Below are 1,153,433 nucleotides of genomic sequence, written 5' to 3'. Positions count from 1 at the left end.
TGTAAATTTAAGGAAGGTGAGGAAATAGAGGAAGCATGTATAGACTTCTCTCTCAGAAGAAATAGAAGGAAGGAGCACTAGCCAGAATGAGCATAAACTGGAAGGAAAGTTTTTAAAAATTATTAGTGTATGAAAGACTTGGGCTTATATGCTGAAAGCTAATGTGGAGGAATCCATGAAGATATGTAAGCAGCAGGAAATAATTGAGGAAGCAAAACTCCAGAAGTTGGCTGTGACTAAACAGGGAATAAAGAAATGAGCTCTCAACTCTGCCTGCACTTTAGAGTCACTTGGAAGCTTTAAGAATATACCAAAGCCTGTGTCTCCCAGACCAACCGAATCAGAATTTCTAGAAGTGTGGTATGAGCACTTCCTGGAATTTTTAAAAACTTTCAGATAATGGTAATCACAGCCAAGTTTGAAAATCAGTAGGTGGGCATTGACTCTAAAGAAAGAGAAAACTGATACCTGAATAATTGGTCAGATCAAAATCCCGGTGTTCAATGAAGTGACAAGTTTTACATCTAAACTGCCCTTTCTCTGCAAGTAGAAGAAAGCATTACTAGACATCTTCCCTAAGAAATGGGGTATGAAACATGATGGAGTTACCCACAGTCTGTATATTGGGAAAAGAGAGGAAGTTTATAATATTTCACCAGAAAGCCTCTGTTTTCTGTCTCAAGTAGGAAATTTGGTAATCCAGGAAAGGAGTACTAGTATTAAGCCTCTGATGATACAAATGGAGTTAATATAGTTTTTGTGAATAATGGAATGAAAAGATTGGCTAGAGACATGTAGACACATTTTAAGGACTTTCAGAGCTGGACTGAAGTTCATGAATGTATTATGAAACTCACCTGAGTGTCATACATGAAGGAGAGAATATGGAAACTGACTTCTTCCAGCACTGAACTTTTTTGTTTTGTTTTGTTTTTTGTTTTTGTTTGTTTGATTTTGATGGTTTTTTTTGAATTGTGTGACAGGGAGAACAGGGGTAGGAAGGAGTTGAACAAGGTATTGACAAGAAGATAGCCAAGTAAAGAAACTTGGAGTCAAAACTATAAATGTAAATATCAAAGTAGTACTATGGGTAAGCATAAATTGAAGGTTAAAGAGAAATTTGATTGTGGTTAAATATGTATTTTGGGAATAATTGAGGAAAGTAAGTAACTAAGAAGTTTTATTCATATAACTGTAGGTTAGAAAAGAGAGAGCAAGTAAAGCAGTTCTGGCTAATATAAGGTCTTCTATTGCCCAGGAATATAAAGGTTTGGTGAAATGGGGGTTAAATTCAACAGACAGAAAGTATTCAAGAACACAGGTTAGCTGCCTGGTAAGTTTGTCTATATGAATTCTGATAAACATTAGTTGGAGTGGACCAAAGGGAAAGATGGAATAAAATTGTCAAAGTTCTTCTTCTTTTTTCTTTTTTAAAGATTTATTTGTCTATTTATTTGACAGAGAGAGAGAGAGAGAGATCACAAGAAGGCAGAGTGGATGGCAGAGAGAGAGGGGGAAGCAGGCTCCTTGCTGAGCAGAGAGCTCGGGCTGAGCAGAGAGCCCCACATGGGACTTGATCCCATTTCCCTGAGATCATGACCTGAGCTGAAGGCAGAGGCTTAACCCATTGAGCCACCCAGGTGCCCCAAATTTTCAAAGTTCTTAACATAAAGAAGAGGGTGCTACAAGATTAAAGCATATGCATATATATTACCTTAGTCATGACTTATTTGAGGATAAGTCATTCAAATTCTTAGCTATTACCACAATTCCTAGAGGATATTATTCCAAATATCTCAATAATGTAGGACTATTTGTAGTGTAACTCTGAATCTAGTACACAAATTGTCCCTTGGAAAAAAGTTCCATCTTGTAAATTAGCTATTACATGAGTGGGCCACTGCTCAGTGAGTCCCAGACCAGTGTTAAGTAAGTGTGTTGATCACTGGGTGAGCCATCTCAGAAGAGATAAGCATCAGGATGGCACTGTTATGTTATTTTAGCGAGCCTATCCAGAGTCTAAATGTGATGGCAAGTACCTGTGCATATGTTTACTTTTTTTATTTTACATTTGGTTTCTTCTGATTTATTTCATTCACTTTTTGTCTAAAGGACAAACAGGTTTATATTTTCCTATTATTTTGTATTTCTATATCACTCTGATATTTTCTAAAGTTTTTTCCTCTTATACTTATTTACCATTCCCTAGATTCTCGTCCCCCAAGCAGTTATCTTTCTATCTTTCCTCCTCCTTTTTCTTTTTCCTTGGTTTATACTTCAGAATATAAAGACTAAAGCTAATCTAACAATACATTAATTTAAAGGTCCTAGAAATTGATAAAACATGTACCAGTAAACACAAGAAATAAAGTACATTATGAGAAAAATAGTATGATGGCTTTTAATGTCTCATATTAGAAGAAAAATACAGGGGCACCTGGGTGGCTCAGTGGGTTAAGCCTCTGCCTTTGGCTCAGGTCATGATCCCAGGGTTCTGGGATCAAGCCCTGCATGGGGCTCTCTGCTCAGTGGGAGCCTGCTTCTCCCTCTCTCTGGCTGCCTCTCTGCCTACTTGTGATCTCTCTCTCTGTTAAATAAATAAATAAAATCTTAAAAAAAAAAGAAAAATACAAATGAAAATTGTAATACCATGTCATCATTTATTAATTTGATAAAGTTAAAAAGAAGTTTGAGAACACATTGCATTGACGAACTTATGGAAAAATAAGCACTTAATTCATTTCTGATTGGAATGGAATGTAAATTGACAAACTTGGAGTTCTTTGTGAATGAGTCAAATATGAAAAAAAATGTTAAAAAATGTTAAACCTAAAAAATTAACATAAAAAATGTTTAAAAAACATTTCTGAGTCAAATACACTTTGATCTGGAAATTTCCCTTCTAAGAATTTTTTTCTTCAGATTTTTATGCATATTTGTGAAATACAATTGTTTTTTAATACCAAAATATAGGAAAGAAAGTCTCCATTGGTATGATGTACTTAAAAATCAATTGTTATATATCATACATAAAATAATAATGTTTTTAGAAATGAGATTCTTCATGTATGGATCTAAGAGGAGATTTTGTTAGATGAAAATGTAAAGAATTAGAATTGTATGCATATTTTCCAACATTATTTGTTTTCAAAAGACTGCATATATGTGTATAGAATATTGTTCATCAAATATACAAAACTGGTCCTTATGACTTCTATTGTAAAGAAGAATTGAGTGCCTTAGGGACATTGATGGAGGAGAGAATAGAGAAGTTAGTATATTTCCAAATACCAAGGGATATTGAAAGATTAGTATAGAATTCACTTTTTACTATGTGTTTAATGAAATCATTATTTTGTATTTTATTTATCTTTTGAACTGAGAACTTTGAAGAAAAAGGAAAAAAATATAGTCTATTACAGCTGTGAGAAATGCTAAAATTTTAAGGGGATGTAGTGATCCATTTTGGCTTGAAATAATGAATTAGATATTGAACACACATTAAATTTTTTCTAAAAAAACACAGCTGTATATTATAATATCTATATTACCTTGAGAAAATAAACTTGGAAGAGATTTTCAAAATAGAAGTTGGTTACTATTATGCTTATCATTTTTTTTCTAATAAGCAAAAAAAGAGAGAGAGAAATGGGTTCACCATTCAGATAATCCAGTAACAATAGACCAACCAAAAACTAACTACACAACATGAGTTGTGAGTAGATTTGCGCAAATTTTTAAACTAAATTCCCTGAAAACCTTCTAAAACTTTATATTTGCTTTTTTCATTTAAACACAACTAGTTTTCAGAGTTTTAATATATAGCAAACATATTTTTATCTTTAAGGGTGATTTATAGATTCAAATGCTTCCTTAGAAAGCATTGAATCTGATCATAATGAAGTCATATAGCAAACCTTAATGTAAAAACTTAATGTTGCAAACTGTCTTCATTTCCCAAAGACATTAAAAATGGTATGCTTAAAACCACCATTAAGTCTATTTTACACATCAGTAAAATGATATAGATAATGAAATAAAGTAAAATCATTACTAGTTTCCATTAATACTGCTTAGGTAGTGAGAGGAACATGGTTTGGTTTTGCTACATGATAAAGCAAATAGGAATTAAAGATCTAGCCAATTGGATAGATAAACTTTTTGAAACAATATGATTTCAAACTTAAACTCAAGGTTCACTCTTTGCACTTTCATGTGATAAAAGCTCAGTGTCTCATTCTGGCAAAGCAACTCATCACAGAGAAGAAGGGAATTATTATGCCTTCCTTCTTACAAGCTCTATAGCTAGAGGGTGAATGTTGGTAAAATTCTTTTTAGTTTTTGCCCTGGGAATCATTTACATCTGGGCTGTATTAGATGTAGTTATAATAATTTTTTTAAAAAATTCATAACATCTTGGTTGAGATATAATTCACCTAACATAACTTTTGCCTTGTAAAATGTAGAATTCAGTGTTTTTTGGTATATTTCTATAGTTGTGTAACCATCACCACTAATTTGAAAATATTCTCATCACCCAAAAGAAAAACTATATACTCTTTCAGTCTCTTCATCTTTTTCTTGTCCTCCATTCCCCTAACCCATGGCAACCATCTACTTTCTGCCTCTATGTATTTGTCTGTTCTGGATAATTAATATAAAGGGGGTCATACAATATGTCAGCTTTTGTGACTGGCACCATTCACTTAACAATGTTTTTAAGGTTCATCCATGTTGAAGCTGATGTCCGTACATCATTCTCTTTTATTGTCAAACAAGTATTTCATTATAATGAAATATTTTGTTTATCATTCACAATCAATGGATGATTGAACTGCTTCTATTTTTTGGTTACTATTAATAATGTTGATATTCATGTATTGTTTTTTGGGGGTATATGTTTTTACTTTCTGGGTATATATCTAAGAATGGACTTTCTGGATCATGTGTTAAGTGTATGTTTAACGTTTTCAAGAACAAATAGCTTGTTTTCCAAAGTTGAGGCATCATTTCAACCATCAGCAATATTCGAAAGTATCAAATTTTCCATAACCTCTTTAACTCTTGTTATTGGCTGACTTTTTATTTTAGCAATCCTAGTAAATATCAAGAGGTATTTCATTGTTATTTTGATTTGCATTTCTCCAATGACTAAGATGTTGAACATCTTCATGTGCATTTACTGGGCCTGTGGGACTTGTGTATATCTTCTTTGGAGAAGTGTCTATTCAGGTCTTCCATAAATCTTTCAATAGGGTTATTTGTTTTTTGATCACTGAGTTGTAAGTCTTCTTTAGATATTCTGATAGAGACTCTTATCATAAATATGATTTACAAATATTTTCTTCCATTCTGAATATTTTACTTTCATTTTTTTGGACACTATTCTTTGAAGTCCAAAATATTTTACTTTTGGGAAAATGCAATTCATATATATATTTTTTCTTTTTTCCCTTGTGCTTTGGTGTAATTTCTAAGAAACAGAGGTTATGTATGTTTACTGCACTCTTTTCTTTCCAGTTTTATAATTTTAGCTTCTACATTTAACTCCATATTCCACTGTGGGTTAATTAGGGTGCAAAGTAGGGGTCTGACTTTATTCTTTTGCATTTGGCTATTCAGTTGTCCTAGCACCACTTTTTGAAAAGACTATTCTTTCACTATTGAATGTCTTGGCAACCTTGTCAAAAATCAGTTTGTTTTAAGGGTATATTTCGGGACTTTCAGTTCAATTCCACATAGCTATATGACTAACCTTATGCCAGTACCACTGTCTTGATAGTTATAGTATGCTTTAAAATGGGGAACTGTGATCCTCCAACTTTTTTTCTTTTTCAGTATGTTTTTGGCTATTCCAGATCATTTGGATGTCCATATGAATTTTAGGATCAGCTTGTCAGTTTCTGCAAAGAAGTCAGCTGGAATTTTGAAAAATGCTGTATTGACTCCATAGGTTGATTGGGGCAATTTTAATATTAAATCTTTAGAATTGACTTATCATTAATTTAGATGTTTGTTTTTTTCAATAACATTTTATAGTTTTTAGTGTACAAACTTGCACTTCTTTTGTTAAATTTATTCCTGAATATTTTATTCTTTTATATCCTGTATTAAATAGAATTGTTTCCTGAATTTGGATTATTCATTGCTAGTGTACAGTAATATAATTGATTTTTGTATAATCATACTGTCTCCATAAACTTGTTGAGCTTTTTTCTTCACCCTATTAGTTTTTAGTGGATTGCTTAGATTTTTCTAAGATGTAGTCTGTGAAAGAGATAATTTTATTTCCTTCTATCCAATGTATATCTTTTATTTTCTTTACTCATTTTCTTAGAATTGTTCTACATATAGCCTGCTATATAATCATACTTAAAATACAATAGTTATATTGTTAACTATAATTATTCAACAAAAATTCCTGGAATCATCTCTTAGGTATGGCTTTGGACAAAAATATTTTGCATCCTTGATTTTTAACAGAACACAATGAAATACAATGTTGAAATTAGTGTACATATGCATAGGAAAGTTATTTTGGTTTTTTATGGAAACATTCTTTTTATCACGTCTATAAAAATATGAAAATCTTTTGAACAATCAAGTAATTCACAGGAATAACAGAAGAATTTGAAGGAAAAAACTTATAATGAACCGAAAGTGGGTGACCTGAATTTCTGCAGAAATATTTATTTTTAAAAGGGTTATGGCAAAAGGAAATATGCAAAGTATAGGAATAAATAAAGTTATAAATATCATGGCTAGTTACATGAACAAAGACTCTGATGGCTGTGTGCATTTTATTTCTGAATTATCACTTATTCATAATCATATATGTATCTAAATTAATTTATTATTGCCTTTCTCCTCCTTCCCTGATTAATGTACATATCATTATTGGTTATTAACTTCACAGTGTAATTTTTAGACAATGGAATATTACAGTAGGACCTTGATGATATTTGAGGAAAAAGTCACATCTCCTAGTAATAGATACCACACTACTGCCCAATGTCATATAATTGCCTGATGTTAAACTTTTTTGATGATAATGTAAGTGATAGACATTAAGATATTGATTGTTGAGGCATCATTCAAAGACATCCACCTGGAATAAACATATTGCTAGCTGTATGTCATAGCTGCTAGAAAAACAATTAGGGGAAAAAAAAAAGAAAAATTAAAAAAAACAAAAGAAAAACAATTAGGTAATGAACCAGGCTACCCCACCCCCATGAAGTTCCTCTTTTAGAAAGACCTGAGTAACCTGGAGAACTGACTGCTTTAGTGTCTCTGTTTCTCCTTTCCCAAAAAGTGCCACCTTACACATAAATTTGCCAAATAAAACGGTAAATCTTTGAAACCCTAAGCACATCATCTTTGGACACCAGTGAAGGCAGAGCTCCATACTCTCTCCCTTTTTGTTTAACCATGTAGGAAGCTGCTGTGTGGCCGACCATTATGCTATCCACCCTCTAGGACTTGTAATAAATCTTACTCTTCAAAGATCTCTGACCGTTTTCCTGAAGTGTGTCCTGCAATCATAATGAGAACCACAAGGGCCCATGTAACCACAACACCGGTCCTGAGGGTTGTGGTGAGGATGCCCACAGGGCTTGCTCTGAGTAAATATGGATCCAGGTGAGTGCCTTGGGCACAACTAGCTAAGAGCATCACTATCAGTAATGTTTCACATAACTAAACTAGAAGTGGGTAGTTCCTGGGTTGCTTCAGAGGGTTCTGGTTTGGAGTATTGGGTTCTGCTTGATTCTATTGACTTTTCCTCTCATGGTCACGATTTCACCACCTGAGCAATCTGCATTGTATTCTCTCACACCCATGTAAAATGAAAATGCAGGCAAGGAATTTCTCCCTTCCTCTAATTTCCTTCCTCTCCCTTTCCTTCCTTTAATTTATCAAAGAAGAAAATATTTTTCTTACTATTCCAGGTGACTTTCTGGCTTGTCTCATTGTCTAGAACTGAATTGACTAGGTGCCTTTAGCTGCAAAGGAATTTGAGAAATAAAGTAACTGACATATTTAGCCTCTTTAATTAGAAACAAACAAGAAAAAATAAGGTAGGGAAAAACTACTGAGTAAGCTACCAAAGAGTCTGTCATAGTTGGTTCTTGAAATAACGAATAATGGACTCAAGTTTATCCTATTAACATGTTCAGCTAAATAAGGTAGTAGTGCAGAAATTAATGTCATATTGAGGAAGAGTTGTTCAAAATGTTTGTTCTGGGTGTCATATATATTTTAGGTATGTCATTGAAATAAAATATGGTGTTTTTATGAAAATTCATAAAATACGTAAAATGTCTGGTACAATGTCTATCACATAATGGCTCAACAAATGTCAGCTAACTTTTAACAACATTTTTGTAATACATCTTTAAAATTTTTCCACTCAAAGTGGTTTTATCAGATCTAGTTTGATTAAAAAAATGGCAAAAACCTAAAATTCCTTTACTCATGGAAAATTGTACTTTTGTGTTTAATATGAAGAAAAATTATTTTGACCATTGTTTTAATTACATGTATAATCTTTCTCACTCTCCTCTTTCATGTCTCTATGTCACATTTTTCATTCTATACCTTTCCCAAATGTCTGAGAAATAATGCATGCCAGTACTTATATTTATTTAGATATCAATATAAATTTAAAAATCATAATTCAATTTCCAACAGTGAATGACTTATCCAACTTTTTACTCGTTTTAAATATCTTAAAACATTTACTATTTTTCAAACATTACACAAATTTGATCATAATCTGTTTTAATTTAAGTCTTATTTCTGGACATAGTTTTGATTGCCTTCTATATTCATTAATCACACACACACGCACACATGGATATACACAATACTGGCAGCTGGAAGGAATCTTTTACACCAACTACACATCAATTTATATGTTATAAAACAGACCATTGACTTAGAAAGGTGAAGTATTTTGGCCACCACCTCAGTGGAGACAGTATTGGCTTAGATCACACATTTCCATAACTTCAAGAGTAAAGCTTTTGGTTTTTGTTTTTCATCCTCTGAAATATGAGAGAGGAAACATCCAGAACTACTTACTCTATAAATAAAGGTCTTTCCATCAGTGGTCTGTATTACAAGGTACACTTTTTATATGTAAATCATTAAATGAGATATATAGTAAATAAAAAAATACTAGATTTTAGCCATTATAAGTAATAAAATAATTCAGAAAAATTCAAAGCAAAAACAATAAGGAAAACAAAAACAAAATAGGACACACCAGATTGGATACAACAATGTTTGCTTGTTCAGTGTAGTGGTAAATTCATGTGTTTTTAATAAAAGTACCAAATCCTCCAACCAGTTGCTCCAACCTCAATCCAGTTGCTGTGACAATTTATATAATGCCCTGAGCCTCAGTTTTTATCACCTATAAGGTGGAAATAAGAATAGCATCTCGGGGCGCCTTGGTGGCTCAGTAGGTTAAAGCCTCTGCCTTCGGCTCAGGTCATGATCCCGGGGTCCTAGGTTCAAGCCCCACATCGGGCTCTCTTCTCAGCAGGGAGCCTGCTTCCTCCTCTCTCTGCCTGCTTCTCTGCCTACTTGTGATCTCTCTCTCTCTCTCTGTCAAATAAATAAATAAAATCTTAAAAAAAAAAAAAAAGAATAGCATCTATGCCGGGGCGCCTGGGTGGCTCAGTGGGTTAAAGCCTCTGCCTTCGGCTCAGGTCGTGATCCCAGGGTCCTGGGATCGAGCCCCGCATCGGGCTCTCTGCTCCGTGGGGAGCCTGCTTCCTCCTCTCTCTGACTGCCTCTCTGCCTGCTTGTGATCTCTATCAAATAAATTAAAAAAAAAAATCTTAAAAAGAATAGCATCTATGCCGTTATTATTGGACTAAATGAGTTAATATATGTAAAAAACTTAGACTAGGACTCATCAGGAAATGTAAGTAGTAAGTATTACTACTTAATACTACGCATTACTACTATGCATTGACGATTATTATGCTATTGCTACTACCATTACTGTTATCATTGGTATCAATAATTATCCTTTTTGTTTGTTTATAACCTGACATCTATTTGGTGCTAGCTTTACACACTTAGCTAATATCCACAAAAAAAATTAAAAACTAAGACCCCCAATTTAGGAAGAAATAAACTCAGGTTCAAAGTCATTAAAATACATATCCAAAGTCAAATAACCTTTTACTCTTAACCAGTAGCCAAAATCTAGTTTAGTAGCCTGTATTTGAAAGGACAACTCAAGATGGATGTTTAATAGACTGAGAGCCTAGAGAGAAAAAGATTGGAAAAATAGTGAAATAGTGAAAAATAGTAATTAGAAGAGGGAAGTGTTAAGGAATAGAAGAACAAATGATACAGAGATTATAAATTAAAGAAGGACATGTTATCACATTAGACAATACCAGTTGGGGGTCATGAGAACACCAAACCAGCCCTTTGGATTCTTCTTTTGAATGTTTAAAATGGAAAGGTGGGGTACTGATAATCAATTTCCAGGTCATCTGGAAAAGTCAGCTGAGTGGAAATTATTCTCCTATAATGCTAGAAAGAGGATAGTTAGAGGGGCTTCAATTTTAGTCTTCAATTTCCACCTATGATTATAATCATGATGGTTTTTATATGATCATTTTAATCCCTTTTATATGACACTTATTTTTTGATTGCTGAAATATGACCTTCAAAAGTTGTCCTTGATTCAGAACTTGACAGAACTTAAAAATTAAGTAGACCATTTTGCTTTGAAATTATTATAATTATTTAAATTATGATGTTTAGAATTTTCACTGACTTCAAAGTACATTTTGCTTATTTCCCAGCCCAGTGGCCATTTTGATGAGAGATCTGGCCTAGACTGAAATCCATGTCCATATCATCTTCTTAACAATGTTTACACCAACTTCACAATTTATAGTGTTTCATATCCATGGCACTTATATTTTTATTTGATTTATAAATATAAGAAACACTAAGAATATTATTATTTAGGGAAGTGACCATTAAATACAGTGAGATCACTTCTGAGTATATTCAAAACTTTCAGGTTTTGCTCTTATTGATAGAAGTGACACACTGAGTATTTTATTTTATTCTTCCATCCACCAGTGATCTTATCAAAGGTCAATTTTTCTCTCTCACCTCCTTTTTGAAAATCTAATTCTTAAAATAGATCAGATTCTTTGATAATCATCATCATTCAGCATGAAAAAGCAAAACCCAGTGAATTCTGACATTTTGTAGTTAACTTTCTGAACATTAAAAATGTGGTTTCTAATAAAGGAAATAATTGATGGTCCTTTATATCGGTGTTTTTGCCAGATCATTGAGTCTTATTGTAAAACAGACAAACTATAAAATCAGTGGCTTGCATAATTATACCTCAAGATACAATGAACAAAATTGAACTTCTTTAAATGTTCTTGTTCAAATAAATAGTTCAGTATTGTGGAAGATGTAGGTAGTAATTGCATTGAATGCAATGAATTTTAAATTTGGTCATAGCAAAAGAGCATATTTAAATATGTAAGATGTGAAAATAAATTCCATAGCACCAAAGGATAATAGTTAAAAATCTTAAAAACAATTTAAAGAAAATACAATTGACTATATCTCAAGTACAAATGTTCCTTATTTTATCAATATGTCTTGGTTGCCTGAATACTTCCTTATTTTAAGTTAGGAGGTTTGTAAATTGTATGATCTTCCCCATGGGTAATTGTTTTATATTAGACACTCTAAAGAGATAACTTATCAAAAAAAAACTGATAAAGCACAAACTTCGATTTCAAGGAATTTGCTTTTGTGCTCAAATAATTTTTTTGGAATCTTCCTAGATAAATTTTAAGTAAATTTTCTTGTGTATAACCTACTTAACTCCATGAATCATCATCAAAAGATGTTATTCAGTTTAGTGGAAAGATGCAGAATGGGGATTCCATTAAATATTTGTATGCCACATGACCATGGATAAGTCAGATGAAAAAGTTGAACAGTGTGCTTTGTAATACCCCATTTGGCTCTCATATTCCATGAGCCCACAGTTTTTACTCCTTTGTGGAATAAATGTTATACATGATTTTTCAATATATATAATTGCATCATAATGTACCTATGGGAATTAACTACTGGGTAATTACAACAATGATTAAATTCTTTTGTAAAGCTAAGATAATTTCTTTAAAATGTGTCACTGATTTCTGCTTAAAGTAAAGCAAAACTACTTGGAGGGTTTTTTTTTTGGGGGGTCTTTTTGGTTTTGACTGAAAATAATGCCAAAAAATAAATCTCCATTTGGGTATCTAGATATTGCTTTTGCAGATGAAAAATAAATCTAGGTGTGAAATGATAATCAAGCAACAAGCTCATTTTTTAGTTTTTCACAACTCATTTTTCAGCACTGAAAGATGTCAGAGGCTCCTGGCTGGCTCAGTCTGTTGAGTGACCCACTCTCAATGTCAGCTGAGGTCATGAACTCATGGGTCGTATGATCAAACCCCACGTCCAGTCCCATATCAGACTCCATGCTAGGCACGGAGCCTGCCTGAAATTGTATCTCTCCCTCTTCCTCCGTCCAAGCCCCACCCCCCAAAAAATTCAATTCATGTTATATATAAACATCTAATTTTTGAAATATGAAAGAAAATAAAAGTATAAACAGTCATACATATTTTGTGCAAATCTAAAGGTACTTCATAATTTAAGCGCATATAACACATAATAACTTAAAATTGTGACATTAGTAGTTGCAATTTCTTGCATTGAATTTTACTTCTAAATTTTTATGTCATCCTGAAAATGATTTTATTTCTCCAGATCAAAAGAAACATGAAAATTCAAACACAGAAAGGGAAAGCAATAAGGTAAATAATTCAGCTCTCTTTTCTACATCTTTCTGAAAAGCAACAAAGTCAGATGTCATTCATTTTCAGATGCCAGAGAACAATGAAACATCATAAGACTCTTAATTGAAATAAAGTGTTTGCCACATGGATAATGTTAAGATTTTGAGCCATGTTAAGTTGTTTTTCTGTTTCTGGTGCATTAATTTTTATCTTTTCCACAGATTTCCAAAAATGATAATTACATTAAGACAAATTTTCCTACAGTTTTACCTTATTGGATTTCTTGATATGAGCTTTTATAAACTTATGCTAGCAGACCATTCTAAGTTTGTTTGTTTGTTTACTTATTTATTTATTGTAGTAATACACCTGACCCACATTTGTGGAAATAAATCCACTCTGTTTTCTCAGTGGGTTCTTTGGGTGGAAACACTCCTTTGGGGGAGGACAGATGACAAGGATCCTTCTCCCTTATCTCATGCCTACACACCCTGAATGACTTGCAGCTTTGGGGGAGGTTCCAAGATTTGGAGCCAGTACAGTTTTTTTGTTCTTTTCTTTTGTCTCAGGGTCTGAAGGGACAATTACTGAGAAGGAAATCTGTCTTTTAACTGTCCTATTCCAAATATCTGAGGAAAACTAAGTATCAATGTGCACGGATTATATTTTCGATTCAGTGGATTACAAAGATGAATTCATTCATAGACAAATATCTGCTTCTTACCCCCAATTAGTTGTTGCTCTTGATGATCAGAATTTTTTTTTTAATTTTTTATTTTTTTCAGCATAACAGTATTCATTATTTTTGCACCACACCCAGTGCTCCATGCAATCTGTGCCCTCTACAATACCCACCACCTGGTGCCCCCAACCTCCCACCCCCCACCCCTTCAAAATTCTCAGATCGTTTTTCAGAGTCCATAGTCTCTCATGGTTCACCTCCCCTTCCAATTTCCCTCAACTCCCTTCTCCTCTCAATCTCCCCTTGGATGATCAGAATTTTTAAGTCACTTCTTCCGGCATTCATCTCAATAAAAGACACTGCATATAGATTACTTTGAAATTGATGTTGAGATTTCAAGGTAAATAAATTGAATAAATTTTAAAAATGTATTGCTATGTAAGAACTTATTACAAGACCATACAATGTAATTTTGTTATCTTTCCATATTTTACATTATTATAATTCAGAGTGACAATTTCTATTAAATACTAATCCTTTTGATTTTAACTATATTATTAAAATTATCATTAAGTTTCAAAATAAGCTAATTACAATTCTGGTAATGGAGAGAGCTCTGAGAGAGAAAGCAAGATATGAGAAGTTTTTAAAATTAATAATCAAAAACTGAGTAATAGGTTTTTCTCTCAGAAAAATCTCCTTTGAGACTGTACTTTTTTTATTATATTAGTCATCATATAGTACATCATTAGTTTTTGATACAGTGTTCCATGATTCATTGTTTGCATATACCACCCAGTGCTCAATGCAATCCATGCCCTCCTGTGTTCTGTAGTTCCTAGAGTATAGATCCTTTACCTCTTTGGCTAGATTTATTCCAAGGTATCTCATGGTTTTTGGTGCTATTGTAAATGGAATTGATTCCCTAATTTCCCTTTCTACATTTACACTGTTAGTGTATAAGAAAGCAACTAATTTCTATTCACTGATTTTGTATCCTGACACATTACTGAATTGCTGTATGCATTCTAGTAATTTGGGAGTGGAGTCTTTGGATTTTCATAAAGTATCGTGACATCTAAGAAGAGAGTTTGGCATCTTTGCCAATCTGAATACATTTTATTTCTTCTTGCTGTCTGATTGCTGTTGCTAGGACTTCTAGTACTATGTTGAACAACAGTGGTGAGAGTGAACATCCTTGTCGTGTTCCTGATCTTAAGGAAAAGGCTCTCAGCTTTTCCCCATTGAGAATGATATTTGCTGTGGGTTTTTCATAGATGGATTTTATGAAATTGAGGAGTATTCCCTCTATCCCTATACTCTGAAGAGTTTAATCAGGAAAGGATGTTGTATTTTGTCAAATGCTTTTTCTGCATCAATTGTGGATGTGGTTCTTGTGTAGACATGGTTCCAACCATGTGGTTCTTCTCTCTCCTCTTATTAATGTGTTCTGTCACATTGATTGATTTGCAGATGCTGAACAAATCTTTTATCCCAGAGATAAATCTCACCTGATTGTGATGGGTTATCTTTTTAATGTACTGTTGGATCCTATTAGCTAGGATCTTGTTGAAAATTTCGGCATCCTATTCCTCAGGGATATTCATCTGAAATTCTCCGTTTTGATGGGGTCTTTGCTTGGTTTTGGGACCAAGATAATGTTTTCAATCTTGGTAGTTTATAGGTTTCAAGGAATGAATCCATTTCTTCTAGGTTGCTTAGCTTATTAGCATATAGCTGTTGATAATAATTTCTGATAATTGTTTCTATTTCCTTGGTGTTAGTCATGATCTCTTCCCTTTCATTCATAATTTTACTAATTTGGGTTCTTTCTCTTTTCTTTTGGATAAGTCTGGGCAATGGTTTATCCATTTTATTAATTCTTTCAAAGAACCAGCTTCTAGTTTTGTTGATGTGTTCTACTGTATTTCTGGTTTCTAATTCATTGATCTCTGCTGTAATCTTAATTATTTCCCCTCTTATGCATGGGTTAAGCTTATTTATTTGTTGTTGATTCTCCAGTTTTTTAAGGTATAAAGATAGTTTGTGTATTTGGGATTTTCCTCTTTTTCTGAGTGAGGCTTGGATGGCTATACATTTCCCCCTTGGACTGCCTTTGCCATATCCCATAGGTTTCAGACAGATGTGTTTTAGTTCTTATTGGTTTCCATGAATTGTTTAAGTTCTTTGATTTCCTGGCTGATGCAAACATTCTTGAGGGGGATGGTCTTTAACTTCCAAGTGTTTGAATTTCTTCCAAAGTTTTTCTTGTCATTGAGTTCCAGTTTCAAAGCACTGTAATCTTAGAATATGTAGGGAATAACCTCAACCTTTTGGTATTGGTTGAGACCTGATTTGTGACTCGTATGTGGTTTGTTCTGGAGAAAGTTCCATGTGCATTAAAAAAAAAAATGAGTGTTCTGTTATTTTAGGGTGGAATGTTCTGTATATATCTATAAGGTCCATCTTGTGCAGTGTGTCATTCAAAGCTCTTATTTATCTTATATCTGTTGATTTTTCTGCTTAGATGATCTGTCTATTGACGAGAGTTGAAGTCTCCTACTATTAATGTATCATTACTATTAATGTATTGTTATCAGTATGTCTCTTTATTTTGGTTAACAGTTGGCTTATATAGTTGGCTGCTCCCATGCTGGGGGCCTAACAATCTAATAATTGTTAGATCTTCTTGTTGGATAGACCCTTTAGGAATGATATAGTATCCTTCTGTATCTCTAACTACAGTCTTTAGCTTAAAATCTAATTTGTCTGATATGAGAATTGCTACCCCAGCTTTCTTTTGCAGTCTGTTGGCATGAAAGTTTGTTCTCCATCCCTTCACTTTCATTCTAGGTCTATATTTCGGTTCAAAATGAGACCTTGTAGACAGCATATGGATGGGTTCTTTTTATCCAAACTGCAAAACCCTGTGCCATTTTTGGGAGCACTTAGGCTGTTCACTTTGAGAGTGATTATTGAAAGATGATTTTATTGTCATCATGTTGTTTGTGAAGTCCCTGTTTCTATAGATTATTTCTGTAAATTTTTGTTTTATGTCACTTTTGGGGTCTTTCTCCTTTTATAGGACCCCCCTTAATATTTCTTTCAGGGCTGGTTTAGTGTTCACATATTCTTTCAGTTTTTGCTGGTCTTGGAAGATCTTTATCTCTCCATCCATTATAAATGACAGCCTTGCCCAATAAAGTATTCTTGGCTGTCTATTCTTCTCATTTAGTACCCTGAATATGTCTTGCCAGCCCTTTCTGTCTTGCCAGGTCTCTGTGGACAGGCCTGACATTATTCTGATGTTCTTTTCTCTGTACATAAGGAAACTCTTCCTCCTAACTGTCTGTAAGATAGTTCCCTTGGTTCCAAGATTTGTTAGTTTTACTATTAGATGCCAGGGCATTAATTGTTCTCCTTGATCTTGGGAGGGGTCCTCTCTGCCTCTAGGACATGAATATTGTTTCATTCTCCAAATTAAGGAAGTTCTAAGCTATAATTTGCTGAAATATATCTTCTAGTCCTTTCTGTCTCTCCACCCCCTTAGGGATCCCTATAATTCTGACATTGGAGTGTTTTGTGGCATCATTTATTTCTCTAATTCTGTTTTCATGGATTTTAAGCTGTTGGTTCCGAGCCTCCTCCTGCTCATTCTTTTCCATCAGTTTATCTTCTAGATCACTAATTTGTTCTTCTGCCCTGTTTACCCTAGCTGTTAGAGTATCTAGATTAGATTGGATCTCATTGATAGAATTTTTAAGTTCTGCCTGATCAACTCTCATTTCTGCCCTTAGAGAATCTATGTTGCCACTAATGGTCTTCTCTAACCTAGCTATTGTCTGCATAACTGTTACCCTGAAATCTATTTCTGACATCTTGTTTCTTTCCATATCCATTAGTTCTGTGGCAGAGGTCACAGTCTGCCTTTTCCTATGTTGCGGGTTTCTCCTCTTAGTCATTCTGTTGAAGGGTGGTTGAGGGAAAGTACGGAGCTCAAATTATTGACCACAACCCAAGTAAGATGTGCCTGTTTTATACGGACCTTAGGGTTGTTGGCTTCTTATTCTTCCAGCCTATTTCTGGGGGAGGGGCTTGCCTCACTGTTATGCAGGCAACCCTATTTGGACAGAATAACCCTGCCCCCTGTGGGGGGGATGGGTTCAGTGAAAAATGGTTCTGGAGGACTTTTGTTCTCTGGCAGCTTTCCCTGGCAACTTTCCACGTCTTTTCCAAGAGTCAGAGCAGAAGTCATCATATCTAAACTTCTGTCTCAGAACAGAGAGATTATAGTCTGTTCTCCATTGAGCTCTCAGGCCGCATTGTCTCTGTTTTTGCCTGTCCTGCTAAAAACTGCAGTGTCCTGGGTTATGCACCCCACAGCAGCACTCCCAACCCTCACTTCCATGTCCAGGCATGTCTCTGCTCTTTGTGCTTCTAAAACTGCCAACTTCCCCCAGTTCATGTGCATACCCCCACAGCTCCAGGTTTCAGTCTGGGAGCTGCCCTAAAGTCCTTTCCCCACTGCTACCAGTCTGCTAGTCTGTGCCTCTGGTCCACAGTATGGGAGGCTTTTGCACCCTAGTGTCACAGGATCCTGGAGGATCCTTCCCCTTCTATTTATCTTCTGATATCTGTCCTCAGAATCATGGCTTCCCACTTCATAACTAGAAACCAACTACCAGAGATTCTGTCTGTAGAGATACCAGATATATCTTCTTATATCTCAGACCGACTCCATGGGTTTTCAGAGTGGTCTGTTAGATATCCAGTTCAATTCAGGGACCAATTTGAATAGGATCTCATACTGTTCTGCAATCTTTGGCTCCTCTATGCTCTGCATTAACATGAATTCTGGAATTAGGGGAGTCTACAAACTAGGAAAGAATCAGAGGATGCATATATTCAAAGCATTGTCTCTATTTTTATTCTAGAAGGAATATACTTGGCAGAATCTTGGTCTATATTCCTCATCTGAGCACATAAGAATATGGTTTTCTCTGAGAAATGCTTGTATGTCTCAGATATTACATGACAGAATAACTAATGTTGCCATGTATTAGCCATTGTACCAGGTATCTGTTGCAGTTTTTTGCATATTAATTCATGTAATCCTAAAAAAAAAAAAACCTCCCCTGAGGAATGCAGTTACTATTTCCATTTTTCTCAGGACACTGAGGTTTGTGATCTTTAAAAATATATAGAAAATTTAGGAACTAGGAAAGCGCAATTCCAATCCAGGCAATGGGCTCCAGATCCTGTCCCTGTAGCCATAACTTGCCTCTCAATTTGTAATTTACAAATATGAATGATGTCAAAATCCTTTTTCAACAGATTATCTTGTGATACGTGTGTCCCACAAAACCCACTATGGGGAAACATGTTCTAATTGCAGATCAGAGCATATATAACTTTATTTGGACACTTAGGAAGAAGGAAAGAAGCATTTTAAAAATTATTAGTTGGAGTAAAAGCATTATGAAAAACTGATCTTGGCTTCTGTTGAAATATATTGGATTCATGATTTTTATGGTAGTTTTTTCCCGATTTTTTCACAATATTTATTTAAAGTGCACATAAGTTTTGTCAACTTATTTTGAGCTCTAATTATTTTATTAACAAATACTAAAACATGCTAATAAGAATGCCACTTCTTATGGGGGGAGGGGGGTTAGGAGAGCGGGGGTGGGATTATGGACATTGGGGAGGGTGTGTGCTATGGTGAGTGCTGTGAAGTGTATAAACCTGGCGATTCACAGACCTGTACCCCTGGGGATAAAAATATATTATATGTTTATAAAAAATAAGATTAAAAAAAAAAGAATTCCACTTCTTTTAAAAAACTTTCAAACTGCTCTTCAAATTTATTATAACTATTTTCCTGATGATGCATAAAATAGTTGACTTTAAAAAGAACCCTTTAAAATGAAATAAAGCTGCTTATGCACAATTCAGAGTCTTATCTTTTTACATACACCCTGAGGAAACTCAGGCAGCTTAGATTTATGCATGTTTTATTTGGTTAAATTTGTGAAGTATTTGATCGTATTTCTGAAGACTTACAATTGCTTTTGTAGTGCAGTGAAGTGGTCTATTTTCTTCTCTTCTAGTTTATGAGAAGGGCTATGATTTATGCAACTGATATAAAACTGCTTTCAAGTTAACATATATTGAAGACAGTATAGAAAGCTAAGAGTCAAAATCATCTGCCGAAGGCTATTGCTTTCACTGGTTATTTGGAAACTGTCAAGTTGAGGAAGCAATGAGAATATAAGTTTTGCACAATTCAATTTTAGTTGTCTTCTGGGATGAGAGCTAACATTATTGACAGTGAATTTTGGTAGATAATAAACTTTAAACTAGGAGTTATTGGAATTGGTATGCATTTAGAGATTCCACTTAAATTAGAAACTACATGCCTACCTTCAATCCTAAATGGCTAGTTGTTAATTGCATAACTAACAAAATGTGGGGAAAACAAAATTTCTTCTGGTCAAAGATGTGTTTTTAAATGTTTATAACAAAGCACCATACCATAAAATATCTTATTTTCTCCATTTCCCAATTTTCCATTTAATTGTGGATTATTGAATGTTTAATTAGAACAAAACATTTATTATTCTGTCATTAACATTTATGATTCATTCTATTTTTTGCACTATCTTATTTTTCATCCTGTTCGTATATTTTGTTATTTTTTTCATGATTTCTATGTAGTCTTAAAATTTTTCTCAACCATTTCAAACATTTTATTTTATACTATCTTTTAGATTGCAATTATCTTGAATTATTGAATGTCCTTTATTGCCCTATAGTGATGAGGAGGTCTCATTGCTTGGGAAATGCTGTCTGGAAACAAACAAAAACTCAAAAAACTTTTTAAGTTATTTTAAGTTTCTGTCAAAATCTTTTAATAATAATTTTCCAAACCTGAGTTCTTAGTTTTGCTTATATGCCATTTCTCATATAACTTTTCTTTTCCTTTTTAATTTTGGCTCTTATTTTCTGTCTTTTTTCTGGATTTGAATAAATTCCTAGCTAATTAGCTAATTGCCCCTACCTCAATTCTTTATATTGAATAAGAACAATAAAATTGTGGAACACTTCTGTTTTTTTTTTTTTTTTCCCTCAGCTTCTGAAAAATGAATAAACTTAAGTTTTATTAAAATAGCCACTCAGGAGTGCCTGAGTGTCTCAGTTAGTTAAGCATCTGCCTTCAGTTCAGGTCCTGGGATCGAGCCCTACATTGGCCTCCCTGCTCCGCAGGGAGGCTTCTTCTTCCTCTGCCTGTTACTCCCCATGCTTATGTTCTCTCTCTCTCTCACTCTCTTTCTACCTCAAAAAAAAAAATAAATAAAATCTTTAAAATAAATAAATAATAAATAAATAAATAACAGCCACTTATATATTTAGTATCTTGCCTTTATATTTAGCTTTTACATTTATAGATTATAATAAGAAGAAATATGGAAATATAAATACTTCCCAGTAGTTTTATTTCTTTTCTTTCTCTTACTGTCTTACCTTTCTGTCATTTACTTAATACAACATAATATCTTTATGTAGAATCATGATTGGTAGTTTCTTCAAGGTGATATATTTTAGCCTTATAGGATCTAGATATATTCTACTGTAATCTTCTTGGAGAATATATAGTGACACTGAAAGATGACAAGGAGAAACAAACCGTATTTTGTAACAAAACAATGAAATTTGATGAATGGGGGAAATTTAAGAAGGGAATCATTTTTTTGACTAATTTTTAACTAATTGGTTTTAAGCCAATACAATTTTTTAAATTTATTTGCTTCCTTGGTTATAATAAACATGCTGACTGAATTGTACGTTTCCACTTAACGTAATATATTAAAATGTTTCTCCAATATGGTCGCTGAGATTTAGCATAGGGTGAAACAAATTTCACCCTTTATTTTTACTTTTGGATGGTTAATATTTATTTATTATCTATCTATCTATCTATCTATCATTTATCATCTATCTATCTATAATATATATACCAATGTACTGAAATAGAACTTCAAAGTAACTTCTTCTGTGCAAGACTATAACATTTAGAGACAGATTTGCATAGTTCAGGACCACATTTAACATATCCTGAAAATTTTCTCCAAATTAATATTCTTATATGAGTAAGAAAAAAAAAATTCTTTTCCAATCACGTGCCAAAGAGGCTTTGATCTTAAACATACTTCTTATATATAAATTTATATAATTCCTCTGAGAATATTATTTCTTATTTTGGTATCTGCTGAGACACACATGACATACTAGTTTGTAAGCAAATGCAATTCACTGTCTCCTGGACAACTACTCAATATCAGTACTAACAGCTGAACTGAAAACTGTAACTACAGAGGAAATGGTTTTCTACAGCTTCATGCTTTGTTAAGTGGAAAGGATTCTTGAAGAGAAACACTCGTATGAAAGATTTTAACTGACTTTGAAAACTTATGTACCAGTTTTGAAGAACAGAACCTGATCAAAGCAAATACTCTCCATACAAGTGCTGTAGATCTCATGAATTCCATGAGCGTCCAAGATGTAGAATTCAGAATAGAAAATATTTTAGGGACCTCTTTCCCACCTACCCTCAAATCACCTTGAGGATGTGACATTGCCCCAGGTAAATCTTTCACATCAATGGGATAGAAAATTATTTAGTAGGTCATGTTGAGTTCTTTGTTTTGTACATTTGGGTAGAGCTGGTACCTGAAGTTTCCAAATAGTTCAGACTTTTAGGTTGATGTGATTACAATGATGTTAAAAATCATAAAGGTTTTTTTTTTTCTTTTAGGTTGATTAGATATAAGATATATATGTACAAATAATGTTCCTTTGTCTCTCCAATAAGCCATTAGAAAATGTAATAGGAAAAAATCCAATTGAAACAAAGAAGAGAGCTTATAAAATAATTAGGAATAAACATTATAAAATATACTCAAGAACTTTATGAGGAAAAACATAAAACTTTAATGAAAAACATGAAAAAAGACTTGAGTAAATGGGAAACATTATGAGATGGAAGCAACAATAAGTTTAGCATTGATTCAATTTCTTACATCTAATTCAAAATCAGTCAAATAAAAATATTCTTTTTTTTTATTAATTCTTTATTTTTTCAGCATAACAGTATTCATTATTCTTGCACCACACCCAGTGCTCCATGCAATCTGTGCCCTCCACAATACCCACCACCTGGTGCCCCCAACCTCCCACCCCCCACCCCTTCAAAATTCTCAGATCGTTTTTCAGAGTCCATAGTCTCTCATGGTTCACCTCCCCTTCCAATTTCCCTCACTCCCTTCTCCTCTCCATCTCCCCTTGTACTCCATGCTATTTGTTATGCTCCACAAATAAGTGAAACCATATGATAATTGACTCTCTCTGCTTGACTTATTTCACTCAGCATAATCTCTTCCAGTCCTGTCCATGTTGCTACAAAACTTGGGTATTCATCCTTTCTTTTTTCTTTTTTTTTTTTTTACAGCTTTATAAACATATATTTTTATCCCCAGGGGTACAGGTCTGCGAATCGCCAGGTTTACACACTTCACAGCACTCACCATAGCACATACCCTCCCCAATATCCATAACCCCACCCCCCTCTCCCAACCCCCTCCCCCCATCAACCCTCAGTTTGTTTTGTGAGATTAAGAGTCACTTATGGTTTGTCTCCCTCCCAATCCCATCTTGTTTCATTTACTCTTCTCCTACCCCCTCAACCCCCCATGTTGCATCTCTCCCTCATATCAGGGAGATCATATGATAGTTGTCTTTCTCCGATTGACTTATTTCGCTAAGCATGATCCCCTCTAGTTCCATCCACGTCGTCGCAAATGGCAAGATTTCATTTCTTTTGATGGCTGCATAGTATTCCATTGTGTATATATACCACATCTTCTTTATCCATTCGTCTGTAGATGGACATCTAGGTTCTTTCCATAGTTTGGCTATTGTAGACATTGCTGCTATAAACATTCGGGTGCACGTGCCCCTTCGGATCACTACGTTTGTATCTTTAGGGTAAATACCCAGCAGTGCAATTGCAGGGTCATAGGGTAGTTCTATTTTCAACATTTTGAGGAACCTCCATGCTGTTTTCCAGAGTGGTTGCACCAGCTTGCATTCCCACCAACAGTGTAGGAGGGTTCCCCTTTCTCCGCATCCTCGCCAGCATCTGTCATTTCCTGACTTGTTAATTTTAGCCATTCTGACTGGTGTGAGGTGATATCTCATGGTGGTTTTGATTTGTATTTCCCTGATGCCGAGTGATATGGAACACTTTTTCATGTGTCTGTTGGCCATCTGGATGTCTTCTTTGCAGAAATGTCTGTTCATGTCCTCTATTCAACATAGTACTAGAAGTCCTAGCCTCAGCAATCAGACAACAAAAGGAAATTAAAGGCATCCAAATCGGCAAAGAAGAAGTCAAACTATCACTCTTCGCAGATGATATGATACTCTATGTGGAAAACCCAAAAGACTCCACTCCAAAACTGCTAGAACTTGTACAGGAATTCAGTAAAGTGTCAGGATATAAAATCAATGCACAGAAATCAGTTGCATTTCTCTACACCAACAACAAAACAGAAGAAAGAGAAATTAAGGAGTCCATCCCATTTACAATTGCACCCAAAACTATAAGATACCTAGGAATAAACCTAACCAAAGAGACTAAGAATCTATACTCAGAAAACTATAAAGTACTCATGAAAGAAATTGAGGAAGACACAAAGAAATGGAAAAATGTTCCATGCTCCTGGATTGGAAGAATAAATATTGTGAAAATGTCTATGCTACCTAAAGCAATCTACACATTTAATGCAATTCCTATCAAAGTACCATCCATTTTTTTCAAAGAAATGGAACAAATAATCCTAAAATTTATATGGAACCAGAAAAGACCTCGAATAGCCAAAGAAATATTGAAAAAGAAAGCCAAAGTTGGTGGCATCACAATTCCGGACTTCAAGCTCTATTACAAAGCTGTCATCATCAAGACAGCATGGTACTGGCACATAGATCAATGGAACAGAATAGAGAGCCCAGAAATGGACCCTCAACTCTATGGTCTACTCATCTTCGACAAAGCAGGAAAGAATGTCCAATGGAAAAAAGACAGCCTCTTCAATAAATGGTGTTGGGAAAATTGGACAGCCACATGCAGAAAAATGAAATTGGATCATTTCCTTACACCACACACGAAAATAGACTCAAAATGGACGAAGGATCTCAATGTGAGAAAGGAATCCATCAAAATCCTCGAGGAGAACACAGGCAGAAACCTCTTCGACGTCAGCCACAGCAACATCTTCCTAGGAACATCACCAAAGGCAAGGGAAGCAAGGGCAAAAATGAACTTTTGGGATTTTATCAAGATCAAAAGCTTTTGCACAGCAAAGGAAACAGTTAACAAAACCAAAAGACAACTGACAGAATGGGAGAAGATATTTGCAAATGACATATCAGATAAAGGGCTAGTGTCCAAAATCTATAAAGAACTTAGCAAACTCAACACCCAAAGAACAAATAATCCAATCAAGAAATGGGCAGAGGACATGAAAAATATTCTTTTTTTAAAATAAAAAAATATTCTTAAGTAAAAAGATTTTCTTTTCTTCCTACTCAGGGAAAATCATTCATTTTATTGGACAAAGCAACCTCAAGTTGTAGCTAGTTTTCCCTTCTTCCTTCAATATTTTAATTACTAAAACTTTCTAGCATATTTTAACACCTAATAAAGTTAATATGATATGATTGATTTACTTTGTAATAATTTTTCTTGTTTGTTTTTTCCAAATGAAATTTAAAATGTATTGTTCTGAAAATAAAATGTACATTAATTTTAGGGCTTAAAATTAATTTATAAACTAGCTTATGGAAGACTGACACTTTTATTTTATTTTTCTGAAAAGCATGTAATCTCTTAGTTTTATCAAATGTAAAAGTGTTCTTTGGGAATTTAAAAATGTTTGAAGTGTAGAAAGTCTGCACAGTTTATATAATTTGCTAAATTGTATAAATGTGATATAATTGTATTTTAGCCAATCTCTGTTCAGTTCTGATATCAATATTGTATATTTATTATTAATATGGTTAATTAAAAATAACTTTTAAAATGTTTCTTTGGAATTATCTACTTTTATAAATTTATATTTAAAGATTTTATTATTTATTTATTTATTTATTCATTTGAGAGAGACAGTGTTTGTGTGTGAGTTGGGGAGATATGGAGGAAAGAGCCAAGGAGTGGGAGAGAGGGGGAAAGAATCGGAAGCAGACTCCACACAGGGCAAGAGCACACAGCCCATGTGGAGCTGTATCTCATGATCCTGAGATCATGACCTGAGCTGAAACCAAGGGTCAGGTGCTTAACCAATTGAGCCTATAAAATTTGTTAGAATGTGTTCATCATATAGGTATTCTGCTTTTGGGGAACTGATTATAGCTCTCCATTTTTCCTGTGGAAATTTTCTGTCTGTTTCTTTTTTTTTTTCTCTGATCCACTTTTTTAAAACTATATTTTCCTTGAATTTTTACATTCCTTCTATCTTTTCAAGTGCAAGTACATAGAGAAATTCAAAACAGTTCCTAAGGATCACTTTGATATTGATATTTTTGTGCTTAACTCCACTGATTTCTATTGATGATGACTTTGACTACATGACTCTTTGCATTTGTCACATTTCATCAAATTTACACTTAAAATTGTTGAATTTTATGTATTTAAATTCTATCCAAGTAGAAAAAATTTAAAAATGCTAATACTGCTATTTCATAATTTGTCAGCTTTATATAATAGTTTTGATGCCCATCTCTTATGAATGCGGTTATTTGCCTTTGGATGTTCTTTTTATTTTTTCCCCCAACTTCCTCTGCTCTTTTATAAATTAGGTTATTTCAGTATTATTATTATTACATGTGAATTTTTCATTTTATTTTGTTGCTCAAGTCCTCACATTTACTGTAGTGTAAGTGAGACTATTTAAATAATTTTGATGTTTATGGTCATGCTTTTTGTGGTATTTTATTCAGTCACTACTTGATTGCCCAAATGAAATCTCTAGTAGTTTCTTTAGGAAGTGCTTATGGGAATATAATTCATGAGATTTTCTAAGTTCAAAACTATTTGTGTCTGGTCTTTATACTTGAAAGACAGTTTGACTAGATACAACATCCTGGCCTCATTTATTGCCCCCCTCCTCATTTATATGTCTGATATAAGTTTTTCATTGTGTTATAATAAATATGGCTTTGAGAGAACTGAAGTCAATTTGACTTTTTCTCCTAAAAATGGATCAATTTTCTTGGCTACTTATAAAAATAATTTATCTTCAGGATTAGTAATTTTATTATGATGTATCTTGGTGTTTAATGTTCTAGGTCATTTTTTTCTTAGTTTTTCTTTTCCTTCAGTATGAGGTTACATGTCTTCTTTTGTTTTAGAAAGTTTTTCTTTAATTCTATCTTCAAGTAGTTGCTCCATTCTATTATTCTGTCTAGCTTCTACTGAGAAATTAACTAGATGCATGTTAGATCCATTCCATTTAACTTCAATATTCTTACTTCATCTTTAACTTATTTTAACTCTTTTCCTATAGCAATTTCAATCTTTTTATGATTTCACTTTCTATATATTCCCTGATGATTGCCACTAACTCTATTCTTCCATTAATCTTTCTAATATTGTGCTTAAGATTTATATATTTTTCTTTCCTTTACCACTCTGTCTTCTTTCAGATCTCATTTCATAACTTCAGCTACCTCACCACTTCTTTTGTATTTTATATTTTCAGTATTCAGTGTTCTTTCATGGAAGTTCAATAAGCATTATTATTTTAAAAACTTAATGGCATGATATTTATGAATTATTTTCAATGCCACAGCAAATCCTCCCTTTTCAATTGTTAAGATCCCACTTTTTATATAATATTAAGAATGAAGCTTTTATATAACAGACTTAGGCTGTAAATTCATGGACTCTGAAATGTAGCAATGCTTAGACTCAATAATAACATTTATTTTGGTGATTTCAGCCCTAAGGGTAATGTAATACATTAATATAACATTTGCATTACCTGCTTTCAGTCCAGAATATAGATATTTGAACTCCTTTTCTTTTGCTTTCATTTATATGATGCTATAAATGTAGCCAGCATAAGACATGGTTCAAGATTTCTTATCATTTTAAAATCTCCATAAATAATCATTTTAACTGAGATGTGGGTAACATGAAGCATGAGATTTTGTTCATACTTAGTGTTTATAAATTAATAGCACATTCTATCCCTGATATTCTATTGTAATATAGCTAATGAAATTCTTGGCTTCTCTGTAGATTTATGACTTGCAGTCAATTTTCTGGTATGGATATCTGTTACAATTAAATTTATTGTTTCCAAGAAAGAGAAAGTAATTCAGAATAATACACAAATAAAAATATATATACATATATACACATATGATAAATATAGACATATACATGTATGTGTGTATGTGTAAGGAAGTATAATCAACATTCCTTGAATGGGACATGAAAACAAAGTATCTCCATAAAACAAGCTTATGGACAGGCTTTTTGAGACACTATTGTTAAGTTAAATTAGCTCCAATTAATTTCTTTTCTTGTCTCATTTAGTCAAGATTAAATGTTCTGAAAGAAAAATAGTGTCTGATTGGACTCTTTCTGAAAAGATATCTACTCCTTGGCCAGGGGAAGAAATACTATACTCTATAATTGAAACTTCATAGCCTGATTAGAGGAGAAGTGGTTTTTCAAAGCATAATCACAATGGTGTTATAAGACGATAGAATAAATTCTAGGAGAAAAACAACAAACATCCACTGTCTTAATATATTCTTGACTCTCAATGAAAATATGGATGTAATACAACTTTAATTCTTTTTTGTTTCTAATATCTTACTTTTTCAGTAAATTCTACTTAATCTGAACAATATGAATGTGAGTTCAGTGGTTCTCAACATTGGCCTCGCATTAGAATCATCTTGGAAGCTTAAAAATTTCTGACTCAAAGTCCTGTCTACACAGTGTGTCTGAGTTGGAGGTTGGGGGTATTTTTACATGAAAACTTTTTTTTTTAAATATTGACTACCACCACTGGAATTATAATGTGCAGTTGGGAGGAGACCATTCAGCTTTATGGTTAAGTGTTCAGATTCTGGAGTCAGACTGTATGAATTCAAATCCCAGCTCAATGTATTGCTAGCTTGTGACATTGGGCAAGTAACTCATCTGTAAACTGGACTTCTTGGAAAGAGTAAATGAACTAATAGATACAAATGCACTTAACACAGTGGCTGACAAATTAAAACACTCAATTACTGTTAATTATTAGTATGATTCACAGGAAACAACAGCTGTTGGTGAGAATGTGGAGGAAGGGTAACCATCATGCACTGTTGGTGGCAACATAAACTGGAGCAGTGACTCTGGAAAACAATATTGAGGTTCTACAAAATGTCGAAAATAGAACTACCTTATGACCGAGTGATTACACTAGTAGGTATTGACCCAAAAGATACAAAAATACTGATTTGAAAGGACACATGCTCCCCAATGCTTATAGCAGCATGATCAACAATAGCCAAATAATGGAAAGAGACCAAACATCCATTGATTGATGAATAGATAAAGAAGTGGTATTTCTCTCTATATATAATCTCAACCATCAAAAAGAATGAAATCTTGCATTTACAAGGATATGGACAGAGTTAGAGTGTATTATGCTAAGTGAAGTAGGTCAGTCAGGTAAAGACAAATACCATATGATTTCACTCATGTGGAGTTTAAGAAACAAAACAGATGAACATAGGTGAAGGAGGAAAAAAGAGAGGAAGACAAACCATAAGAGGCTCTTAACTATAGCAAACACAGGGTGCCTGGAGGGGAGGTGGGTGAAAGATGGGTTAAATTGATGATGGGAATTAAGGAGGACACTTATCATGAGCACTGGGTGTTGTATGTAAGTGATGAATAACTAAATTCTACTCCTGAAACCAACAGTATAAGTTTCTAGAATTTAAGTAAAAAACCTAAAAACTTTAAAAAAAAGCAAGAATCCCTAAAAAAATTATTAGTATTTTTGGTCAGTTTGGCTGCACTCTTTTGAGGGATTTGCTCTCCTCATACATCTTATATTGTCAATTTTTTAAAAAACAAGCCTTATAAATGAAGATAGACATCGTAGAACATTTATATGAACATGGGATACTGCCAATTTTGTAATTCTCAATTTTTAGTGTGCCTATTAAGAGGTCTTTAGCTATGTAATGAGGGAAGTCAGAGGTTAGTCCAACTCCACAGTGACCAGGCAGAATTGGATTAGCAGGCATTATCCTCCACAAAACATGCTAGTAGGCGGCACGTGTCAGCAAGGAAGTTTCTCCTTTGTTTGGAAAGAAAGATTGTATCCCATGCATAGATATGATTGTGTGAAGCCTAAAGGCTCATTTTATAATGTATATACTGGGTGTGGAGCAATTTCCCCTTTCTGTCTTAAGTGTGAGTAGTTTAGGTCTTCCATTGTCAATTTCTTCCTCAAATGCAAGAGGTAGAAGGGCTATTTGTCAGGCGTGTTTCTAGAGCTCTTGAGGATGGAGTTTTACCATGTTCTAGAAGTTAATAGGAGGTCTTCTTGATGAGAGTGGTGATTACTACTAGGATGTCAAGAGGTATGAATCTCTTATCCAAGTTATTCTACCAGTACTATCTTAATAGTTAACTTGAAGCTTGGGATACATCTCTGTGATGGTTTTACAGATTCCATGACTTAGACAGAATTTTTTTTTTATGTTGATTTAATTTCTTCAACAAGGATTTAGAAAGGGGAGGAGGTTAAACATGTATATTCAGTTAAATATTGATTTCCTTCAAAGCACATTTTGTACTAATTTGATGAAGTTAATGAAACTTAAAACTGAACATTGTTTATTCAAGAATAGTACATTTATAAAGTTCAATGGTAGTAAAATATTTTTTAAGCCAGGGAGATTTTTAATGATATAAATCCAGTTAGTGGTTTAGAAAATAATCTAAATAATTATAACTGACACTAAATCAGAAACATATGGAAATCTCTTCCCATGACTGGAATGATAATAAGCTTAATCAAGTGGTGTCCAATCTAATTTTTGTGGTTATAGAGTATACGATTATTTGAATAAGAAGTTTTTTTTTTATTTCAGTAAAGGGAAGTAAATAATCACTGAACATTTTAAAATAATTTTATGTCATCCTGTGAAATGTCCATCAACTTCTTTATTTGAAATTTTCAATATTGAGTTTATGGTTCTTGCAGGGGAGTAAATGACCAAATAATGAGTCATAAAATCCTTTGTTGTACTTGTTTTCTGAAGAAGAAAAATATAGTAATTTAGCTTTAAATTTAACTTTTGTAATAAAAGTTGACATAGTAAAAACTATAGATTCTTTTCATCAAGAATAAAATAACAATTTGGACAATTGGGTGGCTCAGTTGGTTAAGCCTCTGTCTTTAACTCAGGTCATGATCCCAGGGTCCTGGGATCTAGCCCTGCTGTGGGCTCCCTGCTCTGTGGGAAGCCTGCTTTCTGACTCTGCCACTCTCTCTCTGTCTCTCATGAATAAATAAATAAATAAAAATTAAAAAAAGAAGAGAATAACAATTCTGTATTGGGTATTATCACATCATATTCACTATGATATTAAAATAAATATTCCATGACCAAGTAATGACTTAGCGATTAAGCAAATTTACATTAGGAAATATATTACACACTTGATTACATTAATATCATACTCAAATTATTTATAAATAAAAGGACACATTTATTAAATGAAAAAATTAATTATGTATCTGTCCTCAAGATATTATCTGATAACATTGATATTACTCTTCCTTTTCCCTGTAGACCTCAATCTTTCATTCTTTTCTACTTCTCTGGGCTTAGTGCTGATAAGCAGTACCTTTACTTCTGTTGCTGTTCTTCTCAAGTTTCCTTTTTTGTTTCATTGTATTCTTGGATTATGTTATGGTACCTTGCCCTCACGCTATCTCCCACCCCAGTCACACCAATGTAAATTATTGAATAAACATAATTTCATTCTCAAGCAATAAGTACGTTTTTGAAAATAAATATAAACTATTGGTCAAAGAAGTAGAACTATAGGATTCTCTTTCTCAGGGAGCATGCACATGCAAAATGACAAGTAGCTTTCATGAGAGGCATCTGGCACTGTGGGAGGAAATAGAAGTCCTCTTTACAAGAGAAGTAAAACAAGTAAATTTGAGAAGCCAAGTGTTTAACTGTTGTACAATTTTTAGAGTAATGGAAGCTCAAAATCACACCCAGTCTATACATACACTCTATATTAGTGCATAGTTTCTAACATTCTAGTTTCTTTGTGATGAAGTTCTAGAACCTAGGTGAGGTTTGGTGGGCTGAGGTCTGGAGCCGAAGACCAAGAAAGAGTTCTTGAGACATCTTTGGTGCAAAATGGTGGTTTATTAAAGCATGGGGACAGGACCCATGGGCAGAAAGAGCTGCTGCCCCGGGGTTGTGAGAGATGGCAGGTTATGTACCTTGCAGTTGGGGGAAGGTGAGGGGAAGGGAGGTTTCAATGGAGCTTTCATATGTTAAAGAGGGCCTACAAGGTGCCAGGATACTGGAGGCCTTGCTTGATCAATGTTGTCTTTTGGCCAGCCACTAACATCAAGATAGTGGAGAGATTCCTGATGGGATGTCACAATCCTGCTATCAAGCATCTTTGTTAGTGAGATTTAGGTTCAGAAGAGATTTAACTATATTTACATTTCCTTCTACCTCAGCCTCCTTCAGTTTTGTTTATGGAGGGGAGGGTGACATTAGGGTTTGAAGAACTGAGTTATTTGCCTCTGGAAATTGTGCTATTGATAAGGTAACTTCTTTGTTTGTAGATCTCTAGGACATTTGTAAACCAAGGGAGACTCCTGTCTTGTAGGATTGTGATTTCTGCAAGTTAACTATTTGTTTGTCGCTTATGGCAGTCAGGGGTGCCTGAGGAATGTTGCACACATTACCGAGGGGAGCGGGGGAGCCGGTGGAGAGGGGGTGCAAGGTGCTAGCTTTTGCTTTGTCCTCAGCCAGCCTCCTGCTCCCTCATCATTTGGAATGTTGTATTGCTACAGTGAGTAAATTTCATTTTGAAAATAACTACATTTGTGATACTTTGATACCTGTTTTATGTGTAAGATAAAATGAAGGAAGTATTCTACCAAATGTGAATATTTTAAGCAGAGATCTTGTTTAAATCTTGTACATTTTTAGAATCTCTTGCTTTTTCTGTATCTTCCTACTAACTGCAATGTCTGTGATTACTTACAATCTGGAAGAAAAAAAATGAGAAAATATATCCCCTTTAATTGAATTGTTTACAATTTTCTTATTTTTACTATACTGAATCTTGTGATGCAAAAGTTGAAATAGGAAAGATCAAAAAGATCAAAAAAAGAAAATGATCTTTCCTATTTCAACTTTTGCATCACAAGATTCAGTATAGTAAAAATAAGAAAATTGTAAACAATTCAATTAAAGGGGATATATTTTCTCATTTTTTTTCTTCAAGATTGTAAGTAATCACAGACATTGCAGTTAGTAGGAAGATACAGAAAAAGCAAGAGATTCTAATTTTCTTTTTTTTTTTTTAAAGACTTTATTTATTTATTTGACAGAGAGAGATCACAAGTAGACGGAGAGGCAGGCAGAGAGAGAGAGAGGGAAGCAGGCTTCTCGCTGAGCAGAGAGCCCGATGTGGGACTCGATCCCAGGACCCTGAGATCATGACCTGAGCCGAAGGCAGCGGCTTAACCCACTGAGCCACCCAGGCGCCCAGGAAAGATCATTTTCAATGAAAAAACTCCATGGGAAATTAAACTAGGAATCAGAACTTTTATTTTTTTAATTTCCAAAGATGATCTACTTATACTTTAGTTTCCCTAAGGCTTTCTTTTTCTTAGTGAGGATGTTTAAATATATTATTAACTTTACATAGAAGTTTAATATTTAAAGGCAGTGTTTTGCAGCCTTAAGGGACAACATAAAGCTAGTGTGAGGGGCTTATGAAGACCCGGACTGAAAAATTAGTTTCACAAACTCTTGAGTGGTCTATTGTTCTCTCCCATCACACTTCTATAGACCTGATCTCCTCCTCGTCATTACTCTCCTTCTTCCACATAGTAATTGTTAGAAGAGGCATGAGGATCATGCACAGCAAAACACCCAGAGACAGAGTTACCAAGGAAAAAATTCTTTTCTTAGGAACAAATGTCAAGCATCACTATTCTACCATAAGAGGATGAAACTTATTTGTCTGAATTGAATAGTAATATTCATTTTGTAGTCATTATAATGATTTTTATCTTTCAACAATTTCCCCCTTTTTATGGGGACATTTATTCTTTCCAACTTATGAGAACTATCTAAAAATATGTAGAACTTATGTATTTTTTTAAATTATGTTAAAATAAAATTAGATGAATATGAATTCCATGAGGGCAGAAGATGTTTTATTTATCATTCTCTAGAAATTTACAGACAAAAGATCCCTTAACAAAAATAAAAGCAAATTATGGGATAAAACATTCTGCAAATTTTTTCATGTAGGGATTGTGTGTGTGTGTGTGTGTGTGTGTGTGGTAGGTTGATAAAATTTAAGGAAGTCTTTTTATGTAAACACTTTTGATAACCATTTATACCTAGAATCTTTTCTAAGTTGATAGTTTATTCAAGATATTACTCCTATTCTCTTTGGTATATGTGAACATTGAGAGAGAGAGGGAAGGGCATGAGTGTTAGAATTTATCCATAAATATTTGTCTAAATCTAAATTGGAATTCACTATCGGTAACTAGGTAATCATGTTTTAACCTAATCTACTTTATTACAGTTAAACTTTCTGACAGGAAAAATTTCTTTTTAGTCCATTTTCACATAATTGAGTCATTCATGAAATTAATTTGGCTTCAGTTATGGAAGAGAAAAATGAGAACCTTGTTTTCCTTTAAAATATTTTGCTAATGTATGAACATACCCTGATAACCTTTTTTTCCTAGGGCACACATAACAAATTTAATCTATTAGAGCATATTAGAGTTTTCAGTTTTGTTTTCTGGAAAATATGACTGCATTTTGGCCAAAGGGACTTTCAGGAATATGTCATTATTTTTAAGCTACATGGGGCTATTAAATATCAACATTTATATTGACAATGAGCCCTTCCTTCTCTAGTGACTTTAAAATAATATCATATACATGGGTAAATAAATGTTGCTTCACACCAGATTAAGAAATTTTGTTGATGGATATCTGAAGTTTTAACAAACTCAAAAGATTTTAGAGGTTTTCTGATTTTTTTTTTTGTTTAAATATTTTATTTATTTATTTGACAGAGATCACAAGTAGGCAGAGAGGCCAGCAGGGGGGCGGAGCAGGCTCCCTGCCGAGCAGAGAGCCCGATGTGGGGCTCCATCCCAGGACCCTGAGACCATGACCTGAACCAAAGGCAAAGGCTTAACCCACTGAGCCACCCAGGCACCTCGAGGTTTTCTCTTTTATAAAGGAAAATACGTATATTTTATGATCTTTTCTTTCCATGTTAGAAATTATTGGTATAGAAAGAGATTTAATGGAGGAACATCCTTTTTTACATTTAGGATATTCTTTAAACTTTACGATCTTCTGGATTTCTGCATTACTTGTGTATAGTGCATGATGTAATTCCATCCAGTTGAAAATAAGCTGTCATGAAGTTTTTGTTATACTTTTATAGGTTGTATAAACTTATCATGCTAAGCATCAAATATATTGGTTTGATAAGCTAAAGTCATTTTTACATTTTTTATTGACTTTCAGAATAAGATCTATGGGGTTCTAAAAGTTCTGTGCATATGTCTCACAGGTCGCTTTCTGGAAAGATGAGTCTTTTCCTGTGAATACCAACCATCTCCTATCAGATCAATTCTGCTTTTTTACTTGGATATATGGCTTGGATATAAGTCTGAAAATTACTAATTCACTTCCATCACCACTGTGAGACATATTCATTGACTATTTGAGAAATTATGAGGTGTGATTTGGTTAGGAATTGAAATTACTTGTATAGTATAGTGAGGACACATTTAAAGGTATTTTACTGTGTCAGCATCCCCAAGACCATCCTGAGGCTTAACGAAATGCTAGGACTCACAGAACTCAGAAAAGTTGTTATATTTAAAGTTATGGTTTATTACAGTAAAATGATACAATTAAAATAAGCAAAATCAACAGATAGATAGGGTGAAATCTAGAAGAAACCAGAAACAAGCTTCCAGGTGTTCCATCCCAGTGGAGTCATATAGGGAAACATTTTATTGTCCCAGCAACCATCTGTGAAAACATGTGTGAAGTGTTGCTAATGGGGAAGCTCACTTGAGCCTTGGTTTCCAGGATTTTCATTGGGGGTCAGTCACTTAACATACAGAGCCCACATGATTGACCTCAGAGACTCATACTCCAATCTTTCCATCTTCAATCAAATAGATGTTTACTATTAACCACATTAGGTAGATCAACTTATCTGGTCAAACTGGTACAGCAGGACATAAGACTTCAGGCATACAAAAGAACACTTGTTAGGCAGAATATTCTAAACACTTAAAGATTGTGTCCCAGGAATCAGCCAAAGATTAGGCTTGAAGACAAGTCTTTTTTGGGAATGTACAAATTTTAAGTGATCGAGGTCTGCTGAGTCAACCATGCCGGCCCTCTTGTCATCTCCATTTTTCTCCAACTATCTGTGTCCATTCTAAACCTGGTCCACTTTGACTGCTGACCAATTTTTGCTCACCTTTGGAGAGACCATATTTATTTAGTCATTTCCTTTTCCATGCAGTTTATTTATTTTTTAAAGAGAATAATTTATTTAGTTGAAAGACAGACTGAGCACAGGTGGGAGGAAGTACAGGGGGAGAGGGAGAGAATCCTCAAACAGACTCCCCCACTGAATATGGAGCTTGACACAGGACTTGATCCCAGGACCCTGAGATCATGACCTACGCCAAAATCAAGAGTCAGATGCTGAACTGACTGAACCACCTAGGTGCCCCTCTTTACAGTTTATTTTTACACAGCTCTTCTTTCCTTGAGAGGAAAACACTTGTATTATAGTAGCTAAATAACTTAAAATATTTTAGCTGAAAATGATTTGCTTCAGTTTCCACTTGTTTTCCTATTAAATTAAAACAGGATGAAAGAAAACTAAACTTCTGAATAGACTCCCTAGAGGAAGGAGATAGGCACACTAAAACCAAATTGACTCTACTATACATTTAGCATATATAGTTTATGTATAAAAAGTAAGTAGCTCATTTAATGATGATAACCCACATTAATTTTTCAAAAATCAACTATTTCTTCCTGTGATGCTTTTGGGTTTATAATATCTATAGATGACTGCGATTCAAGTGCCTTAGAATTTATTGTCCTTTACTAAAGATAAGGAAAAAGTATTTTATATCCAAGTTGTAATTTCTCAGGTCCCAACCTATTTTATTGATTTTACTGCATTCCAAACTCTGAGTAACTACGAGTGCTCCTGAAATGCATTAAGTCTTCAAATCTCTCTTGGCTGTTACTTTCATCACAGTCAGCCTCCTGGCTCTGGGCTAATGCTCTGGTCTTCTAGAGGTTACCACTTTAATTCTAAATCTGCATTTCCTCAGAAACCTGCTTATCCTGTTCTTTTGCTTTGACCCAACCATGGGCACAAATCTTTCAATGAAGCAAAAGACAAGCTACAACGTTCAAGTAAACTTAACCAAAGGCTTAGCAATAACTGGAAAAAATGTAAGTGTGAAAAGCTCCACAGAAAATGTGATTGCTAGATGGTTAGAACAAAACCCTTTCACAGAGCCCAAAGATCTTCTCCGTTCTTACTACCAAGTCTCCACCACGTTGCTTTCTCCAACAGAATCTCCCTTAAACATTTTATTGGCCTCACTCCTCAAGGATCTGGAAAGAAAGAATGTATCTCCCCCAAAAATACTCAGGAGAATTGCATTTTCCCTCTATTATAAAGACAATATTGGATTTCATTACAGAAACAAATTTGACTCTTCAACTTACAGTACAATCAAATTTCTCTAAGTTTTATGCTTAGGGTGGAAAATGTTAAAAGGCATTCATTTTAATCATTCAAATTTGCTTTTGTTAAATTTTGTAGAACAGTGACAGGATACTGGGATAGCTATAATGTTTTCTATAGTTTTGGATAAAATAGACTGATAATTTTGATAGTAAATATCAGAGACTTCCCTATACAGTTGATGCATGGACAGTGTGAGGTTAGAAGCATCAATCCCTGCATAGTCAAAAATCCACATATAGCTTTTGATTCCCTAAAAACTTAACTACTAATACCCTACTGTTGACACGAAGCCTTAGCAATAACACAAGCAGTCAGTTAACACATATTTTGTATGTTATATGTGTTATATGCGGTAGTCTTATAATAAGGTAAGCTAGAGAAAAGAAAATGTTATTTAAAAATGTTAGGAAGAAAAAATGCATATATAATACTGTACTGTAAAAAGCCTGTTGTTCGTGGGTTCACACAGTTCAAACCCATGTTGTTTAAGGGTCTACTGTAATTCATGAACCATAATAGTCTGCAAATGAGTCATTTTATTTTTATTTACTTATTTTAGAGAGAGAGAGTGAGCAGGGAGGAGCAGAGGGGGAGGGGGAGGGAGAAACAATCTGAAACAGACTCTGGCTCAATGTGGAACCTGACATGGGGCTCAATTCTATAACTTGTGGGATCCTGATCTGAGCTGAAACTAAAAGCCAGATGCTAAGCCAACTGAGCCACCCAGGCAGCCCTATAAAAACAATCATTTTTAAAGATTCCTCAAACAATGTTTGGCAAGTATTTATTACTGGGACTAGACCAATTTTAGAGAAAAAAAAGAACTGTTTTGTTTACAATGAAAGGCTTATGCAACTAAGTGAATCATTTGTTTAAAATGGAGCAGAGTCAAATTTGAACTTATTTGGGGAAACCTAAGTATTTAGCAAATGTGCTCTTGTCTCCTCTCCACACTCTTTTTTTAATGAACTCTGATTAAGAATATCCCATTTCTTCTATATCCTCATTTTTTATATAAACCCGGTCAAAGAAAAAAACAGGAGTTGGACAGTAGGGAAAATAGTAAAATCAGGTTTTATTCAGGAATCTTGCAATAGGGAAAAGAGATCTCAGTATAGAACTGTGTTCACCTTCAAAAACAGCATGAGAAAGTAGGAATTTATAGACAGGGAGCAGGGCGGGGGGTCAGTGGATAGAAAATTAAGAGAAAACATGGGGTGTAAGGAGTCATTCTAGCTAAACCAATCTAATACAACTTTTGCTGAAGACAGACCAATGTGATCAGACATCCTCTGGGAGGTGGTGTGGGGTGAGAACTCTTAGATAATGAAGGTGATCAGATGTGGAGGATGGGGGATTCTTGCTAAACTGATTTGGCATGATTTTTGCCCAAACTGGAGTTTATAAGAAAGTGCACAGACTGGTCTACTACAAGATTCAGAAGTCTGCCTAAAATTGGATCAAGCTAATAATCTTTATCAACTGAAAGAAGCACTTGTATTATAGTAGCTAAATAACTTAAAATATTTTAGCTGAAAATTATTTGCTTCAGTTTTCTTTTAATTAAAACTGATTCCATAATAAAAGGAGACAGATTTTAGGCTTTATGTTTTCTATCTAAAAGAGGGTGCTTGTAATGTTTGTATGGCTCCTTCAAAGTTGGCCTCTTTTTTTTTTAATTTAAAGATTTTATTTATTTATTTGACACGCAGAGATCACAAGTAGGGAGGAGGCAGGCAGAGAGCAAGGAGGAAGCAGGCTCCCCACTGAGCAGGGAGCCAGACGAGGGGCTCCATACCAGGACCCTGGGATCATGACCCGAGCTAAAGGCAGAGGCTTTAACCCACCGAGCCACCCAGGCACCCCAAAAATTTTTTAAAGATTTTATTTATTTGAGAGAGAGAGAGATCACAAGTAGGCGGGCAGGGGTGGGGGGAAGCAGGCTTCCTGGTGAGCAGAGAGCCTGATGTGGGGCTTGATCCCAGGACCCTGAGATCATGACCTCAGCCAAAGGCAGAGGCTTAACCCACTGAGCCACCCAGGTGCCAAAGTTGGCCTCTTAAGAATAGGTTCTTTGGGGGCACCTGGGTGGCTCAGTGGTTAGTCCTTTGTCTTTGACTCAGGTCATGATCCCAGGGTCCTGGGATCAAGTCCTGCATCGGGCTCTCTGCTCAGCGGGGAGCCTGCTTCCCTCTCTCTTTCTGCCTGCTGCTCTGCCTACTTGTGATCTCTCTCTCTCTGTCGAATAAATAAATAGAATCTTTAGAAAAATAATAGGTTCTTTGATTTAACTATGAATTAACAAAGAGACCCATTGGATTGTTTGCCCCACATCAGAAAAATTGTGGCTTGCCCCACAGTTTTGTTTAGGGTTTTTCAAGAGAAAAATCACATTTGAGTCTGGGACTCTCCAGCAAATGCAGCTTTTAAACAAAATTTTCTTTCTTTTTACCAATTTGTCTTCTAAATTTGTTAAAAACTTTGGATCTCAGATACATATATATATATATGTATATGTATACATATATATATGTACATATAGATACACACCCACACACACATCTGACTGATATAGATGCTAATGCTTTATTTAAATTATAAGGTTGTAATTAACTTACAACCATTTATTTTGAAAAGACTCATGAATTTATATGCCTACTTTCATGGGCTAGGATGGCTCATTCCTCTGGTTAAGAGTTAAGATTTTACTGTTGGTCCAATAAAAGAGAGGGAGAGATGTCTGCATTCTAAGTTAGCATAAGAAAAGTGATATTTGCATCTATGTTTCCACCGACTGAAACCAATTATCACATATACTATATCTCTTTTCTGTACTAGAAAGTACCTCTTGACTCTTAAGAACTATTACCCCCACAACACCTCCCCACCCCCATAACAAACACATTTTCCTTTCATGTTCAATGTGCAATCCCACCCATCTGGAGTGATGAAGGACTGAAATCCTTTTCTTGGAGAATCTTTTCTTTCTTCTGCAGTTGGTTTATAAAGGATATAAAATATTATAAAAGTTTTCCTATATCTTACTCCTAACTTGTTAACCTTTGGTTCTGATATAAAGTACCATGCTTAAAGAGGGAAATGATTATGCTTCTACTCTACTTCTAGTAAATTAATTCTCATTTAGAATATTATTCCTTTTCACTGCACTCCAGTGGGATGAACCAAGCCTATATCCTTGAAGAAAGGGGAGAATATTATTTTAAACAACATGATTTACCCTAGGCTTCACAAACATATCTTGTCATTTAATCACAACTGGAACACTATATTATCTATCATTGTTGATAGTTTCTCCAGAAACACCTTTACTTATCTGCAGGGCAAATCATATGACAAAAGGCAGGACTATGATAAAAATGCTATATAAAAACATAATGTGTGCAAAGAAATAGAAGTATAAAACAGCATGGGTTCAATGCACATTTCCTTTTATTCTTAAGTGATACATACTGCCGATGGGTAAGCAGTATGCTGGTGAGTTTCAAGGAACAGTCTAAAATGGGATTTTCATGCAACATGATGGATTTGAGACTTTATGATCAGTTTTCCTCCACTTGCCACACTGAAGAACCCATCCTAAGAGCAAAGGGAGTGTCATATTCAGGACAGAAAAATCAAAATGTGGAGCCAATTTTTGTTAACTGTAAAAGATAAAATTAATGTTTAGATGCTCAAGTCTGGGAGAACTTGGGCAGGAAGGTAAAGGATTGGAAAGAAGAGAGAAGACAGGGCTGAGATTCTGAGTCTGGAATTTTTTTTTTTTTTTTTTTTTTTTTACTTTATAAAGGTCAGAAATTTCTCCTCTTCTTGTGGTAAATCTCAAACTTTATTCTCCAGAAAGCTTAGTTGGGTTAGGTTTCTGAACTTCTTATGTTGTTTTTAGAGAATGTAGACAATCTCAAATGGAGGATGAGAATAAGAATTATTACTTACTAGAAAAGGCATCCCAATCTTATTGAAGCTTTCTGGGCAGTTTATGAAATGATTTTGGAAACTCTTTTTCTAAACATGTGCCATCTCCACCTATTGACTAATGTCAACAAGTTACTTAAAAAGTTCAAATTACTTCATTTCACAGTGATCATCTGAATTAATTTGTAAATACTGTTAGAATAAACTGTCCAAACTTGTCAATTATACTTCAGTAAGTTGGAAAAATAAGTTAAAGAACAAAACAAAACAAATTGTCTAAATTTTATTCATGCTAGATCTATAATTAAGCCAACATATAAACCACAAGATAATATGGCTTATTAAAATGGAATATGGAGTTGCAGGCCAAATATGCATTGTGGGAGGGTAGGGAGAGGTGGTGGAGAAAGAGCTAACAATTCATCAATTTGCAATTATTTTCCTTAATGCATTAAAGAATTTAGAAATATGTAATTCCTTTTTAAAAATAGTTGCTGTAATTATGTCATTTCTAGAGTTTCATTTAGCATGATAATCAGGAGACGACTTGATTACAGTGCATCATCTCCAGGGTATATATAGAAAAGTCAAGAAATGTAATTGGCAAAATCAAATTTTTGATTGTTGATGTTTTCTTATTTAAAAAATATAATTGCCATATTGTTTGAAGAAATTATTTCTGAGGTCTACATTTTACTATAATGGTTTTATTATGTTATTACTTAATGATAGATTACAGTCCTTTAAATTCTGAAGGTCAATTTTAATTGATCGATTTCTAACTTACATGTTATTTATCACTACTGGACTAAGGCTTATTCATAAAACACCGTTAGTTCACCTTACACTCAAAGCTCACAGAGCTGCATGTGCAATGTAGTGGTCCAGAAGATGAACTGCCATCTTCTACATCATGATAGCATTTCTTAAAGCCAATTAAAATGCATATGTTAAGAATTGTCTCTAGAGAAAGGGAAAATGTCTGCTAGTGTGAAGAACAATTATAGTTGTTGCCTGTGGACATTAGTTCCCAGAATTATTGCAACGTGTGTCATTTTGATCTGTTTCGGTGTCATGCTGTGAATACACTGGTCAGCTTCCAGCAATATTCAGTGGGATTTAAATTAATAACTAGCTGATGAGTTGATACTTAAAAACAGATGGGACTCATATAACACCACAGAAAATTCATCACCAGAAGTCAAGTTTGGTAGTGAAGAGAATTCTAAGAGCATTGTCCTTTAAACTATCTTACAAGACAGACTTATGGTCCCTAAATTGAAGTGGCATGACAAAAATAACACTTGATTATTTATTAAGCTTAGCATCCAGCTTCAAAATGCAGGACAGTAAAATGTTCATCTTTCTGCAAATAGAAGTCAGTAAAATACTTTTTTCCCACTAATTAATAAAAATAATATTTCTGGCTATGCAAATACTTCTCACAATTTTTTAACAATTTGTAAAGCATGTCATATGTTATGAACTAATCAAAATTATTAATTTCATAAAAACAGTAGTTTTTTATTTTATAGCAATATGACAGAATTCTTGAGTCTAAGAAGCACAAAAACATGAAAATTGTATCTGTGAATGCTTGCATTAAATTTTTAGATTAGTTATTCTTAGATAAAATTAACACAACTATGCATGTTTAAGCAAATGTAAGCAAATAATTGCTTACCATGTAAGTCAATAATTCACTCATCCATTTTCTCAAAAAGGGCTTACTGGGTAGCACTTATTTTATGAAAGGCATTGTGTTAAAGGAAAATACAGTAAATATGCTATAAAATATTTTCATAAAAAACTAAAAACAAAACATCTAAAACTAATGCAGAGGTTTTTGTTTTCTGTGATTCTTTGAGTAATACTTTGGAAAATTCAGTACTAATGTTAGAGGAAACTGTTAACATATATGAAGGAAATATTTATCAATAGCACTAGTGGTAGGTGTGGGATGGATAAGCCTGTTTCCCTGCAGTAAATGTGTCTGTCCTAAGACATGCATTACCTTCTATAGGTCTCAGGGGTGCCATTTTGGGAGAACAGTTTCCACAGACTAGCAATATTTTAACTGCAAATTTTGCATTAGCTTAATACTTCCAGATAGGTTATGCATCAAGTAACACTCTTTCCTTAAGCCTGTAATTTTAATATTTATGAGTTAATTTGAATTCTATATCTAACTGATGCTAGAGTGTAGAAAACAAGTTAACCTTATCTTAGGCATAACTAATTATTTGGAAAAACTCAGTTGATTTTCTCTCTCCCACCTCAAACATGTTAATAGCTAAATGTTGAATAGGTATAGAATACATAAAAATACTATAAATATCCTGAAATTTATTTTCAATTTTAGGCAATATTTTGACACTCTATGCAAACTGACATTATATTCCTTGTTTATACAATTCATTGATGATAAAACTAATTATTTATTATTTCTAGAAATTTTTCAGTAATAAGACATTATTGGTATTTTGAGGATTTTTACCTAATCAGAGACCTGTTTTTGTTGTTGTTCCAAAATTAGAACCAACTTTTCTCTCTATACCCATTGTTTTTCTTTTTCGATTTCTCTCAATTAAGATTTCCATCTAATACTTTAGTTTTCCATGATATTTGTTAAGAAATTAGTGTCAGAAAGCAGCTTTGTGATTCTCCTCTATTCTCAAAAAAAAAAAAAAGATGGAAATGAGAAAAGAAGGAATAAAGGAGGAACAAAGAGAGGGGAAAAAAAAAAGAGAAGACAAATGAAAGAGTAATACAGAATCATGGCCAACACTTTGAGATGTTGGGGCAATTGATACTTTTTTTCAGCATATCATTGGGAAGGTGCTATGTTGCATCTTCCAAGTAAAACTCCCTTATGTTCCCATCAAAAATAGGTTTCCCTTTTCTTGGCCTTCCCTGTGCAGCTGCATTCTGTATTGCGCTCAGAGGTACTCAGCACGGAAGCATGTTCTATCAAGTATGGCCAAAATCCAGCTCAGGATCTGCTTCCCCAGTGCCCTGGTGTGGGGCTCCTTCACTTGAGTCAGGGATCCACTCAGAGGCGATGTTGTAGGCATTCCTCTCTTCCTGTTCCATGTGCTCTGGGTCTGTGCTCCTTATTATTATTATTTTTTAGATTTTATTTATTTATTTGACAGAGATCACAAGTAGGTAGAGAGGTTGGGGTGGGGCAAGCTCCCCAATGAGCAGAGAACCTGATGTGGGGCTTGATCCCAGGACCCTGAGATCATGACCTGAACTGAAGGCAGAGGCTTAACCCATTGAGCCACCCAGGCATCCTCTGTGCTCCTTTTTACTAGAGACTAAATCATTCACAACTAGAATGATTTATTTGAGCTAGGCAAAAGTAAACTGGGACAGCTCTTCCAGAATGTTCTGAAATTATATATTCATTTATCTTCTGTTTAAAAGAACGCATATTAAAATAAGATACAAGCATTGTTTACATCTGGAAAGTAGATCTGAGTTTTAAGGAGAGATGTTTTTGCTTCCAGTGTGTCATTTTGTATTTCATTTCAAATGCATTTGTTTTATAATTTAACAACAGCAACAACACATCATTCAAAATAAAGGACAAAGAACATAGAGTCCTGTTTTTTTTTAAAGATCTTATTTATTTATTTGACAGAGAGAGACATTGAGAGAGGGAATGCAGCAGGGGGAGTGGGAGAGGGAGAAGCAGGCTTTCCGCTGAGCAGGGAGCCTATTGCAGGTCTCCATCCCAGGACCCTGGGATCATGACCTGAGCCAAAGGCAGATACTTAACGACTGAGCCAACCAGGCACCACTAGCGTCCTGTCTTTTATACCTAAATCTGAAAGTAGGAACCTCTCTGGCCTTAGCAAGTCATGTGCCTTTCTGTATTTCCAGTTCTCTGTAAATTGAGGTTTTTGAACCTCAAGGAACTTTGCAATACTGATTGTGACCAAGGATATGAAATTCTATGGAAATGGAAGAAAAAGAAGGAATAGCCTAGGGAAGCAGTCTCAACTCCCAAATCCAATACAACCAAATAAAATCCATAGTTTATAAGGCTTGAGTGAGCATATAATAGGTCTCCAAAAAGGTGGGTTTTTTTGGAGAGAAAAAAAGGACTAAAATAATAAAATACTTTTTTATTTTATTGGAAACATTGTACATTTGGAGACATAATACATCTCCAAAAGGTGTTATTTTGAGAGAGAAAAATAATAATAAAATACTTTTCAAAATATTTAAATTATTATTATTCAAAGTTCTTATTTATTAATATTAATATTCAAAATTATTTTTAAAAATTTCTTTTGAAAATTAATAAAATTTCGTGAAGTCAAGCAAATTCAATAAAAGAATCTTACAAAGATGATTCCAAGGTTTTAAAATAACAAAAGTAAAAAATTGTTACTGGTTAATGCTCATATTCTAATCATTTTCTTAAAAAAAACAGGAGTGACTCATCTTTTTATTTTAATGTGGGATATATATATACATATTATATACGTGTTTTATATATATATATATATATATATATATATATATATATACACACACACACACACACACAAAATATATATAATTTTACCTTGCTTTTTTGTAAAAAACGTTTTACACTGGTTTTTAACAATTTTACTTTGGTTTTAGGTGTTTATCCTGCTTGGAATTCTTTGAGCTTCTTGGATAGATGGGTTTATAGTTTTTAATCAAACTCAGAAATAGTTTTTCATAATAGTTTTTATATTTTTATTGTGTTCCAGTACTCCTGCGAATCTAATTATGCATATCTTAGATCACCTATTATTGTTTTACAAGACACTGAGGCTCTATTTTCTCTGTCTTTTCTTTCTGTGTTACAGTTTGCATATTTTCTTTGTAGGTCTTTAGGTTCACTATTCTCTTTTCCACTAATATATCCTTACACCATTTAATGAATTCTTTATTTCAGATAATGTATTTTTCAACCCTAGAGACTCATTTGGTTCTCTTTTAAATCTTTCTAATTTTATCTTCACTACATTCTTAAATGCATATTTATAGAAAATTTTTAAAACTTTCATCTTAATTCTATCATCTCAAATATTTCTGGGTTCATTTTATTCACTGTATTGTCTCCTGGTTAATATGTCATATTTTTCTGCTTCTTGATATAGCTAACATATATTATTTTAAATTTTTGTTCAGATGTAAGACAGTATGTTGACTAATTTCCTTTTTTGAAAGGTATTGTTCTTTATTAAAATTTTATTTTATTTAAATTAAATTAATTAACATAAAGTATCACTAGTTTCAGAGATAGAGGTCAATGATTCACCAAAAATTATTGCTCTTTTTTACTGTCAGGTTACTTGAGGTTTTTTTTTTTTTTTTTGAGATACTTAGAAAAAGAATGATGACTGGGGAATTTGTCTTATCAAATATTAAAGATTTGTTATAAAATTGTAGTACTTAAGACAGTATGGTCATGGTGCAGGGATGCAAAACAGACCAGTGAGACACAACAGAGAGCCCAGAAACATGCAGGTAAAGAATTTAAAAATATAGCAGAGGTGGCTTAGTTTATTTTATGTAACAACTTTGTTTAAATATCTCTCCCTTTGAATTCTACTAGAGAAATAACATTAGAAGAGATTATAAAACCTTAAAAATCTATCCTCAGTCTATATGTTCAAGTTAATTTCATGCAATAATCCCATTTGCCCTATCCTTTTAAAATGTTGAAAATCCTACCATTTTCTGAATATATCGTTTTACAATTGTATACCTTTGCAAATGCATAAATGCTTTTGCACTGTACTTCACTCTTGTATTTTCCTACTCCATTATCTGTTTATTCCTTCATTCAAATGTATTCATTAAGTAATTTTTTTTAAAGAATTTGAATATATGCAAGTCACTGACAACACAGCTTAGAGCATGACTAAGCTCTTGCTGCTACGAAGTGCATAAAGGAGCCTAAGATTCAGAGAAATGAATTAAAAATTACAGAACAACAACAATAATAGTTGTGTCTCTAGTTTGAATAAATAGGGGAACTGTGGTATCCATTATTAAGAGTCATATGAGGAACCAGTTTGAGGGAAAAAAGATTGTGAGATTTATATTGAACATGTTGAGCCTGAAGCCTACTGGACATTCAGGTACAGATGCTCTGCATGAAGTTAGATTTTTCCATATCTGTTTCTGCTCACCATTATATGTTTAGCCACTGCACTGTGCCTGGCTCTTAGTAGACATTCTATAAATATTTGTTGAATAAATGGAGAAATCAATGTGTGAGATAACATATCTGGCATTCAGTCAGAGGTCAAGGCTGATGACAGAGATTTAGTGGTCCTCATCGTATGAGTCATGGATTCACCTAAACCAATATTTGTGTGTCATGTCACCCAGGGAGAAAATATAGACTAAAAAGAACATTTTATTTTTATTTTTGTGGGGGATGATGAGAGAAGAGGTCTCAGATATGAAATATCTTTTAATAGAAAAATAAAGAAAAAAACCATTTTGATGTCAAAGAAGCTGGGGGTGGGGAGATAATCAAAGAGGGATCAACAAGAATTAAAAGGCAAAAAACAGGGGCGCCTGGGTGGCTCAGTGGGTTAAGCCTCTGCCTTCGGCTCAGGTCATGATCCCGGGGTCCTGGGATCGAGCCCCGCATCGGGCTCCCTGCTCAGCCGGGAGCCTGCTTCCTCCTCTCTCTCTCTGCCTGCCTCTCTGCTTACTGTGATCTCTCTCTGCCTGTCAAATAAATAAATAAAATCTTAAGAAAAAGGCAAAAAACAACAACACATTGTATAACCTTACAGAACACTTTTCTGTGGATTCTGTGCCGCTGCATAAAGTTGTGCAAGTTGTAGCCTAATAAAGATGGTATATACTGAGGTGCCAAGATAATATATTCATCGCCACTACTTTTCAGCAGATTATCAGCAAAGCATCTTCTTTTATTATTAAACTTATTTTGAGGGGCACCTGGGTGGCTCAGTCGTTAAGCTTCTGCCTTCAGCTCAGGTCATGATCCCAGCGTCCTGGGATCGAGCCCCACATTGGGCTCCTTGCTCAGTGGGAAGCCTGCTTCTCCCTCTCCCTCTGCTGCTCCCCTGCTTGTGTTCCCTCTCTCGCTGTGTCTCTCTCTGTCAAATAAATAAATAAAAAAAATCTTAAAAAAAAAAAAACTTATTTTGAGGGAAAGATGTGATTTGTCTCTACAAAAGACAGCATATAAATATTGGTGTCTCTGATGAAATGAGTATATGCAAAATTGCAATGGAGTGAAAACTGGGTGTATGTGTAACAGCAAGGGTAAATAGTGAAGAAAATTAAAAAAAAATTTACTTGAGAGAGAGAGTGGGGGGAGGGGCAAAGAGAGAGCAAGAGAGGAGAAACCCAAGCAGACTCCTTGTTGAGTGTGGAACCTCATGAAGAACTTGATCTCATGACCTGGAGATCACAACCTGAGCCCATGACCTGAGCCAAAAACAAGAGTTGGTGTCAACCAACTGCACCACCCAGGCGCCCCAATAGTGAAGACAATTTAAACTTTATTGCAAGAGAGCAAGGGTATAAGAATGGGAGAGAAGATTTTGTTTGTTCTTTGTGTTATAGGGAGTCTCGAACATATATATTTGCTGAAAAGGAAAAAAAAAGGAATATAGAGGAAGAGATGAAAGATAGTTGAAAAGATAGTATGAATGAAAAAGTGAGTTCCTTGTTGTAGTGAGAGAGGAAGAATCTAAGACCCTAGACAGGAAGGGATGATGAGGGTATTAGTTGGGTTTTCCAGAGAAATAGAACCTAAAGAATGTATGTATAATACATACATATATTTCTATTTCTGTATCTCTATATCTATCTATCATCATCCTCTATCATCTATCTATCTATCACCTATTTACCTACCTATCAAGAGAGAGACACAGAGAGAAAATTATTTTAAAGAATTGGCTCATGTAATTGTGGAAGTTCTAGTTTATTTTTTTTAATTTTTTTTAAATTTATTTATTTCATAGACAGAGATCACAAGTAGGCAGAGAAGCAGGCAGAGACAAAGAGAGGGGGAAGCAGGCTCCCTGCTGAGCAGAGAGCCTGATGTGGGGCTCGATCCCAGGATCCTGGGATCATGACCTGAGCCAAAGGCAGAGGCTCCAACCCACTGAGCCACCCAGGTGCCCTGGAAGTTCTAGTTTAAAATGTTCAGAGAAGGCCAACAGGCTGGAGACCCAGGGAAGAGTTAGAGTCTGAGTCCAGATGCAGTCTGAAGGCAGAATTCCTTCTTTGACATCAGTTTTTGTCTACTAAGTCCCTCAGATGATTGGATGAAGCCCACTTATATTATGGAGAGAAATCTGCTTTAAAGTCCATCAATTTAGATGTTAAGGCTATTTAAAAACACCTTCACAGAAATATCTTAAATAACATTTGACCAACTATCTGGGAATGGTGGTCCAGCCAAGTCAACACATAAAGTTAACTATTACAACTAGCAGGGCTAAAAAAGATGACAATATCAAGGCATGTGATATGGAAAGATGATGACTACTGTTCTGACCCAATCTTTCTTCATGGAGTTGGAGTGAATTAGGAAGTAAGTAAGAGGTATGAGAAAATGAATGATAGATTATGTGACCATTGAGACAAAATGGGAAAGAGAGCTAAATTATCACAGAAAAGAATTTCTGTATTGAAAGTCGAGAATGTGGGTTTGAAGGCTACTGATTCACATAGTTTTAATGGTCCATTGTAGTTAACATCTGTGTGGCTGGTTAGATGTCCACTGATCAGAGTATAATATGGCAGGGGTAACTGGCCAACAAAAGACCAAGAAAATTTTGTCATGGTGAAAAAGTAATGGAAGTTACAGTTTTGACATTTAGGTTGACTTGAGAAGGAAGTGAAGTCAGAAACAAGGTGTTTGTGTTGGGTGTAGCTTTCTAGGAAAGGATGTCCTTGAGTTTGAAATGTCAGTGTCTCAGGGATGGCAGATTTATACATCTAAAAGGAAAAAAGTTTCAAAGGAATGGTTGTATGGATTTATTTTTAATAATTAAAAAATTCTAGTATTTTTCAATGGATAAATTTGCTCTATCCTCTTTGTTTTATGGATACTTCATTTATTCATTTATTAAAACTTCTGACACTGTAATGGAATTATTTATCCTATTGTCACCACCACAAGACAAGAATGTTAGATGTGGAAGGAGCACAGCACATAAAAGGGTTAGAAAAAAAATTCACTGATTGGACAGATGAAGGGAGCACATTCAGTTGGTTTGCATTGCTATAGACATTATAGTTGCCAGAATATTGAAATCAAACTAGCTGGTTGCTATCAGACCCTTCTTTCAGTCTTCTTAGTTACTTGCTGCTACTCTGATCACCTGGCCCATGAATATATGTCTTGATGTACAAAAAACAGAATTCTGAGTATAACTAAAGCCTACTTTATGATGCTCTGTATCTAATTGCAAAGATGGGTTTATAACAAGATTCACAATTATTCTGTATTATACACAAAAATAAAATTTTAAATTATGAGATTCGAAACTGTTATTTTAAGAACCAAGAAAAAAAGATGTTGAAGAAGTTATCACAAGGAAAAAACAAAAACCAAAAAACCCCCAAACAAACAAAAACCCTCTATGACTTTATTTTTCTTTTGGAGAATATTTGATTTCAGTTAATAATAGCTATGGTTGGGGGTGCCTGAGTGTCTCAGTGGGATAAAGCCTCTGCCTTCTGCTCAGGTCATGATCCCGGGGTCCTGGGATTGAGCCCCACGCCGGGCTTTCTGCTCAGCGGGGAGCCTGCTTTCTCCTCTCTCTCTGCCTGCCTCTCTGGCTGCTTGTGATCTCTGTCAAATAAATAAATAAAATATTAAAAAAAAAAGCTATGGTTTGTTCTACTTGAAACAACTTATTTGGAAAGAAATCTTTCATATCAAAGAATACATATTTTTTTTTCACTATACTTGTTATTTGAATTCAGGAGTATAATTATTCAGTATTCATGTGATCCTCTCTTTTAACAAATAACAGCAAAGTGGAAGAAAAAAATAATTTCCTTTTGCAATGATTAGGATGTATATGTGAATAGTACTCCATTTTTGCAAATCATAATGCTTTGTTCATGTTATAAGAAATTTAACAAGTGCATTTATTACAGACTCATGGTTCAGAAATTCATTCATAGTAAGATTGGATTCCTATTTGTCAAAAAAAATCTATAATTTTGACTATGAAAAGTATTTGGAAAATGTATGCTATTTAAAAATAAAGTTGATTATTTGACTTTAATACATAATATGCTTACTTAGCTATTAATTTATTGCTTTAAAAATAGTGGGTTTATTTGCTGACTACATGAGCAATGTATACTGATTTGTGAGATCAAAGAGTGTGTCAAAGCAGGAGTGTATATTCATTGTTAATGGTAAAAAGTGTGTGCATGTGTAGCGCCTCTGGGTATCTACTTGGGAGAAGGAAAGGATTATCCTTGAATTTGAACATTTTTAGTTTTTATATCCATTAAAAAATGCAATGATCTCAACTAAACAAGCAGTACATAATTGTTTTTCCCTCCAGGTGTGTTTTTGGTGGCCTTTGAATTGTGGCATCAAAAACATTTTTTTAAAATAATTATATCAAAACAAAACAAAACAAAAAGAAAACAACAAATTCAAACAGACTTAATTAAAGGGATAGATTCACAACCAAATGGCAATATGCCTGTTCACTGAATACACAGTAATGAAGTTTAATACATATAAAAACAAATATTTCAGAATATTTCTGCCACCAAAACTTAATCATGGTATGGTTATGTCTTTCCTCACACTCTTAGGTTTCCTTTAATGTAATTAAAATTACTGACCTAAAAAATTACTAAAGTCATGGGACATGAAATCGCCAATCTATACTGGTTGACAATTTGTCACTGAGGATTTTTTTAAAATTTAATTTTATTTAAATTCAATTAATTAACATAAAGTATATTATTAGTTTCAGAGGTAGAGTTCAGTGATTCATCAGTTGTATATAACACTCAGTGCTCATTACATCATGTGCCCTCCTTAATGCCCATCACCCAGTTTCCCCATTACTCCAGCAACCCTCAGTTTTTTTCCTATAGTTAAGAATCTCTTGTGGTAGGGACACCTGGGTGGCTCAGTTGGTTGGACGACTGTCTTCGGCTCAGGTCATGATCCCGGGGTTCCAGGATTGAGTCCCACATCGGGCTCCCAGCTCCATGGGGAGTCTGCTTCTCCCTCTGACCTTCTCCTCGCTCATGCTCTCTCTCAAAAAAAAAAAAAAAAAGAATCTCTTGTGGTTTGTCTCCCTCTCTGATTTCATCTTACTTTATTTTCCCCTATGATCCTCTGATTTGTTTCTTAAATTCCACATACTAGTGAAATCATATAATTGTCTTTCTCTGATTGACTTGTTTCACCTAGCATAATACCCTATAGATCCATCCATGTCATACATGTTAAGATTTCATTTTTTTGATGGCTGAATAATATTTCGTTGTATATATATACCACATCTTCTTTATCCATTCATCTGCCAATAGACATCAGGGATCTTTCTATAGTTTGGGTATTGTGGACATTGCTGCTATGAACATTGCTGTGCAATGTTCAGATCACTATATTTGTATCCTTTGGGTAAATACCTAGTAGTGTAATTCCTGGGTCATAGGGTAGCTCTATTTTTTAACTTTTTGAGGAATCTCCATACTGTTTTCCAGACTGGCTGCACTAGTTTGCATTCCCACATCAGAGTGAGAAGGTTCTCTTTTTTTGACATCCTTGCCAAGATTTGTTTTTTCCTGACTTGTTTGTTTTAGCCTTTCTAGCTGGTGTGTGGTGGTATCTCATTGTGGTTTTGGCCTGTATTTCACTGATGCTGAGTGCTGTTGAGCATTTTTTCATGTGTCTGTTGGTCATTTGTATGTCTTCTTTGGAGGAATATTTATTCATGTATTTTGCCCATTTCTTGACTGGGCTATTTGTTTTTGGGTGTTGAGTTTGGTAAGGTAAGGTCTTTATAGACCTTGGATACTAGCCCTTTAACTGATAAGGTATTTGAAAATATTTCTCCCATTCTGTAGGTTGTCTTTTGGTTTTGTCAACAGTTTCCTTTATTGTGCAAAAGTTTTTTTTTTATCTTGTTGAAGTACCAATAGTTCATTTTTGTTATTGTTTCTCTTGCTTTTGGAGATGTGTCTAGCAAGAAGTTGTTGCAGCCAAGGCCAAAGAGGTTGTTGCTTATGTTCTTCTCTAGTATTTTTATGGATTCCTGTCTCACATTACGTCTTTTATATATTTTGAGTTTGATTTATGGGAGAATAACTTTTATGTGGGAACAATTAAACAGGTTCAAAAGGACAACAGAGAAAGAATTGTCATAAACTCATGTCTCTTATGATTTGTTGCAACTTTCAAATATGTAAATCATATAGAATTATCTTTGTCTAAGAAAGTAATATTCTTCATCATCTCCTTTGGAGCACTTTGTGATTTGTTACCTGAAAGTGTCTAAATAGTATTTAGAAAAAAATGTTGTTTTGTTTGTTTAAACTAGCTTCTGTCCGTTTTAGCCAGCTGTGTTAATTTCAAAGAAATACATTGAATTAGGAATGCTGTTTTTATATATATTTTTTCTTTTCTTGTTTAAATAGAAATTGTATTCTCTTTGTATTCTCTAGTACACTGAGTGGACCATAGTATTTTGATAATTTATATGCATATGCTTTTTCAAAATTTTTGTAATAAAATCAGTTCATTCATTTGAAACATTATCTATAATGTGTTAAGAACTTTTTTTTCTTATTAAATTTATAATAAGAGGTTTTGGGCACAAACAATTGAATGAGTAATACAATAATTTTATAATATGATAAGTATTTCAAGAGTGGAAGCATGGGTGCTATAGAAATACATAGATGAGCTCCTAACTTCATTGAGGCAAAAGGCGGTAATGAGATACCTTAATGGTGATGTTCCTGGCAAAAGCTACCAGGGTTCAGTCAAAGAGACCATACAGACTGGAAGTATCAAGAGGGAGGGGAAATAGCAAAAAGATGAAGTTATACAGGATCCAAATAGTGAAAAAAAATTTTATTTAAGATTTTTATTTATTTTATTTTATTTGAGAGAGAGAGAGAGTGAGGAGGGGCAGGAGCAGAGAGAGAGAGAGGGAAAGAGAGAATTTCAAGCAGATTCCATGCTAAGCACAGCCCCACATGGGGCTCTATCCAACCTCTCTGAGATCATGACCTGAGCTGAAACTCAGAGTTAGACGCTCAACTGACTGAACCAGTCAGACACCCCAGACAGAGAAAAACTTTTAATCATCCTAAGAAATTTGAATTTTTCACTAATGATAATGGAAAACCATATATTGATTTTAAGTAGAGGATTAGAATGATATTTAGAAATATTTTAGAAATATTTTAGAAAATATTCTGAAAAAAGTTCAGGAACAGTGGGGGTAGAATTTTTGTAGATCATTTAATTTTTAAAATATATGCTAGTCCTCTCTTCTACTAGCCTTGGTAGATTTTACTTCATGTGCATGCCATTAGACTTGGTCACCTATCACAGGAAGGCATTGAGTGCTACTTCCAGTCAGAAGCTATAAGAACCATCACACAGTTCTACTATCTTCCTTTTCCCTCTGTTCCAAATAGAAGGCAATATTTAGCTTGAGTCCCAAGTGAGGAAGACCCTAAACAAAGACAAAGCTGACCTCTGAGGGAAAGAATATAAGCAAGAAATAAATGTTTGTCATTATGGTCCACTAGAATTTGTGATTCTTGTCACATCATAACTTAGTGAGACCTGACTAATAGAGAGTGAGGCAAGATTAGAAATTTAGAGACATGTTAAAAGACTGTTATATAACTAAGGCACAAACTGTTGGTCACATGGATTTAGAGAGTAGAGATGGGAGAAAAGAAACAAGTTTGAAAGATAGCACATAAACAGGCTTTATAATTAATAAAATGTGGAAGAATGAAGGAAGACTGACAGATTTCTGGATTGGGGGAAAAAGAAAAAGGTGGGTAGGAAAAGATCCATGACTATTGGACAAAGCAGGAGACCTAGGTTACTGATGAAAATGACGACTTTAAGTCATGCTTTTCCATCTGCATTCCTATGTCTGGAATTTGGACTAGCTGGACTAGCTGGGTTTCCTAGCCCTGACAATGAGTCCTCTAGAGAGTCAGAGCTTGCTTTCTCATGTCTTTCAGATCCCTGCTTAAGGTTAATCCATTAATGAGGTCTTTTCTCATTTAAAACCTAATTTAAAATAACAAATCATCTCTTATTTTCTTAATGGCGTTTGTTATATCATCATATCATATATCATATAATATATATTCTATATATTTATATTGCATACTATTTATATTACATTATATTATACTATTATTATACATTAGACTCAGAAGTATTGTCCAATAGAATATTGTGAGCCACACATGTAATTTTAAATTTTTAGTGGCCACATAAAAAAGTAAAAGAATGGGCAATACTAATTTTAATAATATATTTAATCTAATATATTAAAAGTGCTTTAATATATAATCCATATAAAATTATTAATGAGGTATTTTACCTTCTCTTTTGGCACTAAATTATAATTTAGATTGGCTACATTTCAATTCCTTAATTGCTATGTACAGCTAGTGACATCATATTGGGAAGTGCAGGATAAAGTGCTGGACTATCCTTTATTTATTTATTCTTTCCCCTATTATTGTTCAATTATATGAGGACTTGGGGTTTTATTACTGTTGGTGTCCATCATAACCTAAAAGAATCCCTGAAATCTAAAAAGCACTAACATATAATGAATTATCAAGTGAATGAATGTAAAAATTAAGAGAGTGGCCTGAGCCAGACTTATTGGAGTCATCAGCAGAGTGATAATTTAATTTATAGCTGAGACTGAGTTTATCTAGAATAAGTGTACTTATTGAGCAGAAAATGGGGACTCAAATAGGGCATTAAATAAATGTTTCTCAAAAACTTTGTATATCCCTACAGAAATTGTTGAAAACAATTGATCACACATTTTACATTGGCAGTTAATTTTTTAGCATAATTATATTTGTAATTGATGTAATTTCCAATATATTATAAATACTGACACTAATAATTTAAATAAACTCCAATAGAAATTAAATACTATAACTATCTGATATTTGCTAATATTAAAATGTAAAATACATAAGTATTTTTCCACAATCCCTATTTATAATTGTATATTAAATTCTGTTGAATATGAATTTTACATTTGCAAAATTTTATAGTTTTTAGTGTTAGAAGTGATTGCTTATTGGATTTCTAGCAAGTAAAAGGAACTTAAGAAATTTTAATTCATTAAGCTCTGTGTTGGAATATGAATAATAATAAAATAAAAGTTGTGTTTACCACATACTACTCTATGATAAGATCAAAAAGAACATATACATAGATGTTTTCCAAAACAAATTTAGCAGAGTAATTTAAATTATTAAAGGACCCATGATGATTAGGAGTATTGGTATATCAAAAACATATACAGATTTATATAATTCTGTCATACTTGCTTTTGAATATCCTTTCAATCCCTTTGAATTGCTTCTTAAGGTCTTAAAACTGTACCTCATTTTTTTTTTTAAGCAGGGGAGAGGTACAGTTTTTTAGATTTCTGTTGAAAATACAAAAGTATGTTTTCTTTTATAGACCAACTCAAAGTGTTAGCTCAATTAAATTTGAGAAAATTTAAATTTTTCCTCTGGTTATAAGAAAAGATAACTTTCAAACCCACCTGTGTAGTTTTCTTGTTAAAAACTTAAATGGATTTTTCGGTTGTTTTGAGGAAGGCTTGGATGGCTATGTATTTCCCCTTTAGGACCGCTTTTGCCATATCCCATAGGTAGACCAAAGTGTCTTTATTCTCATTGGTTTCCATGAATTGTTTAAGTTCTTCTTTGATTTCCTGGTTGATCCAAACATTCTTAAGCAGGGTGGTCTTTAGATTCCAACTGTTTGAATTCCTTCCAAACTTTTTCTTGTGGTTGAGTTCCAGTTTCAAAGCAGTGTGGTCTGAGAATATGCAGGGAATAATCTCAATCTTTTGGTATCGGTTGAGCCCTGATTTGTGACCCAGTATGTGGTCTTTTCTGTAAAAAGTTCATGGCACTTGAGAAGAATGAGTATTCTGTTGTTTTAGGGTGGAATGTTCTGTATATAACTATGAGGTCCATTGGGTCCAGTGTGTCATTCAGTGCTCTTATTTCTTTATTGATTTTCTGCTTGGATGATCTATTACTGAGAGTGGTATGTTAAGATCCCCTACTTTAATGTATTCATATCAATATGACTCTTTCTATCTTGATAGAGTTACTATCAGAAAGGATGAATACCCAACTTTGGTATCAACATGGATGAGACTGGAAGAGATTATGCTGAGTGACATAAGTTAAGCCTAGAGAAACAATTATCATATGGTCTCACTTACTTGTGGAGCATAAGGAATAGCATGGAGGACGTTGGGAAATAGAGTGGGGAAGTGAGTTGGGGGAAATCAGAGGGGGAGACAAACCATGAGAGACTGTGGACTCTGAGAAACAAACTGAAGGTTTTGGAGGGGAAGAGGGTGGGGATTGGGTGAGCCTGATGGTGGGTGTTAAGGAGGGTACATATTGCATGGAGCACTGGGTGTGTGGTGCATAAACAATGAATTTTGTATCACTGAAAAAAATAAATTAAAAAAACAAAACAAAACAAAAAAACCTTAAATGGAACCAAGTCATGAGGAATCAATCAAACTGAATCCTGAAAGGGAGACATTCTACAAGATAACTGGCTCAGACTCAAAGAGCGCCAATGTCACAAAATACAATAACAGGAACAATTAAAGGAAGGAGGAGTGTTCTAGTCAAAAGAGACTATGGAGGGGTGCCTGGGTGGCTCAGTGGGTTAAAGCTTCTGCCTTCAGCTCTGGTCATGATCCTAGGGTCCTTGGGATAGCGCCCTGCATCAGGCTCTCTGCTTGGCAGGGAACCTGCTTCCTCCTCTCTCTCTGCCTGCCTCTTTGCCTACTTGTGATCTCTATCTGTCAAATAAAAAAACAAAATAAAACAAAACAAAAAAAAACACTATGGAAACACTACAACTAGATGTAATATATCAATCTTTATTAGCTCCTCTGTGGGAAAAAATAAAAATGGCATTAACTCTATAATCCAGCTAATGGCTGCACATATGCAAAATTTCCCGAATGTTTTTCAAAAATACAAACTGACCACTTATAAATAAGAGCAATTACAAAACAACGATAATGTTGATAATAATTATAAAAAGTTTTAGAGCCCCAAATTTTTGTGAAATGAGTATTTTCTTGACCCAGATTCCCCCCACCCCCCAAGAGCTTTGGCCACTAGTCAGAAAAATAGCAAGTATTTAGTCATTAAATTCTTCAAAAACATTTACCGTAAATTGTTCCTACCTCCAGCACTCATTAGAAGTCAGTTGTATTGGCATCCAGTTTCTTTTCCTGGAAGCCTACCACAGTGCTCAGAATAACAAATAAATAAATAGTAACTCCAGTGTCTCACCATGGAGGAAGGTAAGCTTCACTGGAAATAAAATCATGAAGACCAGTAATCTTTCAGGCTCAAAACACCACTCTAGACACTCATTGGAAAGTAAGATGTCTCAGAATTAGTAAGACAATATATTATTATCATTAGACTAAGAACACCAAAGATAACTCAGTGGATCTCTTTAGTTTCAAGGATCTTCTCTTTCCTAATAAAGAAGCAACCCTAGCTTCCCATGTTTATCAGGGTTGATTATCTCAGCCTCTAAAGTGCCTCTTTTGCACCATTGTCTACTGACTTGAGCAGTTCAAGTGACTGGTGGTTGAAACTTCAAGTCCAGTGGAAATTTTACCATGATTCCTGGAAGAAGGCTTTCCCCCTGAGAATCAAGTACTGTAATTTAGCAGAGTTTAAGTGCACAGAATCAGGAAATTTAGATTTTACAAAAAGGTCAAAGGAAGTGTTGGTGGGACCAGTCAGTCATTACAGCATTATAGATGACTCATATGCATATGCATACCATATGCATGCAAATATCCTATTGTGAAGGACATAACTTGATCCCAGAGGGTATTGTCTCTAAAATTATGTCTTAGATGAGTCTATAGTAGATACAAAATTCATTCCAACATTCTGTTACTTAGCTACTTCTGGTGACTTCTGGTGAGTACCAGATAAGCCAGAGGATTCTTATGACCACACACCTACTGCCACAGTGCCTTTGCCATTAATGGGTCTCTTGATTTGAAGTGATGATATTATGTGGGATGCCATGTCAGTAGGTCAGGCATTCTCCAAGTACTTAGATAGTGGTGCTGAAACACCAACCCATTTCAAGAAAACATATTGAATCTAATAAAGACAAATTGCACCATCTAGAATAGAAGGGATCTGCTAAATTGAATTAAAATCTAGTGGCTAATCTCAATAAATACCACCACGTGAAAGCTTCAGGTTTAGTCACTGCCAGTTTAATGTTTGTTCATTGACACTGGTAGCAGGTATAACAAACGTTATTTATTTTTTAAAAGATTTAATTAATTTATTTGTCAGAAAGAGAGCACAAGCAGGCAGAGTGGCAGACAGAAGCAGAGAGAGAAGCAGGCTCCCTATTGAGCAAGGAGCCTGATGCCAGACTCGATCCCAAGACCCTGGGATCATGACCTGAACCAAAGACAGTGGCTTAACCAACTGAGCCACCCAGGTGTCCCTGTAACATACATTATAAGAAGGAGTTCATACTTTAGAAATTTCACTTCTTGATTATAGTGTTAAATAGTACAAACACTGTAAAAAATTACTTGGCAGTATCATTAAAAATATATCTGAATATGTTTATTCAGATACATAGGAGTTAAATATATCCACTCCTAGGTATATGCTAAACAGAAATATTTATGTTTGTGCAAGAAAACATGAAAAAAGGTTGAAACCCCAATCACTTGATAAGCTGTAAGATGCAAGCAACCCAAATTCATCAAGAATAACATGGATAGGGGTGCCTGGGTGGCTCAGTGGGTTAAGCCTCTACCTTCAGCTCAGCTCATGATCTCAGGGTCCTGGGATCGAGCCCCACATCAGGCTCTCTGCTCAGCAGAGAGCCTACTTCCTCCCCTCTTTCTCTCCGCCCGCCTCTCTGCCTACTTGTGATCTCTGTCTGTCAAATAAATAAATAAAATCTTTAAAAAAAAAAGAATAACATGGATAAATAAATTATAATATATCCATACAATGGATATTATAAAATAACAAAAATTGAGATACTATGACATGCCATAACATGTGTAGCAAGCCATAACATGTGTAATTTCACAAAGGATGAGTTAAACAAAAGGACCAAATACACAACAATGAGTATTATGTGATTCCATTTGCAGAAAGTAAACAAACAAACAAACAAAAAACAGGTAGATCTTACCTATGGTGTAACAAGTCAAGATAACAGTTACCTGATTTTGCTTTCGGGTAGTTGCAGTGCTTTGGGTAATGTGTTTACAGCTGATGTTTACACAAATGTGATCACCAAAAATTCATTAAGCTGGACTATTATGGTGTGTGCATTTTTCTGCATGTTTAAAAAAAAAACATTGCAGGCATGCTTCATTTTATTATGCTTTGCTTTATTGTGCTTTGCAGATATTGTGTTTTTTATAAATGAAAGTTTTGTGGCAACCCTGCATTGAAAAAGTCTATCTGCACCATTTTCCAACAGCATTTTTTCAGTTTATGTCTCTATATCACATTTTGGGACTTTTTCATTATTATTGTATTTGTTATGGTGATCAGTGATCAGTGATCTTTGATGTTGTCATAGTAATTATTTTGGGGTACCACAAACCACAACCATGTGACAGTAAGCTTAATGAGCTCAATGAATAAATGTGTGTGTTCTGACTGCTTCATCAACCAGCTGTTCCCCCCATATCTCTTTCCCCCCTAGTCCCTGAGACACAACAATATTAATATTAGGTGAATTAATAGCCCTATAATTACCTCAAGTATTCTAATGAAAGGAAGATTCATAGATTTCACACTTTATTTTACATATTTATGTATGTATTTATGTATGTATGTATTTATTTATTTTTGAAAGAACACATGGGGAGGGGGCATGTGGTAGGAAAGGCAGAGGGAGAGGGAGAGAAAGAATTCCAATCAGTCTCTGCACCCACCACAGAGCTGCCAAGCACAGAGCCAGACATGGGACTCAATCTCATAACCCTGAGATCATGACCTAAGCTGAAATCAAAAGTCGGATGTTTAACCAACTGAGCCATCCAGGTGCCCCACATATCTCTCACTTTAAATCAAAAGCTAGAAATTACTAAGTTTAGTGAGGAAGGCATGGAAAACCCAAGACAGGCTGAGTGCTAGGCCTTTTGTGCCAAAACAGTCAGCCAACTTGTGATTGCAAAGGAAAAATTCTTGAAGGAAATCAAAAGTGTTACTCCAGTGCATACATGAATAAGGAAACAAAACAGCCCTATTGCTGACTTGGAGAAAGTTTGAGAGGTCTGGATAGAAGTTTAAACAACCACAACATTCCCTTAAGCCAAAGCCTAATCCAGAGTAAGGCCATAACTCTCTTCAATTTCATGAAGGCTGAGAGATTGTGAAGAAGCCACAGAAGGAAAGCTAGAAGCTAGCAGAGGTTGCTTCATGACATTTAAGGAAAGAAGTTGTTTCCATAACAGAAAATACAAAGTGAAACAGGAAGTGCTGATGTAGAATCTGCAGCAAGTTATTCAGAAGATGTAGATCTGATAAATAATGAACATGGCTAAACTAAACGGTGCATTTTCAATGTACACGAAAGAGCCTTCTATTGGAAAAAGATGCCATCTAGGACTTTTCTAGCTAGGTAAGAGAAGTCAATGCCTGGCTTCAAAACTTCAAAGAACAGGCTGACTTTCTTGTTAGGAACTAATACTACAGCTGGTGACTTTAAGTTGAAACCAATGCTCACTTACCATTTCAAAAATCCTAGTGCCCTTAAGAATTATGCTAAATCTACTTTGCTTAAGTTCTCTAAATGGAACAAAAAAGCCTGGATGAGAACACATCTGTTTACAACATTGGTTTACTGAATATTTTAAACCCACTGTTGAGACCTGCTGCTCAGGAAAAACAATTCTTTGAAAACATTACTGCTCATTGACTTGCATTTGGCCACCCAAGAGCTCTGATATGGATGCACAATGAGATTTATGTTATCTTCATGCTTGCTAACACAACATCCATTCTGTAGCCCATGGATCAAGGGATAATTTCAACTTTCAACCACAGATGTGACGGAAAAAAACAAGAGAACTATACTTAGAAGTAGAGCTTGAAGGTGTGACTGGATTGTTGCAATCTCATGAGTGAACTTGATTGGATGAGAGTTGCTTTTTATGGATAAGTGAAGAAAGTGGTTTCTTGATGTTCATGGTGAAGATGCTGTGGAGGGGGTTGAAATGAAAAGTACTTAGAATATTTCATAAAGTCAGTTTGTATATCAGCAGCAGGGTTTGAAAGGGTTGACTCCAATTTTGAAAGACGTTCTACTGTGGGTAAAATGCAATCAAACTACATCTCATGCTAAAGATAAATCATTTGTGAAAGGAAGAGTCAATTGATGTAGCAAACTTTGTCTTATTTTGTGAAAAGGCCACAGTCACCTGAGCCTTCAGGAACCACCACCTTCATTAGTCAACAGCCATCAACAATGAGGCAAGACCCTCCATCAGCAAGACCTATGACTCACTGAAAGCTGAGATGATGGTTAAATTTTTCAGCAACAAAATATTTTTAAATTATGATATATAAATTTTTAGATACAATGTTATTGTATACTTAATAGACTATAGTATAGTGTAAACACAGCTTTTATATACAGTGGGAAGCCAAATGCTCATTTGACTCACTTTATTTTGATATTCACCTTATTGCAGTTGTCTAGAACCAAGCCTAGGATATCTCTGAGGTATACCTATAATTACAAAGCATCGTTCTGAGATAAACAGTAGGAACCTCATATTATTTTCAGAACAAATTCCATCCAACCAATATATGTATTAAAATTAATAATTGAGGATGGAAAAGTTGTGGTATAAGAAATCTTTACTTTGTGGTGAAATATATTAAACCTTGAATTATTTACAAATAATTGTAGATATTTTCATGAAAGAAGGAGAAACTCAGTATTGCCCAAATCCTAGGAGCTCTTGTCCTCATAAGGTCAGTATCTGTGAGAGCCTTCCAAAGAGTTCTAATTCATGAAAATCTTATTTCCCACGGCTCCTATGGATAGAACAAGAACAGTGAGGGAAGAGGATCATTCTCTCTGAAAGAAGTTCTGTGAGAGGACCACACTCTATATCAGTGACATGTGCAAAGAACATGGTTCCAAGGTACCAAATTTCAGATACCATTCTCTGAGGCAGTACTATTCCACTGCAGATAGCTCTTCCAAAAACATCTGCCCTGTGCCACTAGACCCTTAGCCTGGATGCCAGAGGTCAGGTCACCCATTCCAGAGGGATGCATATCAATGTGTTTTTGTTTTTTGTTCTACAATTCCAAAAGACCAGCTTCTGTGTATCCTTAAGCACAATTATAAGAACAATGAGTACTGGACCCAATTTCTCTAAACATGAATAAGTAATATATATATTATAGTATGTATTTGTATACATATATACAAATATAGTATATTTTTACTAAAGTATGTATTTGTGTATATATATATACATATATACAAATACATACTATAATATATATATACACAAATACATACTTTAGTAAATATATATATATATATATATAGAGAGAGAGAGAGAGAGAGAGGAATGGACATTTGTAGGTTAAACTGGATTCTGATAATAGAAACTTTTATAGGCATTGCACTATAAACATCTTAGCTATACATATAATTTCTAGGTTGATCCCAGTAAAAATATATGATCCCTAAACTTCTCTAATAATTTTTCTTCAATTCAAAATACATTTCTAAAAAATCTAGTCTACAAGCAAGAAGTGATTCTCATCCTTAGAAAGGATTCATAATTTAAAAAACAACCAAAAAAGACTATTAGAGAAAAAAATCCCCAAACATTCAGCCACCAGAACTACAGATCTTCCATACACCTAAATCAATCTTCTGTCCTGCTAACCTGGAAGAAATCAGTTTCTTGTGTTTGGGTCCAATTCTGTTTCATATGGTTTCTTTATGTTCTCTTTTTCTTTTTCTTTCCTTTTATATTTCTTTCCTTTCCTCTCATTGATTGTTGTCCCTCAGGATTTGAATTGTGCTCAACTATCATCCATTTTACCAACACCTTTTTAATATCCTAATTATTTAAAGAATTTATTAGTGTTCTATTACTTAAGCCTGACGGTCGGATGGTGAGCATACTTATTTTAAAAATTTAAAATTATTTAAATTTAAAATTTATTTAAAATTTTTTAAATTTATTATTATTATTAAATTTAAAATTTATTTAAATTTAAATTTAAAAATTATTCTTATTTAAAATTCCTCTTATATGTATCTCATATATATTATACATATATTATTATTTTTATAATAAATTATAATATTAATTAATTATAATTATTATTATAATATAATAATATAATATTATTATTATTATTATTATTATATTATTATTATAATAATAATATTATTATTATAATAATAATATTATTATATATATTTGCTGATAAAAATGAATTAATAGAGCATTTATCAGCAACTGTTAGCAATATTTTTCTGTATGAGCTTCACATACTTCTATTATTATGAGTTCACAAAGTTTAGCAATGAATAGAGACAGACCAATAAATACATAATTTATGATTTGTGATACATACCAAAATGTAGGAATAACACAGGTACTTGAGTATAGATAAAAGGGGACACATGTAAGGAGAACTGTCTTAAGAACATGATATTAAGCCTAAAACATGGTTATAAATTCTCCAAGAAAGGGATGAATGAGGTGAACAGGACAAGGGAATATTATTCCTGGCAGTGAGATGAATGTATGCAAAAATGCTGAGACAAAAATAAACAAAATGTTTTCTTGAACCCAGGGCTAGAACAGAGTGAGCAAAGGTGAGAGTAGAATAGAGGCCTCAAATGGGGCACCAAGTGACCAGAGAATTGTATCAGGTAGGGACTTTGGAAGGGACTTCTGCTTCTTATTTTACTTTACTTCTAGATCACTTTTGTACCATGACTGTGCTTTGCTAATTATCCTTCTATCTTTCTCTTCTTTCTCAGTTTCTTTTATCTGCCCATCTTGCAAATGTTTGTATCCTTTATCAGAGACTTCAAAAATAATACAGATACCACTTAGGAACACAGAAAGGTTTTACAAGAGCAGTAGGACATGTAGCATTTTAAGAATCCAATTTGCAGATTTTAAATTTCCAAAGCACTATTACTTAAAATTTTTATTCTTGAGAACTCCCTTTTGATATGGTGTCAACCTTCAAAAGCTTTTTATTCCCATTCTTTAGAAGGAATAACATAACTATCTTACAGTCTGAATCTTTTTATAGTGCATTGCCTGGGTGGAGAAACCTCTGGTATGCTCATGGAGCAGCAATTCAAAATATTGTGATAGCTGTTCAGAAATGAATGACTCCAATGACCCGGTACTGAACACTTAGCAGCTTAGTGGCTTCCAATACTTTTCTCTTGTTTTTTAATAGGTAGAAGAAGAATGTAAAAAAAAGTTGATAGCTGATGATAAAAAATAGTACTTAGTATCAGATCCCTATTCAAATTTTTCAAGTCAAGGGGATCTAAGAATTATATGACATCATTACCATAAAATAATTTTATGTTCTGACCCACTTATCTATATGGACAATGTATCTCAGCAATGACCTCTTATAAAATCTCACACACACACACAGATAAAATTTATGCAGAATAAAAACTGTTCTAGCTATAGGTAATAATCAGTCAAAGGTACATGGGGAGAAAAAAAAGAAAAGAAAAAAAAAAAAAAAGCTCTGTATTTCCTGTACTTGGTTTGAAGCCTGTTGAGCTTCTGTTGTTTCTGCCCAGTATGGAAGATTCAGTTGTATCCTTCAGAGGATTTGAGTTTGGTTCTTTAACCTTTAGCCTTGCTTTGCTTCATAATCCTGCAAGTGCTTTGAGAGAAAATCGGCTTGTATCTGTGTTTCCACTAATGGGATATTTTCACACTTCCCTTCAGTTTCTGCTCAGTACCCAGCTTCATATGCCACCTAGAATTCAGTAAATAGTTCATGGGGGAAAAAATCAGTACCATATTTGTGACTCCTCAACTTTTCAAATCATCATGCCAATCCTGCTAAATATAACTGCTAAAATATAGGTCAGCTTTCTTTTTTCCCAGAAGAATCTCTTTTCTGGGCCAAGCTTGATCCTAGGAAATTCTTTTTGGGAATAAAACAGTGGGCAATTATCTATCAACTTTGAAAGGACTATGTATTTCTAGAATCAAATAAATTAACTAGAAAATGCTAAATTATATGTTTAACAATATTCTGTGAGATTTATTAGTAAAATTATTTTTATGGCAAGAGTCTATAGCTATCTTTTGAGTGTTCATCACTGGATGTTTAAATTAAGTGAAGTCACATTTTAGTTGCTGGGATGAGCAAAGTCTGGTGTTGGGAAAGTGTGGTAGGTGAGTAGGAAAGTGTAATGGTGTTCAGGTGACAATTTGGAAATCCAAACTATCTGAGGGAAAAAAAAGATTGTCACCAAAGACAAAGAAATTTAGCTTTATACTTTGTGCAGAATACCCTTTCCCTGAAAAGTACTTAAAATTTCATTTATTGTGTTCATTGGCATATAAATTTCCAAAGTGGAGATATTTTTCTTCCTTTTTAAAAAACTCATCTATGAAAGAACATTGAACATTCTCAGTTGCATAGGACTTACAACGAAAATAAGACTGAGAATCAAATCATAAATATACTACGAAACACTTTAGAGATGATCCAAAACAGCATGCAAAAATATGTACTTGGCTCATACACAGTAAGAAAAGGAAAGAACAAAATATTCAATATTTGGAATGAAAGTTTATAAATAAATATTCAATATGCAAACTCAGGAAAGACAGTGATACCTCTAGAGATACCTAAAGTCAAGCGTGTGTTTGTTTGCTTTCTGAGTCAAAGAATAACAAAAGTCAGTATCTTTACTCCTTTGGGTTTATATTGCATTTTTCTTTTTCTTTTCCTTTTCTTCTTTCTTTTTTTCTTTTTTTTGGGGGGAGTGATGTTGAATGGAGCATGAAACTGACAGGTTTCTTGAAGGTAGAGTAAAAATTAATATAAAATTTGTGTTTAGTAATAAGCTATTATATGAAGCCCTTGACTTTTATCAAAAGAATCTAATTATTAAATTTACTAATAGTAATCTTGTAGTTTTGAGAATATTAATTTTGTATGACTTGTTAAATAAATGTTCTATACTTTGTTAGTGAACTGTTTTGATGATGCTAATAACATCTGAACCCAAAAAGATTTAATGCCATTTTGAATAGTAATGGGCATGGAGAAATGAAAGTGTTAAGAAAAAAAGAAAAAAGAAGTGATCTCATGGAAACAAAAAGCACGCATACCCATCCAAAATAGTAAACTCATCAATTTTACCAAATGTTATTTTCAATTATATGCTTTATATATACATATAAAATGGTGTATGATTATTTTATTTTCCTTTATTTACATTAAAAGTCTGTTGATAGGAATCAATGTAGTGCAATCAGTTTGGATTGCCTTTTTTGTGGGATATCCCAACTTTCAATGTTTCTGGGCTCTTCCTGGGTTTCCCAATTTTACTGGAAAGAAATTCTCCAGTTTTCTGGATAAAGGTTGTAAAACTAGCTCTCAAAATTTTTTAGAGCCAAGAGAAAGTTTGAGGATGGGAATCTCATTGCTTAATATATACAGACTATTTAATCCTCTATTATCAACCTAGTTGCCGCTACTGGCATGAGCTTGCTGTTACAGAGTTTAGAAGGACCGGGGTTCAACTTCTCCCAGAGGTGACTTTTAATCTTCTGCTGGGATTTTAGAAAGGGGAGTTAGGTGTATTGGAAGTGAAAGAGGACCTTTTTCTCAAGGTCCACCTACCTTTTCCTTTGGGAAATACTTCTGTTTTGTGGATTCTGACACAATGGGTGATTTCTGCACCAAACAGCTTGCTTCTGGGCTTCCCACACTATCAGTGTACGTATCAGTGCCCTCTGCTGGTTTCTTTCATTACACTTGCTTTTGGCTTCCAAAATATTGGTGATTCATTCTTTAGTCCGCTAAAGCCAAAGACCTTTCACAACTATTTGCATAAAACTATCTTGCAGATTTCTGGAAGAAATGTAGAATATGAGGTTTTTATCCAAATATACATAAACTGGATGTTTCTCATGTTTTAGTCTTCTGATAGGAGAACATTGCCTAATTTCCAATCTCTGCTAAACGAAATGGCAAAATGCTTTTGAAATCATTTGCATTGGCTTTTTTCCCTTGGTAGTTCATTTAATATTATCTTATCCTAGTTTCTTCTTCACTAGAACTGTGCTAAATGATGGACTTTATACTGTTGAACTGCATGACACCATCCTAGGAAAAACATCACAATCAAAATATAAACAAAAAATAGGTAAGAAATATAGAGATAGAGGTGTAACTGAACAAGCATTAGTTTGCTCCTTGGTGAGTCAGAACCTACACCAGTTGAGTCATTGCACAAAGAAAACTTATTTGTAGCAAATAAAGAAATCACTTGGAATGGCTTCCAAAGCTATGACTCTGTACTAGAGGGCACTTTTTTTTTTTTTTTTTAAGATTTTATTTATTTGACACGGAGAGAGAGACAACCAGAGAGGGAACACAAGCAGAGGAAGTGGGAGGAGAAGCCCAACGCTGGGTTCCATCCCAGAAACCAGGGATCATGACCGCAACCCAAGGCATATGTTTAAGGACAGAGCCACCCAGGTGCCCCTGGAGGGTACCTTTTATTTAGGGTTAGAATGAATATTTAGATAAGAAAGCCTTGTCTTTTATTTAGAGGCAGGCATAAGGTCACACCTGCACCTTAAGGAAACATGCCTATACCTACATCGTGTGTATTGTGTGTACATGAAGCTGAGGCTCCTCCTTTGGCAGAGATTTTAGTACTACAATGAGGTAAATGTAATTACTGGTCATTCCAGGGGTCCATCAACACAAGCTTGTCAAGGGTTTAGCTCAAATGGTCTGGAGGGTCTTGGCCAGTGAGAATTCTAATCAGCACAATCATCATTACCTGGGGGTAGTTTTGGATTTTATTTGTCTGAGTTAAGAGAGAAGCTGGAAAGAAGAACTTAAGGAAAAATGGAAAACAAAGGTTAGTGATTATAAGCAGTTGGGCAATAAAGGTCAGGTCTTGGGGTCTAGTTGTTGACAGAAACTGGCAAAAAATACACAGACATTAGAGTTATGTGAATCAATTTCAAATCTTTGATTTGCCACTTACTGGTTTTGTGGTAAGTATTAGTATTAGTAAGTATTAGTCAACACACTAATACTTTTAATCTTAACTTTCCATGATGTAAAATGGCAATATTTATGGCCATCGGTATGGGTTATTACAAAGTTTAATTTAGAAAATGCCACTTAAAAACACCTACTCTTTAAGGAACTTAGAATAGTTAATAAAAAAATGTTAATAACTCCTTACATTATTTTAGATCTGGGATGATTTTTATAATCTTTAATTTTTATATTTACATTAATTATTTTTTATTTACATTAGTAATCTCCACTCCATGATGTAACTTTTTCTGAAATTGACCATATGGATAAAAAATAAATTAAAAATGTGTGTGTTCATCTACTTCCAGTTAAGAAATAAACACTATTTAATAGGATGTAATTTATTTAAACTGTTCACATCATAGTCTTTGGATGCTTTAGTCTATGTAAAATTATTTCCTGAAATATACTGACAATATAATGAGAAAAAATTACTTGATTTAGTATCAAGTGAAAGTATTTTGTAGGAAAGATCCAGCATTCAAGGTTATACTCCTTTCTGGATATTTGCATGCTGATTTATTTAAGAACTATAGTTAGATCTTCTAATACTGAAAGAAAAAAAATAACAAAGATACTTGTTCCTGAGGATATCTGAATTGTAAATGAGTAAATCTTTAAACAAAAGAAGCCAGCACCATGAAAACAGGCCATAACACATCTTCCATAGTACATATTAGCTTCCAAAAATAACATTTTAACTCATTTCCTTCAGTTTCAATTATTTGTGGATAAGCATAAATATATTTTTAAAAAATTCTCACTAGTAATTACTAGATCCTTTCTAAATGACTAATTTCTTAGCCACAAATTATACATTGCTTGATGGACTGGATTATTTCTATAAATTACTGTCAGAGAAAACAGTTTTAAGGTTTAATTATGGTTCCAGATTATTATTTTTCATAGTTACGTATGTTGATATAGAAAATGGATTTTTATATCAGCTTAATGCATTAAAAGTACGGTTTTTGTCTTCTCAATTCCATTCACTATTTTGAAGAATTAAGGTCTCCATGTTTTCCAATCAAATGAGGAATCATGCCTGAAATCATGATAAAAAAGGAACATATTTTTTCTAGACAATAATCTATTTTTATGGATTCAAAAAAAAATGAAAGGTCATCAGAAATCCCAATTTAGAAGCATTTATGGCAGAAATAATTTAATAAAGTGAATACATTTTTCTAATAGAATATGTATTTAGACCAGGTTATTCTTTTACCATTTAATATGATTGAAAGATTTTCTTGCTAAATGGAACATACCATCAACTCATGATACTAGAAAATTTACAAATAAAAATATATACAACAAGTTTGTTTTACTCACCAAAAATTTGGTCATCTGTTCCTACGTAAAAAGTATATTTTTTTAAGTTCATAATATTGACTATAATGCCCACCAGACTTTTCTAATAAAAGTACCAAGCACCATTAATAAATATTGCCATAACTTTCACCATCCCTGCATGTCATTTCTATATTAATTACTTACTTTTCTTTCTATTAAATATTCTTTTTTAAAACTTGTCAATTTACTTATATGGTAAACTATAAAGCTTGCCCATACAAGAAAACCAGAATGATTAGAAACAGAAATAACTATTAAATAATGGAATAAGGGAGACAAAACAGGATTATTTTATGTTAGGCATTTTGATAATAAAGCCTAATTTTTCTTCCTTAAAAAAAGAAAATTATCAGGAGATGGATATTTCAGGCAAGCAAGAAATTGAGACTCTCTCTGTTATTAGAAAGAATAAAAGACATTTTTAAAAGGACTAACTTGCTTTATGTTTTTAATGTCACGTTTATGTTAATTTATTCTTTGTCTATTAATCCAAAATAAATGTAATTAAAAGTCAAATATTTTGAAAAATAAGAATATCAAAAAAATCAAAAGATTAATGTTCTTTGTGAATGTTAGAAGCTCAAATTCATAATCAAGACATAAATGGAATATTTTTATAGTTTTGTGTTTTGTGTGGGTTATACATGAGTCAAAATTCATGCCTGAATCTTTACCAGTTTAATAAGAATAATCTTCTCACTTTTCTGGGGTATAGAATGCTAGGTTTCCAGAGTCTCTCTCCTTAACTGAACATTACATTTTAATGAAAAAGTTTAATTAAGTTTATTTGCCAATGAATCATGACTCTTGTCATGAATCTTGGAATTTTGCTATGGAAAATGCTATACTGAATTTATAATATTTCACCAATATGGTGATTATATTTTAAATCTGAATCCAGTGAAAAATAATATGAACTCTCCATAAAAATATGGCTAACATATTTTTACCAAAGTTTGGAAAAATATTCATTCATGCTCTTGTATCATTAGATAATTCCTACTGTTACAGCACTGGTGAAAAAAAATAACAATGATAATAGATGATTTAGGTATTACTGAAATTCACTTCCAAGCCCTATATTAGAGGCATTCCGTTAATTATGTCCTTTAGTCTTCCCACGAGCCCCTTCACGGTTTTCATACTTATGTTACCTTATACAAATGGGACGTTGTTCTAAGTCAACAAAAGAACAATCATTAATTGACCAATTAGACTATTTGTAATCTTGTTGGTTGACACTAAACGATTGCACTGATACTATTGAATGGTCAATCATTGTTATCAAATTAAGAATAAAAAGATTTTAGTTTGTTGTTTAAATAAGTGTGTTCTCTGATTGTGATCTCCTAGAAAATTCTGATGGTTGGTATCTCAAATAAAGATGACTATTTGACTGTTAAGTGTAACACTGCAGAAATGAAGGAAGATTAAACTGCTGATCTATATAGGAGACTGCAACAAGCAGCCAAGTGTTACACTAAGAACCTCTTCTGATTCTAATGTGGTCTTGGGCTTAGTTTGACAAAGAATCGGGTTGGCCCAGAAACATGGTAATGAAGGCATATTTTACCTCTTTAGTGTGAAACAATTAAAACACTAAAATAATGAAAGCTTGGAATATATTATTAAAACAGAAATATATGCTCTTTTAAGGTGTTTTTCACTGTGGGTTCTTAAATATAGTTTTCTAAGTCTACCTCCTGAGAAAAATGTAGACTTTAATTAAACACAAATAAAATAATTAAGGCACCAATACTAAAAATAAAAATGAAAGTTTGTTACAGCCAGTGCTAAGATTTGGTTTCCTTGATTTTGTTGGCCAGTTTAGTTGGGTTTATTTAGCATATGGGAGAACCAAATTATTTAAATGAATGCAGATATATTTATATGAATACAAAAGCAGACAAAATCAGTATAGGAAGAAGCTAAGGTATTTGAAGAAGCCAATTACTTTATGAGCACTGTTGAAATGAGTTGAGCTGTAGTCTGGAGAAATACAGGCACTGGTCAAAAACCTCAGAGTTCTATTGGTTAGGCACTTACAGCTTACTTTGAATAGTAGCTCATATATTATCATTTTTTTGAACACTTGCTGAATATCAAGTAAATGTCATGTACCATGCCATCTAGCCTCTGAAAAAATGGTCATGAGAAAAAGACAGCCCTCATGTCTCATGGGGGAGGCAGATTGTTAGTGACCACTACCTGCAGAATAAGAAAAAGTATTTAGCATGGTATCTGGAAGTTAGGAAAGGTTTCCACCATGAAGTGACTTGAATTTTTTTTTAAGATTTTTGTTTGTTTATTTATTTATTTATCTACATATTTGAGAGAGACAGAGTGCATAAGCTGGGGGTAGGGAAAGAGGGAGAGGGAGAAGCAGGCTCTTAGCTGAGCAGGGAGCCTGATGTGGGGCTCACTTCCAGCACCCTGGGATCATGACCTAAGCCGAAGGCAGATGTCCAACAGACAGAGCCACCGAGGTGCCCCTTGAATTGGTTTTTGATTAATTACTTTTTTTTTTAAGATTTTATTTATTTATTTGAGAGAGAGACACTGAGAGAGAGCATGAGCGAGGAGAAGGTCAGAGAGAGAAGCAGGCTCCCCGTGGAGCTGGGAGCCCGATGCGGGACTCCATCCCGGGACTCCAGGATCATGACCCGAGCAGAAGGCAGTCGTCCAACCAACTGAGCCACCCAGGCGTCCCTTGAATTGGTTTTTGAAGGATGCACAGGAATCAGTCAAAACAAGGAGGAAAAGATCTTTAGAAAAAAATAATATTCTGCATAAAGAAGCAGGTACATTGGAAGTTGTACAAAAAGGTTCATGTGTGAACCACAAACCTCTTTTGATGAAATGGCGTGTCACAAATCTGAAAATAGTGGGAGAACCTATAAGATATAGGAACACTATTTTTTAAATAAAGACTTAAACTTTATCATCAAAGTTACCATTAAAGTTTGTAATTCCTTCATAAACTGCTCAAATTTTGGTATTTCAATTTTATTTCAGAAGTTGAAAATAATTAATTGGAATGTTTTGCAAATAAAATCTGAGATCTTGCTTTTTTAATTTAAAAATTTTTAGAAGATTTTATTTATTTATTTTGACAGAGAGAGAGCGAGCACACAAGCAGAGTGAGGGGCAGAAGGAGAAGCAGGCTCCCTGTTGAGCAAGGAGCCTTATGTGGAACTTGAACCCAGGACCCTGAGATCATGACCTGAGCCAAAGGCAGATGCTTAACTGACCAAAGCAACCAGGCAGGCATCCCTGATCTTGCTTTTTAAATGGGTAAATGAAGGAGAATTTGTTATGGGGAACTGGCTGATGATGCAATAAGTGCATCATCAATGTAACTAGGGCTGAGGCCATAGTTATGAAAATAAAAAAGGAAAACAATATCTGTAAGATTGTATGTAATGAAAACCAGATAACTTTGTTCTAGAGTAAAAGGAAGAGACATAATCCTATAATGGATGTTGGTAGCTGATACTTTAAAGCCAAGAAGGAGACATTATACTATTGGACTTGAGGAAATATAGGGGGAAATAGCAATTTTGGAGTAAGATAGAATGACTTTTTTTTTTTTTTTAACATTTCACTGCAACACGTCTAAGCAAATGAATCCAAAAGTCAGAAATAAAAGAAGTGAAAAATGGTCGTATATTATGGATCTTAAAGGAAAAAATCACATGATTGATCTTCCAATCTCTATATTGATGAAAAAGTGAACTGAATAAAGTTGCTCTTCAAAGTACATTTCTTGCTACTCAAAATCCAGGGTTATAATCATTCTACTCTCTGAATATGCCAGTGCATATCTGAGGATGTCTGGGTAACCAAACGTGTGCACGTTCCTATGCTTATGGGACATCTGTTGCTTTGATCAATGAGAAAACAGCTGATTCTTATTAACAGAATTATGTGCCATTAAATATATCAGATATACAAATAACTTGCCCTGAAATATTATTCCTTGCAAACTGAATTGATGGAGGTCTAATAATAAAATAAGACAAAAATGAGAAATAGGTGGAGTCAAAATGTTGAAATGTAACCAAAATGTTAACATGAGTTTTTGTTACTTTGGAAAAACTTCTCAGCAAATTACTCTAAAATGCTCAACAGCTACATTCACTAGATTCTCTTAGAAGACTGGAAGCATGTCTTTTTTTTTTTAATCTTTGTATTGATAACAATCAAAATAGTTTTGATTAAAAACAATAGCTGTCTGTTAATTAGGTGAAAACAATGAATGGCTCAGTTTCTTTGCAATGATTGCTGTTTTCAATCAATAAGTTTTTTTTCCATTCAATAAAATTCTTAGTATATTAATTCTATTTACATAATACACTTGGAAAGACTTTCAAGATTTTTTTTTTAAAGATTTTATTTATTTATTTGACAGACAGAGATCACAAGTAGGCAGAGAGGCAGGCAGAGAGAGGAGGAAGCAGGCTCCAGAGAGCCCGATGCGGGGCTCGATCCCAGGACCCTGAGACCATGACCTGAGCTGAAGGCAGAGGCTTTAACCCACTGAGCCACCCAGGTGCCCCGACTTTCAAGATTTTAATGTAATCTATCAATTTTTGTATGTATTTCCCTACTTTAAACATATAATCTTCTACTTCTAATCCCTTATTAAATACACTATGACCACAAAAGTGTTGTGAGAATGACCTATTTTTTTTAAATTATAAAAATAGAAAAAAATTTGTTTGTATATTTAGAAAGTGATTGGGTAAGTATGGTGGAGAGAAAGAAAAAGTATAAGTTAATATTAATCGGCAAAATGACTTTCAAATAACTATGCTTTTTTTATAAACAGAGAGAGGATGTCTTGAAAGGTTTTTTATTTTTTTATTTTTAAGCATTGCTGATAAAAAGAGTTAAATGTTCATGTATGAAAATGATCACACTGGGTTCTAAATTGGTTATCATAAGGAGATTCTGAAAAACCCAAATGATGAGTAGAGTTAATTGAAATAAGGGAATAGAAGACGATATGACTAAAGGTTCATAGACCTTTATCTCCCAGGATACAATTAAAAGTTATACAACAGAACTGAGAATCTTGTAAAACACAGCTGGTGATACAATATGTGAATAATTGCTGCCTCAGAGGAAGATGAATAAAGCAGAATGATTTCAGTTCATGGTAGGGTTTATAAAAGTCTTATTTGGAGCAGTCATTTCTCATAGCAAGTGGAGATGGAAAGCATATCAATTTCGGTAGTCTTCAATTCAACTGCACTGTAAACAATATTAAGATTACATGAAATATTAACTTAAAAGTTCAAAGAATGAACCGTAAAACTCTCTCATAGCCCAAAGGAATATCAGAGAAATGTAAGTTCAATGAAATTTTGTTAGTATCAGAAGTAATTTATTTAGATATACAAAGCAGGTTGGCTACAGAACTAGAATTTCAATGCTAAGCAAACTGATTTTTTTAAAGATTTTATTTATTTGAGAGAGAGAGAGAGAGAAAGTGAGAGCACGCAGAAGTGGGGAAGAGGCAGAGGAAGAAGAAGGGAGACAAGCAGACTCCCCTGCTGAGCAGGGACCCCCAAATGCTGGTTTAGATCCCGGGACCCTGAGATCATGACCTGAGCCTAAGGCAGATGCTTCATTGACTGAGCCATCCCAAAGCAATCTGATTTTTTATACTTTACTTAGCCACTTTTATTATTAGTTGGACTGATAATAATTCTATAAGACATGAATGTATGTGTATCATGCATATGTGTCAATGTATATTACATGCTGCATTTGTATATACTATATATGACAGGGAAAATATGACACATATAATGTTATTTGTTATATAGTGGTTATATATATGTATGCATATGTCTATACACATACATATGCATATGTCTATACACATACATATGCATATGTCTATACACATATGTATATATCCAGGTTATACGTGTGTGTGTGTGTGTGTGAAACAAAATGAACAAAAACTATAACAGGTTAGAACTTGGAATTTTGTGATAAAATTTGAATACTAAGAAAATATAAAAACAAAACTCATTCTATATTTTATGATATTTCCTAAAGAATTGCCAAACAAGTCACATTTCAATTTATATGCCCATGACTTATAGAGGTTCAAAATGAGATAATGGTATCAGTTATTTTGTCATTCTCTAGAACATTTATTAATAGAGAAGACCCTATTTTTTTGTTAAGCGTTTGATAGGTGTTGGTGGTGGTGTTAGGAAAAATACAAAGAAGTCTTGATGTTTGCAAATTCAGTTAGGTAAACATTTTCTCTTAAAAATGAATACATTCAATGACAATTGTAGACATCTTTCAATTTCTAGATTCTATGAATATTTCCTTCGATAGCTATTGTTCAAACTGCACAATTAAATTTAAATATTCTCTACATTGTACTAACTATTCTTAAAGAATATTACCTGCATATGTAGGACCAAGTGTTATCTATTTGAACAATGTTTAAATATATAACACTGTTTCCTTCTCCCTCCTCCTTTTTCACTAGATATTTTGTGTTTTAAAAGCTTAGCCTTTGAAGAAGGGCTGTGGAAGTATATTGTTATGAATTTTTGCAAAAACAAAAGTTGTGTCTTTATCAAATTTGTGTGTATACACACACATTCATATATGATTAGTAGGATCTAAACAAAATGATAATACTGGATATTTTTATGTGAAGGATCATAGATAATGATCATTTTCTTCTTCAAGTCTGTATTCTGTAATGAAAAAGGATTATGTTTCATTATAGAGGAAAATAATTATTTTTTAAAGAAAAAAAGCTATTTGGTGAGTCAAATAACAACAAACAACAAAAAAATTTACTGTTTTTAAAAAAGGGAGTTTCGTGGAAAGTAGGACTATTATAGTTGTTATAAATAATATGAAAAGTCTGATAGTCAAACTTTCTGTATATCTATATAGGATAATCAAATGTAAAAATGCTTAGGAAGATTAATTTAATGAGGACAATTCAGTTGCTGAAACCTATAAAAATGCAATTTGCTGAGGCTGGCTTTAATATCTGATGTATACAAATTGCTGATGGGTAGGAAGAATAATTGCAGAGACTTTTAGGAACTCTAAAATTTATAGTTAGTACAAAAATCCTTGATGAGTACTTTAAATGCCATGAAATGTTCAGTTATGAAGTAACGTTCTGTTTATACACTCTGTCACACTCACTAGTCAAAATTAATAGTACCTTCCAGGTAATAGTGTTGAAATCACCTTAAATTTAGTTTCTTGGCTGGAGAGGAATTTTTGCTTAGATCTTATATCTTAACACTTCAAAAATTCTTATTAAGTGTCACAGATCAAACACTTGAAATACCATAATATTTCACAGGAAGTTGGAACATTCATTTGTTAGGAATGGCAATTGTAGAAGAATCAATCCCACTTACTGGCCTATGTCTGCTTCTTTTTTTTTTTTTTTTTTTTTTAAGATTTTATTTATTTGACAGACAGAGATCACAAGTAGGCAGAGAGGCAGGCAGAGAGTGGGGGGAAGCAGGCTCCCTGATGAGCAGAGAGCCGATGCGGGGCTCGATCCCAGGACCCTTGGATCATGACCTGAGCTGAAGGCAGAGGGTTTAACCCACTGAGCCACTCAGGCACCCCGCTATGTCCGCTTCTTAAAGGGTGTACACAAAAGATCTTTCCCAGACTCCCTTGGGTTACACTGGGACCATGTGACCTATAGTAGTCAGTTAAGAGTTGGTGGGAGTTTTCAGGATTTTCTTTCCCTCCATTTTGGCTTCAGGCAAAGTGTTCTAATGCTTCTGTTTCTACATACATACTGCCTGCGTTTCAGTGTAGCAGGAGAGCCAGAGAAAAGCTTTCTGACCCAAAGAACTGTTAGATGACCCAGCAGTGTACTTGTTTTTGGAGGCTTCAGGGTTGATTCTGTGGCATAGTCAACTCTACCTTGACAAATACAGGAATGCTAACCTGTAGCTGAAGAATGATGTGCTTCTGTGTTAGTTTCCTAATGTTAAGCTATTTCAGTTTGGGCAATACCATATATAACTTGTTTTTTTTTGTTGTTATTTTTTTTTTTTTTTGTAATGAATTCATTTTTTCCAACACTCCAAAATTTTACCTGATCCTTCTTTTGTCCAAAGCACATATAAGTGGGCCCCATCATTATTCTCTGCTTATTCCCAGGAGTTGTAATGGGAAGGAAAAAGTAGCCCATATAACAATAGAAATTGCTTTTTCTGTAATCCAAAGCAGGAAGTCTCATTTGTTTAAGTGATGAATCTATTGTTGAGAAACAGATGGATTGAGGTAGAGAGAAGATGTTTAGACAACATAACTTTTTGTGTATACTAAGTGACAGGAATTTAGGGTAGAGGGATGGCAGCTGAAGTGTTACATAGAAGAAGCTTTTTCTACTTCAATAGATATTTGACATATATATCTCTCTGTATAGACAGCAATCTGAGTAGTTATATATTTAATAATATATTAAATCTATTATTAAAATAATTTATATTTAAATATAAATACATTTAATAACCAGTTTCTGGAGTTAGGATTCTATATTCAAAACTTCTGTATCACTTACTCGTCGTATGTTCTGTAACAAGTTACTTAACTCTCCCCTGTCTCAGTTTCTTCATCTGCAAAATGAAGATAATCATAGCACATTCCTCTTAGGAGTTTTGCAAGAAGAAAATTAAATAATGATGATAAGTAAAACCTCTTGGAAGTCTCAGTTACGCCAGTTTTGCAGATGTAAACTTTCACAGAAACACCTTTCATTCTCTGAACTAAATTATATGGTTACCCCACACATAATACCCCTAGAAAAGTTACTGTTCAAAAATAAGTGTTCAAACATATTAAGTAATTTATTAGTAGTACTACTGTTGATATTAGTATTGATTGATTTAAATGATAAATATATTTAGTATGTCTTTTATGGGAATTGGATTGTGTTGAAAATTTCAGTGAAGTCTTATCCTACCCCTTTTTTACACCACAAATTGTCCCATGACAGGAAGTGTTTATTTTCAGGTTATTTCTATTTTGATTAATACTTATCCAGTAGCTTTATAAATATTTAGGGATGCATTTCTTTCTTTTTTTTTTTTTTTTAATTTATTTATTTGACAGAGAGAGATCACAAGCAGGCAGAGAGGCAGGTAGAGAGAGAGGAGGAAGCAGGCTCCCTGCCGAGCAGAGGGCCCAATGCGGGGCTCGATCCCAGGACCCTGCGATCATGACCTGAGCCGAAGGCAGCGGCTTAACCCACTGAGCCATCCAGGTGCCCCATGGGATGCATTTCTTGATTAACTAATAAAATTATATAAAGATGATTGCATCATTTAAGAATCCATGATGCAACTGTGGGAAAACATAAGCCAACCTGGCTAACAGTAAGGAAAACAAAAACAAAAACAAACAAACAAACAAAAAAACAAGTATATCAAAAAGCTGGAAAGCCAAGAAAAAGACCCAAGTTCACATAAAGTTTGAGCTATTAAATCAACATACTTTGCCAAGAATCTTTAATCAATATTAAAGTTTAACCTCTGACTTAACTCAGTGGTCCACAGTAGCCCTTACCTCCCATCTTTCGTCAACAAAATACCTGTGGCTGTTTTAGACTTTAAAAGTACATCATACCACGTATATTTATTGGTATAATAAATTGATTCATTGTCCAGTTCCTGAAATCCACAGGTGGCAAAAATCTACAGGATCCAGTGCTTGAGTTAGGATCAAAGTCATGGCCAACCCTATTATAAGTACATCCTTGGAAAAGGGCAGAATTCCTAAAGAAAATAGGGTATGGGGAATAAGAAGAGAGAAATATATTCTGAAAAAGACACCAACAAATGTTCACTGAAGTCTGCTCAAGTACATGATAAATGTAGATGGAATAAACAGTTATTTTGCTTGGATTAAACTATGTCAGTGTTAACAGGAAATGCTAGATCTTTTTTTTTTTTTTAAAGATTTTATTTATTTATTTGACAGAGAGAAATCACAAGTAGGCAGAGAGGCTGGCAGAGAGAGAGGAGGAAGCAGGCTCCCTGCTGAGCAGAAAGCCCGATGCGGGGCTCGAACCCAGGACCTGGGATCATGACCTGAGCCGAAGGCAGCGGCTTAACCCACTGAGCCACCCAGGCACCCCAGGAAATGCTAGATCTTAAAGCATGAATTTGACATTAATTAACTGTAGTTAATTTTATCTTAACAAACAATTTCATAGTTACATATATCAAATTGATGAAGTTCCCCTCTATTCCTAGTCTGATGGGAATTTTTGCCATTACTAGTTGTTGAATTTTGTCAGATGTGTATGTCAATTAATATGAAATGATTTTTATTTTTGAATCTGTTAATGTGGCAGATTGAATTTTGAATGATCAATTAGCCTTGCATAATTGTAATGAGTCCCAGTTGATTTTGGTGTATATTTTTCTTATACATTGTTGGATTTAATTTCCTAATATTTTGCTTAAGATTTTGTATCTACGTTCATGGAAATATTGGTCTATAGTCGTCCTTTAAAAAAGTCTTTAACTAGTATTAGAGTAATCCTGATTTCATAGGATGATTAAGAAAGTGTCTTAGGAAGACGTTTTGGAGAAATGGTACTGTACTTCCTTAAATGTTTGGTAGAATTCACTGGCAAAATTATCAAAACCTGGTGCTTTTCACAGGAAACTCTATTCAATGTTTATTCAATTTCTTTAGGAGATCTATAGACCTATTCAAAGTATCTAGTTCTCATGAGTTTTGTAGTTTCTGTCTTCCAAGAAATTTGTCTATTTCATGTATGCTATCAGATGATAAGCATACATTAGTTTATAGTATTCCTGGGGTGCCTGGGTGGCTCAGTGGGTTGAAACCTCCGCCTTCAGCTCAGGTCATGATACCAGGGTCCTGGGATCAAGCCCTGCATTGGGCTCTCTGCTCAGCAAAGAGCCTGCTTCCTCCTCTCTCTCTGCCTGTCTCTCTGCCTACTTGTGATCTCTATCAAGTAAATAAATACATTCTTTATAGTATTCCTCTATTATTCATGAAATGTCAGTGGGATTAGTACTGATGAATCCTCTACTGATATTTGTAATTTGTCTTCTGGGTTCTTTTTTTTTTTTTTTTTTTTTTAATTCCTTATTGTCTCGGCCAGAGGTTTATCAATTTAATTAATCTCTTCATATAAAAAACTTTTGGTTTTGCTGATTTTCTTGTTTTTAATTTCATTGATTTATGCGCTAATTTGTATAGACTTAAATTGTTCTTTTTTGTCTGTTTTCCTAAGGTAGAAGCTTAAATTATTAATTTTAAATCTACTTTCTTTAATATACTCACTTAGTACTATACATTTTCTTCTAACCATTTTTTAAATTTTGATTACTTGTATTTTAACTTTTAAAGTAGTTCAATACATGTCCTAATTTCTCTTGAGATAATTGTTTTTATCCAAGTCTTATTTAGAAATATATTTTTCAATCTCTAAATCTTTTGAGGTTTTCCAGCTATCTCTGTATTAATTGTTTTTAGTTTAATTCCATTCTATTTTGAGGACATATTTTATTTATTTATTTATTTTAATTTGTTAAGGTGTATTTTAGAGCCCAAAACAAGATTTATATTGGTAAATGCTCTATGTAAGCTTCAGAAGAATCTGTAATCTGCTGCTGTTGTCTGGAGTTTCTATAAATGTCAATTAGACCAAGTAGATTGATGGTGCTGTTCAGGTCAACCATATCCTTATTGATTTTCTGCCCACTTGATCTATCAATTACTGAGAATGGAGTAGTAAGTCTCCAACTATGGTAGTAGATTTGTCTTTATCTTCTTTCAGTTCTGTTTTTGATGCTTATATTTTGATGGTCTGTTGTTAGGTATATACACATTTAGTATTGTTATATCTTTTTTGAAAATTCATCCACTTATCATCATGTAATGTCCCCTCTTTCCCTGACCCTTTTCCTTATTTTGAAGTCTGTTTTGTATGCAATTAATATAACTACTCCATCTTTCTTTTGATTCATTCTAACAGTATATCATTTTCTATTACTTTGCTTTTAATCTATCTGTGTTTTCATATTTAGAATAGGTTTCTTATAGGTAACATAGACTTGGGTCATGCTTGTTTTATGCATTCCGATAATATCTGTGTTTTAACAATTGTAATTATATTATTCACATTTAAAGTAATGGTTGACAGAGTTGGATTAATACCTACTATGTTTTTAATTTTTTTTATCAGATTTGCTCTTTGTTTCTTTCTTTTTAGCCCTTTTTCGTCTTAATTAAGCTTCTTATATGATTCCATTTCTGTCTTCTCTTAGCATATTATACTTACTTTTCAAAATATTGTTTAGCAATTTCCCTAGAATTTTCAATATATATTTTTAACTAATTTAAATATTTGATGTAACATTACACCATTTCTCATGTAGCTCAGGTACCCTATATCTGAATACAATAAACTTCCTTTTCCTATCCCTGTATATTACTGCCATTTGTTCTATTTTTTATATGCCTTAATCTCTCAATAAATTTATGTTATTTTAAATAGTCATCTTTTAGATAAATAATTAGAAAAATAAAATATTTTATTTGACTTTAATTTATTCTTTCTCCATTGTTCTTCTTTCCCTGTAGATCTGAGTTTCTGATGTATATAATTTTCCTTTACCCTGAAAAACTTCTTTTTTTAAAAGATTTTATTTATTTATTTGACACAGAGAGAGAGAGATCACAAGTAGGCAGAGCAGCAGGCAGAGAGAGGGGGGAAGCAGGCTCCCTGATGAGCAGAGACCCTGGTGTGGGGCTCAATCCCAGGACCCTGAGACCATGACCCAAGCCAAAGGCAAAGGCTTAACCTACTGAGCCACCCAGGTACCCCATACCCTGAAAAACTTCTTTTAAAATCTCTTGCAAGTCAGGTCTGCTAGCAAGGGATTCTCAATTTTTGTTTGAGAAAATTACTATTTTTCCTTCACTTGAAGGATGATTTTCTACATATGGAAATCTCAGTTGGTGGTATTTTTCTATTAATACTTTAAACACTTCACTCTGGGGACCTCAGCTAGTTAAACATCCAACTCTTGATTTTTGGCTCAGGTCATGATCTCAGCATCATGAGATTGAGGCCTGCATTGAACTCCACACTCATTGAGGAGTCTGCCTGAAGATTCTCTCCCTCTTTCCCTCCCCCCACTCTCTTCTCTCTCTCCCTCAAATAGATAAACAAACCTTTCAAAAATAGGTACTTTACTTTCTTTTTGCTATGTGATTTCTGACAAAATGTCCACTGTAATTCTAATTTTTTTTTCTCCATAGATTGAGTAAATTCAAAGATTTCCTGGCTTTTTTCAAGATGTACTCTTTTTATAGTTTGAATACAATATGCTTATCTTTAATTTTTTGTTTGTTTGTTTTGTATTTATCCCTTTTGGTGTTCTCTGAACTTCCTGGATTTGTGGTTTGTTGTCTGTCATTAGTTTGGGGAAATTCTAGGTCATTATTATTTCAAATATTTCTTCTACTTTGTTGTTTCTTCTTCCAGTGTTCAAATTACATTTATGTTACATCTCTTGAAATTTTCCTGGAGTTCTTGGATAAACTGTCCTAGTTTTTTGTTTCCCTTTCCTTTTCTTTTTGCATTTTATATTGGGAAGTTTAAATTGATCTTTTTTTAAACTTACTTATTTCCTTAGCCATATCGTCTTATGATGACATATCAGACATTCTTAATTTTAATTATTTAATTAATTAACTTGACAAGTTTATCCTTGTGGAGGGCTCCACTGTGATCCGCTTTTGTTATACAGGATTTCTATCCACACAGTGATAAGTTGTGGAGTAAGGAAAGCATTTGATCACCTCCCTAAAATGTCAGCATTATAATTGGTTGTGTCTGGGTTAATACTAATCTTATGAGCCCACTGGAGGTTTCCTTCATTTCTGTTGTTTTTATTTCTAACATTTCCTTTTGATTCTCTCTTAGAGTTTCCATCTCTCTGCTTACATTATTCATCTTTTCTTGCATTTTAAAAATTTTTTCCATAAATCCCTTAACATATTAATCATAGCTATTTTATTTTATTTAAAAAAATATTTTATTTATTTATTTATTTGACAGAGAGAGAGAGAGAGACCACAAGCAGGGGCAGAGTGAGAAGGAGAAGCAAGGAACCTGATGTGAGATTCAATCCCAAGACCTTGGGATCATGACCTGAGCTGAAGGCAGTTGCTTAACTGACTGAGCCACCCAGGTGCTCAATCATGGTTACTTTAAATTCCTTCTCTGATAACTCCAATATCTGATGCTTGTATTACCTCTTCAGACTTTTTTTTTCTCCTTGCCTTTTAGTATTCCTTGTGATTTTTTGTTCAAAGTTAAGCGTAAGGTATTAGGTAATAAGAGTTGATTTAAATAGGCACTTTGTAAGTCATTTTATGGTAACCTTCATAAGAATTGTCTTGTGTTTAATGTTTGTTGTAACTGCAGGTACAGAAACCTGTTTGCTCTAGTTTACTTGCTTTTGTTCCCTCTGATGGCTTTGGGCTTTCCTAAGTACCTCTTCTCTGAAAGAGGCTTAATCTTTCAGGTCTTTCAGCTTTATTACATTGCTATTTTACTAGAGCTGTGTTGTTATAATGATAAGGTATAGCAGAGGGACACTACTGTATAATCCTATGATTAAGTTTTAGTCTTCAGTGGGCTTATATTCTTGGCTGTCATCTTCACTAGTGTTTTCTAGTCTTTTTCTCCATTCGTTGAGACAGGCAAACTCAAGGGTGCTAGAGTGGAAGAAAGATCCCTTTCTGGGTATAAGTCTTTGTTCCTGAAATATAGTCAGTGTATGAAAAATGTTCTTGATGTATTTCACAAGTGTGACTCTTGCTTTCCCATTTGCAAGAACCATAAGAGGATCATTGGACCTTTACTATGAAAACCTCATGGGGTTTTTGGAGTAAAAGTCATCAAAGTACAGGGACTTATCTGAAACTGCAGTCCCACGAGTTTCACACTCTTAAGCTAGTCTGCATTCAGTCTCTATACCTTGTCACTTACTTAACTGTTTCTCCTAGATCATGGTTCTGGGAGCTTCTGCAGATTTCAGTTGCAACTATCTGAATCATTCTATCTGGATTGTAAGTTGATGGTTTGCCCTGAAACCTCAGTTATCAGATGGATCGAAGAAAAGTTATTAATTTTCATTTGTTAAGTTTTTCCTTATCATAAGAATAGGTTTGACAACCTCCAAATTTCTCTTTAAAAAAAATTATTTATTTATGCATGAGAGACAGAGAAGGAGAGAGAGAGGGAGGCAGAGGGAGAAGCAGGCTCCCTGTGGAGCAGGGAGCCCGATGCAGGACTTGATCTCAGGACTCCAGGATCATGACTTGAGCTGAAGGCACACTTAACTAACTGAGCCACCCAGGTACGCTCCAAATCTCTTTATATTTAAGCTGAGTGTATAGTTATCTAGAGATATAAATACAATAATTTCAAATGTGATTATTATATTGTAATGACCTCAGAAACTCAACATGACTACTTCAAGCAAATTTTAAGTAAAAGAAGTTATGTTGCATAAATTATAATCATTAATCTTGATATTAAAATTCTTTAAATTAATCAGGTTTTTGACATGCAGTGTATTTTGTGACCTATTGGAGCAATGTGGAGACTATTACAAAATATTACAAAATGGGATGATTTTTGAAAAATGTTTAATCAATGATGACAGGAATGATTATATTTATTCTCTCTATGTTTGAATATGTTTTAAGTGGTGGCTTACAAAACATTTCTTTGATGTTTGGCAGGAATGGGAGTCATTTTGGATTTTTTTTTTTCAATTTAGAATGTTAGGCCACAAAAAAAAGATATTACATATGTATACTTATGTTTTGTCCTTCCTTTAAAAAAGTACATCAAAGCCAATGCAGCCATACAATAAATCTCTGTGTTTGGAGGGGTTACTGTCTCTTTGCTCGTTTGTTTTTACAGACACTTTTAGAATTTTTATTTGGATTACAGAATAGATACACAGAAAATTCTATTGTGTAATTATTTATACTTCATTTCTAAGGCTATATTTAATGTGAGCATGAATGCTGAAATTTTTAACCTTCTACTTACACAGTGGCTATACTCCTAGGCTCTAGAAATCACCAATGTAAAAGTTAACCAGACCATTTCTTTTCTTATATCAACTGTTTGAGTTCCTTACAGATTTTGGATATTAATTTCTTGTCAGATGTATTTTTACAAAAATTTTCCAATGGGTACATTGTCTCTTGTTTCCTTTTATGAAATAATAGGCAATTTATATAGACTATATATTTATATTACATTTATATAATATTTATTTAATATTTTGTTTTTGACCCTGGTTACTGACAGAACTCCCTTGGAATTTTTTAGGTGATAGGGAGTGTCTTTTGTTCCAGTAAGGCAACTTTTGGTGAGCCCCATCATAGCATCAGAATGGGAGTTGGCCACCAAAAAGACCAAACAAACCATGATTAGAAGCCTGGACTTTCTGACTCACCCTTCATTTTTCAGAGATGGGAAAGGGGCTGAAAATGTAGTTAATAATTGATGATACCTGCATCATGAAGCCTCCAGAAAAATGACAATAGTATAGGATTTAGAGAGCTTCTAGTTTGCTGAACATGTAGAGGTGCTGTGAAAGGGTGCACCTAGAGAGGGCACAGAGACTCTGTACTCTTTACACAAACCTTGTCCTAGGTATTTCTTTCATCAGCATATTTATTAGTACCCTTTATGATATCCTTTTATAATAAACATAAATGTGTTTCTCTGACTTCCGTGAGCCATTGTAGCAAACATTTAAACACAAGGAATGAGTCATGGTAACTCTGATTTATATACAGGCAGTAAGAAATGCAGGTGACAACCTGAGACTTGCAGCTGGTATCTGAAAGGGGATGGCAGTCTTGTAATACTGAACCCTTCCTGTGGGATCTGATGTTTTCTCAAGGTAGAATAGTGTCAGAATTAAGTGAAGTTGTAGGACACTCAGCTGGTATCAGAGAATTGCTTGGTGTGGGAAAAGAAACCTCACACATTTGGTGACCAGAATTGTCATAAGTGTTCTGTGCAAGCATAAAAACAAAAACAAAAGCTAAAAACAAAAACAAATAAAAAAGGAGGAATGTAGATTTTCTTATAGACCTTTCTTTTGGAGAGACTTTTTAATCTGATGCAATTCCATTGGCCTATTTTTGCTTTTGGTGCCTATGTTCTTTTTGCCATATCTAAAAGTTCATTGTCAAACCAATGTCAAGAGACTTCCCCCTATCTTTTATTTTAGTGGTTTTATGTTTTCAGATACAATGTTTAAGTCTTAATTCATTTTGAGTTGATTTTTTGTGTATGGTATGAGATAAGGGCCCAATTCCATTCTTCTGCATATGGCTATCCAGTTTTCCTAATAACATTTATTGAAGAGCCTGACCTTTATTTATGGCGTGTCCTTGGCACCACTGTTACACATCAATTGACCATAAGTATGTGGATTTATTTCTGGGTTCAATTCTGTTCCCTTGGTCTATATATATGTGGTTATGTTAGTGTCCTGCTTTTTTGATTATTGTAGCTTTTGAAATAAAGTAATGTGCTTCTTTCAGCTTTCTCTTCTTATTCAAGATTGCTTTGGCTGCTTGGGATTCTTGTAGTTTGATATGAATTTTAGGATTTTTTTCTCTGAAAATGCCATTGAAATTTTCATAGAGATTGCATTGAATTTATAGATTGCTTTAAGTAATATGGACATTTTAACAATATTAACTTCCAATCTATAAATACAGGGTATCTTCCCATTTGTTTATGTCTTCTTTAATAATAATCAATGATTTCTAGTTTTCAGGGTGCAGTTATTTTGCCTCCATGGTTAATTTATTTTTAAGTATTTTATTTTTTATTGATGCTATTTGCAAATAGGTTTGTTTTCTCAATTTTGTTTTTAGATAGTTCATTGTTAGTGTATAAAAATGCTACTGACTTATGTATATTGATTTTGCATCCTGCAACTTTCTGAAAGTGTTAATTAGATCTAACAGTTTTTTGGTATCATGTTTAGGATTTTCTGTTGATAGGATTATATAATCTGTAAAAGGGACAATTTTACATTTTTCTGATTTGAGTATCTTTTATTTCTTTATCTTGCTTAATTGCTCTGGCTAGGACTTGAAGTGCCATATAAAGTAGTGGTCAGTGGGCATCCATTTTTTGTTGTTATTGTTGTTTTTCCTAATTTTAGAGAAAAGATTTAAACTTTCCACCATAGAGTATGATGGTAGCTGTGGATTTTCATTATATGAAATTTATTATGTTAAGATGCATTCTTTCCATACCTTATTTGTTGAGAGCTTTTATCACAAAAGGATGTTAAATTTTGTGAAGTGTTTTTTTCCATCTATTATGATCATATGATTTTTCCATCATTATGCTAATGTGGTGTTTTACATTTATTGGTTAGTATATGTTGAGCTATACTTGGATTTAAGAGATAAATTTCACTTGACCATGGCATATGATCATTTTAATGTACTGTTTTGTTCAGTATTTTCTTGGGGGATTCTGCATGAGGAATACATTTGCCTGAGATATCAGCCTGTAATTTTCTTTTCTTATAGTATCCTTTTCTGGTTTTGGTACAGGGTAATTCTGGCTTCATAAAATAAATATTTTATTTTATATAATAAAATTTTATTTTATTTTATAGAGGGAGTAGTCTTTCCTCTTTAATTTTTGGAAGAGTATAATAAAGTTTAATGCTAATTCTTCCTTAAAATTTTGTTAAAATTTATCAGTGAGGTCATCTGTTCCTGAGATTTTCTTTGTTGGGAGTTTTTTTTTTTTTTTTTTTTAATTACTGTTCAGTCTTCTTACACATTTGTCTGTTCTGTTTTTCTATTCATGGTTCAGTCTTGATAGATTTGATATTTCTATAGATTTGTACATTTCTTCTGGTTATTAAATTTGTTGAAATATAATTGTTCATAGTAGTGTTTTATGATCTCTGTATTTGTGGTTTCAGTTGTAATATCTGTTTCATTTATAATTTTAGTTATGAATCCTGACTTTTTTAATTAGTTGGTTGAGCTAAAAGTTTGTCAACTTTGTCCTTTTCAAAAAGACAACTCATTCATGTTTTCTATTATTCTTCTGGTCTCTGTTCCATTTATTTCCACGTTGATCTTTGTCATTTCCTTCCTTCTGCCTTCTGCTACTGATTTAGGTTTTTTTTTTTTTTTTCCCCTAGTTCCTTGAGGTATAAAGTTAGACTGCTTATTTGAGTTTTTTTTTCTTAGTATAGACATTTGCCATTATAAACTTCCCTGTTAAAATTGTCTTTGCTGCATCCTATAGGTTTTGATATATAGTGTTTCCATTTTTGTCTCAGGATATTTTTTTTAATTTCCTTTTTGATTTTCTCTTTGATCTACTGGTTGTGGATCAGAAGGGTATTGTTTCATTTTCATGTATTTGCAAATTTTCTAGTTTTCTTTGTGTTTTAGTTTTATACCATTGTTACTGTTGGGGGTTCTTGACATGTTTTCAACCTTCTTAAACTGGTTAAGTTTTGCTTTGTGAATACCCAACTTTTGTATCAATGTGGACAGGGCTGGAGGAGAATATGCTGAGTGAAATAAATCAAGCAGAGAGAGTCAATTATCATATGGTTTCACTTACTTGTGGAGAATAAGGAATAATGGAGGATATTAGGAGAAGGAAAGGAAAAGTGTGTTGGGGGAAATCAGAGGGGGAGATGAACCATAAGACACTGTAGACTCTGAGAAACAAACAGGGTTTTAGAGGGAGGAGGGTTGGGGGGTTAGGTGAACCTGGTGGTGGGTATTAAGGAAGGCACGTGTTGCATGGAACACTGAGTGTATTGCATAAACAATGACTCTTGGAACGCTGAAAACATAAAATAAAATTAAAAAAAAAATAAAATAAGTTTAAATAAAATCTTCAGTTACTGCCATAAAAAAAAAAATGTTGTTTTGTGTCTTAACATATGATCTAGCCTGGAGAATATTCTGTACATGCTTGAAAAGAATGAATTTTCTGCAGCTGCTAGATGGGGTGTGAGTAAGTCTGTTAGGTACATTTGGTATACTATGTTTCAACTTTGCATTTTCCTTATTGATTTTCTGTCTGGATGATCTATCCATTGTTGAAAGTGGAGTATTGAAGTCCCCTTCTATTATTGTATTGCTACCCATTTCTTCCTTCAGTTCTATTACCATTTGCTTTGTATTTAAGTACTCCAATGTTGAGTGCATGTATATTTACAACTGTTATATCCTTTTGATGAACTGACCCCTTTGTTATCATAAAATGTCTTTCTTTGTCTCTTTTGGAAGTTTTTGACTTAAAGTCTATTTTGTCAGATATAAGTATCACTTCTATTCCTTTATGGCTATCATTTGTATGGAATATGTTTTTCCCCACCTTTGCTTTCAGCCTATGTGTGTCTGTAAACTAAAGAGAACCTCTTTTAGGCAGCATAGAGTTGTATCTTCTTGTTGCTATTGTCACTTAATCCATTCAGTTACTGTACATATTTTGATTGGAGAACTTGATTCATTTATATTTAAATTAATTATTGATTAGTAAGAACATACTATTGCCATTTTGTTGCATTCTATCTTTTAGTTCCATTGATCCTCCTCCTTTTCTTACTATCTTCCTTTATGATTTAATGATGTTTTGTAATGCCATGTTTTGATTCCTTTCCGAAATTCTGGACCCTGGATCTCCGGACACTAGCTTGGTAATAGGGTGATCCCAAAATCTGGGACTGCAGGGGACAGTTTGGTGTTAGGGAGGGCCTAGAGTCTCGGTCTGTGGGGTCTATTCTGGTGCTGAGGCAGACTTGGAGCCTGAGGCTATGGGAGTCAGCCTGGCACTAGGTTTGCTGAGACAGGACTGATGCTTGGGTCAGAAGTAAATTTAGGTGTTCACATCACTCTTTTTTCCCTATAAGTAGGACATCTCTCTGTCGAGTGTGCTGCTTGGGCTCCAGGCAGGGTGATTGGGTAATGTGAAATTACCTTTCTACTTTCTTCAAAACATCTTTTCTTATTTTTGTACTCCATCTAGGTGCTGTAATCTTCTACTGGATTCCTTAGCTCTTGTGAAGGTATTTTTATGAATGAATAACCACTCTTCTCGACTCAATTTATTTTTTTCCCCTTTTGTTCCACTTCAACTACCCTCCCTTTTCCACTGCAACAGGTTGGCCTTTTTAATCTGTGGCTATGCTTTATAACTCAATTGCAGAATCTTGTGATGCCTGCTCCAAGATGTGGTACATTGTGTCCTTGATGTTTGTTTTTACACCTGAAATTTCTTCAGTTATTTTGTAGGCTCTTATTTTGTATATTGGGGCATTCTTTTTTCTCTAGGCCAAATCCCATCAACAGAATTTCCCTTAAGAATATGTTTCAGTGGGGCGCCTGGGTGGCTCAGTGGGTTAAGCCGCTGCCTTCGGCTCAGGTCATGATCCCAGGTCCTGGGTTCGAGCCCCACATCGGGCTTTCTGCTCAGCAGGGAGCCTGCTTCCTCCTCTCTCTCTGCCTGCCTCTCTGCTTACTTGTGATTTCTCTCTGTCAAATAAATAAATAAAATCTTTAAAAAAAAAAAAAAAGAATATGTTTCAGGGCAGAGTGTTGAGCAGTGGTTCAAATGTTGGTGCAAATGTTTCATTCACATCTACACTCCACTGCTCAAACACTCACCAAATATTTAATGTATGACCCAGTACTTAAAGGTGTTGATTTTGCCTTTATAAAATTATATCTGGTCATTACTCATAATTTTATAGCATTTCATCCTATTCTGAAGAAACAGATTTTAAATATTTAAATGTATCAGATCAACAATTTATGAGACTCAGTTATTAGATTATCAGATTAAATATTATCTTACTATAAGCAAGATACTTTAAGTACTTGACAATATAATATTATACATAATATAAAATATAATTATTGTAAATAGTGCCTTTTTTTTTTACGAGTCTGACATTAGAGAGAAGGATTAACTTCCATCTCGCAAGTTACCTGTTAACATTTTCTTTTTTGGCTTCTAATATTATAAATCCATCTATATCATATTTTAGTGTAGTGTAGTATTACAGAAAGATTCTCATATACAGAACATGTGTGTCCTGCCCATATGTGTTTACTGATCAAAATGACACTTTGATTAAAGGCCAACTTTTCAACTGTCAGCTACTTGATTTCTTGATTTTCAGCATTCAAAAGAAGCATTTCACATAATTTCTTCCAGATCCAATTACTACATAAAAATCTCAAGTACACTTTGTGCACTCTGGTAAACATTGCATTTTTTTTTTTCTCAATGCCCATCATTTAAATAAGAAATTTCGATATGGTTTATTTAATATAAAATCAAGAAAATTCAACTGAAAAATTGTATAAGAACATTAGTAGATAAATATGTGAATGTGTATGTTCTTCAATAAATAGAAACATAAATTGTGAAGTCAAACAACTTCCTTGAAATGAGGAGCAGCTACTCTGCTTGAGCCTTGATCATTTCCTTTTTATGACTCTCATTATAACCAGATTAAGTTACACAAACTAGTTTATATTCTAGTTTTTGTTTCAAGATATGTCAGTCTCATTTTGATTATTGTTCACATTTCAACTATTACTTTAGTTATGAAAGCATTTTAGGTTTATTTATAGTTAAATAAAGAAATTGTGTATTTTTGCATAAATTCTTATTGTTGAATTAAAGCACAAAAGAAGGTTATAAGGAAAATAACCAAGAAGTTATAACAAGCAAGAACAATGCCAAAGTATAGATTTGCAACAACAAAAAATAAGCATACTGGATATTTATTGATTTCTTTTATTATCATTATTGAAATTAATACCTTGCTTTAAATTAGTTGAGAACAGTGGCCATCCTTAAATATATTAGTAAGAAATTCTCTTACAAAATTCAAAAAAAGGCAATTCATGATCAGCTTTGATCACTTTGTTTATCATTATAGGCAACTGACCTCTCTAAGGCCATAATCACTGACACAGGGATTCATTCCACAGAAGCCATTAGCCCAATCTTTTCATGTCTCTTCCCAATCACACCTCGATCACACCCTCAATCACACTCCAATCAACCCAATTATATGCTTAATTATTCTTAACCCCATAACCAGATAGTAAAGGGAAAAGGAATTGAAACATGAAATAACTAACTGTCGATCTCATTTAAATAGAATGTAGTCCTAGTTTTGGTTCTTCCCCACTCACCTTTTGCAACAGCAACAAATAAAGGCTGTAATTTGGAGCTTGAAGATCCATCTGAGGAGGTTGAGTTCTTAAAGGATCTTAAAAAACAAAAATGTTTATAAAAGCCCATTAATCCCAGCACCAAAGTGTAGCTGAGGAACCACTGTAAGTGAGAAACCATAGACAAAGACTATTTGCAACAGGTGAGTTGTGTGAGTGGTTTTAAATTTTACCAGTTCAGGAAGATCACAGGAAACTTCATGGGATGACCCAATTTCTCCCCTGTCTTACAACAGTAGAACACACTAGCTTTGCACTGAGGACTCTAGAAGTAGAGGTTTTCTACCCAAGCCATATTAGATAGGTTGTAATTTGTTAAACTTTCAATTTTGTCAATAAGATCAGAAACTAATACATTCTTATGTATTAGAATCCTGACTTCTATGGATATTTGAAGATATTTAAAGAAACACATTTATGAACAAGTAAAGAGTAAAGGAATTCAATAAAAGACTGAGGAAAAAAACCACGTTGAAAATACGCTAAGAAGGATTCTTTTACAGCAGTAATAATGGGACTCAAAGGAAAGAACTTTAACAAATCAACAACGTTTCAGAAACTAAATTTTGGCCCCTCATACTATCTAAGGGGAATAATGATACAAAAGCAAAAAATATAAGTGAAAAAAATATGTCATAGGTTGTGGAATAGAGAGTGTGATATAAATAAAGAGTAAAAATTAGTAAATTTAAGAAAAGATTACAGAGAACTATTATCTAAATATAAGAAGTCCTAGAAGTAGATAAAGAGACTGATGGAAAAGTAATAATATAAGAAATAATTCTGAAGTTTCTCTAAACTGAAGCATATTGATCTTAATTTAAAAGTTTCACTGAATCCCAAGGAATAAAAATTTTAAAAAGGACACACCTGTGTCTTTGGGGTAAATACCCAGTAGTTATACTGCACTTTATTCTTTTCATTTACTAGATTCTTATCACTTGTCACAGCAGTAGACTTACTTTAGATGCTTGATGAATACTTGTGAATTAACATATTAAAACTTGCTTAATTGAGTGCTCTTTGGAGAAAAAAGTTTTAATTCAAATATCCTTGTTATAGATACAGATGGATTTTACTCTCATTTGTTTTTCCATGATTTTTAAAGTTCTGTGTTGCTCTATGATTTGAATTCATTAGACACAAAGAACATATAATGAAATCAATTCTTTAGGTCATAACATTTGAAAATATACTTCATAAAATATTAATTTATTTCCATTTGCTAAAATTTTATCTCTTTCATTCATCTTTTAGGACTGTCTGATGTTTATGCAAATACCCTCAACTTTAGAGATTAAGTCAAATTGATATCATTTTAACCATCTATTATTTTCAAACACAATGAAATTTCTATTTTAATCTAAATATATATTTTATTTTATTAATTTATTTTTGAGGTCCCTGATTTAATTTATCTCTTTTCAAACTGTACTAAGATGGCATTTTTAGATTACTGTATTTTCCCTTCCTCTCTTTTTCCTTTTTCCCTTATTTCTTGTGTCTTTCTCCACAGCCTTCTGCTAATTCCTTAGAGTGAGAAATGAAAAGAGTGAAAGCTATCAATGCATCAATGCAGCCATTTTTTAGAGCAATAAATCCTTTGATCAAGATCTGAAAGCAATTTAACTATTATATATAAATATTTATAAAAAAGAAGTTCAAAGGTTGAATTGTCATCTTCTGCTTTGGGAATATGGGATGCAGGGAACCTAAATGGTATCAATTACACAGTTGGTTATTTAAGAGACAGTCAAGGATACCTTTTATTCTGATCAGAAACAGAGGTCAGGGATAATATTGTCTATAATTCCGTCTCCCAATCTATGTCATTTCATATATACGTTTTTATATATGACCATTGGACACTCGAATGCTTTGAAAAGTACCCTAACTTTCTGGTTCAAAGTGCTTATGTTGAAACTGAGTCTCAATTACCTTATTTTTCCAAAGTTACGAACATGACTGAACTACTTCAATAAAACCAGAATTGTTGATGATTGAGAAAAGGGCAATAAAAATAAAACCAAAAGGTCATGCTAAGGCCAGAAATAGTGAATTGAAATGAAAGTATATGATCCTGGCATTCATATAAAGTAAAATCAACCATGAAAACGCACAATAAGCCGAAGGCTATGTGCAAAGTATCATAAGGAAAAGCTAGTCCTAAATGAATCCCCAAGGAGACTATGCAGAATATCTCTCTGAATGAAAGATGAATTATGAAATACTTGCATGAGTTGAAATTATTTAAATTGATTGAAACAGTAAGCACACTTTGTCATATATTTAGTCACTTCAGGGCACTGATATGTTATTAGTATTCAATGCTAATACTAGTGGGCATATTTGTACAAAAAAAATCTTCTTTTTTTTTTTAAGTGATATGAATGCAGTATTGTTTCCACATGCATACATCCCTCTATAGGCTTAATGAATGTATTTGTCTGTTGCATACATGTATTGTTAGATTGAATATGTGATTGATAGTTCCTTTTTCAGAAATGTAAATTGAATGTTTTTAAAGAATTTTAATCTTACCTTCAACTATGCTAGAAAATAAATGCTATGTGGTTCACCCCCTTTGTAAGGATAATGCAAAATAAACCCCTTTCCATCACTCAAGTGCTAGATTCATCATTTGGGAGTATGCTACATTTTATGTGCAGCTATGAGGGACAGTGTATGTTTAGTAAAGACAAGTCACATAATATCATATTTTTGAGCTCTAGGGAATAAATTGTCTTATTCATCAAATGTGTGTTAGCACCAAATGTATTAGTATTATCATAACAATCACTCTAGATATAGTAGTGAACAAAAAGTATAAAACTCCTCATGTAACATACATTCTAATGGAGATTAGAAAAAATAAGCAGGATGATGACTTAATATGCAATATTAGATAATGATAAGTGATCTGGAGAAAAATAAAACAAGTAAAGGAAATGGATGTTGCTTAAGGTGGGATATATGTATTTATTTATTTATTTATTTATTTTTTTTAAAGATTTTATTTATTTATTTGACAGAGAGAGATCACAAGTAGATGGAGAGGCAGGCAGAGAGAGAGAGAGAGGGAAGCAGGCTCCCTGCTGAGCAGAGAGCCCGATGCGGGCCTCGATCCCAGGACCCTGAGATCATGACCTGAGCCGAAGGCAGCGGCTTAACCCACTGAGCCACCCAGGTGCCCGGATATATGTATTTAAATAGTGTGGAACAAATATAACCATATATATTCATACTTATGAATGAAATGATATGATGTCTGGCATAGTCTTAAAAATAATCTTCAGTCTGATTCAAGGAAATAGGAAATACAAATGAAATAAGATTGATTATGAGTTCATAATTTTTTATATCTGTGTAAAATGTACACGATTATTTATGCTATCTGCTTTTATAAATGTTTGAAAATTTTCATAAGTTCAATAAAAGTACTCATAAAGTATTTCACTGAGAAAATAACATTGGAATGAAGAATGAAGAAAGTTGAAATATCCAGATAGAGGAATAACAATTACAAACTCTTGAAATGCTTGCATGCCTGGAAGACTAAAGATAAAGTATTAGGGTGCCTACCTCAGTTGGTTAAGCATCTGCCTTCAACTCTGGTCATGATCTCAGGGTCCTGGGATTGAGCCCCACATCAGGGCTCACTGTTTAGCAGGGAGTCTGCTTCTCTGTCTCTCTCTTTGCCCCCCCCATTCCACTCCTCCTCCTCTCTCTCTCTCAAATAAATGAATAATATTTAAAAAGATGCGGGGTTGCTACAATGGAATGACAGAAGTTGATAATATTGTAAGATCACATCAATTAAGAGAACAGGAACAAGGTTGTGTAGGTAATTATAGAATTTCTCCATGAGTAAGATGGGAAGCTGTTGGAGAGTTTCAGCAGAGAAGAATGTAATCTGATTGATATTTGAAAAGGACCACTAGGGCTGCCTTATTTAGACTCTACTGAAGGCAATTATGAAATTTTGGAGATCAGTGATTTTGTTATTTTATTTTTTTGTTTGTTATTTCAAAATGCAGAAGATGGTGGCTTAGACAAAATGGTACTAATGGATTTAGTTACAGAAGTTCAGATCCTGGATATGTTTGCAGGTAGCACCAATAAGATTTGTTGAAGAAATAGAACTGAGTTGTGTTTTATGGGAGAAATAAAAGATTCATGGGAGATTGTGAGTTTGGTCCTGGGCAAATGGAAGGTGGTGGGGAAGGCTTTTCTATTAACTAAGACAAGGCTATAGGAAGACTAAATTGGGACCGATGGGATTGTCTTGGTGGTCAAGGGAGACATCAGTGGAAAAGATATTAATGTTTTGATCTTTCAGACTCTTTTTAGAGCTATGCAGATGAGGATCAGATACTAGAAGAGGGACAGACTTGTAGCAAGCATGCAAGATTTTCTTTCAAAAAAAAATTGGAAAAAGCAGAGAGTTTATATTTCTGAATAGTACTTCCATAAAACATTCAAATAGCTCTAGTTCTTAAACTTAGTTTCAGCTTAAGCACAAGGAGCTTATAGATTTGGTTAGTGCCTTCTCTTCCCTGCAGTGTATCTGAGTGGCAGACTATAATCATAGCCCATGACATCATATGCATTTCTCAATCTGCAAATCTATAGAAATAACTGTTACATGGTCACTAATTTGGCACCTGCCACATACCATGACTTTTTCTCTAATTACATGTTTGCTTTGAAAGAAGATAGTTTCTTCCAATCAGTCTTTCCATTTAAAAAGGGCTTTCACATTTATTATATGATTTGATGCTGGCATTGTAGGAACTTTGCAGAAATATCATTTTTCTCATTTTAAAAAATACAAAACTTGATGTTAAGGGGTTAACTGACTTCCTCACTGCTAAGACTAGCTTGCACACAAATAGGACAGCCATCTAAATCACCTAAACCCTTTGCATATATTACTATTATTCTATTACTTGACTATATATATAAAGACACATAAATAAATTTTATGCAAGTGAAATCAATATACAAAATTTTATAATATATAAATGTACACAAAAATAGTTATCTATATGCACACACACACAAACACACACACTTCAATTTTCTACTACTGCACATAAAGCTACCCCCAAATTAGTGGTATTAAACAAAAAATTATTACATTATGCTTACAGACTCTGACTTCAAACATTTAGTCTTTATTCCATGACGAATGGGAGCTAAGATTGAAAGTTTTAGACAATTAAGATCACTGGAACACCTGGAGCCTGGACTCACCTGGATACTTTAAGTTACATATCTTGTACATGGGATGGTATGACTTGAACACTGAATTCTCTTGGGCCAGACAATCGGAATGCCTCATATCTATGTAGGTTGGGTTTTCTCCCAGCATGACAACTTCTGGGTAGTTGGAATTCTTACACTAAGACTCAGGACTTCAGTGATTGAATGTATCTTTATTTAATGAATACTTAATGAAGAATGAATATTTAAGTGAAAAAGGCCCTTTATTACCTAATCTTAAAAGTCACAAATAGCCACTTCTGTCAACTCTATCAAAATATTCACAAGATTCAAGGGAAGTTACCATAGAACTTTTTGTCAAAGGGAGGGGCATAAAATCGCTATCTATAATAGGCAACCAATATTTTATAATGATTAGATTATATATATTACAACAAGATGGCAGCTATCTTCATCATCAACCTCTTTTAAGTGAGGCCCTAATGGGAAACCATTTACCAGTCAATTCTGGAAGTTTCAGAAATATTTCTGGTTCCTTTTAAAAATTGTTATAAGAAGTTGCAGAAAATGTAGATTTATACACATGTGTATTATAACATTTATATTGTTATTTTGTTGATTGCTTGCTAAAAAAGATACTGATTAACTTACCTTCAAATGAAAGAATCAATTAAGCAGTGTAGTAATGTGTACCATGGGCCTAATTCTAAAAATCTGTGAAAGTGCTTAGGAAAAGAATATGACTTCATCTTGGTGTGAGGAAAATCAGTCCTGTCTTTCTGGGAAATGAGGAAGAACCTTTCAGATAGAGGGAACAGTATGTATCAGGTGTGGGGTGCCTGGGTGGCTTAGTTGGTTAAGCATCTACCTTCAGCTCAGGTCATGATCCCAGAACCCTGGGATCAAGCCCTGGATCAGGCTTCCTGCTCAGTGGGGAGTCTGCTTCTTCCTCTGCCTCTCTGTCCACTTGTGTCCTTGTTCCCTCCCTCTCTCTCTCTCAAACAAATAAAAAGTCTTAAAAACTGTCAGGTAAGTGTTTAGATAGAACATGATCATTCTGATAATCTGAAAACTGGTCAGCATTGTTGGAGCTTAATACATGGGATAAATGGTTAAATGAGATCCAGAGCAAGAAGGACCTTGTAGGACCTGACAGTGAAGAGTGTTAAGCAGGGGAATACCCTTTTAAGTCCATGCTTCCTGAAGTATAGGGAAAAGAAATCAAACTAGAGAAAAAAAGACCCAGTTAAACAAGGTGAGAGATAATGATGGCATGAGCTAAGGCAGTGACATTAGAGATGAGAGTGAGTTAAAGGAATCAAAACATATTATAAGATGCATGGGGGATAAGAACTGGCAATCAGAAGCCTGTAAAGTGTGGTAGAGGATGAACAATATAGATGTTCAATATAGGAGAAGAATCAGATATTTTGTATTTGGGGGAAAGGGGAAGGGTAATAAACAATGAACTCATTGAACATGTTATTTAGCTATTCAGCATGTTGTTAAGAGATTTTCAATAGAAATTTAGATCTACATTAAGGGGGTAGGAGAAGAATAAATGAAACAAAATGGGATTGGGAGGGAGACAAACCATAAGTGACTCTTAATCTCACAAAACAAACTGAGGGTTGCTGGGAGGAGGGGGGTTGGGAGAAGGGGGGTGGGGTTATGGACATTGGGGAAGGTATGTGCTATGGTGAGTGCTGTGAAGTGTGTAAACCTGGTGATTCACAGACCTGTACCCCTGGGGATAAAAATATATGTTTATAAAAAATTTAAAAAAAAAGAAAAGAAATTTAGATCTACAGGTGAAAGGCAGGAGAGAGAGCTTGTCTGCACATCAAGACTTGGCAGTGTGTTGCAAAATTGGGAGGCAGCCACTTTGATCTGAAGATTCAAAATATCTTATAAATTGAGAGTAGTGCCATTTGGAGAACTTTCTGCCTTATTTAATTATTTATTTATTTTGGTTAGGGGAATATGACTACTGGGGGACTTAATTAATTTAGCATTAAATTGTGACCTAAATCATGTAGAAACAAAGATTTTATATGATTAAAATCTTAAGATTAGATAATAACAAGAACTATGACTTCAGATAGAATACCTATACCCATAATCTTTCCTATTTTCTGATTAGTAAAGTTCTGATATCTTATATACAGCATCCAACATTGCAGCCTGAGTTAAAATTCAGTTCAAAAGCTGTGCATAACCATTTGCATTTTTCCTTTTCTACTTATGAACTTGGCTCAGAGAATGAGATTTTCCTATTTTTTGGCAGAGTACAGTGAAATTAAATTACGGTGTATAAATCATTTTTTTTTAAATTCTGTATTTTATGATGTTTTGATATCCTAAAATGCTTCCTGGCTGGAAAGAGACTGCCCCTTCTAAGGCGAACCATTACTTAGAGACAGGAAATGGCTCAGGGCATGGTCTTTCATATGCAAACCAACCAATCCAGAATCTATAGCCCCAATTATTTCCTTACCTAACTCCCACAGGCCAAGCCAGTATTTCCCCTGCCCCTATGTCATCTTTGGGGCAGAGGTTCCAAGCAACCAGAGATCATCCATGTATTCCAAAATCACAGCAATTACTCAAACTAGCAGTTCTAAACTGTTTACTCTGCCCTACCTTGCTTTTCCATTGGAAATCCCAATGAACTTGGGCTTAGCCTCTCCCCATCTTTTCCCTTCTACCAACTGATCAAAATCTGGTGCTTCCTCCAGGCACTGTTTGGCATGTGGTGATCCCCTCTCTGACACCTGTGAGAACAGTAAACTCTGTCCTTTTAAGTATTGTTCTCTTTTCTTATAGTCATACTGACTTTACCCCACCATATTCAACATTTATATTCTTAGGACACCAGGAGAGTTCTGAAGAACATGAAGAAAATGGATTTTGGCAGATGTAAATAATTAGTAATTGAGAAGGGAAATGAAAGTGTATCAGAAGAATAGGCCCAGTCTGTCCTGGGGAAATGAGTAATTAAATTAATAAGATAACTTATCTTCTCCATCATCTCTCTAAATAGATTGTTATAATGCTATTTTACTAAGGTTAAGGGATAAGTTTCTGTGAATAAAACAACTTAATATAAGAAACTATTTTCATGATTTTGGCTTCCAGAAATATTAATATCAAAGGAAAGATTATCTGAAGGCAAAATTGCACAGCTACCCATTTACCTACAGAAAAGTTGATACATAGCAAATAAGATAAAAATGGGAAGATTCTTCATATGATTTCATTCATATGTAGATTTCAGAGTATGGGAATTATTAGGTTAACAGGAAGTTTCTGAACTCACTTATTCATTATACATTTATTTTAAAAATCAGTATTAAGTCTCTATTATGTGTCAGCCACTCTTCTCTGGGCTGAGGGTACAGCAATGAACAAGAGACAAACTGCAATACCCCTAAAAAGTTTACATAATAGTGGGATGGAGAGACCAAAAACTTGTAACAGGTAAGTCCTAAGTACTGTAAGAAGTATATGATAAAATTTTCAATCAATAATAGGTAATTAGTATTCTGGATTCAAAGTTAACTTGTAGACTTCCATTTTTGGCAATATGCTGGATTTGAATTATCTCCAAAGCTTTTACTGACCATACCTAGAACACCAGAATAAAATATTAAAACACCATCCATCATCTAAAAACATAGTTCAGTTTATTTACAAGAAAGTAGTGATGTTCTTGTGCTAAAAGTGGACAGGAATTGAAACCCAAGAGCAGTGTGTGAGAGAACCAGACTGAAGCTCTCAGAGGTGGAAAATGAGGTGTTTAAAAATGTTTAAATATTGTCTTTACCATTGAGTTGCGTAATTTCAGTATGACATGTCAGGTATGCATTTATTTTCATCTTGCTCAGGATTCATTATGACTCTTCATATTGAGGGTATGTTTCTTTCATTGATTCCTAAAATTACAGTCTGTTTGAATTATATTTCTTTCCTATTCTCTATTCCCTCTTTCTGAAATACCTTCTTATAGTGTAATCTTAATTCTGCACTCAGTGACTCAAACTTTGCTCCTTATTTTTCTTTTTAAAAATTTCTCTATGCTGTATTACAAATATTTTTCAGGTCTATATTATGTTAATTATTTTTTTCTTCAGTGCGTGTAGTTTGCTTCTTATGCTATACATTCAGCATCTTGTTGATTTTGAATGAATAACAATTTTTTTTTAAAGATTTTATTTATTTATTTGACAGAGAGAAATCACAAGTAGGCAGAGAGGCAGGCCGAGAGAGAGGAGGAAGCAGGCTCCCCGCTGACCAGAAAGCCCGATGCGGGGCTCGAACCCAGGACCTGGGATCATGACCTGAGCCGAAGGCAGCGGCTTAACCCACTGAGCCACCCAGGAGCCCCTGAATAACAATTTTTATTTATAGAAGTTGTGAGTTGGTTCTCTTTTCAAAACTATTTTTTCACTTTTTAGAACCTCTCAATTTTATGCACTTGTCTTTTATGTCTTTGGTAATATGAGACATTTAAGTTAGGGTCTAACTCTTCCTTATCTAAAGTTAAGAAGAATGAGAGGATTCTAATACTGTGACTTTTTTTGCCTTTTGAAACTCATTCATGATGAATTTTTCACCAGTGTTATGTTTTGTCATTTTGACAGGTGAACTCATAGTCAGCTGAGCTTAATCTGTGGGAATAGTATTTGATCTGGATAGAGGTCTTATCCATCCAACAAAGATTTGGATTTGGTAGTGATGAGAAATCCGGTGGTATTGCCATAACTGATATATTTTCTCATTAATATCTTTCATTCTGGCTTCCTAATCTCATGAATTGTAAAAATACAATTCAAAACTGTAATGCATAAACCCATAAATATTGATGACGATTATTCCAACTCAGAGTCCAAGCCAAGACAGACAAGTTTGCTTCATGTTCTTTGTATTAGTAGGCAGATTTGTTTTGCACTATAGCTTTTACCTGAGAAAACAGTCTTATACATAACATACTCTTTGTGAGCAAAACTTTAAGCAGTATGTTGGGGGTTTACTTTGCCTGAATGGTGAGATGTGCAGAAGCATATAAAGGCTCATTGGCTATTGCCAACACTTTGGGTGGATGTTCAGGACTTGGGAGGAATAGGGTTAGAAGATTGATGACAAGGAATTCTAAGGAAGAGCTATGTGGATGAATACCTCAAGGAAGAGCTACGTGGATGAACCTCTCAAACTAGAATATACTGCGAAGATATTATATCCCATGTAAATGTGCACCAAAGGACATCCACTACAAAGGAAGCTCTTAATCAGGTGGGAAAAAATGATGTGCTTTATGGATATCAGCCTCTGACTGATATCCAGCTTCACTTCCTAGCCATCCCTCAATAGGCCCATAAACAAATATCCCACAGTGGCAGAAACGGAGATTATGCATGGGCTCAGAAACCTGGACTTCTCCTTTCCAAGATGACTAATGCTGCTGCTCAGCCTCTTATTTGTCGACACCAAAGACCAATACAGATTGCCTGAACTGGAGCCACATGTGTAGAAAAATGCATAAGAAAAGTGCACGCCAAAAGAATGGAATGCAGCAGGTATCAATGCATACTTTTCAGATCCAAACTCACCTTTCTTCGCTCTGCTTTGAATTTTGAGAGCTAGGTTTTATATGCATTTCTTTGTTGCCACTTTATTAGTAGTGGTTAAACTTTATCAGTAATGGGAGCTGGAGGAACACTGGTATCTGTACACAACTTTATTTTATCCTTCTTGAATGATGGTACAGTTGAATATACATTTCTATATGACAGCTATTTTAACTCACCACTTAGGAAATTTTATTTTCCCTAACCACTGTCTTCACAGGCATCCCTGACCTCATACCATAATGCTTTAGCTCTTCACTTTTGGCTAGCACTGACATACTCTGCACGCCCATGTAAATCAGGTGGGAGTTTTCATGTCTCAGTCCGTTGGTTGTAAGGAAGTCTCCATGCTGTCATATGCATAGATTAACAGAGGAGTCAATGAAACAAGATTGTTGTAGAAAGGGTTTGGTAGTCCCAACCTGTGTGGATGGAAGTATGTTCTAAGATTTGAGGTATACTGTTGATTTTTAAAATTTTTTTCTTGCCTTTATTATTTTACTTTTATTTTGTGCTCAATTTAGATCTCTGAATATTCTAAGAATGGTACATTCTATTTCTTAAGATATATTAAATTTGCTTGTATAAAATACTCCATAATCCTTGTGATTTTACAGATTTTGCTTATATTTCTTGGCATTTTGTTGTCCATAACAAAAACTGTTCATTTTATCTTCTTCCTCATTCTTGGTATTTATGACTTTTTCCATCTCAAGGTCTTCTTTAAGGCCTTGCTACTCCATAGAGCCATCAGTTTGAACGGAATGTATAATTTCAGATACCACAACTAGTATTTTATGAAGAGGACTAGCTACACAATTTGAAAAACCCAGTGCAACATAAAAATATGGAGTCCTTGCTCAAAAAGTAGAAATAAGGTGCTTTCCAAGGTGTCAAGATATAAAGCTATTTTCCCCCCTGTGGATTCTCTCTTTCTCAACTTGTCATAGTGTTTTGAAAATGTGCTATCTACTGTCACCATAAGTAAACTCAACTGATTTTATTTCACTTCTTGATTTATGCACTTTCTACCAAAGCTTTCTACCTTTAGTTTACTGATGAGTAAGTAAGGACTGAAAGGAAAGGAACTGGCAATTGTTTTCTTTCCATGTCATAATTTTCAGTTTAAGTACTTAGCTAACTCAGGGAAGTAACATAAGAAAGGATATGATAGAGTTCCTTGTTCACTGATGTGTCTTAGAAGGACATTTTCTTCTACATTTGAAGCAAGTTATGGCCTGGATGGCCAAGTGCAGCCTTTTAAGGTTGTTAGCACCCAGCAGTTACTGAGTCATAGGTCTCACAAATGTACCCTGTGCTGGCTTTCAGTCCAACGGCACTCCCACACATCATGGCTCCACTAGAGACCAGTACGGATTCTGTGCTTATGGGACATCACAAGCTCTTGGTGACAGGAGCAGCAAAGAATTGTGAGCATTCCTATTGCCCTAGCTCCTCTGCCCATGCGTGTATATGCTCAGTTGTCCCATTAAACTTCACATAAAAAAAATCTAAGTTCAGAGACAAAACAATTAAAGGTTAGTCTCCAAAATAAACAACAAAAAAATATTTTTCAAGAAAAAAATCTCTGTTGTTTTAGTTCTTGAACTTTAATAAGAGTCTGACCATGTTTCTTTGAATATTACTTGATCATTCTTGAAGTCATAAAATAGCTACCATCCTATGTCCTGCCATGTCAGAGCCACATTCTCTTAGCTTTAACATGATTTGGAATCATTCGTTCTTGCTTTGCATATCTTTTTTTTCCCCTTATAACTCTTCCCCATATCATTATGCTCTTGCATCTTCTCTGCATCACTTTTGCAGAACACTAACACTATGTGTAATATGTAAACTTGATTCTTACTCACGTTCTGTTATCTATTGTTCTATAAAAATCTATCACAAAACTTAGTGACTTATATTATGCTTATAAGCTTGTCATTTGGGCAGGGCTCAGAAGGTCAACTTCACTCCACTGGCCTCAAGTGAGGGCTAAAGTTTAATGAAGGCTCTTTCACTCAATGTTTGGCAGTTAATATCAGCTCTCAATTGAGACCACAGCTGGGACTATGGCCAAAATACCTATAAGTACCCTTTGCATGTGGCTGTTTGGCTCCCTCACAACATGGAATGTGGTGACTGGGTTCTTAGGCGTCACCATGTCCATAAGGACATTTAGCTTCTTATGACCCAGACTTTGATGTCATATAGTGAGATTTCTATCACATTCTAATACTACTATATTGTTTGAATTTGGCTACACTAGTAAAGTTGCTTCTGCCACTAGAATTTTTCATCCATGATTTTTTCACGTAGTAATAAAAGATTGTTCATTCTATCATAAAATACAAAGATGTCATTAAATACTAAGAGTATACTGAAGCTAGTAATTGTATACTCAAACTATTTTACATTCTCTCTTGCATCTTTATAAGATCTGTGATTCTGTAAACCTGAAGCTACTAGCTCTAATTAATAGTGACTTTTTAAATGACAAACATTTAATTTTAAAATTTACCAGAAATTTAATCTAGATGCCCCGTGACATTTTACTAAAATTCCTGTCCTTTTTGTCAACATGAGAAATAAAGTTGTTTTAAATTTTTTAGATTACTTTTTGCTTAATCTTATAAAAGTAGTTCCTAAATTCTACTGCATTCCAGTCACGTTCGGTTCTTTTTTTTTTTTTTAAATCTATGATAATTGCTTAGTTGGCACTTCCTCTTACTTTGATCAATTTCATGGAAAGTTCTGTTATAGTGTTTAGATACAAATTCCCAGTGATTCTATGGAATGAGAGACTCTGTTTATAATGCAGGAATTTGAGAGTCACTTCTCTATCACTTGAGGTTTCATTTCTCTACTGTTTTATATTAAACTGATATTCGATGTACTCTCACTTGATGTACACCCTGTCTGTGAATGGAGTATCACAAATGGCATAAAATTAAATAAAATAAAGGAAATAACTGTTTCATTTTTCATGAACTCACTAAGCAAATATTTATTAAGAACTTACAGTGTGATGGAGAGGAGCTACTCTTATCCAAAGGAACATTTAACTAAATCATCATCCTATAGCAAAAGTCAGATGTTAAAAAGAAAATAAAAGTAGAAAAAAAAAGGATCAAATAAAGACAATAAGCTTACAATAGAGAGTATTAATCATACTGATTCATGTATTTTAACATACCATTTCAGAAGCAGGTTTGTTTTGAAAAGATTGTTTTTACTAGTCATTACTTTTTCCTATATTATTCTTTCTTGTAGCATGCAATAAATATGAGTTCTTGAAATATTGATGTAATTTTCTGAAAATATTAAAGTATATTAATAAAAATAGAGGGCTGAGTTTTAGCTTTTTTCCTATGACTTTTAAATTTAATAATTCCAATTGACTTGATGAAACACAAGTAAATCAGCTTAACTGAGTCTTGACTGTAATATGTATGTAAATGTTTTTTGCATTCATACTGTGAAAGGATCAGAATCTGAAGTGGCCAACGTTGAATATTCTAATTCTCTAAAGGATTTCTTGGAATAAATAAAGCATGCAAAGACTTCTGTAAACCGTGTTGGAAGTCCAGTGACCTGAGTGTTGTGCATCTCAAATGGGTAGATGAAAACAAAAACAAAACCAAAACAAAACAAACAAAACTTGATTTTTGCAGTAAGCTATATGATGATATCAATTATCTCCTTATCATCAAAAGTGTATATATTGTTGTTATATTGAGAATATTGAATATTATGATGTTGTTGACCATTTCCAGTGTGCGTATGTCCTGAGCATATGATAACACTGGGACAGTTTAAATACTGTTAATTTTTTGTTTTGTTTTGTTTTGTTTGGTCTGTCACTGTAATTCACAAAGAGAATTAGCTGTTCTTTATGTCCACAAGATGAACTGAACAGAAAACAAAATATGTTTGGTTATTGCCATTTGAATACTATTCAAAGTGTTAGAAAAAATGTGCCCCTCTTTTCTTTTTCAAGTGGTTGATGTTGTTTTATTTATTTTTTAATTGAAGTATAATTGATATACAGTGTTATATTAATTTGAGGTATAAAATAAAATCATTCAACACTTCTATACACTAGTTAGTGCTCATTATGATAAATGTACTCAATCTCCTTTATCTATTTCACCCATCTGTCCACCTACTTCCCCTCTGATAACCACCAGTTTGTCCTCTGTGTTTAAGACTCTGTGTTTTTTTGTTTGTCTCTTTTTAAATTTATTTTGTTTCTCAAGTATGTGTAAAATCATATCGTGTTTGTCTTTCTCTGTTGGATTTAAAAATGGACTCTTCTTATATTATGGTGGCAGAATAAATTGGTAAATGATTTCAATGGAGAAATCCATATTAACATCATTTAAATATATATGTATTTCGATCTAAAAATTTATTTCCCAATAAAAATAAAATATTGAAAAAATCACAGTGTTGTACACTTTCTTGTGTAAAATACTCATTATAGTATTATTTATATTTGAAATTATTAAATAGAAGACTGAATAAATAAATCCACTCAATGGAAAACTTGAAAGCCAAATATTGGTTGTAGATTGATATATGATATACAAATTGAAATTACTTGAAATATATTAACATATTAAGACATATAACAATAAGTTAATATAATTATAATATAATTATTATTTAATAACAAAGGAAAATATGCATGTGATGTTGATAAACTGTTAAATAGGGAGATGATGACAAAATATTATTTTGCTGTTTCAGAATGAGTAGAGAGGTGTATGTTCATGAACTTCATAGTAATAAAGTGAGACAGAAAAAAGACTTATGCAATATTCATCACAAAGTTAACAGCATTATCTAGGTTTTAGTGGAGACACAGATGCTTTTGAATTCTTCTTTTACTTTTTAAATTTTCTATAACAAACTTATTAAGAATCAAACCAGTGTATGCTCTTTGTATCAAAGAGGATAAATGCTATGCCATAAACAAATTCTGGAATGGAAATTACCAGAAAGAAATCTATCTTCACTATGAACTTCAAATGGGTCATAAATTTCTGTTAAATTCCCCAAACAGCTGTTAAACCTTGATTATTTAATAATAACATGTTCTTGTTAATGCACACAGTATTCTCTATATAGGTGAGGTTCTGATAAAAGTTGAATGTGTGGCTTATAAAGATAGATAGATAGATAAATAAATAAATAAATAATAAATAAATGCATTGCCTGTGACATAAATCTTAGTATTTGAAACATAAAGTTTAACTTAACTTTAGTCTGTTTCCTGCTCACTTTGATAACCTCCACTACTTTGTGCTCTAAAACTAGAATGCCAGTAGTTAAAATTCTATCTCTGCTTTCAATACTTAGATTACTATGTTAAATTCCTTTAACATTTTTTACCCTTTAGTTACTCATAAATAATATAGTGCTAATAGCACTATTTAAAATGTTTAAAAAGAGGTTAGATAATTTTCCCAAGGTCACGTAGTAGATGTTGGAGCCATTAATACAATTCAGGCGAAGGGAAAATGAAGCTAATTGTTGATTTAGTGGTTTTAGACATCTACATTGATAACATTGTAACATCTGTGACAGTTCAACATGTGTTTCTTATTTAATTTTTGGAAATGCATAGTAAAAAAAACTTTCTTGTAGAATTAATAGTAAACAGTTGCACACCTGCTTAAAATGTGAGTAAAATATACCTGAATTAAAAAAAAAATCTGAAGAGAATAAAGGAAAAATCATCATGTGCATATGGTGTCATCAAAAGTCTACATTTTAGAAAATGTAGATATTTCTGAACCTCAGGTGCTAAAAAAAAATTTAAAACTATTTGTGCAGTGCAATATGATGTCCGGTATAGAATCCTGAAAAAAAAAAAAAACAAAAAACGCATTCATGGAAAAACTGATGAAATCTGAGTAAAATTTTGAGTTTAGTGAACAGTAATATACTAACGTTAATTTCTCAGTTTTGACGAATGTACCACAGTTATATACATGTTAGCATGAGAAGAAACTGAGTGAAAGGTAATTGGGAACTCTCTGTATTAACTTTGTAAATTTCTGTAACTTTGTAAATTTCTGAAAATCTATAATTATCTTTTAAAAGTCTAATTAAAAAAAGTTTAATTAACACTTCATAAATCAGTAAACTCTGCCTTCATCTAAGACCATATTGTCACATATGATTTTATCTGCCTATATATTTTAAAATCTGTCTTTATTTAGTATTTAATTTTCATATTTTATGTGGTAAATTATATATAATATAAAAGTTATTATTTTAACTATTTTTAAGTGTACAATTCAATGGAATCAAGTATATTCACACTGTTGTTCAATCATCACCATTATCCATCTCATGAATTTTTCATCACCCCAAACTGAAACTCTGTACCCATTAATATATCTGTTTTAATTTAATTTTAAAGAAGATGGGAACTACACCTAACTCACTCTGCCACCTCACATTTGCCAAGGTAAATTCTTCGAATGCTTTTACAGTGATGTTTCTTTGTGGCAGTGAGAGAAACTCCATTTAAATAAAGATAAAGAAACACCTAGGGTTCTGATTCAAAGAAAACAAGAGACTTCAGTTCATCCTTGATTTAAAAAATAATAATAAAAGAGAAATGGTCATTGCTATTTTCCCAAAAATAGTGATTATTCTATATCAAGGAGTTACAGGAAATTTATACGGTTTGACTACCTTATACATATTATACCTGCCTAACATTTCTTTGGGTCGATTTTTTTTTCATTACTCATGTATGTGGAAGCAATTTGTATTCAATTTGGAAAATATTGATTCTATTTGTTGGATCTACAGCATTTAGCCATGTGACCCTTTGAAACTACTGAATTTCAGTTCCTTTAAATCTAAAATGAGGGAATAAAACTCAATTTCTAGGTGTATCTCCAAATATAAGACTATATAATGACTCTTTATGACTTGTTCTTTATTTGAGAGAGCAAGAGAGTGGTAGAGGGAGTGGCAGAGGAGAGGGAGAAGCAGACTCCCGGCTGAGCAAGGAGCCCCATGCAGGGCTCAGGGCTCAATCCCAGGACCCCAAGATCATAAGCTGAGCTGAAGGCAGATGGTTAACCAACTGAGCCACTCAGGTGCCCCTCTTTATGACTTGTTATTAATTTTCTTGCTTTTCCCTATATTATCATAGGTGAAAACTTTAAGTGTGTTGGGAATTTCAAAACATATTTGCAATTTTTTGACAATCCTCCACCAAAATGTATAATCTAATCCTCTTTTTCTTAAAAATGAATCGACTTTAATGATTCATTTCTAGCAAATAGATGTGGTAAAAATCTCACCGCATGACATCTGAGTCTTGGTCATGAGAGACAAAACAGAATCTGCCTTGTCCTTACGGGACATGGTGATGCCTTAGAACCCAGTCACCATGTTCTATGTTGTGAGGGAAACAAACAGCTACATGAAAAAAAGTACTCCATAGGTATTTTGGTCATAGTCCCAGTATGGTCTCAAATGAGAGCTGATATTAACTGTCAAACATTGAGTGAAAGACCCTTCATAAAACTGTAGCCCTAGGGGCACCTGGGGTGGCTCAGTGGGTTAAAGCCTCTGCTTTCGGCTCAGGTCATAATCCCAGGGTCCTGGGATCGAGCCCCACATTGGGCTCTCTGCTCAGCGGGGAGCCTGCTTCCTCCTCTCTCTCTGCCTGCCTCTCTGCCTACTTGTGATCTCTCTCTCTCTCTCTGTCAAATGAATAAATTTAATCTTAAAAGAAAATTCAAGAACTAAAACAACAGATTTTTTTTTGATAAATGTTCCTTTTTACATATTTTGGATACTAACTCTTTACCAGAAATGTCATTTGCAAATACCTTCTCTCATTCATTAGGTCATCTTTTAGTTCCCTTGGTTGTTTCCTTCACTGTGTAGAAGCTTTTTATTTTTATGTAGTCCAAACAGTTTGTTTTTGCACTTGTTTCCTTTGCCTCAGGAGGTGTATTTAGAAATATGTTGCTACAGCTGATGTCAGAGACATTACTTCCTGTGTTCTCTTCTAGAATTTTTAGTTTCAGTTCTCACATTTAAGTCCTTAATCCATTTTGAACATATCTTTCGGTCTTTTTGTCTCCATTTGTGGAATAGTTTATCAAAACAGAAGTTTTTGGCTTAAAAAAAATCAAAATTGAATTCCTTGTTTGACCTAGTACGTGACAGATCCTCAGACACTGAAGTAAACTATAAACTATGAAAGAACTTACATGCAAAAAGAAAGCATTCAAAGAATGATAAGATAGGTAAGATAGGTACTGCAATGGGTAAAAGTACCTCTGGTTTATAATATTTTAATATTATAAATGGGAAAAAATCATCTAATTTTAGCCCCAAATCCATGGTCATGAGTTCACACCATTCCTAGTTTGGAAGTTTGTACTAAGCATCACCAGACCTATTAATAAGAAAAAGTAGCCTTACCTAGTCTGTTACTCAGACATCTTTAAAAGATACTATGAAGGATCTCACCTTAAATATTTTCTCCTATTTCTTACCATCCATATTATAGTTTCTCATGGATTCTTTGGCACTATATCAGCCATATATTGTAATACTTAATAATGAGGATATGCCTTGAATAAACCAATTATTTCTGTAACAAATTTATAAGAATTGCAACATAAGCAATGGCAATTGGATTATAGTTAAAGTCCAGGTATGTCAGTTATCTCATTTCTCACTGAATGGTTGCTCACTGATTGATTCTTTTTTTCATGCAGAAAAAACAGTAAAGAACTATAGTTTTACTGAAAGTACTTAACTACCTGTACCTCCTCTTTATAAGAAAGGTACATAAGAGCCCTAGGTAAATGTTATCCAGTGATGCAGGGAATATTGGCCAACAAATTTAAAGTACATTATCTTATAATGAATCATCAACCCTCAGGAAAGTTAAATCAACAACATTCTGACCAAATGCCTTTAACTTTTTGTGAGATATGTGTATTGGATTAATAATGGAATTTATCTGTAACATATTTTAGTTGTCATAAGTACTGGCAATTTGCCTTAATTTTTGGCATTAGAATTATTTTTCAGTAACATATGTGTAACAGTCATATGGATTTCTGTAATAGAGTAACCCAAACCCTGGTTGAAAGTCTGAAGGTTCTGGAGAGAGTAGGGTAGAAAACAGATAATACTGCTATTCTTATGGGATTATATTCTTGCATGGGAGAAACAGTGAATAAAAAGTAAATAAGTGAGTTAGTTATGCATAACAATATATACAATGAAGAATATAAAATAGGGTATTGCACAAAGATTCATGGAGTGAGGACCTCAGATACATTGCAGAAACTGACTGATGTGAAGGAGGCAGCTAGGCAAAGGTTGGGAACATTTATTTCAAGCAAAGAGGAAACAAAATCCTGTCATTTAAGAATCAAAAAGAAGGTCAGTGTCCTAAATATAGTCAGTAAATTTTGTGTGGTCGGGGAGCATCTCTACTTCTCTCTTCAAATTTACTTTAAGTGTGGGTTTTGCTAATGGCTGTTAAAAATAGGAGTTTTAGATTTCATTACTATGTAGACTACTAGTTGAAAGGAAACATTAGTGAAATTGAGACAAGACTGAAGCCTAGAAAACAGTGTTGAGTTAAATAATGGGAAAGAAGAATCCTACTTGAAATATTAATGAACACATTTTATTGCCTACTTATACTTCAGTTTTATAAGCTTCCAATATAATGAATGTATAAATTGACCACAGTTTCAATTGCATTCCCCCTGGAAGTTTGTCCAGCCAAATACTTACTCATTCATATGTGTTTCCCTTTTCTACATCTGCATTCTGTTTCCCTATTGCACACCTTTTATTCCTTCCCAAACGTCAATACCCTGAGGAGAAAGGGAGGTCCTAAAGAGCTCTGATTTTCTTATTGAACAATTATTCCTTATTATTCTTTGCAGAGTATGCCCAATAAACCAACCTACTTTTTAATCTTAATATTATCAACTCTGTAAAATATTTAACGCCTTTCCCAATTGAATAATGAAACTTGATGCCAATATTAAAAAAAAATGGAGAATGGCTACCTCTTTCTACTTAAGAAACACAAAACCTAACAGAAAAACAATGGAAAGCAAATGATAAGAATAGCAATCATTAGCCACTCTAAGACTATAACTGTTTTTCATAGTCCAGTTCTGTGTTTTAAATCGTTTGTACTTTTGTTTCATTATTTTCTATATAGCCGGCACTTCTTAAATACTAAAGGAAATAAAATCAAATACTAAAAAAAAAAAAAAAATATATTGAAATTATGGTGGGGATGCCTGGATGGCTCATTCAGTTAAGTGTCAATCTCCAGCTCAGGTAATGATCTCAGTGTCCTGGAATCAAACCCCAAGCTGTCCGGCTCCTTATCAGCTGGGTTTCTCTTCTCCCTCTCCCTCTGGCCCTCACCCCTTCTTGGGCTCTCATATGCTCTCTCTCTCTCTCTCAAATAAATAAATAAAGTCTTTAAAAAATTGTTGTGGAACAACAGATATTAATAGATATTGACTCATTGCTAACATTAGTGTTATTATATGTGTTCAAAGACAGTTGTTTAAATTAATGAATATAAGCAAATTCTAAGAAATGTTTTCCAGAGAAATGTAGTTAGCTTAAATTCTTACAGCCACAAAGTATTATGAGGATTGGATCACGACTTACAATCATCAGAGATAGTTAATATGTGTTATAATAATCATAATTGCATTGAGATTCTCTCAGTCAGTCAAGGGAAAAACTGTAGGTAGTTGAAATTCATCCAGAAGACAGCTGCTTGGACATGTCAGAAAACTAATTAAAAAGTTCCAGGATGAGTGTAAAGCTGAGAGGCCGAGCTGAATATGTGAGAACCATGCTGAGTTTGAGATGGCACGAATGGCTACTAGCTTACTCTCTCATAAGAAACGGTTCACTTTTTTACAAGGGCAATGACAGCCCATAAAGGAGCACTGGCCACAGGACAACTAAAGACTTCCTTCAATGAAAGTTCCCTGGAGAAATATGCAGCGGTAAGATTTTGAGATAAACATACCTCAGATCATCATCATGACAGATGAACTCTCTGGAACTGTCTAGTGACAGATTGTTTGTTAATAAATAGCTTGTTAATAAGTAGGGCAACTGAGATTTAAATGTTGATGTGGAGTCAAAGGTCAAATCTGTCAATCTGTTTATCCTGAATGTTTGTCCTTCATAGTTACTATGGGTTTTTCTTAAATAAAATGTTAAAGAAATGTACATTTTACATTTGAAGTAGGTATTAATAGAGAATTTGTCTTTTCAATAAATCCCAAGACCAGGAAGTATCATACAAGCTCCAAAATGTCCGAAAGTATGCATTATCAGCCAATGTATATGGTGGATACATTAAGAAAAAAAAATCCTTTAATTTATCTTCTTTAGCCTTTTGACGTTATAATTACCATGGACAATTTTACTAAGTGGTCTGAGACTTGACAGTATTCCCAGCCAGCAGGTGAATAATGGAAGTAGGATTTTTGATGAGCTTTAATTGGTTGTTGAGCTTGAGGAGTTATATGAACTGAAGTTAAATAAGCAATTTCACATATTTTAACTCCAAAAAGACCATCAGCTTCCACAAGGTCATCAACTGAATTCAAACTCGAACTCTTGGGGAAACGTGTTTGGATATAAATACACGATGCTGTTATGGAGACTTTTATGGCCCTCACAAAGTTGAATGTGTTCTGCTACATAAACACATTAACACTAACTGGTCCCTGTCAGAAAATCAGGCTTTGTTCAACCAGGGATTTGGCTAGACTGAAGATATTTACAGAAGCAAGTTGCATAAAGAAGTGCAGGAAAAAAAAAAAAGTCACATGTAGAGGAGTCTAGAAAGGAACAACCAACTTGATAACATCAGTATAAAAGGAACATTAGAGATAACAAACTGTGTGGAGTTCCCTTGAACCAAACTTTCTCCTTCTAGTATATTTACATACACTGATTCTTACCAACACCATCTCCCCCCCATATATATATGCTCTAAAAACCTGTACAGCTGTCACTGTACAAATATGACCTTTTTTGTATATTATAATCAAAAGATCAGTATAATCTATTTTAAATTAATAAGAAACATTGAGGTGATGTATATTTTATTTTTAGGTATAAAATAAGACTAAATCTTAAACCCCCAAATTTGATTATATATACTCATAAAAGTGGGGAATTTGTACCCATCTTGGCTATTGATTAAAGTGTTTTCAGAGGTAAAGATCTCTTCTTCCTTTTGTATCATATTTCAAAAAAATTTGTTGGTAACCATCTTTTGCTCATCTTCATTGCTGAATGCAGTAGACACAATGCTTGGTAAAAATTGCTAGATATAGGATTATTCTATGACATAAAGCTAATGTCAATTAAGATGGTTTTGTGTTCATATATGGAAAATTGCATGTAGCCTTGAAGGTATCTTGAAATTACACATCTCAAATTACTGCTGCTGACTTCCTACCTGCAAGCAATGAGGATAGGGATGCTGAAAACTGCCACCATGACCAGAGGTGAGATTTTGTTTACCTGGAAAGAAGATGCATAATGCATATATGTGTTGTTGGATATAACTAAAATATCGGTTGATTCTCTGTAATTGGTGTCTATTGGACCAAAACCTATTGGAACATCCAGACCAGAAATTTGAAGGGGCATAAAAAACACTTAAATTTTTGGAAGGAATGATGAAAATTGTGAACAACTTGTAGTCCTCAGTCAAATGATAAGATATTCAGTTAAAAAAAACAATGCATAAAGATTTTTAACTTGGAGTTTCCCAGGTTTTCTCCAACAAAATATTAATAAAGATCTATAAATGGATCTCTTTTAACAAAACATACGCACATACTCATACACACACACACACGCACACACTACTGAGAAGGAAATAAATCTCAGAAGAGTTATATTACTGATAGGTCAGAACTAATATTTCATTCCATCTGTGATAGGTTCTAAAATTCCTGTCCCTAGGACACTTGGGTAGCTCAGTCACATAAGCATCCAACTCTTGATTTTGACTCAGGTCATGGTCCTGAGATCCAGCCCCAGACTGGGCTCTACACTGAGAGTGGAGCCTGCTTAATATTCTCTCTCCCTCTCTCCCTATGCACTCCCAACTGCTTGCATGCATACTCTTTCTCAATCTAAAGTAAATAAACCCTGTCCCTTATTTCTACTTCATTATTATATTTCTAAGTCATTGTAATCATATCTGCCAGTTATTTAGTGCCTACACTGGCCAACAACCTATTTATGACTTGTAATCTACACAATAATTCTTTAAGATTGTGACATTTAATCTTATGTGTTAACTTGATTGGGCTAAGGGAAGTCTACAGAACTATAAAACATTTCTAGGTGTATCTGGGAAAGTGTTTCTGGAAGAGATTAGCATTTGAATTGGGAGACTAAATAAAGATTATTACTCTCAACAATATAAGTGTGCATCATTCAATCCATCAGGGCCTGAATAATAATACAAAAAGGTGGAGAAAAGGCAAATTTTATCACTACCTGAACTGGGACCTTCATCATTTCCTGTCCTCAGACATTGGCACCCCTGGTTCTTAAACATTTGGACTGGGACTGGGATTTCCACCATGAGCTTCCCTAGTACTTAGGCCAGGAACTGGAACTACACCACTGGATTTTCTGGGGCTCCAGCTTTCATATGGCAGATTTTGGAACTTCTCAACCTCCATAATTCTGTGAGCCAACCCCTCATAATAAATCTCTTTCAGTGTATCTTTCTTTGTATTCCATTCGTTCCGTTTTCTAGAGAAATCTGACTAATCAAGAGGTGGACAATATTCTCATTTTATATAGAAGAGAGCTGATATTTAGAGCTTAAGTAACTTGAATGATGTTTTATAACTAGAAAGAGCAGCATTAAACCCCAGCTCAGTTGTCCCATTGACTATGTGTTGCTTCTCAAGGATCTTAAAACTTAGAGAATTTAGTGATGAATTCTAATTTTTCTAAGAAATTAAAAAATTATAGCATCTTTAAAAAAGCAGAGTATAATTTATATTTTTCTTTAATCTGCAATAAAAATATAAATGAAAGCTGTGTCAGTGAAATTATAAATTCTGTCATTCTTTGAAAGGAAATTTTTGTTAACATTTTCAAAATTAGTTTAAAATGAAGAATAGCTAGAATAACTGAGGAAGTGGAAGATCATTAATACTTGGCTTAGGAAGTGTTGAGTAGTTGCATAAAGACCAGAGTCTGGGGGCACCTGGGTGGCTCAGTGGGTTAAAGCCTCTGCCTTCGGCTCAGGTCATGATCGCAGGGTCCTGGGATCGAGTCCCGCATTGGGCTCTCTGCTCAGCAGGGATCCTGCTTCTCCATCTCTCTTTGCCTGCCTCTCTGCCTACTTGTGATCTCTCTCTGTCAAATAAATAAATTAAAAAAAAAAATCTTAAAAAAAAAAAAAAAGACCAGAGTCTGTAACACTGCAATGATTATTCATGCTCTGCAACATCCTGCCAAGGATGAACTAGTTCAAGGGTCATCAGGAGGATATAAACATCATTATAGGATCATTTAAATGAAAAAGTTTCACCTTCAAAGTGGTGACACAATCGATAGTCAATAGAGACAGGGAGTTAGAGCACAATCACAATGAGAGCCACTTAACCTGAATGATTACCTCCTAATTTCTGAGATAATGATAGAATGGAAGAAAGGAAGCTAGACCTGAATCAGCAATTTCACTTGGAGAAGTGTTAACAATTGGAAAAAAGGTTTCTAGGCATAAATTACAGTTAATTTTTTTTCAAAATAAGACCTGATTTTTCCTTAATGTATTTTTCTTTACATAGTTATTTAAATTTAATTAGTGTGTAATACTGTGAATGTCATAGGCTCAACATTTATCAGGTTGGTCAGGAATATCTGAAATAGTCTTTGTTCAGTGGTGTCTTTGGAATAAGACCTACAAGAGCACCAAAGGCCAGATATAAAGGAGGTACAGGTAAGGTTTTCCAGTGCTTCTCCTTCCCCTTTTCTGAAGAGGACAGGATGGGGAAAAACTTTATTCCTTAGTCATTCTATTTAAACTTTTGGCAAAATTGTAAAAGGAAATGAGTAATAATCCACAATACAGGTAATCCAATCAATCTTATCATAAGGGCAACAAGATACTTACTCAAATAAACATTATTTGTTGCCTTTAAATTTTAACCTTTAAGACAAGAGTAGAATGAACAAATGAAAATCTGTATTATTGTTTTTGGATAAGAACACTACATCATAGTGTTAATTCTACCAGTGAAAATTCATAAATCTGCTACATTACCAATAAAAACAACAGATTTTTTTTCCTGAAATAAGCCAGGATTATTTTCTTGTACTTAACTATATATTTTGTTTGTTTTGTTTATCGAAGAATGGGCTGTTTTGTATGCATGCATATTTTTACACAAATATAATTTTCTTGGATATTACATTCTTCACCTTACTTATTAAACTGAACACTATATTTTTATGATCCATCAGTGTTGTGCTTTATATACATTTAACTTGTTGTTTAATAACTGTTGCTAATATTCCATGGTGTGCATACATATTTTACTTATCTACTCTGCCAATCATAGATAACAACATTGCCTAGGATGCCTGCCTGCCAGATAGAATACTGTGACAATATTCTGGTACATCTATACTTATGTAACTGAGCATTTCTATGTGATAGATACCCAGGAGTGTAAATTACTATTCATAAGTATGCCAGAATGTTTTCCAGAATTACTCCATCAGTCTACATTCCCATTACTTTAATATTTCTGGAATCTCATTATTTTTAATTTTGCTTAGGTCCTAAATTACAGATGCGATGACTTCCAAGTAGGTTTTCCAGTATTCTAACCTATCTCTTCTAAGTAATAGCATATCACCTATACCAGTGCCAGAGTGGTCATTCCAAAGAGATATCTGATTATGGTACTTTCTCTTGCCTTCTCTCTTTCTGTGGGTCATCTTTGTTTTCAGAATAGAGTCACAATCTTTATATGTGTAACATTTCAAACTTTCTCTCTTCCCCACTGCCTATATCTCATGCCCTCAGCCTCTGCCAAACACAGACACATAAAAGACTATTAACCAAGTCATTGGAAATTTCTTGTGTTCATAGTTCAGTAAATATTTATTTATATTATATTTACTGATGGTGCTACCATATGCAAGGTAATATGTTAATCAGAAAGTCTATAATAGAGAGCTAGCTGGAGATGATCTGTTTTCTCACAGAATTTACATTTTAGTTTGGGATATTAATAATAAACAAGTAAACTACAAAATAAAAGGAAATAAATAAAAGAGTAGCAGAATGCAAGGCTATATGTATTTTCCGTATTCCTTTCTTAATCTTTTGTACATGCAAGACCATCTTCCTGGAAATTCCATTTCTCTTTCTTTCTTTATATTCTCATGGCAGATTGTGTGTGTTTTCTTCCTACTCTATTGAAATTACATTTGTTTTCCCCACTGCAAAGTGCTTAAGAGACTACAAAAGGGTCTATTATTTTCATTGTGTTATCAACATCTAGCGGATACATCAATGAAAAGTTAATCAATATTTGCTGAGGTAATTAGTATATAAAATTATCTATCAATGAATAACTGTATAATTTATTAATTATGTATTATATGCTTAGCACTCTGGTAGATTTTATAATAAATTCATAAAAAATGAGAATATATCCTCTTTAGGGGGGTTGTAATACACTTGTATAAACAGCTAAAGCTCATGGTACAATATTCTAAATGGAAAAATATTATGAAGAAAGAGCAGATAATAGTGTACAACCTTATGGGACTATGTCATAGATCAGCTGGAAATTAGTGTACTTTAAAGGCTGAGTCAAATGTACACATTTAGGAGATATAAGGAGTGTGTTCCAAGGGTGAGAATGTTCAGAATATTCATGCCTAAGCATGGCATTTTAGAAACACATTAAGTGCAATTAAATAAACTGGTACTGAGTACACAGTATGTTCTAAACTAATAATGGACAGTCTCTTTGTTTTTTTTTGTTGTTGTTGTTTGTTTTTTTAAGATTTCATTTATTCATTTGACAGAGAGATCACAAGTAGGCAGAGAGGCAGGCAGAGAGAGAGGAGGAAGCAGGCTCCCTGCCGAGCAGAGAGCCCGATGCGGGGCTCCATCCCAGGACTCTGAGATCATGACCTGAGCCGAAGGCAGCGGCTTAACCCACTGAGCCACCCAGGCGCCCCAAGGACAGTCTCTTTGAATATAGTGATAAACCCAAAGTCTAGTGGTGTGACCACTTTGATTTAAGTGAATAATTCAAGTTGGAGAATGGGAAGATATCAACTGAGTCCGAATAAGGATAATGATGATGGTGTATATTCTTGAAAGCCAAGCAAATAAGCACACCATTGAATTTGAAGGCATTAGACTTGAATTTAAGACATTTTATCTGATAAAACCAGACCAAAAAAAAAAGTTAACTTGATCACAGTGTGTACAATTATTATTAGCTATGGACAATTAAAATGAGAGCACTTCCCATCTGTTAGAATGGCTATTATCAAGAAGACAATATATAACAAATATTGGTAAGGATATGGAGAAAAGGGTTGTGCCTTATTAGTGGGAATCTAAATTGATACAGCCTCTATAGAAAACAGTATGGAGATTCCTCAAAAAAATAAAAGTAGAACTACCATATGATATAACAATTTCACTTCTGGATTTATATTTGAAAGAAAGAAATCACTATCTTTTTTTTTAAAGATTTTATTTATTTATTTTACAGAGAGAGATCACAAGTAGGCAGAGAGGCGGGCAGAGAGAGAAGAGGAAGCAGGCTCCCTGCCAAGCAGAGAGCCGGATGTGAGACTCTGTCCCAGGATCCTGAGTTCATGACCTGAGCTGAAGGCAGAGGCTTAACCCACTGAGCCACCCAGGCGCCCAGAAATCATTATCTTAAATAGATATATGCACCCCAATATTCATTGTATCATTTGCACAATAGCCAAGATATGGAAACAACCTGAATGTTCATCAACAGATGAATGGATATCTATAAAAATACAAAGAAAATAAAGTTCAGACTTTAAAAATAAGTATATCTTGCCATTTGCAAAAACATAAATGAAATCTGAATTCATTATACTAAGTGAAACAAGTGAGACAGAGAATGACAAATACTGTATCATCGTGCTTGTATGTGGAATCTATAAAAACAGACCTCATAGAAGAAGAAAAGATGTGTGGTTGCCAGGGGGAGCTGGGAGAGATAGGGAAATGTTAATCAAAGGGTACAAACTTCCAGGTAGAAGATAAGTACATCCTGGGCTTGTAATGTACAGCATGGTGACTATAGTCAATAATACTGTATTATATATTTGAAGTTGCTAAGAGAGTAGATTTTGAAAATTCTTATCTCATGCACCAAAAAATTGTAACTATGTGAGGTGATGGGTGTGTTAATGAACAATGTGGTAATCATTTTGTAATATATACATATAACAAGTCATGATGTTGTATGCCTTATACTTGCAAAATGTTTTCAATTATAATACCACAAAACTGAAAGAGAGGGAGGTGCCAGTTAGAAAACTCCGTTCAGTGATAGGAACTTTTAACATAATGGTGGCAGTAGAAATATAAAGGAAGACCCAGATGTTAGAGATATTTTTAAAAAATAATTCAGGGGCACCTGGGTGGCTCAGTCAGTTAAGCGTCTGACTCCTGATTTTGGCTCAGGTCATGATCTTGGGGTAGTGAGATTGAGCCCAGCTTTGGGTTCTGTGCTCGGGGCAGAGTCTGCTTGAGGGTGTCTCTCCCATTCCCTCTGTCCCTCCTCCCCACTCGTGCTGTCTCTCTTTCATAATAAATAAATAAAATCCTTAAAAAAATAAAATACAATTCATGCTTGATTGGGTACTAAGGCTCAAGTAAAGAGATGAGCTAAAATGACCTCAAGATTTATAGTTTGAGTCTAGAAAAAGGTGTCAAAAATATGTACACAGAGATAACATTTTCTCCCTCGGAGAATATGATGTGCTTATTTTTATACATACTAAGTTGACATAGAGGGGAAAAAAATCTATAGATAGCAAAAAGCATACAATAAAGAAATGCCAATAAAATAGAAAAGAAGGATATCAGTTTTTTTTTTTGCATTATTGGACTAATTATATTTTCTATTGCACCAGGGCTTTTCATTTCATTTTCTACTATCTATAATATGCTTCATGCTCAGTTTATTAAATTTATGTATATTACATACAAAACGATGTAATAAAACTACTTAAACAACACTGGTCACAAATTAAACCCATTAAATGTTCTTAAAATTTAAATATAAAATAATGCATTTTTTTGGTCTGATTTTTTAAAAAGTTTCCCAATGTTTTAAATAATAATAAAATCTATAAAAATACTTAAATTTAAGTCTATTGTAAACTACAACACTGATGGTTTAATCCATGTCATTATTTTTCTGTTTTGAATTTTATATCTTCTAGGAACTATAAAAATATTTACACGACATTTCCAGGGGTATAGTAATCTTAAAGCACCCCACCTCTCCATTCCATCCCAGCCACAAAAAAAAAAAAAAAAAAAAAAAAAAAAAGTCTCAGGTCAGATCAGGTTATGAATCAGTTTATTCTCATTGACCCTAAATATTTCACATTTAATTCATATTATCAAGCTTAGCTTCCTTTTTATGGTAAACTTCACTTGTTAGATAAATAAGGCTCTTACGTCCTATCCATTTATTTAAGCATTAAGTTATCACATCATATTGTTCACTCCCCCACTCACTAAATGTTGTATGTTTTGGCAACCTTGACCATCCTTGCATAATCAATTTATATATCATAATGATATAGCTACTTGATTTATTATTGTTATTTCAAAAATTACAACTGCCTTATTAATCTTATGCACAGACATCATGTCCTAGGAGATGAGGATACACCTGTGCCTTAAGTTTCACGTGTTAGGGCATTTAGCTAATGCATCATCTTGAAACACGCTACTATTGACTACTATTTCATTACAGGCATGTGTGCTGGTTTCTGACTCAAGACATGGAAAGAGCTGCCTTGCAGTTGGCACAGGTGGAATAAAAGTGTAAGCCTAATCTTGGTATTGGTTGAGCACTGGTGATGCATAAAAGTGCTGCTTCTTCTGGGCCATTTCTAGAGTCATAGATGGGAGAACATATGCCATTTAAGATTATGAATTCATGGGGCGCCTGGGTGGCTCAGTGGGTTAGGGCCTCTGCCTTCGGCTCGGGTCACGATCCCAGGTTGTGGGATCGAGCCCCGAATCGGGCTCTCTGCTCAGCAGGGAGCCTGCTTCCTCCTCTCTCTCTCTGCCTGCCTCTCTGCCTACTTGTGATCTCTGTCTGTCAAATAAATAAATAAATAAAATCTTTAAAAAAAAAAAGATTATGAATTCATGTTCATTTTTCCAGTTCTGTATATAATGTTGATCTATCTTTATTATAAGGGTTTTATTTACCAATAAGTCTTCCTTCCTATAATGGCAATCTCAAAATAAAGGTGGCAACTGAATAAAAGCTGAGAATAGTGTCAAAGAATTAAAAAAAAAAATAAGAGCTGGTTACTGCATTTGTTAATTAGTGAATGTGAAAGAAAAGGATACCAGCGAAACTGCGGGATTATTGTTATGGACAAAATAAAGCGAGGAAGGAAGGATTAGATAGTAAACAAATGGAAAAGGCTGAACCACAATTTACATTATCACAGACAAGGAAGAGAAGTACTTAGGATATTCATAATACGATGCATATGTAAAAGAAGTAGCCAGTAGAGAGACCATGATCTAAGATTCAGAAAAGGGAGTGGTCAAACCTAAGAAATGTGGATATAATGAATTTGAAGAAAAATAAGAAGTAATTGGCTTTATAGAACAAGGTAGACAAATATTGTATAAAGTCACATGTATAAAGATAGAGAAATATGAAATAAAGATGGAAGGAAGAGGAAAGGAAGTTGGGGAAAACTCTGAAAAAATATTTGCGTGCTGATTTGTTTAATAACAAATAAACAAAAGTGTTGTTAAGGAACAGGGTCTGGTTTATGACAGAATAATCAACAGTAATTTTTGTGGTCCAAAATAATCACAGAAAAAAGTTCAAGATGGGGCAGATCTACAACTAAGGTTAGGCACACAATGTATCACTGAAGCCCAAAGGATTACAGATCCTAGATACTCCAGCTGCCTGGCTATGTGGAGTTGAAATCTAACAGATGTTGCTTTGATAACTTTAATGTATTAAGTATATTAATTATTAGGTGTCTTAATGTATAAATAATTTCAGTGTGTCAACTTATTTTTATCAGATTCTCCCTCAGCTTAATATTAAGAGATAAGCAGGTACATCATTCCAGAACCCATTCAGTTCCGGAAGAACCTCTTTAGGAAATGTTTGTGACTGTGCTAATTACATTGGAATTGCGTTGGATTTAGATGTAAATTTTAGCAGACAAATCCCAAAGAACATTTGAACTCTCTTTCAACACTCTGATTCTAAGAGAAGTTGAATAAATGAAAACTGTGAACTTGCTTTCCAAGTTTGTTCTGTAGGGTTAGTTAATTATTGGAAGAATTTGAATCATCAAATGATTCATAGCTGCCAGTGATACAACTGAAACAAAAAAAAAATAAATAAAATAATTCTGTCTACATAGTTTAGTCAGGAGAACTGCTTGTATCCCATAATTGCATTTTTTTTTGGCAATGTTGTTTGGCACATTGTCGATACTTATCAATGTTTGTTAAAGAAATAAATGCCTCCATCCCAAATTCTTTCTGCTAGTCTTCTGTAATACACAATAGCCTTATAGTTTCCAGTTTCTCACTTCCCTTTCTTTCACAATGTAGTCATTGTGCAATTAATAAATGCACTACAATGTAGTGCAATGTAGTGCAATTAATTAATGCACTACAATGTAGTGCATTGAGCAATTAAGGTGCACAGGAGTTTCTGGTAATGACACTTTAAATTAATTTGTACATTCTGTGATAGCTAAATTAATAATAACATTTTCCTGGACAACTAAAGAGTGACCTCTTACCAGAACTTTTATCTGCTGTTGTCATATATTACTGGAAGCTAAGACAATGAAAATAATTAATTTTCCTATCTTTGTCTTTCACAAAAGCAGTTCTGCTTCTGCCAAATTAGCAACTTTTGAGTAACTTTCAAGTCCTAAAATTTAAGCTGCAGTAATCTTTTCTATACTTGCTTTTCAAGATGACTTGTACTAAAAAAAAGTGTAGAAATGCATGTCACCTTCAGGGGCACAATGGTAATCTTGTTTATCCCTATTTTACAGAATTTCTTATATGTAAGACTGAATTTAAATATTTGTAGAAGAAAAATAATAAAGTACTTTCAGCAGCTTTCTACAAATGTAACTTTTTTATCTTCAGATATAATGACTACTCTCTTCTCATAGCATTGCCAAGTCAGATGCTTATTTAGAGGGAAGAAATATCATGATTAAATATTTACTTATTTACCCAATGTATATGAGGTACCTAATAGATAATTTTAATCACTGCTATATCCTTTTTTTTTTCCTATTGGCCCTTTGGATAACTAAAAATATTAACTTTGGTTAACATTTTAAAAAGTTGAACTTCCTATCTAACTGACCCTTTCTTCAGTGCTTCCATCTCACTTAGAGGCAACCCTTTCCTTCCCAGTGTCAGACTAAAACACTGGAGTCATCTTTGACTCCTTCTCTACTCATGTCGGTCATCTAAAATATCAGCCAATCCTGTTGGCTCTAATGAGAATATAATCCAATATTATACCACCTCTTACTACCTGGAGAAAACACTTGTGACAGTCACACATAAGATAGGAGCTGACTGAAATACTGACATTTTATCAGAAGCTTAAAGAACAGTTCATCATATGCCAACAGGGCTCCAGTATAATAACAGTGGATTTTTGCTCAAAGTGCTACAGGGGCAGACCACAAATAAAAAACAGAATGCTTCTGATAGGCTCATCAGTAGACTGGTTACAGCTGAGGAAAGAATTAGCAAATTTGAGAATATGTCAATAGAAAATTCTTTAACTGAAATGCAGAGAGATTTAAAAAAAAAAAGAACAAAATATCCAGGAATTGCAGTTCAGTTTTGATAAATATAACATATATGGATGTGAAATACCAGAAGATAAAGAAAGAAAATGAAGCATAAGAAATATCTGGAGTAAAATGGCTATAAATTTTGTAAAAGTAATGGCAGAAACCATTTACAGATGCAGGAAACTCAACAATTACCAAGTAGGATAAACATTAAAGAATCTACATGTAGGAATGTCATATTCAAACTGCAGAAAACTAAAAGCAGAGGGATAATATTGAAAGAATTCAGAGGGAAAAAAAAACAAAAAGGAAACAATAAAAACAAAACATCTTTCCTGTAGAGAAGCAAGGATAAGAATTGCATCAGACTGTTTATCAGAAACCTTGCAAGAGGGTGGAGTGAAATATTTAAAGTACTGAAAGAGAGAAGTCTAGAATTCTATATGCATCAGAATTTCCCTTCAGGGGTGGTAGAGAAATAAAGATGTTGTAGGACAAATAATCTGAAAGAATTTGTATCACCAGTAGACCTTACCTGAAATGAACATTAAAAGAAATACATCTGGGAGAAAAGGATGACAAAAGTAAATATTATGGGATGAATAATTGTGTTCCATCCAAATTCATATGTGAAGCCCTAATCCTCAATCTTATAGCATATGGAATTGGGCACTTTGGTAGGTAATTAGGTTTAGATATCCTCATAAATGTATTTCCTTCAAGATGGCATGAGTGCCCTTATAAGAAGAAGATAACATGTGAAATCTTTCTCTCCATTAGCATGCATCAAAAAAAGGCCATGTGAGCACACAGGAAGAAGATGGTTATACTGGCACCTTAATCTTTGACTTCTTGGCTTCTGGAGTTGTGAAAAATACATTTCTTTTTAAATCATGCAGTCTATGGTATTTTGTTATAGCAGCCCAGGCAGACTAGGATGATCAGAAACTCAGAACTGAAAGAAAATAAAAGAGTGTTGGAGAAGAAATAAATGAAAGTAAGTAAAGTCTTTTCTTAATGTTAATTGATCTAATTGATAACTTATTCAAGTAATATTAGTAACAATGCATTGGGTGATAATAGCTCTGCATAGGTGAAATGAGTAACAGTGATGTTATAAAGGATGTGAAGGAAGAAGAGGGAGCACTCTTTTTTTTTTTTTTTTTGTTTAAAGATTTTATTTATTTGGCCGAGAGAGACAGCAAGAGAGGGAACACAAGCAGGGGGAGTGGGAGAAGAAGAAGCAAGAAGCAGCCTTCTCACACGAGCAGGGAGCCTGATGCAGGGCTCAATCCCAGGATCCTGAGTTCAAGACCTGAGATGAGGGCAGACACTTAATGACTGAGCCACCTGGGAGCATTCTGAAGACAACTGTGCTACCAGTGAAGCTGAATGGAGCTATTTGAGAGTGGGTTCGTTAAAAATACATATTGCAAACTTTTTAAAAGAGGCATATTTGACATTTTAAGAGAAGAGGGAAATAGAATCATGTAAAACGATGTAAAAACTTAACTTTAAACCAAAGAAGGCAGCAAAAAAAGAGAGATGAAAGTAACAGTGCAATGAATTGAAAATAGTTACAAGCAAAATAGATATTATGATAATAGATGGCATAACCATATCAGTAACTGCATTAAATGTGAATGGTCTAGACATATCAACAAAAACCACAGAGTATCAGTGGTGGCCAGCAAAGCAGACTGAAACTTTTGCAGATAAATCTTTTGGGGAAATTCTTAGGCCCAGCTTTTCAATGACCTCTTAGTTTCTGAGCGTTCTTTGATTCTTGTCTTCTGGTCTTTTGTTGATTTTGTCATTCCTTCAGTGATGTGATTCCGATTCACTCTCTTTTGTTTATTTAACCTGAGGTCTATTTCTGTATCTTCCATGACAATTCCTATCTGAAATAATATTTGTAACTACCCTGGTCTGTGATAAATATAAGTTGACACATTAGAAAAAGAAAAAAAAAAACAAATGTATGTGATAAAATTTTTCCCATAAATAAAATTCTGAATTTAACAATGCATGTAAAGACATGCTTTATTTTGATTGTGTCTCTGAAATATGGTGTCATATTTGGAGAACAAATTTACTTTAGCACAAACAATTGTTTGTTAATCCAACTTGATCCTTCAGCTATATTGGTAATTTTTTTTTCTTTAAGATTACAGTAAAACTCACTTTCATGGTGGTGGAAGATGTTGCTAATGAGAATGAAGTTAGATGGGAAAAAGAAAATAAACTGCTTTAAGAAATGAGGTAAGCAATTAACCTGTAAAAATGGTAGCAACAAATTCACAAAAACATTTACTGTTGAGATCTAATCATTAACTATTCATTAAATGAGGTCAGCAAAACAACTTGAAAACTCTCTCACAGAAAGCAACAAAATCATGCAATAAATTAAAATACAAGGAGACAAACCATAAGAGACTCTTAATCCCAGGAAACAAATTGAGGATTGCTGGAGGTAGGTGAGTAGGGATAGGGTGGCTGGGTGACGGACATTGGGGAGGGTATGTACTATGGTGAGTGCTGTGAATTCTGAAGACTGATGATTCACAGACCTGTACTCCTGAAGCAAATAATACATTATATAGTAATAAAAAATAAAAAATTAATAAAAATTTAAAAATAAAATATTAAAATACAAATCAAGGCAATATAAATAATATAAAACATTGGACAACAGGACTTCTGGAAAGACATACTTAATAAAATGATGTTAATAAAACTTGTTCATTTTAATCACAGATATGTTGCTGTCCATGGTTTATACTAAGACAAGCGTAAATATTGGTAAATTGAATGTGTTACGGTTAAACATACTGAAACTTTAAAATAATTATAATTTGATAGGTTTACAGTTTGTTGAAACTATTGGCCATTTGAAGCAAGTTAACACATCCTTTTTCTCATTAAGATCTTGTTGACCCATGTTCACAGTTTAGTACAAAGCAGGCAGTTTGAATCAATTTAACTGATTGTTGTTGTTACACAAGTAAGAACATAATTTTATAGCAGCTTTTATTCTTGACTTATAATCAAAGCAAAAGTTCACTTTAAAGACTATGGGGCAACAGTTTTGTTCACTAATTAAAATTCTAGCCTTACAAGTTTATAGACTTTAAATAAAGCTATTTACATTCATAAAGAAGGATATTTTTTTCTGAACCAAATTAACATTAGTGCGACCAAGGGAGGGTTAACTCAACACAGACATTTGAGGGTGTTCAGAAAATTGTTAATATTGCTTTTCTTTAAAATTATCTTAAAGGGATCAGATTGCAGGAAGCAATATATATATATATATATATATATATATATATAATTATATATATTTATATATATATGTGTGTGTGTGTGTGTGTATATACATATATATATGTATATATATATATACACATACATACATATAGTTAGATATAAAGTAAACAGGAGCAGTGGAAGGAGTAAATGGAGGCAGAGTCCCAAGTCCTTGAGGGGGATTGACAGAGATGTGAGCTGGAGGCAAAGATGGTGATAAGGAAGTCACAAATTAAAAGTCCCAGGGGCACAACATCCTGACCTTATGGCTTCAAGATCTAGGGGCTGACAGATCAAGAACCACAGGTAGCAATAAGCACTCTACTCTCCCACCTCTGCTCCAGGGTAAACCCTAGATTCATTATAATGCATTTCCATTGCAGGTATACTCCCCCCTCCTTGGAGAAAACCTGCCAGGGTCAAAAACTCCCACTTATAACCTGTGGGAGGAAGTTTCCAAAGGAGTAGGAGCAGCCTCTCTTAGAGAGGACCTCATGGTACCTCCCAGCTCCTCCCAGCCCAGAGAGAGGCAACAAATACCAATCTCAGAACAACCTTTGGACAGGGTCTATCTCCCAGAACCTTCCTGCTTCCCCACCATTAAGATTGTACTTTGCTTTAATAAACTGCTTGTGTTTGCTACTTTCCTTCTGGCTGTCTTTATTCAAGGGTGGATCATCACATAAATCTTTTTGTGGGGAATCCAAGGATGGAGATCTCCATTCACACAATGCAGACTCTTCTACCAGTAGCAGTAATACATTGTCCTGGAGAACCTGAGTTCTTGAGAACTGCTCTTTCTTTGATAATTTAATTTAATATTGGTGCACTATAGAGTAAGAGTTAAATGACCTTGACATATTAATACAATTTATACATGATTTAATTAAAATAGTAAATATGAGCTATTTAGCAAAACTTATGTGAAGAGACAATATTAAAAGATATATTTCTACTTTAATACAGACATTGAATTGGGTGTTTCTTTATTTCCAGGGAATAATCTAAGCGCTTATCATTCAATGACTGTAACTTTCATTTATAGCTATAATACAGAAAGCACATCACATAAAGCTCAAGGCTCCTAGGCTTTTGTGCACAAAAAGAATAGAGTATTTAGAGCATTATTCAATTATTGCCAGCCCTTTTTTCATTTCCTAAGAGTTCTGAACAAATTAGAGTGTTGGACAAATTTATAGTCTTTGACTTTCTTTCCACGTTAAAAATGGCTTGGACATTTAATAAGTTATTGTGTTCTACAATTCTAATTATTTTCTATAGTGATTTTTTGTAATAATATGATGCTATAGATTTACATAGATTATAATATTACATAATATATAGTAATATAAATTATAATATATAATACATATATAACAAATATTTAATATATATTATGTATAATAATATAAAACATAATAATATTATATATAGATAATCACACACAAATCAGAGACTACAAAGTTCATTTTCCTTTTACTTCCTTGCCTTCTTTTTTTTTTAAGATTTTATTTATTTATTTGACAGAGAGAGATCACAAGTAGACAGAGAGGCAGGCAGAGAGAGAGAGAGAGAGAGAGGGAAGCAGGCTCTCTGCTGAGCAGAGAGCCCGATGCGGGACTCAATCCCAGGACCCTGAGATCATGACCTGAGCCGAAGGCAGCGGCTTAACCCACTGAGCCACCCAGGCGCCCCCTTGCCTTAATTTTATTTTGACATTTAAATATATTTTTATATTGTCCACTATTCATTTTGTATTTTGCTTTAACATTTACTCATAACTTTCATTTCTTTCACTATTTGGTTAACATTTGGCTAACATTCGGGCATTAAGCCACCTTAGTACAATCACTCAATTTATACTATATATAAACCAAGTTTTGTTTTACCTGAATAAATTTGACAACAACTGATAAATATCATAAAGTTACCTCCCCAGTTAGCTTTTTGGTGGGAGTTACCTCAGAATTTTTTCTGTTTTTTCTTTCATCTTTGATCTTTCCAGAGGCTATGAAAATTCATACTTCATTAATCTGGTATAAATTAGGGAAGAAAGCGTTCCATCTGTATGGATTTTCTAGTTCTTCAATTTTAATAGTGTTTGTATTTTCTGAATTACGAAATATCTCCAATCTTCAACTATAACTTAAAAGTTTATTGCCTACCTAGCTCAATTACAAACTTTGTATTTTAGTTTTGAAAGCAGTTTCAGTGAACTTCTGTGAGGAATGCAGAGAGAGAAAGTTACTTCGAAAATAACTGTTAGAAACTTTTTTTGGTGTGTTATTTATTCAATACAAAATTGCATTTTACTAAAAATTTATTTAATAATAATATTCTAGCCCTGCTATGAAGAGAACTTACAAAGAAGCAACTCTTTTAGGAAAGCATTCATTAATGGTGTTAAAAAAAAAAAAAGACTATTTCTTCTGTTATTCATTAGTTCCTCCTGCAATTCACTACTAGGAAGGTATAAAAATGGCTACTTTTTCAGGAGGATCCCATTTTCTGCAAATTTTAGAGTGAATAGAAAAGAAGAAAAGAAAGAAGGGAAGTGAGGGAAAGAAGGAGGGAGGGCAGGCAGAAGGGAGGAAAGAAGAAAGTACAAAGGAAGGAAGGAAGGATAGAAGGAAGGAAGGAGAGAAGTCAAGAAGTGAAGGACAATAAGAGAAGAAGCTTATGCTGGAAAATTTTTGGAAAATTCTGGGTCATTTATCTACATTGAAATTTAACAATGTCTGACTTTATCAGAAAGATCTGAGATGAAAGGAAACTGTCATTTTTTATTTAATTCCATATATTTTTTGAACAAAAGGCAACTGTTTCTTTTTGTTTAATTCCACAGAGTTTTTGTGTGATCCACCAGTAAAAAGGAGTGACAAAAACAAAGGCTTACAAACCAGTGGAAGCAGGAGAAACAAAATGTAAGTAAGCAATAGAAAGAGGATCAATTAGGAGAAGGAGTTGGCAGTGTTAGCTGGGGTTTAGAAGATGATGAACCATTACAAGATGGACAGGGATGATAACTGGGCCTCTAAAAACAATTTATGAAAACCAAATATACAGTCTTAAGATAGAATGTGGATTTAAATACCCAGAAGCATCCCCCTTTGTAAGATTTGTAACAAAAATTAATATGAATGGAGTTAACGTTCTAATGGAGTGGTGGACCCAAGAGTCATATCAGTGCTAGCAAAATGGCAGAATTCATATAGCATCAAAGTTGTCCCGTAAAAGCTCCAGTGTCTAATGATGTCTAAAGAAAACATGAAACTCTCTCAGCCACCTGAAGGACAGTGTTACAATAATTAATCAAAAAGAGAAACCACACACCACCCCCCGTTTGATTTAAGCATTTTCCACAGTAGTACGTTTACTAAATATATCTTGTCGAACTCAATGTCATGGAAAGGAAGATCTCATTCAAAGGCAATTTATCTTAACATACCGCAAATGATACTAATTTTTTGTCCATTTGATATGCCTAGGCTGTGCAATAACAATAAAAAAAGTAAGCAATAAGAGTAAGATCAATATAATTATATTACATGTTAGAAGCTGAGAAATGTCATGCAAGAAAAAAAAAAGAAGTAAAGTAAAATAAATAAGGAGAGAAGGCAGGAAGGGAAAACTACTTAGTGGGACACTTACTAATTGTGAAGCTGAAATATAAACAAAGATCTCAAATTGGTGAAGGCATTGGTCACAGACACTGGGGAAGAGTAGCCCAGGCAGAGGGAAGACACTGTAATGACCCTACAAAGGAATTGTATATGATAAGTTTGACAAAGAACAAGGTGGCAAATGTGACCTTGCAGGACAGAGTGAGTGACTTCTGGGAGGGAAAATGGAGGGGTTTTGGCCAAAATGTGAAAATAACTCAGATTTCTCTAACTGTTAGTTTAAGAAGTGTGTTTTGTGTTTGTGTATGGATATGTGTGTATATAGTTATTTATTTAGTTATTTCAGGTAAAATCTAGATACAGATTAAGGCACAGATCTTCAGTGTCGAATTTGATAAGGTTTTGTTGTTGTTGTTTTGCATTTATTTTATGCAGAATTTATTCCTGGGCCATACATTTTTGTTTTTTCAGTTTCTTCTGGAACATCTTTTTCTCCTGTGCAACCTCTTCTGGCTTAGGAATAGTCTGCTCTTTTTCAGTAAGGGTCATCTCTCTGTGGCAGAGAGAGCTCCTGTCTGGGTAAATCCGACTAGGAGCCTGGTAACTTTTACATTGCATCTTTGGGGGCTTTGTTCACCTGGATGTGCTCATGACTAGAGAATTGACATCTAAACCCTTAAGTCCAGCACAACTCTCTGCATTTCCAAGCATGTGCAGTAAAACTTCAGCACTCTTCCTGGGCCACCGTCTTGTGTCCAGACGCTCTGTTTGTCCCAGGAACACCTTCCAACTCTACTGTTGTAGTGACAGAACAGCATAGTGCCTCTGCAAAGTGACGTCTTTCAGGTACTTGGAGACTACTTGGATATGCATACCCCTGAAGGCCTGGGCAGTTTTCTTTCCTTTTCTTTTTCTCTTAATTAATTAATTAACTAATGAATTAATTTACTTGACACAGAGAGAGAGAGAGAGAGCACAAGTAAGGGAAGCGGCAGAAGAGAGGGAGAAGCAGGTTCCCTGTTGAGCAGGGAGCCCATGTGGGACTTAATCCCAGGATCCTGGGATTATGACCTGAGCTGAAGGCAGATGCTCAACAGACTGAGCTGTCCAGGTGCCCCGTTGGCAGTTTCAAATGTCTTTCTAGAGTGAACATGAAGATTTTAACCACTTGATTTGCGTGATTTTGTAGGGTTTCTGGGATGAACTGAAGAGAAAACCATTTTCAGAGATCATGTCAGTCCACTTATGGCAAGAGCCAATATGATAAAGTTTGACAAATATATAAACTGATATAACCGATACCAAAGTCAAAACCCAGAAGAACATTTCTACCATATCAGGTAGTTCCTTAGTGGTTCTAACAACTCCTGCTCCTTACAGGAAGCCAGTGTTCTGATTTTCATCCCCATAATATAATTTTATTTGTTTTTACACCTCATATAAAAGAAATCACACAGAATGTACTTATATACTCTTGTGTTTCTTAGATAAATATTAATAAGTGGTAAATATTCAACCATTAGACAATTTTATTGCTTATAATTTTCAGCTATTATGAATATAGTTGCTAAAAATATTCTTGTGCAAGTCTTTTTATAGACATGCAGACATATTGTGTTTTTAATTAAGTTTTTAAATTTAATTCTAGTATAGTTAACATATATTGTTAGTTTGTTAGTTTTAGATATAGAGGTAGTGAGGACATATCTTGTTTTTATCACAGCTCACTTTATTCACTTCCCAGAATTTTTTTTTTAACAAATTATAGGATTGTGGTAACTCTACATTGAACAAGTTCATCAGTGTCATTTTTCCAACAGCATTGACTCACTTTATGTCTCTGTGTCACCTTTTAGTAATTCTTCTAATATTTTAAACTTTTACATTCTTATTATATGTGTTATGGTGATTTGTGATCAATTTTCTTGGGTGTTATTTACAATATATTGAACAGTGCCTGGATATGACAACAAAATTCATCAATCAATGTTACGTGTGTTCTCTACTCCACTAACTGAACAGTCTCCTGTCTCTTTCCCACTCCTTGGGTTTTCCTATTCCCTAAGACATAATAATATTGAAATTAGGCCACTTAACAACCTTACAATAGCCTCTACACATTCAAGTGAAGGAAAGAGCCACACATCTTTCTCACTTTAAATGAAAGGCTAAAAATGATTCAGCTTAGGGAGGAAGGCATGTCAAATTTAGGCCTCTTGTACCAGTTATCCAAAAGGTAACTTCAAAGCAAAAGTTCTCGAAGGAAGTTAAAAGTGCTATGCCACCGAACACAGGAATGATGAGAAAGTGAAAGTCTTATTGCTGATATGCAGAAATTTTAAGTGGTCTGGATAAAACATCAAAGCAGCCACAACATTCCCTTAAGTCCAAGCCTGACCCAGGGAAATGCCCTAAATTTCTTTAAGTCTCTGAAGGCTGAGAAAGGTGAGAAAGCTGCAGAAAAAAAGCTAGAAGCTGGGAGAGGTTGGGTTACGAGGTTTAAGGAAAGGAGCCGTCTGCATAACTGGGGCAAGGGGAAGCAGCAGGTGCTGATGTAGAAGCTGCAGCAAGTTATCCAGAAGATCTAGTTAAGATAATGTAGGGCGCTTCGCTAGACAAAAGATTTTCAATGTACACAACACAGTCTTCTATTGGAAGATGTCATCTAGGACTTACCTCGCCAGAGAGAAGGCAATGGTTGGGTTTAAAGTTTTGAAGGATAGGCTGACTCTCATGAGAAGCTAATGCAGTTGGTGACTGTAAGTCGAAGCTAATGCTCATTTGCCATTCAGAAAATCCTAGGGCCCTTAGGTGTTATGCTAAATCTATCCTGCCTCTGCTCTACAAATGAAACAATAAAGCCTGTATGCCAGCATACCTGTTTACAAAATGGTTTACTGAATATTTTAAGTCCACTGTCGAGAACTGCTGCTTAGGCAATCAGAGAAATCATTTGTAAAAGGAAGAGTCAACGGATGTGGCAAACCTTATCGTCTTTTTCTCAGAAATTGCTACAACCACCCCTGCCTTCAGCAACCACCGTGATCAGTTAGCAGCCATCAACATTGAGGCAAAACCCTCCATCACCAAAAATTTACAACCCACTGAAATCTCAAAAGATGGTTAATATTTTTTAGCAATAAAGTATTTCCAATTAAGTTATGTATTTTTTTGGAGATAGTACTATCACATACTTAATAGACTACAGTATCATATAAACATAATTTTTTTTTAAGATTTTATTTATTTATTTGTCATAGAGAGAGAAGCGAGAGTGAGCACAGGCAGACAGAGTGGCAGGCAGAGGCAGAGGGAGAAGCAGGCTCGCTGCCAAGCAAGGAGCCCGATGTGGGACTCGATCCCAGGACGCTGGGATCATGACCTGAGCCGAAGGCAGCTGCTTAACCAACTGAGCCACCCAGGCGTCCCCATAATTTTATATGCACTAGGAAGCCAAAAAATTCATTTGACTCACTTTATTGTGATCTTTGCTTTGCTTTATTGTGGTGGTCTGGACCTGGCCCCTCAATATCGCTGAGGTATGCGCGTATATTTTTATTCCTAGGGGTGGAATTCCAAGATCAGAGCATAAGTTGAGAAAGTTACAAGAAACTGTCAAGTCATCTTTCAAAGCTGTAGTACTATTCTATACTATCATCAAGATGTATGAGATTGCAGTTGCTTTAGTTTCTTGAAAATATTTCCTGTTTTAAGTTTTTTTGATTTTAGCTATCATAGTGGGTATGGAATTGTTTGAATTACATGTTATTGTGGTTTTAACTTGCATTTCTCTGAAAGTATTTCATGACTCATGTTGTGCAACTTCTCATATGAATATTGGTTATATGAACTATCAGTTCAGGTCCTCTGTCCCATTTACTCTTCTTATTATTATGATTTTTGGGCGTGTAGACATATATAAAATAGTGAATATTTACATATATATAATGTGTATAAATGTGTATATATAATATATACAAAATATATATATATATTTTTTCAGATATATTACAGCCAATAGTTTCCTATAGCATGAGGCTATCTTTTTATTCTCTTCACAGTTTCTTTTGAAGAGCAAACATTTTTAATTTTGTTGAAGTCCAATCAATGTCTCTTTTGTGTTTAGTGCTTTGTTGTAACCTGAGAAATCTGCTCAATTCAAAACTGTGAGAATTTTGTTCTATGCTTTTCTAAAAGGTTTATAGATTTATCATTTACATTTAGGTCAATAATCCATTTTAGTAAATTTTTTTAAAATAAAAAAGTTATTTTAATTTTTCAGTGTTCCAAGATTCATTATTTATGCACCACACCCAGTGCCCTCCTTAATACCCGCCATCAGGCTCACCCAACCCCCCACCCTCCTCCCTTCCAAAACCCTCAACTTGTTTCTCAGAGTCCACAGTCTCTCATGGTTTGTCTCCCCTCTGATAAATTTTTATACAGTGTGAATCAAGGATTGGGTTTTTGTTTTTGTTTCTGTTTTGTTTGTTTTTGTTATTTCCTATAGAGATATCCAGTTGTTCTTTTTTTTTTCCCCAAAAGTTTTTATTCCAATCTGATGATGCCATCAGCTTCATAAAACAGTTGGCCAAACTTTGGCTAGTCTATTTCTGGATTTTTAATTGTGTTCTATTGATATTTATGCTTTTACTAGAACAAAGCATATTGTTCTGGATTAGGAATTTAGAGTAAGTCCACCAACTTCATTGATCTTTTTCAAGATCATTTTGGCTATTCTAGGCCTTTCGTATTTCCATCTGCATTTTAGAATTACTGTCACTGCTTATTGAGCATTTTGTGCTGAGACTTTTTAGTGATTTTAATGAATCTACAGATCAATTTTGGGAAATTTTACACCTTAACAGTATTCAGCCTGTCAATCCATTATCAAACTCAGAATTATAGAAAACATCCTCTGATTATAAAGAACATGCACAAAAGAACTCAGAGATAAGAGCTTACTGTTAAAGCTACATATGCCTTGGAATAGACTTTGGGTTCTTGCCAATATAGAGTACTAGACTTTCTTTTCTGACAAAAGCAATTATAAGAATGGAAAAATCATATGAGATAACCATTTAGGTCTCAAAAAATAGGCAGTGCAGTATTGTAATCTTTGTGAAAAGTAAAAACTACGAAGTGGATCCCATGATTGCCCTGGTTTCCTACTTGGGGTGACTTTCTTGTCATAACACAGGGAGACATAGCCCAAGTGGAGTAGATGTCTCACTAAGGAAGTGCAGATAATCCGTTCTGAGTTGTGAAGACAACTAAAATTTATAGAGCAATTTATCAGAGAAAATGAGTCTGGGAAGAAGTTGGGAAAAGGGGACAGAAATCTTCATGAGAGTCACCTAGGGACTTTGGAAAATGTGAAAGGCTGAGATGACAGAGTACCTTTAATGCTGGAAATGTTGAACTTCTGGTCCAGCCAGAAGGGAGCCATCTTACTCTGTATCTCAAGTATTGAGTGGAAATCCATGTAAATAAAATCTATGTCTAAAAATAAGGCTAAAGCCTTGGAATAAGAGTCATGCTCTTAAAAATAAATAAATAAATAAATAAATAAATAAATAAATAAATAAAAATAAAAGAGTCATGCTCTTAATGGTAAAAAAAAACAAAAAACTGATAAAAACCAAAGTTAAAGAGGAAGTTCTTTAAAAATCCAGATAGGGGTACCTGGGTGGCTGAGTGGGTGAAGCCTCTGCCTTCAGCTCAGGTCATGGTCCCAGGGTCCTGGGATCAAGTCCCACATTGGGCTCTCTACTCAGTGGGGAGCCTGCTTCCCTTTCTCTCTGCCTGCCTCTCTGCCTACTTGTGGTTTCTCTCTATGAAATAAATAAATAAAATCATTAAAAAAATAAAAATCCAGATAAAAAGATAATTTTTATCTAGAAAACAATATAAATGATGATTCTTATCAGAAATACTGGGTGTTCAAAAAATATGGATTTTTTTGAATGCCAGAAGAAAAAAATCTGTTGAGACAGAATTCTATATTCAGTGAACAAAGTCTATAAATAATGAAAGTAAAACAAAGAAAATTTCAGATAAATGTAAGTTGAGTGAATCATCAACAAGATATGTACAATAAAGAGCATAATATAGAAGGTTCTTCAGGCTGATGGGAAATGGCATCACATGTTAGTCTGAAGACTATTAGAAATGATAAATATATAAATCTACTAGAATAAGTATTTCAACATTAAAACACATAGTCAATATTAAAAAAAATAATTTCTATGCACTAATACATACATGTATTGTTTTTTTATACTGGAAACTTCAAAACACTGCTGAGAGAAACCAAATGAGACCTATAGAATTATATACATATCCCATGTTCATAATTTGGAAAACTCAGTTTTGTTAAGGAATCATTTCTCCCTTTATTGATCTATAGATTTAGTACAATCCCAGTTAAATTATAACAGAAAGTTTTGGGGAGCAGTAATAGACAAAATTATTCTAAAATATATGTTGAATAACAAATTAGCCAGAATACCCGGAATGATTTTGAGTGTAGAAAAAGCTGGAAGAGACACCATCTGATTTCAAAACTTACTATCAAGTTTCAGTAATCAAGACAGTGTAATATTGGCAAAATAACTATGTAAATATTACTAAAATGAATAGAGCCCAGAAACAAGTTACAAGGGGTCATAAGGAAATATAAGTTAAAGGGAATGTTCTATACCTCAATTGTGGAAGTGGTTCCAGTACTGAATGTATTTGTCAAATTCATAGAACTGTATATCTAAAAAGAGTGAATTTTACCCTCTATAAATTTTATCTCAATCAATATAATTTTTAAAAATATACTGTTATGTTTGAGATCTTTTTGTTCCTACTGACATTATCCTCCTAACCTATAAAACAACCTTAAGTTAACCTGAAGTTAACCTGAAATTAACTCTAAATCCTCACAAATGGTAAAAATATCAAACTACAGAACAAATTTCTTTTCAATATTGTTATTGATGTTGAGTCAGTATTAATGCTGAATTGATTGATTTAAATACAAAATTTGAAATTCAAAAAATCAACTTTTTTCTAAATAATTAAAACAAAAGACTTAATTAGAAAAAAAACAGGTAAGTGGTTATAAGAATAACATAACTTCAGTTAGCAGCATTTAGTTCTTGTAATAATAATTTTGAGACATTACATTTTCATCACACACTGAGATTGAAAAGATTGCATGTATTTATGGAGAGATTACAGGCTATATGAATAAAAAGTCTCAAGTCTATTTGGTTCATACCATTGTTATCAGCATATTACACATACTGTTTGAATAGGTACATGTTATTTTTTTCAAAACAGTTTATCCTTAAGGAAAAGAATTACAGATGAACATTGTAGATGCATGTTCTTTTCCTAAGTAAAAACATTTATTCATCTTTCCATATTTGGCATTGAAAAATACCTTAGATTTATTCTGAAGTGAAGCTCTCTTCAAAATGAAGCACTTTCAAAATTCTCATCTCTCATTTTCTTAGTTTTTTCAAGTAGCCTTGGATTATTTAATATTTAATTATATGAATACAATCTTATGACAAATTTAGGGGTGATTATTTTTCAGGTGTAAAAGTCAATTTGTCTTTCTTATTCTAAATTATTATCTTTTGGTGAATGAAGCATGTGCCATTTTCCCATATATTTTGTGTGTTCCTTCTTATCTATGTATTTTATAGTTTAAAACTCAATGGATATTATATAATTAAATGTAAACTTTGTAGCTAATATTGTATCTCTCATTAGAACTGAAAAGGGGTATTGGAAGATTTTTTTTTCATAACATAAAAACATTTCTTACTTTAGAAAGTAGTCTATTTAGTTGTAAAATTTAAAAGATTTTCCTCAAAGAAAACCATTTCATGTTCCTCAGTTATAATGAGGGAGACAGCAGAAGTTTCAAATATGTTTATCATGGCAAATAATGTTTATTACTAATTAACATATTCACCTTATATATTACTTTCTGGCAGTGGACTGATCTAAATTTTACAGGGCACAAATTAAATAACTGCATCATGAATGTTGCTATGTTCTTTATTGATGTACTGCACTTCATTATTATTTGATTAAGAGTTAGAGAAATGATAGTAGGGAGGAGACAAATGTGTGTGTGTGTGTGTGTGGATATTGTGCCACATTCTTTTCTTCTGAATAATTGTTTGAAATTAGCAGTGTTCTAAAATGTATTTTTTTGGGATGCCTGAGTGGCTTAGTCAGTTAAGTGTCTGCCTTTGGCTCAGGTCATGATCTCAGGGTCCTAGGATTGAGTCCCACATCAGACTTCTTGCTCAGCAGGATCCTACTTCTCCCTCTGCCTGCCGCTCCCCCTACTTGTGCCCTCTCTCCCCACCTCTCTCTTCTCTGACAAAAAAAAAAAAAAAAAATCCTTCAAAAATATTTATTAAAATTAAAAAATGTATTTTTTCATGCCTCTACAATGATAAACAGGATAGGCAGAACAAAATCTAACCCTTTCTTAAGAGGCAGTGCAACTTTAAGTAAAAATGGTGTGCAGGAATATTTACCTACTAAATTGTCCCAAGTGTGCAACCTTGGTCACTTAATATACCAAGTACAAAGGTGTATAAGGAGAAAAAAGGAGACATGACTTCTGCTCTTAAGGAGCTTATAGCTAGTCAGAGAGACATATTATTAAATAGATAATTTCACTTCCACTTAGCAAATACTATTTGTTTTCTAATTTATTTACTTATTTAATAGATATTTATTAGTAATACCCCAAATTTAATAGCTTTGATCACTTACCCATTTCACCTGCTGTGATTAAATGGCCAGAGGGTGTAGGAAAGATCAAGAATTTTGAACTGGTATTTTTGGGTGAGCAAATAAGCGCGCGCGTGTGTGTGTGTGTGTGTGTGTGTGTATACACACACACACTCCATATTTTCATATACATATATATGTGTGTGTGTGTGTGTAAATATATGGGTGGAAACAAAATTAATGCATATATATATATGCATAAAGATCAGTTTCTGGAAGACATTGATGTTAAAAGATAAGATTAATGCCTGATTACCTCAATTTTCTCTATCAGGCAAAATGCTATGTACTCTGCTTGGAGAGGACAGAATGGCTTGATAACTATGATAGAAGCCAGATAGAAGGTAAAGGATTCAAGGTGAAAGGGATAACTATGCAAATATAGTTAGGAGAATTGATAAGCTACAGTTTTGGTTTTGCTTGCCATCATAAGGGGATAGTGTATTGCATAAAACTAGATTATACTAACACTGGAGTCAGACTGATCTGGGCTCACATTTTAGAACTATTTATAAGCTATATTCACTAGGGCAATGTGCATCCCTACATCTGAATTTTCTTGTTTGTAAAACAGGGATACAAATGGTAGTTGCAACAAATTTTCAATTTTGTTCCTTTTTATTTCATAACACTATTTGGTTCTCTTTTTTATTGAATCAATTACTTTATCAGTATTTAGAAAAACTATCCTCTGCTTTTTAAATCTTCTTTATCCCATATTTCCCATTTTCCGCTTATTTCCATATGTATCATTATTAATCCCTCCATTAAATTTTCCCAAGTTTATTCTGGTTCTCTTTTCCTAAATCTTAAGTATTATACTCAGTTTTCCATATTTTTTAATATAAGCATGAAAGATTATATAATTTTTCTAAGTGTTTTTAGTTGATCTCTAAATTATCACATGTGGTATTTTACTTGTTTACTCTTAAGCATTTTATTTAATTTTATTTTATATTTTTTAAGCATTTTAAGTTTCTACTTCAATTTCATTTATGCCCTGCCAGTTATTTTGAGCTGATAAATTCACAAACACATAGATTATTTTAAGTTATATTTGACACTATGTTTCTAACTTAATTATAAGCTGATCATAGAACACTGTCTATTTAATGTCAAGTATTTGTTGTGATTTAATGATGGCCTAGAGAAATGGTTCTTCACAGTTAACTTTGTTAAGATAAAGATTCTGATTCATAGGTCTAGAGATGAGTCTGAGAATGTACATTTAGGCACAGATATGTTAGTACACAAAATTATTCAAAAATATATATCCAATAACAGGAAGAAGTACTTTCAATCTTAAGTAGAATAGAATTAAAGCCTGTATATCAAAGTGGCCTAAAGAATCAAGATAACTCTCCCATGCTAATGAATATACCCTCTCAAAAGAACCCAACTCCATATTTTCCAGATAGTTTTATTTGTGAATATAAGACAATGAGCAGATTATCTTGAATTGGATGACTTGACTAAGTATATTTCTTTTAACATACTTGTGTTCTGGGAGTCAAATCTGAGAGGACAAGACAGAATGGAAAAACTCCAAAAAAATGGAGCAAGTAAAATACTAAAAGGGTGGCAAAGACCCCAGGAAAATATGCTTTAACCAAATCAGAAGAGATCCCAAATCGTGGGGGGGAGGAAGGGGATAAAAGAGGTTCAGAAAAAAAAAAGAAACAATTAAAAAAAAGAAAACGAATAAAGAAAAAATATAAAAAAGAAAAATATATATATATATTAGATAAACTAGTCAAAAAACATTTAAAAAGAAAAGGTTAAAAGTTAAAAAAAATTAGCAGAAAGAAAATAAAATTGGAAAAGAAAAAAAATTAAATTAACTGCAAGACTAAAGAATCATGGGGAGAAAGCCATGAGTTCCGTGCTTTGCTTTCTCCTCCTCTGGAATTCTTTTGCTCTCCTGGGTATTGAAACTGCACTCCTTGGTAGGTGAACTTGGTCCTGGCTGGATTTCTTGTTGATCTTCTGGGGGAGGGGCTGTTGTAGTGATTCTCAAGTGTCTTTGCCCCAGGCGGAATTGCACCGCCCTTACCTGGGGCTGGGCTGAGTAATCAGCTCAGGTTTGCTTTCAGGAGCTTTTGTTCCCTGAATGCTTTCAGTAGAGTTCCAGAGGACAGGAATGAAAATGGTGGTCTCCCAGTCTCCGGCCTGGAGGAGCCTAGAGCTCGGGGCCCCACTCCTCAGTGCGCACTCAGAGAACAGCGCCCAATTACTCCTGTCTCCCTGGCCTCTGGCTGCGCTCCGAGCTCACTGAGCTTGCGACTGGTTCAAGGTAACCCTGAGCTGAGAGCTCACCTCGGTTCTGTCTCTGTAGCCGGCTTCCCCGTTCTAATACCTGCAAGCTCTGCGAGACTCAGAGACCCCTGATCCTTCTATGACCCTGTGGGACCTGAGGCTATGCTGACCCTGCGTGGGCTTCACCCCGGTTAAGCCTCTGGAGCAATGTCCCTCAGCAGAACAGACTTTTAAAAGTCCTGATTTTGTGCTCTGTTGCTCTGCTGCTTGCTGGGAGCCTGCCCCTCCCCCTGCAGTCTATCTTCCCATCACTTTGGATTCACTTCTCTGTCAGTCCTACCTGAAGAATAACCTCTTCTAGTTGGCCACACTGAAGTTGGTCTTCTAATTTCTTAACATCTGGTTCTGCTTTAACCATACTCAGCTTCTCATTTGTAATCTGTTCTGTGTACTTCCTATATGCTGCATTTTTAGGAATTTGCTCAAGAACATCAAGAATCTTTGTGTACAATATTCTTAGCCTCTCGTGTGGACTCTCACATACAGCGAATCCCACAAGGCTGGTGGTCTGTTCCTCTGTCCCTATATTCTTATTTAAAATTTCTAGTAATTTAATCTTTCTAAAATAAAATTAAAAAAAAAGATCATGTCAGTTGGATTCTTAATTTCTTTTTTTTCTTTTTAAAGATTTTATGTATTTATTTGACAGACAGATCACAAGTAGGCAGAGAGGCAGGCAGAGAGAGAGGGGGAAGCAGGCTCCCTGCTGAGCAGAGAGCCCAATTCGGGGCTCGATCCCAGGACCCTGGGATCATGACCTGAGCTAAAGGCAGGGGCTTAAACCACTGAGCCACCCAGGTGCCCTAATTTCTTTCTTCTTCCTTTCTTTCTTTCTTTCTTTCTTTCTTTCTTTCTTTCTTTCTTTCTCTTTCTTTCTTTCTTTCACCCTTTTCTTTTTTAGAGAAAGAGAGCAAGAGCACACACTGGGGCCAGGGAGAGACAGGGTGAGAGAAAATCCCAAGCAGACTCCATGCTGAGTGTGTAAAGTGACACAGGGTTTGATCTCATAACCCTGAGATTATGACATGAGACAAAATCAAGAGAAAGATGGTTAACTGATTGAGCACCTCAACATTCTTAAATTTTTTGATGGTTTAAGAAAAATCTGTTTAATCAGTTAGCACAAAGCTGTTTGTGATCAGTTCTTTGCTTCTTCTGCTGTATTCGGGAAGCAGAGTAGTGGGATACTCAGTAGTTTTCCATTTCTCAATTCAGGGACTATTCTCTAATATTTAAGTTTTATGATGGACTCTGAAGTAAATTCTAGGGTTCAGTGTACTGGATGGAGAATTCTGTCACTTTTATTATTTCATCATATTTTATTGGAAGCACATCTCCCACTTGGTTGCTCAGGCAGTAGGGAGCAATGAAACATATTTGTCATAGTCTTACTTTTCATTTCAAATCCTTAAGTAGCTCTTTAGACCAATGGTCTAAACTGTAATGACTCAATTTTAGAAAGCTTTTATACTAATTTAAAGTAATTGGAATTGAAATGCTTTACATTTTTTAAATGAAAATAAATGATTAAATCACTTCATATAAAATAGTTTCAACTATTGCTTTTGGAGTAAATCTAGCACGTTCTCTTTTATATTCATAGCTTTTCTACAATTATATATTTTTTATTTGTTTTTATTAACTTGAATAAAGGTTCTTTTGACTACAGTTATTTTAAAATATAGTAATAATACATTCAAATATCAATAATTGTAATTTAAAACAAAAGTCACGATTTCCAATTATATATATTTGACATCTTCCTGTTGTCTCTCTCAAACTATAGACCAGGTTTTAATGTGAGGGCTTTATAAACATGGCATATTGTGTAAATATTTTTCTAAAGCATCAGTTTAACTCAAAAGGTTTTGGGAAAACTTTATAGAACATTTAAACAACTTTATTCTATTAGAATAAAACATCCAAATACATTTTAAAGGCCCACAGTGATTCTTCAAAGAAACATTTTACTTGAGTTGGGAATTTCAAACCCAAACATTAAGACCTGGGGTACATACTGACTTGCCTCTGATACTGAGCTTATTTCAAGTGAAAATATTTAAGAAAGACAATTTGTTAATAAATAAGTTCTTTTAGTCTTTGCTCAGGCATGTTGTTTAGTTGAATTTTATATTCTTGATAAAAAGGTATAAAGCAATAAGAAATAAGGGATAACTTTTTAAATATTTGATTCCAAATTCAGATCTGGTTTTGAATTTAGAGAAAAGGATAACATATATTAATTTGTAACTTCCTATAAAAAGATAAGACTAGCTATCAAACTAGTATGCCAGGAGAAAGGAAATTGAAATTTTGGTTTCTGAATCTCCATTCATATTTCTTATACCAGACATGTTATAACTTTGTAATGTGTCTAATGTAATATTCTGCTTTATGCATATATCCTCTTTACAACTTCTGTAGAATTTAATCTGTTATGCTTTATAGGTGTAATTTTGGTGATGGAGACTTCTAATTTTAACCACACTTGTCTAAATTTAATTAATAGAAAATTATTTTTCAAGTTAATTACAAGTGTACACACCATATGGCCACATACATTCTTTGATTCCAATTTTATCCAGTTTTTCCTCAGAAATTGACAAGCATCCTAACTGCACATTATAGTTACTCAAGAACTTTTAAAAATAGTTGTAATTTCTTTCCTGGTCTCTTTTCTTAACTAAATAGCACCAATCATATCAGTTTATTTAACATATAAAACATTTTGAATCTTTCTTTAATGATCAAAACTATTCTCCTATTTATGAGCTATAGATTGGCATTCTCTTAAATTATAATGCCTACAAATGATCATGACTATCAGAGTATGATTTTACCAGTACAAATTAGAGTTTACATAAGATTTTTCTCCTTCTATGTCATATGTTAAAAAATATGACTACATCCTTGCTCCCAGTACAGAATAGTTACACTCTAATAGTCTTCTATATCCATTTTTATTTATTTTAATGTCCTTTTCCTCATCTATGATTCTTAAAATGTTCCATTTGTAAATTGGCTTACAATTTAATTTAGATTGCCATAGTAGAGAATTACTTGACACAGTTCCAAGTTAAAGTGCTGGAAACAAAATGGAAGCTCTAGTAATTTTAAATTGCTTTGCCCTGAAACTGGCAATTAAAAATAATTGCACATTTTCAATTTTTTAAAGTTTCTCAGTTTGGATCTGGCTGAGCTTGTGGTCTGTGAAAATAAAATGGCAAAAAAAAAAAATACATTTCTTCTAATTATTACAGTTGTCTAGTAATAAAAATTGCCTAGCTTGTATAAAACCAGGTTTCTAGTGCTGTTAGTTTAGTTTAACAGATTCTTCTAAATGCTTCAAAAGGTCTCCGTTTAACTAATTTAGTTTTGACTAGAAATCAGAGGTGATTTGTTCATTGCTCAAAATGTCTGAAAAGAAATAGAATGCTTGCCAGCCATGTTGTGGAGGGATTTCAGCACTGAGTTACAGGAAATACAGGAAGTCTCAGAGCCTTGGAAAATCAGCTTCTTAAATAATTATTATCTCTCTGTGTAGGTCCATATCCTAATACAAAGTAACCATCAAAAACCCAGTTAAGTTCCTTTAATGAACAAACTGGAGAAAGCGCTCACTTTGAAGTCTTCAAGAAAAGTAAACAGAAAACAAATTATTTGGGCATAATCTCATCCAGCTATTTTCTTCAGTCATGGAATTTCCCTTATGTATAAGATTTACTGGATACTCAGCTTATAAAACTGTATCTTCCTTTAAAACACAAACAGTTTGAGTAGAAAAGGACCATGATAGCATACACTCTTTTATATAATCTTTAACAATAAGTACAAATTGTAAATATTCACCTGGTTAGTGAATGGATATTTCCATTTCTTTTAAAATCTTCATTTCACAGGAAAAACTGGTTGTGAATGTTCTCTATACTTTAATTTCACTCATATGGCTTACAAGGCTTTTTTATGTGTTGCAGTTCTTTGTATCTGGATTTCCTTAAAAGAGTTTTGATAATACCATTCATGAAGTACCTACTGCCAATTCTTGCATTTTTGAAACTTAATATGTATGCAGAGGCTAGAAATAAGTGCCTGTAGCTGAAATGAAAGAACACAAAGTTCTAGAAATAAATGTTTGAAATGCAAAATAGTCTGGCTCTTTAATCAAACATTTATTAAGTGCCAACATGGGTCTTGTACTCCGTGGGACATTAGATCAGAGTGCTTACAATAAGCTTCCGTGCCAGGAAATGTGTGTGACTTGGTGTCATTGGTCCATTCACCTTGGTTTGAAATTAAAAAAAAAAAAAAAAAAAAGTAATTCTGACTTGGCTTTTCATTCCAGTCAAACTTATGATTATTATTCTCTCCATATATATTTTTGGAGCTGTAGAAAGTTTGAAAAAGTATTATCTTAACTCATTTTTAAAGGGATGGAGGTCTCTTAAGAAATGAATAGGAATATTTTAACAGGTTTGATTATAATAATAATCGCAAATAATTAGAACAAAGCATATATGATTTCCTCTTTCTTCTCAATAAATCTATAAAATTGCTATTCTTGTTATCCTAGTTTTGTAGATTAGGAAAGAGGGGCACAGAAAATTTAAAAACATACTCAATAACTCACAGCTAGTAAATGGTAGAAAAGGTTTTGTATCAGTCTCTCTCCCTCCAGAATCTGAACTCTTTTTTTTTTTTTTTTAAAGATTTTATTTATTTATTTGACAGACAGAAATCACAAGTGGACAGAGAGGCAGACAGAGAGAGAGAGGAGGAAGCAGGCTTCCTGCTAAGCAGAGAGCCCGACGCGGGGCTCGATCCCAGGACCCCGAGATCATGACCTGAGCTGAAGGCAGAGGCTTTAACCCACTGAGCCACCCAGGCGCCCCGAGAATCTGAACTCTTAATGACTATGCTTATACCTATATTATAATAAATATGCTAAAGTACTTATTATTGTTAATGACAATTGTCTTTATTTTTTTATATATGTTTCTTCATTTGTCATTTATTAAACAGACATTCATACCTTGAAACTGAATAACAAATTTAAAACCTGTGGAAAAATGATAATATGTAATTATTCAATTATTCAGTATTCAATATTGTATACAATTTTTATACAATTGTATTCAATATTACAATTATTATAATTGTATTCAATACAATTATACTCAATAATACAATTATATCCAAAACTGTATACAATTGCATTCAATATTGAATACAGTTATTCAGAATATACAATTATTATACATATTATTTTAGTTTCATCAAACTATTTCATGTCTTTGATAGTTTTCGAGTTATAGTTACAAAGCAAGTTCAATTTTATAGGCCCTCAGGTAGGTCTTTCAGATTTTAGGTGGAGCTTCTCATTTTCCAGTTTTATTCCACAATCATGTCTTACTCTGAATTTCTTTTATGTTAGTTTTTAAAAATTAACTTAATACACAGAGCATGGAGAATGCCTGCAGGTGCTGGAAATATCATTTAACTTTAAGATTTAAATCTGAGTTTCATTTTTTATAGTTTGAGCTAATTTAGAGGGTATGAATTCAATCCCTTCACTATAAAACAAGAAGTTAGATTAAATATAGATATTTCTAAAATAACCTCTCTGCTGCAAATGTCATTATGTTTCTTAATTACTTTTTATTAACTAAAAAGATATTGGGTCTTTTTATACTATATATTTACATATTGTTATATTAGAGAGTTATAAAGATAATGAAAAAAATTGGTAGGGAGCATGATGGAGGGAAAGTAGATAAAAATCATGATGAGAAAAAGAGAGTGTATCACTTGTGAGAAAGCAAAGTTGGAAATGACAACTGGAGGAGAGTCACATTAAATATGTCATTCCCAATTGCTGGGTGATAATGGAGAAAAATAAGGTGACACAGGATGTGAAATGTTTAGGAACTTCTTTTCTCTTACATTTATTGTCATTTACAATATTCAATTGATATCTATTATTGTACTTTCTTATTTACATATTTCATTTACATTAATTTTATTACATAAAACATAGTAGATTATATGTGTTATCATTATAATTGTGATTATGTGTTTGAATTTTTTTTGTTATAAATCAAGGTCTGCAGCACCCAAGATTTGAATTTAATTAATTAATTAATTGATTTTTAAGACTTGAATTTATTTATTTATTTTATTTTATTTTTTTTAAAGATTTTATTTTCATTTATTTGACAGAGAGATCACAAGCAGGCAGAGAGGCAGGCAGAGAGAGAGGAGGAAGCAGGCTCTCCACTGAGCAGAGAGCCCGATGCGGGGCTCGATGCCAGGACTCTGAGACCATGACCTGAGCCGAAGGCAGCGGCTTAACCCACTGAGCCACCCAGGCGCCCCTAAGACTTGAATTTAAACTATTTCTAGGGTCATTTAAGTTATACATATGAAAAATTTATGCAGCATCAGCATATTCTTATATAAAGAATTGTCGAAGAAAAGTATTATCAAAGAAAAGTAAACTTTCAATGTCCATCTGCCATTGATATTTGATTCCATCTTTCCCATATCCACAAAAGATATGAAAAGATGACAAAAATAGTTTTTTTTTAAAGATTTTATTTATTTATTTGACAGACAGAGATCACAACTAGGCAGAGAGACAGGCAGAGAGGGAGAGAGGAGGAAGCAGGCTCCCTGCTGAGCAGAGAGCCAGATGCAGGACTCGATCCTAGGACCTTGAGATCATGACCTGAGCTGGAGGCAGAGACTTTAAACCACTGAGCCACCCAGGCACCCCTAAAAATAGTTTTTTTTTAAAGCAATGGATTGCTTTACAAATAGATCTTGAGGTAAGGGAAAAGTCAGATAAATAATACAATGTGTTGTATTATTAGGTTAGGTCTCCATATATCCTTTCTCAAAATGGTTAAATGGTGGCTAAAAATTAAGCTACATAGGTATTTGTTATCTTTATATGTTCACTTATAGTAGTTTTCTCCATTCTTATTTTATATATATTTTTAAAGATTTTATTTACTTATTTGGGAAAAAAAGAAGAGAGAGCACAAGTGGGGGGAGGGGCAGAGGGACAAGCAGGCTCTATGCAGAGCCAGGAGGCTGATGTGGGGCTCAATCCCAGGACTGTGATATCATGACCTGAGCTAAAGTCAGATGCTTAACCACTGAGTCACCCAGCCACTCCTCTGTTCTTATTTTATATTTTATAATCTCTTTAACACACTAAGATTATTATGTAAGCATTTTATGGAAAAAAAAGTCTTTTCTAAACAAAATTTGAATCACCTTGGTCCTTCAAAGAAAAATCTAATAACTATGAATAGAAAATCTTTTAAAAAATTATAATTATGCATAGAGGAAAATTTTCTGAAATAGAAAAAAAAACCTACAGAAGCAGCCTTAGTTTAGAATATAAGGATGTTAGAGCCAAATTAAAATACAATATATCGAATCACTATTTTTTTCAATTACAAATCAGGTATTATAGAAATGCAATGTATTTGCCTGTTTTCATTCATAATGGTCAGAAGAGGAAAGAAGAGAGAAGAAGAAAAGAGAGAATAATAAAGAAGTTAAGATTTGAAATTACAGAATCCATGAAATTTTGGAAATACAGATCCAAGATGGCCCAATAACTATGAATCTCCCCAAAACACATAATCTTCCTGGAATTTTCTTTACTAATTTAGTAATTTACTAAAAACTAATAATACAAGTCCACAGTACGTAAAAGAATAAATAAAACCATGAGTAATATACATACAAATATTCAAACTTATTAGTAATAAATATAATGCCAAAACATGTTGGGGACATGTCAAAGGCATGTAGGAAACAGATTGAAGATGCTCCTAATGGTCAAATCGGGGGTGGGAAGATGGAGAAAAATAATAATGGTAATAGTAATGGGTCACAATAGGGGAAAATACCCACAAGTTTATACAGATATATAGAAGAATAATTGAATAAATAAATAAATGAGGATGAAAGGACAATTCCTTATGACAGTAGAATTCCAATTAATAAATGGAGAAGGAACAATGGAAATAAAAAAATCAACATTTGGTGAACACCACTTGCAGAAAGCAATCAATGGATGCTAAATTTATCAACGGATGCTAAAATTAATGAATGAAGTGTCATAAGAAGCAGGTTAGCTATATAGTCTCAAACTCTCTTTTGAGAAATATTTATTAATTACAAAGAAAAAAGTCATGTAGAGAACTCTTTCCAGATTTCACCTTAACTAAGTGATCAAAATTAATCTCACTGATAATAAGAAGTATTAGTATAATCCACAGGTTGATACTGCACCCTGAGAAGGATACAATGTCACACCTGTGTTGACTAATCCAAAGTTGATTCATAAAAGCACATCAAACAAACCATGAACAAACATTTTCAGGGACATGTACAAAATAAGTGGCCAGTACTATTCAAACATATCAAGATCCTGAAAGACAAATTTCTTCCTGATCAGAAGGAGACATGAAATTATATGTAGTGTGGAATCCTGAGCCTGAAAAAGAGCGTTAGTGGAACAATTGGTGGGTTCAACAAAGTCTGCAGATTAGTATTGCATGAATGTTAATTTCCTAATTTTGATAATTTCATTATGGTCATATAAGATATTAACATCAGAGGAACCTGTGTGAAGTGTATGGGGAGCTCTTTTTCTGAGTTTTGAGACGTCTCATTATTCTGTGATTATTTCAAAATGGAAAGCTAAAAAATAAAAAAATAACTTAAATACAATAACTTCTTGGTAACTTGGTTTTGGGATTCTCATATGTTCAATTTTACTTTTTGAAAGGTTACCTGTACTAGTGTTTTGTTTTTTTGTTTCTATGCTACCTCAAAAATTGCTAATTCATCTTGCTAACTATCCAATACTGGATCAATAATTTAAAAATATCCTACATTTTGAACACTTGTTTCTAAACCTTTAAATGGGTGCTATGAAAATAAAGTAATAGAGTCCAGTTCCCTGTCTAGAAAAGTTTACAATTATATGGAATATGTTGGATATATGTCTGGAAAGCTAACTTACTATATGATGTAAAAATGCAGTATATTGTCAAGCACTTTTGGTGAACAGACGAGGTTGGTACCGCCTGATAGTTAAGAAGGATTGAAATTAACTTGAATGTGAAGGCAGGATCATATGGTTTAGAGTATGAGAAGATTCTTTTGTTTGTAATAATTAAAATAAGCTCATATAAAATTTATTACTAAATTTTTCTGTGCTTATCAATAAATGGTTAGAAAATCATTTATTAATTACATTTACTTTATGACTCTACTTTATTTTTCAATTCAGTTTAACAAATGAGAAGCCGATATATAAACATGATATAAATTGTCCAAGATCACACTGGTAGATAAAACAGTGGAGCCAAATTTGTTTGACTCTAGAGCCACATCTTTCTAACTTGAAGATGTGCTATGCTAGAGAATAAAGTTGTTTCTTTATCTTATCTAAGGAGATGTGTACCAGAGAGGATGAATTCCCTCAGAGGCATGGAAGGACTTTATGTTGTCAACACTTTATAAGTAATCATGCTCTTTTGTCTGAAATAGGCAGTAATCACTATTCTAGTGTTTGTGGGTCATATGGAAAGAACGCCATACAAAAAATGTCCTTTGATGCTGTGACCTGGGTTGACTTGGAAGCAATCAGCTGAGTAGTCCAGACAGACAGAGTAATCAAGCTCTTCTCTGATTGAGGACTTAAATGAGGTGGTGCCGAGACCTGGAGAGTAGATGGAGGATTTACAGTGGCTGGGTCTCTGGGGGTCATTATGGAAGATAGCTGGGCCCTTCTAGATACTCCTTTTAGGGAACATTCTAGAAACTCAGTTACAGGAGTATATAATCAAGTGGAAGTTTTGGGAACTGAGTTTTAGACATATTAAATGTGAGATTCACATAGGATATCCAAATGAAGGTGCTCCGTAAACTATCTTTTCAAAAGGGAATGACTTGTATTTTGGATATAGATTTGGCAGTCACTAGTAGATTAGCAAAAATAAAGTAGCAAGCATAATGCAATTAATAGCAGATGCAATCTAAATTTCACCACCTGTTCCATAAGCTCAGTGAAGTCCCAGCAATCTACCCAATCATATCTTGCATGGAAGTTTATGTAGCAATAATACATGGTCACATAACTGAAAATACATGGTCTCTGCAAGAGAATTCACAAGACTCCATCGAGAATTCCATCTTACAGCTTTAAGAAAGGTAAAGATACAGTAAAGCAGCAGAAAGAGACACGGGCAAGAAGAGATCTCCACAAAAGTTCAGGTGCAGATTTTGGGGCTTTCACTTAGTCATATAGGACAAATTTGCCTTCAGGTTGTTATACATCAAGATGCGCAGGATATCTCGGTCTTAGGGAAACCAAAACACAAGTTGACTGAGCACTTACCTCCCAAAGATAAGCTCTCACTTTTAAAGCTGTGTTTTGCTGGTTCTTTTTCAGATCTGCTTCCCCTGGAACCATCCATTTTGACTATCTGGTTCTTCTTTCTCCATGCTATCTCCTCTCCTTCCCTGAGTAGTCCCCAAGGTGATTTGTGAAATCTGCTGGAGATTTCTGAAATCTCCCTGAGTGTACCTTGGAACACCTTGATCTCCTTGAGGTCCCTAGTTACTCCCCATGCAATTCTGTCTTGGGTGGCGCACTTGTTGGCACTCACACTCAATTCGAGCCTGTAGGGAATGCTCTCGCCTGTCCATTAACCAGTTTTACTGCTTGCTTGCAGATTCCTTTATCATTTTTTAGGGTATAACTCTAATATTTTGTTATACTATTGTATAATGTTTACTGAGTAAATATGTTTTCTATTTCTGAATTCTGTGCCTTGTAGGACCATCATTCCCTTATCACTATTTGCCCCAGTGATTTTAAAACCCTCTGTTCTTGCTGTCTTCTAGGTGATTTGCCATTCTTGACACCTGTTTTCTGGGGGATATTTCCTGTCAAAATGTTCTGTTTAAGATGTCATCCAAGTTTGCTTATTTGTTTTAACTTTAGTACCCTGACTGTTTTACCTGGTATTTGATAGAAAAAGGGGAAAGTTTGACAAATCAAACTTCTGCCATTCTCCTGCCAGAACTTGAACCATCAACTGGGCCAAATTTGGTAATATTGTCCTAGAAAGTTACATGTTTGACCAAAGTGTTCAAATTAATTTGATAAGGTTTTACATCATTAGAAGGGATTTTAAGCATACAGTTATATTTGATTTCTAGAGGACTTTATTTTTATTTATATAAATTAGATAAACATTATTTAATGAATATCCAAATTTTTAAAAGAATAACCCTTCTCTACAAATATACATGATGAAGGGCATTCATTTATATCTGTGTACTTCCATGTACATTTGTTTCTAGGTACATGAAAATATGAGTAATAACAAAACAAACTTGGATAATCACATACTAACTCAGTATTCCACAAATAAAGTTTTTTGTACCACACTTTAAAATATCTTATCAAATAAAGATGTTTAAGGTAAAAAGAGAAAAAATGGTTTTATGGAATGATGAAGATGTACAACACTACCTTTGCTACCAGGCTGACATTACCTAACGAGATATTAAAAGCATAAACATGCTTAGACAAGTGTGTATTTTTATCACAGTAACTATTCTAGTTTTTGAAAGGAATATCATAGTTAAGTTTTACAAGTTCCTTAAAAATAAATGCAACAGGACAAAAAACTGCACTTCAGCATGAAAAACACTGCAAAGAACAATGTCTTTTATCTCCTGTCAGAAAACATTTCTGAAAACAAATCACCCGTCCTTATGCAACTTCAAAGAAGTCATCATTTCAGTAAGAAAAATCTGAAAGTGTGTAGTATAACTGTTTGTCATTACAGAAATGACTCTGCATATAAAATGAGCATATCAAACCCACTTATATAATATACTTTTTTAACCAGGCAATTAAGCTTTGTCAAAAACATTCTTTTGTTCTTGAGAAATGGTTTTGAGAAATGTTACCATATGTTAAAATGTGTATTGTCAGTCCTTTACAGTCATTTGGAAACAGTTTACCTCTGTTATGAAAATAAATTTTAAGTATTAACACTTTTTGTTTGTTTCCAGATCTCCCAAGATGGGGTGCACATATAATTCTATAAAGTGAAAACACTGTACTACACTGTCAGGAGTTATATGGTGGCTTGTACTGAGTGAATTGATATTTATGTTTGCTCTTGTTTTCTTTAAATCACATATTTGCTATAGGGTCATACTGAAATGTATTACGTTGAAAGAATAAATGCAGTTTGAAACTGTACAAGAACACATTAGTCAGGGAAAACATTTTCTTCTGCCTATTTCAAGGAATAGAGATTCTGGCAAAGTCTGAGGAAATCAATCAAGAATTGGGTAATTGCTATGCTCCAAAGATTGGGGCTGTGTCATTGTTGACAGATGTCAGTGTTTATGCCTATGGATCCAACACCTTAAAATAACAAGCACCACTATGAATTTGCCCAGGGAACATATTCTTGTAGACTTCCTTCTAGTAACAAGGGAAGTTTTGGATTATGAGGAAGGTAATATAGTAAAATGATTGAGGAGTGCAGGGTCCTGGGATCAAGCCCCTCATCAGGCTCCCTTCTTAAAGGGAGAAGCTCCCTGCTTCTCCCTCTTCCACTCACCCTGCTTGTGTTCCCTCTCTCAATGTCTCTTTCTCTGTCAAATAAATGAATAAAATTTAGAAAAATGATTTAATTCAAGGAAAGCTGAAGAGATTCTATCATTTTGATGTTTTGTGCTTTTATTTCAATATGTTGCTAATAATTTTGTAAACTACAATAAATACACATTGCTATTACGTTTCCTGGTGGTCATTTCCTAGGGCTTAGGTCATGTCCCTTCATTCATACACACAGTGAGACTCAGCCAAAGACTCAACGAGATCTCTGTAGATCATGAGAACATTCTCCATTTGCTCTCTCATTTTGTTCTGTGCAAATTCTAGCCACTTTGATCTGCCCAAACCCCAAACTCTTCCTTCTCAAATCAGCACAGTAGTCAGGCTCTGTTTGGTTTTTCCCTCCTGTACCGTGTCCTAGAAAGTGACTTCTTATAGTAAGCTGATATGAGTGAGGGCTTTCCTGGTTTATTTTCGCTCTCAGAGATCACAGCTTGGCTCCGCTTGTTATGCTATGTACAGAAAATACGGTTTCATATATAATATCTAGTTTTCTAATTCTTTAATAAGAGGGTAAGTTTGGTTTCTGATAATCCATATCAGGGAATAGTAGCATATGTTATGAATAACTTTATACCAACGAATATGACAGTTGGATGAAATAAACAAATTCCTCGAAAATGCAAATTAACAAGGTTAATTTGACAGAAAAAGAAATAGAAAATTTGAATAGTTTTATATCCATTAAAAAAAAGAGAACACATTAGTAAAACTTGCTGAAAAAAGAAACCCCAGGGCAATTAGTGATTTTTCTTATTTAAGGAAGATATGCCTCCATTCTTTTTTGTTTGTTTGTTTTTAAGACTTACTTATTTACGTGAGAAAGAGAGAGCAGAGAAAGAGAGAATGAGCAGGGATGGGGTTAGGGGGTTAGGGGAGTGGGAGAGGGAGAAAGAGAGGGAGAAGCAGGCTCCTGCTGAGCAGGGGACTGGGCTTGAACTTGAGACTTGAGTACATGACCTGAGCCAAAGGCATAGCCTTAACCCACTGAGAGAGCCACCCAGGTTCGCTGAGATGCCTTCATTCTTAAATAAAAGCTTCCAAAGAATAAAAACAGAGAAGAAAATTCCCAAGCCTTTTTTTAGGAGTCCAGTATAATATTGCTGCTAAAACTGAAAAGACAATATAACATAACAAATTACAAATAAACTGCTTTTATAATAATGCATACAAAATCCTAAAAAGATTATATCACCATGATATAAAAAGAATAATATCTGACAACCAAATAAGATTTATTTCAGGAATGCATAGGTGATTTAACTTCAAAAATAAGTTAATGCACTTTTTAACAGGAAAAAAAAATAAAAAAAGAAGGTGCAGGTGAAGAGTTGGACCAAAGGAAAGCTATTAGCATAAAAAATGTGCTTAATTTTTTGGTACTACTTTGAATTTTTTAATCAGGAGTTGATTTTGAATTATAGTAAAAAGTTCCATTGTCATTTATTTCTTGACCAATCAAAAAGGATTTTATCGTCTGTGGAAGCAAAAAAACATGTACATGACACAGATGATATCCTGGATAAAACAAATAATTGAAGATTTCTTTAAATTTTGCATACAGAGAAATCACATATTTATTCATTTTACCCTTAAAAATTCATTATTTTTAGTAAATTGTTTACTTCCTTCAGGTGAGACTTCACTGAATTATTAAACAATTTCAAATTCTCATATATAACTTTATAAAATCATGTTTTTTTCCTTTCTTTATGGTAGATATAACTTACATTTATTTATGTGATAACTTGATCAATGTCTTTATTCTCTACTAAAAGTAGAGTCTTTAAAAAAATTAAAAAATAAAAGTAGAGTCTTCAAAGAAATTATTTCTTATTTTTGATCAATAATGTATCTCCAGCACTTAGCAGAATGTATGGAAAATAATAGGTGTGTGGAATGAGCAATTAAGGAGTAGAACAAAATTATTTTCACAGTGTGTAATAAAATTAAAATTATGACATTTATAAAATATTTAATATTAAGATAAAGTTCATGTATAAGGTGATGATTTACTCAGAAATGTATTTATTTGGCACCTGTAATGAAGTTGATATGTGCAATGTGCTCATGAGAGTATGAAGATCAAGCATTCAATAAGCACCTAATGTTTTTGTTTTTGGTTCTTTTTAACGTTACGTTTTGAACTAAGTTTACGCTTACAGAAAAATATAAAAATAGCATTGAGAGTTCCTGTTTAACTCTCACTCAGCGTCCCCTAATGTGAAAAAATGTCATAAAACCATAGTGCAATTACCAACACCACGGAATTAATAGTAATAAATATTAATATTACTATTAAGTAAATATTAATAATAGTAAAGCACTATTAACTAAACCACAGATCTTATATTCAGAATTCACCAGTGTTTTCACCATTGTCCTTTGTCCACTCCAGAATTCTACCTAGGATCCCATGTTGCATTTTCTTGTTATTTCCTTCATCTCCTCTGATCAGTGAATCCTCAATTTTTTCCTTTTTTTTAAGATTTATTTATTTATTTATTTATTTGTCACAGAAAGTGCAGGAGCACACAAGCAACAGGAGTGGCAGAGGGAGAGGGAGAACACCCCCCCCCCCCACCCCGCCAACCCCGAGCAGGGAGTCCACTGCAGGGCTCAATCCCAGGATCCTGGGATCATGATCTGAGCTGAAGGCAGCTGCTTAACTAACTGAGCCACCCAGGTTCCCTGTTTTTGTTTTTTCTTTTTTTAATATTGATACTTTTAGAGAGTACTGATCAGTTATTTTGCAGACTGCCTTCAATTTAGGTTTGCCCAATGTATTCTCATGGTTGTGAGATTACACATTTTTGTCAAGAATACCATAAAAATGATCTTGTGCCCTTCTTAGGACATTAGTATTGTGGGTTTCAAGATGATGATATATATATATTAACCTTCATCATTTGATTAAGATTGGTATCTGTTGGGCTTCTCTGCAATTCAAATCTAGATTTTCCTTTGTAGTTAATGCATATATTGAGGCAAAATACTTCAAACCAGGTAAATACTATTTTTCCTCAAATTTTACCAACTACTTTTTTTTAATAGGCTCCAGGCTGGGCTTGAACTCACAACCCTGAGATCCAGACCTGAGCTGAGATCAGGAGTCTGACACCTAACTAAGTCACCCAGGTACCCTGTTATCTCTTCCCCAAATCAACAAGTTTTAACATCCATCTTGACTGCAGCAATGATCATGGTGGCATTTGCCTAATGGAAATTTTATATTACTCTTTTTCCTCTATACTTATTAATTGGGATTCTATAATAAGGGAGAGCTGCTCCTATTTATTTATTTACTTATTTATTTCAACATGAACCAATGGTTATATATTTTATTGTAGGAATCATAATAAACTACTGTTATTATTTATTATTTGTTTGTTGAAAATCATTCCAGAATTGGTCATTGGAAACATCTTCAAGTTGTTTTCTGCATCATGTACATAATGAATTGGCTTTTTTCTGGCATGATAGAAATTTCATGGTCATCTTGCATTTTTCCTGCCTCAGCCTTCTGCAAAGAATCCTGGTTCTTTTTATTAGAGAATTATATTTTAAAACCAAGATCTGAGTGTTACATGTGCTCCTCGCTACTGAAGTGTGACTGCTTCTAGGCCATGTCAGTGGACAAAACCAGGAAATACATGTAAGTGTGCTAACTATGCCTTTATACATGTCTACATGTCTGCATCTCTCTGTGTGTATGTGTGTATTTGTGTGTATTTGTGTGTGGGGGTGGATCTTATGATTTATGGATCATAAATTCATACTGATATCTCTGATTCCAATTCAATACAACAGCATTCATTTTAGCTTTTCCTCTTTCCTTAATTGTATTTATTTCTCCAAGACTGAAAAATTCAACTCTTATTATCAACAATATGTTTATATGTTCAATTGTACTGTATATGTAATACAGATTTATAATGTTGACAACTCACAATTAACAATTGCTAATTCCCTTTTGAATGACACATTTTGAAAATCAGCAAAATACAAATAATGGACTCAGAGAAGGAATGTCTTTAATCACTGCCACCATGATACCATTTCATCCTTTCCTCCACCCTCTCCCCACCTCCTCCTTGTAGACAACTGGTCTCTTTAGTTTGATTAATTTCTCCTATAATTCTAATATACTAATGAGCAGAAACATGTGTTTTTCTATGTCTCATTTTTCTTAAATGGAAGAAAGTATATACTATGGACACTGTTTTATTTTTTTGCTCTTTTCACTGAACATTATGGCCTAGAAATCATGTCATATCAATTTGTAGAGATATTCTCCTTTGTTTTTATAGTTGCATAGTACTCTGGTATATAGATCCCTAGGATGTATTTAACCATTCTTCTACGTACAGGTATTTAAAATGTTTCCAATGCTTACAATTGCAAACAGTGCTGCAATGAAGCAACTTGTACCTGTGTATTTTCATATTTTGTAGGTCTATCTTTACAGTATATTCCTAGAAGTGAAATACAATTACTGGGCTGTGAACTTTTGTTTGTTATTGTCAAATTTCTCTCTAAAAGGAATGTACCAATTTGAATTCCCACCAGTGACATATGAGACTCCCTGTTTCCCATGATCTTGATGAAAGAATATATATTTTAGTTTTTAATTTTTGCCAGTCTGATAGATGAGAAATGGTATCTCAATTTTTCATTTGCATTTCTGTGATTATGAGTGAGTGTGAATATATTTTTATACATTTGGCAATCATTTTTAGACCTTCTTGTGATTTGTCCTTTAATGTATTTTGCCATTTTTCTTTTGGGGTTTTGGTGCTTTGACCCTCAGTTCTATAGATATCTTTATGTGTAGTCCCGCCTTATCCACAGGGGTCAGTTTGTAAATTCCCAACAGATTCCTGAAACTGTAGATAGTATTGAACCCTATATATAGTATGTTTTTCCTATATATGATAAAGTTCTTTGAGTTTCCTGTATGTGTTAAAGTTCAATTTATCAATTAGGGACAGTAAGAGATTAAACAATAGCTAACAATAAAATAGAAAAAATAGAATAGCATACTATAATCAAAGTTACGTGAATGCAGTCTCTCTCTCTCAAAATGCCTTACAGTACTGTACTTACACTTCTTGTTATACTGTGAGGTGATACAATGCCTACGTGATGAGATGAAGTGAGGTAAATGGTATAGGCATGTGAGGAGCTGTTAGGCTGATAGAGCCTTTCCAACATTAGGGCTCAGTTGACCGCAGGTGACTAAAACCTCAGGAAGTTAAACTGTCAATGTGGGGGGACTACTTCTATCTCTTATTATTAGCTCCTTCTGTTAGATGTTGCAAATAATTTCTCACAGTTTTGTCAGTTATCTTTTGACTTTTTGATGGTGATTTTCATCAAATTTAGAAAAGTAGGATGTAGTCAAATGTATAAACTTTTTGTTTCTTGCCTTCAGATTTGAGTCAGAGTAGAAAGGCCTTTCCCTAAATCCTGATGAAAAAGATATTTATTCTTAACCTCTTCTGGCATGAATAAGTTTTCATTTTTAACATTTAGATCCCAGATTTACTTAAAATTTATTCTTGTGTATGATACAAGAGTTTTAATTTGATATTTTCTCAATCACCCAGTTGTCCCATAATAGTTATTAAAATGTCCATCCCTACCTTCATAATGTCAGATGCCATTTTGGTCATATGCTAAATTTTGGTATGAATTTAAGTCTAATTTTGGATTTTCTCTGTTACTACATGGTGTATCTACCCATGCACCAGTACCATGCTCATTCAACAACAGTCCACATCGACTATTGTATCAAATACGTTTTCAAAATAGCTTTTGCCGATTATTAGAATTGGATTAAATATATGAATTAAGTAAGAAAGAATTCACTTCTTTATGATGTTGGGGTTTTTCTATCCAGGAGCAAAGAATATGATTTCACTTCTTTAAGTTTACTTTGCTATCTTTCAGGGATGTTTTAAAATGTTTCCTTGTACTGGAAAACAAAATGCAAAGATATATTTGCACATTTCTTGTTAACTCTCTTTTCAAGTAGTAAATCTTTTCTAGTACTATTGTAAAGATGATTTTTTTGATCACTATGTTCTCTAGGTGTTTATTTTTGGTGTATACAAATGCAATTAAATTTTGTACATCAAGCTTTTATTCTACTACTTCACTGAATTGTTTTTTGACTTTATCTTATCGATTGTCTGAAATTTTCCAGATATGTGATCATACCATCTGCAAGCAGAGATTGTTTCACCCCCTCTTTACACATTGATTTCTTTTTTTTTTTTTTTTAAGATTTTATTTATTTATTTGAGAGAGAGACAGTGAGAGAGAGCGTGAGTGAGGAGAAGGTCAGGGGGAGAAGCAGACTCCCCATGGAGCTGGGAGCCTGATGTGGGACTCGATCCCAGGACTCCGGGATCATGACCTGAGCCGAAGGCAGTCGTCCAACCAACTGAGCCACCCAGGCGTCCCTACACATTGATTTCTAATTGATTTTACTTTCTGTGTTGGTTAATACCACCAGTAAAATGTTTAATAATAATAATAATAACATTGAATAATAGTAGTGGGCATCCTTATCTTGTTTCTGATCTTGGTGGAAAGGCCTATAGTGGCTTCCTCTCTGGTTTAACCTTCATTTAACTACTTTTATTTGAATTCTAATGAATTTGGGTTTTTTTACTCATTTGATATTGCTTTATTTCTCTTCCTTGTTCTAAAAATGTGTTTAGCATAGTGATAACTCTTTCTTTTTCATAATTTGGCTGCACACAAAAGATAAAAAGTCCTTTGTGACATAATCATTGATACTAGAAAATCTCTTCAATGAAGGCTTATATATTCTCCTAAAATTATTATTCTCTGTAAATGATGTCTTTCCACAGCTTTCCCTCTATTAGCATTTCTCCCATCACAAAAGCAAATCGGTTCTTTCCAGGAATGTGAGGCTTAATGCAACTTATTTGGAACAACAATATTTTAATATTAAATTGAATATTGTGCAAAATGGCTCTTATTATATTCTTGTTCTTGTTTTATTTTACTGGATTTAATTAAGATAGAAAATGGACTTTCCTGATGACCAGGGGAGGGGGGATTTGTTATTTAAATAAAATGATTTTCAAGTAAAGACAAAGTAAATAGATGTGAAAACCAAAGTGGCTTGTTTCATTTGCATTCAATTAAATTTAATCTCTGCCAATTTCAGCCAAACTCAGTCATTAATCACTTGATTTGTTTCAATGTATATAAAAGATAGTTTTAAGCTCTTCAGATGTGTTGTTCAGCAACATTTAACTAAAATTATTACATTATATAACTAATTCTATTTAAAACGGTGATTTGTGTTACCTTGGTTTAATCTTGATGCTTGAGTGCTTTCTTGGATTCTTAAAAAAATGTATTGACCTTTTTGAGGTCCCTTGGTTATCTTTCTAGTATTTTCTATATCATTTGTCTAATGGCCTTGGTATCATGCAGTTTACTTAATTGAGAATAATATCTCAGTATAGGGGCTAAATATACAAAATGTTTATTAGAAACATAATAGAATGTTTTATGAAGGAAGTGATGCCATTTGATAAACATATCATTTCTATGAAACCAAAGTTACAAAGAAAGAAATATATAAAAATACCTTTGGAAATTAATTATTTTTATAGCAATACTCTATAAAAGAGCATGAGCAGGAAAGTACAAACAGTGGGAGTAGCAGAGAGCGAAGGAGAAGCAGGTTTCCTGCTAGGCAGGGAGCCTGATAATGGGGGTCGATCTCAGGACTCTGAGATCATGACCTGAGCTGAAGGCAGATGCTTAACTGACTGAGCCACCCTGGTGCCCCAAAGATTATAAAGTTTAGAATCTTCTTGATACTCGACTTTTCTTATATAGAAACTTTTTTTTTTAAAGATTTTGTTTATTTATTTGACAGAGATCACAAGCAGGCAGAGAAGCAGGCAGCGAGAGAGCGGGGAAGCAGGCTCCCTGCTGAGAAGAGAGCCCAATGCAGGGCTCTATCCCAGGACCCTGAGATCATGACCTGAGCAAAAGACAGAGGCTTAACCCACTGAGCCACCCAGGCACCCCTAACTTTTTTTTTGTTTTTAAGAGGAAATGTACCCCATTAAAACCAACCATTTTTAGAAAGTGGCCCAGTTAATGGCTGCAACTATTGATGGTAAACACGAACTGCAGATATGTAGAAAACATAGGCACTATTTTCCTGCCTGAGTAGAATTATTTTTTACCTCAGCAACTAAAAGTTATTTACATAAAATGAATATTTAACATTTGCAACAAGTTGTTTTGTTATTTTTTTCTAAGATGCAGAAAAATACATTTTTGAAAATATCCATTTTAGATTGTGCTTTGTTGTTCTCTTTTTAGAGATGTTGTTTAGTTTTTCCTTCTCCGGAAGGTGTCCTGGTGATTATATTTCATCTTGCAAGCATGTCGAAGAGGCTGGTATACAGTCCGTGGTCTATGTTGTTGCTAAAAATACTGTAGCTTCTCAGTGAGAGAGGTCACAATTTATATGCATGCTTAAAGACACAGACTATCACTCTGGGAACCTTTTTGCTGTGCTCCAAATATCCAGCTCCCCAAAAGACACTAACGAATGTGTCCTTGGGTTACCTCAAGCTCAGCATTCCAAAGCTGACCCTTCCCTTCTTTCATCATCACTCATCTCCAAACTCAAGTCCACCCTTCCTAGTCTTCCAATTCCAATGAGAGTTTATTATATGACCCTGAAGGCCAGAAAGCTGGGGATTAATTTTTATCTTAACGAATCTCAAATTTTGGATCATTCCGTATATTAAATCTCTCTCTGATGGATTCTCTTGCTGATTTCTTTCTTTCTGACTCTAATTTTATCATCCCCTTTATATATTTCTATCTTTCATTGCCTGTATGCTTATCTATAAAACAAAGCAAAACAAAAAATAGAAAAGCCACCCATCTTGCCACATCAGTCTTGGGCTTAAAGTGGTACATCTTCTTCCCAAAGCCTGCAGGACATGATCCTTGCTTTGTAGTATTGACAAAAGGCTGCTCGTGTTTGTTTATCATCAGGCTGGCTAATATCCTGCTGCTGCTTGTATGCACACTGGCTGAGTTAGGTTTCTTTCAAGTATCAGGAAACAGAAACACAATCGGATTACCTTACATAATAGGAGTTTATTTTCAGTGAAAGTAAAGATGACAGAAAATGGTCTGAGCTACCAAATAACCAGGCCTCACAGAGAATGCAGCATATTTCAGAATTTTGTGCATCTCTGGCCTCACCTTTCCTTGCAGCCCTGCCAAGCAGCCCACTCCCTGCTCTGCTACCTCAGTCCCTGATCATAACACTGATGCTGTTGATCTGAGTTTCTGTTTCTGCTTTTTCCATCATGGGAACTAGATTTTTTTTTTTAAATGCTTTCTCTCTAATATATCACCACTTTCTTTAAAAAAAAAAATATTTGAGGAGAGAGAGAGAGAGGAGAGAACGGAGAGGGGCAGAGGAAGAAAATCTTCAAACAGACGCCAAGCAGAGCATAGAGCCCATTGAAGGGCTGGACCCCACGACCCTGAGATTTTGACCTCAGCAGAAACAAGGAGTCAGTCGCTTAACTGACTGAGCCACTCAGGCACCACTCTTTCATCTCATAGCTTCTGCTTTCTAACTTCACTCCATGCATCTTGTCAAAGGAACATTCTAAACAAAAGATTTTAAAAGGAAAAGAAAAAAAAATACTTGCAAAAAGTTACATCAAAGACTGACTTGAAAAAAGTACAATGTACTTAGAAAATAAAAATCACAAATTACTACAAGATGTCCATTTAGCAACATATAGAATAGCTCTAAAAACTCTTCTGCCTTTGGTTCTAGTAATATCACATCTAAAAATTTATTTGGATGCTGAAAATAATACTATCAACTATAAAATAACTTTTATTGAGCATTTACTATGTGCCACACACTGTGGTAATATCATCTTATGTGTTCTCACTTGAATAGCACACAAACTGTATAGTACTATAAATTTCCACATTTTGCAAATGACAGACCAACTTGCAGAAAATATAATTAGCAAATTATCTTTTTTAGCGTGTAAATGTTGATAACAGTATTTCAAAGAAGTGAACTTAAGAATCTGCATAGTTAACATTAAGTAAGAAATAGAACAAGAATATTTATGGTACTTACAGTTTAGAAACAACCTCAGTGTCTAAAAAAGTAGCAATTGAACAAAACATAAATAATTAAATAGTTACATAAGTAGATATGTAGATGTAGATAGCCAGCTTGCTTGATAAATATACTCTATTCCATTAAATGTATTCTCTTCAAGAATATATAATGTCATCGATGTCTGTGTCATATGATTTGATTATCTAAAGTATTATACCAAGATATGTATATATCACTATACCTACATAACAGGTTGAGTTACAGACCATATTATTAACTGTGATTATTTTTAGGTGGTAACATTATTTGTACTTGTTATTTCTATGTATAACAAATTCTTTTTACATGGAAATACCTGTGCATGTATTATGTCTACAATGAGATGTTGAATTAGATTTAAATATCATGTTGTATGTGTGTTTTGGCGAGGTTCATATGCATTTTTAACAGATGGATTCTACGGAATGATATTTGGTATCCACATTGAAATAGAAGTGATAAACTGCAAACAACTGCACAGTGAAGTAACAATCTTGAACATAGATATGTGAGAATATTTATCCAAAAGACATTTGGCAATTATTTTTTCTCATTTTATTTCATTTCTTTTCAGTGTTCCGAAATTCATTGTTTATGCACCACACCCAGTGGTCTCCTTAATACCCACCACCAGGCCTTCCCAACCCCGCATCCCCCTCCCCTCTAAAACCCTCAGTTTGTTTCTCAGAGTCCACAGTCTCTCATGGTTTGTCTCCCCCTCTGATTCCCTCCAACTCACTTTTCCTCTTCATTTCCCAATATTCTCTGTGTTATTCCCTATGCTCCGCAAATAACATTTGGCAATTTTAAGGTGATTTCCTGAGGCTGGCATAATTTAATATCTTCTAGAACATTCGTTTATGGTTTGTTTGTGCTTTAAAGATTTATTTATTTGAGAGAGAGAGCATGAGCAGGGGAGAGGAGTAGAGGGAGAGGATGATTCAGACTCCCTGCTGATCACGGATCCCAATGACATGGGGCTTGAGCCCAGTATCTCAGGATTGTGACCTGAACTGAAGGCAAATGCTTATTGGACTGAGCCGCCCAGACACCCCATTTGGGTTTACGGTTTTTAAACAGTGTGTGTAGTATTTCTAGAAAGTTACATTCTTCCCAGGTTGCCATCATATGCAGAATATAAGCAATGATGGGATGGAGATCATGCTATACCAAAAAGAAAGAAGTAATATGAGTCTACTGAGAATTTAAGAATTGGAGCACACCCTTCATAAGCCAACCCTGAGACTTCCTTTAAACCTCAGAAGAGCTAAGTATAAGTAAATAATTTGTATTACAGCTATAACTGAAAAAAAAAAAAAACAAAAAGTACATCAAATCAGCTTCGCTGGCATTAAAATTCTCAGTGTCATTAGGTACAAAGCTCTAGTTCTTGAACTATTAAAGAAAAAAATTCTACTGTCGAGTATAAACCTTTCCAGGACAGACATCATTTATAACTTCAATCTTCTTCTTAGTTGTTTATTTTCATTGAACTTTTAAAAAATTTTCATATTTAAATTATGCAGACCATATTTGTGTATAAAACTTAGGTAGTCTCTTTAACCAAAACTCTGACAGTGCTAACATAATAATTGGCTTGCTGATTCTTCACCTCCTACAACAACCTGTAATTTACTAACCCTGTAGATTATTAATATTGAACTCACATAGGGGTCCTGGGTCACTCGGTTTCGTGTCTGACTCGATTTCAGCTCAGAGCATGGTCGCAGGCTTATGAGACATTTTTCTAAAATGTAACTTTTATAAAAATGTCTTTTCAACCACAGTTGAGGACTCAGGTAGGCAGGTATTATGTCTGTCTTATTTCTGTATCTGCAGTAGCCAGAACAGTGACTGACAAAAGAAGTACAGGATATTTGATCTGTTGAAACAATGTATGAAAGAGACACAAATAAATTAAATGAACTTTAAAGTATAGAGTTCTATGGAGAGATCAATAAAATATACTAAGTGCATACTATGAATTTTATTTTTATTTTGTTTGTCCTATTTCTCTATTTTGCCAAAGGGTTTGTCATCGTTTGGTCCATATTCATTAATTTATTCACAAGTTTAAGATATTAAATTTAAGTATTTAAGGTTGTGTTAATACATTTTATCCAACTTAATAGTATCAATGTAGAGCACACCTGTCAAAACTCTAAGCTTCTGAGAGTCTTAGGACAACATGTTTAAAACTTTTACAAATTCTCAGAAAGGCAATTATCTTATATGGAAATAATTGATTATGATCAAGATTTTAAGTCAATATTTTGCTTAATTATATAACAACCTATCTATAAGCAAAATAATATTGTGCTCTATCTATTGTCCAATTTCTTTTATTATGGAGTAGCCTGAGAATACCACAAAGATTTCCTTCAATACTTTCCAACTTTATTTTCCACCAGATCATTCCATACGCTGTAGTTGTACCAACTATTACACTTTACCAAATGTAGTAAACATGATCTAATTTCTCAGGTTCTCAAATCTTTGCACATCCTTTTCTAGCTACTTGGAATATCCTTTCCCTCCTTTTTGACATCATTCTTTCCCTTTTTAAGTACATGATGAACTATAAAAATAACTAAAAGAATCTGCTTTGAATGAATGAATAAATTTCACAGATCTCCTGTGCAACACTGTACCTAAAGTCAAAAACAATGTATTGTACACTTAAAAATTTGCTAAGTAGGTAGATCTCACTTTAAATGATCTTAAATTATTAACATATTAAAATAATATTAAAAATAAAGTACATGTCTGATAGGGCAGGACTACCCAAGCTATTTCCCTTTCGATTAATTTAAAATTATTGATTAGTGGCCTTAATTATATTTGCAAAATCCCTTCATTTTTCCATATAACCTAAACTATCATGGAAATGAAATTCCATCCAATTCCATCAACACTCAAAGAGAGAGAATTATATAGGATGTTTAATACCAGACACATGACTCTTGGTGCCATCTTAAGAATTCTGTGTAGTGCAAATGAGTTGTTAAAAATGTATTTATTGGGGATGCCTGGGTGGCTCAGTTGGTTAAGCAGCTGCCTTCGGCTCAGGTCCTGATCCCAGCATCCTGGGATCCAGTCCCGCATCGGGCTCCTTGCTCGTCAGGGAGCCTGCTTCTTCCTCTGCCTCTGCCTGCCATTCTGTCTGCCTGTGCTCGCTCTCTCTCCCTCTCTCTCTCTGACAAATAAATAAATAAAAATAAAAATAAATGTATTTATTGTGTATATGTACTATTTTATATTCCTGTAGGGTGTGGTATCTGCTTCTAAGAAAAAGCAATCACTGTTGTCTTGTCTTTAGGCCACTATGGCCTATCACCCAAAAAAACTGGTATGCTCCTAATATCTTGACCTGGAAAGAGAATCCAACTTCTTTGGGTGGTAAACTAACAGAATGAAAGAACTCCAAACTTACCTCTTTTGAACAGAGTGGGAGGGATAAAAGTGTACTATTTTGTTAGATGAGAGTCCAGTATTTAGGATTGGTGGATGCGAGCAATAAAAAGAAAATATCTATATAATATTTTTGTGTATAACTAATTACCTTAACATGCATTGATACACATACCAAAAAGACTGCAAGATTTTAAAAAGAAAATTGTGCCTCAATCCATGCTCATCAAAAAGAAAAAAAAAGTATAAACTAATTTTTTTCATTTTCCATTCACTCTAACCAATGTTTACTTTTCAGAAAAAGGTATTTTTTTTCCCTCTCTTATCCTCATTGAATAGTTAAATGCTTGGAATATAAAATAAGGTAAAAAGATTTGTGAGTGAACATATGAACACAAGGTGATATTGGTTAATATTGAATTTTATTGATGTTATCAGGGAGTTAAACTCTGCACTATGGGTGTTATTGACCCATTGACAGTGTAATTCTTCATTTGTCTACATCTCTGCTGTACACTGCATGCTATTGTGTATACTTACTATAGGCTCAGTGAAGGCCAAGGCGTATTCACACCTCCTGCCCAATATACACTCATCATTGTGACAACCAGAAATATACTTGCACATTTTCAAATACATCTGAGGATTCAGTATCAAGAGCTGTGAATGTAGTGATTCATATTAGGTAATGCTGTCTAGGTGATTTAGACATTTAAAAAATGTGACTATGTCTGAATGAACATGGAAAGCATAGGAAGACATAGAGATACATGGTTCTTCAAAATATACAAGTGATGTGAATTATAGCCCCAAACACATATGAATATCAGTTTGTGTTAAGAAATTCTGAGGAGATAGTTTTATCTTTTACTCTATAAAGACCCTAAAAAGAAAAAGACAACTCTCTGCAATTATTTCATCCCATAGAATAGGCTTCCCTGCCTCTCCTTAGTTTAATTATGAATAGATCCCCCTTCAGATATTAGAACTTAATGCAGAAATCTTTAGTATGATTTTTTCACTCTGCTCCTCTCACTGGCATATGGTCTATTAAAATTCAGGCTCTAGGCCAAGAGATGTCAGTAATACCACAGGGCAAATGTTATTTACAAGTGTGGTTTTCCCTATGAATGAGCATTTTCTTGACAGTTCTGGCCTCTGTAGGCCACAAAATTATATTTTTTAGTTATTCTAGGTATATCAAAAAGATTTATCCAAGAATTAATTTGATGCCTTGGCAGAAATTAAATCCATTAACATTTATATTTTGAGACTTCTGATTGCATAATGCTTTTTTTTTATAGAAGGGTATTTATTTATCTATGATGCTGTAAATGAGAATTTAATTCAAAATACTTTGCAATGGTAGGAGATAGCATTACATTAGGGAATATTTATTATGAAATAATAATACTGGTTTGCTCTGTAAACAATATATTATTAATTAGTAAATAATAAAGGGACCCCCTGGGTGGCTCAGTCGGTTGGGCTTCTGTCTTTGGCTCAGGTCATGGTCCCAAGGTCCTGGAATTAAGACCCACATCAGACTCCCAGCTGGGTGGGGACCCTGCCTCTCCCTCTCCCTCTGCCTGCCACCACCCAGCCCCTGTTTGTGCTCTCTATCCAATAATTAAATAAAATCTTTTAAAAAAAGAATAAACACTAAAACCAGGTTTTGAAACTTTATTTTTATTTAAATTATTTGCTTTCTACATTTTCCCTACTTTCAAGAATCTCTCCCTTTTTTTCTTTAAGATTATATTTATTTATTTGACAGAGAGAGAGAGTAGGAGAGTACAAGCAGGGGGAGCCCCAGAGGCAGAGGAAGAAGCAGGCTCCCTGCTGAGCAAGGAGCCTTATTCAGGACACAGTCCCAGGACACTGGGATCATGACATGATCTGAAGGCAGTTGCTTAACCAACTGAGCCCCCCTAGAGCCCATTTTGCCTGCTTTCTTCAACTACACACACACACACACACACAATTATTACTAAAACAAAATAAAAAATAACAAAACGTCCAGCACTTGAATATTTAAAACTTTTCATTAAGCAAGATGGCTGACATGTTTAAAATAAACTGAAATTACAGAATTTCTAAAATATGTTGATGATAGAATTATGTATCTGAAATCCTAAGGGATGCATTTAAAGCCCTTACCTGAGAAAAATATATAGCATTAAGCAACTTTACCAATAAGATGAAAAAAATAAAATAAGTGCATTAAATGCCCAGTTCAAAAACTAGAAAATGAAGAACAAAATAAAAATTAAAAAGTATGGTAAGGAAATAATAAACACAAAAACTAATTAAGTAGAAAACAGAAAGAGTAGAACTACATAACAGCTTAACATATATGGCTTTCTTTTTTTTTTAGATTTTATTTATTTGTCAGAGAGAGAGAGAGAGAGAGCGCAAGTGAGCACAGGCAGACAGAGTGGCAGGCAGAGGCAGAGGGAGAAGCAGGCGTCCTGTTGAGCAAGGAACCTGATGTAGGACTTGATCCCAGGGCGCTGGAATCATGACCTGAGCCAAAGGCAGCCGCTTAGCCAACTGAGCCACCCAGGTGTCTCACATATATGGCTTTCTTAAAAGAATTTACAAAAGAGATGATTACAAATTAAGATTAGGAAAAACATAGGAGAAAATAAAGAAAAACAGGAAAAAGCCCAAAAATGCAAAATAACAAGTGACAAAGGAAATGATATTCTAAATGCAAAATATTTTAAAAACGGTATTATCTAAGGTCAATTTGTATAATTCTGCACACACAAAAAAAAAACATAGAAAAATAGATAATTTGCATAAAGTACAGTTGCTAATCCCAACTCTACCAGCGGTATAAAGCTTAAATAAACTTATTTCCTTACAATAAATATAGAAAATTGTCAAGGATATACCTCCACTAAAATAAAAGGATCAGACTCAGGTTTCACAAGGATACCCTACCAAACTTCCAAAGATCAGATTTTTCAAATATTCTATAAGATACTCCAGATAATTGAAAATGAAAGCACTTGCTTAATTATTATTATGAAACAAGTGTATAATTAATATATAAACTTCAAAGAAGACAGAACCAAAAAAAAAAAATCAACTCCAACAGGAAATATACAGGATTATTACAAGTTTTAAACATAGTCTTTGAATATTTAATAAAATAAAGAGATAATAAGAAATATTATAAAGTATTGAAAACCCAAGAGAATTTATTAAAAATACATTAAAATGAGAGAATTTTGATGGTACTGAATATAAAGTAAATATACAATTTTCTATCATGACACAAAAAGCAATAGAAATGGAAAAGGAAATTGTATTCCACCTACTAAGCCAATTAAAATGATTAAGCATTTAATATTACACTTAGTAGTAAAGACTCAGGACTTACATAAAAAAGTGTAAAATTCTATTGAATACGTAAAACATGACATAAACAAGTGAAAAGATATTCCATATTTTTGTACGGTAGGATCTTATGGAAATGTCAGTTATTCTAAAATTAATATTTAAGCTTCATTCCATTTCAATTAAAACCTAATAGAGTTTATTTTCTAGTTATATAAAATTATTCAGAAGTTTATTTGGAAGAATAAATGTTCAGAAATAGACAAAAATGAAAACAAACTGCGTAGGGAAATCAAATCTTTTTTTTTTTTTAGTGAAAATGTACTAATCAATCAATGGTACAGAAAAAAAAAAAAACCTTCAGAAATTGGTCCCTATGGATATGAGAATTAATTCATGAGAAAAATGGGAATTAAAACGAGAGAAATGGATAAAGTATTTAATGAATCATGACAGCTTTTGTAATTCTCTACCTGCAGGCACTTATACCATATACCATATAAAGTCCTTATCAATTACATAACTAAGTATAAAAGTAAAACTATAAAATTTAAGTAAAATCTAGGAGACTGCTTATATAACACAGGGGACTAGAAGTCTATAGTTAAAATTTGTATCTTATTATATATAGAGAAAAATATGCATGTATTATTTATATATATTAATATATATGTTTAGATGTGACTATACATATTAAATGTATAATTTAAAGCTTCCAAAAAAAGAAAAAGTGAACAGGAAAAGATATACTGTGAAAAATAGATTTATAATGGGAAGACAAAGTACAAACTACTAAAATCTGTTATTTTTCAAAGTTTGCAACTATCCATTAAAAACAAACAAAAAAACCCCAAAACACATACATCAAATATTATGTTGTGCCAAGTATGTGAAATTGTAAAATTGTGCCAAGTATGTGAATGGAGAGATAGTAAAAGATCAAATTGGATTGTCAAATGTTATTACATGTGAAATATGATCAAACTCAGTACTAAGAAATTTAAACTAAAGTAAAAATGGAATACTGTAAGCTCTTGATATTGAAAAAGTTTAAGAAACTCCAGTTGATAGTGGGTTTTGGTGGAAAAGTACTTTTATATATCACAAGATGGTAATATGAATGTGTTTGTGCTTTTTGAAAAGTAATCTGGCAAATTCAATTAAAACGAAATAGAAAAGTCCTATGTCCTTCAACCCAGCAATTTAATTCCTGGATTCCATCTCCTAGAAATAAAAACTCTAGCACGTAGGTGCATAGGTGAAAGTAGATTTATTGTAGCATTGTTTGTAGGAGCAGCTAAAAGAGGGCAATCTGTCAGTGTGCAGCAGGAGGGACCTGGATGTCCAAACTTGGCACTTCCACCCCGTGAAATATAATGAAGTGCTAAGAAAATGAATTACAGTAAATTAGTTGAGTGGAATGAATTTCCTCAATGTATTCCTCAAAGGAAAAAAAAAAACAGGATGCCTAAAATTTTATAAAAAAAATGTTTTAAAGGAAAAACATTTAAATGGCTATGTTAAAACCTGGGGTTAGTTTGTTGGTCAACTCCAGGAAGAGTGCTCACAGGCTAAGTAGGGTTTGAGGTGGTACAACCGACTACTCTGAACTATTACTTAGGCTAATGCACCAGACCTGTCTCACACAGAGGTCACCAGAGCCTTTAACTGTCAAAGCAAAATCTGTTTACTTTAAATAATTTTTTAAAAAATATTCTGTAACCTTCAATAATATGTTTAGCAGCACAAACATTACAATAAACTTAAACATATACCATTTTCAAGTTACTACTGTTGTCTTTATTATGTCTTGTTGTATTCATTTCAATCTAGATTTTTCTCAAGGCCTTCTTCATTAATATGTATTTAGTTCTCTGTCAATGAACAAGAAGGCTACTTCCTGCCTAGTGGTTTATTTTACATATTTAACTGTGCTATTGAATTGATGGATTATTTACTATTTTCATTGCTGCATGTGAGTTGGACAGTAGCCAAGAGAGAAAACAACAAGCAAACCAGTATCACAAGTTTGTTTCAACTTATATAATGCTATTTCTTTTTAAAGATTAGAATAAAAATATAAGATAAATACAATATTTGCTCTACAGATAGAGTGACAGTATCAACTAAATATGAAGATTTGTAAGAGTATAAGAGGTTATAAAATAATTAAGAATGTACAATTAAAAAACTTTTTACATCATCCAAAATTGATTTTATTATACTGTGGGGCTATAAAATCATTCTATTCAAACCCCATTTTCAGAATTAAAATTATTTCCAAAAAATGAATAACTAACCAAATCTGTCTATATTCAACCTGAAAAAAAAATCTTCAGTTGATTATCTTTCTTAAAAGCAGTAACAAAAGAATAATTGATTTGATATTTACATACTTTAACCATTTTCTTAGACATATCTGGCATTAATATTATGTCATTGGTATTTTTTCTGAAGATAGAATTTTAAATATAGTTTTATTTCAAAATTCTAAATGAAAATATAATCAAACTTGCATTTTATATTTGATAAATTTTTTTTTAAAGATTTTATTTATTTATTTGAGAGAGAGACAGTGAGAGAGAGCATGAGTGAGGAGAAGGTCAGAGAGAGAAGCAGACTCCCCGTGGAGCTGGGAGCCCGATGCGGGACTCGATCCCGGGACTCCAGGATCATGACCTGAGCCGAAGGCAGTCGTCCAGCCAACTGAGCCACCCAGGCGTCCCTATATTTGATAAATTTTAAATTCATTAAATATTCTATTCAGAGTGTTTTTTCAACAAATATTTTAAAAGAGAAAAATAGTCACACATGGTGTCTATACTTATGACTACTATGTATATTACATCAAATTTAAAGTCTGCATTGTATATCATCCATATATAAATAATCACAATTTTTAAAAAATCGATAAGAAATCAAATATTTGGTAAATGAATAACCATTACTAAGTGGTATATTTCATAGAAATCACATTTTTCACTAAAAATGGACATTTTGTTGTTTGACACTTTTTATATTGTGAATAGAATATGCAGTGTTTGACTCATTTTTTAAAATAATATTTATTTATTTATTTATCTATTTATTTATTTATTTTAGAGAGAGAGGAAGGAGAGAGCGATAGCATGAATAGGGGGAGGGACAGAGGGAAAGAGAGAGAGTCCTCAAGCAAACACCCCAGTGAGCATGGAGGTAGATGCAAGGCTGGATCTCAGGACCCTGAGATCATGACCTGAGCCAAAATCAAGTCAAATGCTTAACCAACTGACCCACCCAGGCTCCGCATGTTTGACTCATTCTTAAGAACTGGATCCTACAAAGCATGAAAATTTTATTAGAAAAAAAATTTTTAAAGGGTGCCTGTGTGGCTTTTTTGGTTGAGCCTCTGATTCTTGGGTATGGCTCAGGTCATGATCTCATGGGTCATAAGATCCAGCCCTAAGTCTGGCTCTGCATTCAGCAGGGAGTCTTCTTGAGGATTCTTTCTCTATGCCTCTCATTCTCTCTCTCTCTCTCAAATAAATAAATAAGATCTTGAAAAAAGAATTACTTTTTATATGTCCTCACATAAAATAATCCTTTCTTTTCTAGGTTTGAAATTAATAAAAATAAAGTTATGCTTAGGAAAAAAAAATTGTGCAAAGCAGGTTTTCTCAATGTCATTCAATTCTACTGTAAAACATCATTTACAGTTTAAAATAAGGAGCCCATCAAGATATTTTTCCTAGAAATAAAAATATTGCAAAGCACAACTATGAAATATTGTAAGTAATTTTTAAATATAATTTCAAGTTTCACTCATTACTTTCATTCAGCAGTATACCAGATTCACCTCTCTCTGTAATGGTTCTTCAGTGGTCTTCAACTATACCCCACAGTCTACATTTGGGATTATTATGATTTAGTCTTTCCACAGTAAGAGTAAATGAAATTATCACAGTCAATTCTTTCTTCTTAATTGAAGTATAATTGACATATAACATCATATTTTTTCAAGTCAATAACATAGTGATTTGCTATTGTATAAATTATGAAGTAATCACCACAATAAGTCTAGTTAACATCTGTTACCATACATAATTATACATTTTTTCTTGTGATGAAAACTTTTAAGATTTCTCTTAGCAACTTTGAATTATGCAATGCTGTGTTATTAACTATAGTCATCATGCAGCACATTATAGTTCCAGAAACTTTTTACTTTATAACTGGAAGTTTGTAACATTTGACCCCTTTCACCCATTTCACCCATCCCACCAACCTCTACCTCTGACAACTACTAATCTATTCTCTGTATCTATGAGCTCATCGCTATGTAACTTTTTTTTTTATTTTAGACACCTCATATAAGTGAGATAATATGGCATTTTTCTTTTTCTTTTGGCTTATTTCATGAGACATAATGCCCCTGAGGCCCATCCATGTTGTTGCAAATGGCAAGGTGTCATTCTTTTATTTAATGGTTGCAGAGTATTCCAGTGTGTGTGTGTGTGTGTGTGTGTGTGTGTGTGACATTTTCTTCAAACATTCATCCATTGATGAACACTAGATTTGGGTAAATAATGTTGCAATGAACGAAGGAGTATATATATTTTTTCAAGCTAATGTTTTAATTTTCTTTGGATAAATACACAGAAGTGGAATTGCTGATAATATACAGTAACTCTAGTTTTAATTATTTTTTAAAGATTTTATTTATTTATTTGACAGAGAGAGAGAGAGAGAGGGAAATCACAAGCAGGAAGAGAGGCAGGCAGAGAGAGAGAGAGGGAAGCAGGGTCCTTGCAGAGCAGAGAGCCTGATGCCGGGCTCCATCCCAGGACGCTGAGATCATGACCTGAGCTGAAGGCAGAAGCTTAACCTACTGAGCCACCCAGGCACCCCTCTAGTTTTAATTTTTTTAAAGGAACTTCCATACTTGTTTTCATAGTGGTTGCATCAATTTGCATTCCAACCAACAGTATGCAAGGGTTCCCTTTTCTCCTCAACCTTGACAACGTTTGTCATTTCTTGTCATTTTAAAAATAGTTATACTAACAGTTGTGTGGTGATATCTCATTGCGGTTTTGACTTGCATTTCTCTGATGATTTGCGATGCTATCATTTGTTACGTCTTCTTTAGAAAAATATCTATTTAGAGTTTCTGATAATTTTTGATTGGATTGTTCAAAATAGTTTGATTTATTTTTGCTTGAGTGGTATGAGTTCTGTATATATTTTGGATGTTAAACCTTTAGCAGATATGTGATTTGCACATTTTTTTTCTTTCCACTCAGTAGATTGTCTTTTCATTTTGTTGATAGTCTCCTTTGCCGTGCAGAAGATTTTTAGGTTCATGTAATTTGTACTCTGTTGCCACAGAGTAAATAAAATTATCACAAACAATCCTTTACTAGAAAATAAAATATGCAGAAAAAAAGAAATCTTATGATGTTCTATTTTGTAACTATTCTTGTAATATTCAATTTGTTGCTGGAAACTTCATTCTAAGACTTCACTAATAAATTGGAGCTTATCTGGAGGTGAGTAATCATGGCATTTGAAAAGGCACTGAAAACTAACACTTTAGGAATAACAAAAACATTGAAGAAAAGATGATGTGGGGCACATAACAATAGCTGCTTTTAAATTATTGAAACACTGTCACGGGGGTTATAATTCTTCTGTGAAACCCCAGAGAGCAGCCCCAAGTAGTTAGAAATTACACAAAGATACATTTGTACTCAAAATAATGAAAGAATCCTATCAAAAATTCACCTAAAACTTAAACAACTCTGTAAGGGAATTCAATAAATAAGTTTTTTCTAAGGAAATCTCTTAGGTCCTTGTGGGTAATGAGAGGCTATGAATCTGCTACTTTGGAAGAGCAGAATGTTTTCATTTTGAAGTTCAAGTAAGCCTTTCAGCTCAAAGCTTAGCATGCACTTATCCTATATACAAGTCAAAGCTTTTTAGAATAACTATTTAAAGTTGTAATTTCTTTGAAGTATTGATCTATTTGTAAGGACAAGAAATGTCTCAGGTAACTTATTCATTATTTTACCCATCACTCACATTTGTAAAAGGGTATTTTATAGTTATTTATTTTCAGAAGAGCTTTTCTATACACTCCCTAAAAAATATAAAAGTCTTAAATAATATAGCATGACCTATAATATTGGCTTCATTAAGTTGTACTGATTATCTTTTAGGGAGAAATATCTTTAAAAAAATAAAATGCCTAATTTATATATTGTAAGGTTAAATTTTCTCCTTGAAAATGAGAATTACCAAACATCCCATATGGCATAGAATATGTTACCAAAAGTAGAAAACTAGATATTGGGATCATTTGACTTAAACAGTGTTTTATTTAAATATAGAATGATAAAAGATACACAAGATATTGTGATCAGTATTGCACATATGTTCAATAATGTTATAAATTAATATTAGATTAATATTTGTTATAGAAGTAAAATTTCTGAATATAAAAGAAAGATATATCATAAGCATCTGTGCTGGTTTTACTTTTACAACAAGTAATTTCATTTGAAATTAGAAAAAATAAGCCTGACATCTTCTTCAGTAAAAATAAAGATCTTATGACATATATTTTGACTCAAATCTATGTGGTTAATCTGTGCTTATACTTCAGCATCAAATAAAAAATATTACTATTTCCCACCTTAATAAATGGTCTTTTTGATCTATTTTTTGCCTTTTTTGCACACTAGATAACTTCATTCAAAAATTAAGATAAAATAATTTTGAAACCTTTTGTTGTATACATTAATTCTGAAACAATTCCTTTTATTTGTATGCAGTAAAGCTTGCTATACTTTTTCTTTTTTTTTAATCTAAGAAATGAGGTCAAAAATGAACACCAATAGCTCTTGGGAAAAAAAGAAAGGGTTCAGCAAAATTTTAGAACAAGAATGGTAGTAGGAGGGGTCCTCAGGGCCTCAACCTAATTTCATGTGACCAGAGGTAATTAGTCTACAAGATGATATTGCTCTGACCTCAAGATTGCAACCAGTGAAAAAGTGGTAGAGATCTTTTGTGCTTACCCCATTCAGAGTGGGAACTGACTTAGGACTAACAAACGTGAAGAGGCAGGAGGAATTCATGTGACTTTTTTTTTTTTCCTACAAATGTTTAAATTGATGACTTCATAAAGCTTTATTCTATAGTATTTTCATTTGGCACAATTAGGTGAACAGTTTCCTGATTCTAAATATAATGCACTTTTATTATAAAAATTCTGAATGGAGACTTAATATATATAATAAACAATTAGTCTAAGTTACTATCAGGCTTGTACATGAGTGTGAGGGAGATTAAGAAAAAGAGAGAGAGAGAGAGGGAAAGAAATAATTTAGGATATTGATATCAGAATTGCTCACAAGGATTAAAAATTGTCTCTGCTTAGTAACATATAATGTTTAACAAGTCATGGCAGCAAGAGGTAACAATTCCAAAAACCCACAACAAATACTAGTATATGTTCAGCTCTAAGTATGTATCATGCTTTTCTTAGCATGATAAAATAAAGTCCTAAGAGAAGTAGAGATGAAAGGAGTTTATTGAAGTAAAATGTCCCCATTAATATGGTTGAAGGCATGATCCCAAAAAAGATTCCCTAGAGGAAGTCGTGACTAATGAATTTTAAAAATTTGGATATCTTAATGCCAAATTTAGCTTTTGGCTGTGCTGCACAGAGGTGTAACACACTGGAAATGAGAAAAATCTAACCCCATCCCCCAAATCAAGCAAAACTACTTCACCTTTAAGTGCCCATTTTAAATTGAAGAATAAGGACTGTGGAGTAATGTACAAAAAGAGAAATGTTTAAGTACAAGGAAAACAAGAAAATTAAGCCTGCTTCCCGCAGATGAGCTGTGGGTATTGGGTAAAATCTTAAATTTCTCACCATACATGTAATTCTTAAATTATCTGAGTATAGATAGTGTAGGGAATTAGAAGACATAATTTGAGACAATCCAGAGACAGATACTCATCTTATAACTTATCATCTTTAATCATATCAGTTCTTTCTATGGGAATAGAACAAAAAACATCAAATACTTTCTCTAAAATTAAACATAATATTCAGAAACATACCCTATAACAATAGGAAAAACATTGATAATATGGAACTGTTAAACTCTTCGGAGCAGAAGTTTTGCTTTGCCTTTCCAAACCTTCAGTTTTCCCCCTCTCCCAATCAAACTGAAAAGTTTGTCATCACAGGTGAACAGATTATGCTAAATTAAAGAACTCAGACACGTAAACTACATACTGTATGATTCTATGTATACGAAATGTCTGGAAGAGACAGAAAATGAATCAGTGATTGCCTTGGGCTAGAAACGGGTAAGAGGATTGATTGTGAATGGGTTTGAAGGATCTTATTAGGTGATGAGAATGTTCTAAATCCGGATTGTGTGATGATGGCACACTTTGGCAAATTTACTGGTCAGTTATTATTTGTACACTTAAAATGGGTGAATTTTATCATCAGCAAGTTATACCTTAATAATGTTGTTTTTAAAAATGTTCCTAGTTTTGAAATAGATTTTTCTTATCTCCAGCTATTAAGATCTCAGCAAGGGAAAACTGTTGAGAACAGAAGTTTATAAAGAATAATGTAAAGTCATTTGAAATATTCACTATTCACAGTCAACCATAGTCAAAATGGTAATATCTATTTTCTGGATGATACAGATAATTCCTTAAAAATCATATTGGCATCTAATAAATCATAAAATTGTCCTGTTTTTATTTCGTGTCTATTATAACATGAACATTTCTACTTCTGATAATATATTCTTTCAAAATAGGACTTTAAACCATTGAATAGTGATCAAATTTGATATAATAACTACTTCTTCCCCTTAATATAAGCTGTTTAAAAAGTTTAAATGCTATAATTTTTTACTAAATATTCTTGTGTTTATTTGCTAGAGATTTGTCTCTGATTATTTCTTTAAGCTGACTTCCTGAAATGAATGCCACCTAATAGCTGTGGCAAAGGCCATGTTAAGTGTCTACCATATTATCCTTGAAGGCCTTATAGTCAGGTGGTTTAGCTACAAGAAGAAGAAGGAGCTCCCAACCCAAATGTTATAAGCTGAACTGTGTCCTCCCCAAATTCACATGTTGAATCTCTAACCTCCAATAAACTATTTAGAGATTGGGTATTTAGGGAATTAAATAAGTTAAAATTAGGTCATTACAGTAGGTCCTAGTCCAATATTATTGATGTTTTTATAAGAAGAGAAGGTTAGGGCACCTGGGTGGCTCAGTAGGTTAAGCCTCTGCCTTCAGCTCAGGTCATGGTCTTGGAGTCCTGGGGTCGAGTCCCACATCGGGCTCTCTGCTCAGCAGGGACCCTGCTTCCTCCTCTCTCTCTCTCTCTCTGCCTGCCTCTCTACCTACTTGTGATCTCTGTCAAATAAATAAAATCTTTAAAAAAAAAAAAGAAGAGAAGATTAAGGCACGGGTACACACAAAGAGTAGAACATGTGAAGACACAGGGAGAAGTTGTTAGGGAGAGAGGCCTAAGAAGAAACCAACCATGCCAACATCTTGATTGTGGACTGATAGCCTCCAGAAATGTAAGAATATACATTTTTGATATTTCATCTACCCAGTCTGATACTTTGTCATGGGAAACCGATATATAACATAGACTATCAAGTGAGATAAAATATATTCTTTTCATTCTGTTAAACTTCTGAGATGTCTATGTTTCTCTATTGTAACAACTAGATGGCTTGCTCTAATACTAATGAAGTACTTTTATGACCGATTAGGCTGAACATCCTTTCCTGTTGTACATTTGTATTCTGAACAATGCTTATCTTTAGGTCATTTTTGTTTTCTTTTAGTTTTATTAGATTTCTTTGAATATTAATGTTATAAATCTGTTGTTTATTATATACGCTACAAAAATGTACATTTTTTTCTTAACTTTACTTGTCTTGATATTATTCATGGTAGCTTATTTTATTATGTAACATTTTTAAATTGAAGAATTTAAAAATTTGACCATGGTCAATTTTGCCAATTTTTCCTTCATTGTTTCTTTTATAGTTTTTATGACAAAAATGTCCTTCCATACCCTAAAATTAAATAAGTGTATACCTGTCTTTATTTTCTGTCTCATTTTTACATTCCTTTTGGAACTTAGTTTATCATTTTATATATTAGTTTCTGTTTTTAGTTTTTATCTTATCTATATTATTTTTCTGAAAACTCTATTTAACAAGTTACCCCAGAAGAACTTGCCAAATAACTCCATTGGAAATATTATCTTTTCACTATATACTAAATATATTAGACTTTCGGTATCTCTGGATTTTCTATTCTCTTACATTATATGTTTATTCACATTAAAACAATCCTCTTTTGTTTATTATATTTTATAAAATGATTTTTAACTTTTATTTTAAGTCATCCCATTAGACAAATTTAAAATATTTTATTGACTTTTTCTATGCACTTTTTAAATACCGAATTAAGTAGAATGATTTTGTCAGGTAGAAGAATCCCTTTAGTATGTTGATTATAATTACCCTTCTAGGTAGGTCAGACACGTGGAGAATGAAAAAAAATAAAACAAACAATATGTTCTCTTTTTCCATTAGGACCATGCTCTTTAAATCTTCATTCTGTTCAGCTTTTCTCTTTCATCTGAAAATGAATTCTGTGGTTTTATTCCTATAGGTTTTGCTTAGGATTTCTCTTTTGGTTTAAAGCTGATTTTGGGTCATGTTTTAAATTATGGTTAAGTTAATATTTTTAAAATTGCTCTAAATTTAGCTATATTTTAAATTAACTAATATTTTTGATATGAAACTACCTCACTAAAGTTTCTTTAACAGTTAAATCAAAATATTTATCGAGTAACTATTTTCATAAGCAAATAACCTGATTATCTAAAATGAATGACAATTATGAGGGCATAAATTTGCTTGTAATAGTCTTGCAATTTTTAACCTTCTCTATATCCTATTTCTGTTCAGAGTTACTATGGATAGTTAGTAAATATTCTACAATCCAGGAATCAACCTTATTCAGATCTGTTTATCTGGTTCTGATCCATTTAACCTTATTTTCTGACCCTGCCAGGACTGAGGCTTGGAAGGAAAATAGATGAGGTGAGTGGAAATTTCCTCTCTTGACTAGTAAGCTTGCAGTTTTAACCTTGAGATTCCCTGAAACTGATAGGCTTACAGCCAGACTCTTTTTCTCTTGGATATCTTCAGTAGTTTTTTGGGGAAATCTCTCCCCAACTGCTGGGATCTCTCAACTGCAGCCTCCTTGACATGAGTAAGTTTATTTTTTCCTTCTAGTCACTTGTTTTCTTCTCAGGCCACAGTAATGTCTAAAAAATCTATTTCTTTTTTTAAAACTTTTTTAAAGATTTTATTTATTTATTTGACAGAGAGAGAGAACACAAGTAGGCAGAGAGGCAGGCAGAGAGAGAAGGAGAAGCAGGCTCCCTGCTGAGCAGAGAGCCCAATGCTGGGCTCGATCCCAGGACCCTGAGATCATGATGGGAGCTGAAGGCAGAGGCTTAACTCACTGAGCCACCCAGGTGCCCCTTTTAAAAAAATTTTTTTTTAAAGATTTTAAGAAATCCATTTTCTTTTTGGTCATGTATATTTGTCCCATTCAGGCAGCCTTTTTCAACAGGTTGTAAGATACTGCTCTCTTTGTTGCATGGTTCCATATCTGGTCCACAGGCAAACAACACTCATTCTTTGCCCTGGCAAACTCAGGAAATACATGTTACTCTCAATCTAGTCAATCTCACTGACTACCAGCAGAGCAGCCAGCCAGTCTCTCATTTTTGTCTTTGGATCTTCCAGACAGTGGTCAGCCAAGCCTCTGCTCAATCTGCCGGACTAAAGCAGACAGGCATCTTTGTCTCCATGAAACAGTTTTCTCTTGATGAAGAAGCAACATCCAGCAAGAAAATGCACATAAGTCTCTAAAAACCCTTTCTGGGTTATTTTGCTCAAGTTAGATATAAAGTTATGAAAGGTCCCAATAAACCCTGGATGTAAGGAGTTAAGAGTTGCTGGCTACTAACTATGAATGATTTTTACTTCTGTTCCTAATAGCTGTTTTGCATTATGCCTCAGTAGAAATGTTCCTTATAGTCAATGGTCAATGATTTCATTGCTTCATTCATAATTTTGAGTATTCATTCTCAATATTTTAATTAGATTTGTCACATCTTGCAGATGTATCTACACTTAAAAAATTCTGGTGATTGGGGTGCCGTGTGGCTCAGTGGGTTAAGCCTCTGCCTTCAGCTCAGGTCATGATCTCAAGGTCCTGGGATTGAGCCCCGCATCTGGCTCTCTGTTTAGCAGGGAGCCTGCTTCCCCATCCTCTCTCTCTACCTGCCTCTTTGCCTACTTGTAATCTCTGTCTGTGAAATAATAAAAATCTTAAAAAAATAAAAAAAAACTGTTATAAAAATGCTGGTGATTAATTTCAGATTAAGTTTTCATTAATTATTTTGCTTTTCTGTTTTCATCCTTCTGGAGTTAAGCCAGTTTAGTGTTTCTTCTTTTTTTTTTTTTTTAAGATTTTATTTATTTATTTGACAGAGAGAGATCACAAGTAGGCAGAGAGGCAGGCAGAGAGAGAGAGGGAAGCAGGCTTCCTGCTGAGCAGAGAGCCCTATGTGGGACTCGATCCCAGGACCCTGAGATCATGACCTGAGCCGAAGGCAGCGGCTTAACCCACTGAGCCACCCAGGCGCCCTAGTGTTTCTTCTTAATGTAATAATTTATTTAATATTTAATTCTATAAATTTATTTTTAACTAAAGCTTTGATTGTGTTCTAGTAAAAAGTATTTGTAGATAATATTTATAAAACATTTATTTATGCCGGACTCCATACTAAGTACGTAAAGCACTTATTATCTCAATGAAACCAGATAAAACTCTTATCACCAAGGGGTTATTATTATTATAGTTTATAATTATACAAACTAAGGCTTAGGGAGCTAAATTAACTTACCAAATTTTACAGAACAAATAAGTTTCAAAACAGGAATTTATTCCTAGAAAACCCTACTTCACTGCCCTATGACATTTAATCACTTCCCATTATTTATATTTCCTTCTTATTTCTTTGTAAAAAGCCTATATTTGCAGTTGCGCTATCTCTTTGACTAAGAATTCTTTTAGAATGGCATATTAGCATGTCTCATTTAGAATAGTTTTGTTTAACTTCTGTTGTTAATTTTGAATGGACTTCAGGATGACAATGTGAGTTCTGGTGAGCCATTCCCCAATGAAACTGTAAAAATTATTAAAACAAAGATAAAAATAAACAACAACAACAATAAAAAACCCCCAAAACATTTAAAGCCTTTGGAAATAATCTGAAGGTCAAATGCAAATAAAAAATATTTATAAAATTTCAATAAAAAAACCAAGAATCTGTGATATTTGAATGGGGTCTGCTCCTTCCCTCAATACACATGGCCCAGTGAGGTGGAGACTCCACTCTAGGTAGCTAATGAACAAAAGATTCTCTCCCCACCAACTCCCAGCCAGAGGATTTTATTCACAGGAAGACTGGGACTCCAAGATTCTGATCCTGCCGCCACGTACCTATTACTAAGGCTAATTCCCAGATATCCTGGAGATAGGTGAAGGTTCTCCTTTTCTGCCCCACTCCCACTCACACACTGGAGGCTCTACATTTGGCATGACATACTGAGAATACTGACCCAATAGCAATTCTTTAAGTTTATAAGTAGTGGATCCATACCATGAAGAACACTGGCTAGTGCCCTTCCCCCACTAAGTGCTCATTTTTTTAAGTGAAGATATCACTCAAAGAGAAGCTTGCTATTGTCCCCAGCTCTAGATTCAGAACCCTAAATCAAAAATTTGTCTGGGGGAAGATGCAGGTCATAAAACATACAGCTCCTAATATCTTCTGAGAGGAACTGATCTCATTAGCAGAAAACCAAAGATATCACAAGGAAATAAACTGCAGATCAATAGCTCTTATTAATATGGGTACAAAAGTTCTCAATAATATATTGAGAAATATACATAGATATGTAAATGGAATTATACAGTATGAACACCAGGTCATACATACATACATACACCAGGAATGTGATATTGGTTTAACATGTTGAAATCACCACCAATATAATAAATACATCCTGTCAGTACAGTAAAAAGAAAAAAAAAACACATAATCTCAATAGATGTAGAGGATTTGACAAACAACAGCTTTTGTGATAAAAATACTGAACAAAACCAAACAAACAAAAAACACAAAACGAACTAAGATTAGAAACGAAATTCCTCAACATGAAGGGCATTTATGAGAACCCACAGACAGCATCATACCTAATGGCAAATGACGCAATGCCTTTCCCTAAGATCAGCAACAAAAAGTGGATGTCCACTCTCATCACTTCTATTCAAAATTGTACTGGAGTAGACTTGTAGCCAGGGCAATCAGGTAATCAAGCACAATGGTACTGAGCACCTGCATGAGGAAATGTTCCATTTTCAACAGAGGTAGAAATCTCATTAAAAATTATTCTAAAAGGGAAGTGTCCACTCACAGGTCAGGGGGTCAGTGGGTCAGGTAAGGACCCCTGGGTGAGATGGTGGATGATCTCTTAAAGCAGACAAAAAATTTCCCAAGCCTCCAAGCATAAGAACACTATCCTAGGGAGAGGGATCAGGATGATACATTTGAAAACCACATGTAGCCCTGTACTGAGAGAACGTGCAGAAATAAAAGCAAAGGTATAGGGCGGAACCACAGAGGGGCCTTGGGCACTGGTGAGAGAAGTAAATAAGGTCATACAGAGCATATCTGAGGATGAGGTTGGATTAGACTTTGAGTGCACTGGAGTGTGGGTCACTGTTGCTGATACTGTTGTAGTAAAAAGGGAAAAAAAGTGGTTTTGTACATGTGACTCTCCTTCATGGATACCTCCAGAAATAACAGTGAGACTCTGAGGGGGCTGGAAGTCCTATGTTATGCAGGTGGGGACAAAAAAAAAAAAAAAAAAAAAGAGAGTCTACAAGGAAAAAAGAAATAACTGATGAAGTTGGATCTTTGACGCCATCCATATGAATTTCAGGGAAAGAGATCTATGCTGACACATATATATTCAAAAAAGCTAAACATAAAATAGTGAGGGTTTGCTCAGTTTATATTGCTTTCTGTTTACCACTCTTCTATTTTAGCAAATCATGATATTGTGGAGTGATGACTCATCTGCATACTGAAAAGCACTTATTGTGGAGGGTATATAAAAAGTTGAGGGAAAATAGAATGACGTTTTCTTATGCTATTATATGGGTATTGCAGATTTTAGCATCCTGTTGATTTGAAATTCTGTACAGGCTAAGAATATAGCAATAGATAAAAGAGAACCATTTATTAAAGTGCAAGGAACTTACTGGTGTGCTGCTGTTCACTGTTGTCCACTGTTGCCATGGTAACAATAGCTACAGTGCAGAAAGGAGTTGCAACTACCCACTGTTTGTATGTCTTTGGAAGGGATACAATGCTGCTAAATTGGAATCATCAGAGATGGGCTCAAATTTAAAAATCTTAGAAGAGAATCATAATACAAGTTTGAGAGCAGAGATTTTTTTTTTAAATATGAGCATAATAGGAAGAAAAAAATTTAATAATAATTGAATAATTAGTAAGACAAGATAGGGAGAGAAAAGAAGAAAACATTACAGGTTTGTGTCATGTATTTTTAAAACTTTTTGATGCAACTTCTCATTACCTGAATGAACAAAATAATGAATTATTTGACCATAGGAAGTAAACTGACAAAACAGTGCAGTGTATTTTAACTTTGTAGAACATATTCTGTAGCTGTATTTTATTGTTGACCATCTGCCTAATAAAACTATACTGCAGCAATAAACTCTTGAGGGGAAATTTCTATTTGTTTTAAACACTTTTTCAGAAAAATATATATATAACTAAGAGATGTATACTGCTTTTGGAATACTATATTATTTTCTCAATTTTCAATAGTAATCCAATTTCTGTTACTTTCATCTCAGTGGATTTTGAATAAGTGACAGAAAGTATGAGGCTTAGCTCACAATGAAATACTTTTCTTTTGCTTCCAAGATATTTCTCTTACCATACTGAAAGCACTTGCTAGTCCCAAATATATTTTCATTTACTCTAGGCTCACATAAGTGAGCTAGAAAATTGAGTCCGAAAGAGGAATGACACTGAGTAGTCCTTGTTCTATATATTATGCATGTGATCACGGAGTATCTGCAACCCTGATTAAACTCAGCTGTTCATCTGCTGCAGCTCTTCATCTGCCCAGTTGACTGTGATTTGACACAAACACAGGATGGCACTGATTACCCCCACTTTAAATTATGAGTATGAATATAATCTAAGTATGCATGTTGTCTGGCAATCATACTACATTTCCTTCTCCATACGATTACTTCACATCATCTCTTCTGTCCTTAAATTTCTGACTTTTCTCCCCATCTTCACTATCAGCTAATGAAATTGTCTTCCTCTTTACTATAATATATAAGTAGTAGGAAGAGAACCATCATGGATTCTTACCACCACATTCATCCATATGGTAACAATCTGTCCTATAAATTCAGCCATCTTTCCTTTTATTAAGATTAAATGTATGGGTTAGAGGGAATACAAACTGGTGCAGCCATTCTGGAAAACAGTATGGCGATTTCTCAGAAGGTTAAAATAGAGCTACCCTATGACCCAGTAATTGCACTACAAGGTATATACTCAAAAGATACAAAAATATTGATTCTAAGGGGCACATGCGCCCTGATGTTTATAGCAGCATCATCAACAATGACCAGATTATGGAAAGAGCCTAAGTGTCCGTCAACAAATGAACTGATAAAGAAGTGATACACACACACACAGGAATATTATTCAGCTGTCAAAAAGAATGAAATCTTGCCATTTGCAATGATGTGGTTGGAGCTAGAGTGGTTTATGTTAAGCAAAATAATTCAGTCAGAGAAAAACAAGTACCATATGATTTTACTCATGTGGAATTTAAGATACAAAACAGATGAACACAGGGGAAAGAAAAAAAAGAGATAGAGGGGCAAACCATAAAAGACTCTTAACTATAGAGAATACACTGAGGGTTGCTGGAAGGGAAGTGGCTTAGGAACTGGGATAAATAGGTGCTGGGTATTAAGGAGGGCACTTGTGATGAGTACTGGGTGTTATACGTTAATGTTAAATCACTAAATTCTACTCCTGAAACCAATATTACTCTATATGGTAACTAACTAGAATTTAAATAAAAACTTGAAACAAACAAAAAAGATGATATGTATGGATTATCTAAAGGCAATTGTTTTATTTATATCTTCTCTCTCCTACATGATTCTTCTGTCTCGGCACCTGCCCCATTTAATTCCTTCATTATTAATTTTCCTGACAACTATATTTTCCCATTACTTATAATCATACTATAAATACTACCTTTAAAAAATTATTTTCATCTTCAAACTTCTCGAAAGAGATGTTTACACTTTCTGTCCCTAACATCTCTCCTTCCATTCTTTTTTTTTTTTAAGATTTTATTTATCTATTTGACAGAGATCACAAGTAGGCAGAGAGGCAGGCCGAGAGAGGGGGAAGCAGGCTCCCTGTCGAGCAGAGAGCCTGATGCAGGGCTCGATCCAAGGATCCTGGGATTATGACCTGAGATGAAGGCAGAGGCTTTAACCCACTGAGCCACCCAGGCACCCCTCCTCTTCCATTCTTTTATACCCATTTCAATCTGACTCTTCTATCATTCCACTGTGACTGTGTCAATGTCACAAATAATTTGTTTCTTAAATTCAATGGTTAATTCTCAGAACTCGGCATTCTTGGCCTGTTATTAGCACAGAACAATTAATTATTTTCACCTCCTAGAAAAACTTCTCCATGTGGCTTTGAAGGCATCACACTCTAATTTTATTCTATTTATTCGGCCTCTCAATCCAAAACTCGTTTATTATACCCTCCTCTTTTAATTAATTTCTTTTCAAGCAAGTGCCCAAAGTCTCAGTCTTTGGTCCTTTCACTCTTTCTCTCTCTTTCCTCCCCTTTTAAATAACTATTTATTTATTATAGAGAAAGAGAGAAAGTGGTGGGAAGAGGCAGAGAGAAAGGGAAAGAGAGTCCTAAGCAGAATCCACACTGAGCACAGAGCCCAACACAGGGCTTGATCTGAAGATCCTGAAATCATGACCTGAGATGATACCAAGAGTTGGATGGTCAACCAACTGTGCCACTGGCACCTGGATACTTTCACTCTTTCGTTGATCTCATCTTGTCTCAAGGCTGTATATACCATCTATAAGACAAATTCTTATAAGTACATATCTCCAGCCTAGAATGTTTTCTTAAATTTCGGACTCATATATACAACTGCCTATGTAATACCTCTATTGAGATGTCTCAATATATCTCAAAGATAATATAGCCATAAATTTACTTGCCATCTACTCTCTAAACCTGTATATTGTGTAGCTTTTCCCAATACAAAGATCACAATGCCATCTTTCCATTTACTCAGGGCAAAAGTTAAGATTTATTATAAAAGTTTATCATTGCTTATTTTCCTGTTTTTTTTAAAAAATATTTAATCATCATGTAACCACTCTCCATAATAATAGGTTATTTGAATTGAGGTCTATTTTGGAAAATATTAATATGGTTTTCTGGCACTGAAGTTCCGTCGATAATAAAGTCAGTTTTTTAGTTCTGAAAATAGTTTTGAATTAGGCTTAATTTTTTTCTTGGCATTTAATTCTAGATTGACAATTTTTTGTGTGTCTTTGTTTGTTTATTTTTCCCTTACAATTATTCTATTCTTTTCTGGCATTCATATTTTCTGATGATAATTTTACTGTTTTTTTTTTCTTTACTATACATTGATTTTTTTCTAGCTATATTTAAGATTTCTATTGTTATCAGTGATTTTCAGCAACTTGATTATGTAGTGACTGTTTATTCTTTGCTTGGAGTTCACTCATTTTCAAATATCTGTGAATTTATAATATCAAATTTGGAAACTTTTCAGCCATTAGCTGTTCAAATACTTGTCAACACACTCTACCTCTCCCTTTCCTTCTCTTCTTTTGAGATTCCAGTTACATATCAGGTAGACTGCTTGATTTTGTCTCACATACCACTTTTTAATTTTTTTTCTTCAGATTTTGTTTTTTCTTTGTATCTAAATGTGGATGGTTTATTGTATGTCTTCAAATTTACCAGGCCTTAAAGAACCCTGATATTCTCCCTGTGAAATTCATGTCAGACTTCCAATTACAGAACATTAACACAATAACTTTATATTAGTTTAAGTCACTAAGTTTGTAGTAATTTTGTTACAGCAACAACAGGAAAGTCATACAAAGAGGAAGGAGTTAAAACATGCAAGCTGTGGCACTTTCATGTTTTGGGTGTTTTTGCTGAGTGGGTACAGCAAGGAAGTGATGTTCGAAGTAAAAGAAAAAGAAACTTGGCAATGCAGCTTAATTTATTTTTTAAAATAAATTTTAAATAAATAAATTTAATTTATAATTAAAATAAATAAATATAAAAATAAATAAATATAATTTAAATAAATAAATTTAAAATAAATTTTAAAATAAATTTTTAAAATAAAATAAAATATTTTTTAAAATAACTGAAACTCCATATAAGTAGACTAATAGTAGTTTTGTAGGAAGATTGTCCTTACCTATAGAAAGTTCTTAACAGTATGTCTCTGGATAAAGTTTGAGTATAGTAAATAAATAGTGTTTATGTATTTATGAAGCATATTCCCCAGGATAATTTTGTATAAGTTATACAACTTATACAATAAGTTAAGATATTTCATAACTTAAATACACCTCCATCTCCATTGTATGAGATAATAACATGTGCACTTCACTTATACACCTCTCTATCCTGGGACAGAAAGCATAGGGAGGAATGTTCTGGGATGCTGGCTACTTTACTTGTAGCTGAATGAAAAATATTCTATATATATTTTCTTTTTTTTTTTAAGATTTTATTTATTTATCTGACAGAGAGAGATCACAAGTAGATGGAGAGGCAGGCAGAGAGAGAGAAGGAGGGAAGCAGGCTCCCTGCTGAGCAAAGAGCCCGATGCAGGACTCGATCCCAGGACCCTGAGATCATGACCTGAACCGAAGGCAGTGGCCAACACACCGAGCCACCCAGGCGCCCACATATATATTTTCTAAGATAAAATTTACTCCATGATTTAAAAGAAAGATGTGGTTTTGCACTTGATAAGGATTGCATGAAATTAGAATATTTTACTTTTCTTCCCCTACTCCTCTCACATACTTAATATAAAGATGTAATCTTCAGTATGTGTAGTAATGACTTCAAGGTAGGTTAAAGTCTTTAGGACTTTTTGTTATATGATTCACCAAAAGAGGAGCACTGACTTCGGTGGAGTCAGTTGGCTTCAGTATATACATGTTGGCGATGTAATGTAGCTCTAGTTCCTTGATTTTCAGAAAGTTGAGATCCTCAAATCCATGCCAGAGACAGAGAAGTAAGATTTTAAAAGGAGTCAGCACTGAAAAGTGGTCGAAAAGAGCATGAAACTGAATGAAGGGTCACCTGAGGAATAATATCAATGCATTAAAAAACTTTTTTAAAAAATTGTATAGCAAAACAGATGATTATTATCTGTTGTTATTAACAGATGATGAGTTATTGAATATGGCCACATATGAGGCACAACAGTCTTTTTGAGCTCATTGGAGACTGATTGATAAAGGCATATCTGCAGAATATTGGGCAAGATAAATTTTATTGGAAAATTGCATATAGAAAAACTATTTTAAAATTTAGGTCTAAATGTTAATAAATTTGGTTTGGTTCTTTAAAATCTCGACAAGATTGTGACACCCAGCAGTCAGAACTGATTTGTAGACTTAGGAATGGTTCATATTTTTGACATATTAAGATTGATTAATTGATTGATTGATGATTGATTTTAGAGAGAGAGAGCAGGCAGCCGGAGGGGTATACAGAGAGAAAAAAATTCTCAAGCAGACTCCCTGCCAAACACAGAGTCTTATGTGGGATTTGATCATGACCTGAGCAGAAATCAAGAGTTGGCTACTTACTTAACTCACTGAGACATCCAGTTGCCCCTTGACACATTAATATACTCCATAAGGTAGTAGACATCATATTCATATATTTAGAGGTACAGGTAGTTCATTGAGAACCTAGTATACCGTGAGTCAGGATTTGTTAGGGAAAATAATCTAGCTACTAGAGGTATCTGGCAGACTTAATTAGAAATGATCCCACCACAGTATTGAATTGCAGATCTCACAAGATTTTAGTCAAAAAAGTCAGAATATGAGATTCATCCAGCAGCAGCTGTCTTTCTGGGAGCAGGGAAATAATCTAAAGTATTGAATCTGTATCAGAACTACTTATAAGTTTTATGGTGCTTCACATCTGGTTCCCTGCTCAGTAGGGAGGCTGTTTCTCCCTCTCTCTCTGTCCCTCCCCCTGACTTGTGTGCGCGCTCTCTCTCCCTATCTCGATCTCTTGCTCACTCTCTTTCAAATAAATAAATAAAATCCTTAAAAAAATTACTTTTAAGCTTTTAAAATTCTAGATTTCCAACCCCAACTTCGGAGATTCAAATCATCAGATCAGGATGAGCCTAAATATTAAAAACAAACAAACAATCAAACAAAAAAATAAAACAGAAAAAAAAAAAACTTCATGTGATTTTGATGCAACCAAGTTTGGGAACTATCAATCTAGGACAATAGTAATGGCTATTGCCAAAAGAGACAAGAGATAACAAGTCTTCACAAGAATGTGGAGAAAGGGGAACACTGTGCATTGTTGGTGGGAATGTAAATAAGTACAGCCACTGTGAAAATAGTACAGAATTTCCTCTAATAACTAAGAATACAACTATCATTAAGTCCAGTAATTCTACTTCTGAGTATATATTCAAAGGAAATTAAACCATTAACTTGAAGAGGTAGCTTGCAACATTATTTATAATAGCCAAAAACATGGGAACATCCCAAGTGTCCATTCATGGATGAATGAATAAAGAAAATGTGGTATATATAAGTAACAGAATATTATTCAGCCATAAAGAAAAAGGTTCTGCCATTTTCAATACTCTTGATGGTTAATGAAATAGGTCAGACAAAGACAAATACAGTATGATCTCATTCATATATGGAACCTGAAGCACCAAACTCATAGAAACAGAGAATAGATTTGTGGTTGCTGAGCAGAGGGAGGATGCATAGAACTGGTCAAAGGGTGTAAACTTCTAGTCATAAGATGAATTAAGTCCTGGGAATGTAATGTACAGCATGGCAAGCATAGTTAATATACTGTATTGTCTATTTGAAAGTAGGCAAGACAGTAAATAATTTTGTAATATATACATATATTAAGTTACCATGCTGTATACCTTAACTTACACAATGCTGTATGTCAATTATATTTCAACAAATCTGGAAGAAAGGAGAAGAAAATTGAAGAAAAATTTAAAAAGTCAAATCAAATAAAAATTTTCACCCCAAAGAAGAAAACTACTAAGTAGGAGTCAGCCACAATAAAATGTGAAGAAATGTGGGGAACTTGGAGACTTTTGAGAGGGGCTAAATAAAGGAAGATAGAAGAAGGGTCTAGTTCAATGTGCCTATATGTATACTGTCATACTTTTGATAGCGTTTAAGATGTCTTTGTGATTCCTTTGGAAATCTGGCAAGGTCTACAGTATCCTTCTTACCTGCAGTCATTCTGTAGTCATGATGGGCTAGGTTAATACTAGGAATGGCAGGCAAGGGAAGACTGATCCTAGGCTTTTCTAAGAGAAAGTAGTTGGGGAGTTCTGACAGCAGAGTAATTCTTTTAAAGCTTGTCTTGATGAGAGATCAGCAGTGCATTTAAATGTATGTTATGCATTAGGCTTCTTGTTGTAAAAGGGATTATGATAACTTAAGTAAAGATCTTATATCATACCTCATTCAGAGATGCTTTAGAGAGAAAATCAAGGTTATTTGACTTGTTAATAAAATTTTACTTGAACTGAGATTGTGTTGTAAAGCCCTTTATGAAGATAACTTCTTATCTACTTAAAAAGATACTGTAAGCTGTCGCTGTGATTTCTAATTCTCAGTTATTTAACAAGGAGAAAGGTGTAGTTCAAACCATGAGGAACCACACTGCAAGACACTCTATAAACCAATTTTGGAAAGATTATTTTTTTTCCAGTAAGAAATTTTAACCCTAATCTCTGTCATTTTCAGGCTGTTGTTCTTCCCCAGGGTAGTTTACCAGGTCACAATGACCATCTGGCATGGTCTGAACTGCTTCAAGTGCCCTCATTTAGGGCAAAGACTATGCTCACTCAAATCCTTCCTCAGACTTTTGCTTTTGAAAGCAGAAGATGTATATATGTATATATGTAATTTATATATGGATATATGTAATTTTCTATATTATATATTTCTCTATTTTTTTTCTATAATTACATACATAATTATCCTGAACAAGTGCTTAAACAGAAATCTGATGATAAATTTGTATTAGTTCTGGAGATTAGTTATGGTGTGGAAAAATATAACTCCCAAATAGTAGTTGCTTGCAACAACAAAGGCTTAGTTTTTGCTCATTACATAGTCCAGAGTTGCTCAGCTGTGGTCCCACTCCATGCCGTCTTCACTTCGGGACTATGAGTTTTTCAGCAGCCTCTTTATGGCATATAACCAGCCATTATGCTATTGTGGCATAGGGAAAGTATGAGGAAAAAAATATATATTTATACATACAGACATACATAAGTATACACATATACATTCTCATACAAAAGTACCCATACACAGACACATTCATGCCTGTGTTTATGTATAGAGTGTACACAATAAAGTGTCATTGTAACAATCTAACAAAACAGTAGTTTCAGGATCTATAAAGAAGCAAAGGGAGATCAAATGTATCTTAAATCGCTGATATGCTACAGCCGGCTTGCAATGCTTAGATGAGCTGATGTTTCAGATCTCTTTCCAACTCCATGTTCATTCAATGACTTCATGTTAGTAGCCATTGTGGGAGGATTTATAACACAGAATCAGCCAACACTACAAATCTGGGCCCTTTGAGACCCTCTACCTCCTCCCCAGCACACCAGGGCCTAAAATGTAGCAAAATCAGTCAACTAGTGCTCCTCAAGAAAAGTACAGAGGTTAAAACTTTTCTTAAGACTCTGAGGGAAAATAATGTGAAGACTGTCAGGAGTGATTCCCAAGCAGAAACCATGAGGCTGTCATCTAGCTTTCCCATGTCACATATGAGGTGGGAGCAGAACCTGCTGCTTTTCAGGGCAGAAGGTTTAGCTGTACCACCTGGCTTGCTGCAGACTCAAAGCAAATAACTATATTTACTTTTCTAGCTTCCTGATCACAATGTTTACATGAGAATCCTCAATGGACTCATATATTTTAGAATGTTCATCCTTGATGCATACCACCTGCTTAAAATTTGCAATGAAGTTAATGATCCTTTTAAATCCAGGGTAGAGCGGAGACCTGATATAAACTTATTCATGGTACAATTGCTTTTGTAACGTCTTACTTTAAAAAATGCCACACTAGCTGCCTCAGAATGTATTTCTCAGGTAAAGCTTATTTATAGGTTGCACCAATATTGAATAGTAAATATTTTTAACAACTTTTGAAATTTCATTTCAAGTACATTTATATTTATACCTGTATATAAAGTATTTAGGTATGGTCTTCATATATGCCATTAGCAACAACAGAAAGAACATATATTAAAAAGCTACATCTAAGTTATGAAAATTTTACATAATTTTAATTACAAAATTACTTTGAATATTTCCACACTAAAATCCTTCCTGAGCCGTAATCACATTAAAACTTATTATGTATCAGGGCACCTGGGTGGCTCAGTCGTTACGCATTTGCCTTTGGCTCAGGTCATGATCCCAGGGTCCTAGGATCAAGCCCTGATTTGGGATCCTTCCTCAGTAGGAAGCCTGCTTCTCCCATTCCTCCTGCTTGTATCCCTCTCTTGCCATATCTTTGTCAAATAAATAAATAAAATCTTAAAAAGAAGTATTATATATCTAAGATTTTTGTTTCTTACTATAATATCCTGTGTATTAACATAAATGTAGGTAACATTTAGATGAACAAAAACACATATAGTTTTTAGAAAATACATATTTTCTCAACTGTTTTAAAATTAACATTATTATATAAATTTCCTGAATCCATAAATATTTTATTTTATAGATACATGCTAATTTATTGGTTGATGACCATTTAATATTTGTTTATTAAGCAGTTTCAAAATCTCAGTGTCGTAAATAAAGCTGCAGAAAAATCTGTTATATATATAGATAAAAATATACATACACCTTTGCATGCTTGTACTATTCTAGTTGTAGGAAAAGTTCTTGAAAGTCAAATTAACAAAACATTTAAATACATCCAGACTGAATTAATTTATGTAGTTAATTAGATCTATTCTACATATCATCTTTCACACACATTAAAAAGGCTTCATGGGAAAAAGTTTTGCATTTCCAAATTTACCATCTCTTTAATATCTACTTCTCATGGCTCAAAGGCATCAATATCATATACTAAAGTATATTATTTGGTAAAAAATCCACAAAAATATATAATGAAAACTACATATAATTTTAAGATAACAGAAAACCACTATTTTATCCCCTGATAAAACATATGTAGATAATATAGGTTAGTTTCTGTGTTACTACTTGGCAAGTGCTCTACCTAATGTTTTATTTATTTTTATATTTTTAATTTTAATTTTTTTTTAAAATTTTATTGTGTTATGTTGGTCACCATGAAATACATCAACCTACTTAAGGTTTTAAATGCTTATCAATTTTAGTTAGGAAAGATCTGGCCCTGAAGTGGAATATAAAGAGAATATCTAATTCCAAACCATTGCACTCAGTTCTTTCGGTTTTTTTTAGAAATATGAAGTAATGTAGTCTAGGTCAGCTGTCCCAGATAGAATATAACCTGAATCATGATTATTGAGGGCTACTTCACTTTAAATGTTTGTGTATGCAGCAGAAGGGCAGCTATGATCATTTTCTATAAACTGATAACATGTAGAGATTTTTTGTTTAAATAAACAATTAAGAAATCATTTCAAGTGGTAGCCTGGGTGGCTCAGTGGGTTAAAGCCTCTGCCTTCAGCTCAGGTCATGATCCCAGAGTCCTGGGATCAAGCCCCGCATCAGGCTCTCTGCTCAGCAGGGAGCCTGCTTCCTCCTCTCTTTACCTGCCTCTCTGCCTACTTGTGATCTCTGTCTGTGAAATAAATAAATAAAATCTTTAAAAAAAATCATTTCAAGAAGTAGATTCATGAGATCAATCTGATTGCCAAAAATAACTTGACATTATAACTCATTTTCTCCAAGTGTATGTTAAATCTGGATAATAATATTATCTCTTTCTAGTTGTTCTGGTGATAGTTTTAGACCATGTATAACTCTTAAATATCAATTAAATGACATATTATGTTAAATAATGACTCTTTAAAATAAAATAATAACATCAAAGTCACTCAAATAGAAAAAGAAAGAAGTAAAATGATCTTTTATAGATGACATAACCTAATATATAAACTCTAAAAATATTACAAAAAACTGACAGAACTGGTAAATGAATTCTGCAAAGTTACAGGGTTCATATTCAACACATAAAAATCAGCTATATTTCTGTATACTAACAGTGAAAAACCTGAAAGGGAAATTAAGAAAAGAATTCCATTTGCAATCAATCAATCAATCAATCAATCAATAAAATACTTAGGAACAAACCTAACCAAGGAGACAAAAGACTTTTATACTGAAATTAATAAAACAAAACAAAACACTACTGAAGAAAATTACAGAAGATTCCAATAACTAAAAAAAAAAATCTTGTATTTATGGACTGGAAGATTTCATACTGTTAAACTATCTGTACTACCTAAAGTGATCTGCAGATTCAATGAAATCCTTATCCAAGTCCAAATGATGTTCTTTGCAGAAACAGAAAAAAATATCCTGCAATTCATATGAAATCTCAAGGGACTCATTAGACAAAACAGTCTTGGAAAAGAAGTAAGTTGGGGTTATCACACTTACTGATTTCAAAATTTACTACAAAGCTACACAATCAAAACAGGATGGTACTGGCATAAAGACAGTCATATAGACCAAGACAATGGGATAGAGACTCCAAAAATATACCTCATACATGTATGGTCAAATGATTTTTGACAAGAGTCATGATCATTCAATAGGGAAAGACAGTCTTTTCAATAAGTGGTACTGAGAAAAGTGGATATCCACATGCAAAATAATGAAGGTGGGCCCTTACTAATTCTATACGCACAACTTAACTCAAAATGGATCAAAGATCTAAATGCAAGTGCTAAAACTATAAAACTCTTAGAATAAAGCATAAGCTAAAAGCTGTAGGACACTCAGTTTGCCAATTATTCCTTAGATTTGACATCAAAAGTATAACCAACAAATTTAAAAAAATAGATAATTTGGACTACATCAAAATGAAACTGTTTATGAATCTCAGGACACTATCAATAGAGTGAAGGACAATCTATGTAATGTGGAGAAAATATTTGCAAATCATGCATCTGATAAGGGGTTAATATCTAAACTATATAGAGCATCCCTACAACTCAACAAAAACAAACAACCTATTTTTTTAAAAATGAGTGAAGTACTTGAATAGACATTTCTCCAAAGAAGATATAGAAAGAAGATATAGAAATATAGAAAACAGAAAGCATAGGAAAAGATGTTCAACATCATTAATCAAAAGAAAATATGAATTGAAACCACAGTGAGATACTCTCTCATACTCATCAGAATGGCTACCAAAAAAAAAAAAAAGAAGAAGAAGAAGAAGAAGAAGTACATGTTGGCAATAATGTGAGAAATTGAACCCTTATGCACTGGTTGGTAGAATATAAAATGATACAACCTCTATGGGACAAGGCATTAGAGTGTCCTCAAAAAATTAATAATAGAATGACCATAAGATCTAGCAATTCCACTTCTGCATATGTATCCAAAAGAAATGAAAGTAGAGATCCAAAGAGTGAATACATCCATTTTCACAGTATCATTATTTGTAATGGATGTAGAAGCCATCCAAGGGTTCTTCTGTAAATAAACAAGATTTGTATACACATACAATGAAATATTATTCAGTCTTAAAAATGAAGGCAATTTTGTAAAAATTAATGAAATCTTGTCATTTTCAATGATGTGGATGGTGCTAGAGAATATGATGCTAAGCAAAAAAAGTCAGTCAGAGAAAGAAATACTGTACAACTTTCACTCATATGTGGAATTTAAGAAACAAAACAAACAAACATAGAGGGTAAAAGAAAAAAGAGGGAAACCAAGAAACAGGCTCTTTTTTTAAAATTTCTTTTCAGTGTTCCGGAATTCATTGTTCATGCATTACACCCAGTGCTCCATGTAATACATGCCCTCCATAATACCCACCACCAGGCTCACCCAACCCCCCAACCCCCCACCTCCAAAACCCTCAGTTTGTTTCTCAGAGTCCACTGTCACTCATTCTCATCTCCCCCTCCAATTTCCCCCAACTCCCTTCTCCTTTACATCTCCCCATGTCCTCCTTTTTATTCCTTATGCTCCACAAGTAAGTGAAACCTTATGATAATTGGCTTTCTCTGCTTGACTTATTTCACTTAGCATAATCTCCTCTATCCTGTCCATGTTGATACAAAAGTTGGGTATTGATCCTTATTGATGGAGGCATAATACTCCATAGTATATATGGACCATATCTTCTTTATCCATTCGTCCATTGAAGGGCATCTTGGTTCTTTCCACAGCTTGGTGACTGTGGCCATTATTGCTATGTACTCTGGGGTACAGATGGCCTTTCTTTTCACTACTTCTGTATCTTTGGGGTAAATACCCAATAGTGTAATTGCAGGGTCATAGGGAAGCTCTATTTTTAATTTCTTAAGGAATCTCCACACTGTTTTCCAAGGTGGCTGCACCAATTTGCATTCCCACCAACAGTGTAAGAGGGTTCCCCTTTCACCACATCCCTTCCAACACATGTTGTTTACTGTCTTGTTAATTTTGGCCATTCTAATTGGTGTAAGGTGGTATCTCAATGTGGTTTTGATTTGAATCTCCCTGATGGCTAATGATGATGAACATTTTTTCATGTGTCTGTTAGCCATTTGTATATCTTCTTTGGAGAAGTGTTTGTTCATGTCTTCTGCCCATTTTTTGATGTGATTATCTGTTTTGTCTATACTTTCAATGACATTCCAATCAAAATTCCACCAGCATTTTTCAAAGAGCTGGAACAAACGATCCTAAAATTTGTATGGAATCAGAAGATACCCCGAATTGTTAAGGATATGTTGAGAAAGAAAAACAAAACTGGGGACATCACGTTGCCTGATTTCAAGCTTTACTACAAAGCTGTGATTACCAAGACAGCATGGTACTAGCACAAAAACAGACACATAGACCAGTGGAACAGAGTAGAGAGCCCAGATATGGACCCTTAAGTCTATGGTCAAATAATCTTCAAAAAAGCAGGAAAAAATATACAGTGGAAAAAAAAACAGTCTCTTCAATAAATGGTGCTGGGAAAATTGGGTAACTATTTGTAGAAGAATGAAACTCGACCATTCTCTTACACCATACCCAAAGATAAACTTGAAATGGAGAAAAGACCTCAACGTGAGGCAGGAATCCATCGGAATCCTAGAGAAGAACATAGGCAGTAACCTCTTTGATATCAGCCACAGAAACTTCTTTCAAGATATGTCTCCAAAGGCAAAGGAAACAAAAATGAAAATGAACTTTTGGGACTTCATCAAGATCAAAACCTTCTACAACAAAGGAAACAGTCAACAAAACAAAGAGGCAACCCACGGAATGGGAGAAGATGTTCCTAAATGACATTACAGACAAAAGGCTGATATCTATAGATATAGATCTATAAAGAACTCCTCAAACTCAACACACACAAAAGAAAAAGACTCTTAACTATCAAGAACAAATTGATTGTTACCAGATGGGAGGTGGGTGGGGGGATGGGTCAAATAGGTGGTGGGGATTAAGGAAGGCACTTTTCATGTTCAGCACTGAAACTCCTGAAACAAACAACAAAAAAATGAAGGCAATTCATTCTCCAACATTGATAAACCTTGAGGACATGATGCTATGTGAGATAAAGTAGTCATTAAAAGGCAAATATTGTATGATTCCCTTTATATATGATTCTCAGAGTGACCCAACACTGTGGGAGAAGAATTAGAATTGTTGTTTCCAGAGGCTATAGGGAAGCAAATGACAATATTTTTAAATAGGTACAGAATTTCAGTTTTTTAAGGTAAAAATGAGTTCTGTAAATGGATGTTAATGATGATAGCAAAACACTGTGAATGCACTTAAGACTTACAAATGATTAGCATGTTAAATTTTATTTTACATATGTTTTAACACAATTAAAATAAAAAATACTATGTCCATAAACTTTTTATTGATATGGGATTTTTAATATTCTGAGGAAATCACATGTTTAACATATGTTGGGGAGAGAAAAGCTACCTTTCCTCATTGGAAAAAATATAAGAAGAATGTTGTTGTTGTTGTTGTTTTAATACAAATGTTATTTAAGAAACAAGATGAAGAAATTAGATTTTAATTAAACTATTTATGGCTTTTACATAAAAAAAGTAAAGATTTTCAAAGTGACTTAATATTGGGTCTTTTATTTTTACTAACTTAGATAACATGAAAATTCTGAGAGTAATTTTTTAAGGTTATTTGTAAAAGCATCATTCCTATTTTGGATTCTGTGTGTGTGTGTGTGTGTGTGTGTGGAGTACACTGAAGAAAAGTTGATATTTTCTGCCCTTAAAAGAAACAAGATTATGGTACAGAATGAACTTAAGTTCATATTTTAAAAGGAAATGAATGTAAATTTATGACTTACTCAGTTATAAGCAAGTATAAACATTTGAAATCCCATAAAATATATATATTTTCTTTAAAACTCAAATTTTACAGTTGATTTCTGTTATTGTTATCTTAGGGTTAATAATGTGCATACATTTTTAACCACATCCATATTCTTTGGCTTTAAAAACCCAAAAAGTGAAAAAAAAATAGGGGTCTCTGTGTGGCTCAGATGGGTTAAAGCCTCTGCCTTCAGCTCAGGTCATGGTCCCAGGGTCCTGGGATCAAGCCCCACATTGGGCTCTCTGCACAGTGGGGAGCCTGCTTCCCCTCCACCCTGCCTGCCTCTCTGCCTACTTGTGATATCTGTCAAATAAATAAGTAATATCTTAAAAAAAAGTATTTGATTCTCAATCTCTTTATATATCAGTAATATCAGTATTTATTACTTAGTATATTTAGTTTAAAAATGATCATCTTTCTCAGTTGAAGTGCCCATTAGATTTTCTTACTTATTTGTAATGTAAGAACTTTAACCTATATGTCATTGCATTGCCGCAGGAAATTTCCTGTGTATACCGACTACTTATAATCAAGAAAACTGGATCTTAAAGATTTATGGGTCATGGTTGGCAGGAGAAAGCAGGATAGTCAATCTAGTTTTCTAATTAATGGCGCATAAATTACAGATACTCCCCCAAAAAGTGGCTCCCTTTGTGCAATGTTGTATGTGCACAAATCTTGAAACCATTGTATATCCTATTGTGGTGGGAAAAAGGTGCATTTATGAAGAGTATTAGTCTTCTCAGAGAAAATGGCATTTAACTTGTGGCTTTTGATTCCCTGCATCATTTTTTTTTAAGATTTATTTATTTTAGAGAGAGAAAGTGGGAGGAGGGGCAGAGGGAGATGAGGGAAAGAGAATTTCAAGCAGACTCCCTGCTGAGCCGGGAGTTCACTGTGGGGCTTGATCTCATGACCCTGAGATCATGTCCTGAGCCAAAATCAAGAGTTAGAGACTTAACTGACTGAGCCACCCAGGCTTCCTCCCTACATCTTTTGACTTATTAAAACATTCTGGCTATGGAAAAACACATTATTTCTGTGAGTGCAATTTGTCAGTTCAACCTTTGACCTCACACCGGATGAAATCTCAATATGAGACACAATAGAATTCAAGCTAAAAAAAAAAAAATTGCTGACCCAGAGAAATCATTATATAATGCTAAAGCCCACAGATTACAGTAAAGATGCAAGAATGTATATTTTTTCCACAGAGTAACATAGAAACGTTCCATGTAAACTAGAAATGATGAGAAATTAAGGGATAAATAAGTAGAAACAGAAATTATACAAATTCTAGATGACTTTAAAACACTATTCTCAGTCCAAGACAAGCCAATGGACCAAATTGTTAAATAAGAGAAGAGATATAAGAATATTACATATTGGGGCCCCTGAGTGGCTCAGTGGGTTAAAGCCTCTGCCTTCGACTTGCGTCATGATCTCAGGGTCCTGGGATTGAGCCCCACATCAGGCTCCCTGCTCAGCAGGGAGCCTGCTTCCTCCTCTTTCTCTCTCTCTGCCTGCCTCTCTGCTACTTGTGATCTCTATCTGTCAAATAAATAAATAAAATCTTAAAAAAAAAGAATATTACATATTAACATAAATATTGATATATAACTGCTCACTACATTTTGTATTTTACAACCTGATAAATTAAAATGTACTACATCCTTAACTAATCCTTGCACATTTTTGAAAATGTGTTATGTATTATGTAAAAGCTTAACAAACTTGATAAGACAGCTATAAAACAGACAATACTTTAATCAAAACCTTAAAAAATTAGAAGCCATAAAATAGATCTTCCACCATAAAATTAATATCATTACAATAAATAAACTTGGTTAAAGAGAAAATTCAAAACAAAACTGCAGAATGTTTAATGAAAATGATAATAAACACAACCAGTATCAGAATGTATGAAAGAAAATTACAGCAGTGATCATTGGAAAATCCAGTCTTAAATACTACCAGTTAAAATGAAGGAAAGACAATGAAAGGATAATTAAACTCTTTACACTAGAAAAACAGAATTACTCCTTACCCCCCCAAAAGATTAAAATTAATAGTAAGTACAGAATATAATTTAAAGTGACAAAAAATAAAAGTAGGACTAAAGGCAAATATTAAAAATCAAAAGTTCAAATCTTTTAAAAAATTAATGAAATGGATAAATCTATTAGCTATTCCAATAAAAGAATAAGTAGCACAAAAACACGCAAATTTAAAAATCACAGAAGAATAAAATAGCACAAATACGAAATTTTAAAAAAATTATAAGGTGGAAAATAATTCCTTAAAGAGAATTATTTAAAAAAAAATCTTGAGGGAATAATTTGTGCAATTAATTTCAAATAAACTTGATATTATAGATTAAATGAATAATTAAAGAATGTATCACAGAAAAACAGCTTAAACAGACCCATCTCTTTAGAACAAGAAAATAAAATCATCTAAGAACTACTAACTGCTTTTTTTTATCCTTCCAATGAAAATCTTATATACAGGAGTTTTCATAGGGGAAATCTAACAAACATTAAAACCCTGGATAATTTTAACACTACTTTATTTTTCCAGATAATAGATAATGAAATTTCCAGATAACTTTTAAGTATAAGACTGATTCCCATACAAGGGTGCCTGGGTGGTTCATTCAGTTAAGTGTCTGACTTTGGCTCAGGTAATGATCTCAGAGTGTGATCTGCTTTGGATTCTCTCTCTTTCCCTCTCCCACTCGTACACTTGCATGTGCTCTCTCTCTTTCTCTCTCTCAAGCAAATACATAAAATCTTTTAAAAAAATAGATTCCCACATAGAAAAGTCTCACTTATGACTACTGACTGAAAGTTCTAAATAAAACATCAGCAAAAAAGTCCAACAGCATTGATTTTTTAGTAAAATAATATATCATAACATGTGGTATCTTTGAATAACTGAAAATATAAATCAATATTAATGGAGTCAGTATTAATAAATCAATTAATACAATTTATCAAATTGATATTTCTAAGGCAAAAAATACAATTATTTCTTTATAAGCTGAAAAGCTATTTGACAAAATCAACATACTTAACTCATAAAAATCATTTAAATGAACTGGAAGATGAGACTCTTTCATAGTAAAACACAATGATTACTTTTCACTTTCTGGTTAACATTTTATTAGAGGGTTTATCAGAGGTTTACTAGAGAATCAGTCAAAGAAAAGAGAGGTGTAGAATTTGAAAGAAGACATAAAATTATCTCTACCACAAGATAGTATACTATATAAGCAAAACCCAAGAGAAGCAGTGCTAAAACAAACAGACAAACAAAAACAAAGTACTCACACACAAAACCAAAATGAAACTCAGGAAGTTAGCAATATGTAGAATTAGAATATTTAACAGTCTTCAAATACACAAGTAGTAAAAGTTAAGATAGAACTAAAATGAAAATGTTATCCATTTGAAACATAAGTTCAAAGGTGAAGAATAAACCAAAAAAGAAGTGTTGAAAATCTATATGACAAAAATTAAAATGTTTCTAAAAGGACCAAAATGATAATAGAATAAATGTACACCGTTCTTTGTTTTTGAAAAAGAAGTATCAACATCATATATATACACCATTTTTTTTCTCAAGTGGATATATAAACTGGAATAACAATAAAATAAATTTTTTTTCTGGAGCTAATTGTTTCTAAACTTATATGAAAGATAAATGATGAGGAATAACTAGGAAAATCCTGAAAATGCAGATTGATGAGGAGTACCTAGTTCAGTTATTATTTAAATATACACCAGTATTTATAATTAAAATATTGAAATTTTTGTGAACAAATAGACTGACAGGCCAAGAAAATAGAATATAAAGTCTAGAAATAGTGGATTAAATTTAAAGAAATCAGAAAGAAAGAAATACAAATAATTACACAAAATAAGAGAACTGCAGGGCTGTGGTCTACCTCCCATCTATATGAACTCAATCTCTGATCCACCCTGATCTGTGTCAGGTCTCCTGATCACTCTACATGACCAGCAGAAGAAAGAGGGAGCCATTTGTGGGATGAAAAATATCATCTAGGGCCTCTCAGCTCTGTGTTCATGTGTTTATACATACAATATTTGGCATTGAATAAAAATTTCTAGACATGTGAAGTGCCAAGATAATGTGTTTGAATTAAAGAAAGGAAATATAAAACAGGAATATTTTCAGCAATTCTTCTTTTTTTTTTTAAAGATTTTATTTATTTTATTTGACAGACAGAGATCACAAGTAAGCAGAGAGGCAGGCGGAGAGAGAGAGAGGAGGAAGCAGGCTCCCTGCTGAGCAGAGAGCCCAACGCGGGGCTCGATTCCAGGACCCTGGGATCACGACCTGAGCCGAAGACAGAGGCTTTAACCCACTGAGCCACCTAGGCGCCATTCAGCAATTATTCTAATATTGATTTTGGAAGACAAGAATTGTAAAATAAATGTAGCTGACATGTTTAAGAAAGGAGTGCAAAATGAAAAATGGAATCTGTTAAGGAATTTAAAAAGTCATTCAAAATTAAAATATTTAATATCTGAAACCAAAAATTCAATAGTTAGCTTCAAAGGCACATTGGAAAGGGCAGAAGTTTGGATTGGTGAACTAAACTTCTGAACAGGTGAATAGAAAAGAGGCAAACCAATTTACAGCCATTATAACATTACTTGAAATTATTTAAAAATCCTCCATGTGGCATATTCATATAAAGGTAAAGCTAATAGTGCAGCAGGAGTAAGAACTAAAAATCAATGATTGATGGTTACAAAAACTTCAAGGCTCTCAAGGGCCCTTCCCAAATTGCACAGGATACACTTCACTGAATGAAGAATTATCCAGATATGTGCAAAATATCATAGTTACAGTGAAGTTTGGGCACAAGTTTACTTAAGGGTCTTTCTACTGGTCCTGTTGCTAAAACCAAATTACCTGTTTACATCACATGCAAACCAACAACCCATTCCTCCCTGAACAATGTAGACAAGGTAGTATAAAATGCTTCCATGGAAGTTTAAAACTTTAAAAGCACATTATAAATCGCTAGCTAGCATATCTCATCCTTATCTTGACCACGAGGTTGTAAAGTTTCCCCTGGAGAAAATGACAGTTTCCCCATTCTACCTGTAAAGCTAACTCTATACCTACAAGAACATTTTAAATCAATAAGAAAAAAAGTATGGTGTGAATATCTATCTATATCTATATCTATCTATATCTTTCTATATATCTATATATCTCCAGGATATGAGAAGAGAAAAATGGGGCAGTAGAAATACTGAAAGATATATTGGCCAAAGTTTTCCAGGAATAATGAAAAGTATCACACTAAGGGTCTACAGATTCAAGAAACTTAGAAAACTTCAATAGAATAAATAAACACATACACACATATACATAAATAAAAAATAAATTACTATAATAAACAAATAAAACAAGTCAGAAAATATAGTCAAACTGTGGAAAAGGAAAAACTTCAAAGAAGGTGACATTGTAAAGAAGACAATGGAATGAAATACTGTAAGTACCCAAAAAGATTACTTGTAGTCAAGTAAAAGTATTCTTCAAAAATGAAGGTGAAAAAAAAGTTTTCAGGCAAACAAACACTGTCCATTTATTTTCAGCACAACTGAAATACTAAATGGAGTAATTTAGGAAGAAGATAAAGGTTACTGAAGGAAATATGTAAATGTCACTAGATTAAAACACACCAGATAAGGACAAAATGTGAATATTTATTAATAATTGTTGAGTGACAATGAAAAGATAGTATGTTTTATGGAGTTAAAGTATTGAGAGAATTAAAAATCACAACAAGAATAGCAAAATAGAATGGAATAAGTGGAGTTAATTAATAGTTTTAATATCAAGCAATGTCTGGAAACTAGCAAAAGCAATAGTTTTCATTAGATTCAAATCAGGGAAGAAAACATGTTTAATCCCAAAGGTAATCAGCAAAAGAACACATAACTAACAGAAAAATTAAGGTAAATTCATTTAAAAAAATTTTGTTTACTCCAAAACATTTAAAAAATGAGGGGAAAAAAGACATAAAACATTGAGTAAAATGAAAAGTAAAAGTACAATATATTATATTTATTTAGACAAGAGTGCTTTACTATTAAAAATGAATAAACCAGGCATTTGGGTTGCTCAGTTGGTTAAGCGTCTACCTTCCGCTCAGGTCATGATCCCAGGGTCCTAGGATGGAGCCCTGGTTCCCGACTTGGTGGGGAGCCTGCTTCTCTCTTTCCCTCTGACCCTCCCCCTGCTCAGAGTCTCTCTTACTCTGCTCTCTCTCTCTCTCAAAAATAAATAAAATCTTTAAACGAATGAGTAAACCAAAGTGATTTAATGTAATTTATCACATTAATATAAATGGGGCAGATCTAGAAAAAAAATTTGAACATTTATATGGAACCACAAAAGTCCCAAAATAGCTAGAGAAATAAAATTTAAAAAAAAAAGGCATCACAATTCCAGACTTCAAGTTATATTACAAAGCTGTAGTCATCAAGAAAGTATGGTACTGCACAAAACAGATGCATAGATCAATGAATGAAATAAAAAAACCCTGAAATAAACCCACAGTTATGCGGTCAATTAATCTTTGACAAAATAGAAAAGAAGAGCCAATGGAGGGCGAGACAAACCACGAGAGACGATGGACTCTGAGAAACAAACTGAGGGTTTTAGAGGGGATGGGGGTGGGGTTTGGGTGAGCCTGCTTGTGAGTATTATGGAGGGCATGTATTGCATGGAACACTAGGTGTAGTGCATAAACAATGAATTTTGGAACACTGAAAAGAAATAAAATAAAATGGGGGAAAAAAAGAGCCAATGGAAAAAACACAGTCTCTTCAACTAATGGTGTTGGGAATACTGGTTCACTACATGGGAAAGAATGAAACTGGAACACTTTCTTACACCATACACAAAAATAAAGTCAAAATGGATGGAAGACCTAAATGTGAGAAAGAAAACCACTGAAATCCTAGAAGAGAACACAGGCAGAAAACTTTTTGTCCTTGACTGCAGCAACCTCTTAGTAGACATATCACCAGAGACAAGGGAAACAAAAGCAAAAATGAACTATTGGGACTTGATCAAGATGAAAAGTCTCTGCACGGTGAAGGAAATAATTGGCAAAACTAAAAGACAACCTACAGAATGGGAGAAGATATTTGCAAAAGTCGTATCTGATAAAGTATTAATATCTAAAATCTACAAAGAACTTATCAAAATCAATACTCACAAAAAATAATTCCATTAAGAAATGGGAAGAAGACATGAATATACATTTTCCCAAAGAAGATATACAAATGGCCAACAGACACATGAGAAGATGTTCAACATTGCTCATCATCAGGTAAATACAAGTCAAGGCTACAATGAGGGGACACCTGGGTGGCTCAGTGGGTTAAACCTCTGCCTTCGGCTCAGGTCATGATCTCAGGGTCCTGGGATCGAGCCCCACATCGGGCTCTCTGCTCGGGAGGGAGCCTGCTTCCCCCCTCTCTCTCTGCCCGCCTCTCTGCCTATTTGTGATCTCTCTCTCTGTCAAATAAATAAATAAATAAATAAATAAATACTACAATGATATACCACCACACAACTGTCAGAATGGCTAAAATTAACAACACAGGAAACAATAGATGCTAGTGAGGATGTGGAGAAATGGAAAGTTTCTTGCACTGTTTGTGGGAATGCAAACTGGTGCAGCCAGCTGAAGAATAGTATGGAGTTTCCTCAATAAGTTAAGATAAAACTACTCTATGATCTAGCAATTACACTACCAGGCATTTACCCAAAGAAAACAAAAATACTGGTTCAAAGGGACACATGCACCCTGATGTTTATAGGAGTAGTATCAACATTTGGAAAGAGCCCAAATATCTATCGACTGATGAATGGATAAAGAAATTATATACATACATAATGGAATAATACTCAGCCATCATAAAGGATGAAATCTTGCCATTTGCAATGACATGGATGGAGCTAGAGTATATTATGCTAAGAAAAATAGTTCAGTCAGAGAAGGACAAATACCATACAATTTCATTCATATGTGGAAATTAAGAAATGGAACAGATGAACATGGGGTGGGTGAAGAAAGAGGCAAACCATAAAACAGGCTATTAACTACAGAGAGCAAACTGAGGTTTTCTGGAGGGGATATGGATGAGGGGATGGGTTAAATAGGTGATGGGGATTAAGGAGGACATCTGTGATGAGCACCTGATATTGTAGGTAAGTGATGAATCACTATATTCTGCACCTGAAACTATTACACAGTATGTTATCTAACTGGAATTTAAATAAAGACTTGGAAAACAAATAAAATAAAAATTAAAAAATTATATCAGTTTGTAAGTATATCAGTTCTCTTGAAACTAATTAATCTATAGATTTGTGAAATCTTAATCAAAGTTCTAGTTAGTATAAATTATTGTGGAAATTATCAGGATAACTCTAAAATCATATGACAATACTAAGAATTTAGCATATCTGAGTCAATCTTGAGAAAGAAGAACAAATTTGGAGGACTTATATTATCATACATGAAGACTCATTATAAAATAAGCAATATAGTGGGAAATTGATACAAAGATAGAAAAACCAACTAATGGAACAGAATGGAGAATTTAGAAAGAAACACACACAGTTAACCTGATTTATGACAAAGGGGACAGTGCAATGGAAAAAAAATGATTTTTCAATGAGTGGTTCTGGGTTAATTGGATCAGTATATGGAAAAAGTATGTTTTGAAACCTAACAAAAAATTACTGCCCAATGTATTCCAGATGTAAGGATGAAAGGTAAAATTATGTAATTACCTGAGAGTATTAAATTTGCCATATACACTGTTGTACCTCCGCTTCTTACTTCATGGTCTGTACCAGTTTCTGTAGATGGTATGTACTTAGTAAGTATTTGTTATATGAGTGAATGCAATAGTTTAATTCAGAGTATAAATTATCACATTCTGTCTTTGTAGAAAATACCTATGTCTTCAACTATAACATTAGTACTTTTTTTCCTGTAGATATCTCAACCATATGTTATTTGATGAGATAAACCATCCTTTTTAGCTATTTCATTAATGACATAATGCATGCAAAAGATAGGACTTTTTATTTAAATTACATACTAATTTCACCAAAATGGTTTAGGAGAAATCTATCAATGCTGTTACAAGTACCGTCATTTTTACTTATTGCTATATGTCTAAAAGGCACTCAGGAAAGCTGTATTTTCTCTATCTAGAAAAGTCTGCATACTCTCATCCATCTGTAGCAACCAAGAACTCTGGCATAATTATCCTTTCCTGAATAACATTTAAGGATATGATTTTTCCTTCCTTTCCCTAACTCCTTGGTTTCCTATATTGTTGGTCATTTATCAAACTCTGCCTTCTTTGTCAATTGAACTATAAAGCTGTGTGATTACAAATAAATTTTAAACCTCTTTGGTAGGGGTGGAAATCATGCCTAACTGCACCAAATAATCTAGCATTATATTTTTAACATAACAAGTGTACAATTAAAATAATTTGATTGGTTGCTTACAAAGATTGATATTTCTCTAGGAACTAATACATGGTAAAAATCTTAAAATATTAGGAATAATATCCCTTGACAATAGAATAAAAAGTTATATTTAATTTCCAAATAATGAAAGTTAAAAAAAATTGAAGAACAAAAATAAAATCTATGGGAAAATAAAATAAAACTACTTATGAATCTTCAGATACTATAAAATGCTAAAATATTTTTTTTTAAATGCTAAAATATTTTGAAAAATCTACTCTACTCCGTCTAGTTTCTGACATTTTTTGAACAGACAAGAGATACCAGATCTGATAGGTTTCATCAACCACATAGTTGCTAAGCAACTGATCACTAAGTTGGAAGTAAAGTGCTTTGTTCATAGGCACTATAGAGTATGACTATCCTTAAATTATTCCAGTAATACAATTGCACAGAAATCAAAAATAAAGAAAGATAAAATACAGAAAATCCTCTAATGCTAAGCTAAAATTACTGACCTTTGAAAAGCTCATTTCTTCAGCACAGACACAAGTACCTAACTACCCCATCACAGGAGACATTTTTCACTTCAGAAGTACTTCACAAGTAATAAGAGCATTAAAAAAATAATCTGAGTGATAAGTTGTTTAAAAGAAAATAAAAAATCTTCAATCGTTCTCTGTCTCTGTACTTTCAATTTATGTACTGAAGTAGTATGGTTAAAATTAAAAGTCTTCATGCTATTATCACTGTCATTTCCGATTGAAGTGATTTAAAATTTCATTTATGATAAAACAAGTTTGTAAAAGTAGTGAGAATGAAAAAGTATATTAGTCACATCAAATGGAATGTTAAAACCTACTGGGTACTTTTTACGAACCAGTTGCAATTAAATCTTTCTTATAAGCGTACAGTCTTATGGAGAAATAAGAGCACATGCATACTAAAGAGAAGAATAAAATAACAGGGAGGTAAAATAATTTCTAAATTGTCAAATAGAGACCGTAAGTAAAAACAGATTCTGTACTATAAGACATTTATATTGGTTTTTTGTAGTAATTGAAGGGCAAGTAGCGAAAAAATCACAAGCATACAAAGTCTCTGGTTTTAGGGTAAAAAAATGGATCATTCAAACCCATGTAGAGAAGTAAAATTTTAAAATATTTTTTGAAATTTATCCATTTGTTTTTATTAATCTCTACACCCAACCTGGGTTTCAATCCACGACCTTGAAATTAGGAGTGGCAAGCTCTTCCAGCTGAGCCAGGCAGGTACCCTGAGAAGTAAACTCTTGAAGTCTTGAAACATATTCTCCTTTCTCCACTGTTAAAAATTTTAAGGAGACACAGATGGTGTCTCTCCACAAATTTACAACAGCCTGAAATAATCTAGCCAAGTGTTAGTAAATGGTTATAAATGTCGTGATTTGTTTCTGCTTTCAGATTTTCCCCAGAGCATTCTACATACAAATGTTTGCTATATAACACAGAGCAAACTTCAAAGGAAAATGAACATGAATTGTATCCTTCCATTTTCTTCTCCTTTATAAAGAGTGCGATTTTTAATGTTTACTTTCATTATGATTTACTGATGGCTTTAAACGTTAAGTTAGACTATCTTACTACTTACAGAGTCACCTATTTTTTCTATCAAATATACCAATTTTTTCAGGGAAAGTTTTCTAAAAGTTAATTTTTTAAATTTATTTTCTAACGTTATATTTTAATTTAACAAAAAAGCCAAATTAAATGTGAAATGTCTTTTGTAAGCTTATTATTTGAACACTTTAATTACCTAAAAATTACAAATTAGGTCCCCTATGTGGATTTAATTCACATATTCACTACCATATAAACTCTGTGTAAGTCTCTCTGAGTATAATTTTAATGTTTAATATAGTTTTTTGGACACATTTCCTTTAGAAAAATGTCCCCTTCATGTTTCCTTATAGATTCCAGGCACAAAAGAGTAGATCGTTTTTCCAATAATATATTCATTATTTCTCATAAAGTTTATTGCATAACGGTGTCATGAAAATTTTTCTATTCATTGATTTTTTTTTCTTTAAAGATTTTATTTACTTGACAAAGACAGACACGTGAGAGAGGGAACACAAACAGGGGGAGTCTGAGAGAGACAAGCAGGCTTCCTGCTGAGCAGGGAACCCCATGTTGGCTTTGATACTAGGACTCTGGAATCATGACCTGAGCCAAAAGCAGAAGCTTAATGACTGAACCACTCAGGCACCCCATACTCATTGATTCATTGATTTTTTTTTTTAAATATTTGGAGTTTATTTAAGCAATTCCTCATTTTTCTTCCTATGAAATGTTTTTCATTTTGGATTTTGTATAAATATTGTAATTCTTTTAAAATTTTATAGGTGAAAGTAAGTCAAAATAATTAATATGCTGTTAAACAAGAAATGATTTAATAAGAATACATTTTTCCTCCCTTTTTCTCCCTAAAATTAGGGTACCGAAGTGAGCCAATTCTGCAATTGTTATACAAGTTCGAACTCTTTTTACTCATAAATCTACGAATAAACTTTTTTTTTAAAAGATTTTATTTATTTATTTGACAGACAGAGATCACAAGTAGGCAGAGAGGCAGGCAGAGAGAAAGGAGGAAGCAGGCTCCCTGCTGAGCAGCGAGCCTGATTCGGGGCTCGAGCCTGATTCGGGGCTCGATCCCAGGATTCTGGGATCATGACCTGAGCCGAAGGCAGAGGCTTTAACCCACTGAGCCACCCAGGCACCCCCAAATAAACTTTTAACGGATGTATTTATCCATATATGGATATGGATATAGCAGGTAAAGCATATTAGTTGGTAAGGCATATTTCAACCACTCTAAAGGATTACCTTCAAATATATTTAATTCCAGGTTGGGATTCAAATGCTTCGGATTATGTTTTAATAAATCTACATCTAGTTTACAAAGTGATGATTTTATAAAAGGAAGGAAAAGCATGTTATTCTTAGTTTTTTTTATATTTCTGGGGGAAATGTAGGTTTTATGGAGTGAGAAGTTAGCACATTAAACAGAAGACTTCATTTGTGGTTTTGAAGAAATTCTTGTACTTGAAAAATGTATGATGAGTCTTTCTTCTATTGTCATTGAAAATTTAAATGTAAAATTTTAGTTCCTTTTTTTTTTTTTTATCTAAAGTAAGAGAATATTATTCAGGAGAGATAGTATTACCTAAATTCAGAACAAATTGACAAATTGAAGAAAAAGAGAAAAAAAAAAAAACATTGTAAAACCTGAATTGTGCCAGACAGATTGTAATCTATATATTTTTTTTTTTTTGATTGAGACAAAGTGAATAACATCAACTATTTGTAAAGAGGTACATATTACAATACCCTTAGGTATTGTTCATCTGACTTCATTTATATCACCTTAACACAGAAGTTCTCATTTCTGTTTTTTAGATGATAATATGGCTTAAGTCAAACGATTTGTTCAAGATTCCTCAGTAAGCCATGAAAATTAATAACTATTTTTCAACCGTAGTATTACTTTTCCAAGTGAAGATGTTTGAGATCTTCCAGGAAAGCCAAATACAATTGTTATTTGAGAAAGGCAAAAACTGCTTTCACACTGTCAACCATGTAACATTTTACTTTCTGGTGACCAAGAGGAACACCTGAAAGTTATTTGTCTTTTTATCTAATTATTCTACTGGTGAGCAGTTTTAACCCCATAAAAATGTTCACAGATCTAAAACTTCCACAGATAAATTTAATTTCAGTTGTCACTCACAGTTCTTGAGCATAGTTTTTGACACAAGAATTTCCATTTATTTTACAAAGGCTTAAGACTCTTTATTTTTTTTTAATTTTTTTTAAAGATTTTATTTATTTATTTGACAGAGAGAAATCACAAGTAGGCAGAGAGCCAGGCAGAGAGAGAGGAGGAAGCAGGCTCCCTGCTGAGCAGAAAGCCCGATGTGGGGCTCGAACCCAGGACCTGGGATCATGACCTGAGCCGAAGGCAGCGGCTTAACCCACTGAGCCACCCAGGCGCCCCAAGACTCTTTAAACTAAAGAATAAGACAATACTAAATTTTATTCCAGAAATATGGAGAGTATTATCTTTGTCCTTTGACCTATAAAAGCTTGGAATGCAATAAGTTTTTCTAGTGTAATTTTGAAGTAATAAGATATTTTAGGGAAAAAATTCTTCAAGACGCTTCGTCCAGTGGGTAATTTAATATTACACCCAGGAAGTGGCATGGTGTTTTATAGTAGGATATCTGCTTTCATCTTACACTTTAGGAAACACTTATCCTTGCCTATGAATATTTCAGATGCCCTTTCTATTTCTACTAACCCATCAAAACCTTGATCCTTGACACAAAAGCATCTGTCAAGAGGCAAAAATAGCAAATCCTCAATAAAGATTATGATGAAAGAAACTCCTTTAGCAAGGAGAGCAGATGACTCCAGTTCTGGAGAACAAATTGAATGAAACAGTCTTTCATATGGGATTATTATAGAATGAATGGTTGTGTTCCCTCAAAATTCCTGCACTGAAGAGTTCATCTCCAAAGTGGTTGCATTTGGAAATGGGCCTCTCAGGAAATAATTAAGATTAAATGAAATTATAAGACTGGAGCCCTGATCTAACAGATTTAGTGTCCTTATAAGAAGAGACACCAGAGTAGTCCTTCTCTTTCTTACACTGAGGAAAGGCCATGTTAAGGACACAGAGGAAGAAGTTAGCCACTTAGACACAAGCTAGGAAGAGAGCTCTCACCAAACACTGAATGAGCAAGAATTTTCATATTGGGCTTCCAGTCTCCAAAACTGTGAGAAAGTGAATTTTTGTTGTTTAAATCACCTAGTCTGTGGTATTTTGTTATGACAGCCTGAACTGACTAATATAGGGACTGTATTAATTTAAAAAGATAGTAAATAAAAACTACTTTGAGGGTGCTTGAGTGGCTCAGATGGTTAAACATCTTCCTTCAGCTCAGGTTGTGATCCCAGAGTTCTGGGATCAAGTCCCACATCGGGCTCTTTCTTCTCGGGGATCGTGCTTCTCCCTCTGTCTCTGCCTCTTTCTCTCTCTGTATCTCATGAATAAATAAATAAAATCTTAAAAAAAAAAAAAAAGAACTACTGGGGCATCTGGGTGACTCAGTGGGTTAAAGCCTCTGACTTTGCCTCAGGTCGTGATCCCAGGGTCCTGGGATCAAGTCCCACATCGGGCTCAGCAGGGGGCCTGCTTCCCTCCCCTCTCTCTTTACCTGCCTCTCTGCCTACTTGTGATCTCTGTCTGTCAAATAAATAAATAAAATCCATAAAAAATGTTTTAAAAAAAAGAACTACTTTGAAAGAGTGCATAATACAAAAACTTTGAACTCTGTTATTAATGTTGAGGTCATGTGATTAAGAAAAAGGTCTGTGAATATATTCTGGCACACTCCAAAGTGCTTGCAAGATAGATACATTTAGAGGCAATTTTCTTAATCATAGAAGTTAAGCATTATCATTAATTTTTAAAGAAGTATCATAACACCCCATGTAATGAATACTGATCTCATATAAAAATGTCATTCTTACCTAAAATTCTCTCACTAAAAAATTAATTAAGGAGCACATGGGTGGTTCAACATTAAGTGTCTACCTTTGGCTCAGGTCAAGATGCCAGAGTCCTGGGATTGAGTCCCACCTTGGGCTCCCTGCTCAGTGGGGAGTCTGCTTCTCCCTCTGCCTCTCTCCCCACTTGTGCTCTTACTTGCTCTTTCTCAAATAAATAGTCTTTAAAAAATTTTTAAAAATGAATTAATAAATTAAAATAAAGTGAACTGAAGTGGATGGAAATCAAGTGTTACAATAAAAATTCTATACTTCAAAGTTGACAGGAACATGTGCACAGCTCCCTTTTGCATGTGCACACATGCACGTACTTACCAAATCAATCTAAATTATACTTATTTTAACTTTGGATTCTAAAAATGTCTCTGGTATGACTAATGCCCAATCACATGAGTATTTATGTACTCTGTGAACCCATGAGACTAAAAAAGAAATTTTTTGCCAAAATTGTTAGTCCATAACTAACTTTAGGAAACAAAACAGTTGGTCAGACTTATTTTAAAACATGACTTTATTTACTTTTTAAAATTTTATTTATCAACTTTTATTTTTTTAAACATGACTTTAATGAGTCATTCTATGTGACCTTCTCTGATAGCTGTCAACTGTTAATGGTCCATACGCAACCAAATTAAATTATAGACTATAAATTGCTTAAAGAAATGAAAAGACATTTCTTTGTAGAAAGTTATTAGTCATACAGTCTGTGTCCATCTTACAAGTTTGCACTACTTTTAAGATACAGTCTGGTCTCACATAATGAAAATACTACAAATGGAAAATTCTTAGTATCCCCATACTAATCATGGGCACATTAATCATGCATAGGTGCTCTAGTATCAATTGAATGTGTTTAGTCCTTATCCCAATTTTATTCTTCTTTGCAGATAAACAGATGAGAGAACATCAAGGAAAAATAAAGGGGCTACATTCAAGAGAGTTGTTTTATATTCTGAATTCAACTTGATGTAAAGGCTATAGTTTGAGACTTTTCTGTAAAGGGCTAATAGTAAGTATGTTAGGTCTTTTGCATCATATGGCCTCCATTTCAACTATTCAACTGTGTTTTTGGTAAAAGAGGCCATAGATAATGCATAAAGGAATGAGCATTATCATATTGCAATGAAACTATGTACAAAACATGTAGAAATCTATATTTGAACCATAACCTTGGTTTCATGACTCCTCTTCTGAAGGAACAGAGGAATTAGTTTTAGCAAGATCTATTTACTTCAGTGTCAAGGGACTAGAGAAGTGGGATGATATAAATTTGGTAAAAGTTGGTCATTATTGATGAGGAAGAGTAAAACTTAGTTCAGTATGGTATCAGTCATTCAAAAAGATCAAAAGACAAGAGGAGGAACGTAGGGAATCTTTACACCACTTCTATAAACTGGTTTTCTTCTTGGAAAATTTACAATATGGAATTCCTAAGAAATTCAACACTCAGTGTAAAACGCCAGATACAAAAGACATTTATAAATGAAACAAGAAACATGGGGAGCACTCACCAAAGCTACAATTTTGGACCTCTTCCTTGGCTTTGTTTCTTTTGGACTCTGGTCTTAGATGGTCTACCATACTCTAGCTTTATCCTCTCACAGTTTTGTTCTTTTCCTCATAGGCCTGCTGCCTCCTCTGTATACCTATACACAAGCTTGATTTGGCTTTGCAAAAGCACATCCTCTTCAGGACCTAAAACCTGGGTTATAATTTGTATCTATAGAAACAAGTAGTCATCCCCAAACTGACCCCAAAGAACCAGAAATATGAAAAGCAAAAGAACACAGAATCTTCTTTTCTTTTTTCCTTTTCTTCTTCTTTTTTTTTAAGATCTTATTTATTTATTTATTTATTTATCAGAGGGAGAGAGAACACAAGGAAGGGGAGCTGCAGAGAGAGAGGGAGAAGCAGGGGTGGCTCAACATGGGGCTCAATCCCAGGACCCTGGGATCATGACCTGAGCTGAAAACTGACTGAGCCATGCAGGTGCCCCAGAACTTTCTTTCTTCCTTCCTTCCTTTTTTTTTTTTTTTTTTTTTTAAGAAGGAGTGCACTTTTGTGAGTGTTGGTGCTGGGGGAGTGGCAGAGAAAGGGGGAGAGAGAGTCCCCCCTTAAAAAAAAAAGATTTTATTTATTTGAGAGAAAGAATGGGCAGTGGGGAGGGGCAGAAGGAGAGAAAGAAACAGAGAGAGAGAGACAGACTTCCTGCTGAACAGTAAGCTCTGAGTAGGAAGCCCAACACAGGGGACCTTGATTCCCAGGACCCTGAGATCAGGACCTGAGCTTGAGCCAAAGGCAGAAGCTTAATTGACTGAGCCACCCAGTGCCTCAGGGAGAGAGAATCTTAAAAAGGCTCTGCACTCAACACAGAGCTGACTTGGGGCTCAATCTCACAACCCTGAGATCATAACCTGAGCCCAAATTAAGGGTCAGTTCCTCAACCAACTGACCCACCAAGGAGTCCCAGAACACAGAAGTTTCTTGAAAGTACCATACCAATGGATTCACTGAAAGGAAATATTAAAGCTAAGCTGAGAAATAACAAATGTCTGTACATATTTGTAGGTTATTTTTTAAAAAACAATATATGATCTGTACTCATTTAATATTTTAAGTTAGGTAATTTTCAATGAATATTTTAGTTCTCTTCATAAAGTATCAAAGAAAGTGCTGAGAAAAAAAAAATCTGCAACTAACTGGATCCCATCCAAACATAAGCTTTTTTCCTCCCAAAAGAATTGTGTCTCTTTCTAAATGCTTCCTTAGCCAGAAATACTGTCTTCTGAGTTTCTATACCTTACACATGCTTGAAAATGAACAATAAGGAGTACAAAAAGAAAGTAAGTATGATTTTTTTTTAATCTGCCTAGCAAGAGTCATTCCTTTGTTTATTCCTTAATGTACACATTCACTATCTGTTAGAGAAGATACTAAGCATCAGTCATATGCTTGATCTGGGAACATCACATATTGTGGACAAGACAGACAATAAATAAGCTAGTGTAGTATAATAAAGATGGCATGAGCTTTAACAATCCAGATAATTCAATTATTCCATCCCTCAAATGGACACAAGTCATTATAAATCTCCTCAAGTGAGTATTTCTTCAGTGAGCATTGATTCCTTTGATACCAGGCAAAATGCTTGATGTTGAATATCTACAGTAAACTTGAGTTTATAGTTTGGTAGAAGAAAGCTGTAACAGAGAAACAGGACAGTGTAAGCAAGTATGATAATTACAGGGTCCTGTGGGAAACATGAGGTAGACATGTAACTCAATTTCAGGAAAGTTCCAGGAAAACTGCAAGAGAAAGAAGAAATATCTAAGATTTGAAGCACAAGTATATTTGTCCAGGTGAGCAGGGAGAAGGCGTGGGGAGAAAGAGGATGTACTAATCAAGGAACTGGATAAACTTTAATATGTATTCTAATAAGAATAAAAGTAGGTCTATTCTCCCTGGTTCCTAACTAATTCTGTACTGATGTGCTTAAGGAACCAGTATGAAATCATCAGGTCTCAAGGCTGTAATGCTTAGAACAGACTGGACTGGATTTTCTTGGGGTCTGAGAGTTCCTTGGGTTGTTGAAGGTGTATTGTTACTTGATTCCATTCTAAGACAGGTAAGACAAACCTTTCAAGAGCCTTCTTATAGACAGGGGTTAGGTTTTGGCAAGAATAATCTTAAGTGAAAGAAATTCATTCACTTGTTAGAGAGGTGTTCATAATTGCATTGTTCGTTTTTAATTTCAGGAAGAAACAGCAGAACAGTGTTATCCCATCCTCTCCATCCACCCCTGACCTGAAGGGAAACAGCATGAAAAATAATATCCTTTAAAGTTGAAATCTCTGTGCATACAGTGCATGTCCTCAAGGTAAAGTTGTCAATAGAATATATTCTTCACGGTTTACTCTGAGACATTCTTTGGCATTTATAAATCAGTGTTGTTTCACTGTGCAAAGAACCATTCCCATGACACATTCTAAAACTTTCTGGAGTTAATATATGGCAAATAACTTCACAGAAATCCAACGCTAACTGTGGTCTAAAATCTTTCCAGAGTATATTGAACATTATCTTAACTAAACTTTAATTCTCTTTACTCCAAATTTTATTCTTCATTATTATTTAACAGTGTATAGTTAATACTTATTTATTAAGAAACACCGGAGTGTTTCTGAAACTTTTCCTTGTAAGGGAGTTGACCTCTTAAAGCTTTTGAATCAAAATACTTTGTCCTTTATAATTATTTGGAAATATCTTTCTCATTTTTAAAAAAGATTTTACTTATTTATTTAAAGAGTGTGTGTGTGTGAGCAGGGGGAGGGCCAGAGGGACAGGGAGAGAGAATCTCAAGTAGACTCTACCCTGAGCTCAGAACCCTATGTCGGGTTCAGCCTCAGGACTCTAAGATCATGACCTGAGCTGGAATCAAGAGTAGGATGCTTAAGAGCCTGAGCCACCAGGTGACCAAGAAATATCTTTCTCATTTTGAATTATGGTATTAATGTTAGTTGACTTCAACTCTTTATGGTATTTATAAACACTGCTGCAATTTAAATTCTTTTTTTTTTTAAGATTTTATTTATTTATTTGACAGACAGAGATCACAAGTAGGCAGAGAGGCAGGCAGAGAGAGAGGAAGGGAAGCAGGCTCCCTGCTGAGCAGAGAGCCCAATGCGGGACTCGATCCCAGGAACCCGAGACCATGACCTGAGCCGAAGGCAGCGGCTCAACCCACTGAGCCACCCAGGCGCCCCTGCAATTTAAATTCTTAAAGTTTTTTTTTTTCTTTTCCCCAAAGGGTCATTGGATATCTTTTGGGATATAAAAACCATAAATGGATTTTTATGTTACAAATAGTATATCAAATATATCAGCTATTGCTCTAAACAACTGATTTGTTAAATAGACAAATCCATTTATATTTTAACAGTTTAGTATCTAATGTTAATTTCTTATATCTTCAACATTTGGAGAATTAATGAAAATTTTATAATCTACTTGAAAATTACCACCAGAGTTATCATACGCTATATATAATGTTATTTTTAGTGTGTGACATGAAACTGACTTGGAAAAAAATGAATTTATGTATAATATATGACTTCTTTTAGAACCAATTCAGGGAACTATTTATTCAACATAAGTTTTGTTGCTGATTTTTCAACATATATTATAAATATATATGAATTCTTAACATTTTCATAAAATATGCTTGTTTTGTGGAAATAGTGTCTAAAGTTAAGCTCTATGTAAAGAAGAATATAATGACCTAGTTGAAAAATTAGGAGTACAGCAGAGGAGTCTATAAATTAATAGTTATCTTTCAGCCTGAAGAAACCTATTTTTAAGGATGCTTTGAGAATTGTATGTCTTCTAATATAATAGTTGAATTCTTTCTTTAAGTGAAGGAAATATTTTTCTTGAATTGTTTATTACTTAACGTATATAAAGGACCATTTTCGTTACGTAGGCTGTATGTTTATGCTTAAACTGGAATGTTTAATTTGTTGCATTTCAATCTAGCTTTTCAAATAACACTTAATTTTCTTTAAAATAGTCTACAGTCATTAAGTTACCTTATAAGAATAGAACTTAAGGAAGCCCACTAAGTTTTAAGTTAAGGTGTAACTCTATCAAATTCACTTTTTCCTTTCTTTCTCTAAACACAGCAGTACAATGGGGCATTTTAATTCCAACCACACTTTATATACTTTAGATAACCTAGTGTGAAGAGCATTATTTAGCATATAAATGGAAAGGACAAAGGAGACAAAATAGTTATAATTAAGAATTTCCCCATATTTAAACAGATATTTACATAGTATTCTTTATGTATTCTGTTTGCAATTTGCAAATTCCACACCCTTAAGGTTGCATCTGGTAACACTTCAATATTCCTCCATTTGACTATAAGCAAGGAATTTATTCTTCCTTTATATTCCAAAATCACTATTAGAATGGTGTTGAAAGAATAAAAATGTTCAGTTAATCCAGGTTCTAATGTTGAGGATCTGCTAGGCTGCACTGCTGAAAATGATAATGAGAAGATAAACTGACTATTCAGCTCAATCTACTGAGAAGGACATGTTACGTCTATATTGTGAAGTTTTCTAGGTGATATAGACCACAACTGAAGCAGGGAAGCGGAGTTCTGTTATGCTAAAAAACAAAAAACAAAAAAAAAACCCTTTTGATCTAGTAGATATTTTCTGCCTCAATTAGATAAAAATAATTTTTTTGGAAGTACATATACCCTTTTTACCAGTTACTTCCCTTAGATAGTCTAAGACTTAGTTAAATCCCACCACTCACAAACAAAATCTCCAGTGAGGTCTATCATAATTTTTCCTATCTATGCCATGTACTGATTCTATCTCTCCTCTTCCATTAAACAGTTATTATGATCCCAGATTTATTTCTTTTTCAGGCAATTTATCAAAATAATGGATGAGGCTGGGGCAGGCTGGGGCCATATTCTTATCTTACTTATTCCAACCATAGTCCAGTATTGTGAATTGACAAAATCATTTCAAAAATAAATCATTCCTCCCAAAAAATAAAAATAAGAAAAAAATAAATCACTCCTATTATATCTTAGTATCACTTGATAATTTTGGATTAAGGTAGAAAGTCACTGTCAACAACAACAACAGCAAAATTTAAGACCTTTCCTCAATCCACTATTCAGAACACAATCTTTCTCTTGTGTCTTACCCAGAAAGCAAAGAGTTAGTGTCATTTCTATAAACTAGGCATACAAGGTACACAGTGCCCAAGGCAATATGATAGAACTGTCCCAATTCACATATTATGGGCTTCTCGCATCCCAGTGGAGTTATAGGCATCATGAATGTTATAGCACAGTTGAATTATAGTGACAAGTCTTTATTTATTTATTTTTAAGATTTTATTTATTTATTTGACAGACAGAGATCACAAGTAGGCAGAGAGGCAGGGGAAAGCAGGCTCCCCGCTGAGCAGAGAGCCTGATGCCAGGCTTGATCCCAGGGTTGATCCCAGGGTTGAGCCCAGGGTTGAGCCCAGGGTCCTGGGATCATGACCTGAGCTGAAGGTAGAGGCTTTAACCCACTGAGCCACCCAGGCGCCCCAGTGACACAGCTTTAAAGAGGAAGAGAGAAGACTACTAGAAAAGATGGTAAGAGAATCTATCCCTAACAATCAAAATAGGGCGGCTACAATTTTTTATGGTATGTAGTTTATACCTGGAGTAATTTATCTTTGTAACTACATCTAACATATAGTTTTTTTGATCGTAAAAATGTTAAAGAAGTAAAATGGTTCTCCACTAAATTGTGCACAGTTATCCTGAGATAAACTCTTTCAGTGCATAAATGGTCCCCTCTGAAATATTTTAGTATATCCTTCATTACTCTGAGGAACTACTCAAATTGTGAATTAATTTTAGAAAGAGCAAAACAGATACATTAACAAATCTCCAAATGAACGGGAAATTTTTATAAGTAGTGGATATTTACAGAATTACAGAATATGTTTATGCAGATTCTTTCAGCTTTTAAGGTAGGCCACAGACTTTTCTGGGATTGAAAAGGGGTAAGAAGTTGTGTATGGCTCTACTCTCATGTTCAAGTCTAGACATGATGTCAGCTAGCTCAAACCCCAGCTTTGACATTGCTAACTGCAAATCCCTGGAAATGTTTGCAAAAGGTAGGTAATAATTACAACGGTCTCCTTAGATTATTGTGAAAATTAAATTTTGAAATGTACATAAAACTCCTTGCACAGGGCACCTGGGTGGCTTAGTCCGTTAAGTACCGCCTTTGACACGGGCCTTGATCTCAGCGTCCTGGGATCAAGTTCGCATGGGACTCTCTGCTCCACAGGAAGTCTGCTTCTCCCTCAGCCCCTCACCCTGCTCATGCTTTCTTTCTTTCACTCTTGCTCTCAAATAAATAAATAAAATCTTAAAAAAAAAAGACCTCTTTGAACAGAACTAAGTACTTAGTAAATGTTTATTAATATTAATTATGGTGGCATGACACAGAAAGCCTTCATTTCCTACGCTATAACTAATGTTTTCTTCTTAATAGGTTGGCCTCTTGTGAATTTGTAAGTTTATCCTTTTAGGTGTGTTGCTGTAAATGAAAAACAACAGTAATGTAATCTTACCCAGATCATCAGGTCAACAACAGTATGAGCAGGTAAATTAGACAATATGGTAGAAACCTGGTTAAAATTTGAACTCTTCAACCACTCCTATGGTCTAAGTCCCATAATTACTAAAGGTACATTTTCCCTCTATTGTAGATTTTCCTTCTTTGCTGTACTAATACTTTTAAAGAGCAAATAACTATACTAATACTATTAAAGAGAAAATAACTAAATATAACTAGTAAAATAACTAATTTTATTTTTAAAATAAAGTTTAGGTACAAAATCTAATCCATCACATAGAAAACAAAGAGCGTCAAACTGAACACAGTAAAGCATACCACAGTAAACATTTTAGATAACCTGTATAGTTTTTCAAAATAATTTATGTAGATACCTGTAAGCTTTCACTGCTTTTACTTTTATAAAATGTAATATAACTTTAAGGGATTTTCTATCATACTTTTGTCAATACTCAAGACTATAAATGGATAAGTCCAATATACTTCCATATCAATTAATTGAGGCAAGATCATTTGTTTAGACAAAATGGAATATAGAGCATATTATCTAATAGCAGGATTATTTTGAAAGTGTTTTACAAATGCCACAGAAAAATAATAATTATAATAGTTTGTAATTCACCTCATGCTCCAACTGTTCAAGTTTCTTTAGCAAAATTATTATCTTCCTTAATCCTCATATAAACTCTGTAATTTGGTGGCTATTATGGTATTATTATGAAGCAACTGAGGCTCTAAGAGTTAGTTTTCCAAAAACATACAAGTGTAAGGCAAAATTTATATTTAAGTACCTGTTTGTGTATTTCTAAATTCCATGTTTCTTTTACTAGGTAGGAAATTAATTACTCTGTTTCAAAAGAAAGATTGAAAGTTTTGCTTTTTCTTTAATTATTTGTAAAGGATAATGCTACTGCTTTTGTCTCACCAGATTCCACAGCACTATAGATAAGAATGTAAATATTTTTGATGATTATATCATTAACTAAAATGGATCATTGATTACCTGGGTTCATCTGATCTCTTCCAACATACAATGGGAGGCTTAGTCGTGAGTGTGATTTACAGAGGGGCCACCTCACCAAAGGGACAGGAATCCTTCAGTGGCTGAAAAACAGAAATTAAATATGGAAGGAGAATTAAAGAAATTGACATGTGAGGGGTATCAAAGAACAGAAGTCAGGAATTCTTGAGGCAAAATACAGATACCAGACATGTTTTGTCTTGCTTAATACACTTTTTGTAAAGGTTACATTTAAATGGTCATAACAAAAGGGACATAGAATCTAAATTAGCAAAATTCCCAGGAATCTGTACTTCTTGCCTGAAAGCCAGAGTCACTTCCAGGCAAAATCCTAGGATGCTCACCCATGTCTTTCCCAGGTAATATGAGCGTAATAACTCTACTCCACCTCTTTGTGGCGTTAACTATGACATCTTTCTCTTCACAGTATGGTGGACTATTGACTAAACTTACCTAGTTTTGTTGTTCATCTAACATGTTTTCTTTATATTCTTTTTGCGTCACATCCCTTCACTTACACTTACTATTGCATTAACGTTGTTAAAACTGATGGGGAATGGTACTATAAAAAGTGAAGAATTCAACATTAAAAGTGGTGACCCAGGGGCACCTGGGTGGCTCAGTCTGTTAAGCATCTGCCTTCTGCTCAGGTCATGATCCCAGGGTGCTGGGATCAAACCCCCCATCAGGCTCCTTGCTCACCAGGGAACCTGCTTCTCCCTCTCCCTCTGCCTGCAGCTCCTCCTGCTTGTTCTCTCTCTCTCTGTGTCAAATGAATAAATGAAATCTTATAAAATAAAAATAAAATAAAATAAAAGTGGTGACACAATATTTTATGGTTTTCTCTTACTCATTTTAAACTTATTTTTATTTTTATTTTTTTATTGAAGTATAATTGAAATATAATTTATATTAGTTTCATGTGTACAGCATAGTGATTTGACAATTATATATACTGCAGTGCTGATCACCACGAAGTCTAGTTACCATCTGTACCCACGCAAAGTTAATGCAATGTCATTTTTTATTTTGTTTCCAATTGTCATGGCTAGGATGTAGAAATATAGTTAATTTTTGTGTGATGACCTTTTATCCTATAGCCCTGATAAACTCATTTTTTAGTTGTAGGAGGGGTGTGTGTGTGTATGTGTGTGTGTTATTTTGTTTAGTTGTAAATTTCTTGGGGTTTTCTACATGGACAATTATGTTGCCTGCAGATATCTGTCTCATGTCCACAGGATCTGAAGGGATATTCTCTTTCATTCCTAATATTGGTAATTTGTGTCTTCTCTTTTTATCTTCATAAATCTTGCTTGAGGTTTAACAATTCTATTGTTCTTTTTAAAGCACATGCTTTTAGTTTCTTTGATTTTTCTCTATTGTTTCCCAGTTCTCTGTTTCGTTGATTTCTACATTTATTATTTCCTTTCTTCTCCTTGCTTTGAGTTTATTTAGCACTTTCTAGTTTATTAAGGTGGAAATTTGTATTACTCATTGTAGCCTTTTAACTTTCCTAATATAAACATTTAATGATAAAAGCTTTCCCTTAAACACTGCTTTAACTACATCCTACAAACTTGGATGTACTGCATTTTAATTTATGCTCAATTCATAATATTTATTAATTCCCTTGAGACTTCTTTGACAATGGATGATTTAAAACTCTGTTGTTTAATTATTTTATTTTTTTATAAAGATTTTATTTATTTATTAGACAGAGATCACATTAGGCAGAAAGGCAGGCAGAGAGAGAGAGGGGAAGAGAAAGGCTGTGCAGAGAGCCTGATGCGGGCTCTATCCCAGGACCCAGGGATCATGACCTGAGCCTAAGGCAGAGGCTTTAACCCACTGAGCCACCCAGACGCCCCTGTTGTTTAATTATTTATTTTCGAGATTTTCTTATTATCTTCCTATTATTGGTTTCTAGTTTAATTTCATTATTATTAGAGAATACCTCTTTATTATTTAATTATTTTATGTTTGTTATAATTTGGTTTATGAGTAAAGGAAGAGCCTATCTTGGTGAATGTGTGTGCACTTGAAAGCATGTATATTATTCTGTGGTTGGATGGTGTGTTCTGTAAATGTCTGTTAGTAAATATCATCTGGATCCAGTTGATTGATGGTATTGTTCGGTTCTTCTATATTCTTACTGATTTTTCTCTATGTTAATTCTATCAATTTCTGAGAGGGAAGTGTTAAGGTCTCCAGCTATAATTGTGGATTCATCTAGTTTCTTCTTCCATTTTTGTGAGTTTTTGTTTCATGTATCTGAACCATTACGTTAGTTGTATGCATGCTTAAGATTGGTATGTCTTTTTAATGATTTCATTTTTATCATTTTGTAAAGAAATTTTCTTCTTTATTCCTCATGATTTCCTTTGCTTTGAAATCTGCTTTGTCTGACGTTATTATAGCACTCCAGCTTACTTTTTATTAGAATTTGCATAATGTGATGGTTAATTTTATTTATCAGCTTAATTAGGCCAAAATATCTGGACTCCGATAGTTGGTTACACATTATTCAGCTGTGTTCATGAAAGTGTTTGGATGAGACTGATCTCTGAACTTGTAGAGAGTAAAGCATTGTCATCCCTAATATGGGTAGGCCTCATCCAATTTTGCACTTGATCTTAGCCAAAAGGCCAAGAAGCAATGACCCCATCCAATTTTGAATGTCTGTCTGATTAAAAAAATGTCTGAGTTAGGAAGAATTCTCTCTCTTGTCTGTCATCGATCTGGACACTGGCCTTCTTCTACCTTTACACTCAGGTTTGAACTGGAAGGTACACACACTGGCTGGCTTTCCTTGTTCTCAGGCCTTTGAACTCAGACGGAAACTATACCATAGGCTATCCTGGGTCTCCAGCTTGCTGACAGAGATCATGGGACTTCTTAACCTCTATAACTATATGAGTCAATTCCTTATAAAATCAATTGATCTATAAATAGATATGAAATCCGTCTCTCTCTCCCTCCCTCTCTCTCTCTCTCTTTATATATATATATATATATATATATATATATATATATAATAACTATCTCTCTATATGTCTATGTATCTATGAATCTATCTATCTGTCATCTATCATCTATTTAGAAAGAGATTCCCTGTTGGTTCTATATCATTAGATATCCCAGACTAATTCACATGATATATCTTTTTTTTTTTCCTTTCCTTATTTTATGCTATATATTAGCACTGAATTTCTTGTAGACAAAATAGAGTTGGTTCATACTTAAATGCATTATAACAATCTCTGTCTTTAAATTGGTGTTCTTAAACCAGTTACATTTTATGGACTTTACTGATACATTTGGATTCAGGGTTAGCATTTTATTACTGTTTTCTTTTTGTTTCCTATTCTTTTTGACCAACAATTTCCACTTTCCTGTCTTATTTTGAGACAGATGAATGGTTTCTAGTATTCTCTTTTAATGTATCTTTTGTGTGTTTTACTTCACCATTTTGCATAGTGATTTTTTTGTCTTGTTGGTTGTTACTACAGCTCTTGTTATTTAGTAGCTACAATATGGACTCTATGGAGGACCACTTCAAATAGGATATAGAAAACTTTCCACACTACAAGTTCTTTTGTTTTCTCCCCTTTTGTTTCAGTGGTCCTATTTATTATATACTCAGACTCATATATTAAAAACACCTTCAAACAATGTTAACTTTTTTGGTTTCAACTATCAATCATAGATTAAAACATTCTCAAGGAGAGGAAGAATCTGTTATATTTAATGCATTCCTTCTCACTCTTGAAGTAAATGAAAAGCCAGAAAGTTTTGGCAAAGAAATGGAAGAGATACAACCAAATAAATTTTAAGCAGAATTTCTACAGGATTAAAAAAAAAAATCAGTGTATTTTGGTTACACTGAATATACTTACTTTAGACATACTAAAAGAGGTAAAATTTACAGAGAAATGTAGCCAGCTGGATGTACTATTTTAAGAAAAAGAACGCAGTGATCAACTAAGGGTATCTCAGGGAACTGGGAGGATAGGGTACATGAGATAAGGAACAAAATTTTATTTTGTGTAAGAGAAAGCAAATGCACTTTAGATGTTGAACTTGAGCTGTTTTGAGGAAATGGCAACTTAAATGTGCAGAGCACATCTGATTCTCAAGGGGTCTTCTCTAAGATGTGGACTTTAATTTATATATTTAATCCCACCAAGTATTTTCCATCTTATTTTTAAATATTTTAGGTACCAAACAGAGGCATATAATTACTTAATCCGTATGCATAGCCCTTTTGAATGAAAATTATTTCTAGAAAAATAAACAATTCTACTGTAGTTTTAATGCCTATCTTAACCAATTTAGTGCCTATCATAACCATTTTTAAAAATTTTTATTTTTTTATCTTAACCGTTTAAGATATCCAGTTTTGACAATGGAAGTGTTGCTTCTGTGATACAGATAAGTAAATTCATGTATGTTTTTGGACCACTGAGAGACTCACACTCCCTTGTCTAATAATGAAAGATCTGGTGTGGATTGTGGACAGTGTTTCTATATGGAGTACCTCTGTTTATGAGTTCTGAAAGTGTGAGGAACATGTCTTTTCTGGAAAAATGATGGGTGGCTTCTCCAAAGAAGAAATATTGGCTTAATTTTACTGTGGTATTTCAATTCATTAAATTGTGTACATGGGGAGAAAAGACAATTTTCTGTTAAATCAGGCATCCAGATAACTTAAGGTAATCAGTAAATAAGAGATACCCAGAAGCTATTCAGACACTTAAAGAAAGCCCATATTAAAATTCTCAGTCTCAGGATGTCACCACGGCTTATTCACCTGAGGATAATTTCTTTGGTGGATGTTTATGGATTGGTGGAAAAACAATGTAATAATCAAGCAGAGTGGTAATTATGTGTTTTTAGTGCATTTTTACCAAAGAAAAAATTGTAATTATTGATAAAATGTGGGGGAGAGATGATGCGATAAATGTAAAGAGAGAATTTGACAAAGAGTAAGTGAAACAGGTTATGCGGCAAGGCTTTTTTTGTGGCTGAAATGTAAAGCAAAGAATAAACAATCATTGCTTACTCACCTGTTTTTACAATCACCCTTTCCTATGGCTCAGATCTCTTTTCATCAGCTTGTAATTGTCAATCTGGTCTTTTCTAGGCACTACATCCCATGCTCCAAACCTACTCTCTACCATCAGAAACCCACTTTGCCTGTCCTTTACTTTAGGACTTGATACACCTTTTAAAGCAGATGTGAATGAGGGATCATTTCATATACTCTCCCTCTTAGGACTATGTACATTTCAAATGAGAACAAAATCATGCACTAATTTTTACCTATAAGATTTATAAAATTAAATAACTAAGAATAATTTATAGCTGCCCCTACACAGTGAAACTGGCATTCATATATGTATGAAAGATCTTACACAAAGCTTTCACTTTCACAGCTCCCCCCATGACAGTTTATCATTGACTGAAATAAACCTTCCTTAGAGAGGCCCTTGCCCCCATTTCTTAAAGCAGCTCCCAGTCTGTATCATAGTATCTTGGTGTACTGTTTTCAGAGCACTTTTCAGTAGTCTGAAATTATCTTATTAATCTACTTTCTTATTATTAGTTTTACCCCACTAGAATATAAATTTCTTTTTTTTTTGAGATTTTATTTATTCATTTGACAGACAGATATCACAAATAGGCAGAGAGGCAGGCAGAGAGAGAGGAAGGGAAGCAGGCTCCCCACCAAACATAGAGCCCGACGTGGGGCTCAATCCCAGGACCCTGGGATCATGACCTGAGCCGAAGGCAGAGGCTTTAACCCACTGAGCCACCTAGGCGCCCCTCGAATATAAATTTCTTAACAGCAGAGATCATTCTTTGTTTCTTTGAATGTGTATGTATGTGTGTGCCTGTGTAGTCTACCAGGAAAATGACTGGCATAGGGCGTTGTCTTCCCGAAATATTTTTGAATGAATAAATAATTCAATAGCTAAGTAATTTTTTTTTAAAGATTTAACTTATTTATTTGACAGACAGAGACCACAAGTAGGCAGAGAGAGAGGGGGAAACAGGCTCCCTGCTGAGCAGAGAGCCTGATGCAGGGCTGGATCCTAGGACCCTGAGATCATGACCTGAGCCAAAGGCAGAGGCTTAAACCACTGAGCCACGCAGGCGCCCCCAACAACTAAGTAATTGAACAAAGAACTTTGAACATACTAATACTTGTCTCAGTAATTTCTTTCTTTTTTTAATTTATCTTATGTGAAGAACTTAAAAATTCAGAAAAAAACTTTGCACTTACATATCCATTTTAATGACCTTGAAAATATGAAGCATAAAAGTTTCCAAATAGGAAAATGGTAATATATTATGATGCATCTATTAAATGAAATAGTATACAGTTATTATTTTATTAACATACACAAAGAAGATATGCAGGTTATGTTTATTTTTGTTTTATTACACTTATTTATACATTAGTCAATATTTTTTTCTTTTCTATCAAAAGCTTTGTCTTTGTAAAGTCCTAAAGTTCTTTGTCATATATTTATCTAACAGACATAATTTACCTCGGAAAAATTTAAGGAAACATCTCACAGTCCTTACTGGGCACTGGTCATGATTAACTTGATGGTATTTGATAGATCTCCTACACAATCTCCACGAAAAAAGGACTAGCACTAAACAGGGCATATCAGAAAACTCAGTCTAGTACATTCATGAGGAAAATATAAAGGCAAACAGCTTGTGCACATATGCTGGAAGATAGTGCTAATCACCAAAGAATTGTACTTCATGGCTCACATTAGGGTGGGCGGAGTCACATGGACATTCTGGTCAAAGAGTTGTAAATGGATAATATGTGGATATGAGGGGTGCGTTTAATTACTAGTGTGAGACTCTCCAGAAGTCTCTTATTTCTGACAGGGCAATGGGTAACATTCAATAAAGTGGTTACCTAACTAACCCAGGGCTGCAAAATGTCGTGATATCAGTGTTCAGCAACTTGCACACAGCAAAGGAAAAAAGAAAGAAAGAAAGAAAGAAAAGCAAAAGAAAAAAAAAGGAAAGGAAAGAAAAGAAGGAAAGAGAAGGGAAGGAAAGAAAGACTATCCCAATAGGAGGCCCTGAGATTTAAAGATTGCTGGTTACCACAGCATACCCTGGTTTATCCTGGTGAATACATTCACATTTTCTTCTCTCTCTGCCTCAAGACCTTGTAGTATTCTTTGCAATGTTCTGGAATTATAACACAGTTTTATAATGTATACTCTTTTTATATAAGCCACCAAGGAACCTGGATGAATGCAGTATGGCTAGCAAACTGCTGCTCACCATTGCACAGCTCTGCCTGTCCATGTGACCCATGTGATCCATGCTTGTGTCTATTTAATGCACCTACAGGTTCAGGCTATAAATTTTTGACTTCCTGTAGCATCTTCCTCTTGAGAAAAATCAAAGAGCTTAGAATGATTAGATAATTAATATGTATAGTGTGCTAGAAGCCATCAAAGCCTCTAAAAAATCATTAGTAACTATTTATAACTGTTTTAGTGAAATGTAAAATTAGCTCATCCATCAGGAGAACCTTTACTTCTACTGCTATTCTGACCTAAAAATATATAGGGCAGATCCTTTGAAACTTTGAAAGTGATGCAGCTCTAAATGAGGACTTTAAAAATAGGTCAGCATATGATTTTATTAATATTCTCTGTTTTGTCAACTTTACATTCAGGAGAGTAGCATGTGTTTTAACCAGTTACAGGCTCTAACACATTGTTTGACCTATAAGAATGGATTAAGGTAATGACAGCTAGAACACAGAGGTAGAACATTTATTATAAATCTAATGTGTAGGCACTTCTCTGTATTGTAAATACAGATAGTAACCATTTTTTCAGGATGATACCTCAAGAGCCAAAATTAATCTTCAACTTTCTGTATGATGGGAAAACAAAACAAAACGAAACCAAAAAACAGTATCTGGAAAGGTGTATCATGGTTGAGAAAGAATTGTTAACATTTATCATTAAATGTTATAAGTGATATCCATCTAAGAGGAAGCATGCTTAGGTTCCCTAATGCATGAATTTCCCACCTAAATTTCCAGTTATAAAGTATTCCAAGTTGATTTTATCTTATAAATAAGTGTGATATAAAAAAATAAGTTTAAAAAGGGTAGAAAAGAAGAGAAGATCTCATAAACTAACTCAGGGTAGGGGGGATATAATGCAAAAAACCTTGGTCATATGAAAATGATTTTTGAAAATGAAGGAAACACTAAGTTGTAAAATGTAAAAATAAAATATATTTGTTATATATTACATGTAAATAGACTAGAAACTCACATTAAAATGCAGAACCTGAAAATTGCTAAACAACAAAAATTCTTAAAGTGACAAAGAGAAGTAGGAAAAAAGGTAGAAAATAAAGAATTTGGCATAACTATTGCAGATACATGTAAACTAAAGTCAATAAATAGAATACAAGTAAACATTAACTTAAGAAGATGTAAATCTGAAGAAGAAATAACCATTGCAAATTATATGTATGAAACATAGCAACAAAAAGCATGAGCCAAAAACTATTAAATCACAAGAATAACTTAGTTAAAAAAATATCATAGATGGGGCACTGTTGCTCAGCTGGTTGAGCAACCAACTTTTGGTTTAGGTTCAGGTCATGATCTCATGGTTTGTGGGATTGAGCCCCTTGCTAAACTCTGTGCTCAGTATGGAGTCTGCTTGAAGATTCTCTCCTTCTGCCCCTCCCACCAATTGCTCACTCTCACCCTCTCTCGAAAATAAATAAATAAATCTTTTAAAAAAAGTATCACATATAGTGGAAGACTGCAATATATCTCTTTAGAATTAGACACTAGTAAACCAAAGATAATAAAGACAGGAGAGTTAAATGTTATATTTAATCAAGCTGAATTATTATAAATTTAAAGAACCAATCTCACATATCTAACTAGAACCTATACATTTACATATGTTCATGGATCATTAAGCAAATAAATAAACAAATAATTGGTCCAAATTATTAATTAATTAATCAAAAATAGACCCTTAGCTGGATAAATTATATGATGAAAGTATAATCAAATGAGAAACATGTAATAATTAATTCACAGAAAAAATGCTTAGAAATTAAGAAATTTATAAGTTGAAAAAAACTGAGATCAAAGAGAAATTTCAAAAGATACTAGATACCGTCTAGACGTTAGAAAACAATGACATGGTGTATACCAAGTACCACAATAACTGTCATACCACATATCACAATGACTGTCATCACAAAACTGCAGAACAAAACAAGAACAACAAAAAACACATATAAATGAAAATTTATTTAATTCCAAGAAGGATCAAAAAAATAAAGGAATAGAGTACTCAAATTAAGAAAAAAGAAAAAGAACACTGATATAAAGAAGAAACAGAGATGTTGCTAATACAAAAGTGATATTGAATAGAAAACAAATAAATAGTAAAAAGCACTAATGCATCTAGAAGGTGTTTCTTTGTAAACACAAATAAATAATTGCCTTGAAAACCTGAGTACTTTTTTTTTTAATGAAGAAAAATCAGACAATATGGAATAGAGAAAATAATTTTAACCACAGTTTTGGAAGGTTTAAAAACATTCTAAAATCATATAGCATAAAATGGGAACCATGTGGATACACAAATGAACATAGAAGAAATGCATGGTTCTTTTTTTTTTTAAATTTTTTTAAAGATTTTATTTATTTATTTGACAGAGAGATATCACAAGTAGACGGAGAGGCAGGCAGAGAGAGAGAGAGAGAGAGGGAAGCAGGCTCCCCGCTGAGCAGAGAGCCCGATGCGGGACTCGATCCCAGGACCCCGAGATCACGACCTGAGCCGAAGGCAGCGGCTTAACCCACTGAGCCACCCAGGCGCCCTGCATGGTTCTTTAACATAATAATTCTCAAATTAACTATTTGCCTGATAAGAAAGACAAGATGAGGCTTTGATCCACAGGGATGCTAATTCATTTCTGGTACCTCCATGTCTATGATCACCCCTCCTCTCATACCACAAAATAAACATAAATAAAAAATTTTTATAATAACCCCTTCATCTCTTCCCCTCATATCAATATTCCTCTTCCTTAGATGAATCCCTTAAACTGCCTTTACATTTCTTTTTTCTCATTGTGAAAACTCCTAAGTTTCTGCTAATATAGTCCACTCCTAAATTTTAGACTATTATTACAATTGCTATTACATTATTTCTTGTCTGCTTAGTAGTTTTTTTAAAATTTTGTTTAAATTCCAGTTAGTTACCATACAGTGTGATATTAGTTTCAGTGTACAACATAGTGATTTAACACTTCCATACATCACCTGATGCTCATCACAAGTGCCCTCCAAAATCCCCATTAACTATTTAACCCACCGCCACCCACCTCCCCTCTGGTAACTATTAGTCTCCTCTCTAGTTAAGAGTCTGCTTCATGGTTTTTCTCTTGCATTCCTTTTCCCATTGCTCATTTGTTTTGTTTCTTAAATTCCACATGTGAGTGAAATCCTGTGGTACTTGTCGTTCTCTGATTTGTTTCACTTAGCATAATCCTCTCTAGTGTTTTTTTATTTTGCACTTTTATTACCGAAATGTATTTTCTGTTCCTCTCCTCTTTCATCTCACGTTGTTAAAACTCTCCTGGATCATTAATTTATTCAAGGTCCATCCTCCAAGTATTTTCCTGTGTGCTAGGCTAATATACTTTCTTCATTTTTGCATGTTTATCAACATATATTTTTAGCATAAACTCTAAATACCATATGGCAAGGATATAATATTTTGAATAATCTTTTTGTCACAAAAGTTTGCATATTCTTTTGACTTTTAGTTTCCATTGGTATAAACAAAAAGTCCACTGCCAAAATGACTTAAAGGACAACTTGGTGTTTTTTTTTTTTTTTTTCCTGTTTAGAAGTTTCTGATGATTTCTTTTTATCCTTAGAGCTTAACAATCTTACCTGAAGATATAAGAAGGTGTTTTTCTTTCTTATCAATCCAGCCTGTAATTTGTTGAATTTGTTATATGTAGGACTGTTGTTTGAGTTTTAATTATAGCACTTCTTTTATTTCAGTTTCAAACTACTAGTATTCTTTTATCAGGTATTCGAAGTTAGTAACAAAATCTCTTTTTAGGATTAAAATTTCTGCCTCTGTGTATTCTTATTCTGATACTCAAGTCTATTATTTTTTCTTCCAGAATTAGTCTATGTCTCATGATTTAATGAATACATTTACTGAATTTATTAATGTATAAATCCTATTTTAGCATTTACATGATTTTCTTGAATACCTTAACTTCCAGTGTTATATTTTCTGTCCAAGTTCTTCAGTATGTACATCTGATTTTGCCATTTCTGAGAGCTTTCTATCAGTTTAATCCTCTACTAAAAACAAGTATAAAAGTTGGGCAAAACACATACAGCAATCATTTGAAAGCATTGGCAAGTAACCAATATTGGCAGTGCTTTAAGAGCTATGAGCCCTGAGAAATAAAAGCACTCCTAAAGTACTCCACATTCATGCCAACATTTTCCTTTAGGGTATTTGTAACTGATGGTTGTGGAATAGATTGAGAGCAGAAAGCTAAAGTCTCCCTAGGCTGAAAAAAACATGCTGGATTTCATAATAGAGCAGCTGAGATTTGAGAGAAATACTACAGTACATGAGGTTTAAAAAAATGCACTAGATGGGATTAAACACAAGCTAGACATTAGAGGAAAAACTTTAGTGAACTTGAAGATACAGCAATAGAAATTAACCAAAATAAAACACAGAGACAAAAACAAATAAACAAACAAAAACTGGAAAAAGAAATCAGGCCATTAGTGAGACATGGAACAACCTTAGGTGGCCTTATACACAAATAAAGGAAGTCTTTTAAAGGTGGGGAGAAGCAAACAATTTTTTGAAAAAAATATGTCTTATGAAAATTCTAAATCCACAAATTCAAGAAACTCAATAACCACAACCACAAGAAACATGAAGAAAGCGCCACCAAAAAAAAATTTAAGAAAGGCAATAAAATTGTTTACAACCAATAAAAGCAGCAAAAAAAAAAAAAAAAAAAGACACACTGCCTGCAGAGTGACAGAGAAACAAACAGATGACAACAGATTTCTTATCAGAATAAAGACAAGGTCTTTAGAGAAAAATAAAATATCCAACACAATTCTCTATCTAGGGAAAATTCCTTTCAAAGAAAAATTAAATAAAGACTTTAACCCATACAAAGACTTCATTACTAAAAGACTTGTACTACAAAAGACATTTAAGAAAGATCTTAAAGTATAAGGAAAATGGTGACTAATAGAAATCTGAGTCTGCCAATGGAATGAAGGATACCAGAAATAACAAAGACATGAGTATAAAAAAAAATCTTATTTCCTTTACAGTTAAATCTCTTAAAAAGGTAATGAACTCATTAAAACTAACACAATAATAAAGAATTCTGTGGTTTATTATATATATATACATATATATAATGAGAATAATAACATCGAGGAACACTGCAGATAATCAGAAGTATTTCAAGTCCTTATACATAAAGTGGCAAAATATCACTGAAGATAGAGCATAACAAACTAAAGGTATATACTATAAATTTTTAAATATCCCCTAAAATAACAAAACAAAAAGTTATCATTAAAAACTCCACAGATAGACAAACCATAAGTGACTCTTAATCTCACAAAACAAACTGAGGGTTGCTGGGGGGAGGGGGGTTGGGAGATGGGGGTGGAGATATGGACATTTGGACATTGGGGAGGGTATGTGCTATGGTGAGTGTTGTGAAATGTGTAAACCTGGCCATTCACAGACTTGTACCCCTGGGGATAAAAATATATTATATATTATATGTTAAAAAAAAAAGAAAAAAAAACCTCCACAGATGACAACATGAAATTATAAAATCATATTCATTTAATTTAAGAAGTCTTCAAAAGAGAAAGAGGAAGAAAAGCATAGACAAAACAAATAAAGGGGAACCTGGGTGGCTCAGTGGGTTAAGCCTCTGCCTTCAGCTCAGGACATGATCTCAGGGTCCTGGGATCAAGCACCATACCAAGCTCTCTGCTCAGCAGGGAGCCCGCTTCCCCCTCTCTCTCTCTCTCTGCCTGCCTCTCTTCCTACTTGTGATGTCTGTCAAGTAAGTGAATAAAATCTTAAAAAAAAAAAGAAAGAACATTCCTTACCTTTATAAAAACAAAACAAAACAATACAAAACAAAAACCAAAAAATAGAAAAAATAAAACAATAAATATTGGATTTAATCCTACCCACATAAAAAAACACATTGAATATAGATTGAGAAGCATCCATTTTGAATGGCAGAGATTATCAAATTAGATAAAAAAACAAAGCAAGATTCAAGTACATGTTATCTACAAGCAAGACACTTTACTTGGGAAGACATAAATATGTTAAAAATAAAGTAATAAAAATATATGATGTTGATACTAATCTAAAGAGAGCTGGGGTGGTTGTATTAATATCAGAAAAAGTAGACTACACAACAAAAAATATATATTAGCAGAGATAATGTGGACCTATTCACAGTGATAAATGAATCAATCCTAAATGTTCAACTAACCAATAACAGGCCTTGAAGATACATGAAGCGAAAATAGAACTGCAAAGAGGCATAGATAAATCAACAATACTATACAAAGATTTTAGTACCACTTCTCAATAGCTGACGAATAGACACAAAGGATACAGAAGACTTAACACTATCAATCAACTTGACCTAATTGACATTTACAGAGCACTTCAGAAAACACAGATACTTTTCAAGACATTCAGCAAGGTGGAATATATTGTGAAACATTAAAAAGCAAACAAGACAAAACAAAAAACCTTCAATGAATTCAACTGCATTCAAGTCCAACACATCATCTTTTCCTATCACAGTGGAGTTAAATTAGAAATAAAATCCAGAAAAAGTTCTTGAGAAATCTCAAAGCATTTATAAATTATATGGCACTGTTATAAATAAACCATAGATTGAGTTAAAGCAATATTAAAAATTATTTTGAATGGAATGAAAATAAAAACACAACATGACAATTTGGTGGATTACCACTAAAGCAATACTTAAGGGAAATTCATTGCACTAAATGCCTATATTAGAAAAGAAGAAAGATCTTAAATAAATGAACTCAGCTTTTTCTTTCTTTCTTTTATTTTTTCTTAAAATTTTATTTATTTATTTGAGAAAGTGAGCAGGAGCTGAGCAGGGAGGGGCAGAGGGAGAGGGGGAAGTAGGCTCCCCACAGAGCAGAAAGCCTGACACTGGGTTTGATCCCAGGACCCTGAGACCATGACCTGAGCCAAAGGCAGATGCTTAACCAATTGAACCAACCAAGTGTCCATTAGCTTTTCTGTTCAGAATCTAAAATAAGAAGAAATTTTCCCGAAGTAAGCATAAAAAGGAAATAATTGAGATCACATTGGAAATCAATGATATTAGCAAAAATAATTTAGTTTACAATGGGGTTAACCTTCCCTGACAACACTTTCTTCTCCTTATATCCAAAAGTACTTTTTTCCAGCTTTATAGGCTTGAAAATAATAAATTGGGATGAGTAAGTTAATGTGACCACTTAAAAATATTTTTATTTATATTTACATTTTATATATTGTCACTTCCAAACTGCTAAATATTTTAATAAAACAATGGAAACAACTCTATCAATGCCATAGATTGCCTCCAAAGATATCCATCAAAAATATTTTCCAACTTTAGGAAAAAAAAAAGGAAGAAGAATAAAACTCATGCTGGAGTACTAGAAAAGGGGAACCATGATTCAATGTATCAAAATTTAATGTACATGACTTTTCCAGAGCCCATCTAAGAAAGGATTAACTACCCATATTCTTGAAGAGAAGAAAAATAACAATGGATGAAGAAAGATGTTGATAGGATATCCTTGAAGTCCATTCAGTTAAGATGATCTTCACAACATGATCTCAGAAAGGATGCTTCTGTATCTGCAGTATAATCCAGCAACTCCATAAAGCTTGCACATTTGTAGCAAACCTACCTCTGGAATCAAATCAGCATCCCAGAATCTTTGGGGCTCAGGATGACCCAGGGTGGAAGGCTTGTTCAAGGCCACTGGGACTTCCTCAATCCACATGGGGCCATCGCCCGAGACAATCTCAGGGACCAGATTGGAATTTGATGCTATCTATGTAGGCATACTAGACTTTCAAGGAGCTTTGTATAATTTTGCACAGAATATGTGAAAAATTGTTTGATTTTGTATCTGTTTCTATATCTATTGAATAGTTTCAACTGTTAAAATGATACAATAGTTGGGATGCCTGAGTGGCTCAGTCAGTTAAGTGTCTGCCTTTGGTTCAGGTCATGATCCCAGAGTCCTGGAATCAAGTCCAGCATCAGAATCCTCCCTCCAGTGGGAACCTGCTTCTCCCTCTGCCTGCCGCCCTCCCTGCTTGTGCCCTCTCTCCCTCCCTTTCTCTCTCTCTCTGACAAATATACAAATAAAGTCTTAAAAGAAAAAAAAATTATGCAAGAGTTACTGTTCCTTGATTTAAAAAATAATTTTGTATTGAGAAAAAAAAAAAATGTTCTCCAGTCTTATTTGCACAGGGTGCCTGCATCTCTTATAAAGAAATGGAGACTATGTTCCCACTTCTTAAATCTGGCCTGGCTTAGTTTCCTTGTTTAACCCACAGAATGTGATAGAATTGATACGATGCCAGTTCCAGACCAAGGCTTTAAAAAGTTTCATGGTTGGGGCGCCTGGGTGGCTCAGTGGGTTAATAAGCCTCTGCCTTCGGCTCAGGTCATGGTCTCAGGGTCCTGGGATCGAGTCCCGAATCGGGCTCTCTGCTTGGCGGGGAGCCTGCTTTCTCCTCTCTCTCTCTCTGTCTGCCTCTCTGCCTACTTGTGATCTCTCTCTGGCAAATAAATAAATAAAATATTAAAAAAAAAGTTTCATGGTTAATGCTCTCATACTCTGGGAACCCTGAGCAAACAGGTTTTGAAGAAAGTCTAAGCTAATGCTGTGAAGACATGCTATGTGGAAGATAATCAAGGTATTTGGTCAATAACTCCAGTACAAACACTGGCTAAATACAGATGTAAGAGTGACCCCAGTGAGAACCAGCTGAAGGACTATCCATCAGAATCATAAGAAATAATAAATTATTATTGTTTTAAGCCTTTAAGTTTTGAGGTGTTTTGACATACAGCAATACTAAATAATAGAAGCAATACTTTTTATTACTATTCAGAGAAACATAGTAAGTAACCCACATAAAATACATTATTGATTGAGGAATCATTTTGCAATGATATTATTAAATTTCACAACAGAATTCTTGTCTGTAAATATATGCTTAATTTGTATATTTTAATAATACAAATTAAATAATACAAAAATTGTATCATAATAATTGTTTTATTGCTCTAATTGAGCCATTTATCTGTAAGGTTGATAGCTCCGTTGTTTTCATAATGTTATATTTGATAAAAACTGTGTCTTTAGAAAACATAAAATCTTGCTTGTCCTAAATTCCATTTCCCATGAGAAAACATAATTAAAGAAACTTACTTGCCTATGGAATTTGTGTTATCAGTCAACCAAGAGTTAACTTAAAAAATCTTAAGAATCATAGACACCCAGGAGAGAAACTCTGCTGGACAAATATGATACACAAATATTGTTAATCAAATCTTACTCCTGGATACTTTTTCATGATCATAATGACTTCTTCCCAATTCCCTTGCTTAAATTCACACAAAAGAGAAATTATTACCAATTTTTGAATGAATCCAGTCTGTTACGGTCTCTGTGCCTTTACACACTTGCACTGCTATTTATCCTCACAAGGACTACTCACTCTGACAGACCCAATTGAGATATCTCCTAACTCAAAGGCTTTCTCACAAATGGAATTGGTTTTTTTCTCCTATTTTTCCATAATGATAAGGCTTACGTTTTTAAATCCTCATGCATTCTATGAAAATGTTTTACATTTCTGATTCTGTTATGAGACTCAGTTTTTGAGCACAGGATCTGTTATGTTTATTCATGACTAGTACTGGGGTTAGTGTATACTGGGTAACTGATAGAAATATGATGAAGGACTGAAATGAGGGCAGAAAGCACATACAGCTAAATAATTAACTATTAAACAGAATACATCCAAGTTATGCATATAACTTTAATAGGATATGAGAAAATGTTATTCAAATGTGGCCAAACAGTTGTTTTTCATCAAATTAATTTTGCAAAACAAGGGAATGGGTTTCCAATACAGTATGAAGAAGGTATTAATGTGTAGACAGAATCAGATGACCCACAAAGGCTGCTTTTTTGGGCATACATATCTAAAACAATGGAGTGAACTACTAGGGAAACAAAGCAGGTGCAGTTTAGGACACCCTATTATGTTACTGGGAAGCTTTCATTACAGATGCTGTATAGATATAGCAATGCATGACGTACAGGATTTTTTTTTTCATTTAAGATATTTGAAAATAACCTGACAGTTCTAAATGAAATGTTACTATGCTATGAGTAAACATTCTAAAACCTGAAATAGTAACAAAAAAACCTCTGAAAAATGTCTTTTTCATTTCACGTGCAATTTAGACACTTAAACTTGATTTCCATTCTGTGAATGAACAGAGATAGCCTTTTCCTAAAATCAATGTGAATTAGAAGTTGCCTTTGTGGTGCTTTAAAGTAAAAATCAACTGAGATGAAAATAAACCCTCTGGGAATCTCTGTAATGAAAAATAACCAAGTGAAAAGAAGAGTGCAAACAAAAGAAGAATTCAGGCAACCATTCATTATATTTACACTTGTGGCATGGGCTTGAAGTACAAAGACTCCTTTTCCCTAAATAATGCATTAATCCTCTCCTCTTTGTGGTTTCCATTGAACATCCTTGATTGATTTTGTTGCTTGCTGAAATAAAACTTATCAGACAATCATTTCATCACCCGATTTCCCTGCTGTGTACTTAGGAAAGAAAGGGCATTTAGGTGCAACCCTTTATTTCTGTCAAAACTGCAGAAGAATTAGATTATATAACAGAGAGTTTTCTAATAATAAATATTCTGACCTACAAAAATTGACCTCCTGTTCAAGGTCAAAGCAGCTATTATTACCATGCTTTACAATTTCTCCCACAACTAAAACTGCATTAACTCAAATACTTTACCCTCTTTGTAGTCTTTAGATATAAGATAAGTAGATTATTAAATCTGTAGTTTTGGATAATTGACTACCAAAAGGGATGTGTAGGAAAAGATACTCATTATGTAACAACAGCCAGACTTGTGATGTTTTCATAACATGAACCACAGTTAGCATAAATATTTTTATTCCAAGTACATTTGTAGACATTTTACATTACTAAAGTTTTGCTGCATTTGACATATGGGGGGCCCTGATGCTTGGATATTTAAAGAAGCTTTCATAAGTATCAGGAAATAAAGATCCCACATATAATGAGTGAGATATATATTAGGATTAAAACTGAATTTGCAGATGCAAAAATAACATGATTTAAAACTTATGCTGGTTACTATTAATGTACAGTTTTAAAGAAATTGAATAAATGCAAATGTAAATCACATCCATACTTACATGTTCTCATTCCAGAATGGCACAAGCGGAAATCTTAAGAAACAAATGTTCAACTTGAGTTTTGGTGCTTATGAAATGATGCAAGCAAGAAATAATATTAAGCCTTCTTTTTCATGATTAATCTGTCTTTCCATCTCATCAGATACGATTTAGTCCCTCATTTCCAGTAGCTACAACTTGGATGTATACAACTTGGAGGTATACAACTTGGAGTACAGCTCTAAAGACTGGTGTACTTCCCAAATAGCTTCAGTTTATGCTGATTTAATTAAAGTATTTTGGAATTAGCATATTGGAATTCAGAGGCCATAATCAGAAATGTCAAAAATAAATCATTTTTGTACTGGCCAGGTCCACCTTTGGAAAACCAGTACATTTGGGGCCTCAGTTACAACTCCAGGGACTTGCTATTTTTCTCTCCTTTGCTCAACGTATTTTTCAAATTTACCCATCTTGGATCGTCAATTGTTTGTCTCCAACATGATAGCGTTGGTCACAGCTTTAAGATGAAGAGCAAAGATTGCTCTGTAACTGATTCACATTGCATTCTGAAAAAGAGTTTTTAAAAACAAAATAGGTATCAGTATGCTTAAAATGTGCTTTCTCCGTAACTGTATTTGCTTTAGGTTTTCCCTCAGGATATGAAACTATAGTGAAAAACAAACAAAAAGATATTGTCAGATTCATTTCCATATAATGTTAAGGTTAGCAAAGATAACCTTGGGATACTTGTGATGGAATATTTTGTTTTTTATTTTATTTTTTAAAGATTCATTTTTATTTTATTTTTATTTATTTTATTTTGTTTTTAAAATTTATTAAGATATAATGAATTATTTGTTTCAGGGGTACAGGTTTGTAATTCATCAGTCTTACACAATTCACAGAAAGAGAGAAATAGTGCAAGTGGGGGGAGGGGCAGAGGGAGAAAATATTTAAGCAGCTTCCCTGCTGAGCACAGAGCAGACATGGGACTTGATCTCACTGAAGAGACATGCCGAGAGCCAAAATCAAGAGTCGGACACCAACTAAATCATGAAGTCACCCAGGCACCCCTGGAATAGTATTTTGGAAAATACACACTGATGCTTATCTCTCCCACATTTTAAAATCAGTTTTTTTGAGATATGGTAGACAAGTAAAATTGTAGTGCATTACAAAATCATGATTTGATACACATATACATTGTAAAAGGATTCTCACTATTGAGTTAACTGGAAGGGCCTATTTAGCCAGACCGGCTGCATTTTGGTTGAACAGCCATTTTGTTGTTTATGCAGTAAAACTTAAACTGACCTTGCCCCCCTCTCCCCAGGAGACTTACTTAAAAGCAAGTCTGGGAAACTAGTAAAATATGGTCGACCAGTCCCAGGTAGCAGAGCTCAAATACAAGGGTGGGTCAGGCCAGGTGGAGACATCCAATCAGTGGGGGGGGGCACATACTGTCTCCCTAGCTACCAAGGAGTATGGGCCCCACCTTTTGGGCACCAATTCTGACCATGGTGATAGGCTAGTTCAAATATCTACTATAAGGTAAATTGTAATTCAATTGGCCACCCGTGTGTGACCCAGCATGACTATACAACTTTCTCTGTGTATTACAATCTCATTGGCCACCTGTGTGTGGCCAGGCTCAATCACATGGCCTTTGCCCTTTAAAAGTTAGTCTGTAAGGCAAGGAGAGGTCACCCTCTCTGTAAGAGGTGGCCCCGAATGGTAGGTTTGCTTCTTGATGCTTGGTGCGAAATAAAGCTTTGCTTGACCTTCGCTTTGTATCAGTCTTGCTTCTTTGATCACGGACCTATCATTAACTAACATAACCGACACCTCACCTATTTCCTTTGATTTTTTTTTGGCTAATGTGTTGTATGAGTTCTTTGTGTATTTTGCACATTAATCCTTTCTCTGATACGTAGTCTGTAAATATTTTTCCCCTTCCATAGATTCCCTTTTCATTTTGTTGATGGATTCTTTTGCTGCACAGAAGCTTTTTAGGTTAACATAGTCCTACTTGCTTATTTTTGCTTAACCTTGGTTTTGGGTCAAATCAAAAAATTCATTCTAAAGACCAATGTTAAGGAGATTATCATCCATTATGATTTTAGGTCTTATGTTAAAGAATTTAATCCATTTTGATTTGCTTTTTCTTTTTGTTTTGTCTTGTTTTGTTTTTTTAAAGATTTTATTTATTTATTTGACAGATCGCAAGTAGGCAGAGAGACAGGCAGAGAGAGAGGAAGGGAAGCAGGCTCCCCGCTGGCAGAGAGCCCAATGCGGGGCTCCATCCCAGGACCCTGGGATCATGACCTAAGCCAAGAGCAGAGGCTTTAACCCACTGAGCCACCCAGGCACCCCTTGATTTGCTTTTTGTATGTTATAGTTAAGGTCCATTTTCATTCTTTTGCATGTTGATGTTCAGTTTTCCCAATACCATTTATTAAAGACATTATCCTTTCTCCATTCTATATTCTTGGCTACTTTATTGTAATTTAAATGACCATATATAGATGGGTGTATTACTGGGCTCTCTATTCTATTCTATTGATGGATGTGTTTATTTTTATGCCCATCCACACTCTTTTGATTACTAATGCTTTGCAGTAGAGTTTGAAAACAAGAAGTGTGATACCTCTGGATTTGTTTGTTCATTTATTTTCTTTTTCAGAATTACGTTGGCTATTCAAAGTCTTTTGTGGTTCCATACAAATTTTAAGATTATAATTTTTATTCCTGTAAAAAATGTCACTAGAATTTTGATATGGATTGCATTGAATCTGTTGATTATTTTCAGTATATGGACTTTTTAATAATATTAATTCTTCCAAAGATATCCTAGGATATCTTTCCATTTTTGTCTTCAATATTTCCTAAATATTTTCTAGTTCTTAATGTATATATATTTCACATCTTTGGATAATTTATTGCTAAAGATTTTATTCTTTTGGTGATTTTTTTTAAGATTTATTTATTTATTTGAGAGAAAGAGAGAGAGAGAGACAGCACAATTGGGGGAGGGGCAGAGGGAGAAGCAGACTCCTCTCTGAGTGGTGATCCTAACCCAGGGCTTGATCCAAGGACTCTGAGATCACCACATGAGCTGAAGGTAGACACTTAACCAACTGAGTGAAACAGGTGCCCCTTGATGATATTTTAAATGGCATTGTTTTCTTAATTTCTCTGATAGTTTGTTTTTAGAGTAAGAAATGCTACTGATTTTTTAAATTGATATATAATTGATGTACACTATTTTATTAGTTTTGGGTGTACACATAGTGATTTGATATTTGTATACATTGAGAAATGGTCATCACAGTAAATCTAATTATCATCTGTCAGCTTAAAAGTTAATAGTTTATTACTAACTATATTTCCCAGGCTGTACATTACTTGCCCATAACTTACCTACTTTATAGTTGGAAGTTTGTACTTCTTAATCCTCTCCACCCAATTTCCCCTTATCCCCAACATCCCTCCCTTCTGATATCCACCATTCTGTCTCTATATATATGAATCTGATATTTGACTTTTGTATATTGATTTTGTATTCTGAAAATTTACTGAATTTATTTATTAGTTCTTTTGGTGGAGTCTTTAGGTACTTATATACACAATATCATATCACCTGCAAATAGAGATAATTTTACTTCTTTCTGATTTGTATGTCTTATTTTTATTTATTTACCTATTTATTTATTGCCAAAATATTCTGTCTATTCTGTTTCCAGTATAATATAAATATTCTGTTTCCAGTATAATGTTGAATAAAAGTGGAGAGAGCAAGCATTCTTGTCTTAGTCTTAATCTTGGAGGAAAAGCTTTCAGTTTTTCACCAAATATGACATTAGCTATGGGCCTATCTATCATATTTGGCCTTTGTTATATTGAGGTTATTTATTTGACATCTTTCTTTTTTCTTAATACAATCATTTATTGCCTTAAATGCCCCCCTTAGAACTGTTTTTGCTGCATCTCATGTATGTCATGAGATTAGCATGTCATATATTTATTTTTACTTATATCAAGACTTTTTAAAATTTCTCCTTTGATTTTTTTCTTTGGCCTACTGATTGTTCAGGAGTTGTTGTCTGTTTTGCACATATTTTTGAATTTCCCAGTTTTCCTATTGTAATTGATTTCTGGTTTTATATCATTGTGGTCAGAAAGTTACTTGATAAGATATCAGTTATCTTAAATTTGTTAAGACTTGTTTTGTGGCCTAACATGATCTATCATAGAGAATGTTTCATGTAAACTTAAGAAGAATGAGCATTCTGTTACTGTTGGGTGGATGGTTTGTATATGTCTCTTAGATTCATCTGGTCTAGTATGTGGAGCAAGTCCAGTATTTCCTTATTGAGATTTTATGTCTGGATGTTCTACTATTGCTGAAACTGAGGTATTGAAATCTCCTATTATTTTAATGTCATTCATTTCTCTTTTCAGATACATCCAGTTTGATGCACTATTTTGGGGCATATATATATATATATATATATATATATATATATATATATATTTATAAATATTATATCCTCGTTATAGCCTCTTGATGAACTGAACCCTTTATCATTATATGCTGACCCTCTGTATTCCTTGTTACAGTTTTTGGCTTATTTTCTACTGTGTCTAACATAGGTATAGCTATCCCTGATCTTGCTTGGTTCTCATTTATATGAAATATCTTTTTCTATCCCTTGACTTTCATTCTATATGTGTCCTTAAAGCTAAGTAAATCTCCTATAGGCAGTGTATAGTTGGGTCTGGGTCTTATTTTTTTGCTGTTATTGTTATTGTTATGTTTTGTTTTTATTTGTTTGTTTTTAATTCATTCAGCTATTCTGTGTCTTTTGATTGGATAATTTGGTCCATTTACATTTAAAGAAATTCATCACAAGTATGGACTTACTATCGTCATTTTGTAAATTTTTTTATGGCTGTTTTTTGATCTTTTTGTTCCTTTCTTCCTTTGTTACTCTCTTCCTTTGTGATTTTGTTATTTTTTGTAATCATATGCTTTGATTTCTTTTTCCTTCTCCTTTTTCTATCTCCTTTTGTATCTACTATAGGTTTTTGCAGACTACCATGAGGCTTACATAAAATATCTTATGGTTATAATCATCTATTTTCAGTTAATAACAAGTTAACTTTGAATACACAATCATGCACTACACTTTTACATTGCCCTACCCCATATTTTATGTTTTTGATGTCATTATTTACATCTTTTCATATTGCATATCCAGTAAGAAATTATTATTACAGTTACTTTTTAAAATAGATTTTATTTATTATTGAGAGAGCAAGAAAGAAAGAAAGCAAACACAGAGGGAGAGGGAGAAGTAGCCTCTCCACTGAACAGAGAGCCCAATGTGTGGCTAGATCCCAGGACCCCAAGATCATTACTGGAGCCCTAGGCAGACATTCAACAGACTGAACCACCTAGTGCCCCTAAGTTAGTTCTAATAATTTTGTCTTTTAATCTTCATACTAAGGTTACAAGCTATAAACCCATTATTATTACAACATTAGAATATGTAGAAGTTATACTATACATAGTTAAATTAAACTATCTGTACCAGTGAGATTCATACATTCATGTATTTTCATGTTACTAAGTAGTGTCTTTTTGTTTCAACTTAAAGAAGCTCCTTCAACATTTTTTAAGGATGGTCTAATGATGATGAACTCTTTAGCTTTTGTTTATTTGGGAAACTCTCTACCTCTCCTTAATTCTAAAGGACAACTTTGTTGATTGAGTGTTCTTGGTTAGCAGGGATTTTGTTTTTTGTTTTTTGTTTTGTTCAGCACTTTGAATGTGTCACTCTACTCCTTTCTGATATGCAAGGTTTCTGCAGAAAATCCCAGTGATAGTCTTATGGGGTTTTCTTGCTCATTACAAGTTACTTTTCTCCTGCTGCTTTTAATTGTCTTCTTCTTTAATTTCTGACAATTTAAATACACTGTGGCTTGTTGAGGGTCTCTGGTTTCACTTTTTTGGGAATATTTTTTGGCTTCCTGGTAGATGTCTGTTTCTTTCCCCAGATTAAGGAAATTTTTGACAATTGTTACTTTGAATAAGATTACTTTGAGTTACTCTACCCCTCTTTTCTTTCTGGTACCGCTATAATGTGTATACTGATCTTGTGATTGGATGAATTATACTGCCCTGTCTTTGAGTTCATTGATCCTTTCTTCCCTTGATCTAGTATGTTATTAAACAACTCTATTCAATTTTTCAGTATAAATACTGTATTCTTAAGCTCTATGATTCCTGTTTGATACTTGTTTATATTTTCTACTTATTTATATTTTCCATTTATTTGCATTTTCTCTTTCTATTTATTCTCTTTGAAATTCTCACTTATCACCATCATTTTGAACTCTCTATAAGATAAATCACTCTCTCCATTCATTAAGATTCAATTCTGAAGATTCTTGCCTCTTGGTGTTGGCTTCTGTGCATTATATAAGGCAGTCACCTCTCCCACTCTTGACTGATTAGACTCATTTCAGAGATGAAACTTGTTAATTAGCTCAACCTAAGTTCCTAGTTTTCTTTGAAAACTTTGTGAATGGCCAAACCACCTTATTTTTTCTTAATGGTTTCCAGCAGTTGTGGTATGCCAAGACCCATTGGTATGCCAAGACCCATCGGTGTCCCAAAAAAGGATTAGTGCCTAGATGCAAGCTGATTAGAAGCTGGACCCTCAGCAACATCTGGGAAACTATGCAGCCAAACCCTTTTCAGGGAGAAACTGAGCAATGGGCATTTTTGTCTCATCCTTTTATGCCAAATTGGATTTATAGTTGTAAAACTTGAATCTGTACTTGTTTAAAAATTCTTTCTTGTCTTTTTTGTTTTGCTTTTGTTTTTTTATTTAAACATTTATTTACATAATCTCTACACACAGTGTGGGGCTCAAACTCACAACCCTGAGATCAAGAGTTGCACACTCTCCTGACTGAGCCTGCAAGGTACTCCTAAAAATTGCTTCTTGTCTTATGGCACTTGTGAACCAAGCTCCATTGGTTACCAGAGCAGCAAGGTGATTTGGGGCTTGTCCCTTCAGGTGGCAAACCTAAAAATCAAAACACTGGTGTGTGATCCAAATTTACTCTGGGTGCCTGGATGGCTCAGTGGGTTAAGCTTCTGCCTTCAACTCAGGTAATGATCTCAGGGTCCTGGGATCCGGCCCTGCATCCGGGTTCTCTGCTCAACAGGGAGTCTAATTCCCCCCAATCTCTCTGCCTGCCTCTTGCCTAATTTTTATCTCTCTTTGTGTCAAATAAATAAATAAAATCTTAATTAAAAAAAAGAAAAAAAAAACAAAATTTTCACTCCTCAGATAAAAGCTAAGTGTTGGGGTTTTCCTCTTAATTATATGGCACTGTACTGGGAGTGGAGTTTATGGTTGGAGTATGCCTCTGCCTTTCCTATCCATTTTGATATGTCGTTTTCTCAATCAACTGATGTGTGGGAGTTACTTACTAGGTTCTGGATTTCTCGCAAAAAAAAAAAAAATTGCTCTGTGTGGAGTTATATAGTATATTCAGTGTGACCATAGGAAGAAGGAAATCAAGCCTTCTATGTCACCATCTTGGTTCTCATACTCTCTCTCAGTTTTTTGTTTGTTTATTGTATTACTTGTGATCCTCCTCTTCCTTACTTTTCCCTGCCATTTGGGTCCTTAGTGTATATAAAAGATTATGTCCATTATTTCTGTAAAACAGTCAAAAGCTTTTGAGATTTGGAAAGCAAAATCCTCAGTAAAATCAAGGGCATGGAAAGACTTGATGAGTCAAAGTAAAGTTCTTCTTAGCCATGACTAGGTAGATAGGACTGGAGGTATGATAGGACAAACATTACAGAGGTCTGTGTTAGAAAGATGAATTTGGCAGATTGAGACAGAGTAGAGTAGAAGTTACCCATTCCCCACTAGATTGAACACTCTTTCTTGAGAACTGTTCCAGGGCCATGTCAGTACCTAACATCTTAAGTCTTCTTTTGTTATATATCCCCTAAGCACAAAAGGCATGCTCACTGTCCTTGATGTAATCAGGTGACATTCTCCTTTCTTAAGCAGTCAGCATTACTTATTAATCATCCAACAGAAATGGCACTCATCTAAGTTCTAAGAATTTACTTGCTTTCAAAGTGCTTTATACTGCATGATTACCTTGGTTTTAAAGATCTTAGGCACTTGAAAACCTCTGAGTTTTACTAGGAGCAGGTCACGATTTCTAGTAATATGGAAGTGCTGTAGGAGGAACAGAACACTTGTGCCTAAGTTTATGTGCTTATATCAGACCAGAACCAACTCAACATCCACCTAAAATCAGTTCAAACATAGTCTTACATTTATTTTAGAATCATTTAAAATCAGTTTGAACATAATCTTACATTTATTTAATTTTGTGTTTTTAATCTCCATTTTAAAGTTGAATACATACCATTAATTCACCCTACATTACATTCTTCTACATGACAAGGGACTGAAAAAAGAAATCAGAAAAAACAATTTTTTTTCCTCAGGTAGTTCATTTTCCTTCCTGAGTTTTATGTATCAGAGTCACATTTACATAATGATCCATATATTGAAGGGATATTCTGTTCTTGTCAATAGTTAGCCATCTTTTAAAGTAGAGTTTAAATAACACCTTCTTCTGAAACTTTTCTCTATATTCAAAACCCCACTATCTCTCCTTTTACTGAAATTCCATATTATTTGTGTACCCTTGAGAATACATAGTACCTCTTCATTTAGATTAATATTAGGTGTATACATATTTGTCTCTTTGAATCCACTCTGAGTTCTTAATGGCAAGTATCATGTTCAATCATCTATCTTTATTTCCTACAGCACCTACAATGAAGTCTTGAATTAAATAAAGGAGTCAATGAAAGAGAGTAGTAGTAGGCAAGGAATTTTGACTAAACCAAATTATACATTATATCATTCAACTCACTTTTGGATTGAAAGCACTTTAACATTTTATATAATATCACCACTCTTCTTACCTATAGCTTATATTATTGAAGGCACTAAGTCCTAAGAAAAATATGCATACAATTATCAGTTATATCTTTTCTATGGCACCCATCTGAAGTTGGGATATTTAGCAAAAATTTCTTATTCAATAGTATTAAAAACAAAACAAAAATCCCAAAGCCTTTATTTGGCATTCTAAATATGCAATTGCCAGGATTTGAAGCCATGAAATTCATAATCCAAATAATTCTTCAGTGTGAGTAAAAACAAAGGCATTGACATTATAACTCTAATGCACACTGAATGCTCTGTGATCTGTATTGTTAAATCTAACAGTTTCCTAAAACAATAGAAATCCAGCTCAGAACTTAGACACACACACACACACACACACATATTTAAATACTCCAGTGGATTCTGATGTATTCTCATATCTTTTGCTCCTTTCTTCACATTTAAACTGCATGGCTGCACTTATGTCAGCAATGTGAAGTGGAGGTACAGAACATTTCATTCCTGGTAAGTGCAATCAACATAGGCAGTGAATCTGGATCATTTAGACTAAAATACAGGTTGTTTTTGTTTCTTTTGACATCAAAATATCTTGTTTACCTTCTTCAACTTTCCATTTAATAGCAATAGTGTATTTGGATAGTGTTTCAGGCTTTTTAAAAGCAAATATAAGTGGTGGTTAGAGCAACTGGTATGAAGTCTATTCAATAGAAGTTGAAGAATAAAGAGTATCTAGAGATTGGCCAGGAACAAAGAGTAAAATAGCCAAACAGTGACTACAGGGCAGACATCCTGATTTCTAGTTTGCTTCTTTTTCTTTTCTTCAAGCATGGTGCCTCTCATATGGTCCTAAAGGAAAAGAGAAATAACAGTTATGGTGTATATCTACTAAGGATTATGTTCTGGTTAGGTGATTATTTTCAAACCTTCCAATAACCCATAGGAAGTATAATATCCTGATTTTAGGGGAGACCCTTTATGTTGAGAGGGGTTAGAGGATTTGTATGACATCAAGTGTCATGAATGATAGTTCAGACTTTCACTATATACAGTTGCTTCCTTTGTTGGAGAATTGCTAACAACTTTACTGTCCTTTATATTCTTAAGCAATAATTTTCCAAAATTATATTTTTTAGCTCATCCTTAACTAAATTATGTCATTAAAGTCATGAACCTTCAATATCCTCTGTGTTGCCTAAGATTCCAAATGCCACGCTTTCCACATATTATACAGCCTTATTTGACTCTTAAATTTCTGACAGTAAGGCTATTTCTCAACAATTAACCAATCATTTTCATTTTTATTTATTTTACTTGAATTAAATCATGATGCAATCTGTAGCCTTAGCCATAAAATCAATTCAATTCTCAATTTCTTGTTAGCAGGAAGACTGATTAATCCTAGTGTTCTGCATTTGATTTGTTCTCTTTGTGAATTGTTCTTGGAAATACAATTTTATCACTTTGCTTTATAAGAGAATAGACTTGAAGTGCTTAACTACAATAATTTGGTGTTCAATTGATTCAGCATTCATTGATTTCAACATTTTAATGAGGATAAATAAACTTAAATACCACTGGCTTTCTCCTTAACTTTGAAAAGTAACAAAGGGCCACCTGACAGCTCTGGAGGAAAGGAGAAACCCTATCCACTTAAGTTTGTTGTTGAAAAGAATACAGATAAATAATGATTTGTTTATCTGTTTTTTTGTTGTTGTTGTTTTGTTTTGTTTTGTTTTGTTTTTTCTAGCAGAAACCTGCAACACCTATGTCTTCCTACATCACTTCTATGTACAGGTAACCTTATGTGCACACACACCCAGTACAATCTCTTACTTCATTCACCTTAAGGATGTGTCTTATATTTAAACAAATGATACAAAAACTGTGAGAAAGCTGAGCTAAGCTTTTTTCTTTTTATCATAAATATAGATTCTATAATAGACCCAACATAAAGTTATTTGCTTGCTCAGCTATTTAATTGTTTTTCCAGTTTTTAGATTATTATAATTTCAGAAATTTAACATCCCCTTTCTAAATTGAACTTTTCCACTTATGAAGATGCAAGCAACCCTTCAAAGGCAGGAATGTATGCTTTATGTATTATAAGAACAAAACAAAAATCTCCTTTTTATTACAGCCTCTATTTTGAGATCCTCTATTCCAATTATTTATAAATTCAATGTTCATCAAAATTAGTTGGGGAGGTTTTTACAAAGGCAGACTGGCAGAACTTATTGTAAACCTACTAAGTCAGCTCATCTGGTCTCCCTAGTCCAAAATCTATATATTTAAGTTTCTCTAAATCATGCATATTATAGATAAGCCATGTACCCACATTTGGGAGACACTGTTTTATTTCATTTGAAGCAATTTATAATATTTGGGTTTTCATCTAGCAGAAAACATTCTATGTGAGTGAGTTGGCAAGACATTTTAGCAAATAATTTGAAGCACATGGCAGACCCCTTTATTTGTTTGTAAAAAATATTCCTTCATCACTCGTAGACAATGGATAGCATTTGTCCTGGGTCAAGATGCAAGTAGTGGGCTAAATGTATCAGAGCATTCTAAGTTTCAGGTTCAGAATTGCTTCTGGAATAAAAGACATGTACCTTTCTTATGGCTGTTTATATATTTTTCCATTGAATTGCCTCCACATTCAATTGCTGCACCACAGCGTGCTGGAAAAATTACTGGCTTTAGAGCTGGACAATTGTGAAGTCAGACATGTTATTAAAACTCAGTGTACTCTAACTATAAAATCTGTATTATAAATACTTACTCCACAGATTTGCTTTTAGCTTTAAATTATATAATGTTGTTAGGATTAAAGCAGATAATGTTTTTATAACACATTGCTTTAGGGAAATGTTAATTTTTCAGGATTCCCAGATATACTGGTTTCAGTTTCATATACTTGCATATTAACCCATTAATGACAAACTGCTATTTGCAGGGTATGATAAGAGAGAATCATGGCCTTGGGATCATAAAACTTAGGAACATAAAGAGAGCTTTAATTTATTCACATTTCTGCTAATGATTCTTCAAGATTCTACTACATGGGTCTCCAACCCTGCCAGCAGAAAACAGCTATAAAACCTGAACATGGTGTATAAGTAGATACAGGAAGGCAGTGAAGAGTGACCAAAAGAAGGTGAATGTTGATAGGGATTATAAAGTATGAAGAAGGAGATACTCAGAAAGAACTGGAAAGCATAGGAATTATAAATATCTGGAGAAATACAAAATAATTTTTTTGCTATTTTGCTTTTAATTCATGAATTTGTTTAAAGCTAAATATGTAGCTTAGTTTTATATGTTTCAGTGTGTGTAAATGGATACATATGAACATTATTGTATAAAAGGCAGGAAAGGCGTGGTGGACTTATGCCTGCAAGATTTCCATATTTTGTAAGTAGTACTTCAATGTTACCAGTAACCTATGTACAATTAGGGATTTCTATTATAATTTTCTAGACAACAACAACAAAAAAAATAGTCAAATTCCAATACTAATCAAATAATCCAAAATAGAGAAAAGTGAAGAGAAACAACTGGCCAAATAGGAAATAAATAATGAAACGATAAGTTCAAAGCTAATTGTATTAATAATTACATTGAATACACATTGAAAAGAGAGTTATTCAGAATGGATAAGGTAAAAAGCAAGACCTAATTATGTGTTGTTTAGAAGATATGCATTTTAAGCATGAAGAAAAACACAAGTGGAAATAAAATTGATAGAAGAAGACATGCTATGCAAATAGTAAGCAGAAGAAAGATGGAGGAGTTAGTTTGAATATCAGATAAAATATATTTTAAGAGAAAGAATGTATCATTAAAATAAAGGAAATTGTTTAATAATGATAAAAGACACAATTCATCAGAAAGGCAAAGCAATCATAAAAGCATTTTTGCCTAAAATTGAATTTCACAATACATTAAACAAAAATTGCTGGAATTAAAAAAAAAATAAAGAGAAAATTTGAACAGACCAATAACAAGTAGTGTGAACGAGTTTGTAATTTTAAAACTTTCCAAAGAGAAATCCCCACTCTCAGATTACTTTGCTGGTGAATTCTATCAAATGTTTAATTAAGAATCAACACTAATGCTTCAAAACCTCATATCTAAAATAGAAGAGAGAACAATATTTCCCAACTATTCTGCTACCAGTAGGATCAAAGGTGCAAAAGCTTTCTACAAAATATAAGCAAACAAAATCTATCAATATATGAAGGAGATTATTCACTATGACCCAGTGAGATACATCCCATATATCATATTAATAGGATCAAGAACAAAGACTGCATCTCAAATAGATGCAAAAAAATCGTTTGACCAAATCCAACATAATTTCATGTAAAAACACTTAACACAGTAGCAATAGAATTGTATCATCTTCAATATAATATACAATATAATAAACATCATATGTGGAAAAACCTACATCTAATAATAATACTTAATGGTGAAATAAAGAATGTTTTTCCCCAAAGATCAAGAATAAGTATATTGTCATCATTCTCTCCAGCATTGTCTTGGAGGTTAGTCAGTTCAACTAGGCAAGAAAAGGAAATAAAAAGCATCCAGAATTGGGGCACCTGTCAGTTAAACATCTGACTCTTGATTCCGGATCAAGTCATGGTCTTGGGGATGTAAGATCGAGCCCAGTTTGGGCTCCACTTTGGTGGGCTCCATGATGGGCTTGCTAAGGATTTTCCCTCTCTTCCTCTCTCCCCCTCTGCCCTCCCAACTCTAAAAACCAAAACAAACAAACAAAAAAAGGCATCCGGAATTAAAACTATCTCTATTTGGGAAAGACATGGGGTTGTACAATGAATATCTTAAGGGATTCACTGAACAGATATTAGAACTAACAAACAAGTTCAACAAGTTTTTAGGATACAAACTCAATGTTCAAAACCGATTTTATAACATAAAAGTAAATTTTGGTTTTGGATAAAAAAGCTGAATATTATATAGATTTCAATTCCTCCTAAATCTATAAATTTAATATAACCCAAAGAAAAACACCAGTAAGATTCCCTCCCTGCCCCAGGAAGTGGAGGTGTTGGTGCATTTCCTTCTATAAAAAAAGGTTGTTGTTTTTTTTTAAATCTTTGGAAACTGTAGCTTTAGCTTGTGATAAAGATAGAACACACTCAAGGAATTTAAATGTTACATAAAGCCATGCATCCTATAGAGTTATTTGGTGCTGAGCAGGCACTAGAATCCAAAAACCAGTTTCTTCATATTCAATACAATATTTCCCTTTCCTTATTTCTGAGGTAGAATTATATAAATATATATATTTAATGCATGAAACATTTAAATTTTAAATATGCTTTAGATTAATTTTTAATAAGATAATTCCACCCCTGAGTGAGAAATTCAAAACTCAAATCAAAGATATTTGAACAAGCCAATCTTATAATGGACAATATAGTATTTGAAGTTCAAATTCTCACAGATAAAGAATTTGAAAAATATAATATTAACATTAAATATTTTAAAATGGAAAAGTGGCTAAATTGATCATTATTTCACTGATAGTGTTTTACACATAATCTGATTTGGATTAATTTCTTTTTAACTCTCATAAGCAAATAATTAAAAAGGATCTGTGTTTCAAGGATTTCATCTTTATTCATATTTTAATAATCTTTAATTCAAAAATAGCTTGAACTGAAATTGATTGATGGTAGTGACACATAATCATTCATATGTTATAAGAACCATGAGAGACTATGGACTCTGAGAAACATACTGAGGATTTTAGAGGGGAGGGGGTGGAGGGATGGGTGACCCAGGTGGTGGGTATTAAGAAGGGCATGTATTGCATGAAGTACTGGATGTTATATGTAAACAATGAATCCTGTTATACTACATCAAAAACAAATGATGTATTGTATGGTGACTAACATAACACAATAAAAATAAATAAGTAAGAGCATTTTATAGCTTAAAAAAAACAAAAAGAATCTCTAGGCATAGTGAAAATTTTCCACAAACCCCAAATATAAATGTAAGTGTGAAGTGGCATATGGATTAATTTGGGGTCATTTAAATATAGTAGATATAGTCTTCAACCTTATTAAAGGACTGAAAAGAAAGAAAATATGTAATGATATAATATATAATATATCATGTAAAATGTAAGACAATATAAACATTTAATACAATTTTTTCCTTACATGAATAAAATTCTTTTATTTTTTATTTATTTATTTTTTTAAGATTTTATTTATTTATTTGACAGACAGAGATCACAAGTAGGCAGAGAGGCAGGCAGAGAGAGAGGAGGAAGCAGGCTCCCCGCTGAGCAGAGAGCCCGATGCGGGGCTTGATCCCAGGACCCTGAGACCATGACCTGAGCCGAAGGCAGAGGCTTTAACCCACTGAGCCACCCATGTGCCCCACGTGAATAAAATTCTTAAAATTCTAAAACTGTTGAATTCATATAATTTAATATATTTTGATAGAATATAAGCTTACTGTTATCTTTCAGCATTTTCTCATTAAAATTAACATATCCTACTTTTTTCTACCATCACTGTTTTATTTCTATAATTTTAACATAAATTTTGTTACCAGAGTTCCTTTGTCAGTACATGCCATATTTCCCCTTTATCTTTCTAGTTTTTTTGTAGTTTTTTTGAAATACAGAGTAATTGACATATAACATTGTTTAAGTTTACAGTGTACAGTGTGATGATTTGCTGGACATATATGTTTCAAATGATTACCACAATAAGGTTAGTAAATGTCACCATCATCTCATATAATATTTCATTTTCCTGGTGAGAACATTTATGATCTTAGGAACCTAAGATCTTAGGTACATAGTAAGTACATAGTAAAGTAAATTAAAGTATCATTAACTATTGTCACCCTGCTATTTATGTATGGTATCACCAGAATTTATTTTGTAACTGGAAATTTGTACCCTTTACCAACATCTCCCCATTTCCTCTACTCTTCTGTAATCTAAAGATGCAACTTCATGGAACTCGTTTGATGCTTTTTATGTTAATACAAAGAATTTTGACACTAAACATTTATTTGCTTTGAAAGTAACTTGAATATCTTGAGAAAGTAACTTGAATATCTTGAGGATTTTTATTACCTTAAATGCGTAATGTAATTTTTTTCTCTTTTACCGGGATTCTGGTAAGAGTCTCAAATTATATTTTCTATGTACATTATTAGTCCTTTCATTATATAGATTATAATTGTGTGGGTTTTTCTGGATTTTTTTTTATATTATTGCTTAGATATTTATTCTGTTCCTATAGCTTTTAAAAAATTAGTGATTCCAAATATATATATAGATATGGAATATCTTTTATATTATTTCTTTGTTATATTTTTATTCTCTGTTCAGGCTTTTATTCAACATTTCTCATAGTCTATAATCACATCTATTACCCTTTGACTCTATCTGTTATGATTATGGCTTCTCAATAATGGTTGTATGAAGATGAGATGATTTTGGATAACTTAAGAAATGCCCAACTCAAGAGCATTTATGTAAGCACACAATTTTTAAATAGAATTGTTTTCAAGGGTTTGGGAAGTCTTAGTGTGTCTTTCAATTTTTGTTTTGTTTTGTTTTATTTTTCAGGATATTTAATTTTTCCTTTTATGTTTTTATTTCCCTTTACCACTGTGATGGTTAGTTTTATATGTCAACTATGTAGGCTCCTGTACCCAGTTATTCAAGCGAGCACTAATACAGGTGTTGCAATAAAATTACTTTGTAGATGTGGCTAATATGCATAATCAGTTGACTTTAAGAAAAGGAGATTTTCTTAACAAGATGAGTTGGTCTCATCCTATAAGTTGTAAGGACTTCAGAGCAAAATTGTCATTTCCTTGAGGAAGAAGAAATTCTGCATCAATACTATAATGTCAGTTCCAGCCTGAGTTTTCTGTCTGTTGGCCTATCTTGCAGATTCCAGACTTACAGCCTCCATAACCACATAACCCAATTTCTTGAAACAGATTTCTTCCACTGCCAAATCTCAAATATTGCTTGTTTCCTAGTTAATATCCTTTCTGCTAAAAGCAATAACTTCCCAAGACTAAATCTTATGTCTGTTAAAGTATTATTTTCAAAATATTAAAAGTGTATTTATAATATTAATACATAGAGATTCATTCCCATGTCTATGTTTATTTTGCTAGTTTCTTAATGAAGAAACTAGTAGGATAACAGCATAACAACAATGTAATGACTTTTCAAGGTAGTGTATGAGAAAACTAAGATATATGTATATAGAGAGAATATGCATATATTCTATATATATGTATTTATATTGAATATATTTATTCTATACATGGAAAAATATAGGAGAGGCAAACAAACAAAATGCTGGAATAAAGTTGAATAGGTTGATATGAAGGTGTGAACTAAATATCTTACAGGGCAATAACTTCATAATCTTTATTTTCTATCAGACAGAAATTATTTGAATCTGCACTGAATAGATTCATTTACATCTTAAATTTCTTTTAAAATTAGCATCTAACTCACACAGTTATAAATATCTGTATTCTAATTAATAGCAAATAGTAAAAATAAAAAAGTTATATTTCCTTAGTCAAATGACCCATCAATAACTTATTATTAGTTAATACCAAAATCCATTTTTTTGCCTTATTACCAAGTTTTGAGTAACTTCTTAATGTATCCCATACACTCATAATTCCCTTTCCTATAGTGGTGCTTTGATCTATCATATCTCAGTATGTTCTTAGGACTTTGCATTGGTGTAGAACTTTTAGAGTTGTTGATTTTTTCTGTGTTCCAGTGGCATTGAGCTCTCCTTTCCTTTCTATGAAATGAAGGAGATGGAGAATTGGTATTTAGATCTCTATTTACAAGAAATTTGCGGTACATAGTATTCTGTGTTTCCTGATTATGCTGAAGGTAAGTTTATGTGTGATTTTATTTGCTCTCCTTATTGATCTTTATGTTTTGGTTGTTGCTGTTTTGAAGATGTGGGAAAAGATTCTGAATCCTGCAGCTGCCATTATTCTAGGCAACTGAAGAAAGCAGACTGTGTTATATACATTTCTAAATGTATTTACCAGGGTTAAATAAATGGACTTGATATGAAATACTTGGATTTTTGTTTTCAATATCCTGAACATTATCTTTCCATTCTTCCTCCTGAATTTTATTCATATAATCTTAAATTCATTCTCTCTCTCTCTCTCTCTCTCTCTCCTTCCCCTGTACTGGAAAGGATCAGTCAGTTTTTAAGAAAGATGTGAGGTACTTAGCAGTTTTCACCATCAATGTGTTTTTTCCTCCTGTGGCTAGGCCATTATCTTTTAATCCTTTACATTTTAATTATAGAAGTAAGGCCAATGACCAGTGTTAAAATAATTTCATGGGTCAGCAAGTAAATGAAGAAAGTATAATTTGAGGCATGTGAAGTTTCCTGAATCACATTAGGCAGCAATCTACTCATAAGCCTGGACTAGAAGGTAAGATTGAAACAATCCATTTAGAATGTCTAAAGAGAAGATTATTGTCTCTTCTCCAGATCCCCCCTTTCCTTCTAAAACTCACTCATTCAGGGTTATAAAAGTACTTACAGCCATTTTGCTTATGCTAAGACTTCTGGAGGAAATCACAAGACTCTCTTGGGATGAAAGAGAACACTCCCAGATACAAAAGAAACATGGAATTCCTTTTTTTTTTTTTAAATTTTATTTATTTATATGAGAGACAGAGAGAAAGAGAAAGAGAGAGAGAGTGCTCACATGAACAGGGGTAGAGGCAGAGTGATAGAGAGAAGCAGACTACCCCCTGAGGAGGGAGCCTGACTTGGGGTGAAGGGTTTGATCCCAGCACCCTGAGATCATGACCTGAGCCAAAGGCAGATGCTCAACTGACTGAGCCACCCAGGCACACTAAGAATCATGGAATTCTATCAGAAACAGATTTAGTAGCTTTCCCTATTTGCTTTTTTTAGTTCTTTCTCTCATGCCTCTCTGAGGTTTGGTGTCCTCCTCTCTGCTTTAAGTGCAGATTTTTTACCTTTCTCCAAGAGATCAGCTCAAGTCCATCTGAGATCTGTCTTGTTTTCACTGTGTTCTGTCATCTATGGTCAGTAAGGAAAAATGAATGAAGGTCCTAAGTAAACACTGTCCCTTCCCTCAGTTTTGTGTAGATTTATGAGCCAGGATTCCACTGCCTCATGGCTTAAAGCATTCAGAACTGCTGAGATGGATCATCTATATCTGTGTAGCAGTGCAAGGTGCAGATGGGAAAGAATACCAGCACGTATTGAAGAGAAAATTCACATGACAGAAGATATAGGAGGAACACACTGGATGCCTAGGAATTTTGACTGCTGGGAATCCATTTGCAAACAAACAGGATATCAGGTATATTTTGACTGCACAAATAGTAATTTACAAAATAAACCACAACTGTATGATTCCTCTTATATGAGGTATCTAAAGTAGTCAAACCCATAGAAACAGATAGTTGAATGGTGATTTCCAGGTGTTGAAGGAAGAGGGGAATGGGGAATTGCTATTCAATGGGTATTAAAGTTTCAGTTACACAAGATAAATAAGTTCTAGAGATCTGCCATATAACTCTGTGCCTGTAGTTGACAAAATTATATTATACACAAAATGGTTTAAGAGAATAGTTCTCATGTGGTGTTCTTACCACACACGTACACGAAACTACTGAAATGCCATTTACACATGGCAAAATAAATCAGGAAGAATAAAAATAAATATTTATTTAAATAAAACATTAAACATATAATTATAATAATTATGTTCATATATGTGAAATCAACATTTAAAAAAATGTTCTCTGCCTAATTAACATTATGCACAATAGTCATTATAGTCCTGGACACATATGTCAGCTTGGCTCTTTTGTAAATTTTGTTTAATTACAGTAATAAACATAATTGCTATATGCTTAACCTTTACAATTTATAGCTTTCATTTTACTCCTATTTAAGAAATAAATGAAGTGAATCTTTTTTAACTGATTATGCTACATTTTTACATGCTTTTATAATGTTTCTAGTGATAAATATTTCAAACATATAATCATGGGATTACTACTTAATTTACTGACACACAAAACTACATTTTTTTTATTACTTAGAATTTTAGAAAATATATGTTAAGAGAAGCATTGGGATTGTGTCTTACACCAAAAAACACCATGTTGAAAAAGTCATTGTTTGTTCAATGGGTTTCAAATGCCTATCTCGTTTTATTTCCTTAATTTTCTTCCCCTTCTTCTCCTTCTTCTCCTCCTCCTCCTTCTTCTTCTTTTGTTATTTTAGTGTTTTGTTTTGTTTTGTTTTCCGAAGAGAAAGGACTTTGTTTCATATACACATAGAAACCCGTTGACTATAAAGAGAACACCATGGTTCATTAGGTTTTACAGTTGTATAGAAAAATAAAAAAAACTATCATTTTAAAAAATAACTGTCCTAAAATGGGTGGTTACAAACAGGTCAAATGACTATAGGATTCTCTGGAGACCCTGTAAGGAATACATGGTGAGCAAGCTATTTTCTTAATAATATGAAGATGATATATGTCCTTTCTAAGTGTACACACTTGGATGTATGTCTTTTCCAGAAACTATATGACAGGTAATTTCACAATAGATTGAATGTAGAAGCAGATATGAGAATCCAGATCTCTTCCATTAAGTTAGACATTAAAGATATTTGATAAATGAAACACAATGTTGATTTTATCATATTTTTGCAAAATATAATTGGATTAGTTAAATGTGTTATTTTTATAGTTAATGGATTTATTTTTATCATGAAACTGAATTAACACAACAATATTTTAAACATTTCTTGACTTTAATTTCTAATGCAGTTATTATCAATAGTCCACCTACACATAAACAAAAGTTCTTTCAATTCCTCAAAAATTTCAAGAGTTCAAATATGTCCTAAGACCAAACATTTTGAAAACTGCTATACTGATTTACACCACTATTTATCCCTCATGGTTGTCTTGAATCATAATAGAATCATATCCTCTGTAATTATTTTAATAACAGTACTACTAAGATTTATTATTTTATTACTTTCAATTTATTATGTCTTATTTTAAAGATTTTACTGTCCACTTCCACATCTGATCATTTCAATCTGTGAGAGTTCAGTGTTTTGTTTTGTTTTGGTCAAGTGGCAGGACATGTGGTAGAACCAGTTGTCACCCTAAATGTTTTTTCTTTGCCCTGATTTCATCTAATTGCTCATGTTAAGTAACATTGGCACTTAATATTCTAGATTTGACCACAATTTGTGAACTTTGCAGTATGAAACTATAGTAGAGGGTACATCAATCAAATGGATGAAGCATGAATTCCATTGAGAGGTGAATTCTTGGTAACTGTGGGGAAAGGGAAATAAAATAAAGATTTAGTTATTCTTTTTAACTTGACACTCCTTCCCCTTAACATGCTCCTAATTAATGATCCCTGTTATAAGAGAACAAGGTCAGGTGGAAAACAGTGTGCAAAAGGTGAACCAGGAGTTTTTAAGTTGGTCTTTGAGGAGACTATAAAACCAGAGAAAGAGAGATGAGACAAGATAAAACTTTTGAAGATTAGTTGTATAAAGTCAGGGTAGATCCTTGGGAAAATCCATCAGATCAAGTTCACTGATCATGTAAGAGACTTTAATAGCTATCACTTAAACTGATTTAAGTCATGCCAAATGACAGTTCAACATAGAAGTAAAGGATTTATGATGTTCATTTGTGAATAAGAATAACTGTCAATGTTTTTCTCAAAAGAGAAATTCAAAATATTAAACTGATTCTCTACAGAATTGATAAGAGAGATCTACTTACATTTGACCTCAGCTGGATATCACAATATGTTTACTGAAGCCATTAATGAGGAAAAGATTAAGCATTGAACACAGCATTAGGTGAATACAGAGCAGACTCAACACTGACATTAGCCAAACTCATTTTCTTGTTTAAGAAGATTACAAAAAGATGCAAACGCTAAAGACAGATAATGGTTCACTGAGCTGCAATGGTTTATAATAAAGATAAAAGGAAACTAAGTTTATTCTTCAATTATTTCATTGTGATAAACTGTATCTAAAAAAATAATACTGATTAATAGCAGGAATAGTGCATTATAGCTTATACTGGAGAGGAATAAAGAAACCTTAAACAAAAATAGGCAATACCTACATGCAAGATCTTACTTATGAGAAGTGGGTTTTTGCAACTTCATTTTAGTTGCTTACTGAAGAGAAAAAAAGACAAGAATTTTAACTAATGCCTAAAATTTTTCATTTATTCTCCTTGAACTTGAATTGTATTTGAATTTTATATACAGAAAAAATAAATTCTACATAGACAAAAAATGATGATCTGTTGTTGAAGGCATAAGTGTATTTAATTCAACTCTATAAGTCCATTTCAATGTAATAAGAGCTAAAGGATTGACAGCTATCCTTAGGTAGTTATCCTTAGTGAACTAGCTTGTCTGTAAGGCTCACTCCTTCTCTTTCTCTTTCTTCTCTCCTTCCTTTGTTTTTTTTCTTTTTTGTTTGTTTCTTTCTTTACCTAAAGTATGTTGAAGTTAGACTTTCAGGAGCAATGTTAGGTATAAATAAGAAGAATATTTGGAATGTGAATTTTATGTCGATACTTTATCTTCTTTCAGAAATAAATAGTTGTACCTAAAAGATGAATTGAGATGAATCCTTGAATCAAATTATCTTCCTTCTTAATCAATTCACAGATGACAATATATGTATATGTGATATCTACTGTAGAAGATAGAAATAATCAAATTCATTTGTATGTCCTCTTTGGAGAAGTGTCTGTTCATGTCTTCTGCCCATTTGTTGACCAGATTATTTGTTTTTTTGAGAGTTGATTTTGAGAAGCTCTTTATAGATCATGGATACCAGCCCTTTATCCATAATGCCATTTATAAATATTTTCTCCCATCCTGTGGGTTGCCCCTTAGTTTTGTTGACTGTTCCTTTGCTGTGTAAAAGCTTTTTATCTTGATGAAGCCCCTGAAGTTAATAATTAAATAATTTATTAATTTATTTATCTATTTATTATTTTTATTTTCTTATTATTTTTTACTTTTTAAAAAATGTTCAGTTAGCCACTTCAGAGAGGAAGATGAACCATGAGAGACTACGGGCCTGGAGAAACAATTGGGGGTTACAGAGGGAAGGAGAGTGGAGGGAGGAGGTAACAGGGTGATGGATATTGAGGAGGGCACATGCTTTGATGAGCATTGGATGTTATACTTAACTAATGAATCATTGAACACTGCACCAAAAGTTTGTATCTGCTTTTGTTTCCCTTGCCTTTATATACATGTCTTGAAAGAGGTCATTGTGGCCAAAGTCGAAGAGGTTACTGCCTGTGTTCTCCAATAGAATTTTGATGGATTCCTGCCTCACATTTAGGTCTTTCATCCATTTTGAGTTTATTGTTGTGTATGGCATCACAGAATGGCCCAGTTTCATTCTTCTCCATGTGGCTGTCCAATTTTCCCAGCATCATTTATTGAAAAGACTGTCTTTTTTTCATTGTATATTCTTTCCTGATTTGTCAAAGATTTGTTAACCATAGAGTTGAGGATCCATTTCTGGGGTCTCTGTTCCTGTTCTACTGATCTGTGTGTCTGCTTTTGTGCCAATATCATGCTGTCTTGATGATCACAGCTTTGTAAATACAGCTTGAAGTGCAGAATTGTGATGCTCCCAGCTTTGGTTTTCTTTTTCAACAATCCCCTAGAAATTTGGGGTCTTTTCTGGTTCCATATAAATTTCAGGATTGTTTGTGCTAGTACTGTGAAAAAATGTTGATGGTATTTTGATAGGGCATGGAACTTTTTTCCAAAACACATGAAAAAATGTTCAACATCACAAGCCATCAGAGAAATATAAATCAAAACTACAATGAGATACCACCTTACACCAGTTAGAATGGCAAAAATTATCAAGACGGGAAACAACAAATGTTGGCTAGGATGTGGAGAAAGGGGAACAATCTTACACTGTTGGTGGGAATGCAAGCTGATACAGCCACTCTGGAAAACAACATGGAGGTTCTTCAGAACATTAAAAATAGAGCTACCCTACCACCCAGCAATTGCACTACTAGGTATTTACCCCAAAGACACAGACATAGTGAAAAGAAGGGGCACATGCAACCCAATACTTATAGTAGCAATGTCCATGATTGTCAAACATTGGAAGGAACCAAGATTCCATTCAGATGAATGGGTAAAGAAGATGTGGTTCAAATATAAAATGGAATATTATTCAGGCATCAGAAAAGATAAATACCCATCATTTGCACTGACATGGATGGAACTGGAGGGGATTATGCTAAGTGAAATAAGGCAAGCAGAGAAAGATAATTATCATTTTGTTTCACTTATATATGAAACATAAGGAATAGCCCTGAGGACCACAGGGGAAGGCAGGGAAAACTGATGGGAAGAAATCAGAGAGGGAGACAAACCATGATAGATGCTGGACTCCAGGAACCAGAGTTACAGAAGGGAGGAGGGTGGGGAATGGGGTAACCGAGTAATGGGTATTAAGGAGGGCATGTGTCATGATGATCAACATCTTTCCTTATACATCCACATGACTGGCTTACATATAGGAATGTGAAGTCAGCTAAGAAAAGGTGCCGGCTCAAGAAGAGCTAAACTACAGTCCACTTGGGGAGTTAAAGCATTTTATTCTGTGGTTCTAGATGTAGAAGAATGCCTGAGATGTCCTAGAATACAACGCTTTCTCATAAGAAAACAATCAAGGACTGCTACTTTCAGTCACTTGACCAGTTTAAAACCTGAAGAGAATCTAAAACCCTAGAATTTAATCTGACAAAATTTTGAATTGCAGAGATAAAAGTTTTCCTGAAACATGCTTGAAAAAAATGTAAGTTTTCCCATAAAACTATAAAAGTCATGCTTTACTCAGCAACAAGAAGACTAAAAATGCAGAGCAATGACAAATGACTTCAGCAAAGATGTTGAGACTCAAGAATAATATACTCTGTTACACTATATTTTATAAGCTCTTAAAACAGAAGGAGATGCTTTGGTATATGAAAATTCAGTGTACCATCATACTGTTCTTCTGAAAACTGAATACACACGCACACATACACAGATATTTATACAGATATTACATGGGATTCAGGGAATGGAATTTGAATGAAAAATCAAGTAATTTAGGATTAAGTAATATTTCCCATAAAAGTAGTAACAGTAAACATTAAAATTGGAAAACCAAAACTTTGTTCTTAAATATATATATATATATATTAGATTTTATTTATTTATTTGACAGAGAAAGAGAGCACATGGAGGCAGAGTGACAGGCAGAGGGAGAAGAAGGATCCCCACTGAGCAGAGAGCCTGATGTGGGACTAGATCCCAGCATCCCTGGACCATGACCTGAGCCAAAGGCACACGCTTAAGGACTATCCACCCAGGTGCCCCCTTAAATAAATATTATGAATATCAATACAAAAGTGATTAAAAATATAAAATACAAGTATCTGTAAAGATATCTAAAATAAATTTTGATAATCTCTGAAATACTGAAAATTATCATCACTAATAAGTGTATTGTCCTATATGCGCTGATATTTTCCCTTCACATGGCATTTATTTTTTTTAAAGATTTTATTTATTTATTTATTTGACAGAGAGAGAAAGAGATCACAAGGAGGCAGAGAGGCAGGCAGAGAGAGAGGTGGAAACAGGCTCCCTGCCGAGCAGAGTGCCTGATATGGAGCTCAATCCCAGGACCCTGAGACCACGACCTGAGCCAAAGGCAGAAGCTTAACCCACTGAGCCACCCAGGCACCCCTCACATGGCATTTATTTTTGATGTTCACAAGCACCATGTACTCTAGTACACTAAATAAACATCTTTGCACTTGGAAATTGGGGAACCACCCAGGTGGGTCTCAAATTTATATGATGCTGAAATTTACATAAAGATTTTATCAATTCTTAGGTGAGATTTAATATACCCTGTCACTCAATGCTGAGCTGGTCCATCTGCTGAGTTTTTAAGGTGGCATTTCCAAGCAAACACTGGGTTTTTTCCCATCTTCACACACTTACAGATTTTAAAACAAAACTTAGAGTCAGTAAGGAGTAGAAAGAGTCCTCAGAGAGCCAGAGTTCCCTTACCCAAATGGATTGCTGCTTTCACTCAGTTTTTGACATATAATGATTTCTTTTGCTTTCTTCTTAGCTAAGAGATACACTTAAAATAGATTTTTAATATTATGTACACAATTAAAATTGTTTTACACCTAATTCTTTTTGGCAACTTAGAGTTGGTCTACTTGTCAATCTTTTCCATCTTACATTATTTTCTCCTTTGTATCACATGATTCCCCCATAAACAACAATGACTGAGATATTGATGACACGTCCACACTAAAGGAAATCCAGAGACCTTTGGTTTTGTGGCTTGTGATGCAGAAGATTAGACAAACTTACTCTCTCCCATGGCAACTAAAAACACAACACAACACAACACAACAAAACAAAAAACTCAGAAAAATTTAGGCAACAATTGTTAGAAGCTGCAGCTAAAAGGTCATGACTGCTGTCTGGACTGGAGAATGCCCCCTGGAAGAATGAACTAAAAACCAGCCAAAGAAGCTGATTGGTAGCAAGAAAAATTAGGGATACATAGTATAACTGAGAGTCAGCATTCATGACATTTTGAGTTGGCCAGATTTGTGTTGCATATGGAACCCCTTTCTAAACTCATCTCAGTAAAGCACTGCTCCATTAAAATCAACAACAAACGTAAGTGAATCCTGTGCCAGGTAATATTCTAAGTGGCTCATGAAGATTAGCTCATTTATCTTCCCATAAAGATTGAGAGATTGGAACTACAATTATCCCCATCTAACTATGGAAAAACCAAGGCACAGGAAAGTTAAATAAACTTTCTGAAGGCCATATGGTTACCATGAATCTACTGTGTTCAGTCTCTTTCAAGAGTCTACGCTCTTAACCACTGCTATATTGATATCTGTATTACCATTCTTGTTTTTGCATTTCAAAGAGATTCCCTTATGATTTCTTGTGTATCTTTACAGTAAACACTCCTTTCCTTGTGCTAGTTTAAGTGTGCTTTTTCTTACAAACAAGTGTGTCTCAAAACATTCTTATGTGTTTCCATAACAACCTAGCTTTCTCCCAGCAAAGTGTTTACTATATAGTATTATACTGCTACTTTTCTCCTCTGCAGCCACCAGAAGATCCCTGGGGCACCAAGGCTCTGTTTAGGTCAGGGTTTACATCATATCCTGGCAAAATGCCTGGCAAAATGTTTAGCACATAGTATGCCAGTTAAACGAAACAAAATGGACAAATGTTACTGATACGTTAAAGAACACATAGAAAAGGGGGAGGAGAAAACAAATATTCCAGTTTATTAAATACATGCCAGGCTATATCCTATATATTTTATTAATAATTTAATTCAACAATTGTTATTGAGTACCCACCACGAACCAGTCACTATATTTACTGCAGAATATATAATCCTTAGCAAGACCAGTGCCTTTCTTACCTGCACTACACTCTGATTCTACCAATGGAAGGCAGATAATTAAACCATTACAATAAATCATACTAAGTACTTGAGAGCAAAGTATAGAGTCCCGAGAAAAGCATAGAAAGCAATCATGACAGCCATGGAAAAAATTACAAGAGAAGGAGAACTTTAACCAGCAGCTTAAAATATAAGTAGGTTTCAGTTGGTAGAAGTGGGGAGAAAACAGCTCAAGGTAGGAAAGAAAATATGCAAAAACTGCAAGACTGGTATGTTCATGGAACCAAATATAAATTTAATCAATACACCTGTTTTATGGATAATTAAGGTCTATATAGGGCCTACACAATACCTGCTGACCCACTCACCACCTCTTACTCTTAACTCTGGCCTCTATGTGGACAGAATCCAGTAGAAAGCAGAATCCCAGGAGAAATGATTGCTCTCACAGTATTCTCCACACCATGGGAGTTAGCAATGTCCTGGAACAAATTCTACTCACAGAAATACTTTCACAAAGATTCTGTGAGCATTAAAATTACATTCTCAACCAAATCATCTATTTTCCATCCCTCCTCATCACTAATTGCAGTCACTTTTGACATTGAAGAGGAGGATGGAATGAACACTATTAGGGAAGTTTACAACCTTCATTTTCTGGTCCTGTATGATCTCCAACTCCCTCTTTTTCAGAATGAAAAAAGCAGCTCTGACAGCTTTCATTTGTGAGTTGGAAAGATACCAAGGGCTGGGCCATGGGATTCTTTCTTTACACATTATTTTATAGACCACGGAGGAGGCCACTCTGCGACCAAGAAGCAGGAAGACCCTTTATAACTTTCATGGAGCACAGATCAAGACAAGAAACTGTGCAAGCCACAAAAAACTATTAACTGCCTCCTCTCCCCTTGTAACTTAGTTAATGGTTTTTCTTTACCAGTCAAGGCTTTAAATTTCTGCCTTTACTCATACCCTTTCTATAAATAAATAAATAAATAAATAAATAAATAAATAATTTATTAAGATACCCAATTTACCCAATTACAGAATTACTCCTAATTTCTGTGAGCACTCAGTTCAGAGAAAACCTCTTCTTCCTTCAACCATTGCAAAAAATAAAAAAATTCAAAATAAGTCATAATCCTTTAACAAGCCCCATCTCATACTTTATTACAGAGAATCCTTTGTTGCTGCTCTATGGATATATTCCTGGTGGTCTATGGCTAAATATTTAAACTGTTTAATCTGCATTTTATGAACTTTAGTATTTGCTGGTAAACACGGAAAAATGTGAACTTTATGTTGCAAGTGGGTCCTCAAGCCAAATATCAAAAATCCTAAGTTTAATTTTTTTTTTCCCCATAACCTCATTTGCAGAATCTTATAAGTGAATCTGCAGACATGTTTCCTGAAAGGCGTTTTCATTTTTTTACTTCAATTATCAGGGAAGGAATAAACCTAACTATGGCAAAGGACAAAGGGAAAAACTTTACTTCAGATATTAGACAGCTTTATAATGAATAATATAATTAAACAGGTGGAAATGTAGTAGATGTGTGGAAGCATAGTTGGAGTTAAGCTTGAAGAACTAAGCAGAAATAAGCTCATTAGAAGCCTTGTAAACTACATTATGGTATTTGCACGTTACTCTACAGATAATGCAAAACAGCTGAGCGATATTAAGCAAGGGAAAGACATGAGGAGGTTTGCATTTTTGAAGCGTCTCTTTGGGGCTAGCATCCATAATGGGATGTTGGAGAGATGAAGGTAATTAAGAGGCAGCTGAGGTACTATAGCTGAGAAATGATCGTGCTTATGCATGGGCAGTGGAGATGGAAGGGAGAGGTTGATGGATGTTGAGATGGAGAGAAATGCTAGAACTGGAGAAGGTTGGGTGGGGGAGGGTGAGGAATAAAGAGTCATGCTCAAAGTTATATATTAAGAAACAGGAGAGATGACACTAAAATGTGTTCTGAGGAGGATGTAAAGAAGCAGATTTGGAGACAAAGAGGAATTCATTTTAGCCATGGTAGGTGAAGTATCCAAGGCACTGTGAGGAGGACGTATCTAAGAGCGACTTTAATATATGGGTCAGGAGCAGAACAGAGAAGTCTGGCATGAGGGTAAAGATTTGGGAACTAGCAGAGTACAGTGGCCCAGGGAAAGAGCTTAGATAGGCACCATGAATTCTAATGCCACATGATGCAGGAAAGAAATAAGCATGCACGAACTCAGTTTCCATAGAAATACACAGGGAGTAGAAAAGAAACAAAAGGGCATGCTCTGCCAACAGGTTACAAAAATATATATAAATTACATGCAACTTGGGAGAAGACAAAAAGAGCCAAGGGGAAAGGATAGGAGAGATTTTGGGGTACAGCTCTGAGAAAGCTGACAGTTTCATAATAAGACGAGAAAAAGAAACATGGAACTTAGGTAGGAGGTATGAGGCTGGGGAGAAAATCACGAGCATGTGATGTCACAGAAAACAATGGAAGATAAAATTTCAAGGAAGAAGTAATATCAGTGGTACCTAATGCTGGAGTTCTGGTTTTAAAAGGTTAAGTTAACATTGATGAGAGCTATGTAATTCGGGGTCACTCTCATTAAGAAGGGTTTCTGAGAAGTAGTATGGTTAGAACCTGGTATTCAGTGGATTAAAGTATGTGGATAAAAGACTTAAAGACTGCAAAGGTAGGCAAACCTCATAATGTCATTTTGGATAATAGTATATAGTATATTATATTATATAGAGATCTTGATCTCTATATAATAATGTTTATGGTATGTATGTGAATAATAATAGCATATACAGATAAAACATATATAAGATAGTATAATACACACTATATACATACATGATGTGGATGTTAAATAATAGTTCTTTTTCCCCTCTTAGAACATATTCTATTTTCTTCTGTAAGTTTATTGTTAAAAAGCCTTCTGTCAGCCAATTTCCATTAATTTTTAAAGAAATTTCATTTATTTCTGAAGATTCATTTATTCTTCATTTATTACCTGAAGATAATCTGTGGCATTGGCTATTTATAGTTTTATAATGTAACTAGGTGTGGAACTAGCTTTAAATATTGTGGATTCAGGCTACATATTGTGAATATCAGGTTTTTCATCAGGTTTGAAAAAAAAAACTTCAGTCATTATTTCTTTTCCCTTTGTTTTTATTATTTTTGTACCTTCTACTGGATATACATTGAACTTTTTATTCTATCCTCCATGTCTTTTAAGCTCTTTTCCATATATTCCAACTTTATTATGTAGTGTTGTGTTCTAATAATTGTCAGCTACACTAATTTTCTTCTTAGTTATATCCAATCTGCTATTTAAACAACTCACTTATTTTAATACTTTAATTATTATTTCTAATATCAAGTTGTCTTAATTTTCTTTTCAAATTGACCTTTTAAAAATATTGTCTTGGTCTCTTCTTAGGTCTTCCATTTTTGCAATTTTGTCTTTATTGCTACAAATATGCTTACTTTATAATCTTCATTTAATTATTCCTTTACCTGAAATCCATATTGGTCCATTATATGTAATGTATATTGTTCATGGGAGATTATTTCTGGTTATTTTCTGATTCTACATTATCTTTTTTTTTTTTTAAATCTTATGTAACCTAGATTGAGGGTGTATCTGTCCAAATGAATTTTGCATTTGCTTTTGTCAAGTGTCAAAGTCTCTTTCTGCCTTAGGACTACCTTATGCATTATTTATTCAGTGTAGAATTTCCTGAGCAAGTCAATAATATATATTCACATCACAAACTGAATGAGGGCATAACTGTGATTCTGAAATTTCAAGCATCCCAAGTTAATGAAGACTTGCTTCCATTACATCTTACTCTCTCAGGATTCTGATTTTTTTATCTAGACTACCTCTTCTTGAGGGTGTATTTAGCTTTATATAAAGAACTCAATTACAATTCCCCATTAGCATCATTTTGATTCATTGAGATTTACCTTATTTTCTTCTGAACTCATTTATGTATTTATAGATGTAATAGTTCATCCAATATTTTTGAACTATTTTTAATAAGAATATTGTGGGCTGTGAAGTCCATGAGAAAAATGGAAGTCTAATGATTAAATTGTTAAAGTTGACTTCTTTCTCTACTGCTTGTCATTTATAGCAACTATGTGAAAAAAATCAGTGGAGTGTCTACCCTTGAGCCTCCTTCAATGAAATGTGTTTCTTTACTTATTCACGGTTTTATGTTCCCTTGAACCTCTACAGATGAAGTTTCATGATCCTTTGGAAAGATGGCAGACCAGAAAAGGTGGAAGGTACAACATTTTCTGATTTGAGGCCTGCCATGAAATGGTTGACAACTGTTAGGCTAAGGAATAGAGAGGATTTCTGTTTCTGGGACTCACTGTGTGTTAGTATAAGTTCTTTTCCTTTCCAGGTACTGAAGTAAACTCAATTCACCTCTGACATTTTTCCTTTAGGCCTACAAGGGTCAGTAAGATTGGGCCAACCTCCCAGAACCATAAGCAGAATTTGGAAAAATTCAGTTTTCCTCAAGATGATTAAAAAACTGGATTATGAATTTTTTTTTTTTTTTTTGGTAGGGAAATGTAAGGTAGAGAGATTCAGCGCTGTTTAATCTGGCATTTCTACAGAACCTGGGTATTTTTTTTTATAGATTTTATTTATTTATTTGACAGAGAGAGAGATCACAAGTAGGCAGAGAGGCAGGCAGAGAGAGGGTGGGAAGGGGAAAGCAGGCTTCCTTCCGAGCAGAGAGCGTGATGCAGAGCTTGATCCCGGGACCCTGAAATCATGACCTGAGCCGGAGACAAAGGCTTAACCCACTGAGCCACCCAGGCACCCCAAGAACCTGAGTATTTTTAATAATAAAAAATATGTAGTTTATTTTGTTTTTATATATTTAGGCTCTAACATACAGAGGTCCCCAGAGTCAATACCCACTATAGAAGAAATATTTATCTTCAAAAGGAAATGAATAAATGAGAAACTAAGATAGACATTAAAAATATACTTTAACTATACCACTGTGTTAGTTATGCAGGAAATGAGAATAAAGGACAAGTTAAATAGTACTGCAGGAAACAGAATCCCAGTGGCATGTTCCCATATTATTTTGTATTATAGAAATGCTATACTCAACAACTCAAAATATTGTCTAAGAACAAGTTGGTGGAGAATGTTTTTGTAGAAATGTTCCAGAAATCTCCTCCAAGCCAAAGCTGTTTGCCAGCTCCCTCTTTATTATACAGAAGTGAAATGACAACTCAAAGCAGGCTTACTGTCAGTAATTCAGCATCCATAGGCCATGTGATACAGTTTAATTTGTCTTCATCTTAGTCATTCACCACCATCCATCTTTGCCCAGCCATTTTTCCAGTGAAAACATTGAATAGACCCTTTTATTTTATTTTATTTTATTTTAGATTTTATTTATTTAATTGACAGACAGAGGTCACAAGTAGGCAGAGATGCAGGCAGAGAGAGAGGAAGGGAAGCAGGCTCCCCACCAAGCAGAGAGCCCAATGTGGGGCTTGATCCCAGGACCCTGGGATCATGACCTGAGCCAAAGGCAGAGGCTTTAACCCACTGAGCCACCCAGGAGCCCCGAATAGACCCTTTTAATATCTTCTGTTTGGATTAAGCACAAAGAGCACTATACACTACCATTAAAATAGAAATCTAATTGTTTGAATGTTAAATACAAATCAGACTTTTAGCAGATAAAAAGACCAACACCCTTTTGAAGCTACTAAGCATTTTCATTGATTTCTATTAATGAACAGTCAGTCCCTCTTTCTCCTTTTCCACTCCATTTAATCAGTTCTAAAAGGCAAGTCTGCTTACTTTCAAAATCCTCATTTCCCAGTAGTAAATTGAAAGCCCAGAAAACAATTATGGGAGAAGTGGCAGAGCAAAAATGCAATGGTCACTCACACTATTTAAAGTTTTCCTGAACATCCATTTTCAATTGCTTCTTTCTCATTTAAATGCTTTATACATATGCACCAAAAAACTAGCATCTTGAATTTGAAAAATTGTTTTGACTAATATAGAAAATATCTCCTTAAAATATCATCACTAGAGATCAGAATTCTAGAGAGTACATAAAAATATTCTTTCTGTTTTGGTCTTCTAATATTGCAATCTAATGTTTGGATCAAAAATAAAGATAAAATATAGTTTTTATTGTCAGTATGGTAAATCAATTTTAGTCTGAGTTATTGTTTTGTGTATCCAAGGAGAGTTTTTAACAACTGGTTCATTAATAGGGTGCCTAAGTAGAATTTTATAATGTAAGCATGTGAAAAAAAATAAGTCATCCCTATTTAATCATATTGCAGCTTCATTTTGTGAAGGATTTGTTTTGCTTATTTTAAATCAGGACACAGTTGAGAAAGACTGCAACATGCCTTTCAGATAAGTACTGACACCGTCTCATGTTGCCATCTCTGTTTTATATCAGTGAAGATACAGGCTCAGCAGTAGAGAAGCAATTGTCTCTTTAAGAGCTAAATCTTGCTGGCACACAGCATTAGCAACAGCCCCAAGGCAACAATGAAGATATTTTCAAAGTATTGCTTGGGAATTTGTCAGTGATTATCATTGACATTAATGGGAGTCCTATAGGCAGTTTTACTGCCATCACTTTGAAATGTGTAAGTGAGAGTTTTGGCAAGAGTGCTCTTTGCAAGCTTTCTTCTACAGATTCATGAAGAAATACTTTATACCGTGTGTATCTAAAAAAAAAAACGTTGAAACAATTTTGTGATCTGATGAAAACACTCAGTCACAAATTTAGGTAACCCCATTAATCAAACTAGTTATTTTGATTTTTAAAAGTAGGTATTTTATTCTCCTTCATTTTCAACTATTTTGAAAGATAATACATTTGAAGTCTGTACACATTAATACATTTCTGAAAGAGCCATTCTACTTGTACCATATAACTGTACTTAACACACCAAAATGCAGTTTCAAAATGTCTATTGGTTTTTATAGTTTTGAGTCTTGATATTTATCATCCATTGACTTATTTATAGTGCCCACTATAGTAGACACTCAGAATATGTTGGTGGGTACAAAATCATGGAGTTTACTATTACTGTTAGTAATAGTAATCAAATACAACACAAACACTGATAAAATCACAATGTGAAAAGGACCACGAAGGGGCACCTGGGTGGCTCAGTGGGTTAAGGCCTCGGCCTTCGGCTCAGGTCATGATTCCAGAGTCCTGGGATTGAGCCCCGCATCCGGCTCTCTGCTCGGCGGGGAGCCTACTTCTTCTTCTCTCTATGCCTGCCTCTCTGCCTGCTTGTGATCTCTGCCTGTCAAATAAATAAATAAAAATCTTAAAAAAAAAAAAAAGAAAGGAAGAAAAGGACCACGAAGAGGTGCAGGTATAGTAAAAGGAATAATAGAAAGGTCCCAGAAGGCTCTGGAAAGGATGGTATTTTAGCTGAATTTTAAATGACAAGCAGATGTTACTATGGTAATAATGGGATAAGAAAAACATTTTATTTTATTTTTTTATTTATTTATTTTTTAAATTTTATTTATTTATTTGGCAGAGAGACACAGCGAGAGAGGGAACACAAGCAAGGGGAGTGGAAGAGGGAGAAGCAGGCTTCCTGTCAAGCAGGGAACCTGATGCGGGGCTCGATCCCAGGACCCCGGGATCATGACCTGAGCCGAAGGCAGATGCCCAACGACTGAGCCACCCAGGTGCCCCAAGAAAAACATTTTAAAAGAGGAAATATGATGTAAAAAAAAAAAAAAAAAGCCTTGTGATTGTAGAGTTACAGAAACTACTTGGCATTAAAAGAAGGCCATTGTGGCTGAAGTGTGCAAGTGCAGGAAATCATAGCACATAGAGAGGCAGGAAATGTAGCAGAGACCAGACTGCAGAGATTTTAAAATAATGCTAAAAAACTTAGTTATTAGAATACGGTAATAGTTATCATTTGCTTCATAACATAATTTAGTGGCTTAAGTAAGAAAGAGACATTTTTGTTCACACTTTTTGTTAATGAGGTACTTGGGTGCCTCTGGGTCAATGTCTCTTCTGTAGTTGTATACAGGACGTTATCAGTGGCTATAGTCAGAAAAGGCTTCATGAGGACTGGACAACTGCTTTCAGTGTGGTCCACTGTTGGCGGGAGGTCTTACTTCCTTTGTCGCATGAACCTTTTCATAAGCTGCTTGTGTATCCTTATAACACAGCTCACTTCTCTCAAGCAAATGATCTGAGGGAGAGTAAATGGAAAAGAGGTTCTTTTGTGATCTGGTCTTCAAATTTGCACACTGTCACTTGCACTTTGTGTTACTCTTAGAAGTTATTCACTAAGCCCAGCCCCCTTTTATGAGGAGAGGAAGTAGGTTCTACACCTTGAATAGGAAGCATAGCAGAGACTTTGTGGGCATATTTTAAAATATCACCACACACCTATCAACTTGCTTAAGAAGAATGATATGATCAGGTTTGCATTTAGAAAAAGGTAATCCTGCAGCACTATGGACAACACATTAGAACCGAAGGTGATGGCGTCTAACAAATGTAAACTGTTGCAATAGCCCAAGTTCTTTGAGAGTAGTTTGGATTTAAGTGGAGCCAGAGAATATGGAGACAATACGTTAGAGAGTTAGAGTAAGTTAGAGAGCTCTAAAAGGAAAGGAACTAGAACTAAGCATGAACAGTATTTGGATTAATGTTGAAAAGCCATAGCAAGACTTAGAGATTATCCATTAAGTTACCATTTTCTTTATTAAACAGATACTGAGCAATTACTATTTGCTAAGCACTATACCACAGCCATTGCTGACAGCAACGATCAACATAGAGATGTCTCATTCCCTCACCTTCAAAAGTCTTAATTTAATGGAATATATGCAGATAATAAAACTTGCAAATACAAATAAAAGGGGGGAAAAGTGTTAAGATTGTTTAGTAGAGGTTGGCCTCAGAGAAAATAGATGAGAAACTTAATTACAACTTTGGTCTCAGAAAAAAATTCTAGAATATATGAAGAGAAATTGGCATGAGCATGAGAGATCAAAGTGTGGAGACAGAAATCATCCCAGGTATTATACTGGGGATCTCTTGTTTCCTACAAGCAGTGCCCTTTATACTTCTGGATATCCGGAAATGATTTCTATCTTATGTGGGTTTTTTTTTTTTTTTTGGATTTTATTTATTTGTTTATTTATTTATTTATTTGAGGGAGAGAGAGAGAGAGCATGAGCGGGGTGAGGGGGAGAGGGAGAGGGAGAAGTAGACTCCCTGCTAAACAGGGAGCCTGATGCAGGGCTTAATGCGGGGCTCAATGCATGCTTGATCCCAGGACCCTGATATAACCTGAGGGCGGATGCTTAACCGACTGAGTCACCCATGTGCCCTATCTTATTATTTTAATGAAGGTTCAGAGTCACTGCATTCACCTGTGTAAATCACAAGAACGGGCATCTAAATTGAGGCTATCAAATTAAAATACTTCCCCAGGGCCTTCAATCTAGAACTAGGACTGGAAGAGAAGTATCTTGATGGTGGAATAGCAAGGGAATGACAAGGCCAATTTCTCTTGTTAGATGAGAAAATAAAGGCTTTATATAAGGGGGAAAAACATCATGAGAGAAAGGAAGAAAGAGGAAGCACTTGTGTGAGAGGAGAGTGGTGGTGGTGGATACAAGTTTTTCAACCCATTTCATTTAGAGAGAGGTTGAGGAATTACTCTGGTTTTGGTGAGGGATTACTCATAATAATGGAAGAGAGGTTTGACATTATTGAATATTATTAATATTAATAACTCTTCAAGTAATAAAAAGGTGGGAATTATATACACATAACCTGTATCTAAATATTTATATCTATGTAGATACATGTGTATATTGAACTTAGCAAAGAGACAATAGTAATGGCATGGGAAAACACATGTTCGGTGAGTTGTGGAGGCAGAGAGAGTACCGTCAACAACTGGCTGCAAATTCAAGAAGAGAAGCCAGCCAGGAGCTGGAAAGACCACAAAGCCTAGGGTGGGTGTTGTTTGATTCAAAACAAGAGTTGGAAATGTGTAAATATCAATTATTATGATTCAATACATGAAGCTGCAGCAGATCATGAAAGTTCAAGGATGATAGGTAAAGGAAGGATATGTCTTTAAAGGAAAGAGGTAAACTGCCTTCCATTGTTGTTAATTACAAAGAAGAAGGAATCTTTGAGTAAGTGAATTTACAGGTTTGCCAAAAGAAAGCTTTGTAGTACACATCACAAATAAACTGTGTCCTGCATCTTTTCAGCCTAAAGCAAATCTTTAAGGTCAGCTTGTTTAAAATGAGAACTTACTGCTTGGTGTTCTGCCTTTGATTTCTGTCTGCTCTCATTTCATGTTTTCCTATTAGCTGACTCTATCTTCTACTAATGCTGGACTGGGATATCAAACTGGAATTCTAACTTCATATACATATCTGTCCTTAACATTAACTCTTTCTGTGTGCTTTTTTTCTTCTGGTAGAAGATACAGATATCATTCTGTGCCATTTTGCCACAGACACTCTTTGTAAGAACTTTTATGGATATGTAATACATATACTTTGTGTACACATACATACATATGTAAAATGTGAAATATTAAGTAAACATTTCTTACTTAAAAAGAAAAAAAACTAGCTGCTTATTTATAAAAGTGAAATATTTTATACCTTCTTAGAAATGGCACCTCTTTTTTTCTTACTGTCTCTTGAAATGGCAAAATTTTGGTTGCAATTCTGTTTTCTGTGCTGCAAGTTAATAACATTCAATAAGTGCTTCAGATAAGTCTATCTATGAAATTTTGTTTTTAACCAATTTCATGATTGAAAAGTGAGAGAGATGCTATATGATATTATCTATGAAGCTAGGACAGGAGGTCATTTACTGTGGAGTGAAGACCTGGTGTTTTTAAAAAGTGGCAGATATTTGAAATAACCCCTGGAAGAGTGAACTCACCAAGGAAGTTGAGAGAGATTGTAGGGTAGCATAGACATCTGATACTGAAGATCATAAAATTATTGTAGTAATAACCTTGTTCTATTATGCTATCCAAGTTCTTAAAACATCGCAATTATGCAACTCTTAATCTATGGAAAACTTTAAAAGTCTATTTACATAGTGAGCTGTTCTTATGTCTAATTAAAATGGTCCTACTGGGATAGCACCACATTTTCATTTGTTCTTTCTTGGATAAAGGATAATATATGTTCATTTGCCTCTCTGTGATGGATTTTTATTTGTACATGAAGAGTAGAATTGTTAGACTAAGATTTCTCACCTTTAAATAAAACAGTTTGATTTTTAATTCTTATTTTTTCTTTTCTTTGCTCTTTCCTTTAATTTCAATCTCAAATTTTTGTTAGGTAATTTAAATGGCAAAATGAAATTAGGTGGTTTTCCATGAGCTTCTGCTTCTCCTCCAATTCCTCCTTTTCTTTCTCTTCCTCTTCCTCCTCCTCCATCTTCTTCCTCTTCCTCCCCTTCTCCTTCTTCTCCTTCTTCCTCCTGCTCCCCCTCTCCTCCCGTTCTCCTCCTCTTCCTCCTCCTCCTTCTTCTTCCTTATCTTCTTCTTTTTCTTCCTCATTAGTCGTGCCATTTTCTTTTCCATTCTACTGTCTGTGAACCTAAGTTTTGCAAGCTCTCACTAAAAGCCATCAGAGAAATACAGTGTCAGAGAAAATCAAAATGAACTTTTCAAGATGTGACAAGCATATTAAGGACTACTATAAAATAAATAAAATGTTCAAAGATGAAGAAAACTTTAAGAAGAGAATATGCGTGATTTATGAAGAGAAACAAATTTTAAAGTAGAATTTTTTTCTAAAGCCAGTGTATATATATATGATCTACATCAGACAACAAAGCCATGGTCTAATGTGCAACTATATTTTCCTCTTATTAAGCTAAAATATTTCAGTTGCTCTTATTATCATTAGATTCTCTCTGTGGAAATGGAAGTTCACCATGTGAGTCCCCCAGTGTGACTGCATCATGAAGAATCAAACAGACTGTTTAAATGGCCACGGGAGTCCTCCATTTACGAAATCTGTGACTCCTAGTAGCTGCTCAGCTTCCCTCAACCTCGGTATCTTCATCTACAAATAAGAATAATTCATTCTAATGCATAAATTTACATTGTTTTAATCTACTAAACTTCTGATAATTTGTCACAAGAGCAGTAGAAAATTAATACACCTGTCCCTAATTCTTCAAGCAAGTGGGATTACAGATTTCCCATCTAACCTGAGCCATGACTGAGCTGTCCAGAATCCACCCCACGCTAACAGGCTGCTTTCTTCTTTCAAGAGTCAACATTTACAGGTCCCATTCTTTACTTTTTCACTCTGCTTTTGTTCACTCTTCAGTAACTTCAAATAATTGATTTTATATTTCATCTAGAATTTATTGTTATCTGCCAGGAGATTGAACCAATAAAACCTCCTAGCCTTATCAGTAGCAAACTCTTCCATACTTTTATATCTAAAATGTCTTATTTATGTTGGACCCAAATCCTTTTAATAATTAAGCACTGGTCCTAATATTGTTCTTTGATACTTCACACAGTGTAACTACCACTTGTAACATGGCAGGCTTAAAATTTAAATAAAACCATTATTTCCTCACTAAGGTTCTATTTTTTAGGTTAATTTTTAGATTTTTCCATATTTTCTTGCTTCATTGATGTGATTTTCAGATTTTCTAACACTTAGAACACCTCCCTGTAAACATTTACATAAAAGAACATTCTAAAAAATTTCCAAAAACGTTATATCCAGACCACCATATGTTATTTCACATGAGATCAGATCACATCAGAACATTATGGGATGGCTAACCTTATGGCTTTATCACACCAAAAACTGTTATACCTGATTAGTCCTCAATCCAGATCTTATGAAGTGTACTTGTTATTTAAGTTAAGTCCAATGTTGTTTAGTTATGTTAATCCATCATTTCAGAAGGTTGAAGTTTTGTTCCAAAATTTTGCCACCCATTATTTCAGGGTCTTTTTATGTCATTTGCAAAGTTAGTACTTATGTCCTGTGTGACTTAACTGAGCTGTTGATTACAATCACAAAGTGATCTAAATTTGACAATGGAATCTGTGGTTTGCTTCTGGAAATCTCTGCCCAATTTGATAATAAACATTATTCAATTCCCTTGGAGAAAGTTGCTCACTAAGCTACAGATACATTATACAATTATATAAGAAATTTTTTTCCTCTCTATTTTGTGATAAATAAAGATATGGTTAAACTTTATCAACAACATTGCCAAAATCAGAATTCACGATGGCCATGGAAACCAGGCTAGCTCTAATGATTGGAGATTACATCTCCTGTTTCATTTACACTAACAAGCAAAGCAAAGGATATATGGAAGACTCTAGGTAGAGATAAAATAAGTGGTTGAGGCTCCTGGGTGCCGTCCTCGTATTGTCCAAAGCCTGATATTCTCATCTAGTTCCAGTTCCATAATTTTTTTTGCATGAGTGTTTCATAACAACCTTATGTCTTCATTTATTGTATTGTTGTGTTATAGGGCTCATGTGAAATCTCAGTGCCAGGGCCTACCATATCTTGAACAATGCTCTTCAAGACTATTAATAACAAAAACAGAAACAGAGTCATGAAATGCACTACTTTACCTTAGTTATCTTTGTATCTTCTTTCTAACTCCCAGTGCCTGTTGTGATCACTCAGTAACCTTTGCTGTGTGAGTAAATAAATTAGTAAATTAATGGACTTTCAGACTTTTTTTTTACTTAATCCATCATGGACATGCTTTATTCAAATAATGTCTATAATGATTCATTTTATAAATTTATCAGAGAAAAATATAATTCTCTACTATAGCTTTTTCCTGTACTAAGAATAAAGCTTTCCTCCTATTGAACACAGGTTTTAATCATATTGCCCTCAAAACTGGAGTAGCAGAACCCTTCTTACCTCCTGAATTCTTCTAGTTCTAGATCTAAGAACAATACCATCAGACATTACTAAGTAACTCAGAAATACTGATTTATTCCACCTCTGCTGATTGAATCATATCAATTAAATGTAAATTTTTATTAAAATAGCTTGCATATATATATTTATTTTTCTATTATTTATAATTGACATATAATACAACGGATTAATTGTGCATTTACTTTTGCATGTACTATATTTATAATTTTATTTACACTTTACAAAATTTATAATGTCAGGATTTTTAGTAACAGGAATAAAAATAAATTCATAATATAAATTGTTACATTTATTGAGGATACATAATGTTCTAGACCCTGAGTAAGATCACATTCATATATTACTCTACTTGTTTTGTACAATTCTGAAAAATGTGTACCATAGTTCCTATTTTTAAAATGATGTTGCCTAATTTTTCAGTAAAAATCTCTATATAAAAACATATAAAATATATAGTACTGAATGAATACCAAATTAAATATAATTACAATCAAACTTGAATTTACTTTTATGATAAAAATAGATTAATCACAGAAATGAAAGATATTTATAAAACAGTGAAAATTTATTATTGGTACAATGATTTCATTCAACTCTATTGATCAAAATCTGCAAGTTCTTAGAAATACTTATTCTACAATGAATTTACTCTATTTTCATTTTGAATCTAGTAATCATTAGACTGTATCTTTCTAAAAACCATTAGACTGTATTTTTCTAAAAGCCAAGTATTTATATGAATTTTGTCTGTGGGCCTTCTGTAGACTTGCTTTAACAAAGAGAAACCCAGGTGTCACTGGCTCTCTGTTTATTGCTTCTCAGAATTTGATCATCCTCTGTCCAACAAAAGGTCAGGACCTTGGATAGGCCATCTCATACTCAGGGTAAGTCATCAAAGAGAGTGGAAAAAAAATCTATTTGCTTTTTTAAGGAAAACTGTTATCTAAGTCCTGATCTGGCTCTCACTGAAGCTTAAAGAAGGAGTTTCAAGCAGCAGCCTGGAAGGTATTTGATAGACTTTATATTATGGGATTGACAATTTTTTTCCTCTGTCACACCTGTATTTGTAAACCCTATTGCAGGGTGACTAATGATGCCAAAGATGAACAATGAGCAGAGAGTAGAGAAAGAGATGAAAAGATACCATGTTGGAAAAGGAAAGAGAGCAGCCCTTCATCATTCTATCAGAACTTTGGCTTTGTGAGCTGTAGGTCACTGTCAATCAACAGAGAAGTAGGGCAAGGGGGACAAAGGAAATTCATTAAAAAGTGTTCAGAATGTTATGGAGATTCATAGTCATCAAGAGGTGAGGAGTTTTCCTGTTCAGAGCTACTAAACTATTTGTCTCTCTGGTTGATATAAGATTATGCCAGATAATATATATGTGCACCAGTAAACCCTTCCATGCTTATAAGGTATATTAATATTCCAGCAGTAATAAACCTAAGTCTCACAGTTTCTGATGATACAAATCATTTGCCAGATTATCTCAGAAAACCAAAGTTTTATTTTTTTAATTCCCTTTTATCATATTGCCTGAACCTAATGAACAAAAACTCTATACATCATTTAGTTTCTCGGAGAATAGATTAAAAAAAAAAAAACAAAAAAAAAAAAACAAAAAAAACTTTTCTGTTATAGGAACATAGAAATGCAAGATTGACCAAAGTTTGAGTTATGTCAAAGTCTTTCTTCTCATAAAGACCCAACTAATTCCAAATAATTTGGAGAATTTTATTTAAGATTTAGAATTTTAGTTTATTGTGATATTTGTATTCTGAGAGCACAGATGAATCATCATGAAGCTCAGAATGATCATCATTACCCCTCGTAATGGTGTAAAGTTGAGTTACAGATTGCTTTTAAAGGATCTGATATTTATTTTCTGCTCTGTAAGTCTCTGCAAACATTACTCCACATGGTGACAGCCACAGAGGGGTTTGTAGCTGGGGTGGGTCTTAGAACAGCTGGACAAAGCTATCAAACTTTTTTTTTTTAATTCAATTCAATTAGCCAACATATAGTACATCATTAGTCTTTGATGTAGTGTTCAATAATGTATCAGTTGCATATAACACCCAGTGTGAATTTATCAACCTTTTAATGAAAACTTTGCCCAATCTTGAAGCTACATCACTAAACATAGATTAAGAATTCCCACTGGATTCTCAACTCTATGAAGGCATAAACTGTTCTTACATTGTTTTGTCTATATTTTTGTACACTGAACTTACGGAAAAGGGTTGGTCTCTGAGATGACTCACTCAATGATAAAAATTAGTCATACCTCCATTAATAATAGATAAAATTGTCAATGCAACTACAAAGTTTCTAGTACATCATAAAGGTTCAATAAATGTGGACACTTCCCTATTTTCTCTTTCCACTTTGAACTGTGAATATTTTAAGAATTCAATCTCTTATGATTGCTGACATCGGCTAATCAATGTATTTCTCATGATTGGTTAGATCCTCTTCCTACTTTGGGAAATAATGTCTTTGACTTCTTCAGTAATGCTTTTTATGGTGTGTGGAAATTATGAGGGATAGATTTTTCTTACTGTTAATATGCATATCAATGTTAATATATTAAGATAGGCGTTTTAATGAAAAAAAAAATGTCTTCCACTCATAGATGTCCCAGCAATGTTTATTTAAATATTAATTAATGTTTTAATTTTAAAAGTTTTCTTTTCATTTATTTTTTCTGCTATTTTTTGTAACATCTGAAGAAGACAGACTTCTTTCCATGCCTAGCTCCAACTGTCTTGGAAATCGCATTCCACTAAATTTCACAGAACATTAAGACAATGTAATCAGAGTCCAAACTCTTCTGTGTCTCTCTATTATTTTGTAACAAGGTCTTATTTTGAGCAGAGGGAACATGGAAAAATGATAAAGTGGGTTTCTGAAAATTCTCTGAAGATCACACTCACTTAAGCCTGTTGGAAATGCCCTTCAGCTTGTTTTCCATTGCCCCTGTTACCACACATGTTCATGAAGTCAAAACTAATACCTAATATATGATCTTCTTACTAATCGAGGGCTATTAGTTAAATCTAAGAGTGAGTTTTATTGTTTTTCCTTCAGGAAATAAGCCACAGTCATATTTTAAATGCTAAAAATTATAATAAGCCTCACAACATATCATGGCATGGTATATGAAGACTATGACTGAGATTACAAGACATGTCTGGAATATTTTATTTCTGCCTTCTACTTTGGTTTAACTGCACAGCTTGATTGAGGACAAAGAATATAAATAATTTCAGTTTTAATAGTGGAAAAAGTAAAATGTAAATACTCTAGGCTATATCTAGATACCCACCATTCTTTTCACAAAAACATTCATCTCTGACCAAGAACTCTGTTTGTGAAGGCTCACCGTGTTAAAGATTAGTTCTGGGGGGAAATGGAGATTAAAAAGAAATGCAGGGAAACCTTGGGGAGGGAAAGATCACATTTATATCATTCCTTTGGATATCAGACTAAGGAGAAAGAAAAATAAGTTTGACTTTGGTGTAGCTAGGTTACAAAAATCATGGAAATTAAATCTAATAATTAACAGAAATGTCATAAGAGAACAGGCATAATGCTATCTTCAAAAGGGACACATAGTAAATAGTATGAACTAATCTTTAATGAACACTTGCCATGTGGCAACCCCTCTGTTAAACAATTTGGCTCTTGTTAGAGCTTCAGAAAAATAGCTCCTCTACTCTTTTACCCTCGGGTCTCAAATAGCCCATGATTCATCGTAGTCATCAGTTCCTTGAAAAGACAAAATTTTTTCCCTGTTTTCTTTACTGCTGCTTCCTCACCATATAGAACAGTATGTCTGGCTCAAAGTAGGTGCTTAACAAATACTGGAAATATCATCTAAACTAGTATGGAGCTCTTAAAGAAAGAAATTACAGAAGGGCAAAGATATGAATGTAATTCTGAGAATTACATGTCTTATAATAATAGCTCTACTTTGCAATTAATAATAGGTACCATTTTATAAAACACTGTGACTAATACATGAACACTATGAAATCAATCTTTTCATCTTTATTTCTTAATTTGCAGCCTAATCTTAGAAAGCTCACATTGCTCAAGGTCACACAGCTAATGAGTCTTATAATAAAAATTTGAACCTAGAAAATTTGGCTTCAAAGTCCACCTTCTGAACCAGTAAGGAATACTGCTTTCCAAACTGGATTGATCATTAAATTATGAGCTACAAGTAAATAAGCAGATTTATAAGTGTTTTATTATAAATTATGATTGAAATTTTTATTTTGTGAAATAACCTTCTAAAATCACCTTGGTCATGATTGTTTGATTCTCCAGAAAGGACTTGGGGAATCATATAAACACAAAGGGTCTAAAGCAATGAGATATTTTCTAATTTTCAAGAGTCACTGAATTTTAATAACACATTTGGATAATGTGCTCTTAATTTTTATAAAGCTATCTCAAAGTCAAGCTTCTGTGCCTAAGACAATGTCACCAAATCAAAATAAGATATGGAAGAAAAATTGATACTTCCTGGTTATACAAAAATTTTTATGTATATTGTTCATCATTTCTCAAATTGGACATTAGTACCAATGAAGAATGACACTGGCAGAGTCCTGGATATACAGTTGACACTTGAGCAGTGAAAGCGTTAGATATGCTGACCCTTGTACAGTTGAAAATCAGCATGTAACTTGATTCCCCAGGAATTTCACTACTAATAGCCTACTGTTGACTGGGAGTCTTACCAATAACATAGTCCATTAACGCATATTTTGCATATTATACATATTATATGCTATATTCTTATAATAAAGAAAGCTAGAGGAAAGAAAATGGCATGAAGAAAATCAAAAAAGAAAACACATTCATAGCACTGTACTGTTTAAAAATCCATGTATAAGTCGAGTGGCACAGTTCAAACCTGTATTGTTCAAGGGTCAACTGTGTAAGAATGAAGTACGTTAACTTCATCTTCTTCCTATGTCCTACAACCAAGCTATTCTCCTTGTAATAATATTTAAAGTGAAAAAACTTAAACAAGTATAATAAAATACAATTATTTTGGAGGGAGTGGGTTGCTCTCAATTTTCGCAGCTTCAACAGTTATATCAATGTATAACAAAGTAAATCAGTTCATAGCTGTGTCCCTAATCATATAAAAATTGCCAAAAATATTGGTTTCTTGGTAGGAGGTTTCAAGAACCCTACTGGTAACCCTGGCATGGTTTAAAACAAAGGGTACAATATTTGATGAAGGAGATTTGAGGATGGGGCCAGAGGCCAATATTAAAAGAGTTAGTAGAAGCAATAAAATGAGTAATATAAATTAGGTCTCCAGATGTAGGTTTTGCCAGGTTTTAAATTATTTTGTTTTGTTTCAAGTAATTATGATCATCTAGGCCTATTAGGTAACAATATTTCTATTTATAAATAGCTTCTGTTTAAGTGGTAAAAATTATAATTTTCTGAAAATAATTTAATGGAAGTTTGATAACACTGCATCTATAGTTTGTCCACCTCTGTTATTGATAGATTATAATGCAAAGGAAAGTTTGAAACAAGAACAATAAAAGAACAGAAGCTCATTTGCATAGAATCTCTGAATTGCTCAAGTCAATTTTATTTTGCCTTATGGCAAATGTTTTTCATCAACCTCAGACGTAGAATGCATATCTATTGGCTACAATAGCTCTCTAACAGCTGAAGATACAGCATGAGTCCAAAGACTAATAGCAACCTTAAAATAAATCACTTTTATTCTATGCAATAAGGCAAAGCCATTTCACTAATGGATCACAAATAGGGTAAGAACATGACACAAATGTTAGTCTAAATTGAATATAGTGAACACCATTAGTTCTTAAGACTTTACTGCTAATATGTATATAAGCTGTTCAACAGATTGGGATATCAGATCGTTTTTGTTTTTTTTTTTAATGTTCAAAATGGATGTTTTCAAGTGGCTTCATTCAAATTGTGGAACCCATAATGTTTGTGTCCAAAACCCATAGATCATATTAAAGATCTCTTTGTTTTTAGCATTTTCCTTGTCTTCTGTATTTTCTAAGGATATTTCTGAATAGATCATTTTACTTAGAAGTTGTTATTGATTACAAAGTAAAAACCCAGAAGACACACATATATATCCCAAAACCAATTCCAGAAGCCCAGACAATGCCTTGTGGAGTAGAATTGACATTTCCTGAAATTGCTTATGTATGCAGACATAAAAGTGCACTTAGTAGATGTAATTACAGCTTTTACAACAGTCTAATTAAATAGCCCATCCATCATATATATTGTCTGCTTTGCTGAGAATTGTATAAATCAATTTGAAGCAGAGCAGGCAGTGAGTTACTTCTGCCTCCTCACCTGCTGATACTAACTGTAAACAAGCAACAGTAAAGAGAGAGAAAAAAGTCTTTCATATCAGAAAGTGATAAATGATATGACTTCCTATTCTCAGTGCTTCTTGGCTCAGATTAAAAAGTCTGTATGTGTATTCTAATTATTGTACATTATTTCTTTGGAACTGATATTTATCCTGGGATGTGAATCAACACCATTATTTTACCATTAAGTCCAAGGACAAAGATGATCTTCCCCATGATGATAAAGTAGTATGTTGAATGGGTGAGCATGACTGACTACATAACTTACATTCAAATTATAACTTGATCAAATGCATGATTAGCTCTCTCTTTATGGCTCAATTTTCCTATATTTAAATAAAAGGGAAAGAAAACGTTTATAATTACATTTAATCAACATGGTTTGGTAATTTGAAAAGAAGTATTTCTTCTCATTATGAGGAAGAAATAGTATATAAAGTGACTTCAGATGATATGAGCAAACTATAAATTACCGTAAGACCTCACCATGTTCTGAATTACACAGGCCCGAGGTAGTTGGTTTTCCTGACTTTAAGGGAAGAAATTTAAGGGTTAACTTTAAAGATTGAGTAAAAGAAGGCATGAGAATTACTTTCTGAGAGGAATTTAATATCCAACACTACTGGATTAAAAAAAAAAGGGTGGTGAGATCAAACATTTCTCACTTGGGGAAAGTGAAACCTAATTCATTCCAATAAGCAAGTGAAAAAAAGCAAGTGGAAAAAAAGTTGGTTTTCAAATCAGTCATTAATACGGTGAGAAGCTTCAATGAGAAATGCAAACACTGAAAGGTCATTTCTTACACTGCAGAAGACCATTCCTTGGTAACCTCGAAGGGAGGAAAAGTATACTTTCCTGCTCTCTGATTTTTCACTGGATTTATCCACTTTATTACAGTCCCAGAAATATCACTTATGAAACTTGACTTTATAAATTATTTAAGATGAGCCAAAATAGATGACTTCACAATGTTGTTCAATGGGTGAACATCTGAACAGAATCAGCTCAGGGGCAAAGAGTCAATGGCAGTTGTGGCAGTTGCTCCCTCCATTTCACTGAGCTTCCTGAGTACAGTTGGTGTCCCCCACCTTTTTTCCTTTTTTTTAAAGATTTTATTTGTTTGAGAGAGAGAGACAGAGGGCAGGAGTGGGGAGAGAGGTAGAGGGAGAAGAACAACAAACTCTCCACTCAATGGGGAGCCTGGCATAGGATTCGATCCCAGGATTCTGAGATCATGACCTGAGCCAAAGTCAGGAGCCCAACGGACTGAGCCATCCTGGTGCCCCCCTGTCGGTGGCCCCTTCAATGTCTATTCAAGGCAGAGAAGACAGCACAGGACTAAAGAAAAGTGGAAGACCTGGAGGGTCAAACTGGAATTCTGCCAACAGGTTTCTCTCTGTTGGTGGGCGCTGAGAGAAAGTCAAAAGCAAGAGGGAATGGCTGAAGGAGCATGAGTTCTACAAATTCACTCACATTCTTAAAATTTACTTACATTCTTAAAATTCATTCATTTCACTCTTAAAATTCATTAAAATACATTTTAAAATCCATTGGTCCAGATCAACAGCTTGGTGATTTTTAGTCTGTTTTTTTTAAATTCCATATTTAGTAGTTTTAAGGAAGAGCCAGAGGCAGAGTCAACTAGGGAGAAAGTAATTCAGTAGAAATTTGACAATCTGTACAATTTAGTTGTACTTCCTTCATCTACTCCAATGCTTCAAATTTTGAAACACTGAAAAAAAAAATTTGAAACACTAATTTTAGTTAACACTTGTTAAACTGAAGATATGTCTTCCACAGAGGCATATGCCTAATCCAAATCATTAGGAAAGTTATTTTTTCTTTTTTAACTCATGTTTTCACTTCCTTAATTAAGTTCACAGTAGCCTAGCAGCTTTAAAAAAAATTGTGTCCTTATTTATTCTAGATATCTATATACCTAACAATCTTTGATATTATCTATATTTTCATTTATTATATAAATCTCAATACCTCTGGCACTGAATTTAGAGATTCTTCTTGAAAATGTAGCATATTTGAGTTATTTGCAATGAATATAAGAGGCACTTCAGGTAAGAGCAACCTGAAGAGGTTCCCAATTTGGGTAATTTGCAGAAAACAAGTATAAAATTGGGCAAAGTTTATCAAAAAACTACATTTCAGGATGTTGGATGTTGACCAGAATTAGAAAACAAATGGAGAAGCACTTACCTTTGAAAAACTGAGGGAAGCTAGAGTGTTGGTCTTCCTATTGGGTGCTATCCCCCATCATCCCACCCACCCTACCCCTGCAGCTTTCAGGTATAAACTACAGTTTTACCAGATTGAGACTGGCTGACAACATATCAGCTTTGGTGCCAGAGATGGAAAATTAAACCCAGAGCCAGACACATGAAAACCTGTGGTTTTGCTAAATAAAATTGACAAATTTTGTTGGGAACATTTTGTGGTCTAGTTTAAGGTAAGAAATTGACCAGCCAGAAACTTAACTGGAAATAAGGAAACCATAGAAGAGCTGAGATAAATTCTTCACACAACTCAGCCTGCCTGCCAATCTGCGGTTACTCAGGGGAATTCCAACCACTGGGGTTCCTAACTAAAAAATAAAAATAAGAATAAAAAATTGACCAGAGACACTAATGGCTATACCTGGAGAGGGAAAAAACTAACACATGATCCAGGGTTGTTAAAATGTTATCTAAATATCTAGGTTTTGTAAGTATAAAATATATATCTATCTACTATCTGTCATCTATCTATCTATCTACCTATCCTATATCAGATAGGCAAAGAAACAGAAAGTCTTACAAAGTCTTACAAGTCTTACAAGAATAAAAGAGAGTCAATTTAACCTGGCCAAAATGGACTTAGAAATTGGATATACCAGACAATGGTCAATAACAATCAGAACATAAATACAATGAAATTAAAAAAAAAAAAAAAGAAAAGAAAAGAAAATAGAAAATCTACAGAATTAAAAGTTGATTTTTTTTTTAAAGATTTTATTTATTTATTTGACAGAGAGAGATCACAAATAGACAGAGAGGCAGGCAGAGAGAGAGAGAGAGGGAAGCAGGCTTCTTGCTGAGCAGAGAGCCCGATGTGGGACTCGATCCCAGGACCCTGAGATCATGACCTGAGCCGAAGGCAGCGGCTTAACCCACTGAGCCACCCAGGCGCCCCTAAAAGTTGATTTTTTAAAAAAATCATCAAAATTGATGTTTTCAACTATACTAAGGATCAAAATACCAATTGCAGAAACCAAGAATGAAGAATGAAAGAGCACATCACTACAGAAACTGCATACATTAAACAGAGTCATAGGGGAATATTATCTCTTATTATCTTTTAAGTGTATGTATCTTTTAAGTGTATTATCTTTTAAGTGTATGCTAAAATTTTTGACACCTTAGGTGAAATGGACAAATTCCTAGAAAGAAGCAAATACCAAAAGTGTTGAAAAAGGAAATTAAAAATTGGAAAAGACCCATATCAGGTAAAGAAATTTAATTGAATTGCAACCCTCATACATTTCTGGTAAACATTATGGCCACTTTACAAAGCAGCTTAGCATTTTCTTAAATTTAAACGTATATTTCTTGCATGACCTGGCAATTCTACTTCTAAATATTTATATCAAGAGAGATAACATATGTCCACACAAGGACTTGTATGGGAATATTCATAGGAGAACTTTAATGGGTAAAGAGATTAGATGAGAGATGTTACTTACACAGGAGAATGGAGGAAACTGCCAGGATTTTCAGTCAGACATTGAGACCATTTTTACTTTTGTTCCCTCTTTTGGGCTTAGTATGTGAACACCTTCCATTCCTGATCTCAATATCCCTTTTGACCCCTTTCTGAACCTTTAATACCTCTTTTCTTTTGGAATTAATCATTGTTCAATTCCATGACCTTTCCTTCTGCATGAATTTTTAACCATTATATTCTAATAAAATATTTATAATGGTTGCAACAAAATATTTTTATTTCTCATTTTATATCATAGGTTATAAAAACATCAAAAACACAACAAAACACATTTTTGTACTATGAATATTCATGCCATCAATATTCTTTCTCTTTTAATTAAAACCTCACAGTAACTTCAAGAAAGTGCTATCATTATACCTATTTTATGTATGAGAAAACTGAGTGTTAGAGCTATTCAGTAAATTACCCAAACATCTTTCTCTTGATGCCAGGATTTTAACAATGGTTGGTCTATCTCCAAGATTTTCTTTCTTAACATCACATTGTGATTTTGTTTTTAACAGTACAAGAAAAAACAGAATCTAAAACAACAAAAATCCAAATAACTTATGTTTGTGGCTGAAGCTACTACTTGCAATAATGTCAGAAAATAGGATGCTCTTCAATCTTTTTGGAATAACCCTGCCCATAAGGCTTAGTCCAGATAGATGATGTCTTTGATATGAGATTGAAAATTTGATACACAGGCTAAGTTAATAGAGATATTAAGTAGAGCTAATAAGGTAAAATCAAAAAGTGAAAACAAAATCACCACATGAAATTAAAAATCAATTTTCAAGTATCTTAATGAGAAGTACTCAGACAATGAGTTCATCAGCATTGTAATTTAATTCAGTCATTAATGTGACCGTATAATTTTTAAAATCACCTTGAACAACTGCGATCACTCTTTACAAGTTCATTTCTATTTATAATCCAACCTACTTTCACTAGTACACTTACTCCAAACTACTGGACAACAATTATATGCCAATATCATATTATTATTAGAATATTACATTATTCTAAGCATTAGAGGTAAACCAGTGAACAAATGAGACAAAACTTTCAGTTCTCATTGAGCAAACATTTCTGTTGGAGAAACAAGAAAAATATTTGAAACAATCTTTCCCTATGGTATCTATTTATCTATCTAGTAGAGCAGAGTACAAAGTCATAAATGACATGAAAACAAATAAAGAAGAAAAGATTGAGGCTAGGGTCTTGAATAGAGGATGCAATGCAATTGTAAGTAAAGTAGTTAGAGAAACCTCACTAAGACAATAACATTAAAGCAAAGACTGGAAGATGGTGAGCATGTGAACCATGCTCATAGGAAGGGGAAAAACGTTTTCAGCAGGAGAAACAAGTTGGACTTGTTATTGGTGATTTCTGGAAGAGGGTAGAAGTACACTGAAGATGAGGAACAAACAGGAAAAATAAGAGCAGGTGAGGCTGAAGCATTAGGAGAGGGGATTAATGAAGTACCTCATAAATTAATGGAAAGTTTTAAGGGGACCAGTGACACAATCTGACTTAGATTTTACTAGAGTGACACTGAATTGTTTGTTGAACAGATTATACCAGGAAGAGGATTGCGCCACAAGGAATTAAGTTGAGAGGTCGTCTATAGGGTTATTGCAGATGAATTGAAGGTAACTTGAACCAGGGCAGTGGTTTGGAAATGACGAGAAATCACAAAACTTTAGATGATAATTTTATGATAGATCCAATAGGATTTGTTGATGGATTGGGTGTGGAGTGTGAATGAAAGAAAGCAATAAAAAAAGGCACTGTTTTGGCCTTGGAGTTCTCAATCACTTAGAGCAAAACTCATAAAAAAGCAGAGAGAGGGAGGAATTGGTATTGGACGTGTGAGATCGGGATGCTTTTTAGATATCTAAGTAGAAATAGGCAGATGTTTGGTTATATGAATCTAGAATGTTCTCCTAAGGAGAGAGAGAGAGAGAGAGAAAGTTGTCAGCATGTTGATGTATTGGTGGTATTTGGTATTTAGGGACATTTGATTAAATGAGATTATAAAGAAAATGGTAGAGAAGATAACCCATCAAAAAGAGAGAAATAAGGAATAACCAACAAAAGAGACTAAAAAGTAATGGTCACAGAATTTTAAGGAAAAAAGGATAGGTGGCTTGAAAGACAAGTGTATTAAATAGCTATTGCTCTATGACCATCTTTTCTAACACTTATTGGCTTCAAATTTTATATTTATTTACTCATTATTCTGTGGGCTGACAAGATTGCCTAGTCTCTGTAGAGATGGTCTGGTTTTGCTCCTCTTAAAATCAACAGGGCTCACTGACATGTGGGGGCCTTCTGCTGGGAAGGCTGGTACTGCTGAGACCTATACTCACAAGGTATTCTGTCTTATGAGAAGCCAGCTTTAGCTTGTCCCCATGGTAAAATTTTCCAATACAGAAACTCTGCAATGTTTCTCAAGACTTAGACTCAGGGGGGTGTCTGGGTGGCTCAGTGGGTAAAGCCTCTGCCTTTGGCTCAGGTCATGATCTCAGGGTCTTGGGATCGAGCCCCGCGTCCGGCTCTCTGCTCAGCAGGGAGCCAGCTTCCCCCTCTCTCTCTGCCTGCCTCTCTGCCTACTTGTGATCTCTCTCTCTCTCTCTCTCTGTGTCAAATAAATAAATAAATAAATTAAAAAAAAAAAGACTTAGACTCAGGGCTCACAAAACATCTACCACATGCTATTGGTCAATAGCAGATTAAAGAATTTGAAAACTGAAACTCTTTTACAAAGACCTGCAAAGCATTTGTGACAATTCTTTGCAATCTATCCCATCAGATGAACACAATGCTTCATCAGGAGAAAATGAGAATAGTCTAGTGTTATGTCACAGAAGATAAAGGCCTAAATCAGAACTTGCATGAATAAAATTAAGGGTTTAGACAAACTCTCCATGATTAGAACTGGCCCATGTGAATTATAAGACCATGTTTAATTATGTATTGTGTGGCAATTATACACATTACATGAGAATTCTTATAGTTTAAAGAAATTTTATGCTTTCAATAATATTTCTATGCTTTCAGTGATTTCAAAAAACAGCAATGAATTTATTCATATTTTAATAATACTTTAGTTTTAAGTTCTCACAGTTAGTTTCTTTTGCTAATTCAACCAGGTAGCAACTTGCTATTTTTTTTTTAAGTAAAAGAATGCTATTGAGAACTACATTTTTAAACAAGTCAAGTGCAACACCATGACGACTAATGTCTTATTCTCCAAAAAGGAAAGCTTAATGGTAATTTAAGAAAAAAAACGTGCTTGATATACTACATATGTATTAAAAAAGAGGGCTTAAAATTTTTAAATTGAGAGAAATGTAAAAGATTTGAATATATAAAACTGCATTCTATTTTTCTATTTAAAGACATAATTGCATGTGACCTAAAGAGTAGAAAGAAGTTCACTTAAAAGAAGTAATTCTTTTTTTTTTTCCATTAAGCATAAGAGGGAAAGGTACTTTAACAATATTTTTGAATTGAATGCAATTTAATGTATGATAATGAGGGACTCTTAGATGGTAGTTGTTATAAGAAGGAAGAAAAAAAGTCTTACTTTTGGAAAACTATGTCCTTCCTTACATTTGGGATAACTAGAGGCAAATAATATTATAAGACAAAATTAAGTGCCAAAAGATGGCTATTATGTATGTTATGAAAAAAATCATTGTTAAAGTATCTTATTGTTTTAAATCACATACTTCATAATATTAAGCACACAAACGACATTGGTTAAAATAAAAAAAATGCAGAAAATTTAAAAAGAATTAAAGATTTTATTTATTTATTTGTGAGAAAGAAAAAAACACAAGAAGGGAGAACAACAAGCAGAGGGAGAGGCAGACTCCCCACTTTGCAAGAAGCCCAATGTAGGACTAGATCCCAGGACTCTGCGATCATGACCCGAGCCGAAGGCAGACACAACCATAAAAAACAGCCCTACACACGGGAACTCCTGTAAGACCATAAGAGGATTTCTCAGCAGAAACCTTGCAGGCCATGAGATAGTACAGTGATATTTTAAGTGTTCAAAGAAAAAATAACTGCCAACCAATGAAATTATAACTAGAAAGGGCTGCCCTTCAGAAATGGAGAGGAAAAGACCTTCCCAGATAAATGGTGTTAATGAAGTTCATCACCATTAGAACTGCCTTATAAGAAATGCTAAATGGAATTTTTCAAGTTGAGATGAAAGAACATAACTAACATGAAAACAAACATACAGTACAAAACTCACTCTAAAGGTAAGAATATGGCCAAATTCAGCACACTATAATAAAATAATCGTGGTACACAGATCACTTCTAACTCTAATATAAAAGTTAAAACATAAAAATACTCTTGGGCACCTGGGTGGCTCAGTTGGTTGAACATCTTATTCTTGGTTTTGGCTCAAGTCCTGATTTTATGGCTTGTGGGGTCAAGCCACAAGTCAGGCTACACACTCAAGGGGAAGTCTGCTTGGAGATTCCCTCCCTCTGACCCTCATACCACTCATGTGCATTCTCTCTTTCTCTCTAAAATAAATCTTTTTAAAAATACTAAACATAACTGTAACTATAATAATTTGTTAACAGATATACATATGAAATAATGCAAATTGGAACACCAATAACATAAAATGTGAAGAAGTCAAAAGATTGAGTTCTTGTATCTGGTCCAAGTTAAGTTCTTACAAGCATAAAATTGACTGATACAACTATAAGGTGTTTTATGTTGGCTTCATGGTACCACAAAGAAAAAGCCTGTAGTAAGTACAAAAAAGAAAGAGAAAGAGAAAGGAATCAAAAGATGCTACTATAAAAATTATCAAATCACAGAGGAAGACAGCAAAAGTGGGAGAAAGGAAAAAAGAAACTATGAAACAGTCAGGAAACAGTTAATAAGGTAGCAATAGTAAGTCCTTACTGAAAATAGAATATATCTTTCAAGATTATTGTAAGATTGAATGAGATAATATATAAAAAGCTAATAGTGCAGCCTAGGAACATAGTTACCATTTACTTTCCCTTACAATTAGCATCATAAACTCTGTGGAAGAATGAATTAGTGTGAAATGAATGAATGACTTAATTAATTAATTAATTAATTTACTAACTAATGAACTAATAAAAATCAAATTAGACATGCATCTGTAAGTGGCTCAGATTCTTCTTTACATACTTTAATTCCCTGGTGGTGAAAAGGAGCTGATCCTGGGTCTGTTCCTGACCTTTGGTTCCAACCTTTACCCAGTGTCTTGTTATTCTACCTAGCCATGACTACTAAGTATATTATGTTAGGTACTATTTGTGTACCAAATGAGTTATTCTGAGAAAATAGGAGACTCAGAAATACTCAAGAATATTCATATTAAAATACAGTTATTTCCATCAGAGTCATTTTACTTTTGGCAAGATTTTTATTAGAAAGTACAGGACTAAACGTGTTCAAGTCATTCTTGCATGGAAGAGCCACTCTTACAATATTTAGTTGTGTTGAATATGCTTTCTTTTTTCTCCACTCTTCCTCCATCTACTCATTCTCCAGCACCCTTTCCCAGGGGAAGCCAATCCCTGTGAATGGCATTACACCAGGTTCTTGCCCCTTGGCCTCCAGTTAAGTTTAGCAGATCAGAGAGTACAAGGTAAGACATATCAGGCTATGGATTCTTCCACCTGCATGGATACAGTTTTGATGAGGGCTGCCTTACTCTCGCTAGGCCACAACTCCTGCAAGGCAGGCCTTCTTCCATAGTCAGAATTGTGGGTGTGCTGAGCCTTCTACTCTTTCCTTAAACCTGACCACATCTTTTTTTTTTTTTTTTAAAGATTTTATTTATTTATTTGACAGAGAGAAATCACAAGCAGGCAGAGAGGCAGGCAGAGAGAGAGGAGGAAGCAGGCTCCCTGCTGAGCAGAAAGCCCGATGCAGGGCTTGAACCCAGGACTTGGGATCATGACCTGAGCCGAAGGCAGCGGCTTAACCCACTGAGCCACCCAGGCGCCCAAACCTGACCACATCTTGATAAGCATCCTTTTTATTAAACCTTGTTGTCCCTTGGAGGATGCATTCTGCTAATTGGGGAGTGAGAGGGTAGGGATTCAGACTGCTTCTAAGTATTTATATTAAGCAGTGTTCCCACTGGGATATACTTATAGAGATAAATTTATATAGTTATTGAAGGTAAGGGAGAAAATGCTGTGGGAGAAGCAGAAAACATGGCACTAGTTTTTTATTTATTTATTTATTTATTTGGGAAAGAGAAAAGAATGAGAGAGAGCAAGAGCAGGGGAGAGTTTTTTGGTTTTTGTCTTTTTTTTTTTTTTTAATTTACTGGTTCATTGTTGCCTGTTGATAGGTATTATGGGAGTGGGGTGAGGAAAGGGCTAATTTTCTATCAATGCTAATATATTAATTTTTACTTATCAGTAAATTCTGTCTTTGAAGTCACATCTTAGAATTTGGACTATCACCAGCACTGGCACTTTTATTTTTTATTTATTTATTTTTTTAAAGATTTTATTTGTTTATTTGACAGACAGAGATCACAAGTAGGCAGAGAGGCAGGCAGAGAGAGAGAGGGAAGCAGGCTCCCTGCTGAGCAGAGAGCCCGATGTGGGGCTTGATCCCAGGACCCTGGGATCATGACCAGAGCCAAAGGCAGAGGCTTTAACCCACTGAGCCACCCAGGCGCCCCAGCACTGGCACTTTTAAAACAATGATGTGCATCCCGTAAGTAAGTAATATTTTGTGCAAGAGTACATACATCTTTGCCTATATCCTCTTGTATTTTTTGTTTGTTTGTTTTGTTGTTTTTGTTTTTCTACATTTTCACAACACTAAAACTCCATGGCAGAAACATTAGTAAAATGCAGTGACCCAATTCTGGTGACACAGTAAATGATATTGAAGTAAAAATTGGCACATTGGTAATATAGATGAAACTATTTAAAAGGCCACATGTAGGGGCACCTGGGTGGCTCAGTTGTTAAGCGTCTACCTTGGGCTCAGGTCATGATCCCAGGGTCCTGGGTATCAGCTCCCTGCTCAGTGGGAAGCCTGCTTCTCCCTCTCCTCCTCCCTCTGCTTGTGTTCCTTCTCTCCCTGTGTCTCTCTCTGCAAAATAATAAATAAAATCTTTTTAAAAATAATAAAAATTTAAATATTTAAAAATAAACCAGAGCAAATACTGAATCAATATGCCATTTAAACAAAGATCAGGATATTTCTAGTCCTCTCTTCAACATTGTGTTTTTGATGTTTCTTCTTTTCTTTTTAAAAAATATTTCTTTCTTTTTATTTATTTTTTTCATTTTAATGTTATGAAATGGACACCAAGCTGTTTATTGGGGGGGGGGGGTCACTGTGTTTATCATATAGCTTTATGAAGCAATTTAATATTTATTCATGCAAAAAGGTATAATATTCAGTGATAACAGTTTAAAATAAAAAAAAAAGTCCATATTTGCTAATTGATACCAGACCTTTGTCTTTTTTACCCTTGAATACTAATGACTTTTGGGGAAAATTTAGTTTTAGCTCTGGATTTCTACTGAACTTTTTTATTTAAATGTAGGCCATACACAAACCAAGAATTTTTCAAATTAAGGGGGCGCCTGGGTGGCTCAGTGGGTTAAAGCCTCTGCCTTCGGCTCAGGTCATGATCCCAGAGTCCTGAGATGGAGCCCCGCAGCATCGGGCTCTCAGCTCAGCAGGGAGCCTGCTTCCTTTCCTCTCTCTGCCTGCCTCTCTGCCTACTTATGATCTATCTGTCAAATAAATAAATAAAATCTTTAAAAAAAATGAATTTTTCAAATTATGGATATCGCATCATTATGGTGCATTTATAATATAATTTATGGATATCTTCCACTTGTATTTAATATCAAGAAGTCTGTCTAAATAAAAATGGCATCTTTAAATGAATTGATCTGTATTTCACTCTGAAAGTAGACTAAATAATTTGTTTGAGGACACACATTTGAATTATCCACATCTTGATTGTCTTGTTTATGGTGCTAAAGAATTTCTTTTAATTTTACTGCTTGATCCTTCTGTGACCCTCAGGTTTATTTTTATTATATTACAAAATTTTGTTCTAAAGCTTGTTTCTTTCTTTGTGGAGCAACACAGTTCAGGTATTACAGTTTCACATTTGTTTTATGTGGTTTCTGTTCTTTTGTTCACACAAGGCCAAACATTTCTGAAAGATTTCAAAGAGACTGGATTTTATTTAAGAGCAGTATTTTGTCTGATAAAACTCAGCACACATTTAAGGTGTGAAGTAAAAGCCACTAAAGGAAAACTAAACTCAAGTTGTGGAAAATATCAGAAATCACCGTCCATTCACAATCATACAGCATAGAAAACAATGTAATAATTTATTTGCTTGACTCTTCTCTTCTTTAAGTTTTTATTGCCTCAAAAATATCAGAAATTGGGGCACCTGGGTTGTTTAGTCAGTTCAACATCTGCCTTCAGCTCTGTTTATGATCCCCATGTCCTGGGATCAGCCTCCACGTCAGATTCCCTACTTGATGGGGAACCTGCTTCTCCCTCTCCCTCTGTTGCTCTCCCTGCTTGTGCTCTCTTGCTCTCATTGTCAGATAAATACATGAAATCTTAAATTATATATATATATATATATATATATATATATATATATATGTGTGTGTGTGTGTATATATATATATGGAGTCCAAAGATGAATGGATGAATGACAATGAGGTGAAAGAATGATAAGGTTTTGTTTTGATGTAATTAAAAGAAGTTGAAGATGGTTAAGATGAGTGTCTTAGAAAGAATTCATTTTCTGTGATTTTCATGGTGGTTAATGATAAATCACAATGATAATCATTGAGAAATGGTGCTGAGATATAGGTAAAGACATGAATTTTTAAGAAACATTTCAACATTGAAAAGGGCAAATAATACTGCGATGTACTGTTATTACATTTTCTCTCTTCCTCAACTGTTTTGTGTGAGTATTTTGGGGTCATATTATAACTTTAATCAATGTCTAATTAGTAATGCAGTTGCTTCTTATGTTATAAATTATTTTAATGAGATAGTTCTTCTCTGATATATAGTTTTAAAGAGGACTTTATTCTTATCTCATTATTTGGACAATTGTTTCATTAATAGAAAAATACTGAAACTTGATTGCAGACATTACAGTTATTGCTAGAAGAAAAAATGTGTTCAGTGCATGTCTCCTACCTCTTCCATCCCCGTAACTAAGTACCATAACATCCCCACTACCTACCCAGCCTAATGTGTCTTTCCCCTTCCTGATACTGATGTGCATTCTTTTTTTTTAAATAAATAGCCATGAGGTGTTTTTTTTTAAGTACACGATTATATTCTAAATCTGTGATATCTTTGTTCAGCTCAAATAAGCACAATAATTATAGTAATTAATACTGAAAATTAAAAAAAATCTTCCCTATAGCACAAGCTAATATATCCACTAAGTATTGAGTCTAAAATATTTAAATAAAAATTTGAAAGTTGCAATGTATGTATACAAACATACATAATCATTCAATTACATTTCTGAATTTTGATTTAATAATTAAAGATAACCTGTTTCTCTGTAGGTTAACAACGGCAGCATCTTGGGTCACTTAAAAAGTATCTATAACTGAGAGAAAAGTGAAAAATTCATGGAATGATTTAGTACTGGGTCTGCATAATCTAATAAATATTTGGAAATGCTCTGTGATATTCTCATCCTTCTCAAATATTTGTTTTTCTCTAATGTACTTTGGTTTAATTTAAGAGATTCTTATCCCTAACCTCTGGGAACAGAAAAGATTCAAACATAAGTGAGGAAGATAAAGCATAATTTATGACATTTATAATATATTGCTGTTTTGTGGCATTTAATGTTGCTTTGCCTACCTGGGAGAAGATTCTTTTTTTGCTCAACTAACACATTCTGACTTGTGAGGTTATCACAGGCCATGCCTGGCAAGATCTAAGCTGAAGAAGTTGAGACTCAGAGAAACTAATCACTGCTTCCAGGACAGCACAAGGGGCCTTTCAACAGGAAGATCTATAGCACACTGGAGAGCCCTCCAAAGTTATTTTCTATCCTGATGACAGCCCAGGTTCCAGAAGGTAAGATCCGTATCGGTTAGTGTGGAGTTCACAATGGCTCAGAAGCCATCCCACACAGGGACCGGCTATCCCTTATAACAATCCATAGGCTTACCTTCAGTGCTCCACAAGCTAAGCCGATATAAGAGTTAACTGTATTTGGAGAAACTCCAAACCATAACTTTGTAATTTTGTAATTCATTTATCACTTGTCTTCATACAGATGTAATATACCAATCAGGTTATTTGTTTCATAATCAAATGTTCTTTAGAAGCAGTTGGTTCTTACTAGGTTTCAGGAAGAAGAGAACTAGAGAGATTAAGTGACTGACAGATACTCAACCAGTAAGGAAAAAGGTTTATTTACCCTTTTAGACAAATATAAACAAATGTCTACATAAAATGGATGCTTTTGGTTGTTGTTACTGCTGAAAGGACACAAGGATAAGATTTCTCCAAAGTTCTTCGAATACATTCTATATATCAATATTTCACTCTTTTTTTAAAAATTTTTTAAAGATTTTATTTATTTATTTGACAGAGATCACAAGTAGGCAGAGAGGCAGGCAGAGAGAGAGAAAGGGAAGCAGGTTCCTCTGAGCAGAGAGCCCGATGAGGGGCTCAATCCCAGGACCCCCAGAATCATGACCTGAGCTGAAGGCAGAGGCATTAACCCACTGAGCCACCCAGTGCCCCAATATTTCACTCTTTATGTATGAATGATGGAATGTGTTTTAAATGTCAAACTAGATGAAATCATTTTTAGTAATCTCAGTTTATTAATTGGTAAAATAAAATCATAGATACCTTAGAAATGAGAAAGTGAAGATCAGGAGGGTAAGGCTTTGCATAAAGACAAATAAAATAAAATATGATTACAAAGTACAATATATTTATCTCAAAGTATCATCAGTAATTTAAGCTTCAGTTATTAAAATTTATAAATACTGTGCTGATATTATTAAATTATTTATATTATGTATTATAAATATTGTAAAATACAGCTATATAAAAATAGAATATCAATAATAAGCACAAAATCTCTATTAAAATATTAAATTTGAATTATAAAAGAACACACTAGAAAAAAAATCTTCGACTATAACTTACTTAAAAGTGTCTCTTGCAAGTCTTCTATAATAAGCTTAAACCAAAAATTTTTACTCATAGAAGCAGAGAGTAGAATCTTGGCTACCAGGAGCTGGAAGTGGGGGGAAATGGCGAGATATAGGTCAAGGGTACAAACTTCCAGTTATAAGGTGAATAAACTCTGAGAATCTAATGTACAGCATGGTGATTATAATTAACAGTACTATATTATATACTTAAAAGTTGCTAAGAGTGCAGATATTAAATGTTCTCACCACAAAAAACAAATGGTAATTATGCAAAGTGATGGTAATCATTTCACAATACATAAGTATATCAAATCATCCTAATGTACACCTTTAACTTACATAATGTTACATGTCAATTATATCTCAATGAAGTTGAAAAAAATGACCCTTATTTTTATCAACCCCATATAAAGCATCCCCACATCAGCAGACAGTAATCTGAGTCAGTTCTGATGAGGACTCTGATAAATCCTCCTCCTAATAGTGATTATACTGGTAGTTTCTTTTTTTTTTTAATAACATAGAATAGGGCATCTGGGTGGCTCAGTGGGTTAAGCCTCTGCCTTCGGCTCAGGTCATGATCTCAGGGTCCTGGGATCAAGTCCTGCCTTGGGCTCTCTGCTCAATAGGGAGCCTACTTTCCCCCACTCTCTCTGCCTGACTCTCTGCTTACTTGTGATCTCTGTCAAATAAATAAGTAAAATATTTAAATAACATAGAATAGAGTTGATGAATGTTCTAGATTTGCTACAAGTGACATTAAAATAAAGGAAGGTGTCATATAAAAATAAAAAAGATCTGTATTTTCCTGTGTTTGCAAAAGTATTAATTCCATATGCCTTTATTGATGCTCTCTATTATGACATATACTATGTTAACTCCTAGGAATAAGAGATTTATAAGTCAGAATACAGAAGGTATTGACAGAATTCAAGAATCAAGGTCTCCTGCTAGGACAAGGAATTTTACAATTTTAGAGTGACCTCTTGTTTGTTAAGCTATAAACTCAAACCAGAATACATTCTACAACCCTGATTTTGATGAAAGCAAGATAATAATGGAAGATAAATTTTGAAATAAGTAAAAACTTATTTCTATGAGTTTCATTTGGAGGAAATATAGTGAAAATCAGTTTGTCCAAGACAGATTTCCTTTTAAAGCATTGGCCCAGGGGCGCCTGGGTGGCTCAGTGGGTTAAGCCGCTGCCTTAGGCTCAGGTCATGATCCCAGGGTCCTGGGATCGAGCCCTGCATCGGGCTCTCCGAGCCCCGAATCGGGCTCTCTGCTCAGCGGGGAGCCTGCTTCCTCCTCTCTCTCTGCCTGCCTCTCTGCCTACTTGTGATCTCTGTCTGTCAAATAAATAAATAAAATCTTAAAAAAAAAAAAATAAATAAAGCATTTGCCCAGCCTTGTCAGTGGAATGACTTCTTGGTAACTGCTAAACAGTAAACATAATCTGACTCAGGACCCTGGTGGTGTCTTAAATAATCGGTGTTGCTGAGACTTTCTAACATGTTTTCCTGTCAAACATCATTTTGAACAGACTTAATACATACTTTCAAAGATTCATTAAACCTTATTGATAGTAAGCCTGTTTTAGAAGATGTATAATTGACAAAGTAAAGTGTATTTTTCTTCAAAATGTAAAAATTCAAATTTGTCCTCATCTTTTTAAAAATATCACTTTAACTATTTCTGTTAGAAACATGCTGACACACTCATCTTTTTTCCCAGGTTAGCAAGGTCATTAAAAAAAAAAGATTAACTTGATGTGAGAGATATTTGTACAGATTTTCTTACTGATGAATGATTACCTTTGTTGAATTCAGATGAATTATGAATTTGGTCCAATAACATATTAGCAGAATATGTCCATTAGATAATGTATTTTTGCATCAAATCCACATTTATTGCACATTTTCTCGACTTAAGTAATATAATAACTCAACTTTTCCATTCTCCATAGCTCTAGAAATTTACATGAAAATAGAAAATTAAATACTAATAACCAACCTTTTTACAATTACACAAAAAAATTAGACACTGCATATAAAGTGTATACTAATGCTAAGTACACATCAACCACTCAATAAATACAAGCTGTATTTTTAGGGATATGAATCCAAAATAAGATTACTATTTTTATCTATGAGGCTCATTTATTGAAAGACTAAATTCTACACTTAAATTTATTTGATTATCCCTGATCAAAACATGGTGTAATGGAAGCAAACCATAATTGTCCAGTTTACTGGAAATTGTTGACTCAGCACTGTGAGTGATGAAAATCTCTGTACACTAAAATCTATTTGTAAGGCCTTGCCCCATCCTTCAGAAGATCAAAACTTATACATTTTCAACACATCTTTTTCTGCTGATTCAGACAATAAAATAGACCCAACCACTGTCTCTAGTAAAAACATGTCAGGAGAAATATTGCTACATGCCATCTAGTCAATTATGGCCTGTTCTGAAATTTAAATTCCCTTCAGTCTCTCCAAAAATAAGTCTGAATTTCCTCAGGTCCAGATTATTTATTGCACTTTATTTCATTGGTATGAAATAACAGTCTGGGCCTAACAAGTGACTTACATGCTTGAAAATTTAATTTTTACTTTTAGAATATAAAATACCCCCATTTTAAAGCCTGGCATAATATGAACATCTAGTTTCTTAATATTCTCATATTTTTCATCAGTTGATAGTGAAGACCTTTAAGTTTGTATTTTTAAAATGCCATGAAATTTTTTTAGCCCATGTAATGTAAATCTCCACAGAATTTTTGAATAGCATTATTATGTAAGATTTACATGTAGCATCACAATGTGAGTAATTAAACCACAAAACATTTTAAAAAGCTTTGTTGAATGGTTTGGTTTACAATTTCAATTCTTATAAGTGCAACATTATCACAAATTCCAAGATTTAGGGACATAATAATGGATATGAACTAAGAACGCTGATAAATTCACAAAAACATAAAACTGAACTTTCTGTTTTTCTATTATTGTGAAATGTTGTTATAATTCCTACAGAATACAGGTTAGAGCAGGGTATCTGAAAAAAGACAGTATGGGTATTCCTGTTCCCCCATTCAGCTTTGTGATCTTCAGAAATTGTGTAATCTCTCTGCGCCTCAGTCTTACCTGTAAAATGAGGTATTAAACTCACAGAGTTGTTCTTAAGATAACAAGAATAGATATGTGTACGATCCTTAAAAGAGTATCTGCCCTATAATGGGCTTTCAGTGAATATTACTTATACAATAATATCTTAAAACAGTAGTAAACTTACAATTAAATTAAAATAATTTTTATATTTACAACTTCATGTTCAAAAAATGAGACAGGAGAAAAGTCATGTTGCAGAGTGCTCAAGAAATATGCATCATAGCTAGCTAAGCTTCTTTTGAATTCAAGTTCACCACTTAAGAGCTGGGTGACTTTGGTTCTGGTTATTGTGCCTCAAATCAACATTAAAATGGATAGAAATTTGCATCTAAAATACCTGAATATATTTTCCTAAAGAAGATACACAAATGGCCAATAGGTGTGTGAAAATTTGCTGAACATCACTAATCATTAGGGAAATACTAATCAAAATCACAAGGATTTACACAGCATTTACAGGGACTATCATTAAATAGACAAGAATAACAAATACTGGTGATGCTGGGAGGAAAGGGAACCCTCCTGCGCTGTTGATAGTGATGTAAATTAGTTCAACCATCATGCCAAAGAGTATAAAGCTTCCTCAAAAACTTGAAAATTGGGGTGCCTGGGTGGCTCAATGGGTTAAGCCTCTGCCTTCAGCTCTGGTCATGGTCTCAGGGTCCTGGAATCGAGTCCCGCATCGGGCTTTCTGCTTGGTGGCGAACCTACTTCCCTTTCTCTCTCTCTGGCTGCCTTTCTGCCTACTTGTGATCTCTGTCTGTCAAATAAATAAATCAAATCTTCAAAAAAAAAAAAAAAAACCTTGAAAATAGAGCTACTGTATCTAGCAAGTTCTTTTCTCGGTATATATCCAAAGGAAGTGAAATCAACATCTCAAAGAGACATCTGTATTTCCATGTTCTCTGTAGCATTATTCACAAGTCAAGACAAGGAAACAACCTGTTTCCATTGTTGGATGAATGGATAAAGACAATGTGAGACACACACTCTCTCTCTTTCTCCCTGCCCCTCACAGCCCAGAATATTATTCATCCATTAAAAAAGGAAAGAAATCCTTCCATTTGTGACAACATGGATTGATCATGAAGGCATCATGCTAACAAGTCAGGCAGAGAAATACAACTATACTGTGTGCATGTATTTAAGAAAAAAAAAAACTGAACTCATAGAAAGGAGAGTAGAAAAGTGGTTACCAGAGCTTGGGGGTTGGAGGAAATGGGGAGATATTGGTCAAAGGGTACAAACGTCCAGTTATAAGATGTATTGGTTCTTAGAATCTATGCAAAGCATGGGTGATTATTATTAACTATACTGCATACTTAAAATTTGCTAAGAGGGGTAGATTTTAAGCATTCTTATGCACCAAAAAAAGAACTCTGTGAGGTGATACATGTGTTAAGTAATTTCATTATGGTAATTATTTCAAAATGTATATGTATATCAAATCATGTTATACAGTTTAAATATATACAGTTTTGTCAATTATACCTCAATGAAAAAACTGTAATCAATCAATAAATAAGAACTTTGCCTCCTAAAACTATATGAGTGTTGTAGGACCTAACTTATGTGAGCACCTAGCACATAGCTCAAAGTAAACAATTAATGATGTTGAGTCATTGTTATACAGGTATAAAATTAAATGATAAAGAAACAATAGGTCTTTTTTTAGAAAGCATTTACTTTTTACCTTTTTGTAATAGTCAAGTTACATATTAACATTTTTTAAAGGTTTTATTTATTTATTTGACAGAGAGAGAGAGAGATCACAAGTAGGCAGAGAGGCAGGCAGAGAGAAATGGGGAAGCAGGCTCCCCGCTGAGCAGAGAGCCTGACATGGGGCTCAATCCCAGGACCCTGAGATCATAACCCAAGCAGAAGACAGAAGCTTAATGCACTGAGACACCCAGGCACCCCAAATATTAATATTTTAACATAAAGAGACTTTTCATTTCCTTTTTTCAATTTTTACAGTAAAATTACAAATGTGTGGCTGGGTGGCTCAGTGGGTTGGGCCGCTGCCTTCGGCTCGGGTCATGATCTCAGGGTCCTGGGATGGAGCTCCATGTCGGGCTCTCTGTTCAGCAGGGAGCCTGCTTCCCTTCCTCTCTCTCTCTCTGCCTGCCTCTCTGCCTGCTTGTGATCTCTGCCTGTCAAGTAAATAAATAAATAAATCTTTAAAAAAAAAAATAAAAAAATAAACAAATGTGTTTTGTGACTACTATTAATGATATGTAAGATAGATTGTCAATTTAAGATCTTCAGAGCATAAGCAACTTGTTGCCAGTAACCACCTCTTTATTTTTGTACATTGGTGGGTTCCTAGGATATTCTCAATAAATATTTAGTAGCAAAAAAGTTAAAAGGTAATGTAAGTAAATGACTTATATAGATTGATCTTATAGTCTTAGTTGTATTTGTAACAGACAACTAGGGACTGATGAAACATTTATTTAATGATGATTACCCAGGTCTATAGGTGGCTTAAAAAATCAGACATTTTGTATTTATTTTCTCCTATCTTAAACGGCTGGTCACTATTCAGTCAATAATTCAACTATAAGAATTGATCAGTGAAAAGCTTAATTTTGATCCAAAAATTTTTATAAAATTAGAGAAGTAAGATTATGGATTAAAAATTTTGAGATCTACAACATACTATTAATATCAGAAAAATAGAAGAGGATACTTATGACCAATACTGGGAATGGAGGGCAGGGAAGAAGTCTAGATCCAGTTTGAAATCTTCCTGCAAGATGAAAGGATAGAATCCTAATTCTTAGCAGAAACCTAGTTTAATAATATATTTTAGGGAAAACTATAGAATCTGTAAAGTTCAGTGTTTTAAAAAAACTTCCTCTGAAGTGGGCAATATTTTGAGATTTGTCTTCACTCCTACAGGTTATAATGACAACAGTCATGTATTTAGTCCACGGGAGAGCTTTAATTCTATTAACTTTTTTTTCCCCCCCAAAGGTATTGTGTTTAGCTTTTAGATGGAATGAAAAGGGGAGAATTGAAAACTGATTGCTTTCATGAAAACACTTTTGAAATTTGTGGCAACATGAACAATTTCTGCTTTGCTATTAGGCTATAGTATTTGGGGGGAAAAAGTCCACATGCCTCAGCATAGAAAATTTAATAGCACCTTACATTTGAGTATTGTGTGTTATTTCAATCATGGAGAAAAATTAAATATCCACTAAACTAATCTCAGCAGGATTTGCAGAATCTAAAAAGAACCATTAAAGTAAATATTTATGAAAAGAAAGTAGCGGTAGTAAATTAATGCAGTGAGTATTTTTACATAAAAAATTAGAGTGTTAGGGGGCGCCTGAGTGGCTCAGTGGGTTAAGGCCTCTGCCTTCGGCTCAGGTCATGATCTCAGGGTCGTGGAATCGAGCCCCGCATCCGGCTCTCTGCTTAGCGGGGAGCCTGCTTCCTCCTCACTCTCTGCTTGCCTCTCTGCCTACTTGTGATCTCTGTCTGTCAAATAAATAAAATCTTTTTAAAAAAATAGAGAGTTAGCCATTATCAGAAAAAATATCACTTTAAAGGAAATGGAAAATTTAATCTCTATTCCAATAATACTATGGTCTTTCTATTCCATGCTCTAAGATATCTTTCCCCCAATGGTTCCAATAAGGAAGAGGTAATTAGAATGACATGTAGGAAACTAATGACTGAAGTTCTATGATGTTTGGTTTGGTTGTTATGTTAAAGAAAAAGGTTGATATTATTCAAGGTTTGATAGTGTTTTCCCATACGACATTTAGGACCTGATGCAATTTTTGTGATTACTTTGTGGTTATTTCTTTTTTAATTTTCTTTGGAATAAGATTAGATTTATAGAAAATTGGCAAAGATATTATCAAGTTTTTCTATCCCATTTATCTAGCTTTGAAACCTAGACATGAAACCATTAAGTGAACTATTGCCTTTATTTGGATTTCACCAGTTTTCCCATTAATGTCCTTTGCTCAATACAAGATTCATTCCAGTATATCATATTGAATGTAGTCATCATGTCTTTTTAGTCAGCCTCCAAATCTGTAACACTTTCTCAGTGTTTCTGTGTGGTGTTTTGTTTGTTTGTTTAAGATTTTGACAGTTTTGGGGCGCCTGGGTGGCTCAGTGGGTTAAGCCGCTGCCTTCGGCTCAGGTCATGATCCCAGGTCCTGGGTTCAAGCCCCACATCGGGCTTTCTGCTCAGCAGGGAGCCTGCTTCCTCCTCTCTCTCTGCCTGCCTCTCTGCCTACTTGTGATTTCTCTCTGTCAAATAAATAAATAAAATCTTTAAAAAAAAAAAAAGATTTTGACAGTTTTGAGAAGTGCTGGTTAGATATTTTGTAGAATGTCCCTCAGTTCGGGGCTTGTCTGATGTTTTCTCATGAAACTGCATTATAGGGTTTGGGCAATAGTAGCACGCAGGTCAAGTGCCCTTCTCATCTCATGATAGGAAAGGTACATGATAACATTATATGTTACTGTTGATCTTAGCATCCCCTTATGAAGACCCTTACAATTACACTTAGGGCCCATACATATAATCCTGAATCTCCCCATCTCAAGATTTTTAACTTAATCACATTAAGTTAATCACTTAATCACATAACTTAATCACAATCCCTATTGCCACATGAGGTAACATTTACAGATTTTAGAGATTAGGACATAGATATCTTGGGAATAGGGGAGGAAGAACATTATTCAGCCTACCAAATATACTTCAATTCTGTAATTAAATATCCAGGAATACTTTTATTCATGAGAATCTGTGAATAAGGATATAATTAGAGCATTATTTATTAGTGAATAATTGAAAACAGCTGAAAATTTGACAAAATATTAATTTATTATTATTATATGGATATTTGAAAGCAGTGATTTTACTAAAATGAAGGTAAGAAAAGTTTACAAGATATGTCTTCCAAAAATGTTTCCATTTAACGATCCCTTCCCTTCAATACAGCACCTAGGCTTGCTCAATAATAATTAAATTTCATCAAAATTGCCATTAAAATTAAAATACAGATTATAAAGAAAAAACATTTAAAAATTGATCAGAATTACTTAAATTAAGCTGAATTTAAATATTTTTGAAAATGTAATTAAATCTTCTTAGTTATTTTTATAAAAGTCAAACATGCAAATCTATATTCAATTTCTTTTTAATTGCCAAAATAAATTACTGATGTAATACCTCACTCAGATTTCATCTACAGTCATAAATTTAAGAATGATACTAGTTGCTCGATATTGTCAAACGTTCTTCAGCCACCATCTACAATTGCTACGAATACAGTGCTAATTCATGAGTACCCCAGAAGCACATTTGGAATATGGAAAAACAACAACAACAAGAAAGTAGACTATCAGCACCACTAGTAAGGAATAGGGTTTTTTTTTCTTTTTTCTTTTTTTTTAAATGTAAGAATCTATTACATTCTTGCTGAGAAGAAGAGTTTGACAAGTTAATAAATTTGTCTTTTCACCTATCTAAGAGTCCCCACCAATCAAATCTTTACTGCACTACAAACTTAAACATCTATTCCTGACACTGGCAGCAAAAAAAATCTACAGACCTTCACGGTATTCAGACACTGTCCTCTTCTGGTTCAAGCACATAGTGAAAGAAGTGTCTGTGACCTGAGGTATGTTAGTCATGAGGATGCGTAGCTGGGCTGATAGGTTGCATCAGGTCAGTACAAATTTCCATATCCTGAGTGACAGAGGTGCCCATGTATTCTTTTTTTTTTTTTTTAAGATTTTTATTTATTTAACATATAGAGAGAGATCACAAGTAGGCAGAAAGGCAGGGGGTGAGGGGGTGGGGGAAGCAAGCTCTCTGCTGAGCAGAGAGCCCAATGTGGGGCTTGATCCCAGGACCCTGAGACCATGACCTAAGCTAAAGTCAGAGGCTTAACCCTCTGAGCCACCAAGGCATCCCGCCCATGTATTCTTATTAAATTTATTTGTTTGCATTTGTAATATGTGGAGAGTCAGTTGCCCAGTACCAAGGATCACAATGTGCTTATATGTCACCCTCTCCCCCTCCCTATAAACCTTCTGCCTCCTAAATGCCTACAGATCCTTCAGAGCTCATTCAAATATTGATTTCCTAGGAAGGTTTCCCCCAGCCTCACACTAAGTCAGTTTGTTCAGTATACCCATTGGTGACATTTAAGCTGCCCACTACAACAGAAAAACCCCCAAATCTCAGTGGCTTTACACAAAGAAAAATTATTTCTCAGCCACCCAAGCTCTGGTGCAAGATAAATGACTCTCCTCTTGAATCATCATCATCATCTGGAAGCCATGGCTTCATCATCACTGCCAAAGAGGAACAGTGATGGAGGAGCCATGCTGATTTGTATTTGCTAGAACCCAGAAGTAACTCATATTACCTCCACTCTCAATCCATTGAAGAAAACTAACCTCATTCCTAACTCCAAAGTGTGCTGCATTATGCAAAATAGTTCTTGGGTAATCACTGAGAATTAATTCCAGTAACCTGTCTCTCTGGTCACCAAATGTTCTTTTGTCCTTTTCTTCCCATCCCAACAATGGCCCTTCCTTCTCTGAGAGAAACCACTCAAAGTTCCCTCTCATCAATGCATTCATGTGAACATCTAGGATTTCTAAATGATGCTCAATATCCCCTTTATCACCTCCATAATTTTCTTCTTTCAGTTAAAAAAAGGTATAAAGAAGCAAATTATTTCCCTCTTCTCCACAAAATGTGCTCAAAATCAAATGGTCAAATATAGACTGGTAAATAGCAATAATCACTTTATTTGGAAAGGAAAAAGGTGTAAGGTACAGAAATCACTGGTCCTTAGCAACTCTAAAATGTTTACTTTTGACAGGTCTTAGTAAAGCCTGCTTCACTTGGTGTGGGAGATGTCTTTAATTGGGATCTGAATCTGTTCTCTAGACTAATCCCTTTGTCCTTGATCTGATCCATGCCCTTGATCTGCAACAAAACTAATTTACATTTGGGGATCCTGGGTGGCTCAGGCGATTAAGCATCTGACTCTTGATTTTAGCTCAGGTCATGATCTCAGGGTCCTGGATCAAGCCCAGTGTTGAACTCTGAGTTCAGCCCTCAGTGTGGAGTCTGCTTAAGACTCTCTCTCCTTCTCACTCTGCCTCTCCCACCCTGCTCTCTCATGCTCTCTCAAATAAATAAATAAATCTTTAAAAAAAAATCTGATTTACTTTCTTTGAGATTTGCAGACCATTGGCCTTGGGGAATGAAGGACCAGAACATTCTCAGGCTGCAGAGAACAGCAAGTCTGTTTGAAGCCACCTTGGCTACCTGATTAGCCCAGCAATCTATTAGCAAAATGTTTTTCTTTTTTAAGGCACACAAATGACTTTACTGACTTGCCTTTGCACATCCATAGGCCTTGGCCTCCTTGGCAGAAAGAACAGAGTACTCTTGCACAACACCCAACTACCAAGGAACCAGAACTTCTTCCACAATCTCCAGGCACCAAGACAACTCTGTAGCTGATGTGGCCAAGTCTGCACTAATCAAGAAATGTCACAGACTGCTGCACACCCTTCTGATTAAACCCCTTTAAAAATCTCTGGCCCAGGCAAAATGTTCAGAGTTGGCTTTTGAACAAGAGTTCCCCTTCTCCCCAGTGGCCGGCCTCCTGAAAAAAGCTTATATGCCTTTCTAATCAAAACTTGTCTTATGTATGATTCCTTTGCTTCTCTGCCCCCATGCTAACCACTCTTACCCTAAGCCTGGTTTGGTTGAGATTACTAGGTTTGTAAGAGAAAGCCAAACATTTAATCAAAATTTTTCTCTGAGTCACTTGAGATTTTATATTTGCCACACCTTAAATTTGAATTTTTTCTGGAGGAACTTTAATTCCAATGAACCATTTTTACTGCTTTAACCTCTTCTATTATTCTTTGGGTCTAAAAGTAAAAAACAGATGAACAAGAAAGAAACAAAAAGAACAAAGTTTATCTTTCCTGGATTCTTTCCTTTTCTTGTAGTAACATACCAAACACAGATAAGAAATGTTTCATTATTAATCCTACTTTTTCCAAGTCACTCAACATATTTGCTTCTAAAGATATTTCAATTGATAAATTCCCTAAAGTTTTTGCTACATCATCTTCTATCTTCCCAAATCAGCTCCTTTTTCACTTATTCTCCTAAAAATCTGTTTGTTTTTTTTAAGCAGTACCCCATTTCAAGATAGCAACTTATACCTTAGTCATACTATATAAAGTCAAATTTGCATACCTTTGGATTGTACCTTTATCCTGTATTTGTTTCATCTGGAACAAATGCATGTCCTCCAGGTTTACTATGGTAGAGGAGAATGAAGTAGCATGTCATTTCAGCCCAAGAGACACATATTATGTCTGCTTAGTGGTCATTGACTGGATTCATTGCCTGGTCCCAAAATAATTGCAAGGGATGCTCCGTAATATAAAGAAACTTGTTGTATACCTGTGCACATGCACATCAACTATTGATAATACTAACTAAATTACCATTTCATATCCCAGTATTCTTTGGTCGGGTTTACTTTCCTTCTGATACACACTGGCCCAAGCTCACTTTTAATACCCTCTGTTGGGCTGCCCAAGCCTCACCAAATAGTGTCCAGAAGCCAGATGTCAATTCCCAGTTCCAGCCCTCAAAATTCCTTCGGCAAAAAAGTGAGAATTTTTTTTTTCAAGAATACATGTGTAGTTTCAAATAAAAATCTCTGCCTTGATATATTTATAATCTACTAGTAAAATCTTCATTGGATAACACTCACCAGAGCTCACAAAACAAAAGAGCAAACAAACAAAGAAATTCATATGAAGACAGCTCTCAAATAGTCTCCTTTACCTGTGATTTTTGGGGGTCATGGGGATTGAGATAGTTTAAAAAGTATTTACTTTTTAAGTATGTTTTATTTCTTTTTCTCAGCGTAGGAAAGATTTTATTTGTATAGTGAACACATACACCTGTATGTTTACATAAACACATATATTTTAAATTTTGTGCTCTTTTAAAATATCTTTCATCCCTTTCCTATTCTCCACCTCCATACACAACAGATACCTTTCATATCCATATGCCCACATGAATACTCAACAACATTTTTATCCTTTCTCTGATAATTATACACAAACATACTTGTATGTGTGCATGCGTTAATACACATATAAAAGATTTTTTGGTTATTGCATTACAAGATGATATGGTATCTGTTTATCTACCTATATTATACACACACACACACACACACACACATATATATATATATATATATATATATATATATATATTCAACAGGGGTGCATGGAACACACTTCTTTCATTGAGAACTGTTGCTTTAGCCTATTTTTTTCAAGGGCTGTATGATATTCTGGTTAGATGTAGCTTCATTAGTTTAAACATTTCTTATATGCACATTGGCTAGGTTTGCTAATTTTTGCTGCTATGAAAATCCCTGAAATAAGTATGTTCTTATGACCATTATGCTTTTATTTCTGTGAGAAAGATTCTCAGTAGAATTGCTGAACCACAGAGTATATGTATTTTTAATTTTAATAGATATTTACCCAATTGCTTTCCAAACAGGAAATTATAGCAATATACATATTGCTTTTCAAATAGTATGTTATAACAATATACATATTCACTAGTAATTTGTGAGATTAGTCTTTTTCCTACATACAGCACAATAGATCTGGATTTAATTACTGTGCTTTTGTAGTATGCTAATATCTAGTAGGAAAAATGTACCTCACGGTTTTCCTTTTTTTTTTTTTTTTTACATTTTTCATACTAACTTCAAACTAGAATTTAAAAAAAAACTATAATCATCCTTTAAGATTGATGAACTTTTGATAGTGAGAAATTGATATTTTTTTAGTTTTTTTAAAAAGATTTTATTTATTTATTTGAGAGAGAGAGAGAGAATGAGAGAGATAGAGGAAAGAGGTCAGTGGGAGAAGCAGACTCCCTGCTGAGCAGGGAGCCTGATGCGGGACTTGATTCCGGGACTCCAGGATTGTGACCTGAACTGAAGGCAGTCGCTTAACCAACTGAGCCACCCAGGCACCAGAGAAATTGGTATTTTTTATTTATTGTTTTTATCTTATTTTTTAAGACTTTAATTTTCTTTCTTTCTTTCTTTCTTTCTTTCTTTCTTTCTTTCTTTCTTTCTTTCTTTTTTTAGTTTTTATTTAAATGTCAGTTACTTAATACTTCCATACATCACCCAGTGCTCATCACAAGTGCCCTCCTTCATCCCCATCACCTATTTCAACCCCACTGACCTCCTCTCTGGTAACCATCAGTTTGTTCTCTCTAGTTTAGAGTCTGTTTCTTGGTTTGCTTCTCTCTCTTTTTTTTTTCCCTTTGCACATTGTTTTGCTTCTTAAATTCCACATATGAGCGAAATCACATTGTATTTATCTTTCCTTGACTGACTTATTTTGCTTAGCATTAGACTCTTTACTTCCATCCATGTCATGGCAAATGGCAAAAATTCATTATTTTTTTATGGTTGAATAATATTTTGTTGTATATCTATTCTACATCTTAATCCATTCATTAATCAAGGGGCACTTGGGCTGCTTACATTATTGTACATTATTGTACATTATTACATTATTGTACATTATTAAATTATTGTAAATAATGCTGCAATAAACATAGGGGTGCACACACCCCTTTAAACTAGTGCTTTTGTATTTTGGGGGTAAATAGTAGTGTGATTACTGGGTCTTTGGGTAGTTCTATTTTTAGCTTTTTGAGAAACTTCCATATTGTTTTCCACAGTAGCTGTACTAGTTTGCATTCCCAGCAATAGTGCAAGAAACTGGTAGTTTTATTCTGTGAGATCTTCCCATTCAAGAATGTGGTGCACTTTTTTATCCTGTTGACATTTTGTATTATGTCTTTCAGTATGATTTGATTGTTTTATCTATATAGGTCCTGTGCCTTTGTGGTGGACATTGTTTCTAATCATTTTATTGTTATTGCATCAATTGTGGAAAAAATTGTTTCCCAATTCTATTTCTAGGCATGTTTTGCCATCCTACAGATCAACTATTGATTTCTGTGTTTTTAGCTTTTGTCAACTTTCAGCTTAGTGAAACACCATCAAAAAACACCTATAGAGTTAGCAAAGCTTGCTTTGTTGGATTTATTGGAATAAGAAAAAAAAATACTTTGACAGAATTTTAACAACACCTCCAAAAGGGAAAGCAGAGAATGATTTTTTTTTTCTTTCTTTTTTTTTTTTTTTTTTTTTTTTTTTTAGGATCTGGCTGAGTGATGGATTTTAATACAAATGTTGCAAGGTTGGGAACTACTTGACAGTGGGTAAGACATAACAGTTTGCCAGTAATGGGCATAGTGAGATAAAATCCTGAACCAAGTTTTGATCAATAGGTAGTTATGTTTGTCTTGATAATTGATAATTGTCTTGTAAATAATATGATTTACATTTTATTTTCAAGGCATAAGTATTTCATAGAGAAGATTCTAAAATATTTTTCACTTTTCTCAGTCCTCATACACTAACAGGAAAATATCCTGACAGTTGTATTTTTCACCAAAGAGGGAAATTACATTGGTTTAAGCTCTCAGCTTCTCCCCACTTTTAGTCACTTGTTAGCCCAAGATGGAGATTACAACACTGTTGCTTATAAATATAACCAATTTAAAAATTCACAACTTCTTGCTGCATTGTAGATATATGAAATGGCTCTACTAGTAGTTTTTCCTAACATCTATAAGTTTGAGGGTTTTTTTTTTTATTATTATTACTTTTGCTCAAAAATCATTTGGTGGACTCCTTGAAGGGACAATGTTCAGCAGCAATATTTCAGACTTTGAAGATGAAACATTTGAGCATAGAAACATAGAATAATAACACTGAGAGAATGACATGATTTGGGATTTGTAGTCATATTTTAAGCAGGAGCTATGAGTACCCAAACTTTATTTCTGTGAAAGGTTGACTACAAAGAACAACTCCTAGGAAACATTGCCAGGTTTTATTATTGTTGAGATAGATACCTTCACATCTAGGTTCAGTGGGAGTTTTATTTTTCTGGCCATCTGACTCATTGTTTTCTTTGTCACCTAAAAAGCACTTAGAGTTTGATTCAAATTACACAGAAAACCATCATTCTTTTTTTTTTTTAAAGATTTTATTTATTTATTTGACAGAGAGAGAGATCACAAGTAGGCAAAGAGGCAGGCAGAGAGAGGGGGGAAGCAGGCTCCTTGTTGAGCAGAGAGCCCAATGCAGGACTGCATCCCAGGACCCTGAGATCATGACCTGAGCCTAAGGCATAGGCTTAATCCACTGAGCCACCTAGGCATGAGAAAAATCATAATTTTTACTGGAACACACTAGGAATCAGAACAGGCCGGCTGTCAGCCAAAGGAATGTAAGTTATAAGCAATAATTATATGGGATGTATATTTTAATCAGAAACACATACAAAGCAAAATTAAGGATAAGAAACTTATAGACATCACAGATAAGAAGTTTGAATATATATTAATAATCCAGATCCTTAAGTAAGTGAAGAAAGAAAATAATGATAAAAGAAAAGAACAAATGAAAGCAGATTAAAACATGACAATCAGTGACTCTAATCAGTTGGTGCTTGTTTTCTGGATATTATATAGAAACTGTTTCCTTTATGCTGTCATCTTGATCAATGTCCTGGGATAAAGATTATGCCCCCTCAAAACTGACTGGAAACTTCCTAAGAGCCCTGGACTGAGGTCTCTAAGATAGCTTTTTATGATTCAAGGATGTCTTTAAATATCTTCAATTATAGATAGAGATCTAAGTTCAACAGTCTAGAGTTTTATTGTTGCTTTAGTTTTTGAGAGCTTCTGATGCTATTTTCATTGAGGCTTGGTACACATATTTACTGATGTTCACCCAAAAGATGAAAATTCCTTAGCCAAAATCAGAATTATAAGATTGGAATTATCTTTTGAGGGGTAGCACAAAATTTATAATGAAATGCTCAGTGATGTACTCTAGGAATAAATAATACTGTATGAAGTAAGGACACTGAAAATCTTCTGGGATTCTTGAATTATATCACAAAGTATGTGATAAAGACATAGCATATTTGAAAAGTGAATTGGAACCTAATAATCTAGAAATACGTCTTTTGGTAAAATTATTTCTCTAACTATAACTAGTCTTTGAATATCAAAACGGGTATGTTCTTGAGTTATGTACAATCATTGAAATGTTCATTTTTATTTCTCCTTAAGTAACTTAAGGCAACTGAAACTCACTTTTGAGGCATGACTTTTATTTCAAATATGAACAACTAAAGAGCTTTTACAGTATTATTGACTTAATTAGAACTTAAATAACCCTAAAGAATTCTACTTGCTTCTGGTATCTTCCTTTTACACAAAGAAGGACAGAACTTAGTGTTACCTAGTGAATATTCCAGAGAACCCAAAAATAGTTATTTTACAAAACTTTTTAAGTTTTATTGGTTTTGAAATTTGGGACATGGATTGGAAAAAACACAAATACTAAGAGGGGCCATCAAAAGAGACAAATATTAACAGAATTATGGTAGCTTAAAAAGAAGTAGTTATAAGAATTATTTTGAAAACATACCACAACAAGAACAAAAAAGAAACACACAACAATAAAAAACAATGAATATTAAGAACTTAATTACTTTTCAAAAAGAAGAAGATTTTATCAAAATTATACCAGGAACTTCAGAGAATTAAGTACATATTTTGGTAATACAGAGAAGTTACTTATCTGGACAGAATTAGTCTATTATTTTATGAAATAAAGTACTAATTCTGCTTTTCATATATCCTCATTGTAGTATTTGGTAAATTATTCATAAACTTTCTCCTTCATTAATAACTCCATTAACATTGACTCTATTTTATACAAATTCAATATAATGTATTTTTTCTTTACATTTATGATTCATAAGCATAGCCAACCAGGGAATCCAAGTATACCTGCCTCACATCTTTGACATTTTTACTGTGATCTCAAATTTATCTTCTATTATGTTTTTAATTTTTTATAAAAAATCTAATAAAAGACTGTTATCCAAAGTATACAAAATCACTTAAAATGCAATGATAAGAAACAAACAACCCAATTTAAAAAAAAAAAGGAGGGGGTCAAAGACCTTAACAGACAACTCACCAAATAAGATATATAGATGGCAAATAAGCCTATGAAAATATTTTCTATATTACATGTCATTAGGGAAATGAAAATTAAAACAATAAGATATCACTATAAACATATTAGAATGACCAAAATCTAGAAAACTGACAATGCCAAATTCATGTGATGATGTGGAGCAACAGGAATTCTGAGTCATTGTTGGTGGGAATGCAAAATGGTACAGCCACTTTAAACATTTATTTATTTATTTTAGGGGTGGGGAGGGGCAGATGGAGTGGGGGAAAGAGAGAGAACCTCAAGCAGACCGGCTCCACTCCCTGAGCACAGAGCTCAAGGCAGGCCTCAATCTTACTGCCATGAGATCATGATGTGAGAGGAAATCAAGAGTTGGATGCTTAACCGACTGAGCCAACCAGGAACCCCAGTACAACCACTTTAGAAAACAGATTGACAGCTTCATATAAAATTAAACATATCCTTATCATATGAGCTAGAAATCATACCACTTGGTACTCATCCAAAGAAATTGAAAACTTTTGTCCATGCAAAAATCTACCCATGGATATTTATAACAACTTTATTCATAATTGCCAAAACTTGGAAGCAGCCAAGATATTTTCACTAGGTAAATGGATAAACTACGATAGATCCAGACAATGGAAAATTATTCAGTGCTAACAAGAAATAAGCTATCAAGTCATGAAAAGATATGGAGGGACTTTAAATTCATACTACTAAGTGAAAGAAGCTAATTTGAAAAGGCTACCTATTGTATGATTTCAACTATATGACATTCTGGAAAAGGCAAAACTATGGAGACAGTTAAAAAAAATAATCAGTGGTTTCCAGGGTTTAGGGTTGAGAGAATAAATGAAGCATAGAGGATTTTAGGGAAGTTAAAGTACTCTGTATGATACTATAATGATGGATATATGCCATTATACTTTTATCCAAATCCATAAGAATGTACAATCCAAAGAGTGAAAGAGTGAATTCTAATAAATTACAGAATCTGGACGATAATGTGTCAGTGTAATTCTATCAGTTGTAACAAATGTACCACTTTGGTGGCGGGGAGGGGCGGATTTTTAATAATGGGGAAAGCTGTGTAGGAGCAGAAAGTATCTGGGAAATCTCTGTACCTTCCCACAATTTGTTGTGAACCTAAAAGTGCCATAAAGAACAAAATCACAGAAAAAAAGAAACCGAGAAATAAAGAAAGAAACTGAGAAAGAAAGAAAGAAACCGAGAAAGAAAGAAAGAAAGAAAGAAAGAAAGAAAGAAAGAAAGAAAGAAAGAAAGAAGAAAGAAAGAAAAGAGAAGAGGAAGGAAGGAAGGAAGAAAGGAAGGATAAGGAAAGGAAGGGAAGGAAAAGGAAGGGAAGGGAAGGAAAGGAAAGGAAAAGGAAGGGAAGGCAAAGGAAAGGAAAGGAAAGGAAAGGAAAGGAAAGGAAAGGAAAGGAAAAAGTAAAGAAGGAAGGAAGGAAGGAAATATAAATAAATAAATAAATTAGAGAAACCCAAATTAAAGTTATTGAGTCATAGAGAGGACCCTATGATGATCGAAGAATATTGTGGACCATGTCCTAAACCCTGGAATCTATGAATGTGTTACCTACCATGGCAAAAGGGGCTTCACAGATGCACTTAAGGTTAAACACCTTTAGATTGGAAGATTAGCCTGGATCATCCAGGTAGGCTTAATGTAATCACATGGGTCCTTCAAAGTAAAGAACTTTTCCTGGCTTGAGTTAGTTAGAGATGGGATTATGGAGAGATGCAACATAGTTAACACTGAAGATGGAAAAAGGGATCAGAAGCAAGGGATGTGAGCAATCTTTGCAAGGTGGAAAAGACAAGAAAAAAGTATTTCCTAGAGCCTCCAGAAAGGAACACAGTCCTGATAACACTTTGATTTTTGCTCCGGTGAGAACTATATTGGTTTCTAATCTGTAGAATTTAGCATAATAGATATGTGTTGTTTAAGACACTAAATTTGTGGTAATGAACATAATTTGTATGTCAGCAATAGAAAATTAATAAAAGCATGAAGTGATAGTTAAGTTATGAACCATCTTCCATTTGTAGCTTTTTTTCAAGCAAATTTCAGAATTCTGGAATAGAAGCACAGAAAATGAGTTTTGTTTCCTTTTGTTTTCTCAAACATGAAGATTTGCAAATTAACTGCAGTGGAAGAAAAAGGCTGACCCTCTAGGTGACCATGGAAACTGCATGTTTTTTCTCTGTGAAGTACCTCCAGAGTTCCATGGAAGTTGTTAAAGTGCTGTGGATACCTATATTTGGACCACCTCGGGTAAACTAGTAAACAGAAAAAATCTAGAAAAAAATATGATTTACCTTTATTCTTAATTATAATTTATAATTGAAACTTTGTTTCTTTTTTATATAACAGCTTTTAAGAGAGAGAGAGAGAACATGTGTGCACTTGTATGAGAACTTAGGTGGGGGGAGGGGAAGAGGAAAAGGGCAAGATCTGGCATTGCTTGCTATGATCCAATGACCAGGGGAAAAAACACGCAGCTGACAGTGAGCTCTGCAGGACATTTCAGAGTGTTCCATGCGAACAACAGAAAAGGAAGTCCTGTTACTACTGGTTGGTACCTTTCATATGGAAGTACATACCTGCATACATAAATAACATAAATTTTGTTTATACAATTCAGGGATTTTTCACAAAATGTAAGTATCTATGTAATGTGCACACAAACACAATATAATCAGAATCCCAGATCTCTTTTGTAATCTTTTTCCGTCAGCTACTGACCCCTTCCCTCTGTCCCTCAGAGGGACAGAAACCATATTCCAACATCATTGAACAGTTTTGAATGCTTTTGAACTTTATGTAAACAGAATCATATTGAAGGACTTTTAATAACCTAGTCTGTGTCAGTTTTATGTATGTATATAAATATACATATGCATATACTTAAATTATTAAGTATAATTTGTTTTATTATTAAAATAAATTTATATAATTTATATAACTAATAGATTTAATACATGTTACATATATGTCAATATGTATGCACGGGACATATATACACATATAAGTATTTAAATTTATTTAATTATATAAACAATTAGGCCGGACAATTATAGATTATTTTAAGGAAACTAATTTGCCTCTGTGTTATCAAAAATATTTTAAAATTACACGATATATATTCAAATTCATATTCATACCTTCAAATTAATTGCAAATTTTTAAGTTTTAAGAAGGAAGTTTTTAATTTCCCCCCAATGGGTTAAGACTGGAAATGAGATACTCTTTTTTTTTTTTTTTAAAGATTGTATTTATCTATTTGATAGACAGAGATCACAAGTAGGCAGAGAAGCAGGCAGAGAGAGAGGAGGAAGCAGGCTCCCCGCTGAGCAGAGAGCCTGATGCGGGGCTCGATCCCAGGACCCTGGGATCATGACCTGAGCTGAAAGCAGAGGCTTTAACCCACTGAGCCACCCAGGTGCCCCAGAAATGAGATACTCTTAAAAAGCTTAATGAATAGTGTGCTAATTTAAATAATGATACAAACATTATAGATTTTTTGATAGTCTTTTCATTATTATTCTTTTTTCCTGGAAATTTAGTTATCTTTAGTGATAACTTTTGGAAGAGTGAAGCCATGTGTAATAATAATATGATAATTTACCATCTTGGAATATCTAAGTAAAATCTGTTCAGACATTTTTGCAATGAGAACAATTTCTGAAGAACATTACTTAAAATTGTAGATAATTCTAGATCTATTTTTACAACTTGCTCACCAACAATGAGTTAAACTGATTGCCATCTTCAAATAAAGGAAAATAGTCTTAGTCACTACAATTAAAATATTGTTAATTTGAAAATCTTCTTAAAAATAGGATTAATGTTTCTTGTACAAAATCACATATTAACAATGCAAAATTTCCCGTCATGTAAATTAATGCACTTAGCTATATATTATATAAAATGTTTACTAATATCCACTAATAATTTCAGATATTATAGTGAAACTGTCAATGAGTTTGGGCTATTACCATATAGTTAACTATTTTTTCTAGAACACTAAGAATTGTTGGCAAATGGAGAAAATATAGTAAGCTTCAAAAAAGCTAATTCTCATTATTATTAATTATTTATTATTAATATTTTCTTTTGTTGTTGTTTTTATTTTTGTGTTAAAAGAGCACCTTGAGGATGCCTGGGTGGCTCAGAGGGTTAAAGCCTCTGTCTTTGGCTCGGGTCGTGGTTCCAGGGTTCTGTGATCAAGCCCCACATCAGGCTCTCTGCTCAGCAGGGAGTCTGCTTCCTCCTCTCTCTCTCTGCCTGCCTCTCTGTCTACTTGTGATCTCAATCTGTCAAATAAATAAATAAAATCTTTAAAAAAAAAAAAAAGCACCTTGAACAGTTTTCTAATATTCTTCATTTCCAGACAAAAGGAGTGTTAGAAAGTCAGGAAAAACTGGTACATTTTTTGATGTGTACTTATTCACCTGCTGGCTTTATCAGGGCTGAATACCCACAGCACCACCACCTCTGTGCCCCAATCCCCCATCTACCTTGACTCAGTGGGTGCTCCAGGATCCTGCCCTAGCTTTATTGTCATCATATGTCCATATGTCAGTGTCCATGCCCTATAGGTGATTAAATATTTTGAAAATAACCCCTGGGGAAGATGTTTTCTATAGTACACTGATATAATGATAGAATGCTTGCTTTCTTTGTTTAATATTTTTGATAGGATCCATCTCATTTATTTATTTATTTTTTCTAGGAATGTTAACATGGAGCTTTTTTTGAACTTCCACTTATATGCAACATGGATAATGTCAAATTCAATTGAAGTCTGGTTAACAACAAAGGGTACTTTTGCAAGATTTGCCATGAACTGTTTTTTTTTCCCTTTTATTCCTGAATTAATGTATTCATTAATTTAGTTTACTATTATTTGCAGAATGAACATTTTCCAATTTTATCAGGATCAGAATATTAAAGTGAAGACATGACCAGAGCATTCTGTGTTTATATCAATTTAGTTTATATAAATTTTGTGTTTATATAAATATAATTTTGTGTTACATAAATTTAAATTTACTTAAATTCATTTATTAAAATATTATATTTTCTTACACATGGATACTTAAAATTCATGTTTTTTTTAAGAATATAGTTGCTAAGATATATAAGCTAAGTCACATAACTTTTATTGTTGAAACTTTATACTTGATAGCAGGAAACTGTATGGTGTTTGGAAACAGTAAGCACCTAACAACTAATCCTTATTTTGTGATAAAATCCTTTGTAAATTTCAGTATAAATGTTTGCATTTTTTAGGTATCAATCAAGTCATGTGTTTATGTTTTCTTTTCTTTGATCTTTAATTAAATCTCTTGTTTTTATTCCATATCTGAGTGCACTGGTCAGAAATACATAAACAATAACAAATAATGGCAGGAACAGAATCATTTTGTTTGTAATTTTAATGAGAATGTCACACATACTTTTCTCAATAATATTTTTTAATTTGACATGTGTTCATATGCTATAAAACAACTTTTATCTCTATTATTTTGACTTCATTAGTAAAGGGTATTGAGTTTTATCAAATGTTTTGGCAGCTCAGTTAATCTATTAAAGTGTTTACATTTTAAAATTAATCATTCAGTAATATCATGCAGTATGTTTTTTGGGTGTGATTGCATTTATGAATTTCTATTGCAATTAAATTTAGGGAGCTTTCTGCTATCTTTTTAAATTTGGGGATTTTCCATTGTTTGCACAAGTGGAATATTGACTTTAATAGCATTGCAATTTCCTGAATTACCAACGAAATTATAGAAATCTTTACTGTGAATCTCTCATTACCCAAAAGCTTTAAAGTAACTTGAAATTTTAATAAAAATTGGAGACTATTTCCACAGTGGCAATATTCAAATGCTACATTTTTTACTATCATGAACCTTCTGCCAAAAGACCAGATTTGTAGAGATCACATAGCAAGCTTTTAATTTTTTCAATGTGCCCATAGAGAGATGGGCTGATGAATGTTCTTTCAGTAGTTACGAAGAGAAAGGAATATTGGACCATTTTGTTGCCATTAACATTTCTGAACATGCTGATTTTATGTTAGACAACTGTCTAGCAGATGGATAGCAGAAAGACAAATCCTTAAGATTATACATAAATATTGTTGTGAAATAGAATGGAAGAGGATAAAATAGCAGAGAGGGGTAATGAATATAAACACAAGGGATAAATCAATTTATGTACGCTGTAAAATTTCTTTAGTTGTTTACTTTTTGTTTCTAGGAAAAATCCTCCCCATTTATTATATCTGTCCCCAAAAGTCAGTTAAATTTAAAGATTTTATTTTATTTATTTGACACAGAGAGAGAGATCACAAGCAGGCAGAGAAGCAGGCAGAGAGAGAGAGGAAACAGGCTCCCCGCTGAGCAGAGAGCCTAATGCGGAGCTCGATCCCAAGACACTGAGATCATGACCTGAGCCGAAGGCAGAGGCTTAACCCACAGAGCCACCCAGGTGCCCCCAAAAGTCAGTTAAGTTTAAATAATAAAATAATATTACTCATCTTACTCTAACATGGAATAATCACAGAGAAATGGCTTCACAATTAAAGTTCTATGATTAATATCAAACAGTATTCTCCATAACTCATTCCATCAAAAAGAACTTTTATATTATTTGTCATTTTTCTACACTTCTGAATCACAATATATATATATTTTTAAATCATAAACACTATTTACATATATTCTCTTTAATTTTGTATTGTTTTTGTTTAAAGATTTATTTATTTATTTATTTTAGAGAGAGACCTCAAGGGGGAGGGACAGAGGGAGAGGGAGAGAGAATCTCAAGCAGACTCCATGCTGAATGCAGAGTCTGATACACAGTGGATCTTAGAACTAGGAGATCATGACCTGAGCTGAAAGCAAGAGTCCCACTTTTAACCAACTGCTCCACCCAGGTGCCCCACATTCCCCTTAATTTTTAACAGAAAGCAATGAAATTTCAGATGCTTAATACAGTTCAGTTACTTGTTTTCTTTTTATTCTATTTCTGAATTTGATGAGTATCAAGTGGTGCATGGGATAACTGAGATCATTTTTTTAAAATTCAACTCTATTTGAAGCAACACCATACAAGCATTATGCTTATGCCAGGAAAGTATCACCCACTCTGCACTAAAATACTGTATAGAAAAGCTACATAAGTAGTTAAGGTTTTAGTATACCAACCAAATGGATAAAAACAAACAAAAACAAAAACAAAATTTCATCCATTTCATCCATTTATAAATACATAACATTAAGCTCATTTATAATAAGAAAGGAATATAAAGCCATTTTACTTTACATGTAACTTTTTTTCTTGAAGATTTTATTCATTTATTTGACAGACAGAGATCACAAATAGGCAGAGAGGCAGACACAGAGAGAAAGGGAGAAGCAGGCTCCCTGCTGAGCAGAGAGCCTGATATGGGGCTCAATCCCAGGACCCTGAGACCATGACCTGAGCTGAAGTCAGAGTCTTAACCCACTGAGCCACCCAGGTTCCCCTACATGTAACTTTTAAATGAAAATTGTCATTTTTTTCAATGGAAAGATTAAGGAAGGAAGCAACACGAAGGTCTTTATAATTCCTTAACTAACTAATTTGAAAATGAGGAACCTAAGGGGCACCTGGGTGGCTCAGTCAATAAAGCATCTCCCTTCAGCTCAGGTCTTGATCCCAGAGTCCTGGGATCCAGCCCCATGTCAGTCTCCCTACTCAGCGGGATGTCTGCTTTTCCCTCCTCCCCTTGCTCATGCTCTCTTTTGCTATTCTTGTTGCTATCTCTCTCTCTCTTTCTCTCTCTCTCAAATAAATGAATAAAATAGAGATTTTATTTTAGAGAAATTTTTTAAAAAAGTGAAGAACTTGGGATGATGGTGCACAATAATGTGATTAAGAGTTTGCATGTTTAAGAGACTAGAAATAGAAAGTGTTGTATGTGTTTTTTTGTGGGAGGCGGGAGTCCTCTGGAGCCAGAAAGTCTGGGTTGGAATCTTGGTTTATCTATTTTCCAACTGTGTGACTCCAAGTCAGATTCCCAAATAAGTAGCAATAATATAATTCTTCTGAGAACTGTTAAACATGGTAATCTGAAGAAATTAAAGATTTCCCTTTATTACTGCCATGAAGCAAGTTGGTAGAAATTGGTAAACAGGTAGGTAGTATATGTTGAGCTTTATTAGGTAATATAAAATGAACTTTGCCTCTCTAAGTTACATTCTTCTTAGCGGGAAGGCTCTTTCTTATATCTGGAACCAGTGGGTTAACCGTTGTTTCACAAGAGAAGTTAGGACTTCTGAGTTGTTTGCAGCTGTCTAACACTGTTGCCTGTGTATGTTATCAGCCAAGGAAAGAGAAATTCTAATAAGATTCTGGTCTCAGTTCACCATTTAAATCCTACCACAAAAATGTTGACCTTTTTAAGAAGAATGAGTCAGGTGAAAATGAAGTGCTCTTCAATCTGCTAACATAATCTACTAACATATTTTAGGTGCCTTATAAAGCGATCTAATATAATGCTTCTCAATTTCTATATTGAACAAGAGTAACATGAAAATTTCAAAGTGGTTCAATATCTTGGGTAACAATAGGCTACATAAACAAAAAATAAATGAAGGAGACACTCATACGGTTCTTAGCAAAAGAGTGTTATTTACAGGTTGTGTCATTTCACAACAGTATTATTTGTAAGGCTTTGATAAACATGCGGTCTGAATTATCTTCCTATGTGGCCCTGGATATCTCATCTCCAAGACAACCAGTTAACATAGACTTGTCTACCGTGGAGTTCATAACATCCTGCCCACATACTTATGTTTTCAAGGTTTCTTGCTTTATTTGTACATATTTCTACTCAGCTTTTACTTGCTATGTACAGTTCCTGGGCATAAAGAGGATGAAGTTGAACTAACTCTAACAAAACTATATTTGTAAAGTTATTATTATAAAACTGTCATTGAAAGAGTCCTATCAATTGGTAACACCTTGGTCTATCACACTATTATATAAGAAGCAAATTAATGAATAAATCAGGTCAAAATCTAATGTCCAATTTTACTTTTGCTTCTACCCTTACATGGGCTTCTCATTAACTTGCTTATTTGCTTGAGATTTTCATATTTGAGTATCATTATTTTGCAATGCTACATATTGGGATTTTACCAGGGATAGCCTAAACTAAGTGAAGGAAAATACACAACTCCATTCCACTCTAGCATTCCATGCAGGAGAAGGGAAATATCTGGACAGAGACTCATAAGTGGAAACTATAAGAACCAATGTCAGGATAAGAAAATCTGAGTTGGAATTTATGAATTGCCTGAGGCTAAGTGTAGACAAGTCTGAGAGTTAAAAACTCTGGAAGGATCTAACCATAGGGATACCCTTATGATATCATGGGACATATCTCTTGAGGTTCAAGGATCTTCCCACATCAAAGATAGGTGAAAAATTCATTCATATTTTTACAGAAGATAGGAAAAGAAAACATCTTGAAATATAACAGAATACAGCTGATAAATATATAGCTGATAAATATGCATATGAAAAGATGGTCAACATTATATGTCATTCAGGAATTTCAATTTAAACCATGATGTGATACCATTGTAAACCTGCTAGAATGATAAAACCCCAAACATTACAATACCAATTGCTGGGGAGGATGTGAAGCAACAGAAACTCTCATTCACTGTTGGTGGGAATGCACAATCGTTCAGCCACTTTGGAAGACAGTTTAGCAGTTTTTTACCAAGCTAAAGATATTCTTACCAAACACCCCAGCAACTGCACTTTTTAGTATTTACCCAAATGAATTACAAATATATGTTCACAAAACCTGCACACAGCTATTTATAGTCGCTTTATTCATAATTCCCAAGCTTAGAAGCAACCAAAATATCCTTCAGTAGGTGAATGTATGAATAAAAGAGGAGTGACCATTATTGGATTATTATTCACTGAAATAAAGATATAAGTAATTATACCATGGAAATACCTGGAAGGATCTTAAATGTATATTCCTAAGTGAAACAAACCAATCTATAAAGGGTACATACTCTATGATTCCAATTAAATGACATTTTGAAAGAAGCAAAATTATGGATTAGGAAAGTCAATGCTTTCCAAGTTTGGGCAGAGGAAAGGAAGAAGGTTGAACACAGGAATTTTTTTTTTAGGGCAATGAAACTACTCTGTATGATAATCTGCATGATAACAGTGGCTACACGCCATTATGCATTTGCATCATTATGCATTATGCATCAAAATGCACAGAATGCACAACAAAAAGAGTGAGCATGAATGTAAACTCTGAACTTAAGTTAATAATTGTCAATGTTTGGTTCCTAGATTATAACACATGCACCACACTGGTGTAAGATGCTTATGGTAAGAGAGATTATGAGAGGAGTATATGTAAACTCTCTGTATTTTCCACTCAATTTTGCTTCAACCATGAAAATACTCTAACAATTAAAGTGTATTAATTACAAAATAATAAATAATAATAATCCTGGTTGGCCACATATCTTGCTTTTAAATTCACCCCATTAAATATGGAGAAAAAGAACAATAACTATAAAGTATGACCCAAAGAGTTTCACATTCCCTCCTGCTAAGTTTGTATCCTCCCAAAATTCATATGTTGAAATCCTGGAGCTCATGTAATGGTATTAGGAGGTCAGGCCTTTAGAAGGTGCTTCAATCATGAGACTGGAGCCCTTATGAAAGGATTAGTGCCCTAGGAGATCCCAGAGCAGCCTATCCCCTGCTGCCCCATAGAGTATATAAGAAGGTGTGCAACTGACCATGTTGGGTCCTCATTCAACCATGCTGGCACTCTGTTCTTGGATTTTAGCCACCAGAATTCTGAGAAATACATCTCTGTTCTTTATAAGTTGCCCAGTCTGTGCTTTGTTGGTATAGCAGGCTAAAATGGACTAAGATGCCTCACCTCATTGTACTCCCATGAAAAACGTTAATGTTGATGTTTCCTTTGTGTGTTTATTTTTCATGCAATATCAAAACCACTAACTCATATTTTGTAGGGATGAGCTTCATCAGATGAGCAGACAAATTTTTTTTTCTCTTTTCTTGGTTTTTTGCTGTAGACTTGGACTTGTCTTTCATGGTCCTGAGAGTGATATTCACTTATGCATTCAACAATATTAATTTAGCATTTGTTATGTTCTAGGAACCATGGTAGGCACCCAAGATCTGATACTTTTTGTTAGGTGGTCAATGTGTAAGAGGAGCAAAATTGGCATTGGGACCTGCAGAGATCCAGGGCTCTAGGTATTATCTAGTTTAGAGATTTCCATATTACCAAGTCCAGCTGGTCAGAAGACTATTTTGAAGTATTCGGTAATACAGTTTGCGTTTGCCTTTTCTTGGATACCCTAAACAAAATGTACCAGTATTGTGAATTTGCTAGGTGAGTAAAATCACACACATTCATTCTCAGCAACTTCCATGTAAAAACAGATCTAATCAATCCATAGGCCAAGAATAAGTTATCCAAGGTGTGCTGTGCTAGCTTTTTGCTTCGTCTAATGGTACCAAGAACAGAAGAGCATCCTAGATCCTGTCTCAGAGACCACTCAGAGAGTTAGTTGTCTTTTTTTTTTAATTTTATTTTTTATAAACATATAATATATTTTTATCCCCAGGGGTACAGGTATGTGAATCGCCAGGTTTACACACTTCACAGCACTCACCATAGCACATACCCTCCCCAATGTCCATAATCCCACCCCCCCAACCCCCCTCCCCCCATCAACCCTCAGTTTGTTTTGTGAGATTGAGAGTCACTTATGGTTTCTCTCCCTCCCAATCCCATCTTGTTTCATTTACTCTTCTCCTACCCCCTTAATCCCCCATGTTGCATCTCCTCTCCCTCATATCAGGGAGATCATATGATAGTTGTCTTTCTCCGATTGACTTATTTCGCTAAGCATGATACCCTCTAGTTCCATCCATATCGTCGCAAATGGCAAGATTTCATTTCTTTTGATGGCTGCATAGTATTCCATTGTGTATATATACCACATCTTCTTTATCCATTCATCTGTTGATGGACATCTAGGTTCTTTCCATAGTTTGGCTATTGTAGACATTGCTGCTATAAACATTCGGGTACACGTGCCCCTTCGGATCACTACGTTTGTATCTTTAGGGTAAATACCCAGCAGTGCAATTGCTGGGTCATAGGGTAGTTCTATTTTCAACATTTTGAGGAACCTCCATGCTGTTTTCCAGAGTGTTGCACCAGCTTGCATTCCCACCGACAGTGTAGGAGGGTTCCCCTTTCTCCGCATCCTCGCCAGCATCTCTCATTTCCTGACTTGTTAATTTTAGCCATTCTGACTGGTGTGAGGTGATATCTCATTGTGGTTTTGATTTGTATTTCCCTGATGCCGAGTGATGTGGAGCACTTTTTCATGTGTCTGTTGGCCATCTGGATGTCTTCTTTGCAGAAATGTCTGTTCATGTCCTCTGCCCATTTCTTGATTGCATTATTTGTTCTTTGGGTGTTGAGTTTGCTAAGTTCTTTATAGATTTTGGACACTAGCCCTTTATCTGATATGTCATTTGCAAATATCTACTACCATTCTGTCAGTTGTCTTTTGGTTTTGTTAACTGTTTCCTTTGCTGTGCAAAAGCTTTAGATCTTTTTTTTTTAAAGATTTTATTTATTTATTTGACAGAGAGAAATCACAAGTAGGCAGAGAGGCAGGCAGAGAGAGAGGAGGAAGCAGACTCCCTGCTGAGCAGAAAGCCCGATGTGGGGCTTGAACCCAGGACCTGGGATCATGACCTGAGCCGAAGGCAGCGGCTTAACCCACTGAGCCACCCAGGTGCCCCAAGCTTTTGATCTTGATAAAATCCCAATAGTTCATTTTTGCCCTTGCTTCCCTTGCCTTTGGCAATGTTCCTAGGAAGATGTTGCTGCGGCTGAGGTTGAAGAGGTTGCTGCCTGTGTTCTCCTCAAGGATTTTGATGGATTCCTTTCTCACATTGAGGTCCTTCATCCATTTTGAGTCTATTTTCGTGTGTGGTGTAAGGAAATGGTCCAATTTCGTTTTTCTGCATGTGGCTGTCCAATTTTCCCAACACCATTTATTGAAGAGGCTGTCTTTTTTCCATTGGACATTCTTTCCTGCTTTGTCGAAGATGAGTTGACCATAGAGTTGAGGGTCTATTTCTGGGCTCTCTATTCTGTTCCATTGATCTATGTGTCTGTTTTTGTGCCAGTACCATGCAGTCTTGATGATGACAGCTTTGTAATAGAGCTTGAAGTCCGGAATTGTGATGCCACCAACTTTGGCTTTCTTTTTCAATATTCCTTTGGCTATTCGAGGTCTTTTCTGGTTCCATATAAATTTTAGGATTATTTGTTCCATTTCTTTGAAAAAAAAAAAATGGATGGTACTTTGATAGGAATTGTATTAAATGTGTAGATTGCTTTAGGTAGCATAGACATTTTCACAATATTTATTCTTCCAATCCAGAAGCATGGAACATTTTTCCATTTCTTTGTGTCTTCCTCAATTTCTTTCATGAGTACTTTATAGTTTTCTGTGTATAGATTCTTAGTCTCTTTGGTTAGGTTTATTCCTAGGTATCTTATAGTTTTGGGTGCAATTGTAAATGAGATTGACTCCTTAATTTCTCTTTCTTCTGTCTTGTTGTTGGTGTAGAGAAATGCAACTGATTTCTGTGCATTGATTTTATATCCTGACACTTTACTGAATTCCTGTACAAGTTCTAGCAGTTTTGGAGTGGAGTCTTTTGGGTTTTCCACATATAGTATCATATCATCTGTGAAGAGTGATAGTTTGACTTCTTCTTTGCCGATTTGGATGCCTTTAATTTCCTTTTGTCGTCTGATTGCTGAGGCTAGGACTTCTAGTCTATGTTGAATAGCAGTGGTGATAACGGACATCCCTGCCGTGTTCCTGACCTTAGCGGAAAAGCTTTCAGTTTTTCTCCATTGAGAATGATATTTGCGGTGGGTTTTTCATAGATGGCTTTGATAATATTGAGGTATGTGCCGTCTATCCCTACACTTTGAAGAGTTTTGATCAGGAAGGGATGCTGTACTTTGTCAAATGCTTTTTCAGCATCTATGGAGAGTATCATATGGTTCTTGTTCTTTCTTTTATTAATGTGTTGTATCACATTGATTGATTTGCGGATGTTGAACCAACCTTGCAGCCCTGGAATAAATCCTACTTGGTCGTGGTGAATAATCCTTTTAATGTACTGTTGAATCCTATTGGCTAGTATTTTGGTGAGAATTTTCGCATCTGTGTTCATCAAGGATATTGGTCTGTAGTTCTCTTTTTTGATGGGATCCTTGTCTGGTTTTGGGATCAAGGTGATGCTGGCCTCATAGAATGAGTTTGGAAGTTTTCCTTCCATTTCTATTTTTTGGAACAGTTTCGGAAGAATAGGAATTAGTTCTTCTTTAAATGTTTGGTAGAATTCCCCTGGGAAGCCATCTGGCCCTGGGCTTTTGTTTGTTTGAAGATTTTTGATGACTGTTTCAATCTCCTTACTGGTTATGGGTCTGTTCAGGCTTTCTATTTCTTCCTGGTTCAGTTGTGGTAGTTTATATGTCTCTAGGGATGCATCCATTTCTTCCAGATTGTCAAATTTGTTGGCATAGAGTTGCTCATAGTATGTTCTTATAATTGTCTGTATTTCTTTAGTATTAGTTGTGATCTCTCCTCTTTCATTCATGATTTTATTTATTTGGGTCCATTCTCTTTTCTTTTTGATAAGTCTGGCCAGGGGTTTATCGATCTTATTAATTCTTTCAAAGAACCAGCTCCTAGTTTTGTTGATTTGTTCTATTGTTTTTTTGGTTTCTATTTCATTGATTTCTGCTCTGATCTTTATGATTTCTCTTCTCCTGCTGGGTTTAGGCTTTCTTTCTTGTTCTTTCTCCAGCTCTTTTAGGTGTAGAGTTAGGTTGTGTACCTGAGACCTTTCTTATTTCTTGAGAAAGGCTTGTACCGCTATATATTTTCCTCTCAGGACTGCCTTTGTTGTGTCCCACAGATTTTGAACCATTGTGTTTTCATTATCATTTGTTTCCATAATTTTTTCAATTCTTCTTTAATTTCCTGGTTGACCTGTTCATTCTTTAGAAGGATGCTATTTAGTCTCCAGGTTTTTGGGTTCTTTCCAAATTTCCTCTTGTGATTGAGTTCTAGCTTCAGAGCATTGTGGTCTGAAAATATGCAGGGAATGATCCCAATCTTTTGATACCGGTTGAGACCTGATTTAGGACCGAGGATGTGATCTATTCTGGAGAATGTTCCATGTGCACTAGAGAAGAATGTGTATTTTGTTGCTTTGGGATGAAATGTTCTGAATATATCTGTGATGTCCATCTGGTCCAGTGTGTCATTTAAGGCCTTGATTTCCTTGTTGATCTTTTGCTTGGATGATCTGTCCATTTCAGTGAGGGGAGTGTTAAAGTCCCCTACTATTATTGTATTATTGTCGATGTGTTTCTTTGATTTTGTTATTAGTTGGTTTATATAGTTGGCTGCTCCCATGTTAGGGGCATAGATATTTAAAATTGTTAGATCTTCTTATCGGACAGTTCCTTTGAGTATGATATAGTGTCCTTCCTCATCTCTTATTATAGTCTTTGGCTTAAAATCTAATTGATCTGATATAAGGATTGCCACTCCTGCTTTCTTCTGATGTCCATTAGCATGGTAAATCTTTTCCACCCCCTCACTTTAAATCTGGAGGTGTCTTCGGGTTTAAGATGAGTTTCTTGTAGGCAACATATAGATGGGTTTTGTTTTTTTATCCATTCTGATACCCTGTGTCTTTTGATTGGGGCATTTAGCCCATTAACATTCAGGGTAAGTATTGAGAGATATGAATTTAGTGCCATTGTATTGCCTGTAAGGTGACTGTTACTGTATATTGTTTCTGTTTCTTTCTGATCTACTACTTTTAGGGTCTCTCTTTGCTTAGAGGACCCCTTTCAATATTTCCTGTAGTGCTGGTTTGGTATTTGCAAATTCTTTCAGTTTTTTTTTGTCCTGGAAGCTTTTAATCTCTCCTTCTATTTTCAATGATAGCCTAGCTGGATATAGTATTCTTGGCTGCATGTTTTTCTCATTTAGTACTCTGAATATATCATGCCAGCTCTTTCTGGCCTGCCAGGTCTCTGTGGATAAGTCTGCTGCCAATCGAATATTTTTACCATTGTACGTTACAGACTTCTTTTCCCGGGCTGCTTTCAGGATCTTCTCTTTGTCACTAAGACTTGTCAATTTTACTATTAGGTGACGGGGTGTGGACCTATTCTTATTGATTTTGAGGGGAGTTCTCTGAACCTCCTGGATTTTGACGCTTGTTCCCTTTGCCATATTGGGGAAATTCTCTCCAATAATTCTCTCCAATATACCTTCTGCTCCCCTCTCTGTTCCCTCTTCTTCTGGAATCCCAATTATTCTAATGTTGTTTCATCTTATGGTGTCACTTATCTCTCGAATTCTCCCCTCATGGTCCAGTAGCTGTTTGTCCCTCTTTTGCTCAGCTTCTTTATTCTCTGTCATTTGGTCTTCTATATCGCTAATTCTTTCTTCTGCCTCATTTATCCTAGCAGTGAGAGCCTCCATTTTTGATTGCACCTCATTAATAGCTTTTTTTATTTCAACTTGGTTCAATTTTAGTTCTTTTCATTCTCCAGAAAGGGCTTTTATATCTCCCGAGAGGGTTTCTCTAATATCTTCCATGCCTTTTTCTAGCCCTGCTAGAACTTAGAATCATCATTCTGAACTCTAGATCTGACATATTACCAATGTCTGTATTGATTAGGTCCCTAGCCTTTGGTACTGCCTCTTGTTCTTTTTTTTGTGGTGAATTTTTCCGCCTTGTCATTTTGTCCAGATAAGAGTATATGAAGGAGCAAGTAAAGTACTAAAAGGGTGGCAACAACCCCAGGAAAATATGCTTTAGCCAAATCTGAAGAGATCCCAAATTGTGAGGTGGGAGAAAGAGGATAAAAAGAGGTTAAGAAAGAGGAAAAAAAAAAAACATTAAAAAAAAGAAAACCAATAAAGAAAAAAATATAAAAAGGAAATATATATATATATATATATATATATATATATATATATATATTAGATAAACTAGTTTAAAAACGTTAAAAAAGAAAAGGGTAAAAGTTAAAACAAATTAGCAGAAGAAGAAACAAAAAATTGAAAAAGAAAAAAAATTAAATTTACTTCAAGGCTAAGGAATCATGGGGAGAAAGCCATGAGTTCTGTGCTTTGCTTTCTCCTCCTCTGGAATTCCGCCGCTCTCCTTGGTATTGAAACTGCACTCCTTGGTAGGTGAACTTGGTCTTGGCTGGATTTCTTGTTGATCTTCTGGGGGAGGGGCCTGTTGTAGTGATCCTCAAGTGTATTTGCCCCAGGCGGAATTGCACCGCCCTTACCTGGGGCTGGTCTGCGTAATCCGCTCGGGTTTGCTTTTGGGAGCTTTTGTTCCCTGAGTGCTTTCCGTAGAGTTCTGGAGGGCGGGAATGAAGATTGCGGCCTCCCGGTCTCCAGCCCAGAGGAGCCGCGAGCCCGGGGCCCTACTCCTCAGTGCGCCCTCAGAGAACACCGCCCAATTACTCCCGTCACCCTGGCCTCTGGCCGCGCTCTGAGCTGACCAAGCCTGCGACCAGTTCAAGGTAATCCCGAGCTTAGAGCTCACTCCTGGGCTCTGTCTCTGTAGCCGGCTTCCCTGTTCTAATACCCATAAGCTCTGAGACACTCAGACACCCCTGATCCTTCTGTGACCCTGCGGGACCTGAGGCCACACTGACCCCACATGGGCTTCACCCCGGTTAAGCCTCTGGAGCGATGTCCCTCAGCGGAACAGACTTTTAAAAGTCCTGATTTTGTGCTCCGTTGCTCCGCCGCTTGCCAGGGGCCAGCCCCTCCCCCCGCGGTCTATCTTCCTCTCGCTTTGGATTCACTTCTCCGCCAGTCCTACCTTTCAGAAAGTGGTTGATTTTCTGTTTGTAGAGTTGCTGTTCTTCTTCTCTTCGATCTCCTATTGGATTTGTAGGTGTTTGCAATCTTTAGATAAGCTATCTAACTGATCTCCCACTAACTGAAGTAGTCTCAGCCTGCTACTTCTCCACCATCTTGACTCCTCGCCCGAGTTAGTTGTCTTTAATGGACAAGCACATTCATTCTGAAATAGAGTTTGGAAGCCAATGCTAAAAATAAAACTAACTAGCAGAAATTGACAGTTACGGCCCAGAAGGACTAGAGGGTTTCAGTAGTTTCACCATTCCTTGTTAAATATTTAAAATGCTGTTTTGATAATAAATTCTTCAAATCAAAGCAAGCAGTGGGTTTCCAGCTTCTGTTTTATTTTGGGTCTTGCATTATTAAAACATATATAGTCAACAAGGAGCTGGTAAGCCTGAAATACAAAGAACTTTGCTGAAGTTTTGTGATATGATCATTTTAAAAGACCACATATCCTTTTCCAGCTTCTGAGACCTCAATGTGTGCACTGGCTTCTATAATCTGTATAAAACTTCATTTAAAGAAAGAATTGTTAAATGGCTACATGTGTATAAGAAAGGAAAGTGCAATTACCTGTGGTCAGACAGTCTGGAATGAACATGTTTCTGTCAATTATTGCTATCTAGAGCTCCCTCATAGCAAAGAAAATGGATTTCTTTACTTGTCAATATTTCTCTTAATTCACCTGGTTTGTTGGAAGTTTTATTAGGGTTTTGATAAGAACAATAGCTTGCAACACTAAAGGATTCATTACCCAGAAGAGAGAACAACACAGTGTATTAAATAGGCAAGAGCTTGTGATTTCAAATGAAGGATTTTTATTTGTTTTTTTATTTTACTACATAAACTCCAGGGGCATTCACTACATTTTCTAGATGAAACATTTTAAACTAGGCTCCTGGATATTATTACTACTAGCTCATTCACAACCATGAGACTCCTAGCAAAGGAATAGAGTTAAACTTGGTTCATAGGATATCGTAAAGCTCCATATGAGCAAAGAAACAGAGTTATATGATACTGCTTGTTTTTCTGGGAATAAAGTGTCTAGTTGTAGAATATCTGGTCATCCTTTTTATGTAATTACAAAATATGGGAGATGGAAAATATCTGCTTCTTTCTCATATCTTCAATTTACTGAATTGAATTATCTCATATAGAAAGGCAATAATTTTAAAAAATTAGCATGCCTGGGTCTATTCAGCAATTTTCCAATTAAAAAACCTATTGGCAACTGGTTAACTTGACTCTCACTGGCTGTATAAAGTGTTTTAATCTATTGCTCTGTGTCCTGTCCTAGACTTGCAGTAATAAATAATTGTCAAAACAAAGCAAATATTAGTTAATATCTATATGTGTGTCTAATATCCCTATCTATGGAAATCCCACCAACATGACATTTTAAAAGTACATTAAGTATTCTCTGGAGGCATTAATCTTGTTAGAACAATCTCATTCTAAGCTTATCCTCATTTAATGCCATTAAACATTTAGTACTCTTTCACTGAGCTTGACAAAATAATTCAACAACTTTTTCATCAAAGTTTCTTCTGTTCCTTTGTTTAAAATAATTTCACTTTTAATATCATTCTTCAGTTTTATCTAAAATGAATACTTTGCTGGAAATTCTCATTTGTTGAGAATTAAGAACATTCAAAAACATCTTGCTGTTTTTTTTTTTTTTTGCCCCCCGTTAATTTTTATGAGAGATACCAATAGATGTAAAAACCAGACTCCTGACTTGTTTCTTATATCTATAGAAGGGGCTGGCTTAATTAAAGTAAGAAGGAATAAACTTTACCTGATTTAATTAGAATGTAAATTGTTAACTCCCTGCCAAAATGCAAGCATTAATGCTTATGTCAGTTTCAGGAAATCTGGAGTTAAAAAGAAGAGTTAGTTCAGTAGTTACTTAAAATCTTTTATATACCATGAAGTCTTACTTAATATTTTTGAGACAGTTCTTAATGTTATTTAATAAAGCAGGATTTATGTCTTCATGATATTAATCTAAGAAGTATTCATGGATTTTAAATTATTGTGGCAATTCAATTTTTTTCTCTTTAATAAGTCCTTAAAATGACTAAAATGCAAAGGCTCTAAGGAAAAATTAAAAATAATAGTAATATATGGTTACCTCCCATGAAAATCTTATAGTAAATTTGCAGATAATATGTTCTTAAAAACAGATAGATGATAGATAGCTAGATAGAGATATCTATATAGTTATCTGTAGATAAATAGGGTGATATGGAAATTACTCCACAATAATGTCTATCTAGGCAGATTATAATGTCATAAAATCACTTAATCACACAAGTGATCAAAAAAGGAGAAAAAAAGCAGAAATAGAATATAAACCACAATTCCTTAGACTTACACTCAGGTTCTTGAACCAAACTGATGGAAATTATTTTTTAAAATCTCATGAGAAGAACAATCAAATTCTCACCAGTTTGAAAGTAGAGATAGGAAAATACCACTATAGACAAATTCTATTAAACTGTATTTTAATGATAGGAATTGTTATATGAAGGTACTAATGGCTAATTCCTTACACCCTATGGCAGGAATTGCTGAATTTGGACCTGAGAAATGCACATGGCAATGTGTGCAACCCATTCTGAGTTTAGAGCAATAATTGAAAGCACATAAAATTGGAAGCTATAAAATAAGATTGAGAAGTAGTTTAACTTCAAGTTCAGTCAAGCTTGATATGATCTCATCAATTCCAACATACAGGAATGGAAAAAAATCAGGGAAAGGAAAACAAAAATAGATGGAATGAATCAGTGGTACAAAGTGAAGTTTTGAAACCATGTGCTAGTTATGCTTATCTATAGACTCTGTCTTACTTGGTACAGTTTACTTTTATACTTGTTTATTATTATTATTATTAATTTTATTATTATTATTATTAAGATTTTATTTACTTATTTGAGAGAGAGAGAGAGAGCATGAGGTGGGGAGGGTCAAAGGAGGAAGCAGACTCCCTGCTGAGCTGGGAGCTCAAAGTGGGACTGGATCCTGGGATCCAGGGTCATGTCCTGAGACGAAGGCTATCGCTTAACCAACTGAGTCACCCAGGCGCCCTACGTTTGTTCTTAAACATAGTTATTAGTAGTGCCATTTTTTATTCCTAAATGCAGCCTGGTTTAGGAGATACAGTATGTGGCCACTCTGAGAAACTGCAAAAGCAGGGTTGAATTCAGGTGCTGTAAAGCAGAGAGAGTTCTCCATGAGAAATAGGAAACTAGAATTATGTTCAGTACTTAAACTTGGGCACTGTGAAACCTCAATTGAGAAAAGGGCTCAGAAGAAGATGCAGATAGAATCTACAGACCAGAAACAAAATAATGCATCAGATGAGACCCATGCACAGCTCTGAAATACCCCTGTTTTGTGTTGGGATGTAGGAATAAAAGCCTACGTAGCCAACTACATAACCACAAAATCACAAAAATGAAAATAAGCCCTTTCTGACAAAATGAGCCTATAAATCAAAATTTCATAGGAAGTAAAACAATATAAAATTAATAAATATAGTATTGGAACCATGACGAAACAGAATTCATCACAAAATGCGTGTTTAAGAGTTAATCATACTTTCTGTGAGCTAAAGAGTAATGTTGTTGCTCCATGATGTTCCCAGAGATCCATCAGTAATGTCAAGCAGAAAGTCCTTGGGTGAGTGGATCTGGGAAATTATACGAACTTGATCTAGCACACCATCCTTTTACTTTCAACTTTATTACATATATTAGTCATATATTTCATGTAATGAATTTCCCCCAATTTTCATCTTAAAAAACCAAATATTTATTATTTTTAAAGTATTAGAGATCCAGACACAGCATAGTTAATTCTTCTGTCTGAAGGTCTCGTGTGACTAGTTTAGCTGTTGGTTGGGGCTTTAGTCTTATAAAAAGATTCGCTGGTGAGAGAATTCACTTCCAAACTCACTTGTCTGTTTCTTGGCAGGATTCAGTTAACCAAGTATGGGCAATTTTCAAATACTATAATTTCAACTTTTTTTTCTGTTTTCTTCTCTTTCTAGCATTCCAATTACCACTTGATATTGTCCTATAGCCACAAAACTGAATTCTGCTCATTTCTATAGCTTTTTTTTTCTAAGATTTTCTTTATTTATTTAAGAGAAAGAGAGAGCAGGAGGGAGAGGGAGAGAGAAGCAGAAGCAGACATTGCGCTCAGCACAGACCTGGTGCCGGGCTCCATCCTATAACTGCGAGACCCCTACTTGAGCCAAACCAAGAGTTGGACAAAACCGAATAGCCACTTAGGTGTCCCTGAACTCTGATAATTTTTAAAACTTTTCTTTTCTTTCTTTTTTCCCAACTGAATGATTTCTATTTATCAATTGTATTCACTTTTCTGTCATCTCTAAATTGCTCTTAACTCTGTCTGATATTATTTCTATTTCTGATACAACACTACGTCTTATATTTCTACATGGTTCTCCTTCCTTCCTTCTTTCATTTCTCTCTCTTTCTCTCTCTCTCTTTATTTCTTCTTTTATGATATTTCCTTTAAAAATATATTACAAGTTCATTACCCTATACTTCTTTGAGCAGTTATTATAGATGCTTTAAATTCAGTATCAATGTCATTCAGTTTCTGTTTCCATTGATTGGCTTTTCTTTTATTTATGACTTACATTTCCCTATTAATCTTTACGGTTAGTAATTCCAAAGCCTATTCTGGAAATTTAGTGGATGATATGCTATTGTGGAAACCTTTATCTGAAGGATCTTTGCTTCTTTTGTACTGATAAACATTTTATTTATTAGTTTATATTATATTATTATTTCATTTTATTTTATTATTTTTTGCTTTAGCAAGCAGTTAAGTTGGCTTATCTCAAACTCTAAATTCGTTTTTTCCTCTAATGTGAATGGCAAAGGAGGACCCACATTTAATTTCCTTGGTCTAATTTGGTGTGCTTTGGTCAAACACCAATTCTTTTAGAGGTTAATTTTTCATAATTTTTTTCACAAGTCATAGAAGTTTTCTGTAGGATGACTAGCCCAATAGGAGCAGAGTTCTCATTATAGGAAGGAAAATCCACTCACTGTAAATATTAACTTTGACATTTGATACATTTTAGTATCAAATCAGTTTGCTGATTTATACTTTTCTATAAGTATAGAAAAGCAATAGCAATGATTGAATATTTCCTTGGCATATTGTTAATATTGTACAAAGCTTTATAATTAACCATTCATTAGAATTCAAATTCAATGAATATGACTTTTTGTGCTTGGATTGCAAAATAAATATTTTTGATTGAATGAATTAGCCCATATTAAGAGTTGTAGTTTTTCATGTCTTAAGTATATAGGAGTGGTTATCAGTGTCACTTGCACTAATATATGGCTGAAGAGAAGTATGGAAAAGTTACCATGGCAACACAGCTAATTTACCTCTGAATATTGGAAAAAGATTAAAAATGCCCAAACAGTGTAGATTTGGGAGGCATCCACTTTTCTTTCACATGTCACAGAACAAGATCCTCAGAGATTTGACTTCTCATTAACATATAACTACACAGCTTACACAATTTCCATAAGACAAACTATCAGAATTAGTAAACCTCAAACACATTTATAGAAAATAATTATATAGAAGATTATATCTTATATGCCCATATCAAAATCAAAGAATATATAATTATTTTATCATATATGGAGGATGAGGTCAACATCTAACTTGTCCTGGTCCATACAGTATGATACTCTCAGAGGAATGTTTTGTTACTGTTAGGTTAAACATCTAGACCTTAGTAAGAAAATAGTGCCTAAATAAATATTTTGTATTGCTGGAATTTGAGCCATACCCCAAATCCACTGTAAAGTGTTCTTTTTTTGTAATTCACTGAAATTGTTTAGAAAAAAAGAAAATTGGCAATCTGAGAATCACAGTTTTTTCAATGATAATGTCATTTCAGTTAAATGAACAAAAATTATAAAAATAAAAAGAACTGATGAAAAAAGATAAGTTATTTTTTTATGAGAACAGCTCAGAGCAGCCTTAGAAACATTTTTAAATAGCCCTCTTATGGTTATCCCCACTGTAGTTTTTATTTCATTATTCCTAAATAATTAAAATTTTATATAGTTGGTGGACAGAATAATGGCATTTCAATGATATCTACATGCTAATCCCTGAAACCTGTGACATTTTACCTTGCATGTAAAGGGAAATTAATGTTGGAGATAGAATTGAGATTACTAATGAAGTTTAGCTAAGGTGATTATCTTTAATTATGCAGGTGGATCCAATGTTGTCAATAAGGATCCATAAGAAGAAGAGGAAACACAGATGTGTTGTGAGGAGAACTCAATTCATCATTTAAGATGAAGGTAAAGGGCCATGAGACATTGAATGTGATTAACCTAAAAAAATAGGGAAAAGCAAGGGAATAAATTCTCCCTAGAGCTTCCAGTTGATTTTAGCCTAGTGCGACCTAAACCAGACTTCTGACCCACAAAATGTAAGATAATAAATTTGCATTGTTTAAGCCACCTACTTTGTGGCAATATATTACAACAGCAATAATAAACTAATGCAATTATGTCATAAAAAAGGCTAAGAGTAAAAAATTATTTCAGAAATCAGACAGCCCTCAGGAAAAAGGCCAATTTTTCTGAAGGTCATTAGAAACTCACCCAAGTATTTGCCATGTTGGTTAAAAAAATATAGTTTTGATTAAATATGTATAGAAAAGAGAAGGAAAAAAAAAGTATCAGACTTCTGGTTTCAGTTGCAACACATAAAGAACTAGGAAGTTGACATTCCTTTTTCTTGTTAGAAGAAAAAGCTGAATAAAATTCAATACTTTTTCTTAGACTGAACAGTAAAATGAAGTTTCAGAAAAAAGTACCACCCTGAAATCCAGAGACAAGTTCATTCAGAGAGAGGTAGCTGAGGTCTGTTTACCTGGAACAGAAGCCACTGGAGCTTAAACCAGTGGAAACCTTAAATGGTCATTTTGCTAAGTTTCTGAATGCTGAGTGTGGATAGCTTGAGAGAAGAGGGCCCCCACACTTTCGTGAGTTTTAAATCCAGGAGTCCTACTGGAATTTCAGAATAAAATAGCTGCCAATAATTCTATTGTTTCTCTCACAATAAAAGAGTAAAAGTAGCTCTTATGAAATAAACTTAGAACATTCCCATACACTTTCTGGGGTATGGGAGAAGGACAACTTTATCAGAGCCATCCTATGTTTCTTGGATGTTTTGTTCTGTTTGTTTGTTTGTTTGTTTTCTCTCCATTTTTTTTTCATTGCCTCTGGTTTGGGCAATTTCTATTGACTTACCTTCAAGATCTCTAATTCTTGGCTCTGTTGTCTACTGTTAAGCGCATTGAAAGTATTCTTCACTCCTGTTACTGTGTTTTTGATTTCTAGAAATTTTTTGTTGTCCTTTCTTAGAGTTTCCATCTCTCATGATTGCTTCTAATTTCTCTGTGAACCCCAAACAACATCATAGTCTGAGAGTGAAGATGATGGAGAAGGTCTTACAAGTTTGAGAAGATAGTAAAATTGTCATCTGAGAGTATGAAAAAAAAATTGACTGGGGATGTATAGTATGATTGCATTCGAGCCATGGACATAAATTTAAAGTGAGAATAGTCAGCAGTCTCCAACCAGAACAGGCATAGATTATGTAGAAATTGGAAGTAACAAAGGTTCTGAATTTGAGTACAAGGAAGCAGATGAGGCAAGGGAATCAAAGATGTGCAAGGGACTAATTATAATGATTGAACATAATGTTGAAGTTTAGTAGAGAGAGGAGAGAAGATGTAAAGGGAGTGAGGGGCAGTTCATAGAATTACAAATTGAGTAATTTGTAATTACTCAATTACAAATTGAGTTCATAGAATTACAAATCTCAATAAAATTGAGATTCTTATTCTAAATAAAAGAGTATCTGAGTAAGGGTAATTGAGTAAAGGACGTGAAAATATAGAAGGTGCTGATAGAATATACCAGATATATGCATTTTAGATTATAGAGAATTTAAAGTCATTTATAATGAGATCATGAGTATGTGTTACCATAGAACATTTGGCTGAAGTAGGATATAGGACAAGCGTCTTTGGGAATGAGAATTCAAAATGAAGCAGTACTGTGTGGTAAATCTCATAAGATGATAGTTAATGCTGAAGATTTTTATCAAGGAGAGAATGAAGAATAGGGATGACATTCACCCTCTCTCTAGGAGAATCAGGTAGCTCCTACAAAGGCGATAAGGGACGCTGTGCTTCTGTAGGAAATGACATTTTGTCCATTGGAACATGAGGTTGGAAAATTCAAAAATGTGTTTAAAGATACAGGAAGACTTGCTGATGATGTACTGTGGCTTCTAAAGGGAACATGCGAAGGGATTTGGAAGTTGGGAATAGGTAAAAACTGGCCAAGAAGACTGATAACAAAGCCTGATGAGAGTAACAAGGTCAGAATCGGGTAGTGACTTCAGACTTTAGTGTTTCTTGTGTCGGTGTTAACTATTCACAGCTTTCTTATTTTTCATTTTTTCCATCCATCAGAATCTGTTCTCCTAAAAATGACCTGGTATTTGATATTATTTTCTAAGTAGTAGAAACATCTACATATTACATAATATATGAGTAATTAAAAAAAGCTTCATCTTTGAAAATCATTATTGAATAAAAGTCATATCTTATAGTGAAAAGTGAATTTCAAGTTTTAGACTAGTTGGGGAGCATTTAGGAAATAATAAATGCTTTCTTTATCCCCTCTGTCAGCCAGGACAAAATTACCATTCCTTTATTTCCAATTTTACTATTACTAATCTGCTTTTAGTCATCCATTTTAGTGCTCTAAAAACCACAAAACATTAATAATAATTTGCTGACTTTATCTGAACTGATTCAGATCTTAGACTACAATCTAACAAAATAAAATTTTCATTTATATAAGTGAAATATAATCAGATCTTGTGTTCCTTGTCAATAAAGTTATTGATGAGCTCTTTCCTCTTCAAAAGATGTTTCTAAATCTTACAGTATTTTCATCTTTGAAATGTACTATTTTATACCCTTTTCCAGGCTAAGTCACATGAATTTACATCAAGCAAAATCTGTTTGTCATTAACCTTTAAGTTAAAATAATTTAAAAGTAGTACTTTCAAGTTTATATTTATTTACCATTTAAAAACATGAAAGACATTCTTACTAAAATGTTATCCCGGCGGGGGGGGGGAATACTATCAAGAAACTAGTTACCATTAAACAAATTATAAATTAAAACATCTCTTCAAAAGCAAAAGCTTTTTAAAAGTTCATGTAAAATACATTAACGAAGACGTTAGTTGATTGTTCCCTAAAAATACTTTATCTCTATGTTGTATATTTCCAGCAATTCTACTTCTAAGAATTTATATTACAGATATTTTCATACATGTTGATGAAATGGGTAGTTTTATCCATTGTAACATTGTTTGTAATTGGGAAAAATTAAAAACATTAATGTCCATTAAAAATAAATATTTTAAAAGTCATTTGTCATATATTTCCCCCTTATAAAACTATGTGAAGGCAGGGAGTTTTCTATCTTGTTTACTACTATATGTTCAGTGCTGAGTATAAAGTAATATATAAATATTGAATGAATTAATGAAGCAACCAATAAAGAAGTTATAAATCACAATGTAAAATATTATCCAGCCATCTAAAAGAATGTGGATATGAGATGACAATATAACATAATATAATATATATTATTTATATAAAATATAAAATATAACATAATATAAAATGAAAATTTTGAGTTGAAGAAGAAAATTATGTATCCCATTCTAAATCAGAAAATACATTGACAAACATATGCACATATATGCATTATCAAGTGTACACTGATACAGACTAAATTTTTAATAGTAAATAACCCTAAAAATTGCTGAGGGGGCACCATGAGGTTTCCTTTTTAACATAAATTTTTGTATAGTTTGAAGATTTTATATTGAGTATTATTAAAAAAACTTCAATAATAAGTCTCTGAGTATAACCTGAACTTAATCCCTCCTGCTACACCCATTGCTCTATTTAGAAAATCGAAAAGTGAATCTTCCTTGACAACTTAGACACATTCAGAAATTCTGGTCACATTCAGAAATCATTCTCAACTTCCCCTCTTTTCTAGACTAATAAGATCCCATTTTTTAAAAAGTCAATTACGGGTGTAACTGGGTGGCTCAGTGGGTTAAAGCCTCTGCCTTTGGCTCTGCCGAGGGTACTGGGATCAAGTCCCGCATTGGGCTCTCTGTTCAGTAGGGAGCCTGTTTCCCCATCTCTATCTGCCTGCCTCTCTGCCTATTTGTGATCTCTGTCTGTCAAATAAATAAATAAAATCTTTAAAATAAAAATAAAAAAACTCAATTACTTCAACCAGAAAGTTTTAAAAGAAGAGTTTCACCATCCCTTAGGGGAGGAAATTTCAGAATAAAAATACCCATGAAGTTTGCATCAAATCCATATCTTTATCATTAGTTCATAATAAACTAAACACAAATTAAACAAAATTCTTTCAAATTTGGGGTAACATCAAGAAAAGTCTAAATAAATGGGTTGGGACTACCTAAAAACATTAGGTAAGTCTTTTCAAACTTCCAAAGCCATAGCTCCAAAATCTATCTTTAAGTATCCCTGACTGTGGACATACCAAGTACACAATTGAACACACTGAGATTAAATACACAATTGCTTTCTTTTAAAGTAATAATAGCTGCACCAAATCCAGCAGCCCAGTACATCACAGTACCAAATGGAGAACAAACCCAGCCTGGAATCAAGTACAATAAAAAGGAAAGGATTTGTTGCCTCAGCAAGGTCTGATTCCCAAGAGTTAAAGTATTGACTTGCCAACTGAGCTGAAAAGAGTGCCTCTTCTACCCTCCTTTTATTTATTTATTTATTTATTTATTTATTTATTTATAGTACAAGTCCATAGGTCAGCATGTCCCTCTTGATAAAGGACAACAACAACAACAAAAGATAAGGGGGAAATTTGGTTATAAAGAATATGTAGCTTTTCAAATAAAATGACTACCTATAAAGTACATGAATACAAATCTACAAAGTGATTAATGAAACCATTAGAAAAATTCTCATGGTAATTATCTTCACATCTTTTCATTAATATTAAGTAAAAAGGTGTCATCAGTATATACAGAACTTTTTTTAGCTCATCTTTGAAGCTATTTTAATCCCAATTAAGTTTTATGTAACAAAAATCATTGTTACATACACATGGTGAATATTGATTTCAACATTAATTGTGCAGCACAAGGCTTGTCCTGCTCAATAAATACTTGTGGGATAAACAATATTATGTAGGTAATTAATGTTTTTTTAATATTTCATTTATTTATTTGACAGAGAGAGAGCACAAGTAGGCAGAGTGGCAGGCTGAGGGAGAGGGAGAAGCAGCCTCCCTGCTGAGCAGAGAGCCCGATGTGGGGCTTGATCCCAGGACCCTGGGATCATGACCTGAGCCAAAGGCAGATGCTTAACTGTCTGAGCCACCCAGTCTCCACTATATATTAAATTTTATTTTTCATGTTGAATATAAGTTGAAGATCCTCTTTCTATTATTCCAAAGCACTTCCTAAAATAAATAAAACCTACTGTAATGGCGGCTATGCCGTGTCTTCAAGATATACTGAATCATTTATGCCCCAGTGAGAAATGTTATGCTCACAACTTAGCCCCACCCTTACAGCTGTCAGTGGTGAAAGGACCTGCTTTGCCCCAAATTAGACAATTTCTCAGAGACTGTCTGTGACCAATATTTGTCATTGGGGAATGTTAAAAATATACTCCCTTTTCTTTATGTCTATGAAGAGCCATCCTAGCTCCCAAGTCTTTAGTTTGTTTTTAATAGGTGTTATTAATTAGTTTTAGGTCCCCAGCAGGTTGAGTCAAAAGTATAGAGTTCCAAGAGTTCTGCTCCACACATGCATAGTCTCCCTCCTCTGCCAGAATGGTACACTTTTTACAACTGATGAAACTACTTTAACACATCATAATTATCCAAAAGTCCATAGTTTGCCTTAGGGTTCACTCTTGATGTTGTACATTCAATGGGTTTGGACAAATATGAAATGGCATGTGCCCACTGCTATAGTATTAGAATACTTTCACTGTCCTAAAAACTCCCTGTGCTCTGGCTCTTCATACCAACCTCCATTGTGGCTGCCCACTGATCTTTTACTTGCCTCCATAGTTTTCCTGATTCTGGAATGTCTTCTAGCTAAAATCATACAGTCTGCAGCCTTTTCAGATGGACATCTTTCACTTAGTAATATGTACTGCAATTCTAATATATGTTTTCATAGCTTGAGGACTCATTTCTTCTTAACATTGACTAATCTTCCATTGTCTGGATGTACCACAGTATATTTATCCATTCATTACTGAAGGACATCAAAATTGCTTCCAAAAGTTTGCAATTATGAATAAAGCTGTTATAATTATCCATGGGCAGCTTTTGTATGGAAATGTTTTTAAGTCCTTTGGGTGAATACCAAGGAGCCCAGTTGCTGGATCATATGGTAAGAATATGTTTAGCTTTGTAAGAAAGCACTGAACTGTTTTCTGGAGTGGCTGGCTCATACTGCACTCCTACCAGCAATGAATGAGGACTCCTATTGTGCTATGTCCTCTCCATTTGTTGTTTCAGATTTTGGCCATTCGAATAGGTATTTTGAGCCCTCCCAAAGACTCACTCCCCAAGACTACCCCCTCCCCAGTCCCAGATTTTAACTCTCCAGATCACTAATTAGAATTTGAAAGTTCTTTCTGGTGCTATCTCCAGCAACAAGCTTCTGCTCCTTGGTTTCTTTTCCAAATAAACTGTGATTCTCCCTATTCACCTATCTTTCCAATTTTTGTGGTAGCAGTTTTTCCTATGACCTCAATTTTCTGATAGATATAAGAAGAGTTGTTGATTTTTAATTTGTTCAGCTTTTTTCCTGTTGTGAGAGTAAGAATGATGGCTTCCCATCTCTTTATATGTCAGACTAGAAACCAGAATCCCCCCGAGCACAGATTTATTCTTTCTTAAAAACTATTACAAGTGCCTTAGAAATTCCCTGGGTACTCTTTTCTGATCCTGCTCCATCTGTATTTGGCTGTGGAAGTCTATCATATATATGAGTAATTTTATACATTCACTACATATGTATATTCTCAGAAAAAAAATCTATAGTAAATTTTGGCTACTTTAAAACTTTATATAAACAATTTTATTGCATATTAAATGCTTATTTCACAAATTTGTTCTTCTTAATATCTCTGGCTCTAATTTTCATTTTTTTCCCTTCTATATAAGTCATATTGAGATTCATGAAGGATTTGAGATTTTACACTATTTGCAAGTTATAAATCAGCTTGCCAGTTTCATAAGTGCTGAAGACACCAGCCTCCTGGGTCAGAGACAAAGGATGTTACTAATCTCAGTAGTTGCAGAGGCTCTTCCATAATTTGCTACTGTTAGTCATGATGCTATAAATATCAGGGTGCATGTATCCCTTCAAATTACTATTTATCCTTTGGGTAAATACATAGTTGTGCAATTGCTGGATTGTAGGCTAGCTCTATTTTTAACTTTTTGAGGAAACTTCATACTGTTTCCCAGAATGGCTGCACCCAACCAACAGTGTATAAACCTTCCCTTTTCTCCTTATTCTCACCAACACCTGTTGTTTCCTGTTGTTAATTTTAACCGTTCTGACTAGTGTGAGGTGATCTATCATTGCAGCTTTGATTTGTATTTTCCTGACAATGAGTGATATGGAATATCTTTTCATATGTATGTTGACCATCTGGATGTCTTCTTTGGAAAAATATCTATTCATGTCTTCTGCCCATTTTCTAACTAGATTTTTTTTCCTTTTGGGGTGTTGAGTTTGATAAATTCCTTATATATTTTGGATACTAACCCTTTATCAGATATGTCATTTGCAAATATCTTCTCCATTCCATAGGTTGCCCTTTAGTTTTGTTGATTGTTTCCTTTGCTGTGCCAAAGTGTTTTTTTGTTTTGTTTGTTTGTTTGTTTGTTTGTTTTTTATGAAGTCCCAATGGTTAATTTTTGCTTTGGTCTTCTTTGCCTCAGGAGGCATACTCATGCCTCAGGAGACTGTTGTGTTTTCATTTTCATTTGTTTCCATGCACTTTTCTAAAATTTCTTCTTTTATTTCTTGGTTGACCCATTCATTCTTTTTTTTTTTTTTTTAAGATTTTTATTTATTTGACAGAGAGACACACAATGAGAGAGGGAACACAAGCAGGGGGAGTAGTAGAAGGAGAAGCAAGCTCCCTGCCAAGCAGGGAACCTGACGCAGGGCTAATCCCAGGATCCTGGGACCATGACCCAAGCTGAAGCCAGACGACTGAGCCACCCAGACACTCCTTACCCATTTATTTTTTACTAGCATATTGTTTAACCTCCATGTATTTTTGGTCTTTCCAATTTTTGTCTTCTGGTTGACTTCAAGTTTTATAGCATTGTGATCAGAAAATATGCCTGCAAATGATTTTTTTTTTTGGGGGGGTACTTGTTAGGGCCTGATTTGTGACCCAGTATGTGATCTATTCTAGAGAATATCTCATGTGTACTTGAAAAAAGTGTATATTCTGCTGCTTAGGATGAAATATTCTGAATATATCTGGTAAGTCTATTTGTCCAGTGTATCATTTGAAACCATTGTTTCCTTGTTCATCTGCTTAGATGATCTGTCCATTGATGTAAGTGTGGTGTTAAAGTCCCCTACTATTACTGTATTATTATCAATGAGTTCCTTTAAGTTTATTAATTGTGTTGTATATTTGGGTGCTCCCAAGTTAAGGGCATAAATATCTACAATTGTTAGATCTTGTTGGATTGCCCCCTTTATTACAGTATAGTGCCTTTCATCTCTTTTTTCAGTCTTTTATTTATTTTTTAATTTTTTTTTTTAATTCTATTGATTTACTTGGGAGGGCAGAGGTAGCAGGAGAAGCAGACTCCCCACTGAGGAGAGCTAAAACAGCGCTCAATCACAGGACCCTGAAATCATAACCTGAGCTGAAGGCAGTTGTTTAACCAACTGAACCACCCAGGTGCCCCTACAGTCTTTGGTTTAAAGTCTACTTTGTCTGACAAAAGCACTGTGACTCTGGCTTTCTTTTGACATCCATTTGTATGATAAGTGTATTTTTATTCCCTCATTGCCAATCTGCAGGTGTCTTTAGATCTAACATGAGTCTCATGTAGGCAGCATATAGATAGACGGGTTTTGTATTTTCATCCATTCTGATACCCTGTGTCTTTTAATTGAAGTATTTAATTCATTTATATTCAAAGTGGTTATTCATAGATATTTATTTAGTGCCATTTTATTACTTTTGTGTCATTGTTCCTGGAGATTTTCTCTGATCTTTTCTCATTTTTGTCACTTTTGGTTTCCTCTTTATATTCAAAGAGTCCTCTTTAACACTTCTTGCAAGGTTGGTTTAGTGATCATAAACTCCTCTGGTTTTCATTTGTCTGGGAAACTCCTTATCTTTCCTTCTATTCTGATTGATAACCTTGCTGGTTAGAGTATTCTTGGCTGTAGATTTTTCCCTTTCATCATTTGAAAAAAAAAATATATATATATTCATAAATATATATATAATATTTTATATTTCATATATATGTGAGCAGCATGATTTTATATATATATTATATATATGAGTGGCACGATTTATATATTTTATATATATATGTGTGTGTATATATATATATGTGAGTGGCATTATATATGTAATCATGCCACTCACTTTTGGCTTGCCATGTTTTTGTTGAGATATCTGCAGCAGCTAGTTTTATGGGTCTTCTCTTGAAAGATAGGGACTTCTTTTGTCTTACTGCTGTTAGGCTTTTTTCTTTATTGTTGTATTTTGCAAATTTAATTACAATGTGTCTTGGTGTTGACCTGATTTTGTTGATTTTGATGGGAGTTCTCTGTATCTCTTGGATTTGGATGTCTGTTTCCTTCCCTATATTCGGGAAGTTTTCAGCTATTATTTTCTAAAATTTTCTGCCCTCTTTTCTCTTCTTTTCTTCAGGGACTCTGGTAATATGAATTTTATTAGATGTGATGGCATCACTGGGTTCTCAAAGTTATTTTCATGTTCCATAATTATTCTTTCACTCTTTTTTCTAGCTTCATTATTTTCTACTCTTTTATCTTCTATATCGCTTACTCATTCTTCTGCTTCTTCCATCCTTCATCTTATCTAGTCTGTTTCAAATCTGTTATTGTATTTTTCATTTTTGACCGATTGTTTTGACTTATTGTCTTTTATCTCTTCAGTAAGTGTCTCCCTGAAGTCTTCAATTCTTTTCTCAACCCAAATGAGTATCGTTATGATTGTTGCTTTAAATTCTCCATCAGGCATATTACTTATATCTGTTTCAATTAGATCTCTGGCCGCGATTTTATCTTGTTTCATTTGGGATGAATTCCTCTATCTTCGCATTTTTTCTAAGTCTCTTCTTCTTCTCTGTGTTAGAAAAGCCTGTTATGGGCTCCTGGGTGGCTCAGTTGGTTAAACCACTGCCTTTGGCTCAGGTCATGATCCGAGTTCCCAGGATCAAGTCCCACATTGGGCTCCCAGCTCCACAGGGAGTCTGCTTCTCTTTCTGACCTTCTCCCCTCTCATGCTCTCTCTCTCACTCTCTCTCTCAAATAAATAAATAAATAAATAAATAAAATCTTTAAAAAAAAAAAAAAGCCTGTTATGGTTCCTGCTTCTAAAAGTAATGACTTTATGAAGAATAGGTCAGATAGTGATCCTTGACCTGGCAAAATTCATCTGCAGATGCTTTCCTTGCTTGCAATGGGCAGTATTTGGACCTTGGCCAAAGCATGGGGACTTTGAACTAGGTGTTCTCTGTTCTGCATTTTAAATGAGACCTGATGGTACTTCCACCAGAACTAAAGTCTTACAAAACTCACTAGTTGGGAGGTGTGGTATGGGTGTGGATTTGTGTTGGCCTTCTGGAGAAGGGTCCCACTGTGCTGGTTCTTAGGCATACTTGCCTGAGAAAAGCAATAGCTACAGAGCACTAGGGGGCAGGGCCTGGTGTAAACAGCTTAGACAGCTCTACTGTTTACTGAAGGTGGTTATGTGTTTATGCTGAGGAACAGGGGAGGGAAATGGCACTAGTCTGCTCCTTTGTTCCAGGAGAAGGGTATCTGTGCTTGTTGCTATTGGAGAAGCACTCCCAGAAGAGTGAATCATCTCCCCACTGTTTCCACATATCTGCCTCTGGGTTGTTTGTTTGCCTGCCTGCTCTCCAGGAGCAACATGATGCCCTCTGGATTCTATCCCAGCAGAGCCTGCTGACTTTTAAAACTCCAGGCTTTAGGGACATTGTGTGCTCTGGGGCCTGAATTGGTCTTCTAGAGGAGGGTCTTACCACCCTGGGGCTATTGCAGGTTTGACCAAGAAGGGCAGTTTTGCCAGAGCACAGGGTTGTGGGACTTGGAGCAAGCAGGTTAGGCAGCCAGTGTTGGGACGTGCTGCCCTTGGCAGGTTGCTCTGCACTGATGTTGAGGGGTTGGGGAGGGAAATAACACCCAGTAACTCTTTTTTCCCCTGAGAGGTGACTCTCTGAACATCACCTCTCATAGATGTCCTCAAGAAGAGTGAATAGTTTCTCCCATACACCTTCTAGGAAACCCTCAGATTGTGCTATCTACCTGGGAGTTGTTTGCCTGCCTTTTTTCTAAGAGTAGAGTAGGGCAACACCCTCAGTTCTCTATCCCAGCCAAGCCCACTCACCTTTAAAATGCCAGTCTTCTAATCCTGCTGGTTGCAAAAACTCATGAAAATCAGCCCCTCTTGTTTCCCCTGCCAATATCTTTGGGGAAGTGTTCTCCTTGTGTGTATCTCTGTGTGCTCCACTCTCTTTCCTTTTTCCATGACCAGAGCTCCCTCCTTGCCCCCCTCAGTACCTATTATCTGTTTCTCCCCCAAACCATGTCTCTGCACTTCCTACTTTCTTTGACGTGACTTCTTCTCTCTCTCTAGTTATGGAGTTTGTTCTATCAGTCCTCAGGTTGATTTCTTTCATATTAGGAATGATGGAATATTTATCTAGTTATGTTTGAAGAATGAGATGAGACAAGGGTCCTCTTATTATGCTGTTTTCTTAGTCCCCCCCCAAAAAAAAAACCTATTACTAATTTTTTAGCAGTTTATTACTTATTTTATATAGAATGATACATCTAATAATCTTATACAAATCCTGAAGTTCCCTAAATACATGTTACTGAGTGAATAGGTCTTAACTTGGGGAAAAAAAATGGGTAAGCCTTAGCACACTGCTATGGCCACCTGCTCCAACCCAGGGAATCCCAAGGGGACTAGACAAATCAGAAGCACAGCTCCTGGCTGGATTTGACAACAGTTTTGTTGAAGAAACTAGGTAGCCTTAACAACTGACCTCTGCATCTACAAGCTGAACACCTAGAATTTCACAGGGAGAGGTTCAGGGGGTAGGCATGAGAGAGCAGACAGACAGCATGTGGTCATAGGTAGGGGGTCAGTATGTGTTCAGCCCACCTCACAATTATGGGCAGGGAAGAGGATACATGGGGCATAGTTTTCTAGGCATTCTGTTGTTATCAGGGATTTTATTGTTCCAATCATTGTAACTATTGGAGTCTATAGCTGAACAAGAGGGTTCATTGACTTTTCCACATAGCTCTGCCACTTCAGTATGGCTTTTTGTATTTTGGTTTTTGTCGATATATAAGAAGAATACTATTTTATTGTTTTATTCTGGCTTTCTCTTTATATATTGAACTTATATCCATCATCTTATTGATATCTTAAATCTGTTATTGTGTCAGTGGATCTTTTCAGCTATCATTTTTCTGTGCAATTTTTAACAGTACATACTTTGGAAAATGTTAAAATATTAAATAATTTCATGTTGAGATATCTGCTAGTAAAGTCTATCTCTAGGATGTGTGTATAAGTGTGTGTTTGTATGTGTTTGTGTGTGTGTGTGTGATATAGTTACACCTATCCCTATTCCTATATCTGTATATTTATATTTATCTATATCTATCTATCTATCTATCTATCTTTCATCTATTTATCTATCTACCTACACATTTATCTATCTACAGATCTTCCTTGACCTACAACAGGGTTACTTCTCAACAAACCTATTGTAACTTGATAATGCTGCAAGTTGAAAAGTATCAAATACACATAACCTACTGAACATCATAGCTTTTAGCCAAGCCTGCCTTAAACATGCTCAGAACAGTTACAGTAGCCTACAGTCAGGAAAAATCATTTAATACAAAGCTTATTTTATAATAAAATGTTAAATTTCTTAAGCAATTTATTGAATACTATATACTGAATGTGAAAAACAGAAAGACTGTATGGGTACAGAATGGTTGTAAATGTGTCAGTTGTTCACCCTCATGATCCTATGCCTGACTGGGAGCTGCAACTCTCTGCCACAGCTCAGCCTCATGAGGGAGAATTGTACTGCCCAGCACTAGCCCCAGAAAAGAACAAAAGTCAAAATTTGAAATATATTTTCTACTGAGCCCATATCCCTTTAACACCATATAAATTTGAACAATTGTGATTCAAACCATTGTAAGTTGGGGGCTATCTGTATGATGTTGGTGTTACATTACCGACAGAGAGAGATAACACTGTTAAAGACTGATTTGAAGATCAGCAGAAAAGTAACCACTTATAGAACTAAGTAGCCACTTACAGAATTTTAGTTTTAATCAAGGAGAAAGAAAAGAAATAAAGCAAAGCACTAGAACAAGAACATTTCCTTTACCTCAGATTCTGAAACGCTTCAGCTAAAATGAAAGCAACTTTCCTGCTGGTACTATTACCTATGATAGCAAATTCTTTTCTCCTCACAATGAGGGTCTAAGAAGGACAATCCATCTCACAGGTAGCAGAGGCAATAAAAAGTGGGAAGGTGAAGAATTTCAGCATAAGAACAAGAAAAACCATAGATGGACTAGACAATTAGAGTCAACAAAAGGACTAAAGGAATGAAATTTGTTTGTTTTTGTTCCAACTTTGCCAATTCTTTCTCTAATTTCTTAGAGTTCCCATAGAGATGAGACATTCACACAAAATGATCTTCTTCTAAGCTACACAGAAATAAAACAGATATTTTATAAAAGGAAAAAAAAAAAGAGACTCGAATTTATAGTTGTGATGACGGGAAACAAAAGAAAATTCCTTTTCTTTGGCTTGTATGATTACTTGGAATGGCAGTAATTTTGCTAAACATACTTTTCTTCTGATAGCTCTTAGGAAATGGCCTGGTACTTAATGTTCTATTCCAAGCTTTGAATAATGAAATTTTGTAGAATTAAAAAAAAAAAAAAAAAAAACCTGGGGACAGCTATCTAAGTACATTTTTACAGTCAAACACTGAATTATTTTTTTCCTGAGTAGTATCTTTTTTAGTTATAAAAGTTATATAAACAAGAAAAAATTTTATAACTTACTGCAAGGCACAAAGAAAATTTTTAACATTTCCTATGATTCCACTATCCAGAAAAAAAGCCACTTTAATTATTTCTGATCACTGTGCATGTGTGTGTGTGTGTGTAGATATAGACATAGATACTGTTTTTCCATATTATTTGATACCAAATTCCTACTTGTAGGCATTTATATTGCTATATTTTTTTAAAAATATTTTAAATTTATTATGCAAGCATAACTTTAAATATAAATCTGAAATTATATGTTCATTTTCTCCTAAAAAATACCAACAATTGAAATTGTTTGACTGCATAGATATAAATAAGCTCACGACTTTTGATGGGACAAAAAGTCTTTTTTTGGGGGGACAAAAGTCAAAAGACTTTTTTTTTTTAAAGATTTTATTTATTTATTTAATTTTTTTTTTTTTTCAGCACAAGCTTTATACAGAACAGAACACTTTTTTTTTCACATTGTACTCAGTCCAACAGAGCCCAAACTGTGGGGCTGTTGCTCTTAATCAGTGGAGGCTTCAGGCTTTGCCACTTAGCACATTCTCCACGGCTCTGGTTACCTGATCAGCACTGAAGTTGTTCAAAGAGACATTCTTCTCTTGTGCAAATGCGTAGCGGGCCCATAGTTTGGGCTGCACATCAGAACACTCGCGGATTAGGATGGGCAGACCGGGGTTCGCCTTCTTCAGCTCCACATAGTGTTTCTCGATGAATTCCCTGACGCCCTGGCTTCCGGGTGAGTGCTGGCACAAGTGGAGGTGAATCTCACAGAGGCCAAGTTTGGCCCCAATCCCGTGACTCGCTGCTTCAGCCGCCATCTCCCCTAGTGCCTAACTCTCCGCCCTTCAAGATTTTATTTATTTATTTGACAGAGATCACAAGTAGGCTGAGAGGCAGGCAGAGAGAAAGAGGTGGAAGCAGGTTCCCCGCTGAGCAGAGAGCTCGATGCAGGGCTTGATCCCAGGACCCTGGGATCATGACCTGAGCCAAAGGCAGAGGCTTTAACCCACTGAGCCACCCAGGCGCCCCAACAAAAGTCAAAAGACTGTTGAAGGACATAATTTTCCAATTTATTTTACATTGTAGTAAAGGAAATAATAAGTGGGATTATGAAGCATAATAATGGTTATAGACATCTTGGATCTTGGATAATAGTCAAATAGTAAATCCTTTAATCTTTATATATAATTTTATTTATGAATTAAAATATTTTAAAATATGTGCTATAATTTGAGGTTCTAACATAATCTTTATGAATATTAAGAAAGAGAAACAAAGTAAACATTAACATATCCTTCTGTTTAGTTCACTTACCATAAAAGGAGGGAAAGCATGCATCCTCATAATGCTTTAGACAGCTAAATTGAAGACCTTAACCTAAACTTCAAAATGGACTTTGAATTACCTAGAATATTCATTAACATAATGATCTCCTTCATCTTTTCCATGGATAGCCATTGCTTTAAATAATTTCTTGTGGTTTCATAGGAATTCCAATTCTCTGAAGCTTTAAAAATCAACCTTTTGACAAGTCTTAATGGCTTTTCCAACTAAATCCTAAATTGGTACATGCATGAAGTTATCTGATTGCATATATCTGCTTAGCAATACACAGTAACACCAAGCATGCCCTTGAAATGCTTAAATTCTGGAAACAACAGGTACTTAATCACAGACAGAATGCATCTAAGCATGGAGACCCACAGAAGTATCCCTGTCACAAGTTTATGTCATAGTTTACAAGCTGCAGTAGAAAATGCCCATCATCTTAGACAGGCATGGACCTCTTTATTTTGTAATCTTTGACCTACTAACTGTTACCAGTAATTCACATATATAGAAAGGAAGATGATTTACTTCCTGTGTATGTGACACACACTTCACGTAGAAGTCATTCATTGAATAGTTTCCTCTGAATTCTTTTATGTATAAATTACTTTATTTGATTCTTTAAACAACCTTGTGGGATAGGTATGCCTACTCTTGCTATTATTAAAATTATATTGTATAGATGAGTAAATTGAGGCTCAAAGTAAACTGACTTACCCAAGGAACCAAAGCTATTGGACAAAAAGCCACCCTGGAAATTTAGCTATAAAATCTCAGGCTCTGTATGGTTTTTACCATAGCATACTATAGAAGATAACTTCAGGAAACATAATTAAATTTTGCATTTGTAATAAAGAGATGACTAATACATCAAATTATTATTTTTAAAACATGCTGATAATGAAGTTTCCCCATGGTTAATCACAGATGCTATTCTGCCAGGCTGCAGGCTTGATGCATGGAGGGGTTCCTGGAACAGTGTTTCTTATAAAAACCGTCTTGTGGAACCATTTTAGATTATTACATTTTTTCCTCTCCTGCTATCACATTTTCCAATTAATTTCAGTGAGTATGTACTCCTTTCCACTCTAGACCAATCTTTCTCCAGCCATTGGGCAAGGACTAGATAGCACAAAAAGCTAATTCTATTTTAGCTAACAAATCCTTGTAAGTCCTTACTATCATTCAGTTTTGAGTTTGTGGGATTGGATAAATATAAGCCAAACAAATGTTCATGAATAACAATAAATTAGTGTTGCATGTTACCAATGATAAATCTGATTTTTTAAATGACCAGATGGTTAAAGAGAAACATGAGGTTAACAAAGCAAGTTTAATTGGCAATTAACTAATAATAATAACTAATTAATAAACAAATAACTAATATGCTCAGTACAAGGCAAACAAGGTCACATTTTTAAAAGTCTGGTGCTTTTATTTTTTTTGCCATATTTAGAATAAGGTAAAAAATTCATAGACATTGAGAATTAGGTGTAAAGACACTCATCTGAGAGATTGTCAAGTCAAGAGATGTCTGCTCAAAAGTAGGTGTTTACTAAAACAGTGCCTGGGTTTTCACTGGATGATTACAAAGTAGATCTTTTGAAAGTCAAATATTTTCAGAAGGCAGTTTTCATTATTATTGCAGAGAAATTAACCTTGTGGAAAAACAGTGAGTGTGGGTCAGAATTGTCTTCAGTTTTGTCCTTGACATGAGCTAGCGGCACAAACATCTCATCTAAAATTTCTGTTCCTTATTTTGTCATTTAAAAATAAAAATTATATAGGGGCACCTGGGTGGCTCAGTGGGTTAAGCCTCTGCCTTCGGCTCAGGTCATGATCTCAGGGTTGTGGGAATGAGCCCCACATCAGCGGGGAGCCTGCTTCTCTGCCCCCAGACCCCGCCTACTTGTGATCTCTCTCTCTGTCGAATAAATAAAATCTTGAAAAAAATAAAAAAATAAAAATCATATATACTCCATCACATATAAATAATTATTTGTGAGCTTTGGACCTCACTGGTATGTATAAATCATTGATGCTAACATATTTTCACTCTTACCCCGTAGTCTCACTATCCTATATAAACAATTGAATTCCAAAGCCCTCTCATACCCTGGAAACTATTTTGCTTCAGGTTCCCTATCTCTGTCTCATGCCAGCCAAAGATGAGCTTACAATGTGTTCTTCTCTCAGCCTATGTCTACAACTATGCAATCAAATAAAATTGGAAAGAAGTATAGGAATATGCAATCTTACTTTAAATGCAGGACCTCTAGCCTCGAATCAAGCATTATCACTGTCCAGTAATTTATTGCAAGCTTCTAGACCATGCACACACCACCCCTCTTTATGGATGGTGATTTCTCTCTTCTCAAACTTCTAGCCCCTCCAACACCATCCTCACCCTCAGGAACTTGGCATTTCATTCACTGGGAAAATACAAATAATCAAAGAGATTCCCACAATCTTTTATCACCATATATACCCAACCTATCAGCCTCTATGCCCCAGGACTGCCTTCTATTTCATGACTATCTATTAAAAGCCACATACCTATCCCTTTTCTCTCCCTTCCCTAAAAAGCTGTCAATTTTTACTGTTTTCAGTTATTTCCTTTCTTATTTACTCTTGAACCACTCCAGTCAGATCTTGCCATGGAAGTAACACTTGCAAAATTGCCACTGATAAATTAAATGACCCATCTTCAACTTACCTGAGTCTTCATTCACATTCATGTTTGATCTTTTCTTCTTTCAAATATTTTTCCACTTTGATTCCAGGAAATCTACTCTTCTGGTTGTTCCTATTACAACATCCCCCCTTCTCTGGGTTTACTACTTGTTCTTTCTTACTATCACTCTCTCCCCATCTGTTGAATACCAAAGTGCCCCAAATCTGTTCTTAGACTTCTACTCTTTTCTATTTGTTCTTCTAAAGATTTATTCATTTATTTGGGAGAGGTAGGGGGAAGGGGCAGAAAGAGAGAATCTTCAAGCAGACTCCCCCTTGAGCGCAGATCCTGAGGAGAGTTTGGATCTCACAATCCTTAGACCATGACCTGAGCCAACACTTAGGGTCCCACACTTAGCCAACTGAGCCACCAGGCACTATTTGTTTTTCTGTAGTAAACTTACCCTACCCCAAAGCTTTGACTGCCTATTTATATGCTAATGAATTGCCAAATTATATTTTCAGCCTGATCATCTTGACAAAATTCCACGCAAGCATTTCTACTTTTTCTCAAAGTATCTGCTTACATGTTTAATTGATATCTCAGCCTAAGGCTGAGAAATTCAACAAAGAAATTCAACAAATTTCTTATCTGCCTACCCAAAATCTGTACATCCTGCAGATTTCCTTTTCTCTGTTCTTGGCGAAACTTAATCTTCCAGTTGCTGTGGTCAAAGTTGGAGAGTCATTCTTGGTTAATCTCTTTCACTCACATCCCATCCAATCCTGCAGTCATTCATATTGAGTTTTCTTTAAAAAAATATATCTCTACCTCCACTGATACCACTTGTGTCCAAGCCATTATCCTTTCTATCTTACATTATTACATAAACTTTTTTTTTAAGATTTTATTTATTTATTTGACAGATAGAGATCACAAGTAGGTAGAGAGGCAGTCAGAGAGAGATGGGGAAGCAGGCTCTCCGCCAAACAGACAGCCTGATGTGGGGCTTGATCCTAGGGCCCTAATATCATGGCCTGAGCCAAAGGCAGAGGGTTAACCCACTGAGCCACCCAGGCACCCCTATTACATAACTTTACATAAACATAACTTTACATAAACTTTTGACTCATCTTCAGACTCACCTATAGTTTAAATCATACCTCAACACTTAACTGCTCAAATTCTCCCCCAGCTTCCTATTCAGTCACAGAGGATGATACACTTTTTATAATTGTCTACATTATTTGGCTCTGCTGAAGCCTTTACATAAACCTGTAATTAAGGATCTATATGATTTCTTTCTGATGTATCCAGGTTTCTGTTACCTCAGGTTATTTTAACTTGCTATTCCCACTGCCTGGAATGCAATTCAACTAGAGGCTGATACTTCTCCTCCTTCAATATCTTACTTATATACTGCAACCTCTTTGAGTCTTTACCTGATCACCATATTTACAATTGCAACCATCCCTACACTTCTTATCTCCCACCCCTGCTTTATTTTTCTCTCCATTATACTTGTCAATATATGATATAAAATATATTTTTATACCGCTTCTCAGTTTTTCTCCTCTTTAGAATGTAAGCATATATCCCACAAGTGTAAATAAATTTTTCTGTTTGATTAATAAATAATTTCATCAGTGTCTGGAACAGGACCAGACACATAATAGTGCTCAAAATAATTATTAAAATAATGATAATATACATGAAAACACTTTGAAAATTAGAAAGTTATACAACTTTCAACTATACTACTTTCTACTTTCTACTATACTGTACTACTCTAATGTCAGTTAGTTTAGTCAGACTTTCTTCCCTTTGAACCTGACATTGAAATCATAAATATCCATATTACCAGTAAATATACTTCCTATGTTTCAGGAAGTAAGCTAGAGATGACTTTATAACTCTAATGCAGGTAAAAGTGAAAATGGATTAAATGGTGAAAACTATATGAAGAAATACAATGTTCAAGAAAGTTCAGAAAAGCATTTTCAAAATAAACATGATGTACCTGTGGAAATTAAATAAATGCACTGATTTTAGCTAATGTGACTGTCATCTCCAATTTTAGTGGTTTTCTTTCAGAGAATATTGTAGTCTTTTGACTTAAAGTTTGCATACAGAGATTTTTAGTACTTACATATGGGAACAGAGAACTTCCTTTTATTTGGTCCGTAGAACAACAAACAAAATTATTAATGGCCAATATTCCACCATCAGCCTTTAATTATAAAAAATACATTTAATTATAAAAAATTATAACTTTAATTATAAAAAATTCTAATTACAGCCATATAATTTAATTTATATTTTATATAACTAATTGACAATTTTTTTCTGAATTTGTAGAGAACACTTAGTGAATTTATTTTGAGAATAAGCTAATCTAGAAATACCATGCATTTTGAATATAAATGTAATAGCTCTAGAAATATTATGTGAGTTCAAAATCCAGCAATTTAAGGTGCTACTTTATTTTTTCAGAGATTTATTTATTTATTTTATATATAGAGAGAGCAGGGGGACGTGGAAAGGGAAAGGGAGAAAGAATCTTAAGCAGACTCCACACTGAGGATGGAGCCTCCCATGGGGCTCCAAGTAGGCTTGATCTCACAACCCTGAAATTATGACCTGAGCTGAAATCAAGAGTTGAACACTTAACTAACTGAGCCACCCAGGCGCCCCAAATTAAGGTGCTACTTTAAAGTAATTCTTGTAATTTGGAAAAAATGTAAATTTTATGTTTTATTTCAAATAAAGTGAGATAGAAGTACAATTCAATATTTAACAACTTTATTTTGATACAATTCATATGACTATAACATTTATCCATTTGAAGTGTACCATTCTATAGTTTTTAGTATATTCACAGAATCATGCATCCATTCTCACAAAGTATTTTAGAACACTTTCATCATCCTAAAAAGGAAATTCTGTATCCATTTGCCATCATCCTTGTTCCCTATCTTTCCTAGCCTCTGACAACTACTAATTTACTTTCTTTCTTTGTAGACCTGCCTTCTCTGGACATTTCATATGAATGAAATCATACAATCTCTGGTCCTTTATGAATGGCTTATTTTATTTTTTTCATAACCACTTCATTGAGTTATGAATGACTTCTAAAAAGATGTACATATTTAATGTATATAACTCAGTGTGTTTGGAGAGAAGTATATATCCATGAAACCATCATTACTGCCAAAGCCTGAGACCATCATCAATATCAAGGCCATAAGCATATCCCTCATCTGACAAAGTTTCATTTCACTCCTTATAATATGATAATGATTATGATTATAATTATTATTTGGTGTAATAAGAACACACCATCCTATTAGCAAACTTTAAATATGTGATACACTATTGTTAAATATAGGCATTATGAACTCCAGAACATATTTTACTATCTTGAATAAATGAAATGTTGTACCCTTTGTCACCTTTCCATTTCTCCCTCCCCACAGCCTCTGAGAATCATTCTATTCTTTGTTTCTAGGAGTTTGACTATTTTAAACTCCACATATGAGTGAGACCACAAAATCTTTCTGTGTCTGGCTTATTTCATTAGCATAGCACTCTCCAGGTCTATCCATATTGTCACAAATGGCAGAATTTCCTTCTTTTCTTAGATTGAATAATATCCCATTGTGTATACATTTATCTATCTACTCAACTGTTGGTGGGCACTAGGTTGTTTTCATATCTTGGCTTGTGAGTGATGTTGCAATGAACAAGGGAGTGCTGATATCCCTTCAATTACTTTAGATATATACCCAGAAGTGGAATTGATGGATCATATTATCATCCTATTTTTAAGTTTTTGTGGAATTTTCATATTGTTTTCCATAATAGCTGTGCCACTAGACATCCACACCAACAGTATACCAGGGTTCCCTTTCCCCCACACTTTCACCAACATCTGGTATCTTCCTTTTTCTTTTTTTCTTTTTTTTTTTAAAGTAATAGTCCTCATAACAGAAGTGAGGCAATACATTATTGTGGTCTTATGTTGCATTTTATCTAATGATTAGTGATGGGGAATACCTTTTCATATACCTAATGACTACTTGTATGTTTCCTTTGGAGAAAAGTCTATTCAAATCTATTGCACATTTTTTAACTGGGTTTTGGGGGGGTTTTGATATTGAGTTAAATTAGTTGCTTATGTATTTTAGATATTAACCACTTATCGGATACATTGTTTAAAAATATTTTCCCCAATTTCATAGATTTTCCATCTTTTTGTTTGTTTTCCTTGCCACGCAGAAATCTTCCACTTATTTATTTTTGCTTTTGCTGCCTGTACTTGTGTCATATGCAGAAAATCAACACCAAGACCAATGTCAGAAGTTTTTTTTTTTCATTCTATTCCTTCTACTCCTTTCTCTGATCTTTAAAATGATATCCTTTCTTTAGAGCTTCACAAAAAAAAATTACATTTTTAAATTTCTAGACCAGAAAATTATAGTTACATTTTTAAAATTCTAGACTAGAAAGCAGACTTAGAGAATTTGAATTGAAACCTAGGTCTAGAGCCAAAATATCTCTATAACTGAAGATTTTCCTAAAGCCTCAGAGATATAGGCAAAAATTTGCCACATAATGTGCAATTCTGTTAAATACTTATCCTGGCCTACAGTTCTTTACCAGTCTGTTCCATTTATTGTTTCTCCTTCATATGGCAAACATTCTTAGAAGGCAAATTTAAATGATGTGTCCATATTAAATTTAAAAGTAATAGATTTGAGAGAGAATAATAAAAATAAAATAGACTACATAAGGTAATTTCAGAATTTTTTGAGTAGATTAAACAAAAATTCAAAGTTGTAACAAAAAAACTAAAAACTAGTCACTAAAGCTTTGAAACACTAAAAATTTTGTTGGCGATTCTCTCTCTTCCTCTGTCCCTCCCTCACGCATACATGTGTGCTCTCTTGTGCTCTCTCTCTCTCTCAAATAAATAAATAAATCTTTAAAATAAACAAACTCTGCACACTGAATAAAAAGAGCAGTAAGATGAATTTATAGCAAGGGTTTTGACCTGCAAGCTGAGAAACTCAGGCTATAAAAGCAATGAGTTCTAAGTTGCTCATAGACAGAGGCATAAGAAGGTAAATTTTAAATATTTTGACTTTTTCAGCTGATTGGTTGCCTAATGGTCATTTTCCTTATCTGGGTTAGAGTAGCTGAGTCAGAGGAACAAGGTGGTCCAGAAGTGATGTGAATGGACATAATGTTTAGGGATTGGCTGGCATCCTCTGCTGAATTCTGAGGAAATCTGAGAATTCCTACACTTATTTTAGGTAAGGTTAAGTTTCATTTTCTTTAATGTGCCTACTTTGGTCAACTCTGTTTGGTCCCTAACATAGTGACTCCATTTTAGTTTGAGTCTACACTATATACCTATATTATGCTAACTTGTTTAATTACTAAAAAATTAGCTATTGTTCCAGAATCTTATGGTCAAGAGACGACAGATATAAGCAGATTGATTGAAATAACACAAAGGAGTTCAAATTATCAAAAAATTTTGGTACAAACATGAAGAGATTATCCACATACTAGGAGTGTTATCTCAGTAAATTAATACACATTTAATGAAACTATTTCTGACCCAGTAGCTAAAGTTTATCATCTTAAATATAATGTTACTACATATAGTAAAATTTCATATTCTTAACAGAAACTACTCAATATTGTTTTTACTAATTAATAGATTATTAATCCTTGTTATTTTTACTTTCCATATTACTATATTCTTGTGCAATACTTTTTTTTCTCTAAATATTTTATTTCTTTATTCATGAGAGAAAGAGAGAGGCAGAGCCAGAGGGAGAAGCAGACTCCCCATGGAGCAAGGAGCCTGATGCAGGACTCGATCCCAGGACCCTGGGATCATGACCTGAGCCAAAGGAAGACGCTTAACTGGCTGAGTCACCCAGGTGCCAACAATACTCTTAATAGAATAACTCTTTAGCATCCATGAAGGGAAACAACATGATTATATATCTGTAATTAAAGAATTGTTCATAGTTAGAACAGAATTTTGGACATTTAAAAACCCAAATCTGACTTAATATGTTTGGTTTGGTGCCTTTTATAACAAACATATAAAGGGAAAATATCAGAGTTCACTATAATAGTCTAGTCTCTACTGTAGAATCCACTTTCTTACCAAAGGCTAAATGAACTGAACTATGACACTTTTTAAGGCATGCCAAATTGCCTGAAATAAAACAGTAAATATATACACCAGTAACAGTTTTTATTTTAAAATAATTTACTTCTTTGAAATAATATAGAAACAAAGAAGCCTCAAATTCATCAGATATCATTTAAAAATGAGCAAGTACCTGAATTACCTGATTTCTTTATGTCTTCCAAAATAAACGCTGTCAAAAAATTAGAGTTCACAATAAGATACTAGAAGAACTAGTTCCTTATACGGTAAATAGTATAGATTTACTTTAGAAATATCATATAAATACATAAAGATACTTTAGAAAATGCAAATTTTCATCTGAACCAAGCTTCTCCAACTAAAGTACATACAGAAGTTTTTCTTACCAATCAAAAACAAAATGAGTTAAAAATTTATGGAAATTTATAGATTGCAAATAGATATACAAAGGCTAGACCACCAAAGTAAGAAACTTTGCCCAGAGAATAATTGGGTTTTAAGAACCAAGAGCTTAAGATCTGGTAAAATCAGAATGACCACTTTGTAGCATTAGATAAAACCTCAAACTGCCTCTTGCCAAAATTTGCGTACAAAACAATCTTACTTTAGGGACAAACTATGTAGAGATCATCCCAATGGAGCAAAGCTTCAGGTAGTCATTATGGCCTATACACTTGGAGAGTGAGAGAAAACCTGAAGGAAGTATGTAGAGAAAGAGTAATACTTAATAGTAGCTGATCATTTAGATGATTGTTCTGAGACCTTTAAAGGGTGAGATTTTAAAATTATTTGAAGCCTGGAGATCTGGGAGAGAAGGCATTTGAATAAATCTATAGAATTGGGTACAAAGTGGAATGGTTTTTCAAGAGATTTTTTTATTCCCACCAGAAATTATTCATTCTAGAACACTAAACATCCATGTGGCAGGATGACTTAGTCAATAGATAGCAGCCAGTTTCTATCCTCCCCTCCACAGCATTTACGGCGTAAGTTCATGAATGGAATAACCATATGACAGAGATATTGTATATTCATGGGCCTGACACCATGGATTTCTCTCATAAAATCTAATCTACTGGGGTGCCTAGGTGGCTCAGTGGGCTAAAACCTCTGCCTTCAGCTCAGCTCATGATCCCAGGGTCCTGGGATCCAGCCCTACATTGGGCTTTCTGCTCAGCAGGGAGACTGCTTCCCCCTCTCTCTCTGCCTACCTCTCTGCCTACTTGTGATCTCTGTCTGTCAAATAAATAAATAAAAATCTAAAAAAAAAAAAAAACTAAACTAAAATAAAATCTAATTTATTCAGCACCCCTGCTGAATATTTATCTTGTCATCATGAGACATTAAGGTGGAATCCCAGATACAGTTCTCTCAAAGAGAAATAGGCCCTTCTGATGGCAAGTTAATTACATGTAACCCTTCCCATTCAAGAAATATCAGTGATTCATCCCAATCAAGATTGGTATCTACTCTTGGGATGTATATGCATAGCTCACTGGCAGTGCCTCTGCCAAAACTCCTTTCAAAGGCTTACCGAGTATCTTTACTACCAACACTGGAGCACACATAACATTATAACAGTGATGTGGTGGTGGCCAGGTAACTATGTGGTCCTATTATAAAATATACCACCAAGAAACAGCCCGGCTGGATTAGTAAAGTGGTGAACAGGATTGCTGACACAGCTGAATAACCAACATGGAAATGTTATCTTGGAGAACAGGATAAATCTTTCAGGATATGGAATATAAAGTAGGCCAATGACCATTGTATCATTCCAGTTTTCTTTCTTTTGTTTTTTTCTATGATCATATCATTATTTGTTCCCTATTGGAAGAAGACATGACTCTGGCAACCGAGAGCTAGATGTAGAAGTGGCTCTATCTTCTCACCCCTTGTGGAAATCTATACTTCTCATCCCACAATTTTAAATTTAATGTATTGAGAGGGCCTGGTTTCCAGAGAAAGGGAAAATCCATCAAGGGATTTGGTAAGTTTCAATAATTTTAAATCAATAGCCAGTGATTAGGCAATTTAGATTCTTCATGTCAGTGGCCCAGAAAGCAAAAAAGGAGTTACAACACTTGCAGGGGCAATGGAAACTGACTATTAAGAGGATGTAGGACTACAGGTGCTCCATAATGGGATCAGAAAGGAATGTTTGACATTCATATGATCCACTGAGCATCTCTTGCTACTCCTATGTCCATTGTTAAATGTAAATTTGCAAATACAATGACCACAACCAGATAAAAGCAGGGAAATCAGGAGCTCAGACCTCTCTAGGGTGTGGGTCTGGATCAGACAACCAGGGAAGGCACCTTGATGATAGAAGTGATAGCCAAGGGTGAGGGGAAGATCAAACAAGTGGTAGAGGAGGTGATAAATCTCAGCTACTAGTATTAAGACTAAATGTAGCATTTGTGCTATAGCTTATTCCACCAAGCCCAATATTCCCCAAAAGATATTTTGAACACTCAGAATCCTGCATAGATGGTGCCCAGATGTAGTGAATTTAATATGAATGCAAGAAGTGGAATTCCTGTAGATGCTGTTGTTGCTGTTTCCAGTTCCCATTTTCCAGTTGGTGCATCCATCCCTTAGTGACTGCCAGTGCAATGGCTAATGGTTTCTATCTGTGACCTTGGAACAACTTGCCTTGGGCAAAGGGGACCAAACAGCACCAGAGATACCTGAGAGATTGTAACTTTCAACTACAGAGTAGCTCTTGTCTGACTGATAAAGGGATATAAACTCAAACCCCTTGACTAAATTTGGGACAAGTCTGTTGTAATTTGAGCTTTAGAAACCTATCCCTATTCCCAAGAGTTAGTCCAATGCTAGAATTAAGGCCACAATCTTATTTAGCTGGTTCCTTTTCCCTATCTTGCTTTGCTCACTCGCTTAACAGGTTTTTTTCTCTTCCTTCCTTTCTTTCTTTTCTTTCCCTGAAGAAATCATGAAAACTTAACCTCTACAATAAGTCATATGCTGTGCTTATAAAGCACCTATGATAATACAGTGACATTATGGATATAAATACTTATATATTACTTCTATCTCACTATGTTGCTGAGTCAAAAAGAAAAAAAAAGTGATATCAAAGGAACCTGACTTTGGCTGAATTAAATTACTTCATGACCAATGACTAATTCACAAGGATGATTATAAACACTTTCAGTTCTGCCTGCAGACAGACAATGCTAGTCAATGATGATTAATGTTTAGAAGTCCAGTTTGTGTGATGCTGGTTTATAATATTGCTGAGAAAAACAGAATATTAAAACCAGAAAGCAATGAGGTCAGATGATTATGAGTTCTTGATAATTCTTAAAAACTAAAACTATGGGTTAGTATGCCTTTTTTTTCTAGTTTAGTAAAAATAAATGGCTGTCTCTCCTTTGACTATTATTTTTAAACTGTCTTGCAGCTGATCTTTTTGATCTTAAATAACACAAGACAAAAATCATTTATTGTTGGACCCTTCTAAAGAATTAATTCACAAAATTAAACCTTGTTAGTATTGAGATTTTAATTATCACTTTTCCCCAAGTTCTTTCTCAGAAAAGATGATTCTAATATTTTTGTTAAAACCATTTAACAAAAGCAGCCTCAAGTTGACTCATGTGAAATTCCAACAGCTGGCTTCCATGGTAGGGATTTTAGTTAGATGTCTTGTCCTGCTGTTATTAGGGCTATTGGAGTGGCTCCAGGTGTGACTACTCTTGGCTCTCTGCTCCACATGTTAATTTTAAGATGTATTTGGTGTATGTCCTAACCTAAATTTGGAGCAAATCCATTTCTTCTCTAAGCTCTCTGCTCGACATGTTAATTTTAAGATGTATTTGGTGTGTGTCCTAACCTAAATTTGGAGCAAATCCATTTCTTCTCTACTTTAGGTATGAACTTCTCATTCTTTAAAGCATGTTTCCAATTATGTGACTCTTTGGTGTCATGGAAGTACTAGAATACTTTTTTTGAAAATTTTGAGAATGGCAGCAGCAAACGACTGGTGAAATAGATTCAAATATTAATTCAGCACTATTTAGATATTAAGATTGAAGCCCAGTGCACTAACTCAAATTATTGTGGAAATAATTGCCCACCAAATAAAACTGCATATAGAAATTCAAACGTGTATTTTATATTGCAAGGCTTTAATCTAATTAAATGTTCTATTAATGGAGATAAAATATGGTAAATCCAATTAACCTACTTAAGTATATTTGAAGTTAAGATTTAGTATAATATTTTTGCTTTATCCAGAACAGAGCTCTTTGTTTAACTAAGCTTACCATTTTCTATGGTTATATTCATTCATAGTACTGAGATATCCTTCTTTCTGTAGTGCATCACTCATTCATTCTATCACCCATTTGTAACAGAACCAAACTGAGTTCCCTCCTTGGTGAGTCAGAAACTGCACCTGGTGAGTTGTCTCACTCACAAAGAAACATTTATTTGTAGCAAATAAAGAGATTACCAGGAATGGCTTCCAAAGCTGGGACTCCCAAAAAGGGTGAATCTTGATTCCTTTTGTTTAGGGTTAGGATGAATATTTAGATAGGGAAGACTTGTCAGGCTAGTTAGAAGCAGGCAGAAGGTCATGCATATGCCTAAAGGAAATATGCCTATACAAACAATGTATGTCATGTGAATGAAGCTGAAGTTCTTCCTTGGGCAAAGATTTTAGTATTATAGTGGAATAAAGGTAATGATAGGTTATTCCAGAAGTCACTCCAGAGTTCATCTGTACAGGTATGAGTCAGGCTTTTAGCTCAAAAGGTCTAGGGCAAATTGGAGGGGGAGATGAACCATGAGAGACTGTGGACTTCTAGAAACAAACTAAGGGTTTCGGAAGGGAGGGGCCTGGAAGGATGAGAGAGCTTCCAGTGGGTATTAAGGAGAGCACCTATTGCATGGAACACTGGATGTGGTGCATAAACAATGAATCTTGGAACACTGAAAAAATAAAATTCAGGAAAAAAAAAACACAAACAAACAAACAAACAAAAACATCTAGGGCATCTGAGCCAATAAGAGTTTCCCTCAGGAAAGTCAACATCACCTGAGGCGTGGTTTCGGGTTTCATTTGCCTGAGTTAAGAGTTAAGCAGAAAATAGAGCTTAAGGAAAAATGTGAAACAGAGGTTAGTGAGTACAAGCAGGTGGCCAATAAAGGTCTGTTCTTGGGGTCTAGAGGGGGATGCATTCACTTAACCAGATAGTTCTTGAGTGCCATTAAATAATGCCAATAAATATGGTCAGGAACCGTTCTACAGTTTGCAAATACATCAAAAAATGACACAGAGAGAAATCTATCCTCATGGAGTTTATTATTTACAAAAGAGAAACAAAGAAGATTTATAATAAATATACTAATCTTGTTTAAGGGTTTGTGAGGGAAATACGGCATGAAAATCCATGGATGATGAAATGGAAATGGAAATTATGGAAATTTCCATAAAAATGGAAATTTTATACTGTATGGCTGGAGAAATCCTCTTATTGATTGACATTTGAGTAAAGTCATTAAATTAAAAAAAAAAAAAAAGATAAGGACAAGGACATTTGGAAGAAAGTATTCAAATGCAAAGGTCCTGAGGAAAAAGTTGCTTGATGGGTTCAAGGAAGTGCAAAGAGGTTAACAATACTGGAACAGAGTGAGTGAAGGGAATAGTATAAAATAAAATAAAGTCAGGGAGAAGATAAGGGTGTGTTGAGAACAGAATCACATATTCTTTGTGGGCCATTTGAAGACTTGAGCTTTTACTAATCTAAATAGACAGTTATTTGCATGACTAAGGAAGAACAACATTAATTTAGCTAAGATTAATCAAATCACTCTGGGTGATTTATTGAAGATGAAAAGGGACAGAAGTAAGGAGAATAAATTGCTCCTGAAGCAATCTATGTGAGACAGAATAAGAGATTAAACAAAAGCAGTGCAGTGAAGTGGTGAAAAGTTGTTAGATTTTGGACAGATTTTGAAGGTAAAACCCACAGGATATGCTGAGAAAGAAGAGAGTAGAATACCGTAGCATGAGCTGCTAGTTAAATATTGCCATTTACTGAGTTTGGAAGACTGTAGCAGTAACAGGTTGGCAACCGAGTATGAGAAGCTCACTTTAAAGTGTTTTAGATTTAGGTAATTCAAGAGAAGATACCAAGTAGATAGTTGAGGTACTGATCTGGTGTTCAGGGCAGAAAAGATGGCTAAAAGTATACATTGGGGAGTCTAGTCCATAGATAATATTTAATATTTTGAGTCTGGATGAAATCACCAAGGGGGAGGATGTAGTTAAGAAAGAAATGAGGCCTAAGAATAGATACATGGGGAATTCTAATATGTAGGGAATATAGTGAGAGATCTAGCAAGTAGACTGAGATAAAGCAGTTATAGAGATAAAAACCAAACCAAACCAAATACCTAGGTAAGAGTGTTGTACCAAACACAAAGTGAAGAAAGTGTTTGGAAGAGAAAAAAGATAGTCACTATGTCTGTTGTAAGCTGCTTCATTATAGATAGAAACAGATATCCACTGCCTAGCAAATTTTGATACAGAATTTTAATTACCATTTTGTTATATGTAATTACTAAATCTCATATTTTTTCTTTGAATAATGAATTATTTAGAAAATGTTTGCAAGTTCCCAAATATACAAGTGTTTCTTTATTACTATTAATGTAATAAACTAACAGTCAAAGAACATGGCCTTATTAGGGTTGACATTCAGTTTGTAGTAATGACAGCCTGCACATATTTTTATTACCCAGGCATTCAATCTGAGTAGTCAAGGATCATTTTATTTTTTTTATTTTTAAGATTTTATTTATTTGTTTGACAGAGAGAGAGAGAGCTAGAGAGCACCAGTTGGGGGAAACTCAGAGGGAAAGGGAGAAACAGACTCCCTGTTGAGCAGAGAACCCAATGTAGGGCTCTGTCCCACATCCCCTGAGATCATGACCTGAAGGCAGACGCTTAACCAACTGAGCCACCGAAGTGCCCCAAGGATCTTTTTAAATTGATCAGCCAAATGTTGTCAAATACATTGAATATTAACTGTATGAAAACCATTCTTTGAAATTTGTTGACATTTACTTAGTGATTGATTCATAGTATTATTAACTTTTATAGATGTTCCAAATGTTCTTAAGAATATGTACTCTCTAATTATTTACATTAATACCTTATGTATGTTCATTAGATTAAGCTTATGAATTGTGTTCAAATCTTCTATAACTACTGATTGGTTTTGTCTCTTGACCTATCAATAATGAAAAGAGTTATAGTAAAGTAACTTACACAGAGGTACATTTATAAATTTATCTGTCTAGTTTAATCATTTTTATTCCATATGCTATTAAGAATATACATGTTTTAAATTGCTAGATCTTCTGCTTCACTTGATGCTTTTAAAATTAGAAGGTGTGCCTGGGTGGCTCAGTCTGTTAAGTGACTGCCCCTTGATTTCAGCTCAGGCCATGATCTCAGGGTCTTGGGATTGAGCCCTGGGTCGGGCTCCATGCTCAGCGAGGAGTCTGCTTGAAGATTCTCTTTCTCTCCCTCTGCCCTTTCTCCTGCTTGTTAGTGCACTATCTCTTTCTCTCTCTCTCTCACTCAAATAAATAAATAAATGTTTAAAAAATAAATAAAACAAAATTAGTAGAAATATTCTCTATCCCTAATAAAGATTCATTTTTCTTATAGTCTAATGTTTATCTTACATTTATATAATTATAGCAACTTTCTTTTTATATGTATTTGTGTATGTATGTGTGCATGTATTTATGTGTATGAATGTGTAAATATATATATATATATATATACTTTGCAGCTTTCCCTGTCATTAATACTTTAGTGTATTACTTGCAAAAAGCATGCAATGAAGTTTTTAAACAAATACTTGAATCCATTTGTTGCATGTAATCAATTAATTTCTGCTTAGATATATTTGGATTTGTTTCTATAATCTAATTTAATTATAACTCTACCACATTTTCCTTATTTTCTTATTTAATTGATTTTTTAATGTTAAGATACCTTTTTTTGTCCATTTTTTCCTTTTTTAAGATTTTATATATGTATATATTTATTTATTTGAGAGAGAGAGAGAGAGGGCCCAAGCAGGCAGAGACTCAGGCAGAAGGAGAGGGAGAAGCAGGCTCCTTGCTGAGCAGAAAGCCTGATGTGGGGCTCCATCCTGAGACCCTAGGATCATGGCTGAGCTGAAGGCAGACACTTAACCAACTTAGCCTCCCAGGAGCCCCTGTTTGTGTTTTTCTTATTCTGCCTTTTAATCTTACTCTTAAAATGCTTACTCCTGAAATTGCATATTTAAATAAAAACTTAAAGCCTGTCTTGATATTTTTTTTTCCTGAGAAGCAAAGGATTTTAAATATTTACCTCTAGTTTTCCAACTTCTAATTCTTATAATAATCCAATAATTCAAAATGCTCTTACCAAATTCAACAGTGATTCTCTGTTGCTAATTCTAATGGATACTTATCACCCTTTATCTCACTTGGTCTTTTAGCATATTCTAACTCCTACCCTTTGCAGGTATATCAACCTTTTAGGCTTGACTTTTACAGTGCTCCATTAACTAGGAAATTAAGCACAGTATTTTGACCATTTTAGGCTTGAATGCAACTGACAAAACAGAAAACACAAGATTTTTGAATATTGCCTTTGTAAATCTGGCAGGACTGGTGAGAGGGAGGTAAATCAAATCCAGAGCCCTTTCTGGGCAGTAGTCCTGATATACCACTTGTGCTTTGAATCATGCCCCTGAATAGTCAACTCACAGGGCAAGTATGAAGCAGAAAGAAATAATCCTTTACATAAATTGTACAGTAGGTTCATTTTTTTTTCCTGTTGGAAATTAGATTGAGACAATACCTGATTGCTGTGTCAGAATATATTTAATAGAAATCTTAGAATCATGTAAAAATCCTCTTAGGAAAAAGAAAGCATTTATCTTAACTCCCAAATTATTTGGACAAATGCAATGTTAACTAGGGATAAGTGAAATAGAGACAACATAAATAAGAACCATCAGAAAAATAAAGTCAGTTAAAATAGCCTAAGATGACTCTTGATATTAAAATTAGTAGGCAGACTATAAAGTAACTATGCTCATGATATTCAGGGAAATAAGTTAAAACTGGACATTTTTGGTTAAAAACTATTAAAAACTATTGAAAGTTAAATGACAGTTTTTTTTTTTTTTTTTGAAAGAACCAAATTGAAATTCTGGATTAAAAAAAAAATAAAAGTAACCAAAATTAAGAACTCAGTGGATGGGTGTTATGGGTTGAATTCTGTCCTCCAAAATAGATGCATTGAAGTCCAAATCTCTGTACTCAGTATGTGACTTGTTTGGGAAGAGATCTTTCCGGAGGAAACAGGTATGTCTAATCAAGTTAAAATATAGTCATTAAAGTGGTTCCTGATCCAATATGACTGGTGTTCTTAAAATGGGAAAATTCAGACACAGAGAGAAAAGTTGTATAGAATAAGAGATATAAGGAGAAGAAAGCCATCTCTTTGCTAAGGAATGCCTCAGGCTATCAGACGCTAGAAGAAAGGCCTAGAACCCATCCCTTCCTAGCACCTTCAGAGGAAGCATAACCTTGCCAGCATCTTGATTTTAAATTTTTGACATCCAGAACTGTGGGACAATAAGTTTGTTTTCCCAAACCACGTAGCTGTGTTATGTCAGGTCTACAAAACTAATGCAATTGTTAAACTCTGAATTAGACAAAGCTAGGAGAAAACTAGTTTACATAAAGGATAAAACATAAGAATTCAGGAGGGAGGTTCAGATGATTGAAAATAATAACTAAGCAAAGATAAAAGATATAGAAAATAAAGTCAAAAATACTAAAAAGACTGTTAGTTGTAGTCCCACTGGGATAAAATATAAAGAGCAAGCAGAAGTAATATTTGTGGAAATAATGCCTGAGGTTTTAAAAAAAAATGATGAGAGCCAATAATCGAAAGATTCGATATTTAATGAAATTCATGCAACATGAACAAAAAGAAATTCATGCCTAAAAAATCATAGTAAAACAGAAAAAAACACAAACAAAAAACTCTATCTGCAACAACAAAAGAATATGAGAAAAAATTCTTTAAAAAATTATTCTCAGGGGGCACCTGGGTGGCTCAGTGGGTTAAGCCTCTGCCTTCAGCTCGGGTCATGATCTCAGGGTCCTGGGATCGAGTCCCACATCGGGCTCTCTGCTCTGCAGGGAGCCTGCTTCCTCCTCAATCTCTCTCTCTCTCTCTCTCTCTGCTTGCCTCTCTGCCCACTTGTGATCTCTCTCTGTCAAATAAATAAAATCTTAAAAAAAATAATTATTCTCAGTATCTATATTAAGAGACAAAAGAAAGGAGGATAAGAAAGATCTTCAATGTCCTGAATGTTTAGAAATCTACTTTACCCCAAAAAATCTTCCAAGAATTATAGTAAAGAAATATCATTTTTAGAAAAAAAAAATAGAAAGGATATTCTAAAGATATCTCTAGGTAGAGGATGATGATCCTATGTCTAAAATTGGAGATTCATGAAGGAATAAAACTGTTTAAAAATGGTGATAAAAACAATGTACAGAAGTCTGTTGCATTTTTATATCCTAAAAACAAAGTAGCAGAAGGTGAAATTAAGAAAACAATCTCATTTACGGTTGCACTAAAACCAACAAAATATCTAGAAATAAACTCAACCAAGGAGATGAGATACCTGTACACTGAAAACTATAAAACATTGATGAAAGGAATTCAAGATGATGCCAAAAATGGAAAAACATTTCACGCTTATGGGTTGGAAGTACAGATATTGTTAAAATATCTATACCACCCAAAGCAAGCTAAAAATTTAATGCAATCCCTATCAAAATAGCCACAGCATTTTTTACAGAACTAGAACAAACAACCCTAAAATTTCTATGGAGCCATAAAAGACCTCGGAGAGACAAAGCCATTTTGAAGAAGAAAAGCAAGACTGGAAGTATCACAATTATAGACTTCAAGTTATATTAAAAAGTGGTAGTAATTAAAACAGTATGGTACTGCCAATAAAAATAAACATAGATCAATGGACAAGAATAGAAAGCCCAGAAGTAAACTCATAATTATATGGTCAATTAATCCTTGACAAAAGAGGAATGAATATCTAATAGGAAAAAAAAAAGTGTCTTCAGCAAATGATGCTGGGAAAACTGGACAGCCCATGTAAAATATTGACACTGAACCACTTCCTTTCACCATATGCAAAAATAAACTCAAAATGGATTAAAGACCAAAGTGTGAAATCTGAAACCATAAAAATCCTTAAACAAAGCACAGACAGTAATCTCTCTGACCATAGCATTTTTTGTTTTTTAGATATGTCTCTTGATAAAAGCAAAAATAAACTATTAGGACAACATAAAAAAAAAAAAAAAAACGTTTCTGCACAGCAGAGGAAACAATCAACAAACCTAAAAGACAGCTTACTGACTAGAAGTTATTTACAAATGATACATCCAAAAAAAGTGTTAACATCCAAAATATATAGAGAAATTATACAACTCAACACCCCAAAACCAAATAATCCAATTTAAAAATGGGTAGAAGGGGCGCCTGGGTGGCTCAGTGGGTTAAGCCTCTGCCTTCAGCTCAGGTCATGATCCCAGAGTCCTGGGATCGAGCCCCACATCGGGCTCTCTGCTCTGCAGGGAGCCTGCCTCCACCTCTCTCTCTGCCTGCCTCTCTGCCTACTTGTGATCTCTGTCTGTCAAATAAATAAATAAAATCTTAAAAAAAAAATAAAAAATAAGGGCGCCTGGGTGGCTCAGTGGGTTAAGCCGCTGCCTTCGGCTCAGGTCATGATCCCAGGTCCTGGGTTCGAGCCCCACATTGGGCTTACTGCTCAGCAGGGAGCCTGCTTCCTCCTCTCTCTCTGCCTGCCTCTCTGCTTACTTGTGATTTCTCTCTGTCAAATAAATAAATAAAATCTTTAAAAAAAAACATAAAAAAATAAAAAATAAAATAAAATAAAAATAAAAATAAAAATGGGTAGAAGACATGAACAGACATTTCTCCAAAGAAGACATCCAGATGGCTAACAGACACGTGAAAAGATGCTCAATATGGCTCATCATCTGTAAATGCAAATCAAAATTACAATGAGATATCATCTCACATCTGTCAGAATGGCTAAAATAAAAAACACAAGAAATAAGTGTTGGCAAGGATGTGGAGAAAAAAGAGCCCTCTTGCACTGTTGGTGAAAATACAAACTGTTGCAGCCACTGTGGAAAACAGTGTAGAGTTTTCTAAAAAATTAAAAGTAGGACTAAACTGAAATCTAGTAATTGCACTACTGAGAATTATTACCAAGAAACCCCCAAAAAACCAAAAACCAAAAAACAAAACCAAAACACTAATTTGAAGGCACACATTCACCCTGATGTTTATTGCAACATTATTTACAATAGCCACACTATGTAAGCAGCCCTATGTCCATTGATAGATGAATGGATGAAGAAGATATGGTACGTGTGTGTGTATGCAATGGAATGTATATAAATATATAATATATATATATAAAATATATATATATGCAGTGGAATACTATACAGCCATTAAAAAGGTGAAATCTTGGACATTTGCAACAACATGGATAGAGGTAGAGCATATAATGTTAAGAGAAGTCAGTCAGAAAAAGACAAATACCATATGATCTCACTCATATGTAAAAGTTAAGAGACAAATGAGTAAAGGAAAGAAAAATCCCTCTCTCTCTCTGGCTTTCTCTGGATGGTTATTTTGGAGTCTTGAGTCACATGTTAGAAGTATATCTATCCAGAAGCTGTTTACATTAAGAAGTCACAAATAAATGAAGGGACTGGCTGAGAAGACTATTTCTCTCTCTATGAGGCTTCCCACACATGCCAGGCCCCTGTATGAGTTTTTAGATGGTTTTAGTACTAGTCACAATCTGAATGTTACCATATAGGAGATGCTGAATGAGAAATGCTCGTTTGAATCCAATCAACCCCCAAAATGATGAGATATAATAAAATAGTAGTTACTTTTTTAAGTCATTGTGTTTTGAGGTAATTTGTTACATAGCAATAAGTAATAAGGATAGATTTTAGTTTGTTTAGAATACTTTATTGTTAAAAATAGTATGTGTATATTTGATGCTATCTCTATTTCTTTAGGATAAATTCTTAGAAGTAAAATTTCTAAGATTAAAGTGTATGCATATTTTAATATTTCTCAATTGTTCTCTGATAGTATAATGATTTATATTACCAATGCTTAAGAATGTCTATTTCCTACCATCATTGACAACTGTGAATTTTATGATTAATTTTGTCAATCTTACAGATTAAAGTAGTTTTTCAATGTTCTAATATGAATTTATTTACTTATCATTGAGACATAACTTTCTCCATGTTATTGATACAGCTTAGACACTTTATGTAACTGAAATAATTCACAAGAAATTTGATCAATAAATTATTTAAAATGGTAGTGACAACATATATTTCTTTTCCCCATTATCTTTATGGAAGGGAATATGAAAAGTGAACAGTGGAAAAGAGGAACTAATATAGGAGTGAAGACTGAGTTCCGATTAAGACCAAATTGTTTTGAAATGTATTAACTACTAAGTTCTCAGTCTCATGTGATTTAAGCAAAGATTATATCTTTAAAATTGTCTATCTGAAATGCATTGGAACAGACTTCTCTTTCCCATCAGCCCATGTCTTTCATGAGGATACGAATTGTTCAGAGGCAGTCTTGTTTTGCTTTTCAAAGACATTTTGTAGAGATTTTTCACTAATGTGAATCTGATTTTATCTACGGGATTCTGTATAGATTAAGTAAATATGTATGATAAATTTGAAAAAAAAATGACAGTTTTTAAAAATGTTCTCTCTTTAAAATGACAATTTTTACAGAAGTTTCTGTTTCTGCAAAGCAATTACCATTGCTTCCACACTTTTTCCCTGTCAAAGGTTGATTGTTATTGCAGGAACATCCACTTCCATCCACAGTCATAATGGAAGTCTGAGGGGAAAGTGCTATTCTGGTTTACTAGGAACTTAAAGAAAATCAGTTTCACTGTTATAGATCGTGGAAGAGACATGAATGGACTGCTAATACTTACACCCATCCTAGCCAGGAAGAGAAGGAGGACTTCATAAGCAAAACCAGAAACTCAGAAATTACAAAGAACAACAACAAAGAGCAGAGCAAACAGCATGAAAGTTCAACCTAAATCTCTAAAAATGGGACATAATATTTTCAAATAAAAATGAAAAATTGAAGAAAATATTTACAACATGAAAAATTAACAATTGCTAATATATCTAATATACAAATGGCTCCTACACAATAATAATAAAAAGGATATATAATATATCAATTATATAATGTTATATGTCAATTGCTTATACCATGATAATATAAAAGCAAGAAAAAAAAGGATAAATGACATAATTAATAAATGCATATGAATATTATAAGATAACTACTTCCTAGATTGGTCAAGGAAATGTAAAGTTTGAAACCTTCTTGAATTAGTCATTTTTTTTCAGTACATTTTATGAGTCTAGAGACCAAAATATTTGGGGAGGGTATTTAGATTTAGGATATTGACCAAAAATATAGCTACTTACATACACCATCAGTGGTACATTAGTTATTACTACTTAAAGTCTACATAATATTTAACTTTGTGTAAAAAGTAAATATGCCTATCATATGATTTTCATCCCACTTACTATTTTTTTTACATTAAATTTAATACTCCATATCTGCGACATCTAATATTCAACATCTTGCATGTAGGTGATTTGAAATTTGGGCTTTCTTTTCTAAACTTTAAAAGTGACTTAACTTTACACAGAACTTAATCTACCTCATTTACAAAATATTCTCTTGTACAAGAGTTGAATTCTCCAAAGACAGAAGAAAGTTGAGACATGTTGACATGAACTTAGAAATCAAAGGATTACACACATTTTAGAGAAAAATAATGAAAATTTTGAAAGGTTTGGAATACAGATCCTAATGTAAAAACATCAAGAACATCAAGTCTGGTGAAAAGAAAAGAAAAGATAAATTTATATTTTAAATAAATAAAATGATTTTATAAATGTACAAACATCAGAAGAAAAAATGTGTGCTCTGAGATGGAAAAATAAGAATAGAATAACAAAGTATTTGTCTGAGATTGTTTAAATGTAGCCAGGACTATGCCAGCTGTCATAAAATCCTTACATGGGAAGGACACCAAGTTTATGGGAAGGAAACAAAGCTTATCAAATATATTCTACCTACATTGCAAATGAAAGTATCTTAAGCCAGATCAAATGACTTTTCATGATCATATGTTAAATTGTAGAACTAAAAGTAGAGTTTTGAGTTCTTGGATTTTAGCTTGTGTTTTATTCATTATTCTATACTTTGTTTCTTCACATTTTTAATTGATAAATGCCATTTCCCCTAAAATTAATGAGAAAATACCTATACTCCATTCAGAGTTAATCCAGAAATAAACAAACAGAAAAATCAAGAGCTAAGGTTGAGAGTAAAGGTGCATAGTGATGTTATCAGATTTTAACAGTATCCAGGATCCAGCATTAGGCTTTTAACAAGTTAAAAATACTTTAGCTCTATCTTTGTGAAGAAAAAGAAAGATGAATTGAAAAATGTTCAGAAACAGATAATATGCCTCTCACATTATTTACAAAGCTATAAAAGATGAGTGACAAGATTTATTTTATTCTGCTATAAAAATTGGCTGGCTTTGGCCAGGATAATAGACAATAAATGACACTAGTGTCTTAATGCTAAATGGAAAGAACTTCCCTGTTATTTTAATTTTGTGATAATGAACTCTAAAGAATGTCTTCTTCCTATAGTATACAGATGGTAGATTGTATCTCAAAAGGTTTTTCTGTCTAAATATCCAAAATAAATACTAAATAATGTCATTATCGTTATGCAAAATCAGAGTGATACAAAGATTCCGGTACAGCAACCTAGTACTTACAGAAGCTTTTACTAAGCCAACTTTCATCCCTACAACATGAAAACAAAATCAATTCTGCTTAAGATAACATAAACAATGCTGTAATTGAGGCAATCTTTACACTATGGCTTGTGCAGTGACAGGAGGAACAGCAAGCCATTTTTATTTTGTTAGAAAATGGCTCAAAGGCAAAAAGATTCTAGCTCTTGGGGACATGCAGTAACCAATAACGAGGGCAACAGCCATCATTCAAGAAATACAACAGATGGCAGCATGGTTGCCTCACTCAGACACAGGTTACAAACAGATGACTAGAAGACTTTAGTATTTAGAATGTGTGGGGGAAGTGCTCTTAGAACAGGAGGTAAAACAATGAGTAATATGGCTGAGAAAATACCAGAATTACCAGAACTACCAGTAATATTTTCCTTGAATAGATTTTACTCTACCTGGGATTAAAGTTTATAGCAATATGGCTCAAAATCATTCCTAAAGCTTAAAGTGTTTAGAGAAAGGAAATATATTTTGTCAATGCTATAAAAATGACAGCTATATAATAAGTATTAAAAATATTTATCACTTGAATTGAATTAGAATGTATTAGAAAATATCATCATAGATTAATCTATAGAAATCAATTTTCCATTATGTCAAACTGCAAAAAAGCTTGAAGAGATTTCTATTTATAGCTCACCAAAATGTATAAAAATTGGATGAATCTTAAGAACAGCTTTTTGGTTACACTGTAGGGCAACTGAGGCAGCTAAGACCTGGCATGAATAGGGAAAAAGATTTAACAGATATTGTAAACTCATTTATATGAGATCCATTTTACTGCCACTTTTTCTTTCCCTCTGGTGCGTTTGCCATTTCTTGTTTAAGGCCCTAGATCCTTAACTGAAACTGACACTGAGTTTATAGCAACTTTGCTAGGATGGAAGCAAAAATGGAAATTTAAAACAACCTAGAAGGCAGATTTTGGACAAAACTGTGGACAAGACAGATCACTGGGAGAAGTGAACTGGATATTTTGATCAGATTCGTCCTTCAGGCATTTGGCAAATCTCAGATTGCTCTGGTTGAAAGAAACACAGTAGAAACAACCTGCTAAGCGATTAAATAAGATGCCTGAGTTTAAACCATCTCACAGACCCAAGAACATACACAAGAAAATAGAGTTTAGGACATTTCAGAAGAGAGGGTATATTAGGCAATGTTCACCAAAGAACCAGAGTTAATAGGAGTTCAAAGACAATGGAAGTCCAAAGATAATGACATGACATCATTAAAGAGCTAGTCAATATAAAATTCTAAATTCAGCCAAATTAACCTTCAGAAATGGAAGTAAAATATTTTTTTTGGATGGTTTAAAAATTAACAAATTTTTGTGATGAGCAGATAAAGACCCATAATATACTATAAGGAGTTTCTTAGGCATGTTGAAAATGTTCCCAGGTGGAAGCATGTTATAATAAAATATGAAGAGTTTGGAAACTGTAAATATGAGAAAAAAATCCACAGTCACATTGGCTGCTTTTAAAGATAGGAATAGTGTCTGTGGAGTCATACATATAAACAAAATAAAACAAGAAACATGACTCCAAATTGTATAGGCATTTAAAATATAATAATAATGTATCACGAGTAATTTTATATTAGTAATTTTAATAAATATATGAAATGGTTACTCTTTTTTTTTTTTGCAAAATACTATTTGTCCAAATGGACTTAAGGAACTTCATAACTTTTGAAGTTTTGAAAATTTTGACGTTATGAACCAAGAAAACTCCATGCTCAGATGATTGTATTTGCTGAATTATGTGAAACATTTACTTAAAAATAACATTGTTAAATGTTAATGTTAAATGTTAACTGTTAATGTTAAATAAAATAACATTAAAGGACACCTGAGTGGTTCAGTCAGTGAAGCATCTGCCTTTGGTTCAAGAAATAATCTCAGGGTCTTGAGATCAAACCCTACATCAGGCCCTTTCTCCCTCTTTCTTTGCCTCCTGCTCCCCCTGCTTGCACTCTTTCTCTCTCTGTCAAATAAATAAATCTTTTAAAAATATAGCACTAAATTTAAAGAATCTCTTATGAAATGTTAAAATGGGTAACATTTTAAATTGTGATGTTACTGTTAGTTTTATATCAAAATCTCACAAGAACATTCTAAGGAAAGAAAAGTATGAGTTAAACTTACAAACTTAAACACAAAATTCTGAGTGCAAATAATATTAAATCCAATAATATAACAGAGTTAATATACAGAATAAAGTTGAGTTTTTTATAGGAAGATTTGGTCAGTTGAACATTTGGAAATCAATTAATATAACTCACATATTTAACATAATAAAGATATTCAACAAATGGTTAACACAATAGATGTAGAAATAACACTTATATATAAAATAACACCTCTTAGGAAAATAGAAATTGAAAATTCCTTAACCCAATATATAGTGTCTACAAAGATGCAGTTAACCTCATGATTAGTAGTGAAGTTTTGAATGTGGAATTTGGAAAGAAGCTAGGTTGTCTACCTCTACTATTATTTTTGAACATTGTACTAGAGCTTCTAGCAAGCACATCAAAGTGTGTATGTGTGAATATATATATATATATATATATATATATATATATATATAAAATTTATGTTCATGTGTGTGTCTGTAAAAGGGCTACATAAAAATTACAGACAACATCTTTGTTTATACAGACTTTAAATAATTTACAAATTAAGTGAATTTATCAAGACTACTGAATTCAATGTTAACATAAAAAATTAAATGTGTAGTAGTAACAAAAATCTAGCCAATAAAATTTATAAACAGAATAATTACTCATGATTCAACTTAAGAAAAAGTTTAGTAAGAACTCTAGTCAAAAATACCAACATTGCAAAATAGAATAATTGGAAGACCAGCTTATTTATGATTGTTTGACTCAGTATTTTAAAAGTTCAATTGATCCCCAATTTCTATCGTTTCAATGCAATTTCAATAAAAACTGTGTGTGTCTTTGGTGGTTATTCACAAGTTTATCTTAAATTACATGGAAATGTTAAGGGTTCAGAAGAGCCAAGGCAATCTTAAAGAAGTGGGACAACATGCAGGTCTTATGTTTCAGATATTATGGCTTACTATAAATCTATAGTATTGTAAATAGTATAATAATATTTCAAGGATAGGCAGATAAATGAAAGATTCTTGAGAGTCTTAAACATATATTTTTATATTTTTTATCTGCTTTAGAACAAAAGGGTAGTATAGCACCAGAGTTATGATGATAACATATTATCAGCAAATGGTGTGCTGGATCAATTGTTGTCCACATGCAAATGATAATCTTACCTTTAAATCTTATAGCATGCATAATGTCAATTTCAAATGGATTTGAAATCTAAATGTAAGTGTTAAAGCAATAAAGTTTTGGGAATAATACATTGAAGACTACCTTCATGACATTGGCATTGGCCCTTATTTTCTAAATTAGATTCAAAGAGTACTAACCAGAAAAGATTGATAAATTCTGCTTCATTAAAATTATGAGCTTCTCTTAATCAAAATAAACCACTAACAGAGTTAAGATAGAAGACAAAATGAAAGGAAAATTTCCAAAGCATTCAATCAATAAAGAACTGTATCTATAATGTGAAAGAAACTATCAAATATCAATAAGAAAAAGAGAGAAAACTTAATAAATTAATGGGCAAACATCTTGAACAGTATCTCCACAAAGGAGATATATAATATTAATTGAATGAATAAAAATATAATAGAGACAATTAGACAGACCAGAATATCCAACTGAACATCAAATGCTGGCAAATATATAGAGTGAGTTGATTTCACCAACTGTTATTGGTTTTGTAGATTGGCACAATTATTTTGAAAAATTAACGGTACCTACTAAAACTGAGTAGAGCTTATTCTAAAACCCAATATTCTACTGCTAGTTGCATGCTTATTAAAATAATTAAAAGATGTACATTTGTGCACTAAAAGACATGATCCAGGGTGTATATAATACCATTATTTGTAATGGTCATAAATTGGACAAAAGAAAACCAAACAAAACAAATCTCTATCAATAGTAGAATAAAAATAGAACTATATTATGTTTACACAAAAGAATATTATAGAACAATGAAAAAATAAACTACTGCAATATGCAACATGTCTATGAATCAAAAAATGCAGAACTGAGAAAAATAAGATAAACATGAAAACATACTCAGTGTGTGCTTCTATTTATGCACACTTCAAATTGAACCAAACTATTCATAGGCAATCAAAGCCAAAATAATGATTGCCAGTGCACTGTAATGACTAGAAGAAGGCCGGAGGAGGATTTCTAAAGAGCTGTAGGCCTATGATCCGTATACTTTTTTATATACTACATTTCACTGTAAGTATTCCTTTTAAAATAGTACTTAAAGCTGGGATGCTCTTATATTGCTGGTGTGATATAAAATGGCACAATCATTTTAGAAACAGTTTGGCAGTTTCTTATAAAGTTAAACACATACTTCATGTAGCATTCCCATTCCTAGAAATTTACCCAAGAAAAATATAAATATATTTCCACAAGAGTATTTATAGCAGCTTTTTTTTTTTTTAAGATTTTTTATTTATTTATTTGACAGAGAGAGATCACAAGTAGGCAGAGAGGCAGGCAGAGAGAGAGGAAGGGAAGCAGGCTTCCTGCTGAGCAGCGAGCCCGATTCGGGACTCGATCCCAGGACTCTGGGATCATGACCTGAGCCGAAGGCAGCGGCTTAACCCACTGAGCCACCCAGGCGCCCTATAGCAGCTTTTTAACATTATAAGTAAAGAGTGGAAATAACCTCAATGTCCTTTAACAAGATGGGGTACATAGTTATGTTGGAATACCACTCACCAAGAAAAAGAAATTAACTGATAATCAAGTGACAACATGGATGAAACTCAAAACCATTAAACTGAGAGATAGCTGCCCCACACAAAGAATACAGCTATTCCACATGAAACTATAGAAAAGATACAATAATCTTTAGTGAGAGAGGCCAGTAGTAGCTGAAGCTAGGTAGGTGACTAGGTGACTAGGTGATTAGGAAGAGCCATGCAGGAAATTTGAGGGTAAGGCAAATATTCTGTGTATTGATTGTTCTTGTGGCTACACAGGCCTACAAATTTTTCAAATCCCCTTCAAATATACAATTAAGTGCAGCTCATTTTGTTAAATGTAAATTATGCCTCAATAAAGGTGATTTTAAAATGTGTATGAATACATGCATATGTAAATTATGCATATTGAAGCATACAAAAATTATAGATGTGTATACATATGTGAATAAAGAATTGCCACAAATTAAAATAATTTAAAATATAAGGCTTATAAGAGTAATAGGAAACAAAAAGCTTCAAATTCAGCTTATTCAAAATCCTTCTGCATTGTTAGAAGGAGAGTGCCCTTAATACACTTAGTTTATATCTTTTAATCCCCAGTTGTTCTGCATGCAAAGAAAGGAGCAATGCTGAGATTTCTATCAGCTTAAGCCAATAATAGCAAAATATCAACTGACAGAAAGCATGTAGTTGTAATAAATATTACTACAGATAATAACCTGAAGGGAAGGAAAGATGTGTAGTTCAGATAGCAGCCATCTGGTTGTATGTTTTTTGAGCCTTTTAACCACAAAGAAACGTTCATAGCCCAAGGAGACCTACGAATCAAGATGGATTGACAGCTTTCTTTTTTAAAGTGGCAAATGTTCAAAGATGCCCCCGCAAGGGCACAATAAACAAGGAACATATCAGACCACGATTCAATTCAACTCGGTCCTGCTGGGTAGAAGAAAATGAGCAAAGCATACAAACTTCCCACTTGCTCACTAAAATCTCTTTTAATAGAATTCACCATCCCATTGAACAATTTGAAATCAACTTATCTAATATTATCTGCCTAATGTCAATTATCATAAGGACATTTAATAAAATATTCTCCAGAGCATCAACTATCAAGTGCAAATAATACTTAATGCCAAAATTTTTCTTTTTCTTTCAAATTTTTCATGTTAAACTAAACCCATGTCTCTACCTTCCAAAGAGAGACACAATCTTTCTGCAACAAAGTCCACTCGATAAAGTAGATGGAAAATTCACTCAATATATAGCAATATGCCTCCTTGAATTTTATAGTGTGTGTATCCACTGGGTATAAAAATCTCAGAGGAAAAGAGAAAGAAGTTGAGGTTTGGAAAACAATGAGGATACAATACCAAGTATGTAAACAAGTGTATATAAGAAAGTTTTCTGGGGCTGCCTGGGCGGCTCAGTGGGTTAAGCCTCTGCCTTCCGCTCGGGTCATGATCTCAGGGTCCTGGGATCGAGTCCCGTATCGGGCTCTCTGCTGGGCGGGGAGCCTGCTTCCTCCTCCTCCTCTCTCTCTCTCCCTCTCTGCCTACTTGTGATCTCTATCTGTGAAAAAAAAATCTTTAAAAAAAAAAAAAGAAAGTTTTCTGCTCTGTATTACTTATTCCTTTACTTTTATTCTATTCAAATTCAAGTTATTTATGTCATTTCAAATATTGAAAAAAAGGAGAAATCTAAGTATATGACAACAAATAATTCTGATTGAAGCAGGAAAAAAAGTGTATCTCAATTAGTTAGTAGATTTGGAAGGAAATATATCTCCTCATATTTTGAAAACATATCATTCCAGACATTTCCTTATCAACCCCAAAGAATTTATTATTACTAGAGATATGGTAGAAGTAGAAATCTTATGCCTAAAAATGTACCAGTCCAACTTCTGGTGAGATGAAGGTCTAGGATATTATAACAATATGCCATCACAGAGTAGGTTAGGTCAGTGTTCATAGATCTCATGCTAGATCTTCACTGCAATTACCACAGAATCTGGTTCTAAGCTTGACAGCTGCATTGCATTGCATGCTACTATTAGGAGTTGCCACACCCACCTTCATGCTTGGAAAAGGACAAAACCCTCCCCTAGCATGATCAGTGGGTAAATTCCACATCTTATATTTGGCTATTATTGAATGCTTTAAGCACTCCACCCCAGCTGGTTTATGGGAACATTACAGGAAAAGAACTTCTTTTCTGGAAGACTGATCTTTAGGGGGTCAGTCTTGGACATGTTATGCCTTACCATTCAGTGTTACAGCTACTATGGCAATATCTCCTATTCTCTAAATACTTTAAATGGATTTTTAATGTCAAATCATATGTTAGTAACAGAGTACAATGCTAATTTTAAGCTATGTTTTGAACATATTATCAAAAATAAATATAAAATAAAGTTGAATTAACTTCATATAATGATTCTAGTATTCATATTTGATAGATATTAACTTTAACCCTGCAATCTCATATACATAATATATTTAGCAGCAGTTTACATTTATTTTTTTTTCCCATTCAAGCAAGCAGAAAATTATTGGCAGTAGCAGTGGGAAGATGGATATTGCCCATGTCTGGATTTTCAGGCTGGGTGGGAGATCTCGTACCTGAGTTCCAAAAAGGGAAGTTGAGAAAATTATAAGAAATCAGAAATTTAAGTTTATGGGTACATAGAAAAATTGAACCCTAAGTGAAGTTTTTGTAGCAGGCAACACCATAGGCCAAAGGATAAAAGGGAGTTGGTCAAATTAAGTCTGGAATGAATGCTAAAAGGCTATATAATAAAAGGAATGCCAGTCTTGTATGAGATGTCTTTGGCAGAACCTAGAGACAGAGAAAGAACCATAAAGAACATTCATAGATATGGGCTGGGTCATCTAGAGCAGTGGGTTTAATATCTGACATTTACAAACTCTGTTCAATAATCCAAAGAAAGCCATGGCCATCTCCTGCCACCCCCCACGCTCAACCCTCAAGATGCACATGGAATTCTAACAGTACAAATTATTGCAAAATTGATTATTATCTTGTCTTTTTACTTCACTTCATTATCAGAAGAGTATGAATTAAATTGTAAGTTTTTTTTCTTTCACTTGAGAGGAATATTTTGGTTTTCTGAATTTGAGACTGCTAATAATTTCAGTCTTCAAAAGAAGATTAATTTAATTGTCTCAGAGTAGAAGGGAGAGAAAGGAGAGGAAGCTCTTATTTTTTAATTTTTATTTTTTAAAGATTTTATTTTCATTTGATAGAGAGATCACAAGTAGGCAGAGAGGCAGGCAGAGACAAAGGGGAAGCAGGCTCCCTGCTGAGCAGAGAGCCTGATGTGGGGCTCGATCCCAGGACCCTGAGATCATGACCTGGGCTGAAGGCAGAGGCTTAACTCACTGAGCCACCCAGGCACCCCAGAAGCTTTTATTTTTGAATAAAGAGTTGGATGAAAACACATGGAAAGAGGGTCACAGAACCTTGAAAGACAGTTGAGTAGTCCCTAAGTATTGGTCACCAAATGCTGAGATGACTGGTTTACTGATGAAGGCAATTGCACATGTACTTGGGACCTGAAAGTAAAGTCCACTGAAGTACGTGACTCTCTAAAACATGGCATAATGGCACTGTCCATACAGACTTGGACATGAATATTTCATCTGGGACTATACCAAACTGATCAGAGGGAGGTCTTTGACAATTTTTTTTTAAGATTATATTTATTTATTTGAGAAAGAGACAATGAGAGAGAGCATGAGCAAGGAGAAGGTCAGAGGGAGAAGCAGACTTCCCATGGAGCTGGGAGCCCGATGCGGGACTCGATCCGGGAACTCCGGAATCATGACCTGAGCCGAAGGCAGCCGTCCAACCAACTGAGCCACCCAGGTGTCCCTTTGACAATTTTTTTCTTTTTATGATTGTCATCATCTGCAAGATTCTTGAACAGTAAGGAAGAGGAAGAAAATATGATGGATATGGTGGTTTGAAGTTCAGCATATATCCCAGTCTCCTCTGAGTGTATCTTCCTATACAGAATGCTGGGAATGCTAACAATTCCACCTGGAGTTCAGAATGAGGTTCCTTTTCTTAGCCAATCAAATGTTGTCGCATAAGATATGGAGGTATAAACTGAGGCGGAAGCAGTGCTCCCAAGGCTTCTGCTACTCATCGTGCAAGCGCAACTCTATCTACCGGCATCTGATGGTTTTCCTAGCGTGGGGACCCATTTTGTGTGTGTGTGTGTGTGTGTGTGTGTGTGTGTGTGTGTGTGTGTGTAAGAGAAGGGTTTTATAGCTGGAAGCTGGCAGAAGCTTCCTGAATGTGGAGAATACCTGAGAGGCAGGAAGGTGTGATTCTAAAACAAACAACTTGAGTGGCAGTTTCTCAGTTTGGAGCTAATAACTCTTTTGGTAGTCAACCCAGGGAGTCAAATTGAAACCCCATCCTGGAATCTGTACCTGTTGCCCTCTCAAGCATTCTTTAAAATGTTGATATCCTGAAAGAAATCCCTTTCTTAGGATTGTTTTCTCTACAGCTTAATTTTTATATATGAAGAGAAACCAATAAATATATGAAACTAGATGTTCAATCAGGCAGTTAGAACCAAATTCATATTTAATTGGATTTAAAAAAATAGTTATGCCATTACTTGAAGCTAAGTGAACTAATTCATATCCATTATATAAACACCAAGTGAAATATTGTATATTATGTCAAGGAATTTATAGATCCCCTTCAAGTCTGTTTAGGGTAGGGTAAGAATTGCATGTTAAAAGAAGGAATTTGGTGTTACAAAGTATTAAGAAATCAAAATTAAAAAAAAATTCATACATAACCACATAATAAAGGGAGCAAAACATAACCAAAGTGCCATTTACAGTAACATGGATGAAGCTAGAGTGTATAACACTAAGCAAAATAATTCAGAGAAAGATAGATACCATATGATTTCACTCATATATGGAATTGAAAAAAATAAAACAAATGAACAAAGAAAAAAGAGACAAATAAAAGAAAAGAATCTTAATTCTAAAGAACAAACAAGTTACTGAGGGGTGGTTGGTAGGGGAATGGATGATATAGGTGATGGGATTAAAAGTACATTTATTTTGAGGAGCACTGAGTAATATATAGAATTGTTGAATCAGTATATTGTGTACCTGAAACTAATATAATGCTCCATGTTAATTATACTGAAATTAAAATAAAAAATAATTTTAAAAAGCCAACATAACCAAATTGAAAGCAAAACTTTTTTTTTTTTTTTTTTTTTGGTCTACAACCTCAGGGCTAAAAAAGAAGAAAAAATAACCAAAACACATTAGGGTGGAGGTGCCTGTGTGGTGCAGTCAATTAAATGTCCAGTTTTCAGTTTCCACCCAGGTGATCTCAGGGTGGTGAAATTAAGCCCCACAAGGAGCCCAACCTGGGGCTCCATGCTCAGCCAGGAGTCTGCTTAAGTTCTTTCTCCCTCTCCCTCTACCTCCCAAATAAATAAATCAATCTTAAAAAAAAAAAAAGAAAGAAAGAAAGAAAGCTTATTAGAGTGAAGTGGAGTTATGTGTCTAGAAATTTGAGCTAGAAAATTAAAAATAAATAAACCATTCCCACTGAACAGTAAAGTTTTCTGATTACATGGGGAAGAAGTTTGCCTCACTCCAATTTGCGACTGGATATTGACATTTGAGAGCACCTCCACCTCTCCAAATTCAACAGTTGCAACCCAGCAAGGTGCCCCAGTTATCACAAATCTTGGCTCAAAATATCTCTGAGATTGTACACAGATGTGGTGGTGGGAAAGTAATGGAATAACACAAAATCATACTTCTCTGATTTCTCATGCCAGGGATATATAGTAGCTTGTAATTTCTCAGGTAATTCCTTAAGTCTTAAAAAAAAAAAAGGAAGAAAATGAAGAGAAGAGAAGAGAAGAGAAGAGAAGAGAAGAGAAGAGAAGGGGAGAAAAAGGGAGAGGAGGTGGGGGAAGGAAGGGGACAGGAGGAGAGGGAAGGAGAGGAGAAAACCAACCAACATACCCCAAAACCTAAAACCAGCAAAGGAAAAGTAGAAAATAGAAAAGAAAGAGGATATGGGGCACCTGAGTGGCTCAGTGGGTTAAAACCTCTGCCTTCGGCTCAAGACATGATCCCAGGGTCCTGGGTCGAGCCCCACATCAGGCTCTCTGCTCAACAGAGAGCCTGCTTCCCTCCTCCCCACCTCTCTCTCTGCCTGCCTCTCTGCCTACTGGTGATCTCTTTTGTCAAATAAATAAAATCTTAAAAAAAAAAAAAGAGGATAGAGGACAAACAGGTAGCAGGATACTTTCTTCAGTGCCAGGGACCTTAAATTTTCATAGAATATGGTTAAAGATTTGCAGTTCTTACCCATTTTTGATTTGAAACAAAAGTATGTTCTTATCCACAATCTCATCCCTCCCCCCAAATACGGGAGCAAGGATGGAGAACCAAACTCCCTCACTTGTCTAGGGGCACTTCCCAGGGATCTCATCCACCCTCCCATCCCCTCTTACCTCCCTCCCAGTTACTTGTCCAATTGCAATACCACTTTCTCCAGGCTCAGCTGCAAAAACAGATCTATAAAGATGACCTCAATCTTACCTCTGACTCCCTGGTCTTTGCAGACTTTTAAGTATTTCGACTATTTCAACATGTGGTTGTTCTTCTAGATTTATGCTGTCTGACTCACAAATGTTTTTTAGAATGATTCATAGACATAAAAATTTCCTTGGTTCTTCAATTCCAGAGAACTTTACAAGAGTGTTAAACTAAATAGTTATGTCTTTTATGGACATAGTCTTCAAACAACTAAATGTGTTTTTTATATGCTTCAAAGGCATATTAGTTTGGAAAGTATGGGTCACTGTTGGGTTTGTATGCTTCTTCATTTTTTACAAAATACACTAGTGACTTTCAATGCCAATTTTCCTCATATCTCAGTGAATTCATGGCACACTCGGCCATCTTCTTTGGTAGCAAGGGTTTAAGCACACAAACAAGATGGAAGGTCAATAACTAGCAAAGGACTTGGAAGAAGGATCACTCATATTGAATGCTTATAAAATAATGTCAATAAGAAATATAGCACCATTATTTTAAATTAAATTTGTAATATTCTTCAACGTTATTGCCCTCAAGGCTATAGTCTTGTTTGCTTTTTATTACCCTAGACTGAATGATTACATTCTTGTACAAACAATAGAAATACACTTTAAAATATTAAATGAACTCAACTGTTTTCACATTTATAAAAGAAACAAATATTTTAACATTTTAGTTCTGCTTAATAAAAAGAAGAAACTGTTAGAATTCTAAATTTATGGACATCTTTTGTTCTTACCTCTCCTTGGGATTCTGGAAAAATATATTATTTTCCAAAATAAAAGTATACCCTTAATTTTTGCAAAGCAGATTAGTTATTATTTACAAACCTAAAATATTCTTTTTTTTTTAAGATTTTATTTAGTTATTTGACAGACAGAGATCACAAGTAGGCAGAGAGGCAGGCAGAGAGAGAGAGGAAGGGAAGCAGGCTCTCTGCTGAGCAGAGAGCCCGATGTGGGGCTCGATCCCAGGACCCTAAGACCATGACCTGAGCTGAAGGCAGAGGCTTAACCCACTGAGCCACCCAGGCGCCCCGCAAACCTAAAATAATCTTAAAGGCATCTTAATCTTTACATTTCTCACTTGTATTCTGATTTTTTAGTAGAAACAAGCTATTTTCATAGTTGTATAAATTCATTGTTTTATTAATGAAAAGCCATATATATATAAAAAAGAGAGAGTTTTGTGGAGCATAAGGAATAACATGGAGGGCATTGGAAATTGGAGAGAAGTGAGTTGGGGGAAATTGGAGGGGGAGACAAACCATGAGAGATTGTGGACTCTGAGTAACAAACTGAGGGTTTTGGAGGGGAGAAGGGTAGGAGGGTTGGGTAAGCCTGGTGGTGGGTATTATGGAGGGCAGGTATTGCATGGAGTGTTGGGTGTGGTGCATAAACAATGAATTCTGGAACAGTGAAAAGAAATAAAATTTTAAAAAATGGAAAAAGGAGAAAGAGAGAGAGAAAATTCCTGGAAATAATTGCTGACCCGAATAGCCTACAATAGCCTACACTTTTTCTCATGACATAGTTTTACTTTTTTTCCCTGAAGAACCTTGAAAAATATAGGCACACTGATTTTTTTTTCTTTTCTGTTCAGATTGATCTGAAATGAAATGTATATTATTATCAACAAATAAGTTTTTGGATTTTGAGATATCATTCCAAGATAATAAAATGTGCTTGCCTCATTTCCTTAAAACTGGTAATATGATATAGCATACATGTAATGGGTACAGAATCAGGCAGACAGGCAAATGTGGATTTAAATCCTACCTCAGTACTCATTCCATAGCCTAGAAAGATACTCTATGACCTTCAGTTTGCTCATAAATGTGTAAAATGTGGAATCAATCATAGGTTGTAGTGAAGTCAAGTAAGACAGCATATTTGGATGTAACCATTTTCACACATAGTAAAGGTACAATAATTGGTGATTTGTATTATCTCTCCATTAGAGTTTCAGTGTGTACATTTTTATTCTCTACTCATCAATGTTTACTATCCTAATCTTTCTCTCTCTTTTTTCTGTCCTCACTCTTAAACTCACATATATGTATACACACACAAAGCACTAAAAAATAAATTTTAAAGACACAGAAGGCATGCACAGTGACTCGATGAACTTAGTCCACTCTGCTTCTATTATTACTTAAGTACACAAATTATGTACATGTATAAATATTTATACAAATAGCCAGAAAAATATAACTGTTTATGGATACTTGTGTAAATAGAAAGAATTATAGGGGTGCCTGGGTGGCTCAGTGTGTTAAGCCTCTGCCTTTGGCTCGGGTCATGGTCTCAGGGTCCTGGGATGGAGCCCTGCATCAGGCTCTCTGCTCAGCAGGGAGCTTGCTTCCCCCTCTCTCTCTGTCTGCCTCTCTGCCTACTTGTGATCTCTCTCTCTGTGTCAAATAAATCAATAAAAATCTTTTAAAAAATAGAAAGAATTATAATTTAATGTAGTCATTGTGCTGTGTCTGGCCAAAATTACATTGAATATTTTCCCAAGGTAGTCAAATGCTTAAACCAGTCCTCATTTTGCCTGAAAAGATAACTGTGTTGTCCTATCAGATTACAACCACAAAAAGCTATTATTTATTTAACCAAGGCTAATGAGAATGGAAATAAATTTTGTTAGACTATATATCAATTAATTTATAATCAACTGTATATATATATTGTAAGGGCCTATTCAGCCAGAGTAGCCCCACCCCGGTTGAACTGCCATTTTGTTGTAAAGCTTAAATTGACCTTGCCCCCCTCCCAGGGGAACTTACTTAAAAGCAAGTCTGGGAAACCAGTCCCAGGTAGCAAAGTCCAAGTACAAGTGTGGGTCAGGCCAGGTGGAGGTATTCAATCAGTGGGGGACTGATTGAATAGACACATACTGTCTCCTAGCTACCAAGGAGTATGGGCCCCCGCCCTTTGGGAGCCTTTTGGCCAATCCTAACCAAGGTGTGATAGGTTGGTTCAAATGTCTACTAGGGTAAATTGTAATTCAATTGGTTACCTAGCATCACTGTGGAGTTTCCTGTGTGTGCTACAATCTCATTGGCCACCTGGGTGTGGCCAGGCCCAACCACATGGCTTTTGCTCTATAAAAGTTGGTCTGGAAAGCAGGGAGGGGTCGTCCTCTCTGTTGGGGCGCCCCCGACCGGTCTGTTAGACGGTTGGTATGATTCCTGATGCTTGGTGCGAAATAAAGCTTTGCTTGACCTTCGCTTTGTATCAGTCTCGCTCCTTTAATCACGGACCCATTATTGGGGTACCCAATTTTGGGGGGACCCAACTATATATATATATATATGTATATATATAAAAAAACTTAAAGTTTGAAAATAAATCTTACTTTAATTAAATCTTACCTTAAGATTTATTTTCAAACTTTAAATAATCTACATTGTATCTCTTCAAGATTGCCCAAACCAAAGCAGATCTCTCCAGCAATGAATGTCAAGTCATTCGTCATTCACATTCCTCCCAGTCAGCCTTGATAAACAATATATGTAAATCTAAAGTTAACAAAAAACGAATCAAATGGCTGGTAATAAAAATCTGCTACCAATTACATGCTTCATATATTCGAAGAAAGATGACATGTCTTATGTATAAACAGCAAATGCTTGGAAAAGCAGACAGTTGATTCAGCAAGTGATAGTCCATTTTAATAAGAGTGTTCTCTTCCTGGGGATTTTTGTAAGACTGAGAAGGTTGCAGCCATGGTGGATATGGCACAAAGGATGTGATATTGGGTAAATGCCATGATACAGAAAGGGGCTTAAAAAGAAAAAAAAATCCAAGTAGTCTCAGCCTTACAGTGAAAGCATCGGTCCTTTTTGTAACATAGTTATTTTGGTATCTTGTTAGTGGGGAGCAGAGTAACGTGATGAGGAATAATTTGGGGATATAAAACTCACGGGTGTCTCTCCCTCTAACCAGCCATACCACTTAGGAGTAAGCACACTCCTTGCTTACATTGTCATGGTTAAGTGCTAACGTACATGTATGGAGTTCAAATTTTAGGTCAACTATATAAATCACTAAGAAGGGAAGAGTACTGTTAGGCAAAATAATTCCCTAGTTGAAGCACCAGATGAAGATTGAAGGAGATCCTTGGGTAGAATTATTTGCAGTAGTAAGTGATAGCCACCTGGTCTGGCAAGGGACCAAGAGTACAGAAGTGGGAAAGGTACACCCACAGGACAGTGTTCGTGTCAAGCATTGGGCTCCAATTTCAGAGGAGATTCTGGTATCTTTCATATATTTTGGGTTGTCAAAACTTCTATGTGAGGAGTACAATCACTTAAGTGGTTTAAAAAGTAATTTTAATGAAGCTCCATAGGTAACTTTTGCCTCTGAATTCAAAGAGAATTGTTCTTGTGGCATCCCCTGTTGTTGGGCCTGTTACTTTTTCTTTGTTAATGGATGACAGAAAGGCTAAGTACCAAACAATAGGTCTCACATTCTTCTTTCTTCTTCTTTCTTTTTATTTCTCAGGTGTTAGATAAGGGGAAAAAGACTCCCAATTCTGCCTTTGTTCTAGGTCTTTCATGGCTATGCTTGTGATAAACCTGTCTGATGCATAAAAAAAATGTAAGGGAATTTTGATTGCTGCACTTAAATTCTATGACTATGGCGTGATCTTGATACAGACATCTAATGCACTATTCTATGTAGTTTATTCTTCTCACTCTTAAATAAAAGCCTCCTATTTTAATAAAATTGTCTGTGGTCCATCCTGCATTGTTAAGATTAATGCAGAGGCTATCAATTCACAAATCAAAACAGTTCTTCCTCTAAAGAGGCATAAACAGTCATTTATTTGCTTGACTTTCATCAAAGCCACATTACAGATGATACTTCAGAAAACACTCATATATATGAGCTTAAATAAGTCTTTAAGTACATCTTTATGATAATCTTTCTAGGTTGAATTTTTACTTGATTGTAGCAGACCAAAAACACATTTTTTATCAGGTAAAATAAAATACTTTTTTTAAAAAAATAACAACCTTAAATACATTTTTGCTATCAATGTTTGTCAACCTCTTCTCCACAACATTTCCATTAAAAAAAAAAATAATGGAATACTTTTCTTTTTTTCCTGTAATTTTAGGGATTCTAATGCTAAATCACCTAATATAATAATCCTGCCTTAACTTCTTCTTTTAGATCTTTCTATAGCTTAGGGGAAAGATGCAATATTATTCTAAATAAATGATCACAACTTGATATCTTAGCTTCCATTTCCTATGTATATTTCTTATTGATTATATTTTTTAAATCCAATATGTCAGTTTATTTTCACCTTTAAGATTTTATTTATTTTATTATTATCTATCTAACACAGAGAGAGAGAGAGATCACAAATAGGCAGAGAGAGAGGGGGAAGCAGGCTCCCTGTTGAGCAGAGAGCTGGACATGGGGTTCGATCCCAGGACACTGAGATCATAACCTGAGCTGAAGGCAGCAGCTTTAACCCGCTGAGCCACCCAGGCACCCCTTATTTCCATCTTTAACATTGCCATATAAATCCAAGCAGCGGTCATTTCTCCTGTAAGTGGTTACCAATAGTTCCTTTCTGGTTTCCACACATGCACAATCTTTCTCCAAACCACAGTGAGTGTGGTCTTTTTAAAAATGTAAATTTTTTCGGGGCGCCTGGGTGGTTTAGTCAGTTAAGCGGCTGCCTTCGGCTCACTGTCATGATCCCGGGGTCCTGGGATTGAGCCCCACATTGGGCTCCCTGCTCAGTGGAGAGATTGCTTCTCCCTTTCCCTCTGCCTGCCACTCTGCCTACTTGTGGTCTCTCTATCTCTCTGTCTAATATGTAAACAAAATCTTAAAAAAAAATACTTTCTTGTAAAAATATTTTTTTGGAAAATCTTAAATCTTTAATATCTTCCCATTTAATAAATTAAATATGCATATCTTCAATGTAGTCTGCAATTTTATATACACACATATGTAATATGTATACATATTTACACACATATACAAATATATACATTATAAATATATATTTAAATATATATGTATAAATATTATATAAAGCCACATACATATCTTACACAGTATATGAGAAATTAAAGAGTGAGTTTTGCTTCCCTTTTCAGCCTTCACTTATACTGATGTGTCCTTCATTCTCTAAGCCAGTCTCAACTTTTCTCATGTCCTTGAACACATTATACTTTCTTGTACTTCATAATCTGCACATGCTGGGGCTTTACCAAGAAGTTTTCTTCCCCAGGTTCTTTATTTAATTAGGTCTGACTTATCTTTTTAATCTCAGATCAAATGATTGTGAGGGCAGACATTTTCTAGAATCTCTAGAGTGGAATAGTTTTCTCAGAGTTACATGATACAGTTTTTATAATATCTGTATCTCTCTTTTGTAATACCTATCTCAGTATCTGCCCCCCCATCCACAGGGATACATCCCAAGACCCCCAAAGGATGCCTAAAACTATAGATAATTTCAAACCCTATATAAACTGTTTTTCCTATGAATACATATGTATAATGCTCAATTTATAAAGTAGGCACAGTCCAAGATGAACAATAACTAGTTATAATATAGAACAGTGAAAACAATATGCTACACTAATTATGTGTCTGTGGTCCCCTCTCTCTCTCAAAATATTTTATCATGTCATACTTGCTCTTTTTATGATGATGATGTTAGATGATAAAATGCCTATGTGATGAGATTAGGTGAGGTGGATGACATAGGCAACTCAACATACTGTTAGGCTACTACTGACCTGATGATAAATAGTCAGAAGGAGGATCATCTACTTCCAACAGCAACTGACCGACCATGGGTAACTGAAATCATGGAATGTGAAACTATGGATAAGGTGGAAATACTATATGATTTATTTGAGGGATAATTTGCTTAATATCCATTTGAATCACAGAAGTCTAAGCTCTGTGATAGCAGGAATAAAACTGATTTGGATTAACTTTATGTTCTCATTACATAGTGAAAGACTTGGTCTTAATAGGTACTAAATAAATATTTTTAAAGGAAGGGCAAGGGGGCGCCTGGGTGTCTCAATGGGTTAAGCCTCTGCCTTCAGCTCAGGTCATGATCCCAGGACCCTGGGATCAAGCTCCGCGTTGGGCTCTCTGCTCCTCAGGGGGCCTGCTTCTCCCTCTCTCTCTGCCTGCTTGTGATCTCTGTCTGTCAAATAAATAAAATCTTTAAAAAAAATAAATAAAGGAAAGGCAAGAAAACGTGAAGAAAGGAAGAAGGAAGCACATTTGAAGACATTGAAATAAACACATGGGGAAGTGGATGTGGGCAGAGAGCACTGATACTGAAGCCCAGGTCCTATGGTTTGATAACGATGTGTACGTGAACATCAGTCAGCCGTGCATAATCTCTGTACCTCCGTCAGAACACTTCATTTCAAAGTGCATCCTAAATTTGGAAATCAGTGTGTACCTTGCAGTTTGCAGACAAATAGACAAGCTGTGGTGAATCTTTGATTAAAATTTGGGCCTCTTGATTCTTACCCCAAATACTGTATGTAACGTCCTATTCTAGATAACCTTTTCCCTCTTCTATCCTACATAAGCATGAGTGTGTGCGCATGCGCACACACAAACACACACCTTCCCCAAAGGCAAGTTTCTCAGAGCAAGTAAAGTCTGTTGCTTGCGGGCGTACAGTCCTTCTTTCCTTATCTGTGTCATTTGGGAATTATCTTCTCTTCTACATTAGAGTAACATAAAGAAATTAAGTTACCTAGTGTATAGAGCACTCAGTAGAAACATCTCATAAGAGGACCTTCATCAATTTGTCCCTTCTCACAGCAAAGCAGGTGAAAAGCCCTAGACATCAGCAGGATCTTTGTCTAGAAGCTCTCACATAATTAAGAAATGACTTATCCTATGGGTGCAATAAATATTTATTTATCCAATGAAATAGGATAATTAAATTTTAAAATACATCCATATGGAGTGGTAGAGCTGATCTCTCAAAAAACTAAAACTTTCCTTACTGAGACAAGTCTATATTAAGCCTGAAGGAAATATGCCTCTAATGGACAGACTCTGATTATTTTATGTTTTATACAATTAATTCTGAAATGAAATGACTAATCTTTCATGCTAATGATTGTACTATTGATTGAATGTTTATATCTTTGTCAGAAAAATAAAAACACCAATATTGTAATTGACCATATGTTTTTAGTTCTCATATGATGAGAATCACGTCTACCTTTGAGTCTCAGCCTCCTCCTCTGTAACACTGTGGGGAATGGTGTCTACCAAAATGAATTTTCAAATACTTTTGAATTAATGAATGAACCCATAGGCTCACCAGGGGGAAAATATATAAAAAACAAATAAAAATAATTAATTTGATCTTTCTTTTGCTGAAATTCCAGATTCTACATTAATTAAAGTATTAGAAGGCAAGTTATCATTTTGAAATAGAAATCATGAATCTCAGCAGACAAGCATAATTTGATGTTCTATGATAATGCAGGTATGGTTATCAATATGTTTCTTAATTTCTTCCTGATGGCTTTATCAATACAACATGCCAATTACTTTTTTTATAAGATTTTATTTCTTTGACATAGAGAGAGAGAGATCACAAGTAGGCAGAGCAGCAGGCAGAGGGAGAAGGGGAAGCAGGCTCCTGGCTGAGCAGAGAGCCTGATGCAGGGATTGATCCCAGGATCCTGAGATCATGACCTGAGCCGAAGGCAGAGGCTTAACCCACTGAGCCACCCAGACACCCCCAACATGCCAATTATTATAGACCTCTTTGATTTTTCAAATAAAATAAGTACATTTTTTTTAAGGAAACTTCATATTGTTTTCCACAGTGGCTGAACCAATTTATATTCCCACCAACAGTACACAGGGGTTACTATTTCTTCATGTCCTCATTAACACTTGTTATTTCTTGTCTTTTTTTTATTTTAGCCATTCTGAGAGGTGTAAGGGGATCTCTCATTCTGGTTTTGATTTGCAGTTCCCTGATGATGAGTGATGTTGAACAACTTCTCCTGCATCTGCTGGCCATTTTATGTCTCCTTTGGAAAAATATCCTTTGGAAAAATGGTCTTCTGCCCATTTTTTAATCAGACTATTTTTTGGCATTGAGTATATATTCTTTATGTATTTGGGTTATTAACCCTTCGATGGGTATATCATTGCAAATATCTTCTTCCATTCAGTAAGTTGCCTTTTCTTTTGTTGATGGTTTCTATCACTATACAAAAGCTTTATATTTTGTTGTGCTCCTGGTAGCTTATTTTTGCTTTTGTTTCCCTTGCCTTAGAAGACATACCCACTACAGCCAATGTCAGAAAAATTACTGTTGTTGTTAAATTAATTTTGATTCTGGACTAGTCTTGTTGATAGTTTTTTTGAATGTTGAGAAGAACATCCTTGTCAATCCATTTTCCATTTGCTGAAAATATCTCGATATTGTCCCTTTTGTCTGTTTTAACATATTTGTTTTATACAACACCAACTTTTCTATTCTTTTCTGTTATATTTGGATTATAATTGTCTTTAATCATGAAGCATACAAAGCATATTCTCTGTCTCTTTTTCTACTTTTCTGATAACAGTACTAGTTTCTGTATCTCCACTTGATTTTTGAATCAGGATTATTTCTTTGTTTAAAATTTATATGTCTTCTTACACTGAATTATGCAAGTCGGAAATGATATATATGATCCAAATATGTACTACAATGCAACATACCTTATTCAATGCACATTTAAAGTGAGATGTACCCTGTGAAAACATTAAAGTTGTGTTTAGCAGGAAAATGTTTCACACTGCTTTAGTATTAAAATTTAAAGTAATCAAAATTTAAAAATTCAGTTTTTCTTTGGGTGCACTAACCTTGGAAGCACTAACTGCTTCTTCCTCTCCCTCCACTAACCTCTTTTCAAGTTCTCACTAACCACACTGGCTAGTGATGAATCTTGCCTTTCGCAACAACATAGATGGAGCTAGAGAGTATGATGCTAAGTGAAATAAGTCAGTCAGAGAGACAAATACCATACAATTTCACTCATATGCAGAATTTAAGAAAAAAAACAAACAAGCAAAGGTGGGGGTGAAGAGAAAGGCAAACAAAGAAACAGACTCTTAGCTCTAGAGAAAAAGCTAATGCTTACCATGTGGAGGGTGATGGGGATTGAGAAGTGCACTTGTGATGAGTAGTACCTGGTGATGTATGGAAGTTCTGAATCACTAAATTGTACACCTGTTAGTATGTTAACTAACTAGAACTAAGATAAAACCTTAAAAAAATGGACAATATAGATTCTAGAATAAACCACCATATTGTACAGCACAGATTCTAAATAAACAGACTTGGCATTCTAATTTTAAGGAAAGTTTAGATAATTCCTCTTCCTGGTTATTTGAATGCTATCCCACTTAAGGCAGAGAAAAGCAACAGAGCTTGCAGTATCTGTATCATAGTTTGAGAGAGAGATATTGTACCATCTCCATGGATGTATAGAGAATGCTTACAATCCTTATGCCCATTATAACTTTTGGTAATACACAGAGTGAAAGATAGAGTGCATCCCCAAACTTGTAGAGAAAGTTAAAATTAGCAGACAGTAAAGTGATTAAAAAGTAGATAGACATATCAGAAAAAACTGACAGGCTCCCAGCAAGATCAGCAAGATTTATTTGCAAACACATTGAAAGAATTGTTACTCTGTAGAGTTATTTCAATCAGATGAAGTCCATCAAATCAAATATTAGTGGTGTTCATTACAGGTATTCTATAGGGGATGCCTAGGTTGACTCAGTCAGTTGTGCATCTGACTCTTGATTTTGGCTCAGGTCATGATCTTCCAGTTGTGGAATTGAGCCCTGCCTGGATCTAGCCCCAGGTCAGCTAGCAGCTCAGTGGAAATCTACATGAGATTCTCTTCCTCTGCCCCTTCCCCCATTCATGTGTCTGCTCTTGTGTGCTCAAGCACGCTTGCTCTCTCTCTCTCTCAAATTAATAAATCAATCTCTTTAAAAAATATTCTTTAGGACAGTCTAACTGGGTCCACAAATATTTTCCAGAATTTACCAATTTGCTACTGGAATTTTATTATTGTTTGCATCAAATTATAATGAAATGATCCATTAAAATAAATAAATTAATACAAATTAAAATATCCTATTTTTCATTTTTATGATTACCTAATATATATTAGATAATATGTTAATATATAATCACACATTAATATAGAATATATTAATATACATATAATATGCAATGCAATATATTAACATATGTTGATATATAATATAATATATTGTGATAATATATTAATTACACATTGTATAAATTAGTATGTGTAATATACTTTATATATATGTTCTCTTAAGAACATCTGAATAATCAATTTTTGCTATACAGTTTCAATGTTTATATTTATATATGTGTTTAGAATTGTGCTGTTTAGATGTGTGTTTAGAAATGTGTGGCAAGGGGCTCCTGAGTGGCTCAGTCAGTTAAAGCATCTGCCTTTGGCTCAGGTCATGGTCCCAGGGTCCTGGGATCAAGCCCTGTGGTAGTCTTCCTGCTCGGCAGAGAGCCAGCTTCTCACTCCCCCTCCACAGCTCATGCTCTCTTTCTCTCTTGTTCACTTGCTCTCTCTCAAATAAATAAATGAAATCTTTAAAAAAAATATGTGACAAGTGATTCTTTGAAGTAATAGGCAGTCGCTTGAAATTTACTATCTCATAATCTAGGTCTGGCACATCCTGTCAAATATACTTGAAGAGATGGTAACCTCTTATTTCAGAGCTTTGCATAGTTATTACAATACCCTTCCACTTAACTTTAAGCAATATTTCCATTTGTTTCAGTCATAACCACAGGAATTTCTGAAATATGAAAACAGGGCTATGGTTTTATTTTTAAAAAAAGAAAGAAATTAAAGATCAATGGTGAGATTCCTATAGCCAAATGTGTGAACAGATGTTATGATTTCTATTCTAGTGCTTAACCTTTGGACTACATTGTCCTTTGCGAGTAACAACCACTGTGACTGCCCAAAGACTGACCTAAATCATGAAACTTTGCAGAAAAGATTTCCTCCTTTTATCCTTCATGCCTTCATCAGATCCTTCATCCCATGTTATCATAGTAAGTAATATATTACATATAATATATAATTTATAAATATATAATATATATTGTAAAATATTATATTATATTTATATAATATCATATACATATATTTCTAATGTATCACTGACTTGCAACTACACTTCCCAGGTGACCTGAGCCTGTTCTGCTGCTATAGCTCACTGTGCCATGAATTGGATCATCGCAATTTTACTGACATCAGATCCCAGTGGGAACAAAAACTGCAAGAAGATTGTCAAATATTTCAATATGTCATCTGTCACCCAAGATCCCTTTTCCCCCAGGTGTAAAATAACTGTGTGCAATGGGATCTCAAATAAGATAAAATTTTGAACAGGAATCTTGATACACATCAAAACACTTTGCAACATGTAACAAAATGTTATTGCCCTAAAGCAGGTGAACTCATTAAAAGAGAAATATATAATACCAAGGAGTGAAAAATAGCCTTTTATATTAAAATAACATCTTTCATCTGAAAATATCCCAAGGTGCTTTTTACAAGCTGTGCAATTTGAATTACTCCTCTATACTGAAATACAGGGACATATTGATTAATTTCCCAATGGCTGAAGTATATATTTGTTTCAGAACATGTAACTTAAAAAAAAAAAAATTGCCTGCTCCTTTAGATCATTTCACTGTCCGTGGTAAGATTTATACCCAAAGGCCATACCTTCTCCTGTATGATTGCTTATATGAAGTTCATGTGAGCTATTATTGATAACATAAGGCTATCAATCTATTGCCTATCTATTTATAAAGAGCAAAAATTCTCAAACACTCCAAAATGGATGAATAACTTTATGGGGAGCAATGTAGGAGATGGACATGTTGCTTGAAGCCAAAAGAAAACCTATGATAGAGGCAAAGCTCATGGGAGCCGAAGCTGGAGCTGAGGCAGATTTAGACACCTAAGCACCAGGTTTGTATATTTCCCCTCTAATGGTCCATGATTGACATGAATCATTCATTGTCAGTTTCTCCCTACTCCAGCAGATGTATATTTGGCTCTAATCATCAGTGAGACTGTTTGCTCATGAGTTTGGTAGCCATCACCACCTTTCATCACCAACTTGCACAGCAGTTGATAAATTCTTTTAATTTCCCAAATTCATTAGGAAGAAAACACACTTGCCTCAGCTCATCTTTTTTACACAAGGTGACCGACCATTTAAAAATCTTTGGCCATGTTTTTAGTTTTACCATCCTTGCCACCATGATCTATTCTCCACAAGCTTAGAGACTGCAACTTCTATATCATAAATTTGCTCTTGTCATTTCTTTAATAAAAATTTTTCAATGCATACCTGGGCGGTTTTGTGATAAAGTTTAAACTGGCTAATGTAGCGTGTCAGTGCATCATGACCTAGCCTTACTATTCCTCTAGTGTTCTCATCACTCATTGCCTGACATTCTATTCAACTATAATGTTCTCCATTCTCCATGCTTTCTCTTGATTCTAGATGCTACATTTATGATGCCTCCTTCCTCTATCAAAAATGCCTGCCCTGCTCTTTGTACCTAATTAAATGTTAGCTATTTTTTAAAGGTTTTATTTATTTATTTGACAGAGAGAGATCACAAGTAGGCAGGGGCAGGCAGAGAGAGGAGGAAGCAGGCTCCCCGCCAAGCAGAAAGCTCGATGCGGAACTCCATCCCAGGACCCTGAGATCATGACCTGAGCCAAAGGCAGAGGCTTAACCCACTGAGCCACCCAGGCACCCAAATCTTAGCTATTTTTGAGTGCTTTGTTTATACACTGCCATATCTCATGTTTCTGTAGATTCTTCCACTGCTTGCCAGCAGGACTGTTTCACAGTACTGACATGCCTAGCATGTACCAAACACATGCTAGGCACACAATAGGTCATTGTTGAAGAAATGGAAACAAACGTGTGTGCTTATGTCTGTCTACATAGATTCTGTCCAATCTAAATAAACTAGTTGCTGAGGATCAAAATGTTGATATATTGTCTGTGCTTTTATCTGCATCCTAGAGATAGTATGGGATAGTTGACTTATATTTTTACAACAAATCTTCATTCTCATTTCTTCTATCAACAGGCAATTATCTCCTTCATTTTATGTACAATGCATTTTATTATTTGTTAAGGGAAAAAAAAAGTTGAAAATTGTAGTGCCTTTCTTGGAAGACTTCAAAGGCTAGTGAGAGAAATATAATCAAAAACAACAATAAAGCTAGCAATTACAATGTAGAAATAGATAATGCATCAGTCACGAAGGTTAGTTTATGCTATGATAACAAAGGGCTATAAAATCTTAGGAACTTCAACACTACCTGTCTATCACAGGACAGTTGTAGGTCAGGTGTGTTCTGCATCGTCTTCATTCATATATACAAGCTGATAGGCAGGCTTTATCTGCATTATTCTTGGTTTCATGGCACAGGAAAAGGAAAATGAAGTACACACATTGACCATATGCTTCATGCCATTTCTGCATATATCCCAGTAGGCAAAGCAAGTCACCAAGTTTCATCTGAATTAAGCAGAGTGGACATGCATAATCTTCCCATGGGAACAGGCTCTTCAAGGATGGACACTGTATCCTCGTGGACATAATTCAACCCTCACTTGTATAGAGACTAAAAGGATGAGTTAGAATTATACAGAAGGGAGGGAAGAAGATTATTTCAGGTATTATGCAAAAGCACAGAGGCAAGTAAAGTCATAGTAATTTATTCTGGCTAAACTGGAACATGGAGTCTCTGGACAGACATATGGCTGGTTGATGCCTGGGTAGAGGGGAGGAACCATACCCAGGGGTTTGGAAGTGATTGGAAATCATTAAATGATTCCAAACTGAGAGGCCAATACCATAAAAGTATGTTGCAATTGTATCAAGAAGCTTCTGGTAGGAGTTGGGACCAGAGGAGTCTGGAAGAACAATGGTTTGTTAGGAGACAATTACAACAATCTTGGTAAAAGGTGTTAAGGGACAGAGCTATGGAAGCTACTGTGTGAACAGAGGAGAAGAGGGCCACAGGAAAGGTCTGGTTTTCTATACGGCTTCAGTTTTATTCACTGCCTTATGTGCAATTCCAGGTAAATTACCTTTTGTACAATTTCAAGTTTCCCACTTCAGGATATAGAGAAAATGATTCAGCAGAGTCAAATTAAATCTTTGGAAAAAAGGTCATTGTGACTTTTGTATTCATAGCAAATTATTATCATTGCCATTTCTGTGATGTATTATCATTATTAATTGCCCTATATAATCATTATATCACTTTAATTTAGAATGAAAAATGAGAAAGTTTTGTCTTGAAAAATAATAAGAAGAGAGGTTGCCAAAGAATCTTAATTTTCCTTCCTCTGGATCTTGGATAGTAAGATTAAAGAAGTGTCATCACCATCATAGGTTTAAGAATATTTTGATGTTGTTGTTGTTTGCAAAATAAGAGTTGTGACCCCAGGAAATTATAACAAAATTTTAGGTATTTGTAAATTAAAAAAAAAAAAGAGGCTGTCATATTCTAAGGCTTCTTCCAGTTTTCTAGATCTCATACCTTCAGCACATCTGGGTGCTTTGATTTTTTAAAGGAAATTTAAAAAATGAGAATTGCCATCAATGTCATCCACAGTTTGGAAATAAGGCAGCTTTAAACTCACAAATAGCTACTCTAATTGTTACATTTTAATCCAGAGATTGTGGAAAACTGTAATGTGGCCCTTATATTAGAAGTCTTTGCAAATTTTTGGTAGGGTAGGTAGTAAATATTCAATAATGTTCTCTTCTTTCCAATCTGATACACTATAAAATGTTTGTGTATAATCTAAGAGTTTATTTGCATTCTCATATGTATCAATGCGCTATATAAAATCTATATAAATAAAAATGCTGAAATTAGCATCAGAGACCACAGTTATAAAATAAGCTGTATCAGAAGTCATAGAAATCATCAACTATTCAACAACATATGCTATTTTAACCAATTTAAAGATTTTTTGATAAATACTTTTATAGCATAACTGAATCAACTGAATGAAAATAGGAATTAAAATATTTTTGTTATTTTTGTTAGTTATTAAAGAGGGCTTTAAAATATATTTTCAATATTTTAAGTGGTCTGGTTAGTCTGTTCATGGCAAAATGTACAGCTTTTCACCAAGATGGAAAAAGAGAGAATGGTAGAAAAGGAATAAGTGAAACGAAAAGCAAAGGAAGCAGAAAGCTATATCACATGTCAGCATGGTCTAAAATGTCAAAATAGTCAAAATGGTAGTCTGAGGTATGGGATCAGAACCATATACATCAGCATGTTGAGAATTCAAGAGTCTGGGGGCGCAGGCATGAGGAATTACAAAGGAAAACTTATTTTCCATGTGACCGGCTGCCCATCATGTGAGTGAACTGGTACATTAAAATGTTCAAAAGAGACTATGGTTATTAAAACAAACAGAATGGTTATCCGCTATTCTTCAGCAGACACACTCCACTTATAAAACAACTACAGAAAGAAACAACCAACTGCACTAAAGCAGCAAATCTATAGCTCTGCATATTTAGTCTTTTACACAATCTGAAATTAGAAAGCAATATTTTCAGTAAATTTAGAAATTAATAATAGAAATTAAGAAGACATTAACTAGTACAGAATAGTGCAAAGGGGAAAAGAGAAATAATTTAAAATTTCACCACTACACATATAGATGTAATTATTTTATATAGTAAGTCAAATTAAATAGTACTGGCTATAGATAGCTCTATAACATACAAATATATATGTATCTATGTGCATGTATATGTATATTGTATGTATAGAGAATACTATTTTTCATGATGTACACTCATACATATATTTGTATACATATACTTGTATATGTGTACATATGTATGTATTATAATCTTATAAATATATGTGTATATATGCATTTGTTTATATATGGAATAATTTTTTATATGCTCTACATAGTGAAAAGTTAAATACTTTAAATATAGATAGAAAAATATGTATTTGTTCTATATATACATAAAATATTTTATATATTATATAGAAAAAGAATACTCTGTATATATACTGATATGTATTTATTTCACTTTTTTCTACTATGAACAATTATACATGTCATCAGGTATTTTTCTAAAGCCCCCTTTTATAATGGTTGCATATTTGTCTTATGTCTGTTCCTACGAACAGAACTGATTTAATGCTTTCTCTTTATTAGGACATTGAAATTATTTCTTATTATCTGCATTATAAATTGCACCATGTTGATTATATTATAGATAAATTCTTCAGAAACATTTAAATAATTTTCATGATACATATTGGGTAGGTGAAAGTTGCCAAATTGTCCTTAATTATTTTTTATCCTATCTTTGTATTGGAGGATCATCACTTTACTGGAATCTTGTTGCTATTATAGGGGTGTGTGTTTGTGTGTGTGTGTGTTTTGCTTTAAAAATAGAATCATTGAAAGGTGTCTATAATTTACATAATCAAACAATGTTTATTTAGTTAAGATATTAGCTCTCTGTCCATTTTTTGCAGCAAATATTTGTTAAAATTTGTTTGAGTTCAGTTTTAAAATTTTTTGAAAATTATTTATTTATTTATTTAGGAGAGAGAGATGGAGGGAACATGAGTGATGGGGAGGTGCAGAGAGAGTGGGAGAATCAGACTTCCTGCTGAGCAGAGAACCCAATGTGGGACTCAATCCCAGGATCCTGAGATCATGACCAGAGCCAAAGGCAGACACTTAACCAACTGAGCCACCCAGGCGCCCCTGTTGTTTGAGTTTAAAATAGGTTAACAGTATTATATTTCATATAATATTATATTTCCTTATATTTCATAACAGTAATGTATTTAATACAGTTATATTTTAATATAATGATATCTATCAATCTTTTCTTTAGAGTTTCTGATTTTGAAACATCAGAAAATATCAAGACCTTGGAAGGTCTTCTGTGCAATGATCATATAAATAAACATAGATTCTTCATCTAGTACTTTTATGATTTCATTTTTTAAATGTTTAACATTTATTAAATTATCTAGCTATATGTCTGAGTTAAGGTATGGATCCTACATTTCCTCCCAGAAGGCTCACTAATTATTTGATTTATGGATTCTTGCCCTACTAATTTTATGTCTTTTTAACATATTTAATTCTTCTATATTTTGGATCTGTTTATTTTTTCTAGCCAATTTTCCTTCTCCTTGCAAAGATCATAGTATTTTCCTAAGAGTAGTTTTATGAGAACATTTAACATATGATAGAACATGTCCAGTTACTTCTAAGCAACAGACACACATCTCTCATTAGCTTATGTTAAAGCAAAGAGACGTCTTTGTGTCATGGTTTGTATTGTGTCTTCCCCTCAAGGCACCATTACCAAGATGTATTGTTGTTCTAACAGACAGTACTTCAGAATGTGAACTTACTGGAAATTGGATTGTTACAACTGGTTAGTTAAGATGCTATCATATGATCTCCCTGATATGAGGGAGAGGAGATGCAACATGGGGGGTTGAGGGGGTAGGAGAAGAGTAAATGAAACAAGATGGGATTGGGAGGGAGACAAACCATAAGTGACTCTTAATCTCACAAAACAAACTGAGGGTTGATGGGGGGAGGGGGTTGGGAGAGGGGGTGGGGTTATGGATATTGGGGAGGGTATGTGCTATGGTGAGTGTTGTGAAGTGTGTAAACCTGGCGATTCGCAGATCTGTACCCCTGGGGATAAAAATATATGTTTATAAAGCTGTAAAAAAAAAAAAAAAAAGAAAAAGAAAAAAGAAAAAAAAAAAAAGAAAGGATGAATACCCAAGTTTTGTAGCAACATGGAGGGAACTGGAAGAGATTATGCTGAGTGAAATAAGTCAAGCAGAGAGAGTCAATTATCATATGGTTTCACTTATTTGTGGAGCATAACAAATAGCATGGAGGACAAGGGGAGATGGAGAGGAGAAGGGAGTTGAGGGAAATTGGAAGGGGAGGTGAACCATGAGAGACTATGGACTCTGAAAAAAGATCTGAGAATTTTGAAGGGGTGGGGGGTGGGAGGTTGGGGGCACCAGGTGGTGGGTATTGTAGAGGGCATGGATTGCATGGAGCACTGGGTGTGGTGCAAAAATAATGAATATTGTTATGCTGAAAAAATAAAAAAAATTATTAAAAAAAAAAAAAAGATGCAGTCAACCTAAAGTAGGGTAGGGCCATAAACCAGTAAAATTGATATTCTTATAAAAAAAGGGACATTTTTGGATGCCTGGGCGGCTCAGTTTGTTAAGTGTCTACCTTTGGCTCAGGTTGTGATTCCAGGGTCCTGGGATCAAGTCCAACATCAGGCTCCCTACTCGGTGGAGAGCCTGCTTCTCCCTCTGCCTGCCACTCCCCCTGCTTGTGCGCTCTCTCTCTAATAAATAAATAAATAAATAAATAAATAAATAAAATCTTTAAAAAAGGCAGGGGGGCATTTGAACACAGAAATGAACATGAGGATAATACTACATGAAGACTGGAGTTATGTTGTCACAAAAGAACTACCAGAAGCTGGGAGACAGGCCAGGAAAAGACCTTCCTCTAACAGCCCTCAGAAGTAACGAATGCTACAGATAACCTTGATTGCTAACTTCTAGTGTCCAGAATTATGACAATTAATTTCAGTGTTTAAACCACTTGGTTGGTGACAATTAATTCTGGTTGCCATAGAAAACTAACACATTTTGTTATCTGGGTTGTTGAAGAAAGTCTGTGGCTCCAAGAGACTATGGCCAATTCTGAAATGTTCATGATCAGCTCTTACCTATGAATCTATAGATTTTTTTTTTTTTACTCTCTTTAAATTTTTATTTTGAAATGATTTTAAACTTATAGGAAAGTTACAGAAAAGTGCAGTGAGCTCCCTTATTGCCCTTCCTTCAACTTCTCAGTTTACTTAATCATAGTAAAAGGATCTAAACCAGGAAATGAACATCAATGCAATATTATTAACTAATCTATAATTATTCAAATTTTGCAATTTTTCCTACTAATAAACTTTCTTTGGTCCAGAATCTAATTCACATCTCTTATTGGATTTAGTTGTTATGTTTTATTAGCTTCCTTCAAGCTCTTACAGTATCACATCTTTCTTTGTCTTCCGTCTCCTTAAGGATCTTGATGAGTCCAGGCTGTTATTTTATGGAATACCCCTCATTCAAATTGTTTGATATTTCCTTGTAATTAAATTGTCATAAATTTTTGCAAAAAGATCACAGAAGTAATATGGTGTCCTTCTCCATGGGGGGAGATCAGGAGATTTATAATATCCTATTACTGGGAATATCAACTATGTCTTCATAGCTAAGATGGTGTCTGCCATATTTATCCTCTATGAAGTTATACTTTTTATCCTGTTTAATTAAAATAAGTACCTGTGTGAGACACTGAGACCATAAATATTCTTTTTTTTTTCCACTTAAAAATATAGCCTGGAAATCACTTCGCATAACTTCAAAGATATCTTCTTCATTCATTTTAAACCTGCAAAGAACTCCACTGTGTGTGTGTGTGGATATACCATAGTTTATTTACCCATTCTTTCATGTATTAGCATTTAAATTGTTTCCAGTGTTTAGCAATTATAAAGACTCTGGTACATATGTACTTTTGGATTTTTGGAAGTTGTCTTCAGGGTAGATTCTTAGAAGTAAAATTGCTGGTTAGACAGTAGGTGGATATATATTTCATTAGTTATTGCAAAATTCCCACCAGAAAAGTTTTACTAGTTTGTATTCCTACTAGTGACATGTCCAAGTGCCTATTTCCTCACAGCCTCATGAGGAGATGTTGCATGTTATAGAATTTTACATTATGATAGGAAACTTGTCACAATGTTGATGAGTCCTTAATGGCAAGAGTTGAGCAGAGGATTCAAGAGTCCAGGGCACAGGAATGTGCTGCTACATGCAAAGGTTACAAATAGGCAAGAAGAGAAAGCTAATAGGAATTGGCTATAATAATGTCTTATACATTTCCTTTGTACTCTAAAGTTTCATGGAAAGAGACAACTCAAAATTCTGTTTTTGTATCTTATCTCTTTTTTTAGTATCTGCAATCTCCCCATTCCCCAGGCAAGCAAAACTTTATTACCTCTTTTTTTGGAGAATCTATTACTTTAGCCCATGTACGTGGCCTAATCACACTCTGTGGTGCCACAACTGAGCACATAATTGAGGCAGAATCAAAGAGAAAGCCACATTGCCCAGGTCTAAGTGACGGTTTCAAAAATCACATAACACACAAACGAGGCCAATCCGGGTTAATTCTTGTGTGTGTGTGTGTGTGTGTGTGTGTGTGTGTGTGTGTGTGTATGCACGCGCGCGCCTGTGTGTTTGTTTGAACCTTACTGGGGAAAGAACCTTACTGTTGTAGAACCTTACCAGGGAAAAGCCTCTCTTACTGCTTGGTTATTAAACCAACCATTAAGCGTTAGCTAGAACTGTTAATATTTGCAACAATCCGAGGCAACCTTACTTTATCACTGAGTAAATATAAAGGAAAGCGGAGTAAGTGAAGGAGGGAGAAATAGTACCCTAATAAATGATTCTAAATATGTAGATTAAGCTGTGCCTGTAGGCTGTCACACCATGGATCTCTCATTAGAATATGCAACAATTTCCCATTTTGTTCTAGTAGTTTGAGTTTGGTTGCTTTCACTGTCAATCCTAATAATCAAATTAACAGAATATTCTTTCAGAAGTTATCTTGCCTTAGGACTCTTTACTCATGAGAAAATAGTATAGCCAAAACTATAATATTTCCTTGAGATAAATGGTTTGTTTTAGTTCAATTCCTGTTCATTAGGTTTCAGAGAATAAGGGAATAGTCCTGAAGCCAATGATCAGATTTTTATCCTTGAGTCCTATAATGAATAAAAAGTATCATAGCTGTCATCAGGTGCAGAAGCATCCATGTGAAACTGACACTTGATTTTTCCAGTGAATTAGCATTAGGACATATTAGAGTTTATCAAAATATTTTGGAGTAGTCATTTTTAGGGTTTAGTGTGTTCTATGAAGAATACACTTAAAATCATATTTGCCAAAACTCTATAGAACGGCAATTAACACTTCTTATTTTACAAAGCACAGTTGCATTTTTAACAAATTCTGTTTCTCTTTAAAATTTTTCTAACTCTCAAAACTTGGACCATCTTTACAACAGCTCTCTGCAAAAGTACTTCCAAAGCCCAGCGATGATCAGACTTGCCTTTCTATAATTGATTCAATTGCCAGCCTCCTCCACCCATCCCACACTCTAACTCAATCCCACCATATCCTCTCTTCTGTTATCCCTTCTGCAGTTTGAGCTGTTTGCTTTCTGCCTAACACTCTCACTCCCTCCTTAACAAGTTTTAAGCATCAACTATAGTTGTGTTTATTGCTGGCATCTAAAAAAGAGCAACCCACTATCATATCTTACCAGGCTTGAGAGATCAATGTGCCAATAATAGTTACATTCCAATATAGTAAGTTCTGTGAGAGAGATGTTATAAATCACTTTGGAAAAACAGATAGGGAACAGATTAACTCAGTCTGAAAGAGGTGGTAAATCTTGGGATAGACTTCATAGCTAAGATGAGACTTCAGTTAGGGTTTAATTTCTTTTATTTGCTTGAAAACTTTCTCTTTTGGGGAGACCTGGGTGGCTCAGTCAGTTAAGCATCTGCCTTCAGCTCAGGTCATGATCCCAAGGTCCTGGGATTGAGTCCTGCACTGGGGTCCCTGCTTAGCAGGGAGCCTGCTTCTCCGTCTGCCTGCCACTCTCTCTGCTTGTGATCTCTGTCTCTCTCTCTGTCAAACAACTAAATTAAATCTTAAAAAAAAAGAAAAATTCCCTTTTCCTGCCATAATGGGGCTCTACCTTCCCTAAAAAAAATGATTAAATATTATTATCCATACATTTGTCAAATATCCTTCTCCAAGATAGTAAACTTCAAGTTCACTATTACTTTAGGTTAAGTACACTAAGAGTTTCAGCTAAACATTTGTCCTTATAAAGTGAGTTATTTTGGAGTCAGACAATTCACATTATTATCACAGAATGTTACCTAGGCTTAGTAGATAATTTACCAATAGTTTTACTTCATAGGCATTTATGTAGGAATGTAAAATAATCATTCAGTACTTTACTTTAATACCCAATCACTTACCTACTCATTAATTTTATAAAGGAGTTAACTTAAAACTCAATTATATCATATCATATGCTTTTATGATTAAGCAGGTGGTAATGCTTGTATTGCAAGCTCAGTTCTGTCAAAAAAGAAGCTTCCTCCTACATTAGAAATTAATGTGCTTGTAAGGCAGCAGCAATTTTTTATGGTATGTTCATGCAAGGAAGACATCATTAAAGGCTCCATCAATACCAACACAACTTTGATAGAACCTATAGGATAATTAGTTTTTAACATGTTAAAATCGATAAACATCTTTCCAAGTGTAATTATATTCCTGTATGTTGCTTATTATGCATACTGTGAAAAGCGAAATGAGAACGCAAAAATGTTTCAAAATAAGTTCCCTGATTAAAAAAATAAATGTGGGAGGGCGTCTGGGTGGCTCAGTCAGTTAAGTGTCAGATTCTTGATTGCAGCTCAGGTCATGATCTCAGAGTCCTGAGATCAAGCCCTGCATGGGAGCTAGAGCTCAGCTCAGTGAGGAGTCTACTTTGAAATTTCTCTCCCTGTCCCTTGACTCCTCTCCCCACTCACTTGTGCTCTCTCTCTCTCTCTCTAATAAAATAAAATCTTTAAAAAAAAAGAAAGTAAGCGTGTGAGTATTCTCTTTCTCTTTAGTGTATGTGAGTGTGAGAAAAATCGTGTGTGTGTGTGTGTAGGCACATTTATGCATGTGTATGCATATGTGTATGCACACACTTTGGAAATTGACACATGTTTTTTAATGCTTTGCCAAGAAAGAGGAGTAGAAAAGAGAGCCAATAAAGGTAAATGAGAGGGAAGTATGTCAACCTTCAGCCGTTTCTGAGGCACTGGAACTGGAGGAAAAGAACAAATCAGCATGGCTCATGAGGTATGAGAGAGGATGAGGCAGAACAATCAATCATCTTGCTGCCAACTGCAAATATCCATATGGAGGGCTTCCCCATGTATACATACTACCATGAAACAAAATAATCTCGAGCCATTTGCCTCTCTGCTGATGAAAAGAAAGGCTAAGGGATTGCTACTGCTGCTAAAGCTTCCGAAATCAAGGTTTCAGTCAGTCAGCTTGCCTGCACCAGCTGCCATGTCACTATGTGGTAATGGCAAGAAATGAGTGGTGAACGATTATTTTTTTTAAAGATATCCTTTAAGGAATTATTTATTTTAAAGATTCTATTTATTTATTTATTTTATTTAAAGATTTTAAAGATTTATTTTACAGATTTTATTTTATTTTATTTTTAAAGATTTTAAAGATTAAAGGTTTTATTTACTTATTTGTCAGAGAGAGAGAACACAAGCAGGAGGAGCAGCAGGCAGAGGAGGAAGCAGCTCCCCTTGAGCAGAGAACCCAATGTGGAGCTCGATCCCAGGACCCCAGGATCATGACCTGAACTGAAGGCAGATGCTCAACTGACAGCCACACTGGTGTCCCAAGGTGTTGATCAATTAAAAAACAAATTTTCACAATTTTATTTACCTCGAATTGTGTCTATTATCACAGAATAGCCACCTGGCTAGAGATATATAACTGACACAAAACGTGCTGGCAAAAAGTGAGTGTTTTGATGGTTAGGGCAATATTTTGGCTAAAGTTGAAAAAGAGAGAGGAAGGCTCCCTAACATGTTATATTAATCACATGACTTTGATTTTATTTATTTTAGAAACAGTTGAGAACTTCCCTTTGTTGATCTTATCTGGTCCCCAGGGACTCAGCTACTTTCTCTTTCTCTTAAAGGAATGTCCATATTCACCAAATCCCTCTCCAAGAAGACTTGCTCTTTAAGGGCATGTGTTCTGCACTTAGAGTTCCATTTATAGTGGCCATTCGTTTGAAGATATATGCTATTGGGGTACAGATATTATAATGAGCATGACAACCCAATATAATTATTCCAGATTTGTTTTATCTATTAATATTAACCTTTTCCTGTCTGGGAACAAACCAATGTAAAATGGACTGGCTTGTGTTTATCTTTTTTAATGTATCATTTTCATTCCCAGAAGTCAGAAAGAGGAGTCAAAGAAATGAGAGAAATGAAAGATTCACATTATAAATCTGGAAGTAGCCACATCAGTAATTATACAAGCATAAATAATGTTTTAGAAATGTCTTTTGAAAGTGATTAGTAGAAATGCTATATTTTTAACTGGGTACTACTGCGATATAATACAACAGCTATTATAAACATTTAATTTTCCCTTTGGACTTCATTTATTGTCTATTTTTTTTTTCCCTTCAGCATGAAGAATTGAAATAGAGACTGATATTTTTAAACATTGAGAGCTTTCCCTTACAGTATATCCTAGACCATGTTTTAAACAAACAGCTCTTTGAGTAGAGCCCCATCAAAGTCTAGACCTAAAAATAGCCTGCCTGAGGCACTACATGGGCAGAGTAAGGTTGTTTTTGCTGATAAGACATGACAGTGTCTTTCCTGGCATTAAAGAGGCTCAGGTTCCAGCCACCTGGGGAAGAATACAACTGAGCTGCTTTATCAATTGTGTTTTTCTTTTGCAATATTCTAGACCAGATTTTGGCACAACTGCTCCATAATCAAACTAGAGAATAAGTTATTATCCAGCTAACATCAGTAGTGAATTCACTTCTTATTAGGGATAGTTATAAACACAGCTAGCAACTATTGGCAGGTGGTTGGTACCCACTCAACATTCTTTAGGGATATTTGCCAAAGTTTCCTTGACATACTACAATTTTAATTTTTTTTTTGTAAAGTGGGATTAAAACATAAGCGAGAATTCCTCAAAATAGAAGAGATAGCTCTTGTACAACTATTTTGAAATTGGATGGTGAGTGAATGCCAGGCTTTGTTACTAGTCAAGAACTATGTATTCTCACCTGCTTAGCAGCATGAGGGATTCAAATTAAAAATTCCTGCGTGTGGAATACTTCAAATGCTGAATGCTAAATCCATAAATTCCAATGGTATATAGTAATTAATGTAGGAAATGCTTAATCTTATTAATTCTCTTCTGTTCCTCCTCAATTTAAGTTTTCAGGACACAGTTTTATTTTATATAGTGGTCCTTCCACGAAGACTCAATCAAAATAAATAAATAAGACCAGAGACATACATACACAGACATGAAAATATACATTTATTCAAATGATCACAAATTTTAGAAACTAAACTGATTGATGTACACACTCATTACTCCTGTAATTATGAGGCTGATATAAATATACATTTTTAATTAATAAATCAGTATTTTTGATAGTTCGTGATTCACATGACTGACTGGACCAACCCTGAAATAAAAATATGTGTTATTTTGGTAAGATATATATACAACTTATTTTGGCAAGATATATGTACAACTTATTTTGCTGTCATTTTATTTCATAAGAAGAATGTGAGGTCCAGATTAGAATCTTCTTTTTTTTTGATGTCCTCACAAATATATCTTCTACTGAGGGGCCTTCTCCCCCACCCCCATTTTTTATCTTTATTTTTTTCAAGTGGTCAAATTAGTTCAGAAAAAGTATCTGTTTGCAGTGAAATGATGAGCACCTCAAACACATTATCCCAAAAGAGAAAAATGTTTAACTTTTATATGTCATATCAGGAAAAACTATCTGGTTAAATTAAATTAAAAAATAGTTGACCTATTGCAGGGGGAAATGAGAACTTTCAAATTTGGGCCAAATATAAAATGATTCATGTCACAGATTTATACTCTATTTGAAGCTATGTTAAATTGCCATATTCATACCTTCATTTTTCTATCTCCACTTTTTCTTCCCCAAATGCTAGATTATTTTTAAAGTATAAGTAATGCTGTTCACAAGTTTTGGTTTTTTAGTCTAATAAATTCAAAATGGCACATTGCTACAACCATTGCTAAGCCCTAAAACAGATGTATAGTATCTAATTGTTGCTTCTCTTTCAACTCTGAAACTTTTTTCTTTTATTTTTTAAAGATTTTATTTATTTATTTGACAGACAGAGATCACAAGTAGGCAGAGAGACAAGCAGAGAGAGAAGAGGGAGCAGGCTCCCTGCTGAGAAGAGAGCCTGATGCAGGGCTCCATCCCAGGACCTTGAGATCATGACCTGAGCTAAAGGCAGAGGCTTTAACCCACTGAGCCACCCAGGCACCTCATCAACTCTGAAACTTCTAAATCTTACCCCGAAGGGACTAAAAAAATAGTGAAATTTGGTTATATTCTTAGAATCTCAATCAAATCTCAATTAAATAGACATATTTAGAGTGAAAGATAAACCTATAGAAATTGAAAAATTTCTAATAATAACCACTCTGGGCTAGAACATCTTAAACTCTGCATAATGAATGTTTCAGAAAGATTCATCTTTAAATAGAAAGTACATTTTAAGAAAGAGCATGGTGAAATAACAAAAGCAAGTTAATATTGGAATGCACTGAGGTAATGCTACCCAAATTTGTGATTTAGTTTCCACACTGATGTTCTTGGTCCTGTTCAGAGGTCACCTAATTTTTCTGGACCAGAGGCTCCTAGAAGAGAAAACAAGAACAATAATCTCTGTATTCCCATCTTAAAACAAAATCTGATGGATCTGAAAACAGCAGCTAAGGTGATGGGTATTAAGGGGGATGGCACGGAGTGCACGGAGCACTGGATGTTATATACTAACAATGAATCATGGAACACTACACCAGAAACTAATGGTGTACTGTATGGTGACTAACATAACATAAATAAATAAATAAATAAATAAATAAATAAATAAATAAAGCAGCTAATATATTGATTTTGCTTTTCTTCTTTCTCCTCTTCTTAGTGGTGACTACTATTTAGTCCTTACTAAGTACCAAACACTGTTCTAAATGCTTCTAAAAGTGTTACATCATATAACCCTCCCTCAAAACACTTTGAGGTGAGAATTAATATCGTAGCTATTTCACTGATGAGAAAACTGAGCCACAGATGTCAAATAACTTACCGAAGATCATCCAGGCAGTGAGTGGTGGAATAGGAATCAAGACCTGGCAGTTAGGCTATGGTATCCATGCTTCTTACCATTCTACATACTTTATTTTTTTTTAATGTAGCTAACTTTTTTGAGCTAGGTGTTTTATTAGGATTCTCACTGAAGCTCCATCATAGTTTTATCAAGTAAATTCCAACAGTATTATTTTACAGGTGAAGAAAGTGAGATACAATGAAGTTAATAGCTTTTCCAGTGTCAGATAGCAACACCAGAATGAACTCAGGAATTCTGACTCTAGGAACTGCATTTCTTATGGCACTATATGCCATACAAATATATGTCGTTAATAAACTGAATTAATTTACCAATGCTCTGCTTCACTTCAGAGGGATTTGAGATGATTAAAAATATGTTATATGTTGTATAAGAATAATGCATTAGTTTGTATAATTATTACAGATGGAAATGTGGGAAGTCGCATGACATGGGAAAATGACCAGTGAAAATGGGAAACATGGGCTGAAGTTAGAGCTCCATCACTGTGTAATCTCCACTGCCTGTAAAGTAGAGAACGCCTGTCCTGTTAAGCACCACACATGACTGCAGTTCACTGTCTATTGGCCAGAACTGGTCACCTGGCTCCAACTTGACTGTGAATGTACACTGGAAGGAGAGGAGAATTGAGTACAGTGAGTACTAGTGATTTCTATAATACTTCACTTCTAATATAAAACTATAATACCCTTCTCCTAGCTTATTGCATGGATTTAATGTATTTAGCATTTAATGTATGGTACATTGCAGTAAATGTACACAGATACTAATCAATATTACTTTTGTGGAAAATAGAGAAATACTTAGGAAAACCAACCAGCTAAGATATTTGAGCTTGAGATTTATTAAAAAAAAAAAAAAAGGATGTTGTTATCCCATGAGCCTATAACAATGGTAATAATTGCATTTATTTGGTATTTACTGTGTTCCAGATACTAGGTGGTAATTGATTTTAATGCTCACAATTACCTTATGATGTAAGAACTATTTATTATCCCTATTTAGTTTATGGAGGTATTGTAAACTGGATTATCTATTTAAATGGATGTGGAAAAAGCTTTAAAAAGGGAAACTAATTTTGTCAGTATATTTTTAAAAACTTCAGCACATCTATTGCTGTCCAATTTTAAAGACTTAACAGAAAAAAATAATATTTAATGGACACCTACTATATGACATACATGATGCTCCTGCTTTAAATGTGTTATTCATGTCATATTCATACCAATTTTCTTGGATTAACTACATTAAGCTACATTTGACTTAGAAGGAATGTGAGACATAGATTTCAAAGACTGGTATGTGTGTTTGTGTGTGTGTGTGTGTGTGTGTGTATTTATGTGTTTAAAGATTGAGAGGTTGATTCATCATTTAAAAATATATAAAAATAAATTTCCCAAGGATATCTTTGAAAGAATTGAATATAGGTATGATTGGATGTACAGGTTGATGAAAGGTTTTATTTTTTCTCACCTACAATTTTTCATTTTGTCATTTTAATTCATGTTTCATGATGTACTGATTTGTATTCATTATTTGTTAAACTTTTATTAAGGCATACAGCAAATAAGGTAAAGCAGGCATTAGGTAGTACAAACATGGCAAACATTCAAATACAATTGAGGAGAGAAACTAGAGATTACTAAAAAAGACTATTCCAAATTGCCTTGCTTTAGAAGGGATGAGGTGTGTACTGTTTACAGCTAACACCATGATGTTCTCTTTAAAGTGTTTATTGACTCAATCATTAATAAAGGTTTCATGAAGTCAAGTTATAATTTTTGAAATATTTTTAAAACATAGAAGTTAAAAGCTGATATTATTCATATCAAAATGTGTACCAGTATGGGGCGCCTGGGTGGCTCAGTGGGTTAAAGCCTCTGCCTTTGGCTCAGGTCATGATCCTAGGGTCCTGGGATCAAGCCCTGCATCAGGCTTTCTGCTCAGCAGGGAGCCTGCTTCCCTTCCTCTCTCTCTCTCTGCCTGCCTCTCTGCCTACTTGTGATCTCTGTCTGTCAAATAAATAAATAAAATCTTAAAAAAAAATGTGTACCAGAATGAATGAAAATGCTTTTTCATTATATTAACCTATTAACCTCAATATGAGTTATGATGTTTTTTTAAAATATCAGTTATAATGTTAAAAAATAAACTACAGGGAACTCATATTATCATTTATTTATATATTTGTAGAACTGTAGTTATGGTAGATTTTAGCATTTTCTTGCTTCATCTGAGAAATCTGGTATGATCTAATATATTTAATTCATCATGAACAAGCAAGAAAAGAAATGAATGTGAATTCATCTAGCCATTGTTTTTTAAATGAAAGACAAAAATTTTATTGTGTGTATGTATATCAGTGCATGCAAGTACCTTTATGTATCAGACAAAACAAGCACATTACTGAAGACACTTTTGTTTGGTTTGGTTTTCTTTCTCCATTTCTTCTTCAGTTTTTAGTGGTCTCACTAGTTGACTAAGCATAGAGCCCTGAATGACCCATTACGTAATAGCCACAGTATCATTGTATACAAAATATATCATCAAAATATGTATTTCATCTCTTTGGTTAGGTTTATCTTAAGATATCTTATGGTTTCTGGTGTTATTATAAATGAAATTGGTTTCCTAATTTCTCTTCCTACAGTTACATTGTTAAGGATATATACTCCAGAAACTACAGAACGCTTATGAAAGAAATTGAAGAAGACACAAAAAGATGGAAAAATATTCCATGCTCTTAGATCAGAAGAATAAATATTGTTAAAATGTCTAGACTGCCCAAAGCAATCTATACTTTCAGTGCTATCCTGACCAAAATATCAAAGGCATTTTTCAAAGTGCTGGAACAAACAATCCTAAAATTTGTATGGGACTAGAAAGGACCCTGAATCACCAAGGAACTGTTGAAAAAGCAAAGCAGAGCTGGGGGCATCATGTTGCCTGATTTCAAGCTATATTACAAAGCTGTGATCACCAAGACAGCATGGTATTGGCGCGAAAACAGACACATAGATCAATGGAACAGAATAGAGAGCCCAGATTTGGATACTTAACTCCACGGTCAACTGAAATTTGACAAAGGAGGAAAAAATATTCAATGGGGGGGGGGACAAAAACAAACAAACAACAACAACAACAACAAAACAGTCTCTTCAAAGATGGTGCTGGGGGGCGCCTGGGTGGCTCAGTGGGTTAAGCCGCTGCCTTCGGCTCAGGTCATGATCTCAGGGTCCTGGGATCGAGTCCCGCATCGGGCTCTCTGCTCAGCAGGGAGCCTGCTTCCCTCTCTCTCTCTCTCTCTCTCTCTCTGTCTGCCTCTCCATCTACTTGTGATCTCTCTCTGTCAAATAAATAAATAAAATCTTAAAAAAAAATTTGTATAAAAAAAGATGGTGCTGGGAAAATTGGACAACTATATACAGAAGAATGAAACGCAACCATTCTCTTACAACATGCTTAAGGATAAACTCTAAGTGTATGAAAGACCTCAATGTGTGGCAGGAATTCATCAAAGTCCTAGAGGAGAACATAGGCAGTAACTTCTTCAACATCAGCCACTGCAACTTCTTTCAAGACATGTCTCCAAATGCAAGGGCAACAAAAGTAGAAATGAACTTTTGGGATTTCATCAAAATAAAAAGCAGGGTGGGGGGGGGAGAGGGAGAAGCAGGCTTCCCTCTAAGCTGGGAGCCCAATGAGGGGCTACATCCCAGGATGTTGGGATCATGACCTGAGCTGAAGGCAGATGCTTAACTGACTGAACCACCCAGGATGCCCCACTGTTCTTATAATTTTTAAACTGGATGTGTACTGTCTCTAATACACAAAAGCACAAAATGTTAAGGTAATTTGATTACTTTCAGCCAAAAATCCTTCTTTAGACTTTTGATTTTATCAAAGATTTATCCTTTATCAAAGGATTTATCCTTTATCCTTTATCAAGGATTCTTTTGAAGATTTCAAAATACATTGTTTTTTAGCCAAATGAAATCTAGGAAATAGCTTTTTTCCAGGGCTGAATGCAATTATATTATGTTATAGGCTAGGGTTAAATGCATCACCTATCTTCCACATTAGAATATTAACTTCATAATGATTTTGTTCACCAATGAATATACAGTGCCTAGAATAGTACCTAGGTTAGAGTTAGTGCTCAATATTGATATTTTTGGAATACATAAATAATATAGTTGTATTGAATTAAAATATACAAAATGAATTAAGTGATGATCATGAGACCAATATATAGCACAAATAGAATTTTATACACATATATACAAATATATATTGTACACAAACATGTACTTTATAAAAAGTTTAAAGAAAAAAGTTTAATATGGTAAATATTTTCAATTTTATATTTATTGTTGAATTGGTTGCTTCTCTGGGAGCCTGAAAGAGAATGTTGCTTTAAAAAATAGTTTAATTAAAAAAAATAAAAAGCTTAATTTCGAGGCCATTATATTTGTTTCTTTAAATCCATTTACTAAACTTGTATTTAGAATTTGTAAGTTTTTTTGTCCTCTTCCAACCATCCACAAGTTTCATCGTATAATTCTTATAAATTTGTTTAGTAGATAAGGTTATTCTATCCCTCTTCAAAAATGCTGCTACTATAGAAGTCTAGCTCATTATTTTAAATATGATATCACAAAAATGGGCTTAAAAATAATACCCTCAACAACAAAAAATTATCTACTTTGCAATTCTATGACAAATGAAAAAATTAAATGAACATACAAAAATCATTTTTAACATATACAGGAAAACAATATCCAAGATGCCAAGAACTCTGATTTTGAAATTCGAAAATTCAAAAAATTTTCCTAGCTAGTTTGTGATGTATTCATTTTAAAAAACTCAAAGAAAATATTAAAAACTCTTCGTGTTTCAATGTATAGCCCAGAAAATCATAAGAAACAGTTTAATTTGGTTACAAGATTCTTTATTTTGTAAACTATACATAAACGGTAAAAAAGAAAATGCATTGTACTTTAAATATTACATAAAGTCAACATTAAAGTTTATTTTTTAGTGTGTATAAATCAAATGGAAATAATTCACCAATTTTACTTTCAATGAATTGTATATTGGGAGAAAAGTTGACCCACTGTTTAAATTATGATACCGATGTGTAACATTCAATACGGTTTTCCATTTGTATTATGGGCACAAAACCATAGGTCTGATATACTTAAAAGTGATGGTTTGTCAAAATGTCTACACAACTAATTAACATGCTAACTTAAATACAGCAATTAAAGTAATTTTTGTTACAGTTAAATCTTAAATGCTACTCTACACAATAATCATAAACATGTCCACATGGCAGTTATGTAACAATAGAAAAAAAGAAATAAACATATTCCATTTTCTTCATTCCAGCAGCAGTACCTTTACTGGTATTAATTTGTTAATTAGGTGTGCTTATATATTGCCTAATATCCTATATTGGTATGCATGCTAAAACCTTTCTATTTCTATTTTGCAAGGCACCATACAATACGGTCTCTAGGTTGCGACGCTAGTAATAAAAATGGCATAATTCTAGGATTAAATGCAAATTTTTTTCTAAAATAAGAAATAAAATAAGAATTGAGATTTTTAAATTTGACACCAAGGCAAATGACAAACCTTTTGTGAAAATGTGATTCAAATGAGTCTTTCCTTTTGTCTTCCTACTTTAAATTCTGCACCCTAAATTGCTGGTCAGAAAGATAAAGAAATCTAGAAAGATAAAGAAACTATGCTGTTTAAGAATATAAAAAAAATCTACATAAGAATGTTATCCAAATTAAAATAAAAATTAGAAAGGATAACTAAGGTTTTAACCTTCACAATCCATGGTTTTCTGTACTTGCCATTTTGTAAAATATTCTAGTATTTCCAGAATAATGTCATAATTGAAAGCATCACTATTAATGTAAACACGATGGAGGACTCTACACTTGTCACTGTTTTTCTTACCCTGTGGTATCTCCTCATTCACTGTAGATTTGGGAAGATGCTACTTTGGAATAGCAATTAATGTCATGCTTATTTTTATAAAATCCTTGGGGCCTAGGCCACAAATAAGTTCCTTGTAAATTCAACTTAGAATCTCTCTCAGAAAAATAACGTATACAACCTTAAGCACTGGTTGTTGTTTTATTTGTGGGAGATGTATATAGTTGGTTTTTATGAAAACTTCTTGTTTTTAATCAGTAAATCTTCCTCACTTTCTTTTGCCTGGCTAGACTCGATATATGTTTTCTTTTTCTCTAAGGCATATAAAAACTCAAAGTAAATGATTTTTATTTAAACATAAAGTTCTATGACATTAGCTCCAACATTTGAAATAATTATACAAAATATATGTGAGTTTTAGAATCATTTTGTTTTGGGGCAAGAAGGTCATTCTCAATAGGTTATCACTTTGTAAATAATAGAAATGTAGATTTTATTGATCTCAGCTCTCATCAATCAGATGTATCCATCATGATCATCACCATCATCATCATCATCATCCCCTTCATCCTCATCATCATCATCTTCAATTTCATCTTCATCGTTCATAATATCATCTTCGTCATCTTCATCATCAGTCCATTCATGGAAATCTCCACTTGCAAAATCTCCAGAGATCTCAAAATCAATAGCTTTGGGAAAAAAGTAAGCATTATTGTTATTAATGTTATTTGAGTAGTGGGATAATTTGTGGGGGATATGAAATTGTGATGAAAATTAAGCAAATTAGGGATGCCTGGGTGAATGAGTCTGTTAAGCGTCTTCCTTTGGCTCAGGTCACGATCCCAGAATTCTGGGATCATGTCCTGCATTGAGGTCCTTGCTCAGTGGAGAGCCTGCTTTTCCTTCTGCTTACCGCTCCCCCTGCTTATGCTTGCCCTCTTTCTCCTTCTCTCTCTGACAAATACATAAATAAAATCTTAAAAAAAGGAAAATTAAGCAAATTTATAAAATTTTACTTTGCTTTTTAGCTTATTTAGCAAAGATAAGGAAAAATCCATTCTCTAGGGGTGCCTGGGTGGCTCAGTGGGTTAAAGCCTCTGCCTTCAGCTCAGGTCATGATCCCAGGGTCCTGGAATCAAGCCTCGCATCAGGATCTCTGATCAGCAGGGAGTCTGCTTCCCTTCCTCTCTCTCTGCCTGCTTCTCTGCCTGCCTGTGATCTCTGTCTGTTAAATAAATAAATAAAATATTTTAAAAAAATCAACTCTCTATCATTTGTTGAAATTTGTGTGCTAAAACGCAGAATAATGGTATCTGATACGAAACATCTCCAGTTCAGTAATATTGATCTCAACCCAGTTTTTCTAGAGGTCCATGTGAAACACTGAAATTCACAAAAATAAATAAATAAATAAATTTCTTCTACTAGTATAGTAAGCAAAATAATTGTTCCCTAAAGAACATCACTTCCTAATTGCTGAAACTGTGAATATGACCTTAAATGGTATAAAGGGCTTTGTAGATGTGATTAAATTAAGGACCTTGAGATGAGGAGATTATCCTGGGTTATTCAGTGGGCTCAGGTGATCAAGTGTATCCTTAAAATCAAAGAACCTTTCCCAGATAGAGTCAGAGAGATGCAACTTTGCTAGCTTTGAAGTTGGAGGAAAGGGTCCAATGAGCCAAATGTGAGCTGCCTACAGAAGGTGGAAAAGGCAAGGAAACATATTCTCCTCTAGAGCCTCTAGAAAGTACGGAGATGATGTTTAGTTCAAGAAGACCCATGTTGGACTTCTGACATATAAAACTGTAAGATAATACATCTGTGTGTTTTAAGTCAATAAATGTATGGAAATTTATTATAATAGCATTAGAAAACTAATATAACTAAGTCAGTACTTTAAAAAATATTCAGAACAAATCCTATTAATGTAATCCAATGTTTATAAATTGATATCACAATACAACACTTTAAAATCCATATCTTACGTAAGGACAATGTTATTCTTATCCTCCTTCCTCATGCTTCTTCTTAATAATTTCAACCTGCTAAGAAAACTCAGAAGTTATGTTCTCAAAACAATTTCCTTGCTCACTCATTGAATTAATCTCCAATATAACTTTTATTACATCATAAAAAAGTTAAAATTCTTTATCCATCATGGGCATCAGTGATAATTGTAATTAATAATGCAACCATCTTTTTTTTTAAAAGATTTTATTTATTTATTTGACAGAGAGAGATCACAAATAGATGGAGAGGCAGGCAGAGAGAGAGAGAGAGGGAAGCAGGCTTCTTGCTGAGCAGAGAGCCCGATGTGGGACTTGATCCCAGGACCCTGAGATCATGACCTGAGCCGAAGGCAGCGGCTTAACCCACTGAGCCACCCAGGCGCCCCTAATGCAACCATCTTAAACTACATATTACAAAGATACGTTCTTTATGTGTAAAGTTACGTTAGATGTGTACTAAATATTACTTTTTCCTACTTAAATCTAATAACAGGGGCTAGAAAACCAAAACCAACCTATTAAAAATATTATGGAATAAATAAAGGCAAAATAGGCATTTAAGCACTAGATGGGATTCCTTTATATAGTTTACCATTTCTATTTTTTAAACAATCACAGTCTGTCAGTTTAAAAATTGCATAAAAGATGGGCACCTGGGTGGCTCAGTCAGTTAAGTGTCTGCCTCTGGCTTAGGTTGTGATCCCAGGGTCCTTGGATCAAACCTGGCCTTGGGCTCCTTGCTCAGCAGGAAGTCTGACTCTCACTCTCCCTCCACTCCTCCACACCCTCCTTCTACTCTCTCTCTCATAAATAAAATATATATTTTTAATTGCATTAAGGAGACAACTAAACATTATCTAAAATACAAGACTGACCAAGTACTTTATTTTCATTTTTGGTCATGTATATTAATTGAGACACAATCCATTAATTCCTAATACATACTTGTGTTCATGAGCATTTGAGTGTGCATGTTGTGTTTTGTGTATGTACAACTAAATGACTTTTTAATGAAAACCACCATTGTACAAACAAAAATACTCATTTGAAATATGCATTCTGAAAAAATATTTTGTGAAAAAAAAAAGATACCACATTTAAGACTCTAAAATACATGTATGGGATGATCAATTTAACTCTTATATTATTTTTAGGTCTATATATAATATCATGTTCATAAAAAGAATTAGCATATTAATTATAATTACCCTTCAAACATTTAAACTATATTTTTTCCACCCAAATATAAGGAAATACGCTCAGATAGCTTCAACTGATGGTCTTTTACTCTTAAAATGTTAGCTTTTCTTTTGTAAGTTTGCCTGCATACTCTCTAAGTCAATTTCTTCAAAGGTACACAGACAGAAGGGTGTCATATGGGGACAAGGCATACACTAGGGTTAGCTGACCTGGAATAGAGTGGATGACAAGAGTCCGCCTTACTTGAGAAGAAAACAGAAGGTATTTAATATCCTTTCTGTGTTTGAAGTAGTGAAAAGAACCTACCTTAAAATATCTGAGTTGTGCTATTCCATTTATTATTTATGCAAGTTTTTCCTATGCTAGAAGTGACTCTTTCTGTCATGTCTCCCCCCATATATTTGCTATTCTTTGCATAGAGTATGTCCTCATTAAGTGCTTGAACAAATGAACGAGATTCTTTATTTTTTAATTTTTTTTAAAGATTTTATTTATTTATTTGACAGAGAGAAATCACAAGTAGGCAGAGAGGCAGGCAGAGAGAGAGGAGGAAGCAGACTCCCTGCTGAGCAGAAAGCCCGATGTGGGGCTTGAACCCAGGACCGGGGATCATGACCTGAACTGAAGGCAGCGGCTTAACCCACTGAGCCACCCAGGCGCCCCAATGAATGAGATTCTTAAGAACTTATCCAGTGCTTGAGAAATTACTAAATAACCCTTCTTACCACAATCTGCAACACCATTTGTTCTGGATCCCATTACTTCATTTCCATATCTGTCAACACACCAGCACTGTCCGACACTGCCATGGCATTGTGTTGGCTTGTAGTAACCATCTTCATCACATAGGGGGATGTACTGTCCTGTGAAGCACGCGCGCGCACACACACACACACAGATTATAAATAAATTGTGTTCCTTTTTTGATGGTCACCAATTATGCATTAATTCACTCAAGACATGCACACACATGGAGTTTCCATTCCAGGTTGTGAACTAGTGATTCATGTTGAACAAAATAGGTAAGGTCACTGCTATCATGGAGCAGGCCATTGTTTCTCGTTAAGCACCTTTACTATTCCTCTTTCTCATTCTGCAAAGAGTGTTGTACTCAGAGGCATAATACAGAATTAGAACCTAGATAACGTCATTTATATTTTCCTATGCATGAACATCTGGAATCCATCCACCCTCCCTCCCCCTTAAGATTTGACTTAAATATGACCAGTAAAATGAAGCCTTCTTTTAAGCTAGAGGATTTCTGATATACTTCAGCTGTGTGTGAGTGTCTCTGTGTGTAGTTTATCATTGCTTGCTCCCACTGCGATACTGTGATATCCTCTATATTGGGAATTTTAGATTCTCTTGGTTTTGATTGTCATATTAACAACTCTTAAAGTCAATCTAGTGGGAAAGACAGACATTTATTTTCACATCTCCAATACTTAATATAGTATCTGGCACATTGCTAATGATAAACATTTAACTGATAATTTAGAAGTGAATTCACTTTCTTCAATGTTTACATCAATATAACAATGTAAGATTTAAGAGAGTAGAAAATTTTCTTGTCTTTCTTGACTTTTTTTTTTCCTCAGTGACCAGACACACTACAGTTATCTAGTGAAAGAAAAAAAAGTGCAGAATAAGTTGATAAAACATGAAATTCTTTCAATTCATTTAGTCTCATAACCACATGGGATCATAATTTTATCTCTTTAAAAGATGCCAAAATTCTGATATATAAATAATTTAATTTTAAAATTGTAAATCTTTTGAAAGATTTGGTCTTTCAATGAAGTAGACATTAATAAGCACTAAATATGTTTTAATTTGGTAGCTTCAAATAATTAAATCCTGAATTTTAATCCTTGATCACATCTAAAATATTTTTCAACTGAACTTCAATGTCTTTTCCTATTGTACATGGATAAACTTTGCTTTGTGGAAACAAAGAAAGCTATGCATGAATGTATTATTTCACTTTTGGACGGTGGTATGATATGAATTTTGTAACATAGCTAAAAGACACATGACACATTGTAATTTTATCACTGGTATTCCTCACATCTAAAAATGCTTTATAACAAAAAGAATTAGCCTTTTCATTTTGAACTATGGATTTTCAAGTAATATAAAAAACTCACCTAAACACACAATATTGTAATTACAAAGATAGCATGTCATAATAATCAGACTCAAAAACATTATAAAATTATGTGCCATTAAATACTCAAGGGCATTAACATATATGGGAAAAAAACAAAAACAAAAACATTGCATATGTGGTATTCTGCATTGGATCCTAAAATAGAAAAAGGACTTCAGTGGGAAGACTGGTGAAATCCAAATAAAATGTAAGTCTTAATAAATAGAATTATAGCGATGTTTATTTCTTAGACTTAACAAATAGACAATGGCTGCTTGATATAGTAAGATGGGAGGCTAGTAAAGGATGTATGCAAACTATGCAGGCAAACTAACCTTTGTAAAATTTATTTAAAATTGCCTGAAAAAAGAGTTTATTTAAAAATTGTATGTCTAAAAGAATAAACAAAATAATCATAAATAATTGTTTAATAATCTTGACTGTTCTAACATTTTAAGGCTCTGGGTGAAACTTGTTATCAACTATCTAGTACATATATATTTATTTGCTAAAAGTAAGTTTGTAAAAAGTCCTGAGGAAAAACTGAAAGTCTTTTGAATTTTCCTGAGGTACTCAGGGGATGCTTTTATCCATCTTTCACCCATTTCTCTCTCTCTGTCTCTGTCTGTCTGTCTGTCTCTCTTTCTCTCTCTCTCTCTATATATATAAATATATATGCATGCCATTATTTTTGAATTGTTAACAATAGAATTAGGATTAAAGTTTCTGCTGATGCTTTAACTTTAGCATTGTTTAAATCTCTTTTTCACTTAATAACTTTCAAAATGAACATTATATTAGGGTAATAAAACAGACATAATATCTTTCAATAGGTAAGATAATAAAAGTAAGTTTAATGGCTTTCAAAAACTTCATAAATTTTGTTACTGAAATTTAGTGTCGTCTATCTTTGTTGGATTAATATTGATTTTATGTTGCTGTTTCCCTGGGGTTATTTATGTAAGCAATAAAGGCTTCAGAAGAATGATCTATTACTCACCTAGGAGCTTCTTTACCCCTTGCCGCTTCTGAATATTGCTGAGCTCCGTCTGGCAAGGTGGGTCTGCAGTGACATTAAAAATGTTACTTCAAGGATTATAGTTAAACAAAGAAGTATAATTTCTATGTTATCAGACTTACATTGGCCTTTACATGGCTTAAAAAGAAACATATTATACGTCAATTTCTTTTATAGATTACATACATATAGATTCACAGATGTGTATCTATCTGTATACACTGATAAAGAATCAGAGACATAGGGACGGAGAAGGAGAGAAAGAGAGAGAGAATGGCTTTCCTAATTACTGATACCAGAATACCTTTGATTTTCTGAAGAGAGACCAAATTGGATGAAAAAAAATGATATGAAATACTCGTAGGATGGAAAATGTTTCTTATCATTTACTTTTAAAGGGTCAATCAACCCAGCAATGTAAATCCAACTGATGGACTAGTGCCCAAACAATTAACTGATTATATTTCTCCCTCATTTAAAACAGTCTCTATGATACAGAGAAGTAGATTTACATTTAAAAAAGTAATCTAAAAAAAGTCAATGCTCTTTCTAGTTATATCAGACATACTATTATAAATTTTGATCCTGAATAATGCTGACAGGCTTTAGTCTTTTTAGTTTCATCTAGATACTCCAAGTATGCATGTAATGTGGAAATAAAACATAATATACCATAATTTCTGATATGCCATCTTTTAAAAAAACTTAAATTTAAAATTAAGCATGACTTTTTTTCAAACTCAACCACTTAAAGGAGAATATTTTCAGAGAAATACAAAATTCTAAATAGAAACAATATAGCCTGGTATAAACATATAAATATAAATATATATATATAATTATATATATTCTTATATAATAAATATATTTTCTAATTTATAATATTCAAGCAGGTCAATGTATTTTAGGTCATTTTCTAAAACTTGTTGTATGACAATGCATCATAAATTATTGAAAAAGAAAACCAATAAACTAGTTCCTATTTTCCCATACTACAACTTTTAAAGAAAAAGTCAACATATAGCTAACTGAAATAATTTAAAAAGCATTACACTAATTTTATAATATCCAGTTATTAAATTTGCATGTAACAGTGTAGTGAGGAAATGAGACAAAGTGTTTAATATATATTTTATAATTAAAATTTATAAGACCAACAAGTCTTTTTCCTTGGGAAATCTAAAATGTGAAGAAAAAGTAAATTTTTTGAGAGAGAGAGAGAGACAAACTAAGAAACAGATTTTAACTACAGAGAACAAACTGAGCATTACCAAAGGGAAGGTGGGTGGAAGGATGGGGAAAATAGGGGGTGGAGATTAAAGAGTACACTTGTCATGATGAGCCCTGAGTAATGTATAAAATTGATGACTCAGCATATTGTACACCTAAAATGAATATAATACTGTATGTTAACTATACTGGAATTAAAGTAGAAAAACTTAATTTAAAAAATGGGGACACCTGGGTGGCTCAGTTCGTTAAGCAGCTGCCTTCGGCTCAGGTCATGATCCCAGCATCCTGGGATCGAGTCCCACATGGGGCTCCTTGCTCGGCAGGGAACCTGCTTCTCCCTCTGCCTCTGCCTGCCACTCTGTCTGCCTGTGCTCCTCTCTCTCTCTGACAAATAAATAAAATCTTTTAAAAAAAAATGTAGTGATATTTGGGGAGAGAAAAGCAAGTTGTAAAATGGTACAAAGAGTATGACACTGTATGCATATTTTATAATAAACACAATAGTGTGACTTCTTCATCAAAACATATGTGTTCATGTAAATGTACAAATAGTGGATTGGAAACTATATTTGATGGTCTACCAGAGCAGAGTGAGAGGAGATTGGCTTGGGATGGAATGTAAAAGAGATCTCAACTTTATAATGCTTTTAAAATTTAATTTTAAAAAATCTTGATGTTAATATGATACAATATTGACAATTTTTATTTCTGGGTGATGGGTACATGGATATTTGTTAAATTGTTCTTGTAGTATTTTGGATTTTTTTAATTTCTAGAAATTAAAAAGAATCTAATCTTTCAAAAGAAAGAAAAATTATTTTTGAAAAGTCTAAATAATTAGTTTATTGTTCTACTTCATTTTGAAATTGATCTAATCTCTTTGTTTTTCCTAATAATAATGTGGATCTCTTATACTAGATATTAAAATAATAGGAATCAAGTTACATAGTATGAGCTTCTAGACTAGACATTTAAAAATTTACTGCCCTCTAAATAAAATATTTAGAACTCAGAGGAAAAATTTGAGCTGAAGTTTCAATATTATATTGAAAACATTTTTTCTAATTGCTATGGGTTAATTATTGCAAAGTAAAATATTATTTCTATATATTTTCTGTGATATTGCCTGAATTCTCTCCCTCCCCCTCTGTCTGTCCCTTCTTCTGCCACTCACCCTGTTCATGCTTTTTCTCTTTAAAAAAAAAAAAAAAGATTTCAAGAAAAATCATGACAGATTCAGCGGTTCATCTACACATAATATTTGATTTTTAAATATTTCTCCTATTATTTATAAGACAGTTCTGTCTGGCCTTTAACTTAGGTATACTTGGAATGCTTAATTAAGATTTCGACTATCATTTAAAATAAGTTGCAAAGATATTTGTGTATATATTAACTATTACTTATATATTATATGTTTATATATCATATATATTACTCTAACATATAGTCAAATACATTATATATCACTCCAATTACAGCAAAGGAATTTGTTTTATTGAATAAATAATGAGGAAAAACACATTCTAAGGTGAAACATTTGAAAAAATGTTTTTAAATAAATGGTTATTTTTTTTCGGAAATTAACTAATGAGCTAACTCTTACTGTTATTCTTATTGATAGAGCTTTTGTAACATTTTCTAGTATATTAAAGTAGTAAGCATAATTAGCCAAATTCTCCAAACTTTGGGGAAGATGTATACATCCTTTCACTTGCTCAGTAAATTATTTCTGCCATATATTAAATGATTTCAGAGAAGATTTTCATGTGACTATAAAGTTTTTAGCCCTTTGGGTGACTACTGCTTAATAAATGTAAAGTATATAAAGCAAAATTTTTCTTTGAGGACCTTTAATCAGTTCTACAAATACAGCTGCAAAACGCAGAAATATATCAAAATGAAAGTATTCATTTCTGTGGAAGAAACTTCCAGAATTTTTCATAATATTTTTAAAAGTTCATGGATAAACACTAAACATGGCCATCATAATAGTAAAAAAATTGACTGAAATAACATCATAAAAAGACTACATATCTTTTATAGTCTTTTACCAGGATTTGTTTTTCTATTCTTTAGATGATTTAAATGCACACTGGTCGTTAAAACTATCATGTAGGTTTTTTGAAGTGGCAATTGCCTAGTAAGCAAATATGCAATAATAAAATCAACAGTGTGTGTGTGTGTGTGTGTGTGTGTGATTTAAAGTATTTTAATAAAGAAAATCTAGTTTTAAACCTTATTTAAAGTTATTTATAAGTAGTTAAACTACTCTACAGAACCTGCTATTGATTCACTGCTAATCAATTTATGGATAATCATTTCATCCCTAGTAACTAAACTATTACTAATATGTGGAGAGGTAATTAAGATAGTAAAAGTCCCTACATAAGGTGTTAGCTTTTCATATGAAAAGCTGAGAATAACTAAAACAGTTTTAAGTAACTTGTACATTCTCTTAGCCATCAAGAATTTTAAAATGAGGTGACAATAACAGGTGTATCACATTAGACTAATTCCGTTTGTTTGTTTTTTTAAGTTAGCATCAAAATTACATATACTATTTTTCCATAGTTTCTGCAAATTTTATCATAATGTGAGGTTTTTTTTTATCTTCTTCTCTTAGCTTAATTCCAATCACCCTTAGATTGATTGTGTAAGCATGGTTTCAATGTTACATTGCATTTCCCAGTAAAGAAGGATGCCTAAAGAACTAGCATCACCCCAACTCCTCCAGTTACCTTGCCTCTTCCAGAGAGAATCAAGGTACTTTCCTTGCTAGTGAATTTTTACAAAGCTAAGTTATTTTTAAAAGTTTGAAAGGCCAAGTCATTTTAAAATCAAGTGAGTAAAAATAACTTTATGGTGAATGCAATGGTTCATTCAGCTCATTTAATAAGATCACAAAATAGAACATTAAAACTCCATAGTATAGTGATAAAAAAACCATTTATTTTACACCATGGGCAAAGCAGATAGCAAATTAATTTTAATGATTACTTTTAATATCTATGTTCTCATATATCTATGTGCTTCTTGGTGGTTCATAATGGAAACTATAATGAACTGCATTAATATGAAATATTAATTACTATTTTTCATCTTGTTTAGCATGTTTTATATCCCTAGCAGTTATTTTGTTTAACATGCTGCTTATTTGCTCCTTTATTAAACACTCTAATGAGAAAAATATCTACTAAAATGAATGGGGTAAAATGTACTTTTTTTTTTTTTTAATCATGAAGAAATAGATAAAATGTGACATGCAGGTCAACTATCTGCATCAGTAGGTGTCTCATCTTTTACCTTGCTGTCTCTGGAAGCAGTAGCACCATTCATTGTTAGATATCAAACTGTCCTTGTATGTGTCACAAGAGTTGAAGAATGCTTTGGTACACGGTTCATTCTTATCAAGGTAAATGCTTCCGAGCTCTGACTGGTCCAATAGCAGGTCATAGTTTGTATCAAGTCTATTAAACATCCAGCCAAGTGAATCCTTGCAAATTGGCAAAATACTGGTATCAAATCCTAAAGGCAAAGATAGAAAATAATTAGCTAAATCCAGAAGTCACAATCAGCAGCAAGCAATATAAGGGAATGTAATAGTTGGTTTCTGTCAGAGCACCTACTTAACAGTCAGAAATAAGGCTTTAAACTCATCTTGGGTAATTCATTTCCAAGTAAAGTGGGGATGGTAATACCTACCTTTCAGGATAGTTATTAGGATTAATTAACCAGAATATAAAGTAGCTAGTACTAATTAGTCATTCACTCAATGACACTTATTACTGTAATTTTATTAGATATATTTCCATTCTTTTGAGTGTTCAAACTTTTTCTTAATAAATAGGTCATGATGAATGCCTTTTTAGATGTATATAGGTATTACTGAATAATAATGTCCTATTAATAAAGAAATACAATTCATCTTCATCCCAAGGAATTTTATGAAAAGTAAAATTTTAAGGAAAGTAAAGTGAATACATAATAAATAATAGCATCAAATGCTCTATATCTTTGTGGAACCATGGTGATTCTGGTGTTTCACAAATAATACATATCCTGACAAAAAATAACCATCATGTAAGTTACACAGATACTCACTCTGTCATCTCTTTCACTCAAGGCAATTTTTACAATTACAAATATGCTATAATGGGAGACAGCAGAGAGCACTGGATAAGCACAGACATAGGGGGATAACAGACTGGGTTGGCACCCAAGGTGCAAACTGCTGAAGTGTGGGTTTCTCTGTATAAGCCACAGGCCCCACTAAAGTTCCATTTCCTAAATAGCATTACAAGCAATATCAATGTTTCAAAGCATAATTTAAAAATTTACTTTCAACTAGTCTTTGTCAGGTTTAAATCAGCTTTAACAGGTATTTTGGTAGACCACTTGCTGTTTTATTTGCTACTTTCCCTTCATTACAAGTGAAAGTTAAATAATAACCCTAACTGGTGTGAAAAAGAAAATGTGCTTGGAATTGTGGAGACTTTTTGAAAACTGAATATTCAAAGAATTTAATCTTCAACAGCAAGGGTTGAAGAGTAGTTTAACCATTTATGAATGAAATTCTCACATGCAGTTAATTTTATATATTCTAGTATATAACCTATTTTGATAAATACTTTTTATACTCCAAGGTGTATAAATAATTGAAACATGCACATATGTTTAATAAGTTTTAAACACAATAGAACTAAGAGTTTACCTTTCAAAAAGAAATGAAATTCTTGCAGAGTGCATGTCTGGTGAATGATAAATTTCTTGAAGTGTAATAATGTTTTAGATCCAGAATATCGAGGTATCTGATTTACATTCAGGTCACTGGCCCAGGTCCTGGCACTACCTTGCTTGGTTAAGTTATTATATCTAGACTTTAATGTTCATATCTAGATAATGTGAGGATTTTTCAAACATGATCTCAATGTTACCTTGAAGATCAAAAATACAGTGAGTTTATGCTATTTGAATAATATGTTTAGACACAAAACTGTTACAAGAGTCATCAGAATCATAAGTAACAGAAAAGGAATAGACATAAAATTATTTTAATATTTTAAATTATATACTTTCAATATGATTTAATTTAGTTGATGCTACAAGTATAAAATGAAATTAATTTGGAAAAGTTGTTTCCTGTCTTATCTTGAACTTTTAGAGCAGTACATACTAATTTATAAGTTTAAGAATTCTTGGATAACACTATCATAGTCACTATATATATATATACACACACACATAGTCACTATATATATAACAAATTAATGCATATATGCATAATTATTGTATTTATTATGTATATATATAATATTCTTGACTTTTGCAGCAAGATCAATGTAAAATAAAAAAAAAATTCTAGATCTAGGTAGAGAGCTCACTTCTGTCACTAAAAACTTAGAGCTTTCAGATTTCTGAAGCCTATTTTGTCTTACATAAATACAGTTATTCTAACTTCTTTATAACTAGAATTCCTATTATTATACTTTCAAATAATTTGTATTTTTTATACTAAGAGTTTCTTTTTATAAATATTTATTTATTTTAGAGAAAGAGAAAGCACGAGTGGGGAAGGCAAAGGGAGAAGGAGAGAGAATCTCAAGCAGAATCCATGCTTACATTACAGCCCCATGGAAAGCTCAATCTCAGGACCCTGAGATTAGGATCTGAGGTGAAACCAGTAGTCTGACACTCAACTGTTTTGTACCACCCAGGAACCCCTATATCAAGAGTTTATTAGAAAGAGTACAGCATTGAGTACTGCATTTTTTTCCAAGTCTGGAAATCTCTGCCTTTTGATTAAAGTGTTTAGACTATAGGCATTAATATTATATCAATATGGTTGTGTCTAAAACTTGATGTTGGTATTGGGGGGACTGGGTGGCTTGCTCCATTAAGCAACCCACTCTTGGTTTCAGCTCTTATCTCAGGGTCTTGTGATTGAGCTCTGAATCAGGCTCTGCACTCATCAGGGAGTCTGTTTGTGGAGTCTCTCTCTGCCCCCTCCCCAACTTGTGCATGCTCTCTCTCTTTCTCTCTCTAAAATGAATAAATTAATAAATCTTTTTTTTTTAGATTTTTAAAAATATTTTATTTATTTGAGAGAGAAAGAGCGAGTAAGAGAGAGCATGAGAGGGTATAAGGTCAGAGAGAGAAGCAAACTCCCTGCAGAGCTGGGAGACCAATGTGGGACTTGATCCCAAGAGTCCGGTATCATGATCTGAGCTGAAGGCAGTCGCTTAACCAACTGAGCCACCCAGTGCCCTAAGTAAACAAATCTTAAACAAAACAAAACAAACAAACAAAAAAAACCCCTTCATATTGATGTTATTTTATTTGTCCTCTTATTATTTGTTCTTATTATTTCTCCTTTCCTGTTCTGTTTTGGATTAAATGTGTTGCTTTTGTATTTTTATTATTCCCACTTAATTTCCACTATTAGTTTATGTGGTAGGCAAAATAATAGCCCCTCAAAGATGTCCACATTCTAATCCCTGGATCTTTGTGATATTACATCACTAAAGGGACTTAAATTTGCAGATGGAATTAAGTGTATTAATCAGTTGATTTGGGAGATTATTGTGTATTATTTGGACAAACCCAATTTAATTAAATAAAACCTTAAGGGTGAGAAAGTTCTCCTGGCTAATAGGCAGAAATGAGATAAAGAGAAAATTCTCCCAGATAATAGAAAGAAATGAGACAGGAAAAACAAAAAAAAGAAAAACAAGAAAGCAAAACAAAACAAAACAAAAAACATGGCTTTGAAGGTGGAAGGAGACTTTAATCCTAGGAATGTGGGTGGTGTCTAGCATCTGAGACTAGCCAAGAAGGATTAGAATACTCAGTTCTACAACTGTAAGGACCTGATTTTTTTTTTTAAGACTTTCTTTATTTAGACAGCAAGCAGGGAGTGTGTATGTTGGGGAGTCCCAAGACAGAATCTCCAGCAGACTCTGTGTTTGGTACAAAGCTGGCCTTGCAGCAGATCCCACAGCCCTGAGATCATGACCTGTGCTGAAATCAAGATTTAGATGCTTAACTGGCTTAGGCACCTAGGAGTCACAAGGAATTGAATTTTGACAACAACCCAGCTGCTTATAGAACTGGATCCTCTTGGGGCACCTGGGTGGCTCAGTTGGTTAAGACGCTGCCTTCACTCAGAGTGGTCATGATCCCAGGGTCCTGGGGTCGAGTTCCACATCAGGCTCCTTGCTCAGTAGAGTCTGTTTCTCCCTATAATCATCCCCCTGCTTATGCTGTCTCTCTGTCTCTCTCTCCCTCTCTGTTTCTCAAAAATAAATAAAATCTTTAAATAAATAAATAAAAGGACTCTCTTCTAGAGCTTCCAGCAAGGTATGTAGCCCCTCAAACACCATGATTTTAGTGTGGGGAGACCTGTATTGGACTTCTGCCTACAGAACTATGAAATAATAAATTTGTGTTGCCTAAGCTACCAAATTTTGTGGTAATCTGTTGCATTCATAAGAGAAATCTAATGTAGTTTATGAACTATATTTTGTTTTTTGCTGGTTGCCCACGGATTACAGCATACATCATTAATTTACCACAATCTACCTTTAAATAATATTGTACCACTTCATTTATGTGGTAAGAAATTTGTCAGAGTACACTGAACTTCTTTACCTTTTCACATTATTTTTTTTAAAGATTTATTAATTTATTTGACAGACAGAAATCACAAGGAGGCAGAGAGGCAGGCAGAGAGAGAGGAGGAAGCAGGCTCCCTGCTGAGCAGAGAGCCCGATGTGGGGCTCGATCCCAGGACCCTGGGATCATGACCCGAGCAGAAGGCAGAGGCTTTAACCCACTGAGCCACCCAGGCGCCCTACCTTTTCACATTCTTAATGTGAAAACCACATCCAAGTGGGCATTTCCCTGTAACCCAGTATACCCACCTTCCTCCCACATTCTCAATGATAAAGATCCATGAGAACTGCAATCAAGAATCAATCCAATAAATCCCAAGATTTTGTAGAAAATCATGCAACATTAGTATATTTATGAATTATTATAAATGATCCCATTTTATTTATGCTCACATAAAACATATAGGTGAATATTTACAGCAATTTTACTTATAATTACAAAACTGGTGACAACCCAAATGTCTTTCAGCTGGTGAATGGATAAACAAAGGATTGTATATCTATGTAGAGAATAGTATAAACATAGGTGTTGAGGCTAAATTAATTCCAGAATAAAGGTCTGTTCTGCACTTGCCATACAAAGCTTAAAAGCTATCCTTAAAAGACTCAAGTTGATGCCAATTTATTTAATTTCATGCCAGAACAAAACAGAACACTGTAAAGAAATATCACAAAATCCAGCAACCAATAATTTAAAATTCACAATGTTCGGATCCAATTAAAATTGACCAAGCATGCCAAGAAGTATAAAAATATGACCCATAATTTGGAGAAATCATAATCTTGAAAATATACTCAGAAATTGCAATGATGATGAGATTAGTATACATGGATTGTAAAAATAACTATATTTTTTCTTCACTATTCTGAATGCGTCTATACAGTTGTGTCTGAAGTATAATGTGACCCCCTAAGTATGGCAAATAGGACTGTGTGTGTGTGTATGTTTGTGTGTGTGTGTTTGTGTGTGTAGAGGATCTATATATGGAATGCTCTCTGATAGTCATCACACATGATCAAATCTGCTAGTTTTTCTATACAAGATGAGAGAGAAAAAAAATAACTAAGGGACAATCTAAACTTACGAATTGAAATAAGATATTAGGAATTTGATACAACAGAATACTCAAAAACAACCTTGAGAGTCTGAATATTGCTTAAAATTACCTTATTACAAATTTGGAAATAATACACAGTTGTATAAAAATTAAGAGTAGATGCAGATTGTTGGTTATGATTCTACATGTGTTGAACTTAAGGACTTTGACATTCCTTGACTTTATTAAAGTTTCTTCTTAGACCATTGTTTTTAAAAAGTTCTCCTCTCTTGAATATTACTCTTTTCACAAAATGTTATGATAATTTTCTAAGTAGAGGTAACCCAGAGCTCAATCTGTAATTAACGCAATGTTTGGGATATACATATGTTCAATGATATTAAAAATAAAAAATATGTGGGGCACCTGGGTGGCTTAGTCTGTTAAGTGTCTGCTTTCATCTCAGGTCTGTCATGATCTCAGGGCCCTGGCCCACAGCAAGTTCCCTGATTGATGGGGAGTCTGCTTTTCCCTCTGACGCTCCTCACGCCCATGCTTTCTTTCTCTCGCAAACAAATAAATAAAATCTCAAAATAAATAGATAGATGATAGATATAGATAAAGGATAGATAAATATATGGATTAAATCAATGTAGAAAGAATATTATATGCAAACAGTCAAGTTAAAAAGCATAAAATCACTATGTTTGTACATTGACAAGGATGGGAACTACATTACAATGACTGAGGTTGACTCCTTTACTTTCTCTCCCCCCCCAGTTTTATTGAGATGCATGTAATTGATGTAGAACATTGTATCAGTCCAAGGTATACAACATAGTGATTTGATATATGTATATATTGCAAAATGATTATCACAATAAGTTTAGTTAACCCATCACCTCACATACAAATTTTTTGTCTCATAATGAGAACTTTTAAGATTTACTCTCTAGCAATTTACAAATATATAATACAGTATTGTTAACCAGAATCACCATGCTATACATTACATCCCCAGATTTCGTTTATCTTATAACTGAAAGTTTTTACCTTTTGACCAGTTTTATTCATTTTTCACATGCTCCACTCCCTGCCAATTTCTCACCTCTGGGAACCATCAATCTGTTCTCTGTAGCTATGAGGTTTTGTTTGTTTATTTGTTTGTTGTTGTTGTTGCTATTGTCTTTTTCTCCCCCTTAGGTTCCATATATAAATGAGACCATAAGGCATTTGTCTTCCTCTATTTTACTTATATTTGGGATATTTAAAGTAAAGTTAAGTAAAGGCTTTGTAATTTATCTTAATATTATAAATTTGTCATTATCTTAAAATACTTTCAAAATTTAAACTAAAGTTTTTATCATATTTTAAGACTATCAAAGATTACTCAAGAAGTAATATTTTGTTTCACAGTGTTATTCAATTAATCATGTTTTTATAATTTAGATTTTTTAAATCAATCAATAATAGGATTCTAGGATTTAAAACTACTTTGCATTGTGTTGAAAATAATCACAGTTGATCTTGTAGAAGATAATGCTTAATTCTTAAGACATTTTACCACATTCTCTCCTATTTATTCATTCAATTTTTTTCAGTCTTTTACATTTGTTATCCTTTTACCTATCCCTTAAATATTGGTCTTGCTAACATTCATTTTCCAGCTGATATATTTTTAATTTAGTCCACACTAGTCATCTTGGGGTGCTTATTCCCTTATATTTAACCAACATGAGTCATAACTCATGATCTATATTACTGGTCCATGTACCTTTTTGAGCATAATACAAGATAAGTGTAAGCACAGGTACACATACATTGTATTTTCTTTAATTTTTTTAAAGATTTTTATTTATTTATTTGACAGAGATCACAAGTAAGCAGAGAGGCAGGCAGAGAGAGAGAGAAGCAGGCTCCCTGCTAAGCAGAGAGCACGATGCGGGGCTCAATCCCAGAACCCTGAGATCATGACCTGAGCCAAAGGCAGAGGCTTAATCCACTGAGCCACCCAGGCACCTCACACATACATTGTATTTTAACTAAAACATTGATTGCAGAATGCACAAGTTATTTGGACAAGTTAGTGCTTATAGGATATGATCTGAATCCACTTTTGTTTTGTTTTGTTTTCTCCCTGATGCATATTTGCTCATTGGTAGGTTTTCTCTGAAGAACTCCTCTGGAAAACTTCATTTCTTCATTTCAGCTTCAGTTAACAAAAAAATTGCATTGTCCCTTTAAGGTTACTATTTAATAACTACTATACTATTAACAGACTGCAACAAATATGGGTTAATTGGCATTTCAAAATTTCAAAATGTCTAATTTCATGTAATGGTCAGAACTCCAAAATGATTCTTCCTAGCTGGGGATTTTTTTTTTTTAAAGATTTTATTTATTTATTTGACATAGAGAGAGATCACAAGTAGGCAGAGGCAGGCAGAGAGAGAGGGGGAAGCAGGCTCCCCACTGAGCAGAGAGACTGATGCGGGGCTCAATCCCTGGCCCTGAGATCATGACCTGAGCTGAAGGCAGAGGCTTAACCCACTGAGCCACCCAGTCGCCCCTGCCAGCTGGGGATTTTGCAATGCAAAATCAGACAAGAATATGATGTTTCCTTAATCTTCCATTTTTCTTCTAACTCCCCTTTCCCACCTTCTTTATGATGACCTTCAGTTTTGGAGTGAATGAATGAAGGATACATAAGTGTGGGCAGAGAAGTTCTTACCAAATCGATGACTTAAAATTAGGAAGGTATTATGCCATATTGTCCAATTAGATTTTGAAATCTATTTTTCTTCCAGATCCTTTTATTTTGGAGGTGAGGGTTTTGGGGTCCAATTGTATTTCAAGTGATATATGAGATTTTTCCTTTGGTTGGCCCCCACCCTTAGTCCCTAGAAATCTGGGAATCCATTTTTCTGTCAGGGTTTACTCTATATTCAAAACAACTTTGATGGGAAGAATTTACATTGTTTCTCACTCATATGACTCAACTATTGCCCATAATAAATATCTTTGCACTTCCTGTCCAGAAATAAAATTCCAAAACAACAGCAACTTTCCTTTGCTTTGACACCAAAAAAGTAAGCAGTTCATGGCTATCTGACTTGTAGACTTCCCTGCTAAAATTCAAGCCATTACCCACTTGTCTGGAAACACATATAGAACAGTAGCTCTGTTAAAATCTGTCTCTCAATTTGAAATAAAGGGAAGCACCCTCATCTTCTTAGAGAAGCAGTGAAATCATAGTATGGCTCTTTCCAATAAAACACTTTCATAAATGCTATTGCCACCTTTTTTTATTTATTCTTTTAGATCCTCATTTGGATCCATATTTTAGGGGCAACTAGCTTTCATCTGCACAATGTAGATTAGTGTTTGTTTGAATAATAGGGAGGTGGATCTTAAAAGTGTTATCTTTAGAATTCTTCCTAGCACGCTGCCTCTAAAAGCAGAATATTTTAACAGCAATATCAAGAAGTGTAGGTATGAGTAATCTGGGATGTGGGGGATGAAAGACGTTCTAGGTGGAAAAAATAGCAAGCAAAAAGGATCTAAGATCAGGTCATGCTTGATGCCACTGTACAAGAGAAAGAAGCAACATGATTGGAATTGAATGAATGAGGAAAAAGTTGTAAGAAATGAGGTTAGAGAATTAATGGTCTACTCATTCACACAGGTCACAATAAAGATGTTGGCTTTTACTGGGAGATCTTCCTATCTGTCTCCATTTTTTTTTCCCCCTCAAGAATGGCTCTCAGGTGATTGGCTTAGGCTACTGAAATAATGAACTTAACATTTACTGATTTGAGGAAGACACAAAAACAGATTTATATGGGGGAACATCTAAATTGGACCTTGGCCAGCTTAAGTGATGGCTTGTTAAAATTTCAGAGAAGATTTTAATGGGAAGTTTGAATATAGGATTCTGAATATCAGGGCTAGAAATATAATTTGGGTATCATTTGTGTGTTTCTCATTTTTTTTTTAATTTTTTTATTTTTTCAGCATAACAGTATTCATTATTTTTGCACCACACCCAGTGCTCCATGCAATCCGTGCCCTCTACAATACCCACCACCTGGTGCCCCCAACCTCCCACCCCCCACCCCTTCAAAATTCTCAGATCGTTTTTCAGAGTCCATAGTCTCTCATGGTTCACCTCCCCTTCCAATTTCCCTCAACTCCCTTCTCCTCTCCATCTCCCCTTGTCCTCCATGCTATTTGTTATGCTCCACAAATAAGTGAAACCATATGATAATTGACTCTCTCATTTTTAAATAGGTTACTGAACAAAATCATAAAATTAATTATCACATCTAGAAGAAAAATATTGCCTTAGGAACTACTAATATTATTTATCAAATAGATGATAAATGATTAGAAAAGGAGATTCAGGAGTGGTTCATGAAGTAAGTGGGATCTTTTTATTCACTGATTTATCCTAAATGCCTGAGACAATGTTTGGCAAAAGGTATGCATTCAAAAGTATTTCATAAATGCCAATTAAATGAATTAAGTGGTAAGTACATATCAGATAGTATAAAGGTGGGATACACATATATATAAAGAAGACAAGATATGGAAAATACAAATATACACTCAAAAAAGATATAAAATATATAGAGCAGAGTTCTAGAGTAGGTATTATATATGAGCAGAGAAAATAGTGAGAGGTGTTAGCAAGTTAAAGTAGAAGGAGGTAACGCCAGATGTGAGATTTGAAAATGAAAACAAACAAACAAACAAAACAATAACAATACCTTGTGTTGGAGAGATATTAGATGTAGGCGAAAAATGAAGGGTAAGGTAGATGAGGAATTTTCTGCTGGTTTCATGATAAAACTTCAAGTGTTTGAATGACCCAGCAATTGCACTACTGAGCATTCATCCCAAAGATACAGATGCAGTGAAAAGAAGAGCCATATATACCCTAATGTTCATAGCAACAATATCCACAATAGCCAAACTGTGGAAAGAGCTGAGATGTTCTTCAACAGACAAATGGATAAAGAGGATATGGTCCATATATACAATGGAATACCACTCACCCATCAGAAAGGATGAATACCCACCATTTGCATTGACATGAATGGAACTGGAAGGGATTATGCTAAGTGAAATAAGTCAAGCAGAGAAAGACAATTATCATACAGTTTCACTTATATGTACAACATAAGGAATAGCATGGAGGACATTAGGAGAAGGAAGGGAAAAATGAAGGGGGGAATCAGAAAGGCAGATGAACCATGAGAGACCATGGACTCTGGGAAACAAACTGAGGGTTTCAGAAGGGAAGGGGGTACAGGGATGGGTTTGCCCAGGGATGGGTAATAAGGAGGGCAGGTATTACATGGAGCACTGGATGTTATATGCAAACAATGAATCATGGAACAATACATTAAAAATTAATGATGTACTGTATGATAACTAACATAACATAATAAAATTCAAAAATTAAATTAAATTAACAAAAACTTTGGACAAGAAAAGGTTAAGTTTGTTTCAAGGTGGTAAATGAATTTAGGGAAAGGTAACCCAAAACAATACAATGGTTCATTAGCTCAAGAAAGGGTCTAGGAAGGGAAACACTGAGACAACACTCACTCAAGAACTCACTTGAGTAAAAAGACCAATATCCCATGCATAATCATGAACAGTGCTAGAAAGACAAGAGATTATCCCTCACTTGGGAAAATAAAAAAAAGTCACTATGTAGCACCACCTGAATTTTTCAACCACTTATATATCCCATAACTTATTGACTATTTAGCATAATGAAATCTTCAGTTAAAGAAATAGACAATATCATGGAAATAAGTGGTTTATTTATGAAAAGCATCTACTCAAAATATCTTTATAGGCATATATCTTTAATGAAAAATGAGGGGCACTAAAATAAATATTTTTTAATTATGGAAAGTATAGATATTATAATATGGTTTTAAAAAATAAAATCTCAAGTTACTAAAACCTGGGTAAATTTTTGAAATTTTTCAACATTTGGCACTAAGACTAATAAATATAAATAATTTGACATAGAAGGAATTGAATAAGCAAAAATCTTTCTCTGGAGAGTTGGTATAGTTTATCAATATAACTTAATTCAAGAAACCCTTAAATACATGTATTAATCCCACTCTATATGTTATTTATGTTTACAAGAAAGGAAACAAAAAATCATTTAAAAATATTATTATAAAGGCCAAAAACAGTAATTTTTTGAAAGATTTCTAAAATCTTTAGCCAAAATTAAATAGGAAAATATACTTTTTGTGCAAATGTGTTTGTGTGTACAGTGTATTAGAGGCAGTTATCACAATCCAAATGAATTATATACTTGAACTGATTTAATATTACTTGAATTCTGAGAGATTCCTTTGAAAGATTATATGATGAGTCAAAGAACATAAGTTTATAAGTTCAGAGTCCATAAAATCTATATTCAAATCCCTTTATCACTTTTTATTTATGTGACTTCAGGTTTTATCTCTTATCCTTCTTCAACTGTAGTGAGGGACAAAAAAAATCCACTTTGCAAGGTTGTTGAAGGGACTATATAAAACAATATAAAGATTGCTTTTTATGACTTAATCCCATGGGACTGATATTAAAATACAATGGCCTATGTGCAAACCACCACATTGTACTCACTAATGGGTAGAAACTATTTGCTCATTCTACCCCTTTTTCCTCCCATACTCACCAATTCCTATTATTCTTTGGAGAACACCATAATCCCCATGAAACATCTAAAATCATTTAAGAAATATCTAGTGATCTCTGTTCTCTTTAAAGATGTGGCACAAATTTCTAAAAGGCAAAATTTATCAGACATAGTCTTTATAACTGAAAAATATCTCTCAATATTCCTTGAATGTTTATGCCACTGTAGAAAATGAAGTTATCCACATGTAGAATGTAAACACATAGGAGTTCACTTCCTAATCTTATGAAATAACAAGGCTATATTAATAACTGCATTTGCTTAAATATATTAGCCTAATTGCAATTAACATAAAAACAATGTAAAATCATTCAAATGAAAGAAAAACTCAGGAAATGTAGATTTCAAAACACTCAAAATGATGGAAGGACTGCTCACTCATGAAGGTTTACAATGTTAAAAAGTACTATAACACCCAAAATAAATAAATTTAAAAACTGCTAGATTTGGGAAAAGAGTGGGGGTACTCATGAGTAAGTAATTAGAAGTAAAATAGCATTTTAGCACACACTGGCTTCAATACATGCTATGCTCCTAGGTCTTCTAGATTCAAAGAGAGATAAGGCAAAAATCTTCTGCCCAATTTGTCATTTAAATAGTTATTTTAGATTCTGTTCCCGGTAATGACTGAGTAACATTTTCTGGACTGATGCTCTTACTCCTAAATAATTAAACTCTACACATAATTAAAAAAAAAAATAAGAAGGGACTGAAGAACGATTAAGAAACTGACAGATGGGACGCCTGGGTGGCTCAGTTGGTTAAGCGGCTGCCTTCGGCTCAGGTCATGATCCCAGCGTCCTGGGATCGAGTCCCACATCGGGCTCCTTGCTTGGCGGGGAGCCTGCTTCTCCCTCTGCCTCTGCCTGCCATTCTGTCTGCCTGTGCTCACTCGCTCTCCTCTCTCTCTGACAAATAAATAAAATCTTAAAAAAAAAAAAAAAAGAAACTGATAGATACTGGTGAAAAGGCCACATTTTGAAAGGGAGGTTATACGGAGTGAATTCTCAATGTTTGTGTTTTTTAGCCTGGGAACAAAGTGTTGATATGGGAGAAGGTAGGAGGGAGGAAAACTTGTGTGGCTCAATCAGTTAAGCATCTGCCTTCTGCTCAGGTCATAGTCCTAGAACCCTGGGATCAAGCCCCATGTAGGGTTCCCCACTCCATGGGGAGCCTGCTTCTCTCTCTCTCTCTCTCTCTGCCTATTGCTCCCCCTGCTTGTGAGCTCTCTCTCCCTCTCTCTCTCTGTCAAACAAAAAAATAAAATAAAGTTAAATTTAAAAAAAAAAGGCAGGAGGAACACTGGTAGAAAAAAGATTCAGACATTCTAGCCTGGAAAATTAGAAAATTTGTGTATAACCATTGAAAATCAAGAGAGAAATCCAGGCAGAAAAAGAGCCAGAGAGCCAGGTACTTTCTGCCTTAGCTTATGATGACCCAGCAATCACACAAGCACACTATGGACTCCAATCACCTACACTAGAGACTACACATCTGAATTGAGATTAGAGCTAGAATCCAAGAAATAAGACTTTTCATTTTGAGTCCAACAAAATTAATCATGTGCTAAAATAAAAAATGCTCATTGAACTAAAGTAACATAATAAAGCATTCCACAATTTGGTATCCGTAACATCCGGAACACTATCCATAATTATGAGACATGCGAAGCACCAAGGAAAATGAACATGTTTTTAAAAGAAAAGACAATCAATTAAAAGAGCATCTGAAATGATATTTAGTTGTCGGAATTAGCAGACAAGATTCTAAAGCAACTAAAATAGCTATCTTTAAAGAAGAGAAGAAAATATGCTAGTAATAATTGCAATGATAGGAACTATTAGTAGAGAAATAGAAGTTGTAAGAAAGAACTAAATGGAAATTCAAGAACAACATAACAAAGCAACCTACAAAACATAAAAAATCACTAGATGGATTCAACAGCAGAAATGGGTTCACGGAAAAAAAAAAAAAAAAAAACTTAACTTGAATATGGATCAATTGCAATGATATAATGTGAGAAAAAGCCAGGAAAGAAATGAACAGTGTCTAAGGAAATGGCTGGATAATACATAGACTAAAGCACATGTAATTGAAGCCCCAGAAAAGAAAAGAATGATAATGGTGGAAATAACAATACTAATAATTTTTATTATTATAATTATTATTTGAGGAAATAATGGTAGAAATTTTGCTTAAGTATCTAAATTTACAGGTTAAAGATTACAATAATTCTCAAGCAAAATAAACACAAAAAAGGCATTTCTAACAAATCCTTAAGACCTAAACATAGACCTAAACTTGAAATCAGCAGGAGGAAAATGACATACCATAATTAAACAGTGATTCGATTAAAGCCTGGCATCTCATCAGGCTTTCATTGTGAAGTCCAAGTGTTGAATAATAACTTTAAATGAGGAAAGAAAAAAAATTAAGTACACTTTGAAAAATCTCCATCCAGTGAAAATAATCTGGAATGAAGGCTGAGACTCCCTGTTTTCACCTAGGGGGAAAATTGAGAAAAGTATTACTCTCATCCTAACAATAAGAGAAATATGAATAATCTACAAAACTACAATTATTTGGAACCCATTAGGGACTCTGTCTCTGGGCAATGCAATAACTCAGAATCTAAAACTAAGTATCTCTCTGCAAGAGATGTGGTATGAACAGCTCACCTGAGATAGCCATGGAGCACTATATAAGCCAACAAGGAGAATTCAGCTAAAATATTCAATAAATTGCTAACACCTGAGTAGAAGTTAGCATGACATTAAATAACTCCTAGAAGCCACAAAAGGCAGAGGAATCCAAAACCATTGACATATTTTATTCCAAAAACCTCAGCAAGTGCTTGCTTTGGCAGCACATATACCAAGAACCTCAGCAAGTGCTTTCAAGGAAGATTTAGGGTAGGTTAAGAGAGCTAATAAAGTCACCTAAGAAACAGAAACTGCTATGAGAAGAGTATGAGTGCTCAACCATATCCTTTTTCCCTGTATCCCTTATGCAACAAAGCCTTAATTTACAAGGAAAAAGAGGATTGATTACTCTATTACCCTGTGGATGTCAGTAAGGATACACTGTACCCAGAATACTGGAAAAGACAAACAAACAGCTGTCTCTGAATAAGAGGCAGGACAACGTCCTGAGTATAGATCATTAGGGAATACCTGAACTAAAGGAAGGATAGCATTTTTGGGAAATTCTACCTCTGAGACCCAGGTACACATCACCTACCTAAAGCTATCTCTTACCAAGAATACAAAGGAATGCTCCTACTATCTGGGTGCCAAGTGTTGAAAAACAAGTACCAAAAGTCTACCAATAGTGGAGGGGGAAGATTGTGGTGAAGGACCCTCTTTAAGATTTTGTTGCAAAGGAAAATATGAAGAAGCAAGTAGAGAAAGAGTACAGCAACTCAGCCTCACCATATGCGCAAGGCAACACAAAGGCTTCTGAAGCCTTTAGATGCACTGAGGGTAACAATAATAAACCAAAACCAAAACCTAGTTCTATATATGACTAGATTGACTTAATCATCATAATAAAGGCCAAGTTAAAAACACAAAAGAAAAATCTTTATTATTAGGCATAAATACTACTTATATCAGTCCTACTGTCTTATATAATATGTCCAATTTTATGCAAAAATAGAGACACACAAATGAAAAAGGAAGAAGATTTCTAAAAAATTCCAAGAGACAAAGCACTTAATAGAATCAAACTCAGATATGGCAGATGTAGTAACTATCTAAGAAATAACTCGAAATTAACATGTATAAAGGCAAAATTTGCATTAGAAATATAGATGGAAACAATAAGAAACAAACAGACATGCCAGGAGAAGGGGAAGGAGGAGGGTAAGGAGAAAGAGAAAACAAAGGAAGAGGAAGGGGAGGAGAAAAAGAGGAGAAAAACAGAACATACAAGAGCTGCAGATCATTATTTAACAGTCTAACAAAAAAGTAACTGAAATTGTAGAAGAAGGGAGAGAAAATAGTGTAGAAGAAATATTTCAAGACCTAATGGAGAATTTTCCAAAATTAATTAAATACATTAAATCACAGAGATAAGAATCTTAACTCCAAACAAGGTAAGTACCAACCAACCAAACAAAGGAAGGAACAAAACCTAAACACATCAGAGTCAAACAGCTCAAGACCAATTAATAAGGAGTGAAATCCTTAAAGCAGCTAGAGGCAAATGGATTTGCCTATAGAGAAATGAAGAAAAGAGATTGATGGCAGACTACTAAACTGAAATCTTACAAGCCAGAATATGATGGAAAGACATCTGTAATGTGCTGAAAGAAAAAAACAGAGCTCTAGACCAAAAATTCTTTACCGAGAGAAAATATCTTTGAGAAAGGAAGGAGAAATACCTTTAAGCAAACAAAAATGGGAGAAAATTTATTTAAAGCACATGTGTACTATAAGAAATGTTAAGAAAGAAATTCTGTAGACAGAATACATTTGGTACTAGGCAGAAATTTGGATTGTTAGAAACAAACAAACCAAAAAACCCTGAAGAATTCTGGAAGTATCATAGATGAAGATGCATATGAAATTTGCAATTTTTAATTCAAAAGTTTTAAAAGATAATTAAATGTTTATGTTTACTTGTTTTGTTTTTTAAATTCCACATATAAGTAAAATCATATGGTATTTGTCTTTCTCTGTCTGACTTGTATCACTTAGCATAATACCCTCTAGACCCATCCATGTTGTCACAAATGACAAGATCTCATTTCTTTTAAAATCTGAGTAATATTCTATTATATATGTATATATATATATATATATATATATATATATATATATAAAATCTCTTATGTCTTCTTTATGCATTCATCTATCAATGGACACTGGATTGTTTGCAATTCTTAGCTGGTGTAAATAATGCTGCAATAAACATATGGAATATGCATAGGGAATGCATATATCTTTTCAAATTAGTGTTTTCATTTTCTATATGTAAATACCCAGCAGTGGAATTACTAGATCATATGGTGTTTCTGTTTTTAATTCTTCAAGGAATCTCCATAGACTTGTTTGTTGTGAAACAAACAAATTAAAAAAAAATACAGACTCTTAAATTGCCAGAGGAGGTGGGTAGGCAGATGGGTGAAATAGATAGAGGGGATTGAGAAGTACAAATTCCACTTATAAAATAAATAAGTCACAGAGATGGAAAGTACAGCAGAGTGAAATGTTGTCAAGTGTATTACATTTCGTTTCAACAAAATGAATACTTTCATTTCAGAATATAATTATGTCGGGTTTTCAGAGCATATTTAACAAGTAATTTGAACTATTAGAGCCAAGTAAAAAATGAAACACCTTCTTCCCAAAAAGACTACAACGAAGAGATCTAAAAAAAAAAAAAAAAAACTGTACAGAAAAATAATATATTTACAGCAGTAAATATTATTTACTATAGTAAATAATATTGCAATGTTGTATGTTGACAGATGGTGATGGCACTTATCATGGTGAGAACTAAATAATGTATAGAATTGTTGAATCAATATGGTCTATGCTTGAAACTAATATAGCATGATACATTAATTATACTTCGGTAAAAATAAATATCATGGAATGTCTAAAGTTATTGATATATGTTTGTAGCATATATTAAAGCAAAACATATGTCAAAATAGCACAAAAGATGGGATAAATTCAGAATTGTAAGTACTTCTAATACATATATAAAATGGGAAAATATTATTTGAAGGTAGACTGTGATAAATTAAATTTGTAACTTGTAAATCCTAGTGTAGCCATTACAATAATAAACCAAGAGTTGAAATAAAATGAAACCATAAAAATACTTACTTGGTCCAAAATAAAGCATCATAAGAAAGAAAAATGGGCAAAGAAGAGATGGAAAAGAGAAAACACCTAGCAAGAAAGTACATTACAATGAAACCATAGCATTAATTATGTTAAATGTAAGTAAGCATATCAACAAAAATATAAAAAATGTATCAAAATACAAAAATACCCTAGATTCTAACTATTTCATATTGTTCTCAAGCAAACCATTTTAAGTAAAATGGCATAGTAGGTTGAAATTAACAGGCTGGAAAAGTATACCAGGAAAACATTAATGGAAAAAAAGCAAGACTGACAATATTAATATTATATTTGACTTAAGAATAAGAAATGTTACCACAATAGAAAGAGACATTACATAATGATAAATATTTCAATAAGAAGACACAACAACCCTGAATTTATCTGTATCTAAAATGAAGTTTTAAGTTCATGAGAAAAAGACTAACAACTGACTGGAGGAATAGACAAATTCCCAATTTTATCTGGAGACATCAACACTACTCTGTAAATAATTAATAGAATAGGAGGTAAATAGAAAAACAGTAAGGGTATTAGAAAGTCTGAGCAACATTATCAACAAACTTGAAATGATTTATATTGATAAAACACACTAACAAATAATGCAGAACACTAGTTCCTTTCAAGTGCATATGAAACATGTTATGAACCATAAAACAGATCATAAAAAATTGAAAGAACTGAAATCATAAAAATTATTTCAGAACCTAACAAAATCATAACAGAAATGAATAACAGAAAGAACCAACAAAAAATATACAGGGAACTTAATTAGAAAATAAATATGTAAGCATGGATTAAATAATTGCATGGATTAAATAATTACAAAGATAATTATTTTAATTCAGTAAGGAAACATGATTACCAGAATCTTGTCTCACATGAAGGAATTGTGGATAGCTTTCAATAAATAGATTTAAATGCAAAAATATATACATTAGAAGATATCCAGGGCAATTTTTTTTTTTTTATGAGAGAACTTTCTTAAGGAACACAAACTAAGAACTCTGAAATCAAAATAGAGAAGATGTAGTGAGAAAATACTTGCAATACAATAAAGGATTAAAAAGTTAATAGTGGGTGCATAGTAATAAAATCATGTTGTTGTATACTATATGTTATATGATCTCATTTTTATAAAAAATTTATGATCTCATTTAAATAAAAAATATGTGAATATATGTTGTATGAGAATAAAGTAGGGGATTGAAAAAACAAATATATCAAGCTCTAACAATTTTTTACCTTGTGATGAGAGGAATGGATTGGGTTGACAAAAGGATATTAACTTTCTCAAACATACCTTCATAAATTATTTAAAAAATCATCATGTATTGTAAGTATAATTAAAATTTATAATATATAACAGTGAAAGAAATAGAAAACAACAACGTTGTATATACGTTTCCTTCATATCTATGATATGTTAAAATAATTTAACACTCAATGTCTCAAAGGAATCATCATAAAGTTATTATTTTTATTGGCTAGCATATGGTCCAGGGACTGCTGTGGTGTATAGAACCATTCATTTCCACATTAAATAATCCTAGAGAGTTATGCTTTTGAAAATTTTATTTCCTTTTTATTTATACTTTCCCCCTTTTTTTTAGCTATCACATCCTGATGCTTCTAAGACACCTATTATGCACACATTCCAAGTATTTGGGTGTTTCTCAACTGGCACTGGAGTAAAATTCAGTAGAAGTAATGCTTATATTATAAAAAACTGAATGTATATGAAATTTTTGTATTTATATTGAGTTTTATTTTTCTGTACAGTTTTTTTTTTTTTTTTTAGATCTCTTCGTTGTAGTCTTTTTGGGAAGAAGGTGTTTCATTTTTTACTTGGCTCTAATAGTTCAAATTACTTGTTAAATATGCTCTGAAAACCCGACATAATTATATTCTGAAATGAAAGTATTCATTTTGTTGAAACGAAATGTAATACACTTGACAACATTTCACTTACCCTGTATGAAGCAACTGCCTGTTAATAATTCCAAAATTTCCAATGCTAATTGTAATTCTTTCAGGTACATAGTTTCTAAAGACTAGAGGCTCACCAAAAAGTTTTGTGCTTAACAAATCCAACTGGAATATTTCCCAGGACACAATTGTAACAAAATGATTTTATTATAATATTCATTCACTCAGCATCTTTATTTTATAGTTATAGTTTTAATTTATATAAAATTACATTGATTTGAATAAATAGGAAATAAATTTCTATAAAATTATAATATCTAAATATTGAAATAATACCACAGTAATACCAAAGTATAAAATCAAATTCTATGTATTGTTTCTAACAAATTAAAGAACAAAATACCAGATGTCTCAATAATTAGGAAAAAAAAATAAGCCATGATCTGGATCTTTCATTATTACTTGAAATAGAAGAAAATTTATCTACTAACTTTACAAATCTTTGATTACAAAAGATAAAGTTCCAGGTTGTACCTAAAAATCTCCTAATTGCATTAATGTGGGCATTGTTTTTAAGTCATCTGATTTCAAATTCAATCTTACTCTCAATGTGAAGACAGCATGACACAAAGTGAGCAATGTCTCAGTAAGAAATTAAGACGTATTCATTGACCCTGGGGGTTTAAGTAATTTTGTCATTTTTTCTGACTGAGGAGAGCATTTGGTACCTAGGAAAGGAAAAAAAAAGAGAGAGAGAGACATTATCTTACTCTCAGTTAAGCTGTTAATCTGAGGTTTTTGCGTATGATTCTGATGTCCTGATGCTTTCCAAATTGATAAAAATAAAATTAATACAATGTCTCTTTCAAAGAAGGATGCCCTCTCACACACATACTCAACTGGCATCATATTAAAAACAAACAAACAAAGTAAAAACAAAACTGTGTGCAGTAATTCTGTTCTTAAATTTTTGGAGATTTAAATAATAAAATATAGCCAGTATACAGATTACATTGTGTCCAAATATACTTATTGAAAAAAGACTCAAACAAGTGTATTAATGGTATAAAGATAACAGAATCAGAGGCCAAATAGCTTGATTTCCTTCACCTTCTCATCATAAAATACATCTTAAGTTTTTACCATCTTAGTTGCTTTTCTATAATTGCTCATTGGACAGTGATAGCTCTAAAACAGAGCCAAACAAAACATACCAAAGAAACTTTTTTTTTTTTTTTTTGGTCTCCATACCAATCATGGAACCCTGTGTGGAGGTTGAACTCCCAACTATGAGATTGAGACCTGAGGTGAGATCAAGAGTCTGGGGCTTAACAAACTGAGTCACCCAGGTGCCCCAGGAAATTTGATTTTGTATGTAAAGTAGACATAGGTTGTTAAAAAATAATGGCAAATTTATGAGCTTGCTTAATTTCCTAAAAAGCTATAACATCATTGATCTTCTTTGTCAACTGAAAACATTTCACTATGAAATATTTACACAAGATTCAGATAAACAATCAATTCTTCTTTGGGAATGGTTATACTATTTCATGTAATGGTAATAAAATTTGGTCAGTTAAAAACTCAAGTGAGTATTCTATTATGTTGGAGAATTGAGAACAACTACTAAAATAACCCCTAGGAAAAAACCTACTATTTTTCACCATACCATAAAATATTTCTGACTGTGTAACAAGATGTTTAACATAAAAAATAGACCCTATTAATTTGATGGCTAGTGTATGAAGCTAGCAAGTTTCGCCCTTTTTATGAAGCCATAGTGCACATTCAAAGCTCATTGCCTTATAAAAAGAAGTAGAAAATCTTCTCGTTTAAGTTTCATCAAATCTTGACTCTTTAAATTAAATCCTCCTCCTATCAAAGATTTGTCCTTCTGGAACCTGTGTGTCATTCAGCAATGAGAAAGCAGCTACAGTCTATTTTATTAGTCTTAGTAAATGAGTTAATATTATCTGCCAGGGCCATTTCCAGTAGCTGGAGACTCCACAGTAGAAAATTCCTGGCCTCAATGAACTTACACTTTATTTGGAATAAATGTATTTGCTATAAAGAAAGGCAAAGAAGTGTAACACTCAGGCAAATGCTCATTCTGGTGCTATGATTTCAAAAGTGGTAGAAGGGAGAACCTCTGATGCCAGATATTCAAGCAACAAGCAGAATGAAGTGAGAGAGTACAGATAACAGGGTGAAGTATTCTTGAACTCCCCAAAAAACAGCAAGTGTGAAGCAAGTATCTCTATTATGAGGAACTGCATTAATCAAAAATCCCATAATACCTCCTAGAACCCACAGAGAGGTCAGCAGGCAATTGTTAAGCTACAACAGCAATTTGTACTAATTGTATTTAGCAATCTGGCTTTAGAATAGGAAAGAAAAATAAGCTAGAAAACATATTACATATTCTGCATTCAGCTTCAGGATCATTAGTAGCTCTGTAGTTCATATATAATGAGGCTGGGTTATAAGACTACAATAAAGGGGGGCACCTGGGTGGCTCGGTGGGTTAAGCCTCTGCCTTCAGCTCAGGTCATGATCTCAGGGTCCTGGGATCGAGCCCCGCATCGGGCTCTCTGCCCAGCAGTGAGCCTGCTTTTCCCTCTCTCTGCCTGCCTCTCTGCCTACTTGTGATCTCTCTCTCTCTCTGTCAAAAAAAAAAAAAAAAAAAAAGACTACAATAAAGGAAAACACAAGATATTGTGGCTTAATTTATATTTTTGCTCATTACAACACAGTAGAAAGATTAAATAGATAAAAGTTTTGCATTACTTGGGAAAAGAAAATAATTTAGACTATTAAAGTAGGCAGAGTAACCTATATATAAAAATAGATAATTAAATATGAGTAAAAATGGGTAAAGTAGTGAATTTTCAGATGATTTTTATTGTTGACCCTTTGAGAATTTTTTTTTAAATTCCAAAATTGGTAATTTTATTTGGTTCAACCTAACATATGCATTCATGTTCACTGATGTTTGATAAAGACTGACTCTTCTTTTTTTTTTCCCCCAAAGATTGTATTTATTTATTTGACACAGAGAGAAAGAGAACAAAAGTAGGAGGAGCATCAGAGGGAGAGGGAGAAGCAGGCTCCTGGTTGACCAAGGAGCCTAATGTGGGGCTGGATCTCGGGACTCTGGGATGATGAACTGAGCTGAAGGAAGATGCTTAACCAACTGAGCCACCCACGTGCCCCAGCATTAGCTCTTCTTTTAGACAATATTAGAGGCAGATTTTTCTGTATTGTTCCTATGAGCCTTTATTGCTCTGTTTCTGGCTGGAAGTAGCACATATCTAAGGCTTTGTATGAAGTGAGTAGAATGTTGAATTTTTCAGATTATATAAAGATAGAAAATACTGGCAAAGAAGACATGCGCTATGATCTCTTCTCCACTCTCTTCCTGCCTGCCAACTAGTTCTGTGCCAACTCAGACTTACCTCTTGAACTCATTTATTAAGTTTTTACTGTATGTTGGTCTACAAGTTAAATCAAGCAGATACAGTTTTTGAGAATTATTTTATTAGAAACTACATATTCTGGTCACAAATATTCTAATAACATAGAAAGTAAGCTGATATTTAAAGATAGTAAAATACCAAGTGATCATTTCTGTGAAAATTACATCAATTTAAATGTTACTAGAGATACGGATCCATTAAAAGACAAATATCTATCTCAAAGGTAATACTTTAAACAAAATATTGGTATTTAAGCATTCTTCTTTCACAAACAGAAAAATATGCATTGTGGGTCTTTCTTATATATTTTCCTTAGCATTCCTATTTTGATATTTAAATACAAAAATTTTTCTCTAAATTGTTTCTCACAATTGATACTCTTTTTATATTACATTTGAAGTTGGTTGATTAAGCATAAGAAAGGTGTTCTGACCACCCAAGTGCAGCAAGCTTTTTCTCCATGATTAATTTCAATCCATTAACACTCTCCACAGTCAAATGAGTGTTGGAGTCTAAAGACAAATGGGTACAAATTGTTATAGAGTTCTTTCTCCCCATGGGCTAGGTGGGTGATGGAGAACAACAGAATGTGGATCAAGGGTGGAGAATAGGAAGTGAGAGACCCTAAAAAGATCCTGACTCACAGAAAACCACAGACTCCTGGGGTAAAGGCCAATATCAATTCACTATATTGGGAGCTAGTTTTCATAAAGTAGGCCAGGACAGTCTAAGAGATACACGAATAAAGTAATTTCTTCCATGGCTGAAACCAGTGGCCTTCCTGATGCTTTGAGGCAAAGTCAATATAAGACTGTTTTCTATCTCATGTAGGACTATTGTCAATAAAGGGATGTCACCAAATGGACTGGGGTTCAGTGAATAAACAAAAGGGAAGCACCACATATCTAAAGGGCTCAAGTAGCCATAAAAAGAAAACTCAATTTCATGTTGAGTTGAATAAATAAGAGAAGAAATGGTCTACTTAAATTTAACAATATTGAGAGTAGGGGCATGATGGCAGAGAAGTAGGAGACCTTGTTTCAACCGGTCCCCTAAAGTGAGCTAATTATCTACCAGAACACCCATGAAATCAGCCTGAGATGTAGGATTATACACTTCTGGAGCTCTATGGGGGCAGAAGACTCCAGTGAAGAGGTAAAGCAGAGTGGGAATGATCATATTGATATCAGAGGATAAACAGAATGAGGAGGGAGCCACCATAAGGATCCATTGGAAAGTAATACCCCAATACAAGAGTGCCCTGTGATTGGGGACCAACATTAACTTGGAGTCTGGTTAAAAACACTCAAAAAGAGCACAAGATCTTAAGGGGCAACTGGTGGAATCGGGAGGTCATGGGCACAGCCTAAGCCCATGGACCCAGGATGGCCACTGCCAGCAACCAACTGTGCCAGAGAGAGTGGGGCTGAGCCCTGAGAGGTGCTGGCTTGCATCATGGCTCAGCTGGGCATACTCCCGCCCCACATGAGGGAGTCTGGTGATGGCATCAGCCTGTGCTTATCTAGAACTTTTGAGCGCCGCGTGGCTGGGGTCTGACCCACTTCTTGCCAGCCCTGAGAAAACTCCATCCAGGAGCTATCTGGTGGTATCTAGGAAAGGCCAAGGGTCTGGACTCTCCCAGCCTCAGTGCAATCACCCACAGAGCAACCTGAAGTCTGCAGTCCCAGCAAAGGCAGCCACCAGAAGTGGGCTTCCTGGACCAATATCACTCATGGTTTTGGCTTGGGGGTGCAGAGAAAAGTGGGTGCTTCGGGTGACCCCTGAGACAGTGGCTGTGGACGTGCTCTGCCTGTGGGAGGTTGCATGGCTTGGTGGAGTTTGCAGAGGGGGATCTGTGTGCTCTGGACCACCCAGAGGGGAGCAGACTGAGGCTTCTCTCTGAGGCAGAGGTCTGGGTACAGTTTGCTTTCCTCTAAACCTCCAAAAAGCTGCAAAAAGCAACTAAAGAAAAACAAAACAAAACAAAACCTCCAGAGAACAAAAGCCTAAAAAACTGGTTTCCACAAAGCCCAGCCCCTTGATAGGGGGCAGGAGGACTCAACCCAAGCAAGACTGCTTGAAAAACAATGTGGCAGGCACCTCCCCAGAAAGCCAGCTAAAAGAATGAGAGGACAACCATCACAGTGTCCCCATAAAACTGTAAAACCCCAATGTCAGGGGAAAACAATATATTAAGCTCCCAGTATTGCCCTAAAACCTGTATATTTCATAGATACAACTTCTACTTTTAATTTGTTCTCAGTGTTCTTGTTCTGTTTAATTTTTTAACCTACTTACCATTACAACTAGAGATTTAATATAACATATTCCATAATAACCTATTAACTTAAACTCTTTTCATACATATACCTGTGTTTTGTTTTGCTTTCCTATTTTTTTAATATACATATAGATATAAACTTCAAGATAATCATCTTTCTCTAATCAATACTATCCCTATATATAAACCAGTTTTAATCTCCTTTATCTCTGGAAAGTTGAGTCCTTTAACAAAGATATCAAGATACACCCAGGAAGAATCAAAATAACCTCCCTCGCCCACATTGAGGATTTAGAACCACCCTCCCATCTTTTTCCTCTGTCAGTGTTTTTCTGTATTTGTTTCTGTTCAGGTATTATATAAATCTTATCCTTGGGATTCATTTTGGCTGGGTTCTTTTTTTTTTTCCCTTGTCATTTACTTTTATTTGTCTTTTTGTTTGTCCATTTTTGTTTGTACACCTTATTAATCTTACCTTTGGGGCCCATTCTGGTTGGGTCTTCTCTTTTTTTACGGTCTCTCTTTCTCTATCTCTTTTTTCTTTTTTCTTTCTTTTTTGGTGGTGACTTCCGATTGCTCAGAAGCATTCCAGGGTGCACCTTGCCTGGATCGTGGTTGATATATTCAGCTACACATCCCCTCAACCACGTCTCATCAAAATGACTAAGAGAAGGGACGCCCAACAGAGGAAAAATTCAGAGACTGTGCCTGCTCCATCAGAGCTATTGGATATGGACCTAAACAGTATGTCAGAAAGGGAATTCAGGGTGACAATTACCCAAGCAATGGCTAGGTTGGAGAAAACCATTAATGACAACATGGAATTGATTAGGGAAGAAGTGAAAGCTGCCCAGGAAGAAGTTTAAAATGCTATCAATGAGATCCAATCTAATCTAAATTCTCTAACAGCTAGGGTAACCAAGGCAGAAGATAGAATTAGTGATCTAGAGGACAAACTGATAGAGAAAAAGGATCAGGAGGAGGCCAGGAACAAACAGTTTAGAAGCCATGAAAACAGAATTAAGGAAATAAATGATGCCATGAAATGTTCCAGTGTCAGAATTATTGGGATCCCTGAGGAGGAGGAGAAAAAAAGAAGGTTAGAAGATATAGTTGAATGAATTCTCCATGAAAATTTTCCCAATCTGGGGAATGGAACCAGTGTTCCTGTCCTAGAGGCAAAAAGATCACCCCCAAGATCAACAAATCTAGAAAGATTTCCAGACACTAGATTGTGAAACTGATGAATCATAATTTAATTTTTTGTTTTTTTAAGATTTTTATTCACTTATTTGACAGACAGAGATCACAAGTAGGCAGAGAGGCAGGCAGAGACAGAGGAGGAAGCAGGCTCCCTGCTGAGCAGATCCCAGGACCCTAGGATCATGACCTGAGCTGAAAGCAGAGGCTTTAACCCCCTGAGCCACCCAGGCACCCCATGAATCATAATTTTAGACAAGAGCTCTTCAGAGCAGCTAGGGGGAAGAGATTCCTTATGTACAGAGGAAGGTTCATCAGAATAATGTCAGACCTGTCCACAGAAACCTGGAAGCCAGAAAGGGCTGGCAAGACATATTCAGGGCATTAAATGAGAAGAACATGCAACCAAGAATACTTTATCCAGCAAGGCTGACATTCAAAATGGATGGAGAGATAAAGAGCTTCCAAGACCAGCAAGGTTTTAAAGAGTATGTGAACACCAAGCCAGCACTACAAGAAATATTAAGGGGGGTTCTATAAAAGAAGAAAGAACCCAAGAATGTCATATAACAAATATTTACAGAGACAATCTATAGAAACGAGGGCTTCACAGGCAACATGATGTCAATAAAAAGGTATCTTTCAATAATCACTCTCAATGTGAATGGCCTAAACACTCCCATAAAATAGCACAGGGTTGCAGATGGGATAAAACTACTGGACCCATCCATAAGTTGTCTACAAGAGACCCATTTTCAACCTAAGGATACTGAAAGTGAAGGGATGGAGAAGCATCTTTCATGCCAATGGGTCTCAAAGGAAAGCTGGGCTAACAATTCTCATATCAGATAAATTGGATTTTAAACTAAAGACTGTAGTCAGAGATAAAGAAAAAGACTACATCATTCTTAAAGGGCCTATCCACCAAGAAGATCTAACAATTGTAAATATTTATGCCCCCTAATACGGGAGCAGTTAACTACATAAGACAACTGTTAATCAAGATAAAGAGTCATATTGATATGAATACATTAATAGTAGATTAATAGACCTTAACATGCCTCTCTCAGTAATAGATCATCCAAGCAGAAAATCAATAAAGAAACAAGAGCATTGAATGACACATTGGACCAGATGGACCTCATAGATATATACAGAACATTCCACCCTAAAACAACAAAATATTCATTCTTCTCAAGCATACATGGAATTTTCTCCAGAACAGACAACATACTGGGTCACAAAGCAGGGCTCAACTGATACCAAAAGATTAATATTCCCTGCATATTCTCAGACCACAATGCTTTGAAACAGGAACTTAACCACAAGAAAAAGTTTAGAAGGAATTCAAACACTTGGAAGCTAAAGACCACCCTGCTTAAGAATGTTTGGATCAACCAGGAAATCAAAGAAGAACTTAAACAATTCTTGGAAATCAATGAGAATGTAGACACTTCAGTCCAAAACCTATGGGATACAGCAAAGGCTGTCCTAAGGGGGAATTACATAGCCATCTGAGCCTCCCTCAAAAAAATTGAAAAAAATCCAGAATATACCAGCTCTCTTTACACCTTAAAGAACAGGAGAATCAACAATAAATTAAGCCAACCCCACACACAAGAAGGGAAATAATGAAGATTAGAGCAGAGATCAATGAGATAGAAACTAGAGATACAGTAGAACACATCAATGAAACTAGAAGCTGTTTTTTTGAAAGAATCAGTAAGATCAATAAATTATGGGCCAAACTAATCCAAAAGAAAAGAGAGAGAACCCAAATTAATAAAATTATGAATGAAGGGGCACCTGTGTGGCTCAGTGGGTTAAAGCTTCTGCCTTCAGCTCAGGTCATGATCCCAGGGTCCTGGGATAGAGCCCCACATTGGGCTCTCTGCTCAGCAGGGAGTCTGCTTCCCTTCTTCTCTCTCTGCCTGCCTCTCTGCCTACCTGTGATCTCTGTCTATCAAATAAATAAATAAAATCTTTTTAAAAAATTATGAATGAAAAGGGAGAGATCATAACGAACACCAAAGTAATAGAAGCAATCATCAGAAATTATTATCAACAGGTATATGCCAATAAGTTAAGCAACCTAGATGAAATGGATGCATTCCTAGAAACTTATAAACTTCCAAAACTGAATCAGGAAGAAATTGACAACTTGACTAGACCAATATCTAGTAATGAGATTGAAGCAGTGATCAAAAAACCTCCCCAAAAACAAGAGCCCAGGACCTGACAGATTCCCTGGAGAATTCTACCAAACATTCAAAGAAGAAATGATACCTATTCTCCTGAAGCTGTTTCAAAAAACAGAAACTGAAGGAAAACTTCCAGACTCACTTTATGAAGCCAGCATTACTCTGATCCCCAAACTAGGCAAAGATTCCACCAAAAAGGAGAATTTCAGACTAATATCCCTGATGAATATGTATACCAAGATTCTCAACAAGATTCTAGCAAATAGGATCCAACAGTACATTAAAAGATTACCCACCATGACCAGGTGGGATTTATCCATGGAATGGAAGGGTGGTTCAACATTCACAAATCAATCAACATGACAGAATGAATCAATAAGAGAATAGAGAAGAACCACATGCTCCTCTCAATTGATGCAGAAAAAGCATTTGGCAAGATACAGCATCCATTCCCAATTAAAACACTTCAAAATATAGGGATAGAGGGAACATTCCTCCACTTCATAAAATCTATCTATGAAAAACCCACAGCATATATCATGCTCAATGGGGAAAAGCTGACTGCTTTTCCTTTGAGATCAGGAACATGATAAAGATACCCACTCTTGCCACTCTTGTTCAAGATAGTACTAGAAGTTCTAAAAAGGGCAACCAGACAAGAAAAGAAACAAAAGGTATTCATATTGGGAATGAAGAAGTCAAACTCTCTCTATTCGTAGATGACATGATACTTTATATAGAAAACCCAAACGACTCCACCCCCAAACTACTAGAACTCATACAGCAATTCAGTAATGTGGCAGGATACAAAATCATTGCACAGAAATCAGTTGCTTTCTTGTACATTAACAATGAAAGTATAGAAAAGGAAATGAGAGAATTGATTCCATTTACTATAGAACCATAGATACATGGGAATAAACCAAGAACCATAAGATACATGGGAATAAACCTAACCAACGAGGTAAAGGATCTGTATTTGAGGAACTATAGAACACTCATGAAAGAAATTGAAAAAGACACAAAAAGATGGAAGAGACTTCCATGCTTATGGATCGGAAGAATAAACATTGTTAAAATGTCTATACTGCCTAGAACAATCTCTACGTTCAGTGCCATCCCAATCAAAATTCCACTGGCATTTTTCAAAGAGCTGGAACAAACAATCCCAAAATTTGTATGGAACCAGAAGAGACCCTGAATTGCTAAGGAAATGTTGAAAAAGAAAAACAAAACTGGGGGCATCACGTTGCCTGATTCCAAGCTTTACTACAAAGCTGTGATCACCAAGACAGCATGGTACTGGCATAAAAACAGACACATAGACCAGTGGAACAGAGTAGAGAGCTCAGATATGGACCCTCAACTCTATGGTCAAATGATCTTCGACAAAGCAGGAAAAAAATATACAGTAGAAAAAAGACAGTCTCTTCAATAAATGGTGCTGGGCAAATTGGACAGCTATGTGTAGAAGAATGAAACTTGACCATTCTCTTACACCATACAAAAAGATAAACTCAAAATGGATAAAAGACCTCAACATGAGGAAGGAATCTATCAAAATCCTAGAGGAGAACATAGGAAGTAACCTCTTTGACATTGGCCACAGCAACTTCTTTCAAGATATGTCTCCAAAGGCAAAGGAAACAAAAGTGAAAATAAACTTTTGGGACTTCATCAAGATCAAAAGCTTCTGCACAGCAAAGGAAACAGTCAAGAAAACAAAGAGGCAACCCATGGAATGGGAGAAGATATTCTCAAATGACACTACAAAGGGCTGATATCCAGATCTATAAAGAACTCCTGAAACTCAACACACACAAAACGGATAATCACATAAAAAATGGGCAGAAGACTTTAACAAACACTTCTCCAAAGAAGACATACAAATGGCTAACAGACACATGAAAAAATGTCCATCATCTTTAGCCATCAGGGAGATTCAAAGCAAAACCACATTGAGATACCACCTTACACCCATTAGAATGGCCAAAATTAACAAGACCATAAACAAATTGTGTTGGAGAGGATGTGGAGAAAGAGGAATCCTCTTACACTGTTGGTGGGAATGCAAGTTGGTGCAGCCTCTTTGGAAAACAGTGTGGAGATTCCTCAAAAAATTAAAAATAGAGCTACTCTAGGACCCTGCAATTGCACTACTGGGTATTTATCCCAAAGATACAGATGTAATGAAAGAAAGGGCCATCTGTACTCCAATGTTCATAGCAGCAATGGCCACAGTGGCCAAACTGTGGAAAGAACCAAGATGCCCTTCAACAGACGAATGGATAAAGAAGATATGGTCCATGTATACAATGGAGTATTATGCCTCCATCGGAAAGGATGAAGACCCAACTTCTGTATCAACATGGATGGGACTGGAGAGATTATGCTGAGTGAAATAAGTCAGCCGAGAGAATCAATTATCATAGGGTTTTACTTGCTTGTGGAGCATAAGGAATAACATAGAAGACATTGAGAGGTGGAGAGAAGTAAGTTGGGGGATATCAGAGGGGGAGACAAACCATGAAAGAATGTGGACTCTGAGAAACAAACTGAGGGTTTGGGACTGAGGGGCATGGGGGGTTGGGTGAGCCTGGTGGTAGGTATTATGGAGGGTGCATATTGCATGGATCCCTGTGTGTGGTGCATAAACAATGAATTTTGGAACACTGAAAAGAAATTTTAAAAAAAGAATGAAAAAAATATTTAAGAGTACACAGATAAAAAATGTACAAAAATACTTTCTAGACTTAAGAACATAATTTCCCAGACCAGTAATTCTATGGGTGAATTGTAGAGAATTGCCACTGTGAAGCATCAAATTAGTGGTCTAGACAATTAAGTGCAAGGAATGTATCAAAACACAGACCAAATATATAGAAGGTTGGAAATTATGAGGAAATAAGAGGCTTAATTGTCTCATATTCTTGCCTGGTAGACAAATGAGTCATTTATACTTAGAAATAAAGTTTGACCAAGTGCTCTCAGTTGTCCATTACTTAGCCACTGAACTTTGACTTGACCAAACTTTAGCCATGCTTTTCTCCTCCTCTAGACTCCTAAACTTTGGCTTTTTCATATGTTTGAGCAAGGACAAAAGCAATCAGATGCACAAAATCCCTCCTTAATTAATGTTCTGAGAATCTGCTGAGCACATAAATATTATTTCCCGTTAAAGTGCCCAAATTTGCTACCTGCTTACCCCACACATTTGGCCTCCTCATCCACAAAAGCATTGCTGGTCCTTCTTACTCTTTTCTATAAAAGAAAGACTTCTGCCAAGAGAGATAGTTTGACTTCTTCCCTGCCAATTTGGATGTCTTTTATTTCATTTTGTTGTCTGATTGTTGAGGCTAGGATTTCTAGTACTATGTCAAACAACAGTGATGAAAATGGATATCCCTGCCATGTTCCTAACCTTAAGGGAAAAGCTCTCAGTTTTTCCCCAGTGAGCATGATATTATCTGTGGGTTTTTATATATGGACTTCATGATGTTGAGCTATGTTCTGTCTATTCATACTTTCTTGAGGATTTTTATCAAGAAAGATACTGTATTTTGTCAAATGTTTTTTCTGCATCTATTGAGAGGTTTTTATGGTTCTTATCCTTTCATTTATTAATGTGGTGTATCACATCAATTGGTCTGCAGATATTAAACCACCCTGCAGCCCAGAAATAAATCCCACTTGGTCATGGTGAATAACCTTTTAATGTACTGTTGGATTCGATTAGATAGTATCCTGATGAGAATTTTTGTATCCATGTTCACCATGGATACAAAAAAAAGGAGAGATATTGGTCTATAATTCTTGTTAGTGGGGTCTTTGTCTGGTTTTGGAATCAAGGTAAAGCTAGCCTCATAGAATGAATTTAGAAGTGCTTCTTCCATTTCTATTTTTTTTTTTTTTGGAACAGTTTCAGTAGAATGATTATTTGTTCCTTTTTATTTATTTTATTTTATTTTTTTTAATTTAAATTCAATTTAGTTAACATATAGTGTATTATTAGTTTCAGGGGTAGAATTTAGGGATTCATTAATTACATATTAACACCCAGTGCTTATTACATCAAATGGTCTCCGTAATGCCCATCACCCAATTACCCCATCACCCTATCCACCTCCACTCTAACAACCCTCAATTTGTTTCCTATAGCTAAGAGTCTCTTATGTTTTGCCTCCTTCTCTGCTTTTATCTTATTTTACTTGTCCTTATCTTCCCCTATGGTCATGTGTATTGTTTCTTAAATTCCATGAGTGAAATCATACAGTATTTATCTTTCTCTGACTGACTTATTTCACTTAGCATAGTATCTTCTAGTTCCATCCACCTTGTTGCAAATGGCAATTTTTCATTTTTTGATGGCTGAGTAATATTCCACTGTGTGTGTGTGTGTGTGTGTGTGTGTGTGTGTGTGTGTGTGTGTGAGTTTATCAAGTCTTCTTTATCCATTCATCTGTTAATGGACATCCGGACTCTTTCCACAGTTTGGCTGTTGTGGACATTGCTGCTATAAATATTAGGGTGCATGTGCCCCTTTGAGTCACTATTTTTTTTTTCCCCTCTTTGGATAAATATCTAATAGTGCAGTTGTTGGATCATAGGGTAGCTCTATTTTTATCTTTTTGAGGAACCTCCATATTGTTTTCCACAGTGGCTCATATTAATTCTTAAATGTTTGGTAGAATCCCACAAGAAAGCCATCCAGCCATGGACTCTTGTTTGTTAGGGGATTTTTGATTACTGATTCTATTTCTTTGCTTGTCATGGGTCTGTTCAGATTTTTTATTTCTTCCTGCTTCACTTTTGGTAGTTTATGTTTCTAGGAATTTTTCTGTTTCTTCCAGATTGCCTAATTTGTTGGCATATACTTGCTCATAATATTCTATTTTAATTATTTGTATTTCTGTGGTGTTGGTTGTGATCTCTCCTGTTTCATTCATGATTTTATTTATTTGGATCCCTTCTCTTTTATTTTTGATAACTCTGGCCAGGAGTTTATCAATTTTGTTAATTCTTTCAAAAAAACCAGCTTCAAATTACATTGATGTGTTCTAAAATTTGTTCTTTTTTCTGTATCATTTATTTCCACTCTAATCTTTATTATTTCCCTTCTCTTGCTGTATTTAGGACTTATTTGATGTTCTTTCCCCAGTCCCTTTAGTGTAAGATTAGGTTGTGTATTTGAGACTTTTCTTGCTTCTTTAGGAAGACCTGTAAGACCTGCCTTTGTCGCATCCCAAAGGTTTTATACTGTTGTGTTTTCATTTTCATTTGCTTCCATGTATTTTTTAACTCTTCCTTAATTTCCTGGATAACCCACTCATTCTTAGTAGGAATTGCTGTAACCTCCATGTATTTGTGATCTTTCCAGTTTTTTTCTTGTGGTGGAATTCAAATTTCATAGCATTGTGTTCTGAAAATATACATGGTATGATCTCAGTCTTTTTGTACCAGTAGAGGCCTGATTTATGACCCAGTATGTAATCTATTCTGGAGAATGTTCCATGTGTACTCAAAAAGAACGTGTATTCTGCTGTTTAGGATGAAATGCTCTGAATATATCTGGTAAGTCCATCTGATTCAGTGTGTCATTCAAAGCTCTTGTTGCCTTGTTAGTCTTCTGCTTAGATGATCTGTCCATTGCTGTGAGTGGGATATTAAATTCCCCTATTATCATATTATTATCAATGAATTTCTTTGTTTGTTTCTTTGTTATTAATTGATTTATATATTTGGCTGCTCGCAAGTTAGGGGCATATTCATAATTGTTAGATCTTCTTGTTGGATAGACTCCTTTAGTATGATATAGTGTCTATAGTGTCCTCCTTCATCTCTTATTATAGTCTTTGGTTTAAAATCTAGTTTGTCTGGTATAAGTATGGGTACTCCAGCTTTCTTTTGATGATGTGATACTCTATGTAGAAAACCTGAAAGACTCCAGCAAAAACTTGCTAGAACTGATATAAGAATTCAGCAAAGTCTCAGTATATAAAATCAATGCACAGAAGTCTGTTGCATTTCTGTACACCAATAATGTAACAAAAGAGAGAGAAACCAAGGAATCAATGCTGTGAACAATTGCACCAAAAATATAAGATACCTAAGAGTAAACCTAACCAAACATGTATACTTGGAAAACTATAGAATCCTAATGAAAGAAATAAAGAGACAAAGAAGTGGAAAAAACGTTCCATGCTCATAGATTAGAACAAATATTGTTAAATTATATATCCTACTGAAAGCAATCTACACATTCAGTGTAGTCCTTATCAAAATAACACCAGCATTTTTTACAGAGCTGGAATAAATAATTCTAACATTTGTATGGAACTCAAAAAGACCCTGAATAGTCACAATAATGTTGAAAAAGAAAACCAAAACTGGGGACATCACAGTTCCATTCTTCAAGCTGTAATCATCATGACAATATGGTACTGGCACAAAAACAGACACATAGATCAATGGAACAGAATAGAGAACCCAGAAATAAACCCTCAACTATGTGGTCAACTATCTTAACCTTAATTCTTAGGAAAGAATATCCAATGGAAAAAAGAAAGTCTCTTCAACAAATGGTGTTGGGAAAATTGGGTGAAATTGGCATTAAGGAGGGCACTTTCTTGTAATGAGCACTGGGTGTTATATGTAAATAATGAATCATTAAATTCTACCCCTAAAACTAATAATACACTTTATGTTAACTAACTTGAATTTAAGTAAAACCTTAAAAAAAAAAAAAGCTTTTCTTGGGGCACCTGGGTGGCTCAGTAGGTTAAAGCCCCTGCCTTCAGCTCAGGTCATGATCCCAGAGTCCTGGGATCGAGCCCCATATCAGGCTTTCTGCTCAGCGGGGAGCTTGCTTCCTCCTCTCTCTGCCTACCTATGATCTCTCTCTCTGTCAAAAAAAAAAAAAAAAAAAAAAAAAGGCTTTTCTTTTTTGATTTGACATGTTTGCAGATCTTGAGGTTGAAGCATTTTCCATACTGCAATAGACTTTATTATTATTATTATTAACATATAATGTATTATTTGCCCCAGGGGTACAGGTCTGTGAATTATCAGGCTTACACATTTCACAGCACTCACCATAACATATACCCTTTCCAATGTCCATAATCCAGCCACACTATTACCACCCCCCACCCCGGGCAACCCTCAGTTTGTTTCATGAAATTAAGAGTGAATAACCTTTCTTTACTTAATCTGGACTTGCATTTATTTGACATTTTATGGTGCTGTGGCTTGAAGTGCTGAATACCCCTTGGATCCCACTGTCTTCAGGTACTCATGGAGGCTCCTCATATATTTTGTGTCCTTCCTGGCTAGGAAAACATGGTAAGTCACAATTTCCAACTCAGAGCCATGAGGTAATTGTTATGTTACTGTAGGTTATATTGATTCTGTTAAGCAGTGCTTTTCTCTGTTAGTTTCTGTTTGAGTGAGAATCTTCTTAAACTGAAGACTTCTTGGCTTTTCTTGAATGGGGATTTAAACCCTGACTCTTTCTGTTGAGTAGGACTCTTACTGCCATTCTTTCCTTCCAATATCTCTACAAATGGCAAAATTTCTTTAAAGATAATTGGACACTACAGTGAAGTTTTACAAAACTTGGGATCTCCTTACAATGGTGCATTTAAGAACTCTGCCTTCCCATCAGTTCTTGTTCTTCCTCCACCTTGTGTTGTTTTGTTTTGTTTTAATCACTTTCAAACCTTTCTTTCAGTTCCCTAAAATCTTTCATCTGTCTTCACTCACACCCTTACCCTTTTTTTCTTTCTTTTCCCTCATGCCAAAGTCTTTCTTCATTTAGTCCAGATTTGTATTTATTTGACTTTTTTTTTTAATAGTGGTGAGACTTGGAGTGCTAACATCCTTTGGATCCCATGGTCTTCACCCTGGTATTCATGAAGGCTTTTCTCTTCTTAGTCGTATCCCTCAACCTCCTGCTATCACTCAAACTTTAGGACTCTGCCTCATCAGGGGCTTTCAAGGGATCCAGAGACTCCAAGAGCAACCATCTGAAGCCAAAAGAATTCATTGGAAATAAGCTAGACATTATGTCTTCTGAGATGGGCTTTGGAAAAGCTCAAATGGACAACTGAACTCTCCTCAGTCCCTCAAGCAAAATTTCATCCACAGTTTCCATAAGAGTGCATATCAGAATGAAAACAATGTTAAAGGCCTCTTCTCTAAATATCAGTAGAGCATCAATTCTCATATTTAACTACATAACCACAACTTATTTCGTCCTCCATAAACATAATCTTTATAAAAATGTAAATGTGAGGCAAGGATGAGAGACAGTTCTTTGATATAAACCAGTGAGTTTACATTTCTATGCTTGTACATGACTGACGACTAAAATATAACAACTTTAAACTCGACTTGTGTGTGTAAGTGCATGTGTATGCATGAATGTGCAGGGATGTGTGTGTGTGTGTGTGTGTGTGTGTGTGTGTGTGTGTGTATTTTCCCCTATCTTCAGAGGGTATTACCAAATTAGATTATGAAGTCTCTTAAGAAATTTCTAATGTGATTGGCTTAGGAATAATAAGTGTTTATATAAATTACTTATTACTAAAACTTTTAGAAATAAAAAAATGACCTCCTAATAAACTTAATGTTTTAAAAAGACCATTTCTTCAATAAATGATGTTGGGAAAACTATAAAACTGCATACAAAAGAATGAAACTGGACCACATTTAACATCATGTACAAAAAATAAACTCAAATGGGTTAAAGACCTGAAACCATGAAATCTGAAAATCCTAGAGGACAACATAAGGAGTAATTTCTGTGACATTATCCATAACAACATTTTCTAGATATGTCTCCTAAGGCATGAAAAACAAAGGTGAGAAATAAACTATTGAGACTACATCAAAATAAAAAGCTTTTGCAAAGCAAAGGAAACCATCAACAAAAACGTGACCTACTGAATTGGAGAAGATATTTGCAAATGACATATCTCACAGGGGGCTAATATCCAAAATATATAAAGAACTTATATACTCTACACCAAATAAAACAAGCACCTTGATTAACAAATGGGCAAAGGACATGAATAGACTTTTTTTCCCCAAAGAAGACATACAGATGGCCATAGAGATATGAAAGATGCTCAACATCACTCGTCATCAAGGAAATGCAAATCAAACGACAATGAGATATCACCTCACACCTGTAAGTATAGCTAAAATAAAAAGACAAGAAACAACAAGTATTGATGAGAATGTAGAGAAAAGAACACTTGTACACTGTTGGTAAGAATGTAAATTGCTACATCATTGTGGAAAACAGTACGGACATTCCTCAAAAAATTAAAAACAAAAATACCACATGATCCAATAATTTAACTATAAAGTATTTACCCAAAGTAAGCAAAATACCAGTTCAAAGAGATATATGCACCCCTATGTTTGTTGCAGCGTTATTTACAATAGCCAAGATATGGGAGCAACCTGTGTTCATCAATAGATGAAAAGATAAGGAAAATGTGTGAGAGAGAGAGAGATATGTGTGTGTATATATATATATAATATTATATATTAGTGTATATAAAATACAAACACACATTTTTATTATATTTGGACATGTTTGCCCTAAATTTATATAGGTATACTGATTGAATAAATTACTATTATATCTACTAGATGTTTAAGATTATAAAAAATATCTGTTTAACGTATTAAAAATTTTTCTAACAAGTTAAATCCTTACTATGATAAATTCTATGTCAACAGTAATTGTTTATAAATGCCAACTTGAAATTTAAAAATATTTTCAAAATCATTTCATAACTTAAAATCTTTGACTCATACTAAATTAATGTATATTCATTAAATATCCAGATCACTTCTAAAAAAGATAAAGCATGTTTTTAAATTTTTGAAATTTTTGCTTCTAGTGTTTACAATTCAATGAATTTTATAGTTTCAAGTTTTACATATTTGGGTCTGTTAATAAACATGTTCATTTTTATTGATTAAAAAGCTACATAAAAAATGAGTATTATTATAAAAAGTATAAAATACATATTTACAAATTCTGTTCATCTACAGCAAAATGCTAATGCATAAGAGTTTAAAATATCTAACTCATAGTTTTCTTTTTTTTTTTTAAAGATTTTTATTTATTTATTTGACAGACAGAGATCAGAAGTAAGCAGAGAGGCAGGCAGAGAGAGAGAGGGAAGAAGGCTCCCTGCTGAGCAGAGAGCCCCATGCGGGGCTCGATCCCAGGACCCTGAGATCATGACCTGAGCCAAAGGCAGAGGCTTTAACCCACTGAGCCACCCAGGCGCCCCTAACTCATAGTTTTCTATATAAAATAAAAATTACTATAATTTAAAATTATAATATCTATATAAGTAATACTTTACTAGGAAAAATAATGATATAAGCAACTTGATATTAAAGATATGCAAGATATGACTTTGCTAAAAAGCATATTTTACCCTAAAATAAAATGACTCATTGTTCCAAAAACATATGACAAAATCTATATAATACAAAAAATTACAAAAGGATCCCTGAATTTTTTGTCATGGTCAGCACGTCATTGATATTTGAAAGGTTTATTATATAAGATTTTTAAAATTAGTACCAAATATTATACAGATACAAACTAAAATTTGTCCTCTTTAAAATGACAACACTTTCTTAGATTATTGGTATGTTCTTAATAAGAAATTGTGAAAATAAGATTTTCTTTGTCTTCTGGGTAATCTCCTAAATGGCAAACATTCTGTGTTTTATCAGAATATTTTTCTGTGCTTTATGTTGACTTTATATTATACCTTGATTATAAAAAAATCACAAGTTTTCCCACTGTCATATTGAAAACTCAAAGTTCAAATACAGTTGCTTACAAGAAAGACATTTAAACCTAAGTAATAAAGAAAAATTGGCAATGAAATGTTCGCAAGTATATCAAGCAAGTGTAATAAGATTAAATGTAGAATTGATAATATTACTATGAGATTAGGTGAAATCTGTGCAAAAAAAAGCAGCAAGTAGAATATAATGTAATAAAATAATGTGATATGAAGTATAATTTATTAATGGTTAGAATAGAAATAAATCTATACATTCTAAAAAATAGAGTAGAAACACATATCAACCCCCCCAAAATACTAGAAGGAATTATTAAATACAATTATAATGGAATCCATTAATATACCTTTCTTAGAATTAAACATGTAAGTTGACATAACTAGTGGTTTTACGTGTGTTTCATGCATGTGTGCTATTTTGTTTTTGCTATGTACTAAACTGTGTCCTCCCAAAATTCATATGATGAAGCCCTATCCCCCAATTTCATGGCATTTGGAAATGGAGCCTTTGAGCGGTAGTTAGGTCATGAAGGTACAAGCTACATGGGAGGATTGGTGCTCTAATAAGAGACCCTAGAGAGATCGCTCTCTGAGTGCCATAGGAAAAGATGTCTGCCTACAAATAGGAAAATGACCTTCACCAGGAATCCAATCTAGCAGCACCATGACATAGGACTTCCCAGCCTCCAGAATTTGAGAAATGTCTATTGTTTAATCCATCTAGTCTATAGTATTTTAGTAGAGTAGCTTGAGCTGAAAGAGTCATTTTTTTTTTTAAAGATTTTATTTATTTATTTGTCAGAGAGAGAGAGGGAGAGAGCGAGCACGGCAGACAGAGTGGCAGGCAGAGGCAGAGGGAGAAGCAGGCTCCCTGCTGAGCAAGGAGCCCGATGTGGGACTCGATCCCAGGAGCTGGGATCATGACCTAGCCGAAGGCAGCTGCTTAACCAACTGAGCCACCCAGGCGTCCCTGAAAGAGTCATTTTATTTTGCTTTGCTGTATAAAAGTTTCCCCCACTAATATTTGTGTTCAAATTCACTCCTAATTAAGGGAATTAAAATTAGATTAACAATGAATATGATAGCATGCTCACCAGAATGGAAAAGTTAAAAGGAATGGTAATATTTTGCTGTCATGGATTAAGACAAAAGTTAACTTTCATGTTTTGCTGTTAGAAACTAGTAATACCTTAAGATTTTTGCAAAGCAGCCTGTAACATCTATCATAATTTATCATTTGAAATGCATGTACATTTTGACCCATCACTTCCACTTCTTAGAAATAAAAGCATAACAGTCAACTGCATAATTGGTTATCGTGGAGAAAATAATGGAATTATAAACAAATTATAAACAAAAACAATCATTCTTAGGAAAAAACTGATTGATTAAATTGTGTTATATCCAGATAATGTAGTATTTTGATTTCTTCTTTATTTCTTCCATTCATTAATATTTCTCATTTTATTTAGGAGTATTATGTGTCAAACAATTCTGTATTTTGATAATATAGTGTAAATAAAGATCTCTGACTTCACTAAGTTCATAATCATCCAGTATGTGTGAGGTGGGGGAAGGGAGGGAGGGAGAGAGAGAAAGAGAGAGTATAAACCAAATAAACAAGTAGCATGGGTGGTTCAGTGGTAGAATTCTAGCCTGCCAAATAAACAAGTAGATTTTTACTATAGTAGGTAGTGTAAAATGTTATGAGAGAAAAATGAAAATAGAAATGAAATAGGGAATATAATATTATGGGTTGGTTTACAAATTAAATATATGGAGTCAGAAAAGAACGCACTCAGATGATGTGTAGATCTGAGAATTGAGGGAATTAGCCATTTTTTCTTCTAGTGATTTGTCTTGCCTGTTTAAATAGATTACTTCCTTTGGGAATTTACTCCTAATTAGTCTCTAACCTTACAAGTAGTATAATAATCCTTTACCCAGCTTTTCATTTACTTTCCAATGATATTCAACTACCTCAGTGTTTCTTGTAAATAACCCACTATATTGAGAATGCCTCATTTCTGGAAAAAAAAGAAGCTGGAAAGGGAAATGATATTTATGAATATGTACAATTAACTAAGCAATATGGTGAATGTACTACAAGCTCTCCTTTTATCCATCTCCAAATATGGGGGCAATCACTAGTCTAAACTTAAGATCAAAGGAGAAATTTGAGATCAAGAAATTTTAAAAAAAGAGTAAAAAAAAAAATATTCAAGTATGGGAATTGGTAGGATAGTGTAGACATGAATTTTAAAAGATCAATATGCTAAGATCTGAACAAATTTTATCCTACCTCAGATATTGTTGCTTTATGAATACAAGGCCAAATATACTCTATTGTTTCTATTAAATGAGATTAATCATTTTACTTACACTCACAGCATCCAAAAAATTAACATCTACCAAAAATGTAATCAATAATTCCAAGACAAACCTAAGAAACACTCCTAAAGAGCAGGGACAGTGCAATAATTTTTTTCTGACATTCATAAGAAGAAACCTTTTCACGTAGTCATCACACATCCAAAGATAATTATTATGTCTATCAGTGATAGCTGAATTAGTTTAATTAAAAAGAATTATTAAATTATTTAAGGACATATATAAGATTCATAAATATAAAAGTTTGGGATTATAGAAAATAAGTAGAAAGTATAGAAAAATAAGTGAGATATTTTGGGAAATACAGATATAGATAACCATGGCCCATCTATGAAATGATTTTGTGAGAAAGTGGGTATTTGAGGATTGCGAGGTAGAGTGAATGGGTCATGTCACAAATGAGCAAAGAAGGGAACACTTGGGACTTTGTCAACTATAAGAGGCTGCTTCTAATTACTATCCTGCCACCACTTCTTGTATTTTAGAGAAAATACTTCTATCTTTGAAAGCTCCTCAAATTAAGGTTATATTTCAATATCTTTGTTTTACATGTGTTAAATGTGTATTTTTTTATAAATGAAAAAACATAAAATGAAAAGTTCATAAAATTTTCATGACAAGTGTTTTACTTCAATTGCCATTTTCTACTTCTAAGGAATTAGAAAACACTCTGAGGAAATTATACAGATGATAAAGAATATATAATCTTCATAAGGCTCTTATTTTCTTCTTTTTTTATGAATTTGATTTGCACTGTGCCCTTGAAAGCATCCTTTTTGTCTACTGGCTTTGCTAGATCAAAGTAGAAATATCTGCAAATCCATCATGGAAAGGGTAACCTGTGGAGGAATGGGGGCTAATTGTGTCTGTAAAATCTCAAGTACTCTATTAATCTTACCTTTATTTCCTGTATTGTTTTATTCTTTCCCACTGCTATCAAAACACTGAAAAATATTCCTATACTTTCACTTCAACTGCAACTTAATGTCTCTGAGGGACTATTTCTTTTTTTTAACCAATCAGAGCTGTCACAAATGTTTTATTTCCTTGCAAAATACTATGAGTGTGTTTGGAAGTAGACACAATGTTCTGATTTTTGTTCAGCACCTAAACAAAGAATAAATTTTGAAATATATGCTTCGATTTAAGTGATTCACTGAAAATAAAATCCCATATCAAAGACAAGGGCACACGAAATTTAGAAATCTTACTGCTTCTCTCTGGCCTCAGTAGTGCTTTTGTCTTCTTGTTTTGGCTTCCGCTTTCATGAAGGGCCTTGAACCAGTCCCGCAATCTATTTGCCACTTCCCTGAACTCCAGGTCACTGCATGCTGAAAACAAAGAGAAATGACACAAATCTTGAATAATAATAGCATAATGCCAATGCTGGTTCTCACATTATTCCAAGAACTGAAAAGTAACAATAATAAAAAATGCAATACAATTTTAAGTATGTTTCAGCTTTTTAAAAAGGAAAAATAAATATATTTCAAATATAACTAGATGTAAGATGATGATAACGTTTTGTTCAATAAAGGAAAATTACTAGTGAAATTCTACTTCCACTCCTCATCGGAATATACCACTTGATGGAATGTTCTTATTGTTAATATCACATACATTCAGTCATACTATTTGTGCACTGAACACTTTTGTTATGGTAAGAAGGTAGATGATCTGGGGAAAAAAACGGTTGAAAATCCAAAATGAATATTTACATACTTATTATTGACCATAGCTATTATATGCTATGATTTTGTAAATCTGCATTAGTATATTAAATCCACATAAGAATTATCAATTATAAATATATGCTGTCTCTATTTGCTTTAACCCTATATATATATTTTTAAGCATAGAAAAGGAAAAGCTCTCTTTTGAACATGAGGAATGATTGTAAAATATTTAAGAAAATAATATAAATTTCTCTTTTAAGAAAGGTGTTAGTAACTTGACATTTGGAACTTAAATTAATTCCTCTTTTTAAAAACTATTGTTACCTACCAATAATTATATTCTCTAGAATAGTCTCTACCATAAAGAGTAGTCGAATATATTTTATATATTTATGTGTTCATGTGCGAGAAATCAATGTTAAAATGTGGTATGTTAAATTTAGTCATTTGTTGACAAAATATTTTAAAAATATAAGGAATACTTATTTCCAACGTTTGGAGGGCATCATTACTGTAGGGCTAATTCCTCTGCATGCAGCATATATGCAATTTCTTGAACTGGTAAGTACTCTTTAATAGTACTCTTGTTCATTTTGTTAAAAAAAATAACTTACATGCAGATTTATAAATGTTACATTACATTTAATACAAACTACATTTTATCACTATGTATTATACATAACATATATAATAAATATAGTAAATATAATGCAATATAATTTAAGATCACTTCCTAATACTAAAGGGAATCAAATTTGATTAATAGGACCTTCCAAGTACTCAGTAGGGCGGCTGGTCCATACCAGCAAAGTGTTCTGATATTTTAGAACAGTAGAGGCAATAAAAGATCCCACAAGTTGTCACGGGGAAGAGTACCAGAAGTTGTCATGTGCAAAGAATAAGGAATCAGGATGTTTTCATTTTTTCATTAGCAACACTGGCAATCAGAAAGACAACTGAGAAATTGCTTCGTATTTTAAACTGAGAATTCTATGTCCAGAAAAATCATGTGAGTGAATAAGCTAAAGGGATATTTTAATATACAAGATTAAAAAAAAAAAAAAAACCTAACCACCCCGCCCCATAAGTCTCTTTAGGAAGCTCCTGGGAGATGTGATAGCAGAAAGAGAACTAAGAAAGAGGATGGCTGAGGAAATAAAAGATTTAAGAGAGACGTGAAAGTAATTTTTAGGATGAGGTTAAAGAGTAATCCAAGAATGCATGTTGTGAGCCAAATGTGGAGGCAGACGGTAGTAGATTTGAAAATCCTTGTTCGAGGACAGAGCAATGTACAGAATTCATCACTATTCTTCCATCCAGGGAAAACAATGAGCTATAGTAAAAGTCCCAGAAAACATCATTTTTACTGATAAGATCTACAATGGCTGAGACTGAGGGATAAGGCAATACATAGTGTGCTCCTAGTATGAATATTTACAGTGTAGCCCAGTATCTGTGTTTATATAAACATCTAGGCAAGAGTCTTCTAATGCTATAAACTGTTATGCTATAGAATACAAAAGTCCACTTGAAGAAAAGGAATTCTTCTACATACACATATATACATCACATGTCTCTGGAAGGATATATATAAAGTGAATAAGACTAATCATCTCTAATTTGAGGAACTGGATGAATATAGGAAAGTGATATGAGAGAATCTTATTTTTACCATTCATTTTTCCTTTTTGAGTTGTGTGCTATCCACCTTATTAATATTCACAAATAAATTTAAAATTAAAATTTCTTTCAAAAATTTACCATGCATTTACCCCCAACCTAGTAATTCCTTTTCTTAAAAATGATCATACAGCATACTACATATACACCAACTAATTTAAGTTGTACAAATGTGATTTATTCAGCACTTTTATAACAGCAAGTATGTTCACAACAAAACTGTCCCTCAGCTGTGGCCTGGTGAGATTAGTCAGGCATATCCATCCAATGAAGGCTGTATAAGTTATTAATAAAGTTTAGAAGCTTATTATGTACTGATATAGACTTCAACTCACAATATAGCTTTTGGCGAAAAAAAAGATAAGAAGGAAAGAGTGTGTTAAGTATGCTTTCATTCGATAAAAAGCGGGGGGAATGCATTTGTTTACATATCCTTAAAATATCTCTGGAAATACACATAAGAGATTGAAACATTGTCACCTCTGCAATGAGAATTGGGTGGGAAGAGGATATTAATTGCTCAGAGATATCAATATATGTACATTTATACTCTTAAGAGTTAAAGCATTTTTTTCTTTTAAGAGTTAAGGCATAGGAGTGCCTGGGTGGCTCAGTGGATTGGGCCTCTGCTTTCGGCTCAGGTCATGGTTTCAGGGTCCTGGGATGGAGCTCCACATCGGACTCTCTGCTCGGCAGGGAGCCCGTTTCCTCCTCTCTCTCTCCTTGCCTCTCTGCCTACTTGTGATCTCTCTCTGCGTCAAATAAATAAATAAAATCTTAAAAAAAAAAAAGTTAAGGCACGTTAATGCATTACCTATTTTAAACAAATGAACACTTAAAAATGAATTTTAGTTTTTTATTTCCTTGATCCATCTGATTCTTTTCCCCAAAACCACAACCAGCAAAAAGCAAAATTTTATCCAATAAAATATCTGCTGAAGAATGATTAAATCTGTTGAACAGATTGGCACATATTTTCTTTTCTTGTGTTAGTAAATACAGCATTTATTATATCATTAATATAGTGTTAGTACATATTTTTAAAAATTTACCCAAATATGAACATTATATATATTTATTGTGTGTCACACACATCTTAGCTTAAGTTTCAATACAAGTTTGTGCATTTACTGTAATTAAATATTTTAGGAATTAAGAATCTTGCCGTAATAATTATAACAATAATGATGATAATAACAGCTAATAATGCATACTAACTGTTATAATTATATACATTAACATGTTTAATCCTTATAGAAACTCTATGAAGATTAAACTAATATTATACCCATTTAAGTGTTAGGAAATTGAGGCATTGAGAGCTGTAGAATTAATTTGCCTGAAGTCAGACAGGTAAGTGGCAAAGCCAAGTTATGAATTAAAAAACATGGAATTCAGAGTCCAGTAACAAATCCATAATAAAAACAGCAAAACAGGAAAGTAGTACACTCCGACCTAGACCAAACAAGTCAAGCATTGCTTCACTCAAAGCTTATACATTTCCATTTCAATAAGTTATGATGGCAGTGATGTGAGATGAACATCACTGCAAAGATACATGTTATTAGCAGAACTCATTTTTAGAAGACAATAACACAAAACCTATATAAATATGTCTCTCAACTTTAAAGGAACCATGTATCCTCAAGTCCAATTTTTAATGGCAAACAACATCACAGAGATCTTACTGAACAATAAGTTACAGTTTATGCTACCACATATTCTGCAGTAGTTAACAAGAGCCCTGAATGGAGGTAACTCAGTGATGCTTGCCTTTTCTTCTCCTCCTCCTCCTCCTCCCCCTCCTCCTCCTCCTCCTCCTCCTCCTCCTCCTCCTCCTCCTCCTCCTCCTCCTCCTCCTCCTCCTTCTTCTTCTTCTTCTTCTTCTTCTTCTTCTTCTTCTTCTTCTTCTTCAGGAGGCTACAATGGTGTCATTATTTTTTATAAATCATGAGTCAAACTGTTCTAGTCACACACACACAAAAGAAATGCCTAGCTTAAACAGTATAGAATTATAGCTTTATTTATGGGATGACATTTCTACTTCACTGGCTACCAAATCCTGTTGTAGACATGTTTCATTTGGAATACGACCAGTCAGATCTCACCCTTGAAGTCTCTACAAGTCATCAGTGATTTTCTACTGCTCTTTTCCAGAAGTTAATTAATGTCTTTTCTTCATATTTTCCAACAGTTCTACTACATGGATTCTTTTTCTGGAGATAATATCTTGCATTTATATTGCATGAAATGCCTTTAATGAGGCTTTACACTTGATTTTAATATCAAGTCTGGAATATTAGGTTAAGGATTATTATCGTTTTTTTTATAGCTATTGAAACTGGAACATAGAAGTTAAATGACTGCTCTAAATTTTATAGCCAATAGTGAACTAAAACAGTGCTTGAGTACCAAGTACTCATTGTATTTGTAGTCAGAAATAAGTAACAAAATAATAAATCATAATGTAATAAATACGGCTTTAAACTAAACTTGAATTTGAAAAATCTGTTTCAATTAAAGTTTCTTCAATTATGTGAAATTACTATTATTATTTTTTAATCATTTTTTAATTTATTTTCAGCATAACAGTATTCATTGTTTTTTGTACCACACCCAGTGCTCCATGCAATCCGTGCCCTCTCTAATACCCACCACCTGGTTCCCCCAACTTCCCACCCCCCCACCTCTTCAAACCCTTCAGATTGTTTTTCAGAGTCCATAGTCTCTCATTGTTCACCTCCCCTTCCAATTTCCCCCAACTCCCTTCTCCTAACTCCCCATGTCCTCCATGCTATTTGTTATGCTCCACAAATAAGTGAAACCATATGATAATTGACTCTCTCTGCTTGACTTATTTCACTCAGCATAATCTCTTCCAGTCCCGTCCATGTTGCTACAAAAGTCGGGTATTCATCCTTTCTGATGGAGGCATAATACTCCATAGTGTATATGGACCACATCTTCCATATCCATTCGTCCAATGAAGGGCATCTTGGTTCTTTCCACAGTCTGGCGACCGTGGCCATTGCTGCTATAAACATTGGGGTACAGATGGCCCTTCTTTTCACTACATCTGTATCTTTGGGGTAAATACCCAGTAGTGTAATTGCAGGGTCATAGGGAAGTTCTATTTTTAATTTCTTGAGGAATCTCCACACTGTTCTCCAAAGAGGCTGCACCAACTTGCATTCCCACCAACAGTGTAAGAGGGTTCCCCTTTCTCCACATCCCCTCCAACACATGTTATTTCCTGTCTTGCTAATTTTGGCTATTCTAACTGGTGTAAGGTGATATCTCAATGTGGTTTTAATTTGAATCTCCCTGATGGCTAGTGGTGATGAACATTTTTTCATGTGATAGAACAAATTAATAAGAAAAGAGAGAAGAACCACATGGTCCTCTCAATTGGTGCAGAACAAGCATTTGACAAAATCCAGCATCCATTCCTGATTAAAACGCTTCAAAGTATAGGGATAGAGGGAACATTCCTGAACTTCATCAAATCTATCTATAAAAAAACCAACAGCAAATATCATCCTCAATGGGAAAAAGCTTGCAGCCTTCCCATTGAGATCAGGAACACGACAAGGATGCCCACTCTCACCACTCCTGTTCAACATAGTATTAGAAGACCTAGCAACAGCAATCAGACAACAAAGAGAAGTAAAAGTTATCCAAATTGGCAATGAAGAAGTCAAACTCTCTCTCATCACAGATGACATGGTTCTTTATATGGAAAACCCTAAAGACTCCACCCCCAAACTACTAGAACTCATAGAGCAATTCAGTAACGTGGCAGGATACAAAGTCAATGTACAGAAATCAGTGGCTTTCTTATACACTAACAATGAAAATACAGAAAGGGAAATTAGAGAATCGATTCCATTTACTATAGCACCAAGAACCATAAGATACCTGGGAATAAACCTAACCAAAGAGGTAAAGGATCTGTACTCGAGAAACTACAGAACACTTATGAAAGAAATTGAAGAAGACACAAAAAGATGGAAGACCATTCCATGCTCTTGGATCGGAAGAATAAACATTGTTAAAAATGTCTATACTGCCTAGAGCAATCTATACTTTTAATGCCATTCCAATCAAAATTCCACCGGTATTCTTCAAAGAGCTGGAGCAAATAATCCAAAAATTTCTTTGGAACCAGAAGAGACCCTGAATCGCTAAGGAAATGTTGAAAAACAAAAATAAAACTGGGGGCATCATGTTACCTGATTTCAAGCTTTACTACAAAGCTGTGATCACCAAGACAGCATGGTACTGGCACAAAAACAGACACATAGACCAGTGGAACAGAGTAGAGAGCTCAGATATGGACCCTCAACTCTATGGCCAGTTAATATTCGACAAAACAGGAAAAAATATACAGTGGAAAAAAGACAGTCTCTTCAATAAATGGTGCTAGAAAAACTGGGCAGCTATATATAGAAGAATGAAAATCAACCATTCTCTTACACCGTACACAAAGATAAACTCAAAATGGATAAAAGACCTCAATGTGAGACAGGAATCCATCAGAATCCTAGAGGAGAACATAGACAGTAATCTCTTCGATATCAGCCACAGCAACTTCTTTCAAGATATGTCTCCAAAAGCAAAGGAAACAAAAGGCAAAATAAACTTTTGGGACTTCATCAAAATCAAAAGCTTCTGCACAGCAAAGGAAACAGTCAACAAAACAAAGAGGCAACCCACGGAATGGGAGAAGATATTTGCAAATGACAGTACAGACAAAAGGTTGATATCCAGGATCTATAAAGAACTCCTCAAACTCAACACACACAAAACAGATAATCATATCAAAAAATGGGCAGAAGATATGAACAGACACTTCTCCAATGAAGACATACAAATGGCTATCAGACACATGAAAAAATGTGAAATTATTATTAATAGTTATTGCCAAATTATTAATTAGAGCATGGTATTATATAAAGTAAACAAGTGAAAAAGAAAGAGGTCTTGAAAAAGGTATACATGTATTTATACTTGTGTACACACACACATAGTCACATATTTGACAAGACAAAATATGTAATAGAATGGGCAGAGATAAAACCAAAAAAAATTTCTAGAATGCCAAATTAAATCAATAGAGGGAAATGAGAGAGGAAGAACATAAAAGAGAGAATAGGAGACATGAAGGATTTGCTCAACATTCAACTTACAGAAATTATTAAGAGAGAAAGGAGAATTTGAAATTGATAAAATCATCTTAAAATATAGAAAATAATTCCTATAACAGAGATTTCAATGAAAGGAGGACCACAGAACTCTTAATTGAATGAATTAAACATACACATACACCCACACTAAGACATCTTTTAAAATTTAGACTATGAAATAGAAAAAGATTATAAAAGCTTTCAGGAAGAAAACAAAAATAAGCAATCAAACAAAAACTAAACAAAAGGTTATTATCAAAGACAAAAAAATCAGTATTCAAAAAATCATTAGCAATAATAGATTATAGAAGAACTTGAAGCAAACCTTCAAAATTCTAAGGACAATGGATTTTAATCTAGTATCTCATATACATTATTTTAAGAAAATAGGACATCATAAAGGCATTTTCAGATACATAAGAACTTGAAGATTTTTGCATTCCATGCCACCATGAGAATGGGCTGCAACAAAATGAAAGGAAATTAAGAAAATGACAGGAGATTCACAAAAGAGGCATTCCACTCAAGAAAAACTTCGAAGAACACTACTGAAACTACCTGTGTAGTGCATCTAAAGATGGAATAAAGCTGATGGACAGCAAGAGGGGAGAGTGTGATTTGACCAAATAGACTCTAATTGACAACTTGTAAAAAGTTATCAGAGTCATGATAAAGGAAGCTGGGATGTGAAATTGTAGAGTACATTTAAAAGTGATGTTAGTAATATTCTCTGTTGAGATAGAAAACATGTTTTTTTTTTTTTTACAGGTATAATTCTAGCATAAATTATCACTTTCAGTGAACAATACTTATATCATGATACTATAAAAACTTTTGATATACAAATTGATTCAACTTATAAAGAATTTACAGAAAACCTAACAATGGGTATAGAATGTAATTTAAATTGTTATCAACTTATTATTCAATATTATTATTGTTATAATTTAAGTTGTTGTCAACTTTGGCAGTGAATAGTTCCATGGTAGCCACCAGAAATTAGGAGGTAGAAGTGAAGACACGTAGAGGGAACCATAGCAAAACTAATGTGCTCATTTTACAAAATAAGGAGGCAAAAGATACCTGTGGAACTGGAAACAGATGGTTAAATGTTTTTGTTTTTCTTTTATTTTTTAACTGATGCTTTGCTTTTTAAATTGTAATCAGTGGAAAACTAAGAATAGCCATGAAATTATTTTGGAAAGTGGGAGGGAAGTGAAATATATTCTCATTTATCAAAGCAGGGAATCTAAAGGTAGTGTTTGAAGTTGATAAAGAACTATTTCACAAATGAGCTAATCATCAGATGGGGAAAACCAGCAAGGCTTAAAAATGATTAGCTCTGGGACCCAGGGATGGGATGAGAAAAAGGGGGCAGGAGGTTGCTTGTTGATTTTCATTATAATCCCTTCCATACCTTTTGCCTTTTTATTCCCATGCTTAAAGATCAGTAGTAGAGGATCCCTCCCCTCCCTGAACTGTCTTTCTCCTTCATGGAAACTTCTGGGAAATTCCAAATGTACATTGTGGGCATAAAAGCTGAGGGAGGATATTTATTGATCATAATCATTAAATCAGACATTGAGATATTAGTTTCCTTTATATCATCTATTGGCTTAGAGAACTTGTTACCTCATTTGAAATCATAGTATCTCATGGCAAAACTGGTACTCCTAATCCAGAACAATTTCTATTATGTTCAACTAGCATCTCTTCCTCACCAATAAACAATATAGGATATCTGTGACAGGTCTATACAAAGCTATTCTGTATTCAACATTCCAGGTTCTTGACATTACTCAGAGAAAATCACATAGAGTGAGAATTGATGAAAAGATACTAGGAACATTCCAGTGACTTCCAGAAGTCCTAGATATTTTATTTTAGAGGCCCTAACCAGCTATGTATATTAAAAATAAAATTTTAAGTATAAAGTCTTTGAAAAAATTTTTTATAATTACACAAATTAATTTTCTCTTGCCAACAATTAACTCATTTAAAATTGGCATTGATTTATCTGAAAGCATTGGGCAAAGGGATAATTCTTGCCACATCAAAACCCACACACTTCTTGAAATTAAATTAATTAAATTTATTTATTTTAAAGATTTTATCTATTTATTTGAGAGAGAGAGAGAGCAAGCACAATTGGGGGAGTTGCAGAGGGAGGGAGAGGGAGAAGCAGACTCCCTGACTGAGCAGGAAGCCCCATGTGATGGGGGGTGTGGGAGAGGGGCTTAATTCCAGGACCCTGAGATCATGATCTAAGCCAAAGATGCTTAACGGGCTAAGCCACCCAGGTGCCCCTTAATTAATTTTATAAATATAAAATTTAAAAATTAATGAAGTTGGCATGTTTATAACTATTAAACATTTAATTTCAACTATTCATTTTTCTTTCCATTTTGTATTTTAGGGACAATAAATACTTCCTCAAATCTCAAACACTTTCATATACTTTTACATTTTAATAGGCACCATAGTCTTCCTCTTAACAAGAAAAATGCTAAATGCTCTTGATATGTTTACACTATAACATACATATGTAATTAATAAGATCATCATTTATGGAAGAAAGAATACTGATGTTTCACTATGAGTTGTTTTTCAAAACAATGTTATGTAATAAGAAGTTCAGATCTAAATACTTGCAGGCAGAGAGGAGGCTCTGGAAGGTTCAGATTGGGGTAATGAGGTCCACACTGTAATTGTGTTCTAACTTAAGAGAATATTACCAGTTTTGTTTCAATAGTGTTCAATAGCTTTAGCAAACTGACTACTATCTGTCTCTACTAGGCTTGATACATAAGGTTTTAAACAATCTTTCTCAAATCATTCATTTTTGCTAAATGTTAAAAAAATAATTACAGAGAGTATTCAAACATATTTGGTGTCTCCCCACCATCATGTGCTTTTGGTTAAGAAGAGATTTTCCTAAGTCTCTGATTTGCTATGAAGTGAAGAAAAACATCACCACACCTCACTGATGGTAAAAATATATACTTGGTGGATATTAGAGAGGGCACGGACTGCATGGAGCACTGGGTGTGGTACAAAACCAATGAATACTGTTATGCTGAAAATAAATTTTAAAAAATTTAAAAATATATATATATTGCCATTACCCCTTTCTAACCATTTTAAAGTACAGAGATTCTTATCATATCCTCCATTCTTATCAGATTCTTATCATATGACTAGATTGATATGTGAATGTGCTACAGTGAAATCCTGTAGAAACAACCATTCTATAAGGAAAAGGGCTTAAGTTTTCCTTCCTGTGAATATTTCTTTACAAGACAGTCTATTACACAAAAAAAAGTCTAACCAACTTTCCTGTCAACATCAATTCCTGCACTCCCATTCTATAGGTCATGATGTCCCAGAGACATGAAAAAGACAACGTTAAGAGAAAAGGCTCTGAAGAGCATAGTGGTTACTTCAGCTTAAAGAGGAGTAGGGAGAGCTTACTTCTTATTGAATTCCACTTTTAACTATTTGGGTACAGATAATCTATTCTTGAATTCTTCTTCTTTTTTTTTTTAGATTTTTAAAAAATTTATTTGTTTGACAGAGAGAGAGAGAACAAGAGCACAAGCAGAGGGAGGAGAAGAGGCAGAGTTAGAAGCAGACTCCCCACTGAGAAGTGGGAAAGCCCCTGCTCAGTGGGGAGTGCTCCATCCCAAGACTCTGAGATCATGACCTGAGCCAAAGGCAGACACTTAACTGACTGAACCACCCAGAGGCCCCAGAATTTTCCTTATTTTTTATATTTCTAGTTGTGCCAGCACATAAAGACATGATTAATAAGTATTTGATGAATAAATGGCACAACTTTCCACATTTCTGAATGTCTTTACCACAAAACCTTGTGTATTTCCTTTATTTGATCTTTTCTTTTTCAATCCACATTCAGACCAAGATGCCCTCAAATATGTAAATAAAATGAAATTGCATAATCTTGAGAAAGTCTTTCAGCTTTCTTGTGTGTAAAACTTTTACCTTATACCCTTTTAAGAATCTCCATCATCACTTTCTAGACTCCATCCACCCATAATGACTGTTTAATGCTATATTTGAAAAGCCATTTATGAACTATCTAGTTTTTAGAGAATTTAAACTCCAGTTCACTTTACATGATGATGATTTTTTTTACCTTTTCATTTTTTTGTTTTTTACTTTTTTAAAAAGTTATTTTTACAGTAGTATTAAAAATCCATTTTTTTTCTGATTACCAATGTAAGAGATGCCAACTTTGTAAACATATATATTTTATAATGTATATTAATAATAATAATAATAAAATCATATATTTATACCCTCATTAATAGTCAATCAATGTTCAATACTTAGTTTGCTTATCTGCTATGTAAATTTTGGACCATGCATAGCTTGGACCATGTCAGACAAATAACTTTTAATATTATTCCTCTGTTTTACATTATAAAATGATCGTTTTCTCAGGCTATTAAAACATCTGACAGCAAAATATATGGTAGATGCAAAAAATCCATTATATGAATATACAACTTATTAAAAATTCCCACAAATAAATATTATATATAAGGAATACAATATTCCAATTTGTGTCTATATAAAAAGATCTAGGATAAAATTTTATTCAATAATTATTGCTGTCTCCGAAAAATCTTAGAAATGGAGTTACTGGGTGTTAGCACATGAACATTTAAAGACTCTGGGAACATATAGAAGCTAATCTCTGTAAAATAGAAGTTTTAACCTCACAAACCATTTTAAACATTTAAAATGTACACTCTTTCAGTTTTTATTTATTTACATTCTAGTTTTTGAGAAATTAAGTAGTATAGATAGGTAGCGATTTACACAAACTTAATGAATTTTGGAATAGTTCTTTAGCACAAAAAAATGGCTTGTGCTCTATATTTGTCTAGGACAATCTAACTAAAAATGAATTATACCCCATATAGTCTACAGAAGGACTGACCTCACATAGTGAAAAAAGTGAGAGGCCTGAATATTCCCTAGGAATATGGTCTTTAAATTTCAAAGTAAATGGCAGTTTCTTCATCGTGAATTATGTTTTCAACATGGAGTCTGATGAGAAAGTTATTCCCAAGGCAGAATGTAAAAATATATGCATCACTGCCTTGGGGAAGACAATATATACATGAAACAAAAAGAACATCTAAATTAGAGAAAATATAAATTGGAGGAAAAGAGAACTTTTCCTGATTAGTAAGTAGATGATGCTGGAAATTTTGTGGGTGTTTCAGAATGTCTCCTTTAAGAATCAACAGTTCAAGACTATACAAGAAAATTCAAAAGCAGGGACTAAAGACGTTAAGAAAGATAGGAAGGACAAGAATAGCATGCACATAGGAAAAGATCAGCAAGTCTCTGACATTTTGAGAAAAAAGGAGGATGCCTCATCAAAGAAAGTCTAGAAGCTTTGCCTGAAATAGAGGATCTGAAATTTAAAACAGAACATATATGTAAATGGAAATGTACACATACACACACACATAATTTTCTAATTATAGAATAAAATTCAGATGAGTCTCATTCCAAAGCAGGGTCCAATTTTAAACCATGCCTTTCTTTAAAAGCTTCGTTAAAGGACACCTGGGTGACTCACTGGGTTAAGCGTCTGCCTCTAGCTCAGGTTGTGATCCCAGACTCCTGGGATCCAGTCTCACATCAGACTCCTTGTTCAGCGAGGGGTTTGCTTCTCCCTCTGCCTGCTGCTCCCCCTGCTTGTTATCTCAATCTCCTTCTTTCTCTTTCTGACAAATAAATAGAGTCTTTAAAAAAAAAAAAAAGAAAAAGAAAAAGCTAATTTTAAAATTCCCCAGGCATTGCCACAAAGGGACAGAAGGATTTGAGGTCAATCCTATTATAATACAATACTCATGTCTCTGCCACACAAAAGTACAAAATCAGATAAATTGTACTCCAAATCCTCTCTGAAAAATACAAACACATAGAGGAGCACACACCCGTATACATTTTAAAGAATAATTCCTTACCGAGGATTATTTCAGTCTGTGTGTGTGTGCTACATTAAAGTTGTACTAAAATTTGTAAGTGATAAATTATGGAAGTGAAACCATGAGTCTTCAGCATTGTTATAAATCACACAGTTTTATTAAAACATGAGCTACGATTTCTATAGCCATTAAAGAATATTGATGTTCACAAGTGTATGAGAAACTTTCTGATTCATAAATAATTTTCTTTTTGAGAAGCAGCCTAAGGACTGAGGTGTTTTATTCTGAGAGGCATTCTGTTCAGACATTAGAGGGCACAGGTTGAATGAATGAGTCTCCAAGCAGGCATTTGGGCAGTAGTAATACATGATTCATTACCTGCTGACAGTCAGTGGCATTTAGGGTTTTAAAGAGGATCTCTGAATAGCAGGAGCAACAGGGATGGGATCAAGTGCCACAGTAGCATTCTAGGCAAACATCTTAAAGATGACAAACTTTGTTGGAATATTTAATGTCTTACACAACAGAGATAAATCCATTTCTGTGAGGCGAGGAGGAGAATAAATATCAAGTCGTGTCAACACTTTTTAAACTAAGGCCTTTGAATTGATGTATTTGAGACTTCAAATACCTGCTTATATTTCTGATAGCTTTTAGTGGATATTTTCTATTAATAGAATATTATACTAAAGCTTAAACTTATCTTTGACATTTAATAATCATATAATCAGAAAGGCTATTAGTATTTCATGCTCAGAGTTATTAATTTATATTTCTGGAAGGAACAATGAGATATTTATCTAACTCATATAAATATATGAAGGATTATTTCTATTCTTGTATTTAATGCAGATTAACTGAAGAGTTAATCAGAGAAAAAGACTTAACTAATTTTGGTAACAACACCATACTAATTTGGAAACCACAGACCATGAAGTACTCTATGAAACTGAAAGGAAGATGGATTTCACTAGCAGCTTCTATGGAAGAAGGGGGCTTTAAAGATTATTCTCATTGGTGAGGGGTGAGTGCAGCATCATGTTGATAACATCTCTTGGGTTTGAGGACCCCATTGGACCATATGACCTAAAGAAAATGGTTAGTAGGTATATTGGTTTTCCAGGGCTGTCATAATAAAATACTATAGACTGAGTGGCTTAAATCAAGGTGTTGACAGGTTTGATTCCTTCTAAGGCATCTCTCCTTGGCTTGCAGATGGTTGCCTTCCAACTCTGCCCTCCCAGATCATCTCCCAGTCTGGGTCAGCGGTGTCCTCATCTTTTCTTTGTTTAAGAACATTGGTCACATAGGATCAGGGCCCACCATTATGACCCATTATGCTTTAATCACCTCTTTAAAGATTCTCTTTCCAAATACAGTCAAATTCTGAGGTACTGGGAATTAGGACTTCTACACTCATGAATTTTGAGGGACACAATCAGTAACAGGAGACATGCATTGAGCTATTGTCACATTATCACAGTGTCACAGAATGTAATTCAAATCACCTAAAACCTACAAGGTGGAGGTTAAAAAGTTCTTCTCAAATGTATGTTTTCAGGTATATTTAATATCTCTCTATATCTCTGTATTTTAAACATTAAAATTCGTTAAGTATCACTCATAATTGTATATTGAAGAAAGTGATGAAAAAGAGAGCATGTGTTTCCCATTTGTTTCCAAGTTGGTTTCTAATCACTGCCAGTGTGAGAAAAATACACTGATTAACAGTCTATTCTGCCACAGCATTTTCCATATGCCTCATAGATCACGTTTTCTGTTACATTTTGTTTCATGAAAAAGGATTCCACAATGAAAAGAGCTTAACAGACACAGAGCTGCAAAAATTTTAAACATTATTTTCAGCAAGTTTATGAAGAGTTTTATTAAACGCTTCCAATAATACGCATCTCTAAGAGTGATAAAATACATTATCAAAAATTATTTATTTACTTATTTTATGAACCATATTTTCTTCTGGGCAGTAATGATCTATGCAGATATATTCTGATACCTATACCTATATCTATATCTATCTCTATCTGCATATAGGTATATAGATATAGGTATCTATATAGATAGGAAGAGATATAGACATATAGAGAGACAGATAGATACTTAACAAAAGGTAAATAGAACTGCACTTATCCTTTTCATGAATGCCTAATCTTCTGCACAGCATAATTAATAAATAGAAAAACAAATTGGACTTCAGAAATTATTGGTTGGATGGATGGGTAAATGGATAAGTCAAAGGAAACTAAGCTGTTATTTTTGTTGTTAATTTTCTTTGAGAGTCTCCTTTTGCAGGTCTGAAAAATTTTGGATATTCATAAAATATATTTGACAATCCATATATTTGACAATCCATATATTTTGCAAACAGTATTATATTATATTAGGTTTTCTTTCCTACTGGATGGCGACTTATGATGACATATGTATCTATAAATACTAAAAAATAGTAGTCTTATCTGATTTAATAGATGAGGCGAAGTAATGCAGATCCACTTGGATTATTATTTTATCTGAGAGACTGGTGGATTAATCTTTAATGGCAAAGATAGACATTAAAGGTTTTAGAAGGTTAGACTGTAATAAAAAATGCATATTTAAACAGATGAATTCCATTCAGGAACCTGCCAAGAACTGCTTTTATTCTTGCATAATATTAATAAGGCATGCCTACTATTGCAATCAATTCTAGTAGCCATTAAGAGAATTACTGTAGGGTAAAAAGGAAGTCATAACTGCAAAGGTCAGGATACTCAGCAATCATCAGAAATAATAAGACCTGACTGGTTTTTCAAGAGCAACATATATAAATCTGAAACAAATGGGAGAATTTTTAAGTTTTTAAAACACTTCATATTTCAGAAAATCTCCTACAATAAACACTATTTAAATGGTGTAACCAATTTTCTTTCATGTATACTAAAAGATATGAGCTAATACTGTATTAGAATATAATTACTGTTCATCAAAAAGCACAATAAAAGGTTAGTAAATTTGTACTGCTTATGCTGTATTCAAAGATAATTAAGAATTATAGAAAGCAGTGTTATTTAAAAATAATGTTTGTTTGTTTGTTTGTTTTTTTAAGATTTTATTTATTTATTTGACAGACGGAGATCACAAGTAGACAGAGAAGCAGGCAGAGAGAGAGGAGGAAGCAGGCTCCCTGTTGATCAGAGAGCCTGATGTGGGGTTCGATCCCAGGACCCTGGGATCATGACCTGAGCCGAAGGCAGAGGCTTTAACCCACTGAGCCACCCAGGCGCCCCATTAAAAATAATGTTGATAAAAACAGTTAAATTATGCAATATTGCTAAGATGTAGGTATATTTTTCTTAATTACTATTTACTTCTACTTAAATATTATATAAATAAGCGATATAGAACAGTTAAATGCATGTTGCATTTTAATTTGAATCCACAAATTAGAAAATATTCTTATACTTTGTCTTAAAGTATTTTGTAAGTCTCTAGTCTTTGTTGTGACCTCAATAATAAATAACTTAAGTCTTTTGATGATCAGCAGTATGTAATGCTACACATTTTATAGCTTCTTTTTGCAGTTCACCACAAGTGAATAATTTTGTTTTAACAAGGTCATCTCCTTGGAGATTGTTTATTTCTTAGGCAGTTTACCTATAATTAAGAGGAGTTTCCACCAGATGGAGGATGATGCTTCTATTTTGCATGCAAATGAGCTAAGTTATACAATGGTGAAATTGAAGAGCTATCTGCATGACTTTCATGAAAGTATTTCTTATAGGATAAAATATTATTCTAAAAACCTTAAATGTCATTACTCCTATATGAATCAAATATGTGAATATATCAGGTATGAAAAAATTTCATTAAAATTTAAAAATGTTTGGATTATTAGCATTTTTATTATGATTTATTTGTCTTAAACTGCACATTATTATGATCAAGTTTCAAATACTTGCAACAGTAACTCAAGGAAGTTTTAGTAGTACATCTATATCAATTTGAAAAAAATTAATGAGAATCCAGCCAAAGACCATGTGCCAGACTAAGCATCTGCACTTCATTGTTGGGTGTTTCAAGTAATAAGCAACTTATAGTGAGGTGACACCAATGGCTTAGAGAATGGAAAGGAGTCACAAAACTCTCAAGGGGCTTCATAACTAGCTATGGGGCTGTGTTTATGCATAAAAACTAAAAGGAAACCATTGAAAATGGATTCTTGATGTAAGATGATTCATGCTCTGTCATCTTCATCATTTGGTTTCTTGCATGTTCCAGGTAGAGTGAGTGTAGCAGAGGTCATGTCTGCAAACCTCCATCATGCTGTTGTGATGCATGTTGTGTTGTTGCCTTCCCTTTGCCCTTTATTAAAGCAAAGTGAACACATAATAAGTAAAACCTATTGGTATCATTATTTTGAACATCACTGTGAACCCAGGACTACTGATGCTAATGAGCAGAGTGAACAGTGTACTTAATGATATATCTTGATTAAACTTGCACTTCTGTTAGTTTCTTTTCCCAATACTACAGTTTGAGTAGGATGCATTACATGAAAAAAAAAATAAAAAATTAATGATCATCTATTTCAACCCTTTTGTTCATCCAATAAGTAAGGAAAAAAATCCTTCTTGCTATTTGCCTTCCTTCCCTTTCTAACCCTTGGTCCCAGATAGCATTTGAGTTTTACAATATTTCCTCTGCTCTAAAATTTTCTTGCCATGGAATTTGATAGAATTTTTTTTTTAAGATTTTATTTATTTGTTTGAGAGAGAGAGAGAACATAAGAAAGGGGAAGGGAAGAGGGAGAAGCAGCTTTCCTGCTGAGCAGGGAGCCTGATGCAGGATCCAAGATCCAAGATCATGACCTGAGCTGAAGGCAGATGCTTAAATGACTGAGCTACCTAGGCGCCCTCCGGAAGTTGACAGAATTTTCTCTTACATCTTAGTCTTGAGAAAATCACAATTCCATAGTAACTGCTGTCAACTCAGGGCCATCGTTCCCTGCTTCTGTGTTTTCTAGTGTGTTGCAGAGCGGTAAGACGTTGAACTCCATTTCCAGAATCCCTACCAGCATGTTTCCATAGTAGATTCCACTGAGCAGAGATACTACCCTGTATTTCAAATTCAGAACAGGATCAGTATCAGTATTTTTATTTCTCTAGCAGGAGCAAGCCCACTTAAGAACATTGTTACATGTGAAATTTTACAGCTGCCCCTCCGGATTTTCATTTCCTAAAATCCACTCACCTCTAGTTTATTTCGGTTTCTATCATCTCACTCCCTGCTGGCTAGCAAAAACATGAAATCTAGTATCTGCCTTCTGACTTTTGCTTCTTCAATACTTTCAGTGGTATGACAATATATTAAAATTACCTTGAAATACCTAGAGTGGCTGATGCATTTCTAACTGAGCTTTGTCTATAAAGTCCTCATGTACAGGCAAAATGGGTTCCAATGGGACTAAAAGTATTTCTGCTTGACGACATGAAAATCTCATTATTTCTCAAATAGAACAAAGTCATTTTGTTCTCACTTTAACATAAGAATCAGTACAATAGACTATTGATTTCAATGACCTTTTTAACAAATATCTGTTGTTAGTAAATAGATATAAATTTGCTTTGATACAGTTTGCTAGTTTAAAAAACTAGAGTGACAAGAAAACATGAGAATTGAAATGCATTTAAATGAAGTATAAAAAGTTCAGAAAGGACTTTTGTTACACATCCTTCATTTAGGGTTGACCTTCAATAGTGAAAGATAAATGGATGAATATTAGCAGACTGCTGGGCCTGGAAAGAATGTGCATTTTTTTCCTTCTTCCATTCTGTGCCTGCCCACCTGTCTGACCTCCCCTCTCTCTTCGCTTTCTTTCCATCTTTTGATCCTTTCATTACTCTTACTCCAGCTAATAATATAAGGTGTCATTATAGATGACTGATCAGAACACATGAAAATCTTTTGTTAAATAGATTATATACTGTAGTGCTACTTCTTTTTACTGCTTAAGCAATATTGTAAGCAAATAGTTAGTAGTCCCCCTAAAAGGGAAAGACAAGATAACAGCTTTCATGACACTGGAGAAGTCATTTTAGACCCCCAGCTATTTTCTGTGATCTCCGCCCTACTTGCTCCAGCACACTTCCTAGGAGGTGTCAGAACTACAAAGAAATGCAAAAACCTCAGTAGTTAAAAATTCTAAGGAAACAAAGGGAATGCAAAAGCTCACAGTGTCTACAGGGCTTGGAAATAGCCTAACTATATCGGAGACAAGAAATGAATGGTAAAACTCTCCAGGGTTATTTGAAAAAAAGCAAGACCCTGTATTCCTTACCTGAGGTAAGGAGCCCAAGGCCCCACCCAGTTTATACTAGCTCTGGAAGCAAGCCCACAGCCCCCTCCCCTGTCTTTGGTTACCTCTGCTTCAAAGTAATGTTAAAATCTCCATCAGAGGAGGAGCAGGGGCTTCACCAATATAAGGTAGGATGTACGTTTGGTGCATTTTCTAAGTACACCTGTCTGCTGTAACCTTATGTCCCCAAAGAAACAAAACCCCTTTCTGAATATTCATCCTAACCCTAAAGTAAAAGGAACCCACTCACTCTCACTTAGGGAGTCATGGCTTTGGAAATCATTCCCATGATCTCCTTATTTGCAGTAAATAAAATTTCCTTTGAGTGACAGTTGCACTTGGTGTAGTCTCTACCTGTAACTCGCCAAGGAGTTAACGCACATTAGTTCTGTTACAATAGTAATTAATTTTATCTTCTTTCTAGGTTGTTATTCCTAATCTTTAGTCCTCTCCTCTGTTCCATGCTCATTATACTCCGGCTAATATGAGAACAAAGATAATAAAGAATTTCACAGAGCATTTTAAGAGGTATTTATGTTTATTGCATTCACTATCAACCAATGTGGAGGGATTGAAAGAGAATATGCTTTGAGTCAGAGAGTTAAGGTTCAAATATTGCGTTCACTTTAGGCAAATTGTTCTCTGAGGTATTATTTTTATTGATTTTTATTTGGGGGCCAGAGGGGCAGAGCGAGAGAATCTCAAACAGACTCCCTGCTGAGCATGGAGCTCCACTCTGGGCTTGATCTCATGACCCTGGCATCGTGACCTAAGCCTACATTAAGAGTCTGAGGCTTAAACAACTGAACCGCCCAGGCACTGGTCTCTGAGGTTTTACAGCTTAATCTTAAAATAGAGCTAATAACAGGAGCTCACTCTGTTGATGTAGTGAACAGTTGATATAGTATGTGAGAAAAAGAAAAGCAGTCCCTGAGAGCCAGAGATGGCTGGGCACTAATGCTTACATGATGGTGTTACTTGGAGTCCATCTGACCTCATAGCTAAGCTGTGCTATTTCACAGAACAGAACACCACCAGACAAGGCCACTGTGTGACCATGATGAACAAGATAAAAATCGAAACTACTCTTTAATTATATCTGAGCACAGACAAAACAAACATGTGTCCACACTACAAAATTAGCCAAATAACTTCCTGCCCTAGCCTTTTCCTAATTGGGTAACTACTGCAATTTTATCCATTATGATTTTAGTTCTACTTTATTCCTCTCACCCTATCGATAAAAATTCTTAAGCAAAACAAACATGGTATTATGTTCTCTTCTCACAATATTTAATACAGAGCTAAGTCCCAGCTTTCAGAATACTTTTTAAAGCCATTTAACACAAGTCCAAAAGCATGTTCTCCTATATTGCAATGAGCCAACCAAACTACTTTTTTGACTATAGGTGTGGCTTTGATAGTATTTCTCTAGAGGGAATTGACATTTGGATAAAGCATATAAAATGTGATAATGTATCACTAATAGTAGTTTCATTTAATTTCTCTTCATGTATCACCTAAATCAATGAAATATATTTGCTGCATGATTTTTGTTGAGATACTAGACAAATAACTTCTGCCAGCAATATCATGGAGATTTAATAGAAACTGTGAGTATGTGCATGCTTGTATACATCTTGTCATCATGAAATAGATTTAAGACATTTTAGAGATTTAAATGGCAAATTGGGATCCTCAGATTACAATCCAAACTATGAAAATAATATATAATTAAATTCCTAGTATATCACTAGCTTGCTCACCTGGCACGTGGGATGTATTGATAAAAACAAAACAGGGGCACCTGGGTGGTTCAGTCAGTTAAGCATCCAACTCTTGATTTCAGCTCAGCTTATGATCTCATGAATGGTGGGATGGAGCCACATGTGGGGATTCATACTCAGTGGGAAGTCTGTTTGAATATTCTCTCCCTCTGCCCTCCCCCTTCCCCCACTTGTGCTCTCTCTGTCTCTCCCTCGAATAAATAAATAAAATCTTTAAAAAAGCATATGACAAAATACACATATAATATATATACACAAAACATATATGTATATTTGAGAGGAGAGTATGGAGAGGTTTCTCCTCTTACTAACTTCTAATACTGAAAATTTTCATTGTCTCTTTATTTTTTATTTTTTAAAAAGATTTTATTTATTTATTTGACAGAGAGAGACACAATGAGAGAGGGAACACAAGCAGGGGAAGCGGGAAAGGGACAAGCAAGCTTCCTGCTGAGCAGGGAGCCCAGTGTGGGGCTCGATCACACAACCCTGGGATCATGACCTGAGCCAAAGGCAGACGCTTAATGACTGACCCAACCAGGTGTTTTCATTGTCTCTTTAAACAAAATCTCTCATTTGATCAGAGTACCACTGAAATACCCTTCAATATACATTTTCCTAATTAAAAAACCCAATAGCATGGGGCACCTGGGTGGCTCGTTTGGATAAGTGTCTAACTCTGGCTCTGGTCATAATCTCATGGTCCTGGGATTGGAGCCCTGTGTTGGGCTCCCAGCTCAGCGCAGAGCCTACTTCTCCCTCTCACTCTGCCTGCCTCTCTGCATACTTGTGCTCTCTTTCTATCTCTCTGTCAAATAAATAAATAAAGTCTTAAAGAAAATCCAATAGAAAATTTATAATTAAATGCTTACCATTGCTTTTACAATTGCTTAAAGCTTCACAATATCTAAATTTTTAGAAGTATTTTCATATATTCCCATCTTGTTTGCTTCAGTTGCTTGGCTATTCTTGGTCTATTACAGTTCATATAAATTTTAAAAACAGATTGTCAATTTCCACAAAAGCTCACCTAGGATTTGACTAGGATATCATTTATTTACAAGATGAATTTTTAAAATTTTAATTCCAGTATACTTAACAAGCAGTGTTATATTGGTTTTGGGTGTACAACATAGTAACTCAGCAATTCTATACATTACTCAGTGCTCATGGTAAGTGTATTCTTAATCCCTGTCACCTATTTCACCGATGCCCTCAACCTACCTCCCCTCTGATAATCATCAGTTTGTTCTCTATAACTGAGTCTGGTTTTTTTGTGTCTTTTTTTCTTTGTTTGTTTTGTTCTCAAAGATCAATTTTGATGCTCTTTATTCATAAACATAGAATGCACCCCTAGTTAGTTAAGTTTTTCTTGCTTTCCATATTTTGTTTTCTCTGTAGTGGTGGAGGATGTGTGTGTGTGTGTGTGTGTGTGTGTGTGTGTGTGTGTACATATATATACACATATTTTTAAAGATTTATTTGTTTATTTTTAGAGACGGGGTGAGGGGCAGAGGGAGATAATCTCAAGCAGACTCCCCATTGAGTGTGGAGGGTAATGCAAGGCTGAATCTAATGACCCTAAGGTCATGATGTGAGCCAAAATCAAGGGTCAGAAGCCCAACACAATGAGCAACCTAGAACCTCTGGTCTTGTGTATTTTTAATAAAATTCATTTCTAGGTATCTGATATTTCTTGATACCATTTAAGTGATAACACTCAAATTTTTTGTTTTCCATTTATTTCTTCTAAATAAAAATAAAATTAGCTTTATAATGAAACTGCATAAGCAGTCTTTCTCATATTCACTTATTTATTCTAGAAGTTTACTTCCAGGTTCCTTTGGATTTTTAATATATATTCACATTGTGAATAAAAGTAGTTTAATTTCTTCCATTCTTATTAGTCCTTTTATTTAATTTTGTGGACTTACTGTATTTCTAGAACAGTTGGATAAAATATTGAATGTAAATCATTATAAGAGGAATCCTTATCATGTACCCATTTTCTAAAACAATGTGTTCAACATTTTACCATTAAGCATATTTGCTATACACATTTTTGTAGAGAAATTTTATCATATTAAGGAAGGCTTTTTACTTGATCACTAATTTCCAAAACTTTTTGTCAGAAATGGACATTGAAATTGATTAAATAATTTTAAACATGTGATTTTTAATTTTTTTTTTTTAGTGTTATAAACAAAACCAATTTTTTAAATGTTAAAGCTTCTTTTATTTCCTGGAATTCATTCAACTCTGTTCTGATATACCATACTCTCTAAAACATATAATTTGACTAATTTTGTTATTTATTAGGCATTTTCCAATTGCTGGTATGAATGAGAAGAGCTCATTAATTTCCTTGTCATATATATATTTATCAGACTAATGCTGGACATATAAAATAAACTGGGGAGTGCTACTTTTTGTGTGTGCGTCTTACCCAAAAGTGTGTAAACAAAATTAGTATTATTTTTTATTTTTCCCTAAATATCTGGGGCTAGATCTTCTTTTGATTGGATTGTTTAAATTTTTTTATTTCTTTTTTTTAAATTTTTTATTTCTTTTTTTATCAATTTAAGTAAGAGTTTGCTGTTGCTTCAGTATTTGTCCACTTTAGCTTATTTAATGATATTCAAATATATTAACTGAAAGATGGTCACTTGATTATATTTTTAATTTCTGTTGGCTACGTTATAATCCCTCCTCTTTTATTCATGATATTCTTTTTTTTTTCTTTTTTTTTTTAAAGATTTTATTTATTTATTTGTCAGAGAGAGAGAGAGAGCGCACGAGTGAGCACAGGCAGACAGAGTGGCAGGCAGAGGCAGAGGCAGAGGGAGAAGCAGGCTCCCCACAGAACAAGGAGCCCGATGTGGGACTCGATCCCAGGACGCTGGGATCATGACCTGAGCCGAAGGCAGCGGCTTAACCAACTGAGCCACCCAAGTGTCCCCATGATATTCTTTATTTATGCATTCACTCTGTTTCATTTTTAGGTTATCATTTGTTTTAATACTAGCAAATACCTGACACTAGTGATCTTCTCATTTTTTTTTTATTTAATTTTATTTTTTTAAATTTATTTTCAGCATAACAGAATTCATTGTTTTTGCACCACACCCAGTGCTCCATGCAATACGTGCCCTTCTTAATATCCACCACCTGGCTCCCCCAACCTCCCACCCCCAGCCCCTTCAAAACCCTCAGATTGTTTTTCAGAGTCCATAGTCTCTCATGGTTCACCTCCCCTTCCAATTTCCCTCAGCTTCCTTCTCCTCTCCATCTCCCTATGTCCTCCATGTTATTTGTTATTCTCATTTTTAAAAAATTTTTCCTTGTATTAATTTGTGTTCATGTCTTTATTATTTCTTCCTTCTTCTTTGGCTTTAATGTGCTCTTTTCTTTTAACTTCTTGATAGATGGTTTGATCATTGATAATTTTCATTTTCTTCTTTTTTGGTAATGTGTACCTCAAGCTAAAGATTTCTAGGAATTGACTTCACTTCATCCCATAAACTATGATATTTATTATTTTCATTACTTTCTAGTTTCATAATGTTTTTACTTCCAATATGATTTCTCCTCTGACCTGTACATTATATAGCAGTAAAAGCATTTTTTTTTTTTTTTTTATGTTTAAACGTGTGGGGGGGGCGCCTGAGTGGCTCAATGGGTTAAAGCCTCTGCCTTCGGCTGGGGTCATGATCCCAGGTCCTGGGATCGAGCCCTGCATCGAGATCTCTTCTTAGCAGGGAGCCTGCTTCCCTCTCTCTCTCTGCCTGCCTCTCTGCCTACTTGTGATCTTTGTCTGTCAAATAAATACATAAAAGCTTAAAAAAAAAAAAGCTCTCAAGCATTGTCTAGTTTAAAAAAAAAAACAAAAAAACAAAAACAAAAAAACGTGTAGGGGATTGTAATATAATCTTAGGTACTGATTTCTAATTTACTGGTACCAAGATCATGGGATGATTCAGGTAGGAGACTGGTGGAATTATTGTGTAAAAGGCTACCAAGGGGTCATTAAGTTAAGAGACCAGTGATTATTAAATTTAGTAATTTGGAGTGTGATGTTGAACTTAACACAGCTATCCCAAGACAATGACTGGGAAGAATTATTACTTGCAACATTCTAACCTTATTAAGAGTAATATAACTACTCATATTTTTGTCAAAATTGTATTTTATATTTCAAGTCAAACTTAAGCTTTAAAAACATACCAGTTCAAAGGATCTCTTCATTTTTCTGCTTGCAACTTGGAGAAAACAGAAATTTAGGAAAATGTTTTAATTTTATCATTTTGATTGAGAGTTCCCAGATTAGGTAATAGGAGTATCTAGCACTTATTTTATTCAAACTGCACAAAGATAATAAACTATAGTCAACTTTCTAAATTAAAGATCTGTTTTAGGGTCCCTGGATGGTTCAGTCATTTAAGCATCTGACTCTTGATTTTGGCTTAGGTCATGATATTGGGGTTGTGAGATTGAGTCCCATGTCAAGCTCTAGACTTAGCATAGATTCTCCCCCTCTCTTTGCCTCTCCCCTCTCAGCTGGTACATGCATGCACACTATCTCTCTCATTTTTTTTTTAAGATCTGTTTAGTTTATTTGTCATTTAAAAATATATTTAATTGGAACATTTGAAAATATCTAGAAATGACCATTTCATAATATTAATTAATTAAAGTTTCCAATCAATGTTTCCCCTTGGTAATCATTTTTCTATGCAACATCCATGATTTAACAAGTTCACTGAAAATTTAACTCCTATTTTTTTTTCCAAATTTTTATCTAAATTACAGTTAGTTAACATTAGTGTAATAGTTAATTACTAAAATTATTACTAAATATTACTAAACTGTAATATTACAGTTTAATATTAGTTTCAGGAGTAGAATTTAGTGATTCATCACTAACATACAACACCCAGTGCTCATCACAAGTGTTCTTCTCAATACCCCTTGCCTATTTAACCCATTCCCCCACTGACTTCCCATTCAGTAATGCTCAGTTTGTTCTTTATAGGTAGTCGGTTCTATGGTTTGCTTTTCTCTTTTTTCCCCTATGTTCATCTGAACTCCTATTGTTAAGTAGTTCAATGCCTCACCCAAATCATCATAGTGCACAAAATTAAACAAGGAGTTTTTTCCATGATAAAGATGATTTTCTATGACCTAGTGCATGACATGTAACACTTAACATTATATCAATATTATTAATATTAATGTCCCACTTTCCACTTGGTCTTTAATATTCTAATAAATCTGTTTAAATAAAATTTAAGTTAATCAGCCCTATGGGAAAAGTAAAGTTAATATTTATATTTCATTCAGAGAAAAGTAAAATAAATTGGTACATGTGGTAGTCTCTCAAGAAAAAGTGTGCCAATAATTAGAGATTTCACTTAGAAATTGTCATGCTTAGAAAATTCAATGTAGGGATGCCTGGGTGGCTCAGTTGGTTAAGCGGCTGCCTTCGGCTCAGGTCATGATCCCAGTGTCCTGGGATCGAGTCCCACATCGGGCTCCTTGCTCGGCAGGGAACCTGCTTCTCCCTCTGCCTCTGCCTGCCTCTCTGTCTGCCTGTGCTTGCTCGCTCTCTCTCCCTCTGTCCCTGACAAATAAATAAATAAAATCTTTAAAAAAAAAAAGAAAAAAAAAGAAAATTCAATGTAAACATTTTCAAATTAAATGCAGGAAGAGATTAAAACTGAATGAACTTGAAGGATTTTGGTGATAGGTTCTATTTCTAGAAATAGTGTTTTTATTTACTTTGTATTTCTCTTTCTATTAGTTTAATTAAACATTCAAAGTATTATGTCAAAATCATGATATTAAAATGATTTTTTAAAAATTTTGAGGTATACTCCCATTGGATCATAATTATTTACTGGAATCAGTTAAACTTTTTATTTAAAAATATTAAAGGGGCGCCTGTGTGGCTCAGTGGGTTGAAGCCTCTGCCTTCGGCTCAGGTTGTGGTCCCAGGGTTCTGGGATCGAGCCCCGCATCGGGCTCTCTGCTCAGCAGGGAGCCTGCTTCCCCCCCTCTCTCTTTCTGCCTGCCTCTCTGCCTACTTGTGATCTCTGTCTGTCAAATAAATAAATAAAATCTTTAAAAAAATAAATAAAAATAAAAATATTAAAGTGTTTCTATTTTAAAAGCTCCCACATGGAAATGCTATAGAGTAACACTGCTATATTTTTAATTTATTGATCATATACTCTGTTAAAGACACTACTGGTTGGGGACTATGGGGACAGGTGGTATACTTTAAAATTAATAAATATAAGTATTTCAGTGTCCTTTTTCTTTAATAAAACATACTGAATTTTCTATTTCAATGATTCCATTTCATTAGATAATTAATATGAATACTATAGTTATCAAATTAAGGAAATATAGCTGTTTATCTTATGACTTCAAATTAATGTTCCATATACACATTCTGTCCATGATTAATGTATCATAAACCTTCAAAATATTTAAATTCTATTTTTATAAAATAAATCTAATATCAGTGTCTGATAAGACACTGAGGAAGACACTGGGAAGACCACTAACAGTCCATAAGACAAAGACTACATGACTATGGACAGAATAAGCAATATATACTCAGGAAAGTTTTAGAAAGTGTCTGCAATATATTGTTACATAAAATATCAGTTACATCTGAGATTCTAATCTGAAGTAATCTGAAAACGGAAATGGAACAACCAGTAAATGAATGATCCAATGAAAAGATAGGCACTGAGGAATGTATATGAAATGACATCAATGCTCTGCTTACTTCAAATTGAACAGGAACTCTAAAAATAATATTACATAGCAATTGGAAGTTTATTCTCAAATATTCATTCTTTGAAATAATAATTTCTTCCAGTGAAGAATTATTATCAGCAAAACCATATTGAAAAATAAGATTGGGATCAATTAGAATAATATGCTATAATATACATTACATTTTAAAATGTATTATGCATATGATAATTATAACAAATCATCTTATAGAATATGAATTATTAACATTAATTATATTTTGAGGGAAATAATAAAATGTATCTTTTTAATTGCACATATACATATTGATACAAAAATGGTTGTTAGGCAGAGTATGGAAAAATTTTATTTTAAAAGCTTTGTGATTAATTTTTTTACCCTTAGAAACTCCTGCGGTAGAACTGATACAAGGGGAAACATTTCCTGTATGTGGAATTTTTCTTCACTATATTATCATAGCATCACTAAACAGATGCTCTGCCTACCAACTGCCAGGACAAAATGGCTTATGACCACAGAACTTTAAAAAATTAACATAACGGGTGGCTCAGTCCATTAAATGACCCAAGTCTTGATTCTGGTTCAGGTTGTGATCTCATGGTCCCAAATCAAACCCTGCATCAGGATCCAGGCTCAGTGGGGAGTCTGCTGGAGATCCTCTCTCCCTCTCTCAAATAAATAAATAAAGATTTAAACAAGTTAATCTATCATGATACTGAATGTAGCTTAGATACTGACTTTACTAGTAATGAAAAACTGCATTTAGAATGGCTGCAAAACTTAATTAATTAGATGTTCTTCCATAAACACTAATATGACCTAATAAAGAGATGTGCACATCTTTAAGTTTCTAACACATGCTGAACCTTGTAATAGCCTTCAGTATAATTATCTCACCTAATCAACACTGAGAGACATTATACCCATTTTAAGGATGAGGAAAATGAAGTCAGAATATTTACATAGTAAACCCAAATTCACACAGTTAGCTAAATTCCATGACTATGCTTCATAACCAGTTATTTAAGCCTTTAAACTCATGGTCTTCTTAATATTATGCTTCAGCATTCCTACAATAATAAAGGATTAAAAAATTCTTGCATAATCTGGCAGGAACTATTTAATAATTCTTTCATGAAGATAAAATAATTATCTAGAAAATAAACTTAAATAATTTCTGTTTTAATTGTGCTCATATTGTCCTTTTCTTTCCAATTCAGAAATTAAAAAACTCATCTCAAATCATTTAAAGACATTTTCACATAAATGCTTATATTTTTCTAAAAATTGTTATCCTTCAATCTCTTTTCTAGCTTTGAGATATACATTGTCTTTGTTCATAGATGTGATTTTAACTGTGTACACATATGTGATTTTTAATATGTGTTTTTCCTCGAGGCTCTCTCAAATTTCTTTATATATTCTGTGTAATTGGTGCTATAAACTTCATTATTCATTCTTTTAATTCATGTCAAAATTATTCTTATGTGTGTGTACATCTTGGCCTTGCAAATTTTTAATTAATTTCATTGCCATCAAGTAGCATTTTATAAAGCATCCTGTATACATTGTAAGCCTGCAATTTTCCAATCTGCCAAATGTGTTTTTTTTTCCCCCTCTCTTTCTCACTCTGAGAGGGCAAGCTTCCTCTAGAGCCACATTATATCACTGTGTTGATTGGAAAGAAAATTATATACAAATCTAACATGTTCTGTTGAGATGAATGCATAACTAATTTTAAATCACAGAAATTCTACACATTCTGAAAAGATGTTGAAAAAGCACATAATCCATATTCCTTTCCCCAAACCAAACCTGGAGAAACTACAGAAGTCAGAAACACATATGGACAAGAACCATGAAGAAAAACACCATCCAAGATCTTCTAGAAGTCAGAAGCCCTCTGTGTTTGGGGTAAGCAGAAACTTTAGCTCAAGGACTGGGCTCCAGGAGTCTAATGCTCCTGTATTTCAATATTTTTATGGGCTGGATAGTTTCCTACCCTTTCAATACTTTATGAGAGAAGAACAATGTCAATAACTGAGAAGGGTCTTTACCCTACTCACCCCTTTAGTTTCTCACAATTTTATGGATAGTGACAGAAGACCTATACTCTGGGCCAGAAACAGAGGCTACTTTATTACACAGCAATAGGAGTGGCTAGAGAATAATAATTTTCTTTCTATTTCCCCAATCCCTGATTCATACAGGGCAACATGGCAAGGGCTCAGTGATATAACCAGAACAGGCGATACCTTCAGACACAGTGTGCTGCATTATGGGATAGGAGCCCTGAGCTGAGAACATCTGCATCATTTATAATGGACTATAAGTAAACCTTCCTTTTCCCAGGGTGGGAATATTAACTCTTACCTTTCAAGACTATAAGCAAACCTGCTTTTGCTTTGAAGAGAGGCACACTCTCTCCCCCACTTCAAAGGCTGTTCAACATACAGATATCCTTGGAAAGACAGCCCAAACAGGGCCACTCAGTGTCTTTACTCATAAAATGTCATAAACATGAGTGACTCATGCAAAGTTGTACCCAGAATAGTAATAGCAGAAGTCCAGGGTCATGAGGATGGAAACAGAGTTTAATATGGGTAAAAAGCAGATTATAATTAATATAAAACACATTATCCACTCCTGATTGGTCCCTTGTCAACACCTCCCTATCCATACTGAGGTTAGAGCCATTATATCTGGAGAGAGAAGCTCTGAGAAAGATTAAGAAATAGAAAATTTGGGAATATAAAAAGAAAAATAAGCAATTCAAATCAAAAGTAAACCAGAGTAACAACACTAATGTCAAACAAAATGGAATACAAGAAATAAAACAGCTTAGGGGCACCGGTGTCTCCAGCCATTAAGCATCTGCCTTCAGCTCAGGTCAAGATCCCGAGGTCCTGGGATCAAGCCCCTCATCAGGATCCCTGCTTAGCGGGAAGCCTGCTTCTCCCTCTCCCTCTGCCACTCCTTTTTCTTGTGCTTTCTCTCAAATAATAAATAAAATCTTTTAAAAATGAACTATTAAAAAAAAAGAAATGAAACAGCTTAAAGGGCAGAGAGGGAATTTTAAGAGCAGTAGATTAACAAAAGAACAGTAATTGACCTACACAGTATTCTCTATAAAATAGAAAATGAGACTGTTTGGTGCATGTAATAAATCTTGTCTTGTTATAAACTCTTTAAAATTTTAATAATTTCAGCAATCCCATGAAGTAGGTTACTAAAAAAAAAAAAGACAAAGCACAAAGAGTCAAATAGTTTGTTCAAGATTACAGTTAATAAATATTATTTGCTAGATAATTGCTTTGAAAACTAGTCAAACCTTTTAAATCTCTCAGTAAAGTACTTATAATTAGAAAGGCACTCATTAAATCTTAGATCTAAGTATGGGATTGTTTAGTGTAGTGTACTAATGCCTTAACATAACAAGAACCATAGTGAAGATACTTTGATGAGAGTTATGAAATAACTAGCTGTATATTTAAAAAGAAATAATTTCATTTTTTTTCTCTTGGCAGTATTAGGTTTAACTTACTTTTTTTTTTAATATATGTAGAGCTTTATCTGGGTCATAAGTTTTTGGTTGTACTGCTTTGTACATAATATAAATTTGAATCATCATATTCATTAAATTCCTCTATCCTTCTCTTGTTACCAATTAAAACAGACACATATTTCAATTATCATACAGAATGCTAAAAGCTGCTATTAAAAATTTCACCTGAGACTTACACTTCTTTTAAAGACTTTGTGGTAAATATATAAACTTATATTCATACTAAAATTAATTTAAAAATGTGCCAGCTTATTTCAAAGCTTATTATAACTGTAGATAGGATTCTTAAAGTGGTTTTCAATCACCAGGATTTAAAATAGAACCCTGTTAATTCCCTCTTTTTAATAACTGAAAAAGACTTATAAAAAAATTATTTAACCAGGACATGAATTGCTTTTAAAAAGTTTCTTGACCTTGTTATAATTTGAGATACAAAAGTTCCTTCCCAGTATTTAATACTTAATTGTGAAATTCTCAATGCCCTTTAGCATACCATAATACTACCAGCATTTGCAAAAAAAATAAAAGAATAAAAACCAAACCCTCATTTATCTTTGTCATTAGTTTAAAATTACATCCAGTAAGGGAAAAAAAAAAAAAAAGACACACGATGATTTCAATAAATACAAAATCATCATGTGAAAACATTAAAAATTCAATATACATTCATTCATGATAAAAACTCAACAATGAGTAAGAGAGAACTTCTTCCATTTGATAAAGGGTATCTCCAAAAAACTTGCAACTAATACCAAAATTGAAGAAGAAAATCTGAATGCTTGCCTCCTACAATAAAGAACAATGTGAAGATGTCTACTTTTACCACTAACACAACATTGTATAAGAAGCTTTTAGCTGGAAAAATGAGTCAAAAAAAGGAAATAAAGGTATCAGCATTGGAAAGGAACAAAGTAAAAGTCTTTATTTGCAGACAACGAGATCCTGTTTATAAAATGTCCTAAGGAACACAGATACACACACATACACACAGCCAAACAACTACAAGGTCATAATGACACAAAATCAATATGTAAAAATCCATGATAATTCTGTACTACTAATGATGGACAATCCAAAAATGTAATCAAGAAAAAGATTCCATTCACAGAAGTATCAAAATAATGAAATATTTATGAATAAATTTAACAAAACAAGTACACACTGACACTACAGATTACTGGTAAAAAAAAAAAAAAAAAAAAACAGAAGCTTTAGATAAATTGAGAGAGATTCTATGTCACAGATTGGAACTCAACACTATAAAGATGGCAATTCTCCACAAATTTGTGTATAGATCCTATGAAATACCTATAAAAAAACCAATAGGCTCTTTTTCAGAAACAGATTCTAAAATTTATGTATAAATACAAAAGACCTAGAATAGCCAAAACAATGTTTCAAGAAAACAAAGTTAAAAGTCTTACATTTCCTGAGTTCAAAATATACTACAAAACTACAGCAATCAAAACACTATAGTGCTGATATAGATACTTTAGATCAAGAGAACAAAAGTGAGAGTCCAGATATAAGAATTTATATATGCTACTATATAGATCCATATACTTAAAATCAATTGATTTTATTTTGAGTATAATTGATACACAATGTTAATTAGTTCCATATACACATGGTGATTCAATAACTCTATAGATGATAATGTGCTCACAAATGTAGCTACCATCTGTCACCATACAATGATATTTCCATACCACTGAGTATACATACTCCTTATGCTTTGTCTTTTATTCCCATGACTTATTCATTCCATAACTGGAAGCCTGTATCTCCTACTCCCCTTCACCCATTTTTGCCAATCCTCCACCCCTCTTCCCTCTGGCAAACACGAATTTGTTTTTATTTATAGGTCTGACTCCATTTTTTAAAAAATTACTTTTATTTTATAGATTTCACATAAAAGTGAAATCATATGGTATTTGCCTTTCTCTGTCTGACTTATTTCATTTAGTGTAATACCATCTAGGTCTATCTATGTTGTCACAAAAAATAAGAACTCATCCTCTCTTATGGTTGGGTAATATTCCATTCCATATACATTACATCTACTTTATCCATCCATCTATCAATAGACACTTAAGTTGCTTCCATATCTTGGCTATTATAAAAAAATACTACAATGAACAAAGGAGTATATACGTCTTTTCAAATTAAGGTTTTTGTTTTCTTTGGGTAAATTCTCAGTAGCGAAATTATTGGGTCATGTGACATTTCTATTTTTAATTTTTTAAAAAATTTTTTGAGGAACCTTCATATTGTTTTCCACAGTGGATATACCAATTTATATGCTCCCCCAATAAAGCTCCTTTTTTCTCCACATTCTGACCAATAGTTATTAGCTCTTATCTTTTCAATTCTAGCCATTTTGGTTAATGTAAGATGATATCTCATTGTGGTTTTGATTTGCATTTCTGTCATCAATTGATTTTCAACAAAGATGCCATCTCACACCAAACACATTTACTTAAAATAGACCATGCACCCAAATTTAAGAATTAAAATTACAAAGCACTTGGGGAAAAACAAAACAAAAACAAAAACAAAAACCAGGCATAAATCTTTGTGACTTTAGGTTAGGTAATTACTTCTTAGTCATAAAAATAAAAAACATTAGCAACAAAAGAGACAATTGATAAATTAGATCTCACAAAAGTTAAAAAGTGTTAAACTTAAAAGACACCATAAAGAATATGAAAAGATAGGTCACAGACTGAGAAAAAGTGTTTGCAAACCTTATCTATGTCATAGATAACTAGAAAACATAAAGAAATCTTACAAAGCAATAATAAGATGACAAATCATCCAATTAAAATTTGGCAAAGGGTTGGAATATGTATTTTCTTAAAGAAGCTATGTGAATGGCCAATAAGCACATATAAAGATGCACATTATTAAGCATAAATGCAAATTAAAAGTACAATGATATACCACTTCACAGATGCTAAGATGTCTGTAAAAAGCAAGTGTTGTTAAAACTGGAACCTCATACTTTGCTCATGGAAATGTAAAATGGTGAAGATGCTTTGGAAAAGAGTTTGGTAATTTCTTAAAAACCTATCTAAATTTACCATATGATCAAGCAATTCCACTTCTAGAGAAATGAAAACATATGTCAATCCAAGGACTTGTATAGAAATGCTCACAGCAGCATTATTGATAATAGCCCCAAAGTGAAATGAATCCAAACATCCATTTCCTGGTAAATGGATTAAAAAAATATTTTATGTCCATACAATGGATTTTATTCAGCAATTACATCTGCTGTTGTTTATTTATAATAAATTGATAGCACTGAATGTTTGAAAAAATCCACAAGTGACCTAGCAGGTATTAAACTAGAATAGCATTAGGATGTTTTTTAAAAGTGCACATTCCAAAAATATTTCTGCCCTTTTTTCATTTAATTTGATCCTGACAGTACACATAATATTGAAGTTTGATTTTGAATTAAGTGATTAAACTAATCAATCCATATTTATCTCATCATGAAGTTACTGCATTTCTTCATGAGAATCCACATTGTACAATCATGAATGGCATTTACTCTGAAATTAATCTAACTTCTTATTCTTGCTCTTCCACTAACCAATGGAATAAACTTCAACAAACTGCTTTCTTTCTGGCTCTCAATTTTCTTATGTGAAAGTGTGTGTCAGTAGTTATCAGATAGTCATTATGGGAATTAAAGGAATTATCACAAACAAAACACTTTGATCACTATTTGACCATCATAACACTCAGTATAGTTTAGCTATTATTATGTATCTCTAATATTTTCAGGCCTTAAGTTGTATAGATTCAGAAGCAATTTCCTAATTTTTTCAAGAGTTTTTATCTTTGTTATTTTTAGGCATTCACGGAAGTTCTGCTCTGTTATGCTGAGAACTACCAGCTAGGTTGACTTTTTCTTGGATATCCTAACGATCCTCTTCAATAGCACTATCATACTTCAGTGTTTCTGTCAAACATGATTGGGTAGAAATCCTAATAACAATTGAAAACTTTTATTCTTGAAATCACCATCCTTTTTTTTTTTTCCTTAAGTACAAATATGTCTTGTTATAGTCCAACTAAAACAGTGAAATAGTTTCAGACTTTTTACCCCGATGTAAAAGTAGAGATACTTTTACTTTTAAGATTTGTTTTCTATCTATTTGAGGGAGAGAGAGAGAAAGAGAGAGAGCATTTGCACAAGTGGGAGGGGTAAAGGGAGAAGGAGATTGAATCTTAAGCAGACTCTGTGCCAAGCATGGAGCCCAATCCAATCTCATGACCCTAACTTCACAACCTGAGCCGAAACTAAGAGTCCTACACTTAACTCACTGCACCTCTCAGGCACCCCAAGATACATTTAAAAAAAATCTGATCTATTCTGGTACATCTTCCTTTGTTTGTTAATATATTTTTATGAAAGTGAGAGAGCTCACATTTTTCTCTTTTTATATTAATGATAACAAAAACAATAAAAATAAACAAACAAAAAAGTTTATATTGGCAAATAACTAACTAAAAAGGATACTTATGAAGCCCCACACGAATACTTCTGGAGTTGATATTCAGGATTTGACTCATTGCTCCTTCAAAATTTTGCACTAGGGCATTCTTTGTACTTTTTAGAGAAGGTGATTCCATTTATAACATATTTAAGAACATTGCTGGGGGGCGCCTGGGTGGCTCAGTGGGTTAAGCCACTGCCTTCGGCTCAGGTCGTGATCTCGGGTTTCCTGGGATCGAGCCCCGCATCGGGCTCTCTGCTCAGCAGGGAGCCTGCTTCCCTCTCTCTCTCTCTGCCTGCCTCTCTGCCTACTTGTGATCTCTGTCAAATAAATAAATAAAATCTTTAAAAAAAAAAAAGAACATTGCTGGGAAGATAATAGAAACATTTGAAGTTTTGTTTCTTGTTTTCTGGGTTTGTTTGTTTCTTTGTTTTAAGTCTTCCATTTTCACCAATGGAACATAAATCGAGGTGATAACCAGTTCCAAGCTGACACAAATTGAGAACAGATCTATCTTTTCTATACCATCTTCCTCATCTTCTGACCAAATCCAAAGAGTCTAATAGAGGACTCTGAAGCAGAGACACCAGACACCACTGCTACTTTTACCAGTGATTCCTGGACCTGAGGGGGATTCATACTTTGTTGTACATCATCTTGAAAAGAATACTGAAGATACAAGGGTAGAAAGATGGAAAATACCTGGGCCTTTAATGATAGTATTTACGGAATTCATGAGTCCTGAAGCACCCACCTCTATACACACTATAAGAGATCACAAATTCCATTATTTTATATGTAGTTGAACTGGACTCCTATCCTTGCAGGGGAAGTTACCCTAATTGATACACTTTACTAAAGTGGTATTACCGATGGGAAACAGAGTAAATTAAACATGTTCTAGGAAAATACCAAATTAGGAGTATCAGTCTCCCTATAAGAGTGTAATTAAATTTAATTACATAGAACTATGGAATAATTTTCTGACCTTGAAATATTTCATTTATTCAGAGATTGTGCTGAGTATTACATTTTTATGCTCATGAGAAAGCTAAAGATTTCAAATATTTACGACCCATGGAAATAAAAATGGTCACTACTATATGACAAAAAAAGAGACCTAAGCAAATCATCTCTTGATAAAAGTCTCAAGTAATATTATATTTGACTTTATCCTTTTATCATGGCTTCTGGTGTCTTTCCACTGTGTTTTTTGAAATAAAAAGTAAAGATACTAGGACTCTATTTTTGTTAAGCTGCTTCACTACAAAGTTTATCTCTACTTGTCTTTAACAGATAGGCTTGTCAAATAAAAATCTTTCACAACTTGCAAAAAGTTATGTTTCCATATAAGAATAGTCTATGAAACAGAAACTTATACAGAGTTATATTTTGTACTCTATTTGTGTTATTGTATGACCTCAATTATAAAATATAACTATTCTCTCATAAAAATAGTTTTTAAACGTTGGCTATTGAGGGTGTTTTAAAAGTAAAATGAGTAACATCTTAGTGTCATATAAAATAATGATGCATTAATTGTTCATCTTTGATTCACTGAAATGTGATAATGTAATGGATTGCCAAGTTAAAAATAAACATTCATTCTTTAATTCAAATATCAAGAAAGAGACATCGTGTCAATAAAGAGAATAATCAAACTAGTTCTGTGCTATCATTATCTTGTCTCTGACTAAAATTTTTGTGGAAGACTCTCTGAGTATACATTGAAGATAATTTTCAAGCAATAGAGCTACTGGGTCAAAAGGTATATTCAATTTTAGATTCACTAAATAAATTATGTTTTTCAATTTATATCTAAACCTGGATTACATAAGAATGTCCTTGTCACTGGAAGCACCATACCTTAATGGAATATAATTTTTGTCTTTGTAACTTTCTTTCTTTCTTTTTTTTTTCTCTTTTCCTTTTCTGTAAGTCTTAAATTAACCTCCATTTCATAGCAATCTCTCTGTTTTAGGGAAAGTAAGGTCAGGAGGAAGGCATATGGCCCGACCAGAAAATCAAAATGTCTAGTCTTGCTTGCCTACGGAGATTCAATAAGGATGAGGCTAAAATCAAAACTGAAATTTGCTGGGTTTATGAAAAAATAAAGTACCACATTATTTTGCTTTATTTGTTTATTTATCTATCTAGAGCTTAAAGGAAAATGTAGACCTGAATCTATATATTCAATCAAGCTTTACTTTTCTGATGGTGTTTTCTTTTTTTTTAAGATTTTTTAAATTTATTCATTTTGAGAAAGACAATAAAAGCACTAGCAGGGGGAGAGGGGCAAAGGGAGAGAAAAGGCAAGAAGCAGACTCCACACTGAGTAGGGACCCAGAGTCAGGCCCATCCCAGGACCCTAAGATCATGACCTGAGCTGAAGGCAGACTCTTTTTTTTTTTTTTTTAAGATTCTTATTTATTTATTTGACAGACAGAGATCACAAATAGGAAGAGAGGCAGGCAGATAGACGGGGGAAACAGGATCCCTGCTGAGCAGAGAGCCCGATGGGGGCTCGATCCCAGGACCCTGAGATCATGCCCTGAGCCAAAGGCAGAGACTTTAACCCAGTGAGCCACCCAGGCACCCCTGAAGGCAGACTCTTAAGCAACTGACCCAGACACCCCTTGATGGTGTTTTCTATTTAGTTTTATTTTTTTTTTAATTTTCTTAAAAGATTTTATTTATTTATTTGACAGACTGAGATCACAAGTAGGCAGAGAGGCAGAGAGAGAGAGAGAGAGGAGGAAGCAGGCTCCCCGCTGAGCAGAGAGCCCGATTCGGGGCTCGGAGAGCCCGATGCGGGGCTCAATCCCAGGACCCTGGGATCATGACCCGAGCTGAAGGCAGAGGCTTTAACCCACTGAGCTATCCAGGTGCCCCTCTATTTAGTTTTAATTTCACCAATATTGGAGTTTTTCTGGAGCATGTATTCTGAAAAGTGGGATTAATTTAGCTGTGGTTAAAGAAATAATACTATCAAATTAAGCTAATTCTAAACTGAGATTTCCTTAAATGTTTAATCTTTGAAAGGTAATTTAATTATGATATAGCCACTCTCTGAGATCACCTTCTGCCATTTGAAAAGGAGATAATGAGACATAATTAAGAGACTTGTGTTTACATAACATAAGGTATGCAAAGTGTTGGGGAACACTGCTGTCAGGAAATGAGCACTGAAATGATGACAAGCCATAAAAATTGTTCACTCAGTTAAAGGAAATTTAACAGCATTTAATACACACATTGTACCATGTGCTTGGATTCTCTGGTAGCAAGTTGTATTTTGTTTGTGGTGAAAAGTTCTATATTCCAGTTACTTTTTGCAAAATAGAGCTACCTTCAGTTATCACTCAGCTTTATTATAAAAAATATAGGGTTTCAGGTCAGTATTCAGAGAAAACAGCAGGAAAAACACGAGAAACACATCATTTTGAAATCATAAAAATGTGTACATGAGGGCCAGCTTGTTTCCCAGCTACGTTACTTGCTCTGAAGAGCAGTAAATCAGTAGAACTTGTTGAAACCAACTATTTCCTCATACACCACCATTTTGTGCCTGCCATGGACTTCAAATCTGAGCATAAGAATAATAGCCCTTATATACACTTCCCTTCTACTAGAAAAGAAATTCTATGACAAAATGTAAATAATAAATAATTCAAATATACAGTGATAAAGACTTTTCATCTATCACAGGGTATCTCTCTTTTTGAAAAGAGAAAAACTTTAGTAGTCTATAGATGTAAGATTTACATTTCCCAATTGAATCTGAATTAGTGTTATTTAAAATAAATTGGAGAAATACATGAACGATACAATTCTCAATAGTCTCATTATTTTCCTTATTTTTAAAATAGTTATAAGCTTAATTAATTTTATCATACATTTTGGTATAATGTTTTCAGCTTCTTAAAGATTATTGGTTGATATGTCCTACAGTCTTTTCCTTACATATATTCTAAATCTTGTAGAACTAAGTGGGTATTGCTTGGCTCTTCATAAATTACAAAGTACAGAGAGTGAGTAGTCATATTTTATGGATTTTTGTGCCAAAATCTATGATTTTAAGATACATTTATATGCAAATAATTTTGATTTACATAATTTTTCAAAATTCCCTTTGTATTTAATTAATAAATTACATCTATTTTAAAATGTAGCTTAGCTATAATTTACACTTCTTGTTTGACTATTTCCAGAGAAGAAAAATATTTATTATCAGTAATATGTAGGAATTAGATAATATTGTATAACGTTTCATATTATGTGGGCAAGAATTTTTCTCAGTTACAGCTTTACACCAGGGATTCTGTAATAGTATGATATTATCTCCCAAGGCAAACAGATTATTCTTATCACCAGATTTAATCAAATTTCTAGGACAAAACCTTCTTCCTTGACATTGTGAGAGTGGGAAAGTGATTGTTTCGCATCATGGCAGTGCAAAATAAACATTTATGTGGGCAAATTCTCTTTTCATTTTCATTTGTACACATTAAGAACAAAAATGCCTAAAGCCTATGGGATATCATGTGTATAGTGGCTCTTACTGCTGAATTTACAAGTAACAGTTTTCAAAAAGCAAGTGTTTCTTTTGACCATCGATTTTCACTTTACTCAAACTTTTCCTAAAAGGCCAGAATCTCCCAAGAGAAATGTACCTTACTTTAAATAATAGGGAGAAATGTTCAAAGATGTCATACTTGCACTGAGAAGACTGACATAACTAGTATGTTTTCCTATTAAAGAATATTTTTATCTGAAATATTGAAGATAGTGTAAAGGTGTTTACTTAAGAAAAAGTAAAGTCAATTATGAGACAATGTAAACAATTTACTTAAGTGATACTATCTGTTTTTTAATGTAGCCAGTTTCCAAATCAAGAACTTGAAAGAAATGATACAGTCTTACCACATACACATAGGCAAATATACACAAACCCCAAAACATGGATTAGATTAGATCTTGTTGATAAAGATTGTATAATTTACATCAGATTAATATGGCTCAGTATAAACAAGACTTTTATAAATTTAACTTGAGTTTATCTTATCTAGAGTTTAGCAGCAGACCACATACTCATTAACATTTCACTTCTTTTTATAAACAGGACTCAATGTGTTACATATTTAGGAAAAGGGACTCTTTTAAACTCCCTTTATTTCCTCTAACTTCAGAATTTCATTTTTTAATTTATCATTTTTTTAAAATTTTAATTCCAATATAGTTAACATAGAGTGTTATATTAGCTTCAGGTGAACAATATAGTGATTCAACAATTCTACACATTCCCAGTGCTCATCATGATAAGTGTACTATTGATCCCCTTCACCTATTCCACCCATCACCTCCACCTATATACCTCCCATCTGGTAACTATCAGTTTGTTGCTAACTCTGTGATTAAAAGACTTTTTTTTTTTTTTTTTTTTTTGGTTTTTCTCTCCCCCACCACTTTATTTGCTTTTTTTTGTTTCTTAAATTCCTCATACCAGTGAAATCATACAGTATTCATCTTTCTCTCACTTATTTTGCTTAGTATTATAATTTCTAACTCCATCGATGCTATTTCAAATGGCAAGATTTCACTTTTTTTATGGATGAATATATATACAGAATGAAATATTATTCAGTCATAGAAATACACGATGGGATATTATCCATTCATCTTCTTTATCCATTAATCTATCAATGGACACTTGGGATCCTCCCATAATTTGGCTAATGTAAATAATGCTGTAATAAACATACAGGTGCATATATCCTTTCAAAGTAGCATTTTTGTATTTTTTTGTCTTCTTTGGATTAATTCCCAGTGCAATTACTGGATCATGTGGTAGTTCTATTTTTAATTTTTTGAGGAATATCCATAATGTTTTCACAATGGTATTCACCAGTTTGCATTCCCACCAATAGTGCATGAGTGCTCCTTTCTTTTGATTTATTAATATTTAAAATTGAGAAAAGAAAAAAAAGTAAAAATAAAAAACCAAACAAATTGAGTAAAGAGGATGATGCATTCAGTTATTTATTTAGTTACTTGGTAAGAAAAGGAAAAGCAATTTTCAAAGTACTGGCACTCTGGAATGGTCCCCTAACCTATTACTCTTCTCAGAACAGAAACATTTTACGGCACAGAGGGCCAGAAAGTCTCTTGTAGAAGACGCCTGCTTGGTAGGGCAGTCTGTTATTGCTGATAATTCAAATTCTCTAAACAAATAAGAGCTGTGTTATTGGTCATGTCATCTGCGTCTTTTGGAAATTTGTATTATGACAACTTTAATCTCAACTATCTTTTTTTTTTTTTAAGATTTTTATTTATTTATTTGACAGAGAGAGATTACAAGTAGGCAGAGGAGATAGGCAGAGAGAGAGGAGGAAGTAGGCTCCCTGTCAAGCAGAGAGCCTGATGTGGAGCTCGATCCCAGGACCCTGGGACCATGACCTGAGCCAAAGGCAGAGGCTTTACCCATTGAGCCACCCAGGTGCCCCTCAACTATCTTTCATGTAGCAGCCCTCCAAATTTTAAAATGCTCACCCCTCTGAACCAGAAATGTTTTACTTTCTTCAGATTAAATATCCTAATTCTTTAAATCATTCTTTTTTTTACATAAAATAATTATCAGCACTCTATCTGTTCCAAGGTTTGCATCTCTTTTTCTGAATACAAGTTTGCATTAATACATTAATGATAATCCAGACAGGTGTCTCTTTCTAGCATGTTGGAAGCCACAATAAATTCACTTTTCACATGAATTGTTTACAGTCAGGTCATTTTTGGCCTGTCATTTATGAAATATTTTTATTTATTCATTTATTTTTTTAGGAATCTAAATACAAGTCTTTATAAATGTTTCTATTCTTTTAAAACTTTTTCCTTCAAAGTTACTCCATGACTTGGTTTAACAAGTCTGAGTCTCAGTGTACTATTATAGAAGGACCTGCTTTTCTCAGTCTTGTTTGATAGATTTGATACACGTATTTTCTAACTGTGATAAAGGGCAACTGTGATAAATAGGCTAAGACCAGAGACATACTAATCTGTGAAAAAAGCTAGGGAATTTCCTCAAGAAAAAAAGTATTTCTTTTGTAATTTCTTCATCGGTTTGCACAGATATAATTAAAAGCTAGCTCAAATCTTAAAATCAGGTTGTGCGAGTCCTTCACCTTTTTTTTTTTTTTTTTAATTTTCAAAATTGGTTTGGCTGTTCTAGCTGCTTTGTTTTTTCACATATTTTAGAACCAGTATGTAAACTTCTACTAAAACAAAACTGAAACAAAACAAAACAAAAAAAATAGTCAAAAACTGTAGACATTTTGTTATTCTGTGGAATCTACTGAATAATTTAGTAGAGAAATAGTTTAGCAATATGAAAACTTTGAACCTACTGACATGGTACGTATTTCTATTTAAATCTTTGAACTTTCTCATGATATTTTTTCATCTCCATTTAATGCACTAAATTTTATCAAGATAATGTTAACCTCATAAATTGAGGTGGAATGTATTTCTTCTTCCATGATCTGGAGGATCTGGGGTAAAATTTCTTCTTTAAATGTTTGTTAAAATTTGCTGGTGAAGTCATCTGTGCCTGGAGTTGTCTTTGAGGTTAGGCTTTAATTATTAATTAAATGTATAGGGGGGAAAAGATAGAAGGTTATTCAGGGTATACATTTCTTCCAGGTTAAGTTTTGGTAGTCTGTGTCTTTGAAATAATTATCAATTTCATTTAAGTCATCAAATTCATTGACATGAGTTCTTCACAACATGCTCATTATCCTAAATATTGTCTAAAGTAGTATATGTCTTCTCTTTCATTTTCTTTTTTTTTTTAAGATTTTATTTATTTATTTGACAGGCAGAGATCACAAATAGGCAGAGAAGCAGGCAGAGAGAGAGGAGGAAGCAGGCTCTCCACTGAGCAGAGAGCCCGATGTGGGGCTCGATCCCAGGACTCTGGGATCATGATCTGAGCCGAAGGCAGAGGATTTAACCCACTGAGTCACCCAGGCAACCCCTCTTTCATTTTCTTGATCAGTCTGGATAGAGTTTTATCTATTATTTTGAATTTTTTAAGAAGCCATCTTTTGATTTCTTTAATGTACTCTATTTTTTTTGTTTTTAATTTATTTTAGCTCTTATCTTTAATATTCTCTCCTGTCTGCTTATTTTGTATTTAATTTGCTCTTTTTTTTTTCTAGGTTCTTAAAGTAGCAGCTTAGAATATACTTTTGACTCTTGTCTTTTTTTTAGTATAAACCTTTGATTCGATAAATCTCACCACATTTTAGTGGTGTCCCAAAAGTCTTGACATATTATACTTCAATTTATGTTTAACTCAAAATATGTTTTAATTTCACTTGTGACTATCACTTTGACCCATGGCTTATTTAGACATGTGTTAATTTCCAAATATTTGTGAAAAGGACTAATGTCATCCTGCTATTGATTTTTAGTTTAAATTATTTGCTGTTAGATAATATACATTATATGATTTCAGTTCTGTTCAAATTTGTTTAATGTTCCAGAATACAAGTTACCTGGGTGAATGTCCCATGTTCACTTGAGAAGAATGTACACTGTGCTCTTATTGGGTGGTATGTTCGAAAAATATCAGTTACTTCAAGTTGGTTAGTAATGTTATTCAAGGGGCACCTGCGTGACTCAGTGGTTTAAGCCTCTGCCTTTGGCTGGGTCATGATCTCAGAGTCCTGGGATCAAGCCCCACATCAGGCTCTCTGCTCAGCAGGGAGCCTGCTTGCCCCTCTCTCTCTGCCTGCCTCTCTGTCTACTTGTGATCTCTCTTTCTGTCAAATAAATAAAACCTTTAAAAAAAATATTATCCAAGTCTTATATAACCTTACTGATTTCTGACTGCTTGTTCTGTTGATTACTGAGAGACAAATGTTGAATTCTTCAACCATAAGAGTAGATTTATTTTTTTTCTATCAGTGTTATCAGTTTTTGCTTCATGTGTATTAAAGTTTTCTTGTTAGATGTGTACACATTTTTCATGCCATTCACATTATTGTAAGTATTGATATGGTTGGATTTAAACCTAAGACATTGCTAGTTGAATTCTATTTGCCCCATCTATTTCCCATTGTTATTCTCCTTCTTTTGAATTGAATCTATCTCCACCAGTGGTTTATTAGTTATATCTCTTAGGCCTTTTGGGTGTGCCCTCTTGGGCACTGTCTCTTTTCTCAGTTATGGTCAAATTCTGTCTTTTTTCTGTGATTGTGCTTACTCATAGGTATGTGAGTGTTACCCACCCTCTTAGAGGTAATTCAGTTCTACTTGTTCCTCTGCTCAGGAGGGGTCTTGCTTTTCACCTCACCCCCCCAAAATTTATTTATTTCTTCTTTAGCTATAGATGGAATTTATTTATTTATTTCTTCTTTATTTATTTCTTCTTTAGCTATAGATGGAAACTGGCTAGGGGGCAAAATGGTTTGCAATCTGTGCTCTAGAGCAAAGGAGTTTTGCTTTTAGTCTTCCTTCTCCCCAAACCAAGGGATCTCATTAATGATGGGAGGGTTTGTTGCCTCTCTCCCAGAGGCTTAACACTTCTACACACCTGTACTACTCAGGGTCTCTCAGATCTTGGCCCTGTCCCAAATCTATCTCCTGAGCACCAATGAAACCCCTGGAAAGAACATAGCAGCGAATGTAAACCCCTGTTATGTTGAGGGTCCCAAGTGTCTCACACTGATCATATTCCCATACTTCAGCTCTAGTAACTTAGAAAATTTCCTGGTTTTTTTTTTTTATTGCTTGGAAGGTAGCTATCTTTTCCTCACATGTTCTCAAACAGTTCATGTGACCTGTCCTCAGTAGAGACATCTTGTCTTTCTTTGGAATTTAGTTTATAATCTTACTACTAGAGCTTTCTGATGAGCTAAAGAAAAAAATATTAATTTTTAGATTTTGGGTTTTTTTCTCTATGTTCAAATGGGAATACTTAAGTGGGGATAACTTTCTTTTGGGACTTTCTATATCCAAAGTAGCCCAAGTCTTATTTTCTCATGTAAGTCTAAGAGGCTCTCTTCAGCATCTTTTATCCAAGTGTATGTTAAAAATATCTGCTTTGCTAGAAGGTTTTAGAAATTAGGCAAGAAAAACAAACAAACAAACACATAATCAAACAAAAAATGGTTTGGGTAATTAATCCCTTGTTTCCAAAAGATATATATGACTACAGTTTTGATTAGGGATTTGAAATATTCTCTCATTCTTTCTCTCCCTTCCCTCTTTATCATTCTGTTAATTAGGGAAATTTGACTGTGCTTCTAACAATCAACACCTCTACTAGGTTGAATAGTTCTATAAACACACCTTTTTTTTGTTTAATATCCCAAACTTTTTCTGGGAGAATGCGAGCAGTTTTATTCTTTTTGATTTAGACCTATGAAGATTTACCATTAATATGGCAAATCTGAATTTTCAAATGACAGATTAACAATAAAAAAATTCTGTTAATTTGTTATTATATTTATGTAAGTATGGTCAACAATAATGATGTCATACATTTATCTATAAAATTGTTTTTAGCTGTAGAAGAGGAAAGGCTTTTGAACTAATTGACTATGCTAATTTACATCTTAGGGCATGAGGTACTAAAAATCTTTAAAATTGAGATTCTCTCTTCTATAGTTTGAATTTCTGTTAAGTATTATTTATAGTGTCCAAAAAAACACTCTGTTTATTCCATTATCTGAATTCATGCAGCCAGAATACTTCTAATGTCAACAATGGCATCAGAATTTTGATGGAAAGATCAAGGATACTAATTAATTAATTAATTAATTAAGATTTTTATTTATTTGAGAGAGAGAGAGAACAGGAGAAAGAGAAAGAGTGAGAGAGCTCATGCACAGGAGCAAGGGAAGGGGCAGGAAGGGGAGAGGGAGAAGCAGACTCCTCACGGAGGAGGGAACCCAATGTGGGACTTGATCCCAGGACTCCAGGATTGTGAGCTGAGCCGAAGGTAGATGCTTAATCAGCTTGAGCCACCCAGGCCCCTCAGATCAAGGATATTTAAGGAAAAGTTATCTAAGGATTTGGAACTTAAGAAACAAAACAAAGGATCTTAGGAGGAAAAGAGGAAAACCAAGAAAAAGACTCTATAGACTATAGAAAACAGATGATTACCAGAGAGGATAAGTGAATGGGTGAAATCGGTGATGGAGATCAAGGGGTTTACTTGTTGGATGTCCTAGGTAAGTGTTGAATCACTACATTGTACACCTGAAAGTAATATTATACTGTATATTAACTAATTGAAATTTGAATAAAAACTTTATAAAAAGTTATCTAAGGAAACAAAACAAATTCTTTATATATGTATATTTAAGCATGAGGTTATTTTTTGTTATGTCTTAAACTATTCAAAATGGGCCAAATAGAGAATAGTCAATGTGAAACTAGGCCTTCATTTTTCATTTCTCTATATGGAAACTTTCACTGTTCCCTTCCTGATTTCTTAAATAATTTGTTTGTTATTTTGCATGGTGTTTTAGATTTCAGTTTTAGTGAGCTATGCTTTTGTGGATTTTAAACATTGTTTATCCTTTGTAGGCCATTTTTATTCATCGCCAGAGGAATTTGTTGCTACATTATAGAGATTTCTGCAAAGAAAGCTCTGTTTCATTATTGAAACCTTTGAGATGACTTCAATAAAGTGTATTGTTATGTTACGTCTATCAACCAGAGCATGGTACCATTTTATTGTAAGTTGTATTCTTGGTTCTTCTGCTCTCAAGTTGTCTGTATCTAATAAAGAAAAGAATCTGAATCAAGGACCCACTTTGCCCTAAGCCAGGTACTCCACTAATTCCAGTACTCCTCAATTTTTTGAGTTTTGCTTTTTCTTCTAAAAGTTTAAAGCACAAACTAGTGTAAGCAAAACTTAACCATCATTCATATATTTGGATCCCAAGATCAACAGCATTTAGTCATTTTATTGAGGATTCTTTAAAAGATTAAAAAATAACATTATAAATACTCAGTTGCCCATTTTTTTCATGATCTTTCTCTAACTTCACATAAGATGCAGGACAGTGGGAGCACTGGGGTGGTTCAGTCAGTTAAGTGTCTAATTCTTGGTTTTTCGTCAGGTTGTGATCTCGGAGTTGTGAGGTCCAGCCCTGAGTCAGACTCCATGCTGAGTGTGGAATATCCTTAAGGTTGTCTTTCCTTCTCCCTCTGTCCTCCCCTCACACTGCTCCCCTTTAAACCCTTTAAACTTTAAACCCTCACACTGCTCCCCTTTAAACTTTAAACCCCTCATGCACAGTCTCTCTAAAATAAATAAGTAAATATTAAAAAAAAAAAAGATGCAACTACAATGAACTTATATTAAAATCTCCATATGGTATTCTTTCTAGATCTTGGGAAGAAATTTAATATTTTAGTTGAATCTCTTAACATATCCTTTTCCTTAAGTGTTTTTTTTTTCTCTGCGAATCTATTTCAGTGAAGTTTGTTTCCCACTGTTTTGTTTTCCATGGTTTTGTTTTCTGTGTTTCTTGGGTGATGAAAGTATGCTTGGGGGGCCCCTGGGGCTCAGTCAGTTATGTGTCCTATCTTCAGCTCAGGTCATGATCCTAGGGTCCTGGGATCGAGTCCCTCATTGGGCTCTCTGTTCAGTGGAGACCCTGCTTCTCCCTCTCCCCTTGTTCTCCCCCTCCCGTTTATGCTCTCTCTGTCAAATAAATAAATAAAATCTTAAAAAAATAAAAAGCATCCTTGGGTGTGATTATTTTTATCTTTACTTCTTCTAGGGTCCTGTGGAATTCCTTAGTTCTCAGCTTCCATGCTATTTTGCTTGAAGCCAGTACCTACCCTACAGGGTTAGAGAATATCTAATATCTTCCAGATGACTGTTCATTTACTCAATACCCAGTGAGGACTTTGTCCATTATTACTACTTCTCTAAGAGGCTGGGAAGAGTTTTACTTATTTCCCTTTAAAGACTCTGAGACCTTAGCTACCCGGTTCACTAAAGGTAGCTCAGTTTCAGCTCCCCTTTCTGAATCTTGTGAGGTCAGACCCAAAAGCCTTCATCATTATAACTTAACAGTGTCAGTGCCCTTTGTAAACAGTTCCAGATTGAGCTTGCCAGTACATTTTGACTAAATAAATATAAATATAAATATAATTATAAATACATTAAGTTATAATGCATTAATAATTATAAATTATATTGATAATATTCATACATCATAATTTATATTTATTATATACTATGTATTTCTTATATATTTATATAATTATAAATTATAATTAAGCTTACATATTTAAAATATTTATATATTTATCTGTCAGATAATTTCAAAATACTGAATAGAAATTTTATTTCTGAGTATTTTCCACGATCCTCAGAGGGTATTCTTTTTTTTTTTTTAAATTTTATTTATTTATTTGACAGAGAGAGAGAGATCACTAGCAGACAGAGTGGCAGGCATAGGGGTGGGGGAAGCAGGCTCCCTGCTAAGGAGAGAGCCCAATGTGTGGCTTTACCCCAGGACGCTGAGATCATGACCTGAGCTGAAGGCAGAGGCTTAACCCACGGAGCCACCCAGATGCTTCTCAGAGGGTGTCTTATTTAAACATCTTCATTACTTTTTTAACTCTTTGAGATAATTTTAGAGTCGTATTGAATTGTAAGAAATAATAAAGTTCTATATACATTTTGCCCCATTTCCTGAAATGGTAACATCTTACAGAACTATAATACAATATATCAATGTAATTTCCTGGTTGTATCATCAAGATACAGAACACTGCCATGACCATAAGGATCCTTCATATTTTTTCTTATGGTCATGGCCACTTCCCTCTTAGGCCCACTCCCTTCTTAACCACTGGCAATCACTAATCTCTTCATTTGTATAATTTTTTTTATCATTTTAAAAATGCCATATCAACAGAATCATATAGTGCATAATCTTTTGAAACTGGCTTTTTTCACTGGGCAGAGTATTCTAGAGATTCATCCAGATTGTTACATGTTTCAACAGTTTATTCCTTTTTTATTACGAATGTTAATTCATGGTACACATGAAATATAGTTTATTTAAACATTCATCCTAAGAAGTACATTTGGGTTGTTTCTAGTTTTTGAATTATTAGTAAAGCTGATATAAATATTCATGCACTAGTTTTTGTATGAACATAAATTTTCATATCTCTGGGTAATTACCCAGGAATTTTTGACTGTTGGGTTATATAGCAGCTATGTGTTTAGCTTTTAAGAAATGGCCAAATTGGGGCACCTGGGTGGCTCAGTGGGTTAAGCCTCTGCCTTCAGCTCAGGTCATGATCTCAGGATCCTAAGATGGAGCCCCACATGGAGCCCTGCATTGGGCTCTCTGCTCAGCAGGAAGCCTGCTTCCCTCTCTGTCTCTGCTTACCTCTCTGCCTGCTTGTGATCTCTCTCTGTGTCAAATAAATAAACAAAATCTTAAAAAAATAAAAAGAAAGAAATGGCAAAATTGTTTTCCAGTGTGGCTGTATCATTTTCATTCCCACCAGCAACACATGAGTGATCCAGTTTCTCTATATCCTCAATAGTACTTAACATTGTCACTATTTTTTTTTATCTTAGCATAGTGATATGTGATGATATCTCATTGTGTTTTGATTTGTATTTCCCTAATGGGTAGTGTTTCCATGTGCTTATTATCATCTGTATATCCTCTTTAGTAAAAATGTTCCTTCATGTGATCCGAAGGGGCACGTGAACCCAAATGTTTATAGCAGCAAGGTCCACAATAGCCAAACTATGGAAAGAACCTAGATGTCCATCAACAGATGAATGGATAAAGAAGATGTGGTATATATACACAATGGAATACTATGCAGCCATCAAAAGAAATGAAATCTTGCCATTTGTGACAACATGGATGGAACTAGAGGGTATTATGCTTAGCGAAATAAGTCAATCGGAGAAAGACAACTATCACATGATCTCCCTGATATAAGGAAGTGGAGATGCAACGTCGGGGTTTTGGGGGGTAGGAAAAGAATAAATGAAACAAGATGGGATTGGGAGGGAGACAAACCATAAGTGACTCTTAATCTTACAAAACAAACTGAGGGTTGCTGGGGGAGGGGGTCCAGGAGAGGGGGGTGGGGTTATGGACATTGTGGAGGGTATGTGCTATGGTGAGTGCTGTGAAGTGTGTAAACCTGGTGATTTACAGACCTGTACCCCTGGAGATAAAAATACATTATATGTTTATAAAAAAATTTAAAAAAATTAATAAAATAAAACAACAACAACAAAAAGAATTATTAAAATGTTAAAACTGAAGCAGAGTAATGCAGATAGAATTGGAGGCCCTGAAGGAGAGGAATGAACAGAGTAAAGACAGAAAAATATTTAAAGATTTAATAGCCAAAATCTTTATAATGGAACTATAAACCCACAGATCTAAAAAGGTCAAGACTACTTACTGAGGAAAACTACAGTAGGGGACATCATAACCAAAGTCAATGGCAAAGGGAAAACCTTAAAATCATCCAAAGGAGTGAGCGATGAAACATGCTTTAAGGTGCTAACAGGACAAATACTTGCCCACCTGGAATACTATAATAAGTAGAAATATCTTCCTTCTGACCTTGTGTAAGGGAAACTTTGAATTAGGGATAATATCAAAAGAATATCCATAAAAGAACAAAATTATAGACTGAAATTCATCAAAATTTAAAACTCCTGCTCTTTGAAAGGCAGTGTTAATAGAATGAAAAGAAAAGCCACATACTGGGAGACAATACTTGCAAATCATATGTCTGATAAAGTACTCATATCCAAAATATGTTTTTTTAAAAAATCACTCAAAGCTCAATAATAAGAAAAAAAAAAAAAGAAGAAGAAGAAGATAGGGTCAAAGGATCTGAAGTAATACTTCTTCAGGAACTTGGGTGGATAACAAATAAGCACACAGAAAGATGTTCTTTGCCATTAGTCACAAGGACAATGCATATTAAATGTATAATGACATACTGTTACCCACCTCACAGGATGGCTAAAATTTTAAAAGACATGGGGCACCTGGGTGGCTCAGTGGTTTAAGCCTCTGCCTTGGGCTCAGGTCATGATCTCAGGGTCCTGGGATTGAGCCCCACATCGGGCTCTTTGCTCAGCGGGGAGCCTGCTTCCCCCTTTCTATGCCTGCCTCTCTGCCTACTTATCTCTTTCTCTGTCAAATAAATAAATAAAATCTTTAAAAAATAAATAAATAAAAATTTAAAAAGACAGACACTTTTTAGGATGTGGAGAAACTGGAACTCCAATACATTACTAGTAGGAATGAAGACGACACAATCACATTGGAAAGCAATGTAGCAGTTCTTACAATATTAAACATATATCTGCCAACAGACTCAGTCATTTCACTCCTAAGTATTTAACCAAGACAAATGAAAGGGTCTGTTCATACAAAGACTTAAATACAAATGTACACAGATTTATTTGTAATAACTGGGAACAAGCCAAATATCCATCAACAGGTGAATGATAAACGAATAATGGTATATCCATACAATGAAGTACTTCTTGGCAATAAAAGTGAATAAATTTTTGACACATGAAAAAAAAAGTGTTCCTTCATGCCCTTTGGTCATTTTTGGACAGCATTCTTGAGTGTATCTCTGCATGGTTTCTTTTAATTGGTCCCTCTAGATATTACATTATATACATGTAACATCACAATCTACTGGTGTTGTCATTTTGCCAGCTTGAGTGAACTTTAGAAAATATATCTCCTTTTCTGTCCCTTTACCCTACACCATTTATAATATAATTATCTGGAATATAGTTTTCTATAAACATTTAGAATCACATTAGTTATAATATTTGCTCCAACCATTAAACATAATTGAGAAAACTCAATAGGAGAAGGAAAGTTTTTTGTATTTACTCAAATTTTTCTCTACCCTGTACTTTTTTTTTTTCCTTTCTAAAGTTCCAAGGTTCCTTCATATATATATATATATATATATATATATATATATACACATATATACATATATGTATATATATATTTTTTTCTATTTTGAGATTTCATAATAGCCATTCTTTTTCAGAAGATCTGATGGGTATAAATTCTCTGTTGTTTTTTGTTTTGTTTTATTTGAGAGGATTGAGAGGATTGAGGAGATTACTCCTTTGTTGCCAAAGAGTATTTTCATTTGGCAAAAGACTGGGTTGACAGTTCTTTTAGCATAAGAGATACCTTATGTCACTTTCTTCTGGCCTGATTGTTTCTGATGAGAAATCCACTGTCTTTCAAACTGTTTTTCCCCTCTAGGTAAATATAAATACTGTTTTCCTCTTGTTGCTTTAAAGATTTTCATTTTGTCTAGTTTTCAGAAGTTTGACTATGATGCATCTTGGTATGGATTTATTTAGGTTTATATTATTTGAGATTTGCTCAGCTTCTTGAATCTACTGGTTGATGTCTTTTGCCAGATTTAAGAAATTTTCCATTGTTATTTGAATACTTTTTCAGCCCTCTATCTGATTCCTGTCTTCCCTCCAAGACTCAATGACACAATGTTAGATCTTTTGCTATAATCCTGCAGGTGCTTAGGGGATCTCTTCTCCTTTTATTTATTTTTTGTGTGTATATTTTCTGTTTATATTGCACATTTTTACTGTTATATTTTCAAGTTCACAGAGCCTTCTCTCTGTTTCCTACATTATGCATTGAATCAATTCATTGACGTTCTTATTTTGGTTGTTGTCCTTTTAACTAAAGAATTTCCATTTTTTTTTTAATATCTTCTCTTTTGCTGAGACATTCCATTTCTTTGCTAAAACTTTATTATTATTTGTTTCAAGTATGTTTGTAATTGATCATTGAAGTATTTTTATTATGGCTAGATTAAAATATTTGTCATATAATTCTAACTCTAGATAATAGAATAATATCTATTCTCTCAATGTTAACATCTGTTGGTTCTTTTTCATTCAATTGGCTATCTTCTTGGTTGTTGGAATGATGAGTAGTGTTCTATGAAAACCTAGACCCTTTGGTATTAGTTTTATAAAATAATGACATCAGCAGTGGGTATGATCTCAATTTTCTATTTTAACTAACTACTTCTGACACTGGTCTGGCCGGGGAATTAAGGGAGTCACTGTCTCATACCAGATGGTATCAGAAGTTCAGCTTCATCACTCAAGCTGTTTGTCACTGAGGGTCTATGCTGCCTGGTTACTATTGAGTAGGTGTGGGCGTTCCTATTTCCTAGTCGGCCATCACTGATGAGTGGTACAAGTGCCCACTACTGTTGTTCATGTGACTTCCACTGACAATAGCGTGGAGGGGTTTCATTACCATAGGGTGATCATGAAAGTTGACTTTATCTATGCTTCCTTTTATACAACTCCAGTGAGAAATAGGGAGGGTGCTTCACTGTTTCTAGGTGGGACTAGAAGTCTACACTCACTGCATAGCCTGCACTGATAGCTCAGTTGAAGGCTGAGGGTGTGGGATCATTTCCACCCAATGGGGATAAAAGTCACAACTCCTTGCTCTGCTTCTCTGACAACCCCCTGGCAGGTGGTAAGGGTGTTTCATTAAAGACTAGACTGCCCACTTGGCCCTTTCTTTTGAGTGATGGTTGACTATAATTTTTTTCTATCTTGTTTAGGTGTAATAGAGCAATTATTGTCAAAAATTATTATTGATCCTTCCATTGTTTTTTGGCTAGAGAGAGAAAAGGCTTTTGTCAGGACTTATTTTTTTTTTTTTCTCCTGTTCCATTGGTGTACCCATGTTTTGGGTATATTAAGCTAAAAGAAAACCCAAGGAACTCACCCCTATATGTCATTCCTTGGTTCCAAGCTAGTCTACCTTCTCTCCAGGATTCAGAATCTTCCTATTTGTTTTATATATACTTTCCAGGTTTCTTGTTGTACTTAACAGGAGGACTAGGGAAAAATATGACTAGTGTATCTTCCCAGAAGCAGAAATTTTCTATTAATTTTAAAATGATTCTTTGAAGGATGTCTGGGTGACTCAGCATGTTAAGTTCCTGACTCTTGATTTCAGCTCACATCTTAATTTCAGGGTTGTGAGTACAAGCCCTGCATTGGGTTCCCTATTGGGCATGGAGCCTACATAAAAATAAGTAAATAAATAAAATTTTTAAAAATGATTCTTTAAGTCTTTTCAAAAAAAAAAAAAAACCCAACTGAATATAAAAGAACAGGTAGATGCTAACATTGAGAAGATAAACATTGAGACAAGCCTAAGTATAGTATGTAAAGTTCACCTCTTCAGTTATTAAAGACCAATGTAAATATACCAGAAAACTGGGTAACATTGATTTTTAAACATGGAGCTGTAGCTATTTAACTTAAGGTCAGTTACCAAGTCCTATTTTCTCCAATCACTTCCCGATTAGTGGAGTGTGGTGTGCTAGCTATTAGCCATAGCAGTAGGATGGCACAAAATAAGAAGGGTATTAAATGTAGATCCATTCAAAAGCAAAAGAATTCCACAGCTCCCAAGGTACCACCCCACTTCTAAACTTAAACCTAAGACTTCCTGTGCTTCCTAGCTTGTAATTATATGTCTCCCATTTTTGAATAGGTTTGTAGCATTCTCTTCCTTAATTTGTGTATTTTTTTTTATTGTGGGAGATTTTAAAATATCAGCAAAACTTTCCTCTTTTTGCATATACTATCACAATATGATATTGCACACCCTCCCATCTATGTTAGACAAAAGTCTAAGATAACCACCATCATTGGCAGTCTCTGTTCTACATCACCTATAGTATCTCCCCTTGGGTATAACCAGGAACAGGCATTATTATGGGATATGTCTCTCATGATTAGGTTGTATTATATGGCAAAGGTGAAGGGATCTTGGAGATAGATATATTTAAGGTCCCTAATCAGTTGACTTTGAGTTAAGTCGAAAGGAAGAACAATATAACTGGACCTAACATAAAATAGTGAGCCCTTTAAAAATGTGTAGAGTTCAAGTAAAATGTAAAGCAGGAAATACATTCCTACTGAACAAACCCTAAAGAAACTACCGTGAGTTTTATATCTTCAAAGAAATGAGTTCTGTCAATAGGTGAGTGTGGAAAAGATCCCTAAGCCTCATTTAAGACCCTATCCCTGAGCCATACTTGATTATAGTTTTATGAATCCCTAACAAAAGATCTACCTGAGACTTGTCTGAGCTCCTGATTCATGGGAGCTGAGAAATAATAAATGCATGTAGTTTAAAGCCACTAAATTTGTGATAATTTATTATTCAATGATAGAATCACTAATATGGTGTCCATTTCTCCCCACCTTTTGATTGAGCTGGCAATGTGACTTGCTTTGGCCAATGGGATATTGCAAAATGTAACACCAACAAGGCTTAGACAACATTTCCAGGGTGGGACTTAAAACTCTGAGAGCACCACAAGGGCAAGGATGAGTTTGTCAAACAGAAGAGGAAAGGCACATGGCCTGGTTATCCTCATCAACCCGGGAGGTATCAAGCCAATGGCCAGGTATGTGAATGTGGCCATTCTAGACCATTCAGCCTCAGCTGAGCAACCAGCTCAGCAAAGACAGAACGTGGCTGATCCAACCCAGATTGGAAAAGGCCTTATGGAACCAAATTTGGGGAGCTTAATTTAATAGCAAAAGCTTATTGATATTCTGTTTATCTGGATTAAAAAAAAAAAAAAGAAGTGATAGAATAAGAACCGGAGTTCAAAATTCAAAATTCACCATTTTCATCTACTAGTTTTTTGACTTCTAGTAACCACTTTTTTTCTCATATATAAATAGTGCATAATATACCTATGCCTATCTTATAGTATTTTTTAAAAAGATTTTATTTATTATTTATTTGACAGAGAGAAATCACAAGCAGGCAGAGAGGCAGGCAGAGAGAGAGGAGGAAGCAGTCTCCCTGCTGAGCAGAGAGCCCGATGCGGGGCTCGATCCCAGGACACTGAGATCATGACCTGAGCCGAAGGCAGTAGCTTAACCCACTGAGCCACCCAGGAGCCCCTATCTTATAGTATTTTTGTAGTGACTTTAGAAAATAACACATAGTATATGTGATGGTTAAGTTTATATATCAATTTATCTAGTTCACCATCCCCAGAATCTTGGTCAAACATTATCTTAGACATTGATGTGAAGTGTTTTTTTTGTTTGTTTGTCAGTTTTTGGGTTTTTTGTTTTGTTTTGTTTTTGTTTTTGTTTTTTTGTTTTTGTTTTTAATAGATTAGAGTAACATTTAAGTCAGTAGACTTTGGGGAGCCTGGGTGGCTCAGTTGGGTAAGCATCTTACTCTTGGTTTAGGCTCAAGTTATGATTTAATGGGTTGTGAGATAAAGCCCTGCATTGAGCTCCACACTCAATAGGGAGTCTGCTTGGGATTCTCTCCTTCTGCCCCACCCTCCACTTGTGCATGTGCTCTCTCTCACTCTCTTTAAAAATAAATCTTTAATAAAAAATAAAGAGGTAAGAAGACTTTGAGTAGAGCAGTGGGCCTTGTGGAATCAGTTGAAGAGTTTACTAGGAAAAAGCTGATCTTCCAAGAGGAAGAGAGAATTCTTCTAACAGACTACCTTTGAAATCCAGCCGCCATTCTTTCCCATGTCTCCAGCTTGCCAGACTACCTTGGAGATTTTGGGCTTTTCAAGCCTCTTCTTCACAATGGTGTAAGCTAATTAATTAAAATCTCTCTCATTCTTTGTCTCAGTTCTGTTTTTCTGCAGAACCTTGACTCTTATGGTATATACAATTATTAAAAATTTTGGGGGCTATATGTCCTCAAAATACCACTGAAATTGCTATCCACTTAGTGACATCTCTTTCTAGTCATATTTACCTTTGTTCTTTATTTTGATCCCTGTATTGTTGGGGCAAAATATAATTCATGTGCTATTATCAGGAGTAAAAGATTTCATGAAAGCTGTAGCTTTGTATGAAAACATTCATAGGCAATGTTATTGAATTTACTATAATGAAAAAGAATTGTGTTAAATATAAAATTTTATTTCCTAACCTATCTTATTCAGTAATATATTAGTATTATTAAGTAATTAATATTTCAAATACCATAGATAAAAATAAGTGAACTGGGGGTGCCTGGGTGGCTTAGTGGGCTGAGCAACCAACTCTTGATTTCAGTTCTGGTCATGATCTCAGGGTCCTAGGATCATGCTCCCCATCAGGCTCTCTGCTTCAGGATTCTCTATCCTTCTGCTTCTCCCCCTGCATGCTCTTTCTCTCTAAAATAAATCCTAAAAAAGAAAGAATTAACTGTATGAAAATTCTAATTCTAATTCTAAATTTTGAAAGTATTCACTAATTACTAATTTATGTCTGAACTGTTTTAAAGAATATGGTGTCCTAAAATAATGTATCATTTAATAAGTGGTTATTAACATAAGAAATGCATAGTGCACATATGAAATTTCAGCAGGAAACCATATGTCCCTTGATAATTTCTGCCTTATAAAATATAATCTAATCTTGGATATAATTTATATTTAATATTTTGCTTCATGCCAAAGTCTATAGTCTCATGTGTTCTCATGTAAAAAAACAAAACAAAACAAAACAAAACTTCCTGAGTACTGTATATGGAATTGAAGGAATTTTTTAATGGTTTCTATTTTTTAAATAAGTTTTTAGGAGAACAATATAAATGAATTTACTGGAGGTTAAGAAGCAGGATTGTGAGCTCTATTTTCAAGTGGCCAGCCAATTGCTTTTACAGTTACCAAGTAATGGTTCAACAACTTCAGACTCAATCCAAAATGCCCCTGCTCGGCGCCTGGGTGGCTCAGTGGGTTAAAGCCTCTGCCTTTGGCTCAGGTCATGATCCCAGGGTCCTGGGATCAAGCCCCGCATTGGGCTCTCTGCTCAGCAGGGAGCCTGCTTCCTCCTCTCTCTCTGCCTGCCTCTCTGCCTACTTGTGATCTCTGTCTGTCAAATAAATAAATAAAATCTTAAAAAAAAAAAAGACTTAAAAAAAAAAAAATGCCCCTGCTCTAAAATCTAGGTGATTTTTTAAAAAACAATAGGGTCAAAAACATAATTCTTTGATCTAATAACTTGCATTATATAATAGTATATTCTGACCTGGAATATTGCCAGGGACTACAGTTAGGAGAGAAAACAAGGAATGTTATTGTATTAAATGTGTAGAGATGCAACAAAAATGTCTAGTGTGTTTTGACTTCTCATCTTATGAATTACAGGTTCACGTTGGTTCATTCTATAAAATGAATGCATCTATAAAATGAATTCTATAAAAGATGCATGATATAATTACAAATAATGTTATCATATGTACTGGGGATTATTATGGATTATTACCATAGATCATAATTTTAATTTTGAATATCCTGATCCAAAAAAAAAGGTTGGGAAAACATACATAATTCATCCAATTTGCATGAAAAAATACTGTGATTAGTATTTTAGGCCAGAAGAGAATATCATTAATATATTTTGTCAGAAAACTGATAAAATAGTTTGAAGTCTTTTTCCCCCCTCATTAACTCATTTTCCTTCACATACCTGAAATTGGTATACTGTAATGCTGTAAGTCAGTCATAGTTGTTTAATGCTGTACAGTGTAACTTTTATTTTTTATTCATATTTTAATGACTTTGGGGTAATTTCTTATGTGTATGATAATTTGTAAAGCAATTTTTAAATTATCAATAATCTAACAATATTATTGACTTTATTTATTATGTATAATCTGTACATATTTATGAAACACATCAATGGATGATTTAAAGAGAAAATTTGTTCTAACCTTGAATTTGACAATAAATATGTACTAAAAAATATCAACCCAAGTAGGTGTTCATAAAATTTAGTTAAATCACAAAATAGATCAAATCACTCCTTTAATTGTAGGTAAATAATGCCTGATAAGTAAGAAATTTGAGAAGTTTGATCTATACATAAAAAAGATAATCTCAGTAGCCATGAATGATCACATACCAAAAAAAAAAAAAAAGAAGAAGGAAAAATATCAAGCATTCATTTACATCAAAAATAGAAACCGATATGGCATCTCATACTGCAAAATTCAGTGTGATATGATGGAAAAAGAAAGATGTGTTTCTTTTCTGAGCTAGGCACTATTCATTTACCATTTCATAGACCATAGAAGAGCTGAGGCAAGTATAGAGATTGTATTTTTCTTCAGTCAGATATCTAGGATATGGAAGCTTGTTGAAAAATTAGTTACTAAATTTCCTCCTTCAAACCAGTAATATACAGATTAAAGCTTTTGGAGGGTTTCAATATTTCAGGTCTCTAGTAACTTAAAGAAATATGGTTTAAACACACTAAATTTGAAAGTCTGAGGGAAAATAGCGTTGCTGTTCTTGTCAAGAAAATGAAGATATTTATCCTTAAACAGGGTGCTTTGAAGAAACAAACAGCAACTTGAGATCATGCTCTTTAACCACTGATAAACTACTCTCACATTGTCTTGGACTTTGGAGAAAGCAGAGCATTGAAATTAATCCACAGTGTAAGAGGGGAATCCTAGGGGCGCCTGGGTGGCTCAATGGGTTAAAGCCTCTGCCTTTGGCTCAGGCCATGATCCCAGGACTCTGGGATCGAGCCTGGGATCGAGCTTAGCATCAAGCCTGGCATCGAGCCTGGCATCGGGCTCTCTGCTCAGCAGGGATCCTGCTTCCCCCTGCCTCTCTGTCTACTTGTGATCTCTGTCTGTCAAACAAATAAATAAAATCTTAAAAAAAAAAGGAGGGGAATCCTAGATTTTAAAATTATGATTTATGTTTACTTTTTTACTTTTTGAAATTATAGTTCTGATTATTTAATAATTAAACACCAGCTATCACTGTATAGCTCAGCTTCAAAAAGGACTGATAAGCAGCAATTCCTCTACATGCAATAAAATAAGCAGAAAAACAAAAACAGTATCAATAAAGCTTTGAGGATTCATATATCAGTCACATAAATGATTCAGTGATTTCTAGTTATGCAGCCCAATTTTGGAAATATTTGTATTATCTAAATTATTTTTTTAAAAATTTTATTTATTTATTTGACAGAGAGAAAGAGATCACAAGTAGGCAGAGAGGCAGACAGAGGGAGAGAGGGAAGCAGGCTCCCTGCTGAGCAGAGAGCCTGATGCTGGGCTCAATTCCAAGACCCTGAGATCATGGCCTGAGCCAAAGGCAGAGGCTTAACCACTGAGTCACCCAGGCACCCCAGTATTATCTAAATTCTGTGAACATTTTCGTGAAACTACTAAAATCAAAGCTGGGAGCCATCTGATTCATAACCTGAATGAAATCATAATCTAATTTCCTATGACCTGCACACAATAGTTCTTACAGTTAATTCAGACTATTAGATGGTAGAGCTCTTATGGAGTTGCTCAAAAGTATTGTGCATAGAAGGACCCTTGGGTAGTTCAGTCAGTTAAGCATCCAACTCTGATTTCCACTTGGGTCATGATCTCAAGGTCATGAGATTGAGACCTACATGGGGCTTTGGTCCTGTGTGGGGAGCCCGCTTAAGATTGTCTTTCCCTCTCTCTCCCTTTGCCCCCCCCCCACTTGCATGGGCACATACTCTTTCCCTCTCAAGAAAAGAAAAAGGAAAAAAATATATATTGTGCATAGGAATCTAAACTTCAATACTCTAACAGTAGATTATAACTGCCATACTAATTTCCGTAGCCATCTCTTTCGCATTTAATTTTTAATTTTTAAATTTCAAATTTCATTTTACTGAAGTATAGTTGACATAAAATGTTACATTAATTTCTGGTGTACAACATAGTGATTGGAAAACTGTACATTACACTATGCTCACCACAAGTGTAGTCCCATCTGTCACCACACACAGCTATTATAATTCCATTCACTACTCTCCCTATACTGTGCCTTTCATCCTTGTAACTTTTTCATCCCATAACTGAAAGCCTGAGATCTCATCATTTGTGACAAATTGCAAGGACCTACAGGGTACTATGCTAAATGAAATAAGTCAGAGAAAGACATATACCATGATTTCATTTATATTTAGAGTCTAAAAAACAAAACAAATGAACAAACAAAAAGCAGAAACAGACCCATAAATACAGAAAGGAAATCAACATTTAGTTTTACATATACTTCAGTTATTTGTTTGGATTAAAATTAAAATTTTCAAGTTACAAACTGCTGGAATAGAGAGTACAGTTTTTTTTGTTTGTTTGTTTTTTAATCAATTAGCTCTTCAAATGACTGCAGCACAGATGTACTGGTATTGACTGGGGAAGGGAGCAAGAGAATGTTATTAACACTTGTGGAAAAGGGGAAAAAATGATAAAACACAGGCACGCCATTTCCTTTCTGTCAGTTTGCAGCATCCTGAATTAGTTGGCCCTAAGGCAGGCAGAATTCTTTTTGTTACAGACTGATGTTTAGAAATGCTCTGAGACGTAAAATACAATAGAGAAATGGTCAATAAAAATCCTTGGCTGGGGGGCGCCTGGGTGGCTCAGTGGGTTAAAGCCTCTGCCTTCAGCTCAGGTCATGATCCCAAGGTCCTGGGATCAAGCCCCGCATCGGGTTCTCTGCGCAGCGGGGAGCCTGCTTCCCCTTCTCTCTCTCTCTGCCTGCCTCTCTGCCTACTTGTGATCTCTATCTGTCAAATAAATAAATAAAATCTTTAAAAAAAAAAAAAAATCCTTGGCTGGATGTTCTAGGAAAGCATTATGATTTGAACTGCTTGGTGAGCTGCCCTGTGCTTTGAGTGCACCAGGCTGACGTCCTGAAATAGGAATTTCAAAAACAGCCAGATGATCAAAAGTAACCTAATATTTGAACTCTGCCTATGTTCTAATTGAATGTGGCTACACTTGCTGCTCCTTGCTCGGTGCAGAGCTTGAAGTAGGAGAGGCTTGTGCTAGTGAGCACTGATGGGCTCCCCGGAGCCAGCCTGATGGCGGTGTTTGAGGAGGACCTATGCACAGTTCATGGTACAATCCTTCCCGCAGGCTACTGCTTACCTCCTCTTTGTCCCTCCTTTGGTTCCAAGCCCAACTTTTATTCTTTCCATACTATTCTATGGATCATTCCATAGAATATGGAAAATTCTAAATATAGAATTTTTGTTTGTCTTTATCTTCTAGAAGGTAAAGCACGTCATTGTTTCATCTTCTGCATTTGCCAATAGCATGGGTGTGATTAGATTTCATTTTTCTTGCGGACACAAGAAATGGTTTAAGAGGCCAATGTATATTAACATCCTTCTTAAATTCATTAAAAAAACGCAGTTAAAGAATTAGAAATATGTAAGTATCTAGAGCACAGGCCTTGTCATTGAGGAGACTGTAATTTAACTGTGGAAGTATGACATGTACTTTCCAAAATAACCCAGAGACTCAGTATGAACAACCAGGCTTAGAGGGCTGTGATTTATCCAGCATCCTCATCAGTAAAATTTCTGTATTCATTTTGCCTGTTTCTATACATGTGCTTATAAGTTATGCATATGTGCATGCACTTCTGTATATTACATATTAAAATATATTAATTGCTTCCTTTAGCAAAAATAAACTATGACATTTCAAATTTGTTTTTTATTTACTTCAGTGGATTGTTTTATGCACCCTGGGCTATGTGCACTCCACTGGAGAGACCACTGATAATGTACACAATTAGAGGAAAATCATTCAATATTTGTTCTCTCAGGGAAAGCTTCATGAAAGAACAGGAAATTAAAAGCGGTCTTACTTTAGATATAGGAACAACATTAAAAATGTACCTATTCATTTGCTTTTGAAAAAATTGTGGCAAAATATACATAAGATAAAATTAACTATCTTAATGATTTTTAAGCATATGGTTAAGTGGTGTTGAGTACATTTACATTGTGACACAGAATTTCAAAAATTTTCACCTTGTGAAACTAAAACTCTATGCCTATTAAACAGCTCCTCCTCTCCACCTTCCTTCAGTTCCTAGCAACAAATATTCTGCTTTCTGTCTCTATGAGTTTGATACTCTAGGTATTCTCATGTAAGTGGAGTGATATAGTATTTGTCTTTTTGTGACAGACTATTTCACTTAGCATAATATCTTTAAGGTTCATCTGTGTTGGAGCATGTGTCATAAGCTCCTTTTTTAAGGATGAGTACCATTTGATTATTTGTAAAAAAAAAACCCACATTTTGTTTATTCATTCATCTGTGAATAGATGTGGGTTGTACAATGGTACAAAAGGTTCCACCTTTTGTACCATTGTAAATGATGCTATGAACAGAGGTATGCAAATATCTCCTTGAGACTCTGCTTTCAATTCTTTTGGATATATGTCTGGTAGTAAAATTGTCGGTTCATACAGTAATTCCATTTGTAATTTTTTGAGGACCTGCCATGCTGTTTTCCACAGCAGCTGCACCACTTTACACTCTCACTAACAATTTCCAATTTCTGCACACCATCATCAACACTAGTTACTTTATATTTTATTGACAGTAGTCACCCTAATGGATGTGAGGTGGTAGCTCATTATGGTTTATTTGCTGTTTTAATAACAATAAACAAATTTGAATGGAATGAAAGTCCTATGCAATAATGTTGCAAGATAGGTGGGGTCTGGATATTGAAGGACCTTGAATATGAAGCTAAACAATTTGGAATTTATTTTAGGGAAAAGGAAGTTAGCAGAGATTATAAAGAAAAGAAGTATGCAATGTATAGAAGCATTACATGAAATTGAATGAGTAAACAAAGCATTCAAAATGTAGTTAAAATTGTCATCATTAAATTTTATGGTGAATTATAACTTATAAGTATAAAAAAGTACATGGCCTACCTCTAAAATCTGAATTAATGGAACTTTCTTTGAACTACATGCGAGGAGGTTTGAGGTTTTTTTTTTTTTTTTAAGATTTTATTTATTTATTTGACAGACAGAAATCACAAGTAGGCAGAGAGGCAAGCAGAGAGAAGAAGGGAAGCTGGCTCCCCACTGAGCAGAGAGCCGGATGTGGGACTTGATCCCAGGAACCCGAGATCATGACCTGAGCCGAAGGCAGAGTCTTTAACCCACTGAGCCACCCAGGTGCCCGGAGGAGGTTTGGGTTCTAAGCTCAGTCTGGGCTAATTACTTTTTACTTAAAACTATTTTTTTTCTTTTACAAAGTAAAGAACTTAGATGACCTCTAAAGTCACACATTCTCAAAAACAAAAATCTCAAATCCTATTATGCTGTGATGATTTTATCAAATTGAATATTAAAATAGGTTGCTAGTATTTATAAAAATTAAATTGCATATTTTAATTTATTTAATTCACAAAACAGTGATTAAAGAGGCACTAAAAATAAAGCTGGCTATATGTGAAATTCAAATTCAAATGTAACAAATTCAATAATTATTTTACTGTAAAAATGACCTTAAGATCATTTCCTAAATTGTTTACATAAATTTTATAACATATAGGTAAAATTTAAATATTAAGCATATAAAATGTCTCCTATGTGTTGGACTCCTCTTATTTGATGAACTATTCTCTTAGAGGACTATATATTTTTGAAGCTCAAACAACTCTTCAAAGCCACCCAATACTATTTATTTGTGATGCAACAAGGCACTAAAAATCTCCCTCAAATGTTCACTCTTATGTTTTCAAAGTACATTATGGGGTGGGGAATGCAACTGAAGAGAAATTATGCAGACTTCTCAAAGTTATCCAGAGAGAGAATTCATAGCAACATTAGCCAAACATAAAGCACAGTATTTATTTATTTTTTTTTTTTTAATTTTTTTTTTATTTTTTTTTCAGCATAACAGTATTCATTATTTTTGCACCACACCCAGAAAGCACAGTATTTAAAAAATGTACAGCAATCTTTTGAAACAATATTCTGTTGAGCCATATGATATTGCTAAGATTCTATGATTTTTGACCTTTTATAAAAGACAATTTTATATATCCCAATTCAATATATTTGGTATGTACTGGCATGCCACTATTATGGACACATTGAACTTATACATAAATAAACCCTCCTTCCCCAAAGAAAAATAGAACTATCCTGGAGCACTTGGCTAGTTCAGCGTGTAGAGTGTGTGACTCTCCCTCAATCTTGGGGTCGTGAGTTCAAGCTACCCATGCTGGGTGTTAAATAAATCAACTTAATTGCTTAAATAAATAAATGTTAAAAAAATAGCACTGTCCTATATTATTTATAGAATCTTAGAATTCTCAATGTATTTGAGTTCATGTTTTATGCCAATTCTTGGGGTCAGAAGAGGTTTCTGATTCTCATTATATTTCCTACCAGCACTTTAAAATCGTAATCTGTACACTGTATGTTCTGAATAAATATGTGATTTGATTTGGAATACAAATATAATCTATTTTCAATAGTCTAAATCCTGATTTAACTAACAGATTATGTTTGGTACTATTTTCTCAGCTCTGTTCACTGAGCAGAATAATTAAGAAATACCTAATAGTTTCAACAAATTGGATTCTTGACTCTATTAGAAAAATTATAGAAGATGCACGGCTTTGTCATCAGCTAGGATTCATTTCAGAATTCCTATCAATAATATTTTTAGACTGTCCATTCTTTTTAGAATATTACATGCTACTTTGTTATAATTTAAGAATTAAGCTCCTAAAAAAATTATGTTATCAAATTATGTTGTTGAACCCATTATTTAAATGGGAAGGGGAGGAGTGAAGGTCGAGAGGCCAGAGTGTCAGATATAGTAAATTCTATATTCCAGTTGCAATTACAATAATAAAGAAGACAGCACAAGCTGAGTATAGTCAATAAGTTTCTTGACAGATGGACAAAAATACATGGATGATTACTGAGCCACCGCTAAAGAGTGGGCAAGCTTGGTATTGATTATTAATCAGCAAGAGCTTGGACAATTTGTTCTTCAGTCACCAGCAAGACCATCAGCTCAGTGTTTCTCACACAAGTTTTATAAAGTTTGCCTTTGTTTAAGACATGAATTTTTTTTAAGTTAAAAACTCACATAGGCAAAAATCAAAGCAAATTCTAGCTGACAACAACCACTTATATATGAAAGAATGAAACAAATGCTAAATGGCCACCTACAGGTACAAAGCAACTACATTCTTGCCCTGAACAACAGAACTTCACTGATAACACAAGCTTAGAGGTAACTCCTGATTGCTCTGAAATTTTAACCAGCATTTTTCCATGTGTGCAAACTGTTTTTTTAAAATCAGTCCAGTTATTCCTTATTTACCTTATAAAAATTCATGTTGTGAGAGAAATCCCTTTCGTCAATGTTTGGTGTATGTTTTTACAAAAGAGAAATGTTCACTCTCTCATGTCATTATTACTGCTTCGCCCTTTAACACATCCTCTTATATGTCTACTACATGCCAGGAATATCTTGCACCAGAATCACCTGGAGGGCTTATAATATAACACAAATTGTTGTATCCCTACTTCCAGAGTTTCTGATATAGTAGATAAGGGGAGGGGTATGAAAATATGCACTTCTGATCCTAACAAGTTTCTAACAATATCCAAGGTGATAGTGATGCTGCTGGTCTAGAGAAACACTCTTATAGAGGTAAGAGTTACAGGGACAAGGAGGACATAGTGTCATTCCTTATCAAATTTACCTTCTGGGGGAAGACTTGAACAGATTAGTAGAAAGAACAACTTGCTCATTATGATGTCAATGAAAATTAGCTGAATTGAATTCACATACACACTGTAACACCTTTTCTCTCGGGCAGCTTGATTTTCCAATTCTACATGTCCATGGCTAGATTCCTAAGCCTGCTATACTAACCAAATAAAAATCACTAAATCATCTGGAAGCCACATCTGGGCAGGATTCAAGGGTAAAATAAATCAATCGGAGGCACTGATTTCTTATTCTGATCCTAAAATGGATAAATTATATCACACAGAAACCTGTCTTTTAAAGTTTCAAGTATTTAATTTCTCTCTTCTGTCTTCTCAGCTTACTCATTCAGAGGGCAGGTCCTCTGTTCAGAGGTCAGCAGGAACTGCATTGAGTTCCCTCAGAAGCACGGCTCCTTATCACTGTCCCCAGGCTCAGGCCCCACCTCTGCACTGAGTTCACACTGGTGGGTACAAAAGTGTATACCAAATAGTTGGTACAGCTGGGGAGAAGAGGGAGGCTTTTGGGTACACAAGATTTTGAGCATCTACAGGAGCCAGTAGAAACTCCTGTTGCTCCAGCTTCAATATTTCCTGTGTCTAGAGTGAAACTAGGTTTTCTCTCCATTCATTTCTGAGGTCCAGAATGCCTCAGACCCAAACTTGTCCAACAAATAATCATAAACAGGGATCTCAGAGTCATCCTCTTTTCTGCAGCTGAGATAAAACTTGGGAGAGAATTAAGAAGTTGAATTTGAATTTCCTGTCATAGGTAGTTTGACAGACTAAGAAAAATTAATTTTCTGGAGAGATGTCACAGCTAAAATTACTATCTTTCCTTTTATGGTTAGTAGCTCCACACATGGAATCTTTCAAGTAATCTATTCATATGCAGAGGAAGAAGTGTACTTTGGGAGGTGTCTGCCAGATATGTCAACTGAAGTCCTTCAGGGATTTGTTTTATGGCTGGGATTTAGCCCATTTTACCAAGCAGAGTGGGCTGGATCATCCCGTTTTGTTATAACTATATTCTCCTTTTATATGTACCTTGGGAATGAAATTACAATGGAATACATCTCTTCAGCTTACAGTCCATAAATAGAACTAACGAGGAGGAACAACATTGTTAGCCAGCATATTTTGATTCTGGCATCATAACATAACAATGGATCATATGGAAATTAGATGCTTACATGTATCCCTGTAGCACTTAGCATAACACCTGTGTATGCAAAATACCTTATAGATATCTTTTAATTGAATGTCATGTCTTCCATTACACTCACTGGCCACTCAGATCCAATTTAATGCCAAATCTATAGTCGTTGACATCTGGAAGGCAAAATCTGAAAGGGTCAAGGATGAACATCTTACTCAGAATTTGGGAGGCTCCCTGTTTTGCCAAACTCCTTGTGAAATCTTATTGCTATGAATTTGGTCGGTTCCTTGCTCTGTCTGCATTCTTCAAGCTTCTATCTCAATACATCATCTTCAGTCTATGTCAATGCTAATGGTTCTATTTATCCCACCCTAATTTCTTCAGAACTGCCACAGAACTTAATCTGCATCTTTCTCATGACACTTATTTGTCTTTACTTCTTAGAGTATTTATGTACTGATTGCATAGCCTGTGAATTCTTGGAGAAGAAAAAAATATCTACATCTTTCTCAGAACTCTTATCTGGCAACACTACGTAACATTCAATAAGATTTTTTTACTGATTGTAAAATAGAGGTAGACTTAAACTCCCTGCAAATATTTTATATTAATATGAAGTATAACATATGTGAAATGCAGTGGTCATCTACTTAAATGGAAAATAGAATAATTTAGACATTTTATTAGAAGACAGAGGACAACCAACAGATATATTACATAAGCAAAAAAACTAATAATTTATTTAAAATAAGATAAATATGAAATATATAAGTATATTATCTCCTTTCTGCTCTCTGGTGCCCTTTTTAAAATTATGAACATTGATAAATTTATATATATATATATTTTATATATATATATATATATATAGAGAGAGAGAGAGAGAGAGAGAGACACTATATATATATGATGTCCCAAATACATACACATATGGATGGCCTGAGTTGGTATTCAGATATGAAAAATAGCCACCAATATTATCTCTAACAGAGATTTATATCTTAACACATCTATTATGGGAGCAATTAGTTTCGATTAAATCAACTTAGTTTAAAATTGCACAAATGTATTTACCTTTCTTTAGTCAATAATTGCAAAGAAAATAAGTTGGTCTGGGAAAGCCCACGTAATATTTGACAAGCAATAAAACAATATAGGATAAACAGTGAATACTTTTAGTTACGAACATTTTAATATCTTTAATCACACACATATGCTAGTAATGTGATCTTTTTTGTTAAAAATTCACATGTCTCAGAACCAACTGGAATATAATTGTTGCTATGAATTGGGTATTTTACCCCTCGTGCCTTGGGAATACAATAAAACTATTATTTTCCCTTTGTGAGAAAGGTAAGAAGGGGACTGTTTTAAGTATAATTAATACTCAGGAACTTCTTGGTACAAACTAGGATAGACCTTCAGAACCAGGGCACCAAATTTGGAAATGCCACTCTCCAAAGACACTTAGTCTAGTAAAAACACAGCCAACAATATCAGAAGCGTCTATTTTTTTTTTAAAGTAAGTTACCAAGAAACAGCATTATACATGCATTATTGTCAAGAACAAAGTAAGTACCAGTACCTACCAATAAGGGCAAGTGTGATCTATTTAGACTAAGCTAGGAGGTTAGGATTTACCTTATAAAAAATACCAATGAAATATAAGAGATTCTAATAAAACTGCAATCTATTCAGTTAGGTATCAACGTGTGACAGATTTTCTGTGTCCTCACAAATTAGGTATATAACCTCAAGAAGTGGTAATTCAAATAGAGCAACCTATTGGCTGTGAATCTCTAGAACCCTCCAGGAAAGATTATGCTTAAGTGACATACTAGCATGGATGCACACATAGCTATGATGGTGGTGTTCACATTAAGATATTTTCTTTGTTATCTATCCTAATGTCAATCACTTCTTCCCTATGGTGGAGGCATTTCCAAGTACAATCTGCCAGGCAAAATTTCTATGGCTGGAGAAATTTGGCAACAGTAGTTTTCAGACTTCCACTAGAGAAAAGCATGGAACGCAGCTCACAGCTTTAAAAAAGAAAGGGGAGAAAAAAAGGGAAGGAAGGAGAGGGAGAGGGAAGAGGGGGTTCCTTGGGGGGGTGGGCTGTTATTTAGGGAGCAACTGCATACAACATGTTGTAAAAATCATTCCTGGGAGAGAGAAAAGTAGACCTTAAGTATTTAATAAGACTTCTACTGAAGTCTAAATACTGCAAACAGAAAAACTGTTATGTCTCCCTAAATTGTGTAAAGTTTCTGGTAGAAGAGTGCAAGCACCTATCTAGAATCTGGTATATATAGAAGCTCACTCAATAATACAGAATCAGGAAGACAGAAGATAGGGAGCAACTCAGAGATTCTACTCTCTCCACATAAGACTAAGGGTTTCAATAAGAACATGGTGCGGAGCCGCTTAGGTGGGGGGTAGCTGAGGATTTCCAAAACCCTCTTACATTCCTCATTCTTAATGCACACATGCACAATTCATATAAATATAGAAAATATACCACCATCTTTAAATTAATTGCATTATAAATGGCAGAATTCTTCCATAATGTGAGTTTGGTGATTCTCAGTTATTTCTACAGTTAATATAAAGTCTGGAATAAAATGAGTATTTTGGATATAATTACATATAAGTATTTTAATGTTAAGGGTCTCAAAAAGCAATTATGGGTTTCGGTTCCCTGGGCAAGTAGCTGTAGTAATCAGTTCTCCTTACGCTGAGAATGAAATAACCATTGGGATCATCAAACAAAAGGCATGACTGATTCAAAACACACCAGGAAACTGTTTACATACAGATCTCTTGAGAAATGCTTTAGGCAAAAAATTTGGTTGCTTTGAATTAGTCCCACAGAAATGATCACTGATACATGAATAACAAAACTAAAAACCTGGATGAAACAATGTCCCAAAGGTAGTATTCCATGAAGGAATAAAGGAGTAGTCTTTCCCTCAGGTAGTTCATATTAAAGTTACAGCCAGCCTCTCCCTCTCAACTTTCTGTTCCCCACACCTTTCTCAACGTCCTCTACTAATAACAAGAAACACATTTTCTCCTCAATATACTTCAGGAAAAGCAAATACTACTTTATTGAATTCCACTCTAAAATGCTAGGTCAGCACTTTTAAAATGGCAAAATCCTCCTTCAATAGATGTTTAAAAATTATGCCAAGATTGCCTTAAGCAATAAGTTTGTTTAAGATTAAATAATGTTAAATAAATGTTCTGTATAGTGTGGGATCCCCACTGCCTTTTCTCTGCAATTTATGTTGTGGCTTTTCTCCAATGTGGTGCTCTAATATTTGGTATTTTCCAGCAGCACTGACCTCTGAACCACACTTTTCATCTGCACTGGACTTCCTGAAAGGCTGTTGTAATTATCTTTCTGTGGGATAAAAATACACTCTCCTTTGCGCAGACTGGCCTGTTTGAAAATTTTCCTTGCAATATGCATTACAAGAAACACTTCAGGAAAGTCTGCACAAAGGTGAGTGTTTTGGCAGTGATCCCACACTCGACTGGTATGTGATTCCCCCTGACACTCAGTCGTTTGTTTCCACAAATTGTAAGAAATTGTCTTATCTGTGGATTCATTAACTCGATGTCAATAATTCCCTGATGAAATTCTGTGCCTCTCTATCCCCCTGAGACATTTACATTGCATGCCCTAACTAGCCTGAATGATAGCATTTGTTCATCTTATTGTGCTTAATCAAATTAATTTTTCTCCTTCCTTCTGTAAGTCAGGAGTGTTAACACAGAAACTTAAACTACACGTGTGTATAACTTCAGGAGTTCATGCAGAAAGGAGGTTGGAATCGGATCAGGCTCCCTCAAAAGCCAGAAATAGAAGCTTAGAAAATGAGAACAATGATTAAGTTTAGAAAAAGCAGGTAGGATGTAGATTTCCTACTCTATGCGTAGGACATGTCTTTTGTGGCAGGGAATATTTGAAGGTTACATAGTTAAGAGTCCTAGAAAGGCAAAGAGAAAAAAGATAGTAAGACTATGAAAAATACTTGAAGACATTTATATGGAAAATAACATAAAGAAGATATACCTGTCAAGTTCATGGACAAACAATATGATATTTGGAGAATAAAGAGAAGTAAGAATTAAGAGAAAATAGCCAATTTGGTTATAAATCAGTTGAGTCATTAACTCTACATCTTATGTAACAAAATGATACCAACTTGAAACATTGAAACTCAGCCGGTTAAGCATCTGACTCTTGATTTCCGCTCAGGTCACAATCTCAGGGTCCTGAAATTGAGTTCTTCATGGGGCTCTCTGCTGGGTGTGATACCTGCTTAAGGTTCTCTCTGTCCCTCTCCCTCTGCCCCTGCCCTCACCCCCAAGAGCACACCCTTTCTCTTTCTCTCTTAAAAGCAAAAAAATAATAATAATACCTAAATAAAAACTTTCCTTCCTGATTTTTGGTGATGCTGGTTTCCCCATATCTGGCAGGAAAAGAAAGTGAAATGAGTGTTGAACCAGATCTTTATATCATTTCTTTTCTTTTAAGAACTTTCAATAGCCCTTTCTCATCTACAACAGGACTTATGTTCACCCAGTGATTCCATTTATTTTATCATTTGCAATTGGTGGCCACAAATAGTATAATTTTGCATAATTAGTACTGTTCCCTTTTAATGCATATTTCTTTGGCTAGGAATAGGACATGCAACTAAATTTATTTTACAACTACTTAGTCAAATAGCCGTAGTCAATTTACATACATTATTTGGGCTTTTGTTCATTTAATAAGAAAAAAAAAACCTTTTGGTGTAATATTTTATCTCCTGTAAGATTCCAAAATATCAAATTATAAAATGTCATAAAACTTTATTTCTAGATAACTATAAAATATTTTTAATTATTAAAATACTTGTTATAGGGGCACCTGGGTGGCTCAGTGGGTTAAAGCCTCTGCCTTCGGCTCAGGTCATGATCCCAGGGTCCTGGGATCGAGCCCAGCATCAGGCTTTCTGCTCAGCAGGGAGGCTGCTTCCATTCCTCTCTCTGCCTGTCTCTCTGCCTACTTGTGATCTCTGCCTATCAAATAAATAAATAAATAATCTTTAAAATCCTTGTTATAATTTTTCTCTATTAACTAATCAGATGAATAATTGTAGCTTAGTTAGTAAGACAAATGTAGAACATTCATAAATATAAACCAAATTCCTAGGAGAATGAGTGTATTAAGAAAACAACTTCAAAAATTATAGCTATATATACCGTGTTGTTTAAGAAGTATGTGGAATAATTTAATGAAAGATACCAGTCATATAGAATTATATGACTTATAGTGAAGTACATCTTATTTCAATCGTTTTAGTTTTAAAAATCAGGAATATTTATAATAAATTCCTCTTCATTTGATCAGAAAATGCATGTCTACTCTTAAAGCACAGTACTAGGATCTCCTGTTGACTTTATTAAGTCATTAAAAATAATTTAACTCATTAGTTTGTATCTTTTTGCTAAATAAAGATATATGATAATTCAGAAAATTTGGATGAAGTATAAATGTATAAAGAAGAAAAATACTCTTTTGTCTTAGAGAAGAAAATTTGTTGATTAATATGTATAATATTCTAGGAATTACTTTTTTCTGGAAAGATAAATATTGATATGGATGCAGTAACATAATTAGAGTCTTACATACTTTTTAGAACACATTTAATATTCCTAAAGCTTAACTTAATGGCCTCATTAAAAACTATACATGCTTTCTTTATCCATCCCCATGTTATTGGACATTTAGATTTTCTCCAATTTCCTATGTCATATTTTCTTTCATCAATGAACATTGGGCTCAATAGTAATTTTGTGATTTTGCCATCATTTTAAATAAATTCTCAGAAGCACTAATACTAAGTCAAAGGTTAAGAGTTTTTTAAGTCCTCTAATGTGACGTGGTTTTCCAAAGTTTTATACTTTTATAGTACCCTCTGTCTGTCAGTTCTCATTCCCAACACTTTTCCAAGCTTGGGTATTATAATTTTATAATTATGGTTTCATTAATTTGAAAGTCCAAAAACCATAGCATATTCTTCCTTGATTTGTTGGATTATTGATGAAGTTGAACTGATTTCTGGGTGAAATTTCTGGAAAAAAATTTTTTAAGATTTTATTTATTTATTTAAAAGAAAGAGAGAGATCATAAGCAGGCAGAGAGGCAGGCAGAGAGAGGGGGGAAAGCAGGCTCTCCTGCTGAGCAGAGAGCCCAATCCCAGGGATCCCAGGACCAAGATCGTGACCTGAGCCAAAGGCAGAGGCTTAATCCACTGAGCCACCCAGGCACCCTGGGTGCCTGGTTTCTGGATAAATCCCTTTGTTTATTTCTTTATTAGATTGGTTAGTTTTCTATTAGGGTATGATCCTTAATATACTGAAAGTATTAAGTCTTAGTCTACAATATTCGTTGTTGATATTCCTTACTGTTTATTTATTTGCCATTTAAATTGTTTAGGTGATTTGATCCAGAAAAATTATCTAGCAATGTAAACAATGTCTTCATTTCTTTAATTGTTTTTACCATTAAAAGTATCTATACCAAGCTATCAGCTTGAAATTTACCTATATTTTCTTCTCATTTAAAATGTTTGCTTAGGGGCACCTGGGTGGCTCAGTGGGTTAAGCCTCTGCCTTCGGCTCAGGTCATGATCTCAGGGTCCTGGGATCGAGTCCCATGTCGAGTTCTCTGCTCGGCAGGGAGCCTACTTCCCTCCCTCTCTCTGCATGCCACTCTGCCTACTTGTGATCTCTCTCTGTCAAATAAATAAAATCTTTTAAAATTTTTTTTTAAAAAGTTAAAAAAATGTTTGCTTATATGTTAACTTCATCCATCATTAATTTTGTTCAATAGTAGGAAATAAAAATTACGTTTTTTCCCCAAAATATAATTGGTGATCCAGATATTGTCTGGTTTGGTGAGCTTTCTTTTTCCATTACTTGTGATGCTGCTTCATATATCAGAAACTAAATCCCAAAGCAAAAGTTCTTTTACTTATGAGAATTTAGTTTCCAAAAGATGCTTCTAGGTTCATTTTTTAGAGTTACACAATTGAGCAAATGTAGGTCAGCAGTGTATCTTTATTCTACATGTGGTTCTGATTTTAGGTACAAAAAATCTGGAAGGAAGCAGTTCTTAATGAAGAGAGAGTCTCACAGAGCAACATTACCTCCCCCTCTTAAATGCCCATCTACAGAGATTTATTTCTATCTGTCAAGACTTGTAAGAATACCATACAGTGCTAGCTATTTAAACCACTTTCCAAAGGTAGGAATTACAGGTTATATAAAACTTGGGAGTCTTCTTAACCATGTTTCTGTCAGGTAGAGAAAAATGAATATATTAAATTTGTCTTGAATTCCTGGGATAAATTCTAAATACATTTGCTGCATCATAATTGTTATTACCTCAAGCAGTTTGCTAATATTTGTTTGGAAATTTTGCATCGACATTTACAACTGATTTTTTTTTTTTTTAATTCACACTATGCCTAGTTTTGAAACTAAGTCTTACATCACACAAAGAATTGAGGAGTGACTCCTCTTTCAAGGGGAATATCTCTGGAATATTGTAGGTAAGACTGGAATTAGAGGTTTCTTACATTTTGAGTGTATGGTAAAACAGTTTGTGAATGAGTTTATTTTCTTTCTGAGTGCTTTTACCACTGATTCAGTTTATTTAATATTATGGCTCTATCCCATTTTTGTTAATCCTTTTTGTGAGAAGTACTTGGAATTTATCTACTTCAGGTACATTTTCAAATGTAATATGATGAAGATAATAATACTTTATGTGATTAGTCTAAAAAACTAGCTTTCTGTTTTTCAATACTATTTTCTTTTTTCTAATTCATTAATTTTTGTTCTTGTTTTTGTTCCATTTATACTCACTGTCTTTACCATTTAAAAAATAGTTAAAATTCTGTATTTAGCCCCTTTACTTTTAGCTTTATTCTTTGTCTAAATAAGCATTTAAATTTATAAATATCCCTCTGATTTCTGCTATAAATTCATCCTGCAAATTAAAGGATATATAATACTATTTTTCTTATTTTGGGTTTTAAGGATTTTCCAATATTATTTAAACCATGATTTACCTATATTTTTATTTATGGTTTGATTAATAAGTCCATTATGTTCAGACCACACACCTACATCATAACAACATTTTTATTAGCAGACTCTGTATTTGCAAATTTGTTTACTTGCTAAATCAATACTCATGGTTCTTTCAAGGATGTATGCAGAGAGAGAAAATTTGAGTCACCTAGCATGCACATTTCTAATTGAGATCAACTATGGAGATGCTCTGGCTTCCCGTTTCAGTTTTCATACTGTTAAAAAAATGTCTTTTTCATGGTGTATTTAGTTCCATGTTTTTGTATTTCTTTGCTTTTCGTTGGTAATTTCATTGTTTAAAATGGCCCCCAAACATAGTGCCGAGTTCTGTATAGTGGTCCTGAGCACAGGAATACTGTAATGTGCCTTCTGGAGAAAATAAGTATTAGATAAGCTTTATCCATGCACAAATTACGAAGCTGTTAGATTTGAGTTTAACATCAATAAATCAATAATATATGTTAAATAAGTTTTTCTTTCTAAGGAAACACACATAAAACAAGGTTATATGTTGATCAGTTGATAAAAATCTTGTAACCAGAGGTTGGCATGAACCCACCTCTGTTCCCCTTAGGAGCAATGGTTCAGTATTCACTAATTCAGTATCTGCAAATATTTATAGAACATGACTGCCATAAATAATAAGAATAGACAATACTTTGAAATTTTTTAGACTTTTTTTTGTGGATAAACAAGAGGTCACTTTTAATAAATGTTCCAGGAATGCTAGAAAAGTACATATTTTATTGATATTGGCTTGTGGATATGGTTTTTTATATATATCATTGATATTAAAATTGTTAAGTAATAAGCAGTATATATTCTAATTTTTTGTTTCTCTGATTATTAGGAAATATAAAATCACTTTATAGTCATTTTCATGATACTTGTCAATATTCTCTCATTTTGTATTTTCTCATGCTATTTTGCTAAATGTACAGAAATTTACAAATTCCTCTTTATGGTTCTTTGAACTTTTATATTTAGTGTTTGAATTCTTTTCATTACAAGCAATTTTTTTTGTTTTCTTTAATTTTTTTTTTCATGAGGCAATTGTACAGACACACCAGATTTATTTTGGTTATTAATTCCCTGTTATATCTTTTTCTATTCTTTAAACTTGATTTTTATGGAAAATAGGTAAGTATATAAAATTCATCTCAATAAGCAGTTTTCTTAAATCATACTGGTAAGCTTTCTTTTTTAACTGGAATATTTAGTTCACTGGTGTTAATTATAATTATTGACACATTTTCTGTTTAGTTTTAATGATTTATCCCACATTTTATATTTTTCTTTTTTATTCACCTCCCTATTTTGTCAGGATATTTTGTTCACCATATAACTTTTCATGTAAGCAAATAACCTTAAATTCACATAAAATTAATTCATCTGGTTTTGTTTCATTAGCCAGTGATGGGTATTCAGTTCACTTTTCTGGTGCCTTCTGGTTCAGAGAACAGAGTTAATTATATTCTTCAGTTCAAGGAACACTATCTTCTTCAGACCATGAAAACTCTCTCTTTTTCTTTTCCTTTTTTTTTTCATTATATTGTTCCCCTTCAGCAGAGATCACTATATCCTTTCCTTTTCTCCATAGGTATGCATTTTAAGATTTTATATACTTATGAAATATAGATGATGGATTTTACTTATTTTAATTCACATAAAGGTTATTGTTTTAGAAATCAACCTGTTCTTATTTAATGATAAATTTTAAGTGTACTCATTATCTCATATATATACATATATATATATATGTATATGGCAATTATCTAGCAGCTGTGATTTTTTTCTTGTTGGTTTACAGGAATCCCACATAATTATTAATGTCCTGTTATATATGGACACTTTAAATATCTTCTGCTTGTCGCACATACATTAACTAAATGTCCTTTTTGAATGGAAATCCTTTTATATGATGTAATAAGATCCGTCAATGTTTCACCTTCAGTTTGCATTTTTAGAGCTTTGTTAAAAAATCCCTCCATATTTTATTTTATTTTTTAAGACTTTATTTATTTATTTTAGGGATGCCTGGGTGGCTCAGTGGGTTAAGCCTCTGCCTTTGGCTCAGGTCATGATCTCAGGTTCCTGGGATTGAGCCCCGCATCAGGTTCTCTGCTCAGCAGGTAGCCTGATTCCACCCTCCCCTTTGCCTGCCTCTCTGTCTGCTTCTCTTCATACTTGTGATCTCTGTCTGTCAAATAAATACATAAAATCTTAAAAAAGAAAAGACTTTATTTATTTATTTGACAGAATGAGAGACATCACAAACACACAGAGAGGCGGGCAGAGAGAGAGGGGGAAGCAGGCTCCCTGCTGAGAAGAGAGCCTGATGCGGGGCTCCATCCCAGGACCCTGAGATCATGACCTGAGCCAAAGGCAGAGGCCCAACCCACTGAGCCATCCAGGAGACCCTCCTTCCATATTTTAGAATCATAAAGATATTTTCTTATATTTGCTTCTATTAACTTTATAGTTTTTCTTTTTTTAATTTAGGTATTTAATGCAACTGGAGATTGAGATACAAACTATAAGCTAAATGTCCGACTTTGTATTTCTCTGTATCTGTCAAGATTCCATATTCACACTTGCTTGTTTCTGAATTATCATTATATTCTATTAATTTATGTATTTACTTGAGTTCTATTTATATGGCTACACTTTTTATTATTTATTAATAGCTGTTAAGTATCCTTCTGTGTTATTCTTTTTTCCCTATGTTATTCTTAATTAAAATTGACTTGAAGTACACATTTTAGAAAAATATTTTTGTTTAACTTCAAAAACACGTTTTAACTTTGATTAGAATTGCATTTCATTTATAGATTAATTTGGGAAGAATAAATATCTTTACAATGTTAAATATTCTTACTAATATATGTCGCATATCTTTTCAAGTTTTTAGATTTTTTTCCTGTCCTCTAATATATATTATTTTCTATTCAAAGTTCTTGTACATTTATTTCTATAAAGGTTTTCTTTCTATTAAAAAACTGAAACTTTGGGGCGCCTGGGTGGCTCAGTGGGTTAAAGCCTCTCCCTTCAGCTCAGGTCATGATCCCAGGGTCCTGGGATCAAGCCCCACATCGGGCTCTCTGCTCAGCGGGGAGCCTGCTTCCTCCTCTCTCTCTGCCTGCCTCTCTGCCTACTTGTGATCTCTCTCTGTCAAATAAATAAATAAAAATCTTTAAAAAAAAAAAAAAAGAAAGGCCCTTTGGGTTAAAAAAAAAACTGAAACTTTATTTATATTATCAAGTTGATTGTTTCTGGTATAAAGGAAAACTATGTATTTCATAAGTTAATCTTCTATCCAGATATTTCTGAATTTTCATTTCTTTTCTCAAATTCTCAAATTTACAATTCTCTAATAGTACAATAGACATAATTATATTATTTGCTTATAGCAATGAGTCTGTATCTTCCCCTCTGATCTTTATATTTATTGCCATTTCTTAAATAATTGGACAAAATTTCCAATAGTACTTTGAAGTAATAAAAGATATTCTTACAGTTTTCCTAAACTTAAAGAGAATGTACTCAAATGAAGCATGTTATTTGCTGTAAGATTTATTTATTATTAATATTTTTTGGCGAATTCAGGCAGTCAAAAACAACCCCAGTAATAAAATTTTCTAGGGAGGACTCCATAAAGAGGTCATCATATAAAATAATTAATGTTGTCAATAAGTTCACATAAAAAGTTCTCCTCAGATCTATTAACCAGAACATCACATCAAAAACAATCCTTTAACTGCAATAATTTTGGAATGAAAAACAGATATAGATTGAATCCTTCTAACATAATCCAGGAAAAGATTTATAAAAATCCAATTAAACAACTTCAGAAAAGTTATTTATTTTACTTTTTCTCCTATTATTATTACTGTTATTAATATTATTATTATCAGTATTTTATCTTTCAGCTGAGCTTTCTATAAGTATTGATCATCAATTTACTCAGATGTTATCCTTTGCCAGTTTTCTGAAGAAAGAAGTATTCCACCTTCACCAGTAGGATGGGAAATAGTATTAGCTTATGGTCAAACAAGGAGTACTGTTGAAAATTATTACGAAAATTGATAAATTTTAGGATATATTTCTGAAAAGTATTTTATATACCATCAACAATTAGCTAATTAAAATATAGGTATTAATATCTTTCTGAAAAACTTCTATTGTTTATTAATTGTTAAATAAACAGCTTCATATTGCAGGTGCATATTATTTCTAGATTAATCATACTTCCAGATACATATAAATAAAACATTAAAACAAGTGTATTTACCTCACACAATACTGAGTTTCTGAATAAATATGATGTACACCTCAATTCTATATAGTGTGGATCATGACTAGGTAGCTATAAAGAGTGAACAAATTTAAACACCACTTGCTGCACCGTTAACAGTTAAAAGCTCCTTCTGAAAACTAAAAAGGAGACAGTTGCTGAAGGTGTTATTTTAATTCACAATTTGGAGAATGTGGAGTGGAATTATTTAATGAGATTCTGTGATAATACAGCCTATAGTCTTGTTTCAAATCACCCTGCCCTCTGGTATTTTGAATGAAGATTATAGTAATAATAACTATAATGATAAAGGCAATAATTTCCCAGATATATTGTTATAAAGGATTTTCCTGTCTCCAATCCACATGTCTTTAAAATACATGAGAAAGAGGTAGAGAAAAGAAGAATGTTTAATATTGGAGAGGAAAATAAAATATTATTTAAATTAATAGGATGTAATAGAAAGATGTATTTCAAAATAATACAAAAGGATATCTGAGTGGCAATGTTTAAGTGACTATAATAATTTTTTAGAGGTCTATTTATTTGAGAGGGAGAGAGAATGAGCAAGTGTGAGCAGAGGGAGCAGAAGGAGAAAGAGAGAGAGAATCTCAAGCAGTCTTGTTGCTGGGCATGGAGCCCAACACAGGGCTCAATCTCACCACCCTGAGAGCATGACCTGAGCCAGAATGAAGAGTCTGACCCTCAAATGACTGAGCCACTGTAATTATTACAAGAAGGGTACTTTAATTATTTAATATACAGCCACATTTTAAGATAAATGGTGTATAGGTATGGTACATTGGAAATGAAATGTCATGATTTTCAAAAGGGCACTGGTTTATAGTTAAGTGATTACTGATCAATGGACTATAATATATAAGATGAAATCATTAATTAAAGGTGAAGAAAACTGCTTAATGGTTTTAAAGATTAAGAAAATGAACAGCATACACTGATAGTAAAGGTAAACAAAAGTAAAATAACTGTATTTAGACATTAATACTAGTCATGTAATAAAAAATATAAATTAAAGTATAAAGGTATATAATGCTTTTAATGCTAATATCAATAATCCTAAGTACCACAGACTAATTTATAAAAGAAAAAAAAACTTGAGAATAGCTTTATGTTAAGGCAAAAATATTCATAACTGCTAAATGGATACATCAGTAAAAGAGAGACTGTGGACTCTGAGAAACAAACTGAGGGTTTGGGGAGGGAGGGGGCTCGGGGTTGGGTGAACCTGGTGGTGGGTATTAAGGAGGGCACATATTGCATGGAGCACTGGGTGTGGTGCATAATGAATTCTGGAACACTGAAAAAGATTAAAATCAAATAATTTTTAAAAAAATAAGTGCTTTACATTATTACTTTTTATATGCATATGATATGTGCAAATGGCATAATTTCTTTGTTTAATTAGGAACACCTGACATTTAAAAAATACAGTATTTAAGGAATTGAACAGTTTTATTTGCATTTTACTTATAATTTTAAGAAAATTAATTACTACAAACTACTACATAATTGCTTCTTAATCCTGTAGTTAAACATTCTGGAAACAAAATTCTGGATTAAATTGTACATTGAATATCATCTGGAATAACCTGGGTTTATGAAGTTAAATTTTCTTAAAATGTATATCCAGTCATGTGGAATTTAGGAAACTAAACAAATGAATGAAGGGGTAATTTAAAAAGAGAGGCAAACTATATATTCAACTATAGAGAATAGACTAGAGATTCAACTATAGAGAATAAATTAGGTTGCTGGAGTGGTGTTGGGTGGGGAGATGGACTAAAAGGGTGATGGGGAATAAGGAGGGCACTTGTGATGAGCACAAGGTGTTGCATGTAAGTGATGAATCACTAAATTCTATACCTGAAACTAATATTACACTGTATGTTAACTGGGATTTAAATAAAAACTTGGAAAATGGAAAAAAGTATATCCAGATATGTATAAGAGCACGATCATTATATTCAAATATAGTAAGTCTTAGAAAACTCAAATCTCCCTGTCAAATAATAATCTAGGTTATAAAATTATTCATCCTTTTATCTATTTACAAATCAGGAAAAAAAATAGATATCCTTGCTCATAAAGTCAAACTCTATCAATACATTTTTATTCCTTTAATCCTACAAAGCAAAGCTAAACAATAACACTAGTTTAAATAAATGCAAATTGCTCATATTATTTGGCATCAAGACCTATCTAAACCGAACAAATGGTCTATACAAAATGTCTCCACTCTTATTTTTCCTATGCTAAGATGTCTTGGTGTGATTTTATGTTTACTCTTTACTGGCTTTAGTAAAATTTATAGTTTTGATAATTGAGCCTAAGGGTTTTTTTTTTTTAATAAAGTTTTTAAGAACTGTGTGCTAAGAAAATCAGTTAAAACAAAATTTTCAGTTAGAGGAGAGAACTGTGAGTTGATGTTTCCATTAATTATTCAGAAAATTACAAAGCTGCTCCCACGCTAATGGAGCAGAGCTCTCAATTTGACTCAACTGAGCAACTGCTGACAAATGCCTGAGAGGCCTTGCTGGTGCTTGATCTTGCAGGATCAGCAAGAATACTTAAAAGGACAGTACTGTTCATTTTACAAAATGCATGGTCTTTTAAGCTAAAGCAATCAAAGTTAGACACATGCCAGATTATATAGTAAAAAAAAAAAATCTTATAGTAGTAAATGTAAGGCTATCTAATAAACCAGCAAAATAAGGATGTCTCCTTACCTCTCTTGTGGAGCTACAAACCGAACCCTCAAGTGCAGTTATATTTTTGCACACTTGTGATATTGGTTTCCAGAAAATTTAGGTCAGAAGATAAATACATTCAAACATATATAATATTTATAGGAAGGAAATATCACAGTATCTTTTTTTTTACTATTGAGTCACAGTGTTATTATTTTATTCAAAAGACAATTGAGCATCATACTCAAATTATATGGCAATAACTCATACTGCATTAACAATTGTGTGATTTATATTTTAAAAGATTTTTTAGAGACTTCAGATTTCAGATCCAGTATGTAAAGGAGTTGGAAGTCTTTATTCCTATCTTTGTACAAAAACCAACCAAACAAACAAACAAAAACCTGAGGAAACTGAACATCACTTACTTTTCTTGGGCTCTGTAGAGAAGTTACAGGGCAAACCATCACTCAAAGCTAGGAGTCGACAAAATCCTAAAGATACATCACATGTGACTTACTTACTTTACACATAAGCTGATGGATGCCACAAATAAATAGAAGTACTTAAATAGTAATTTTGATTTACTGCTGAAGGCTGAATGTGGACTAGCTTAAGAGTGAGAAGTTACAGGAAGCTAAAGCAAAGGAGGCAGAGCTCATGCTTTTGCACACTTTTCTTCCAAGAACTCCACAATGTTCTCATGAAGAGGATGTAAGAAAATATTCCACATAGCCCTGATAGTAGGAAGGGAAAAGTAGCCATCATGAAATCTTCTTAGCCCTTTTTCCTGACAAAGTTTTAGTCTTCAGGGACCAGCAAAAGAGACCTCAGCAGAGGGTAAGGCTGATACTTTATCCCAGCTTAAGGAAGGGAACTCTGCTTTACTCCAGCTAGAGAGATACAACTGGAACATGCTTGCTTGGAGCAGAAGCTTCTGGAGGCATAAACTGACAAGGTCACATAAATGGTAAATTTTGACAAAATATTGAAGGCTGAGTGACTTCTAGCATGAAAATGAGAGAAACTCTTAGGGGCTGCAGCCATAGGAAGCACCCACACTTTCATGGGCTTTCCTTCTAGGAACCCGAAGGCATTTCACTTTGTGGCTCTGGTTTGAGAAGAAAAGAACAAGCATTTTGAATTAATCACAGAGCCTTCTCCATAATAGAAATCTACTTTCCAAGGGAAAATATTTTGTCAGAGCCTTCCTCCAGCAAGGAATAGGGAATTCCCTTAGCCCTGGCCTCCTCCAAACTTCCAATTTTATGTAAGAAAGCAAACCATCAGTCAGCAGATAAATAAATACTATAATTTTCAGGGGATAGAGTTTTAGAGAATGAGGCTGGTAATCCTGTAGTTAGAGAAAGGGTGGAGGGACAGAATTACTTCAAAAATCACTTCCCCAAGAAACAGTTCACTAAAAGACAAAGACAATCCAAAACTTTGAAAATCCTCACTCGCCCACATCCCACTATTAATCTTGCATAACTCCAATAGTAATAAATGTAAATAAAAGGTGAAAAAGATGACTGATGCTGACTTTCTCTGAGAGTAGTACAAAAAGAAGCTCTGAAACCAAGAGGAAAGTACAAAACAATGGCACAAGAGTTAAAAGCTCTTAAGCCTATAGCTACCATAAGCATGGAATGAGGTTCAAATCCCAGCCATATTAACATAATCTTCACACTAAAGTCTTATTTACTTCAGAGCTTGCTACACTATATGTCCTTTCTAGCTTTCAACAAAAAATTACAACATGTGATAAAATTAAACAAAATAAGAAGCAATCTCAAAAGACAAAGCAACCCATCATTAGAGCAACTATCATTTGATTAGATATTGAAATGATCAGATAGGGAATTTAGCATAACCATTATTAAGATGTTAACTATTATTAATATATCATTAAATACATTAAAGGCTATAATAGAAAAGAGGAAATATGAAAAAGTAGGTGGTTAATATAAGTATAGGGAAAAATATAAGAAAGAATTAGGAGGAAATAGTAGAAAAAAAATACATATATCACAGTAACAGGAATAAAGAATGCCTTCACCAGTCTCAACAGTAAATTTAAGACAGCCAAGTAAAAATTAAAAAAAAAAAAAATCAATGAGTTTAAAGATAGGTTAAAAGAAAATCCCCGAAGTAAAATACCAACAGAAAAAAAATAAATTTAAAAATAAATAAATAAATAAATGCCAAAAAAGAAAAAAAAAAAAAAAAAGAAAGAAACACCCAGAACATCGAAGAACCATGGTGTGATATCAAAATATGTAGCATTTGCTTAACCAGAAAACCAGAGGAAGGAGAGAACAGGAAAGCAAAATACTTAAAGAAATATTAGTCAAGACTTCTCAAAATTAATGACAGATACCAAACCACAAATCAAGAAGTTCAGGGAAATTAAGCAAAACAAACACACAAAACAAAACAAAAATAAAAATAAAAAACCAACATATATCATATTGAAACTAAAACATTAAAGAATGTCAAAGAAACCTGGGAGAGGAGAGCTCACCTACAGAGAAAAAAGGATAAGAATGGTAGCTGAAGTCTCACAATAAACAATGCAAACAATGGAGAGAAATCTTTAAAATATCATAGAAAAAAATTGCCAAACTTGAATTCTATAACCAGGGAATTTATCCCTCAAAAGTAAAGAAGAGGGGCACCTGGGTGGCTCAGGGAGCTAAGCCTCTGCTCAGGTCATGATCCCAGGATACTGGGATCAAGCTCTGCATCAGACTCTCTGCTCAGCAGGGAGCCTGCTTCACTTCCTCTCTCTCTCTGCCTGCCTCTCTGCCTACTCAAGATCTCTGTCAAATAGGTAAATAAAATCTTTAAAGAAAAAAAAAAAAGTAAAGAAGAACTAAAGACTCTCTTAGACAAATAGAAACTGAAGCAATTTATTTCCAGAACTTAGTTGTCTATTTGAAGTAATAAAAGTAACAATGTATTGTGTATTCATAACATATGGATAAGTGAAATGAATAAATTTAATGTAACAAGGAACAGGAGGGAAGAATTGAGAACACTTTGTTATTAAGTACTTAACAATGCACATTAATTACCACAATATTATTTAAAAGTACACTTAAATCATTTAAACATGTATTTAGGTCAATGTTTTAAATGGTCCATAAAAGAAGTAAAAGTGATAAGTCAAAGGAAGACATCAGTTTGAATCATAGTAATGCTAATTAAAAAAAAATAAAACAGAAAAATATTTTTAAAAAGAAATGAAAAATAAATGCAACCAAAAGAAAATATTTAAAGATGATAGATTTTAGTTTTTTAAAGATTTATTTATTTATTTTAGAGAGAGAGAGAAAGTGAGAGAGAGTAGTAGGGTGAGGGGCAGAGGGAGAGAAAGAATCCCCAGCAGACTCTGTGATGAGCAAGGAATTGGACTAGGGGCTGGATCCCATGACCTGAGCCAAAATCAAGATTCAGCTGCTTAACCAACTGAGCCACCCAGGCACCCCTATAGATGATAGATTTTAATCCAAGTAGATGACAAATCACTTTAAAAATAAATAGTTAAGGGCACCTGGGTGGCTCAGTCATATAAGTTGTTGACTCTTGATTTCAACTCAGGTCATGATCTCAGGGTCATGGGATTGAGCTCCTAGTCAGACTCCATGCTCGGCATGGAGTCTGCTTGAGATTCTCTCTCTCCCTCTGCCCCTTACCCCTGCTCACTCTTTCTCTCCCTAAAATAAGTAAGAAAGTAAGTAAGTAAGTAAGTAAGTAAATAAATAGTTAAAACACAGAACTTAAGAAAAGGGAGTCTCATATTGGATAAAAAAGAAAACAGGACCAACCGATATGCTCTGTATAGGAAGCCCACTTCAAAAAATATGTCAAATTAAGACCATGCTGATACTAATCAAAAACAACACAGAGCAAAATCTTAGTTTGAAGACATACCAGATTTCAGAACAACTAAAGTTATCAGAAACTAAAAAGTTAAGTGAAATCATGATAAAAGGATCAATTCTCAAAAAAGTCATATTATTCCTAATAGTGAGACACCTAACAGGAGGATATAAAAATATGTGAGGTAAAGTGATAGAACTGAAAAAAGAAATGGACAAATCCACTATTATCGTAGAAGACTTTTCTCTTTTTACCAATAATTGATAGATAGAATGGAGGGAAAATCAGTAAGGATTTCGATGACGTAAATACTAGTCTAATAATCCTCTAAAATATAATTGATATTTACAGAATACTCTATCCAGAATCACATTCTTCTAAAGTATGCATGGGACATTGACCATAATAGACCATATTCTGGGCCATAAGACACAATTTAATGAATGTAATAGAACATACATCTTACAAAATACATTTTCAGAACACAAAAGAAACTAGAAATCAGTAGCAGAAAGATAGATAGACATTTCCAAATACTCAATAACTAAGTAGTATACTTATGAATAATCAATGAGTCAAAGAAGGCTCAAGAGCAACTGAGTAATTTTGAGAAAAATGTAAATGAAAATGCAACATCAAACTTTGTGGAATGCTTCTAAAGATGTCCTTAGAGAAAAATTTATTAGAGTAAATGCATATATTAGGGAAGAAAATGACATGTTTCCACCTTAAAACAAAACAAAATTGGAGTAACAGGAGCAAATTAAACCATGATAAGCAAAACAATAAGAACAACAAAAGCAGAACTCATTGGAACTAAAAACAGTAAATAAGTACAGAAAATTAATAAAATTGATAAATATCTAGATGGGCTAATCAAGAAAAAAAGACAAAAATTAGCAATATTAATAAAGAAAGAAAGCTCTTTACTACTTTCATAGACATTAAAAAGGTAATAAGAGAATGCTATCAACAACTTTGTGCTAATAAATTTATTTTTGATAAAACAGACCAATTCCTTGAAAGAATTATGAAACTCTTCCAAAAAGAAAGCCATGACCTCAATCACCCTATTTCTGTCAAGAAAGTTGAATTATTAGTAAAGCATTGTAAAAAATAAAATATCAGGTCCAGAGATTTTCACTGGTAAATTCTATCTTTTAAGGAAAAAAAATTACTAATTTTACATAATCTCTTCAAGACATTTGAAGAGAAATAAGCGTTTTCCAATGAATTTCATAAGACAGTCATTACCTTAATACCAAAACAAGATAAAAATATTAGAAGAAAGTTACAAACTGAAACCTATCATGAATACAGTTGTAAAATATCTTAATAAAAATCGGTAAATTGAGAGAATTCAAATGCTTATTACTATTCTATTAAAACTTCCACAAAATGAAAATGTTGGGTGCCTGGGTGGCTCAGTGGTTTGGAGCCTCTGTCTTTGGCTCAGGTCATGATCCCAGGGTCCTGGGATTGAAACCCACATCTGGCTCTCTGCTCGGCAGGGAGCCTGCTTCCTCCTCTCTCTGCTTCTCTGCCTACTTGTGATCTTTGTCTGTCAAAAAATAAATTAAATCTTAAAAAAAAAACAAGAAAGAAAATGTTACTGACGAAAAAAATTGATAAGTTGAATTCAACAATATGTAAAAATGAGATACTATATCACAAATAGGATTAATTCCCAGAAGTAAGGCTGGTTAGATATTCATAAATCAATCAGGCTTATGGGGGAAAAAAAGTGATCATATCAATTGTTGCCTAAACAAAATTGAGTGAAGTTAAAAATCTATTTTTTATAAAAGCTAAAAATGAAGGGAAACTTTTTCATTCTGAAGAAAGTGCATATTAATTATATTATATATTCTGTCTCTATATACATTCATTATATTGTAAATTATAGCTAACACATATAATGATGCCAGACTGAACAATTTCTGCCTAGGATTGGAAACAAGGAAGGACAGTTTCCCTTACCATTTGTATTCCAAAGCACACTGGAAGTCCCAGCTAGTGCAGTAAGGAAAGAATAAGAAGTAAAAAGTATGTGTATGGTTAATAGAAAGATAAAATTATCTTTATTCAAAGACAACAATGACTGGGTACATAAAAGACTGAATAAAACATCTACCAAAAAACTAACAAACAAACAAAAAAACCTCTCCTGAAACTAGTAAGGTAATATAATGTGTTTGCTGGTCAATATACAGAAGTCAAGCATTTTCCTAAATACTAACAGTGAACAATTGGAAGTCAAAAGAAACAAAATATATATATATAGATATAGATATATATACACACATATATACGTGTGTGTGTATATATCTATATATCTATATATATAGATATATACACCATTTACAATGACATCTCCCCAAATTAGTAGTCAAATGTGTCAATTTTACTTAATATGTACAGTATTTGTGTATGTAGAAAACTATAAAATACTGATGACAGAATCCAAGGAAATCTAAGTAAATGGAGAGATATCACATGTTTATTGATTGGAAAACTCAGTTTGGTTAAGATGGCAATTCCTTGCATTTTGATCTATAGATTCACCACAATCCCAATCAAATCTCCAACAAGATTTTGTAGATATTGACGAACTGATTCTAAAATGCACATTAAAAGGCAAAGGTGCTAAAATACCCAATATAATTCTGAAAACGAATAAAGTGAGAGAACTCATATTACTGAATTTCAAAATTTACTATAAAGCCATGGTAACTGAGACAACACGGGATTGGTAAAAAAAAAAAAAAAGTTTTTTTTTAATCAGGGAAACATAATAGAGAACTCAGAAATTGACCCTTATAAATATAGTTAAGTGACTTTTGACAGAGATGCAAAGACAAATCAATGGAAAATTGCTGGAACAATTGGATGTCCATATTCAAAGAAAGAAAAAAAAAAATACAGACTGCACACCATACACAAAATTAATTTACAGCATATCAGAGTCCTAAATATAAACTGTAAAACTATAGAGATTCTGGGAAAAACAATTAGAGAAAACTTCATAACATTGGGTTTAATTTTTATATACAACACCAAAAACGTGACATATAAAAGAAAAAGAAACAGATAATATGATTTTATTAAATTTTAAAACTTTGACTTCCAAAAGTCATTTTTAAGGGTATGAAATGAAAAGAAAAGCCACAGACTTGGGGAAATGTATTTTCAAATTATATATCTGACAAGGAACTTGTATCTATAATATACAAAGAGCTCCTAAAATTCAACTGAATTAAAAAGCAGACCAGAGATATGAACAGATTTTTCACCACAAATGTGTAGCCATTCTGGAAAACAGTATGGAGGTTTGACCACAACACCTGAGAGTTTAAACATTAGGATTAACTGACTCCCTGGACATTTAATTTTTAAGTAGAAGACTTTATAATGATCACTGTTTCTTAGAAACGTAAATTATAGAACTTGATTCAGTACATGAGATATATGCAAAATGACAGAAATTAGGCCTGATGCAAATTTAGTATCTTCTTGAAAGAAGTAATGTCCAAAGGTGTAGAATTTTATTTTTTATTAAAAATTTTAGTTTATTAATTTTTATTAAAATCTGAATAACCTAATTAAGTAATTGTCTCAACACTTTTTATAAATAGACCAGAATCTTAGAAGTTTTTTTCTAATATGTCTAAATGGTGGAGCATTTTTTCCTAAACAATTAATTATGTACTCATTGATTGCTATATTCAAATGTGCCTAAAATCTATAAGAAAATTATCTGATAGAGGAATGACTGCTATACAAAGTTTTTTAAAGGACATGCAGGTATATTTGTCATACTTGTAGTATATAAATCATTAACAACATAAAACATTGATTTATAACATATTGGTCATAACTTTTGGTAATCAACACCACTTTTCTGTGGTCTCCTTATGTTTTTTTAAAAGAAAAAGAGGAAAGAAAAATATTTTCATTTGGATGAAGTTAGATCCCTATTTAGTTAAATATTTAGCTCTGGATTTTCTGTTCTTTAGTTCTTTAGTTCTACAGCATAGTTTTTTAGTCTATAGCATATGATTAATGTTATTGGTATAACACTTTAATAGCTATAATATTTTTCAGTTATTAATATATCATTTGAAATAATGTAAAAATATTCTTACCAACACTAGAAATTACACAACAAAAATATAAATGCCCTTAATTTCTAAGGGAATATGATATTTTAGCTGGTATTTTTTTTCTCAGTTATACTATTTACCAATCCTAAAATCAAAATAAAGATTTTTCTGATATTGAAGTTCTCAAAAAGTCTAACATCCACATATCCCTTTTAAGGAAATATTAAAGGAGGAGCACTTGGGTGTCTCAGTTGGAAGAGTGTGGGACTCTTGATCTTGGGGTTGTGTGTTAAAGCTCCATGTGGGGTGTAGAGATTACTTAAATAAACAAAAACCTTAAAAAAAATACATTAAATGATACAGTCAAGAAAACCGAAGGAGACAACATGAGAAAAAGGAAGATATTGAATTCAACAATTGTGGATATGGAGTAGGAAAACATGTTCTAAGAGTTACAGATGGGGTTCTACTGCAGGCTTAGACAACAGCAGGTCTAGATTGGAGCCGAATGACAGAAAGTTTCAGAATAGACAAGAGCCAAGTAGAAGGCAAGTAGTTGCAGGAAAATGGAATGTTGCTTACCACATTTCCATAAATTCAGTAAGTGATTGAAATTATTCTAAGAAAATTTAGACAGTTTATTACTCATGGAACAGTAGGACACATGAGTTTCTTCTTCACCTGGTTCTCATTGAATCCCACCCTCACAAGTCCCATAGAGGCTCAGTGGAACACTGCCCACAGCAGATCTGTGAATATAAGTAAATATCCTCATAGAAATAGGAGGCTTTACAATCCTGTAATTAAATAAATTTGCCCACTAACCTGGAGAGACCCTATATCTAGGGTCCAAGGATATTACCTTGAAAAGATTGTTTAAGACTTGTGAAAACACCATGTAGAATTGCTTTCCAACACCACTGAAACCTGAATGTCAGTTTCTTAAAATTTTGTTCTTGAACTTTCTTGAAAAAGAAAGTTATTCAGAAGCTTCATGAAAGGAAGTTGTGTTAAAGTTAACTAAAACTTTATAAAGTTGACTACAGGTTGGGATTATTTTAAGCAACAGTTTGTGTTGAAAAAATAATCCATTCGATCTTGACATTCTCATTTTAGTGGCACGAGGATCATATAATTAGTTAGTGATGGTGGGAATGTATCTATAACATAAGAGATCACACTTGTGAAAATTATTTACAGACATAATAATAGGAACAGTTTTTGTTGATTTTCAACATTTAGAATCAAGCTGTAGACAAATCAGAGAAGACATTCTTAAAAACAGTATTTAAATGTAATAAACAAAGTATATAAAGATGAAAGAAACTGAGGTGAATGAGTAGAAGGTGTGGAATTAAGGGAGTCCAGTGACATTTTTCTTAAGTTGATGGAACAAGAAAACAAGTTTACATGTATTAGCTAAAGTTACAAAACTACCAGTAGAATAACTGTAATAATATCTTAGTCTCATCATTGGGACGTGGAAATTGAGGTAGTGAAATAAACTAAAACTTTATCTTTTGTAATAGAGAGTAGATTTTGTCTGGAAGTGGTATAGCATCAGTGAAGGATACATATATCAGAATAACAACAGGACCAACTAAAAGAACTAAATGCCAAAGTGGTTCTAATCAGTAGAACGGGATTTTTAAGGGCTACGGTAGTGAACAGTTGTTCTCATTATAGCTTGATTTGTGCTCATTAGTATTTTATGATGTGCATGAATCATTCTGAAATGTCAAAACTATCATCTATAGAAATAGAAATTCTGAATCTTCTATAAATATTTTAAGCTTATTTGTTGTGGTTCAAAAGTAGCTTTCTTCGTAGCTATTTTCTTTGGTATTATTAAATATTCTTTGCTAATTTATTTCTGTCTAGGATGAGTTCTACTATTAGACTTAAAATACGTTCTTTTATGGTGATACAACTGTCACATTCTCAGTAAAGATTCTCATGAAAAAAATCAGAGCTCTTTCAGAAAATCTAAGTTAAGGACAAGTAAATATAAATACATTTTAAGGAAAATTTAATATAAGTTTAAAACAAATAAATGCTATCTCCTATCAGCTTTTTCATGAAGATAAACAGAGGAAAAAATAATGAAAAACTGGAAAAGACAGTGAATATCAAATAAAGTGTTGCCACACTCCAATTAATAGCACATTATAATGTAAAAGTTCTCACCCAGTCATTTTCGTTCAGAGATAAAGCATATTTTCATTATTAAAAATGATTTGGAGAGGGGCACCTGGGTGGCTCAGTGGGTTAAAGCCTCTGCCTTCAGCTCTGGTCATGATCCCAGGGTCAGGGGATAGAGCCCCACATCCGGCTCTCTGTTCAGCAGGAAGCCTGCTTCCCTCTCTCTCTCTGCCTGCCTCTCTGCCTACTTGTGATCTCTGTCTGTCAAATAAATAAAATATTAAAAAAAATGATTTGGAGAAAATAATACATTAAAATTCTTGAGCACATTTTATTCCTGGTAATATCTTTATGATCAGTGATTTTATATTTACCTGATATTAGTAATTCTGTAAAAATAATAGAAACAGTAATCATTTTGCCAATAAGTAGAAAACTGGCATGAATATACTTTAGAATAGAATGCACAGAGACTTATTAGTAATACATTTTCTAAATTATGTATTGCTAAAATATCTACCTTCCCACCTAACCTGGAAACATTAAAATGTTTCTAAAGAAAGTACAAACAAAACATCTAGGAAAAAAAAAAAAAAACTAAACTAAATGATGTATACTTCCTGGTTGGCCTCTAAGAATGTTTATTATGCAATATTTTGTGAAAACTTGGCTTCAGAAAATGTATACTATCAGTAGATGGCTATGATTGTAAGCATAGTTTGGCAATAAAATTTTAAACTTCTAACAAGCAACCTAAAATGATTTAAACATTGCTTCTCTTAAATGTATACAGAAACATTTGCTTGTACTCAATTCACTATGAAAATCTAAGGTCATTCTTTATCTCTTCTTGGTAACTACAACATAATACAAATACTATGTTACTTACACATATACTCCAAAATACATATTGTTATTAATAAAGCATATAACATATGACCTTAATAGATGAGACACCTTAATAGCTTCCACTAATGACCGTGTAGTTAAGGGGCAGCCAGCACAGCTTCAATTCCTCACTCTGACGCTTAGTAGTTATGTGATTTTAGACTGGTTACTTCTCTGTGATTCAAATTAATCATCTTTGAAGTGAGGATTCAAATATAATCCACTTCATAGGATTTTATGAAGATTAAATGAAATAATGTTTGAAGTGTCAAGCCTGTCTTAATGAGGGCTAAATGATATTGGCCCTTTCCTTCTCTTCTAAATTGACAAAAGTTAAGCTCAACAAATTTAGGGGATTTATTCAAAGTTTGCAAAGATGGCAAACCTGGGTTGAAATTATTATATTTATTCCTAGAAAGAAATATGCAGAGTGTGGGTTTAGGAAACAGAAAAAAACACCTGGTAACTACAGGTACCTCAGAGATATTGCAGGTTTGATTCCAGACCATTGCAATAAAGCAAATATAGTCATAAAGTGAGTCAAATGAATTTTTTGGTTTCCTACTGTATATGTAAGGTATGTGTATGCTATACTGTTGTCTATTAAGTGTGTGATAGTATGTCAAAAAACAATGAATTTCATTGTTAAAAATTGTTAACAATCATCTGAACTTTCAGTGAGTAATAATCTTTCTGTTGGTGGAGGGTCTTGCCTCAATGTTGATGGCTGCTGATTGACCCAGGTGATGATAGCCAAAGGTTGGGGGTGGCTTTGGCAATTCCTTAAGACAACTCTGAAGTTTATCATGTCAATTGACTCTATCATTCACAAACAATCTCTCTGTAGGATACAACACTCTTTGGCAGCATTTTACCCACAGTAGAACTCCTTTCAATCTTGAAATGAATCTCTAAAATCCTACTGCTGCTTTACTAACTAAATTTATGTAATATTCTAGACTGTCTGTTGTCATTTTGACAATGTTCACAGCATCTTCACCAGGAGTAGATTCCATCTCGAGAAATAACTGTCTTTGCTCAGTCATAAGAAGCAACTCCTCATCCATTCAAGTATGATCATGAGATTGTAATAATTCAGTGCCATCTTCAGGCTCCACTTATACTTCTAGTTCTTTTGCTCTTTCTCCGCACACACTTCCCCCATTGAAGTCTTGAACTTCTCCAAGTCTTCTATGAGGATTGGAATCAACTTCTTTCAAATTCCTATTCATGTTGATATTTTGAGAGTTCTTAATGACATCTAGAAAGATGAATCCTCTCTAGAAGGTTTTCAATTTACTCTGCCCAGAGCTGTGGCTTTATGAAATGCATTTCTTAAAAAAATAAGACTTGAAAATCAAAATTACTCCTTGATCCTTGGGCTTCAGAATTAGTGTTAGCAGGCATGAGACATTAATCTCATTGTCTTCATTAGAGCTCTTGGTGATCAGGTACCTTGTCAATGAGTGGTCATATTTGGAAGTAATATTTTTTTCTGAGCAGTAGGTTTCAATAATAGGCTTAAAATATTCAGTAAACAAGTTGCAAACAGATATGTCATCATCCAGGCTTTGCTATTCCATTTATGGAGCACAGTCAGAGTAGATTAGCATAATTGTTAAGAGCCCTGGGGTTTTTGGAATGGTCAATGAGCATAGGGTTCAACTTAGTCACCAGATCCATAACCCCTAACAAGAGAATCAGCCTGTCTTTTGAAGCTTTGAACCCAAACATTGACTTCTCCTCCCCAGATATGAAAGTCCTAGATGGCAAAGTCCTATAGAAGGCTGTTTTATCTATACTGAAAATCTGTTGCTTAGTGTAGCCACCTTCATCTGTTATCTGAGCTAGCTCTTCTGGATAACTTGCCTCAAATTCTACATCAGCAAGTTCTTTACCTTGCACTTTCCTGTTACAGAGATGGCTTCTTTCTGTAAACCTCATGAACTAACACTTACTAAGGTCCAACATTTATTCCAGAACTTCCTCACCTCTTTCAGCCTTCATAGAATTGAAGAGAGTTAGGGACTTGCTCTGGATTAGGCTTTGGTTTAAGGGATTGTTGTAACTAGTCTGATCTATCCAGACCACTCAAACTTTCTTCCTATGAGCAATATAGTTGTTTTACTTTTTTATCATTCAAGTATTCACTGGAATAGCACATTTAATTTCCTTCAAGGACTTTTCCTTTGCATCCACAACTTGGCTAATTGGTACAAAATGTCTAACTTTTGGCCTGTCTTGGCTTTCAACATGCTTTCTTTAGGATTCTTAATCATCTCTAGCTTTTGATTTAAAGTAAGAGAACTGTGATCCTTACTTTCACTTGGACACTTAGAGGCCATCATAGAGCTATTAATTAGCCTAATTTCAGCATCGCTGTGTCTAGGGAAAGAGAGGGAAGCTCAAGGAATGAGAGATAGGAGGCAGTCAGTGGATAAGTCAGAATACACACATTTATCAATTAAGTTCATCATTGTATATGGATGCAATTTGTGGTACCCCAAAATAATTACAGTGGTAATATCAAAGACTACTGAACAAAAATCATCATAACAAATATAATAATAATGAAAAGCTTTGAAATATTATAAGAATGACCAAAATGGGACATAGTTGAAGTAAACAAAGGATTTTAGAAAAATAGCACCAATAGGCTTGCCCAATGCAGGGTTGACACAAACCTTCAATCTAAAAACCATAATATCTGCAAAGCACAATAAAGCAAACTGCAATAAAATAAGGTATGGTGTATTTTAAGTTGCATATATCCATTAACTTTATAATGTTCACGTTCCTTTTGTGTCCAACTTGTATACCAGTAACACCTACTTATTGTGAGGAGTAAATGAAATGACAGAGGCAAAGTATCTGGCACATAAGAGATATCAGATATATATTATTTTTACCATTTTTCCTTCACAGTGTACATATTTATTGTGTTCTCTCAATCTCACCAGATTGGCTGGGATGGATTATATGTTGTGAATGGCAAATGAGTAGTAGTAGAAGGAAAAACATTTATTGAATACGAATTATATACACCAAGTCATTTGCATTTCTTCATTTAACTAGTGTATGCTGAGGTACAACCACTACTGGTATTCTAATTTCCAAAATCTGTGATCATTTCTTAAACTTCATATGACAGAACATTCCTCCTAAATTTGAGAGTCAAGTTTATTATCTCTTCTAAGGCAGAATCCTTCAGTTTCTGGTACACAATTCTTTCCTGATTCTCATTTCCATTATGGGCTTGTGCTTATCAGTCTTTTCCAGACCTCTCACATTTTGCACCTCAAGAGGTCTCCAGTGTTTCTTCCAACCAGATCTCTTCCCTCAAATGTATAAACACAAATGTGTCTGCATTTGCATAGACCCTAGACTCTTTAAACACACTAATATTGGACCTACTGATTTTCCCCTTTAAACTAGATATTTTTACAAATTTCCATCTTGGTTTTATGATCATAATCTTCTCAGAAGTTGTCATTGACTGCTGGCCACATCACCTTCCCTTTATTCAAACGATCAACAAGTTCCTGACCATTTTGCTTCTAAAATATTTCTTGAATCCATCACCTGCTTCTTATCCCTAATACTTTAATCACTATCCTCTCAAGCCTCAGTTATTGTAAACCTCCCAACTGCTCTTGCTTTTCCATTCTTGAACTCTCATATTTAACTTGCACACATCCTTATTTCAGGGTTTAAAAATCCAAATATAACCCTTCTCTACATGTTGAATTCACTGAAAATCTTTGTAGACTGGTTTGCCCAAACATTTATGCAAAATATTATTTCTTTGTTATTCATTATTCATTTTCTTTTAAACTATGATTTCTAAATAAACTAAACAAACTAATAGTGAAAAGATACATTGTAAAAAAAACCCACAAAAAACCCGAAGAACTTCAAAATATACTTCTAAAATTAGTTGTGGAGGTATATAGAATACAATGAAATACAATTTTAGTTTTGTAAGCATTTTGAAATAGGGCATATTTTACATTCTTTAATTTGTGAATAGAAAATCAATCACACAATTGCATTATATTTTTTCTCTTCTCATTTTAGACATTTGCAAAGTAACAGGTAATTTGATACAGAATCTATTCTATTTCTAAGATTAAGTAATTTATTTAGTAAATTCACTAATAGTAACTCATCAAAACTATTAAAAGTAGTATCAGCAAATAAAGAAATATAAAGTAATACATACAGTGTCTTTAGTTCAACTAAATTACTTATTCTAAATATATTCTACAGAAAAAGAATCTATTTTCATTTTTTTTTTTTGTTTTTGTATTCAATCTGGCTTCATGGTTTCTTCTATAAAATATATATATCTAAAGTTGATGGTCTATTTTTTCCTATCTTCCAAAATAACACATCAATTTTTTATGGAACTATATAAATACTTCATTGACTTTGCTTTTCTTTCTTATTTTGAGGCTTAAAATTATCATCAGGATCCTGGGAACTCATTGAAAGTTTTGGAAAAAGCTAGTAAGCTACATAAAGAAACTATAATTTAAACTCTGATATGTTATTCCAAAGGACTATTTAGAATATGTGATGCTAACTTTAAAATGTATTTTATGGCTTCTTTACTTACAAAAAAATTTCTCAGGAGATCTAAATACAAAACAATTGGCCTTACTTCCACATTTTGAAAAATTATAATTCTATATTAGAAGTGGAAAAGCAAACATCTCATAAATCTTACATTATCTTCAATATTGGTGGAGAACAACACTGTTTAACATGGGGGAGATTATACTTTTTTAGATGTGTATTGTGTGGATGGGAGACAGAGGGCATGTGTATTACTGGAAATAGTATTGTTTTATATTTTTATTTGTGATTATGCAATTATTATTTCTTTTCTTCCTTGCACTATGCTTAAATATAAAGTGGCTTCTGTATTAGGATTTAAATCTCTAAAGTAAAAAGAAGATGAGACTAGTATAATAAAGGTTCAAGTGCAGAACAGTTTGGATGACAGTATCCCTCTATTTGGTGCATTTTTATTTGTTCTTTCAAGAAATGTTCTTTCAAAGAAATGTACACAGTTTACCATGCAAATATCAGAAAAAAGATTGGCTGATATCAAACTCTTAATGATCTCAACATATCCATTTTGAATCCAGAAATGTTCAGTGTCTGACTTCATCTCTTGTTAGTCTCTAATGTTTAACTAAAAGTGATGACAGACCATATCACAGTGGACACGGATTCTGATTGGACTTGTGTCAATTCTGATTTGTTGGGGCCTATTCCATACTTGCTGTTAAATATTCTGACTATCACTCCTGCTTTTAAAAAGAGTTCTTACATGTTGTAAAGAATTATTTTCAAACAATGAATTAGATATACCCTTGAAAGGAGTTAACAAAGACAATGTATAAATTGTCCTTTGGTGGTGTAAGAACTAATACAGGGCTATAACTCCCTTTTATACCTGATAACATACAACTGCATAAACTTAAGATACAGAATTTTTAACTAGAATTTATAGGGAAGATAAAGATTAATCCTGCAATAACTTTATGCAGAAAATAAAATATTTATGTAAAATTTGAAATCAATCACCTAAATAGCAACACAAAAAAATACTTCTTCAAGGAAGAACTACAGCTATCTCCACATTTAAAACCATCCCTTTCCAAAAATAGTCAGTGATATTGTAATGGTGTTACATGATAACAGAAGGTAGATACTTTTTTTGTTGAGAAGTATAACTTATAGAGATGTTGAAGCACTATGTCGCATTGTCAAGTATACTACCAAAAATAAATGGCGTATGTGTGTGTATATATACATACACACATACACATACAATGGGATATTTTCCAGCCATGAAGAATGAAGAGCATCCCACCATATGTGACAACATGAACGGACCTTGAGTGCATTTTATGCTAAGTGATACCTGTCAGGTAGAGGAAGACTAATACTGTATTATATCAGACATTTGTGAAATTGAAAAAAAGCCAAATTTGTAAAACAGAGTAAGATGGTGGTTACTAGGTGATGAGGGGTGGGGTTATAGGATATATGTTGTTCAGGGGTACAATCTTGCAATGAATAATAAATAAGTCCTAGAGACCTAATTTAACTGTATAGCAAATAGAGAACAATATTGTATTATAATCATCAAATGTGCTAAGAGACTAGAACTTAATCTAACCACTAAAAAGAAATGATAATTATATAACATGATATGTACTAATTATCACTACAATGTCAATCATGTTACAATATATAAATATATCAAATCAACATGTATGTACCTTAAATTTATAGTGCTATGTATCACATATATATCAATTAAAAATAAAATTTAAAAGTCCATTTCTGGGTTCTGTTTTTTTTTTTAAGATTTTATTTATTTATTTGACAGAGAGCACATTAGAAAGAGTGGCAGGCAGAGGGAGAGGGAGAAGCAGACTCTCTGCTGAGCTGGGAGTCCAATGTGTGGCTCGGTCCCAGGATCCTGAGATCATGACCAGAGCCAAAGACAGACACTTAACTGACTGAGCCACTCAGACACCATGGTTATGTTCTGTTTTTTAAGAAATATTAATTTTAGGGGCTCCTGGGTGGCTCAGTGGGTTAAAGCCTCTGCCTTCAGCTCAGGTCATGATCCCAGGGTCCTGGGATCAAGCCCAGCATTGGCCTCTCTGCTCCATGGGGAGCCTGCTTATCTGCCCCCCTGCCTGCCTCTCTGCCTACTTGTGATCTCTGTCTGTCAAACAAATAAATAAAATAAATAAAATCTTAAAAAAAGAAATATTAATTTTAATCATCCAGAAACATCCTTCACATATTCCAAAAGATTAAGCTTTATTTTTATTATAAATTATCCTTTAACATGTCCCAATAATTTTATTTTTTATTTTTCTATGAATCTAGTAAAGTAAAATTATGGAAGAACTTATAATTTATTAATATTATTTTTCATGGAGAAATATGCATGTTCTAAGAGCATATTAGTACACTGATGTTAAACTGTTTCCTATTGAAAATTCATTCCATCATAAAGAATTTTTTAAAGTCCATATGAGAAATAAATGTTAAAAGTGTTTTTCTTTTTGCCAATTGGAAGAAGGCATAAATAAGTTCTTACTCAATGTTCTTTCTTTAACTAAATTTATTTATAATCATAGTACAATAATTAAGTAAATTATGTTTCTTAATAGGGCTCTGTAGGATCCAGAGCAATGAAGTGAACAGAGAGAAAAATGGCTGTCAGAACACAGAACTCATCCCCATAAAACTTTTGTGGATAAAACCCACCAGGCTTTCTAGTTTAGCGCGTCAAGAGACAAACCTATATGTTTTAACATGTTTAAATACATGCTTCCCACATGTATTTAAAAACATTTTAATCAGTCTTGGATGAAGTAACTTTCATTACAAGAAGAGCTCTTTTTTTTTTTCCTGTTGTTGAATGATCTGTGACTCTACACATGACTTTGGTGAGCACTATGATCTCTGATATAAGATGGACTCAGAACAATGTCTTCTTTACTTTGTGCCTGATGTGGGTCCCATGCAAGAACAAAAGTAAGCACAATGTCCTTGTACTTCGTGGTTAAACCCATTGTGCTTAAAAATGTGTGGCTCATATCAAGCCTCAATGTTTGAAAAATAGGTTTTTACGTTGCCCTCGGCAGCAACATATGAATCAAAACTGCTTTCTTCTAACTTTCTAGTCCTATAGTGCCAACTTAACACTAATAATACTAACACTAATAATACACAGAAATTCTGATAATACTAACAAATAATACTAACTATAATAACTAACTATAATAACTAACTAACACTAATAATACACACAAATTCTGATACAAACTAAATAGCAAAAGCAAGTACTGAAGAATTCAAGAATCTTTAAATAAACTCTACAAAATTATAATTGCAAAAACAATGAAGGAATTAAGGTATAGGTGTTAACAAATGTGTTTAGAGTTGTAGTTAAAAATATAACTTTCCTGAAGATCTTAAATGACTAGAGAGGGTGTTTTTAGTTAACAAAAACAATATCCTGGACAACGTGCATTAATATATTTAAAATCTAAATAAGCAGACATTTATTTGAGAAAGCATAAATTAGCACAATTATATGAAAAAGATATAGGTGCAGACAATAAACACACACATCCACTCTGCAAAGACCAGTAGTTATGAAAATAATGTGAAAGATTTATCAAAGAAAATAACCCATAATAGCTCCTTCACCACAGAATTCAAATGCTAAGTTATGTCAAACATTCAATGCACAAGTTCCCGTGTATAAATACTACGGATTAAAGAAATGAAATCTCTCCAATCTGATAAAAAAGCATAAGAATAAAATTTAAAATGACTTTTAAGGGGTTCCTGGGTGCTTCAGTGGGTTAAAGCCTCTGCCTTCGGCTCAGGTCATGATCCCAGGGGTCCAGGGATAGAGCCCCACATCAGGTTCTCTGCTCGGTGGGGAGCCTGCTTCTCTTCCTCTCTCTGTGCCTGCCTCTCTGCCTACTTGTGATCTCTGTCTGTCAGATAAATAAATAAAATCTTTAAAAAAAATAAAATGACTTTTAACGTATGAAAAATTATATATTTTATTAGAATTCAACAGCATTTAACAAGTGTCATTGATTAAAATGAAATAAAAATTCAAAGATGGTTTAATTTGAGGGGATGCATCCATAAGTTTTTACAATTTATATATATGTGTGTGTGTGTGTGTGTGTGTGTGTGTGTGTGTATACATATATATACTGTTTTACAGATGAAAAAACTGAGAGTCATAAATTTAAATATAATGCCAAAGGTTACACACCCAGTGTAGAACTATTCTAGAATCTATACTTTCAGCCAATAAATTATGCTATCCCACATAAAACGGAAGTTCTGTAAAGGAGTTACACACAAACATACCCACACGATCAAAATTAGAAGCAAACAAGTCTAGTATGCAGGCTAATAGTTATAGTGATTGAGCATCCAATAATTTTGATACTCTTAGAGAAGGAAGCAAAATGAGAAAAAGATTGAGTTACAAGAGTCCCAATTTCTGAAAAAAGGAAACTTGAGTTGTACAAAAAAATTCAGATGAGGATATAATGGAAACTGTGAACCACAGGACCAAAAAAACCAACCTGGTATTTTTCATTAGCATTCTATAAATCACCCAGTCAGGCTAATTTACATGTCATGTCCTCACATAGTTACCATTTTGTGTGCATGTTGTGTATGGTGAGAACACCTGGCTTCTATTCTCTAAGCAAGTTTCTAATATTCAAAATGGTGTTATTAACCACAGTTGACATGCAGTACCTTGGATCTCTAGACTTATTCAACCTTCGTAACTGTGATTTTACACCCTTTGACCTACCTCTCCCCCATTTCCCCGATCTCCTCACCCTTCCTTGGTAACCACTTTTCTACTCTCTGGTTTTATGTACTCAACTTTTTAAAGATTCTCCACATAAGAGAGACCATGCAGTTTTTTTCTTTCTTCTTCTGGCTTATGTCACTTAGCATAGTGTTGTCCAGGTTCATCCACGTTGCTGCATTTGGCAGAATCTTCTGCTTTAGTGTACACGTGGAATGGAATGTTACATATCACAATTTCTCTATTCACCCAACACTGAATACTTAGGTTGTTCTCATACCTTATAAATAATGCTGCAGTGAGCATGGGAATACAGACATCTCTTTGAGATACTGTTTTCATTTTCTTGGTTATATACCCAGAAGTGGTATTGCCAATCATATGGTAGTTTTTTTAGTGTTTAGAGGAAGCTCCATACTATTTTCCACAATAGCTATTCCAATTTACAGTGTACAAGTGTTACCTCTCCTCCACATCCTCATCAACACTTGTTTTCTTTTATATTTTTGATAATGTTGAAATATTTTATGGGTTCTCTTTATTTCTCTTGCTGTCTCCACTCCAACTCAATATTTCAAACTATGTAGGTGTGTGAGTGTGTTAAATGCATGTTGAGGTGAGGGTAAAATCATTAAAATGATATCATTTAAAATTAATAAAATTTTTAAGAGATTAGATACACAAAACCATAATAGCTGTATAGAATACATAATTATTTTTTATTTTTTCAACTTTTTAAAAAATTTTTTATTTATTTGACAGAGAGAGAGAGATCACAAGGAGGCAAAGCAGCAGGCAGAGAGAGAAGGGGAAGCGGGCTCCCCGCTGAGCAGAGAGCCTGATGCGGGGCTCCATCCCAGGACGCGGGGATCATGACCTGAGCCGAAGGCAGAGGCTTAACCCATTAAGCCACCCAGGCGCCCCCATAATTATTTTTTAAAAAAAGTATTTGGGGGATTAGAATACTCAAATTTGAAATAAAAGGAAATGTCATTTAAAGGGTCTTCTGAATCTAGCCAGTCAAGTGAATAACCTAATGAAACACTTAGGGCATATCATAGGTCTACAGTTTACTGTGCTTACAGACCACTGCTGTGTAGATCATCTAAAATATGTCTAGGGTATATTCCTTTGAAACTAGATTTACCAGCTACAAAATAAACACTTTCTAAGGTCCTTTCCATTGCTCTTAATCTTTGGTCCTGCAAGTCCCTCCTAAGATGTAGGATTGCATTGTATATTACATGCAAGTTCTGTGGAAAATGTTCTTTTCATAGACCATGATCACAACTTGAATCTCTTATTAACCTGAGCATAGAAAATATATTAGCTTAAAAAATCATCTGAAATGTCAATAGTCTTTGAATGAAATTGATAAACCTTCTAAATAATCATTCTCTGTGTGTGCTAAATGATAAACTTTAAAAAATGGTGACTGGGGGGCAGAAAGTAATACACTATAGGGACATAGAAGCATATGGCCTTTGTAATCTTGATTTTATGGGTTTGAAAAATAGAAAAGTGTATCATTAAGTTACCAATTGAAGAAGGGGTGTGCTTATTTACCTAAGTAAATTCAGAATCTGGAATTTCAAAAATATAAGATATTTTTTAAATTTTTGTTAGTTGACTGTATATACTTGGACCAATTTGTGCATATTCATTATTGAATACATTAGGAGAACAGAGGAAAAATTTTTTCTACTTCATAAAGGAAATGCATTTTTATTAGTTTTTATAGAATACAGGTAGTCTTGAAGAATTTATTCTGCTTTAATATAGTGAAAACATAATATGGTGTCAATTTGATCTCAAATGCAGGAAACCAGAAAGATTTTAAAACTATTTCATTATTGGTAGTTTCTTCCTCACTTTCCTAAAACAGAGATGTTATTAAACAGAATTTCCTGCACTGCCAAAGTCAGTCTACTGAAGGCATGCTTCTAATGTAAATGGCAGTTGAAAGATTAGAAATGATACTGAACTAAGTTTTACATTTCCCATGTCTCTTGGCCTTTGACACTGTGTAGAAATGGCATTCACAATTTTCTGTACTGCTTTTCCACAGCAGCTAGCAAAATCCTGTACTCTCTTTGCCCTGACAATCCATCAGAACAGGATTATTTTAAATTCTTCTTGCCTCTCTTTCCACACACAATTGAACAAAAGTGATCTTTATCCCCTGACAATATGACTTTAAGAAAAGTTTCCTTCTGGACATATTAATATAAACATCGTCCAGAGAATCTGAGCAACATGAAACAATCATTGTTTACTCACAAGGATCCTGTTCTCAAATATGTTACTTTTCATATTTAAAGCATATTAAGTTCCTTTTGCAGTTTGCTGGAGGATAGGATATATTGATCAACATCAAACATACCTTCTCATTCAAACACAAGTTCAAAAGTAGGTGCCTTCTTTTTTTTAAAATTTTGTTTATTTATTTGACAGACAGAGATCACAAGTAGGCAGAGAGGTAGACAGAGAGAGAGGGGAAAGCAGGCTCCCCGCTGAGCAGAGACCAACACGGGGCTTAGTCCCAGGACCCTGAGATCATGACCTGAGCTGAAGGCAGAGGCTTAACCCACTGAGCCACCCAGGTCCCCAAAAGTAGGAGTCTTCTTGAAGGAAACCTTGTTGAAGAGTGTGATATATCAGAGGAATATGCTAATTATGATACTCCTTTTCAAATGTTCTTAATAGTCTCCAGTGAAAAGAATGAGACATGAATACTGAATACCAAGGTAAGATTTACTTTGTACCTGAAGTGATTTTCAGAGGAAAATGTATTCAATTATATAAATAGGGAGTGGGTATAAGGAAGACAGAGATATTAATGTAGTTCAGTTGAAGGAAAACTATAGTTAGCTCTTAATTATATGGGGGCTGATTAATATATCCAAGGACATGACCCCGCCGGAGCCACCTCTGCCAGCAACATGTTCAAGGTAATTCAGAGGGCTGTGGGGCCGGACAGCCTGAGTCTGCTCACCTTCAAAGTCTATGCGTCACCTAAAAAGGACTCACCTCACAAAGCTTCTGTGAAGGTTAATGAGCTTTCACTCTACTCGGTTCCCGAGGGTCAGTCTAAATATGTGGAAGAGCCAAGGACCCCACTTGAGGAAAGCATTTCACATCTCCGACATTATTGCGAGCCGTATACAAGTTGGTGTCAGGAAATGTACTCCCAAACTAAGCCCAAGATGCAGAGCTTGGTTCAATGGGGGTTAGGCAGCTATGAATATCTCCAAAATGCACCTCCTGGATTTTTTCCAAGACTTGGTGTTATCGGTTTTGCTGGCATTGTTGGACTTCTTTTGGCTAGAGGCTCAAAAATAAAGAAGCTGGTATATCCGCCTGGATTCATGGGACTTGCTGCCTCTCTTTATTACCCACAACAAGCCATCGTATTTGTCCAGGTCAGTGGGGAGAAATTATATGACTGGGGTTTACGAGGATACATAGTCATAGAAGATTTGTGGAAGGAGAACTTTCAAAAGCCAGGAAATGTGAAGAATTCACCTGGAAATAAATAGAATGCTGCATGCTCTGCCCATTTTAATCAGTTATAGGTAAACATTGGAAACTCCATGCGGTAAACCAATATTTCTACAGAAAAATGGCAGAGAAGTCAGTACCGAATGTAGTAAATTGGCTTTCTTCTTCAGGATAAACTATGCTAGGCTTCTTTGTTATCTTGGGTGATACCATACTACAAGTGGACTAATTGGAAATCCTTTCACCTAGAGAGAATGTCTAGCCTTAGAACTCATTCTCATGTTGCTATTTATGTACATAATTAAAATTCCAAATTAAAAAATATATATATATCCAAGGACATGCTGAATATCCTAATTTGGACTATTATAGAAAGAGTGGATGGGGGGGGCACCTGGGTGGCTCAGTGGGTTAAGCCTCTGCCTTTGGCTCAGGTCATGATCTCAGGGTCCTGGGATCGAGCCCCTCATTGGGCTCTCTACTCAGCGGGGAACCTGCTTCCCCATCTCTCTCTGTCTGCCTCACTGCCTACTTGTGATCTCTGTCTGTCAAATAAATAAATAAAATCTTAAAAAAAAAAAAGAGTGGATAGGGGATATGGAGGGTGGGGAATCCAGAAGGAAGCAAGCTCTGAAGCTGGACATAAGCTGGTATAGGGAACAAAGGTGAGGCTTAAAGAACAGGGTTCTTGGAAGGCAGCTTAGACCTTTTCTTTCACCACATGTTGTCATTGTGCACATTGTCTAATGTTTCAGCACCAGCTCACCATGAATTTTCACGTCAATTTGCTTTTCAGTATTAAAGTTGACTTAGTTGCCTTATTAAAAGTGATATAACATAGGTTTCCATTTTTTAAATCTTAAATATTACCTAATAAGTAAAGACCAATATAAATGGTATGATTAAAGTTCAAAGGTTTTATAATCATTATATTGTACACCTAAAACTAGTATTACATTGTACGTTAACTAACTGGAATTTAAACAAAAACTTTGAAAAATACCCTTTAGCTGTAATAAAATATTTATCGTGGTACTGTAACATGGAATATCAAGTATACCGTGCTTGCTTAACAAAATATGTAGTTTATATCAAATGAACTTCATTATTAACTAAGATTTTTCCTATCTGCTAATCAATTATTTGTATTTGCCATAAAAAGGGCAACAAAATTCAATTCTCTGCATTAAGGACCCACAGTAATAACTATTAAATTACAAGATTCATATGATTGCAAAATATATGACAAATGATGATGATGCTCTATAAAATAGTCTTTGACTTAAAGGAACATCTATTCCCTGTATTTCCTTCCTTATCTATAGCTGTGAAGAAGTGAAACTGCCAGGGACATATTTTTAAAGGCATAAGCAGTATTCAAACATGTAAATAATACTGTATAAGTTATAATAAATGATCTACAAAAGATCAAATTGTATACAATAACACATAGGGAGTTAAATGTATTTAATTATTTTATTATTAGACATCAAACCAATAAAAAGAAAAGATCTAAGGACTCCATTCCTAGTCAAAAGAAAGTTTAATTTATGAAATCATTTCAGTATGAATTTCTACACACACCCACAATATATGAGGTAGACATTTTTATTTTAAAAGGATTGTACTAACTGACTAGTTTCACATCTGATTCAACTACTTTATCATCTACTACTTTACCCCTGACTTGCTCCAAAATTTAAAAAAAAGGAATATCAAACACATTTTAGACACAGTAATTTATAGAAGGTATAGCTTTAGATTTCCTATATATGATGAACATGTAGGAAAGAAACATCCAACTGTTACTACCAAGATAAATAGAAATTAGAAAAATATTACTTGCTATAATACTTGCGACTAAAAAGAAAGTTCATTTACAATGTACTTACTATTGGGTATTACTGTTAAGTAGTAAACTTCATTTTGTATTTAATGACAACATTTATTGCAAAACATCTTAATAAGGAAAACAAATGCAAACTATAAATAAATTTTCATCACTTACCTCTCTTAACATTTCTGCTTGTACTTGTGGACTTAAATGAAGGACATGGGCAACGTCCTTCACATCTGACTGAGATCTGTTTTCCTAAGACACATGCCTGATGCTCTAGTTTGCACTGTATACAAAGAGAAAAAAAATAATCATTTAGATACGTTTAGTTATATCAATACAAAGTCAAGAAAGGGGAAATAGCACACTGGTAATTCTATTACACATGCTATGGAAAAGACAAGTGGAAAAATAGTATGGAAGGAAGAACATTACATCTGATTTCAATTCTATGAGTACTAATTCCTAAATGTGACATTTAGAGTTGGTTTCTTAAATGTTCTCAGCCTTGATTTTCTCATATAGATCATTGGAATAATAACACTAATCTACAGAGCTTTAAGAATTAAACAGGTGGTCTTCCTAGAGTGGTAGCTACCATGAACTGGGCTCTCAGATGTTAACAAAGTCTGAATTAAATTAGTCAAAATTATTATGACACATGAAGTTTTGTTTTGTTTTCTTTAGTTTAGCTAAATTTTGTTTTGGTTTTGTTTGTAAACATTACTCTTTGAAGCATTTTAAGCCTGAGTATCCTTAACTCGTTAATATTTCAGAACTGTTCAACTTAACATGATTTAAAAATGTAAACCTACTCTATCTTTTAAGAGGCAATAATTGCCTTCCTACTCTAAAAGAAATAGATCTTGCTAATTCTGAAGTAATGTGATTTCTTTAATGGCTACATCCATAAATTTACTCAGTGCAAATTATTTTCAAATTTAATAGGGCAGACTTTCTGGCTCCAATCGACAAATGCACCAGTGACTAATTTAATTCAGCTTCAGCTGATACCAAGAAACAGTGAGTACACCCCGTGACTAATCATTACTCATATCTGTAAAACATTTTCTCTTTGTCAAATAACTCTCTAATGGACAGGCAAAATTCATAACTAGCCTTTCAACAAATGAGTTAAAATTATTATATTTGGATTAAATATGTAATGGCTTGATGCACCTTTTTGGAGGAATAAACCCTTTCAAAAAATAATTTTTTTATTATTATTCAATGTTTCAGTAATTAAGGAAACGATTTTGACTTGTAAAATCACAGTGAATTTTGAATGTAATTAAAATGTCCAATGGCTAAATCAAAAGTAAAAATAGATAAGAAATTAAAAGCACTTTAATGAAAGCCAGATAAGTTATATAAAACTTTGAGAACTTAAATGTAATATTTTTTACTCTAACTTCTTTTAACTTAGTATTTTAGAACCCTGGATCTGGTTATATGAAATTCTGACTCATGACATAATTTAAGAAAAGTTCAAGAACAATTGTAAATGGTATGTGAACAAAGTCAAAAGTCAATATTAATTATAGCTAATATTAAAGTTTAAAATTTGAAAATATGTTAGCTGTCTTCAAAAATGTGTTATGCCATACTCATTTATATTCTAAATGTGGTTTATTTTAAAAGTGATTTTTTTAATTCAAAGAAAATGAAAGCCTGAAAGTAATTGAGTGAACAACAAAAATACATGAGCTGTGAGTTTAAAAAAGTTTCAACTCTTAGATAACTTTCTTTGACATAAAAAAAAAATTTCTAAGCTGTCTAAAATTTGCATGTGATGACATTACAGCTTTGAAAAAGAATTACTTTATAGATAAAACAATTTCTTTTTCAGAATGGTTCTATCAAACACTTTTTTTCCTGTATACATTTCTTTTTTTTTTTTTAAGATTTTATTTATTTATTTATTTGTCAGAGAGAGAGCGAGAGAGCGAGAGTGAGCACAGGCAGATAGAGTGGCAGGCAGAGGCAGAGGGAGAAGAAGGCTCCCTGCTGAGCAAGGAGCCCGACATGGGACTCGATTCCAGGACTTTGGGATCATGACCTGAACCGAAGGCAGCCGCTTAACCAACTGAGCCACCCAGGCGTCCCTCCTGTATACATTTCAATAAAGACCAACAGATTCAGAAGGAAAGCAAATCTACCCCATTGTAGATAGTTATAAGAATCTATTTCCTGTAATCAGAAAACCAGTTAGTTTTATTTACTTATGGATTGATTTTCAAAAAACAGCATGAAGAATTTTATCCAAAGAATGTTAGGACATTAAAAGTACTATTTTAAAATATTTTTTTAGCTACACCCACTGATTGGATTTCTAATTAATGACATTCAATTTACTTAATTATCACAAAGCTGAAATATTTATAAAGGTATAAGTGAACTAAAATATCACATAAAGGGCATGCTCGTTAGTTTATAATTACCAAAAAATGGAAATTCTGTAGAGAAAGACATGATTAATGCATTCCTGATTATCTAAGACCCTGAGTATTGAGAATATTTAAGGTAGGAGTTACTGTGAAAAGCAAGCCTGCAAAATGATTTTTTAATGTTCAAAGTTGACACTTGTCAGGGAAAGCAAGTTAAAGTCATTTGTTTAATCACAGGATCAAAGAAGAAAATATGATCTTATATAGGAGAGATCTGGTCTGCCCATACCAAAGACCCCAACCATCAGGGTAACAGACACTGGGACAGGCTATTATTGTAGATTTTTAAGATAATTCAGTCACCATGGCCTTGTTGAATGGCTTTGATCAGAGGTTCTCAGTTGAAGTCATTTTGCCCCTAGGGGACACTTGGAAACCTTTTTGGTTGTTAGAGTTGTGAAGGAGAGATTGTAGCTAGCACTTACTGGAGGCCAGAAATGGTGCCAAACATGCTTCAAGACACAAGTAAGGCCCCCAAAATAAAGCATTATCTGACCTCAAATGTCAATAGTGTCCTGATTTAGCTCTGGACAATGAATAATTAACTAAACTCTCAGAATCCCTTCCATATTTCCTTAAGAATTTTTTCTTGGTCATTCATTAAAGTAATGCAGTAAGATTAAAAACAAACAAACAAAAAAACAAACAAACGAAAAAAACAATGACATAAACTACCAGTTACAAGTTCTTAAATTATCCAGAAAAAAAAAAGAAAAAGAAAACAGAAACAAACAAAAGACAAATCAGCTAAAACAAAACACACAGCTTATAAATGATGACTTTCACTGATGTATCCCTCTGTGTCAAACACTGTGTTATGCAGTTTGATGCATTATATTTTGATCACTGAGGTAAGACAGATATATTTTTTTTAAAAATAAGTCTTTCAGGGGCTCCTGGGTAGCTCAGATGGTTAAGCATCTGCCTTCGGCTCAGGTCATGATCTCAGGGTCCTGGGATTAAGCCCCGCATTGGTCTCCCTGCCAGAGGACAGTCTGCTTCTTCCTCTCCCTCTGCCTCTCCCCCTGCTCTCTCTTTCTCTCTCAAATGAATAAATAAAATCTTAAATAAATAAATAAAGCCTTTCAAATAAAGCTAAAAAAATTTTATTCAACTGATCAAAAATATATGGCTAACATGGAATTTGAGCACGGTTTTATAGTGCTTCTCATGAAGAACAAGTATATAATTAGCAGTAGCTAAAAATTGCAACAGTGTTCTGCTTCTTTTTGTAATGATAAAAATTTTGATTCAAATAAAAAAATAAATTGAAAATTTGGAATATCATGAATCACTTTTTTAGTGTTTGTTTTAATCTACCTTGGACTAAAATATTACATTATATATCTTTATCAATATCTGAGACATGATCTGAGCTCTCATGAATAGAATTCCTCATAGTCTGCTCTAACTAACTCCTTTGCAAGTATATGTCTTCTCTCGAGTTTTTCTGATCCCTACTTTGGTGTTTCTCATGCAAAGACAATCAGAGGAGGAAAAAAAGACTTGATTTAGACTTTAATCCATTCATTCATTGGGATTTACCAATTACATGCACATGTTATTATTGTAGCATAAATAACAAGCAGGGAGTTAAGCACAGCAAAAACTTTTGGCAACCCTATGCTCTAAAGTGGACACTACCCCATTGTTTTCTCTGTCACTCTACTTTTCATTAAGAAATAACACCTCATTTATTTTGGACAAATGTCTCCTTTTCTCACCAGAAATTTTATTTTGGGAAACTAAATTTTACATACCAATGTTATAGCATACCTCTTAATACAGGGTCAACCTGTGACATGAGGCAGGTTAAACTCATCTTCCTAATATTTTTAAATTTATTTTTTGAATTTCTTTTCAGTGTTCCAGAATTCATTTTTTATGCACCACACCCAGTGTTCCATGCAATACGTGCCCTCCACAGTACCCACCACCAGGCTCACCCAACCTCCCACACCCTCCCCCCAAAAACCCTCAGTTAGTTCCTCAGAGTCCACAGTCTCTCTGAGGAGAGAGAGGTAAATCCTTTACAGAGACAACACTAGAGATGTGAGCATAGATGCTATTAAGCAAAATCAAAATGAGAAAAGAACCAAAAGAGTCCTGAGAATGTTAAAGTCTTTAATTTAAGCAACATTAATGGCTAGATGATATGCAAGTCAATTTTCTCTTACACCTCAAAATGTTTCTATCAGACATCTAGAAATTGGGTATTAAAAAGATTAGTTGAATTTAAGCTGGGATGAGATGACATAAGGACAGTAAGGACCCTTTAACCCAGGTTAATAAATTTATAATCCTTGTCATGTAGTCATGAACCAGTTAAAATATTGTATCAGTTGGCAACTAGACTATATGACTAAGGAGAACAGCCAGGAAAAAATGAAACAACAAATGTACATTATTTTTGAATCAATATATCTCTGATTTTCCAAACAGGAGTTATTATTACACATATTTTATTTTTCTTTCCAAATTGAATGCATCTCAATATATCAAAAATAAATTTCTCATTTGGCACAGACCTTACAGTATCTTACAGTGCAACATTAGAACATACCAAGGAGAAAGCAACCTGACCCTGACACATGGATTAGGGACTCAGAACTGATGTACTACTGTTTCAAATGGTTTCTCTTTGAAGAGTATCTGATTATGTACATGGGATGGCTGTATTACATTCTGCCTTAAATGCAGTTTAATCCAATGTAGTCCTAGGATGTCAGGATTGTATATTCCCTCACCTAAACTGAGATTGTGAATATATGCATATACATATAAAGAAACCTTGCTGTTGTTTATATGACTAACTATGATTAAAAATATGATTTACTTGAATTATAAAGTCATGTGCTATCAAGTGTCTCAACTTTGTGATCTGTGTTCACAATGCAGTGTTCATATATGCATTTTCCTCCTTGTCAGGATGTTGTAAACAGATATCTTAGACTACAAAACCTGGTAATAGATTTAGAAATTTTAAAAATAAAAAATACAGGGTGTTTATTTTATAATTATTTCCTTCTCGTAAGTTGTACAAATTTTATCATCAAACCAAAATTCTTGTTTAAATTATTCCAGATAAAACATGCTTTCAATTATAAGTAATAGTTTCAATTAAAATAAAACCTACAAAACACAGTTGGATGACTTATATAATATATACATAATGTCAATGAAATCATTTTAACTTACTTTGATTTTTATTTTCATTGTTTATGTTAGTATAAAATATGGGCATTGACAGATAACTACTCAAACTTTCCAAGAAGGGTGCAGAGTGGTTAAAAATAATTAAGAAATGGGTGAAAATAGAAGGTCATGCTACCAAGTACTCCAAAAAATTAGGTTTATATATGAGAAGAAATTATTTTTACAGATATAAATGGGAGTGATTTTTTTTTTTTTTTTTTTTTTTTTTTTTTTAAGAATGGCCATAAGGGGCACCCGGGTGGCTTAGTCATTTGAGCTTCTGACTCTTGGTTTCAGCTCAGGTCATGATCTCATGGGTCATGGAATTGAACCCAGTGTGGGACTCTGTGCTCAGCAGGGAGTCTGCTCGAAAATTCTCTCCCTCTGTCCCTCCCACTGGAGCATGCGCTCTCTCTCTCTAAAATAAATCTTAAAAAATTAAATAAATAAAAAATAAAAGAATGGTAACAAGTAACAAGGGATGTATTTTAAAAGAACACACAAGGGCATGAAAGATTCAGAATAGAAAGTTAAATTTAGCTCTCAAGAGAAAAGACTCTGAAGACCTCAAAGTTTGTGTGGTAGCTTGGGCATACATTTCAATATCTATGGGGTTTACACACTTAAATTTTCATATTAACTATTTCAATGAACATAAGTTTGAGGAAATTTCTTGTTTATTATGCTTAAGAAATACTGAGAACCTATTTAAAATTATGTACTATTCTTATAGCTAAGATACACACTTAATGGTCTATCATTCCTGAACAGTTTTATGCACTGATATCAGTGATAAACTTTGGAATATCTTGGAATGGAAAGATAGGGAAACAGCGGTGCACGTAGTTTTAACAAAAAGGTATAATCACATAAGACTTCGTTTTTCCACTATGTAAACTTTTCCTCTTGAGCAAACCTGAGGGAGTAAACTTGGGAAGACATTACTTCTGGAGTGCCCTCGATTGACTCACTACAGGAATACATGTGCATCTAAGACCACAGCTCATCTGTACCTTTGGAAAGGAAGAATCCTGGCAATGTTGACTATGGAAAAAAGGAAGGACCTGCTAACTGGGGTGATCAAAACATTATGAGGGATGAGTTTCACTATGAGGGGTGAGTTTATATAAGAAAGGTGAAGATAAAAAGGAAAAACAACAAGAGTAAGGTGAGACAAAGATAGTGGAAAAAACCTAGTTAACCATTCAGAAGTTAATAATAATAATAAGTTGCTTTGTCTCTGACCCGGGAGTCTTAGGTCTTCTGCCAGTATTCATAAACTGTGGCATGTATTTGCAAGTAGGGTAAAAATCTTAGACCTTTCACAGTTCTTTTGTCAATGAGGATAGGATGTTTCTGGAGATATGGCTTTCTGGAAGTGAAAAGATATTAAGCACCATGGACCAGATCAGAAGGTATGAGAAGACTGTCCTTGATCCAGGAGTGAATATTCAGAATGCTCTCACCTGAGTCATGAGCCAAAAGTGGAAAAAGGATCACCCTAATGTTCTATCTGCTACTGAAAATTCTGAGCCTGAGCACAATAAGTAAGATTGGCCGAAACTGTTCAAATAGTGCTTTGGTTATTGTTCACTAGCCTCCGGCAGGTGGAGGTTATATTGATATTTTGAGTGATATATTGATATATTGATATAACAATATAGTGTTATTTTTTTATTAGAGCCAAGGTTTATCTATTTCCAAATGAGACAGAAGCCATGTACACTCATCCAAATTGTACTGAGGAACTTTGGGGTAGGTGAGAGATTAAAAAATCTGTGACTATGTTGGATGCAAGCACCATCCATTACACTTGGTTCTGTTGGGGAAGGTGACCCTGGATTCCACTGATGGGGCTTGGGTACGCTTGCAATATTGAAGGTAAGCCAACATGACATTTCTTGTGAGGATTTTTTAACCAATTCAGTGCATGTTGCTGTTGCTTCTGCAGCCTAATGTGTAATAGGTATTGATGTACTATAATAAACTCTAACATTCTCTACACAGATGAAGTCCTATTGTTGGAAAGTCAGAAGCTTCAGTCTCAATGATTCAGACTGTAATATTATTATACTTCTGTCAGCAAGAATGGCTGAATGAACTCCTGACAAAATCAGAAGCCCATTTGCTAAGTAAACGTCTTTTTTTTTTTTTTTTTATGACCATTTGGATGGATTCACAACACTCAGTCTCACCAATAGTGAAGGAAAACTGTTATCTCTTGAGTCATCACCACCAAAAAGCAGTCCAAGCACCTAACTGGGCTCTTTGGGTATTGAAAAGAGTATGCTCCTGCCTTGGTCATTTTATTTTTTCCTTTTATATCAGCCAAACCAACAGGCTTATTTAGAAGCTATCCCACAAGCTATGTTACACTCCTGACCTTCAGGGTCCCACTACCTTAAAGGACCCTTTCAGCTACAAGTCTCTGTTGATACTTTTTTCAGATCATGCTCTTCCTATTCCAGTTCTATCTGTTGATTCTGGCAATGACATTTTGTCCTGTGAAACCAACATGTGTCATATGCTTGACTTTTTGGACAATCTGTAGCCTGACAACAGTGCAGGTTTTATCATAAAGTTACTAAGCAGGCTGGCAAGTAAGGCATCTAACACACCTTCCATGCCCCTCTATTGTCCACGGGCATCTGATATTGTAAGCATTTGTATGGTCTCTTAAAAAAAAATCTCAAAAATTTTTCTGAATCTGCATCCCTCACTTTAGCAAAGCAGTTTTGTCCCCGAATTTTGCTGTCTCCAGAAAAGGAACTTATCCTCTCAGCTGGTTTCTAAGTAATGAATAGGATGGAAAGAGGTTATACTTACCTATCTTAAATACTCAGGCTTTTTCTTTCCTTCTTCTAATAGCTACCTCACGCTGGTCTGGTTGCTGTACCCTGAAGGTGACAGCCTGTCTAAAGGGGACCTTGGGAATTCAAGCTTACTTCTGACTCAGCCACCTGGGTTGTCTTGTTGGATTAACAGGGTCATGGATCACATTGCTCACCAAGTCTCCTGAGAGTAGTTCATGCAGCTCAAAGTTGGAAGCACCATGAGTCTCTCTAACTTTTACTTCCCTTGTCCCTGCTGGACTGGACTCCTCTAGGTATAATATTTATGTAGAGAGTTTAGACGTTGAGAGGAAGAAATGGGGAATTTTACCTTTTGTAATGGTAACTTTGTAATGTAATTTTGTGTTTATGGAGGGAAAGCAACAACCTCAAAGGGAGAGAACACCTTAAACCCCGTGAGGAATGGCCAAAGGAGAGACATTAATTCATGATCTTTTGTCTTTCAGAGTCACCCATATTTCTTTCCTCCTCAAGGAATGTGCCCTTTAATGGTTTTCCCAAAGTGTTGCAAGTGCGTTAAATGTAACTACTGGATTTTCCTTTCCCTAGACACTTCCTTCTCTATTCTGTTTAACCTAACTGAGAAGTCTATCAGAAAGAGAAAGGGGTGGCACCAGCTCCTGAACGTTCCACACAAAGCACCTGCCAGTACCTCCCAAAGTCTTTTCCACTTCCATTTTCAATCATTCAATGAGATGGCTCAATCCCACCAGTTGGTTGCTTCGAAAAAATAGGACAGGTTGAACAGACTGCTTTCAAGCAGCACTCCAAAAAACAAGAAGTAGAATTGATTATGCTAATTCAGTTGGAAAATCAAGCATCTTCCGGTGGGCTGGAAGGTCACATTTGATGTACTGTCAATCTGTGTCCCTTGAAAAATGTAATTCTTATTTGCAGGTCACAGCACTTTTAATAATATTTTGTTTCCGGGACACCATGTACACTGCTGGGACTGTTCTCTTGAATGGAATCCAGGCATGAATAGCCCTCCATACAGTAAACATGGTGATTTGCAACTCAGCAGTGTTCTAAGAGAACTTCACCTGTGTAGGAAGCACCACCAGTAAATTAGGTAGCTCAGAAAACCGAGATCTCTCCTCAATGAATCTACACTTATTCAGTTCCAAGTGGCATAATGGACTCATTTTTTAGGAACACCTTGCAAGAATTTCTCTCTGTAACACGAGATACCTGATTAGAAAAGTTGATATAGGGGCACCTGGGTGGCTCACATGGTTAAGCCTCTGCTTTCGGCTCAGGGATTGAGTCCTGCATGGGCTCCTTGCTCAGTGGGTAACCTGCTTCTCCCTCTCCCTCTGCTGCTCCCCCGGCTTGTGCTCTCTCTCTGTCAAATAAATAAATAAAAAATCTTAAAAAAAAAAAGTTGATATAAATTTGTCACTGATCTTAAGTGAAGTGATCAATGATACCACATTGTTCCTAGAAGGCATTCAGATCACCCTCAACTCACTGAACAGGGGTTTTTGGGTAGTTGTTCCTCCTTGCAGGCCAAGTGGGAGTCTGTGCCATCGCTAAAGCTGCCTGCTCTACATGGATTAAATCCTCAAGCCAAGGACAAAGACTGAGACAGAAAATTTAGGCAAGAGCCACCTAGATTTCTAAGGTAAACCTTGATGGTTTGTGGGATTTGGTCAGGTAGTTGGTCTACGACCCTGGAGTGGGAAGGGAGACACTGTTGAGGTCAATGTCGTAAGTAGGTTGGATTCATTCTTCTGCTTGGAGCTTCCTGGCTGTTAGCCTTAATTAAAGGCTGCATGACACAAACTGAATGGATTTGATCCCAGCATCTGTTGATCATTTTAGTTGGAATGGTTGATGGCATGGTATACTTATAGGTAAATTCTCTGGAAGCCAAAAATATGTGGAGATGAGAAATGGGATATTGTTTGGAGGTAAGTCTCCATGGGTCACTCATATTTCTGCATATCTTGCAATCAGAAGCCTTGGCTGCTTTGCTCCGCACAATCTTTTTCAAGGATTTTTGTGTAGGAAATTTAGACAATATTTTCTCTTGAAGGACTTGTTTTGAATTTTTAAAAATTTTCTTTCAATATTTCAAATGTATTTTCCCACTATTTTTAAAATCCCATTAATCCGTTGAGATAAGTTTTGCTAGTGTAATTACACAATATTTTAAAGTTTTTTTATCTGGTTAGATTTTATTTTGATAATCTGTCATTTTACTACAGTGTGTCTGGATTTGAATTTCTTCTTATTTATCTTAGTACATATAGTACTTCTTATATTATGGATTCACGCCTTTCAACATTTCTGAAAAGTATTCAATTTTTCTTTTATTATTTTTCTCCACCTTATTATTTCTGGCTTGTCATTTTGTATTTCAGAATAATTTTTTATATATTTTAATTCGACTTTCTGTTTTTTAATTCCCTTTTTGGATAATTTCTTCTGAAGTATTTTCTGAAATATGTGAGCTATTTTTGTGCAATACACATAATCATAATTACATATATAACAGCTTATTTTTATTAAAAATATTTTCTGTTTTATACATATATATCTATATTCACATACACCTATATCGTAGGTCATTAATTCTCTTCAACTAGTCTGATATTTAATCTAGCCATTTTACTTAATAAAAAGTTTTATTTGAATTGAATAAATTATATTTTGTTCTTTTACAAATTTAATATTTTTTGAAATTCTATTGGTCTTGTTTGTATATTTTAATACCACTTTAAGTCTTTAAACATTTCATACATTTAAAATATTTTATATAGTATTTGTATATTTCAATATATCTAATTATTTATCTAATGATTTTAGTATTTTAGATATCTGAAACTTAAATATGTTTGCTGTTACTATTGTTGGCATTGTTCATTCTTGCTCTTACTGTCTTTTCTCATCTTGTTTATTGGTTTATTTGTGTTATATTAACATGTCACTTCCATTTATAATACTTATTTACTTAGATTAAGCAAAAAGTTGGCAGAATAAAATCTGGGGGAATCCTTAGGTGCTTGGATTACCAATACTTTACTATAGAAAGAATTTATATTGGGTTTCCAAGTATCAAGAATACTGCCTACATGAAATCCCTTAACTTTTACTTCTTATACCAGAGCTTTCTTGACCTCTGTTTAGAAGTAGTGTAATCCAAAAACCCAGATCCATAAAGAGCAGTTTCAGAGGTATAAATATTATACCATAACAATAGCCTTATTACCCAAATCTACTTCAGAGAGAAATGGGCTACTTTTCATATTCTTAGTTCTCAATGACAGATACTTCCCACTTTATTTTTACTGGGGGTATAGGTGTCTAGAAGATCTTCCAATTCATCTACGTCACAATATTTTCATATAAAGCCTACTCTTACATTCTTTTGCAAGGTGTTCATCTTCAAATTTCTTGATTCTAGCTATTGACAGTCTTTTTTCCCCTCCCACTTTCTATATTATAATTCTTTGCTTCCCAGTTTCAGTTTGCTTTTGTTCAATTGGCTTGCTTCAGATGCAGTAGCATATTTAATCCACTGCCAATTCACATAACAAGACTAATTTCCTCGGTAAAGAGCATTTATGGTGGAGGGAAATTAAAGGACATTACAACATTCTGTGATCACAGAGGGTATCTATAGAGATTGTGAGAAAATACATAATTTGCCCATGTAATCGCTGAAAAGGGTATGGCAGCCATCAACCATTCGATCAAAATCTTTTAGATTTAGATTATTGATTATCAATATTTCAAAGACAAACATGTGAAACAGACATAGATTTGCCAAATTTTCATCTTCCTAAGGAGTTAAAAATGATTAGTACAATTACCAAAAAAAAAACCCTATAAATACCACTTGAGTTTTGTGAAAGTCACAGTCATTAACACAAAAATAAAAAGGTTGTAATCTCAAAAATACATCAAAATATAAATTTAGAAGTTAGTTAAAACTTTGTCCTATACTCATTGAATGGCAGTTACCAACATATATAACTCAAGAGTCTTAAGCCAAGAAAGTATGCCTATGTCTGTGTTAAAGAAAGAGAGTTATAACATAATCCATAAAGCAATCTCCTGGAGAAAAAGGGGCAGATATTTAGAGTATGGGGAGAGATTAGAGAACTAACACTCAAAAATACAGCATGGTCACTTAACTTCAGCAAGTCAATAATTACAAAGTTAATTATGGTATTAAAGTGTATTATACTAGAAAATAAAAATGAAGTTAAATTTCTTTGATATAATACTAGTTGCGGAAAAATGATTTAGTGAGTGAAACAATTTAGAAGCAAGGCAAAATTGCCCACTGCCACAGCAATAACATATTGCATTATTTATAACTGAGAGGGTGGAAGAATTATCTGAATATTTAACAATAGAAGCAGTTAGCTTGTTCTAACCATGCTTTATAGACATGGCACATGGTTTTCATGTTTGAACTTAGTTTTCTTAATTTTCCTTTTTTTTTTCCTTTGGAAAACAAAAATCATTGATCACTATAAATTATTTCCCTTACCTTTCTGTGTACATTTAAATATACTAATAATATGAATTAGTATATATAAAACACTAAATGTCCAGCACTTTATATTCCATACATATAAAATATACTGAGAAGAAAATAAGGATTGAAGAACAAAATAATTAATATTTATTTTTATGCAATATTTTACTTATGAAATTTCCTTATGAAAATTCAGTGATTATTTCTGCTTGTTCATATTCAGCTGATTTAGAAATTATATTTCACCTTTATTTGGTAATGATATTTAACCCAAGCGTCTAATATTTACAGAAGAAGAACATATCAGTTGGTTTCATCTGAATGCGGTTTTTTTTTTTTTTTTTTTTTTTGGTTAACAAGAAAATTACATTGAAAGTTTACCCTCAGTTGACCTCCAGGGAAATAATTGATTTCCAAAGTCTGCTAAATAAACACTGGACACTAATAAATGACTCCAAACATCCTCATTTCTGTCCGCAGAGTTTCATGCTTACTACCACTTCACTATTTTTGTTCCTGAAGTCTGTCCAATAAGTTAATAACATAATTATATAAATTAACTAAATATGACTTAATATGCTTAAATATCAGTGCATAATACATTGTTGGGTTTCCTTGAAAACAATGTTGGATGTATCAGATCCAATGAAGGTGAATATTCTTTACAAAGTTTGTATCTAAATAAACAGGTACAAAAAAATTCTAAAAGGCTGGGAATTGAGCTTTGTAAAAATTAAATAATATTCTACCTATGAGTCTGTCTTTTAGATTCTTGTTCCATTTTAAGTGAAAATTTAGGAATTCACTTATTCCCAACAACTAAAGACAAGAGAGGTTGCCTTTTGTGCTTCAATATATGGTAAGGGGGTACGAATGGGGAGTGTTGGAAGCCAAATCAGTGTGAGGACAGGAAAGCATTTCTGATAATTAGAACTCCCCACAAATAAAGACATTTATCTCACAGAACATAATATCTTATCAGGCACCTGCATATTGTGTAGAATTTTGTACTAGATGTCCTATTGAATTCCTTTCAAATCAGAGATTTTATGATGTAGTTCATTCATACTATTTCCTCTGATGTTCAGCGGTTTAATGAGAGCTTCTCCCAGTCAATGATTCTGTTAACATGCTATAGTTATAATCTTGATCAAGTTGGCATACCTAAGTCAAAAGCACAACCTAGCCTACACTGAAAAACAATTCATAGAAACAGTACACATCTATTTCTGAAGGCTGATCTTCCAACATAAAACTATCTCGGCTTAGACAAATATTCAGAAGAAGGTACATAGGACAATTAAATACTAATATTAATAGATACAACACATCAAAATGGTGAAATGTCAAGAAACTTTTTATCTTCTAAAATGTACACAGGGCTGCTGAAATCAGCAACCATTATTAAAAGAAAGTAATAGAATGCCTCAAATATGGGAAAAATAAAGAAAAATAAGACAACAGTAGTATGTTGAAACAAAATGGGATTTTCTCAAGATGTGACAAAAAGTAAGTGGTTCCCCATTAATGTTTTGTTGTTCTAGTTTATTAAAAAAAAAAAAAAGAATTCAAAAGTAACATGTAGGGATGCAGTAATCTGAAGGGATGCAACAGTGGTTCCCATGCCTACACATAAAAATCACCCAAGGAGTTTTAAAATTCAGATTCACAGGATCCCATCCCAAACCAATTCAAGTACCACGTCTGTAGCCAGAGTTGGGAGCTCCACTATAAAATGGTTAAGCTTTGGACTCGCCCTCCCTCAAAACACAAACACACACACACACGCACACACGCACAATTTCTTAGAAATAATGTTAATTCCTAAAGAATTCACCATTATTAAGTTTAATTGCCAAGTAGTGCACGACTATATATGGGGGGAAAAAAAGTTCAAAATCATCCAGTGAGTTGTCCCCAGGGAGTTTATATTACCGATGCCATGCTGAGTTCTAAAATATTAATATCATTTATTGACTTCTGCCCAGTAAATGTAGTATCTATTTTACACAAGTCAGTGACAAAATATATATGCAAGGTCTAATATGGATGCTATATTGGAGAACAATTCCTAGTTCTTACTGAAGCAATACAATCAAAATAGACTTTGCCTGAAGTAAAGAAACAAAGACCTACCTTTATCTTTTGTGTCAATTTCAGGAACGATTACCTCTCAAATAAACTTGAACAGACTTATATTTTGATTTTTCTGGCATTACTGAATTAAAAAGAATTCAGAAAACATTTGTTCTCTTAAAAAGATGAACTAGGCTTCTATAAAATGTGTCAATAGCTTTTCCTTCATAGAAGAAAAAAATCAGATGTTACAAAAATAGTTCTTACAAAAATCACAAAAGTCCCAGTATTTTTTCAAGTAAATCACTTTTTTTTAAATTTTCCATTCATTCTTTTGTCTTTTTACTTGTACATTTTTAAAATACTCTGCTGAGGACTTCTAGACAAGCTGACAAGTCCGGAGCTTGAACTCCAATAAAATAATGATTCTAAGTCGGTCACACTGTGTAATGAGATGAACTTTCCAAAATTATATCTTAAGGCATTTGACTAAAGTCTTCCTTTGGATACCTTGTAATAACCTCTTTCTCACCCCATCCCTCAGCTCCTGCACCTGTTATACTTGGTAATGACCTCATCTCCAATTATGTTATGCTAGTGGAAATATGATTTCTAATTTCCTTTCCATAAGTTGAACTGAAGGTAATGAGGAAACATCATGGGTCTAAAATAGAACCTGAAGGAAGATTATTTGTAGTGCAAACAATCAAACAACTGTATATGCAAGGGAGCCAAAATACAGAAAAATGATTGGAAGACCAGGTCAGTAGGACTGCACTTCCATCCTGGATGTAGGGTCCCACACTCTGGGCTACGAGTACCTGGTTTCTGGCCAGTATTTAACATATTGGGAATACTTAGCTGAAGGATTGGACACCTCAGGTAAGAAGCTTCATGGACCTTACTAAACCCAGAATTTGGAGTTCACATTACTGTGAATTCAAATGCCCATGAGTCCCCCAAAGCTGTTTAAATCTTTCCCTGTCAAAATTTGCTAAACTTATTGACCAAGTTGAGTGAGCCAAGTACCAAAATAAAAATCTATGACTCCCTAAACCAATCTTCTGTTTTTATCTCTGGTAAGCATCTGGTGGAGAAATAATAAAATTACCACTTCAAGAAGGCATTTACCTCTGTGGTCTCTGTTCTTGATCCAGTACCTAAATAGCCTAGGGCAATATTTTGTCTTACAGAAAAAAAAAAAAAAAAGATGAGTTTTATTTTGAATTTCAAATCCTATAAACTTCTGAAAAGTATTATTAAGGATTGTTTAATATAAGTTCTTACTGGGCTAAGGTCTCCAATTAGTTTGCATTGTTTTATACAGCTCAGCCTCACTGCTCTAAGATTAGTATTGGTGGTCCAAAGTTGAAAAATCACCAAGTTAAATTTAAATCAACAGAAATAACGATGGTGATTTGGGACTTACTGCAAGTTCATATTCATTTGAATCATGTTCTTTTCACATCTTTTTTGTCAACAAGGCATCTATTGAAAGTGATACATATGCAAATAAATATTAAAATAATAATGCAATGGTTTATTATTCAATGGATTACTTAGAATGGTTACAATTCAATGGGTTACTTAGACTGGCTTTATTAACAATATTCATAAAACCATATGATTTGAAAGGTGGGGGGGTTCGAGGGTGCTTAGTACAAACAAGAAGAATGGGGAAACCCCACGGAATTGGAAATATATGTGAATTAATCTACTTATGATATGTATATTTAATCTTGGGTAGAATATGATTGTATTTCTCTAAAATCATCAAGCAAGTCCTCCTGTATGGCTCCAAAAGGAAGAAATCACTCATGATGATAACTTTGTGTTCTGTGACACTAAATTTTAACAGAACTGACCATCTATTAGTAGCATCCTTAAGAGAGACCCAAACAAAAGGTGGTAGACTAATGTTAGCATGCTCCAGGGACACTCTGGACATAAACATACTACCACCTCAGTACACATACTTCTAGGGTTGAGAAAGACATGCTTATCCTAGCTAGATGCCAGTAAAAATTACAGTTTCTCCCTTCATTCAACCTGTTCAGTGATCAGTGTTCATCAAGTACAATTAAGATTAAAATTTGTTTGCCATGTACCTCTACCCACCAATTTGAATATTGCAATCTGCAACCTTCATTGTCACTGAATAAATCAGTAAATTGTTAAATTTACACATTATCATGTAGGATTTGATAATATGGGATAGATTCATTGTCCCTTGTGCCAGAAGTATGAATTTTCTTAACTTGCAAAGCTGAGATTCTGGACCATGGTAAATTCACCAAGATCAAGTTTATATTGAAATGACCAGTAACATTTTCCATTCTCTCCAAGCAATACACTCCTTTAAAATCTCAGCAAATTAGCACATGGCAGCTTCACCAAAATAACACAGCACTTAGCAACAAATAAGTACTATGCATATATTTATTTACTAAATGAATCTATCTTATCATTGCAGTGCTACTGTTTAGATTAGTGATTATAAATTCAAGTGGAACTTGTGAGGACATATTTACTAGGAGAAGGGATGGTTCATAAAGAGGTATCTACAAAACAAAATGTTCAGATAGCTAAAAATTTTTTGGAATTCCCCTTGCAGTGGGCAAACTCAGATATGAACTGAAGTAATGTTATTTTATAGATTTCATGGATTCTATTTAATGTGAATATTCATCTAGTTCCTTAATAATATATTAATATGTTTAACAAATGAGCAAGGTCCCACTGGGGACACAGTACAATATGCTACATTATCTTTTTTTAAAAAGATATATTTTTTTAAAAAATCTAATTTCATAAATTTATCTGGTCCCAAAATTTCATGTAAGAGCTTGTGAGCTTACATTCTTTCCTGTCACATTACCAAAGAAAACTTATCAATGTCTTATGAGGTAAAGTTCTTAAAAGCTCTTATATATCTGAGTTAATATGGGACACCAAATAAAGAGGCAGAATAATGTCAAGGAGAGAAGAGACACACAAAATCAGATGGCAACACATCTTGGTTTCAATGTCAGTAAATATGTGAAAATTTTCTATATCTCTCTGATCTTTAGTTTTCTCATTTGTTAAAAGGAATTTTTGGAGGCTTTTTAGTAATACTATAGGAAATAACATATGAGATAAAAGAAGTAATGATAATGACAGATGGTAGATGCTACTGCTGTTATAATAATAATAACTGTTAACATTATGGAATGACATGTTTACATTTCTGAATTCTTTCATAGTAACAACAAAGGAAATGTTGCTTTTAATACTTGAGTGTTCAGAGTGTTCACAACTTCAGTATTTCAAATTTTAAAATTCTGATATAGGAGCAACAAATACACATTAAATCAAATTCCAAACTAGTGGGATTACTTGCATTGTTTTAAAAGTTAAATAAATTATTTGGATGACTACATGGAAGAAATAATAATTTTATTCATTTAATACTAAATACACATTATGTGTTTCATATGAAATGACTATAATTGTCTTTACCTGAGAAGAGTAGGTGTGCCCATCTGAACCACACACAGGGTTGGTGTAGACCACTGGGCACTGCTTGCAGGTGGATGATACGGGACTCCTCCATTGCTTATGGCCTACTCCTGCATCTTTCATGCTGTTAAAACAACAATAACCATACTTAGTGCATTTTAAAAAATACATATATTGATATTAATGTCATGCCTTTTCTGCATGCCATTCCAACTCTTAATGGTAAATTATATAATCAGTAAACTCCATGCGTATTTTCAAAGTAATAATCAATATGGTATTCTTCATTATAATATTTTATTTTACATATCAAGATTTTCCCATTATAAAATATATTCCTTTAAACTGATCTACTGGTCACATACCTATGTTTCATGATACAGATTTTTTGTTTTAATTTGTAGCTATGATGTGTTTTTGATAATCCCAGAAAAAGAAGCAACAATTGCTTGGCAATAAAGAACTATTCCATTAAGAACAGTATTTGAAAAGAACACTTAATTCCCCAGGTGTACCCAATGTCCCTGAAAATAAGAGAAGCTTATTTTGAGAGAAAACAGCAATAAAGAACATTTCCGGCAATGGCTAAAATTTAGAAAGCCAGATTAGTAGGTTTCGTGATAGCCAATACTCTTTTTATTGTGTAGAAATACCTTAAAATAGATCCATTTTGAGGCTTTGACCTAGAAAAACTTGGGAAAACCCATTCTTTTCTCTTACCTAGAATTATTTGTTTTTCCACTTTGATTAAACTACTTATTGCTCTGCCTATTTGTGCAAACGATTTACATACATAGGGTAAAATGCTAAAAACAAAGCAACAGGGAATCTATTAAAATATTTAATATTTAGATATTCTTTAGTAAACCAGCACTCATTCTTATTCATTAAAATTGTTTTTAAAGAGAGTAATTTGATGTCTATTGTGATGAGAAAAGATGTTTTACTGGAAACATTTGCTTCTATTTCCTTTTCATTTTTTTCATGAATAAGTCAAACCTACAAAAAAGTAATCCTAAAATACTCTTATGAAATACAGTATTAATTTTTATTATAGGGAAAGAAGTTCAAACTATGTATTTCAAATATTGATAAAATTGGAATGCACACTGAAAAAAAGGTTTTTTATCTTCTCTTCCCCTCCAACCCCCAACTCTGCTTCTCACAAAAAATTTTCATGAAACTATCATAGCTCTAAACACTTCCTTTTATTTTAATTTTTTAAATTTTGCCAAAAGCATACTTTAAGATTTTTTCTGGCCGTAGAGTTCATGTCATAAGAATAAAATGGGAAAAGCAACCATGCTGCTATTACTGAGTAAATAATGGGCACAATATCCTAATGGGAATTAAAACAATAACTGGAAAACATGGAACATTACTCTGTACCACTTCAGACTTATAAATGATGGAAATGGAGCAGAGGGAAATTAAAAAAAAATTCTGTTTGCATTGTTTTTTCACATTGTATAAACAAAATAAGGCATAAAATTACACAATCAGATACCTTAGGAGAAATTATTGCCAAGTTCTGGTTCCCCATCAACAGAAAGTATTTTATTAGAAGAATCTGTATGCTTTGGGATACATATGTATATGTACTTGGGATACAGATGTATATACAGATGTATATATTGGGATATATATGTATCTCAAATTGTATATGTGTTATACGTATTTGAGATAGATATAACATACACACACACACACACACACACACACACATTCATTTATATTCACATACACCCACACAAAACAACTGCTTTAGTTATCCTTATTCCCTTCAAAGCCAAAACTGCTTTCCAATTTCTAAAGTGCATCAGTAAAAATGGTGTATTTTTTTGTTTAGACTTCATCCTGGTTAGATTTTGCTGAAGTACCATCAACATTATAAACATAATAACATTGTATGTATTTGTACCTGCATTTTGAATAAGAGTTGATGCCAAACTATACCATTCAGAAACCAGAATTTACTTATGTTTATTTTAAAATAAATGCATTAGATGAGGTTAACCTAACCAATATTCATAATTTAATATATACTATTCATACTGTAACACCTGGAGAATGAACAACTGATGTAATTCACACATAAAGAACATTATTTCATTTTCTGTAGAAAGACAAATTACATTTAAGCACATAAAGGGAAATATACTTTTTTCAGCCATGTATTCATGTTAGAATTAAGGTATAAGTACAAATGGATTTTTAGGAATCTCATTTGACTAAAAAAATACTACTACAAATTCATAAAATTAACAATGTACTGACTGGAGGACAAATAAACTATCATTAAAAAGTACTTGAGGGGGCGCCTGGGTGGCTCAGTGGGTTAAGCCGCTGCCTTCAGCTCAGGTCATGATCTCAGGGTCCTGGGATCGAGTCCCACATCGGGCTCTCTGCTCGGCAGGAAGCCTGCTTCCCCCTCTCTCTCTCTCTCTCTGCCTGCCTCTCTGCCTACTTGTGATCTCTCTCTGTCAAATAAATAAATAAAATCTTTAAAAAAAAAAAAAAAAGACTTGAGGATTCTGAGTAATGCTGATCATTTCTAAAGGCAGGAGTTGGGCAAGGCTTTGCAAGCATCTTGCAGTCCCTTCACACTTTGTAGACTTCCACCGTCAGCTACCTATACGTGGTGTTTCTACTCACTGCATTCACCATGGAAGACATTTTTATAACCCAAAGTCTATTTTATAATGTTATCATGTGATTCAGAATTTGTTTGATTTGGTATCAGGAATGTTCCTCAGAATTAACATTACTCACAATCTTGTCTAATAAAATATTTGTCTTGCTCTTAGGAAAATTAGTGAAGTAGATGAGGTCATAACTAAAAATGTCTAATGTTTAATTTAATATCTATGTATGTAATACATAAACATATATAATTGCATATGGTTGGAGATTATCTTTTTTTGTTTGATTTTTAATTACATTTTGAAGGTCCTAGTTAAGGAAGAACAATTATGTTTCTAAGAGAGAGACAGTCAAGGCAGCCCAAGATGGGCAAAGTGAAGGGCTTAGGAAAAGGCAGAACTGGCTCAGGCTATCGAAATGAGTATCTGGCATCCATGACAGGAGGAATGACAGGTAAGAAACTAACATAAGCAAAAACATCACTAGGCATATTATTCTGAGTATTCTAAATGTAAAAGATTATTAACCTTTAAAAGTATGTCTTTTTTTTTTGATATATCAAAAGCCATTAGCAGTTAATTATTTTGAATTATTATCAAACAGGGTAATAAAATTTCCCCCTTAATGAAGTACAAAATTCAAGTTGGCTGAAAAAATGCTGAAATTATTTAGAAACTATTCTTCCAAAGGCAACTCTGCTCAAATAAACTTCTTAAAGTTCTACCTTTTTCAAAAATACATACTTCAATTTTGAAGACTGAGTTAAAAATTTATTTACTTACTTTACAGTGGAAACCTATATATGGTGATAATCCTTTCCCTTAAAGAGTAAAAAAATCATATTTTTGAACCCAAATAATTAAAACAATTAAATGATAATCTATGACAAATAAAGTCAAGGATTTTTCTCAAAATCTTCTTATTTAAATATTCCACTTTTCAGACACTAAGTTAGCTTCATACCAATGTATCTGTTATTATGATTCTAGCAGGTGGAAAATTAAATTACTCAGAAGAATTGGTACCATTGCTAGTGCTCCATTACGTGACTTACTTTGTGGCAGTTGAGTTGTATCAACTTATTACCTGAGTTGTCTCCTGTGCTCCTGATTTACTCTCACTCTGGTCTTCAGTATTAAGATTTGAAGCAGCAGTCACACATGAAAGCTCAACAGTCTCTTATTTTTCTAATAACTACAATGTTAATTACTGCTACATCTGTTTATTCAATTATGGCCTATTTGGTTCTCTGTTTAGTTAATTATGTTGTGCATTTTAACAATATAATTTGAACACAATGTCCATGTTTTAGGATTTACATTGATTTTGGAAAGAGTCCAAATGATGTTACCAAAATTATTAGCAGGAAAAAAAATCTCATTCCAGTTTGATTTAATTTTTATACATGACCATGTCATTAATCAGTCTTGACAAGTCAGTAACCTCCCTGGGTCTTAATTTCTTCCCTTATACAATGCTAGGTTTCATCAGCATGGATCATTTGATCTTGAGCAATCCATGAGTCTATAAATCTTTAATAAAATTACTTACAAAAGACACTAAAAAATTAGAAGCATAGACAGTGCATATGTGCCATATGTTATGATTTTAGAACTTGACAGTGTTACCAAGTGAAACAAATAAATCATTATGGTGTGAAGGATGATACTGAGTGGGGGCAGGAGACGGGTTGGAATGCTAAAGGTGCAAACTTCACCTATCTCAAGGTACCAAACGAAAGGAGGAAGCCTAGTCTTATGATAACTAATGGAAGAAGGAAGATAAACATGGCTGTGTTTAAAGATGCATGATTTCTATGAAAGTACACCTAAGAATTAAATAATACCTATATTATAACATCAAAAAGCATCATCAATAAATCATAAAAATAAAGAATACCATATTTATACTATAAATAATTAGATATTTTTCTAAAATTCTCTAGTTCCTAAATCTGACATCACACATAATAAATTCTCATTTCTTTAGGCCATAAATATGTAAACAGAAAAGGATACCAATTTATTCATTATATATTTACCTTAGGAGGCGAATCATCAGTATTTAAGTCTTAATTCCTTAAGTGTATTTGCTTCTTTCTATATGCACTTATATTAACTTTGCTCCAACAAAAGAATTTTATTTTAATCTGATACAACAATATTCAAGTGAATACAGATATTCTGTGAATAGCTCAGCTGAGAACAGCCTGATGTAATATATTTCTTGTTTTGTTAATACCCCTAACATTTCAGTTCCTTTAGGGAGCCAGTTTTTCAAGTTCTGCCAGACTTGTAGAAGAATTATTTCTTAAGACACAACTAACAATTTCTGATTTGTTCCCTATTGGCCATGTTTCTTTAAGAAACAAGGCAAGACTGCCCTTATTACACTTTTTTTTCCCACCATGGGCCTTGGAAAAGGACAGATGATATTAGCAAAGTGGAGGAAATGATCTTTTGGGGCAACACAGTTATATGAAATTTCAAAACCCCTATCCAGAACTTATTAAAACTGTAATGGCCACTATTTGCTTCTTGTGATTATTGTACCATGTACGATAATAATTTAAGCAATGAATCAAGGCATAAGCAATCAATTTTAATTTTAAATAAGAAGACATATTCTGCAAATACAAAACAAACATTTATTTATATTAGAAAACATTATTAATTATGACTACTAAATTACAAATGTTAAAAATAAATTGGCTTAGTTTATTCTGCAATATGAACAGAAACTCGACTTATTCCTTACAGAGTACAAAGAACTAAGATTCGTAGAAAAAGCTCACTTGTAAATGTATTTCAAAAGTCAATAATATGAGTAATTAATAAAATGTATCTTTAAAAACTATTCATAGCATAAATTGAATGCATTCTAAAAATCAATTGTAGTAATAAATTCTTATTCCAACTGTATTTACTAAGATAACTTATATCATACAGAAGTGTTGCCAAGAAATCAAAGTAATCAGTGATTTAGAGAGCATATTTTTTATAGAGTAATAAAATTAAACATCAGAATTTAGACTTTAAAGAGATGTGGATAATTAATAATGTTTCACACTTTCTTTGAACAAATTTTAAAATAATATTGTACAGTTATATTGCCACTTAAGTAGAATACAGTTTAAGTGAGGTTTATTTCAACAACCAATATTTGAACATAGATCTTGCTAACACAATAAACCAATTAGTGAGGCTAATTTTTTGTCAAAGAATGCTTCCCTGACTTTATTTTATTTTTTATTTAAAGATTTTACTTATTTATTTGACAGACAGAGATCACAAGTAGGCAGAGAGGCAGGCAGAGAGAGAGGATGATGTGGGGCTTGATCCCAGGACTCTGGAATCATGACCTGAGCTAAAGGCAGAGGCTTTAACCCACTGAGCCACCCAGGTACCCCTCCTGACTTTATTTTAAAGCTATGCTATCTTTATGAGATTTGAATCATGGATCAGTTATGATACTTAAATGATATAGTCTATCAAATAAATAAATTTTTATTAAGCACTAAGCATATTCACAATTATTAAAGACTTTAATGAATAACTTCAAACTTCAAAATAGACATTACTATAAATGATACTTATAATCTCTTTCTCAATCTGATCCTCAATAGAGTAAATGAATAATAAAGGTTTAAGATGTATAAAATGTAGATGATGTCAAATTCAGATTGTAGTTCTTACTGTTTCCACATAATTAATTTCAAACATTATTTTAATTACTAAAGCCCTCTTTATTTAGCTATGGAAAAAGTATATTTAACTGCAAAGGATCTTGATTATGTAAGATTAAGTCATTGGTGGAGTTATTATGGATTAGAAATGTCCCTAAATCTACTTCCAGCAAAATACAGAATGACAGATTGGGAGTTCATGACCTTACAGATGATAAATGAATTATTTAATTAACAAGTATATATAAATGTATTCATTGGAAAAAAAGCTGGAAAGTTACTTTTTGTTTTCAAGCCAATAAAATTTCATCAAATAATATTTTAGGAACTGAGTCAAGTATTTACACAAATTAAAGCTTAAGTTCTCATGTGTGTTGATAGTCTATCATGTGTTAGACTCATATATTGCAACATTATTTATTATTTTGGAAGTCATACAATATGTGTTATTCTTTACATTCTGAAGCTAGAAACAGAGAGGTGGAGGGAGCTTAGTTATCTTGCTCAAGTTTCTAATGGTTATGATTACAGATATGGACTTCAGGGCTCGATTTGTTCCTTTGTCACTAATGGTTTCCTTGCCATAATGTGCATAGAAAGTTTTAAATGTCATGAAAACCACATTCCATATTACATAAATTTCTATATCTATTTTACTTAACAGGTGAAAAATTACAATTACTTTAAATTTTACTTAAAAAAAAGATCTACACCAGTAAGTGTTGTCTAGAGAACATATCTAGCTGATTAAAACTGAAATTGCATACAGTATAATAAATATCACCATATATGTGATTCTGATTTAGGGAATCAATATAAATATTAATTTACTAATACATGAATTGGTTCAATTTAATTTGTATTGACAGGTGTACTTTCATTCTAGACATGAGGATGTTTATGAGTTCTAGCTTCCTATATTTAAAATAATAATTGAGAAATTCAGAAAATATTTTTTTCAATTATTAATGTTCATAAAGGAAGCTTTGTTTATATTTTTATTTTTTTAAGATTTTATTCATTTATTTGACAGAGAGAGAGACTGTGAGAGAGGGAGCACAAGCAGGGGGAGTGAGAGAGGGAGAAGGAGGTTTGCTGCTGAGCAGGGAGTCCCATGCTGGACTCTATCCCAGGACCCTGGGATCATGACCTGAGCTGAAGGCAGATGCTTAGCGACTAAGCCACCCAGGCAAGTTTTAAATATTAACTATATTATTACTTTAACATGAAGTTGTTCTAGAGCGCCAACACTGAACAAAGTCTGACCTAAAATTTGAGTTCACAAGAATGGGTGGCTCTTAAAGATCAAGGAGATCCTGTATTTGGAAAAAACAGAGTCACATTTTTAAAATAATAATGACACTCTGTCTTGTTTATCAAAGGAGAAGGGAGGGAAAAATGAAACAAGATGAAACCAGAGAGGGAGACAAACCATTAGAGACTCTTAATGCCAGTAAACAAATTGAGGGTTGCTGGAGGGGAAATAGATGGGAGGCGTGGGGCGGCCGGGTGATGGACATTGGGGAGGGTATGTGCTATGGTGAGGGCTGTGAATTGTGTAAGACTGATGAATCACAGACCTGTACCCCTGAAACAAATAATACAGCATATGTTAATTAAAAAAAGAAATGTTAAAAAAATTAAAATGACCGATGTAACTTAAGAAGAGAAAAAAATCTACTAAAATAAAATAACTAATATTTATCAAAAGACATAAGAAAATATTCTGTGTGATCAAATACGTATTTTTTGTTCTTTTTAATTTGTTTTTAAGTATAGTTTAAACACAGTGTTGCATTAGTTTCAGTTGTACAACATAGTGATTCAATGTGTTTATACATTATGCTATGCTCTCTACAAGTATAACTACCATGTATCCACATACAACACTACAACAGTATCACTGACCAAATCCCCTATGCTGTGCCTTTATTCTTGCCACCTATTCATTCTAAAAGGGAAAGGTTGTGTATTCCACTTCTCTTTACCTATGTCTGCACTGGTGGTATAGTGGTGAACATAGCTACCTTCCACTTCTCTTCACCTATTCTGCCCATCTCCCCACCTTCCTTCCTTCTGGCAACCCTCAGTTTGTTCTCCATATTTATAGGTTAGACTCTGTTTTTTCTCTGTTTGCATATCCAATTGTTTTGGTTTTTAGATTCCATGTGTGAGTGAAATCATATAGTATTTGTCTTTCTCAGTCTGCCTTAATTCATTTAGTATAATACCCTCTAGATCCATCCATGTTGTTGCAAAAAGGCAAGATTTCATCCTTTTTATAGCTGTGTAATATTCCACTACATCTAACAAGATTTCATTCTTTTTTGTGGCTGACCAGTATTCCTACACATATATGCCATATTTACCTTCTCCATTTTTCTATGGATACATTGCTTGCATATCTAGGCTATTGTAAATAATAAATAAATAGGGGTGCAAATAAATAGGGGTGCAAACATCTTTTTAAATTAGTGTTTTTGTTTTCTTTGGGTAAATAATCCACAGTGGAATTACTGGATCATATGGTGTTTCTATTTAAATTTTGAGGAAACTCCATACTGTTTCCCACAATAGCCATACCAATTTATATTTCTACCAACTATGCATAGGGGTTCCTTTTTCTCCACATTCTCACCAACACTTGTTATTTCTTCTCCACCTCCTCACCAAGACTTGTTATGTCTTTTTGATTCCAAGCCCATGAAATGGAAAAATTAATGTTGTTAAAATGCCCTTACCACCCAAAGCATCTATAGATTCAATGCAATCCCTATCAAAATACCAACAGCATTTTTCAAAGAACTAGAACAAATAAACTAAAATTTGGATGGAACCACTCAAGACCTGAAATAGCCAAAGCAATCTTGAAAAAGAATAACAATGCTGGAGGTATCACAATTCCATATTTCAAGAAATACTACAAGCCTGTAGTAATCAAAACAGTATGGTACTAGCACAAAAATAGATATGTAGGTCAACAGAACAGAATAGAGGGCCCAGACATAAACCCACATTTATATGGTCAATTAATCTATGTCAAAGGAAACTAGAATATACAATAAAGAAAAGACAAATTTTTCAATAAAAAGTGATGGGAAAATGGGGCAACTACATGCAAAAGAATGAAACTGGACCACTTTCTGACACCATACACAAAAATAAACTCAAAATGGACAAGAGACATAAATATGAGATTTGACGCCATAAACATCCTAGAAGAGAACAGAAGCAGTAATTTCTCAGACATGGGTTATAACCACATTTTTCTAGATATATCTTCTGAGGCAAGGGAAACAAAAGCAAAAATAAACTATTGAGGACTACATCAAAACAGAAAGCTTCTTCACAGCAAAGGAAACCATCAGCAAAACAAAAAGACAGCTTGCTAAATGGAAGAAGGTATTTGCAAATGACATAGCCACTAAAGGGTTAATATCCGAACTACAGAAAGAACTTTTGGATCTCAACGCCAAAAATGTGTCTTGATTATGAAAAATCCTTTTGATTTTTTTTTTCTAAACAGAAGGACATATCTTTAGCTATTCTTCAACAAATAGACCTGACAGCTCTTGCAGAAGCTTTCAACAATTAAATACCACATTTTATTTAAGAAAACAGTCACTAAATTTCATTTAAAGTTCAGGGAAGGAAAATAGTTTTTCTTCATGTCTTGTCTTTATGAACGTCATTGTTATTGACCTCTGCTTTGCTTACTGCTTCATTGGAAAAGGAAAGTTATAGAAATAAGAAAGGAGAAAGAAGCTGCCATGTTGTGCTTGAGCCTGAATTGTAGCCTAAGAGAAGGGTTAAGAATACAAAACCTTTACTATGCCTTAGCTCTTACATTAGCCCTCATTTTTCAGGTAAACTAATAATATTATAAAGAAAGTTGGGAGTTTTTGACTCCAGAGTATTTTTCTCTCCAGCAGGTTTTATTCAATTCCTGTTCTGAAAGCATATACTTCTTTTTATCTATTTATTTTTTTGGAAAGCATATACTTCTAAGCAAATGTTGACTCCTTCTGATGCAATAAGGAATAGAATCAGATAGGGAATAGATGTAATAAGGAATAGAATCAGAATCAGCCAAACAAGGACGTTTGCTTCAAGAAACATCTCAATAACATGTACAATATCTAAAAGGTTATCAGAAAGTCCTTTTAGTTTATTTTTATTTATAATATGTTATTACTTGTAGTTACAGCTACTGACCATGTCCTAGGAACTGAATTAGGCATTATTACAATCCTATCACTAGCTCACCTGATAACCTGTCATCTTCTAACCTATAAATAGTAGCTATTCACCTTTCTAAATATTGTTTATTAATTTTCTCATGAATATACTGATAATGTGTCCAGAAAGTATTTTACAGTCTGAAGGTACCAGGTGGGTAGAGGCATTGAATGCATAGAGCTCACAATTTGGAGACAAAAAGATGAGCATAGTTTGCAGTGAGGTTTTCCTACGGTCCAACAAGTAATAAGGACAATTTAGAGCATATATGGCCAACTTCCTACTCACGTTTGAGGTCACAAAATATTTAACAACTCTCTAAGTACACTTTTACCACCTGTTTGGTATCCCACAGACTCTCTTTGTAACTTATACCTTTTATTGACTTATTAATTATGTTCTAACAGCCATCCATATGCTTATTTTTCTCATTTAATCAGACTTACTCATGCACCCCCACACCCCCAGTTCTGAGTTTCTATTGCCCCTATAACATCTACTAAACCATCAGGAGACATACTTGTGCCTGATACCTACTCCTAGCCTCCTTCTGCTATTTCTTCTAGCTTTGACTTTGGGAGACAAGGAGCCACATTTAGCAAAGTCCTACCTTTTGTAGCCTAAAAATACTTTTAACTTCACAAGTAAGCAGCTGAACAGCAACAGAGGTCATCTCAGTCACAGCATGGGATTGTATAAAATTGAATTTAAGCACAGCATTCTCTGGAGTCACCATATCAAGTATTTCAGCCGATGTGCTATTTGCTTACTCACATTCCTGATTTTCTTTTGGTTAGATCGTGCCTCCAGAAATAGACTTTCCAAATTTGAGAATAAATTTGCTTCCTATGTTTACTGAACTCATTACTGAAAACTTTCTGGTTTAAAACAAAAGTTTAATCTCTCATAGTTATGGAGGTCAAAAGTTCAAAATCAGTTTCCCTGGAGTAAAATCAATGCATTGGCAGAACTACATACACTTGGGAAGCTATAGGTGATGGCTGTCATTCCTTGGCTTATGACCCATCTCTCTCTGCTCCATTTTTACACAGTCTTGCCCTCCAACCTGTTTGTGTCTGTGTCAAAACTCCCTCTCTCTCTCTCTCTCTCTTTTTTTAAAGATTTTATTTATTTGTCAGAGAGAGAGGGAGAGAGAGCGAGCACAGGCAGACAGAATGGCAGGTAGAGGCAGAAGGAGAAGCAGGCTCCCCGCCGAGCAAGGAGCCCGATATTGGACTCGATCCAAGGACGCTGGGATCATGACCTGAGCCTAAGGCAGCTGCTTAACCAACTGAGCCACCCAGGCATCCCCCTCTGTCTCTCTCTTAAAAGGAGACATTGTGATTACCTTTAAGGTCCACTCCAACAACCTGGGATGACCTCCTCTTCCCAAGATCTTTAACTTAATCACAGTTTTTGCCATATGAATAGTAGTCACTCATTTGTCATATAAGATAGTACTCACAGATTCTGCAAATTAAGTTATGGACATATCTTTGGAACAACCACTCACCCTATTACTGGGAGGATACTTGGAAGAAGAGAGATCTTATCTTTTTCACAAGACGAGAACTATAGTAATGAAGTCTCTGGTTTGGAGAGATATCTTACTCAATCCTATGTAGAAATTCATGGTAAGAGTGTATTTTGTCCTATAATTACTCTAATGACTCGCTTTATATCTAAAAGAGGAATGTTGGGGCGCCTGGGTGGCTCAGTGGGTTAAGCCACTGCCTTCAGCTCAGGTCATGATCTCAGGGTCCTGGGATCGAGCCCCACATCGGGCTCTCTGCTCAGCAGGGAGCCTGCTTCCTCCTCTCTCTCTGCCTGCCTCTCTGCCTGCTTGTGATCTCTGTCTGTCAAATAAATAAATAAATAAAATCTTTAAAATAAAATAAAATAAAATAAAATAGGAATGTATGGCCCATGCAATATCTTGGGACTTATATATTGTCTTTCAACCATCACAAGACTGTACGACTCTGCAAATATGTGCTTAGTCTCAACCACAGAAACATAGCCAGATCTCACTTATTCTTCCATCAGGAAGAATGTACTTTAAACTCACCTTATGTCTCAGTGCATTATGCCACCATTTTTACTTCTTACTTGACTACCTTTAGGGAAACAGTGCTAGAGTCTTGAAGAGTGGAAATATCTAAAATTGCCATTTTTATGGAAGAACAATAAAAACAACAATCTTATCAATGTGCCTCATCTGACTCTCAGTTTGATTGGTAGAAGAACAAGTGATAAAGGCAATGGGGACTTCCTTTAGTTCTTTGGCATTTAGAAGCAGTGGTCACTGGGAGCAAGTTGAAAGATAATAGTAGGTAGATGGACTAAGTGTCATGTGATGGGGAAAAATATAGTCTCCATGGAATCCAGGGTTTATAGGAGAGAAGCCATTGCATTATACCAGGAATTTATTTAAGAAAGTGTGATCCATAGACTTTGTTCTATGTTCAGGGGTGATTTTCTGTTTTTGTGCTCTGCTACTCTTTTCTAAAACTTTATATGAGCTCTCTTCCTTCTCCATTAATCTGTTCACCTTTTAAACACAACTCCTCATCCTTCCTCCAGTATGCTTCCCTGAGACTGGCACAAGGTATGTACTCAGTAAGTATCATTGCATGGGTAAGTAAAGGAAAGCAAACAAAAAGAAAGCAAGAAAGAAAGAAGGAGGAGGGAGGGAGAAGAGGAGGGAAGAGAAGAGGGAGGATAGGGCTCCCTGGTTGACCACAAAGGATGGTTCCTATTTTCCTGTCTACTTAAGAAGCAGAAATTCTACAGTTTTACTTTCTTACTAGATAAAGTTGTTATATAAATTTGTAAAGTAAGTCCTTGTTAAAAGTCATTATGGCTGGCCATATTAAAAGCCCATGAATTTGAATAGAATAAAATAATAGAACTGTCTCTGAATTCAAACAAGAGTCTTATTTTTCCTAACAATCATTTTATGCTATAGCATTAAAAAAAATGTGAAGGGCATTTTACATTATTTCCCTCAGCAACTTCAGTCTATCAAGGACTCTTTTTTTTAACACGCTCTTTATTACTCAGGTAGCAAGTAAACATTAGGAAATGAGCAACTTGGCTCTTCACAACTGTATGGAGAAGTGATTTATGCAGGCGTCTTCTTTTCAACAATACTTTAACTCTTAAAAACATTGTGAATTTACTGCATTTTTTTGCTTCTCACTTAACTTTTTAGAATAATAGAATCTATTTAATTTATAATCTCATGCTAATTTTCTTTGAAAAATAATTTGCCACAGTCTCTTTTGTCCTTCTGACAGCTTTTTTTTTCCCTTTTTGACCATTTAAAGGCAATAAAACAAAAAGTAGACAAAGAGCACTCTACATTTCCCAAGTTCCCCATTAGCACTGACTGCAAGGAGTAGAATGCTGGCTAATGATTTATCATGTTTACTGTTAAAATACTGACCCAAGGCTGGGAAGTGGAATTCCTAGGCTGAATAAAAGGTTGGTGAATCCTTAGGTGAGGGACCACAAGGCTGAGTTAAGAAGCACACCTAAATGTTGGTCAGTGTCTTTCTATATTGAAGAGATGTTTAAATGAGTAACATAATCTACTGCAACACAGCTGTAGACTTTTTTTTTAATTTGTTACGATTTTTCTATTTATTTGAGAGAGAGTGAGAGAGAGAGAGAGAGCAAGGGAAGGGCAGAGGGTGAGGGAAGAGAATCCCACGCAGACCCCCTGCTGCCACTGGATAGAGCTAGATCCCAACACCCAGAGATTATGACCTGAGTCAAAACCATGAGTCAGATGTTCAACCATTGGAGTCATCAAAGTGCCCCATGGCTATGGACTAGATCAAATAATATTTGTGTACTCTGAGTTTCTTGTTGGAAATATATTTTCTTGGGTGTGTGTTTGCTTATTTTGTTTATTTACATTGGTTTGACAAAAATTAAACTTGAATTACTTAGGATTTGGGTGCAAATATGCAAAATAGCTTTTGGCTTATTTTAATCCTATTGGTATATTATCCAGACATCCACGTTTAGGTAAAGTGCATCATGGGTGGTAGCATAGCAGACTGGCAAGCACTGGGGTTTTATGCTGAAGCTCCAGCATGGGATAAGTATTAATTATTTATATTTTGTTCTTTACCTATATGTCCTTTGGTGAGAATTTTCAATATTCTTGAATTCCTTTACTCACTTCCTAGTGACAGACCAAATATACCCTTATAGTAATCCTGTCTCATAAATTCCAGTGGATATAAATATAGATCTATATTTATGTACCACTATGGCTTTTGTAGAAAAAGGAACTCTATAGGGGCGCCTGGGTGGCTCAGTGGGTTAAGCCTCTGCCTTCGGCTCAGGTCATGATCCCAGGGTCCTGGGATTGAGGCCTGCGTCTAGCTCTCTGCTCAGCAGGGAGCCTGCGTCCTCCTCTCTCTCTGCCTGCTTCTCTGCCTACTTGTGATCTCTGTCTGTCAAATAAATAAATAAAATCTTTAAAGAAAATAAAGAAAAAGGAACTCTATAAAAACGCTTACAGTTAAGAGTCTTGTCCCTACATCAACAGAAGGAAGACAGCCTCCCTTCACTGAGGAATATTCCTCTCAGTTTAATATGTGTATAATAAATTAATTTTTATTGTGTCATATGACTGGAATTGGAGGGTAAAGTGGCTAAACATAATGTAGCCATAAATAACAGATATTTAAAACAATATAGACATATTAATATCTAAAACACATCTTATTTTAACATAATAAAAAAGAAAGGGGTAGAAACTAATTCCTAGTCTTCTTGATTTCAAGTCAGATATCAAGCCCCCCATTCTAAGCACAATTTATTTTTACTAATCATTTATTTGTTTATTTAATTAAATATTTCATTCATTTATTTTTCAGAGAGAGAGAGAAAGAGTGCACAAGCAGGGGGAGCAGCAGGCAGAGGGAGAAGCAGTCACCTCACTGAGCAAGGAGCCCGACTTGGCACTCACACCCAGGAAGCTGGGAACATGACATGAGCTGAAGGCAGACACTTAACCAACTGAGTCACTTAGGCATCCCTATAAGAGCAATTTATTTTAAAAAAATAATTATTAACTTCTCTAAGTTCCCCAAGTATAGAACTGCAATCTTGGATTTAAAACTGTGAAGAAATAAAGAGAACAGAAATGCCATTCTCAGCAAAACACATGTTAAAGTCAATACAATCCTTATGAATTTCCTAATATGCAAGATGAGAATTTGAAAATCCATTCTATTTTAGGATAATTAATATAAATCACATTAGAGCATTAAAGTTATTTTTTACAATTCACTTTAAGCAAGTGTGCAAGTATGTCTCAATCCTACTGAGAAATCATCTAACATTTTTTTCAAAGTTCCACACATCAATTTACACAACCACTTGAGTGAACGATTAGGAGACAGATTTCCTTTCAAAGTTAAGGCATTTTTTTATGTGAAGATTATTGTTCAAATAGCATCTCTATCATTGTCATCAAGAGAAAATAAATTATGATATAATAATCCCTTTGGTGAAGCTAAATTTTACAAACCCTTAGATTGGAATGAAATGCAGATGTTGAGTAATTGGTGAAGCTTTACTAAATATAGAACATGAGAAGAAATTAAAATGTGGTTTATGAATTATTCATTGAGTTTTGTATTCAATAACCATGAGAACCCTGTGGGTTCTCAGGATCCTGTCAGCATACTTAGAGCCACACAGCATGCATGGTCACATCTGCGGAACCTCAGTTTTCTCGAGGATATGAGGAAAATTATACATCTTTTAACAGAAAATTGTCACCTTTGGCATTTGCTTCAGGCTACATTCTGCAGATATCTTTTGAAATAACTTTGTGGAAAGGTTTTTAGATCTGTTTTCTCTAATGAACTATTTGAACTTAGTTTTCAGACTTCTGTCCTTGACAGAATTTTAAAATGCTGCCTTCATTTCCATGCAGCCCAACTGCTGGCAAGAGAGATTTTAACTTCTGTCATTTCCCTGTGACCTCTGACCTCTACCCCTAAGTGGCATCAGAAGAAACTAACAACAGACATTTATGTCACAATTATTTTCAGACCAAAAAATAATCTCAACTTCTATTTTAATAATTAATAGTTAGTAGAGACACTTGGGTAGCACGGTGGGTTAATATCGGACACTTGATTTCAGCTCAGGTTGTGATCTCAGGGTTGTAAGGTCAAACCTCAAGTTGGGCTCTGTGCTCAGACTAGAGTGTGCTTAAATTTCTCTCTCCCTCTCTCTCTGATGCCCTATAACCTGCACTCTTGCTCTCTCTCAAAAAAAAATAAATAAATTTTTAAAATAATAATAATAATAATAATAATTTAGTAACTAATAAACTGTTCCCTCAAATTCTGTAAGAATACCCTCTCGGATTATATTTAGAGGGGCAATAGCCCTATTGAAAATACATGTACAATTTTTTATCTGATTTTAAATGCTGTTCAATTAAGACATTACATTTTTCACATACAATACCTTGTTTATAAAGTGCAATGTTCTTTCCTTTCCCTGTTTATATCCACGTTCAAATACCAAGAATAAGCAGTTATTGGAAGAACAAATATTGTGAAAATGTCTATGCTACCTAAAGCAATCTACACATTTAATGCAATCCCTATTAAAATCTCATCCATTTTTTTCAAAGAAATGGAACAAATAATCCTAAAATTTATATGGAACAAGAAAAGACCTCGAATAGCCAACGGAATATTGAAAAAGAAAACCAAAGTTGGTGGCATCATAATTCCAGACTTCAAGCTCTTACAAAACTGTCATCATCAAGACAGTATGGTACTGGCACAAAAACAGATACATAGATCAATGGAACAGAATAGAGAGCCCAGAAATAGACCCTCACCTCTATGGTCAACTAATCTTTGACAAAGCAGGAAAAATAATGGCCAATGGAAAAAAGACAGTCTCTTCAACAAATGGTGTTGGGAAAATTGGACAGCCACATGCAGAAAAATGAAATTGGACCATTTCCTTACACCACACACAAAAATAGACTCAAAATGGATGAAGGACCTCAATGTGAGAAAGGAATCCATCAAAATCCTTGAGGATAACACAGGCAGCAACATCTTTGACCTCAGCTGCAACAACTTCTTCCTAGGAACATCGTTAAAGGCAAGGGAAACAAGGGCAAAAATGAACTATTGGGACTTCATCAAGATCAAAAGCTTTTGCACCGTGAAGGAAACAGTTAACAAAACCAAAAGACAATGGACAGAATGGGAGAAGATATTTGCAAATGACATATCGGATAAAGGGCTAGTATCCAAAATCTATAAAGAACTTATCAAGATCAACACCCAAAGAACAAATAATCCAATCAAGAAATGGGCAGAGGACATGAACAGAAATTTCTGCAAAGAAGACATCCAGATGGCCAACAAGCACATGAAAAAGTGCTCCACATCACTCAGCATCAGGGAAATACAAATCAAAACCACAATGAGATGCCATCTCACACCAGTTAGAATCGCTAAAATTAACAAGTCAGGAAGCAACAGATGCTGGCAAGGATGTGGAGAAAGGGGAACCCTTCTACACTGTTGGTGGGAATGCAAGCTGGTGCAACCACTCTGGAAAACAGCATGGAGGTTCCTCAAAAAGTTGAAAATAGAACTATCCTATGACCCAGCAATTGCACTACTGGTTATTTACCCTAAAGTTACAAATGTAGTGATCCGAAGGGTCAGGTGCACCGGAATGTTTATAGCAGCAATGTCCACAATAGCCAAACTATGGAAAGAACCTAGATGTCCATCAACAGATGAATGGATAAAGAAGAAATGGTATATATATATATAGTGCAGCCATCAAAAGAAATGAAATCTTATCTTTTGTGATGATGTGGATGGAACTAGAGGGTATTATGCTTAGCAAAATAAGTCAATCAGAGAAAGACAACTATCATATGATCTCCCTGATATGAGGAAGTGGAGATGCAACGTGGAGGGTTAAGGGGTAGGAGAAGAATAAATGAAAATAGATGGGATTGGGAGGGAGACAAACCATAAGAGACTCTTAATCTCACAAAACAAACTGAGGGTTGCTGGGGGGAAAGGGGGTAGGAAGAAGGTGGTGGGGTTATGGACATTGGGGAAGGTATGTGCTATGGTGAGTGCTGTGAAGTGTATAAACCTGGTGATTTACAGACCTGCACCCCTGGGACGAATAATACATTATATGTTAATAAACACATTAAAAATTTTTTAAACAATCAACACTCAAACATCACAAATAAGAGTATTTAGTAAAGAGGAACAGGCAAACAAACTTACAGTGCTGAAATACATACCACATACACACAGACAAAGACAAGTTATTTAGTGCTTAATCGCTATTTCAAGTGTGGGCTTTAAAACTTCAGTGACTGGGGTGCTCAGGTTTTGAGGACTAGCCTCTGAAATACCTGGTATACAGTAGCCAAACAGTAGCTATTATAATAGACTGGCAACAGATAAACATGGATTTCGCTGCTTGGTGAGGGAAAGCTGGTCCTCATTGAAGGACCATGAAACTGGCCCCTTAGAGGGTAGTGTGGTTATTTGTTATCTATTGTTAGCCTCCAGGTCTTCCCCAGTATGCCCCCAACACTTCTTGACCTTGGGAAATAAGCAGATACACACATTCACTGCAGCATTAGATAGCAAAACCCGGAGAAACCTCTCTCCACCAACACTGGGGGGGAAAAAAAAATAAGCATTTATTTACTGTAACAACTCAATGTTAATAATGCCATGGGATTTGCTAAAAATATGGGTCCTTCAATGTTTTGTGTGGAACAATGTTAAATCTATGCTCAAGTTTAACTTAAACAACCTCTTCAATAGTGAGTGTATAGGAGGCACAACCAGCTTGGGGAGCTGGTGCTTCAGAAACCCCTGGGCATTCCATCTGGCATGAGTCCTGAACTCTGTAATAGTTTGGTAATGACAGAATTGAAGACTTCCTCCAGTTCTTTCTTCTGCTGTTCAAATTCTTCCTTCTCTACCCTCTGGTTGATGATTTCATTATGCTTGTCAAAAATCTTGTCCTCATCATTCATATTGCTTTGAAGTTTCTAGTCTGTCTCTAGATTGAACATTTTGATCAGATGTGAAAGGAGAAAAATTTAGAATGATTTCATTTAAAGCTTTATAGTGCTTAAATCCCTTAAAATAGGTGTAAGGTGGTCTGTGGTGGTAGGTGGTAAGTTTTCTAAAGAAAGATCCAATATATATTTCATAGCCGCGAGTCATGAAAAAAGAATGCTTAATAAGAGGTTCATATAGACAATGTGGGATTCATTATGTGCAGAAATAGTATAGGAAGATACCAAAGACATTCTTTTATAAGAGTATTTTGGAACCTTTATGAGTAAAAATAGCCCATAAAGTTAAAACAAAAACAAACAACAAAAGCCTCCTTGGACTACCATTTGACAGAGCTCTTACTTTGGTTCATTGAGAAATTATATAATGACATAAGGCATCTTTTTATTTTGTTAATCATAATGTTTTGAAAAAATGATGCAAATATTTTGTGTTGTATATGTAATATGTAAAAGCCTTGAAGTAACTCCACAGCCTCTAAGGCATTCATCGCCATCAAGTTAAAAAATTCTGAAAGAAGAGATTCTTATATTATGAAATAAATTAATGTTGGTCAGCTGGAATTCTTTGTGCAGACAGGGTCACATTTACATCCAATAAATATTTCACTACTACAAGTTAAGTTCCAATGAAAATTTTTGTCTTCATCATTTGAATGATAAATGACCTTATATAATTGTTTTAAAGATTCTTGATAAAAATGGTAGCGCATTGTTGTTATAGATTGCTGTGATGACCAATGAGAGTAAATATAATTTTCTTTATAATTTTGGTTTTATTTCCTTCTATTGTTAATTTTTTTAGGTTTTATTTATTTATTTGACAGAGATCACAAGTAGGCAGAGAGGCAGGCAGAGAGAGGAGGAAGCAGGCTCCCTGCTGAGCAGAGAGCCCGACACAGGGCTCGATCCCACAACTCTGGGACCATGACCTGAGCCGAAGTAGAGGCTTTAACCCACTGAGCCATCCAGGCGCCCCCCTTCTATTGTTAATTTCTATTTTTCCCTTACCATTTTTCTATTTGTGTTGAATACAACTTTTAAAAGGTTTCCAGGAGCGCCTGGGTGGTTCAGTGGGTTACGCCTCTGCCTTCAGCTCAGTCATGGTCTCAGGGTCTTGGGACTGAGCCCCGCATTGGGCTCTCTGCTCAGCAGGGAGCTTGCGTCCCCCCGCCTCCTGCCTGCCTCTCTGCCTATCTGGTATCTCTCTCTATCAAATAAATAAGTAAAATCTTTTTTAAAAATTCCAAAATAAAAATTTGGAGAAGGATAAGCAAATAATTAGATAAGAAGGAACAAATGCTAAGGAACAATTAAGTTACCTTCTATTTAAGATCTATATACTATGGAAGAGTAGGATTTACAAACTTTTGTTAAAGATTCACTTATCTCAATAATGTTTGATTTTTCTTTATCTTGACCAATCTGTTATTAAATTTTTAAAAATGTTAGTTTTATGTTTAAAATATTTCCATGGCTATTCTGGCTTGAATGGATTGGATGGAGTCCTGAGAGGACTGGTTTAGAGATGACTTTCTAATCTTTCTCAATGCAGGAAGGATAGATTTGATAGCAATTTGGTAGATTTTTGTGCATTTTCTAAATCTTCATTTTAGTCCAAGAAATATCAAAGTGTCGAGTTGAATCTTTCCTTTCCTAATTGTGTTCACAGTGTAGATGCACAGTGATTGCCAACCAATATAATTAAATCACTCTTAACTTTTTTTTTTTAATCTTCTTTCTGAGCTAGGATCTTCCCTAGAAGATTTTAATAAGATAAACAGAAAGAACAAAGATATTTCAATAGTTTGTAAATCCTTATGCTGAGGTTGTGAATCCTGGTCAATTTTTCCCTTAGAAATCTGTCATTCCTATGTAGTTTTTTCATAAAATCAAGAACTCTTTTTTTTTTTTTTTTCAAATTCCTGTTTGGATCCAGAGAGCTCTTAGGATGTGCTGCTTCATTTTAATACAACAGCAAGATTTATACCAATTCCTTTGCTCAACTGGGAAAAAGGGACTCCGTAGCAATATGTTTTTTCTTTCAAGCTGATCCCCAAACTACAGCCAGCTTGAATTATTAGTCGAAGTCTATGTAAGAACATAACTCTCAAAAGATTTCAGTATAATATTTGAAATTGTTATTGTATAAGGTGTACATCAATCAATAGAGTGAGAAAAATAATCTTTCCTAACTCTGTCCACATTAGAGAGGTACAGGGATTGCTGACCAGCATCGACAGTATGCTAAGAACTTCTCATTTAAAAAACAGCAAACTAAAAGGTTTCAGCAAGGAATATGGACCATGGTGCTCAGTTATAATTACGCTGTTTTGGGACATTTCCTAATAAATCTCTAGTTCTCTTACTCCTTAATTCTACACACTTTTAAAAACCTTAATCTTTTTACTGATAAATAAATTTGAGTGACTGTCATTAGAAACTTTTTTTTTTTTTTTTGGCTAGAACATGACTGCCCTTTCAAAAGTTAAGTAGTTTGTGATATAATTATGGAGGCAATATGTGATTTCTTTTCCTCAAAACAGTTGGAGTAGAGGGGAGGGAGAAGGACAATAGAGACTGATCTATAAAACACAAAGTAATAAATGTTTACATATTTAAAAACTGTCAGCATACCTCATTTACTATTTATGCTATATTCGTGTAGGTTTTTAAATTTTAAAATTTTTATTTGTTTGGGTGGGGAAGGGCAGAAGGAGGGGAAAGGGAATCTCAAGCAGTCTCTACACCCAGCACAGAGATGGACGCTGGGGCTCATTCTTACAATCCTGAGATCAAGAGCTAAACCGAAATTAAGGGTCAGAAGCTTAACCAACTGAGTCACCCCGGTGCCCCTGCAGGTCTTTTTTAAATCAACATTAGTTATTGTATTTATTATTAAAAGCAACAAGTGTATTTGTTGTATGTAGAAAGGAGCTAGCTATTCTTACAAAATCGACATGGTCCTATTTAACATTCTCTCCTTGTAAAAAAGGACCATGACAGCCATAGTTCTATTGACAGCTCTTTAATAATTCTGCTGGCACCATAAAATTGAAAAAAAAAAAAAAAAAAAAAGAAAGAAAGAAAAAGTAAAGCAGCCTTTCATGAGAGAAGATAAATCAAAGAGAAAAGACTCTAAAAAAATTACTACATTATGAAAAGGTCAGACACTTAGATTAACATAGAAAGCCCTTATGGAAAACATTTGTATTTCCTGTCAGTGATCATAAGATGAAGTAGAGACAAGAAAGTTAACATGCATTATCCTATAAGACATGCTTTCATGAGATTTATTTTTGCCCCCAAATATCATATATTTGATAAGATTTTGTTAAGGTCATTTTTTAAAATATCTAATTAGATTTGCATTAAAAAATGTAAATATGTCAACTTGTCACTTGCCAAATAGAGTAAATGGGCTGTTTTAGGAATTACATTAATGTCTTTTTCTATCTACCTCTCTTGTAGATATGATGCACACACAAACACAGGACTTTCTATAGTCTCATATATTGAGTACTTTTGTGTTCCCTTGCCCTGCAATTGTAATATCATCTTAAAACAACCTATTGCTGTACATAAAAAACAATTTATGTTGCATTAGCTTACCTGATATTTACTATCCATCCACAAATTTTAATTTTGTTTATCCTCAGTCTATCCCCACTAGGATATACGCTCCCTCAGAGCAGAGATTTCTGCGTATTCAGTTCTATATTCTGTGTGACTAGAATACTCCCTGATGTATAAGTACAAAAAATACTTATTAAAAAAATGAATAAATGGCAGTAATTAGTATCTCTTCTCTATATACAGCCAGTTTCATTTAGAGCATTAATTTTATGCTTTGTCTTGTCACTGTGAAGTTTATTTCCTAATATTAACCACTTGTGGTATATTTTCTGATGTTGAATTTGCTACAGGTGATACAGTTAAATGTTCTAAATTCCTTAAATTAAAATCCTTAAACCTAGTATTGGGTTCTCAATGGACCTTTCTCAGAAAACTCTTGGGGAATTTGATCCAACTCCATTATTACTGGGTCTTCTGGATTTCTGTTGGTTCCTTAGGTCTTTTATTCTCTTCCCTTTTTGGGACTTCTCATACACATTTTTACACATTAAAGTGTGTGGATACAGAGACATAGAGCAGAATAATGATTTGTGATATTTCCTAAATAGTGGCAGAAACTCACATTTCACATTCATTGCCATTACTGCTTTGGAAAATTGCATATGACATGCATTTCTTAGGGGTTCACACATATCCCTGAACCACAGAAATAAACTTGAAAATATGTTAACTCATTGCATTGTTTAAATTATCAGTGCTTATTAAGTCCACAATTTATACAGTAAGGTATAATTAAAGATGTTCTATGAGTTATTAATTAATAGTATACTATTTTGATAATAATAAGACATCAGTTTTCTTTTTTCAGGAAAATTCCTAAAGTGCAAATTTTTGAATATTAATCTTTAGTCATATTCTGAAGAGTGTTTTTCTAACAAAGGGTTCTTTTTTTTTTTAAGATTTTATTTATTTATTTGACAGAGAGAAATCACAAGTAAGCAGAGAGGCAGGCAGAGAGAGAGGAGGAAGCAGGCTCCCTGCTGAGCAGAAAGCCTGATGTGGGGCTCGAACCCAGGACCTGGGATCATGACCTGAGCCGAAGGCAGCGGCTTAACCCACTGAGCCACCCAGGCGCCCCTCTAACAAAGGGTTCTGATATTCCTCACAATTTCAGTCAAGTTCAGGCTATTTTTGGTAACAGCAAAACTATAAGCAATAATATGATAAGCCAATATCTATTGAAATACTTATTTTATCTCTTAAATGACTGTTGTTTTAAATATAGTTTCTTTCAGAAAATCCACCCACAAATGATCTCTTCTGAAGTTGTTTTATAAGTAACAGGTAATGTTGGAAGCCTTTTGTTATTAAGATGTCAGTGTAGATGGACATTAACTGATTGGTTTCTCCCTGAAATAAGAAGTAGGTTAAATTCTTAAAATGATTTTAACTTTCTCATAGAAGAGTCTATTTGATCTATAGAGGGATGGATGGTTGGATAGATGGATAGGTCATGATAGATGATAGATATAGCTAGATAGATGATAGATAGATAACAGTAGAGAGATGCTTTTTTTCAATCATTTTGAATTTTTTCACTTTGCTTTTTTATCTGTATATATTAAAAAGTACAGGATCTTCTAAGCAATATATTAAGAACTGTCTCACTGACAACATGGGGAAGACTTTCTGTGTGCCTAATGCCCCTCCACCCCTCACACAAGGGAGTTGGTGTTGATATCGTAATCGAGATAAGAAGCCATTTATACTTGTTAGAAAATGCACTGACAAGTACAAAAAGTACAAAAGCACTGACAACTCTATGGATGGATAACTTTGCTAAAAAGTTACTCTCTGCAAAACCAAATGTAAATGTGACTGCCAAATTTTACTCAAGCTTCAGATATGAATAAACTTCATTAATATAATGTTACAGTTATAATATTACAAACAACATTAACAGGTTCTGCATCTCTTCTGGATCCTGTTTCTACACTGAAGTTAGAAGACATTTTCTTTTTTCTTTTTTTTTTTTTAAAGATTTTTATTTATTTATTTGACAGAGAGAGAGAGAGAGAGATCACAAGTAGGCAGAGAGGCAAGCAAAGAGAGAGGAGGAAGCAGGCTCCCTGCTGAGCAGAGAGCCTGATGTGGGGCTCCATCCCAGAACCCTGAGATCATGACCTGAACAAAGGCAGAGGCTTAATCCACTGAGCCACCCAGGCACCCCAGAAGCCATTTTCAAAATAAAATCCAACTGTGTCGCTCTCTTGCTAAAAAAATAGCAAAACAGGGGCACCTGGCTGGCTCAGTCAGTAGAGCATATACAACTCTTGATCTCAGGGTCATGACTTCAAACCCCACATTGGTTTTGGAGCCTGCTTAAAAAACAAACAAACAAACAAACAAACAAACAAAAAAAGCCCAGCAAAACCTAACTTCCAATGTTTTCCTTTTAGATAAGCAACAAAGGCCTTCACCCACCCTGGTAGATACAGCATATCTGCCCCTCCCATCTCTGCAGCTTCCCTTTGCTCTGCTCTCTCCTGGCCCTTGGTGCCCCAGCCAGGCCATTCTTCATTCAGCCCTGCCACGTGGTTTCTATATATGAGTTTGTCCTCTGACTGGCATGTTTGTATAAATCTTTGGTTTTAATGAAGTATAGTTGACTTAACAATATTAGTTTCAAGTGTATAACATAGTGATACAACAATTATATACATTATGAAATGCTCACCACAAGTATAACTACCATCTGTCACCATACAAAATTATTACAATATTATTGACTATGCTTCCCATGCTGTGCTTTTTATCTCCATGACGTATTTATTTTATAAATGGAAGTCTGTGCCTCTTAATCCCTCTTAATCACCTGTTTCACCTATTTTCCCACACCTCTCTCCCCTGACAACCACCAGTTTGTTTTTATGTTTGTTTGTTCGTTTTGTTTTTTATATTCCATGTATAAGTGAAATTATATGGTATTTGTCTTTCTCTCTCTGACTTATAAACAATGTTATATATGTATGTATATACACACACACACACCCAGAATATTCCATTACTTAGCCATAAAAAAATGTATTAATTTATTTTTATAAGTTTCCTCCAAATCCTCCAGATCTCAGCTCTAGTGTAACTTCCACTGAGAATCACTCCCTGACTGAAGTTAGATTCCTTTCAGAAAATTGTTTCTCTCTCCCTCTTTGCCTCCCTCTTTGTCTCAGCAAATCTCATTTGCTACTGTTTTTGCTGTGAATAATAAAGTCCTGTGTCACCAGCCAATGATTTCCTTGTCTTCTGCCAGCATCCACGACATAGCAGCTGGCTAACCATAGCATCCAAAGAGGGTGAAACCCCAGATTCTGCATAGCTCTCCACCATGTCATACCAACCATGTGGCTTTTATCCTGAGTGATAAGGAGTTTCATTAAAGATTTTGAACACAAGAATCAATGTGAGGAGTTAGAAAGGGTCACTCTTTCAGCTGTGCAAAGAATTAACTGAAGTAAGCCAAGGTTGAAACAGGAAGACTCATAGTTACAAAGCGATCCCACTAAGGCAGGCACACCATGATGGTGGCCTGGACACAAGTTCTAGCAGCAGAGATGGTGAAAAGTAATTGCGTTCCAATATATTTTGAAGATAGAGCTAACAGGATTTACTGATAGGTTACATATAGTGTAGAATAAAAGAGATCATGATAACTTACTAAAAGGATCGAACAGGAATTAACTGAATTTATACAAGAAAATTAGGATTGGAAAGTTCAGGTTAAAGGAGTTTCCCTCCATTCTCAGTTTGATTAGAGTTTTTAATCATCAGTAAGTATTGATGGGTATTGAATTTCAACAAATGCTTTATCTAGAGAGAAGGTCATGATGTTTCTTTTTGTTGTTGTTGTTCTAGTAATAACATTAATTATTGGATCTTGCTTGCTTTTCTAGAATAAGCAACACTGTGATGTAGTACCTCTTTATATAGGATTGAAAATGCTAATATCGAGTTAAAAATTTTGCACGTATGTTCAGGAGCAATATTAGCCTGCAGGGTTAGGTGTTTTTTTTTTTTTTTTTTTTAATTCTTTTCAGCTTCTGATATTGGGCAATCAATCACAATTTAGTTTGAATAAATTCAAATTCTACTATCCAGAAGCATTTGTACAATCTTTGTGGTTTTCTTCTTTAAAAATCTGAAATAATTTGTGAAAAAAACACCTCAGCCGGGGCGCCTGGGTGGCTCAGTGGGTTGAGCCTCTGCCTTTGGCTCAGGTCAGGATCTCAGGGTCCTGGGATTGAGACCCGCACCGGCTCTCTGCTCAGCGGGGAGCCTGCTTCCCCCCGCCCCTCTGCCTCTCTGCCTACTTGTGGTCTCTGTCAGGTAAATAAATAAAATCTTTAAAAAAAAACCCAAAAAACACCTCAGCCTAGGGATTTTTTTAAAATGAGGTCTTAAAATATGGTTTTGATTTCTTTAAAAACCAAATATTTCACAATTTGTTCCGAATTGGTTTAGATAAGTTGCCTTTTTCAAAAAAATTGTATTTTTGACCAAATATGAAATATTCATTAATATAAAATAGTTACTAATATGCTATCATGGTCTTTATAATGTCTATGAGATCACTGGTGCTGTACTTTTTGTCCATGTTTGATAGATTGGAGATGTATCTTCTCTCCTTTTTCTTGATAATTCTTGCTAAGGGTGAATATCTTTTATTAAAAGATTTTTTAATAAAAACTAGCTTAGTTGAGTTGATTTTCTTTATTGAATACTTGATTTATATTTCAATAATTTCCTTCCTTATATTTATTTCCTTACTTCCACTTTCTTGATTTTAATTTTCAACTCTTGTTCTAAATACTTGGAGTTGAATACAGACTTTGACTTTCAACATTTCTTATTTTCTAATAAATCCATTTTTATGTCTGTATATTCCCCACTAACACAGATTAAGCTAGATCCCAGAAGTCTTTATATTTTGATGTTTGCTATTTTACTACAGTTTAAAATATTTTCTAATCTTAATTATGATGTTTTTTTCCTTGATAATAGATTATTTATAAGAATATTGTTTGATATTTAAACATTTTGGACTTTTCTAATATTTTTAATACTAATTACTTTTATCTGAATTTCACTGTTGTTAAAGAACAGCATGAATAACTAGCAGATACCTACTTTGACCTGCTCACTACAAAAGGTTAAATTTTTTAGTAGAAGCTATCTAAGAACTTGATAAGCAAAAGTGCCTAACAAAGTCAAAGCGACAGGGATTATCCCACAGCATATGTGCATGGAAAATAACTGCAATAAGCATCAAGTTGTGAGTACCAAATAAAAGTAAAATATAGGACATTTCTGGAATCTTAGAAACTGCTAAAGTCACTTCCCCCCAGGGTTACCATACAGAATCTTAGAAATTTCATCAAGAGATTTGATCAAGGCTGTGAACAATGTATAAAGTTTTATATACATAGGAGACAGGAGAAAAATAGAAGAAATTGAAGAGAATAGAGAAGACATAATCAATAGATAGTCCACAAATACAACAGAACACTAGCCACACACTAGTTAAAGAGAGTAGTTATACAGTGTAATACTGCAAATGTCAAGGCAGGAAAGAATTCCAAGAAAGGATGTGTTAATGTACAATAACAAATATCTCTGATCAAAGGAAAAAGAACCAACATTTTGAGGGTCTACTATATGTCTGATTAGGTAAAGAAAGTCACACACACATATATGCACACACACAGAATGAGAGAGGGAAATTCTCATTAATTTCTAAGAATCATATAATATGTGTATTGTAATCTGTATTGATAAAGTAGGGATAAAGGCTCTCTATAGTTAAATGGTGTGCCCTATCAAACCTTAGTAGAGTATAGAACCTGGATCTTCTAATTCCAAACCTTCTCTCACACAGGACAAATTTTAGATCATTGAAAATTATAATTTGCTACACTTAAGGAGAAATGAAAATAGATCATAAAAATGTACTTGGAGAATGTGGAGAGTTGACAGCACACCCATAATATGGATTCTTTCTTTCCTTCATTCATTTTTTTTCAATATTAGGAAAAGTGAACTATGCAAGATTTTGAGGAACAAAATGTCAACATAGGCACAACAACAATAATGAAGAAATTAAAAAATCACGAGAAATTTCTCCTTAGGAAGATAACAGTAAAATGGGAAACAATTGTGAATTTTAAGAAAAGGCTAAATAAGGGTGACTGGGTGGCTCAGTCAGTTGAGCATCTGACTCTTGATTTCAGCTTGGGTCATGATCTCACAGTCATCAGATGAAGCCCCATGTCAGGCTCTGTGTTGGGCATAAAGTCTGCTTAATATTCTTTCTTTCCCTCTCTCTCTGCCCTCCTCTCTTTCTCTCTCATAAGTAAACAGATAAATAAGGACAAATAAATGCAAAATTGTGACTGTGGTAGTGCAAGAAGAAAACATGTATTTCTATGGAAGAAAATGGTATCTGACCTGGGATCTGAAGGAAAAGGCATTATTTATCAGACAAAACATGCTTTTGTTTGTGACTGTGGGGAGGAGGGCTCTAGTACATTTATTAGGAGCTTAATAAATGACAATTTATTTCTAAATTACTCTTATATAATTCCCTCAACTTTTAAAAATATCCCCAAACCTGAATCTTGTTCACAATATTCTAAATAATAAGCCATTTTATTTTTATTTTTAATAAGAAAAAGGGATGTTTTCAAGATATATTCCAAATAAAATTGGTAAATACAATTTATTTTCTCTTGTAAAAGCCATTGCTGCTAGAAGGCTATCAATTATTGAAATTACGATGAACTAGAAACACATAAGGTAAAATCCCTCAGTTGATTTTGCTTTTTTTTCCAGATTTTATTTGGTGATATAAAAATAGTAAGTGATTTAATGATGCAAAATTTTTACATTTTCTATAGTTCTAAAGGAAAGAGATTTAAAACAAGATTAATTTAAAAAATAGAAAAATGAGGAACAACACAATGGTCAGTTGTATCTGTCATACATGGAGAATGGTCAGAATGGTCAATAACATCTTTCCTACTATTGTTCAAACAATCTAGGAATGATTTTCAAGGAAACAGAATTTTCCTTCTGGTGACTCAGTTATCCTTCTGACTATCATAATACAATAATCTATAGGAATGATCTTTAAAGTGTGTGCCCAGATTATATTTATTTTTCTTTCCAAACAGATGATATGGGCTAGATTCAGCCATTATAGCCTCCCTTACCCACCCTCAAAACAGCCACCTGGAAGTCCTACACAAACAGATGTGGGCCCTGCAATCATGCTTGGTCACAGTTAAAATGGTTTCAGGATGGACAGCAGACAGAAGATAGACAACAAATTTATGCCTCCAGACAATGTAGAGATACCTGATCAATCTCCATGGGGAGAAAACAAAATCGTGATCTGTGAATGAGAGAAACAGAAAAATCTCTTCTTTTTTGTTGTGATTTTGTCCTGGAATTAGCAGAAGTGAGGTTAAGAGAAAAGTCATTTACTAAGTCCGGCACAAAACACAGAAATATTTAAAGGGGGTCGATTCCATATACGTTGCAAGTTTTTCACTTTTTGCCAGTTGTAGCATTACTCTTTCTATAGGCTGAAAGGTGAACCACCACCAATACCCATTATCCTTTTAACATTTCACTATCTGTGGGTAGGCAGCCTCTAAGATATTCCTCAATGATCTCTGCCTCCTGGTTTCCTGGTTCATACCCTCTGGTAGTGCCTCCCTTTCAGTGTGGGCTAAACTCCTTGACTCGTGTCTAATACAGAGATCACAATAAAAGTGAAAAGATCAGGTTACAAGAAGAGCGTGGTTGCCCTCGGTCTTAGGTGATCCCTTTCTCTTGCTCTCTCTTGGATCACTTGTGCTAGGGGAGCAAGCTGCCATGTTGTAAGTAGTCAGTCCTATGGCGAGGCTCACATGGCATCATAAGAACTGAGGACTTTGGTCTAATAGCCAATGAGTTGCTGAAACCTGCCAAGAAACACATGGGTGAACTTGAAACTAGATCTTTCAGCCCCAGGCAAGTCTTGAAATGATTCCAACTTAGGGCAGCAGACTGAACGCAACCTAATGAGATCTTAAATCCTAGAATATTTGTGGTTTTCTGCCACTCAGTTTTCAAGTAATTTGCTGTACAGAAACAGATAACTAATACAATTATTTGACATGTTTAAGATATTTTATAAAATATTTAAATGTTATCTTCTTCAGTCTTTCTAACAAAATCACCACACATTAAATGGTAGCTAACAAATCCATAGATGGAATTTAGATTCATCTTATTTCTTGAAATAAATTTTTTATTAATGAATTGTCCTGCTAAGGTAAAGGGGATGATCTCTGAAATATTGAGAAATATTTTCCCTTAAAACAACCCCCCAATATTCATAGAAGACTATATAATTTTTAATAAATGAGTGCTATTCTATTGAGGCAAAATGTAAAAAAAAAAAAGAATGTAAATATGCAAAGACTCGAAAGCTATGATGCAGGAAAGATTAGACTAAGAATACCCTATGGAATCTGACTTAATACTTTGAAGGTTTCACAGGTGTTGATATTTGCATGATACATTGAAGCAGAATTTATAGCAACTTAGCAGCTGTACTGTAAATAGTGTCTTATAAAAAGTCTATTAAGCAATAATTGCTATTCAATATTCATGGCTTAATGAAAGTGACTCGTTGCAATTTTAAGCCATTTTAGAATCATCATTATGTAAAACTTTGACATGTGGAAGCTGTTTATATCAGTTAGTTTGGGAGAAAAATATGTGCACATTTTCCTTTTTTTCATATAGAGGAAGAAAACATTGATTGCATTCCATTTAAATAGTTTATGAGTGTGTGTGTGTATATGGGTGTGATTTTTTTTTTAACAATTTTATTTATTTGAGGGAGAGAAAGAGAGGGCACGTGCACAAAGGTGGAAAAGGGCAGGAGGAGAAGCAGACCACCCCTACTCATCAGAGAGCCTGATCTGGGGCACATCCTAGGACTTTGGGGATCATGATCTGAGGAAGACAGATGCCACTCAGGAACCCCGTATGGGTGTGATTTTAACAAAACTTTAAAAAAAAAAATGAAGGCCCACATTGGGTGTAGAGATTACTTAAAAAAAAGAAAAGAAAAAGAAAACAAACAAAAAAAAATGCTACTTGATTTTCTTTCATGTTTGCCATTCAAGGCCATGACATTAACATCAGAAATGAAAAATTAAGTGCTAGCCAGTCACATCTACTAGTAAAAGAGAACTTTTTTTTTTTTTTTGACCAGTGGGGGCTGATCTCCTAGCATAGAACCACTGAGAAAGAGAATTATAATAATTAAAGTCAGAATGTACTGAATCTCAGCAATATTATTTAGTGAAAAACTACATTAAAATTTTACAAAAGAAGACACATCATTAAATAACAGAAACATTAGGCTAAAATCAAGTACAATTCTCATTTTTGACAATTAGTTGAAAAGAGATAAAATTGAGGGAAAAGTACTTATCAAAGTTAATTTGAAATGTATAACAGGGTTTCTATTTTGCTTATGTTAGATATTTTGAACTATTTCAGTGTTAATCAATGATACATTTTATATCCTGTGACTTGCTTTGACAATTACTAAATGTGGTGATATATTGTATGTATAAATTGCACTTTCTTATTTTTAAATTATCGACTAAAAAACAGGTTAAGTCATTAATTTTCAGATTAAAAAGGAAGAGTAGTCTTAGCACTAAATAATGGTAGTGCACTTCTCCTTATACTTCACAAGTATTTTACAACTTTAATTTACCTGTAGTTAAAAATGGTATAAAATAAAAGGCATGGAAGTTATTTTTTTATTTGATTTGAATTATTGTATATTGGTATAAATAACTATGATATTAGAATTGTCACAAAGACAATTCAATTTGTTATTCTTTTCTAGAAAGCATTCCATCCACAGTTGAAGAAACATTTTCCTATATCAAATAGGGGAGATTGTACAAAGGCGTAAGTAACAGTTGCTGACATGATAACCCACAATTCCTACAACACTTTTGTGTTTGCTATAAAGACATATCTTCTACCTAACAACAATGCAACCATCTGAATAAGAAAACTAATATTGGCACATTACTTCCATCTACTCCCAAAACCCATTCAAAATTTGATAATTGTTCAATAATATCCTTTTCAGCAAATGAATGCAATCCAGAATTATATTTTCTTGCCTTTAGTAGACATTAAAAAAAAAATGCCTCCTTCAATCTGGAACAGTTCTTCAATCCTTTCTGGGCTTTCATAACTTTTACGCTTTTGAACATTATAGGCCAAGTATGTTACAGAATGTTTTCAATTTGGGTTTACCTAATGTTTCCTCATGATTAGATTTAACTTATGCAACTTTGGCAGGAATATTGCAAAATCATATTATACAGCCCATGATTTCAATTTGTTCCATTAATACTAATTTTAACTTGTTCACTTGAAATTTTCTTTGTAAGTATTTGTGGTGGAAATGCTTTGGGATTTCGTAAATAGCCAATTTCTCATCAAAACTATATTTTATTCAATTCATTTATGTTATTGTGTTCTCATGATTTCTGATTTTATTCTGCAGGTTATAATTTAGTACTATGAGCACGCTCAAATTATTGAAGACTGGTCCTGTCACAGCCCCTTCAAACTGGCTTCTGTTTCCTTTTGACACACCCCCACCACTCTTTGATCCCTTCCTTGCTTCCTGGCACAATAAAATGTTTCAGGCTCATCTTGTTCTTTGTTCCTGCTTGGAATCAACCATAACTGAAAGGAGGCTTGATATTTAGCTGAGGGTGGCATTCAGAAAACAATACCTAGGTGTAAGATTTGCTCATTACAATTAAGGTGGCACTGTTCCCAGGCCTTCTCAGTGAACAGAGCTGGAAATTACATATATCTGACACGGTATAACATCTATATTTCTACCTATATCTATCTATCTCCACATTTAAATCCATATTTATTTTTATTACTATCTACAGGAGTTTAAAACTATGAATTACAATGATACTTGAATCTAATTGATTTTTCTCTTTCCATATTTATAACTCTCTAACAGAGTATAACTTTCTAATAGAAAAAAACCTCACTCCATATTATCCATAAGATAAATGCCCCTGAATGTAATCATTTTTTTTTCATCACAGACTCTGCCTCCAACCTCACACAGATAAACGCCTTACTCCAGCTCTCCCTAAACGTATGGCTATCCACACTTTCCGACCTTGCTCTAATCACCGTGTGTCCCTTGTGAATCCTCTTCTTACTCCAGCTGACCACTAATATGTTTTAATGCCATCTTCACATCTTCAGCCTGGTTGGGCTTTGATACCCTGTAGGTCATCACTCCATAGGAATAGCTGACACCTGTAGGGCATGTCCCTAGGTAACTAAACCCTCTTCCTCCTGCTCAGGCTTCAGAAATTCCCACAAAGTCATGATCCCATGTGAATACCCTCTTCACCCTGCATGGAACTGACACTCTTTCTGGGCTTTCACAGCTTGCCTACATGATGTGAACACCTACCATGTACTGAGTTTCCCAAAGGCTTTAGGGTTGAATTGTTCTGAAGTATTCCAGAAGGAAGAGCAGCCTATTTGCTCTGAAATGCATTTCTAAAGGGCTTCCGCCCTTATTTATTTTGGTGGTCAGGCCCACCAGTAACCATTATAACCATATGCCCTACTTATCCAGGACATGCCTACTTGATTTGGTTTCACTTGTAAATGTGTTCCAGTTTGGGCAGTAAACTGTAGGTACCTTACCAATACTGTTCGTGAGATTGCTAAATCCAGCAGTCAATTCTCACTCATCTTAAGCTAATTTTTCAGCAGTGTTAACAAAGTTGATCCGGGCCTCTCCCTGGTGCAACTACTTCTCTTGGCTTCCACAAAGCTAGACTCCCTTGTTTCTGCATTCAACTTGCTGGTTCTCCAATCCTGCCTCATTTAATTGTTTCTCCTCTTCTCCCTCACATATTCAAAGGCTGAGTTTGCCCCAGGGCCCTCTTCTCAGAACTCTTTTCTACTCTATTTCCCTCACTCCTAGGTGATCTTGTTCAGGTCAGTGGCCTTGAAGAGCCATTTATCTGCTTACACCTGTCCAGTGTATATCTTTTAGCCTAGATCTCTACCCTGAACTTCAGACACATATATCTAAATGCCTAGCAGACCATTTCACCTAGGTAACAAATGAGAATCTTAAACTCAGCATGTTAAAAACTGAATTCTGTCCTTTCTTCTGGTCTTGCTCCTCTTTCAGCTTTCTCCTCCCAGGTGAGAACCACTAAAGAGGCTTATTAAGCAAAAACCTCAGTATCACCTTCTCACAGCATGCATTCCACCAATTTGTAAATCCTGTTGCATGTGCTGAAACCAGTTCTTTCCATTTCCATGGCATCACCTTCACCTGAGTCATGTTAGGATTACTGCAGAATTTCCTAACAGAACCCTGCTTCCACTTCCACCATTCTCCTATCCCCATTCCTCCCTTTTCCAAACCTGTCCATATATTCTTTTTTTTTTTAAGATTTTATTTATTTATTTGACAGAGAGAGATCACAAGCAGGCAGAGAGGCAGGCAGAGAGAGAGGAGGAAGCAGGCTCCCCGCTGAGCAGAGAGCCCGATGCAGGGGCCCGATCCCAGGACCCTGAGACCATGACCCGAGCCGAAGGCAGCGGCCTAACCCACTGAGCCACCCAGGCACCCCCTGTCCATATATTCTTGACACAACTGCCAGAGTATACTCAAAACTAGCCCAGGCTGTACACTCTGCTCAGAATCCCACAATGCCTCCTCATTTCATTCAGAGTAAAAGACATCGTTCTTACAGAATGTAGGTGGTCTTACATAATCAGACCTCCCTTACTTCTCTGAGCTGATACAGTGTGATGCTCCAGGCTCACACTGTTCCAGTCACACTAGCTTCGTTGTTGTTCCAGAACAAGCCGGCATGTTCTTGTCAACATGTGTGCCATAAGTCCTTTGCTCTAGCTTTTCTCTTAGCCCGAAATACTCTTCAACAGATAGGCAACTGATAGCTTCTCACTACTTCCAATCTTTGCTCAATTACCTCCTTCTCAATGAAGCTCCTTTGGACATTTCTTTTACTGCTGCAATTTGGTCCTTCCCCTTCTCCTGACCATGTCAGATCCCTCTTACCTTACTCCTCACTTTTTATAGTACTTGGCCCTTTAAAAGATATTCTATTTATGATCTTAAATGATTAGTTTTGCCCTCTACATGGTAATGTAAGTGTCTGTAAGAATCTGTGTCTGTTGTGCTCATAGGCATCTCCTAAGCACCTGCAATAGTACTTGTCACGTAGTAGATAATCAATAAAGAGCTGTTGAAGAAACAAATGAAATTTTAATACAAACCAGTCAATATCACCTTTAAAATATCCCCAAATATTTTGCTTTAAAGGGTGCAATAATTTTCTTAATCTGTGGTCAATAAGGTTATATAAATATACCAAGTGTACTTAAAATTTATTTTTAAATATCATTGAATATTGTACCTGATAGTCTACCACAAAGAACAAATTTTTAAAGAAATCAGAAGTACTCCTTCTTTTACCTCCTAATATTAACTTGCTTGCACTTTTGAAATCAGCTATTATTTATATAACACAAATATTTTCATCTCCTATTATTTTGCACCATTTTAAACAAAAATTATGATATTTCAATTATATAAATGAATCAACCAATAGCCCCCCAATTCCCCAATAATTTTCTAAGCTTTTCTTTAAAAGATCTTAGTTTTTCATTTGAGAGAGACAGAGAGAGCACAAGCAGTGGGGGAGGCAAAGGAGAGGGAGAACAGACTCCCCGCTGAGCTGAGACCCCACCCCCAACATGGGGCTCCATACAAGGACTTGGTGATCATGACCTGAGCTGAAAGAAGCTTAACCACCTGAGCCACCCAGTTTGAGTTGTTATGCATATGAACATATTTTCACAGGTAAACATACTGGGCATGCCACATTTTCCACTACTACATATACATTTTCTAAATTCTTAGTAGGATCATGTTACAAGCATTCCACACTACAAATGTTGCATAATCTAGTGAATGTTCATCCATTATGATACTATACTTCTATCCTTATCCATTTCTAATACTACCATTAAGGAAGAAAATACTTTTGCAAGTGAAGTTGTGCACATAGCTTTCCCTCTTTTGAATTATTTTCTTAGAAAATAGTCTATGAAATGAGATTGTTAAATCAAAGGATATAATGTATTACAATTGCAAAATCACTGACAAAGAGAAAATAACCATAGTAACTTTTCCTACTAAAACTCACCAGCACTGTATTTATTTTTTAGTCTGGTTTTGTTATATGTTATTTTAAAATATTCTCTCTATGGCTTCCTTTAAGAAAAAGTTTTACTGAGGTATTTCATACTTACTTAAAAATTCACTAATTTAACTCATAATTTTTGTTTTATTATTTTTAAAGACTTTTATTTATTTATTTGACAGAGAGAGACAGCAAGAGGGTAAACACAAGCAGGGGGAGTGGGAAAGGGAGAAGAAAACTCCCCACTGAGCAGGGCCCCATGTGGGGCTTGATCCAAGGACCCTGGGATCATGACCTGAGACAAAAGCAAACGCTTGTCTCAGGTCATGATCCAAGGGTCCTGGCCAAAATTAGCAAGACAGGAAACAACATGTGTTGGAGAGGATGTGGAGAAAGGGGAACCCTCTTACATTGTTGGTGGGAATGGAAGTTGGTGCAGCCACTTTGGAGAACAGTGTGGAGATTCCTCAAGAAATTAAAAATAGAGCTTCCCTATGACCCTACAATTGCTGGGTATTTACCCCAAAGATACAGATGTGGTGAAGAGAAGGGCCATCTGTACCCCAATGTTTATAGCAGCAATGGCCACGGTCGCCAGACTGTGGAAAGAACCAAGATGCCCTTCAATGGACGAATGGATAAGGAAGATGTGGTCCATATACACTATGGAGTATTATGCCTCCATCAGAAAGGATGAATACCCAACTTTTGTAGCAACACGGACGGGACTGGAAGAGATTATGCTGAGTGAAATAAGTCAAGCAGAGAGAGTCAATTATCATATGGTTTCACTTATTTGTGGATCATAACAAATAGCATGGAGGACAAGGGGAGTTATAGAGGAGAAGGGAGTTGGGGGAAATTGGAAGGGGAGGTGAACCATGAGAGACTACGGACTCTGAAAAACAATCTGAGGGGTTTGAAGGGGTGGGAGGTGGGAGGTTGGGGGAACCAGGTGGTGGGTATTAGAGAGGGCATGGATTGCATGGAGGACTAGATGTGGTGCAAAAACAAGGAATACTGTTATGCTGAAAAAAAAAAAAAAAAAAAGCAGACACTTAACCGACTGAACCACCTAGGTGCCCCTAACTGCACAATTTTTAAAATGATTTTATTTATTTGAGAGAGAGAGGGGGCACACATAAGTGGGTGTGGGGGGGCGGAGGGAGAAACAGGCTCCCTTCTGTGCAGGGAGCCAGAGGCAGGGCTTGATCTCAGGACCCAGGAACACAACCTGAGCCTAAGGCATGATGCTTAACCAACTGAGCCATCCAGGGGCCCCTTAATTGCACAATTCAATGATTTTTAGTAATTAGGCAACTATCACTGTAATCCAATTTGTCCAATTTCAGAACATTTTTATCATTCCAAATAATTCCTAGTGGCTATTTGCAGTCACTCTCTATCCCACCTCCAGGCAACCAATCATATATTTCCCATCTCTGTAGATTTTCCTTTTCTAGACATTTGACATAAATGGAATTGTTCAATATGTGATCTTTGGAATCTGGCTTCTCTCACTTAGCATAATTTTTAAGGTTCAACCTCGTCTTTACTATTTCTTGATAGTTAAAATTTTCATTTACCACATGTATGTTCACAGTATTTTGGTCTGAATCAGGATTTTGGTCTGGGCAACTATAAAGTAAAATCACTCATTAAAAAAAAAAAAAAAAAAAGAGGGGCGCCTGGGTGGCTCAGTGGGTTAAAGCCTCGGCCTTCGGCTCAGGTCATGATCGCAGGGTCCTGGGATCAAGCCCCACATCAGGCTCTCTGCTCAGCGGGGAGCCTGCTTCTCCCTCTCTCTCTCTGCCTGCCTCTCTGCCTACTTGTGATCTCTCTCTCTCTCTGTCAAATAAATAAATAAAATATTTAAAAAAATAAAATTAAATTAAAAAAAAGAATTAAAAAAAAAGTAAAATCACTCATATGAATTCATGATTCCCATAATTTATTATAAAAATATTTTTAAATATTGACATGCAAAAGCCTTTGTTAATATTTGTGATCTTTTTAAAAAATGTTTTATTCATTTATTTGGCACAGAGAAAGACAGAGCAAAAGCAGGGGGAGGGGCAGGCATAGGAAGAGGGAGAAGCAGGCTCCCCATTGAGCAGAAAGCCTAATGTGCTGCTTGATCCCAAACCCTAGGCTCAGACCTGAACCGAAGACAGATGCTTCACCAACTAAGCCTTAACCTACTGAGCCACCCAGGTGTCCCAATATTTGTGATTTTGAGCAGAAAAAAATATATATGATCTTCCCTGTCTGGAAAAGAATATGAATTTTTAAAAGAATATTGGACTGTCATAATTCTTATATTTCCTCTATTCAAGTATTCCCATTCACTTGCTTGGCCTGCCTGCTATGCCACTGATATGCCATTTCATCATAGGACTCAAAAGTCTTCACTGCCACATCATAGATGGGCCTCTATGCTTTTCAGTACATTTGAGTGGCTCATAAGCATAGTTCCCAATACTTCTGAAAACATGCAGATATAAATTAGTAATGAACAGCGTTTTTTAAAAAATATGTAACATTTTATTCATTTCCTTCACATTCTTGCCCTAACCAAACTTTCATGTCCCCTAAAGACACTGCTTATTCAGCCCTTTCAAACTTTTGTATTCTCTTATGTGACTCCTACCATAAGCAATATAGATGTCTTCCTTGCTTCTCATTCTTTGTCACTTCCCCCTAAAAACTCCAAGTCCTGAATCTTACATCATCAGATTTTACCATCCTTGCTTTTTTTTTTTTAATTTTTTATTTATTTTATTTAACAGAGAGAGAGAGAGAGAGATCACAAGTAGGCAGAGAGGCATGCAGAGAGAGAGAAAGGGAAGCAGGCTCCTCTCTGATCAGAGAGCCCGATGTAGGGCTCGATCCCAGGACTCTGAGATCATGACCTGAGTCGAAGGCAGAGGCTTTAACCCACTGAGCCACCCAGGCGCCCCACCATCCTTGCTTTTTAACAGTCATCTGTAGACCTCGTACCCTAATTATTTCTCAATGGCCTTTGCTCCTGGTACATCGCCACTCAAGCCAAAAGCATTCTTGGTGATTTTAACATCCATATAGATGGCATGTTCAATACCCTTGATGATGATGATCTCTTCCTCCATCCATTCACTTCTTTAGTTATACAATAGTTTGTGTTATTACAACTGTTACTACCCATTACCAATCATTTCAAATCTAAGCTCCTTTTCTCTTAGCCACGCTCCAGCAATTTTGACCCCACCACCATTTTCTCAGTCTTCCTCAGCCTGCTTATGTCTTCTCTTCTCTACTGAGCCAGCTTAGAGTCCAATTACTACAATCACTCTCTACTCTTTCACTTCATCATATGTAGTTCCCCAAACTCCAGTTATGCCCCTGTACCTAGGCAGACGTATATGTTTGAAAGAAAACACACAGTCTGAATATTTAATCTTAATTTAAAGAGACTACTAAGTGTAAGAGTGGGGGCCCCTGGGTGCTGCAGTAGATTAAGTGGCTGATTTGGTTTTGGTTCGGGTCATGATCTCAAGGTCCTGAGATGGAACCCCATGTTGGGCTCAACACTCAGCATGGAGTCTGCTTGAGTTTCTCTCTCCCTCTCTCTGCCCCCCAACACTGTGGGCTTTCTCTCTCTCTCAAATAAATAAATCTTTTTAAATAAATAAATAAATGTAAGTGGGTCCTGAAATCATACAATATTTTTGTACAAGATTACCCTTTGTTCTCCCTTAAAGGACAAAATCATACAGAAATACATGGCCTAACCTGAACTCCTGATTTTTTTCACCCCTAAATGTGTTTCTCATTCAGTCTTCCCACCCTAATGAATTACAACTCTATCATTCTCATCTTTTAAGCAAAAACAGTCATCATTGACTTCTTTGTACTTCTCACCACCTGAAGCAAACGTGCTTAGCTCTTTCTTCAAAATATCTTCCAAACTTAGACACTTATCATAACCTCCCCCATCACTGAACTGAACCAAGCTATCAACATTTTTTCATCTGAATTATTGCTGTAGCTTTCCTAACAAGAGTCTCTGCCTCAATTTTTGTCCCTGACTCCATGATGCTTTTTCAAACAATCGACTGCTGTCATTATTTTCCTCTATTACCTTAATTATATAATGCAATATAGAGAAGGTATAGAGTCCTACAGAGAATAATCAGGAATGGGGAGAAGGGGTACAGTGTGCATAGAGAAAGATTGCAATTGAAACAAAGTTAATATGGAAGTCCAAATTGAGAAGGTAATATTTATGCAAAGATTTATTTGTTTTGCTTGTTTTCTTTCTCCTGCTAGAAGGTAGCGTCCACGAAGACTGGAACATCACTATCTTGTTTACTGCTCTATCCCTAGAATTGAGAAATTCATTCCTTCAAAAAATGTTTATGATGGACACTCACATAGGCACAAGAAAGGAATAACCAAGAAAAAAATGTCTTTTTTTCAGTTTTGAACTTAAAGTCATTAAATAAGTTGGGGAAAGGGAGGAGAATGACAAGCTTATGTAATGTTACTTGAATCTTTGATAATATCTTATATTCAATCATAACTAGTTACAAAGAGATTAATTTTCATTTAGAAAATTTGACAAGCATCCAACTGATGATTTAAGCACAGCATTAATTGCTTTTTAATGATTTTAGTAGTGTGAAATGTTGTGCTCATTGCAAATATAGTTTGTTCACTTGATACTGTTTACCTGGTTCTTGTTAAATTAATGAAGCAAAAAATAGAAAAGGAAATAAGGAGTGATCAAGGAAGATATGAGTAAGTTAGAAAATAAAGCCTATTACTTTTTCCAACTAATTAATGCTTATGAGAGAAATGAAAAAAATAGGTTAACTGGGAAAGTAAGCAGACTGAATTATCAGAGAAAGAGGAAAAACAGGAGAGAAACATAATTAGAAAAAATATGAAACACCATCTTTATTTAGTAATAAAATATAGTTTTTAGACTTTATAGAGATAGGTCTAGATATATTATTTATTATTAGTAGTACCATCACAATTACATTGTCTATTTTATAAGTATGCCCTATATAATGTATGATAAAATGGAAGAAATGGTCATGATAAGAAGTAAACATAGACTTTAATTAAGGGAGCAAACACAAAAAGACTAAAAATTCTATTTCCCCTTTATGGTTGTCTTCAAAATGAAACATGGCAAAAATATACTAGTATAATAATTGAAACTTTTCAGTCTAATTAGATTTATTGATTTTGAACACTCTCATAAAGCTACTTCTAGGGTACAAACTAAAAATACACATGAAAATCATTTATTGTTCTGATTATGAAAGTAGTATATACTCATTGTAAAATCATCAAGCAACATAAAATGTTTTATTTGAAAAGGGAAATCCCTTGATAACTCAATGATTACTCTTTTAACAGTTTATACTAATTCTATTTTTTTTTTACATGTTAACAACAAAGCAAGGCTTTGTGTAAGTTGGATATGAAGAACGCAAAAATTTAAAAAAAAAAAAAAAAAAAAAAAAAAACAACAAAGAGAGTTGCAGACCCTGACAGATGGCAGGTACAACTCATATAATAGTGAAAAGCCACAATGAGGCATATAAATTTCTATGAGATATAGTATAGGGAGAAATAACGAGGTAGGAAACATCATAAAAAATTCACTGAATAGGGCGCCTGGGTGGCTCAGTGGGTTAAGCCGCTGCCTTCGGCTCAGGTCATGATCTCAGGGTCCTGGGATCGAGTCCCGCGTCGGGCTCTCTGCTCAGCGGGGAGCCTGCTTCCCTCTCTCTCTCTCTGCCTGCCTCTCTACGTGTGATCTCTCTCTGTCAAATAAACAAATAAAATCTTTAAAAAAAAAATTCACTGAATATAAAGCACTTGGAATTTACTCAGAAGGATAGATATATGAATCTGTTATCTCAGAATATTCATTATCCCAGGGTATAAAATAATCAATCTTAAGAGCTTTGGCAGAGACTTTGATAGGGGAGGACAGCTACTCAAACAATGCCATAGAAATAAAAGAACTCCTCTGTCAGGTCAACTTCTTCACTGAGTATGACAATTGCATTTGTAATTGTGAAGACAAAAGAGGTCCTATCCAGTTAGCTAGGTCAGCTAAATCAATGCTTGGATCAGGGGGTGACAAATTGTGCTTGCAACGAGAATAGAATAAACACTGGTAACTGGAGAGGCATGTGTGAATATTTATATTCAAGTAACAGCAGGAGGAAAACAATAGCAATGGGCAGGCACAGAATGATCAGGTTTTAAGAAATCTAATCTGGTCAGTTCTGTAGTGATCTAAGGGCAGATTACCTAGAATGAGGATGGAGTCCATATGGTAGAGTGACTGAAGGTCTGAGAGATAAATTATTTGCATATAAGGAAAATGGATTCAACAAAGGTTGTAAAATTGGGACAGAGATGTCCAATCTTGTTCCAAAGAATTATTAACCTAGCAGTTGTAGATTTAGAATTTTGCACATATTGAAATAATGAATATTATTTATAATATTATATTATATTATATTATATTATAATAATATAATCCAGGATACATTTTAAAAATTAATAAAAATACAAAAATAGGCAAATGATATGCTCAAGCAATAAAGGAAAAATAGTAATAGCAAAAAAACAAAGAATAAAAGAAAATGAATTCAACCACAATGAAGCACAAATTAAACTGATAACATTTGAACCTATGAAATTCACATATTAATCATAATTTTTTTAAAGATTTTATTTATTTATTAGTCAGAGAGAGAGAGAGAGAGAGCAAGCACAGGCAGACAGAGTGGCAGGCAGAGGCAGAGGGCAAAGCAGGCTCCCTGCCGAGCAAGGAGCCGGAAGTGGGACTCGATCCCAGGTCCCCGCGATCATGACCTGAGCTGAAGGCAGCCGCTTAACCAACTGAGCCACCCAGGTGTCCCAAGCATAAATTTTTAAAATAAAAAAAATTTAAATATATGAATTTTAACCATGAAATAAAAATATACAAATAAACACAAAATATTTAAACATGGATGCATAAATATTTCACCCATAGAAATGTATACACATTTTAAATGTAAACATGCAATCTAAATGAAGATGTACAGGGTGTTGAGCTGACTCAGTCAGTTAAGCATCTGGCTCTTAATTTTGGCTCAGGTCATGATCTCAGGGTTGTAAGATCTAGCTCACATTGTGCTTCACGCCCAGCCTGATTAAGATATCCTCTCTCCCTTTACCCTTCCCCTCCTCCCCATTCTCTCCTAAAACAAACAAGCAAACAAACAAAAACAAAAAAAAAAAAAAACAAAATAAACAAAACAACAGCAACAAAAACCTAAATAAATAAAATTAAAAAATAAATGAAGATGTACAGAGTTGGGTCTTCTCACAATATTATTACTGAAGATTAACTGAAGAAAACTTTTGGAGAATAACTTAACAAGAGTCATTGAAAATAAAATACAAATACATGAAGCTTTTCTGACACTGCTATTCCAGAGCGAAGAGCACTGCCTAGCTATGGTCAACTGTATGATCTTGGATATTGTATGGAGGAAGAGAGTTTGGGCTATGTCTCCTTCATGCTATTTGCAGACAAAGTTTCAAAGACAGTGTGGAGTTTCACACACTGAGCAGTGGGAAGAAGTAATTTGGTTATCAAGTTTCCAGCTTTACAAGATTATTCTGAGATTTATGTGCCAGAATGGTGATTTCACACTCTAAGTCAACCTATGGGGAGAAATTTGGTGATGAGAATTTCATCCTGAAGCACAAGGGTCCTGGCATCTTGTCCATGGCAAATGCTGGACCCAACAAAAATGGTTCCCACCTTGCTGTCTACATTGTCAAGACTGAGTGGTTGGATGGCAAGCATGAGGTCTTTGGCAAGGTGAAAGAGGGCATGAATACTGTGGAAGCCATAGAATTCTTTGGATCCAGGGATGGCAAGATGAGTGGGAAGATCACCATTGCTGACAAATCTGATAAATTTGACTTCTCTTTTATCTTAACCACTAGACCATTCCTTCTGTAGCTCAGGAGAGCACACCTTCATTCTCATCTTGAAATATCAAGTAATGTTTGTGCTCTTCCTGCAGTTCTGTGTGTTCTTTATTTTCCTTACACCTTTCAATTCTAACTGGATTGTGAAGTTAAGTTTATCATTATTAAATAAAAACTGAACAATAAACAGATAAACAAACAAATTAATAAACTACATGTACTCCAATTCATCCATTCAGCTGGTCTCCTGACATCTTATGTAAACCTTCTAGTCACAGGAAGAGAAAGAGCAATGTCATTCTCTTTTGAGAAAGTAAATTGAAACAGATGTGCAAAAACAATGGCAGTTCTGATGCCATTCAAATAACTGGCTTGTTTATCCTTGAAGCCTGAATCAATTTTTCTTTTGGAATTTCAGGTGTTATTCCTTAGTCCTTATAAAAGATAATTTCTCCAAAACTTTCAAAAGACAGTTTCAGAGATTTCCTATTTTGCAATTAACAAAAACCGTGACAAAAAAATCAAAGGAGAAAAAAAATCACACCCATCATTTCAACAAGTATAAAATAATCGTTAAGAAAATAAACCGTTGGGTAAGAGTGATGGCATTCAGAATCATCTTTCTCCCTTGCCAGCTCCTCTGACCCTGAATATCTTCACCAAGAAAATGGAAGTTGTGGTAGGTCCTATGTTATATAGTTTCTTTGTGGATGAAGGAAGTTCATCCATATATATAACATAGCATGCTGTGTTATTCCCATTATTACAAAACAATTGTCAGTAAACAATATGTCTTTCATTATAAAATGTCTCACTTACAGTTTTTATCTCAATTGTATGATTGCTCTTGAGTACTACATTACTATTTGAGAACTGTTTGCTTCCCCATGTTCAGATATACTCATGAATTAATGTCATTACCTGTTTTGATGAACATGAGATCACTCCTGGTTGGACTTAGACAGAGCCTTCTATATGATGAACCACACAAACTACAATGAAACTTACATTGTATTGCACTCTTTCGACATAAAATCTGATAATTTCAAAACAGCTCTTAGTCCAGCAGCATACATTTGAATATGTTGAAGTATACCAGTATTCCTCAGCACATAATGGTGATAAGTAGCAGGTTATTTTGAGCTTTTTAGTTTGTTTAGGAATATCATTCTTTCTTCAGACATTTGACATTTTCCTGTAGTTTTATGTTGATCTCTATTCTGTAATAAAATACTTTCAATAAGCTGCTCAACAGATTTTCTGTTCCATAAAAAGAATTGTATGAGTGTTTTGCTAATATTACCAATAGGGACTCTTCCACCAATTTGACTACCAAATAAAACCTCATCTATTTATTTTGTTTATTATTGGGCTCCAAGGTCAGAACTACCACCAATCTAGGCAAAATTAACTGGTTCCTAACACAATTATGTGTCCCTAATTGCATGTGTCCCAGAATATATTAACAGAATGGGATCCCTATATGGACTTATCTGGGATGCTAAGAAAATAAGGCATTCCAAGAAGAGAATAAAAGGGAACTTGAAAGAAATAAAGAAATTAAATACTTCCTAAAGTTCTTTCACTCTGGGGAAAATGTGCAGATTTCATAACAGTCTTCACATACTAGTTTTCTGTTAGTCCTGCAACAAATTACCAGAAAGGAAGAGTAAATAAGAAGAAAAATATTATGATGGAAACCTATTTTGTTTGAATTTGTATATAAATGAAAATATATTATCTTGGACTACATTAAAGTGCTCCAAGGTCAGATATTATGTAGGAAAATATTTTTTGGACTTTCACAGATCCTGGAATCTCACAGAAACAGAGGGACAGCCCTAGGTAGCTATTGAAAATGACATACTCTATTTCCAATTAAAAAAAAAAATCATTGTCAAAGTCTAACTGTGGGAAACGTCATGTTGAATCACCAGATGAAACTCCACAGGACTCTGATGACTATAGTCTCATTTTAAAATAGAAAACATTAGTTCCTTATGGCATGAGAATACCAACATGTAAGCATCTCAATATAGCTAGCTTCAAAATTTGCTGTATGTTATTTAGTATAGTCTATTTAGGGTCATAATTGAATAGATACCATTCCTTTGTCATTCAGTCATTTATGCCTACTTCATGACAGGTACAATTTGCCTCCACTTTGCTGCAGGTTAAATCTCTCCAACATATGTCTTGCCTCTTGTCCCAGCAACGTGTATTATCAAATCTTAATTACTGACTCTTCCAAATCTTAGCTCTACTACTTCTTTGCCTCTGTGAAATAAGGTCTCCCAGCCGTCTCCCTGATTATAGTTATTTGTCCTGTACCTTACAATCAGTACTAAAAATAGGCAGGACCATCTTATTGATATTTTTGAAAGATGGCTGAAAATACAGATGATTTGGAGAAATAAATAGAAATGTGAGTAAACAGGAATATTTGTTTTGCCTTCTTGTCATGTGAAAATTGAGATGTCAACATCACCAGGATGACACAAATGTGTCTTTTGTACTCATTATAAGAAGTTAACATTATATCTTATCAGAATTTTATACACAAATCATCACTGTTGGTAATAAGATATATTAAACAGATTTAGTGTTAGCACCATAGCACTAAGATTTTTAAACAGCCAAAAAATTCTGGTATTCAAATTCATTAACTTAAACACTAGGAGGTAATACTGAATAGTTACAATTCATGTAAAACTGACAGTTTTTAAATTCAGTTTAAAAAAAAAAACAAATTAAAATGTGCTATTAAATATTCTGGACACAAAACATTGATTTCCTTTTGATACAAAGCCCTTGGCAAACATCCTCCATTTTTCTATGGAAGGACAAGAATTTAGATACAATGGCAGCACACTTTGAAATGCTTTTCATCCCAATATCAGATTGTTTCTCCTTTCAAAAACATGAATGAGAGATATATCATTATTATATTAAATATTAGATACCATGAGTCTCTGGATAAAACATCTTGATTAATAATATGATTTAAATTATGAATGAGTGTTCATGTCATCAGACTCTCAGGATGGAAAATTATGTCCATGTGTTATGTTCCTCTGTTTCCACAACATCTGCACTCACCTTTACATAATAATGAACCCACTATATCCTTATTTTCTATGCCTTAATTAGATTTTATAGTCTTTGAAAGCAAAGCACTATGTTGTATTATAGTTAATATGTACTAGGTTGTAAATAAATTTTGAATGAATAAATGAAATAAAAATAAACATAAGCTTGCCTTCTTAAACATATTATTTCCTAAACAATTTAAATTTATCTTAAGAACTTGCCTATGCATAAACATTTCCTTTCTTTCTATCAGTATTCATTATTCAATATTTTCAGAGGGGAAAAAAAGCTGACTAAAAATAGGAATGCAAGTTAAAGCACAACAGATCAACCTATAATAATATTATGGCATTTAAAAGTATTTAGACATCAGCTCTCTGAAGTCTCAATTGTACAGTTGCTTCTATATATCAGGTCTTTGATGAACTCTTGGAAAAACGGCAACTCAGAATGAACACAAGATCATAATAATTTAAAATAATTCGGGCACACACAATTTCAGCTAATGTCCTCGTGATGTATTTCTATTCTGTGACATCACATAATATTCAATAGGCAGACTTTAAATCCCAAAATACATTTAACTGAAAAATATATATGTAAAATATATATGTAAGTAAGTATAATAAGTATATATAACAAAATTTTACACACATACACAAATGTGCATAAACCCCATAAGGAACATTGTAATTTGTATTTTAAATGTGTATGTGTATATTTTTTATTTATTTATTTTTAAATATTTTATTTATTTATTTGGTAGAGAGAGTAATCACAAGCAGGCAGAGAGGCAGGCAGAGAGAGAGGTGGAAGTGGGCTCCCTGCTGAGCAGAGAGCCTGATGTGGGGCTCAATCCCAGGACCTTGAAATCATGACCTGAGCCAAAGGCAGAGGCTTAACCTACTGAGCCACCCAGGTGCCCCAAGTTTTTATTTTTATTTTTATTTTTTAGATTTTATTTATTTATTTGACAGACAGAGATCACAAGTAGGCAAAGAGACAGACAGAGAGAGAGAGGGAAGCAGGCTCCCCACTGAGCAGAGAGCCTGACTTGTGCCTTGATCCCAGGACTCTGGGATCATGACCTGAGCCGAAGGCAGAGGCTTAACCTACTGAGCCACCCAGGTGCCCCAAGTTTTTATTTTTATTTTTATTTTTTAGATTTTATTTATTTATTTGACAGACAGAGATCACAAGTAGGCAAAGAGACAGACAGAGAGAGAGAGGGAAGCAGGCTCCCCGCTGAGCAGAGAGCCTGACTTGTGCCTTGATCCCAGGACTCTGGGATCATGACCTGAGCCGAAGGCAGAGGCTTAACCCACTGAGCCACCCAGGTGCCCCAAGTTTTTATTTTTTTTTATGATTTTACTTAATTATTTAAAAGACAGCACAATCAGAGGAGGCACAGTGGGAGAGGGAGAAGTAGATTTCCCACTGAGTAGAGAGCCCCACATGGGGTTCAAGGTGGGGTTTCATCCCAGCACCCCAGGATCATGATCTGAGCCTAACACAGATGCTTAACTGATTGAGCCATCCAAGTGTCCCAATTCATATGTCTTTTTAAACACATTAAGAAAACATACACATTTACATATGGATCTACCTGTGTAGGTAATATACAAGTGTGTTCCATTCCTTCCTGCAGATCTGATTTAATGTACTTGAATTCCTTTCTACTTGAAGAAGGTCCTTTAGGGATTTTTTTAATAGGGAAAGTTCTGCTGGCAAATAATTTTCTGTTCTTGTTTCTCTGAAAATGTCTTTATTTCATCTTTAATTTTGAAAGAAAATTTTGTAAGATATTTCTGGTTTAACATTTTTTTTTTTTAATCCTTTGAGTACTTGAAATATGCCTCCATTGTTTCCGATGAAAAGTTAGCCATTTTTTATATCATTGTTCCCCTTTATGGTTTATATAATGCTCTTGCTAGGAATTTTCTGGACTTCTTGAATCCATAAGTTTTGTATTTCACCAAAATGTTTGCCACTATTAATTCAAATATCTTTTTTTTTCTGTCAGCTCTTTCTGTCAGATGCCCCCTTTAAAGTAACAAACACATTTCATTCATTATTAAGAATACATCTTTCAAATATCTAAGTCAGAATAACCATAGTTTTCTCTTAGTCATTATTTCATATAAAATTGTTATTCTGTGAAAAAAAGGTAGTTAGTTCTTTTTGCCACTCATCACTTAAGTGCTTTCCTTGGAGACGGTCATTTTGCTTCATTTTGCAGCACAAAGTTTTTATGCATACTTCCAATTTCATCATACAGATTATTTAAAAAAAAACCCTAGTATGAGGCTAATAAAAATAACATATTTTACTACTTCATCAAGAATACTCTTAAGTGAAACTGTCATTTTATTTTGCAATTTCAAGGCCATGAAGAATAAAATTACTACCACGGTTTGTCACTGTTGTCTTTATTCATGACAAAATAACTAACGTTTTACTCACAATGCTTTGACAATATAACTGCAGATGTTAATAAAGTGGGAAAAAAAAGCAGGGGTCAAATAACTTATTAACATCAGCAGCAGCATTATTATTATTATTGAATAGTTTGAGCTCACTGAACCCTAGAAGGATCTAAGAGATCCCCAGAAGCTCATGAATAATACTTGGAGAGTACAGCAAAAGTTAAATTACCCCTAATTCCAAAGCCCAACTCATCTAGAGTGTCAACTGAACTACCACAGATTCCACAGAAAGATCTTTGTATTCTGACTTATGGATACCTACCAGCATGGTACAACCTCCAGAATTTCCACTTAGATCACAATTGCCTATGAGCCACATCTTGCTCTAAACTTGTTAATCTTGTGTATTTGGCCAAAGATGAAAAGATACTCTTATGTAGATTTATGAAGCTCCTCCTCTATGCAGTTCTCTTCTCTCTCCTCCCCCAGTCTTCAAATGTTAGCCACCCCATCAGCCCCAATCTTTGAGGTCCATTACCCACCTTGGCCAGACCAATCTGCCCTGGGTTCTATCTACACAGTTGTCTGATGCCCAGCAAATGTGACCCCACTTCTCTCAGGGACTAGAGTCCCATACAACCTTGGTCCAATCCATGAAAACCATTGTCTAGTGTATCTTCATCATCTTGCTAGATTCTGGTTTGAGTTCATTGACTTTTTTCATGTATCTATAGGAATTTTCCTTTTCTGGTCAGTTCTCAGTTACACAGACCTTCAGCCTGACATTCATTAGGCCCTAACTTTAACATTTAAGGTTTGGACTTATAGACTGTCTACACTTCTATTTCGAATCCCTGTGAGATTGCAATATCAATGTACTATCACAGTATCTACAATTCTTGCCATGCTCACAAAAGTCTACGGGCAACTATAGGTTCCAGAGATAAGATATCAGAAAATAGAGTAATGTAGAACTTTAGAATTTATAGTATGTCATAAAAATTACATAATCATAACCCTATAAAATACATCAAGTAATTAGCTACAGTTCCAGTTTCTGTCATATGACTTCTTAAGCTAAGAAATGAAAGTTGAAATAGATCATGAGTATAGAGATTTTCTAGCACTGTGTGCAAGTCACACATTTCAGAAGAAAGAGCTAGAGATTCTATAAGACATGACAGAGAGAGGTAAAACATCCAAAGGTTTTTTGATACATAAATATTTCTACAGATAGTTTCCCTAGAGTTTTCATAAATGGATCAAGAATTTCACTAATGGGGCACCCGGGTGGCTCGGTTGTTAAGTGGCTGCCTTTGGTTCAGGTCATGATCCTAGGGTCCTGAAATCGAGGCCGACATCGGGCTTCCCGCTTGCTGGGAAGCCTGCTTCTCCCTCTCCTTCTCCCCCTGCTTCTGTTCCCTTTCTTTCTGTGTCTTTCTCTGTCAAATAAATAAATAAATAAAATCTTAAAAAAATTAATTACGCTAACATGGATTTTCATTTTGTCTTCTGTGTCCTGCTTCAGTAACATTTTGATAGTGTTTAGCAGATTAATTAAAAAGATCTTGTTCTTTTAAAGAGCTTGATAATTGTGGGAGGCAGATGTGAGGAAAGAGAAAAAAAGATGTCTTTAACAGGTATTTGGAGATTACCTGACATTTTCTATTTTCTAGAGTCTTGTGTGTTTAATGTGTCCCTATTTCTCCCAATTAGTAAAAAAGGGGATGTACAGGTAGAATGGCCAAAATTTACAAAACAGTAAACAACATGTGTTGGAGAGGATGTGGAGAAAGGGGAAGCCCCTTACACTGTTGGTGGGAATGCAAGTTGGTGCAGCCACTTTGGAAAACAGTGTGGAGATTCCTTAATTAATTCCTTAAGAAATTAAATATAGAGCTACCCTGAGACCTTGCAATTGCACTACTGGGTATTTACCCCAAAGATACAGATGTAGTGAAAAAAAGGGCCATCTGTACCCAAATGTTCATAGCAGCAATGGCCACAGTTGCCAAACTATGGAAAGAACCAAGATGCCCTTCAATGGATGAATGGATAAAGAAGATATGGTCCATATATACTATGGAGTATTATGCCTCCATCAAAAAGGATGAATACCCAGCTTTTGTATCAACATGGATGGGACTGGAAGAGATTATTCTGACTCAAATAAGTCAAGCAGAGAGAGTCAATTATCATATGGTTTCACTTATTTGTGGGACATGAGGAATAACACAGAGGACAGGGGAAAGACATGGAATACATGGGGAAATGGAGAGGAGAAGTGAGCTGAGGGAAATCAGAGGGGGAGACGAACCATAAGGACTGTGGACTCTGAGAAACAAACTGAAGGTTTTGGAGGGGAGCAGGTTGGGGGTTGGGTGAGCCTGGTGGTGGGTACTATGGAGGGCACATATTGATTGCATGGAACACTGGGTGTGGTGCATAAAAAATGAATTCTGGGACACTGAAAAGAAATTTAAAAAAATAAATAAAAATTTTAGGGCACCTGGGTAGCTCAGTGGGTTAAGCCTCTGCCTTCAGTTCAGGTCATGTTCAGGTCCTGAAATCAAGTCCCGCATCAGGCTCTCTGCTCAGTAGGGAGCCTGCTTCCTCCTCCTCTCTCTCTGCCTGCTTCTCTGCCTACTTGTGATCTCTCTCTGTGTGTCAAATAAATAAATAAAATCTCTAAAAAAATTTTTTTAAAAGGATGTAGTCATATGTTTTCTCTTTTCACAAGAATGTTTTCTCTTAACTAATAACAAAAGATAATTTTTTAAAGATTTATTTATTTACTTGAGAGAGAGAGAAAGAGAGAGCAGAGGGAGGGGCAGGACCACATGGCCCTGAGAGCATAACCTGAGCTGAGACCAAGAGTCAGACATTCAACTGATGGAGCCACCCCTGTGCCCCATAATGAAAGATATTTTAAAGCAATTAATCCTTTTTTTCATTCTTGATTTTCTGTGAATCCCTTTCATTTGTCCAAAACTTCTAGAAAGGAATCTGAAAAAAGATATAACCCAGAACATGAAATGGTTAAAAATATGACCCTTTATAGTTAATCTAACACTTCATAAATACAATAAAAACAATATATTTACATGTATTTTCCTGAAACATACAAAACATCAGTAGCTTCAACTTACAACTGAACACAATGTTAAAGCAATTTTGAATATAGAAAAGCAGAATTAATCTATGTGATTACTAATTACTGATGGTAAATTATTACCTCTAACGAAACATACCAAATTATAAAGGTTCAATATCTTTAGAATAAAGGAACACAATTTTGCAAGAAAACAAGTGGTTCCCTGTTGGATCTTGAGATGGTGCGAGAGAATTATGCCTGGATAGGTACACAATAATTATGTTAATTAATCTAAGTTATATACTAATATCATCACAAAGTATGCAGTACTGCTCATTAGTCCATTGCAAACCATTACTATAAATTCAGCCTCTGCAGTACATCACTTCCTGTGCAAACAAACATTGATAATACAAGTTGGAAACTCTTCCAAACTAGCAGATTGATAGCACACATTACTCAGCTAAAGAGAAAGCCTTCAGCAGCTTCAGAAGTGCTTGCTACATAAGAATGATTAAGTGTTTCTGTACAAAACCACAAATCACAATAACGAATCAGATGAAATTTCCCAATACTCAACTTAAATGCACCAGCTGGCCTTCATCACACAGCAACATTACAATGTAAAATGATGATATTCTAAATAGCGGTGTTGGCAGCTTCAGAGTACTCGGTCTCAAGTTAGCTCCCTGTTTTGACAAGTACATCATGAAGAAAAACTGACAAATCAAAAGAACATCAACCATTTTTTAACACTTTGAGAGGGAAAAACAAAGGCATAAATGATAATTTTTCCATATTGATAGCTCTTAAAACTCCAAAATAGTATTAAAATAAAAAGGATTAAGAGTGAGAAACTTCCAGCTGTAATATAAATAAGTCATAGGGAATATGGCATAAGGAACACAGTCAATAATACTGTAATAATTTTGTATGGTGACAGATAGTAACTAGACTTATCATGGGGATAATTTCATAATGTATACAAATATTACATTACTATGGTATACACCTGAAATTAATAGGATATTGTATATCAATTATACTTAATAAAAAAGCTCTTTAATCTTATTTCAAAAAATGTTATAACCTATTTTATATATACTAAATTTTACCCAGTTAAGCCTCAACATTGTTTTAAAGCTATTTATTTTGAAGTAAGCACATGCTTTTATTATTTTTTAAATTGTTGAACAGTGGAACCAATTACACTAAAGTCTTAGAAATATATTAAACTATATGAAATAGTTCAAAATATATAAAATATGTAGAATTGTTTTAATAATATATAAAACAGCTAAATGCTAAGTGTGTGATACATTCATAAATGAATCACATTACAATGGATTTCAATCACACCAAAAATAATTCATTTATTTAAGTAATCCCTGCCTGCAAAGAGTATGTTTTCCCTATTTTAGTTTTTTTTTTAAAGATTTTATTTATTTATTTGTCAGAAAGAGAGAGAGAGAGAGTGACCACAGGCAGAGGGAGAAGCAGTCTCCCCACAGAACAAGGAGCCCGATGTGGGACTCGATCCCAGGACGCTGGGATCATGACCTGAGCCAAAGGCAGCTGATTAACCAACTGAGCCACCCAGGCGTCCCCCCTATTTTAGTTTTTTTAAGTTTTGATTTATTCATTCATTTAGGTAATCTCTGCACCCAACATGGGACTCAAACTCATGCCCCTGAGACCAAGAGTCACATGCTCTTCTGACTGAGTGCGTCAGGTGCCTCTATTTTCCCTATTTTAAACAAACAATAGCGTAGGCATCTCCAGATATACATGTTATTATTTCCATGACACAATAGCTGTGATTTAAAAAGTGTCTCCAAAATACACTCAAGATTTCTGCGGTGTAAACAACTTGTAATGGTGATGGTGAAGGGGTACCTCTTTGCTATGTAGAAAGTAGCAATTTACTTCATTACAGGTTGTTGTCACTGGAAGAAGTTGAGTTATCTAAATTAAATTCTCAAACATTATCAAATAACTTACTAAAAATATGACCAACATGCAATGTAAGGGAAAATACTTGTTCATTATTTCTGGATTAAATTTCACGCACTATATATATTTGTCTTAATTATATCATCATGGGAAAATTAGATAGAATAAAAGTCGTTTGATTACCAGTTTATTTAATTACCCCGTAAGAAGTGGTATTTAATTACCACATAAAAGGATGGATTTAAGGGGCACCTTAAATCCACTCAGTGGGTTAAGCCTCTGCCTTCAGCTCAGGTCATGATCTCAGGATCCTGGGATTGAGCCCTGCATCCAGCTTTCTGCTTAGCAGGGAGCCTGATTCTGCCTCTCTGCCTACTTGTGATCTCTCTCTCCCTGTCAAATAAACAAATAAAATTTAAAAAAATGGATTTAAGAGTGAAAAGTGATAACTTCAATGGAAATGAGAGTTATTTTTAAATTTTGAGAGTAAACGAAACAACTTTAACCAAGGAAATTATGTCTTTAGAATATATAAAATATATAAATATATTTTCAAATACTCTAATTATAAAAACACTTTAGCTATAGCTGAGAAATATACCTGATGGACAAATACTGCTTATTTATATATATACACATACAACAGTTCTTTAAAATATGAAGCCAAAGAAGTATTCATGGGGTAAATAGCAAACTGAGAAATATTATCAAAGTCAGAACCTATCAGCTTGTTTCCCTCAGAAGACAGATTTGAAAAGTCATTTTCAAGAAATCCAACAAAGCCTTAGAATTCTTTTTTTTTTTTTTAAGATTTCATTTATTTATTTATTTATCAGAGAGAAAGAGAGCACACACAAGCAGGCAGAGGAAGAGAGAGAAGCAGGCTCCCTGCTGAGCAAGGAGCCCTATGCGGGACTCAATCCCAGGACCCCAGGATCATGACCTGAGCTGAAGGCAGTTGCTTAACTGACTGAACCACCAAGGCATCCCACAATTCTTCAATATAATTTTAAAATTGGTAAGATTATTGTGAATAAACATTAATTTTTACATGGGTCATGCGAACTCCACTAAAAACAATAATCAAATATCAACCAATGTCTACTTTTTAGTTATGAAATGCTTTCAAGCATACTAAGATTATGGAATTTGGAGTTCGGTATAGGTGGTGGGGTTATAATTCTAGCTTTAAATTATTAATGTTAAAACAACATCAAAATACTTCAGATAGGGGCGCCTGGGTGGCTCAGTGGGTTAAGCCGCTGCCTTCGGCTCAGGTCATGATCTCAGGGTCCTGGGATCGAGCCCCGCATCGGGCTCTCTGCTCAGCAGGGACCCTGCTTCCTCCTCTCTCTCTGCCTGCCTCTCTGACTGCTTGTGATCTCTCTCTGTCAAATAAATAAATAAAATCTTTAAAAAAAAAAAATACTTCAGATAATTTGCAAAAACATGCAAAATTAATTTACAATCAAACCATCTGTTATCTACTTGAATATTATTTACTTAGATTAATTAAAACATATTTGCAAACTAATCTTTATAACTAATGTTTTAAAAACTAATAGTAAATCATAATATGTGTACTATTTTTCTTTTTCTTTACAGCAAATTTCCTCAAACTAGTCACATTCTAATCTTTTTCACCAAGCTTTCTTGAAACTTCACGTCGAAACTACTCTTACCGAGTTTGCAAATGATTTTCACATTACTAAAACCCAAATGTTAATTTCTCAGTCCTTGATCTGACTGTTCAGTAACATTTGATACAATCCAGGAAACTACTCACTTGAAACATTTACTTAGATTCTATTACACTAGGCTCCTTGGTTTTCATGCGACCTTAATGGCTACTCATTTCCAGTATCCCAGTATCTTCAACTTTGTTCCCACCTATCAGTACTGGGCCTCCTCATTGCCCTAAACTTGGACCTTTATCTATATACCCTATGTTGTTGTTGCCATTATTCAATTACATGTTCCTATACATAATTTGCCTATAAACCTCTACCCTAAATGCCAGATTTATGTGTCCAATTGCTTAGAAATCTCAGTCTCAATAGGTCCTAAAGTGAGCTATTCATCCCCCACATACAACACCCTGCTCTCTGACAAAAAAACAAAAACAAAAACAAAAAACTAACGAATAAATAAACAAACAAAAAAACGATTCCTACAATTTTCTTCATCACTCTCTCACTTAACAGCAATTTCATTCTTCCAGTAGCCCAAGCCAAATTTTTGTAGGCATCACTGCCTCCTCTCATACCCTACATTCAACCTTTCTCTCATATCCCATGTAAACCCTATTGGCTTTATAATAGAAATCTTTCCAGAGCTTCATCCCTTCTTACACCCTGCACGGCTATAATCTCAGCCTAATCTGTCATCATCTGCTACCTGAATCACAGCAGGGGGTCTCTATGCTCCTGCCCTTGCCATTTCATTCTGGTCTCAGCATAGTTAAAAAGTTTAATCTAATTATGACTGTGAATTTTGTGGTGCTGGAATTCTCACTCCTACCTTAAAATTTGATATTCAGATTAGGATTTATCTATACAACATGAGTCAAACTCTCATTGCCTTTAGGTTATTATGTTTTCAATGCAGCCATTCCTAGAGACCTTATTTAAACCTGACAACCTCTCTCCACCTCACAAACACTCTCTGTCCTCCTTCTTTTACTTTCTTTTTATTCATAAAACTTATTTGTATACATGTACTGTCTCGTAAGGAACAAAAAAAAACAAAGAATTGCTTAATAAATATTTACTGAAGGAACAGACTGGTACTATTATTTCTAGTTTTGAGAACTCACTTTAGCCATTAAACACTAAATGTTCTAACCACTTGTTTCACTATCTCTGAACTTGCCATTTTTAGAAAGCTAATATTCACCGAAGATAGCCCAGATGTTGTAAATATGTTATCTAATTCTCTTGTTATATCATTTGTCTTTTAAAGTTATAGTTATAATTAAAAATTAGCCAGTTTTTCTATGTCAGGAAACTGAGATTTAGGAAGATTGAGCAGTATGCCCAAGTTCAGAGAGTTAATAAGGAGTAAAGCAGAAATTCAGGCCAAAGTCTTCTTATGAGTTATTTTGACAACTTAACTTATTTTCACAATAATGCAAGGCATCTGATGATGTTTCTCTATTTTTTAAATGCACTCAAATATGGATTGTTGCTGTTGTTATTTTCAGACATTTTATTCACAACATACTTTCTATTAAATCTGAGGATTTTTTTACATTATAGGTTTTTAACCTCTTTATGATCATGTATTTAGTAGAAGTACACAAGTTAGGGGTTGGTTCATTTGTTTTAAAAAGTTTTATTTTTGTGGAGTCAGTGAAACTAACTCACAGTTATTCATATGTAATCTCAGTTATGAAAATTTAGATAGAATGATAAAGACTAAAAATTTATTAAGGTTTGTAAATCTCATGAATATTTTAAAACATTCACTGTGTTGTTAAATGAGGAAGCAAGGATGACTTGTCAAGGTTTTGAAGCATACCATTCCCCCAAAATATTATAATTTTTCTTTGCCAAGCTTTAAAAAAACTACCATTTTAAGTTACAGATATTCCAGTGTTGTGGGTTGTTATTTTTTCCCCTATTACTTTCATAGTGATGTGCTTTGGATTGATTCTGAATGCTCCTGTTTTCAATTTCATAATACATACTTTCAATGATATTTGGAGGGTTTTGGTATCAGATAAGTCTGAATGAAAATTCTGGAGTAAGTCATTTAAACTTAATGCTTCTTAAGTGATTGTTCCATTGATAGTGAAGCCAGAACCTGATAGTTACTAACTTTTGCTCTGGAAATCTTCCATTAGTTGGGAAGGGTGCCAAGCTCTTCTCTTTTAAGAAGAAGGATGTGAAATAGATTTGAATCAGTACAGCATTACATCAATTTTCTCTCTTGGCAAAACTGCAAATGTATATACTCAAAGACTTTAGATTCCTATTAGTAACACAAGCTTTTGACTCACGTCTAGCCATGATTCAAATTATTGCTACAAATCTGCTTAAAAATCTCCATTGACTCTTTTGAAAGAAAGGACAAGTCTTCCATTATAGAGGAAGCAGATATTGATCCAGGGTTTCTGATTTAGTCTATCATCAAGTATATCATAAGAATGTTTCACTAATGATGGACCTAGACCACATTATAATATTAGGAGTGGCAGTTTCTCAAGTTAAGACAGTTGAGCTTTATTTTCCAAAAGTCTTACTTCTTCTTTTATACTACTTAAAAAAAGAAATATATATATAATTAATAATAGATATTATTAATAGATCTCTCCCAGTTTACCAAACTTTCTATTGATACCAGTCTTCTGACAGTAAGCTCCTATCCTAAAATGAACCAAAACAAAATGTACAAAAACCCCTTGGTCTTTAATGAGATTTTCTCATTATTTTCTCCCCAGAACATATTTTCAATTTCCTTATTTTCCTGCATTCTCATATCTATTTTGTTATGAATTCCAAACCCAAATTGTCAAATTCAATAGTTACATTCCTATAAATATCTCATTCATCCTCTCTGCAGAAGGGACATGGTCAGTGGTTTCCTCTCACTAAAAATGTCTCTGTTGGCTTCTGTTTCACCATGGATTCCTGCTTTTCTTCCTACTACATTAGTTGCTCCTTCTCAATTCTCCTTGATAGGCTCTTCCTCAATGCCTGCCTCTAAAGACTGGAATTCCCCATGGCTCTATTCTCTTTTCTTCTTTGTCTTCAGGCTCTGACTTATCCATTTCTGTGAGTGATAGTATCATTCACATGTTGAAGTCTAACTCTACACCAAACTTCCCTGACTTCATAAACTCAATGTTTATTGCACATCTCTACTGGCTATCTCATTGGAATTTTCAACTTAACATGTTTAAAATGAAGCTCCAGATTATTGTTCTTTCTCCCTCTCTAGGCTTATCTAATGCTTACAATGATGTCACAATCTATCAGATAATTAACACAATAAATTGGAAATCATTGTTGATTATTACATTGTCTTCACTCTTCATGTGCAATTAATCAGTGAGCCCTATTGTTTCTGTCTTCAAAATATATCACTGATGTATCTACTTCTCTCCAGCTATGCCTGGTTACTGTACTAGTCCATAAGAGTTCCACTGCATTCCCTTTAATTTTTCAAACATGTCACATTCTGTCCTTCCTCAGAGTCTGTGCATATACTGTTTCCTCTGCCTCACTCTTTTTCCTGTACTTTGCCTGGTGACCTCCATTTAGTCCTCCATGTCCATGCCTTGAGGTCATACCTTCAAGAACACTGACATCTCTATCAATTAGGGTATCATACCAGTTCCATCTTTATCACAGCAGTGATCTCATACTGTCTCATACATTGATCTCATACATTTACATGCCCATTCTTTATTCTAGAAATATCATAGTGAATTTTAGCTTTCACAAGGGCAAAATATATACTGCTTTAAGTGTGTATGTCATGTTAAGAAGTACTGGCATATTTCAGATAATAACTAATGGCTGGATGAATAGATGAACAAATGAGAGAATGAATAAACAAACAATCAAACAAACAAATGCAGTAATATCTTATTTAGCCTTTGTCCATTATCACCATCAAGAATTTATTTCATCAGGTCAGCGGAGACCTCATTACAGTAGAAGATGTTCCATGTCTTTAATACTCATTTTACTGATAATATAAAGCTATCTTTCTATGATTTGATATTTATTTTTCTTCTCTCACTTATGTGGAAAAACCAAAACATTTTTTAAAATCCCACATAGTAGTAAACACATTAAATAATCACCCTTACAGCTGAAAATATCAACTTTTAGGTTCATCCAAATAAATGACTTTATATCATCTCTTAATTATACTAACTGGAGAAAATGTATTTTGGAATTATTATGATTACATTTCCATTCACAACCTAGAAGAACTATAAATTTGAGTCACTGAAATTACAAAGTTAAAACAAGTAGAAATATAAGATGTAAAACTTAAGCCATATTTACTTTAAGACATTTTACTAAGAATGTGGTATATGTCGGCAGTTACATAATGCATTCCTAGGAACCAGGATGGTAGTAAATTACCGATAAAGATCACTGGCAATATTTATGATTTATTGATCCCTTTTCCCCAGGTCCTTTCCTGGAGTAATTGTTCAGTAAGTATAAATAATAAGGTAGAGATGTACAAATACATAAAATAGATTGCCATTTTAATAATATAATCATTAGCTTTTAGGATTTTTTTCCATATGGAATTAGTCTATATTCAATGAAGTAAAATATAACAATGATATAGTAGAAGAGAGATTATTTTAATGACCATTAATTCCATCTCTGCCAGTTTCTGCCTTTGTCATTATCATTATTTGGTTCTACATACATAGCATAGCACAGGATTGTATAAGACTAAAATATATTAAATTATGCTTTCACAAAAGCTTTACATTTATATTTAAACATATATTGTCTTTTTGTGGAATTATGCAGTTATATCTCCATTAAATTAATGCTATTTGAAGCCATGATTGTAATATATTTTATTGTTAATTTGGATTTCCAACAGTGGCTAACAACATGCCTTACACATTTATAGGTGCTTAATAAATACACACTGAGTTGGAAATATATTTCCCCATCTACTTGGATATAATAAAGCAACAGGAAGAAAAGTCCATGCATCATAGAAATATTTGTAATTCAGTGATGATTTCTCTTAGGAAAATTGCAGAAAACCTAAGAAATAGTATCTCTTTTCGGCAATATGTTAATCAGTCTTCAGACAATTATGTTTAAAAAGAACAATTCAAGCTAACTGAACCAGCTGTACTTCTACCTAGAAAATGATACTTCTTATAAATCTAATACTACAAATACATTTAAATTCATTTTAAATTATTATGCTCATATTTTCTCAATCATTTATTCATCTTTCTTTTGATAACTTACTAAATTGAACAATAAGGTTAAATGGCTTTTCAGAATTCATTAAGATCTGAGAATTGGTCACTGGGATCTGAAACACTGAAAGCAAAACAAAGAAGACAGAACTTTTCAGTAGATGTGAATAAAGATTTCCATAAAGCAGCATTTCCACTCTGTGCTATATAATGCACACTATAGAACTGGGTTGCTAAATTACTTTTTAAAAAATTAACTGCTTTCACCATCTTCTGACAAACTATTCTTCAAGTTATAGAAATAATTCTAAGAGAGAAAAAGTCAAGTATATAATTTGATAAACTATATAATTCAATTCCAACATAAGTAGACCCCTGGCCCTCCTGGAGCTATGCATTTTAATCAACTTCTAAGTTGGTCCAATGTCACTATTGAATTTATAAGTGCAAAACATTTTGTATTAAATTCATTATAAAATACTGAGAAGTTTTTTTTTATTTTGTTGATACCATCTTTACTTTTTATTTTTTAAATGTTTTTATCTGAATATAGTTGAGACACAATGTTACATTAGTTTCAGGTGTACAACATAGTGATTCAACAAGTTTATACATTTTGTAATGCTCACTACAAGTGTAGCTATGCCCCCTTTTAAAAAAGTCTTGGTATAAGGATCATCAGGATAGATGGTATAGCTAGATTTATCTCAATATGAGGGAGAGATTTCTGATCATCAAAATAGCATAAACTTGATGAACAGACACAAGGTAAAAGAGTTCATCTCCAAAGTGCAAAGATGGAGTAGACATGCAAGATCCTTTTCTAGTCTAAGACCATAAACAATTTATGGTTTCTTTCTTTTTGTTTCTTGGAAACCATGCTTTTTAAAATTTAATTATTTATTAGAGAGAGAGAGAGAGAGAGAGAGAGAGAAAGAGAGAATGAAGGGGAGGGGCCGAAGGAGATGGATAGAGAGACTCTCAAGCAAACTCCCCACTGAGAGCAGAGCCCAATGCGGGACTTGATTTCACAACCCTGAGATCATGACCTCAGCTGAAATTAAGAGTCAGATGCTTAAGGGATGAAGCCATCAGGCACCCCCATTTTACCCTTTCTATATGATTAACCACAGATTATGAAATACCTGTAGTAATATCTTCGTTACAGTTTCATTAAAAATTAATGTTTGTCATTTCTAATAACTTTGTTTTATAGTAAGAATTTTTCAATTTTTGTCTTTATGATCAAGCTTTTAGTTCCTTGCATGGATACAGCTACTTGTTTTTACAAATGAAGCAGTATAGAAACATTTAATTTGAAAAAATATAGGTAACTGTTATCCAGGAGACTTTCAGAATACAAACTGAAGATTGTCTACATTGAAGAAAAATAGATACTTTAATTTCCAGAACAGAAGCCTCAGCCATAATATTCTTTATAATTGACAATTTCATTATTATTTATATTTATTTTTTTTTTGAATCACTACTGAGACTGGGAAAGAAATAGACATGTTCCAGACTATTTTCTCATAGGGTAGCTCTGGATTGTTTGAAACTAAAAACCTAATAAATCCTTCACAATGAAAATTCAACATTGAAACCGCCATCAAGAAAGATACATTCACCCCTATGTTTACTGCAGGATTCTTTTCTTTTCTTTCCTTTTTTTTTTTTTTTTTTTGGAAGTAGTGTTCAATGATTCTTTAGTTGCATATAACATCCAGTGCTCATCACCACACATGTCTTTGAAGCATTATATTCAATAGCCAAAGTATGGAACCAACTCAAGTATTCATTGATAGATGAATGGATAAGGAAGATATGGTACACACACACACACACACACACACACACACACAATATTAGTCATAAAAAAGAATGAGATTTTGCCATTTGTGACAACAGAGTGAGACCTACAGAGTATTATGCTAAGTGAAATAAGTCAGACTGAAAAAGACAAATACTATATGATTTCACTAAGATGTGGAATCTAAAAAGAAAGAAAGAAAAATCAGAATCAGACCTATAAATACAGAGAACAAACTGATGGTTGCCCACGGAAAGATGAGTAGAGGGATGGGCAACTGAATGGAGGGGAGAAAGATGTAGGCTTCCAGTTACAGAATGAATAAATTGTGGGAATAAAGGACACAGCATAAAAGTGGAGTCAGTGATACTACCAGTGACTTTGCATGGTGACACTTAGTAGCTGAACTTGCTGTGAGCATAGCATAATGTATAAAATTGTGGAAACACTATGTTTTGTACCTGAAACTAATGTAACATTGTGTGTCAACTATAATAAAATTTTAAAAAATGCTTGCAAAGATCGTTAGCTTGGTATAGTTTAGACTTGTCTGGCCAGGCCAAATGGCAACAAGTTATATCTTGCTCAAGACTCATTAGTTTGAACACATGGAGGTTCCAGTAGAAACTTTTATTTGCATCAAACCATTTTATTAAAATGGGATGGCACTTTTCATTGTATTGCACTACCCCCTTTAATGAAAAGTGCTCACAGAGTACATGTCAACTTGTACTCATTTTTCTGTTTTTAGAAAGCATTCAAGACTTAATGTTGTGCTCAATATTATAATTTTATAAATGGAAAAACACCTACATAATCATAACCCATGGAAAGCATTCTATAAGCTCTGAAGTTTCAATATGGTGCGTGAGCATAAAATAATCATAACACACCACGTGTTCTGGCACTCAGATTAAAATGAGAGTAATATAGTCAGGTGAGAAATAGACAATTTTATTTTCACATTAAAATATATAAAGATTTCCAGTGAGAGTTATTTATTCAATGAAGCTAAATGAGAAAAGGAGATACCTCTGATCTCTCAATGGAAAATCTTAATCTCACAAACATCAGAATAACAAGATTTTTGTACTGGTTTTGTACATTTATTCAAAAAAATAGAGATTATGCTGATATATTTTCTTTCCCTAGGCTCTAAATGTTTAACATGCTTTTCCTCTTTATTCTATTGAGTGCATCAAAATGTATGGGATTTTGAATCACAGAGAGAATCTACAAATAAAATAATTTTACTTCAAAATTAATTTTTTCAGGGAATCTGGGTGGCTCAGTGGGTTAAAACCTCTGTCTTCAGCTCAGGTCATAATCTCGGGGTCCTGGGATCAAGCCCTGTATCGGGCTCTCTGCTCAGCAGGGAGCCTGCTCCCTCCTCTCTCTCTGCCTGTCTCTCTGCCGACTTGTGATCTATGTCTGTCAAGTAAATAAATAAAATCTTTAAAAAATTAATTTTTTCAAATTTCCTAAACTTTTAAACCTATCACTCTTATAAATCCTCTCAGGTTCAGAGCCAAAGTAAAATTCTGGGAAACAATTTAAAATTCTGGGGAGAAAATGTTTCTTAAATATTCCACAGTGATTTTTGTTCACAAAGAATATGCTTCTATTCTCCCTACACAGCCAGACATGCATACACACACACACATACACACATACTTCTTGCAATTGTCCTCCCCACGTTCCATGTGATTCCAGTGGAACTCCCAATTATAATACCAGGCATCCTGGTCACAAAGGAGCAAATAGGGCACAGATTACCTAGTCACAACCTCCCACCAGCCTGGCCATGGTGAATGGCATAGAAATCTGTGCCTTACCAGCATTAGGTTCTAATGCTTTCATTTAAATTTTTACAGCACATGAATCTTGTGTTGTGTATCCTTACAAAAGCAGGCTCACAATTTGTGACCACTGCTAGCAACTGAGCTAGGGAAACTAGAGCAATGAAAGGGACTCCAATCTCCAAGAAGAGAAATAATAGAATATATCCAGGGTGATGTAAGAGCTATATGACTCTGTTCTATGATTTTACATAGTAATGGCAACAAGTCTAGGGCTATTTATAATTATGTACCACAAATTCACAATTATTTCACAATACACAACACCCACAAAGCCCACCCCCAAACACACACACTTCAAAACAAGATATCCCGTACAACCACAAGTTCATTTAGTTTTGCTTTCCAAATATGCTCTGTAAACTTCCACCTCTTACTTCCCCACATTACCAGCACCTATCTTCAAGAGTTACTGGACTCACTTTCTAATCAGCTGGACCTAGACTTAAACTCTTGCTTCTCAGGACATCTGTAGTGATCCTTTTGAAAGAAAGATAATTTATTATAATAATAATAATTATTATTATTTTATTTTTTCCTATTTATCATTATTGTTTATTATGTTATGTTAGTCATCATACAGTACATCATTAGTTTTTGATGTAGTGTTCCATGATTCATTGTTTACATATAACACCCAGTGCTCCATGCAATACATGCCCTCCTTAATATAATTTATCACACTCAACTAAAGTCCTCCCATGGTTCACCTATTTTCCTTAGGATAAAATCCAAATCCTTTACATGGCTTACAAATCCCTATGAGATCTGAGAGCTCTCTACTCTTCAAAACTGTTTTCTTAACTTCATCAAGCCACAGTGGCCTTTTCACTGTACTACAGGCACATGCGAAATTTATTCCCTATGCCTGGATCATTCTTCCCTTAAATCTGAAAATGACAGATTTCACTTGGGTAAGTTTTCTGAGAAGCCTTCCTTCCACCACCCGGTCTGTCCCCCTTGTCAGTTCTATTTTCATCTTCTTTTTTTTTTTTTTTTTTAAAGATTTTATTTATTTATTTGTCAGAGAGAGAGAGAGAGAGTGCACAAGCAGGTGAAGTGTTAGGGAAAGGCATAGAGAGAAGCAGGCTCCCCGCTGAGCAAGGAGCCCGATGTGGGACTCGATCCCAGGACACCGGGATCATGACCTGAGCGGAAGGCAGCGGCTTAACTCACTGAGCCACCCAGGCGCCCCTATTTTCATCTTCTCATTAATCACCGTCTTACAGTATATTGAGCATTGTTTTATTTCTTTGTTTTCTGTCTTTCACTCCAAAATGTGAAAGTGATGAAACTAGGGGTTTTCTCTGTCCTTTTAACACTGGAATCCAAGTGCCTATATAAATGATGGGCTCACAATACATGCTTAATATGTGTGTGTTCAATGATGAATGAATTATGAATAAATGAGTATAATAGAAAGCTCTAATAAGAACAAAATGAATTCGGCAACATACAAATTCCCAATGCTTTATGGAAAAGTAGTTTCATTGCTTTAGCTGCATAAAAATCGTAAGTTAAGTAAGGGAAGTAATTGCAAGTAAGAAAAAGTCTCCATAGAAAAATTATATAACTTCAGGTATTTTTATAATCATGGGCGATAGATGAGGAAACAGAAGAAAAGATAATGAAATAAAAAATGAAATACTTTTAAGAGATTTGCCTGCATGTGGCAGTAAAAATCCACAGTATGGACTAGAAGGGGACTGAAGGTAAAGAGCAGATATGGAGTTTTGCAAGCTTATTGTTTTTTAGATCACAAGCACATGTGTCTGTTTATATGTTCAAATAACTAAGTTAGGTATAGAAACATTTAAGACATTATATGGAAGGATAATTATTAGAACGAGGATTATAGAGATAGGAAATAATAGGCCTAAAGTCTAGAACACAAAGTGAGGGATTTGGGTCATATGGGAAAGACTGATGAAGGCAGCCAATAATAATAGTAATAAGAGCAATAATAATAAACAACACTTTTCTGAGTGTGTTTTACAACTACTAATTGAACTAATACCTCTATAAGTTGATAAACTGAGTGTCAGAGAGGGCCCCAGGGGACCAAATCTGATGGCTGCTTTTATCTCTGTGAACAAGACAGTAAGTTCACCCCATGAGAACATTAAAAAAAATATAGTAAAATATAAAGCTTAACAAGAGTAGATACTTTTACAGCAGGAGTTTATAAAAATACAGATGAAATATGACTCAGGACACACAGAATGATTATCAGAAAGTGAGAGTGGTCTAACTAGGAGGAGACGCCATCTACAGGGACATCACTTCTTACAGCCACACAAGTCTCAATAGTAATATCTATATATGAAAGACTTAGATTTTTGTCTTAAATATATTAATGAAAAGAGAGCTGTATGACTCCAGGCCAGTCAGTTAATAAGCAATAAACTATAGCAACGAATAATGGAGGGTTTGGGGCGCCTGGGGGGCTCAGTGGTTAGACGTCTGTCTTTGGATCAGGTCATGATCCCGGGGTTCTGGATCATAGGCTGCCTGCTCAGCGGGAAGCCTGCTTCTCCCTCTCTCTCTGCAGCTCCCCCTGCTTGTGTTCCCTTTTTCACTGTGTCCCTCTCTGTCAAACAAATAAATAAAATCTTTAAAAAAAATAACGGAGGGTTTGACATCCAACAGGCCTGAATTCAATTCTTGACTCTATCACTGAATATTTGTGTAGCCTTTTGCAATTCTTATAAACAATCTGAGTTTTAATGCCTTAGTCTATAAAATGAGGATAACAGTAGTACCTAACAAATTAGAAATAACATGTGAAGTGCCTACAAATTCCCGAGTAACCTTGTTAGCGATAAGTATTTAGACATTGTTGTTTCTGTGACTCTCAACCTCATTCTCATCATCATCATTGTCTTAATCATAACAACCATTGCCTTACACTTAAGATGCAACACGGAATTAAGTTATCTCTAAAGAACTTTCTATGCAAAATTATTTCATTCTAGTTACAAATCATATAGATATCAGTGAATCTCAAGTCTAAAACAAAAAGATCTAGGAAAGTGATCAGCAATGCCCAACACCTACAGATGTTATCAATAAATTATAGCCATTTTAAATAATTATATTTTGAACCTACAACTGGGACTCAAGTTAATACAACTCATATACTATTTGGATATAAAAGAGACAAAACCTTCTTTGTAATGTAGTTAAAATACCTCTAACTTTACTGAGCCCCCATAGTCTGGAGTAATTATTCATAATCATCAGAAAGCTCCAATCAATGGTTCCCATGTCTTTTATAATCCAATTTTATCAATAGGAGTAAACAAAGTACCTACATTTGGGAATAAATTATGGGCAATTATTAAGGTATATCATATTTGGGATGTCAATGGTACTTATATGGCAAAAAAGTTAGATCATGTCCAGATGAAGTCCACAGTAGACAAGTTCTTTAAAGCACACCCATTTCTTAATAATCTGGACTCTAAAGTGACAAACGTTATACCCACTCTGGTTCAGCAAGCAAGAGCTCGTCACATGACCTCCCACGTAAAGCCTAGTGGAAAGAACTGCTGAGGCCTGCAGTACCTGGCCTGGAAGCCATTTTGAGGCCTGCAGTACCTGGCCTGGAAGCCATTTTGAGGCCTGCAGTACCTGGCCTGGAAGCCATTTTGAGGCCTGCAGTACCTGGCCTGGAAGCCATTTTGAGGCCTGCAGTACCTGGCCTGGAAGCCATTTTGAGGCCTGCAGTACCTGGCCTGGAAGCCATTTTGAGGCCTGCAGTACCTGGCCTGGAAGCCATTGTGGAGCTATGTATCTACCATATACAAGGGGGGCATGATCCTTTGTTGTAAGCTAGCTGGCCCTGCCAACGGGTGGATGTCAATGAATATAGATGACATATGCAAGATCACAAAATGAATAGAGATAAAATAGTAAGTATTGAGTTCCGTATTTTGACACTGGATAAGCCCAGCATTAAAAAACAATCCTAGGGTTTTGAAGGGGCAGGGGGTGGGAGGTTGGGGGAACCAGGTGGTGGGTATTAGAGAGGGCACGGATTGCATGGAGCACTGTGTGTGGTGCAAAAACAACGAATACTGTTACACTGAAAAGAAATAAAGTATAAATAAATATATATATATATATATATGTATGTATGTATATATAGCAAGCATAACCACACAGACATTGAGGTTTAGTTTAAAAAACTATTACCAGTACTCCTGAATTTAAGAGAGAAAAATCACCTTGCTGAAAGGTGCATAGCCAAGAACACGGGGCTCTTGAGCCCCAAACTACCAGACTGTGCCCCTTTACTTTGCATAAGTGAAATAAACTGGTTTTTGTACTGTTAAAAAAATGTTTTTAAAATATTTCAAAGAAATTTAAAGGAAATAAAGCAGGAATCTAGAAAAAGACAAACAATTCACTGAAATGTAGCAGCACATGACTCTAAATTATGTAATTATTTATCTATATTAGTCAGCTGTATGAAAAAAGGCTTTTTATTAACTTTTAAAAATTTACATGCTCTGGACGTCTTCATTACCCAGATGTACTACTGTCTCTCTGCCAACATTTTGCTAGCAGGAAGTTCAGCTGTAATGTATCCAAAATGTTGGATTCTTTAACAAAAACTTGGTGATAGAAAGTTTGGGTTTAATATTTTAAATGTCATGAGTAAAGTTAAATGAATTCATAGCAGAATTGATCATTAGAAATCAGTTTAAGAATAATGATATTACGTTTTTTAAAATGCTAAGAAATAAAATTGATTACCTAGAGAGGGAAGTATTTAGAACAAGAAAAATGCATTTGATGAGATTACCAAAAACAAAACATGTAAAACAGTAATTAGGTTCATCACAGCACCTGTCCATCAAGCATCAACTGCTTTAAAAATAATGGGTCTAAATAATAGTGAGAATAAGTAAATTAGGCACATTTTGTTACAGTTTAAATATCTAGCACATCTTTCTCAGTGTGAGGACTCTAATTTTAAACTTCCTTATCTTGTAATAAAATTATCCTATTGTCTGAAGAAAAAAAAGCTGCAACTCCCAAAATGTTATTAGTACAAATTTCTTTAATTTGTCAGCATTTTTAAAATCATGCTTCACCATGCAACAACTTAGAAAGAATTACTGGTATTAAACCACCACCACTATCTTCACAACCCATCCATAATTAAAGACACACACACATACATTTGTTCTTAAAACTGAGAAGACGTAAGACTTTATACTAATTTTTTTATTTAATCTTTATTTCCTTAGAGCAGTTTAAGGTCTACAGAAAAGCTGGGGAGAAGGTAAAGAGATTTCCCATACATACCCTGCCTCTACACACGCATAGTGTCCCCCATTATTAACATCCCTCTACAGAGCAGTTCATTTGTTACAGTTGATGAATTTACATTGATACATCAGAACTTCTCAATCTCCATAGTTCACATTATGGTTCACTTTTGGTGCTGTGCATTCACTGGGTTTAAATGAATGTATAATGACATGTACTCATCATTAGGTCAAGATACAATGTTGTTTCACTGCCCTAAAAATCCTCTGTGTCCCATCTATTTATCTGACCTTGTGTCTTCACCCCAATCCCTGATAGTAACTGATCTTTGGTCTCCACAGTTTTGTCTTTTTCAGAATGTCATATAGTTGGAATCATACAGTATGTGGCCTTTTTTGATGGGATTTTTTGCTCAATAATATGCATTTGATATTCCTCCATGTCCCTTCATGGCTGATAGCTCATGGTGTTTTGGTGCTGCATACGATTGCATTGTCTGTATATACCAAAGTTTATCTTACCATTCAGCTACCGGAGGGCATCCTGGTTGTTCCCAACTTTTAGCACTTACGAATAAAGCTTCTATGAACATCTGTGTAGGTTGTTTTGTGAATATATGATTTCAGCTCAGTTGGCTAAATACCAAGGAGTGTGATTGCTGAAACACAGTTAGATTGGGTTTATTTATGTAAGAAACCACCACACTGTTTTAAATCCCCACTAGCAATGAACAAGTGTTCCTGTTGTTTCACAACCTCTCCTGTACTTGGTGTTTTTTCAGTGTTCTGAGTTTTGGCCATTCTAAGAGATATGTAGTGGTATCATGTCATTTTAATTTTTACTCTATTGATGATAAAATATGGAGCATCTTTTCATATGCTTTCTTGCCACCTATGTATCTTCTTTTGATGTTAAGGTCTCTGGTACATTTTTAAATCATATTGTTTGAGTTGCTATTGAGTTTTAAGAGTTATTTGTATATTTTGGATAACATTCTTTTATCAGATGTGTCTTCTGCAAATATTTTCTCCTGCTCTATGGCTTGCCTCTACTTCTCTTCATATTATCTTTCACAGAGCAGAAGTTCTTAATTTTAATAAAGTTCAGCTTATTATTTATTTCATGGAGTATGCTTTTTGTGTTACATATAAAAAGTCAACAATGCCCAAGGTCATCTAAGTTTTTTCCTATGTGGTCTTGTAGAAATTTTATTGTTTTGTGTTTTACATTTAGGTCTGAGATCCATTTTCAGTTAATTATTGTGACAGATGCAAGGTCTGTGTTTATTTTTTGTTGTTGTTGTTTTGTTTTTATTTTTGTTTTTATTTTTTTTTGCATTCAGATGTCCAGTTGTTTCAGCACCATCTGTCAAAAAGACGACTTTTTCTTCATTGCCTCTGCTACTTTGTCAAAGATTAATTGACTACATTTATCTGAGTCTCTTTCTGAGCAACCTATTCTGCTTCTTATACCTATTTGTATATTCTTTTGCTAATACCAGGCTATCTTAACTACTGTTATTTTATTCTAAATCTTGATATCAAGTAGCATCAGTTCTCCAAGTTTGTTCTTCTTCAAAACTGTGTTTGTTATTCTGGGTATTTTGCTTTTTCATATAAACTTTAGATTTAGTTTTTCAATGTCCACTGAGTAACTCTCTGGGATTTTGATTTGGATTGCATTAAATCTACAGATAGACTTGATAAGAAATGACACCTTGACACCATTGGATTTTTCAACCATGAACAGGGAATGTTTATTTAGTTATTCTTTGATTTTTTTCATCAGTTTTGTAGTAATCCTTACATAAATGTGATACATATTTTGTTAGGTTTATCCCTAGTATTTCATTTTTGGGGTGCTAATGTTAATGGCAGTGTTTTTTGCTTCGTTTTGTTTTGTTGACTTATAATTTACATATGATATTGTGTAAGTTTAAAGTGTACCATAGGTTGGTTTAATATATTTACATATTATGATATGATTATAATCTTAGATTAACTAACACCTCTATCACGTCACATAATTATTAACCTTTTTTTGTGGTGAGAACACTTCGGATCTAATTTCTTAGCAACTTTGAAGTATATAATACAGTATTGTTGGCTATAATCACTTTGCTATACATTAAGTCTTCAATGTATTCATCTTCTAATTACAAGTTTATGCCCTTTAACAACATCTTTCCAGTTTCCCATCCTCCAGCTCCTGATAACCACTGTTCTAATATCTGTTTCTATAAGTTTGGCTGTTTTAAATTCCACATGTCAGTGATATCATAGAATAATTTGTCTTCCACTGCCTGGTTTATCTCAAAAGCATGATGTCTTCAAGGTCCATCCATGTTGTCAGGAATGGCAGGATTTCCTTCTTTTCCCTGGCTGAAAAATATTTTGTGTATATATACATTACATCTTCTTTAACATTTTCTTCAACAGTGCATAAGGGTTCCCTTTCTCCAGACCCTCATTTAAGCTTGCTACCTCTTACTTTCTTGATGATAGCCATTCTTACAGGTGTGAGGCAATATCTCATTGTGGTTTTAATTTGCACCTCCTGAGTGATTCAAATGATGTGGAACCCAGTTTTCTGTACACATTGGCCATTTGGATGCCTTCTTTGAAGAAAACAATGTCTTTTCTGTTCTTCTGACCATTTTTAAATCAGATTTTTGTTATTGCTGTTATTGAGTTGTCTGAGTTATTTATATACTTGGATATTAACCCCTTTCTGATATATGGCTCGTAAATATTTTCTCCCATTTCTGAGGTTCCCTCTTCATTTCGTTCATTGTTTCAATTGCTATGCAGAGGATGTTTAGTTTGAGGTAGTCACTCGTCTATTTCTGCTTTAGTTCCTTGTGCTTTTAGTGTCATATCCAAAAAAAAAATCATCACCAAGACCATTGTCAAAGAATTTTTCCCTATGTTTTCTTCTAGGACTTTTATAGTACCAAATTTTATATTTAAGTATTGATTCCATTTTGAGTTTATTTATGTGAGTGGTGGAGGATAGGGGTCCAAATTCATTTTTCTACGTATGGTTGTCCAGTTTTCCTAGGACCATTCTTTGAAGAGACTATTCTTTCTCCACTAAGTGTTTTTGGTTCCTTTGTCAAATATTAGTTGACCATATATGCAGGTATTTATTTCTGGGTATTCTATTCTATTTCATTGGCTTATGTGTCTATTTTTATGTCAGTATTATACGGCTTAATTAATGCAGATTTGTAGTATATTTCAAAATCAGGAAGTGTAGTGACTCTGACTTTGTTTTTCTTTCTCAGGATTGCTGTGCCTAACTGTGGTCTTTTGTGTCTCCATACAAATTTTAGAAATATTTTTCTATTTCTGTAAAAGATGCCATTGGAATTTTGATAGGGATTTAATTGAATTTCTAGATGGCTTTGGATAGTAGGGTCATTTTAACAATATTAATTTTTCCTATCCATGGATTGGAAGAATTAATATTGTTAAAAAGATATTGTAGTTTTGAATTTCAAATTCCACTTATTCATCACTGGTATTTTGGGACTAAATTGACCACTGTACATTATCTTTTTAGCTTGAAACCTTGCTGTAATTGCTCATTAATTCCAGGAGTTGGTTTATCCATTCTTTCAGATTTGCTTCATAAATGATTATATCACTTGTGCACAAAGACAGTTTTCTTTTTACCTGATCTGTGTACTTTTATTTTTTTTCTTGTTTTCTTGCATTAGCTAGAACTTACAATATGATGTTGAAAAAGATGGCTAAGAGAGGATATCTTTGCCTTGTACTTGATGTTAGAGGGCAAGTTTGAGTTTCTCACCAATAAGTATGATATTAGCTGTTGTATTTTGTAGATGCTCTTATCAAGCAGAGGAAGTCCCTTCCATTCCCAATTTACTGAGAATTTCTGTCATGAATGTGTGTTGTGTGTTGGATTTACCAAATGCTTTTTCTGCATCTATTGATAGATCTCGTTATTTTATATATACCAATTTTAAGTCAAGAACAAGCTGTAACACTTGATAATTCAGAATTACTAATATCTAAACAGTATTTTTTTAAAGAGAAAGGTGTGATCATACAGGCATCAGGATACATTGCTTGAAGCAGAGAAACTGGGGCACTCTACTTATAGGGCATTTGACAATATCTATGAAAATTTAAATATATTTTCTGTTTTACTAGAAATTCATGGCAAAAATATGCACGCAAACATGCAAAGATGCATCCTAAGAATGTTGTAAGTAGCATATAAGACAAAAAACTAGAAATAACATTAATGCCCATTAATGAAACATTGTTTAAATAAATTATGGTACATATATGCAATGGGTATCTTTATGGCCATTTAGAGGAGTATGATAAAAGTCCATATTCTGAATTGCAAATGTGAAGAAAAATAAAATTAATAAAACAAAGTACAACAACATACATAAAATACTCCCATTAGGCAATAATTATGTTTATATGAATGTGTGCATGTAGAAAATTTGTGCAAGAGTGGGAGTGAAACTGAGAGGCTAGCGAAGGAAGGAATACGATATGCACTCCCTTTTCTATTATATGAAGTTCTTTTCTTATCCATGTTATTTTCGTAAACTTTTAAATTTTAAAAATAAAGAAAATATTGGGACGCCTGGGTGGCTCAGTTGGTTAAGCGGCTGCCTTTGGCTCAGGTCATGATTCCAGCGTCCTGGAATCGAGTCCCGCATCGGGCTCCTTGCTCAGCAGGAGCCTGCTTCTCCCTCTGCCTCTGCCTGCCATTCTGTCTGCCTGTGCTTGCTCTCTCTCCCTCTCTCTCTGACAAATAAATAAAATCTTTAAAAAAAAAGAAAATATTAAAAATTGATATCATTTATAGCATCTTTATATAATATTTTCCTACCTTTTCACATTTAGCTAATAAATGATCATGGTTTTTCTCAGTTCCTTCAAAAGAGTAAATTATAACTATAGAAACAGATTTATATTTAGAAAAGCAAGAATAATCATTACTCTTAATAGGCAATTAGTTTTAACCTCCTTAGAGACAAAGGATGGGATATTCTTTTAAAATAAAAAGCATCTATTTGACCTATGTAATTATCTCTCTTTCTATAAATCAGAAATCTAAGTAACGTAATTGGACTTTGAACCTGAGTATTTTAGTCTTCATCATTTAAAGACGTTGGCCTAGGAGACACTAAGTTCCATCTAAACTACCTCTTTGAAAGTTACCTTCTTCATAAATTATCCAGGTTTTCCTTCTTTCCAGGGTCACTATCTTCTTGTTTATTTTGGACATCATGTTTCATTAAGCAATATTTGAATCCTCTTCATTGCATTTTTTTCTCTTACTGTCTTCCCTGCATAACAGACATTCATGAAGCAAGAACGGGACTGCAGAGAAAATGGCTTACACTTTGAATGAATGTCTTATGATCATTGTTCATAGTATGCAATCAACTGAATTTTTCTCTATCCCCTGTGACATTACAGTTTAGATTCTTAAGGTTGGCTGCTATGATTGCCCTTCTCTATCAACCAGCATAATTCAAACTCTGCCCTCACAGCTGAAATCTAATACATTAATTAAAATCTTTACAAACTTCAAAGCCAGTGTGTATGGGAAGAAGAGCCAGAAAAAATCTCCACTCAGATTCAGCATTTCTTTCCTCCAAACACAAGAGGAGCTAAGCTAAGCAGAAGTGTGCAAGTGTTTGGGCCCACTATGGAGATAAGAGCTATCTGAAAATACAGGAAAGGACTTATCTATAACCAGTCATAAATGACAGTATTAGAGATGGTATTTAGTACACATGAATACTTCTCATATATTTTGAGCTATTTGATCTGAAGACCTTTTTTCTAGGCATAAGGATATGGACAGTGGTAAATGTTATTAAGTAGAAAATCATGAAATGAAGTGAATTTATTCAAAATATAGCACCTTAATAACCTCCAGGAGAGCAAAGTTATGGTTCCTTCCTTGCTATTTCACTGAAGTATCTGTCACTCACATTTTTCCCCCAGCACAAATATAATGCATTGTTCCCATTTTCTCCATTCTCAACTGGAAAAATCATATAACTCCTTTTACCTGCAAAACAAAGTAACCTGAAATTTCACCACTAATAGTCATGTCATATGTCATCCTTTTTTTTTTTTTCAAAAACTGTGTCAACTGCAGCTCAACCTTAAGCTATTAAGTATATAAACAAATTACTATAATACAGGTAGATAAAAAGGGTTTTTCATGTGCTATGGACACAATGATAAAGGAGAATTTAATTCTACCTTGTGCTAGGAGATGTGTGGGAGAAAGCCGGACAGAAATTTCTCAATAATTAATGTTTATTGAGTGCTTACATTGTGCAAAGGGTTTTATACAAATTTTGTCTTTAATTTTCACAAAAACAAAGAGAGATAAATAGTAAAACTATCATCTCTACTGTATAAACAAGAAAACTGAGTCTTGGGGAGTTTAATATGCTCAAAATCATTTTGTAACCAAGAGATGGAGACAAACTTCAAAGCCAGACAATCATTTCAAATTACATACTAGTAACCATCATGCTAAAAGGCTCTTCAAGAATGGAGTATTTGCCAGAACAAGGGAAAAAATGAACAGAACATTTCCCTAGTAAAAGATCTTAGTCATAGTAAAAGTCTATGATGATAAAATATCTAACACATTTAAGAAAAAGTAGTAGTAACTAACCCCAACACAGTATTTACAGTGGATCAGGTACTGTTAAAATGGCTTTTGTATATCAATTCATTAATCATTACATCAACATCATCAGAAAGTGCATTTTTTTCTCATCCCTACTTTACAGAGAACTGAAGCACAGAGAATTTAATTAACCTGCTAAGATCACACAGGTAGTAGAGTGAGGTTAGACCGTGAAGTCAGGCAGGCCAGCTCTGGCCTCTGTGTTCTGTTAACATCACTCCACACACTGAATTTCCTACTATGATAAGACTGCAATGTGCCAACAGGAGAAGGCTGCAGATATTGTTGTAAAGCTACCCAGCTCTGGGTATAAGGGACTATGCCAGGGATTTGGGACTTTAATCAACAAGCCCCTGATTTTCAACAAGATTAGAGATAATGTGATAGTAATGATAAGATGTGCTATGTATTAAAAATACAGTCAGTGTTGTCTTATTTTTATACTTGAGAAACATGCTTTTTGTTTTTGCAATGCACCACACCTGAAGTAAAAGTTGACCACGTTATAATGATTGATCTAAGTGTTCAGTCTAATGAATTAAAATTTTCTTCTTGTGACCAGTTCTCAAGTGTCTAGGGATTATGCCCTGTTGAAGGTGATATAAGAATAGAGAATCTAAGAATTATAAGTTCAGCAAAACAGAATGTGGATTAAAATATGCTGAAAAATTGTACATTAGGTAAGAGTTACTCAGTGATTTTCTTAGAGGTATATGGGGTTGTTGTAAGACAGAATGATTTGACATCTATAAAATATACAGAAGAGTGTCTCAATTATATGACATTTTTAAAGTATTAAATACTATGTATCAAAATATGTAATAATTAAAATAATATAATAATTAAAAGAACAAATTCTGGAATCTCAATTGCCAGGATAAATGTCTAAGTCTTCCACTTGGGCAAATTATGTAAATTCTGTGCCTCAGCTTTTATCATTGGTAAAATGGAGGTAATAATTTTAACTCACTTCACCTCACATTTGTTGTGAGATTAAATTAGTTATGCATACATATGAAAGCATGTGTGTGTGTACATATAATCTGTGTCTATGCCTGCATGTGTGTGTGTATACACTTTAGAAAAGTTCAAGAAATAAATGAAACATGATTAACTTTAGATATTGTCTGCATTTTAAAGAGTTAATCTAATTCACTATCCAAAATACTATGACCTGTATTTAAGTGCAATTAATATTAAAAAAAGTGATGTAAACTGTGGACTTTGGATGATAGTGATGTGGCAATGCAGGTTTTAAAATATAACAAGTGTACCATCCTGGTGGGAGCTGTTGGTAATGGAGGAGGTTATGCATATGGAAATTTTCTATAACTTTTGCTCTGTTTTGCTGCAAATCCAAAAATTCTCTAAAAAAATGAAATCTATTTTTAAAAAAGTGTTGCAAAACCTCTCTATACTCTGTACTAACTGGAAGATCTATGGACAGTTAGGTCATAAAAAGGTTATATCAACATCAGTTCATAAACATATAACCAATTATCTTTTCATAAACATATAATTAATTTGTAATTATAAAAAGGAAGGTATATATATAAAACATAAACTTTATTCCAAAACCTAAATCTGTCCCTTTAATCTAGCTAGCTAACTAGTTCCCATCTGTCTGTATAACTAGTCTCATGAATACCCAGAATTTTTGAGCTTCACTTTTTGTTTCTGTAAATTGGACATAATAGTCTTTAGTATAAAAATTTTGGAGTGTTGTAAAAATATATACATTTAAGGCATTAAAAAAAACTTTGCATGTATTAAGTAAGCAGTAAATGTTGGATTTCATTCTCCCTGAGGACAGTACTAGTGTGTTCATATACCATACAGGCTAAATCTTACACAAGTATAAGGAACATCATTTTAAAGTAGTTATGAGTTCAATTTCACTCAACAAATACTTTAGAGACTCTACTATAAATTAAGCTATGTGATTGAATCTTTCCATCATAAATATTTCAACATTATAGGAATGGAAATATAAATACTATAAAAATACATTTAATCATTATATAAAGAAATTCAGATCTTTCAAAAATGGCCATTGAATTTATGAATTCTAAAAGTGCATAATTTAAATAGAGGAGTTTTAGGACTCACATTCTTTTGGTATCTATTTTTAATAAATAACACTTTATATTAGTTTCATCATTCTTTTATACAATGCATTATTACAAGGCCCAAAGCATTTCCTTATTGATTCTTTTCAACCTTTGGTGTAAATGAAGCAGAAATTAACATAGCTGATTTTGTCCTACAATAATTTCTTCAACCTTACTCTGTTGTGCTATGCCAATTTTTTTTTTTTTTAATATCAGCAGCATCCATTGATTGGTGCCTGAAACATGGATCTAGAAATAGTGTTAATTATCTGCAGCTGCACAGGCAGCAAAGGGAGCATAAAACACTAGGCTTCTTGCTCACAATGTACAAAAACAATGAAACAAACCCTCAGCTGTAAGCATCTCCAGAACTCTTCCCCACGATAACAATATGAAGTGGGTCATTTTCAAAGCCTGGCAAGCCCATCATATATTTTATACCAAACATCTAAATTTTAGAAAACATGATGCAGTTTAAGTTTTTCTCATCATTCATAAAACTATTTTGTCTTAATTGGTGATGATAATGCTACAGAAAATCAGCACAAGCGCGCAGGTATCAGGCTTGTTTGAGGCCAGTCTCACAAAAAAGCCTTTAGGAGACAAATAGCCAAACATGTGATTTTTTGAACACGGCTTATTTGGAGAGTTTATGCCCTTCTCCGCTTGGGCAATAATGTTCAAAGCTGTTGTAAGATATATCATGAGCCTCCTGATCAGTCCACCTCTCTGATTTCAAAGACAGGTATTGTTAACTAAAGCATTATCAATTGTTTCAGTTATTTACAAATCTAAGTCAAGGGTCTATGTCTACTAGTTTCCTAAAACCAATTGTTAGGGACACCACTCTCCCTCTTATCTTTATATACTCCTCTTACTTTTTTGTTGGCAATTATTTGTTTATTCATGGAATCAATACGTTTATTTTTATTGAGGTAAAATTGGTATATGACATTATATAATTTTCAGGTATACAAAATTATACTTTGATATCTGTCTACACTATAAAGTGAACACCCTCAAAAGTCTAGTTACCACCCATCACCACAAAATATAGCCCCTTCACCCATTAGGTAATCATCAGTCTGTTCTCTACATCTATGAGTTCATTTTTGTGTTATTTTGTTTATTCATTTGTTTGGTTTTCTTTAGATTCTGCATGTGAGAGGGTCATATAGTCTTTGTCTTTCACCATCTGATTTATTTCAGTTAGGATAATACGCTTATGTTCCATGCATGCTATCACAAAATGCAAGATTTCATTTCTCTTTAGGGCTGAATAGTATTTTCCTGTTTGTGTGTGTGTGTGTGTACCATATCCTCTTCATCCATTTACCCATCAGTGGATACTTGTTTTTTTTTTTTTTTTCCATATCTTGGTTATTGTAAATAATGCTACAGTGAACATGGACATCGTTCATCTTTTCAAATAAATGTTTTCATTTAGATAAATACTCAGAAGTCGAACAGATGGATCATATAGTAGATCTATTCTTAATTACTTGAAGAATTTCCATATATTCTCAAATATTTGAAAAATTCCGGTACTGTTCTCCATAGGACCTGAAACAATTTATATTCCCATTAACAATGTATAAATGTTCCCTTTTCTCCACATTCACTCCAGCACATGTTGTTTCTTATATTTTTTGCTTATTTTGTTTTTTTAAAGATTTTGTTTATTAATTTGACAGATAGAGATCACAAGTCGGTAGAGAAGCAGGCAGAGAGAGAGAGGAAGAAGCAGGCTCCCTGCTAGCAGAGAGCCTGATGCAGGGCTCGATCCCAGGAAACCAGGATCACGACCAGAGCCGAAGGCAGAGGCTTTAACCCACTGAGCCACCCAGGCGCCCCTCTTGTGTTTTAGATAATAGCCCTTCAAACAGGTGTGAGGTGATATCTCATTGTGATTTTGATTTGCATTATATAATTAGTAATTAGTGATTATGAAAATTTTGTCTGTTGGCCATCTGTATGTCTTCTTTGAAAAAACGTCTATTTAGGTCCTTGGCTCATTTTTAAGGTTTATTTTATTGTTTAGTTAGATCAGTTTTTAAAATATATTTTGGACATTAATCCCTTATAGGATAAATCACTTGCAAATGTCTTCTTCCATTCAGTAGATTGTCTTTTCATTTTGATGATGATTTCCTTTTCTGTGCATAAGTTTTCAGTTTGATGTAGTCCCATTTCTTTATTTTTATTTTTGATTCCCCTGCCCGTGGACCCACAGTCATAAACTGCTAAGATCAATGTCAAGGACTTTCTCACCATGTTTTCTTCTGGGAATTTTATGATTTCAGGTCTTAAATTCAAGTTGTTAATCTATGTTAAGTGTATAGATATTTAAAATTGTTATATCCTCTTGTTGGATTGTTCCTTTATCATCATGTAATGCCCCTCTTTGTCTGTTATACAGTCTTTATTTTGGTCTATTTTCTCTGATATGAGTATAGCTAAAAGAGCTTTCTGTTTCATTTTTCATGGAAATCATTTTCCATTCCTCCTCTTTCAGTCTGTGTATGACCCTACTTCTAAAGTGAGTCTCAGGGCACCTCGCCAGCTCAGTTGGAAGATCATGTGACTCTTGATCTTGGGGTCATGAGTTTGAGCCCCACATTGGCTCTTGAGATTACATAACTAACTAACTAGATAACTAACTAAATAAACTTAAAAAAATAAAGTTGGTCTCTTTTAGACAGCATATTAGATGGGTTATGTTCCTTATCCATTCAGCCACCATGTCTTTGATTGAAGAGTTTAGCCCATTTACATTTATAACAATTATTGATAGGTATGCACTTATTGCCATTTTGTTAATTGTTTTCTAGCTGTCTTTTTCTTTTTTCCCTGTCTCTTTCTTTGTGGTTTGGTGATTTTCTTTAGTGTTATGTTTAGATTCCTTTATTTATTTACTTCTTTAATTTTAGTTTAAGTTCTTGCTTTATGGTTACTATGAGTTTCACATATAACATCCTGTGTACGTAATAGGTGGTTAAGTTGATCTTTTTATAGAATTTATTTATTTATTTATTTATTTATTTGAGCAAGAGCGAGAGCAAGATAGAGTAAGAAGGAGAAACAGACTCCCTGCTGAGGAGAGAGCCCAATGTGGGGCTTGATCCCAGGACTCCAAGATCATGTCCTGAGCCAAAGTCAGCAGACTGAGTCACCCAGATGCCCCTAAGTTGATCTTTTTATATTATACATCCCTTAACTAATTAATGTAGTTTTAGTTAATTTTATTACTTTTGACTTTAACTTTCATGCTTGTCTTATAATTGATGAATTCACTGTTTATACTATATATTTACCTTTTCCAGTGAGCCATTTTATTTTCATGTGTTTTCTTGTGATTAATTAGGGCCATTTTTTTTTTTTTTTCTATTCACAGAAGTCCCTTTATCATTTCTTGTAAGGCTGGTTTAGTGGTGATGAGCTTCTTCATTTTTTGCTTGTCTGGAAAACTCTTAATCTCCACTTCAATTCTGAAGGCTAACCTTACAGGGTAAAGAATTCTTGGCTGAAAGTTTTTTTTTTTTTTTTCTTTCAATATTTTGAATATATCATACCACTCCCTCTGGCAGCCAAAGTTTGTGTCAAAAATCTTCTGGTAACATTATGTGTTTCCCTTTTTTGTAACAAGTTGTTTTTCTCTTGCTGCTTTTAAGTTTGTTTGTTCGTTTATTTTTTCTCTTTAACTTTTACATTTTAACTATAATATGTCTTACTGTGGATCTCTTGGTATTCATCTTGTCTAGAATTCTCTGGGCTCCTTGGACCTGTATGTCTGTTTTCTTTCCTGGATTAGTAAAGTTTTCTGCCATTGTTTCTTCAAAAAAGTTTTCTGGCCTTTTTTCTCTCTTTTTTTTACACCTCTATAGTGCAAATGTTATTCTGCTTAATTCTTTCTCAAAGGTCCTTTAAAATATCTTCACTTTTTATAATTCTTTTTTCTTTTTGTTGCTCTGTTTGGGTGAGTGCTGTTGTTTTCCAACTCACTGATCCATTCTTCTGCTTCATTCAGTCTTCTTTTGAGCTACTCAATGGTTACTTTTTAGTTTAGTTATTGTATTCTTCAGCTTTATAATTTATTTTTTATTTGGTACTTTCTTATATTTTCTATCTCTTTATTGAAGTTCTCACTGTGTTCATCCATCTTACTCCCAAGTTCAGGGGGCATCTTTATGACCATTACTTTAAACTTTTTATCAGGCAAATTGCTTATTTCTGTTTCGTTACAGTCTTCTGCTGAGGTTTTTTCTTGTTTGTTTGGAAAAGTCTTCTCTTTCCTCATTTTGCCTGACTCTCTGTGTTTGCTTCTATGTATTAGACAAATCAGCTACCACTTCCCATCTTAAAGGAGTGGTCTCATGTAGGATATATCCTAATGTAGGAGATAGTGTAGGGTTCAGAAGTGCTATCTTCCCTGGCAGCCAGAGGTATCCCTTACATGAGCTGTGTGCATCCATCTGCTGTTGTGAGGCTGCAGCTACAGAATGGGAATGGGCAAGGATTTCCCCTGGCCCAGTCATAGCATGTGGCTATGTGGCACAGAGGTGGGTATGTCTCTCACTTGAGCCTACGTGTGATGTGTGCCTGCAGCATAAGAGTTGGTGGGGCCCTCAGTAGGGAATACCTTCTGGTGCTAACAGGTTAGAGGGAGAGTTCTAAGATAGTATCCACCAGCACCTGCATTTGAAATTAGTTTGTAAAAATGGCACCTAAGAATGCCTTTGTCCTCAGAGAGAGCCCCAAGTTATTGTCTTTCCAGCAGATGCTTTAAGATCAGTAATTACATCTATTTCACATGTATTGTGGGTACTGTTCAAACACTTGATTTTGGGCTGGATCCCAGGGCAAGTGAGCCTATGCACAAGCCCCTTAGAGCATGTTCTCTGTTCCTTACAGTTCTATGGTTTTTCTGGATGTAATTCCCATTGGATTTCAAGCAAAACATTTGGGGCATTCACCAGTCCTGTGAAGAACCTAGGGGTTGCAGTCCTGACACAGAGAATAGACCCTTCAATTCTTAAGGAAAAGTTCTATATTTTGAGATCCATCCTGATTATGGATTACCATTTCTGGTGTGTGTATGTGTGTGTGCGTGTGTTTCGAGTGTACCCTTTTTTCCTTTGTTGGAGAGGCTCTGTTCACTGTTTTTAGGTCTTTTTCAGAGGAAGTTATTCCGCATGTAGTTATAAATTTATTGTGTCCATGAAAGGAGGCAAGTTCAGGATTTTTCTACACTGCCATCTTGAACCTTTCTTTCTCAACAAATTTATTTAAAGATATTTGTTGATGACTTCTATGTCCTTTCCAGACTATCTTCAACAAATAGGCACAAAGCATACAGAAAAAAACTTTGACTTAGATTATCTAGGTTGACCAGTTCAAATGATCAAACTACTCAATTTTCTTCTCTAAGCATTCAAAAATAAAAGCTATTTTAATACATTCTTCAAAGAAAATATATACTAGCCAGCATGTCAAGTCGAGTATAAAGTAGTAAGACATAGACACTGCCTTCATGAAACCTCCTGTCAGTTGATGGAGATTAATGTTAGATAATATATTACATATACATAATGTTAGACAATATATTATATATATATATTACATATGTATATATATATATACATATATTACAAATGCATATGAGCATTTCAAAATGAGTTCAGCATTCTAAGGTAATGGAAAAATGGATATGTCATCTAGTTTGAGAGGGGTGGGGAAATTAGGAAAACATCTTTGAAAAATAAGATTCTTCCTATAGATGCAAACAGAAAATTCCATTTTCTCTTTTATGGGGGAAAATGATAAGTGGTTTCATTAAATAAAAACAGTAATAATCTCTAATCTAAACTATGTAAGTGACAAGAATTGATTAATTAAACTGTTTTCCTTGTTTTCTGTACCTTATCCCCATATCATACACACAACACCCAGATTTAAGACCTGCTATATTTATATTAGCCAACTTTTACTGATCAAACTGCTTGGTAAAACTCTCCTTTCCTAAGTGTTGTGTAAACATTAACTATGTACTGACATCCTCAAAGCAAATAAAACATATCAAATATTAATCTTAAAATCAATTCTTTGGAAACTAGTTATTTATTTATTGAATATAGTGTGTATTGAGTGCAAATTTTATAGTAGTGTCTATCAGAATAGAACAGGGCTAAATACTATTTACATAAAACACTTAGAATTCCACCTTCTTAAGACATAGTAGTCTCCCCAACTGCCCCAGCCTTCTACTACTATACCAAAGGCAGAGTTAGCAATGGTTCTCTCTTCAAGACAGTTCACCTGTTTATATTAAGAAATATTCTAGCTATTGGTTCTGAGCCCTCCTCATGTTAAGAAAGTTTCTTTTTGTCTGTTGTAACATGTTTTTGTTGTTTGTTTGTTTTTGTTTTGCTTTGTTTTTAATAATTTAGAGAAGCAGTGAGACAGCACAGTTGTAAAAAGCATGGACTTTGTTGTCAGTATGTATTTATTGGATCAATGCTCTGAAAATTCTCAGCTCTGTGATCTTGAGTCAGTTACTTTAACTTCTCCTGGCTTCAGCGTTCAGCAATTGTGGAGTCTCTGCCCCAGGCATGAGATTAGCTGTGAGGTCTTCAGTTGCTCTTTGACTTGGTTCAGAGGACCAGGGGTGAAATGGCCAATGAAGTGTTAAATGTGTATAGATGAAAAATCTTTCCCAGGGTCTCTGAAACTTGTGATGAAACAGTCTTGGCTTTTTTATGAAATGAATTGACTACATCTCTGCAATTTAGGTGAGGGATTATACAGGAAATCTTTTCAATACCACCCTCTTACTGATTCCTGAAGTAAAAATTAACTCTTCCTCATCCCCTCCATACATACGTTAGCACATTAATATTTAAAATTTTGATGATTAATTAATATGAGTCCAAGAAATTCAGAAGCTTTTTGAAATCCTATGGAAATAAATAGAAAAATAAAATTCTGGCCCAAAGTTTTGGAGCCCCTTGGTAAAATTAACATAGAGGACATGATTGAGTGGGAAATATTCTGTTGATAGTTCTGCTTTCCCATTTTGTGTCCTCCCACAATGAATTAACTCTATAACAGCACTGTTTCCTAGAAATCTTTTACACTTTGAATTCCAAAACTATTGCCTGCTTTCTCCCTCTCTCTCTCTTACTTCTGCAAATACACTATTGATATGCCATGATTCTCTCATCCCAAGTGAACTCATTCCTAAATTCTTTATCTTGGTTGCATTAGTCTGCCTTGACATTTGAAACCTGCCACTGTAGATGCGGCATTATGGAATAAGCTCTTCCTTGACTCTATTCGCATACAATAAAGGGTTTTATGCATATGTGTTTTTATATCAATAAGAAAAGTCAACAAAATTTAAATTTTTCCATTTTCTAGAAATGTTACATTCTTATTCGTTAATGTTTTTAATCTCTGTTGGTGTGTTTGAATAATAGCCTTTAAAGTAAGTACACTGAAGTCAAAATGCAATTAATCTCTGAACATACCCAAATAGTGAAATTCCCTTGCTCATTTGATGTGAGAGTAATGCAGGTCCAATATCCAAAAAAAAAAAAAAAAAAAAAAAAAAATGTTCTCATAAAGAGAATTCTTTTCAAAGTAATAAAGGGAATGAATAGACTGCTTGCTTCAGTCAGTTACCCAGTGATTTTACTTTTGGCTGTGGCATGCTTCAATCCTTAGGACTGAGCATGAAACTACACAGGATATTTCTAAACTACCAATCCTCCTCGAAATAGAGCCTATCTGACAGAAGCAGTGATATCATTATAAAAAAATATTTAAAACCCTTTCTTCTTTTGAAATTTTGAGTAAGCTTCCAGACTACAAGGACTCCACCAGTATGAGTGCTTCCTTAGAGGAAAGTGTCCTCAAGGGTTCTAGGTCCATGTTTCTATATTGTGACTTTTCATCTTTTTTAATGAACATCTCTCATTTTTTCCCCTTTGGCTTGGTTTCCAATTATTCCTTCAGGAAAATATGACATTTGACAAGGCATAAGCATAAATATTTAGAGGGTAACAAAATTGTATTTATTCCTTAAAACAGAAAAAATGTAAGTATGCAGATATAACACTTTAATCCAATCCTCACAAAATCCTCTTTATTTAATAATATATGCCTAAATTCTGTAATCCATAGTAATTCTGATTGATTACAATGTTTAACCCAAGTGAATGATAATTGAATTAACCAAGCCTCTAAAATTGTTTCAATAAAATTCCGGATAAGAGCTTAGCAGATATTGCCAAATATTTACACTCAGCAGTTATTCATGGTAAGGAACACTATTCAATCAGTGGAACTTAATTTAATAATGTTTACCTGTGTGTAAGCCTCCGGTGACTAATGCAGACTGCAGTCTGAGAATCTTGAGCAATGCATACTTTATGGCGACTACATTTCATCTTTAGGCATGGATCTTTAGCTGGATCTAAAGCTAAAAAAAAATTGTTCAGAAAATATTAAGATATGTTTCTGAAAAATGGAGGTATCTAATCTCATCAAACAATTTGATCAAGAACTTTACATAGAAGTTCAGCTCTAAATTTTCTTCACATTCTTCCTCTTTTGAGATGCTTCTATTTCTACCTTCCTAACTCAGAGTTCATAGATGGCTGCAGTTTAGTCTTATTTATTCCATTCAGAAGATAAAAAACCCGTTTATGATCAAACAATGTGTAAACAAAACAGAAACTTCAACAGAAAATTTTTCTATAGTTGTTATTTTTTTCTAAGCAGTAAAGATGCAGAGATAAAGTTGGGGTGTGTTACTGTAATACTTCTGTCAGTGGACAATAATAATTTCTACTTTTGTTTTCCCTAGAGAGATGTAGGTGGGTAGAGATCAAGGATTAAGCCCAAAAGATGTTAGTGGGCATTAATAAGTCTTCGGATATATAAAAAAAAAGTCTACAGCTACACTAGGAACCGGCTGAGTGCATCATGGTAATAACTGAGATATTGCATTGTCATTTTTAAATCTTGCTTGACATTAGAACCACTATTTTTCTAAACAAAATGTCTCTCTTGGTGGATGCCAACACAAAAATTGTGTGATTTGTTGGTGATATTTTACATAACAGTTTTAATAAGCTATAACTTGCATACAATTCATTCTTTTCATTTTGAAATTCAGTAGCTTTCAGTATATTCACAGCTATGAAACTATTATCATAATAAATTTTAGAAAATTTTTATTACCTCAAAGAAATGATACCCTTTAATTATCACCTTCCAACTACCATGCCAACTACCCTAGCTTCTTCACAACCCCTAATAGGAGTACCCACTAGTATAATTTCTGTCTCTTCAGATTTGCCCATTCTGAATATTTTATGTACATGATATTACATATTATGTGGTCTTCTGTGACTTGTTTCCCTTGTTTGGGGCAATGTTTTCAAGGTCCAACCATATTCTAGAATGCAACACTACTTCATTCCTTTACGTTGCTAAATATCATTATATAGATATACCATATTTTATTTATCCATTCACTAGTTGAGGGAAATTTTGTTGTTTCTACATTCTGTTTATTATGAATAATACTGTTATTGGTAATCACTATTCGTGATGTTCGGTGATATTTCTTGTGATTTTGTGGGTGGAAAGCCAGGGAGGGAGTTGGCACAAATAAGAAACAGGCACTGAATGTCCACTTTGGGTACATGTCACAACTGAGAGAAAAAGAACTCATGCAAGATGGAAACTGAAAATAAAATTCTAATGCATGTAGAAAAATGGAGCAAAGGTGACCTGAAAGATGTGTATTTAGAATATGAAGAAGTATTTGGGAGAGCTCTGAGCTTTTCACTGACCATGAAAGAACCGGTCTCTTCAAATCTTAAACTTAGAGTAAACTAGAGTTAACATCTGGTGTACAAATCAAATTTAGTTTTATGAATGTGTTAAATCAATAACCTAGCTAAAGTTAATACATTTTAATAAACAATAAATAAACCCAATTTCAATCAAATACAGATACAAACTACATATATAGATGCTTATATATAAAAACATATTTTGAGGTGCCTGGGCGACTCAGTCTGTTGAGCACACAACTCTTGATTTTGGTTCAGGCTGCACATCAGTGGGAAGTCTGCTTGAGATTCTCTCTCCTTTTGCCAACCCCCGTTCATGCTCTCTCTCTTTCTAAAATCAATCAATCAATCTTATAAAAACTTACACATTTTCTTTCTCCAAGAAGTATATTTCTACAAAATTCTTTGAGATTTCAAATACTCATGAGATTTAAAATTAAAAATACTAACATATAGAGTTGATAATATGTTCACTAGTAGACATCTTACATCATAATAATATGTTTAAGTGCATCTGTTAAGTTTCTTCTGAGAAAAAAAATTTAACAGTCAATGATTAGATCATTATAGTTTATCTTAATTTCAGAGAAATTTTAAAACATAAGATAAATAAAAGTAGTTATTTTATTCTCTATGAAATGTTGAATATACTTTGTTCACCATGCAAATGCAAGTTGCTAGAACATTTTCATACTATCACAGTTTAAACTATCACTAATTAGAAAATTGTCTCATTGAACTCTTGCACTTTAGATCTGTATAACTTCTTGTCAGACAACATAAAAGAAAGTACATACAATAACTTAGAAGGCATTAAAATGTTTTGTGATATTTCTAATCTTAAGTCTATTTTGATTTTTTAAAATATTTTATTTATTTATTTGAAAACGAGAAAGAGAGGCACATGAGCGGGAAGGGCAGAGGGAGAGGGAGAGAGAGAATCTCAAGCTGGCTCCAGGTTCCATGATGTAGGGCTTGATCCCAGGACCCCAAGATCATGACCTGAGCTGAAACCAAGAGGTGTATGCTTAACCAACAGGTGTCCCTTATTTTGACTTTTAATTGGGAATACCACTTTCAAATATTGATTGAAATCAAACAGTTCTGGCTAAAAAAAAATGTCATTATACATACAACTGTATCTATATTCATATGTCCTACACTCATTGTGAATATATTTAACCTAACATATATTATTCTGAAAAAGGAGTGTATTTTTTTTTAAAGATTTTATCCATTTATTTGACAGAGATCACAAGTAAGCAGAGAGAGAGAGAGAGGAGGAAGCAGGCTCCCTGACAGGCAGAGAGCCCGACGCTGGGCTCGATCCCAGGACCCTGAGATCATGACCTGAGCCGAAAGCAGAGGCTTTAACCCACTGAGCCACCCAGGCACCCCGTATTTGTTTTGAAATAAAATAATGTACATGTGAAACTATCAGGATTAATATAATCTAGTTAACACATCAAATTCAGACCATTAATAGTTATCTTTACTTATTTCTTTTAGTTTTATTTATCTTATAGAGCTTACATTAGATAATTTTCTAAAGTTCCATGACACCTCTTACATTATACCTACTTATACCCTGTACCAAAAAAAGTACAAATAAAAGAACCCAAAAATCGATGTATAATGAGAAAGAAATTATCAGAACAAATACAGCACATGAAAATTAATTTAATAAAATTTTACATACAATTCTACATAAATGATCAAATAAAAGAGTAGTAGTATTTGTCAGGAGATTGAAAATACAATAGAAAGTGAACATGAAGAATCAGATACATAGAATCTACATAAGGAAAAGATCACTTTCTGTGCATGTGATTTTAACCATCTGTATTTTTGAGTAGAACTTACATTGTTGGCAGCTTAAAAATTATAAAACATCACACACTGTAAATACAGATGCTTGAGATTTTATTCTTGAAATCACAACAATAACACAACCATCTTCCCCTTGGCTGAAGCCCATGGATTAGACTCAATCCTGTATTTTAAAAAAGCCTGGCATAAATTCATCACCTCCTTCTGTTGCTATCCTCTTCTTTCCATCTTTTTCAAATTAACATCTCCTATTCTATTCTGTATTATTGTATTAGTGTATTTTTTCTCAAGCATCCAGTACCATGATCCCTAGGAAGATTTCAGCTAGCACATTCGAATTCATCTGGCCATGTTCTTTCTGTCTTAATCTTTCATAATCTTTCTGACTGATGTGAACTAACCTACGGACATATCTAATACTTCTTTTTTGTTTTGTTTTGTTTTGTTAAAAAAAAAAAAAGGCAGTCTGAATGCCTTATATTTTCGCTCGTGATATGGTTGCATTTCACTTGTCATACAGAATTTCCCTCACTCTTTCACCAGAATATTTGTTTTTTTAGTTCAGAATCCCCCACTCATTGCTATATCAGAGAAAGCTAGGACATATCCAGCCTGACCCAGCTGCTAATGGTGGAAGTACCTGAGACAGCAAGGGTAGGTGAGAGCAGGAAACAAACATAACTGTAGACAGGTATGTCAGTTTAAAAAGATATAATCCTTGAGAAGAGGTCCTTACATCAAGGTAACCAAAAAGTAAGGACATGCAATACAGATGTTGGGTCAAGAAAACAAACCCGGAAAATGACTGAAAGGTGCTGAATTCCCATTGCAGCAGAAGAATCATTAGTTTTCATGTTTCATGCAGGTGGTCTTAAAAGAGGGAAAGGCAAAAAGTGGTGTCATTAAGGTGAAAAGATAGGTATTATTGTTTGTATCAAGAACTGAAATAAACTTCAAGATCAGAACTCTTAATCTGCAAAAACTCACTTCTGGAATTTAACAGTGTTTATCCACAAAAAATGCATAGCTTTTTAGAAGATTAAATCCTAATGACTTTAGGCTAAAGCACTTTTAAATAATTCTGCATTTTACTTTTAGTGGGGCTAATGTTGAACCAGTTACCTTAGTTAAATCAACGCCAGAGAAAAGATTTCTTAAAATCTTGACAAATATAATAAAAACTTAATATTCCCAATATTGATTCAGATTTTTCAAAGACAAATATTACTAGTTTTTGTAGTAAAAACTAGTAATATTTATGTAGCTTGATGGGTTCATCTATAAAAGTCAAGCTTTTGGACTAAACTTCAAATTAACATTCTTCTTTCAAAACATGTTATTAGATTTCAGCAAACATTTTTGGCACCAGATATCCTACATGGAATGGATCCTGTCCTCAACAGACTCAATATTTTAAGTGGAAAAGATATATATAGATATATATATCTATATATATCTTTTATATATCTTTATATAAAGATATATAAAAAGAAGATAAAGATATATAAAAGATATATATAAAAGATATAGGTATATAAAGATATATATATTTATATATATATATAAATCACGATCAATGAAATATAAAATGTGCATGCTGCCTGAAAGTACTAGGACAAAACACTGGGGAGGCAGATGGAAGCTTATTACCTTTTGGAGCTCTCCTTTTTAGAAATGCCATGTCACTTAATGATTTTAACTTGGAGAGTGACATAATTATGTTTTATGGTAAAGAGATCACTCATAAAATTTGGTTATGCTTTGAATAATATTTGATCAAGACAAGGAAACTAAGAATGTCCAGCGGAGAAAGAGTAAGAATCCACTCTAGGGGAACTGAGTGTAAAGATGGGCATGGGAACAAGGCTACCTTTGGAGCTGAAAAAAAAGAGGATTTTGAGAGGGTCAAGCATTGGTCTGTTGGAATAGGTATTCTGAGACAACCAAATCTGAATCGATTGAATAAACATCCAATTCCTCACTTCCACCATTTGTGGGCTTTTTCTGTTATTAATATTGTTATAACTGGGAAGCCTGTGTGGCTCATTGGATTAAGTCTTTGCCTTCGGCTCAGGTCATGGTCTTGGGCTCCTGGGATGGAGCCCCGCATCAGGCACTCTGCTCAGCAGGAGTCTGCTTCCCCTTCCCTCTCTCTGCCTTCCTCTCTGCCTACTTGTGATCTCTGTCTGTCAAATAAATAAATAAAATCTTTAAAAAAACAAACAAATAAATAAATAAATAAATAAAATCTTTAAAAATATATTGTTATAACTAATTTTCTTTTTATTAGTATTTGCCCAGTTAACTTTTGTCTGAATTCCTTTATTTTTAATTCTTAATTTTTATAGTTTAAGACTGCTCTTAAGAATTCTTAGATGGATTTACAAGCCCAGTCTAAGGTGACCTATCTCCTCTTTTGTTTCAAATGTGATTTTTTTTTATATAATTGTACTCTTTCTTCTCACTTTGTTTTGTGCTTTTTAAAAAGATTTTATTTGTTTATTTATTTGACAGAGAGAGAGAGAGCAAGAGACACAAGCAGGGGGAACAGTAGAGGTTGAGCCCAATGCAAGGCTTGATCCCAGGACCCCAGGTTCCCAACCAAAGCCCAAGGCTGATGCTCGACTGACTAAGGCATCCAGGTGCCCTATTTTGTGCTTTCTATTTTGCAGTTTTTTTTTTTTCTTTGTTTTTACTTCTTCTTTCCTGCCTCATAGTGTGTTAATTATATTTTTTAACTTTTCTTTTTATTTATTTATTTATTTATTTGAGAGAGAGACAGAGAGAGAGAGCATATGAGAGAGAGCAGGAGCAGGGGGGCAGGCAGAGGGAGAAGGAGAAACTGACTCCTCACTGAGCAGTGAGCTTGATCCCAGGACTCTGAGATCATGACCTGAGCTAAAGGCAGATGCTTAACAGACTGAGCCACCCAGGCACCCAATTATATCTTATTTAGTACCTTTTTTCTTCTGCTAGTTTGGAAATCAAAAATCTTTTTTAGTGATTTCCCTGAGATGTTTACACACACAAATAATAATAATAAATATTATTATTTTTACTGATATAGCTTATTTAAAATCATAAAATCTGCCATTTACCCATCACTGCTTCTTGGAATTTACACTTCCTTTTGGGTTCTCTTGTTTTTTTGTTTGTTTGTTGTTTTTTTTTAAAGATTTTATTTATTTATTCGACAGAAAGAGATCACAAGTAGGCAGAGAGGCAGGCAGAGACAAAGGAGGAAGCAGGCTCCCTGCCAAGCAGAGAGCCCAATGTGGGACTCGATCCCAGGACCCTGAGATCATGACCTGAGCCGAAGCCAGAGGCTTAACCCACTGAGCCACCAGGTGCCCTTGGGTTCTCTTGTATAATTTTATGTGTGGAAGCATATTTTTTTGTAGTTCTTTTGGCATGTGCAATTGGTAGTATACCTTTTATATATTTTTCTGAATGTATCTTTATTTTCCAATCATTTTTATTTTTTTAAAGATTGTATTTATTTATTTCAGAGAGTGAGAAAGAGAGAGCATAGGTGGGGGTCAGGCCTAGGGAAAAGGAGAAGCATACTCCCTGTTGAGTATGGACCCAGACACTGGGGTGGATTCCGGGACTCTGGGATCCTGACCTAGCCAAAGGTCAGGATGCTTAACCAACTGAGCCACGAGGTACACCTCTAATCATTTTTAAAGGATAATTTAGCTGTGTCTGGAACTCTTATTTGATAATTACTTTTTTCTAGCCACAGTAAAAAGATATTATTTCATGTTATTTTGCCCGCTGTTGCCACTAATTAATAAGTCTATTTTCAGTCTGTAGTACTGTGTAAACAATTAGCCTTTACTCCCTGGATATTATAATATTTTCTTATCATCAAAACTTTGTGTTGTGAAATGCTTATCTCCAATTATTACACCAAAAACATAAGCAAATATGTCCTTCTCTTTGAATTTCAACTAGTAACATAAGTATACTTATTTAATGAAAGAATTCTTTAGCCATTTAAATAAAAAATCAAGAAAACAAAAACTAAGTTAAACATTCATCATGTGCCATTGAAGGCTGGGTTTCAATTTTGGAAAAATGTTGGAAAATTTATATCACTAAATAGTGAAATCAAAGTACACATCAGCATTCACTTGGTGAAATGTCTCTCTAAACTTAATTGTGTGTTTTCACATAAAATGAAGTGACCGGTAACTCAAACATGTTTTAAAAACCTTCACGGTTCAACAATGAAGCACTGAACATGCTTTCATTGATGTTTTAACAACAGTTCATTTCACTAAAACTCTATGCTGTAAAACTATAGGAAGAAATAGTTTTCTAGGGAATTTTTTTAAACTTGTCAGATGTTACAATGAAAGGCTGTGCAAGTGAGCAGCATGGAAAATAGAGCTAATGCCTGATAGTTAATTAGACTTTTGACAGCCAATTTTGTGGCGCTAAATGTGATTAAATGTGGCTGCAAGTCTTTGGAGTGACTTTTCTTAGTTTTAAACCTTAACATTACTTTAGTTATAGAAAATCCTTCCACTCTAACTCTGGTCTCACCATTATAGACATTAAATGTGGAGGTCTATACCACTGCCAGATTTTGATGCAATTGTTGAATTAATTTATTTTGTCATAAATATAAATCAAAATATCACAATGTTTATTTCAATAATAGCATATCTTATACAATTGTATGAAATGCAAATGACTACTACATTGATAACTCAAAGTTAATAAGATCTCTAGATATTATTACAAGACAGAATTTCATCCGACAGTCATTCCACTCTGGTATTAAAGTATTGATGACAATTTAAAAATGTCATTCTTCTGTTTATCGTTATTTTGTCCACATATTATATTATCTATAATACTTCTTAAAGTGATAAATGTTAACAGTGTTTCTTTTACAGAAGAGATGCATCAGAATACTTGATTATATGTAAAAAACTATTATTTTTACTAGTTTCCAATTTCAAAATTGTATTTGATAGACAAAAGTGAGGATACTGAATCCCCATCATAAAGATTTAAATTTAGGATTTTCTTTCTAATATTTGATCTAAAGATATCTATGATTCAGTTAACACTTACTAAGAGGGTGCCTAAAATAGAATCATAAAGAAGAGTCCCTACTAATGTGTCAATAATGTCTTGGCTTACTGAAATAATGTTTACCTGTAGTTTTTGATGATGTCCCCCAATGATTCTATACCTTAATGTCTTCATATAGGAATTAAAGAAATTGAGCTAATTCTAAAATACCAAATAACATATTCTATAATTGTGTACTTTAACTCATTTAGGAGCTGTTATACGAAAAGGAGGAAATATTTTTAAAAATTAACACTGAGTTGAAAAAAATGTTCATGTGACTCAGCATGACTGTATGTTAAGTGCCTTAAATATTTCCAGACATATAGAAAGCACCACATTTGGCATTATCGTTTGTATTTTTATTGATAGCTATGAAGGTCCTACAAAATCTCCTGTGATTTGCTATACAGCTCTACTAACTACCCAATGGGAGGATATGTGGCTGACTTTGAGTGACATTTTGTCTTTCTCAGCTCTCTATTAGGACACAAAATTACCTCTGTCCGATAAAAGCCACTGACTCTAAAGTCACCATTTTCCTAAATAAAGTTTACTCTTCTATTTTTACTGACTTAAAAGTAAAAATAATAATTTCTACATGAACTCTTTTAAAGAACAATGAAGCTAATCCTTAAGAAACCAAAATGAAATTTCGAAACACAGATTTGTTTCCTCTGAAAGCTGTGTCAAACACTACTACCATTAGATAGCTTACACACTTGTATGCACACACAGAGACGTATATGCATAACAAGGAATTGTATCAATGGCCATTTAATCTTGGGTGTGAATCAGGAGATAGTGCCCTGAAATCGTCTACTCAATGTGATATAAAATTAAAAGTATAGTAAGTTGCCACTTCACCATTAGAAGGAATGTTAAAAAGCAAAACAAAACAAAACAAACAAAACAACTGAACAGAGAAGTGTTTGCAAGAATGTAGATCAACTAACCAAACATGTGGCTGGTAAGAGTATAGAATGCTATAATTACCGTTATTAGTACAGGTCTAATTAGGAGACAAAAGACATAGTAACTCAAATAGAGAAAGTTTAAAATAAGGAATTTCTAATTACGGTAGAAGAATAACTGTAAAGGAGTAAAGAAAGCTCTAAGGGATACTCTAATAATGAAACAGAGTATCAACAGAAGAGCCAAACTAGAAAGATGTGCTTCCTCCCCAGATGTGGGATTTAGTTCTCATTGGAGAAGGTTGCAATGCATTGGATGGCCCAGAAGCCTATTTGGTTGATAGGGCCAGAGCCAGTTAGTCCATAGTCACTGGCAAAGTAGGTGACACCACACCCATTCCCCACTCCTATCTGGGATAGGTGCACTGAAGCTGGAGGGAAGGGAATCACAGCTGGGACTGGCAAGTAGGCAACACTCATCCAGTATGCAATGGGCTGAAGCCAGCAGACAGGTGCATGGGCAGAGTTGGGGCACTCTCCCCATGGAGTGGGAAGAGTGGGGTGTGTACCTGGGATAGACAGTGCCCGCCAAGATCAGTTATGCAAGCTTGCCATGGGATTGTACACACTAGTCATGCATCTGTGGCGGAGCACCCCTGCACGTCTCTCCTTCAAGCATCACTGGAGTAGAAGGAGACCCAGAGGTACTCCAGGGGCAGAAAGAGAAATCCTTCACTCCACAGACCCTTGCAGTATCCTGTATTGATGAAGCTTAACATTTGGTTTATTACAGGCCATGCTTAGGAGATCCAGTTCCGTTATTGTAGAACAGGCAATGAAAAGTGAATCGAGAGATAAGAGGCAGTAAATCAATACCTTGCACAATCGCTCTGGAAAATATTTTGGCAGTTTGTTGTGTAATTAAACAATACTACATCTTTGAATTTACCCAAGAGAATATTTTGAATGTTCACAAAGAGACTATTATAAAAATATTCATGGCATATTTAGTTATAAGAACTAACCCAAATATCCATCAATGGGTGATTGTTGTTATACAAAGAGAATTCTTCTCAGCAATCAAACAAAACAAACCCCTGAAACATGCAATAATGTTAGATAAATCTCAAAAACATTATATCAAACAAAAATGGCATAAATGAAAATATACAAAGAACATAGTTCCATCTGTATCAAGTTATAGGAAGAGCTAAACTAAATTAAAGTGAAAGAAATCAGAACAACTCAAAATAGTGATTGCCTAGATTGGGGGTAGGAAACTGGGAGGAGTAGAGTAGAGTAAGTAGTTTGAAGAATGTCTGGAGTGATGGAAATGACCTCTATCTTAATTGAGCTACTGTTAATTCAATTATCTGCATTCACCAAAATGTATCAAACTGTATATTTTAAACTATTGCCTTTTATTGTATGAAATTAAATATTTATTTTTTTTTCATTTCACATTGTTTTTTCTTTTTTTTTAAATTTTTTAATTTTATAAACATATATTTTTATCCCCAGGGGTACAGGTCTGCGAATCGCCAGGTTTACACACTTCACAGCACTCACCATAGCACATACCTCCCCAATATCCATAACCCCACCCCCCCTCTCCCAACCCCCTCCCCCCATCAACCCTCACTTTGTTTTGTGAGATTAAGAGTCACTTATGGTTTGTCTCCCTCCCAATCCCATCTTGTTTCATTTACTCTTCTCCTACCCCCTCAACCCCCCATGTTGCATCTCCTCTCCCTCATATCAGGGAGATCATATGATAGTTGTCTTTCTCCGATTGACTTATTTCACTAAGCATGATACCCTCTAGTTCCATCCACGTCGTAGCAAATGGCAAGATTTCATTTCTTTTGATGGCTGCACAGTATTCCATTGTGTATATATACTACATCTTCTTTATCCATTCGTCTGTAGATGGACATCTAGGTTCTTTCCATAGTTTGGCTATTGTGGACATTGCTGCTATAAACATTCGGGTGCACGTGCCCCTTCGGATCACTATGTTTGTATCTTTATGGTAAATACCCAGCAGTGCAATTGCTGGGTCATAGGGTAGTTCTATTTTCAACATTTTGAGGAACCTCCATGCTGTTTTCCAGAGTGGTTGCACCAGCTTGCATTCCCACCAACAGTGTAGGAGGGTTCCCTTTTCTCCGCATCCTCGCCAGCATCTGTCATTTCCTGACTTGTTAATTTTAGCCATTCTGACTGGTGTGAGGTGATATCTCATGGTGGTTTTGATTTGTATTTCCCTGATGCCGAGTGATATGGAGCACTAAAGGCAAGGGAAGCAAGGGCAAAAACTGACAGAAATTAAATATTTATAAAGAAAAAAAATTCCTTTTGTTTTCTGCTAAGGCATTTTTAAAAAAATCTCCATTCTCCATGAGAATATTTAAGGTCTTCTCAATCCACAATCTCAGGGCAACAAAGCATACAATCAAAAATCAAAGGTGACAAATTTCACCATTGAAATTTAGATACTAAAAATCAATTCTCGATCAATGGAGTGTGTTCTTTTGTAATGAATACTGCACAATGCAGATAGGTTACATTAATGAAAAACAAATCATTTTTTCCAATTATGACTTGTTTTTCATTGGTCATAATTGGAAAAAGAATGTAGAACAGGGTCTCATTTTCTCAAATCTGCATTCAGATACTATAGTGTCTATAAAAAACTTTAGATAAAACTGCCAGAATTTAACTACTGTAAAAAGAAAAAGAGCTTTTACATATGCCCCCAAATCTTAAAAACTATTTTATAGAACCAATGGTAATACTGACCAACAAAACAAGTTAGTAGAATTTATAACTAAGAACACTTTTCACTTTTTAAAGATTTGTTTATTTATTTATTTATTTATTTATTTAGAGAGCATTCATGAGTGAGTGAGAGAGGGAGAGGCAGAGGGAAAGAATCCCAAGCAGACTCCATGCCTGGTGAGGAGCCTGAGCTGGGCCTGGATCTCAGCACCCATGAGATCATGACCTGAGCTGAAACCAAGAGATAGGTTGGATGCTCCACTGACTGAGCCACCCAGGTGCCCCAAACTAAGGAAGTTTTTAAATAGACATCACAATACTCAGAACATATTTTATGAATTACATTTTTTTTTAAAGATTTTATTCATTGGAGTGAGAGAGAGAGCACAACCAGCGGAGAGGGTCGGAGGGAGAGGGAGAAACAGACTCCCAGCAGAACAAGGAGCCCAACTCCATGCTCAGTCCCAGGACCCTGATATTGTGACCCGAGCCAAAGGCAAATGCTTAACAGACTGAGCCACCAAGGCACTCCTATGAATTAAAGTTCTTAAAATTTTTTTTCAAATATTTCTAATTTCAGCAAGTTGATGCTGCTTAAACAGAACTGCAGCTTCAACAATAGCAGACTTCCTTAGTAAAGCAACGGTGATAATTACCCTGGCAGGTAAGTCAGTAAACCTTATGGGTCTTCCATAGCCTTCAGTTTGTCATTTCTAATTAATATCATCACTCACACACACACACAAATCCTTTTCACGTACTGATCTGACTGTTGTTAAATGATGCTTTCTCTGACTGCCACATAGTGCTCTTAGATTAGGTGCTCTTAGATTAAAACCTCTAGGTTGCTCAGATGACTAAATCAAATGAGGGTGCATTTTCTGATACAGACCTTTCAGCTTATATTGTTAGACAGTTTAATCTGTACTTCAGTCTGGTGCAAATGAAAATTTCTAATTGCTATTTATTAAAGGACTGCTTCATTAGCACTGATCTATCCAATTAATGGTTTGCCATATCTGGTAATTTAATATTACAAAATGTCTAATTTTTAAATCTAAAAACACTGGAAATTTTTGTTGCCTACGGTATTTGTCCAAATACTAAAAATATTCAAATAAAAAGTCTTTTTAGTCATATTCTTGGGGTTGTAAATTGATAATGCAATAGGTTCCAATAAGGCCTAACTCAAATCATTAGAGCAGAATCCTATTTAGTGAGTGACATAAATGACTACAGAATTACAAAATGTGGCTCAATATCAAACACGATGGGACCAGTGGATACAAATGGCTATGATGTTAACTCTGTAAGTAATTTTGATATTAAATATTAGAAATATATTTTTCTTGCTAAGCTATTTTAAAAAATGATTAGAGTAATACCATATGCAACAGTGACAACAAAACTGAAACACGGTAAATTCTAAGGGACTCCATGATTGATCACTGGGGAAACAAGGTCAAAGAGAAAAGGAAACAATGTTGCTATATAGTATTTTTCAACTTTGAAACTTACATGATGGCTAAAATACTTTGAAAATGTTAATATCGCTTTCTTGGATATAAAAATCTCCATTCTATTGTTATAGTAATATTCCCATGAAAAAACTGCAATAGGTCATTGTGAGATGCAAGAGGAAGAATCTAGAAAATACTCAATTTAAACTTGCAGATTTAATTAATTTGTAAGAAAATGGTTTGGGAAAAGTATTTTCCAGATTCTAATTACACCATTGCCCTCCCTACTTACGCATATTAACAATGAGTCTGGGAGCACCTGGGTGGCTCAGTGGGTTAAGCCTCTGCCTTCGGCTCACATCATGATCCCAGGGTTCTGGGATCAAGCCCTGCATCAAGCTCTGTGCTCAGCAGGGAGCCTACCTCCCCCTCTCTCTGTGCCTGCCTCTCTGCCTACTTGTGATTTCTGTCTGTCAAATAAATAAATAAAATCTTTAAAAACAAAAACAAAAACAGTGAGTCTGAAAGACTATGATCATAGGCCTGTTCTGTGGTATGGAATGGGTCTCTTTTAGGCTAACCATATGGTAGAGAAAAGTTCTAAAACAAGGGAAGAATGAAAGAAGAACTTTCTTATTTGTCGTGGACTAAATGTTTGTGTCCCCCTAAAATTCATCTGTTGAAATCCTCACCTGCAATGTGATGGTGAAGTAGTCCCCTCTTAGCCATGGTTTCACTTTCTGTAGTTTTTAGTCAACTGCTAGTCATGGTCAACTGCAGTTTGGAAACAATGTTTTTCCTTCACGTATCAGAAGGCCAATAGTAGACAAATAACTAGATCGCAATGCCATATCATTCATTCATCACAGTTCATCCTATCATTGCATCATCTCGTATCATCACAAGGAGGTAAGCACAGTAGAATAGGATATTTTGAAAAAGGAAGGGAAAGAAAAGACCATATCCACATAATTTTAATTACAACATATTATTGTAATGTTCTACTTTATTAATAATTATTGTTGTCAATCTAGTCCTGTGCCTAATATATAAATTAAGCTTTATCATAAATAGGTACATATAGAAAAAAAAAAAAACATAGTATATAAAGGGTTTGGTACTATCCATGGTTTCAGGCATTCACTGGGGGTCTTGGAACATATCTTCCAAGGATAAGGGAGGACCCCTGTATTAAGTGGCGAGGCCTTTGCAGATAATTAGATCATGATGGTGGAACACGCATAAGTGGGATTAGTGCCTCTTCAAAGAGACCCCAGGGAGTTCTGTCTGTTTCTTACATGAGAATGCAATGAAGATACAATGAGAAGACAACAGTCTGCAAACTGGGAGAAGATCTCCCTAGAACTCCACCATGCTGGCACCTTACCTTACACTTGTGGCCTCCAGAACTGTCAGAATGTCTGTTGCATGTAAGCTGCCCAGCCTGTCGTTTGTTATAATGTCCCGCCACACTGATTAAGAGACTGTTTTTCTTTCTCTGTCTTGGTGTGAATGAGGGGGAGCGGAGGAAGGGAAAAGGAAGAATGACAGATAACAAAAAAACAAAAACAAAAACAAAAAACAAAAAACAAAACTGAGTATCTGTTTTCTATTTCCCTTTTCTTAGGTTTCCTTCAAGCCAGCTAACCCTTGGGCAATGCTCAGATGAATGAGAGTAAAACAGAAGGCAGATGGGATCATTTGACAAACTCTACCCCATCTTTTGAACACTAACGCAACTCAACTTATGAATTAAAGATAAAAAGAGAAAAAAAAACTTTTTTCAGTTGTTTTTTATATAATGAAAAGTTTAACACTTTCATTGCCATACAATTTAGAATTTCTTCATGTCACATTCATTTTCCAAAGGGGGTCCAACTTCAGTATTGGAATTTTGGAGTGGAGTAAGTAAAGTTCTTGTTACCCTTGCCCTACCTGCAGACTCACTAATAAGCGTTTCTGACAACTAGAGTCCTTGGTCTAAAACAAAACAACAGTGGAAAAGGACACAGTCCTCCTGACATGTGTGAGAAATGTTCAGTTGCTGACTCTTCTTCTCATGGGCGTTGTTGAGGTTTCCATGGAGATTCTCCAGCAGGGCACCTCTGGTTGAAGATGGTCTAGATGGGCACTTCTGACTCTCCCATGGGAATCCAGAAACACTATCATCTGTCTCCCAGTTTCAAACGCACCACTCTTTAGGTGGTCACTAGGATGGTGGTCTATAAATATACTTTGAAATATCTTTATGATGAACCCTGTCAGCAGAGTGCCCCACAAATATAAGCATTAGCCCTAACTTTGGTAGAAAAGCTTCTCTTTCTCAGCGGAGCCTCCCCAATATGACCCTCTGATGAACAGGAGCAGCAACTTCCAGTGATTTTCACCATTAAAATATTCAGGTTAGAGTTAACACCGATCCTTAGGTCCCTCAGGATAAACTATAGACATAGGCTCTCCATTTTGTTCCCAGGAAGCCCTTTCAACTCACAAGAATCAGCTCTTTCCCACCGTCAGGGGGCAGTGGAAGGGAATGAACCACAGCGCACTAACAGCTCTCTAGAGGGGAATGCAACTCCATCTGTGATCACCTTCCATTTCTGTTTAAGACTTCAAACTACAATGGTGCCTGGGTGGCTCAGTCATTAAGCATCTGCCTTCAGATCAGGTCATGATCCTGGGGTCCTGGGATCGAGCCCTGCATCAGGCTTCCTGCTGCAGGAAGCCTGCTTCTCCCTCTCCCACTCCCCCTTCTTCTGTTCCCTCTCTTGCTGTGTCTGTACACATCAAATAAATAAATAAAATCTTTATTAAAAAACACACACACACACACAAAACTTCAAACTGTGGTTGACGAAAGCTGTTTCATGATCTCTTTGCACCTCCCAAATAAGTAGTCTTACACTTGGATTAGACTTAAAATTTCTGAGTCTTTATTACCCCTTCTATGGTGAATGGTCTTAGAGGCCTCCAGTGAAACCCCTAAGCAACAAAAAGAGACAAAAATAACTCCTGTTATATACTGAGGAATAAAAAGCTTAAGTTTTCAGAAAAGTTTCAGTGTTATGGAAAAATGATACAAATGTGTGGTTTCTATGATTTTTCTACTTATTATACATATATATTTAATATGTATAAATCATATGTCAACAATTATTATCATGTATTATTTATATAGTGTTAAATGTATGCAATTATATAATGTATAAATATATATTGCATATAATTTTATTGCATGTTTTATGTATATTCCGATGGGCACAGTTTTCTATTTTATTTTTTTAAGATTTTTAAAATTTACTTATTTGACAGAAAAGGACACATCAAGAGAGGGAAAACAAGGGGGGAAATGGGGGAGTCGGAGAAGGAGAGGCAGGCTTCCCATGGAGCAGGGAGCCTGATGTGGGGCTTGATCCCAAGACTGTGGGATCATGACCTGTGCCGAAGACAGATGCTTAATGACTGAGCAACCCAGGTGCCTCATAGTTTTCTATTTTAAATAATTTGCCTTTAGTTTTTTATCCTAATTTTTTTTTAGATTTTATTTATTTATTTGATAGACAGAGATCACAAGTAGGCAGAGGCAGGGAGAGAGAAAAGGGGGAAAGCAGGCTCCCTGCCAAGCAGAGATCCCTATGCTGGGCTTGATCCCAGGACCCTGAGATCATGACCTGAGCTCATGACCTGAGCTGAAGGCAGAGGCTTAACCCACTGAGCTGCCCAGGTGCCCCTATCCCAATGTTTTAAATAGAAAAGCATTAAACCAAAACACATATATTCTTTAATTCTTTGTATTTATAGACAGAAAAGTTATTTTTTTACACAATATTAAAAGACACATGTTGGGGAATACTAGCCATTCTCTAAATTCCATTTCTTCCTCTCCCAAACACATCGTTCAACCACATTCTTTTATTTTCTGTACTCAGTAATTATAACCATGTGACTGAATTTAATCAATAAAATATAAAGGAAGGAACTGTATACCAACTTCAGGCTTCTTCCATAAAAATGTAAAGGAAAAAATGTGCACCAATTTCAGACTTCTCACATAAATATCTCTCATCTACAATCCTCCATGGTATATTTCCATTTCAGCTGAGATGGTTATCTCTCAAGGTTTTAGAAAATGAGATACTGAAGAGGGCAAAGCTGAATTTGTATAAGTCCCATATCATTGATTGGAGCACAAGCCCCTACAACCTGGAAATGCTTTTGGATGTTACATGAGTGGAACTTTAATTGAACTGAGATATTAACTTACTGACCCTTTGCTACTATAGCCTAGAATAACCTTCCTGACATGGATCTTGATATATCGAAATGGGGTGCCAACGTTACAAAAAATGTGTGACTCATCTTACTGGTCAGGTAGCAGGTAGTCTGGAAATACAGCCATTTTTAAAAATGGAGACCCATGTCATGCAGTAAGGAAATAATTCGTAAAAGTCGTATGTTATGACTTTCAAGGCAAATAAAATGTCTACTTAGGCTCTAAGGAAGTTTTTGGAATAGTACTTGCAGGTTTCCAAAAAGAATAACAATACAGTCTTACAGGTTTCTCTACCATATCCCAGTCTCTAGGTTTGCAATAATATGAAAAGTAACTTTAAGTCACATTGTTTTCAATGATATTGTTTAACTTTTTTTTTCCATAAAAATAATCACCTCCCTACTTTCATTAGAAAAAAAACCAATCTCACCTCTAATAACCACTAATATAAGCAAACAATAATCAAAGCAAAATTGGTTCTGGTAGTGTGGGGAAATTCCTGGTAGTGTGGGAGATTCCTAGAATTATAGCCACTGTACAGTACTGTCAGCAAGCCACATGCTCCATTAACTCTGTAGGGACAGGTCCAACAGTCACCACTAGGTGGCATCAAACAGCAACCCCAATCAAGAAAATTTGGGAGGGCACCACTGAACCCATGGAGCCGCTGGACAACCAAACACTCAGAAATGCCTGAATAGTTCCTAAATCCCATAATAATACAAAAAGAACATTTTAACTGCCTACGTTCTGGGGACACCACTTATTATGTGGAGGCACTTTACCATATAAAATCAGAAATAACACCTGGACTACTCTCACACTTACCTTTAGATCTCAGTTATTCATTTAGTTGCAAGAGAACAGGAAGTAAGTGCTGCAGAAGTTCTGGGACTTGTCACACTGGTAACGTTTATAGTTCTGTTAATTTGGAGCACCGTATGATATACCCACATCATTTGAATGTGCTGCCCCTAGCTACGTACTGAATAACCCATAAAGCTGCTTATCTAGGTAGGATCTGGAACAAAGAAAGGATCTGTATCAGATCTAGCATAAGATGCAAGCAGCAGTTCTACATGAGCCTTAAAATATCAAAATAGGAGAATCGTACTACAAAACCCTAGGATTTTCACAGGAGACAAATCTTTTGTGGTTAACTATTCTCCACTTGAAAAATATTATATAGCTTATCTCCAAGGCCTGACAAAAAGAAACCAAACAACTAGGTAGCCTAATTGGCCCATCATAAAATGGATCATCTCTAATGTGTAACCACATTTTATTATTAAATAAAAACTGTATATATAAGAGCAGGTCCAAGTAGGATAACAAAATAAGCTAAATGAATGAGTGACTCAAATACCCGTGGTACTTGGTCTTATTGCTGTACCAAATTTCTTTCAACCCACAACCAGAGCCTCATGTGGTGATAAAAATAAGATCAAAAGTATGGCTCAGGTTTATGGATAGATCAGAAATGAATTCCAGTGCATTATGTCCCTATTCAGGGATAATCTTGAAATATAGGGATAAAGGTAAATTCCATTAGGCAGTATAGAGCAGTATATCACATTATCCACTTCAGGTGGGAGGAGGGATAATTTGAGATACAATTAGATACTGAATCATAGACTGTGGCTAATATGCTGGCTGTCTGGTTATGGATATGGAAAGAGCAAGACTGAATGAATGGGGATAAGAGGTCAGTGGAGAAGACATATCCGTAGTCCTAGGAATAGACACAGGATAATAGATACTTATGTTTCATGTAAATGTCAACCTGAGAAAGCTCTTAATCCTATGATGTCAGTTAGCCATTTCTCCAATCCCTCAATATTTTTCATTCATCCTTCCCACTTTTCATTCAAGAATCCCATGTATACAAAATGGCTAGGGCAACACGCATAGAGACTATGCACAGGAAGTTTTGTTGACTAAATGGGTTTCTGTTTAGTCCATGTTGACTAACGGTCTTCCTCCCGCAAGGCTTACTTTGGTACTATTACTGGAATTTGTGGAAACTGGCTGAAACAGATGTCACTGTTGAGGTCTCAATATGGCACCATTCTTTACAGGGACCATTTGGCCCCTTGGAATCCAAAATGCTTTTGGCTTGACTAGGTTTCATAAACTTAGAAAAAGGACCTTATTGATGGCCAGGGGACTGTGTCTGAAAACCAGAAAATCCACTCAGATGCCTTTGAGTCCTGCTATGTCTAATAGTACTGGTCAATTGTATATTGCAAGTACCAAAATAAAGGATGGTATAAGGAATTAGATCCTGTGGGAATTAAGATTTAGGTCACTCCACTATGGAAAAAGAAGAAGAAGAGGAAGAAGGAGGAGGAGGAGAAGAAGAAGGAGAAGAAGAAGAAGAAGGCAGAGGAGGAGGAGGAAGAGGAGAGGAGGAAGAAGGAGAAGAAGAAGAAAGAAGAAGAAGGAGGAGGAGGAGGAGGAAGAGGAGGAGAATGAGAAGAAGAAGTAGAAGTGATGTGGGAAACAGAGGCAGAAGAAAAATTATTAAATTTCCTTACCTACTGACAAGCCCTTAAAACAGGCAAAGTGACTCTCCTCTAGGGACTCAACTACCCCCACCTTAAGGCTTTGCTAAGGGCAAAGGACAATCCTAGCCTGACTGACCCCCTACCCCCCACCAGGATCCTGTAAGTCTACTTTAACAATTCCTTTAGGAAACTTATCTCTAAACCACCAAGATAGTGTTGAAAATCATTCCCAAGCATATGACCCACTGATATACATCTAAAGGGTCTCATGAGAAGGTTTTTATTACTGGTAATGAATAACCTTTTCCCCAGACAATAGCTAGCCCCTCAAGGTCCTAGAAACCTTGCTTCCAAAATTCCTTAGAGACTTATATCATCCCTAATCTCCTCCCCAATTTACAAGTATACAATAGACCACTCCTCACATCCCCGGGGGCAGCAGCTCTTCCTGCCCATGGGTCCTGTCCCCGTGCTTTAATAAACCACCATTTTGCAGGAAAGATGTCTCAAGAATTCTTTATTGGTCATCAGCTCCGGACCTCACCCCAACGAACCTCTATGCTCTAGAACTTCATCAGAAGGAGGAGGAGAAGGAGAAGGAGGAGGATAGGGAGGGGAGGGGGGAGAGAGAGGTGGAAAAGAAAAAGAAAGGGGGAAGGAGAGGGGGAGGGGGGGTGAGAGGGAGGAAGAGGAAGTAGAGGAAGAAGAGAAAGAAGAAGGAAAAGGAGGAGGGGAGGAGAAAGGTGAAGGAGAAGGAGGGGAGGAGGAAGGGGAAGTAAGGGAGAGGGGAGGGGGAGGGGAAAAGGAGGGGAGGGGAGGAGAAGGAGGAAGGAAAAGAGGAATACCCAGCCAGCTGAAAGTTGTTAGCAAAGAGTAAGGGGGTGAGGAGTTTAGGAGGATGAAGTAGGAAGCTATGATTAATTATTAATCTAGACTTCATGATAGAAGTGGTGACTTAACTAGCTACATTTCTTTAATAATGTCTTCTCTTGCATTCTCTGCTACGTTCTATAAAGAGCAGTAGTAGTGGTTAATGTTTCAATCATGGCTCTGTAAGGAGTGAAAAAAATGAACATTCCCCTCAGTGGTATGGCAGGTTACCAGGACTATGTATTTTTCCCATTTGGGGAAAAAGGCAAGATAAAGGCAAGACTATATACCATGAGAAAGGATAGTGGATTGTGCTTGAATATTCTGTGATTGCAAATCCAGATCCTTTTCCATCCTACTTAATGCTGTAAATCTGACCTCTTTGAAATTTACCATTTTAGCTTCCTTCTCCTCTGCAGAGATTAATGAACCAAGGAGAGAGAAGTCAAAATATGGGATTTCTTTTTTCCCTTCTCCCTCCATCACTTTATCTGTAAATCTCTACCTATGACCACATTGTTGTTGGACAGTATCTCTCCAGGAGCAACAAGTCTGACTAGATGCCCTTTGTCCCTTAGGATTTACTTTGAGTGCTTCACCATCCTGTAGGATCCTTAACCTTGCTCACACCTTTCTGTATAATCTCTATTGTTTAACTGCCTCTTTCCTTAATAGCCTCTTTGCAGAACCCATTTCCTGACATTTCCTGGCTAAAAATGAAAGGTTCCCTTAGGGAAAGAAAATTAAGAATTAAGAGTTCAGAAATATCATATAAATACTGATTTCAATTATTGAAATTATTTTCAAATATATTTTCTTTTTCAACAGAGAACAAGAGCTTTAACTGTATAAAAGTATCAACATTAAATAATTTATAAATTTCTTTTGATAAGATCTATTAAATTTTAAATGAAATGACTAAAAATTCCTTTTAACCCAGCAATTACATTTCTAGAAATAAATCCTGAAATAATAATTGGATAATATATGAACAAAACATATAAAGAAAAATATTCTTTAGTAGGAATTTAATGAAATACATCAAGGCATATCCAAATAATATCAAGTAATACACTAGGTAGTCCTTTACAAAAAATCCTGAGTTTATGAATGTCCTATTTAATTATTTTGCCTCTTAAATGTTTGGAACTGTGCTTACCTTTAAGTGGGAGAATTGTAAATTATTATTGTCCTAGACTACTGCCCAGTGTTGTAAAAAGCTCTCTGGCTGGCTGGTTAGGAACTTGGATTGAATGACAAGGCTGTGTGGAGAAGACTGTGGGGAAATATATGGGTAATCCTCTAAGGATAGATACAGTGTGGGTAGGTGTGGTAAAAATGAGATACCCTTTTATCCCAGTAAAATCAGCCCTCTTTTTTCTACCCTTGCTCCATGGCCACCCTCTGATCTTTGGCCAGTATGAACAATTCTTTGACCACTGACTGATCCTTCCTTAGATAGTTCTCCTTAGTCCCCGAAGGTTTCACTCTGGCGTGAAGCCCCAAACTCCCATAATAATCAGCAGGCCAAGCCCACCAAAACTATAAATCAGTGAAAAGACCCATCATGAAACTAAACTATTTGACATGAAACTGACAGTCTTAAACAAGTAGAATTGATAAAAATGCATTGCACCCAGGGCCTTAAATATATAGACAACGTCTTTTTGAAATTAATGACATTTAGAAATTGTCAAATATCATTTAGAAATGACAAATTTAGGGGCACCTGGGTGGCTCAGTGGGTTAAGCCTCTGCCTTTGGCTCAAGTGATGATCTCAGGGTCCTGGGATCAAGCCCTGCATCAGGCTCTCTGCTGAGCAGGGAGCCTGCATCCCCCCCCCCCGCCCCCCGCCCGCCTGCTTCTCTGCCTACTTGTGATCTCTCTCTCTCTGTCAAATAAATAAAATTTTTTTAAATGACAAATTTAGAAATAAATGACAGATTTAGAAATACTATATATATACAAATACCAACAAAACTATTGGGTGAGGCCCATTTGATTATCCAGAGCCTTCTCTTTGGGGCCAGATACTTAGACCTGTGGGAACTAAAGGCAGGAGGTAGCCACAAGATTGACCTATCACAGAAGTTTACACCAAGACTACATGACCCCAAACCGTTACAAACAAAATCTATCAAATTAGATACTTGGAATTACAATGATCTCTTTAAGCTTTTTTTTTTTTTACATTTTTTAATAAAATTGACTATAAATTAATTACTGTGGAATATATGTAGAGCCCTATGCCTGATTAATGGCTACATGTTACGGAGAAGGGGAGACCGGTCAGGGCCACTGGAATGTACGTGATTCAATGAAACTTTCTGCTGGAATTTCTTAGTTGTCATATGTTAGATAACTTTCATAAGAAATTCTTCATATTAGAGGATCCTGGGTCTTTACTAAGAAGCATATACAATATCTAAAAGAAATTCTTAAAGATAGTAACACAATGAGGCACCTGGGTGATTCAGTTGGTTAGGCGTCTGACTCTTGATTTGGCCTCAGGTTAAGATTTCAAGGTTGTGAGATAGAGCCTTGAGTTGGGCTCTGTCCTGGGTGTGGAGCTTGCTTAAGATTCTACCTCTCTCCTTCCCTCTGCTCTGCCTCTCCTCCACACTTGTATGTGCTCTATCTCTCTCCTAAAAAAACAAAAACAACAACAAAAACAAAAACAAACAAACAAAAAACACAAAGAAGGAAAAAGATCTGCAATTTTTTCCTGATGACTAGAGATTCTGCCTGAGACAGAGAAGGATGATCATTGGAGTGGTGCCTTTTGCCAAGCAGAAACATTTAGACTAGACCTCTGAATAGTTCTGATAATAGCTCTAAACACATTGCAAATATCAATATATAGTAGCAAATGAACCATTAAGTCCTGAAATCAGCTGTTTGCCACCACTGAAGATAACATAAAAACAAACTAAATTGTAAGATTTTCTATAAATGGTGAAGGTGAAAATACCTCATGACAACACATTAATTTTACATATAGATGTATGCATTATGAATATAATTCATACTGCTTACTAAATTTAAATTCATTATTTTTATTTTAAATGCACAGAACTAACTGAAAATAAATTCTTGCATTAGAGTTTTTTTTTTTTTTCCTTCTTCTTCAAATTTTCTGGCCTTTATTTTTAAACTGAAAGGTATCTTCCTTTTCACAGTATGACATTATGAGGTGATCTGGAGAGAAGCAGAGAAGACCTTGTATAATATAGTTTGTGCAGAATTTTCCATTCCCTATTACATCATTTTCTTTCTCAGTCTCTAATTGAATTGTGAAGTCACCACATCTTTTCTTTCATGTTTCCTTTGCCTGAAATTTGGCCATCCTCACACCTTGATTAATTCTTAATTATTCTTGACATATTTTCAAAATGTCATTCTTCAGAGAAGTCTTTGACAACTTTGTCAGATATAATAGATCAGATTTCCTTCTTATACGACCCCTTCACACCCTGGAAAATTTCTTTATAATACTTTTAACAGTTTGGCACATTATCCACTTGCTCTATGATATTTCTCATAGAAATGTGTTAAGTTTCTCTTCCAAACTTGTAGCTGTCATCCATTTTCCCTTAGTCCTGGCAATGTCCGCATGTTAAAGTAATGACTACATGATGTGGTGCATGTAATACCCTGATGCTTGATGCTTCTTAGAGCAAAATTCCTTTTATCATTAGGCGATGTCCTTTCTTTTGCCTTTTTATTTGGGGGGGGGAGGCTAGGATGTATACTTCATCCCCCTCTTATTAAAAAAAAAAAAGTACTGTGTTGCTTTAAAATGTAGCATCATTTTTGTTTTTGCCATTCAGATTTAGTTTTCTGTTTTCTTCAGTGTATCAATGAAATTATATACATTTACATTTATTGTGATCCCAGACATATTTGAACTCTTTATCTTCTTATTCTACATTGATTTACCATGACTCTGTTTTTCTTTTTATTTTCTATGAGACTGGTTATGTTCTCTTTGCTCCTCCCCCTCTTTTAATTTTTCTGACTAGTAATTTATATCACTTAACAAGAAAGTCTGCCTCTGCATAGTTGAAATAAGAAAATAATAGTGGCTTAAACACATCAAGAGAAATGAAATCTTGCCCTTTACAATGACATGGATGGAACTAGAGAGTATTCTGCTAAGTGAAATACATCAATCAAAGAAAGAGCATTATCATATGATCTCTCCGATATGAAGAATTTGAAAGGCAGGGTGGGGAGTCATAGGGGGGAAATGAAACAAGATGGGATCCAGAGGGAGACAAACCATAAAAGACTCTTAATGTCACAAAACAAACTGAGGGTTGCTGGGGGGTAGGGGGGTAGGATTAGGGTGGAGATTAAGGAGGTTATGGATATTGGGGAGGGTATGTGCTATGGTGAGTGCTGTGAAATGTGTAAGCCTGATGATTGAGACCTGTATCCCTGGGGCAAATAATACATTATATGTTAATTTAAAAAGAGAGAGAGAAAATAAAGATGTCCTCAAATTAAAAAAAAAAAAGTGGCTTAAATAGATAAGCTTACTCTTTCCTCACATAAAATTAAAAAAAAAAAAAAAGCAGTCTGAGCCAATTACGATGCTACACGGTGAAACAGACTTGAGCAAGTCTTATCTTGTTGTTCTGCCATCCCTGGTGCCTGGCTTTCTGTTCCTAGTCTATGATGACCTCCTGAATTCTGCTGACATGTAATTGCCAAATGTCACATATGACATTTTTAATAGTTCTCCATTCGGTCAGAGCTTAGTCATATGGCCATATTTAACTTCCAAGGAGATTCAGAAATGTAATCTTCAGTTTGAGTTGCAATGTGCCCACCAGACACTTGACAGTCTATTATTATTAACAGATGATAGAAACAAATGGGGGCATATAGTATCCCTGCCATGGAAGCTTGAGTCATAGGTTGAGTCTTTAAGGGGCAATACTTTCACTTAAAAAACTGAATTAACTCTATGTTTTCATTAACGAAAACCTAAGCTTTCATTAACTATTCTCCAAAACAACACTAGGATCTTAACAATCTTTAGTCGCTTACCAACCACCACCTACATTTAAACTAATTACTGTTTTCTGACATTTCGCTCAAAAATTTGAGCAATATAAAATTAGTCTCCGACCTTTTCTTTTTAGAGTCAAATTTACCAACACAGCTTATCAATTTCTGGTAATCCCTCCAAGTTTACTTATATTTTTCTTTTTGCATTCTATTCTAGTCCCAGATTTTATTTTATTTTATTATTCTTTTGAAGCATATATTTCAGTACATAATTTTCTTAATTATTCTAATTTTGCTGCTTAATTTTGTTAATGTTTTTCTGCCATATTTTTTTCCACATGTCTTTTAGAACTTTGAGGTTTGTCTTGGTCAGGAAACAATCTCTTTCTCTGTCCATCTCCTTCTTTGTTTTCCTTTATTCTTTGAGCAATTGCTTCCATTTGGACTTTCAAGGCTCCCATACAAGAGCTAGAGTTAAAATTGATGGTCCAACTTCCATCCAATGAAACTACTAGTGATATAATCAATCTAGTCACTGGGCTTATAGCCCCTGAAAGATTTGTTCCCATCCTGGACACAAGTCTCTATCTTGGTTAAATATGCAGCTTTATGTCATCCTGAACTTCAACCATGAGATGATTGCAAATAGATGCTGAATTCCTCCATCTACCACCTGACTTATAGGAGGCAACCCTATTCTTAACCCTGTTTTCAAACAGTAATTCTAATTATTAACTAAAGTTCTGTGCAAGGGCACCTTTAATCCATTAGCCCAATAAGTTCAACTCCTGACCTTCTCTGCGTAATGTCACACCTTAAGCCAAGGAACCTACAGCTTCAATCAAGCTCATAACTCCATTTTTATCCATGACATGTTTGTCTTGTGTTCGATAAGACCCATGTTTTTTTTTTTTTTGCATTTTATTTATAATATTTTTGAAGCATGATTAACAAAATAAATTTTAAAAGTAAACATCATAAGAAGTTAATTTGAGTTTAATTTTCACCTTTATCTGTTTATCCTTATGAATTTATACCTTTATGAATTTATCTATTTATATGTTTTAATATTCATATTGATAAAATCCCATTTGATAAAAATCTGGTCTAATAAAGTTTTCATATTTATTGAGTCCTACTCTGTCAAAAGATATTGCCTCTATTAGAAGTTGAAAAAAAAGACAAAGGTAAGTAGCATAAACACATATATTGTATTCTAAATATTTTTAATTATTTTATTCTAAGACAATCTATTTTAGTAAAGGGATATTAACATTTGCTGAGAATGAAGGAAATACATCTGCTTTATTATTACCTTCAGCAAATATAAATATACCTTCACTTCACTAAAGTGTTTTTTTTTCTCTAACAACAATACGATGTCATGAAAATCACAGTTACTGTGATCAAAGTATTTAAGAACAGTTTATGATATTAATATAAGTGATAAGTGACAACAGAAAATTACATATAGTTAAGATAAAGTGTGGCAGAGAAGAATAAGAGGCAGTTGGTTCACAGAACTGTAATTTTATTCTAAGGATTTTTTTTTAAGATTTTATTTATTTATTTGACAGATAGAGATCACAAGTAGGCAGAGAGAGAGGGAGGAAGCAGGCTCCCTGCTGAGCAGAGAGCCCAATGCTAGGCTTGATTCCAGGACCCTGAGATCATGACCAGAGCCAAAGGCAGAGGCTTTAACCCACTGAGCCACCCAGTCGAGGATGTTGGCTCACCTCCTGTGGATTATAGATTTGAGGGGGAAAAAAAAAAGCTAGACACAAAGAAGATTAGACCTGAAGTTCAGTATTATTATCTAGGAATGGAGACAGAAAGGAAAAAAAAAAAAAAAAAAGAAGGACATTGATCTTTTATTCATTTGCCAGCAATCATTCCCACTCCTTTTTGCACATCATTTTTTACCTTGCAGAATCTGCCCCTCCACAGTGTGGCTTCTATTCCAATGGGCAAACTGAAACTGAAACTACCTGAGTCATAGAGTGGATATATCACCTACCTTCTGTCAATGAGATCTGCTTTCTCAAGATTTTGAATCTAGACCAAGCCAAGGGTTGGTGATCTTAGTTCTTAAACTTTGATTATTCAGAGTTCCTTTATCCATTACCTTTTTGCTTAACTTAGCCAGGGCTGGTTTGTCTTACTTGACACTAAAAGATCAAAATTGGGGCATCTGGGTGGCTCAGTCAGTTAAGCATGGGACTCTCGAATTTGGCTTAGGTCTCCAAGTTGTGAGATTGAACCCCACCTTGGGGTCTCCTCTGCGTGGAGACTGTTTAAGGTTTTCTCTCCCTCTGCCCCTCCTCCCCTGCTTTCTCACTCTCCCTCTCTAAAAAAAAATCAAAATTAAAAAAAATCAAAATTTAATACATATTTACTATAGAGGGAAAAACTGCTAAATTACTTCAACAAATTAACAGTTATGAGTGAAGTGGAATGGGCTGAAAACAGTCCAAACTTACAAGTCTGAGAAATCAAGAACATAAATACCATTCATTAATCAAGATTTTAGGGCATTTTGGGGGGGATATGTGAGGCAAATGTAAAGAGTCTAATTTTTATTTTTATATATGATTTAATATAAATAAATATTGGTTGGAGTTTCATAAGCAAAAGTGGAGATGGCAATACTTCCAGGCATAGTAAACAGGCTAGCAATGGGAAGAAAAATAAGAAACCAAAGAATGAAGGTTAGAGGCTGCCCAACCATCAGAAAAGATGGTACATAGGGCTGAAGGTTAACCAGCTCACGTATTATAATACCTGTGAATTTTGGCTTCTTCATCAATAAAGCCAAATAACTGATTTGTGCAATTCGTAAGATCATACAAAGTATTTTATATTATCCTTAGCAAATACTACATGCTAAGTTAATGCTTGCTGATTGTGGAGACCTTATTATATACAAACATACTTGTGTGTTTACAGCTGAAACATCCAAGCTTTATAAAGAGGAAAATAGTGTAAGAGACATGAGTTTATTTCATCTGAATTTTATTATTATCATAGACAAAAAACAAAAAAGCTTAGAAGAAAAGAGCTCAACTTAAATGGTATTTTGACAAATACTTGTTCCATATTCAATTCTAAAAATTATAAATTGCATTTTTAATTAGGGTCCGGAATACACACTAAAGGGCTCAATTGTCGTTATCTCTTAAGATGCAAATGAGGCAATGAGGATTGATTATTGCATTATTTTGGGCTTATTTGGATTCATCTTCTTTAGTTTCCTGTGAAAAACTTCTACACACAAACATGAATTCTTCAATTACAACTAATGATTTTCTTTCTTAATTGTCTGTGCTTAGCAGAGATACTCAGCAGGATTGCCCATTATTACCACTGTGATTTAATTTAGTTCAGAGTCATTGGCAGGATACATTAGTCATAATATCATGGTATCATGACATCATCATCATAATAAACATTACTACTAATTTAGCAGTAGGAAATTTGGAGTGCTAAGCATTAATACATGACTTTTTAAAACTAAAAAAAAAATCCATGCCTAGTGCGAAAGTAAATTACCTTTGGGCATTTTTAAGGGTTTACATTTTTAAATAAATAGCTCAAGATAGCATAGCATCGTTTTTTTAAAAAAAGGATATAGCTGTACTTTGAAATGTAAGTCAAGACCTATAATTACCTACTAATATGTTATTAGCCATTATAATTATATAATTACCTATCATATTGTAATTATATTATTAGTATTATTATCAATAATAAAGTATTTATATGGACCAAGTACAATCCTCAAACCTTCATACATATGATTTAATCCTCACACAAGAGTTATGAGATAAGAATTATCACTCATTTTCAGAGAGGAAAGTAAAAGTGAAATTGAGTGGGAAGAAACAAACCCTTAATAACTGAAAAAATTATGCGGAATCAGTACACATATGGCATGCATGTCCTTGGCCCATCCGTGGAGAGTCTCAGAGTAATTCTCAACACAATGGCACAATATTACCAAGGATGCTAACGGAATACTCCTTGCCTGCCTCTGCTACCAAAAAATTTTATATGAATTTAGGGTGAATTTAAGGTTTCTTCTATCAGTAAACTGTTTTATTCTCCATTCAAATTTACTTAACTGAAGTGTGTCCTCTATAAAATTATAATCATCTATGTTTTCTTCCAATGACTGCATTTCAAATTCATCAGGTGTTTTAGCTCAGTAAAAGTATCTTATATATATATTCTTAATTATTAATTTTATTATATGCTACTGAACTAAATACTACTGGACTTCAGGATTCCCTTCCATCCACCGGAATTTACATGTAATTTAAGAAAATAAACAGTAATAAAAGTAGCCACTATCTTCTTTCTGAAATGTCTTATAATAAGAGTAACTTCAAGAAAGAATCTGAATATGGGAACTAATGACTTCCAGATTCTCAAAAGCCTCTGAGTTCTCTTGAATTCTAGAACACTATTTAAGTGTAGTCAACTAAGGATTAGGAGGCAAAATGATCCTTATATAAAATAATATTTATTAATTTTTCACGGCCCAAAAGTCATTTTTGAAAAAAGTAATAAACTGAGAACTTAGGGCTGGAACTTGAATCCAAATACTCAAGCTCTAAAAAAATACAAAAACAAAAACAAATCCACGAAAAAAAGGAACTGCTAAAAACTAAAGAAAGTAGGTATGGAAAAGGAATAACTGCTTAAAAAAAAATTCATTCCTGTATTTCTCAGTATGAGATACTGAATGTTTTTTGCTTAATGGAAAGATGAAGATAAGGTTTAAAAGCACTGTCTGACAGCAATGTAACCATCTAATTAAAAACAGGGCTGCAATATGGAACCTAACTTGGCAGCATGGTGATTCAGTTTTTATCAGCTCAGCAAGACGTAAGTCATGTTCTGTGATTAAAACTATAGCTCTCACATGTGCACTGTCAATAGGAAACTTTTTAATAAAGATAAAATATGGCCTGTGAGATTTAAATATGGTGAGAATTTCAATTTAACTTAAACTAATGATGTCCTAGCTAGAAAAAATATTGGCGTTAAATAGACTGTATATAAAGCAGTGCTAAGTTTATTTGAAAAGGCATAGATATTTTACACTAATCAAAAGTAATGTAGTGGGGCGCCTGGGTGGCTCAGTGGGTTAAAGCCTCTGCCTTCGGCTCAGGTCATGATCCCAGGGTCCTGGGATCGAGCCCCACATTGGGCTCTCTGCTCAGCAGGGAGCCTGCTTCCTCCTCTCTCTGCCTGCCTCTCTGCCTACTTGTGATCTCTGTCTGTCCAATAAATAAATAAAAAATCTTAAAAAAAAAAAAAAAGTAATGTAGTTTTCAGGGTGAAAAAAAATGTCAGGGTATTTGAATAAAAACGTAATTTATCTCCATTTAGAATTTTTAAATCTTGAAACTTCATATAGTCAACAATTATTTTATCAACAAATACATTTGTACTTAAGCATATTTTGAATAATGTATTAATTTCCAAATTAATATCTACTCACTGATAAAATATATTATTTACATAAACCAGTTTAAAACTCTGTAGGAACCCATTCAGTCAGTATAGGTTAAAAAGTAAACAAACTAGTGATTAGTGAGAGAGGGTTGAGTGTCAACTTCAGCATAGGTCATCTCCAAAAAGAAAAGAAAAATATGAATATGAGTAAAGTCTTCTGGGTTAAGGTCAAAAAAAACAAAAAAAAAAAGCCATTTTTTTCCCTATAATTATAAATCCCTCATAGACCTGATATAGCAGTACATTTTTGTTTATCTGGGGGTTTGATTTTTTTTCTTTTTTTTCTTTTTCTTTTTTTTTTTTGCCTTTTGCCTTTCATTATTTCTATATGGCTATCATGCCACCTAAGTGTAACTCCATATATGCATATATGGACTGAAGCTGGGCCTGTTTTAAGTATCATGATTAGCAGATGAAATTATGTAGGAGATGATGAAAACTATATCCTAGGGTATGAAAAAGAAATGTCCCCTGCCAGCTAGCTCAACAGAAGCCCTTACAGGACCTGCTTCCCTAGAGGTCCAGTTTAACATTCTCAGAGGGGTAATCATATACAACTACCTCTGCAAACCCACTTCTGATCATGTGTCTCTCATGTGATATCATCCTGCTCTCTGATCCTGAGACCTAGTCTGTAATTTCCTGGTTCCTGGTAATTAGTTCTCCATCTTTTTTCCCTGCCAGAATCCTTACTATGAGACTCTTCCTAGTTTCCTAGCTCTAGAACTTAACCTGTTCCTGTTTAGCCAAAACTTCATTCTCTTCTCCATGGGTTAGATATCCTCCTGTCTTTAAACCTGTGCATAGTATCAGGAGTTCTGCAACTATTTTTTTCCAGATTTCTGCAAACCCACATCATTCTGTATAGGTCATTCTTTTGAAGGCATCTACCTTAATAACCTCTCCTTTCCCTGTCTCTTTCAGATTGGAACTGAATTAAATTCCTTACTACAGTTTAAATAAAGTCATTAAAGATAGGATTACATTTGACCTTGTGTTGAGTGAAACTCCCAATAAGATAATCCTGTTTTTTACCTTCATATTTTTTAAAAGATTTTATTTATTTATTTGACAGACAGAGATCACAAGTAGGCAGAGAGGCAGGCAGAGAGAGAGGAAGGGAAGCAGGCTCCCCGCTGAGCGGAGAGCCAGATGTGGGGCTCAATCCCAGGACCCTGGGATCATGACCTGGGCCGAAGGCAGAGGTTTTAACCCACTGAGCCACCCAGGTGCCCTGACCTTCATATTTTAAATATTTATGAAAAAACATTTACCATATCTTGTCAAAAAAATTTCAGTCAGAATCATCCTCCTGATACCCACTGATAGAAGATGACATTCCTAGTAAGACAGACAAATTGCTTCAACTATTTGAGTTCTGTTTAGTACACCTTATGATGGGCCAAAAAAACAAATTTCCCTGGATAGTTAAGACTGACTGTCCAGCTTCACAGCTGACTTTATCTACTTTTCTTCTGTGTTCTAAATTAAGTGGAAAGCACCCAAAGTTTGAGAGTTTCTTCTTCAAGCATGCCACGCGTCTTCCTTGACCTCATTTCTTTATTTTTATCTCTATTGCAGTCTTGTGCCGAGTCCTAGCTCCAACCAGAAATAATTTTCAATCCTACTGTAAGCCAGGTGCAGAAGAAAATACAAAAAATGACTTTAAAATATTTTTGCTGGTACAGTTATTTGGGGTGGTTTCAGATGTTATTCAGTAGGCTCTCAAATAAAAGACTTGCGGTAATGCCTTCCAAACAAGTCCTTTGAAAAAACTTCTTAAGTAGAAGGATCTAACCTTAAATTGCATTTGCTTTTTTACCCTTTTCTACCAAGCATAACCCATTACAATGAAAATATACAACTAGTGGCTAAGCACAGTTTAGAGTCATAACGTTGTTTATATCATTCTAGAGCCTAATAAAAATCAGTATGGCTTTCCAGATGCCCAGTTACCCTGTTATGCCAACAACTAGATGATTTTAAGAGGTCCATACTGCCTCTGTATTTTGTGATTTCAGTCTCATACCTTAAATGTTCGTTTCTCCCTGGGTGAGATTTTGGATCTAGTCCCTTATTCTACTCTCACTGCCTGAAACAGCTTGACTTGTCAAGTGGTAATACAGGCTGATGACTTAGGTTTATAAATTAGGCATTTCTCAGAGAAGAGATCTTTGGGTTGGGGATTAGAGACTGTTGCTCCTTAGCTCTCTCTCCACTGAGGCAAATCATTGTCATTCTCAAAACAGGGAAAAAGCAAGGATATTTCCCTGTGTTTCATTCACATTATCCAGATCAAAGATTTTACAGTAACACTGTCCAAACTTCTTCAAGGACTTTTTGAAACATCCCAAGGCATTTTCAGATGAGTTCACTACTTTCAGAAGTCAGGCTCCATATGCATACTGCTATAGCATAAGCTCCCAGGAGGCCCTCAAACTCTCCATCACAAGGGCTCAAGAAGAGAAACCAGGAAGCTGTTATGGATTAATGTGTCACCTAGAACAACTAATGAGAGGAAGTGGCTCTGACCTTTCAAGAAAATCTGGTTCACACCAACTACTTAATCTGACAGAAAAATTAAATATTTTCCTGAACCTCCATCCAAATATAATTTCATAAACTGAACTTCATGGTTTTAAAAAGGTCAAAAGCTTTTCATGTCCTTTCTTTTAACTTTTGTGTGTGTGTGTGTGTGTGTGTGTGTGTGTGTGTGTGTGTTTAAGCTGCTGAGGCAATGACAAGAGCAGCCACAGAAATGAAGTAAAGCTGGCGGAAATATGCAATCATATGTGTTATCAACACAGAAATTCCAGGAAAAAGCACAAGTAACTCACAGGTCGAGAAAAGGACCAGCTTCAATAGGTACATGTCATGAGACTCCAGATTCAACAGACCATAGAATAGTTATGGTATTCCTATAATAAATGATGGCGTGACTACTTCTTATCCAGGTTTGGGTAACCTCTCTGCCCTGGTCCCTTTCTCACCTCAGCTAACTACAAACACTTAGGATTTCTTTCAGTTGAGTTCCAGGATTAGTTTCTACGTAGTGTGGATACTTTAGTTGGACATAAGAGAAATTGATTAAAATTCACTTAATCAAAGAAAGAAAAGTTAAAGGAACCTATGGTGACAGCCCATTTCAGACATGCCCAAAGCATATTCAGGATGAGGTTCTACTTGCTTTATTTTGTAACACTGAACTTCTGTGCTTGGGCTCTTGTCAAGGTCACTCTGGATATTTCCAGGTTTGTGTCATATTATATAGCTATCCCTACAAAAAGAGATTCTTTTTCCTATAACTCGCCTGCATATCTCCCAAAGTCATGTTCTCATCCCTAAACTATTTGCTGAGAACAGGGACCAGGGAGATGCTATTTGGTCAGATGTAGGTTCCATAAGCACTTCCAGGTTTTGGGTGACATTGATCTATAAAAACCCGTGGAGTGAGGTATGTTTTTCCAAAAGAAAGCCAGAAAAACAGATTCTGCTTAAGCAAGAACATTCATCCAATAAACACACACACACACACACACACACACACGTTATATAAAATGTTATATACTCTAAAATTCATGAGTTAGAAGTTATAATTAATATACACTATTTTAATATTTAGATCAAAGGAAGACATTGGTCTCTATTTGTACATCAGCTCTTAATGCTTATGAAATGAAATTAATTTAGTAATTATAGTATTTATTTTTTTAAGATTTTATTTATTTATTTGAGAGAGTGAGAAAGAGAGCATGAGCAAGGGGAATAACAGAAGGAGAAGGAGAAGCAGATTCCCTGCTGAGTGGGGAGCCAGATGTGGGGATAGATCCCAGGACCCTGGGATCATGACCTGAGCTAAAGGCAGGTACTTAACGGACTGAGCCACCCAGGCGCCCTATAGGAATTACTTAAACATCATTTTGATAACACTAACTGTATTGGTTTCCTAAAGATGCCATAACAAAGTATTGCAAACTGGGTGGCTTAAGAGGAGATGAATTTATCCTCTCACATTTCTGAAAGCTTGAAATTTGTAATCAAAGTGTCAGAAGTATTGGTCCCTTCTTATGTCCTAAGAAAGAGAATCTATTCCATGCCTTCTCCTAGCTTCTGATAACTGTTGGCAATCTTTGGTGTTCCTTGGTTTGTAGCAGCATAATTCTAATCTCTGCCTCCATGGTCACATGGCCTTCTCCTTTGTGTCCATCTGTTACTATGCTCTTCTTTATATAAAGACATCAGCCATATTGGATTGCAGCTTATCCTAAATTAGTATGATCCCATCTTAATTTGATTATATGTACAAAGACTTTCTTTTCTTTTTTAAGATTTTATTTATTTATTTGGGTGCCTGGGTGGCTCAATGGGTTAAGCCTCTGCCTTCGGCTCAGGTAAGGCTCTCAGGGTCCAGGGATCAAGCCCAAATCAGGCTCTCTGCTCAGCAGGGAGCCGGCTTCTCCCTCCCCCTCTGCATGCCTCTCTGCCTACTTGTGATTTCTCTCTCTCTCTCTGTCAAATAAATAAATAAAAAAACTTTTAAAAATATTTTATTTATTTATTTGACAGAGAGAGAGAGAGAGAGAAAGGAGAGAAAGACCACAGGCAGGGGGAGCAGCAAAGGGAGAGGGAGAAACAGGTTTCCCTCCAAGGAAGGAGTCTGATGTGGGACTGGATCCCAGAACCCTGGGATCACGACCTGAGCCGAAGGCAGATAGATACCCAACCATCTGAGCCACCCAGGCACCTGACTCTGTTTTCAAATAAGGTCACAAATATATGTGTGAGGGGCAAAGACATCAACATATATCTTTTGGGGAGAATAACCCATAATACTGACTCTTCTAAGAGACAGTAGTGATTAAAATCTAATAATTAGAGCCTAACTAATAGAAACAGTTTAATTCCAGGACTAACACTTAGCAGACTGCACACACACACACACACACACACACATATGCGTGTGTACATATAAAATTAGATATATATATAAATATAATTAATCTCTGTTTTATTTGTAATGTTTTCAATTTAAAATGGGTAGGGAATAGAAACTTGTGCATAGGTGCAGTTCCTATCTCCATTTAATAAAAAATAGTGCTCAAAATTTACACAAAATTTACAGTATAGACTGTCAAAACTAAGTGGAAATCTTTATTTCCACTTTTTGACAGGAATACCTTTTTTAAAAATTCCAGTATAGTTAACTAAGTGTTATATTAGCTTCAAGTGTATAATATAGTGATTCAACAATTCTATACATTACTCAGGGCTTATCATGATAAGTACTCTGAATCCCCTTCACCTATTTCACACGTTCAGAGTACTTATCATGATGAGCCCCACCTGTATACCTCCCCTCTGGTAACCATCTATTTGTTCTCTATACTTATGAGTCTGGTTTTTGGTTTGTATCTTTTATGACAGGAATTCTTAACATTTTAGGATAAAAGCTTTTGTGTATAAGTTTAAGTGTTCTTGAGAAAATATTTTTAAAATGGGTGAAAAAAATACATATGACACTGTTGCGTAAATAATTAAGATGCTTTCAGACTGAATGATAGCCTGTGAGTTGTCCTACATCTCCTCTTCCCCTGCCTCTTTATTAACTAAAGCCTTCAAGGCTTAAGTTAATGTTAATCTGCAAATATTACCTTTGGCCTTGGGTTAATTAAATTTTCCAAGTTTGAAAGACTTATAAATAGTAGAGTCCAGACTCAAACCTAGTACTACCTGATTTCCAAGCCCACACAATTTTCCTAAAATAATGCTACCTTTTGTCTTGCCTTAAAGTTTGGAGTTTTAAACACATTGTTGCCGATTTTACCCTAAAATTTATTTTAAGTTAGGTGTTCTGTTCTCAACTGGATATACAACCAACAGCACTGCAATACAGCCATAATTAGCCTGTCTTCATGATGATACTTAAAGGTAATAGGTAATAATTGTGGAGTCTATAGTATAGGGAGATGGCACAGGAGTAGGTGATAAATGATATAAAGTCTAGTTCTAGATGTGCCACTTAATATAAATAGTTAGCATTATAGTTCTTTAATGTAACTTTGGGAAGTCCATTAACTGATTGAGTAATTGCAAATTTAGCAATAGCAAGCCCCATTCTTCCAATCTTTTGAAAGCGATTCATATGAAACATATAAGAACATTGTAAAATATTATAAACCTAATACATACTCACTAATTAGCCAGCTACATGTATGATGATAAACTATTTTAAAATCAATTTGATAAATTAAGTTGCTAACAAATTTTTCTCCAAATAGTATTTTAAAATGTTACTTCCACAAAGTTCCCTAAAAATTAAAACCATCCTTCAAATGACAAACTACTGACCCTTTTAAAATAATATGAATACAAATATTGACAGAATTAAGTGTTACAACATGTCAACATTTATATTCAAAGATGTAGTCATTCACATGCCATTCACAGGGTTTACAGAACACTAGAAAAATAAAACCTAGGGGATAAAAGGAAGCTTAGAAATCATTCTTTGCAACTTTCTCATTTTAAAGATCAGAAATTAGAAAGCAAATGTTCTTAATTAAATTTTACACAAAGTTTCAGTAAGTAAAAAGAATTCCATCCTTTCTCTAGTAGCAGCAGCAATTTCCTTAAAAATTCTAACTTGAGGTTGCAATGAACAATCAAGGAAATAACCCAGTCTCCAGCAATAATGATGATCCAGGTCTGGGTCTTCTCCAGATCTGGAGAAGCCTCAGAATTTGGAATCAAATGAGATAGATATGAATTCTGGTTCTTATTCCAAATAGCTAAATGATCATTGAACATCAGTTTTCCTTCACATTGTAATGGGAGCAATGAAAGGAATAAAAATGGGAGCAAATAAAAGCAACAAAAATGAAAATTAGTATTGAGAATTGAGTGAAATAAAAGCTAAATGGTTATGGTATGCAGTAAGTATTCAACAAATCACAGTAGTTTGTTTTGTTTTGTTTTTTGGACTCTTGAAAATGATGCTTTAACAAAATGAACTAAATTAGTTGTTTTGCAATTAAGCCATTAATAAATTAACAGAAACTGCATGGTATCTTGAAAAACAATAAGTTTAGTATCTGGGAGATCTGAATACTAATTACAATTGCATTTATCAATATTTGTGGAACCTGAGCAAATCAAAACCCAAATTATTCCCAGTTTCTCCATGTTGCATTTAGCAGCAATCTCACTCCCCTTACAAACTTCAAAAGATTTTTTTTGTGTGTAAAGCTCAAATGAAACAATGTATGAGAAAATGCTAGGAAAATGTTCCTACATAAAGAAGTCAAATTACTGTCAATAAACAAGAGTAAATGTAAATTATAACTTAAATAAAATCAAGCATAGCTTCCTCAAAAATAAGCAAATATCAAATAAATCTGTCTGCTTGTATTTGAATGAAACAAAATCATACTCAAAATTCTATTCTTACAATCTAGATTTTTATTCAGTCCTTTAATTAGATATATCAAATGTATTAATAAATATGTCAAAATAACAGATGTATTTGCTACTTCTAGAGCATTGAGTTAAAAAACAAAAACAGGAAAAAATAAAATAAAATAATAATAATAATAATAATAGCAATAATAAAATAAAAATTAAAAAATAGAATAAGGATAAGGAGTTATGTAACTTTTTTTTTTTTTTAACCTGAAGCTCAAAACGGTCTAGGACAGATGCATTCGTTGGAGAGTTTGTGAAAAGTAGAAAGTACAAGGATCCATGCCCTCAGCTAATGATACTGTGGGTAGGGTATGGGGCTAGTTATACAAAATGTCCCCACCTGATTTTGATATGTCTTGATTGTACTATCCCTAATCTACCAACATATTGGAAATTAACATGTAGGAAGAAAAAATATCCATATTTAAGAGCTTTTCATACTTAAAACCTCCTCCAAAAAATAAAATAATAAATTCCTAAGATCAAAAAGACTTAGGCTATTCTATAATCAAAAACAATAAACTGATTCTGAACATGCATGCAGATTTTCTAGATAAAATAGAAAAATAATTGGTCATTTATTTCCGGAAGCTTTGAAAGTGTTACAGACTGAAATACCTAAGGGACAAATAAACTATGCAAATAAATGGTGCTTGGATGTGGAGCAACAGGGCTTCTCATTTACTGCTAGAGAGAATGCAAAATGGTACAGCCACTTTGGAAGACACTTTGGCAGTTTCTTACATAAATATATTCTTACCATATGTTTCAGCAATCACACTTCTTGGTATTTATCCAATTGAGTTGAAAACTTATGCCCACCAAAAACAAAAAAAAAAAAAAAAAAACAGAAAACAAAAACAAACAAACAAAAAAACCCTGTGCACAGTTGTTTATAGCAGCTTTATTCATAATTGCCAAAACAAGAAAAACCAAGAAGTCTTTCAGTAGGTGCATGAATAAATAAATTGTGGTACATCCAGATAATGGAATATTATTCAATGCTAAAACGAAATGAGTTATTGATCCATGGAAATACATGGAGGAAATTTAAATGCATACTGGAAGCGAATGAAGTCAGTCTGAAAAGGCTACACATTGCATGATTCCAACTCTGTAACATTCTGTATCAGGCAAAGCTATAGAGACAGTAAAAATATCAGTGATTACCAAGGGTTAGGGGAAGGGAAGGATGAATTGGCAAGGCAGTAAATGTACTCTGTATGATCCCATAATGATAGACTCATGTCTCTATACATTTGTTAACCTATAGAATGTATAGTAACATCAAGAATGAACCATGAGGGCGCCTGGGTGGCTTAGTTGGTCAGGCGACTGCCTTCAGCTCGGGTCATGATCCTGGAGTGTCCGGATCGAGTTCCGCATCGGGCTCCCAGCTATATGGGGAGTCTGCTTCTCCCTCTGACCTTCTCCTCGCTCATGCTCTCTCTCACTGTCTCTCTCGCTCTCAAATAAATAAATAAATAAAATATTTTAAAAAAAAAAAAGAATGAACCATGATGCAAACGAGGGACACTGGGTGATAAAGATGTGTCTGTGTAGGTTCATCATTCTGGTGGGAGGTGTTAATAATGGGGGAGATCATGCAAGTGTGTGGGAACCTCTGTACTTTCTGCTCAATTTTTCTATTAGTTTAAAGTGGCTCTGAAAAAGAAAGTCTGTTAAAAAGAGCCTTTGCTGGGGTGCCTGGGTGGCTCAGTTGGTTGGGCAGCTACCTTCGGCTCAGGTCATGATCTTAGGGTCTAGCCCTCCAGCCCGGTGTTCAGGCTCCCTGCTCAGCAGAGAACCTGCTTTTCCCTCTCTGTCTGCCTGCCACACTGCCTACTTGTGCTGTCTATCTCTCTGTCAAATGAATAAATCTTAAAAAAAAGGAGCCTTAATAATATTTTTATTGTGTAAAGTTAAAAAATGAAAAGTTATAAATCAAGGGAGACTTTCTGATATTACTCTTTTAAAAAGTCCTTTTTAAAAATTGTATAAAATCGAATTTTATGTTAACAACTGGAAAAGCTGGAAAAACAAAACCTGACTTATTGATTCCAACACTGGTATTCTTTTTTACCATGCCGTATATATTACTTATAAACCTAAGACATTTCATTTATTATTATTACTTATAAACCTAAGACATTTGCATTAGTGATAAAATTGTAATGTATGTTATTTAATATAATAAAGTAACAGTTTGTTTAACCCGAAGTCTTGAAAATTACAAATTCCTTCAAATGTGCCAAGGAAGATAATTTTTCATAAAAACTCTCAAAATAAATATTGTTTAACAGTATTAAGCCCAACAATTTACATGACCACTCTGATTATTGAAATATTGTATAGAAGGAAAAAACTATTATGGCAGGACAAAAACATTGTTTTCAAATGCACTACTTTTAAGTAGTGAAAGTTTACTAATTGTCTTCAGAAGAAATATGAGAGAAAAGGAAAAATACTGGATGTTTCAAATATTATTGTATGCATAGATTTTACATACTTTTTTATCTAGTTTCATAGCTTTGTAAATAGGAATCTACTCATTTTGTTGAAAAGAAAACAACTCTAGAATGATTAGATGACTTGCATAAAGTAATACAGCTTTTATTACCATAATTGTGATTTAAACTAGTCTAGATGATCCAATCAAATGCCCACTCAACTATCCTGCCTATCAACCATTTATTTTAGTTATCTCAATGCAATATTAGATCATAGAAGAGGAGAACCCAGTAGAATTACCAAGAAATATGCTAAGAAGAGATAAAAAAATATCTAGAACTAAGTAGCAAATTTACTAATCTATTTCAAAATTCTAATCAAAATCTTTCATTAACTTTAAAATCAATCATTTGAAAGTCTTCTAGCAAGAGTACCATACTAGCTACTTTCACATAAGTGCACATAATCTCACATAAATTCACATAATTTTCATGTAGAAGAATGAATTTACTCACTCTTGATCAAGGATATGGGAGTAGGAATTGGACACAAGAAAACAGATTTCAATTTAAGAAGCAACTTTCAAGTAATGACTTCTACATAAAGATGGAATAGCCTATCCATGTACAAAGTCAAACTGGACATCAGAGACAGTTAAAAGGCAAAATTTCCTTAACTGTATAAGTGGCTGGGCCAAAATTGCCTCTAACTTTCAATATCAATACTTTAATATACTAAAAACACGTATATTTCTTTTCCACATTTCATATAAAGGAGTGTGGTAAGAAGTGTGGCCAGGATATTTCAGTAAAAGGAGAGGGAGACAAAGCATGGAAAACTGTGGACTCTGAGAAACAAACTGAGGGTTTTGGTGAGGAGGGGGTTTGGGTCAGCGGGGCGGTGGGTATTCAGGAGGGCACGTATTGCAAGGAGCACTGGGTATGGTGCATAAACAATGAATCTTGGAACACTAAAAAAATAAAATAAAAAAAGATAAATGTAAAAAATCTTAAAAAAAAAAGAAAAGAAAAGTAACTTCCAAGAAGGTAAACTTCAGAAGCTTTTGTACATCTTTGAAATACATTCTTGTCTCACAGATATGCTTAAGTTATTCCCAAGTGATGAAAATACACCCCAAAGTGTACTTATTAGATAACAATTCTATAACTCAGTTTAAAAATCTATATTCCTCCATTCTGAAAATTAGAATACAAGTTACAAACACCTCTTTTCCTCTGTAGTGGAGCAATTCTAAATGTGATCCAATGTGTACCTGATGGTTGACATTTTAGCTACCCATGTTCCCCTGTGTCATTCCTACTATGTTTTTTTATGAAAAAGATGTATCTCTGAGTGGAGACACAAACCAAAGATGTGCATACAGATGAGCTAAATCTAAGCCATGTTGCATAATGAAAGAGCAAATGAGCTTCTAATCCACTGATAGCAAGGTTTCAAACCCAACTACAACACTGTTGTCACTTTTAACACCTCTCAATTTCAGTTTCCTCTGAAAATTAAGAAACATATTTACCTTTTAAGATTAGTACAGTGATTGTCTTATTCATATACCTGACACAGAGGAAGTACTTGTTCAATGGAAACGATGATTTTGTTTCTGGGGATTTCCTTGATACCCACAATCCATTCTCAAACCTTTTTAGCACTTGCTTCTGGCATCAGATCTGAAAAGGTGACTAGTTTATTTAAAATTCCCTGACATTTGTGATTGCCTTCAAAAAAACATCCATCTCAACAAAAGATCTATTTGTACTAAAAAACAGAATCACTGATGAGAATTATTGTGATAAGGCGTCGCTTATACTCTGTGATTTTCAACTGTATCTGCATAAAATAATAAACTGTAGAGTTTAAAATACAAACACATTTAAACCCATTAGGATGAATATTATTAAAACACACACACACACACACACACACACACACACACACCAAAACAAGTGTGACGATGTGGAGAAATTGGAACTCTTCTGTATTTCTGGTAGGCATGTAAAATAGTACAGCCACGATGAAGAATGATATGGTGGTTCCTCAAGTAATTAAACATAGAATTACTATGTGATCCAATAATTCCACTTATAAGTATATATTTAAAAGAATTGAAGCAGAGATTCAAATAGACATCTGTATGTCAATATTCATAGTTACATCTCTACAATAACCAAAATGTGGAAGCAACCAAAGTAACCATCAATGTATGAATGGAAAAAAAAAATGTAGTGTATACTTACAATAGAATATGACTTAGCTTATAAAAAGAAGGGAATTCTGACATTCTACAATATGGATGAGCCCTGTGGTCATAAGCTAAGTAAAATAAGTCACAAAAGGACACATTCTCTATGATTCCACTTCTAGGACATACTTACAATAGTCAAATTCATAGATATGGGAGGTAGAATGCTGTGTACCAAGAACTGGGAAGAGAGGAAAATGGATTTAACGGGTAGAGTGTTTTAGTTTGGGAAGATGAAAAGTGTTCTGGAGAGAGAAAGTGGTGGTAATTTCGCAAAAATGTGAATTAATACCACTGACCTATACACATAAAAATGGTCAAAATAGTAAAGTTTATGCTATATATATTTTATTATAACTCTTAAACATTAACATACACACACACACATACAAAGACATACACGAAGTGCCCAGAATCTACCCCAGATTAGTAACTGTGCTTTTTATAAGAATGCTTAGTAAATTTCATGTGTTGACAGGAATGAACATCAACTTTTTAACCAGCGGAAGTTTCCTATTAAAAATATGACTTCCTGGGGCGCTGGGTGGCTCAGTGGGTTAAAGCCTCTGCCTTCGGCTCAGGTCATGATCCCAGAGTCCTGGGATCGAGCCCCATGTCGGGCTCTCCGCTTGGTGGGGAGCCTGCTTCCCCCCCCCACCCCGCATGCCTCTCTGCTACTTGTGATCTCCATCTGTCAAGTAAATAAATAAAATCTTTAAAAAAATATATGACTTCCTATATAGCTACTGTTTTTTTTTTCAGTCTTCACAATACTTATTACTATGTTAACAAAGTATGAGATAAAAATCTTATTTCTTAAAATCTGAGCACCTTTAAGGTATATGTAATCAATTTCTTGCTCTATAAATTTGATTCACAATTTAGTAACATAAGGTCATTGAAAAGAAATAAATATAATTTGCCTTCTTACATATGTATGTAAGCTACTGTGATATGAGCCAAATGAAGCATTATTGATCTTGATTTTATCTTGTAAATTTAAAATGCAAACCTTTATGCAGTATTTATTATTCAATGGAGAAAATAGCACTGACAGAATAGAGCAATGTAAGATTCCTGATTCCTACATTTTATGGAATACTCCTATATTTGTTTTCCTAGATTGTGGGGGTAAAACAAGTTAAATACCATTCTCAAAAAAATCAAAATTGAGTAAGAAGAGAAAATACATTTCTCGGTTATATGCCCTATGTAGTTGTTATGTCCTAAACCTGACAGAACAAATGAAGTGGCACTGTTCATTTCTAGGTTGAATATTACTTTTTTTGTGTGATTTTCTAGAAGGCTTCTATGAGCCAAGGCTGCCACCATGAATGATATAACTAATGTAGGATGCAAATTGACACAGCTATTAGCACTTGAATACCTAACAAGTAATTTGTCCAAAACGATACAAAAATACTAAATCAATTCTTGTGAGTTGATCAAATAATGATTCAGATCAAATTGCAGTTCAGAATTTACATTTTAAATGATTGAAAGCATTTTTAGAAAATATTGTGATCATATAATTATCTTTGCATATTGTCCCCACTGAATTTCAATTCTGAGAATACCAATTTTTCCACTAGAAAAATGCCAAAAGGCCCCAAGTACTGACACAAAGCAGCATTATGATACTACCATGTCCCTATTGTGAAGCATGGATCAGATCTATCTATTGTTTCAGACTACTATCAATAAATACCATCCTAGAACATTAAAAAAAAAAAATCCTCATGTAGACCAGTGAAAATTAAAGTCATCTGGGAGAGAGCCACTACCTCCATTTTGCAATACACATGTAATATGTCTTTAAAAGTATGGTAGTATAGTTTATGAAGGGAAAGATAATTCGGGGGTGTGTTTTCTCAAACACTAGTCTTACTCAGTTTCAAAAATAATTACAGCCATAATACAATGAACAGCTCTGTTCATTGAAGGGAGTAAAAGCTCCAGAGGAAATCTCAATAGCTTTTCCTTTGTAGCCAGAGACTGATTGCAAAGGGACATGTCAGGATCTGACTGTTGGTATGTGTGAGATGTTTTGCAAAGGGTGATAAAATTTATGGGAATCAAATGAAGCTCTACAAACTGATCCTGAAAAAAGAGGAAACAATGTGTAAGTATAACGCTTAGCATCCCACTGTCTTTTCAAAGAGCTCAGTCTTTATTCTCACTTCTCACCTATCCTTGCAAGAATGGAGAGAGAGCGCGTCGGTAATATAAAATATTACCGATATATCGATATTATCGATAAAATGTGCACATGAGCGCATGTCTCTCTCCTGCCTAGACTCAGCAGTTTGAGTTTAGCAATGGTCTCCTTGCACACCACTTTCCGAGGATCTTTTGTTGAATTACATGCCACCAATGAGCCAGAAGAATTCAGGCTGCGGTCCAGATTTAAGAAGAGAGCCCCTCAGATTTAAGCTGTGAAATGGCTGAAGGATCCTGATCTAAGCCACAGGCACAATCCTCTCCCTTCTTTCCATACCTCAGAAATCCACCTCAGCAGGAGAAACATATCAATAAAGTGAAATTGATTTGTCTTGAAATCTCTCCATCTATTTAAATTTAGCTGCTTTACTATTAGTCTATTGATTATAATTCACTGCCATGGGGAATATCAAGTGGAACCACTCCAAGCTGGATTGGATAAAAAAATTAGGAAAATATATACAGAATATATTTGCTTCCAACTATTTCATCTCAGGGGACTTGAATATCCTATCACGGAGAAAAAGAATTTTTGAATAAAAGGTATTCCTTGTACAGATAGCACTTTAGAACCTGTAGATTCTCTAAACAACTGACAGGAATTCCTGTTAAAAAATTTCAGTAACTTATCTATTATAAAACAAATTAATCCACAACCAAAAACAAGGCAAGGTTAATGAAATGAAAAGAAAAAAAAAAGTGTTTTTTTTAAAGCTACAGCCTATCTATTTAAAGTCTTTATTAAATTGTTTAAAATATTTATCATGCTACCACTACCAGGTTCATCCATGCATTTCCGCTTTAACTTTGTCATAGTAAACATTAAATTTTCATGTCATATTCAAGAAGATGCATCTCCTCATTAATATTCTTTGTCAATTCCTGTGTGTCAACTCATGATTAGCCACACTAATGAACAGACGTAATGGCACAGAAAATTCTACGTGGGGAAATAAAAAGAAATTTATTTTTGGCATCAGTATGCTTTCTTTTATTAAAATGGTTTTACTGAAATTTACTTGAAACTACTATATTTCCCCAAAACTCTTACTATTTTACTGGTAAACCAAAAAAACAAAAACAATGTAGAAACATTTTGATTTATGAGAAGAAACTCACAAGATGAAAAATTTGTCACAGTTAAACCACAAGTTATATAAACTTTATCTCAACAGTGAGTTTTAACTAGAAGAAAGCTTATATGTGCAAATATGTGTGTCTATGCATGTGCAAATTATGTATATGCTTATGTATGTATGTATGTATGCATGTGCACATTTATGCATACATGTAGAAAGGGTCTGGCAATGAGAAACTGCACCATTTCTGTCATGAAACATTACTTTTTTCATTAGTAGTCCTTTAATTTCTGCATATTTTGAGGACCATTGTGTGGAAAAGAAAGCAAGATATAATTTAAAATGTATGTGGTAAAAATGGTATAAGTATCAGCATAAAAAACATAATGCTAAAAAAATGTAAAACTAAGGCAACTTTTTCTTCATTCTTTTCAAGAAATATGCAAACATCCCCCAAAAAGAAACTGCAGAAAATCAATGTATACTAATATGTGATATGGATGTCCATATAGCATGAAAATATATTAAAAATTATAAATACTGCTAGTTATAGATTACTGTAATCAGATTTTGAAAATAGTACCTAACAGAAGATTCTTTCATCATAAAAAAACCAAGAAGCATTAGAAATCAGCTTATCTCAAGTCTCTTCTATCCAAGTGATGCACATTGTCTATGTTATTCAAGGCTAGATGAGAACAGGATAATTTTTCTCACTCCTCAGTATGGTCTACCAATGGGCTAGATAATATAACTCAAAGCCAAAACAAATACAAAACAAATACATGCATCTCAATCTATTTTTTTTCCATTTTCCTTTTTTTTCCTTTGATACTAAACTTTCCCATACATGTTTATCAACTGCGTATGTTCAATCAACTAAAACCTTGGGTCTGACAATCTACAAAATATTATTTAAAATATAGAAGCACAGCTACTAGCTCTATCTCTAACGTTCACTCAAACAAACATTTATTTTTAAAACAGAAACTTCAAAATACCACTAATACATCATTTTGTTTTAATGCTATTATATGAGCAAGAGTGTCACATAGTATTTAGGAAATGGCACTCGGGGGTCAGATTGCCTGGATCCAAATTCTGACTCTGCCACTTTACAGGAACATGACCTTGAGTCGGAATTTAAGCTTAAGTGCTTCACCTTCCTCATCTACTTGACAGGGTTACTGTCATCTACTTGACAGGTTATTGTAAACTCATATGTTGAATACTTAGAATAGTGAGGGAATATAGGGCATTCTAACTATTAGCTATTATTATGTCATGAGCTTCTCTTTGATAAATATGATATTTTTGACAAATTAGTAGGTTAAAAGCCTCTTTGAAAATTAAACTAAGTCAATTTTACCAGGGTTTGGAAACTTCCTTATAGCAATCTTTTTTTTTTCTTCATTTTTTTAACAGGAGATAAATTGTAGTTCAACAAATTATCCCACACAGACACACACACACACAAAACCCAAACCATCTTCATTGCAATTGGATGTGTACTAAGTATGGCAAATTTAAGTGTTAACATCCATTTTACAGATAATTCTGTTTTTTTCAAGGTTTATGATTCCATCATAAAAATTCATTTCCCAAGGAAGTTTGCAAATACATCTCAGTCTGTATGTCATTGTTTTTTATTGCCTGTTTTTTAGTACATTTGGCTTGACTTATATTATTAGTGAAATAAAAAATACTTTTTTAGAATTGAAAAATGCAGATTCCACATATAAACACTCTGGGTAATCACAGTGAAATCACATGATGTATAGCAGAAAAAATTAAAAGTAAAAGAAGGATTGGATGTGAATGACTGTTTCAGACTGAAGGCAAATATCAATGTTGGGGACATACCAAAATTCCCTAAGATTTGGGGACATATCAAAATTCCCTAAGATTCTCTTAATAACATATTACAACTAATTCTTAAAAATGATTTCTGTTTTTAAATGGTCCTATTTCAGGAAGTAGTATCTGTTGTAAGGTTATTATCGTTAATGTAAAGTAGAAACTTCTTTTGTACCAGACTTAAAAAGGATGAGTATCTGATTCTAATGATGTAGAATTTAGCAAACAAATCTGTTTAATTACTTATATAATTATGATTGCATTGCACTTGAAGCTTCCATTTCACATCTTCCTTTCCCATGCATCTTTCCTTTTTTTTTTTTTTAAAGATTTTTATTTATTTATTTGACAGACAGATCACAAGTAGGCAGAGAGGCAGGCAGAGAGAAAGGAAGGGAAGCAGGCTCCCCGCTGAGCAGAGAGCCCAATTCGGGGCTCGATCCCAGGACCCTGGGATCATGACCTGAGCCGAAGGCAGCGGCTTTAACCCACTGAGCCACCCAGGCGCCCCAACCCATGCATCTTTCCTGCTTCTCCTTCTCAAGTACATAACCAGAAGTACAAACTGGGTATGGAGGTGAAACCTTTGTATTATATAGGACTTTCCTTTTGGGTCTTACTAAGACCTGAGCTGAGTAGAATTATCAGGCTATGCTGTTTTAAATGAAAGCTCTTATTAACTGAAACACAGACTGCAAAGTCATTTGTTTTGAAATTTTGCACAAATGAATCTATGTCCTACTGAATGCACTTGAGTGTATTACAAAACTGGATGAAGAGATTTGGATCAGCTAACAAAAATGGGCAGGATAAAGTTCAGAAGCCCAAATCAGTAATCTAAGCTACGTATCTAAAAATAAAAGACCTTCTGACATAATCATGATATCTAATTCACTTGTTACTGACTACACTATTCTGTAATGAAATAAATTATTGTACAAACTTTTCCATTACCTAAGATGCTCTTCTACTTAGTATTTTAAGAATCTAACCAACAATAAATATCATGCTGAACATATAGTGATTATAAATATGTAAAGTTTTTTTATTTTAAAACAATTAGATTCTTACCCTGGTCGAAGGCTTTTCCTGGACTCCAAGTGTGGAAATAATCATCCTGAGGAGGAAAAGAATGTGAATTGAGTGTATATGAGTAATTAAATTGTAAAGACTCTTATAAAATCTAGAATAAAATATGAAATACAGAAGCTGAATACAAACCTCTACTTCCTGTAATGGCAAGCAGCAAATTATAAAATAAATAAATAAATAAATAAATAAATAAAAAATAAAAAAAGGAACAAGAGAAAAACAATAGTTATCAAAAGGGAACACGTTTACATGTTATAGACATGTTTTTCAGTAAGTGTGTTCATTTTCATTGCAAGTCAATGTTTAACAATTTAATTATATTTGGTTGTCACTTCACCTAAATATTATAAAACAATACTTTCAATTGCAATTCAATATGTAATAGAACATGCAGATAATTACCCTAAGCTAATAAGCTACAAAAGTATCTTACCAGTTTCCAGTTATACAACTTCATTTTCCACTAGTACATTTCAATAGTAAATCAATAAAGCAGCAAAAATACCAAGTGAGTCTGCTTTAGCCCACATAGTATAAATAGACTTTATGCAAATCTGCCACATGATAATTGAATATCTAAGGAGTTCATCAAAATGCAATTGGAAGCTTGAAAAAAAATGCACACCTAATTAAAAACTTGCCTAAAATTTAAATATTAAATATGGAAAAGAATAATTACAATATACTTACTATATGTACATTTAATAAACATGACTATACAACACTAAGGTGGGGCAATGTGTACTTAAAAGATTTTTTAAAAAGCCAAACACATTGACCAACTCAATTGTGTTTACTGTTTTACCACCTTAAAAGCCTTGTAGACAAACTACACATATATATTTTATGGTAGATAAAACAGATTTAACTGTTCAAATTAATAAGCTATATCATATTTTATGGTCAATAAAACACATTTAACTGTTGAAATTAATAAGCTATTTTCACTATAATAAGAAAGAGTGGTATATCATGGTGAGGCTCCTTGACTAAACATTTCTAAACTCCATACTCTTAAACCCACTAAAGTCAATGCATTGGAAATCTAAGAACCCAGGAATCTAAAAAGGTTAGGTGGAGATTCTTTTAAATTTTTAATTTTTTTTTTAAGATTCATTTATTTACTTGATAGACAGAGATCACAAGCAGGCAGAGAGAGAGAAAGGGAAGCAGATCTCTGGCTGAGCAGAGAGCCCGATGCGGGGCTCGATCTCAGGACCCTGGGATCATGACCAGAGCCGAAGGCAGAGGCTTTAACCCACTGAGCCACCCAGGCACCCTAGGTGGAGATTCTTTTAACCTTCTTTCTAACCTCTTTGCTAAAACCCCCGTTTGACAAAAAGGAAAATGTAGCATCTTTTAATTATGGAAATAAATACACTTCCTAACTAACTTATTCAAAAATTTTAAATTGTTGCAAAAGCTCTTCTTTATTGTGACTAATCACTCATCACCACCTTCTATATTCCCAATTTCAGATGAAATTTCAGATGAAAGAAAGCAATTTCTTTCAGAATTCAGAAGCAATTTCAGATGAAAGAAAAGGAAGAAAAAACAAAGGAAAACTTCAGAAATCATTTCTGTCCATCTTGCATTTAGGTTGGGATAGGGTTATGTTAAGACAGTGGCATTTGTGGCAGTCTACACTGACAGGTTATGCAATAAATTATCTAGGATCAGATGAAGGGACGATAACACCACTGGATCATTAAATAAATACTGATTGCTTAGGCTCTTTTAAAAATATCTTTGTAGGGGCGACTGGGTGGCTCAATGGGTTAAAGCCTCTGCCTTCAGCTCAGGTCATGATCCCAGGGTCCTGGGATTGAGCCCCACATCGGGCTCTCTGCTCAGCAGGGGGCCTGCTTCCCTCTCTCTCTCTGCCTTCCTCTCTGCCTGCTTGTGATCTCTGTCTGTCAAATAAATAAATAAAATCTTAAAAAAATATATCTTTGTAAAAAAATTATAGAATGAGGGGCTCCTGGGTGGTTCAGATATTTGGGCATCTGCCTTCGGCTCAGGTCGTGATCCCAGGTTCCTGGAATCGAGTCCCACATCCAGCTTCTGCTCAGCAGAGAGTCTGCTTTCTCTTCTGCCTCTCTGCCTTTCTTGTGCCCTCTCTCTCTCTCAAATGAATAAATAAAAATCTTAAAAAAATATATAGAACTATAGAACCCTTGGAAAATTAAGCTTTCAAATTAAATTCCTCCACTCCAAGTCTCAAAACATTGGCTGAACGTCATAATACGCTCATTTAATAAGTTTTTTTTTTTTTTTAAGTACATTTCAACTGTGTGGGGATGATGACTTGTACTCATTCAAAGCATGGAGAGGAGTTTGAAGTTCTCCTTGAAGCATATCGAAACAAGAAAAAACACAAAACTAAACTAAACTAAATTAAACTAGACAATGAGAATGAGTGGTATATTTAGAGACACGAGACTTAAATTTAAGTCTGACTTTACCACTTATTAGCTGTATTACATTAGAAAATGATATAAACTGGGGCTTCTGGGTGGCTCAGTCAGTTAGCCATCTACCTTCAGCTCAGATCATGATCTCAGGGTTCTGGGATGAGTTCCACATCAGGCTTCCTGCTCTATGGGGAGTCTGCTTCTCCCTCTCTCTGACCCTCTCTGCTGCCCATGTTTGCTCACTCACTCTCTCTCTCTCTCTCAAATAAATAAAATCTAAGAAAGAAAGAAAGAAAGAAAGAAAGAAAGAAAGAAAGAAAGAAAGAAAGAAAGGAAGGAAGGAAGGAAGGAAGGAAGGAAGGAAGAAAGAAAGGAAGAAAGAAAGAGAGGGGGAAAATGATGTAAACCTCAGATCCTGTGACTAAAGTTGGGGGAAAAAATTGCCTACCTCACTGACAAAGGTGCTGTGGGGATTAGTTATAAAAAATGTAAATATCCACACAATATTTGACATAAAGGAGCTGCTGAAACATACTTGCTAATTGGAAGCACCAGGTTTATCTCTGTTAGTATCTCTGAGCAACATCACCATTAGACAACCTTTCATTACTGCTAACAAAGTTTTTAGTTTTTCTGGTTGCTTAGAAAAGAACTATGAACTCCTCATAACAATTTTTGAAAGGAATGCCCTCCAAAATATCAAACATTAGCTGTAGTGAACTTTAAAAAAAAAAAAAAACTACCATTTATGATTGAGTTAATGCAAGAAGGCAAGTTTTCTGCTACCACCGTAGACCCTTATGAAGTAGCAGAGCTATCAGTAACATCCCCCAAGAAGACACGGTAAGTTTTCTCTGCCACAGTGCCTACATCCATATAAATATCAAACTGAAGTAAGGGAAGGAATAGATCTGAGACTCACATCATTAGCACTGAAGCTCAACAATGTGAAAGCAATATGTGTGATGCAACACACAGTGTTTGAAATACCCAGCATCTGTACAGATGAGCAGGAATTAAGTGGAGTAGATAGATAAATGATGCATAGGTAGACAGAGGTAGAATATAGTCTTAAGCATATTTAAATAACTCCCTTCAGAATAACACAATCATCACACCTGTCAAATGGCTAAAGTCAAAAACATAAAAAAAACAAGTGTTGACAAAGATGTGAAGAAAAGGGCACCCTCATGTACTGTTGGTGGGAATGCAAACTGGTGCAGCCACTGGAGAAAGATTTGAAAATAGAACTACCCTACAATCCAGTAATTGCTCTACTGGGTATTCACCCAAATAATATAAAACCACAAATTTGAAAAGATATATGCACCTCTATTTTATTGCAGTATTACCTACAATTTTGTTGTAGTATTACCCACAATTTTATTGCAGTATTACCCACGCCTAATAATGGAAGCAACCCAAGTGTCCATTGATAGATGAATGGATAAAGAAGATGTAGTATATATACACAATGGAATACTAATCAGTTATAAAAAAAGGAATGAGGGGCGCCTGGGTGGCTCAGTGGGTTAAGCCGCTGCCTTCGGCTCAGGTCATGATCTCATGGTCCTGGGATCGAGTCCCGCATCAGGCTCTCTGCTCAGCAAGAAGCTTGCTTCCCTCTCTCTCTCTGCCTGCCTCTCTGTCTACTTGTGATCTCTTTCTGTCAAATAAATAAATAAAATCTTTAAAAAAAAAAAAAGGAATGAAATCTTGCCATTTGCAACAACATGGATGGAGCTAGAGAGTATAATGTCCAATGGGACAAAAAAAAGGGAGAGAGAAAGACAAACCAAGAAACAGATTCTTAACCACAGAGAACAAACTGATGGTCACCAGAGGGGAGGTGGATGGGGGAAATAGGTGAAAGGGATTTAGAGTGTATATCATGATAAGCACTGAGAAATGTATAGACTTGAATCACTATATTGTACACTATATTGACACTATTATAGCATTGTATGTTAAGCATACTAGAATAAAATTAAAAACTTAATTTAAAAAGTAACCATTTTGATATTATTTGAAGTACACCATATTCTAAGATTGCTTTACAAATAAGAAATATAAATCTTGGGGCGCCTGGGTGGCTCAGTGGGTTAAGCCGCTGCCTTCGGCTCGTGATCTCAGGTCATGATCTCAGGGTCCTGGGATCGAGCCCCGCATTGGGCTCTCTGCTCAGCAGGGAGCCTGCTTCCTCCTCTCTCTCTGCCTGCCTCTCTGCCTGCTTGTGATCTCTCTCTGTCAAATAAATAAATAAAATCTTAAAAAAAAAAAAAAAGAAATATAAATCTTGGGGGAAAATAGAGTAATACACTCATGTTGGGTTAGTTTGGGGCCATAGCAATCTAAAAAATTATAATGTAAACCATGAACCTGATTCTTTTGGATAAGAGCAATGTCAATGTCTGGCCATTGTGGGGATCTGACATAATTTAGAAAAGCAAATTAGTTAGCCTATTAACTATTTTTAGATATTTTTCTTTTTGTTCTCACATCACTAGATTTTTTTTTTTTTTCTGAAAATTGTTTCACCTCATTAAACCTTAGGAATTTTGCCAGAGTAAGAGATAAAAGTATTTTCACATAAGTGTTCATTCAGGCACAATTTCTTTTGTCTCAAAAGCTTTGTGTGAATATTGGTTGTTCTCAAGCTTCAATTCAGATAAAAAATAAGCCAACCTGGGATTTAGAAAACAACTGCAAGAAATGCCTGCAGTTGGAGAAATTCAGGCTCAGAGGACACAAACACATTGGAATTAGGGAGAGTGTTTCTGGCCCCTAGTCCTCTTCATGGGAGGAGAGCCTGGGCCAAAAGTCCCACGCTGAAGGATTCCATTTATTCCCAAGGAGCAAGTAGATCAGCAAAAGGTTGATATTTAGGGGAAATACAAAAGACAGGAAGATCCCTAACTTTTAACCTTTTGACAACAATTTTGTTTTTTGATTCCAATCTCTAGAATCAAAGAGAGGGGAGTATAATAAGTGATCGCTCCACTTATTGACAAAAACTTTGTCAGCCTTTTTATATGTCCACAGAAGTAAAGACACTATGATGACAATCATGTGAATCTGTGCCAAGGAGGAGAAAGATAAATTTCCTAGGATTTCTGTATTTTGTGGTTATGTTGCCCAAACCCTCTTATACAAAACTGCAGAATTTCCCTAGCAGGAACTCTTATTGCTTACTGTGTTTCAATAGCTAAGCCAAATCATGATGCACTGCTAGTTCTATAAGCTAAAAAATAGCAATGGAAATCTGCTTTTTTTTTTTTTTTTGGAAATATGCCATATATTATGACAAACTCATTCACACATTTCACCATATGATAGGAAGAATGCCTTGTCTAATAGTTAAGCCAGTATATTTCAAATAAGGGGAAACCTACCTGTACAGAAACACTTAACACATGATTAGATCATAAGATAGAGTAAGTAAGCTTTGTCTAGATATAAAAGAATTATCTATTGGGACAAACTATCTGCTTCAGGCCCCAAATGTCGCATTTATTACCCAAGTACCACTCATTTTTCTAAGTGATGTCGTAGGACCCTGAAAGAATTCATTTATAACACTTTGGTGAGTCCTTTATTTTTTAGAAAACACTTTACGCTCCCTGACTCACCACAGATTAAACATATAAATAAAATGAATTGTGTGAAAGGGCAGTGCCATCGAGCAAATTCCTCAACTGTCTCTGAAAATCTCTGCAAATTGAAGTTAAACTCCCTCCTTGATGCACAAAACTCGTAATTCATTAATATCAGGGAAAATGAAAAAAAAATACTTTGTCCTAATAAGTAAAAAATAAGGGCTTTTAAATACTGGGACTCTTCATTATAAGTATAAGGACACTAACTAACACACGTAAAAAAATTGAGTAAAACAAGTGGCTTAAAGTCACTGCTCTCTTACCCTGTACCAGGAGCTGTTCAAAGCACTTTATTCTGAGCATCTGTAAGGGGTAAGTGTTTCTAACATCACTCCTATTTTACAAATGAGGAAAATGAAGCAGAGAGACTTAGTAATCTATTCAAGCTTACACAGCAGGTTAAAAATAGAGGTGGGGGGGCGCCTGGGTGGCTCAGTGGGTTAAGCCGCTGCCTTTGGCTCAGGTCATGATCTCAGAGTCCTGGGATCGAGCCCCACATCGGGCTCTCTGCTCAGCAGGGAGCCTGCTTCCTCTTCTCTCTCTGCCTGCCTCTCTCCTGCTTATGATCTCTCTGTCAAATAAATAAATAAAATCTTAAAAAAAAAAAAATAAAAAATAAAAATAGAGGTGGGATTTGAACTCCGGAAGTAGGGCCCAGAGCCTGTATGCTTAAACATTTCCCCATACCACAAATCAGCAACTAAGGCACATGGGCCAGGCTCCACCTCTGTTTTTTTTTTTTTTAAAGATTTTATTTATTCATTTTACAGACAGAGATCACAAGTAGGCAGAGAGGCAGGCAGGGAGAGAGAGGAGGAAGCAGGCTCCCTGGTGAGCAGAGAGCCCGACGTGGGGCTCGATCCCAGGACCCTGGGAATATGACCCGAGCCAAAGGCAAAGGCTTTAACCCACTGAGCCACCCAGGCGCCCCTCCACCTCTGTTTTATAACTGAAGCGTTAGTGGAACACAGCCACAACCATCTTTTGACACATTGTCTACACCTGCTCAGGTGCTTCCCACAGCAGAGAGGAGTAGTTATGACTGAGACCAGAGGGGAAGAAGTGGGAAGTCCTGCCAAGCTGGTCTTCTGCTGAGAAAGACCCCTGTATTACTATTCTATACTGTGCTGCCGCCCATAAAAGAACATTTATTTTAAAATGAGAAAACAGAGGCACCTGGGTGGCTCAGTGGGTTAAAGCCTCTGCCTTCAGCTCAGGTCATGATCCCAGGGTCCTGGGATCAAGCCCTGCATCTGGCTCTCTGCTCAGCAGGGAGCCTGCTTTCTCCTCTCTCTCTGCCTGCCTCTCTGCCTACTTGTGATCTCTGTCTGTCAAATAAATAAATAAAATCTTAAAAAAAAAAAAGAAAATAAATGAGAAAACAGGGGCGCCTGGGTGGCTCAGTGGGTTAAGCCTTTGCCTTCGGCTCAGGTCATGATCTCAGGGTCCTGGGAACGAGCCCCAAATCAGGTTCTCTGCTGAGCAGCAAGCCTGTTTCTTCCTCTCACTCTGCCTGCTGTTCTGCCAACTTGTGATCTCTGTCTCTGTCAGATAAATAAAAAAAATCTTTAAAAATAAATAAAAACAGATAAAAATAAAAACGAGAAAACAATATTTAATAGGATACCTATTTCTGCAAGGAAACAAAATTTTTTGAAGGAAGAAAAGGTGTTTATGGTGTTTAATGTTCTGGATCTGTGTGACTCATTCCTCAAATCTCAATACTTATAAATTTTCCAAGTATTTCATTTCCTCCTTCTGATCATAAATATATCATCTAGCTTTGGATAAAATCTAAAGGTGAGTGGTCCATATTTTCAGCACAAGAAATCAAGATATATAATTCGGAAGCAAGTAAGAATATGATTCTCAAAATCTTTAGATACGTTATATTAAAAAAAATGTTTTAGGAACAGGTTGCAAATGTGTTTTCTATATGACATCATGATTCTCGATTAAAGTGGAAACCAAGGGGCACCTGGGGGGCTCAGTGGGTTGAGCCTCTGCCTTTGGCTCAGATCATGGTCTCAGGGTCCTGGAATTGAGCCCAATGTCAGAGCTTTCCGCTCAGTGGGGAGCCTGTTTCCTCTTTTCCCTCTGCCTGCCTCTCTGCCTACTGTGATTCTCTCTCTCTGTCAAATAAATAAATAAAATATTAAAAAATATAAAGAAAAATCAAGCAAGTTTAAAAAAAAATAAAGTGGAAACCAAGGAATAAATTAAAGTAAAAAAATGCCTGTAGGTATTATAAAAGAGCTTCTAATTCTAGAACACTTCTCAGATTAGTAAACTGAAACTATAGTTATTGTACTTACTGGAGCAAAATAGTAAAATATTAATAGTAAAATAGTAGCTAATAATATACGTATAAAATATTAACATTCCTTATTTACTTCATATTCTTTTGGTATCTATAACAGCACTTTCTAAGTATTCATAATTTGTGATTAAAAAACTACTTACCTAAATATTGAATGTAGTACAAATATGAGAATTGTTCACCATACCAAATGTAAATAAAAATAAATTTATATAATGTAAAAATGTTAAACACATATTATCAGTCTGATATAAATCCTTAGCATATATAGTCAATGACAATGTAGTACTATTCAAAATATAAGCTAAATATTGTACAAAATAAAGTTAATCATAAATGAAAGCAAATTATTACTTTTAGAATGTGTTATATATATATTTTTTAAAGATTTTATTTATTTATTTGAGGGAGAATGAGTGAGAGAGAGCATGAGAGAGGAGAAGGTCAGAGGGAGAAGCAGAACATTGGGAGCCTGATGTGGGACTCGATCCTGGAAGTCCGGGATCATGACCTGAGCCGAAGGCAGTTGCTCAACCGAGCCACTCAGGCACCCAAGAAACAAAATATGTTAGTTACTTCATTTTTATTGAGTCAAGAGTATACTTCTGAGCTTTTTTTTTCTCTTTCACAGAAAAAATAAGCTCTTCAGACTAAGTAGTAGAAACAATATCTATAAATTAACTCCAGTTACTTCATCTAGGTCCTTTATCATGGATAAAGGATACTTTTTTGAAAATATCTGTGAATACCTTCTTGAAATATCTATTTTTTTAAATATCTATTTTTAAACACAAACTGGAAGCTGTTTTGCTCACTGCGAATTTTCATTTTTGTTTTGAAGGCATTTTTTAAATTTGTTTTTAGCTATTGTTATCATTTATTTCATCATATATACATGGAGAGTCTAATGCATAGATGCTATTATCTATAATAAGAATGTTTACATTCACAGCTCACTGGTTTGCAAAATCTTGGACCTAAAGTACGATTTATTCTGACTTTACCAGCTTTGCTTTGTGAGTATTATCTTCTCTTTCCTTTTCAGGATTACAGAGACAGAAAACTTTCAAAAAAACTGGCTTTGGGGACACCTGGGTGGCTCAGTTGGTTAAGCAGCTGCCTTCGGCTCAGGTCATGATTCCAGCGTCCTGGGATCGAGTCCCGCATCGGGCTCCTTGCTCAGCAGGAGCCTGCTTCTCCCTCTGCCTCTGCCTGCCATTCTGTCTGCCTGTGCTTGCTCTCTCTCCCTCTCTCTCTGACAAATAAATAAAATCTTAAAAAAAAAAAAAAAAACTGGCTTTGTTCAATGTAAAAATTTAGTGTAATGCATGTCTTGGGGTTTGTCCTGATATTTAAGTTTTAGATTTCAGATGTCTTAAAAAACACTGATGTAACAATACCACCAAAAAGTCAACCTAGTAGTTTAAAAAAAAAAAATAGCCCAATATACCAGAGAGTTAGAGTCAGTAGTAAAAAATTATATGGAAAATGGTGGCTAAAAAACAGTCCCCAGGAATCCACCTGACTCCCTGCCCACTGGTAAAAGAGGAGATTACCTCCTCCCTTCTTTTCAAAGAGAGGCATATTAACAGTCTATGGGTACTAAATTATGCCAACATTTAGTGTCTGTTTGTTTTTTGTTTTTTTTTAAGATTTTTTTTATTTATTTACTTGACAGAGATCACAAGTAGGCAGAGAGGCAGGCAGAGAGAGAGAGAGAGGAGGAGGCAGGCTCCCCGCTAAGCAGAGAGCCCGATGTGGGGCTCGATCCCAGGACCCCGGGATCATGACCTGAGCCGAAGGCAGAGGCTTCAACCCACTGAGCCACCCAGGTGCCCCTTTAGTGTCTGTTTTTTGCAACAGTTTCCAAAGGTCACGAATCTCTCATAAGGCTGCCTTTAGGATGACAACCAGGGCTGCTTCTCTTCCAAAGGTCTGACCAAGGGAGGATCATTTGATCTTTCACATAGTTCTTTGCCAAGTTTTCTTTCTTTCCTAACTTTTGGACCAAGAGCTTCAGCGAGAGAAGATGTCTACTAGAGAAGGTGGCAATTTCAAGGCTAACTTCGGAATGGCAGCCCATCACTGTTGTACTATTTTATTTCTTGGAAGTGAGTCTCTAAGCCCAGCCCAAATATCAGGTATGGGGATCCCTGGGGGCCCCTCTGAGAGGTGTTAAACCACAGTGGGGTCTGGAAACTCTTTTCCTCATTTGACACTTCCTTATTCTAGTGTCAACATTTTCAAGAAAAGGAATTTCAAATCTCATTCATTCTTTAATTTCAGGATCCGGTAAACCTCACTCTGTATGAATGTACTACATAGCAATGCTTCAAAAACTATCTGTGGTAAAGAATCTGTTTTATTTTTCCAAATCTGCTATGGAACAAATCTTTCAAGTAATTCCTCTTACTGTCTTTTGTAAAAGACAGTAAGAGGAATTACTTGAAAGATGAAATAAAAACAGACACATAAAATACGAGCATAAATTCAATACTATTGAAGTTAGTATAATTTTTTTTTTTCCCTCTCAGATTGCTAGGGCATTTGTTTCAATCCTTACTCCCTCTTTCTGTACCTCCTGCACACAGTTTGTGGACCAGCATCCATCCGTGGGCTATACACCTTGCACAACATTGATTGCTGTAATATGGGAGATGCAGTTAGACACGTTTCCTAAACTTCATGCATCTGTTTGCAGTTTTTTTCTGATAAAATGGTGTGAATCTAATGAATAATAAAATACCACAATGCTAAATGTCTGAAAATTTTTAGCTAATTTGGTAGTTGTAAAAAATTACATTACAATAATATTTTTCCTTATGACAGAGATAAAATCAGTAACAATATTTTGCTCCTTTTTTAATTTTATTTTTTCAACGTTCTAAGGTTCATTGTTTATGCATCACACCCAGTGCTCTATGCAATACGTGCCCTCCTTAATACCCTCCACCAGGCTCACCTAACCCCCCACCTCCCTCCCCTCCAAAACCCTGTTTGTTTCTCAGAGTCCACAGTCTCTCATGCTTCATCTCCCCCTCTTATTTCCCCCAATTCACTTTTCCTTTCCTTCTCCTAATATCTTCAGTGTTATTCCTTATGCTCCACAAATAACTGAAACCATATGATAATTAACTCTCTCTGCTTTTTTTCTAATGTGCTTGTGATTTAGGACACACATCAGTTCATTCTCTCTTCCCTTAGACTATAGTTGTCAAAAAGTAAGAACTATCAACAAATGTAACCATGGGAAAATGAGTTTGCACATTAAAACTTACATTAAAATAAATCACAGTAAAATTTTATGACACAGGTAATCTTAAAAAGACTTGTGCATTTTATAGCTTTATTTATAATAAACTATGCACAATAGGAAACTTTACAAATTTTTTAAGATTTTTTATTTATTTATTTGACAGAGAGAGAGCACAAGTAGACGGAGAGGCAGGCAGAGAGAGAGAGAAGCAGGCTCCCTGCTGAGCAGAGAGCCTGATGCGGGACTCGATCCCAGGACCCTGAGATCATGACCTGAGCCAAAGGCAGCGGCCTAACCCACTGAGCCACCCAGGCGCCCAACAATAGGAAACTTTAAATCACTCTTAAATTACACATGATAGGAACCAATACAAAAATTATAATCTACATGACTGCTAATTGACTCTTCCACAATAAGAAATCTACAGAATAAACAATTTTTTAAAACAGCTCAAGCTGCTTTTATGAGGTGTCTGCTAATTAATTAAACTCATGTCTCACTGTGAGACCTTTTTCCCATTAGCACTCTAATAGATAAAGTATATAATTAGGAAGTCAGAAAAGGGTGACTTCAGATACCAGCAGCCAAAAATTAAAAACTTTAAATTTATAATTTTTAATAACGTAGATTACTATTTTACACCTTTTTAGCACCCTACCAACAAGGACCAAATTACCATAGTTATATCAAGTCCACACAAAAGAGACTAAAATAAAATCTGACAGTTAACATGTAAGAGTATGTACTGAATTGAGTTGATATTCAGGAAATTGCATTAAAATATATCCATCAAAATCAAAAGAAAAAACAAAAAGTATGGTTGAAATTCACCTCCTTCATTATATATTAAACAAGCCACTAAATGATATATGCACTTTAACTAATAAAATATGATAATCCCCTGTATTTAATTAATTTTTTATTTGCTCTTGTTTTTGTTTCTGTTTTTTATTTCTTTTCATTATTCCAGAATTCATTTTTTATGTATCACACCCAATGCTCCGTGCAATACATGCCCTCCTTAATACCCACCACCAAGCTCAACCAACCTCCCACCCCACTACCGCCAAACCCTCAGTTTGTTTCTCAGAGTCCACAGTCTCTCATGGTTTGTCTCCCTCTCCAATTTCCCCCAACTCACTTCTCCTCTCCATCTCCCCATGTCCTCCATGTTATTCCTTATGCTCCACAAGTAAGTGAAACCATATGATAACTGACTCTCTCTGCTTGACTTGTGTCTCCAAAGGCAAAGGAAACAAAAGTGGAAATGAACTTTTGGGACTTCATCAAGATCAAAACCTGCACAGCAAAGGAAATAGTCGACAAAACAAAGAGGCAACCCACGGAATGGGAGAAGATATTCACAAATGACACTACAGAAGAAGGGCTGATATCCAAGATCTATAAAGAACCCCTCAAACTCAACACACACAAAACAGATAACCACATTAAAAAATGGGCAGAAGACATGAACAGATACTTCTCCAAAGAAGACATACCAATGGCTAACAGACACCTAAAAAAATGTTCATCATCATTAGCCATCAGGGAGATTCAAATCAAAACCACATTGAGATATCATCTTACACCAGTTAGAATGGTCAAAATCAACAAGACAGTAAACAACAAGTGTTGGAGAGGATGTGGAGAAAGGGGAACCCTCTTACACTGTTGGTGAGAATGCAAGTTGGTGCAGACACTTTGGAAAACAGTGTGGAGATTCCTTAAGAAATTAAAAATAGAGCTACCCTCTGACCCTGCAATTGCACTACTGGGTATTTGCCCCAAAGATACTGATGTAGCAAAAGAAGGGCCATCTCTACCCCAATGTTCATAGTAGCAATGGCCACGGTCGCCAAACTGTGGAAAGAACCAAGGTGACTTTCAATGGACGAATGTATTTAATTTATTTTATGATTTGACAAATATCAACTTGAAAGGAGAATAATTCTCAAGAAGTATGCATGCATGTCTGTATAAACACATACACTTTTCACAATTCTTCAGATTTGCAAATAATCCTACATTGCCTACTATTTTGCACTACAGCTATCTCATCCTTAAAGAAAACACAAAAAGTTATTGCTCAAGTAAGGAGTACAGAAATGAAACTCATAAGGAAATGCACAAGATGTTCTCACCTAATTGTACCTTGTAGCTCATATCACCAGAACATTTTAAGTGAACAAGATTCCACTTAGAATAATCTGATGTAAAGCAAGAAATACTGTATTACAGGTGTTTTAAGTTCCAAGAGAAAGTTTCACACATCTGAGATACAGAACATACAATTCTGCTTCCTTTTTCTTCCTTCTGAATGTACACAAAAACAAACACGTTTTTAATATGGCTCAATGGTAATGCTTAACATGTAATATCTACTTTTATTGGGGCTCTGGGCTCCTTTAATAAGGCCCAGATTTAAGTAGGTTTTAAATATTATAGAAGAAAAGATTAATGTTAGTAAACACTAATATATTTCATGTATTTGGTTTCATTTTTTTTTTAAAGATTTTATTTATTTATTTGACAGAGAGAGATCACAAGCAGGCAGAGAGGCAGGCAGAGAGAGAGGAGGAAGCAGGCTCCCCGCTGAGCAGAGAGCCCGATGCGGGGCTCGATCCCAGGACCCTGAGATCATGACCTGAGCCGAAGGCAGCAGCTTAACCCACTGAGCCACCCAGGCGCCCCTGGTTTCATTTTTTTATTGCACTTAATTGTTGTATTGAGTCCATTTGTGAGCGGAAGAAAGGAAAAAAAATGGAAGGAACTAAGGAGGTAAGGAGATAAGGGAGGGAGAGAGAGAGGGGAGAAGGTGTTTTTAGGCAGATGTTCATATAACGCTTTTTACATGCCAGTACTACGGTAGACAGGCTGCTAGAAGATGAAAATACAGAGACACAGTCTCTTTTCTCATGTAATTTATAGCCTATAAAAACAAAGTCATGGTAGGAACATAATGTAGCTACATACAAAGTGTTAAATCTGCATCATCCTGATATAATCGGGGTCAGAGTACGGAGCCTGAGATCTGCAACATGAAAACCAGCAAATGGAGATGTGTCATGAAGAAGGTCCAGCAAATTGAAAGACATGTAGGTAGAGACAAGAAAGCTCAGAGAAATCTGAAAACTACAAGTAGTTCAGGATATGGGATCATAATATAAGTGTGTATCTATGTGTGCCAGTATCACTTAGTCATAAGTGTGTGTGTGTGTGTGTGTGTGTGTGTGTGTGTGTGTGGATTTGGTGTGTTAGAAAGGAATTGTGATGGGGGTAGGTGGTATAGTGATAAATAAGGTGGCTAGGGAGATAGGCAAACTCATAACTAGATATACAATTGCAAGAGATATATATATTTTTTTCTTCCTTTATTTGCAGATTTAAAACCAGTCTAAATGTGTTAAGGTTGTCACGTGGGTTCTAGAAACATTATGACATCAGTATATTGAAGGAGTCTTTATACCTAAAGAGTCCAGAATCATACACTAATGACAATAATATTCACCACATCTCTAACAAAGTAATTACTCTATATTGGTCACTTTTCAAACATTGTAATCACTCTGTAATTATATAATTACAAAGGTATAATTTTTTATACCTTTGTAAAGGTATAAAAAAGGTATACAAAGGTAAAATTCTTTTCCTCAATTTACAGATGAAGAAAGGCTATGAGACTAGTCACCTAGCCAGGGACTGTCAGACATAAGACTCAAACCCAAACCACCTGCTTTTGGAGTCCATCCTTTTAATCATCTTTATTATTCTTCCATTTCCTAAGTTTTAATTTTGTTAGTCAATTTTCAAATGCAAGTAGCAAACTGCTATGCAAAATGATTTAGGAATTTCAACCTAATAAATACATAAATCAGGGAGCAAGTTAATTTAAGTTGGAATTCCTAAATTATTTTTGTTCCCTGATTTATTTATTATTCTCCAGTTCCAAGGAAGAAGGTAAAATCAGTGAATAAAATAAACCGTCATTGTCTTCCAGGGGGTTTAGAGTCTGATTCTGGTGCTGTTAACACAGTGCAGTTCTATGTAACATTTATGAGTAACAAAGAGGTTCTATAGTCATTGGAAAGATAATTTTTGTTTTTCTAAACTAATTTTGTTTTGATATTTACACTGTTTTCTTTGTTTCTCCAAATGATATTTGGGCAAATGTGAGGGGAAAAAAAAAAATCTACCCTAGATTTCATGAGTATCGGTGCAGAAATCTTAGATGCAAGCCCCAAAATATAGTCAAATATAAAGATGAAACATTCGTGAATGTCTGAAGGACATTTTAAAAACAAAAACTAAGCCTTGTTGCTTTCTTCTACAAAATGTGCTAGTTTCCAAAAGTTTCAAAACTATTAATGACTTTTCAAAGCTTCCCATAAAATTGTTTTGTCAGTATCCATTCATGAGGAACGACCTACATCCCTTGATGGGACCTAATTTATGCTCCTTGCTGTGTTTTCTTTGAACATTCTTGGATTTAATTATCTGGAATAAACTGTTCCTCTTGACAAGAAATACTGTTTCTTGGTTTTATTCCATGTCTATAGAAATTTAGAAGCAAGATCCAACATGATGGGAAGGGGGGGATCTTTATAGACCAAACAAACCAAGAAAATAAATGTCCATGGAGCATGGTGAAAAGAGCCATTTCCTTAGTTTTAATCAGTGATTAGATGCCAAGAACACATAAGGGAAAAAAAATCAAATACAATAGCCAGTTTCTCTGTGTTGTGTGATTAATATTGCCAGTCAATTGAATCTTGTAAGCAGTTGAGAATGTTGTTAATTACAGTCCAGGGGAAAACAAATTCAATATCAAACACTTTTAAGCAAAAGTAAATGGGATTTTATGGTGTTGGCAACAGCAATGTGTTTTGAGAAGTGCTGAGTTACTTCATACATTAGCATAGCTGTTCATGGACTTGGTGATATGCTATCTAAAACGTACTCTAACGTAGGTATTAAATTAGATCAGGACTGTGTTTGTCAGCTTCACGGTGGGAGAAGATACGCTCTATAAAGATAAAAGGATTCAGACAGTTGAAAAAGCAGCGAATAGTTAAAAATCACTGTTATGAAGAAAGTAGGTAAATATATCCAGGGCGGGAGGGAGCAGGTAATCCCTCTCTTAGAAGGTCTCTTGCAAATGCACTGATGGCAAATTCTCCTTTTACAAATGTTCTCCAGTCCTGCAATTTCCTCAGCCTGACTATTATTCATGTTTTCACCCCTAGATATAACCATATTTGTCCCTAAAGTCAGCCTCTTATGGCAAGATATTCCACACTCTTAGGTGGGAAAGGGCAGTTTCCCACCAATGTAGTCCCAATCCAGTGACTTATGTTTTGTACTAGGAGCTATGGGAGTGAGATGGTTGAGGGAGGTCAAGTGACCCTGGAAATGCCACCTGCAAACAAGTTCTTAACACTCCCAGTAATTTGCTATTTGGATTGATAAACTCTCCTTTTATATTGCAAATGTCCCCTGAGTGCATGCAATTAGTCATTCCTAAAAAGCAATTACAGTAATGTTAGTAGGACTAGATTCTTAGTAATGAGAATGACCTTTCCTCCGGTGCCTGCACCAAAGGGAAATATAAAGGGCAAGGGAATTTCCTAAGTCATTGGAGGAGAGCAGAGCCCTGGAAAGAAGTCTAAGCAGAGTGCTTGGAAATCCACAGGGCAGCTTGAGGGGACTGGGCTAAGTGTGAGATACAGAAGCGTAAGTGAAATGGCAAAAATCTATCATCTGCCATACAATTGTCTCTGGTTTTGAGAATAAAACCATAGGATTTACCTCTACCTACCTGACACTGAAAAACGAGCTGTGATTACTTCCTGTCAGTAAGGATAGGCAGAGGCACCAACATGCAAAACTGAAAGGAGTCAGTTTGATCAGAAATACATTCTGATCACTATGCCACTTCTTGATGTGTCTTGTTGATGATTCCCCTTGATAACTGCCCTCTCTCAAGGTCAATTCTTGGAAACTCACCCCATAAATCCCTGTTCCTGCCACTGTTCTGGCTTTTGGGGCAACACTGTACAACAGAAAGTTTAGGAATTATATAGCCTTGGAGAGACTGTCCAGTCCCACAATTAACTAGTGAAGTATACTAAAAAAGCTACACACTTTTAGCTTCAATTTCCTCAAGTGAAAAACTCTAGATAATATCAGCCTTAGAGGGCTTTGTGGATATTCAGTAAGGGAACATGAAAATATACCAAGCTCCGTTTCTGGCATTTAATGAGGTCTCAAATGAATAAAGCTTTGCTGCTTTTCTTTTGGACTCCCAAATAATTTTAAATTAAAAATTGTCAGCACTCCCGTGATAATGAAAGTTAATACTCTCATAGCTTCAACTTTTAGTTCATTCATTTACTCACTCGCTCAATCTCTCACTCATCCATGGAATTGTAATTTGGTATATTAATATGTAAGATGTTAATGTCTAGTTAATATGGGAAAAAAGACAACATTATACTATATAGAGCCTCCACCCCTGAAAAAACTTTTGTTTAAAAAACAAACAAGAGGGCGCCTCGGTGGCTCAGTTGGTTAAGCGACTGCCTTGGGCTCAGGTCATGATCCCGGAGTCCCAGGATCCAGTCCCACATCAGGCTCCCTGCTCTATAGGGAGTCTGCTTCTCCCTTAGACCTTCTCCCCTCTCATGCTCTCTCTCACTCTCTCTCTCTCTAAATAAACAAAATCTTAAACAGACACGAGCAGAACAGTCCTTTCACCACAATTTCATGTTTTGTCAGTTAACTCTCTCTCTGGAGAATTTGAATGGGAACTGTATGGAAAACTAAATATTTGGAAGCAGGAACACCCTTGGAAATACCTGAAAGGGAGAGGCAATGACAGAGCCAAAGTTAGGAGAAAGCCGAAAGTATGCGTAAGAAAAAACCTATGACTGATATCAAGTTTTGAAGGCAAAAGGATAGGTACTGAATAGATAAAGCAGTGGATAGAGAAAGAGCAGAATTGAGTCATAGTAAAAGAGAGGGAGAAGTGCCTGGGTGTCTCAGTGGGTTAAGACTCTGCCTTCAGCTCAGGTCATGATCTAAGGGTCCTGGGATCTAGCCCTATGTCAGGCTCTCTGCTCGGTGGAGAGCCTGCTTCCCCCTGTCTCTCTGCCTGCCTCTCTGCCTACTTGTGATCTCTCTCTGTGTCAAATAAATAAATAAAATCTTTAAAAAACACAAAAAAAGATAGTGAAAACAAAACAGAAATTGAGCACTTCCTGTCGCGTCATCCTGCATGACATTCCATTCCAAACAACCTTCCTAAAGACGGAATGTAGGAATGTAGTATGGTTCTTGGTCCTCCCATAAACCCCCTGTGTGTCTTTCTTATCAATACATGTATCTCCACATTCAATATCTAATACTTAAAGTATCAGAGTAAATTTCTATCCTAACAAAGAAAAGCCTAATAGACAAATCATCTGAATGTAACTTACTTTAAAGTACTTTGGTAAAAATAGTCTGAATCACAGATAAGTTAACTTTTGTATAAACCCTGGGAGTGATTAGTTAGAATTTGAATTACCTTAAATAAGAATCAACATTGTAGGGACAGCTGTGGACTCACTGCAGATTTGGGGATAAAAATCTACATAAGATACTTCATTAATTACCATAAGATATTCATATGCCAGGTAGAAATCGCATGAGCCCTGGGGCGCCTGGGTGGTACTGGTCAGGTTGACTGAGGGCCCGCTGTTGGTTTTAGCTCAGGTCCTGGTCTGGGGTTGTGGGATCCACCCCCATATCAGGCTCCTGTGCTCGGTGCAGAGTCTGCTTGACTCTCTCTCCCTCTGCTCCTCCCCCTGCTCACTCTCTGGTATGCTTTCTCTAAAATAAATAAACAAACCTTAAAAAAAAAAAAAGAGGAAAGCCTGGGAGCTCAGGCAGTTACGATCTGACTCTAGGTTTTGGCCTAGGTCATGGTCTCAGGGCCCTGCGATGGAGCCCCTTATCCAGCTCTGTGCTCAGCACAATCTGCTTGTGGATTCTCTTTCCCTCTCCCTTTGTCCCTCCCCCCATTCACTCTCTCTCTCTTAAATAAATAAGTAAATCTTTAAAAAAGATCTAAAAATAAAAAAGAAAGAAAGTCCATGAGCCCTAAAGCCCTTGTGAGATCTGTTTGGTTCTGTATCATTTCTTTTCACAGAGGAAGTTGCCCCATATGACCAGAAGATGGGCTCATCTGGCCTCCTTGTCAGGGTTCTGAAAACTACAGTCCACAGGCCAGAAAAAGGACCCCTGACTGTTTTCTAAATAAAGTTATATTGGAACACAGCTCATCTTCTGGCTTCTTTGGGGACTTCAGCAGCAGAGATCAGTTGTTGTGAGAGAGACCACATAGTCCAGAAAACCTTATATATCTACCATCAGGCCTTCACAGAAAAGGTTTTCTGAGCCGTGCTTTACCTCACTGGGTTCTTCTCAGTAAGAACTTCTCCTGTAAGGAGCTTGGTGAGTCTGAAGACTGAGGATGCAAGGGTTTCCTAAGCATACAGGAGTCCCTTGTATGACAGTTTTTGTGCCTGCTGCCTAAAATGAATTTGGTAAATATGGCATGATATGGTTTAAGACTTTTTTGTTCTCACATCTTAGTGAGGTTGATGGAGCAAGACCTCTATTGCCCTATTAAGTTCTTAAGAATTCTTAAGAGCATAATGAGTTCTATTGCCTTATAATGAGTTCTTAACACCAATCCCAAGAGTGCCAGGCTAGCAGGGCTTTTTTTTTTTTTTTTTTTTTGTATTTTTGTTTTTGTTTTTGTTTTTCCATTAAGAGAGGAGAGAAAGAGAAAGAAAGAGAGAGGGAGGGAGAGAGGGAAGAAAGAAAGAAAGGAAGGAAGGGAGGGAGAGAGACAAGGAGGGAAGGAGGGGAGAAAGAAAAGACAAGATAGTCCTAACATCCAGAACTTACCCGACTTGATCTTGGTCTCAATATTATTACCTACTACTCTGACTTACAGCTAAGGCATACTGTTCTGTTGGATATTAACAATCTCATAAAACATGTGCTTTCAAGTCACTGTACAAACTACGAAATAAAAAATATCCTCCTCTCTTGCTAAACGAGTGACTGTTACTTCCTTACTAATTATAGCTTTATCCTCTCTCTACACTATTCTCCCTGTAAGTAAGATCTGTTGAGATAGACAACTCTGGAGTTGCCCATACTTCCCGACAACACCCAATCCAAAGTGAATCTCTACTTCCTTAGACCCCTTCTAAGGTTACCCAAGCAAAGCCAAATCCTCAGCAGTATCTTTAGGACACCCTCCTACTGAAATACGCAACAGTTTCCCATGGTGTGTGTATTCCCTTGCTATAATGATTAATAAACCCATCCTGCTCAACTGTCTGTGTTCCTGATGGTGCTTGGATAAAGCACACTGGCAGTTCCTTTCCAATAACCCCATCTGCAAAATAGCTAAGTATGCAACCTGTTAAATTTCAGGAAGTACTTTATCACCATTTTGTTTATACAACAAGACAAGCCCTTCCTTTCAGATTAGTTGTATACTGGTATTCAGGGCAGGCCTAGCTTAGGACTTTTGCTAGGAAAATTGTCTACTTGAAACCCTCTAGTCAAACTAGGTTATGTAATTCAGCAGAGTATTAATGAGTGACGTGAAAAGCCATTAACAAAATGTATATTAAGATTAATTTCAGAAAGATAGTGATAATCAAAAAGAGTAAAAGAAATTCATGCAGATTCTTGGTTTTCTTTATTCATATTTTTCTGAATATCAGTTGTAATACGGAGTCCCAGAAGTCAATTTCTTTCATCATAGGGCATTTAAATTTGCTACATTTAAACTTGCTACAAAACTGCTACATTATTTCTTTCAGCTAAAATCATTAAATATTAAATAATGATACATCACATGAGTTAGGCTGAGTTTTCTATTGCTATGAAATGTCTGTAACTTGGGTGACTATTTAACAGGGGAGTCATGTTTTCCAAGATCACTTCAAGTATGGAGAACAAATCTTCTGTTTGTGAAATTTGTAACTCATGAAGATTATCTCTCTCATTTATATTTCTTCCATCTCTCTGAATAAGACCACTGTTGGTACTCTGTGTCCCTGCATAGCCCTGAGGTTAGTACACTGATGTCAACTAAAATCTGCATAGAACTTGCATAGTCCAGAAGGATTATCTTGACAGCTGCTTTTACAATCATCCTTACCTATGTGATTGTGTGACCAAAAATGTCATAATAATTATTAGTATGACCTTTGGTCTTGAACCTGTCCTATATTCCCTTTCCTAAGAAGCAGGGAGTCTTACGGTGACCCATATTAAAGGAACATAGGCAGTGCCTTAAAGTGCTTACACTCCTGATAATCTCGTACACCTTGGTATCTTTGGAGAAAGTTAGAATAAAAACAAATATAAATCACACATTTATTAGTGATCATTGGCAAGAAATTATAGTTTTTTAAAGTCTTATACTAAAATGTTAAAATGTGACTGACAGTGGAATTATAAATATCAACGATGAGGTTAATCATAAATAGGAGCCTATTACATGACAAATATCTTGTAGGTACAAACAGCCTTGGGAGTTTGGTTTGGCAGGTGAGGGCCTTATAAAATTGAAGAATCTTTTTTTGACCTCTCTCCCACTGCTTTTGTCCAGGTGGTTCCAGGGTGATTAGTTTACTTGACTGAAAGTTTATATAAGTCAACCATGTGACATGGTGACCTCAATAAAAAGTCTAATGTCATCCAGGCAAGGAAGCAAAATGTCAGGATTAAAAGAAGTAATAGCCACAGTTCCTTCTTCCCTGGTCTCATTGTAGAATCTAGGAAACCTGCCCTATAAAGAATGACTATATGAATTTGGATCTTTATCTTGGGGGGAGAAAAAAAAAAAAAGAATTCAAAAGAGAAGGAGGGGAACCTGGGTGGCACAGTCCACTACAGCGACTAACTCTTGGTTTTGGCTCAGGTCTGATCTCAGGATTCTGAGATCTAGGCCCATGCTGGGCTCAGTGTGGAGTCTGTTTGAGTTTCTGACTCCTTCTCCTTCTGCCCCTCCCCCCCTCAAATAAATCTTAGAAAGAGAGAGAGAGAGAAGGAAAAAAAATGAGATGAGAGAGAGAGAGAGAGAAAAAAAAAGACAGTTTCAATCATTATTAAATTGCTTGTCAAACGGAAAAGAACTGTGGCAAGTACCCAGTTAAAAGGCAAAAGTTAAATTTGACCAAGACTTCTACGTTCAGTTTCAGTGTTCTTTCCACAGCCACTTCCAAGATGTATGATGGTTTTAAAATCTAACAATCCTAAATTGAAATACATATGTCCTAACTTAATAGTGATTTGACTCAAGACAACTATGTAATCACTGTCTGTCGAGTTCCTTATTTGCCAAAAGTGTGATAGCAAACCTGGAAAACTGAGGTAAAGATTAAATGGGATAATTTATGTAAAATTCCAACTACAACGCCTGGCAGAGAGTAGAGTTCTTTAATTAGTAGTAGTTGATAATGATGATGATGACGATGACGATGATGATGATGATATAACTATCACCACATCAATATACAGACCAGACCTAGGATGTCTCAGAAGTTAAAACAAGTCAGCTCTTTAATACAAAGAAGAATTTTCTAAAATTCCAGAGCTAATATTATCTTGGTTGCAATTCTAAAACTGGATTTCATTATTAATTTAATTGGAGGTTATTTTTCTCTTAATGGAAAAAAAGAAATATGGTGAAATGTATGCTTTATAAGGATAAATCAGCTGACACGGTTGAAGATATGTCATAGTCAAAAAAGAAGGAATCCATTGTATATACACTCGGGAATGGAATTCCAGAGCACAGCACGGACTTTCATTTTGTGTTATATTGTCCCAAAAATACCTTCTCTTACTATCTTTACTTGGAGAGACACTCCATTTTTTTGTTTTGTTTTGTTTTTTAAGTTTTTTTTTTTTTTAATTCATTTTACAGAGAGAGAGCACAAGCAGGAGGAGTGGCAGGCAAAGGGAGAGGGAAAAGCAGGCTCCCTACTGAGCAGGGACCCTGATGCTCAATCCCAAGGGCTCTGGGATCATGAACTGAGCCGAAGGCAAGTGCTCTACTGATTAAGCCACCCAGATGCCCCAAGATACTCTATTTCTTAAAGTCCCCATACAAATCTCAACTCCTTTGATATTATGCTAAGTCCTTAGTACCTTAAAGTAGAGCTGATATATTTTTCTGCTACATTCCCAGAACACAAACTACATCTCATTATGATGTAGATATTTATGTCTAATAAATCATGACGTGTAATGTATTGTAGATGCTTCATAAAAAAACATCTATTGTTGGGATAAATAAACTGTTCAGATTACAATGATAATGCAGAAAGGAAGGACAGAATCAAGTATTTGGCCAATCTGGATATTTAGAAATTATTTAAGTTCTCTTTGGAAACTTTATTTTTACATTTCTTGACCAACATATTTAAGTGATTATTTAAATTTATCTATTCTTTAACAAACATAATAAAATGGTAAAGTTAATACTGAGCTCATTGGTTTTAATATTTTCTCAAGGATTCAAGGAAATAAGATACTCTACCATAATAGTACATCAGAAGAATTTAATTTCAGTTCTTGTTTTGTTATTGCACAATGAGCAACATTAATTACATCATGGTTTCATATAATATATTCATTTACTGAAGCGACCTAAGTAGTCAGTACTCTCCATCACTAAAGATCAACCAATAAGACATCACAGAGGTTAAGACAAAAAGGATGCTCTAATAGAAGTTGAAATTGATTTTATTTCTGTCATCCTTTTATATATGAAGTAGACAAAAAAGGATTTGCTTTGGAACCAAATCAGTCTCAATACAGTTCTGAGTTTTGTCAACTGTGACAGGCTATGTAATTTGAAAAGTTACCTTACAATTTCTGATTTGTCATTCCCACAACTATTAAATGGGAATAGCAATCATATTTTTATTTCACAGGATTTTTGTAAGATTCAATTGTCCTTTATCCTCCCAAGCACTGAGGAAACATTAAAATTGTCACTATTTTTCCTGTTTAAGCTGGAAGGATTCACCTTCCACATGTGTTAGTCATCTGCTGTATTGCATCTATATCTAATTTACTGAATTGAAAAGCTCCTCAAGACCAACACATTTTCATTCTTTTCATATCGTCTACATTCCCTAGCACAAGGTCATACACAAACAGTTGATTAAGAAATATTTGATCACTGGGTTAGGGAATGATACAACAAATAGAAACTATTTCAGATATGACTTTTACAACTTCAGAAACTGATACATACTGTGGGTGCTTACTAATAAACATTCATTGTTGAACTGAAGCACCTAGATTAAATTAATGCTGCAAAAAGGACAGAATGTATTTGGCCTACCTACATATATAGGTATATAGTTAAGAAACATTTTCTTAAACAAATTTTTCTAGGTAACTTATCTGCACATCATTTTGTTTATTACTTACATAATGCATATTCTGATCCAAGGGTACTGAAGTAACTTAATATTTTAATTCATTTAATAATCATAACAAACCTAGAAGGTATGGTGTTACTATCCTTTCTGTTCTATAGATGATAAAATTGCAACACCAGAATCCGAATTTAGGCAGAGGATCTTCAGTTTCTGCTTTCCTAACCACTATATTATGATGTGATATTTCAAAAAAAAAAAAAAATGTAGCATCACTGCCCTCTCAAAATACAGTGTAATTCTTCTGACTTTTGTAATAAATATATTAAGGTTACTGTAAGAACCACTGATAGGAAATTTACTTTTTCTACTATTAGTGGTAACAGAACATACTTCATCCACAAATCTCATGCCAAGAACAGCTCTGTTCCTTTTCCCTTAGGTGCTTAAACAAATCTTACAACATTGCTCACAAAATAAATGTTGGGAACCGTTCAGTCTCATTTAGAACTGCTCAATGGTGAATACATGCCATCTGAGACTGTTCCTCCCGTAAATTGCCCCAAGTTATTGACTTTATTTCAAGTTATCATATATAAAGTAAACACCATTATTGACATGGAAGATACTTCATTTTCTCACGTTTCATTTACTTTCCACATACTAGGTAGCTAAAATGGTGTTTCATGATAGAATCCTGGAACACCCTGCTTCAGAACATTGCTTATTTATAATCCAAATAAAATCTTTATGTTTTTAGCTATCACAACTTCACCTAATAAAATCTGTGATGTAAATATAGATTGTTTGTTTCTTTTTCTTTTCTCTCTTTTTTTTTTTCTTTTTCTGTTAGATTTTATGGAATAGAAAGCTAATAGTATATACTACCAACACAGAGACACTAAGGGAATTTTTGAATGATGTCATTCAAGAGGAAGACAAATTATTCAAGAAAAAATATTTCAGGGGCCCCTGGGTGGCTCAGTGGGTTAAGCCTCTGCCTTCGGCTCGGGTCATGATCTCAGGGTTCTGGGAACGAGCCCCACATCGCCTCTCTGCTCAGCGGGGAGCCTGCTTCCCCTTCTGCCTGCCTCTGTGCCTACTTTTGATCTCTGTCAAATAAATAAATAAAATCTTTAAAAAAAAATTTAAGAATGACATATATCTAGTACCATTCAAAATGTGTTTCAGAAAAATTAACACATAATGGATCCCTTAAGACATTCACAAACTTTAATTCAAATAAAATCACCTGGAGGACTTTTATAATAAATTCTGGAACCAACCCTCAGTGGTTCAGATTAAACTGGTCTTGGTGGGTCCCTGGGCGGCTCAGTTGGTTAAATGTCTGCCTTCAGCTCAGGTCATGATCCCGGGCTCCTAGGATCAAGCCCCACATCAGGCTTTCTGCTGGCGTCTGCTTCTCCCTTTCCTTCTGCCCCTTACCCATTTGTGTTCTCTCTCTCTCACTCACTCTCTCTAAAAAAAAAATAATAAAATAAACTGGTCTTGGGTGGGGCTTGAGAATTTACACTTCTTATAAGTTTCTAGGTGATCCTGATTCTCCTGTGACCTCACTTTGAGAGTCACTGCTTTAAGATTTTAGAGCTTCATCTTGTCTTGGAACTCTGCTGAGGAAAGGCCAGCAAACTTTAAAACATTTTTCTAACCATGAAGGAAACCATGTAGGCTGTCTTGCAAATAAGACCTTTGCAATATTTATATTATCTGAATGAATCATTTGCATTTTTAAGGTCAATTCAGGCATTATAACTCTTCTCATTTTTTAAAAAATTCATTTTAAAAAATTGTAGCTGTTAACTACATTTGATAATGATTCATACCTTCACAGCTCTTGCAGTTGTATTAAGCAAGTTGTAAATATGTGGTTTAGTTTAGGTCATTTAAATATGCGGCTCTGCACTAAAGGATGAATTGTTTCTTTTTGTAATTATTGTTTGTATGTCAAAAACCAAGCTTATTGTGTTCAATAATTTGCTAATTCATTCAATAAATATATATTAAACTTGTACTTAGTTATTAGGTGCTGGTATTATATAAGTAAAAGAATAATAAGTAAAGCCTTCACATGTGTAATTTACAATTAAGATTAAAAATAATTTTAAAATATAATATTTGAAGGGCGCCTGGGTGGCTCCGTTAAGCATCTGCCTTCAGCTCAGGTCATGATCTTGGAGTCTGGGAATAGAGCTTGGAGTTGCTGAGCAGCTTCTCCCTCTGCCTGGCCCCCTGCTCCTGCTCCTGCGTGTGCAAGCTTTCTCTCTCTCATAAATAAATAAGATTTTTAAAAAATAAAATAAAGTATAATATAATATTTGAGGTAGCATATTTGGTAAAGCAGACAAAAAAGCCAGAAGGGAAATAAAAAATGTCTGGGATGTTGTAATTTCAGATAGGATGTCTATGGAAGGCTTTCCACAGAAAGTGACGAGTTAAGGCCTCAAGAGTTTCATCTCACTTTTTGAATTTTAGTTTGCCAATGTTTATTTTTTCTGATTTTTTAAAACATCAATTTAGAATACCATACGATGCACCAATTACATTTCTATATATCTATCCAAAGAAAACAAGCATCAATTCAAAAAGATATAAGAGTCCCTATGTTCATCACAGTATCATTTACAGTAGCCAAGATACGGAACCAGCCTACGTGTCCACTGACAAATGAATGGACACACATACACTACTCAGGCATTAAAAAAATAAACAAAATCTTGCCACTTGTTACAACATGGATGGACCTTTCGAAATATGTCAGATAGGGATAAATATCATGTGATTTCACTTATATGTGGAATATATACACATATCAAAAAACAGCAACAACAAACAGAAGAAAAAATCCAGACTCATAGATACAGGAGAAGAGTGGTGATTGTCAGAGTGGAGGAGAGTTGGGACGGCTGAATGGGATTGAGAGGTACAAACTTCCAGTTATAAAATAAATAAGTCATGGGGATATAAAGCACGGCATGGAACACAGTTGATATTATTGCATTAATTTCATATGGTGACAGATGGTAACGAAACTTGTGGTAACCATCTTTCAATGTATGCAAATGTCTAATTAGTGTGCTGTACACATGAAACTAATATACTACTGTGTGTCAATTATGCTTCAGTAAATATGAAACAGTATGCATCAGTGAACTGGTAATTGTTATTCTCCCCATTTTACAGGCAAGGGAACTGAGGCTTAGAGTGATGAATAATTGGCCTAAATATATAATATTAAACAAGTGATAGAGCTGAGATTTGAACTCAGATGTATTTGAATAAGAGTTCTTTAAAATCATACAGTAAGTCTTCCATTTCCAGGACTGAAGTAAATCATTCACTCTCCTCTAGTGAATGGTTTTAATCACATTGTATTTTAACTGTTTATTTAGTTGTGCCCCCAGCTAAATAATGAATTCCTTGAGGGCAGTCAGTGTGCCTTTTGTCAGTATCCACAGTGCCTACGGCAGTATCTGGCACATTGTAAATCCTCAATAAATGTTTACTGAATGAAAAAAAAAAATCAAATTTGTTTTGTTTTGTGTGTTTGTTTTCTAATTCCTTTAAACCTTACATGATACAGAAGTCATTATTTGAGTGGTTACTTTTGAAAATTTACATGCCTTTTTAAAAAAAAAGGATTTATTTATTTATTTGAAAGAGAGAAGGAGAAAGCATGCGCAGGGGCATACACACATAGGGGAGGGACAAGCTGGAGAGAATCCTCAAGCAGATTCCCCACCGGGCCTACTCAGGGATGAGGCTGGATCTCAGGATCCTGGGATCATGACCTGAGATGAAACAAAGAGTCTGATATTTAACCAACTGAGCCATCCAGGCACTCCCCTCCCCTTGGAAAATTTACATGACTTTTATATATTATTATTATTATTATTATTTTACATGTCTTTTAAACAAATTCTAAAATCGAGGTCTTGGCAGCTTCAACCCATAATACTTACTTCTACTCTTTCAGTATATTTGGGAATTTTTAAATCCACACATAAGACTTTTGAAAAAATAAAATCATGAATGTTTTATTTTGTCAGGTTTATCAAAGCAAAATTTACATGCATAATGTTCACTCTTTTAAGTTTTCAAGTTTCCAGATCAATGAGTTTTATAAAGTGTATACAGATATGTAACTATACAACAATCAAGTTACAAAGCAGTCTGTCACCTGAAAATGTTTTCTCATAGCCCTTTGTAGTCAATCTCCTTTCCCCAGGTCTTAGTGACCCTTGACAGAACACAGGTTCTGCCCCTATAGTTTTGTCTTTTCCAAAGCATTATTTAAATGGAATCATAGAGAATGTAAACTTTCAATTCTGGTATCTTTCTCTTAGCATAACACTTTTATGATTCTTCCATATTATTATATATGTCAGTAGTCATTCTTTTATTTTCTTTTTATTGATATGACTAAAATTCAATTGTATCTGTATACCACAACTTACAAATCCATTCATCAGCTGAGGGACATTTGGGTAGTTTTCAATTTCTGATAATTATGAATAAATCTGATATGCATATTTTTGACAGGTTTTCATGTAGACAGTTGTCTTCATTTCTGTAGGATAAATATTTAAGAGTAAGATTGCTGAGTCATGGGCACCTGGGTGGCTCAGTGGGTTAAGCTGCTGCCTTCGGCTCAGGTCATGGTCTCGGGGTCCTGGGATCGAGTCCCGCATCGGGCTCTCTGCTCAGCAGGGAGCCTGCTTCCCTCTCTCTCTCTGCCTGCCTCTCTGTCTACTTGTGATCTCTCTCTGTCAAATAAATAAATAAAATCTTTAAAAAAAAAAAAAAGATTGCTGAGTCATGTAAGTGTAGGTTTAACTTCATTGGAAACTGACAAATTGTTTTCCATATTGGTTGAACCATTTTATATTCCCACTATCAATGTATGAGTTACAATTGTTTTGCATCTTCATCAGCACTTGGGATTATTATTTTTTTCTCTAGGTACTCTAATAATATTTAATGTCATTTAATGGTATTCAATGGTATATAATGGTATTTCATTTTAGTTTTAATTTACATTTTCATAATGACTAATAAACCCAATCAACTTTTCATGTCCTTATTTGCTATCCATAGCTCTTCTTTGATGAAGTCTCTGTAAACAGATTTTGTCACATAATATTTTTAATTTCTGAGGAATTATAAGGAGATATGAATATCTGTAGAAGGATTTTACTATCCAAGTATAAGTAAACTCAAGTGTTTTAAAATCCAAAAATAATAACCTCATAATTAACATTACATTGTTATAATAAATAGTTCAGATCTAGCTAATAAAAAAGTGCTAAAGTAAAAATAAGGATATATCTCAGAGATCAATAATCACTACCTTTAAAACTTCAATAACTAATAAAAATCAGCCAGTTTTCAATCACATAAAAATGCCTCTGATTCCTATTACTTCATACTTGGCCAAACACTTACAAGAATTAAATATGACAGCTAAAACCATCATGCATTTCAAGCATTTCACACTAAACTGCTACAACTGTCCCCTAAGGGACTGACCTGGAAAGCCTCTCTCACTTTCTTTTGCCTCAAACAACAAATAAAGAAAATGTATTCCACTCATATTAAATTACTGAAATGTTTAAATACCTATGTAATATCACAAATAGTGTATTATTGACAATGAACTCATTACAAGCACTAATCAGACACTAAGCTATTAATTGATAATCAAGTGTTAAATATCTGTAGAATCAGAGATATTGAAAGTAAGCATGAAATTATGCTCTTGTAAATTATTAATTATGTGATAAGCTTATATTGACTCTCAGGGCTTGATTTCTTCATTTTTTCTAATATTGATATGAATATCTATCTCACAGGGTTATTTAAAATGTAAAATCATGTTCTAGACTAAATACTGATACTTAAATATTAATACTATTTCTATTTATATATTACTAAAATTATGAAATTCACATCCCTCACTAGGATGTAGTTTTGTTTAATGGTATAGTGGACACAAAGTTTCGTGGGTTATACACAATGCTTCCATCAGAAACACATGGACAGTCTTGTGAGTCATAGAGAATAACATAAAAGACATAAAATACTATAAAATTGTTGTGATACTACGGACAAATGATGAAATTCTAAAGAATATAGATATAGTGAAAATCTTCCAACTATCCATTTCTCTCTACCTATTTCCTAATTACTTATGTTATAGGAGAAACAATTTTTAACCTCATATTTTGCTGAATAATAACAAAATGAAATTATAGAAATTTTTCCCTCTAATGAAACAGTAAGAGGAAAGATGAGTAAGAATAAAATAATAGAACAAGAGAGAAAAGAAGGAATTAAATTTTTTCTACAAAAAGTTAGTGAAAATGTTTAAAAATTTTAATTTAGCACATTACAGTAAACATTCATCAAATACCAAATATGACCAATCAACTTCATAGGTAACCAGAATTAACATCATTAAACCTACATATATTCATGAGAAGACTAGATGGTCTGAGAGATCTTGTTTCCATAAAATACCTGGTTGGTAGAGACACTGTAAGAAACATGTTCAATGTATTACTGAGCTTGCAAGAAATCTCAAAAGGCAAATACACACACACACACACACGATGTTAAATCAATACACTGAAAGAAACACAAAGTTTAGGCTATTTTGGAAGAATTGACAAGTATTGGAAACCTAGAATCTCAATGTTTTTAGTCATGTAAGGAGAATAGTAGTCTAAACCCTGTTTGCATTGTTGAGAGCAGTTGAGTTAGAGGCTCTTAAAAAAGTCAAGATACTTAAAATGAGTAATTACATATTATAAGAGGTCGAGCTGTAAAAACCCCAGTTACAGGTAAGAAGGAACCAATAAGAAATCCACATTGTGAAAAAAATTAAAACCAGCAATAATAATACTCTCTGCTATAATTTGCAACCATAGACTCTCTCTTACATGGGCCCAATGTACCCCATGCATTAATATACACTACTAACACTTCGTAGGAGTGTTAGGAGGATAGCCAATTAAAGTAGACTCAGATAGTGAATCTGCAGCAAATCTTCTTTAAGATAAAAGCACGACCAAGGCAAGTTCCTTAGTTTCCTGAGACTAAGTTTAACAAATTCATAATTATGTACCCAAACATGAAGGAACAAGCCAAAACTAGCCAAACAAGCCTAAGACAAAGAGATGACAATTAATAACTAACGAAAGAATTTAACTCTTCATGACCCAGAGCTTCATACATTAGCTTATGAGATTAATAATACAAAATGTTTATGTATTAAAGACATCAAGATAAATATATTATTCAAAAAAGCAAGCAACAAAGGACTATGTTACAAAGATTTGAAAAAGAGCCAATAGAATTTTTCTTGAAATAAGTTAAATAATTGCAAACATTAAAGTCTAACAGAGTATGTTCTTTTTTTTAAAAAAAGATTTTATTTATTTGACAGAGAGAGAAAGAAAGAGCACACGCAGGAGGAGCAGCAGGCAGGGGGAAAAGGGGAAGTAGGTTCCCCACTGAGCAGAGCACCTAACCTGGGGCTGTGATCCCAGGACCCTGAGATTACAATCTGAGAAGAAGGCAGACACTTAACAGACTGAGCCACCCAGGTGCCCTAGAATATGTTAAGTAATTAATTAGAGACACATAAAGAGACAATTAGTAAATTAGAAGCCATTCAGAAGACCTTGATAGATGGATAGCTACATTATATTTATAGAAAAGATGAAATTAAACTTGAAATAATATACCATTTCTTTTTAAATTGATAGTTCATTCTAAAGCCCCAACATGATCTATTGATGAAATTTAACAGTTTGATGCCAAAAATCTTTCAGAAGTTGAAAAGTCAAGAATATCTAAGAACAAAGTGGGAATGATTTGTCTTGACAGACACCAAGTTATGTTAAAGAGACTTATAAACACACAGTAATTAAGTAGTTTGATGTTAGTGTGAATAGATAATTCAAAGAGATTAGAAAGCTCAGAAACAGATGTATGCATATGAGGAAACTTATAAAACAGGTTGTTCACTGAAGATTGCTTTTCAAGACATTATTATGAAAATGGTCTGACAGAGCAGGTTAACCATAAAGAGGTAAATCAAATTGGATGATGATCTCATCCTTTATATACACAAAAATACTTTCTAAACTTTAAAATTAAAAGCAGAATATTGAAGATGTTTGTACTGCATTTAGAAGACTATCACTGTGACCTCAAAATTAGCGAGATTTCTTTAAATTAGAAAGAAAAAACAACAAAAGAAAGAAAAAACGGAAAGAGGATATATTTACTAATTTAAATACATTAAAAATTCAAAGTTATGTCATCAAAGTTATTCATTAATAAAAGTATAAAAAGCAGCTACCAAGCAAGAGAAATTACTTGCCACATGTAAAATCAAGAGCAACAACAAAAATATACAGATTTTTTTTAAAAGTGGTAACTGAACAACACCAGAAAATAAGTAAAAGTCATATAAATAGACATTTCAGAGAACAGAAAGCACCAGTGTCCATAAAACAGTTTTTTAAAAGTCTCAAAGTTATTAAGTCAGGAAAATATAAACCACATGATATACTATTGGAAACCCAGTATACTGGCTTTTATTTATTTTATTGTTATATTGATAATGTCAAGTGTTAGCATAGATGTAGAATTCTCATTATTCAGAGCTATGCACACTGTCACATTGCTAAATGTGATGATATGCACATTCCATGATATACAATTGCTTTTTCTTACTTATCATTGATATATAGTGTTTTAGTGAATGAATACTTCACCATACTACAATATAGAATATAAAATGTTATAGATTCTATTAATATATTTATTTACTGGAATTATATCTACAGAACATACAAAGGTCTTCTATTTTCACTGTTATTTGAAAACTCAAGGAATAATTTTATGTATATGTTCACATTTTTATTCAAATGTCTATTAAATACTGAATGCCTTTTTTTTTTTTTGAAAGAGTGTACATCATAGGATGATAAAGACAAAACTTCTTACCTTTGTGGAGCTTATAATATGATGGGAGTGAGAAAGACTACAATTTTTTCCCCAATAGACTAATTGCAGTATTACATTAGGTATATGTTAGGATCTAATGAGAAGTATGAAAAATAAGAACAGGGCAAGGGGATTGGGAATGCTGGGCAGACTTCTGTTTGTATAATGGCAATAGCCTCCCATGGGCACTCATAAGATATGGGATTGCTGACTTAGAATATATCTTCAATATTCAGTCAAATATTTTGTGTTCTTGAACTGCATTATCATAGATTAAGACAAAGTCCTCAGACATCAAAAATATAAAACAGTGTAAGTATCTACATTTCAAGCTTCTTATCCTATTATAACCACATGAACCTCCACAAAAAATATTTTTAAAATGAATAATTAATATTCAGTGCCTCAAGTCCTGGACAGGAGAAAAACCTAAAGATATGTGTGTTACATTAGAAAAGCAATATACTTGAAAATAAAAATTATTCAGTGAAAGATTTGATTATCTGAGAGGTTTTGAAGTGTTGAGTGGAATCACATGAGGCTTAGGTCCTAAAAAGAATTTTCCAACTATAAATTTCCATTTAAGTTTGTAGTTGTAAATTGGAAAGTGCACTGAATTTAGGGACCTATGAGTAAGTGAAAATAACCTCAAGAGCTTTCATCTCCTTAATTAAAGAAGAAAAAGGAAGAGGAGGAGGAGAAGGGGCAGCAACAGCAGGAAGGGAAGGGGGTGTGCTTGAAATTATTCTCAAGGATTCTTCACCCTTTTATTTATTGTTATAAATACAATGTATTTAAGTCCTAACCGTTTCATTTATAAATTACTCCTGTTCACCAGAAACTGTCCTTGATGTTATTTGAGAACTGGGATCTGGGCCCAAGGAGTTTTCATTTCCATTTTATTATTCAGTGGTTTCTATGAATGGTCCACATCTGTAGTACAAGGTCCTAAACAGTCTGCCCCTTACTTTCCTTTGGAGTTTTTCTCTATTCATTCTCTTCATCCACAGTAACGACACTCATGAGCAAATCATAATCGTTCCTATTCCAGAGCTTTACACTCATTTATCAGATCTCACTAAAATGTCATCTCAGAATGTGCTTTCTCTTACCCTTACTGAAATTGTCCCATCACTCTCTATCCATTTAGACTGACTTCATTTTCCAGATAGCATTTATACCTGAAATTATATTACATATTTATTTATTTGGGTTTTAGGATTTAATAAAATAAAACAGGCATAAAAATGAGGAATATATTATTTTAATTGCTTATAGCATTTATTGATTATTCACAATACAAATTGGACTCAATCACCAAAACAAACAAAAACTATCCCATCTAAGATTTTTAAAATGATTATGATACAGAATGGCAGGTATAATAAAACGAAGTAAAAAATACATTTTTCCGGGGCACCTGAGTGGCTCAGTGGGTTAAGCCTCTGCCTTCAGCTCTAGGTCATGATCTCAGGGTTCTGGGATCGAGCCCCACATAAGGCTCTCTGCTCGGCAGAGAGCCTGCTTCCTCCTCTCTCTCTCTGCCTGCCTCTCTGCCTACTGTGATCTCTATCTGTCAAATAAATAAATAAAGTCTTAAAAAATTTAAAAAAAAATACATTTTTCCATTGTGATAGGCAACATTTAAAGTTTTAGGATTTAATAACTTAAGATGATGATGTTGATAGGAGGAAAATACTAAAATAATTGAGCAGAATCAAAACCACCTAATCATTTTTTAAATATTTCTATCATTTATATGTAAGATTTTATAAAATTTACAAATGATCTGGCAAAGTAAAAAATGGAATGCACAGACAAACAGAAAAAGGTCCTATTGTTTACCTGACACTATGAGGACTATGAAAATTGAAAAAGAGACCACATTGTGGTCTTCAGGTTTGGTAAAGGTAATAATTTTAGGAGTTGGCTGTTCAATTAATGGATTACTCAAGTTTTGAATGACAAATTCTCTCCATTATTCTTTACTGTTGGACATTTTACTGCTTATCAGTATCTCCCTCAGTGTATAGAGAAATGAAGTAAAAAAAAAAGATGCAGAACTTTACCAACTACACAGAACAGAACAGAAAGTTTTTTAAAAATAGTGACAAAGACATTGAAAGATCTGGCTAAAGTTAGTCTTCAGAATATTCTGGTAATTTATTCTCCAAGCTATCACTGTTCCCAATTTCCATAAAGAATTAAGAGCTACCTAAATTAAAAAGATCAAAACCAAATCACTGCAAGTTTCAAATGCATTTTATCAAATCAGATCAATGCAATAATTTTGAGGAGAGAAAATTCACTGGAAGGCCATTAAAATAAAAAGAGAAAGCTTACCAGGAGTATGTGAGGATCAGGGAGGAGGCTGGGACTATTACATAGGGAAATTAGAAGGAAATGATCCAGAAGGCACATCAAAGAGAATCTGCTTTTGATCCCCCTTAAGATTCCCCTTCCATAAAAGGGATACTTTTCTCATTGTAAATAATAATTAAAATTGATTATTTATACAAGGAAAATGATGTGCATTTATTTACCATAGCTTTAAAACAAGTAAAAGTTTGATCTATGGCTTCTGTGAAAAAGAACAATTGTGACAAATTTCTTAAGCTATAAAGTATATGTAAATGTAATTATAAACAGACTAACCAAGATGTTATCACTTTTTCAATATCTCCTCAACTCTTTTCCACAAAAAGCTATTTGGAAAAATCAGTAAAGGACATAACACTCCATGCTGAAGAAGAAGTTTAACCCTGAGGCTTCTAGTAACAAAATAGTTTATAAATACATATTTCCTTCAAATATTGTTAATATAAATGCAAAATTGGGTTTGGAATATAATGCTAATAGAATAAATTTTAAAAATCAGAAAAAAATATGTAATCAATAGCCACAATGAAACTGTCAGCTCCTGGATTCTTTTTAATGACAGCTATAAGATTAGTGCAATAAACTAAAAAAAAAAAAAAAAAATCTAACAAACTTCTGTAAAATTCCATAGCAATAAAAGCACTTCTTTCTAAGAATCCATAAAAAATTCAAATACTGATGTCACAATCAATTTAAATGATTGATTCACAAGATATCATGCCATCATTTGTTTTAAAAATCTCAAATATAGGGGCACCTGGGTGGCTCAGTGGGTTAAAGCCTCTTCCTTCAGCTCAGGTCATGATCCCAGGGTCCTGGGATCGAGCCCCACATCAGGCTCTCTGCTTGCGGGGAGCCTGCTTCCTCTTCCCTCTCTGCCTGCGTCTCTGCCTACTTATGATCTCTGTCTGTCAAATAAAAATAAATAAATAAAATCTCTAAAAATAAATAAATAAATAAATAAATAAATCTCAAATATAAACTAGATCAAGTAAACTATTGTATTTGACAGAATGAAAACAATACAGAGTAAAAGCAACAATCAGGAATTTTTATAGCACTGAAATATGAATCAGGGCTATTGTCACTCTAAATCATTGTCACACAATGAATTGTCACATTGTCACACACAGGAATTCAAAGAATAAACTCAATCTATTTAACTACTAGATTACTATATTGTACATAATGAAGACATAAGAGGTACTTATTTAACTTGTTTCTGTGTAATATTAATATATGTATAATTATCAGGTAATTCAATGTACCATATTTGAAACCAGGGAATTTTTGTTGATCTTACCAAATATGAAAAAAAAAAAATTCAACCTCTCAATAGTTAAGATAGTTCTGCTTCTGAGAATTCTACTTAGAAGGATAAGCTATCATGACACCATGAAAAGTTGACAATTTTGAAAAACTTAACTACATGAGTTTTCTCTACTTAATTCACCAAATGAGCCTGGGAAACGTGGAGATTTCAATAACATCATGATTCTAAGAATCTGGATATAATTTTCTGTTTTTACTTTCTTCTTTTAATTTTGAAAGAAATAGAGAACAATACATCATGAAATTTCTATGGTTAGCCGTAACTCATGATTCTGAAATATATTAAGATAGCCTCTAATATGTTTGACTTTTAAAATGAAATTTCTATTATAAAACAGTATTAGATTTATAGAAAACTGAAAATATAGTACAGATTGTTCCTGAGTACCCCACATCCAGTTTCCCCTATTAATAACATCTTACAGGCCTTAGCACTATGAATTTCAAATCACCTATGTCTTCCCTGGGTTTGATCGTACATTTCCTTTTATTGCTGAATAATATTCCACTATATATGTGTACATTATTTATATATTCATCTATTGAAGGACATCTTGGTTACTTCTGGCTTTCGGTGATTATGTATAAAGTTGCTGTAAACATTCATGTACAATGTTTTTGTTGATATAAATTGATGGAGCCTACAATACAGTTCACTTAGTAAGAAACACCCAACTGTCTTTCAAAGTGGCTGTAACACTTTGCATTCCCAGCAGCAAATGAATGAGAATTACTATTGCTCTGCACACTTACCAACAGCTGAAGTCAGTTTTTTTTTTCAAATTTTAACCATTCTAACAGGTATATAGATGGTATTTAATTGTTCATTTAATTTTAAATTACCTACTGACAAATTATGTTGAGCTTCCTTTCATATGATTAATTGGCATCTCTTCATCATTTTTGGTGGTGTCTGTTCATATTTTTGTCCATTTTTAAATGGATCTGTTCTCTTATTGTTGCATTTTAATAGTCCATTGTTAATTATGGATACAAGTCCTTTAGTACTTGTATCCATATATTTTGCAAATATTTTTGCAAATGTTTTCTATTTGCAAATATTTTTGGAAATATTTTCTATTTGCAAATATTTTGCAAATATTTTCTATTAATTTGTGGCTTATCTTTCTTTCTCTTAGTATGAGTTTGACAGGGCAAAGGTTTTTTAACTTTAATAAAGTCCACTTTATCATTCTCTTCTTTCATAGATTATGTTTTCAGTGTTTTATCTAAAACCTGATCACTAAGCCTAAGGTAATGAATTTTTTCCTATGCTTCCTTTAAAAAGCTTTATAGTTGTGCTTTTGCATTTAGATCTATGATCCATTTCAAGTAATTTGTGAAAAGTCTATATTTAAATCTTTTTGTCTCTTTGTTCATTTGTTTTGCATTTAGACCTCCAATTGTTCCAGCATTATTTGTTCCAGTATTATTGAAAATACTATTCCTTTCTCCATTATATTGACTCTGCTCCTTTTTCATAGATAAGTTGATATATTTGTGTTGGTCTATTTCTGGATTTTTCTGTTTCCTTGACATATTGCAATAGTTTGAATGTTTGTTATCCCCAAAATTCATATGTTGAAATCCTAACCCCCAAAATTATGGTATTAGAAAGTAGAACATTGGGAGTTACTTAGGTCATAAAAGTGGAGCCCTCATTAATAGGACTAGTACCTCATAAAAGAGTCTCCAGAAAGGTCCCTTGCCTTCTTGCATTATTGGAGGACATGGTGAGAAGTCCCCAGCTATGAACCTGGAAAAGGGTGCTCACCAGAATGGTACCTTGATCTTGGACTTCCAGACTCCAGAACTGTCAAAGTAAATTTCTGTTGTTTATAATCTACCCAGTCTGTAGATTTTGTTATAGCAGCTTAAGCAGATGAAGACACCTATATATGTATTTTTTTTGTCAATGTCATACTGTCTTCATTATAGTACTTCTGTAATAATTCCTCTAATATGGTACTATAAGTCTTCAAGCTTGTTTTCCTTCTTCAGCATTGTGTTAATTCTTCTAAGAGTTTTACCTTTGTATATTAAGTTTAGAAGTTTAGAATCAGTTTTTCTATATAGTAAAAAATAGTTTTCTTAGGAAAATGAGAAAGCAAGCCACAGCCTAGGAGAAAATATTTGCAAAATACATATCTGACAAAGGACTATATCCAAAACAGGAAGAAAAAGAAAGAAAGAAAGAAAGAAAGAAAGAAAGAAAGGGCTCTTGATAATCAATAAGAAACAACCTGATTTAAAAATGGGCAAAAGCTCTGAATAGACACATCACTAAAGAATGTATATAGTTGGAAATAAGCATATGAAAAACTGCTCCACATCATGTGTAGTCAGAGAATTGCAAATTAAAACAAGATATCATTACCCACATTAAAGTGTTCAAAACCCAATACACTGACAACATCAACTGCTGGCAAGAATGTGAAGCAACAGGAACACTCATTCCTTGCTGATAGAAATGCAAAATGGCATAGACACTTTCCAAGACAACTGGAAGTTTTATACAAAACTAAATACATTCTTACTTATAATCCAGCAACCACTCTCCTTGGTATTTACCCAAATGAGTTGAAAATGTATATGCACACAAAAAACTATGCCATAAATACTAACCATAAATACTGTGAGTATTTATAGAAAATTTATTCATAATTGCCACAACTTAAAACCAACCAAGATGTCCTTCAGTAAGCGTATAGATAAATTGTAATAGATCCTGATAACTGAGTATTATATAGCACTAAAAAGAAATTAGTTATCAAGTTATAAAAATACATGGAAGAATCTTAAATGCATGTTACTAAGTGAAAGAAACCAATCTGAAGAGGACATACACTGTATAATTCTAATTATAGGACATTTTAGAAAAAAAAAATAGAATTAGTAAAGAATGTCAGTGGGTTACCAGCGTTTAGTGGAAAGGGAAGATGAATAGACAGAGCACACAGAATTTTTAGGTCATCAAAATTATTCTGTATGTTACCATAATGGTAGACACAGGTTAATTATACATTTGTTCACACCTGTAGAATGTACAACATCAGGAGTGTAAACTATGGATTTTAGGTAATTAAGATGAGTTAATGTAGGTTCATTGATTATAACAAATGTGCCACTTTGGTCCAAGATTTTGATAACAGGAGAGGCTCTGCATGTGTGAGGGTCAAGGGTATATGGGAAGTCTCAGTACCTTCTGCTAAATTTTGCTGCGAGCCTAAAACTTCTCCAAATAATGAAGTCTATTTTAAAAAGTAGCTTTCCCGGGGCGCCTGGGTGGCTCAGTGGGTTAAAGCCTCTGACTTCGGCTCAGGTCATGATCCCAGGGTCCTGGGATCGAGCCCCGCATCGGGCTCTCTGCTTGGCGGTGAGCCTGCTTCCCCACTCTCACTCTGCCTGCCTCTCTGCCTACTTGTGCTCTCTCTCTATCAAATAAATAAATAAAATCTTTAAAAAAAAAAAGGTAGATAAAACTGGGAAGAATGACATATAAATAATATTGAGTCTTCCTACCTATGTACCTGGCATACTTCTTCATTTACTAGGTCACTTTATTTCTTTCATTTAAGTTGTATTCCTTTCACTTATATATTCTGTAAATATTTTGTTAGATTTCTACCTAAGTGTTTCATTTGGTTGGTGATACTGTAAATGACTTTGTTTCTTTAAAGTCAAATTCTAATTGTTCCTTGAGATATATGGGAAAATAATTAGCTTTTGTATATTTTTTAAAAAGATTTTATTTATTTATGTGACAGACAGAGATTACAAGTAGGCAGAGTGGCAGGCAGAGAGAGAGAGAGGAGGAAGCAGGCTCTGTGCTGAGCAGAAAGCCTCATTCGGGGCTCCATCCCAGGACCCTGGGATCATGACCTGAGCCAAAGGCAGATGCTTTAACCCACTGAGCCACCCAGGAGACCCTAGTTTTGCATATTATTCTTATAAACTATATTGTCTTGTACCTTTGCTTATAGTGCTGGAAATTTTCTTGTCAATATATTGGGATTTTCTACTTATACAATATTCTCATCTACGAATAAACACAGCGTATTAGTCATGGTTCTTCAAAGAAAAAGAATTACTAGGAAATATATATATATATATATATATATATATATATATATATATCTCAACTCAAAGTTATAAATTCACTTCTAATAAAGAAAGATGAAATATTCTCAAAACAGTTTTAATCTTTCTATTTTATTTATGCTAATTATTTCTATTTACTGCATTTTTTTAAAAGATTTTATTTATTTGATAGAGAGAGACAGCACGAGAGAGGGAACACAAGCAGGGGGAGTGGGAGTGGGAAAGAGAGGAGCAGCTTCCTGCCAGGCAAAGAGCCCGATGCAGGGCTCAATCTCAGGACCCTGGGATCATGACCCAAGACAAAGGCAGACGCCTAACGACTGAGCCACCCAGGCACCCCTGCATTTGCTCTTTAACACCTCTTTTACTGCACTCTAGTTTTATGTGGACACGTAATTACTTTTTTTTTCCTTTCTTGCATATCAATAGTATTTCTCCTCTAGTGTCCTTCCTATTCTCTCTCCTCTTGACTATGGTTTTCCCTCAATACTCCAACTCAGAGTCTATGTCTTGCATCTCTTTCTATTATAATGAGTTACTATTGCATCAACCTCACTAGTGTGTTGGTAAGATGTCAGTGAGGGAAAGTATTCTATTACTTTATGATGAAATCTCAGTCTTTCATTGTGCCTGTATCTCTTGTCTGTGACTTTCATAAATGTTTCTCCAGTGGTAGAGTTTTCTTCTCCTTTCAGGAGTAATAGGAAAGCTCGAGTATCCATTAGTAAGAGATATGCCCTTATCCTACAGCCCTAGAAATGGGCTTTTGTAGAAACTTTTCCCCTTAAGACTAGTCTTTGTAATGAAGAATGTTCTGGGTATATAAGTAAAACACACCACGGGGTTCCCACTAAGATAGCCTACCCACAGGAGTGTCTGCATTCTTAGCTAGTCTTCACTCTGTCTCCAGGATTTTCTCTCAATGACTATTTAAGTGTTCCTACCAGTTAATGGCTCACTGGTTCTGTTCCAGGTAAGAAGATCAAATTGTAACTTATTTATAGAAATTTTTACTTGTAAATTTTTGGATAATAATTTCCCACTTAATAAAACATTCTACAGTTACAAGATTAATGTTGATGCACCTCTCTCTCTCTTTTTTTTCTTTAAATATTTTATTTATTTGTTTGACAGAGTGAGGCAGGCAGAAGGTGAAGCAGGTTCACCCCTGAGCAGAGAGCAATGTGGGGCTCAATCCCAGAACCCTGGGATCATGACCTGACCCAAAGGCAGACGCTTAACAAACTGAGCCATCCAGGCACCCCTTGATTTACTACTCTTATCATCTCATTGCCTTGTTTAAATTTTTAAAGCTCCTCACTGTCTACAGAAGGAAATAACCAAGTTTAAGCAATTTCCCACATCATTTTTCACTCAATTTTACATCTCTGGCCCTCTGGCTCAGCTGAGCCTCCTGTTCTAGAATTTTAATTTATTCCTGTTCCCGTCTCCTTCTTGATAGTCCGTTCTTACCCTCGAGACTGTCACCAACTTCATATTTTAGCTATACTTTGATGACAAACCTCATTCCAATTTTCCATAGGGGCTTTTCAAATCCCTCAGAAAAAAACAAACAAACAAACAAACAAAAACCTTCGTTCTTTTTTTTCCCTAAATACCCAGGATATTTTGCCCATAACTTTGTGATGCATGGGGCTTCTTCTATCAAAGATCTTATGGTTATTTATCTCATGAGTTATTTCTTTTACTAAGTTCTATGCCCCTAGAAGTCAGGGATCACTGTCTAATCCATCTTTATAATCTCCAAATCACCAAGTAAAGTTCTTCACCTAGAATATCTATAATAATTATGTTCTGAAAGAATAAAAATAGAGTAATTGGTTTTGATTCTTTTTAGAGAATTTCCCCATTTATTTTCATTCTGCGTGCCATAGTTAACATAAACAATTATAAATATGAATGTTGGTTCATGTAGTGAAACCAAGACAAATTGCAACATTTCAATATTTCCTTCATTTGTCAGTAATAGGTTTATGTTTTTAATTTATTTTTACTTATGTATTTAAAAAGTACTTGGAATTAAATATTGCAAACTTAAAATAGCATATGTTTCCTGATTTCTTACTGAAGTGATTGTAAAGGTACAAAAATATAAGCATACAAGGACACATATAATGCAGATCAGAGCAAAAAAGACATATCAACAGAACTTCTGTTGCTGAAAATTAGATGCATATGTGATGTGACTTAGCAGATCAGAGGTATATGAAACCTTAATCCTGCAGAGCTGCAGTGAATGTAAAGCAAGCATGTTTGACTGACAGGACATGGTAAAGGCTCAGGAATTGGTAGCACACACAAAAAATTACTTTCTATTTTATCCTATGCATTTACACAATGAGTTTAAAGCTTCTCTTGATCAGGGTTTGTCCTTTTCCTTGCCCCCTGAAACCAACAAAGAGTGTTGCCAAAAGGATGGGTCATTAAGAATTGTTACATCTTTCTACTTTTTTCTTTTAATGTAGAAAAATGTTGAATGGCATTTAATGGACTTCAATTCAAATCACATCTGCTAGTACCTGCAATTTTTTCTCTACTTGGTTTAATTTTTTTTCTCCTTTTTCAATAATTCACATATTACTTCATAGACAAAATGATATCAGTATATTCAAAATCACTTCGGAAAATAGTTGAAGATCTTATCAAAGTTGAAGAACAATTTGACATATTAATTTCTTTCTACATGGCACTCAATTATGTAGTTTGGTTTGTTCTCTCAAAATTAGAATAAACTAATATCACCCAATCCTTATTTTTTGTCTTATAATATGCTCAGAAGTTCATTTATTCTCACATTTTGTAACAATTTATGCTTGTGCTACTGAAACATAAGCTTGCCCTCTTCAAAGTAATGAATCTCAAATTCCCACTATCAGCTTACTTCTTATAAAATATTTTATTTCCATCAATAAATAATGTGATCCAAGGTGTACTTTTACCAAGGTCTCTTATCTTGGTAATTTCAAATGCTATTTAACCTAGGTAGCTATTGTTAGATGTTCTCTCTTTCTTTCTTTCTCTGACTACTGATCCCTTCTAACCAGCTTCTTCTATTCAGTAGCTGCCAACCTTCTCCTTTCTATAGCTAAAAGTGATTTTCTCCCTGCTTGCTTAACTAAGTGATGAAAAAAATATCATGAAAGATATCTGTGCCATATCTCCCTCCACTTCTCTTCCTTTCTACTTCTTTCTGTCTCTGTCTCTCTTTCTCTCTCACACACACACACACATAAATACTACCTCATTCTCTCTCAGAAAATTATTTCTTGGATTTAATAAAGAGTTAATGTCAATTCAACTTTATCACCCTACCTATCCATCCCAATCCTTCTGCATCAAGAGTCTGCAGCAATAATTAGAATATATAAAAAGGATAAAAATATCAATTCAAAAGCATTAAATGTACTCTAATAAAAAAAGATGAAAATATTTTCAGTTTTAATGTTTCTATTTTATTTATACTAATTATTGAAATGTTTGTTTGTTTATGAAGAGATGATCTATTAAGCAAAATATTCATCAATCAGATCATTTTATTTCCAAACCAAATTATTTCCAAACAAATAACCAATGAAATCTATTTCTAAAATTTATTCCTGAGAAACAAAACACGTTGCAACATTAAGCAAATCTTCGTAGTTTCTTAACATTTACATAACGACTTTCTAGGATTTAACCCCTAAATATGTTGACATCAGTCTCAAATTCCCATTCTATTCTGTAAGGCCCCTACATATATCTCCTGAATCTGTTGTATAGTGACGTTCAAAATCCATTATCAGGCTTTGGTAAAACTGCCTATATTAACCCCTAGCTCAACATTCTTATCAATATTTTTCCTATTTGAAACTCTCTCCACTGAGGCTATTACTTCTCCTAAAGTCTTCTCAAGTGGTGGCTCTTACCTCCATTGCACTCTTTCCACAAAAGCCTGGGTGGCAAGGAAAAAGTTTGGGGGAGGTGAATGGGGAGAGTAGTTGTTCCTCTGGAGTCTCAGAAATTGTCACAAGACCTGTAAATCATTGCTAAAATCATGCTCTCCTCCCTTCTCCTTTCTAAAATATCATGGTTTTGATAATAATCTTCAGGAATTACTTATCCTTGTTATACTCATTATCTTCTTCCATAATTATAATATTTTTCTTACTCTTTTGTGTGTCATCTTATTTCTTGAAAACTTATAACCCCAACAACTCTTATCAAAATCCTTGATAATTTTATTATCTACATTGATGACTGTTGATCTTGGCATCTCACTCAGCTCCTTGATGTCCATTTCTTCAACAGGTTTGCCCTCCACATACTTCAGCTACTCACATAATCATGCCTATGTTTTTTTTTTTTTTTAAAGATTTTATTTATTTATTTGACAGAGAGAGATCACAAGCAGGCAGAGAGGCAGGCAGAGAGACAGGAGGAAGCAGGCTCCCTGCTGAGCAGAGAGCCCGATGCGGGACTCGATCCCAGGACTCCGAGATCATGACCTGAGCCGAAGGCAGCGGCTTAACCCACTGAGCCACCCAGGCGCCCGCCTATGTTTTTAATTACCAATAATTGTCACTGCTTTAAGAACTCAGCTGAAATATCCCACTGACCAACCACTATTTCCCTTCTTTCCAGCTTTCTTCCTCTAATACTTTAATTCCAAAAATCCCTCTGACCCACTTGTACTTTCAATCCATCATTTCTAGTGTATCTACTGTATTCTTTATGACTCCATCCTTATGCTTTCCTTTCTAGTATTACTAGCTTAAATTCCATGGTAAGTTTTAATTTCTTTCAGGCATGTATCCATAACTCCATTATGTTATGCTCCCTTCAAACCACTTGCCTGGATAAGTCACAATCCTAGCTTAAGCCAAATTTCCTCCTCCCTGGGGTCTGAACTCACAAAGCTTCAAGCAGCTAGAGAAAAACATATTATCATGTGAGTTGTGTCACGATTTGAGTCTTACCATCTTACCTTTGTAGTACCTGTGGTACCCAGTATCTTTTTCCTATTCCATTTACTCTTCTACATTTCTAGAAGACTAGGCCAGAGCTCTTCTCCTCAAATTAACAATACATCTTCTATCTTTACTGAGTTTATGGATTCTTATTTTCCCTATTTCTCAAAGAAAACAAACAAATGAACAAACAGAAAGAAGTAAAAGATGTTCCACAAACTCCTGCAACCATATTTGTTCTCCCTTTTAGGATAGAAAGGGATCTGAGCACTAAAATGTCTTTTAAAAATCTTACTTTGTTTAAAAAACACCCATGTCTGGAAAGAATACTTATCTTTTATTTATATGACTTACAGGTAAAGGTTCCAGTGTAAGGGTTAATATAGGAAAGACTCTTCATAAACGGAGGATCAGTGAGCCAAAAAATAAAAGATGATAGATAAGTATTCATTAAAGAAAGAATGCATATCACTCTCATTTGCATTCTACTTAATCATTTATCCATAATAAAAATATCTATTGAACAATTCTTGTGTCTATAAAAGTACTTAATAAATATTTTCTGGTTGAATGAATGAATACATCGATAGGTAGGAGGAGGAACTTCTAAAATATAGCACAAAATTCCAGGCAGCTTTTAACAAAATAGCTAAATAATCCTTTAATTTAAGATTATGAATTATTAATAATTATCCCCACAAGTGAAGATGACTCCATCAGTACTCTCGATGGTATTATATAACTTACTGTATTAGGTAAGGTAATTTTTTCATTTAAAATTTTTTAATTAGCAATAGTACCTATGCTAAATACTTATAATAACCATGTTTCAGATGTCATGCAAATATATTTTATTTCATAAGAAACTGGCTACTTTTATAGTCAAAAAATCGAAATATAATCCAACATAAAAACAATGTGTCATTTATTTTTCTCTAATATGATATATTTTAAAAAGTGCTTATGTAGAACTTGTACTTAGAATAATTCTTAAACAAAGAAAAAATGGATTATAGAACTGCTAGAAGAGGGGTACCTGGGTGGATTAGTTGGTTAAGCATTTGCCTTCACCTCAGGTCATGATCCCGGGTCCTGGGATCAAGCCCCACATCAGGCTCCCTGCTCAGTGGGGAGCCTTCTTCTCCCTCCCACCCTGCTCATGCTCTCTCTGTGTCAAATAAATAAATAAAATCTTTTAAAAAAATAACTCCTAAAAGACAACATAGGAGAATGCCTAGACAATCTTGGATATGGTGATGCTTTTTGATATAACATGAGACACAACCCATGAAAGAAATAATTGATGACTTGAACTTCATTAAAATTAAAAGACAATGTCAGGAGAATTAGAAGACAAGCCACAGACCAGGAGAAACTATTTGCAAAAAATGCATCTGAAAAAGACAGCTATCCAAAATACACAAGAACTCATAAAATTATAAAATTAAGAAAACAACCCAATTAAATAATGGGCCAAATATAAAAATACATACAGATATCAAATAAGCATATGAAAAATACTCCACATCATATGCCACCAGGAAAATCCGTAAGATACCACACAACACACCTAATAGAATTACTAAAATCTGGAACACTGATATCACAAATTGCCAGTGAGGATGTGAAGAAATAGGAATTCTCAGGTAGTGCTGATGAGAAAGCAAAATGGTCCAGCCATGCTGGAAGATAATTTGACAGGTTCTGACAAAACTAAACATACCGTTTGATCCAGCAATCACTCTTCCTGGCATTTATTCAAAAAAGTTGTAAAACATGTACACACAAAAACATATACATGGATTTTTAAGGCAGTTTTATTCATAATTGCCCAAACTTGGTAACAACCAAAGATATCCCTCAGTTTTTTATTTACTCATCTTTGGTAGGTAAATGGAAAGATAACTATGGTACAACCAGAGAAGGGAATTTTACTCAGTGCTAAGAAGAAATCAGTTATCAAGCCATGAAAAGATATGGAGGAAACTTTAGTACATATTATTAAGTGAAATAAGCCAGTCTGAAAAGGCCATATATGTATGATTACAACTATATGTTTCTGGAAAAAGAAAAATAATATGGAGACCGTAAAAATATCAGTGGTTGTCATGGGTTTGGAGGTAGAAGGAGGGATAAATACACAGAGCACAAAGAATATTTAGGGCAGTGAAACTACAATATATGATATTAGAAAGATGGATATGTGTCATTATAAGATTGTCTACACCCACAGAATGTACAAAAGCAAGTTGAATATTAAGGTTAATTCTGGGCTGTGGATGATTTAAAGGTCAATGTAGACTCATCCTTGGTAACAAATGCACTTCTTTAGTGAGTGATGCTTATAATGAAAGAGGCCATGCACGTGTGGCAGTTGGTGATGCAAGGGAAATCTCCATTTTCCTCCCATTTCTGCTGTGAAGCTTCAACTACTCTTAAAAAAATAAAGTTAAAAAAAGGAATATACTTTTCAACTACAGTTCAATTCTGAAATATTTTCATAATTTAAACATCAACACTGATCACTCTTTTTCCACTAAAAGTTGAAATAAACTACCGGTCTTAGTCAGAATGCATTTTTATATTACAGTCATGAGACCCAATCTCAGCAAATATAAGGCACTAGTTGAGATGACAATTCCAACTAGCCCCATCTGCCCTATTCATGGAATGAATTACAAATAAGCTATAAAAATATATTATTCTATATAAGACTTGTATAATTTGTTAAACAGCAATTTTAAAAATCTGGGACTAGTTTCCAACCAGACATTAAGAATGAATATCTCAACTTATTACCAGTTAACGTTAATGCATTACATTTTGAGAATATGTAATATCATTATCATAGATGAGTTATGTGAAGATTGCTTCCAAAGGGAAAAATGTGTTGTAAATTTTTAAAATTTTCCTGTTACTGGGTTGATTCCTGGATTCATAATAATGATTATAAAATATATCACCACTACTTTAAAAAGTAACTTTAGAAAACTTAATTTTGATGAAATATTCAAAAGGAAATGTACTACCATCTTAAATCAGTATATATGTTTTATCACTCTTAAAAAAGATTAACACATAACATACCTAAATAAAATATAATTTCCAGCAAATACCTAAATCATAGGAATCCCTATAGGATATATATTCTTTCTCAGAAGGTAAAATGGTAATAGTGAAGATTTCCAAATAGAGCTCAGGGTTCTAAAAATGATTTTTATGTGGAACATAAGGAATAGAGTGGAGGACCATAGGGGAAGGGTGGGAAAACTGAACGGGAAATAATCAGACAGGGAGACAAACCATGCTTTCATGGTTTCTGGACTCCAGGAAACAAGCTAAGGGTTACAGAACAGATTGGGGTGGGAGGATGGGGGAACCAGGTGATGCGTATTAAGGAGAGCATGTGTTGTGATAAGCACTAGGTGTTATATGAAACTGAATTGTTGAACACTACATCAAAAACTAATGATGTGCTATATGCTGGTTAACTGAAAAATAAATAAATAAATGTGATTTTTCACAAATTTTTCACAAATTTTACAAGTACTCCAGCCTTTTTTAAAATACAGATTGGGGGCGCCTGGGTGGCTCAGTGGGTTAAGCCGCTGCCTTCGGCTCAGGTCATGATCCCAGGTCCTGGGTTCAAGCCCCACATTGGGCTCTCTGCTCAGCAGGGAGCCTGCTTCCTCCTCTCTTTCTGCCTGCCTCTCTGCCTACTTGTGATTTCTCTCTGTCAAATAAATAAATAAAATCTTTAAAAAAATATTATTAAAATACAGATTGTTTAGTAGTATATTAAAGCTAACTGATACATAGATGGCTATGATGGCTAACATACTATGACTTAAGGAATTGTCAGAGCACTCCTACCAAGGAAGCAATTTGCTTTGGATTTTTGTGAACAAGATCCAGGACTCTGGCAGGAAAAACACAGGGCTTGAGGGGGCTGCTATTAATACTTCAAATAACCAGCATGTCCCCCACAAGCGTGAAAGATGGAAAAGGAAGAAAAATGACCAGGGTACACCATCCCTTTGCATCATTCCTTTAAAAATGTTCCATTATAGATCTGGTTTCAACTAGCTCTATATCAGATGAAACTCAGAAATAGGAGAAAAATGAGGAATGGAGGAAATCTAACAAAACTATCATACAAGTAAAAGAAAAAAAGAAATACCATATGATGTCATCAAAGACCGATGGTATCAAAAGTGAACCTGATATGTCTGCTCATTGGCTTCTGTCCAGTAGCACTCCTTTAAAAATAAAGGTCCTATATTAGATATGTGAGCGTAAATCCGGCCTACTTTAAAGTAGGCTTATGTGCCTGTCTTTATACATGTATAAGCACATCCAAGGACACTGGGCCACTAGATTTTCTCCTTTATTATCAGACAATTTCAGTATCAAGTGATTTGCCTGCTTGATTATATTGATTTTGTATCTTAGCAGCAGGTAAAAAGAATCAATGTTAAAAGGTCAGCATACCAAGGGAAGAGCTGCAAATCTTAGACTAAATGTTGTAGTAATGAAAAATACTCAAAGTCAATGACACTGACAAACTAAAGCCAGATGAGCTTTTTCCATCCCATTTTAGTCCAGGCCAATGCATTTTAATTACTGACTTATCTTTGTAGTACATTGCCACTTGGAATCTTATTTAACAACTCTATGTTTCTTGTTCTGCTTTATAACTAATGTTTTGTTTTTTAATCCTGTGTCTTGTAGCCGTACAATTCCCATTATCGTACATTTGCATTTCAGGACTTCTTTTTATAAAATTATTACTATTTATTATCTTTCAGGTTTTACTCTGTCAGATACAGGTGCACATTAGTTAAAAGGTCCGTAGTTTGGGGCAAGAACTTAACCATCCTTTATATATCCTCAAAAAACCCTCTAATTACCCCAATGAGGAACATGAATGTGTATCCGTCAGGGTCTGAGCAGATGGCATATTCAAAAGATTAACTAATGAAATGTTAACTAAGGGCCTATTAAAAGGGTAACTTGTTGGATTAAGAGAATAAACAAGGTCAAGCTAAACATCAAGTTTTAAGCAACAGCAAGAAACCCAATCACCTACCCTTAGGCCTAAAGTACATAAAAGGGGCAGAGCAAGAGGACACTAACCAAATGGAAGCTAGACCTAGGTAAAAGCAGCCTCCCCAGAGAACCTGTGGCCAAAGGTTGAAAATGCTTTACATGAAGAAACGAAGGAATGCTTCAGCCTTTCAGCTGCCATGCTTTGATTCCCTGTTGATGCTTCCCCCTCTCCAAAGTCAATAGGAAGCCATACAGCAAGGAAGTGTGGGTAATACAGCTTGAAGGACCTGCTCAGACACAGAGCAGAGAAGAAAAATGCAGAGCATGACTTTGACATAGCAAACTGAAAATAAATTGCACAGAGCGATAAAAAGAGGGGAAAAGATCATGTTGAATTATTTTCAAGAGATTAAAAGTAATAGGTAAATTTTCATTCCCCTGTAATGGCGGACTAGCTTATAACAGTCCTCTCAAACCAAAACAAAAACCAGGAAGCTAGAAATTAATCAAAGAAGCAAACAAACAGCAAAATCAAACATCTATTTAAAGGCATTCAAAGAGTAGCAAGTAAGTACTTGAAAGGTCATAATCCCAAGAGAAGATAACATGATACCCTATGCCACTCTTCACTACAAGGCATATATCCATTTCTAAGATAAGAAAGAGAAGCTAAGAAGCTGAGCAGAATGGCTGCTAAGAGACTGAAAACCTAAATAGAGTTTCTCCCCATTTCTTAAGACTGGTAGGTGAAATCCAGAAGTCCAGGGCTTCCAAGACAGCCAGGATAGAGTAATGAGATCTCTTTGGGAAAGAAAGACCAAGTAAGCAAGCACTGTATATCTTCTCTAGACACTTACCAATTCATAAGCTGGGAAGTTACAGGTAAGCCATACAGAATCCAATGGTAAGGAAGTGAAGACTTAAATGCAGTTAGCAGCAGTCACATAATACAGAAGAGAAAAATGCAGCATGCAGGGCTTGCTCCTGAATAGGGACCCTAATAAATCCCCAAGACTTTCACTTGGGACTCCTGGAAATAAATAACCATGAGAATAAGGGAGAAGCAGAAATACACCAGGTCTTAAAAGCACAAAACTCAGCTTTGATCTAGCTTAAGCTGTTTTGTATTAAGGTGCTGTGTCTCTGTGGTAACTATGTGCTCAAGATAATGTTTTATCTAGAGCCTTTACTGGTTTTCATACTACGACTTCAGCTTCCTGAAAAGTTAACAGATACAGCAAGAGATATGGCTAAGAGGAAACAAAACAAAACACAACAAGCAATAGAATTAGAATTGATTCAAACGTGCTCAGAAAATATTCAGTATCATGTTAAACTTCACCAGAGAACTAGAGACTATAAAAATGGTCAAATATAAAGTCTAGATATAAAAAATATAGTAATTAAAAGTATGGATTCTACAGGTTGTTTTAGACATGGGATTGTCAAATTACAGACTATGGTCCAAATATGGCATACTTGATAGCTAATATTTTATTGGCACACGGTCATATCCCCCTAGTTACATAATGTCTATGACTCTTTGTGTATTGCATGCAGAGTTTTCTAACCTGTAAATCCTACAAATAATAAGATATTTACTATCTAGACTTTTACAAAAGAAGATCACTGATCCATGGATTAGGTAAAGAAGAATAGATGATCAGAATAAAGTTCAGGAGAAAATATCTAAAATAAAGCACCAGAAGAATTTTTTAAGTGAAATAAAAGGAGGAAGAATAAGATAAAATGGGTCTAATGTTTTTTCTAGTAGAGAATAAGGTCTAATTTGTGTAATTGTAACTGAAGAAAAACAGAAGAGAGAAGGTGATGTTAACATAATACTTGAAGAAACAATGACTGAGACTTTCTAAAAATGATAAAATGTATCATCTATAGATTCAAGAATTATTATAGATGCCAAGCAGGGAAACACGACCAAGAAAACAAGCATAAGCTACCTGAGCATATTAAAACATAAGGTAAAAAGAAATTAAAAACTGAAAAGCAGCGGGGGGGTGGCATTAGAAGACGTTTAACCTTCATGGAGCAACAATAATAATAGCAGATTATTATTATTAATAGCAATAATAGACAGACAGTTAATTAACAATTAACTATTATCAACTGAAATGATGAAAGCCAGAAGATAATGGACTAAACTTTACTGCCAAAAAGAATTCTATACCCATATCTTTTGGACTGAAGAATACAGTAATTATCTGGAACCAGAGTAAAACTGAGTGAATTCATCAGCTGTAGACTCTCATTTGAAAGTATTACTAAAAGTAGTTCTTTTGGTACAAAAAGATGAAAACAGAGAAAAACCCTAAAATCATTGAAGAATAGAGTAATGGAAAGAAAAAAAATATGTGGGCAAATATAAGTAAATCATAACTTCAAGCACAATAACAATATCATGGTGTATAAAATGTATGTACAATTAAAATGTATGACTTACCTATAGTCTATGATCCAGAAGTCCATTCCTAAAGATATACCCAAGACGTATTTACACACACACACACATACACACACATACACACACACAAATATACCAAAAGATGTTGATAATAAAATTTATTATTATAACATTAATTTTAATTTCCTAATAATTGGAATGTAAATGTGTCTTCACAGAACTACTTACAATTATAGTTAATGAGAACAAGTCAGATAACCTATAAAAACATATGTGTTTTAGGGGCGCCTGGGCGGCTCAGTTGTTGAGCATCTGCCTTTGGCTCAGGTCATGATCCTAGGGTCCTGGGATCCATTCCTGTATCAGGCTCCCTGCTCAGAGGGTAGCCTGTTTCTCCCTCTCCCATTCTTCCTGCTTGTGCTCCCTCGCTGTGTCTCTCTCTGTCAAATAAATAAATGAAATCTTAAAAAATATATATGTTTTCAAAGCCCATTCATGGAGTTAAGGATTTAAAGAAAGCTCAAGGTACTAATAAGTTCTACATGGAAATAAGTGTTTCCTAGGGCAGAAGTGACCCATGGCTACCCTGACCTCTAGGGCCATGTGAATGCAAGAGCAAAACCTGCCATAAAAAAGACAGACAGGGCGCCTGGGTGGCTCAGTGGGTTAAGCCGCTGCCTTCGACTCAGGTCATGATCTCAGGGTCCTGGGATCGAGTCCCGCATTGGGCTCTCTGCTCAGCAGGGAGCCTGCTTCCCTCTCTCTCTCTCTCTGCCTGCCTCTCTGTCTACTTGTGATCTCTCTTTGTCAAATAAATAAATAAAAATCTTTAAAAAAAATAAAAAAGACAGACAGCAGAACCTGTAACAATTTAAACCGCCACTTGTGGGGCTGAGATTAGGGAATAGAATTCTGAAAAGCCCCAGTTACCTTGTGCAATCTCATCAGACTGCCAACTCTTTCCCACAGGCTCTTTACTGAATACACACGGTCGTCACGGAGAAGGCTGAGAGCAGGGCCACAGTGCTGAAAGGTCTGCCTCAAGTGTGCAAAGCAGAGAAGGCTGCAAAAGGCTGTACCAGACAGAGCACCAAGCTGAGAGAAATACCCCTGAGGCACACAGGACCCCCCCAGAGTGTTAGGAGTCTACAGCTGGCCGAAAGGTTAGGTCACAACAGGAAAGTGGGCAAAGTCCCACCAGAGGTGTTCAAGGCTTCCAGCAAGAGCAAAGCAGCGACTAACTGAAGTCTGTGTACAGAACCGAGGATGGGAGGGCTCTCTGAGAAAGTGGAAATCCCAGGGACATGCTGGAGATCAAAGTAAAATCCTGTCACCCAAAGAACCGGGTTGTAAAGAATAGAGAGATTTCTGGAACCGCCAATACGGAAAGTTCAGAGAAATTCCTGGTCTCACTCATTTGAAACCAGTGGAGAATCAAGTCTTATTAAAATGTGCCATCTCCTATTTTCCAGCCTTTCTGAATTTTGCTGAGCAATAATGTATCTGGATGTAATGTATCTTTTTTGCATGTGTATGATTATAATTAATCCAAAATACAACCTGCTAGATCCAGCTGCTAAAAGAGATTTAAAGCTTATATGATATAATGAGAATCACATATCTTGTTTAAAAGCATTCTTATCTGAGGATCTCCATAATCACCTATAAATCCAACATAATTATTTCCTTGCTTTTCTTTTCATTACTGCGCTATTAGATTTCAAAGAATGCTTATCACTAAGACTTGTTCTTAATTAAATAAATTTATTCTAATGAAACCTAGAAATACCCATATTACTCACTTTTAAAGGCTGCATACTTTTAGGGTTGAAATGTTCCTGTGAATAGTTTATACCTTAAGAGTCCGCCTCATTTATTTTGACTGTCTATATTTTATGATGGCTTATGTAGCATTTTCAACTTTAAAATTCATGTCAATGAATCCTTGTGAACACCAGTGCCATCCCAGTTAAATCTTAAATAGACAAATTACTCATGTTTCATGTACTAGTTATTCTTGAAAAAGCTTCATCAAAGTGGCATTATGTCCTGTTTTACAAGTATGTTAAGGTCTTTTTCCCTCAGGGGGCGGAAAAAAGGATAACTTGGTATTCATTGCTCAGGAAACAGAAATACTGGAAACAGAAATATTGGTTTCTTTGGGCTGTTTTCTTCCTTCCTTCCTAAATACTCAAATGTCAACAGCAAATCTATGAGAAGGGATTTAAAATAATCCACACCAACTTTCCAATTTTTATCACTCCTTTTCTATTATCTCCTCAGTTCCAGTTCTTCTTACCTGTACTTAGATTATTACAAGCTCTAACTGGTCTCTCTGACATCAATCTCAGTCTTATGGATTAATCCACATACCAGCAGTCAGGACTGAATAGAGAAGTTCACCACAACCCCAGAGCAAACCAGTGCACAAATAACTATAATACACAAAAGCTAGTTCACTGCAATTTTATGTTCTGAACTAGAAGAAGCAGAAAAAAGCCCCATTTCATTTTTGCTATGGAGGGTCACAAGAATTATTTGTAATGGCAATCCTGGAGTTAAATAGAAGTAACGTTTCTATTGGTTTTGTGGGAATGTAGGCTCCAAGACAGGTGGAAAACAGCATTTTAACCAACACTCACACATAAAAGACATGATCCAAGAATGAGTATATAAACAGAAGAGGACTTTGGTGAAAAGACTGAATGAGCTTATGAAACAATTCCTAATAAATGCATGTTAGAGCAGATGTTTTAGGGTGGAACATTCCTGGGCCTTAGCAAGAAGAGTCTTTGGGAAGGTTTTCCTTCTAATATTCCTTAAAAATTACTTTTACCATCTGAAAATAAAAGGCTACTGAAATTTGTCAGAAAGAATAACAAAGGAAATGCCTGCTGATATTATGCCTTGAGATTTGACCAAAAAGTCATTTCTAAAATAATTTCTATCAAAGTCATTTAAACCATCAAGAGGAATACTTGGAACACTTAACAGAATTCTAAAGCAGAAATATGCAGTAAAATTGAAGGCTCGAGGCTGACATCAGTCATAGACTTGTTGTTTAGTGCATACCATAAAAACAGTGAATTTGAAGTGTGTAGGAAGAGACCTCTATGTCTGTAATTTACCAGTGGATCCATTATTCCCTATTGTTTTATATATTTAATCATTTTCATTACCTGCCTGAGCCCTGAAGTCATGTGGATTGTAATCTCGTGTGATCACCACTACTGTCAATAACCTTGCTCTTTTTACCAGTGCCCCAAAGGTGTTGTTTAAAAAAAAGAGAGAGAGGGAGAGAGAGAGAGAGAGAAGAAAAGATAAGAAAACTAAAGAAAAATTACTTGCTGATGAAAATACCTACATAAAAATAAAAAGTTAAATGATTTCTGCTGAAATATCTTATATTTAAGAAGTACACACTTCTATTTTTTACGTGGTAGGCTTTGTGTTTCTATAAATGAGGGTCATGAGTCTAGATGCATAGATTCCTGTGCACATTAAAATGTATGTTTCAAAATTGCACTAAATTTTAAGAGGCACAATAGCATTGTGATTAACAAGAATGACTCTGGAGCCAGGCTACCTTGGGTTTGAGTCCTGTCCTATCAGTTTCTAGCTGTGAGTGACTTTGGAAAAGTAATCTGTGCTTCAATTTTCTTAAGTATAAAATGGTGATGATATTTTTTTTCTAGAAGTTGGTTGTGGGGGATCAAATTAGTTAATATTTGGAAGGAGCATAGCACAGTATCTGATACATATATAGTTATGCAAATTTTAGATATTATAGTTATTATTAATACCATGTCCAAAGAACATTTGTAAAAACGAGGAGAACTACATTGATGTTTCTATCATATTAAAGTGATGAACTGACAATCAGACACTGTTAAAATGATTTTTGAAAACAAGTAATTTAATCACTCTCAAGGATTATACTCAGCATTGTACGTAGTAATGTCTGTTAGCACACCTAGTCAAGAAGTAATGCAGATTTGGGGGAGGAGGGGTACCTAAGTAGCTCAGTGGGTTAAGCATCAGACTCTTGATTTTGGCTCAGGACATGATCTCAGGGTCCTGGGATGGAGCCCTGTGTTGGGTTCCCTGCTCTGTGGGGAGCCTGCTTCTCTCCTCTGCCCTTCCCCCTACTCTCTCCCTCTCTCTGTATCTCTCTCTTAAATTAATAAATAAATCTTAAAAAAAAAGATTTTTTTTTTGCCCTGGTAATTTAGAATTTGTGACTAAATTTAGTATTAGCTATACATTTTAATGGATATTATCCTATGATGTAATAAAGAACATTGTTTTAAATGGTCATAATTGCATTCATTTTAAGGTCATAGCATTTTTTAAAAAAATTAATGTCAAAAATTATTATCCTTACATGAATGAAAGTGTTCATTTATGTTATTTTATGTCATGCCCTATAGAATGTAGAATTATTTTCTTAATGTTACCATTTGAATTAATTTCAGCATTGCATAACATCTTAGTTTATATGAGGATTATTTCTATAACAAATATGTAATTCTGTAACAAATCTCTCTTTAAAAAAAAAATATTAAACTCCTCTCCTCAGGATTAATGGTACTCTTCATGCAGGTCCAAAATCCATATTATTATATTGAATATATTATATTATTATAAAAATCCAACAAAGTTGGCTTTTTAAAATTTAAATAAATTTGATAATGAATCAAAGGCCCTCATATCTAAATCTAAGAATATATTTAAATAATATACAATTTGTATAAATATATGAATACCTAAAGTGGTTTTAGAAATACTGACATTTAGTGCACAAGACCTCTCTAGGTTAAAGAAGCTTATTCTTTTTTTTTTTTAAGATTTTATTTATTTATTTGACAGCGAAGGGGTGTACACAAGTGGGGGCGGAGGAGTAGAGCGAGAGGGAGAAGCAGACTCCCTGCTGAGCAGGAAGCCCCACGTGAGGCTCCATCCCAGGGTTCTGGGATCATGACCTGAGCTGAAGTGAGATGCTTAACTGACTCAGCCATCCAGGCACCCCAAAGATGCTCATTCTTTTCATGTAAATAGCTTATATTTCTCCCAATCAGATCACAAGGTGGGCAATAATAATTACTTCCTTACAGAAATTTCTTTTAGCCAATTCTAATCCTGCTTTCTATTAGCACCCCAGTGACTTTTCCCTTGAGTTTTATGTTACAGTGCTGGGTTAGAGATGCCAGAATCTGTTAGTGCCATATAGAGATTTCTTTTCAGGTTTAAATTTTAAAAAATTAAAAAAAAAAAAGAATCTGGGTGAGATTACTTCTTGTATATTAGAGCTAAATCATATGATAGGAGGGGTCCATAAGAATGATTTGAAACAACAATCCTCTTTCAGTTATTTTGAAATTTTTCACAAATTGAGGAAACAAAGAAGTCATACCCTCTGAAATATTAATATGTGCAATTTTAGCATATTAATTCCTATATCCTTAACAAAAATATATTATGAATACATAGTATGAATAAAATTTAAAATTGCTCACATAAGCACAAATAAAAGCAAAATAATACAAAAGGAAATGTGTGAACTTAATCATGGAAAAGTGTTTTTCCAGGTTCCCCATTAATAATTTTCAAGAGTATATTTGTTTGGCTAGTACATTGCCTAAGCAAATGAATTTAAAGGGCTGTTCATTAACTTTTTCCTCCCTATACACTGGTGGGGCATCACTATTGCTTCCTTTAGAAATTGAAAATCTAATGAACATTACAAAACTACAGTGTAGGATGAAAACACTGTCATATTGTATTGGTGAGATTATCACTTATTCAGACAAATGAAATGCACCACTGACATAATATTCATACATATCAATCATTCTTTTATCTGGCATTTGAAAGATGAAGTAAATACAGTGATGAGATATTTGGATGAGACTCATAATTACAGTAAAACTCATTTAGAATTCCTGGAGAACATTAAAAAAAAAGAATACATTATGAATATCTTCACATCAGTAGTGTTAAAGAATGATAATCAACTCATTAAAATTTACCCACTATTGCAGTATTTTTTTTTTTAAAGATTTTATTTATTTGACAGAGAGAAATCACAAGTAAGCAGAGAGGCAGGCAGAGAGAGAGGAGGAAGCAGGCTCCCTGCTGAGCAGAAAGCCCGATGCGGGGCTCGAACCCAGGACCTGGGATCATGACCTGAGCCGAAGGCAGCGGCTTAACCCACTGAGCCACCCAGGTGCCCCTGCAGTATTTTTTTTTTTAATATCTTTATCTTGTGTTCAAAATAATAGCAGTACAAGCCTTAGAATAATGGTAAACAGAACTAGAGACTATGTTACCAAATAATTAATAAAAATATGTTTACAGTTTTAAGAAGTAAAGGGATGATAAAAACAACAACAATAACAACAAAGTTTTTAGAAAATGTTCTCATTAAGACCAGTGTTGTGAAAGCAAAAAGAAGGAGAAGGAGTGAAGAGGGCAATATGAAAAGTTTAAAAACATTATTCCAGTCTTTAAGACACATAGTTTCAAATGAGGGAGGCAAAACACAGTTAATATAGAAAAAGGAAATAGCATTTAAAGTGGTAAATTATACTACAATGCAAAGATAGGAAAATTGCTTATTATGAATTTTACACATGAATGGCATGGGAATTCACAGGCTAAGGACCATCATCAGTACCCGTGTATTGTTACAGGCCCAGCATCATTTGGTAAGGGAGGTATCATGGCTTAAATTTACTCTCACAACTAATCTCTTGAAGATGGTGAGGCAAGCTGTCCAGGTTAGCTTCTCCACATTTCTAAGCAGGGTGTCAAAGGCACCAATAGTTGAATTAAAGGTTACAACATACAGATCCGCAGGAATTTTCATATTCTACATTCTAGGCTGGATGTCGTCATGCTTCCAAATTGTCAACTCTCTGCCTAAATCAAGTTGTTTTATTTATTTATGTATTTATTTATTTATTTAAAGATTTTATTTATTTACTTGACAGAGATTACAAGTAGGCACAGAGGCAGGTGGCAGGGGGAAGCAGGCTCCCCACTGAGCAGAGAGCCTGACTCGGGTCTCGATCCCAGCACCCTGAGATCATGATCTGAGCCGAAGGCAGAGGCTCAACCCACTGAGCCACCCAGGCACCCCATCAAGTTGTTTTATGTTTCTAGGCTTAGTTATATAGCATTTCATCCATCTCTAAACTGGGCTGATGGCCCCATTAACTTGTGGCACGTCTGATAGAACATACTATCCATGTTAATTGTGCCTTTTGCAATAACCAGAGCCTGGAAAGAAGAGCTCCAGGAAGACATATCTTTTTTTTTTTTTTTTTAAAGATTTTATTTATTTATTTGACAGACAGAGATCACAAGTAGGCAGAGAGGCAGGCAGAGAGAGAGAGGAGGAAGCAGGCTCCCTGCTGAGCAGAGAGCCCGATGCGGGGCTCGATCCTAGGACCCTGGGATCATGACCTGAACCGAAGGCAGAGGCTTTAATCCACTGAGCCATCCAGGTGCCCCCAGGAAGACATATCTTACATTACATTTTCTTCTCAGAGAATCCTGGATACCACCCTCACTTGGTTTTCATCTTACCTTTCTAGCCACTTTCTTCATTCTCTATTGTTGCTTCCTGCTCATCTCCCTGACCTTTGAGTCTTAGAAAAGCCCACACCTCAGGATTAGTTCTTGAATGCCTTTCCCTTTCTACCTCCCAGTCTCCAGGAACTTCATTCAGACTTATGACTAAAATATAGTCTATATACTGAAGACTTCTTAAAATATTTCTCCATCTCAGAGGTCCCCTACACTCCAGACACGTATACCATTCTTTACTCAGACTCTCTGTTCAGATATCTTAACAGGCATCCTAAACTCAACATGTCCAGAACTTGGCCATTGCCTGGTTCCCAGCCTCAGGATCAGTTTTTTCTTGGCACCACTTTTTTTTTTTTTAATAAAAAAAAAATTAGTTAATAACAACTCTATTCTTCTAGTCAGTCATAACAGTCTTTGAAAACATCTTCATGAATCATTTCTCTCGTGTTCCCCATTCAGCTGGCTGTAACTTTAAAATACATCCTGTACATTTAGCATCACCTCTCACCTGTGGTATTATAGGGATTCCTAAATGATTTGCCTGCTTTTTTTCCTGAACTTTCAGTCTATTTTCTGCAAATCTGTCAGAATAATCTTTTCAAAATATACATTGAATTATGTCATCCGATAGGAGTCCTCCATTGTTTTCACATTTGACCCATAGTCCCTAACATGACTTACTATACCTGGCCCCTTATCACACTACCCCATGCCTCATGACTCTCTCTCCTTCACTCATCCTCTACTATACCAGGCATAATAGGGTCTCATGGTTTTCCTACTCATCCAGCCTCTGCCTAGAGTGTTCCCTCCTTATCCCATGTCTGCATGGCTGCTTTCTTACCTACTTCAGGATTTAACTCTAAAATCACTTTTTTCATAGTGAGGTCTTTTCTGTTGATGTTATCTGAAAGGTCAATTCCCATTTAGCATTTACCCCTCCCCTTTTCCTACCATATTTTTTGTTTCTATGTTTGGGTTTTTTTATTTTATTTTATTTATTTATTTATTTATTTATTTATTTGGTTTGCTTCATTCTTTAAAGTTTTTACTTTAATCCCAATTAGTTGGCACAGAGCAATTATTTTAGTTTCAGGTGTATAGTATACATCCCCCGTGCTCATCACGACAACGGCACTCACTCTTTAATCCTCATCACCTATTAACTCAACCCCCACTGGTAATTATCAGTTTGTTCCTTATAATTAACAGTCTGTTTCTAGATTTGTCTCTCCTTTTTCCCTTTGCTTTTTTTGTTTCTTAAATTCTACATATGATTGAAGTCATATGGTATTTGTCTTTCTCTGACTTATTTTGCTTAGCACTATGCTCTCTAGCTCCATCCATGTCATTGCAAATGGCAAGATTTCATTCTTTTTATGACTAATATTACTGTGTGTGTGACTAATGTTCCCATCTTACTATTTTTGGTGCAGTTATAAATGGTATTATTTTCTTAATTTCTTTTTCTACTCCTTTATTATTGGTATATAGAAATGCAACAGATGTCTGTACATTGATTTTGTTTCCTATGACTTTACTGAATTCATTTGATCAATTCTAGCCATTTTTTCGGTGGTATCTTTTAGGTTTTCTATATATAGTATCTGGCCAGCTAAAAATAGTGAAAACCTATTTCTTCCATACTGATTGGGGATGCCTTTTATTTCTTTTTGTTGTCTGATTGTTATGGATAGGACATCTAGTACTATTTTGAATAAAAGTGGTGGAAGTAGACATCCTGGTCTTTTTTCCTGACCTTAGGAGAAAAACTCTCTTTTTCCCCATTGAGGATAATGGTACTATTGGATTTTCATATGTGGCCTTTTTTATAATGAGGTATGTTCCCTCTGAACCTACTTTGTTGAGAGTTTTTGTCATCAGTGGATGTTTTATTTCATCAAATGTTTTCTCTGCATTGACTGAGCAAACTGGAAATAAATCTCACTTGATCAAGGTGAATGCTTTTTTTTGAATTTATTGTTGAATTCAGTTTGCTAATATGTAACTGAGGATTTTTGCATCACTATTCATCAGGAATATTGGCCTATAGTTCTCTTTTTTACTGGTGTCTTTATCTGGGTGGTATCAAGATAATGATGGCTTCATAGAATGAATCTGATGTTTTCTTCCTTTCTTTCTTTTTTTTTAAGATTTAATTATTCATTTGAGAGAGAAAGAAAGATCAAAAAATCAGTGGGGAGGGGCAGTAGGAGAAGGTGAAGCAGGCTCCTGCTGATCAAGTTGCCCACTGGGCCTCGATCCCAGGACCTGAGATCATGACCTGAGCCAAGGCAGGTGTGTAATTGACTGAGCCACCCAGACATCTCTTTTCCTTCCTTTTCTATATTTTGAAATAGTTTGAAAAGAATAGCCAATAACTCTTCTTTAAATGTTTGGTGGAAATTGCCTGTAAAGCCATCTGGTCCTGGACTTTTGTTTGTTGAGTTTTTTTGATTACTGATTCAATTTTAATTCTGGTAACTAGTCTGTTCAAATTTTCTATTTCTTCCTGTTTCAGTTTTAGGAGTTTATGTTTCCAGGAATTTATGCATTTCTTCTACATTTTCCAATTTGTTAGCATATAGTTTTTCATAATATTCTCTTACTCCTACTATATTTTATCCATAGTGCTAAATTAAAAAATGATATATTTCCCTAAATTTATCCTTTTACTGGATAGTTTCTTCACTAGAATATATCCTCTTCGAAGGCATGGATTTTTGTGTTTTTATTTACTGTTACTAGAAAAGGGCCAGGCAAGTAGCACTGAATAAATAATTGTTGAATGAATTGATGACAGATCTTGAGACACGTACTGATCAGGCTATACACAGCTGTAACTGAAAGACAAAAGGTAGTACTTCAAAACAAAAACAAACAAACAAAACCGCCTTATCTCTTTCACCTTATCTATGACTGAGCAGGCAATAGAGAACTGGTAGGTCAGTGGTGCAGCACTGATGATTTATGCAGCTTCCAACATATTGCCCTGTCATCTTCCCTATATTGGCTTCATTTTACATTCTAAGATGCCCTCACAATTATTACTTCTGATTTTCAGTTAGAGGGAGGAAAGGAAAAGAGAAGTGGAGGGCATGATCTTCTTTCCCTTCCAGAGCCCAACCCGAAAGTTGTACACCTTATTTCTATTTATGTATCATTGGCAGTAACCTACTCAAAATAAATCTAACCTTAGCAGAAGATTAAAAATGCAGACTTACCCTTAGTTACTAAATACTTAACTAAAAAACAGGCAAACAAACAAAAAAGGTGAAAATGTTAGTAGGTAACACAGGCAAAATTTTTTGCCCAACCTTCTAATACCCAACCCTGTTTTAGTATGATGATTGGCACCTAAGGAAAGCCAGTCAATCCAGTCTGATGGAAATCCTGCGAAGAAACCTGATTGCTGACACATTGACAAGCTTGATGTCTCCATGAGTTTGCAACTCTTGAAATACTCGAAAACACAGTCTTCAAATGGCTAGCAATCTCCTTCCCAAATCCTCGCTACCTCAGCTAGTCTAAGTCTGCCTATCACTCATCCTTCCGACTAAGTTCTAGTTAGCATATGACTTATTAAAAAAAAGACACATAGGCAATAAAATCAGCAAAACCTGTTAGCTTTTACTTGTTCCAAGCATTGGAATCTTACTTCAACTTCCATTTTCAGCCCCTGACTTCTCTTTCTCCCCTGACTTTTCTCTCCTTACAGAGTCTCACACAGTTTGGGGTGGGAAAAACAAACAAAATAAAATAAAACAAAAAACTTGCCCTGTGTTTGGGCCCAAATATCTCCCTCTCTCTTTTTCTGGCAACGCCACTCTTGTCCTGCAAGGACACCCCAGACATGTCCAGCTGAAAGATGGTTCAGATTTCTATGAACCATCTACAGAATGGTCAAGTGGTTGAAGAGAATTTATTTATTTATTTATTATTTATGTTCTAGGGGAAAAAATCAATTTAAAAGGAGATTTGATATAATGGTTTCCAAGAAAGTGTTCCTGAAGGGTAGAACTAAGGTTTGATCCACCATCAAGTATTAGCACTTTCTTTTACATGAAATGTGTAAGGAGATACTATTTTTTTTTAAAGTTTGGTATCTTAATAGAGAATAGCAAAACAAAAGACAAAAGCAAAAACAAACATACAAGCAAAACATACACACTTAATTGAACCAAACTGATCTTTTTACTTTGAGGTACTTTCAAGACTACTTTTTATATCATAGGAAAAAATAAATCAAGTAAGCCACCTAAAAGGCAGCAAGAACAAAAGCAAAACAACCAAAAAAGTCTGTGTTGGGAGATTTCTTAGTTGGTGACCAATTATTCACCTAATGGAAATATACAAGAAGAGAGTGATGATAAATAGCAATACCTTGGGTAAGTTGAGAAAAAAATAAAAAATTGACCTAAACTCCTCCAAACTGTAATTTCCCTTTATAGCTGAGACAAAAGGAAAATATCAAAATAAATTATTACATATCTATAACAATAATCCCAAGAAAGAACTTAGAAACAGCATGTGACATTTAATAGCTCCTTGATGCTCTGAACACGGAAACCCTCTGACTTCCTAAAGAAACTTACAAAATCAATTACCCCTTCCTCTTCTGGAATTAATTACCCCTTTCCTCCTGTGTCTTCAGACTCTCACCTTACCAGATCTTTACTCTCAGCAGATAAAAATGTTGAAGCTTTTTTCCACTCATAAATTGCAAAAAGTATTCAGATTTTCTAGTTTGTCCCCTGCATACTCAAGCATTTGAAAAGCTCTCCGCTTCTCCTTCCATTACCTCATAAGCCCAAAGCCATCTTGCTACTATCAGGACCACAGGATCACTTTACCAAAACTCTTCTAACATTAGTTCCCTTATTGCCAAACCTAGACTTTTCATCCCTTATCTTACTGAAACTCTGTCACATCTCACTTTGTAAATCTCATTTCCCTTTTGATTCTTCTCCACATGAATTCTTGGGACACCACCATTCACCACACTGTGCAACAAAGCAGTGACTTTCATCTTCTCAAAATCCATCCCTCTGGCTCCTATGTTCTGGGCCAGTAGTGCATTTCTATATGACACTTGCTCTATTCCCAACTGCCATGTCCATGAGAGAATCTGAAGCCTACTCCACATGTGTCGTTAATCTCTTCTGCCAGATCTAACAGGAACATCTACTCCATCCTAGCAGCCATCCCTCAGACCCATCCTGGATGGAGGGCTCAAGTGTGATGTCTTGGCTTTCCTGGATTCCTGTGGGCATCAAGGCGCCGGACTGAGGTGTTAAATGAATTTTTAAGCAATGACCCTTACAGCCCATTGCATCCCTGACCCGTACCCATTATTTGGTGGCTGTCTTCCGCTGTCATCAATCCCCTAAACACTGAAAGAACAGGAGGGCCATGAGAGTATGAATGGTACATAATGGTGATTTTTAAAGGATTGATTCTGATCAGTATATTCAGCATTACCTAGGAAAATGCTAGAAATACAAATTCTCAAATCTCACCCCAGACCTACTCACTTAGAAACTCTAGGGGCAGGCCCCAGCAAACTGTATTTTAAATAACCCACCATCTGATTCTAATATAGGTCCAAGTTTGAAAAAAAACAACTGTTTCCTACCAGGATTAAGTGCTAGCACACTGGCTCCAGACACTAGAATCAGCCCTTAGTAACGTTGCTGGGAATGCACACCTGTTTGTTTCCCTGTCTCCACAATCATCTGCTCATCCTCATGGATGGAGGGGGCACAGCTCCCCTGAGTTCCTGTCGCTGTTCCTCGCCAGCGTCCCACCTCATCTTTTTCATCCTGTTCCATTTAATGCTTGGGCAGTCCCTCTTCCTTCTACATCTCTGATCTATTCCATTTGTAATTCTAAGCATTCTTTTTTTCCTCTCTTCTCTCTACCCTTCCCTTCTCCTTCCTTTTTCAGGCAATACCTCCTTCTTTCTTTGTTATTCCAAGTATAATGATATTTTAAAAATACAATAGTTACAGAACAGACTGCTATGTAGCATCATAAAACACACAGTCAATAAACACACTTAAAATATGGACTTGAGAATTTGCAAATTTATAAGTCTCTATTTCAACTGCTGAAGAATCTAAATAAAAAATAAAATATAAATTTGCCATAATGAAAAGAGGGAAACTATTGATTTTTAAGTTGCATAGATATTTAGAATAGAAATTATTTAAAATTAGTGCTGATATTTCTTGACCTCAAATTGTGAGGTGTTGGTTTCATTATCATTTGGGCTTCCATACTGAAAATTTGGAAGTCATCTAGTTATGATGGGTTGTTTCAGTGGTGTCTGGAGTTAATCTAAGGATAAAACATATTTCCAAATATGATTTCCAAAAATAAAGTTAATAATAGAGTTTTTAACTAACAAAGATAAATTTATTTTAATTAGACATCAAAATTTGGGACCTTATTTTTTTACTAGGGAAACGCATCTAAAATACTATTACTAAACAACATCAGAATATGAGAAATATAATGCAAAGTCAGTATAGAGAAAAAAAGATGTGAAACCATTCACTATAATACCACAAATTTCTATGGTTGGCACTCATTACCAATATTTTAACCTAAGGTGAATTTCATGAACTTCAAATAAAAGGGGTGTGCAATTTAGATGTGTTTGTACTTTAAATATCTTTCCACCAGAAATTTGCAGTTAAATGTCACATTAGTCTGTGTAAAATCACTATTAAAATACATACATATATATATAGATATATATATGCTACTTTAAATCAATGTGTCTTGCAGTCAGTAAAAATATGTTTTATAAGGAATTGATTGAATTATAGAATACTATATTATAAAAATGTCATTAGGAAATTTTAGATCCCAATATAGTTTAAAATAATAAAATTGAATATTTGAAAGATGTTTTAACTACAGATAGAAATATTACTAATAAGCAGTTACAGGTGTCATTTGTAACTATGTTCATCAAAGCAAATATACAAAATCCATGCACAGTTTTGATACTCTGGAACTAATGATGGACAAAAATCAACAAACCCCAAATGGAACATATACCTGAAATTTATTTGATTTGAATAATCCTAAAACCCAGATATTTGCAAATGCTATAAATCAATTACATGAGTGCGTGCGTGCATACACACACACACACACACACACACACACGGAAACATGCACAAGATCTCATGGTGGGTGAAAGAACCATTTATCTTCGTTATTGGGGGCTAAAATTTTGTTTTTTCCCCAGCACATTGAAAATTAAATTATTAAAACAATAAACAAAAACAAATGAACCAAACTAAATACAAAAATATTCTAAGCCATGGCATAAAAATCAGAACTGGTTCAGATAACAGTTCTTTGACATTAACTCTTCTGATAACTTCAGGCCACTCTGCTTCAAGCATTTCATGTATGGTTCTTGTACTCCTTTATGCCATGGGACTATTCTGGGTTGGAAACAATTCAGACGTTATTCAGACATGGGTAAAAAAATAAGATACGCATTCAAAAGAAATAATGAAAAAATAACAAAAAAGAGTCCACAAGGTATAAGTACTATTAATTTCAAAAACTAAGAAAAATCATCTGCAATTTGTATTCCTATAATATGTAGTACATCTGTAAGTATAAGATTTCTCATTAGAAAATTTTAATGAAGCCCAGGTGTTTAACATTTGAAAATTAATTTTCGGGGCGCCTGGGTGGCTCAGTGGGTTAAGCCGCTGCCTTCGGCTCAGGTCATGATCCCAGGTCCTGGGTTCGAGTCCCACATCGGGCTTTCTGCTCAGCAGGGAGCCTGCTTCCTCCTCTCTCTCTGCCTGCCTCTCTGCCTACTTGTGATTTCTCTCTGTCAAATAAATAAATAAAATCTTTAAAAAAAAGAAAAGAAAATTAATTTTCCACCCAGCATCTCTCCAAGAATATTTGTAGAAAATGAGAAACATAAACAATGGCACCAATAAAAAATGACTCACTCTATCAACTATCCTCTTAAAGACTCATCGTATTGTGAATTTTTTTTTTAATTTATAATTAGTACCCAGAATAACAATGTCATATAGAATTTATTCCTTTTCTTACAAATTATTTTTAGTCAACTAGTATGAAAAAAAGAGGTTTATACGTTTGTTTTGCTTAATCCACAACAAAAAACTATGGTAACCTTCTTCTTTTTTTTTTTTCTTTCAAACCTGTAAAATTTTACTCAACTCCTGAAACATTTCATAACAGAGATAAGTATTTATCTTTCGATGATCAAAAATGAGAAATCCCATTTGGGTATATCTCTAGGTATGATATTTCCATACAGTCTTTTTTTTTTAAAGGTTTATTTATTTTAAATAGACAGTGAGTGAATGAATGAGCAGGAGAGGGAGAGAGAATCTCAAGCAGACCTGCACTGAGCAGAGAGCCCAACAGAACGCTTGATCTTAGGACCCCGAGATCATAACCTGAGCTGAAACTCAGAGCTGGACACTTAACTGACTGAGCTATCTAGGCACCCTTTCTATACAGTCTTTTAAAGATGGTCTTAACATTTGAATATCTTTAAGATTATAAATGTATAGTATATGAATTTTGTAACTATTAAAGTTGTTTTTAATCTTCTTTTGAAAAATTCCTAGAATTCAAGTATGTCTTTCAAAAACTTTTACATTTAGAGACTATGTTAATTTCCTACGACTACTATAATGTTGGTTTGCAACTCTGGAGGTTCCCTCAGTGAAATCTGAAACTGGCCCCCACATACAGAGGACTGCGAGCGACCAAAGACAGAAGTAGATGATTCCGGATTGGTAGGTAGTAGTTTTAATAAACAAGGGAACTTACACATGAGGCTGTACTGGGTAGCCCCAAGACAAGAAGATTTCCACACATGCCCACTAGGATCTTAAAAGTTTAGGGATGCCTGTGGCTCAGTCAGTTAAGCATCAGACTCTTAATTTCCCCTCAGTTCATGATCTCAGCATTGTGAGAGGGAGCCCTGCATCAGACTCTGCACATATTAAAAAAAAAAGAGAGAGAGAAAAAAAGAAAAAAAAGTTTATATAGAGGATTTAACTGTGTTTAGTTATCTATTCTCAACAAAATCTTGCTCTTTCTCTCTCTCTCTCTTTTAATAATATTTTATATACTTATTTGAGAGAGAGAATGATAATGAGCATTGGGGAGGAGCATAAGGAGAAAGAGAGAGAGAGAGAGAAGCAGACTGCCCACTGAGCAGCGAACCCAACGCAGGGCTGGATCTCAGGACCCAGAGATCATGGCTTGAGCCAAAGGCAGACACTTAACTGTCGGAGCCACCCAGGTGCCCCCAAATCTTTCTCTGAACAACACTTTACTCAATAGGTTCAAGAACACCTTTTTCATACAAGACTGCATCCTTGAAAGAGCTGTTAGCATGGGAATAGTAGTTCAAAGGTACATTTCAAGGACAAGGGAGTGTGTAAGAAGATTTTCCTAAGATTTTTGACTTAAAATCTGCAAAGATCCTTTATTCCAAATAAAGTGACATCCCCAATTTCCAGAGATTTGACGTGGGTATACCTTTTGGGGGAACACCATTTGACTTACGACAGAAACTAAGCATTATTATTGTTACATAAAAATTTTGTTCTTATCTGTGGTAAGAAAAATATTGGCCCCTGGAAGATGTTCACATTCTAATCCTCGGAGTATGTTACATTATAATGCAAATGGGCTTTTGCAGACATGATTAAGTTAAGGATTTTGAGATAGGAAGATTGTCCTGGATTACCCAGATAAACCCAACATAATCAGAAGAATAAGAGGGAAATAGGAAGGTCAGAGCAAAAGATGTGGCTGCACAGGCAGAGCTCAGAGTGATAGGTCCATAAACCAAAGCATGAAGGCAGCCCCTAGCAGGTAGAAAAAGCAAGGAATGGATTCTCCCCTACAGCATCCAGATAAACATAGTCTTTGATTTTAACTTTATAAAACCATTTCAAACTTCTACTTGCAGAAATGTCATATAATAAATTTGTGTTGCCTTATACCATTAAGTTTGAGGCAATTTGCTCTTTCTCTCTCTCTCTTAATAATATTTTATATACTTATTTGAGAGAGGGCATTGGCAATAACACACTAGGCAACTTTTTTTTTTTTTTCATTTTTTAAGGTATATTAAAGTTGTGTGTATGACTTTAAGAACAGAGCCTGAGTTACCATGGTTTTAATTTACTGCTAGGGCTATCTGATTTGAGAAAAGTGAAGTAAAGCCTATTCTATTTTTACTTACAGGAATTATTTTATATTAGTTAAGTTCAATGTTAACATAATCAAGAATTTGAATTTTGTTTTGTTTTGTTTTTCCTTGGCTTCTAGATAATAACTGTGTTTAATCCTACAAAAAAGATACATAACAGATAGACAAAGCGTTTTGTAGGGTCACTCTCATGAGTCCACGCCCTCTCAGTAAGGCAGTGTTTTAAAATTCTTATCTCTTTTAAAACTATGAGATAAATAGGTATACTTACTCAAAAATCCTTTGACAGCATTAATAGTTAAATTTTTAAAAAACCTATTTTTCTACTTCAAAATAAGATCAATTAACATTAAAAATCAAGATTCCAGCGTGCTACCTTTGTTATATCTTGCCTTATACTTTTGATGGCTTCTAGACTTTGTATTTAAATTTTCCTAGAGAAAGAAAGTAGCATATTTGGTGGAGAGAAGAGGTGGTAAGAAGTACAGATATTAATGACCTGGTCTCTCCCTATAATTTTTGTTTGCTGTCATTTTTCCATACCTATATTATTTTAATAGCACGAAAATTAAGTCTGAATGGCTATTCATATTATAGCTTGTATAAATACATGTCACATTAAATTTTTTTTTATTTCACATGCTTTAATTTCCATTTTAAATTTTAGTTTCCCAGTATCACAAATGTTAATTTCCATTTTAAAGTTAAAAATCTATCTCAGAGGTTATTGAAGTATTCAAAGGTACTAAAAAATTATATTTACCATTAATTAGAACAGTGTATGTTGTTGCATATATTCTTTCAGTTGTTATTATATTGTCCACTTGGCCTCATTGTATTAGGCATCCTTAAAAGTAATATGGAAGAGGGGCGCCTGGGTGGCTCAGTGTGTTAATGACTCTGTTTCAGCTCAGGTCATGATCTCGGGGTCCTGGGATCGAGCCCTGAATTGGGCTCTCTGCTCAGCAGGGAGCCTGCCTCTATCTCTACCTGCCTTTCTGCCTTCTTGTGATCTCTCTCTCTGTGTCAAATAAATAAATAGTAAAATCTTTAAAAAAAAAGTAATATGAAAGAAAATACTTATGAAACAAGTCTACTTTAGTAACTTGGATTATTTCTCCATTTCATTTTATTGACTTTTCCCTAGTGCTTTGGTTAGCATTATTTAATACCTTATGCCTAGTTCTATTTAGAGTTTACAGATCCATAAAGTGAAAAAGACCAACCCCAACACTCTTTTGGCTTTCTACTTGTGAGTAGAACACAAGGGACTATTTTTAAGGGCATTTGTTGCCTCGAATTTCCTTCCATAAATATACAATGTTTAATTCTTAGATTTGAATTCTTTCTCAATATAATATAATAAAGTCTAAAAGAAAAGTGAAAAAGCCATTCATTCTATCACCTAATCTATAAGGGCTAACAATGCATATATTGAAAACATCTTGTTTCAAGGCTTAATATCCATTAATATTCAAAATATACTAAAGATTTAGAAATTTTACAATTTCAACTTCAAAATTTGGTGCACACTAAAGGAAAAAGAAATAATCCCTGTTCTCTCCATTTTTCCCAAAGACAGTGCATACATGAAAAAGAATAGCCTGGGATTTACCTCAGTGGAAGATAATAATTTTCAATCAGTTTCAATCACAAGTAGTTGTAATCTTCCTCATCTTTCAGCAGGCTCACTGGAGAAGAGGTCTCTTGTCTTAGCCACTTAATAACATTCTACCAAGATACTGTGTGAGTCATGTCATTGAGAATTGACCAGAAATTCACAGCAATTCAAAAGCCAGGCACACAGGCAATATTTCACAATTCTTTTTTCCAACCTAGACACATCAATATATTTCTTTTCCTATATAAAATATGTGTGTTTGTATGCATGTGTGTGAAATTAAGTTAGGTTGTCTTAATCTAACAGAGACTCCAACACCAATTTTAATGATTTACTGGTGAATAAATATTTGTCAAGGGAATGACTATGAAAAAAAATCATTTTCCAGTGTGTATAATGCTGTTCTAGGTGTCATTCCACCTCTGATTTGATCTATCAATGAGCAAAAAGAACAACCATATTTTTTCAATGTATTATAGGAATAAACAATCAACACAAAAGTAACAAAAGGACTATGCCCAATACTTTTCCCTCTAAAGCACTGGTTCTCAAATGTGGACTACAGGGGCGTCTGAGTGGCTCAATTGGTTAAGCAGCTGACTTCGGCTTCAGGTCATGATCTCAAGGTCCTGGAAAGAAGCCCCACACCGGGCTCCCTGCTCAGTTGAGAGCCTGCTTCTCCCTCTCCATCTCCCAGCTTGTGCCATCACTGTCTCTCTGTCAAATTAATAAATAAAATAAAATCTTAAAAAAAAAAAACAAAAATCTACAAAACTAACAGTATCAGCATCACCTGGGGTATTGTTAGATAAACAAATTTTAACTACATCCCAAACCAGTAAGTTGAGAAACTGCTGTAGTAGGACCCAGGGATTTTCAAAGTCTGCATGAGACTCTAATGTAACCTAAAGTTTCAGAACCACTATTCTATGACCATGTATGAACAGAAGATACCTGAATGTGTGTGTGTGTGTGTGTTTTCACACTCAGAATTGCATTCTTATAAATAGTACACACTCATTTGCTGCCTGATTTCCAAACTACCATTTAATAATGGAAATACTACTATAAAATCAGCAATGTAAAAATATCAAGTAAACAAGGAAGTATGTGCTATGGAAGTGTTTGTATTGATTGAGCAACCACATCTCCACATTTGGCAGAATTCGGCTGGGAAGTTGTCAGGGAGGGAGGCATCCCTCAATGTCATGTCTTCATAGAAGTAATCATTTTATTTTATTTTTTTAAGATTTATTTATTTATTTTAGAGAGAGCATGAGCATGAGTGGGAGGGGCAAATGGAGAGGGAGATAGAATTTCAAGCACACTCCACCCGGAGCTCAGAGCCTGCCAGAGGCTGGATCTCATGACCATGGTATCACAACCTGAGCCAAAACCAAGAGTTGAATTCTCAACTGACAACACCACCCAAAGCTCACTAAAAGTAAACACTTTAAACAATAGTGAATTGTTAATAGAATATAAATCATATTCTATGTATTTTTTTCACATTTTACAGGAGACTCATTTTTCACTTAGAAAGATTCCATGATGTTGTATAACAGGCCTCTACACTTTCCTGCGGTGCCTATATTTGGGGATATTTATAAGAATGCACTGACAATACTAATTCCTTTCATATCTAAGTAATTTAGAGCCAGCTAATTTCATATTCTCTCCTTATTCTACAGTCACATTTCCATGTGAGTAGGCGTTGAGTGATGAGAATATTCAACTTTTATAGATTTTTTTTACTCTTTTGTTAACTTTTGAGAACAAAAGCACAAAACTTTAATATTTTCCTGATGTTATCCAGTGATATATTTGCCAAAATATCAGTAAAGGCTACACATGAAACTAAATTAACATGGATTAAACTTTGCTATTCTAATATACTTGCTCATTGGAAACTTAAACTAGACAATAATGCCAATAAATGGAAATTTTAATATATTAAAATTATAAAGTATGTATTTTATAAGTTTTTTATTATAAATTTTCTATTTCTATACACAAACTTTATGGTTATATTTTAATTGTGCAAATATGGGGCTATGTTCAATTGATCAGTCTATGTTAATTTTAGTTAATTTAGTTATTTTTATTTTTTTTATTTTTTTTATTTTTTTTTTTAAAGATTTTATTTATTTATTTGACAGAGAGAGATCACAAGTAGACGGAGAGGCAGGCAGAGAGAGAGAGAGAGAGGGAAACAGGCTCCCTGCTGAGCAGAGAGCCCGATGCGGGCCTCGATCCCAGGACCCTGAGATCATGACCTGAGCCGAAGGCAGCGGCTTAACCCACTGAGCCACCCAGGCGCCCAATTTAGTTATTTTTAAAGCTAAAACAAACATAATATGTAAATCATTATAATGTTTGTTGTATAATTAATAAGAAAATCAAACTGTTGTCATCATCTAAAAATATTCAATATGCAGAGAACATGATGTATAGACCATAAAAATATCCTAGAAAAATGAAGATATGACACAAAGAATATCTTCCCACTTCCCCCCTAGTTCTGAGAGTACGAGTGCTTTTAAATTTCTTCTTAGGGCTTTTTTGTGGACCTTTATGACAATAATATATATATATCTATAAAATTATAAAATAAATGTGACAATAAAAGCATTCATGTAAGGTATGTAGTTAAAAGAGAAAGTGACATTTATTATCATATTAAAGGTTTTATATATTTCAATCATATTTCCTAACATTGATTTTAATCTCCAGTGTTGATTGCAATGACAAATATCTATCAATCAAAACATTTTCAAATTTATTTATGATTAGTATTGTAGAGTTATTTTTGCTGAATCTCTGGTACTTCTTGCATATTTAGAGTTGCTGGAGATGATTTGCAAAAAAGCTGAGAAATATTTCACTTATGATTTTTTTAAAATTCCAAACATGAGTGCTCACTCATATTAATAAATTTTTCAATTGCTAAGGGAGTGCTGCACAATAGTATATTAGGGAAATAGCATTTAGGAAAATTGGGCTATTTCCATTAGAATGTGAGTTCCAGGAGAGTAGAAAGTTTCATGTTATATTAATGGTAGGTTTCCTGTTTGAGGAAGGTGGCTGGCCCAGGGTATATGCTCAGTAATTGTTTGCTGAATAAATAGCTTTGATCAAGACATTTAACCGCTTGGCATCTCAATGCTTTCATCCATAAAATTAACATTTTTGATTACATAACAGTCCAACATTATTATTCTGGACTCACAGGGAAGGTATTTTGCCAAATACTTACTATAAGTAATTTTTATGTATAATACAGAACTGTCCAAAAATAAGCCCCTCATTCTTCTTCCTCTTTGTTAGGCATGTGCTTCTCTGAAGCTCACCTACAGAGGGCAGGGAGGAACTTGTATTCCCTCTTAAAACATCTTGAGGCAAATACATACATACATACTTATGTAAATAGATACATACATAAGTAAAGTTAATAAAAATAAGAATCATAAGTCCTTACAGTGATTTCTTTTCTGAGTATTTCTCATCCATGGCATCAAGTGAAGAAAAGGACATGAATTAATAGAGTATGATAGATTTGATAATGTTACTCTTAGCTTTGCATCTTTTTAAGACTTTATTATGTAGGAGGATAAAATAGGTTTTAAAACCCATTACTTTCACTTAAAAATTGAAAATTAATATTACTTTGTATTGATTCAATTTTTAGATTGATTTTAATTTTTGTGTATATGCTATTTAAAATCTGAAATGAAATTTTAATTTGGCTATCTTAGTTATCAAATACTGTAGCCTGACCTCATTCTTAATTATCATCAATACTTTCAAAAAGGACTCAATTGTTTTTTTGTTTATTTTTGTATTATACAGCTAAGTCATGGCCAAAGTGGTTAATATGTAAAATACAGAAAAGGATAGGGATACAATTTTAAATATATATATATAAACAATAAAAAAATCTACTAAAATATTTTGATTTAAGTATGTTCCGTTTTTTACACTAGTGTATATTAAAATATTCATATTTTGATACAAAATAGTTTCAATACATATTTATGTATTCAAATTTATCCATCTGCTCTGATGTGAATCTTCTAGTAGTTTTAAGCTAAGGTAGTTCTTCTTTATTATGCAATCCAAATTCAAATATCCATTTTTCTAAGATATTTATGATATCTTTAATCTTTATATATTTAACATTTTTTAAAATCTCAAATAAAAAATCTCAAATTTATTTTAATATTAGTTTTGACATTAAACATATTCTAAATTTATCTTTCAGTAAGTGACCAATTATCCCAGGACCCTTTCATTGAGAAATCACCATTCTCAAATTACTTTTTAGACAATTAGAATGCAAGCTCCTTGAAGGCCATTCCTGTTTTCACCTGACATAACCAGGAATGACAAAGAGGGAGGTGAGGGAGGCAGTGAAGAAGAGAAGTGAGGAAACAATAAAAACTTACAAGTGTTAATCTGAGATTCTCTTATATCTAGTAATGTTTCCTTTAATGTGTAGCCTTATTTACAAAATTTCTGGATGTGAATGAGATTCTTTAACATTTTAATTATTTTAGTAATTGTTTCTACATAGAGCAAAATTTTATTGAAGATTGATTTTGTCTTTGAAGAGACACGGACAGAACCTTTGGGAGATAATTGAAAAGCAATACTTAGATTCAAGATTTCATTCATCTCTTCTTCCAGACTTGATATTTAATAACATTATTTCAGTAGAAGGAAAGACTGCTTACATTGCCATAATCCAGGATTACTCTGTAAGGGTCCTATGAGAAAAATACCATTGTGCACACAATAAAAAAAAAATTATAAATAGGATCATATCACAAGAGCATAATGTTGGAAGATATAAGTACTTGTTTTTTGCAGCTTACCCACCCATAATAAAAAGTGACCTTAAGGGGACTCTAGGTGTTTTAGCAGTTAAGCTTCTGACTCTTGATTTTTAGCTCAGGTCATTAAGCACCCCAGGTGGGACTCTGCACTCAGCAGGGAGTGTGCATGGGGATTTTCTCTCTCTCTCTCTCCTTCTTCCCCTCCCTTGCTTGCATTCTCTCTCTTTCAAATAAATAAGTTAATTAAAAAAAAAAAAGAGTTACCTTAGGAAAAAGCATATTTGCATGGGTAAGACACTCCTGGAAATATTATTGCTTTTTCAAAAAGGAAAAGAACAAATGAAAAAAATGAAGAAGAGATATACTGGAAGGAAGTTTTATCCCAGATATCTTCTCTTCCAAATACTTACAGTAGTCAGTCATGCAAAGAGAAACAAGTAAAAACAAAATCATAGGATTGGAGTAAATTAATATAGATCTATGATATTCAATTAATATAACTTATATTTTAATTACTTCATTATGTTTTCAACAACAAAAATGGTCAACACTGCAGCATTAAAAGTTCTGTTAAAAGGTTAGAATGATGGAAAATTTCACTTAATAGGATCACTTTTAAAAAAGACCTTACTTCTAAGTTGCTTTTCTATAATGAGTGATTCTGGCAGAAGTCTTTAAATTCTAAATCCATGCTTCATTTGTTAAACCCATATAATAGCTACATTCATCTAATGATACATTTAGAACCACATAAGACATCAGATTAAAAAGCTGAGTGTGTAAATCTAAAGACATTATTATATTAACCAATTTTTCAGAAAGTGATTACAAATTAATTTATTTGTTCATCATTGAATGTTATTCACTCAACTGATACACAAGCATGAATGAGCTACAGAAAGAAGAAAGAAATGAAAAAGGATACACGTATAAATTTGTTTCTAAACATGGCTTAAATTTCTGTAAGACACTAAATAATTCTGATGGAAAGAACAGAAAGTAACTCCAGAAAAACTATGAATTTAAAATTATTGTCACTCTGCAGGTTACATTTGTCTAGAATAGAGACATTTGAGCCAACAAAGAAGACATGTTACATAATATCATCAATTTCTTGATATACTTCTAATGTATAAATAACTTTTATTTCTCTTTAAATGTAAAAATGACTATGATCATAAGGATTTTCAAAATAATATGATCAAAATAAAAGTTTTCTTAATACATTCAGCAATGACATACTTTACAGGCATTTTTTGTGAGACTTTAAGTAATTCTAAAAAATTTCATTGAACAAATTTATTTCAGTTAAATGTTTAAAAGGCAATTCACCAACAGACCCCTGAAAAGGTACTCTACATCACTAACCAACAAGGAAATGCAAATCAAAATCACAGTAAGTTATCACCTTCCACCTATCAGGATGGCCAGAATCAAAAAGACAAGAAATGACAAATGTTGGTGAAAATGTGAAGAAAAAGGAACCTTCATACATTGTTGGTAGGAATGTAAATTGGTGCATCTATGGTGAAAAACAATATGATGTCCCTTCAAAAATTTAAAAATAAAAATACTGTCTATCCCACAATCCCACTTCTAGGTGTTTACCCAAACAAAACAAAACACTAATTTGGAAAAATATATATATAGACTTCTCTGTCTATTGCACTATTTATAATAGCCAAAAATATGGAAGCAACCCGAGTACACTGACAGATGAATGCATAACTAATAAAATCTTATTTCAGCCATAAAAAGGATGAAATTTTGCTATTTGCAACAACATGGATGGACCTAGAAGGTATTATGTTAAGTGAACTAAGTCAGAAAAGGATAAATATCATATGATTTCACTTATATGTGGATTCTGTAAAGCAAAACAAATGAACAAATAAAGAAGCAAAGAGAGAAAGAAAAAAAAACAGACCCTTAAATACAAAGAACTAACTGTGGTGGTTGCTAGTGGGGAGGTGGGTGGGGGATAGGTGAAATAGATAAAGAAGCTTAAGAGGTAAAAACTTCGTGTTATAAAATAAATAAGTTATAGAGATGAAAAGTACAGTATAGGAAATATAGTCAATAATATTGTAATAACATTGTAGAGGACAGTGACGATACTTATTGTGGTAATCCCTAAGTAATAGAATTGTTGAATCAATATGCTGTATTCCTGAAACTAATATAACACTGTAGGTTAATTATACTTCAATTTAAAAAAAGATAATGGAAGTAACATATCCATTATTCCTTATATCCATTATATTTCAGATAGTTATTCCAAGTTAGTCATGGTAACTTACATTATCCTAACTAATTATGATGTTAGGAAAAGGTCATGTGCCTCAGTTGTGGCCATGTGAACCAATTTTGTGCTAGGGTTTCCTGGAACAATTTCCTCATTCTCACCAAGAGATACAGAAATAGCCCTTCACACTCCCCTAGTCATCTTCATATATTGGTATAGTACCTGGACATGTCTGGAATCATGATACATACAAGTCTGCAAAGTTGCCACAGAGAATAGCAGAATATATTAGATAGAATCTGGGTTCTCAGACATATACTGAGCTGAATGAACCAGACGGAGCTATTTTTCCTTTGATTTCTTTATGTGAGCTGATAAGTCAATTTACTATGAATTTGAGTTTGTTTTTCAGTGCTTGTAACACAAAGCACCCCTGGATAATACTGGATAAGTGTATATGCCCCCCAAAATGTATTAAAGACACTAAAACTTCCAGAACATTATTGGTGACAAGTGTAAATATTCTGGAAGATTAATTTTATTTAAAAAAGTTATACACATTTATCTTAATAAATGCAGTTTATATCTAACTAGTCTTATGATGCATATAACTTGGCTGCACTTAAAATAATGCATAGCAAATCATTAATTCTTCTTCTTCAAATAGATCCTTTTTTCAATCTAATAATGTATACCTATAACAGGGAACTGACAGAGAACTGATAATATTTCAATTTACTGACAATACATAGGTACTATTTTCTACACTAAGCTATAATGTAATATTAAGAAACATTAAGGAACCACATTTACTATATAAGCTAATTTTACTAATATGCACCCTTTGTTCCTTTTCTACATCAGTTAGTAATAAATTATACTGTCTCAGTTGTTAATCAGAATCAAAATCACTTCTTCTTTGATCACTTCTTTGATCAGAATCAAAATCACAGTTTCTTCTGTCATGGCAACTACAGAATCCAAGTATTTAGGGTTTATAATGCGCCAAGTGAGTCAACTCTATGGTGAGGACATATGACAAAGGGGTAAATAGCTGTATGTCTGGAACCAGACTTCTGAGTTTGAATTTGAGCTCTGCCTTATACTAGATCTGGGAGTAGAGCAAATTAGCTGAACACTGTGTTTCAGCTTCCTCTCTTGCAAATGGGCTATTAATAGCCTTTATCTCTAATAGATGTTCTGAGGTTGAAATGAGATAAAGCATGTAAAGTGCACTTGTTCTGTAACACGTCTTCTTAAGCGTTAGCTGCTTTTAGCTTTCATTAGTATTATTACATGAGTCAATTCGTGCTTTTATTTTTATGTTTTTAAACCTTAAGATTCAACTTCTTACTAGCCTAAGTTTTTAAGATTGAAAATCATTTTTTAGTTCTGGGGTGTATGTAATTTTACTCTCCAAACCCCACAAACAATATAGTAGATAGAATTTTTCAAATTGTAAGCCCCAAAGCTGGGAAAGCCAGAGGCGGAGACATAATGACAAAGCCTTGTGAGGGGGTGCCTGGGTGGCTCAGTCATGAAGCATCTGCCTTTGGCTCAGGTCATGATCCCAGGGTCCTGGGACCAAGCTCCACACCGGGCTCACTGCTGGGCGGGAAGCCTGCTTCTTCCTCTCCCACTCCCACTGCTTGTGTTCCTTCTCTTGCTGTGTCTCTCTCTGTCAAATAAATAAACAAAATCTTAAAAACAAAACAAAACAAAAAAACCCTTGTGAACTAGGAAGCAGACGGATGGAGGGCATACTGAAATTCATGGCAGGAAACCTAAGACCTAAGACCAAACTGACATAGATTACAAAATCTACAAAAGCGTAGTAATCAGCAGCGCTAGGCATATTTGGAACTTGGGATAAATGGAGTTGTTAAAATAAAGATGATTGAGTTAAATGTGTTTGATAACAATTCAATCTCTAGATTATTGTTACTCTCCCAACTCTGGAAAAGGTAGGAAGTGTTAGTCACTGCAGAGGGTTAAACAGAGGATGTATGAGTGAGAAGAGGTATCAGGCACAGTTGAGAGAGAGTCTGCATCATAACAAAACTAAACCAAGTTAGTTATCTTATATGAATACAGATCTTCTTCGACTTACGATGGGATTAGATCCCAACACACTCATCATAGTTTGAAAATATTGTAAGTCAAAAAATGCTATATGGATAACCTACCAAATATCACAGCTTAGCCTAGCCTGCTCTAAACATGCTCGGAAGACACCTTAGCCAACAGTTGGGCAGTCATCTAAAACAAAACCCATTTTATAATAAAGTGTTGAATAGCTCTTGTAATTTATTGAATACAGAACTGAAAGTGAAAACAGAATGGTTGTATGGGTACAGAATGGTTGTAAGTATACTAGAAAATGTCTAACAATCTTAGAGAGAAAAAAATGTATTAGCTTATTTGCAAAGGATGACTTGAAATAACTTCAGCTTTCTCAAACAGCAACACTGGAAGGAAGATGTCAATGAAACAATGCCTCCGATTTTCTGAATGGAAATTACTCCCAATCTAGAATTTTTCTCAGTCAAACTATCAACCAAGTATGTGAGAAATATAATGTCCTTTCAGACATACAAAGTCTCAAAATATTGATTTTAATACCTTCTTTCACAGGCAGTTACTGGAAGAGGGCTCTGAGTAATACAAGAAAAATAAAAGGCAGCCACAAGATAAAGAAAACTAGAGATTCACCAAGACAGAAGTCAAGACAATCTCCCAAATGGTAATGATATGAGAACCCAGGATGCCAACTATTTATCAGGCATAATAAGTTAATCCACTAAGACTTACTCGATGGGCATAGCGTCACCATGCTTTTGACGTAATGAAACTACTGGAAGCTATTCTTTCCCATAACAAGTGAATAAATTAGGAAAGATCAAGACATGAGAAAAAAAAATCAGCAACGGAAAGAAGCAAAAGAATTATAATATGCTAATAAAAAATGTCCCAGAATGCCATTCATGCAGGAGGACTCAGAAAGAAAAAAAAAAATCATTACTTTTAGGAGAGATATTTTGAAGAAAAGAATGGAATCAACAGATTATTTTATATGGTTGGCCTTGATGAAAAGTGTACAAAAGGTTTATTGGAAGGTGTGGGGGACATTAGCAATAGATGCAAAGAAAATCAAGCAAATGAAAATGAATTGCTTAATTATTAATTTTAGGGGAAAAAGTAAAAATGAAAAGTGATCACAGCATACAGTAGAACTCAGATAAAGAGTAGGAGCACAGGAATAATAATAATAATATAAACCTATTTTAATAAAAAATTTGACTGAATATATTGGAGGATGGAGCATGACAGCAAATGTGTAGACTATGCAAAACAATCAAATCCTCATTTATGACAACAGGGTGTCAATACATAACATCACAAACTGGTGAATCAAGAGTTACCTCCTTTCACATTTATTTAGAAATACATATATGTGTAAACACCAGAATAATGGTTCAAAAAGTAGATCATGGTTGCATCAGGGAGAAGCAAGAGGAGCAGAAACGTATATTTTGTTATGTACCTGGAGCATGTTTGAGTCTTTAAAACTCTGTGCTTGTGTTACTTTGATCTGTTAACAAATAATGCATACAAATAAAACACTAAATTCGTTGTGTGCAATAGACCAAGCATCTCTCCCAGTTTTTTGCAGAATCACAGGCAAACTGAGCAAGGTGCCAAATATACTTTTATCCTTCAGACATCTCCATGTAATTTGTAAAGTGGAAAGATTATAGATTGTGAATTCAGAGAGACAAGGGTTTGGATCTCACTTTCTGAATTTCTGGTATTTTATCTGTTTCCTAGTGTGATCATATTACTTGTTAGGAATCAAGTGATAGAAAAGGTAAGCCCTCAACACATATCTGGCACATGGTAATGGTCATTATTTTGGGTTACTTCCCATCCTCAATAACACAATATAGGCAGTAGGTAAGAAGCCACTATTATCTTTTATTGTTTGATATATAACTTTAGCTTCACCAAGTTGAAGATATATGAAATAATTGTATCCTACAATTACCAGCTACCATCGTTTACATTTTATCATCTCTGACATTGGGCTGCTTTATGATAGCCGATATCTTGGATACCATGAAATATTGTAATAAAAAAAAATCTAAATCATCAGTTTTCATACTGGAACATACTCCTAGCTCAGGCACCACAACCCCAGTGCAGAGCAAACCCCAAAAGAGCAAAACTTTTTCAATGTAAAATAGGCCAAATAGTATAAATAAGACCTTAGTTTATGTGCATAATTCCTTTCACAAAAGAGTTAGGTATTTAACCAACAAAATGACAGGTCTGGCAAGGGTGGAGAAGTGGTACATGAGAGTTAATATGAGGCCAGCCAGATGGGTAAGTTAGTTCATGATGGTTCAAATCAATGAAGATATTTATTCAGCAAATCACTCATTTAATAATTTTGAGCACGTGTCATACTCCAGGTACTGTGGGAGGCACTGATATGCGACTGAGTCAGAGTATTTGCCCCTCAGAATGTTACTTACTACTCACTTGCTTCACAGTTTTGTTCTGAGTCTTCCCTTCCTCCTGTTTTTATCTCTTCCTCTTTCAGTGATATCTACAATAGCCTCAATTCAGACAACTGTGGAACTGCTGTGAATAGTCTCTACGTTTTCCTATTAATAAGTTGCCAAAGAGCACCCTTACAATTACCTTTGTGCTTTAAGAGAAATAGCCGCTCAACTAGACTAAAAATACACTTTACATTATAATACACAGTCAATTACCCAAACATAGGAAACATGTTCTGTGAAATTACGCACTAACATCTTCAAATAACTCCAAATGCTTGATGTCTACTGAAAAAATATATGTAACTGCTCAATAGTGCTTACATTTCATACATGCATGTGCTCACTCTACAAATATTTAAAAGTCTACATCTGGTCAGACAAATGCTCTAGGTCTTGGGTATAACAAGGGAGCATAAGATATAAAAGTAGGGGAAAGAGACAGTGCGTAGTGTCAGAGATGATAGGTGATAAAACTATATGAAAAAAAAGAGAAGGGAACAGAGATGAGGAAAAAGTGAGAGGTTATAACATTAAACATGGTGGTCAGGGAAAGTCTTCTTGAAAGAAATATGAGGAAGTTAGCCATGCAGATATCTTGGGAAAAAGAATCTTGTAGAGGGCCATCTCTAGATAGCTCAGTCACTTAAATGTCTGCTTCAGCTCAGATCATGATCTCAGGGTCCTGGGATAGAAACAGTTGGTGGAGTCTCTCACTGAGCCTCTTGTGGATCCCAGGCTGAGCCCCTCAGGGAGCCCTCCTCCAGTGCCCAGTCGTGAGACCATGCTCATCAAGGAGTCTGTTTCTCCCTCTCCATCTGCCCCTCCCCCCCACTCATGCGCTCTCTCTCGCTCTCTCTCTCTCTCTCTCAAATAAATAAATAAAATCGTAAAAAAAAAAAATCTTAGGAAAAGGGAAAAACAGGTACAAGGAAAATGATAGGAAGTGGAAGGTGAAACTGAAGAGAGAAGAGGTCAGAGTTAACCAGGAGCCACAGAGGGCACAGTTATCAAGCATACAAAAGACCCTCAGTGAAAGAGGGAATCATTACAGGGTTTTGAACAAAACATTGATATAAGATCCTTTAAATTTTAAAAAACATCAAATTGCTGTTGAGAAAAAATTGCAGGACAACAAATTGTGAGATACTGAATTAATCCACGGGATAGCTGATGCCACAGCCGGGGGCGGGGGGGGGGGGGGGGGTAAGTGGTAGAGCTATAGCAAAACCGATGAATTCTGCTTTTACTTGGAGGTACAGCCAACACGATTTCCTGATAGATGGAAAGCACAATAATGAAGAAAGAAAGGAGAAGTCAAAGATGAGTCCAGCCTTCTTTGTTTTATCAGAGCGAATCAAAGAACAGGGTTGTCATTTACTGATGTAGGGAAGCCTGGAAGAAGCAGATTGGTAGGGTGGGAAGACCAGGATTCCTGCTTTGGACATAGTAATTTTGAGATGCCTGTTATGTCATCAGGTGGAGGAATTGTTAAGGTATTAGATATATGAATTAGTAGTAAGATCTGAAGACATAAATGCGGGAAGCATGTGAATGGTCTTGAAAAGTCATGGCACTCAATAAGATCACCAAGGAAATGTGTGAAAAGTGAAGAGCTGTGAGGAGGGGGTCTGTGCATTACTCTGATGTTTAAAAGCCAAGGAAAAGAATAAATCAGGGAAGGGATCCGAGTGGAGATGCCAGTGACGGATGAGGACAATCAAGAACGTGGCTTCCTGGAAGTCAAGGAAACAGAAGCGTTTTTAAGCAGGAAGCAAGATAACTGGTAAATGCAGCAGATAGATCAGTATACTGAGGTCCAACAATGACCACTGCAACCTGAAGGTCATGGTGATCTTGAAAAGAGAAATTGCCATGCAGTTCACAATGCAAACGCCTCGTTTCCCTATTTCCTCACTCTCAGCAGTGGTCTGATGGTTCCCAAACAGCGATTTTGCCCTTAAGAGGACATCTGGCAATATCTGGAGACAGCTGTGATTGTCTCAACTTGGGCAGGGGCGTTGCTGCTAACGTCGAGTGGCTATGGGCCAAAGGCACTGCTCAATGTCCTAAAATGCACTGAAGGAGCTCCTCACAACAAGGAAACAATTGACCAGATATGTCAACAGTGATGAGATTGAAAAACCCTCCTCTACAGGAATCTCCTATCGCTACCTAGTCCTTCTGAGACAGAATAACGCTCAGGGTTTACAAATGAGGCATCCTAAATTTAAGTATTACGAAGTATTACTTAAGTATTACTTAAGTATTACGAAGCAATAAATCTAATTGACTTTAACCAGTATTACTCTACTACCTCCCACCTATTGTATCATTAAAATGAGGACTCTAGATTAGATTCTCTTCTCCATAGAAGTAACTGATTCTCAGGGTGCCTGGGTGGCTCAGTGGGTTAAAGCTTTTGCCTTTGGCTCAAGTCATGATCCCAGGGTCCTGGGATCGAGCCCTGCATCGGGCTCTCTGCTCAGCAAGGAGACTGCTTCCTCCTCTCTCTCTGCCTGCTTCTCTGTCTACTTGTGATCTCCATTTGTCAAATAAATAAATAAATAAATAAATAAATAAATAAATAAATAAATCATTAAAAAAAGAAGTAACTGATTCTCTGACGGAGTCTTGTTACCCTGATGTCTTTCTAAGACCCCTTGTAAATATGGCACTGGCGCGCAGTCTCATACAAACACCTATATGTGTAGACACAAAGCAAGAACCTTTAGAGATATGTGTATTTTTTTCATTTCAGATTTTGAAATCACTTAGTAAATTGTATTTTCTTTTGAATATTGTGTCTTCTTCAAAACCAGACTGAGGGGCGCCTGGGTGGCTCAGTGGGTTAAGCCACTGCCTTCGGCTCAGGTCATGATCTCAGGGTCCTGGGATCGAGTCCCGCATCGGGCTCTCTGCTCGGCGGGAAGCCTGCTTCCCTCTCTCTCTCTCTCTGCCTGCCTCTCCGTCTACTTGTGATCTCTCTCTGTCAAATAAATAAATAAAATCTTAAAAAAAAACAAAACCAGACTGAATAAATTAATTTCATAAGATAGTGCATATTAAAAATAATTTGCAAGACAAAGAGAATAAGGCAAATATATTTGTTCTGGAAAGTTAAAAAAATGTAGAACAGCATTTAAGAAACAAAGGACACTGGGTTCGAGCCCCACATCGGGCTTTCTGCTCAGCAGGGAGCCTGCTTCCTCCTCTCTCTCTGCCTGCCTCTCTGCCTACTTGTGATTTCTCTCTGTCAAATAAATAAATAAAATCTTTAAAAAAAAAAAAAAAGAAACAAAGGACACCTAAAAATAATTAAAATAAGCTATGTAACAGCTCCAAATAAACATTTTATTTCACTTTGAAGACAGGATTAATTTAATTTGAAAACTTCTTTTGAATATGTATTTTATAAAAAGGGGTACCTGAATATGTCTTTTTCAATTTACAAGCATTAAAAATGCATGTTGAAAATTAAATCATAAAGAACTCTAGACCATATGACTGTGAGAGCAGTGACTGCTCTGATATTGGAAAGGAATTACAATTGTATACTGTCCAGTTCTTGCATTAATTCTCTAGTCATTCTTTCTTCTCTACAGCAAATATTTATCATCAAAGATCAAAATTTTTCCTGAGTACTGAGAACACAACAGAAAATAAGTTAGGCATGATCTTTGCCCTCATGCTGAATATACTTACACACTTTTTAAAAAATTTTTTTCTCAGTAATCCCTATTTGCTATAGAGAACCATCCTTCTTCTTAAAAACTGTTCAGTTGCACATGATTAAGATTCCTGTGACATCTTCACAAGGGGGCTATCTGTCAAAGGAAGCATGTTAATGGACTATGATTAATTATTATGTTTTGAAGAAAAAATATAGATTCTTCTACTCAGTGGCATTGCTCATTAAAGCAGAATTTTCAATAGCTAATTTACACACTAACATTTTCAAGTCAAGTGGAAATGTTAAATGTTTACTAGGTCTATTAGTGTTTATTCATGAACACATGGCTACTACTATTATGGGACACATAGTGGTTTTTTTGACTGGGGAAGTAAAAAAAAAAACAACAGTGTAAAGATAGCATTATTGTAAAACGCTAACCAAACACTGAATATTACTACTATTATTAAAGTATGGGCTCCTTAAATGTAGGGAACACTCCACATTTAGCTATAGGTACAAGTATAGACATAGATATGTCAATAGCTTGAGTTCTGCCATTAGAAAGATCTGGATTTGAATTTGAGCTTGGCCACTTACTTGTTTTGTGACTTTGGGCAGGTTCCTTACCTTTTCTAAGTTTCAGGTGTTTCATTTAAATGTCTGTAATGAAGATTAAATGGGATGATCTGGGCAAAGTGTCTCATAGACAATAACAGCTCAATAAACATTAGCTCAATTGTTCTCTTAATGATTACCGATTTTCTCTCTCAAGAGGCATCTATGAAGTAGATATTCTATAACCGTTCAAAGTATGCACAAATGAAATAAAGGCTTTTGTTCTGTTTTCCCAGACCATTTAAGCCCTGAAATCACGTCCTTGAATTTAGGAATAAGGAATTTATTAAAAGTTTTTAGAGAGAAGTGTTAGAACAGTGATTAGTTTGAAAGCCAATTTTTGGGCTATGATAATCTTATTGACAAATAATTTTTAAATTATACAAATGAGCACAATTCAAATTTTAGAAGAGCTTGGCAGAAAAATTATTGAGGGAATAGGTGGCAATTGGTGACAAAGAAGTAGATACAGATTTTAAAAAAGAAAATTTATGCACCACCAGGAATGATGGATAGAGGAGAAGGTGGAATTAAAAGTGACGGGAGTAAGAGACACTCTGAAGACGGTGGAATGGGTGGGACACAGAGCAAAAGGGTGATCTGCCTGATGGGAGCAAACTAGCTTTCATGCTACTGAAAAGGATAAACGGCAATAGTAGGAAAAGAAAAGAACACAAATGCTTGGGTGACGACTTGCATGTGTAGCCTTGCATGTGTAACAAGAAACAAATATTTCATATTGCTGATGATGTAAAAATTTTTATGTTTGGTCCACAAAGTGAGAAAGCAAGACAGTCCAGGGGCCCATCTGGTTTTGCCAGAGTACAAATATGGGCTTAGTGCTCCCAGAAGTGGGATTTCCCAAGTGTGGTTTTCATGATGGGTAGTTAGTACTGTGGCCAATGTTGATGCATTCATTATGTCAAGAAAAGAAAAAAAAGAGAAACAATGAATTCAAGGAATCTGAAGTCATCAACATGGATAGCCAAATTACTAACTAAGGGTGATAAGTATGCCATTTATTTTAAGAGTACCATGCTTAGAGTAAAAAATTCAAAGGAAATGAATGCCTTGTGTTATCTGTTCATCTGAAGCAGCTGAGGGTAACACTGAGCTCATCATCTGGTAAAGCACGATCTATCAGACTAAGATGTTTACTGTCGTTCTCAAATCATCCTGCATATTAGAATCATCTGGAGACATTAAAGAAAAAAAGGAAAGAAAGAAAAGAAAAGAAAAAAAGATTCTCAATGCCCAGGCCACACCCACAGTGGGTTAAATCAGGATCTCTGCCATGGGTTCCAGGTAGTACTTTTTGGAAGTGCGCTCCAGTTGATTACAATACATTGCCAAGTTTGAGACTCAGTGCTTTCTGCCACACTGAAAAAGTCAGAGGCCCAGGTTTTGCACAGTCTTCTGACTTTGGACAGGACTACACAGGCTAGAGTGATCCTCCAGCTCTCAGGCAATAGTGAGTAAGCCTGTCATGCCTCAGGTTGCCTGGGCTAGCTTTTTGTTTATAGAGCAATCTCTCTTCCATATTCTTAGTTTTTACATCATAGAGGAATAAAGAGGAAAATATAGGGAGGAATTAAAGAGAGTGAAACCAGTCCTTAAATATCATTCCTCTGAAGCTGAAAATAATTGTCATATTCAATAGTAGTATAGATCCAGGGCTATGCTATTCTAGTAAACCACCCACAGATAGTAACTTCAATTAAAATTAGTAGCAGGGTGGTTTTCAACTTTGGTAGCTGAAAGGGGCCCTATTAATAATTCTTTTTTTTAATAGAAAACACAATAATTGGTTTCTCTAATTCTTATTTAGAACTTAAAATATAATACATAATGGAGTCCCAAGTACATATCAATAAAGAGGAGCAATACAATTCAAGGAATGTGAGTTTAGGTATTTCGAGATAAGAATACAAATATTTTACATTATTGTAAAATATGGAGCTATATATCCTAAAGTATCCATTAGTTGTGGGACAACTATTACACAACTTGAGGTATCAAGCTAAAGAATGCTATTAATATAAATGTTCCTGAAAACTGACTGTGGTACATTTGCTAGATAAATATAAATTTTAGTGTATATAGGTCATATTAGCCATAAATAGAGACTACCAAAATGATAAAGGTTAGTAACATTATAGGAAAATATAGCCAATGCTAATATAGCCAATGGTAATATTATATTAATAAATATTAGCATTGGCTATATTTTATTACATATACTATTATATATTTACATATTATATTATGTTTTATTGGTTTTATTTTATATTTTATGTTTATATTTTATATTATACACACACACACACACACACACACACACACATATATATAGAACAATGAACCGTGGAGTAACTTCTCAAGTTATTGGATATGGAGAGTATAATAATCAGGACTATTGAATGGAATCATTCAAGGCTCATTTCTCTGATGGTTCAGTAACAGATATTGGACTTATCTATGTGATAAAAGCATCACTTGAACACTTTAAAATCATCTACACTTGGACTAAAGTGAAATCCAAACTTCTTTAATAATCACTGTACAATTTTATTCAAACAATATAATTATGAGCAGTTGTTGAAAGCTGAGAACAGAATTTCCATGTTGAGAGAACAAATTGTTTTCAAAATGTAGAAACATTCCAACATAACAGTTAAATGAAGCAACACATACTTCCAAAATACTACAGTGACCAGAGTTTCAGGGTATCTTATACCTTAATATATTGACCAGGGTATGCTTTTCAAAATATATTCTAAGTATATTGAGACAAAAATTCGATTTTCTGGTAAAAGCAGTTTTTATTGTTTCATTGTTTATCATTTATCATTTTTCTTTTTTTTTTTTTTTCTAGTAATCAACGGGTTTTATTGTCCTAGAACTGAAATCGGCTACGGTTCTCAGAGTTACACTCCCAAAGCTACAGTCAGCAAGTTTTTATCAGAGCCCGAGGGAGAGGGGCGAGGGGAGACAGGAGACCGGAGAGAGGCAGAGAGGCAGAGAGACCACGTGCGAGAGGCTGGGCAAGGGCACTTCTTTCCCTGTCCTCTCAGTGGGGTTCGGATCTGGTGACGACACTGAGGAGACCGGGTGGGGGGTGTGAATGGGCCGTGACAAGAGAAGGAACACCAAAGCCCCAGCCACAGAAAGAAAAGTCGTCAGACCCCATCATTTATCATTTTTCTTGCATAAACTAAAGTAAGCTCATCTACCCGGACATTATAATTATCCGAAGGAAAAAAAAAATATCAAACACCAATTAACACAGTGGTAGGCACTGTGCTAAACTCCTTCTTAAACTACATTCTCAATATATTTAATTTTATTCTCACGTCACACCATGAGAGTGATATTATAATCCCCATTCTACACGTGATAAAACTGATGTCCAGTTAGGTCTGATAATTTCTCTAAGGTTACTAACTCACACACAGTATGTGACTAGGCTTAGACTGACTCAGTTAATCTATCTGACTTCTAAACCAAGGGTCCGTCCATTATATGAGTCTATCTTCCTATAATTCGCTTAGCAATCCTCTAAAAAAAAAACAAAATAAATGGGACAGTAACTGGAACAACTTTTGGCATCAATTTGAGATGTTTCTGCTTAGGAAATTGTTATTACATAATTTAAAGTTTTTTTTTTGTTTTGTTTTGTTTTGTTTTTTGTCAGAGAGAGGGAGAGAGAGCGAGCACAGGCAGACAGAATGGCAGGCAGAGGCAGAGGGAGAAGCAGGCTCCCCGCCAAGCAAGGAGCCCGATGTGGGACTCGATCCCAGGACGCCGGGATCATGACCTGAGCCGAAGGCAGCTGCCCAACCAACTGAGCCACCCAGGCGTCCCATGTTATTACATAATTTAAAGAGGATTGCTTTGTAGACTTTGCTGTCCCATATATAACTATCTAAGGTCAAATTCAAATTAATTAAAATAAAATAAAAAATGTAAAAATTAAGCTCTTCAGCCACACTAGGGTGGCATTCCAGTGCTCAATAACCACACATTGCTAGCTGTTACGGTATTGGAGAGTGCAGATATAAAATATTCTCATCATTGCAGAAGGTTCTGGTGGATGGCGTTATAGAACATTATCTTAAAAATCTTAGCTTCAGGAAGTATGATGTGATCTTTGACTTTGTGACTCTAAATTTTAGCAACAATTTTCCTAATATGTTTAATGTCTATAACACAGGTACCATAACATTAGCATTCAAATGACACAGTATCAAAGCACAAAGAAGCTTTTTTCTCTTTTTTTTTTTTTTCAAAGTCATCAACTAACAAATAGAATTTACATGTTGGGGTGTTGGAAAACAACAGCAATGTATCTGGGTTTCAGGGATAATCTAGAACCAGTGTTTTCATTGCTGTTAGAACTCTGTCTCTACATTTTCACCTTTCTTTCACTCTTGTTTTCTGCCCCAACCCCCCAATGCCAGGGTTATTTTCTCTGGTAATAACCACATATAATACTATTTCAAATTGGGGTTTTCTTTTATGTTTTGAAAAATGTTATTTCAATACAATTTGTTTTCTTTACAATCCCAAGCATTTTACTATATGCATTTCATCAAAGTGATCATTGTGACAAAAAAAAATTATAAACAGTTGCATCTAGGAAGAGATTAAAATTATATTCTCTCTGGTGTCAACTCCATAATTTCCTCCCCCGAAAAGTTTGAGCAACCCATAGGTCAGGTGCTTATAAACACACAAACGCTCCACTAAAAATCATATATGTGAAGTGAATCTGGTGTAACAACAAGAGAAGTAGGGTTTTTGTTCCAACATGAGTTAGAAGAAAGAAAAAATAATAGCTATCTACCATGCTAAAAGAGTATTTGAGTTCTCAGTTTATATGCAGCTCTCATAGAATTAAGCAAGTGAGCAAAAGAAACAAGTTATCTCAATAGAAGGAGGGAATAAAAGTCTGTTCAACGTTCATTTTAAACACTACAATCCTGCCATGACCTCTTCAAAAATCCTCCCTGCCTATGATTATGAGGAATTCAGCAAAAATTGAAAATTTCTATCGTTCCTGTGTCTTTTCAATAAATCAATCTTCATCATGTTCTAAAACTGCTGCAGATTTTGAGGACACCTCTATACGATACCATTTTTATTGGAGTCAATGATTAAGAAACAGGCTCTGCAGAAGAGCAGCTCCAAAATCTGATCGCATGAACCTTAAGTTAAGTTACTAGCGTTAGCAAACCAGAGACAATAATGTGCTATCTGATCTCTCCTGCTTTCTTTTTTCTTGGTGGTTGTGTTGATGGGAGGAAGAGCAGCATCCATTTAATCTAATGTTCTGCCTTGAAATTATTTAAACGTACTACCTGTGTTAAATTGACCATCCAAGTAAATGACTAATTTACAGCAGTAAATTATATGGTGTGTCTCATAATATTTTATAATTTATTCCAGGATCTCATCATGTGTCTCGTTCCTTAAAATGCAGAAAATAAAACAAAGCAATATTCCCAAGTCGTTTTAACTAAAGTTGTAACAAAAGCTTGGAAGAAAACACAATGCATGAGATGTAATAAAGACTACGGTATAAAGCAATTCAAAACTATCCCTTTTCAATTCATAAAAGTCTAAAGATCCTAGAACACACTGTAAATTCACTTGAGTTTTACCACTTTCACAGAATAAATTTTAAATCACTGGGCAGGAGGTATTAAATAGGGAATTGTTAATAAGAAAATACAAAAGACTTGAAAAGTTCAAAAAAATTTAACTAAAGTGGCAGAGAAAATATGACTGCAATATTTTGAAGATACAGAGCATCCCTAATAGAAATGTCACGCAAACCACATATACAACTTTAAATTTTCTAGTAGCCACATATAAAAAGTAAAACAAACAAACAAAAAGAAAAAAACAAAAAAACCTAGGTGAAATTAATTTTAATAATATATTCTACTTAATCCATACATTCAAAATATGTAATATCCACTCAAGGTAAGAATTAATGTATTTTACATTAATTTTAACACTGTCTTTAAATTTATTTTCTATGGCATATTTACAGCATATTCCCAAACTTACACTGCCACATCGCTGGTTTTCAATACACCATGTGGTACGGTGCAAATAGTGATAGTTAATGAGAAATTAGAGTGCAACCATAGCAACTCTGTTCCCTCACTCTTCCAACTTCAATTTATAAAAACACACATTACTAACTTTTTTCTTCTACATCACTTCCCGTTTATACTATAACTTAAATATCTGCACTTGTAAATACATATGTGCAACTTTACTTTCTCTGCCCCACGAACGGTTGCTTGCTGGGTGGATATTCATCATACAGGAAATCAGCCCCCTTTTTGTAGTTCAGGCACGTGAGAAGACATGCAACAGCAACCTCATAGACAAAAATCGTGAGGTACAGAAGAGGTTTTTTTTTTTTTCATTATAAAAAATGTAAAACATAGGAGTTAGTTCAAAGTAAAAACATAATTAAGATAAGATCATGTGATAACTCACTAATGTCTGTGTAATTTCTCTAGTCCTTTTAAGGGAATGTCTTAGAAATATGCCCTAAAGCTTGACCAACTAACCTGATATCATTTTAAGCATTGATAGTACCAGAGCTTCCCATCCAAAATATCTAAAGAGCTTAAAACTGAAGAACAGAGTTAAATGATCTCAATTGTTAAGACTCTTTCACAATTCAAGAATGAAAATTACAGGGTAAGATTTAGGGAAGGAGAATATAATTACTTGAACTGGAATTTGGCCAAACACTGGTTTTCTATTCAAAGCACTCATTGAAAATGTTTTGTAGTTTTTTAACAAACATCAAGGGGCTGTATGTTAATCTGAGATTCTGAGAGTAAAATGCAGACTCTCCAGCAGAGAAATTATTCACAAACATTTGTCACTGCGTTATTCTGGGAGAGTTAGTGGTGGTGCAGAGAATGTAATTTCCAGAACCATGCCTTCAAAATCTGTTTGTACCTTTTATTTTTTTTTAATGTTAAGTCTTTTTTTTTTTTTTAAGATTTTATTTATTTATTTGTCAGAGAGAGAGAGCACACAAGCAGAGGAAGCAGCAGGCAGAGGAAGAAGCAGGCTCCCTGCTGAGCAAGAAGCCCTCCTGATGTGGTACTCAATCCCAGGACCCTGGGATCATGACCTAAGCTGAACCAACTGAAACACCCAGGAACCCTTGTTTGTCCTCCCCTCCACCCCAAATTCTGCTTTAAAATTTACGAAATAAGACCTGGACCAAAGAAAGAGATAAAAAGAGGGCAAAATACAAAACTGCAAAGTTTAGTTAGCTGTTATATCTCTGAGAACAACCCAACTTTACAAAGACTGGCAGGTTAGATTTCCCAAGTTCAATAAACATTAATACAATGAAATATCATGACTCGGGGAGATATGGAGTTAAAAATCTGAAGCAAGGGGCGCCTGGGTGGCTCAGTGGGTTAAAGCCTCTGCCTGCGGCTCAGGTCATGATCCCAGGGTCCTGGGATCGAGCCCCACATCGGGCTCTCTGCTCGGCGGGGAGCCTGCTTCCCACCCCCCCCCCCCCCCGCCGCCTGTCTCTCTGCCTACTTGTGATCTCTGTCAAATAAATAAATAAAATCTTAAAAAAAAAAATCTGAAGCAAATAAAGATCTAAAGCAATTTCAGACTTTACTGTTTAAATTGCACCCATGCAAAAGAATAAAATAAAACTTGCAAATAGTATTTAGAAATGTCCCTGAACAATAATACACTCATAAAATTCTAAACTTTTAATAATTCCTTTGATTGGTCAACAGAGAAAAGGTGGGGGAGATGCTGTTTCTGGTGTTAATGTTTGGGAAATGTCACATTTTATATCCTATTTCCTGATCATTTTGCCAAGCACTTTCACGCAGTGATGGTTTTTGAGAATCCCATAATAAACATTTAGTAGGTTGAGTTTTTTCAACCATTTTTTTGTGCTACATCAGTAAAAATACTACTAATCTAGAGTCTTAAAAAAAAAATTCCAGAAATGTTACCCTAAACTATCTTGATTATATACATACAAAAGTTTGGTTTTGTTTTTTCTGTTCTTTCACAAAATCTTGAACTTCTACAATTCATTCTGACTATATTTTTCTGTGTCCCACAATTCTAAGCACTGAGAAGTTTTCATGGTAATAACAGAATTTTTAATAAGCCACATGTATAAGTCATTGCATATTTTTTTATCCTTAAGAATCCAAATCCTCCTTTCAATCTTTTACAATATTCGCTTAAAAATGGCAAATACTTTGGGGTCCTATATAATTAAGTATAAAATGACTATATCCTAACAGCATTTTTCATTCCTAATCCTAAAGTAGCTATTTGAGGCTAACATGATTGGTTATAGATAGAGGAGAATAGAGAACAGAAGGACTATAGGAACACAGAAGATAATTCTAAGATTACTCAGTTGTAGCTTATCATATTTTTTAACACTGCCATAATATGTGGATTTTGGTTTTGCTTTTATAAGTGTAGAAATAGAGAACATAGTCATTGTCATCAGATCACAGAGATAGAGAGGCTTCATCACGTCAACACCTCCAAGAATGCTCTTTGTTGTGCTTTTAAACACAATCATTTAAAAATATTTTCCAATACTAAAAATAGGTTAAAACAAAAGACGAAGCATAGTCAACAAATGAGTTTGCACATACACATTTGTAAGAAATACAGTGGATGTCATCACTGACTTGTCAGCAACAATCCATCACCCTTCTTATTTTCATTCTGATGAATAGTGGAGATTTGTCAGGATGTGTTACTACACACAGGAGATCACTCTCCTTACCAGGCTACTGTTCTATTTGAACCAAGTAAATAACCTCTGAGAGCTTCTAGGATATGAACAACTCCCAGATGATTTTCTTTAGGAATGTGATGTGTAATAGTTATTAACAATAGCCAAAGAATATTCTACTTGTCACAGTTCAATTCAAATAAACACTTCCCTTGAAAAAGTATAGGAGAAACAAAAAGGATAGTAAAATTATATCTATAAATATTATCAACTTTTTATGCCTGAATTCATTTTCCAAATGTCTGATAAAGGTAGTTAACACCTAAGATGTTTTAAAAAAATATAACTGAAGTAAAGGTCATCAAAATATTTTTGTTTACTATATGCTTATTTTTTCCTTGGAAGGATCTCAGTAAGGATAAAATATCCATTCATGCATATTGGAAGGAAGAACTAGTCAACTAGAAAAAATGTTAATGACATTTTTTGTCATGGTTAAAGACAGAATTTTAAAAACTGAACATGTTAGTTGAGCTTGACTATTAAGCATAGATTAAGATGGTATTTGTTAGAAAAAACTTGGGAACTAGCACGATTAGAGCTTACATCAGCCCTTAATTCTTGGTATGGAAGAACTAACTAGTCAACTAGAAAAAATATTAATGTAGACATGGTTAAAGACAGAATTTTAAAAAACTGAACATGTTAGTTGAGCTTGACTATTAAGCATAGATTAAGATGGTATTTATTAGAAAAAACTTGGGAACTAGCATGATTAGAGCTTACGTCAGCCCTTAATTCTTGGTATGAACCTTAAATCCTTTATAACACAAGGGAAGTTACTTAATCCAAAGAAACTGGGCTTCTCATCTGAAAAGTAATGGCTATCTCACATAATTGTGAATATTGTCTGTTAAACACATTTAACCATCTGTGAGTCATGATAATTAGTATGATAATAACATATGTTGGGCAGCATTTTAATCACTACCCATGTATTATCTCATTTAACAACTAAACAACAACTCCCCAAGTCTGGACTTTCCAATAAAATAGCCACTAGCCCCATGTGGTTATTTAATCTTAAATTACTAAAATTAAAAATTAATTTAGTGATCACATTGGTCATATTTCAAGTGCCCAAGAGCCACATGCCTCTAGTAGCTCCCATGTTAAACAGCACGGAATAATGAACATCTCCATCAACACAGAAAGGTCTATTGGACAGCACTGCTTTTAAGTATATGTTTATATATTATTACATATCTCCATTTAATAATAGAGAAAAAAAAGTTAGATAAAGATCAAGGAATTTACCCAAAACCACATGCTAGTAAGCAGGGCTAGAGCTAGGATGATACCATGGCATGCTGATTCCATGACCATGGTAAATGGTCAATAAGTGACAGCTATATTTATTCTCAAATATTTTTGTAAGGCTAAATGAAATGGTTTTTGCTTTATGATTACTAAATAAAATATAAATACTTGATTTATATTTTCCATATTTTGTTATATTTCATAGTAAATGTTGAAATCTCTTTAAATTGTGTTAAATAATTATGTAAATATTTCTTTTTTTAATTTATTATACTTTTCACTTATTTTTTTATTTTATGTTTTAGAAAGAGAGAGAGCACGCTGGTGGGAGGGGCTGATAGAATCTTAAGCAGGCTCCACACTCAGCACAGAGCCCCATGTAGGGCTTGATCTCAAGACCCTGAGGTCATGACCTGAGCTGAAATCAAGAGTCAGGTGCTTAACTGACTGAGCCACCCATGCACCCAAATTATATTTTTCATTCAAATACAGTTTTTGTACTAGTCAACCTAAATCTTGCTATTAAAAAGTGGGGACTTTTTATAGATCTTAATTTTAGGTAATCCTCATTATATTAAATATGAGAAAATGTAATAACATGAACATGTTAAGCACAGCTAAATATTATAGATCCAAAAATACTGCACATTTGACTGCAAAAATACTGCATGCATACAAGTGGGAGTTATCAGAGATCGAGAAAAATCAAAATGTCAATGGATAGAGATATAATTGAGAAGATGCATGTGCACTCCTTTAGGAAAGGATTTATTTGAGAATAAGAAAATCACCATTCATAAAGTTTCAAGATTGAGGGGCCTGGAGGAGGGCTAAATTTTCTGTAGTTATTTTTATCCAATAATTGGCATCATTAGCAAAACCAATGAAAGAGAGGAGTAAAACCGATGAATTCCAGTAACTGATTTATGAAAATTTATATGGTTTACATAACATTTTACTGAGAATGCAACACATTCTAAGAGAAAAGGCAGACTATTATTCAACACAGACAACCAAAGAAAACCAAGTAACTCATAACTCAAATGGGCATTCTGTGGAGGAAAAAAAAAAATGAGGGGAACAATGTTACTGTTATCAAACTTTTTATTTTAACAGAACCCCAAATGACTATTTTCTTTAATCTTGTAGAGAACTGAAAATATTTGCACTATTTCAATAGTCTCCAGACAAAAATAAAACATCTCAAATGAAATGTCTTTTAATTTTTTTTTTTTTAATTTGTCAGAGAGAGGGAGGGAGAGAGAGCAAGCACAGGCAGACAGAATGGCAGGCAGAGGCAGAGGGAGAAGCAGGCTCCCTGCTGAGCAAGGAGCCCGATGTGGGACTCAATCCCAGGACGCTGGGATCATGACCTGAGCCGAAGGCAGCTGCTTAACCAACTGAGCCACCCAGGCGTCCCTGAAATGTCTTTTAAATTGAGAAATCAATGTCTGCTAAATTCTAAGAAATTAAAACATAACTGAGTGTTCCACAGAATCCAACGGGCACAATTCTTTTCAACCTTACCTCAAGGCTCCACCATTTTTCTTGCTTGCTGAAACGTTTGACAGCCTACAACCATCTCTCTTTGTACTGCACTAAAAGGTAAACTGATCTGTCAATGACACTGGTACTATGATCCATCTCTCAGGAGCAGGAAAATGTTGATTTTCTTGCAAAGCTCTCAAGAGTTCATGTGTTCTTACTGTCAGAATTTCTGCATTTTTATAGCTCTAGTTTTAAAAATCACCTGTAAGCCTTTTCAGCAATTAGTTTCCTGGGGACTAGTTAATAGTGTCTTGTCAGAGAGCTAATATTTATGACAATGGAAGGTAAATGGTCTGTTGAAATGCAGCCCACCAATCATTAATTTCATTCCTCAGTAGGAGAATAGCAGTTTACATATTTCTTTTGAAAACTGTTAAAAATACATGCATGGGATTTTGAAAGTGGCAGTGGTTTGAAAATACTCCAGTCTTTTTGTACCATGGTTCCATAGTGGAATAAAATATAAAGCAGGTCTATTCTGAGTATTTCCCAAAGATTTTAATCATAAAAACAGACTTTTTTCATAATGAATTATACTTAAAATGGAGTTCTGTGTCCTATATATGTTCAAAGAAGAAAGAAAAAAAAATCAAATTCCTGTATATTTTCATAAGTTTACAGAATACTCCCAAAGCAAATTGCCCTCACATGACGTCTCATTTTACTTAATTCTTGCTGGGTCAGCCTAAACTTCTTAAATAACATTTCACATATTTTTTTCCCTGCAAATTCCATTTCAGTATTTAGTACACTATTTCTATATCTTTCTTGATTAAAAATGATACAGTTAGATTACAAAGAAATATAATGGATCATCAAAATTCGATAAACAGGTATACAAAAAGCTTATTCACAGTATTGAACTTGAATTTGTAATAAATGATTTTGAATTAAGTGGGGATCCAGGGAGTTGTCCCTTTGTCATTATGAAAGCTGACTGAGTTTTATTGCGAGAATAGGAAGTGATTTTTAGCAATATTCCTCCTTCACCAGCTGCCATGGGCAATTCCTAATTATTACATATGATTTGAAAGCGGGGACTTATTTCTGTGAGTGCATTGCAATTCAATATAATTACCTTGAGTCAAACTTCATCTGCCTGTTAAAATAGTTTCGGAAAATTACAATAAATCATCAACTTAGAGGATAAGGTATTTCCCACTATTATGAGGAGGAGAGTAAGAAATAATAGCATATTTTTTGTGTAAGAGTCCAGGCTAAGAAATATGAAACCCCGTTTTCTATGACAGAGGATCTGTATATTGAGAAGGTACATTAGGACTAAATTGAGTCTAATGAAAAACAAGATCTTTTGATTTAATTTGAATAATTTAGTGAAGGAAAGGATGTAGACAGGGAACATTTATTCCAGTAACAAGTGATTAAGAATAATAGATTTATTTAATCAATAAATAGTTTTAGTTTTGTGTATATATCCATAAATATATTATCAGGAGCATTGGGAGCTCAGAGTACTGGTCATATTGCACCTTTAACACACATGTAAATAATGTTAAATAGTAGTATATATAACAATAAAATAGTGGTAAAATTGCCGAAATTCAATTCAAAAGACTAGTCATTTTTCATGTTTATGCCCAGGGTCATCATTTGTGAAAGCTACTGTTTCACCATTTTAAATATAAAGGATACTGTCTAATTGATTTGACCTACATAAAATGCATGCCAGAATAAATCAACCCGAATTTTACAAACTCTAAGATAGTTTTTATACATCTAATATCTTTAAGTACGTCAAAGAAAACACTCTAAATATGCACAAGTGTTTATGGGAACACTGAGTTGAAACATCATTCATTCATTCATTCATTCAAGTATTTGCTATATATGCCCATGTTATTACACACTTTTTCTTTTTTTTTTTTTAACATTTTATTTATTTATTTGAGAGAGAGAGAGACAGTGAGAGAGAGCATGAGCGAGGAGAAGGTCAGAGGGAGAAGCAGACTCCCTGTGGAGGTGGGAGCCTGATGCGGGACTCGATCCCGGGACTCCAGGATCATGACCTGAGCTGAAGGCAGTCGCTTAACCAACTGAGCCACCCAGGCGCCCCTACACACTTTTTCAAGCTGAGATCATGATGACAGCAAACATGTACTGATTAATTTCAATACAAAGACACTGATCTAAGCACCTTACTTCCATTAACCTATTAAATCCTCACTATGAGTCCCTAATTATCCTAGGTTTACTGTTGAGAAAACTGAGCCACACACAGCTAATATTTTGCTAACGTCACACAACCAAGAAGTGGTACAGCTTATCTTTGAATTCTGACAACAGAGCTACCAACCTAGATTTAAGCTACTGTTCTGTGTCAATTTTATGTTTATTATTTTATAAGAAAACTTGATAAAATAATCAATCATCTGAAACCTGAAAATACCCCAGAAGGAACTTTACATTTCAGAATATGGAGTTAATGAGAGCCCCCAAAGTGAAGACGAGTCAAATTTCAACCACTGAAGCTGTGCCAAGTTCAAGCTTTGGATTATGCTATCTCCTGTGTTAAAAAATCACAAGACAGCATAGGGGGTCTGACTGATAGCTGGAAAGAAATCAAGTCAGCTCTCTAAATTCATGATTTCCAAAGAAAGGCAAGTGGGATGAGAGGAAGATGACAAAAAAGAGAAACTCGCAAACAGTAAGAGACAAAGAAACAGAGATTATCCACTGAAGATTAACTCCAAGCATTTTTTTTAAACTATATTGAGAACAGATGATTTGACATACCAAGTCATCCAACTCCCTATGTTTCTCTATTAAAATACTTTTCTATAAATAAAAATCTGACTTATTAAGTAGATAAATTGGGAAGGGAGAGTTCATCTGTTTGACAAATTATTTATTTTGATTCTTCTTAATGCCCAGTTATAAATTTAAAAATATGTACAATATACATAGGTTGATAAAAACTGAAATTATAAAATTTTTAAAAACTACATCTATTAAACAGCATGAAGTACCCTATTCATCAATAACAGCTTAAGATAATACAGAAGTTGGCGCGTGGGTGACTCAGTTGGTTAAGCAGCTGTCTTGGGCTCAGGTCATGATCCCAGGGTCCTGGGATTGAGCCCCACATCAGGCTTCCTGCTCAAGGGGGAACCTGCTTTTCCCTCTCCCTCTGCCTGCCGCTCTGCTTACTTGAACTCTCTCTCTCTGTGTCAAATAAATAAATAAAATCTTAAAAAAAAAAAAAAAGATAATACAGAAGTCTCCAAATAAGAAAGATGTTGGCTTCCAAAAGAGTTTTTGATGTCCTTGTCTGAAGATTTTCCAATGGAAATTAAAAAAAAAATGTATAAAATGTGTTTAGATCCATCATCAATGGTTTAATCAGGTCTTTATTTGAGCTTATTATCAATGGTTTAATCAGGACTTTAATTTAGCTGAAATATTAATATTTATAATACAACAGATAATAGTATAATGTGGTCATTATCCAAATAGCAAAAGTTCATATTTTCTAGGAAATGTTTGAGTGCTTGAGAAAAAAACATAGGTGTAATCAGAGGAAAATGAAGAGGCAGAGGAGACCATCCAAAAGACCCTAAGAATTTACGAATGTTTTGAAAATTCATGACACTATTTTTAGGTTTTCTATACTTTTATATTCAATCTATGGCATTATTTCTCCTTAATATGAAAGTATTTCTGTGTTATTAGGTATCGTTCCATGAGCTCACTTACTTCTTTTTTTCTTTTTAAGATCTTTAAATTTATCTGATAGAGAGAGAGAACACAAATAGTGGGGAGGGGCAGAGCGAGAGGAAGAAACAGTCTCCCGACTGAGCAGGGAGGCCCGATACAGGGCTCCCTCCATCCCAGGACCCTGAGATCATGACAAGAGCTTAAGGCAGACGCTTAACCACCTGAGCCACCCAGGCGCCCTGAGCTCATTTATTTCTATTCTCACAAATACGGAATGAGAAAGGGATAAATAGATCCAAAAGAAAAATTTTAAAGTTAATTTAAAAATTAACTTAAGGGGCGCCTGGGTGGCTCAGTGGGTTAAAGCCTCCGCCTTCGGCTCGGGTCATGATCCCAGGATCCTGGGATCGAGCCCCACATCGGGCTCCCTGCTCAGCAGGGAGCTTGCTTCCTCCTCTCTCTCTGCCTGCCTCTCTGCCTACTTGTAAACTCTTCCTGTCAAATAAATAAATAAAAATCTTTAAAAAATTAATAACTTAAAAAGCAAGAGAAGAAAACTGAGGGGACAGGACGGGCACTACAGAGATCTTGGATAGACCTAAGAATGTACAGAGCAGTGTGAACTTAAATGGACTTAGGGAAGAAAGAAGAAAAGGTAACGGGGAGTACAGCAAGTCCGCTGTCTGTGGCAAATTTCCAGGCAGGGCTCTTTGTGCAGGCCAGTCTGGAATCCCTAAAATAGTGGTCAGTGGGAAAGGCACTCGGAGATTGACAGTGAGAGCAAGACAGGTGTACAACACGCATTGTGTTTACAAATGCAATGCTCCTTATCCTTAGTTGTAACCAAAGTGTATAATCAGAATTTTCTCCCTGAGCAATTGTTACAAACGTCATTGATTTAATATCTGTCCTTATTCAGACAGAGACTTTATTGAATTTTAGTTTCTCAATTTGCAAGTGATTAGCAAGTATCATTTTTCAGGGTAATATTTACCCAATTAAGAGACATCCACTTCCCAAAATCATGCATCTTCAGTAACAGCAGAAGCTACTCAAGCTGATGTTTACGTAAACTGACAACTAACCATTCATATCTTTTGAAAGAGGACCCCTGATAATTATATCTTCCTTTCTTATAGCTCAAATCACTATAGACAGTTATAAAGAAAGCATATTTCCTAAACGCACAAGGTAATTTCAAACTAATTTCTCCCAGTGTATTTGAATTCGTTAAATCAGTTAATACATAATTCACCCAAATTAGAGGTAGGTACATAATTTTTTTTAATAAATTGGTTATAGTATAATAAAAGCTTTAAAATAATATATATGGATGTATATGGATATATCTAGATATACACACATATCTCTGTATGCACATATATGTGTTGGGGGGTGGGGGGAGTGTGTATCCGTGCAAGCATTTCATTTGGGAAAGAAGTCTGGTTGACATTTCATCAAAGGTTTCAGGAAATATGGTAAGATTTCAGAGCTCATACTTTCTCAGGAGTAAGTTGTTTTAAATAATTTTTCATATACTAAATATGAAAAATCTGACAAAATTGATCACAAGGATGAATCCTTGTCTCTTACTTTGTTTTCTTATTCTTTACATTAATTAGGCTGCAAATTTACAGAATCGTATGCAAATCCCACGTTTTTTTTTCCATCTCTATCATTCGTTTGCACCAGGCATCTGCAAACCAGGGCTGTGATCCATGTTATGTTTCATTTGCCTTAGTTATATTTTTGTGGCTTCCTGCTTTCGTTCATGAGGATGAAAGACGGTGAACGGATGCCCATAAGCACTTTGTTTATCTATGAATAAGTGGCACTCCATTTGATGATTTGAAACGGCAGTACAAAAACTGAAATATCTCTGTATTTTTATTTTTCATCATTTTCTGCTCTATTATAGTGCGTCCAATCACTGTTATTACAGCTTCTCAATATATATGTAAATAGCTTGCACAATATTGCCTTACATATTTTTAAGTTCCTTTGCATTTTGTAACTTTTCTTTAAGCCTGTATTTCCAACTACCTTGTAAATTTCCTGAAAAAAAGTGTTTGTAGCCAACACTAGGAATCTAAAGGTTATTTATTAGATACTGTTACTGAATTTCTGCATATGACCTTTAAAACGCTTCTATAGTGACAAAGACAAAAAGAAAATCTGTCATAATATGAAGAGTGCCCTATCCCCTGCTCCAATATTTCTCTACTGACTTAAGCTTCCTTTTGTTAACTCAACAGGCATTTACTAAGTGCCTGCTAAGTAAAGGACACTGTGCTCCATGCTGGGGTAACAAATATTAACCATCTTCAAATATCTGAGTACAGTGAGAGGGGCTGATAAAAAAGAAAGAAAAAAATGATTTTAATGTAATGAGATAATTGCAGAAACAGAAGTACTCAGATTCAGAGAACCGTACTGCATTGAGTGATTCAGGAAATATTTCATGGACAGAGCCTCATCTCAGAGGAGATAAACCAGACAGTCCAGGCAGAAGGAAGAGCTGGAGCAAAGATAGTATTGCATATTTTGCGATTCTTGACACTTAAGTACATAGATGAGCTTCTGATAGCTTTGGAAATAATACAATGGGATTTTATTTGTCAGTTCTTTAGGAAAGAATATAATGAAACAGCAAATCCAAATAAAACAATTATTTGATACTGCTTTTCAAAGTAGTCATAAGAGGCAATATATGCATATGATGTATTTTTATATGATTTGTCCATTATGGTATTCCCATTATAGCAGACTTGTAATTCTATGTGTTTTTCAAAGGTTAATAAAAAGTGTGGGACTTAACACTATATATGTGAAATAACTTGAATTTAAATAAAGTCTTGGAAAAAAAAAGAAAAAAGTGTAGGACTTAAAATAGTGATACATGTGATCCTACATAGGAGAAAAAATGCATTTTAAAGACACGGTCTATTTTTCAGGGAACCAAATTTGAACAAACATACTTATTAAAAATGCACTATAAACTGTACTCTAAAATTCTGAAAAAATCAAGTTAAGTTCCCTAGAGAAAATACATAATTTAGACAATAGTTTGCCAAAATGTGCAGGGATTTACCATGACTGATTTCTCGTATTCCACAATGAAATAAGGAGGAGGCAGCTTATGAAGTGTGGCATTCAGAGACATTTCCAAGGACCAGTGAGGTCAGAGATGAGGTAGTGAGTGCTGACACAGAACCAAGACGAAGGAGATGAGCCTAGAGCCTGTGGGTTTGAACTGAGGATCTAGAAAGCAATAAAGATGCCAAATTTGGAGATGAGGCTAAAGCAAACAAGAGATTTTCAGCAGAAACTACCTCACAAGAAAAAAGAAAGAAAGGGAGGGAGGGAGGGAGTCTTAGAGTAGAGCCCTGGGTGGGGGGGGGTCCTAAATAAGCTTTGAAGCAGCTTCACCTGGTTTGACATTTTTGTGAAATTTGTGTTTACACACACACACACACACACACACACACACACAGCATTTTCCTGGTGAGAAACCAATCTTTTTTGTAACATATATTCTCAAAGGACTCCTTGAAGTTTTTTTGTTTTTTTTTTTAAAGATTTTATTTATTTATTTGACAGACAGAGATCACAAGTAGGCAGAGAGGCAGGCAGAGAGAGAGAGGAAGGGAAGCAGGCACCCTGCTGAGCAGAGAGCCCGATGTGGGGCTCGATCCCAGGACCCCGAGACCATGACCTGAGCCGAAGGCAGAGGCTTAAACCCACTGAGCCACCCAGGCGCCCTGGACTCCTTGAAGTTTTCAGCCCCATTGATCCAGGACAAATCTAATGAAAGCCAGATTCCAGGGGTAAGTATGATATGGTTTGCTTGTTCTAGAGCAGCATGCAGCTGCCACTTGCTATGTGTATTACACATGATTTTTGCTTACCACCTGCAGAATTCCTGGGGATGCTCAAAATGATACAGTAACCACATACTTAAGCAGACCTCATGAGAAAACATGAATGACTTAAAGAACTTCCAAAACCACTAAGGAAATTCTTTATAATTATAAAAGGGAGTAGTTTTTAGAACTATTAAATTGTCATTTCCCATAATTGAGACTCTATCCCAGTTGTAGTATCAATGGTCCCGATTCTTATTAAACCTATAAGTCACGTACCTTTACAACATGGCAAACTCCCAGTCAGGCTGCCCTTTAAAAGCACTACTTTAGTCAAACGAAAGTTATGGTTAAAATAATTCTTAATTTTTTTTCTGTTTCTCAGAATATAAGAAAAATAGTCATAGATTTTACATTCTAGGATTTTTTTTTTCTAGTGCACACAATAAAGAGTGACTGGCTGACTCAGTCAGAAAAGTATGTGATTCTTGATCTCAGAGTCATGAGTTCAAGCTCCACAATGAGTGTAGGGATTATTAAAAAAATAAAATTAAAATAAATGCACCTAATAATTGTTATGAATTATTTGTGCCCCCCAATTCATATGTTGAAATCCTAACCCCCAGTAACACACAGTGTGACTTTATTTGAAGTAGAGATTTTTACAGAAGTGATCGGGTTAAACTGAGGTCATGAACATGGACCTCACACCAAGATCACTGGTATCCTCATAAAAAGGGGAAATTTGGACAAAGAAACACACACAGAGGGAAGACCGTGTGAAGACCAGATGAGGAGACAGACATCTACAAGCCAAGGGGAAAAACTAAAACAAATTCTTCCCTCACAGCCCTCAGATGGAACCAACCCTTATTCTCTTGTCAAAGACTGTAAGGGGGAACACCTGTAGTTATACAAGTTGGGTTCACACCACAACATTCACATTGACCATTCTGACATTTAGATATAATAATCTATTATTTTACAATAATAGTCTTCTATTTAAACAACAATCTTCATTTACTTAGAGTCTTACTATGAGCATTGCCTCAAGATAGAGAAAACTGAAGTGGAAGTCAAAAAGAAAATTCAAAATATTGTTGTCAATGAAATTACTCTTTTTTAAAGATTTATTTATTTATTTTTAGAGAGGGAGAAAGAGAGCGAGAACAAGTGGGGAGAGGAGCAGAGGGAGAGGGAGAGAAAGAAACCCAAGCAGACTCCCCACTGAGCAGAGACCCCCCCCTCACTCCCCACTGAGCACGGACCCCCACAGACTCTGAGATCATGACCTGACTGAAATCAGGAGTCAGAGGCTTAACTGACTGAGCCAGCCAGGTGCCCCTGAAATTATTTTTAATCAAGGCACCAAACACTCCCATCCATCTCATTGACAATCTCAGTTCCAAATCCTTTCTTACTTTAAATATTAATAGAGGGGTGCCTGGGTGGCTCAGTGGGTTAAAGCCTCTGCCTTCGGCTCAGGTCATGATCCCACGGTCCTGGGATGGAGCCCCGCATAGGGCTCTCTGCTCAGCAGGGAGCCTGCTTCCTCTTCTATCTCTCTGCCTGCCTCTCTGCCTACTTGTGATCTCTGTCTGTCAAATAAATAAATAAAATCTTTAAATATTAATAGCTATTGGAACAAGTTAATAATATGTCCCTCTTTGAATCAACACAGAATTGTTCATATGGTTGTTATTTTACTAGTTGTTACATTACTTAGTCCAATAGAAAATTCTCCAAAAGTTAAAATTTTCTATAAAGCTGATTTTTGTTTTTAAGTATTAATCTTTAAAATATGTTTTAAATTATGTCTTATTTAACGATACTTGATTTTAAAAATTAAAATGACAATTTAAAATTTTTAAGACTAGTTACTTATTGTTCAGTTACTTCTTTTGGGGTTACATGAGTGAGATGTTTTTAAATGACTGATCTATTCTGCTGCTGTTTGTAAAAGGCAGCTTATTAAACTCCCTGGGGTTCTGAAAAAAGGAACACAAGGACCCTAGGGTCCCAGCACTTATGCTGATGATAGACCCTGATTAGATATTATGAGTCCATTCATTGTTACCAAAATTCCTTTTCCTTATTTTCACCCTACGGACCAAAGTGGAAAATGCATAGGATGGAGCCTCCACTCTCCCATGTTCATGCTAACCACAGCCAATGCACCTCAGCTCTGCTGCAGAGCTTGTACCCAGTTTGCAATGCTCAAAATAACATCAGAGTCAGGCTCTAAAAATTTATCAGAGCAGGCACACAAATATAAATCTACTTTCCATTCTGTCCCTGGGCAATTTTGGTCCCAGAAACCTCTTGGAGTTGCTAAAATGATTTCCCAGAGGAAATATTTTTTATAATAAAATAACATTTTTTTTCCATTCATGACTGTTCTATTTTATCTAATTTATTATGCATGGATTTCTTATAATCTTAATATAAAAATTTAATGAACAGCCATGATAATCTATATTGATTTCACTTAATGTATTTTTAACCTTAGAAAGAAATGGATATTGCACACTTTGTTCTGTGCATATCAGAATGATAGTACACTGTAGTTGCCGAGATCTTTTCATTCACAATATGCAAGAGGCGGGTGTCCCCACTATGCCAGAACCGATTTTTTTTTTTAATTTATTTATTTGACAGAGAGAAATCACAAGTAGGCAGAGAGGCAGGCAGAGAGAGAGAGGAGGAAGCAGGCTTCCTGCCGAGCAGAAAGCCCGATGTGGGGCTCGAACCCAGGACTTGGGATCATGACCTGAGCCGAAGGCAGCGGCTTAACCCACTGAGCCACCCAGGCGCCCCTGCCAGAACCGAATTTTAATTATGTCTGTGAGGAGAACTTAGGAGACATATTTTACCTTCTCCTAAAATTTATTTGCATCTACTGATTTACATGGAAGCTGGTAAGATTTCTTGGAAAGACGCTCAGAATATCACAGAGAGAATTCAATAACTCACACAATGGCTAATAAAATTGGCATGGGGTGTAGAGAGGGGAGAGGGCTTAATGCTCCAAAGGAAGACATACTACAAGAAGGGAAGATGGATTTCCTGGGAGTGACTCCACCCCACACAGAGCGATGTAATTAACCAGTCGGACCCAGTTACAATAGAATGGGGCCTTTGAGTGAAATTGCAACATGGTTGTTTCATGTCAACATACCCTTCCTTAGGGGTTTCTTAGAGAGACAAGAGGGAAGAAAAGATAGGAAAACAAAACAAAACAAAACAAAACAAACAAACAAAAAACAGTAACCACTCACGGTCTAAAACACACTGAGCTGGGATGCTTCTGAGTGGAAAGTATTCAGAGAAGAAAGGTATATCCTTCAACCATCGGTGCAAAGTAAACTAACATCTGCGATGAAGCCTGAAGTAGCGGAACTGAGGTTGCTCCAGTTCCGGGTTGTACCTGCAGATGGCAGGAGCGGCTGAACATGGAGGAAAGCCCACGAGAGCAAAAGCCGTTGTGGCCACACAGGACCGTGGGATATGTGTATGAGCAGCAGCCTAGAGTTAGTATCAAACCACAATCAGGGGCTCAAGGATTATTATCCATGAGGAGAAAGCATAAAATACAGAGAACCTTGAGACTGTGTTCCTATAATATGTAAGTAGGTTTTATTAAGAAAGAAATATTGCTGTCTATATATCAAGGTCTCATTTTTATGCACAGAATAATGGAGCATCTTGACATTTCAGCATTTATATTTTAAAGATCAATAACCTGGTTAGTGAATTTTTTTAATATTCAATAGTTATAGGAAAAATAATTAGGAATATGACTATGACCCCAACAACCCAGGTATTTGATACATGTCAAATTGAATTCAGTTAAGACATAGCTTAACATTTTGAGCGCATCCATATAAGAGATGATATTTTGGTTTTAAAAGCATGTGCTACAGATAAATTTTCAACCATCTGTACAAATTGTCTAACTTAAAATTATTCTGCTGTCATTTAAATTTTGACTATAATTTGGATCATGTTGAAGAGGACCAATCCATCATGCCCTAATGCATAATATTTTCATCTACTAAAAGTGGCCTCAAATAGATGTATTTCTTTAAATATGAACAATGAACTATATAAATTTATATATTTGTCCTGTTTACTCTAGATGAGTACATGTATCTAAATGTCTGCTGACACATTTGGATGTCTACAAGAAAACTTAGACTTAACATGCACAGTAGAAAACTTGGCCTTCCCTGGATTCCTGCTCCTGCAGCAACTTCCCCATCTTTTCTAAAAGGCAACCTCCATTTTTTAAAATGCACAGGACAAAAAAAAAAAAAAAAAAAAAAAAGTCATTCTGGCTCCTTTCTTCCCAAGCTTACATCAAATCTGTCAGCAAATCCTGTGACTCCTACACCAAAATATATTCCAAGTCTGATCATTTCTCATGATCTCTGTTGCTACAAAGACACCATCTATGAGACCATTGGTAGAATTTTCTAGCTTGACTCCAAATTTCTATTCTTTAGTCTGTTCTGCAAACAACTCAATCAAATGATTCCTCTGTTTAAAATCTTCCAAGAGCCTCCCATCTCTCCAAAAAAAAATGTGATCCAAAATGTTTGCCTTGACTATAAGGTTAATTATTATCTTAATATCCTTAATATCTCTCTTACTTTTTCTCTTGCAATTTCTTCTTCTGGTTCCTTCATTCCAGCCACAAGAACTCCTTGGAATAACTCAAATTCCCATACTCTAAAAGTGAGTGTTTTTTCACTTGTGTTTGCCTTTTTTTGCCTTTTTAACTAAAAAGCTATTCAATGAAATATACAGATAGCTCCTTTGCTCCCTTTTTTCTAAGCTATACTCAAAAGCTACAATAGAGTACAACATGCCTTCTTCCTCTAGTTAACGTCACCTTTTATTTTTCTTCATTGCAATAATAAGCCAAGTTAAATTCATTTTTGCTTATATACGTCTTCCCCCACTAAAATGTAAGTACCATGAGGTCCTATTACTGTTTATTATGTCCACCATGGTATACCCAGAACATGTATGTCAGATGCTCAATAAAGATCTATTGGAAATGTTTCTAAGTGGCAAAAAATTAGATCTTCATAATTTTTTAATCTATTTGATTTATTCTATCCTTTCATGACTTCCTAAATAACTTACTATGCATGTTACAAACCATAAAGTTCTAGAAAATTTTATGTTTTTAACAAATTATTAGAGACTATACTGCACATAGTCTTCCTTAGCTTTATTTTCCTTAGTTATCAAGTTTGAATCCATGCTTAGTTTCCTAATCCTCAAAATACAACCACAGATATATATATAATATCTGCCACTTTTCCAGCAGAATAGGAATTATGCATATTTAAGCATAATAATGGGAAGCCAGAATTAACACTATCCCCACCTAGCCCCATCCAATCCTCTCACATTTATGTATGAGCAAAAGAATGTCAGGAGGAGTTCTCTGTAGAGAAAATAAAGGAAAAAAAAAGTTCTACTCTTCATGCTCATGTTCAAGGATATTTGAAAGGAGTCAGAAGTGATTGGTGAAAAGCTACAAATATGAAAAAAACACCTGACACCTGACAAGCGCTCAAAAAACAAAGTTCTTATTTCCTTTCTTACTAATTTTTTGGTAGATTGTGTCATTGATCTCAATTGTCCACATGTTCTTGTATCCACATCCTTTCTGTGGTTTTGTTATTGACAAGAGGAAATGCCTATCCCTTAACTTCAGCTCTGTCATGTGACTTGATTTGACAAATAGCATAAAGTGTAAGTGATAGTTTGCCTGTTCTGGGCATAGAATCTATGAGGCTGTGCAGGTTTCTGGTGGTCCTTTTGCTCCTTGGCCATCCCAATGATTAAAGCTGGCCTTGGCTACTCTGGAGGTCCAAGAAAAAAGAAAGTATATGGAACTCCAAGCAGCCCACAGAATTACAGTGACAAACGGAGTCTCCCAGCCACAACAGCCTGAAGCAAGTGCTCAGCGGAACACTGAGCTGAGCCCAGCCCAGGTAAGCCACAGACATTTGAAGAATAAATGATCATTGTTTTAAGCCATTGAGTTTTGAGGTAGTTTTTTATGCATCAAGAGCAAGTCAGTATAATCTTCTTTCCAAAATATTCCTTTAAACTTCTTAAAAGAAATTTCTTTATGATAAGTCAGAAAAAAGTTCAACCAAGTAAGAAAATATGAATTGACTTCTGGGCAAAATTTAGGTCAAAACACTCAGCATGAAAAAAAAAATGATACTTTAAAAAAAAAACATAATGCTTAGCAATAATTTCTAATGAATTATCTTCTTATAAAAATATGAATAAATGTGATACTGAGGTACTTTCATGATAAAGGAGTCTGAACAAAACAATATAGGAGGAAAGAAAATAGAAGACTTGTAATATTTATCGATGTTAGAGTTTTATCATTCCACAAAGAATTTTAGCATATAATAGCCATATAAAACTACAATTTGCCCAAAAAATGAATTCTCAGAATAATAAAAGTTATCCTTTGAAAAATGTAATAAGAAGCATGCAATTTACCAGACTATACATAAGAGATTATCTAAAAAACTATGAGAATAGTGCCAGCAAATAATCTTCAGCCAAAAGAGCTAACCAGAATCACCCTAACATTACCCTCAGGGCCCATTAAAAAAAAAAAAAAGAAAAGATATAGAAGAAAAATCTAGACATAGAAACTTTTATTAGAGTTTGTCATAAAACACTGATTGAAAAACTTTGAGTATCATACCAGGATCATTTATTTGCAGCCCAAATGGTTCATGAGTTACCAAGATGGTTGATATAAATCAAAAGGGTTGTGAAGGTAATTTGCCTAAATTCCCATTTGTTCTTGTTAAATATACATACACTGAAAGAAATTAGCCTTTTTATGGGCACACTGAACATATCTCTTAAAGAGAGACTTCAATTTGGAGGGGCTTAAAAATTAATCCCTTTTCACTCATATGCCTATTTTCTTGAAAGAACCATCACACATATATCTGGACATTAGCTATTCCTTTAGTCTGACATGAGAATATATCACCAAACTTAATCTGGAAATAGCCAATTCAGTTTTAGGTGGCATATTTCAACTCATGGCAGTCAGAACGCCAACAGCCTGAACATCAGTTATCCGTGTTTCGATTATTCCTAACTCACTCTGTATCATTCCTTCCTATCATAACTGACATTCCTCTGTATCCAGAAAAATTATATTCATGCAGGATTTAAGAACAGATCATTTTTACTTAGCATTTACACTGAACCACATACCACTGTAGGTAATTTACCAGAATTAACCCATGTAAGACTCATAACCACCCTATAAACCAGATTTTACTATCATCTCCATTTTACAGATTGGACAAAAGAGTATTAGCCTTGCTAAACCGAGACCAGAATAATATACCAGGCTGACTGACTCTCTTAGCCATTATAACACAGTTCACAATTCTAAAAAAAAAAAAAAGGAAAATAAAACAGATGTCACCAGATTTCATCTTAGGAAGAGAACAGTCTGATTTGAAAAAAATATCCTGAAAATTTTCTTCATTTGGAGGCTGAGAGAATTAGTTATTTTAGTTTTCCTAGGGAAAAAAATAAAATCTACCGTTAACATCCTTTATATATGGAATACATGGCAATCTGGTATTGAAGGGACAGAGTTGAGTCTGGACACTTGTTTGGCAGAAAAGGAAATAGAAATTATTTTTTAAAACGGGGTTGTCTGACACTCAATTTTGAGTTGATTGAGCTTGTGTTATACAAACCCTCCATGTTTTCAACAAGTTAGCTATATTCACCAACCTTGTGTAAGTGATATTTGTTTACTTTATGCATTGTGGCACCTTAGAAATCAAAGGTCTGGGTTCTACCTCTGGGTAAATATGTTAAATGAATTCAGCAGAAAGCAGAGACCAAAATGCAGCAGGGATCATGGCAATGTTAAGTTTTTGGAAATGCACAGCAATCTTAAGAACTTTCTCAAGGCATTGGACTTTCATCAGGACATGAAATGCTGGAGGAGGAGTGGAAAACACTTTTAATTAAATATTAATACACTGGCTATACTCAGCTGACAAGGGTATCACACTTTCATTTTTTACTGTAACACCCTTGACACTTGATAAATGAATTAGCCCTCTTACCCCGGCTTCCAAGAGCACTCATACCTCTGGAAGCAAGGGCCTCACCTAGATCCAGACATTTGACAACAGCGGCTTTCTCTCCAGCTCTCTTCCTTAATTCATGTTCCCTTTCTCTGCCTTTCCTCCCTCCCCCATCTCTTTCTCCACCACTGAACCAACTCTAAATTATCCAGAACTCTGCCGTGGCCATGAGTCAAGATTCCCTGTGTAAATGCCATCTGTTGTGTGCCTTCTGCTCCTACAAATAATTGGGTTGATTAGAAAAATACAGTATTTGGTGAAGTTGCATCTATAACAGAAAACATGAAAAACTAGGATAAATTGAGGCTCTCCATATTTCAGTTTAAATTAGTGGTATGGAAGGGGCAGTCCTCCCTAGTAACAGTGTTCTTCACACAGATTGGAATTTAGATCCTGACAACACTTATGCAGGAAAAAATTTAAGTTCTGATTGAGGGTAAATCTAAATACATTTAACTAATACTGAGTTCGGTGTTTGGTAAATCAATTATTTTTTTTCAAAGATTTTATTTATTTATCTGTCACAGTGAGAGAGATCACAAGCAGGCAGAGAGGCAGGCAGAGAGAGAGGGGGAAGCAGGCTCTCTGCTGAGCAGAGAGCCCGATGCAGTTGCTCAATCCCAGGACCTTGAGACATGACCTGAGTGGAAGGCAGAGGCTTAACCCACTGAGCCACCCAGGCACCCCTATAAATCAATTATTTTAAAATAGTGTTTTTATCCATTAACTTTTTAAAATAAAATGTCTTTTCAAATAAAAATGAAAATGTTGGGGTGCCTGGGTAACTCAGTGGGTTAATCATCTGCCTTCAGCTCAAGTCATGATCCCAGAGTCCGGGGATCTAGCCCCACATCCCTCCATCCATCCATCCATCCATCCATCCATCCATCCATCCCGGTCCCTGCTCAGCGGGGACTCTGTTTCTCCCTCTGCCTCACCCTCCCCTCCTGCTCTCTCCCTTACTCACTCTCTTTCTCCCAAATAAATACATTTTTAAAAATCTTTAAAAAGTTTTTAAAAAATGAAAATGTTATATCTTTCCTTTCCTTCACCTTTCTCCCAGATTTAGATACCCATACACCAACGAACCCTACTATATTAGAGTAAAAGGACAGCTAAATGCTTTTTTACTATTTCCAAATTACATATGTACATCCTCAAAAATAATATATACCCCACACTTCCCCCTTTTGCTCAGATTTATTTTACAATAGTGCTTTAAAAATACAAAAATATATGATATTGATATTAGAAAAAAGGAAAAATATGCAAGAATAATTTAGAACATTCCCATAAGATGTAAAACTTCTCTTTAAAGTAAGCATCCTTCAGTAAAATAAAAACCACATGAAACCATTAATTGTAAATTTTAGACCTGGATATTACAACTCATGTTCATATGAAAATGTAAATGCAAAAGAAAAATAAGATATAAATATAAAAATTAAAATGTTTGTTTTAGGTATAAAAATATATATTCCAGCTTTATATTTTTCATGTTTCATTAATAGTTGTTCATATTTAAAACAAATATCCATTCAAGTTAGTACTCTAGTTGTAGGATATAAAATATACAATTATAAAATAGGTTACAAAATTATAACTCCATAGCTTTATATGGATTTTTAAAAAATACAGTTCATAGAGATGTAGAGACTCTCATTCTCCTAAAACACCCATGAAATGCCACCTCAGTTATGATGGTGACTTTACCATTCATCCAGGACACCGTGCTCCAACTTCTATTTCACCATCTACACCCAATGGCACAAAGCTTTGCCATCTCTTTCTAGAAAGAAACTTTTAGTTTCCAGGATTTTTTCTACCCAACAACAATTTGCCAGATGGCCTCCTCATTTTATTATTGCTCCTTTTTTATCAGCAAGTCTTGATTTTCAGACTGCTCTTTCTTAAATGCTTTCCTCATGATACTTTCCTAATCATAAAACTAATGTGTTGTACACTTTTTCCATAAACTAACACCGTAAATATTCCATTTTTGGGGGGCACCTAGGTGGCTCAGTGGGTTAAAGCTTCTGCCTTCGGCTCAGGTCATGGTCTCAGGGTCCTGGGATCGAGCCCCGCATCGGGCTCTCTGCTCAGTGGAGAGCCTGCTTCCTCCTCTCTCTCTCTCTCTCTCTGCCTGCCTCTCTGCTTACATGTGATCTCTGTCTGTCAAATAAATAAATAAAATCCTTATTAAAAAAAAAATATTCCATTTTTTCACTCACACTTGTCCATCGTCTACTTTCCATTCCAGCCTAAACTTAGTCTCTGTGACCCAAATATTTAAATACATATATGTGTAATAAATACATATATATGCATGTATATATGTATACATAATAAATACATACATATGAATATGTATATATTCCTTGAAATTGTTTTCATATTAGTGTTTCAAGTGTATTAGGTTTTATTTCCAAATTGTATTAAAACCTGGAACCCAGCACAGAGTTAAGCAAGATATGTATAGATAGGATATCTGTGCTTATTTGCTGACGTAATTCCAAGGTTTTCTAGGATTTCTATATATTCCATTCACATTTTAGAACAATAAAAATGAATATTCATCATGCAAATAAACAGCTCAGTAAAGTTTCTATATAGTCGCTTGCTTCTCTAATCCGCTATTATAACATTTGAGTTGGTTGGTATTTGGCCAAGTCGGTATCCCCTAAGTGTTGAGCATGTGTACTTGGCTATCTATGATGCTGGTTTTTTTTCAATGTTTTTAAAAGTTTCCAAGGAAGGGACACCTGTATGGCTCAGTCATTTAAGCATCAGACTCTTGATTTAGGTTGAGGTCATGATATCAGGATCTTGAGAATGAACTTCAAATCAGACTCTGCACTCAGTGGGGAGTCCCCTTGAGATTCTCTCCTCCCTCTGCCCCCTCCCCTATTGCGTGTGCTTGCTCTCTCTCTCTCAAATAAATAAGTAAATCTTGAAAAAAAAAAAAAAGTTTCCAAGGAAGGAATGTTTTCTCAGTTCCTCCCACAGGGATGAAAATATTTATCCATGTAGGATTTTCAGAATCTTCAATAATTCTCCAAGAACTAAAGATAACTTCATTTTTACCGAAGACAAACAGGATTCTTGGTACAAAAGAAATTGTGTTAGGAAAAGGTGAGGAAACAGTACTGGACTGTAGTTGAATATCCCTAAATTCTAATACAAGGCTCTGTCTGTGTCTCCTGGTGATGCTAGGTAGGAAATTTCGCTGATAGGAAAATAAATAAATAATTTGTTGGGATGCCTGGGTCGCTCAGTCAGTTAAGCGTCAGCTTTCTGCTCAGGTCTTGTTCTCTGGGATGGAGCCCTGCGTTGAGCTCCTTGCTCAGTGGGAAGCCTACTTCTCTTTCTCTCTCTGCCCCTCCTCCTTGCTTTTGCTTTCTCATGCTCTCTCTCTTTCTCAAATAAATAAATTATATCTTAAAAAAATAATTTTCACAAAAGAAAAAAAAGAGTGACTTCTGTTTTATAAAATAATCATTTACTTATGTTTGTGATTGTCCCTCAAGCAATCCTCTATAAAACTACTCATAAATATATAATGGAATTAAATGTAATGTTCTGATAACAGTATTGTGATATTCATGTAATTAATATATCAGAGTGACTGATGTTCACAAAACAGCATTATATAAAACTCATGACCATTTAATTTGATTGATCATTTGACAAAAGGGGATGTACTTTTCTGAAATTATTGATCAGAATAATATATATAAATATGGAAGTTCAAAATCAAGAGGTTTTTAAATGAAAAATTAATACAATAGTACATAGTAGATTACTGTTTAATAAAAGTATTAGAAAATGTATGAAACAATTAATCACAGCATTGTTTATAACAAAAAAGAAAGATCTGAAAAACACCTATAACGTCTAGTACCATTTCACTGATTAAAGAACTGATGGTATTAAAAAAAAAAAAAAAAGAACTGATGGTATATCCAAATGATAGAGTACTCTGCAGCCATAATAAAAGAGGCAAATCCATTCTTCCTTATATCAAACAATCTTCAACAAATGAAATAAATTTCCACTAATGCTTAGGATATAGAAATCCACAAGGGAACACTGTCACTACCATAATAATGAGACATATAATCTGTAAAATCAAACATTTTAATCCATCAGAGAGTTCTGAGATTGTAAGGCAACAAGGAGCACTGCATTCCATAATAACAAGCCTTTTCAAGGAAAGACAAGATACCTTGTCAATTCTACCTCTGATTGTTTTGAACAAATAAGAGTCCCAGAAACAAGATGATTCCATATCCACTCACCAGCTCTTTCCCCAGGACCCCATTCACTGCACACAAAAGAGACTGAGGGAACAGAGGGAGTCCCAAGAGAGCCCTCACCTGATGCCTCATGAAAGGCCTGACAAAATCTGATGATGAAGGGAGAACACCCGGGGAAGCACATGTGAGCTCCAGGTTCTGCATGAGTACAAACTGTTGACTGACTACCGCTCGGGGACTGCCATAATGATTGGCCCATGCTCCATATCCTACGCTCATACAAGGGAAGAGCTTTCTGCTGCTGGAAGGGACTGTAAAACATGGTTCTGTGCTTTTTGAACAAGGGCATGAGATGACCCTTCCTGAAGGAAAGGCTGGGAATTCCACTCCCTCCAACCAGTCCCTAACCTGACACCAGATTGAGGACTGATGTCTTTGGAAGGGGATAAAGAAACCAGCCTACCCATCTTAAACTGACAGTAGAAAAAAATCATTTGCCATTGATATAGGGACAAGAAATCTATTTGCACCTTGATCCCTGCATGGAGATGATGCAGATGACTCTTACCAGACAAGGCCGCATAAGACACTTTATTTTTACCTTAGATACTGTGCAAATATAAGGTAGATGTGGGTTGCCATGCAAGGGTGAGGCACAGAAAAAAGACTGTTCTGGGCTGAAACATTATCAGTCACTTTAACATTTTATTAGAAAATTCCACCCCAAAATAGCAAGGTACATTTAGTTTTCTGGTGCAAAGAGAAGATTTACCAAGATATATCATATCCTAGACCATAAAATGTTTCAATAACTTTAAAAGAAATGAAATCATACAAAATATTTTCTCTGAACATAAAGAGATTAAATTAGAAATCAGTAACAGAAAGACATATAGAAATATCCCCAAATATTCAAAGATGAATAATACCTGTAAAATTGTGCATGTTCCATTTACACATGATTCAAAAAGAAAATCATAAGAGAAATTTTAAAAATATCTTGGACTAGGTGAAAATTAAAACACAACATATCAAAGCTGCTCTGGAAATGGTTAACCAGTTTCTGGCATAGTTAATAATATACTTACCATATGATCCAGTAAACCCATTCCCAAGTACTTACCCAAATGGCAATCTTTTATTATATAAATGTTTAAAATATTTATAAGCTAGGGTCGCCTGGATGGCTCAGTCCGTTAAGCGTCTGTCTTCCATCAGGTCATGATACCAGGGTCCTGGGATCAAGCCCCACATCACACTGGGCTCCCGAGTGGAGAGCCTGCTTCTCCCTCTGTCTCTGCCTGCCACTCCCTCGCTTGTGCTCTCTTTCTCTGTGTATTAAATAAATAAGTAAAATCTTTAAAAAAATAAATATATTTATAGGCTAAAAGGAATTTTAAATGACCATAAACCTATTCTCCAAGTTAGTGTATATTCTATCATTTTTAACACCCTAATCATTTTTAAGCTCTATTATCCTTTCCTAAGAAAAAAATTATGTCATACTATTTGCATTCTCTTTTTAATCACTTAAAAACATAACAAACTATAATATCATTTCTTTAATAGCTGGACACTCTGATATATAGCTAGATGCTAGAGTATATACTATTATTTTACTTTTCAGTTGCTTGCGTTTTGTTTCCTTTCTTTTTGAACTATATAAAACTGCTATAATCAACATTCTGGTATACTAGTTATCTATTGCTGCATAATACATTACCCACAAACTTAGCAGGTTAAAATAACAAGCACTTGATAATCCTACAGTATCCACATGTTAGAAGTCTGAGCACAGCTTAGTTGTATCTTCATGTCAGGTTTTCGAAAATCTCTGATCATAATGTCAGCCAGCTGCATCCTTTCTGGAGTTCAGAGTTCTCTTCCAGGCTCTTACATGGCGGCTGGCAGAATTCCATTCCTTGCTCTTGTAGGACTGAAGTCTTTGCTTCTTCACTGGATGTCAGCATTATCTGTAGTGTTGCTCAGAGGCCCTCTCATAACCTGGCTTACCTGGTTACTCACAACCTTACTTCCTTAAGGCTGGTAAAATTCCCCCTACAGTCAGCCAAGATGGAGTCCCATATGATGTAAGGTAATCACAGGAGTGACTTATCACTGCTGCCACAAAACATACCCTACTCACGGGAGTGACATTCTACCACTTTTCCAAATATCATTAGCCGGAGCACATTAGTGTCCACCTGTACTCAAGGGGAGGGGATTACACAAGCGTGGGACTCCTCAGAAGTCATCTTAAGGTATGGCTACTACATTTGGGTAAGCTCATTGTACAACCATGATAATTTATCCAATCTAGAACATTGAACCTTAGGATGAAACGTGAGACACATTTTTTTAAGACTTTCATACATACTGCTAATTTACCATTAAGAAGGGTAGAATTAAGTCACAAATCTATCTGAAGGGCAGGATTGTGTCCAACTTTATAAATTCATTGATTTCAATGCCACAGATCTAGGAATATACTCAGGGCTGTTAAAAATGATACTGAAGGCAAAACAGACATAACAGTTAAAAAATTTAGAATGTAATTTAAATTTATATACTTTAATTTATGATATGCGAAATCTTCCACTACTATTTATAAGGTAAGTGAACTTAACAAAGAAATTGAAAATAAACTATTGGGAATTAAAGTGTGAGATATCTATAGTTCATTAATTTTATATTTCTACATAAACACTTGAAAGTTAAATCTCCTTAAAATTATTTGAAGGTTGCACTCTAATGTCTTAATTGCTTGTAATCAGAAAAAAGAAGCATCAAACCAAAGTGGCAATAAATTTTTATGTCACTTATATAGAGGTAAAATAATTAAGAAAGAGGATGAACATAAGTTTTCATTCATAAATTCACTATTTCCATTCTGAAGTTCACCTAATTACATGTTATGCTTCAAGGATATGCTTGAAATATAAGTGTGCTAAATGAGGTGAGCCCCATTTAGGGCCTTTGCAAAGAAGCATCCTGATCCTTAAAACAAACATTGCTCTCTCATTACCATCCACAAGGGGCTGAAGCAAACTGCGGAAGTCTGGAGTCTAATGCTAACCCCTGGTTTTCTCAGCCTCTGGAAGATCTGTGAGTAGCTTTGCAGGGTTCTTGGAAACTCTTGGCAACTAAGTTGCTGATACAGCTTCTCTCAATAAAGTATATGTCTTAGAGTCATTTGTGTTTGGTTTATTCTATTTTACATTATATATTTTTGAAAATCTATGCCGATGGCTTTTCATAATTGCCTCTAAGATAACTGGAATCAGATCATGAAGGTTTACAGCCAACTATATAAATATGGGTCTAGAAAAATATATTTTGTACTTGAAGATAAGAATAGCAAAATGGGGCTAAGATGAGATCCATAGGGCCTTTATTAATATAATTTGAACTCCTTGTTACGTAGCCTTAAAAAACAGTAACAAAAAAACCCATAACTCTGTGCCAATCCCTGTCAAATTCCCAAAACCAAACTAGAGTCCCTGAAGTAGATTGTCACCCTGCAAAGTGACAGTCCTGTCTGATAATTTGGTTATAGATGTCTCAAAAGTTCCTGAAGAAAACAATGAATTCACACCTTGATGAACCTTACAGCTTCTTTAAAAAATGAGAATTCATGGATGTTTCTAAGAAGATCAGTTCACACCATTCCTAAGGTAACCAAATTTCCAAATAGATGCAGAAGTACCAAAATTTGCATTTATTGATACAATGACAGACTATATCTACTATTAGAAACTTGCATATAATATTTACATAATAAAGCCAAAAACTAAGGAAGATGGTATTTTTTGTGATTGTTTTTCTTTGTATATTTCTCTTCTCTTATATGATTGGGCCATCATTTAGATCTTATGGGTCCACACCCTGCATCTCATTGACTGACCCTACCTTTGCCCAGCTCAAACTCCAAGAACCATATTTTAAATCTCATGGCCAAGACTGAAGCCCATTCAAGTACAGACTTTGGACAGTCACATATTTAGGTTACAAAATGAACTCAATCAGTTAATGACTATAATGTAATAAATTGGATCAAAAATAATGGATTTCAATCCTATTTAATCAGGACTATAAAATAGAGCCCTAAAACTTGCATCTTAATTTGAGAAGGCCCAAAAGACACATTAGGTAGTAGCTAAAAACATCCTTTGCGTTTTGTGAAAAAGATCTCATAATTTATATTGGGTTGCCCATTAGATTTTTGAAAACACGAAATAATCATTACTTGTACAGAATCTTCAGAAAAACAGATCATAAAAGCTCAAAATGCATTCAAGTTACACAAGGACATCAGGAGGATCTATCGTGGCCTGAAATTTTAAATACATAAGATCACAGAAATCATTTTTAGATTTACAAACTTTCAAAGAAGAGTATGAATTATGATCCTCAAAATGCTCAATATTTTTGTGTGCATGTGTACTTGGTGAGGCTGCTAGCTCCTCTTTAGGGCACTGGCACCTACCCATCTGTGAGGTGTTAGGTAAAGATGGCCACAGGTTAGTCGCTCTGCAGATGCTGCTTTCCCTGAAAGGCAGCTGCCTAAGTGGCAGTTACATCCCATTCCTAGAGCCAGTCCATATTCAAAACCCAATCAATGCACCAGAGCAAAGACTTGGCCCCCTTGCCTCACTGGGCTGAATCCTTGTGAGCCATTTAAGCTCCACAGTTCCTCAAACTATTACTGAGGCTTCTGTTTCAAGTTCATTCCAGGTCAGCTTCCCTCTCTGCCCAGCCCTGCATCCTTCACCTCTGACAGGTGATATTACTAAGAATACTTCGCAATAAACTTCCCACTCTCAAATCTCTGACTCTGCTTCCTGGGAACCCGACAACTATAGTTGTGTATGATTTTTTTTTTTTTAAGATTTTATATATTTATTTGACAGAGAGAGAGAGAGCACAGCAGGGGGAGCTGCACAGGGGAAGGGAGAAGCAGGCTCCCCATTGAGCAGTAAACACAATGGTTGGGGCTCGATCCCAGGACCCTGGGATCATGACCAGATCCAAAGGCAGATGCTTAACTGACTGAGGCACCCAAGCACCTCTGTATGAAATTTTTAAAAGTGAAAACTTTAGATGCTAATACAAATAATTATGGTTATCACAGGATGATGAAATCATAGGTAATATTTTTTTTCTTCACTGTGCTTTACTATACTTACTATATATTGTATTCTAAACCCTGAGTATTTGTACAGCTTTGCTTTAAAGAGAAATATTCTCTCTACAGAGAAATTTTACAATGACTGCATAATTACTAAAAATGCCCCCCCAAAGCCCATGTAATAATATACAATGTATGGAAGGTGTATGTTTAAGAGTAAATGTTGGTCTTGGAAAGCAGAAGATATAATACATGGCTTCATGTATTCATGTGATTATTAGATGGCCAAGGAAGTATATTTCTATAACTTTTCAGAAGGCAAAACCAGTACCAACACATGAAATTCATTCATTTGTACATTAGTTAAATACAGTGACGCTTTTCCAATAATCACTGCCTATGAAAATTCAGGATGCAAAGGCAAAAGTATAAAGGGGATTCATCTACTTGATGGATTGAAATCCTGCTTAAAATGGATGATCAGCTTAGAAATTTCTATGTATTCAAAGAAATACAATGTTATCTCTTCTTTGCCTAAACACATAGGAATAGTACAAAGAATGAGTCTAGTCAATTTCACTGAAACAGGTACAATGCAACTATGAAATGTGCTTTTTATGCTGTTTAAGGATGCCATATTCAATCTCATTAACAACTAAACCCACAGGCTGAAATTACAAATTGCAAAATACAGCAGGGGATGCCAAACTGAAAAGGCAATGGAGTCCATCAGTCACCAGATACACGATAGAATATTCTCAACAAATTTTTCATAGATTTTATACTTAAGCATTTTTACTGTAATAACACACATATAATATTACAACTGATAACAGCTAGGAATGGTAAAGTCATCAGATGAGCAGATACCACAGAGCAAAGAAGGTCAAATGATGCGAGCTGCCTTCCGGAATTGCTTTCACCACCAGCCAGGAGCCCACAACAGTGACTTTGAATTTCTAACCTTGAATGCAGAGAAAACAATTTGGACATTCTGTTGAGTTACAAGTCACTTGGTAGGAAACATAACCGATCAAAAAAAAAAAAAAAATACTGATTTTTAGGAGCAAAAATACCTGGAACTTTTAAATTGACAAGAAATCGAATGCATCCTATTTCCAGAGTACCCTGTATACTACTTCATCCCTAACACAGTGGGTCAAAAGCTACCCTACTGCAGCTCTGCACAGACACACCAGCTATAACTAAACAACTTAATTTTAACTTTGCTGCACAGTTTATTAAAGCTTCTTATCAAACTTTGAGACAACTGAGCTGAATAAAACTTCCTCCTTGGGATACTGGCAATTTCTCCTTGGTGGCACTATGGTGAAAAAAGGAAGGAGAGAGAGAAACAGAAGAGAGAATGCAAGTTCTTGGAAGAGAAAGGTATAAAAAGAAGCCCAAGAGAGGAAAAATAAAAATGCATTTTAAGAATTAAGTAAAAACATAAAAGATTTGAAAAAAATCAAAACTCTTTTCTAATTCTCTTTTCTAATAGTACAATGAGTATAATGACTATACTGTGTTACAGCATTTTAATGGGTTAAAAGTTATTTTGTACAAAGATGATAATATCTTTTTTGGTTATTTAAAAGAGCAATGTATAGTAAATAATCTGCATCCAAAAAGTCTACAAAATAAATGAGAGTTGAGGAAAAAATAAATATGAAAAACTGATCATAAAATCTCTCATATTTTCCTTAATATATTTGATGTACTTCCCAAATTGGAATCCAAAAATTTACTGGAAATGAACAGCCCCAACAAATTCTGTCCGGTTTTGCAAGAGTAATACTAATCTGTAGGCATATTTGTATAAATGTTTGCAATTAATGGAATATGGAAATGTATTCTTGCATAATATTCATTTTAAAAACGCATTTTCGGGGGCCACCTGGGTGGCTCAGTGGGTTAAAGCCTCTGCCTTCGGCTCAGGTCATGATCCCAGGGTCCTGGGATTGAGCCCCGAATTGGGCTCTCTGCTCAGCAGGGAGCCTGCTTCCTCCTCTCTCTCTGACTGCCTCTCTGCCTACTTGCCCTGTCAAATGGGTGAATAAAATCTTTAAAAAAAAAAAAAACACATTTTCGGTATTATAATAGAAGAATTCAGTTATTTTTTTTCTCTGACAATGACAACTAATGCAGGGTTATTTTGCCCATTTTGGAAATTAAAACCAAATATTTCACTGGGTAGTTAATGTGACATACTCAAAGTTAACAATGTGGTAAAATGACATTTAACCTAGAATATCTTTTGATAACCCCAACTAAAAAAGTTTAGAGTTGTACCTGCAGACATTTCCAGAATAAATTCAATTAATGATATGATTTAAGTATGACTTTTCTAGCACAATTTCTCAGTTCGCTATATCGTTATCATAGACTCATGAAGGAATAATTATTGTTCTTCACTTTTGTTCAACTTTGTGAACTTTATTTAATGTATAGGCCAAAATTTATTGATCTTTTGGTCAATTCAATATATATTGCCTTCAAAAATAAATACAAATTATTAAATCACAGGGGAATAAATGTTATTTTATAATTTTTTAACATTATTAGAACTCACTTGTTGCCCTCATCCAAAACCTCAGTGTATTATTGCATTAAGTCTTAAGTAACTTTCATCAAATTATGTTCCAAATGCAGTTATAGAACAAGAACTGCAATCCATTATTTATTCTAGTTAAATAGCATTCTGACTAAAGCAATATGAATAGAATCATGTTATCATTTTGGCATACTTTTAACTAGTAGATACAGATATGGATGTAGATGGATATAAGATATAGATATGTAAATAAATATGAGAAAGGAAAAAATATTGTATATGTGACACTTTATCCAAAACACATAAAATACAGTCAGATTTGTGAAAGTGACCATTTTAATTAGTTAGGGGGTAACATAAAAGCACACTTGATATCTCACTGTGGTTTTGAATTGCATTTCCCTGATGATTAGTGATGTTGAGCATCTTTTCATGTGCAATAAAATATCACCTTACATTAGTTAGAATGGCTAAAATCAAAATGACAAGAAATACCAAATGTTGGTGAAAATATGGAAAAAAAAGGAATCCTTGTGCCCTATCAGTGGGAATGTAACTTGATAGAGCCACTGTGGAAAACAGCACGGAGGTTCCTTTAAAAGTTAAAAATAGATACATCAGGGCGCCTGGGTGGATCAGTGGGTTAAGCCTCTGCCTTCGCTGGCTCAGGTCATGATCTCAGGGTTCTGGGATCGAGCCCTGCATCAGATTCTCTGCTCCACAGGGAGCCTGCTTCCCTCTCTCTCTCTGCCTGCCTCTCTGCCTACTTGTGATCTCTCTCCCTCTCTCTCTCTCTCTCTCTCTCAAATAAATAAATAAAATTTAAAAATACATATATATACCGTATGATCCGATAATTCTACTATTGTGTATTTACCCACAGAAACAAAAACACCCATTTGAAAAGATATAGGTACCCTTATGTTTACTACAGCATTATTTACAATAGCCAAGATATGAAAACAACCTAAATGTCTATCAATAGATGAATGGATAAGGATAAGGAAGTATTATGCAACCATAAGAAAGGATGAGATTGGGCCACTTGAGACAATACGATGAACCGAGAGGTATTATGCTGAGTGAAATAAGTCAGTCAGAGAAAGACAAATACCACATGATTTCACTCATAAGGGGAATCTAAACAAACTAACAAATAAATAAACAAAGGAAAATACAATCAAACCTATAAATGCAGAGAACAAACTGATAGTTCGCCAGAGGGAAGGAGGGCGAGGGCTTGGGCAAAATGAGTGAAGGGGAGAAGGAGGTGCAGGCCTCCAGTTATGGGATGAGTTAGTCACAGGGATGAAAAGCATAGAGGAAGGAATACAGTCAATGATACTGTAATAGTGATGTGACAGGCAGAGGTACAGATGGTAGCTACACTTGTGGTGAATGTAGTTTAATGCACGAAACTGTCAAATCACTAAGTTGGACACTGGACGCTGATGTAACATTGTGTGTTGACTATACTGAAAAATAAAATAAAGTAAATAAAATAAGTCTTCCCAGTGAGCTCTTTGAAACATGTAGTGGTAAGACTGAATCCCTGGTGGATGGGTCCATGTTTTGTGGGCAGTTAGAAATGTTATTTGATGTGAGTGAAGTGCCATCAAGGTATTCACTAAAAACAGATTTTTAAGAATCAAATGCAATTTGGGAAGGTTCTTTTTTGTTTGTTTGTTTTTAATTTTTTTTTTAAGATTTTATTTATTAATGTGACAGACAGAGATCACAAGGTGGCAGAGAGGCAGGCAGAGATGGGGGGAAGCAGGTTCCCTGCTTAGCAGAGAACCCAATGCGGGGCTCGATCCCAGCATCCTGGGATCATGACCTGAGCCGAAGGCAGAGGCTTTAACCCACTGAGCCTCCCAGGCGCCCCCAATTTGGAAAGGTTCTTAGTTCACTTTTTTAACAAAGAATTTTTGTTATTGATGTTGGTGATCGTAGTTATGCAAAATATTTTAAATAAACATGACATTTTCTATTACCAAAAAAAAAAAAAGTACACTTTATATATCTGAGGTTTTTTCCCACCAATGCATTGGGGCATTTGGAGATACCGCATGAATCCTAGCATTTATGCCACAAACCAGTTCAAATAGTCCCATTGTCATGATTTGCAATGGGATTCATTTTTGTAACACTTTCTTCTATTTTTTAATATTTGTCTTAAAAAGCATGCGGTCTAAAAACCGGTTTTGTAACAGTAATTCTCAGTCTTGGCTTCATATTAGAATAACCGGGTGAGTTTCTAAAAATTGTAACTCCTAGGTCATTTACTAGAATAATTAATTGGAATCTCTGGGGATGTGACACAGACTACAGTGTTTTGTAAGCTCTCTAGGTGATTTTGTTATGGAGCTAAGGTTCAAAAGCACTGCACACGAAAAGATTAATAGTTGAAATTAATAGAACTTGGGTAAAACTTGGTGAAACATTATTGCTACTCTTCTAAAATTTTAGAGTGTGGGATTCTAAGAAATGAAAAATCATTTTACGTATACGACTTTTTTTTTTTTTTTTTAGATTTTATTTGTTTATTGGACAGAGAGAGATCACAAGTAGGCAGAGAGGCAGGCAGAGAGAGAGAGGAGGAAGCAGGCTCCCCACCAAGGAAAGAGCCCGATGTGGAGCTCGATCCCAGGACCTGGGATCATGACCTGAGCCGAAGGCAGAGGCTTTAACCCTCTGAGCCACCCAGGCGCCCCCTGACTTTTTTTCTTTAAAAAAGAAAACCTCAAGCCTCCATGGTGGGAATGGGGAGCATATTGTCAGTATCAACTGTGAATCGCAGGGATATGCATGTTTCCCTCCTGCCTATGAAATAATGTCTTTTTATAGTTTTGATGAAAAGAACTATTCCTGAAATGGTGTTAAAGTATTTAATGACTAAAAGTAGGAAGACTGCCTTTTTTTGGTTTTGTTTTGTTTTCCATTCAAACATTTTTAGTTCAAAATCAGGGGTCAGCAATATTAAGGTTTGGCTGAAGAGAAAAACCAAACTACTTGGCCTATATTTGAAGATTTTTTTTAATATTATGATTTTTTTCTTTCCCTTAAACCTTCCATTTGAGATTTTTAAGTTCCTTATATTTGCTCTTTTTCTCTATAAAATTTGCAAAATAATTTTGTTATATCGAAATTACTATCAATGCCTGTATAATTGAACAAAAAAATGTGGATGAGAAACTTTCTCTTATGGCTTCTTTTAAAAGTTTTCTAGTTCTGTGTTTACATTCAGTTTATGATCCTTTTTGAGCTAATTTTTTTTTTTTTAAGATTTTATTTATTTGACACAGAGAGAGTAGGCAGAGAGGCTGTCAGAGAGAGAGGAGGAAGCAGGCTCCCTGCTGAGCAGAGAGCCTGATGCTGTGGGGGCTTGATCCCAGGACTCTGGGATCATGACCTGAGCTGAAGGCAGAGGCTTTAACCCACTGAGTCACCCAGGAGCCCCTTGAACTAATTTTTGTATAAAGTATGATGAGAAGACTGAGATCATATTTTCATACATGGATGTCTAATTGTTCCAGCACCATTTTAAATTGATTTAGATTATTTTAAAAATTAAGTATAATTTAGTTTTAATAAAAATAATTTTTAAAATTAGAAAAATTGAAAAAGCCAGAATAAAAAAAATTACTCATAACATCATCACCCAAAGAATAACCACTAATTATATTGTTATATTTTCCCACCTGTTATAAGTTAATTAACATGTATTTTTACACAAAATGCAAATTATATGTATTTAAAGATAGTGTATTTTACAAAATTTAGAAATTATAGAAAAAAGCACAAAGAAGAAAATTAAAATTACATCCATGAATGTAAAAAGGAAAAATATTATTCTAATATGAATAGGTTATAGAATATTTTACCAAATTAAATAGTGATTTCATAAGAGAGACATTTTTTCAGGTATTACAGATTATTCACATTTTGTTTTTATTATTATATGTGGAAACTATATACTGTTATTTATTAATAAGATTTAGGAAAAGCACTACTACAGTAATATAAAGCCACAAAGAATTTGTGTTTATTAGAAACCCAACATCAAAAAAGTAAAACATTTCCATTTTTTAATTAACTGCCAGATGAGCTTTCTAGAGAAATGTTTTTAAAATAAATAAGTATACATCTTATCTATATTTATTTTTTCTTTAATTGTGTAACCTAATTATGATAAATACTCTTGGATGTCATCCAAGCAGACTTTCTCAAATATCTTCTTTTCTGAAGATATTTTCTGGTAGAGCACATTTCACGTTAGTGAATTCTATTAGTGACAAAACTAAAAGACTCTGTAACCAAGACAAAAACTTGTGACTCAATATTGATCATTGAAACCTACAGGAAATCTGCTTGGGAAATTATAGAATGGTTTTTCTCTCTGATAAAAGAAGGAAGAAGGAAAGCAGAGTTTGTTGCTCATTATGAGGGCACCATGATTGTCCTTGGTTGACTGTGTGAGAGAAATAATCCTCTAACTGCTTAAAACCACTGTTCTTTTGGATGTCTTTTGTTTTTTTTAAGATATATTTATTTTGAGAGAGGAGAGAGAGCGAGCGAGCATGCAGGGGGAGGGAAGAAGGGAAAGGGAGAGAGAGAATCTCAAACTGACTCTGCGCAAGGAACCCTACACAGGTCTAGATGCCATGATCCAAGCCGATAAGTTTTCATCTTAACTGACTGTGCCACCCAGGGGCACCTAAGTGTCTTTTTTTTTTTTTTTCCTTTTCTTATTTTCTTAATAGTCTTGATCCTAATGAAAACAGTTCCTAAACAGGAAAAAAAAGAAAAAGAAAAAAAGAAAAGAAAAAAAAAAAGCACTTTCTTTTTTAGCTTTAGTTAGGTAAATATTTTAGAAAACATTTCTTTTTTTCAACTTATTTAAGCTTCCTCCCTGTTAGAAGTTTACATTATAAAATATTACATTATCTATAATTCTAGAAAGTATTTTAAAATAACTATGTTTATATGTGTTCCACATACAAGTTGAGTACTTTAAATCACCCAGAAAAAAAGCATTTGTTACTGCAAACAAAATTTAATAAATTATTTCTACGAGGTAACAGTTGTTTTAAAATATATAAACTTAACACAAAAAGATAAAATGACTGTGTTCAAAAAGTTCATCCAGGGGAATGAAACATGTCACTTTCCTCAACAAAAGTAGATGTTTGCTTTGGTACCTAATAAGACTTGAGGAAAAATAAATATTTCAAGGAAGGGGCGCCTGGGTGGCTAGTTGATTAAGCATCCAACTCTTGATTTCTGCTCAGCTCATGATCTCAGGGTCATTGGGCTCTGCACTAGGTGTGGAGCCTGCTTAAGACTCTGTTCCTCCCTCTTCCTCTACCCTTCCCCCCATCATGCATTTTTTTCCTCTCCATCCCTCTCCCTGCACCCCTCTCCCCATCATGCATTTGTCTCTCTCTCTTTCTTAAAAATAAATAAATAAATAAATAAATAAATAAATAAATATATTTCAAGGGAAATGTGAGATTTGATTAAAAAGGAATAGTGCATCAGTTCAACATAAACTCAATTCAAAAACTCAAACATTTCTATTTACAATTTTCTTTTCATTTTTAAGTTACAATATATTTTGTTCAATTCCTATGATTTACTTGGCAGGTTTTAGTCTTATAAGCAAGTTGTATGGCTGAAAATTATCAAAATGAAATAACCAAGGGGTCAGCTGTCAATTCAAAAATACTCCATGAATCTTGACTTCAAGTTGTTTTTATTTTCTGAAATAAAGTTATGTGAAAATATATAGCCCATAATCTTGATTAATTTGATTTACTATTTAGATATACACTATTTGTTTATGATCTCTGACAGTAAGCCGGTACTTTTACTTTGACAAAAGAAATCAAGACCTGATCATAGAAGTAAATGAATTTTTTACATACTAACACTTTTGGAGTGATAGTGTTATGAATGTATTATAGAAGGATATTAATGCAATAAAGTATATATGAATACACTATAGGCTTGCTTTCTAATAAAGCTATAAGCTAATATAAGAAAATAACAGAATAATAATTATCTTTCAATTATTACACTATGTGGCAGGTATTTGGTTACATGTAATTTTTTATAAGAACCTTTAAATACTTTAATCAGTGTTGAGCATAATATAAGGTGAAGGATGAGCAAAATTACTCAGTTGTCACCCACAAATCCACTATAGCTCTATTAAAAATATTTATTTTAGTATGTCATTTTATTTTATTTTTTAAAGATTTTATTTATTTATTTGACTGACAGAGATCACAAGTAGGCAGAGAGGCAGGCAGAGAGAGAGAGGAGGAAGCAGGCTCCCCGCGAAGCAGAGAGCCCGATGTGGGGCTCGATCCCAGGACCCTGGGATCATGACCTGAGCCGAAGGCAGAGGCTTTAACCCACTGAGCCACCCAGGCGCCCCTAGTATGTCATTTTAAATATAGTGAAGCATTTTAGACACTTTCAAACAATGACTAATATAAATGTAAATCTATTTCAGCAAGTTAATATACATTTATCAGTTTGGAATCACTCATATTTTGAACTACATAATAAAAATTAAGTTCCAGATTGCCTCTCCTAACCAGTAAGATTTGAGCCATGCTGCTTTCATTTAATTTATGATGAGGGAATGCAAACACATCTTAACATGAAGCCTAAGAGGCCTGATTTGTAAATGATCTTCTGAACTTTCCTGGAGTTTTTATGCTCTTAATCACTGCTCCAACATAAATGCTACCCAACACTTCAGTCCCTAAGCACCAGATAAACATATCCTCATTTCCTAACACACCACAGGAACCTCCACAAAGAGTTATTTGTAGACCAAAAAGAAGAAGGAAGGCAGAGCCCTTAAATATTTGTCTTTGAATCACCATTGCCTAACACCATTTCCCCTAGTAGGGAAAAAAATGGTGAGGGGCAATCTTGTAGAGATTTATTGAATGATAAGTGAAATTAAAATGTTGTAGCAACAGAGGTAACAATTTTTTTCAACTGTTGGTAGTTTGCTGTTATATTTAGAGTTATTCCTTTCTATGAGCAGGCATAATGGGAAATGTAGGTGTTTTATTTTGGAGCTATTATTTCATTCTAAATGGTTAGAGACTACAGTGATTTACTTTTCAGGAAATTCAACCTATTTTGAGAAGTCAGCAGAGAACAGTGACTAAGATTTTGGGCCTGAGAGTCAGACAGGTTACAAGGTAAGTTACTTTGGGCAAATAATTCTGAACTTTATTTTCCAAATGTATCTGGAATTTATGTATTCTTTTCTTTTTTCTTCTTACACCTTTTTGAACTAAGCACATTTTTGGAAATGGAAAGATATATTTATTACTTCATGCTTGTAAGTCAAATGACAATTTAGATCTTTTTGAAAATATGATAAAATAGTTCTGTAAGTTTAGCATAACTTTACCTATTAAAATGAATAGTGATTACGTTATTGATATTTTGCCAGGAAACTTTCTTTTCCTATAGTAATTATAAGAAATAAGAATCTAAAACAGTATCCTAACAAGGAAGATGTATTAAAAGCTTGAAACATTAAACACAACAGCCTATACATTACAATTTTCTAAAATTATATACACTAGTTAATATTCATTTGTAGTCTGCATATGAGTCACTAGCAGCTGAATTTCTCCTTTGACATTTTAACATACCAATAACACTGGAAGGACAAAAGTGTTAGATTCAGATTATTCTCTCTCATTTGCTGTAAAAAGACTATTACAGCCACAACTGAAACCAGAAGTTCATCAGCAATTTCATTTCAATAAAGAGAAAGTCAAATTAGCTTTGGTTAACTCTTTGCTCACCAGGCGGAAGTCCATGTATTGGGTGACCCGCTGTAGGCTGTTCATTGTCACTGGAGAAGTAGCAGTTTCTTTCTAAACACATTAATTTTCCAAGCAGTAGGTATTTGAAAATATTATTTTTAAATTGAAACAGTGATTGATTTATAATACTTAATCTGGGTTTTGATGGATGAGCAGTGTTTGTCATTTGTACTGGAACAGAACTCAAGACGCATAAGAATTTTAAAGAAAAAAATGTTATTTCCAAGAAGCTTAATGCAAACATTTATAAGTTTGCAATCTGATATAGTGTGGCAATTAAATTGTGTTTTCTGTGCTTGGAGGCTAGAAGGAAAACTTTCACATCTATGTAAGTCCTTATGATCAAAATATTCCCTTTTTTTCCCCTTTTTTAGGGATTTCTTATTCCCCAGTTTGGGATACAAAATCATACCAGTCTTCATTCTCACTAAGTAGGCAGGCTATAAGATGTGAATGCATCCACAAGCCATTACATGAAAGACTAATAATTTATTACCTGAGATAAACCATGCACTTTACAACCTAGGAAACTAGAGGTATCAACACAATAAAAATTAAAAAATAAAAAAGTTAAAAATTTTTGCATTTTTAATTTTTCAGAAAGAATTAAATCAAAGCAGATATCATGGGGGGAGGCAGAACTTCACTGAAATTCTTTATACTAATTCCACACTCTCATTTTTACTGTTAATTGCATATGGGGAAATAATGGAGGCAATTCAGGAATTAAGATCTGCAAAGGTTTTACTCTGACCCTGTGGACACCCATCAGAATCAGCCAAGTAACCACAGCTAAGTGGTAACTGTAGGAAGCCTCCATGGTCTATAAAGGACAATCTGTTTAGCAGGTTTTAGAAATACCTTTCAGTCTAGTCCCATCTTCCATGATTCCCTCATTCCATCATTCACTCTTCATTTATGCCATGCTTAATTTCTTATAGTTATGACACCTGCTGTGCCCTTTCATACCTCCATAGCTTTGTGCATAATCTGTATTATGCACATAATAGGATCTCCCTATTCAATATGCTTTCTTCCACTTGTCCAAATGGCAAACTCTATTAATCCATCAAAACCCAGATTAAGTGTCATGAACTCTCTGAGGGTTTTATTGAATCACCTACATCTACAGATGTAATTTGCATGTGCTTATCTTACTTTCCTTGTCACAATACCTTCTATTCATTCTTCAACATGTCAATCTCTTCAACTAGTCCAAAGATTCTTTAGGGAGGAGATGACATGACTTGGGTGGACGGCTAAAAATGGCACACATAATCATTTAAAAACAAAGCAGTCTTTTCCTCATTGTTTTATTTTTAGTCTCAATGATTATTATAAATTTTATAAATATTAAAAAGTAAATGTGCATATTTAGGAAAGAGAGACAAATTTATAAATGGAAGAAGAGTGTCTTTGAAATGATACCATAGTTTAGCAATTTATTATTTTCCAAAAGGTTTGCCTGTGTATTTGATCATTTGATATTTATAATAGTCCTGATTTTCTGAAAGAGAAAATATCCTTCTCATCTTCTAGCTAGCTGAGTCTTACAAATGTTAGTGATTATCTCTAGGGCATATAGGTAAGTGCAAAGTGCTTTTAATTTATAAATATTTTTGCTCTTAATATCTGATAAAATTTGTGTTACTGAATAGATGCCTGTGATTTGTTGGAAAATTCCAAATCCTACACATTTTAGACAAAGTGTTTAATCAAAATGTAGGTTCAGTTGTTGAACATTGAATAATTTTTCTTAAGGGTCCAACTTAAATTTTAAACCAAAATAACAAGGCATTGTTGACAATAGAAATAGTTATAATTAATATGTATCACGTACTTAACATATGCCAGTGTGAACTAAGAATTTCTACATAACAATATATAACCTTCCAATACAACAGCATGCAGGAGGTTAATATCATCTCCCTTTTACAGAGCCAGAAAATGTGGACAGAAGATAATTTGTCCAGGGTCACTTAGCAGTAAGTAGCAGATTCAGAGGTCAAACTAATCTAGCGGTAAGTGGTAAAGTCAGGGTTCAATCTCAGGGAGTCTGGCTGCAAAATGACAGTAATCCTATAATACATGCATTACGGCAGCTAGACTTAACCTCACAATATTCAACAGCAAGATTATGTCGTATTGAACTAAATAAGTGACATCTCCACTATTTTTATGGACTATAATAAGGTCCTTGCTGTTATGGTGTATTGAAGCATTTTCTAACTTGATTTTGGTTGAATGTATTCAGAGCAGCAATCAATCAGATCGATAACATCAGGCTTTGATTGTCCTAAGGTGTTAACACAGAACTTCAGAAGAACTTTCAGAAACAGGTGCCCATATCCATAGGAAGCTCTGAATAATAGAATCTAGGAATCTCTAATAGGCTCATTCATGTTTCATCAGTATTTCAGAAAATAGCACAAAATAAACTCTACTTTTTCTTATAGATTAGTTCTCATTTTTATAAACTCAGCTACACACACACACACACACACACACACACACACACACAAAGTATTATCCGTAGTCCAAGAAGTGCCCAAGAATCATGCCAGCTTTCATGCATAACCCTCTAGTAAGAGAGACACTCTACTTTCTAATGTTGATTATCTCTTCATTTAAAATAGATAATGATCTGAGGAAATGAGAACAACTCTGTTTTCCCTAGATGAGATAGCTAATTTCAAATTGTCTTTCTTCAAATAAATTGCAAATATTTGTCCATGTAATCTAATGAGCCAATTGCTAATATTGTCTTAGAGTATGTCAAAGACCAAGTATATATACTGCTTTTTTTTTTTTTTTTTTACTTACTTGAATGGTCTCTTAATGGAGAATTAATGAATAGAGGTTTAACTATAAATCTTAACAGGAATTTAGTACAGTTAATCAAACCAGCTTTGTACACAGTTAAGATAGATTGAACATTGTCTCTTTAAGTCATATTAGGATTGTTCCTACCTTTCTATTTATTTGAAAAAAAGTTTTTTGAAACAAAAATGAAACAAAAAACCATTGCTATATAAACCTGAACACCTATTTAAAAATTCATTTTAGTGGGCACCTGGGTGGCTCAGTGGGTTAAAGCCTCTGCCTTCGGCTCGGGTCATGATCCCAGGGTCCTGGGATCGAGTCCCACGTCGGGCTCTCTTCTCGGCGGGGAGCCTGCTTCCCTTCCTCTCTCTCTGCCTGCCTCTCTGCCTACTTGTGATCTCTGTCTGTCAAATAAATAAATAAAATCTTTAAAAAAAAAAAAAAAATTTTCATTTTAGTTTCAGGAATGTCTTTCTAAAAGTTAGCAAATGTTCACAGTTAGAATTTAGTAAATAGAGTACTTCTTATTTGCTATTCTCTATTTGACTTTTTTTTTTTTTTAAAGATTTATTCTTAGGATGCCTGAGTCATTCAAGCAGTTAAGCCTTTGCCTTCAGCTCAGGTCATGATCCCAGGGTGCTGGGATCTAGCCCTGCGTCCAGCTCCATGCTTGGCCAGGAGCCTGCTTCTCCTTTTCCTCCCCACTTGTGCTCTGTTGCTATCTCTTTCTCTCTCTCTCTCAAATGAATAAATAAAATCTTTTAAAAAAATAAAACAAAAGATTCATTCTTTTGCCTTTCAACTACAGATAAAGATCTGGATCCAAGAAAAATGTTAATGATTTTAACTCAAGTTATATTTTCTTCTATTCCTTTGCTTCAGTTAGTAAACTATTTCATTTTGATCAGAGACTCAACAACAAGGGTCGCATTTCTTCAGACGGATTATAGTACAGGACAGAAACCTTATTCAATTCAAAATCCAGGTACAATCATTTTAATTGATACAACACAATTGTTTCAATGTTTCCATAATGCCACTAGAAATCTTATAATCTAAGGTCCTAGAAATGTTGTCACAAGCTGTCACAAGAGGTATTTTTAAAAAATTGAGGTAACTTTTTTTCAAGATGTATGACAAAATGCAAAACAAATCCAAGTACTACGAATTTACAAACTATCTTAGAATGAATTTAAGAACTACCTTAAAATGTCTGGTTTGGCCACTACCACTGCCTGAGAATGACAATGCTGAAGTATGACCTACACGTAACCTCCAGGCATTCACTTACAGGAATCTTAGAGCTCTCAGCAGCCTGTGCTTGAATCATTTCGGTTTTGCATAGATGGCATGGTTATCAACCTATGCTCAGTGGTAACGTAGTAAATGGCAACGTTGCTCCTGTGGCTCTTAGTTCCATGCTAGGGAAATAGCTCTGCCCTTCATCTGTAGCTTTTTGAAATAAATTCAGCCACTAATAGAAGTGAATTTTTATTTTTACTTTTTTTCCTCTTGGGATAAAATGAGCTTTTTATATGTGTAATTTCATCCTATGTTTGTGCAAAGACGGATGTCATTCAATGTGACACTGAGTCATAACGAGGTGCAGAAAAGGGAAAGCAGGACCACCTGTAAAATTTCAAAATAACTCAAATTAAAAATAAACAGCCAGGGCACCTGGGTTGCTCAGTGGGTTAAGCCTTGGTTTGGGTCATGGTCTCAGGGTCCTGGGATCAAGGCCCTGAGCAGAAAGCCTGCTTTCCCCTCTCTCTCTGCCTGCCTCTCTGCCTACCTGTGATCTCTCTCTGTCTGTCCAACAAATAAATAAAATCTATAAAAAATAAAATAAAATAAAAAACAAACAGCCAGGGGCACCTGGGTGGCTCAGTCGTGAAGCTTCTGCCTTTGGCTCAGGTCATGGTCCCAAGGTCCTGGGATAAAGCCCCAAGTCAGAATCCCTGCTCAGCAGGAAGCCTGCTTTTCACTCTCCCACTCTCCCTGCTTGTGTTCCATCTCTCACTGTCTCTCTGTCAAATAAATAAAATCTTAAAAAAAATAAGCAGCCAATTACTTTATAGCTGTTGTAACCAATTATTTGATTGCATCTATTAACAATATAAGAATAGTAATAAACAACTACCTTTAACCTTACATATCCTGGCTTTATTTAATCAAGATTAAAGGCATATGGGAAAAGAAGTTGTTCAGTATTTTCATATAGGAAAAAAATGATACCTAACTAAAATGTTCACTTTTCTATTATTTTGCCATCATGTCTGATACCTTTAAAATAGTATGAAATAAAAAAAATAAAATAAAATAGTATGAAATCTATCTTATTTCTTTTTTCCTGAGCAATAGTTAGATTCCAAACTTTTTAATTTGCTTCTTTTCTGATTATAATTTGATTATTTTTATGTAACAAAATTTTGTTAGATGGCATTTAAAATTACTATGATATTGCCATATTATAGGTGTACAATATTCAAAGATGTTTCAAACATTGGAATCATTCTTAAATCTTTTATCCTGTCTATATGAAGATACTTTTAAGTATTTACTCCATTTTCTGCATGTCATTTATCTGCATTAATGATAACCTTAAAACATATGTCCTAAACACATGTTCTAAGTGATGTCGTAAAAGTAACTTAAAAAAATGTAGAAAACTTAAATATTTGGCAAGATTTTTTTTTTAATTCTATGTCCTGTTTTTTTTTTTTTTTTTTTTTTTTTCCACTACTATCAGCTGCTGTTTAACACTAAATTAGAAATTAGAGCTCTGGTCTGAAACATAAATACTGTTGTCAGAACTACTCATTTAAATACAATGAAAAAAATAGAAATCTCCTTTCCCCAATGATCAATTTCAGTGTGAATTTGTTGGAGGAGGTCATTGAAAAGACATTACAACCAGATGAACCAAGAGCTGGACCAGGACATCAAAGGTTCTTTACCTTCTCCCCTGTTTTTAGAATGTACATTGTATCAACTATTCCCACACTAAGAGCCAATTCAAGGATGCAGCCTGAAGAGAATAATGTGTTGTTGAGAACCTTTGGACCATGCACACCACTGAACCCAGTTAAGGCATAAACGTTTTCCCCTCCCTTTTCTTTTAAACCTTATCAAAGAGTAATTGGAGAAAATTGACAAATATAATGTATGTATTTAATGTGCACAACACTATGATTTGATACACATTTACATTGTGGAATGATTACCAAGATCAGGATAATTAACATATATCAATCTACATAGTTAACGTTTTTCTGCTGCTGTTGTTCTGAGAATGCTTAAGATCTAGTCTCAGCCACTTTTAAGTAAACAATACCCTATTATTAACTACAGGCATCATGCTGTACCTTACATCCTCAGAACTCATTCTTACAATGGCTTGTACGTTTTGACCTACACCAGCCCATTTCCCGGTCCCCCGCCGCTGGCCACCACCATTCGACTTTCTGTTTCTATGAAATTGGCTTTTCAGATTCTGGCAGACAGATACAGAAATCTATTTGTCTTGGGGTCCAGCAACAAGCCTCATAAGTAAGCCCCTCTCCTCTTAAACCTGCCACATACCAATTTGGAGTGGGCTGCCTTTTTCTTAAGAATCTCCTTGTCCTGCCAGTGCAGGGCCAGTTTTGAATTTCAGCAGGAAGAACTCTCAAGGCTGTGAACCAACACAATGATGCATCAAAACATTATGGTTTCAATGTAACTAAATTCAACTACCTTCAATTATAAGCCTCAGATTCTGAAATCTAAGAAGTAAAGTACTTAGTCCTTAACTCTTCAAAAATTTTAACAAAGAGCATTACATATAAACTATCATAATGTTATTAAAAATAGTTATGATAAAAATTATAAACTTCAGGGGCACCTGGGTGGCTCAGTGGGTTAAGCCGCTGCCTTCGGCTCAGGTCATGATCTCAGGGTCCTGGGATCGAGCCCCGCATCGGGCTCTCTGCTCAGCAGGGAGCCTGCTTCCTCCTCTCTCTCTACCTGCCTCTCTGCCTGCTTGTGATCTCTCTCTGTCAAATAAATAAATAAAATCTTTAAAAAATAAAAAATTAAAAAAAAAAATTTATAAACTTCAAGATGACATCCCATCACATGCATTCATTCGTCTATTGCACTGCCAAAGACTGCATGATTCAAATACTTCGAATTTTTATTACAATAATAATAAAACACTTTAATCCTATACCACTACACTATAACATGCAATGCAATATTCCAGCATTAGAGCACGACTTGATTTCAGATCATGTCCAAACGCCTTATTTCTGTTTTCAATTTTAAGGGGATACATGATGCCTCCCTGTTGGTTGGTTCAGAGTATCTTCCAAGATGTAAATTAAGAGACTATTTTAAGAAAATAGCAAGCGTGACAGTAAAACCACTCAATACGTAGTGATTATAATTCTTGGTATTTGTTATCATTACTGTTTTTACATAGTTTAAAATATAAAATATCCACAAACCATAGTTATTATCTTTATCTTTGTTAAGTAACTTTAATCTATGTTACAGGTTGTAAGTCTTTCATTGGTATTTTAGATTCTCCCAAATTGAATGCATATTGCTAGCATTGTAAGATTTCAAGTAAAAAAGAAGAAAAATTTAGGTAAGAAATTGTAATTTAAATTTCATTTGAGGTACTAACATTTTTGTTCTTAATTCACAAAATAAAACATCAGGTTACATAGTCTATCCCAGAGCATTTGTATCTTTTCAATAGGTGTTTTATAATGGTTGTTCTTAACATTGCATTTTTACTATAAAATCAGGTTAGGAACTTTCCTTTCAACAGATGCTCTTCCAGAGAAAATATATCTCTCTATATTTCCCTCTTAAATAATATTACCTACAGCAAGTGAATCCATCATTTGAGTCTTAAGGGCAGTTTACCAGTGTTTCTTTAGGATTCTCATTTTTAGAAAGTTTGAGTTTAGACAAAAAACAGACAGGGAAACTCCTTTTCCTACTTTGAAAGCTTACTGTGAGGTGGCTAATTTCTGTGACAACAGCAGCCTACTGTTGACATTTTCATAGTAATTATAGATCAGGAGTTGGTTGCTTGGCAGAGCAAAAATATGTCATATATGACAGGGCAAACCCTTGTTAATGTTCTTTCTCTTTTTTTTATTAAACTATAGTTCAAAATTCATGGTAAAAATCAACACTGTTCTTATAAAATAAATGAAAGCTTAAATATAGAAATCACATATCTAAGAAAGACAGTCTAGAAACTGGGAATGAGCACAGGATCCATAAGTGACATATTCAAGAAAACTGTAGGAAAAAAGATAAAATGTGGTGATATCAACTAATAGTACTAACCTGGGTTTTGATATCTATATTAACTCCTATAGTTGATCTCAAGAGAATCAATGACATCCTCATTCACTCAGCCACATAGTAACTTGTTTTATGAATATTCCTCCTATACTCCTGGAGTGCAAGACACAGACCTCTTAGGATGCATGACTCTCCCTCCACGGCCAACTCTGTCTCTCTAAGTGTCCCAGGCGTTAAGGAAAGAGAACGATTACGTTTGATTGTGGAAATCACAGAAGAGATTAGGAGAAAAGAAAATATAAACTGGGCCATGAAAAATGAGAAATATTAGGAAAGAGATAAATAACCAGGCAAGGGACTTCCATTCCAGATGCACAGCTCGTGAGAAATCCACACAGAAAGGGGAAGAGGTAGCAGGAAAACGGGTCATGACTCAACTTGACTAGTGTGAAAAGTACATGAAAGAGAAAATAAAGAGGAGAAAGTAAAATATGATTCATAGGAAGGACATGAAGGGCTTTTGGATTCGAGAATAGGAATTTTGGTGGGGGGGGATTTTATCTGGTACTGACATTTAAATAGAAAGCTCCTGGCAAGACCTGTCTGTCACCAGGAAGATTCAGGCTACTTCCCAAAGACCTCACACTGTGATATTACCTGATGAATTTAACACCATCCAGGATCTGGCCTTCAGCCCTGACACCTCAGAAACCTGGTTCTGTCAGCAGAAAACACGTGTCAGCATGACTGGTACATTCTCTCCCTGAGGCTGAGCTACATTAAAATCAGAAGTTTGCTAGGTGAGCATGGAATCAAAGACAGGGTTTTTTTTTTTTGTTTTTTGTTTTTTTGTGTGTGTCATCCAAATGTTACAGAACATTAGATCAACCTTTAAAGTGACTGTTGTCTCTCTCCTGAGCATGGCCAAAGCTTGCCTATGTGAATTATTTTTTTCGATCTGATTTTAGACCCCTAATGAACAAGTTTCATCCAAGTGTGTTTTACAATATTCAAACGACTTACAATAACTCTAACAGACTTAGGACTCACATCCTCTCCCTCCAAGATGACTATACTAATGTATGAAGTGATCCCTTATGTAGAAATTCCAGAGTTTATCTCACAGAGGGTAATTCTATTAACAAATTTTTGAAGGGTAATTTATAGTTGTAGTTATACACAGTCCTACTCTGTAATAAATGAAAGGATGAATGGAAGTTTTTGAACATAGAAGCAAAAAAACCAGAGCTATAATGTGGGGGAAATTCATTTATCAATGAGGCTTTAAATGCTACAGGCAAGGAAAAACCTGAAAACATAAAAGTCCTATACAAGACTAGCCTAAGTGAGAGAATGATTTGAGCCAAGGAAGACTGAATTTGAGTAAATCAGTGGATTTGAAAAGTACTGCAGAGAAGACCTTGATAGGACTTAAATGTGATTTGTTAGGGAACAGTTGGGAGGGAAACACCAAGATACCTTCAATAAAACATTTCCTGTAACCACAAGAGCATTTGAAAAAAAAAAAAAAAATCTTTGCACAGATTTAAGATTGTCATAAGTTCTGTAGAAATGACTCTATTACACAACTCACCCATATCTATGTTATAAATAATCACAGAGAATCATGAATGACTTGAATGTTGAATGTAAATTTGCACATATCTGAACATTTTCTGGGATAATGGTCATGGCTGTCCTTTTTGGTCCAGAGAACTAGCTTCAGAAAAATGGCTTAATAACTGTAGAAACACTTTATTAATTATGTTGCAGAAGTAAATCCTAATATCAAACAATAATATTACAGATAGTCTTAAAATAAATATAATAAACATCACAGCCTAGAGGTAAATATCTATCCCAAACTAATATACATATACAAACTGCTTTATTCTAATTATTGCCTTATTCCAAATATCCCATTATTCCAAAGTTTTTGTTTAAAAAACATCTATTTGTAAAACAATGTGAAATGGAATTTATTTGCTATTTTAATTACCTTTTATTAATGCATTTTAATTCAAAAAAGAAAAGTTCATTAAAAAGAATCTGAATCTCCTTATCTAGTTGGTCAATTTTATATACAATATTATTTCAGTTAAAATTATAATATTTTGGGGCACTGGGTGGTTCTATCGGTTAAGCATCTGCCTTCAGTTCAGGTCATGATCCCAGGTCCTGGGATGAAGCCCTGCATTGGGCTCCCTGTTCAGCGGGAGCCTACTTCTCCCTCTCCTCCCCAGTTGTGCTCTCTCTCACTTTCTCTGTCTCCTAATAAATAAATATATTAAATAAATAAAATCTTTTAAAAATTATAATATATTAAAATACAAAAACTTGGAAAATATGCTACTTCAAATTTGTATAACATACATAATTCTATCATATGTTCTTTATACAGCTTATTTTGGTTTCTATGTAATTTAGCTAATATCTATTTAAGAAAGAGACTTAGTAATGAACATACAATTTATGTCCATTTCAAAAATCAATCTTAGATATTTTCACATACTGGATAGTTTCATGTGATACCAATATTGCTATGTCACTGTAAAAATTAAACTGTGGAATTCTTATCATGCCATCTAGGAGACAGTTATTTAAATTTATCGTTTCATTCAAGTTAAAATAAAAAATTAAACTCACAAAATACAATAAAGAAGGGTTTTTGTTCAACCACAAATACAAATCAGAAACATCACAATCTAGTTCAACAACAAAAAAGTAAACATTAAATTACTTATTCAAGTAGAATTAAAAACAAACATGATTTAATTATACCTAAGATTATCCAATCCTAAAACTACCAACTACTTACAAGACTGTTCACAAAGAACTTATTTTTGGAGTCCAAGATGACAGGCTATAGAGTAAAGAAACTTGAAAGACATTCAAGGACATACAGGCAGACCAATTAGAAGACAGCAAATTGCTTTTAACTCAAAAAATAAGGTGTGTGAACAGCAAAATAACTGTCCCAGGCCCCCAGGGACATTAATTCTGCCTTAGATGATGTTTGATGTTTTACATTAATTCTCATCTTGGTACCAGGGGTACCAAGAGTAGCATCAGAGGTACTTTTGTCACCTTTGACCCTGATGGTAAACTTCCTTTCATGGTCTCCCAAATCCACACCTCAGAGCAAAGAGCACATGTAAGTAAAGGAAAACTCACTCTAAGAATAAACACAAGACTCTGAGCAGCAAAAGCCAGGTGGCTTTCTGCTATTCAGAGCAAACAAAGCCGTTCTGAAATTAGATTTCCAGATCTCATTCACTGACCTACAAACTGCTGTCGTTTTCAATGATATTCAAAACTTGATACATGGCAGACACTGAAAATTAAATTCTTTTTCAAATACGTTTTATTCCCCCCAAATGAGGTAAGGTATTTTCCCCTCTCTTTACTACTAATTTGCTACTTGAATTAAACATGTTATTTTCCATTGGCAATTTTCCCACATTTAAAAAACAAAAAAATTTCCTTGAGAAAATGTGTGAAATAAATAAAACAAAACAAAAACAAAACACCTATAAATTCTGAAACAAATAACTTTAAATGACAATAACATTAGTCAGCAAAGTTGGCATGTTTAATCAATAAGGAAGTCAGGGAAAAATATACTAAAATATGTTGATCTATGTAAAAACACTACTTCGCCTAAGGTTACATCCAAATTTCAGAGCTTCCAATCAAGTACTTCCTCAGTTAGCAGTGTGAAGTGTGCCTTAATTCACAGTTTCAATAAGTACAATAGTTCTTTAAAACCATAAAGTATATAACAACTCAACTCCAAGAAACTGTATTTCATGTCAAAGAAAATTTTCTTAGGTAATACTAGCCTAATGTTTGTCGATAACAATGTTCTAGAAAAGTTTTGCCTCAAGGAATGTTCGTTTAGATGAATCTGACTGCCTCAGGGACATTTGTGGAGAATATCAGATGTTGCCAAGGGCACCTTAACAGTATTACTGGAAGACTAGGAGGTTGCCTAGTCTATAATTTCATACTATACTGTATGCCATGAAAGGCCTATAAATATTCTCCTGATATTCTAAAACTGGTTCTTCAGCAGATGCTAATACCATGTGCCAAAGCAATTAGCAAGCTCATATTTCAAAGTATCCTGCCTAGAGTACCCTATGTAAATATTTTGAAAGTCACAAAGTTGCCTGATGATAGAAAAGTAAAAGAGAGCTGTGATGAAGGGACTATCAAATTACTATATTTAGGAGCTCTAGCTAGTAAGCATTCTAGTGTATTCAGGAAGATAATGCCCTGTAATGTTTTATATATTTGGAGACACAATTAGATTAAGTTGTTGCATTTTTAGTGTCTCTCCTTCTTTCAATCCTACTAAACAGTGGGCCCTTTCTTTATGCTAAGAACAAAAAATGTACAGAATTATCTAGAACATTCAACACATTCCAAAATTGATCATATAAATTTATTTTCATTTTTATCAGAGAATATGTCATAGAACAACTTATTTCATATAAATATTTAGTATAAAATCTAGCATCAAATAAGCTCATTATTACTTGACTTCAATCAGTGCAAAACACAGAAATCTTTGAATTTTATTCACTCCATATTTTCTTCAGTCTAGCAGCTAATTAATCTTGCTACAAAACTCTAAAAACAGAGAAACTGCTTTCAGTGAAATGGTTCATACTTAATAACTTTAATGAAGTTCTAGATGGAAAAGTCTCCAGAATATATGTGAACAAGAAAATTATTTTAAAAGCTAGAAACACGATAACGTATTTTATGTTACGATTCAATTTCATTTCCTTTTAAGTCAATAGAATTACAACAGTCTTTGAAATTCAACATAGAACACATAGAAAAATGAGGGATCAGGACACCTGGGTGGCTCAGTCGTTAAGTAAGTGTCTGCCTTAGGCTCAGGTCATGATCCCAGAGTCCTAGAATGGAGCTCCACATGGGGCTCCCTTATCAGCGGGGAGCCTGCTTATCTCTCTCTGTCCCTCTGCCTGCCCCCACCAGCTTGTGTTCTTTTGCCCACTCTCTCTGTCTCTCTCTAATAAATAAATAAAATCTTTGAAAAAAAAAAAGAAAGAAAGAAAAATGAGTGATCTACTATGGACAGAAATTGGTAGTTTGCCTCAGCACCCATTCAAAACTGATTACACTTGTTTATATATGATAATAATTTGTGAATTCCTGGTATTTAATTGTAAGAAAAAACCTTTTCCTTTTCCACTTTTATCCACATTGAAAATAAATCCACAACTGTAGGGGGGTTGAAGTTAAACACAATGACACCTCACAGTTTCCAAAGATACTGTAGTTGTATTTCTAAGCCAAATAACACCTATTGTAAAAACAATTAGTAGTCCCTTTAACAGCCACTCCTGCCTACCTGAGATATTCAGAATTTCATTGTGATATCAAAAGAATCACTACTAAAACTGCCAACTGTGTGCAACTGTCATATGGAGTACGCGTCTTGGGATAAAAACTATTCTTTGAACAGTATAAGGTACAATGCAAATACTGGCTTTTCATTCACTAATAATGATTTACTTTAAAAACTAATGAAAAGGCAGGCTACGAGAAGTTTTCTATTGCAGCTTCAAGATACAATTATCAAATTATAGTGAAATCATTGTCTTCTCGTATAAGTGATGCTCCTTCAATAACTGTAATAAAAATTCCAAATCATTATCAATGTATTGGTCCAGCAGAAATTAACATACAGTTAGTGTGATCATTTAAAAGAACCAAATATAACATTCCAAAAGAGACAGAAACAGTTTGAGCTGTTCATGATGACTCATTCAAAGCACCCAGCTGTTAAAAATAAGAATAAGCAAACATACAAACATGATCTTCAGAGCTAGAGAAAGTGGGTCCAACTCTCACTAATCTTGGTCAGATTAATTAAGTTTATTGAAGCTAGCCTATCCCATTTACAAGAGGAGATTAATAATCCCTACTTTTATGTTATTAAAATACTATACTAAAAAAACTCAATTGAAAGATGGGCAGTTCTTAAAAAATTTAAGGATAGAATTACCATATGATCCTGCAATCCCAATTCTAAGTATATTTCCAAAAAATTGAAAGCAGGATCTTGAAGAGATATTTACACACTCACGCTCATAGCAGCCTTTTTCATGATACCCAAGATGTGGGAACAATCCAAGTGCTCATCAATAGATGAAAGCATAAAGAAACGTGGTCTGTCCACACAATGGAATATTATTCAGCCATAAGAAGGAAGAAAATTCGTGTCATTTGCAACAACATGGATGAACTTTGAGAGTATTATGCTAAGTGAAATAAACCAGTCACAAAAGGACAAATACTGTATGATTCCACTTATATGAGATACCTAAAGTAGTCATATTAATAGATACAGAAAATGATATGGTAATTGCCAGGGGCTGGGTGAGGAGAAAATGGGGAATTGTTGTTTAATGGGTAGAGTTTCAGTTTTGCAAGATGGAAAAGTTCTAGACACTGGTTGCACAATGGTGTGGAAATACTTAACACTACTGAATTGTGTACTTAAAACTGGTTATGGTAAACATTACAGCATGTCTTTTTTACTACCATTAAAACTTAAATACTTTTTATTTATTTTTTTTTAATTTTTCTTTACTTATGTGACAGAGAGAGATCACAAGCAGGCAGAGAGACAGGCAGAGAGAGAGGAGGAAGCAGGCTCCCCGCTGAGCAGAGAGCCCGATGCGGGGCTCTATCCCACGACCCTGAGATCATGACCTAAGCCGAAGGCAGAGGCCTTAACCCACGAAGCCCCCAGGTGTCCCAAAACTAAAATACTTTTTAAAGATTATACTAAATGGGATGATATATTTAAATTGTCTGACATATAATAGATACCCAAAAAACAGTATTACAAACCAGGAAGTGTAATAGTGCAGTATGTAAGGACAAGAGAGTGAAGCCAAAATGCCAGTACTAGAGAGAATCCTGCTGATAACACCTGTCTAACCCTGGGCCTTAGTTTCCTTGCCTACATACTGAGATAATAATTGGGCCTTCCTATAGGTTTGTTACTAATTAATACATAAAAACTTTTAATACTACTGACATTAGATAAACTCTATGAAAGTACTTGTTATTACACTATTATTAATATCTATACAAGGAATAATCTGTCACTACTTAATATTATATATTTTTTATTTTATTTTATTTAAAATATTTGCCTCTTTTGATATTTTGAATGAGTACATTTTTACCACTTCACCCCCTCTACTTATGAGTAGAACTTTTAAAGTAGCTTATTCATATGAAGTATAAAAAAATGTATTCATTTAAACTATTTTAAAAGCCATTTAATTAGAGTAATAGCTATTCATTAAATAAAATATTCTAATTATTTCCAATAAAAGTGTAAAATAAATTTGCATTTATTTTTATAAATATGAGCCTTTAATTTCCCTGGCATCTTTTTTTTCCCATCTACATTATTTTGACATTTTAGTTGATACACACACACACACACACACACACACACACAGAAGTATAGATATCATACATATTTAATTATTACATAATTAAAGATTTTTCATATCAACATAATTAGCCCAGATGATTAGTTTTCAAAAATAAAACAAGACAAATAGAGGATATCCATTATAAAAAATAACCCAGCCAAGTTTAAATGTAGTTTATTTTACCTTGTATGTTCAGAAAACATAGATAAAGATATGGTATTATGTTATTGACAAAATCCCAAAACAATTATCTAAAATACACACATTAGCACATAGTTAAGTCTTAAATTAATATAAAGAACTTAAAAGAAAGTTATGGGGGAAAAAAATCCTTACATATTTGTTACTTGCCATTTGATTATGTGTAGAAAATACACATATATACTAAATTTAAGTCCCTTTTCTAATTTATATCATTAGTAAACCAAACTATTAAATAACAGAACCTAACAAAATTACAGATTGCTATAATGGTAAGGTACTTCATATTTTATTTTGTATATTTAAAAAGTATAACTTTAAAATCAATGATGTTTCTAGTGAAGCAGTCATGAAAACATATGGAATTGTATTGAGTTATCTCTATCTTACAATAAGAAGGATAATACTGATTAGAAGTATCCAAAGCACATAGACTATACATAAAAAAAGAAGTCTACCTCACTTAAATTCTAAAGATTTTATTAGTGATTGCCTTTAAACCTATTAAATGGACCAATGAAATATCACGGTGTTATTTACAAAGGAGGATATAAAAGTGTGTATTAGACCTGAATTCTGAATAGACAAATCAGCTATAAATGTTCAGAAGTAGGAGACACTATTTCTGACAAAGGTCATTATTTCCTTGATAAAGTAAGAAGCTTGTGTTGGGATATCAAGACCCAGGTAATTTCCAATGGAAGAATGTTGAGGAAAATACCATCCTTTGGAAGAAATTACATGACTGCAGAGAAAAAATGGTTTTATAAAGACTCTTTACCTTTCTACCATGTATATTTGTTTGCTATATTGTTATTATTAATTTAATGGTAAGATATTCTAAGTGTGAGCAAAATATTAAGCAAAAATTTTGTGATCACTTTGAAATAATTGGACCATGACTATATATACATGAAAGAAAAATGAATACCAAAGTTTTCATTTTGCAAGTATGAGGAAGTATTCAAAGATCTCTTAAAAAAAATTAACAAAACGGTGCAATTCACCATCTCTTCTTATGATCCAGACAAAGAGTCAAACTCAAAAGCATAAAGCTTCTATGGCATTTCTGGCAAATCTTACTTTGCATACCATCTTGTAACTCTCCCAGAGATACTAATGCTAAAGAGATTATCTTCCTTGCTTCCAGGACTAACTGCTGTGTGAATTCAGCAATGGCATCATTTCTAGTACTATTCAGGGAAAGGTACTTTGTATTTAATCATACTTGCCTTTCCCCACATTTCCGCATTAGAGGAAATAAAAACCTTGTATAGAGAGTATTCTCTCTCAACTAAGTGAGCAACAAGTAATTTCTTTTTCTTTTTTTAAAGATTTTATTTATTTTGGATTTATTTATTTGACAGAGAGACAGAGAAAGAGCAGCATGGGGGAGGGGAAGAGGGAAAGGGAGAAGCATATTCCCCGCTGAGCAGAGAGCCGCATGTGGGGCTCTATCCCAGAAAGACACTTAACCCACTGAGCTACCCAAGTGTCCCAACAATAAATAAATTCTAATTTCTTCCCACCAATCACATTTCCTCTCTGGACCTATGACCAAATATCCATAACTTAAAAAAAAAAAAAAAGTTTTCACAGAAGATAATATTAAATGATTTCACTAGAAAAAGGACTTGTCATTTGATGAGGCTCTCCTTAAAAATCTATGTGGGTGTTCTTCTTTGATCTGACCTCCAACATTTCCTCTTAGATATTAGCAAACTACTACTCCCTCAAGCTTCTACATCCAGAACCTTAGATACTGGATGTTCCAACTCTACTCTGAACAGAGGACAGAGGGATAATCTTAATTTAGGGAGGGAATAAGATAGAAGGAAGGCAAACGAGTAATGGGAATTGACAAAAATTCCCATCCATGGGCACAAGGAATAATTTCAAGAGGCACTTAGATGAATGAAACAGACATAGTTGTTAGCAATATTTTCCTCCTCGTGTCTGGCTTTCCCTTCTTCCTTTTACTGTTAATTCTTTCCCATTAGAGATGACATTCCATAGCCCCCCATTCAGCGAGGTATAGCCATGTCACTGAGTTGAGGTCTGTGAGATACACACATAAGTCATGTGTGACAACGTCCTGTTAAGTTCTAGGGTAAGGTGCATTGACCTCTTCAATCTTTCCTGCTGGATAGGAAATGACAATTGATGATAGAAAATACTGATAGAGTGACCCTGGAAGTTCAAACCTGGACTGTTCATTTTGACAAGCTCACTTCAACCATCACCTGGTTGGGAAATAAAATTCTATCTTAATTCAGGCATGTTGATTCAGAGCCCCCGTTTTGCAAGAACTTAACCTATCTCTGAATAATGCATTGGCAATTATAGGTGAGGCAGAAGTCAAAGACATAAATCTGGACTATCTGTAAAATATCTGGATTCAGCCATACAACCATTAAATGAAGTGCAGCGGTTGAAAAAGGGGGGGGGGATACTGGTTTTTAACATAACTTAGTAGGCAGCAAAAAATATTTTAAAACCTTAGAGCAAAAAAGTATGTGGTCAAAGAGAAACTATAGGAAAAGAATCGGATGAACTGGCAGAGGGAGTGCCAAGATGCATATAATTCCCATCTACTGTTATCACTCTAAAATTGAACATGACAGTTTTGGCACAGTGCTTTCATTTTAGTGCATTTTGAAACTTATGGACTAAACCAGTTTTGTACTTGAAACCTTATATTTTATATAAAATTAAATTTTCATTTACATTACAGAACTGGGCTGGCAGTGGTCAGAAATGGAAATGGTCAATAAAAAGCAATACAGTTCTAAAAGCCTTTACTTAATGACTGTGCAGATGGCAATACACATTAAATATAATGTTCCTGTGTTTATTAAATATTTTTCCAATGTTAACTCTAAGACTTCACTGTGCTAATGCTCGGTGAACTATAGGATTCTTTTTTTTTAAGATTTATTTATTTACTTACTTACTTGGGAAAGCATGAACGGGAGGGGTGGAGGGAAAGGGAGACAAGCTCAAGCAGACCCCACACTGAGCATTAAGCGTGACACAGGGCTTTAACTCACAACTCTGAGATCACATCCTGAGCAGAAAACAAGGGTTGGATGCTTAACCAACTGCACCCTAGCACCCCTGAACTGTAGGTTTTTTGAGGGGGAAGAGACTACCATCTGTAACTGTAAAGAGTTCAGCATCTAATAAGGAGAAGAATCTGAAAACTAGGGGAGGTAGAATGAGTAGAAAAAAAACAATGAAAGAATTTTCATAAATGGGGAAAATATAAGTAAATACTCTAAGAACTTATAGCATAAAAGAGTCACAGACCTGATTTCAGATATATATCTATATCTATATATAATATAATATAATAAGATAATTCTAGCCCAGATCATGAAAACTAAAGTTGCATAAGAATATAAAATGTTACTCTGAGTCAGAATCATGAGATCTGAAAGCAGTCTTACCGTAGTCTTATTGTAAAAGTAGGAAAAAAGATGTTTCATAGCAATATACAATGTTCTTTTGGTATATTAGGTAAAAAGCTGAAGTGTGTAATCACAAGCAAGCTGACTTCTCTTAAGAACCAGAAAGGCATGTGGTGACCACACATATAATAGCAAAGGAGATTATGCTTGCATTTGTGAGATGCAGAAAGCTAAACTAGGGAGAAACAAAACAAAACAAAACATGTCTTAACAACATTTTAGAGGGAGTGCCTATTTTTTTTTTTTTTAGATTTTTTAAGATTTTTGTTTATTTATTTGACAGAGAGAGAAAGAGATCACAAGTAGGCAGAGAGGCAGGCAAAGAGGGAGGGGGAAGCAGGCTCCCTGCTCAGCAGAGAGTCCAATGTGGGGCTTGATCCCAGGACCCTGAGATCATGACCTGAGTTGAAGGCAGAGGCTTAACCCACTGAGCCACTCAGGCGCCCCCGAGGGAGTGCCTATTTTCTAATTAACATGTAAACAATATTTATAATACGAGATATAATCACTTTGGTTTCCTGATAATTTAATCTGTTACTTATTTGAAGACAAACACATACAAAATATATATATGTATATATAATACATACATATTTATGCATAAACCTATATATACATAAATATAAATGTAGTATATATATATATATATATATATATATATATATATATATATCACAAAGTAATTTACTTCTTATTCTATTTGGTTATACTTTCCTAATAATTCACCAGAAGTTATGAGAGCTGGAGAGTTAAAAGTACTTCCCTATAATTTCTATCTGTTAGAATGAACCCAAGGCAAATTGACTAAATTTTGTACTCAATTCAGATGGGGTCTGACAATGTGATAGCAGTTCTACCTGACAGTCCCTTCCCAGAAATGAGTAGATGAGTGGGAATTCTCTGACCTGCTTTTCTTATGTGACATCTGACTTGACAAAATCAATCTTAACTGGTGAGTTTGGTAGTGGTGGTCATGGTGGTGGGGGGGTGGGTTAAGAAATAGGTAGTGGAGGTTGTACCACACCTTTCTTTAACTAGGACTCAGATGTCACAGATTGGGGTTAGACCACTGTATGGGGCTAACCCTTTGCTGCTGTAGTAACTCACTCACTCCAGAATCTTCAAAGACTACTTATTGCTTCTCTATAGTCAAATGCCTCCTTCTTGATTGAGTCCTCTAGTGATTTAAACAATATTAATACTACTCAAATATAAAAAAAAAATCACCTGATACAGTCTTTACAGGGTCTGATTTGCAAATACATGTACTATATACACTATATATACTTTCATGGATTTGTAAACATAGTGTGGCCCATAGTCATCAATAGATTGAAGGAGAAAAAAAGATCAAAGTAAGAGAGGAAAAACACTTGTGGGAATGCAACAGATTGACTGTGAAGAATTACCAAGGACAGCCTATGTGCTCAAGTATGATAAAATATAGGTAATGGTTACCACAGTTCAAAATATTGTTTCATGGTAAGAAACACTAAAAATGTACTTTTCAAAATCAGAATTAGATATTCATTATTGAGAAAGTGTTCCTGAACAGAGAGAATAGTGGTTTGATTTGTTCAGTTTCTCTAATTATTAATAATTATTTTTTACATATTGTTGAAAAGTAAAGTAGTAAAATTTCCCTTCCTGCTATTAGCACATCCTAAAGGTAATCACTTCATAATATATATGAATATGAAATCATCACACTGCACAACTTAAATATCTACAATTTTGTCAATTATATCTCAAGTAAGAAAATTATTTTTAATGTACTACAAAGGAGAAGCCCTCATGCTAAAGGTATGCTGACTGCTTAGGTAATACAACCAGGGTGCATCATAAATCTAAGGAAAGTACTGAGAAAGTATTGTTTAAAGATTATGTTTGAATCTCCATGCCTTTTAAAGTAATGAAATACTTTACTTGCAGTAGGCATAGAAACCAATTGTTCATTTACTAACTAATAGCAGTAAAAGTTGATAGATTCTCAGGGGGCTTTACTCCTCTGTAGCCTAAGTGGCAGGAGATATCCCCCCCATCAGCCATTACCTCTCAAATAATCTGTATACTCTACTAAGATGAAACCTCAACTCAAATGAGAAAAGGAAATAAAAAGAAAAAAAAGGTTAAGAAAGGTTATCGTACTATCCAATATATCCAAATCAGGTATTTTAAAATTCAACTTCTAATTTGAGGGCCGCTGAGACACTTAAGTCTGTACTTTACATTTTCACAACACTTAACATGCCCTTTAAGTTTGATTTTTTTTAAAAGTCAAATTGTAAGACTTTTTTTATTGTTTTCAGTATATCTAAAGGGTATTAAAAATTAGTTAAGGAATAAGTGCAAACTGAAGTTGATTATGGGTTTTGCAAGAAGAATGGCAAGCATCTCTTGAAACAATGTTCAAAATGACCCCCAGGTTGTCATTTGTCTATTTTGTAAGATGATGAGGCTGTGGTTATGATTTTCTCCAATGGTCTTTTTTTTTTTTTTTAAGATTTTTATTTATTTATTTAATAGACAGAGATCACAAGTAGGCAGAGAGACTGGCAGAGAGAGGAGGAAACAGGCTCCCGGCAGAGCAGAGAGCCTGACATGGGGCTCGATCCCAGGACCCTGAGATCATGACCTGAACTGAAGGCAGAGGCTTAACACACTGAGCCACCCAGGTGCCCCTCCAATAGTCTTTTTTTAGAGGAGTTTAGGTTCACAGAGAAATTGGGAGGACGGTACAGAGATTTCCTGTATACCCCATGCCACCATAAAAGCATAAACTCCCCATTAGGAATGTTCCCTACCAGAGTGCTCCATTTGTTACAGTAGATGAATCTACACTGAAACCTCATAATTACTCAAAGTCTATAGTTTACCTTAGAGTTCATTCTTGGGATGTATTTTCTATGGGTTTGAGCAAAGGTATAATGATATGTATCAAGCATTATACAAACACACGGAGTATTTTCACTGCCCCAAAAATCTTCTGTGCTGTACCTATTCATCCCTCCTCCCACCCTCTACCTCCACTCCCAGGTATTTTTATTGAACAATAAATTTAATCAGAAGCATTTGAATGTCAGCGGATGGGTACAGTTCTGATTTTATTACATGAGTTAATTGAAATTAGCATGGCCATCATTGCCATGTACACTTTTATTATACTGCTTCCAACATACAGTATCTTTTTTTTTGGCATTTTTAATTACAATATGTACTTCGGAGAAGTCATAGTAGTTGAGATTGACAAAGGCATTATATCATTTATTATCAATTACTTCATTGGTTTCCAAATTCCATATTCATTTATTACATGATTAAGGGTATAATTGAATTGACTTATAAAACACAAATATTTGAAATATGCAATATATGGACCACTTGATTCAGAAGCTAATGACTTTTTTTTCTTATAATGATCTAGATTTTCAATTCTCCTCATAGGCATGCATACATTTATACATGTAAGAATGGAGTGAAGGAATTCCTTACACCTGCTCTTGGTAAAGGTAGTATCCCACAATTGTCCCACTGGGGAATCTGGTGTTCTTGATTTTATCATTACTCACCAGAACTAAAAGGGTAGTAAATGTAATGTAACCAGTGTATCTATTAAATATATCTTGTTGAAAGTTTTTTGTTTGCTTTATTTTAAAAATCATAAAATTTGGGGCACCTGGGTGGCTCAGTGGGTTAAGCCTCTGCTTTCGGCTCAGGTCATGATCTCCGGTCCTGGGATTGAGCCCTGCATCAGGCTCTCTGCTCAGCAGGGAGCCTGCTTCCCCCTCTCTCTCTGCCTGCCTCTCTGCCTACCTGTGATCTTTCTCTCTGTCAAATAAATAAATAAAATCTTTAAAAAAAATCATAAAATTATACTCTGAACATAACATTCTGGATCTATCTACTATACTTACTTTTAAATGAGTTGACTTCTCTATATCTTTAAGTTAAAATTTTATTTTTCCTAAGATGTAGCAGTTAGAATGTCCACAGGACTTTTTATACCAATTGGCAAAAGGACAGGTTTTCTGTGTATATACTGACATTCTGTACATTTTAAAGGGCAACAAAACTTTGTTCAAAGAGCATTGTTAGTATAAAGTGGTCAGAATTATTTGAAGTTTCTTCTGTGTTAAGTTTGGCTTTGGTTTAATTATTTCTCTGTGATTTATATTGAGGAAATTGAGAAAATGAGTCATCAATGGCAGTATTTCCTATGTTCACCTACATAATACTTCTTACATAATACTTCCTTTCCATGTTCCTGATTCCTAAAGCTTTATTATACATAGTATATAGTTATATATTTAAATTGCATATAGTATATAAAAAGTACATCTATCTTAAAAACTATTCAGTTAAAATATAATGATGGGGGGCGCCTGGGTGGCTCAGTGGGTTAAGCCGCTGCCTTCGGCTCAGGTCATGATCTCGGGGTCCTGGGATCGAGTCCCGCATCGGGCTCTCTGCTCAGCAGGGAGCCTGCTTCCCTCTCTCTCTCTCTCTCTCTGCCTGCCTCTCCGTCTACTTGTGATCTCTCTCTGTCAAATAAATAAATAAAATCTTAAAAAAAAATATAATGATGGATTGCATTTTCAAATATTATTCAAAATAGTTTTCAAATATAATTGAAAAGAAGATATAGCTCAAACTTTCATTAAGGAATTACTTGTAAAATAATATTGCTTGTGTAAAATAGTCACACGAAGAAAAGTAAAGGCTAATTCTAGTCTTGGTTATGCTTAGGTATTTCTAGCCTTTTTTGTAAATAAAATTAACTATGTCTTTAGGAGAGAAAAGTAGACATAAGTACTTCAGTTAAATTATTTCTAAAAGAAGAGATTGATATCTTTGTTTCCTTGTCTTTGTATAAACTAAGTATTCAAATCCATTACTTAAGATATCAATGCTGATGCAGAACATTTAAGGGTAGATTCATGCAGCACAAACACTTCAAGCAATGCCTCATCACCTTGGGCTTCCAGATGAAAATGAAAAAAAAATAAAAAATAATATCTTAAAAAATACAGAATAAAAAAAAAGCTAATGATTCCCAAGAAGGGAAAAACAATCTGTACATTAGCAGTGAGGTGAATGGTCTAAATACAGATTCTGCATTCTGAGTTGAGATGTCACACTATCACCAGACATTTTATCATGTTAAGAATAAGCAACAGGTGGTTAAAAGGGTGGAAAAAAGATAACACTTATCTTCTCCATGCCCTCCAAAAGCTATCTTTACAAAAACATAATTATCTTAATAAGTGGTACTGCTAAAACCTGATATAATTTTTAAATAGATAATTTATTATATTTTCATTATTACATGTCCTTCAAAACAGATTTGCTAAAAATATTTCAGTAAATCCTTTACTTAAATTTAACCTATACTTTTAATGGTCCCTACCCCCACCCCCGCCCTGCACCAGAGATCAACTAAGGATAACTGAAAGTACTATAACAATAAAATGATCTATTCTGTGTCTGTATAAGCTGGATGAATGATTCCTGGAATATTTAATTATTTCAGGCAACACACCTTGCCTCCATAGTTTTAATCAAACACACTTACAAACTGCTCAAGCATAACTGGTTGCCTTTAAAAATGCAATAAAGGAATTTGAATAAAGTCAGAGTACAGGAGGATTGAAGGTTTAAAATATATTTTGGAGAAGAAAGCCTAACATTTATTTTAAAAGATTTTCAAGTAGTCATCAATAAATAAAATGTCATTATGTGAAGCACTGTTCAAATAATGACAAAATCTTCAATATTTTTTTTTCCAAATGAGGATATGATAACCTTCTCCGGGTTTAGAAATATCTCGTTTGCTTGCTTGCTTTTTTGATTGTATTCAATATTAGAATAAACTTAAAAAAAATGTGTAAAGAATTTTTGGTTAACACTAAAATGATTTGAAGCTTTGATCGTAAAGCATGTAAGACAGAGTCCTCCATTAAGTATTATCATTATCATTACCATTTTTCACCCTTGTACCCATGCCTAGTATCTATGAGTTACATCTAATTTTGAAGTAAAAATCAGCGTCTCTTCAGGAATCCCTCTTCCAGAAAGAGCTACGTGTTTGCCTCTTCAGTTGACTCATGTGAGGGGTGTTGGGTGCCGGGGATAGAGGAGCCAAGATGAAAACTAATCTAAGCTTCCATTTATTTTCCCAAATCGTGACAGTGTGAGCTGATGAAAGAAGTTAACTCATGTCTACGTAGGGCAGTGCAGATGGACTCCACGAGAAATTCTCTCAAATGTCACCATAAAGGTTGGCAGGGTGTCTGAATCACTCTCGCTTCCTCTCGGGCCTCTCGGGTTTTAAAAGGTGGCCTGGGGGTGGGGGCGGTAATCAGGTGCCCGGGCCGCCACCTCGCTGGGACAGCCAAGTTGAAAGCTGGGAGATGAACCTCGCTTCTCTGGCCGGCAGCTCTTCCCCGGCTCTATTCAGATCAGATGGGGAAAATGACTGGAAGTCACCCCCACCGACTCCAAGGCAAACAAACGTCTCAACACCTGCTTCGTTCTTAATAACCCTTGAGGACAAGGGTTATTAATAACCCTTGAGACCCCGGGGGAGTCTACAGTTTAACCCTTTCAGAGCCACCCCCTACGGAAGTCCCCCCGCCACTACCCCCTCACCGGGCGGATTTTCCGGCAGGGATGCAATCCGGAATAAAACCGTAGCGAATGCGTTACAAACATGCTCTGTGTTAAAGTTAATGCAGGAGCACAAATCTGATCAGCAATTTGATGGGATCAAGCGCAGTTCAACTTCTGCCCGCTGGTGCGCCCAAACCACCTCCCACCCCTGGGAGAGCCGGCATTTAGAAATCTTACATCTTCCTCCCTCCTCCCTCAAATTCCTTAATGGACCATTAGTAACGGGATCGATCCTAGTTGCTTGAGTGGCAATCCATCGCAAAGGCGCATCTGCCGTGTTTACTACTGCCAGAAACACCATTCAAAAGTTGAGAAGGTAGAGCCAGCACTTTGGAAACCTTTGGGGGCCGAGGGAGGTGGGGAGGTACGCGGGAGGCGAGGAGGCAGGAGGGCACCTGGTGAGATCTGAACTCCGGGGCAGCCAGCAAGCAGCCTCTCCCGAGCACTAGCCGGGAGGGGTCATCGTCACCGCCAACTTCCCCCACCCCGAGCGCCGCCGGGCTCCCCGCGCCCCTGTGCTGGGAAAATCGAGCCCGCCGCCCACCCGCCCGCAGCCGCCGCGGCCCCCGCCTGGGAGCAGCGCGCTCTTGCGTCCGGGGATGGGGGTGCGCAGCACTTACGTCTCGGAATTTGTTCCACTGTCCGACTTCCTTGTCATACTGAGAGATCGTGGTGAGCCATTGTTTATCGTCCAGAAAATTACCGCCGTCCGACCGCCCCCCGGCCGCAGCCACCGCCGCCGCAGCGGCGAGAGCCTGACTGCACCAAGCGGCTGCACATACACACAATACGGCTGACACCTTGAGCATCTGGGAAAGGAGACACAACCGGGGGGCGGAGAGGGGGCAGTGTCAAACAAGGGGTAAGAAGACCGGGAAACCCGGGAATACATGCATCAGCGACGACAGGGGTAGAGGGAGGAGGAGACAAGCAGGGACGGGGTGCCCCCTCCCCGGAGGTTTTACCTCCAAACCCGGGCGCTCACACACGCGCAGACCCGCAGACCCGGGGGAGGAGAGGGGGTGTAAGGGAGGAAGCCCCAGCTGCAGCACCCTGCGCGGGCAGAAGAATGCTTCCAGGCACATCACCTTGTTATGAGCTTGCACTGAGCTCGCAGCTCCTGCTGGAAACGCAGCCGGGCTCTGCCAACTCGCCGCTTTCAGGAGCTGCTGCACGCGCCGCTGTCTGGAGCCGTCCACTCAGCTCTCTGCGCCAGGCGCGCTCCCCGCATCTCCACCTCCCCCCGCGCGCTCTTCTCTCGTTTACTCCCCTGGCTTCACCCCTCCCTCCCCCAGCTCCTTTTTTTATTTTTTTCCTCTCTCCCTTTCCCACCTCCTCCTATCCCACCTTCCTCTCTCTGGATCTGAGCTGCAGTCGAGTCCGGATGCGACGCTCGGCTGAAGGCAGAGGATGCGGTAGCTGCTCGCCTAGGAATCCTTATCTGCTTTATAACCTCTCCCCTCCAGAAGAGGTTCTCATGTTCGCGAGACTGCCTGAACATTCTCTCTGCTCCTGGACTGATTTAACACAAAATAGCTGTAACTCTCTTAGTTGTCTCTGGTCTGCGATTTCGAAGCTGGTCACTCAGACGTGGGAAATGAGATCTGAAGAAAACTTTATGCATAGCCAAGTCACGAATCCCTTGGAGTTTTAAGTCCTGTAAACCTCTTGGACTGAGCTCCACCCTAAGACAGAGCCATATCTGTAGGGTCTTGGGAGATGCTTAATGCTGAAAATTAAGAATGTTTGAGTGAATTCTGGATTATAACATAGTGCAGACTTTCACGTTAAAGAGTGGAAGTTCTTTTCTTTTCCACAGAGAATCATGACTAGGTAGGAAGTTTGAGTACACCTAAATTTTCCGCAGCCATAGATAATTTCCCCTTAAAAACTCCTTGACAACTGTATTTTATGCTCTAAGACCAGAATCAAAAACTTTAAAGCCCTAATCTATGTCTCCCTACTGAAAAAATGGAAGAAGAGCATTTTCGAGACAGAACACTAATTTTGCTCTCCATACCTCCATTTATGACAAAATACTTGGCTTTTCATTGTTTCTCCACATATTCAGAATAAGCTGGAAGGAAATCAATAATTAGCCCCCTGTAAACAGAGTCTGATGAGAATCTCTCCCAAAGACTGGAAGGATTTAGGTGAAGTGAATATTATATGTAAATCAGGAGATCTATGGAGGCTAAAAGACCACAATAAGACTATGCATTTCTGAATTTATTAGAGGTTATTTCAGCTAAAACTGTATCTCCCAAAGCTATGACCTTTGAAAATTTTATGTAGTTTCCAAAACTTGAGGAGATAATTAAATAGCAGCAATACCTTCCACTTCTATTTTCTATTTCGATCTCATATAACATTTGCGTAACACTTTTCAAACTATATTAAAATAGGAGTCAAAAAGCATGATTAATATTGATTTCTATCTTTTGTAAATATAGGACTTAAAATGAATATATAAAATATAAATGAAAGGGAAAAAAGATATTTTCCTCAAATGCCACTCTTTCCACTCTGATCATGGGGGAGAAAACGAGAATCTACAAGTGCAATCCATAGACACCCTGATTGATGTAAACTCACATTAGATAACTTTAGAAACACTGATGTATACTAATTCTCCAATCATGTTTATTTCAGTTTTATCACAGCTGGCTATGTCATATATTTCAGGATATTCTGAAGCACTGTCTTGCTTAGGACATCCTTTAGACAACCATTGGTAGGTCCACCCTCCACTAACCCAACCCCTCTTTCTGTTCCTGATCCATCAACCCCCTATATACCTATATTCACCTCTCTACCATAAAAGTTAAAGTATTTTACTCTCAATTCAATGAGAATCTTTTAACATGTTTAAAAACCTCATTCCTTTTTAAATTTAAATCTAATGGAAAAAGCACAAAAATTATGCCTTAAATGAATCTATGATGCACAGAAGAAGTTACAATTGTTAAATTGAAAATTACCTTCTAGTCTTTGTAAATTAATTTTTAAAAATTTAAAAAATGTTTTAAAAAGATGTATTTTATTTGCTAAAAAATATTTGATGGGGGGGTGCCTGGGTGGCTCAGTGGGTTAAGCCTCTGCCTTCCTCGCAGGTCATGATCCCAGAGTCCTGCGATCAACCCCCCCCCCTCACCCCCTGCATTGGGCTCACTGCTCAGCAGGGAGCCTGCTTCCCCTCTCTATCTCTGCCTGCTGCTCTGCCTGCTTGTAATCTCTGTCTGTCAAATAAATAAATAAAAATCTTTAAATAAAAAAAATTGATGAGGGATGAGGTTCTAACACTCCTCCACCCCCCAATGTTATCATCTGTTATACATTTTAACATAAATACATATTTACCCCCAAAATGCATCTATTTCACTGCTGACACTAACAAGTTCATAGAAACTCTTCGCATCTAGCTTTCACCACTTGTTCTTATTTTGTGAGAAAAGCCTCTAATAGTGTATCAAACTCCACATCTGAGGGTAGTGCAGGATTTACCAACAAACTGCAAGTTTGAAATGCTGTAAATCACAAGAAATAGATTGAGTGCATTTGTGCTGGTCAGCTATGGTTCAGTTCATCTACTTTTACTGGCAGAGCTCCTTAAACCTTTACCACGCTTCTAAAGCCATGCCGTTGTTTCTGGGCAAGTTAGTAGTGAGAATAAAAGTCTACTAAGTTTGACGGTTTGATGTATTAATCACAGGGAATTCTCCTTTCAGTTTCTCCATATAACTGAATGTTTGGGTCTTCAAAGAGCCTGCTTTCAAAATTTAAATAATCCTGAGAGAATTCACACTTCAGTTAACACCTTGGTTATCAGTTAACACCTCAATGGAGATTAACTGAAAACTTGTGGAGAGCAAAACACAGCAGGGAAGAATACAGGAAGAGTATTAAGTGGGAGGTAATATATGGAAGGGGTACTTAGGAACCTTACAAGTCAAAGTAGGTTGGCACAGAGGGGAGTAATTCATTGACTGCTACCCAGTTTTACTGAGAACTTTCATGAGAAATGGAAAAGCTAAAAAAGAAAAAAATACGAAATGGAGTGGGGTGTCTGTGGTGGGCAGAATAAGACACTGACACCAGAAGTAAGTAGACAGAGTTTGGTTTTGTGTTTCTGATCACGCTTTACAAAATTGAAACTCACAGCAAGACACAGATATTCAGATTCCCAGTCCCTTTTCTGTCACTTCTGTCACTTCATGCCAAATAATTACATTATAAAAAGCCAATATTAAGGCCAGTCCAAGCTTGAACCTTACCTCTATATTTGTTTCCTTCACCTTTTAACTCTTCTTCTGCTAAACATTAAGTTAATCAATTAACAAACATCTATTATCAAACATGTGCAAAATATTGTACTAGAAATAATTTTTATATTAAATCTGTTTCTTCTCTAGGTTTAGTTACCCTCGTTTTTAGATCTGCTATAGTCTAGAACAATAAATACTAGGTATATGGTGACAAGGGGTCCATTTATAACCATCTTTGAGATTGGGATCTATGAAGACCTTAATGGAACTCCATATCTTTAAATTCCCCCCCCACACACACTCCCCCTATAGTTGCTTTAGTAAGTTATCTTTCTTTCATAGCTGCTATAAAAGTGTTACTCCTAACTATCCTGAGGCTGTACAGAATAGTTCAAATCATTTCATCTTCCATGTGCTAGGTACTTTACATCCGTGCTACCCTTTATTCCTCACAGTTTGCTCAGGATACCATAGTTAGTAAACACAAAGGAAGGATTTTTGAGGGCCTATGAAGTCATCGAGAAAGATGATGCTTTTAAGTTTTCTCTCTATATATAGAAACTTCTCTGTTTGGATCTTTTGCTTATGTTCTTCCGTTCCACTGCCCCCATATCCTTCCTCTCCCACTTGTTGTGCATTCATTTAACTTTATTTCAGTAAAAGTGAGGACTCATCTCTTGGTAGTCAAAGAAAGAAGAGATGGTTAAATCAGGGAGCTTGCTAAGCTAAGACAGAAGTCACTCTACTTTGACGCTGAGTAGCTTAGTCCCTGACTCAAATGACCTTGTCCACTCAGACCTCCAGTCTCAACAAAAGCAAGCCTGAAACCCAGCAGGCAGTCTACCTGGTTGGCTGAGAAGAAAATAAACCAGGCTGCCTCCTTCTTCTTATGCCAGTGAAACAAATGTTTGCCTTTCTTTTATAGCCAGCTGGTGAAGATAAGGAGAGATGGGCAGTAAGGGGCTGTGTAGAATATATGTAGTTACCAGAAGTTTTGGTTAAATGATAGATGAGTTATCCTAAAAGCACAATTTGGCTATGTCAAAATATTTCATTACAAGATAAGCGAAACAATACTTGATCAATAAAAGTCAGCCATCTAAGAGTGGTGCCTTATGTCAAATCCAAGAACTTGAGCTCATAAGCTATGAGCTTGAATATAGCATATGAAAGACAAAAAAAAAATTGAAGCAAAACTCTGGGTATTAAAATTTCAGAAGGAAATTAAAGACCTGCTAAAATCATCATAAAAACATATCAGGAAAGAGCATTCTGTGTCCTCATTTTGGAATTTTATTTAATGAAACCTTAGATGTCTTATACATCATCTGTGCTTGATTTAATAGAAAATAGCAGTAATTACTAAGATTTGCATTAGGGGCATCAAAAGTAAACAATTTTTTTTAAAAACTAGAATGGAATTGTTAGAATACTATATAGTCTTTGTTTTTTGTTTGTTTTCAGAGACCAACCTCACTTAAGCTAACAGAAGATACCAGATATCTGATTTGATAAACAGGCCCACTTATGATTTATCTTAATCTAAAACATTTGGTAGATAAACAGACTTAAAAGCTGTAATGAATATGGGAAGCACATCAATCAGTTCAATTACTGTAATTCTTAAGAAGGCATTTTTCAACATTTAAACCAGAGGGTGAATCTGATTAAATTAATTGATTACTAAGTAGATGGTACTGGAAAGTGTCCAATAAGGCAATTAAAATTTGTTTTTACTTTATATTGAAATATATTTCTTGACTATTTTAAGGAAAAATATAAACGTATTATATTATAAATTATATTAATTATATATACAAGACACTGACACAAAATGGTTAAAATAAAATGTACAAGAATATTTAAACAGTAAACTCTACATATATGTTCAGAAATACACGTATTCTTATAGTTATGAAATTTTAAAATCTGCAAGTTAAAAGACTTTTAAGAATACCTCTGCTCTTGAGACAAATACAGGCATGAATTTTTACAAATTGGTTTGACCTGCTGATTTATTAATATAGCAACCTTTATATAAGAATGTATGTTGAATGAGAATGTTTTTTAGGCTGGTAGAGTATTAGCTATAGTTACAGTTTCTAAATCATGATATACAAAGAATCTTTTATGTTTATCTTTGTGAATTTTTGTTTGTTTAGTTATTTTTAGCTGACTAGTGCAAAACAGGCTTTACATATCATTCTTCATTATATTAGTATTGGTTACCTATTTTCAGAGGATAAAAAGTATCCCAAGTGATATTGCAAATCCTTGATACTTAGTTCTGTCCTCTTGGATAAATGGGAATTTCTTTCTATGAGAAGGAGCTGTATTAAAAAAGAGAATGTTATGATTACTGTTCATATGTATGTGTCAAGCATCCCATACTCTACAGGATTGCTGAAAGTAAAGAACATATTTAGTGAAAATTTATTTTACTCTTTAAAAATATTTTATTTATTTGACAGAGATCACATGTAGGCAGAGAGGCAGGCAGAGAGAGAGAGAGGAGGAAGCAAGCCTCTTGCTAAGCAGAGAGCCCGATGTGGGACTCGATCCCAGGACCCCGGGATCATGACTTGAGCTGAAGGCAGAGGCCTTAACCCACTGAGTCACCCAGACTCACTATTTAGTGAAAATTTAAACAACAACATAAAACAATTTATAAGTAATACAAGTTTTTCCTCTCTTAAAGTTAAAAAGCTATTCTCTAGCTATTTACCTTAAAAATATTTATTGATTGCTCTCTAAATGTTAAGCAATATACTTGGAAGTGGATGCAAATGACATTTCCAATAAGAGTTAGTATCCAAATACATAAAGCGCTTATAAACATCAATACTCCCAAAATTAATAATCTGATTAACAAAATGGGCAGAACACGTGAACAGCCATTTCTCCACAGAAGACATTCAGATAGCCGATGGAAACATGAAAAGATGCTCGTCAGTTATCATCAGAAAAATGCAAATTGAAACTACAATGAGGTATCACCTCACACCCATCAGAATGGCTAAAATCAAAAACACAAAAAACAACAGGTATGGCAAGGTTGTGGAGAAAAAAGAACACTCATGTATGTACTATAGGTGGGAATGCAAACTGGTGCACCCAGTGTGGAAAACAGCATAGAGTTTCCTCAAAATGTTAAAAATGGAACTACTTTATGATCCAGCAATCACTGGGTACTTAGCCAAAGAATTTAAGAACACTAATTCAAGGGATACATGCACCCTTATGTTTATAGCAGGATTATTTACAATAGCCAAGATATGGAAGCAGCCCAACTGTCCATTGGCTGATGAGCAGATGAAGATGTGTGTGTGTGTGTGTGTGTATAGATAGATAGACATAAATATATAGATATAGATACTATTCAGCCATAAAAAGAATGTAATCTTGCCATTTGTAATGACACAGATGGAGTTAGAGAGCATAATGTTTAGTAAAATAAGTCAGTCAGAGGAGGAAAAATACAATATGATTTCACAGATTCATGGAATTTAAGAAACAAACCAAATAAGCAAAGGGGAAAAAAATAAGAGAGAGAAAAAAATCAAGAAACAGACTCAATTATAGAGAACAAACTGATGGGCATCAGAGGGAAGGTGGGCAGGGGGATGATTTAAATAGATGATGAGCACAGTGATGTATGGAAGTGAAAGTCGAATGGAAGTTGAATTACTATACAATACACCTGAACCTAATATAATATGAATGGTAACTAATTGGAATTAAAATTTTTAAAAAATTAAAAAAATATATATATATTTTTTTAAATAAATTATAAAAATGTTAGTTGAGAGCTGCTTTAAAAAAAAAAAAAAAAAGGCGCCACATCTTCCTGCCAAGAATGGCAAGGAAAGCAATAAAAGACCATGATTATTTATCTTGGAATATCATTCATTAAATTGATATAATTCCTTTCTTTTTTTCTTTGAAGAGCTCAGATTCTGAATCTGTGCTTGTTATATCTTTGGTCTTATTACATGGGCGATGAGAATAAAATGTGTGAAAAATAAAACTTCTCTAATGACAAAAAAAATATATATATGAATAAGCTGCTGCATGATCCCATTCCACAAGAATTCAGATTATTTCTGGAGAGAAAACACAACAATTAATAATTTAACTAGATTGAATGTTAGGATAGGAATTATGTCAATCAGGTCCTTTCCTAAACCCAAACCAGGACACTAAAATGTGAACTGTGATATATAAACAAAAAGTTTAGAGATAGGCTTAATCTCAGACAAATAGTTCAAAAAAACTATTGAAGACCATCATGAGCCAGCTTAATAACATGAAACTCCACCTCATCAAATTCATGTTTGTTCATGGTGTTAAAGAATGCTCAGGCACTTAGAAACCTCACATACTAGGGGTGCCTAGGTAGCACAGTTGGTTAGGCATCAGACTCCTGGTTTTGGCTCAGGACATGTCTCAGGGTCATAATCTCAGGGTTGTGATCTCAGGGTAGTGATCTCAGGGTAGTGAGAATGAGCTCTCTGTGTGGCTCTGTGCTGAGCACAGAGTCTGCTAAAATTTCTCCCTCCTTCTTCCTTTGTCACTCCCCTCCTCACATACACTCTCTCTCTCAAAAGTAAATAAAACTTAAAAAAAAAAAAATGAAGGAAATCTCACATCCTTATACTAGAGATCTAGGGAAAGGGAGAGATTCTCTTCCTATAGCTCCTACACAAGCAAAGGGGAAGCTTCAACATTTGCTTCTTTGAATCACATTAATTTTGACTTGGTTGCATACTCAATCCTGAAAAAATGCCCGTGCCAAGGAGGATCTAAGGTCCCAAGAATAATAGGAGTAGTGATACACAGCAGTCCCTATCAAATCTTTGATTTGTGAGGTGGGGAGTGACTAGTTCCCTGAAGGAAGGAAGGTCAGAGCATTGTTTTATAAATGGGCAGCAAATGTAACATATTTACATCAAAGATTTGCAGGGTATACTGTGGGAGCAAAGAAATAGGCAATTTAAGGGATAAGACTTATTAATCTTGAGGAATGACTTATTAGCCAGGAGACGTGTGATATGAATATCATGCCTTTTAGAGAAAAGAACACAGGTAAAATTAGAGAACTGTGGAAGTGCTGATCATGTTATTAGATATTTTATTCCACATCAAAGAATCACTAGTATTAGACACAAATAGAGTGGACAATGATATCTAGAAAAATATCAAAGCAAAATATATTCTTTTAAAATACATGTTGAAAGTGTATTTCAAGATAATTTCAATGATATAAAATTCTTCACTTAGCTGCATATAGTACTTTCCAGTGCTCACAGATACACAGATATTTCTCCTGTGAATCAAGAAAACACCTTTCTTATTTTTTAGAACATGAAGAAATAAAACATAACACATCAATAATGCACCTCCCCTTTTTTTCTTTTGTAGGGAAATATTTTGCTCTTTTTTTTTTTGAAATAAGCAACATTAATTAAAAAGATTTGCTGTACTAATAATGAAGCTCTGGATTGCAATCAACAATACAGCCCAATTTGATTCAGGTTGTACTTTGAATTGAGAGTTGAGATATTTTTATTAACACTTTTTTTCCTTTGGGGAGCTTTTTAAATTACAAATTTAATTTCTTTAATAGCATAGGACTAACTATTCAGTTTGTATATTTCATTATGATTGTTTCGGTAGTTGGTGGTTTTTAAGGAATTGATAAATATCTTTTAAATTGTCAAATATATGAGTATAAAGTATTTTTTTGTTGTTCTCCTATTACCCTTTTAGTGGATGCAGGACATGTAGTTATAGCCCTGATACTATGATTTGTGTCCTCTTCCCATTTTTGTCAGTCTTGCTAGAGATTTATAATTTTGAATGATTTTTGAAGAAATTACTTTTTGTTTCATTTATTTTCTCTATTTTTGTTTTCAATTTTATTGATTTCTCTTCTTCGCTATTTCCTTCCTTCTACTTATTTGAGTTTATTTTGATAATTTCTTTTTCTAATTTCTTAAGAAAGGAGATTAGATTATTAACTTAAGAACATTCTTCCTTCCTAAGTATTTAATGGTATTAATTTTCCTCTCTGCACTACTTTAGCTGCATCTCACATATTTTAATATGTTGTGTTCATTTCCATTCAGTTCTATGCATAGTTTATTTCCTTTTAAACTTCCTCTTTGACTCAGATATTGTTTATAAGTATATTGCTCAATTTCTAAACATTTGGAGATTTTCCTATTCTTTTTCTGCTAATAATTTCTGGTTTTACTCCATATTATCAGAGAAGATACTCTATATGATTTTAGGTCTTTTACACTTGTTGAGGCTTATTTTATGACCAAAGGTTTAGTCTATCTTGGTTTCTCTAGATATTACAATATACATATTTAACTTATGATAGTCTACTAATATGGAAGTCTTATCTCTTGTATATTTTATCTCAACAATGTATAGAAACCTTATTTCCATTTAGGTCCAAATACTCTCTCTACTTTTCAAATATAATTTTCTTAAGGATTTCATCCACATACATAGGAAACAACTTAGGTGATATTACAATTTTGCTACAACCATCAAATATGATTTAGGAAATGCGTGAGGAAAAAATAAATCTCTTGAGTTTACTACTTTTAGCCCAAATTCCAATGTTCTTATTTCTTTCTGAAGTCACAAGACTTCTTTTATTATCTTTTTATTTCTCTTTAGAAAACTTTCTTTAGCCATAATTCAAAGATGCTAGTGAAATTTCCTTTTAGTTTTCTTTCATCTGGGAATGTCTCTATTTCATATTCATTCCTGAAGTATTATTTCACCAGCTGTAGAATTCACGACTGACAGTTCTTTTCCTTCAGCACTTAAAAATTGTAATTATCATCTGTCCTCCATGGTTCAGAAGTCCACTATCATGTGAATTGTTCTGTGTAAGTAGTGTTGTCTCTCAAGCCAATTTTAAACTTTCCTCCCTCTCTTTCTTCCTTCCTTCCTTTCTTTCTTTCTTTCTTTCTTTCTTTCTTTCTTTCTTTCTTTCTTATTTCTTTCTTTCTTGTGTTCATGGATTTAATTTCTTTAGATATATTATATTTAATGGTAACTCAGTCTCTTGAATCTGTAGGTATGTGTCTTTCACCATATTTGGGGAAAATTCATCCATTATTTCTTCAAGTACCTATGTTGTCAGTGTCTCCTTCTCTTTTTCTTTAATGCAAATAAATGAATGTTAGTTCTTCTGTTATTGTTCCGCAGGTCACTAAGAGTCTAATTTTTTGTCAATTTTCTGATATTCAGATTAAGTAAATTCAAATGATGTTTTCACCAATTCTCAAGTTCATTGATTCTATTCTCTGTCATCTTCGCTCTACTATTGAGCCCATCTAGTGAGTTTTTAATTTCAGTTATTATAGTTTTCAGTTATATAATTCTCATATTTCTATGTAGTTCTTCTTATAATTTCTATTTCCTTGATCTTCTATTTTCTCATTTGTTTCAAAAGGATTTGTAACTGTTTGTCAAAGCAATTTTAGGCTGTCATAATCCTTGTCAGATAGTTCAAGCAACTGATTTATCTTATGATTGGTATCTGTTAAATGTCTTTCTCATTTTGGATATTATGTTATGATGGATTACAATTTAAATTTTAAGTGAACTATTCTCTGTTAAGCGATAGCCACAGTGTTAGGTAGGTGTATAAATTCAACTTCTCCTTTGGACACTGCCAAAACAACTACTTGAAAAATGGGGCACTAACTCATACTCACACTGCCTCTACAGGTGGTTGGGTTGGAAACTCAGCTTCTGCTAATATCTTCCAAGCAAAAGGGAAATTTCTCACTGCCTCTGAGTTTGGGATGTGGGGATGGAAATAAGAGAAGTAGTTGAGTTCCATGCTGGACTCTTATGACATTTGTATAGAAATGAGTAGAAGGCTAACTGATACTTCTCTGTTCCTGTTAAGATGGAAGCTCAGCTACCCTGGAATCCACTGACACCAAGGAGGTGCTGATTAGCTCAGACTCACACTTCCTTGCCCAATCTCTCAATGTCTGTGCAGAGTAAAGCCCAGCACCACAGTGAAACTGAAGGGTTGTCATTTATATATTGAAACATGTTTGGCTGGAATAGGGCAGTTATTGCCAACAATATATTCAGTTATTAGGCCACCCTTTTCAAGTCCTTTGGCTTGAGAAAATAAGATATTTGGGTGAGTTTTTGTCTGTTCCTAGTTAGAGACTTCAATAGTGCCTTGACTGGATATATGAGCAGCAATAAGGAAGGAACCCAGACGACTCGTCTTTATGTTCTTTCCCGAGTCTTGTGTCCCTAGGCAACTACCTTCTAATTTCCACCTCTCAGAGTCTTCTTAAGCTTATTTTTGGAGATATGTTCATGGTTTTTTCAGTTGTAAGAAAGAGGCATTGGGAGGAATGGGGCTTTCCCCTATTCAGAACTAGAAGTCTCTTAATTACTTTTTAATAATTAATTTATTGGCTCTCTGAACAGAGAATATTGGTTGCCTACACTAACATCCACTTTCATTACCCCTCTTTGTAACAAAACCTAAAAGGTTAGCGAGGCATATTGTCACAAATAATAAAAGATTATGTTTTTCAGCCTCCTTTGCAGCTGAGGGAGCAACAGAGTTCTAGCCATCAAAGCCTAAATAGAAGCATTTCCTGAGACTTCCTTGAAATTTCCTTAAAAGGTAAAGGGCACACAATTCTGCCAAGTATTCTTTTTCCTGCTGTTAAAATAAAGGCCTGGATGACTAGAGATCCATGAGCCATCTTGATCTTCAGAATGCAAGTCAGTTGTGGAAGATGGCAGAACAAAAAGATGAGAATGGTGGTTTTAAAATATGTCTACAAATGTTTTGGTCTTAGTGACTCACATCTTAAAAATAGACCATGGAAGGATTGGTGCTATATGACTTCTGAGGCTAGATAATGAAAAGAATAATTTCCTTCTGGCTCCCTGGCTCACTCTGCCTGTCTCTTTCTGTCTTATTATCTACTTTATGAGAAGCTAGCCACCAAGAGGTGAGAATACTGAAGAGGTTTTCATAGAGAAGAACTGAGGCTCCTTGCAATTAGCTATGACCAATTTGCCAGGCATAGGAGTGAGCCACCTTGAAAGCAGATGCTCTAGCCCCAGTTAAGCTTTGGAATGATTGTAGTTCTGTCCAAGATTTTGACTGCAACTTCTTAAGGGTCTCTGAGCCTGAACTGGCTAGTCAGCTGCTCTTGAGTTCTTGATTTACAGAAAGTATGAGAAGTCATAAATATTTCTTGTTTGACTAGAAGAACCAAGCTTCAAGGAGGCTATACAAGCAAGTTTCCAGCTTCTGTCATAGATAGGCAGGATTCCTAGAAAAGCTCCTCAAACAGAAAGTTGTTAAAAAACTATCATAAAATATGACAAATATCCTCCACATTTAGCGTGAGGATCCAAGATACTACCTTAGAGATTATATTTAGAGTGATGATTTGACAGTTTTTTAGTTATTGCATTAGGTCAGGGCGTAGTTGGAAAAATATTTGGTATAAAAGATATTTGTAGGGAAAACTTGTGAAGTGGTAAGTCATACCTTTGACATAGTGTGTTTTCTGAAAAACGGAAAGAATTCCTCATGAAATTGTGAGAGATTAATTATGAATTGTATACATTATAAGACATTGACTCTAAAAATGTAAAACTTAGGGTTGAGGAGGGATGTGTTATAAAATATAGGAAATACTTAACACTTTTGAAATGTGGATTCTGGAAAAAGAAAGATACAAGTCCAGTCTCATTGTTTAATGGATGAGAAGTTGAAGTTCAGAGAATAACTTTTATCCCAATGGTAAAGTTGATTAGGAACAGAATCCCTCAGGTGGTATATCCTTTCTGATAATGACATAACAGAAAAAGCTTAGACAGAATTTGTTTAGTCATGATAGATTAAGTTTATGCACTTATCTCTGTCTCCTTAGGAAGTCTCAAAGATGATAATAAAGGAATAAACATATTATAAGTGTTTTGCACAAAAAAGAACAGAAAAGAGAAGAGAGAAAACTGTACAGGTCAACAATTCTGTGAATCAGTGAAATAGTAAGCCTGGAATATTAATTTAGGGTCTTTGAATTTTATAGTCTATGGATAGTCCATTACATTAAAAAGAAGTCATACTGTAAATAAACTTCTTTTAAGAGGAGTTCTGTTTTCAGGTGTGTCTGCTATTGTGTGTGGAAGTCAACGATTTCTTGGGCCTTCTTCCTTTTTTTATAACTAGAGAATTAGATTAAGCAATGTATTTTCAAATAATAACTAAGAAATAAGTTTTATATTTCATGAAATATGTTTTAGAGTATGCACACAGTATATATACTTATATATACATACCTAGGCACGTTTCACAAAACACACCTTTACTGCATTGATAACACAATTCATATTACCTTGATATTTTCTATATTATTCCTTCCAGTTGTATTTCATTTTGTTAAAGCAGAGATGACTATATAAATTTCATTACTCACTAATGGGTTTGACATGCAATTTTAAAAACACTAAGCTGGCTTTTTTTTTTTTTTTAAACCTTAATCAAAGTGATGCATGCTCTAGTTTAAAAAGATAAATCATTTTACATGGCTTTTTATGAAAATCAGGCCCTTTTCTTCCTTGTCCTCATCTATTTTTCATTTTTATCCCTTTCAGCTTTTTAATTTTGCTTTTATTTCCACATCTCTACATTATATTTGTTACTACTATTTATTTCTCCAGTGTTATGTATTACTTGTTGGTTTTCCTTGCTTCTTGCTCTTCTCTACCACGTCCTCAACACACATAAACATACACACATACACACACACATTTTTTTAATCATCCTTCTCATCATTCTAGTATAGGTGTATTGTAATTTTTGTTATATAAATACACAGGGGTGCCTAGGTGGCTCAGCTGGTTGTCTGTCCTCCTCTTGATTTCAGCTCAGGTCATGATCTCAGGGCCTTGTGTTTGATCCCCACATTGGGCTCCACACTCCGTGGGGAGTCTGAGATTCTCTCCCCAACCCTGCCTGCCCCTCTCTAATTGTGCTTTCTCTAAAATAAGTAAATAAACCTTACAAAAAACACACAACTTTTCCCATCATCTGATGAAGTGAATTATTTTTACAGTTGAGCAGTTGAACCAGGTAATAAATTGTAATTCCTTTCTTCTCTTTTTCTTTCTCTTTCTTTCTTTCCTTTTTTCTTCTTTTTAAAATTGTTTTCTTGGAGTTAATAATTTTCTTATTTAACTTTTTTTTTTTCAAATTTAACACTTTAAAACTTTTCACCAATTGTTTAAATCTTCTCTCAAGATGTCCAGAGAAAAGAGTTTCACCAATTTGATCTTTCTGAAGAAATCTAATTTGCAGTCATATGACTACTTCCATCTGGATTGTTGGCCTTCTCTATAGGTACACAGATGTCATCCTGAGGTCAACCTTCATTACCATTCTGCAGAGCCCTAATGCCTTTCTCCTGTAATTAATCTTCCCTTTCCTACACCCCACGTCTTCCTCTTTCTTGGCGTTTGCTCATGTTTGGTGGAATACACCATCTAATAGATTCCCTAATGAATGTACAAGGGAAATAAACAATCTGAGACTTCATAGGTTGAGTCTACCATCAACTGTGATCAATGGATTCTCTTGATATAGATTTATAGTTTTAGATATTTATGATTCAGAATTTTTTAAGTATTTCTCCATTGCCTTTTATTGTATAATGTTATTGTCTAAGTATGCATTCAAGATGATTCCCGATTACTTTGCATGCGATTTTATTTTTCTTCAGAAATATATCTTTGTAGTCTAAAATCTCATGGGGAAATTCTTTGGGGTAGATCTATTTGATCCATTACACTGGGCCCTCCTTCATTCTTTCCTATTTTATAAAGTTTTCTTGGCTTGTTTTATTAGTGATTTTTCTTTCTATTTTTCTTGTTTCTTTTTTTGTAGAACTCCTTCAATTGGTATATTTAACTTCCTAGACTTTTTTTTTTTTAAGTCTTTAAGTCTTTGGTTAATTTTTATTTATCTTTTGTATTTTTTTCTACTCTCAGAGAAAATATCCTTCATGAGAAGGTAATTTTCAAGTATTATATCAACACTCTCCTCTCTTCTTTCTTATCTCTGGTACTTTCCCCTCTTGCTTTTTAGATTCTTATGGGGAGCCTCTTTTAGGATGCACGGAAGGTAAAAGCCTCACTTACAGGAAACAAAGTAATGTGAAATGGACCCGGGTAGAGTGAAAGGATCTTAGTTCAGTATCCTTAGAGTGAAGGACCTTAGTTCAGTATCCTTACATTTGCTTAATCTCTCTGCTTTTTTTTTTTAAATTTTTCTTTTCTTTTTTTTTTAAGATTTTTTTTATTTATTTGACAGAGATCACAAGTAGGCAGAGAGGTGGGGGGGAAGCAGGCTCCCTGCTGAGCAGAGAGCCCCATGTGGGGCTCAATCCCAGGACCCTGGGATCATGACCTGAGATGAAGGCAGAGGCTTTAACCCACTGAGCCACCCAGATGCCCCAATCTCTCTGTTTGTGGATACAACCCTCTTTACATCTGTGCTTGATGAGTTCATATCAGAGAATACGTGTTTTACCATTTCTACAAAATAAACCACCCTTTCTTTCAAGGATGAGAGAAGGGAAATTTGAGTAGGGAAAGGAACAATAGGTCTGAATACTTCCTAAGTGAAATTTCATCAGTCCTCTTTTAACTTCTATTTTTTTTATCTCTATGTGAAGAGGTAGCTAGGTACCACTAATTTTGGAGTTTCCTGGGAAACATGCAGTATTATTATACTTTATGTTTTGCTTTCTTATCTATCTTCTTAGGATTCTGTGTTCTTGGGTCTTATCACTTTCCCTTGACCTTCTAACTTTCATCATCATTTTGTGGCTGATGTTATCTCTTTGTTTTTCCCTTGTTGGTTTATGCATCTTTAAAAAATTCCTTCATTTTTATGGTGGTTTCAAGAAAAGGTGAAAGTTCTACTGGGTATTTACCCCAAAGATACAGATGTAGTGGAATGAAGGGCCAGCTGTACCCCAATGTTCATAGCAGCAATGGGCACAGTTGCCAAGCTGTGAAAGGAAACAAGATGCCCTTCAACAGACAAATAGATAAAGAAGATATGATCCATATATACAATGGAATATTATGCCTCCCTCAGAAAGGATGAATACCCAACTTTTGTATCAACATGGATGGGACTGGAAGAGATTATGCTGAGTGAAATAAATCTAGCAGAGAGTGTCAATTATCATATGGTTTCACTTACTTGTGGAGCATAAGGAATAACACGGGGGACATTGGTATATGGAGAGGAGAAGTGAGTTGGGGGAAATCAGAGTGGGAGACAAACCATGAGAGACTGTGGACTCTGAGAAACAAACTGAGTGTTTTGGAGGGGAGAGGGATGGGTGGTTGGGTGACCTGGTGGTGGGTATTATATAGGGCATGTATTGCATGGAGCACTGGGTGTGGTGCATAAAAAATGAATTCTGGAACACTGAAAAGAAAGAAAAGAGGAAAGAAAAGAAAAGAAAAAAAGAAAAGAAAAGAAAAGAAAAGAAAAGAAAAGAAAAGAAAAAAGAAAAGAAAAGAAAAAAGAAAAGAAAGGGTGAAAGTTAACATTTGTATTTATTTTGCCACGTTTCTGGAAGTCTTCAATCAATCTAAAATTATTTTTAATAAAGTGAAAAATTTGGAGAACTTTGAGTTCGAATCTTGTTTCCATTTTTTAGATTACTTTGAAACTTATTTATTAGTTTATGAAGAGAAAATTCTTTTTATTCCCCAGAAATAATTATAAAACTATTTGATGTTTCACATTGTCGACATTAAAATTGAGATCTCAGTTTAGATTTCAAAATTAGGACAAACTCACATGGGCCACAGTGTGGAAAGCTTAGAAGGTTGTCTGTTAGAGCCAAGTGTTTAGTATATAATATCAACCCTGAATTAAGCCTGGCTTTCTCACCTTACAATAGGAAAGTGTACTTTTATTAGATATTCAGTAGTAAAATGATACTTTCTGATACATTTAATGAAAAATCCTTTACTATGAGAGAGGATCCTTACTTTCAAAATAGATTTTAAAAATCTCTCTAACTTAAACTTAATGCAGAACAAAAGGAAACCACATTGAGAATTTTAATATTAAGAATTTATTAAGGGATTCCTAGGTGGCTCAGTCAGTTGAGCATCTGACTTTGGCTCAGGTCATGATCTCAGGGTGCTGGGATTGAGCCCCATGTTGGTCTCCTTGTTCAGTGGAGAGACTGCTTCTCCTTGTCCCTCTGCCTTGCACTCCCCCTGCTTGTGTGCTCTCTTTCTCTCTGTCAAATAAATAAATAAAATCTTTAAAAATAAAAAGGAAAAAATTAAAAAGAGAACCAGTTAAAATTACATAACATCACAAGTGTACAATAAGAAAGTAGACAACTTCTGCTGTGAGATTTCAGGCAGGTATGATTCACTGCTACTGCTGCTGGTGAGCTTTTTGATATTTGTATCATTATCACAAATATCTTTTTTTTAAATCATTTTTTTAATTTATTTTCAGCATAACAGTATTCATTATTTTTGTACCACACCCAGTGCTCCATGCAATACGTGCCCTCTCTAATATCCACCACCTGGTTCCCCCAACCTCCCACTCCCCCACCTCTTCAAACCCTTCAGATTATTTTTCAGAGTCCATAGTCTCTCATTGTTCACCTCCCTTTCCAATTTCCCCCAAATCCCTTCCCCTAATTCCCCATGTCCTCCATGCTATTTGTTATGCTCCACAAATAACTGAAACTGTATGATAATTGACTCTCTTTTTATTACACTAGCATCATCAGACTTTTACATCTTGGCTTAGATGGAAATTAACTCAAAACAGTTCTTTGAATTCACAAATTATAATCAAGAAAAATAGTTCATTAAATTTAAACAAAACAAAGGAAGGATGTATTTGCTTCAAGGGGCTAAAGGGATATAAGAGCAATAGACAGTGAATTTAGAATTCTAAACACATAGTTATTTCCAAAGCCAGACCAGTGCATATAAAAAATCAGGAGTGAATTAAAGTATGGAATATTTAACATCTTTCTATGTGGAAGTTGAGTATGACTTAAATAATTGGTAGATTCACATTGGAATGGTTTGGATATGGTAGGAATTTAGTTTTGTGCTTTTGATGGAGGAAGAGAATTTGTCTTTCATAGCCACAATATTACAGACTACAGTTTTAACAAGCATATAAACTTAAGCCAATATTTATGGATGAATGATATTTTAAAATATATTTAATGTTACTCTAATTGTTTAATGATAATTATATTCCAATGTGGTAGTTTTTTAAATGTATCCCTGCCCTCAGTATTTGTGCAGTCTAGCGGAAAGAGTACAAATGGTGGCCCACATATTATATGTCTAAACATTTAAAAGTTAGTGAGTTATGCCCATCCCACTCCATATCCTCATCCAAGATCCCACCCAAAACTGGTTCCTGGAGATTGTCCCTATGGGATCTAGGCTAGAAGAGCCACATTCTTTTAGCTGAGCCTTCCTTATCACCTGAGTAATAACACTGATTAGAGCTGAGTACAGCTCAGCCCAGATCTACTACTTCTGGGAAGTGACTGGCCTACCTGGACTCTGAAGGCAACTGAACCCATTCACTGCAAATTAAAAAAAATTAAGGTTTATTTATATTATTCACTGTTAAAGTAGAAATAATTAAGAGAACATAAAAAAAAGTCACTCTTCCCAAATTATGAAATAGAGGAAAAAACAAAGATTCTATAATTTAAAAGAGAAACAAAATGAAAAAGTCAACCAAGTTTTGAAAATAAAAAATAAAAAAAATGTTAAAATTTAACAGGATTGAGGTCAACTATAGGTTAATTGGGATATGCTCAACTTTTTTTTTTTTTTAAGATGATCATAGTTGATCAAGAAATAAAACCAGGGAGCCTGGGTGGTTCAGTCATTAAGCGTCTGCCTTAGGCTCAGGTCAGGATCCCAGAGTCCTGGGATCAAGGCCCTGCATCAGGCTTCCTGCTCAGCAGGGAGTCTGCTTCTCCCTCTCCCACTCCCCCTGCTTGTGTTTCCTCTCTCACCGTCTCTCTCTCTCTGTCAAATAAATAAATAAAATATTTTTAAAAATAAAATAAAACCAAGCTATCAACAACATACAGGAGATTATCAAACAGAAAGTAGTTCAAAATGGTTGACATTAAAATGTGAAGATCAGGTAGATATAAGGGAAAGAAAGCAGAGGTTGGTATAGTAATATCAAATAAAGTGAAATTCAGAGGAGTATGTTTTAAAAAGTATGTAAAGCTAAGAAGATTGACTGAGAATGATGATGGGAATACTTGATGCTATCAGAATTACTGTAACAAATATGCATATAATTATATCAAATCATATCATATCAAATTTGTAAACAGTAAAGACTATATATATAAGAGGTTAATATAAATTTAATAATGCTGAAATATTAACTCATATTTCTTAACCCAAAGAGGTAAACACAAAGATATGAAAAAGCTGAATAATACAATTTTAAGCAGGTGAAAAAAATTATACATCAGTTAGGACTAAGCTTGACTAAAAGTATGTTAGAACCCTGAACTAACAGTGTCTTTATCTAACTAGTATAGTAGTACATCACAAAGTCCCAAACATAGGCATGTCTTTCCAGACAACGCCATATTAATTAGATACTTGAACATCTTCAAGCTCTCTGAAAAATTTGAGGAAAGTGTCTCTCATGCTAAGATGACTATTAAAGTTCCAGACATCATATTTAAAGTAGAATTAAGGAAGGAAAAAAGAAGAGTCTATTCTCTCTCTCTAAAACAACTTCCTAGATTTTTCTGGGCAATAAGCCATCTTCTCCATCAAGCTCATATACAGCTACTCATAGCCTAGCAATTAGCTAATAGACATGCTATCTGCCCTCAATACATCCAATGTACAATGGTGGATGAGCAACAGAATAATTAAATAAAAAGTCCCATTTGTAAAAGGGAAACAAACACAATAGTTCTTGATCAATAGAGTTAGTGCATCAGGAATTGCCAACACTAGAACTCTTCCTTTAAGGAGGAACTGATTTGATTAGTCAATATGACTATCCTCATCTCTTATGTGGGGAAAAATCTTGTTTATTTTCCCCCAAGGTTCTTCCATCTGTCAAATTATTTCTTGTCTCTTACCTTCCACAGCCACCACTAAGGCAATAATTCAAACTGAAAAAGGTTTGGAGCCCAGTAGAATATTTAAGGGACTGACCATCATAGGCTACCGGCTAGTGAAGGAGCTTTCCTAAAGTAGTATATTTCTTGGCTATTTCTTTTCCTTAGATGCATATACAAGTAAATAAGGCCCAAAGATCTTATATATCTATCATCTATCATCTATCTATCTCTTTAAAGATTTATTTATCTTATTTTATTTGAGGGAGAGAGTCCACACAAGTAGGGGGAGGGGAAGAGGAAGAGAATCCTTAAGTGAACTCCCCACTCAGCATGAAGCCCAACATGGGGCTCCATCCTGGAACCCCAAGATCATGACCTGAGCCAAAACCAAGAGTCAGGCATTCAACTGATTGAGCCTCCTTGATATATATTTTAAATATAAAAGTTCTTATCATTATTTGTTCTTCTTATTTGTCCTTGTCTTTTAAATACTGGTCATCACTTTAAGACCATTTGTCATAACAACTTTCAAGGAGAGCTTGATTTTATTGTTGTCAGAGAAATGTCTTCAGAAAGAATCTGAAAAAGACGTGAAGTTACAATCTTCATTTCTTCTAAGACAGCTGTTGCGTTGCAATTTGTAATTAGTTCCTTTTGTGGACTGGAAGTAGCTAGGCTTTTCAAATCTGTGAGGCTCCACATCACCAGAATCTCAGTCAAACTGATTTCTGACTGCAGTTAGAAATCTGGAAAATTACCTGTGAAATGTTTAGATTAGGAAACAAACAAACAAACAAACAAAAAAAGTCTGTCAAAAGAAAAGATCCATAACTTTTAGTGTATGCCTTTGAAAAATAGACTTATAATAAACAAAGCATTTGTCTCAGGAAAATTTATGAACAAACAAAAAAGAACAAAAGGTCTGTGGAAACCTATTGAAAAATCAAGAAAAAAACCTTTAAAAATACTAACTTATTAAATGAGGAAATTGATAAATAGCTTTGATAAATGGTTGGGTAAAGTGAAAAACTATTTAGTCACCTAATCAAAAAAAAAAAAAAAGATCCCCCTCATTTGGCTTCTGATTGGAGAAATAACTACATATTCTGAAGGAAACATGTTAATAATAAAAATATGTCCTACACAATTGTGGGTAAATCAATTTAAAAATTTGGAAGAAACTGAATTTTCAATAAAAATATAATTCATCCTTGTTGACCATAGAAAAGATAAAACAAACTACAATAAAAATGCTGACAATCATAAATGCAATTGAGAAAAATTACCAGGCTCCTCTCCTTACATAGATGAATTTTTACTAAGGTTTTTTTCTAGAAACAGATGCTTTTGAAGTTACTTAAATTGTCTGAGAGTTAGAGAAAGAAATCTTGTAAAAACCAATAGAACACTGGTTTCAAGATTGAAAACCTCACTCATCAAATCAGAAAGTATTTTAGATGTGTTATACATTTTAAATCATGGAAAGAGAATCTTCATAATCTTTGAATGGGGAATATGTTATTAAGCTAACCAAAAGTCCAAAAAACAAAAACTAAGGGGTGCCTGGGTGGCTCAGTCATTTAAGTGTCTGCCTTCAGTTCAGGTCAAAATGCTGGGATCCTAAGATCAAGCACTGGTGGAGGGGAGCTTCCTGCTCCCCAGTCTGCTTGTCCCTCTCACTTTGCCTCTCCTCCCCTCCCCTGCTCATGCTTTCACTTGTTCACAGGCTCTCTCTCTCTCTCTCTCAAATAAATGAATAAAATCTTAAAAAAAGCAAAACCCCCCAAAATGATAAATCTGATTACATAAAAATGGAATTAATTGTTATGCAAAACAGGAAAACAAAAGAATAGCAAACTGACAGAAAATACATTTGACACATACCACATAGTGCTAATTCAATTTATTATACAAAAAAATATAAATCAGAAAAAATTATAAATAAAATGCTTTACAATCTAATAGAAAGGCAGACATTAAATTAAGAGGTGTAAAACAGAATTCAAGACATAAGTATAATTAAAAATTCATCATAGGTCTTAAATACCAAAAACAAACAAACACCGATAGAACTTGAACTTCAAGTTCATGGTATTTAAAAGCTATGACAATTTTTGAATTACTCTTATGCCTTGAATTCTAGCCCCAAATGTGCCATCAATGGTGCAGCTTAAAATAAGTCACTGTTCCATCCTTTGATGTCCTTAATCAATAAAATAACCAAAAAAACCTAGGTATTTTCTAAGGCTTTTTACAAATCTAACATTCTATGATTTTAATTTGAAAAAAGTATATGTATAGATTATATAGATTATGTATCTATTTTATATAGATTTTATATATATAAAATATAAATATATTATATTCTATATTCTAATCTATATATTATTATATAATATATATTATATATTATATTCTATATTCTGATCTATATATTCTATATAGATTTTATATATATGAAATCTATATATTCTATTCTATTCTATATTATATATATAAAATCTATATATGTATAGATTTTATATATATATAAAATCTCACTTTTGAGGACATATTTCTCACAATTCTTTCTTCCTCTATTTTTGTAAAAATTGAAGGAGGTATATGAAACAGACAGAATGCTAATCCTAGTGGTGGAAATCCTCTTCCTTGTGTGAATTGATCTTAAATCTAAGCACAGACAGAAATGCTGTAGAATTGGCTTCTTCTCATTGTGAGTCTTCGATCAGTTCTCATGAAGTTACATGGGGGACATCACTTGTTACTGGAACAGGAATTAGTCTTTCCCCCGAAAAAGAACTGAAATTGAATTTCCCCCCTTACCTAAATATTATTAACCTTTTTTATATCATTAGTCTTTCACATATAATTTTGAATGACTAGATAGTATTACATTGTATGATTATAGCATAGTTAACTAATTACCCTTTATTATACATTTATATTCTTGCCAATCTTTTCTATATTAACATAATTAAGTTTGTTTTATCTCATGGCCATTTATTCTAGATAAAATTGAAAAACTTTGGAATTTTCTACAATTATTAGTAATTATCCTGTGGCAATCTATTTTTATGCCAACTAAGGTTCTTAATTTAATTGCATTGACTATAACCTGATAAGCACTTCATTGATAGAGATCTTTTTATTATAGAATACTTGGTGATTTCTTTTTTTTTTTTTTAAGATTTTATTTATTTATTTGATGGGGGGAGAGAGAGAGAGAGAGAGAGATCACAAGTAGGCAGAGAGAGAGGAGGAAGCAGGCTCCCTGCAGAGCAGAGAGCCCCATGTGGGGATAGATCCCAGGATCCTGAGATCATGACCTGGACCGAAGGCAGAGGCTTAACCCACTGAGCCACCCAGGTGCCCCTAGAATACTTGGTGATTTCTTAAGCTGTCTTACAGGATTGATTGAATTGTTCCAAATAGAAAATGTAAACAATGCCATGATCTTGTTGAGAGTTTATTTGCTGAAGATATGATGGTGTTTAATCTTTATGCTCAAAAGAGCGATACAAATGGACTGCTTTTGGGGGAGGGGCAATATTTCTGACGTATTGCACCATTTATGTATAGTAATAATTGAAGAGTATGAATGTTTGAGAACTTACACTTGTTTTAATACCTTACACAATGTATTCAACATTTGAAATTTTTAAGTAAAAAAAAAGTGAATAAAATGCCCACTTAGATTAAAAGAAATTATTGCTTAAAAAAAATTAAAAAAAAAATGAAGTTGTTTGGGAATATAGACCCAATTCTAAAAACTACCTTATTACAACGCAAATCATTTCAGAAAATAAATAACCTAAAATTTCACTTGCTTTAAGTGTTTCTAAAGAAATAATTGTTATTCATCAAATCACCACTGCAATAAGATAATTATTCCTATTACTTTGATAAATATATTTTTTAAAGATTTTATTTATTTATTTGACAGACAGAGATCACAAGCAGACAGACAGAGAGGAGGAAGCAGGCTTCCTGCTGAGCATAAAGCCCTATGTGGGGCTCGATCCCAGGACCCTGGGATCATGACCTGAGCAGAAGGCAGAGGCTTTAACCCACTGAGCCACCCAGGCCCCACTTTGATAAATGTTTTTTGAAAGTTAACAGATATGCTAAACAAAAGCAAAGTGTGATAGACCATTCAAATTATCTAAATGCTGATCATAATTGTTATGGTCTACCTGGTCATCCTGATTATTTTAGGAAATCAGCTTTTAATGAAAGAAATGCCTTGGGATGTGTGGGTGGCTCACTTGTTAAGCTTCTGCCTTTGACTCAGTTCACGATCCCAGGGTCCTGGGATTGATTGAGCCTTGCATCCATCTCCCTGCTCCCTGGGCAGCCTGCTTCTTCTCCCTCTCCCTCTCCCCTGGCTTGTGTTCCCTCTCTCGCTGTCTCTCTCTTTTTCTCTCTCTCTTTGTCAAATAAATAAATAAAATGTTTTTTTTTAAATAAATGCCTTTGTGACAACTCATACATTGTTTTAAAATATGAGCTATAGTTTCAGAATGACATTTTATCTTAAATTTTGAAAGTAAGGCATAGGTAAGAGGTCAAATAAGAAATTTTGTAAAACTATGGTTAATTTTCCAGAGGATTCTGTTTTAATATCCCAAGTAGAAAATATAATATCACTTAAAATATTAAATCAATTGTTGCTGAATGCATGATGGAGGAGTCACCTTTTTACACTGAATATTACATAAGTTTATCACATGTTATATACATATTTCAAAACTCACTGGAATACTATTAACTAGCTTTATGCTATGCCAAGAACAGCAACAAGAACACTTCATCAAAGACATGAATCCCTCACTTTAAGAACTATACAGTAAAGAAAGCTGCCTTGAAATGTTCTTAACGAGTTATGACAGTGATGGCTGGACTTCCCTCTTCCTCTTCATCAGACTTTTCAGTTATTGCTCTGAACTTTTAACTTTATTTCTCAAATCCTTTTCTTTATTCAACTCATTGCAAACCTGCCTAGATCCTACCACTTCACTAAAATTAGTAACCTAGATTTCACATTGTTTCCTCATATTCATAAACTACTGTATCTTTCTGCAGCATTTGACACAACAGAACATACTCAACCTTGACTCATATAAAACCAATCTGTTCTGTTTCTTCTCTATCTAAATGACTCCTTCACCCTCTTTTTTTCTGGCTTCTTTACCTGATGCTTCTTAGATTTCTGACATAGACTCTATTCTTTTTATTCCTCTACACATATGAATATCCATTGTTTATTGAATCTTAGACATAGCCATTGTTGTTTTATTTCTCCACCTGAATATTAAATATGTACCATATATATATATATATACACACACACAATCCATATAAAATTGGAATCATTAGTTTTCATATATCCCCTGACCAACCTTTCCCAGTTTCCTTCATTTTCAAGAACTATGTTTTGTTATTGTGTCTGTCATTGTAAAACCCAAGAATATGTATGCTTTCTCCTATGTTATCATCTAGGAATTTTGTAGTTTTGGATTTTACATGTAGCCTTATAATTCATTTTGACTTACTTTTGTGAAAGTTCTGAGGTCTGTGTATGATTTTTTTGCACATAGTTTTCTTAGTTGTTCCAGCATCATTAGTTGAGAAGAACAACAACAACAGCAACAACTATCCTTTCTGCATTCAATTGTCTTTGTTCTTTTGTCAAAGATCACTTGGCCACCACTTGGGTATTCTACTCTGTTCCTTTGATCTATTTGTCTTTTTTTTTTCCCACCAATATTGCACTGTCTAAATTACTGAAGCTTTACTGTAATAAGGAAGTCTTGAAATCTAGACTGACTTTATCCTTTGATACTGCATTAGGTATACTGGATCTTTTGTCCTTCAATATGTACATCTTTAACCATTGACATCAACATATATCCATTCTTTATTTTCTTCTCTTTCTCTACCCACTACTGTCACCATCATCATATTGTGAGCACAGTCATCTCTTCTGCTGAACTTCCTCTTCCTCATGAAATCTGCTTTCTTATGTGTCATCACTGGCACTGTTTTCATTCAAACCTGTACCTTTACCTATAATAAGACATCATCCTCCTCAGAGGTGTTTTTGCTATCAACCTCTTTCCTTAGTAGTTCACCTTTAAGTTGCTGTCAAAGCTGTCCTTTTTGGAAATTGAGCAATATTTACTCAATTAACAACATTTAAGGATATTCAGATAGCATCAAATATTCAACGAGTTTTTTTAAATTTTTTTTTAAAGATTTTATTTGTTTATTTGACAGACAGAGATCACAAGTAGGCAGAGAGACAGGCAGAGAGAGAGGGGGAAGCAGGCTCCCCGCTGAGCAGAGAGCCCGATGGGGGGCTCGATCCCAGGATCCTGGGATCATGACCTGAGCCAAAGGCAGAGGCTTTAACCCGCTGAGCCACCCAGGCGCCCCTCAGTGAGTTTTTAAAAGTACATATTCTGGGGTTCCTGGGTGACTCAGTCAGTTAAATGTCTGATTTCGGCTCAGGTCATGATATCAGGTCTTAAGATCGAGCCCCACATAGGGCTCTCTACCTGGTGGGGAGTCTGCTTCTCCCTCTCACTCTACCTTTGTGCTGCCTTTCAAATAAATAAATAAAATCTTAAAAAAATACATATTCTGTGTAATCATGATGTTAATCAAGATTTGGAAAATTTTAATCTCTCTAGAAAACTTCCTCAAGCCCAAGTCTAGTCAATCCTATCCCTTCTAGAAATCACTATAGTGGTTTATATAATAATAGACTAGTTTGACTTTTTTCTTAACTTCATATAAATGGTTTTAGACCTGTAGGTATTCTTCTGTGGTTTTTTTGCTCAGCATAATATTTTTGAGATTCATTCATATTATTATATTTAAAAGTTATTACCTTTTATTGATGAGTAGTATTCCATTTTATCAATATATCACAATTTGCTCTTCTGCTCTTCTCTTGATAGACATTTGCATTAATTCTGTTTTTTAGCTATTATGAAGGAAGTCACTCTGAAAATTCTTGGGTGATTTTTTTTTTTTTTTTCAAACATACATTGACATTTCTCTTGGGGTAAATTCCTGGGTCATGTTATATATTTTTAACACTATCAAAAGCTGCTAAACTCTTTTCCAAAGTGACTGTACATTTTATACTTTCACCAGAATTGTTTGAATCCATCAGTTGCTCCATATCCTTGACACCCTTTCATGTCATTAGTCCTTTTAGTTTTTGACATCTGGTGGGTGTTTAATGGTATCTCATTGTGGATGTCAGGATGAGAACTTAGAAATTAAATTAGTTCATACCATCCCTCTTTTAACTCTTCTGATGACTTTGCAGCTTTCCCCTGGCTTACAAAATAAACTGCACTACTCAGTATCACAGCAGTCTTTTCACATGCTCCCAGGATATACTGTCATGTGTCTGCACTGCTAGTCTCATCTCTATCTGCCTCCTCATTGGCAATCTTATACTCAGTTTAAAGTACTTCCGAATAGGCAGTTTCCTCTGTACTTTATTGAAGACCATCCCATTTATACTGTCTAGGAAAACAATTTTCCTTGACCAGCTTAGATGGCTTTTTTCTCTGGAAACTTTCTCTATTCTTCTATGCAAATCTAAATACTCCTCCTCTGTGCTTCCAGAATATGTTGTATCTTGTGTTCATGTTTCTATTTGAGCTTTTATGATTTACTTTAATTATTTTTTCATGCCAATATATTTCTCAGAAGATTGTAATCCCCAACCCAGAATACATGAATAACTTAACATTGCCCCCTAAGCTTCAGAATAGTATCTGTCAGTCAAAATTGTTTATTAAATGAAAGAAAGAGTAACATGCTTACTATCTTCTTTAGTCTTTATTATAGGAAGCATGTCCCTGTGATTCACAAAGAATGGAGAACAAAACATTTATGTTTACATGAATGACTTGAGATTTTGCTCTATAGTCAGTACAAGAAAAACTCATTCCTCAAAAATTTCTAATTTTCTTAAAGAACTCTAAATGTTTGCCTTGATTTAGATCAAGGTAGACGTTGGGTCACTTAAAGTGAACTATATTAGAACTTATACAACTCAATACACACACACAAAAACAAATAATCAACTTAAAAATGGGCAGAAGACATAAACAGACAGTTCTCCAGGGAGACATACAGATGGTCAACAGATGCATCACAAGGTTTCAACATCACTCATCATCTGGGAAATGCAAATCAAAACCATGATGAGATATCACCTCACACCCCTCAGAATGGATTAAATAAAAAACACAAAAAACAGAAAGTGTTGTTGAAGATGTGGAGTAAAAGAAATTTGGTTCACTCTTGGTGGAAAGGCAAACTGGTGCAACCACTCTGGAAAACTATATGGAGCTTCCTCAAAAAGTTAAAACCAGGACTACCCAATGATCTAGCAATTGCACTACTAGGTATTTACCCAAAGAAAACAAAAAAATACTGATTCAAAGGGATACATGCATCCTGATGTTTATAGCAGCAATATCAACAATAACCAAGTTATGAAAAGAGCTCAAATTGTCCATCAACTGATGACTGGATAAAGAAATCATGATACACACACACACACACACACACACACACACACACACAGAGGAATATTATTCAGCAACCAAAAAGAATGAAATCTTGCCATTTGCAAAGAAGTGTGTGGAGCTAGAGTATATTATACTAAGTGAAATAAGTCAGACAAAAGACAAATACCATATGATTTCACTCATACATGGTATTTAAGAAACAAAATAAATGAACATGGGGAAAAAACAAACAAAAAGAAAGAAACAAACCATAAAACAGACTCTTAACTACAGAAAACAAATTGAGGGTTGCTTGAGGGGAAGTAGGTGGAGGGATGGGCTAAGTGGGTGTTGGGTATTAAGGAAGTCATTTGTGATATAAGTAAGCACTGGGTGTAATATGCAACAGATAAGTCACTAAATTCTACTCCTGAAGCTAATATTACACTCTATGTCAACTAACTGGAATTTAAATAAATGCTTGGAAAAAACCCACAAAAGAATATATGGTTTTATGTATGTTTATTTCAGCATTAGTTATAATAGTCAAATTCTGGAAGCAGTTCATATGTCCATTGAGATCTGAATGGTTTTAAAAAAGATGTGAGGTTACATATATTAGAATATTACTAAGCCATAAAAAACAATAAAATCTTGCCTATTTCTAAGACAAAATAAGTCAGAGAAAGACAAATCCCATATGATCTCACTCATATTTGGAATTTAAGACACAAAACATTTAATAAGCAAAGGGGGCAAGAGAGAAATTAACAATAACAACAACAACCCAGCCTCTTAACTATAGAAAACAAACTGATGATTGACAAAGGGGAAGTGTATGAGATGATGGGTAAAATAGGTGAAGAGGATTAAGAGTACTCTAATTTTGATGAGCATGGCGTAATGTATAGAATTGTTGAATCACTATATTGTATACCTGAAACTAATATAAGACTGCTGACTATATTGGAATTAAAATTTTAAAAAATAGTGTACTATTGATGTACACATTAATTTAGATATTTTAATTGAGCCACTCAGGAAAATAATTGGAACTCATTTATTAAATTATAAATTTGAGATCTTGGGCTTTTCATATATTACATATGATCAGTGAGATATATTTTTTTCAGGGTATTTGCAATATTTGAGCAGCAAACTTCCTGATGTTTCTTGGAAATTTTAACTAATCCAGTTTTTTTTTTTTAAGATTTTATTTATTTATTTGACAGAGAGAGATGACAAGTAGACAGAGAGGCAGGCAGAGAGAGGGAGAGAAGCAGGTTCCCTGCTAAGCAGAGACTGATGTGGGACTCCATCCCAGGACCCTGAGATCATGACCTGAGCCTAAGGCAGTGGCTTAACCCACTGAGCCACCCAAGCACCCATAATCCAGTTTTCCTTATAAAATGTCATAGACTAGAGGGTATTATGCTTAGTCAATAGTCAATAAGTCAATCAGAGAAAGACAATTATCATATGATCTCCCTGATTTGAGGAAGTTGAAAGGCAATATGGGGGGTTTGGGAGGTAGGAAAAGAATAAATGAAACAAGATGGGATTGGGAAGGAGACAAACCATAAGAGACTCTTAATCTCACAAAACAAACTGAGGGTTGCCGGGTGTGGGGGTGGGGTGGGGTAGGGGGGTAGAGAGAGGGAGGTGGGGTTATGGACATTGGGGAAGGTATGTGCTATGGTAAGTGCTGTGAAGTGTGTAAACCTGGCGATTCACAGACCTGTACCCCTCGGGCTAATAATATATTATATGTTAATAAAAAAATTAAAAATTAAAAAATAAATAAATAAAATGTCATAGAAATCCCACTTCTTTTTGACCCTTATAAGGGTTAATGAGTAAAAAAAAAACAAATAAAATGTATCTAAGATAAAAATGTTAGTAAAGTATCAAAATACCTGATAATATGAGACTAATTGATATCATGGGCTGCCTAAATCTTCTGTCACTTTTTCCTTACTGGTGATGGCCTGTCCCCCAAATAAATGCATCAAAATGCCAGATACTAACTTTTCAAACCCAGTGACCTAGTTCTGACTGTTGAGTGTTGAGAAATCTGAAGAAGACATTCATTCTTGAAAGAGAGAGATGTGTGAATATAATTGTCCTATCAAATTGGCCAACTTGCCTCTAACTTGTAATACTGAATGAATTCTCTGAGAATGTGGTCCCTGGAAGCCATTTCATGATTATGAACTAGGAGGTAAATAGGCAATGTATTGTATGTGTCTAGGCCACATCCCTCTTCTATAAGAACTTCTCTATCACAAGGATGAAACTCTAACTGTAGATTTATAGGACAAGTTTTGGCTCTGGTCCATAGTTGACTGGAACCCTGACTCAAGTTGTAGCAGTCAGATTCTCCCCCACAGGAATTAGAAAATGGAATTGAGGAATTCCTGCCAGTCTGGGCTGAACACCAAAATGGAACTGTAAATGCAGACTTTGATGTTGAGGCTGCCAATTCAGTAAAAGTGGATTAGCACACAAAAAAAAGATGATTGAAATAGATGTACAAATTCTTACCCTGTTCTACTTTTGCCATAGTATTTATTTTCTTCTAACATAATATACAGTTTATTCAACATTACATTTACTGTTTATTGTTTGTCTCCTACAACTAGAAACTTAGTTCCAAGTCTGTCAGGACTTGCCCCCACCCACTGAGATGTATCAAGTGTTAAGAATAATTCTTGGCATATAGATAGGATCCAACTTTTAAATAAATTGCAAACTTGATTCATTCCAAAACAACAGATTCATTCCATGTAGTATGTAATCTTATAGATTTATTGACCATTTGTTGCACAGCCTCAAAAATTCAAAACTATTTGAGTCTAAGAAGTTTTCAATAAAGAAAAATTGTGACCATAAATGTAGTGGAGCAATATGATAAATTTAGAATTGACTAGAAACTTACAAGTCAAGAAGTCAGCTGAATTCCAAAATGGGACATTCAGATTTACATATAATGGACAAAACTAATGGAAAGTATCAGTTTAAAAATAATTGCAGTATCTTTTTTATGTTAAATTGTTCTTTAGAACATATCAGAAGTCAAACATATCATTAGTGATTTTGTGGCTTTGAATATTATTTAATTTGAAAGTGAAATTTGTTCAAGCAACCATAGAGACAATAATATTTGTCAAAAACTTTTAATATTTGCCATAATATATCTGTAACTTGTGATTTAGCCATTCTGGGTCCTTTTGGACCTAAATCAGAATGACAACAAGATAGATGATCTATCACCTAGACAGATGATTGATTGATAGCTAAGCAAATATCTTGCTGTATTTCTTGACTTGATTATGTTAAATATGCCCCATAACCTCTTATTATTAAACTCTTCTGACTGGGATGTTGATACTTGATCTCTGAATATTGAAGGAAAGAGTATACATTTGAACATGGTAAATTACCTAGTGGCAGGTCCATTACTAAATAGCTGTGGGAATTTGGATAAGTCACTAAAAATCAAAAACACTACCAGGAAGTCATATTTTGCAGAAAAATATGTGCTTTTGGTGGGTTTTGCAAAGCAGACTGTTGTATGCTATATTTCTTTTTAGTCTTTTCAATGTCAGAATCAATTCTGAGGAAGCAGATGTTCTCAACAAATGACAATTTAACAGAACAGACCATAAACACACTAGACAAATGCTTTATAGCTTATTCAGGGCTTTCCCATAGACGTCCATATTTAATCCAAACAACAAACCAGTGAGAAGTAGGAAAATTACTTCTATTAGCCATTACCAAGTTAAGGAAATGGAGGCTAATAAGCTTATAAAGCTCAAGTAGTCTGCACAAATTTACAGCAGGTGATATACTCAAAAAATATTGCAACTGTCAAAAGACTGCAACCCTCTCCCAATGCAGCAGCTTCAATTAGCAGCAAACTTAACTCCCATTGGTTCCACTCACTGTCATGCTCTTCTCTCGCCTCTCTGAAAGTCAACGGAGCAGGCAGAGCAATTTTCCTAGAGTATGTATTATGTCACTTCCTAACTTAAGACTCTTTAATCAGTTGCTACTGAAACCAGAATACTAATTGGCACAACCAACTCCCCTCCTTATGTCCTTCTGGTACATGTCTTCCAATTCTCCTTTTTCTCTCTGTTCTCTTCTCTCTTCCCATCATTCACTGTACTTTGTCTTAATCTCTGTCCCTCCAACATGTGATGCTCACAATAGTTCCTGGCACTTACACTTATTTGTGTCTCTCAGAATCCTCTTCCAGCAAATCTTTTCATGGCTGCCTCCAAACATTTAATTCTCAATAGAAATATCACTTCTATGACTCCCATACCCAAACAGCTATTCCCAGTGACAATCATATTACCTTGTTTTGTTTCCATATTGAATCTATCTGTACCTGAGACATCTTATTTTTTAAATGTTAATATTGTACCCCAAAACCCTCAATGGGAAGTTAGTAACTTGATGATAATTATTCTTTCCTGTTTTCTAATTTATTTTTACTATTTAAGATTCAGAATAAGTGACCAGTAAATGTGAATTAGTAATGAAAGTAAAGACAAAACCAACCTCTCTTAATCTTGTTTACCATCTACGTGTTAATCTGTGTTTTTCATGTTATTTCATTCTCTCTGTTTTCCACACACCATTCTCTGCTCTACTCAACCCAGTCTGGCTTCTGCCCATATCACACTGCCGCCTCTCCCTGAGGTCACAAACAACATTGCATCTTCATCTCTGACACCTCTGTGGCAGTTTACAGTTTGCTACGTCTTCGTTTACACATCTCTCCCCTTTGGATTTTCACAGTGCATGTGTAAAATTTCCCTTACGTGAACATATGCCATTTCCTTTTTCTAGACAGTTCCTTCAAAACCTCCAATCATCTTTCAAATGTCTCCGAAATCTCCCAAGTTCCTTTTGATCACTACGCTTGTTTCTTCTCTTACGTTCCAAGTGCTCATTACACATGAAGCCATGATTTTTCTTATTAATTATTTGTCTGTGTCATCCTCCTCTGGAATCTAAACTGCATAAGGGCAGGGAGATTCTTTGCTTATTGTGTACCCTTGGTGCCCAGTGTTTGACTCCAAATTGCAGAACTAAATATGTATTTCTTAGATAAGTAAAAACATGATGATGTTACTATATAAAAGGGTGGAAATCCTCAAATCATTTTTGGATAGCATTTTACAGAGACTCAGTTTATGATATAGGTCAGCTTGGAACTTCAGTTAATATGGGTCAGCCCAAAGTGGACAGTAGGGAAGAGCAAAGTACCCATAGAAGGAATAGAGCAAAATAGAGCAAAATAGAGCAAAACTACAGACAGTTCACCATGCTATCCTTAGGTAGTGCTCTTTCTAGTTTGTATCAATAGATGTAGTAGCACTGAGAAAAATATTCTTGATGACATTATAAATGCGATATATTAATGGAGTGAAAAAGAAATTCCTCAAATGGGCATCTAATCAATAAGGATTGTCAGAACATAGCTGTAAAAATAGGGGTAGGATTTCCTTACTCTTTTGTTAATAGCAATAACTTCTTAATGAATTGGAACAGAGATCTCTTTTATAGTCAACTTGGATTTAAAAAAAGATGCTTCTTTTTGTGCTAGTTGGCTTTCTATGGAAAATACCATCAAATAGAACATTGGGGCAAGTTCTGGAATTCATCTTCCTTATAGTGGATTAACACAGCATTGGAAATTACTGACAACCTGAAAGAAGATGCTGTCAAATGGACTGTTTCATATGTAAGTGATGGGAAAATAAAGTGATACAATCTTTAGAAAAGTATTGGCATTTATTATCAAAAATCTTAAAATTTTTACTATCTTTGTGACAATGATTTCATTTGTGGGAGTGTATCCAAAAGAAGTAAAACAGCAACAGTGACAAAATATTACACTTGAAAGTATTTATTATCACTTATTATTATTTTATATAATATTATATATAATATTATTATATCATTTATTTTTGTTATTATGTAGTATCAACTATAACTACAATTGGGTGGAAGAACCTGGTCAATAGCATAAGCAATACTTTTGCTTCAGATAAAATGTAGACTTGTCACTATACAATGATAATAACTAATTGAAAATTAGCATAATAGAACCAAATAATAACTAATGGGGTATTATGTAACAATTGAAAGCATTTCCTAAGATTATAAAAGAATGTGAGATTATATTTGGAAAAAAATTTTAAATCATACAAAAACAGTAGCAGTGACAAGGAAAGTAGATAAATTGTGTGATACCAAGTTTATCAAAATTAATATGAATAAAAAGCTAATAAAACAACAAAGATAGTACCAAGTAAAATGATAATAAGAATGTGACCATTTTTTTTCTTTCTGATTTTCTGTTTTAGGATTTCTTCTAATGAGTATTGTTGCTTACTAAAAGGAAAAAAAAAATGCTTTAAAGAAATATGGTAAGTCATCCACCTCCACAAAAGTTGTATTGGAAAAGAAAGAACTCAGCCAGTTGTTTCATTCATCAAAATCTAGTTTGATTTAACCCATCACTAATTTCTCAATGAATCCTTAGGAGGGGAAGGAAACATAGGAAACAGAAATACATGCATTTTCCCATTAGCATGTCTAAAAAGTACTTTCCTAAATATTGCAGACGTGTGACTATGTGAAAAAGTTTATTAGACAATTGTATTCTTAAAAAAATACTTTTTTGGGGGGGGCACCCGGATGGCTCAATGGGTTAAGCCTCCGCCTTCAGCTCAGGTCGTGATCTCAGACTCCCCACATCAGGCTCTCTGCTCAGCAGGGAGCCTGCTTCCCCCCTCTCTCTGCCTGCCTTTCTGCCTACTTGTGATCTCTCTCTCTCTGTCAAATATATGAAATAAAATCTTTAAAAAAAATACTCTTTTTTTTTTTTTGGAAAATGGATTGGGAAGAATGATGAGAAGGATAGCTTGTAAGAGAAGATAGATAAAGGAGTAGCTGAAGAAAGGCAGAAGGAAGAAGAAAAAAGAGAATGAAAGAAAAAAGAAAGGAAGAAGATGCTTCAGGCTTAAATCTTGATAAAATATACAGAGACTGTACAGTTACATAAATCACATTTTCTCAATGTAATTTATCATTCCTGGCATATATGCATTATTCAGAATTTCAGATATGAATCAATAGATTGTATCATGAAGAACAATGGTTTATTGCTTCCTAATGCCTTGAGCTTGTAAACACTTCTCCAATCATCTCAATTTTGATTTTACCTTCCATTTGTAATTATCATATTTCTGCAAAACAGAGTATCATTTTGACTATGATATAGATATATTCTATAGAATATTAGTAAAATATGTTGACAGGGAACTTGGATTTTCTCTTCAGAGGGTGAAGTTTTCTCAAAGAAATCCATTCAATTAAAGTGAAATTTATTTTATTAGAAGCAAATCATGATAAGCATAACTATCTCAAGTATCAACTGTCTTAAAATTTAAGATTTAAAATTTAGTGTCGTTCTAAAGCCTGAGACTTGGGGTCACCTGCACAGAAACATATATTTGATAGCTATGACATTTTGTTAAAAAAATCGCTGGGGTTTGAGAAAACCTGAGTTCCAATTCCAAGCCTGTCCCTAAAATGAGTGGTGGGCCTTTGACAAATGACTTCGCCTCTGGGAAAGGAAGTTCATCAAATATTGTTGAAATTTGATGATTAAATCCGTTGTCAAAATGAGTACTTGGTGTAAGAGGTAATGATAATATTTTTAAAAATCCATATAATACAAATTCACATCTAAAACTGCAACCAAGGTATGAAGATATCTGGCATAAATTCTAAAAGACAAATCTCCATATAACGGGAAGAAACCATAAAAGATCTTCATAAGGGCTGGTTATGATAAGAACTGTCATATCCCTAAGGTTGGTTTAATAGTTATTTTTGAAATTCTTGTAACTTTGTTGGGATAAGCTTGTCTAGATCCTGCCAATCTCTTGAATACACTGTAATATAAACTACTATAATGATTTGTATTTATATTTTGTCATAATCATTGAAATCTTAGAATATGTGTCACCATGTAACCTGATATTTGAGAACTCAGTGACTAAGTACTTTCCTACATTTATTGATTGTTTTGATCCTTAATTACTTGAACAAATTGCAACTGAATGCTTATTATATTAGATAAAAATATGATCAAAGGTAGTTACTAAAATCATAGATATTTGAGATAGAAGGAGCTTACAAGTTAATCTAATTTTTGAATTTTGCAATAGAATAATGGAGAACCCCAGAGGTTAACTGATCCACCCACAGCTGCACAACTAATAACATAACAGAGCCAAAAATATAGCTAACTTTTCCAATTGTTAGCTTCCTTTTGTTAAGCCTGGCAAATTTTAGCTACTCTAGGCTCTTCTCTATGTTTTATTGGTATTTTCTTTGAAAAAAATGTAATTATACTTATGATCCATAATATTTTTCATTTATTAGATTAACTTAAATCAGAATCTTTGAAACATTTGAAGTCTAAGTAAATCATCTTAAATTGCAATATAATTATACATCAATGGATATTACATTTATTGTTCATCTTGGATTGCCCTTATCCTCTTCACGTGGAAAGTAATAAAATTATAATTGTTAGAGTTATTTTGAATTTTTTTTCTATTTTTACTTCTATTGATCAAAGTAATAGATTACATTACTACTTAGTGTAATGCTGCTTTTTGTATTTAATGTGGCCCACTTAGTTTATTTCCATTTCTACCATCTAATATTCCCAGGTGCAATTTTGATCATAATGGTAAATAATCCACCTGTATTCATTTTCAAATAGCATCATCCCCAAATCACTCAAAATAGAATTATCATCATATAGGGAGATTAATATAATTTCATTTTAATGCAGGATGTATTATGGATTTCTCCTAAAGCACCTCAAATATAAAATTCAGAGAAAGATAAAATGGTTATTAGGCAGTAAAAGCAACTTTTACAAATGGAAGCCTCATCAATATTCTTCATAGTATAATCAGGAAAAAAATGTTATTTCAAAAAAAATCATTCCTAAAAAAACAAGGGAAGAAACATTTTGAAACTTATGTTTCAGTCAAAATATTTATCCATTTTCAAGAGTTTCTTTGTTGTATTACAATTTAAAAAAATTTACTTCGCTAACATTTTGATGCAAAAAAGTACTTTTTTACATTTTAATTCCAGTATAGTTAATTTACAATTATATTAAGTTCTGGTGTACTAGATAGTGATTCAATGTAAACATTAGATAGTGATTTACTATCTAGATACACTATCTAGATTCACTAGACAGTGATTCAATTCTGTACATTACTCAGTGCTCATCAAGATAGGTACATTAATACCCTTCACAAAAAAGTACTTCTAGTGGATAGGGTCACATTTTTATAATACCCTAAATTTAGTATTAAAAAATAGTATTTGATGTGTATGGGTAGAATTCCTATATCATTAAAAACTACCTTTTTAAAAAAGTCAAACTCTTAAATCATTGCCCTTTCTCCTGATGTATTTAGTAAAAGAGTGCCCTCTTGTGATTTCTGAAACCTTATACAAAGCAGCAAGAGCTACAAATACTGGGTACATTTTTTAATTGAAAACAAAAAAACAAAAACCAAAAAACTATCATTCTTAAGATACAAACAACATGCTATTTTTTTGGACATGAAACTACTTTAATTTTAAATTTAAATTTATTTTACTGGAAATAGAATAAAGCGCTAATGGGGATTGATTAGAAAGTGGTTTTAAGAAAACCACTAAACAGTCTAGGACTCCAGCTAATGGAATGCATATACTGCTGCCGTTTCCCATTTTTATGCCCATGTAGGAGGCTCTCTATAGACAGAACACTGTTTCTAGAGAATAAAGCTGCTGAGCTTACACTGATTAGAATTTTCCTGACAGCATGGCATAATTTTGATGTGTTCCAGACTTGTTTTTCATTATGACCCTAAGGACACAATAGAAAGGCCATATGTTCCTCACAGTCCTCAGTGTGATTTCCAGTGATGTCAACAGGGAGTTTTTTGGGTAGATCACAAGAACAGCAAAGCTTACATTGGGACTGAGAATGGCATGACCTTGGGAACCTTTGATCATGCAGATCGGAGACATTGGAGAACATCCCAAAGTGACATTTAACTGAATACTATACCAATAAGAAATTAAGAAACTAAGTTAATGGAAGACTAGTGGATTTTATGCAAACTTACTAGACTATGCTTACCAGTGTTTATAGTCAGTCAATAATTTATGAGCACTGTAGCTAATGAAAGTTATATAGTCTCATTTTTTTTAAGAAAGCCAAAGAGCATTCATATGTAATAAAAATAGCTTGCTCTGAAGTAACTTTTGACTCTCAGTGCACTGACATCCACTTCCACCCATGAAAAAAGGTTCTCTCTCAATTTACTGTTAAAAAATGATACTGAAGGACAGGCATATGGCTTGAGTAAATTAAAAGGGTGATCAATAAAATGGAAGCAGCAAAGAATGAGTCTTTTTCATAAAAGGTGATTCGTCAGAAGTTGACCAACTTTTGTAGGCTAATTGTAATAAAGGCTGGAAATATAAACTATATGAATGGTAAATATTCTTCAAACTATCCAGATTTCACTGCCATCAAAATATAAAATACTTGCAAGTGGGGCACTTGGGTGGCTCAGTTGATCAGGCACCTGCCTTTGGTTCAGGTCATGATCTCCGAGTCCTGGGATGGAGCTCCACGTTGGGCTCTTTGCTCAGTGGGAAGCCTGCTTCCTTCTCCCTCTGCTGCTCCCCCTACTTGTGCTCTCTCTCTCTCTCTCTCTCTTTCTCTCTCCCTTTCTTGCTCTGGCAAAGAAGTAAATAAAATCTTCAAAAAAATAAAGTACTTGTAAATGGATACACAACAAGAAATCTGTTTCCCATATACATTTCCCTGGATTAGTTCCTCAACTAGAGTGGGGCAATTTTACAGATAGGGGACATTTAGCAGTGTCTGGAGACATTTTGGTTACAACAAATGGGGTGGGAGGGTTCCTGGCATCTGATGGGTAGAGGCCAGAGACGCTGTTAAATCTAGAATACCTAGACCAGCCCCAGATGACAAAGAATTATACAGCGGAAATAGTGCTCGGGTGGGGAGCTTTCTCTAGACCTAGAATTCTAGATTTAACTGACCCATAAAGGTTTTCTTAGCTAGCTTTTGTATGCTACTTCTCATAATCTTTCATTTGAAAACACACTGAGGTTGGATGTAGTAGGAAGAACCTTGCTTTACAGATACTACCATTCCTCTTTTACTTAAAAAAACAAGCAAACAAAAAAGAAAACCCTACCCATTTGTCAAAGCTTCTAGAGCAGTGATTTTTAAAAAGTTATGTGTGAAGAAAAATTACAAATTAATATATGGACTCCTAGGCTTTACCACTCTTTTCCTATACCATCTGGATTTGTCAATCTCAGGTTCACATATTTAAAGTGGGGTTCAGAAATTTATATTTAAGTAAGATATCCAGGGATCACCACATGGAGGTTACATACTACATTTTGAAAAATACTACTCTAGGGGCATGTGGGTGGCTCAGTGGGTTAAAGCCTCTGCCTTTGGCTCAGGTCATGATCCCAGAGTCCTGGGATCAAGCCCCACATCGGGCTCTCTGCTCCATGGGGAGCTTGCATCCTCCTCTCTCTCTCTGCCTGCCTCTCTGCCTACTTGTGATCTCTGTCATATAAATAAATAAAATATTTTTAAAAATTTAAAGAATGAAAAATACTACTCTAGATTTCTGTAAAGATGTCTATCAGTCAGGAATGTATTACTTCTTTGTCTTTACGCAATTTTATTTTACTAATTCAAATGCTGAATATGAGTCTCATTTGTTTAACTTGATTTATAAATCATTTTAACTTATTTTCTCCTTTCTGTCCCTGGCAGAGCTGAGACTATGAACCATTTTTACCCTGAGTAAAGTAAAATGTAGAAAAGAGCAAAGAGATATAAACAGATGAAAAAAGAATAGGTATCTCCTTACATATGAACAAATAGAATAATTTGCTTCTATGGTATATTTTTGGTGGTCAAAGTGTATAATGGTTTGGAGAAGGGTACAAAAGAACCTTGAACATCATAGAATAGCAGGTGACTGTGAGTGCTTTCTAACAGGTAGAGAAATTTTACGATGTGTGTTAATTGGTCATTAATTGTTCATGTTCTTAGTTTTCCAACATAAAAAAAAAGTAAATCCACTCGATTTGTGGAAAAAAAAAAAGAAATTATAAAAAGTATCTGCAAATCTCTAAGGAATAAGTCATAGCTTGGTATTTATTTTATTTTATTTTATATTTTATTTTTTCAGTGTTCCAAGATTCATTGTTTATGCACCACACCCAATGGTCCATGCAATATGTGCCCTCCTTAATGCCCACCACCAGGCTCCCCTAACACCCCACACCCCTCCCCTCCAAAACTCTCAGTTTGTTTCTCAGAGTCCACAGTCTCTCATGGTTCATCTCCCCCTCTGATTAACACTAATATACTCCCAACTGTGATATATCAATTTCATTAATTCAGACTCAAAGCATACAATTCAAATTTCAAAATATGTCAAAGATACAATGATACTAAAAATAAACACTAGCACAGACAAGTTCCAATTTTGGGAGAAAGTCACTACCTAACTGATGAGAACAATTGACACACAGTTCTCTCAATTGAATCAAGCTTTACAGATAAACAACAAAGGAGCCATTTAGAGATTTGGATTAATCAGCGTAATAAATTTTGAAACAATGCCATTACAAAGGAATTTAGCCTTCACAGCTTACTATATAATTTAAGGCTCCATCTGACAGATGTATTAAAATAAACCAAAAGGTAAATCCTTAGAATTCTAATTAACATACAGAAAAACTATTAAGCCTACCCATTTTGCTAACAGAATTTTTAAAAGAACCCTTTTATATTACACTTAGACATCACTGCTAAATAAACACGGAACTCTTTGCAGGCAGGAATTTGGACTACATAACTTTAGCGTTCTAAGATATAGAGACACCCAACCATTATGCAATTACACTACATTGGACTAAACAAGTTTTCCTGGCTATAAATGATAATTTCCCTTATCCAACACTAAAACCGGTGGCATGGCTTTTAAGTGTACTTCCCCAGGTTACACTCCACTTACTCAACTTTCTCTGTTAGCATTGCTTAAATACCATTGGTCTCTATAAATCCAGTACAAGGAATAGGAAAGAAAAAGTTAGGGGACAAAGGACTGAGGTTTAAAGAATGAAAGCAATAGCGTTTAGCCCTTTGCATTTCACTTTCCAATTTGCATACGGTAAAATTTTTACGTAGTTGAAGAATTACATTTCTTTAATAATTGAAGAATTTTACATGAATATGTTTCAGAAAAAGAGTGTGATGATTAGTTTTATATGTCAGTCTGGCTGGGCTATAGAGCCTAGATAATGTGGCCAAACTTTATTATGGTTGTTTCTGTGAGGATGTTTTTGGGAGGTTAACATTTATATCTGTGGATTTTGAGTGAATCAGATTGCTTTCCATATGCAGGCGGCCTCATCTAATTACCTGAAGGCCTGAATAAAACAAAAAACTGATCTCCCCTGAACAAGTCAGAATTCTGCCCGCAGACAGCTTACAGGCTTGAACCCCAACATCAGCTCTTGCTTGGGTCTCCAGCCTGCCTGCCTACCCTGAAGATGCTGGACTTGTCAGCCTCCAAAACTGCATGAACTGATTCCATAAAACAATTCTTTCTCTGTACATACACATCTTGTTGGTTCTGTTCCTCTGGAGAACTCTGATAGAAAGGAGATTTAAAATTTAAAAAACATATATTGGGGCACCTGAGTGGCTCAGTGGGTTAAAACCTCTGCCTTCAGCTCAGGTCACGATCCCAGGGTCCTGGAATCGAGCCCCACATCAGGCTTTCTGCTCAGCAGGGAGCCTGCTTCCCTTCCTCTCTCTCTGCCGGCCTCTCTGCCTACTTGTGATCTCTGTCAAATAAATAAATAAAAATCTTTTTAAAATAATAAAAAAAACATATTATCTAAAAAAGTATAGATTGCTCCTATTTTTGTGTCTTTTCTGGCTTTAAAAAATACTGAAATAATACACATATAGGAAAAAAATGAAGGCAAATGTGAATACACAGCATAATGAATTATTTCAAAGAGAATGTCCATGTAATCACTAACTAGATCAAGAACGTCAACATTTCTAGTATACAAGAAGACTCCTTCCTGCCCTCCTCACCCAAACACCACTGTCTATCTCTTCCTTAAATTAAAAAAAAAAAAATTTAAAGATTTTATTTATTTATTTGACAGAGATCACAAGTAGGCAGAGAGGCAGACAGAGAGAGAGGAAGGGAAGCAGGCTCCCTGCTGAGCAGAAAGCCTGATGTGGGGCTCGATTCCAGGACCCTGGGATCGTGACCTGAGCTGAAGGCAGAGGCTTTAACCTACTGAGCCGCCCAGGCGCCCCCTTGTATTTCATTTTATTACCCAATTCATTGGCATCATTGCTGTTTTCTAATCTCAAATAATACCTTTTTTGGTAGTATAATAGTTTATTCCAGAAAAGTAACAATGATTCAAAGTTAACAAATACATAAATTTTGGTCACTATATATATATAGGTCAAAGAAGAAAAGCCACATGATCAGATCTGTACATATAAAAAATCTTCATGAAATTAAATATTAATTCCTGATTTTTAAAAATATGTATTAAGTAGCACAGGAGGATAGTTCCTTTGCGTGACAAAGCTACATACATAACACAAAAACATTCTTTATCTAAAAATTATACTTTGTCATTAATATCAGGAATAAGACAGTTAGTTTCATCTCTGTTAGTTTTTTTCAAGTTTTTATTTAAACTCCAGTTAACATACAGTGTAATATGAGTTTTAGATGTAGAATTTAGTGATCCAATACTTGTATACAATTCCCCTGTGCTCATCACAATGCGCTGCTTAGTCTCATCACCCATTTAACCCATCCCCCCACCCACTGACCCTCTGGCAAACATCAGTTTGTTCTACACTGTTGAGTCTGTTTCTTGGTTTTTCTCTCTTTTTTTCACCTATGTTTATCTGTTTTGTTTCTTAAATTTCATATATGAGTGAAATCATATGGTATGCGTCTCTTTGAATCAGTATTTTTTATCCTTTGGGTAAATACCTAATAGTGAAATTGCTGGATCATAGAGTATTTCTATTTTTCACTTTTTAAGGAACCCCCATTCTGTTTCCCAGAGTGGCTGCACCAGCTTGCATTCCCACCAACAGTGTAAGAGGTTTCCTCTTTCTCCATGTCCTCACCAACACCTGTTGTTTTCTGTGTTTTTAATTTTACACATTCTGACTAGTGTGAAGTGATAGCTCATTGTAGTTTTGATTTTTATTTCCCTGGTGATGAGTGATGTTGAACATCTTTTCATGTGTCTGTTAGCCATCTGTATGTCTTCTTTGGAAAAAATGTCTATTCATGTTTTCTGCCTATTTTTAAATTGGATTATTTGTTTTTGGGGTGTTGATTTTGATAAGTTCTTTATGTATTAATCCTCTATCAGATAAGTCATTTGCATATATCTTCTTCTATTCAGTAGGCTGCTTTTCAGTTTTGTTAACTATTTCCTTCACTGTGTATAAGCTCTTTATTTTGATGAAGAACTGCTAGTTTATGTTTGCTTCTATTTCTCTTGCCTCAAGATACATATCCAGCAAGGAGTTGCTATGGCCAGTGTAAAAAAGGTTATTGTCTGTGTTCTTTTCTAGGATTTTGATGATTTCCTGTCTCACATTTAGGTCTTTTATCCCTTCAAATACTATTTTTGAAACTTCCCTATTCATTATGATTTGCTGCAAATATTTTGCCAGTATTATTTACAGATTAAGAGAGTTTGCTTCATGTGCCAGGAACTGGAGGGTATTATACTAAGTGAAGTAAATCAGTCAGAAACACATTTATCATATGGTTTCACTCATGTGTGGAACATAAGGAATAGAGCAGAGGACAATAGGGGTGGAGGTGGGGGTAACTTAATGGAAAGAAATCAGAGAAGGAGACAAACCATATGAGATTCTTGACCCCGGGAAACAAACTGATGGTTGCGAAAGGGAAGTGGGTGGGGGAATGGGGTACTGGGTGATGGGCATTAAGAACGGCATGTGACATGATGAGCCCTGGGTGTTATACTGAACTGATGAATCATTGAACATTATATCAAAAACCAATGATGTACTATACCTTGGCTAATTGAATTTAAATTAAAAAATAATAAAATAAATTTTAAAAAGTTTTCTTTACTTATATGAATTTTTATCAGTTTATTTTGAGACTTGATGCATCTATAATGATTATTATGTGGGTTTTTTGTTTGTTTGTTTTAGTCAGTTGAAATATGGTAACTGATTTTTTCATTTAAAGTCAACTTTGCATTTCTGGATTAAATCTAATTTAATTGTAAACTATTAGCCATTTTTTACTTCATTATATTTGGTTTGTTAATATTTTAATTTGAAATTTTTTGCTTCTATGTTTATGACAAAAACTATGTTTTTCTAATCTAGTCTGTTAATGTCCTTCTCAGGTTTTGACCTAAAGTTTATGATTTAAAAGAAAAAAAAGGTGAGTTAGTCTTCCCTTTTTTGTTAGTCCCTGGAAGAGTTTATACAAAATGTGCATTATTTCTTCCTTAACTCTTAGCTAGAATTCATGACTTAAGACAACAGGTTATGGAATTTATTTTTAAGATAGGTTTTTTTTTTAATTACAGATACATTTCCTTTAATAAGTATAAGATATTCATATTTTCTATTTCCTCTTAATTTCAAAGAGTTTTATTTTTCTAAAATTTTGATTATTTTATCTGAATCATGAAATTTATTGGCATAAAGCTGTTTATAAGATTCATAGTTATTCTACCTTTTTTGCTAGTTACATCATTATTATTTGTGCTTTCTCTTATCTATTCTTTCTTCTGTCAATCTCACATTGGTCAGTCTTTTTAAAGAACTAATATTTACTTTTTTATATATGTGTGTGAGTGTGTGTATTTATATATATATATATATATATCACTTTTAATATTTTCATTTTTTCTTCTTTGACTTCTTTTCCCTTCTTGACTTCCACTTTTTTTTTTTAATTTATTTATTTATTTTAGAGCAATAGCGAGTGCAAATGCATGAAAGCAGGGGGAAGGGCAGAAGGAGAAGGAGAGGGAGAGAAAGAATATAGAGTAGATTCCCTGCTGAGCCTGAAGCTTGACATGGGCCTTGATCCCACAATACTAAGATCATGGCCTGAGCCAAAATTAAGATTGGATATTTGCCAGCCACCCGGTGCCCCAACTTCCACATAATTTTTTTTTAAAGATTTTATTTATTTATTTGATAGAGAGAGATCACAAGTAGATGGAGAGGCAGGCAGAGAGAGAGAGAGGGAAGCAGGATCTCTGCTGAGCAGAGAACCCGATGTGGGACTCGATCCCCAGACCCTGAGATCATGACCTGAGCCGAAGGCAGCGGCTTAACCCACTGAGCCACCCAGGCGCCCACCACATAATTTTTAAAATAACTTCTTGTGAAAAGTGTTTTGACAAGATTTGCTGTCTTACTCTTTCAAATATGTACAATGGATTTAAAAAAGCAGAGTTCTTTCTAGATATCATTAAACTACATTCTAAACAATATATATTGTATATAACAATATTATATTTAATATTCAGCACTATCTGCTCAAATGTGTGCATAATCATTTACCTTGTGATATTTTTGAGCTGTTGATTATTAAGAATTAATTTCCAAGGGTGTCTAGGTGGCTCAGTTGGTTAAGCATCTTCACTGGGCTCAGGTCGGGATTCTAGGGTCCTGGAATCAAGTTCTACATTGGGCTCCCTGCTTAGCAGAAGCCTGCTTCTCCTTCTCCTTGCTGCTATCCCTGTTTATACTCTCTCTCTCTCTGTCAAATAAATAAAGACAATCTTTTTTTTTTTTTTTAGTTTTTTTTTATTTTTTCAGCATAACAGTATTCATTATTTTTGCACCACACCCAGTGCTCCATGTAATCCGTGCCCTCTACAATACCCACCACCTGGTGCCCCCAACCTCCCACCCCCCACATCTTCAAAATTCTCAGATCGTTTTTCAGAGTCCATAGTCTCTCATGGTTCACCTCCCCTTCCAATTTCCCTCAACTCCCTTCTCCTCTCCATCTCCCCTTGTCCTCCATGCTATTTGTTATGCTCCACAAATAAGTGAAACTGTATGATAATTGACTCTCTCTGCTTGACTTATTTCACTCAGCATAATCTCTTCCAGTCCCGTCCATGTTGCTATAAAACGTGGGTATTCATCCTTTCTTTTTTCTTTTTCTTTTTTTTTTTTTACAGCTTTATAAACATATATTTTTATCCCCAGGGGTACAGGTCTGTGAATCGCCAGGTTTACACACTTCACAGCACTCACCATAGCACATACACTCGCCAATATCCATAACCCCACCCCCCTCTCCCAACCCCCTCCCCCCATCAACCCTCAGTTTGTTTTGTGAGATTAAGAGTCACTTATGGTTTGTCTCCCTCCCAATCCCATCTTGTTTCATTTACTCTTCTCCTTCCCCCTCAACCCCCCATCAAAATCCTCGAGGAGAACACAGGCAGCAACCTCTTCGACGTCAGCCGCAGCAACATCTTCCTAGGAACATCACCAAAGGCAAGGGAAGCAAGGGCAAAAATGAACTTTTGGGATTTTATCAAGATCAAAAGCTTTTGCACAGCAAAGGAAACAGTGAACAAAACCAAAAGACAACTGACAGAATGGGAGAAGATATTTGCAAATGACATATCAGATAAAGGGCTAGTGTCCAAAATCTATAAAGAACTTAGCAAACTCAACACCCAAAGAACAAATAATCCAATCAAGAAATGGGCAGAGGACATGAACAGACATTTCTGCAAAGAAGACATCCAGATGGCCAACAGACACATGAAAAAGTGCTCCATATCACTCGGCATCAGGGAAATACAAATCAAAACCACCATGAGATATCACCTCACACCAGTCAGAATGGCTAAAATTAACAAGTCAGGAAATGACAGATGCTGGCGAGGATGCGGAGAAAGGGGAACCCTCCTACACTGTTGGTGGGAATGCAAGCTGGTGCAACCACTCTGGAAAACAGCATGGAGGTTCCTCAAAATGTTGAAAATAGAACTACCCTATGACCCTGCAATTGCACTGCTGGGTATTTACCCTAAAGATACAAACGTAGTGATCCGAAGGGGCACGTGCACCCGAATGTTTATAGCAGCAATGTCTACAATAGCCAAACTATGGAAAGAACCTAGATGTCCATCAACAGATGAATGGATAAAGAAGATGTGGTGTATATACACAATGGAATACTATGCAGCCATCAAAAGAAATGAAATCTTGCCATTTGCGACGACGTGGATGGAACTAGAGGGTATCATGCTTAGCGAAATAAGTCAATCAGAGAAAGACAACTATCATATGATCTCCCTGATATGAGGGAGAGGAGATCTTTTTTTTTTATTTTATATTTTTGTTTATATATTTCTGGGAGACAAGGAGAGAGGCAGAGGCAGAGGGAGAATCAGGCTCCCCACTGAGCAGCAAAGTGATCAAAGGACTCAATCCCTGGATTCTGGGATCATGACCTGAGCTAAACCATCTTAACCACCTGAGCCGCCCAGGCACACCATAAACAAAATCTTAAAAAAAAACAAAAAGTAAAAAACAAATAAACTTAAAAAAGAATAATTATTTTCCATATTTCTAAACCTCAGAATTACTATATTTTTTTAAAATTTCTAACATAAAACCATTGCTGTAAGAGAACATATATAACTTAAAACCTTTGGTTTTTGTTTCATTTGCTTAACATACAAACAAATGGTAATAAAAAATGTATATTTTTTTGTAGTTCTTTTGCACAGACGTATGCATATGTTATTTAGGGAAAGTTTATGTTGTTCATTTTTTATATTCTTATTAATTTACTTGTATTATCTGTTATTGAGAGATGTTTGTTAAAATCTTGCACTAAGATTGTCAAATTTTACATTTATTTTAGTTTTGTCAATTTTTATTTTTTCATATTTTAGGGTTTATGAAAATAAAATTGTTAAGTTATCTTGGTAGATTGAAACCCTTAACACTGTAAAGGTTCTCTTTATCTGTAGTAATAGTTCTTACTTAATATTTACTTTTTCTAATTGTATAATCCAATCAACTTTGTTCAGGTTAGTGTTTCCACAATAGCTTGTCATAAATTTCATATTTTCTTCAAGTTCTTCTTTTTAATTTTTCCATTTCTTTATTTTTATTTGTGTGACCTATTTTTATCTTTTTAATATATTTTATTTATTTATTTTAGAGAGAGAGCACAGTGGGAGGGGCAGAGGGAGATGGAAAAAGAGACTCTCAAAAAAGACTCCCCAGTGAGCATGGAAACTGACATGGAGCTCACTTTTATGACCCTGAGATCTCAACCTGAGCTAAAATCAAGTCAGACACTTAACTGATTGAGCCACACAGCCACTCCTGTGTCACCCATTTTTCTAATCTCATCAGATAACTTTTGTCACATAATTGTAGCATTTACTTCATATATTCAATGTGATTTCTGATATATTAGTCCTTAAGTATTTGATTTCTACTACTTTTCCTTTGCCTTAATTATTTCCTTTAGATTGAGTATTCTTATTATTCTATCTTTATACCTACTAAGCTTAACAATTAAATGTGTTTCTTTTAATGCCTTGTATAGTGATTATAGTATGCATCCTTGAGTTATCTAAGACTAACATAAATCAAGACTTTTACCTCTTTCTAGACCTACTCTGTCTAATATGGTAGACATTGGCCCCACATTGTTATGTAAATTTTAAGTTGAACTTACTAAAATTAAAGAAAAAAAAGAAAGCTATGATGCCATCAAAGTCTAAAATATTTACTATTTTGTCCTTTACAAAAATAGTTTGCTGACTCTTGGTATAAGCAAAAGCATAGACAGGTAGATCAATGAAACTAAATAGAAAATCTGGAAATAGAACCACATATGTTTGCCAACAAAGGTGCAAAGGCAATTCAATGCTTAAAGGGAAATTTTTTTCAGCAGATAGTGCTGTACCAACTGGATATCCATATGTAAAAAATAAACTTCAATATGAGCCATACCATATATAAACTTTAAATCAAATTGCACCATAGACCTAAATGTTAAACCAAAAGTTATAAAACTTCTGGAATAGAATGTAGGTATGAACCTTTGTGACTTTGGCTTAGGCAAATACTGCTGATATAAAATATCAAAAACATAATCCATAACAGAAAAAGTGACAATCTGGACTTCAAAAGATATTGTTAAGAGAAGGAGGAGTCAAAACACGGACTGCAAGAAAGGATTTGCAGATCACATATATAATAAAAGACATTTCTCAAATCCATAAAAAAACAATACTGAATAATAGCAATAATGAACAACTAAAAATAGACAAAAGATTTGAAAAAATGCGTTGACAAAGATGTGCACATAACAAATGAGCACATGTAAAGAGATTCAACATCATTATTCATCAGGGAAATACAAATTGAAACCCAATAAAGTTTCCATACACCATATAAAATGTCTACAAAATTTTTTTTATCTGGCCATAATAAATGCTGGTGAGAAGACAGTATAACTGAACTCACATATTATGTTGTTAAGAGTGAAAAGTTGAAGAGTGCTTTGGAGAACACTTTACTACAGTCACTTAGCAATCACTGATGCAAAGTGATCAGCATTTCAATAGTCGCAAAATTAATTCTTCTATATTGCTGTTATTGCTTGGGTAAGCAAGCACAGCATTATGATTTTAAAATGTGAGATGTTTAACTACTCAGGAAAATGTCTATATAGATTAGCAATTCATTTTCATATTAAATTGAATATTTGTTGGATTTAAATGAGTGTTTCTACCTGGCTGTGAGAATCAAAGAACATAGAACATTTCAAAATATAAATTGTTATGCAAAGTATTTTTTTTCAGAAGTGGGTCAGCATACTTATCATCTGGGTTTAAAAAAAATCAGGCAATCAATTAGTGCTAAAATAGATTTAATAGTTTTTTATGTGGACAAACCTGGATTCTCTAGGACTTCTGAAATCAACATCTTACAAAAATCACAAGACCTCTTGTGTGGTCTCCTCAGAGCTACAAATAATATTGAGAGGGTACCTCTGGGTTACAAAAGGAATTGTGTGGTTGGCCTTGTACCACTATAACTTCGCATTTCAGATTTTCTGCTGTTTAACTTCTAGAAAAAAGATTTGTGTTTCTTTTTATATTTAGACCTAGCCTCCTTCTGTGGCCCATGAAACATTTTATTTCTGAACTCAATTTTGAGTAAAAGACACATACCAGCATGTTGGATTTCATGTTTTCAAGGACATGACATTTTGTAAGTCTTGTTTATAGCACACTCCAGGAGTTTTGTGAAATGTAGTGTTTCATTTCTGGGTCACTGGTTGAAATTGGGATCATTAGTGAGGTAACTGTTAAGGCCTACCTGAGAAAAATCCTTCAATCAAACATGTTTTTATTGAATGGAAGAAAGGGGAACATTGACACAGGTCACTGCCACCCAGTGAATGCTCATTGCTGAGATTGTCAGTGTCCCATTTGTCGCACCACAGGCAGCAAAACTTTTGCTGTCTCACTATGTCACCTGCATCATCTACCCAACTTTTTATATAATGTAAATATTTTGTTTAAAATGCACACGGGGGGCACCTGGGTGGCTCAGTGGGTTAAAGCCTCTGCCTTCGGCTTGGGTCATGATCCCAGGGTCCTGGGATCGAGCCCCATATCAGGCTCTCTGCTCAGCGGGGAGCCTGCTTCTCCCTCTCTCTCTGCCTGCCTCTCTGCCTACTTGTGATCTCTGTCAAATAAATAAATAAAATCTTAAAAAAAAATAAAATAAAATGCACACGATGGGGGTGCCTGTGTGGCTCAATGGGTTAAAGCCTCTGCCTTCAGCTCAGGTCATTATCCCAGGGTCCTGGGGTCGAGCCCTGCATCAGGCTCTCTGCTCAAGAAGGGACCCTGTTTCCCCATCTCTCTGCCTGCCTCTCTGCCTACTTGTGATCCTGTCTGTCAAATAAATAAATAAAATCTTTAAAAAATAATAAAATAAAATGCACAGAGTGTCTAATTTTCTTATGAAATTTATTTCTAAATGATTTCCTACCCATGATGAAAGTTTGAATTTAATAGAAATAACAATAAATTTGGGAGAAATGGTAGATGCAACAGGTAAGGACAATAGCAGAACATGGAAAACATTTATAATGTCAAGGTACATTATTTGTTGAGGTCTTTTTGTGGGCAGCATTCATATATTACAAACTTGCACAGAGAAAAATGAAAGACTCATCATTGAAGTGTATATTGGAGAGTAATACTGACATGAAAAGACATATTATATGATTTTATTCGTAAATATTTGGATATTGAGGATGATTTATGTCAGTCTCAGAGTACTGGTGGCTCAGAGGTTAATGTTACATCAAGGACTGAAACACATGCTTAGAATTAATTCTATATTTTACCCATCTTATCCAAAGGAAAATTGCATTTTCTGTTACATGTACCTTATGTTCTCATAAAAGATAGGAGACAGAGACTTAGAACTCCTGCTTAATATTACTCTATTTCTCTAATAACCTGGTTATGGAAAAGTTTATATGGAGAGAAAAAAAAAAAAGCAATAGTTAAAAATTAGCATAGCATTAACAAATTTATTCAAATCTATTTGAGCCATTAGAAATAGTTCACTATCTACAGAGAAATAAGAAAGCAATAGTTCTATGAGAATAGATTCCTCTTGTCATTGTATGACAACAAATACATGAGTAGAAGCCCTACCTGTTTTACTGTGTTAAATAAGCAACAAAATTATGGAGAATATCCTGGACTGTACACTGACATAAATTATTACAGTATTAATACTCAACTAAAGAAAATGTTAAAATAAATTTCTATTGAGACTCTTCTTTTTTTTGTTAAATATTTTTAAAACAGAAAAAGATAATAGTCTCAAAGACAGTTTTAAAGCACTTATGAGAATCTCTGACTGCATAGTTAGGTTGATTTTTTTTTTTTCCCAAAAGCAAGCTCATTTATGTCAACACTTGAGAACCATAGCTTAACAAAGTACTTTACATATTAATTTAAGAAAAGGTAAGGCAATCAATGTGGTAATTTTCCTTATCAGGTATCTCACAATTAGCAGCTAGAATTTATTTACTAGATCATAAAATTAAAGAAAAAATTAAAAGCAAGTAGATTGATGCCAATCCCAAAAATAGAAATCATTTTATTTTACGTTGCCTAGGGCACTGAACATTTTATTATAGGCTTAATTCATTTTCAATTTTTCAGTGTTTCTTGCTGGTGAAAATAAATATTTATCAAGCAGAATACCACATGGTTAAGGGTAAATTCTTGATTTATCTTTTTCTTTTTTTAAGCTCTTTCAGAAACTGTCTTTAGCCCTGTAGTGAAAATTCACTGTCTAGAGCCTCCTGCTGATTCCTACTTTATTCTCTTTGAATTCCTGTTCTCGTTTCATAAATAAATAAATAAATAAATAAATATATTTACATAACTCGAATGATATTTTTCTTAAAAATAAAAATTAGGAAATTAAAAAAAAAACTCTTCCCTGTGGTTATAAAGAATTAATCAATGGAAAAGAATTTTAGAACCATTACTTAGCAAGTCTTGAATTTTGCTTTCTGAAACTGTGATTAAAATAACATTTTCTCTTAAATTCAATTAAAATATGAAAATCATTCAGATGCTGAATTTTACCAGTATTATTCTGAAATAGTTAGAAAATGAAGTCACCCAAATAGACAGAGATTTCAATGAAGTGTCATAGAACAATTTCATAAACTAAATTTATAAAATAAATTTATAAGCATTGATACATAGGACAGAGCAAGAGGAAACAAACAAGCTAACATACCTTCACTGTCCTTTATTGCTTCATTTCAAAGAAGAAATATAACTTAGAAAAAAGTTTTTAAAATTCACAATACTGAATGTTTTTTGTTTACATAGTGTTCTAGAATATCATGTTTGCTTGTTTGTTTGTTTAGTAGGCTCTATGCCCATCATGGAGCTTGAACTCACAACCCTGAGATCAAGTATACTAGCATGCTCTGCTGTCTGAGCCAGCCAGATGTCCTAGAGTTTTACCATGTCTTTAAACATTTAAATTTTAAATTTAAATTTTAAACATTTAAATATTTAAAGATAATATATATTATCTTCCAAAACCTAGCTTCACAATTACACTAATAAATATGGAAAAGATAGATTATTGTGAATGGAATTCTTGATGACCCTGAACACTCAGGAAACCACAGAAGTAGGAATGTAATTACTTTACGCACCTCTGGATCATCTGCAACTTAACAGTTGTGCAAAAGAGGAGCATGCCTCAGATAACTACTCACTGTCTTTGTGTTTTGTAAGATTACCAAAAACTTTACAAAGTCAATATTCAGAACCTTGGCTCCAGAGTATCAGAAATGAATCCTCAATGACATAGAAAAGATCCCTGACTTCTCTTATGCCAATTAACTGGAGCCTTTCACCTCTTGCCTCTGAAATTTGCATATCAGACCCCCATTATATACTCACTGTTATAAACCAATAACTTATTTTAGAATGATAATATTCTATTTGTTTTCAGTATCACCTTACAATTTATAAATCAAAATGTTAGATGTCCACTTCATGAGACCTCATAGAGAACAAGAAACTTATGTTATCTTCTTTTCCTTTCCCTTTTTTCCTTTCCCTTTCTTCCCCTTCTTTCCTCCACCCTTTTCTCTCACACAGAGTATGTACTTCATAAAAAATAAAACCAGCTTTTCATCTTATCTAAACCCAAACAGTCATAATCATTCCCAGTTTAAACCAATCTTTATTACAGAAGTGAGAGATTCATACCCTGCCAGCTATACTTTATCACTGTTATTCTTCACGTGCCTTTTGAGAGATATTTATGAATCAGTTATCTCATAAACAGTTGTTTTCTTTATGATGGACCCTCAATATTTAAAACAAAGACAAAAACAAAAGCCCTGTTCTCCCGACTACCTGACTGACTGAAAAAATTAAATGTGCTCGCCTTATCACTACAGTGTTCCATTAAGACTTGTGTCCAAAATGGATGGCAGGGAGAGGTTGTGTTTTAGAGTCTTAAATTGATTTTCCTACTCTCCTACATTATCTTACTTTATATTTATACCTTTGTTTTTATGATGGATGACTCAAGGAGAAATATGTACTACATATATAGCATTCATATCAATGAAACTCTTTGCTTTTCTCAAAGCATTCATCATTATTTAGTTATATATTATTATAGGATGTTTACTTCCTGGCATTAATGTTTGAAAAGAAATCTGCTAGTATATATTCTTATTATTAGTCATTGTTACCTAAGTAACTAGCTGCTATAGCTGGGTGAAGAAAACACAAAGGTTATTGTGACCTTGCCACAATGCATACAGGTGGTTTACTTTATCATTGCCATTCATGCAGGTGACAACTGTGACAGAAACTGCTGACCTAAGGAATTGTTGAACAGCATGGGGTTTAGAGAACTCTACAACCTAACTATATAATGAGAATAGTAGAGTTCATAACCTTTTGTCATCCTAAAAAATATTTCAAGGAACTAAAGACATCCACAAAAGAAGACCTTATAAAAATAACACATGGGAACTAAAGACAAACCAACAGTAACAGTTCACAGAACACCTCTTTAAGTAAACACAATATATCAAACATCTAAAACTATAAAATAATTGGACTATGATGTATTTTTTTCAATTACTAAAAAGTTCTTTTTAACAGAGCATCAGAGAAATGTTTACAAATACATCTAACAAAACATATGTAGGACATTTACAAAGATAAAATTTTACACTTTATTTGAAAAAACTAAAGAATATCTTAAAAATGTAATTATATGTTTATGGATAATAAGACTCAGTATTGAAAAAATAACAATTCTCTCCAATTTATCTATGGATTCAATGTAATCACAATCAAAATCCTAGTCTGTGCTCATGTGTGTGTGAACTGTAAGCTAAGGTTATTTTAGCAAGATGCTCGATGGAAAGCTAGAAGGAACCAATGATAATCTCCCACAAAAAAAAAAAATAAAAAATGAATAATAATAAACCAGTAAAAATAGGTCATTGGAAGGCCCTGAGCTATAATGAAGCAGCAGCAGAAATCCTGAGGAACTAAAAAACTGATGATGGTGATATAAAAAAGCAAAACAACAACAACAAACAATCAAACAAACAAAAATCCCATAGGAAGCATTTTACCTGTGTCACCCTATATCCCAGGCCAGAGGAGCATGGTGCCAAGAAGTACAATTTGGAGGGATTTCACCTTACTCAGAAATGGAGAGCAGGAATATCCCAGCAAGCTTCACTCCATGGATATCTTAGCTTTTTTTTTTTTTTAAGATTTTATTTATTTATTTGACAGAGAGAGAGATCACAAGTAGGCAGAGAGGCAGGCAGAGAGAGGGGAGGAAGCAGGCTCCCCGCTGAGCACAGAGTCCCATGCGGGCCTGGATCCCAGGACCCTGAGACCATGACCTGAGCTGAAGGCAGAGGCTTAACTCACTGACCCACCCAGGCACCCAATATCTTAGCTTTTGCCTGAGGACCTCCACGTCTTCGCTGATGATGAATACAGCTGACAGAGCTGTCCTGAGTCTCTGCTACTGGGTTTCCTCCCTGGAAATGTCACTACAGTGAGACCTGGGCCCTGGTTCTCTAGTCACTGTCATGCCTCGCTTGCTGGGATTGGCTCGCCAATAGCCACAACACCTTGTCATCTGAGATACCAAAACTAATGCTGCTCTGCACTCCACACTTGGGTCCCAAGTCTTCATTGTGAACTTTCATTACCAGCACTGAGGTGCCATTGTTCAGCACTCTACTTCAGAGTCCCAAGTTGGGGTTTTGACCCACCATAACCACAATGATACTGCTGCTGCTGCTGCTGCTAGCCACCCCAATCCCAGGTCCAAGTCCTGACTTTGATCCATCATCCCTGGGACTTTGTTACTGTCTGTGATTTGCTCCAGGATTCTTAGTGGAGGCTGCAAATTGCCATTACTGGGTAAGCTGCTGCTGGTCTGTAAGTACTGCATAAGAACAGAGCTGGAACTTTAAGCCACTACCCAGAGTGTGCTGCTGTCCCACCCTGTCTTAGGCTCAAGCCACTGTTCCAGGCTGTGCCTAGGGCCTGTGCCATTGTTGCCTTCCTGTCCTGCACCCAGGGCATGAATCATTTCTGTGAGCACCGAGAACAAGATCCTAGTTCCATGGGAAATCTGCACATGCTGGCATCATGCACTCTGGTGTCATACCACAGTAAATGCCCCCTGACCTGGAACCCAAAAGCTGTCTGTGGTAGTTCTGTGTGTCTCTAATCCCAGAATCCCAGCTCCACTACCACTGAGTCCCAGCATGCTGGGGCCAGTGACAAGAAAGATCCACTTGGCTAGAACATCCTCCCAGGGGTGGGGTGGGGGAGGAAAACAGGAGGATTGCAGCAGTCTTCATGTCCAAGGGCCCCAAGAGAACTAGCCATCACTAACACATATAGGATCTCCATAATCTTGTCTATAGAAGATCCTTCCCCCATCCAGCAGTCTTACCCATCACTTACCTCAGATGACAGAGCTACACGAAGATTATGCCAACGTGTTATTCCAGGAGCCAGAGACCTAGCGCCCAAAACAGCCAATGCCCTCACAGTCATATCTTGGTAAAAGTCTTTCTGCACCAAAATCAGTCAGATAAGCCTAGAAGATGTAACTTCTCTCTTGAAAGCACAAACAGTGCAAAGTCACTTGAAACACGAGAAAGCAAGGGAACTTGACACCATCAAAGGAATGTAGTAACTTTCCATTATCTGACCCCAGAAAAATGAAGATCTGAAAATCACCAGGAAAAAAAAAAAAGAATTCATTTAATTATTATTATTATTTTTTAATGTTTAAATAGCATATCATTTTTTATCCTTTTACTTTCAATCTACCTTTTCTTTTTTTTAATTAACACGTAATGTATTATTTGCTTCAAAGGTACAGGTCTGTGAATCATCAGTCTTACACAATTTACAGCACTCAGTATAGCACATACCCTCCCCAATGTCCATAACGCAGCCACCCTATCCCTTTCCCTGTCCCCCCACAAGCAATCAACCCTCCTTTTGTTTCCTGAGATTGAGAGTCTTTTATTGTTTGTCTCCTTCCCCAGTCCCATCTTGTTTAATTCCCCCTCCCTTTCCCCCCACAACCCCCTAAGAAAGGTCAGTAAGATTCAAGAGAACACAGAGAGACACCAATGAAATCAAGAAAACAACATACGAAAAAAAATGAGAAGTTCAACAAAGAAAGAGAAATCTTAAAAAAACCAAACACATATTCTTTTTATTTTACTATTTTATTTTATTATTTTATTTTATTTCTTTTCAGTGTTCCAAAATTCATTGCTTATGCACCACAACCAGTGCTCCATGCAATATGTGCCCTCCATAATACTCACCACCAGGCTCACCCAAACACATATTCTTGAGCTGAAGAACAGATGAATAAAATAAAAACTGCAATAGAGAGCTTCAACAATCAATGGAAGACAGAATCTGTGAGCTTGACAGATTTTATAATCCCATCCTAACAGAGAAAAGAAAACAAATAAGAATGAAAAGAGCCTATGAGAAAAAAGCTTATGAGAATTATGGGATATCATGAGATGAATCAATATTCATATTATGAGAGTGCCAGAAGGAGAAGAGAGAAGGAAAGGGACAGAGGACTCATTTAAAGAAATAATTACTTAAAACATACCAAATTTGGGGAAAGATTTGGTTATCTGGATATGGTCATAAAGATATAGAATGAAAATGCTCAGTTCAAACCAAAGGGTCTTCACCAAGACAAAATATAATCAAATTCTCAAACACAAAAAGGGAACATCTGATAAGGGTTAAATCCAAAATATATAAAGTACTCATGCAAGTCAATAGCAAAAATCATATAATCCAATTAAAATGAGCAAAAGGCCTTATCAACATTTTTCAAAAGAAGACATGTAAATAGCCAATAAGTACACAAAAGGTGCTCAACAGCACTAATCATCAGGGAAATGCAAATCAAAATCACAGCAAGGTATTACCTCATACCTATCCGAAAGGTTATACTCAAGACAAGAGGTAACAAATGTTGGTGAGGACGTGGGAAAAAGGGAACACTTGTGCACTGTTTGTGGGGAAGTAAATTGGTATATCCATTAAGAAAATAGTATGAAAGTTTCTCAAAACTTAAAAAAATAGAACTACCATATAATTTAGCAATCCCACTTCTGAGTACATATCCATAAACAAAAAAACAACAACATAAAGACAGAATATCAAACAGATGTTTGCATTCCCATGTTCATTGCAGCATTATTCACAATAGCCAAGATATGCAAACAACCTAAATGTCCCTTAATGGATGAATGGATTAAAAAATTATATATATCCATATATATATACGTCGTGGCCGGCGCAACAAATTGACCAGGAAACGTGAGAGTAAGAGGATGGTGAAAAGAAATTAAGAGACAAAGAGATGGGGGCAGGAGGGACACTGAGGAGGATGTCCAACAGTGCTGATTTTATTCCACATCTTACAAGCATTTATAAGGCAGACCACAATAGAAGGAGTAATACATCAGTACCTAGTCAGATGACCGCAAGTTTCTATAACAAGTTTACATCAACTACAAGCAAACCTCGTGATGCCAGGTAGTCTCGGCTAAAGCCATCAGCAAGACAATCAACCAGGGAGTGGGTTATGGGAGGTACAGGAACAACAAGGACCAACTAAGAACTCATGACCCTGACAACATTGTTCCCTTCTATAGGGAGAGTGTGTGGGAAGTCACGTAGGCGAGCGCACGACACATAGCACAGACCCTTTTCTCAGTGTTACTCAACTTTCTTGTCCTTAACCTTGTCAAGGTGTCCGGACTTTGAAGGAGACACAAGTCAGGGCCTGGTTTGATCCACGACTCCAACCATGCCGTAGCCTCCAACATTATATATATATATATATATATATATATATATATATATATATATATGAAATTATACATATATCCACACACACAACTTTATTGAAACAGAGAATAGAATGGTGGTTATCAGGAGCTGGGGTGAAAGGGAAATGGGTAAATCTAGATTAAAGTGTGCAAACTTTCAGTTATAAGAAATGCTAAGTTCTGGGGAACCTGGGTGGCTCAGTGGGTTAAAGCCTCTGCCTTCAGCTCAGGTCATGGTCCCGGAGTCCTGGGATCGAGCCCCGCATGGGGCTCTCTGCTCCGCAGGGAACCTTCTTCCTCCCCTCTCTCTCTGCCTGCCTCTCTGCTTACTTGCGATCTCTCTCTCTGCCAAATAAATAAATAAATAATAATAAAAAATTAAAAAAAAAAGAAATGCTAAGTTCTGAGGATCTAATAAACAACAATGGTGACTATAGTTAATAATATAGTATTGTACACTTGAAAATTGCTGAGAATAGCTCTTAAGCATTCTAACAACAAATTAAACAAAAAGATTTAACGATATGAGCTGATGATTCTGTCAGTTATCTTGATCTTGGTAATCATTCCATAGTGTATATGGATATCAAATCATTACAATGCACACTTTGAATAGATACAATTTATAATTATATTGGTCAATTAGTCCTCCTTAAAGATAGAAAAAATAAACTGACAAGCTGATTCTGACATTTATATTAAGAAATAAATGTCTAAGAAACATCAAGGCAGCCTAAAGAACAAAATTTGAGATCTTATAGTGGCATTTCAAAACCTATATAAAGGAATACTAATTAAAACAGCACATTCTTGTTACACAGATGAAAAATAGATCAATGGAACAGAATGGGTTTGAAACAGAGTCCTACACATATGAAGACACTAAATGGTTGACAAGAGTGACACTGTAGAATAGTGAGAAAAGACAGTCTTACTTTTTTTTTTTAACACAGTCTTTCTATAAATGACTTTGTCTCTTAGAAATTCATATTTTAAAACCAGTATTGACTGCATTCTCCCAGCATTCAGAAAATAAATTGCCAGTACATTCTGGTCTAAATGTAAAAGGTACACGATGAAGTTCATAGAAGATGATATGGGATAACAACTTGATGACCTGGAATATGTCAAGACTTTTTAAATATAATTTTAAAATGCAAATTTTAAAGGAAGAAAAATGTTATAACAATCGTGTTATTATTAATGATTTCTGTCAATGGTGGGCTCCTGGTAGCTCAGTCCGTTAAGCATTTGCCTTTGGCTCAGGTCATGATCCCAGGTCCTAGGATCAAGCCCCACATTGAGCTCCATGCTCAGCAGAAACAGATTCTCCCTCTGCCTGCCACTGCCCATGTTCGTGCTCTCTCTCTTTCAAAGAAATAAATAAAATCTTTAAAAAAAGGAATTTCTCTCAAAGGTCATAAAGAAAAGGTAAATGAAAAAAACAGGATGGGGAAGATATTTGCTATACATATATCAGATAAAAGACTCACATTCAGAATATATAGAGAACAACTACTACTCATAGAGAAGGAAAATCTGTGGAAAAATAAACAAATTATTTAAGCAGACACTTTATCAAAGAGAAGATGTATCTGACCAAGAAACGTGTAAAAGATGTTTAAATTCATTTGTCTTTAGAGATACATAAATTAAAGCCACCACACACATTGGAATAATTGAAATGAGAACCTATAGCTATTTCTTTTTTTTTTTTTAAGATTTTATTTATTTATTTGACAGAGATTACAAGTAGGCAGAGAGGCAGGCAGAGAGAGAGAGGAGGAAGCAGGCTCCCTGCTGAGCAGAAAGCCCGGTGTGGGGCTCGATCCCAGGACTCTGAGATCATGACCTGAGCCGAAGGCAGAGGGTTTAACCCACTGAGCCACCCAGGTGCCCCCCTATAGCTATTTCAAATATTGGTGAGAATGTCAAGCAACTAGAAGTCTTCAATAGCACTTGTGGAAATGCATGTGGTACAGATACTTTGGAAATCTAGCACTATTTACTAAAACTGAACATATACATAACTTTGACCCAGTGATTCCTATTGTAGTTATAAGGCATAATCCCAAATGAAATTCATATTATATTTATCAGGCATCACATATAAGAACATTTACAGCACCATAATTAATAATATACAAAAACTTGAAATTTACAAATACCCATCAGATGTCATCAAGTGTAGACTGGATAAATACATTATGATATATTCACACATATTTAACAATAAGAATGAAAGCTCTTCAACTGTGTACAGTAATATGACTGCCTTATAAATATATTTCTGAGCAAAAGGAAAAAGTCATAAAAGAGGAAATCTTGTATTGGTTCACTTACATAAAATATAAAGCAGATTTAGAAATTCAAGTAGTGGCTACACTTGAAGGAGAGCTATATACTTAAAAGGGGTTCAGTGGAGGCCTCTATGGTAATAAAAATGTTTTCTATCTGGATTTAGGTTCTGGCTACACAGATAAATTCATTTATTGTAAATTCATTAAGTTGTATATGTATGAGATTATGCCTTTTTCATGCATGCATGTATGTTTTACACTATTTTTTTAAAAGATCAGAAGAATTTCTCTAAAGTGTATTTAGAGTATAAGTCAACATGCAATTAAAAAAATGTGCACATATGGCTTCAAGATAATTTATATTGTGTAATGTGAACTATAGCTACCCAAAATAAAGTAAACGGATAACGAGGCAGTCCAAATTGAAATGTTCCTCAAAGCAGATAGAAATACCTTATGTATGAGAAGTGCACCAAATTTGAGATGTGCAAAATTGTCTTCTTTCCTCTTTCACCTGCTCGGTGTTCCCTGGGCCTTATTTCTGTAATGACAAAATTCTTCCAGTCAGCATCACTGAACCTTTGAAATATGACTGAATATTATTGGGTTATCTTCCTTTGACAGTGAGTTAGTTGTAAAGTTCTGTCAACTCTGTCCTACAATATCTTTGGCTCATCTTTTCTACTCTTACCTCTTTCCTTGCTTCAAATCTCATTATAATGATCTTTTCTCTTGCCTCAATTATCACTGCCAGATTATGTTTTCTGAAGTGTAGATTTAATTACATCACCCTTCCATAAAACAAAACAATTTTTGTGATTATTACCCTTTATGGGGAAAGCCTTAATCAATTTGAACGTTTATTATGTCAAAGTGAGCTCTAACTTTCCCATGACTGCCTTCTCTATGCTTATTCTTCCATCTGGGAAATTCTTCTACCCAATGCCCACGACCATATGACTAAATTTCCATTATTTCATAATTTGTATATCATCCAGCAACACTCTCACAAATCCATGTTCTTTACACTAGTCTTTTGCCAATTTTCTTCTCTTTTGGCACATACCTCATTCTGCCTTTTTCTGTTACTTATTTACACATATGAACTTCTAGACTGGCATATATTAAGAGATAAGGAAAGATTCCTCATTTTTAAAATCTTAGTCTAGAATACCCCCATTTTGACCTCAAACTGCATCATATGTCCCTGATTTTATATAACCTCCATTTCTTCTTCTCTGGACTAGATATTTTAAGTTGTTTTATATTTATTTTTCTCTTTAATCATTACATCGATTACTTGCCTTTATCTTCTTAGCCATTACCTTTGGATCTTCTATAATTTGCCAGTTAACCTCACAATATATGCTTTCAACTAAATGCATATCATTTAATATTGTGATATACCTGCATCTTATATTTTTATCTAAGCAATTAATTGAAATATAGAATAGGACAGGGCCAGAGACAGACCTCTTACCTTCTATCAAGTTTTATTCCTTATTGTTAGGAAATGTCCTTTGGATAAATCTATAATTTTTTTTTTTAAAGATTTTATTTATTTATTTGTCATAGAGAGAGAAGCGAGAGTGAGCACAGGCAGACAGAGTGGCAGGCAGAGGCAGAGGGAGAAGCAGGCTCGCCGCCAAGCAAGGAGCCCGATGCGGGACTCGATCCCAGGATGCTGGGATCATGACCTGAGCCGAAGGCAGCTGCTCAACCAACTGAGCCACCCAGGTGTCCCTGGATAAATCTATAATTAACTCTAAGAACTTCCAACAGGAACAATGACTACACATTCATGCAAAAAATGCAATAAATGTAGCAGAGTATGTTTATATCAATTCTCTATTTTTTCATCAAAAGTATGGAAAAGAGAAAAGTGATTATCATTGTAGTCTTAATGAATGGTATTTAGAATCTAGTTATACTTTGCTAAGTAACCCCATAAATTATCTAAATAATATTATAGTAGAATGTGAATATATAGACTGATATAAATCTTAGCAATTATGTCTGGACTTTATAAATTTTACCTTTGGAAATTCATAATATTTGGCTTTATTGAATCTTCTGTCAACTCTGTCATGTCATACATTGTCATGTCTTGACCCAAGATAATTTTTGCAAACTTTTGTTCTTGTGATTTAACTCACCTTAACCAGGAAACCTAAATTATGTTAAAGGGATGTGGTGAACTCTAATCAGATCCTCTTCACCCATAGATTTTAATTCCAAACCTGTTTGTATATATTGTTTTGTTTTTTCAGATTGAAGATTAACTTCTTCTTCAGAAAGTATAGAAGTTAATGAGAAATGTGAATTTTTTTATTTTCTTCATCTGTTAACATATTGGCTGTCTAGTGTACTAGAGTTATGCATTTCTTTCATGTGTCAAGCAGAACTGAAAAATAGATATTGTGTTTAGTTTTTCATGATTCATGCTTTATGCTTAATAATTCTGACAAAATTAATATGGGTTTATTTTAATTTTTTTTATTTTTATGCATTTATTTACTTTAGGCAATGGGGGTGAAAGAGGCAGGGACAGTGAATGGAAGAACATAAAGATAAAACTAGGAGGGTGGCATGAAGCTATTTGGGGTTTATTTTAGTATTTTATATTTACTTTTGTTTCTAGCTACTTCATCATCCTCTGTTTTTTCAAAGTCTATAATTTCATAAAGCAACCTGGCTACTCTATTGATTTCTTTAAATACTTTTACATTTTATTTCAGATTTTAGCTATTTATTTGAGAGAGAGGGAGAAAGCATGAGCAGAGGGAGTGGAAGAGAATCTCAAGCTAACTCCACGCTGAGAATGGAGTGTGATGCAGGGCTTGATCCCACAACGCTGAGATCATGACGTGAGCCAAAATTAAGAGTCAGATACTTAACCCCAGGTGTCCCACCTTCATATTTTTTTAATCAAGATTTTGGGTTATTTAAAATTCGGACATATTACTCTACAACTTTTCATTAGCCACATTCCTTTTAAAGGTTTGTGTAAACATATATTTTTTATGTTTTGAAATTTTGTTTTTTAAAAATTTTGTTTCTTAAAATGTTTTGTAGTTCAATGATCAGTTATTGGCATGGAGTAAAGAAATATGGTCAGAACTCAGGTCATGACCTTATGTGAAATCCCGGGATTGGGAAAGAGATAGATAGCCTGCCACTAATGCCTCTCTGTGAAAGTTTCATTTAATTCTTCTGGGCACTCTTCCTAGTGATTAGAATATATCATAGAGCAAGATAGAAAAGTTTCTGCTTTCATGAAACTTAAATTTTGGTCTCCTGAAGAGAAAAACATGAAAACAATTTTTAGAAATGGGAGTGTGTTTTTGTGTTAACTCCTCTCTTTAAAATTCAACAAAGAGGCATACTTTATAACCAACTTATTAATAAATATTGATTGGTTATAATTTATAGGGTATTTCCTGAGCTGTTAATCAAATACTAAGTATGCATTTTGGTCAAATATAAAGTTTGACTTGATGTTCAGTTATTATTATTATCCAATGATTGAGGATTTTTTAGTTTAATTAGGTCTAGATTAATAAATCACAATATCTTTTAAATATCACATCAGAAAAAATTATATATATATTACATACACAAATATTATATGTATTGATTATATATATTATCTATCATGTATAAATTAAAAAAGGATACCAAAGGTAAACTTACAATTAAGAGAGAAAATTTTCACTTTAGATAATTTTTGATCAACTGTGAAAACATTGTTTATGATAGAACATGAATAAATATTTGTATAACTGTATGCATTGAAGCATCAAATTATTTATTATCCCTGTTGACTTATTTGACATAAATGATAGATATTGACATACTTGTCATTAATACTTTAATCCATTTGCTTTTCTTGGGAAATTGGGAATTTTGGAACCTGAGATATAGCAATTAAAAATGAACAAGCTAAATAAAATATTCTCAAATGGTTGAGTGTAGGCTTTTATATTTCAGACATTTTTGCAACACATAAAGCTTCCAGATGCTAAAATTATGCAAGCATGCATTTGCCATGCATCCTTTGACATAATCAGAGTGATTTGATTTTTATTTAAATGTTATTAAATTTGATTAAAATTATCTAAGGCAATTTATTGCTCTGATAGTTCTAAGATCCTATTTGTTAAAATATACTTCTTCTGAGAAAGTAATTTAATTTTCAACTTGGTAGTTCAGTTCATTAATTATTGCATCTTCAAAACTGAAGTTTTTTTTTTTTTGTAAACATGTGATGTGATCATGTTCAGAAGCTAAGACTGAATGGGTTGTGGACAATGATTCTCATAGTTTCCAGACTTACTTATTACCACACTTCTATTTAAATATCAAAACCCAGCACTTCACTTCTAATTTCCATAGAAAAGAATGAAACTAGTTTATATTGGTGCTATCTTGAATGTTTTTTTCTTTCTGTTGTTTGTATTTGTTAATTCCTTATAAAATAATTCAAGCATAGTTCAATTTTTTTTTTTTAAATCACAGATCTTTCATAGCCTTTGGATCAGCCTTTACAGAATCTTATGCACCCCACCTAAAGAAATATTTGTATTAACAAGTTAATAAGTTTTAAACTTATGTTGTTTGGTCATTTTCTTTTGAAGGCCAAAAAGATGCAGTTTGCTGAAATGTGGGCATTACATTTTTTAAGAGAAACATAGTTCAGTGTTTTCAGGAAGCTGGAAGTTTCAGTCTAGAAACAATTTGGAAAAGATGTTACTAACATTTTTTTAAATTTATAATGATTGCATTTAATTTTTATTTCAGTTCATTGGATATATCAGAACAATGATGATCTGTATTACATTTTGTAATTCTCAGCTAGATTATTTTGACTGAAATTAAAGAAGTGTGATTTTATATAATTTTAACTTACATATTAACCAATTATAAGAATGGTAAAATCACATTTGCTATTACATTCAAAATTTTGTTTTTTTCTATTGCTTTATTTATTAATTTAGTGATTATCAATTGTTTTTTCAATATCATTATAATAGTGCTATTTGACAAAAGTCTAAATTAAAAATGTAAATTAGAATAGCCAATTTTTGAAGACAAAAATTGTCATAGTGTATGCAAAATTTCACATTTATTAGAAAGTGAGGGTGATTAAATAATGAGCTTTTTGTTCTAATTTAAATGCTTTGCTTTTATCTGACATTACAATTATATGTTTAATAACTAGGCTTTTGAAAAATATAGTTAACATAAAATTATTTGATTGAGACGTTATAAAGTAGATTGCTTTCAGGTTTGATCAATTATATAATATCTCTCATATATTTGCATATAGTTATGAACACTCAAGTGCACAGGGTATTTTGAACTTCTACTTCATTTATGACAAACTCTTAATTTCTTACAGTTTGTATAAACAAAAGATTAATTTATTTCATTCTCTGAAAGAATCATGTGTGTGTGTTTATGTAGGTATATATACGTGTGTGTGTGTGTCTGTGTGTGTGTGTGTATATATATATATACTTCACAGAGATCAGAGCCTTATGACCAATAACTGCATGGTAAAGCTTTTCTCAATTTTCAGTATTTCATCTAACTCCTTTGCTACTTATTCTACAACACTTTCTATACTTGCAATTAAAAAAAAAAAGATTGGTGAGTACATCAATAGACATGTAATAAATTGGAGGAGGGTATAGAAAAACTAAATAAAACTTTGTTACTGTATTTAAATACCAAATTCAGCTCTGAATGCTTGGAATATATCAATGCAGTATAATGGATTACACAAAATATCAATGCAGTATAATGGATTACAATGGATTTCTGAATATCAGGAACTATTCCTGATATTAAACAATAAAAATAATTTTTCATTCAAAAAGGCATTTTTATATTAATATAATTAAGTAATATCAATATTTTCATAGCAACTTTATTAAAAAATGTAAAAATGTATGCCACAAGCTTGATTTTCAGAATATCTACATCTCAGTACTTGCATTTTGACCCATGAATAGAGTCAAGTGATGGAAGTTGGGCTTCAGCAGTATTTCTTTCTCACCAAGATTGATAAGGTTTCTCATGCTGCTGTTCATCCAACCTGTCAAGAACAGAGACCAGAGATGAGACCTTAATATGGTACAATTCCTTAAGAAGACCTGTTGGACACTTAGTATTAAGATGATTACATCAGAGCTTTCCACTCTGAAGGCATCTGTAATTAGCCTTTACTAGATTGATAACTCAAATTGGATGTGGATTTGCCCTTTCTGCCTCTAATCTTACTGCCTCATCACTCTCAGAGTAATCTTACAGAATGGCTGACTTATTTCAATTGGTTTCACAAAGGATTTGTTCAAGGCAATTTTATGAAACCCACTGAGTTTTCTACATCACTTTGATGCAGCCAAATAGATCATTAGAATACATTATTAAAAACTCAGCTAAAAAGTTAGCACTGGAATCATGCCATATTGGAGTGCACTATCCTCAAGGATGTAACATTTGCATTTATCCAATGGCAAATATTCTGAATCCACACCAATAGTTAGAATATGGAGGAATGTGTAAACTAAGACCCTAATAGATTAGGAATCCAGCCCAGAAACTGCTATGGTTCCACTAGGGGGAGAGTCACATTCCTCAATCTTTCTTTGTCTTGAAATTTGAAGAGTACTGGTCATTTGTTTCGACAGTGATCTTTCAGTTGAATTCGTCCTATTTGTTCCAAGATTTGATTAAGGTTATTTTTGACAAAAATACCACAGAAGTGAAAATTCTATAAATTCATCATGTCTAGAGTAAGTAAGGTTGATATATCTTATTAATGATGATATTAACCTTAGTCCCTTGTAGAAGGTGTTGTCTGCTAGGTTTCCCCACTGTAAAGTGACCATTTTCCCTTGGTAATCAATAAATATCTTACGGAGATACTAATACATTCTGCAAATATCCTATTTCTTCTCAAACTTTTGCTCACTAATTGTAGCATGCATTACTGGATCTTGACAATGAACAGAGACAGTGAACAATTATTCTGTGTTGTTCTAATGAAAATTTTCTATTTCCTTTATTCATTCTACCTTTGTGAATTTGAATTCTTCTGTATGGGAGAGCTGTATCTTCTCATATACTTCTTATTCAGTTACTCATTCATATTAGTATACATATGGATTTTTTGAATGTTTGAGATTTTTTCCATCTTCTTGCCCAAATTTTTCCAGTCTGAACATTGGGAAATCCCTCAGTTTGGTTCCTCTACTCTTTCAACATTCCTCATTCTTTTTTTCATGGACTTTTAATTTTAGTATGGTTTTAAATTAGCTAAAAATTTGTTATAGTTATGCTATTATTAAATCTTACTTTAGAACCAAAATTGATACATTAATTAGTATTAACGCTATACTTTATTGACATTTTCTTTATTTTTACCTAGTGATCTTTTTCTTTTCCAGGAACCCATTCAGAACAGTCCATTACATTTAGTACTCATGTCTTCTTAGATTCCTTGTGACCCTGGCCATGATTGTTTTGAGGAATCTTGATCAGGTATTTTTTTTCAAGTGTCCCCCTGTTAGGATTTGCCTGTTATTTTCCCTCATTATTGGATTGTATTTATGTGTTTTTGAGAGGGAGAGCACATGAAATGCCATTTTCATTTTATCATATCAAGGTTGCAGACTATCAATGTGACTTTCATAGTTGATGTTAACCTTCATCACCCAACTAATTTTTTTTATCAGTTTCTTCCACTGCGAAGTTACTCTTTTCCCCCTTTTCCACAGGTACTTTTGGAGATGAATTCCCAATACACAAACCACACTGAAGGGGTTGAGAGTTATACTCTATATCTTTGAGGGAGGAGTATCTACATAAGTTATTTGGAATTCTGCACAGATTTATTACTTCTCTCCCATTTATTTATTCACTCATTTGCTTTTAGTAGTTGGGAGTCAGGGAGTCATGGACATTTATTTTATACTTTGGATTATAATGTAATACTGTTTTATTTTGTTTCTCATAATGTTCCAGCTTTGACCAGTGGGAGCTCAATTGGTTTTTGTGTGCCATGGGCATTGTAGAGGATGTGTGTGGGGGGGGGGGCGGCTGGGGGGTGTATTTTTTCTTTTTCTTTTCTTTCTTCTTTCTTTCCTTTTCTTTTTTTTTCTTTTTCTTTTTTTTTTTTTTTAATAGTACTTCTTTACTTTCTGTCACTATGAGATGTTTCAGGCACATCTCTACATTTCTTGCCCAGGCCTAGAATGATCTGTTTCTCCAAAAAGCCCACTGAAAACATTCTCTGCCCTCTACTTTCACAAATACTTTTTTCCAGCCTCATAACTTCTCCATTTCCCTTATATAAGATTGGAAGTCTATAGGGCCTTAACAATAGAGAAATGTTCTTACTTTAGTTAGGATAGTTTCTGGGATAAGCAGTGTGTCTTCACCTTCATTTCCTTTTGTGTTTGCTACTTGTTTAAAAATGACACAAGGTATGAATTTTTGCACTCTTTCTAAAATACTGTTCACAACTTGTGGTGTGGAAGTTGCTGGTTTTCATGGTAAGCTATGCCTTGGTAACACTTTCCCCTGAGCTGGATTTGGGGAAATGGTAGCAGCTGTAGGCAATAAAGCTGGCAGTCTTCTACTCTTCTCACCCAAAATTCTAGCATTTTTTTCATAAGTAAACATTTATCAGTTGTTTTGGGCAATTTGTAGAGAAAGCCCTTGAGAATGGTGGTGGGTTTTTTGGCTTTTTTCTTCACCTTTTTACTCGAGATTTGGAAAGTGGATTCCTAACCTTTCACATCTTCCTACAGGCTGCCAAAGCTCAAAGCTACCGCCTTGTTATTTGTTCTTGGAGACTAAATCTGGTTGGAAATTCTGAACATAAGGAAAATAATGATAAACTGCTAATTTCACTACTGGGTATTCTAAATGGGCATTAAATGAGGAGCTCCACTTAATTATTAGTAGGTTTTCCTTCTAGGATTAGTAAAACTCCTCAATAAGATATATCTAACTTCTTGCCTAGAGGATGAAATAAAAGATAATTTTGACAATTCAGAATCCAGAATATAATATTTAGTCATCCTTCCTCTCTTCATCTTGGTATTCTTACTCTTAAATGAAATCAGTGCCTTCTAGTCTACAGACTTAAATTGGAAAAGTTTCTAGCAAAAATCAGAATAACTGATTTATATAGGTGTTGAAATCATTAAAAGAGCCTATATTCTGAAAATCAGTCTGGGTGACAGCATGCCATCATGAAACACTAAATTCAAGAAAGCAGTAGTTTCAGAGTTTTGAGGAAAAATCTGTTGTCATATGGTTAATTTTTTGTTCATACATGAGCTAAAAGGCATTATACATAATGGTTCAGAACATATACTACCCACATAGTTACACTAAAAAAAAATTACTAAAGGTACTCTCTAGCCAGCTTATCTTTGACTAGAAAGTAGAGTTTTGAAATGGGGGAAATTGTAGAATAAAAAGTCTTGTGGACCTTCTTTTTACTCAAATTTAGGAAATTAATTGTATGATTTGTTGTCTATTATCTTGCCCCAAGCTCTTCTGTAATCCTACTATTCACTTCATCTTAGTATAACATGTGTATATACTTATAACGTTCCCTTCACGTTTCATAGGAAATCTTTTGCTAGATTTAATGGTCATAAAATATTTATATTTTATGTTTTACTAACTTGCAAAAATTGCTAAGATATTTGTACATTTAGGACATTACAAATTGTCTGCTTATAAATTCACAAAACTGGAAAGCAGAAACATGGTAGCATTGAGTAATTGTAAATACCTACGCTCTGGAGTCCTACTGGTTTAAAATCCTGGCCCGTCATTAATGTCAGAGGATTGCGTGGTACTTCTCACTGTTCTATTCTCTGAAACTAATGCAAGGCCTGGCATAGTTGGCAGTCAAATGATAATTAATTTTAAAAAGAATATTATGTAACCTCTTCCTGCCTCACTATCTTTATCTGTAAAAAGAGGATAAAGTATTATATATTTATTTTGTTGAAAGAACACACATACACACACACACACACACACACACACACAGTAGTAGCAATGTCCAGACCACAGTATGTTTCATAAAATTTTAGCTGCTATCGTTAGTTTAAATGTTTGCAATTCTTATAAAAGATAAAACTAAGAAATTATTTTCTCTTTCATTAAAATTCTATGTTAATATGTATTTTAAGCTAAAGAATACTTATGAAACACTCTCCTAGAGCCACTTCTAGTAATTCTCTTTAATCATGTTTTATCCATACCTTTGGATGAACTTTTTAAATAAAACTATGCTTTAAAAGAAACATATGGAATATATCAACAATATAAATATATGTATGGAAACCCTATAGGGACATTTAGGAAAATATTAACAGTAGTTGTGTTAAGGGGATTCTGGGTGTTTCACTAAAAATTAATGTATTGAAATTCTCCAAAATGTTTACAATGATCAATTGTTAACATTATAACCAGTAAAACTATTTTAAAAATAGTAACACAGATTTATATATGCAATATAAATGCAAAAGAATGTAAAGATAAACACCAGAATAGGAACTATTTAAATGCAAATTAAAAGTTGACAGATAATTTTGCTTCTAATGTTCTGTAATTTATATTATGACTTGATATTTGTGATAGAAAAATAACTTATTTTTGAAGGAATATGTAGAAATTGTATATAAAATGATTGGGTGAGAGATTCCAGATAGAAAAAAATATGTCTGGTGGGAGGGGCAAGATGGTGGAGGAGTAGGAGACCCTACTTCAACCAGTCCCCTAAATTGAGCCTGATATCCACCAGAATACTCTGAACACCCATGAAATCAGCCTAAGAGGTAAGATTATACACTTTTGGCTCTCTATGGGGGCAGAGAAGCATCAGTGGAGAGGTACAGAGGTCTTGGGAGTGCGTGGACAGGTATCACAGGATTAAGAGAAGGAGGAGGGAGCCACCAGAAGTGAACCACTGGAATGTAGTACCCCAGTGTAAAAGTGTCCTGTGTTTGGGGACCAGCAATAGCTTGGAGACCAGTGTCTGGGAGGCAGGAAGGGACTGATAACAGCACTCAAACAGGACAAAGGGAATTAAGGGACACTTACTGGGACTGGGCAGCCTCAGGAGCACCTAAGTGCATGGTCCTGGGACTGGCTATAGCTACCACTCACCCATACCTGAGGGGGCCTAGTATGGGCTCAAGTTAGTCTCTGGGGCTGGCAGCTGCCATGACCACCACAGCCACCTCCACTTACTCCATAGTCCCTGGGCTAAGAGTACCCTGTGTGGGCTCAAGTTGGTGGTCCCTGGGGCTAGCGGCTGCCGCTGTTATCAAAGCCACTGGCACCGCTGCTGCTGCCACTGCCTTTGACGTGGCTGAGGGAACCCAACATGGACTTGAATCAGTGGTCCCAGGAATGGCAGCAGCCAGGACCAGGTTTACCTGGACTGGTGTCACTTGCAGTTTTGGTGGCATAGGGACACAGAGAAGAAGCGGGGGTTAAGGCAATCACTAAGTTGGTGGCTGGGGGTGCTCACAGCTTGTGGGAGGATGTGATATTCATAGGAGTTTGCAGAGGGGGAGTCTGTGTTCTAGACCATTCAGACAGGAGCAGTCTGTGGCTTTTCTCTGAGACAGAGTTCAGGGCGCAGACAATTTACTTTTCTCTGACCTTCTGAAAAGGCATGAAAAGCCACCAAAGAACAAAAACCTCCAGAGAACAAAAGCCAAAAATACTGGTTTCCACAGAGCCCAGCCGCTTGATAGGGAATGGGGCAACTCCTCCCAAGAAGGATTGAGTGAAAAACAATGCAGCAGGCCCCTTCCCAGAAGACAAGCTGAAAGAACAAGAGAACAACAACCACAGGTTCCCCATAATACTATAAAACCCCAACACCAGGGGAAAACAATATATTAAGTTCCTGGTATTGCTGAATATTTCTTTTTTTTTTTTTAAGATTTTATTTATTTATTTGACAGAGATCACAAGTAGGCAGAGGCGGGCAGAGAGAGACAGAGAAGCAGGCTTCCTGCTGAGCAGAGAGACCGATGTGGGACTCGATCCCAGGACCCTGGGATCATGAACTGAGTCAAAGGCAGAGGCTTTAACCTACTGAGCCACCCAGACGCCCTACAGACTGCATATTTGTTAGAAACAACTTACCTCTCTCTCTTTTTAAATTCTTTCTCATGAATCTTGTTCTTTTATTTCTTTTTTGCCTACTTACCTTTTCAACTAGAAGTTTAATACAACATATTCCGTAGTAACTTTTTAACTTGAACTTTTCTCATACATATAATTTTTTTCTTTTTCTTTATATCTATCTATCATCTATCTATATATAGATATAAGTTTCAATGTAGTTCTTTTTATCCCTATTCAATACTACGTCTATATATATGCCAGTTTTGATTTCCCTGTATCTATGGAAAGTTGAGTCCTCTAACAAAGCTAACAAGATACACCCAGAAAGAACTGAAATACCCTTCCTTGTCCACATTGAGGGATTATAATCACCTTACCTTCATGCCCTCCTTTTTAGTTTGTGTTTTTTTTTTTTTTTTAAGATTTTATTTATTTATTTGACAGAGAGAGATCACAAGTAGATGGAGAGGCAGGCAGAGAGAGAGAGAGAGGGAAGCAGGCACCCTGCTGAGCAGAGAGCCCGATGCGGGACTCGATCCCAGGACCCTGAGATCATGACCTGAGCCAAAGGCAGCAGCTTAATCCACTGAGCCACCCAGGTGCCCCTTAGTTTGTGTTTTGATTTTTATTTTTCTCTTGTTAGTCTTTTTATTTGTTTGTTTTTGTTTATAAATTTTACTCATGGGGTTCATTTTGGCTGTTTTTTTTCTTTTTTCTTTCTTTTTGGCAGTGACTTCTGATTGCCCCAAAACTTTCCAGGGTGCACCTTGCTTGGATCGATAGTTGATATTTTCAGCTATACTTCCCTCAACCACATCCCAGCAGTATGACTAGGAAGAGAAACACCCAAAAGAGGAAAAATTCAGAGACTGTGACCTCAGCCATAGAACTAATGGATATGGCCATAAGCAAGATGTTGGAAATAGAATTCAGGATAACAGTTATGTAGACAATGGCTAGGTTGGAGAAAACCATTAGTAACAACATAGATTCTCTAAAGGCAAAAGTGAGAGCTGATCTGGCAGAACTTAAAAATGCTAACAATGAGATCCAATCTAATCTAGATACTCTAATAGCTAGAGTAAGTGAAGCAAAAGAACAAATTAGTGATTTAGAAGACAAAATGATAGAAAAGAAGGATCAGGAGGAGGCCTGGAACAAATAGCTTAGAATTCATGAAAACAGAATTAGAATAATAAATGATGTCATGAAACATCCCAGTGTCAGAATTGTTGGGGTCCCTGAGGGGGTGGAGAGAGAGAACTGGAAGATATAGTTGAGCAAAATCTAGCTGAGAATTACCCTAATCTGGGGACTGGAACAAGCGTTCATGTCCTAGATGTGGAGAGGACACCCCCACAAGATCAATGAAGGTAAAGAGACCTACTGGCATGTGATTCTGAAACTCGCAAATCATAAAACCAGAGAAATACCTTAAGGGCAGCTAGGGGGAAGAGATTCCATACATACAGAGGGAAGATACTGAGAATAATATCAGTCCTGTCCATGGAGACTTGGCAAGCCAGAAAGGTCTGGCAAGACATATTCAGGGCACTAAATGAGAAAAACATGCTGCCAAGAATACTTTATCTGGCAAGGCTGTGTTTTAGAATGGATGGAGAGATAAAGAGCTTCCAAGACCAGCAAAGACTAAAAGAATATATGACTGCCAAGCTGTCCCTACAAGAAATATTAAGGGGGGGGGGGTTATAAAAGAAGAAAGACCCCAGAGTGATATAAAATAGAAACATATAGAGACAATCTATAGAAACAAGGACCTCACAGGCAACATGATAACAATAAAAACATATCTTTCAATAATCACTCTCAACATGAACAGCCTAAACACTCCCATAAAATGGCATAAGGTTGCAGATTGGATGAAAAGACAGGACCCATCCATATGCTGTCTACAAGAGACTCATTTTGAACCTAAAAACACATCCAGACTGAAAGTGAAGGGATGGAGAACCATCTTTCATGCCAAAGGGCTTCCAAAGAAAATTGGGGATTCTCATATCAGACAAATTGGATTTTAAGCTAAAGACTGTAGTCAGAGATACTGAAGAACACTGCATCATTCTTAAAGGGTCTCTCCAACAAGAAGATCTACAATTGTTAAGTATTTGTACCCCCAATATGGCAGCCAACTACATAAGCCAACTATAAATAAAAATTAAGAGTCATATTGATATGAATACATTAATTGTAAGGGATCTTAACACATTGCTCTCAGTAATAGATCATCTAAGCAGAAAATCAATAAAGAAACAAGAGCATTGAATGACACATTGGGACCAGAAGGACCTCATAGATATATACAGAACATTCCACCCTAAACCAACAGAACACTCATTCTTCTCAAGCACACATGGAACTTTCTCCAGAATAGACCACATACTGGGCCACAAATCAGGTCTCAACTAATATCAAAAGATTGAGATTATTCCCTGAATATTCTCAGACCACAATGCTTTGAAACTGGAACTCAACCACAAGAAAAAGTTTGGAAGAAATTCAAACACCTGGAAGCTAAAGATCACCCTGCTCAAGACTGTTTAGATCAACAAGGAAATCAAAGAACTTAAATGATTCTTAGAAACTGATGAGAATGAAGACACATTGGTCCAAAACCCATGAGATATGGAAAAGGCAGTCCTAAGGGGGAAATACATAGCCATCCAAGCCTCACTCAAAAAAAACCAAAATGTATATATATATATTTTAAAAATATATATTTATATAAATATATTTATAAAAAATATATAAATACAAATATAAATATAAATATATTTTAAATATATATTATATAAATGTATATTTTATAGAAATATATATTTATATAAATATATAATATATAATATATAATATAAAAATATATATATACACAAAATATATATATATATATATATATACACACACATATATATATATATATAATCCCAAATATACAAACTCTCTTTACACCTTAAAGAACTGGAGAAAAACAACAAACTAAGGCTATTCCATTCATGAGAATGGAAATAATTAAGATTAGAGCAGAGATCAATGAGTTAGAAACCAGAGATACAGTAGAACACATCAATGAAACTAGAAGCTGGTTCTTTGAAAGAATTAATAAAATCAATAAGCCACTGGCCAGACTAATCAAAAAAAAAAAAAAGAGTAAGGACCCAAATTAATAAAATTATGAATGAAAGTGGAGAGATCACGACTAACACCAAGAAAATAGAAACAATAGTCAGAAATTATTATCAACAGCTATATGCCAATAAGTTAAGTAACCTAGAAGAAATGGATGCATTCCTTGAAACTTACAAACTTCTAAGACAGAAACAGGAAGAAATTTACAACTTGAATAGACCAATATCTAGTAACAAGATTGAAGCAGTGATCAAAAACCTCCCAAAAAACAAGAGTCTGGGACCTGATGGATTCCCTGAGGAATTCTACCAAACATTTAAAGAGAAATAATATCTATTCTTCTGAAAATGCTTAAAAAAAAGAAACAGAAGGAAAGCTTCCAGACTCTTTCTATGAAGCCAGCATTACCCTGATCTCCAAAGACCCCATAAAAAAGGAGAATTTCAGACCAATATCCTTGATAAATATGAATGCCAAATTTCTCAACAATATCCTAGCTATTAGGATCCAGCTGTACATTAAAAAGATCGAATTTTGGGGCGCCTGGGTGGCTCAGTGGGTTAAAGCCTCTGCCTTCGGCTCAGGTCATGATCTCAGGGTCCTGGGATCGAGCCCCGCATTGGGCTCTCTGCTCAGTGGGGAACCTGCTTCCTCCTCTCTCTCTCTCTCTCTGCCTGCCTCTCTGCCTACTTGTGATCTCTCTCTCTCTGTCAAATAAATAAATAAAATCTTAAAAAAAAAAAAAGATCGAATTTTGATCTTTTTTGAAAGATGACCATGACCATGACCAGGTGGGATTTATCCCTAGGATGCAAGGGTGGTTCAACATTCACAAATCAATCAATGTGATAGAACAAACTAAGAAGAGAGAAGAACCACATGGTCCTCTTAATTGATGCAGAAAAAGCATTTGACAAAATACAGCATCCTTTCCTGATTAAAATTCTTCAGAGCATAGAGATAGAGGGAACATTCCCCAACTTCATAAAATCCATCTATTAAAACCACAGGATATATCATTCTCTATTTGGAAAAGCTGAGAGCCTTCCCATTTTGATCAGAAACATGACAAGGATGCCCACTTTCACCACTATTGTTCAACATAGTACTAGAAGTCATAGCAACACCAACAAAAATAAAATGTATTCAAATCAGCAATGAAGAAGTCATACTCTCCTTGCAGATGACATGATACTTTATGTGGAAAACCCAAAAGACTCCACCTCAAAATTATTAGAACTCATACAGTAACTCAGTAATGTGACAGTATACATCAATCACAGAAATCAGTTGTTTTCTTGTACATTAACAATGAAGCTGTAGAAAGGGAAATTGGAGAATTGACTCCATTTACAATAGGAACAAAAACCATAAGATGCCTTGGAATAAACCTAACCAAAGAGGTAAAGGATCTATACTGGAGGAACTACAGAACACTCATGAAAGAAATTGAAGAAGACACAAAAAGATGGAAAAACATTTCATGCTCTTGGATTGAAAGAATAAGCATTGTTAAAATATCTATTCTAGCCTGAGCAATCTATGCTTTCAAAGCCATCCAGATTCAAATAATATCAGCATTTTTCAAAGTGCTGGAACAAACAATCCTAAAATTGTATGGAACCAGAAAAGACCCTGAATTGCCAAGGAAATTTTGAAAAAGAAAAACAAAGCTGGGGACATCATGTTGCCTGATTTCAAGCTTTATTACTAAGCTGTGATCACCACGACAGCATGGTACTGGCACAAAAAACAGGCACATAAACCAGTGGAACAGAGTAGAGATCCCTGATATGGACTCTCAATTCTATGCTCAAATAATCTTTGACAAAGCGTGAAAAAACATCCAGTGGAAAAAAGACAGTCTCTTCAATAAATGGTACTGGGAAAATTGGACAGATATATATAGAAGAATGAAACTCGACCATTCTCTTACACCATACACAAAGATAAACTCAAGATGGATGAAAGACCTCAATGTGAGACAAGAAACCTTCAACATCCTAGAGGAGAACATAAGCAGTAATCTCTTCAACATTGTCCACAGAAACTTCTTTCAAGACACGTCTCCAAAGGCAAGGGAAACAAAAGTGAAAATGAAATTTTGGGATTCATCAAGATCAAAAGAGTCTGCAGAGCAAAGGAAACAGTCAACAAAACAAAAAGGCAACCATGGAATGGGAGAAGGTATTTGCAAATAACACTATAGACTAAGAGCTGATATCCAAGATCTATGAAGAACTTCTCAAACTCAAAACACACAAAACAGACAAGTCAAGAAATGGGTAGAAGACATGAACAGACACTTCTCCAATGAAGACATACAAATGGCTAACAGACACATGAATAAATGTTCATCATTAGCCATCAGGGAAATTCCAGTCAAAACCACATTGAGATACTACCTTACACCAGTTAGAATGGCCAAAATTAACAAGACAAGAAACAAGTGTTGGAGAGGATGTGGGGAAAGGGGAACCCTCTTACACTGCTGGTGGGAATGCAAGTTGGTGCAGCCACTTTGGAAAACAGTGTGGAGATTCCTCAAATAATTAAAAATAGAGCTACCCTCTGACCCTGCAATTGCATTACTTATTATTTACCCAATAGATACAGACATAGTGAAAAGAAGGGCCATCTTTACCCCAATGTTCATAGCAGCAATGTCCACAATAGCCAAACTATGGAAAGAACCAAGATGCCCTTCAACAGACGAATGGTTAAAGAAGATATGGTCCATATATACAATGGAATATTACTCAGCCATCATAAAGGATGAATACCCAACTTTTGCATCAACATGGATGGGACTGGAGGAGATTATGCTTAGTGAAATAAGTCAAGCAGAGAAAGTAAATTATCATATGGTTTCACATACTTGTAGAACATAAGGAATAACATGGAGGACGTTAGAGGAAGGAAAGGAAAAATGAATGGGAGGAAATCAGAGTGGGGGATGAACCATGAGAGACTATGGACTCTGGGAAACAAACTGAGGGTTTTAGAGGGAAGGAGATTGTGGGGATGGGTGAGCCTGGTGGTGGGTATTAAGGAGGGCACATATTACATGGAGCACTGGGTGTTACATGTAAACAATGAATCTTGGAAAACTACATCAAAAACTGATGATGTATGGTGACTCACATAAATAATAAAAAAAGAAAAATATGAAATGTTTGTTATACATATAAAAGGGACTTGGAGCTATGAAAAAATAAAGAATGTAAGTTTAAGAGAAAAGCAGGAATGCATAATTTTGCAAAGTAACTTTGAGAAAGCTCAGGGTAGCTGAGGAAAAGCATTCAGAACCTTGTTCTTCTATTCATATTGGAAAATGTGAATGAAATGAGAGTTAATGGGCCAAGTTGGGTCATGTGTCATGTATTCTGCTCTTGTTTACAGCTATTGCAGACAAGTCTAGTGAAACATGTTATCAATGTTGGACCTGGGGTGGGCATTTTACTTATTTATTTAATTTTTAGTTTTTAAGATTTTTCTTTTTTTTTTTTAATTTTAATTCCAGTGATTTAACATACAGTGTTATATTAGTGGAAGGTGTAAAATATAGTGACTCAACAATTCTATACATTACTCAGTGCTCAACAAGATGAGTGTATTCTTAATCCCTTTCACCTGTTTCAAGCATTCCCACATCTACCACCCTTCTGATAACCATCTGTTTGTTCTCTAAAGAGTGTGCTTTTTAGTTCCTTTTGTTATTGTTTTTTTCCTTTGTTTTATTTGTTAAATTTTGGAGAAAGCATTTTAAAGACTAGGTATTATAAACCTAGTATCAAAAGAGTTTTTAAGCTTTACAACAATCTAGAAAATTTTTTGAGACTTAAACATGGGCACACATACGTAATTCTTGCACACCATACACAAACATAAATAAATGCATACAATTTAAATTATGAAAAACAAATTTTAAATTAAATATATGGGAGGGAAGAGTTAAGATGGCCTAATATTAGGAGGACTTTATGCTTGCCCCATCCATCTAACACAGCTAGATAATTATCAAATCATTCTGAACACCCATGAGATTCATGAGCACTGAAAGAACAAACTGAACAACTAGAGGGAGAAAGAGGCCAGAAGAGAAAATAATTAAGTTTGCAGTAGATAGAGGGAGCCCTGATCATGGAGAAAGGAGAGAAAATAGAGCAACATTTCAACTCAATAGAGTTGCTTAATAGAGACAGGAGAAACACTTCCCCCAAACCATTGACTGGGAAAATGAAAGGGGCTGATTATTGCAATTTTTTACAACTCAGCAGTTGTAGTACTATATATTTACCCAAAGGATACACGAGTAAAACAAACAGTAAGAGAATATTAACTACAGAGAACAAACAGGGTTGATGGAGGAGAGGTGGGGGGAGATGGGCTAAATGGGTGATAGGTATTAAGGAGGGCACTTCTGATGAGCACTGATGTTATATGTAAATGATGAATCACTAAATTCTATTAGAATAGATTCTATAGTGATTCTATTCTATTATAATCTATTCTATTAGAATAGATTCTATAGTGATTCTAATAGAATCACTAAATTCTATTCCTGAAATCAATTTTGCACTATATGTTAGCCAACTAGAATTTAAATACAATTTTGTAAAGAAATGGTAAATGCGTAAAAATAATTTAGCCATTACTTCATATACTTATCTAAATTTAGGTGAATAAAATAAAATGTATATCATAAAATAATTTATTTTAATATAGTTCTAATCAATAAAAATAATCTTAAATATATCCAGCAAAATTGTGTTTAAAGTGGGATATTTGTAAGGGTGCCTGGATGGCTCAATACTTAAGTGACTGACTCATGATTTCAGCTCAGGTCTTGATTTCAGAGCTGGGAGATCAAGCCCTGCTTGGACATGGAGACTAGTTAATAAAAAGGGGATATTTATAAAGCTTAATATATTTGATGTGAACAAAGAGATATGTTCAAAAGTTGCAGTGCCTAACGACTACAAATTTTTTAAAACAGTCCTTCATGATGTCCAGTGAAAATTTTCTGGTAACAAGCATCAGAGTACCCAAAAATCAACACAAACTGACAACAAGCACAGAAGAGAGATGCAATATCTGGGCTTGAGTGCAACAGCATCCAAATCCACCCACCCTCTAGTTGAGGCCTTCCCCAAGTATTAATTATTTTGTCTGGGGAAAACGGAGCCCTTAGGTGTGAGATTCAGAGAAGGTCCATATTTCCCCACTTCCTGGATAAGTGAAAATGTTGTTCTACATAGTTTGGAGGATCTTGGGGAAATAGATGGAGTTCAATTATGAAACAAGTTTAGTCAATATATTATGAATGTGTGGGAAGAATGTGGGTCTTGCAGACAAGAGGAAGAAATTTGGGGTATTAAAGTGGAAACATTAGTCTTTTAGGGACTGGTGGATTAGCAAAAGAGATCGACTCTTCATCACTTTGGAAGTTTCATGAACGTACCGAAATTAAATGAGATAGAGATGAGATTCTGCAATACCAGGGAGTGAACTGAAAATAGAGTATTTAAAATAGCTGAATAAAAAATTGTGTGTCTATAAATATGTAAGTATGCATTTATAGGGCGTATTGAATGAAGAAATAGCATCAGGATTTAATTCATGTGATTATACTGAAGCCTATTAATGACTGACAAGGCTATAATATCGCAAAAGCAAAGATCAACACCTTATTTTACTTATTGTAATAAGTACTTTGTACCATTAATTTGTGCTATTAAAAATTGTTATTGTTCTTGCTATTTCTATTTCTCTGGATAGCTATATATATGGTGAATGAACAATGGCACTCTTCTGATTGCTAATGTATACAAGTTATGGCCTAATTTATCTATTAATGACCTTGGAACTTGTGACACATTCTAATTCCACATGGCTTTATTACAGTCATTTTTTTCTGGTAGGGATTCCAACAGGACATTTTGAAGCTATATGAGAAGCCATACTCCAACTGCTATTTTGTCTTGCACATCCATGATTACACTCTGTTTGCCCTTTATTTCAGTGTTTTCCATGATTGGTTATTCTACTCAACTCCAACTCTCAAGCCTTTGAATTTCTGAATTTTAAACATTGCAATTTATATCAAGATGACAAAGCCCTAGATATAGAAAACTAGAAAGAAGGAAGTCAGCATAATAACTTGCAAGAGGAATATTTTTTTAGAAGATTTTATTTATTCATTACACAGAGAGAAAGAGAGAGAAAAAGCACAAGCAGGGAGAGTGGTAGGCAGAGGGAGAAGCAGGCTTCCTGCTCAGCAAGGAGCCTGATGCGGGGCTCAATGCCAGGACCCTGGGATCATGACCTGAGCTGAAGGCAGACACTTAACTGACTGAGTCACCCAGGTGTCCCAGAAAAGCGTCAACTTTTTAGAAAGTTACTTAGTTGTAGTCATCTGTCTCTTGAAATTGTTTAGAAATAGAGAACTCAGAATGGAAAAGAAAACAAAACCTGTTTCTCAAAAGTTTTTGATTTGTTTTTAATTTTTTGGTTTATTTGTTTTATTATTTTTTTTCTCTCTCATCCTAATTCAGCTTGACATGTTGCATCTAAATTTGTTCCTTAATAATAAAATCGAAGTGTTCATTTTGAATGAGACATACATGTACTAAGTATGTACACATGAATGTGAATGCATATTGTCACTGGATACACAAATATATCCAATGATTTCATGTTCTTTGAATTCTGATTCCTGGGCTTAAAATGATCCCGTCCTGCACTATTAGTCAGTACCCTCTCATTCTTGGGTGAATGGTTTTCCTATCAACTCTCATCTTTGTATGTAGGCCCCTCTTCTCCATTTTCTGTTATCTCCAGTTGTCACAGTTAAGAATTTCAAGACTTTTAGTTTATTTTTTATACATTTCTAATGTGAATTTTAATCAATGCATAATTCTTCTACTTTGATTCACAAGATGACTAAATTATCTTGTATTTAAAGTGTTTTACTTTGTGGAGAGGTAGTACTGGTTATGTTTTGTGGAGTTTGGGATATACAGATGCATGCATTTGTCAAAATGCAAATGTGCACTTAGGATTTGCATTTTATTGTATCTAAGTTTTATGTGAAAAAAAGGAAAACTGTAAACAAATAATGGATATCTATATAACATGCATGCTGAGATATTCAGGGAGAAGAACAGAGATGTGCAACTTATTCCAAAATGCATAAAAATATAAGATGCATTAACAGATGGATAGATAAATATATGACAAAATATAAAATGTTAATTGTAGAATCTAAGTAGTAGCTTGTGAGTGCTTACTGTAAAATTCTTTCAACTTTTCTATATGTTTTATTTTTTATAATAGAATGTTGGAGAAAATAATATAATGTTCAATGTTTTGAAAAGATTGGTACTTTGATCATGACTGATATTTAAAGATATCACCAGCATAAATCTCAGATACTAATATCCGGAAATGATTTAACCACTCAAATTTTTATCAAAATTCTTTTAGATAATATTGTTGAACAAGGAAAATCCACCTTTTCTTGCCTTTTTATATGTACCAGGTACTATTTGGGGCACTTTAAATGTATTATCTTTGGGGTGCCTGGGTGGCTTAGTCAGTTAAGAGTCTGGCTCTTGGTTTAGGCTCAGGTTTAAATCTTGGTTTACATCTCAGGGTCCCCATGCTCAGTGGGGAGTCTGCTTAGGGATTCTCTCTTGCTCCCACTCCCTCTGCCCCTCTCACATGCTATCACATGTGCTCTCAAATAAATAAATCTTTAAAGAAAAGTATTATGTTTACATTTCCATAGCCCAGAAAGATAACCATTATTATTCTCCCTCTTTTTTTTTTTTTGAGGCTCAGAGATGGTTTATACTGACTTTAGTATAATTAGTATAGTTGCTTGCTTTAGTATACTAACCTTTATTATTATTATTTTATTTTATCTTACTTTTTTCAGTGTTCCAAGATTCAAGTATATGGGCTATATTTGTTTTAGTACTGCTAGTAAGTAGAAGCAGCAGAAATCAACTCCAGTTATTTGGCCCCCATATTATGTTCTACTGCTCTTTTTTTGCTGCTTCTCTAACTCTTCTCATTTAAACTAATATGTACCAAAACAAAAGTAGAACATTTGGAAGATTGTCTTTAATGCTGTTTTTGAGTTTTATAACAATATCTTTTAATAAAAATATCAACTTAGAGTTTATATGAATATGTAATTTATTATAGCCTTAAAATATTGTATTTGGTTCTAAGGTGTCTATGTTAGTACCCTCCATTCTTAATGTGTAATTTGGAACAGTGAAATTGGAAAAATGATTTAATCATTTTTCATATTTCACTATATTTTCTGTCCAGTGATAAATGTGAATGTAGAATTTGTGATGAAAATGTGGTGTCAGACATTTAATTATATTTTCTCACAAACTTTTGTGGCAGAGAAATTGAGCATACCTTCTGAAGGCTTCACATTACTAAGATATTTATATGGCAGTCAAAGATAAATTTTATATCAATCTTTAATATACTGTTTATTTATTTGTTTTCAAGTCTGGAAGTAGGTAACATTTAGCTAGAGACAGCTTTTCACAAAACTGTCATCCTTTATGGTGTTCATACATTTTCTAAAGAGTACAATATTTTTTAGAATTATTTTAAACTACAGAAAATGAAGCAAATTTTAAAAGAGTATTTCCCAAATGAATTATTACATTCTCTATGACTTAATTTGTTACGACAATTTTTGTAACAACAACACAGTTTTCTTCCGACAAGTACAATTAGGTTTGGTAAAGAGCACTTATTTCATGTTTCTGAGAAAGGAACTTGAATGGAGAAATATATGTGATGGAATGGACAGTGCAGAAGAAAGATAGAGTAAATTTAAGTAAATGTTCTATTATGGTTCATAAAACAAATCCATCCACCACTGTTGTAAGTTTAAGCAAGAACCAATTTAAAATAGAATAGATGCGTAAATGGTACATTGTCTTCTAGAGTCAGAGTTGAGAAAGAAAGAAAAATATGTAAAAGCAAAGAGAAAGAGATTCTTGTTAAACTCCTAGAGCTTTTAATGTCTTGAAATTATATAAAAAGAAATTGCAAGGCTCACTCAAATTCCCCCTCTTAAAAGCATTATAGCATCAGAAATCTTCTCAATGCATTTATCACCTTTGGATTTTCATATATAGCTGCTGAACACTTGATCAATATCTGCCTACTTTTCAAGATTGTATGCTCCATAGTGGCTGAGATCATATCTGGTTTTGTTCAACATTTTCTCCAGTTCTTAGCACTGGTGCTAAACCAAAAGGAGGGATCTAAAATATTGATAGAATCAATGAGCTAATGGTTTTACTTTCTGAAATTACCTCATAAATTCTATCTAACACCTAAATTCTTGCTCTAAAAACTCTATATACTATAGCTTTTATAAAGTACAGTTTTTATAAACATCCATTTATACACTTCATTAGAATGTCTTGTGAGAACTGGACTCAAAGTTTGGTGCAGATTCTGGTGTTCTCTATATTATGCCATAAGCTTTATTAGCATACATTCTTTTAATTTTATTTTATTTTTTTTTTAATTTTTTTATTTTTTTCAGCATAACAGTATTCATTATTTTTGCACCACACCCAGGGCTCCATGCAATCCGTGCCCTCTACAATACCCACCACCTGGTGCCCCCAACCTCCCACCCCCCACCCCTTCAGAATTCTCAGATCGTTTTTCAGAGTCCATAGTCTCTCATGGTTCACCTCCCCTTCCAATTTCCCTCAACTCCCTTCTCCTCTCCATCTCCCCTTGTCCTCCATGCTATTTGTTATGCTCCACAAATAAGTGAAACCATATGATAATTGACTCTCTCTGCTTGACTTATTTCACTCAGCATAATCTCTTCCAGTCCCGTCCATGTTGCTACAAAACTTGGGGATTCATCCTTTCTTTCTTTTTTTTTTTTTTTTTTTTTTTTTACAGCTTTATAAACATATATTTTTATCCCCAGGGGTACAGGTCTGTGAATCGCCAGGTTTACACACTTCACAACACTCACCATAGCACATACCCTCCCCAATATCCATAACCCCACCCCCTCTCCCAACCCCCTCCCCCCATCAACCCTCAGTTTGTTTTGTGAGATTAAGAGTCACTTATGGTTTGTCTCCCTCCCAATCCCATCTTGTTTCATTTACTCTTCTCCTACCCCCTCGACCCCCCATGTTGCATCTCCTCTCCCTCATATCAGGGAGATCATATGATAGTTGTCTTTCTCCGATTGACTTATTTCGCTAAGCATGATACCCTCTAGTTCCATCCACGTCGTCGCAAATGGCAAGATTTCATTTCTTTTGATGGCTGCATAGTATTCCATTGTGTATATATACCACATCTTCTTTATCCATTCGTCTGTAGATGGACATCTAGGTTCTTTCCATAGTTTGGCTATTGTAGACATTGCTGCTATAAACAGCCGGGTGCACGTGCCCCTTCGGATCACTATGTTTGTATCTTTAGGGTAAATACCCAGCAGTGCAATTGCTGGGTCATAGGGTAGTTCTATTTTCAACATTTTGAGGAACCTCCATGCTGTTTTCCAGAGTGGTTGCACCAACTTGCATTCCCACCAACAGTGTAGGAGGGTTCCCCTTTCTCCGCATCCTCGCCAGCATCTGTCATTTCCTGACTTGTTAATTTTAGCCATTCTGACTGGTGTGAGGTGATATCTCATGGTGGTTTTGATTTGTATTTCCCTGATGCCGAGTGATATGGAGCACTTTTTCATGTGTCTGTTGGCCATGTGGATGTCTTCTTTGCAGAAATGTCTGTTCATGTCCTCTGCCCATTTCTTGATTGGATTCTTTGTTCTTTGGGTGTTGAGTTTGCTAAGTTCTTTATAGATTTTGGACACTAGCCCTTTATCTGATATGTCATTTGCAAATATCTTCTCCCATTCTGTCAGTTGTCTTTTGGTTTTGTTCACTGTTTCCTTTGCTGTGCAAAAGCTTTTGATCTTGATAAAATCCCAAAAGTTCATTTTTGCCCTTGCTTCCCTTGCCTTTGGTGATGTTCCTAGGAAGATATTGCTGCGGCTGACGTCGAAGAGGTTGCTGCCTGTGTTTTCCTCGAGGATTTTGATGGATTCCTTTCTCACATTGAGATCCTTCATCCATTTTGAGTCTATTTTCGTGTGTGGTGTAAGGAAATGATCCAATTTCATTTTTCTGCATGTGGCTGTCCAGTTTTCCCAACACCATTTATTGAAGAGGCTGTCTTTGTTCCATTGGACATTCTTTCCTGCTTTGTCGAAGATGAGTTGACCATAGAGTTGAGGGTCCATTTTTGGGCTCTCTATTCTGTTCCATTGATCTATGTGTCTGTTTTTGTGCCAGTACCATGCTGTCTTGATGATGACAGCTTTGTAATAGAGCTTGAAGTCCGGAATTGTGATGCCACCAACTTTGGCTTTCTTTTTCAATATTCCTTTGGCTATTCGAGGTCTTTTCTGGTTCCATATAAATTTTAGGATGATTTGTTCCATTTCTTTGAAAAAAATGGATGGTACTTTGATGGGAATTGCATTAAATGTGTAGATTGCTTTAGGTAGCATAGACATTTTCACAATATTTATTCTTCCAATCCAGGAGCATGGAACATTTTTCCATTTCTTTGTGTCTTCCTCAATTTCGTTCATGAGTACTTTATAGTTTTCTGAGTATAGATTCTCTTTGGTTAGGTTTATTCCTAGGTATCTTATAGTTTTGGGTGCAATTGTAAATGGGATGGACTCCTTAATTTCTCTTTCTTCTGTCTTGTTGTTGGTGTAGAGAAATGCAACTGATTTCTGTGCATTGATTTTATATCCTGACACTTTACTGAATTCCTGTACAAGTTCTAGCAGTTTTGGAGTGGAGTCTTTTGGGTTTTCCACATAGAGTATCATATCATCTGCGAAGAGTGATAGTTTGACTTCTTCTTTGCCGATTTGGATGCCTTTAATTTCCTTTTGTTGTCTGATTGCTGAGGCTAGGACTTCTAGTACTATGTTGAATAGCAGTGGTGATAACGGACATCCCTGCCGTGTTCCTGACCTTAGCGGAAAAGCTTTCAGTTTTTCTCCATTGAGAATGATATTTGCGGTGGGTTTTTCATAGATGGCTTTGATAATATTGAGGTATGTGCCGTCTATCCCTACACTTTGAAGAGTTTTGATCAGGAAGGGATGCTGTACTTTGTCAAATGCTTTTTCAGCATCTATGGAGAGTATCATATGGTTCTTGTTCTTTCTTTTATTAATGTGTTGTATCACATTGATTGATTTGCGGATGTTGAACCAGCCTTGCAGCCCTGGAATAAATCCCACTTGGTCGTGGTGAATAATCCTTTTAACGTACTGTTGAATCCTATTGGCTAGTATTTTGGCGAGAATTTTTGCATCTGTGTTCATCAAGGATATTGGTCTGTAGTTCTCTTTTTTGTTGGGATCCTTGTCTGGTTTTGGGATCAAGGTGATGCTGGCCTCATAAAATGAGTTTGGAAGTTTTCCTTCTATTGCTATTTTTTGGAACAGTTTCAGGAGAATAGGAATTAGTTCTTCTTTAAATGTTTGGTAGAATTCCCCCGGGAAGCCGTCTGGCCCTGGGCTTTTGTTTGTTTGGAGATTTTTGATGACTGTTTCAATCTCCTTACTGGTTATGGGTCTGTTCAGGCTTTCTATTTCTTCCTGGTTCAGTTGTGGTAGTTTATATGTCTCTAGGAATGCATCCATTTCTTCCAGATTGTCAAATTTGTTGGCGTAGAGTTGCTCATAGTATGTTCTTATAATTGTCTGTATTTCTTTGGTGTTCGTTGTGATCTCTCCTCTTTCATTCATGATTTTATTTATTTGGGTCCTTTCTCTTTTCTTTTTGATAAGTCTGGCCAGGGGTTTAATGATCTGATTAATTCTTTCAAAGAACCAGCTCCTAGTTTCGTGGATTTGTTCTATTGTTTTTTTGGTTTCTATTTCATTGATTTCTGCTCTGATCTTTATGATTTCTCTTCTCCTGCTGGGTTTAGGGTTTCTTTCTTGTTCTTTCTCCAGCTCCTTTAGGTGTAGGGTTAGGTTGTGTACCTGAGACCTTTCTTGTTTTTTGAGAAAGGCTTGTACCGCTATATATTTTCCTCTCAGGACTGCCTTTGTTGTGTCCCACAGATTCTGAACTGTTGTATTTTCATTATCATTTGTTTCCATAAATTTTTTCAATTCTTCTTTGATTTCCTGGTTGACCCATTCATTCTTTAGAAGGATGCTGTTTAGTCTCCATGTATTTGGGTTCTTTCCAAATTTCCTCTTGTTATTGAGTTCTAGCTTTAGAGCATTGTGGTCTGAAAATATGCAGGGAATGATCCCAATCTTTTGATACCGGTTGAGACTTGATTTAGGACCAAGAATGTGATCTATTCTGGAGAACGTTCCATGTGCACTAGAGAAGAATGTGTATTCTGTTGCTTTGGGATGAAATGTTCTGAATATATCTGTGATGTCCATCTGGTCCAGTGTGTCATTTAAGGCCTTGATTTCCTTGTTGATCTTTTGCTTGGATGATCTGTCCATTTCAGTGAGGGGAGTGTTAAAATCCCCTACTATTATTGTATTCTTGTCGATGTGTTTCTTTGATTTTGTTATTAATTGGTTTATATAGTTGGCTGCTCCCACGTTAGGGGCATAGATATTTAAAATTGTTAGATCTTCTTGTTGGACAGTTCCTTTGAGTATAATATAGTGTCCTTCCTCATCTCTTATTATAATCTTTGGCTTAAAATCTAATTGATCTGATATAAGGATTGCCACTCCTGCTTTCTTCTGATGTCCATTAGCATGGTAAATTCTTTTCCACCCCCTCACTTTAAACCTGGAGGTGTCTTCGGGTGTAAGATGAGTTTCTTGTAGGCAACATATAGATGGTTTTTGTTTTTTTATCCATTCTGATACCCTGTGTCTTTTGATTGGGGCATTTAGCCCATTAACATTCAGGGTAAGTATTGAGAGATATGAATTTAGTGCCATTGTATTGCCTGTAAGGTGACTGTTATTGTATATTGTCTCTGTTTCCTTCTGATCTACTACTTTGAGGGTCTCTCTTTGCTTAGAGGACCCCTTTCAATATTTCCTGTAGAGCTGGTTTGGTATTTGCAAATTCTTTCAGTTTTTGTTTGTCCTGGAAGCTTTTAATCTCTCCGTCTATTTTCAATGATAGCCTAGCTGGATATAGTATTCTTGGCTGCATGTTTTTCTCATTTAGTACTCTGAATATATCATGCCAGCTCTTTCTGGCCTGCCAGGTCTCTGTGGATAAGTCTGCTGCCAATCTAATATTTTTACCATTGTACGTTACAGACTTCTTTTCCCGGGCTGCTTTCAGGATCTTTTCTTTGTCACTAAGACTTGTCAATTTTACTATTAGGTGACGGGGTGTAGACCTATTCTTATTGATTTTGAGGGGGGTTCTCTGAACCTCCTGGATTTTGATGCTTGTTCCCTTTGCCATATTGGGGAAATTCTCTCCAATAAATCTCTCCAATATACCTTCTGCTCCCCTCTCTGTTTCCTCTTCTTCTGGAATCCCAATTATTCTAATGTTGTTTCGTCTTATGGTGTCACTTATCTCTCGAATTCTCCCCTCGTGGTCCAGTAGCTGTTTGTCCCTCTTTTGCTCAGCTTCTTTATTCTCTGTCATTTGGTCTTCTATATCGCTAATTCTTTCTTCTGCCTCATTTATCCTAGCAGTGAGAGCCTCCATTTTTGATTGCACCTCATTAATAGCTTTTTTGATTTCAACTTGGTTAGATTTTAGTTCTTTTATTTCTCCAGAAAGGGCTTTTATATCTCCCGAGAGGGTTGCTTTAATATCTTCCATGCCTTTTTCAAGCCCAGCTAGAACCTTGAGAATCATCATTCTGAACTCTATATCTGACATATTACCAATGTCTGTATTGATTAGGTCCCTAGCCTTTGGTATTGCCTCTTGTTCTTTTTTTTGTTGTGAATTTTTCCGCCTTGTCATTTTGTCCAGATAAGAGTTTATGAAGGAGCAAGTAAAATACTAAAAGGGTGGCAACAACCCCAGGAAAATATGCTTTAGCCAAATCAGAAGAGATCCTGAATTGTGAGGGGGGAGAAAGGGGATAAAAAGGGGTTCAGAAAGAAAGAAAAAAAAAACTATTAAAAAAAAGAAAGCCGATAAAGAAAAAATATAAAAAGAGGAAAAAATATATATATATTACATAAACTATTTAAAAAACGTTAAAAAAAGAAAATGGTAAAAGTTAAAAAAAATTTAGCAGAAGAAGAGAAAAAGAAAAAAAAATTGAAAAAGAAAAAAAAATTAAATTAACTGCAAGGCTAAAAAATCATGGGGAGAAAGCCATGAGTTCCGTGCTTTGCTTTCTTCTCCTCTGGAATTCCGCCGTTCTCCTTGGTAGGTGAACTTGTTCCTGGCTGGGTTTCCCGTAGATCTTCTGGGGGAGGGGCCCGTTGTAGTGATTCTCAAGCGTCTTTGCCCCAGGCGGAGTTGCACCGCCCTTACCCGGGGCCGCGCTGAGTCATCCGCTCGGGTTCGCTTTCGGGAGCTTTTGTTCCCTGAGCGCTTTCCGTAGAGTCCGGAGGACGGGAATAAAGATGGCGGCCTCCCGGTCTCCGGCCCGGAGGAGCCGAGAGCCCGGGGCCCCACTCCTCAGTGCGCCCTCAGAGAACAGCGCCAAATGACTCCCGTCACCCTGGCCTCTGGCCGCGCTCCGAGCTGACCGAGCCTGCGACCGGTTCAAGGCAACCCTGAGCTGAGAGTCACTCCTCGGCTCTGTCTCCGCAGCCGGCTTCCCCGTTCTAATACCGGTAAGCTCTGCGACACTGAGACACCCCCGATCCTTCTGCGACCCTGCGGGACCTGAGGCCGCGCTGACCCCGCCTGGGCTTCACCCCAGTTAAGCCTCTGGAGCGATGTCCCTCAGCGGAACAGACTTTTAAAAGTCCTGATTTTGCTCCGTTGCTCCGCCGCTCGCCGGGAGCCGGCCCCTCCCCCCGCGGTCTATCTTCCCGTCGCTTTGGATTCACTTCTCCGCCAGTCCTACCTTGCAGAAAGTGGTTGATTTTCTGTTTCTGGAATCGCTGTTCTTCTTCTCTTCAATCTCCCGTTGGATTTGTAGGTGTTTGCAATGTTTAGATAAGCTATTTAGCTGATCTCCCGCTACCCGAAGTAGTCTCAGCCTGCTACTTCTCCGCCATCTTGACTCCTCCCCCATTCTTTTAATTTTAAAAGCACTTCTCTGGAGAAATATTTTTTTGTATTTCTTGATTATATAACATGTAAGTTATAATGCCATAGAGTGTTTGTAGATAGAGATACTAGAAGTGATTGAATATCATTTGGAATAAATGGATTTTTGAAACTTCTAGAATTCCAACTGGAGAAAAATATTTGTTATTAAAATAATAAAATTCCTAGTGAGTAGATGGTCATTTGAAGAATACATTTCAACAGCATACTAAGTTGCAACTCCTTTCTATGTCCTATGGTCCAGTCTCACATTTCCTGTCTGTCATATAAACTAATTTGAAAAAAAAAAATTTCCTTATGCAATGGGATAGTAACCAGTTATTAACTGTTCCTTTTGAGAAACAACTGCACTTTTGGAGGAGGAATGAAATTGATCATTTTTAAGGTGGTCTGAGTTAGACTTAATCATATTTTCTCTTCATCATAAATAATTTTAATAACTCAAGCCTATGATCAATTATAGGACAATTATAAAGCTCTCTTCAAATTAAGATATTTTTGATAATGAATTAACATATATTTCTAGAGGAATATATAAGTACTAATTGAGATATCTAGATAGTTATAAACAGTATAACCTATTTCCTCAATAGAATGTGAGTCTCCCTAAAGCACTAGGGAGTGAGTAATACCATTGGAAATTACTTAAATTCTAGAGACATTATAGATTGACTTATTAACATTGATTATAAGATATTAGAAAAGTTCATTGGCAACATAATCATAAGTTGGTTATTTATTTTTTTTCAACATATCCTGAAATCCTATGGCCATCTGAGATTACCTTGCTTTTGGAGGTGCCATTGCCTCATCGATGATGGGATAAGCTACTGCTAATTTATTATATAAAACTCAGTTTCTACCAAACTATTTCTGAAGATTTTTGAAGTATAGATTGTTTATAACCTGTGTGGTACATTTGTTCTTATTTTAACTACTAGGAGCAGCTGCACTACAATCATCTGAAAGCTCGCTAAGCCCCTTCTTTTTTTTCTTTTTTTTTTTTTAAGATTTTATTTATTTATTTGTCAGAGAGAGCGAGGGAGAGAGAGCGAGCACAGGCAGACAGAATGGCAGGCAGAGGCAGAGGGAGAAGCAGGTTCCCCGACGAGCAAGGAGCCCGATGCGGGACTCGATCCCAGGACGCTGGGATCATGACCTGAGCCGAAGGCAGCTGCTTAACCAACTGAGCCACCCAGGTGTCCCGTCGCTAAGCCCCTTCTTAAAGGATGTTCTAAGCTCTCTCTCACTGATCCACTCTGTCCCAAACACTGACAGATCTCTTTCATTATTCTCTAGTCACAGTTAATACAAAACCAATGCTGCGTTTTTTTATATACAGAAGTTTTCCTGGAAGGAATTACAGCACAGAATAAGAAAAAAAAAAATCAAAACTGAAAACCAGAAATCCCCTCTATCACCTTCTAGCATGTCTTCTGTTCTCCTTAGAATGTAGCCTCCAGGTCCATGACTTTGTAATTGCACTTTCCTTAGCTCAGAGCACCTTCTCCTAAATAGCCTTCCATTGGAAGGCTCTGACCAGAGGAAACTGTAATGTACTTAACATAAAATAGTGTCCAGTCCAAAAGAAGATAACCTCTCTCAGGATCACATAATTTTATTTCCTAATTGATATGAATCTCACCATGCTGTATATTGCATTAACTTTGCATAACCAGAAGACATTTTAAATGAGAAAATAGGAAAAAAAAAAAAAAAAGATAACCCCAAAGACAAATTCAATTCATGCTTGACAACAAATAAGATTTTTTTTTGTTTTTGTTTTGTTTTGTTTTGTTTTGTTTTGTTTTGTCTATAGCAGGATTCTTATGAAGGACTGGTGACTTTGGTGAAGAAACCCCTGATTCCCTTTTTACCTAACAGCACTAATAAGCTACAACAGGGGGTGGGGGAGGAAAAAAAATTGTGTGCTTTTTTCCAAATGAATCCAAGAGTCTAAATTTCTATCATTCCTACTTTACATCTATTATCCTTATCTTTAGTTTGTAATCTCCTTAGTGGTTATTTACAAGACTGAACCCCTTGATTACTTCTTGCTCCTTGTGGTTCTTGGTAAATAAGTTAATCTATCAATTCAACAAGAAAATAAAAATTTGTTATATAAATTTTCTCATTTTTCTTCTCCTCCTTTATGATTATATCTCCAATTATACATTTTCTAAGAAAATGAGTCATCCATACTTTATTTAAAGGTGAATTGTTTGTTTTCTAGGACCCATCCTCTCACCTTGTGAATTATTGCCTCCCACTTATCAATTTTTAACCTTGCTGTGTACTTCTCTGCTGATTTGTTTCCCTCTCTTTCAAATAATTAGAAACATTATTCATATTTCTTTTCCAAATCCTGTCCTCTTCCTGTGCACAGGAACTCAAAATTAGAAAAAAAAAAAAGTACTTTCAAGGAAAATAATTTAGTGATTCAAAAAAAAAAAAACAACCTGACACTTTCCTCAGCAGATAAATATACTTTTTAAAAAAATATTGAAGTATATTTAACACACAATTACACTAGTTTCTGCTGTGCAGTATGATTTAACAAATCTATGCATTACCAGTGCACATCAAGATAAGTGTACTCTTGATCACCTTTATTCTACCCCTCACCCTGCCTGCCTGCCCTTTGGCATTCACTGGGCTGTTCTCTGTATTTAAGTCCATTTTGTTGTTGTTGTTGTTTGACTCTTTATTCTTCATTGTTTCTGAAATCTCACACATGAATGAAATCATATGGTATTGGACTTTCTCTGACTGACCTATTTCACTTAGCATTATAACCTCCAGGTCCATACATGTTGCTGCAGATGGCTAGATCTCTTTCTTTTTTGTGTATGTGGCTAATATTTGTGTGTGTGTGTGTGTGTGTGTGTGTTTTCACATCTGTTGTATCCATTCATTCTTTTATGAATAGACACTTGGTTTCCTTCCAGATCTTGTCTGCTGTAAATCATACCAAAATAAATATAGGGGGACATATATCTTTTTGAATTAGTGTTTTCATTTTCTTTGTCTAAACACCCTGTAGTGGAATTACTGGATTATATGATAACTCCATTTTCATAGAGATTGCATTAAATCTGTAGGTGTAATAGACATTTAACCATATGGACACTTTAATAATATTCTTCCCTCCAATCCATGAGCAAGAAATATCTTTCCATTTCTTTATGTTTTCTTTAATTTCTTTCACCAGTTTTTTATAGTTTTCAGAGTACAGATCTTTCATCTTCTAAATTTATTCCTAGGTATTTTATTATTTTGGTGCAATTTTAAATATGATTGTTTTCTTAGTTTCTATTTCTGACATTTCTTTATTAATATATAGAAATGCAACAAATTTCTGTACATTGATTTTGTATTCTGAGATTTTACTGAATTTATTGGTTCTATTAGTTTTTTGATGGACTCTCTTGGATTTTCTACATATAATAACATGCTATCTGCAAAAGTGAAAGTTTTACTTCCTTAACAATTTAGATGCTTTTTATTGCCTGAATGCTGTGGCTAGGATTTCCATTTATGTTGAATAAAAGTGGTGAGAGTGGACATCCTTGTCTTGTTCTGACCTTATGGGAAAAGCTCTCTATTCTTCCCCATTGAGTATGATGTTACCTGTGGGTTTTTCATAGATTTTCTTTATTATATATTGAGGTATTTCCCTCTGAACCTACTTTGTTGAGGGGCTTTTTTTTTAAATAAATGATATTGTACTTTGTCAAATGCTTTTCCTGCATTTATTGAACTGATCCTATTGTTTTATCCTTATTGATGTGATGTGTCACACTGACTTGCAAATACTGAACCACTCTTGCAACCAGGAATAAATCCCATTAGATCATAGTGATTTTTTTTTTAAATGTATTGTTGGATATGGTTTGCTAGCATTTTATTGAGAATTTTTGCATCTATGCTTATCAGAGCTATTGGCCTGTAGTTCTCTCTTTTGATGGAGTGTTTATATGGTTTTGGTATCAGGGTAAGGCTGGCCTCATAGAACTAATTTAGAAGTTTTCCTTCCTTTAATATTTTTTGGAATAGTTTGAGAAAAATAGTATTCATATTTTTTTAAAATGTTTGGTGAAGCTGTCTGGTCCTAGACTTCTGTTTATTGGGAGTTTTTGGATTACTGATTGAATTTTGTTGTTGGTAATCTGTTCAAATTTTCTATTTCTTTTTGTTTCAGTTTTGGGAGGTTATGTTCCTAGGAATTTATCCATTTCTTTAGGTTGTCAATTTCATAGCATATAGATTTTCCTAATATTCTATAACAGTTGTTTGTGTTTCTGTGGTGTTGGTTGTTGTTTCTCCTCTAATTTGTGATTTTGAGTCTTTTTTTTCCCTTGAGTCTAGTTACAGATTTATCAATTTTACTGATTTTTTCCCAGAAAAACAGTGCTTGGTTTCATTAATCTGTTATGTTTTTAGTTTCTATGTAATTTATTTCTTCTCTAATTTTTATTACTTCTTTCTATCTGCTGCTTTTAGGTTTTTGTTTTTGTTGTTGTTGTTTGTTTGTTTGTTTGTTTTCCCTCAAATTCTTGTAGGTGTAATGTTAGGTTGAGGTTTTCTTGTTTTTTGAGTTATGCCTGTATAACTATAAACTTCCCATTTAAAAGATCTGTCTTTTTATTAGGTCTCTCCATTTATTCAGATTTTTTAGCTTGGCTAGTATTGTATGGTTTTTAGCATTCAAATTTTGTACATGTGATTATTAAATTCATACTTAAGACTCATTTGTCTGAGCAATTGTAAATGGTTTCGTATTTGTAGTTTTGGCATCCACATGTTCAAATAGTAGAGATACATTCAATTGATCTTTGTATATTTATCTTGTATTCTGTGATCTTGCCAAACTCACTTATTCTAATGATTTTTTTTTTTTGAGGGTCTTCTTGGGATTTTCTATGTAGACAATCATATCACCTGAAAATTTGGACAGTTTTACTTCCAATCTATATGCCATTTTTTTCCCTTCTCTCATTAAACAAGGCTAGAATATCCAGCACTATTCTGAATAAGAGTGATGAGAGTAGATGTACCTGATAGTAGGGGAGAATCATTTAGTATTTCATAAGTACAATGGTACCTGTAGGATATTTATAGTTATTCTTTATAATTTCAAGTAAGTCTGCCTTTATTCCTGTCATGTTGAGATTTTTTTTCTTATCATGAATAGGTATTGGTTTTTTCAAATACTTTGACTGCATCAAATGATATGATCATATGATTCCTTCAACAGCCTGTTAATATGGAGGATTACATTGATTTTTATAAACCAACCTTCCTTCACTGGAATAAACTCAACTTGTTCATGGTGTGTGTGTGTGTGTGTGTGTGTGTGTGTGTGTGTGATATATCTGTATATCTATATCTATATCTATGTCTATATATAGATGTATATACTTGTTAATACTTCTTAATTTCTGCATCTATAATAATGATGAATCATAGCTTGTGGGATGTGTGTGTTTACTAGTTTTGTCTGATTTTGATGTCAGGGTCCTATCATCTCCATAACATGAATTGTTAAATGTTCATTCCTTACATGTTTTCTCAATGATATTCTGTAGAATTAGTGGTAGTTCTTTAAAAATTTGGTAAATTTCTACAGTAGAGCCACCTATGCCTAGTGATTCTTTTCTGGGAGTTTTTGTAATAACTTGTCAAATTTGTGGGTGTAGTATCATTCCTAGTATTCCCTTATTATCCTTTTGATGTTTTCAGAGTTTGGAGTCGTCTTTTTTTTTTTTTTTTAATTACAAGTGTTAATAATTTGTCTCTTTCTCTGTTATTTATGCTAGATGTTTGACAACTGATTTTTAAGGGTTGCCTGGGTGGCTCAGTTGGTTAAGCATCTGTCTTTGGCTCAGGTCATGATCCCAGGGTCCTTGGATTGAGTCCCACATTGGCCTTTGTGCCCAACTTGGAACCTACTTCTCCCTCTCCTTCTGCCTGCTGTTCACCCTGCTTGTAGTCTCTCTCTATATATAATAACTAAATAAAATCCTTAAAAATTTGATTTTAAAATAACTTTGTTTCACTAATATATCTATTTTTTTCTTAATTTCATTGATTAATTAAGATATGTCTGCAAATATCTACTTTCTTTTATCTATTTTTGGTTATTTTTACTTTTGTTCTTGAGATGGAAGCATAAATTATTCATTAGAGGCATGTTTTCTGATGTATGTATATTATAGTTCTATAAATTTTTTTCTCAACATTGTTTTAACTGTGCTCCACAAATTTGATATTTTCATTTTCATTCAGTTCAATATCTTTTTTTTAAAATTTCACTTGCAATTCCTTCTTTGACACAAGAATTTTTTTTTGTAAAGTAATATTTAGTTGCCAAATGTTTGGGGACTTTTCTGTTGCCTCTTACATTGGTTTCCAGTTTGATTTCATTTTGTCTGAAGAATACTCTGTATAATTTCAATTCCTGTAAATTTAGTGAGATTTATTTTATAATTCAGCATTTGGTCTGTTTTCATGCATGTGAGAACTTGAAGTGAATATTTATTCTGTTTTTGTGGAGAGTATTTTGTATTAATTACTATCTGTTGGCTGATGCTACTGAGTTGTATGTCAGTGTACAGTTGTTCTATTGTTGAGAAAGGAGTATTGAAGTATCCAGTTCTTGTTTTTCTTTCTAGATCTAGCTGTTTTTGCTTTACATATTTTTCAACTCTGTTTTATATGTACACAATAAGGGTGGGTATATTTTTTTGGTAGATTGGCATGGTACTTTTATCTCTATATAATGTCACCCTTTGTTTCTGGAAAATTACATATGATAAAGGGCCAATTAAGAACACATAACCATTTTGGGGCGCCTGGGTGGCTCAGTGGGTTAAGCCGCTGCCTTCGGCTGGGTCATGATCTCAGGGTCCTGGGATAAAGTCCCACATTGGGCTCTCAGCTCAGCAGGGAGCCTGCTTCCCTCTCCCTCTCTCTCTGCCTGCCTCTCTGCCTACTTATGATCTCTGTCAAATAAATAAATAAAACCTTAAAAAAAAAAGAACACATAACCCTTTTAATGCTTGTTCACATACCACGAGAACTTCAAAATACAAAGGAGAAATAGACAAATCCAGAATTATTGCTGGAGAGTTTAATAAGCCTGTATCTAATCAATAAAAGGATTAGACAGGGGAAAAAAGTAAGTATATCGGGACCTAAGAAACACAAACATTATGCTTGAAATCATTGGCGTTTTGAGAATGCTACATGCTATAACAGCAGAATATGTATTAAAATTCAGCATCTACTCCAAAAATCTGAGTCTTTTGTGTAGGCAACATACTCCCTCAACTATTTGATCCCCTTGACAAATACATAGACAACTTTTGGTTTTCCTTGAAAGTACTAAGCAGTTTACAAGCAACTGAACAAATGTATAGGGACAAACTTCAAAATGATTAAGAAAACAAGGGATGCAGAATACATAAGGAATAACCAAAGAGGAAGAGAAGAAGGGGTAGAGGAAAAACCAAAGAATGCTATCCATGTCTCCTGTCCACCTAAATAGTGTACTAGTAGTTTTATGAATATGACTTGTATAGTTGACCCTTGAACACACAGGCTTGAATTGCACAGACCTACCTAAACACAGATTTTTGTTTGATAAATACAGTACAATACTGTAAACATATTTTCCCTATAATTCTATAATATTTTCTTTAGCTTTATATATGTTGTATGCTACATTCTTACAATAAATACAAAATATATGTTACTTGACTATTTGTTATTAGTGAGTCTTTTGGTCAACATTAAGTTCTTGGGGAGTCAAAAGTTATAAGTGGACTTTTAACTGTGGCATAGCTAGTACCCCTAGCTCCCATGTTGTTTGAGTCAACTGTATTTCTATTTACCATTCCATTTTGTCCAAATCTAATATATTCAAGTTGTAGCCAAAATTTTTCTTTTTTGAAAAAGATATCCTTAAACAAAAATATAGAAGAATCTTCAATCTCTGAAATGTTGCAGTTTATCTTGCCAATATTATTTACTAGTACTTTTTGCTTACTAATCTATCAGTTATAACCACAACATCAATAATAATTGAAAATAACCTTATGTTAGGGAAGGAGAATAGTTTGGGATTTTATATAAGCATTTAGAAAACTGTGTTACTATTATTATCCTTCTATGCTGTTTTTAGTTTTTATAATAATTTGTGTTTTAATTTATAGATTTGTTCTGTAGTTATTACAGTATTTTTTTAGAACAACAATACAAAGAATTTGTAGAGAAAACAATTATTAACAATGCATTTTAACATAGTAGTCTGTCAAAATTACAGATAGAAAATAGGATTTGGAAACTTTGCTAATACTGGCCATAATACTATTATTTCCTTTTAAATTTAACATACGTTACGCATTGTTATATATCTTTCTCATGCATTTAAGCTTAGTGAAACCTCTTTAATAAAGTGAGGTAAAATAGATTTTTCCCTCCTCTCTCTAACCTATTATTTTAGTTATATCTCAAAGGTTTAAGAATACAATAAAAATAATCTCTTAGATATCCCCATGATTTGTGATTTTTATTGCAGTTTCATGTTTAGTTATCTTCATTTCCAATTAAATATTATCAAGAAAATCCATCCTAGGTAAATTAAACCTGGAAAAAACTGAAAATAATTTTTTATAATAATTGATTTTATTATATACTTGAGATGACATAAGGGGTAAATATGAAATACCTAATTAATGGAATTATTTGCAAGATTTTATGCTCAGTTGAAAGTAAATAGAAGCTAAGAAATATCAACAAGCTTAATAGAAAATTCAGAATTTTATGGTAAAAAAACTAATATTTAAGTGGAAAACTAATATAAGAAGTTCAACACACAGCTATCTTTTAAATTTTCTTATAAGCACAGAAAATAGGAAGGTGGGCTTCTTTTAGGCTATGCATTTTAAGAATTCTTACAAGAGAAGGCAGACAACATCTGACTCAAAACAAATAATAAAAATAAGTCATAAATATGTACAATAAAAGGATTCAAAGATAAACAGCAATTTTCAAATATATACATGAAAATATTGTTAAAGTGTCTAATTACTAGAAAACAACATCATGAATGAGAGGTAACAAAATATAATAAACTGAGGGTGGAATATTGAAAAAAAAAACAAGATTTATGAAAATAATTAAAAGCTCTTAAAATAAGTAAAATTTATTCCCTAGAAATTATGGCATTCATAAACATAGCTTGATATGTAGAAGACTATTTAGTAAATTAAGCTGATTTCAAACCTTCTTAAATGGGTATATAGTAGAGGTAAACAGGAGGTATATGGAAGAGGTAAAGTGTGTATCTGATTTAAAGATTGAAAGGCTAAAGAAAAACATGATGGAAGATAGTTGTAAGAAAGAAAAATTACATGAAAGAATATAAATGTTTAGAGCACAAAACTAAAGTTTAATAATACTAATAAATTTTTGCTTAGATTTGAAGAAAGACAAAATATTGAAAAGAACCCAATAACTTAATTAAGAAAGAATAATCATTTTCCTATATACTAACAAAGAACAAGTGGAATCAAATTTACAACGCAATACCATTTACATTAGCACTCCAAAACTCTGGTATATAGATCTTGTATATAGCTCATTAGATCTAAGTCTAGGAAAAACTACAAACTGGACAAAAGTAAAGAACTAAACGAATGGAGAGATACTCCATGTTCATGGAGAAGACCATATCTTGTCAGGATGTCAGTCCCTCTCAACTTGATCTATAGACTCAATGCAGTATCAGTTAAAATCCCAGCAAGTTATTTTGTGGTTGTCAACAAACTAATTCAAAAGTTTATATGGAAAGGCAAAAGACCCAAAATAAACAACACAACATTGAAGAATAAAATTGGGGGACCAATATTACCTTAGTTTGAGACTTATATAGCTACAGTGATCAAGACAATGTGGCATTTGTAAAAGAATCTGTAGATCACTGGAACAAAAGAGAGCCTAGAAACAGAGCTCCGTAAATACGGTCAGTGTATTTTTAAACAAAGGAGCAAAAGCAATACAATGAAGCAAAATGAATCCCTTCCAAAATGGTGCTAGAAAAAAAATGTCTAGATCCAGATTTTATACTCTTCACAAAAGTTAATTCAAATTGGATCCTAGACCCAAATATAAAATGAAAGACCATAGAAAACCTATAATGACATTGGGTATGACAATGACTTTTTAGATATATCACCACCAAAGTCACCATCTGTGAAAAAAAAATATAAGACATGTTGGACTGCATTAAAATTACAAGCTTCTGTACAAAAGACAGTATCAAGAGAAAGATGACAAGCCACAGACTGGAAGAAATTATTTGCAAAAGGTACATGTGATAAATGACTGTGATCCAAAATATACATAGAGTTATTTTTATTGAGTTTGAGTATTCGATTAGGAATGGGCCAAATAACTCAACAGAAACATCTCCAAAGAAGATTTATAATGGGAAATTAACATATTAAAAGGCACCCCACCCCACACATAATCAGGGAAATGCAAATTAAAACAAGATACCATGATATACTATTAGAGTAGCCAAAATCTGGACTAATGACAATACCAAATCCTGGTGGGGATTCAGAGTAACAGGAACTGTATTCATTGCTGGTGGAATGGTAGGAAATGTAATGTTTTCTTATAAAAGTTAATATATAATTCAGCAACTGCACTTTTTGTTAGTTACCCAAAGAAGCTGAAAATTTATATTGATACAAAGACCTGGACCTGAATGTTTATAGTAGCTTTATGATTGTCAAAACTTAGAAATAACAAAGATATCCTTTTCTTAGTGAATGGACAATGTTATATGCAGACAATGGAATATTATTCAGCACTAAAAAGAAATGAGCTATCAAGTGATGAAAAGACATGGAGGAAACTTAAATCCATGTTACTAAGTGAAAGAAGTCAATCTGAAAAGAATACATATCCAACCATATGATATTCTGGAATAGCAAAACTATGGAGACAGCAAAAAAAATCAGTAGTTTTAGGGGCTGGTGGTCAGAGGAGGAATGAATAGGAAGAGAATGGAGGATTTTTTTGAGTGGTGAAGAAATAATTTTTTTGGAGACATACATTGCATTTTTCCAAACCCTGAGAAGGTGCAACACTGAGTGAACCATAATGTAAACTATGGGTTGGATGATTAGGACTTGTCAATGTAGGTTCATCAATAGTAGCAAAGGTACTCCTGTGGTGGAGGTGTTGATAATGAGGGAGGCTATGCAAGTGTGGGAAGAGGAGTATATTGGAAATCTCTGTGACATCCCTCTCAATACTGTTGTGAACCTAAAACCACTCTAAAAAGTCTTAATAAAAATAAGGAAAGAAAATGTAGGGAGTTTAAATAATAAATGAGAACTTGCATTTTCTCTTTCTACACTTGTTCTCTGTATCATTTTGGCTTTTCTAAATCTAATATACTGTTCAAGATGTTATAGGGGAACTTAAAAACATACAAAATCAAAACTTAGAGTCTGTTCCCTTTGTTGTATAGAAGTTTTTAGTTTAATGTAGTCCCACTTGTTGATATTTTTTGTTGCCTCTGCTCTTGCTGTTATATGCAAAAACTTGTTGCTAAGACCAATGTCAAGGAGTTTTCTCTTATTCTAGGAGTTTTAGTGTTTCAGGTCTTATATTTACTTTTTAATCCATTTTGAGTTAATCTATGTATATGTTGTGAGATAAGGGTCCAATTTTATTCTTTGAATTGTGGATGTCTGTTTTCCCAGTATCGTTTATTGAGGAGACTATGCCTTCCCAGTGGTGTATTTTTGGTAACCTTGTCAAAGGATAATTAATCATGTATGTGTGAATTGTTCCTTGGCTCTCTAATCTAATCCTTGGGTATGTGTGTCTACTTTTATGCTATTTCCATACTCTTTTAATGATAGCTAGTGAGATGATCATATCACTTTTTCCATTCATTCAGATAAACAGTCTTTTATATTTACAGATTGTTTATATTGAATTATTTTGGCATCTCAGGATGAATTTCACTTGATCATAGTCTATGAAACATTTCCTGTGCTGTTGAATTTGGTTTATTAATATTTTGTTGAGAATTTCCACATCTTTAATTATCAGGAGAATGCAATCTGTGTATATTTAAAGTAATTATTCATAGGTAAGGGTTTACTGTTACTATTGCAGATCTCTAGTTTAGTGGGGTTAGTAGAGATTTTTAGAGTTATTCAGATTTTTTTTTTATGGATGTTCCTTCTCTGCTCCTCTTGTTCCCTTTTAATAGATAAGTCTTAGGATTGTGCCTTCTCTCAATCCTGCAAAGTCAGTCTAGGTGCTGAGATCCTCCCATTCTCCCTCCAGGTAGTGTCCTGTAGAGTTCAATGTTGTGTGCTTCTCCCAAACCTGCAGTCAAGTTGATGCTATTTGTAGGGTCTTGCAAAAATCCCTTTAAAGGCTTATACATACAATCTGCAGAGGCTTGCATGCACTATTCTGGGAGTATGCACTATCTGCAGTAGTTGGATGTTCCATCTCCTGAGAGCCTTTTGGCCAGTTTTGTAAGGACTGCAAGTCAGACATCTCATCGACTTCATGGGCAGGACCCTTGTTAGAATCTGAGGGTTCTATGGGTGGATTTTGAGCTTCATGCTCATTTGCTGTGAGCTCCCACCCTACTCCCCTACTCCTAGTTCCTACAAGACTGTTTAGCCGTGCCAGTTTCCTCAGTGATCTGGGTAGGACCAGGCAGAAGTGAGCCCTTTGAGCATTATTCCACAATGAGGCACTTACTTCTTCCTTACCTCCCCCTGTGGGAGAAATCATAGGCTGAGGGGTCTTTCTTGGCACTGAGCTGTGCTGCTATAGGGGAGAGGAATGCTGAAAAAGTGAAACTGTTCTTCTTACCCTTTCCAGTGCATGTATTCTTGATTTTTGCTATAATGGGATATAGGAATCTTTTTACTGTACTTCTCAGTTCCCACATGCATAGTTATAATGGATGTTTCTGCATGGGTGTAAGAGCTGGAATCCCCTATTCCCCCATCTGACATCTCTAAGGAGGCAACTTTTATGTTGAATGTTGGGTTTGTGCATGTTAACAGTGGTGTGCCTACCCGGTTTTCCCAGCAGAGGCAAGCCATGCTTCAAATGATGGATGAGGGTTTGCTCTTTTACTTCTTTAAGAATAATACTTTTTCTGTTATTCTAGAAATGTCAATAAACTGATTTGTTTTTATTAGGAGACATAAAACTGATTATGGGGGAACAAAATTATAATCTGTTAAAGAAAAATTATTATTGAAAAAGTGATCTGAGGAAAAGAGATAAGAGTCAGTAAGTAGACCTGGTGGCTTTCTTACAGATATATCTGGAGTTTTAACAAAAAATTAGTAACTTTTAATGATATCAATATAAAACATATATACCTAACACACACAACTGTTCAACCACTTTGATGACTAAAAGGACATTTTTTTTAAAGATTTTATTTATTTGTCAGAGAGAAAGAGTACACACAAGCAGACAGATAGGCAGGCAGAGAGGAGGAAACAGGCTCCCTGCTGAGCAAGGAGCCCGATGCGGGACTCAATCCCAGGACCCCAGGATCATGACCTGAGCCGAAGGCAGTGGCCCAACCCACTGAGCCACCCAGACGTCCCTAAAAGGACATTTTTAAAAGGATGATAAATTTTTTAAATAGATAAATGAAAAAATGAGACTAATCATTGCTTATCCGAGTTTGTAATCAGTAAAATCAAGTGAAAATATTTCACAACTCAGAATAAACACAAAGAATAGAAATCAAACACATATACACACAACACAAAACAAAACTCCTCTCCCTCTAACTCACACTTTAAAAAATAGACAAAAATGAAAATCTATAAGGGAAAAGATGAAAGATTAGAAAGAGGAACCAGGACACCTAAAAAGGACCCAATAGGATTTCCAGATAAGTTAAAAGCTGGAGCAGGAGAAGTAAATATACACATAACAAGAAAAATGTATCTAAACTTAATAATATATTCAACCTACAGATTAAATGGGGTCAATGAGCCCAGGCTGTTTAACAAATGCATCTATCACCCTAGACTTATCCTAATGAACTTACTAATTGCCAAGGATAATGTAAAAAAAAACAAAAATACAGGTTTCCAGATAGAAAGCATAGGTTACTCATTGCTGACAAGTGTTAGACTTAACATTAACATTACATCAACAATTAAAGTGAAACAAATTATGTTATATCAAAAAAATGCCAGAGAGCCATTTAATTAAATTTAGCAATGATTTATGTAAAATTCTCCCCAGAACATAATAAAAATAATAGAAATAAGAGTCCTCCTAACCAATGATGAAATACTGAAATCATTACAAATAAATGGCTACTATCATCATTTAATAGGAAGTACTGATCAAAGGGAGGAGTGGCATCAATATCAGAGAAAAGTTATTAGTAAATTCAGTATAATTCTTAGAGATGTGACTTGATGCTCTGGGTAGAAACTCAGATCAGTTAGGTTGTTGCTGCTTGAATTGATTTCTGCACACCTCTTACTTGGAGGTATGAATACAGAAGCAGTGTAGTTGGTGACAGTGAGAAAGTGAACATAGGTAGTCAAGATTGCCACCATTGATCAGTGTTATTTGGAAATTCTAGTTAATGACCTAGAAGGACATGGCTATGGATAAAACTTGAAAAGAAAACAATCTATGTAATTGAAAATGTTTTTTACATACTTAAAATTATCATAATTTAAAATCAATATTTTTAAATAATATGCAAAAATGACTGGGTAACAGAAATTCAAGATAACTAATATTTTTTTCCTATATACCAGTTATGGGAATTAAATGAAACATTTGTTAAAAAACATCCCACAAGTGGTGCCTGGGTGGCTCGGTCAGTTAAGCTTCTGCCTTTGGCTCAGGTCATGATCCCAGTGTCCTGGGATGGAGCCCTACATTGGGCTCCTTGTTCTATGGGAAGCCTGCTTCTCCCTCTCCCACACCCCCTGCTTGTATTCCCTCTCTCTGTGTGTCTCTCTCTGTCAAATAAATAAATTAAATACTTAAAAAAAATATTCCACAATAGTAAGAGTCATTTTTGGATGGTAAACTATAATGTAAAAAGAAAAAAAAATGTGTCAGTATGATTTCTATTTGACTTCACTTTTTTTTTTTTTTTTTGCATGTAGCAGCACTTCTTCTTTTTTTTAAATTAATTTTATTATTTTTTTAAACATATAATATATTTTTATCCCCAGGGGTACAGGTCTGTGAATCGCCAGGTTTACACATTTCACAGCACTCACCATAGCACATACCCTCCCCAGTGTTCATAACGCCACCCCCACATTCCAAACCCCCTCCCCCCATCAACCCTCAGTTTGTTTTGTGAGATTGAGAGTCACTTATGGTTTGTCTCCCTCCCAATCCCATCTTGTTATTGACTTCACTTTTATTTCCATTCTATATCATACTTGATCTCTACAAATACAGTCTTCACTTCTCTCATTGTCAGACTCTTTTCATTCTAATCAAAGAATCACTTAAAGGACCTTCCAGAGCCTTAACACATGTTTTTAGGGATATTTCAATATCATTCTGAGATCTAAAGATATGTAACTTCTCTTTCATTCTTATCTTGGCATAAATGTCACATTTTGTCAGATACTCTGTCTTTCGTAGTTTGGATTTGTTGCCATGCACTTCCAATTTAAGGTTTTTTTTTTTTTTTTTGCCTCAAATACTAGAAAGCATAGTCCTTTTTCTTTTATTTTGAAGTTAATTTTCAGCTCAGATATATTAAACAGTTAGAGAAAGGACACCTGTAATTTTTTATTACATTTGCTGATTCTGAATCAATTGTTTTCTTGATTAATCAAAATTTTATTTTTAAGGGCTTGTTTTCCCAAATATCTTAAATCTTGTCTCATGTATTTTTACAAAATATTTACATATGGTTAAAAGCCTCATGTGATAATTTTAGAATCTTAATACTTTAGGATTTATTTTGGTTGTCTTATATTTTCTTATTCTGTTACATATAGTCTAGTTTTCTTATTTTCCTCTTTATCTGTGGGTGTGGGATGATTATTTTTTAATTATGAATTTACTTTTTTAGAGCAGTTTTTGGTTTCTAGCAAAATTGAGGGGAAGGTACTTAGATTTCCAATATACCCTTCCTCCACATATGCATAGCTTCCCATTACCCATGTCCCCTACCAGAGTAATACATTGATGACAATTGTGGTGAACCTACCTTGATACACCATAATCAGGCAAAGTTCTGATGAATGACAAGAAAAAAATTAAACAGAGACTTAGTTCATGTTCATTGATGTAAAAATTTAATATTGGTATGATGTCAGTTCCCAACTGATCTATAGATTTAACTCAATCCTACTCAAAATTCCAGCAAGGCATATTGTGGATATTGCTTTATATTTTTTTCATAAAGCTCTTGTACATATTTTTAAAAATTTATACTTAAGTATTTCACTTTTGGGAGATGCTATGGTATAAATGGTATTTTTTAAATTTCAGATTCTACTTGTTTGATGTTATATAGAAAAGTGAATGACTTTTGCATATTAACCTTGTATAATGCAACCTTGTTATTGTTTCATATTAGTCTCAGGAGTTTTTAGCCCATTTTTCCAGATATTCTACAACTATATCCTCTGTGAATAAAAATAGCTTTGTTTCTTCCTTCCCAACCCATGTGCCTTTTATTTCCTTTCCTTGTCTTACTCCACTAGCTAGATCTTGCAATACAGTATTGAAATGGAGTGGTGAGAAGGGATATCCTTGCCTTGTACTTGATCTCAGTGGAGAAGTTTTGATTTTCTCACAGATATGTATGATGTTAGGTTTTGGGATTTTTTTTTTAAGGTTTATTTGAGAGAATGTGAGCAAAAGCACATGAATGGGGGGTGGGAGACTGAAGAGACTCTTCAAGCAGACTCCCCGCTGAGCATGCAGACTAACTCAGGGGTTGATCTCAAGACCAGTGCAAGCATGACCTGAGCAGAAACTAAGAGTTGGATGCTGAATGGACTAAACTAACCCAGGCACCCCACGTGTTGGTTTTTTAAAAGATCTTTTGAGAAGATCAAGTTGAGAAAGTTTCCATTTATTCCTAGTTTATGGATTCTTTTTTTCCCCCCAATGAATAAGTGTTGACTTTTGTCAAATGTTTTTTCTGCAGCTATTGATATGATCATGTGACTTTTTAGCCTGATGATGTAATAGATTACTTTAACTTATTTTTAATTATTTTTGAAAACTGAATCTGTCTTGCATACCTGCAATAACGCTCCCTCAGTCATGGTGTATCATTCTTTTTATACTTTGTTGGATCAGATTTTCTATTTTGTTGAGGATTTTTGCATTATTGGTTTATAGCATTTTTGTAATGTCTTTGGTTTGGGTATTAAGATAATTCTAGGCTTATAGAACAAGTTAAAAAATATTTCTTCTTTCTATTCTCTAAAAAGGAATGTAAAGAATTGGTAGGTATACTTCCTTCCTTAAATGTTTGGTAGAAATCACCACTGAACCCATCAGTGCCCGCTGGTTTCTGTTTTAGAAGATTTTGAATTATTGTTACAATTACATTAATATAGGCCTATCCAGGGGTAGGCCTGGTTAAGCATCTGATATTTGATTTCAGCTCAGGTCATGATCATAGGGTTGGAAGACCGAGCTCCTGCTGGGTGTAGAGACTGCCTAAGATTCTCTCTCTCTCTCACCCTCTCTCTCTCTCTCTCTCACCCTCTCTCTCTCTCCGTCCCTCTGCCTCTTCTTCCCCACTCATGCACACATATGCACATACTCTCTAAAAAAATAGTTCTATTCAGATTATATATTTCTTCTTGTTTGAGTTTTGTCACTTGTATCTTCCAAGGAATGGTGCATGTCATCTAGGTATTCAAATTTGTGAGCATGAAGTTGTTAGTAGTATTTATTTATTAGCCTTTGAATGTCTGTAAGATCTGTAGTGATATCCCTATTTAGTTTATAATATTAGTAATTTATGTCCTCTTTTTTTTTTCCTTAGCCTGGCAAGAAGCTTATAGATTTTGTTGATCTCTTCAAAGAACCTGCTTTTGTTTTCATTGACTTTACTCTATTATTTTCCTGTATTAAATTTCATTGGTTTGGCTCTAATTGTTATTTCTTCTGCTTTCTTTGATTTAATATGCCCTCTTGTTCGAGTTTCCTAAAGTAGGAACTTAGATTATTGGTTTTAGATTTTTCTTCTTCTCAAATATATGAATTCAATACTAGAAATTTCCCTGTACAAACTGCTTTTTTCTGTATCCCACACATTTTAGAAAGTTGTGTTCTCCTTTAGATTTAGTTCAATATTTTTAAATTTCTCTTATGATTTTTCTTTGACCCTTGTGATATAAGAAAAGTTAATATCTATGAATTAATATTTTTCAGTTATCTTTACATTATTGATTTCTAGTTTAATTTTATTGTGGTTTAAAAGAGACATTGTGTGATTTCTAGTTTTCTTAATTTTATTAAAACAGGTTTTATAACCCATAACGTGGTCTATGGTGGTGAATGTTCTATGTGAGTTTGAGAAGAGTGTATATTCTGCTACTGTCAGATGAAGTAGTCTATAGATGTCAATTATATCCATTTTCATTGATGATGATATTGAGTTCAACTATGTCCTTACTGATTCTCTGCTAGACCTGTCAATTTCTGATAGAGGGATTTTGAAGTCTCCAGTGATAATAGTGGCTTCATCTTATTTCCTTTGCAATCCCAATACTTTTTGCTTCACATAGTTTGATGGTCTGTTGATAAAGTTACATCTTAGAGAATTAACCCCTTTATCATTACATATTGCTTTTCTTTTCCCAGTAACATTACTTGCTTTTGAAGTCTGCTTTGTCTGGAACTAATATAGCTACTCCTGCTTTCTTTTGTTTGTGTTAACCTCATATATTTTCCCCCATCCATTTATTCTTAAGCTATATGTATATTAATATTTAAAGTGGGTTTCTTATAGACAACATATTGTTCAGACTTTTTTATGCACTCTGATAATTTCTGTTTTTGTTTTTTTTTTTTAATTGGAGCATTTAGACCATCAATGTTCAAAGTGATTACTGATAAAGTTGATTTGTATCTACCATATTTGTTATTTTTTTCTATTTGTTTTCCTTGTTCTTGGCTTTAATATTGTCTCCCTATCTTGTTCAGCCTTGTGTGGTTTAACTGAGCACTTTATATGTTCTAATTATTTTTGGAATTAGTTACAATCCCAAAGGTAGGTAAGAAATCATTTCTACAAAGGGTCTTACCATTTACTTATTCCAGGTACCTGATAAATCTCAGGCAATGTTTAATCAATATTAAAGCGTGATATTAAAGTTTCCCTGCATGCCCCAAATTTTAAAATGATTAACTCTGGAGGGGGAAGTTTTATTCTGCATTAGGGGTAGTATATTTCTGTAATATATGCTTCAAAATGGACCTTTAGGGATCCAGCTTATTATGAGATGTCTCCTGTTAAATTTTCCACTTTCAAAAACCCTGCACTTTGATTACCGTTTCTCTTACTTCACAATGTTAATGAAATTTAAACCCCCTAATCACCAAATGCTTTTAAGAAGAAAACGGGTTTGTGATGTTTTCATTATGAGTTCCATATTTCTTAAGTATTATAATTAACCACTGTTGTAACTACTAATGAAAAATAAGGTATATACAATTAATAAAGTCAGGATAAAGAAAAAAATATACAAATATATAGAATAAGAAAAATAAAAGGAAATGGAAATACACTGCTAAAAATGTTTTATATGTGAAATAACATAATGTTATTTAAGGGTAGAATAAAATTAGTTAAAATAAGTTACTTTAAAGCACTAGAGAAAATACCTAAAGGGCAAAAGAAAGAGATATAGCTAACAAGCCAATGGTGGAGATAATACATTGTACTTAAAAATAAACTGTATTCAATTTAAAAAGGGAAAAAAAGAAAAATAAAACAAAAAAACAGATGGGACAAATTAAAAATAAATACCAAGATGGATGATTAAACCCAGCTGAATCAACTAAGAGAGGGAAGATGGTGGAAGAATAGGGGACCTGTGTTTCATCTTTTTCCTTGAATTCAGCTAGTTATCTATTAAATAATTCTGAACACCTGTGAATTCAACCTGAGATGTAAGAAAAGAATTGTTGCAATTCTACAAATAGAAAAGTGACCACTTTTTGCAAGTTTCTTATTTTATCAACTCTTTGTTTTTAAATCTTTTTAAAATTTTCATTCTGACATTTGCATTTTATAGATACAGTCTTCATTTTTGGATTCCTTTCACTATATCCAATTTTATTTTTGTGTATGTATATAAGTTTTTTTTCTCCTTACAATTTTGGGAATTAGTGTCTTCTAACAGACAAAAATACACCCAGGATAAAATGGATCACCTTGTTTTGTCCACCTGTGATTATAGTCTCTCCCCCCACCCTTTCTTCCTTTTTTTGATTTCTGAGCTCTTCAGATTTGTCTAGTGTGTATTTCACTGAGGTTGTGGTATGAATACACACACACACACACACACACACACACATACCATACATATACACATACACATACACATACCATATTGTGGTATGAATATATATGATGAATATATATGTGTATATATATATATATATACACATATATATGTGTGTATACACACACACCACACACACACACACACACACACACACATATATATATATATATATAGAGAGAGAGAGAGAGAGAGAGAGAGAGATCTTTTGTTCATCTTGTTCATGGCTTAGAACTTTCCTAATCTGGTTAAGGAAACAGGCATTCAAGTCCAGTAGGCAGAGAGAACCTCCTTTCAAAATCAATAAAAATAGATTAGCACCCTGATATATAATAGTGATGCTTGAAATTTCAGAAATAAAGAGAAAATCCTGAAATCAGCTTGAGACAAGAGGTCCTTAAAGTACAAGGGTAGAAACATTAAACTTGCACCAGACCTATCCGCGGAGATCTGGTAGCTCAGAAAGGGCTAGTATGATATATTCAGTGTACTCAATGAGAAAAACATTCAACCAAGAATGCCTTATCCAGTGAGGCTGTCATTCAGAAAGGAAGGAGAGATAAAAAGCTTCCAGTACAAACAGAAACTAAAAGAATTTGTGGTCACTAAACCAGCCTTGCCAGAAATAGTAAAGAGGATCCTGTAAGTGAAGAGAGAGCCAAAAAGTAACATACAGCAGAAAGGAAAAGACACAAGGACTTTACAGGTAATACAATGGCACTAAATTCATATCTTTCAATAGTTACTCTGAATGTAAATGGACTAAATGCTCCAATCAAAAGACACAGGGTATCAGATTAGATAAAAAAGCAAGACCCATCCATATGTTATCTACCAGAGACTCATTTTAGATCCAAAGACATACATAAATTGTAAGTGAGGGCATGGAGAACAATTTATCACACTAATGGGCATCAAAAGAAAGCTGGGATAGCAATCCTTATATCAGACAAATCAGATTTTAAGCCAAAGACTGTAGTAAGGAATGAGGAAGGATATTATATCATACTTAGATCTTCTTGTTGGATAGACCCTTTAACAATTATTAATATTTATGCTCCTAAATTGGGAGCAGCCAATTTATAAACCAATTAATAACAAAATTTTAAAAAATCACATTCATGATAATAAAATAATAGTAGGGGACTTTAAACCCCACTCACAGCAATAGACAGATCATCTAAGTAGAAGATCAACAAGAAAACAAGGGCTTTGAATGACATACTGGACCAGATGAACTTCAGAGAATATACAGAGCATTCTATCCAAAGGCAACAATACATATTCTTCTTGGGTGTACAAGAACATTTTCCAGACTAGGGGTGCCTGGGTGACTCAGTGGGTTAAGCATCTCCCTTTGGCCCAGGTTATGATCTCAGGGTCCTGTGATTGAGCCCTGTGTTAGGCTCTCTGTTCAGTGGGGAGCCTGCTTCTCCCTACTCTGCCTGCCTCTCTGTCTACTGTGATTCCCCCCCCCAGTCAGATAAATAAATAAGATCTGAAAAAAAAAGGAGAGAGAGAGAGAGAACATTTTCTAGAATAAATCACATGCTGGGTCACAAATCAGGCCTCAACTGGTACCAAAGATTGGGATTATTCCCTGCATATTTTCAGACCACAGTGTTTTGAAACTTAAACTCAATCACAAGAGGAAATTTCAGAGGAACTCAAATACGTGGAGGCTAAAGAGCACCCCAATAAAGAAAGAATGGACCAACCATGAAATTATAGAAGAAAAAAATTAATGGAAACAAATGAAAATGAAAACACAGCTGTTTGAAACCTTTGGAATGTAGCAAAGACAGTTCCAAGAGGGAAGTACATAGCAACACAAGCCTTTCTCAAATAATTAGAAAATGTCTTCAACAAATGGTGTTGGGGAAAATTGGACAGCCATATGTAGAAGAATGAAACTGGACCATTTTCTTATACCATATACAAAGGTAAATTCAAAATGGATGAAAGACATAATTTGTGATATAGGAATCCATCAAAATCCTAGAGGAGAGCACAGGGAGCAACCTCTTCCACCTCAGCCACAGCAACTTCTTGTTAGACATATCTCCAGAGGCAAGGGAAACAAAAGCAAAAATGAATTATTGGGACTTCATCAAGGTGAAAAGCTTCTGAATATCAAAGAAAACAGTCAACAGAATTAAAAGACAACCTACAGAATAGGAGAAAATATTTGCAAATGACATATCAGACAAAGGGCGAGTATCCAAGATCTATAAAGATCTTATCAAACTCGAAAGCCAAAAACCAAATAATCCAGTCAAGAAATGGACAGAAGGCATGAACAGATATTTCTCCAAACAAGATGTACAAATAGCCAACAGACACATGAAAAAATGTACTGCATCACTTGGTATCAGGGAAAAACAAACCAAAACCACAATAAGATACTACCTTACACCAGTTAAAATGGCTAATATTAACAAGCAAGAAACAAGTGTCTGTGAGGATGTGGAGAAAGGGAAACCCTCCTACACCACTGGAGGGAATGCAAGCTGGTACAGCCACTCTAGAAAACAGTGTGGAGGTTTTTCAAAAAGTTGAAAATAGAGCTACCCTATGACCCAGCAATTGTATTACTAGGTATTTACCTCAAATATATAAATGTAATGATCCAAAAAGGCACTTAATGTTTATGGAAGCTATGTTCACAATAGCCAAACTGGAAAGAGCTGAGATGTCCATCAAATGATGAATGGATAAAGAAGTGGTATATATATACCACTTCTTTATATACCTATATCTATATCTATCTATATCTATCTATCTATCTATCTATCTATATATATATATATAGCAATATTACTCAGCCATCAGAAAGGATGAATACTTACCATTTTTAGTGATGTGGATGGAACTGGAGGGTATTATGTTGAGCAAAATAAGTCAATAAGAGAAAGACAATTACATGGTTTCATTCATATGTGGAATATAAGAAATAGCACAGAGGATCATATGAGAAGGGAGGGAAAACTGAATGAGAAGTCATTAGAGAGGGATAAAAAACCTTGAGAGACTACTAATTACAGAAACAAACTGAGGGTTGCTGGAGGGGAGGTGTGTGGGGGGATGGGGTATTTGGGTGACAGGCATTATGAGCATTGGGTATTATATGCATCTCATGAACTACTGAACTTTACATCTGAAACTAATGATTTACTATGTGTTGGCTAAATGAAGTTAGATTTTAAAAATCCAGCTATATCAAAAATTACATTAAATTTTTTTCTGCCTTCTAATTAAAAGCAGAGATTGTTATATAATTAGAAATTATGACTTATCTATTTATATGGCATCTGTAAAAATATACCTTGTATATAAAGACACTAAAAACAACAACAAAAAAGACAAGAAAATATGCATTAATAACAGGCAAAATAGAATACAGCATAAGGAATTTCACCAGGGATAAAGGAGGACATTTTATAATAATCAATACGTCAATTAGTTAAGAAGACATAGCAACCTTAAAAACAAGAAAACAAAATGAAAAACAAAAATAAGGCTCTGTAAGTTTTTTATTATTTCGTGTTCAGTACAAATGCCTTACACTTTTTTTTAAAAGATTTTATTTATTTATTTGACACACAGAGAGAGAGATCACAAGTAGGCAGAGCAGCAGGCAGAGAGAGAGGAGGAAGCAGACTCCCTGCTGATGAGAGACCCTAATGCAGTGCTCACCCCCAAGACCCTGAGATCATGAGGTGAGCCAAAGGCACAGCTGAGCCACCCAGGTGCTCCTCAAACTTTTATTAGAATGTTATATATAACATTTTGCTATGTTCCAAATTATTAAGCCTTCTGGGCATATTGTTTTATCTCTTTATATCTTAACCTCCTGTCCTGGATCACATACTTACATATCCTTCCATACTCTAAATGGTTCAAAAATCCTAAACCCAAAATTAGCCAAGGTGAAAAATAAATAGCAAATTCTAATTGTAGTTGTATTTTAATTATTCTCTATCATTAACAGGTATAACATGTTGGGTGGGAATTAAGAATACAAAAATACTTTTTTTTAAAGATTTTATTTATTTATTTGACACAGAGAGAGAGCTCACAAGTAGGCAGAGAGGAAGGCAGAGAGGGGGGGTGGGAAGCAGGCTCACTGCCTAGCAGAGTGCACCTATGTGGGGCTTGATCCCAGGACCCTGAGATCATGACCTGAGCTGAAGGCAGAGGCTTTAACCCACTGAGCCACCCAGGTGCCCCTACAAAAATACTTTTAAATATTGACTGATTTGGCCTAACTCACTTTACAGTTGGTAGATCAGGAAAGAAACTCACTGCCCATTTCTGTACTTCTATTTCAGGCTCCTGAAGTTTCCTGGGCAGTATTGCAATCTCTAGCATATACATTTGGAATTCATATTACCTTATCTTGGCTGATAATTCATTGCTATTCAGCATCTGTGTGTTCAGCTTTTATTCTATATCCCATTCCTCAGAGTAAGAGTCCTTAAACCTCTATACTGTTTGAGGATGGGTTTTCAATTTATCATTTCTTACTGGCTAGCTGAAAATACTGAGTTACACCAAATATATTTTATCAAATTCACTGAAACCTTACCTTTGTGGCCTGTTTTTATGATAGGAAGAAATGTTTTCCCAATTATTTAGGGTTTCCATATTTTGAATATTTCCATATTCAGTATTTTTTTAACATATTCTACCTCTTGTATTTTGACTCCTTTTATCAGGGTTTCAAATTTAGTATGTCCTAGTAAGTCTGAGGTGTATGTATTGAAATAGAAAATAGTCTAACCACTGACAGTCTTTATTTTGCTGGTACCATATGGGATGTAGAAGGTCCTTTAATATTTTTGCTACACTCCAAGTCAGTATGCCTGAAAGCATTACCCTCTGTGTCTTGATCTACTGTTACAGCCCATACTTTTGCTTCTCTCTAGATAAATATTTCTATTATTTTAAACTTGTTAAAATTCCATTCATTTCTTAGAGCCCTGGTGGCTTAGCTGGTTAAGCCTCTGGCTACAGCTCAGGTCACTATCCCAGTGTCCTGGGATCAAGCTTGCTTCTCCTTCTCTCTCTGCCATTCCCTATGCTTGTGCTCTCTGGCTCTCTCTCTATCAAATAGATAAATAAAGTCTTTACAAAAAAAATCTACTAATTTCTTGAAGTTGGCATTAGAAAATACCTTCTGCTGAGAGTGTTTTCTGAATCTTTCCCCTGAACTTGGTATTTTCCTCATTTCAGTTATGATTATGTTTATACACCTTAATGGCACTCCTTATCAGAATCATTATCTGTATCATTATTTATCAACCACTATATTGCCATCTCCTTGAACACAGATTAATTGTGTAATATATATATATATATATATATATTACACAATAGTCATAATGTCTTGAACATAATAGATACCCAAAATATCTCAATTTGAATTTATTTGCATTTAACCTTATTCTCTCCTTCTATATAGCTTTGACTGGGCCTCTGCAACCTCTATAATTTGGCCTCTTATCTACATATTCTTAAAATCAACAATTACATTATGCCAATATGGGAAAATTATATTTATGACCACAAAATAAAAACCTCATGTATGGAATTTACAGAAAAAAATAATATTTTCATTTACTGAATAAAGACCACTTATATTTTCTAAAAAAGAAATTATAATGACTGAAAATAATTAAAATATGCTTATCATATTATTGTATCCATCATTCAAGTTAGGAGAAATAGGAGTAAACTTAGTAAAATATGTTAAGAATCTAGTCTTGGGAATTTACTATCTGGGCTCAAACCACAGATTTATTATCCACTGTGTATTACCTTGGATATATTATTTAATCTATCTGCACTTAAGTTTATTTCTCTGTTAAAGTTATATCAATAGTAAATACTCAGACTCATGGAATTGTGAGAATTAAATAAAGTGACATTTGTAATATTGGCAAAGAGATTAAACATTGTAAAAATATTAAAATAAGGGGGCGCCTGGGTGGCTCAGTGGATTAAGCAGCTGCCTTCGGCTCAGGTCATGATCTCAGGGTCCTGGGATCGAGTCCCGCATTGGGCTCTCTGTTCAGCAGGGTGCCTGCTTCCCTCTCTCTCTCTCTGCCTGCCTCTCCGTCTACTTGTGATCTCTCTCTGTCAAATAAATAAATAAAATCTTAAAAAAATATATTAAAATAAGTAAGATTACTTTTATTTTCCATGTATGTATCCTTAATTAATTTTCTAATGCCTGTCAAAAAATTGGAGATTTACAAAATAGTATTTTGTTTATACTGTTTTGTGTTTGCTATGATCATAAGACGGAAGTGATACAATTGCTTTTTGAAGTGTTTCCAAGGTAATTATCCAACCTAAAAATAAAAACATTCTAGTCAATTGAACACTAATATTTTCCCTTTATTTTTATGACACTTCAGATCTTGAGATTCTTAGAAAATGTTTCCAAACTTCTGTCATATTTTACTTTATTGTTGCCATAATTAATAGATCTCTTTACCTTTATTTTCTATTCAATCACTTCTGCTTATTAGCATTAATCTTCTTCAACTGATGTTTTTATAATTTCATTCCTTTGGCCATTGATTGTTCTCAATAATGCCTAAGCCAAATTCAACCATTATAGCTTTATCTTCCATTTATCTTTTGGTATCTTCTAGCCTTTTCCTCCCAAACCAACCATATGATCCAGTCAGATTACTTTGGACAAATGCTGGATGCTTTAATACTGTTTATCTCATCCCTTCCCCCAATTTTGCTACTCTCACATGCCTATCTCTAGCTGTTTCCCAACACTGAATGATAGAAAGCATATTGATTTGAGGGTCAATATCTGAGTCTAGATAAAGACTCTACAGTCTTTATCTATCTATCTATCTATCTATCTATCTATCTATCATCTATCATCTATCTACAGGTAGCTGTGTGAAAGGTGCCTGTTTACCTAAATTGTCTGGGCCTCAGTTAATGGGCTTGTGGTAGTATTAAATTATATAAAGTGTGTAAGGTATCAGGCACATAATACAGGCTAGTTAGTGATGTGCTCTTCTTTCTCAGCCTATCCAAATCTCCAGATTCTAGCTCAAATTTCATCTCTGTCAAAGAAATTTCTTTAATTCATGGGAACGGGTTTTCTTTTTCTCCTAAACTTATTTATTGCACTCATTTCATACTAATAGCCTTTTTTTCTCTTTAGCTTTGGGAGGTCTTTGTTTATGTATATATTTTATTTTATTGATTCCATTAGGTTGCAAACTGTTCAGTTGCTCTTATCCTCACAGTTATCTGAAAGAAGACTTTCAAGTATATATTATTTTAATTTATTAGTTATTTTAGTATTACTTTATGAAAGTTATTTTATATTTGTTGCCTTTACCTACAAATTGTAAAAAATTTGAAACATATTTTGGTGGGAATGCAAGTTGGTGCAGCCACTTTGGAAAACAGTGTGGAGAGTCCACAAAAATTAAAAATAGAGCTACCCTATGACCCTGCAATTGCACTACTGGGTATTTATCCCAAAGATACAGATATAGTGAAAAGAAAAGCCACATGTACCCCAACGCTCATATCAGCAATGTCCACAATAGCCAAACTGTGGAAAGAGCCAAGATTTCCTTCAACAGATGAATGGATAAAGAAGATATGGTCCATATATACAATGGAATATTATGCATGCATTAGAAAGGATGAATACTCAACTTTTGTATCAACATGGATAGGACTGGAGGAGATTATGCTGAGTGAAATAAGTCTAGCAGAGTCAATTATCATATGATTTCACTTACTTGTGGAGCATAAGGAATAACACAGAGGACATTAGAAGAAGGAAAGGAAAAGTGAATTGGAGGAAATTGGAGGGAGAGATGAACTATAACAGACTGTGGACTCTGAGAAACAAACTAAGGGTTTTAGAGGGGAGGGGAAGATGAGTGAGCCTGGTGGTGGATATTAAGGAGGGCATGTATTGCATGGAGCACTGGGTGTGGTACATAAACAATGATCTTGGAACATTGAAAAAAAAATGAAATGAGTTAACATATACTGTAGTATTGGTTTTATGAGTAGAATTTAGTTATTCATCACTTACGTATAACACTTACTGCTTCTCCCAACAAGTGCCTTCTTAATGCCCATCATCCACTTAGCCCATCCTCCCACATACCTCCTCTCCAGCAATGCTGTTTGTTCTCTATAGTTATGACTCAACTATGGTTTGCTTTCCTCTCTGTTTTTATCTTATTTTATGTTTCCTCCCCTCCCCCTATGTTCACCTGTTTTGCTTCTTAAATTCCACATATGATTGAAATAATAATTTTCTTTCTCTGAATTATTTTGTTTAGCATTATACACTCTAGTTTCATCCATGTTGTTGCAAATGATATCATTCTTTTTTATTGCTAAGTAATATTCCATTATATATATATTCCATATATATATATACACACATACACACACACACACACTATATATATATATATATACATATACACATATACATTCATACGTATCTTTTTTTATCCTTTCATCAATGACATTTGGGCTCTTTCCATAGATTGACTATTGTTGATAAGGCTGCTGTAAACATTAGGGTGCTTTTGTCCCTTTGAATTGGCATTTTTATATCCTTTGGATAAATACATAGTACCACACTTGTTGGGTCATAGGATAGTTTTATTTTTAAATTTTGAGCAGCCTCCATACTGTTATCCAGAGTGATTGCACCAATTTGCATTCCCACCAGCAATAAAATAGCATTCCCTTTCTCCACAGTTTGGCCAATATCTGTTGTCTCCTGAGCTGTTAATTTTAGCCATTCTGACAGGTATGAGTTAGTATCTCATTGTGGTTTTGATTTGTATTTCCCTGATGATTAGTTATGTTCAGCATTTTTTCATGCAGCTGTTAACAAGCTCAACATCTTCTTTGCAAAAGTGACTATTCACGTCTTCTGTCCATTTTCTAACTGGATTATTTTTCTCAGAGTGTGTTTGAGAAGTTCCTTATAGATGTTGGATATTAATCCTTTATCCAATATGCCATTTTCAAATATCGTCTCCCTTTGCATTAGTTGCCTTTTACTTCTGTTCATTGTCACCTTCACCAAGCAGAAGCTTTTTATCTTGACGAGATCACAATAGTTCATTTTGGTTTTGATTTCCTTACCTCCAGAGAGGAGTCTAGTAAAGAGTGGCTGCAGGTGAGATCAAGGGAGTTACTGCCTATGTTCTGCTCTAGTGTTTTGATGTTTCATGTCTCACATTAGGTTTTCTATCCATTTTGAATTTATTTTTGTATATGGTATAAGAAAGTGGTCTGACTTCATTATTTTTCATGTTGCTGTCCAGTTATCCCAGGACCATTTGTTGAAGAGTTTGTCTTTTATTCAATTGGATATTCCTTCCTGCTTTGTTGAAGATTAGTTGACCATATAGTTCTGGGTCCATTTCTGGGTTCTCTATTCTGTTTCATTGATTTATGTCTCTGTTTTTGTGTCAGTACCATTGTCTTGATGATTATAGCTTTGCAATACAGCTTGAAATCTGGAATTGTGATGCCTCCCACTTTGGTTTTCTTTTTCAACACTACTTTAGGTATTCAGAATCTTTTCTGGTTCCAAACAAATTTTAGAATTGTTTATTCTAGCTCTGTGAAAAATACAGGTTTTATTTTGGTAGGGATATCATTGCATGTGTAGATGCTTTGGGTAGCATACATATTTTTAAAATGTTCTTCCCATCCATGAGCATAGAATGTTTTCCCACTTTGCGTCTTTTTCAATTTCTTTCATAAGTGTTCTACAGTTTTAGAGTACAGATCTTTTAACTCTTTAGTTGGATTTATTCCTAGGTATCTTTTTTTTTTCTTTTAAAACATTTTATTCATTTATTTCACAGAGAGATACACAGCAAAAGAGGAAACACAGCAGGGGGAGTGGCAGAGGGAGAAGCAAGTTTCCTGCTGAGCAGGGAGCCCAATGTTGGCCCAATCCCAGGACCCTGGGATCATGACCCGAGCTAAAGGCAGCATCATAAGGACTAAGCCAAGCAGGCACCAAATCCTTAGGTATCTTATGATTTCTGATTTTAAATGGGATGATTCCTTGATTTCTCTTTCTGTTGCTTCATTATTAGTGTAAAGAAATATAGCAGATTTCTGTACGTTGATTTTGTATCCCACTTTACTGAATCCATGTAGCAATCATATACATATGTATATATATATTTTGGTGGAGACTTTCAAGTTTTTCAGATTTTCTACATACAGTATCATGTATTCTGTGAAGAGCGAAAGTTTGATTTCTTCCTTGCCAATTTGGATGTCTTTGTTTATTTGTTTGTTTGGTTTTTTCGGCTGCTGAGGCTAGGACTTCCAACACTATGTTGAACAGCAGCGGTGAGAGTGGATATCCCTGTTGTATCCCTGACCTTAAGGAAAAGCTCTCAGTTTTTTCTTATTGAAGATAATATTCACTGTGGGTCTTTTGTATATGGACTTTATGATGGTGAGGTATGTTCCTTCTATCCCTACTTTCTTGAAGGTTTTTATTATGAAAGGACGTTGTATTATGAACAATGTTTTTTCTGCATCTATTGAGAGGATATTATGGTTCTTATCTTTTCTTTTATTAATGTGGTGTATTGTGTTGATTAATTTGTAGATACTAACCACCCCTGAAGCCCAGGAATAAATCACACTTGGTCATGGTGAATAATCTTTTTAATGTACTTGAATTCCATTAGCTAATATCTTATTGAGAATTTATGCATGTTTTCTATGTTCATCAGGGATATTAATCTGTTATTCTCCTTTTAAATGGGGTCTTTATTTGGTTCTAGCATCAAAGTAATGCTGACCTCATAGAAAAAGTTTGGGTTTTCCTTCCATTTCTATTTTTTTTAAACAGCTTCAAAAGAATAGTATTAATTCTTCTTGAAATGTTGATAGACTTCCCCTAGGGAGCCATTTAGCTCAAGACTCTTGTTTGTTGGGACATTTTTTATTACTGATTCAATTTCTTTGCTGGTTATAGATCTGTTCAGAATTCTATTTCTTCCTGTTTCAGTTTTGGCAGTTTGAATGTTTCTAGGAATGCATCCATTTCTTCTAGATTGTCTGATTTGTTGGCATATATTGCTCATAATATGTTCTTATAATTGTATTTCTTTTTTAAAAAATTATATCGATGATTTTATTTTATTTTTCTTTTATTATGATAGTTGCCATACAGCACATCATTAATTTTTGGTGTAGTGTTCCATGATTCATTGTTTGCGTATAACCCAGTGCTCCAGGCTAACCCATCCCCCTACCGTCTTCCCTTCTAAAACCCTCAGTTTGTTTCCTGAAGTCCATAATATCTCATGGTTTTTCTCCCCCTCCAACTTCCCCCACTTGATTTTTCCCTACCTTCTTCTATTGTATTTCTTCAGTGTTGGTTGTGATCTTTCTTCTTTCATCTGTGATTTTATTTAGGTCCTTTCTCTTTTCTTTTTGATAAATCTGGCCAAGGGTTTATCATTTTGTTAATACTTTCAAAGAATCAGTTCCTAGTTTTGTTGATCTGTTCTATTTTTAAATTTTATATATTTTATTTTTAATTTAATGTTAATTAGTTCCCTTTTCCTGTTGATTTTAGGCTTCATTTTCCATTCTTTTCCCAGCCCCTTTAGGTTGTGTATTTGAGACTTTATTTCTTGAAGAAGGCATGTATTGTTATATACTTCCCTCTTAGGACTGTTTTGCTACATCCCAAAGGTTTGGGACTGTTGTGATTTCATTGTCATTTGCTTCCAGTTTTTTTTTTAATTTCTTTTTAAATTTCCTCTTTAATTTTCATTCATTCTTTAGTAGGATGTTCTTTAAACTTCATATATTTGTGGTCCTTCCAAATATTTTCTTACGGTTGACTTCAAGTGTCATAAAATAGGTCTGAAAATAGGCATGGTGTGATTTTTTTGTTTTGATCGAGGCCTGATTTGTAACCCCAATATGTGATCTATTCTGTAGAAGGTTCTATGTGCACTCAAGAAAGAAGATGTGTCCTGCTGTTTTAGTATGAAAAACCCTGAATATGTCTGCTAAGTCCCTCTGGTCTAGTGTGTCATTCAAAGCTCTTGTTTCCTTGTTGATCTGCTTAGATGATCTGTTCATTTTGGTGAGTGAGGTATTAAATTCTCCTACTATCATTGTATCATTATCAGTGAGTTTAAGTTTGTTATTAATTGATTTATATATTTGGTTGCTTCCAAGTTGGGGGCATAAATATATATAATTGTTATATCTTATCTTGGTGGATAGATCCATTTATTTTGATATATTGCCCTTCTTCATCTCTTATTACAGTCTTTGGTTTAAAATCCAGTTTGTTTGATATAAATATGGCTACTCCAGCTTTCTTTGGGTGTTCATTAACACGATAGATGGTTCTTCACCTTCTTACTTTCAATCTAGAGGTGTCTCTGGGTTTAAAATGAGTCTCTTCTAAAACAGGATGTCAATGGGTCTTTTTTTTTAAATCCACTCTGATACCCTATGTCTTTTGATTGGAGCATTTACATTCAGAGTAATTATTTATAGATATAAATTTACTTTCATTGTATTGCCCATAAAGTCACTGTTCCTGTAGATTCTGTTTCATTCAGTCTTTGTATTTCTGCTTTTGTTTTTGTTTTTGTTCTCTCTTTCCCACTGAATGAGTCCTTTTTAATATTTCTTGCAGAGCTGGTTCAGCGTTCACAAGCTTCTTTTGTTTTTGCTTATTTTGGAAACTATTTCTTCTATTTTGAATGGCAGCCTTGTTGGACATAGTATTCTGGGCTGCATATTTTTCCCATTAGCATAATTGAACATCTCATGCCACTCTTTTCTGGCCTACCTAGTTTCTGTGTACAGATCTGCTGCTAACTTAAGTGTCTATCATTTAGGATAAGGGCATTTTTGTTGTTCTTGTTATCTTCCTTCATATTTCCCTTATCAGATTTTGCAAGTTGCACTATGATATATCTGGCTGCTGATATGTTTTTGTTGATTTGAGGGGAGTACTCTGTGCCTCTTGGACTTGAATGTCTTTCCTTCCCCAGATTAGGGATGTTCTCAGCTATAATTTGTTCAAATACAACTTTTGTCCCCTTTTCCCCACTCTTCTTCTTCTGGGACTTCTATGATACAGATATTATTTCATTTTGTAGAATCACCAAGTTTGCTAAATCTATATTTGTGAACTTATAGTTTTCTTTTCCTCTTTCAGCTTCTATATTTTATCTTTTATATCTTATTTGTTCCTCTGCATCTTCCATCCTTGTTGTGATTACATCTAGTCAGTTTTGCATCTCAGTTACAGCATTTTATTTTGGGCTGATTAGTTTTTAGGTCTTTTATCTCTGCAGCCAGGGCTTTTCTGGTATCCTCCTATCCTTCTTTCAAGTGCAGATAGTCTTCTTATGACTGTTCTAAATTCTTGTTCAGATATATTGCTTACATGTGTTTTGAGCAAATCCTTGGCTGTGATTTTTTCTTGATCTTTCTTTTGGGGATCTTCTTTTCCTCTCTTGTCATTATGTCTAGGTTTCTCTCTTTTGTGTGTTATGAAAGCTTATTATGTTTCCTGTTTCTGAAAATAATACTATATTGAGTCAGTAATATGTTATATAGGGCCTGGCACTTAAGGAAGTGTTTATGGAGCAGTCTGCTGTTTTATTTTGGCTGCTTTTTCTCACAGGTCAGTTCTCTGCAGAGTTCTTCTCCTTTCTTGCAATGGGGAGTGTTTGGACTTTTAACTATGTGCCTTGATTTGTTTAAGAGACATAAGATTTTTTAAAAAAGCTGATCAAAGAAAAGGAAAAGGAACAAAAAGCAAACAGACCACCACCAGCAACAACAAAAACTATAAGTCTCATTCCAGAGAAAAAGAAAGAAAGGAAAAAAAAAGAAAGAAAAAAAGAAAGGAGTAAAGAAAAGAAAAAGAAGGCTGATAGAAAAAAGACAAAAAGTAATGAATCAATAAATGAACAAAAACCTATAAGCCTGATTCCAAAGAAAAAAATGTAAAAGTAAGCAATGATCTTGGAACATCGAAGAAATAAAATTAAATCTAAAAGAATTAAATAAATGATAAATAAAATAAAAAATAAAATAAAATAAATAATACAGATAAATACAAAACACAAAATAAAGAAAGGAAAGAAAAGAAGCTTAGTCCTATTTCTGCCAGAACTGATGCTGACACTTCAATGTATTGTATAATCAGTAGACTTGGTAAATATTGGGGACCTGTTTTGGTCTTCTGAGAGAGATGCCTGCTGCACTGGCTCACAGTCAGACTTGCCCAAGTAAAGATGGCCCTGCAGGGGTGGTGCAGGGGAGTGGCTTTGGTGTAAGTGACTCCAGCCTCCACTGGAGGCACTGTGTTTCTCTCTGAAGTCCAACCCTGCTGGTGGGCTTGGGAAGGGGGGATGTGGAAGATGGCATCACCCCGCCCTTTTGTCTCTAGAGAGAGAAACTCATGGCTCTTGCTGTTCAAAAGTCCCTCAAAGAAAAGTGAACAATATCCCCTCCTGTGTCCCTTGCCCTCAACCTGTTTGTGCCTGGGCTCTTGGCACATCTAAAGGTATAGTTCTTCTATGTTTTAATCCATGGCCAATGGCTGGGATTCAAATCTCCAAGTCTTAAAAGGCCCATAAAACATGGACCCACTCCTCTCCCAGAGGAGAGCCCCACAGTACTGTTTCAGGTCGCATTCTGTCCCTAAAAAGCAGTCACATAGTCATCCAGGTGCCTGGAGTACATGGTGAATCACAGGAAAAAAAGTGTGACCAGGTTATCAGCCCTCTGAACACTTCTCTGTCCCCTAATGTTGAACAGTCATTCAGTGGCATCTGGTGGACCTTTTGTCCTTGAAAAGGCAATATACACTTGTCCAAATCTACTCCAGGAAGGGATACATTCTCTCCCAGTATGACCCAGTGAATGCCCACACCCCAGTGTGGGCACAAACTATATAGACTCCTCTCCTTCCCACTCTGTCCCTCTCTCCTGGACTTATTTCCATGAAGCACCATGACTTTTCTCTCCCCTAATTCACATTTTTGAACCTTGCATCTACCTCATTCTCCCTTTCCAATTGTGCATATATTCATTTCTTAATCCTTGGATTGATTTCCTAGTTGTTCAAAATGATTTCGTGTTGATCTAGCTGTGTTTGAGGGATGAGGCAAGCCTAGGGTCCCCCTACTATTCCACCATCTTAACTCCTCCCTGCCTTGATAGGGTTACAAGAATTTACCCATTTCTTCTATGTAGTTCAATTTGTTGATATAATTTTTCATAATATTCTCTTATAATCCTTTGTATTTCTATGGTGGTTGTATTTCTCTTCTTTTTGATTTTGAGATCTCTTTCTCTCTTCTGATTTTTTGGATGAATCTGACTAATGGCTTATCATTTTTGTTGACCTTTTCAAAGAACCAGCTACTAATTTCATTGATCTGTTCTACTGGGGTTTTTTTAGTCTTGATTTCATTTTTTTTCTTTAATCTTTATTGTTTCCTTTCTTTTGCTGGTTTTAGGTTTTGTTTTCTCTTTTTGTAAGCTCCTTTAAGTGTAATGTTGTGTTATTAGACTTTTTTTTCTTCCTCACCTAAGCCTGTATTGCTATAATCTTTTGACTTAGAACAGCTTTTGTTACATCTCAAAGATTTTGAGTCGTTAGGTTTTTATTTTCATTTGTCTCCATTTATTTTTTTATTTCCTCTTTGACTTCTTATTTGACCCATTTATTGTTTAGTAGCCTGTTACTTAACCTCCATGTATTGGAGTTCTTTCCATATTTTTTTTTCTTGTGATTGATTTCTTGTTGCATTGTGGTTTGAATAGATGCATGATATAATTTCTGTCTTTTGAATTTGTTGATACTGGTTTTATGGCATAACATATCATCTATTCTGGAGAATGCTTCATGCACACCTGAGAAGTATGTGTATTCTACCTTTTTATGATGGGATGTTCTGAATATATCTGTTAAGTCCATGTGGGCCAACGTGTCATTTAAAGTCACTCTTTCCTTGTTGATTATCTCTCTGGATGATCTATCCATTGATGTAAGTGGAATGTTAAAGTCCCCTATGATTATTGCATTACTGCTTATTACTACCTTTATGTTTATTAATATTTACTTTATGTTTTTGGGTTCTCCCATGTTGGGTGCATAAATATTTATTATTGTTATATATTCTTGTGGGATTGTTCCTTTTATGATTATATAGTGTCCTTCTGTATCTTATTACAGTAATTGTTTTAAAGTCTATTTTTTCAATATAATTATTGCTGCCACAGCTTTTTTTTTCATTTCATTTGCATGATAAATGTTTTTCTAACCCTTTGCCTTAAATCTCCATGTGTTTTTAGGTATGCAATGAGTTTGTCAGCAGCACATAAATGGATTTTGCTTTTTTAATCCATTCAGTCTCCCTATATCTTTTGATAGGGGAATTTAGTTCACTTACATCCAAAATAATTATTGATAGTTTCATACTTATTGTCATTTTGTTACTTGTTATGGTTATTTTTATAGGTATCCTCTGTTACTTTTGTCTGTTACTTATTGCCTTGTGAGTTGATGGCCTTCTTTAGTGATATCCTTCAATTCCTTTATTTTTTTCATATCTATGAAACGTTTTTGATTTGTAGTTATCACTAGGTTTGCATACACTATTCTATGCATGGAGTAGTCTGTATCAGATTGACAGTTGTTTAAGTTAGAACCCATCCTAAAAGCACTAAAATTTTGGTCCACCCTTCCCTCATGTTTTATATACATGGTGTCATACTTTACATCCTTTTATTTTGTGAATCTCTTGACTGATTTTACATATACTATTGATGTCACCGCTTTTGTGCTTTAGCCTGCGTACTGATTTTATATGTGATTAATCAATTACTTTTTTTATATTTGTATGTATCTGTGAATTTTGTTTTCCTTTTCTTAATTCTCAATTATGGCCTTTCCTTTCTACTCAAAGAATTCCCTTTAACATTTCTTGCAAGTCTGGTTTAGTGGCGATGGATTCTTTTAACTTTTGTTTGTGTAGGAAACCCTTTATCTCTCCTATTCTGAATGACCATCTTATTGGATAGAATATTCTTGGATGCAGATTTTTCCCACTCAGCATTTTGAATATATCATGCCAATTTATTCTGGCTTGGAAAGTTTCTGCTGAACAATCCCCTGGTAGCCTTATGGGGTTTCCCTTTTATGTTACTTCTTCCTTTGCCTTTTGCTTTTTTTTTTTTTTTTCTTTATCACTATATTTTGCATATTTGATTACAATATGTCTTGGTGTGGATCTCCTTTTGTTAACTTTTTTAGGGGTTCTCTGTTCTCTTGGATCTGGATATCTGTTTCCTTCCTCAGATTTGGGAAATTCAGCTATTATTTCCTCAAATAAACTTTCTGCCCCTTTTTTTCTCTCTTCTTTTTCTATAATATGAATGTTATTACATTTAATGGAGTCACTAAGTTCCCTGAGTGTATTCTAATTTTACATAACTCTTATTTTCTCTTGTGCAGCTTGATCACTTTCCATTACTCTGTCTTCTAGGTCACTATTTTGTTCCTCTGCTTCTTTCATTCTACTACTTATTCTATCAAGCATGTTGTTCATTTTGTTTATTGAGCCCTTTATCTCTGCCATGTTATTCCTTATCTCTATGTTACAAGTCTCACTCACATCTTCCACTCTTTTCTCAAGTCCAGTGAGTATCCTTATGATCATTACTTTAAGATCTCTATCAGTCATGTTACCTCTATCTCTTTCACTTAGATCTTTGGCTGTGGCCTTGTCCCTTTTTTTCATTTGGGAGAGATTTCTGTCTTTTCATTTTGTCTAAGTCTATATGTCTATTTCTCTGTATTAGAAAAGTTAGTACATCTTATTCTTGAGGGCAATGTCCTTATGAAGAAGAGGTCCTATGTGCTGTGCTGCATAGGGTCCCTTATTCTGTAGGGCTTGGCACTTCTGGAAGCTTCTCCAATGTATGTTATGTGCACTCTACTGCTTTGTCTTGCCTGCTTTATCCTTCAGGCCTGTTGTCTGTGGAGGCTCTCCTTGCCTTTTGGGGGCAATATTTGGTCTCTAGCCTGAATATGGCACATTTTACAAGACGTGCACTGGCCTGTTTGTGAAATGAGACCTGTTTCCACTGCCACCTCCAGAATCAAGGCTCTGCAAAATTTCTGTATTGGGAAACATGGTTTGAGCAGGGATTTGGGCCAGTCGTCTGCTGGCGGTGACCTGCCTTGCTGGGACTGAGACAAATGTGACTAGGAAGGGGAAGTTCCATCAGAGTGCAGAGGAGCAGGACTTGATGTAATCACATTAGGTAGCAAATATTGTCTGTGCTTGTTCCAACAGGTGGCCCTATGCTTTTGCTGAGGGGTGCTGGAAGGAAATGGTTGGTGCCAAGAGGAGTCTCTCTGTGGATGTGGATGCTCTTCCTCTAGGTCATCCTTGAAAGTGAGCAAATTAACTGCTCACCTTGTTCCCCAGCTGCTCTTAAGATAGCTGTTTCCACATTGTATGCCTGTGGGTTGTTTGCCTTCTTTCTCACCAAGAACAGAGTAATGTCCTCTTGACTCTATTTCAGTCAAGCCTGCTCACCTTTGAAAACTTCAAACTATAAGCCCTGTTAGTAGTAAGATCTCATCAAATTCAGCCCCTCCCACACTATGGGTATTTATTTTCCCTGTGTGGCTCCTTGTGTGCTAATGTTTCTCATCCTTCTCCATGACCATGGCTCCTTCCCCACCATAGTGACCATGATCTCTTTACATCTAAACCATGTCTTCATAACTCCTACATGCTTCAATGTGGTTTCTTCTCTACTTCTAGTTGCGGAGTTTGTACTGCCAGTTTTCAGTCAACTTCCTCGGTGTTTAGGGTGATTTAACAGTTACTAGTTGTATTCATGAGATGAGGAAATCTTAGAGCCTTCTTATTTTGCACACATCTTACAACAGTCTATTATTTATTGTCTTTTTTTGTAATAACAATTCTAACAGATGGGAGGTGGTATTTCATTGTTTTTTGATTTGTAATTCTCCAATAATTACTGATTGTGTGCACCTTTTCATATTCTTAACAATTTGAATATCATCTTTGGGGAAAAAATATGTCCAGTCTCTACCTACCTTTAAAAGGATTATTTGTTATTTTCCTATTGGGCTGTGTCAGTTCTTTTTCTATTACAGATATTAACACTTTATTAGATATATGGTTTGCAGTATTTTTACCATCTCATAAATTGTTCTTGTAATTCATTAATTGCTGTGCAGAATCTCTTTAGTTTGATGTCCTGTTTTTCTATTTTAGCTTTTGTTGCCTGTGTTTTTTGTGTCTTATCTAGGAAATCATTGTTGAGACCAAAGTTAAAAAAAAAAAGATCTTATTACTATGTTTTCTTTGAGTTTTATGATTTCAGTTCTTACATTTAAGTATTTGGTCCATTTCAAGTTAATTTTGGGTGAGTGGTATAAGATAGAAGTATAATTTTATTCTTTTGCTTATATCCTCTACTTTTCCCAACACCATTAATTAAAAAGCCAATCCTTTCTGCATTGTGTTTTCTTCTCACTTTTGTCAAAAATTAGTTGAACTTATGTGCATGGGTTCATAGCTTGGATCTCTATTTGAATGCACTATTCTATGTGACTTTTTTTTTCTTTATGGCAGTAACATACTGTGTTGATTGCTATAGCCTTGCAATATAGCTTGAAATCAGGAATTATGATACTTCTAGCTTTTGTTTTGTTTTGTTTTTGTTTTTTATTTGTTTGTTTTTTCTTTACAGACATTATTTTATTTATTTATTTTTAAACCCCTTTACCTATTTTCACTGCCTTCCCAACCAACCTCACCTCTGGTAACCATTGTTTATTTTCTATATTTATATTAAGAGTCTGTGTTTTTGTTGTTGTTGTTGTTGTTTCCTTTGTTCATTTGTTTTAGTTCTTAAATTCCACTTATGAGTGAAATCATATGGTGCTTGTCTTTCTCTGATGTTTCACTTAGCATTTATACCCTCTAGATCTATCCATGTTGTTGTAAATGGCAAGAGTTCATTCTTTTTTATGGCTGAGTAATATTCCAACACACATCATATCTTCTTTATCCATTTATCTGTTGATGAACTTGGGTTGCTTCCATAATTTGGCTATTGTAAATCATCCTGCAATAAACATAGTGGCTAGCTTTTTGTTCTTAAGTTTTCTTTGGGTATTTGGGTCATTTGTGGTTCCATGCCTGTTTTAGAATACCTTTTTCTCTTTCTCTGAAAAATGTCATTGGAATTTTGAAAGGAATTTCATTAAACCTGTAGATCACTTTGAATGCTATGATGACATTTTCACAGGATTAATACTTCTAAGCCAAGAAAACAGGATATCATTACATTTATTTTTGTCATTTATTATGTTTTAAATCAATCTCATAGTTTTAAGCCTGAAAATACAGGTCTTCATAGACCTGAATATACAGATTTTGTACCAACTTAGTTAAGTTTATTTATAATATTTTATTGTTTTAATGTTTTTGTAATAAGGATGGATTTCTTAATTTCTATTTTAGATCACTGTTAGTATATAGATATGAAAATAATTTTTGTGTATTGATTTTGCATCTTACAACTTTATTGAGTCATTTATTCTTAAAGATTTTTGGTAGTATCTTTATGGTTTTCTACATTTTCTATGTATAGATCATGTCCTCTACAAACAGATATAATTCTACTTCTTCCCTCTTTCTCAGATGCCTTTTAATTTCTTTTTGTTGCCTAATTGCTTTGGCTAGGACTTCCAATACCATGTCAAATAGAAATGGCAAGACTGGGAATCCTTGCCTTACCACTTATCTTTGAGAAAAGACTTTTAACTTTTACTGTTGAGTATGAGGTTATATGTTGACTTGTCATATACAGTCTTTACTAAGTTGAAATCTTCTTTTTCTACACTTAATTTGTTGAGAGTTTTTCTTCAAAAGGAATGCAAAGTTTTGTCAAATGTTTCTATGCATGTATTCAGATCATCATAATATTTGCATCCTTTATTCTGTTAGTGTGGTATATGATATTCGTTGACTTGCATATTGTTGAATCATCTCTGCATCCTGGGTAGGAATTCCACTTGTTCATGGTGTATGAACTTTTTAGGTGCCCTTGAATTTCGTTTGTTAGGTCTTCCCCACCCGCCTCCTTTAGTATTTTTCAATCAGTTTTCATTAAGAATATTGGACAGTAATTTTATTTTTTTGTAATGACCTTATCAGCTTCAGTATTAAGATAATGTTGGCCTTATAAAATGAATTTGGAAGTGTTTCTTAAAAATTTTGGAGGGTTTGAGGAGGATTAATATTAATTCTTCAAATGTCTGGTACAATTTATCTATAAAGTCATCTGGTTCTGACCTTTTGTTAGGAGATTTTTGATTGCTATTTTTAATTCCTTGCTTATTATTATTCTGTTCAGATTTTCTATAACCTTGATTTAATCTTTGTAAGCTGTATGTTTCTAGGAATTTATCTTTTTTAAGTTATTAAACTTGTTGACATATAACTGTTCAGTCTTTTCTGATCCTTTATATTTCTGTGGTAACAGTATAATGTCTCCTCTTTCATTTATGATTTTACTAATTTTGGTCATTTTTCTTACTCTGGTTATAGATTTGCCAATTCTGTTTTTCTTTTCAATCAACCAATCTTACATTGATCATTTCTATTACTCTTTATTTATTCTATTACTCTTTCATTAATTTCTGTTCTTAACTTTATTCCTTCCTTTTGCTAAATTTCTTCTTCGTATTTTCTTTTCTGGTTCCTTGAGGTATAAGTCTAGATTATTTATTTGAAATATTTATTTTCTTTCTTAATGTGGATGTTTATCCCTATAAAATTCCCTCTTAAAACTGTTTTTTGGGGGGGCGCCTTGGTGGCTCAGTGGGTTAAAGCCTCTGCTTTCAGCTCAGGTCATGATCCTAGGGTCCTGGGATCAAGCCCCACATCGGGCTCTCTGCTCGGCGGGGAGCCTGCTTCCTCCTCTCTCTCTGCCTGCCTCTCTGCCTACTTGTGATCTCTGTCTGTCAAATAAATAAATAAAATCTTAAAAACAAAACAAAACAAACAAACAAAGAAACTGCTTTTGGGTAAGCCTGGTGGTGGGTATTAAGGAAGGCAAACATTGTATGGAGGACTGTGTGTGATGCATAAACAATGAATCTTGGAACACTGAAAAAATAAAATTAAATAAAATAAAAACTGCTTTTGCTGCATGCAATGTTTTGTTATGCTGCCATTCCATTTTCATAGGTGTTAAGATTTTAATTTCTCCTTTGATTTCTGCTTTGACACATTATTTTTTCAGATGTTTGTTGTTTAATTTCCACATTATTTATGAATTTTTCAACATTCCTCTTGTTAGTGATTTCTATTATGCTATTGTGGTCAAAAAAGATACTTAATGTGATTACAATCTCCTTTTTTTTTTTAAGATTTTACTTATTTATTTGACAGACAGGATCACAAGCAGGCAGAGAGGCAGGGCAGAAAGAGAGGAGGAAGCAGGCTCCCCATGGAGCAGAGAGCCTGATGCGGGGTTCGATCCCAAGACCCTGGGATCATGATGTGAGCCGAAGGCAAAGGCTTTAACCCACTGAGCCACCCAGGTGCCCCATGATTACAATCTTCTAAAATTGTTAGGACTTATTTTATGACCTAATTTATAATCTATATGGAGAATATTCTGCCTATGCTTGAGAAGAATTCTTCTGTTCTTGGATGAGATATTGTGTATATGTCTGGTAGGTCCATTTGGTCTTAAGTATAAATGAAGTCTATTTTCTTTTTTTTTTTTTTAAAGATTTTATTTATTTATTTGACAGAGAGATCACAAGCAGGCAGAGAGGCAGGCAGAGAGAGGAGGAAGCAGGCTCCCTGCTGAACAGAGAGCCCGATGCGGGGCTCGATCCCAGGACTCTGAGATCATGACCTGAGCCGAAGGCAGCAGTCTATTTTCTTACTGACTTTTCTGTCTGGATGATCTGTCCTTTGTTGAAAGTGGAATATTGAAGTAATTTACTTTTAATGTAATGTCTATTTCTCCCTTCATTTCTGTTAGCATTTGACTAATATATTGGGTACTCTGATGTTGGCTGCGTGTATAATTGTTACAACCTCTTGATTAATTCACCTCTTTTATCATTATATCATTATCTTCCTTGTCTCTGGTTACAACATTTAATTCAAAGTTTGTTTTGTCTATTAGAAGTATAGCTATACCTGTTCTCTTTTATTTTCACTTGCATGGAATTTATTTTTCCATTCTTTCACTTTCAACCTATGACTATCCTTAAAACCTAAGTAAGTCTCTTGCAGGCACCATGTAGTTGTAGTTGTGGTTATTGCAGTTGTTGTTGTTGTTCTTGTTCTTATTTAATCTGCTCAACTGCTCTTTGTGTTTAAGTGGAGAATTTAAGCATTTACATTTAGAATAATTGTTTATAGGTAAAGACTTACTATTGTCATTTTGTTAGCTGCCTTTTTGTTGTTTTGTAATTCCTTTGTTCATTTTTTCCTCTCTTGCTTTGTGAATTAGTAATTTTTTTGTAGAGATAGTCTTTGATTCTTTTAATGTTATCATTTGTGTATCTATTACAAACTTGTGTATCTCTTCTTCCTGATTATCATGAAATTTTCATAATATAGATTATAATAGCATATTTAATCTAATAACAACTTAACTTCATTTGCATAAATTTTTTCTACACATATACTTGTCCCTTCTACATTTTATGTTATCACAATTTGCATTTTCTCTATGATGTTTATTTTAAAAATATAGCTATAACTATTAACACTGCTGCTTTTTAACCTATGTATTAGATTTCAAAGTGATTCACACAGACAATTAAAGTATTAGAGTATTTTTAATTTGAGTATAAATTTATCTTTACTGGTTAATTTTATAATCTCATATGTGTTCATGTTACTAATCAGCATCTTTTTATTTCAGCTTAGAGAATGTCTTTTAGCATTTATTGTAAGGCAGGCTGAATGCTGATAAATTCTCTCAGTTTTTGTTTGGAAAAGCCTTTATGTCTCCATTTCTGAATGGAATCTTTGCCTGGTAAAGTACTCTGGCTTGCCTGTTTTTAATTTGAGTACTTTGAATATCATCCTACTCACATGGTCTACAAATTTCTGCTGAGAAATCCACTAATAGCCTAACTGGTGTTTCCTTGTATGTAATGAGTCCTTTTTCCTCTTGCTAATTAAAAAAAAAAAAAAATTTTTTTTTTTTTTTTTAGAATTTGATTATAATGTTTCAGTAAAGATTTCTTTGGATCAAATCTCTTTGTGGCATTTTGAGTTTTATGTACCTTGGAAGTTCACATCTCTCCTTAGATTTAGGAAGTTCTCAGCCACAATGTCTTTAAGTTCTCTGTCCTTTTCTCTTTCTCCTCTCCTTCTCAATTCCCATAGTGTGAATATTCATTTCACGATATCTCATCATTCATGTAAGCTTTATTCATGCTTAATTTTTTCTTCTTTTTTTCACCACTGATTATAAAATACCTAGAGATTTGTCTTAATGTTCACAGATTATTTGATTGATTGAATTTGTCGTAGCAGCTCTTTATTGCATTTTTCATTTTATTTTTTGTATTCTTCAGCTCCAGATCTTTTGAATTGTTTTTACAATTTCTGTATCTTTAACTTCTTGTTTTGTTCATTCATTGTTTTCATGAGTTTGCTGAGTTGTCTATTTGCATTCTCTTGAGTACTACTGTGCTTTCTTAAAATAGTTATTTTGAGTTCTTTTTCAGTAAATTCCCAGATCGTCTTTTCTTTGCAGTCAGTTACTGGAAAATTACTGTTTCTTTGGTGGCGTCATGTTTCTTTGCTTTTTTGTGCATGTGTTTGTGATGGTTTTGAGTTGATGTCTATGCATTTGAGATATCAGCCCTATTTTCCAGTCTTAAAGATGGACTTTGTTGGGGAAAAGATGTATGTGAGGGATTTAGCTGGATGAGGTGTAACATCTCTAATTTCTGTTTTACCACAGCATCATATGTCTATGCATCTCCACCAGCTAACTTCAATGTTGGCAGAGACTATAGTGCTTTTCTGTGAACAAGAATGGTGAAGTCCTGACTGTGGCAGCGCTGGCCAGGACTATTTAGTTCCCCAAAGGCAGGGAGTGTTGGGCTCCTTTTGTTCTTATTTACACTTTGGAGGAACTTCTAGCCTCTTGATTCTAGATCTTGTGCACTGACACCTAGAGTGGCTGTACCTAGGCCCTAACACAGTACCTAGGCCCTTCATCATGGGTGCACTTGCTGCAGCAGTGGTGCTTACTTCAGGAGTATAAGCATGTGTGAATCTCCCAAGGAACCAAGGCATGGGTCTCTGGGGTTCTATCAGGGACTCAGTTAGGGGAGGGATGGAGTAACTGTGCAAGCTCTGCTATGATGGAATATGGTGGTGGTTGGTACTAGTGGTCCAGGTGCAGTAACAACATATTTAGAGGATGATGAGTCAATGTCCCAACTCTGGCCCTAGGGGCAGTAGCAGAATGGGAGTAGTCATTGCCCATTAAATCTATATGTTAGGAACTAGAGGGTGGATGCAGAGCTTTGGTTCCATGGCCCCAAACCCTGACTGGCAATGCAGGGAAAGTGTACAAAGAAGCAGTAGTGTGGCCTTGGCAATATTGGTTCCAAAGGTGAGACTTGGGATTCAGAATAGTAATAGCTCTGGTCCTATAGATAGTGAGTAACTGGGGCTTCCTGATTCCAAAGACTGGGAACAGTGACTCCAATGACTGGAGCCCACAGAGGTAGGTCTCACTGCAGTGATAGCTCCATCTCTGCAGAGAAGATTCAGTGGCAGTGACTCTTGGCAGCTCTCTGCTGCTGTGATTAGCACTGTTGAAGACTGTGGGAGTCCTCTGTAACAAAGGCTCCACACATCAGTGATGTGAGTCTTTCTGGAATTCTTCTGTTATCCTTGTCCCCATAGGGTAAAATCCTCTGAGGGGATCCCAACTGATGCTGAGCTGCTTAGGACTGGGGGATGAGGTGAGACAGATAAAATTCTTCCTACATTTTTATAAGGAGCCATCCTAGTTTTTGAGCTTCACAGGGTTTCTGTTATTCCTCTCTTGTACTCCACAGCAATCTTCATCAGTTTGTAGTTTTTCAGGGGGAGATGTGTGTTGGGACCCCCTAGCTCTCTATCTTACTGACTAATCAAGTCTCACTTAGCCCCTTATTATCATTTCTTGTATTATTTCATATTGTTAATATACTCCTTGACATTTTGTGTACATTTTGGCTCTTTAATTATTTTTTTTCTTTCAGTAACTCTGCTTCAGCTGGTATATGTTGTGCAGTGTGTTGTTTTTATTTTGAGAAATCTAGTTATTTTTACCTATGTGTTCATGTTACCTTGAGGTTTCCAGCTATTTTTTCTGGTATTTTGTGTCAAAGAGGAGTTAAAAAGCCAGACTCAGTGACAATCCTATAGAATTAAGGAGAAAATAGGATATAAATCCAACAGAGGTAAGCCCAAAACATTTTAGTACCACTATTGATCATTTTCATTGTTTGCTACTCTATCAGGAAACTTTTCTAGTGAAGATATCACTTTTAGATACTTAGGGTATCATCAATTTTTGGAGGAACTAAACCTCATCATCTCAACTGATTTAAAAAGAAAGGATATTTGTATAAATGCTTTAGGCCAGTGGGTCAATCCAAATCTGTTTTGTCAACCCCTTACCTCGAAGTTGCCCCATGGATACAGGACCCTGGCTATCTTTCATTATTTATCTACTTTACTCCTGATTACCTCTGCTCTAGCCATATTTGCCTGTTCTTGTTCATTCAACACAACATACTAATCCTCATATCAGTTTGTTTGTCCTTATTCTTTTCTGCCTAAAACGTATTTTCTCGAATCATTGCATGATTGTGTCTTTCTCAATTCAAGTGTCATCTTCTCAAAAAGACCTTCAATATTAGACTAGCTAGAGGAACACTTCAATTTCCATCCCACTCACCCACTATCCCCCAACAAAATTCTATCACACATCCTATGTTACCCTTTTGTTAGTAACAAAAATGGTTTTATTTACTACTTTGTGTAAATTTTTGCCCAAGTCTTCTAAATTAGAAAGAAGATCATTACTTAAAGTGAGAGACTCAGTGTGTCTTATACATTATATTCTTTGTATCTACAACACATGGTTTGGCATATAGCACACTTCAATAAACATATTTTAATTGTTTATTAACTACTTTAAGGATTGTAGTTTGGATCACTGAAGAAATGTTGGTGCTGTCTTCTACCCTATATTTTATAGGATAAGGTTGTGTCAAACAGAAAAATAGATGTTTTTATATAGACCAATAAAGTAGCACTGATTTAACATATGGATGTATAATAAGCATTCATTATTAAAAAGAATATTTAAAAAATGCAATTTCCATGTGGTTATAGTGATAATGAAGGTGATAGCATGGTTTGAATTAATACCATGCAGTAGTAGAGTTTCTACAGTGAATAGAGTTCAGGTGAGTCTGCTATGTTTTAAGTTCCAGAAGAGATTAACTAGCCTAAAGGCTTCATACCAAACTGTGATGCAGAACTGTTTTTGTGGAATCACAAGCTATCTTCCTTGAAAGAGTCAAAGACCTGATAATTCCAGGTCTGAGGTGTACTCTAGGGTGGATGTAAAAGAGGTCTCAAGGGAAATCAAAGAGAATTGAGTAGTATAACTGAGTACTTTCTGAAAAGAAAAATAACATACAACTGTAGTTACAGAGCTCATATTCACAGCTTTCAATTTTATAAGGCACTTACCATTAATCCATTAAAAAAATTGTAATTTCCCACTTGATGTTTTACCTTGACTTAGTTTTTTGCTCACCATTTGTATTCATGATTTGTATGAATCTTTTGTGATTAACAGGATCAACTTTGGCTGCCTTAAATTTCAAACTTTATAGGGCAAAGGTAATTTCTATGTAATACTCTCCTACAGGTATATGTAGTCTCTCAAGCTATTAGGGATATAATTAGTATCAGTCAATAAAACTATATCCTCATTATACAATTCTTATTGTTCTGACAGCCCAGTACCTGGGAACTATAGATAGAAAGCAAATGTAATTTTCATCGTTTTATGGATGGTCAAAAGCAAATACATAATACAGAGATATTTTCTCTGTATACTTCTTGGGTTTTGTTTCATCACATTCTTAAAACCCCAGGACCTCAAAAAACATGGAATCACTTGGCTGAAAATTAGAAACAATTCTATTGCCAGTAGAAACGAACAAACTGATGGAGAGCTATTTGAGAGAAATGCTGGACCTTCATTTTTGATATTCAATTAGGCAAGGTATAAGGGCAGCTGACATGATTTTTCTTCCCAAATTAAATGAGTTTCTTAGTAGAGGATGTTTGAAGCCAAAATCACTTGACTGGTAGGGATACTAGACTTTTGAAAAATGTGAACTGTTTTGCAAAAATAAGTACATTAAGAAATTTTATAACAAAATGGACCTTGTTTATTAGAGTTACTGTAAGGCTATTAAATCCCAATAGACAATATTATTCTCTTCTTGAAAAGTCTTAAATGTAATCTGAGTAACACCGATTCTTGAAATCCTGATAGCATTGCTACTTTACAAATTAGGAATAAAAACCAAAAATAAAGAATCCTACCCATAATACATATTATTATTTTTAGGTATTTAACATTTATTTAAGAGTGAATTGTTTTAGGTATTTTTAAAGTAGAATATTTTCAATTCTAACTATCAGTAATAAAGAATAATGGTAGATATAAACCTGGTTATAGAGTAGTAACTGTTTTTTGAAAATAATTTTCCTCTGCCTGACTAAAATCAATTGCATAATTAGAAGTGATGTGGTTTTTGCTAACTTGGGAACATGTTAAAGTTGAATCTCCCCAAATTAACAGATTACTATTACTCTTCCAAAGCAATATTTGAAAGAAAAACAGTAGCTCCGTACATACCCCATTGATAACATTAACCTGTTGAATATTATCCCTAAGACCTAGATTGAGTATCTTTTGTTTAGGAATGAAATATAACAAATCTCATCTTTTTTTTAAAAGTCCTAAACTAAGCTCTTTCATGACACATTAAGTATGATAAGCAGAAGAGGCAGGGTGCTAATTACTATAGTGATGTGATCCATTTGCTAAATGATGAGAACATCAATAATTCATAAGAATTAGCTGCTAAAACATTTAATGTCAAACAATCCAAGCTTAGCAACTCAGATAGCAATCTTTTGTGTGTACTAGTTGACATTCAGACACTTCCTTTTCATTATGAAATAGAAATGCATTTCTTTCTTGTAGCAGTTTAGATCATAAAGGATGGCAGATGTAGAATATGTCTAATCTGATTGTTTGCAGTACTGAAAGTCTCAGCAGAGAGTCTGCAGATGTCTTATACTTAGTGAAAATCAGTCTTAAAATTTTTAAATGCAAATTGAGTGTCATCTTCTAATAAGCAATGATACGGAAGAAATGACAATAGCATAAATAACCAAATATGGAATACTTAGTTTTTCACATTGAAATAGAGGAAAATTTAGTCCTTGTATTAAATCATGTTGTGAGCCAAAATCCACTACATAGATAATTGGTGTTTCAAAGTTTTAAATGCCACCAAACCATTAAGTCTACCATTGAAATTTTTTCCTGTTTAATTTACTTCCTTAGTATCTAATGTACATTTATGTACTCATAAAATACAGTAATTTAAACCATTTCCTCTAAAAAATGTCATTTTTCAAAATAAAATATTTAAGTTTCTAAATAAGAGCAAATAATGAGGTTGTAAAGTGCTTATCATTTTTTATATTTTTAATCAGAATACTAATAAATATTCATAATGTTATTAATATAAGTAAATGACAGGTAAGGTTTATGTGAATTGAATGTTGGAGTCATGAAAAATAAAACTGTGTCTTAAAAATTAAGGTGATCTCAACGGATAAATGGATAAAGAAGATATGGTTCATATATACAATGGAGTATTATGCTTCTATCAGAAAGGATGAATACCCAACTTTTTTATCAACATGGACAGGACTGGAAGAGATTATGTTGAGTGAAACAAGTCAAGGAGAGAGAGTCAATTATGATATGGTTTCACTTACTTGTGGAGCATAAGGAATAACATGGAGGACACGGGGAGATGGAGAGAAGAAGCGAGTTGGGGGAAACTGGAGGGGGAGACAAACCATGAGTGACTGGACTCTGAGAAACAAACTGAGGGTTTTGGAGGGGAGGGAGGGGGGGTTGGGTGAGCTTGGTGGTGGATGTTATGGGGGGCACGTATTGTATGGAGCACTGGGTGTGGTGCATAAACAATGAATGCTAGAACACTGAAAATAAATTTTAAAAATGAAAAAAAATTAAGATAATTTCTTTTGTAGCTTTAGCACTAAAAAAGTGATGTAAACTGGAAGGAAAATATTTTAAGTTATAAAAAAAAGAAAGAGAGAAAGGGAAAATCACTACATATCTAGACAATACTGAAAAATCGTTTTGACAAATGATTCCTTAATGGTTCAGACAAAATTTAATAAAGGTCTTATAAAATAATCAATACACACAAAAAAGTGAATAGCTTAAATCCTAAAATCCTTAAATCATCAGTGTTCCAGTCTAAAATGGTTTTTCTCAGGCTAAATCCACATAGAGTGCTTTATTTCATTTTATTTTTTTGTAAGTCCCAGTTGTAATCCTTCATTAAATTTTTGAATAAGTCCTGAAGATATAAATCTCCTTTGACAAACTTTTCTACTGACACATTTTGCTTTGAGTACAATTAATTTCTATATCTTTTTGTACTTTGGCAGTACAACTAAAGGGAACATCTTTAAATTGGTTTTAATATATAATTATGACATTTTTCCTGACTTTCTAATGAGGAAAATGTTATTAATAATATCACCTTCCAGCATAATTTTGCCTTTTATCCCACTTAAAATTTTCTTCAACTAAATTTTAATGATATCAAGGAGAATTTTAGACTGCAACAATTTAATTTTTGTACCTATTAGGCACTGCTTCTACTAATGAAAACTGTCATATGTCACTAAAGTACAGCTCCAAGAAATTTAGAGTAACTATATTATCTCTCAATGAGGAAATTTTACCTTTGCCCTGTAGTAACCTGCTGAAGGAAAACTGAATTACACAACCATATAAAGTAAGATGTAAGCATTAGGTTCAATTTTATTTTATTGGAAGGCACTAGATGATTATTTAATCATATTAAAAAATATGTCAAGAGAACTAATATGACTAATTCTTATGGTTTCCAAACTTGGCTCTGAGTTATCATGGGAAAGAAATGACTTAAATTGGTGATAAAAAAGGCAGAGGTGGCAGTTCCTGTAGTAACCATAGTTTTAGTCAATGTTATAAATAGCACATTTTTTTTCTTGTGTTTGGTTCTGCTTTTAAAAAACTTAACTGAAATTTCTTTTCAGAATCACAAGTAGGCAGTTTTTGCTATTTTTTTCTCAGGAAAAGTACCATTTTTCTCAGTTTCCCTTCAGGATCTGCTTTAAATTGAATATTTGTTCCTCCCTCTCCACCCTCCCCCTGCCATAAAATTCATAGGTTGAATTTTTTCCCTCAGCAGAATGGTATTGTAACCAAACTGTGTTCTCATCTTGGTGAAGCACAGGATAGAAACACACCAGGTAGAGTTGTTGTACAAAGCTTTATTTATGGCAGATAGGGAGATCACAGGGAATAACTTCCAAAGCTGTGACTCCCTAAAAAGGTGAATGGATTCGTTTTATTCAGGGTTAGAATAAATATTTAGAAAGGGGAGCCTTATCATCATATGTAGAGGTGAGCATAAGGTTGCACATATACCTTAAGGAAACATGACCATGTGCATGTATGCCTATAAGTTATGTACATGAGGCTTGTGCTCTTCCTTTGGTGGAGATGATAAACGTAATTCTCCATCACTCCACCAGTCACTCCATGGTATATTTTCACAGGCATGAGTTGAGGGTTAAATTCAACCTGGTCTGGAGGTCTGGCCTGGTTGGCACTCTATGTCCAGGCAGTAATTACTGCTGGATGGGAAGTTCCAATTTTCATCATGGGTCGCTATACTTGTCAGGTCCCGTGCTTGAGTTAAGAGATAAGCTGGAAACTAAAGCTTAAGGAAAAACGTAGGACTAAATTTGGTGAATACAAGCCGATATGCAGTAAAGGTCAGGTCCTGGAGACTAGCTGGTGAAAGTATTTGGAGTTAAGGAATTCAGGAGGTGATCATAATGGTCACAGAATTAAAGCTGTCACAAATGGAATTAGCATAATTCCCCAGAGAGTGCCCTTCCCCTTCCTACCATATGAAAACTCAGGGAGAAGATGGCCAATCTCTAAACTAGGAGGTTGGGATCTTACCAAACACTGAATCTTGGACTTCCAAGCCTCCAGAATTGTGAGAAATAAGTTTCTGTTGTTTATAAGACACCCAGTCTGATATTTTTGTTGTAGCAATCAGAACAGACTGAGATAGAAGCTGGTACCAAAAATGGGGTACTGTAGTAATAAATACCTGAAACACATAGAAGTGGCTGTGGAATTGGGTAGTGTGTATAGAGATTGGAAGACTTTGATTGTGCATGTTAAAAAATGAACAAACAAACAAACAAACAAAACCCTACATTGTTGTGAATGGACGATAAGAGGTGATTCTGGTGAGAGTTCAGAAGAAACAAGAACTGGAGAGAAAGCATCTCTCTGGTTAGAGAGTAAGTAATCTTGGATAGAATGTTGACAGAAACGGGAAAAGTAAAGGCTATTCAGATGAGGTCTCATACAGAAATGAGGAATGTTATGGAAACAAAAAGAAAGGTGATCCTTGTTATAACGTGGAAAAGAACTTGCCTGAGTTATGTTCATGTCTTGTGTTTTGTGGAAGGTAGAACTTGCAAGATATAAAATTGGATATTTGGCTAAGGAAACGTCTAAGCAAATTATTGAAGATAAGTCTCACTCCTTCTGATTGCTTACAATAAAATGTAAGAAGAGAAAACTGATTTAAAGATGGAACTATTACTCAGAGAGTAAGCAGAATTTAAAGATTTGGAAAATTCACAGGCTAGACATACTGAAAAAAATAAGAAAACTTGCTCAGAGGGAACATTTGATAGATTAGTGTGAATCCACTATCTCAACAGAGGCTAGGAGCTATTCTCTAAGACAATGGAAAAACCTTAAGGCCTTAAGGCTATCAGGAGTTCCAGGCCCACAGTGTGTGTGTGTTGCAAGATGGGGCGTATGTGAGAAGGGGAAGAGGAGTAGGCAAATGGGAGTTATGGAGACAGGGGCAAAAAAAAAAAAGCCTTTCCTACCATTTCATTTTTAAATTTCTAAAAAGATTTTGTTTATTTATTTGACAAAGAGAGAGAACACAAGCAAGTGGAGTAGCAGGCAGAGCTGCTGAGCAGAGAGGCCAATGTAGGGCTCAATCCCAGGACCCTGGGGTCATGACCTGAGAAAAAAGCAGGTCACACTTAACTGACTGAGCATCCCAGGTGCCCCTCTACCAGGCACACAATTTATTTGGTTTCACAGGTAAAGAGGAATTCTACCTCAGGACGAGAAACACCTTGACTCTCACCATATGTGATTTAGATGATATTTATTTATTTATTTATTTTTAAAGATTTTATTTACTTATTTATTTGAGAGAGAGAGAGAAAGCACAGGGAGGGGCAGAGAGAGTGAGGGAGATTGAATATCAAGCAAACTCAGTGCTGAGCACAGAGCCCATGTGATGCTTAATCCCCAAACCCTGACCTGAGCCAGAACCAAGAGTTGGATACTCCTCCAACTGAGACACCCAGGTGCCCCTGATTTATAGATGAGATTTGGGTTTTTGAATTTGCGTTGATGCTGAAATAAGTCAGGAATTTGGGGGCTACTGGAATGGAATGAGTGTATTTTATATGTAAGAAGGACATTAATTTTGATATCCAGGGGGAAAATTCTGTGGCTTAAATATTTGTGTCATCCCCTGTCTCCCCCAAATTACAATGTTGAAACTGTAAACTCCAATGTGATGGTATTTAGAGATGCAACCTTTAAGAAGTGAATGAGATTAGTGTCTTAATAAAAGAGACTCCCGAGTACTTCTTCTCCCCTTCTATTGTGTTGAGGATACACCAGGAAGATGGTTCTCTGTGAACTGGAAAGCAGGTCCTTAAAGACACTGAATCTTTCAGCAATTTTATCTTGGAATTTCCAGCTCCAGAGCAGTGAGAAATAAATTTCTGATGTTTATAAGACATTCAGTTTATGCTATTTTTGATGTAGCAGTCAGAATAAACAGAGACATAGTTCTTGGGGTGAGGGTTGCAGTCTATTAAACTCTGCCATTAAGAAAGCTGGTTAGAGCACATATTGCATGGAGCTCTGGGTGTGGTGCATAAACAATGAATCCTGGAACACTCAAAAAAAAGTCTCACCTTAAAAAAAAAAAACAGGCTAGAGGGAAATTGGAATATAGGAAGAAGAAAGTTATGATTTTCTTCCTGTTTCCTAGTTTCCATCAACATTGTGGCAACAGCAGTAGGATCCACAATTCTATTGCCACTCTGCACCAGCTGCATGAAGCTTCCTCAGAAATCTGATCAAGATCCCAATAGTACCCCTCTTCCTAGTCCTTACAATCTTATAATACTTTTCCCCTTTGTTTCCTTAATGCTGGATATGGTAGCTTTTTCCTGTGTTTAAACTCTCGATCATCTCAATTTTTGATCTTTTAGCTTTCAACCATGGCAGTAAACAATTTCTTGAATTAATCATCTCTGTTTGAAATACCTATTCCCTTTTGAATGAAGCTTAGTGAGAAGCCACTGAAATGAGTTAAGCAAGGTACTAGCTTTATTAGGCCTGATTTCTGGAATAATTTTGTTGCATTGTAGAGAAGAGCTTCGAGGAAGGAACAGTGCAGTCATGGCTGCTAATAGTTTGGAGTCTATTTTGATAAATCAGGAAAGAGACTAGCTAAGATGATTGTGAATGGAATGGGACCAAGTAAAAATATTCAAGATGTAGGATATAGGGGCGCCTGGGTGGCTCAGTGGGTTAAAGCCGCTGCCTTCGGCTCAGGTCATGATCTTGGGGTCCTGGGTTCGAGCCCCACATCGGGCTTTCTGCTCAGCAGGGAGCCTGCTTCCTCCTCTCTCTCTGCCTGCCTCTCTGCCTACTTGTGATTTCTCTCTGTCAAATAAATAAATAAAAAATCTTTAAAAAAAAAAAGATGTAGGATATAATATTGGCAATATTCAGGGATACATGAAATACAGGGAATTAGAGGAGAAAAAGAATGATGAATCACAGGATTGAGTGTTACACAATCTAGTAAGATGAGTATCACTGGAAATTGATGAGACTTGAAAGTTAAGATCATAAAGTCATTTTTGAAATAAAAAGAATTTATATTGCCTATGAAAAGATGTAATATGAGTTCAGGGCTGATAGAAAATTTCTGGACTAGAGATATACATTTAGGTATAGTGTATTTATAGGTATATTCTAATATCATGGTTCTTGAAAATGATAAAAGAATGAAGTTCTAGGACCCAAACTTGAGGAATGTCAGCATTTAATGACTCAGTAAACAAAGGCATGACTTCAAAAGAGGAAGAGTACTTACACCTTTAAGAGAAAAATCAGTATGATGTGGTGTTAGAAAACCCAATGAAAGGAAATGCTTAGGAAGGATTTAAGTCATCAACATTGTCACTGGCTATTAAAACAGTATTTAAAACAAGAAACTTGGTTTGAGTTTACATGTGGTAGTTAAGCCAGTGCGGGGGAGTGGGGAGAGGGAGAATTAATAATTGGTAAAGAAAACCTGTTTCTGCAGAGATCATGAGTAACAGACTTAATTTTTGAACCTATTCACTATTTCCATATATCTAATATTTTTCAAAGCAAGGAAAATAATTATAATTACTTAAGGTATCTCTCCAACCTCAGCTGACATTCTTTCAACCTTTGGCTTACCTGTGCCATTCTTCTAGAGATAATTTCTTTTTTTTTTTTTTTTTTAAGATTTTTATTTATTTATTTGACAGACAAAAATCACAAGTAGGCAGAGAGGCAGGCAGAGAGAGAGAGGAGGAAGCAGGCTCCCTGCCAAGCAGAGAGCCTGATGTGGGAATCGAACCCAGGACCCTGAGATCATGACCTGAGCCGAAGGCAGAAGCTTAACCCACTGAGCCATCCAGGTGCCCTAGAGATAATTTCAATCTACAAACTATACATGTGTCCCAGTGTCTGATAATATGTACATATTGTAGAATTTCTGATGATGGTATTGATAACTGCATTGCACAATTTTCACATTTCATAATGAGAATCAGAAATAAACACTTCCTTACTTAATTCATAAGATGCCAAAATGATTATCAGTTTCTCTTGGCCAATAGTATTTTGAATATAAGAAACACCTGTTCTATAAATAGAAGCAAGGCTGATTATCATAATAAAATCTTAACAATTAACTCCAATCCATAATCTCTTATTTCTCAGAGGGGAAGGGAGGAGACTAAGAATTCTCAGTGAGCACAGGTATTATGAAAATACATCACTGCGGAGTAAATTGCCATTGCAGTTTTGTCCACAATTATCATCTCACTGAAAATCTATGATGTAGTTGTATGTGGTCTACAGCCTGATGTTTACACAGGAGCAATATTCATTGATTTTTAAAGGCTTTCAATATTTGGAACACTCGTATTATAGCAAAATATAACATTCAGCCAAATGAACCTGTAATTTGGCAATGGTTTTGCTAATTTCTATATAAAATACATTACTTAGAAGATTTAAAGACCTTCAGTTAGTTCCTAATTAGCTAATATGCATAACTCTTTGATCTGGCATTAAGTGGGTCAGGGTTTCAAGTGTGCTTTATAATATTTTTGGCTTTGTACCTGAAAATGGTGCTATTGAGCCATCATGGAAGGATGTGATCTTTGAGTAGCTCTTCTATATGTAGGGTGGAATTGTGGTATATGGTTCATGTGTGTATCTCTTTATCAATGAAATAAAATTGGGCACAAAGTATTATCCTGACTCTTTCAATCACTAACTGGATAAGTTATTCAACCTCTTTAAGCTGCATTTTCTTATTGGCAAAACGGAAATCTAAATGTTACTTGCTTCATTGGGGCACTGTGAAGAAATATAATACATGTGCAGTTTATAACACAAAATCTGTCCTATATTTGATAGTAAATTTTAGTGACACTCAGTTGCAAATACACCTATATGATGTATACATTGGTCAGACACTTGCCTTAAGAGGAACTATTGCCTTTGACTAATATAGTTCTTTCAAACAGTATACATTAATCCACTCACTCAAACAGTTATGTACCTACCTTGTGAAGATGCTTTTCTCTTTATTGGATATTGAACAGTAAAGATACAGTAAGACATTGAATGATAAGAAAACAGTCGCTGGTGTTAAGGGTCATCTATTAGTGGGAAGAAATAAAAACCAAGATAGACAGTTGATAGATAGATAGCCAAGTTGGCCATCACTAATAGGTTTAAAAGGGCCAAGTAGTTATAACTAATAGGAGAGAAGAAAAATAAATCAAGATAAGGGGAAAGAAAGTTGTAGCAGTAGATGAGATTACCCATGAAGGTGTTTCTGAGAAGCTGATGTTTAACAGAGACCATAATAAAGTAAGAAAGCATACCATAGGAATATATAGTGAAAAATCTTTCCAGGCAGACTGAACAGCATGTACCAAGGCTCCTTTTTTCCCATTCATAGAACTTTTCCAAATACCATTTATTATTTTTGTTTACTCGTCTTCATTACCTCTCTTGTTTTTTACTCATCCACAAAAGAGTTGAAGCCCTCTACTCTTGTGTGTCCCCAAAGATGTAGGCACAAGCCTTGAATTCCGCTCTTTGTCTCTTGGTTTACAGGCAGAGATCATCCAATATATAGGTAAAAATCAGAACAGATAAGAACAGGCAATTTTCTTAATTGCTCACTACTTGTCAGGCTTTGACTTGGACACTTTTACATGCATCATTTCATTTGAAGCTTAACCACATGAAAGGACTTCTAAAGTTATTCTCATTTTATAGGAGATAAAACACAGGAAACAGCAATTAAGAAACTGAAGAGTAGTCTCACAGTTGTGGAGGCCGAATTTGAATTTAAGCAATATGCAGATATAATTTTAATTTTTTTCTCAAAACACACACACATGATATAGATGTGTGTGTATTTTTTCTAACATCATAGTAATTGTGGGGAATATGCAATACAAAATCAAGGGCAATCCTAATTATTTTCCTGTAGAAAAATTTCCCTGAAGATTGTAGAAGATGTTTATGTACTTATCAGAAAAGAATCTACTCTTGATTGTCCATATCAGAACATTTGAACAGATAATCTAAAGTAGCAGAAAATTTGTCACTATATTGATTTTATGCTTAATGTAACTATTTTCATGTGTTATCATTATTTGATTTCAGTAATAAAAATTAGATTTGTAAAAGTTTTAGAAAACATTTGTTGACTCTATTTAAGACTACACTAATACAAAAAGACAGCATAAGACTCATGTTCTCCTATTTTGATATATTTTAAAATGCTGAGAAATTATAAATGCTACAAGCTTATAATTGTGAAGTAGGAAAACTGTGTTGATGATGTATGTGATCCTGTTCTGTATATTCTGTGACACTTATATTTACAGATGCTTCAGGACTTTCTTTGTGTGCCTTCTTATAAATTTTAGATTGTACTTTTAGATCTTTTCAGTTGTGGCAATTTCTTCCATTTAAGAATAATAAATAACACTTATTAGAGAGAAGTCATTTGAGCAATCAATATGCCTTGTACATTTAACATAAGAAATTATTGAGGTAATTCATTAATAATTATATTGGCTTTTTAGAATAATAAACTGATTCAGAAGGTGATTTCTGATTAAAGTTTCAAATATACTATTTTTACTCTCGTCTTGTAGTTTTCATACATTTTGTCAGTATACATTTGTGATTGCTTTTCTCTTAACAAAGCACTGATATTCTGTAAAGAAACAATGAATTCTTCTGCAACTATGTCAGAATAAATTAAGATGCCAGATTATAGAAATTCCCTTTGTAGGAACAAGTCATTATTTTTTAATTGAGATATAATTTGTATATAACATTATGTGTAAGTTTAAGGTTGTAAAATATATTTTTTTAAAGATTTTTATTTATTTATTTGACAGAGAGAGATCACAAGTAGTCTGAGAGGCAGGCAGAGAGAGAGGAAGGGAAGCAGGATCCCTGCTGAGCAGATAGCCTGATGCGAGGCTCGATCCCAGGACCCCAGGATCATGACCTGAGCTGAAGGCAGAAGCTTAACCCACTGAGCCACCCAGGCACCCCAAGGTTGTAAAATGTATTGATTGTTTGCAGTATGATTGGCATTGCAGCATTAGCTAATACTGCTGTTACATTGCATAATTATCATTTCTTCTAGTTTGGGGAATAATTCCGATCTACCTACTTAGCAAGTTTCCTGTTTATAATACAGTTTTATTGTCTATAATTACTGTGCTCTGTATTAGGTCCAGGACTTTATCTACCAGTTGCAAGTGTGTAACCTTAAACAACATCTGTCTTGTTCTTCTAACCTCCAAACTCTGGAAACCACCATTTCACTAGGTATCACATGTAAGAGAGATGATACAGTCTTTGTCTTTTTCTGTGTTACTTTTTTACCTAGCATAACATCCTCAAGGTTCTTCCATGTTGTTGAAAATAGCAGGATTTTTTTTTCTTCTGGTTGATTAGTATCTTATTGTCTATCTACATACCACACTATCTTTATCCATTCATCTATTCACCGACGCTTACGAAACAAATTACATCTTCCATGTCTTAGCTATTGTGAGTGATGTTGCAATGAACATGGGAGTGCATATGTCTCTTGGTAACATGTTTTCATTTCCTTTGCATATATACTCATACTCATATGTGGCACTGCTGGATTGAATGGTGGTTCTATTTTTAATTTTTGAAAACCATCCACGCTATTCTCCATAGTAAATAAACAAGTTTACATTCCCAGCAACAGTGTACAAGGTTTCCCTATTCTCCATATCCTCACCAACACTTGTTATTTCTTGTCTTTCTTTTTTAAAAAAGATTTAATTAATTAATTAATTAATTTATATTTGTCAGAGAGAGAGTATAAGCAGGGGGAGCAGCAGGCAGAGGGAGAAGAAGGGTCCCCGTTGACCAAGGAGACCGATGTGAGACTCAATCCCAGGATCCTGGGATCGTACCTGAGCCAAAGGCAGGCCCTTAATGGACTGAGCCACCCAACCATCCCTATCTCTCTTGTCTTCTTGATGATAGCTATTCTTACAGGGATGAGGTGATATCTCAGCATGGTTTTGATTTGCATTTCTCTGATGATGAGTGATGCTCAGCACTTTTTTATGTTGGCCATTTGGATGTCTTCTTTGGAAAAATGCTTTTTAGTTCCTCTGACCATTATTAATTAGATTTCATTGTTATTGAGTTGTAGGAGTTTTTTACAGATTTTGGGTATTAATCTCTGATCATATACATGGTTTGCAAATATTCTCTCTCATCTTGTAAGTTGTCTTTACATTTTGTTGAGGATTTCCTTTGATATGCAGAAGCTTTGATGTTTGGTGTAGTGCCATTTGTTGAGTTTGTTGTTGTCATTTGTTCTTTAATGTCTCGTAAAAAAAAAAAAAATCATTACTAAGACCACTGTCAAGAAGCTTCTTCCCTATGTTTTCTTCTAGGAGTTTTATGTTTTCAGGTTTTATGTTTAAGTTTTTGATCATTTGGAGTTAATTTTTGTGAGTGGTGTTAAAAAAAAGAGTCCAATTTCGTTTGTTTTTTAAAATGTAGTTATCCATCTTTCTCAGCAAAATTTGTTGAAGAGACTCTTCTTTCTCACTAGATATCCCTGGCTTCCCTATTAAATGTTAGTTGACTGCATATGAGGGAGTTTACATCTATAAAATTTATGTTCCTGAGAGTTGCAATCACCATACTCTATGTATACCATTGCACCATTTATATCAGTAAACTTTTTTTGAATTCTAGGAACTATATTAAGTTCATACACTTGAATCAGTACATACAATCAGTTCATACAAATGAATCAATACAATTTTATTTTTTACTTCATAATATATTTATGAGACCTTTTTTTTTTCTTTCCAGATGGAACAAACTACGTCATAAGTCATTTGTCCTTATGCTGTAAAGATGGGACCATACTCTTCCTCAAGGAGTTTTGGAATAAAGTAAGTTATAAGTAATTAAATAGTGAATATTTTTTCCCCTCAGTAAAATTTTGAGGTTTCCATTTATCCTGCTTTGTCCCAGACAAATTTCACCTGGAAAATTTCAATGATGTAGTATGTGCTCCTTCTCAATCTTTTAAATAATTGCCTCTCTGAGATCTTGTAAATATCCAGCCTGATTGTTCAAAAACAAGTTGTCTTTCATTTGGTTGGTATTTTAAAAGTGTTACTGGATAAATAATGGCGAGAATTTTGCATGTGTGGCTTAAAGATCTAGAAAATACAAATAGACAGATGTTATTGCTTATTATTAATTAGGAAAAAACCTTTCAATTCCACTGTCTCACATATTTTCAGAAGCCATATGTTTATGTTTTCATATTTCCATATGTATTTTCACAGGATAGCAGTTTGACTTTGTAGGTGATTATAAGCATGTAAGTTATAATTAATGCATAACCTTAATCTGTCTTATTTGCTTAACTTTTGAAGTATTTATTGAAATATTTATTGATATATTATTAGTTCAGACTAACTAAAACCTTAAGATCCGTTATGTACAGTGTTATTCACTTTGTTGAGTTTTTAAATTTAGGTTATATTTTCTAAGTCATAAAAAATATATGAAAAACCAGACTATTCTTATATATTACTACTACTACTACTACTGATGCTGCTAATCAACAACAGGTTTATTAATCATAAAAACTTTAGAAAAAATTTTAAGCTGCAGTTCTTTTAGGATAAATAACATTTTAAAACTTTTTAGTCTACGTATTTAACTTGAAAAATATTTGACCTACAACAACTACTTACTTACTCCTGGAAGTGAGAGTGAGAAGGAGTATAGGAAGAAATGAGTGGCCATTGTCACTATCATTGTTGGTCACCCTATTAAGTTGATACTGGGAAATATTTTAATACCTGGAGCTTTCATGAGTGAAAGTCAATCTACTGTTATCACCTCCCACTGGGTTTGACAAAGCAAAAACCAAACAAACCAAAAAACAAGCTATTCTATTTACCAAACAGTATGGTGCATTTTGAAATATTATAGGAAGTTGTACCAAGAAAAAAAAAGAACCATATGCACGAAGTATAAGAATAAGTTAAAAAAATCTATGATATTCAGTAAAAAAATCTAGGAATGAATTACAAATAATAAAGGAGATTTTTATAATTTTAATTTAAGACATTTTTAAATAAAATATTTTTATTTAAATTTCCCCACATGATAAGGTCTTGCACTGCTTGTTGATGAAATATACTAGTTCATTCAATAGAGTTAAAATAGCTACATATATTAAGACAGGATCTTGACTGTTAAAATATAAGGTACTCAAAGAAGTGAGATATAAAATGAAACAAATTTAAGCAAGAAAAGGTTGATTCTGATACATTATTTGTCTCAGCACAAATATTTCTAAGACTTATTTCTAGCTCTTGAAACTGGATTTTAGAAATTTGGCTTGACATTTACACTTTTTTTTTTTTTTTTTGGTCTTAAAAAAACGTTAGACATTGCATGTATCTCAGCAGGGCTCTAATGGATGAATTAGATCTCTCAACGCTAAGTAATAAGGGGACGCTCATTAGCAATGTTTCATGCAGAAGCAGAGCGTAAGTTGTCATAATTGAGTAGCATCAAGCCTCATTGCATCAGATTATGTAAGATGTACAATTGCTCTCCTTCAACAGGGAAATATCAACGCATTGATTTTGCTTCCATTTTCTTTTTATAGAATGAATTTCTGACCAAAAAATGTTTGAATGAACACTGGGGAAATAAATTTGAACCTCAGATGGGTGAGGAGTTTATAAGAAACCCCCCTAGTGGGACGCCTGGGTGGCTCAGTTGGTTGGACGACTGCCTTCGGCTCAGATCATGATCCCGGAGTCCGGGGATCGAGTCCCGCATCGGGCTCCCAGCTCCATGGGGAGTCTGCTTCTCCCTCTGACCTTCTCCTCGCTCATGCTCTCTCTCACTGTCTCTCTCTCAAATAAATAAATAAAATCTTAAAAAAAAAAAAAAAAGAAACCCCCCTAGCAACTTTAAATTAGTTCCGTTCTCCATGATCAGGCAAGGACTGTTCAGGGCACTGAAACATTTCACCTGGAGATTACTGGCAGGGGCTCTGCATGGGTGGTGGCAAACAGGAGAGGGTCTGGAAGTTGGCTGCTCTGATCCTCTGAAGGGGAAAGCAGGTACATTATGTAAACTGTATGTATGTGACCTCGACATCAATTCCCCAAATGGCTCTAAATTCAATTATTAAGTGGATGATTTGTGAGCACCTAGGAGAAGAAGGCCTAATCATTAAGACCTAGTACAGGCAACCTAAGTGCAATTCATGTCAACTAACCTCATTTCTTTTTTGGGCAGGGTTACTAGAACAGCAGATCAGAGAAAACAGGTATAGCATAGCAAATAAAATGTAAATACATAAGGGCAAATGGTGTGAGAGATCTGATAGCCTGGGGGGCTCACAGTTCCCCTGCTCTTTTGAGAGTTTAGCAGGGATTTGGCTCAGGAGTTTTGAGTTAACTCCTGTATAGAATTGTCTGATGACAGCCCTGAGCTCCAAGAGGCTCGCCTTTCTAATAAAGCCACCTCCCTGGGCTGCTAGAGTGCTGTCATTGTTACACAGAAGCATAAGTAGTCTTCCAACATCCCTATAAATATGAGGGTAATGGGAATTTTCTACTGGAATATTGCTAACAGTGTAAACTCTCCAGCAAGTCTTAGTCTAATCTGTAGAATAATGAGTGCTCTGGAATTCTGTACACACTAGGACTTGACTACTTGTCAGTTTTCTTTCGAAAAAATCCCAATATATACTCACCCCAAGGCCAGGGCAATGTGACCACAACCCCTTTTTAGACACCAGCATTCTAGATAAAATCCATTTGTTAAGTATCTGTTGTATGTGTAACTAATCTTAGCTATTTTATGTTTTTATTTCTTCTAGTAACTGTTCCTTTCTCCAACTGGATGCCTGGATCTCTCACAACACTTTGTTCTTCTGATTCTGTAATTACCTTTTCACTTTGGTTTATTGGGAGAATATAATTTCGTTATTTAATTCTCAGACTTGTTATTTCAAAATCGGGTCTTACTTTCAGTTAAAAATGAATCCTACCTCTTTCCAAGAGACAGTTACTGAAGTGTCAGTTGGCTGTTTGGGGTAGAGGAAAGAGGGTGTGGTCAGACTCCAAAGTCCTGTCTTCTCATCTGTTTTCTAGGCATAATTATCTTTGAGTTTGAGAGTAAAGATACCAGATAAGAGATGCCTCTTTATGTGGAATTGAAAACCCAAGGTAAAAAGAAGTCTAGGGTCTTCTTCTGGTTCACTCAGTATCTGTGTAATGTAGGTGGCTCTGATTATACTGTAGTGTCTGAGTTGGTGTGCTTATGTTCCTCTTCCTAAAGAGTTATCTCAGTGTCCCTTTGTCCTTCCCTGCTATGTATATATCTCATCCCTTCTCCAAGGTGGGCATAACAATCACTTGGATTTGTAGTTGCCTATGTAGACACATTGCTTCTGCTCACCACCATTCACTGGGCTAGGAGAAAGACACAAAGATGTCAAGACCTCTTTGCATATCACCTGAGGCAAGGGAAAACGGAAATGAAATAGTTGTGTTTTATTTTGTGTTTGTTTGTTTTTTAAGAGGATTAGTATGATGAGCACTGGGTGTTATATTCAATTAATGAATCGATGAACATTATATCAAAAACTAATAATGTACTATACCTTGGCTAATTACATTTAATTTAAAAAGTAAAACCAAAAGAAAAATAAAGAGGATTGGTATGTATCACTGAAGAATACCACCTGCCTTCAGAGATCTCTAGAAGGCTGTTTCAGACTGTTTATTTGTGTCCCCAAATTCAGAGATCTTTTGTTAAGCATGCCACCACTCCTCTTTATTAATACAAACCACCACTTTCTGAGGCTCTCAAGATGTTCTCTTATGAATTCACTATGTGTCATTCTTAGGGTGGCATTAGGGTAGATCTATAGGTTCTGCATATCAGTAACATCCATCAGGAGAGTGAGATACCACTTTATCCCTCTAAAGGAAGGATTTTCTTGGAATCCCTCACTCAGTTGACTTGAAGGGGAAAGTACCTTTATTGCCTTCCCCTTGAAGAAGGGAGAGAATTCTCACAATGTCACACATTTTACCCACCAGGCTGACAACCATCCCATTTCTCAATCCTCTTTCTTTCTTTGAAAAGGGCGGCATATTGGCAGATTGATGAGTTCTGGCATCCACAGAACATTGACTAGCTCCAAATAGTAGCAGTGAATCTCTCTGAAGTTCTAGTACCCAATTCTAGACACAATTCATAAAAAAATAAATACAATTCTTATCAATGTCCTATTATATAAAAAGATAAATATTATTGTCAAAAATATCACTCTGGATTCAGGATGAAAAATTGTGGGTAAGGGAGCAAGACTAGATTCTACCTTGCAATAGTATTTTTATTAATTGCTTGAGTGAAGACATAGATAACATTAAAACTAATAGATATTAGAAATAATATACCAAATGAACAGATAAGTTTCTGCCAGCCTGGATAGATAAATGGATTAAACTCAACCATAGGCAAAATTATTAACTCAAATTATAGGTAGTGCTTGTATTTTTTTTTCTTAAAGTGATGAATAAACCAATTTGGTGAGATGATGTCTTAATAATATTCATGAAAAAGATGGGATTTTAGACTTCTAGTGATTTCCTCAACAGAATTTCTAGGTAGCTCATTTACAAGACTGGGTTCCCCAAGAAGAACATTGACTTCCAATCCTACTTCTTGGCATATTGTCCATCACAAAGTTAGTTGTTGAAAAGTTGTCAAAGTAACAGCTTATTGAATAGGAAATGGAATCAATGGTGTGTTATAGCTCCCAAAAGTCTAATTTATCTTAAGCTGCACAAATAAAAAAAGGAAGCAGTATTCAGAACACTGAACTTAGTAGTTAGTTATTTGATATTTCATAGTGAGGCATTTTTGTTTTGCTTTAGGCACACATTCTAATGGGGTGCTCACAGGTAGACTAAGGTCAAGAAAGAGGTGCTGGGATAATGATGACTCTTAGAAGTATATGGGAAATGGATAGAACAAATGGTAGAGGCAGAGATTAAATGATTGCTTGACAGGAATTACTGTGGGAAAAGACTCAGTCTTGGCTAAGTAGTTATGATAGGTGACCTTACAGATCCTTTTCTGACTTGGACATTTTATAGATGGTAAGCCAATAGGACTTTACACACAAAAAATAATAATCCCTAACATTTATTGTGCATTATGTGTCAGACACTATCCTAAGTGGTTATAGCATTAACTCATTTAATTATTAGAACAACTCTGTGAGGTCAGTGTTACTAATTCCATCTCCATTTCATAGATGTTTAGCTGAGTCCAACACCAGATCATTATTGTTATTTATTTAGAAGTAAGCCATAATGTAGAAACCTCTCTCCGCATTTCTCTTTCTTTCTCTCTCAACTCTGTGCTTTTCCTCAACTCTTACCAATACAAATAGCACGCAGAGATCTTCCCAAAAAGCTTAAGGCACATTTGATTAACTCTTACTTCCTATTGTCGGTTCCTCTGTCACCCAGCATTGCAGATTAAATTTACCAAGTTACTGAGAACTTGCGCTGTTCAGTAATACATCAGTATTTTCTAAAGGATTTGGAGAATACCAATTCTGTATCTAAAGTGAAACTGGGGAGAAGAGACAGAGGGGGGAAAACGAATGCAACATCAGAAGAAAAGAATGAAAGTTCTTAGGGGTCAGAACCATTCTATTAAGATAACATAATAATAAAGAACTATTTTATAAAAATCTGTTTCTTTTCTAAAACACTTGGGGTGGGTGTTAACACTAGGAATTCTTTAAAATTAATGTGATCCAAAGGAAAGATATTGTTATTTGAAGCCAGTTGCTGAACATTGTTTTTGTTAGGGCTTGAAGCAGAAGGTTGTGATTTTTTAAAATATCATACAATCTATTAGTATCAATACAGATATTCTGGAGATTCTGTGGATATTATTATGTAACTTCTCAGATGAATGATAGGCCATTGAAATCAGGAAAGGCACGTTGTGGTATAAGATGTAATTGTGATTGGTCTTATATTGAAAATCTTTTAATGAAGTTTATAAATAAATTTCCTGAAATACCTTTACTAAGATAAATAACACAATGAATCAAGTTAGCTTGGGTTTGTTTTCTAAAGTAGAAATGGTTTCTGATTGGTATTTATGAAATAAAAAAACTATCTGAAGAATCACTTATAGATGTATTTCTGAGAGTAATTATATATGAGAGAGTCAAAACTAATTAAAATCATGGTATTTTAATTATGATATAAAATTATGGTTCACACAGCAGCAAGTAGAGGGTGCAGAAGTGCTTACACTAAGCACAGCCTGTTGGGCACATTGGAAGTTGACAAACACCATTTTTCAGTTTGGATGCGAACTGAACCTTTCCTCCAACATCAGAGGTTGGAAGGCATGGTTGAAACTATTTGGTCAAATGATGTATGAAAAACAACACTGTATAAATGGGAAAATTCTAGGCATCAAAATTTAATATATGAAAGTATAGGTTATATGAAAGTCAAGTGTTTGAAAGTCAGGAACATTTCCCTTAAGGTATCAATTGTAATTTTAAATACAGTAAGAGATTTTGCTTTCAAAATGTATTTCTTTTGGATTTAATGTGTTAAAATGTCTTCTAGTCATATTTATTCCTAAATGGTACCATTCAAACACTTTATTTAAACACATTTTTCCAGCTTTCCAATATTCCTTGAATTTATCATTTTAAGTCATTTCCATAAGTCTTTGGTTCTTAATTATCCCTTGTTTTACTTTCTCCATGGTTAATCATTCTACAGACAGAACCAAGCAATAAATGGATTTAAGAACACGTTGAGATGGTTAAAGGTAATCACTATTCTTAACTTTGTGTAACCAATCATGGTAACCCTAGACTTCCCCACTTTTTCCTACTTACACGAATAGAAGCACTTGCAATGTAAACACTACTATTTCTCAGCATGTAGTTAAAGATCTACTTTTGTAGACATTTTAAAGGTCATATCCTTCATAGTATTAAAGAAAAACTTCTTTCACAGGCGTTTTGTCTCCACATCTGACTAAAGAGACCCTCCAGAATGTTATTGTGTGTTTTCTGTCTTTGGGAACTTTTATTAGTTAGCTGTCATCGTTAAAAATTCAAAGCACTAGGTCAGAGATATGGGTGTGTTTTTTTGTTTTGTTTTGTTTTGTTTTGGTCCATTTATGGTTGGAAAATGGGATTCTTTGCTCTGAGGAGTAATCAACTTCAGTTTTTCAACAGCTGTACATTTGGATCAAAGGTTTTTTTTTTTTTTTTTTCTATAGCTTTTATTTGAGGAAATGAGGTTAGTAATAAAAATAAAAGGAAGCAACTTTGCAAGACATACAGAAACACATAGAGAAACACAGGAACTAATGGATGAACTTTACACCTTGATTAATACTGTACTACAAACTTATTGTAGGAATAGAATGAACAAAGTTGAACAGGTATTGCTTGGTTAATTAATATACTTAGGGGTTCTAATATATTTAAAATTGCCCTATCCTTAGTGACAAAAGATTTCCATTATGGAAATCTTACAGACTGGGTGTAATATGAGAGAGCAAACTGCTTTTGAGGCTGATCATTGACCTGTGGACTCATGCCTCATGACCTACACAGTTGACCCTTGAGCAGCTTACATATGAACTGCATAGGTTAACTTATATGTATATATATTTTTTACAGTACTATAAAGGTATTTTTTCTCCTTTATGATTTTCTTAAAAACATTTTCTTTTCTCTAGCTTATTTTACTGTAAGAATAAAGTGTAAAATGTGTATTAATTGACAGTTTATGTTATCAGTAAGGCTTTGGTCGACATTAAGTTATTAGTAAAGTTTTTGGGGAATCAAAACCTATACATGGGGATGGGGGGTGGAGCCCCTAACGCTCGCTTTGTTCAAGGGTCAACTATAATCGGTTCAGAAAGTACAATGTTTCAGAAAGAATAAGAAGAGGTCAAAGACAGATGCTAAATATCATTCTTCCACTAAAATTGATTACTAGCCCTCTGCCTTAATTTGTAAGAACTGAACCTGCATAGAAACGTTACATACACACCCAATTCAATAAAAATATGTCCATTTATGTATTCTTCCCGTTGCTTTCCAAATTAGAAAAAAAAATGTCATGGATCGTGGTTTCCTGAAAGCCCTGAATCTTGAGTGCACAAGCAGAGTTGCTTTAGTTTCTCATGAAAAATTAATGCTATTCTTGTATGGTGTTTCTAGAAGCACTGAATGGTGAGGGCTTCATGAAAACAATAAACTTTGTCTTGCTTATAGCTGGCATTTCAAATAATAGACTAAAGGAAAATACCCAAAAAAGATTTCTTTTACTACAGATAAAGAGATCAGCAGTAATAGTATTTAGTTTAAAAAAAAAAAAAAAAGAAAAGCTCAGAAAGTTATCATCAACTTTTAACTGTTCAAATTGCTGCAGGAGACCTCTGACATAAATTATTATAAACCTGAGATGATTCATCCTGCATATCAATTAATAGTTCATTGAATTCCATAACATTTCCATTTCAATGCTAGATAATATAGAAATCAGCCTATGGATAATGTACTGCTATACTAAATACTGCATAAAATACTACAAGTGCCATATTAACTATAGCAGCTACATGTCATAACATAAAAAATGGATAATTTGCACTCAGTATAATTAATACCAAGTTATACAATTAAAAATAAAGTGTTATTTATAGCAAAAGATACATGTTTTCATGTGAGGAAATATTCTTATCAATATACTTAACAAAGATTCATAAAAAAGCTTCAGCCTTCATTTATTCTCTTTAAACTTCGAATATTCCAATATAAGTTCTTCCTACATATTTCATTTGTAACTAGAAGCCTCCCACTGAACTTGGGACAGGGAAAATTAAAATATGATTTGTTTACTTATGTTAATATTGGTCTAGAGAAATTGGTATAATTGGTTCATAACTGTTACACTCTAGCAAACACTTGCTGGTCCTACCATTTTTCTTGAAGTATCTCCTCCATTTCCCTGCTGTATGTACTCCTTATCCTGTGAGCTTCGGTGAGCCTTCATTATCATTCCTTTACACTTACGCTTGACTCCCTTGCCTGTTTCTCTTTTATTCCTTCTATCCTAGCAAAATTTTAACCTTGGTAAAACTATAATGCCTTTCCTAAAACCTTGTCTGAGCCATTGGTCTCACTTTAGCACTCTGATCCTCAATCTCAAATGAGCGTTGAAAAAAGATTTTTAATCTTATTACTGTTCAGAGTGAGACTGTTTTCCTGCTTTCCTAGGGAATGATTCTATAACTCTTCCTTCCCACTTTATCCTTTGGTCCACTATGGAAGTGAGGTGTAGGGTGTGATGTAACCCCAAATCATTGCCTTCAGGACTGAGAAAATTGTTCCCTTCACTGCTGGGACTATTTATTGCCTGCTGATCACTTATAGCTAAGTCTCTCCCCAGGCATTTCCTTCAGTGTAAGGAAACTTAACCAAGGAAGGTTATGTCCTTTCCTAGAGACAATCCAATTTCAGTGACTGTCAATGTGAAGATGCAAAGACTCAGCCTTTAACCTCAATGTGGGACAACTCTGAATGGTCACCTTAGCTCCAGGGCTCCACATAGAATCAGATGAAACCCCTGTTGCAACTGAATCATCTCTTCCTTTTGTAATCCATTTTACATTCCCTCACAGGTGCTGCTCCTATGCACACTCCCCAACATGCTTCTGGAAAACAAATGTCTGCCTCAGAATCTGTTTCCCAGGGAAGCCAACCTGACAGGGTTGATCCCAGCAAGAAATGGTCTATAGGAGCTGACTCTATAACACAATTTTGGAATTGGTGACTGGGGCCATCTGGTAGTGAGGACTCCATCATTGACAGTAGGTAAAAATTTGGATAGCTGCCATAATCTTTAAAATTGTTGTTATCAGTAAACTAGGAATATTGGTGGGAGGAAACATACTGCTACATGCCATATTTCAAGTACTTAGGAAGTTATTGAGAAGTAGGAATTATAAAGACATGTAATTTGATGGCTTTTGCTGAGAATCACTAGATGTATTTGAGAAATAAAATACAATAAGAGGCTAGAGTTGATTAGCCACTAATTTAAAGCAGATGTGAAAGAGGTGAACTTTTTGTCAATATTTACGAAGACTTGTATCTTACAAAACTGGAGGGTAGAAAATCTGGGAATGAAGTCTCAAGACTTGATTGTAAGAGTAGGAAAGCTCCGGAAATGATTTTTAAACCTTCGGTGTATTGGATCAAGGAAATACTAGATCATAGGAGCAGGACATAACTTGGATAAGTAAATTTTTTCCAGGTTTTAAAACTTTTTATTTGCATATTTAAAAATGTGCATTCCAATAACTAAAGTCATTTGAATGAAAAGATGACATTTTGATTTAAGTTGCATTTTACAGCCTGAAGGACACCTTTGACCACCTTGGTTTTTACTTTAGATTTCACCCATCTTCTTCCCACACCAACAAGCAAGTTATTTTCCTTCCCTACCAGCCAAGCGGGCATGCGGGAGAGGGAAGTATGGTCTTCGTGGTCAATTCTTCTTAATTCTTTGATGTAAAAAGGGACATCACAGTCATGTAAACCTGATCCAACCTATTTGCATCTTACAAAGTTAAACAGCTAAAAGAAGTAAAATAAGAAGGGGATGCTTGTGGAATGTATAATGAAGTTGGGGGTGCACACCTCATAACGATTCGCCAGATTGTTTCTCCTTTTCATCATTTCTTTTGGATGCAGTGGATTTTTCTCTTGTATTTCTCTCTTTGATTTCAACTTATCAAATTTTCTCCATCTCAGCCATATTGGATTTAGACCTGGCAGAGAGAGGGGAACAAAGCACACATCCAAGATAGTGAAGTCTGGTCCAGGCAGTGGTTGCTAGGAGGCAAATCTTTCTCTTTCCTTCTCTCTCCCCGTTCCCCTCCCCCTCCTCCTCCCTTTTCTCCCTCTCTTCTCTCTTCCTCCCATCCCCTTTGTCTCTCTCCTCCCCCTCGTGTTCCCCTTCATCATCACTGTCATCTTCTTCATCGTCCTCCTTCTCCTCCTCCTTCTTCTTCTTTCCTCTTCTTCTTCTTGAGATGTAATTGATATAAAACATTGTGGAAGTTTGATGTATAAAATGTGTTGATTTTATATACTTACATATTGCAATAGGATTAGCACCATAGTATTAGCTAACCTCTATCATATCCGTTATTATAATTTCCTTTTTGAGGTGAGCACCATTAAAATCTGTCTCAGCACCATTGAAGTTTCTAATATGGCTTGTTGATTATAATTGCTATCTGTGTTTTAGATCTTCAGGACTTATTTACTAGTTACATGTTTATACCTTTAAAAATCAGGAGACAAGATGGCGGGGAATAGGAGGAGGCGCCATTTCAACCTGTACCCTAAAGTGAGCTGATTACCTACCAAAGAACTCCGATCACCCATGAAATCAGCCTGAGATCAGAATTATACACGTCTGGATCTCTACGGGGGCAGAAGACACCAGTGGGCAGGTAAAGCAGAGTGGGAACGTTGGACTGGTATCGGAAGATAAACAAAAGGGGGAGGGAGCCACCAGAGGCGACCCATTGGAAAGTAATACCCCAATATGAGAGTGCCCTGCAACTGGGGACCAGCATTAACTTGGAATCTGGTTGAAAGCATTCAAAAACAGCAAAGGATCATGGGGGGAAATTGTGGGAATCGGGGTGGTTAGGGACAGGGGCTTAAGTCCCCGGACCCAGGACAGCCTCCTCTGGTGCTGAGCCAGAGAGAGTGCGGTGGAGAAACCACATCTTTGTCCCTGAGCCGCCAACTCGCCTGAGAATGCGTGGGGTCCAGCTCCTGTGAGGGCTGGGAGCCTCCTCAGATGGCAGAACGCCCCGCCTTGCTAACAGAGCTTGAGACGCATGTGCCCCACACCCTCCCTGGAGAGAGGTGAGCAAAGGTGCCAGCCCGGTGCTCTCAGACCCAGAAAGACCAGGCACTCCCAGCCCGGGCCAGCGGGAAAATCTCAGTGTGCGATTGCTGCTTGGAACCTCTCTGGCGGTCTGGAGCTGCTCAGACAGCTGCCTCTGCCTTGGTTTTGGGTACAAGCAGGAGATCCTGCATCCCCAGGGACTGCGACTCAGAACCTGCTCTGCCAACAGCTCTGCAGCACCCACAGGGGAGCAGACTGAGGCTTCTCTCTGAGAGGGAGGTCAGGGTGCAGTTAGCTTTCCTCTAAACCTCCAAAAATCTTCCAAAGCTGTCAAGACGAGAGGGAAAACAAACAAACAAACAAACAAACAAAACGAACAAGCAAACATAAAAACCTCCAGAGAACAAAGGCCTGAAAAACCGGTTTCCTCAGAGCCCACCCCCTTGAGGGGGGCAGGAGGACTTAACTCAGGGAACATCATTGACTGAAAACCCACATGACAGGCCCCTCCCCCAGAAAACCAACCAGGAAAGGAAAAAAAAAAAAAAAGACGACAAGAAAACAACCACCACTACTTCATAGATACAACTTTTATTTTTAACTCATTCCCACTATTCTGGTTCATTTTTTTTTTTATATAGTAATTTTTTAACTTATTGATCATCACAGTGAGATGTCCAGTACATCAAATTATATAATAACCTTCTAACCAGAACTTTTTGATAAATACACCCGTGTTTTTCTTTTGCTTTTCTATTTTTATAATTTTTTTAAATTTTAGTTTAGTTTAGTCTAGTTTATTCTTTTTTTATTTTTATTTTCTAATATTCATATAGAGTAAAACTTCAAGGTAACCCCCTTTCCCCAATCAATGCTACCCCTATAGGTAAACCAATTTTTAATCCCCCTTATCTTAGGAAAGTTGAGTCCTTTAATAAAGATATCAAGATACATCCAGGAAGAATCAAAATAACCTTCCTCACCCACACTGAGAATTTATAACCACTCTCCCATCTTTTTCTTCCACCAGTGTTTCTGTGTATTTGTGTTTGTCCTGATATTATATAAATCTTATACTTGGGGTTCTTTTTGACGAGGTTCTTCCTTTTTTTGCTTTTTATGTATATATATATATATATATATATATATATATATATATATACTTTTTTCTCTTGTCATATACTTTTATCAGTCTTTCTGTTTGTCTGTTTTTGTTTGTATAGTTCATAAATCTTACCTTGGGGCCCATTTGGGCTGAGACTTCTCTTTTATCTTCCCTTTTTTTCCTGTCTTTCTCTCTCTCTTTTTTTTCTTTTTCTTTTCTTTTTTCTCTCATTTGGGTGGGGAATCCTGATTGCTCAGAAGTGTTCCAGGGTGCACCTTGACTACACCACAGTCGATACATCCAGCTACATCTGTTCAGTCATCTCTCACCAAAATGACTAGGAGGAGGAATGCCCAACAGAAGAAAAATACAGAGGATGGGCCTTCTGCAACAGAGCTAATGGTTATCAACATAGACAATATGTCTGAAAGGGAATTCAGGCTAACAATTATCCAGGCAATAGCTAGGTTGGAGAAAGCCATGGATGACTAAATGGAATTGATTAAGGCAGAACTGAAAGCCACCAGGGATGCTGTTCAAAATCTCTCTATGAGTTCCAATCTAATCTAAATTCTCTAAAAGCTAGGGCAACTGAGACAGAAGATAGAATTAGTGATGTGGAGGACAAACAGATAGAGAGAAAGTATCAGGAGGAAGCCTGGAACAAACAGCTTAAAAGCCATGAAAACAGAATCAGGGAAATAAATGATGCCATGAAACGTTCCAATGTCAGAATTATTGTAATCCCTGAAGGGGAGGAGAAAGAAAGAAGTCTAGAAGATATAGTGATACAAGTTGTCCATGAAAATTTTCCCAATCTCACAAATGGAACCAGTGTTCATGTACTAGAGGCAGAACAGTTTCCCCTCAAGATTATAGATTCTCAAAAGTTCTCAAGACACCTCATAGTAAGAATGAAGAATTATAATTATAGGCAGACCCTCTTGAAAGCAGCCAGGACAAAGAAGCTCCTTACGTACAGAGGAAAGCCCATCAGAATAACGTCAGACCTGTCCACAGAGACCTGGAAAGCCAGAAAGGGCTGGCAAGATATATTCAGGGCACTAAATGAGAAGAACATGCAGCCAAGAATACTTTATCCAGCAAGACTGACATTCAAAATGGATGGAGAGATAAAGAGTGTCCAGGACCAGCAACGCTTAAAAGACTATGCAACCACCAAGCCGACACTGCAGAAAATATTAAGGGGGGTTCTTTAAAAGAGAAAATAATCCTAAAAATATCATTGAACAGAAATATAGAGACAATCTACAGAAAGAAAGACTTCAAAGGTAACACAATGTCAATAAAAACGTATCTATCAATAATCACTTTCAATGTGAATGGCCTAAATACACCCATAAAATGACACAGGGTTGCAGATTGGATAAAATGACAGGACCCATCCATGTGTTGTCTACAAGAGACCCATTTGAATCTAAAGATACACCCAGACTGAAAGTGAAGGGATGGAGAAACATCTTTCATGTCAATGGGCCTCAAAAGAAGGCCGGGGTAGCGATTCTCATATCAGATAAATTAGATTTTAAACTAAAGACTGTAGTCAGAGATACAGAAGGACACTACATAATTCTTAAAGGGACTATCCACCAAGATGATCTAACAATTGTAAATATCTATGCCACCAATATGGGAGCAGCCAATTACATAAGAAAACTATTAATCAAGATAAAGAGTCATATTGGTTGAATACATTAATAGTAGGAGATCTTAACATGCCTCTCTCAGTAATAGATCATCGAAGCAGAAAATCAATAAAGAAACAAGAGCATTGAATGACACATTGGACCAGATGGACCTCATAGATAAATACAGAACATTCCACCCTAAAACAACAGAATACTCATTCTTCTCAAGTGCACATGGAACCTTCTCCAGAATAGGCCACATCCTGGGTCACAAATCTGGACTCAGCCGATACCAAAAGACTGACATTATTCCCTGCATATTCTCAGATCACAGTGCTTTGAAACTGGAGCTCAATCACAAGGAGAAGTTCTGAAGGAACTCAAACACCTGGAAGCTAAAGACCACCTTGCTTAAGAATGCTTTGATCAACCAGGAGATCAAAGAAGAACTGAAACAATTCATGGAAACCAATGAGAATGAAGACACTTCGGTCCAAAACCTATGGGATACATCAAAGGTGGTCCGAAGGGGGAAATATGTAGCCATCCAAGCCTCCCTCAAAAAAATTGAAAAATCCAGAATACACCAGTTGTCTCTACACCTTAAAGAGTTGGAGAACCAACAACAAATCAAACCAGCTTCACACATAAGAAGGGAAATAATCAAGATTAGAGCAGAGATCAATGAGGTAGAAACCAGAGATACAGTAGAACATATCGATGAAACTAGAAGCTGGTTTTTTGAAAGAATCAATAAGATCGATAAACCATTGGCCACACTAATCCAAAAGAAAAGAGAGAAAGCCCAAATTAATAAAATTATGAATGAAAAGGGAGAGATCACAACTAACACCAAGGAAGTAGAAACAATCATCAGAAGTTATTATCAACAGTTATATGCCAATAAGCTAAGCAACCTAGATGAAATGGATGCATTCCTGGAAAACTATAAACTCCCAAAATTGAACCAGGAAGAAATCGACAACCTGAATAGACCGATATCTAGTAACGAGATTGAAGCAGTGATCAAAAACCTCCCAAAAAACAAGAGCCCAGGACCTGATGGATTCCCTGGGGAATTCTACCAAACTTTCAAAGAAGAAATAACACCTATTCTCCTGAAGCTGTTCCAAAAAATTGAAGCAGAAGGAAAATTTCCAGACTCTTTCTATGAAGCCAGCATTACCTTGATCCCCAAACCAGGCAAAGACCACACCAAAAAGGAGAATTTCAGACCAATATCACTGATGAATATGGATGCTAAGATTCTCAACAAGATCCTAGCAAACAGCATCCAACAGCACATTAAAAAATTATCCACCATGACCAGGTGGGATTCATCCCTGGGTTACAAGGATGGTTCAACATTCACATATCAATCAATGTGATAGAACAAATCAATAAGAGAAGAGAGAAGAACCACATGGTCCTCTCAATTGATGCAGAAAAAGCATTTGACAAAATCCAGCATCCATTCCTGATTAAAAGGCTTCAAAGTATAGGGATAGAGGGAACATTCCTGAACTTCATCAAATCTATCTATGAAAGACCCACAGCAAATATCATCCTCAATGGGAAAAAGCTTGCAGCTTTCCCATTGAGATCAGGAACACGACAAGGATGCCCACTCTCACCACTCTTGTTCAACATAGTATTAGAAGTCCTAGCAATAACAATCAGACAACAAAGAGAAATAAAAGGTATCCAAATTAGCAGTGGAGAACTCAAATTCTCTCTCTTCACAGATGACATGATTCTTTATATGGAAAACCCAAAAGACTCCACCCCCAAACTATTAGAACTCATACAACAATTCAGTAACGTGGCAGGATACAAAGTCAATGTACAGAAATCAGTGGCTTTCTTATACACTAACAATGAAAATACAGAAAAGGAAATTAGATAATTGATAAAAATAATTTCCCAGTTCCTTTATCCCCAGTGCCTAGTAACCACCGTTTTACTTCCTACAGTTTGCATTTTCAGATTCCATGTATAAGTGATAGAATATAGTATTTGTTTTTCTTTGTCTGAAATAGTTCACTTAACATATATCTTTGGTATCCATCCATGTTGCTCCAAATGGCAGGATTTCTTTCTTATTCATGACTAAATAATCTAATATATATATATATATATATATATATATATATATATATATATATAATATATATGATATATATCATATATATGAAATATGACAATATATAATTATATCATATATATATATATATATATATATATATATATATATATATATATATAAAACCTTTCCATTCATCCACTAATGGACATTTAGATTGTTTCCATATTTCCATACCTTGGCTATTGTAAATAATGTTGTAGTGAACATAGAAATGCAGATATCTCTTTGATATCCTGCTTTCATTTCCTTTGGATATATACCCAAAGTTGGGTTTAATGGATCATATGATAGCTGTATTTTTAATTTTTTGAAGAATCTCCATACTGTATTCCATAATAGCTGTACCAATTTATATCCCTCCAATGGTGTATAAGTGTTTCCTTTTCCCCACATCCTTGCCAAGACTTACTTCTTATCTCCTTGGATAAACATTCTAATGGATGTGAGGTGATATTTCTTTGTGATTTTGATTTGTATTTCTTGATGATTAGTGATGTTAAACATCTTTTAATGCAACTGTTGGCCATTTAGATATCTTCTTTGGAAAAAAATATATATTTAGTTTCTTTGTCCATTTTTTAACCAGAATTTTTGTTGTTGTTGAGTTGTATAAGTTCTTTATACATTTTGGATATTAACACCCTATTTGATATATGGTTTGCAAATGTTTTCTCCCATTCTGAAGGTTGACTTTTTTTTTTTTAAGATTTTATTTATTTATTTGACAGACAGAAATCACAAGTAGGCAGAGAAGCAGGCAGAGAGAGGGGGAAGCAGGCTCCCTGCTTAAGCAGAGAGCCTGATGTAGGCACGATCCCAGGACTCTGGGATCATGACCTAGTCTAGGGCAGAGACTTTAACCCACTGAGCCACCAAGGTGCCCCTGAAGGTTGTCTTTTCATTTTGTTGATTGTTCCTTTCCTGTGTGGAAACTTCTTAGTTTAACTTGGCCCTACTTATTGATTTTTGCTTTGTTACTTGCCCTCTCAGTGTCCTATCCAAAAAATTATTGTCAAGACCAATGTCAAGGAGATTCTCCCCTAGGTTTTCTTTTAGGAGTTTTATGTTTCCAGGTCTTATGCTTGTCTTTAATCTATTTTGAGATAACTTTAATGAATGATGTATGGTAGAGGTCCAATTTTATTTTTCCCTGCTGAGCAGAGAGCCAGATGCGGGGCTCCATCCCAGGACCCTGGGATCGTGACCTGAGGCAAAGACAGAGGCTTTAACCCACTGAGCCACCCAGGCGCCCCGCCAACAGCAATTGTTAAAGAAACCATCTTTTCCAGATTGTGTGTTCTTGGCTACCTTGTTAAATATTAGTTGATATGAAGGGGTTTATACCTGACTATGTATTATTTTCAAGTGTTATATGTCTATTTTTATGCCAGTACTGTACTGTTTTAATTATTATAGCTTTATAATAAAGTTTAAAATCATGAAGTGTGATGCTTGCAGGTTTGTTCTTTCTCAGGATTACTTTGGGTATTTGGGGTCTTTATGGTCTTACACAAATTTTTCTATCGTCCTTTCTATTTCTGTTAAAAATAACATTGGGATTATGATGGGCATTACATCGAATCTATAGATGGTTTTGGGTAATGTGGACATTTTAGCAATTTTTTTCATTTTATTTTTTCCAGTCCATGAACACAGGAAATCTTTCCATTTGTTTGTCCTCTTTGATTTATTTAATCAAAGTCTATTAGTTTCCATTGTATAAATCTTTTGGCACAGGATTAAATTCATTCTTAAGTATTTTGCTTGTTCTGATGCTATTGTGAATGGAAAGTTTTCTTCTTTTTCAGCTATTTTGTTGTTAGTGTATAGAAATGCCACTAATTTCTGTATGTTGATTTTTTTTCCTGCTACTTTACTGAACTAATGACAATTTTCATTCTTTCCAATTTGAATGCCTCTTATTTCTATTGCTCTAGGTAGGACTTCTAGCATTATATTGAATAAGACTAGTAAACGTGGGCATCCTTGCATTCTTCCTTATCTTAAAGGAAAAGTTTTCAATAATTCTCTGTAGGGAATTATGTTAGCTGTGTGTTTTCATATACAGTTTTAATATGTTGAGGTATATTTTAATATGTTGAGGCGTATCCAATTTCTTGAGGGTTTTTATTATGGAACTATGCTGTATTTTGTCAAATGCTTTTTCTGCACTTATTAAGATGATCATACATATAAGGAATCTTTTTCACTAAAACACTTTCCTATGACAATGTGTTTAGCATCATGGCCCAGACTCTAAAAGACATTGTTTCTTAAAGGTTTGTAGAATATGATCATTTTCACTAAGTGAAGTAGACATATAAAACCGCTATAGCAAGATAGTAGATTTGAGTCCAAACATATCACTAATACATTAAATATTTTTGATTATTTGAAAAGATTATCAGACAGGATAGTTGGGTCATCAAAGGATGACCCAACTATATGCTATATAGAAGAGACACATTTAAATATCAATAAACTTGTAGGTTGAAAGTAAAAAAACAGAAAAGTCAAACCATGTATATACCAATTCTTTTTTTTTTTTTAAAGATTTTATTTATTTATCTGACAGACAGAGGTCACAAGTAGGCAGAGAAGCAGGCAGAGAAAGAGGAGGAAGCAGGCTCCCTGCTGAACAGAGAGCCCGATGCAGGGCTCGATCCCAGGACCCTGGGATCATAACCCAAGCCGAAGGCAGAGGCTTAACCCACTGAGCCACCCAGGCGCCCCCATGTATATACCAATTCTAAGAAAGCTAGAAAGGTTATATTAATGCCAGTCAAAATAGCCTTAAAATTATCAAAGATTAACAAAATAAATTGAGGCATTTTATAGTGATAAAGAAGTCAGTCTGCAAAAAGGCATAAGAATTATAGATGAACACATAATAACAAAGCTTCAAAACAAATGAAACAAAAATTGATAAAACTAAAACAAGAAGTTGATGAATCCACTATTATTTTTGAAGATTTTAACAATCTTTTTTCATTTGTTGATTGAATCAGTAAATAGAAAGCCAGTAAATGAACAGAAAACATGAGTATTACTATGAAACAATTTGATGTAATTAATTGTATAAAAGAGAAAACCAAACAACAGAATACACATATTTTCAAAGTACACATAAACAACCACAAAATAGTCTCTAAGAAGTCTTAAATTTTTGGTGAATGTTATGACACATATTATTGCTATGTCTACCTTACTATTTTGATATTAGTTATCTTATTAATATCCTATTCCTGCCAGGCTCCCACTCTTCTTGAATAGCGCTTAAAACTTAACAGAAGTAGCAACCCAGCAAAAATACTTTGGCAAAAAATAAATCACTGGGTGATCCCTATTCACTGGTATTGAGTTTAGTATAATCTAAAACAAATTAAATGCCCCCCCAAACAAACAAACAAACAAACAAAAAAACAAAACAGTATTGCCCCAATAGCAATATTTGAAAATAGGGCAAAATAAGTAGAAAACTTGCACATAGAAAACTGTAAAATGTTGTTGAGAGAAATAAAAGAAAGTCTACATAATGGAGACTAATACTGTGTTCATGGATTGGGGGACTCAATATTGTCAATATATCAAGTGTTGCCTATTAACTAGGTTGAATATAATCTAATCAAAATACAAGTAGGTTTTTTTTCTTTGTAGAAGTTGATGGTCACCATTTGATTTGGTGATCTATTACAAAGCTATACTAATCAGTACAATGTAGTACTGGTGTAAAGATACACAAAAAGTTCAATAGGACAGAATGGAAAGTTCAGAAAGAGCCACACACATAGTTAATGAATTGATTTTTTTCATAAACAATTGTTTACAAAATTATGAATTGTTTCAAAAGCAATTATGTAGAAAAGAATAAGCATTTCAAACAAGTTGCTAGAAAAATTGAGTACAGATATTAAAAAAAAAATACTTTACCTATTCTTTACACTATATCCAAAAAGTAATTCAAAATGTGTCCCAGGCCTAAATATATAAAACATGAAATTAAAAAAAAAAAAACCTTCTACGATAAAATATGGAAGAAAATCTTTGTGACATTGGGTTAGGCAAATAATTTTTAGACATAATACCAAAGCACAATCCATAAAAGAAATTTGATAAACTAGGATACATCAAAATTAAGAATTTCTGCTCTTTGAAAAAGGATGTGAGACATAAACTGTAAAAAAAAAAATTGCAAATCACTTAACAGATAAACAACTTACATTCAGAATACATAAAGAACTCTTAATACTTGATTACAATAATTCAACAACCCAGTTAAAGTGGGCCAAGATCTTGACATCGAACAATACAAATAGCCAGAAATCACATGAAAAGACGTTCACTATCACCCTTCTTATTAGACAGATGTAAATTTAGACTACGATGAGATACCACTATACAGATAGTAGAAAAAGGATAACTAAAAATTATGACCATACCATGTATTGGCAAGGATGTGGAAATACTGGAACTTTTTATTTATTACTGGTAGAAATATAAAATGGTACAGCCCTTTAAAAAAGACCCTAAATGGCCAAGATGTACATGAAAAGATGCTCAACAACATTAATCATGAGGGAAATGCAAGTCAAAACCAAATGAGATAGCACTTCACACCAGTTAGGATGGCCATTTAAAAAACAACAGTATTGGTGAGTATATAGAGAAGTCAGAACACTGTTGGAACACAAAATGGTGCAGATGCTATGGAAAAGAGTATGGAGTTTATTAAAAAAATTTAAACCTAGAACTACCATATATGATCTAACAATCCTACTTCTTGGCATATATCCAAAAGAAGTGAAATCAACATCTTGGGGGTTAACCAAACTCCCATGCTCATTGCAGCATTATTCACAATAGCCAACATATGGAAACAAGTCAGATGTCCACTGATGGATAAATGAAGAAAGAAAATGTTTCCTATACACATATATACACATAACAGAATATCACTCAGCCTTAAGAAAGAAGGAAATACTACCATTTGCAGCAATGTTTTCCAGGATGGACATAGAAGACATTATACTAAATAAATCAGTCACAGGAGGACAAATTTGCATGATTATTTTTATATGAGGCATCTAAAATAGTCAAGGGTATAAAAGTAGATAATAAAATGTTGATTACCAACGAATAAAAGAAGAGAGGTTGGGAAGCTGTTTATTGGGTATAAAGTTAGTTTCACAAGTTAGGGTAAGTGCCAGCAATCTGCTGTACAACATGGTGGCTATAGTTGGTAATAATATATTGTGTATTTAAAATTCTATTAAGAGGGTAAAACTCATCTTGTGTTCTTATCACAAATAGCCCTCCTCCCAAAAAAGGGAAACAAGGAATCTTTTAGAGAGAGATATATATATTTATTACATGGACTATGGTAATAAATAATGGTATTGTGTGTATACATACATTGAAATTCACCAAATTTTATACATTCTGTGTAGTTTTTGTGTACCAATTATACATGAAGAAAGCTGGAAAAATATAAAAGAAAATAACATAATCACCTTGAAAAGTAATTTGGAAGTTCCTTAACAAAAAAAAAAATTAACCTTCCACTTACCATTTAATTCAGCCAATCTACTAAACATATCCAAAAGAAATGAAGACATATTTTTCATACAAATATTCACAGAGGCTTTAATTATAATAGCCAAAAGTGGCAACAACCTAGTCTGTCAACTAATATCCATTAAAAGATGCATCAGTAAATAAATTTTGATATGCTCATACAATGGGATATAATTCAGCAATGAGGTGTAATGAACTGTTGATGCATGTAACAAGATGGATAGCCCTCAGATTAGGCAAGATGAAAGAAACTACACCACAAAAAAAAAAAAGTATGGATGTGATTCCATTTATATAATATCCTGGAAAACCAAAGCTATTTTATATTAACAGTAAGTCAATGAAGGGTTGGGGATGGTGCAGAAAGGGAAAGCAGGGAGAAATTACAAAGGGTCAAGGAAACTTTTGGTGTGAGGTATTGTGGTGATGTTTTCCTAGGAATACACTATTGTCATAACATATAAAAGTATACATTTTATGTTCACTCTATTGTATTTCAGTTATACCTCTGTATGAGGTATTTTTCACCACATAATACATAACCACAAACTTAACAGCTTAAAATAACACAAATTTGTTATCTTGGTTTTGTGGATCAGGATTCCAGCTACAGCTGCAAAGAAGGTATTAGCCAGCCTGTATTCTCATCTTGAGGCTTGACTGGAAGCAGAATCAACTTCCAAGTTAAACTAAGTTGGTAGTATTCACATCCCTGCAATATGACTGAAGGTCCCTACTTTTTGCAGGTTGCCATACTCCAGTCCTAGAAGAGGATATTTGCAGCTTTTAGAAGGTGCTCAGATTTCTTTACCACATTGACTTCAGTGTGGCTGCTTGCTTCATCAAACATGCAAAGAGTGTCTCTAGCTCCTGTCTGCTAAAATGGAGTCTCACATAACATGATATAATCATAGGAAGGACAGACATACTGTCACTTTTGCAATTATCTGTTGGTTAGGATGACAGGTACTGCCCTCACTCAAGGGTACAGTCATGTGAATACCAACAGGAAAGAATTATTGGTGGTTACCTTAGCGTTGGTCCACCTTGACAACCCTAATGTGGCTGTTAAAAAAATAAATAAATAAAAATAAAAATAAAAAAGTTTGCTGGGTCCTGCCTGAAACATGGAGAAAAATTTGTTATTTCAGACTTTATTTTGGCTGACCAAAAAAATTTAACTTTTCTTTTGTGGAAAAATTAAATATTTTTTTTTCAAAAGAATAAAAACTAGACCTTGACTTAAGGTCTGAAAAATTACTACCCAAGGGAAATTATGGTCTGCTGTCCTCTATCTTCATGCCACTCCATTTCACATTTTATAAGAGACTCCAAAAGTCATCAAATTCCCATAGCCTCTGGTTCAGCAATTACCAGATATGCCAATAATATCATAAAGGCCATAGAATTATTCATGTAACAGTTTCATGTGATTCATGAATGTTAGTGGTTAAAGCCGAGTTGCTAAAGATAAAAGTGATATGTACTATTTAGAGGAAAAAACAATTGTACTTACGACAATACAGTACTTTCCTGGGACTTTAATATGTACCAAAATAGTTCAGGGAACAAATGTAAAAATGAGGAAATTTCAGGTGATTTTGCTAACGTGCCCATTATCTGGTTCTATGGATTCTTTGGATTAGAGATAGTATCTGTACTCTTGGTTTAGTTTGGGAATTCTGGGCTCCTGCTTATAAATGAACAATAAACTCACAATTTTTATCTTCATAATCTATGTTGTAGTATTTAAATATGTGATCTCCATAGTCCAAATGTCCTTATGCAGCTGCTAGTCCCAGTAAATGATCCAAAACTTGTCATTAGACTAAGGATAAACATAAGATCTGAATAGAGGTTGACTCAACTGACCAACAATTTAGTATATGACAACATCACAAATATTGATATGCATCTGGGCTGATTAGGTCCCCGGAGGGGAATGATCTAAGCTCCCCACTTGGGCTGGAAAAGGACTTCAAATTGACTGAAAGCTAAGACCATTCTTGTCAAAAGTACTTTGCTATTTAGGTAATTCTCAGCTAGGAAAATAAAGATATTAAAACAATTTAGGAAATTTCTTAAACCAATTTATTTGAAATAATGCCACTTATCTGACAACATCCTTTTATGAGGTGAAACAACTTGTTAACTCATCAATTTTCATTTGAAGACCTTTCACCAGTCTTAGATTTTTACTTTGAATTATAGAAGGTTTTGAATGGCAGAATAACATGAACTGATTTTTAAAAGGTAACACTGGCTGGAGTGTCTGGGTGGCTCAGTGGTTAAGCATCTGACTCTTGATTACAGCTCAGGTCATGATCTCAGGGCTATGGGATCGAACATGTGCCAGGCTCTGTGCTGGGCACGGAGCCTGCTTAAGGTTCTTTCCCCTACCCCAATCACCACCTCCACCCACAAAAAAAAAAAAAAAAAAAAAATAGAGAAAGAGAAAGAAAGATCCCCGGTCCCTTCCACCTTGTGTGTACACAGGAAAAAATTCCAGATATGAACCAGGAGGAAAGCTCTCATCTGACCCTGATTGTGGGTATCTAACCTCCAGAATTGGGAAAAAGTCACAATTACCTAATCTTCCAGCAATATCTTCAGTTGGTTGAATTTAGCTAGAATCGGTTAGAATAAAGTCCTAAGAGTCATGGTGGGAGATGTCATATTGATGAGGGAGCAGGAGGCTGGCTGAAAACAAAGCAAAAGCTGGTACCGCACCCCTGACTGCCATAAATGAGAAACAAATAGTTAACTTGCAGAGATCACAATCCTGCAAGACAGAGTCTCCCTTGGTTTACAAATGTACTTGAGATTTACAACAAAGAAGTTACCTTATCCATAGCCCAATTTCCAGAGGCACATAACTCAGTTCCTCAAGCCCTAATGTCACCCTCCCCTCCATAAAAACTGAAGGAGGCTGAGGTAGAAGGAAAAGTAAATAAAGTTAAATTTCTTTTAAACCTAAATCTCACTAACAAGGACGCTTTGATAGCAGGAATGTAACATTCCACCAGGAGACTCCCAATTGTCTTCATGTTAGTGCCTCATTAGAGGGAAAGCAGCCTTGGCTTGATAGTAACCAGGCCTTCAATATCCTGACAGTCTTCTTTACCCCAATAGCCCTTCTGAACACCCCTTTGTCCTCACCTACCCAACTCCTGTGTATATAACCAGCCACTCCTCACATGCCCGGCGCAGCATCTCCGTCTGCCCACAGGTCCTGTCCCCGTGCTCTAATAAACCACATTTTTGCACCAAAGATGTCTTAAGAATTCTTTCTTAGCTGTCGGCTCCGAACCTCACCTAGGTTCAAGAACTTCATCAATATCTCTCTGATATAGAATAGAGCGAATGAAAGACTATTAAATGGAAAACTCCCTATTGTTCCTGTACACCTGCTCTAAGCCCTAATGCCCTGCATCATTTGACCTAAGCTGTACAATACAAAGAAATACACTCTTCTTGCTTTCAAATGGAAATAAATTTGGCTAAACTACGATGAGGCTTTTTTTTTTTAATTTTTTTATTTTTTTCAGCATAACAGTATTCATTATTTTTGCACCACACCCAGTGCTCCATGCAATCCGTGCCCTCTACAATACCCACTACGATGAGGCTTTTGCATTGTAGAAAGGAGTTATGAAAATATTACCTTAGCACAGAAGGCTTTAAAAAAGGCCTATGGGTGTGTTTAATGCATGCACTGATTTTTAAAATTGTTTGTGGCTCATCCACCTGTCCCCTGGTTAATACAATGAAATGAGCAAAATTAATCTTAGAAGGCCCTTTCCACTTCAGGCCTGTGCTCCTGTGTTCACCCTCTAGCCTCACGTTTTCTAGAGGAAAGGGAAGAAAAGTACTCTTTTCCCTTTATAGACATATCACAAACCCACAGGCAGGAGTAAGAAGATACAAAATGGTGGGAAAGTCTCCCTGTGAGTATGAATGAATATCCTCCTTCTTTCACACGAAAGGGAGAAATGCCTCAGTATCATCTCTTTCTCACTGAATAAAGCTTTCAAAAGTGCTAGGCTGAATAGAAGCAGCCAGTATTATTCTATGACTTTCATCACTGAGGAACGTGCCCCAGTAACCCCCAGAGAGGCTCATAAAGAACAAACACAACCTTGAGTCAAGGGCATTCTGACAGTACCTACTTTTAAGAGCTTGGGGCCTGAAATCAAGCGTGAATGTGGATTTATGTTCTAGCACTTTTCTGCAAGTTACTTAAAGTACCCGAGCTTCAGGTTTCTTACTCTTTTCCCCATCTCTTTAGCTTTATTTCTAATTGAGAATTTTCAAAAAGCCATTCTGCTCTAACAGGAAATCCTCTGAATGCTTTTCTCCAAACAATACTCACTCATTAAGGTAGGATGACTATTGAGTACAATGGCTGCATTTAATTCAGCATTTAATTTCTGGCATGAAAGAATAATAAAAGCAAACAAGCTTGCTGTGTTTGAGATCATCTCCACTAACTTGCTGCCCCCTTACTTCCAGTCCAGCAGCCACCAACTTTGCCACTATCACCACCATCATCATTTTATTCTTACCGCACTCTCCCTCTTAGCAACCTGTAGCAGCAGAAGCCCCAGAGCCATCAACTGGTGAGATTCCCCAGGAGCACCTTGCTGTCTCAGTTGGTAGAGCATGTGACTTGATCTTAGAGTCAAGCCCCGCCTTAGCATAAAGCTTATAGATCAATCACAGGAGTTGATTGATTATAAAAGGATATAACTGAGGGACAGTTAAGTGAAAGAGTTACAGAAGGTGAGGTATGGAGAAAAGGCATGCAGCTTCCTTGCCCTCTCCAGGCCACTGTTCTCTCCGCATCTCTACCTGTTTACCAACCTGGCAGCTCTGGTTCCTTATCTTAAAATTGGAATAATGACAGGGAAGGGAGTATAGGGTTGATTTGAGGATCAAATCAGATTACTAAACAAGATAATTAACATACCACATTCTTCTGCTCTTACTGTTATCACTATCAGTTTTATGCCAGTATGTGAGAGAGAGAGAGAGAGAGACAGTGTGTATGTGTGTGTGTGTGTGTGTGTGTGTGTATGTGTGTGTGTATGCTGACCAAGATGCCCTTAACATTGTCCTTGACTAAACTTTATACAAGATCCTTCCTTACTTTAGGCCCTGATCACCTTTTTCTTAGAGCAGTTAACTTAGAAGCCTTCTAGGTTCCTTCTTTGTCCCTTTGAGATATAAATTTTCTGAAGCCTCTAGCTAGTTTTACAATGCAGTATTGTCTTTTTCAATGACCTAAGAGCCATCCCTTTGAAATGCAACCATCAAGGCAGATAGTGCTCCCAGGATCTGTGGTAGGTAAGAGCCTAACTTTCCTGGGCTCCTTGTTTCAAGTTGGAAAACTGCCTCCTGTCATGAAGATAAGATTCAATTCTTTTTTTTTCTTTTTCCTTTGGAAAGGCCATCTAGAGAACACAAAGGACTTAAGATTCCCCCTACACCCTTTTAAAAACTCTTCTGTCTTTTGTTTTGGCAAAGTTAAGCTCAGAGAGCTGTTTGTGCTTATTGCAATTGCCTTGACAGAAGTCTCCCTTGCCTGTTTAAATTTGTCTGGTGACTGGTTTGATAGTGCTATGAGTTGAACAAGAATTTTTATACATGTATTTTTCTAAATCTTATAGTCTATAGGCTTAGCACCTCAGATAACAAAACTCTATTTGCATATAGACAATTTTGCACTAATGCATAGCTACAGATATTGAAGAGTAATGCAGTCAGCTTTTTTCCTATTTCACATCAGAACATAGTCTGAAACTTGCACCTTGTGTATTTTTCATGCTCTAAATACTTTAGTAATTTTTATCCGAGCAAATGAGCCAAATTAGGAAACACTGATTTAAAAGTAAATGTTTTTCAAGTTTCTTTTCCCGAAATGAATCCATAGGCCTTTATCGCCACGGCTAACGTGTTCAAATTTCATTCTTTATACTCTGCTCAGAGGATTTCATTGTAAAATTATGTACCAACTTGAATAACTATACTTTTTTTTTTTTAAAGATTTTATTTATTTACCTGACAGAGAGATCTCAAGTAGGCAGAGAGGCAGGCAGAGTGAAAGGGAGAAGCAGGCTCCCTGCTGAGCAGAGAGCCCGATGCGATGCGGGGTTTGATCCCAGGACCTTGGGATCATGACCTGAGCGGAAGGCAGGGGCTTAACCACGGAGCCACCCAGGCGCTCCAGAATTATACTTTTTTATATATATTTAGCTTTCATATGATTTCTTTGTTTTCAAAGGTAATTGTTTTGATTTAAAATGTTATCTACCAAACTGCTGCATACTTCTAATTGGTCAGCTATGGAGAATAAGTATGTATGAGAGCTTTTTTTTTTTTGATAGATACATCTATAATCATTAATCAGCTTAAATATTATTCAAAGTTGAAAGCAAACTTTCATCATATATCATGAATATAAGTAATTTCCTTAGAGAATACTACCCTACTAAACAGTTATAATTCAATTTGATAACTAAAGTGTAGAAGAATATTTTGTTTTATAGAGAAATTTGGTAGGAAAAAAAAGGCTTAAACTATAATGTTAACTGTTTTATCTTCACTAGATAGACCTCTAGATAGACCTCTAGAGCCAATTTTCCAAAATACGGGGAAGAATATTTTACAGCCCTTCTAGATAAAATCTGTGTCTGTATTTTAACTTTAATTTTTCAAGAGTCTATCTTAAATGCTACCAGAATCCCTCTATTACTTCCCCATGTCTTCATATCTTCTAAACTGGGGAGGATCAGATGGCATTGTTTTTAACACTTAACAAAATTGCCTCTGAGCCCTCTCTTCTCTTTCCTATTACAGTCTATTTTAACAGAGAAAAAGAAAATACAGGAAATGGGAGGGTAACTATCATCTCATTATAAGACTAATGTTAATATACACAGAAATACTCTTTTCATGGTAAGGATCAAAATTGCCTCATCATATTCAAGACAACATGATAATAAACACCATTTAATTTTTTCTTGCATATATTGTAATTTGAAATTTAATTTGTAAATTAAATTTGTACATGTAATTTCAAATATTCTATGGAGTATAGTAGTAATGGTATTATCTTAGTTCAGAAGCATTTCAAATATGGGTTATCATTTTTTCTCCATCTTTATGTTAGTATAAGAAACATTCTAATGATATCTAGAGAATTTTTGGAGTATGTTTTTGAAACTATGCTTTTCCTTTCCTTTCTCATAAATTATATTTCACAGTCTTTTTTTTTTTTAATATTAAGAGTGTCTAGCATTTTCTCCAAGAACATTTTTGCTTAAACACATTGTGAAAAGGTTATGGATGTTTACCTAAAAATGTACTTGATAAGAATTAAAAATTACCTACATAATTAACATTATCATTTACAAAGCAATAAAAATGACAGAAGAAAAAAAGAAAATTTATACCATATTTAAATAAAGCTAACCATTGAGTACTTTCTAATACCCATCAAATTACATGATATCACTGGAAGAAAATGGGTTCTGTATTTTATATAGAAATATGGACAAATTACTCTTCAGTGACTATTATAGAGATTAACCTAGCCTAATACTAGGGTTGCTGGTTTAAAAATACTCCTTGGAAATACAATATTTTAAATAGCAAGCGCCTGTTATTTGAGAACTTTTTAGCTACAAATTAATAATGTTATCATTTAGCAAAAACAAAACAAAACAAAAAGCACGCAACAAATGAAAAATCGTTCTATTTTTGTGAAAAATCCTTGCTATTGAAGTTTAGTCAGAAAAACCAGGAAATTTAAAGCCTCAGAAGGAATTCTAAGTCATACAAGTTTTAAAATTATTTTTATTACTAAGTTTGCAGTGCTTATATATTTCCATAAAATGCCTTAATGCTTAATGACCAAATGAGAAGTCTGGAGACAAAACAGGACAGAATTGATATAGAAGGTTGGTTGTTGGTTATAAACAAGAATATGGGGGCGCCTGGGTGGCTCAGTGGGTTAAGCCGCTGCCTTCGGCTCAGGTCATGATCTCAGGGTCCTGGGATCGAGTCCCGCATCAGGCTCTCTGCTCAGCAGGGAGCCTGCTTCCCTCTCTCTCTCTCTCTCTCTCTGCCTGCCTCTCCGTCTACTTGTGATCTCTCTCTGTCAAATAAATAAATAAAATCTTCAAAAAAAAAAAAAAGAATATGTAAGGGATGGAGAAATAAACAAAGGAGAAAGCTGACACAGAAGCAGAGATAGGATAAATGTTAGTGAGGGACTGTCATCTATAGGAAGAAATTATGCATGTGAACTCTTGAGATGCTTTTATTCTGAAAATATTTTTAGACATGATCTGCATAGTTCTGAAAGTAATTGAACAATTCATTAAATGCCAATTTTGGAAGTGTTTAGTATTTTATCCTAATCCATTGTCCTAAAATTAAGGAATTATGCATATCTTATTAAAAATAAGGAATTCACTGGGATACTACAAATTATTATTTGACATGTTTCAATTTCAAAATTAATACAAAATTCATTTGAGGGGCGCCTGGGTGGCTCAGTGGGTTAAGCCGCTGCCTTCGGCTCAGATCATGATCTCAGGGTCCTGGGATCGAGTCCCGCATCGGGCTCTCTGCTCAGCAGGGAGCCTGCTTCCTCCTCTCTCTCTGCCTGCCTCTCTGCCTGCTTGTGATCTCTCTCTGTCAAATAAATAAATAAAATCTTTAAAAAAAATTTCATTTGAAAAAAGAACTAAATTTAAGTGGACTGATAATTTTAATTTTTTTTTAAGGTTTATTTTAGAGAGAGAGAGCACCAGTGGGACAGGTAGAGGGAGAAGGAGAGAGAATCTCGGCAGACTCCCACTGAGTGTGGAGCTTGATGTGGCATCAATCTCGTGACCCTGTGATCATAACCTGAGCCAAAACCAAAAGTCAGACCCTTAGCTGACTGCATGGCCTAAGAACCACGTTTAATTTTTTTTTTTAATATAATAGTATGTAACATTTCTCTTTTCATATTAAAATATATTTTCCAAGACTCTAAATAACCTTTATCACTGAATTTTAGAGCCAGATGTAACTGCCATTATCACCTAGTTTAGTAACTGATTTTGTATAAACATGATGTTAGAAATATCACTCAAGTTAATACAATGTAGTAATAGTAGATGCAGAACTAAAATCAAGATCTCTCTTTAGCCTTTAAAGGTTGGTGGTTCTTTAATGTACCATAACATCTGGAAGTCCTGAAGATATGTTTCATGTCTGCAGGCAAATTAGGGTGAGAAAACCAAAACTAAAAGAGCATTTTAATTTCACTATATAGCACATCCCAGCCTCCTTTTGTTTGGGATTATTGACATAGTTTGCTAACTGGTTCCTTTGTTTCTGCTCATGCTCCCATGCCCCACTCTACTAGAAAAAGCGATTTTTTTCAAAACTATAATTCAGTTCACATCTGTTACTTGCTTGAAATTCTTTAGTGTTCCCATTACATTTGGAACAAAACTCAAACTTTTTATAAGGCCTACAAGGTGAGGTGTAATCTTGTCCTACCTGACTCTTTGACCTCATCTACCACAAGTGCAGCAGAGGAAGACCTTCCTACAACTCCTAATGTCTTCTGAGGATTTTTGATATATTAGTCACTCAATATTTACAGTGATTCTAGGAGATAGGTGTACTATTAGTCCACTCTGATAGGTTAAATAACTAAGTTTACAGGGACTGAATAAATTGCTTAGTGTTATGAAATAGTGGAACAAGATTTAGTTGAGATCTTCTGTGAGCTTTGTACTCAACGTCATGCTTGGTTTAGCTCTTTTCCTTCTACTTCTGAAGCCAAGACTTGCTGTTCTTTGGTTTCTTCAGTGTTCAAGATTACTCTCTTTTCTGAGCCTCTTGAATGTCTCTCCTTCTTTCTAGAATGTTTTTGTCTGGATCATGGCTTGGTTTCATACATTTTTCAAGTAAGTTCAAATATTACTAATTATTATTATTATTACTACTACTATTACAATGGGCTTTATTTTCCATCTAAATAGTCTATTTCTTTCTCCACCCCATGTATAACTGCCAATCTATCTCTTGATCATTCATTAATTCTTGACATATTTTTTTCTTAGCACTTAACATTTCCTGAAATTATATTATTTGTTTCCCATTTAGACATATAATGTCTATAGATTTTACTATAATGTATTCTAAGGATGGTCACTTTTTTTTTCTATTCAATGTTCCAATTCCTCTGTCTAAACTGTTAGAATAGATATCAAATAAATATTTCTTAAAGTAATTTTCTTATATTCAGAATATCTTCTAGAAAAATATTTTATATGCTTTAACTGAAAAAATAATGTTGGATTATTATTTTGGGATCCTATACATGTTTTATTATAATTATATCTTCCCCTACATTCAGATTCAGCTGATTTATTGAATTATCGTAACATTTAATTTATTATCATAACATTTAATTTACTATCTTGATTTTAACAATTAGTTTTATGTTCCTTCAGAGTATGTTTTGCTCCTGTTTTATTCATAGATACTCTACAAAAATAGCAGCATGGAGATAAAAGTTGTCCCTGTTACTAATAAAAGGATTTTTGCCCAAGTTTGATACTCTTTTAAAAGGGATCATATATATATATTCATAAAGAATTTGCACAGATATAAAAACCGTTAAAATGTTATAATTACAACATTTGACTACAGGTAGGGCAGTGCTATGTAAAGAAAGAAAAACATAAAACTAATAAGTAGTGTTTTTGTTTTGTTACTCTGTCTTAAATCTAGAAACCCAATAAATCTAATGAAACTTTCCCTCAACCTCATAACACATTATTCTAGAGCCATGGGACTACAGAAGAAAAATTGTAGAAGGAGGTATCTCTTTTGGAAAATGTCATCTGTGAGTTGAAATTGTATTTCAGGGGGCGCCTGGGTGGCTAAGTGGGTTAAGCCGCTGCCTTTGGCTCAGGTCATGATCCCAGGTCCTGGGTTCGAGCCCCACATCGGGCTTTCTGCTCAGCAGGGAGCCTGCTTCCTCCTCTCTCTCTGCCTGCCTCTCTGCCTACTTGTGATTTCTCTCTGTCAAATAAATAAATAAAATCTTAAAAAAAAAAAAAAGAAATTGGATTTCAGAACCACGGCTTAAAGATATTATTATTTCAGTATATTTATGGATTCAGTATCTGTAATACAACACAGTGAGGATGAGTAATAAGTAGGCTTAAATTGAGACTCTAAAACAGAACAGTAAATACAATTTTATTGTTATCACTGTAAGTTTGTGAAATGGAAATCAAGATTGGAAAATAGCAATGCACTATGGGCATTCCATTTTCAAAAGAAATGAACTTAAGAGGAGAGGCAGAAGAAAAAAATACATATACCTTCATGGAGATATATAAATGTGAAGGTAGAAAATTGCTGATAACCAAGGGAGAATAAGACTGAAATTATATGAATAAGGGAATGTGATGTGAGCTTTTATAGAGATTTAAAAAAAAGATAGTTTTTGAGAGAAGACAAAATTTTCATGGAATTTCTTCAAATAGCCAGCTCTACTGAGAATGTTTTTGCTTAAAATATAGTGTCTGAGAATTTCTTGAATTATTTTGCCCATAAATTATTCTCTCAGAAATCAGAATAACAAAGTAAGGCAACTTGTCAATTTTAATTCCAACTTAGCAAAAAAAAAAAAAAAAAAAGAAAGAAAGAAATATATCTATATCTATCTCTATCTCTCTATAGAGATAGAGATAGATATATTCAGTACAATGGTAGTTATGGTTCCATAGAAGAGTGCAATATTTTTGTCTTTTAGTTCTCAACAATTACAAAAGAAAAACCAGACATAGCAAGATAAATATCCTGAATAACACTATGCAAAAGTCCAAATTAAAAAAGTGCTGAATTTAAAAATTTCTGAGAAAAATATAGACAGATGCTAAACACTGCCCAAAGTGGGCACACTATTCAAATGCAATGCTTATAGAAAAAGATCTGAGAAAATAATTTCAGAAGGCAGTGTATAGTTAATTCCTCTCATGAAGTTCATTGTATCATTGGCTAATGGATGGAAATTCTAGTATTTATTGCTGAAAAAAACACTCTAAAAGTTAATGTTTAAATCTATGATGAATTAATTTTGTTTGCAACTTAAGAAAAGGACAGCTCACTGGGCATCAACTGGATCTGGGCACAGGCTGGAAACTAGAACAACCTTTACTTTTAGTAGATGGTATCTCTCATAGTTCATGTGTTCGTCAGCTAGTTCCTCAGTTGCAACTGTTGCTGGGACACCAACATATGGATTTCCTGGGTGGTTGTTTGGTTTTTGAATAGTATGGTGGCCATAATTCAAAGATGACCACCCAAAGAGTAAAGAGAGTATCAGTGAAATCTACATGACTTAGCAGCTTTTATGACCTAGCAGACATCATGTATCATCATTTCCACCTCATACTACTGGTTTAATTTGAGTTGTTTAGGCCAGCTCATATTTAAGCGAGGATGGTTAGATTTCTTCTTTCCATGAAAAGCTGATCAAAGAATATGCAGATGTGTTTTAAATCCAACATAGATGCTTTGAATTTTTTAAGACCATGAAATCTGTTTAACCTAGCATTGTCTGATTTTCTTGCTCATAGTTTTCTGAGATGACACTAATTAACATCTTGAAGATACTATTCTAAAAAAAAATCCTCTTGAGGGAGCTCTTCCTTCAAGTACATAGTATGACTGAGTTTATTTGAGCAGCAGGAGCTTAATGAATGGGATTAGAGTGAATTGCAATGCATTTCTAAGAAAAATTTAGTCATACAATAGTCTAAAACTATGCTTACATTTTGCCCATTCTGTAAAGAAACAAAAAATGTTACCTTTATTTTTTAACCTTCTTCTTCAATTTAGTGCTCATCCATCTTTTTGCTATTAGTAAACCTTTAATATGTTTGAGTAAAGTAGACAGACACACACACCACTAGCAATGTGATCTTTAAATAGAAAATAAGATCTATTGAGTAAAACTTACAGCAGAGAAACTTAAATCATTCACAGGTCTTCCAATCTCTCATTATTTTATAAATAGGTATGTTTAGCCCAGATACACTGGCTTGGATACACTAACACAGAGAACAACAGAAGAGAGACCCCACCTTGGTAATATTTTATACCTTTATATGAAAAGGGAGAAAAGGCATCTAGAACCTAGACTTGACTATGTCATGAGTTACTACTTTAAAATAAGATAGGTAGCCTGGGACATTTACCCATGAAGCATTTTGTAACTCTCCCAGGAAGAGGTGCCTTCCTCCTTTGAGTTCCCATAATATTTTGAATAGTTTCTTACCTCTTCAAAGCCCTTTTCCTCACCTACTCTCATTACTATCTTTATCTTCACATCTGTACTACTTTTTCCCCCCAACATAAATCTATCTCTTCCATATTTAAATGAAAATCAGGTTTCTAGAATATATATTTTCTGCTTACCATTAAACTCTTTGCTTCCAAAACAATGTGTATTTTGCAGATTGTTAAGTTGAATTCACTACAATAATAAATTTCCTTTACCATTCCATTGAAACTCCTCCTCCCAGGTCAATGAAAAAGTGTCCTACTTAAGAAATGGAGAGGCTAAAAAAAAAAAAAGAAAAAAGAAAAAAGAAATGGAGAGGCTATTTTCAAACTTTTTATCATCTGTCTTTTCTGTTGCATTTGACATGGCTGACCACGCTTTCCTTCTCTTCTTCTGCTTTCTATTAAGGTTTAGCTATCTCCAATCTCCCAATGTGAATAGATAGTATATCCAAAATCTGTGCTGTTTTTGAAATTTCATGTCTCAGGAAAGTATGTTTTCCTGCTTTTGGTTTTTCTAAAAATAGTTCCTAAAAACTTAGAGTCTTTCTTGATACCTCCTTTCTCTCACCTACCAATTCCCTACCAGTCACCAAGAATAATCGGTCCTTCACTTATACTATGTCTTGAGTTTTGTTTTGTTTTTTTTTTCTTAACGCTTTCCCTTTATTAAGTCAGGGCATCACAGTTTTTTCTCTGGATTACTAATAAAAACTGTCCCTAATATTTCACTTCCTTCTGTCAAGCACTCTCTAAACTATTCACCCAACTGTTATTAGAAGGAAAATCTTTACTTGCTGAAAACCACTCACTGTCTATAGCCATACTGACAAACCTGCCATTTCCAGAACTCCGTAATCTTTTTTTCTTCTCTGTTTTACATGATGTCCCATCTACTGCAATTGCTTTTCTTCCCCTTCTTTACCTGATAAACTCCCTGCCCTTGACAACTGGGCTTAAATATCACATGCTCTGAGCATTTTCCCTTATATCACTCACTTCTATATTATTAAGATGCATTGATAATATGGCTCTATATAATCATCTTGAGATATTTCAAGTATTTATTTCATGGATTCCTTGTAAATGGATTCCATGTTTCTTATTTTCCTAGCCATAGAGCTCAAAATGTATTTGCTTAGTGAAAGAATATGGGAAAACAGCAGTGTCACATTCTAATGTAACTACATATTCATTAGTTCCTCTCACTTAGTCAAATTTAATGTATAAGAACCATATTTTATTTATAATCCTAGTACACTAAAACTCAAAATGGGTCTATCCCTAAAAATTATATAAATGGTGTTTCATTAAAAATGCTGTTAATGGCATACCATTTTATTAAAAATTGTGTTTACTATTGCTACTGATATAAAATATAGATAACACAAAAACAGAACTCTCGCATCCATGGAAGCTGTCTTTTTCCCTATTCTTTCTTCCTCCCTCCTTCCCTCCTTTTTTTTTTTTTTTTTTTTAAGTAGGTTCCACATCCAGAGTGGAGTCCAACGTGGGGCTTGAACTCATGTCCTGTGATCAAGACCTGAGCTGAGATCAAGTTAGACTTAACCAACTGAGTCACCCAAGCAGCCCCATGGTAGCTGTTTTAATTCCTTATCCCTGTGCCCAAAGTAGTCTTTCGGTACATTTTCAGGATGGTTACTATTTTACAGAAGAAATTATCATTCCAACTAAAGTCTCATATATATCTAAAAGTACAAAACAGGGAATTCACTCTGAAAGGGGAGAACTTTCTTGTCATTTGTTTCTTAATGTGCCCAAAGAATCTGGGACAGTGCAGGACACTGAGTAGCCAAATAATACATATATGTTGAATAAAAAAACTTGGTATGAATAGATTGGAATATGAACTGGGGACCAACTAAACTATTATTATTGCCAAGGAGGAAATATGACCACATATAGGTATTATATATTCTCTTCTTGTTATCTCTAAATCACTCATATATCCCTTGATACCATATTTATATTCTCTCACAAGACACTGTTAAATGACCAGTCCATAAATTTAATACATTTTTAATCTATTACAAAAAATCTATTAAGATTTAATAGACTTTTTAAGAACTAATAACCAAAAAGACTTTTGTCACTGCCCTAAACACTTAATAACCAGAAATACTTTCGTTATATCTAAGGGCATGATAGCTTTTTTTCATTCACAAAATGTGTGACACAATGAATACTTTGGAGGAAGGAGGCTTAATTAGGTAACTATAAACACATGGTCTCACATCACTAAAAGTTTGCCCTGCCTCTAAGGTACGTAAAGCTCATTTTGGCAAAGATTAAGGGACCCATGAATAATCCTTCATTGTGTAGAAAACATGCTATAATTGTGTCTATATTTTTTCTTTTGTGCCCTTAGAGGGTAACCTGCATTCTTTAAACAAGAAAATCAGACTCAGTTACTTTCTAGCTACACTGAAAGTATAGTGTAGCTGTGCACTACTGGTCATGCACCTACTCAGGTTCTTTGCTCTAGCTCTTCCCTCCAGAATGTCATTTTCCTCCATTATTTGTTCACCTCACACTTTCAGTTCATTTAGATCTATGGTCAAGGTGTCAGGTCCTTGAAGAGGTTGTCCCTAGTCAATGCATCATCCTCACCCCTGCTTTATTTTTTTTTTCATAACACATATTGCTATCTGCTATTGCTACAGAAATGTGTGTATATTCACTTGTTTATTTTACTCTCTAACATTAGACTGTAAGCTCCATGGGGGCAGAAGCTTTTTCAGTCATTTTTGGTGCTATATCCTGAATAGTTATTAGCATGCAGTAAACATTCTACCCATAGTTTTTAAGTAAAATTAAAATAAATAAATAAATAATAAACAAGAGGGTAGATTTAGTTATGGGAAAATTGGTAGAACATGTTTTATCTAAGGCAGACTGGGTAAGTCTTCACCAAATTAAAAGGGACTTTTAAGAAATAATCTTGTAAGATTCCATCCCAGCAAGAAGTAGCCAAATGCTGATTCCCTGTATATCTTTACAGAGATCAAGTGGAGTACCATTTCTTTTTTCTTTTTTATTATGTTAGTTGCCTTATAGTACATCATTAGTATTTGATGTAGTGTTCCAAGATTCATTGTTTGCATGTAACACTCAGTGCTCCATCCAATCTGTGCCCTCCTTAATACCCATCACCAGGCTCACCCATCCCTGGAGTACCATTTCTTTAAAAAGCCCTTTCTAAATAAGGGAGGGAGAAGAATTTATCCTAAAGCTCTCTGCTAAAACCTGTTTTCCATTGGTCAGTGTCCCCATGGGTATAGTGAACCTATATACCATATATCAAAACTTCTCCAGCCTGTCACTAGGCAAGCTAAGTCCTCTGTAGGCTCATTCTGGCTGGTGCCCTGCTGCAACAGACTTGCCTTGTCAATCAGTGCTGCCAATATGGGGTTCTTCAACTGGTGGTAGCAGCAGAAGCAGCAGCAGCAGCAGCCGTGACCTGGCTTCTTGGTCATTTTGAGCTTGTTTAGGATCATAACATAAAATATTTAGGTTCTTATTAGGTCCAGGCTGAAATACTGTAACTTTTTCTCATTCAGGTTCTCAGCATACTCAATTTCCAACCAAAATTTGACTAAGATATTCCAAAGATGTGAGTGATCTGACCTCATCTAAATGATAAACAGATTTTTAAGTTTCGTAACTGTGATATGCAATCCAAGAGTTCTTGACTGGCAAAACATTCACCAGTCTAAAGATCTCTAAGATAATTTTGGCTTTTACCAGTGTTTAAGTTAGATTAGTCGATCAATTTCATAGCCTTAGTCACTAAATGTTCATTTTGTAGATTCACCTTAAGGAATTATTTACCTACTGAGGGAATATCCTCTCTAACCTAAGACTGGCTCTTCACAGAAGAAAGAATACAAAGTAAATTGCTAAATATTTTGGAAAGTATTAAGCAAGTGCAATTACAGTTGTTCAAAACAGAGGGTTTGCTAATTATCTTTAATTGCTAACATGAGTTAAGTGGTAAGCATTGAGGAGGCAGCCATCATGCACCTAAACCAACATACTTATTATAACTTGTTTGGGTGTTGAATCTAATAAAGTATAAACTCCATTAAGACAGAGAATGGTTCTATTATTCACTCATTATATAGTAAGTCCCTAAAACATATTTATTGTGGCTAGAATCACTGGCTACTTAGAGGTGGTCTAAATAAACACCACTTTCCTGTTCATTTAACCAATCTAAATAATGTTGCCTATCGTCAGTTTTGTGTTCTGACTTCTTGTGCAAATACAGCGTTTTTTTAAAGATTTTATCATTATTTACTTCAGACAGAATGTGTGAATGGGGGGAGGAGCAGAGGGAGAGGAGAGGCAGAGAATCCCAACCAGACTCCCTGCTAAGTGTAAAGCCCCACATGGGGCTTGATCTCACAACCCATGAGATCATGACCTGAGCCAAAATCAAGAGTCAGTCACTCAACTGAATGAGCTACCCAGACACCCCTGCATCTTTTTTATACATGTGTGTGTCTTCTTTCTCTCTCCCTCTACTGTCCTTCTATGTAAATACACATATACACATAATGTTATACAAGTACACACATATATATCTGCTCTATAATGTACATTGATATATGTCATATATATGCACATATATATTAAGTTCCACCTATTAGAATAAACACAAACTATGATCTAATACCTGTGTTGTAGAATCATTAATACTGAGATCTGTCTTATCACCCAAAGAATCTTCTTTGAATTTGCCCATTTCAACCTTGGATTTTTTTTTCATGCAGACACTGAACATTTGTTACCGGTATGATAGGAGTTATATTGAAACTGAAAATTGACTCCAATAACCTAGATCTATAAGTGAGTGTAAGTAGATTAAGCAGGATCTTTAACTTCTGTCTTTTTTTTTTTTTTTTAAAGATTATATTTATTTATTTGACAGACAGAAATCACAAGTAGGCAGAGAGGCAGGCAGAGAGAGAGAGGGAGAAGCAGGCTTCCCGCTGAGGAGAGAGCCCGATGCGGGGCTCGATCCCAGGACCCTGGGATCATGACCTGAGCCAAAGGCAGAGGCTTTAACCCACTGAGCCACCCAGGCGCCCCTAACTTCTGTCTTTATTGACAATCAAAAACAGTCCTTACTAGAAAAATATCCTTGAAAATGCTTGGTCTCTCGACTCCGATAGACCTGAATTTGAAATGTGACCCCCCATTTTCTTGCTATGGAACTTTAACAAATCTTGGATCCTTAGGTTCCTCATCCTATAAATGGAGATATTTATTGGACCACATTTCAAGGATAGTGTAGAGTCAGATAAAACAAGTTACATGGTATATAGTAGGCACGCTACATTTAGGTATTTATACAAGAGATATAGAACCATCAAAGTATTTATATGTAATTTATTTTGGAATTTAATTCTTTTGACATTTTCCCTTTGTGAAATCTTAGGTCATTCTCTTCTCTTGACTTGACTTTTCCTCTTCTGCAGAAGAACAATATAAGGATGATGTTGAATCTCCAGAGCTGGGAAAAGATAGTCTGTATATGCAAATATGTTAAATGAGAATTTTTCTGTTGTTAAAAGCTTGGTCAAAGATCCCAGTGGATTCCTGTGGAAAGGTAAAATGAGTGCTACACCCCCTAAGTCATACTTGATAAAATATTTTGAAACTGGTTTATTACCTTTAGTTTATTATCCAACTCAGAATATAAATAAGTATGTTCAAAATTTGTGGAGATTATAAAGCATGGATTTATTTCAGAGGAATTACCTGCCTACTGTGCTTTGGGAGATAAATCTATATCACTTTAAGCTACATGAAAGAAAGTTCAAGATAACTATTTGTGGACTTTGGCATGAATGGATTGGAGATGGAATAGTTCAGGAAACAATATCTGACTCACTTTTGAAATCTCTAGCTTGGCATCTCTTTTGGGACAGAAGAACAAGAAAGAATGCTTAAGGATCCAGGGGCCAGACAGACCCTGTGAAATAAGATCAGCCATGAGCTATTTTGAAAAGAACCCCACACAAGAGATCCTTGTTCCTAGCGGCAGGCTGATAGCAACAGAACAATGTTGGCATGTATATTTAGATAAGAAGCCAAGGTATAGGTTTTAAGCATCAAAGTGGCATTTTCTACAAGAAATGGTAGTTCAGCAGTCCCTACCACAGGTGATATATAGAGAAAGGGATCATGTGCCTTGATACCTACAGGCTTCCCAGGGGAAAGGAAGACCATGTTAGGGAAGAAGGATATTTGAAACTGAGACTGTAGGTTTTTTGGTTTTTCGTTTTTTTTTTTTTTTTTTTAAGATTTTATTTATTTATTTGACAGAGATCACAAGCAGGCAGAGAGGCAGGCAGAGAGAGAGGAGGAAGCAGGCTCCCTGCTGAGCAGAGAGCCCGATGCGGGGCTTGATCCCAGGACCCTGAGATCATGACCTGAGCCGAAGGCAGCGGCTTAACCCACTGAGCCACCCAGGCGCCCTGGTTTTTCGTTTTTTGTTTTGTTTTTGTTATTATTTTTCTTTTTTTGTTTGTTTGTTTCACTTTTTGTTTTACATATGACTGGGTGTTTTAATGCCTAAAAATCATGTATTTCCTGAGAGTAAATGAAAGTGTAAAAGTTGATGAGGATGTGGTCCATGGATCTGGGTAAAGATATTTCTCTTTTTGTACTGTAATATATACAATTCTTTTAACAAATGCAATTATTTTAACAAATATTTCCATGAACTTAACATGGATCTTAACTCCTTTTAACATTGGAATTGAGCAAATGGATTCAGTTAAGCTTGGTAGATTTTTTTTCTTTTTTTTGGAGGGGGGGGAATGATTTGAGTACTCATGAGGTGAGCTAGGAAGCCATGAGGATGATGTTGGGAAAGTATCATAGAGCAGAAATTATCATCTGTGGTAGACACAGAGATGTACCACCCAGATTTCTCTTTAAGGAAGGACTTGTTGCCCAATGGTATGAGGTATATTCAGTGGACACCTTCTTTGGAGATTGCCTCAACTAAAGAACCATTTTGTCTAATGTTAATCCTTCCCAGAAAAGTCCATAACTTGTGTCTGAGCTAGGCACAGCCACTTTTACCTACTATAAAATGGTCTGCTTGGCAATAATTGTTCTAGAGCGCTCTGCTAGGTTGACCACAGTTTTTTCAATTTTTAAAATGTAAAAAAAAAAAAAGGATACACAAAATAACATGACTAAATTTCATAGACATAATGCTGAGGAAAAAAAGTCAGACAAAATAGTACTCTTTCTAAGTTCACATTTATAAAATATTCAAAAAGAGGCAACACTAATCAAATGAGTGATGAAAGTCAAAATTATAGTCACCTCAGGGTAAGGAAAAGTTGAGGGTTCAAGAGATGAAGGGGAATGAAGAATCCTCCTGGAAAGAGTATACATCTTGATCTTGATGATAAATACATGGGTGTATTCGCATGTAAGATTGGTGTATTTTATTTATGTCTCAAAAGTATTAAAGACAAAAAGGTACAAACAACAACAACCACCTTAGAAGGAAACCAGTGGATGGCAGACACAATGAAATATTGAAAGATACTGGGAATTTGTACTTTATTAGGTCATACTTAAGACTGATTCTGCATTCTAGTCCCAGACCTAATTCCTAATGTCTTCCATTCCCAGGCAAGCCATTTATAAGGTTTTTTGAGTTTTTTGTTTTTTTTTAAGCTAGTGTTATACTTATGATAAAACCATCATTCTGGCCCCAAAGTTATCATATATAAACACTTTTAAGTATAAATATTTTTAATATTTCTCCTAATGATTACATCTAGCTATATAAGTCAGTTACAATTTTGCCTTTTAGAAAACACTGTATTTTCCCTTATAAAAACACTTATTTATCTGCTTAATGGTTGACTATTAATTATAAATATTAGATTTTCATGTTAAAATTATAATTTTATGCTCAACAGGGATCTTTCTCACATAATGACTTTTGTTATATGAAGAATAAGACTTAGGATGTTCATGTGCATAGCTAAATTATAACTGGGAATGAAGTCAGTGATGAAATTTCTGGCACAAATGATTAGAAACAGAAACAAATTTCAGTAGTTATGTAACAATATGTCACTCTTGAATTTCTGCCTCACATATTGATTTTTTTTTTTTTTGAGCTATGTAATATAATTTTATGACTCTCTTAAAACTCCAAACTAAGATTTAAACCAATGTGGAAATAAATTTGGGGGTCTTAATTCTGGAATTTAAAAAAATGCTAATATAATCACCTGAATTGGAGGCAAGGAATGGAAAAGTGAGTAATCATACACTTCTTAGCCAAAAGGCCGAGAAGTGATGAGTGAGTAATTATAAATAATAGGAAATGTTAATTGTGAAATTTTGTTCTGTTTTATTTTTGGTACATTTATAATTTGAGAATGAGTGTCTAATCATTCCATTTATCAAATACATTGACTATCAAGGACAATTAATGCAATTTTGAATTTTATTGGGTTTAAAGGAATTTAACTAGGTAAGGTACCACTTTGGCTCTACCAAAGACAGCCATTAGGTATTTAAATCTTATTAAAATGTGAGTTGCCGTATGGGTATCTGCCAATAATTGAGCAACTCTTTATCCATTGTGGAATACTAGGAAACCTTTTTAATCACCTTGCTATTTTAGCACCTATGTAACAATGTTATTCTAACTGCTTTTTAAATTTTCATTTTCTTGATTTGCATCTACTAAACTTTCTGATTAAAATTCATAGTTTTTCATTAAAAAGCTTTAAGCAATGATGCAGGAAAGGTACGTGGGGAATTTTTTACCCAATTTTTGTCACCTAAGAATTTTGTCCCCTATTGAGTCTTGAGTAGTTCTTTCTTAGGAATATATTTCTATAAGTGCAAAATGCATTCAATGTAAAAAGAACATCAGATGTTTTAAAATTTATTACTATCCTAAATTGGCACTGTGATCACTTTTATAACAACACTAGAAATTACATACATAAATATTGTGAAGAGGGGCCAGTTGTAGGCTTAAAGACAATTTTTTTGTATATGTCCTACATCTGCATTGAACATCAAAAATTGTATGCACTTCATATCTACTGATTTTTCATCTATGTTTTATCTGTACGCTATTTTGAGCTACATATTTTTATTTCATACATATATTCCCACATGCTGATTTTTTAAAATACACACACACGTATATATATATATTTGTATGTGTGTGTATATATATACACACACACACACACTTTTTAAAAAAATTAACAGTGTGATATTATTTTCAGGTGTACAATATAGCAATTCAACACTTACATACATGCTGACTTTATACAGTTATCCACAAATATACATAGATTTTTAATAGATATATGAAAGTTTATTTCTAATTTATGTTAGTAAAGATAATGACAATGACCTTGAAAATGAGATAATAAAAGTAAAGTTATAATTTTTAAAATTCTAATATTTATTACATATCTAAATTTAGAGTACTAAATTTACTATTGAGGGAGTGCCTTCTACATGCAAATCATTGTGCTTATGTCTAGGTATGTTTGAAAAAAAAATAGCAGCTTTGCCTACAAAGAAGTAAAAATCACAAGGAACATATACAGTTGAAGAAAAGATTTGTAATTTCCCGTTTGTGTGCATTTTGAATTCATTTTAACCCACCGCTCTGCTTTTGTAGCTTCAAGTTTGGAATGCTGGTAATAATTTTTATACTATGTAGTCCGGTCCTCTAGCAGGATTTGATAAAAACTGAATCTAGGTGTTCTAGCAAGATTCTCTAGTGATAATTTGAAATTGGAGTTATGAGAGTTTATATTTGTTTTTCTCAGTAACTTAACAGAACAAATATAAATTTAGGACCCATGATATAACCATACTGTTGATATAGTGAATATTAAGAAGCAGAGAAATATGATCTGAGAAATCAGAGAAATCTTCAATGAACTTTCACACTACAAGGAAAGAAGTTTTATCATATAATCACAAAATTATTCATTATTAAACTTGAGAGTTCTTATTAAAAAGAGAAAAAGAGAGAAGTATGTTGGACATGCTAATGTGCCAGTTGGAGTATACTATAGACTCTCAATTTGTTCATCTGTGAAATGGATGGGTTGGATCACATGACTTCTACACCTTTCTGCTTAAATATACTTCATAGCATTTTGTAACCCAATACTTAGGTTGTGTGATAAAATGTAGTTTTATTACATACGCACAAAATATAATTTGGATAGTATTATACTTTTGGCCTGCTTTTATTTCAATACAAATTGATCTATTTTGACTTAAGTAATATGTACTATTTGAAAATCTAGGTATAGTAGAGGATAAGAAGCTGATAAAGATCATGATTTACTGAAGTGAAGGTAATTTTTTTCGAGGTTTTGTGAAATAAAAAATAGTTCCTCAGCAATATTTGGAATATCTAATAAACAAGAAAAGGAAAACACTTTAAAAAACTTCAACCCATTCTTTCCTTATTTACTGAATTAGAATCCTACACTGAACCTAAATTGAAGTGCACTCCGAAGCCTGAAATCAGGTTTTGCTCCTGCTTTCTCAATAGAATCACAGTCCCTTGGGAACATTTTCCTTTCACTGAGCTACATCTCAATCAGCAGACAATTCGCCATGGAGACTCAGTTTGAATTCTTGCTTCATCAAGTCACACTCAATTGAACATAGAGGCCTGTGATCATTAAAGGCTGCAACTTCCTCCTGACAGCTTCATGGAAGCGATCCAGAGCTACTCAGTATCCGAATTTCATATTCCCTTGAAATTGGAGCTGCACACCGTGCCGTGCTGTGACCTTTTCCTTTAGGTTCTTCTTTTTTATCCCCCTCTGCAGTTTGAAAGGTATAGGCACATCAAAAAAATTTCACTAAGGACAATCTCATAATAAAAAATGATAGGAAAGGTCATAGCATACAGTAGAGATTAATTTAGTCAAGGTAGGCAGCTCTACTCTATATATGATAAAATATTTGGGATTAAATGATTGTGGGTACAGCTTTTATTTGTAGTTATTTAAGTGGAAACATTTGGATTTTAGGACTGTTTTTATTCAGGAAAATATAAGATCCAGTTTTCAGCTGTTTTTTTTTTTTGTTGTTGTTGTTTTTTAAGATTTTATTTATTTATTTGACAGGCAGAGATTATAGTAGGCAGAAAGGCAGGGAGAGAGAGAGCGGGGAAGCAGGCTGCCAAGCAGAGAGACCGATGTGGGGCTCGATCCCAGGTCCCTGAGATCATGACCCGAGCAGAAGGCAGAGGCTTAACCCATTGAGCCCCCCAGGCGCCCCAATTGTTGGTTTTTTAATTGACAGTCCAGAGAATCAATGCAATCTATAAGTATTTAACTCTTCTTAATTGATTTCAAGCTGTGACTCAACCTACTTCAAATTACGTTATTTCCTATCCATTCTTTTATGGATAATGTCTTGACTATATTTTAAATTAAGTTAGATTTTTTCTATTTTTGTTATGACCTAGTGACCCAATTAGCTATTAGTGGTACACCTTTAATTAAGTCTTGTGTAAGCAAAGGCAACAACTTACTAAATATACAGAAGTTTCTTCTTATACAAATGTGTGTCTTAAACACTACACAGCATATGTGTTTGTAGTAGTCCTTTTGGGTAACACTCAGGAATAAAGCTGTGGAAAAGATGGAGATGATATGTGTGTCCTGGGAAGGATATTTAAGAAAAATTAAAATCCTAAGGACCTAATCTTCCCTAACTCAGTTAAGAATATCCCATTTATATCATTATTTCCTATTTTGGATGGAAGAATGTGGGGACATGTATTTGCAAATGAGTTTCCTGGGCTCATGGAAAAGGAAAGCAAAGAAAGGAAGGAAAGAGGCTGTTAGCCCCAAACACCTGCATCCCCAAACAGGGATACTCACTGTGGGCAAAATCAATAAGAGAAGTGGTGGGTTAGGATTTTGTGTGAGCTTTTCCAGAGAATCACTTTTGAGGCAGGTTTCTCTATTGTAAAATGAGATTGGCAATAATAACTGCCTCTCAGAAGATCTAATATTGGAAACGCTTTGTAAATTACAGCAGACTTATTCCTCCCCAAGTCAGTGTGATGTAAAACTCATAGGTTCTGTGCAAAAAACTAAGGGATTAGATTAAAGATATATTCCTTGCCCTTTTCACCCAAATCGTTAATGAGGTCATTCATATGTATCTCCTAACACTGCATGAAAGCCAATTCCACATGAACACTACAGGATATGGTAAATACTAAGCACATTGTCCACAGGGTAGTTGAGGAAACTCTAGCAAAACATGAACTATATGTTGAAAAAAAAATTATTTCTTGAAAATACTTTCTCAAAATTCAACTTTCATTTACTATAACACAAAGGAAACATTTAATAAATAAGAACTTTGGGCATGATGGGTTTAATTTAGATAAAAAGGATTTTTGAAGAGATAAAATTTGGGGTTGAGGAAGCAGTTGTAATGATGCTATTTGAGTCAGGTCCTTTAGGGAAACAAAGTACTTCAGCAAATTTCATAGACTAGTATAGGAATTGTGTGAAAATAAGTAGGTCTCATAACTGACCTAAATCCATAAATTGAGTCTTAAATAAAATTTAGGTCTATTTTTATGATTTTACTAAGACCAGACTCTAAGGTAACTATAATAGGACTCTGTTTCCTAGTTCATCTACTGGCTGCATTGGAGTCATCTGGAGCAAATCAATGATATAGATTTCTGGTCCCTACCTGGAATCCACTCCACCAGAATCTCTGGAAGGGGAATGCAGCAATCTGTATATTTAACAATTTCAACAGTTTTCTCAGGATAAAACCAGTGTAAGGACATTGTGAGAGGACATGACAAAGAGAACAGAATGTAAACAAATTTAATGATATGCAAAAATTGCTTCTACCCTGCAGGCAAAAAGCTGACCTAGAATATCTGATAAATCATTGCTTTCTGATGCCCTTCAAAATGTTTTTCTCAACATGGATAAATTCAGTTCTTGAGCCACACTCTTTTTCCTGTGTGACTTAATCCTTTTTCTGCTGTTTTAGAAACATACACTAACAGCATCCCTGAAAGTGTTCTTTATACTGAGAGATAAAGGTGGTACTTTATTGACTTATAGGAAAAATAGCTGCATTGGAAGAAACGCAAAGAACAGGGGAATAGAAATAGTATCCTGTCCTTTCTTGTGTAACATTTTTTCACCTTATAAACCAGTTTTTCCAATATAATGTGCAATCATGCTGACAACAACCTTAAGAGCTTGAAGAACCACCTTATAGTTCACTCCGTGGGTTATTGAACTGGGACTTAAATTCTGTGGCTTGTTATTGCAGAAATATGATTGGTGTCCCTAAGCCATCTGTCATAAACATAGAAAATTATTTTGAATTAATAGAAACATAAATGAATAAAGGAGTCTCTTAAAAAAGAAAAAAAATATGTTTCTGAATGTTTTCTCAGTAAATTAACTTTAAAAAAATATGGTATTACTGAATTGCAGCTTCAGCAAATACTTTAGTCCTTTAGGAATAAGTACAGTTAAAGTGAAAAGATATATCCAGCTCTAAGCACTGAGGCACTTAGGTATAACCCAAATGGAAAATAAAATTATGTGTTTATGTTGTTAAAGACTGAAAATAAATAAGTCCATGGGGGAAGAAATAAATAAAATGATAAAGGAGTTAGCTTGGTTTAAAGGTGGACAGTGGTTATATGTAATTAGTTTTAATTTTGGTACTGCTGAAAAAACAAAATGCAACTAAATAAATATGAAGATCTAATTGGTTTTATTAAATGATTCATGAACTGGAACAGAATCCTATCTAGTAAACTCCAAGGAGTTTCACAAAATGGAAGGTTTTTATGGAGGGGAGGGTGGGACAAGATATTATTAGCCAAAGGAAAGACAGAATTGTTTCAGGAAGGTCAGATTCCCTGAGGGGCAAGGGCAGGAAGTTTTATTCAGAGAACTTTATCTTGCTTAAGACAGTGGAAGGGCCCATGTGACAGATTACCTCATTGGTGCTTATCAGAAAATACCTGACCAACCAGTTAAGACTACATTTCTGGGGAAGGTATAAAGTGCAATTAGGTTAGGTATTAAGTCCCAAATCAATTACTTGGCTTAACTGACCCCAATTTAGGCCTGTGGTTTTCTTTTTAGCTGCACCATCATTGTGAACATCCTTTTCATGGCAGTCTCTCAGCATGATACAGCTAGCATAAAACAGGCTTGAGTCTAAATGATTTCTTTTTTTTTTTAATTTAAAAATAAATAAATAAAAATAATTGAAGTATATTTGACATATAACATTGTTATAAATTTAAGGTTTACATCATTATGATTTGATGTATTTATATATTGTAAAATTGCCATTGCGGTGATAATTAGCACCTCTATGGTGCCTCATAATTGTCATTTCTCTTTAGTGATTAAAATAATTAAGATGTACTCTCTAAGCATGTTTGTTAGCAGATAGTTCTGTTCCCTGGCCTCAGGGTTTCTTGAGTTCCACCAAGAAAGAATTCAGAGACAAACTCTTAAGCAAGCAAGAATTTAATAGTGGTCAAAGCGAAAGTTCACTCTCAGAGGAGGAGAGTGGGTGGAGCTGGCAACAGCACTTTATGTTTTTTGGTTTTTTTTTAATAACTGCAAGGATTATGGGTCTCTGATTGAGATTGCCTCCAATCTTCTAAGGGACTCCTCCCATTGGTTGGGTGGGGAGAGATTTTAGCCTTATGTAGTCCTTGTTGGAACTCTCATGACAGTCATCCTCCCAAAGGGAGTCAAAACCACGATGTAAATGTATTATAATGAAGTTAGAGGTTACTTTAGGGCAGTGGTTATAGAGAAGAGTACAGCATATTCTTGGAGGTTTTTCCCAGATGCTTGCATTCTGGAGGTGGTTGGTTGTTTCTGTCTTTTCAACAATGGAATAGTCCCATTCTCTGATCACATCTAGCTAACTACCTACTCTATCATGTTTGAGGATGCTAATACAATATTGTAATCTATACTAATGATACTGTGCCTTAGTTCTCTGGGGCTTATTTACTGTTCATTTTAAGTTTGTATCTTGAAAAAAAAGTCTGTCCTATTACTAGCTTGCTGTTTTTTAAGATTGCACTTATAATATCATTATAGTATTTGATATAGTATTTGATATCATACAGCATTTGATATATAGTATTTGATATCATTGTAGTATTTGTGTCTCTCTGTTGGACTTGTCTCACTTAGCATAATATCTTCAAGGTCTATCCATGTTATAACAAATGGCAGGATGTCCTTTTTGTGGGTGAATAATATTCCATGTATATATGTATGCATATGTGTATTTATATCATATATATAACACATATATGCATATGCATATTGCATATTTTATGCACTTTTTGGCAGACACTTAGGTTATTTCTGTATCTTTACTATTGTGAAAAATGGTGCAGATATATCTTTGATATCCTGTTTTCATTTCCTTTGGTTATATACAAGTAGAACAGCTGGATCATATGGTAGATCTATTTTACTTTTAGGGGGAGCTTCCATATTGTTTTCTGTATGGCTGAACCTATTTACATTCCCACCAATAGTGTACAAAGTTTCCTTTTCTCCATATATTTGCCAGCACTTTTTATATCTTCTTGATGGTAGGCATGGTTCTAACAGGTATGAGGTATGAGATACTATCTCATTTTGGCTTTGATTTACATTTCTCTGATGATTAGTGATGTTAAGCTTTTGTGTGTGTGTGTGTGTACCTATTGGTCATTTATATGTCTTCTTTGGAGAAATATTTATTTAGTTCTTTACCTATTTTAAAAATTTGATTATTTTTGTTGCTGATTTTGAGTTGTATGAATTATATATTTTGGATATTAATCCCTCATCCAGTATGATTTGCAAAAATGTCCTCTCATTCTGTAAGGTTTTTTTCCATCTTATTATTTCTTTTGCTATGCAGAAGCTTTTGAATATGATCTATGATCAAGTCTCACTTACTGATTTTTGCTTTTGTTGTTTGAGCTTTTGGTCTCATATCCAATGCCAAAATCAATGACAAGGACTTTCTTCTCTATGTTTTCTTCTAGGAGTTTTATGTTTTCAGGTCTTATGTTAAGTGTTTGATCCACTTCTAATTAACTTTTTGTGAGTGATGTTAAACAAATGCCCAATTTCATTTTGCTATATGTTTAACCAGTTTTTCCAACACAATTTATCGAAGAAAATGTCTTTTTCCCATTGGGTGCTTTGGTTCTCTTGTTGAATATTAGTTGACTGTAAACACAGGTATTTGATTCTGGGCTCTCTGTTTTGTTGTTTGTCTATGTGTCTATTTTAATGCCAGTACCATACAGTTTTAGTTACGATAGCATTGTAGTATAGTTTAAAATCAGGAAGTGTGATGTCTCCAGCTTTGTTTTTCTTTCTCAGGATTGCTTTGGCCATTTGGGATCTTTCGTGGTTCTACACAACTTTATGATTGCTTTTTATTCTGTTTCTGTTGAGAGTGCCATTGGGATTTTGATAGGGATTGCATTAAATCGGTACATGGCTTTTAGGAAGCATAAACATTTTAACAATATTAATTCTTCTGATTCATGAAGAAAGGATGCCTTTCCATTTGTTCATGGCTTCCATTTCTTTTATGAAAGTCTTACACATTTTATTATACAGATCTTTTACTTCATTAATTAAATATATTCTTATTTATTTTATTATTTTGATGCTATTATGGATAGGATAGGTTTTACTTCTTTTTGAGATGTTTTGTTATTTGAGTATAGAAATGCGACTTTTTCTATACATTGATTTTATATCCTTCAGTTTTAATGAATTCATTAGTTCCAAAAGCATTTTGGGGACTCTTTGGGATTTTCTGTATAAAATCATATCATCTTCAAATAAAAACAATTTTATTGCTTCCTTTCAGATTTGGATGCCTTTTTATTTCTTTGTCTTACCTAATTGCTCTGGCTAGTACTTTGAGTGCTATACTGAATAAGAGTGGTGAGAATGGGCACCCTTTTTTTTCTGATCTTAGAAGAATATTCTTTTCAATTTTTACTGTTGAATAGAACACTAGCTGTGAGTGTGTCACATGTGGCTTTTATTATGTTGAGGTATCTTCCTTTTATACAAAATCCATTGAAGATTTTTATCATGAAAATATGTATTTTATCAAGTCATTTTCTTTCTTTCTTTCTTTCTTTCTTTCTTTCTTTCTTTCTTTGTTTCTTTTGTTGTTGTAATTGGATGGAGCAATTTTATTTTATTTTTTTTTATTAATTTCTTTTCAGCATAACAGAATTCATTGTTTATGCACCACACCCAGTGTTCCATGCCATACATGCCCTCCATAATACCCACCACCAGGCTCACACAACCTCTCACCGCCCCCCACCCCTTCAAAACCCTCAGATTGTTTTTCAGAGTCCATAGTCTCTCATGGTTCACCTACCCTTCTAATTTCCCTTAACTCTCTTCTCCTCTCCATCTCCCCTTGTCCTCCATGCTATTTGTTATGCTCCACAAATAAGTGAAACCATATGATAATTGACTCTCTCTGCTTGACTTATTTCACTCAGCATAATCTCTTCCAGTCCCGTCCATGTTGATACAAAAGTTGGGTATTCATCCTTTCTGATGGAGCCATAATACTCCATAGTATATATGGAGTATCCATTCCTTATCCATTTGTCCATTGAAGGGCATCTTGGTTCTTTCCACAGTTTGGCGACCGTGGCCATTGCTGCTATAAACATTGGGGTACAGATGGCCCTTCTTTTCACCACATCTGTATCTTTGGGGTAAATACCCAGTAGTGCAATTGCAGGGTCATAGGGAAGCTCTATTTTTAATTTCTTGAGGACTCTCCACACTGTTCTCTAAAGTGGCTGCACCAACTTGCATTCCCACCAACAGTGTAAGAGGGTTCCCTTTTATCCACATCCTCTCCAACACAGGTTGTTTCCTGTCTTGCTAATTTTGGCCATTCTAAGTGGTGTAATGTGGTATCTCAATGTGGTTTTAATTTGAATCTCCCTGATGGCTAGTGATGATGAACATTTTTTCATGTGTCTGATAGCCATTTGTATGTCTTCATTGGAGAAGTGTCTGTTCATGTCTTCTGCCCATTTTATGATATGATCATCTGTTTTGTGTGTGTTGAGTTTGAGAAGTTCTTTATAGATCCTGGATATCAGTGGAGCAACTTTATTTTTTTTTTTATTTATTATTTTTTTTTTAAAGATTTTATTTATTTATTTGTCAGAGAGAGAGCAAGAGTGAGCACAGGCAGATAGAGAGGCAGGCAGAGGCAGAGGGAGAAGCAGGCTCCCTGCTGAGCAAGGAGCCCGATGCGGGACTCGATCCCAGGACGCTGGGATCATGACCTGAGCCGAAGGCAGCCGCTTAACCAACTGAGCCAGCCAGGCGTCCCTGGAGCAACTTTATTTTAAAAAGATGTGAAACCTGGAAGAATTTAAGAAGAAAAATCCAAAGACTCTATTATTATTTTAAAAGACTTCATATCCTCCAAATTTTATATAATTTTATATAACTTTACATAACTCCAAAGTTTGGAGTTAAATAATACATTGGGAGAAAATCTAGACAACATACATAAAAATAGAATAAATAACTTCCCAAATATACCAAAAATATATAGAGTAAGTATGTAATACAATAAGCAACTCAATTTTATATAATGAGATTTTGCAATTAAAAATTCATAAAAAATAAAACAGATTATAATATCGTCATACTAAGAATAAAAGATACATTGTATTGAGATTATTATATATCTTTAATTCAGGCAATTAAATATGCAAATTATAACTCTACTATTGAAAACTTCACATACTTTCATGATACATGTCATGGTAGCAGTAGCTATGTCTGGGAAGTAGGAATATAAATGATTTTATTTTTTATTTTCTTTTGAGAATTTCTTTCTTAATTTTCAACAACAAACATATCAACTGCCACCGAAAATAAAAGCTTTGTGAATGTACTATGGTTTTTATTTTTTCTTCTCCCAACTTTTACCTGTTTTCCAAATTTACTTTATGAACATATTTATTTCTCAGGATAAGCTAGGTTATCCCACAATAATCAAGAGATTTTCTATATCTATTGCAAAAATATCATGCAATTTTTATCTTTCATCCTTTTAATGTGATGTATTGCATTTATTATTGTGCATATGTTGAACCATCCTTATATCGCAAAGATATATCCCATTTGGTCACAGTGTATAATTCTTTAAACGAGTTCTTGAAATTCAGTTTGCTAATATTTTCTTGAGAATTTTTGCACCCATGTTCATCAAGGACATTGGCTCAAAGTATCCTTTTCTGATAATATCCTTATCTGACTTGGATGGCAGGGCAATGCTATTCTCATAGAATAAGTTTGGAAGTGTTCCCTCCTTTTCATTTTTTTTAGAAGAGTTTCAGAAGGATTGCTGCTAATTCTTCACACGTTTGTTAGAATTCACCAGTAAAGCTATCTGGTTCTAGGGTTTCTCTGTGAGGTGGGTTCTGATTATTTATTTAATTTCTTTACTCATTATTGGTTTGCTTATATTTTCTATTTCATCCTGATTCAATCTTTCTGAATGCTTTTTCACTGCTTTTCTTGGAACTCAGAGTCACTAAGTCTATGACTTTCTGCTAACTTGCAGGGCAAGTGGTATAATTAAATAAACACTAGACTAGGAGCAAGACAGATCAGGTTCTAGTTATGCTTTATCCACTGCTGTCTAGAATACATTATGTAATCTCATGAAAACTTAGCTTTATAACTTATAAAATGATTGACTTGAGCAAAATTATCTTGACATTCTCTTATGAATATTAATACATCTTGAAGAGCACCTGGGTGACTCAGTCAGTTAAGCATCTGCCTTTGGCTCAGGTCATGATCCCAGGATCCTGGGATTGAGCACCAAGTCAGGGTCCCTGGCTCAGTGGGGAGTCTGCTTCTTCTCACTCTGTCTCTCCCCCTGCTTATACATGTGTGCTCTCTCTCTCTCTGTCTCTCAAATAAATGTCTTAAAATTAATATTAATACATTTTGAAACTATAGATCCTCATAGACTGAGGTGACCAACTGACAAATATTCATATATGTCTGTTGCTAAATGATAGTTGTGCATCAATAGTTCTATTTTTCGGTTTTAAAGGGTACATTATCAGCCTCAGTGGATTTAATTACCAATAGCCAAATTTTATGACTTCTAAATCAGTAGATCAAGCTTCTATTTTCTGCTTCAGCCTTTCTTATCTCACAGGCTTCACCTCAAAATAAGCCTGTTAAAAAATTTAACTCTACTCATTTTCATCCCTTTTGCAGAGACTCTACTCCATTCCATATTTTTATTAAGGGTACATTTACTCAACCAATTGCTAAAACATGAAATTTGAGCATCATCTCAAGTCCTTTCTCTTTCCTAACAAATCAGCCACTAACCCAAGCTATTTTTCATGTCGAAAATTCTCAATTGAATCTCATTTCCTCTATTATTATTGCTATGGCCTTTATTATAGACCTTAATATATCCTACTCAAACTAAATGACTTCCTAAATATTTTGTTTCTCCTCTTTCAAGTTCTGTCACTGTAATTATCTTTCTAATTTATCAACATTATTGCTTTCTGATATTCTCTTTATTGATTTGAATCACCTACTGCTAATAAATATGTATCATTTTGGAATACTGCTTTGACCTAATTTAGTTTTTGGCTCAAAATTTACCTACTTTTGTGAGATGCAAAGAAAGAAATGGCTACACAGCTGGTATCTGCCCTGAAGAATAAGTTGTTCCTCAACTCACCGATGTGCCTCAGTAATATTGTGTGTTTGAGGTATCTGTGGTCAGCTGGGATGCTGAACAATAATGATGGCAGCCTGCATTAAACAGAAATGACACTAGGTTTTGAAGCACAGTCAGTCATTCTATCTTTAGAGAGTAATGTCTTTGTGGTGGTTGGGTGGCTCAGTTAGTTAAGCATAGGACTCTTGGTTTTGGCTCAGGTCATGATCTCAGGGTGGTGATATTAGCCCCTCATTGGGCCCTGTGCTGGGCATGAAACCTGCTTGAGATTCTCTCTCTTCCTCTCCCTCACTCATGCTTGCTCCCTTTCTCTCACTCCTAAATTAAATTAAATTAAATTAAAATATAAAAAAGAAAAGAAAGAAAAAACAAAACAAAAAAAAAAAAAAAGAAGAAGAGAAAAGAAAAAGAAAGTAACATCTTTGACAAATCAGCTCTTTGGATTTCTACCAGGATCTAATAGACGGTGAATTATGACTTTTTGGTGACATATGATCATGTGACCAGAAATGCCCAAAATGAAACAGGTGGCTTCAGATACATCTAGCCACAGAGTCCTAAATAACAGAGACCACTTGCTTAAGTATAATTGATATGTATGATGTCTAGCTTGAGCAGTTACTTCAGACACAAGTAAATTTCAGGATAGAAATTTCTTTATATGCCCTGTGGTTCAACTATTGACCCAGTGCAGTACCTATCTCTACACGTACATATATGTCTATAAAAAGTTTAGGCCATCAGTTAAATGAGTAAGGAAAAAAAAAGCCCCTTTTACAGAAAGTTCTGGATGATAAGCTAGCATATATTGAAAATGATCTATTACCATACCACAATTCCATTTGGGATGATTAAATTAAGGGACATTAGAAAAAGAAAATCTTCCACATAAGAAGATATTGGAGCATCTTGTTTTCCACTTTTGATGGAAATAGAGATGGTTAGATGCAAGAAGCCAACACTTATTCTGATAACCAAGGACTTGGAAGGACAGATAAGAAAATTGATAATGAAAATATAGAAAAACACGGTGAATTGACTTTTCAGAATAGGCCTAGTTAATATGTGTGTCCGTAAGAGGGCTTACCAAAGGGGCCTTACTACCAAGCAGGCTGTTTATTATCCATCACTTTTCTGTATATTTCAGTAAACCTACTTTTCCTTGGCTCCTCACTGCATGGTCGTTTTGTTTCTCAAACTAAGTGACTACAGATAAGAATGAAAAACATACATCACTTGATAAAAAGGTCTTCACTTCACCACTGAAGTGGTGACAATGAAGGCTGACTTCATCACTGCCAAATGCCCAGTTTGTCTCAGCTTCTAGTATGGCCAAACTTTACTGGAACTAGCCAGGAATCTAATGTTAAGTAAAGTATACTACATTTCTGTCAGAAAGTAAAAGGTAGTAATTTGTCCTCAATTAAGTTAACACATACTGGACTTATATTTTATTCTTATGCCAATCAGGTTTCTTTCAGACTTATGTTTGATTTACTGTAAATTATTATAGTATTATACATAGTGATGCTTCTGAATGAAGAAATCACATCACAGTGAGAAATGTTAGGCAATGGAATAAGTATGATATTTTCCAGCCTTAATATGAACCTTAACATACAGAAACATGTGACCTTTAGAATAAAGTAATGGCTTATTAAATACAGTTTGGCATCATCTAGGAGACAATACTTTGTGAATTCAGGGTATTGTCCCAGCATATTTTCTGGAAATCTAGACCCAACAGATCTAGAATGAAAGAGTCAGGCCAATGGGATGTTAACCTTTAAATTTATCTTAAAAAGAAGGAAACAGAGTACAAAATTCCATTTCATTTAATCAGAATTTGAATGTCATTATGTAAAACTTCTTAGATGACATGTAGTCTCTACACCTTCTACTTATGTCTTTTTTAAACTTCAAATCTGTATTCCAGCATAGTTTCTGAAATTCACCATTTTTTGTTTGTTTGGGTTTGGATTTTGGGATTTTTTAAAAATTTTATTTATTTATTTGATAGAGAGAGAGAACATGAGCATCAGGGAGAGCCAGAGAGAGAGGAAGAAGAAAGCCCCACACTGAGCAGGGAGCCCAATGTGGGGCTTGATCCAAGGACCCTGGGATTAGGACCTAAGCTGAAGGCAGACATCGAACCAACTGAGCCATCCAGGTGCCCCTGTTTTTGACTTTCTATAGAGGATGTATAAGGATGCCAAGGGAATCAAGCGTGTACTCTTGGATAGCATTCATTGCTACTAACTACCAAATCCACTCTTCTAAGTTATCCCTTGTATTCCAAGGAGGTGAAATCGAGAAACTATAATATCAAGACCTCCTTGGTATGGAGCTTGAGTTACATTCTATTTGTGGAGGCAATTGCGCAAAATTTGGGGAACATAAAAGAAAAGCAGTGCCACTATACTTTTGTTAAAATGTCTGTAGGCAATGAGAGATAGCAAATATCTATGGCTTAAAGCATTCTCCAGAGGATTGTTTACCTCACAGCTGAAAGTGGCTAATATTATTAGTGATGGTTACCTTGTCATCACTATAATTTGGAATTTCCTGAAAACTGTCTTAAACTTTGTTCTCCCACACTACCAGTGGTTTGAAATCCTATATAATTTCTAGTATTGAATATCTTCACACCCAGAATAACTAGAGTGGCTTCTATTTTCATTGTTAAATCCTAGTAATAAAATGTTAAATAAAGTCAGTGAAGTTAAAGGATACATAATTGAGTGAATAGATATTTATCTACTTAAGAATTTCCTAACAGAATTACTTCATAATCATCTTAAAAATATATCATCAGGATTCTGCTAGACAATAGCAATTTTTTTTTTTTTTTTTGCCAAGCTCACTTTTCCTTTCCATAAAGTCACTAACTCCATGACTGAATACACAAGTGTTTATTGTTTGGGTGCATGGAATACTGCAGTGACTTTCAGGCTGTGGTTCAGGATAGACAGGCGCTCCTCAGTTTAGCCTGAGATGTTTTAAAAATAACTAAACTAAACCCTGCAAACCACCAAGTGAATGAGATTGTAAACACTTTTTCCCTCAATAAAGTCATCTGATGAGACCACAGCCCTAATTTATATTTTCATTGCACACCTCAAGGTACAGTAGTCTCTCTTTATCTGCAGGAGATATATCCCAAGACCCTCAGTGGATGCCTGAAACTGCAGATGGTACCAAACCCTGTATATACTATATTCTTACTATGCATACATGCATACCTATGATAAAGTTTAATTTATAAATTAGGTACAGTAAGAGTTTAACAACAGTAACCAATAATACAATAGAGCAATTACAACAATATACTATAATGAAAGTTATATGAATGTGGGGTCTCTCTTAAAATGTCTTCTATTGTACCATCTTTCTTATGATGATGTGAAATGATATAATGCTTATGTAATGAAATGAAATGAGGTAAATCATGTAGGCATTGGGGTGTAGTGTTAGGCTACTACTGACTGTCTGACAATAGTCAGAAGGAGGATCATCTACTTCTAGACGCTGGGTAACTGAAACCTTGGAAAGTAAAACTGCAGATAAGGGGAGACTACACTACCTTGACACAGAATTGCTAGCTAAGTCATCTCTGGGTTCCCAAGCCATAAAAACAATGAGAAAATAATCATTTTGCTTTTGTTATTGTTGTTGGCTTATTTTAATTGGCTAGGGGGTGTGTGTGTGTGTGTGTGTGTGTGTGTGTGTGTTTTATAAAGCAATAAGAAACTAATATCAAATAGTGACAGGTTGAGTGGTGCCATAATAAATATCTAAAATGTGGTACTGGTTTTGGAATTGATCATGGAAGGAGTTTGGAATAATTTTGAGGAGTATGCTGGAAGAAGTCTAAGTTGTCTTCAGTAGGCTGTTCATAGAATTCTAGTCATTGAGGATAGTGTCTTTGAGGCAACAAAAAACAGTAAGGAATATGTTACTGGAAACTGTAGGAAGAGAAATCTATCTGATATAATAAAAAAAATTAGCAACACTACTGTGTACACTAAAATATGAAGTAAAATGTGCTCAATTACTTGGGTAATCTAGCAAAGGTGATTTCTAAGGAAAGGGTTAAATATGACACTTGATTTCTTTGTGCTATTTATAGTAAAATATGAAAATAGGAAACTTTTCAAATGAAAAATGATACCAAAATTAAGAATTGTTTTCTGAGCAAATGTTGAATACATAACATTTCTAGGAAAACATGGTCTAGAGATTAAGCTTATGATGTGATTATAAAGGCTTTTGTTAAAATGTCAGAAAGGCCAAAGGTGGTGTCAAACCAAATGCTCTTTCAGGAGATCAAGGGTGTCTATAACAGATCCTCTGAAATTAAAAAACAAAACAAAACAAAAAGGGGCGCCTCGGTGGCTCAGTGGGTTAAAGCCTCTGCCTTCGGCTCAGGTCATGGTCCCAGGGTCCCAGGGTCCTGGGATCAAGCCCCACATCGGGCTCTCTGCTCAGCAGGGGGCCTGCTTCCCTTCCTCTCTCTCTCTGCCGGCCTCTGCCTACATGTGATCTCTGTCTGTCAAATAAATAAATAAAATCTTAAAAAAACAAAACAAAACAAAACAGAACAAAACAAAAAAACATCTAAGAAACAATGTTATACCACAGCAGCCTCAACAGGAGCCCAAGGTAGAGAAGAGCCTATCACAAAGAGATTTGTGGTTGTATCTTTTGACATCTAAATGAATAATCTTCAAAAATCTATAGAAGGGCCACAATGATACTGAGAGAATTATATTCACAATATAACAATAATGTCTTTAACTGAAACAGTAAAAAATAAAAAGTGGTCTTCAGACCCATAAAATTCTACTAAAAGGAAGTAGGCTTATAAAACTACTCATTTGTAAACCAATGGTAGTTTTCACTGAGGGATGGGTAGCAAAGGGATGACTCAGCTAAAACCAGAATCCAGTAGCATAGCCTGGGGCCATGGAGAGCTATTTCCATTCTTGAAATCTATTCAAGCAATTTCCAGCATGTGCCCACTCAGCCAGACTTCAGAATTAGTTTGAAATGACTTTTTTTTTCTTTGAGTGAGGGAGAGAAGGAGGATGCAGAGGGAGAAGAAGAGAGAGAATCCCAAGCAGGCTCCACACCCAGTGTGGAGCCCAACGCGGGGCTCAACCTCATAACCCTGAGATCATGACCTGAGCTGAAATCAAGTCAGACCTTTAACCAAATGAGCCACCAGGTGTCCCATGAAGTGACTTTTTTTTGCCTCCCATCTCCCTTCTCTTGAACTGGATTGTCTACAAGTATCCTGTACCTGTCCCATTATTTTGGTGTGTGGGAGGCAAATAACACGTCTATTTACCAGATTTAAAGAGTGAGAACTACACTCTAGAAACTGTGCATAAGGATCTACACCCCAGATACCTCATCACCACCAAGGCCTGAGATAGATAGAGATTATGAACTTTGAACTAATACTTTAAAGGGATGAGATTTGGGGGAATCTTGAGAGAAGGTAAGGATATTTGCCTGTGGGAGGGATACAAATGATTGGAATCAGAGGACATTGTACTCAGAAGTAAATAACTAATAGAGGCCTAAAACATCTACATTAAAGTTTAGGTTTGACATTTACTGTAACACTTTAAAAGAAATATTTAGCCTATGTAAGAGTAATAATCCTGAGCATTATTTTTTATATGTGGTGCTAAATCCCAGTTTATTTTGGAGGTAAATTTTAATTTGACTCCACATTTCTCCTTTTACTTCATCATCATTTCTTGTTTTCTTTTGTTTTATTTTTTCTTTGATAGACCCTGGATCAAATCCAACAAACCTCATCAGTAACTGATATACTCTTTTTTTTTTTCCCTTTCTTCAGTACTATCAGGAGGTCTACTGAGTTCTCAGTGGACAAATATTAGAGCACTTCGTACTCTTCTGGGAAAAACATATCCACAAATAGTTCAGTAACATGTTTTCTCTTTAAGAAAACCTTCACATTGTTATGCTATAATAAACATTATAAGAAAAGTGATTTAAAAAGATAAAAATACCTTGCTTTTAAATTTTAATCAAAGTTTCAAATACATTTTAATCAAAGTTTCAAATACAAATACTAGTATCTGATTACCAAATAGATTTTTTAAACTATGTATGGACTTACTAAATATAACTTTATTTTGTTAAATAATTAGCATGTTGTGTCATTCAGTGAATATGTTTCTGAGTGAAAGATCAAGTCTGAATCAGAGATGAATCCAAGGATTCTATATGTACTATTCTTTCAACATTTTTTTTTAATTTTTTAAAAAAAATTTTATTAACATATAATGTATTATTTGCTTCAAGGGTACAGGCCTATTAATTATCAGTCTTACACAATTCACAGCACTCACCATAGCAAATAACCTCCCCAATGTCCATAACCCAGCAACCCTATCCCTACCCTCCTCAACCCCCCAGCAACCCTCAGTTTGTTTCCTGAGATTGAGTCTCCTGGTTTGTCTACCTCCCCATTCCCATCTTATTTCATTTTTTCCCTCCCTTGCCCCAGGAACCCCTACCCTGCCTCTCAAATTCCTCATATCAGAGAGATCATATGATGATTATTTTTCTCTGATTGATTTACTTCACTTATAATAATACCCTCTAGTTCCATCCGTGTCGTTACAAATGGCAAGATTTTTGATGGCTGCATAGTATTCCATGTATATATATACCACATCTTCTTTATCTATTCATCTGTTGATGGACTTCTGCCTAGAAACATTGCCAAAGGCAAGGGAAGCAAGGGAAAAATGAACTATTGGGACTTCATCAGGATAAAAAGCTTTTGCACAGCAAAGCAAACTTTCAACAAAAACATTCAATGTTTTTTAAACAAAGCTATTTGCTTGCTGAGTTCTCAACCATTTGATTCCTTATTTTATAAAACTTAATGAGATTATTTATATATTCAATATATAAATTATATATTCAATATATATGTATATATTTATACAGTAATAAATATAACATACATATATTTGACCAAAGCTAAAACTTTGTTTCTATGACAAATTCCTTTATATTATATAGTCTGTCCTAATACCACCAATCATCCTCATCCAAATACGTGTTTTCTCCCTTGTTATGACATAATATGGCCCACAGATCTATACTTAAAGGAACTTCTTTGGGGAATTTTATTTCTCTTTTCCATTGTAAACTAATTTCTAAAAATATAATTCAGAAGAAAGAAATAGAAAAAAGAAAATATGTTAAACATTTGTCAAAGGCAAGCATTTCACGTGTTTTCAAGAGTGCTTACAAATCAGCAGAAATTGATCATCTTCTGAAAAATCCCACTTTGCCACTTTTGTCCCATATACTGATTTATTCATTTTTATTATATGCCTCTTTATTTCTATTTTGTTTTTTCCTTCTTACTGGGATCATAGATTGGTCAGAATATGTGAGTGTATAGATAGGAATGAAGCTCGAAATTTTGACTTGTTGGATAAAACCTTATACTCAGATAGACATTGGGCATTTTAGAAACCAGATCCTGAGAAATGTTCCATGAACTGCTGTGACAGTTATCTATTTCTTTCACTGCTTTTTGAGAAATCTCATTTCAACGTTATTTAATATCATTTCTGTTAATAGAATCTGTCAGTTTGGCAATTCTTTATTGATACCTGCACCATCAGGAATAATTTTTCGTTGTGAAGTTTAGCACAATGAACAAAAAAGAAAAAAATGTATGGGGAGAATTATTAAATTTCACTGAAAAATTAAAAAAATAAATTCTAATAAATGAGGATGATTATAGCTGAGCATAGGCATATAAAACACATATAGACATGCACATACATACATACATAAATACATACTTTACTATGTTTGTTCAAATTTTAGTTTATGGAAGGGATATAAAACTTTAATGATTTCTAATCATCTCAAGGTTCAACATAAATGCTATAGTTGTAGCATTTCCTTTATCATTTCCTTTGTTCCTAATTACTGACTGAGCACTTGAGAGTACTCTTTGTTTGGCATTTTAACCTTTTCTGTGTCTAAGTGATGGAGAATTTTATCTTGACATTTTTATGATTATTTCACATTAATAGACTTTTTAATTGATTATGATGAATATTCACCCTGGAAGATGCCAAGGATTTTGTTAAGTCTAACCACTGGCTAAAAGAAGTATGCAAAGTTCATTATTCTTTGTAGCAATTTCTGTACATTTATGGAAAAGCCATTTGCTTCTCCTTATCAACATCTCTCTTCTTTCCATTGTGAAAGGCACAATGCTTTATCTCTGTCCTCTAGTTTCTGAGCCCACCCTGCAATGTGTATTTAATAAATGTTTTAGAGATAACTTCATTAAATTAAGATAAGGGCTGACTAAAATATTGCCTTAGTTCAGAACACATTGGTTAAAAGTGATAGAATGTGAACTCAAACCAGCTTAAGCAAAAAGTGGAATTCATTTCTTCAGGGAATCTAAGCAACTGTGGAACAAACCACAGGAAATAGGAACTGGAACCAGAGACATGAACCCCACCTGGACTTCTCTTTTCTCTGCTTGTATTTCATTCTCTTTCTGAGGCAGACTAGCTTTTATTCCTTCTTTTTTTTTTTAACAATTTTTTTTAATGTAAGACTTTGCAGATCTTTTCCCCTACATTTTATTATGAGTATTTTTAATCATAGAGAAAAGTTGAAAGAATTACAGAGTGAACATGCACATATTTACCACCTAGACTCTATAATTTGCAATTGCTGAATTTGCTTCTCACATTTGTCCATCATTTTATTCATCAAATATTCCATCTTAAATATTTACACATTTCAAAATGTTATGAACATCAGTAAGTTGGAAAGTAAGACATTCTTAGCTTGTTCACTATCATAGAGGGAAAACATTCATTTTTTTATCATTAAATATGTCATATATGACATTCATCAAGTTGAGAAATTTTAATTTGCTTAGTTTTTAAAATTTTAAAAACATTTTTGTATTATTTTCAGTTTTAATTCCAGTTAGTTAAGATACAGTGATATTAGTTTTAGTTTAGTATTAGTATTTAGTTTATATTAGTTTTACAGAATTATATTAGTTTTGTGCAATAGAGTGATTCAACAATTATGTAAATCACCCAGTGCTCATCAAGACAGGTGCCCTCCTTCATCCTCATCACCTATTTAATCCATTTGGTCACCAACCTCCCCTCCCCAATTTGCTCTGCATAATTGTCTGTTTATTGATTTTTCTTCTTCTTTGTTCCCTTTGCTTATTTGTTTCTTAAATTCCACATATTAGTGAAATCATATGGTATTTGTCTTTATTTGACTTATTTCACTTAGCTTTATACTCTCTAACTCCATCTGTGTCATGGGAAATGGCAAGATTTCATTCTTTTATATGGCTGCATGGTATTCCATTGCATTTATATACCAACTCTTCTTTATTTATCTGTTGATGGACACTCTCTTCCATAAATTGGCTATTGTAGGTATTGCTGCTGTAAATATAAGGTTGCATGTAACATTTTAAATTAGTGTTCTTATATTATTTGGGTAAATATCCAGTAGTTCAGTTGCTGGATCATAAGGTAGTTCTATTTTTAACTTTTTGAGGAACCCCTCTACTGTTTTCCACAGTATATGTACAAGTTTGCAATCCTACCAGGAGTGTATAAGTTCATTATTTACAACATGCTCTCCAATACCTGTTGTTTCTTGTGTTGTTGACTTTAGGCATTCTGACTCTGTAGTTTTGATTTGCATTTCCCTGATGATAAGTGATGATGGACAACTTTTCATATGTCTGTTGGCCATCTGGTGTCTTCTTTGGAGAAATATCTGCTCATGTTTTCTACCCATTTTTCAACAAGATTTTTTTGGGGGAGGGGTGTTGATTTTTGTAATTTCTTTATATATTTTGGATACGAACCCTTTATCAGATATGTCATTCATAAATATCTTCTTCCATTCCATAGGTTGCCTTTTAGTATTGTTGATCATTTCCTTCACTGTGCAAAAAACCTTTTTATTTTGATGAAGTCTCATTAGTTCATTTTTGCTTTGGTTTCCCTCACCTCGGGAGACATATCTAGAAAAATGCTATGGCTGGGTCAAAGAAGTTACTGCCTGTGGTATCTTCCAGGATTTTCATAATTTCAGGTCTCATATTTAGGTTTTTAATAATTAGGTTTTTGTGTAATTGTATAAGATTAATTGTATAAGAAAATAGTCTAGTTTCATTTTTTTGCACACTGCTGTCCAGTTTTCCCGATAACATTTGTTGAAGATACACTTTCCCCCATTGTATATTTTTCATTGCTTTGTCAAAGATTAATTGGCTATGTAATTGTGTTTTATTTCTGGATTTTCTATTCTGCTGTATTTATTCATGTGTCTGTTTTTGTGCCTGTACCATATTGTTTTGATTACTAAGGGTTTATTATATAATTAAATCTAGAGTTGTGATAATTCCAGTTTTGGTTTTCTTTTTCAGGATTGCTTTGGCTATCTGGGCTCTTTAGTGGCTCCATAAAAATTTTAGGACTGGTTATTCTAGTTGGTATTTTGATAAGGATTGCATTAAATGTGAAAATCCCTTTTAGTAATACAGATATTTTAACAATACTTGTTTTTCCAACCTATGAGCATTGGGTGTCTTTCCATTTCTTTGTGTTGTCTTGAATTTCTTTCATCAGTGTTTTATAGTTTTTAGAGTGCAGGTCTTTCACCTTTTTAAGTTTATTCTTAGGTATTTTATTATTTTTGGTGTAGTATAACTGGGATTGTTTTATTAATTTCTCTTTCTGTCCCTTCATTATTAATATGTAGAAATGCAACAGATTTATGTACATTGATTTTGTATCCTTAGACTTTATTGAATTCATTTATCAGTTCTAGCAGTTTTTTCATGGAATCTTTAGGGTTTTCTATATATAGTATCATGTCATCTGCAGATAGTAGAAATTTTACTTCTTCCTTACTGATTTGGATGCCTCTTCTTTCTTTTTCTTATCTGGTTGCTGAAGCTGAGGCTTCCAGTATTATGGTAAATAACAGAGGTGAGAGTGGACATACTTGTCTTGTTACAGACAAGTAGAAGAAAATTTCTCAGTTTTTCTCCATTGAGGATGGTATTAGGTATGTTTTTTTCATAGGCAGCCTTTATTATGTCAAGGTATGTTCCTTCGAACCTACTTTGCTGAGGATTTTTATCTTGAATAGATGTTGTACTTTGTCAAATACTTTTTCTGGATCTATTAAAATATCCATATGTTTCTTATCCTTTCCTTTTATTGATGTGATGTATTACATTGATTGTGAATATTGAACCACCCTTGCAAACTGGAATAAATCCCTCTTGATGATGGAGAAAGATTTTTTAATGTGTTGTTGATTGTGGTTTGCTACTATTTTATTGAGAATTTTTGCATCCATGTTTATCAAGGATATTGGCCTGTGGTTTTCCTATTTAGTGGTCTCTTTATCTGGTTTTGGTATCAACATGATGCTGGCCTCATAGAATGAATTTGGAAGTTTTTCTTCCTTTTATCTTCTTTGGAATAGTTTGAGAAGACTTCTTTAAATAATATAATTTGAAAAATAAAAAATAAAAAATAAATTTAAAAAAAAATAAATAATAGAATTTGCCTGTAAAGCCAGTCTGGACTTCTGTTTGTTGGAAGTCTATTGATTATTGACTCAATTTCTTTGCTGGTTATGGGTCTGTTCAAGTTTTCTATTTCCTCTTGTTTCAGTTTTGATGGTTTGTAAATTTCTAGGAATTTATCCATTTCTTTTATGTTGTCCAATTTACTGGCATATAGTTTTTAATAATATTCTCTTATAATTGTATTTCTGTGGTATTGGTTTTCTCCTCTTTCATTTGTAATTTTAATTGAGTCCCTT

General features: G+C 34.4%; 4 protein-coding genes and 1 pseudogene across 5 annotated transcripts; 2 read left to right on the top strand and 3 right to left on the bottom strand.

Moving 5' to 3' along the window:
• Nucleotides 1–76,851: 76,851 nt before the first annotated feature.
• LOC125094078 (NADH dehydrogenase [ubiquinone] 1 alpha subcomplex subunit 5-like) lies at nucleotides 76,852–157,609 on the bottom strand. Its single transcript, XM_047719820.1, has 4 exons — nucleotides 157,531–157,609; nucleotides 147,388–147,629; nucleotides 113,551–113,603; nucleotides 76,852–76,915 (listed from the first exon to the last, which is right to left on the bottom strand). Exons 1-4 carry the CDS (start codon nucleotides 157,607–157,609, stop codon nucleotides 76,852–76,854), a joined length of 438 nt encoding a protein of 145 aa, XP_047575776.1.
• On the top strand, nucleotides 135,356–135,669 carry LOC125093831 (ubiquitin-conjugating enzyme E2 variant 1-like; annotated as a pseudogene).
• Nucleotides 157,610–370,452: 212,843 nt separating the features above from the next.
• LOC125094229 (NADH dehydrogenase [ubiquinone] 1 alpha subcomplex subunit 2-like) lies at nucleotides 370,453–370,880 on the bottom strand. Its single transcript, XM_047719895.1, has one exon. The coding sequence runs from the start codon at nucleotides 370,865–370,867 to the stop codon at nucleotides 370,568–370,570; it is 300 nt and encodes a 99-aa protein (XP_047575851.1). The 5' UTR covers nucleotides 370,868–370,880; the 3' UTR covers nucleotides 370,453–370,567.
• A 70,174-nt stretch (nucleotides 370,881–441,054) lies between these two features.
• On the bottom strand, nucleotides 441,055–928,709 carry SPOCK3 (SPARC (osteonectin), cwcv and kazal like domains proteoglycan 3). 2 transcript variants are annotated; one of them, XM_047717726.1, is made up of 12 exons: nucleotides 928,548–928,709; nucleotides 928,080–928,268; nucleotides 764,685–764,693; nucleotides 764,535–764,580; nucleotides 714,380–714,494; nucleotides 625,120–625,243; nucleotides 606,728–606,842; nucleotides 496,519–496,638; nucleotides 452,994–453,215; nucleotides 448,437–448,499; nucleotides 446,013–446,150; nucleotides 441,055–442,764 (listed from the first exon to the last, which is right to left on the bottom strand). In XM_047717726.1, the coding sequence occupies exons 2-12, from the start codon at nucleotides 928,266–928,268 to the stop codon at nucleotides 442,589–442,591; spliced, it is 1,317 nt and encodes a 438-aa protein (XP_047573682.1). In that variant the 5' UTR covers nucleotides 928,548–928,709; the 3' UTR covers nucleotides 441,055–442,588. The 2 variants fall into 2 exon arrangements, with proteins under 2 accessions (XP_047573682.1, XP_047573683.1); XM_047717727.1 differs by lacking the exon at nucleotides 764,685–764,693.
• Nucleotides 604,137–605,041, top strand: LOC125093064 (MICOS complex subunit MIC26-like). The gene has a single exon (XM_047717728.1). It carries the CDS (start codon nucleotides 604,161–604,163, stop codon nucleotides 604,755–604,757), a length of 597 nt encoding a protein of 198 aa, XP_047573684.1. The 5' UTR covers nucleotides 604,137–604,160; the 3' UTR covers nucleotides 604,758–605,041.
• Nucleotides 928,710–1,153,433: the final 224,724 nt, after the last annotated feature.

Source organism: Lutra lutra, chromosome 2 (assembly GCF_902655055.1).
Source record: "Lutra lutra chromosome 2, mLutLut1.2, whole genome shotgun sequence".
Classification (NCBI taxonomy): domain Eukaryota; kingdom Metazoa; phylum Chordata; class Mammalia; order Carnivora; family Mustelidae; genus Lutra; species Lutra lutra.
The sequence above is the reverse complement of the archived record's forward strand: the minus strand, read 5'-3'. Positions and strand labels throughout refer to the sequence as shown.

What these genes read in the sequence shown, in the direction of transcription:
- LOC125094078 (XM_047719820.1), bottom strand. Translation starts at nt 157,609, where the DNA reads ATGGATGGTTCCAGGGGAAGCAGATCTGAAAAAGAACCAGCAAAACAC. An exon ending in TGAGAGCTTATCTTTGGGAG is followed by an intron (nt 147,630 to 157,530) that starts GTAAGTGCTCAG and finishes ATAAGAATATAG; the next exon opens with GGACAGAGGAACAGACCACC. An exon ending in TAGAAGAGGTTATTCTTCAG is followed by an intron (nt 113,604 to 147,387) that starts GTAGGACTGACA and finishes TGACAGAGAGAG; the next exon opens with AGAGAGAGATCACAAGTAGG.
- LOC125094229 (XM_047719895.1), bottom strand. Translation starts at nt 370,867, where the DNA reads ATGGCGGCTGAAGCAGCGAGTCACGGGATTGGGGCCAAACTTGGCCTC.
- LOC125093064 (XM_047717728.1), top strand. Translation starts at nt 604,161, where the DNA reads ATGTTCAAGGTAATTCAGAGGGCTGTGGGGCCGGACAGCCTGAGTCTG.
- SPOCK3 (XM_047717726.1), bottom strand. Translation starts at nt 928,268, where the DNA reads ATGCTCAAGGTGTCAGCCGTATTGTGTGTATGTGCAGCCGCTTGGTGC. An exon ending in AGGAAAAGCCTTCGACCAGG is followed by an intron (nt 714,495 to 764,534) that starts GTAAGAATCTAA and finishes ATTTTTTTTTAG; the next exon opens with CTTTAGATCCAGCTAAAGAT. An exon ending in CACCGGAGGCTTACACACAG is followed by an intron (nt 625,244 to 714,379) that starts GTAAACATTATT and finishes TTGTTTTAACAG; the next exon opens with CATGAAAGATGCAGGAGTAG.